This window comes from Mustela erminea, chromosome 15 (genome assembly GCF_009829155.1).
Source record: "Mustela erminea isolate mMusErm1 chromosome 15, mMusErm1.Pri, whole genome shotgun sequence".
NCBI lineage: Eukaryota > Metazoa > Chordata > Mammalia > Carnivora > Mustelidae > Mustela > Mustela erminea.
Genome location: NC_045628.1, coordinates 78,576,862 through 79,672,118, shown reverse-complemented (window position 1 = coordinate 79,672,118; position 1,095,257 = coordinate 78,576,862). Strand labels below are relative to the sequence as shown.

At 40.1% G+C, this 1,095,257-nt stretch overlaps 4 protein-coding genes, 1 long non-coding RNA gene, 1 other non-coding gene and 2 pseudogenes across 34 annotated transcripts; 3 read left to right on the top strand and 5 right to left on the bottom strand.

The window, feature by feature from the left end:
• The first annotated feature begins 7,173 nt into the window (after positions 1 to 7,173).
• On the top strand, positions 7,174 to 289,792 carry RNF6 (ring finger protein 6). 18 transcript variants are annotated; one of them, XM_032314708.1, is made up of 42 exons: positions 7,309 to 7,502; positions 7,957 to 8,036; positions 10,035 to 10,245; positions 11,339 to 11,434; positions 14,407 to 14,525; positions 22,527 to 22,599; positions 72,803 to 72,947; positions 81,137 to 81,236; positions 85,362 to 85,460; positions 86,829 to 86,874; positions 87,507 to 87,547; positions 90,355 to 90,428; positions 94,946 to 95,015; positions 109,990 to 110,117; positions 110,980 to 111,091; positions 114,663 to 114,828; positions 123,216 to 123,343; positions 124,540 to 124,617; positions 130,673 to 130,761; positions 131,029 to 131,070; positions 131,841 to 131,916; positions 132,927 to 133,032; positions 133,520 to 133,602; positions 134,789 to 134,838; positions 137,482 to 137,551; positions 149,861 to 149,945; positions 151,408 to 151,547; positions 162,472 to 162,610; positions 170,587 to 170,651; positions 175,728 to 175,900; positions 200,938 to 201,121; positions 223,435 to 223,545; positions 226,508 to 226,582; positions 233,629 to 233,751; positions 238,562 to 238,640; positions 253,888 to 253,949; positions 256,913 to 256,969; positions 259,850 to 259,957; positions 268,360 to 268,448; positions 275,461 to 275,556; positions 283,540 to 283,628; positions 289,402 to 289,792. In XM_032314708.1, the coding sequence occupies exons 3-42, from the start codon at positions 10,053 to 10,055 to the stop codon at positions 289,527 to 289,529; spliced, it is 3,987 nt and encodes a 1,328-aa protein (XP_032170599.1). In that variant the 5' UTR covers positions 7,309 to 7,502; positions 7,957 to 8,036; positions 10,035 to 10,052; the 3' UTR covers positions 289,530 to 289,792. The 18 variants fall into 18 exon arrangements, 11 of the variants coding, with proteins under 11 accessions (XP_032170606.1, XP_032170607.1, XP_032170610.1 ...); XM_032314711.1 differs by lacking the exons at positions 7,309 to 7,502; positions 7,957 to 8,036; positions 10,035 to 10,245; ... (1 more) ...; positions 14,407 to 14,525; positions 22,527 to 22,599 and adding an exon at positions 49,057 to 50,011; XM_032314710.1 differs by lacking the exons at positions 7,309 to 7,502; positions 7,957 to 8,036; positions 10,035 to 10,245; ... (1 more) ...; positions 14,407 to 14,525; positions 22,527 to 22,599 and adding an exon at positions 56,708 to 56,954.
• LOC116574163 lies at positions 163,184 to 165,290 on the bottom strand. The gene is made up of 3 exons (XR_004279138.1): positions 165,229 to 165,290; positions 165,070 to 165,072; positions 163,184 to 163,194 (listed from the first exon to the last, which is right to left on the bottom strand). It is a non-coding gene; the product is annotated as an uncharacterized LOC116574163 (long non-coding RNA).
• Positions 167,536 to 168,065, bottom strand: LOC116574162 (annotated as a pseudogene).
• LOC116574683 lies at positions 225,247 to 225,381 on the top strand. Its single transcript, XR_004279439.1, has one exon. It is a non-coding gene; the product is annotated as a U4 spliceosomal RNA (small nuclear RNA).
• A 74,818-nt stretch (positions 289,793 to 364,610) lies between the features above and the next one.
• SHISA2 (shisa family member 2) lies at positions 364,611 to 371,660 on the top strand. The gene is made up of 2 exons (XM_032314966.1): positions 364,611 to 365,935; positions 369,430 to 371,660. The coding sequence occupies exons 1-2, from the start codon at positions 365,602 to 365,604 to the stop codon at positions 369,981 to 369,983; spliced, it is 888 nt and encodes a 295-aa protein (XP_032170857.1). The 5' UTR covers positions 364,611 to 365,601; the 3' UTR covers positions 369,984 to 371,660.
• An 11,158-nt stretch (positions 371,661 to 382,818) lies between these two features.
• Positions 382,819 to 978,028, bottom strand: LOC116574179 (phospholipid-transporting ATPase IB). 5 transcript variants are annotated; one of them, XM_032314763.1, is made up of 37 exons: positions 977,868 to 978,028; positions 882,394 to 882,538; positions 832,004 to 832,103; positions 831,437 to 831,535; positions 830,402 to 830,447; positions 829,721 to 829,761; positions 825,034 to 825,107; positions 822,920 to 822,989; positions 821,359 to 821,486; positions 819,932 to 820,043; positions 813,529 to 813,694; positions 808,049 to 808,176; positions 807,127 to 807,204; positions 804,442 to 804,530; positions 800,146 to 800,190; positions 798,175 to 798,250; positions 791,100 to 791,205; positions 790,278 to 790,360; positions 787,419 to 787,468; positions 785,147 to 785,216; positions 784,164 to 784,248; positions 783,046 to 783,185; positions 781,306 to 781,444; positions 772,736 to 772,800; positions 682,597 to 682,769; positions 615,396 to 615,579; positions 611,068 to 611,178; positions 553,213 to 553,287; positions 546,097 to 546,219; positions 543,905 to 543,983; positions 530,280 to 530,341; positions 529,813 to 529,869; positions 528,325 to 528,432; positions 438,689 to 438,777; positions 431,989 to 432,093; positions 394,712 to 394,803; positions 382,819 to 388,638 (listed from the first exon to the last, which is right to left on the bottom strand). In XM_032314763.1, exons 2-37 carry the CDS (start codon positions 882,492 to 882,494, stop codon positions 388,541 to 388,543), a joined length of 3,447 nt encoding a protein of 1,148 aa, XP_032170654.1. In that variant the 5' UTR covers positions 882,495 to 882,538; positions 977,868 to 978,028; the 3' UTR covers positions 382,819 to 388,540. The 5 variants fall into 5 exon arrangements, with proteins under 5 accessions (XP_032170654.1, XP_032170652.1, XP_032170651.1 ...); XM_032314761.1 differs by lacking the exon at positions 977,868 to 978,028 and adding an exon at positions 977,312 to 977,617; XM_032314760.1 differs by lacking the exon at positions 977,868 to 978,028 and adding an exon at positions 936,983 to 937,150.
• LOC116574623 lies at positions 627,983 to 628,100 on the bottom strand (annotated as a pseudogene).
• Positions 978,029 to 1,054,337: 76,309 nt separating the features above from the next.
• On the bottom strand, positions 1,054,338 to 1,095,039 carry NUP58 (nucleoporin 58). Of its 8 annotated transcripts, XM_032315274.1 has the most exons (17): positions 1,094,684 to 1,094,793; positions 1,091,943 to 1,092,040; positions 1,089,831 to 1,089,973; positions 1,088,312 to 1,088,347; positions 1,085,716 to 1,085,865; positions 1,084,931 to 1,085,068; positions 1,082,198 to 1,082,308; positions 1,077,796 to 1,077,820; positions 1,076,619 to 1,076,684; positions 1,076,123 to 1,076,297; positions 1,071,406 to 1,071,485; positions 1,069,032 to 1,069,150; positions 1,068,526 to 1,068,608; positions 1,064,999 to 1,065,200; positions 1,059,460 to 1,059,558; positions 1,057,760 to 1,057,855; positions 1,054,338 to 1,056,486 (listed from the first exon to the last, which is right to left on the bottom strand). In XM_032315274.1, the coding sequence occupies exons 2-17, from the start codon at positions 1,091,981 to 1,091,983 to the stop codon at positions 1,056,317 to 1,056,319; spliced, it is 1,734 nt and encodes a 577-aa protein (XP_032171165.1). In that variant the 5' UTR covers positions 1,091,984 to 1,092,040; positions 1,094,684 to 1,094,793; the 3' UTR covers positions 1,054,338 to 1,056,316. The 8 variants fall into 8 exon arrangements, with proteins under 8 accessions (XP_032171165.1, XP_032171163.1, XP_032171166.1 ...); XM_032315272.1 differs by lacking the exon at positions 1,091,943 to 1,092,040 and having other exon boundaries at positions 1,094,684 to 1,095,036; XM_032315275.1 differs by lacking the exons at positions 1,076,619 to 1,076,684; positions 1,091,943 to 1,092,040 and having other exon boundaries at positions 1,094,684 to 1,095,037.
• Positions 1,095,040 to 1,095,257: the final 218 nt, after the last annotated feature.

The window sequence follows — 1,095,257 nt, the reverse complement described above, 5'->3', positions numbered from 1 at the left end:
GCTCTTCCACCAAGATAGTAAGTAAAAAACTGTACTGCAGACCAGGGGCGATGACAGAGATGAGTACCATCCAGGAAGCTTTGAAAAATGAGGATATGTTGCTCCTTGTCATAGCGCTATTTAATTTGTGAATCTGACCTTGGCAAAAAGTTGATGGGTCATGACATAGGACAGTGGAGTACCACAAACTTAAACAAGTGTTGGCCCCACTGTTGCTGCTTTTTAAAAATATATAACTTGGGGCACATGGGTGGCTCAGTGGATTAAAGCCTCTGCCTTCTGCTCAGGTCATGATCCTGGGGTCCTGGGATCGAGCCCACCCATCAGGCTCCTTGCTTAGCAGGGAGCCTTCTTCCCCCTCTCTCTCTGCCTGCTTCTCTGCCTACTTGTGATTTCTGACTGTCAAATAAATAAATAAAATCTTAAAATAAAATAAAATATATAACTTCACTAGAGTCTATTAATACAGCCTTGGTACTGCATTCCACTGTTAATCTGTAGATATGTTCTTTTCTGAACTCACCAGGGAGAAGGATCCGAAGCAGTTGGCATCCACGCATAAACACAGTAGACCCTTGCCCCAGGGCAATGTTAATTATTCTGCTTTCTGGCATAATAGAATTCAAAGGGACCCGGACAACCTGGACATCCAGAAGAACATTATGTTGATCTGTTACAGTGATGAAACATTGATATGTTAATTACAATTTAGAAGCAAGAAATGGCAAGTACTCTGCATGCCTCGGTAATCCATACTTGCCACAGAAGATGGGAGATAAAGCCTACTAAGGGTCAGGGGCCTGCCATGTCAGTTAAGGTTTTAGGGATCCAGTGGTCTGGGCATGTTAGAACATTTCTAAAGTATAAGGAAAGTTATTGGACTGTGCGTTCTTGCTGCTGGGAGGACAGCATAGTGCTCAGAGGTCTCTTTGGGTTTGGGAGGCAGCATATTCATTGCACTTGGGAATATATTTATTATATTATATTATATTATATGAGTGACTTAAAAGGTGGCTATCCTTTAGTAAGGTCCAGGGCAATAAAGGGTTCTACAGTAGGTACATCCCATGGCCCAAGCAGCCATTCCACTGGGGCCATTTGAGTCAGCAGACCCTGAAGTGTCTGTTGCAGAGGAAAATGCCATTTGGTGCTCCTGGCAAGCCCCAAGAAGCGAATCACAGCATAAGCCCCGGGGTTCTGGAGCAAGGCCATGGCATCTGCAGCACGGAACTATTCAGCATTTGAAAAGCAGCCCCTGTCATGCTGCTGGGCTCTAGCAGAAACTAAGCATCTAACATGGGACACCAAGTGCCCATGAGATGCCAAGTGATCCTAAGTTGGGTTCTGCCAGACTTACTGGGTCAGAGGGTGGTCAGATGGTTGTAGCAGCAATGTGCTGTAAAGCCATTTCATACATCTGGGGTTAGGCTCAAGCAAGTCCAGAGAGCACAAGTGAGCTGCATAACAGGTGGCTGGGACACCCCCCCCCCCCCCCCCCCCCCCGTCACCAACCACAGTTGTACCAAGGCTTCTCCCTCAAGCCATAGCCGTGGCCTCAGGGCGGGTGGTGGGGAGCCACGTGGGGGCTGGTGTCTGTGACCAGCTGGCACAGAAGGAAAAACCTAAGCTTGGTTCATGGATGGGTCACCTTTGCATGGTGACAAGCTGAAAATATCTGCTCCTGTGATTTAGCCCTGCTCGGAGGTGGTTCTGAAAGAGAGTGGTGAAGGGGAATCTTCTCAGTTGACGGAGTATTTAGTCATCAATTTCATTTGGAGACAGAAGGGGTCAGGGGAAGGGTGTACTCTATAGTGACAAATGTTAGCTCAGCTTACTGGTCAGGAGTTGGAAGAAGAAGAATGGGGGAAGGTTGGAGAAGAGACAGGTGGCTGGATCTATGGGAGGGACAGGATGTGAAGACATTTTATGGCAACTAATGCCCACTAGAGAGTGTCCACTGCTGAAGAGGCCACTAACCAACCAAGCAGGTAGGATGACTAGGCTGGCAGGTGTCAGTCATCCTGTGTCACTGACCACCTAAGTTCTCCCACAGCAGGCTAATGGAGGGAACAGCCATAGTGGCAGAGATGGAGGGATGCACGGACCCAACAACTTGTACTCTCTCTCTAATTCAGCATAGCTACTGCTACTACTAAATATTTGACTATCAGCAGTGGAGACCAATGTTGTGCTTTTTTTTTTTTTTTTTAAAGATTTCATCCATTAACCTGACAGAAATCAGAAGTAAATGGAGAGGCAGGCAGAGAGAGAGAGATAGGGAAGCAGGCTCCCTGCTGAGCAGAGAGCCCGACGCGGGACTCGATCCCAGGACCCCGAGACCATGACCCGAGCCGAAGGCAGCGGCCTAACCCACTGAGCCACCCAGGCGCCCCCAATGTTGTGCTTTTAAGGAGGTCAAACAGTGGCTGGGTGGCAAGTTGACACATCAGGTCCTCCTGATGCAGAGTACTATGTCATTATGACTGGATTTGACCTGTATTCCAAGAATGGGTCTGCTTTTTCTGCTCACAGCACCTCAGCCAGCACCACTATTCGAGGACTCTGACACAGGCTCTCCCATGATACAGCCTCAGATCGAAGTCTGATATTCTGATATGGGATCTCACATAATGTTGCCTCCACCCTAGGGGCTCACTTTACAGCAACTGGGTGTAGTGGCAGGTGCTTGACCCAAGGCTCTACTGGTCATAACACACACCATACACACTGAGGGAGCTGTTGGATGGATGGAGCACACCTACGGCTGGTGAAGACACAGCTGAGGCTCCAGGTTCAAAATGAGCCCATGAGGCTGGTACCTTACCCTTTACTTCCTAAAGCAAAGGCCATAATATGTGTTGGTGTCCCTAGTAGGTAGAATTTATGGGGCCAGAGATCCAGGTATAGAAGTAGGAGTGGCCTGCTTGCCATCACTCCCAGGGATCCACTTGGAGACTTTGTGTTTCCCTTCTACAACCTCGGGCCTGGAGATCAGACGTGGGAGGCTTCCTCCTGCAAGAATCCCTCTAAACTTAAAGCCATGGTTGCTCCTGGATCACTTGGGGCTCCTAATGCCGGAAGACTGACAAATCATCAGGAGTTGGGGCCACTGCTACATAATGGAGATGGAGAAGAATATGCTTGGCACTCAGGAAGTCCACTGGGGGCATTTCTTGGTATTCCCAAGCCTGGTTTTAATTATAAACAGATAAGTACAGCAACTGCAGCCTGATAAGAACATGATAACCAGGGTATGGAACCCCATAGGGAGCAGTGCCTGGGTTAATCCATCAGTCAAACCACCTATGCTAACAGAAGTGATAGCCCAAGTGGAGGGGAATCTGGAAGGAGTGGTGGAGGAGGGAGATAATGGTTAACAGTTGTGGCTGTGAGATCAACTGCAGCAGTAGGGACCATGGTTTGTCCCATTACTCTCCTCTTGTAAAATTTCCCAGAAATTGTGACTAATAAGAATTCTGAAAAAATTGTGCTTGGTTGGAGTAACTTAATGTGAAAAGTAAGTGATCTATGCATTACAAAGAGCAGACTAGAGTGAATTCTGTGTGTGCTCTGTCCAATTCCACTTTATAAGCTATTTCATGTATATTTCAGCTGCTCTGAATGTTGGAATACAATTCAGGATGCCACCATCCCTAGAGAATTGTCCTTCTGTCCCTGCAAACCTCATCCAATGGCATGGGGACACAAAAAAATTGGTCTTCTTGCTGATGAATTTTGTAGGATCAGCTGAAGTTCCTTCTTATTTATTTGTCTTCCTGGTCAATCCTGTTTTCTTCACTTGCCTTCTCTGTAGAACACTTCACTTATAAATCACCTGAACAAGAATCCTTGTCTCAGGCTCTGTTTCTACAGAACATGACCCAAGACACAATCTCTGGCCTAACTAGGTAGGTGAAGTTGACGAGACTAGTCTTGGATACTTTGGATTTCCTCACTCAACCTCCATTCTTTCCTTCTTCTAGTGTGTCATCTCGTACAAAGGCTGGCATATTAAAAGTGACCTTACCTAGACTTTTCTGCAACTATAGTTCTAATGCAAATTAGATTCTGCCAGTTAAAATGTTTTCACTAAGATGTGGGAAATGGAGCCAAAGCAGAGGCCCTATTTCTATCCACTTGGGGCTGTTTCTTTGATGGTAAGCAAGGTTATAGAGAAGGGAGGATTTTCTGCAGTAGGATTCAGCACCCAATCCCCAGCTTTGATGGTTTTAAGAGACAACTAATGGATGTGGTGGCAGATGTTTTGGATATTGGCTTCTAGATTACTGTACAGCAGCAGCTGATGCAGTAGCTTCTTGACTCAGGACTTCCACAGGCAACCTAAGAGGGGGTAGCTCTCCTCTTTGGTCTGTTCTGTAAGAGATGTTCCTTCCATAAGTACTTCAAGTGTTGGATTTGATGCCTTCAGTGAATCCTTAAATAATAATATTAAAATTAATTGTAAAAATTCATACAATGAACCTGAACTTCTCTTAGTTGTTCCCATACTGTCTACAAACTCAGTAAGATTTCAACTGCTATGGATGTCTAAAGCAACTATTCATTTTGCATTTTACATTTTAATTAAGGTTGCCATTGTAAGACGCCAAATCATTTAAAGAACATCAAATATACAGAGGATCATTTTAATGTCATGGTTTAAATTCTCTTAACACCTTTTTATTATTTTTTTAAAAGATTTTATTTATTTATTTGTGTGAGACAGAAAGAGATGGAGCAAGAGAGCATAAGCAGGGGGAGCAGCAAGCAGGAGAAGCAGACTCCCTGCTGAGAAAGGAACCCGATTGGACTCAATCCCAGGACTCTGGGATCATGATCTGAGCCAAAGGCAGAAGCTTAACTGACTGAGCCACCCGGGCATCCCTACAACTTTTACTCTTAATTGTTAAAAGTCCCGGAGTCAAAAGATGTCTACACACTAAAAAGGCCAAATGTCATTCCAGTTAACTCAGACTCATTTTTGAGTCAGTTAACTCAGACTCAGAGATTTGGGCAGGTTATGAAACCTGGAATACAGATGTCCAGAATGATTTGTCTCTCACAATTACCGTATCTCACCCTCCTTTATAGTCACTTTGTCTTGGGCTATAAAAACTGAAGCAGGGACGCCTGGGTGGCTCAGTTGGTTAAGCGGCTGCCTTCGGCTCAGGTCATGATCCCAGCGTCCTGGGATCGAGTCCCGCATGGGGCTCCTTCCTCAGCGGGGAGCCTGCTTCTCCCTCTGCCTCTGCCTGCCATTCTGTCTGCCTGCGCTCGCTCTCTCTCTGATAAATAAATAAATAAATCTTTAAAAAAACAAAACAAAAACAAACAAACAAACAAAAAAAAACTGAAGCAGAGTGTTGGATTCAAGTTACATACATTATTCATTCACTCAAAAAAATCTGCAGCTTCCCACCAGCTAAAATCACTTGACTGGATTTTACATTTTTTGACTCTTAGGATATATACATGTCTTTCAGTTTAATATTTAAAGGTATTTGCACTTGATGGACTATTATGCTCTTTAAAAAACTCGTGTAGATATTTCAAATGATTTCTGCTTGAAATTTAGATAGCTCACCTATGGCTTTCTCTGATTTGTACTCACAATTTCTGAGGTCATTGTACTAACATGCATTAATCCTGTTCGCAGAAAGTTTGCATTTTTCTCTGCTCCTCCATGTGGTAAGCTGAGGACAAAGTGTCAGGAGCTGCGCTAAATTCTGGGACTATAAAAATGAATAAAACTATTTGTTCAAATTTATGGATTTCAGAGTCTTAGATGGAGGAGATATATAAATTAACAGAAAATCATTGTGAGCACTTGCTCAGTGGCTGTCTTTTTTCCATAGAAAAGGAGGGCAAGGACCTTGTTTGTTTTATCCTCTGCTGTTATGACCAGCACTTAGTACATATGGCACCCCATATTTGTCAAGTAAATGAATATATGCTAGAGTTATACAGAGGATGCTCTGGGACCCCAAAGGGACGTCTGCATAGTTTTATGTGTGAATGTTGGGCTGGAGGGTGGAGTGAGGAGGTCACTTCAGAGATATCAGAAAAAGTTCCTTGAAGATGAGGAATGAGCTGGGTCTTGGGAGATAAAGGAAACTAGGTAGAAGTGGGGTTGGGGATTGCTTAGAAGTTCCCATATGATTGTTGAGGGACTTAAAGTCGTTCAAGAAAAGATCAGTCTATTGAGGTATGCACGAGAGATATCCCAAAGGGCCATTTTAGCAGCTATAACGATATGATTTTTTTTTTTTAACTTGTTTATCTACCTCTACTTAAGTCCATGCTTAAGACTACCTCTTCTACCCAGGCGGTCTCTTAATGGTGGCGATAGACTATCTCTTCAAAAATTAAGGCAGGAATGAATGAATGAGTTAATGAACGAACGAATGGAGAATAAGTGTGAGCACTGTGCAATGATGATGTCTTCTGGATGGTGGGCCTGTAAGCAAAGGAGCCTACACCAGATTGGGCTGAGACCCACTCAAGGGCTTAATTCATGTGGTTAAGTGTCACATCTCAGCAATAAAACTAAAGACACGAAAGCGGGGAGTTTCCAAGTGCATTCCTAGAGGAAAAGTGAAGAAACACAAACGAAAGCACTTTAGAATGATTGGGATTTGTCGTTTCCAGGTGCCCGTGAGCAATAAAGGGAAGAGCCTGGTTAATTCGTTAACGTGGTACCACGCAGCAAAGAGACAGGGACAGACTGCTGTTCGGTGGCACTCCATAGCCAGGCTCGGCAAACAGGCCACAACAAAGAGCAGAGCAGGTGCTACTGCTTCCCAAGGGTGGGGAGTAGGCTGTGTCCCCGGAACTATGCAGCTGCAGGAGCGCTGAGGGGCCCGGTACCTGGCGCTCCTCGAGGAGGCCCTGGGACTACCACCCTGGCCGCGAGCACTGACGGGGCGGAACGCGGAACGCTAGCACCCTAGGATCCCTCCGGACTCAATTTTCAAACGCACCCGCGAGCGTCCAGCCGGCGGTGCGGCGTCTCCACTCGTCCGAGGGGGCACCTGGCAGTGAGGAAAGGAGGGCCGGGGCCTTCATCCCTCCTCCGGAGCCGCCCCGCCAGGTGGACGACTCCCTCACGGAGTGCCGCGGCACGAACTTCCGGCTTCTCCTTTCAGTCAACGGTTAGAGGGCGCAGCGGCCTCTGGAGGCTAGCCCCTCTCGCCCGTGGGTCACAGCCTTCCAGGACCCCAGTGGCGCGCCACCCGCCACAGACTTTCCTTTGGGGAATAAGAGGACGGCCCACCTCCGGACGAGGTAAGCTGGGGGGAAAGCTCCGGGCTCGGCCACTACTTCCGGGAGACGCTGAGGAAAGCCAGTCCTCCTTGGCCCCCATCTCTTTTCCGATTGGTTAACTGCTCTCTTAATGCGCCCCCCTAACTGGTGATTGGCTCAGATGCGCCGTCTGTCACCTCCCTCCCTGTGGGAATCCAGGTCGCTAAGGGAAGCGTTACTTGAGGCTCGGTTGGGAAGAGGTTGGTTGGGCCCTTGAGCCTAGTTTGTTTATTGTGGTGCGAACCGTACCCCGGCGCGAGCTTCGGTCGCAACGGCCAGGGAAGGAGCCAGTAGCGGGACGGAGGGCGGGGGTGGCAAGAAAGTGAAGGTTCAGAAGTAAACTGGAGAGACCTAACCCTGGTAACATCTGAATGGGAGCAGGGTAGGAAGGAAGGCCTCTGAGAGGGGGAGTTGTAATCCCAGGAGCTGTGACAGTGTAGGAGGGAAGGCCTAGTTTCTGTTGTGTGAGAAAAGGGCCTTGCGGGAGGTTTTAATGACCTAATTGTGTGGGGATATAATTTTCTAGGAGAGTGTCTAACCAATTCCACTGAAGATTTTGCTTTGACTTTGCAGCAGAGCTTTGACTTTGCTAGCCATTCCTGTCCTTCAAAGAGACAATTTATTGAATAATTCCATTCTCTCTTATTGCTTCAGATGGGCAGCTCTCAAAAAAAGCACAAACAATTGGATGGATGCCATTGCCTATATTAAAAGCATGTTGAAAGGAAAATAAGGTACTCACTTTGTTTAATTGTGGTTAATTGTATTAAAAAAATTACCTTTGAGAAGAAGCTCTTAAAGTTTTGAATAATAGTAGGGTAGCTTGATTTTATAATAGCTTTCAATTTTTTTGATTGTTCAGTACAAAAAAATTGTATTACTGCTGTACCTGCCAAATGTGCTCCTGGCTAATGATGGCCTAGTCCTGTTTATTCTGAAAATGGAAAGAAATCTTGAGTTTTTAATAATGTTAATTGGTGTTTGATTGGGTAGTGCTACTAGATCTTTCCTTTAAAAAACTATGTAATAATCACTGTAATAAAATCCTTGAATGTGTAACCTAATGTTAGGATGTAAGTGAAATTGGATGATAGTTGCTTACTCATACGTAGTTTAGACTTGCAGACTAATTTATTTTGTATTTAAAGTAGTTTGCTTAAACACTGAGTCAGAGTTGCAACAATTGCTTTGCTGGTCACCTAGCTGTTTGATTCCCCAACCACCATTAAGTCATGTGCTGTATTACAGATACCCTTTATTAACATCCAGAAGTTGTCAAGGAATAGTTTATTTCATCCACGGATCACCCAAATTAGCTCTTAAAGATAGACCTGGGCCCTACCTTGGAAAACTCTGATTTAGGATTAGAGATGAGATCTGGGCATCTGTACTTTTAAAATTCTCCTCAAGTGGAACTAGAGGGTATTATGTGCTAAGCAAAATAAGTCAGTCAGCGAGAGACAATTATATGATCTCACTCATATGTGGAATCTAAGAAACAAAACAGGATCATAGGGGAATAGAGGAAAAGATAAAACAAGACAAAATCAGAGAGGGAGACAAACCATTAAGAGACCCTTAATTGAGGGAAACAAACTGAGGGTTGCTGAACGGGGGTGGGTGGGGGAGTGGGGTAACTGGGTGATGGACATTAAGGAGGACATGAGATATAATGAGCACTGGGTGTTATATAAAACTGATGAATCACTGAACTCTACCTCTGAAAATAATAGTGCATTATATGTTAATTAATTGAATTTAAATTAAAAAAAATTTTCTCAAGTAAGTTGGTGCCTTTCTAAGTGAGAACTGTTGACTTCCTAAATACATGTGTTTAAGAAATATTTATGAAACAAATAATTTTCTCCATTGATTTCTGTACAATTTAAAAATAAGCTTCTAAGAAATGATGTTGAAGTATAATCCAAAAATAAGGTTTGCCTAGGCAAGGCCAGGAAGTTTCACTGGTACTCCGAAACCTCAAGGACTAACTGTTCCAGGCCTAGGGATGAGGTTTGCTATGGGGAGACACAGAGTACTCTGCTGTACATTCATAGTCCTCAAAGCCATGCATTGAGTACTATTTTCCTGTTAGGTTTAAGAAGAGGTTATCCCCAAGTCTGTTCAGTAGATACAGTAGGCTAAATTATTTTTACCTCAACAAGCTACAATGGAGGATAATATTACAAATATGGGTTTTATTTTCGGAAGAATACCTTTGCTGGAAGTAAATGTAAACCATAGCCTCCCAATAGCTCTTTGTTTATTAAGTAAAGAACATAATTTAAAATTATGCTTAAAGTGCATAATTCAGCTTAAATTTTAAAGTGCATAATTCAGCTTAAAATTTATATGCTAACATGAAGTACCCAGATATTTGAAACATCAGGGAGGGCTTTTAGATCAACTTCACCAGAGAGTCAAGAGGTTAAAAAAAAAAAAAAAGTGATATAATCACTTTGGTATTCAGGAATTAGAAATGAGTGATGAAGCCAGATCTAGCCTGACGTAAACAGTGGTTTTGAGCAAAGAAGTAGATCCAGTTGTAGTCTGTCTCCTAAGAAGCTCTTTTTCATTTTATATGTGAGTTATTCAGTGCAAAATTTGGCATATGAAATATATGACTGGAGAATGAAATTTAAAAATGAAAATAAAGAGATACAAGTTAAAAACATGAAGCCATGTGTAGTCCATGACTAACAGCTTGAATCTAATATATATTGTTTGAACAGAAAGCCAGGAATCTCAGTATGAATACCTCTAGATCTAGATCGCATGATGGTAGTGAAGAAACCTCATCTCAGGACCATAATCATCGCGAAAATGAGAGAAGATGGCAGCAAGAGCGTCTCCACAGAGAAGAAGCCTATTACCAGTTTATTAATGAACTCAGTGATGAAGATTATAGGCTAATGAGAGACCACAATCTTTTAGGCACCCCTGGTAAGAGTTGGGTGAAAGAAGAGACACCTTTTCTATCATTATAAGAGGAGTTTCAAAATAAGGAGGGTTTTTTCCCCCTGCTTCCCTCTCCCAAAATATAATGCATGATTTTTAAATTTAAGAACCTTTTAATATAACAAAATTAAAAATCACTGTCTTACTTCTGTATTTGATAATTAAGTATGAATCTTGGACATGGAGCACTGTTATACAAATGCCAAGCTAACAAATAGCTTAATGTGCATAATAGTGTCAAATATTTACATATATGGTTCTATCTCTCTTTTAAGTAATATTTGTACAAATAAAATATTATTTAGAACCCAATTCTGACTCTTTTGAGGTATTATAATTTACTTATTTAGCTGAATTAATAATATTCCAAAAGTCCAGTGTGCTTTGTGAATTTTATACAAATTCTTTTCACTAATTAAAATGAACTAATTAAAACTTGAATGTTTGTATGGTATATGTTTGTATATTGCATATTTGCACATCATATATTGATAACCCATATAGTGAGCTACTGAGGTAAAATTCAAATACAGTTTCAAAGTTTTCTAGAAATCCAGCCTTTTAAATTTCTTTTTATCTCAGACATAAATCTGTTAATCAGAGGGCGCCTGGGTGGCTCAGTGGGTTAAGCCGCTGCCTTCGGCTCAGGTCATGATCTCGGGGTCCTGGGATCAAGTCCCGCATCGGGCTCTCTGCTCAGCGGGGGGCCTGCTTCCTCCTCTCTCTCTGCCTGCCTCTCTGCCTACTTGTGATCTCTGTCAAATAAATAAATAAAATCTTTTAAAAAAAAATCTGTTAATCAGAGCTTATAGATTTCTTAGTATATCAACTGAGAGGACCTTTTAAGTTATTCAAATTAACTCTTATATTTTTATTTTAATAAAACATAAAAGAGACACAACCACAATGATATATACCTGTGTCAATTAAATATTTTTAACTGTCTTTAGTTTAACAGAACATGAAAATAATAGAATGTCTTCTACAGATTGCTGTAGATTAGTGTTACCCTTCATGAGTTCTTATAAAACAGTAGTTAAAATAATTACTTTCAGTGAGCAATTTTTTATTCTTTTAGGAGAAATAACGTCAGAAGAACTACAACAGAGGTTAGATGAAGTAAAGGAACAACTGGCATCTCAGCCTGACTTAAGAAATGGGACAAATACCAGAGGTATTGTGGACTCCTTTCCATTGGGAGCAGGTTTGATTGGAGCAAATGCAAATTTGTACTTACTGGATCTTGTATGATATGTTTGTTTTTAATGTTTTCCAGTTTTAATGTGATATTCAGATAGCATTTACCCATTATATTCAAAGCAGCGTAGTTAGGCGGTATAGGACAGGGGTTGAATGCAAAAACCTTTTTATATACAGATTGCCTTTAGGGAGCTCATAGTATACAATTAAGTTAATTACCAGAATAGTTCTTTTTAATCTTAGAATATACACACTACTTTTTTCAAAGTAATGGAACTAAACTTCTAAAAATTTGTACCAAGCAATACAGAAAGACTGAGTGAGGAGACCTGCTTTATTGTTTTTACTGTTTTTTGAGTTTGTCTTCTTATTAAAAAACACTAAGTCATAGTATAATAAGTTTTTAAAAAAATTCAAACTAAAGAGAAGTATACAGAATTAAAAGTAAAGCCAACATAATATAGCTCTTACCAGTTCTATTTCCTTCCCCAGAGGTATTTATTATTGGTATAGTTTCACCTTTTATTTATTTATTTTTTTTTGGTAGTTTTACATACTATATTAAGATTATCGTATTAGGGGGACGCCTGGGTGGCTCGGTTGGTTAAGCAGCTGCCTTCAGCTCAGGTCATGATCCCAGCGTCCTGGGATCGAGTCCCACATCAGGCTCCTTGCTCAGCAGGGAGCCTGCTTCTCCCTCTGCCTCTGCCTACCATTCTGTCTGCCTATGCTCGCTCTCTCCCCCTCTCTCTCTCTGATAAATAAATAAAATCTTTAAAAAAAAAAAAAAAAAAAGATTATCGTATTAGGGCAAAGACTATTAAAAACTCAAAAATGTAATGATTCAATAAGATAGAAATTTATCTTTCATGTTAACCGTTCAGGGAAGATAGGGAAACTTTACTCCGTAATCCTCCTGGAAGCCAGCCAGCCAGCAGAGTAGTTCTACAATGGTGCCATAGAGTGCAGGAGCTATTGGCCACATGTGACCATTTAAATGTAAATTAAGTAAAAATTAAATAATTTTAAATAATTTTAAAATTCACTTCTTCATTCCTATTAGCCTTATTCAGGTGCTCAATAGTCACTGCACATGGTTAGAGACTTCTGTACTAGACAGCACAGATGGAGAATATCTCCACTACTGCAGAAAGTTTCATGGGACATTGCTGCTCCAGAGTATTGTTTGCATGATCAAGCTAAGTCAGAGCCGCATCTAGGTTCTACTCATCTAGGTTCCAGAAGGAGGTTCGGACACCAGCCTGAAAGTGAGCTTATCACTTCCACTCTGATTCCATTGATGACAGTTTACATGGCCACACCCATCTGCCAGGCTGCTCACAATGCATTTACAATGGGAGAAAGGCAGGACAGGTTTTGTTAGGTAATTAGTGAACTCTTTATGTATATACATCATCACTATATTCTAGTAATTAAAGAAGGAGGTATTCTTTAGAATGCTTTTACCTGCCTTTTACTTCTATTTCTTTCCAAATTAAAATGGAAATTGGATATTAACCTTTTTTCTTCTGTATATGTAGATAGGAGAGTAGTACTATATTGTTGTAGCTGGTAACACTTAACTCTTTTATTATGTTTTAGTTTGTATCTTTAGGTATGGCTAAAGTTGCTGTTTATTTTTATTGACACCAGAAGCCTATTAATAGCTTTAACATATAAAAAACATTTTTTTTTTAAAGATTTTATTTATTTATTTGACAGGCAGAGATTACAAGTAGGCAGAGAGGCAGGCAGAGAGGAGGAAGCAGACTCCCTGCTGAGCAGAGAGCCCGATGCGGGGCTCGATCCCAGGACCCTGGGATCATGACCTGAGCCGAAGGCAGAGGCTTTAACCCACTGAGCCACCCAGGCGCCCCTATAAAAAACATTTTTATAAGAGATTGTAGTAATGAAATGAAATCAATCTCATGTAACAGCCATTTTTGTGTAGAATAAATGTTAAAGTTAAGGTCTGTATAGTTCCTGTGCATTAGAGTGCTTTTTGTTGAGTTTTGCCCTTTACATGATCCACTGGTTAAAAATGGAAAACAACTTTCCCATAGTAGCAGAATTGTAGTCAAAAAAGCTTATCAGGGACACATTTACTTCTAAATTGATTCATTGAACAATATTGGAAGTCTGATTTGTACCAGATACTGTTGTAGAGGTTGGGGATTTAACGGTAAATAAAATAAGACAAAACGGAGCTTACATTCTAAATGAACAGAAAATATGTTATAGGTAGTGGCCAAGAGTTACTGTGCCAGTTATTATACTAATCATTTTATATGCAGTATGTTATTTTATTCTCATGATAACCCTATGACATTTATACTTTTATTATCTCCAATTTACAGGTAAGGATACAGTCTTTAACATGTCTAAAGTTTTCCAGCTTCACATAAAGACATAATGTAGTTCTAATATTGTATTCAGAAAGCCATATTTCTTGAGATACACATTTTTGGCAGTTCCTGAGAAACAGGATAAAATTCCTAAGGTTACAAAAATATGTAATTGCAAAAATGCTGAGTTCCCTTCACCAGAAAGATTCCACAAATTCAAGGTGAATTACATATAAGTTTTGCCACTACATTTTATTGATTTTACCATATGAATAAAGCATTTTAAATGTATGATTTTGGTATGGGATCTGTTTCTCATTTTCCTTAATATTTGCCAGTAACAGACACAAAGAAAGTAAGAGTGAGGATTTTTTCAGGGCTTTGCCTAAACAGTATTTATATTTTTATAATACATAAGAATATATTATGCTTACAGTATACAACTTTCTTTGAGAAAGTTTAGTTTTTTGCCATTTTTAATACATTAAAATATACACAGATGCTCTTAAATACAACTTGATTTAACTTTATCTTGCAAGCTTTCAATAAAAGAGCATAGATTTTAGGAATTGATCTTAAGTTGATTTGGTTTGCTTTCCAGAGTCAGAAGTCCCTAGAGAAAATTCAAATGAAGATTCTCTGCTAGAATGGTTGAACACCTTTCGACGCACAGGAAATGCAACTCGAAGTGGACAAAATGGGAACCAAACTTGGAGAGCTGTGAGTCGAACAAACCCAAACAGTGGAGAGTTTCGGTTTAGTCTGGAAATACACATAAATCATGAGAATAGAGGAATTGAAATTCATGGTGAAGATCATACAGGCATTCCATTTTCAGACATTAGCAGAGATCATACTACAAGTAGGCAACAAAGATCAGCTAGTCCTGTGGCTAGGCGAACAAGAAGCCAAACCTCGATGAATTTTAATGGTAGTAGTTCCAACATCCCAAGGACTAGGCTTGGTTCAAGGGGTCAGAATTCAGTGGAAGGATCTTCCTCAACATTGGAAAGATTAAGAAATGGAATTGGGGGAGCAGTTGGTGTTCCTAGAACTAGTGCTCCACGCACTAATTTCAGTGGTCACACAAACCAGTCGGGTGGTAGTGAACTCAGGCAAAGGGAGGGGCAGCGGTTTGGAGCGGCACATGTTTGGGAAAATGGGGCTAGAACTAACGTTACAGTGAGGAATACAAACCAAAGATTAGAGCCAATAAGATTACGGTCTACTTTCAGTAGTCGAAGCCGTTCACCAATTCAGAGACAAAGTGGCACTGTTTATCGTAATTCACAGAGGGAAAGTAGACCTTTACAGCAAAACTCAAGAAGGTCTGTTAGGAGGAGAGGTATAACACGTGTCTTTTTAGAGCAAGATAGGGAACGTCGTGGTACAGCTTATGCTCCATTTTCTAACTCAAGACTTGTGTCAAGAATAACAGTAGAAGAAGGAGAAGAATCCAGCAGATCCTCAACTGCCGCACGACGACATCCAACAATCACACTGGACCTCCAAGTGAGAAGGATTCGTCCAGGAGAAAACCGCGATCGGGATAGTATTGCAAGTAGGACTCGATCTAGGGTAGGGCTGGCAGAAAATACAGTCACTATCGAAAGCAACAGTGGGGGCTTTCGCCGAACTATCTCCCGTTTAGAGAGGTCAGGTATTCAGACCTATGTTAGTACTATCACTGTTCCTCTTCGTAGGATTTCTGAGAATGAGCTTGTTGAACCGTCGTCAGTGGCTCTTCGGTCAATTTTAAGGCAGATCATGACTGGATTTGGAGAATTGAGTTCTTTAATGGAGGCCGAATCTGAGTCAGAGATTCAGAGACATGGTCAGCACTTACCAGAGAGGCACTCAGATCTGAGTAACGTAGGTGCAGCTAATGACATCAGCCAGCGCAGTGAAGGTGCCTCCCCAAACAGGCGGGCCCGAGAAGACAGCACTGCAGTGCATGGTGCAAATCAGACCACCCAGCCTCCTGCCCCAAGCAGTGATAATCGAGGTGGCAGGCAGTCACGAAATTCAAATAACTTAGTTGAAACTGGAACACTTCCTATCCTTCGCCTTGCTCACTTCTTTTTACTGAATGAAGGTGATGATGATGATCACATACGTGGTTTAACCAAAGAGCAGATCGACAATCTTTCCACTCGGAACTATGAGCATAACAGTATCGATAGTGAACTAGGTAAAATCTGTAGTGTGTGTATCAGTGACTACGTAACTGGAAACAAGCTCAGGCAATTACCTTGCATGCACGAATTTCACATTCATTGTATTGACCGATGGCTCTCAGAGAATTGCACTTGCCCCATCTGTCGGCAGCCTGTTTTAGGGTCCAGCATAGCAAACGATGGGTGAAGTGTTGGGTCTATTCAAATAGTACATTTTAGTAGAGCTGAGTAAGTGCTCTTTTGTTGAATCATTTGTGATGAGCTAACCAGGATGAAAAAGAACAGATTATTATAGTTGGAACTATTTTTTGTGTGCTTTTTTAACTTGTTAAAAAGAAAATTTATATAAAACTTAAAGTGGCAAATGTTAAATTATTCATAAGTAAAGAATAGTTAAGATTGCTAGAACCAAATAATCTTTAAAATGTTTTTATTTTGGTAATTTTGTCATGCTAAGCACTTTTGTATCTGCACAATTCAGTAGGTTAAAAGTCAATCTTCCTTTTCTTGATAGCACAGCAGACGTTACTTGGACTTTCATGTTCCATAGGCTTAGTACCATGTGCAGACACTGGTGTCTAAATAAGCCTTTCATTCATTTTTTGTTCTAAGGACAGTATCTTTTCATGAAAGAGTGTTTGGCTGAATGTTTGCTAAATATATTTAAGTTATTTGAAATGTTAAATTTGATATGCAGCATATCATATATGTATATATAGATATATAATTTTAAGGTTAAACTATTCAGTCTAAAAACTACAGTTTGGTTCTTATTTAAGCATTTGGGCTATTACTGCATATGGCACAATGTTTAACATTTACAGGATCATCTCTGGGAGGAAGTAGATTAAGATATTTAAAAATAGAGATAATTTACTGAAGCGTCTCTGACAATCTTACTTACTAGACAGCAAGCAATATGTAATACTGAAAAAGTATTTCTTTACTCAGAAATGGAACATGGACATTTTAGTACATATAGATTATTTAACTTGAGTTCAGCCTTTTTGTGACTTTTTTGAACGTGCAGACAATTCTTTGGATATTAAGTAAGGTATACAATATGCATGGTTTCTTAAATTTACTTTTAAAATCTAAAAAAAAAATGTCTTTGAAGAATCAAATGCGTAGATAATATGTTAAGTTCACTTGGAGGCCAGAAAACTCCAAATAATACAAAACAAAAGAGAGAATGTAGAATTTATATAAACACATAAAGTATGCACTGAAGATCTATTTCTACCAATAAATATTAAAACTAAAGCTGTATGTGAACTATTCTTTTCTGTTGGTCCCCTGTGGTTTATTTATTCAAAAAAAATTTTTTTCCACCTACAAGGTGCAGGCACTGTTACAGGTGTTGAGGATTTAGCTGAAGACAAAGTCCCTGTCTTCATAGGCAAGAGGATATTTGCTCTTAGAAACTGAAAATCAGTTGATAAAATGAGTTACTGAATAATATGACTTCTGTGTTTGTTTATGAATATATGACACAGTTTTCCTGTGTCATACTGTTTGGGCAAGATCACAAGAACAAATACCTTAGGACCAGATTCTGTGAGACTTACATGTATCTTAAGATTTAGTTTTACTTTCTGATTAGTAACTGTATTCGATTCATCATGTGAGATGCATACACAGGAATTTTTTTTTTCTTTTTTAAAGATTTTTTTTATTTATTTGACAGAGAGAGATCACAAGTAGGCAGAGAGGCAGGCAGAGAGAGAGAGAGGAGGAAGCAGGCTCCCTGCTGAGCAGAGAGCCCGATGTGGGACTCGATCCCAGGACCCCGAGATCATGACCTGAGCCGAAGGCAGCGGCTTAACCCACTGAGCCACCCAGGCGCCCTACACAGGAATTTTTAAGGACTGCATTTAACACCTGGAGTGAAAGGTTTTAGTAAGAGTCATGACTTTGTCTGGAGTAAATGGTTTCTATAGTTCAGTTATAGGACATGGGACTGGGACGTTTGAAGGCTTTAAATACCAGAAGAAGGAATTTAATTTTACCTCACAGACTTCAGATGTCTCTTAATGAATTTTAGTGGTGAATGCTAAGATCCTCTTTCAAGTTTCAGGAAAATTGATGTGGTGTAGTGTTCAGAACACAGTGGAATGGGGAAGGGAGAGGAAAAAAAAAAACACAATCAATAAAGGAACCATTGTGATCAATTTATTATCAGTTATCATCCTCAGTTTTCTCTAATGCAGGGCAATGGCAATGAAACTGGAAAGAGAAGGAAGTAAAAATTTTGGGGGAAAAGGACATTATTTGGTTTCTTGTTCAGTATGAAGTGTGAGAGTGATACATTCACAGATGGAAAATCACCCGAATAGAAGGGGGAGAGATGTTACAAGCTATGCCAATTTAAACATTTATCTTGAATACAGCCTTATTCATGTATCTCATTTGAGTGTTACCATTTGTTCCCAGTATGACAAGAGACTAAATCCATATATTTAACCAACTGAGCCACCCAGGCGTCCCTAAATCCATATATTTATATATGGAATATTCTTCAGGAAGTTTTACCTCCCCAGGTTTGATCAGTTAGGAATATCAAGAGGAGAACAAAAGAGGGGGAAATGGAAAAAAAAAATAGAGATAAAGAAGAAAAAGTAGAAACACAATTCTTTGTTTGACTTAGTCCTTTGCAAGACATGGTAGGACCAGCACGAAAAGAGCTCTCAAATAGGCATTTGAAATAAAACTGGATCCTCTAATATATGGAAAATTCCCTGAAGATGGCAGGAAAGCTTAATATATTTTGTAAATTGGTATTCTAGTTGGTATTCTAGTTGGGAACAAAAGTGTATTTAATATTTTCATTCATTTCCCAGTAAACGGGCTGATGACAAATACAAAGGCTTTTTATTTATAGCTTCTATTTAGCAATGATTGTACCCCTTATGGTTCCAATATAGAAAGGAACAAATAGTTTGAAACTCTTCATTTGAATATTGCATTCCATGCCACGTCCTTAGAGCTTGTTTTTCATAGTGCGGTTGTCTTGCAAACTTCTATTTCAAAACTGTCAGCTTCCCAGCTGCTTTCCCTCTTTTATCCTCGATTTATATTATTTCAACTAGCATTGACCTGTACTTGACTGTCTCTTACTCATTCTGTGGTTATTTTCCTTTCAGTATTTAAAATGAATTTATAATTTAAGCCTCCTAAGATCCCCTTGAAGTTTTACTGCCACTTAACATAGTAAGTGGCAGAGTTTACAGTCAATCACAGGACCATTTGCCTCCAAAGCTTGTGTTTTTCCCACTCAGTATCATTCTGGTAAAGCAGAAATGATTTGAGAAGATTTCAGTCAAATTTACTCCTTCGTAAAGATATTTTTCTAATATAGCATGTCTTTGTGATTAATGTCCATATGCAAATACATCCTTCCTGTCTCACAAATGATGAGAGGGGCTGCTCCTGAAAGTTACAAAGCAGAATCTGTGTTGGAAGGATGGATCCAGAAAAGAAATGAACAAGCCATCTGAAGACCCTGTGTTAAGGATCATAGTTAATAAGCTGCGTTTCAGGCTTTTTCACGAGTGTTACTCATAGACAAGAATTTCTGGTGAATTTCTATCTTCTGCGCCTCTCCATTTGAATAACGTCTGGCCAGAGGAGCAAGAGATTGTGTAGAAATAGTGCTCCACATGAAGGGGGTAATTACTCCCTTTGCAGTGGTAGTAAGCTCATTTGGGGTCCTTTCCTTAACCCTGTGTAACATTGGAAGTCATAGCTGGTTTATCTGTTAATACATAAGATGATTTCCCAGCAAGCCAGAGCCATCCATCACTGAAAAGGCCAAATGTTTGATGTTCCAGAAGACATGACTGCAAGTGTTAGTGGTGACTGTTTCTTTCCTCAATCTCCATAGACGGGTCATAAGTTCTTTTCGGTTACTATGGAAGTAATAGGCCCTGAACATATCTGCCCTTGAGATAATTAGGGATCAATTACAATAATTACTCTCAGCAAGGTTTGTATTTTATTTTGAGCATTAAATCTCTGAAGATTCTTTGAGTTGGCCCCTATACTTTTCCTTTCCTCTTTTTTTTTTCTTTTAAAATAATCACGTCTTCTGCAAAATAAAAAACACTTTCAGATGTATTTTTCCTCTGTTGTATAACTGTCTCATTTGAAGACTGAGGAAGCTCTTGGTTGCAGAGTATATATGTGCCCTTCCTTCTTACACATTTGACTGAAAAAATGGCCCTACTTAACCGTATTCAAACCGTATTCAAACTGTCTTCTGTGCAATTGCAAAAAATTGTTATATTTTCCCCAGTGGGAAATAATCCAACTTCATATATAGTCTGTATTGTGAAGTGACACAGTTTAGCCACTCTTACATGTTCTGCTTCCCTGGATGGTGTTCATTCTTCCATTAGGTTGGATTGATCAGGTTTAATTGTGATCCCTTACCATCCAGGTTATGGGATAAATGATAAATGTAACTTTTATCTACCTGATAGAGTGAACCAGAATAAAGATCAAACTAAAAAGGTGGGAAGAAGTGCCATTGATTACTGATAGAGAATGTACACACATCTTGCTAACAAGCTTAGTGGGATGAATGATAGGAATATCCAGTCTTAAAAGCATCTCTTTGTTGACTTCCTTATCTGAATGTAGAGTAAGTTGTTTCATCAGCCAATCTGGCTGGCCCTGATCCTGAATTAGGACCACTTTCAGAAAGACATCCAGAGAGAATTTCCCTATTTGTGCAGTGGGTGGGTATTCGTAGTGGGGGCTCAAAGTTTGAGGAGATGCTAGTGACCAGCTTTGATCTTAGCACTTTGATGTATTTGGTTCATGAACTGCTGTAGTGTTGAACAGTACTAAGTCTCTGTGTAACAGGTTAGGGACTTTTTAGATAACTTCCTTAAAACTTTTTAATCAGCTCCTTAACAATTTCAGTTGGGGTCTTGTTTCATATCCCAGAAATCTTGTATTCTTGATTTGCTAGAGGGACTAGCTGTGGCCCTTGCACCAATTTTTGGGAATCTTACCACTCTAATTCTTAGCAAAGTAGGTTTTGCTACTGGCGTAGTTGGGAGCTTTTCCTTAGTCTTCCTTGAGTGTTACCCTTGTCCCTTTGCTGCATTTCAGACAGTGCACTTTATAATGTTCATTTCTGTCTGTAGGATGAGGCAGAGTGACCATACTACTCTGACTCAGGTCACATGGCCAGCCCACTGCAATCATGTTGCTTGGGAGAGGTTTAATTCTATTTTGAGCCAGCACTGAAGTTACCCAATCTTCCTGATAACTCTCTGTGTTGGAACATCCCAAGACCACCCCCAGGTTAGTGGTTGGCTAGGACTCATGGGACACCACATACATAGTTGTGCTCATAGCTAAGATTTATTATAAGGGAAGGAGACAAATCAGAGGGAAAAGGCACATGGGATGAAGTGTGGAGGAAACCAGGCAAGCTTCCAAGAGTCCTATCCTAGTGGAATCACACAAGACACACTTACATTCTTTCAGCATCCAATGGGACACGGGAGAAGTGTTGTCTGCGAGGGAAGCTCATTACAGACTCAGTGCCCAAGGTTTTTATTGGGGATTGGTCATGTAGGCACCTCTGCCTGTCATGTACGGAAATTCTAGACTCCCAGAAAGAAAGGAGATACTAAGCATAAACATATTGTTTACACAGTTTAGGTACATTGAGGCACTTTTATCAGTAAGGGAAAACCTTACTGATTTGGGGAGGGCGGAAACCCTCCCCAAATCAAGTTCCTAGATACTGGCCAAGGGTCAATCTTGCATGCAGGCCTAAGGCTATCTTTTCTGCACACACCCACATCTCCATCTATAGCTCAGAATGTTCTCCTGAATTCTAGGATCACATTTTTATGTTTCAATTTTTTTTTAAGTCAGAAAAAAATATAATTCAAACTGTATTATATTTATCTTTAATAATAGTAGTAGAATATAATTTTAATATTTTTTATGGGGGAAGGGGCCCAGGAAGGCAAAAGTGCTTGAGAGCCCATGAAAGTCCTGCTCCCCTCCTCATTATGCACTTCAGCTACACTGTCTTCTGCAAAGAACTGTGAGTTCCTTGAAATTATCCTCAGCATCTGGCATGATGCCTGGTACATATAGTAAGTCACTCAGAATATATTTAATAAGTAAATGAATAAAAGTGCCATAAATAGGTAGGCCCTGGCTTATAAATGGCTCTTACATTAAAAGTTTGTTTTTAAGTTGGGTTTTTTTTTTTTTTTTTTTAACTCAGAACACATTTACCATAGATACAATATCATATGTTTGTGGTTTGAGGCAAGAGGGGAAAGGCTCCCAGGCCAGCCCACAAAAATCTACATTACCCAGAGTGTTTCTGAAGTACGATTTAAGTGCAGCCGAAAGCAGAAAAAACTAATAGTCCTGCAAGTTAACAAAGAGAACAAGAATGAAATTGAAAAAAGTATTTTTAAAAAATTTATCTTGAATGTTGAATGGTGATGCTTGAGACTCCATAAAGGAAGCCTTTCTTTACTTTTTTTTTTTTTTTTTTAAATGAAAGCTCTACATCCGAGTAGGGCTTGAACTCACCACCCCAAGACTGAGTCACAAGCTCTACGGACTGGACCAGCCAGGTACCTCAAAGATGTCTTTCTCAAATTTCAAGTTACCCTTTCCTCATTGGCCACTCTGTTTGCTTACCACAGTGGCTAAACCAGGCCCCTACTTCTGCCTCAGGCCACCTTGCTCTGTAAATGGTGGTTTTGGTTGTGTGTGCTCTGCTTTTCTTGTCCTCACTGCCTCCATCTCTCTCTCCTGACTCCTATCCCCAACCACTGGGAGGGCATGAAGGGCCCTCCAGCCAAAGAGCTGGCAGACAGGGTGGTCATTTTGACCGTGAGGAGAACCACATAGGCAAGTGGGAAAGGGGCTTGGTGGTTGCCAGTGCCTTGGCAGAACAGGTTGGCCCTTTTACAGCTTAATTCTAAATGTGTCTCACCATTAACTGGACTCAGATTTTTTTTTTCCTTGCAAAGAAGGTTTTAGGTTTAATCTTAAAGAGTGTTTGTTCTGTGTGATTGTTTGATAGTAAAGTTGTTTGTATCTTAGAGCTGATGATAGTAAACACCTTATTCAATATAACATTGTCATGAAGCTCTTTAACCAGTTCAGGTGAGAACAGAGGTTTAACCTTCTCAACTCAGTATACAGAGAGGGATAATTACCACATCCTCCTAAGGGAAGTATACTATATATCTATAAAAAAGGCATTTTCTGAAATGGCCAGTCCTCACGAGAAACAAAAAATAACCTTAACCCCTTAATAGGGGGTGAGGATTACAACTTCAATGATTTTATAATGTTGACCCCCAAAGTGCAGAGTGTGTGTCTGTGTATGTATGTGTGTGAGAGAGAGATAGAAGGGGTGGGCGGAGAGAGAGAGAGAGAGAGAGAGAGAAAGAGAGATCTGAACACCCTGAATAATTTATCCAAGGTCACACAGGTTGTTATAAGCAAGACATAATATCCTTTGTAATTTTTTTAATGTCCTACTTTATTAATTACAAAGAATTATTCAAAGCTCTAACCCCTTCTTTTAACTTTCAAAATATGTCTAACTATGGGTCTTACAAGGCTAATGACTCACTCTAGGGAAAGGCCTCTTCTAACCTAGTCAGGACAAATGCTGAACCATGGGTTATCTTACTCTAGGATTTTGGGGAAGTTTGAGCTGAGTCATGCTGTTCCAAGGATTCAGTAGAGTTCCAAAGCTGGTTGGTGAGGGCTTAAACCTCAGATCTACAGCTGTCTGTTACTAATAAGTATTGGTCGCTGCTCACTTTTGATTAATTTGATTAATCTGATTAATTTTAATAGCATCTGTTAGAGCAGTGCAGGTTTCAGATCACAGGTGGGAACAGGTGCAATGAAGATGTCATTTCAGGCATTTCTCATTGTCATTCAGATAATAAGGTCCTAATTCTTTTATAATGAAGTGAATTTTTCTTAAAAAAATAAAGCTGAGAACATTCAATCTGTTATATTCATGTCCCAAATATAAACTCCTAGAATTTCAGGACTAGGAGAAGATGGGCCGTTTTCTAAGCACATTTTCTTTGGGCCCTGAAAGCCTGTACTTAATATTTCTCAATCACTAGTTGCCACACTTGCTTTTAAAGACAAATGTATCGTTTCCCTTTCACTACACACTCAATATTGTATGAGTTTGGGTCTCTGAGTAGTGAACACCCACACAGGATTACATGCAAGGGATTTACTGGGGGAACACCTGTTAAGGAGAAAGGTGAGGGAGCAGGCATAGGTGAGAACTTCCAGGCTGGGATATAGGTATGTTACCTAAGAAAGGAAGGGGGTAGGAGGAGGCTTAGGTAGGAAAAGCTTCAGACTGCAGTGGAGTTCTGAGACTCTCAGGTGGGAAGTCAAGGCTGATGGGAAAGGAATGGTCCAGCTCCAGCTCTTGTACTCAGGCTCAGTCATTGGCTAGGGCCAGCCTGGGGATCAGCATGGCAAGGGCCAGAGTACCAGGGCAGACCCAATAGTGTGACACCTGGAGGTTGACAGTCACTTATGCTCCCCCATCAAGGTTCTCTTGAGTGGTGCAGCTTCATGACCACCACAAATATTTAACGCTCTTCACTTCTAGAAACTTCTAGGTCATGGTTTGATCCTGGTTTACTCTGACTCCTTCTTTGCTCTCCAAAACCACCCATACTGGTTTTCCATTCCTTGATTCCAATTGCCATCAAATAAGTTAACATGACTCTGGATCGTATCTTAGCTTGCTTTTCTCCATATTAAATAATCTTATTCCTTTCACTGCTGTCCTTTGAATCTGCATAAGGTTTGCCAAGGCCCTTTGCCAAAACCCAGAACTGCAACCCGTGTTCTATGTGAGCAGGGTGATCTTTGGGAGTTGATTGACAATACTGAGATTAGGAACACAGATTCTGGAGACAGATATCAGCTCAAATCTCAGATTTGCCACCTAAGTGCTAGGAGAACTTGTGGAAATACTTCAACTTTCTGGTTGTTTTCCTCACTCAGGAAAATGAGTTGAATAACACTCACACCTACCCGGTGGGATTGAATGCATGAATACACTAGGAATCCATCGCCCATAGTAAGTGCTTCATAAACATCAGCATAAAATATAAGCATTATATTCAGTTTTGAGCTTTACTAATAAAAGGACTTGGGTTGCTGACTCATACCCAGTTTGTGATCCATTTGGCTAAGCCTTGAGGTACTTTTGTTCATTATTTATTCTCAGAATCTGCCAGTGTGATAATGAGGTCCCTATTTTTCCTTCCCAAATGTACCATACTATTTTTATTCTTGCTCGCTGACCCTCTGTCTCCTCCAGCTTTTCTGCAAAGTCTGTGCTTCTGGGAATCAGTTAAAGGTTTTTATTTCTGTTTTTGTTTTTGTTTTAGTGATGCTGTGAGGCAAGAGATAAGAAGCTGTCTTTTATTATTGTTAAAATAGTCCATCTCTGAGTTTTAACAGCTAATGCCTTTTCTGGATTCATAGCATTTCCTGGGTTTTCAGGAAGCTGGCATAGCCACAGAACTCTTTGATCCTTATTTCATGAATAGTAATATATTGAAAGGTTATTTGCCAAATCCAAACACGGTCCTTATTTTATCCTCTCCCATAATCAAGGGGAGGGTACAGCCCCACTCTCTAGGGCTACTAATAATAAGTAGCACATCATCTTAATTTTCTATGAAATTTCATTTTCCGAAAGAGATTTCATGCTTATTATCTCATGTGTGAACCAACTTGAGACTAGGTTGGGTAAGAATAATTTATGCTTATTTGGGAAGAAACCGAAGTATAGAAAAGTGATTAATTGGCCCAAGTCAACCAAAAGGCCAGTGGCAGTGCCAAAAACAGACCTTGGTTCTCCAAATTTGCATTGGAGGCTCTTCAGTTTGGGCCAGACTGCTTCAAGGCAGGCTAGAGCTACACTCCCAGAATAATGGCAGAAGGGCTCTCCTCCTTCTATCATGCAGGGGTCTAGAACAACATCCCTCCATAGACAGCTTGTCTTTGTCCTCCCAGTAGGGAATAAGTAGTCAGTCCCTGAAGCTTCTAGACAGGTCTCATATCTGGGTCACTGGGGTATCAGTCAACTGGCTTTTGAGGTATGAAACCAAACTTTTTGGGCAGCAACATAAAATCTCAGACACTTAATAGGCCTCATGAATTCTGAATTACTATTTTAGGAATCTGAGCCCAAGCCTGCCTGTTAGTTACACTGCTTTTAAGTAAAATCATTAATAACTCTATACTCCTAGGGACTAGTGGCCCATATGTGTTTGAATATGTTTGATCCATGTTTGGTTGCCTCAGGTGCAATTTACAAGCAATTATTTGCTGAAAGCAGTCATTTTTCTAAATGTCTTTTTTTAAAAGATTTTATTTATTTATTTGACAGACAGAGATCACAAGCAGGCAGAGAGGCAGGCAGAGAGAGAAGAGTAAGCAGGCTCCCTGCTGAGCAGAGAGCCCCATGTGGGGCTTGATCCCAGGATCCTGAGATTACGACCTGAGCCGAAGGCAGAGGCTTTAACCCACTGAGCCACCCAGGTGCCCCTCTAGATAATGTCTTAATGTAGGCTTGAATTAAAAAAGGGATTGAATCAAAGTAGGAACCTGAATTTGAGTGCTGCCATTTGTAATAGAACATTCTCGCTTATCTCTTTATTCATTTTCTGCCTTATTATTGCTGCTTGTTTAGCATCCCTTTCTCCATTCTTTTAGGGGAAATACTCTTCCTTCATTCTCTGTGTTACTGGTAGGGCTGCCGATCACAAGATCTCTTTCACTTTCTTCAGAAGGCTGCAAATGTGGCCAACTTAGCTTAGCCAGCTTCTCTTTCCAGGTCATGTGGTAAATGCATGGCTGACTTTGCAAGAAGTCACTAAATTGTTTTCCAAAATGGTCATACCATTGACATTCCTACCAGAGATGTATAAGCCAGAGCCAGCTGTGTAATTTGCTAGATCTGTTGCAAATTCAAATGTGTGGTTCACTGTTCAAAAGGCAGGAAATATAAGGCTCTTTTCTTCTGCAGTCTCTTTCTCGACTTGTCATGGTGGTTTTTATTTGTTCATGTTATTAATTATTAGCGTGAAGTTTACTGCTTCATCTTTATGTTATGCAATGTCAAAGAAATATATATATTTTATATACACATATGTGTGTGTGTGTATATATATATATATATATATATATATATATATATATATATGGAAAACTTTCTTTGTGTTATGATGTTTGGACACCTCAAATGTCTTTCTGGCTGGAGAGAGACTGCTCCCTCCTAGGCTAGTTGATTTATATTCTCCCACTCTCCCAGGACCCATTAATCATAGACTGTCGCCCGGGCCAGGCACCTGCCATCTGACATGGGACCCATTTGAACCTGAACTTCCACAAAAACAAAAACAAAATACAAAACTCTGTTAAGTCTGATCTTATTATTCCTGATCTGGGTGCTTTCATTCATTTACACTCCAGTAAACATTTGTTTCAACCAAATGTGGCAAATGCTGAGACCTGCATCAACTCCAGTAAGTACCCACATGGAAAGTATACCCCAGGGGCACCTGGGTGGCTCAGTGGGTTAAAGCCTCTGCCTTCAGCTCAGGTCATGATCCCAGGGTCCTGGGATCGAGCCCCACGTTGGGCTCTCTGCTCAATGAGGAGCCTGCTTCCTCCTCTCTCTCTCTGCCTGCCTCTCTGCCTACTTGTGATCTCTCTCAAATAAATAAAAAAAAATCTTAAAAAAAAAAAAGTATACCCCAGTCCCACATCCCTAGCCGGGGAGCTCACTGCTGGAGATGACATCACCTCAGATGATGTGGTCTCTACCCAAGACTCACCATCGGAGATGACTTTGGCCACTGCGTGAGAGATATTTCGCCCTGGATACTAAGATCACAAATGATGACCCCAGACTGCCAAATTGGACACGAGGCATGTTTGCCTGCCTTCCTTTAATAGTAGGGATTCTGTTATGTTTCTGAGTTCACTGCCCGCTTAGCCCAGGATCCTGGTATATTCCTTGCTCTCTTCTCAGATATGCATCCTGCACTCCCATGCCTAACAAGAAATCTGGTAGAAGTTACTACTATCTGTGCCATTCTAAAAATTAATGGAGATTATCATTTTCCCCAGGAGGAACTTGCTTCATATTAGTCAACACTTTGACCCTCCTACTACCCACCTGCAGCTTCCCACCGCGATCTCCCACCTTGCATCTCAGACCACCACCAAACAACTGTTTCCTCTTGGTTACACACAGAACCAGTAGTCTTAATATATACTCTATGAACTTATCATTTCATACCCTTCCACCACATAACTGCCAGACCTACCACCTTGACCTGAACATATTTCTAACAAACTTTGAACTCCTTTAAAATATTATTTAAAACCTTCAAAATTTGGGATCTATTTTTCTTGGCTAATGTCGTGTTGATGGGAAATGTAGTTATGGACCTGCCTGTGGAGACTTGTTGTACTTCTACTTCTGTTCCTCCTCTCTACTCTCATAATAGAATATTTTCTATGCTGTTTAGGGCAACTTAAGCCCTTAGTCCAAAAACCTCCATTACTATCACCCCAAACTTTCCTTAATATGATGTTAAAAATCAGAGGGCCAATTGCATTGTGTGTGTATATGTGTGTGTGTGTATTTTCCCCCTGTACATTATCACATTCTGACATCTTAAAAATATTTTCCAACTAGGGAGTACATACCCTCCTGGGCTAGCCAATTCTTTTTTATTTTAATTTATATAATTTTTTTATTTTTTTAATAAACATGTATTTTTTATCCCCAGGGGTACAGGTCTGTGAATCGCCAGGTTTACACACTTCACAGCACTCACCATAGCACATACCCTCCCCAATGTCCATAACCCCACCCCCATCTCTCCACCCCCCTCCCCCCAGCAACTCTCAGTTTGTTTTGTGAGATTAAGAGTCAGTTATGGTTTGTCTCCCTCCCAATCCCATCTTGTTTCATTTATTCTTCTCCTACCCCCTTAAGCCCCCATGTTGCATCTCCACTTCCGCATACCAGGGCGATCATATGATAGTTGTCTTTCTCCACTTGACTTATTTCGCTAAGCATGATACCCTCTAATTCCATCCACGTCATCGCAAATGGCAAGATTTCATTTCTTTTGATGGCTGCATAGTATTCCATTGTGTATATATACCACATCTTCTTTATACATTCATCTGTTGATGGACATCTAGGTTCTTTCCATAGTTGGCTATTGTAGACATTGCTGCTAAAAACATTTGGGTGCACGTGCCCCTTCGGATCACTACGTTTATATCTTTAGGGTAAATACCCAGTAGTGCTATTGCTGGGTCATAGGGTAGTTCTATTTTCAACATTTTGAGGAACCTACATGTTGTTTTCCAGAGTGGTTGCACCAGCTTGCATTCCCACCGACAGTGGAGGAGGGTTCCCCTTTCTCCGCATCCTCGCCAGCATCTGTCATCTCCTGACTTGTTAATTTTAGCCATTCTGACTGGTGTGAGGGATATCTCACTGTGGTTTTAATTTGTATTTCCCTGATGCCGAGTGGTATGGAGCACTTTTTCATGTGTCTGTTAGCCATCTGGATGTCTTCTTTGCAGAAATGTCTGTTCATGTCTTCTGCCCATTTCTTGATTGGATTATTTGTTCTTTGGGTGTTGAGTTTGCTAAGTTCTTTATAGATTTTGGACACTAGCCCTTTATCTGATATGTCGTTTGCGAATATCTTCTCCCATTCTGTCAGTTGTCTTTTGGTTTTGTTAACTGTTTCCTTTGCTGTGCAAAAGCTTTTGATCTTGATAAAATCCCAATAGTTCATTTTTGCCCTTGCTTCCCTTGCCTTTGGCGATATTCCTAGGAAGATGTTGCTGTGGCTGAGGTCGAAGAGGTTGCTGCCTGTGTTCTCCTCAAGGATTTTGATGGATTCCTTTCTCACATTGAGGTCCTTCATCCATTTTGAGTCTATTTTCATGTGTGGTGTAAGGAAATGGTTCAATTTCATTTTTCTGCATGTGGCTGTCCAATTTTCCCAACACCATTTATTGAAGAGGCGGTCTTTTTTCCATTGGACATTCTTTCCTGCTTTGTCAAAGATTAGTTGACCATAGAACTGAGGGTCTATTTCTGGGCTCTCTTTTCTGTTCCATTGATCTATGTGTCTGTTTTGTGCCAGTACCATGCTGTCTTGAGGATGACGGCTTTGTAATAGAGCTTGAAGTCCAGAATTGTGATGCCACCAACTTTGGCTTTCTTTTTCAATATTCCTTTGGCTATTCGAGGTCTTTTCTGGTCCCATATAAATTTTAGGATTATTTGTTCCATTTCTTTGAAAAAGATGGGTGGTACTTTGATAGGAATTGCATTAAATGTGTAGATTGCTTTAGGTAGCATAGACATTTTCACAATATTTATTCTTCCAATCCAGGAGCATGGAACATTTTCCCATTTCTTTGTGTCTTCCTCAATTTCTTTCATGAGTGCTTTATAGTTTTCTGTGTATAGATTCTTTGCCTCTTTGGCTAGGTTTATTCCTAGGTATGTTATGGTTTGGGGTGCAATTGAAAATGGGATTGACTCCTAAATTTCTCTTTCTTCTGTCTTGTTGGTGTAGAGAAATGCAACTGATTTCTGGGCATTGATTTTATATCCTGACACTTTACTGAATTCCTGTACCAGTTTTAGCAGTTTTGAAGTGGAGTCTTTTGGGATTTCCACATATAGTATCATATCATCTACAAAGAGTGATAGTTTGACTTCTTCTTTGCCGATTTGGATGCCTTTAATTTCCTTTTGTTGTCTGATTGCTGAGGCTAGGACTTCTAGCACTATGTTGAATAGCAGTGGTGATAATGGACATCCCTACCGTGTTCCTGACCTTAGTGGAAAAGCTCTCAGTTTTTCTCCATTGAGAATGCTATTTGCGGTGGGTTTTTCATAGATGGCTTTGATGATATTGAGGTATGTGCCCTCTATCCCTACACTTTGAAGAGTTTGATCAGGAAGGGATGCTTCACTTTGTCAAATGCTTTTTCAGCATCTATTGAGAGTATCATATGGTTCTTGTTCTTTCTTTTATTGATGTGTTGTATCACATTGATTGATTTGTGGATGTTGAACCAACCTTGCGGCCCTGGAATAAATCCCACTTGGTTGTGGTGAATGATCCTTTTAATGTACTGTTGAATCCTATTGGCTAGTATTTTGGTGAGAATTTTTTGCATCTGTGTTCATCAAGGATATTGTTCTGTAGTTCTTTTTTTTGATGGGATCCTTGTCTGGTTTTGGGATCAAGGTGATGTTGGCCTCGTAAAATGAGTTTGGAAGTTTTCCTTCCATTTCTATTTTTTTGGAATAGTTTCAGGAGAACAGGCATTAGTTCTTCTTTAAATGTTTGGTAGAATTCTCCCGGGAAGCCGTCTGGCCCTGGGCTTTTGTTTGTTTGGAGATTTTTGATGACTGTTTCAATCTCCTTACTGGTTATGGGTCTGTTCAGGCTTTCTATTTCTTCCTGGTTCAGTTGTGGTAGTTTATGTCTCTAGGAATGCATCCATTTCTTCCAGATTGTCAAATTTGTTGGCGTAGAGTTGCTCATAGTATGTTCTTATAATTGTTTGTATTTCTTTGGTGTTAGTTGTGATCTCCCTTCTTTCATTCATGATTTTATTTATTTGGGTCCTTTCTCTTTTCTTTTGGATAAGTCTGGCCAGGGGTTTATCAATCTTATTAATTCTTTCAAAGAACCAGCTCCTAGTTTCATTGATTTGTTCTATTGGTTTTTTTGTTTGTTTGTTTGTTTGTTTCTATTTCATTGATTTCTGCTCTGATCTTTATGACTTCTCTTTTCCTGCTGGGTTTAGGATTTCTTTCTTGTTCTTTCTCCAGCTCCTTTAGGTGTAGGGTTAGGTTGTGTACCTGAGACCTTTTCTTGTTTCTTGAGAAAGGCTGGTACCGCTATATATTTTCCTCTCAGGACTGCCTTTGCTGTGTCCCACAGATTTTGGACTATTGTGTTTTCATTATCATTTGTTTCCATGAATTTTTCAATTCTTCTTTAATTTCCTGGTTGACCCATTCATTTTTTAGAAGGATGCTGTTTAGTCTCCATGTATTTGGGTTCTTTCCAAATTTCCTCTTGTGATTGAGATCTAGCTTCAGAACATTGTGGTCTGAAAATAGGCAGGGAATGATCCCAATCTTTTGATACCGGTTGAGACCTGATTTAGGACCGAGGATGTGATCTATTCTGGAGAATGTTCCATGTGCACTAGAGAAGAATATGTATTCTGTTGCTTTGGGATGAAATGTTCTGAATATATCTGTGATATCAATCTGGTCCAGTGTGTCATTTAAGGCCTTTATTTCCTTGTTGATCTTTTGCTTGGATGATCTGTCCATTTCAGTGAGGGGCATGTTAAAGTCCCCTACTATTATTGTATTATTGTTGATGTGTTTCTTTGATTTTGTTATTAATTGGTTTATATAGTTGGCTGCTCCCATGTTGGGGGCATAGATATTTAAAATTGTTAGATCTTCTTGTTGGACAAATCCTTTGAGTATGATATAGTGTCCTTCCCCATCTCTTATTATAGTCTTTGGCTTAAAATCTAATTGATCTGATAGAAGGATTGCTACTCCTGCTTTCTTCTGATGTCCATTAGCATGGTAACTTCTTTTCCACCCCCTCACTTTAAATCTGGAGGTGTCTTCGGGTTTAAAATGAGTTTTTGGTAGGCAACATATAGATGGGTTTTGTTTTTTTGTCCGTTCTGATACCCTGTGTCTTTTGATTGGGGCATTTAGCCCATTAACATTCAGGGTAACTATTGAGAGATATGAATTTAGTGCCATTGTATTGCCTGTAGGGTGACTGTTACTGTATATTGTCCTGTTCCTTTCTGATCTACTACATTTAGGCTCTCTCTTTGCTTAGAGGACCCCTTTCAAGATTTCCTGTAGAGCTGGTTTGGTGTTTGCAAATTCTTTCCGTTTTTGTTTGTCCTGGAAGCTTTTTATCTCTCCTTCTATTTTCAATGATAGCCTAACTGGATATAGTATTCTTGGCTGCATGTTTTTCTCGTTTAGTGCTCTGAATATATCATGCCAGCTCTTTCTGGCCTGCCTGGTCTCTGTGGATAAGTCTGCTGCCAATCTAATATTTTTACCATTGAATGTTACAGACTTCTTTTCCCGGGCTGCTTTCAGGATTTTCTCTTTGTCACTAAGACTTGTAAATTTTACTATTAGGTGATGGGGTGTGGACCTATTCTTGTTGATTTTCATGGGGGTTCTCTGTGCCTCCTGGATTTTGATGCTTGTTCCCTTTGCCATATTGGGGATATTCTCTCCAATAATTCTCTCCAGTATACCTTCTGCTCCCCTCTCTCTTTCTTCTTCTGGGATCCCCATTATTCTAATGTTCTTTCGTCTTATGGTGTCACTTATCTCTCGAATTCTCCCTTAGTGGTCCAGTAGCTGTTTGTCCCTCTTTTGCTCAGCTTCTTTATTCTCTGTCATTTTGTCTTCTGTATGGCTAATTCTTTCTTCTGCCTCATTTATCCTAGCAGTGAGAGCCTCCATTTTTGATTGCACCTCATTAATAGCTTTTTTGATTTCAACTTGGTTAGATTTTAGTTCTTTATTTCTCCAGAAAGGGCTTTTATATCTCCCAAGAGGGTTTCTCTAATATCTTCCATGCCTTTTTTGAGCCCAGCTAGAACATTGAGTATCGTCATTCTGAACTCTGGATCTGATATATTACCAATGTCTGTATTGATTAGGTCCCTAGCTTTCAGTACTGCCTCTTGTTCTTTTTTTTGTGGTGAATTTTTCCGCCTTGTCATTTTGTCCAGATAAGAGTATATGAAGGAGCAAGTAAAATACCAAAAGGGTGGCAACAACCCCAGGAAAATATGCTTTAACCAAATCAGAAGAGACCCCAAATCGTGGGGGGTAGGGGGGAGAAAAGGGATAAAAAGAGGTTCAGAAAAAAAAAATAAAAGAAAAGAAGCAATTAAAAAAAAAGAAAATGAATAAAGAAAAATTATAAAAAAGGAAAATATATATATTAGATAAACTAGTTAAAAAACGTTAAAAAAGAAAAGGGTAAAAGTTAAAAAAAATTTAGCAGAAGAAGAGAAAAAAATTGAAAAAGAAAAAGAAATTAAATTAACTACAAGACTAAAGAATCACAGGGAGAAAGCCATGAGTTCCGTGCTTTGCTTTCTCCTCCTCTGGAATTCTGCTGCTCTCTTTGGTATTTAAACTGCACTCCTTGGTAGGTGAACTTGGTCCTGGCTGGATTTCTTATTGATCTTCTGGGGAAGGGGCCTGTTATAGTGATTCTCAAATGTCTTTGCCCCAGGCGGAATTGCAGCGCCCTTACCAGGGGCCGGGCTGAGTAAGCTGCTCGGCTTTGCTTTCTGGAGCTTTTATTCCCTGAGCGCTTTCCATAGAGTTCCGGAGGATGGCAATGAAAATGGCGGCCTCCCGGTCTCCGGCCCGGAGAAGCCGAGAACCCGGGGCCCCACTCCTCAGTGTGCCCTCAGAGAACAGCGCTCAATTACTCCTGTCTCCGTGGCCCCCGGCCGCGCTCCGAGTTCACCGAGCCTGCGACCGGTTCAAGGTAACTCTGAGCTGGGAGCTCCCTCTCAGCTCTGTCTCTGTAGCCGGCTTCCCCGTTCTAATACCTGTAAGCGACACTCAGACACCCCCGATCCTTCTGTGACCCTGTGGGACCTGAGGCCACGCTGACCCTGCGTGGGCTTCACCCTGGTTTAGCCTCTGGAGCAGTGTCCCTCAGCGGAACAGACTTTTAAAAGTCCCGATTTTGTGCTTCGTTGCTCCGCCGCTTGCCGGGAGCCGGCCCCTCCCCCCAGGGTCTATCTTCCCGTCGCCTTGGATTCACTTCTTCGCCGGTCCTACCTTTCAGAAAGTGGTTGATTTTCTGTTTCTAGAATTGCTGTTCTTCTTCTCTTCGATCTGCTGTTGGATTTGTAGGTGTTTGCAATCTTTAGATAAGTTATCTAGCTGATCTCCAGCTAGCTGAAGTAGTCTCAGCCTGCTACTTCTCCGCCATCTTGACTCCTCCCTCTGGGCTAGCCAATTCTTAAAGATAGCAATGAATTCAGCCTGAGCATGCTGTTGATACACGAGCTGTCCAATCCAGAGCTATACCTCCTCTCCCTGGCCCATCGCACCCCAGTAGGCTATATTCCTTTAACTTTATCTTGACACGTTTTCAGGTAACTAGGGACCACCCCGGTAGTTCAAAGCCTCCAGAAATGATTCAGATTAGTCTATCCTACGTTGTTCTCTTGCCCTGTCTTGACTGCTCCAAGGAAACACCAATAAAGACCCTGGTCTAAGTGCACCCCTTCTGGCCCCACACCCCGCTGGCACATGTAACCACCCCCACTCTTGTTTTCTGCCTCTTGACCACTCTGGTATCTCAGATTTCACCTTGTGCACCTCCTGTCTCTAGGACCCGTAAGAGTAATTACCTTTGTTTTGTCTTGAGCTACTCCTTGTCTCCGCTTGTGTCTGTACCTGACTGATGGTCTCATGAAAGAATCCCAAACAGCCAGTTTTAGGTACAAATCCAATAGCTTTTAGCTTGTATGTGGAATCACTGAAATTACACAGTTTGGAGTTTACAGAACATATATTTAATCAGCTCTTAGGAAAGCAGTAGAAACACTGCACAAAACTAAGTCAACTCTATTTCTCTTCTTGACACATGCACTTTGTAGCAAGGCTACCTTAGGCTTAGTGATGACTGAGAAAGAGCTGAAAGGAGCAGGAACTCTAGCTGTCTGATCTTTTTTGTTCCTTTTAGGTCCTAGGTCTTCATTCCCAGTGTAAGTAGTTGGCTAACACAGGGGGTAACACAAGTGACAAAGCATTCTTTGGTGTTTCATGTTTCTTAGAATGCTACTGCCCCTTTCTTCATTCAAAGGAAGTTCTGGTTCAAATGGCAAATATGGCTTCTTGAGTAGGATTGCCCGTGTTAGCAAGTAAAAACCCGAGATAAACGATTAAATTTAGGTCTCAGAGAAACCACAAATCATTTCTATGGTACAAGTACATCCCAAATCCTGCATGGGACACACTGTATTTTACCTGGCAACTCTGTGTCTTAGGGCTATCAGTGTCCCAGATTTCTCAGTCAGACATGCAACATAATTAGTTTTTTAAAACTGTGTAAAATACATGGAACCATTAAGCATTTTAAAGTGTCCATTCAGTGGCAATGAGTACACTTAAACTGTTGCGCAATTGTTACCCACAGAACTCTTTTCATCTTGCAAAATGGAAACTCTATAGCATTAAACACAAACTCTTCATTTCCCCCTTGCCCCAGCCCCTTGGCAACCACCATTCTACTCTCTGTCTTTATGAATTTAGCTGCATTAAGTACTTCAGATGAGTAGGATCATGTAGTATTTTTTTTTTACAGCATTTTAAAGCCCTTTTGCAACTCATTATGTCACTTAGCATAATGTCTTCGAGGTTCATCCATGTTGTACCATGTGTCAGAATTTCCTTTTTTAAGGCTGACTAATATTCCATTGTACACGCATGCCACATTTTGTTTACCCAGTCATCCACTGATTGATACTTGCATTTCTTCTACATTTTAGGTATTGTAAATAATGCCTCCACGGATATGGGTGTACAAATTCTCTGCTTTCATTTCTTTTGGGATACATACCCATAGATGGGATTGTTAGATCATATGATAATCCTATTTTAATTTTCTGAGGAACAACATGATTAGTTTTTATTTGCTTCGATTCTTGTTGAATGCTCATGCATTGCATTCACCAGAATTCTGTGCTCATGGGACACTGCAAACACCATGTCTAAACGAGGCAGGAAGGAACACACAGGCATTTCCTCTGCTCACATGCATTTTCCATTGTTTCATTGGACTTCACTTAGAAAACACTAACTCAAAGGTAAAGTTGTCTGGCTCTTGGATTTTAGCCATTGTATGGTTGTGAAATGGTATCTCATTGTAGTTTTAATTTGAATTTTCATGATGATTAATGAGGTTGACAATCTTTTTTTTCTGTACTTGTCAGCTCTTTATACCTCTTCTATTTAGTCCTGTCTTTATATAGTTATATATGTTTCCCATCCCCCCCATTGGTTTATCTTGTTAGTGTTGAGTTGTAAGAGTTCCTTATGTATTATGAGTATCAGTCACTTGTGATCCATATCTATGTGTGTGATACTAGATTCTAGATGCATAGATGCTATGTGTGTATCTATGTAGTTATCTATAATATATATATATATATATATATCAATATACATACATACCATACATAAATATATACACATTATGGATGTTTTTTCCTCCCAGGGTCTGACTTGCTTTTTCATTTTCTTACTCGCATCTTTGAAGGAGAATGTTTTTAATTTTGGTGAAGTCCAAATTATCAGTGTTTGTCTTTTATCATTTATGCTGTTTGTGTCTTACCTAAGAATCTTTGCCTAATCCCAAATCACAGAGATTTCTTCCCTCCTCCTTCTCTTGTAATGTCTTCCTCCCCTACCACCTTCTCTTAGTCTTCTTTAGCTGTTATATTTTAAATCTATGATCCATTTTGAGCTTATTTTTTTGGGTCGTGGGACATAAGAATCAAGATTAATTTTTTTGTTTGTTTTTGAATATGGATACTCTCTTGTTTCAACTCCGTATGCTGAAAAGACTATCCTTCCCACTGAACTCTTTGGTGAGAATTAGTAAATGTGTATGTGTGAGTCTATTGCTAGGTTCTCTGTTCTGTTGTGTTGTTTTATATATCTTTTCTTACACCATACTCTATTCTTTTGGCTATGTTAGATCCTTTGTGCTGTCAGATAGATTTTATAATCAGCTTGTTAATATCTATGTAAAAGAAGGTTGTGGCTGTGGGGAGGGACACCTGGCTGTCTCAGTCAGAAGAGAATCTGATTCTTGATCTCGGGGTCATGAGTTCAAGACCCAAGTTGGGTGTAAATAAAAAACTTTTAAGTCCCTCTCCACCAAGGATGTTGGCATTTTGATTGGGAATGCATTGAGTCTATAGATTGGGACTATACAATTGGGAGAGAAATGACATCTTAAAAAACATTGAATCTTTCAATCTATCAATATTGTATATATCTCCATTTATTTAGGTTTTCTTTAATTTCATCAATGATTTGTATTTTTTTTTAGTGTATTTTGTATATTTTGTTAAATTTATGCCCAAGTATTTTGGGTTGTCTGAAGTCATTGTAAATGCTATTTTTGTACAATTTTAATTTCTAGCTCTTCATTACTAGCATATAGAAATGCAATTGGTTTTTGTATTTTGAGCTTATATTCTCTGATTTTGCTAAACTCCCTTATTCTAGTAGCTTTTTAAAGATTCTTATATTCTTTTGATGGCTGCATAGTATTCCATTGTGTATATATACCACCTCTTCTTTATCCATTCATCTGTTGATGGACATCTAGGTTCTTTCCATAGTTTGGCTATTGTGAACATTGCTGCTATAAACATTCTGGTGCACGTGCCCCTTTGGATCACTATGTTTGTATCTTTAGGGTAAATACCCAGTAGTGCAATTGCTGGGTCATAGGGCAGTTCTATTTTCAACATTTTGAGGAACCTCCATACTGTTTTCCAGAGTGGTTGCACCAGCTTGCATTCCCACCAACAGTGTAGGAGGGTTCCCCTTTCTCCGCATCCTCGCCAGCATCTGTCATTTCCTGACTTGTTAACTTTAGCCATTCTGACTGGTGTGAGGTGATATCTCATTGTGGTTTTGATTTGTATTTCCCTGATGCTGAGTGATATGGAGCACTTTTTCATGTGTCTGTTGGCCATCTGGATGTCTTCTTTGCAGAAATGTCTGTTCATGTCCTCTGCCCATTTCTTGATTGGATTATTTGTTCTTTGCGATAACATGGATGGAACTAGAGCGTATCATGCTTAGTGAAATAAGTCAAGTGGAGAAAGACAACTATCATATGATCTCCCTGATATGAGGAAGTGGTGATGCAACATGGGGGCTTAAGTGGGTAGGAGAAGAATAAATGAAACAAGATGGGATTGGGAGGGAGACAAACCATAAGTGACTCTTAATCTCACAAAACAAACTGAGGGTTGCTGGGGGGAGGGGGGTTGGGAGAAGGGGGGTGGGGTTATGGACATTGGGGAGGGTGTGTGCTTTGGTGAGTGCTGTGAAGTGTGTAAACCTGGTGATTCACAGACCTGTACCCCTGGGGATAAAAATATATGTTTATAAAAAATAAAAAATAAAAAAAAGATTCTTATATTCTGTGTACCAATCATTTCATATGCAAATACATTTTTTCCCCTTTTTGATATGTATGCCTTTTTTTTTTTCCTTCTTGTCCTGTAACACTGGGACTCCCATTACTTTTAGTTAATTGAAAATATTTTATTTCTCCCCTATCTCTGAAGGTTTCCTTCTCTGGACATAACATTCTGGATTGATAAAGTTTCACTTTCAACACTTTGTTGATTTTGTATCTTTGACTTCTGGCCCTATATTATTTCTCATCAGAAACAATGTGCGTTTGTGATATCTTCTTTCTCTTGCTGCTTTCAAGACATTTTCTTTATCTTTGGTTCTCAGCAGTGTGACTACAATGTATCTGGGTAGTTTTATTTAAATTTATTTTATTTGATGTTCAGTGAACTTTTTGGATCTGTGAGCTTTAATCAAATTTTGGAAAACTTTGGTCATTATATCTTTAAATATTTTTATGACTCTTTCTAATTCTCTTTTACTTTTGGGTCTTCTATTATATATATATCTTAATCTGCTTGGCATGTCCCCCCACAGGATGCTTGGTTTATCTTGTCAGGATTTGACTGATAAGAATAACTCATATAACATGTCCAAGGAAAATTAGGTTCAAATAAATCAGGTCATCTTTAGAGAAATTACAAAAGATGGTCCTGTACGTGACTGTGTGTATGTGTGGGTGTGTGTGTATATAAGAGGGGAGATAATGGGGTTTACATATCATCCCATGATGGTACAATGGTTAGGACTATTAGCTCTGCAGACAGACACACTGGTTTCAAATTCTGGTTTTGCAACTGAATTACTGTGTGACCTTGAGCAAGTTACTTAGCTTCTTGAAGCCTCAGTTTCTTATCAATGAAATGGGAACAATATTAGCATAGGTGTAACTCAGAGGGAGATATTGTGGGTTCGTTTCCAGATCACTGCAATAGAGCTAATATTGCAATAAGTATAATATTGCAATGAGTCAAGTAAATTCCTTGGTTTTGCAGTGCATATAAAAATTATGTTTACACTATGCTGTAGACTATTAAGTGTGTAATAGCATTATGTCTAAAAAAAACAATGTGCATACTTTAATGAAAAATACTTTATTGCTAAAAAATGCTAACCATTATCTTTCAGTGAGTCATAATCAATGATTATAGATTACCATAACATATATAATAATGAAGAAGTTTGAAATATTGCAAGAATTACAAAAAAGTGACACAGACACAAAATGAGCAAATGCTGTTGGAAAAATGATACTCACATACTTACTTGATGCAGGATTGCCACAAATCTTCAGTTTATAAAAATTGCAGTATATATAAAGTGTGGTGTTCATGCACCTAATTTATGGAGCTATAGAAAGGAAGAATGGTATTTTGTTGTTTGAATTAGCATTTTTTTAAATTCATGAGGCTGAGCATCTTTGAATGTAATTATAAGTCGTATTTTTCCCCATGAATTGCCTGCTGACATTGTTGTGCATTTACATATATTCATTGAATTAATATTCATTAGGTTATGAGTTTTTTATTACCTTAGTATGAAATTAAAATACAAAGATGTAGTATTGCAACTATATCTTACTCATTTACTATTTTGTTGATTATATGTGTTAAAAATTCTTATTCTTAGTTCAATTTTTACAAACTTTATTAATTTTTTGTTAAGAAATGTTTAATTATTATAAAATAAAATCTGACAATATTTCTCTTTATAGCTGTTGGACTGAGGGACTCCATTACCAGCTGGTAATTGGCCAGAGGCCACACTCAGTCCCTTGCCACATGGGCCTCTCCAACATGGCAGCTTAGTTCATCAAAACATGCGAGCTAAGAAGGTAACAGAGTCTGCTAATAAGACAGAAGTCACAGTATTATGCAATCTACTCAGCAAATTAGCATCCTGTCATCTTTGTCATTTTCTGTTGGTTAGAAGCAGGCCGTTGGGTCCAGCCCACCCTCAAGAGGAGGGGATTCCAAAAGGGAATGATTACCAGGAGACGGGGTACTCCTCTTTTTCCTTTGCCTGCACATCCAACCCATCAGCAAATCCTACTGGCTCTGCCTTCCACATATTCAGAAACAACCACTTTCTCACTACCTTCACAGCAATCACTCTGGTCTGAGCCATTACTCTCTTTCAGCTGGAGTAATGCAATAGCCTTCTAATAGGTCTCCCTGCTCCTGATTTTGCCTTCATGGACTCTATTTCCAAAACGAAAACTAGAGAGATTCCATTTAAAATTTGATCATGCCACTTCCCATCTGACTTGAAAAAACCAAGGTTCTTATAATGGCCATCAGCCTTCTATCCCTGGCTACCTCTCTGGCCTTATTTCCTATTATTCTCCCCTGCACTCACTGCACATCAGCCGCTCCTTGCTATTTCTGAAACAAGTATGCTCCCATTTTAGGGCTTTGTATTAAATACTACTTCTGCCTGAAATTTTCCTCCTCCATAACTGCATAGTACCTTCCTACCTTATTTATTTATTTTTTTATTTCACAGAGAGAGAGAGAGAGAGAGATCACAAGCAGGCAGAGAGGCAGGCAGAGAGAAGGGGAAGCAGGCTCACTGCTGAGCAGAGAGCCCGATGTGGGGCTCGATCCCAGGACCCTGAGATCATGACCTGAGCCGAAGGCAGAGGCTTAACCCACTGAGCCACCCAGGCGCCCCCCTTCCTACCTTATTTAAGTCTTTACCCAAATATTATCTTTGTAGCGTTGCCTTTCCTAAACATCCTATTTGAAATTGCAAACTCCTATTCCCTATTCCCATTGCTTGCATTGTTTTTCTGCATAACACATATTCCTACTAATATGCTTTCTGTCTTAATCTGCACTAGAATGTAGCCTCCATGAAAACCAGGATTCTTCTACTTTTTTTAAAAAGATTTTTTTATTTTAGGAAGAGAGAGCACATATGAGAGAGGGAGGGGCAGAGGGAAAGAGAAAAGGAAAGGGAAAGAATGTCAAGCAGACTCCATGCCCAGTGCAGAGCCCATGCAGGGCTCAATCCCATGACCCTGAGACCATGACCTGAGCCAAAACCAAGAGTTGGGTGCTCAACTGACTGAGCCACCCAGGCACCCTGAGAACCGAGATTCTTGTCTGGTTTACTGCTATATCTACAGCAACTTGAACATGGTAATGGATTAATACATATTTGTTTAGTAAGTGAACATATTTACATATTTAATCCATCTGAAATTAATTTTTATGAATGTTGGAGAGAAGAATGTACCTTAATCACCCCCCCCAAACAGGGCCAATTATTCCAACATCTTGTATTTAATAATCTATCCCACACACCACCACTTCCCCCTGAACTGAATTAGTCTAAATAGAGCGTAATGTTCCATAGAACATTATCTATTTCTCTACCAGTTTTTTAATATTCTAGCTTTATGGCATCCTTTAATGAGGCTTGGCCACATGAACACTGGAGCTGGATAATGAGTCTGTATTCTCAAAAAGAATTTGTAGATTTTCACTCTAGTTCTCTGATATTTCCTATGACTCAGTCCCCCTTTGGATTTCTGGATTTTTCTCTTTCATGCTAAATGAATAATGAACCAAAACACTGGTGATGATGGTGATGGTGATGATAAAGAAGAACCCACAAATCCACCAGCCATGACAGCTTTTGGATTAGAGAAGTGATTGATGAACAATGACAAATCAGATAAAACTGACAGTAGTAGGCCATTTTGTACAGCCCAAACTTTCACCAGCTAGGGCATGATCTCCAGCTCCTCTCAAAGTCTTCCTCTGAGACTCCTCAGAGTGTCTCACATGTGCCTACGAACAAAACCTCTCAGCTCCCATCTACTGTCTAAAGCTACAATTGTCAGTAAAGATCCGATACTGTAGAGGTCACATTTTAGATCTGTCAACCCTGGAACTTCCCCTGAGAAACAATTTCCTGTTTAAGAGTAGACTTGAAGGTTTGGAATATTTTCCATGGTAATTATAGAAATTAAGTGAGCTTAGCTTGGTTCACTCAAATTGTCTCAATCACATTATATCTTTTAACAGCTAAACCTCTGTACAAATAAGGGAAGAAACTGAGTCATGGTTGACTGCCCCAGCAAAATTACACTTTGCCTCACAGGAAAGGGAACCATTGATCTTTGCTACTAGATGTGCCCAAGTTCCCTGGGGTGATACAGGTAGTAACAGCAGGGAGTGACCAGAGTTTTCCAGAACCTTGTAGAGAACCAAAAAAGAATAAGATGCTAGTGTCATACCACTATCTACTCAGACACTTCGTAAGGGAGCCAACACTGTACCACCATTTTGTTCTTATTTTAGACCCTGCCCACTTATAGCAGAATTTGTAGTTTCAAGTGAGCATACCCCCTTAGGGACCCAACACATTTTAAAACTAAGAAACTCTAAGAATGAGGTTATCATCACTGGATACAAATTTGGTCCCAACAAAAACAAAGCCAGAAACATTTCCAGCAGTCATTAAGGTCTTCAGAACCATGACTGACATCAATCTGTAGCCAAAAATGTCAGAATTCTTCTGAGTCTAACAGGAAGACATGCCAAAATAAATACACGAATTTAATCATTTGGCAAAAAAGCCTTCTAATAAGAAAGTGAAATCAAAGGAGAGACCTCAAATGTTGATTACAGAATGCATCACTTCCCCAACAATGACAAAGCTGTATCATCAGATAACTCAGTCCAGTGAACTTTTAATATTATTGTGTCAACAGCAGAGCCTCTGGGAAAGCTGAATTGAAAATAAACAGATTTTTTTTTTTTTCATTTTCTATGTCAGGACATTTGAATGAAAACTGCTTAGGTTTATTTACATTATTTCAGTGACATCTAGAAACAGCAGCGGAGACTATGAGTGGGAATGACACATCCCTCTTACCAGCTCTGAGAACGCATGTGGAGAGGCTGCATTTAGATGAAGAGAAAAGGGTAAAATTTAAGGTAAATGAATAAGAAAAATGCCTCGACGACTTCACCCATTGGAGCATCCTCTAGCTTTTGCTTTACAGATTGTCACAGCCTGGTGTTTTGAGTGACTCGGGTAAACTCAACCACAGCAAGCCAAGGTGCTTTAGGCCTGGATTTTGTAAGCTTGCAGAGAGGGACACTGTAAGAAGTGGCTCTTGTGCTGCAAACGCCCTCACGTTATTTCTGAAGAGGGCATTGGTGGGCTCATGTTACCTTCCCTTTGAGCACTACAGGGTCAGACCTCCCTATTCTGATGTGCTGCCGATCATGTGAAAAAATATGCTCGAACTGGGGAGTCCAACTTCTAAGTGCCTTGCTCATCCTCCACATCTGACTTTTGGTTATTTCTTGCTTTACAGGTTCTTTACAGATAGTACGGGGAGATGCCAGAACTGTGCTATCCCATTGCCACTGAATTCCTAGCCTTCTCTGTGCCTTTGCGAAGACTTCTAAAACAACTAGAGGAAATGCCCTGTCTTCAGCCATATGCCCAAACTAGGAGGCTTATCTGCCCTGATCCCCCCTCTCATCTGGCTGCTTTGGTGTCAGTTCAAGTCTATGGAATGTCTCCCCGCTAGTCCTGGCTTACTGAAATCTTGGATGGTCATCGTGGAAGGCTCTACTTTTTCCAGGAAGCCATCTTTGCTTAATCTAATAGAAACCGATCTGCCTCATTAATAATTGTTTCTCCCTCAAGGCTAGAGTAAGATCTTCAGAGAACCATGGCTCTGAAAAGGTTTTGGTATTCTTCCATTATTCAAAATGCAAACAATACTAAAACATAAAATATGTGTACAAAGGTCTAACCAGTTCTACCCACCCCCTCCATAATTGCCAGACAGGAATTTTTTTGTGTGTGGGGGGAGGGAAGGGACAGAGGGAGAGAGAGAGAGAGAGAGAAAATCTTAAGAAGACTCCATGCCCAGCACAGAGCCTGATGTGGGGCTCAGTCTCATGACCTTAGAGATCACAACCTGAGCTGAAATCAAGAGTCAGACACTTAACCCACTGAGCCACCCAGGTGGCCCAACAGGAGATTTTTAAAACATATATAAAATTCTTTCAAAAATTATTTTGGTCCCTCTGATTTGGTAGTATTCAAGATGATGCTAAGGCTTTCTGTCTATTGGATTATTCACCTGCTTCCTTCACTAGAAGAAGAGATTGGGGACTTTGGCTGATTAATCACTGTATCTCTGAAGCCTAGAATATAGCATCCACATACAATAGGTGTTCAATTTGTTCAACTAATGAATAAAAGGGAAATTTTCTGGCTGTCTTCAAATGTGTCAAGACCTTCATGTGGGGGATATGTAGGAGGGGATACCAGTTTAGGTTTTCTCCTGTGCTTCTTAAGACAAGGACTTATGTGGGGCGCCTGCGTGGCTCAGAGGGTTAAGCCTCTGCCTTCGGCTCAGGTCATGATCTCAGTGTTCTGGGATCAAGCCCCGCATCGGGCTCCCTGCTCAGTGGAGAGCCTGCTTCCCCCATTCTCTCTCTGCCTGCCTCTCTGCCTACTTGTGATCTCTGCCTGTCAAATAAATAAATAAAATCTTAAAAAAAAAAAGACAAGGACCTATGCATGGGAGCTACTGGGCTGAATGTAATAATTCTGTGACATTTAGAGTTGGTCAGCATTACCGTTTTATGGCCTTGTGAAGTAATAAACTCCCCATCTGTAGAAGTACTCAGATTCGAGGAGCATCTGAAAGGGAATTCCTTTTTCTAGAGAGGAGTTGGAAGAGATGCCTGTGATACACAGAATGATGATGCTCCCAATGATGTCTACATCCTAATCTCTAGAACCTTTGAGTGTTATTTTACATGGTAGAAGGCATTTTATACATGTGATGGACCTTAACATGGGGAGATTATTCTGGACTATTGGGATGAGGGGAAGAATCTAATTATGTGTCCTTAAAATCAGACATTTCCTGGCTGATGTTGCAGTCAAAGGATAATGTGAAGAACAGAGAGGTGCAATATTGCTGGCTATGAAGAAAGAGGAAGGGGGCCACAACCCAAGGAATATGGGTAGCCTTTAAAAGGTAGAAAAGGCAAGAAAAGAGTCCCCTGCCCCACACACAGCCTCCAGAAAGGAACACAGCCCTGTTAGCACTATTTTTATGACTTGTGTTGAGTTTTTGACTTCTGTTGGAACTCTAATGTACAGAACTGTAAAATAATAAATTTGTGTTTTAATCCATCAAGTTTGTTGGAAAACGAATACAACCACCTGTAAGGTTGTTTTCCAGATCTAGGGTTCTATAATGCTGAATTGTTGGGAGGAAGGCCTGGATTAGAGCCAGGAAAACAACTCCAAAGTTGAGGGTTTTTAAGCATGGAGGTTGTTTATTGAGTAGATTGTGAAATCCCTATCTCTCACAAGTTTAAAGATCAGAATGGGTGAATGTGATTGGTCTAGAGCTCAGTCTAAAGTTCCATTACCCAAGACTTCTGTGGGTAAGCTAGATGAAGTCTCACTTCCTGGAGTCTATAAAGGGTCTCAGAAGTGAAAAGGTAGGGTTTCTGTAAGAATGGAGCAAACTGCGTTCATTCATTCATTCATTCATTCATTCATTCAAATAGCCTTTAAGTGCAATTTCCCTTTGGAATGCTTTGGGTTTTAGGTGAAAATGTTCAAAATGAAGCAATTTAAAAATTTCTATTTCCTATTTGGAATGGATATAAAATTTCACATATAATACAGCCATTGATCTTATGATCAAATGAGCCTGCCATTTGATTTTGAGTGTTTGAGCAAGGCAGCCTATTTCCATAAAAAAGTCTGTTATAATAGGAACCATTTTGATTATTTCTTAAATATAAGAAAACTCCCTTTTGCCTCAGGGGAGCACAAGCCTTTGAGCCTGCAAATCAGTTTTCACACAAGGAGAACCCTCTCCAGGAACCTGTTCTGACTAGCCAACTAAGGTTCCCTAGAGAGAGGGAGAGAATAGCTGCAGATTTCACCTGAAACTCCCTCTGATCTGTGCTTTCATGTGTCACTGGCCTCTGGCTTCAAGGAAGTCAGCACGTGTGCCTTAAGAAGTACCTAGATGTTGCTGCTCTTTTTTGGGGGGGGCATTACACTTGTTTTGGAAAGTAAAATGTAAATTGATATGGACTGTGGATAATTCCACGAGCTATTCAGCCATATGTGATGTGAGGGATTTCTCTGAAACTGGTAAGTGGCATTTTGACCAAAGAGTCACTGTCTCAAGTCTGCTTCCCTTCCCCATGTGGAATTCAGTTAAATTCTTGTGTCTGTTTGAAGGGAGGTGGAGAGGGAGTGGGTATAGGGGGCAGCTAGTGTTATAATTGCCTCCTTTGCACCCTCAGAATGTCTCATCTGTCCTCGTGCACCAACCAGTTTAGTGGTAAAAAATCTAATTTTGCGTCAGCGATGATGAGGCTACTTCACCTAGGAGCTAGCTGCTGCAGCTGGGCTTAAAAATCTGTTAGCCGGGAGATATCATTATGATGGTCTGGATGTGGCCTTCAAATGACCAGTTACACTACCTAGAATTCCTACACCTCGGACATTAACCCCATTTCATCCAGAGGACACTGAAGAGGAGAGAACTGTAGAGTCTTATTATAGGTCATCTTCTGACTGCTAGTCCTATTTTTTGACTCTTAGTCCAGTGCGCTTCATGGTTCGGAGCACTATGACCCAAACTGGTTTCTAATACAGCTGAGGCTAAACATTTCATAAAGAGACTTAGCATCTTGGTTAAGAGAACAGCCTCTGGAGTCTAGGCTAACTGGGTGTGAATCCTGTCACTTACTGGCAATGTGACCCTGGGTAAATTGCTAACCATGAATTTACCAGCAAGTCAGAATTTGGCCTAATCCCTGCTAAGGAGATTCCAACAAGGGCTTGGGTAATTTTTATTCAACAAGCACATCCGATGGGAGCAGGGAAGGGTGGGTGGACGTGGTTCAGAGGAGTCAGAAATTGACTGAGACCCAAAAAATCAAGACGCATGACATTTCTTGGTCACCAGAGTTCGCCGGCCACCATTCTTACCGACTACACCAGAAAACCTTAAGAATTCTCATACTCTGCCATCCCCAAGGCTACTGGCCCCGTCTGAGTCTGACCATCAAACATTCCCCCTTCTTGAGCCGGCTTAAGTTTTCAGCGCTTGCGCCGTCCTATTTTCTCCTCCCAGCTTTCCAGTCCGAAGGCTGGGATCTCCCACGTTGCTAGGGCCACAGGAGCCTACGGTGGCCGGACTACTGTGGCTCCGCTAGCTGCACGCAGAGCGGGCGACGGCGGCCGAGGAGGCCCAAGTCCCAGGCTTTGCCAGGTCGGGGTCCGCACTGACGGCTGTGCGCGTGCGCGCCTCCGTGTACTCAAGGATCAAAATCTGCGGAGCTGCGGGTGCGTCGGCGGCGCGCGTGGGCGCGGTCCTGAGCACGGCTGGGGCGGGGGATGGGGGAAAGGGGGTGCGCCCTGGGCGCGGTCCCGGAGTCTGCGGGCCGTGTGAAGCCAAGCTGCAGGGTCGGGGTAGCCCGCGACGGCCCGCGGCTAGCGGCTCTCCAGCTCTATCCGAGCTAGCTCACCGGGGCCAACTGCGAGCGCTCCGCAGACAAACGCGGACGCGCGAGGTAGTGGCTGGGCGCTCTGCGGACAGAGCCGAGTTGGCCGGACCACTTCAAGCCCTGTGACTGGCTAGAGACTTGACCATCGGGACGCGCTTCAGCTGTAAGCGGGACCTGGTGACAGCACTCCCTTCAAGGCGGGCGTGGCGAGGGCTGGATGAAGAGCGAGAAGCCAAGGGGATGTCTTTCTACATCACCTGCAACTGGGAAAAGCAACCCCTGCATTCTTGTGGCAGCTCGAGTTGTTGGCGCTTTATCTCCCTTTTTGGAGGGTCGGCTTCTGGGAGGCTGTGTTGGGGACAGCTTTCCCAGATTTGGGAAATTTACCAGTCACTTACTGGATTTGCTCTGTTCTTTTAACCTACACATTTCAAAAACGTTTCTTCTTAAGGCTGTATATTCCTTATAATGTATTATTTTCACGAATTACTGTGCTAGTGGAAAGGAAGGTAATCAAAGGTGTATATATATGAGAAGACTCTTCAGGGAAGTGTTAAATTGTCGGGCAGAAGGCAACTCACCAGACAGCCAGCATTGTTGCGTGAAGAACCATGGGAGCAGACATTAGACTCTTTTAGGGATCATGGTTGGATTTTCAGGCATTTCCTGTTAAATCATGGTAAAGAATATATATTTGTGAATAGAGGGGCCCATTTTATATCTTAGAAACAAGCCTGATGGAGTACCTGGATATTATGTTTTAGGAAGTATGAGCCCATTGTGGTAGGCTGAAAATGCACCCACCCCCTAAGATTTCCACATCCTAATGCCTGCAACCTGTGAATGATACCTCATTTGGAAAAGAGTTTGCAGCTGTAATTGAATAAGGATCTCCAGATGGAGAGGTTATCTTGGATTAGCTGAATCAGCCGTAAATGCTATTACAGGTGTCCTTAAATAGAGAGAAGGAAAGGGAGATTACACAGGAAAAAGAGAAGATGGTCATGGGAAGATGAAGGGGGAGAATTGGAGTTTTACGGCCACAAGCCAATGAATGTTGGCAGCCATCAGAAGCTGGATGAGATGAAGACTGGATTCTTCCTTTGAGCCTCCAGAGAGAGCGAGGTGTTTTGTCGGTACCTTGATTTTTTTTCTCTTTTAAAGATTTATGCATTTATTTTAGAGTGAGGGCGTACTAGTGGGGCAGGGAGAGGGGGAAGAAGGAGGGAGAGAATCGTAAGCATACTCCGCACTGAACGCAAAGCTCCCTCTGAATGCAGCGCGCATGGTGAGGTGGGGCTGGATTCCAGGACCCTGAGATCATGACCTGAGTCAAAATCAAGATTCAGCTGCTTAACTGACTGAGCAACCCAGTTGCCCCATGAATCAACACCTTGATTTTTGGTTCACTAGGACTAATTTTGGATTTCTGGCCTAGAGAGCTGTGGTAGAATACATTTCTGGTGTTTTAAGTCAGCAGGTTCATGATAATTTGTTACTGTAGCCACAGGAAACTAATGCTCATTATTAATTCAGAGAACTACTAGATCTCCAAGTCCACAGAACATGGAATTCATTGATACTAGCTTTGTCCTATTTTCCTTCCACAGAATATCTTGACTGTGGTTGATGATATTGAGAATGACTTGGTGACCTTGAGTAGCATGGCTTCAGCCCACTTCTCCAGGTGTTTTTTGCTTGGTGTTGGTTGGCAGGGATAGCAATATAAACCATAATGTCCCTGTCAAGGCTACAAGGTCAACATTAGCCTGTCAATGTCCATGTTGGCTTCAGAATGTTAAAGTTAATTGCTCACCTGCCTCTCCACGCACTGTGAGAACTGGATAAGTCTCACAGTCGGTGTGTGGTAATAAGGTGAGCCAAGTGAAAAGAAACAAAAAGAAAAAAAAAAAAGAAAACCCCTTGGCTGTTTATATTAGCATTGTGAGCAAATTTCTGTTGTACTGGGTTTATAAATCATAACCTATAAACAAACTCATGAAGTCAAGATTGATTCAGGAGCCCAGGCACTAGTTCTAGCTCTTCTTTAGGCCATTTACTTAACCTTTCCTAAGAGATGAAAGGGCACGAGACACAATTACAATACATATTATTTAAAAACACATGTATCAGAAACTGGACTAAGTGCTCTCTCTCTCTATATATATATGTATAATCTTATTTCATCTTTGTGACAACCCATAGCAATAGCTTATCTTCATTATACAGATGAAGAAATTGAGTTTCAGATAAAATTAAGAAAACTTTCCCAAAGTTGCAAAATCAGTGGCTGAGCTGGGATTCGGACACAAAGATGTGTTTTTTTCCCAAGTATATACTGTTAATCACCATTGAGTAGTTCATACATGTAGAGACAGTGGAAAGGTACATCATTATGCATTATAAATTAGTCTTTATTGATGTCATTATGACTTTAATTTCATAGCATCAAATACTCACACAAACTCTAGAATCTGTTCTTCCTAGACTCAGTGTTGGATGTCCTTACTCTGAGTAGCCCCAGTAAACCAATGAGGATTTCTGGGGGTCAAGATTTTGATAATGTATTTATTTTGGGAAACCAAGCTCAAATCCCACTCTATCAGTGAAGACTTCTCTCCTTACTACTTATCGTGGTGAACTCTCATGACCTGAAGATTGCTATAACTGCAGCCCACAGGTCTGGAAACCAAAGAAGCCTCATTCCCTGTGATTATCCTAAATATGCTATAATTTCTTACTTAATTTGTCATTTAATGCAAGTTACACATAATGCATTTTGAATTTTCTGAGCATTTGAATTTATTTTAAGCCACAAATCTTAACAGAGCTCTGAATGTGGATTATTTTCCCCCCAAAGTATTACAGATCCCACTTCTAAAACCATTGGGTAATACTTCCAAAAGCCTGAGTGAGGGGCAGGGATATTGTGACCATGAGGGAGTGAGGAAGAGCCAATATAACAATGTGGTCTGAAAATCACTCCTGTGGCCAGTGGGAGCTCAGTTCCTCTGGGAATGTTCTAGATGTTTTCTAGAACTACTTGTTTTGAAGGGTGGGAACCTGCTTTCTGCCACTGGTAAAGGTTTTCCCTTAGCAGGGCTGTGGAGAAGAGGCATGTGAATTAGACTTGGTTCTTGTCCTTGTGGGAATTACAGTCTAGTGAGGTATCACATGCCAGAGTTTATAGGCAAGGAAGTGACTTGAGTATAGGGACCCAAAAGTTGTTCAATGTTCAATCTAATTGGAAAAAAGAGGGTGAGGGGCAAGAAAGACTAAGTAACCAGGGGTCAGGTTATAGAACACTCTTGTTAAGGAGCTTGGGCTCCATTTTGAGGGCAGTCATGTTCTTAAGCGGAGAGTGACATCATCATACTTGTATTTTGGAAAGAAATAGGCACATGGGGTAGGACATAACTAAGGAGGAGGATCATGTGACAGTGCAGGTGAGAAACTAGTGGGTCATGGTAGACTTTTGGCAATGGTGGTGGATGGAGAAGGTATTTAAGAGGAAATTGACAGTTGAATGTGGAGTAGCTACTCTGGAGAGTGAATAAGCTGAAGGGTTTTAGTTTGTTTTCTGGCAGCACGATAGATTGTTAAACTATTTCTCAACTTACAGGAAATGTAAGGTGGAATAGGTTTGGGGTGATTTGAATTTGGGCCTCTCTCATGGTTATGATTATCACCTGGATGTTAGAATGGATGGACTCTCACACTGAGAGGGGTTCAAACAAGAAAAGAAGGGAACCAGGACAGAGTCCTGCTGCCCACTAATGTTTTGGAGGTGGACAGAGAAAGAAGATGCTCCCAGGAAGTGACATAGGGATCTAAGAAGAGTCTGTTGGAGCAGTTGACAAGCAGGATATTGACAAGCAGTGATGTTTGTGAGCAGTTTCTGGGGAGTGGTCGTACCCAGATTTCATCAAGCTGAATGGTTAATGAGAGTTGATAAAGCAGAGTCCGCTGGTATAGATAGTGCTTCCAGGAGGTTTGTCTTTGTATCAGTTCCTTAGAGCTGCTGTATCCAGAAGTTTGTGTCAGCTTCTTAGAGCCCAACAAACCAGGTGGCTTAAAACAAGAGAAGTGTATTTTCACAATTCTGGAGGATACAAGTCTGAGATCAAGGTATCCGTAGAGCCATGCTCCCTCTGAGGTTTTGAGGAGAATCCTCTCGCCTTTTCCTAGTTTTTGGTGGTGGCTATCAATTCTTAGTGTTCTCTTGATGATAGACCCATCACTCCATTCTCTTTGTCCATCATCATGTGGCACTCCTCTTGGTGGGTTTCTGTCTATACACGGCACTGTCTTCTTATAAGGACCCTGATCCTATTAGATTAGGATCCACCTAATGACATCTTCTCAACTCGGCTACATTTACGAAGACCCTATTTCCAAGTAAGGGCACATTCTCAGATACCAGGGATTAGGACATCACCATATCTTTTTTGGGGGCACAGTCTAGTCCATAGTAGTCTTTCAAGGGGAGGCTGGGAAGAGCATCCTTAAAGTAAAAGTATAGACTAGAGAATACCAGGAAATGAACTGAAGACAAATTTCTCTGCAGAACAATGGTCAGTCTTTTTAAAATTTATTTATTTATTTATTTAAATTTTGAGAGAGGATGAGAGAGAGGAGTGGGGGACAGAGGGAGAGGGAGAGAGAGTATCCCAAGCAGGCTCCACACCCAGTGCATAGCCCAATGTGGGGGTTGATCTCACAACCCTGAGATCATGACCTGAGTCTAAATCAAGAGTCAGATGCTTTACCAACTGAGCCACCCAGGTGCCCCAACAATGGCCAGTCTTGACAAGAAAGGTGTAATTTCATTTCATAATTTGCCATCTAACCCTTCTTTCTGTCTCACCTCAGGCCTTCCAACCCAGACAACCACCACTGTCTTCAGTGGTTTCCCCTCCTCTTGGTCAGATCTTTAAGGTTCACTTCTAAAGATCTGATGGGTAATTTTGTGTCCTAAGACTGACAGGTTTGTTCGGAACAAGTCCATTGCTGGTTTTCCCTGGAATATGAGAATACTGTGTTCCTACCTTTTCCTGGTCAAACACATAAACACTATGCCTTGAGAATTATAAGTTTTAAATAAGTATGAGAGAACTATAAGAAATCTATCATTTTTTCTATTTCCCATGCATATTTTCAAATTGGAAATTGCCTGGCATCTTGCTATAACTTGGAAGTGCATACTTCCATACAAGGAGGTCACTGCAAAAGTGAAGGGGTAGCACATTAGTTTCTGGCCCACCCTGTCTGACTCCCTCATGGCATCTTCTTCTGGTTCTCCCATCCTCCCCAGTGTTCTTCACTTTCAGCCTGTGCTCATGGCCTGCACACAAGGTACATCTGTACATAATTTATTAGAATGCCAGCAGCTGTGATGGTAATCAGGATGTCAAAGATGAATAAGCCAAGTTTTATCTTAAGGAAGGCAATGTGATAAGCCCTAAGGATATCCCAGTTACTCACTAGGTTATGTTGGAGAAGAGGAGATGATGAGTATGCCTGGAGTCTGGGGCTGGAGAAGGAAGCTCATTCTTTGGGTCTGGTATCCTCTTAAAATACACCTGATTCAGAAAATGAGCACTGTGGTTGGTACTAAACTCCTTGGCTGCTAAAGCTTCAAGAGGAAACTGATCATGAGCAAGACCCTTTGGAAATTGTTATGGATTGAAATACGTCTCCTCAAAAAATTCATATATCGAAGTCCTAATCTCTAGTGCCTCTGAATATGAAAAAGTCATATTTTTTTCCTTTAAAGAGGAAATTAAGTTAAAATGAGCCCTTTAGAGTGAGCCTTAATCTGATATGACTGGTATCTTTTTAAGAAGAGATTAGAATCTACAGAGAGCCTCCAGGAATGTGTGTCTACAGAGGAAAGATCACATGAGAACACAGCAAGAAGATGGTCATCTGCAAGGCAAGGAGAGGGGTCTTGGAAGAAGCCTAACCTGCCAGCACCTTGATCTTCTAGTCTCCAGAACTGTGAGAAAATAGATTTATATCTATATCATGTAGCCATGTAGTCTGTGGCATTTTGTTAGGGCATTCTCTCAAACTAATAGGAGAATGGGCACAATTAAGTCTCCTGGTGGACAGTCTAGAAGTGGGCCCTGCTCCATAGTTTCCCTAAACTGTGACCTATCACATGGTCATAGCGCCCTATCGAGCGCTGATAAGGGGCTCCAAGCTGGGTGTGGTAGGGAGAAGCAAATCAGGTTGAGCAGATGTACCTCTTCTTCCCCAGTGTGTTCAAGGAGCTGCTTTCTGCCAGTTGGGCTTATGTTACATTTCATCCAGTTAACATCTTTGCTAGAAGCGATGTTCCGTTTTAAAAATACAGGGTTAGGGGAGGGCGGCTAACTCTGTTCCAAGTGTTGATTTCCAAGTACTATCAACTTGTGAGATGTTCCCTTTTCAGATTCATCCAGGGAAGCGAACCTTCTACATTTGAGATGATAATAGTGAATCAGAAGCTGTTTCATGACACATGAAGCACAGACATCACTTCCCCAGCTCATATATTCTTATTTATTTACTTGACCAAAAGAGAGAGAACAAAAGCAGGCAGAACAGCAGGCAGAGGGAGAGGGAGAAGCAGAGTCCTTGCTGAGCAGGGAGCCCAATATGGGGCTCGATCCCAGGATTCTGAAATCATGACCTGAGCTGAAGCCAAATGCTTAATTGACTGAGCCACCCAGGCACCCCGCCAACTGATATTCTAATAATTTAAATATGGTGGTAAGAAGAAATTAAAAGTGTATATGCACATGTGTGGAATTTACCTGGGAATGGTGAGAAACAGGAAGAGAAGGACGAAAAATAAATCACTTTTTTCTTTTTTTTTTTTAGAAGGACCACAAAAATTCTCTTGTCTACCTGTGACAGCCTTACAGAGTAATCCATCTTTGGATGTCTCTCTCTCATGAGCAGTTTTTTTTTCATCTCCTGTCTGCATTTCCACATTCCTCACTCGCTCATATAGTTAATGTTTGTCCCCTCCCCCACCAGCCATCTTCTCTATTTTGAATATATTTCCTTGGAAAACTCTACAATAATATTTACTTTGTATAAGTTTTAAAATTTTACATAAAGTATATTGTACTATAAATCTCATTCTGCCAACTCTCATAAAATGCTAGGTCTTCAGGATCTAGTCATGTTATTTTATATGACATCCTTCTTTTTTTATTTTTATTTTTATTTTTTTATATGACATCCTTCTGACTGGTGCAGTCACATACCATAGCTCATCTTTTCCTCTACTCATACTTACCTAGGTTATTCCCAACTCTTCTTGCTTTTATGAACTTGTACACAGCTTCTATGAACCTGCCCTGTAGTGGTGTTTTTTTGGTTTTGTTTTGTTTTGTTTTGTTTTTTTGTATATATGTCCTAGAGTAAATGCCAGAGGTTTCGGGCTTACGTATTTCATTTCACTATGTCATGCTGGATTGTTCTCAGGAATGGTTGTACCAGTGTAATTTCTAATATGGTAAATACTAGCAATAGATATAAGCTACATAAACAAAAGTTCCTTAGGTTCTTTGGTCTTTTTTAAGAATCTGAAGAATCCTGAGACCCTATAATTTGAGAGCCAGTGACTTAGTCTTCAACAGTATTGGTGAAAATCATCAATTATCAAATCTACGTTAAATTCATGTATCCGGTGAGGTACTGTCTTATCTTTAAGTGTTCACCTATTAGGAAGGCATGTTCCTTCCTTTTTTTTTTTCACCATTTGGAGGAAAAGCGAATTAACTCTTTTATCCTTCAGGCTGAATTGAAAGGAGGGAGGTACTTCAGAGAGCAAGGAAAGCAGGCTGGGAGAGTGTGGAAGGACAGCCCTGTCCCAGGAGCACAGAGTGAGGGTGGCGTTGAGCCCTCCACTCTCAGAACTTCCAGAGGCAAGCTGGGAAGGTTTCTGCTGATTCCGAGCCAGGACCAGGGGCCACCGTCCGGATTAGGACTGTTGGTGCTGGGTGAAGACATTCACGATATTAACCGGAACGGGTCAGTTTTCCAGTCAAAATTGTTGTCCCCAGCCCAACTGGTGAGTAACTAGGAAACCCTCTGTTTCAGTGTGTGGTCCCTTTAAGAGCAGCTGCAACTGTTCCAGTAACTGAACTTGGTCCATTCTGGGAGTCCCAGGCTCACCCAGGGAGCCAGTCCTTCCCTTTCATTCCAGGGCCTGGCCCTTGAAATTTTGCGGAACAGGTGTCAAGAGGCTGGAATCAGTGCCCTGTACCTTGGCCAGAAAAATAATAAACCAAACGACAGATTCATATTCACTTACCCACTGCTTAAAAACATTCTAGTAGTTTGGACTGTCACTGTTTGGCGGTTGCCAGTGTACTCACTCTGTGTGATGTGTATCTGTGCCCATGTATATAAAATTCAACAAACATGCATATGTTCACCATACAGAATAAACCTACACACACACACACACACACACACACACACACACACACACATACTTATAAACTATATATGTATATAGTTATTTTTTGGTTTTATGTTTTTAAATGTTTGTTTTTAAATTTTTATTTAATTTAAATTGAATTGATTAATTAATTTTTAAAGAAATCATTGGAGATAAGGCAAAGCAAAAATTGCCTTTAATGTTACCTCCACGCTCAATCCCTCTGTCTCCCTACCTTGGCTCCTGCTCCAGGCACTTACTATTCTGAGTGTGTTGTGAATGATTTCAGTCATTTAAAAATACATTTACATACCTACATTTACAAATACAGATCCATAAGCAAGACAGAATATTGTACTTACGTTTCTGAAAAGTTTACATAAATGATTTAGTAGAGTACATGTCTATCATTTTCACATCACTCTTAGATTTCTCAGCTCTATCTACCATATCATCTATCATCTGTTGATAGTCACTCTTTTTTTTTTTAAGATTTTATTTATTTATTTGACAGAGAGACAGAGATCACAAGTAGGCAGAGGCAGGCAGAGAGAGGGGGGAAGCAGACTCCCTGTTGAGCAGAGAGCCCAATGCGGGGCTTGATCCCAGGACCCTGGGATCATGACCTGAGCAGAAGGCAGAGGCTTAACGCACTGAGCCACCTAAGTGCCCCGATAGTCACTCTTTTAAACATCTCCACAATATTTCATCACATGATTAAGACTTTTTTTTTTAAAGAATTTTTTTATTTATTTGACAGAGAGCAAGCGAGAGAAGAGACAGAAGCACATACAGGGGGAATGGCCAGCCACAGAAGCAGGCTCCCTGCTGAGCAAGGAGCCTGTCGTGGGGCTCGATACCAGGACCCTGGAATCATGACCTGAGCCAAAGGCAGCTACTTAACTGTCTGGGCCACCCAAGCGCCCAAGATGGGTTTTATTTACCTGTTCCTCTATTGACAAGTTTTTTCCTTTTTTTTTTTTTTTCACTGTTGCAAACAGTGCTGAGATGCACATGCTTGTTCACACCTTCTTGGACACACGTATGAGATTTTTTAAGGCCATAATTAGAATCGGAAATGCAGTAGTCCCTTCTTAACCAGTTTTGCTCTCCAAGGTTTCAGTATATTCCGGGGGTCACCTGCAGCCCAGGAGCAGATAATCCTCCTTCTGGTGTATGGTCAGCAGGTCAATAGTAGCCTAACACCAGGTGACAGTGCCCATGTCATTGACCTTGCTTTGTCTCCTTGCACAAACATTTTATCACCTCCCATCATCCCAAGAAGAAGGTGAGCTACAATACTACCAGATATTTTGAGAGAGAGAGGCCATATTCACATAACCTTTGTTATGGTATATTGTTGTAACTGGTCTATTTTATTATTATTGCTGTTAATCTCTCACCATGCCTAATTTGTAACTCGAACTTCATCATAATTGTGTATGAATAGGAAATAACATAGCGTTTATAAGTTTAAGTACTCTCTGTGGTTTCAGGCATCTGCTGGGGGTCTTGGAATGTACCACCCATGGATAAGGAGTGACTACTGTACTGGACTGTGGGACACCTGCTGCCTAAACTTACTCTTTAAAATGCTTAATTTATGCTTCTGCCTGTCCTCTGCTGGCTTCGCATTCCCCATGTCCTCACCAACACTCGGCATTGTCACACTCTTGAGTTTTTAGCTTTAGCCTGACTGAACTTGAGCATATCTTAGTATGTTTATGGGCCAAATTAATCAACAATCATATATTTTGCTCATGTTTTTATATTTTTTTACGGATTTGTAGGACTTCTTAAAATCATCTGGGTAGAACACCCATGTCAGTTACATATAGTAAAATATACTCTAGAGGTAAGGGGTTTGTTTGTAAATTTTATTTCATTTTGCAATGTATCAAAGATTCTTTGGTGTCATGAAGTGAGTCGGATTAATTAGAGTTTTCCTTTATGGTTTATGCTTTTGACCATTTTTGCAGTGATCTTTCCCATACCATGATATCATATAGATTCAATTAATATTTTCTTTCAAATGGTTGAAATTCTGCTTTTCATGCTTAGACATTTAGCCTGTCTAAAATGTATTTTTGTGAGTAGAGTAAGTTAGAGATATAATTTCCTCCCCCAAATCACTAACCAGTTAGTCCAGTGTCATTTTCGGGATGGTCTATTCTTTTCCCGAAGACTTTTAATGCCACTCATTACTCTCTAGGCCTCTGAATGTGTATATGCTCAAATTTCTTTTGCTTATTTTGTTCCTAGTCACTGTTTAATTATAATGGTTTTATAATATCTGTTGCCTATTATCTTATTGAGGTCAGAGACACAGAAAATCTACCATTCAAACCATTTTTAGGTTAATAATTTAGTAGCATAATGTACATTTACAAAATTGTGTAAATATCCCCACGCTATATTTTAGGAACTTTCTCATCATCCTAGATAAAAAACCCATACCCATTAAATTCTCCTTTTTTCCTTTCTGCCAGCCCCTGATAACCTCCATTCTGTTTTTACCGTTTAAGTGAATTTGACTACTCTAGTTACGTCATATAAGTGGAATCATAATATTCGTCCTTTTGTGTCTGCCTTATTTCACTTACCATAACGTTTTCAAGTTTCATTCATGTAAGATGTATCAGAATTTTATTCTTTTTTAAGGCTGAGTAATATTTCCTTATATGTATATATCACATTAAAAAAAATCAGGTTATTTGTTGATGGGCATTTGGGTTATTTGTGCATTTTGGCCACTGTGAATAATACTTCCGTGAACACTGGTGTGCAAGTTTCTTTTTGAGTCCCTGCTTTTAATTTTTGGGGAGAAAATCGAGAAAAGTCGAGAAGGAGAATTCCCAGATTATAAGGTAATTCTATGTTGTTGTTTTTTTTTCTTTAAGTAAGTCTCGGCCCAGCATGGAGCCCAACACAGGGTTTGAACTCACAACCCTGAGATCAACACCTGAGCTGAGATCAAGAGTTGGACACTGGGTGTGGTGAAAAAATAATGAATACTGTTTTTCTGAAAATAAATAAATTGAAAAAATTAAAAAAAAAAAAGAGTTGGACTTACACAACTGAGCCACCCAGTCGCCCCTCTATGTTTAACTTTTTTTTTTTTTGAGATATAATTGACATACAACATTAGTTTCAGGTGTACAACATAATGATTCAATATTTGTATATATTGTGAAATGATCACCACAAGTCTAGTAAGTATCTGTCATCACACGTAGTTGCAAAATTTTTTTCTTGTGATAGGAACTTTTAAGATTTAGTCTTAGCAACTTTCAAATATGCAATACAGTATGATTAACTACAGTCACCATGCTGTATGTTATATCCCCAGGATTTATTTATTTTGTAACCAAAAGTTTGTACCTTTTGACCTTCTTTAAAATTTTGCCCACTCCCCATCCCTACCTCTGGCAATCACCAATCTGTTCCCTGGAACTATGAGCTTGTTTTTTTGTTTGTTTTGATTCCCACATGCAAGTGAGATCATAAGGTATTTGTCTTTCTCTGCTCTAATTCAGTTAGCATACTGTCCTTGTGGTCCATTCGTGTTGTTGCTGACAGCAAGATTTCCTCTTTTTTATGACTAAACAATTAATTGTGTGTATGTATATATATATACATACACACACACATATATATAGAGAGAATGAATAATAAAGAAAATATGGTGTATATATATATATATATACCCATATATATAAAGAAAACATGGTATATATATATATATATATATATCACATACACCACATATATATACCATGTTTTCTTTATTATTTATATATATATGAGTAATATCTATGCCTCTATCTATCTATCTATCTATACCATGTTTTCTTTATTAGTCATTCACCAGCGGACACTTTGGTTGCCAACATCCATCCCTAGAGAATATGTCAACAGTCCTTAGTGTGCCAAACCAGTAGCCCACCCCTCAGGCTGAAGCTCCAGGACTAGCTAAAAGGCCTCTTCCACAGAAAGACTGGGGCTGTGGGGGGAGGCACTGGTTTCAGTCCTCTGTCTGTGACCTGCCTTGGGGGTCGTGCTAGCCAAAAACCAGCTCTGTGACTGGTGCAGTCCCATCGCATGAGACCCAGGAAGGTAAACCCTGCTGGGAACCAGAGCCAGGGAAGCAAGCAGCATCCCCTGAGTGGCAGCCATGAAAACTGGGGCACCACTGAGTCTAGAAGCTCCCCTCTGGGAGACACTGGTGCTCTGGAGGATGGCAGAGTACAGACAGTCCTAACCTCCCAGGTCTCTAGAGAGGATGACTGTGGCGTTTATATGTGTGTTTGGTTAGAAGCCTGTCCCTCGGGTGACACCTGTGGGGAGAAATTAATTGGCTTGGTTCACAGAGAGTCTGGGCTCCTCAGTCTGTTGCCTCTATGCTCTGCCCTGTAGATGGGGTGGAGGCTGGGTAAAAACTCTTCCTCTGTTGCTTATAGTCCAGTGAGACTCAGGAGTCTAAGTCCTGTCAGCTGCAAAATCAGGTCACCAGATGGGGGTACAAGCTCCACTCCAGGAGATACCAGAGGGTTGGAGGGAGGCAAAGCGGTGTGCAAAGATGGTGCCCCAGGCCTCCGTGTTAGAAGAGAATTTCCACAGACCCCTCGATGTGCATTAATGCAGATGCCAGCCCCTCAGCCTAGTGTTTTAACATGACTTTTTAACAAAAATCTAGGTAGGCACTTTTCAGTTGGCTGCCTCTGTGCTTGGTCCTGGGGTAGGTGTATTTGCATATGTGAACCCTTTAAGAACAACTCAGTTCACCATAGTCTTGTGAGTCTTCCATGTTTTGGGGACTCATTTCTAAGATGAAGGAAAAAGTCAGGATGCCACAAGGGGGGTTCAAACCATTCACTCCTCAGGGAGAAGCTTAGGGTTCTGATTTCCTCCTGATTGTGTGTTGCCACACCTCTGGTAGTGTTCACAGTGAGATAGTGTCAGCCTCTCCTACCACTCTGATGTGGGTTGTTGTCATTCACTTTATGTGTAGAAGTTGCTCAGCTAATTCTTAGCCTCCCCTTTCCCACCCCTGGATGTTGTTCTATATGCAGCTGCAGATTCAGTGTGTATTTTGGTTTCCCTAGAGACTCCTTCTTATTTTTTTCTCTTTATATAGCCATAGTTTATTAAAATTCAGTGTTTTACCTACGTAAAAATACCTGTTTATTAAATAGAAAGGTAAGTATGGATTAAACATATATACATTTCCATTACAAGACAACATGATGTTGAAGCAAGATGTGAGGGGGGCACCTGAATACCACGCTTATTCAAGCATCTGACTTTGGCTTAGGTCATGTCCCAAGGTCCTGGGATTAAGTCTCCCATCAGGCTCCAGGCTCAGAGGGGAGTCTACTTCTCTCCCTCTCCCTTTGCCCCTCCCCCTGCTCATGCTCACCCGTTTTCTCCCCCCCCTCAACTAAATAAATAAAATATTTTAAAAAATAACATAAACCAAGATGTGAAATTAAGATGATGTAAGACTAGTTTTAATTTACCCACTATGGTTGAAATTTGTTTTTTCTTATTGGTTTATGAAGATAGATTTACTTTCAAGTATGCCTTGGCTGTGCATGGCCCCAGGCAAGTCTTGTCTCTCTTTCTTATGCAGTAGTTCTGCTCTTAGCTATGTGCCAGAACCCATTAATGGAGAGCACAGCAGTACTGGTTTACCTCTGAATCACAGAACTGGAGACCAAGTCCTCACTGAATCAGCAGGGACTGAGTTATCTCCTTCTTCTCCTGTAGTCTGCCTCAGAAGCTGCCCATCAGGGTGACAGCTAAACCTGCTGAGGTTGGCATGTCACACCAAGTCCACCATCTTCTTGCTGTCTCTTTCTCAAGCATTCTCCTTTTGCCTTATCCCAGGGCTCAGCTGTCTTTTCCATGAATGCTCACATGAAATCTAAACCCTCCCAAACCCCACATCTTCCACTGTTACATTTCTAAGTAGCAAAGTTTCAAAACACAGCTGTTTTTCAAGAGAAGTTTTTTTTTTTTTAAATTAACATATAATGTATTATTTGCCCTAGGGGTACAGGTCTGTGAATCACCAGGCTTACATATTTCATAGCACTCACCATAGCACATATCTCCCCCAATGTCCATAACCTAGCCACCTTCTCCCTACCCCCAACCCCCAGAAACCCTCAATTTGTTTTGTGAGATTAAGAATGTCTTATGGTTTGTCTCCCTCCTAATCCCAACTTGTTTCATTTCTTCCCTCCCTACCTCCCATGACCTCCCACCCTGTCTCTCAGATCCCTCATATCAGAGAGATCATATGCTAATTGTCTTTCTCTGTTTGATTTTGCTCAGCATAATACCCTCTAGTTCGATCCATGTCATTGCAAATGGCAAGATTTCATTTCTTTTGATGGCTGCATAGTATTCCATTGTGTGTGTGTGTATATATATATATATATATATATATATACATATATATGTATATATATATATATATATATCTCACTTCTTCCTTAGCCATTCATCTGTTGATGGACATCTATGTTCTTTCCATAGTTTGGTTATTGTGGACATTGCTGCTATAAACATTCAGGTGCACATGCCCCTTCAGATCACTGCATTTGTACCTTTGGGGTAAATACCCAGTAGTGCAATTGCTGGGTCATAGGGTAGCTCTATTTTCAACTTTTTGAGGAACCGCCATGCTGTTTTCCAGAATGGCTTCACCAATTGCATTCCTAACAACAATGTAGGAGGATTCCCCTTTCTCTGCATCCTTGTCAACATTTGTCATTCCCTGACTTGTTAGTTTTAGCCATTCTGACTGGTGTGAGGTGGTATCTCACTGTGGTTTTGATTTGTATTTCCTTGATGCTGAGTGGTGTGGAGCCCCTTTTCACGTGTTTGTTGGCCACCTGGATGTCTTTGCAGAAATGTTTGTTCATGTCTTCTGCCCATTTCGTGACTGGATTATTTGTTTTTTGGGTGTTGAGTTTGATAAATTCTTTACAGATTTTGGATACTAGCCCTTTATCTGATATGTTGTTTGCGCATATCTTCTCCATTCTGTCAGTTGTCTTTTGGTTTTCTTGACTGTTTCCTTTGCTGTGCAAAAGTTTTGATCTTGATGAAGTCCCAATAGTTCATTTTTGCCCTTGCTTTTCTTGCCTTTGGTGATGTTTCTGGGGAGAAGTTGTTGTGGCTGAGGTTGAAGAGGTTGCTGACTGTGTTCTCCTCAAGGATTTTGATAGCTTCTGTTCTCACATTGAGGTCCTTCATCCATTTGGAGTGTATTTTTGCGTGTGGTGTAAAGAAATGGTCCAATTTCATTCTTCTGTATGTGGCTGTCCAATTTTCCCAACACCATTTGTTGAAGAGACTGAGACTCCTTCCTAAATAGGTTTTAAGCCAGTTTTTTCCAGCAGTAATTCCCTCTTACTGTACAGGAACTGTATTTGTGTTGTGGTAAGTGCAGGAGAGAGCAAATGTTCTATAATCCTATGACTTGTTTCTGTTCTTTACAAGGACTTTTTAGGTGGTTTTTTTCCCCCTGTTAAATGAGACAGGAAGACTAAGACTAGAATGAGCTAAAGTTAGGTATTTCCCTTCTTCCGTGTTGATGAATCTCTGGTAAAATACTTCTCCTTGAGGGCAGGCCTTTGTTGAGGGGAACAGAATGTGCTGGGCATATTTTATAATGGTCCCCTTTCCCCTTCCCTTGCTGGAAGCATGAGGGCCTTTTCTCTGATCTTCATCCTGAGAACATGGCGGTGCTCCTTAAGGTCCCCGTCTTGGGCTGTGTCCTCAGGAGATTTTATCTCAAAGCTAATGCATGGTTCAGCCTTCTGCAATTAGTCCATTACCCTCTCATGTTTCTACCAATTGCTGTCTCCAGAGATAAACTGTGATTCTTCATATTTACCCAACTCTTCCATTTTTGGGGTGACAATTTGCCCTGTGACCTGAATTATCTGATGGATCTAAGAAGAGTTGTTGATTTTCAGTTTAATCAGTTATTTTTTTTCTCTTTAGGAGGAGGGGAGTCTTTTTTTTTTTAAATTTTTAATAAACATATAATGTATTTTTATCCCCAGGGGTATAGGTCTGTGAATCGCCAGGTTTACATACTTCATAGCACTCACCATAGCACATACCTTCCCCAGTGTCCATAACCCCACCCCCTTTCCCAACCCTCCTCCCCCCAGCAACCCTCAGTTTGTTTTGTGAGATTAAGAGCCACTTATGGTTTGTCTCCCTCCCAATCCCATCTTGTTTCATTTATTCTTCTCCTACCCCCTTAACCCCCCATGTTGCATCTCCACTTCCTCATATCAGGGAGATCCTATGATAGTTGTCTTTCTCTGATTGACTTATTTTGCTAAGTGTGATACCCTCTAGTTCCATCCACGTCGTCGTTGCAAATGGCAAGATTTCATTTCTTTTGATGGCTGCATAGTATTCCATTGTGTATATATACCACCTCTTCATTATCCATTCATCTGTTGATGGACATCCAGGTTCTTTCCATAGTTTGGCTATTGTAGACATTGCTGCTATAAACATTTAGGTGCACGTGCCCCTTCAGATCACTACATTTGTAACTTTAGGGTAAATACCCAGTAGTGCAATTGCTGGGTCATAGGGTAGTTCTATTTTCAACATTTTGAGGAACCTCCATGCTGTTTTCCAGAGTGGTTGCACCAGTTTGCATTCCCACCAACAGTGTAGGAGTGTTCCGCTTTCTCTGCATCCTCACCAGCATCTGTCGTTTCCTGACTTGTTAATTTTAGCCATTCTGACTGGTATGAGGTGATATCTCATTGTGGTTTTGATTTGTATTTCCCTGATGCCGAGTGGTATGGAGCACTTTTTCATGTGTCTGTTGGCCATCTGGATGTCTTCTTTGCAGAAATATCTATTCATATCTTCTGCCCATTTCTTTTTTTTTTTTTTTAATTTTTTATTTTTTATAAACATATATTTTTTTCTGCCCATTTCTTGATTGGATTATTTATTCTTTGGGTGTTGAGTTTGCTAAGTTCTTTATAGATTTTGGACAATAGCCCTTTATCTGATAAGTTGTTTGCAAATATCTTCTCCCATTCTGTCAGTTGTCTTTTGGTTTTGTTAACTGTTTCCTTTGCTCTGCAAAAGCTTTTGATCTTGATGAAATCCCAGTAGTTCATTTTTGCACTTGCTTCTCTTGCCTTTGGCGATGTTCCTAGGAAGATGTTGCTGCGGCTGAGGTCGAAGAGGTTGCTGCCTGTGTTCGAGGAGGGGAGTCTTAATCTCCAATTATTTTCACATGGTACACCAGAAAAGTTTTTATGATAGATTCTTTGAGAGTATTTTATATAAGCCATCATGTGGTTTGTGAATGGAGTTCTATTTCTTTCTTTTCCCTTTGCTTTTTGTTTATTTGTCTCACCTTATTGCATTGATAAATGCAATATTTCCCTTTCAATATTGTATACACGTGGTGAATAAGGACAGCCTGCATTTTTGCCAGTCTTAGGAAGAAAACATTTGGTCTTTCACAATTAAGTCTGATATTTGCTGCAAGTCTTTCATAAATATCCTTCATCAGGTAGAAGAATTTACCCTATTTCCTTGGCTTGTTGAATTTTTATCAATTGATGTTAAAATTGTCAAATGCCTCTTCGGTATCTGTTGTGATTATCCTAGGGCTTTTTTCCCTTTAGTCTTTTGAGATGATAAATTACATCATTTTATTTTCAAATGATGAATCAAACTTCCTTTTTTGGAATAAACCCCACCAGATCACTATCCGTTTCCTAGGGTTATCATAGGAAAGTACCTCAAACTGAGTGACTTAGAACAATAGAAATCTATTGTCTCAGAACTTGCAGGGGTAGAAGTCTGAAGTCAGGATGTCGGAGTAGGACCATGCTTGATTTGAAACCTGTGGGTGAGGGTCATTCTTTGCCTCTTGTGGCTTCTGGGAGCTCCAGGTGTTCCTTGTTTCTAGCAGCATGATTTCATTTCGTACCTCACATGGTATTTTTCTTGTCTCCTCACATAGTCTTCCCTTTCTATGTGTATCTGTGTCTGTGACCAAAGCTCCCCTTATCATAAGGACAGCAGTCATTTTGGATTAGAGCCCACCCTTTGACATTATCTTAATTTGGCTAAGTCTGCAAGGAGCTTAAGCTTGCTTAATGCAAGCTCACACCTTGCATTAAGGTGTGAATGTTTGTGTCCCTCTCCCCTCAAACCATGTGTTGAAATCCTAACCACCAATGGTGAGGGTATTAGTAGGTGGAGCCTTTGGGAGGTGCTTAAGGACGCAGGTGGAGCCCTCACAAATGGGATCAGTGGTGTGTAAATGAGGGCCCAGAGAGCTCCTTAGCCCCTTCCCCTATGTGAGGGCATGATGGGAATGCACCAAATGTGACCTGGGAAGATGGTCCTCACCGAAATCACCATGCTGGTGCCTTGATCTTGGACTTCCCAGCCTTCAAAACTGTGAGAACTAAATTTGTTGTTTGTGAGCTGTGGTAGTCTGTTGTTTGTGAGCTGTGGTAGTCTGTTGTTTGTGAGTTTGTGTAGTCTGTGGTATTTTATTAGGGCAGCCTGAATAGACTAAGACAGCTTATTGCAAAATAAGGTCACATTCTGAGGTACTGGGGATTAGGACGTCACTGTATCTTCGTTCGGTGTGAAGGTGCAATTCAACTCATAAAAGTCACGATGTATAATCATTTTAAATACTGGTAGATTTGAGTTTTGGTGTTTTGTTAAGGAGTTTTGTATTCATGTTTATAAAGGATTTTAATTTGTACTATTTTTTTTTCTTGCTTTGTCTGGTTTTGGTGTCCTAGTGATTTCATAAAATATTTTGGGAAGAGTTCCTTCCTCGTATCTTTTTTTTTTTTTCTGGCTGCTTTTAAGATTTCCTCTTTGTCTTTTGTTTTATGTGTATTCATTATAAATCTAAGTGTGATTTTATTTTTTATTTACCTTGTTTGAGATTTGTTGGTTTTCTTGCCTTTGTGAAAAATTCACAGCCATCGTCTGTTTGCATGTTGCTTTTGTCCCGTTTCTCCCTCTCTTTCCCTCTCCCTCCCTCCTTCCCTCTTCCCCCTCTCTCTTTCTCTCCTTCTCTCTCCCCCTTCATCTCTCTCCCCCCTTCCTCGCTCTTTCTCTGTCTCTCTCCCTCTCACTCTCTCAACCTTCCTCTCCCTCTCCCCCCCATCAGGATTCAACTGAAATTTTGTTAGATCTTCTCACTTTGTTAACTTCACCTCCTAAGTTCTTTTCTGTACATTCTGTCTTCCTGCCTACTCATGCTGTATTTTGGGGAATGTCTCTGATCCACATATCACTTTATTATTTTCCCTCTCAGCAGCATCCTATCTGCTGCCAAATTTGTCCATTAGATTGTAAAAAAGATTTTATTTATTTATTTTTCAGAGAGAGAAAGAGAGAGAGAGCGAGCTCAAGCAGGGGGGAGTGGCAGGCAGAACGAGAAGCTGACTCCGGGCCAAGCAAGGAGCCCAATACGGAACTTGATCCCAGGACCCTGGGATCATGACTGGAGCCGAAGGCAGACACTTAACCGACTGAACGGCCCAGGCTTCCCTGTCCATTGAATTTTTAAGTTTCATTAGGACTTCCCCCATTTTAGAGACTTTATTTGGTTCCATTTCAAATTACTGTGTCACTTTCCATAGTGTCTCTCCATACAGTTATTTTAAAGCATGTTTTCTTCATACATAATAAGCATGTTTATTTTCTTTTAAAGAAATCTGTATCTTCTAATTCAAGCATCTGAAATCTATACTGGGTATTTTCTGTAGTCTTTTGTTTGTAATCGTTCTTATAATTCTTGCTTCTTTTGTATAGTACTTCTTTCCTTTTTATAAATAATTTTTGGTGGTTCTTTGAGGCCTAGGATGAAGGGGTTTTTTTTTGGAGAAGAGTCATATTTGCTTTTATCTTGTAGCACTACCAATTCTGAACCATTTTAAACTGACAATGCTTGAAATTTCTTGGACAACTCTGGTGATTCCAATTTGGGTTATTCTGCTAGAAACCTCCCTCCTTCCCATCATTCTCTCTCTCTGTCTCTGTGTGTGTGTGTGTCTCTCTCTCTCTGCATGTCTCTCTCTCTCTCTCTGTGTCTGTGTGTCTCTGTGTGTTTGTGTCTCTCTCTCTCTCTCTGTGTCTCTGTGTGTGTGTGTGTGTGTCTCTCTCTCTGTGTGTCTCTCTCTCTGTGTGTCTCTCTGTGTCTCTGTGTGTGTGTGTGTGTGTCTCTCTGTGTGTGTCTCACTTTGTCTGTGAGTCTCTCTCTGTGTGTCTCTCTGTCTGTGTGTCTCTGTCTCTGTCTTTTTCTTTCTCTCCTTCCTCAGAATGATACCAAGGCAACTTTCCCGAAAGCCCTGTGGGAGTGGTTGAATGGATAATGGCGCAGCATTCTTTCTACTTCACTCTGACGCTGAGGCGAATCTGTGTGACTATGGGATTTTCCCAGAGTCTCCATCTTGGGCACAATCTGAGCCTTGATTTATATACCCCCTGTTCCCCCACAGCTAACTTTAGTATTAATTGGCAAATTTCTTCAGGAAAATAATGCTTTTTGAATTTTTTGCCTACTCTCTTGATTTTTGTTTTTGATTAAAATTTGACTTGATAATAGCTATTATCTTGCCTAATGAATTTAAAAAGCTTTTTTTCCCTTGCAAGTCAGCATTTGAAGCTGTTTCAGAACTTTGGTTACAATAAGATGGGCTACCATTATCTAAAGCCTTATTTTTATATCCAGATAAGTCACTGCTTTCTACATCTCGTTTTTCAGCTTTTCATTCATTTCTTGATAGGATACCTTGGTCTCCTGCTTCTAGTTTGAATATTTCAGTGGCAACCACTGAGTGTGGCCCCAGTATTCATTCCCTCTTTCTCCAACCCTCGAAAGTGATTTGATTTGTCTAATAGTGATTTTTTCATTATTGTTAAAGTCCAATAAACTTTGTCAAGAAATGTCTTGGCATTTTTTTTCTGTCTGATCTTTCATAATCATGCTCTCATTAAAGAAACTGGTAGTTTACCAGTTTTTTTTTTTTTTTAAGATTTTATTTATTTATTTGACAGAGAGAGACACACGGAGAGAGGGCAAAAGCTTGGGAGCTGGGAGCGGGAGCCTTCTGCTGAGCAAGACCCCAAAGCGGGGCTCTATCCCAGGACCCTGGGATCATGACCTGAGCTGAAGTCAGACACTTACGGACTGAGCCACCCAGGGATCCATCTCTTTCCTTTCTTTTCTGAGTTCTTTCAGGTCACATTAAAAATTCCTCCGCAGTTGGGGCACCTGGGTGGCTCAGTGGGTTGAGCCTTTGCCTTCGGCTTGGGTTGTGGTTTCGGGGTCCTGGGACGAGCCCTGCATTGGGGTCTCTGCTTGGCCAGGGAGTCTGCTTCCCTTCCTCTCTCTGCCTGCCTCTCTGCCTCCTTGTGATCTCTGTCTGTCAAATAAATAATATCTTTAAAAATAAATTCCTCCACAGTTTCAATATCATGTTAACAAATAGTTTTGTGTTTCTTCTTTTGAACTCTTTTTCATAATGGCCATATTTAATTTCTTTTATAGGAAATGTATTTTCTCTGTTTTGTAGCAGTTCTTTTGAGGTGCAAACAGGTATTTCCTTTGTCTCTCTTTCCTTATACTTTGCCATTTTTTGGCAAATGGCTACATTGCTTTTTCATAGATTCTATGTTGGCTCATTTTTTACCATTACTCAACTTAAGGGAGCCACTCTAACAGACAAGCTCATGGCTGGAGAGACCCGTTGGTGTAGTGGGAGGCACCTCGTGGGTGAGCTGGGACATCAGCTTAGGCCTTAAATCTAGGATACATGCTCACCAGCCCTCTTATCTCAGGTAGCAGGTGAGCAGGTAGCCTTGAAGCTCCCAGGTCTCTAGTTAGGTGATCGCCTGCAGCTCTTAGTTAACTATTACTCACCTTCCGTTTCTTCACCCTTACACATGAATGGGTTGTCCAGGAAATGCTTGAAGAGAAAGAGCTAAACTAAACCTAAATGATGGTGGGAAATCTCCTTTACTCCAGGACCTGCATATCTGCATCAATCCTGCACAACAGGACTTTTTGCAAGTCTGAGAAAACTTGAGTGTGTTTACTCTGGTATAAAGATGCTTGTTACCGTTGAGGCCCGGTGAGCCTCTATTTCTCGTCAGAAACAAATGGGACTTTCCGTGGCCCGTTGGTCAAAAATCTCATTCATTTTTGGGTTAGGAGATATCAAAGCACACCTTGTCTGGTCAAGGTTAACCAGGCAAGGAAGACTTTATTTAAGACTATGGCAATTGGGGAGAGAAGTTGAACTCCCCTCAGGTGAAACAAAAGACAGAGTTTATAAGAGATCTGTGGGGAAGGTAGGGATTGTCACTGGCAACTTGTGTCTGCTAAATGGCTTTGTCCAAAGAATAAGTACATTTTCTCTTGTCTTCATGACAGGAGGGGCTTTTATACTTGGCACAAGGCACCCTCTGAAGGTAGACCCCTACCTTACCATGGAGATCTTCTCTGATGTTACATTTCAGAGACATCCCAGGTCCTTGAGAAAGACATTCCCTGGATCTTAAAGCTGGCAAGGGGCTTTGAAGGATATTTATATACATTTCAAAGGGAGTAGAGCAAGAATTTACGATTAGGTATTCTAAGGTAAATGTTTTATGTTAGCAAAAAGGAAAGGGAGTTCAGGGGTCTATGGATAAGACATCCGTTTAAAATTAGCCAAACTCAGGACACCTGGGTGGCTTCGTTGGTTGAGCGCTGCCTTCGGCTCAGGTCATGATCCTGGAGTTCCAGGATCAAGTCCCAGGATTGAGTCCCAGGATCGATCCCACATTGGGCTCCCAGCTCCATGGGGAGTCTCTGACTTTCTCCCTCTGAACTTCTTCCCTCTCATGCTGTCTCTCACACTCTCTCTCTTAATCTTAATTTAAAACTTAATCTTAAATCTTAAAAAAAACCTTAAAAAAAACTTTAGTCAAACTGAGGGGAATGTTAAGGCCAGGGGCTGCCCTCTGGTCAGGGAACTACTGCTCTTCAGCCAAGCCACTCTCCTTGCCTCCTCCTGCAGCCCTCTTTGCCCTCTCCTCTTTCTGAGCTCAGCTGCTGGGTCTTCTCTATCACTGCTTGGTTCCCAGTCTCCTCCCTGGGCAGAATGTCAGTGCCCACCCAGAGCCTCTGGGGCTGGGGAGGGGATGCAGCTGGAGCTGAGGGAACTAGCATTGCCCCTTCAGTGCAGGGTGGCAGGGGAGGTCTAGGGGATCCGATCCCTGGAGAAGTGGATTGGGCAGATGAGGAACTGGAGGCTAAGAAAGCAGTTGGCCTCCAGGGGACTCACCGAGGCTGAAATGCCTGTCCAGAACACACAGCGCGCTTCCTCCTTTCCCTAGAGCCTGACTCCATTTGCATTTCCGAGTAACATCCCTGTGCCTTCTTGCTGCAGGAGCTGTCCATTTCCCTCTGGGCTGTCAGAAGGTGGAGGAAGAGATGGGCTGGCAACAATCTCTGCAAGAATCCGATGCATCCAAAGTCCGCACCATTTACCTCAATGAACCCCTTAGGAACAGTTTCTGCAAAAACTTTATCAGGTGAGAAGGGTGTGTGGCTGGGAGGTGAGGAAGGAGGAAGAAGGTGGGGTCCTCACCTGCAAAATATACTTGGTGTGGATGCTTCAGGCTTTAACACTTGTCTCAGACCTTGAGAAATTTGACTCTCAGGTTCACCACCAACAGGCTGTGTTGTCATCTCACCCTCAAGGGTTCTTTCTCTGAGGTGGCCTCTCCTCTCACTGTTCATGGCAACACCATCCATGCAGCACACTGCCATCTGGGAGCTCTCTCTAGTAATACCTACCGGGAAGATAAAGTGCTTACAGTGGAACCTCACAGATCTGCTGAGTTCCCCACCAATATCCTATATTGGGGAATCGAGGATCAGCTTTCTTTCTTTTCTTTTTTTTTAAGATTGTATTTATTTATTTGACAGACAGAGATCACACGTAGGCAGAAAGGCAGGCAGAGAGAGAGAGAGAGAGAGAGAGGGGGAAGCAGGCTCCTTACTGAGCAGAGAGTCCGGTTCGTGACTGAATCCCAGGACCCTGAGATCATGACCTGAGCCAAAGGCAGAGGCTTAACCACTGAGCCACCCAGGTGTCCTTTTTGTTTTTTTAAATTGAAGTTTAATTAATATGCGGTGGTATATTAATTTTAGGATTACAATATAGTGATTCAGCAGTTTTATACATTACTCAGTGCTCATCAAGAGAACTGTACTCTTAATCCCCTTTACCTATTTCACACAACACCCCCCCAACTCCCGTCCCTCTGACAACCACCAGTTCATTCGCTGCATTTGAGTCTCTGAGTAATATTCTGTTGTATATATGCATTACATCTTTACCTGTTGAACTATGGATGGACACTTTGGGTTGCTTCCATATCTTGGCTGTAGTAAATAATGCTGCAGTAAATGTAGGTGTAAATATAGGTGTGCATATATTTTGTGAATTTGGGTTTTTGTTTTCTTTGGGTAGATATCCAAAGTGAATTAGGAGATCATATGGTAATTATATTTTTAATTTTTCAAGGACCCTCCATACAGTTTTCCACAGATTGGCTGCCCCAATCTGCATTCCTAGGAACAATGTTCAAGTGTTCCTTTTCCTCCACATCCTTGTTATTTGTGTTTTGTTTTATTTTAGCCATTCTGACACGTGTAAGGTGATATTTCATTGTGGTTTTAATTTGCATTTCCCTGATGATGAGTGATGTTGAGCATCTTTCTGGCCTTCTTTGGAAAATTGTCTATTTAGGTCCTTTGGCCTTTTTAATCAGTTTGATTGTGGGGAAGTGTTAAGTTGAATAAGTTCTAAATATATTTTGGATGTTAATCTCTAATTGGATATATCATTTGCAAATACTTCTCTCAGTAGAGTGCCTATTTGTTTTGTTTATGGTTTCTTTCACTGTTCAGAAGCTTTTTATTTTAGTGTAGTCCTGATAGTTTAATTTTGCTTTTGTTTCTCTTGCCAGAGAAGATGTATCTAGAAAAATGTTTCCTATACCAAAGAAACAACTGCTTATGTGGTCTCTGAGGAGTTTTATTATTTCAGATCTCACATTTAGATCTTTAAACTATTTTGAGGGTTTTTTTGTGTGTATAGTGTAAGAAAGGGGTCCAGTTTCATTCTTTTGCCTTCAGCTGTCAGTTTTCTGAGTACCATTTCTTAAAGAAACTGTCTTCCCCATTGTATATTCTTATCTCCTATGTCATAGATTAAGTGATCATATTTGTGGTTTTATTTCTGGGCTCTGATTCTGTTCTATTAATCTATGTGTCTATTTTTGTGCCAGTACCATACCGCTTTGATTACTGCAGCTTTATTGGAAATCTTGAAATCTGGGACTCAGATATGTCTAGCTTTGTTCTTCTTTCTCAAGATTGCTTTGGCTATTTGGGGTCTTCTGTGGCTTCATACAATTTGAAGACAATTTGTTCTAGTTCTGTGAAAAATATTGGTGTTTTGATAACTATTGCATTAAATCTATAGATTGCTTTGGTTAGTATGGACATTTAAAAAATGTTAATTTTTCCAATCCTTGAGCATGAAATATCTTGCTATTTGTTTGTGTCATGTTCAGTGTCTTTCATCAGTGTTTCATAGTTTTCAGAGTAGAGGTCTTTCACCTCCTTGGTTAAGCTTATTCCTAGGTATTTTATTATTTTTTGGTTCAATTGTGAATGGGATTTTTTTTTCTTGATCTTTCTTTTTGCAACTTTATTATTAGGATATAGAAACACAACAGATTTCTGTATATGAATTTTGTATTCTGCAACATTACTAAATTCATTTCTCAGTTCTAATAGTGTTTTGGTGGAGCTTTAAGGGTTTTTCATATATGGTATGTCATCTGCAAATAGTGACAGTTTTTCTTCTTCCTTATCAATTTGGATACCTTTTCTTTCCTTTTTTTTTCCCCCCGATAGCTGTGTCTAGTACTTGCAGTAGTATTTTGAATAAAACTGGTGAGAATGGACAACCTTTTCTTGTTTTTGATCTTAGAGGAAAAGCTGTCAGTTTTTCACTGTTGAGTATAGTGTTGGTTGTGGGTTTTTCATATAAAACCTTTAGTGTGTTGTGGTATGTTTCCTCTGAACCTATTTTGTTGAGAGTTTATATCAAGAATGGATGTTTTTTAAATTTTGTCAACTGCTTTTTCTGCATCTATTAGGATGATCATATGTTTTTATCCTTTTTCTTATTGATGTGATATATCACACTAATTGATTTGCACATATGGAACCATGTCTGGAATAAATCTTACTTGATCCTGGTGAACGATTTTTTTAATGTGTTGTTGGATTCCGTTTGGTGATATTTTGTTGAGGATTTTTTAATCTATTCTCATCCAGGATATTGGCCTGTCATTTTCTTTTTTGCAGTGTCTTTATCTGGTTTTGGTATTAGGGTAATGCTGGCCTTGTAGAATGAATTTGAAAGTTTTCCTTCTTCTTTCTTTCTTTTCCTTTTTTTTTTTGAATAGTTTGAGAAGACTATGTACAAAAGTTTGGTAAAATTCACCTGTTGAGCTATATGCTCCTGGACTTTCGTTTATTTGGAGTTTTTTGGTTACCAATTCAATTTCAATATTAGCAATCTCTGTGTTCAAATTTTCTATTTCTTCCTGCTTCAGTTTTAGAATATTGTATGTTTCTAGGAATTTATCCATTTCTTTTAGGTTGTCCAATTTTTGGCATATAATCTTTTCATATTATTCTTTTACAATTCTTTGTATTTCTGTGGTGTTGGTTATTTCTCCTCCTTCCTTTCTGATTTTATTTATTTAAGTCATTTTTTCCTTGATGACTCTGGTTAGAATTTATCAATTTTTATCTTTTTTAAAGAACCAGTTCTTGGGGCGCCTGGGTGGCTCAGTGGGTTAAGCCGCTGCCTTCGGCTCAGGTCATGATCTCAGGGTCCTGGGATCGAGTCCCGCATCGGGCTCTCTGCTCAGCAGGGAGCCTGCTTCCTTCTCTCTCTCTCTGCCTGCCTCTCTGCCTACTTGTGATCTCTCTCTGTCAAATAAATAAATAAAATCTTTAAAAAAAAAAAAAAGAACCAGTTCTTGGTTTTATTTATCTTCTTTTAATATTTTAGTCTCATTTTATTTATTTACACTCTAATATTTATTGTCTCCTTCCTTCTATGAGCTTTGGACTTCACTCTTTCTTCTTTTTCTAGCTCCTTTAGGTATAAGGTTTGTTGTTTGAGATTTTTTTTTTTTAACTTCTTGAAGTAAGCTTGTATCACTATAAACTTCCTTATTAGAAACTTCCTTCCTTACTGTGTTCCAAAATTTGGGACCATTGTGTTTTCAATTTCATCTGCCTCCATGTATTTTTCGATTTCTTCATTGATTAGGTACATGTTATTTAGCCTCCATGTGCTTGTGGGGTTTTTTGTTTGCTTGCTTGTTTTTTTGTTTTTTAAAGATTTTATTTATTTATTTGACAGAAAGAGCATGGGTGGGAAGGAGAAGGAGAGGGAGAAGCAGGCTCCCTGCTGAGGACTCTATCCCAGGACCCTGGGATTATGACCTGAGCTGAAGGCAGATGAGTAACTGACTAAGCCACCCAGACACCCCATTCTTGTGTTTTTCAGTTTGCTTTTTGTAATTGATTTCCAGTTTCATATCATTTTGGTCAGAAAAGATGCTTGATATTACTTTAATCTTCTAAATTTACTGAGACTTGTTTTGTGGCCCAACATATGGTCTACTCTAGAGACTGTTCCATGTGCACGTGAAAAGAAAATGTGTATTCTGCTGTTTTGGATGGAATATCCTGTTTATATCTATTAGGTCCATGTGGTCTAATCTGGTTCACAGCTACTGTTTCCTTGTTGATTTTTCTGTCTGGATCACTCATCTATTGATGTAAGTGGAGAGTGGAAGTCCTGTGCTATTAATTGTATTATTATCAGATTTTTCCTTTATTACTGTTAATGTTTGCTTTTTGTGTCTAGGTGCTCCAATGTTGAGCGCGTAGATATTTAAAATTGTTACATCCTCTTGTTGGATTAATCTCTTTATCATTATATGGTGTATTGTGTTTTGTTTCTTGCTATAGTCTTTGTTTTAAGGTCTATTTAGTCTGATATAAATATTGCTAACCTAGGTTTGTTTTTGTTTTTTAAGCTTCCATTTTCTTGGTATGTTTTTTCATCTCTTCACATTCAGTCTGTATGTGTCTTTAGGTCTGAAGTGAGTGTCTTATAAGCAACTTACAGATGAGTCTGTTCTTATTTATTCAGGACCCTATATATTTTGATTTGAACATTTAGTCCATTTACATTTAATTATTGATAGGTATTTACTTATGGCCATTTTGTCAATTGTTTCTGGTTGTTTTTGTAGTTCTTCTCTGTTCCTTTCTTCTTTTCTTGCTCTCTTTCCCTATGGTTTGATGGCTTTCTTTAGTGTTATACTTGGATTTCTTTCTCTTTATTTTTTGTGTAACTATTATAGGTTTTTGATCTATGGTTACCATCAGTATCATATATATGACATCTTATGTATGTAGCAGCCTATGTTAAGTTGATAGTCACTTGAGCTCAAACACATTCTAAAGGCACTAAATTTTTACTCCCCCTGCACATGTTTTATGTATATGATGTCATATTTTGTCTTTTTATTTTAACCAGTTTGTAGATAATTTTGCTACTTTTGTCTCTCTCTCTCTTTTTAAAGATTTTATTTATTTATTTGACAGACAAGTAGGCTGAGAGACAGGTAGAGAGAGAGAGAGGAGGAAGCAGGCTCCCTGTCAAGCAGAGAGCCAGATGCAGGGCTCGATCCCAGGACCCTGGGATCATGACCTGAGCCAAAGGCAGAGGCTTTAACCCACTGAGCCACCCAGGTTCCCCTTTTGTCTCTTTTTAATAAATACTTTATTTATTTGAGAAAGGGAGAGAGCAGAGAGATGGAGGGGCAGAGAGAGAGAGAGAGAGATTGAGAGAGAGAAGCAGACTCCCTGCTGCTTGGGGAGCCTGACGTGGGGCTCAATACCAGGACCCTGAAGTCATGACTTGAGTCACAGTCCAACACTTAACCAACTGAGCTACCCAGGTCCCCCACTACTTTTTTCTTTTAACTTTCATAGTCACTTTATAAGTGATTAATCTACCTTTACTATGTTTGCTTTTACATGTGGAATTTTTTCCTTTCATAATTTTCTTCCAATTTTGGCCTTTTCTTTCCACTTAAATAATTTCCTTACACATTTCTTGTAAGTCTACTTTAGTGGTGATGAACTCCTTTGAATTTTGTTTGTCTGGGAAACTCCTTACCTCTTTTTCTCTTCTGAATAGTAAACTTGCTACATAGAATATTCTTAGTTGTAGGTTTTTTGTTTTTTGTTTTTTGTTTTTTTCCCTTTTAGTGTCCTGTGTATATGATGTTACCTCCTTTTGGCCTGCGGTTTCTGCTGAAAAGTCATCTTATAGCTTTCTGGGGGTTTCCCTTGTATATAACTCTACTTTCTCTTGCTTTAAAAAAAATTCTCTCTTTATCATTACTCTTTGGCATTTTAATTATTGTATGTCGTGGTGTGGATATCCTTGGGTTCATGTTGTTAGGGAGTTTTTCTGCTTTCTATATCTTGATGTCCTCAGATTAGAGTTATTTTCAGCTATTATTTCTTCAAATAAACTTTTTGCCCCCTTCTCTTTCTCTTTTCTAGGATCCCTATAATGTAAATGTTGTTATACTTGATGATACCACAGAATTCCCTTATCCTAGTCTCATTTTTTATTATAGATTTTTCTTTTTGCTGTTCAGCTTGGTTGTTTTCCATTATCCTGTCTTTGAGACTGCCAATCTGTTCTGCATCCTCTAACCTGCTTGTGGCTCCCTCTAATGTATTTTTTATTTCTGTTATTGAATTCTTCAGCTCTCACTGGTTTTTTGTATTTTCTGTCTCTTTGTTGAAGTACTCACTGAGTTCATCCACTCTTTTCTCAAATCCTATGAGTATCTTTATCATTACTCTGAAATTTTTTTTTAACCAGGCATATTATTTTTGTTTTATTTTGGTCTTTTCCTGTGATTTTTGTCTCATTCTTTCATTTGTGACATATTCTTCTGTCTCCTCATTTTGTCTAACTCTCTGTGTCACCTTCTGTGTATTAAGGAAGTTGATTACATCTCCTGGACGTGGATGTAGTGGCCTTCTATAGAGGAGTGCTGCCTTATAGTGCAATCTCCCTTAGTCACCAGAGCCATATCCTCCAGGGGTGTGCAAAGGCCCTGTATGGGCTGCTTGCACCCTCTGTTCATGGTTGGGTCTCAATTACCCTTAGTTCAGCCAGCTGCAATAACCTATTTTTCCTTCTGTTTGTGCACTGGACAGGGTTTGCCCCCTGCACTGTGGCGAGACCTGTTACTATTATGACCTAGCTGTTTGCAAATAGCCTCACTGCCAGAGCTGCAGGTGCACAGTAGGGCAGGGCTTTCCTTCTGCATAGCCGGCTAAGAGGCCTGGCTGCAGAAATTGTGTGCATGTTGGAAAGTGGGCTTATCTCTTTTATCTCCAGAGCAGGAGTCACTTAGAAGTGGTGCTAGTCCCTGTGGGAGCTGTTTGCTGGGTGTAGTGGGACAGGAGATGTTTTGGTAGGATGCCTGCTGAGGAATCAAGAAGGTTGGATAGGGAGGGTACTAGGGGAATGTGAGGGTGGGCACCCTAATGATAGCAAGGTAAATGAAGAATATTTCTGGCTCCCACAAACATCTGGCTATCTAGGCTGTGGAAGGGAAAGAGGAAATGGCCTCCACTAGCATGCTTGTTCCTAGAAAAAAATCTCATGCAGGTTCCTGCTCTTCCAGCACATGTTCTAACATTAGTAAATAAATCTCCTTCCTGTATACTCCATGTGCTTCTCATACTGTTGCTTCTGTGTTGGGTCTTAGGCTGTGTTTAGTATACTGGCTCTTTAAGGGCAAGGACTCAGCTTTCCCTCACTCTCTGGCTCTCCCACAGTTATGCATGCTGAATTGTACAGCTCTTGGATTGAAGCCCTGATCCAAGCCAGATTTTGGGGGACTCATCTGGATGGGTCCCCCAAGTCTGGGGGTCCCTGTATGGGATCAATGTTCTGCCCCCTGTTTCTGGTTAGTTGTGCAGAGAACTTGGTTCCCAACTGCAACTCTGCCCCTCCTGCCCTTTTTGGTGTGGCTTCTGTGATGGAGCTGTTATCTTGGTGTGTTTGTGGGACAAGTTGAACTCCAGATCTTCCTATTCTGCTGTCTTCCCCAAACTCCTGGTCTTTATGATTTTAAAATGTAGTAGATTCATTAGAAAACAAGAAACACCCCTGAGATGATTTTCTTTGTCCATAATATGGCTTAGGCATTTGGGAAGATTGATGGATTTAAGATAACTTTTAGTGATAAAGAACCTCTGAGGGAGAGAAGGGAGAAAAATTGGTGGCTTTTATTATCCTTGAACTATAAGGATGAATGTTTAGAAGTTCTGTTACAAGAATTACAGGCCATTAGAAAATGTGGAATACATCTTGCTTATGTCCTGTATTCATAGTACTTAGTTCCTGAAATGGGAAAAATTCTTTCTTTATCCCAACATTGTTTTCAGAAAATAATAAATGTTTTTAAAAATGGCAAAAAAATCTTTAGAAAAGAGTGTTCTATAACAATATTTTATCCACTTCTGGGTTTTCCTTTCCAGTGTTAACTGCTAATGGTATTTTTCTTCTTACCTACAGCACAGCCAAGTACAGCATTTGGTCATTTCTTCCTCGATATCTGTACCTGCAGTTTAGCAAAGCTGCTAATGCTTTCTTCCTATTCATTACTATATTGCAGGTAATATTTCTGAACACATTATGAGATTAAGCTTTTTAATAAAGAAAATACTAGAATCTTATTTAGCTGAATTAAGAATTTGATGTAGAGAATAAACTCAAACACTGTAAGAAGAGAACTTTCTCCTTACAATACTCATTAAGACACTGAAACTCCCATTTGGGGGCTGAAAAAATGTTGATGCCTAATGTATGAATTGGTCCACAGTTCTTCCTGATTTAGATCACTAATGTGATATTATTGGACTGCATTTTATAATTCATGCCACCTCCATGATAGGATAATTTTAATATATTTAAAGGAATAGTTTAAAGAAAGTCCAGATGCTAGTTTAAAATAGCTAATTTTTTCTTCTTTTTTTTGTATTTCAGTAAAAACTGTTAATGTGAGATCTACCCGCTTAACGATTTTAAGTGTACGATACAGCAGTGTTCCCCATAGACATCTGTTGTACAGCAGATCTCTAGAACTTATTAATTTTGCATAACTGAAACTTTATGCTCATTGAATAACAACTCCTCATCTCTCCCTCTCTCCAGCCCCTGACACCACCATTTTACTATCCGAGTCCATGAATCTATGTTAGATGTCTCATAAGTGGTCTTACGCTGGATTTGCCATCTGTGCCTGGCTCATTTCGCTTGGCATAATGTTCTCAAGTTTCCTCCCTGTTATTACATGTGGCGGGCTTTCCATCTTTTTAAAGCCTGAATAATATTCCATTGTATATATGCCACACTTATTTTATCCAGTCATCCACCGACAGATAATGAAGTTGTTCCCATACTTGGCTATGGTTCTGCTATGAATGTGGGAGTGCTGTTGTGTCTCCAAGATCCTGATTTCAACTCTTGGATAAATACCTAGAAGTGAGATTGCTGAACCATATGGTAGTTCTATTTTTAATTTTTTGAAAAATCTTCATATTATTTTTCTGTAATAGCAGCACCATTTTCTATTCCCACTGGAAGTGTACAAGGGTTCCAATCCTTTCACATCCTCACGAACACTTGTTATTTCTTGTTATTTTTTTGTGTTTTCTAACAGCCATCTTAACTTGTGTGAGGTGATGTCTCACTCTCGCTGTAGTCTGGAGTTTCATTTGATGATTAGTGTGATGTTGAGCACCTTTCTTGTACCTCTTAGCCATTTGCAGGTTGTTTTCAGAGAAATGTCTCTTCAGGTCCTTTGCCCATTTTGACTGGATTATTATTATTACTACTATTTTTCTCATTGAGTTGAAGTTCCTTATATCAGGTGGGGGGGGGCTTCAAATAATTTCTCCTATTCTGTAGGTTGCCTTTTCATTTTGTTGATGGTTCTCCTTGCTGTGCAGAAGCTTTTCAGTTTGATGTGGTCCCCCTTGTCTATTTTTGCTTTTGTTACCTGTGTTTATGGCATCCTAGCTGAGAAATCATTGCCAAGACCAATGTCTAAAGCTTTCCCTCTTTTAGGAATAACATCTTTTCAAAAACAGTTAAATTCAAGGCTTTCCATAATTTGGTTTGCACCTGTTTATTCAGCCTTGTTTGCATTATGAACCCTACAGTGTAACACAATCCAAGAGGCAAATCTCCTCACAATTCCCAAATTTTCTTCCTAGCTCTAGACCTTGGTTCATTCTGTTACCTAACCCAGAAGGCATTCATCTGGTTATACTCTATCCATTCTCTTAAAGGCACATTTCAAAATCTCCTTCCTTCAAACATCACGAAATGCCACACTCCATGCTGAGTTTCCCCATCTTTATCTTCTGTAGCAATGATCGGTGCTATACATTATAATTGATTTTATTTTTCCTGGAAAACTGTAAATTCCTTGCGAATAGAAACAGTGCCTTAAAAATAGCCAAGCTTTGGGATAAGAATTTAATGAACTGGTTGAATTGAACTTAAACAGAAGATTGGTATTAGTGAGCATTTGCAGTCAAATGCTCTACACTGGCATTAGTGAACATTTATAGAGGTCATATAAGTGTGTAGCAAAATCTGTGCATGGAATTAACTCAAGGATGAATATAGTTCCTACCTTTGGAGAACTGGTAGTCTTTTTTTTTTTTTTTTAAATATTTATTTGTCAGAGAGAGAGAGAGAGAAAGCAAGAACACAAGCAGGGGGAGCAGCAGAGGGAGAAAGAGAAGCAGTGTTCCTGCTGAGCGAGGAGCCCGACGTGGGACTTAATCACAGGACCCTGAGATCATGACCTGAGCCAAAGGCAGATGCTTAAGTAACTGAGCCACCCAGGCAGCCCCATGGAGAGCTGGTAGTCTTAACATACAAATATTTTAAGAAATATTTATGAAGTATTAAGGGAACACAGGCCCCTTTGGGCTGGCATCTGAGTGGTTCAGGAAAAGCTAGTGAAAAAGAAGATGACATTTGAGCTAAAGATTAGAGGAGGAGGAGTCTAACAGTAAGCAGAGGGACAGTGGAAGAAAAGGCCTTTCAGCCACAGGAGACTGTGAGAAAAGGCATGAAAACAGGAGGCACTGGTTGCCTTTTATAAGAACCAGGGACCGAAGAGGGGAAGGGAAGAGGTAAAATTTTCTTTGAGAACATTTTATATATTTTGAATTGTGAAAATTTAGCAAGTATGAAATTTTTTTCTAGTGTATGACGTGTCCTGGAAACAGGAAACATTTTGTTTGGAGTGTAGAGTAGTAAAGAATCTGAAAATGTCAGGTGAGATCAGGATATAAGAAGCTTAGTGCTGCATTCAGAAGCTTGCACTGTGTTCGAGGGATAGGAAAAAGGCAGTGACAGTCAGGAGCTGGAGTGAAGTGACCAGCTCTTGTTAGGCTTAACCAAGGAAGAGACAGAGAGAGGCCTGTGAGCGACAAGACTGGCTTGGAGGTGCACTGCAGAGAGATGGAGAAGAGGGACAGATAGGAATTATCTGAAAGGCAGATTTAACTGATAGCCTAAGCAATCCTAAAATTTCTCCCCTTTTTCCTCTGGTTCTCAAATTGTTTTTATTTTATTTGATTTATTTTGATTTAATTTTATTATTATTTTTTAAAGATTTCCTTTATTTACTTGAGAGAGAGAGAGAGAGAGAACATGAGCAGGGAAGTGGGGGCAGAAGGAGAGCGAGAAGCAGGCTCCTCACTGAGCAGGGAGCCCTACTGGGACTCGATCCCAGGACCTGAGATCATGATCTGAGCCAAAGGCAGATGCTTAACCCACTGGGCCATTGAACTGCCACCCCCTTAGAATGCTTTTAAAGTAATTATAGGAATTATTGAGAGTTTCAAAATAGACACTGTTTTGCTATAGGAATAGGAATAAGCAAGCAGGAAATAAGGCAGCATAGAGAGTACACACAGGCCCAGGTTTGGAAACATAAGCCTAAAAACTGGTCTAAATCTGGAAAACTATAAACAGGACAATCTAGGACCTTACCTACCCTTTCCTCCATCAAGAAGCTGTCACAGCCTCTTTATCACTTTATTTCTCATATCCTGTTTCTTTGTTTATTTACTTATTTAGAGATTGTGAGCAGGGGTGAGTGGGGGAGTGGGGAGGGGCAGAGCGGGAGAAAGAATCTAAGGCAGGCTCCATGCTCAGTGCGGAGCCCCACAGGGCTCAATCTCACAACACTGAGATCATGGCCTGAGCCGAAATCAAGAGTCAGACACCTGACTGAGCCACCCAGGGTCCCTACTTTATTTCTCCTATTTTAAACAGTAGGGGGTAGACCTAGAGTTGTCTCCGTAGGAAATTAAGAGAAATATTATTCTCCAGCTTCTCCCAAAAATTTCTCTTGTGCCTCAAAAAGAAGGTTCAGTTAACTGACCTTTTGGATTTAACTATTTTGAAGGGATGCTATTTTAGACATTTAAGTTTTGAACTATTCTCTTCGAAATGTGGTAAATGCATTGTACTGGAAAGATGACATAATAACCCAAGTGTTAAGCAGTCGCTCTGGTGGATTTTCCATAATGTAATGTTTAGTCTCATGCTTCAGGGAGGGTTTTGATATGCTAAAACTCTCCTTCCTGTTTTTATTTAACAGCGTGTGTTGTTCTTATGTCCCACATATGCTACTAGTAGTCTGACTTTTAGTATCAAGCAAAATATAAGATTCATCATAAGATTCACGGTGTAACTCTGATTGTTTCTGCAGCAAATTCCAGATGTGTCTCCGACGGGAAAATATACAACTCTCTTGCCATTGGTGATTATTCTTATGGTTTCAGGCATTAAAGAGATTGTAGAAGATTATGTAAGTTCACTATTAGTGAAATGTTCTCAAAACTGTTGCCTTGAATAGAAGAGACATAGTTGTTGTTTTCAAGCTTCTTGTTGGAACTGGTGTGATTTTTTAAATCTGTAGTTGATGTGAAAAACCAAAGTTTTAAGGTTTCAAATCTTAAATTGTGTGTGTGTGTGTGTGTGTGTGTGTGTGTGTGTGTGTTTGAGAAACCAGTAGGATTTAATTGTGGTCATAAGATGTATCTTTGAGGATTTACTGCAACAGAAAATCCTAACTGGCTAAAAAGGTCAGGAATTGTGCAGTGACTTCATTTCTCCTTTAACCTTATCACAGATACATTTTTTTCCAAGAGTTTATCTATTTGTTAGAGAAAGAGCATAAGCAGGGGGAGGGCCGAGAGGGCAGAGAGGGCAGAGTGGGCAGTGCGGGCAGCAGGCTCCCAGCTGAGCAAAGGAACCCGGTGCAGGACTCCATCCCAGGACCCTGAGTTCATGAACTGACCCAAAGGCAGATGCTTAATTGACTGAGCCACCTGGGTATCCTCACAGATACAATTTCACATGAGCCTACAGATTTTAGCAGTAAAGGAAAAGAGAGAGAGATTTAGTATTGTTTTCTATTGGTTCGACCGTACCTGCTACACCTGGGCTCTCTCTAGTAGGATCCCCTTTTTCCTCACTCACAATCCTAATGCTCATTTTCCAAAATTGGTAGCTATTGTTATTCCTATGTTTCTGCCTCATTCCTCCATATCTTGTAAAGATAGGTCATCAGTAAAATCTATTTGGTTGCTGGTCTTTTGATTGCTTTATACTATGAAAGAATTTTTCATACTTAATCAGAAGGCTTGAGCTAAACTGGGGCATAATTCAAGATTGCTAATTATGTGTTTAACTAGAAGGATTGTCATTGAAAGCCATATATAATATGCTGACATTTTAAGTAGCACTTCACTATGTAGGAGGCACTGTATTGTATATATTTACATGGGCATGTACGTGAATTCATTTAAATTGAGGCACATTCTGATTAGTGACCTGTGACCTGACATTGCTGCATTCATAGGAGGTAGAGTTGGAATGTCAACCAAGACAGGCCATCTCTAGCGGTCACATACTTAACCACTATGCTGTGCTTCCTCCATTAGATCACATCTCAATTTAGAGAGCTGATAGGGGTAAAACAAAATTGAAATCAGTTATGGCCAAAAAACATACAAAAAAAACAAACCCCCTAAAACAAAACAAAACAAAAAGCCCCAAACCCATTACAATTAGGTTCGCTGCCTCTATTCTTTCCTAGGCCTACTATGACTTGTGTTATGATGTGAATTACTCACTTTGAACTTTTGACATAATGAATTTTTTTTTATAACAGAAACGACACATGGCAGACAAATTAGTTAACACAAAGACTGTGATAGGTAAGATATCAGATGAAGCTTTTATTCCCTTTCACTATAAAAAAAAATCTAAATTGACCAGATACATAAGCTGTGTTTCATAACATTTTGTTATTTAAAGAAATATAGGAAGCAAAGAACAACAACCATCAGGAAACTGTTTCCTATATGTGAGAATCATCAATTACGTTAATTAGAATAAAATAAATGAAAAAAGATGGGAAATTGGAATATTTGGGATATGAGCAATTCTTATGTCAATAAAAAAGATCTGGGTGTTACATAGTCTCTCTCAGTCCTAATTTCAATATGTGCTAACTTTGTAATTGATTAGAAATATATAACTTTGCTTTTCAGGCCATCAGCCAGTATCTTAGCAAACTGTTTTCTCTCTAGGATCAGGAGTAACTTAACATAACTTTACATAATAGTCATCTATTCTTATGTTAAGTTACATTATATCATATTGTTCTATTTTGATTCAGTGCATGTGAACACAGTTTACATCTCTTTCCAGTTTATTTCAAGGTTTAATTAGTGAAGACAGTAATTTATAAAGAAACATATTTAGTTTTTTTGAAAAATATCTCTTATTAATTTGGACTTTACCTAATTCAATTGTTACAGTTAATACACAACTCTATGTTTTCCAGTGTTAAGAGAGAATACATGGAAGACGATTATGTGGAAAGAGGTAAGAATGTATTTTAAGTGAGTAATAAGCACCTCCCATATTGAGAGTTACAGATTTTTATCTCTAAAACATGTCTTCAAGAACTATCATATTATCCTATTTTGTAGATGAAGAAGGAAGTAGAGGACCAAAGAGAATAACTAATTTGCTCAAGGTCATACAGCCCTGAAGTGGTGAAAAAAGGCTTTAAATCTCATTGGTTGGAAGTCTACATGCTTTCTAATGTGTCTCTGTGTTACTTTTGTGTCATTGACTGGAATATTTAGAGATAATGCTTCTTCACAAGCTGTTGCTCAGGGTACAAGGTAACCTTACACAGAGACTACCTCAGGGAATGTCTTCATGAATATTTGCCCTTGGGGTAGAAGTTAAAGGCATAGGGGGCTAGATACTTTGTCCTCATTAGTAATTCCTTGCTGACCAGTGTAAAAGCCTTTGAAGACCGATAGTAAGAGTGCTTTGGTTTCGCAGTATCATCAGTATATCTTTCCCTGAGAGAGATCAAGCAGGAGAGTTAATCATGATTGCATTTTGCTCCTCTCATTGGGACTAAGAGAAAAAAGTCCCTGAGACACCTCTTCCTGGTTGGCAGAGTCTCAGGGGAGAGGGTTGGTGAGAGACAGAGGACAGGAGTGTGGCTGCAGTGGGGGCAGAGGCGGGGGGACTTTTTTCTGCAGAGGGTTGATTACATGATTGAGGTTTTTTCTTTTTTTTTTTTAATACATGATTGAGTTTTAATTTACCACCATTGCCTTCCACTGGAAGAGTGAGTTACACAGCTAGAGCCAAGGACCAGGAATTCTTGTCTCTCTGATTCCTTTTACCACCTGTACAACCAAATGGAGCACTTTATAGATTGGGTGTTTACAAAAGGAAAAGGGAGTTGATTTGGGGGTCCTGTGGGCAAAAGAGAAAAACTTTGTAAGAGATGACCACTCTTAGGGAAACCTGTAATCCTATGTTATCTGATAACTCCCTGTTATCAGATCCCTGGGGGCATAATCTTCTGTGTCAATATCGTTTCTGGGGGGAAATCTAGTTTTAATTATAAAGTGTCAACTTGTCTCATTCTAGCCATTGTAGATCTTGCTGTTAGTTGTTTATATAAGCTACAAATGCTTTATTGCTCACTGCACTGTGAACTTGAAGTAAGCTGTGAATGTTTAATTGTCAATCCTTTTTCTCAGCATTTATGGACACTTACAGCTTTTAAGTTTCTCTCCTCACTTTGATCCAGAAGTATTTAATTAATCTCTGCTGTATTAATGAAGATAGAAATGATCTGTATAATCAGATTATGAAAAGAAAAATAGTCTCCTTGTTCTTTTCCTCCTCAGAAAGAAATTATTATTTTTTTCAGTATAGTCCAGAAATTGGTTTAGGAGTGAACTTTACCCTCTTCCTCTGCCCACCCTACCTCCCTCTGCCCCACTTTTCTAGCTGCCCAGGAAGGGCCTGCTAGTTTTAAGAGCTGTGTCCTCAATACCTAGCACAGTGCAAATGCTCAAGGGGTTAAAGAAAAAGTACACAGGAAGAAAGCATTAAAAACTCATACTACTTTCTTCACATATTGTTCCTGGTATTTACATCTTTCTCTTTTAGTTACAAGTTAGAATTCCTTCATACATTCAGTCAACAAATATTGATTGATTGATTGACTAATGTGTCAGGTGGAGGGAGATGGGCATTTTTTCTGCTCTGCATGGAGCTCACAGACCAGCAGAGAAAAGCCCACCATTAGACAAGCAATTATGGTGTGATAAGGTACGAACAATGCATAATTGCAAAAACAATATATCAATTAGTCTGTTTATCAACCTTGCTGTAAGGACCTATTTAGCCAGAATGCTTCCATCCAGTTAGGCAATAATTTTGTTGTTTAAAACTTAAACTGTCCCTGCCCCCCTTTCCCCAGGGGACTTACTTAAAAACAAGTCCCGGGAACCAGTCTCAGGTAACAAAGCCCAAATACAAGGGTGGGTCAGGCCAGATGGAGACATCCGATCAGTGGGGGTATGCATACTGTCTTCCTAGTTACCAAGGAGTATGGGCACCACCCTCTGGGCGCCTTTTGTGTGCCAATTCTGACCAAGGTGAAGGCTAGTTCAAATGTCTACTAGGGTAAATTGTAATTTGGTTGGTCACCTAGCATGATTGTTGCAGCTTTCTCTGTGTGTTACAATTTCATTGGTCACCTGTGCGTGGCCAGGCCCAACCACATGGCCTTTGTCCCTTAAAGCTAGTCTGTGAAGGAAAGAGGGGTCGCCCTCTCTGTAAGAGGCGTGGTCCCGAACGTTCGGTTTGGTTATTGATGCTTGGCGCGAAATAAAGCTTTGCTTGACCTTTGTTTTGTATCAGTCTTGCTCCTTTAATCACGGACCCATTATTGGGGGACCCAACACTGGGGATCCAACACTTGGCACTATTTACATTTTGGGGCCAGAAAATTCTTTGTTGTGGGTGGTTGTCCTGTCCATTGTGAACTTTTAGCAGCATCCCCTGCTTCCACCCACTAGTTCCCAGTAGCATTGTCTCCTAAAACCTGTGAAGTTGTGGCACCCAGAAATGTTTCCAGACATGGCCAGATGTCCCTGGGGGGAAGGGAGGGGACACCTGCCCCCAGTTAAGAACAACTCTTTTAGAGGAAAGACCCTCAAAAAACAAAATTGTTCTAATGTAGCTGAAGTTTCTTAGCATGGCTCCAGGATTTAAACATCCTAATTTTTCTTAAGAATATTTTATGCATTTTGACTCTATTTTTGCTTTTTAAAATTCATGCTTCTGTGATTTCTTTCCTGGTTTAAAAGGTAAATGTGGGTGACATTGTGAAGGCCTCCAATGGACAGTTCCTTCCTGCCGACATGGTTCTGATCTCTTCCAGGTTCGTTGTGATAGTGGGCATTCAATAAGCTTTTTTTTTTTTTAGGTTTATTTATTCATTTTAGAGTGTGCGGGGGAGGGTGGCAGACAGGCAGTGAGAGTCTCAAGCAGCCTCTGTGCTGAGCTCAGAGCCCCATGCAGGGCTTGATCTCACGACCCTGAAATTGCAAGCTGAGCTGAAACCAAGAGTCTGGAACTGAACAGGTTGAGCCAGCCAGGCTCTGCCATTTAAGGAATTTTATTCTGAATTAGAAATTTCAAGAAAATCATAGGCCTTCCCTTCTCACCCCTTTCTCTATCCCATTCTCTATATTATAGACCAGCAAAGTTACTGCAGAGTTGAGGAATTAGCAAAATTTTACCGTGAAAGGTCTGATAGTAAATATTTTCAGCTTTGAGGGCCATGCAGTCTCTGTTGTAGCATCAGAAGCAGCCATAGGCAATATAGAAACAAATAGGTGTGGACATGTTCCAATAAAACTTTATTTATAAAAAGAGGCAGAGCCCAGAGTTAGCCTGTGGGCCATAGTTTGCTGACTGCTATTCAGTACTTTTATTATCTTTTCTTTAATTTTGCTGGACATATTTTCTTCTTTCCTAATTGTTAGATTAATTCCATCACTTCTATAATTTCTACAGACATTCAGCAAAATTTAAAATATTTATTTGTAGAACTATATTGCTTTATTCATTGGCTGTTTTGGAGGAAAGTTACAGAGACTCCCCGCAATGGGTATTTCCTTTCCATGAGGTCATGTCTGACCACCTCTCCATATGCTTCTATGTTGGGCCCCCTGGGGAGCTTGGCTGTCCCCTCCTTCATGTTCTCTGTAAGGAGAACACAGTCTGGGGCATCTGTGGGTAAGAGTGGCTACAGTCATGAACACCGCTGCGTTTGACATGTTGGGTAAACTCTTTACCTAGATCAAGTCATAATCACTCAAAGTGATTAAAAAACAAAAGTTCCTAGCCTTCTAGACACACATCCTCTTGGAGCATGAAGAGATTTATTGGGAAGAGAGATTTGTTCTAGAGCCATTGTCTAAGCTTCTGGAAAAGCAATAATACCAATGCTAGTTCTTATTCATACCAGATACACTTTGTTCTTTTGCCATCAATGCATTAATCCATTGGACAAAGGAACTTAGTGTTGCCAACGTGTCTCTCTCTTGGGTTCGGTTAGGAGTATGGGGTTCACCCAGAAGCCAGGGAGGTACCATAAAGGTTTTGTTTCTATCGCCTCTACATCATTTGTATGTGTGACTTTCTTTGCCTTTCTTTCTTTGTTTCTTTCTTTCTAAAAGGTACTGCTTATATGAAAACCAATCTCTTTTGGGGGTAGGAGAGAAGCAAGGGAGAGACAAAAATCATTATTCTTGGACTTTTTTTTTCTTGCAAGTCTTACAGATGATATTTTCTAAGTTTTCACCCTGCCCCTATTAAACAGTTTAGACACCACACACACACACACACACACACACACCCCAATGTTTATTTGATTGGGCATAAAAGTAAGAAAACCAAATTGAGTCCCAGAATGAACTGAGATCCCAAGAACCCTGAAATGTAATCCCGTGTCAGTATAAGCTTTTTCCCTGAGTGTTTCTGCCAAACCCCAAGACCATAAGTTTCCATTTCATTGAGCATAAGAAGTAGGCGATTCTTACAGGTGAGAACTATACACTTAGTTAAGGGAGAATGAAGAGTAAAAACCACCATGCTGTAGGGGGCAATAAAGAAATGTGCTTGTTTTGACTGGCATAGAGTGGAGGGAAAACGTTCCCTGGGAGAATTCAAGCCGGCTCATGCAGATGTGAGCTCTGAATGCACCTTGCCTGTGTGGTGAAAAAATTTTAAGCAGAGGATTTAATGTGATCATGGAAAATAAAGAAGAAACCTCTAATTAGCTAGAAGGAGATAAAACAGAATGGAAAAGGTAATAGCCCAAAAGATAATGGCTGACAGTTTTCCAGAATTGTTGAAAATTTGTCCCTTGGCTTCCTTGGGTTTCCTGGATCTGAAGCTAGACCTAAATAATAGGAACCATCAGACTAATTTTGAGTGTGATAATCAGAACTATACGAAAGGTGTTCATATTGTTCAGAATGAGGGTAAAGATATCGATTGGCTAGAAACCTTAAACTCTGGATATTTGTCTAAAAATTTACTTTAATATCTAAAAGATTAGACATAGAGTATAGAGAGCTTCCAGCCATATCAAAGGGGAAAATTATTTGAGAAAAAGGAAAAGCCCTCAAAAGTAACTAAAAGAATAGAAAAAGGCAAAAAGAAGGAAAAATAAAATGCCCTTAATCAGGTAGTAGAATAAATAAAAATCGTCAATTACAAATAAAGCAAATAGATTTCAGAAGTGAAAGAATATTATAAAATTGTCCAGCTATATGTTATTTACAAGAATTTCACAAAACACAAGTGCTCAGGAAGATTGAAATGAAAGGATAAAAAAATACATACAGAAAATAGAAAACAAGTCCAGAAGAGATGGTATCACCATTAGATACAATAGACTTTGAGACAAAAAGCATTATCTGAGATAAGATATCATGGAAGAAAAAGAAAAAAAGGCCACTTCATAATAACAGTTTCAAGTCACAGAGAAATGTCATAGGTTAAAGATACAGAAAAAACTTAAACATCTACAAGAAATTTACAAACTCAGCATCCTGAGGTTTCAGTATTTGCTTTCAGGAATTGATCAAATGGAGAAAAAAGTCAGTATGGTGGTAGAAGATTTGAAAAACACAGCGACAGCCTTGAAATAATGGCATGTATAGAGATTTTTGGTATATCATGTATCAAAAAGTGATGTATACATATTCTTCACAATTCTTCACAAATAGGAACACTTGTCAAAATTGTTAGGACATAAGAAAGAATCAACAGATTCTGAGAGACTGGTATTCCACAGGCCACTTGTTCTGACCATAATGCTATTATGTCTGAAATCAGTAATAAAAAGATAATTAGGAACCTTATATGTTAGAAATAAAACATGCCCCTAAACAACTCATTGGCCAAGGAGGCAATCCTAATGGAAATTGGAAAATACTTAGATTTTAGTAGTTATGAGAATGCATCAAATCTCCTATGATACAGCTAAGTTGACAGACATTTTTAATTTTAAATGCTTTCATTAAAAAAAGAAGAAATGCCAAAAAAATGAACTAAGAATCTAGCCTAAAAAGTTAGCTACAATAGAAAAGAATAAACTCAAAGAAATCAGGCGTAATAGAAAAAGATTTTGGAAGTTCTTACTTTGTTTTGTCACTGGCATCTTTAGTAAAGATATATTTTTATTTTGTGGGTATATGGTCTTGGCTGGCAAAATCGATACAGATTGCTTTACTTTAAACTTGATATTCAGTAAATGAGATACAGTCCAAAGATTAAGACTGAATTTAAGACTAAGTAAACTTTAATGACAATTTTTGTTATTCTTTGTGGCATTTTCCTCCCCAGATAATTAATTTTCATGAGTAAATTGCATTTTACATGGAATAAAATCTGACAAAGCAAATGTTCTTTAATTCAGTGTCTTGATTACTTAACTGGTGAGGTTAGATAGAAATAGAGAAGCCCAGGGCACCTGGGTGGCTCACGTCATGATCTCAGGTCCTGGAATCGAGCCCTGCATCAGGTTCCCTGCTTGGTGGGGAGTCTGCTTCTCCCTCTGCCTCTTCCTCTCTCTCTCTCTCTCTCTCGCTCTCGCTCTCGCTCTCTCTCTGTCTCTCATGAATAAATAATAAAACCTTAAAAAAAAATAAAGAAGCCAAAGTGTAGTGTTTGTCTGGGAGCCCCTGCTCTGCCCAGAGTTATCCTAAAGATTTTATTCTCATTATGAAGGCCATTGAGGGGTGCCTGGGTGGCCCAGTCATTTAAGTGTCTGTCTTCGGCTCAGGTCACGAGTCCTGGGAGAGTCCCTGGGATCAACAGTCCTGGGATCGCAGAGTCCTGGGATCAAGCTCCACACTGGGCTCCTTGTTCACTGGAGAGTCTGCTTCTCCCTCTCCTGCTGTCCCTCCCCATATAGCTGGTTCTCTTTCTCTTTCTCTCTCTCACTCACTCATTCTTTCTCAAATAAATAAATGCATAAATAAAATCTTTAAAAAAAGAAGAAAGAAGGTGGCCATAGAGCTTGAGCCATAGGGAACTCCAATGGACCCATCTTAGAAAATAACAGAATTTTAGGTTTGACTTTAGTTGTGACACTGGTTTGTTCTGAGCTATATAACCTTTTCTGTTCACCTTCAGCCATTTCTCTTTTTGGGATTAAAGAGTAATCACGCAGCTTTGTGAGGGTAGAAAGTTTTCTACTACATAGTGAATTTTAGGCTGGTAGTATCGGACTGCTAATTTTTCCTGAGAGAGTAATTGGTTCTTTCCGTTTTGAACAGCCCTTTCAGCTCTTGATGCGGGTCCCGTTTCACTGTTACCATTATTGGGAATTTGATTTTTGGAGAGACGGTGACTCAGTGTTATTTGCTTTATTTTCCTTAGTGAACCTCAAGTAACATGTTATGTAGCAACATCTAATCTGGATGGGGAGACAAATCTAAAAATACGACAGGTAAGGATACCTTTGAAATCCTAATTTGTGCTTAAACTCACAATGTCAAGTTTTGGCAGGTGCCAGTTTTGTTTGTTTGTTTGTTTGTTTGTTTTTTGTTCATGAAGAAAAGTATCTCACTGCTGTTGTGTGGATATGATTCATCCTCATTAGTTATTTACAGGGTACTTTAAAAAGAATACGTAGGAACTAGGTGGTATGGTACTAGTGCAAGAAAGAATGTCCTATAAAACACAGATCATATAAAGGATAACATGCCTTGATGCATATTGTTTTGAGGATATTTTTGCTCTTCAATGGTAAAACTACTGTCATAATAAATATCATAACTAGATTAAAGGGGTATAAATGAGCTCTGAGTGCATATACCACTGCTTTTTAAATTATCATTTGAATTTCAGAGTAACTTGGGATAATGAATGGAAGGAGATCGTTTTCTAATTAACTTCTTATTCATGGAAAAAAGATGATCTTTAAGATAATTGAGTCTGCTTTGTCACTTTGCTTCAATAAGAAGTCTTTAAATTTACATTTGATTATTTACATGTTTGTTACTTTAATTTGATTGAACATGCAAAAAAATTTTAGAATTTATTAAAGTAATATATCATTTTTGTAAAAATAATATAAATAATACAGGAGCTTTGTCTATTAAACCTTATCTCCACCTTCCAAATCCCACTTTTATCCCCAGTACTAACTGTTGTAATAGTTTGGTAGTACCCTCTTGATTTTTAAAAAAATGCAATTGTAGACTTCTGTTTCAGGGGAAATGAAGTAGACATACTTTCTTTTATTTTCCGTGCTAACTACCACTAAAGACTTTGGGCATTATATAGAAAACAAATATGAGAAGATATTGAAAGAGTGATAGAAGAAGGTAGATTGTGGGGCCTTGGAACCCAGGGAACAACAAGGTGGTGAGTCATATATTCCTTTTGTCATATATACAAGGCTTGGAACTGAAGAAACCCCAAACCCAGAAAAACCAATTGATACAGACAAAAAAAAAAAAGAAAAAAATGCCCCAACAAAAGCCTCCTTTCTGTAGTCAAAGCACCAGCAAAGAGGCAGTCAGCAAGATAGAAAGTTTGAGACAATAACCACTCTTCCCCAGTCAAACACCAGAGTAAAAATTTGGCCCCACTCTCACCTGTGCCAGCAAAGATTGAGTGTGGAGCCTAGAATTTCATCTTTACCCAGCTTGCTATTTATTTATTTATTTATTTATTTATTTATTTATTTATTTGTCAGGGATAGAGGGAGAGAGAGCGAGTGAGCACAGGCAGATAGAGAGGCAGGCAGAGGCAGAGGGAGAAACAGGCTCCCTGCCGAGCAAGGAGCCCGATGTGGGACTCGATCCCAGGACACTGGGATCATGACCTGAGCCGAAGGCAGCTGCTTAACCAACTGAGCACCCAGGTGTCCCTCATCTTTACCCAGCTTTAATAAGGCTTCCAACTCCCCAAAAAATATGGTGTCAGAGAAACCAAGTAGGAAGCAAGGCTTTCATTTTGTAAAAAGGATGGTGATAAGGCCCTCCTTTCTTTTCACTGAGTCAGTGAAGACTATATGGACAGCAGTAATAAGGTGCTGCAACCGCTTCAGTCCAGGGAGGTAATGATGGAGGTCTACAGGGGAGCCAGAACTCCCACTCCTACCCAGCTCTAATAAGGAGCCCCTCCATTTGGCTGTCAACAGAGGCCAGGTGTGCCTTTCTGTCCCCCATCTTGCTATAATGAGGCAATACTCCTGTTCCCTGTCAGAGTAGTGTCAAAGGAAGCCACCTAACAGAAAGTGTAATGATATCCAGATCTTATAATACCCCAGATGTCCAGATTTCAATAAAGTGTCATTCATTATGCTAAAAACCAGGAGGATCTCAAACTCAATGAGAAAAGAAAATCGGGGTGCCTGGGTGGCTCAGTGGGTTAAGCTTCTGCCTTCGGCTCAGGTCATGATCTCAGGGTCCTGGGATCAAGCCCCACGTCGGGCTCTCTGCTCAGTGGGGAGCCTGCTTCCCCACCCCCGCCTGCCTCTCTGCCTACTTGTGAGCTCTCTCTCTTTCTCTGTCAAATAAATAAATAAAGTCTTTAAAAAAAAAGACAATCAACTAATGCTAACACAAATATAATAAGATGCTAGAATTATCTGAGAGAGATTTTAAAGGATCCATAAGGAAAAAAGTTTCAGTGTGCAACTACAAACATGCTTGAAACAAATGAAAGTATAAAAAGTCTCAACAAAGAAATAAAATCTGAGCAAAGCAATAGAAGACTTAAAGATGACCCAAATGGAAACTTCAGAACTTAAAAGTACAATAAGTACTTAAGGCATCAAAAACTCTTAAGGGATGAGCTCAACAGCAGAATAGAAGGGACAGAGGAAAGAATCCATGAACTGAAAGATAAAACAGTAGCAACTTCCAACTTGAACAGCAGAGATAATAGGCTGAAAAAGAAATGAGTAGAGCTTCAGATACCTGTGGGAATATAACCAAAGAGCTAACATTCATGACATGAGATGCTGGAAGGAGAAGAAAGGGTGCACCTGAGAAACTACTGGAAGAAACAGTGACTAAAACTTCACAAATTTGCCAAAAGACATAAACTACAAATTTCAGAAGCTGGGCAAGCCAAAAAGGATAGACCCAAAAAGCCCATACCAAGACACATAATAGTAAAACTTCTGAAAACAAAGAAGAAAATGTTTTAAAGCAGTAAGAGAAAAAGGACCCTATCTAGAGGGGAAAGATCCTTTCTATAACACCAGATTTCTCGTTAAAATCCAGGGAGGACAGAAAAAAATGGCATAACATTTAAAAAATTCTGATAAGGAAGAACTGTCAGTCCAGAATCATAGACCCAGAAAAATATTTTTAAAGAATAAAGAGAGAATTAAAACATTCCCAATTGAAGGAAAAAAAAAATAGAATTATTGTCACAGGACTCATTGTACAAGAATGGCTAAAGGAAGGTCTTGAAACAGAAAGGAAACCATAAAAAAGGAACATAAGGAGAAAGGAAGAAGGACCATGATAAGGTCCTAAGGCTAAATACAATATATTTTCTTTTTTTCTCTTGAGTTTCCTAAATTATGTTTGGTGGCTGAAGCAAAAATCTTAAAATTATCTAATATAGTTCTTAATGTGTGCAAGAAAATATTTAAAATGTATAACAGGGGAGAGTAAAAAAACATAAAAGGAAACCAGGCTTTTACATTTAAATTTGTAAAATGGTGATACAAATGAACTGTGCGAAGTTGCTTATAAATAATGTAATGCCTGGGGCAACCACTACAATTGTTATACGAAGGGCGATACTAAAACACACTATTAACAAACCAAAATGGAATCCTAAAAAATGTTCAAGTAACCCAAAGGAAAGCAAGAAAAAGCAAAAAGCAAAACCAAGAGGACAAACAAAAATCAATAATTCTATTAAATGTAAATGATATTAATATGCCATTAACTATTAGATTAAAGTAATATCTAGTAGATTAAAAACATGATCCAACTATATGCTGTCTATTCAAAACTTGTTTTAATTATAATGGTATAGGCAGGTTAAAAGTAGAAAAATGGGGGTGCTTGGGTGGCTCAGTTGGTTAAGCATCAGACTTTCGCTCAAGTCCTGATCCCAGGATCTATGATCCAGCCCCATGTGGGGCTTCCTGCTCAACTGGGAGTGTGCTTCTCCCTCTCCCTCTGCCACCCCAACCCCACTTATGCTTGCTCTCTCTCAAATAAAAATTTTTTTAAAAAAGTAAAAAGATGGAAAAAGATATATCATGTAAAGATTAAGTAAAAGAAATCAGGAGTGCCTATGTTAATATTAGATCAAGTAAATACTAGAGCAAATGATGTTGCTAGAGACAAAAAGGAACATTTTTTATAATTATATAAAGATAAGAGAGTCAATCCAACAATATGATATAAGAATGCTAATGTATGTATACATCAAAAAACAGAACAGCAAATATGTGAAGCTGAAAGTGATAGAACTTAAAAGATAAATATATAAATCCACATTTATGGTTGGAGACTTCAGCAACCCACTTTCATTAATTGACAGAACAACTAGATCAAAAATTCTCAAAGATACAGAACTACAGGCTGTTAATCAACAGATCTGTTTGATATTTATTTATGCAACATTCAACAATACCCAACAAAAGAAAGACCCACATTCTTTTCAGTGCTCAAAGAACCTACACCAAGATAGATAGCTGTGTCATGAAATAAGCCTCACAAAATTAAAAGAGTTGAAACCATGAAGAGTGTGTTCTCCAACCATGGTGGAATAAAGCTGGAAATCCATGACAAAGATAACAGAAAAACTTAAAAACCCTTAAAAGGTAAATTGAATAGTCCAATAACTACTAAGAAAATTGAATTTACAATTTAAAAACTCCCCCAGAAGAAATCTCAAGGCCCAGGGGGTTTCACTGGAGATTTCTAACAAACATACAAAGAAAAATTAACATCAATTATACACAGTGTCCTCCAGAAAAAAGAAGAGGAGGGAACATTTCCGACTCATTTTATGAAGCTGTTATTATTACTCTGATCACCCAAGCTAGACAGAAACAATGAAAAAACAAAAAACAAAAAAGAGTCTAATATCCCTCATGAGTACAGACATCCAACTTCTTTAAAAGTATTTGTAAGAAGAATTCAGCAATATATGAAAAGAATTACAAAAGTTTATTCCATGTATTCAAGGCTTGTTTAATAATTGAAAATCAATCCATGTAATCCACCATTTTAGGCTAAAGAAGAAAAATGATAATATCAATAAATATAGGAAAAGCATTTGACAAAGTTCAGTGTCGATTCATGAAAAAAGCTTAGAGAAATGTAGAAATAGAGGGGAACATTCTCAACTTGGTAAAGAACATCTACAAAACAACTTAGAACTAATATTAAAATATATGTGGTGAAATATAAGTGGTAAAGACTAAATGCATTCCCCCGAGATAGGAAACAGGCAATCTCAGCTCTCCCTATTCTTGTTCACATAGCACTGGAAGAGGCAGAAAGTACAATAAGAGGAAAACAAAGTACACAGATTGGAAGGGAAGTGATAAATCTGTCTCTGTTTGGTTTTGACGTAGTCATCTAGATAGAAAAAGTTGTCTACCTAGATTCCCAAGGAATCTAAAATAAAATGAAATAATGTGTTTTGGGCAAGGATGTAGGATGCCAGATAAACATACAAAACCACTTTTATTTCTGTATAGTAGAAATAAATGTTAAAAATACAGTATCGGGGCACCTGGGAGGTTCAGTCGCTTAAGCATCTGCTTTCAGCTCAGGTGGTGATCCCAGGATCTTAGGACTGAGCACCATGCCTGACTCCTTACTCAGCAGAAAGTCTGCTTCTCCTTCTCCCTCTGTGCCTTCCCCTACTCCTGCTCACTGTGTGCATAAAATCTAAAAAAAAAAAAAAAAATACAGTGTCATTTATAAATGCTCTAAATATGAATTAGGGGGCACCTGGGTGGTACAGTTGGTTAAGCATCTGACTCTTGGTTTTGACTCAGGTCATGGTCTCAGGGCTGTGAGATGGAGCCCTGCATTGGGCTTTGCACTTGGTGACTCTCTCTCCCTCTGCCCCTGCCCTTTCTCTCTTTCTAAAATAAATAAATCTTTTAAAAAATATGAATTAATTGTAAATCTAACAAGACAGGATCTGTATGCTGAAAATTTCATTACAATGTTGATTAAGGAAATTAAAGAAGATTTAGATAAATGGAGAGATAAACAGAGTTCATGGATTGGAAGACTCAACATAGTAAGAATGTTAAGTCTTCCTGAATTGAAATTCAGGTTTAATGTGACTCCTATGAAAATACCAGCAAGATCTTTTGTAGGGATAGATGAGCTTATCCTAAAATATGTATAGAAATGCAAAGAAACTATAATAGCTAGAACAACTTTGAAAAAGCAGCATAAAATGGAAGGAATAAGTCTACCTGATTTCAAGTCATTCTATGACTGTTACCAAGAATGTGTAGTTTTGGTAAAAGGAAAGACACACAGCTCAATGCAGCAGACTAGAAAACCCTGAAATAGATCTACACCAATATCCCCAAATGATTTTGTCAAAGGAGCAAAAGCAATTCATTGGAGGAAAAGATGACCTTTTCAACAAACAGTGCTGGAACAATTGTATGTTCATAGGAAAAAACAAATTAAAGAACTCTTGACCTAACTCTCATACTTTATACAAAAGTTAACTAATGATTTATCATAACTTAAATGTAAAATGTAAAACTATAACACTTGTAGGGAAAAAATATGGAAAAAAAATCTTCAGAATTTAGATTAGGCCAAGATTTTTTAGAATCAATCCTAAAAATATGACCCAGGAAAGGAAAAACTGATCAATTGGACCTCATTAAAATGAAAAGTTTTTGAAGAGGATGAAAAGACAAGCTCAAAACAGGGAGAAAATATTTGCAAACCACATACCTGACAAAGGCCTCATATATAGAATATATAAAGAACTCTCAAAACTACAGAAAACAAAACAAAACAAAACAGCTAAACCAAACAAGTCAATTAGAACATGGGCAAAAAGAGACATTTCATAGGACAGGATAATAAAATGGTAAATAAGCACAAGAAGATAGTTTCGACATCGTTAGCCATTAGGGAAGTGCAAATTAAAATCAAAGGGAAATGTTAATACACACCTATCAGAATGGCCAAAATTAAAAATAGTTCCAACACCAAATGTAGGTAAGGATGTGGAGAAACTGGATCACTTGAACACAATGGGTAAAATATAAAATGATATAGCCTTTCAAGAAAACATTTTGGTGGTTTTGTATAAAATTAAACATGCAAATATTAGACAACCCAGTAATTGTACTATCCCAGAGAGATGAAAACCTATGTTCACATTGACAAACAACCTTTATGCAAATGTTTATAGCAGCTTTTTTAGCAATAGCCAGCTGTCCAGTATTGGGTGAATGTTTAACTAAGATACATCTATATTTATTTTTGTTTATTAATCTTAAATCCAGCCACCTTACATCTCTCTTATACATTTTTATGATTTTTAAGTCAAGCAGATAGGACTTTTTGGGTAATAAATTTTTTCTTTAAAAGTTGGTTTATTTTTGGTGTTTACTTTTCAGTAATCATGTAATTTCTTTTTATCCCAGTCTTATGGCATTACCTAGAAACTCCTGAGCAGTTGCAAATAAATTTGGTGATAGAACTTAGTCTCTTCTTGATTTGAACATGGAAATGCTTTAACATTTTATAGTTAAGTGTGGATAGTTGCTTTTTGTTTGCTTTACCAAATTTCTGAAGTTTTGCTAAGAATTCTATTTTCCTAGAATTTTATTTTAAAGATTTTTACTAATTTTTTTATTATCTCTATATGATAATGCTTTTTCTTTTTTAATTCATTAATCTATCACCCTTGAGCATCTGTTTTTAAGTGTGCTGGTAATACATATTTTCTTTTTCTGGGAAATAATTTGTTCATGTTGTTTGTTCATTTTTCTTTTTTTTTTCTTTGTTTCTTTCTTTTTGTTTGTTTGTTTGTTTGTTTATTTTGCAATTTTCTCCTAATCTGTAGGGTTTGGGCAACTGGGACAGGCCGAGTTTCCTTCGGGAGGCAGGCACCATTTTGTAGTGTGGCTTCAGTGGCCCCATCTTTTTTTTTTTTTTTAAATAAACGTATAATGTATTTTTATCCCCAGGAGTACAGGTCTATGAATCGCCAGGTTTACATACTTCACAGCACTCACCATAGCACATACCTTCCCCAATGTCCATAACCCCATCCCCCTCTCCCAACCCCCCTCCCCACAGTAACCCTCAGTTTGTTTTGTGAGATTAAGAGCCACTTATGGTTTGCCTCCCTCCCAATCCCATCTTGTTTCATTTATTCTTCTCCTACCCCTTTAACCCCCCATGCTGCATCTCCACTTCCTCATATCAGGGAGATCACATGATAGTTGTCTTTCTCCGATTGACTTATTTTGCTAAGCATGATACCCTCTAGTTCCATCCACGTCGTTGCAAATGGCAAGATTTCATTTCTTTTGATGGCTGCATAGTATTCCATTGTGTATATATACCACATCTTCTTTATACATTCATCTGTTGATGGACATCTAGGTTCTTTCCATAGTTTGGCTACTGTGGACATTGCTGCTATAAACATTCGGGTGCAAGTGCCCCTTCGGATGACTACGTTTGTATCTTTAGGGTAAATACCCAGTAGTGCTATTGCTGGGTCATAGGGTAGTTCTATTTTCAACACTTTGAGGAACCTCCATGCTGTTTTCCAGAGTGGTTGCACCAGCTTGCATTCCCACCAACAGTGTAGGAGGGTTCCCCTTTCTCTGCATCCTCACCAGCATCTGTCATTTCCTGACTTGTTAATTTTAGCCATTCTGACTGGTGTGAGGTGACATCTCATTGTGGTTTTGATTTGTATTTCCCTGATGCCGAGTGATATGGAGCACTTTTTCATGTGTCTGTTGGCCATCTGGATGTCTTCTTTTCAGAAATGTCTGTTCATGTCTTCTGCCCATTTCTTGATTGGATTATTTGTTCTTTGGGTGTTGAGTTTGCTAAGTTCTTTATAGATTTTGGACACTAGCCCTTTATCTGATATGTCGTTTGCACATATCTTCTCCCATTCTGTCAGTTGTCTTTTGATTTTGTTAACTGTTTCCTTTGCTGTACAAAAGTTTTTGATCTTGATAAAATCCCAATAGTTCATTTTTGCCCTTGCTTCCCTTGCCTTTGGCGATGTTCCTAGGAAGATGTTGCTGCGGTTGAGGTCGAAGAGGTTGCGCCTCAAGGATTTTGATGGATTTCTTTCTCACATTGAGGTCCTTCATCCATTTTGAGTCTAATTTTGTGTGTGGTGTAAGGAAATGGTCCAATTTCATTTTTCTGCATGTGGCTGTCCAATTTTCCCAACACCATTTATTGAAGAGGCGGTCTTTTTTCCATTGGAATTCCTTCCTGCTTTGTCGAAGAATAGTTGACCATAGAGTTGAGGGTCTATTTCTGGGCTTGCTATTCTGTTCCATTGATCTATTTTTCTGTTTTTATGCCAGTCCCATGCTGTCTTGATGATGACAGCTTTGTAATAGAGCTTGAAGTCCGGAATTGTGATGCCACCAACTTTGGCTTTCTTTTTCAATATTCCTTTGGCTATTCAAAGTCTTTCCTGGTTCCATATAAATTTTAGGGTTATTTGTCTCATTTCTTTGAAAAAGATGGATGGTACTTTGATAGGAATTGCATTAAATATGTAGATTGCTTTAGGTAGCATAGACAATTTCACAATATTTGTTCTTCCAATCAAGGAGCATGGAACATTTTTCCATTTCTTTGTGTCTTCCTCAATTTCTTTCATGAGTACTTTATAGCTTTCTGAGTATAGATTCTTAGCCTCTTTGGTTAGGTTTATTCCTAGGTATCTTATAATTTTGGGTGCAATTGTAAATGGGATTGACTCCTTGATTTCTCTTTCTTCTCTCTTGTTGTTGGTGTAGAGAAATGCAACTGATTTCTGGGCATTGATTTTATATCCTGACACTTTACTGAATTCCTGTATAAGTTCTAGCAGTTTTGAAGTGGAGTCTTTTGGGGTTCGACATATAGTATCATATCATTTGCGACGAGTGATAGTTTGACTTCTTCTTTGTCAATTTGAATGCCTTTAATTTCCTTTTGTTGTCTGATTGCTGAGGCTAGGACTTCTAATAGTATGTTGAATAGCAGTGGAGATAATGGACATCCCTGCCAGGTTCCTGACCTTAGCGGAAAAGCTTTCAGTTTTTCTCCATTGAGAATGATATTTGTGGTGGGTTTTTCATAGATGGCTTTGATAATATTGAGGTATGTGCCCTCTATCCCTATACTTTGAAGAGTTTTGATCAGAAAGGGATGCTGTACTTTGTCAAATGCTTTTTCAGCATCTATTGAGAGTATCATATGGTTCTTGTTCTTTCATTTATTAATGTGTTGTATCACATTGATTGATTTGCGGATGTTGAACCAAGCTTGCAGCCCTGGAATAAATCCCACTTGGTCATGGTGAATAATCCTTTTAATGTACTGTTGACTCCTATTGGCTAGTATTTTGGTGAGAATTTTCGCATCTGTGTTCATCAAGGATATTGGTCTGTAGTTCTCTTTTTTGATGGGATCCTTTTCTGGTTTTGGGATCAAGGTGATGCTGGCCTCATAAAATGAGTTTGGAAGTTTTCCTTCCATTTCTATTTGTTGGAACAGTTTCTTCAGGAGAATAGGAATTAGTTCTTCTTTAAATGTTTGGTAGAATTCCCCTGGGAAGCCATCTGGCTCTGGGCTTTTGTTTGTTGGGAGATTTTTGATGACTGCTTCAATCTCCTTACTGGTTATGGGTCTCTTCAGGTTTTCTGTTTCTTCCTGGTTCAGTTGTGGTAGTTTATGTTTCTAGGAATGCATCCATTTCTTCCAGATTGTCAAATTTGTTGGCGTAGAGTTGCTCAAAGTATGTTCTTATAATTTTTTATATTTCTTTGGTGTTAGTTGTGATCTTTCCTCTGTCATTCATGATTTTATTTTTTGGGGTCCTTTCTCTTCTCTTTTGGATAAGTCTGGCCCGGGGTTTATCAATCTTATTAATTCTTTCAAAGAACCAGCTCCTAGTTTCATTGATTTGTTCTATTGTTTTTTTGGTTTCTATTTCATTGATTTCTGCTCTGATCTTTATGATTTCTCTTCTCATGCTGGGTTTAGGGTTTCTTTCATGTTCTTTCTCCAGCTCCTTTAGGTGTAGGGTTAGGTTGTGTAACTGAGACCTTTCTTGTTTCTTGAGAAAGGCTTGTACCGCTATATATTTTCCTCTCAGGACTGCCTTTGCTGTGTCCCACTGATTTTGAACCATTGTGTTTTCATTATCATTTGTTTCCATGAATTTTTTCAATTCTTCTTTAATTTCCTGGTTGACCCATTCATTCTTCAGAAGGATGTTGTTTAGTCTCCATGTATTTGGGTTCTTTCCAACTCTCCTCCTGTGATTGAGTTCTAGCTTCAGAGCATTGGGTCTGAAAATATGCAGGGAATGATCCCAATCTTTTGATACCAGTTGAGACCTGATTTAGGTTCCAGGATGTGATCTCTTCTGGAGAATGTTCCATGTGAACCAGAGAAGAATGTGTATTCTTTTGCTTTGGGATGAAGAGTTCTGAATATATCTGTGATGTCCATCTGGTCCTGTGTGTCACTTAAGGCCTTTATTTCTTTGTTGATCTTTTGCTTGGATGATCTGTCCATTTCAGTGAGGGGTTAGTGTTAAAGTCCCCTACTATTATTGTATTATTGTTGATGTGTTTCCTTTATTTTTGTTATTAATTGGTTTATATAGTTGGCTGCTCCCATGTTAGGGGCATAGATATTTAAAATTGTTAGATCTTCTTGTTGGACAGATCCTTTGAGTGTGATATAATGTCCTTCTTCACCTCTTATTATAGTCTTTGGCTTAAAATCTAATTGCCCTAAGGATTGCCACCCCTGCTTTCTTCTGTTGTCCATTAGGATGGTAAATTGTTTTCCACCCCCTCACTTTAAATCTGGAGGTGTCTTCAGGGCTGAAATGAGTTTCTTGTAGGCAATATATAGATGGGTTTTGTTTTTTTATCCATTCTGATATCCGGTGTCTTTTTATTGGGGCATTTAGCTCATGAACATTCACGGTAACTATTGAGAAATATGAATTTGGTTCCATTGTATTGCCTGTAAAGGGACTGTTACTATATATTGCCTCTGTTCCTTTCTGATCTACTACTTTTAGGCTCTCTCTTTGCTTTGAGGACCCCTTTCAATATTTCCTGTAGAGCTGGTTTGGTGTTTGCAAATTCTTTCCGTTTTTGTTTGTCCTGGAAGCTTTTTATCTCTCCTTCTATTTTCAATGATAGCCTAGCTGGCTATAGGATTCTTGGCTGCATGTTTTTCTCGTTTAGTGCTCTGAATATATCATGCCAGTTCTTTCTGGCCTGCCAGGTCTCTATGGATAAGTCTGCTGCCAATCTAATATTTTTACCATTGTATGTTACAGACTTCTTTTCCCGGGCTTCTTTCAGGATTTTCTCTTTGTCACTAAGACTTGTAGATTTTACTATTAGGTGACGGGGTGTGGACCTATTCTTGTTGATTTTCATGGGGGTTCTCTGTGCCTCCTGGACTTTGATGCTTGTTCCTTTTGCCATATTAGGGAAATTCTCTCCAATAGTTCTCTCCAATACACCTTCTGCTCCCCTCTTTCTTTCTTTTTTTTCTGGAATTCCAATTATTCTAATGTTGTTTTGTCTTATGGTGTCACTTATCTCTCAAATTCTCCCCTCGTGGTCCAGTAGCTGTTTGTCCCTCTTTTGCTCAGCTTCTTTATTCTCTGTCATTTGGTCTTCTATATCACTAATTCTTTCTTCTGCCTCATTTATCCTAGCAGTGAGAGCCTCCATTTTTGATTGCACCTCATTAATAGCTTTTTGGATTTCAACTTGGCTAGATTTTATTTCTTTTATTTCTCCACAAAAGGCTTTTATGTCTCCCGAGAGGGTTTCTCTAATATCTTCCATGCCTTTTTCGAGCCTGGCTAAAACCTTGAGAATCGTCATTCTGAACTCTAGATCTGACATATTACCAATGTCTGTATTGATTAGGTCCCTAGCCGTCGGTACTGCCTCTGTTCATTTTGTCCAGATAAGAGTATATGAAGGAGCAAGTAAAATACTAAAAGGGTGGCAACAACCCCAGGAAAATATGCTTTAACCAAATCAGAAGAGACCCCAAATTGTGGGGGGGGGGGGGGAGAAAGGGGATAAAAAGAAGTTCAGGGAAAAAAAAAAAGAAACAATTATAAAAAGAAAATGAATAAAAAAAAATAAAAAAGAAAAAAATATATATATTAGGTAATCTAGTTTAAAAACTTTAAAAAATAAAAGGGTAAAAGTTAAAAAAAATTAGCAGAAGAAGAAAAAAAATTGAAAAAAAATTAAAAAAATTAACTGCAAGACTAACGAATCATGGGGAGAAAGCCATGAGTTCACTGCTTTGCTTTCTCCTTCTCTGGAATTCTGCCTCTCTCCTTGGTATTGAAACTGCACTCCTTGGTAGGTGAACTTGGTCCTGGCTGGATTTCTTATTGATCTTCTGGGGGAGGGGCCTGTTGTAGTGATTCTCAAGTGTCTTTGCTGGAGGTGGAATTGCACCGCCCTTACCAGGGGCCAGGCTGAGTTATCCGCTCAGGTTCGCTTTCGGAACTTTTGTTCCCTGAACGCTTTCTGTAGAGTTCTGGAGGACGGGAATGAAAATGTTGGCCTCCCAGTCTCTGACCCAGAGGAGCCGAGAGCTCGGGCTCCCACTCCTCAGTGTGCCCCCAGAGGACAGCACCCAATAACTCCCGTCTCCCTGGCCTCTAGCCACGCTCCGAGCTCACCCAGGCTGTGACTGGTTCAAGGTAACCCCGAGCTGAGAGCTCACTCCTTAGCTCTGTCTCTGTAGCCGGCTTCCCCATTCTAATACCTGCAAGCTCTGTGACACTCAGACACCCCTGATCCTTCTGTGACCCTGCGGGTCCTGGGGCCAAGCTGACCCCATGTGGGCTTCACCCCGGTTTAGCCTCTGGAGCGATGTCCCTCAGCGGAATAGACTTTTAAAAGTTCTGATTTTGTGCTCCTTGCTCTGCCACTTGCTGGGAGCCAGCCCCTTCCTTCCACGGTCTATCTTCCTGTCGCTTTGGATTCACTTCTACGCCAGTCCTACCATTCAGAAAGTGGTTGATTTTCTGTTTCTAGAATTGCTGTTCTTTTTCTCTTCGATCTCCCATTGGATTTGTAGGTGTTTCCAGTGTTTAGATAAGCTATCTAGCTGATCTCCTGCTACCTGATGTAGCCTCAGACTGCCACTTCTCTGCCATCTTGATTCCTCCGTTTGTTCATTTTTCTATTGGGATATTTATGTTTTTGTTGGTTTATAGGATTTCTTTACATATTTTTCATACTAATTATTTATGAGTTATATGTATTATAAATGTCTAGAAGACATTGACCCTGTTGGTAACTTGCTCTTGTACTTCTGTAAGGCATCTTTTGATTAACAGAAGTGCATCTCAAACTGTTTCAGTGTAGGTTTTTGAGTGTCAAAATTTCCAAGACACTGCATGCTTGAAAATATTTGCATTAAACTTTCATATTTATATTTGGGAAGATATAACTTTCTAAGTTTACAGGTCTTTTATTTAGATAATTAAAAATAAATATTCACTGTCTTCATATATCTTGTATTGCTGTTTAAAAGACCCATGACAATTTGGTTCTTGTTCTCCTGAAGATGATCCACTTTTTCTCTCTGGAAAGTTGAGATAATCTTATTGTAATGAGACGCTCTCTAGATCAGTGTTTCTCCAAGCTTGATCCCTGGACCAGCACTGTCAGCATTCTTTTGGAAATGCAAATTCTAGTGACCCACCCAGACCTACTGAATAAAAAAATCTTGGGGGCAACTCTCAGCAATCTGTATTTTAAAGACTTCCAGATGAATCTGATGCAAGCATATCAGGTGATACATGGAATCAGTATTGTAGATCCTTGCTAATCTAAGCATGGTCCAGAGTTCAACATCATTAGTCATAGATGTATCAAACATGATATGATGTTTGGTTAAATTGACTAAGCTTTCAAAAATGTTGTTTTTCTATGGAGATGATGAGAATGTAACTTTCCTACTTCTTTCAACCTTATTAAAATTATTTGAAAAATGCTGGGGTGGAAAATTTTCAAAGAAAGTTTATGTTTAAGTTTTATGTACATTGTTTATTACCTGATATATGCAGTACAGTTTTAGACTCTGATTTTCTTAATTTGCTCTTAAGAACCACTAGAGACATTGAACTTTGCTATTAAGATTAAATTTTCATTATGTTTTAACTTTGACTTTATCTTACAGGCTCTTTCTGAAACAGCTGAAATGCAAACAGAAAAACAATTGTCAAGCCTATCTGGAAAAATAGAATGTGAAGGACCTAATCGTCATTTCAACACCTTTGTTGGAACGTTGTATCTAAATGATAAAAGGTATCCTCTTTCACATCTCAAACATTTTTTTAAAATGGAAAATAAAATGCGGCAGTTTTTGTTCTCTTGGTTGATAACATTTTAAACCTTTATACTTTTTCATTTTTTACTTGATGTTGAAATACCTGAGGTGTCAATATACTGTTTAAAAAAAAAAGGAATTTTTAAGTAAGGGAGGAAAGTGTATGGCATTTTCTTAATTGGTATATTTACAAATGGAAAGACTAGAGAAGTTGTTGGTCCAAGTTCCCTTCGCAGACAAGCACTTAGCACATCCCTTGGGGTAAATTGGTGGAAAGAAAAAGGTTTTGAAATTCATCCAAGAAGAGAAGCCACTAAGGTTTCTGTTTGATAATGAAGGATTTTTTCCCAATTTCTACCCCACTTAGCTTACATTTAAGACTTTTACAGAAACATCTTTTATATAGTAAGTTGGCTGTGCTGGAGGGGAAGAGGACAGGTAAATATGGCCGACTGAGCTTCCTTTGTGTGCTCTGAATGCCCACGTGTAATCTTTTCTGCAGATTACCAAGTCAGCACCCAGGTACTTATTCCTCAACCTAATCTTCCTGACAATAAGTTTTATAGTCACCCTACACACAAGAGATATTTTCTCTCTAAAAGTTTAGTCGACATACTTCTGAGTTACTGAGAAATGGATGCTAAAACATTGGTTTTTCATGCTCTTTTAGAAAGAGGTATTTCCTATGAAGACACAAATGTTTTTATTGCTCTTTACCCCCAAAGTTGAACTTGACAGAAAGAAAGATAAGTAAGGTGAAAACTTATACTTGCTTTATATTGTGAAAAGAAAAGGAAAATCTTTTTTGGCTTACTTATAACTGCTCTTCTTTATTTTTAGCCCTGTTCCAATTGGACCAGATCAGGTCTTGCTAAGAGGTACACAACTTAAAAATACTCAGTGGATCCTTGGCATAGTTGTTTACACTGGATTTGAAACCAAATTCATGCAGGTAAAATAACTTGTGAAGTAGTATTGCCTCTAGATTAGTATTTATCTCTTGAATTTAGGAAGATTATTTCTGGGAGCACCTCAGTGGCTCAGTTGGTTAAGTGTCTGCCTTTGGCTCAGGTCATGGTCCCAGGGTCCTGGGATCAAGTCCCACAACAGGCTCCCTGCTCAACAGGGAGTCAGCTTCTCCTCTGTTCCTCCTCCTGCTCAAGCTCTCTCTTAAGTAAATACATAAAATCTTTTTTTTTTAAGGAAGATTATTTCTGTTTATTAACCTGAACATCGAAGGGAGGTCCATATTTCTTTTTCTTTCTTTTTTTTAAAAAATTTCTTTTCAGCGCAACAGTATTCATTGTTTTTGCACCACACCCAGTGCTCCATGCAATCCGTGCCCTCTCTAATACCCACCACCTGGTTCCCCCAACCTCCCCCTCACCGTCCCTTCAAAATCCTCAGATCGTTTTTCAGAATCCATAGTCTTTCATGGTTCACCTCTCCTTCCAATTTCCCTCAGCTCCCTTCTCCTCTCCATCTCCCCTTGTGGGAGGTCCATATTTCATTTTAGTCTATATGGCTCCAATTTATGGTAAGATTATTTTGGCCAAAATGACATTAGAAGTTCTGTGTGAATTCCTTCTCTTATGTACCATTCCTCTCAATCATTTTTTTTCTTTTTTTAATTCTATAATGAGCAAATATTTAATAATATGTATACAGACACATAAATGTACAGAAAACATTTAATGTTGGCAAAAATGGTACCAATCTGTACAGACTATTATGTGAATTGCTATTTAAAACTTAAAATTACATTCTATATTAACATAGGGAGAGGCACCAGGGTGGCTCAGTCGGTTGAGGCTTGGACTCTTGATTTCAGCTCAGGTTCTAATCTCAGTGTCGAGGAGGGATTGAGCCCTGCATGGTGCTCCATGCTTAGAGCAGAGTTTGCTTAAACTTCTCTCTCCCTCTCCCTCTGCCCCTCCTCCCACCTGTGTGCTCTCTCTCTCTGTCTCAGATAAAAAAATAAATCTTTAACATGTGGAAATGATATAGTTACCTTAGAGAGTCTAGGGGAGAGAAACTATTATAAATATTGCTGCAGTGAACATGGATAGTTGCTTATTTATTTTATTTTATTTTATTTTTATTTTTACAGAAGATAAATCTCTAACATTGAAATTGTTGAAACAAAAGGCAGCATGTTTTTTGGAAGTTTTTATTTAAATTCCAGCTGGAGGGAGATGGGTGGGGAATGGGTTGACTAGGTGATGGAGATTAAGGAGGGTACTTGTTGTGATGAGCACCAGGTGTTGTGAGGAAGTGTTGAATCACAAAATCATATGCCTGAAAGTCAATTGCCATCTTTGTTTGGGAGAAGGAACTTCTTGCATGTTTATTATTCATGAGAACTTGACAGTAGGTCTACCCATTATACTATCTGCTAAAATACAACATTTGGCTTTGACTATTCCTTCTATAAATATCTCTTTAGAGATATTTATATCTCTAAATGTAATGCCAGATGCTATGCTAAGACCTTGGGATCTAGTATACCTATTGCTTGTCCTTGAGTTTCTTGCAGTGTGTGAGGGAAGACAGTCGAGGTAACATAAGAGCAAGAGGTCCCTCAGGAGTGGTGAGTGTAGGACGTTCCATGTCTACATAAGAGCTCCATCCAGCATGATGTTGAGGCTGCTATGGGGAAGTAGCATGTAAAGCAAGTTCGGAAAGAAGGGAGGCAGGTAGGACAGAACCAGACCAAGAATTGGCATGTGTCCAAGGGCCATGTGGGCACTGCAGCTCAGGATGACTGTTGTATAAATGGCAGAGAGAGAAGGCATGGAATGGTGACAGATGAGTCTGAGGAAAGTTGGAAACTATATCACTGAGACCTGGGTACATTTTCTTGCAAAGCTATGACTGGTGACACTCCACTCTGTTTGTTTCCCAATTTCTTGCCTCATTTTTCTTCTTCTTCACTTTCCTCCTGCCCTGGGATTGTACCCTGCAACAATGCATTAATGGGTAAGATTTCCTTATACTCTGTATACTAGGAGCCCCAGACTAAGACAGTGATGCGAACATACTCTATCCCCAACTAGAAGTTTGTGTTTAGGCAGGGAACCAAGGGCAACATAGAACACACAGAATCATGACCCACAGTTCAGTTGTAAAATGGCGACCCTCAAACAGTATCAAATGATCATGCTGTCTTAATTGTACACCTGGTAATACAACACTGCATCTCAGATTTAAGTGTCTACTGTTCATGTAAGAAGCCCGCTCCATTATTTTCACAGTGTGGCTTGTCTGTGGTGCAGCTCATGAGAAAGTATGTCCTTCTCTATGTTCTGTGAATGTAAATCATTGCAGAAGTTTATTATACATGTTGATTTTGTTGTTTTGGAATAACAGAAATCTCAAAGAGGGCTTTTCCATGACTTTAGGAAAGAAAAAACTAGTAAATGTCAATATGTCCTTACTGAAAGATTTTAAGTACAATACCCTTAGTTGTAAACTGTTCTATATTGTACAACATTTGAAGAAATAACTTACATAGGTCAGCAAAAGAGAAGGAATGACATGATTGTTTTGGAGATATTATAAGTGTATATGAGCATAGATGTATGTATATATATATACATATATATATAAATTATGTGCACACACACATGGATGTTCTCTAATAATAAGCTTAATGCAGTTAAACCTAGGATTTAAAGAAAATCTTGTTCCTGTGCTTTGTAAAAAAGTTGACTAATTGATAGTAATAATATTTTCATAACTTGTAGACTTTGAGGATGTTTCTACATTAAGAAAATGTAGAAATGGTAAACTTAACCTGGCAAAGTGTGATTGAAAAGTTAAATATCTATATCTATCTATCTATATACACACAGATATAGATGTCAATTATGTATGTTATATATTAAAAAATTAAATATACACATATTTGCTAATATTTCAGTAGACCTCCACAGACAATTTTAAGAAACTTACGGGCAAATCTGAAATGCTAATAGAAAATTATTTGAAACTGTCACTGTATCCCTAACCCAGAGCTTTGGTTTCCAATATGCATGTCAGAGCAGTTATTATACTGGTAAAATCTTGAATATTTTCCCAATAGACTCAGATGAAAGGTACTTTCAATTGTTTTTAAATAAACCAGAAATAATTCAAGAACTATAAATAGTAAAGCCAATAAATTACTATGGTCTTTTGATCTTTTCTGTTGTGAGGGGAGATCTGTACAGATCACCTAGACTGATTTACCATATTTGATTTCTTTTAAAACCCTAGAACTCTGGTGTGATTGTCTGTGTGAATATGTTCTTTGTTAATTAGTAAAAAAGCTTTAAGGACCAAAGTGGAAAGCCATGTCATTCAACAATATGGCACACTTTTAGTCTTCTTAGTTGTTTGACAAAAAAGTGTTCTACTTTTCAACTGTTGGGTTTTTTTTTTTTTTTTTTTTTACCTCTTTTTGCCATCAAAGTATTCATGCATTATAATTCCTTTGATTGTTTTTCATTCTTTTTGATGTGTGTGCATGTGCCATTATGCAGAATTCTATCAAATTGCCTCTCAAGAGATCAAATGTTGAGAAGGTGACCAATGTGCAAATCCTGGTGTTGTTCCTGCTGCTCCTGGCCATGTCCTTGGTGAGCTGTGTAGGGGCCATACTCTGGAATGAATGGTACGGAGAAGGCATTTGGTACATCAGGATGAAGGGTAAGTGTCCAAGGGTAGTAAGAAGATACCATTTTGGGGGTTGTAATGCTGTACCCCTAAGGATTAATGAGTTTAGAAACAATATTTCCTTCTTGAGATTGTTCCGCCAGTTCCACATAATTTTGGCAGTCCAGAATAAAGAAGAGGGAGGAGTCAAGGCAGAAGAATGAGACTGTGAGCCAGACAGACAAGGCCTGCATTTTTGCCTCTGCCACTTAGTCACCAGGAGAAGGTGGAAAAGGTCTTTTACTTCTCTAAACATGTCCTTCCTCATTTGAAAATGGCCATAATATCCACCTCACTGGGTTAGTACAGTACTCTATGGACAATGAATGATGCCAAGAAAATGAGGACGAGGGACCCTGAAGGGAAGTCAGTGGTTACATTGACTAGAAGATCAGTAAGATTTAAAAGTAAACTGATCCTCGGCATTAAAAGTTCAGTCTTTTTTTGACTTATATCTTTCCATGTTTTTATAATTAACCATCATACATTTTTCTGCCTTTTCTCTATCAGCTGAGGATTTTAAATTTTTTTAACTTCCGTTGAGAGGATCTGACTGTGAACATCTTAAAAATAAAGAAGCATGTGTGGTGCAAAAATAATGAATACTGTTATGCTGAAAATAAATAAAAAATAAATTTAAAAAAAGAAGCTAAGAGAAATACTTTGTACATTTGATTAAATAAATCAAAGATCCATTCTTATGCAATCTAGATTTCTAGATGGTGCCTATCTAGTTTTTATCTCAATGATTTTTTTTCAATGATTTTGAAATAGTAATCTCAAATTAAATGCATTTATTTAATTTGTCCTAGCCCAGGGCTGTGAATATTATCCTATTTTGAAACAGACATAAATTCTTAAAGACACTGATATTTTGATGTTGATAAAATGTGTCAATGTCTGCATACCCTACAAATGACCTATTTCTTTCCTTCTTGATCAGACTTCTTAAAAGAAGAAACAACCCTCACTGTTTCTATTTTCTTATATCCTGGTCACTCTTGGGTCCACTTCCATCTGCTATCCACTTCAACCAGTCTACGAGAATTTTAACTCAAGGGTAGGAATCAATTCCAGTTGCCAAACCCAGTGGTTATTTTTTTTAAAATTTTTAAAATTATAAAAATTTCTTTTCAGTGTACCAGAATTCATTGTTTATGCACCACACCCAGAGCTCCATGCAATACGTGCCCTCTCCAATAACCACCATCAGGCTCACCCAACTTCCCACCCCCCACCCCTTCAAAACCCTCATATTGTTTTTCAGAGTCCATAGTCTCTCATGGTTCATCTCCCCCTCCAATTTCCCTCAACTCCCTTCTCCTCTCCACCTCTCCATGTCTTCCATGTTATTTCTTATGCTCCACAAATAAATGAAACCATATGATAATTGATTCTCTCTGCTTGACTTATTTCACTCAGCATAATCTCTTCCAGTTCCGTCCACGTTGATACAAAAGTTGGGTATTCATCCTTTCTGATGGAGGCATAATACTCTATAGTGTATATGGACCACATCTTCCTTATCCATTCATCTGTTGAAGTGCATCTTGGTTCTTTCCACAGTTTGGTGACTGTGGTCATTGCTGCTATGAACATTGGGGTACAGATGGCCCTTCTCTTTGCTACATCTGTATCTTCGCAGTAAATACCCAGTAGTACAATTGCAGGGTTATAGGAATTTCCACACTCTTCTCCAAAGTGGCTGCACCAACTTGCATTCCCACCAATAGTGTAAGAGGGTTCCCCTTTCTCCACAACCTCTCCAACACACGTTGTTTCCAGTGGTCATTTTTAAGTGGGATCTAATTGGACCTCTGCCACCCTCTTCTGCTTAAAAAAAATATTTTCCCTATTTGATTCATAGAAACTTTGATCCACCTTTTAAATGCTGGCATTTTTCATGATCCTAGGTTCACCAGGAATGCCTCAACTTGGGTTCATAAATCTTGAAAATTTCATGAAAATTTCATTTTATATATGTATGTGTGCATGTTTTATCTCCACAGAAGGGCCTTCACTGGTACAGCCATGTCTATTCATTTATGTATTATCTGTGATTGCTTTCAGTGCTACAATAGCATAGCTGAGTAACTGAAACAGAGACTGTATGTCCTGTAAAACCTAAAATCTTTACCCTCTGGCTGAAGACTTGTGACCTACGGGGTCAAGATAAATCTCCTTTAGCTTGCCATATCAGGACTTTAATGACCTAGTCCTGTCTCCATCACCTGATTCCCCACCACTTCTTCCTGAGCACTTGGTCTCTATCCAGAGAAGACTGACTTCTGTTCTCTTTCATGATCCTTCCATCCACCAGTTGCTTCAGCATCTCTAGGCCTTTCATCTTGAGCTCTTCCTTCTGCCTCAAATGCATCCTTTCTTGACTGGACACCTGTCACTTCTCATTTCAGTCCAAGATGAGGCCTTACCTTCTCCAGAAGCATTTCCTATATCTTGTCTCCCTCTTTTAGTTTAATTAGGATCCCTATTGGCTTCTATAGTGATATTCTTAATAGATATCATTCCATTTTCATGTTTTATAATTATTGTTTGTGCTTCCTCCTCCCCCCAGCTAGATTGTGAGATTTTTGAAAATTATAAATTTTGGAGAATCATTGTTTCTTTAACTCCAAGAATAGTACCTTTTCATAATAGGAATTCAGTAATTTTTTGGCTAGAAGAAATAATTTTATGTTTAGAAGCAGAACTGTATAGTTTTCTAGTCCAGTCCCTTGTTTCATGAAAGTGAAACAGATTATGTATATTTGCCAAAAAGCACAGAGGAACTTATTGGCTTATTTGGAATGAGAATACATAATTGGCTCTGCACTATACCACTCTACCCAGGATATTCTAGGCCAAAAGAAGAAAAAGGTATTGAGCAATTAAAGTGTAACTGTATTTTCAGTAATTAATAAATGTTGCAAAGCACTAAATCTCTTGTTTCTACTTCTCTGTCCATCAAATGGTCATAATAATATCTGCCACCAGTATTCCTGAAAGATTGATTTATGACCATGAAGTCATGCAGTAAGTATAAAAGTATAATCGTGGCAAATAAGGGGAAAGTTAGTAAACTCAATGGTGGTTAAGAGTTTGAGTAGATATGATAGCAAATTAAACTTGACTTTTAAAGTGACAATTTAGAAATCTAGATTTAACTACTATTCTAAATTAGAAGTGTGCTCCCTTTTTTGGGAAAAGTGAACATAAAATTTTAACTTAAAATTATCTAATTTTGTCTCTCTATATATGTATTTGTGTTTAACTCATTAAACTTTACAAATCAATTTGTGTTCTTTCAGTTATAACCCCACCTCCCATAACTCAACATATAAATGTAATGTTTAAGGTTGAAATATAAGTTTTCAAAAAGACCTGTATAAAGCAATATGTATTTATCCCCTTGAATTCCTTCTAGATATTTTTCAGTAAATTTCTGTGACATTAGATTGATTTTTTTTAATCACTTCCCCTTCACCCCCACAGCTCTTTCTTTCACTTAAAAAATTTTTTAAAAAATTGTTTTATTTTTTATCAACATATAATGTATTATTAGCCCCAGGGGTATAGGTCTGTGAATTGCCAGGTTTATACACTTCACAGCACTCACCATAGCACATACCTTCCCCAATGTCCATAACCCAACCACCCTCTCCCTACTCCCCTCCCCCTGGCAACCCTCAGTTTGTTTTGTGAGATAAAGAGTCTCTTATGGTTTGTCTCCCTTCTGATCCCATCTTATTTTATTTATTCCTTTCCTACCCCCCAAACCCTTCGCATTGCCTCTCAACTTCCTCATATCAGGGAGATCATATGATAATTGTTTTTCTCTGATTGACTTATTTCACTCAGCATAATATCCTCTAGTTCCATCCACATCATTGCAAATGGCAAGATTTCATTTCTTTTGATGGCTGCATAGTATTCCATTGTGTATATATACCACTCTTCTTTATCCATTCATCTGTTGATGGACATCTAGGTTCTTTCCATAATTTGGCTGTTGTAGACATTGCTGCTATAAACATTCGGGTGCACGTGCCCCTTCGGATCACTACGTTTGTATCTTTAGGGTAAATACCCAGTAGTGCTATTGCTGGGTCATAGGGTAGTTCTATTTTCAACATTTTGAGGAACCTCCATGCTGTTTTCCAGAGTGGTTGCACCAGCATGCATTCCCACCAACAGTGTAGGAGGGTTCCCCTTTCTCCCCATCTTCGGCCAGCATCTGTCATTTCCTGACTTGTTGATTTTAGCCATTCTGACTGGTGTGAGGTGGTATCTGATTGTGGTTTTGATTTGTATTTCCCTGATGCCGAGTGATGTGGAGCACTTTTTCATGTGTCTGTTGGCCATCTGGATGTCTTCTTTGCAGAAATGTCTGTTCATGTCTTCTGCCCATTTCTGGATTGGATTATTTGTTCTTTGGGTGTTGAGTTTGATAAATTCTTTACAGATTTTGGATAATAGCCTTTTATCTGATATGTTGTTTGCACATATCTTCTCCCATTCTGTCAGTTGTCTTTTGGTTTTGTTAACTGTTTCCTTTGCTGTGCAAAAGCTTTTGATCTTGATGAAGTCCTAATAATTCATTTTTGCCCTTGCTTCCCTTGCCTTTGGTAATGTTTCTAGGAAGAATTTGCTGTAGCTGAGGTCAAAGAGGTTGCTGCCTGTGTTCTCCTCAAGGATTTTGATGGATTCCTTTCCCACATTGAGGTCCTTCAACCATTTCGAGTGTATTTTTGTGTGTGGTGTAAGGAAATGGTCCAATTTCATTTTTCTGCATGTGGCTGTCCAATTTTCCCAACACAATTTGTTGAAGAGACCATCTTTTTTCCATTGAACATTCTTTCCTGCTTTGTTGAAGAATAGTTGACCGTAGAATTGAGAGTCCATATCTGGGCTCTCTATTTTGTTCCATTGATCTATGTGTCTTTTTTTGTGCCAGTACCACACTGACAGCTTTGTTATAGAGCTTGAAGTCTGGAATTGTGATGCCACCAACTTTGGCTTTCTTTTTCAACATTCCTCTGGCTATTCAAGGTCTTTTCTGCTTCCATGTAAATTTTAGCATTATTTGTTCCATTTCTTTGAAAAAAAAAAGATAGAATTTTGGTAGGGATTGCATTAAATGTGTAGATTGCTTTAGGTAGCATAGACATTTTCACAATATTTGTTCTTCCAATCCATGAGCATGGAACATTTTTCCATTTCTTGGTGTCTTCCTCAATTTCATTCATGAGTACTTTATAGTTTTCTGAGTACAGATTCTTTGCCTCTTTTGTTAGGTTTATTCCTAAGTATCTTATGGTTTTGGGTGCAATTGTAAATGGGATTGACTCCTTAATTTCTCTTTCTTCTGTCTTGTAGTTGGTGTAGAGAAATGTGATTGATTTCTGTGCATTAATTTTATATCCTGACACTTTACTGAATTCCTGTATAAGTTCTAGCAGTTTTGGAGTGGGGTCTTTTGGGTTTTCCACATAATGTATCCCATCATCTGCAAAGAGTGTTAGTTTGACTTCTTTGCTGATTTGGATGCCTTTAATTTCCTTTTGTTGTCTAATTGCTGATGCTAGAACTTCTAGTACTATGTTGAATAGCAGTGGTGATAGTGGACATCCCTGCTGTGTTCCTGACCTTAGCAGCAAAGTTTTCAGTTTTTCTCCTTTGAGAATGATATTCACTGTGGGTTTTTCATAGATGGCATTGATGATATTGAGGTATGCACTCTCTGTCCCTACACTCTGAAGTGTTTTGATCAAGAAAGGATGCTGTACTTTGTCAAATGCTTTTTCAGCATCTATTGAGAGTATCATATGGTTCTTGTTCTTTCATTTATTAATGTATTGTATCACATTGATTGATTTGCAGATGTTGAACCAAGCTTGCAGCCCTGGAATAAATCCCACTTGGTTGTGGTGAATAATCCTTTTAATGTACTGTTGGATCCTATTGGCTAGTATTCTGGTGAGAATTTCGCATCTGTGTTCATCAAGGATATTGGTCTATAGTTCTCTTTTTTGATGGGATCCTTTTCTGGTTTTGGGATCAAAGTGATGCTGGCCTCATAAAATGAGTTTCCTTCCATTTCTATTTGTTGGAACAGTTTCAGGAGAAAAGATATTGCTTCTTATTTAAGTGTTTGGTAAAATTCCCCTGGTAGTCTAATATAAATATTAGACTGGTGAATAGAACAGAGCCACACACTTAATTTTGGGAGTATTTTGGTGTCTTAGAAGAAACTACCTCCCAAATTTTTAAAGAAAGAAAAACTTTGTATATATACAAAAATACAAAAATAAGTGTAAACATGATGAAGGGATGGAATAGGACTGTAAAGTTGAAAAATTTTAAAATATTCTAAAAAAGGAGTTGATAAGATAAGTTGTTTGGGAAAAGAAGGAAAAAGAAAGTGGAGAGAATTTGCTCAGGCTAGAGCCTAGAACAAAGCCCTGTGCTAGATTTAGGGTATATTTTGATCCATTAGAAGAGGTTGTATCCCAAAACTTTTTAGAAGGAAAAATACCTATGTGTGTACAAAAAATAAAGTTAGATACAATGAAGGATAAGATATGACTATAATAATGAAGGTTCAGAAGATTTTTTTAAATGAAAGGTATTGTTAAGATAATCTAGTTAAAAAACCTTAAAAGAGGAAAGAGTAAAAGTTAAAAAAATTAGAATAAGATAAAAATTAAATTAAAAAAATTAATTAATTTTGCATGACTAAAGAATCATGAGGAGAAAACCATGAATTCCATGCTTTGCTTTCTTTTCTGGAATTTCGCTGTTCTCCTTGATAAGTGAGCATGGTCTTCGCTGGATTTCTTGCTGATCTTCTGGGGGAGGGGCCTGTTGTAGTGATTCTCAAATGTCTTTGCCCGAGGTGGAATTGCACTGCCCTTACCAGGGGTGGGGCTAGGTAATCTGCTGGGGTTCATTTTGGGAGATTTTGTTCCCTGAATGCTTTCCATAGAGTTCTGGAGGACAGGAATGAAAATGGCGGCCTCCCAATCTGGCCAGGAGAGCTGAGAGCTTGGGGCCTTGCTCCTCAGTGTGCCATAGGAGAAAAGCACTCAATCACTCCTGTCTCCCTGGCCTCCGGCCGTGTGCTGAGCTCATCCAGCCTGTGACCGAGCATCTCTGTCTCTGGAACACAGCCCTGCCTGGAGTCTCTATACCCAGCAGATACCTGCTGCTCTTCCAGGGAGGTCTCCTCGGATCTGCCACTTGTGGGGTCCCTGCTCAAAGGACAGTGGCCCAACTGCGCCACAGATCACAGTGTAAGATAACCCTGAGTTGAGAGCTCACTCCTTAGCTCCATCTCTGTCTCCAGCTTCCCTGCTCTAATACCTGTGAGATCTGTGACACTCCGACACCCCCAATCCTCTGTGACCTTGCGGGACCTGAGACCATGCTGTCCCCGCAAGGGCTCCACCCCCGCTTAGATTCTGGAGCGATGTCCCTCAATGGAGTAGACTTTTAAAAGTCCCTATTTTGTGCTACATTGCTCCGCCACTTGCTGGAAGCTGGCCCCTTCCCCCACAGTCTATCTTCTTGTCGTTTTGGATTCACTTCTCCGTAGGTCCTACCTTTCAGAAAGTGGTCAATTTTCTGTTTCTAGAATTGCTGCTCTTCTTCTCTTTGATCTCCTGTTGGATTTGTAGGTGTTTGGAATGATTTGACAAGCTATCTAGCTTATCCCTTGCTACCTGATGTCATCTCAGCCTGCTACTCCTCCGCCATCTTTACTCTTTCTCTGTTAGATTGAATTTTTATTGGAAAATTACTCTCTCAAATGTGTATACCTCTTTAAAAATGAGTATATCACGACATGTTTCAATTTTTTTCCCCTTTTCCTTTTGGCTTCACTTTTCTTCTTTCCCTGAGTTTTAAAAATCACTATTTCTTTGTCTTCAAGCCATGTAGTTCCAGGTAAATAAGATGTCATTCTCATTCTCTTCCCCTCATCTTCGCCATTTAACAAACCCCCTTCTCCAAAACTTTGCTGTGCCTTTATTCTGGGCCTTCCACTTTGTGCTTTTGTTGCTAGTCTCCGTGTTCAGTGCTATCACAGAATTCATCATGCCATAATTCCTGACTCATCTTACTTTCTCAAACTGCATCCAAAGCTCCCTGATGGCGGGGTCTATCTCTTGCTAGATCTTGTACCTTGATACTTGCCATCTACCCTATTATATGGTTGGTGCTTTGGGGATTCCTTAAAAGCCATTTTGATGTGTCCATTTAATTATACTTTAAAGAATTTTCATGCAGAAATATTCACAGTTATAACAAGTAATAACACAAACAAACGTGAAGAAAGATACTGCCTAAAGCTGTGACATAGTTCTTCTGATCTTCTTCCACAGAATACATCTCCCACAGCTTAGGGTTTGACTTACTGGTGTTCATCATCTTGTACCACAATCTCATCCCCATTAGCCTGCTTGTCACTCTGGAAATTGTGAAATACATTCAGGCCATGTTTATAAACTGGGTGAGTATTAAAATCAGATAATTTTAAAAAAAGCAAAAATAGTTCTCTCTTGATCTGTGGCTTTGGATTTGAAAATCAGCATAACTAGTTTATCACTGTGGGGCTAGCTCATGGGCCAGTTGTGCTTTTGACAGTAAAGCCAAACACTGTCAACCTGACCTAGCTGTGCCTGGGTATCTCTGAGTCACTCTTGAGGGCACCATTGTTGTAGATATTTTTCCTAACTGAAAGGAAAGATTTAAGAGCTAGTGGCTTAGCAGCAACTGTAAAGAGATAGCCCATTAAAATTGAAGATACTCTAGAGAAGGGGAGTCCAGTAGACTTATAATAGATTTACATATCTTGGCAAGAGTGAAACAGCTATTCCAGAATCCCCTCAAAATAAGGAAAAGATTTCTTAGCTGAAAACCATGCATTCATTTAAACCAATACTTAATGACATGTGACTGAATGAATTTACCAATTTGAATGTATGTTTGCAATTTTCAGTTCTATTTAAACTTTTTTTTAAAGATTCTATTTATTTATTTGTCAGAGAGAGCGAGCACAGGCAGACAGAGTGGGAGGCAGAGGGAGAAGCAAGCTCCCTGCTGAGCCTGATGTTGGACTCAATCCCAAGATGCTGGGATCATGACCCAAGCTGAAGGCAGCCGCTTAACCAACTGAACCACCCAAGTGTCCCTTCAGTTCTATTTAAAAAGATATTTCCTGGAAATAAAATTTTTGCTAGGTATCTCATTAAAATGTGTCAAGGAATTACCATCACTGGAAGTGTATTGTCTTTTACAACCACAAAATGAGATAGAGTGCTTTTAAATGTATTCTCATTTACTTTTCACAGTAGCACTGTGAGATCTATGTTATTGCCCCCACATTATGGATGGAGTAGCTGCAAAACACCCTTAGAATTCCACAGAGTGTCTGAGGCAGAGCCAGGATTTGGAAACCAAGTCTTCTGACACCCAAACCAACGATACACTGACATTTATTTTTGTGTAGCATTGCCTATCCTGAATCAGCTCTGGCAATGTACATATAAAACTAGAACCAAGACTCTCTAAGTATTCTAGACTTGCCATTTTGAATTCTTTCTCATGTCAGCCATGTCAGAAGACCAGTGGCAGTAGAGTTGATCTGAAGAAATTTTGAGCCTTGTTCTGATTGTGTGGGTTGGATATTTTGTTCATTTCTTGCAGGATGAAGATATGCATTACAGAGGAAATGATGTCTATGCCATGGCCAGAACATCCAATCTTAACGAAGAGCTTGGGCAGGTGAGGACTATTTCAGGGACTGGGTATGTGACAGGAACTTTGAAGAAGGTGGATCTAGGGAGAGTGTGAGCAAAGTCGAAGTGCTGAATTCAGCCATAGGCAGTAGTGAATGTGATACCCATATGAAGCTTCAAAAGTAGGATTTGTTAAAAATATTGATAACACATCATGGGTTGCAAGTAGAATGGGCCTGATACAGGTTATTAATGTGCTTATGAGAGAGAAGAGCTGGAGAAGCAGGTAGGGAAATCTTCAGTTAGCTCTCAAGTTTTCAGTTAACTTTCAGGGGGTCACAGGAGCGTGGGGACCTGTCACTGGGGGCTATGCTTCTGCTTCTCTATGGCAGATGACCTATAAGAAAGCATTTGAAACCTGCTGCAAAATTTCACACCTGCCTCACCCTCAGGTGTACCCTCAGGCCTTTAGTCCCTATAGTACACTAGAAAGGGGCAGAAATGATGCCATGTAACCAACAGAAAGTTGGTTACCTTCTAAATGGCAGTGGCACTGTTACAAGTATAAATTGTTTTTAAAAGTTCCTGGTTATTTGTCAATTATACTAGAGAATAGCTGGAAAAACCCAACTAACTCCCACAGTTGGGTGGGACCTGAAAGGAGGAAGACTAATGATTGTTAAATTTTGTAATTATTTTTTGCTCTTAATATTTTTTTACAAGATTATAATTTATAATATACATAGTATATATATTATAATTATAATTTCCCTTTGCTCAATTAATTAGAGGCAATATGTAAATTATGGTGGAAGCAGAATTTTGGAGTTAAGCTTCTGGAGAGTAAACCCTGACAAGCAATGTTACCATGATCTGTAAATCAGGTGTGATCATAACATCTACTTCAGAAAGTTGTTATGAGGATTGAATAATATAATGTATTTGTGATATACTCAGCACAGTACCTAGTATGAAGAAGGGATTTGACTAACACTAATAATTCTAACCAGTAATTTGCATGTATGCTTTCTAATTTAGGGTCACATTGTATGGTATCATTTGAATAGTGACTTCTCAGTAAATATTTATTTTAGAAGATTTCTGGTGCCTGGAAATGTATGATCTGACAACATGAATATATTTTTACTTTGGACAACTAAAGGTGAAGGATGATGGAATCATTAGCATTCTAGATTCTGCTCATGAATATCTGATTACTTGCTAATCCTCTAAACATATGTTTTCTGTTGACAGTTGGGAAAAGAGCACTTTATCTACCTCATGTAGTCCATTGACTCTAGCCTCTTTAGGGTAGTAATTAAATATAATAAAAGTGGGTGTGGAACTCAAACTTTAAAAATTAATTATATTGTTTATGTAGGTAAGACATAAAGATAAGGGCAGAAATCAATGAAATTGAAAAGAGAAGACCACAGAGGGTTTACTATTCAGAATATGTTAAAAAACTAAAATTTGACAGCAAAACCACAAATAACCTAATTCAAGAATTGGCAAGGGATTTTAATAGGCATTTCTCCAAAGGATATATATGTATAAATGGACAATAAGCAGATGAAAAGGTGGTCAACATGACTAATCTTTAGGGAAATGCAGATCAAAGCCACATTGAGACACCACTTCACGCCCACTAGGACAGCTACTATAAAACAATAATAACAACATAGAACAACAAGTGTTCTTGAGGTCATGGAGAAATGGAACCCTGGTGCACTACTGGTGAAAATCAAGTGATGCAGTCACTGTGGAAAACAGTATGGTGAAAATTCAAAAAATTAAACCAAGGATCACCATATGTTCCAGCAATTCCACTTTTGGATATTTTCATGAAAGAATTGAAAGAAGGGACTCAACAAGTTATTGTACACAGATGTTCTTAGCAGAATTATTCACAATAGCCAAATGGTGGAAACAATGGAGATGTCCATCAATAGCTAAGTGGTTAAACAAAATGCGGTAGATACATAAAATGGAGTATTATTCAGCCCTGAAAATGACTGAAATTCAGAAACATGCTACAACATGCCATTAAATGGAACATGCCAGACAGAAAAGGACAAATAGTAGATTCCACTTATCTGAGGTACCTGGAATAGTCAGACTCATAGAGACAGAAAGCAGCATAGTGGTTACCTGGGGCTGTGGGATAGGAGAGAATGAAGAGTTACTGTATTGTTGAGCTGGTAGGAATTTCAGTTTGGGATGATAAAAAAGTTCTGGAGATGGATGGTGGTGATGGTTGCACAATTACGTGAATGTGTTGAATAACAATTAAAAATGGCTAAAATGGTAAATTTTATCTATGTACATTTTACCACAACAATAAATGCTTTAACACTGCCTCTTTTCCTTTTTTATTGAGGTATAATTGACACATGTGATTATATTAGCTTCGGGTGTATACAACATAGTGGTTTGATGTTTGTAAATATTGCAAAATGACCACGATACATCTAGTTAACATCTGTCACCATAGCTATTTACAGAGTTCTGGTGATGAGAACTTGAATTTGCAATATAGCATTTTTTTTGAACATGCTCTAATTACCAATCCCCCCCCCCCATGCTATCCATTATATCCTCAGGATTTATTTTATAACTGGAAGTTTGTACCTTTCAGCCCCCTTCACCCATTTTGCTCACCCAGCACTCCTGTCTCTGGCAACCACTGATTTGTTCTCTGTAGCTATGAGTTATTTTTCTTTTTCAGATCGCACATGTGAGATCATGTGGTATTTGTCTTTCTTTGTCTGACTTATTTCAGAGAACATAAAGCTCTCAAAGTCTTTTCATGTTATACAAACAGCAAGATTTTCTTCTTTCTTTTTTTTTTTTTTTTTTTTTTTAAGATTTTATTTTATTTATTTGTCATAGAGAGAGAAGTGAGAGCAAGCACAGGCAGACAGAGTGGAAGGCAGAGGCAGAGGGAGAAGCAGGCTCCCTGCCAAGCAAGGAGCCCGATGTGGGACTCGATCCCAGGACGCTGGGATCATGACCTGAGCCGAAAGCAGCCGCTTAACCAACTGAGCCACCCAGGCGTCCCAGATTTCCTTCTTTCTTGTGCCTGAATTTTGTGTGTGTGTGTGTGTGTATTATTATGTATCATTATATTACATATACACCACATTTTCTTTAGTCATCTGTTGACAGACACTTAGGTTGTTTCATCTTGGCTTTTGTAGATAATGCTGCCATGAACATGGGGATGCTTCTATTTTTTCAAATTCGTTTTTTCATTTTCTTCAGATAAATAACCAGAAGTGGAATCGCTGGTAGTTCTATTTTTAATTTTTTGAGGAGATTCCATGTTATTTTCTGTTATTTTCTGTAGTGGTTGTCTCAATTTATATTCCTACCAGCAGTGCATCAAGGGTTCCTTTTCTCCACATCTCACCAACACTTGTTACCTTTTGTCTTTTGGTAATCACCATTCTAACAGGTGTGAAAGTGATATCTCATTATGGTTCTATTTTGCATTTCTCTGGGGATTAGTGATGCTGAGCATCTTTTCATGTGTCTGTTGGCCATTTTTCTTCTTTGGAAAAATGTCTATTGAGATGCTCTCCTCATTTTTTAAATTGGATTATTTTGCTGTTGTATGAGTTCTTTATATATTTTGGATATCAACCCCCCTCCCCAAATACATGAATTGCAAATATTTTTCCCATTCATTGTGTTATCTTTTTATTTTGTTGGTGGTTTGCTTTGCTTTGCAGAAGCTTTTTAATTTGATGTAGTCCCACTTGTTTATTTTTGCTTTTGTTGTCTTAGTTTTTAGTGTCAAATCAAAAAAGTCATCACTGAGACTGATGTCAAAGATCTTACTACCTATATTTTCTTGTAGAAGTGTTACGGTTTCAGGTTTTTCTGTTCAAGTCTAGTCCATTTTGGGATAATTTTGTATATGGTGTAAGAAAATGGCCCAGTTTCATTTTTTTTGCATGTGGTTGTCCAGTTTATTGAAGAGACTGTCATTTATTTATTGAACACCATTTTTTAAAGAGACTGTCCTTTCCCTAATGTATATTTTTGCCTCCTTTGTTGTAAATTAATTGACTAGAGATTCATTGGTTATTTATGAGCTATCTATTCTGTTCCACTCATCTATGTTTCTGTTCTTATGCCAATACCATACATTTGGATTGCCTATAGCTTTGTAATGTAGTTTGAAATCAGGAAGCATGATGCCTCCAGCTTTGTTCTTTCTCAAGATTGCTTTGGTTATTTGGGGTCTTTTGTGGTTCCATACACATTTTAGGATTGTTTGTTCTAAATCTGTGAAAAATGCCACTGGAATCTTGATAGAGGTTACACTGAATCTGTAGTTTGCTTCGTGTGGAATGTACATGCATGAAAGTGGAATATCTTTTCATGTATTTGTGTATTTTTCACTTTCTTTCATGAGTATATTGGTCTTTCCCTTGATTAAATTTATTCCTAGGTATTTTGTTATTTTTGATACAGTTGTAAATGAAATTGTTAATTTCTCTTTTTCTGATAGTTCATTATTAATGTATAGATAGGCAATATTATACTATACGTTAACTAGCTAGGATTTAGATAAAAATTTGAAAAAAATTAAAATAAAAAGAGTGAACTGTAATGTAAACTGTGGACTTTGGTAAGAGTGGTAAGGCGGTGTTGTTTTATTGACTGTAACAGATGTACCAGTCTGGGGCAGGATGTCACTTAGTGGGGGAGGCTGTGCATGTGTTGGAGCAGAAGATAGATGAAAACGCTCTCCTTTCCACTCAGTTTTGCTGTGAATCTAAAACTGCTCTAAAAAATAAAGTTTATTTTTAAAAAGTTCAAAAATTAAAAAATAAAATAAAAAGAAACAAAATCAACCGATTTCTGTATGTTGACTTTATATTCTTCAACTTTACTGAATCCTTAATTCTAACAGGTTGTTGGTACAGTCTTTAAAATTTTTGGTATGTAAAATGTCATCTGAAAATAGTGACAGTTTTACTTCTTCCCTTTTAATTTGGATGTTTTTTATTTTTCTTGCCTAATTGTTCTGGCGAGGATTTCCAATGCTATGTTGAATAAAGTGGTGAGAGGAGGCACCCTTTCTTGCTTCTGATCTTAGAGGAAAAGCTTTCAGCTTTTCCCCATTGACCTTGATGTTAGCTGCAGGCTTGTCATATTGGCCTTTATGTTGAAGTTTGTTCCTTTAATCCCACTTACTTGAGGTTTTTTCTTAATCATAAATGGATATTGAATCTTGTGAAATGCTTTTTTCTGTTTCTATTGAAACGGTCTTATGATATTCATCCTTTATTTTGTTAACGTGGTAAATCACATTGATTTTATTTTTATATCCCTGGAATAAATTCCACTTGATTATGTTGTGTGATCCTTTCAATGTACTGTTGAATTCGATCTGCTAGTATTTTGTTTGTTTGATTGTTTTAGAGATTTTATTTATTTGACAGAGAGAGAGAGCGAGAACAAGCAAAGGGAGAGGCAGGTAGAGGGAGAAGCAGGCTTTCTGCTGAGCAGAGTACTCAATGCGGGACTCGAACCCAGGACCCGGGGATCATGATCTGTACTGAAGGTAGCCGCTTAACTGACTGAGCCACACAGCGCCCCCCCCCCCCAATTTGCTAATATATGTTGAGTATTGTTGAGTATTTTTGCATCTGTGTTTGTCAGGGATATTGGCCTGTGTTTTGTTTTTTTTTTCCTTGTGGTATCTTTGTTTGGTTTTGGGGGTATGTGTGTGTCTATGTATCCATCTATATGGATATCCATCTATATGGAAACTTAATGTTTTCTAGAGATTTTTGATGAGATTTCTTGTGGCAAAAAAAAAATGAATTGGACTTCTGATTTTCTTAGGTTTGATGACTTGAAATTTATTTTGCATATTAACAGAATTTTATCTGTAACATAAAACAAAAGAGAATCTCTGAAAGAAGTATAAATATTAAAGGTAGAATTCTTATAGAGTGAACTTCTGGTTTTCTAAAAGTTCAAAGATTTTGAGGATTTGAAGAGAAAGAACTTAACTTTGTCTTTGTTCTCTAAATATATTTTATATTTATGTTGTTTATCATGTTGGTTTTTTCTTTGTTTAGGTAAAATACTTATTTTCTGATAAAACAGGAACCCTCACTTGCAATATTATGACATTTAAGAAGTGTACCATTGCAGGTATAATTTATGGGTAAGTGTTCTTATTGCCATGCTCTGTTGAAAATTCTCATTTCTGTCTTAACTAGTAAGCATTTATTTACTTCAAAACTTATATGCATTTCTAATAACATAGCTGTATCTAAATGAGAATAAAAGTTAATATGACCTAAATGAAAATTTGCAGTTCTTAAACAAATATGGTTTATATCTGCTTTTATGCATGGTTGGAATTCCTAAAGCATTTTATATCTATAATCTTTCTTAAACCAGTATATTTTCCTCCCTCATTTTCCATCAGAAATCAGTCAGAGAAAAGTGATACCGATATCCGAAAATTAAGGTAAGTAGACAATATTCTCTTCTACTCTGCCCATGTTCCTTTCTCCCTGCAGTGGAACTTTTCTCAGTACCGGAGTTCTGATATACAACACAGCTGTCCCTTGTCCAGACCTCCAAAGGCAGTTCCCAGAGATCTCTCCTGAATAGATCTTTCCCACGTGATACTCAAAGAACCCAGAATCCAGGCTTTGATTTGTTTCTTTTATAGTTACTGTCTTAAATTCTGTATAACTATATGGGATTCAACACAAATTTAGGCATTTTCTAGTGCCGTTTTGCAAGTTGAGCCCTGAGAGAATTATAATTTGACAGAACTTTAAATACTTACTATACAGTTTTTACCCTTGAACAACAGGGAACTAGGGGTGCTGACACTCTCCTTGTGGCTTACAATCCATGTATAGTTTTTACCTCCTAATTAACTACTAAAAGCCTACTACTGTCGGACCAGAAGCCTTACCGATAATAGAAACAGTTGATTAACACACATTTTGTATATGTGTTATATACTGTGCTCTTACAATAAAGCTAGAGAAAAGAAAATGGTCTTAAGAAAATTACAAGGAAGACAAAATACATTGTATGAGAAAAATCTGTCTGTAAGTGGATGTGCACAGTTGATACCCATGTTGTTTAAGGGTCAGTGGTTGCTCTGTAGACTTTATAGTGTAACTTACTGAACACAGAACAAGGGGCTGTGAGTCCCTTTGATTGCTCACTGGCCCCCATCAGGAATTTTTGTTACAGTGAATTTTCTCTGTTCTTCCTCAGTCTGTCACCCTCTGTCATCACAGAGTCCTGTGAATTTAATGACCCAAGATTATTGTACAACTTTGAAAATGGCCACGTAAGTCTGCTATTTCACTCAAAGTCAACAATAACTTTCAAACATACATGGTTTATTAAAAGGTATAATTTTCTGAGGTAGGGAAGAGTCTTGAATTTTTTTTTAATGTTAATAGCAGATTTCATACTGATGTGAGGAGGGGTATGCTAAACTTGTTAGTGTGAATGAATCCAAACATTAAAAAAGAACATTTTATTGTGTGGCAATCTGTGTAAGAAAATCTCTAAGTGTTTCTAAGCTTTTTGAGTCTATTGTATGTTACCAATACCTTCACTTACCAGTTATAAGATACTGATCTACTTGATCTGAAATCTTGGTCTTCTCCACTCTGGACTCTGAAATCTTGGTCTTCTCAAAAATAAAAGCAATCTTTTAAAACATAAAGCTGTACATGCCCTTCCTTTGCTTAAAAACCTTCAGGGGACTGGCACCCCTCCTCCCCCAAGATAAAATCCTAATTCATTACTGTGACTTTCTTTCCAACCTCATTCTGCGTCCTTGTTCACCTTGCTCAAGATGCTGGAGTGACACTTGTCTTGAAGTTCACAAACGATGTTTTCTGACTCGAGGGCCTTTGAAAGTGCTCTTCCTTTTGCCTAGTATGTACCACAGTCACATGTCGGTGACCACAGCTAACTAACACTTCCATTCAGGTCTTAAATTAAATATTATCTCCTTGATGTATTCTCTTTCCTCTTGATCACCTCCGTAAAATAGGCCCCTCTTCTCTCTGTGACAACCCCCATTTGCTTCCTCCAGCTTTGAGAAAACCCATTTCCCCAGAGAGAATAGAAGCTCCAAGAGAGCCAGGTCCTCTTCTTCACCGAGGTCTCTCTCTGCTTTGGGATCTGCTCTCCAAAGACGTTTGAGTGCGTGATCTGGTTTGTAGTCAGTGTCTGACTCTGTGTATCTAAGGTGAAACCACAGTTGATAGGAATCACAGACTGTATGTAACTCTTATGTCACTGGTGCTGGAAGAGACTCACTAGCTCTGTGCCTTTTTTTTATAGCCCACGAAAGATTATATAAAGGAATTTCTTACCCTGTTGTGTGTGTGCCACACTGTTGTTCCTGAGAGAGACGGGAATAACATAATCTACCAGGCTTCCTCCCCAGGTAGGTGCGTGCCCTCCGAGAGCTCTGTGCAGGGGATGAGCCCTGAGAAGATGCCATGCTGCTGCCGTGCTGCCGCTGATTCCCAGGTGGCTCCTGTGTTGCTCCTTCCTGTTGAAGACTGCCATAAGGAGGCTGGTGGGGAGGGCTCTCTGAGCTGGGGTTCAATAGAACATTTACTTATACCCAGGAATGTGGAAGGGGGCAGATTAAGACGCTGCAACATGTCGTGGAGATTCCATGAATGGCTTGTAGAAGAAAAACCAAATGAGTACTAAGAAAGAAATGTATCTTAGCCACACTGAAAGACGCCTGTTTAACCAAATTTCCTCTTTTATGAATGCTTTCTGGTACCATTTGGATAAAAAAAAAAAAAGCCAAGTTAAAAAAAAAAGTGGTATTTTAGTGCTGGAGAACAGAAATCTTTTAAATTAAATTTGGTATTAATGTATTTGCTCAATCTCCGTTAATACAGACTTCTTATTGACAGATGAAGCAGCTTTAGTGAAAGGAATGAAGAACCTTGGCTTTGTTTTTACTGCAAGAACGCCAACCTCTGTCACCATAGAAGTCGTGAGTAGCGTCTTATGTACTTGGTCATGCCTTCCACGCCCCTTCCAGAGAGACACAAGTAGAGTAGTTGAGTGTAGGAGCTCTGGAATCACAGTGCCTGGGATTCCCATGTGGTCCCACACTTTCCCAGCCAGGTTCTCAGGCATGTTCCTCAACTCCTGTGTTTGCCCCAGTCTTCTCATCATGCATGTCATAGGGTTTTTTGCAAGGATTAAATGAATTAATATGTGTAAAGTATTCGGAATTAGTGCTTGGAGCAGAGAGGGTACTCAATAAAAATGAGCTATTTAAAGAAGTTAGCATCAGCAGATCTTCAAGAAATATACTATTCTTTAATGGAAAATTGGAATTTTTCAAACTATTTTTTGGTGAGTTCGTTATGTTGATTTATTCCTTACATGTAATATATATTCCGCATGTATTTTTCTTGTTTTGTCTTGGTGACCATTCACCGCAAGCCTTTGATATGAAGGGGAAGAATTGAAGCAATGTGAACTTGGTGCCCAACACACTAATTTTTTTTCTAGTGATAATGCAGTGGTTAGGGATGTCTACTGAACATTCAGTCCTAGCAGAATGGACTGACTGATTCATCTTTATATCTGTAGTACATGTCACATGGACAACTCTCAAATTATTTGAAGTTCTGAATTGTTTTATTGGTGAATTGATCATGGCTACAGGAAGTCAAGAGGCTATAACTGGAAAAATTTGGAAAATAATGCAGGTTTTATTGATACAGAATTTTATAGCATGCCTTCTCTTTCCCTGTTGACCTCTTCAAATTATCTAAGGATTAAGGATTTTTTTGATCTGTGCAATTTTATGAAAAGACTTGTCTTTCCATTTCTGTTGATTGCCTTGCTTACCCCATATAGCCTTGCAACATGAGAGTCTTCATAAAATGTTTCTAGTAGTGCTGACTTTTTATTGAGAAGGGATGGTTTAGTCTTAAATCTGCGCTGTAAGAAGCATTTTTGCGGAGTTCTCCGTTTGCAAACAATATTCTTGCCAGAAGAGGGCACCATCATTTCATCAGGTTTGCAAGGAAATTTGTATTCTGTAAAAGGTGTTAGTTTTAGGGGAGGTAAAACTTGTTTCTGATTGGAAGAAGGAGCTCTTTTGCAGGATGAGTACTATTTATTCCCCACCTTGGGTAAGAAGTTGTTGTCTTATCTTCCTATAGATGGGAGAAAACTTCACCTTTGAAATTCTTAATATCCTGGAGTTTTCTAGGTAAGATACCTTTTCATTCTGTTCATGTATCCCTCAGAGCTCCTTCTGTGACTCCTCAGTTGAGATCTGGTAATGCAAATCAAAACTTTACTATAGAATCACAAAATTCTAGTTACTTCCATCCACTCTTTAATCTGAGCCTGGTGCTCACTTCTTCGGCCATCATTAGGCCAAATCCCTTTTTGTAGCTGAGAGGAGGTCCTATACCTCTCCTCCCCAGCCCTTGTCAGAGTCAGACTTGAGGTTTATGTCTGGGTTACTACTTAGTGACTGTATTGCCAACTGGACTCTCAGTTCCAGGAGGGTAGGAGTCAACTTCTGTGGAAGTAAGTGCTCAATACATATTTGATGAATCAATGAATATTGGACATTATTTTCCAAATAAACCCAAAACTATTTCTTTAAAAAGAGATAGTGAATTAATTCCTCCCCCCCACCTCCCCTGCAAAGGAAACAGTGTGTCCAAATCCTTCTCTCCCTGTAGACTTCAGAGGGCCTTCTGGTCCAGCCTCTGTGCCTGGTCCTCAAAAGCTAGCGTGGGGATATTGTTGATGATTTTATTTTCATTGCCCTGTTTTGAAGGCTTGCAAAGTCTCATCTCTTACACCACCTGAGCATTTCTAATGTAGAATCTGAAAAATGAGAAAAGGAAATGCTAGAAAATTAGAAAAGGAATAATTCATTCTTTTCAAAGCCAGATGATTTTTTAAAGATTTATTTATTTATTTATTTGACAGAAATAGAGAGAGAGAAATCACAAGCAGGCAGAGAGGCAGGCAGAGAGAGATGGGGAAGCAGGCTCCCTGCTGAGCAGAGAGCCTGATGCGGGCCTCCATCCCAGGATCCTGAGATCATGACCTGAGCCGAAGGCGGAGGCTTAACCCACTGAGCCACCCAGGGGCCCCAAAGCCAGATGATTTTTTAAATCATATTTTTTTAAAGCCTTGTTGGCCAATGACATCTTAAAAAAATAAACAAATAAAAGAAGCTTTGACCCTCAGTAAAGTTGTTGTCAACTTCTCCTCTCTCTAGGAAAGCTTTTTCTAAAAAAAATTTTTTAATTATTTTAATTAACATATAATGTATTATTTGCCCCAGGGGTACAGGTCTGTAAATCATCAGGCTTACACTCTTCACAGCACTCACCACAGCACACACCTTCCCAAATGTCCGTCACCCAGCCACCCTATCCCTAGCCTCCAACCCTCAGCTGCCTTCAGTTTGTTTTGTGAGATTAAGAATGTCTTATGGTTTGTCTCCCTCCCAATCCCATCTTGTTAAAAAAAAATTTTTTTTTTTAATGAGAAAATGTATTTTCATGTTCATTTTAGCTTTCCCCACTACTGGAGCACTCATTTCCTGTTCTTAGAATATGAGCTCCAGCTACATGACACTTAAATGACTCAGTTGGCTTAGTAGTGTTCTAACAGTGAAGTAGTTAAAGCAATTGCTAGTCCCCATCCCTTTTGACAAGTACTTTCTAGCTCAAGTGCTCAGGTGCAGGACTACTCACTGAGATCCTCTTTGGATTGTACACAATAGAGGGTTGTGGGATATGATGACTATCTGAAAAGGTGACAGTTGGTTTGGGTCTCTTAAAAAGTGGGTATAGGCCATGGAGAGCCATCCAAGGGTTATGATAGGGGAAGAACAAGATGAGGAAGAAGGAAAAAAAACCCAAAACCTATTTTGGCCAGTTTACTTTGGCAATGTGTGGGATAAGGTGGAGGGGGAGATCTTGAAGGCTATTTGGGTTGCTAACTCAGGAATAAAAGCAACGAGTTTAAGTTCTGTCTACCATAATAAAAAAACAAGAGCAAAACAACAAAAAAAAATCTAGAAGACGCTGAGACAGAACTATGCATAAAAATAACTATACATAAAAATAACAAACCAGCAGTTTAACATCTCTGTGCAGCAGAATGCGGACAGGAAGGTCTAATTCACAGAGATGTGGTGAGGACTGAAAAATACATGACCAGGGCTGCTTTCCTCTTTCTTCATCAGTTCTTAGGAGATTACGTTATATATGTGCTACATGTATATATAATTTATGTCTTCTGTGTGTAATACATGATAAGTGTATGATATATATGTATTATGTAACATAAATACAGAAATATTAATCTAAAACATTATACCAGTATATAATATATACTGTATATAATATGTAAGTAACGTATATTATATATCTATGCCAATAAATTTCAATGGAAGAAAAGGAAAAGTGAGAAATAGTAGTAGTAGAGGGGGAACACTTGTATTAGAATCTCCGTTAAAAGTGTGCCGAGTGCCTCAGTTGGTTAAGAGGTTAAGTGTCTGCCTTCAGCTCAGATCTTGTTCCTGGGATGGAGCCCTGCATTGGGCTCCCTGCTCTGTGGGGAGCCTGCTACTCCCCCTGCTTGTGCTCACTCTCTCTCTCTGTCAAAAAATAAATAAATAAAATCTTCTTTTTAAAAAGAATCTCAGTTTTAGAAGGTAAGTAAAGAAAATGGAAAAGGAGACTGACCAGAAACACATTGGCCTTTTCACTGATGGTCAGCTGAGGACTTTGAGAATTCTTGTAACTTGATTCTGTGTGTGTGTGTTGGCACCATGTACTGAGAAACACAGAAGCTAATAATACATTTCATACTGTTTTAGTAATAGAAAAAGGATGTCTGTCATTGTCCGAACTCCTACAGGAAATCTCCGTCTCTACTGCAAAGGGGCTGTAAGTACCGGGATTCACTACTCATATTAACTCCTCCCCTCCGTTTCAACAACTTGTAGAAGCCTTTTGCAACTTCACAATATTTCAAAATGTTGTCACTCTGTGTCTGCTCTTGCCCCTGGTGGTTGACAGAATTATCCAAGACTTAAACAGAGTCACCCCAAAGCTTCCCCAACAGTCAAGCCCATTGAAACTTATGGTGGTTCACACCAGAGTGTTTATTAAACTTTAATGTCAGTGAAAAATTTGTTGTCTCTCAGTCATTCCATGGAGAACTCATGATTAGACTGTTGCGGCCAAGTGTTCATAGCAGGAATTCTGGTCCCAGGTACCAGACCAAAGTGCTTGGGTTTGGTGAATCTTGGGAAATTGTTTTACTTCTGTAAAAGCTTTTCTTAAGCACTTGCATATTTATTCACAGCCATAGGCACTTAAAAGAAAAATGGCTTTATTTGGGTAAAAGCGACATAAAATAAATTTCACATTTATTTTATGTAAAATGTAAAGGTACATTTTGGTAAGTTTTGATACCAATCTGCTTTTTGTCACTATAGACTCATTTGCATTTTCTAAATTTTATATAAAGTCAATAGGATATATGGTTTTTTCTCTGGCTTCTTTTCCTCATAATTATTTTAAAATTCATTCACACTGTAGCTCACATTAATAGTTCATTTCTTCATTTTGTTGAGTGATACCATGTTGAAAGGATGTATCGATTTGCTCATTGATCACGTGGACATCTGGTTTACAGTTTCATCTACTACAAACAGTGCTCCTATAAACATTTGTATACATGTTCTTTTTTTTTCTTTTTTTGATATTTTATTTATTTTTTTATTAATTAATTTATTTTCAGAAAAACAGTATTCATTATTTTTTCACCACACCCAGTCTCCATGCAATCCGTGCCCTCTATAATACCCACCACCTGGTACCCCAACCTCCCACCTCCCGCCACTTGAAACCCCTCAGATTGTTTTTCAGAGTCCATAGTCTCTCATGATTCACCTCCCCTTCCAATTTACCTCAACTCCCTACTCCTCTCTAACTCCCCATGTCCTTCATACTATTTGTTATGCTCCAGAAATAAGTGAAACCATATGATAATTGACTCTCTCTGCTTGACTTATTTCACTCAGCATAATCTCTTCGAGTCCCATCCATGTTGCTACAAAAGTTGGGTATTCGTCCTTTCTGATGGAGGCATAATACTCCATAGTGTATATGGACCACATCTTCCTTATCTATTCGTCCATTGAAGGGCATCTTGGTTCTTTCCATAGTTTGGCGACCATGGTCATTGCTGCTATAAACATTGGGATACAGATGGCCCTTCTTTTTGCTACATCTGTATCTTTGGGGTAAATACCCAGGAGTGCAATGGCAGGGTCATAGGGAAGTTCTATTTTTAATTTCTTGAGGGATCTCCACACTGTTCCCAAAGAGGCTGCACCAACTTGCATTTCCACCAACAGTGTAAAAGGGTTCCCCTTTCTCCACATCCCCTCCAACACATGTTGTTTCCTGTTTTGTTAATTTTGGCCATTCTAACTGGTGTAAGGTATTATCTCAATGTGGTTTTAATTTGAATCTCCCTGAGGGCTAGTTGTCGCTCTCGACCCGCAAGAACGACCCGTAGGCGAGGTGAGTGGCAAACTTCTTTATTCACAATCTTCTGCCGGGGACGCCCCCCAGTCTAAGACCCCCAAGTATATCTCCACCAAGTGCGAACTATATCCAATCAGAGTATACCACGACTAACAAAACTACCAATCAGAAGGACTATCTATGTGCACGCATAGTGCTCGTGAGCACGTACGTGACTCCATAGGTTTTCTTTGTTCTACAGATCATGCGCCTTTCCCTTGACTCCTGGTATCTATCAAACGTCACCCGCGAATGCACTCACAGTCCTTGGGTTAATCTCTCACTCCTCCCACTCTTCTGGCCTTGCTTAGTGCGTGACTCCCTGCATCTGCTCGCATTCCTTAGGCAAACTATCTACAGCCTTGGCCTCTCATGCCTTGCTTAGTACATGACTCCTTGCTCCTGCTGCATGGCTCTCCACAGCTAGTGATGAACATTTTTTCATGTGTCTGATAGCCATTTGTATGTCTTCATTGGAGAAGTGTCTGTTCGTATCTCCTGCCCATTTTTTTGATATGGTTATCTGTTTTGTGTGTGTTGAGTTTGAGGAGTTCTTTATAGATCCTGGATATCAACCTTTTGTCTGTACTGTCATTTGCAAATATCTTCTCCCATTCCATCGGTTGCCTCTTTGTTTTTTTGACTGTTTCCTTTGCTGTGCAGAAGCTTTTGATTTTGATGAAGTCCCAAAAGTTTATTTTCACTTTTGTTTCCTTTCCCTTTGGAGACATATCTTGAAAGAAGTTGCTGTGGCTGATATTGAAGAGATTACTGTTCTCCTCTAGGAGTCTGATGGATTCCTGTCTCACGTTGAGGTCTTTTATCCATTTTGAGTTTATCTTTGTGTATGGTGTAAGAGAATGGTCGAGTTTCATTCTTCTTATAGCTGCCCAGTTTTCCCAGCACCATTTATTGAAGAGACTGTCTTTTTTCCACTGTATATTTTTTCCTGTTTTGTCGAAGATTAATTGACCATAGAGTTGAGGGTCCATATCTGGGCTCTCTACTCTGTTCCACTGGTCTATGTGTCTGTTTTTATGCCAATACCATGGTGTCTTGGTGATCACAGCTTTGTAATAAAACTTGAAATCAGGTAACGTGATGCCCCCAGTTTTATTTTTGTTTTTCAACATTTCCTTAGCGATTCAGGGTCTCTTCTGATTCCATACAAATTTTTGGATTATTTGCTCCAGCTCTTTAAAGAATACTGGTGGAATTTTGATTGGAATAGCATTAAAAGTATAGATTGCTCTAGGCAGTATAGACATTTTAACAATGTTTATTCTTCCAATCCAAGAGCATGGAATGATCTTCCATCTTTTTGTGTCTTCTTCAATTTCTTTCATGAGTGTTCTGTAGTTCCTTGAATACAGATCCTTTACCTCTTTTGTTAGGTTTATTCCCAGGTATCTTATGGTTCTTGGTGCTATAGTAAGTGGAATTGATTCTCTAATGTCCCTTTCTGTATTTTCATTGTTAGTGTATAAGAAAGCCACTGATTTCTGTACATTGACTTTGTATCCTGCCACGTTGCTGAATTGCTGTATGAGTTCTAGTAGTTTGGAGGTAGAGTCTTTTGGGTTTTCCATATAAAGAATCATGTCATCTGCGAAGAGAGAGAGTTTGACTTCTTCCTTGCCAGTTTGCATACCTTTTATTTCTCTTTGTTGTCTGATTGCTGTTGCTAGGACTTCTAATACTATGTTGAACAAGAGTGGTGAGAGTGGGCATCCTTGTCGTGTTCCTGATCTCAACAGGAAGGCTGAAAGCTTTTCCCCATTGAGGATGATATTTGCTGTGGGTCTTTCATAGATAAATTTGATGAGGTTCAGGAATGTTCCCTCTATCCCTATACTTTGAAGCGTTTTAATCAGGAACGGATGCTGGATTTTGTCAAATGCTTTTTCTGCATCGATTGAGAGGACCATGTGGTTCTTCTCTCTTCTCATATTAATTTGTTGTATCACATTGATTGATTTGTGAATGTTGAACCATCCTTGTATCCCAGGGAAGAATCCCACCTGATCATGGTGGATAATCTTTTTAATATGCTGTTGGATCCTGTTTGCTAGGATCTTGTTGAGAATCTTAGCATCCGTATTCATCAGTGATATTGGTCTGAAATTCTCCTTTTTGGTAGGGTCTTTGCCTGGTTTGGGGATCAGGGTAATGCTGGCTTCATAGAAAGAGTCTAGAAGTTTTCCTTCTACTTCAAATTTTGAAACAGCTTCAGGAGAATAGGTGTTATTTCTTCTTTGAAAGTTTGGTAGAATTCCCCATGGAATCCGTCAGGTCCTGGGCTCTTGTTTTTTGGGAGGTTTTTGATCACTGCTTCAATCTCGTTATTACATATCGGTCTATTCAGGTTGTCGATTTCTTCCTGGTTCAATTTTGGCAGTTTATAGTTTTCCAGAAATGCATCCATTTCATCTAGGTTGCTTAGCTTATTGGCATATAACTGTTGATAATAACTTCTGATGATTGTTTCTACTTCCTTGGTGTTAGTTGTGATCTCTCCCTTTTCATTCATAATTTTATGAATTTGGGCTTTCTCTCTTTTCTTTTGGATTAGTGTGGCCAATGGTTTATCGATCTTATTGATTCTTTCAAAAAACCAGCTTCTAGTTTCACTGATACGTTCTACTGTATCTCTGGTTTCTACCTCATTGATCTCAGCTCTAATCTTGATGATTTCCCTTCTTATGTGTGGAGTTGGTTTGATTTGTTGTTGATTCTCCAGTTCTTTAAGGTGTAGGGACAGCTGGTGTATTCTGGATTTTTCAATTTTTTTGAGGGAGGCTTGGATGGCTATGTATTTCCCCCTTAGGACCGCCTTTGCTGTATCCCATAGGTTTTGGGCCAAGGTGTCTTCATTCTCATTGGTTTCCATGAATCGTTTCAGTTCTTCTTTGATCTCCTGGTTGATCCAAGCATTCTTAAGCAAGGTCGTCTTTAGCTTCCAGGTGTTTGAGTTCCTTCTGAACTTTTCCTTGTGATTGAGCTCCAGCTTCAAAGCATTGTGATCTGAGAATATGCAGGGAATAATCTCAGTCTTTTGGTATCGGTTGAGTCCTGATTTGTGACCCAGTATGTGGTCTATTCTTGAGAAGGTTCCATGTGCACTTGAGAAGAATGAGTATTCTGGTGTGTTAGGGTGGAATGTTCTGTATATATCTATGAGGTCCATCTGGTCCAGTGTGTCATTCAATGCTCTTGTTTCTTTATTGATTTTCTGCTTTGATGATCTATTTCTGAGAGAGGTGTGTTAAGATCTCCTACAATTAGTGTATTCATATCAATATGACTCTTTATCTTGATTAACAGTTTTCTCAAGTAATTGGCTGTTCCCATATTGGGAGCATAGATATTTACAATTGTTAGATAATCTTGGTGGATAGTCCCTTTAAGGATTATGTAGTGTCCTTCTGTATCTCTGACTACAGTCTTTAGTTTAAAGTCTAATTTATCTTATATGAGAATCGCTACCCCAGCCTTCCTTTGAGGCCCATTGGCATGAAAGATGCTTCTCTATCTCTTCACTTTCAGTCTGGGTGTATCTTTAGGTTCAAAATGGGTCTTTTGTAGACAACATATGGATGAGTCCTGTCGTTTTATCCAATCTGCAACCCTGTGCCGTTTTATGGGCGCATTTAGGCCATTCACATTGAGAGTGATTATTGATAGATACGTTCTTATTGACATCAAGTTATCTTTCAAGTCTTTCTTTCTGTAGACTGTCTCTATATTTCTGTTCAATACTATTCTTAGGATTTTTCCTCTTTTATAGAACCTCCCTTAATATTTCCTGCAGTGTCGGCTTGGTGGTTGCATAGTCTTTTAAGCCTTGCTGGTCTTGGAAACTCTTTATCTCTCCATCCATTTTGAATGTCAGTCTTGCTGGATAAAATATTCTTGGCTGCCTGTTCTTCTCATTTAGTGCCCTGAATATATCTTGCCAGCCTTTTCTGGCTTGCTAGGTCTCAGGGACAGGTCTGACGTTATTCTGATGGGCTTCCCTCTGTAAGTAAGGAGGCTCTTTGTCTTAGCGGCTTTCAAGAGATTATAACTACAATTATGATTCCTCAATTTGACTATCAGGTGCCTTGATGTTTTTTTGGAATCTATAATCTTGGGTGGAGACCGTTTAGCCTCTAGTACATGAATGCTGGTTCCATTTGCGAGATTGGGAAATTTTATATGAAGAACTTGTTCCACTATACCTTCTAGACTTCTTTCTTTCTCCTCCCCTTCAGGGATTCCAATAATTCTGACGTTGGAATGCTTCATGGCATCATTTATTTCCCTGATTCTATTTTCTTGGTTTCTAAGCTGTTTGTTCCAGGCTTCCTCCTGATCCTTTCTTTCTATCTTTTTGTCTTCCAGATCACTAATTCTATCTTCTGTCTCAGTTACCCTAGCTTTGAAGAGTTTAGATTAGATTGGAACTTATTGAGAGCATTGTGAACCTCCTCCCTGGTAGCTTTAAGCTCCGCCCTAACATTGTGAACATCCTGTCTGGTCGCTTTCAGTTCAGCCCTAATCAATTCTGATTGGTCATCCATGGCTTTCTCCAACCTAGATATTGCCTGGATAATTGTTAGCCTGAATTCTCTTTCCGACATATTGTCTATGTTGATAGTCATTAGCTCTGTTGAAGAAGGTCCATCCTCTGTATTTTTCTTCTGTTGGGCATTCCTCCTCCTAGTCATTTTGGTGGGAGATAACTGAACAGATGTAGCTGGATGTATCAACTGTGGTGCAGTCAAGGTGCACCCTGGAACACTTCTGAGCAATCAGGATTCCCCACCCAAAGAGAGACAAAAGAAAAGAAAAAGAAAAAGAAAAAAAAAGAAAAGAAAAAAAAAAAGAGAGAGAGACAGAGACAGCAAAGAAAGGGAAGATGAAAGATAAGGTTCAGCCCAGATGGGCCCCAAGGTAAGATTTATGAAGTAGACAAACAAAAAGAGACAAAAAGACTGATACAAGTATATGACAAGAGAAAAAAATATATATATGCAAATAAAGGAAGAGCCTCATCAAAAAGAACCCCAAGTGTAAGATTTATATGCTATCAGGACAAACACAAAACCACAGAAACACTGGTGGAAGAAGATGATGGGAGAGTTCTTATAAATTCTCAGTGTGTGCGAGGAAGGTTGTTTTGATTCTTCCTGGATGTATCTTGATATCTTTGTTAAAGGACTCAACTTTCCCAAGATAAAGGGGATTAAAAATTGGTTTACCTATAGGGGTAGTATTGATTGGGGAAACGGGATTACTTTGAAGTTTAACTCTATATGAATATTAGAGGATAAAAATAAAAAGGAATAAACTAGACTAAACCAAACTAAAATTTAAAAAAAAGAATTCAAAAAATAAAAATGCAAAAGAAAAACATAGGTGTATGTATCAAAAAGTTCAGGTTAGAAGGGTATTATGGAATTTGATGTACTGTACAGTTCGCTGTGATGGTAAATAGGTTAAAAAAAATTACCTATGTGTAAAAAAAAAAAAAAAAGAACCAGAATAGTGGGGACGAGTGAACAAGTTTTCCTATGAAGTAGTGGTTGTTCTCTTGTCCTTTTTTTTCTCTCTCTCTCTTTTTTTTCTTTCTTGGTTTGTTTTCTGGGGGAGGGGCCTGCCACATGGGTTGTCAGCCAATGATGTTTCCTGAGTTAAGTCCTCCCACTCCCCTCAAGGGGGTGGGCCCTGAGGAAACTGGTTTTTTTCAGGCTTTTGTTCTCTGGCGGTTTTTATGTTTGTTCACTTTTTTTTCTCTCACCTTGACCGCCTTTGATGGTTATTGTAGTTTTAGAGGAAAACAAACTGCACCCTGATCTCCCTCTCAGAGAGAAGCCTCAGTCTGGGTGCAGAGTCTAAATAAGTTCCCCCTTGGCCGCTGGCAGAGCAGGTTCCAAGTTGCAGACCCTGGGGGCGCAGGATCTTTTGCTTGTACCCAAAGCCAAAGCAGTGGTGGCTGTCTGGGAGCTCCCGACCACCAGAGAGATTCCAAGCAGCAATCGCACACTGAGATTTTCCCGCTGGCCTGGGCTGGGAGTGCCTGGTCTTGCTGGGTCTAAGAGTGCCCGGCTTGTGTGCACCTCTTTCAGGGGCGGCTATGGGTCATACGTGCATCTCAGGCACTGAGAAGGGGGGGGGGGCACTGAGAAGGTCCGAAAGCACCAGGCTGGGCTTTTGTGCACCTCTGTCAGGGGAGAGTTTTGGGCGCACGGCTTAGGCTTTGAAACAATGGCGCGGGTCAAAGAGCGCCAGCCGGGCCTTTGTAACTGTCTCAGGGGAGCATGAGGGATGTGTGGGCGTATCTCAGGCTTTGTAGCTGGGCTCCCAAGTTCTGCCTCACAGGAGCTAGAACCCACGCAATCTCGGGCGTGCTGGTGGCTTAGGGACAAAGACCTGGTTTCTCCGCCGCGCACTCTCTGCCTCAGAGCTGGGGAGGCTGTCCTGGGACCGAGGACTTAAGCCCCTGTCACTAGCCGCCCTGATTCCCACTATTTCCCCCTGAGATCCTTTGCTCTTTTGGAGTGCTTTCAACCAGTCTCCAAGTTAATGCTGGTCCCCAGATGCAGGGCACTCTCACTCGTATTGGGGTATTACTTTCCAACCGGTCGCCTCTGGTGGCTCCGTCCCCCTTTTGTTTATCTTCTGATAGCAGTCCACCTTCCCACTCTGCTTTACCTGCCCACTGGCATCTTCTGCCCCTGTAGAGATCCAGACGTGTATAATTCTGATCTCAGGCTGATTTCATGGGTGAATGGAGTTCTTTGGTAGGTAATCAGCTCACTCTGGGGTACCGGCTGAAAAGGCGCCTCCTCCTACTCCCCCGCCATCTTGTCCCCCCCGTATACATGTTCTTGTATGGACATACAGTTTCATTTCCTTTCAATAACTATTGAGCAATAAAATGACTGGGTCAATGTAAGGTGTATTTTTACTTTTTAAAAAACTACTAAACTATGGTCACATTCCTCCCAGCAATTGTCACCAACACTTGGCATGGTTAGTCTCTTTAATTTTAGCCATTTTGTAGGTGTGTATCTCATTGCAATTTTAATTTACATTTCCATACCATGACTGATGACAGCAAGCATCTTTTCCTGTGCTTATTTGCCGTGTGTTGGGGGTTCCCAAGACTACCCATAGGTTTTTAACAGATCTCTGAAAGGATTCATGATTATATGCATGGCTAAGGTGTATTATAGTAATGTAGCAAGGATATACAACCACATTATAAGGGAAAAAGACACAGGCAGAGTCTGGAGGAGCTCATGTGTAGGCTTCCCATGGGTGTCACACAGGGAAAGTTTAAATTAGTTCAAAGAACTGAAACCCAGCCAAGTCCATTAGACCAGCCAAGAGCCAACCTTGTAAGTGGGTCTTTCTAAGAATAGCATTCTCTGACCTGTTAATGGCAACTATGTTCTGCACACCATTCACTTATTTACTTTGGTGAAATATCTGTTTAAATATTTGGCCCTGTTTTTATAACTGTTTCTTTGTATTGAGTTTTGACATTTCTTCGTTAACTTTTGGATATAAGTCCCTTATCAGATACATGATCTACAAATATCTGTGGCTGTTTCTCATTCTTCCAACAGTGTCTCTGAAGAACAGAAATTTATAATTTTGATGAAGTCTAATTTAACAGTTTGTTCCTTTATGGGTCATGCTTTTAATGTCCTAGCTAATAAATCTTTGTCTAATTCAAGGTCACAAAGATTTTCTCGTGTTTTCTCCTCCTTTTATAGTTTTAGGCTTTACATTTATTTCTGGGATCCATCTTGAGTGATTTTGGGAGATGGTGTGAGACATGAGTAGGAGTTCTTTTTTTCCAGCACCATTTATTAAACTGTTTATTTGTTCTGCACTGAATTGCACTTTTGTCAAAAATGAACTGTTCATATGTATGTGAGCCTATTTCTGGACTTTCTGTTTTCTCTCATTCTGTTGGTTATCTTTACATCAATACCATGGTGTCTTGATTATATCACTTTATAATGTCTTAAAATTGGATATCATTAATTCTCCAACTGTGTTCTTTTTCAAAATTGTTTTGAATATTCTGGCATTTTTGCATTTCCATGTGAATTTTATACTTTTTTTTGTAGATTTTTTTTTATCCTATTAAGGAAATTTCCTCCCAATCCTAATTTGCTGAGATTTTAAAAAATCAGTAATAGATGTTAAATTTTGTCAGATAGTTTTCTCCCCTTGATTGAGACACTATTATGATTTTTTTCTTTTGTGCCTGTTAGTATGGTAAATTATATTGAATTGATTTTTTAATGTTTAAACTTTCTTGTGTTCCTGAGATAAGTCTTATTTGGTCATGATACATCATCCTTTTTTTGTATAGTTGAATTCACTTTCCTAAAGTTTTATTTAGAATTTTTGGATCTATTTTCAAAACCGATAGTAATCTTTAATTTCTTTTCTTAAAATGTCTTTGTTTGATTTTTAATGTTGACCTTATAAAATTAATGGGAAAGGCTCTTTCCTTTTCAGTTTTCTGAAAAAGAGCATATGGAATTGATATTATTTGTTCTTTTAATGTTTGCTAGAATTTACCAGAAATCCATCTAGACTGAGGGTAGGCTAGCTAGACAGTTATTGGTTTTATTTATTTATTTTTTCAGTTATTGGTTTTATTGATCTTCCTTAAGAAATTGCTTTCAGATTTGATTTTTATTGACTGTTTCTCTGTTTTCTGTTTTATTAATTTCTATGCTTTATTATTCCTATTCTTTGCCTACTTCCAGTTTGATTTGCTTCTCTTTTTCTAGCTTCTTAAGGCAGAACTTGATTTGAGATCTTTCTTTTTAATACAAATGTTTAGTGCTATACATATCTTCCCAGTCATTGCTTTAGCAGCATGTCACAAATTTCGATGTGCTGCATTTTCATCTTCATATTCATTTCAAAATATTCTAATATTTCAAGCTTCTTTTTGATTTCTTCTTTAACTCATGGGTTATTTTGAAGTGGGTTAGTTTTCAAATATTTAGAAATTTGGGGGCAAAATATTCTTTTAATTGATTTATAACATAATTCTAATTTATTAGAGAACATACTTTATATTACTTGAATATTTTAATTTCATTGGGACTTGTCTTATGGCTCACATTGTGACTTAACTAATGTTAAATGTTTGCATGCATCTAAAAAGCCCGAGTATTCTGCTATTTTGGGATGAGATGGTTTCTAACTATTTGTTAAGTCAAGTTGATTGAGAGTGTTGTTCAAACCTTCTATATCCTTAATGATTCTTTGTTTACTTGTTCTATCAATTATAGAAACGTGAATATTGAAATCCCCAACTGTCATTGTGGATTTGTGATTTTCATCTTGAAGTTCTGTTAGTTTTTACATCATTTCATTTCCTTTTATTAGTTTTAGCTTCATTTTGAAACTATGTTATTAGACTCATAAGTGTTCAGAACTATTAATGCCTCTTGATGAATCTACCCTTCTGTCATTCCAAAATCATTTTCCTTATCTCTGGCAATTTCCCTTACTCTGAAATCTCTGTTGTATGGTTATAATTTTGCCATTCCAGGCTACTTGTGGTTAGTGTTGGGTAGGGCGTGTCTTCTTCTTCCTCTTTAACCCATTTGAGTCTTTATATGTAAAGTGTGATTCTTCTAGGGAGCATTTAATTGGTTCGTGTGTTTTGTTCCATCCTGGAAATCTCTGCCTTTTAACTGGCTGTTTAGACCATTTACACATGTGCTTACTGAAACAGGTACATTTAAATACATCATCCTGCAATTTATTTTCTATTTGTCCCACTTCTTTTTTCCTTTATTCCAAGAATTACTTAAGTATTTTTTAATTCTAATTTCTTTCCTTTAAAAAAATTTGGTGGTGTTTTAGGTCTTATAGTAGGAATCTTCAATTTATTACATTTTATTCTCAAGTGATATTATACTATTTCACATGTAGTATAAGAACAATAATTCTGAACTTCCATCTCTCTCCTCCCAATCTTTGTGCTCTTGTCAGACATTTTAATTTTACAAATGTTATAAACTTCACACTACATTGTCATTAAGTTTTCTTAAGCAATTATCCTTTTTTACTACAATGTAAAACAAGAAAAATGTATATATGCATATCTGTATGCAGATATATGTGTATCTATACACACGCCCACACACAGACTCGGGTCATTATCATTTTCAGTGCTCTTCAGACTCATATTTCCATTTCCTATAATCTTCTGTCTGATTCCCTTTACCATATTTTATAGCATGGATCTCTCGGCGATGAGTTTTTTCAGACTGTTTATGTCCGAAAATATTTTTATTTCATCTTTATATTCTCTCATGTTCATTTTGAAATAAATTTTTGCTGAATATAGGATTCTAGGTTGACAATGTTTTTCTTTGAGTTTTTAAAGCTTATGCTTCACTGGCTTATCACGTGCATTGTCTCAGTGAGAAATCTTAACTCTGTTCCTCTGTATGTAATGTATCCTTTTTGGAATTGTGCCTTCCCTGAGGCTGCTTAAGTTCTTTCACATCTCTTAGATATAGCAATAAAATTATAATGCAGTATTTAGAATTTGGATTGATAGGCTTATGTAAGATGCTGGTCACAAGAGCTTTTTTTTTTTTTTTTTTTTTTTTTTTTTCTGGATAGGATACAGTGATTTATGAGAGACTTTCAGAAGATTCTCGCTTTATGAAGGAGACATTAACCCATCTGGAATATTTTGCCAAAGAAGGTAAGTGAAAATTATTTAGAATCTTGTTTCCTTTTGGAATGCTATTCTTAAATATTAAAATTGTAACCCAAATGCATGTCACTGATACTCGGCCCATAAGTAGGCAGGGGGAGCTCATTCCTCTATGGGACTTTGTAATGCATTCTGTTTGCTTAAAAGTTCTTCAAACACACCCTGTTGAGATATTATTTTTCCTTTTTTCCTCTGTCCACCAGCAAACATTGAAAAGTATGTTTACTGTGCAGTTCTCCCATTAACCAAAAGCCTTGTCTTCAAAGCCATCTATTATCTATTTCTATTTGTGGTAGCAAGAACTTGGCCCATGATGGAAAAAGAGAGGTTTTTCCAGTTTCAAAGTTAATTATTTCGTGCATATAATTCAGAAACCCGACATAGTTGATGTTTTCCTACCTGCCATTCTCTTATCCTTGTGGTTTTGACTTGTCACCCATCTCAATAAATAAAATTCCACAAGTGAGTTTTGAGTAAGAACAACATTCACTAAAAGGTTTATAGAAGTTTTGAAAAAGTGAAATGTAATGTCATTTAAAAGTTAGGCTAATAATACCTGGAAGCAGTATCCCACTTTGTCCCTCTAGCTGATAAGATCCTGCTTCCTACAGATATGTGCATCTTGTCCGGAAGTGTGGATATTTTGCAAGGTTGCACTTGGGGTCCTTTGCTGCTGTCTTAAAATACATGTGAGCTGTAGGCAGTTTACAACAGGTAGAAACATACAGGAACTGTATTGTAATGGAGCTCAAAACAGAATAACAATTTCTATAGTTTATCTGTAGGGCATTAATTTCTAGGGGACCCTCAACTATTTGAAGGTTTTGCAGCAGTTAGCCTAAAATATTAGGGTACAATATAATTTCTAAAATATTTTCTTTGCAAAATGGAACTTAAATTAATTTTCTGCTCTTTTAATGGTTATTTGGCTTACTTTGAAATTGGAAGAATTAAAACCTCATTCCTTCTTTCTTTCCTTCAACAAATGGCTATTGAGTATTTATTGAGTGCCATGCACTGCTCTAAGCTTCCAGAACAGAAGTGAACAAAACATAGACCGCTCACACCCTGCAGGAACTAGCCAATGATAGATAATGTCAGGAGGTGATAAGCGCTATGGAGAAAAATTACACAGGAGAAGGGAACAGAGCATGATGGGGTTAGGCAGAAACTGAAGGAAGAGAAGGAGAAGACCAGGGAAAAGTATTCCAGGTCAAGAGCAGAACAAGCTCAAGTGTCCGGAAGTAAGAGGGTCAGCAGGGACAGGCCCGTAAGCAAGGAGGAAGGTGGGGAATAAGATCAGCAAGTAGCCGGGGACAGATCAGATAAGGCCGTGGGAAGGACTTTCTGTTCCCATGACCTCTACAACACTTGGATTTTGTTTTCGAATTCTGTACTCCTCCCTGATCGCTGGTGTCTTGATTGGTTTACATTCTCTTCTTTGTTACAGGGCTGAGAACTCTCTGTGTTGCTTATGCAGATTTATCTGAGGAAGAGTATCAGCAGTGGTTGACACAGTATAGAAAAGCGAGTACAGTTATTAAGGACAGAATGCAGAGTTTGGAAGAATGTTATGAAAATATCGAAAAGGTAACATACCTGATACGTACCTGATATATACTCTACAGGCCAACTTAAATATGTGAAAACACAGACTTATCAGTGTTTTCATAGCCTGATGCAATTTTAAAGACTTAGTTAAAATGGGGCACGTGGGTGGCTTGGTCAGTTAAGCATCTGCCCTCGGCTCAGGTCATGATCCCAGAGACATGGGATCAAGCTCCATGTCGGGCTCCCTGCTCAGTGGGGAGTCTGCTTCTCCCTCTCCCCCTGCTGGTTCTTGCTCTTTCTCGCTTTTTCACTTGCTTGGTCTCTCTCTAATAAATAAAATCTTAACAAATAATCTCTTTTAAAAAAGATTTTATTTATTTATTTGACAGAGAGATCACAAGTAGGCAGAGAGGCAGGCAGAGAGAGAGGGGGAAGCAGGCTCCCCACTGAGCAGAGAACCTGAGGTGGGGCTCGATTTCAGGACCCTGAGATCATGACCCGAACTGAAGGCAGAGGCTTAACCCACTGAGCCACCCAGGCACCCCAACAAATAATCTTAAATTGTTTTTTTGTTTCCCTAGTAAGTATAAACCTTATACTGAACATTCATAAACTATAGCTTTTAAAGTATTCAAAATATTTCTTTCATTTCTGAATCCTGATTACTTCAATTTTGTTACCCCTTTTTATAACTTTTCCCATCCAAAAGAAATACATGTTTATCATAGAAAATAAGCCAGAATAGTTAATAATAATAATCATCTGTAATGTTGGGCTAATGACTAAATTCTGGTATATGTGTGTTGTATATGTAGTATTCCGTGGTAGGTTTTAAATATACATGCATAAACTTTTCCCATAAAAATTTAAAGTAAAAATATCCCCCCAGTCAAAATCTCTGTCAAATTTTCTCCATGAAAATACTGCTCAAATGATGAAATTTTTCACTCTACAGTAAACTGGGAATATTTTCCTTATCACTGAATATTTTTCTGTTATTTTCTTAAATTACTCATGGTATTTTATGGTAGTTACTGTCCTGAGAGATCTCGTGCACCCTGGACTGTTGAGTGTCACTGGAGGATCATTGTGAATTTGCTAGTTGTGGCTTCAGGGATTCTGTGGCTCCTGGGCCAATTCTTATCTTCCTTTCTTGGCTCGGGTTCTTTTGTCATTTGCCTCCATGAACTCTGCATTTCAGTTTTGTAGGAGCACGGCCAGAACAAATTTAGACTGGGGGATTTTCTTTTCTTTTCCTTTCCTTTCCCTTCCTTTTTCTTTTCTTTCTTTCTTTCTTTCTTTTTTTTTTTTTTTTTCTAAGTTTTTATTTATTTGCGCAAGAGAGAGAGTATGACGTGTGGACAAAGGGAGAGCAGAAGGCAGACGCTTACTGACTGAGCCACCCAGGCACTCAAATAGACTAGGGGATTTTCTTGACATCATTGGGTCCATCTTTTTTTTTTTTTCCCCAAAGTCATTTGTTGAGAAATTAGGACTCGAACCCAGCTTCATGCCAAGTGCAGGAACATGCTGCAGTAGCCCTCCTGGTGATCAGTTGGCATCTGTTGACGCAGCGCCGCGAAGGGACTAACTCTTTTATGTAACCCTCTTCTTCCTCATGTTCCCCACAGGCTGTTTGCTGCTCCCACACTGGGAAGATGTCTGGGAAATTAAAATTGGCCTCCGGGGAAGCCTGGGTGGCCCCGTGGGTTTGGCTTCTGACTCTTGGTTTTGGCTCAGGTCATGATCTCAGGACCCTGAGATGGAGCCCCTCATCGGGCTCCATGCTCGGCATTGAGCCTGCTTGTGCCCTCTCCCTCTCCAACCTCCCCCACCACCACCCCACTGCATGCCCTCTGTCTCTGAAAAATAAAATCTTAAAAAACAAAAAGAAAGGAAAAAGGGGGGAAGGAAAATTGGCCCCTGGAGCTTAAAAGATTGTACCGTTCTTTTTCAATCAAATGCATATGTTTTATATTTTAGTGTTTGGAAGTCATAGGTGGTAAGGAAGTCAAAAAATAAGTAAGTTTGCCTTTGCCAGGTTATGTGAGGTGGGTGACAAGGTCAGGGAGTGGCATGGTCTCAAGCTGACTGGTTCATTCATGGGCTGAATGTGAGTCTCCAGCATGTACACAGGGCCTGGCACACAGTCAGTGTTCAGCAAGAATTAGTTGGATAGATAAATGAAATAATTGGGTTTGAATATTTTGAATATTTTGAGCTCCTCTGCTTTCCAAGGAAGGTAGGTAACTGTGTATAATTGTCAGGGCTTGATGTTGATTGCTTGGTAGTCTTTTCCTTAAACTTCAAAGGGCAGTAATAAATGGTAGAAGAGCGATCATGGGCCAATGTTTTCTATCTGGTCTTTGACCTAGAGGAGTGTCATATTACATTTTAAAGATTGTATCCTCAGAGCAAATAATGAGCAGCGCACTGTGCTTGGAAGGTCTGAATGGATATCTAATCAGTTTTAGACACTTTATGAAATTACTGTTGTACTATTTAACAAAACACTGAATCTTCTTTCCATGACTGTGAGGCTTAAAATTACAGACATCAAAATACTCAGTGTTTGTGTTTAGTGTGACTAGGATATCTCTTTAGCCTGAGTCACTTAGGCAAATGACAGGCTCTGTGACGCTAGAATCACAATGAAAATTGTCAAATATATCATTCATGTTTTATGACCGTGCCTTCCCTTTCTCCCACAGGATGTTTTCCAGTTCACCCAGGAGTAGTGAGATCCTGGGCATTGAATCATGTGGGTCAAACTTGTGGGGGGCTGGGGACTAGACTTTGCTATTCATTACATCTCTGTCGGGACGGGTTCTGGGAACTAGATACCCCACGCAAGGATATTTTATGAGAAGTGGACACATTATGGGGCAAATGATACATGAGAAGATTGTTAAGTATACATAAGTTTTGATTAGAGGGAATTGGATTTTATTTTTTATTTTACTCTTGAATATTTTTCCTTTGGACACTCATAAGATTTAAATTTCTCTCCTTTTGGGTAAGAGTAAGAAAGAGGACATCTACATTTGTTCTAATAGTCATGAAGTACATCGTAGCTTAGAGAATAACTGCAAAAGTAATTAACTTTCAGATTGCCAGGGCAACTCTATTGGTAAAATATAAATTTGATATATTGGCTGAATGAATTAGACTTTGAAGCATTCCTTTTTCTTTTTCTTCCTAATATGACAGCTTTATTGAGATATCATTCATATATCACAGAATTCCCCTATTTAAAGTATATAATCTACAGGTTTTAGTATATTCAGAGTTGTGAGACTGTCACCACAATGAACACAGAATATTTTCAACCTACCCCTCCCTCAAATCCCATATCCATTAATATTCACTCTTTGTTACCCTCCTATTCTCTCCTCCAGCCCTATGCAGCCACTAATTTACTTTTCGTCTCCATAGATTCACATCCTCTGGGTATTTCATGTAAATAGAATCATAAAATATGTGGTCTTCAGTGACTTGCTTCTTTCACTTAGCTTAACGTTTTTGGGATTCATCCATATTGTAACATGTACCAGTATTTCATTACCTTTCAAGACCAGCTCGTATTCCATTGTGTAGATACCTGATTGTCCATCCATTCTTCTTTTGAAGGACATTTGGGTTGTTTCCATTTGGCTAGTGTGAATAATGCCTTCATAAATACTCATACAAGTTTTCATGTGAACACATTCTTTAATTAGTTAATTAAATTAATTTAGTAATCAATTAAATTATTTATCAAATCTTTATTATTAATGATTTTATTTTATTTATTAATTTAAATAAATTTTTATTGATTTAATTTTATTTTATGAATGTACCTGGGAGTGAAATTGCTGGGTCATATGGCAGCTGTATGTAACCATTTGAGAAGCTGTCAGACTAGTTTTCCTAAGTAACTGCACCATTCCACATTCCTACCATCAGTGTATGAGAGTGCCAATTTTTTCACATCCTGGCCAACACTTGTTACCATCTATACCTTATTATGACCATCCTACTAGGTATGAAGCATTGAGTTACAATCACATTGTGATTTTAATCTGCATTTCTTTAATGATTAATGATGTTGAACATCTTTTCATTTTTTTAATTATTATTTGTGTATCTTCTTTTGGAGAAGTGTCTATTCAAATCCTTTGGCTATTTTTCAATTAATATATATTTTTTAGAGTTTTAGAGTAGTTTTAGGTTTTCAGAAAGAAAATGAGCCTAAAAAGTGTGGGTAGTTCACAGATACTCTCTCTTTCCCTTGCACAGTTTCTTCTGTGAGTAACATTTTGCATTAGTGTGGTATGTCTGCTACAATTAATGAACCAATGCTGATACATGATTATTAACCAAACCCCATGGCTTGCATTAAGGTTCACTCTTGTTGTATAGTTCATGGGTCTTGACAAATGCTTATCACCATCCACTGCTGCAGTATCATATAGAATATTTTCACTGTCCCAAAAATCTCCTGTACTCACCTATTCTTCCCTCTTTCCTTCTGAACCACTGGAAACCACTGATCTTTTTTTTTACTCTCTCTATAGTTTTGCCTTTTCTAGGATGTCATATAGCTGTAGTCATGTTTGTAGCCTTTTCATATTGCCTGCTTTCACTTAGGGATATGCATTTAAATTCTTTCATGTCTTTTAATAAACTGATGTCTCATTTCTTTTTAAGTTTCTATTTATTTATTTATTTATTTATTTATTTGAGAGACTGAGTGAGAGAGATCACAAGTGGGGAGAGAGGGGCAGAGGGAGAGGAAGAAGTGGACTCCCTGATGAGCAGGAAGGCCAACATGGTGCTCAATCCCAGGACCCCGGGATCATGACCTGAACCAAAGGCAGATACTTAACCAACGGAGCCATCCAGGCACCCTGATGGCCCATTTCTTTTTAAATATTTTAAAAAGACTATTCTATTGTCTGAATATACCACAGTTTATCCACTCACCTATTGAAAAACATCTTGGTTGCTTCTAAGTTCTGGTAATTATGAATAAAGCTACTATAAATATTCAAGTCTATATTTTTTTGTGAATATGTCTTCAGCTCATTAGGGTAAATACCAAGAAGCATGACTGCCTAATCATGTGGTAAGACAATGTTTAGCTTTATAATAAACTGCCACACTCTCTTCCAAAATGGCTGTACAGTCCTCCAAGCAATGAATAAGAGTTCTTGTTCCGCCATATCCTTGCCAGCATTTGGTGCTGTCAGTGTTTTGGATTTTGGACATTCTAATAAGCATGTAGTGGTATCTCGTGGTTGTTTTCATGTGCATTTTTCTGATGATGTATGATGTTCTCATATGACTAGTGACACCCGTATATTTTCTTTGGTGAGGTGTCTGCTTAGACCTTTTGTCCATTTTTTAATCAGCTTATTTATTTTTTAACTGTTAGGTTTTAAGTGTTCCTTGCATATTTGTTTACAAGTCCTTTATCAGATAGGTGTTTTGAAAATATTTTCTCCTTGTTTGTAGCTTGTCTTCTTAATAGCTTAACAGTATTTTTCACAGAACATGTTTTTAATTAAGTCTAAATATCATTTTTTCCCCATGGATCGTGCTTTTGGTAGCTCAAAAATAATCAACAACCTGAAGGTTACCTAGATTTTCTCCTTTTATCTTCTGGTCGTTTTATAGTTTTGCATCTCACATTTAGGTCTATGATCCATTTTGACTTAATTTTTATGAAAAGTGTAAAGTCAGTGTCTGCATTCATTTTATTTTTTAAACATGCATGTCCAGTTGTTCCAACACTATTTGTTGAAAAAGACTAATTTTTCTCTGTTGAATTGCCTTTAGTCCTTTGTCAAAGATTGTTTGACTGTATTTGTGTGAGTCTTATTTCTGAGTTTTCTATCTTTTTTTTAAAAAAAAATTTTTTATTTATTTATTTGTCAGAGAGAGTGAGCACAGGCAGACAGAGTGACAGGCAGAGGCAGAGGGAGAAGCAGGGAGCAGGGAGCCTGACGTGGGACTCGATTCCAGGACGCTGGGATCATGACCTGAGCCGAAGGCAGCCGCTTAACCAACTGAGCCACCCAGGTGTCCCCTGAGTTTTCTATTTTGTTCCAATGACCTATTTGTCTATACTTTCATCAATACTATACTATCTTGATTACTGTAGCTTTATAGTAACTCTTGAAGTTGGGTAATATCAGTCCACTGCTTTTGTTCTTCTTCAGTTTTGTCTTAGTTAATCTGAGCCTTTTGCTTTTCAATAAAAACTTTAGAGTCAGTTTGTTGATATCCACAAAATAACTTTCTGTGATTGTTAAGACTGACAGCCAAGCAATATTGAGTCTTCCTATCCATGAACATGATATATCGGCCCATTCATTTAGGTCTTCTCTGATTTCTTTCATCAGAGTTTCATAGTTTTCTGCATATATGTCTTATAAATATTTTGTTAGATTTATACATATATATATCTTTTTGATGTTAAAGTAAATGGCATTGTTTTTAATTTTAAGTTCCAATTGTTCATTGACTTCTGTATATTACCCTCATATCCTATAACATTATTATAATCTTGGAACTTGTTCTTTTTGTTGATTTGTTAGAATTTTCTGCATAAATAGTCATGACATCTGCAAACAAAGGCATTTTTCTTTTTTCTATGTCCTTTTACCTTTTATTTCCATATTTTATCATACTAACCAGAACTTCCATTACGATGTTGAATAGGAGTGGGAAGAGGGACACCCTTACCTTGTTCCCTGTCTTAAGGAGGGAAAGTATCTACTTTCTCACCATTAAGTATGTTAGCTATAGGTTTTTCAGTAGATGTTCTTTATCAAGTTAGAGAAGTCCCTGTTCTAGGTTTGCTCAGGTTTCTTTTTTAAAAATTTTGAAACTTTATGAGTATTAGATTCTCATAAATTTTGGTAAATTGCATTATCATTTTATTTTAGTTCATATTTTAGAATTTCTCTTGAGACTTCATCTTCGACTCGTTTTTTAGAAGTGTTTTTGCTTAATCTCCAGATATTTGGGGACTTTTCAGGTATCTTTCTATTATTGATTTCTAGCTTAATTCCACTGTGGTCTGATAGCATACTTTGATAACTTCTATCTTTCAAAAACCTTACTAAGGTGTGCTTTATGACTTGAACATAGCCTATCTTGATGTTTCATTGAGCTTGAGAAGAAAATGTTTTCTGCTGTTAAGTGAACATCAATGTCAGTTAGATGCAAGGAGTTGGTGACTCTCTTCTGTTCAATTATATCCTTACTGATTTTCAGTCTGTTGGATCTGTTGATTACTGACAGACAGGTATTGGAGTTGCACCTATGATGGTACATTCATCTATTTCTCTTTGCTATCCCATGAGTTCTTGTCTTATTTTGATACTTGTTAGGTACACTGAGGATTATTATGTCTTATTAGAGAAATGACTTCTCTGATATTATGCAGTGCCTCTTTTTATTCCTAATACTTTTCCTTATTCTGAAGTCGGTTTTGTCTCAAATTAATATAGCTCCTCCACAGATTCCTGTATTAGTTAGTATGTGTATCTTTCTCCATCCCTTTATTTTTTTAAATTTGTATTTATTTAAATTCAATTAGCCAATTCCATCCCTTTATTTTATTTCTGTTTTCATATTTAATGTGTGTTTCTTACATATTTTTTCAAATCCACTCATACAGTCTCTGCCTTTTAATTGGTATATTTAGACCATATACTTTTACAGTCATTACTAGTTTAATATCTTTCATATTTGTAACTATTTTCTGTTTGTTACCCTTTCTTATGCTTTTTCTTTTTCTTTCTTTTTTTTCTGCCTTGTCTAGTTTTAACTGATCTATTTTCTCTCCTTTCTTAGCATTTCAATTATACCTCTTTTAAAAATGTTTTTATTGGTTGTTTTAGAGTATGCAATTTACATTTACAACTAACTTGTCCTCTTTCACGTAATACTATACCATGTCATGTGTAGGGCAGGTAACTTACAACAGTATTTTCAGTTCCTCTCTCCAATCTCTTATATTGCTGTCATGCATTGCATTTGTCCATAACCCATAATCACCTAATACATCTGTTAAGCCAATAAGAAAAATAAAATGTATCATTTAATCTATATTATTCTTTCTTTAATGTTACTCCTTTCTTTATGAATATCTGAGTTTTTGACCTACATTATTTTACTTCTTTCTGAAGAACTTGTGACATTCCTTACAAGGCAGGTGGTGAGCAACAAATTTTCTCAATTTTTGTTGGAGAAAACATGTATTTCTCCTTTACACTTGGAGAATAATTTCACTGGACACAAAATTCTAACTTGGTGTTTTTTCCTTTTAACACTTTCAGTATTTCACCCCACTCTGTTCTTGCTTTCATAGTTTTGAAAGAGAAGTTCTGTGTACTTACTATCCTTGTTCCTGTATAGGTCAGGTGGTGGTGGTTGTTGTTTTATCCTCTCTGGCTTCTTTCAAGATTTTCTTTTGAAAACAGTTTGCACAGCAAATACCTAGGTGTAGATTTTTGGTATTTATCAAGATTGGTGTTTTCTGAGGGCTGGGTCTAAGGTTTGGTGTCTGTGATTAATATTGGAAAATTCTTACCAATTATTATTTCAAGGATTTTTTTTCTGTTCCTTTCTCTCTTCTAATTCTGGTATTCCCATTACATGTATGTTATACCTTTTATAATTTCCCCACAGTTCTTAGTATTTTGTTCTATTTTTTTCATTCTTTTATCACTTTTTCAGTTTGGAAAGTTTTTATTGACATATCTTCATGTTTGCTAATTATTTCCTTGGGGATATTTAGATAACTGGTGAGCCTACTGAAGGCATTCCTTATTTATGTTTCAGTGTTTTTTATTGTTAGCATTTCCTTTTGATTCTTTATAGAGTTTCTATCTCTCTGCTTACATTATCCATCTGTAAAAAAATAACATGTTGTTTACTTTTACCATTAGAATCTTTAGCATACTAATCATAGTTATTTCAAATTTCTAGTATGTAAATTTCCAAATTTCTCTTATATCTGAGTCTGATTCTGATGCTTTCTCTGTCTGTTCAGACTGTAATTTTTGTCCTGCGCTGCCCTATAACTTTTTGTTGAAAGCCACACATGATGTATTGGATAAAGGGAATGAGGAAAACAGGCCTTTTGGGTGAGGTTTCATGTATCTCTGACTAAAAGGCTGTGTTTACTGTTTGCTGTAGCTGTAGTATTAGAGTCTAAAATTGTATCTAGTGGCCTTGTTTTCATCCTCCTGGCATCTTCAGATTTCCCTAGAGACTCTTTCTTAAACAGGGCCCGAGCCTTACACTTCTTTCATTGGCACTCCCTCTTTTCATGTAAGAGACAGACTGATGTGGTAAGGTAAGGGAGAGGGGAACTAGGTTATAGCCCTTGATTAGATCTCAATCTTTTGTGAGTCAGAGTTCTGTATTTGTCTTCCCCCATGTCAACAACTAGAAGGTGCTGGAGATAAGGATTTCCCCACTCTCAGATTAATGGGCTCTGATAAGCCCAACGTGATAAGATAAAATCTGTTTCCTTTGAGTATAGGTCTTTGTGAGGAGAGCAGAATAAATGTGAAATAACATTTAAAAATGTTTACTGTCCCCCTCTTCTTGCCATAATCAGGAAGGGATCCCTTTGATTCCTGGTTAACTGTGTGTTTTTATCATGAAAATGTTTAAGGCATTATTTTAAAATCCATATTTCATACCAGGAAAATAAATCATTACTGAAAATACTTTTTGCTAGTTGTGAGAAATTTTACATTAAAATCCAGTTTTAATACAGAAATATCTTAAAAGTATTACAGTAGAAATGGCCCAAAAATAGAATAATGAAAATAAAGAATGTCTAATAAGATTGATATACTTGAATATTTAGCACTGAAAAATTTAGCTGGTCATTGAAAAGACTGAAAGTTTTATGGTTATTTTAAAATTTAATTCATAGTTTATATATGGTAGTATCTCAAATAAATTATTTCAATCCTAATTATCAGCACAGAAGTAACTTGCTTTATATCTTAATTTCATTTTAACAATGAATAGCAATGAATAACAATGAAAACCCTTGAACATTTAGGATGTGCTGGCTTCTGGGAGACAACTTATGCTTTACATAAACCTCTTTATCTACCATAGAGCTTCAGCTTGAATCTCCACAGTGATAGGGAAATAATTCTCAGTAGGAACAAAAATGATAAACTATCTAGTGCTAATAAATTTATGGAAAAATATGAAAAATTTTTGTAAGGACTTACATAAGTGGATAGGTGTATACAATATATAGAAAATCCCAGTATAATCAATGTGGCTATTCTCCTCAAAGTCATGTATACATTCAGTGTAATACAGGAAATAATAAAGGAAGTACATATGATTCCCAACAGGATTTTTATAAAATTTGAGCAGTTTGTTCTAAAATTCATACAGAAGTAGGAGGAGGCTGAGAATTATCATGATACTTTTTGAAGAATATTAAAGGCAGGGGGCTTACCTCTCTAGATCTAGTTGCCTTATTATAATCTGCTAGATATTCTTTTCTTTAAAAAAGTTTTATTTATTTATTTGAGATAGAGAAAGCATGAGCAGCAGGGGAGGGGATGAGGGAAGAGAGATGGAAAAGCAAACTCCCTGCTGAGCAGGGAGCCCAGTGCAGTGTTGGATCCCCAGGACCCTGAGATCATGACTTGAGCAGAAGTCAGGCGCTTAGCCAACTGAACCACCCAGTTGCCCCCATGAGCCTATACTCTTTAACTATCATGCTACACTGCCTCATGCTGTAGCAAAATAGGGACAAATAGACCAGTGGAAGAGACTAGAAAAAAAGTCTGTGGTGTGTGTGTGTGTGTGTGTGTGTGATGTATGGGACTTCACATAATAAGTAGACTGCATATCTTTTGTCAAAATTAAAATTTTTAAAAAAATCTTAACTAGTAATAAAAAATATCTCTTTCAAAAAAACATCTAGAAATTTCTGCTTCTTGGAGCCACAGCCATTGAAGATCGCCTTCAAGCACGTGTTCCTGAAACGATAACAACTTTACTGAAAGCAAACATAAGAATATGGGTCTTGACAGGAGATAAACAAGAAACTGCAATTAACATAGGTAATAGATATAATAAAGTTTTAGAAAATTTGGATGGACAGGTATTCTAAATATATCCTGGTATCAAGAATGAATGATTGAACTTCCTTCAAGTAATTGTTTTATATGCTTTTGGGTAATGGAATGCAATGGAATCTTGCCATCACATGGCAGAAAATTTGAACAAACTAAGCAAAGAGTTTGTCTCTTTCACATTGTTGAAATATAGACTTCAGAATGCTTACATGAGTAATGGGTAGTTTCTTGTTCCTTTCCTTTGAAACTTGAAGTTATGGTATATTTCTCCTATAATGTATATACCTATCTTTGTATTATGTATGTTTATTCATAAACATTTTGATTATTAGTAAGAATATTAAATTTCTTTCTTTTTTAATTTAAATTCAATTAGCCAACTTATAGTATATCATTAGTTTCAGGTGTAGTGTTCAGTAATCTATCAGTTGCATCTAACACCCAGTTCTCATCACATCATGTGCCCTCCTTAATGCCCATCACCCAATCACCCCTTTCTCCCCACACCACTCCCCTCCAGCAACCCTCAGTTTGTTCCCTACAGTTAAGAGTCTCTCAATGGGGGGAAGCTGAGTGGGAAATCATCAGAGAGGGAGAAAAATGTTTTTTTCCCCAAGTTTCAATGTCGCTTTTTTCCCCCCCTTTTTCTTCCTTTACTGTATGATTGTATCTAAGGGTTGAGATTTGCAGAATAGGAGTTGAAAAATCAATTGTTAGCTGTAAATATTCACATTTTGATGTGGCATATGCAGACTCATTGTATCATACATGGTAATCTAACTGGAGCTGGCTACTGTGATGATTATGAAAAACATAATTGTTTCAATTCCTTCTCACCATCAAAATGTGATGTCTCCACTCATTTTTTAATTCTATATTCATTCACTTAGTGAATATCGAACACTTGCTAGGGACCAGGAAAAATCTAGAGCTGGGAAAGAAAACCTGAGTAATAGTCTCTCTCCTCATGAAACTTATATCCAAGTAGAAAAGATAAAATTAATAAGCAAATTACTGTGCTTTGTAATATTGCAATCAGTGCTAAGAATAAAAACACAGCAAGGCATAGCAAGAGACAGACAAGGTAATCAAATAGAATGCCTGTAAAGAAGGTGACTTTCAAAGCAGTGATCCAAATGGAAAGAGGGAGCAAACATTGAGAGGATCTCTGGGACGAGTTTTCCACAAAAAGCGTATTGCACACATTGGCCCTGGTGTGGGCATGTACATATTTGAGGAACAAATGAAAGGTCAGAGTAGTTGGAATATGGGGAGCAAAACAGAGAAGATAGGAAGCTTCTCAGGCCACAATAAGAGATGTGTATGGTTTTAAGCAGGAGAATAATATCTAATTTATGTTTTAAAAATATCTGTTGGCTCTTGTATGGAGACAGGACTGAACAGAAGTCAGAAGATCAGGTAGAAAGCCTTGATAAACATCTAGACAAGAGATGATGGTGCCTTATACTAGGATGTGATGGGGAGTGTGAGAGATGGACTAAATTTGGGGTCCATTTGGTAGGTTGATCTGCCAGCCCTCATTGATGAGGGAGCAGTGAGGGCAAGATGAGTCAGAGTTTTGCTGTCAAGAGGAGCAGAGAAATAAGGTGTAGTTGGAAGAGAACACAGAGTCCATGAAGGTTTGGCTATTTTTGAAGGATCTGCTTTACCTCTATAAACATCAGTTCTTGGTCTGTGAAATGGGGATGATAATAATAATTTTAACCTCACAACCTTGTTGTGAGGACACCTTGAGGCAATCCCTGTGAAGAGCTTAGCTTGGTGAGAGGCACTTACAAGTCCTTCATGAATGCTAGCTATTAACATAATTATTAAGGACTCACCAAAGGAGTCCAGCCATGATGTAGCCACTCTTTTATCCACATGGCAAATTCTTGAGAACATAACCACACATACGCTCTCCTTTTGCCAGCTTTCCCATAGTTTAGCTTTAGTGTGACTTGCTGTGTTTCTCGATAATCATGAACTCATCGACCACAGTAACTTGATGTATATCCTCAGCGTATACCATGTGAAGGGGCTCAGCAGAGGAGCATGAGTGCTCTCTCATTCCTAAATCTTTCCCAGTCACTTTTTCCAGACCCACACCCTGAGGTTTGTTTGTTTTTCCTGAGCCTTCGACTGTCTCCTCAACTCAGGACTGAAACCCAACCTAGATGAGACACAGCGGGTGTTGTTGGTAGGGGAATTTTTATCCTCATTGAATGAGACTTATTTTTGTTAGCAGAAGTCTATGATTCACTTTGCTGAGAATAAATGGATTCTTAGATAACTGCTCTCTGTGGTGGACCCGAAGGAAGAAAATAAAGAATCTCTCCTGTTTATTAGAGCAGGGCTTGCCAACATCTGGAAGAACCCAGCAGGGCAAGAGTGAGGGGCAATGTCCACAAAGGGAGTGCTGGCCCTGAAGGGGCATCCAGTACATCCTTGCCTTTTGGAAATGTCTGCTATTGGCACAGGGTTTTTTGTTTTTTGTTTAATTTTTAAAAAAATTTTAGGGGTTAGAAAGGCGGAGAGAGAGGGAGAGAGAGAATCCTAAACAGGCTCCACACTGGGCATGGAGCCTGAGGTGGGGCTCAAACTCACAACCCTGAGATCATGACCTGAACAGAAATTGAGACTTGGACACTTAAGTGATTGAGTCCCAGGCAGCCTCGGTTTTTAGTTTTAAGAGATAGTTGGGAATTTCATCTCTGATATGAAATATCCTGATGCACAGATGCTGCCTTAAATGTGTAAAACTTGGTAAGGGCACAGCAAAACACGTCTGTTGGCTGAAAGCAGCCACAGTCTCCTGACCTCTTTTGAATACCAGGTCCCAGCTTAAATGTTATTATCATCCCTTAGAGGCTAGGACTGCAGAGACCAGCAAAAAGATGGAGTCCGTGAACTTCGCATAAGCCGAAGACCGTGTTGATGTAATTTGTTTTCTTAGAGGTTTTCTGAGCTCTAGCTTTTTCTAAGAAAAGTAATAGTTTTTGGTTAGGGACCTCTCATGTTACTTTCATGGTTTGAATGGTTGGAGAATGGATTCAAAAATAAAAAGATTGAGCTGTGCCTGAGAGCTGACATCTTTACATCTTTGGAAGAGAATGTAGAGCATAATGTTAAAAATCAGAGTTTAGAGTTACCAAGGACACAGTTTTGAGCCTGAATCTTCTGCCTCTATATTTATGAGCTTTTCTGACCCTCAGATTTTTCTCATTAATAAAATGGAGATAATCATGATAACCCTGGCAGTTGTGATGATTACGTGAGCTGTGAATGTAAAGTTCTTCCTAAAGTATTGGGCACAGTGAAGGCTTTGAAAATGTTGGCTTCTGCCTTTATGAATATTGTGATGGTTTTAATTACCACTGGCTTTCATGGAGCTCAATTTGGCTAATGTTTTTGTGGTTAAAAGCCTAAACATTGTCTTAATTCTGATTACAAACAAAATTTGACTAAAGATTTGGCAGGAGGGTAACTTTTGGGAATCAGTATGTCAAGACTGGTTTTTGACAATGGCCACAATGGACTATATAAAGACTATTGTCACATTTTTGCCTATTTTTCTAAGACTACTAGTTCTATTAACTTCTGAAAACTTTCTGATAACATGGTTCAACATGATCTGCTGCTTCTTGACCCCAGCAGCATTCATACTATTCTATTTCACTTACCAATATGTTGTTTTTTTTTCTCTTCTGCTTTAGCTTTGATTCCTTAATTTTTTTTCATTTGCCTTGATGAAGATGACACATTTATTTTAATTATCACTTGTAAATTTTTAAGTTTCTTCAACATTACGATTGCTAATACAAATTTTTTTAATTAAATTTATTTATTTTCAGCATAACAGTATTCAATATTTTTTTCACCACACCCAGTGCTCCATGCAATCCGTGCCCTCTATAATACCCACCGCCTGGCTAATACAAATTTTTTTAAGTAGCCTTATAAATGGGATGATGGAGCTGTTCAGTATCCTGATTGGGGCGCAGGCACAAATATTGTATGCTAAATTTCTTTCAAATGTATACATGTTAACTTTACTGTTATTTCAAAGGTTTTTTTTTCAAGAGAAAAAAGTAGCCCTATTAAAGTGTTACAACTTAAATGTAAGATGAGGTGACATTCCTAATACAAACACTAGTTTTTTCAGGGTTCTTACAGAATATCCTACAAGAAGAGTTGAAGTAATGAAATAATGAAGTTGAAATAGTAAGTTTAAAAAATGAAAAAAAAATCACTTTTTCATTAAGAAATTACTTCTACTTTTTAAAGGTAACCTCGCGTTACAACTAGAAAATGGAGCTACTAACCCCTACTTCATTGGTTGAGAATTAAATGAGAGAAAATTAAGTGCAGTAATATGTTAAAGGCACTTAGTATATACTTACAGTATAGACAGTATTAAGAGAAACTCTTTCTCACCGACTAAGCATATTCCATCCCTTATAATTATAATGGGTATAATTAATTATACCCATTACTCACACCACTGTAGCTCTGAGGGCTGCTGGAGACAAGTTTTAAAATATGAGAACTTTATACCATCTTTTTTATATTATATGGCTATTTAAAATCTTTAATCAAATTTATCAAAGATTACCAGCCATATTACATGCCGTGATTAGCTTTCTATAAACAACTTTGCTTTCTGTGTACAAATCAGTGTTAATGAAATGAAAAATAAAACCATTTCCTAGGCAAAGAACTTTATTAATCTTGTTTCAAACTTTATTCCCAGGCTTCTTCAGCTTAATTAGCTGTGAAGAATGAATTGTGTATAAGCAAAAACTGAAAAGAGCTGCAGTGTCCAAGGGGCTCGGGCTTAAAAATATTAGAGGTTTAGATTTTAGCAGGTCCATGAACAAAATTTTAAAAAGCAGTCAAAATATAAAATAGCAGCTCCCCAAAACTTCTTCAAGTTTTATCTTCTTCAGAAGTTGACTCAATTCAATTTGATTCATTTTTGGAAGCTTCATCAAAATTCTCCACAAGATCTGGAACTTCATCATCATCATCCTCTCCGATAGCAAGTGGTGCTTTTCCATCCACAGATTGTGTGGGCAGAGCTTCAGCCAGTCTTCTTCAACTAGTCAGACTACACCAAGTTTGCTTAAGATACTGGGTAGCATTTCTGTCAGCTGATTTGTCTCAGCATGGCCTGTAATGGTGGAAGTGGTCGCTGCCTGCGAAGCCTGAACTTTGGGGTTGTTAAAGTGGATCACTGTTCCTTGGTTTGTGAACATATTCACTTCTTCAATACCAGAGATACTGTTTACCCCTAACTTCTTTAAGGAGAACTGAAGTGTTTTATCATCTGCTGTAGCTGTTCTATGAACCACTTTCTTTCCGCGAGCAGTTCCTTACCAATGTGCACTTGTGCTTGTAGTTTGGCTAGTTTCTCCTGGTTCATGATAGTTTCTTTCATCTTGTTGGAGCGGAAATGGGACCGCGTGGGGGACTAGGGTAGGCGCTCCGGGGATCTCGAGCGGACCAGCTGAGATTAGGTGCACACACATGGAGACGCTTGATTCCTTAGGTTTTAAGAGGCCTATCATATACCTGTTGTAAATCTTCCCTTGCACCCGACATAATGCCGCGTATGAGTAAACGTACTGAGAACGTACTGAATAAAACTCAGTGCCTGCATACTGAATGGATTTTCATCATAATATATAGAGACTTTTAGCCTTTGTCTATACAGAGCCCCAGCGGCAGCAGCAACAGCTTCAGGAGAAAGGAAGGTTCCTGGTGAGGGCAGTACCAGCACCCACAGTAGGCTGGCTTGTTTAGCAGAAGTATTAACTCTCCAACCTGGGTGCTGGTACAGAAACCGCCAGCATTAGGCAGTGAACTTTGTCAGTAATTTATTACAAAATGAAAGTGGACACAGGAACATTGCAATAAAGCCTATCAGGAAATCTTTAGAATTCTTTGAGAAGTTTAGAATCTCTGGTTTTGAAAAACTGCTGCAATAAGGCAAAACAAATATCCACAGGCTTCAAAATTTCTAGAAATTAAACTTAAAGATCATTACTATTGTGTGGGGGGAAAACACTATTTACATAGGAAGCATCGGATGAACCAATAATTGGTGAAGAAGGCCATTTAAAAATGACTGTCTCCTGTAATTGGATAGGCTGCAGTAGAATACATAAATAGGCATTTTGCATTCTATAAAAATCATGAAGCTACTTTTGCTTTTCTGTATGATGTCTACAAGTTTCAGGAAATCTCCAAGGAAATATTAAATGATATTTTATAAATTTATATTTAAATTAAATTCCAACTTACATGAAAATGATTTACATGAACAGTTCATTTTAGAAAATTTGTTCCATAGGAATCATCAGTTACAAATGTATAAGAATTTAATTTTCAGAATAATATATCAGAAATTCATTATAATGTCCTTACAGCCTATTAAAAAAACCTTAATAGTTCTAATAATAGTTGCATCAGAAATGTCATGCTCAAAATTAAAAATGATCAAAAATTATTGACAATCTTACATTTTCCAAGAATGACCAACATTGCTTTCAACTACATATATTGTTTGAAAATAAAGTTGCTAAAAATATAAATTTTGATGATTGAATAAATGAATTAGATGTGTAAGATAGAAAAATCTTATGATCAAATAAAATATCATATCAACGAAGTTTTATTTTTTATCACATATAAGATTATGGCTCCAAGACTATATATTTTTTTTGCAATTTGTAAGTTTATGTTGTTTTTTGTCTATCACCACTATCCTTGTTATATTTTATAAGTATAAAATATTTTTAGAGAAAAACTTCCTATTATAGAATCTATAATGACATTCCCTCCTCCCCCTAACCCTCCTTGGTTTTTGACCAAGGGATCCCCTATTTCCATTTTGCTGTGAGGATGGCTGGGGTGGGAGAGGAGAAGATGAACTAGTAGTACTTTGGAGAGTGGTAAGGCCCCCGGACTTGTGGACAGATGCTGAGTTAAACACCCACATACCATTTCCTTAGGACAGCCATTCATTCTCAGTGGCAAAATTGAACCTACGAGAAGGAAGACAAATACTGCCCAAACTTGCTCAACATTTGCTGGGCTCTCTTCTTACACTCAACACTACTTCCTATCTATTTCATAGCAGGGTTAATTCCTTTCATTCATCCAGCTGCTTTCAGACTTGTGCACCTTTGAGCCTATAGGAGGAAAAGCAAGTGACTATTTTTGGACTGGTTGTTAGCGGATGTTTCCTCAGCTTCATAGAACTTTAAAATGGCTGCTTTTACAACTCCTTAAACTTTTTTGATAAGGGTTCATCTATCTCAGAGACCGTTTCATTCTTGTAGATACAGATGTGATTTTGTATTTGACCCTCATAGGCTAATCCCATATTTACAAAAAATATTCTCAGTCTAATTTCTAAGGTGAGAATGACTTTAAGTTTTCAAATTGGAAAATGCTCCCTGAGGTGTCTAACTTAAGCATCACATTGAACATTATTATGAGGATTGGGTGAGTTTATTTCCTTTAATCACACCTAGGATTTTATTAGTAATAGTAGACAGAATACTATTGATAATAGCAGCTTGATTCAACAGAACTTGGCTTCCTCAAGACTTGGAATTGTTACAAAGCATGACCTGAATTTCTAATCATATAAAGATAATAAAAATAAAAATCCACAGACATTTCAAAGTACAGATTTAGCCATTAGTTATATGCACCTTCCCAACCATTTCTATTTAGGTGGCCAATTAAGATGAAAATGAAGCAATGTTTCAATTTCTTTTGTCTACAACCTGTTGCTCAGTATTTGTGATGGGCTTCTAAGCTTTGACCTAGTTGTAAAGCAGAGAGTATGATGAAGAAAGAACATAAATAGATTTCTTATTGTAGAAACATGAATGCATGGAAGGCACTGAGTCTTCAAATATGTGACATCTTTATTTTTCTTTTGGTAGCATATTCCTGTAAACTGATATCAGCTCACATGTTTCGTATTCAATTGAATTTAAACTCATTGGAGGTAAGTGATTTTTAAAAATTAGATCAAATATAAGTGTAACCAATTTATTGCTTGAGTGTTCCCCCACACCTTAAAATCTATATAAGTTGCCTTCAACTCTCACTCAAGTCCATTAGAACATTACCTCTGGTCCCCAGTTCTTGCCTCATTCTTAGGCTAGTCCTTTATCACCCCTGCTTCTGACTTTATCACCCCTGCTTCTGACATCATACCAAATCCAGCACTCAGATCCTTGATTTTAAAAAATGAAAAAAAAAAAAGGGGAGAGAGAGAAAATATGTACAAATCCGTCTTTATCAAAAGTTTGAGTACATACATAGCACTTACATGGAAGGAATGAAAGGATTTTGTAATCCTATAGCCATTTATTTTCTTTAAATATTTTTTACTGTGTAATTTTCTTATCATTTTTTAAGAAACTTAAATAGATTTAATCTATTCCTTTTCGGTCTTCTTTTTAAAAATGTAGATCTAAGTGCCTGATACATACCCTAAAACTTTAAAAATATTTCTTATGAGGCAGATCAGCTGGCATTAAATTTCCTGTTTTTGTCTCAGAAAAATCTTTCTCTTTCACCTTTGAGGGATATTTACACTGGATATAAAATTCTAAGTTGGTGTTTCTCATTCCTTCAACACATTCTTCTCAACTGTATTGTTTCTGATGAGAAGTTTGCATTTCTTACTTTATTCTTCTCTTTGGCTTCTTTCAACATTTCTTTTTTACCTCTGATTTATGTATTTATTTATGGTTTGAATATGCTAAATTTTTTCGTATTGATCCTTCTTGGTGTTTTCTAAGTTTCCTGGGTCTGTAGTTATATGTTTGCTAGAGTTTGGGAACATTCTTAGTCATTCATACTTAAATCCTTCTGATATTCCAATTAGCTGTATGTTAGACCTTTTAAATTGTCCACAGTTCTTGAATATTCTATTCTGGTTTTTTATCTAATTTTTTTCCTTTATATTTCAGTTTGGGAAATTTCTATTGATATATCTTTAAGCTCATTAATTTTTAGACTTTGTGCAGTCTATTGTTGGGCCCAATAAGGGCATTCTTCATTTCTGTTACAGTGTTTTTTTAGTTTCTAGTGTTTCATTTTTATTCTTTCTTAAGTGTTTCCATCTGTCTGCTTATCTTCCCCATTTGTTCTTTCATGTTGTCTATTTTTCCATTAAAGTCCTTAACATGTTAATCAGAGTTTTTTTTAATTAACATATAATATATTCTTAGCCCCAAGGGTATGGGTTTGTGAATCGCCAGTTTTACACACTTCACAGCACTCACCATAGCGCATAATCAGAGCTTATTTCAAATTCACTGTCTGATACTTCCAAAATCTGTATTATCTTTGAATCTGGGTTCTGATGCTTGCTTTAGCTCTTCAGGCAGTGCTTTTTCTTGCCTTTTAGCATGTCTTGTAATTTTTGTTGGGAGCTGGACATAATGAATATGGTAAGAGGAATTGTGGTAAAGACCTTTATGTGAAGTTTTATGTTAATCTGGATGTATTTCATGTTTGTTGCAGCTATACACATGAGAAGCTCCAGATTCTTCTAGCGTCTTTGTTTATTCCCCCTTACTGTCTTGGGGTTTCTCTGAGAACTCCTCCTTAAATAGATCTGTGCCTCATAGCTCTTTTGTGTGTAATGCGCTTTACTATACTGGGGCCCTGTTGGTGTGTTGTAAGGTGTGTGGTAAGAGAAGTGTTCTTACGATTAACTCTCAGTCTTTTAGTGAGTCTGTGCCCCTATGTCTTTGTGTTTCTTAGCACTTTTCTCCCCTTGGTTTAGATAGGGAGGTTAGAGGGGGTTAGAATTGGGTAAACATTCTTTCCTATAGGTGGGATAAGACTCTGGTAAAGTCTTTAGCTTTGGAGACTAGGCTTTCATTATGGAGAATGCTCTGGGCATCTATCAAAATGTTCAGTTTCCCCCTCCTTCTGCCTGAAACATGAGGGGAGTTTTTCTTGGCTTTTCACCATAAGAACCTGGTGAGGTTTCTAGAAGTGAATCCACAAAAATGTCTTCGTCGATCAAGATTGTAACCCAAGGAGTTTCTCACTTTTGAGGTAACTCATACTCAGGCTACATCAATTCCTCAAATTTACCAGTTAAGTATTCCTACCAGTTTGTGACTATAGTAGTACCTTCTGCTCTAGTTACACACAGGTCATTTGTCTATTCAGATTTCTGGTGACAGTTTATCATGTGATCTCATCTATCTCTGATAGGTCCAAAGAAGGTTGGTTTTCACTTTGTTCAGCACTTTTTCTATAAGGATGGCAGTGGTGAATCCAAGCTCTTTATGTGTCATTGTTGAAATTTCAGCACCTTAGACCAACTTTTGACCTTTAAGTTTGTACAATGGACAGTATTCTTCAAGTTTGAGAGGAATAAAGTTGCATAAGTAATTAGATGAATGAGTTAGAATTTCCCATAAGCTAATCTTGTTAGTGAGCTTACTGCTTACTATGGAAGACTGTATGTCACTTAGATATTGTGATTTACATAATAATCCTGGTACATTGTTTCTCTAAGATTTTCTGTTATGTTTTCAGTTCCTGTAAACTTTAGAGTTATGTCATTTTCAAAACTCATTATTCTTAAATAATCATTACTTACTTACTGATAGACTTGTTTTCCATATGAAGCATATAATGCAATTTACCTATATAATGTGCTTCAGGTTGCGTTGCAGGATTTTACATAATTAATGTTGGCAAATGACTCAGGTAGTCATGTTCTAGAATGAACCATGTTGGAGGAATTACCTTTAACTTCTGTTAACATTGGCAACAGGACTGATAAATAAACAATTTAGCAGTGGAAGAAAAAAAAAAGGACATTAAATTAATAGCTTTAGCTCCAAGCATTTAGTTGTTCTAAGAAGCTGTAAAATTGAGAATAATATATTAACTAGAAAAGCACCAAGTTTTGTGTTCACTGACCAAATGAAATATGAGAATTATTAAAGTGAGGAAAACTTTCATTTTGCCAGATTATCTTCGGGGCAACAAAACGATTATAGTTATGTGAGATCATTGATGAAATATGCAGTCCACTGTGTAGTAAAAACAGAAGTAGAAATGTTTGCTATAATATATATAAATTATAATATATATAGTACATCATAGTTCCTACACAGTGTGAAATCAAATTTCAAGTGTTTGAATTCCATCTGTTATTAGACCTTGAGGTTTATAAAAAGCCCTCAGTAATTCCAGGATTATTAAAGTCCCTTTTCTTTTGGGAAACACAGTTATTTCATTTGAGTAATGAGTAACGAAGGCCTCCTGGGAATAATAGGGAGGAGGTTTTTTTCATTAAAGCTTTTGGTGCTTGATACCTGTTATGTTTAAAATTTTTCCTCAGGTGGCACACTTTCTTAAAATTTTATTTATTAATATGTTTAGGGGACATCATAAAAATCTCTGATTTCTATAGACCATTGACTATAACTGAAAGTTATAGTTAAATAATATAATTAAATAATCTTTTAAATATGATTTAATAACTTATGACATTTGTTTCACATAGTCATAGAAGTAAAACAGAGTTGGCAAGAACCAACAAATAATCTGGCACACATACTAGTTCACTAATGTTTCAATAGAAAGTGGTAATTGATTTTTTAAAAATTTCACTTGTATTTGATGGAGGAATTTTCTTTAGTATTAAGTCTATAACTTAACATTTTATTACACATTTTCCTTAAAATATTCTACTACCTGAATTTCCCACTCTGCTACTGGCATGGGGAGTACTTTCTATAAAATTTTGAACTAAAAAAAAAGATTTTATTTATTTATTTAACACAGAGAGTAAGAGAGCACAAGCAGAGGAAGTAGTAGAGGGAGAGGGAGAAGCAGGCTCCCTGCTCTTTTGAGATTTCAACAGTTGTTTTTTATGAGGGAAGGAAAAGCTGGGGTGAGGAAAATAAGCTAAGGGAGATGATGCCCACACATCTTAAATTGAGTGATGAGTCTCTACAACTTCTTCATTTCTTCCTTAGAAGCCTGAGACTCAGTTTTGTAGAGTTATTTTGTTCCCACTTTTGATATTTTTCTAAAAAATTCTCTGAATTTTCTAATAGGCTATTAGCATCCATCTGTATTTTCCAACTGATAAGAATTCACTCTTACTTCTATAACTTTAAAAAAACAGCTTTATTGAGATATAATCCACATTACATAAAATTTACATTTAATTTTTACAATTCAATCTGTTTTAATATTTTCACCTATACATGCAACTGCCACCATAGTCAACTTTTAGAACACTTTCAACACCTCTAAATGAATCTCCCTACTCTTTAGATATCATCTCTCTCATCCTGCTTCCCCAACACTAAACAACCACTAATCTACATTCTGTCTCTATGGGTTTGTTTTTGTTGACTTTCATGTGAATTGAATCATAATAGCATACAGTCTTTTTGACTGGCTTCTTTTAGTTACCATATTTTCAAGGTTCATTCATGTTGTAGCATTCATTGATACCTCATAACCTTTATATAGCTAAAGAATATTCCATAATTTGGATATACCATATTTTGTTTATCCATTCATTAGGTTGTTATAACTTAGGCAACTGTGAATAATGCTGCTCTAAACATTCACATACAAGTTTTGTGTAGACACTTGTTTTCATTTGTCTTGGGTATATATATGTATGAGTGGAATTGCTGGGTCATGGGTGAACTCCATGTTTACCCATCTGTGGAACTGTCAGACTATTTTCCAAAGTGGGTACACCATTTTACATTCCCAACAGCAGTGTATGGGAGTTTTGTATTTCTCTATATCCTGATCAACACTTATTATCTGACTTTTTGATCCTGGTCATGCTAATGAATGTGAAGTAGTATCTCATTGTGGTTTTCGTTGGCATTTCATCAATGACCAATGATGTCAATATTCTTTTCATGTTATTTACCTTTTAATTTCAGTGAGCTATTTCAAGGGTAGAATGAGGTAAAAATATCCCTCAGTCTACCATCTTGATTCAGAAAATCTTTCATTTATATTTAAAATGAGAAAAATAAAGTGATTCCCTCCCCCACCTTTGTTATAGGCAACACAACAAGCTATTACTCGGCACTGTGAAGCTCTCGGAACCCAGTTAAGTAAAGAAAATGACTTGGCCCTCATCATTGATGGTGAAACCTTGAAGTATGTCCTCCATTCTGAAATTAAAAGGAGCTTCCTCAATTTGGCCCTCTCATGTAGAGCAGTATTATGTTGTAGGTAAGGATACATTCACTGTTCTTCCCTCCCAGCTTTCTTTAACACTGTTCACATAAAGAAAATGTGGACATGGAAATACAAGTTTTTGTAGAAGCAAAGTTCCTTATTGATAAAATATATGCTCAAATTGAAGAAAGATGTCTGAATTTAATTTTACTTGTCAGGCTTAAGATATTACTAGAAAGCAGATTATAATTTTTTAGTGGTAAATTATTTAGTGATGCGTTGATATATGTCTTCAGTAAGAACAAAAGCCCTCTATTTAAAATGAGGGGCAAATCTGAAAACAATCCACTGATCTCTAGAGGAAAATGAAATTATAAGTATTAGTGCAAGTCAAACATCAACTTAAAAAGGTGAATCTTGGAGCACTGCATCAAAAACTAATGATGTGGGGTGCCTGGGTGGCTCATTGGGTTAAAGCCTCTGTCTTCGGCTCAGGTCATGATCTCAGGGTCCTGGGATCAAGCCCCGCATCAGGCTCTCTGCTCAGCAGGGAGCCTGCTTCCTCCTCTCTCTCTGCCTGCCTCTCTGCCTACTTGTGATCTCTATCTGTCAAATAAATAAAATCTTTTAAAAAAAACCTAATGATGTATTTTATGGTAACTAACATAATACAATTAAAAAAAAAAAGAAAAGCAAAAAAAAAAAAAAAGGACAAATCATGTACAACAAAAATGGCTGGAACTAAGGAAATAATGAAACTAGGTATAGTTGTTCCCTGCTCCTGAATGAAAATAGTAACATAACCAATTATTAAAACATCTTGATGCTTTGAACTTCTAAGTATTAATATAGATTTGCTACTAAATCAGTTGGGTTCCCTATAAGCTTTGAATGTTTCCCTTAGATGTCCTCCTGTGTTCAGATTCATTCAGCATCTGCTATAAAAATTCATCACTTTCATTGTACAAACAAACTGAGAGTTGCTGGAGGGAGGGGGGTTGGGAGAAGGGGGGTGGGGTTATGGACATTGGGGAGGGTATGTGCTATGGTGAGTGCTGTGAAGTGTGTAAACCTGGTGATTCACATACCTGTACCCCGGGAGATAAAAATGCATTATATGTTTATAAAAAATAAAAAATTAAAAAAGAAAAAAAAATTCATCACTTTCTGTTCTTCACTCCACTCTCACTTGTCATGATTATAGTTTAGCCTTTAGGATTCTTTGTGATTTAGTCTTCCATTAGTTAGAACTGATAAAAATAATGGAAAGCTGAATTCAAATCCAGCTTGAGCAAAAAGGGAATTAGCTTGCATGACTGAAAATTCTGTAGGTAAAGCTGACTTCAAGGGAAGCAAGAAAATTCATCAATAGTCAATTCACCAAAATTTTTGTTTCTTTTAACTATTTAGATTTAATTGACCAGTTTTCATTTTGCATCAGAAAAATATTTTAAGGAATGCTCACTTTTTCTCCGCTCAAACTTCCCACTCATGCTGGAGGAAACAATGAAAGGACATACTGAAGAAGCAGGGAGAAGGAGAGAACATGGACTAATTTTGCCACAAAGGATGGATATTCCAGTAGCTGGTTTGCAGTGAACTATTAGTGGTTTGTCCTAAATCTGGCTTTACTTGTGGTTTGATGTAGAGTTCAAATGGTGTCTCCCTTTTGATTCACCTGGTGCAGGCTTTATCCCCAGGCCAGATCCCCTTTTGGCAGCAGGTCGGGGTTGAGAGACTCAAGCTTCACAAACTTGTAAGATTCCATCCAGAAGAAGATGCACATATGCTTTCTCCCAGAAATCTCAGCAAATGGGACATTATGTTTGGATCTTAAAGTTAACTTGCTGTCAAAATCCCAAGATTAAAACAAAGAGATCATATACATGCTGGTAACAGTGGAAAGAGCTGATATACCCCTAGGTCCAAAAGGATCAGAGGAGTAGAGTAGTCCCTATACTTGCAAAGAGGGAGCCCTGCAGAGTGGACTGCCTCTAGAGGAGCCTTGAGCTGAGCCTTGAGGCAGACACAGCCACCTGGAGAAGACATGGCAGGGAGGAGCAGGGAAATGTCCAACTTGACCTCACTCTCTTCCCTGTCCAGCTTCTGCAGGGATCACTCTTCGACCAACCATGACAGCAACTCTCAGCTATCCAGGTTTAAATGGTTCATTGCCTTAGTTTCTCCCTTTAGTCACTTCATCTCTTTAAGTGTCCCATTAGATGAACAGTAAACATAAATGAAAACAAAACTGAAGTCTGTTGACTGAGCTATATCCTGGACTGATGAAAGCAATTTGGTATGAAACTGGCTGAAACTGTAACTTACAAAGGAAGTGGTGGTAGGGAAGGAGAGTAGGGTCTGTCTCTAACATTCTTCATGGCTTCAAAATTTTATGACTGTATTTTATCATTTTTCTTTTTAAAAAGATTTTATTTATTTTTTTGAGAGTGAGAGGGAGAAAGAGAGAGACAAAGGGCAAGCACAAGCAGGGGGGAGGGGCAGAGAGAGAGGGAGAAGTGACTCTCCACTGAGCAGGGAACCTGACACCAGGCTCTATCCCAGGATCCTGAGAATGTGACCTGAGCCAAAGGGCAGATGCTTAACCTACTGAGACACCCAGGCACCCACTGTTTTTCTATATACTTTACGAAAATTTCATTAAGAATTTTTAGTCCATACTCATGAAGGGTATTTGTGGTTTTATTTCAAGTTTTTGGTTTCAGGATAATTCTGGCCTGATAAATTAATTTGGGAGGTATTTCCTTGTCCTCTGTCTACACTTTCTGTGGTATTGGTATTATTTCTTCCCAAAATGTTTGATAGACTTCATTGTTGATGCCATCTGGGTCTGACTTTGTGGGAAGATCTTAATAAATAATTCAATTTATTTAGCAAATATTTTCTACTAGTTCTTCAGTTAGGTTTGTGATTTGTGTCTTTCAAGGAATTTATTCATTTGATCTAGTTGTCAAATGTATTGTCATTAAGTTTTTCACAACATTCCTTTATTTGTTACTTTTGTGTGATTTATGGTGGTGGTCCTTCTTTCCTTCCTCATATGAATAATTTACTTTTTTAGTTGATCAGTCTAGTTAGGGCTTTACCAATTTTGCTGATATTTTCAAAAGGCCAACTTCATGGTTTGTCCAGTTTTTATGTTCTGATATCATTTATAATGTATATGTACTATTATGCATAACAAATTAACATTATAAAATATATGCATGTTATAACGTAGTGATATAATATTCTCACATATACTACATACTTATATTATTTTCCATTTTTTAAAATTTTTTATTTTTTTCAGTGTAACAGTATTCATTGTTTTTGTACCACACCCAGTGTTCCATGCAATCTGTGTCCTCTCCAATACTCACCACCTGGTTCCCCCAACCTCCTACCTCCTGCCCCTTCAAAACCCTCAGATTGTTTTTCAGAGTCCATAGTCTCTCTTGGTTCACCTCCCCTTCCAATTTCCCCCAACTCTCTTCTCCTCTCTTACTCCCCATGTCCTCCATGCTATTTGATATGCTCCACAAATAAGTGAAACCATATGATAATTGACTTTCTCTGCTTGACTTATTTCACTCAGCATAATCTCTTCCAGTCCCGTCCATGTTGCTACAAAAGTTGGATATTCATCCTTTCTGATGGAGGCATAATACTCCATAGTGTATATGGACCACATCTTCCTTATCCATTTGTCCGTTGAAGGGCATCTTGGTTCTTTCCACTGCTTGGCAACTGCAGCCATTGCTGCTATAAACATTGGGGTACAGATGGCCCTTCTTTTTGCTACATCTGTATCTTTGGGGTAAATACCCAGTAATGCAATTGCAGGGTCATAGGGAAGTTCTATTTTTAATTTCTTGAGGAATCTCCACACTGTTCTCCAAAGTGGCTGCACCAACTTGCATTCCCACCAACAGTGTAAGAGGGTTCCCCTTTCTCCACATCCTCTCCAACACATGTTGTTTCCTGTCTTGCTAATTTTGGCCATTCTAACTGGTGTAAGGTGGTATCTCAGTGTGGTTTTAATTTGAATCTCCCTGATAGCTAGTGATGATGAAGGCCAGGGTAGCGATTCTCATATCAGATAAATTAGATTTTAAACTAAAGACTGTAGTCAGAGATACAGAAGGACACTACATCATTCTTAAAGGGACTATCCACCAAGATGATCTAAAATTGTAAATATCTATGACTCCAATATGGGAGCAGCCAATTACATAAGAAAACTGTTAATCAAGATAAAGAGTCATATTGATATGAATACATTAATAGTAGGAGATCTTAACACACCTCTCTCAGAAATAGAAAAATCATCAAAGCAGAAAATCAATAAAGAAACAAGAGCATTGAATGACACACTGGACCAGATGGACCTCATAGATATATACAGAACATTCCACCCTAACACACCAGAATACTCATTCTTCTCAAGTGCACATGGAACCTTCTCAAGAATAGACCACGTACTGGGTCACAAATCAGGACTCAACCGATACCAAAAGACTGAGATTATTCCCTGCATATTCTCAGATCACAGTGCTTTGAAACTGGAGCTCAATCACAAGGAAAAGTTTGGAAGGAACTCAAACACCTGGAAGCTAAAGACCACCTTGCTTAAGAATGCTTGGATCAGCCAGGAGATCAAAGAAGAACTGAAACAATTCATGGAAACCAATGAGAATGAAGACACTTCTGGCCAAAACCTATGGGATACAGCAAAGGCGGTCCTAAGGGGGAAATACATAGCCATCCAAGCCTCCTTCAAAAAAAAAATTGAAAAATCCAGAATACACCAGCTGTCTCTACACCTTAAAGAACTAGAGAATCAACAACAAATCAAACCAACTCCACACATAAGAAGGGAAATAATCAAGATTAGAGCTGAGAACAATGAAGTAGAAACCAGAGATACAGTAGAACATATCAATGAAACTAGAAGCTGGCTTTTTGAAAGAATAAGATCAATAAACCATTGGCCGCACTAATCCAAAAGAAAAGAGAGAAAGCCCAAATTAATAAAATTATGAATGAAAAGGGAGAGATCACAACTAACACCAAGGAAGTAGAAACAATCATCAGAAGTTATTATCAACAGTTATATGCCAATAAGCTAAGCAGCCTAGATGAAATGGATGCATTATTTTCTATTTTTGCATTACTTTGGACTGAATTTTTAAAAATTTTTCTCATAACTTAAGATAGACACTTTTATCATTGATTTAAATTTTTTTTTTCTACTATAAGCATTTTAAGCCATAAATTTTCAGGCACTGATTTAACTATATACCACAAATTTTGATATGTTGTGTTTTCATCATCATCCAGTTCAAGTACAGTATTTTCTCATTTCTCTTGATTTCTTTTTTTTTTTTTTTTAAATCTCATGGGCTATTTAAAAGTTATTTAATTCTCACACATTTGGGTCTTTCCTACATCCCTTTCTCTTACTGATTTCTAATTTAAAGCTATTTTCAAAGAACATACTAGATTTATTCTCCCCCCCACCCTTGGTATTTTGTCATTCTGTTGTCTTCTGGCTCCCTTGTTTCTGATGAGAAGTTTGTACTGTTGTTGCCCTGTATGTGATGAATCCTTTTCCTTTTCCTAATTTCCAGATTTTCTCTTTGTTATTTGGTTTCAGTTGTTTGGCTACTTTGGCTTGATATGTGGTTCTTATTGTATTTGTTCTACTTTGGATTCAGGGGATTCCTAAATTAAAGTTTTGTTTGGTTTCTACCCAGATTGGAAAGTTTCAATCATTACTTTTTCAAGGATTTTTTTCTTTCTTTCTTTCTACTTTTGGTTTCTGTTTCTTTTGGGACTCTAATCACATACATGAGTAAATGCTTGATGTTGACTATAGACGGGTGGCACTGCCACTGGATTTTTCTTTAATTTCCCCTCCTTTTTGTATTGCATGTTTTTTCTATTGATGTGATTTCAAATTTACTGATTCCTTCCACTACCTCAGATCTGATGTTTAATTTTAGGTTAATGAAGTATATTTTTCATTTCATCCCTAGAATTTCTATTTTTTAATAGTTTCCATTCCTCTGTTGGGATATGCTGTTTGTTGACTCATAATTGTTACAATTTTCTTTGATTCTTTGAACATATTTTATTTCAATTCTATGAACATGTATTTTTTAAATTAAAATTTTTTTCAGTGTTCCAAAATTCATTGTTTATGCACCATACCCAGTGCTCCATGCAATATGTGCCCTCCATAATACTCACAACCAGGCTCACCTAACCCCCCACCTTCCTCCCCTCCAAAACCCTGTTTGTTTCTCAGAGTCCACAGTCTCTCATGGTTTGTCTCCCCCTCTGATTTACCCCAACTCACTTCTCCTCTCCATCTCCCCATGTCCTCCATGTTATTCCTTATGCCCCACAAATAAGCAAAACCATATGATAATTGACTCTCTCTGCTTGACTTATTTCACTCAGCATAATCTTTTCCAGTCCCATCCACATTGATACAAAAGTTGGGTACTCATCCTTTCTGATGTGTCGTGGCCGGCGCAACAAACCGACCAGGGTTGAGAGGGTAAGAGGATGGTGAAAAGAAATTAAGAGACAAAGAGATGGGGGCAGGAGGAGTACCAAGGAGGATGTCCAATAGTGCCAATTTTATTCAAGGCTGTGAGGCATTATACAGCTAACAGAAACAATCATGAGAAAGTATCTATTTTTAGCTGATTACTTAAGAGTTTGCAACATGCACAGAAAATTCTTCAAGCTTTCCCATTATCTATTTCCCAAGCACCAATAACAGGCCTTCTAGCGCCAGATGTACTGACTTCAAGGCCACTCAAGACATAGTTTGTGTAAGCACAGCACAGTCTTATTACAGTGGTGTAGTCTATAGCCCGTGCAAGGACAGCAAGGTCAGCAAGGTCAGCAAGAATTTCTGACCCTGGCCAAATCGTCTCTATCTGACTAGCAAACGTGTGGGAAATGACATAGGTGAGTGCACAACACATAGCATAGGCCCTTTCTCAGTGCTACTTGACTTTATTGACCTTAGCCTTTTGTTTGGCTATTTAGCCTTTAAAGGAGGCACAAGTCAGGGCCTGGTTTGGTCCTCATCTCAAGCCTTACCATAGCCTCCCACCCTGATGGAGGCACAATACTCCATAGTATATATGGACCATATCTTCTTTATCCATTCGTCCATTGAAGGACATCTTGGTTCTTTGGAGAAGTGTCTGTTCATGTCTTCTGCCCATTTTTTGACATGATTATCTGTTTTGTGTGTGTTGAGTTTGAGGAGTTCTTTATAGATCTTGGATATCAGCCCTTTGTCTCTACTGTCATTTGTGAACATCTTCTTCCATTCCGTGCATTGTCTCTTTGTTTTGTTGACTGTTTCCTTTGCTGTGCAAAAGCTTTTGATCTTGATGAAGTCCCAAAAGTTCATTTTTGCTTTTATTTCCTTTGCCTTTAGAGACACCTCTTGAAAGAATTTGCTGTGGCCAATGTCAAAGAGGTTACTGCCTATGTTCTCCTCTAGGATTTTGATAGGTACCTGCCTCATGTTGAGGTCTTTTATCCACTTCGCGTTTATCTTTGTGTATGGTGAAAAAGAATGGTTGAGTTTCATTCTTCTACACATAGCTTTCCAATTTTCCCAGCACCATTTATTGAAGAGATTGTCTTTTCTCCACTGTATATTTTTTCCTACTTTGTCAAAGACTATATGGCCCTAGAGTTGAGGGTCCATATCTGGGCTCTACTCTGTTCCACTGGTCTATCTGTCTGTTTTTGTGTCAGTACCATGCTGTCTTGGTGATCACAGCTTTGTAGTAAAGCTTGAAACCAGGCAACGTGATGCCTCCACGTTGGTCCTTGCTGTCCCTGAACGTGATGTTTTTCTTTTTCAACATTCCCTTAGCAATTCGGGGTCTCTTCTGGTTCCATACAAATTTTAGGATTGTTTGTTCCAGCTCTTTGAATAATGCTGGTAGAATTTTGATTGGGATGGCATTGAAATTATAGATGGCTCTAGGCAGTATAGACATTTTGATAATGTTTATTCTTCTGATCCATGAGCATAGAATGGTCTTCCATCTTTTTGTGTCTTCTTCAGTTTCTTTCATGCATGTTCTGTAGTTCTTTGAGTATAGATCCTTTACCTCTTTTGTTAGGTTTATTCCCAGGTATCTTATGGTTCTTGGTGTGGTAGTAAACAGAATCGATTCTTTAATTTCCCTTTCTGTATTTTCATTGTTAGTGTATAAGAAAGCAACTGATTTCTGTACATTGATTTTGTATCCTGCCACATTACCAAATTGCTGTATGAGTTCTAGTAGTTTGGGTGTGGAGTCTTTTGGGTTTTCCATATAAAGTATCATGTTATCTGCAAAGAGAGACAGTTCGACTTCTTCAATGCCAATTTAAATACATTTTATTTCTTTTTGTTGTCTGATTGCTGTTGCTAGGACTTCTAGTACTATGTTGAATAACAGTGGCAAGAGTGGACATCCTTGTCGTGTTCCTGATCTCAGAGGGAAGGCTGTCAGCTTTTCCCCATTGAGGATGATATTCGCTATGAGTTTTTCATAGATAGATTTTATGAACTTGAAGAATATTCCCTCTATCCCGATACTTTGAATTGTTTTAATAGGAATGGATGCTGTGTCTTGTCAAATGCTTTTTCTGCATCCATTGAGAGGACCATGTGGTTCTTCTCTCTTCTCTTAATGATTTGTTCTATCACATTGATTTGCAAATGTTGAACCACCTTTGCCTCCCATGGATAAATCTCACCTGGTCATGGTGGATAATCTTTTTAATGTACTGTTGGATCCTATTAGCTAGAATGTTTGTTGTTGAGAATCTTGGCATCCATATTCATCAGTGATATTGGTCTGAAATTCTCCTTTTTAAAAGGTGGGGTCTTTGCCTGGTTTGGGGATCAGAGTAATGCCGACTTCATAAAAAGAATCTGGAAGTTTTCCTTCTGTTTGTATTTTTTGAAACAGCTTTAGGAGAATAGGTATTATTTCTTCTTTGAATGTTTGGTAGAATTCTCCAGGGAATCCATGAGGTCCTGGGCTCTTGTTTTGTGGGAGGTTTTTGATCCTTGCTTCAATCTCATTACTAGATATTAATCTATTCAGTTTGTCAATTTCTTCCTGATTCAGTTTTAGAAGTTATAGGTTTCCAGGAATGCATCCATTTCGTCTAGGTTGCTTAGCTTATTGGCATATAACTGTTAATAATAATTTCTGATGAATGTTTCTATTTCCTTGGTGTTAGTCGTGATCTCTCCCTTTTCATTCATAATTTTTTTAATTTGGGTCCTCTCTCTTTGCTTTTGAATTAATTTGGCCAATAGTTTATCGATCTTATTGATTCTTTGAAAGAACCAGCTTCTAGTTTCATTTATGTGTTCTACTGTATCTCTCATTTCTAACTCATTGATCTCTGCTCTAATCTTATTTCTCTTCTTGTGTGTGGGATTGGCTTCACTTATTGTTGGTTCTCCAGTTCTTTAAAGAGAGCTGGTTTATTCTGGATTTTTCATTTTTTTTTTGAGGGAGGCTTGGATGGCTATGTGTTTCCCTCTTAGGACTGCCTTTGCCATAGCCCATGGGTTTTGGACCAAAGTGTCTTCATTATCATTGGTTTCCATGGATTGTTTAAGTTCTTCTTTGATTTCCTGGTTGATACAAACATTCTTAAGCAGGGTAGTCTTTAGTTTCCAAGTGTTTGAATTCCTTCCCAATTTTTTCTTGTGGTTGAGTTTCATTTTCAAAACCCTGTGGTCTGAGAATATGCAGGGAATAATCTCAGTCTTTTGGTATTGGTTGAGTCCTGATTTGTGACCCAGTCTATTCTGGAGAAAGTTCCATGTGCACTTGAGAAGAATGAGTGTTCTGTTGTTTTAGGGTGGAATGTTCTGTATATATCTGTGAGTTCTGTATATATCTATATTCTGTATATATCTGGTCCAATGTTTCATTTAATGCTCTTGTTTCTTTATTGATTTTCTACTTGGATGATCTATTACTGAGAGTGGCATTGAAGATCCACAACTATTAATGGACTCTTTATCTTGATTAACAGTTGTCTTATGTAGTTGGCTGCTCCCATTTTGGGGGCATACATATTTACAATTGCTAGATCTTCTTGGTGAATAGACACTTTAAGAATGATGTAGTGTCCTTCTTTATCTCTGACTACAGTCTTTAGTTTAAAATCTAATTTATCTGATGTGAGAATTGCTACCTCAGCTTTTTTTTGAAGCCCATTGGCAGGAAAGATGCCTCTCCATTCTTTCACTTTCAGTCTGGATGTATCCTTAGGTTCTAAATGGGTCTCTTGTAAACAACGTATGGGCGGGCCCTGTCATTTTATTCAGTCTGCAACCCTTTGCCATTTTATGGGAGCATTTAGGCCATTCACATTGAGAGTGATTATTGAAAGATACGTTTTTATTGACATCATGTTGCCTGTGAAGTCCTTGTTTCTAAAGATTGTCTCTGTAATTTACTGTTCTATGATACTCTTGGGTTCTTTCTTCTTCTATAGAACCCCCCCCCTTAATATTTCTTATAGTGCCAGGCGCCTGGGTGGCTCAATGGGTTAAGACTCTGCCTTCGGCTCAGGTCATGATCTAAGGGTCCTGGGATCAAGTCCCGCATCGGGCTCTCTGCTCAGCATGGAGCCTGCTTCCCCCCACCCCCATGCCTGCCTCTCTGCCTACTTGTGATCTCTCTCTCTGTCAAATAAATGCATAAATAAATAAATTAAAAAATATTTCTTGTAGTGCTGGCTTGGTGTTCACTTTCTCTTTTAAATCTTGTCGGTCTTGGAAGCTCTTTATCTCTCCATTCATTTTGAATGTCAACCTTGCTGGATAAATTATTCTTGGCTGCATATTCTTCCCATCTAGTGCCCTGAATATGTCTTTCTGGCTTTCCAGGTTTCTGTGGACACGTCTGACTTTATTCTGATGGGCCTTCCTCTGTACTTGAGGAATCTCTTCCCCCAGCTGCCCTCAAAAGCTCTTGTCTAAAATTATGATTCATCAGTGTTACAATCAAGTGCCTCGGGGTCTTTCTAAATTTGTTGATCTTGGAGGGTGTTCCTTCTACCTCTAGGACAGGAACACTGGTTCCATTCCCAACATGGGGAAAATTTTCATGGAGAATTTATTCAACTATATCTTCTAGTCTTCTTTCTTTCTTTTCCCCCTCAGGAATCCCAATAGTCCTGATGCTGGCACATTTCATGGCATGGCTTATTTTCCTAATTCTGTTTTCATGGCTTCTAAGCTGTTTGTTCCAGGCCTCTTCCTGATCCTATCAGTTTGTCCTCTAGATCACTAATTCTATCTTCTGCCTCAAGGTTACCCTAGCTGTTAGAGAACTTAGATTAGATTGGATCTCATTGATAGCATCTTTAACTTCTTCCTGGGTGGCTTTCACTTCTGCTCTTATCGATTCTATGTTGACACTATGGTTTTCTCCAACCTAACCATTGCCTGGATAATTGTAAACCTGAATTCCCTTTCCAACATACTGTTTATGTCTATATCCAATAGCTCTGATGGAGAGGGCATGGTCTCTGAATTTTTCCTCTGTTGGTTGTCGCTCCTCCTAATCATTTTGGTGAGAGGTGGTTGAGGGGATGTGTAGCTGAATATATCAACCGTGATCCAGGCAAGGTGCACCCTGGAATGCTTCTGAGCAATCAGAAGTCACCACTAAAAAGAAAGAGAAAAGAAAAAAAGAGAGAGAGAGAAAGAGAGACACAGAAAAAAAGAGAAGACCCAGCCAGAATGGGCCCCAAAGTTAAGATTTATAAGGTATACAAACAAAAATGGCCAAACAAAAAGACCAACAAAAATAAATGACAAGAAAAAAAAAAAAAAGAACCCAGCTAAAATTAACCCCAAGTATAAGATTTATATAATACCAGAACAAAAACAAATATGCAGAAACATTGACAGAAGAAAAAGATGGGAGGGTGGTTATAAATCCTCAGTGTGGGTGAGGAAGGTTATTTTGATTCTTCCTGGGTATATCTTGATATCTTTGTTAAAGGACTCAACTTTCCATAGATAAAGGGAGATTAATACTGGTTTATATATATAGGGTTGGTATTGATTAGGGAAAAAAGATTACCTTGAAGCTTATATCTATATGTATATTAAAAAAATAGAAAAAAAAAGCAAAAAAACAGGTATGTGTATGAAAACAATTTAAAAGGCTGTATTAAGCCTCTAGTTGTAATAGTAAGTAGGTTAAAAGAATTAAAAAGAGGACTGCCTGGGTGACTCAGTGGATTAAAGCCTCTGCCTTCGGCTCAGGTCATGATCCCAGGGTCCTGGGATTGAGCCCTGTGTTGAGCTCTCTGCTCAGCTGGGAACCTGCCCCCCCCCCCCCAAAAAAAAACCTGGTTGCCGCTCTGCCTACTTGTGATCTCTGTCCAAAAAAAAAAAAAAAAAAATCTTTAAAAAAATTAAAAAGAACAAGAATAGTGAGAATGAATTAAAAATAAAAGTTGTATCTATGAAATGTACACGTTTTAGGGCAATATCAGGAGCTTAATATCTTGTTTTCCCCTAATACTGGGGTTTTACAGTTTTACAGGGACCCTGTAGTGGTTGTCCTTTCATTCTTTCAGCTGGCTTCTGGGGGAGGAACCTGCTTTGTGTTTTTCAGTCAGTCTTGCTTGGGTTGAGTCCTCCTGCTCCCTATCAAGGGGCTGGGCTCTGTGGAAACTGGTTTTTCAGGTTTTTGTTCTCTGGAGGTTTTTGTCCTTTGGCAGCTTTTTCCCCCTTTTCCCCTCATTTTATTATGTTTTATTTATTTTCAGTGTTCCAGAATTCATTGTTTATGCACCATACCCAGTGCTCTGTGCAATACATGCCCTCCTTAATATCCACCACCAGGCTCACCCAACCCCTCACCCTCTCCCCTCCAAAACCCTCAGTTTGTTTCTCAGAGTCCACAGTCTCTCATGGTTCTCTAGGTTTATTCCTAGGTATCTTACAGTTTTGGGTGCAACTGTAAATGGGATTGACTCTTTAATTTCTCTTTCTTCTGTCTTGTTGTTGGTGTAGAGAAATGCAACTGATTTCTGTGCATTGATTTTATATCCTGACACTTTACTGAATTCCTGTATAAGTTCTAGCAGTTTTGGAGTGGAGTCTTTTAGGTTCTCCACATATAGTATCATATCATCTGTGAAGAGTGATAATTTGACTACTTCTTTGCCGATTTGGATGCCTTTAATTTCCTTTTGTTGTCTGATGTTCTAGTACTATGTTGAATAGCAGTAGTGATAATGGACATCCCTGCCGTGTTCCTGACCTTAGCGGAAAAGCTTTCAGCTTTTCTCCATTGAGAACACTATTTGCGGTGGGTTTTTCATAGATGGCTTTGATAGTATTGAGGTATGTGTCCTCTATCCCTTCACTTTGAAGAGTTTGATCAGGAAGGGATGCTGTACTTTGTCAAATGCTTTTTATGAACATATTTTTAATGCTGCTCTGAAGTCTTTGTCTGCAGAGTTGTGTCATCACCCAATTACTTGGACAAGTTTGTGCCTCAACAATTCAAACCCTAAGACTTCTGCCTCTGCTGCTGGGGCTATATGTGGTTGGAGCAATGCTTCCAAAGGTATAGCAAGTTGCAAGCCACTCTGGGCTTTTCCCTGGATAGCCTTAATTTAGTGCTCTGTTAGAAATATGTGGAAAGTTTATTATCTCAATCCCATGATGCTTTTGTTGTAAAATCTTCCTGTTAAGTTTCTAGCTGATTTTCTGCCCTCCCGGAACTAAGAGACCCACCTCAGTTGGTAAAGATGTGGGTGTTCATTATCTGCTCCCAACCATAACTGCCATGTCCAGATAGTAAATCTGCAGATTCTCACCCCACTCCAAGGTCAGGGGAATATGAACGCCTCCAGGAAAGAAGGCCACAGACTTGCTGCACTTACCTGATACAGTAACATCTTTTCATGAATAAACATATCTGAAGTTCTTTTCCTCCTTTTGCAATTTTCTGGTTAGCTGAAATACTTGCTTTTAATCATTTTTTTCCAGTTCTAAACTTGCTTTCTTATTGGAAGAAATTGCCCAATATCCATATATGCCATTAACAGGTATAGAAAGTTTTCTTAAAAATTTAACCAACAACTTGCTTACTAATGTCATTTTGAAATAAAGTTTAGATAGTTGGAGGGTGTCATACAGTATGTGTTGTAATTGCTTAATCAGTGGAACTCAAGTGACCATAATTAAGAGTAAAATTAAGTAATTTTTAAAAGTGAATTTAGGAAGCTGTAGACCTATTTTCCCTACAGTTCGTATCACTATATGCCATATTTTTTGTTTCACTTAGTTGGTTTATTGTCTGTCTCCTCTCCACTGCAGTGTAAACTTCATGAAGGCAGGGTTGTTTATGTATTTTATTTTCTGCTCTAACTGCTCTGTCAAGGATTGTGCCTTGCTCATAGTAGGAACATAAATATTGTTGAATAAATGGATAGGGGAGGAGTCAAGATGGCGGAGAAGTAGCAGGCTGAGACTACTTTAGCTAGCTGGAGATCAACCAGACAGCTTATCTAAAGATTGCAAACACCTGCAAATCCATTGGCAGATCAAAGAGAAGAAGAAAAGCAATTCTATAAACAGAAAACAACCACTTTCTGAAAGGTAGGACTGGAGGAGAAGTGAATCCAAAGCGACGGAAAGATAGACCCCAGGGGGAGGGGCTGGCTCCCGGCAAGCGGCGGAGCAACGAAGCACAAAATTGGGACTTTTAAAAGTCTGTTCCGCTGAGGGACATCGCTCCAGAGGCTAAACCAGGGTGAAGCCCATACGGGGTCAGCGTGGCCTCAGGTCCTGCAGGGTCGCAGAAGGAACAGGAGTGTCTGAGTGTCGCAGAGCTTGCAGTTATTGGAATGGGGACGCCGGCTACAGAGACAGAGCCGACAGTAAGCTCACAGCTCAGGGTTACCTTGAACCGGTTGCAGGCTCAGTGAGCTCTGAGCGTGGCCGGAGGTCAGGCAGACGGGAGTTACTGGGCACTGTTCTCTGAGGGCACACTGAGGAGTGGGGCCCTGGCTCTCGGCTCCTCCGGGCTGGAGACCAGGAGGCCGCCATTGGTATTCCCGTCCTCCGGAACTCTACGGAAAGCGCTCAGGGAACAAAAGCTCCTGAAAGCAAACCTGAGCGGATTACTCAGCCGGGCCCCTGGTAAGGGCGGTGCAATTCTACCTGGGGCAAAGACACTTGAGAGTCACTACACCAGGCCCCTCCCCCAGAAGATCAACAAGAAATCCAGCCAAGACCAAGTTCACTACCAAGGAGTGCAGTTTCAAGTTACCAAGGAGAGCAGCAGAATTTCAGAGGAGGAGAAAACAAAGCACGGAACTCATGGCTTTCTCCCTGTGATTCTTTATTCTTGCAGTTAATTAAATTTTTTTTTTCTCTCCTTCTGCTAAAATTTTTTTTAACTTTACCCTTTTCATTTTTAACATTTTTTAACTAGTTTATCTAATATATATATATTTTTTTTTCTTTTTTATTCTTTTCTTTATTCGTTTTCTTTTTTTAATTTTTTTCTTTTCTTTTTTTTTTTTTAATTCTTTCTGAACCTCTTTTTATCCCCTTTCTCCTCCCTCACGATTTGGGATCTCTTCTGATTTGGTTAAAGCATATTTTCCTGGGGTTGTTGTCACCCTGTTAGTATTTTACTTGCTCCTTCATATACTCTTATCTGGACAAAATGACAGGGCGGAAAAATTCACCACAAAAAAAAAAAAAAAAACAAGGGGCAGTACCAAAGGCTAGAGACCTAATCAATACAGACATTGGTAATATGTCAGATCTAGAGTTCAGAATGACAATTCTCAAGGTTCTAGTCAGGGTCGAAAAAGGCATGGAATATATTAGAGAAAACCTCTCGGGAGATATAAAAGCCCTTTCTGGAGAAATAAAATCTAAAATCTATCCAAGTTGAAATCAAAAAAGCTATTAATGAGGTGCAATAAAAAATGGAGGCTATCACTGCTAGGATAAATGAGGCAGAAGAAAGAATTAGTGATATAGAAAACCAAATGATGGAGAATAAAGAAGCTGAGCAAAAGAGGGACAAACAGCTACTGGACCACGAGGGGGAGAATTCGAGAGATAAGTGACACCATAAGACAAAACAACATTAGAATAATTGGGATTCCAGAAGAAGAAGAAAGAGAGAGGGGAGCAGAGGGTATACTGGAATTATTGGGGAGAATTTCCCAATATGGCAAAGGGAACAAGCATCAAAATTCAGGAGGCTCAGAGAATGCCCCTCAAAATCAATAAGAATAGGCCCACACCCCGTCACCTAATAGTAAAATTTACAAGTCTTAGTGACAAAGAGAAAATCCTGAAAGCAGCCCGGGAAAAGAAGTCTGTAACATACAATGGTAAAAATATTAGATTGGCAGCAGACTTATCCATAGAGACCTGGCAGGACAGAAAGAGCTGGCATGATATATTCAGACCACTAAACGAGAAAAACATGCAGCCAAGAATACTATATCCAGCTAGGCTATCATTGAAAATAGAAGGAGAGATTAAAAGCTTCCAGGACAAACAAAAACTGAAAGAATTTGCAAACACCAAACTAGCTCTACAGGAAATATTGAAAGGGGTCCTCTAAGCAAAGAGAGAGCCTACAAGTGATAGATCAGAAAGGAACAGAGACAATATACAGTAACAGTCACCTTACAGGCAATACAATGGCACTAACTTCATATCTCTCAATAGTTACCCTGAATGTTAATGGGCTAAATGCCCCAATCAAAAGACACAGGGTATCAGAACAGATAAAAAGAAAAAACCCATCTATATGTTGTCTACAAGAAACTCATTTTAAGCCCGAAGACACCTCCAGATTTAAAGTGAGGGAGTGGATAAGAATTTACCATGCCAATGGACATCAGAAGAAAGCAGGAGTAGCAATCCTTCTATCAGATCAATTAGATTTTAAGCCAAAGACCATAATAAGAGATGAGGAAGGACACTATATCATACTCAAAGGGTCTGTCCAACAAGAAGATCTAACAATTTTAAATATCTATGCCCCCAACGTGGGAGCAGCCAACTATATAAACCAATCAATAACAAAATCAAAAGAAACACATCAACAATAATACAATAATAGTAGGGGACATTAACACTCCCCTCACTGAAATGGACAGATCATCCAAGCAAAAGATCAACAAGGAAATAAAGGCCTTAAATGACACACTGGACCAGATGGACATCACAGATATATTCAGAACATTTCATCCCAAAGCAACAGAATACACATTCTTCTCTAGTGCACATGGAACATTCTCCAGAATAGATCACATCCTCGGTCCTAAATCAGGACTCAACTGGTATCAAAAGATTGGGATCATTCCCTGCATATTTTCAGACCACAATGCTCTGAAGCTAGAACTCAACCACAAGAGGAAGTTTGGAAAGAACCCAAATACATGGAGATTAAACAGCATTCTTCTAAAGAATGAATGGGTCAACCGGGAAATTAAAGAAGAATTGAAAAAAATCATGGAAACAAATGATAATGAAAATACAATGGTTCAAAATCTGTGGGACACAACAAAGGCAGTCCTGAGAGGAAAATATATAGCGGTACCAGCCTTTCTCAAGAAATAAGAAAAGGTCTCAGGTACACAACCTAACCCTACACCTAAAGGAGCTGGAGAAAGAACAAGAAAGAAACCCTAAGCCCAGCAGGAGAAGAGAAATCATAAAGATCAGAGCAGAAATCAATGAAATAGAAACAAAAAAAAAAAAACAATAGAACAAATCAATGAAACTAGGAGCTGGTTCTTTGAAAGAATTAATAAGATTGATAAACCCCTGGCCAGACTTATCAAAAAGAAAAGAGAAAGGACCCAAATAAATAAAATCATGAGTGAAAGAGGAGAGATCACAACTAACACCAAAGAAATACAAACAATTATAAGAACATACTATGAGCAACTCTACGCCAACAAATTTGACAATCTGGAAGAAATGGATGCATTCCTGGAAACATATAAACTACCAAAACTGAACCAGGAAGAAATAGAAAGCCTGAACATACCCATAACCAGTAAGGAGATTGAAACAGTCACTAAAAATCTCCAAACAAACAAAAGCCGAACGCCAGATGGCTTCCCCGGGGGAATTCTACCAAACATTTAAAGAAGAACTAATTCCCATTCTCCTGAAACTGTTCCAAAAAATAGAAGTGGAAGGAAAACTTCCAAACTCATTTTATGAGACCAGCATCACCTTGATTCCCAAACCAGACAAGGATCCCATCAAAAAAGAGAGCTATAGACCAATATCCTTGATGAACACAGATGCGAAAATTCTCACCAAAATACTAGCCAATAGGATTCAACAGTACATTAAAAGGATTATTCACCACGACCAAGTGAGATTTATTCTAGGGCTGCAAGCTTGGTTCAACATCCGCAAATCAATCAATGTGATACAACACATCAATAAAAGAAAGAACAAGAACCATATGATACTCTCAATAGATGCTGAAAAAGCATTTGACAAAGTACAGCATCCCTTCCTGATCAAAACTCTTCAAAGTGTAGGGATAGAGGGCACATACCTCAATATTATTAAAGCCATTTATGAAAAACCCACCTCAAATTTTTTCTCAATGGTGAAAAACTGAAAGCTTTTCCGCTAAGGTCAGGAACATGGCAGGGATGTCCATTATCACCACTGCTATTCAACATAGTATTAGAAGTCCTAGCCTCAGCAATCAGACAACAAAAGTAAATTAAAGGCATCCAAATTGGCAAAGAAGAAGTCAAACTATCAGTCTTCATAGATGATATGATACTATATGTGGAAAACCCAAAAGACTCCACTCCAAAACTGCTAGAACTTGTACAGGAATTCAGTAAAGTGTCAGGATATAAAATCAATGCACAGAAATCAGTTGCATTTCTCTACACCAACAACAAGACAGAAGAAAGAGAAATTAAGGAGTCAATCCCATTTACAATTGCACCCGAAACTATAAGATACCTAGGAATAAACCTAACCAAAGAGGCTAAGAATCTATACTCAGAAAACTATAAAGTACTCATGAAAGAAATTGAGGAAGACACAAAGAAATGGAGAAATGTTCCATGGTCCTGGATTGGAAGAATAAATATTGTGAAAATGTCTATGCTACCTAAAGCAATCTACACATTTAATGCAATTCCTATCAAAGTACCATCCATCTTTTTCAAAGAAATGGAACAAATAATTCTAAAATTTATATGGAACCAGAAAAGACCTCGAATACCCAAAGGGATATTGAAAAAGAAAGCTAAAGTTGGTGGCATCACAATTCCGGACTTCAAGCTCTATTACAAAGCTGTCATCATCAAGACAGCATGGTACTGGCACAAAAACAGACACATAGATCAATGGTACAGAATAGAGAACCCAGAAATAGACCTTCAACTCTATGGTCAGCTCGTCTTCAACAAAGCAGGAAAGAATGTCCAATGGAAAAAGGACAGCCTCTTCAATAAATGGTGTTGGGAGAATTGGACAGCCACGTGCAGAAAAATGAAATTGGACCATTTCCTTACACCACACACACAAATAGAATCAAAATGGATGAAGGACCTCAATGTGAGAAAGGAATCCATCAAAATCCTTGAGGAGAACACAGGCAGCAACCTCTTCGACCTCAGCCGCAGCAACATCTTCCTAGGAACATCGCCAAAGGCAAGGGAAGCAAGGGCAAAAATGAACTATTGGGATTTTATCAAGATCAAAAGCTTTTGCACAGCAAAGGAAACAGTTAACAAAACCAAAAGACAATTTACAGAATGGGAGAAGATATTTGCAAACGACATATCAGATAAAGGGCTAGTGTCCAAAATCTATAAAGAACTTAGCAAACTCAACACCCAAAGAACAAATAATCCAATCCAGAAATGGGCAGAGGACATGAACAGACATTTCTGCAAAGAAGACATCCAGATGGCCAACAGAGACATGAAAAAGTGCTCCACATCACTCGGCATCAAGGAAATACAAATCAAAACCACAATGAGATATCACCTCACACCAGTCAGAATGGCTCAAATCAACAAGTCAGGAAAGAACAGATGCAGGCAAGTATGCGGAGAAAGGGGAACCCTCCTACACTGTTGGTGGGAATGCAAGCTGGTGCAGCCACTCTGGAAAACAGCATGGAGGTTCCTCAAAATGTTGAAAATAGAACTGCCCTATGACCCAGCAATTGCACTACTGGGTATTTACCCTAAAGATACAAACGTAGTGATTCGAAGGGGCACGTTCACCCGAATGTTTATAGCAGCAATGTCCACAATAACCAAACTATGGAAAGAACCTAGATGTCCATCAACAGATGAATGTATAAAGAAGATGTGGTATATATACACAATGGAATACTATGCAGCCATCAAAAGAAATGAAATCTTCCCATTTGCGATAACGTGGATGGAACTAGAGTGTATCATGCTTGCAAAATAAGTCAAGCGGAGAAAGACAACTATCATATGATCTCCCTGATATGAGGAAGTGGTGATGCAACATGGGGGCTTAAGTGGGTAGGAGAAGAATAAATGAAACAAGATGGGATTGGGAGGGAGACAAACCATAAGTGACTCTTAATCTCACAAAACAAACTGAGGGTTGCTGGGGGGAGGGGGGTTGGGAGAACGGGGATGGGGTTATGGACACTGGTGAGGGTATGTGCTTTGGTGAGTGCTGTGAAATGTGTAAACCTGGAGATTCACAGACCTGTACCCCTGGGGTTAAAAATATATTATATGTTTATAAAAAATAAAAAATTTGTTGAATAAATAGTAATAATGAACATGAGATTACCTTTAAGTAGCTTTCTCAACAAATTGCAAATAAAAATACAGCAAAAAAAGTACTTATTTATATAGCCAAGAAAATATCTGTGCCATACCATATGTTGAACCTATTTTATAATTTTTAAAAAACTTTTATTTAAATTCTTGTTAGTTAACATACAATATAATTCAGTTTCAGATGTAAAATATAGTGATTCTACCCTCTCATCTACCACCCGGTACTCATCACAAGGGCACACCTTAATCTTCATCACCTACTTAACCCACATTTTTTTTTTTAAAGATTTTATTTATTTATTTGTCAGAGAGAGAGCGAGCGAGAGCGAGCACAGGCAGACAGAGTGGCAGGCAGAGTCAGAGGGAGAAGCAGGCTCCCTGCAGAGCAAGGAGCCCGATGCGGGACTCGATCCCATGACGCTGGGATGACGACCTGAGCTGAAGGCAGCTGCTTAACCAACTGAGCCACCCAGGTGTCCCCTTAACCCACATTTTTGAGTGGAAACCATTTTATATTTTATTCCTCACACTGATTATACTGATAAGGAAGTCAATAGTATGTGCTGTGGAAAAACTATGACATTATTCCAGCCAATTGGTTTACTTAACTTTGTTTATTTTTTAATCCATGAAAATAGATGATAAAGAAAATAGACACAGTTTTTGAATTAAGGCAAATGTGACTTGAGTATTAGTTTTATGGGTTGGAATCTATTATGTGCCCTTTCTAAATTATTGTTGAATTTGTTATTTGGGTCCATGTTATAGATTAAAAATCAAATGAGAGTTGGCATGTGAAATTTTTGGTAAGTAAAAATGTCCATTTGGATGAAAAAGTAAAAATGAACTGTTTAATGTCTGTTTTCAATTCCCAAAACTGTTTTGGGGGGCTCTTTTCTAATCACTTTTGTGCTCTGAAATAACATATTGATTTATGGGACTTCTATGTTGTCTCAGCCAAAAGAATGACAAGATGAACTTGGCCAGACATTAATGTAAATAATGTTTTTTAAAAGTTTTTTAAAGTTTTTAAAAAATTATCAATTTGGGGCGCCTGGGTGGCTCAGTGGGTTAAGCCGCTGCCTTCGGCTCAGGTCATGATCTCAGGGTCCTGGGAGGGACCTCGAGATCGAGGTCATGATCTCGAGTCCCGCATCGGGCTCTCTGCTCAGCAGGGAGCCTGCTTCCTCCTCTCTCTCTCTCTGCCTGCCTCTCTGCCTACTTGTGATCTCTCTCTGTCAAATAAATAAATAAAATCTTTAAAAAAAAAATTATCAATTGGATATAACCCTAAAATTTCAGGATTAGGGAAATTTGGCTTAATGCCCATACATGGACATATAACCTTAAGTATATTATTAATTGGAGCTCAATTAACAGATGGTTATTAAGAGACTAATATTATTTAAAGATTTATTTTCATATATGGTTGAGGAGGACCCAAAATCAAAACAGTGATGATTCAGTTCTATTCTTAACTGTTCAAAACTGACTTAGAGCTTGGGTGAAAGGTACAGAATGACATTACCAAAGGACTGAAGGACTCAGTGATGTTTAGCAAGGGGAGGAGAAGGTTCCCTGATAGTTCTCTTCTCATATTTTGGTGAGCTTGGTTGGCCCAGAGGATAGAATTAATATTTGAAAGGATGAAGAGTCAAATTTGAGATTAATATGAGGTAGTTTTTCTTTTTTCCACAAATATCATAGTCTGAATATAAAAGTAGTTATCAGACTAAATGGTGAAGCTATCATTTCAGCATTCCAGCAAAACAACCTGCATCTCTTGAGGGAAACAAAACTTTCAGATGGTTTCTGGAACATCCTCTACTTCAGTAACTTGTCTTACTACAGTGACAAAGTAGTAATGTTAACTCATATTTTCTTCATTATGAAGCAAAAGTTTTTCCATCTGTGCTTCTGTCTTAATTTTGGAGTGTGTTCTAGTCAAGGAAACCGATCTCCTCAGTTTTTAAAAATTATCTCACCTTGGGGCGCCTGGGTGGCTCAGTTGGTTGAGTGACTGCCTTCGGTTGAGGTCATGATCCTGGAGTCCCAGGATTGAGTCCCAGGATCGAATCCCACACCGGGTTCCCTGCTCGGCAGGGAGTCTGCTCTCCCTCTGAGCTCTCCACTCTCACACCCTGTCTCTCAAATAAATAAATAAAAATTAAAAAAAAATAACCTCACCTAAAATTTGAAAGGTTTAAATTTAACTTCGTTTTTAGGAGTTGTTTTGTGGAAAGGGGATGATCATTTTTTTACTAGAAAATAAAGCCTTTGTGTGTCTCTTATTGTTTTGGATAGAGGTGTGTATCCAATTCATTTAGTGAACGAATACATGAGTATTCATTACGGAATTCATTTAGTGAATGAACACATGAGGAATAAGAGATAAAAAATTTTGCTTCTCTTTTCTTGATTTATCTGTAGGTATTTTGTGTAGACAGGGTCTGCTAGCCGGAAATATTTTAGGAATACTAAATTTGCTTTTGTAGCTTATCTGAGGGGGAAAAAAAGGATCAGCAGTATCCTCTTCTATGTTGGATACCTACCACGGAAAGAAAGAAACATTTGTCATGTTACATCACTTCACTATTGTTTTTTGTTTTTACCACATTCTGTCCTGACTGACACCTTCATATTTTTGTATCTCCTTGTATTTTTCAAGTTCACCTGAGATAGTTTGATTTTCATAGGCTAGTCTACAAGCTATCCTTTGGGTAAATGCCTTCATATAGTTTCAAAAATCTTATTCACCTCTCGCTCTCATTTAGGTGGATGATATAAATTAATATAGCAGACCAGTGTTAGGCAACAGGGAGTGACAGGGAGAAAGGCACACTGAAGAGTTTATCTCCATTTAAACTGGGCAACTGATGTTGTGTATTTCTTTTGGGACATTAAAGATGTTATTGTGTGGTTTCTTTGCTTTTCTTTTTATTTTGGGTGAGAGTGGGAGGGAACTTTTTTAAAAAATTGAGTACAGTTGACACACAATGTTATATCAGTTTCAGGAGTACAACATAGTGATTCTCTATATGTTAAGCTATGCTCACCACAAGTGTAGCTCCCATCTGTCACCATACAACACTATTACAGTGCCACTGACTATATTCCCTATGTTGTACCTTTTTATCCCTGTGACCTATTCACTGCATAACTGGAAGCCTGTATCTCTAAGTCCTCTTCTCCCATTTTGCACATCCCTCCATCCCCTTCCCCTTCAGCAGCCATCAGTTTGTTCTTTTACTTATAGTTCTGATTCTGCTTTTTATTTATTCATTTGTTTTCTTAGGTTGTGGGTGAAACATTTTTATATTTGTAAAAAGCTTAATTAATGAATTGGGAGATTTACCAGTTACTGCCATTCAAAGTTGATTATGGCCAAAATTAGCAAGACAGGAAACAACTAGTGTTGGAGAGGATGTGGAGAAAGGGGAACCCTCTTACACTGTTGGTGGGAATGCAAGTTGGTGCAGCCACTTTGGAGAACAGTGCGGAGATTCCTCAAGAAATTAAAAATAGAGCTTCCCTATGACCCTGCAATTGCACTACTCAGTATTTATCCCAAAGATACAGATGTAGTGAAAAGAAGGGCCATCTGGACCCCAATGTTTATAGCAGCAATGGCTATAGTTGCCAAACAGTGGAAAGAACCAAGATGCCCTTCAATGAATGAATGGATAAGGAAGATGTGGTCCATATACACTATGAAGTATTATGCCTCCATCAGAAAGGATGAATACCCAACTTTTGTAGCAACAAGGACAGGACTAGAAGAGATTATGCTGAGTGAAATAAGTCAAGCAGAGAGAGTCAATTATCATATGGTTTCACTTATTTGTGGAGCATAACAAATAGCATGGAGGACAAGGGGAGATGGAGAGGAGAAGGGAGTTGAGGGAAATTAGAAGGGGAGGTGAACCATGATAGACTATGGGGTCTGAAAAACAATCTGAGGGTTTTGAAGGGGGGGGGATGGGAGGTTGGGGGAACCAGATGGTGGGTATTAGAGAGGGCATGGATTACATGGAGCACTGGGTGTGGTGCAAAAACAATGAATACTGTTATGCTGAAAATAAATTAAAAAAAAATAAAGTTGATTATGTATAGATCATTGTTGACTACTTGTTAAAGGGTTTTAGAACAAGGTGAACAAAAACAAAACACTAAAAAATGGTGGTTTCTGTCTTCTTTTTCAGGCTATCTCCCCTCCAGAAGGCAGAAATAGTGGACCTGGTTAAGAAACATGTAGGGGCCATAACTCTTGCTATTGGGGACGGTGCCAATGATGTTGGAATGATCCAGATGGCCCACGTGGGTGTGGGAATCAGTGGGAATGAGGGCATGCTGGCCACCAACAATTCAGATTATGCCATTGCACAGGTCAGTAGTGTGGGCATGAGAATGCTGAATGTCTGAAGTCTACCCCTGAGGCCTACCCTACCCTTTAAGCTGCTTTTCATATGAAACTACCAGCATAGGGTTTTCTTTAGTTTTGTTCTTATGTACTTTGCAACAAAAAGAGTTTTCCTTGAGCAGTCATGGAGTTGGTCATACTGATGCCACCAAGAATCTATAGCTCTGCTAACATAATCTCTAATCCCTCAGTCTCTTCAATATGTAATGTGTGCTTTGCTTTGTGATGTCTCTCAATGAAGATTTCTTAAAGTTTTATAATATCCCCATTTCTACTTTTTAAAAGGAGACATTGCCTCTTGGAGGCACTTAAAAAAATTAGACTGTATATTTTAGAACAATTATAGCTTCACAAAAAAAAAAAAAACTGAGCAGAAAATATAGAGTTCCCATATATTCCCTGCCTTCCCCCACAGACTCCTCCATCATCAACATCCCCTACCTGAGTGGCATATTTATTATAACTGATGAACCTACATTGACACATCGTTATCATTGCCCCAAATCCACAGTTTACAGTAGGACTCGCTCTTGGTGTTATACATTCTATGGGCTTGGAGAAATGTGTAATGATGGTGAATCCACCATCACAGTATCACACAGAGTAGTTTTACTGCCTTAAAAATCCTCTGCACTCTGCCTATTTTTCATTCCCTCCACACACGAACCCTTGGCAACCACTGATTTTTGTACTATATCCATGATTTTGCCTTTTCCAGAATGTCATATTCATATAGCATGTAGCCTTTTCAAACAGGCTTCTTTCACTTAGTAATAAGGCTTGATAGCTCATTTCTATTTCGCTCATTTCTATTTAGTGATGAATAATATTCCACTTTCTGAATGTACAATACTTTATCCATTCACTTACTGAAAAATATCTTAGTTATTCCCAAGTTTGGGCAATTATTAATAAAGTTGCTCTAAATATCCATGTGCAGATTTTTTTTTTAAGTTTTCAACTCCACTGGATTTGTACCAAGGAGTGTAATTGCTACATCATATAGTAAAGGTATAAAAGTATGTTTAGTTTTATAAGAAACTGTCAAACTGCCTTCCACAGTAAGTGTACCATTTATTGGAAGGCACATAAGTAGTTGTGTGTGGTCTGTGATTTACAGCCCCTCTATATTTATGTACTATCCTAGGCTGTTCAACAAGAACACCTCCTCCTCCTACATATTAATATTCTGATAGTTGAAGAATATTTTAATCAATATTTTAAGATTAGCTTTAATGGATCTAATATTTGAGCAACTAACAATAACACTCTTCAGTCTTGCTGAATTCAGGAGCCACCTGTAACTCTTGAACATTCCTTAGGAATAATCCCATACTCTGAGTAGGTCATCCCTGCTAGGGCTATTTTTATGGTGGCTGTCTCAGAGGGGCTAGATGATTTAGAACCCTGGCCACAGGTAAACAGATGCCTGGAATGGGAGAGGTAACAAAATGGATTCCTAGGATTCCACAGCATAGATGAAGAACATATATTACCCCAGTGTTTGAATCAAATCCATTCTGAGTCCCTTCTTACTCATAGATTAAGTGTTCTGGTTTTATAGCAGGGAAAACTAAGGTTCCTATATGCTAGAGTATCTGTGTTGGGGAAAGTGTCAGTAAACTATGATCAAAGCACCCGTGTCTATAAATAAGCAAACAAACACACCAAATTCACCTAATCCTGTCCCCAACTGCTACATGCCATTGGGATCCATACTTCCAGGGATCTCAGCAATTATATGTGACATAAGCCTTGAGCTATTAAACAGTGTAGACACATCAGGCTGCCAGTATCAAGTGTCCTGGGGATCCAGGGAAATATTTGTTTTTTTTGTTGTTTTTGTTTTTTGTTTGTCTGTTTGTTTTAGGATTCCGCAATAAAAGTGAAATCAAATGGTATTTATCTTTTTCCGTTGGACTTATTTTACGGAGCACATTGCCTACTATGTCCATTCATATTGTCACAAATGGCAAGGTTTCATTCCTTTTTATGGTTAATACTCCATTACACACACACACACACACACACACACACACAACATGTTCTTCATCCATTCCCCTAATGATGGACACTGAAGTTGCTTCCATATTTTGGCTATTGTCAGTAATGCTTTAGTGAACATAAATGTGCATATATGTCTTTTTAAGTTAGTGTTTTTGTTTTCTTTGGGTAAATACACAGTAGTGCCATTACAAGATTATTTGGTATTTTTAATATTTCGAGGAACCGCTATACTGTTTTCCACAGTAGCTGCATCAGTTTGTAATGAGGGCTCCTTTTCTTCCACAGCCTCACCAACACCTGGTATTTCTTGTCCTTTTGAATACTAGCCATTCTGGTACGTGTGAGGTGATACCTCATTGTTCTGATTTGCATTTCCCTGCAAATTATGTGATGTTTGGCACAAAATAGGTGATTGGTGATGTTGAAAATCTTTTCATGTGTTTGTTTGCCATCTGTGTATCTTCTTTGGAAAAATATTTTCTTTGGAAAATTGTGTGCTCCCATTTTTAAAAGTTTTAATTTAAATTCTGGTTCGTTAACATACAGTGTAATGCTAATCTCAAGTATACAATGTAGTGATTCAACACTTTAATACACTACCCAGTTTTCATCACAAGTGCACTCCCTAATCCCCATCACCTATTAAACCCATCTCCCCCCACACCACTGCCTTTTTAAATTGGATTATTTACAGTTTTGGGGTGCTCAGATGAATAGATTTGTTATATATTTTGAATATTGACCCCATATCAAATATATCATTTCCTAATGTCTTCTCCCACACAGTAGGTTACCTTTTCCTTTTGTCAATGATTTCCTTTGCTGTGTAAAAGATTTTTGTTTTGATGTAGTCCCCATAGTTTATTTTTGCTTTTGTTTTCCTTGCCTGAAGAGATATATCTAGAAAAGTGTTGCTAAGGTCAATGTCCAGGAGATTTCTGCCTTTGTTTTTTTTCTTTTATTAAGTTTTTATTTAAATTCCAGTCAGTTAACATATAGTGTAATATTAGTTTCAGGTGTAGAGTTTAGTGATTCATCACCTACAATGCCTGGTCTCATCACAAGTGCCCTGGGTTTCAAGTCAGACATTTAGGTCATTAATTCATTTTGAGTTTATTTTTCTGTATTATGTAAGAAGGCAGTCTAATTTCATTGTTTTGCATGTAGCTTTCCAATTTCCCCAACATCTTTTTGAAGAGACTGTCTTTTCCCCTATTGTATATTCTTGTCTCCTTTGCTATAGATTAATTGACCATATAAGTGTGGGGTATTTTTCAGCTCTCTGTTCTTTTTTTTTTTCATTTATTTATTTTCAGCATAACAGTATCATTATTTTTTCACCACACCTAGTGCTCCATGCAATCCATGCCCTCTATAATACCCACCACCTGGTGCAACAACCTCCCACCCCCCCGCCACTTCAAACCCCTCAGATTGTTTTTCAGAGTCCATAGAATCTCATGATTCACCTCCCCTTCCAATTTTCCCCAACCCCCTTCTCTCTAACTCCCCATGTCCTCCATGCTTTTTGTTATGCTCCACAAATAAGTGAAACCATATGATAATTGACTCTCTCTGCTTGACTTATTTCACTCAGCAGAATCTCTTCCAGTCCCGTCCATGTTGCTACAAAAGTTGGGTATTCGTCCTTTCTGATGGAGGAATAATACCCCATAGTGTATATGGACCACATCTTCCTTATCCATTCATCTGTTGAAGGGCATCTTGGTTCTTTCCACAGTTTGGTGACCATGGCCATTGCTGCTATAAACATTGGGATACAGATGGCCCTTCTTTTCGCTACATCTGTATCTTTGGGGTAAATACCCAGGAGTGCAATGGCAGGGTCATAGGGAAGTTCTATTTTTAATTTCTTGAGAAATCTCCACACTGTTCTCCAAAGAGGCTGCACCAACTTGCATTCCCACCACCAGTGTAAGAGGGTTCCCCTTTCTCCACATCCCCTCCAACACATGTTGTTTCCTGTCTTGCTAATTTTGGCCATTCTAACTGGTGTAAGGTGATATCTCAATATAGTTTTAATTTGAATCTCCCTGATGGCTAGTGATGATGAACATTTTTTCATGTGTCTGATAGCCATTTGTATGTCTTTATTGGAGAAGTGTCTGTCCATATCTTCTGCCCCTTTTTTGATATGATTGTCTGTTTTGTGTGTGTTGAGTTTGAGGAGTTCATTATAGATCCTGGATATCAACCTTTTGTCTGTACTGTCATTTGCAAATACCTTCTTCCATTCCGTGGGTTGCCTCTTTGTTTTCTTGACTGTTCCCTTTGCTGTGGAGAAGCTTTTGATTTTGATGAAGTCCCAAAAGTTCATCTTCGCTTTTGTTTCCTTTGCCTTTGGAGACATATCTTGAAAGAAGTTGCTGTGGCTGGTATTGAAGAGATTACTGCCTATGTTCTCCTCTAGGATTCTGATGGATTCCTGTCTCACATTGAGGTCTTTTATCCATTTTGAGTTGATCTTTGTGTACGGTGTAAGAGAATGGTCGAGTTTCCTTCTTCTACATATAGCTGCTGTTTTCCCAGCACCATTTATTGAAGAGACTGTCTTTTTTCCACTGTATATTTTTTCCTGTTTTGTCTAAGATTATTTGACCATAGAGTTGAAGGCCATATCTGGGCTCTCTACTCTGTTCCACTGGTCTATGTGTCTGTTTTTATGCCAGTACCATTCTGTCTTGGTGATCACAGCTTTGTAGTAAAACTTGAAATCAGGTAACGTGATGCCCCCAGCTTTATTTTTGTTTTTCAACATTTCCTTAGTGATTCGGGGTCTCTTCTGATTCCATACAAATTTTAGGATTATTTGCTCCAGCTCTTTAAAGAATACTGGTGGAATTTTGATTGGAATAGCATTAAAAGTATAGATTGCTCTAGGCAGTATAGACATTTTAACAATGTTTATTCTTCCAATCCAAGAGCATGGACTGGTCTTCCATCTTTTTGTGTCTTCTTCAATTTCTTTCATGAGTGTTCTGTAGTCCCCTTGAGATCAGGAACACGGCAAGGATGCCCACTCTCACCACTCTTGTTCAACATAGTATTAGAAGTCCTAGCATAGCAATCAGACAACAAAGGGAAATAAAAGGTATCCAAATTGGCAAGGAAGAAGTCAAACTCTCTCTCTTTGCAGATGACATGATTCTTTATATGGAAAACCCAAAAGACTCCACCCCCAAACTACTAGAATTCATATAGCAATTCAGCAACGTGGCAGGATACAAAGTCAATGTACAGAAATCAGTGGCTTTCTTATACACTAACAATGAAAATACAGAAAGGGACATTAGAGAATCAATTCCATTTACTATAGCACCAAGAACCATAAGATACCTGGGAATAAACCTAACCAAAGAGGCAAAGGATCTGTTCTTTTTTTTTGAATTATTAACATACTTTGTGTTATTTGTTTCAGGGGTACATGTCTGTGATTCATCAGTCTTATACAACACACAGCACTCAGCACAACACATACCTTCCCTAATGTCCATCACCGAACTACCCCATCCCTACCCCTGCCATCAAGCAACCCTCAGTTTGTTTTCTGAGATTAAGAGTCTCTTATGCTTTGTCTCCCTCTCTGGTTTCTTCCTGTTTCATTTTCTCCTCTCTATTCCCCTATGATCCTCTGATTTCTTTCTTAAATTCTGCATATCAGTGAGATCATATGAAAATTATCTTTCTCTGACTTATTTCGCATAGCATAATATCCTCTATTTCCACCACGTTGCTGCAAATGGCAAGAGTTCATTTTTTGATGGTTGTATAATATTCCATTGTATATATATACCACATCTTCTTTATCCATTTATCTGTTGATAGGTATTTAGGCTCTTTCCATAGTTTGGCTATTGTGGACAATGCTGCCTTGATCACTGGGGGTTGCATGCCTCTTTGGCTCACCACATTTGTATCTTTGAGGTAAATACCTAGTAGTACAATTGCTGGGTTTTAGGGTAGCTTTTTTCAACTTTTTGAGGAACGTCCATACTGTTTTCCAGAGTGGCTACACCAGCTTGCGTTCCCACCAACAGTGTAGGAGAGTTCCCCTTTTTCCACATCCTTGCCAACATCTGTCATTTTCTGACTTATTAATTTTAGCTGTTCTGACTGGGGTGAGCCGTGGTTTTGACTTGTATTTCCCTGATGCTGAGTGATGTTGAGCACTTTTTCATGTGTCTGTTGGCCATTTGGGTGTCTTTTTTTAAAAATATTTTATTTATTTGACAGACAGAGATTACAAGTAGGCAGAGCAGCAGGCAGAGAGAGAGGAGGAAGCAGGTTCCCTGCTGAGCAGAGAGCCCGATGTGGGGCTGGATCCCTGGACCCTGGGGTCATGACCTGAGCTGAAGGCAGAGGCCTTAACCCACTGAGTCACCCAGGTGCCCCCATTTTTCCATTTCTTTATGTCTTCCTCAATTTCTTTCATGAGTTTTCTGAGTACAGATCCTTTGACTCTTTGGTTAGGCTTATTTCTAGGTATCTTATGGGTTTTGGTGCAATTGTAAATGGGATTGACTCCTTAATTTCTCTTTCTTCTGTTTCATTGTTAAGAGTATAGAAATGCACTGATTTCTGTGCATTGATTTTATCTCCTCTCACTTTGCTGAATTCCTATATGAGCTCTAGCAATTTTGGGGTGGAATCTTTTGGGTTTTCCACATAGAGTACCATGTCATCTGTGAAGAGTCAGAGTTTGACTTCTTCTTTGCCAGTTTAGATGCCTCTTATTTCTTTTCACTGTCTGATTGCTGAGGCTAAGACTTCTAATACTATGTTAAACAACAGTTGTGTTCCTGACCTTAGGGAAACATTCTGTTTTCCCCCATTGGGAATGATATTACTGCAACCAGTTGTGTTTTCACTTTTGTTTGTTTCCGTGAATTTTAAAAATTCTTCCTTAATTTCCTGGTTAACCCATTCATTCCTTAGTAGGATGTTCTTTAGACTTCATGGATTTGAGTTCTTTCCAAATTTTCTCCTGTGATTGAATTTGTTTCAAAGCACTGTGGTTTTGAAAGTATGCAGGGAATGATCCCAATCTTTTTGAACTGGCAGAGACCTGATTTGTGACCCGGTATGTGATCTTTTCTGGAGAATACGTATTCTGTTGCTTTAGGATGGAATGCTCTGAATATATCTGCAATGTCCATCTGGTCCAGTGTGTCATTCAAAGCCCTTGCTTCCTTGTTGATCTTCTACTTAGATGATCTGTCCATTACAGTGAGTGTGATGTTGAAGTCCCTTACTATTATTATTATGAATGTGATTCTTTCATTTTGTTATTGATTCATTTATATAATTGGCTGCTCCCACGTTGGTGGCATAAATATTTACAATTGTTATATCTTCTAGTTAGATAGGCCCTTTAATTATGATATAGTGTCTTTCCTCATCTTTTATTATAGTCTTTGGTTTAAAATATAATCTGATGTAAAGATTGCTACTGCAATTTTCTTTTGATATCCATTAGCATGATAAGTGGTTTTACACCCCCTTACTTTCAATCTGGAGGTGTCTTTGGGTCTAAAATGAGTCTCCTGTAGACAACATATGTATGGGTCTTTTTCTTTCTTAAAATCCAATCTGATACCCTCTTTTGACTGGAGAATTAGTTCATTTATATTCAGAGTAATTTATTGAAGATATGAATTTAGCACCATTGTATTACTTGTAAAATCACTATTTCTGTATATTGTCTCTGTTCCCTTTTGGTCTATGCTACTTTTGGGCTCTCTCCTTGCTTTAAGGGTCCCCTTTAATATTTCTTGGTGGGCTGGTTTAGTGATCACACATTCTTTTAGTTTCTGTTTGTCCTGGAAGGTTTTTTCTCCTATTTTGAATGACATCCTTGCTGGATGAAGTATTCTTGACTGCATATACTTCTGTTTTACCACCCTGAATATATCATGCCAGTACTTTCTGGCCTGCAAGATCTCTGTGGATAAGTCTTCTGCCAGTCTGGTGTTTCTATCCTTGTATGTTATGGTCCTCTTGTCCCAAGCTGCTTTCAGGATTTTGTCTTTGTCTCTGAGATTTCCAAATTTCTATTATTGACTATTATAGTCAAGGTGTTGACTTATTTTTATTGATTTTGAAGGGGGTTCTCTGTGCCTCCCAGACTTCAATGTCTGTTTCCTTCCCCAAGATAGGTAAGTTTCCTACTATAATTTGCTCCAATACCTTCTGTCCATACCCCCCCGCCAACTTTCCTCTTCTTCTCCAATCCCAATTATTGTAATATTGTTTCTCTTTATGGTATCATTTATCTCTCATATTCTCCCCACATGATCCAGTAGATTTTCTTTTTCTCAGTTTCTTTATTCTCCATAATTTTTCTTATATATTGCTAATTCTTTCTTTTGCCTTATTTATCCTAGCAGTTAGAGCCTCTATTTTTTATTGCGCCTCATTAATAGCCTTTTTGATTTTTACTTCATTAGATTTTAGTTCTATTTTTCCAGAAAGGGATCCTCTAGTGTCGTCTATGCTTTTTTTCAAGCCCAGCTAGTATCTTTGTAATCATTATCCCTAACTCTACTTCTGACATCTTATTTATATCAATACTGATTAAGTCCCTGGCAGTCAGTACTGCCTTTTGTTCTTTTTTTCTCTTTTTTGAGGTGAATTTTTCTATCTTGTAATTCTTGCAGAAAGGGGCAGCTTTTCTATTTGTAGAATTTCAGCTAATCTTTTTTTTTAGATCTCTGGTTAAATTTGCAGGTGTTCAGAATGATTTGATAGCTATCTTGCTGAATTCCTGGGACCAGACAAACTAAGATCTCCTACTTGTCTGCCATTTTGGACCATCTCCCCCAGGTATTTTTTAATTTCCTATTTGATTTCTTCTTTGACTCAGGAGCTGTTTAGTAACATATTGTTTAGTCCCCACATGTTTGTGCTTTTTCTGTTTTTTTTTTTCCTTATAATTTATGTGTAGCTTCATTCATATCAGTTGTAGTAAAAAAAAAAAAAAAAGAACATGCTTGGTATGGTTGTAATCTTCTTAAATTTATTTAGGTTTCTTTTGTGGCCTAACACATTATGTATCCTGGAGAATGGTCCATGTGCACTTGAAAAGAAGGCATATTCTGTTGTTTTGGAATGGCATTTTCTGTATATGTCAAGTTCATCTGGTCTAATGTGTTTTTCAAAGACACCATTTCCTTATTCATTTTCTGCCTGGATGATCTATTCACTGAGTGGGGTGTTACAGTCCCCTACTAATCATGTAGCTGTCAGTTTTCCCTTTGTGTCTGTTAATATTTGCTTTATTTAGGTGCTCCTATAGATAACTCTAATTATTATATTCTCTTGATTATTGATCCCTTTATCATTATGTAGTGCCCTCTTAGTCACTTGTTACAATCTTTGATTTCAAATCTATTTTGTCTGATATAGGTATTGTCCCTGGATTTTTTTTTTTCACTTCCATTTGCATGGCATATCTTTTTCCATCACTTTACTTTCAGCCTATGGGTCTGAAGTGAGTCTCTTGCAGGCAGCATATAAATGAGTCCTGTTTGTTTAATCCATTTTGTCAACTTATATCTTTTTTCAAGCATTTAGACTATTTACCCAAAGTAATTATTGATAGGTATTCACTTATTGCCATTTTGTTAATTGTTTTCTGGTTGTTCTTATAGTTTTTCTCTATTCCCTTCATCTTCTCTTACTGTTTGCCTTGTGATTTGTGATTTTCTTTAGTGTTTTGCTTGTCTTTATTTCTCTTTATTTTTTGTGTATCTGTTATAAGTTTTTTGGTTTATGGCTATTATAAGTTTTATATAACATCCAAAGTATATTACAGACTATATTAAGTTGATGGTCTCTTAAGTCTGAACTTATTTTAAAAGTACTTCATTTTTTCTTCTACCTCCACAATTTATGTATACTTTACTATATTTTACATCTTTATATTTTATAAATCCCCTTAACTAATTTTTTTGAACTGATTTTACTACTTTTGTCTTTTAACCTTCATACTAGTTTATAAGTGATTCTCCAATGATCATTTTTAAATATTTTTTATTTTCAGCATAACAGTATTCATTATTTTTGCACCACACCCATTGCTCCATGCAACCCGTGCCCTCTATAATACCCACCACCTGGTACCCCGACCTTCCACCTCCCACCCCTTCAAACCCCTCAAATTGTTTTTCAGAGTCCATAGTCTCTCATGGTTCACCTCCCCTTCTAATTTCCCTCAACTCCCTTCTCCTCTTCATCTCCCCTTGTCCTCCATGGTATCTGTTATGCTCCACAAATAAGTGAAACCATATGATAATTGACTCTCTCTGCTTGACTTTTTTCACTCAGCATAATCTCTTCCAGTCCCGTCCATGTTGCTACAAAAGTTGGGTATTCGTCCTTTCTGATGGAGGCATAATACTCCATAGTGTATATGGACCACATCTTCCTTATCCATTTGTTCACTGAAGGGCATCTTGGTTCTTTCCACAGTTTGGCGACCGTGGCCATTGCTGCTATAAACATTGGGATACAGATGGCCCTTCTTTTCACTACATCTGTATCTTTGGGGTAAATACCCAGGAGTGCAATGGCAGGGTCATAGGGAAGTTCTGTTTTTAATTTCTTGAGGAATCTCCACACTGTTCTCCAAAGTGGCTGCACCAACTTGCATTCCCACCACCAGTGTAAGAGGGTTCCCCTTTCTCCACATCCCTTGCAACACATGTTGTTTCCTGTCTTGCTAATTTTGGCCATTCTAACTGGTGTAAGGTGATATCTCAATGTGGTTTTAATTTGAATCTCCCCGATGGCTAGTGATGATGAACATTTCTTCATGTGTCTGATAGCCATTTGTATGTCTTCATTGGAGAAGTGTCTGTTCATATCTTCTGCCCATTTTTTGATATGGTTGTCTGTTTTGTGTGTGTTGGGAATGTGGAGTTCTTTATAGATCCTGGATATCAACCTTTTGTCTGTACTGTCATTTGCAAATACCTTCTCCCATTCCGTGGGTTGCCTCTTTGTTTTCTTGACTGTTTCCTTTGCTGTGCAGAAGCTTTTGATTTTGATGAAGTCCCAAAAGTTTATTTTCGCTTTTGTTTCCTTTGCCTTTGGCGACATATCTTGTAAGAAGTTGCTGTGACTGATATCAAAGAGATTACTGCCTATGTTCTCCTCTAAGATTCTGATGGATTCCTGTCTCACATTGAGGTCTTTTATCCATCTTGAGTTGATCTTTGTGTACGGTGTACGAGAATTTCCTTCTTGTACATATAGCTGTCCATTTCCCAGCACCATTTATTGAAGAGACTGTCTTTTTTCCTCTGTATATTTTTTCTTGTATTGTCGAAGATTATTTGACCATAGAGTTGAGGGTCCATATCTGGGCTCTCTACTCTGTTCCACTGGTCTATGTGTCTCTTTTTATGCCAGTACCATTCTGTCTTGGTGATCACAGCTTTGTAGTAAAGCTTGAAATCAGATAGTGTGATGCCCCCAGTTTTATTTTTGTTTTTCAACATTTCCTTAGTGATTCGGGGTCTCTTCTGATTCCATACAAATTTTTGGATTATTTGCTTCAGCTCTTTGAAGAATACCGGTGGAATTTTGATTGGAATGGCATTAAAAGTATAGATTGCTCTAGGCAGTATAGACATTTTAACAATGTTTATTCTTCCAATCCAAGAGCATGGAATGGTCTTCCATCTTTTTGTGTCTTCTTCAATTTCTTTCATGAGTGTTCTGTAGTTCCTTGAGTACAGATCCTTTACCTCTTTGGTTAGGTTTATTCCCAGGTATCTTATGGTTCTTGGTGCTATAGTAAATGGAATCAATTCTCTAATGTCCCTTTCTGTATTTTCATTGTTAGTGTATAAGAAAGCCACTGATTTCTGTACATTGACTTTGTATCCTGCCACGTTGCTGAATTGCTGTATGAGTTCTAGTAGTTTGGGGGTGGAGTCTTTTGGGTTTTCCATATAAAGAATCATGTCATCTGCAAAGAGAGAGTTTGACTTCTTCCTTGCCAATTTGGATACCTTTTATTTCTCTTTGTTGTCTGATTGCTATGCTAGGACTTCTAATACTATGTTGAACAAGAGTGGTGAGAGTGGGCATCCTTGTCATGTTCCTGATCTCAACGGGAAGGCTGAAAGCTTTTTCCCATTGAGGGTGATATTTGTTGTGCGTCTTTCATAGATAGATTTTATGAAGTTCAAGAATGTTCCCTCTATCCCTATACTTTGAAGAGTTTTAATCAAGAACGGAAGCTGGATTTTGTCAAATGCTTTTTCTGCATCGATTGAGAGGACCATGTGGTTTTTCTCTCTTCTCATATTAATTTGTTCTATCACATTGATTGATTTGCGAATGTTGAACCATCCTTGTAGCCCAGGGATGAATCCCACCTGATCATGGTGGATAATCTTTTTAATGTGCTGTTGGATCCTGTTTGCTAGGATCTTGTTGAGAATTTTAGCATCCATATTCATCAGTGATATTTGTCTGAAATTCTCCTTTTGGTAGGTTCTTTGCCTGGTTTGGGGATCAGGGTAATGCTGGCTTCATAGAAAGAGTCTGGAAGTTTTCCTTCTGCTTCAATTTTCTGAAACAGCTTCAGGAGAATAGGGGTTATTTCTTCTTTGAACGTTTGGTAGAATTCCCCAGGGAATCCATGAGGTCCTGGGCTCTTGTTTTTTGGGAGGTTTTTGATCACCACTTCAATCTCGTTACTAGATATCAGTCTATTCAGGTTGTCAATTTCTTCCTGTTTCAATTTTGGGAGTTTATAGTTTTCCAGGAATGCATCCATTTCATCTAGGTTGCTTAGCTTATTGGCATATAACTGTTGATAATAACTTCTGATGTTTGTTTCTACTTCCTTGGTATTAGTTGTGATCTCTCCCTTTTCATTCATAATTTTATTAATTTGGGCTTTCTCTCTTTTCTTTTGGATTAGTGTGGCCAATGGTTTATTGATCTTATTCTTTTAAAAAACCAGCTTCTAGTTTCATCTATACATTCTACTGTATCTCTGGTTTCTACCTCATTGATCTCAGCTCTAATCTTGATTATTTCCTTTCTTATGTGTGGGGTTGGTTTGATTTATTGTTGATTCTCTAGTTCTTTAAGTGTAGAGGCAGCTGGTGTATTCTGGATTTTTCCATTTTTTTTGAAGGAGGCTTGGATGGCTATGTATTTCCCCCTTAGGACCGCCTTTGCTGTTTCCCATAGGTTTTGGGCGGAAGTGTCTTCATTCTCATTGATTTCCATGAATTGTTTCAGTTCTTCTTTGATCTCCTGGTTGATCCAAGCATTCTTAAGCAAGGTGGTCTTTAGCTTCCAGGTGTTTGAGTTCCTTCCAAACTTTTCCTTGTGATTGAGCTCCCGCTTCAAAGCATTGTGATCTGAGAATATGTAGGGAATAATCTCAGTCTTTTGGTATCGGTTGAGCCCTGATTTGTGACCCAGTACGTGGTCTATTCTTGAGAAGGTTCCATGTGCACTTGAAAAGAATGAGTATTCTGGTGTGTTAGGGTGGAATGTTCAGTATATATCTATGAGGTCCATCTGGTCCAGTGTGTCATTCAATGCTCTTGTTTCTTTTTTTTTTTTTTTTTTTAAGATTTTATTTATTTATTTGTCAGAGAGAGAGCGAGAGCGAGCACAGGCAGAGTGGAAGGCAGAGTCAAAGGGAGAAGCAGGATCCCTGCGGAGCAAGGAGCCCGATGTGGGACTCGATCCTAGGATGCTGGGATCATGATCTGAGCCGAAGGCAGCTGCTTAACCAACTGAGCCACCCAGGCGTCCCCAATGCTCTTGTTTCTTTATTGATTTTCTGCTTTGATGATCTTTCTATTTCTGAGAGAGGTGTGTTAAGATCTCCTACTATTAATGTATTCATATCAATATGACTCTTTATCTTGATTAACAGTTTTCTTATGTAATTGACTGCTCCCATATTGGAGTCATAGATATTTACAATTTTAGATCATCTTGGTGGATAGTCCCTTTAAGAATGATGTAGTGTCCTTCTGTATCTCTGACTACAGTCTTTAGTTTAAAATCTAATTTATCTGATATGAGAATCACTACCCCAGCCTTCCTTTGAGGCCCATTGGCATGAAAGATGCTTCTCCATCCCTTCACTTTCAGTCTGGGCGTATTTTTAGGTTCAAAATGGGTCTCTTGTAGACAACATATGGATGAGTCCTGTCATTTTATCCAATCTGAAACCCTATGCCGTTTTATGGGCTCATTTAGGCCATTCACATTGGGAATGATTATTGATAGATACGTTCTTATTGACATTGTGTTACCTTTGAAGTCTTTCTTTCTGTAGCTTGTCTCTATATTTCTGTTCAATGCTATTCTTGGGATTTTTACTCTTTTATAGAACCCCCCTTAATATTTCCTGTGGTGTTGGCTTGGTGGTTGCATAGTCTTTTAAGCCTTGCTGGTCTTGGAAACTCTTTATCTCTACATCAATTTTGAATGTCAGTCTTGCTGGATAAAGTATTCTTGGCTGCATATTCTTCTCATTTAATGCCCTGAATATGTCTTGCCAGCCCTTACTGGCTTGCCAGGTCTCTGTGAACAGGTCTGACGTTATTCTGATGGGCTTTCCTCTGTAAGTAAGGAGCCTTTTTGTCTTAGCGGCTTTCAAGAGATTATACCTACAATTATGATTCCTTAATTTGACTATCAGGTGCCTTTTTTTTTTTTTGGAATCTATAATCTTGGATGGAGACCGTTCAGCTTCTAGTACATGAATGCTGGTTCCATTTGCGTGATTGGGAAAATTTACATGAAGAACTTGTTCCACTATATCTTCTAGACTTCTGTCTTTCTCCTCCCTCTCAGGGATTCCAATAATTCTGACATTGGAACATTTCATGGCATCATTTATTTCCCTGATTCTGTTTTCATGGTTTCTATGCTGTTTGTTCCAGGCTTCCTCCTGATCCTTTCTCTCTATCTGTTTGTACTCCCGATCACTAATTCTATCTTCTGTCTCAGTTACCCTAGCTTTGAGAGAATTTAGATTAGTTTGGAACTCATTGAGGGCATTGTGAACCTCAGCCCTGGTGGCTTTTAGCTCTTCCCTAACATTGTGAACATCCTGTCTGGTCGCTTTCAGCTCGGCCCTACTCAATTCCATTTGGTCATCCATGGCTTTCTCCAACCTAGCTACTGCCTGGATAATTGTTAGCCTGAATTCTCTTTCTGACATATTGTCTATGTTATAGCCATTAGCTCTGTTGCAGAAGGTCCATCCTCTGTATTTTTCTTCTGTTGGGCATTCCTCCTCCTAGTCACTTTGGTGAGAAATGAGTGAACAGCTGGATGTATCAACTGTGGTGCAATCAAGGTTCACCCTGGAACACTTCTGAGCAATCAGGATTCCCCACCCAAATGAGAGACAAAAGAAAAGAAAAAGAAAAAGAGAGAGAGAGAGAGAAAGAGAGAGAGGAAAGAAAGGGAAGATGAAAGAGAAGGTTCAGCCCAAATGAGCCCCAAGGTAAGATTTATGAAGTATACAAAGAGAAACAGACAAACAAAAAGACTGATAAAAGTATGACAAGAGATCACTACGCTTGTATCTTTAGGGTAAATACCCAATAGTGCAATTGCTGGGTCATAGGGCAGTTCTATTTTCAACATTTTGAGGAACCTCCATGCTGTTTTCCAGAGAAGAATCAATGAAACAAGATGGGATTGGGAGGGAGACAAACCATAAGTGACTCTTAATCTCACAAAACAAACTGAGGGTTGCTGGGGGGAGGGGGTTTGGGAGAAGGGAGTGGGATTATGGACATTGGGGAGGGTATGTGCTTTGGTGAGTGCTGTGAAGTGTGTAAACCTGGTGATTCACAGACCTGTACCCCTGGGGATAAAAATATATGTTTATAAAAAATTAAAAATTTAAAAAAAAACAAAAAACAGAAAACAAAACAAAAAAAAGTATGACAAGAGAAAAAAAAATATATGCAAATAAAGGAAGAACTTCATCAAAAAGGACCCAAAGTGTAAGATTTATATACTATCAGGACAAACACAAAAACACAGAAACAGTGGTGGAAGAAAAAGATGGGAGAGTGGTTATAAATTCTCAGTGTGGGTGCGGAAGTTTGTTTTGATTCTTCCTGGATGTATCTTGATATCTTTGTTAAAGGTCTCAACTTTCCTAAGATAAAGGGGGATTAAAAATTGGTTTACCTATAGGGATAATATTGATTGGGGAAAGGGGATTACTTTGAAGTTTAACTCTATATGAATATTAGAAAATAAAAATAAAACGTAATAAACTAGACTAAACTAAACTAAAATTTAAAAAAAAAGAAATTCAAAAAATAGAAATGCAAAAGAACAACACAGGTGTATGTATCAAAAAGTTCAGATCAGAAGGTTATTATGGAATTTGATGTACTGGACAGCTCACTGTAATGGTAAATAGGTTAAAAAATTATCTATTTATAAAAAAAAATAAACCAGAATAGTGGGAACAAGTTAAAAATAAAAGTTGTCCATGAAGTAGTGGTGGTTGTTCTCTTGCTGTCCTTTTTTCTTCTTTTCTTTTTTTCTTGGTTTGTTTTCTGGGGGAGTGGCCTGCCACATGGGTTTTCAGTCAATGATGTTTCCTGAGTTAAGTCCTCCCACCCCCCCCCAAGGGGGTGGGCTCTGAGGAAACTGTTTTTTTTTCAGGCTTTTGTTCTCTGGTGGTTTTTATGTTTGTTCACTTTTTTTTCTCTCACCTTGACCACTTTTGATGGTTTTTGTAGTTTTAGAGGAAAACAAACTGCACCCTGCCCTCCCTCTCAGAGAGAAGCCTCAGTCTGGCTGCAGAGCCCAAATAAGTTCCCCCTTGGCAGCTGGGATGGCAGGTTCTGAATCCCGGTCCCTGGGGACGCAGGATCTTCTGCTTGTACCCCAAACCATGGCAGTGGTGGCTGTCTGGGAGCTCCAGACCACCAGAGAGGCTCCAAGCAGCGATCACACACTGAGCTTTTCCTGCTGGCCCGGGCTGGGAGTGCCTGGTCTTTCTGGGTCTATGAGTGCCTGGCTTGTGCGCACCTCTTTCAGGGGAGGCTGTGGGTCACGCACGCATCTCAGGCTCTGAGAATGGGGCACAAGCCCAAAAGCACCAATCTGGGCCTTCCCGCACCTTTCTCAGGGGAGAGTTTGGGGCGTGCATCTTAGGCTCTGAAACAATGGCGTGGGTCAAAAAGCGCCAGCTGGGCCTTTGTACCTCTCTCAGGGGAGGATGAAGGGCACATGTATCTCAGGCTCTGTAGCAGGGCTCGTGCATTCTGCCATCCGGCGTGGCTCCCATCCCCTCACAGGAGCCGGACCTCTCATGTTCTCGGGTGCTCTGGCGGCTTAGGGACCAAGACCTGGTTTCTCCACTGAACTCTCTCTGGCTCAGTGCCAGCGGAGGCTGTCCTGGGTGCGGGGACTTAAGCCCCTGTCCCTAGCTGCCCCGATTCCCACAATTTCCCCCCTACAATCCTTTGCTCTTTTTGAGTGCTTTCAACCAGACTCCAAGTTAATGCTCGTCCCCAGATGCAGGGCACTCTCAGATTGGGGTATTACTTTCCAACTGGTTGCCTCTGATGGCTCCCTCCCCCTTTTGTTTATCTTTGGATTTCAGTCCACCGTTCCCACTCTGCTTTACCTGCCCACTGGAGTCTTCTGCCCCTGTAGAGATCCAGACGTGTATAATTCTGATCTCAGGCTGATTTCATGGCTGATAGAAGTTCTTTGGTAGGTAATCAGCTCACTTTAGGGTACAGGTTGAAAAGGCTCCTCCTCCTACTTCCCTGCCATCTTGTCCCCCCCACCCCGCTCCCACCATCTTTATGTTTGGTTTAACCTAGAACAGTTTTCCTTTCATATATATATGTATATATATATATACATATATATATATATATATAATTTTTTTTACTTCTAATTATGGCCTTTTCTTTTCCACTTTAAAAAGGCTCTTTACTATTTCTAATAGGGCCAGTTTATTGTTGATGATTTCTTTTAATTTTTGTTTAGGAAATTCTTTATCTCATCCTGAATTCTGAATAACTTTGTTGGATGGAGTATTCTTGGTTGTGTGTTTTTTCCTTTCAGCATTTTGAATATATCATGGTATTACCTTCTGAGCTGCAATATTCTTGCTGAAAAATTATTGTCATTATTATGTGTTGTTGTTTGGATGTCTTATTGGAACTCCCTATTCTTCCTGAATCTGAATGTCAGTTTCCTTTCCTAGGTTAGGGAAGTTTTCAGTTATTATTTATTCAGATAAACTTATCTGCCTCTTACTTGATCCTCCCTCTGGAACCTCTGTAATGTGAATGTTTCTTCCCTTGATGTTGTCCAAGAGATCCTTTAACCCATCCTTATTTCTTTTTTTCTTTTTATAGTTCAGCTTAGGTGCTTTCCATCACTTTTTCCTCCAGATTGTTGATCCATTCTTTTGTATCCTCTAATCTACCTTCATTTCCCTGTAGTGTATCTTTTATTTCAATTATTGTATTTTTTTCTAGTTTTCTAGTTTTTCTCCCCCCACTTTTTTTTTGTATTCTTCAACCCTGATTGGTTCTTCTTTTATATTTTTTATTTCTTTGTTGACGTTCTCATTGAGTTTATCCACTCTTCTCTCTAGTCTGGTAAGCATCTTTATAATCATTACTTTAAAATCTTTATCAGGTAGGTTGGATATCTCTGTTTTTAGTTCTCTCTCTCTGTCTCTCTCTCTCTTTGAGGTTTTTGTCTTGTTCTTTCATTTGGAGCATATTCCTCTGTCTTCTCATTTTACTTGGATTTCTGTGTTTTTATGAATTAGGCACATTACTCTCCTAAGCTTAAAGGAATGTGTATGGTTGTCCCTCATGTAGACTGCATGTGCCTGGTCACTTTGGTTGCCTGGCTGGAGCTGTGCCTGGCATAGGATGAGATTCCCAAGGCATTCTTTGCTAGAGCCACCCTGGTGCGATGGCCTGAACTGAACTAAGCATATAACAGGATGTTCTTAGGTCTCTCCTGGCATCCTGGGAGGACAGCTGAGGCTGAAGTGCATATAAGTCAGATGTCCTTGGGTACTCTACACAGGGGGCACTCTGGCAGGTGGCTGGTTCCAAGGGAGGCTCAAGATATAGGTTCCTAGACTCTCTATGTAGGGTGATTGGAGTTGAGGTGTGTATAGCCCAAGGGGTTCCCAGGGCACTCTCTCAGGACATAACCTGGTGAATGGTGCAGTGCCAAAGTAGTGTGGGCCAGGAGTGTTCTGGGGTGCTTTGTTCCTGTGTCACCTTAGTGAGATGGCTGGGGCTGTAGTGAGTGCTGACCTGGATTGTCCCAGTGGTGCCATGCTGGGCCCACCTTGGGCTGAAGTGGGCTAGGGGTCTAGACTCACTGAGGTTGTAGACTGGCTAGGGCAAAGTAAACTCCCATCTACACCATCAAGATGGAAAAGGAACAAACTGTTGCACCTAGCTGCCCCTCCAACCTAGAGTTTTCTAGAAGCCCCCCACACTATTTGTCAGAGTTTTAGGGCTGGCTCTTTATATTCTAGTTGCTCTTTTAAAGTGAGGGTATTTGTTTTGTTTTGTTTTGTTTTTCTGGATGTCTGGAGCTAGTACGGGCTAAGGGCCTGGGGCTTGCTGAGGCAAAAGGCTGGCTATGGCACGCAGACTATGTTCCTATTGGTAACTATGAAAGTAGAGGGAGAACACAAACCATGGTACTCATTAGCCCCTCTCACCTGGAGAGAGTTCAAGGGGCTCATCTGCTGCTTGGGAGGGTTCTGGGGATGGCTCCTTTATATTCTAGTTGCCTTTTTTAGACTGTGGCTTTTTTTTGTTTGTTTGTTTGTTTGTACCCCAGGACATATGAATCTTCTTGTGGTCATTAAGTATTACTGTTGCTCCCCACTGCATTTTGCAGTGTCAGGGCTGGGTATTCCTTTTCTTACTGTGTCTCCATCTATCTTTTATGGTGCAGAAGCTATTCAGTCTGCCCTCAAGAGGAATAAATAGGTGTAAATTTGATGTGTCTGTGAAGGAGGTGATTTGAGGGTCTTCCTGTGTCGCCATCTTGGAGCAGACCTTCCAAGTTTTCTTTTCTTCCTTCCACCCACCACTAAAGTGACACACCAAGACAGTCACTAAAGCAGGAGATTGATTTGATTTGTGCTCAGGCCCCTATTAAAAGGCTATCTCATGTCAATGATAATACTTTAAGCCACACTGTGGTTTTTTCCCCTCCATCTTACTTTGACCCAAGAGCAGCTTTGACTGCAAAGAAGTAGAAGGCATTCTGCCAATGATGTGTGTAATTTTATACTTTTGCAGAATGAATCTTTTCTCCAGAACTGTGAGTTGAAATTTTCCCATTTCTGTCCCATCTGCCTCTAGCCTTTCATGTGTATTCTGCAGCAATGGTAAAAAAAAAAATGTCTTTTACTCTGCTCTTTCTAGGTAATATGCAACTTTCCCTTCTCAGAGTACAGCAGTATAACATTCAACTCATAACCTGGATCATTTTATTCTCTGAAAAGTATAAATTATTCACTTCCTTCTCCCCAAATTTCTCAATATGTTAAAATTATCCCAAGAAATGGAACTCTGACTTCAAACAACTGCAAAGCTAAACACTGAAGCAATAGGAACATTTTATATTGTGACTCAAGTTTAATATCAAGTTCTGGGTAATAACAAGCAAAAACCTTTCTTTAATTCACTTATTTCTCATTTAGCACTACCTTTTATGATTGAGCATCTTCTTCCCCATCGTGCTCTCTCATGATCCAAAATCTTAAATGCTCTTTTTTAAAAAAAGTTTAAAGTTTTTTATACATACCAACTTGTGCCACTTTGAAGTAAGTATTTAATTCCAGGAGTCATTAAATGACAGAATTACTTCATTTTGTGGAATAACTCTCCTGAATAGTCATTTATTTAAAAAAAAATCCACTAAGCAAATACCATATTCTAGGCATGTTTCCAGGTGTTTAGGACTCATCAGTAAATTAAACAATGAGACCTACTCTCACAGAGTTTGCATTGTAGAAAATAAAAATATACAGTAATGCCTGTTGTTTGTTAGAAGGTAATCACTGCTATTAAAATGTATATGAATATGAGGGTAAGGAGGCTCACCAACACTGCAGAGCCTCCATATAATCTTCATTTTTAATTTTAACTTTTTATTTATTATATGCCGTGGGGAACTGATTCCTGTAAGACTTTGTTACTTACACCTGATCACACACATTAAAAAAAAAAAGAGTGATTTAACCCAAGTTCTTGTTTCTAATAAGATGTTCCTTTCATTAAATAATTCTGTTCCATTACTATGATTAAAGCTCTGATGTATATCAGATTAAAAGCCTTGCACACTCCAAGTGAAAATCCAAGTAACATTCACTGGGCAAAAAATATGGTGTTCGTTTCCTGTTTTGTTAATTTTTGCCTCCATCAGAAAGGATGAATACCCAACTTTTGTAGCAACATGGACGGGACTGGAAGAGATTATGCTGAGTGAAATAAGTCAAGCAGAGAGAGTCAATTATCATATGGTTTCACTTATTTGTGGAGCATAACAAATACCATGGAGGACAAGGGGTGTTAGAGAGGAGAAGGGAGTTGGGGTAAATTGGAAGGGGAGGTGAATCATGAGAGACTATGGACTCTGAAAAACAATCTGAGGGGTTTGAAGTGGCGAGGGAGTGGGAGGTTGGGGTACCAGGTGGTGGATATTATAGAGGGCACAGATTGCATTTGAGCACTGGGTGTGGTGAAAAAATAATGAATACTGTTTTTCTGAAAATAAATAAATTGAAAAAATTAAAAAAAATATGGTGTTCTTCCTTTCTGAAAAACAATCTGAGGGTTTTGAAGGGGCGGGGGGTGGGAGGTCGGGGTACCAGGTGGTGGGTATTATAGAGGGCACGGGTTGCATGGAGCAATGGGTGTGGTACAAAAATAATGAATACTGTTATGCTGAAAATAAAAAATATATTAAAAAAATATGGTGTTAAAAATTTTTTTTAGTGATAAAGTAGGTTAAGTTTATAAAGCTTTAAAAAAAATTTCTTTACAGAGAACTGCCATGTCAGGTTGTCTGCGAAATTGGTTTCATTCTGCTTCCTTCTGTGTTGTATTTTTAGAGCAGGAGCTCTGAGGTGTGAAATATTGAGAAAATGACATTTTGTGGGTTTTGTCACTAAATGATAGATTCATTTGAACTTGCACCGACTGTTGTTTCCTTCTTTTAGTTTAGCTACTTGGAGAAGCTTCTGCTGGTTCATGGAGCTTGGAATCATTTTCGAGTGACAAAGTGTATATTGTATTGTTTCTACAAAAATGTAGTGTTATACATTATTGAGGTAAGAAAAGAGATACACTTTCTTTCACGGAAAAGTTATGTCTTTCTTTCACACCAAGCTTGGTACTTTAGGGTTTTAGGTTTTTTTCCCCCATATTTGTATCACTTAAATTACCATTGCATAATTCTGTGTTAGGTTTTCACTTAGAGTTATTCAGTAAATTTGAATCTCCTAACTATCATCCTGACTTTTAAAATACCCATATAAATGTTTATTTTAGCTATGGAAACATATTTGTAATATTTTGTTGTGAAATAATTATAGAGTCATAGGATATAAAAATATATTTAGGAGGTCCTGCGAAACATTCACCCAATTTTCCCCAAAGAACACCTTGAATAACTCCTGGACAGTATCAAATATCAAATATTGGGATATAATCAACAGAGCTTATTCATATTTCACCAGCTTTACACATACTTGTATATGTAATTCTGTATACTTTTATCCACTTGTAGATTGATGCGAACACCAAAGAAATCAAGGCAGAGGACTATTTCCCTCCCCCACCCTCCCCCAATGATATAAACCAGTTCCCACACCACAAGGGTCCCCTTCATGCTACCCCTTTATATTCACATCCATCCCTAACCCCTGACAGTGACTAATCTGTTTTGTATCCTTATAATTTTGTTCTCTCAAGAATGTTATAAAGATGTAGTCATGTAGTATATAACCTTTTGAGACTGGGTTTTTTCAGTCAGTATAATTCCCTTTAGACTGATACAAGTTGTTCCCTGTATCATTTGTTCTCTTACCATAACATTTATCATCTGCCTATTGAAGAGCATTTGTGTGCGGGTTTTGTACAAACACAAGTTTCCACTTATTCAGGACAAATGTCCAGAGTACAATTTCTGGATCATATGGTAAATGCAGGTTTAGTTTTAAAAGAAACTATGGTTTCACTTATTTGTGGAGCATAACAAATAGCATGGAGGACATGGGGACTTAGAGTGGAGAAGGGAGTTGGAGGAAATTGGAAGGGGAGGTGAACCATGAGAGACTATGGACTCTGAAAAACAATCTGAGGGTTTTGAAGGGACGGGGGGTGGGAGGTTGGGGTACCAGGTGGTGGGTATTATAGAGGGCACGGATTGCATGGAGCACGGGGTGTGGTGCAAAAATAATGAATACTGTTATGCTGGAAAAAAAAAAATATATATATATAATGGTCCCAAGTTAAAAAAAAAAGAAACTATCAACTATTTTCCAAACTGACTTTACCATTTTTAGTTCCCGCCAGCAAAGCATCTCTTAACTTATTTCTCTGGATCTTTACCAGCACTTGATTTTATAACTATTTTTTTTTTTTTTTAGCCATACTGATAGATGGGTAGTGATATGTCACTGTGGTTTAAATTGCATATCCATAGGGGCTAATGATGTTGAACATCTTCTCATGTACTTACTTGCTATTTTCATATCTTCTTCAGTGAAACATGTCTTCATATTTTTTGTCCAGTTTCTAATTGAACTGCTTTTTTTGCTCTTAAGTTTTGAGAGTTCACATATTTTAGATATTAGTCCTCTGGCAGATAAGTAGTTTGCAAATATTTTCTTTTAGGCTGTATCATGTTGTTTTGTCATCTTAAAAGAGTCTTTCAGAGTACAAAAGTTTTTAATTTTGATATGGTCCAATTTATATATTTTCCTTTTATAGATTATGCTTTGGGTTCTATGTCAAAAAACTTTTTGCCTAGCTTTGGGCAGTGGCAGTATCATAGCCAATGAGGTTTATCCGAGGCGCGATTATTGCTAATTGAAAAAACTTTTTGCCTAGCTCTAGATTCCAAAGATTTTCTTCTCTATAGTTTTCTAAAAGTGTTTTACACTTGGGCGCCTGGGTGGCTCAGTGGGTTAAGCCGCTGCCTTCAGCTCAGGTCATGATCTCAGGGTCCTGGGATCGAGTCCCGCATTGGGCTCTGTGCTCAGCAGGGAGCCTGCTTCCTCCTCTCTCTCTCTGCCTGCCTCTGCCTACTTGTGATCTCTCTCTGTAGAATAAATAAATAAAATCTTAAAAAAAATAAAAATAAAAGTGTTTTACACTTAATGTCATGTTTCATTTTCAGTTGATTTTTATGTCTAGTGGAGGGTTTAGATTGTCTAGTTGTTTTGCCCATAGAGATCCAATTATTTCAGTACTATTTGATGAAAAGACTATCCTTCCATTAAATTGATTTTCCACCTTTGTAAAAAATCAGCTGGGCAAATAATGAAGAAATAGAAAATATGAACACACTATAGTAAGGAGATGAGGTCAGTAATCGAACACCTCCTTGGAAAATTATACCAGTCATTCAAAGAAGAATTAACACCAGTCTTCCTCAAACTCTTCCAAAAGGTTACAGAGAAAGTAACACTTACAAACTCGTGTGAAAGAGGGATATCCTCTAAATCCATCCATGTTGTTGCAAATGATGGGATCTCATACTTTTTTATGGTTGAGCAACATCTCACTGGATATGTATATCTATCACATTCATCTAATGATGAACACTTGGGTTGCTTCCACCTTTTTTCTGTTGTGAATAATCCTGCAATAAATATAGAGGGGCATAGATCTTTTTGAATTAGGAGTTCTTTCTTTGGCTGGGCCAGTTACAATTGTTAGTAGCTGCAGATGCTACAATTTGCTGAAGCAATAGACAAAATCATTCTGAACCTTTATAACTCAATATCATGCTTTACTGAAGCAATGCATTATTGGACAATGAGATCTAAATATTTCATTAAAATTATTTCTTGATACAGAAAGAACAGTAACAAAGAATAAAACAAAAATTCTAAAATAAATGGACTGGCTTTCTGTTAGGCTCACTCAAGCTTGATTTTACTTATATTTTGGTAAAATCCCATTTAATGACAAAAAAAGAATGATAAAGTATCTTAAGTACTACAATGAATGGAAACATTTAGGTCAATATTGATATAAAACTTCTTGAACATTTTTCTCTTTCAGCTTTGGTTTGCCTTTGTTAATGGATTTTCTGGGCAGATTATATTTGAACATTGGTGCATAAGCTTGTACAATGTGGTAAGCATTCCCCATCTCTATCTGAGAGCATGCTGTTTATGTCTGGGAAGTGTATCTAAGTCAATCATCTGCACATAGCAGGCAGCACAAACTCATCTTTAGAGCTTTGTTGCTGCAACACATCTTGCAGAATCCCATACTTGGCACACATGGTTTCAATCATAAGAGATCATTCTGTAGCAACTATATTAAATTTCTGTGCAATGCATTTTGATAATACAGCCAAAACCTCCTTACTATATGCCTGTACAATGTGTTTAGGCTTTTAAGCCAAGTAGTTATTATTGAACTCTACCTCTACCTATATATATATATATATATATATATATATATATATATATATATATGAGTTATTATTGAACTCTACCTATTATTATTGAACTCTACCTCTACCTATATATATATATATGTATATATATATATATATGTATATATTACATTTAATTAATATTTATTTGTATCTTTATATGTGGGTGTGTGTTTATAGTATAATTCCCTGGCCTTTTAAACCTCCTGGTAGAAAATTTGTCCTTTGGTAAATATTTCACCTTGTGTTTGTAGGAAATGATGAATTTTGATATGAAGTCCTATAATAATAAACAATTTTCTGAAACTAACAATCCTATACCATTACTTAACTCATTTAAAATTTAAAAACTAGAAATAAACAGTATGGTTAAATGGTCTTTTTATTCACCTTTGAATTTTTGTTTTATTTTTCTTGTTTATTATTCCACTTTAGAGGTGAGGGATACCTAGCATAAAAATTAGATTCCCAAGGAGTATATCAGGACCTTTCTTTGCTGCTGTATGTATGCATTATCATAGCATATTACGATCTGACACTCTGTGCCTTAATCCCTAAAATTCTGTCTTCTAGGGGCTTAAATTCTGAAACAGCATAGACAAAAGTCATTGAGTGTCCAATAATACAGAAATGTCTAGTGCTATGAATAGTTGTGTACATGTCAATTTTAGACATATTTGGCTAGAGCACTACATCAGTGGACTTAACTCATACACGTATTTGTCTCTACCAGGCTTTTGGTCGCAGATGACAATATTCATTTTTTTAAAAGTTTCAATACAGACTGGGATGGCAGAGCCTTTGTGAGAGAAAATTCACTATGAAGGCATAGGCCACAGAGATTGGTCAATGGAAATTTTTTTTTTTAAATAAGCAGTAAATGAGGGCTATAGTGGGAAACAAAATTATGGACATTTTAGGATAATATATGACTTATTAATATCCATTGACTTATTAAATATCTCATTACATATATATTTTATGGATGGGAAAAAGATGAAGTCTAGGACATTTCAAATAGTTACAGGCAATAAGAGAGCCAGATTGCTTATATAATAACTAAATTTAAATAGGTTGTCTTACTGTTTCTGGAGGTCATATATCATTTCTGCCTCTGGCCATACATGACTAAACTGCTATAAGGAATTACCTTCCTACAAGAAATAACCTAAGTGTCAACAAAATATATAAAACAATTATTTTCAAGCATTAAACAACAGGCTTCTCATGGCTGTTATCCTTGAGAGAAGGACTATTTCCAAGCCATGGTGCAGGAAGATGGACCCCCCCCCAAAAAAAACCCCAGGTGTCATAATGATTGAAGACACAAAGGTTGGAGCTCAGTGAGCCCAGGTAGCTAGAATGTCAAAAAGGGAACTATACTGAGAGAGACAGAAAGAATGACTCTGAAGATCTGTAGAGAGCCCTCTTGAGTCTTTGGTTGTGGTTTGTGTATCAACGAGAAAAATCTACCCAAAGCTAGGGAAAGAACTACCAGAAAGCAGTAGGATGAATTCTTAGAGCTAAATCAGGGTTAGGAATAACTTGTTACACATGATATTGGGAAAATTTAAGTTACATTTTAAAAAATAAAGATAAATTAGACCTATAATAAACACTATTCTAGGCCCATAATAATACAACTTAAAAGCAACCTTAAAAAAAAATCAAACTAATTGCAAGTTACTTACCTACAAATTGGAACACAGGCAAACAACATTTAAAGAGACGAGACGTCCTTCAACCGATGAATGGATAAAGAAGATGTGGTTTGTATATACAATGGAATATTATTCAGCCATCAGAAAGGATGAATACCCACTATTTTCATGGACATGGATAGAGCTGGAGGCGATTATGCTAAGTGAAATAAGTCAAGCAGAGAAAGATAATTATCATATGGCTTCACTCATAGGTGGAATATAAGAAACAGTATAGAGGATCATAGGGGAAGAGAGGGCAAACCGAATGGGAAGAAATCAGAGGGGAGACAAACCACGAAAGACGCTGGAGTCCAAGAAACAGACTGAGGGTTACAGAGGGGAAAGGGATGGGGGAACGGGGTAACTTAGTGACGGATATTAAGGAGGGCATGTGTGGTGATGAGCACTGTGTGTTATATACAACTAATGAATCATTGAACCCCACATCAAAAACTAATGATGTACTATATGTTGGCTAACTGAACATAAAAAAATTCCAAAAAATTAAAAATAAATAAATCTTAAAAAAGAAAAAAAAAAGAGAGACTTAGGGGGCTCCAAAGCCATGGAAAACAATATATACAAATAAACTAAAAATAAGGAATTGAAAAAAAATTTAAGTACTCAACACAAAATTTGAAGTAGTGCATCCAATAAAAGATAATGGTCATGCAAAGAAATAGGAGAATAAGATCCATAATGTGAAAAATAAGGCAATGAGAACAGATACAAAAATTATAAAGTTGTTAGAATTAATAGATAAAAACTTAAAACAGGTATTTTAAAGCATGTGCCAGAATATAAAGGAAGAAATGAACATAATGAGGAGAAAAACAGAAGATAATAGAAATGAACCAAATAGAACCTTATGATAAAAAATACAAATAGAAAATGGACATTTTGCTGGATAGGATTAAGAGCAAATTAGAAACTTCAGAAATAGGATCAATAAATTTGAAGACATAGCAATTACAGAAGCACAGAGAGAAAAATCAGAAAAACACAAATGTTCTCCATAACCAAATTGTTGAAAATCAGTGACGAAGAGAATAATCTTTAAATCAGATAAATATTACATATAGAAAATAAATGCATATAGAAAACCATGCATGGCAGAAAACAATGGAATATCTTTAAAGATCTGAAAGAAAAAAGAAATCCACTAACCTAAAATTCTATATGCAACAAAAATGTCTTCTGAAAATAAACCAAATAAATAGAAGATTTATCACCAGAAGACCTATAATAATGTTGAGGGAAGCTCTTCAAACAAAAGAAAAAGTATACTAGGATGAAATTTGGGTCTATCCAAGGAAAGAAAGAAAAACAAAAATGTTAATTATGTGGGCATTAATAAAAGACTTACCCTTTTCCCCTCATTTTCAGTTATGATGACAGATAACTGTTTAAAGCAAAATTAATAATGTATTCATTAATTTAGAATAAAAATATATGATAACTATAGCACAAAGAATAGGAGGAATTTGGGAGTGTACTGTTATTTGAATTTTGTGATACATTGTGTATGTATACTGTAAACCTTAACAACTGAAACCACCAAAAATTATGGCTAATGAACCAATAATGATGATAAAATCTTATTGTTCAATTACTTCAAAAGAAGTCAGTAAATAAGGTAAAGAGGAAGACTAAATTCAACAACAACAACAACAAAAGGTGATTTAAATCCAACCATATTTATAATTACACTGAAATGCAAGTGGTCTAAATATTCTAATTAAAAGGCAGATATTCGCAGCAACATCTTCCTAGGAACAACGCAAAAGGCAAGGGAAGCAAGGGCAAAAATGAACTATTGGGATTTCATCAAGATCAAAAGCTTTTGCACAGCAAAGGAAACAGTTAACAAAATCAAAAGACAACTGACAGAATGGGAGAAGATATTTGCAAACGACATATCAGATAAAGGACTAGTGTCCAGAATCTATAAAGAACTTAGCAAACTCAACACCCAAAGAACAAATAATCCAATCAAGAAATGGGCAGAGGACATGAACAGACATTTCTGCAAAGAAGACATCCAGATGGCCAACAGACACACGAAAAAGTGCTCCATATCACTCGGCATCAGGGAAATACAAATCAAAACCACAATGAGATATCACCTCACACCAGTCAGAATGGCTAAAATCAACAAGTCAGGAAATGACAGATGCTGGCGAGGATGCGGAGAAAGGGGAACCCTCCTACACTGTTGGTGGGAATGCAAGCTGGTGCAGCTACTCTGGAAAACAGCATGGAGGTTCCTCAAAATGTTGAAAATAGAACTGCCCTATGACCCAGCAATTGCACTATTGGGTATTTACCCTAAGGATACAAACGTAGTGATCCAAAGGGGCACATGCGCCCGAATGTTTATAGCAGCAATGCCCACAATAGCCAAACTATGGAAAGAACCTAGATGTCCATCAACAGATGAATGGATCAAGAAGATGTGGTATATATACACAATGGAATACTATGCAGCCATCAAAAGAAATGAAATCTTGCCATTTGCGACAACATGGATGGAACTAGAGCGTATCATGCTTAGCGAAATAAGTCAAGCAGAGAAAGACAACTATCATATGATCTCCCTGATATGAGGAAGTGGTGATGCAACATGGGGGCTTAAGTGGGTAGGAGAAGAATAAATGAAACAAGATGGGATTGGGAGGGAGACAAACCATAAGTGACTTTTAATCTCACAAAAGAAACTGAGGGTTGCTGGGGGGAGGGGGTTTGGGAGAAGGGGGTGGGATTATGGACATTGGGGAGGGTATGTGCTTTGGTGAGTGCTGTGAAGTGTGTAAACCTGGTGATTCACAGACCTGTACCCCTGGGGATAGAGTATTATGCCTCCATCAGAAAGGATGAATACCCAACTTCTGTAGCAACATGGACGGGACTGGAAGAGATTATGCTGAGTGAAATAAGTCAAGCAGAGAGAGTCAATTATCATATGGTTTCACTTATTTGTGGAGCATAACAAATAGCATGGAGGACATGGGGACTTAGAGTGGAGAAGGGAGTTGGGGGAAATTGGAAGGGGAGGTGAACCATGAGAGACTATGGACTCTGAAAAACAATCTGAGGGTTTTGAAGGGACGGGGGGTGGGAGGTTGGGGTACTAGGTGGTGGGTATTATAGAGGGCACGGATTGCATGGAGCACGGGGTGTGGTGCAAAAATAATGAATACTGTTATGCTGGAAATAAAAAAAAATAAAAAAAATAAAAGGCAGATATTGTCAGATTGGATTAACAAAATCAAAACCTATTTTGGGGACACCTGGGTGACTCAGTTGTTAAGCGTCTGCGTTCCCTTTCTCACTGTGAGTCTCTTTGTCAAATAAATAAGTAAAATTTTTAAAAAGCCTACTTTGAATATAAAGACACAGGTAAAAAGAAAAAGGATGAGAAAATGTTTACGATGTAAACAATAATTTTTTAAAAAGCCAAAGGGGCTATATTAACAACAGAATAAAAGCCTTCAGAAATGGCTAGTGATGAATATGAATATCTCTTAACGATAGTGTTAACTTATTAATAACACATTAGAATCCTAATATGTAAGAATAACATAGCTCATTAGAAAGTAATTAAAAATGACGCAGATACTGATATAATTAAATGACAAGTTAAGTAAATTAACTCTAACATTCAGAGACTTAATCTCTCCTTAATGGATAGGGTCTGGGTACCCTAGCCAACCTATCACCTCCACGAGCCCTGGGACCCCAGTCTATACCAGCACCAGCCGTTGGCTTCTGATGAACACTAAGAAAGTGCTTCCGTGAAAAACCTACAGCTAACATCATACTTAATGGCAAAGTGCGTTCCCCTAAGATGAAGAACAAGAGAAGAATGTATGTTCTTACCACTTCTATTCAACACCATCCATACGTAGGTCCTAGCCAGTGTAACAAGACCAAAAAAAAAAAAAAAAAAAAAAAAAGGATTGACAATAATGCTTGCTTTAGTTGCTGCTAACATTCTGTATAAAATTCTAGAAAAAATTCTAGAAAATCTACGTAAGGTCATATGTTGTGTTAGATTGTTATAATAAAGGTCCCCCAATTTGTTCATGCCCTTCTGTATCCAAACCTTTTGGTGTACCCACTCACACTGACTCTGGGTTTGGCCCGGTGACTGGTTTAGCCAATAAGACAACAGCAGACACAAGAAGCTCAGAGACGTGAAAAATGCTTGCTCACTGAAGCTTGTACCATCTTGTTGCTTTTTGTGAAGAATCCCTGGTTAAACAGAAACAAAATGGAGCAGAAATATGTCACTTCTATCTTCCTGCTCTTTTCCTCTCTTCTCCTTTTTTAACTTCTTACCTCACCATTTTTTTCTCTTATTATTATACCTACTACTATAAGGTTCCCTCCTTGACAAGGTCCAGAACTTTTTAAAGGATCATGTATTTTTAATTTAATATGGTTGCTAGCATAATGATTGTTAATAAAGTATTTGAAGAGTAGATGAATAGGAAACATCCCTTTGGTTCTGATAATAATTATCAAGATAAAGAATTTTCGTGTATTTTTTAAATCTAACATTCACAATATTATGTGCCAAGATCTGGAAAGTGAACTAGCTTATAAAGCAACTGGTTCTTATGAGGGATACAGATGTCATTAGTGGTAGATATATTTGTCAATATTATGCCTTTATTTAAATATCTAGATATTCAATTTATTTTTATACTCATTAAACAAGAATAAATTAATTCATTTTAATGCTCATAAAGCAACATTTACAGTTTCAAATCAATCAGAAAAAGTCATGATTTGTTAAATGTGTTGGAATCCATATACTTCATTAATATCTTCTTCGCAAATAATTTTTAGTTTTAAATAGCTTAAGACTTACCAGAAGATACAAAAGCAGTTGTGTATCTCCTTCAAACAGTTTCCCCCATAATGATAGCTTAATAGTTGTAATACATTATGAAAGTCAGGAAATTGACATTGCTACAGTATTAACTCAGTTACTAAAAGTTCTTTTTAACAAATCCTTGTTTTCTATGTAGCTTTTCACTTCATTACCACCTTTTTCTCTGGGGATCTTTGAACAGTGTTGCAGTCAGAAGAGCCTGCTTGCATATCCACAGCTCTACAAGATTTCTCAGGCAGGGAATACTTTCAACACAAAGGTAAACAGAAGATTTATTGCAGGCCTTTCAATCTCAACTTAACACCAACATTACCTTTGGTCTTTTCCTTTTCTGATGCTTAAAAAAAAAATTTACAAAGCAAGGGATGCAGCCCTGTGCAATCATTTACCTTGTAGTTTAGTTTAACCAGGGAATTGAGGTTTAAATAACAGTATGTGGGAAGACAAACCTTAAGAAAAAGAAACAAGGCGCCTCATATGGTCCCACAAATTGTGTGCTGAGCAGCTTCAGGAGGCATGCTGTGTGCAGTGGGTCAGTCCTGGCAAATACTTTTGTCTTTTTAGATAATACAAATGATTCCTTTGGTATGATTTCTTCCTGGGCTCATGAGTTGAGATTTAACAGGGGAATTAAAGAGATTTTACAGGCCATAAGAGTAAACCTAATTGTATCTCAATCATTATTAGTGAAGATTTAAAAAATACAGACATCTGCAAGTATCTTCTCAAATTAGTGATTTTGTTTTCTTTGGGTAAGTACCCAGTAGTGCCATACTAGAGCATATGATAATTATATTTTTAACTTTTTGAGGAACTTCCATACTGTTTTCAACAGTGGGTACAGCAATTTACATTTCTACCAATAGTACACAAGGGTTCCTTTTCCTCTACATTCTCCCCAAATTTGCTATTTTTCATATTTTTTTATTTTAACCATTTTGACAGGTATAAATTGATATCTCATTGTGGTTTTCATTTGTATTTCCATGATAATAGTGATGTTGAGCATCTTTTGATGTGTCAGTTAATCATCTGTTATATCTTCTTTGAAAAAATGTCTATTCAGGCCATCTGCCCATTTTAAGTCACATTATTTTTTTGTGGGTTTTTTTTTTTTTTGGTGTTGATTTGTGTAAGTTCTTTATATATTTTGCATATTAATACCTATGCACTTGTATTTATTGCAGCATTGTCTGCAATAGCCAAAATATGGAAGCACCCCAAGTGTTCATCAATAGATGAATGGATAAAGATGTGATAGATCTATATATCTACACACACACACACACACACACACACACACACACACACACACAGGAATATTACTCAGCCAGAAAAAGAATGAAATCTTGTCATTTGCAAAAACATGGATGGACCTAGAGGATATATTGCTAAGTGAAATAAGTTAGAAAAAGACAAATACCATATGATTTCACTCATATGTGGAATTTAAGAAACCAAAAGTGAACAACAATGCAAAAAGAGCAAAGAAGTAGACTCTTATATACAGAGTATATAAGAGAAGTAGACTCTTATATACAGAGAACAAACCGGTGGTTACCAGATGAGAGTTAGGTAGGAGGATGGGTGAAATAAAGAGAATTAGGAGTACACTGATCATGATGAGCACTGAGTAATGTTTAGAATTATTGCATCATTATATTGTACACCTGAAACTAATATAACACCGTATGTTAATTGTACTTCAGTAAAAAAATATAGACACCTGGAAAAAACATGGGTTTTTAAATGTATTGCTTCATGGCTCAAAATATAGTCTATCTTATAAATATTTCAACTTGAACAGAATGATTAAATTAGGTCAAGTTCATATTCAAACTTCTACATTCTTATTTTCTGTTCATTATTCTATCAATTATGGAGAGGAACTAAAATCTCCAACTGAAAGTATAAATTCATCTCTATCCCTTTGAAATTCTGTCAGTTTTGCATCATGTATTTTGAGGTACTCTTAAGAGGTATATCAATGTTTAGGATTATTATATTGTCTTGATTGATCCCATTTTCATTAAGAAATTGTCTGTTTTCTTCTTTGATCTGAAATCTACAGTCTAGCATGTCTAGCATGACCACTTCAGCTTTTTTTAATGTTTCTATTTTTCCATCCTTATACTTATATAACCTTATAACCTTATAACAGCCTTATAACTCGTGTCTTCATATTTAAAGTATGTTTCTTATAGGCGGTTTGTAGTCTTGCTTTGTTATCCAATCTAATAATATCTGCCTTTATATTGAGTGTTTAAAGCATTTATATTTAATGTGTTTATTGATATGTTTTGGTGTAAACTTACCATCTTTCTAAATATTTTCCATTTTTCCCAATTATAATTTCTTCCCTTGTTTCCTGTTGTTCTGAGTTCTTTTGTATTAATTTTTGTGAGTTCCATTTCATCTCCTTGTTGGCTTTTTAGCTTTAATTCTTTCTTTCTTCTTTCTTTCTTTTTTTAAGAATTTGCTTTAGGCTTTATACCATACATCCTTAGGCTAATATAGTCTTCAAGTGATATACTAATTCACACACAGTATTAAAAACTTAATACTATACTCTCATTTCTTTCCTTCTGACCTTTGGTCTATTGTCATACATGTTACTTTTACATATATTAAAAACCCCGTACCATATTCATATTTGTGTTTGAACAATTATTTTTAAAAGTTATTTAAATAGCAAAAGAAACAACTTGGGGTTTTTTTCCCCCCCAAAAGATTTTTATTATTTATTTGTCAGGGAGACTGAGCAAGCAAGGGGAACAGCAGGCAGAGAAAGAATCAGGCTCCCCGATGAGGGACTTGGTCCGAAACCTGGGATCATGACCTGAGCCAAAGGCAGATGCTTAACCAATTGAGCTACCCAGGCATCCCAGCAAGAGAAACACTTAAATCTTTACCCATATATTTATTATTTCCAGTGATCTTCTGTCCTTCATGTAGATTCACATTATTATTTATTATAATTTTCTTTCTGCCTGAAGGACTTCTTTTAAAATTTCTTGTAGTGTAAATCTGCTGATGATGAACTCTTTCAGCTTTTATATATATCTCAAAAAAATCTTCATTTTACCTTTACTTTTAAAACTTATTTTTGCTTGGCATAAAATTTTAGGTTGATAGTTTATTTCTTTCGGTAATTTCTATTGTCTTCTTGCATTGTTTTTTTTTAAATTTTTTTAAAAATTTATTTGTTTGACATACAGAGATCACAAGTAGGTGGAAAGGCAGGCCAAGAGAAAGGAGGCTCCCTGCCAAGCAGAGAGCCTGATGTGGGGCTTGATCCCAGGCCCTGGGATCATGACCTTAGCCGAAGGCAGAGGCTTTAACCCACTGAGCCACCCAGGGGTCCCTTCTTGCATTGTTTTAATGTGGAATTACTGTTATCTTCATCTTTATGACTTTACTGTGTCTTTTTTTCATCTGGCTCCTTTGAAGAGCATTTTCTTAATTACCAGTAAACATAGGAGTGCATATATATGTTTCAATTAGTGTTTTTGTTTTGTAAATACCCAGTAGTAGAATTACTAAATTATATGGTATTTCTATGTTTAATTTTTTGAGAAACCTCCATACTGTTTTCTACAGTGGCTGAATCACTTTGCATTGCAACCAACAGTGCACAAGCGTTCCTTTTTCTTCACATCCTCTTAAACACTTGTTTTTTGTGTTTTTGATTTTAGCCATTCTGATAGATATAAAGTTATATTGCTATCTTGATTTGCATTAACATGATGATGAGTGATATTGAGCATCTTTTAATGTGTAAGTTGGCCATCTGTCTTTAGAAAAATGTCTTCTTATTTTTAATCAGATTATTTGGTTTTTTGGTGTTGAATTGTAGAAGTTTTTGCATGTATTTTGGATATTTGCCCCTTAATGGATGTATCATTTGCAAATATTTTCTCCTTTTTTGTTTTTTTGTTTAGTTGTTAGCTTCCTTTGCTGTGTACAGAAACCTTTTATTTGATATTACCATGACTATTCTTGAGTTTTGTTCTGGAAAAAATTTAATCCTTGTGGATCTGCATCTTAATATTTATTAGGAAGGACAGTTGTGCTAAGTACAAGGATAATTTTTCTCCAGTACTGAGACAAAAACTTCAATGTATTTTACCCAATGTTCCATGAGTCTTGAGGTTTTCCGATTTGGCATTAACTGTGCTTTTAAACCAGTTTCTTACATTCTTTCCTAAAAACAGCTTTGCTCCAGGAAATTTAGGTCACAGGACAAAATATGTTTTTCCACATTTTTTTCTTCTTTAGCCCTTTATTGGTGAGTCTTCCTGGCAAGCATGAAAATAACTGATATATTTTTAACCAAAAGAAGTTCAACCATCTAACCCCAAGATGTACTCTTGTCTGACTCTAGAGATCTTATATTATTAAGATTTCTTCTAATAAAATTGTATGTGGTACCTTAAAATTTATTTTGACCAGAGTCTAGGTGGAGATGTAAAGGTTCAGAGTGTATCACATGAAATAAGGTATGAAATTATTTAAAATGCTATAGCCTAAGTATTAAAAATATTTTTATTTCTTTTAAAAATTACTTCTGGTTCTTTTTCATTAGATAATTTAGGACTTTATAATTTTTTATTTTTTTAATTTTTTTTAAAAGATTTTATTGATTTATTTGACAGACTGAGATCACAAGTAGGCAGAGAGGCAAGCAGAGAGAGAGGAGGAAGCAGGCTTCCTTCTGAGCAGAGAGCCCGACGTGGGGCTCCATACCAGGACCCTGGGATCATGACCTGAGCTGAAGGCAGAGGCTTTAACCCACTGAGCCACCCAGGCACCGCAGGACTTTATAGTTTTTTAAAACAAATATCCTATATTTGAGTTCCATACATTTACATTTAACTTTTCTTTTCAAATAATATCTCATACATTCCCAGTCATTTCTTTTAGAAGTAAAAGAAATGGAATTTTTCCATCTTTAGGAAAATATTTTGGCTTTATAACTGTTTTAAACTATAAGCATATTTTATAATATCACATGTTTTTAGGTTTAGACCAGTGTACTAGCATAACTTTCTTGCCTTGCTTTCTTTTAGGTGTTTTGGTTTCAATGCTTAAATGCTTTGATCCATTCCTTCATTCTCTTCTGGATGCCCATGAAAATGCTGGAGCATGGTAATGGCTTCATTGTTTCATATATTCAACAAAGAGTATGTTTTTCTCACTGGGGCCAATATTCTGTGTTGTGTGTATGTGTGTTTATATGTATGTCTCCACAGAAAGAACTTAAGGCAAAAAAAAATGGGATTTAAAAATATTTACTGATATGTAATATTATAATTACATTGACATTTAACAATAATGAATAATAATATATTACATATTATTACATATAATAAGTTATAATTTATTATATAAATAATAATAAATAATAATAAATAATAAATTGACATTTAACAATTGATCTTTAGAACACATTTTCCTGGTCTTTGACATAAATAAATTGAATATTAGTGCTTGTATTGTTATATATAAATATATAATATATAAATATATTATTAATAAATAAATATTATATAATAAATTATGAATTATATAAATAATAAATAATAATAATAATAAATAGACATTTAACAATTGATCTTTAGAACACATTTTCCTGGTCTTTGACATATATAAATTGAAAATTGGTGCTTTTATTGTTAATTTGTAGTAAGTATTTGAGTCAGCAGGTCTGATAGAAAGCTCAACACCTTCTGTAAGTTTGAATTTATGTCTGTTTCTTGTTTCACTTCCCAAACTTCACGTTTCAATTTAGACTATAACACAAGTTCAGTATACTTTATTATTGGACCAAGTCTCTTTTCTATCCACCAAGAAGATCTAACAATTGTAAATATTTATGCCCCCAATATGGGAACAGTCAATTACATAAGAAAACTGTTAATCAAGATAGAGTCATATTGATATGAATACATTAATAGTAGGAGATCTTAACATGCCTCTCTCAGCAATAGACGGATCATCCAAGCAGAAAATCAATAAAGAAACAAGAGCATTGAATGACACATTGGACCAGATGGACCCCATAGATATATACAGAACATTCCACCCTAACACAACAGAATACTCATTCTTCTCAAGTTCACATGGAACCTTCTCCAGAATAGACCACGTACTGGGTCACAAATCAGGGCTCAACCGATACCAAAAGACTGAGATTATTCCCTGCATATTTTCAGACCACAATGCTTTGAAACTGGAGCTCAATCACAAGGAAAAGTTTGGAAGGAACTCAAATACCTGGAAGTTAAAGACCACCTTGCTTAAGAATGCTTGGATCAACCAGGAAATCAAAGAAGAACTGAAACAATTCATGGAAACCAATGAGAATGAAAACACTTTGATCCAAAATCTATGGGGTACGGCAAAGGCAGTCCTAAGAGGGAAATACATAGCCATCCAAGCCTCCCTCAAAAAAATTGAAAAATCCAGAATACACCAGCTGTCCCTACACCTTAAAGAACTGGAGAATCAACAACAAATTAAGCCAACTCCACACACAAGAAAGGAAATAATCAAGATTAGAGCAGAGATCAATGAGTTAGAAACTAGAGATAAAGTAGAACATATCAATGAAACTAGAAGCTGGTTTTTTGAAAGAATCAATAAGATCGATAAACCATTGGCCATGCTAATCCAAAAGAAAAGAGAGAAAGCTCAAATTAGTAAAATTATGAATGAAAAGGGAGAGATCACAACTAACACCAAGGAAATAGAAACAATCATCAGAAGATATTATCAACAGTTATATGCCAATAAGCTAAGCAACCTAGATGAAATGGACGAATTCCTGGAAACTATAAACTCCCAAAATTGAACCAGGAAGAAATTGACAACCTGAATAGACTGATATCTAGTAATAAGATTGAAGCAGTGATCCTGATGTAAAATTAAAAAAAAAAAATTATTTGGGAAGTTTTTCTACAGACTGACTTGGGTCTAATACAATTAAACGTAGGAGATGCACTTACAAAGTATATGCTATGGGTGTACAATGGCTTCACAGCCACAAATTAAAGTATAAAATGTAATTATTTTTCTTTAATCAGATTTAATTTCCATTGGGTATTACTAGGCATATTGCCAGTGGACATATTGCATATTACTGTGGACATATTTCTTTTAAACATTGAGTTTGAGTTGCATGTGTTTGTGTTTATTGGTATTTAAAAGAACTGATCTTCCACTAATATAGCTAAAGTCCTTTCTTGTAATGAAAATGGGTAAAACTTTCAAATGATAAATAGCAAAATCACCAGTTTACAAGAAGTTCCTTTTGGGGGCGCCTGGGTGGCTCAGTGGGTTAAAGCCTCTGCCTTCAGCTCAGGTAATGATCCCAGGATCCTGGGATCCAGCCCCGCTTCGGGCTCTCTGCTCAGCAGGGAGCCTGCTTCCCCCCGCTCTCTCTGCCGGTCTCTCTGCCTACTTATGATCTTTCAAATAAATAAAATGTAAAAAAAAAAAATTATTGAAAAAAAAAAAAAAAAGAAGTTCCTTTTGGGATGGAAGTGTGAGGGGCTCTTTGGATTTGCTCTCCACCCAAATAAGCCAAACTGGTCAAAACTATAAAAGCACAACTCTGCAAATTTTCTGGATATTGTCTTAAAACACAAATGAAGAAACATTTACTTAAGCAAATCTATTGCAACTCAATAAGAATGCTAAAAGTCTGTGGCATTGTAGCCATGACCTACTCCTTCACTCTCTTATTCACAGCCTAGCTTGATGGAAGCCCCACTGTAGGCAGATGTGGTTAAGACTGTAGGACTAATAGTCTTCTCAATTTTCAATCAGGCTTACCATATCTCACAGGAGGGGCAGCCTACTAGCATTTCTCATCCCCCCTCCAACTCTAAGTTAAAGAGGCAAAATTGATGAGTGTGGCTAAGAGATTAGAGTTCCTCTTTTCCAATCAACTTATATCCATAGGACAGTCTCTGCCACAAGCATGACACGCTAAGAATACTGAGTTCCTGATCACTCTCACAACAGCTTGCTTGTAAGGCAGAGAATCTCTAAGAGATTATTGGGAAGGCAAGCCAAGAAGACCAGTGACTACAACCTCATTGTCACCGAGTGTAGTGGCAATAAGTTTTGCCTATTGTGACAGGTAGTACATACAAAGAGAGATCTCTAAAACTCTTCCCAAAGGACGCGGCTACTTGAAACAGATTAGAGGTAGAGAGAGTTCAAGTCTAGGGATGTTCTCAAAAATAATAACTCTTCCTAATTGAGACCAATAAGATAATCATAGGCCTACTAGTTTACCAGAATGAACCAAGCACAAAAACAAAAATAGCTCTTCAAGGTAAGAACAAACCTCAAAGACTTGTCTCAAAATTATCCAATTCTGAATTTAATTGGATCAGACTGCTGTACAATTTATGCCCCAGAACACTGTCAAAACTAATAGACTAGCCTGTGAGTAATTAGTGGAGCCTAACAACTGGTGTAATGCCAAATGAGTCAGATATCTTAATGGAGAAATCAGGGAAATACACAGTCAGGACAGACCAGATAAAACCAAGGTGGCTTCGCTTGCCCAGGGCTTCACCTTCCAAGGTAAAAAACCAAGGTTTAATGGACTTCACTAAAATAGCCAGCCAAATCACAAAACAAACAAACATCAAAACAAATATAAGCTTTGGAAGGAAGGAGGATTAGTATTCAGAGTAGCTACAATGTGTTATGTAAAATTTCCAGTTTTCAACAACCAAAAAGTATAAGACACACAAAGAGACAGGACTGCATGACCTGTACACCAAGAAGTAAGTAGGTAACAGAAATTGCCTATGAGAAGGCCTACATGTCAGATTTAACAGAGTTCAAATTAGCTGATATAAACATGTTCAAAGAACCAAAAGAAATGCTTAAAGGTATGAAGGTATGAAGGCACATCAAACAGATTGTTGATTTAGAGATAGAAATTATAATAACAAAATGAAAACTTCTAATTAAAAAAAAAAAGAACAATTCATTAGAGTGGCTCAATGGTAGGTTTAAACTGGAAGAAGAAAGAATTATGAAACCTGATCTTACATTAATAGAAAGTATGCAATTTGAAGACCAGAGAGAAAGTAGAATGATGAAAATAATAATGAAGAGACTCAGAGATGATAGTCTTTAAACACACCAATATAGGCATATGGGAGTATAAGAATAACAGCAGGAAAAAAAATAAAATAGGCAAAATAGTCAAGGAAATTATAGCTAAAGAGCTTCAAATTAGCTTAATAACATTAATGTGTACATTCAAGGGGGCTCAGTGAATTTTAAGTGAGATAACTTCAAAGAGATCTATATTGAGACACATTGTAGCAAAAATTTTGAAAGCCAAAAATGATGGGATAAGATTGAAAGCAGCAAAAGAACAATGACTCAGGTACAAGGGAGCTCCAATAAGATTTTCAGATGACTTCTCATTGCACCCAAAAAAATGGAGGCCAGAAGGCAGTGGGATGACAAATTCAAAGTTTTGAAAGAATAAAATACCTGTCAACCAAGAATCTTATGCCCAGCAAAATAGTCTTTCAAAAATGGAGGCAAAATAAAGATATTCCCATATTAACAGAGAAATGAGAAGACTTGTTACTATAATATACACTTTCCAAGAAATACTAAAAGAAGTTCTTCAGATTAAAAATAAGTAAATCCTGGGGCGCCTGGGTGGCTCAGTGGGTTAAGCCGCTGCCTTCGGCTCAGGTCATGATCTCAGGGTCCTGGGATCGAGTCCCGCATCGGGCTCTCTGCTCAGCAGGGAGCCTGCTTCCTTCTCTCTCTCTCTCTGCCTGCCTCTCAGTGTACTTGTAATTTCTCTCTGTCAAATAAATAAATAAAATCTTTAAAAAAAAAAATAAGTAAATCCAGTCTGCAAGAACCTTGGCAAGGAAATTACATAATCATGTAAGATGGTATAAATGATATTTCTTCTCTCTTTTCATAACTGATTTTAAAAGAAATTTCATAGAAGAGTATAAATGCAAAATTTTCAACAAAGTATCAAACATGACAAAACTAGAATTATATATAGGGCTATACATAAACACCAAATGGGATTTATCGCAAGAATGCAAAATTGGCTTAACATCCAAAAATAATGTAAGACATCATAACAATGAAGGATAAAAACTACATGATCATCTCAATAAATTCAGAAAATGGATTTGACAAAAGCCAATACCTCTTCAGGATAAAAGCAGTCAACAATGTAGGAATAGAATGGATCTTCCTCAATTGATTAAAAAAAAAAATCTACAAAAACCACAGTTAACATTTTGCTTAATGGTGAAAGACTGAATGCTTTCCCCTAAAATCAAGAACAGGACAAAGATATCATTTCTAACATTCCTACTCACTATTGTACTGTAAATTTTAGGCAGTGTAGCTGGACACAAAAATGCAATGAAGATCACCCAGATTAGAAAAGTAAAATTAAAATGATCTCTATTTTCATATGACATGATTTTATATATATATAGAATGCTAAAATTATATGTTATATATATAAAATGCTAAAATTAAAATACTTTTAGAAGTAACAAGGTTAAGGTTAAGGTTTCAGGGTATAAGATTAATATACAAAAATTCAAGGGGGTTTGGGAGAAGGGGGTGGGATTATGTACATTGGGGAGGGTATGTGCTTTGGTGAGTGCTGTGAAGTGTGTAAACCTGGTGATTCACAGACCTGTACCCCTGGGGATAAAAATACATGTTTATAAAAAATAAAAATTAAAAAAATATATACAAAAATTCATTTTATTTCTATACAACAGAAATAAGAAACCAAAAAATTATATTAAGAAAACAATTATATTAACTATGGAATAAAAGGAAGAAAATACTTAGAAATAAATTTAACAAAAGTGCAAAATTTATACTTTGAAAATTGTAAAACATTGTTGAAAGACATTAATGAAGACTTAAATGAATGTAAAGATAGCCCATGTTTGTGGATTGGAAGATATAATAATGATATGCTTGCAATAATTCCCAAGTCAATCTAAAGGCCAAAATAAATCATTTTCAAAGTACCAGCTGACTTTGCAGAACTGGACAAGTTGATTCTAAAATTTGTATGAAAATATAAGTGACTCAGAATAGCTAAAACAATCTTTAAAAAGAAAAACAAAGTTGGAGAACTCACACTTCTTGATTTCAAAACTTACTCCAAAGCTACAGTAATCAAGATGATGCAATATTGGAATAAGTATAGATATAGATAATCCAATGAATAAAATTAAGAAATCCTCATATTTATTATTGATATTTAACGAGTATACCAATGTAATTCAGTGGAGGGTGGGAAAGAATAGTTAGTCTTTTTGAAAAATAGTTCTGAAGTAAGTGGATATTCATATACAAGAGTAAATCTGAACATGTACCACACACAAAATACACAAGTAAACCCAAATAGATTATAGAACTAAATGTAAGAGCTAAAAGTATCAATATATCTTAGAAGGATGGATAGGGATAAATATTTTTGGCTTTGGATAGGTGAAGATTCTTAGTTATATGAAACCACAACACAACACAACACAACACAAGTGGACCTGAAAAAAACTTGTGCATCAGAAGACACAATTAAGAAAGCAAAAATATAAAACAAAAAAATATAATAAACAAGATCAATGAAATCAAGAGCTGGTTCTTTGAAAAGATAAACAAAATGGATAAACCTTTAGCCACTCTTTAATAAAAAGAGAGGACTCAAAGTCCAAGATGAAGGAGGAGAAATACCACCATCACCATACAAATACAAAAATATGAGAATATCATGAAATATTATATGCCAACAAATTGGACAACCTAGAATAAGTGAATAAATTCCTCGAAATATACAATCTTCCAAACTGAAATAGATAAAGGGGATTAAGAGGTACAAACTTCCATTTATAAAATAAGTCATGAAGATGAAATACACAGCATAGAGAATATAGTCAATAATATTGTAATAACCTTGTATTGTAGTAGGTGGTGACTAACACTTATGGTGAGCAGTGACTAATGGATAGAATTATCTAATGTTTTACACCTGAAAGTAGTAAAACATTGTATGTTAATTATACTTCAATAAGTGAAAATACAACCCATAGAATGGAACAAAACATCTGTCCATTATATTTATAACAAAGATTTCTATCTGGACTACATAAAGAATGCTCACAGCTCAACAGTCCAAGACAAAAAGACCCAATTTTTAAAACATACAAAAGATTTGAATAGATGTTTTCCCCCAAAGGATATATAAATAACTAATAAATACATGAAAAGATGCTCAACATTGTTAATCATTAAATGCAAGTTAAAACCACAATGAGGTACTACTTCATGTCTATTAGGATGGCTATAATCAAATGATATATAGCAATAAATATTGACAAGGATGTGGAAATTGGAACCCTCTTACACAGCTAACAGGAAAGGTAACATGGCGTAGCTGCTTCGGGAAACAGTCTGGCATTTCCTGTAACGGTTAAGCATTGAGTTATCTATTATCTAGCAATTACACTGCTAGGTATATGCCCAAGAGAAATTAAAATCTACACCCACAGAAAAATTTGTGCACATAGCAGCACTATTCATATCAGCCAAATGTTCATTACTCAGTGAATGGATATACAGTGGATATGTGCCACATCCATACAATGGAATAGTGTTAATAAAAAGGAATGAAGTATTGTTCCTGCTACAACAGTGATGAATCTTGAAAACATTATACTAAATGAAAGAAGCCAGTCACAAGGACCACATACTGTGTGAGTCTATTTATAGGAAATGTCCAGACAGGCAAATATATAGAGACAGAAAGTAGATTAGTGTTCACCTAAGGCTAGGGGGATGGAGGGATGGGCAGTGACAGATAAGGGGTTTGGGGGTTCTTTTGGGAGGAATAAAAGTGTTCCAAATTGATTATGCTGATAGTTGCAAGACTCTGTTAATATAGTAAAAGCCATTGAGCTGTACATTTTAAGTGTGTGGATGAATGGTATGTAAATTATATCTCAATAAATCTGGTTTGAAAAAAGTTAATGAAGACTTAATTTCATAATATAGCAAGTAGTCTGGAGAAAAGAATGCTCACTACATAGTAAATAGAATGTATTTGGGGGATCATAGATCATCCTCAAAATACAGAATGGGATCTGAACCACTGTAGTAATAATGATGCAAATCCAGAACCAGAAATACCATGGTTGTACTAAATTAGTATTTCATAGAAATTATGTTGTTAATGTCATATATTAAACTAATTTTCTAAGGCTTTCATTTTTTAACATTTTTCTCTGAGATTCACAAAAATTTTCAATCTCATGACATTTAACATGTCCCCCAGCATGCACATGCGTGCGCGCGCGCACGCACACACACACACACACACACCACCCTCACATTCTCTATAAGGAATAAGCAATTACAGGTTATTCATGCTTTCTGGGTAGGACAGAGGACTAACTTAAATAAAATAATCTTTGCCAATTTCCTTAAAAGTTAATGGGACTGAATTATTTAACTGCTCACACCTGGTGGAGATCTGGGCACTAATAGGTTTAACACCTTAAACCTATTAAACCTAAACCTAAAAATTTAGACTTAAACCTAAACCTAAAAAATTAATGTTCAAATTTAAAGGTATTTTCTACATAACAAGCAAACAAACTACATCATCATAAACTTTCACTCACCATTATGAAGTCAAGTGAGGTGACAACCAGTGTTTCCAGGTTCCTACTTTGTAAATTCAGCCAAAATGTGTCATACTAAATGTAACTGACCAGGTTTATGTTACCTACATAGTGTTCTTTATGTTTTAACTTGTATCATATGGAATCAGTTAATGCAAGACACTAAAAATAAGTAGAGAGAGAGGATCATCATCCCTACCATTTTCTACTAACTACAGCATTTCCCAAACTTGTCTGTATGTTAGAATTGGTGGAAGAATTTTTTTTTTTTTTAATTCCAAATCCAGACCATCCCCTTACCAACTGAATCACAATCTCTTTGGTTAGGCCACAGGCATCACTAACTCACGAAGCTCACCAGAATGTTCCAAAGTAGAGACAAGTTTGGTAATTACTGCTCTAGTACAAGTGCAAACAGGCAAGGAATGATGATTTTCCATATTTCAAAAATGTTCTCATTGTTTTTATGTTTTACTATGCTTTGTATTCTATAGTATCAATTCCATTTCTAGTGATTTACAGCTAATGAAAATTTTATTCTAAAAGGTTATTAAATTATTTAGAACTTGGGATATATTTTTCCTTCTTAATTTATTTACAGTGGTGTCACTGACTGCTCAATATCACAATTTTTTACCCACTTTGAGTTCTCCGAGATTGAGGGGGTGTTGTGCAAGTTGCAGCTGGGAATGTCCAGCATCTGTGGTGGTATAGGCTCTTCGGGCAGGAAAGCAGGAGTGGTGATGTGGGCAGGGATCAAGACCTGGGCATGAGATCCTCACAAAAAGGTCTTGAAATGTTCTGTTGCCATAGAAGCCCATTGTATGGGGAGGCCATTTGCAACTTGAATATATATAAACCAGGGACTGTAATTTTTCTTGTATGATGGCTTCTTATCAGATAATCTTAAATTAGAAATTCAATGTGACTAAGTGGACCCCATTTTATCATGTATCACTAATCATTTACAACATCACTAAAATATTTATACACTAGTTCTTCATGATTTTATTTTGCATTTTTCTGATGACTAATCATTTAGACCCTCTTAAGTGTGATTGTTTGCTTGGAAGTTTTTTCCAAAGTCCTTTGCCCATTTTTTAATTGAATTATTGTCTTAGGGAGTTGCAAGAGTACTTTCTAGATAAGAGTCCTTTTTCATGTATATGTTGTAAGTTTTCCCCTTAATCTATTCCTTGACTAATTTTCTTTTATTATTAAAATCAGAAGTATTAAATTTTAAGTACAATTTATTGTACTTAAGTAAAATTTAAGTAAATTTAAGTAAAATTTATTGAAACATTTTTATGGTCTATGCTTTTCTTTTTGTCCTAAGAAATCTTTTCCCCACCCCAAGTTTACAAAGACTTAATGCTGTTTTCTCTTAGAAGTTTTCTCTTTTTAAGTTTTATGTTTAGTTTTCTGATCTGTTTTAATTTTTGTTTATGGTTTGAGGTAAGAGTTGAGATTTATTTTTTGCATATTGATATCCAATTGTTATAGTACCTTTTATTGAAAAGATTATGCTTTTCCCATGAAATTATGTTGACATCTTTGAGACTGTTTGTATAGATCTATATCTGAAAACTGTTTCAGTGATCTACATGTCTATTTCATTGGTCTGCATGTCTATTCTGGGACCATATTGTCTTGACAACTGTACTTCATATTTAAATCCTGAACCAGGTAGTAAAACTTCTCTGAAAAAACTTGGCTGTTCTAGGTTGTTTGAATTTCAATATGAATTATTAAAAATCAGCTTTTCAAATTCTAACTAAAAATACTGGGATTTAGATTGCAATTGCATTTAATCTATAGATTAACTTCAGGAAAATTGGAAAATTGATATTTTAATATTACAGAGTCTTCCACTTCATAAACATAGTATATCTTTCCAATGATTTAAGTTGTCCTTCATTTCTCTCAGAAATGTTTCAGAGGTGTTTTTTTTTTAAGAGTTTATTTATTTATTTGACAGAGAGAGATCACAGGTAAGCAGAGAGGCAGGCAGAGAGAGAGAGGAAAGGACACAGGCTCCCTGCTGAGCAGAGAGCCTGATGCAGAGCTCGATCCCAGGACCCTGAGATCATGACCTGAGCTGAAGGCAGAGGCTTAACCCATTGAGCCAGCCAGGCGCCCCTGTTTCAGAGTTTTTAATGTATGGTCTTGGCACATCTTTTGTTAAACATACCCACCAGTGTTCAAGTTTTGAATGCTACTATAAATGATTTTTAGATCTTATTTTCTAATTTTTCATTATTAGTATTTAGAAATATTTTATTTCTTACAATAACTTGCATCCCATGTCCTTGCTAAATTCACTATTTGTTCTAGTAGCTATTTTTTGCTTCATTAGGATTTTCTATATATATATAACAATGTTGCTTATGAATAAAAATAGGTTTAGTTCCTTTCCTTTCATTTATTTTTTTCTTACACTGATGCAGAGTCTATGACCTCCAGAACAATGTTAAATAAAAGTAATGAGTGTGGACATTTTTGCTTTTTTCCTCCTAGGAGGAAAAAATTCTTTTTACCATTAATTATGATGTTAGTTTTTTCATAGAGGTCTTTTTCCTTTTCTTCTGGGACTCCAGCTACACATCTGTTGGAACTCTTGATATTTTCCCACCTCTCTGTTCATTTATACCATCTTTGTTTTCTCTTTTGGTTCATTTTTAGTTTCTTTTGCCGTGTCTTTAAGTTCACTGATCTTTTATTTAGCAGTCTCTTGCAGTTAATATCAAATCAATGACATTTTCCTTCCATGTGTTAATACTCTTACATCTCTAGATATTCTAATTAGTTCTTCTTTCCGTCTTTCCTTTCTCTCATTTTTTTCAAATGCCTGAGTATAACTGTGATACTTATAATAGCTATCTTATAGATTTTTCTGCTAATTCCAACATGTCTGTTATTTCTGTGTTGGTTCTATTACCAATTTTCCTCCTGCTTATGCTTATAGTGTTTCTTCATATATCATACTTTTATAATGGATACTGGACATTGTGAATTTTATGCTGCTGGATGTTTTCTGTTGTATACTTTAAATATTTGGACTTTGTTTTGGCAGGTAGTTACATTCCCTATGAATAGTTTGAGTCTTCTAAGATCTGTTTTACTTCTTTGAGTCTAGAGTATTTTACTATAGAAGTCATTTAGTTCCTATACAAACGTTAGCTCTTCTTGGATGTCTACTGAATGCTTCATATATTAAATGATGTCTCTCTATTTTGGCCCATGGAAATTTGAGTAAATCTCAGCTTTGTATTAGATCTGGCAATTTTCAACTTGCAGTTCTGTGGTAATTTGGTATTCCAAATTGCTTTTTGGTGACCTTATGAAATTTCTCAGTATATGTATGCAGACTGGCATTCAGCCAAAGACTTATGAGGACCCCATATGACTTTCTGGAACTCATTCTTAGCATTGTTCCCTCATTTCCAGTGTTCACTTCTGCAAGTTTCAGCCATCTTGGCCTCTCTAAAATTCAATGTCTGTCTCATCAACTCACTCAAAATGTTGACCCACCTTTGGGTTCTTCCTCTCTGCCACAACCAGAAATTGCCTCCAACTATGAAGTCAGGGCATTGGTAGGTCTCACCTAATTCTTTCCCCCTCTCTCAGGGATCAGTCTTGTGCTGTTTTTTGGCCAGTGTCTGAAAAATTTATTTCGTATGTTTTGTTCAACTTTCTAATTGATTATAGCAAGAGGGAAATGACTGTTTCTTCTTAACAGGTGGAGGGAAAAGTCCTGGTCTTGCTAATTTTTTTTCTTTTGTCACTAGTCTGTCATGTACTGAGAAAGGTAAGTTAAAGTCTACTACTTCTACTAACATATTTGTTCCCCTTTTGATTTCTCATAATTTATAGTTTAGAAATGTTTGTTATTTGTTGCACCAATATTTCTAGTTGTTTCATATGCATTGCAACTGTACCATTTGGCATTACAAATTTCTCTTCTTTGTCTTGTTTAGTTCTTTTCAGCCTCAGTATCTTCTTAATATTACTATCATTTTTATGCTTTTAATTTGTTTTTTCATTGCCTGTAATTTACTTTTCAAACTTTATGAATTACTTTTTTTTTTAGGTCTGTTGTTTTTATACTGCATAGAATTGGGTTTTGTTTTTGAGACACAGAGAGTCATTTTTTAAAAAACAGGTTTTGTTTGAAATCTCATTTGACTTTGCACTTCCTGTTTTAATGTATTTTTCTAATCTTTATGTGCTTGGCTTTCTTTGTGGGTCTTTTCTGTGTTGTCTTCTCATATTCAGGAAGGTTTGAATTTTTTTCTTAAGCTTATTTTTATTATAAGTTTATATAGACAGTGCTCTGTTTCTTTGAAGAAATTCACTGGTTTCCAAGTATGATGAAATTATGTTTCCGATCTTTCCATCTCCCTTCTCTTTCCTCTAGCAACCTATTATCTTGAACATGGCATACCTTTACATAAACTTGTAATTTCTTGATTGTTAGCTTTGAATATTCTTTATTGACTCCCAATTATAGATGAGAAAATCTGCAAACTTACTTGACTTCCCATCTAATTAACTTGTACCCCTGGATATTACATAAATTACATCATTCCCCCATTGTCTGGGTGTTGAACAATTATAATTAGATTGATCATTCTAGCACTGTATTATTTTTCATTTTTGCTTTAATTCTACAGCTAAATATATCAAATGCTTAAAAAAAGTCTTTTTGCTCTGGCTTCACCAATCATTTCTTTTTTGGCTGGTTGTATGGTTTTTTTTTTTTTTAATTCATTGGTGAGTATACTTCATCTAATAAATTTTGGTGCTTTTCTAGTAATTTGCTTTCAAACAATTTTCTTTTTCTTTGGTTTAAAGGTTTTATTTTAATTAATTAATTAATTTATGGTATGAATGGGGGGGCAGAGGGCGAGAGAGAATCTTAAGCAGACTCTGTGCTGAGCACATAGCTCAGCATGGGGCTCCATCTCACGACTCTGAGATCATAACCTGGGCTGAAATCAAGAGTGGGATGCTAAACTGACTGAGCCACCCAAGAGCCCTGGTTTCAAACTAATTTCCAACACATACATTAGACAAATTTATAGTAACCACACATCACATAGAATTTTTTCCTATAGTCTCTTTTAATGGATGTTGTGCCTGCTTCATTTATATAATTTCCTCAAGAAATTAGATTTTTCTTTCCCAGCTACTGGAAGAAGGTTCTTTTAAGGAGAGCAGTTTTGCTGATATTTCGAGGTCTGCTGCCCTTGGCCAGCCTGATACTTACTTTGCGCCAGTGCTTTTATCATCACCCAGCATAGTTTCTGCTCACCTTCGCTGCTTGGAAGCCCTCATTAACTTTCTGAGACTGTGGGAGTTTTGTCTCATAGTTTCCCTGACATAGATTCTGTGGAGGTTTTCTCTTTTTGCATCATTGATTTAGTATAATATCTGGAAGGAAAAGAATTTGTTTCACATCACCATGTGCAAACCAGAAGTTTCCCTTTTCCCAACAAAGCTTATAATTTCTCTCTTCCCTTTGTGAATATGTGTCTGGACAACGTGACTCAGTACGGCCTTTCCATGCAGTTTTGTCCCTGTTTCTAGTCAATTACAAGATTATTCTCATCCATACTATCACCCCATTCCCATTAAAACTCACCAAGTTAGGTCTCTCCACAATCCAAACTCAAGATTGTTACTTCCCTAGCTAGTTTAACCTGGTCCACATACTTACCTATAGTTTCTCTCAATGAGATGCCTTAATATTCCACTACAGATAATTTTAAGAAAGGGTATGAGACTTGTGTTTGTTTTTGTTTTTGTTTTTTAAGATTTTATTTCTTTATTTGACAGAGAGAAAGATCACAAGTAGGCAGAGAGGCAGACAGAGAGAAAAGGGAGCACGCTCCCAGCTGAGCAGAGAACCCAATGTGGGGCTCGATCCCAGGACCCTGGATCATGACCTGAGCCGAAGGCAGAGGCTTAACGCTCTGAGCCACCCAGGAGCCCCGAGATTTGTGTTTTTTAGTGGGTTCTAATCAAGAGAAAATGGAGTAAGTGAGCTTCTGAATTAGTATTAGGATCCAGAATTTACACCCTCAAATTTCCATATCAACCAGGACCAGAAACACAATTATATATTTGGGAATTTTTAAAAGTGAAAATAAGTGAAAAAATCATCCTAATCATGAGATAGTTTTAAGCCTTTATACAGAATTAAATTCATAAGTTATAGCAGACAGCAATAAGAGAATATGAGATTCCATTGTAAATTTAAATTATCTGTTAGGTTGATTATTTTAGTAATCCTGGAAAAGAAAAAGAGTGAAAAGTGTGTTTTTAAAATGCTTAAAATCATCGCCTTGTTTCCTAACAGCACTCATGAGATTGTTCAGACTTTCAGTTTGCCAGACGGTTTATATGCATGTGAAACTAGGTCTCATAATCATATTCATGTACTCTTTGCAATTTATTTACTCCCTTTTTGCTTAATATATCTTTGGAGAGAGTAAGAAATGGAAAAATGTCACAACCGTGACAGGCAAAGCAAGCATTGTTGTCACTTTAGAAATATGACCAATAATTGAGAAACATTTTTGGTGGCCAGTATGGGTCTTTTTAGCAAAAATAAATTCCAATCTATTGTTTCAGACTCAATAAAGATAAAAAATGACTTTTTCATTTTTCAGATATGGTCTTACAAGGGGGTTACACTACAGACTACTTGTTTCTTGGAAATTTTATTTACACGGTAAGATCACCCATATGATTCAATTGCTTTTTCTAGTTTTTAATTGGAAAATTCAGGTATTATAAGGATGTCATAAATTTTAAATCTCCCTCATGCTCCAATACCTTTTCCAAGAAGGAATTATTACAATGGTTGCATATGCATGTGTGTATATGTGTGGGAGTATCTATACACACATATATGTATAACTTCTAGAAATATGAAATACATTTAACAAATGTCTATGTCCTCCCTTTTTTTTGTACAGTTAGGGAGGTACGTTCCATATCTTGTTTTTTCACTCTACAATATACTTTACTGATGGCTTCAAGCCAGCCCATAAATATCTACTTCATTCTTTCAGAGCTGCTTTTGTGACTAACTCACCACTATTTATTTAGCCAGTCTCCTAGTAGTGGACATTAAAATCGGAGTCCTTTGCCATTACCAACAATCCTGCAAAGGTTATTCTTTTATGCCCACAAGTAAGTATATCTGTAGGATAAATTTCCAGGGGTGTAATTGCTGGATCAGAGGGTATTGTAAATTTTGAAAATCATTACTAAATTATCTCCCAAAGAGGTTATTCTTATAACATCTAATTATGAGAATATCAGTTTCCCTAAGCCCCTATGGGTGGTAGGTAGTCTTATCACACTTTCTGATCGAGTGGTAAAATTGTATTCTATCATAGTTTTTGCCTTGAAGAAAAACATATTTGCATGAAGTGAGAAAACACTTTCATTTCTTCTTTTGTGAAGGCTTATTGAATTACTTTAGCAGTCTTATTAGTTTGCTGGTCTTTTTATTACTAATTATTCATAGATATTTATATGTTAAGGAGGTTAATTTTTTTCTCATATTTGTTACAAAAATATATTCCCAGTTTTACATTTTCACTTTTTGTGACATTTTTGTCATGCATATATTCTTCCTATTAGTTTTATATGGTTACATTTATTGATATTTTATTTTATGGCTTCTGAGTTTTGTGTCTGCCACTAGTTTCTTATTCATAATTCTAAAAATTATAGATGTATATTTAATTTAGGTTATCTCTTTGGCATGGAAGTAGAAACATATTCCTCTGCATGTTATTCCTTTTCGTTTAACAACATATTTTGGAACAAGAAAACTAAAAACCATTTTCCCCATGTTGCTTCTACGTAAGAAGCAATGTATTGGCATATTGCCTCTTTTCACTTGAGCTGGTTGTCTTTATTATTTCCTGTTACTGGGTATAGCTTTAACTCGATATTATAGGCCTAAACATCAAGTGTGATTAGATAGAAGTTTCTTATTTATTTGGACATATGCATACAGCAACTTTCCTTCTTTTCAGACCTCCTCACATACAGATATGTATGCATATATACAAATGGATATACAGTCCTTGTTAAGATGCCAGAGTAACTTGATCTCATGGAATCTCTCTCTCCAAAGGAGGGGGAGGATATAGATAATAAAGCCACCACTAACAAATTATAGCAAAATAAATTTAGCACAGCAATTAAAGAAGGAAAGGGGACTACACCAATGCTAAATACCTCAAAATGAGATGCCAAAGGAGAAATGGTAGAGTTGGCAGGGTCAGCACAGTGAGATCATTAACTCAGCTGTTTCCATGCCAGTGGGTCGGAGGAACTAGGCCCAAAGATAGTGCCTGGAGGGATACAGTAAACCTGCAGGGAGATAAAGGCCACCCTAATGTTTTCAGGGAATTAAAGAAGGCCAATGGAACTAGAGCACAGTGTGAACTACGTGTTGGGAAAGGGAGGTTCAGGATAATGGCAAAGATGAACTTGGAGCAGTAGGTAGAGGTCAGGGCCTTGGCAACTTTAAGGTTTTGGAATAGTTTAGATGAGGTGATAGAGGCTAGCTAGAATGCTGACTCTAGAGCTAGGGAATGAACATAAAGTCTGCTTCAAAAGCAGGACCTTAAACACTCAGTGTATATCACACATTTGTTGTTGCACAGGAACCCACACTGTGACAAAATCAGACTTAATGAAATACCGAGAGTTTTTTTTTTTTTTTTTGAGACTAAGAATAAGATGAAAAATAAGACAGTTGCTCAGTATTAACACCTCTTTCCAACACTGTGGAGAAGTTACTAATCAACACAGTAAGAAGATGAAAAAAGGAGCACAAGCCTTGAAAAGGGGAAAAATTGGTTTTCAATCAGAGATGATATACGTGTATACACCGAAAAAGCAAAAAATTCTACAAATAAAATATTACAACCAATAAAAGAGGTTGGCAGTTTGCTGGCTATTGGCCAATGTTTTAAAAACCAATTATATTTCAACATACCACCAGTAAATATTTAGAAAATTAAGAAAAATTATATACTATGTTACCATAGTATCCAACAAAGGAAAAACACGAACAAATTTAACAAATGATGTCCAAAACCTCTGAAGAAAATTATAAGACTTTATTGGAGACATTAAGAACATCTAAATGGAGAAATATATCATGCTCATTAATTGGAATACTCAAGACTATGAGGAAATCAGCTCTCTTCAAGTTGATTTATAGATTCATTATAGTTCCAATCAAAAGCCCCAGATGCCTGATGGGCTATTTCTAAAATATGTATATATGAAATGCAAAAGGCCAAGAATAGCCAAAATGCTCTTTATAATGATTTCAATCTACCCTGTTCAGCTGTGCCTTTTATCACTTGGGTTTCTAATCAGAAAGAAATCTTCCATGCTATTTATAAAGAACGTAAATATATATATGATATAAGCATGATTTTTGTCATATGTTAAAGGGCTTCTACAAATGAAACATTAATTGAAAAGTACTACATTCTCTCCTCAATTAAAACCTAGCAAAACCTATGAAACCAGAATTCACTGGACATGGAGAACAGGGATTGAGTGAGGGCAATCAGGGAAGAGGGAGGTGACATGAATTCTAATGGAAATTTTAATACATTTTTCCAATCTGTTTCCCCTTCTCATCTCCTTGCACAGTACGTAGTTGTTACTGTCTGTCTGAAAGCTGGTTTGGAGACACAATCTTGGAATAAAGTGAGTATTTTTGAGGGTACTTCCTCAATCCAGTATAGTTGTTTGCATGTTGATTTACTTCTGAGGTTTGGAAAAGTGATAAGCATTTCTCATCTTTCTATTTTACCTACCCTCTGTTTTGCATATTCAAGTGATGATTTAAACTAGATGGCGGCATATTAGCAATCTAATGTCTTAAAATATCCATTTCCCTGCCTTACATCTTAGAAATAGATTCAATTTATCATGACATTAGAGATTCTTACATTAGCATTACATGAGATCCTTAATTCATTATTATTATCAAGGAACAGAATTATAACAGAAAATTTAGCAAATACAGAAAAAGAAAGAAATTCAAATTGCCCATACCTTTCAGTATCAATGACACGGACATTTTGATTTTTGTTCTATTCTTTCAGTCTTTGTTTTATGTGTGCTTGGTTTGGTTTTGTTTTCATAAAAATAGAATTCTAAGGTAGCTAATATTTTGTAATCTGCTTTTTTCACTTAATACTAGATCTTCAACATTTTTCTATATCTTTAATATTTTTATCTTATTTAATGACTATATAATATTTTATCACCTGGATGCTTATTATTTTTAGAATAATTGTTCTAGCTTCTGTTACTATAAATAATATATAATCAGTACTGTTATGAACACAGATGTACGTATCCTTAATAGTCATGAGTAATAATTTCCCTAAGATATTCTTAAAAGTAGAACATCTGATAAGTAGAATGTTTTTATGAACTGGTCAATAACTTAAGTGAATCTATATGTACATGTACACATATATACCCATAAATAAATTGCTTTCCAAGTTGTATTCAAAAGTTTATGAGAGAAAATAAATTTTTATTAGCCTGTCACCTCTGGAGAGCTTTGATTATGTAGTATATCATGTATTTCTTCTCCAATGCAATCAACATAGAGTTCTCACTGCTCCTGTCCCCAATGGAACATCAACACAATGTTGGGACTGAAGTGTTCTGAACAAAAATATTTTATTAGCATTACATAAGGCACACCAATTGTATGTATTATACTACCTTAGGTTACATAAATAAATGATGATTTCCTATTCCTCCTTTTTAATTATTGTTAAATTCTCTTCAGTAAGAGTGCTCCTTTGATCCATAACCATCTATACTATCTACATATGGTGAATATCATTTATGAATAAGGTAGTATTTCAAGGCCAAAGCAGACTTAACAAAACTTTTCTGGCCTATGAGCTATGAGGCTCCTGCCCTCCAGCTCACATGTTAGATAGGAAGGAGCCTGGGGACTGGGGCAGGAAAGAAAATGGACTGGTTCTCACTTTCGGTCATAGGCTACTTTGCCCCATGGGGAGAGTCTAGTACGGGCCATGCTTCTTCACTGGGGAAGAGAATGCTGGCAGCCACTGTTTAGGTACAGAGAATGAGTCAGGGCAGAGGGAGATAACAAAATATATCTCAGAGCAGCAATGGTGGCTTGTTCTTGCCCCCAAGGGGATGGTCCCGATGCAAACCTACCTGAAAATACTCTTTAAGCCACAAAAAATGCCTTGTATTGCAACTCATGTGTTAATGCCAACAATAAAGGAATGGTTGCATGAAAATACACTGAAGTGTTTGGAAAGTTTAAAGTTCACAGTCTTGATCTGATTCTCTTTTCCATCATCTCCTGCATGGTCATAAGAGAGAGTCCTCAGGAGACCAGTTTTATTTAATCAGAGAAATCCTCTGAGTAAGAGATTATTTCTAAAGACCGTAAAAACTACCTCTGAAAATGACTCAAAGAAGAAACAATAAATACTCTTGAGAAGTAGCAGATGGGGTTTTTTCCCTCCATATTTTTGTTGCTCAGGTAGGATTAAGTAGCAAGCAGTACCTAATAGAATGAGAGCACTTGAGTCCTTTATAAATCATCTCTTGATTCACTGATTTATACACAGAGGGTAACTCTGAGATGCACTGCTTAGCCAGATTTAGAATGCAGGTCTCCTATTAATTTTCCTTATGATTCTTCTGCTAACACAAATCATACATGGCAACTGATCAGATCAACAGAAGGACCGACTTCCTTAGCATTAACTATTAAGAATGTGTCACAGTTCCAGCTCCAGGCACAGACTGTGATCCCTCAACCAACATCCTCAATCTGAATGACATACATCTTTGATATGCACAGAAGACCTTCCAGTTTCAGTCAATCTAAGAGTCACAACTTCTGCCATTGATCCAGAATTATTCATGCAGAATAGATATGATAGGGTCAAACTTTTTCTGTTCAAACTTTTTTTTTCTTAAGAGATCTTTGTTTTAATAAGTAGACAGAAGCAGAAGTCTCATTGAATAACCTATCAATTGTATGAACCAATTCTGATTAAGAGTTGACAGTTTCCCTGAAGACACTGAATATCACTTGGCTTAGGTGACAAGATAGTTGGTTTAGATGCTTTAAACAACGGCTCCTTGAATCCACAGCAAAATATTCTGAGAAGGCTCTTAGAAAGGAAGTCTCAAACATTAAGAAATCAAAAGATTAAGAGTCACTTATGGTTTGTCTTAATCTCACAAAACAAACTGAGGGTTGCTGGGGGGAGGGGCTTTGGGAGAAGGGGGTGGGATTATGGACATTGGGGAGGGTATGTGCTTTGGTGAGTGCTGTGAAGTGTGTAAACCTGGTGATTCACAGACCTGTACCCCTGGGGATAAAAATATATGTTTATAAAAAATATATATATATGTTTATAAAAAATAAAAAATTAAAAAAAAAGAAATCAAAAGATTTTTCTTCATATGAATACATATGACGTAGACAAATGATTTTGTCAGTTGATAGAGTCTTTTTTTTTTCTTTTAAATGGAAAAAGTTGAAGTGTTTCTGTAATATTTTTCTTTCTGCAGTTTAGTCATATCGCCATTTGGGGAAGCATAATTATATGGCTGGTGTTTTTTGCAATTTACTCTTTCGTATGGCCTACCATTCCTATTGCTCCTGAAATGGCAGGACAGGTTAGTTTTATTAATTGTCAGTGGTGAGTATACTTTACAACCCTCTTGAAAACCTATGTTTGTTAATAATAAAAGCTTATGTTATCTACTCTCAAAGTAATTTGGAAAGAAAATATAAAATCAAAGCAATTAGAAATAGTTGGTGATCCAACTAAATTCTGGTTGATGTTTTAAATATTATTTTAACTAAAATCTCATTACTTCAAACTATATAAGTTAACTATGGTTTCCAAAATTTTTATCTTTTGTGCATAACTGATGAAAGCTATGATCACTTCAGAATCATCTAAAATTGCTAATATTGTAATTGTGTTTTTTCATGTAATGTACTATGTGCTATTTGTTACTTGGAAAGGATGCATGGCAACTAAGAAAACATCATTTGAAATGTTTAAGCAGAATAGACATTCCTCGGAGCTCCAGGAGCTCCAGCTTCTAAATATTTTAAAGTCTCATGAAACTGTTATTTTGCTTATGTTAAACCTCAGAGGTGATATACTTTTTAGATTTTTATAATTATTTACATATTTCTAAATTCTACTTTGCCTATACTTATAATGTGGGATTAAGCCTATGGAACTTACAAAATGGATCACAGAATTACATGATTGTAGAACTAGAAATAGCCTTGGTCCAAAGTCAGTCACTTACCAAATAGAGAAACACAGGTCCAAAATTGCCTGTCTACCTGTCTGTCATACTCACTGTCTCTGTGGAAACAAGAGATGACCTTTGTACCCCTGGCTTGAATCAGCCCAATTCTTAGGAAATAAGAATTTTAAGAGACTTCCTGTTTCAGCCATGACTAAGTGGCCAGTTTTGGAAAAGTCTGACAAAAACAACTCTAAAAACTGAACAAGATATAAGAATTATTTGAAGACATTGGCTAGAAACCAACAGAGTAATACTTAAGGATATGATTCTTGAAAGAAGGGAAGCCTTTTTCTTCCTTATCCTAGCATCTTCCTATGAACATTTCTCAGTTTGCAGTACAAGAAGAGGAGCCCAAAGTTTATGCAGTGATCTTATTGGGAGGAGGAGGTAGAATTCAGAGTTTCAGGATGCTGAAAAGCCTGTACTAGAGACAAAACCCTCAAGAAAGACGTAGTCATAGAGAAATGAGAGGCATAGGCATAGTACTTTGATAGCGCCAAGTGTAGTTTATTTTGCCATTAACTATCATGGCCTTATTCCCAGAGCATAGTACTCTCTTCTGATTTGAGGCATTTACTGCTAGGGCACAGCTTCTCTGGGATCTCAAGAAGACCCTGGGGGCACCTGGGTGGCTCAGTGGGTTAAGCCACTGCCTTCGGCTCAGGTCATGATCTCAGGGTCCTGGGATCGAGTCCTGCATCGGGCTCTCTGCTCAGCAGGGAGCCTGCTTCCCTCTCTCTCTGCCTGCCTCTCTGTCTACTGTGATCTCTCTCTGTCAAATAAATAGATAAAATCTTTAAAAAAAAAAAAAAAAAGACGACGACCCTGGGTGTTCACCAAGGGCATTACCATTTGGCAAGTCTTAAACTACAACCTCTGTCTCCCCAATATTGGGTGGGCACCAAGTCTGGCTTGATTTTTCAGCTTGTTCTATGTTTTCTGCTGAGTCTCTTAAAGTCTCAACCTATACACACACTGTTTCAAAGTCAATCCAGGGGCACCTGGGTGGCTCAGTCAGTTAAGGACCTGCCTTTGGTTCAAGTCACATTCCCAGGGTCCTGGGATTGAGCCCCCCATCGGACTCCCTGCTCAGCTGGGAGTCTGCTTTCCCCTCTCCCACTCCCTCTGCCTACTGTTCCCCCTGCTTGTGCCCTCTCTCTCCATCAAAGAAATTAATAAAATCTTTAAAAAAATTTTAAAGTCAGTCCAGGAGTTAAGGGCAATTGACATACTTTATATGTCAAAGAGGAAGTTGGACATTATGAACTAAATGAAAATGAAAACATGACATGTTAAAATTTGTAAAATGCAACTGATGTAGTACTTAGAGGGAAATTTTTAGCACTATATCTGTGAAAAAGAATGTTTTCAAATAAACAGCTCTAGCTTCCACATTAAGAAACTAGAAAAAGGACAAATGAAACCCAAACTGAGAAGAAGAAGGCAAATAAAAAAGATAAAATGACCAAATTATACAATGGGCAAAATACTCAAATAGATACTTTACCAAAGAATATACATGATTAACAAAGCAAATGAAAAGATGCTCAACAGCATTCGTTGTGAGGTAAATACAAATTAAAACCAAAACGAGACAGCAACACACAACTATTAGCATGGATAAAATTATAAAAATGTCAGCACCAAGAGTGGATGAGGCTGTGGAGCTACTGCAGTTCTCATATGCTGCTCATAAGAATGTGAAATTGGAAAGCTGTTTGACAGTTTCATAAAAGTGTCATGTACATACACCATAAGACCCCGTCATTCTACTCCCTGTGAAAGCGTATGTCCACACAAAGACTTGAATATGAATATTCATAGGAATTTGGTTTGCAATGGCCAAAACTAGAAACAGTCCTCAAAAGTGCAATGACAGGTGAATGAAAAGACAAATCACCATATTATTATGAATATTAATCAGTGATAAAAAGGAAATAACATATTACTCACACATATGACAACATGGATGGCTCTCAAAATAATTACGTTAAGAGAAATAAATCAGGCCAAAAAGTTTACAAAGCATATGGATCTGTTTGTAAAAATTTCCAACAAATTTATAGTGGCAGAAAGCAGATCAGTGGTTAACTGGAGAGAGGGTAGTGGGTGGCACATGGCCGGGAAGGGCAGGAGGGGACGCTTACATTGCAGGATAAGGAGAATCCTGGTGTGCTAGTTAGAGTCTTGATTGTGATAATGATCTTATGAGCATAGTGGATGTCAAACATAGCAAACTGTTCACTTTGAATACGTTCAGTTTATTGTAAGCCAATTATGCCCTGATAAAGTGTCTTTAAATAATAAAATATTAAAATGAGCCCTAATTCATAAATGTGGTGGAATAAGTACTATAGTAAGGGAATGGTGATAAGCTCATCTTGTTCCCATTTAAGAGAATATTTAAATTGTCATAAAATTTGTATTATAATTGAGAATGTCAGTGAAAAACAGAGCTTTTCCCCTAAGATCAGGAACAGGCCAAGTATGTCCACTGTCACCACTTCTATTAAACATAATACTGGAAGTCCTAGCTACAGCAATCAGACGAGAAAAAGAAATAAAAAGCATACAAATTGGTAAGGAAGAAGTAAAACTGTCACTATTTGCAAATGACATGATACTATATATAGAAAATCCTGAGGATTCCACCAAAAAAACTTACTGGAACTTATAAATGAATATAGTAAGGTCACAGGATACAAAATCAATATACAGAAATTGGTTACATTTCTATACGCTAATAATGAATTAACAGAATGAGAAATTAAGAAAACAATCCATTTACAATTGCACCCAAAATAAAAAAAAATACCTAAGAATAAACTTAACCAAAGAGGTGACAATGTCATCACTCTGAAATCTATAAAACATTGATGAAAGAAATGGAAGAGGATAAACAAATGGGAAGATATTCCATGCTCATGGATTGAGAAAACAAATATTGTTAAAATGTTTGTATTACCCAAAGCAATAAACACATTTAATGCAATTCCTGTCAAAATACCAACAGGATTTTTCACAGAACTAGAACAAGTAATCTTAAAATTTGTGTGGAACCACAAAAGACTCTGAATAGCCAAAGCAATACTGAAAAAGAACAGGGGCACCTGCATGGCTCAGTTGATTAAGCATCTGACTCTTGGTTTCAGCTCAGGTCACGACCTCGTGGTTGTGAAATCAAGCCTAATGTCAGGCTCCAAGCTTGATTGTGGAACTTGCTTAAGATTCTCTCCCTCTCTCTCCCTCTCCTACCCTCCCCCCGCCCCTGCCCAGCTCTCTCTTTTTCTCTCTCTAAAGAAAAACAAAAAAGAATAAAAAACACAGACATACCACAATTGCAGATCTCAAGATACTATAAATCTATAGTAATCAAAGCAGTATGGTACTGGCACAAAAACAGACGCAGCAATCAATGGAACAGAATAGAGAACCCAGAAATAAACTCATGATTATATGGTCAATTAATCTTCAACAAAGGAGGCAAGAATATGCAATGGAAAAAAGACATCCTCTTCAACAAATGTTGTTGGGAAAATTGGATGGCTACATAAAAAAGAATGAAACTGGACTTCTTACACCATACATAAAAATAAACTAAAACTGACTACATATTTTTAAAGATTTTTAAAGATTTTCCTTTGAATGGGACATACTTCCCTATTTTTTGTGTGTTTTATGAATTTTTAGTCAAACACTGGAAATTAAAATCTAATAATGTGGTAACTCTGGAAATAGCATTTTCCCTTTTCCCCAGGGTTTGCTTGTTTTGTTATTTTTGTTTGTTTGTTTATTGTAAGGCTGCCTCTGTGCTGAGGATTAATTTGAGGTATATACTTAATGTTCTCTTAGGTCCTTCCTGACTTCTCCCTGGGCACAAGTGGTCATTTTCTAATTTTACTTGTATATAGAGATGGTTTTGAATGTCCTAGTTTTTAATTTGTCTGGCTCCTAAAAAGGGGAAAAAGTGGAAAAAAATTGGAGTGGACAAAGAGTTCCTGTGTTAAAGGCCTTCTGAAGTCACTTCAGTCAGAGGGGAGGGGCTTGGAACAATGCAGGGATGTACAACAACATTTGCGGTTCCCCACTTTGAACCTCTGTGATCAGAAGCAGCAGTGATCAGAGCAAAGACTTCCAATATTTAGATAACAGGTTTCTTTCCCCTAGTCAGTTTCCCCTATCCTGTAAGCAAGATGCTCCAGAAATATGTGCCACTTGACTGGGAATACATGATGGGTAGTGCTACTGCACTAAGAGCTGAAATTGACCAAAGCTAAATACAATTTACCATTCAAGTCACCCCCTGTAATATGCAAGCCTTCAATAGATCTCAGAGTTCAAAACCAGACACATTCTATGAGTGCAGTGTTGTTGTTTAGGGCAGAGACAGATCCCCATGGCTTCTTATTCTGCCATCATCCTAGAATCCTGTTACTTTATTCCTGCTCTAATCTTTATTATTTCCTTCCTTTTGGCTGTGGGTTTAGTTCTTGTTCTTCTAGTTCTTTAAGTTTTTAAGTTACATTGTTTGAGATCCTTTCTTCCTTGATATAAACATTTATTGCTATAAACTTTGTTCTTAAAATTGCTTTTGCCATACCCTGGTTTTGGTATGTTGTGTTTTTATTTTTGTTTGTCTAAAGATACTTTCCAATTTCCTTTTTTGTTTCTGAACTATTTTTGTTGAGTTTTGTTTTTTAATTAAAATATAATTAACCTACAGCATTTTATGAATTTCAAGTGTATAACATAGTGATGCAACAACTCTACATATGTTATCTTGTGCTCACTTCCAAGTGTAACTACCATCTATCAGCATACAATGCTCTTACGATAACCTTGGCTATATTCACTGTGCTATACCTAAAGCTATTAAAGGTATTAAAATACCATGACTTACTCATTCCACAATTGGAAGCCTATCCCTTCCACTCCTTTTTACCCTTTTCACCAATCCTCTCACCCCCAACTGTCTGGCAACCACCAATTCTCTGTATTTAGATTTATTCATTTGTTTTGTTTATAGATTCCATAGGTAAGTCAAATCATATGGTATTTGTCTTTTTCTGTCTGATGTGTTGCACTTAGTATAATACCTTCTAGGTCCACCTGTGATATCATAAATGGTAAGATATCATTCTCTCTTTTTTTTAAAGATTTTATTTATTTATTTGAGAGAGAGACAGTGAGAGAGAGCATGAGCAAGGAGAAGGTCAGAGGGAGAAGCAGACTCCCCGTGGAGCTGGGAGCCCCATGCGGGACTCGATCCTGGAATTCCGGGATCATGACCTGAGCCGAAGGCAGTCGGCCAACCAACTGAGCCACCCAGGTGTCCCAAGATATCATTCTTTTTATGGCCAAATAATAGTCCATTGTGTATATGTATATATGTGTATGTATACACATACATACACGTGTGTGTGTGTACACACACACCACTTCTTTATCCATTCATCTATTGATGAACACTTAAATTGCATCCATATCTTGGGTATTGTAAATAATATTGCAATAAATATAGGGATGTATGTATCTTTTGAATTAGTGTTTTCCTTTTCTTTGGGTAAATACCTAGTAGCAGAATTACTGGACCATATAGTATTTAATTTTTGAGGGACCTCCATAATGTTTTCCACAGTGGCTGCACAAATTTACATTCCTGACAGCATGAGGATTCCTTTTTCTCTACATTCTCACCAACAGTTGTTATTTATTATTTTAATTCTAGCCATTCTGACAGGTATAAGATGTGGTTTTGACTTACATTTCTCTGATGATTAGGGATGTTGAGCATCCTTTCATTTGTCTATTGTCTATCTGCAAATCTTCCTTAGAAAAGTGCCCATTTGTGTCTTCAGCCCATTTTAGTTGAAATATTTATTTCTTTTCTCTTTCTCGCTCTCTTTCTCTCTCTCTGTTTTTGGCATTGACTTCTATAAGCTCTTTATATATTTTGGACATTAACTTCTGATTGAATATATGATTTACAAATACCTCCCATTCAGTAGGTTGTCTTTTTGTTTTGTGGCCCAAGGTATGATCTATCCCATAGAGTGTTCCATGTGCACTGGAGAGGAATGTGTATTCTTGTGCTATTGGATCGAATGTTCTGTATGTGTTTACAAGGTCCATTTTGCCTATTGTGGTATTAATGTAAGCTGTTTCCTTATTGATTTTTCTGTCTAAATGATCTAATCATTGTTGAAAGTGGAGTATTGAATTTCTACTATTACATTGTTCTAACTTTCCTCCTTCAGTTTTGTTAGTATCTGGTTTAAATACTTAGGTGCAACACTGCTGGGTGCAAATAATTTACAATTCTTATATCCTCTTAATGAATTGAACCCCATACTATACAGTGATCTTCTCTGTCTCTTGTGACCAATTTGGCCTGAATATCACTTTATCTAATACAAGTACAGCCACTCTTGCTCCCTTTTGGTTACCATTTATTTGTAATATCTTTTTCAATACCTTTACTTTGTGCCTATGTGTCCTTAAAGCTGAAGTGAGTCTCTTAGCAGCATACTGTTAAATCTTATTTTTGTTTTTAGATTTTCTTAGAGAGAAAGCATGCACAAGTGGGGGGGGGGGGCAGAGGGAAAGGGAGAAACAGACTCCCCACTGAGCATGGAACCCAATGCAGGGCTTGGTCCCAGAACCCCAGATCATGACCTGAGTGAAAGGCAGATGCTTAAGTGACTGAGCCACCCAGGTATACCTGGATCTTATTTTCTTCTTTCCATTCAGTCACTCTGTGTCTTTTGATTGGACAATTTAATCCATTTACATTTAAAGTAGTTACTAATAGGTAAGAACTTACTATTGCCATTTTAACAAAATTTATCATCCTCACAGTTCCTAAAGATAAATCACAGAATGCCACATAGGCCCAAAAGGGAAAGATACCAGGGTTTTCAGGAGACAGACCACAGGAGCTCGGGAGCTGGTAGGCCTTGCCTTTATTGGGTTTTTCAAGGGGAAAGCAAGGCAGAGTGGGTAAACAGCCCAGAAATGGCTTGTTTGAGTGATTTTGCAGGTTTTGGCCTATAGGTGGTTTCTAGTTCCTGGTTCTTGGTTCTGGGGTACAGCAGAGGAATATTGCCTCCTGGGGTGTATGGGCCAGATAGAGGAGAGAGGGCTGTGGATTTAGCCCTTGAATTTGCAGAGCAAAGGCATCCTCCCAATTGAGATCTTACTATCTCTAAGAATAGACTAGCTCTGGGAGGGGCAGTCTTCAGATAGAAAGTTTTTTTAAGATGTTGAACTATTAGAATATACAGAAAATTAGAAATATATATACAATGCAGAGCCTTACCCAGTCTCAAGTCAGTACAGTCCTTATTGAATTAAAGTGATCTGTTCCCAGTTAATCTGTCTGGCAGAGAGAAGAGTGAGTTTTCCCAGGGGACTATAATGACATAATTACCTTACACACAATGTCTGGAAGTGAAAGGTAAGGTAATATAAGGTTGAACCACTCTTGCATTCCTGAAATACAACTTACTTGATCAAAATATTTATTTAGTTGGCTGTTTATTAAATATATTATTAAATTAAGCTAGCTAATACTACTGTTTGGTGTTAAGTGTGTACATTGATTTAGTAGTTCTAGACTCCATGACTGTATCCAAACCTGCATCTCCAGGTTTTTGTGGAGAAGAGAAACTGAGAGTTGCACTTGGTACCCAATCCTGACAAACCAAAAGATTCCTATTTAAGTACTCTTCATTTCTGTTTATTTGCAGGTCAAGATGGTCCTGGTTTGTCCATACTTCTGGCTTGGTTTTTTCATAGTCCCCATTGTGTGCCTGACTCTAAATTTAATATGGAAATCGTAAGTTGAAAAATGAAGTAGTAACCAAAAGATAAGCTGTTATAGTTAATTGTTCTTTTCCAATTATGTGGTTTTCACAGCAAATTAAATTTAAAAATTGGCCATTTTATGAATATTAAAAGTCATGGAACATTTAGAGGAAGTGAATGCTCTCTGCTTTTGCCACTGATTTACCAGCACTCAATTTAGAAACAAACAAACAAACAAATACAAACAACAGAAGAGCATCAAACTCACGAGAGGTAAAAATTTATAGTGATATTACCTAATTTGTGATTTTCCGGAAAGGTCATCCATTTACTCTTTAGAAGTGGGATTTATAGAGCTTCTTTGCACTTTAGAGGAACTAAAACCTGATACCAGAGGATCACAAATTAAAAGCCAATAATAAAATAAGAACTAGGAGGGAGATATTCAAATTAGACAGATATTCTTCTTTTTAAAAATATTTGGAATAAGAATCTATCAAATATAGTTCTCCCAGAATATGTATTAGATTACAGAATCCTCCCACTTTTTTTTTTAACCGAATCACACAGGAAAAAAAAAACACCAAAACCAAACACCTTTAAACTGAGGTGCTAGAAATCCCTGAAATCCCTGAGGTAGTACAAAGAATCCATGAAAATACAAGCTTTCAAAATCAGAAATAACTTACATAAGATCATTGTACATAATCTACAACATAAAGCTCTGAAACATTATAAATTTCAAACTAAGATGCAGAGAAAGAAATATTCTAGAAGGGATAATATTAATTTTGATCCATGGTATTGACTATAGGTGTTAACTTGGATCTTTTAAAACCTATGGTCTCACTCATATGTGGAACATAAGGAATAGCATGGAAGACCACAGAGGAAGGGAGGGAAAACTGGAGGGTGGGAAAGGAGAGAGGGAGACAAACCATGAGAGACTCTGCACTCTGGGAAAATAAACTGAGGATTTCAGAGGGGGAGGAGGGCGATGGCGTTGGGGTAGCTGGGTGATGGGTATTAAGGAGGTCATGTGTGAGCACTGGGTATTATAGGCAACTAATGAATCATTGAACACAACATTAAAAACTAATGATGTACTAAATGGGGTAGCTAACTGAAGATAACAAAAAACTAAATAAATAAAAGTAAAACCTGTGGCTTCTGTGAATTGATTCCCCAGTGATATCTTCATCTAGGTGTAGATTCCAGATTTCCAGGAACAGATAAAGGTACACTGGGAACTGAGGGGCTTATGTTAGAATCATCCTATCAGTTTGTTAGCATCTTCTCTACCATTGAGTATAGCCAAGGTTGTCTGCAAGTTCCCAACTGCATTTTCAAGGCAAGTAATGATAATCTTGAATTTGTTGTTGTCTTTTTGTTTGTTTATTTATTTTTTAAGATTTTATTTATTTATTTGGCAGAGAGAGAGATCACAAGTAGGCAGAGAGGCAGGTGGAGACAGAGGGGGAAGCAGGCTCCCCGCTGAGCAGAGAGCCTAATATGGAGTTCGATCCCAGGACCCTGAGATCATATCCTAAGCCAAAGGCAGAGGCTTAACCCACTGAGCCACCAAGGTGCCCCTGTTGTTGTCTTTTTAATTACTTGAGACCTCTTTTTCTTCTGTGAGTAAAGATAATTTAGCATACCATTTTTCTTTGTTTTTGTTTTGTTTTGTAATATGGTAAATACAGGTGTGAAAATATGTAAGTCAAAGGGGACTGTGAAATCTTTGAAGTTTATACTTTTGTGTAAGTGCTATGTAGCTCAAAAAAAGTATTTTAGTAGTATGTACAGTCTTTTAAAGTCCAAGTAACATGTATGTTTGAATTATTTCAGTTTTTAATAAAGATTGATTAGCCAACATCTAATACACCTTTACTTTTTGATGTAGTGTTCAATGATTCATTAGTTGCCTGTAATACCCAGGGCTCATTATATCATGTGCCCTCCTTAAGGCCCATCACTCTGTTACCCCATCCCTCTCACCCACCACCTCTCCAGCAACCCTCAGCTTGTTTCTTATAGTTAAGTTTCTTATAGTTAAGAGTCTCATGGCTTTTCTCTCTGATGACTTCCCATTCAGTTTTCCCTCCCTTCTTCTATGATCCTCTGCTCTATTCCTTATATTACATATTTCATATTCACTCATATTTCACATATGAGTGAAACCATTTGATGATTGTCTTTCTCTGCTTGACTTATTTCACTGAATCATTTCACAATTTTTGCTTAATTTTCACTTAAGTGTCTTCCTGGGATTACACCAAGATTTTTAAATCATTCTGAATCATAGAATATCTTATAAACATTTGAAATGTAAATAGATTAGTAAAGGAAACAGATATATTGAGGTAAAAAACAAAACAGAGCCAAAAGAACTGCCCCTAAAAGCCCAGTGGCTTTAGTGACAGTATTTTACAGCAAGCTTAACAAATGAATTTGGTCGTGCTGTGGGTAATATGGGACTTCATTTAAAAATGCCATCTCAGATAAACAATTCAACATTAACTTTGGTTATGTGGAGTCTTTCCTAATTCTACAAATTCTGGCATTGTTTGTTTGTTCTAGCTCTGTGAAAAATGGTGGTATTTTGATAGGGATTGCATTAAATTTGCAAATTGTTTATAGTATAGACATTTTAACAATATTTGTTTTCCAATCCGTGATCATGGAATGTTTTTTCCATTTCTTTGTGTCATTTTCAATTTCTTTCATCAGTGTTCTATGGTTTTCAGAGTACAGATCTTTTTACCTCTTTGGTTAGCTTTACTCCTGGGTATCTTGTGGGTTTTGGTACAATTGTAAACGGGATCTATTCCTTGATTTCTCTTTCTGCTGTTTTATTATTGATGTATAGAAATGCAGATTTCTGTGACTTTGCTGAATTCTTGTATCAGTTGTAGCAATTTTTTGGTAGAGTCTTTCAGGTTGCCCACATAGAGTATCATGTCATTTGCAAGTTGTCAATGTCGACCTCTTCCTTGCCATCTGGATGCCTTTTATTTATTTCTATTGTATGATTGCTGAGGCTAGGACTTCCAGTACTAGGTTAAATAATAATGGTGAGAGTGGACATTCCTGTATTTTTCCTGATTTTAGAAGAAAAGCTCTCAGTTTTTCCCCATTGAGGATGATATTAGCTGTGGTTCTTTCATATATGGCCTTTATAATGTTGACATGTGTTCCATCTATTTGTACTTTATTGAGGGTTTTTATCAAGAATTGCTGCTTTATTTTGTCAAATGCTTTTTCTGAATCTATTGAGAGGATCATATGGTTCTTATTCTTCTTTTTATTAATGTGGTGCATCATATTGATTGATTCGTGAATATTGAACCATCCCTGCAGCCCAGGAATAAATCCCACTTGATTGTGGTAAATAATTCCTTTAATATACTGTTGGATTCAATTTGCTAGTATCTTATTGCGAGTTATTGCATCCATGTTCACTAGGGATGTTGGCCTATAATTCTCCTCTTTAGTGGGGTCTTCATCTGGTTTTAGAATCAAGTTAATGCTGGTCTTGTAAAATGAGTTTGGAAATTTTCTTTTCATTTCTATTTTTTTGGAATAGTTTAAGAATAGTATTAACTCATCTTTAGCTGCCTGGTAGAATTCCCCTGGAACCTCTTTATTATGATTTATTATGATACAGTGCCTTTCTTCATCTCTTGTTACAGTCTTTGGTTTAAAATCTAGTTTGTCTCATAAGTATGGCTCCCTGGCTTTCTTTTGACATCCATTAACATGATAGATGGTTCCCCCATCCCCTCACTTCTATCTGGAGGTGTCTTTAGGTATAAAGTGATTTTCTTGGGCCACCTGGATGGCTCAGTTGGTTAAATGTCTGCCTTTGGTTTGGGTCATGATCCCAGAGTCCTGGGATCAAGCCCCGTGTTGGGCTCCCTGCTCATGGGAGCCTGCCTCTCCCTCTGCTCCTCCCCTCTACCTCATGCTCTCTCTTACTTGTTCTGTACTCTCAAATGAATAAAATCTTTTAAAAAATAAAACAAAACAGTTCTCTTGCAGGCTGCATATAGATGGGTCTTGGTTTTTTTCATTTCTTTTGACATGATGACCCTATGTCTTTTGATTAGAGCATTTACATTTAGAGTAATTTACATTTAGAGTAATTATGGATAGATATGAATTTATCCCCTATTACCTATAAAGTTATTGTTTCTGGAGGTTTTCTCTGTTCCTTTCCAGTCTTTGTTGCTTTTGGTCTTTCTCACTCAAAGAGTCCCCTTTAATATTTCTTGCAGGGCTGGTTTAGGGTTATAAACTCTTAGTTTTTGTTTGTTTGGGAAACTTTCTCTCCTTTTATTGTGAATGACAGCCTTGCTGGATAAAGTATTCTTGGCTGAATATATTTTCCTATTGAGCACATTGAATAAATTATGCCATTCTCTTCCGGCCTGCCAGGTTTCTATGGAGAGATCTGCTGCTAACCTGATTTGTCTTCCCTTGTAGGTTAGTAATTTCTTTTCCCTTGCTGCTTTCAGGATTCTTTCCTTACCTCTGTGTTTTGCAAATTTTACTATGTCATGTCTTGGTGTTGGCTGGCTCTTGTTGATTTTGGTAAGAATTTTCTGTCTCTTCTGGATTTAGATGCCTGTTTCTTTCCCCAGATTAGGGAAGTTTTTAGCTGCAATTTACATAAATAAACCTCCTGCCCCTTTTCTCTCCCTTCCTGTGGGAATCCCATGATACGAAAGTTATTACACACTATGAAGCCGCAGACTTCCTTAAGTCTACATTCATGATCGAATATTTTTCTTCCCCTCTTCTTTTCAGCTTCATTGGCTTCCATAATTTTATCTTCTGTATCACTTATTCTATCCTCTGCTTCTTAGTCATTATATCTAGGTGGTTTTGCATCTTAGTTATTGCATTTTTTTATTTTGGCCTGACTAGTTTTTAGGTGTTTATCTGTGCAATAAGCATCTCTCTGGTTTCTTCTACATTTTTCTCAAGCCCAGCTTGTATCCTTATGATTGTTGTCTTAAATTCTGGTTCAGGAATATTACTTATACCTATTTTGATTAGCTCTCTGGTCATGGCCCCTTCTTATTCTTTCTTTTGGGATTAATTCCTCCAACTTGACATTTTGTCTAGGTCTCTGTTTTTTTTTGTTTTTTTTTTTGTGCTGGGAAAACCTTTGCTTGGTCCTATTTCCTCTAGAGTTGAAGCTTTGTAGCACTCTATGATTAGTAGACCTTGTGCTTGTGTGGTGGAAGGGGGTTGCTAGCCTTCTGGGGAAGGGCTCTGCTGCTGCTCTGGCTTTCAGTCACACTTGTCCTATTAAAAAAGGCACCTGCAGAGCAATCAGGGCTTGTTGTAAGTAGCTCCAGAATCCACTATGTGCACTGTTCTGCTCCTTGAAGTCTGTCTATGTTGATGGGAGAGGTAAAAAATGGCGTCAGTCTGCTCTCTTCCCTGGAGAGAGGAGTTCACGTCTGCAGCTGTTCATGAAGCCCTCACAGAAAAGTGAACAATCTCCCTTCTTGTGTTCCAGGTTTCTGTCAAAGCCCTATGTTCACCTTGTCTGTGTCCAAGCCATCTGCCTGTCTGGTGGAGCAGTACTCCTGTGTTTTATCTCAGGCATGCAAATAGTTTTCAAAACTCCAAATTTGGGGGAGCAGTCACAGTGCAGACACAGTGCAGACTGCACTGATCCTCTGTGGGTGGCTCTTGCTGGGCTGTGGCTGGGACAGGTTTGTCACAGAAAAGCAGTCCCACTACTAAGTAGGGGTTTGGGTTTTATGGTAGAGCATAGCAAAACGCCAGCATCCAGTTAGCTGCCCTCAGCAGGTGTCTTTACTCGTATGTTAATGAACAGGGCAGCTCAAGGTTGCCTGCTGGCTCTTTTGTCCCCTAAGAGGCAATGCCACCTCTCCCAAATACACTCCAGAATGGGGAACAGTTTCTCCCAGGGTGATGCAGGGGATCCTCAGAGCATGATGTCCACTCCTGGGTCTCTGCCCTCCTTCTCCATAGTAATACTGCTATGTCCATCAGGCTCAATTCTAGCAATGGCACAAACTTCTAAAACTTCAGATTTTCAGCTCCACCACTTATAAAAACTTGTGATAATCAGTCCCTCTCATTTTCCCAGTCAGTGGTTTTGGGGAAGTGTTTTCTTGTGTAATCCCCTGTGCACACATCTCTCTCTCTCTCTCTCTCTCATTCTCTGTGATAGGGCTTCCTCCCCTCTATGGCACCAGTGATTCTTTTCTACCCCAGGTCACATCACCACATCTCCTACCTTCTACAATGTGGCTTCTTTTCTCCCTAGATCACTTTTCTGGGTGTTCAGAATGATTTAATAATTATCTGGCTGTGTTCAAGAGATAAGACAAACATAAGGTTCTCCTACATGTGTTGATAAATGATGAATGCTTGAATATAGACAGAGATAGATGCCCCAGGGAAAATAAGTTGCTACAGAAAATGGAGAGTATCTGTCTAGGTTGCTTTGCACATTTCAAATATGCACACCTGATATATGAATCTCTGACACAACCACTCTACCATTACTTCTGCTACTAAATGGCACACTTAGTCTTAGGTCTCTCTGCCTAAGTGAGGGTTGGAGGTAGCACACAGCTGAAAATTTAAGAATCAAGATTATGGAATAGTGAGCGTGGTAGAAAAAGTCATACAGAATCATATCAATCCTATGAATCTTCAACCGTCTGGCTGAATTCATACAGATGGACTCCTCCACAATCAGGGCCCTCTGTGACTTAGACACACACTCAGATCTATAGATTTGTATGGAAGTCTGTATTTGAGGTGGTTGGCTACTAATGGGCACTACCCGGCTCTTTCCAGTATCCCTTCTGGTAATGCTTCATAGCTACTAAGAAAATAGAGTCTGGTTTCACAGGAAGACTGGGCCTGCTGCATTGCACCCTATCATATGGCCTCTAAGTAAGGGATGCCCAGAATTATTCAAGAGGGGAGAAATTGTTGCTTAGAGTTTGTAAAGCTCATGTATTATGCTGTATCTTTTCCACATAATACAGGATTAGAAATACCTGCAAGAGAACATTACTAGAGGAAGTTCGGGAGATGGAAAGTAGCAGAGCTCAAAGATTTCATCCTACAATATTTAGAAAGAGGTGAGGCTGTTCTCTTTATCCTGACTTTTGTTGAAAAGCTGTTCTCATTCTTTTTTTAAATATTTGTTTATTCCAGAGAAAGAAAAAGAGAGAGCAAGTGGAGGAGGAGCAGAGGGAGAGACTCCCCAGACAGACCCCACTGCCACTGAATGTGGAGCCTAATGCTGGGCTCAATCCCATGACTCATGAGATCATGGACCTGAGCTGAAACCAAGAGTCAGATGCTTAATGTACTGAACCTCCCAGGTGGCCCCTGTTCCCCTCATTCTTCCCACATTTCCCTCCCAGGTACTTTCACACTTTCCATGATTTCCCCAAGCTTATTAAGCACATGTCAAACAGGTATCTTGAACTTCACATCCCCAGCAGCACAGACCTCTAGGCTGCCACACTAGCTTCCCCGAATGTCCTCCTTTCAGTGGATGGCAACGTCATTCTTCCAATTTCTCAGGCCAAAAATCCTGAAGTCACGCTCGCATCCTCTTTTCTGCTATGCTACACCCATCATGTCAGAAAATCCTACCTCAAAAGTAAACTGAGAATTAGATCACTTAATTGTTCCTACCTCAAAGTAAACTGAGAATTAGATCACTTAAACTATCTGTATGATCTTGCCCTGGTCCAGCCCCTATCATCTTTCTTCTGATTAGTTCAGTAGCCTCTTAACAGGTATCTCTGCTTCTGGCCCTTCCTGTAGTAATCAGAGGGAAGAGGCTTTGGCAGTATAAATCAGACATATCACTCCCTGTTCTCTGCCTTTCCACAACCTCCCCTATCACTCAGAAAAAGACAAGACCCTTTCAGTGGCTTATAGTGCCTTACACACTGTCCCTTCATAAACACACACACACATGCACAACTAGTTTGAGATAACTCCTTATGGTTTTCTTACCAAAAAAAGATTTTTTTAAATGATTCATTTTGGAAAATCATATTTCCATTTCACCTCACATGTTTTCAAAGAAAGTTTTGTCCTTTCACAACCTTCCTCGCTATTATTTTAACAGATGGTGCATCAAGTTTGTATATCCTAACTTTAACTTCTGGTGGTTAGTGGACAGACACCCAGATCTCTGTGTTGAGCCAGAGAATCTGCTAATTTCTGCCACTTTCCCCTGCGTATTGTTGCAAAAAGGTTTAGATATCCAGGGTCTGTGTTCTCCCCTATAGATGAAGCTGTGGCTACTGGAAGTCAGGGAAGTGCACTGTAGGCGAAAGGACCAGGGCTTCTTCCAGAATTGCTCTCTTTCTCCCACTCCCTTGGAAGAAGACAACAAATTACATTGTTTGCTTTCACAGTTTTTGCCTTTTTCCCACTGGTCTTGATCTGATGGCCTTGAAGAACAACAGGCCAAATGCTAGAAATTAATGTGTATTAACATTTTTAATCTCTATACCCAAACTATCTCCAGGGAGAGGTCAGTTCCAATGGTCTGCCATAAACTATGTGTTCTTCTGAGTTGAAAACACCATGCTCCTTCTCAGTAATAATAGACTTCTATTTCAGACATATGAAGCCTGGCACATCCTAGGTTTTAGGTGGGCTTTCAGGAACTATAAGGCGAAGAATAAGTCTTTAACTATACTGAATGCCTGCTATATTTGGAGTACTGTGTTAAGCATGGAGATGGTGTGACCTGGATAAAGAGGACAAAATGCACTTTTAAAAAAATTTTTATTTTGAGTTTGAGGAGTTCTAACTCAACACACAAAAAACAGATAATCATATTAAAAAATGGGCAGAAGTTATGAACAGACACTTCTCCAATGAAGACATACAAATGGCTATCAGACACATGAAAAAATGTTCATCATCACTAGCCGTCAGGGAGATTCAAATGAAAACCACATTGAGATATCACCTTACACCAGTTAGAATGGCCAGAATTAGCAAGACAGGAAAACATGTGTTGGAGAGGATGTGGAGAAAGGGGAACCCTCTTACAATGGTGGTGGGAATGCAAGTTGGTGCAGCCTCTTTGGAGAACAGTGTGGAGATTCCTCAAGAAATTAAAAATAGAGCTTCCCTATGACCCTACCATTGCACTACTGGGTATTTACCCCAAAGATACAGATGTAGTGAAAATAAGGGCCCATCTGGACCCCAATGTTTATAGCAGCAATGGCCACGGTCGCCAAACTGTGGAAAGAACCAAGATGCCCTTCAACGGACGAATGGATAAGGAAAATGTGGCCCATATACATTATGGAGTATTGTGCCTCTATCAGAAAGGATGAATACCCAACTTTTGTAGCAACATGGATGGGACTGGAAGAGATTATGCTGAGTGAAATAAGTCGAGAGAGTCAGTGATCATATGGTTTCACTTATTTGTGGAGCATAAGAAATAACATGGAGGACATTGGGGAGATGGAGAGAAGGAGGGAGTTGAGGGAAATTGGAAGGGGAGGTGAACCATGAGAGACTATGGACTCTGAAAAACAACCTGAGGGTCTTGAAGGGGCGGGGGTGGGAGGTTGGAGGATCAAGGTAGTGGATATTAGGAAGGGTACATATTGCATGGAGCACTGTGTGTGGTACAAAAACAATGAATACTGTTACGCTGAAAAGAAATTTAAAAAAATAAAAAATCAAGTGTAAGAAAAAAAAATTTATTTTGAAGGAAGCAGGGGCACCTGGGTGGCTCAGTGGGTTAAGCCTCTGCCTGCTCAGGTCATGATTTCAGGGTCCTGGAATCAAGCCCTGCATTGGGCTCTCTGCTCAGCAGGGAGGGGGTCTGCTTCCCCCATCCCCTGTCTACTTGTGATCTCCCTCTCTGTCAAATAAATAAATAAAATTTAAAAAAATAAAAGCAAAATTGGAAGTATGGGCAAATCTAAAGTAAATGAGTGAACTGATTAATTAACACTCACCTATTTGGCACCTATTGAGTACTCAGCACTGACAGTACCACCTGTTGGCAAGGATGAGGAACAACTGTAACTCTTGAACAATCAGTCTGGGCAACTGGCCATTTCTATTCAATTTAAAGAAATGCTTATCCCCATGACCCAACAATTCCATTTCTAGGTATTTACCCAAGAGACTTCTAAATATGGGTCCACATATCCAGCTACACAATGCAGAAAGATTCCCAACCAGATACAACCCAAAAATATTTCACTAAGATACATTATAATGAAACTGTCAAAAATCAAACACAAAGAATCTTGAAAGCAACAAAAGACAAGAAGCTAATCACACACAAGGGAACTCTATGAACAGATTTCTCAGAACAAACCTTGGAAGCCAAGAGTGGGTAGGATGCTATATTAAAAATTCTGAAGGAAAAACAACTACCAACCAAGAATACTGTATCCAGCAAAGCTGGAATTGAAAGTTTTCCAGGCAAACAAAAGCTAAAGAGGTTCTTCCCCACCGACCTGTCCTTACAAGAAATGTCAAAGGGACTTCTTTAAACTGAAATGAAAGGGCACTAGTCAGTAACAGAAAAGCATGAAATTATAAATCTCATAGGTAAAGGTTAATGTATAGTAAAGGTTAATGTATAGTAAAGTTCATAATAATCTGATGTCGTAAAGGTGATGGATAAATCATTTCTAAAGCTAATATGAAGGTTAAAAGACAAAAGTAGTAAAAATAACTATAGTTGTAATCATTTGTTAGTAGGTACATGAGAAAAATGTAAATGATGACATCAAAAACATAAAAAGTGATGAAGAGGGTAAAAATGCAGACCTTTAGAATGCATTTGAACTTCAGTTGTTACCAACTTAAAATAGACTTAAAATATAAATAATTTTATGTAAGTTTCATGGTAACCACAGAACAGAAAAACCTACAGTAAATACACACACACACACACACACACACACACACACACACACACAAAAGAGAAAGGAATCTAGGCATACCACTACAGAAAATCATCAAATCATAAAGAAAGAGAAGAAATGAAGGAACAAAGGAATTACTAAATAACAGGAAACAAAGAACAAAATGGCCATAAATATACACAGGCATATCTTGTTTTACTGTTTTACTGTGCTTTTCCTTATGGTACTTCACAGCTGCTGCTTTCTCCCCCCGCCCCCCACCTTTTTTTTTTTTTTTAACAAATTGAAAGTTTGTGGCATACCCTGTTCACAGATCTATTGATGCCATTTTTCCAACAGCACTTTCTCACTTCATGTCTCTGTCACATTGTGGTAATTTGCACAATATTGCATACTTTTTCATTATTTTATGGTGATCTGTGAACAGTGACTGTGACTTGCTGAAAGTTCAAGTGATGGTAGGCATACATTAACATTAAATTATTTTTAATTAAGGTATGTATATTGTTCTTTTCAGGCATAATGCAATGATACACTTAAGAGACTCCAGTATAGTGCAAACATAACTTTTATATGTACAGGGAAAGCAAAAAATCCACTTGACTCAATTTATTGCAATATTAGCTATATTGTGGTAGTCTGAAACCAAGCCTGCAGTATCACTGAGGTGTGCCTATGGTTGTGAGTAATTTCTTTAAACATAACTAGACTAAATTATCCAATCAAAAGACATAGGATGGCTGAATGGATTGAAAAACAAAAGCCACCTATATGTTGCCTATAAGAGACTCACTTCAGATGTAAGGACACACAGAGAATGAAGGTGAAGGGATGGAAAATGATATTCCACACAAATGGAAACCAAAAGAAATCTACGATAGCTATACGTATATCAGACAAAGCAGAATTTAAAATAAAAACAAGAGACAAAGGCATTACATAATGATAAAGGGGTCAGTCAAATATGAGGATATGACATTTGTAAATACTTATGCACCCAACATAGGAGCACTACATGTATAAAGCAAATATTGACAGACCCAAAAGGAGAAATAAACAGCAATATAATAATAGTAAGGGATTTAATACCCTACTTTCATCAATGAATAGATCTTTTAGACAGAAAATCAGTAAGGAAATACTGTCCTTAAATGCCCCATTAGACAATTGGCTTAACAGATACACACAGAACATTCGATCCCAAAGCAAGAGAGCGTATATTCTTCTCAAGTGAACATGCAACAACCTCCAAGATAGGCCATATGTTAAGCCACAAAACAAATCTTAGCAAATTTAAGAAGATTCAAGCATCTTTTCCAACCACAATGGTGTGAAACTGGAAATCAACTGCAAGAAGAAAACTGGAAAATTCACAATGTGTGGAGATTAAACAACAAACAACTGAACAACCAGTGGATCAAAAAAGAAACTGAAAAAGAAATAAAAATACATCTATAGACAAATGAAAATGGGAAGGCAACATGGGGTGCAGTAAAAGCAGCTCTATGGAGTTTCATTACAATAAATACCAACATTAAGATACAAAGACATCTCACATAAAAAAACTTCATGCTACACTTTAAGGAACTAGAAAAAGAAGATCAAACTATGCCTCAAGTTAGCAGAAGGAAGGAAATAATTAACTAAGATCAGAGCAGAAGTGAAAGAGAGACGAAACAATACAGAAAAGATCAATTAACGGCTGTGTGTGTGTGTGTGTGTGTGTGTGTGTGTGTGTGTTTTAAATAGACAAAATAGATAAACTTTTGGTTAGACTTGTGAAGAAAAAAAGAGCAAGGACTCAAATCAGAAATGAAAGAGGAGACATTACAACCGATACCACAGGCATACAGAGGATCACAAAGCACTACTACAGAACCAAAGCAACCTTGAAGAAGAACAAAGCCGGAAGCATCACACTTTCAGGTTTCAAACTATATTACAAAGCAATTATGTTACATTTTACTATAAAGCTAATATATATCACTGTAGCAATCAAAACAGTATGGTACTGGTATAAAAAACAGATCTGGAAGATTGATACACAGGCAAATAGTTTTGTTAAACTGTACTTTAAAGATTTATGCATTTTATCACATACAAAATAAACCTCAAAAATAAGAAATCAAACTGAAAATATAAACACAATATACATTGTATGAAAATAAAGTTCACATAACAAAGGGCTAGCCTCCCAAATAGATAAATTGTTTCCAGAAATCAGTGAAACCAAACACCTAAGCAGTAGAAAAATAGACAAAGTATAAACACACAATTCACAGGAAAGGAAATATTAAAGTTTCTTAAACATATGAAAATATCCTCAACTTTACTCATAGTAAGAAATGAAAATGCTAAGTATACAGGCAGGATATTTTTAATCTATCATTGTCAGCCACCCTTGGTTGGTGAAAACATGGGAAAGGAAAGAATTAAAGTAATTTGGCAATATCTATCAGAAATACAATTGCATATGGCCTTTGACTCAGTAATTCCACTTCTGGGGATGTACCACCCCTTCTCATCCTCCCAATACTCACATAAGTCCTAGTGTCAGGGACTGCAGTAGTATTTGGAACAACCACCATTTAGGAACAACCATACCCATGTATACATTCACAAACTACAGTACTCTCTAGTTGTGAAAAGGAGTCAGGAAGCTTTCTGTGTTCTGAGGTGCAAATGATTCCAGGATGTATTAACAGAAAAAAAAAAAAAAGTTGAACCCTTTGTATAATATGCAACCTTTAGTGCAAAAGGGCAGGGATAATGACATATGCGCACTTTTCCTTCTAAAGCAACTCTGCAAAACTAGCTAAGAGACCACTAGGAGTGATTACTGGTAAGCAACAGAGGTGAGGAACCAGGAAGATGGGAAAAGGAAGTGGAATGTTTATTCTCTACATTTACATATTTTTCTCTTTAAATTTTTTTTTCTCTTTAAATTTTTAATGATGTAAATGCTTTATATGTGACCAATTTAACAGAGACAGACAGAGTGAGAGGAAGTGGAAGAGAGGGAGAGGAAGAAAGGGAGAAAACGGGAGGGAATGCAAATGAGTAAGTGGATTCTGGAGAGCCCAGAGCCCGGTGCTCGTCAACTCCTGGATATAGAAACAAAAGTAAAATCCTAATCTGAGTCTTTCAACAACTTTGGAAAATTCCAACCTTTTTTATGATTAACTTTTTTTTTTTTTTTAAATTCTGGTTCAGAACATTATCACCTTCATTTTAGAGAGGACTTCAAAGGGGGAAGTCAGTAGTCAGTCCATCCCAAGGCCATGCCCCTTGGTAATGACTTTTGACCCGCACCTCCCCAGGAGCTGCTCCTTCAGACAGTCCTTAGAAACCTTCCTCTGAGTCACAAAAGGGAAGCTGGCTGTAGAGGAGGCCCTCTTCCCACAGGAGGGCATGGGATAGGGGTACAGTTGTGGTTGTTGATAACAGCTGCAATTTGTCACATCAGCTGTGAGTCCCTCAGATCTCTGGAAATACCAGGATACATGGCAAATACTCAAACAGCAAAAGGCCCCTATGGCCTGATGACATCTTAGAAGTGAGAAAACAGAGCAGCTTAGGTTGTATGGGGTTTGTTGTTGTTGTTTACCCTATTTTTCAGGCTTATAGAGAAAAAAAGAAGAAACCATGGACTTCCCTAATTATGCTGCTTCTGCTTACCCACAATGATTCCACAACTCTTTGAAATTTAGACAGTAGTGAACTTGGGGCTTCCAGTGCAGTTCCATAGTAAGCCTTGGAGGGTTTAGTGAAGGGGTCTCTTGTGCCTAGAGCTGAATGACACTTCTTGATACACATTGCTCAGAGTCTTGAACCAGGAAATTGAGACAGATTTTTAAAATACACACCATAAAATCTCTAAGATGCTCTGGAAGGCCAGAGGACTGACAGGACTTGCATTGTTCCATTCAATTCCTGGGGTTGGGTGGGGGCAGTTAGGAGAGCTATATATAAGAAATGTTCACAAGCAGAACCCCTATTTTAGAAGAAGCACCTTGCTGAGTGTCTGGATAATATAAATTTTATTTTAAATACATGAACACTCTCTAAAAAAGAAGAAGACTTTTTTTTCTTTTACCTTGTACCTCCCCCTCCAATGAAGTTGGAATTTTCTTCGAAATCTGTTCCAAAGAACTAAAGCGAGGCTATGATTGGTTTTTTTCACAGGGTGGAAGCAAAAAAAGTCCAAATGTTCCTTGCCACCCCGCCACACGAGATAGTCCTCCAGAGTGAATCTTTTGATCAAAGCATCCCACGTAAGTAATGTACTGTACATCAGGCCATAAGCTGAGACTCCACCTACCGACATGACGGATGGGTAATGCAATGTTAGGTGCTTCTTGAGGAGATGAGTCCAAGTAAAACGAGCCATAAAAAGACAAGTATTGTATGATTCCACTGATATGAGGTACTTAGAGTAGTCAAATTCATAGAGACAGAAAGGAGAATGGGGGTTTCCAGGGGATGGGGATGGGGGCAGTGGAGTGGGGACTCAGTGTTTAATGGGCACAGAGTTTCAGTTTGGGAAGATGGAAAGAGGTTTGCAGATGGATGATGACGTTTCCACAGCACTATGAATGGACTTAATGCCCCTGAACTGTACACTTAAACACCATTAAGATGGTAAATTTTATGTAACATTTTACCACAATTTTTTTAAAGGAAACTACGTGTGGTATTAAATGTGTTTTTAAAAAGTAAGGTAGTTGTCATAGGGCAGGAAGGCTCAACTGGATTCATCAAATTCATGTTCTTGGCCTAAAGCCAGTGCAGTCGGAAAAGAAGCAGTTCCTGGTCAACCATTCCTGAATGATGACATCCTTAAATGTAACATCCTCACATTCTCAAGATCCTCTTACAGACTCCCAACATACCACTTAAAATGGAAAAGTGGTATCTGGCTCCAAATAACTTTTATCCTTAGAAATCTTATATACCCTTTTTGGGGGGTTTGATGTTAACATAGCCCACGTTGGACATGAAAACCATTGGAAGTTATTTCATTTTCCTGTCATTTAATAAGAAATGCATCGGAGAATTACCTACATGAAAGATTTAGGTCCTCTGTGACTCCTATCTGGTAACATGAGTGCTGAATGCTTTCCTGTGAAAGAAAACAAGGCAAACATGAAGGTACTACAAACAAAGAAACGTGGGATATTTGCAGAGAATGAGAGCTAACTGTGCCTCTTTTCTGATCAAGGTATTCACTGAAAGTTGTAGGCTTTTGTAATACTAGATTCTTTAATTGACTTTTTTTTTTCATATCTCTGAGATTTATGTGTCTCTGGATTGATTGCTCTTTCTCCTTTGCACGTACACACACTTCTTCCTGTCCTGTGTCCAGCATTTTGCTTTTCCCCCTCTCCCTATATATATATATATTTTTTTAGATTTTATTTATTTATTTGTCAGAGAGAGAGCGAGCACAGGCAGAGTGGCAGGCAGAGTCAGAGGGAGAAGCAGGCTCCCCGCGGGGCAAGGAGCCCGATGCGGGACTCGATCCCAGGATGCTGGGATCATGACCTGAGCCGAAGGCAGCTGCTCAACCAACTGAGCCACCCAGGCGTCCCTCCCTATATATTTTTAAGGAACAGAACCTGAAAGGGAACTGAAAATAAAAAATGAACCAGGACAAGAAAACAAATTACAGCAGATGTCTTAAGGATTAGGGTTAACATTTCTCCAATTTTTCAAAAATGATGACTTTGATTTCTACATCCCAGAGAAAAATGGGCCAATAATGAAATTCCTCAGCTGCCAGTTGCTCTCACGCACACACTCTGCCTTCCTGCTTGTTTCCACAGACTGCCTCTCAGGCCAGCGCGTGGCCACTGACTCCATTTGCTCTTGTGCACCCAAGAACCTCATTCCCGTCATTCTTTCCTTTATCTCCTATGTCACCACTTTTTCACTCTCCTCTACTAGATCATTCTTACCAGCATAAAAAAAGGTTGTCTCAAAGAATAGAACTTTCTCTGGACCACACCTCACCCATTAGAACATGCTTCATATTTCTTGAACTCCTTTTCAACAACAAATGGTCTGTGTCCATTTTCTACAAATCCCCTTCTTCCATTCTCCCTGAAACTCACACCATCAAACCTTCCCTCCTACTACTTAACTGACATTTTTCCAGTCAAGGCCACCAATGATGTCCAAAACTGAGCCCTTGGTCTCCTCTCCACCAAGACTGTTCCATCTGCAGTCTTCACCTGAAGACAACTGCACGCTTCCAATTGCTCAAGCCAAAATCCTTGTAGTCCTTTTAATTCTTCTAATGTATTAGATGTCTCTGCCATCACATTGTATTCAGAGACAGACCATGTCTCACTCACACCCCTATGGCATCTTGATCTGGACCACCATGACCTGCCTGTGTTACTACAACAATCTCTTAACAAGTCTCCTGCTTCTACCCTTGACTCTTGTACAGCAGCCAAAGTGATGCATTTAAAATCATGTCAGCACAGGCGCATCAACTTTCCACACATCAAAATCCTGCAATGGCTAGCATCACATTCAATATAAAAGCCTTACAATGGCCAAAAAAAGACTTAATTGATCTGGACCCTGTTACTTTCCTGGTGTCATCTAATCTTCTTCCTCCTTCATTGTACTCCAACCTCTGTGCTCTTCTTATATTAGGAATTCTCCCACCCCAGGGCATTTGCACTGCCTGACACTTCAGCCCAGAAAACAAACCTCTTGTTATCTGTGTTGCTCACTCTCTCGCTTACTTCAAGTCTTTGCCCAAATATTACCTTCTTAATGAAACCTACCTTGACCTCTCTATTGCAACACAATCCCAACCAATTTCAGCTTTTTCTTTTGTTCATAGCTCTTTAGTATACTCTTGGGTACTACATGATTAACTATTTGTTATATGCTTATTATCTTCATGGGCTAACATATTTGTATTGCTAGAATGTAAGCTCTGTAAGAACAAGGATTTTTGCCTCACTAATTTATTCTAAGAATGAATATATGTAGTAGACACTCATATTAGTTCATTTCTAAATGAACTAATTGACTGACGAAGAGTCCAGGCAGGATTACATATACTAACAAATAGCCATTTCTTCTTCCATTAGTCCAATAGCAACTATAAATACATACAAAATGGAGCCAGTATTTGTTGGGCACATACTGTGATCTTGCCCACTGTTGAATACTGGGCCTTATTGCACTGAATATTTGGAGCCACCATATGGAGACAGTTATTAACTACTTGTTGAATGACAAGCTAACTGATTGAATCTTCATTTTGCAAGGAAGGAAATGATGGTTCAGCACATTTAGTCACTTGCCTTAATTTAGTCACTTGCCTTAGATTATATAACTAGAAATGACTGGAAGACAGACTGGAACTTCGGTCTGTCTCATTCCAAAGTGGCACATTGTTCAGTTCCATGGGAATTCAGCTGACAAATCAGATGGGCAACTGCATCCCAGCTCTGCCTCTTAACTTGCTATGCAACACAAGGCATGTTACTTACTCTCTCTGAGCTGCCCTAGTTCTACCTTTTTTGGTATTTCATGCTACTGGGGTCACTGTAGGTAATATGGGATGTTAAAGGACATATGTATCCAGACTTGAATAGAGGGATAAGTGCTTTATGCAGGAATCACATGGTCCTAAAACCACTACCAAAAGTTTTGTAATAAATGAAGATATGAAGGACTTTAAAATGTCATGGAATATATATGAGAAATATAAAAGTATATTTCAGTTACCTTAAAAAATACTTTAAAAATATTATATAGGAAGAAATTATTTTCATGACTCACTTTTTAAAAATGGCAAAATAGAGAATACTATTGGACAGCTAGAAATTGTATAGGATTATAAGAGATTCTAAGGTGTGTTCTATGACATTTTTCATTCCTGGAGGTGAAGTTCCTCAGCCAGTTTGTAGGTTTTTGGGTCCTGTATGTTTTTCTGTGCTTCACCACAATATTAAGTTGAATTTGTAAAGTGCTCTGAGCTCCTCAAATAAGTTGAGGTTCTCTGTTAACTGCAATTAGTAATTCTTTCTTGAGCCAGAAAATTTTGACTTTATTTACAATGAAGTGAACTAAATAAGATGATTATGCCAAAATAATAAGAAATGACATGGTTGATTCTGAAATCTGCTAAACGTTTTACCAGGATGAAGAAGGGGGAAATGACTTGAAAATGCCTCATACTTCAATTCTATCTCCCTCTCCTTACCTCCCTTGCCTCTGTCCCCCATCCTCCCAGATTCTGGCTGCAGCTGAGCATTTAGAAAGCTGATGCACTGGGAAACCAGCCCAGGAAAGTTCAGGAATTGGGTCCATGGGTGACTTTCCCCAGACCCCATCATTACTTTGTGGCTGTCAGAACTTCCCAAAAGATGAAGAAAGTGGGAAAGGCTAAGAGTTGGAAGCTTCCTCTGAGCTCCCCATTTGGATGTAAATGGAAGCTAAAGGTTCATCAGGCAGAAACTGGTGACCTGATGGTGCACCTTTGTCAGGCTGAGGGGTAAAGGCTGGACAGGTGGAGGATCCTGGTCCCCGTTGTCCCTCTTCAGCTCTCTCTCCTCCCAGAGAACACAGCAGATTGGAAAACCAGCCCAGATTTCCAAAAGATACCATTTCTTTCTGAGTTAGTAGCAGATACTAGTTTTCTGTGGCCCGATCTTTATACAATTTAGGGAAACTTTTTAGGAAAATTAGGTTTAAATGCAAATATTTAGAATGAGTAAAAAAAAAAATCAAAACAAATGCTAGTATACAAAAGAAAATTCTAAGACATTACCTACCCTTGAGTGGAGGTAATGTGGCTGAAACTTAATCAGCTCACAAAAGACCCTCTCTGTGTACACATCTTGTAAAAACTAAGAAATAATTTTTCAGGCCATATCCGAAATATTCTTTCAGAGCCTCCTGCTCCCTGGGGTTAAGACAAGAATTAAAAATTGGAAAAAAGGTTTTGTCTCTGTCTGGGAAAGAGACAATTTAAAATGCTATCACATCTTCCATTTAAAAAGGTGACGGGGAAGTAAATGAAGAGGGCAGGGATATGTTTTAATTTGTTCATTTTTATGTCCCTCCTTGTTTTTGTGATTAGTACATTTAACATAAAAATAGACAGCTGTTTTTTCACCTTTGGCTAATTGGCATGGCTGACGTAAAATGGGCCCACTCTCCAAAAGAGGAGGCCTCTGAATGCTCTGAAATGCTGCCTCTGGGTTTTCCTGCCACACCTGCAGGCCCTGTCCTGCAGTATTATGTTCTTCAGAGCCCCTCAGAGCATCCGTGGATCCACTGGGGAAACACTTGGGTGGTTCTAAAAAATGCCAAAGTTTCACCTTGAGATTGTGACCAAGTTCCTCTCAGTGGGCAGGAAAGAGAAGGAAGCCCATCCCCAGCCATTGGGAGCTATTGCTACCAGCACCCACCCACAACCTTAACAGTGGTTCTCTGTGCCTTTTACTGAGGCCAGAAGCAGGTGCATCAGCTGGAAAGTTGTTAGAAATGTCGGTTCTTGAGCCCCTACAGCAGACTTACTAAACCAGAAATTCTGGAGGTGGGACCAGTGGTCACCAAGTGAATTCTGGTGCACAATGAAGTGTGAGAACCACTGGTCCAAGTGTTGGTACCAGACCCTGGGATTTTACCAGCTTTCAGGTGATGCCACTGAGGGGAGAAGTCTGGGACACTCGTCTTTCCTTCCACATAGAAACACTGCAGTTAATCCAATAATCCAATAATGGATAGATGTTACTTTTCTTCTTTCAATTGTGGCCCCCAAAATGGGTATGTTTAAAGGGCTCCCCTAAGTGGTTCTTTAATATAGCCAAACCTGCAAGGTGCTGCATTACCATTCGCTCATCATACCTCAACACTTTACCTGCGTCTGTTACTGGCCTGGCTGATGTGGCTAGTTGTTATCCGATGCGTCCAATGGCTAATGCGTCTCCATTGGGTAGGAGTCTTACTTTCTGCTAGCAGAACGCTCCCTGTACATTAGTGCTCCTAACACTAAGTGTTTTACACTTCCAGGTGGGTATGCATTTTCTCAAGTGGAACAAGCTGTGATCACTCAAGAAGAACTAATCCGTTCTTACAACACTACTAAAAGCAAACAGGATGAGGTAACTATGGACTCTTCCCACTCCAGACAGAAGTAAGGTTCAGACCACGACATCCTGTGTTCTCATGTCCATCCCCAAGATTGCAGAACATGCCAACACCCAAACACTCATTTCTTGTGGCTCTGGGCACAGTTTGTTATTTAAGTATCAACTGAGTCGTAATCCTTGGATATAAATAATGGGGGTGCCTATTTTTCTTAATTTTTCTTCAGTGTTTTATCTAACCTGTTTACTTTTCTGTTGTTTTGAGATAATTTGTCAGTTCAGTCTGAAGTACAAAATTAAAAGCATTTTGTTTCACCAAAATTTAAGCTTCGGTGCAAGTTATTTCAGGAGAAAAGGATAAAAGGCCATGATGCGGGGGGAGGAGTCAAGATGGCGGAGAAGTAGCAGGCTGAGACTACTTCAGCTAGCCGGAGATCAGCTAGATAGCTTATCTAAAGATTGTAAACACCTGCAAATCCATCGGCAGATCGACGAGAAGAACAGCAATTCTGGAAACAGAAAAACAACCACTTTCTGAAAGGTAGGACCGGCGGAGAAGTGAATCCAGACGGGAAGATAGACCCCGGGGGGAGGGGCCGGCTCCCGGCAAGCGGCGGAGCAACGGTGCACAAAATCAGGACTTTTAAGTCTGTTCAGCTGAGGGACATCACTCCAGAGGCTAAACCGGGGCGAAGCCCACGCGGGGTCAGCGTGGCCTCGGGTCCCGCAGGGTCACAGAAGGATCGGGGGTGTCTGAGTGTCGCAGAGCTTGCGGGTATTGGAACGGGAAAACTGGCTACAGAGACAGAGCCGACAGTAAGCTCACAGCTCGGTGTTACCTTGAACCGGTCACAGGCTCGGTGAGCTCGGAGCGCGGCCGGAGGTCAGGCAGACGGGAGTAACTGGCGCTGTTCTCTGAGGGCTCACTGAGGAGTGGGGCCCTGGGCTCTGGGCTCCTCCGGGCCGGAGACCAGGAGGCCGCCATTTGTATTCCCTGTCCTCCGGAACTCTACGGAAAGCGCTCAGAGAACAAAAGCTCCTGAAAGCAAACCCGAGCGGATTACTCAGCCAGGCCCCTGATAAGGGCGGTACAATTCTGCCTGGGGCAAAGACACTTCTCCCCTCCCCGAGAAGATCAACAAGAAATCCAGCCGAGACCAAGTTCACCTACCAAGGACTGCGGTTTCAATACCAAGGAGAGCAGCAGAATTCCAGAGGAGGAGAAAGCAAAGCATGGAACTCATGGCTTTTTCCCTGTGATTTTTTTTAGTCTTGCAGTTAATTTAATTTATTTCTTTTTCATTTTTTGTTTTTTTTCTCGCCTTCTGGTTAAATTTTTCTTTTAACTTTTACTTTTTCTTTTTTTAACTTTTTTTAACTAGTTTATCTAATATATATATTTTTTCTTTTTTATATTTTTCTTATTTGTTTTCTTTTATTTTTAATTCTTTTCTTTTCTTTTTTTTTTTCTTTTTTCTTTTTTTCTCTCTCTTCCTTTTTGAACCTCTTTTTATCCCCTTTCTCTCCCCTCACGATTTAGGATCTCTTCTAATTTGGTTAAAGCATATTTTCCTGGGGTTGTTGCCACCCTTTTAGTATTTTACTTGCTCCTTCATATACTCTTATCTGGACAAAATGACAAGACGGAAAAATTCACCACAAAAAAAAGAACATGAGGCAGTACCGAAGGCTAGGGACCTAATCAATACAGACATTTGTAATATATTAGATCTAGAGTTCAGAATGACAATTCTCAAGGTTCTAACCGGGCTCGGAAAAGGCATGGAAGATATTAGAGAAACCCTCTCGAGAGATATAAAAGCCCTTTCTGGAGAAATAAAAGAACTAAAATCTAACCAAGTTGAAATCAAAAAAGCTATTAATGAGGTTCAATCAAAAATGGAGGCTCTCACTGCTAGGATAAATGAGGCAGAAGAAAGAATTAGTGATATAGAAGACCAAATGACAGAGAATAAAGAAGCTGAGCAAAAGAGGGACAAACAGCTACTGGACCACGAGGGGAGAATTCGAAGGATAAGTGACACCATAAGATGAAACAACATTAGAATAATTGGGATTCCAGAAGAAGAAGAAAGAGAGAGGGGAGCAGAGGGTATACTGGAGAGAATTATTGGGGAGAATTTCCCCAATATGGCAAAGGGAATGAGCATCAAATTCAGGAGGTTCAGAGAATGCCCCTCAAAATCAATAAGAATAGGCCCACACCCCGTCACCTAATAGTAAAATTTACAAGTCTCAGTGACAAAGAGAAAATCCTGAAAGCAGCCCGGGAAAAGAAGTCTGTAACATACAATGGTAAAAATATTAGATTGGCAGCTGACTTGTCCACAGAGACCTGGCAGGCCAGAAAGAGCTGGCATGATATTTTCAGAGCACTAAACGAGAAAAACATGCAGCCCAGAATACTATATACAGCTAGGCTATCATTGAAAATAGAAGGAGAGATTAAAAGCTTCCAGGACAAACAAAAACTGAAAGAATTTGCAAACACCTAACCAGCTCTACAGGAAATATTGAAAGGGGTCCTCTAAGCAAAGAGAGAGCCTACAAGTGGTAGATCAGAAAGGAACAGAGACCATATACAGTAACAGTCACCTTACAGGCAATACAATGGCACTAAATTCATATCTCTCAATAGTTATCCTGAATGTTAATGGGCTAAATGCCCCTGTGAAAAGACGCAGGGTATCAGAATGGATAAAAAAACAAAACCCATCTATATGTTGCCTCCAAGAAACTCATTTTAAGCCCGAAGACACCTCCAGATTTAAAGTGAGGGGGTGGAAAAGAATTTACCATGCTAATGGACATCAGAAGAAAGCAGGAGTGGCAATCCTTATATCAGATCAATTAGATTTTAAGCCAAAGACTATAATAAGAGATGAGGAAGGACACTATATCATACTCAAAGGGTCTGTCCAACAAGAAGATTTAACAATTTTAAATATCTATGCCCCCAACATGGGAGCAGCCAACTATATAAACCAATTAATAACAAAATCAAAGAAACACATCAACAATAATACAATAATAGTAGGGGACTTTAACACTCCCCTCACCGAAATGGACAGATCATCCAAGCAGAAGATCAGCAAGGAAATAAAGGCCTGGACCAGATGGACATCACAGATATATTCAGAACATTTCATCCCAAAGCAACAGAATACACATTCTTCTCTAGTGCACATGGAACATTCTCCAGAATAGATCACATCCTCGGTCCTAAATCAGGACTCAACCGGTATCAAAAGATTGGGATCATTCCCTGCATATTTTCAGACCACAATGCTCTAAAGCTAGAACTCAACCACAAAAGGAAGTTGGAAAGAACCCAAATACATGGAGACTAAACAGCATCCTTCTAAAGAATGAATGGGTCAACCGGGAAATTAAAGAAGAATTGAAAAAAATCATGGAAACAAATGATAATGAAAATACAACGGTTCAAAATCTGTGGGACACAACAAAGGCAGTCCTGAGAGGAAAATATATAGCGGTACAAGCCTTTCTCAAGAAACAAGAAAGGTCTCAGGTACACAACCTAACCCTACACCTAAAGGAGCTAGAGAAAGAACAAGAAAGAAACCCTAAGCCCAGCAGGAGAAGAGAAATCATAAAGATCAGAGCAGAAATCAATGAAATAGAAACCAAAAAAACAATAGAACAAATCAACAAAACTAGGAGCTGGTTCTTTGAAAGAATTAATAAAATTGATAAACCCCTGGCCCAACTTCTCAAAAAGAAAAGAGAAAGGACCCAAATAAATAAAATCATGAATGAAAGAGGAGAGATCACAACTAACACCAAAGAAATACAAACTATTATAAGAACATACTATGAGCAACTCTACGCCAATAAATTTGACAATCTGGAAGAAATGGATGCATTCCTAGAAACATATAAACTACCACAACTGAACCAGGAAGAAATAGAAAGCCTGAACAGACCCATAACCAGTAAGGAGATTGAAACAGTCATTAAAAATCTCCAAACAAACAAAAGCCCAGGGCCAGACGGCTTCCCGGGGGAATTCTACCAAACATTTAAAGAAGAACTAATTCCTATTCTCCTGAAACTGTTCCAAAAAATAGAAATGGAAGGAAAACTTCCAAACTCATTTTATGAGGCCAGCATCACCTTGATCCCCAAACCAGACAAGGATCCCATCAAAAAAGAGAGCTATAGACCAATATCCTTGATGAACACAGATGCGAAAATACTCAACAAAATACTAGCCAATAGGATTCAACAGTACATTAAAAGGATTATTCACCACGACCAAGTGGGATTTATTCCAGGGCTGCAAGGTTGGTTCAACATCCGCAAATCAGTCAATGTGATACAACACATCAATAAAAGAAAGAACAAGAACCATATGATACTCTCAATAGATGCTGAAAAAGCATTTGACAAAGTACAGCATCCCTTCCTGATCAAAACTCTTCAAAGTGTAGGGATAGAGGGCACATACCTCAATATCATCAAAGCCATCTATGAAAAACCCACCGCAAATATCATTCGCAATGGAGAAAAACTGAAAGCTTTTCCGCTAAGGTCAGGAACACAGCAGGGATGTCCATTATCACCACTGCTATTCAACATAGTACTAGAGGTCCTAGCCTCAGCAATCAGACAACAAAAGGAAATTAAAGGCATCCAAATCGGCAAAGAAGAAGTCAAATTATCACTCTTCGCAGATGATATGATACTATATGTGGAAAACCCAAAAGACTCCACTTCAAAACTGCCTGAACTTATACAGGAATTCAGTAAAGTGTCAGAATATAAAATCAATGCACAGAAATCAGTTGCATTTCTCTACACCAACAGCAAGACAGAAGAAAGAGAAATTAAAAAGTCAATCCCACTTACAATTGCACCCAAAACCATAAGATACCTAGGAATAAACCTAACCAAAGAGGCACAGAATCTATACTCAGAAAACTATAAAGTACTCATGAAAGAAATTGAGGAAGACACAAAGAAGTGGAAAAATGTTCCATGCTCCTGGATTGGAAGAATAAATATTGTGAAAATGTCTATGCTACCTAAAGCAATCTACACATTTAATGCAATTCCTATCAAAGTACCATCCATCTTTTTCCAAGAAATGGAACAAATAATTCTAAAATTTATATGGAACCAGAAAAGACCTCGAATAGCCAAAGGAATATTGAAAAAGAAAGCCAACGTTGGTGGCATCACAATTCCGGACTTCAAGCTCTATTACAAAGCTGTCATCATCAAGACAGCATGGTACTGGCACAAAAACAGACACATAGATCAATGGAACAGAATAGAGAGCCCAGAAATAGACCCTCAACTCTACAGTCAACTCATCTTCGTCAAAGCAGGAAAGAATGTCCAATGGAAAAAAGCCTCTTCAATAAATGGTGCTCGGAAAATTGGACAGCCACATGCAGAAAAATGAAATTGGACCATTTCCTTACACCACACACAAAAATAGACTCAAAATGGATGAAGGACTTCAATGTAAGAAAGGAATCCATCAAAATCCTTGAGGAGAAAACAGGCAGCAACCTCTTCGACCTCAGCTGCAGCAACATCTTCCTAGGAACAACGCCAAAAGCAAGGGAAGCAAGGGCAAAAATGAACTGTTGGGATTTCATCAAGATCAAAAGCTTTTGCAAAGCAAAGGAAACAGTTAACAAAATCAAAAGACAACTGACAGAATGGGAGAAGATATTTGCAAACGGCATATCAGATAAAGGACTAGCGTCCAGAATCTATAAAGAACTTAGCAAACTCAACACCCAAAGAACAAATAATCCAATCAAGAAATGGGCAGAGGACATGAACAGACATTTCTGTAAAGAAGACATCCAGATGGCCAACAGACACATGAAAAAGTTTCCATATCACTCGGCATCAGGGAAATACAAATCAAAACCACAATGAGATATCACCTCACACCAGTCAGAATGGCTAAAATAAACAAGTCAGGAAATGACAGATGCTGGCGAGGATGTGGAGAAAGGGGAACCCTCCTACACTGTTGGTGGGAATGCAAGCTGGTGCAGCCACTCTGGAAAAAAGCATGGAGGTTCCTCAAAATGTTGAAAATAGAACTGCCCTATGACCCAGCAATTGCACTATTGGGTATTTACCCTAAAGATACAAACATAGTGATCCAAAGGGGCACATGCACCCGAATGTTTATAGCAGCAATGTCCACAATAGCCAAACTATGGAAAGAACCTAGATGTCCATCAACAGATGAATGTATAAAGAAGATGTGGTATATATACACAATGGAATACTATGCAGCCATCAAAAGAAATGAAATCTTGCCATTTGCGACAACATAGATGGAACTAGAGCGTATCATGCTTAGCGAAATAAGTCAAGCAGAGAAAGACAACTATCATATGATCTCCTTGATATGAGGAAGTGGTGATGCAACATGGGGGCTTAAGTGGGTAGGAGAAGAATAAATGAAACAAGATGGGATTGGGAGGGAGACAAACCATAAGTGACTCTTAATCTCACAAAACAAACTGAGGGTTGCTGGGGGGAGGGGGTTTGGGAGAAGGGTGTGGGATTATGGACATTGGGGAGGGTATGTGCTTTGGTGAGTGCTGTGAAGTGTGTAAACCTGGTGATTCACAGACCTGTACCCCTGGGAATAAAAATATATGTTTATAAAAAATAAAAAATTATTAAAAAAAAGGCCATGATGCATAACAAGCCTATCTCAGTTGAAAAGGAGCCACACAGAAAACTCACAGATTAAGGTGGCATATAAAGGAAGCACATAAAAGCATATAAAATATAAAAAATATAAAATATTTTTCTAAATAGTATGTCCTGTCACTCTGAATCATATCTTTTTTGTAGGAAATTTGCACAGTATTCTTGGTTTTTAAAAAGATTTAATTTATTTATTTGACAAAGAGAAAGGGAACACAAGCAGTGGGGAGAGGGAGAAGCAGGTTCCTCGCTGAGCAGGGAGCCCAATGCGGGACTCAATCCAAGGACCCTGGTATCATGACCTGAGCCAAAAGCAGATGCTTAATGACTGAGCCACCCAGGTACTCGTTTTGATTTTTTAATGAATTCACATAATAGGTATAATATACTGTAATCTCAGGTTTCAAAATCAGTGTGCAAAAATTAACCTATCTCATTATTTTCTGTACATCAATTTAATCTCCATTCTGATTTCCCGCATGCATTAGGACTTAGTGGGAAATTCAGCCACAGTCATTGTTGGGACCGTGCTTCAGGCTTGTACTAACTTCCTAGAGTTTCACACAATGCACAGCATCAGGGAACCCTCTGTTCTTCTGTCATCTTCCCACACAAGTCACCACTAAAACAAATGGTTTATTTTGGTCACTTTCTGAGGCTTCTGTACCAAGTGTGGGAAACCAGAACCTTTGCGGAGCTTGGAAATCCCCATGCCTGTTAATGATTCTAGGTCATTAATTCTGATGTGTGGGAAGGTATATTCCCCATATAGCCAAAGAATTCTCAGACACCAGCTGGGTGCCCTGTGATTCAACTCAATTCTGACACTATCTACCTGAAGATAGCATCAGACCCCCCAGGTTAAGAACTCAGTCCCACAAGACTCCTCCCCCCCACCATCTCCACATACACACTTCAGATGTCAATGTCACCTGTGCTTCTGACCAGCTGGTTATAAGTCAAAAGTTCCTAATGACACCCTCCTTGGATCCAGTTAATTAGCTTGAGCAGCTCACAGAACTCTGGAAACCCATTTACTCATCAAATTACCAATTTACTACAAAGGATATTAAATAATATGAAAGAATATGATTCAACAGTCAGATGAAGAGATACATAGGGCAAGGCCCCAAACAAAGCAGCTTCTCTCCCAGTGGAGTTTGAGCCCAGCATGGTAATACATGGAAACATTTTGGTTCACCAACCCAGAAGCATTCCAAAACCGTTCCTTTTGGTTGTTTATGGGGCTTCATTACATAGGCATGATTGATGAGATCATTAGCCATTGGTGAATGAGTCAGCTCCACTCCTTCACCCTCCCCAGAAAGGGGTGGGTGGGACTCAAATTTCCAACCCTCTATTTATTGGTGGTTCCCCTGGTAACCAGGTCCCATCCTAAATTTTTTTCCAAAAATTACCTCATTAACATAAACCCAGTTGTAGTAGGAAGGAAGTTAATAGCAACAAAAATACAGCATTTCACCTTTATGTGTCAGAGCATTTTCAGGAACTGAAGACAAGAAACCAAATATTATAACAAAAAATGTTCTCATTGCTCTTACCACCCAGGGAATTCCAAGGATTTTTGTTGCTGTGAGCCAGGAAACACTGACAAAAACCAAATATATATGAGAAATATTTTGGTCATTCAGGTGACCATTTTGACCAAATATGTATTTCTTATAAATCATAATATTGCACCTGTGGTCCAACATTGCCAGCAAAGCCATTCTTCTCCTGAAACACATCATCATCCCAGTGCACACTGAAGGAATGAGGAGAGAGTTTTCAAATTCCCCCTGTAGTCTAAAGTCCCCTTTCTCACACCCATTCTAGTTAGTGAGTTTTTAAAAGTGAAACCCAAGAATTCTTGAAGGTGGAATCCTCTATTTTCTGTCCTTCTATCCAAATGACTCCTCTGAAGAAATAACCCTAAAGGCCTGATAACTGTTTGAAAGGAGAGAAGGCAATGAGAGAAACATGGTGGAAGAAAAACCTAATTAAGAGAACATGGCAGGGCTGTCTACTATCACCACTGCTATTCAACATAGTACTAGAAGTCCTAGCCTTAGCAATCAGACAACAACAAAAAAATAAATAAAAGGCATCTGAACTGGCAAAGAAATCGGGAAATTCTCACTCTTTGCAAATGATAGGATACTTTATGTGGAAAACCCAAAAGACTCCAATCCAAAACTGCTAGAAGTCACACAGGAATCAGATAAGTGTCAGGATATAAAATCAATGCACAGAAATAATTTGCATTTATATACACCAACAGCAAGACAGAAGAAAGAGAAATTAAGGAGTTGATCCCATTTACAATTGCATCCAAAACCACAAGATACCTAGGAATAAACCTAACCAAAGAGGCAAAGAATTTGTACCCAGAAAACTATAAAGTACTCATGAAAGAAATTGAGGAAGTCACAAAGAAATGGAAAAATGTTCCATGCTCCTGGATTGGAAGAATAAATATTGTGAAAATGTCTATGCTACCTAAAGCAATCTACACATTTAATGCAATCCCTATAAAAATGCCACACATTTTTTTTTCAAAGAAATGAAACAAATAATCCTAAAATTATGTATGGAATCAGAAAAGACCCTGAATAGCCAGAGGAATGTTGAAAAAGAAAACCAAAGTTGGCAGCATCAAAATTCCAGACTTCAAGTGCTATTACAAAGCTGTAATCATCAAGACAGTATGATACTGGCACAAAAACAGACACATAGATCAATGGAACAGAATAGAGAGCCCAGAAATGAAACCTCAACCATGGTCAATTAATCTTTGACAAAGCAAGAAAGAATGTCCAATGGAAAAAAGACAGCCTCTTCAACAAATGGTGTTGGGAAAATTGGACAGCCACATGGAGAAGAATGAAACTAGACCATCTTACATCATACACAAAAATAGACTCAAAATGGATGAAAGACCTCAATGTAAGACAGGAAGCCATCAAAATCCTTGAGGAGAACACAGGCAGCAACTCTTGGACCTCAGCTGCAGCAACAAAATTGTATCCATGAATGAAAAAACAAATTGTGATATGTCCACACAATGGAATATTATCTCACCATAGCAAGTAATTAAATACTGATATACACACAACATGGACAAACCTTAAAAACTATGCTAAGTAAAATGTCGGAGGCAGGCCCCTGGCCAGGGCGGCCTCCGCCATTAAAAGATGGCGCCTGGCTAGTTGCCAGGTTAGGATTGCCTCGTGAGACTAAGCAGAATGCCCAAAGAGGAAGTAAACAGCATTGGTTGCTAGCGAAGTTGTTCGTTTAGATGCACAGCCTGATTCGCTCCCTCCTGTACCCTGCTCGCTGATTGGTCATGTAAACATATATAAGTGCGTAGACTTGCGGAAATAGAGAAGATACATCTGAACTGGGGCTTCTTGTCATCCTTGCAGGTCGAGGGCGATAGTAAAAAAAAAAAAAAAAAAATCCAGTCATTAATGGCTACATATAATATGATTCCATTAGGGAAGTTCATAAGCAAAACTATAGATATATAAAAGAGATTAGTAGTTGCTTAGGGTTGGTGGGAAGATGAAGGGGACAGGTTAATATCTAAAGGGTACAGTGTTTCTTTTTGAGGTGGAGAACATGTTCTAAAATTGACTGCAGTAATAGTTGCACATATTTGTGAATATATTAAAAAACATTGAGTCATGTACTTTAAATGGATGCATTGTGATTTAAATCTCAATAAAGCTATTTTCAAAAGTTACTCAGGTGAATTCTACTTCTAATCACAATATACTAAACTTGCTCTCCTGCTTAAAAATAAACTGGAAAAGCATATGAAAAAAAATTTCAGATATTAGAAAGGGCAGCATAGTAATATAATTTCCAAGATAAAAGACTTAAAGTAAGCCATACTACTTCCCAGGCTTTCTTCCTAGAGGCACTTTTCAGGCCATGGTGCAGAAAAGTAGGACCCAAGCAAAGCACAGTATTCTCAGTGAATAGGGGAAACTAAGCCAAAAGTCTGGGGAGGCTGAGTCAGCTGATATTTGCTGGGTATAGTACTATTGAAAAAGGAGCTGTACATAAAGTTCTAAACATTTATTTATGGATATTCTAGAGTAACTAGCTAGATGCTAATCCTACATATATGAGGAATGAAACTCAATGAAATTGGGCAAAGACAACTATCAGAGACATGTGAGCTGGACAATTCACAGAGCTTCCTCAGGATGCAATATTTAACCAAATAGGGTGGAAATGGTTTGATGAATACTTGATATATTCCATAGAGACCCCAAAAGACCCATATCTTAATAGTAAGGCTAAGTAACACTACAGCGAGAACTACTCTAGACTCAATCTTATTTTGACAAAGCTTATTTTAGCAAATCTTGAAAGGAAGCCTCCAAAGCATCAAGGGGATCCATAGTTAATTTAGCTGCCTATAAGAAAAAAGCCTTCTAACAGAAGAAAACAAAACCAGAGACTTCAGTGTAACAGTAACAATGTCCAACATCTAGTAAAAATTGTCAAATAGATATTCAAAGGAGGAACACTTAATCTATAAACAAAATAAAAATCATCTGAACGACCTAGATCTGAGAGATGATAGAATTAACAGACAAGAACTTTATAACAACTGTTACAAATATGTTTAATGACTAAGGACAACATGAACACAATGAGGAAAAAAACAAAAACCATAAACAAAAAACAAACTTCTTGAGCAGAAGAAAAATATACTAAGTGAAAATTTCATTGAAAAAGTTTAGCATATTAAACACTGCAGAATAAAAAGAATAAAAACTTGAACATAGTATTAGAAACAATCCAAACTAAAGCACAAAGAAAAAGGCTAAAAACTGAAAAAGGCACCAGTTATCTATGAGACAATATCAAGCAGAATATGCATTCTTTTGAGTTGCAGATAAATAGAAAAAAAAATCACTGAAGACACAAAGGCAGAATATTTTCAAAGCATGATCTGAGAAGCATAGCCAACCCATGGTACGCTAACCACACACACACACACACACACACACACACACACACACACACACAAACAAAGCATAATCAGTTTGCTGAAAATCAAGGATCAGGAGAAAAATCTTAAAGTTAACCAGAAGGTAAAACACACACACACACACACACACACACACACACAATTATAACGTTAAGAGAAAGCAAATTGAAAAACTGAAAATGACTATTGACTTCTCAGAAAAGCCAAAAGGAAATTTGCTGAAAGAAGAAAAAATATTGTCAACCTGAATTCTACAGCTAGTGAAAATATCCTTCAAGATGAAAGGGGAAGATAAGGTATTTTTCTGACAAAAATTATGAGTTTACCACAGACAATCCTGAGCTAAAAGAAGATATTTAAAGGAAGTTGTTTAGGCAGAACATGATAAGAGATGGAAAATCTGAAATACAAAAACTTCAAAAATGGTAATTTTTGGAGAAATAGAAACAAACTTATTTTCTAATTTAAAAATGTTTTTATTTAATCCAAAATTAGTAAGAATGTATTGCAGGGTTTATAATATACGTAGAACAAAATGTTGTCCACAATAGTACAAAGGAAAGGAGGGAGGAAAGTATTATACAGTTTTTACATTATATGTTACATGATTTAATATTATTGAAAAGTAGTCTATGGTAAACTAAAGAGGTATACTAAAAATTGAGAGATATAAAATTAAAATTTATACCTATAATAAAAAATTATTAAAAATAAAGAGGTATACTAAAAATTATAGACAACTGCTAAAAACAAATAAAATGGTATGTCTAATAAAAAAGTTTATGGGATCAAAAAATGGAATACCAAAAATAATTAACAGAGAGGGAGGTAAACCATAAGAGACTCTTAAATACAGAGAATAAAATGAGGGTTGCTGGAAGCATGGTGGGTGGCAGATGAGCTAAATGGGCAATAGGTATTAAGGAGGGCACTTGTTGGGATGAGCACTGAGTGTTATACATAAGTGATGAATCACTAAATTCTACTTCTGAAACCAATACTTCACTATATGTTAATTAATTTGAATTTTTTGAAAAGGCAGAAGAAAAGTAGGGAAAAAATAGAAAATAAAGAGAATAAAAAATAATTAGAAAGCTGGTAGATTTAAACCCAACTAGACTGATAATTATGTTGAATATAAATGATTTAAATACTCCAAATAAAAGTCAGAGATTGTCAGACTCAAAAAAGCAAGATCCAACAATATGGTATTGGCAAGAAATGTACTTTAAATATAAATACATAAGATGAAAAATTTCTAGAGATTTGTTGCACAATGTGAATATACTTAACACTACTGAACTGTATACTTAAAAATGGTAAATTTGGGGTGGCTGGGCAGTTCAACTGGCTGAGTGTCTACTCTTGATTTTTGCCTCAAGTCATGATCTTGGGGTCATGAGACTGAGGTCCGCATTAGGCTCCATGCTGAGGATGAAGCCTTCTTGGGATTCCCTCTCTCCCTCTCTCTCTGCACCCTCTCTCCGCCCCCCTGCCCCACTTGCATTCTCTCTCTCTCTCTCTCAAGAAAAAAAAGTATTATTTAATGTTACATAGGTTTTTTGTTTTTTTTTTTTACCACAAGAAATACATATATTAGTAGTTTAAAAGGATAGAAACACCACAGGTAAACCATGGAAACACTAATAGAAAAGTTAGGTTGCCTACATTAATATCAGAAAATTTAAAGTTGATTAACTTTAACTCAGAAGATAACAGAGATAAGGTACATGTCATAATAATAAAAGGGTCAATTTATCAAGATAGTTAGTAATCCTAAGTTCATATGCACATAATTACAAGCCTCCAAGTACATAAGCAAAATTTGATAAAACCATAAGGGGAAATAGACAAATCCACAGTTATAGCTGGAGACTTCAGCACTCCTCTTTTAGTTATTCTAAAATAAGTAAATAGAAAGAAAGGATATAGAGGAGTTAAGTTAAGGTTAAAGGTTAAAGTTAGGGTTAAGATCTAATTGAAATTTATGGAACACTAGTCACACCAACAACAGGACACATATTCTTTTCAAGTACACATGGAATATTCACCAAATAAAATATATGCCAAGTTGTAAAATAATCCTCAACAAATTTAAAAGCTTTAAATTCTATAAAATATATTCTCTGGTATTAAATTACCAAACTCAGTTGAAAGATAAGCTAGATGCAATACCCCTAGATATTTGGAGATGAAATACACATTCATATTCCTAACTCGTGAGGTAAATAAGAAAAAAATACTTTTACTAGGATGATTCTGAAAAGACAGCATATCAAAATTTTGTGGGATTCAGCTAAGTGGTGCTTAGAAAGAAATTTATAGCTATAAATGTTATAATAGATAAGAAATCTAAAATCATGAATAAAGCTTCCTAGGGGAAAAAAGAGCAAATTAAACTTAAGTAGATTAAAAGGTAGTTAAAATAAAAATGGAAAATGTAATGTAAGTACCTAACATTAAGCTTTTGATTGATAAGGCATCCATTTCAAAAGACGTTCATCTTGAGTAAACTTATTACCAGCTACTAGTAAAACAACCAGATAAAGAATTAGGTTGCCCCCACATATGAAAGTCCCTCTTTCAGAAAGCCCAGATAACCTACACAACTACTTGAGTGACTCCACTTCTCACTTCCTGTGCTCTAATTCCCACCTTTATGCTTTAAATTAGCCAATAGATTGAACCCTCAAACATTAGACATGCCACCTTCAACCTTCATAAAGGCAGAACCTCAGATCCTTTCTCTCTATGTGATCTCAGTGTATGGCCCTCAGTCATGCTGTGTACCCTCCAGGAGCTGCGAGTAATAAATCTTGTTCCTCAAACTTCCCTGATGGTTTTTGCTGTTGTGCATCTCACAATCACAATAAGAACCACAAGGGCTGATCCAACCACAACATTGTCCTGGGTTGGGGAAAATGTCTATGGGTACTCACTGTGGGTAATGCAGGCAAGTACCTCCAGCATTCCTACCTGATAGGATTACTATCAACAGGCTGACCTGGCAAAACACAGCAATAAGTGTGTTGGATATAAGTGAAACCAAAAGCCTAGATCATTGAAATCATCAATGAAATTAATGTGTTTAGGTTGATTAAGAAAAAAATAGTGAAGACACTAATTATCAATATCAGAAATGAAAGAGGTGACATAAGTAGAGATCCTACAAACTTTATAATGATAATAAAGAAATGTTATTAACAATGTTAAGCTGGCAAATCCAAAAACCTAGATAAAATTGATAAATTCCTTGAATAAAACATTTCCAAAGCTTTCACAAAAAGAAATAAAAATCCTAAGTCTTATCTACTAAAGAACTTGAAATTGAATTTATAGTTTGAAACCTTCCCCTAGAGAAAATTCCAGGTCCAAGTAGTTTTATTGATGAAATATATAAAATATTTAAGGAAAAAAAATGTCAATTCTGTACAAGCCCTTTCTAAAAATAAAAGAGAGGGGGCATCTGGATGGCTCAGTTGGTTAAGGATCTGTCATTGGCTCAGGTCATGATCTCAGGGTCCTGGGATGGATCCCCGACAGGCTCCTTGCTTAAGGAGGAGTCTGCTTGTCTCTCTCCTTCTCTCTCTCTGCCCCATCCCACAGCTTGTGCTCTTTCTCTCCAATAAATAAATAGAATCTTTTTTTTTAAGTAAAAATAAAAGAAAAAGGAACACTTCCTAACTTATTTTATGAGAACAGTATTTTCCTGATGTTCAAACAAAAGAAAGACAAAAGAAAACTATAGGCTAATATCCTTCAAGATTATAATACAAAAGTCCTTGACAAAATATTTATAGATCGGTATTTGGGAGGGGGGGGCAAGATGGCAGGGAAGTAGGAGGAGGCGCCTTTTCAACCAGTACCCTAAAGTGAGCTGATTACCTACCAAAGAACTCCAATCACCCATGAAATAAGCCTGAGATCAGAATTATACACATCTGGATCTCTACAGGGGCAGAAGATGCCAGTGGGCAGGTAAAGCAGAGTGGGAATTTTGGACTGATATCGGAAGATAAACAAAAGGGGGAGGGAGCCACCAGAGGTGACTGATTGGAAAGTAATACCCCAATACGAGAGTGCCCTGCATTTGGGGACCAGCATTAACTTGGAGACTGGTTGAAAGCACTCGGTGGTGGGGGGGGAATTGTGGGAATAAGGGCGGCTTGGGACAGGGGCTTAAGTCCCTGGACCCAGAACAGCCTCCCCTGGCGCTGAGCCAGAGAGAGTGCGACAGAGAAAACAGGTCTCGGTCCCTGAGCTGCCAGCACGCCCAAGATTGCATGGGGTCTGGCTCCTGTGAGGGGCTGGGAGCCACACCAGATGGCAGAACGCATGAGCCCTGCTACAGAGCCTGAGAGAGGTGCACAAAGGCCCACCCGGCGCTCTTAGACCCATGCCATTGTTTCAGAGCCTGAGACACACGCCCCAAACTCTCCCCTGAGAGAGGTGCACTAAGGCCCAGCCTGGTGCTTTCGGACTTGCGCCCTGCTCTCAGAGCCTGAGACGTGCCCATGACCCACAGCCTCCCCTGAGGGAGGTGCACGCAAGTTGGGGTGCTCTTAGATCCTGAAAGACCAGGCACTCCCAGCCAGGGCCAGCGGGAAAATCTTAGTGTGCGATTGCTGCTTGGAACCTCTCTGGCGGTCTGGAGCTGCCCAAACAGCCACTGCTGCCGTGGTTTTGGGTACAAGCAGAAGATCCTGCATCCCCAGGGACCTGCTCTGCCAGAAGCCAAGGGGGAATTTATATGGGCTCTGCAAGAGCAGAGTGAGAAGAGCAGAAGAGCAGGCTGAAGCTTCTCTCTGAGAGGGAGGTCAGGGTGCAGTTTGCTTTCCTCTAAACCTACAAAAACCATCAAAAGTGGTCAAGCGAGAGGAAAAAAAAATGAACAAACATAAAAACCTCCAGAGAACAAAAGCCTGAAAAAACCGGTTTCATCAGAGCCCACCCCCTTGAGGGGATGTTCACTTAACTCAGGGAACATCATTGACTGAAAACCCACGTGGCAGGCCCCTCCCCCAGAAAACCAACCAGGAAAGAAAAAAAAAAAGACTACAAGAGAACCACCACCACTACTTCATAGGACAACTTTTATTTTTAATTTGTTCCCACTATTCTGGTTCATTTTTTTATATATAGATGATTTTTTAACCTATTTACCATCACAGTGAGCTGTCCAGTACATCAAATTCCATAGTAACCTTCTAACCTGAACTTTTTGATACATACACCTGTGTTTTTCTTTTGCCTTTCTATTTTTTAAATTTCTTTTTTTTATTTTAGTTCAGTTTAGTCTAGTTTATTTCTTTATTATTTTTATTTTCTAATATTCATATAGAGTTAAACTTCAAAGTAATCCCATTTCCCCAAACAATACTACCCCTATAGGTAAACCAATTTTTAATCCCCCTTTATCTTAGGAAAGTTGCGTCCTTTAACAAAGATATCAAGATACACGCAGAAGAATCAAAACAACCTTCCTCGCCCACACTGAGAATTTATAACCACTTTCCCATCTTTTTTTTCCACCAGTGTTTCTGTGTTTTTGTGTTTGTCCTGATAGTATATAAATCTTACACTTGGGGTTCTTTTGGATGAGGTTCTTCCTTTATTTGCATATATATATATATATATATATATATATATATATATATATATAAAATTTTTTTCTCTGGGCATACACTTTTATCAGTCTTTTTGTTTGTCTGTTTTTGTTTGTATACTTCATAAATCTTACCTTGGGGCCCATTTGGGCTGAACCTTCTCTTTTATCTTCCCTTTCTTTCCTCTCTCTCTCTCTCTTTTTTCTCTTTTTCTTTTTTCTCTTTTGGGTGGGGAATCCTGATTGCTCAGAAGTGTTCCAGGGTGCACCTTGACTGCACCACGGTTAATACATCCAGCTACATCTCTCACCAAAATGACTAGGAGGAGGAATGCCTAACAGAAGAAAAATAAAGAGGATGGACCTTCTGCAACAGACCTAACAGCTATCAACATAGACAATATGTCGGAAAGAGAATTCAGGCTAACAATTATCCAGGCAATAGCTAGGTTGGAGAAAGCCATGGATGACCAAACGGAATTGATTAGGGCTGAACTGAAAGTGACCAGAGATGATGTTCACAATGTTAGGGCAGAGCTAAAAGCTATCAGGGATGAGGTTCACAATGTGTTCAATGAATTCCAATCTAATCTAAACTCTCTCAAAGCAAGGGTAACTGAGACAGAAGATAGAATTAGTGATCTGGAGGACAAAGAGATAGAGAGAAAGGATCAGGAGGAAGCCTGGAACAAACAGCTTAGAAACCATGAAAACAGAATCAGAGAAATAAATGATGCCATGAAACGTTCCAATGTCAGAATTATTGGAATCCCTGAAGGGGAGGAGAAAGAAAGTCTAGAAGATATAGTGGAACAAGTTCTTCATGAAAATTTTCCCAATATCACGAATGGAACCAGCATTCATGTACTAGAGGCCAAATGATCTCCACCTAAGATTATAGATTCCAAAAAAAAATCAAGGCACCTGATAGTCAAATTGAGGAATCATAATTGTAGATACAATCTCTTGAAAGCCGCTAGGACAAAGAGGCTCCTTGCTTACAGAGGAAAGCCCATCAAAATAACGTCAGACCTGTCCACAGAGACCTGGCAAGCCAGAAAGGGCTGGCAAGATATATTCAGGGCACTAAATGAGAAAAACATGCAGCCAAGAATACTTTATCCAGCAAGACTGACATTCAAAATGGATGTAGAGATAAAGAGTTTCCAAGACCGGCAAGGCTTAAAAGACTATGGAACCACTAAGCCGACACTGCAGGAAATATTAAGGGAGGTTCTATAAAAGAGGAAAAATCCTAAGAATAGTATTGAACAGAAATATAGAGAAATCTACAGAAAGAAAGACTTCAAAGGTAACACGATGTCAATAACAATGTATCTATCAATAATCACTCTCAATGTGAATGGCCTAAATGCGCCCATAAAATGGCACAGGGTTGCAGATTGGATAAAACGACAGGACCCATCCATATGTTGTCTACAAGAGACCCATTTTGAACTTAAAGATACACCCAGACTGAAAGTGAAGGGATGGAGAAGCATCTTTCATGCCAATGGGCCTCAAAAGAAGGCTGGGGTAGCGATTCTCATATCAGACAAATTAGATTTTAAACTAAAGACTATAGTCAGAGATACAGAAGGACACTACATAATTCTTAAAGGGACTATCCCACCAAGATGATCTAACAATTGTAAATATCTATGCCCCCAATATTGGAGCAGCCGATTACATAAGGAAACTGTTAATCAAGATAAAGAGTCATATTGATATGAATACATTAATAGTAGGAGATCTTAACACACCTCTCTCAGAAATAGACAGATCATCAAAGCAGAAAATCAATCAAGAAACAAGAGCATTGAATGACACATCGGACCAGATGGACCTCATAGATATATACAGAACATTCCATCCTAAAACAACAGAATACTCATTCTTCTCAAGTGCACATGGAACCTTCTCAAGAATAGACCACATACTGGGTCACAAATCAGGACTCAACTGATATCAAAAGACTGAGATTATTCCCTGCATATTCTCAGATCACAATGTTTTGAAACTGGAGCTCAATTGCAAGGAAAAGTTCAGAAGGAACTCAAACCTGAAGCTAGAGACCACGTTGCTTAAGAATCCTTGGATCAACAAGGAGATCAAAGAAGAACTGAAACAATTCATGGAAACCAATGAGAATGAAGACACTTTGGTCCCAAACCTATGGGATACAGCAAAGGTGGTCCTAAGGGGGAAATACATAGCCATCCAAGCCTCCCTAAAAAAAAACTGAAAAATCTAGAACACACCAGCTGTCTCTACACTTAAAGAACAAGAGAATCAAAAATAAATCAAACCAACTCCACACATAAGAAGGGAAATAATCAAGATTAGAGCTGAGAACAATGAGGTAAAAACCAGAGATACAGTAGAATGTATCAATGAAACTAGAAGCTGGTTTTTTGAAAGAATAAGATCGAAAAACCATTGGTCACACTAATCCAAAAGAAAAAGAGAAAGCCCAAATTAACAAAATTATGAATGAAAGGGAGAGATCACAACTAACACCAAGGAAGTAGAAACAAGCATCAGAAGTTATTATCAACAGTTATATGTCAATAAGCTAAGCAACGTAAATGAAATGGATGCATTCCTGGAAAACTATAAACTCACAAAATTGAACCAGGAAAAATTGACAACCTGAATAGACTGATATCTAGTAACGAGATTGAAGCACTAATCAAAAACCTTCCAAAAAACAAGACCCTGGGACCTGATGGATTCCCTGGGGAATTCTACCAAACGTTCAAAGAAGAAGTAACACCTATTCTCCTGAAGTTGTCTCAAAAAATTGAAGCAGAAGAAAAACTTCCAGACTCTTTCTATGAAGCCAGCATTACCCTGATCCCAAACCAGGCAAAGACCCTACCAAAAAAGAGAATTTCAGACCAATACCACTGATGAATACAGACGCCAAAATTCTCAACAAGATCCTAGCAAACAGGATCCAACAGCACATTAAAAAGATTATCCACCATGACCAGGTGGGATTCATCCCTGGGCTACAAGGATGGTTCAACATTCACAAATCAATCAATGTGAAAGAACAAATTAATATGAGAAGAGAGAAGAACCGCCTGGTCCTCTCAATTGATGCAGAAAAAGCGTTTGACAAAATCCAGCATCCGTTCCTGATTAAAACACTTCAAAGTATAGGCATAGAGGAAACATTCCTGAACTTCATAAAATCTATCTATGAAAGACCCATGGCAAATATCACCCTCAATGGGAAAAAGCTTGCATCCTTCCCGCTGAGATCAGGAACACGACAAGGATGCCCACTCTCACTACTCTCGTTCAGCATAGTATTAGAAGTCCTAGCATAGCAATCAGACAACAAAGAGAAATAAAAGGTATCCAAATTGGCAAGGAAGAAGTCAAACTCTCTCTCTTCGCAGATGACATGATTCTTTAAATGGAAAACCCAAAAGACTCCACCCTCATACTACTAGAACTCATACAGCAATTCAACAACATGGCAGGATACAAAGTCAATGTACAGAAATCAGTGGCTTTCTTATACACTAACAATGAAAATACAGAAAGGGACATTAGAGAATCGATTTCATTTACTATAGCAATAAGAACCATAAGATACCTGGGAATAAACCTAACCAAAGAGGTAAAGGATCTGTACTCGAGGAACTACAGAACACTCATGAAAGAAATTGAAGAAGACACAAAAAGATGGAAGACCATTCCATGCTCTTGGATTGGAAGAATAAACATTGTTAAAATGTCTATACTGCCTAGAGCAATCTATACTTTTCATGCCATTCCGATAAAAATTCCACTGGTATTCTTCAAAGAGCTGGAGCAAATAATCCAAAAATTTGTATGGAATCAGAAGAGACCCTGAATCGCTAAGGAAATGTTGAAAAACAAAAATAAAACTGGGGGCATCATGTTACCTGATTTCAATCTTTACTACAAAGCTGTGATCACCAAGACAGCATGGTACTGGCATAAAAACAGGCACATAGACCAGTGGAACAGAGTAGAGAGCCCAGATATGGACCCTCAACTCTATGGTCAATTAATCTTCAACAAAACAGGAAAAAATATACGGTGGAAAAAAGACAGTCACTTCAATAAACGGTGCTGGGAAAACTGGACAGCTATATGTAGAAGAATAAAACTCGACCATTCTCTTACACCATACACAAAGATAAACTCAAAATGGATAAAAGACCTCAATGTGAGACAGGAATCCATCAGAATCTTAGAGGAGAACATAGGCAGTAATCTCTTCGATATCAGCCACAGCAACTTCTTTCAAGATATGTCTCCAAAGGCAAAGGAAACAAAAGCGAAAATAAACTTTTGGGACTTCATCAAAATCAAAAGCTTCTGCACAGCAAAGTAAACAGTTAAGAAAACAAAGAGGCAACCCACGGAATGGGAGAAGATATTTGCAAATGACAGTACAGACAAAAGGTTGATATCCAGGATCTATAAAGAACTCCTCATTCTCAACACACACAAAACAGATAATCATATAAAAAATGGGCAGAAGATATGAACAGACACTTCTCCAATGAAGACATACAAATGGCTATCAGACACATGAAAAAATGTTCATCATCACTAGCTCTCAGGGAGATTCAAATTAAAACCACATTGAGATATCACCTTACACCAGATAGAATGGCAAAAATTAGCAAGGTAGGAAACAACATGTGTTGGAGGGGATGTGGAGAAAGGGGAACCCTCTTACACTGTTGGTGGGAATGCAAGTTGGTGCAGCCACTTTGGAGAACGTGTGGAGATTCCTCAAGAAATTAAAACTAGAACCTCCCCATGACCCTGCAATTGCACTACTGGATATTTACCCAAAGATATAGATGTAGTGAAAGAAGGGCCATCTGGACCCCAATGTTTATAGCAGCAATGGCCACGGTTGCCAAACTGTGGAAAGAACCAAGATGCCCTTCAACAGACGAATGGATAAGGAAGATGTGGTCCATATACTCTATGGAGTATTATGCCTCCATCAGAAAGGATGAATACCCAACTTTTGTAGCAACATGGACAGAACTGGAAGAGATTATGCTGAGTGAAATAAGTCAAGCAGAGAGAGTTAATTATCATATGGTTTCACTTATTTGTGGAGCATAACAAATAGCATGGAGAACAAGGGGAGAAGAGGAGAAGGGAGTTGAGGGAAATTGGAAGGGGAGGTGAACCATGAGGGACTATGGACTCTGAAAAACAATCTGAGGGGTTTGAAGCGGCAGGGATGGGAGGTTGGGGGAACCAGGTATTGGAGAGGGCACGGATTGCATGGAGCACTCGGTGTGGGGAAAAATAATGAATACTGTCATGCTGAAAATAAATAAATAAATAATATTTACAGATTAAATTCAGCAAAATATAAAAATTAATATACATCATGAGCAACTGAAATTTAATCCAGAAAGGCAAAGTTGAAAATCATCACTCTAGTTCATCTTTTTCTACTCAAATAGAAAAAGTAGAAAAAGAATATGAGCATCTCTAAAAATGCAGAAAGAGGCTTTTCACAAAATTCAACAACATTCATGACCTCGCAAAACTCTAAAGAAACAAAGAAAAGAAAAAACTTCTCAAACTGATTCAAAAAATCTATAAAAATCCCACAGCTTACAGCAAATAGAAAAAGGCAGAACTCTTTTCCCTGAAGATCAGCTACAAAACAGCAATGTCTGATCTCACAACTTCTAGGCAATATTTTTCTGGATATTCTAGCCAGTGCAATAGGAGGCGGAAGAAAAATAGACTGAAAAGAAAAAAGTGCAATTGACTTTATTTTCAGATAATGGTGTATTTACAGATCCTAAGAAGTATGGCAAAAAGCTACTAGACCCATAAAAGAAATGAAATACTTGTAGATATTACAAAATGGATTAACTTTTAAAACGTCAAGGTAAGTGACAGTAGCCAAACAGAAAAGGCCACATATTTTATGACCCCACTTATATAAAATAACCAGAATAGGTAAATCTGTAGACAAAGTAAATCAGTTGTTGCCTAAGGCTGGGAGAGGGGAGGTTGTGGTGTGGTGTGGTGAAGAATAATTGTAAATGAATAAAGGGTTGCTTTTGAGAATGATAAAAATGTTTTAAATTTAGATAGTAGTAATAATTGAACAATTATGTGATTATAGTAAAAGCCATTCATTTATAAACATTAGAAGGGTGAATTATGGTATGTGAATTATATCTCAATAAACCTGCTAAGTTTTTAAAAATCACTTATTAAAGTATTAATAAGTGAATTCAGAGAATTTGAAGCTACACAGTCCATATACAAAAATCAAATGTATTTTTATATGCTGGCAATAAACAATTAGAAAATGAAATTTTTTAAGATAACATTTATTTACAATAACACCAAATGTCAGAAAATAAGTAGAAATCTAAAAAATTGTATGATCTGTATGCTGAAAATTAAACACTTATGGGAAAAAAATAGGCAAACCATAAATGAAGAGATATGTCATGTTCATGGACTGGAAAACTCACTATTGTTAAGATGCCAGTCCCCCTCCCCCAAGTGATCAACAGGTTCAGCACAATCCTAATCAAAATCATAAATAACAATACCATTTACAATAGGGATTTACCTTTAGGAATAAATTAACAAAGTGCTACTGAATACTGGACATTGCAAAATATTGCTGAGAGAAAATAGAGATGATCTAAATAAATAGCGATCATGAACTGGGTAATTCTTACTAAAAATTATTAAGTTGTCAATTCTTTCCACATTTATCTATAGGTCCTCTGTAGTTTTAAATAACACTCCAGCTAGTTTTTTGGTTTTTTGTTTTTGTTTTGTTTTTGTTTTAGGAAAAGTTGATTGCTAATCTAAAATTTTTATGGAATATCAAAGACCCTAGAACAAAGTAAACAATTTGGGGTTAATAAAGAATAAATCTAAAGAACATACATTACCTAATTTCAAGACTTAATCTACAGCCAGATACAATAATCAAATATAGTGTATATACTTAGACATACAGAGCAACAGAACAGAAGAGTCCAAATATAGACCCACATAATATATATAATGTCAATTGATATTTGACAAACATTTTGAGGTAACTCTATACAAAAAATGAGTAACCCATTAAGGATGACCTTTATGTGCTTTCAGTAAATCTTACTGAAACAACTGAATAACTATATGTAAAAAATCTGAACTTCAACCTCTACTTCATAACAAATGTGAAATTAATTTGAAAAGCAGACAGATATAAAGGCAAACCTAATCTACAAAATTTCTAGGAAAAGTTTTAAGAAGGAAGGAAGGACCCATGATTTATAAATAATATTTGCAATTAACAAGGAAAATAAACCTTAAACTCATCAGGAAAATTAGATTTGAAGAGACACTAGAGGAAAGCAGGGAAATGAAATGAATGAGTAAGGCTGAAGAAACTCCCTCCTTTTCACCCTGTCCTAGAAAAAGCAAGTTTGGTCTGCTGTTTGATTTTAATGTTCAATAATTAATAGCAGTTGAGTCAAGCAATTTGCTGATCATTTAGGAACATCTGTTAACACTTTTATAGAGAAATTATAATATATTCACAGTCAACCATAAATCAACATGTATATTTGTATGCATATTCTAGAGCTGTATATGAGCATATTTATGTTAGAAAACAAAATTGTAACAAAGATCTTGAAAGTCTACTTTTGGAGTTATTTTTAACACTGTAAATATTTTCACTTGTGATCAAAACCACTTGAAAAGCGAGCCAAAATTCAGTTTTTTTCAAGCACTCAACTATTTTCAGAACTTGATTCTGACCAAGATAAATCCATAAATCAAACTTTTTATACTACTTAATGCAGCTCGTTTTTTATTTCTATTTTTCCGGGGTCGTACCCACCTTTTAGAGTGAGTCCCAGCTGTGGAACTGTGATTGCTCTGATGAAATTCCACAGTCACTGGGCCAATGAAAAGCTAAAGTCTGCTTTTGTGTTGATTTTTCCTCCAAAACATTCAACTGATGTAGTTTTCTTTTCTGACAAAGTCCTGTTTCCTATTAATGCAAAATGAAAACAAATTTGTGGGAGGCCATAAATTAAATAGGGAAATTAAAGTTGGGTAAAAGATAAGTTATGATAAATAGAAAGGCAATACCTCACTAAATAACCCATAAGTTGTATGACATTATGATTTACAGATGCAGGAAAACACAAATGACCCTTAAAAGTGAAAAATTTTAAAGTTTACTTCTAGTCAATGGGAAAACAAGTGGGAAACACAGTGAACCACCACTTTTCACACAACCAGAAAGGGCTGCATTTTCAGTGTTTATGGAAAGCCAGTGTTTGTGAGTTTGTATTTACAGCTATATAAAATTTTACATTAAAATATGCATCTACAGGGGCACCTGGGTGGCTCAGTGGGTTGAGCCTCTGCCTTCAGCTTGGGTCATTATCTCAGGGTCCTGGGATCAAACCCCACATTGGGCTCTCTGCTCAGCGGGGGAACCTGCTTCCCCCCACCCCCGCCTGCCTCTCTGCCTACTTGTGATCTCTTTCTGTCAAATAAATAAATAAATAATCTAAAAAAATTAATAAAATTGAATATTCACTAACCAGAATTTTTAAAAAGAAACAAAAAAAGAACTGCTAAGAAAGAGTATAATGTGCCCAGATGGGTTATTTTTCTTTTTAAGATTTTATTTATTTATCAGAGAGAGAGGGGGGGAGAGAGCGAGCACAGGCAGACAGAATGGCAGGCAGAGGCAGAGGGAGAAGCAGGCTCCCTGCCGAGCAAGGAGCCCGATGTGGGACTCGATCCCAGGACGCTGGGATCATGACCTGAGCCGAAGGCAGCTGCTTAACCAACTGAGCCACCCAGGCGGCCCCCCAGATGGGTTATTTTTAACTGAAAAAGAAATCATGTTTTCAGAGTAGAGAAAATGTTGCCACCCATAAGTTGTATGACATTATGTCAAATGATACTTTAATTAATGGTCATTCCTAGAAATGCAAAACTACTTGTTTTCCATCTTGAATGGCATTTTTTAATAAATGGCTGCCTTATCAGTTCCTTTTACATTTCTACAACTCACTTTTAGAAAATAACAGATTTTAGTAAAAACTTACTGAATTTTCTAGGTGATTAAAAAAGGCCAATCACATTATATAAATAAGTCCTGGGTATATAATATATAACACAATATAGTTAATATTGTATATTTGAAAGTTGCTAAGCGAGTAGAACTTAGGAGTTCTTATCAGGGGCACCTGGGTGGTTCAGTCAGTTAAGCGTCCACCTTCAGCTCGGGTCATGATCTCAGGGTCCTGGGATAGACCTGTTTTAAAGGCATAAACTAGTTGGAGTAAGATTGCCCTTACTTTCAATCTGGAAGTCCAATAAATGTTCCTGTAATGGGAAAATAAAATTATAGGTGTTTAAATAACTGGAGGCATCTTAATCCTGTTCCTTTTTCCAAGTTGCGATATACTTGACCTAACATTGTATTAGTTTCGAGTGTACAACATAATTACTCAATATGTATACATATTGCAGAATGGTCACCATTATTGTGACTTATTAGTCTAGTTAATATCCATCATCACACATGGCTACACTTTTTTGATAAGAAATTTTTTAAATATTTTATTTATTTGAGAGAGAAGGAGTGAGAGACAATTGGGGGTGGGGGCTTGGGGGAAGGGCAGACGACAGAAAGAAGCAGACTCCCTGCTAAGCAGGGAGCTCGACACAGGGGCTCCAGGGTGCTCTCACCTCCTCCAGCTGCTCAAATCTTTCCTTCTGATATTCATATAAAAGTGGCAGACCACAACCAACTATGGAAAATCCAGCATCCTTCTTTAGTTCACTCAAGGATTCTCAGATCTTATGTTCCTCCTATTTATCTCAGCTTCAATTCCCCACCTCAAGTAGATCCTTGATTTCTTTTTCCTTCTACCTTTCCTCAACTTAAACTTGAACACAGCCTTTTTTTTTTTTTTTTTGCTTAAACACCCCAAATACAAAATAATTATGAGTTTGTTGTTTTATTTTTCTTTACAGAGTATTTGAAATGAGGCATGAAGATGGGTAAAGAAGGGGAATTAGGTTTGCACAAATGGTAGGATGACCAACTATCCCAGTTTACCTGGGACTGAAGGTTTTTCCTGGGTTGTGGGACTTCAGGAGACTTCTGGATAAAGTTGGATGATATGGTCATCCTAACCAAGTTTTATTGCTAAAGAGACAGGACTCAACATGGCAGTGCTTTCGGATTTACAGTTTATTCCAGGAAAAAGGTATACTCTAAGAACAGCTCTAAAGCAAGGTGATACATCACGGTCAAAGGTTGTCCTACAGCCACAGGGACACAGAGCCCAGACACCAGCTCCCAGAGTCCTCTCTCTGTGAGGGCCAGTGCAGACACCCTTTGTCTCAGCTCAGGAACCACTGACTTGTGCATGGAATACCTCAGAACTAGAGTCCAAAATGTAATCTCAGCTGTTTCTTATATCCCTAAGGATTTTCTTGTCACATAACGAATCTAAATGGCAAGGCACCCTAGGGACAAGAGAGTCTCACTGAGACAAGTACAGATCATCGTTCTTACTGTTATCAATAAACAATGCTGACAAGCCTGTACAAACTTAGCAGACCTATGGTTCCAAAGAAACACTATCACTCAGTACATTCCATACATTGACCAGGGGTAGTGCCCTGCATGGATTTAGTAAAACAGTTCAGGTCAATTCCGGGTCTCCTGGAGTAAACCCTCACAGCTCAGATCAGCAAAATAAGAAACTTAAAACAGAATGTTAGGTGCTTTTATCATTGTATTTCTTTGGCTTTTCCTGCCAAAGGACACTTCCAGTTGGCCTCTTCTTGGGCTCATGCTTCTTTACTGCAAACTGAGCCCAGTCTATGTCTTCACTTCTCATTTCCAACCCAGTGTTCCTGTTCTCCTAGCCTTTTCACTCTACTTCTCAGGGTGCTGACTGAAAACTAAAAATTCTTCATATTTTACTTTGCAAAGAAATATGCTTCACTTTGCTGTACTCCAAGTTCTCACAAGCAGTGTCCCACCTCTTCATCCTCTTCCTCATCATCGTGATTATAATCACTACAACATCAACGGGAGTGGCAGGAGCAATGCGTAATACAGGTCTTACTCTGTCCCATGCCCTTACATGTACTATCATATTTAATCATCGCAACAGTGTTACTAAGAATGGAATATTAATACCCCCATTTTACAAATGAAGAAGGTGAAAAAGAAGTTCAGTTATTTTCCCAAGGTCTCTCAAATTGTAAATGATGAAGTCAGAATTGGAAGCCAGGCTCTGGCTGCCACATGTTCTTTCCTTCACTTTACTCTCCAAAATGTCCCATCAGGCTATTTCACAGGTACTTCTCTCCAGCAGGATCCTGCCACTTTTAATTATTATTTTGGAAAATCAACAGCATAAAATACAAAGACTAAGATTTTAATAAAATCACTTCTAAAAATACACCAATAACTTGCAAAAGAAAACATTTTTACAAAAAACTGGTAATTATATATTCAGATATTTTTGAGAATATATCCATAAAGCAAGGAAAGAGTGGTATGAAAAGGACAAATCAAAGAACATGAAAGAGTTCTTAACAATTAAAAATATTGCTAACATAAAATATAACACGCCCTCTAAAAGGGTTTTGGAAAATAAAGTTTTGACAATGTCCTAGAATGCAGAGAAAAAGGAAGAATCAGATTATGAAAGAAGAGACAGAAGATACAGAGACTCATCTAGAATGTTCAACATCAACTAAGTAGAGTACAAGAAGGAAGAGAGGACAATGAAGATGCGAAATTCAGGAAAAGCATTTGGAAGAGTGTCAAAGCTGAAGAAAAGCACAGTCTTCACTGAAAACAACTTATGGATAGAGACCAAGATGAAAAAGAAAAGATAGTTGTATACACTACTTCACACATCAAAGAATAAAGATGCTGAAAGCAGTTAGAGAGGAAAAGGATGTCATCAAGAAATAACTGTTTTCATGGAGTGCACCACCATGTCACCTAAATAATTTACTTAATCTCTCTGTGCCTCAGTCTCCTAATCTGTAAAAGGAGCATAATATATTTTCCTCAAAAACGTGTTGTGATTATTAGCAAGAATTTTGGGATGATGACAAAGTAGAAGGATCCTTATCCCGTGCCACAAACATACCAAAATAACAGCTACATGAAGGTGACTACTCTGAAGACAACCTGAAGACTATCAAAACAGACCTTCCATAGCTAATCATGGAGAGGGGGCCACATCCCAAAGGGATGGAGGGGCAGAAACATGGTTGAGAACTAAAGCCCCAGTTGGACTATCCACAAATGGTAGGTACATTACAAGCATGAAGAGGTAAGAGTGCAAGTCTCAGCATTGGAGACCTGCACTAAGAAGACAAGTCTCCATCATGTCTGGCTTTGAAAACCAGAAAGACTTAACTTAGGGAGCTTTTAAAATCGGCAGGGTTTAACTCTGGGTATTTTAATATCAGTGGGCTTAACTCCGAGAAAGCCAGAGGGTAACAGGAAATGGAGTCCCAACCCTGAGAGATCCAAGATACAAAATAACTCAGCCTGAGACAGAGCACAAAAGCACTGGTTTAAAAATGCCTGGAGTATACATGAAAGAGATTTATTGAGTAATCTTAGAATGTGTACTAGAGGGGCAAGTAATCTTAGAACATCTATGGGAAATTTCTCTAGAAAAAAAAAATTATTAGTGAATGCCATTTCTTTTCCCCTCCTCCCAGCCTAGGTAGCTGGACACTTGTGGGAGACAACACCATTCTCCCCATCTACCCTGCTAGAACTGCATACCTGCTAGACATTCCCCTGTGGACCCGCCCCATCAACACTACCTGACTCTGGAGTCAAGTCCAAAACAACTCCTGCCTTACCATACCCAGCAGGAGCCATAGCCAGAACCAGTACCAATACAAAGTGACTCCTGCCTTAGGATGGGGGAGGGATACAACCCCACACACCAGCATGCCCGCAGGGCCTGCAGCTAGGCCTCTTGCTTGGCTAAGCAGAGAGTCTTTCTTTTCCTTTCCTTTCACAGCACCTATAGCTGTGGCAGAGAGGCTAATTTTAGACAGTTAGGCTTATTGCCCACTGGCCCATCAAAGAGGTGACAGTGGCTGAAGGAAGTCTTCTCAACAGCATAGGATGCAAACCCAGCCTAGTACACCCACAGCAGAACAATGGGACATTGCAGTCAGCTGTGCTGAAGGCAATCACATCCAGTTACAACAGGAGGGTGCATGCAGCCCCTAGAGGGGGCGCCCTGGAACACCTGGCTCTGGTGACAGAATTGCGTTATAGAGTACAACATGATCTCTTCTATGCAAGGCCACTACTTTCAATACCAAGAGCCATAGCTGACCAACTTAATACATAGAAACACAGAGTTAGACAAATTAACACAGAAGACTATGTCCCAAATGGAAAAAAAAAAAGAAAAGAAAAGAAAAGAAAAAGAAAATCACAATAAAAGAGCTAAGTAAAATGAAGATAAGCAATATGCCTGATAAAGAATTCAAAGTAGCAGCCATAAAGATATTCAAGGGACTTAAGAAGAGTGGATACATTCAGTGAAAATTTCAACAGAGGAAAAATATTAAAAAGAACTAGGCAGAGCTGAACAATCATTGAAAAAAACCAAACACACTGGAGGTAATCAACAACAGATTAGAGGATGCAGAAGAACATATTAGTGACCTGGAAGACAGGGTAATGGAAAGCAACCCAGCTGAACATCAAAAAGAAAAATCAATAATAAAAAATGAGAATAGGTTAAAGGAATGCTATGACATCATCAAGCATACTAATATTCACAGTTTAGGGATCTAGGAAGGAGAAAAGGGAGAAGCAGGCAGAAAACTTATGTGAAGAAATAATAGCTGAAAACTTCTCTAATCTGGGAAAGGAAATAGACATTCAGGTCCAGGAAGCAAAGAAGGGCCTTAACAAAATAAAACCAAGGAGATCCACACTAAGACATATAATAATAAAAATGGCAAAAAGTAATGATAAAGAGAATTTTATTTTTTAAAATATTTATTTATTTATTTATTTGAGAGAAAGAGAGCATATGTGCATACAAGCAGGGTGAGAGGTACTGGGGAAGGAGAGGGAAAGGTAGAAGTAAAGAATATCAAGCAGACTCCCTGCTGAATGTGGAGCTGATGCAGCGCTTGATCCCAGGACCCTGAGATCATGACCTTAGTTGAAATCAAGAGTCAGGCACTCAACTGACTAAGCCACCCAGGTGTCCCAATAAAGGGAGAATTTTAAAAGCATCAAGAGAAAACAGTTACATACAAGGGAAACCCCATAAGGCTATCAGCTAATTTTTCAGCAAAAATGTTGTAGGCCAAAGGAAAGAGGCATGATATATTCAAGATGCAGAAAGGAGAAAAGAAAAAAAAAAGTACACCAAGAGTATTCCACCTCGTATGGTTATCATTTGGAATAGAAGGAGAGACAAAGAGTTTCCCAGACAAACAAAAGTTAAAAGAATTCATCAATATTAAACCAGCCTTACAAGAAATGTTAAAGGAAATTCTTTAAGTGGAAATAAAAGGCTGTATTAGAAGTAAAGTTATAAAAAAAAATTTCACCAGTAACAACAAACATATAGTAAATGTACTATAAATGTACTATTAATCACTTATAAAACCAGTATGGAAGTTAAAACACAAAAGTAGTAAAATCAGTTATATCTACAAAAATCAAGCAATGGATACACAAAACATAAAGATGTAAAATATGACATCATATATATAAAATGTGGAGGGGGCAGTAAAAATTGAGTGCTTTTAGAATGTATTCAAATTTCAATGACCATCAACTTGATATAGACTGTTATGCACATAAGATGTTATATATGAACCTCATGGTAACCATAAATAAAAAGCCAATAATAGTGGGGCACCTGGGTGGGTTAAGCCTCTGCCTTCAGCTCAGGTCATGATCTCAAGGTCCTGAGATCAAGCCCTGCATCAGCCTCTCTGCTCAGTGGGGAGCCTGCTTCCCTCTCTCTCTTGGCCTGCCTGTCTGCCTACTTGTGATCTCTGTCTGTCAGATAAATAAATAAAATCTTTAAAAAAACTTAAAAAAAAAACAATAATAGATATATACACAAAAAGAGAATAGAATCCAAGCATAACACTACAGAGAGCCATCAAACCACAAGGAATGAGAGCAAGAGAAGATAGGAACAGAGAAGACCTATAAAAACAATCATAAAACAAACAAATGGTAATACATATAAATCATATAAATTATTCATATACCTTTGAATAATTACTATAAGTGTAAACTATCTAAACGCTCCAATCAAAAGACATAGTATGGCAGAAGAATAAATGAAACAAGATGGGATTGGGAGGGAGACAAACCATAAGTGACTTTTAATCTCACAAAACAAACTGAGGGTTGCTGGGGGGAGGGGGTTTGGGAGAAGGGGGTGGGATTATGGACATTGGGGAGGGTATGTGCTTTGGTGAGTGCTGTGAAGTGTGTAAACCTGGTGATTCACAGACCTGTACCCCTGGGGATAGAGTATTATGCCTCCATCAGAAAGGATGAATACCCAACTTCTGTAGCAACATGGACGGGACTGGAAGAGATTATGCTGAGTGAAATAAGTCAAGCAGAGAGAGTCAATTATCATATGGTTTCACTTATTTGTGGAGCATAACAAATAGCATGGAGGACATGGGGACTTAGAGTGGAGAAGGGAGTTGGGGTAAATTGGAAGGGGAGGTGAACCATGAGAGACTATGGACTCTGAAAAACAATCTGAGGGTTTTGAAGGGACGGGGGGTGGGAGGTTGGGGTACCAGGTGGTGGGTATTATAGAGGGCACAGATTGCATGGAGCACGGGGTGTGGTGCAAAAATAATGAATACTGTTATGCTGGAAATAAAAAAAAAAAAACAAGAGTAATCTATATGCTGCCAACAGAGACTCACTTCAGACTTAAAGACACATGCAGACTGAAAAGTAAAAGGATGGAAAAACATATGCTATGCAAATGGAAGCAAAAAAAAAAGGGTGGGGTAGCAATACATAAATAGAATAGACTTTAAAACAAAGACTGTAGTGAGAGACAAAGAAGGTCACTACATAATAATAAAGTGATTAATCCAACAAGAGAATAGAATAATTTAGATATCTATGCACCAAACAAAGGAGCACCTAAACACATAAGAAAATATTAATAGACATAATGGTAGAAGTTGACAGTAATACACTAATAGTAGGGGACTTCAACATTCCAGTTACATCAATTGATAGATCATCCAGACAGAAGGTCAGCAACTGTGCAGTGACTGAATGACACATTAGACCAGAGGGATTTAACCAATATACATTCCATCCAAAAGCAGAATACACATTCTTTTCAAGTGCACATGAAACATTTTCTAGAATATATCAGATTTTGGACCATGAAACAAGACTCAATAAATTTAAGAGGACTGAGATCATATAAAGCACTTTTCCCATCCATGATCATATGAAACTAGAAATCAAACACAAGAACAAAACTGAAAGATCACGAATAGATAAAGAAGATGTGGTATATATATAATAGAATACTATGCAGCCATCAAAGAAATGAAATCTTGCCATTTGCGATGACGTGGATGGAACTAGAGGGTATTATGCTTAGCAAAATAAGTCAATCAGAGAAAGACAACTATCATATGATCTCCCTGATATGAGGAATCTGAGAGACAGGATGGGGCGGGATGGGGGTAGGGAGGGAAGAAATGAAACAAGTTGGGATTGGGAGGGAGAAAAATCATAAGACATTCTTAATCTCACTGAGGGTTACTGGGGGTTGGAGGGTTGGGGAGTAGGGAGAGGGTTGCTGGGTTATGGACATTGGGGAGGGTATGTGCTATGGTGAGTGCTGTGTAATATGTAAGCCTGGTGATTCACAGACCTGTACCCCTGGGGCTAATAATATATCATCTGTTAATTTAAAAAAATTAAAAATTAAAAAAAAAAAAGAACAAAACTGGAAGAAACACAAACACATCCAGGCTAAACAACATGCCTACTGAACTACCAATGACTCCATAAAGAAATCAAGGAGGAAATCAGACTCTTAACTATAGAGAACAAATTGATGGTTACCAGAGAGGACATGCATGTGGGGGATGAGTAAAGTAGGTGATGGGGATTAAGAACTGTGCTTGCTGTGATGAGCACTGGGTGTTGTATGGAAGTGCTGAATCACTATGTTGTGCACCTGGAATTAATATTATACTGTATGTTAACTAGAATTTAAATAAAAACTTAAAAAAATTTTTTAGAAGATGAAATAAAAAAATACATGGAGATATATAAAAATGAAAATGCAATGGTTCAAAATTTGGGGGAGTCACCAAAAGCAGTTCTAAGAGGAAATTTTATGGCACTATGGGTCTACCTCAAAAGAAAAGAAAAATCTCAAATAAACAACCTTATATCTGAAGGAAATAAAAAAGAAGAAATAAAGCCCAAAGCTTGGAGAAGAAAAGAAAAGTTTTCAGGGTGGAAATGAAGGAAATGGAGACCAAAAAATGAAAGAAAAAAAATTAATAAAACCAGGAGCTGGTTCTTTAAAAAGGTAAACAAAATTGATAAACCTTTAGCTAGATTCATCAAGAAAAACATGATTCAAATAAAGTCAGAAGTGAAGACACAAAAATACCAACACCATTGTCAACATCATAGAAATACAAAGGGTATGCTTTTTTTGTTATTTCAATACTATTTATTTGAATCCTTAATTGAGAAATTTTATACCAGCAAAGTGGACAACCTAGATGAAATTGATGATTTTCTGGAAACATACGGTTTTTCAAAACTGAATCAGGAAGAAATAGAAAATTTGACCATATTGATGACTGAATTTACTAATTTAATTTACTGAGTTAAATCAGTAATAAAATACCTCCCAACAAACAAAAGTCTGGGACCAGATAGCTTCACTGATGAATTCTACCAAGCATTTAAAGAAGAGTCTTCTAGTCTTCTAGTCTTCTCAAACTATTCCAAACAATAGAAGAGGAAGAAAAATTCCAAATTCATTCTACAAAGCCAGCATTACTGATACCAAAATGAGATAAAGACACTATAAAAAAATAAAAAAGAAAGATATAGGCCAATATCTCTGATGAACATGGATGCAAAAATCCTCAACATAATATTAGGCTACTGAATTCAATAATTCATTAAAAAATCACCATGATCAAGTGGGATTTATTCCAGGGATGTAAAGATGGTTTAATATTTGTAAATCAATATTATACCTTATTGTACAATAAGAAGAAGGATAAAAACTGATCAACTCAATAGATGCAGATAATACACTGAAAAATTCAACACCCATTCATGATAAAAGCTCTCAACAAAGTGAGGTTAAAGAGATTATTTCTCAACATTAAAAAGACCATAATACAAAAACCCATAATGAACATCACACTCGGTGGTGAAAAACTGGAAACCATTCCTCTAAGATCCGGAACAAGACAAGGATGTCCACACCCTCCACTTTAATTCAACATAGTACTGGAAGTCCTAGCCACAGCAATCAGACAAGAAAAAGAAAGAAGAGTCATCCAAAGCAATAAGGAAAAAGTAGAACTTTCACTACAGGCAGATGACATGATACTGCTTAGAGAAAATTCCAAATACTGCACCAAAACATGACTAAAACTAATAAATGAATTCAGTAAAGTTGCAGGATACAAAATTAATATAGAGAAAATTGTTACATTTCTAGACATTAATAATGAAGTAGCAGAAAGACAAAAGAAAACAGTCACATTTATAATCAACCAAAAAGAATACCTAGGAATCAATTTATTTATTTATTTATTTTTTTATTTCCAGCATAACAGTATTCATTATTTTTGCACCACACCCCGTGCTCCATGCAATCTGTGCCCTCTATAATACCCACCACCTGGTACCCCAACCTCCCACCCCCCGTCCCTTCAAAACCCTCAGATTGTTTTTCAGAGTCCATAGTCTCTCATGGTTCACCTCCCCTTCCAATTTCCCCCAACTCCCTTCTCCACTCTAAGTCCCCATGTCCTCCATGCTATTTGTTATGCTCCACAAATAAGTGAAACCATATGATAATTGACTCTCTCTGCTTGACTTATTTCACTCAGCATAATCTCTTCCAGTCCCGTCCATGTTGCTACAGAAGTTGGGTATTCATCCTTTCTGATGGAGGCATAATACTCTATCCCCAGGGGTACAGGTCTGTGAATCACCAGGTTTACACACTTCACAGCACTCACCAAAGCACATACCCTCCCCAATGTCCATAATCCCACCCCCTTCTCCCAAACCCCCTCCCCCCAGCAACCCTCAGTTTGTTTTGTGAGATTAAAAGTCACTTATGGTTTGTCTCCCTCCCAATCCCATCTTGTTTCATTTATTCTTCTCCTACCCACTTAAGCCCCCATGTTGCATCACCACTTCCTCATATCAGGGAGATCATATGATAGTTGTCTTTCTCTGCTTGACTTATTTCGCTAAGCATGATACGCTCTAGTTCCATCCATGTTGTCGCAAATGGCAAGATTTCATTTCTTTTGATGGCTGCATAGTATTCCATTGTGTATATATACCACATCTTCTTGATCCATTCATCTGTTGATGGACATCTAGGTTCTTTCCATAGTTTGGCTATTGTGGACATTGCTGCTATAAACATTCGGGTGCATGTGCCCCTTTGGATCACTACGTTTGTATCCTTAGGGTAAATACCCAGTAGTGCAATTGCTGGGTCATAGGGCAGTTCTATTTTCAACATTTTGAGGAACCTCCATGCTCTTTTCCAGAGTGGTCGCACCAGCTTGCATTCCCACCAACAGTGTAGGAGCATTCCCCTTTCTCCGCATCCTCGCCAGCATCTGTCATTTCCTGACTTGTTTATTTTAGCCATTCTGACTGGTGTGAGGTGATATCTCATTGTGGTTTTGATTTCTATTTCCCTGATGCCGAGTGATATGGAGCACTTTTTCATGTGTCTGTTGGCCATCTGGATGTCTTCTTTGCAGAAATGTCTGTTCATGTCCTCTGCCCATTTCTTGATTGGATTATTTGTTCTTTGGGTGTTGAGTTTGTTAAGTTCTTTATAGATTCTGGACACTAGTCCTTTATCTGATATGTCATTTGCAAATATCTTCTCCCATTCTGTCAGTTGTCTTTTGATTTTGTTAACTGTTTCCTTTGCTGTGCAAAAGCTTTTGATCTTGATGAAATCCCAATAATTCATTTTTGCCCTTGCTTCCCTTGTCTTTTGCGTTGTTCCTAGGAAGATGTTGCTGTGGTTGAGGTCAAAGAGGTTGCTGCCTGTGTTCTCCTCAAGGATTTTGATGGATTCCTTTCGCACATTGAGGTCCTTCATCCATTTTGAGTCTATTTTTGTGTGTGGTGTAAGGAAATGGTCCAATTTCATTTTTCTGCCTATGGCTGTCCAATTTTCCCAGCACCATTTATTGAAGAGGCTGTCTTTTTTGCCATTGGACATTCTTTCCTGCTTTGTCAAAGATTAGTTGACCATAGAGTTGAGGGTCTATTTCTGGGCTCTCTATTCTGTTCCATTGATCTATGTGTCTGTTTTTGTGCCAGTACCATGCTGTCTTGATGACGACAGCTTTGTAATAGAGCTTGAAGTCCGGAATTGTGATGCCACCAACGTTGGCTTTCTTTTTCAATATCCCTTTGGCTATTCGAGGTCTTTTGTGGTTCCATATAAATTTTAGCATTATTTGTTCCATTTCTTTGAAAAAGATGGATGGTACTTTGATAGGAATTGCATTAAATGTGTAGATTGCTTTAGGTAGCATAGACATTTTCACAATATTTATTCTTCCAATCCAGGAGCATGGAACATTTTTCCATTTCTTTGTGTCTTCCTCAATTTCTTTCATGAGTACTTTATAGTTTTCTGAGTATAGATTCTGTGCCTCTTTGGTTAGGTTTATTCCTAGGTATCTTATGGTTTTGGGTGCAATTGTAAATGGGATTGACTCCTTAATTTCTCTTTCTTCTGTCTTGCTGTTGGTGTAGAGAAATGCAACTGATTTCTGTGCATTGATTTTATATCCTGACACTTTACTGAATTCCTGTATAAGTTCTAGCAGTTTTGGAGTGGAGTCTTTTGGGTTTTCCACATATAGTATCATATCATCTGCGAAGAGTGATAATTTGACTTCTTCTTTGCCGATTTGGATGCCTTTAATTTCCTTTTGTTGTCTGATTGCTGAGGCTAGGACCTCTAGTACTATGTTGAATAGCAGTGGTGATAATGGACATCCCTGCCGTGTTCCTGACCTTAGCGGAAAAGCTTTCAGTTTTTCTCCATTGCGAATGATATTTGCGGTGGGTTTTTCATAGATGGCTTTGATGATATTGAGGTATGTGCCCTCTATCCCTACACTTTGAAGAGTTTTGATCAGGAAGGGATGCTGTACTTTGTCAAATGCTTTTTCAGCATCTATTGAGAGTATCATATGGTTCTTGTTCTTTCTTTTATTGATGTGTTGTATCACATTGACTGATTTGCGGATGTTGAACCAACCTTGCAGCCCTGGAATAAATCCCACTTGGTCGTGGTGAATAATCCTTTTAATGTACTGTTGAATCCTATTGGCTAGTATTTTGTTGAGTATTTTCGCATCTGTGTTCATCAAGGATATCGGTCTATAGCTCTCTTTTTTGGTGGGATCCTTGTCTGGTTTTAGGATCAAGGTGATGCTGGCCTCATAAAATGAGTTTGGAAGTTTTCCTTCCATTTCTATTTTTTGGAACAGTTTCAGGAGAATAGGAATTAGTTCTTCTTTAAATGTTTGGTAGAATTCCCCCGGGAAGCCGTCTGGCCCTGGGCTTTTGTTTGTTTGGAGATTTTTAATGACTGTTTCAATCTCCTTCCTGGTTATGGGTCTGTTCAGGCTTTCTATTTCTTCCTGGTTCAGTTGTGGTAGTTTATATGTTTCTAGGAATGCATCCATTTCTTCCAGATTGTCAAATTTATTGGCGTAGAGTTGCTCATAGTATGTTCTTATAATAGTTTGTATTTCTTTGGTGTTAGTTGTGATCTCTCCTCTTTCATTCATGATTTTATTTATTTGGGTCCTTTCTCTTTTCTTTTTGAGAAGTTGGGCCAGGGGTTTATCAATTTTATTAATTCTTTCAAAGAACCAGCTCCTAGTTTTGTTGATTTGTTCTATTGTTTTTTTGGTTTCTATTTCATTGATTTCTGCTCTGATCTTTATGATTTCTCTTCTCCTGCTGGGCTTAGGGTTTCTTTCTTGTTCTTTCTCTAGCTCCTTTAGGTGTAGGGTTAGGTTGTGTACCTGAGACCTTTCTTGTTTCTTGAGAAAGGCTTGTACCGCTATATATTTTCCTCTCAGGACTGCCTTTGTTGTGTCCCACAGATTTTGAACCGTTGTATTTTCATTATCATTTGTTTCCATGATTTTTTTCAATTCTTCTTTAATTTCCCAGTTGACCCATTCATTCTTTAGAAGGATGCTGTTTAGTCTCCATGTATTTGGGTTCTTTCCAACTTCCTTTTGTGGTTGAGTTCTAGCTTTAGAGCATTGTGGTCTGAAAATATGCAGGGAATGATCCCAATCTTTTGATACCGGTTGAGTCCTGATTTAGGACCGAGGATGTGATCTATTCTGGAGAATGTTCCATGTGCACTAGAGAAGAATGTGTATTCTGTTGCTTTGGGATGAAATGTTCTGAATATATCTGTGATGTCCATCTGGTCCAGGCCTTTATTTCCTTGCTGATCTTTTGCTTGGATGATCTGTCCATTTCAGTGAGGGGAGTGTTAAAGTCCCCTACTATTATTGTATTATTGTTGATGTGTTTCTTTGATTTTGTTATTAATTGGTTTATATAGTTGGCTGCTCCCATGTTGGGGGCATAGATATTTAAAATTGTTAAATCTTCTTGTTGGACAGACCCTTTGAGTATGATATAGTGTCCTTCCTCATCTCTTATTATAGTCTTTGGCTTAAAATCTAATTGATCTGATATAAGGATTGCCACTCCTGCTTTCTTCTGATGTCCATTAGCATGGTAAATTCTTTTCCACCCCCTCACTTTAAATCTGGAGGTGTCTTCGGGCTTAAAATGAGTTTCTTGGAGGCAACATATAGATGGGTTTTGTTTTTTTATCCATTCTGATACCCTGTGTCTTTTCACAGGGGCATTTAGCCCATTAACATTCAGGGTAACTATTGAGAGATATGAATTTAGTGCCATTGTATTGCCTGTAAGTTGACTGTTACTGTATATGGTCTCTGTTCCTTTCTGATCTACCACTTGTAGGCTCTCTCTTTGCTTAGAGGACCCCTTTCAATATTTCCTGTAGAGCTGGTTTGGTGTTTGCAAATTCTTTCAGTTTTTGTTTGTCCTGGAAGCTTTTAATCTCTCCTTCTATTTTCAATGATAGCCTAGCTGGATATAGTATTCTTGGCTGCATGTTTTTCTTGTTTAGTGCTCTGAAAATATCATGCCAGCTCTTTCTGGCCTGCCAGGTCTCTGTGGATAAGTCAGCTGCCAATCTAATATTTTTACCATTGTATGTTACAGACTTCTTTTCCCGGGCTGCTTTCAGGATTTTCTCTTTGTCACTGAGACTTGTAAATTTTACTATTAGGTGACGGGGTGTGGGCCTATTCCTATTGATTTTGAGGGGCGTTCTCTGAACCTCCTGAATTTTGATGCTCGTTCCCTTTGCCATATTGGGGAAATTCTCCCCAATAATTTTCTCCAGTATACCTTCTGCTCCCCTCTCTCTTTCTTCTTCTTCTGGAATCCCAATTATTCTAATGTTGTTTCGTCTTATGGTGTCACTTATCTCTCGAATTCTCCCCTTGTGGTCCAGTAGCTGTTTGTCCCTCTTTTGCTCAGCTTCTTTATTCTCTGTCATTTGGTCTTCTATATCACTAATTCTTTCTTCGGCCTCATTTATCCTAGCAGTGAGAGCCTCCATTTTTGATTGCACTTCATTAACAGCTTTTTTTATTTCAACTTGGTTAGATTTTAGTTCTTTTATTTCTCCAGAAAGGGCTTTTATATCTCTCGAGAGGGTTTCTCTAATATCTTCCATGCCTTTTTCGAGCCCGGCTAGAACCTTGAGAATTGTCATTCTGAACTCTAGATCTGACATATTACCAATGTCTGTATTGATTAGGTCCCTAGCCTTCGGTACTGCCTCTTGTTCTTTTTTTTTGTGTTGAATTTTTCCGTCTTGTCATTTTGTCCAGATAAGAGTATATGAAGGGGCAAGTAAAATACTAAAAGGGTGGCAACAACCCCAGGAAAAAATGCTTTAACCAAATTAGAAGTGATCCAAAATCGTGAGGGGGGAGAAAGGGGATAAAAAGAGGTTCAAAAAGGAAGAAAGAAAAAAAAAGAAAAAAGAAAAAAAAAAAGAAAAAAGAAAAGAAAAGAATTAAAAAAAAAAGGAAAACACCTAAGAAAAATGTAAAAAAGAAAAAATATATATATTAGATAAACTAGTAAAAAATCGTTAAAAAAGAAAAAGGTAACAGTTAAAAAAAAAAAATTTTACCCGAAGGCGAGGAAAAAAAAAAAAAATGAAAAAGAAAAAAATTAAATTAACTGCAAGACTAAAAAAAAATCACAGGGAAAAAGCCATGAGTTCCGTGCTTGGCTTTCTCCTCCTCTGGAATTCTGCTGCTCTCCTTGGTATTGAAACCGCAGTCCTTGGTAGGTGAACTTGGTCTCGGCTGGATTTCTTGTTGATCATCTGGGGGAGGGGCCTGTTGTAGTGATTGTCAAGTGTCTTTGCCCCAGGCGGAATTACACTGCCCTTACCCGGGGCGGGGGTGAGTAATCCGCTCGGGTTTGCTTTCAGGAGCTTTTGTTCCCTGAGCGCTTTCCGTAGAGTTCCGGAGGACGGGAATACAAATGGCGGCCTCCTGGTCTCCGGCCCGGAGGAGCCCAGAGCCCAGGGCCCCACTCCTCAGTGCGCCCTCAGAGAACAGCGCCCAGTTACTCCCGTCTGCCTGACCTCCGGCCGCGCTCCGAGCTCTCCGGGCCTGCGACCAGTTCAAGGTAACACTGAGCTGTGAGCTTACTGTCGGCTCTGTCTCTGTAGCCGGCTTTCCCGTTCCAATACCTGCAAGGTCTGCGACACTCAGACACCCCTGATCCTTCTGTGACCCTGCGGGACCTGAGGCCACGCTAAACCCGCGTGGGCTTCGCCCGGTTTAGCCTCTGGAGCGATGTCCCTCAGCGGAACAGACTTTTAAAAGTCCTGATTTTGTGCACCGTTGCTCCGCCGCTTGCCGGGAGCCGGCCCCTCCCCCCGGGGTCTATCTTCCCGTCGCTTTGGATTCACTTCTCCGCCGGTCCTACCTTTCAGAAAGTGGTTGTTTTTCTGTTTCCAGAATTGCTGTTCTTCTTCTCTTCGATCTGCCGATGGATTTTCAGGTGTTTGCAATCTTTAGATAAGCTATCTAGCTGATCTCCGGCTAGCTGAAGCAGTCTCAGCCTGCTACTTCTCCGCCATCTTGACTCCTCCCCCCCAGGAATCAATTTAACCAAGGTGAAAGACCTGTACTCTGAAAACTATACGACACTGATGAAAGTAATTGAATACAACACAAAGAAATGAAAAGCTATTTCATGTTCATGGACTGGAAGAACAAATATTGTTAAATGTCCATAATACACAAATCAATGTACAGATTTAGTGTAATCCCTATCAAAATCCTAACACTGTTTTTTACAGAACTAGAACAAATATTCCTAAAATCTGTGTGGAACTACAAAAAAACCCTGAATAGCCAAAAAATCATGAGAAATAAGAACAATGCTAGAGGTAATGTAATCCCAGATTTCAAGACATACTACAGAGCTATAGTAATCAAAACGGTATGGTACTAGCACATAGATAGATACATAGACCAATAGAACAGAATAGACCCCCAGGAATAAATCCAAGCTGATGTGGTCAATTAATAAATCCAATAATCCTATAAAATAAATAAATCCAACAAATAAAATAAATCCAGGATATCAAATAAAATAAATTCAAGCTTATATGGTCAAAAGAGGCAAGAATATACAACAGTGAAAGTACAGTCTGTTTAACAAATGGTGCTGGGACAACTAAACAGATACGTGCAAAAGAATGAAATTGGACCACTTTCTTACACCATGCACAGACTAAATTCAAAGTGGATTAAAGACCTAGGTATTAGATCTAAAACCACAAAACTCTTAGAAAACATAAGCAGTAATTTCTTTGATATCAATCATAACAACATTTTTCTAGATATGTCCCCTAAGGCAAGGGAAACATGCAAAAATAAACTATTGGGACTACACTAAAATAAAAAACTTTTGTACAGCAAAGGAGCCCATTAACAAAACAAAAAGACAACCTAGTGAATGAGAGATGATATTTGCAAATAATATACATAGTAAGGGTTTAGTATCCAAAACATATAAAGAACTTATACAGCTACACCAAATAATAATAATCCTTTTAAAAATGGCAAAGGCCCTGAATATACATTTTTCCAAAGACAATATATAGATGGTCAGCAGACACATTAAGAGATGTTCAACATCCCTACCCACCAGAAAAAATGCAAACCAATACCATGGTGAGTTATCTCCTTACACCTGTCCGAAAGAGTAAAATCTAAAATAAGAAATAACAAGTGTTAAAGAGGATGTGGAGAAAAAGGAACACTTGTGCACTGTTAGTGGGACTGTAAACTAGTGTAGCCACTATGGAAAGCTGTATAGAGATTCCTCGAAAAATTAAAAATAGAATTACCATATAATCCAGTAATTCTACTAGGATGTATTTACCCAAAGAAAATAAAACATTAATTTATTTACAAAAGCCGAGATATGGAAACAACCTAACTCTCCACTGATAGATGAACTGATAAACAAGATGTGGTGTGTATGTACAGTGGGCTATTACCCAGCCATAAAAAAGAATGAGATTTTGCCATTTGCAGTGACATAAATGCATGTAGAGGGTAAAATGCTAAGTGAAATAGAGACAGACAAATACATATGATTTCATTCATATATGAAATTTAACAAAACAAAAAAACAAACAAAGAAAAAAATAGACTTTTAAATATAAAGAAATTGCTGTTTGCCAGAGAGAAGGTGGGTGGGGAATAGGTGAAATAGATAAAGAGGATTAAGAGTACACCTATGTGAATCAAACCAACTCCACACATAAGAAGGGAAATAATCAAGATTAGAGCTGAGATCAATGAAGTAGAAACCAGAGATACAGTAGAACGTATCAATGAAACTAGAAGCTGGTTTTTTGAAAGAATCAATAAGATCGATAAACCATTGGCCACACTAATACAAAAGAAAAGAGAGAAAGCCCAAATTAATAAAATTATTAATGATAAAGGGAGAGATCATAACTAACACCAAGGAAGTAGAAACAAGCATCAGAAGTTATTATCAACAGTTATATGCCAATAAGCTAAGCATATGAAATGGATGCATTCCTGGAAAACTATAAAATCCCAAAATTTGGGAAAACCCAAAACCAGAAAGAAACTGACAACCTGAATAGAGTGATATCTAGTAACAAGATTGAAGCACTGATCAAAAACCTACCAAAAAATAAGAGCCCAGGATCTGACGGATTCCCTGGGGAATTCTACCACACGTTCAAAGAAGAAGTAACACCTATTCTCCTGAAGCTGTTTCAAAAAATTGAAGCAGAAGGAAAACTTCCAGACTCTTTCTATGAAGCCAGCATTACCCTGATCCCAAACCAGGCAAAGATCCTACCAAAAAAGAGAATTTCAGACCAATATCACTAATGAATATGGATGCTAAGATTCTCAACAAGATCCTAGCAAACAGGATCCAACAGCACATTAAAAAGATTATCCACCATGACCAGGTGGGATTCATCCCTGGGCTACTAGGATGGTTCAACATTCGCAAATCGATCAATGTGATAGGACAAATTAATATGAGAAGAGAGAAAAACCACCTGGTCCTCTCAATTGATGCAGAAAAAGCGTTTGACAAAATCCAGCATCCGTTCCTGATTAAAACGCTTCAAAGTATAGGCATAGAGGGAACATTCCTGAACTTCATAAAATCTATCTATGAAAGACCCACGGCAAATATCACCCTCAACGGGAAAAAGCTTGCAGCCTTCCCGCTGAGATCAGGAACACAACAAGGATGCCCACTCTCACCACTCTTGTTCAACATAGTATTAGAAGTCCTAGCAATAACAATCAGACAACAAAAGGAAATTAAAGGCATCCAATTCGGCAAAGAAGAAGCCAAACTGTCACTCTTCGCAGATGATATGATACTATATGTGGAAAGCCCAAAAGACTCCACTCCAAAACTGCTAGAACTTGTACAGGAATTCATTAAAGTGTCAGGATATAAAATCAATGAACAGAAATCAGTTGCATTTCTCTACACCAACAACAAGACAGAAGAAAGAGAAATTAAGGAGTCAATCCCATTTACAATTGCACCCAAAGCCATAAGATACCTAGGAATAAACCTAGCCAAAGAGACAAAGAATCTATACTCAGAAAACTATAAAGTACTCATGAAAGAAATTGAGAAAGACACAAAGAAATGGAAAAATGTTCCATGCTCCTGGATTGGAAGAATAAATATTGTGAAAATGTCTATGCTACCTAAAGCAATCTACACATTTAATGCAATTCCTATCAAAGTACCATCCATCTTTTTCAAAGAAATGGAACAAATAATCCTAAAATTTATATGGAACCTGAAAAGACATCGAATAGCCAAAGGAATATTGAAAAAGAAAGCCAAAGTTGGTAGCATCACAATTCCAGACTTCAAGCTCTATTACAAAGCTGTCGTCATCAAGACAGCATGGTACTGGCATAAAAACAGACACATAGATCAATGGAACAGAATAGAGAGCCCAGAAATAGACCCTCAACTCTACAGTCAACTCATCTTCGACAAAGCAGGAAAGAATGTCCTATGGAAAAAAGACAGCCTCTTCAATAAATGGTGCTGGGAAAATTGGACAGCCACATGCAGAAAAATGAAATTGGACCATTTCCTTACACCACACACAAAAATAGACTCAAAATGGATGAAGGACTTCAATGTAAGAAAGGAATCCATCAAAATCCTTGAGGAGAACACAGGCAGCAACCTCTTCGACCTCAGCCTCAGCAACATCTTCCTAGGAACATTGCCAAAGGCAAGGGAAGCAAGGGCAAAAATGAACTATTGGGATTTTATCAAGATCAAAAGCTTTTGCACAGCAAAGGAAACAATTAACAAAACCAAAAGACAACTGACAGAATGGGAGAAGATATTTGCAAATGATATATCAGATAAAGGGCTAGTGTCCAAAATCTATAAAGAACTTAGCAAACTCAACACCCAAAGAACAAATAATCTAATCCAGAAATGGGCAGAAGACATAAACAGATATTTCTGCAAAGAAGACATCCAGATGGCCAACAGACACATGAAAAAGTGCTCCATATCATTCGGCATCAGGGAAATACAAATCAAAACCACAGTGAGATATCACCTCACACCAGTCAGAACGGCTAAAGTTAACAAGTCAGGAAATGACAGATGCTGGCGAGGATGCGGAGAAAGGGGAACCCTCCTACACTGTTGATGGGAATGCAAGCTGGTGCAACCACTCTGGAAAACAGCATGGAGGTTCCTCAAAATGTTGAAAATAGAACTACCCTATGACCCAGCAATTGCACTACTGGGTATTTACCCTAAAGATACAGTGATCCGAAGGGGCACGTGCGCCCAAATGTTTATAGCAGCAATGTCTACAATAGCCAAACTACAGAAATAACCTAGATGTCCATCAACAGATGAATGTATAAAGAAGATGTGGTATATATACACAATGGAATACTATGCAGCTATCAAAAGAAATGAAATCTTGCCATTTGTGATGACGTTGATGGAACTAGAGGGTATCACGTTTAGCAAAATAAGTCAATCAGAGAAAGACAACTATCATATGATCTCCCTGATATGAGGAAGTGGAGATGCAACATGGGAGTTTAAGGGGGTAGGAGAAGAATAAATGAAACAAGATGGGATTGGGAGGGAGACAAACCATAAGTGACTCTTAATCTCACAAAACAAACTGAGGGTTGCTGGGGGGAGGGAGGTTGGGAGAAGGGGGGTGGGGTTATGGACACTGGGGAGGGTATGTGCTATGGTGAGTGCTGTGAAGTGTGTAAACCTGGCGATTCACAGACCTGTACCCCTGGGGATAAAAATATATTATATGTTTATAAAAAATAAAAAAAGAAAAGAAAAGAAAAGAAGCACTGCTGTGTATCAGTTTATCACATCTGCCACCATTCACTTTTGGCCAGACTGGTTATTTGGCACTACCAATAGGTTCTTGAAATATAGTCTATGCCTATGGATAGGAGGAAAACAAAACAGCTTTGTGAACACATAATACTGAACCATTTTGTTCTTTTTCCTACACGGAAAATACACTTGCTTCTCCTCAGAGGAGATTAACCAATGTGATTTCCAATCAATGCATCCACTGATACTAGTTTTCTCCAAGTGTTTGACTTACTACAATAAGTAGCGTAGGCAATGTTCAGTTTTCTCCACCAGTTCCAGACATGGCCCATCCTCCTATGGTCACCTATGATCTAAGAGACCAGTTATCTACCCTCCCCAGCACACACAGAATGCAATGGTGCAGCATGGACAGGAAAAGTGCAATAAAATCTCCCATTCCAAAAAAGAAAAAAAGGAAAACTGTAAGACATAACAGCTGTCACCGGTCCACATGAAGAAATCCCACAAAGTAGGTATGGTGAAACTTCCCTTGTCTAGAATTGGGGGACATCCCTAATAAGGCTGCAGATTAGCTTTTTCAAAGGAACACTTGTCCATTTCCTCTGCTGCCTCTACCTAATTTCTGGGAGGTTCTTTACATTTTATTCTCTTCCATGATGTCTACAGAAGAATTGGGGAATATGCCCTTCTTAGGGGCTACACAACTTTACAGCCTGCTTCCTGTGGAACAAACTTGTTTTAGATCTCAGCCAATAATCTGTGTGCAAGTCTGCTCCAAAGCTTCTTTGACAATATAATTTCATCAAAATTTTAGGAGGCTCCTGATATACTTGCCTTTAATCAGTGTCATGTGTCATTAACAACACCCAAATTCTTTCCTAGATATAGTCCTCAAATCTTTTTTTCATTCCTGTCCACATGTCTCTCTTAACTTAATACTCAGGAACTTGAAGTTATTAGTTTAAGTGGGAAACCATACTGTTAATTGGATCTTTGCCATGAGGCTCAGTCAATCTGAACAGCTGAAAAATCTAAGTTCATGCCAATTGAAGTCTTTTAAATCCCATGTCTCATGACTTAAAATTAGCTTTCCAGTCCTTGAAGACTCTAAATCTTTGCATTCTCCCTTCTCTTTCCTATCTGCTTGCAAAATGGCCAATTTACTTTGAACTCCCCTCTTTCTTGCAACACCTTGCCAAATGCAATGACATCCAATGACAATATTATTCTTTCCAGTCACATCCTCTAGAGCCATTGGCTCACCAAGCACATGACCTGCTTCAACATTATTAGAGGTGACACCACGGTCAAACATGCACAACATGAGCCTCCATTTTCTCAGAGCCTGGTATCAGTTTTCTCATAGCCCACAACTTGACCACTGAGCCGGTGCTACATATGTTAGACTGCAGTACTATTTGCAGCACCAATTTCTGAGCTAGTCAGGATTGGAAACTGCTATATCCAACAACCTCCCAAAACCATAACATTCATTTCTCAGTCACGCAAAGGTCATGATCCCAGGGTCATGAACCCAGGTGGCTTTTGTACAACTTGCTTCTCAAAGATCAAAGATCTAGACCTCTTACATCTTGTGAACCTCCTTCAACACAGGGCTTCCAAGGCTGTCATGGAAGGAGATGACCATGTGTAGGAATTCCATTTGGGCTACAGGAGGAAATGGTGTCTATCACATCTGCCCACATTTACCAAAACTAGTCACACTGAAACTAGATGCAAAGAAGCTAGGTGTAAAAACACCTTTAAGAAACCCAGGAAATTAAAAAAGGAGCAGCAGCTTTAAAAATATCATCTTCCTATGTAACAAGGATTAAGCTTACATGGTTGACATGCAGCTTTAGCTTTCCCAGAGCAGATACAGATTGGAGCAGGAGGTCATAACATTCAGAAAATAAAGACTTAAAGAATCTTTAAAGAGGATTTCATACAGTAGATACTATGATTGAGAAGGGGGATTACATTGGAGACACGAAAAAGGCATGTACTTCTTCTATTAAGAAAAGAAGAAAGGCAATTAGAAACCTCCAGAAAACCCAAAAGCTATAGAAGAAAATTATGCTCTGAATATGAAGGAAAATAAAAAGTTGTGTAACCTTGAACAATTGATGGCATATAAAAAGAAAGAGATAGAAAGAAGACTAGAGAGAACATGTTTGTCCTCAAAGCCTGTCAGTTTTGTTAAGGAAGACTCAAGGCCAGTGAAATTGAACACAGAGGACTGTAGAGAAGGAAAGATAAACCTAGAATACAACTTGGTTTGGCAGGGAACAGGGAACATATAGAATAAAAGGAATATAAATATTGTTTATTGGTTTTCTTTTTTTTAAAGATTTTATTTCTTTGAAAGAGAGAGTGTAGGCAGAGAGGCAGGCAGAGAGAGAGGAGGAAGCAGGCTCCCGCCTGAGCAGACAGCCTGATGTGGGGCTCAATGTGGGGCTTGACCCCAGGACCCTGAGATCATGACCTGAGCTGAAGGCAGAGGCTTAACCCACTGAGATCATGACCTGAGCTGAAGGCAGAGGCTTAACCCACTGAGCCACCCAGGTGCCCCCATTTATTGGTTTTCAATACATAGACTCAACTTGCAATGAAGCAAACAATGCTTAGAACACAAATATTAATAGCTATGAAAATGTAAAGGACAGGTGTAGTTAATAGAAGAGGAGATTGGAATAGTGAGGTATATAGGTAAAGATATAGTTAACAGAAAGGGGAAAATACAGAAACATTCATTGATATAGTAGAGGTGCTATGGACTGAATTGCCTCTTAAAATTCGTATGTTGAAACCTTAACCCCTCGTGTGACTGTATCTGGATAGGGTTTTTAGGGAGATAATTAACTTTAAAGGAGTTCAGAAGGGTGGAGCCTTAATCTGATAGGGCTGGTATCCTCCTAAGAGGAAAAGAGCCCACAGATCTCTGTGCGCAGAGTCATGGGAAGACACAGTGAGGAGGTAGCCATCTGTAAGCCAGAAGGAAAAGCTTCATCAGAAACCAAACCTGACAGAACCTTGATTATGGACTTCCAGCCTCCGCAATTCTGAGGAAGTTTATTTCTGTTAGTTTGAGCCACCAGGTCTGTGGTATTTGGTTATGCCAGCTTGGGCAGCCTAACATAGGAATCAAGAGAATAAAGCTGATGGAAAAAACGTAGAGGTTTCAAAATATAAAGTTATGATGAATCCACTATATTCTACTTCTGAAACAAATATTATGCATTAACTAACTAGAATTTAAATAAAAATGTGGGGGAAAATATAAAGTTATGAAGATAGGTAACCAAGAGAAAATTTTTAAATAATTATCAAAAATGAGACCAAAAAAAGAGGGATATGTATCAAACTGAATGCTTATTTCAAGTAGGCAGAAGAAAATGCACAGGAGGGGGGAGAATAAATAGTCCTGCTCTTGGGTCACTTCCTCAGAGCTCTCCAAGGAAATGGGGTCCATACATCCTCGCCCAAGACACATACGGTGATTGGTGGCTCCTAAGGTGTTAGGCAGTGGTCCCTGCTTCCCGGTATTCACACACTTGTGTAAATTTACCCCCTGCAGTACAGGCTGCTCCTATCACCTTGCTTCTAATAAGTAGAATATGATCAAATGTATGTGGGATGTCATGAGCTTAAGTGACCAAGACTCCAGATTTCATCTGGCCTCTTTCTGGTTCTCTCTTACTTGCTCTGATGAAAGCCAGCTGCCATGTTGTGAGCTATCCTGTGGGACCAGTCAGTCAGAGGGTTGTTAAGGGAGACCTCTAGCCAACTGCCAGCAAGGACTTACACAGCTTTAAATCTGATGGTATGTGAGGAATAGAACCCAGACAACAAGCACATGAGTGACCCATCCTCTTCTGACTGAGCCTTTGGATAGGGTGCAGCCCTAAACAACGCTCATCTCAAGGGAGACCTTAATTCAGCTAAAGCACACCTGAATTCTTGCCCCACAGATTCTTGGAGATAATGTTTGTAGGTTTTTAAGTCACTAATATTTGGAGTAAGTTGTTGTATGGCAATAGGTAACTAATAAAAAAATTTCTTTGTCATTTGTAAACTTAAATTTTGATTTATTTTTCTCATCTAGAGTTGTGGCCAAAGTCACTGCACCATCCTTCCTGCATCTGTGCTGTGGCAGAGATTGCCACTTGTCTACAAATCATCACTCTCCTCATGTGCCCTATTAACACAGTCTGATTATATTTACCACATTTCCTAGCTTCCTTTGAAGAAGTCCATGTGATATACCTTGGGTTAAACAATCTAAAAGCAGTTTTGGGGAGGGGGCAATCCAGGAAATGCCCTCAAGGGAGGACCATACCCAGTTGACACATGTGTTTTACTGCTCACCCTTTCTTGCTTCACTCCCACATGGGCCTGATTTGGAGTCACAGCAGCCGATGTACCCTGAGGCAAAAACCACATCCTATAAATGAATGAGCAGAAAGGCAGGAGTCCAATCTGCAACAGCACCCTGGAAATATACACCAGCCCTGATCTGACTACCATAAAGCCACTAACTTGGTTAAGCCACTGTTTGCCTGCTTTGAGTTACTTGCAGCCAAACTTAGTTCCTAACTCATACACAGGTTCTTGTCATGACTGCTGCTGAGATACACACAGGGCAGCCGGATCTCACTATTTAAAAGCATTCCCTGTGCCCTACATAACAAATCCACTCCTATCTACTGGTATCCCTTATGAAAGGGGATTTGTCTCAGAAGAAACTTATTTTCTATTCTTCTCAAGTTCCTGTTTATAATAAAAACTATGATTATTCTAGAACATTTAGTATAGGGGAAAATAATAGACTCATGGACCATCAGCATACTGTAGCACAATATAACACCCATTATAGTCCTTAACCAATAATTAATAAAGGATTAAATTATTCCAATACACATCTTGTGCTTTAGATATATGTATATAACCTTCGGCACAACAACTCCACTTGCAAAGGAAATAATTTGGTAAGTGGAAAATACAGGTGCTATCAGGGAAGTTTTCAGATAAGCCATGGGAACCCCAAAAGACTTTTTAAATTTCTATTTGACTGAGAATAGCCAGCCCTATTCTGCTTCAAGTCTTTGACTTCCTATTGCATTTAGGATTAAATACAAATCTCCACACTGGTTTCCAATCACAGCCACAGGGTCCAGCCCCTACATCCTTTCCTCCCCACTTCCTTCAGCCTCTTTTCTATTCTTCCCCATTCCTATTCACTTTTTTTTTAATAATTTATTTTTAGTATTTATTTGACAGAGAGAAGAACACAAGTGGGGGAGTGCAGTCAGAAGGAGAGGGAGAAGTAGGCTCCTTACTGAGCAAGAATCCCAACACAGGACTCGATCCCAGGACCCTGGGATCATGACCTGAGCCGAAGGCAGTCGCTTAACCAACTGAGCCACCCAGGTGTCCCCCTACTCGCCTTTTATACAGAGCAGAAACATCTCCTTGCTTATGGTCTCTTCCCACCTAAACCACCAACCCTTCACTTTCCACTGCCAAGTTGTTAAGATCTCATTTTCCTCTCTTTTTGTGGGTGCCGCCTATTCACTTTTTATCCTGTTGCTTCCTAAGATACCTCTGTTGGTCGATGGATCATGCCATTCCTTCTTACTCAGCAATACTAAGTCTAAGCTCTTCAGAATGGTATTCAAGTTCTTTCACCAACTTACCCAACTCATCTGTCTCGGTAGGCTCATGGCTGTTGTTAAACTGACCTTAATGTAAGCAGTTTGAAGTGCTGATCCCTATATGCTTTTTCTGATCATAAAGATGGAAACCAAGAATATGTGAGTATGCTGGGAAATGTGATCGCCCACTGACCCATGAGCTGGACTGGGGCACTCAGAGGCTCTTCACTCCTTCCTGTGTCCTTGATATGTAGGTTCTACTGGGCTTTCCCAATGCCAGAGGCTACTCCAAGGGCAAAGCCTTGAGATGGGGATGGGATGTTGAAAACACCTGCATGGTGGACGTGACTGAGCCCAGTTAGGGCCTGTTTACAAGCTTTTAAACTTTGGAGGGCGGGTGCAGGAAGCCATTCATCTTGCTGCCGCCAAAGACAAGCTTCCAATGTCTGTTCCCTGTGTTATTATTAAAACTGCCCCTGATCAAGCTGGAGTGGCTGCCTCTTTGGTGTGTCCTGCCCTCTGTGTATGGGGGCAAGTTTCAGATTATACCGGGAAAGCTCCCAGGAGGGCTGTGAAGCTACAGACACAGAACCCTCATGGGCTCACCATGCTGATGTGCCGGAGCACACAAATCATCCTCAAGTTAGGAAGAAGGTCTGTCTCAACAGTGGCCTTGATCGTTCTTGCTAACTCTTTGGAGTTGTATCCACTATTAATATAGAAAACAACAAATCTAACCAATATTGATTTTATATATATAATGTATATATAATATACATACTTTTTTACAGCATTTTCAGGAACAATATATATATTATATTATTATATAATTTATATAAAATATATAATTTACATATATAAATTTACATATATAAATTTACATATATAAATTATATATTTTATATAAATTATATTTCTATATTATATATAAATTATATATTATATATTATTATATATTATATACAATATTATATAATATTATATAATAATATATATATTATTCCTGAAAAATGCTGTAAAAAAGTATGTATGAAGTGACCCAAGCAGAAGCCAAGAAATGACAGGACCTACTGGAAAGAGAGTTACCTTTTGTCACAACTTACTGAACCCACTCAATTGTTGCCATGGTTGCAACATCTCACGACAACCAGAGCCTGCGAGGGTCTGGGCACATTCTAGCAATAGCTCTACTATTTTGGGTTTAGCCAAAGACACACTGAGTATGAGGTGCCTTTTACAACAGTCAGATGGAGTTATAAGGGAAGCAGCTGGGAGAAGGGGCTTCAGGTGGAGATCCAATCTGGTCCACGGTCTCAAGGTAGGTAGATGATCTTGCTTAGGGGACAGCTGAATGAAAAGAGAAGGAAGTGGAGCCCTGCATCTCCAGGAAGGTCTTAACTTACTTTCTCTCTTAACCCCCAAAATCTTGAGTTAATGTCTAAAACACACGACTGCCTTACTAGTGTTTGGGGAGTCAAGTGAAAAAGCCTGGGTTCTGTCTTGGGGTCCGCACACACACCGTGACTTTAAGTAGAAAGGGAACTTATTCATGATCAGCAAAAACAGCTCACTGAAATCTCTGAAAAGGGGCCGTGCTCCCAGCAGGAGGTGGGGGGCGGGAGGGTGGGAGAGGATTGAGTCAATGAAAACTAAATGCCAACAAGCAAGGAAGGTGCCCCCAGCACCTTCCAGGAATGCGGGACTCAACAATCTTTTACAGGTTTTCGTAGTAAATAATTTATTATGCAGCCACAATGAGACACATTTTGCTAGGCCCTAGGGTGACAGCAGGAAATATGAAAAGCCAGTTACCTTACATCATACAGGTCACTATCTGGTTAGGGAAAAATTATTAAATACATGATTTACTTTGACAGAGTCTTGCTTATTCCCTAAAAACTATCCCTTCCCAGTGGCTGAGCCCCCTTGAGAAAAGATTTCCTGATGCAAGAACTAGCCCAGCTGTGGACCACCCTATGTAAATCAGTTGGGAAGATTTCGTGTCCCAAACTCTTGGTTATCAGGAAATCTTTCTTGGAGGCTTCCTCATGGAGAGGAACTTAGGAAAGACATCTGCTATCTCTTGCCAGACTTCAACTCTCAAGGCTGATTGCTCAGACTGTCTGTTGTTGATGGGCTTCTTAAGAAATAGGACAGTATGTGGAACCTTTCTGTCCATGTCCTCACAAAACAGGCCAGCCCTGGCTACACGTGCCCTCCTGTGTTCCATCCCCTTAGCTGACACCTGCACTCTGTCCATTACCCGCCCCTACCCTTAAGAAAATGAAGTGCAATATTCACCAAGAAATAGACGGTAGCACACAAATAAGGTTTTTCCTGCATTCATTTTATCCCTTCAGTCAAGGCTTTGTCCCCTATCCTAAAGATTCTATTAATGGCACCTTGTCCAGCCACACCTAATGCACTGAAAACTAAAAACAGGGGCACCTGGCTGGCTCAGTGGGAAGGGTGTGCCACTCCTGTGCCACGTCGGGCGTAGAGATTACTCGAATAAATAAAACCTAAAACAGTACTAAAAGCAAACAAAAACTGATGAAGATAATTACACAAGGCTCTTTTCAAGAATTTTTGTCTCGCCTGAGTGGCTCAGGTCTTGATCCCGGGGTCCGGGAACTGAGTCCCGCTCAGCAGGGTGTCTGCCTCTCCCTCTGCCCCTACCCCTGCTCGCTCTCTCTAGCTTGCTCTCTCAAGTAAATAAAATCTTAAAAATAAAATAAAATAAAATAAAAATAAAAAAAGAATTGTGTCCTGCAAGACACAAGGAGGCCGTCCCTAGGATCTCGGAGTTTTACCATCTAGGAATCTGCATTTCAGTGCAAAAGGGGGGTGGGGAAATCACTGAACCTGGGGACCAAAGCCGCAAGCAGGAGCCCGCGCAACACCTACCAGGGTGTGTGCGGGAGCTGGGCGGAGGGAGAAGGGACGTTGACCTGAGGAGATGGTCCTCTGTGTACACAGAATCTAGGACCATTTCCTTCGTGCTGAAGCGTCCTTCAAGCTCACGCGACTTCCTCCACTCGGGCTACCAGTTGTCAAACAGCCGGGGAAGCCGAATACCACACCCAGGAGAAGGAGCAAGCCTCCTGAAGCGCCCCGAAAGCTCGGGGCAGGTTGCGCCCTCGCAAGCACACTCTACCGCAGCTGCTGCCAGGCCACCAGAGGTCATGGCTCCCACGCCTTTTTTTTTCCCCCGCTCTCATTAAACTTTTGTTTTAATGGGTCTCAAAATTCTGTGACAGATTTTTGGTCAAGTTGTTTCCATTAAAAAGTACTGATTTTAAAAACTAATAACTTAAAACTGCCACACACACACACACAAATGGTCCATAAAACATTTTCCTTTCCGTCTGAAGGTTTTACGATGCACGGTTTGCCTCCTTTTAAAGATGTCAGTTCCTCTCCACGCGAGGTGTCAGGGAGGGCGGAGCCGGACCGGGGCGGGGCCCGGGGCGGGGCCCGGGGGAGGGGCGGGGCACTGGGGGGAGGGGCAGGGCAGCGCCGAGGCGGAGCTCCGGTGGGGTCCGCGGCGCGCAGGTTGGGAGGGGAGGATGGAGCGGGGCTTGGGCGGGGCACAATTGTGGGGCCGAGGAGGGCCGGGGCGAGGCTGGGCGGGGCGGGGATCCACAGTGCAGGGGAACCGAGGGGCTTGGGCGGGACGCAGGTGGAGAGGGGCAGGGCAGGGTTGCGGTGCGCCGAGAGGGGTCTTCGCTCCATGCTCTCTAAAAAGGTGGGAAGGTCCACAGTGGGGCGCCAGGGGTGAGCGGAGGACTTTGGCGCCTGCGTGTGTTTGGTGTATGAGCCGCGCCTGCCCGTCAATCTACTAAAGAGGAAAGTGCCCAAGAACCCTGTTGCACTCTGTTTGTTCCTGGCAGCTCTGTGCAGAGCGTTGCCTCAGAGCTCAAAGGGAGAGGAAGCGTCACAGGGAATGTTCTGGACATATCCAACGTTCTCTTTCCTCACTCATCCAAACAGCTCCTCAAAAACTGCCCAACGCAGCGGTTCTCAGGGCGGGCTCCAGCTTGGCCAGGGAACTTGTCAGAAACGCCAAGTTCTTAACCCCACCCCAGAGGTACGGAATCCGACTCTGGCGGTTGACTCTCCTCCCTGATCTGTGTTTATTCAAGGTCTCCAGGTGATTCTTAACGCACGCTGGGAGTGCAAACCGGCGCCCATAGAGACCCACCTTTAGCTTGTATCGCTATATGCAGAGAGCACGTGCAGGGACTTCAAACACAGACCCACAAATTAGTCACACCTCCATGTGTTTCGCTTTTCACCAGTTTAACCAGCTACTTAGATAGAAATCCAGGCAGATCTTCCTGAAATGTGAGTGTAGATAGCCATGCCCTAGAAACCCTTTCCCCAGAAACTTGGATAATGAAAAACTCAAAAAGACCATTCTTGTGTCTGGAATCACTGTGCAGCAGATCTGGCTTACAAGGCAACAGGTAAACCAATAGAGTCACCGAGCCATGTGTTCTATTTCCTCCTCCCGCCAAAAATCACATGCGTGAAAAATACTTTTCCAAAGTCTGTTGTCTGGTCTGTAATTTGTTCATGTTCTTTAGATATTTAAAAGTGTTAAACAAATGTCTGAAACTTCTAGTACAACTGGTAGGAGCAAATGTATATCAACTACTTTCTTCTCTTGTTTGATCACATTATTTTGATTATTTCTCTGAAATAAGATTTCTTTCCCCACCCCCCCCATAGCCTTTTGTTTTGTTCTGTTTTGTTTTGATAGATGCTTACTTGATTGTCTATCATCTAAGATAGATTGGAATCCAAGGTAGATTGGAACAATCTAATTGGAATTCAAAATTCCAATCCATTCATATTTTCCTTCCTCCCAGGATCTAGTCTATGTACATTCCACAAAATTCCTAACTTGGGTTCTCCTCCTGTAGTTTTGATTTTCCTCCTTGGCTGTGGTCCCTTTGTTTACGAAACTCTGCTGCTTTTTATAGGCATTCAATCTTTGTCTCTGTCCTTTGCTAGTAATTACTTCAGACATGTGTTCAGTGAGGACCTCATGCTCTTAGCATTCTTGATTAGCCCAATTTTACAGCAGGGGTAAATTCAGTAACAGTCATCAGCGAACACCGGACGCCTTCCTGTCTCTCGCATTTAGATAGATATTTGAATTACTTTTGTAACTAATAAAGTCTCACATAAATAGAAACAGGGAATCAGAATTCATCTACTGTGATGTGAATTGTTCTGAGTTAGGAAAAAATCTACAGGAATCTTTTCCTGAGCGATTCAATCAGAACTCTGGAACACTGCAAGTCCCAGCAGAAGACACCAGGGGGCATGAGAGACTTTTTGTTTCCCTCTGGGCAGCTCAGTCACCTAGTTTATGAGGAAAACGCATACTTCCTCCAATGCTGTTTGTAGCTTTTCCCCCTGGGAGACCTGTAATTATGTTTTTTCATAGTTTATATATTTTCCTATTATGAATCTTGCTTTTCCCCCAACCTTCCTGCCCTGTGTAAAAATCTATGTGGCTACATATTAACTGAAAATAAAATATCTGGGCCAATAGATTAGTATTTGTTTCATGTGACTTACTTCCAAAGCAGTAGCTGAGGTCCAGGCATATATTCTCTCCTATATCAAGCAGCATCCTTCTACTTCAGAATATTAGAATGTTCAAAAGTTGCTTTAGGGGGAAAAATGTGGTAGTCTTACACATGGAATAGGAGATATTTCTTGGAAAATACTTACTAGAAAAATAATCCCATGAGTACCTGAAACAAAATGCAAATGACAGGCATTATGCAGCTTTCTATATTAGTTACGTGGATGCATTCATAAGAGGTGTTTTAGGATCAGTAGTATTTGACATTTTGAATCACATATACCCTAGGATTAAAAATAATTTTTCTGTCCTTTCTTGAATGATACTGGAAATTTTCAAAAATGATGTATTTGTTTCATTTTCCAAAATTGTCAGTGTTCTTATAACAATGAGTTTTATACCCGCCCCCTCCAGAGATTCGGAAGTTCTGCCTTCTTTGGTCGGGGAAGTGTCAGCTCAGGTGGTGAAGGCAGCTAGGACATATCATGCAATGAATAGGAGACAAATGACAGACGTTCAGTTTGCTTCTGTTTTCACCCCAGATCAAACTCCCTGCCCTCTTTATCCACCTGCCCGGCCATCTTCGGCTTCCGGTACCGTCGTCTCTCATCTAACTAACCTTGGCAAACTAGGGGGGCGACAGTTGAATTCCCTTGCCCCACCTGCAGAATCCATCCCGTCTTACCCCTCCTCCTTGTCCCAGTCCCCAGCACCCCTGTCCACGCTCTACCAGTCTCAAGGCCTTCTCACAGGCTGTTTTCAGACAGGTTTGCTTTCTCAGAGTCTTCTCTTCCCACCTGAAATACCCACTGCCTCTTCTTCATTCAACCTAGAAGCCTCCTCTCCAGTCTCCTCCTTGCGCTCTCTTTTGAGCTCCTTCGAACCAGATTTGTCTTAGCATTAATCACATCTTACCTGCATCCTATAGGCTGCTTTTTAATGTCCTCTTCCTCTTCCACATAGTAGATACTCAATAAATGCTTGGTAGGTAAACGAAATTATGGACACATTAATGGAATCGTCCATGGCTGAACTTTCCTGCAGGTTTGGAATCCTTACATCCCGTGAGTGATTCGCAGCATTTAACTGGACCTTTACAACTCACTCTTACGGAGATTAATGAATTTAAAGGGAAGAATTCCACATCTGGGTAATCAATTGACCCTGTCAGGTCTATTATATAAGGTGCTTTTGATTTCTGCCCCGTATTTTAGACAGTGTTCCTGAACACTTGTGCACTCTTCTCTCCAGGCAAGCATTCAGCAAGGAGCGCCCCTTTCTAGGATCTCCACTGGGCTGGTTTTCATCTTTTAATTCCACAATCTCTCAGGTACGTGCAAGCTGCATTTCTTGAGACTGATTTCAGAAGTAGCTTTGTAACAATTAACTGAAAATTATTCCAACAAAAAACTCCAATACAAAAGTAAACTTATGTTGCATTTCTTTTATTGGATGAGTCATTCCTTAACTTCAAGAAAAAAAAGGGTATTTTTAAGACTTTTTCCTGTATGTAATACATAATCTCGTCCTCTCTCACAAATTCTTTTCTTCTGCAGTCTCAAACTAGCAAGAACAGCTGCCAATGGAGACTCTTCCCCCAGGGATTTCGAGGCCACTAATCAATTTCATAGCGGGAGGCAAAGCCCTTGGCTGGGAGATATTTTTTGCATGACATACAAGGTGCTCTGACTTTCTGGGGCAGCCAGAGGGTTAAGCTTAAGGAGTAAGAGAGGCTGGAGCAGAGTGAGGAGGCCACAGGTGGGCTAGGTTCCTCTGCTGGTTACCTTTCCCCTGCCTCCTTTCATTGTTCACAAACCTAGCTAGGGACCAGGAGACTCCTATGCCTCCACCAGCCTCAGGGAGTGGAGAGCTGGGAGGGTCCAAGCTGCCTGGTTCCCCCTCTTGGAACTATGCGCAAGACCCAAGCTTAAAGCGTACAAGGAAGAAAAATCCTCCTTTTGAATGACACCTTCCTCTTTCCTGGTGGTTCTTCACCTTCGGGCGCATCAGAACCACCTCAATGGTTTGTTGAAACCAAAGACCCAAAGATGGGCCTTCAATGTTCTCCAATGATGCTGAGGCTGCTGAGCCCAGAACCACCTTGAGAGCCACTGCTCTTCTCTGTCCAGTCCGTGGAATGTCTTTCCCCCAAATATTTACTCACCAAGAGAGTTTGTTGCTCTGTGTCTCTCTTACAAACACACACTGCTTCACTCCCAACACCCTTCTTCAAATGTCAGTTTCATCTAATCAGAAGATGGTAAACTAACCAAGCATATGGTCAAATAATTACTCTTGACTAATTTTGGAGTAAATGTGTCAGGAGAATAACAGAAAGGACTGTAATAAAAAATCATAATTTTAATAGATTTCCTTTCTTTAGGCTGCAAAGCACATGTCATTGATAAGGAAGTTTCACGAGCTCAGTATACTCTTACTGAGCATTTGTGTCAGTCTGTGGTGGGATTATGACATTTCCTTCCATCCAGACTGTCTTTTACCAGAAAATCAAGTTCATTTTCATGCACAGATATCAGTTTCCAAACAGAAGGGGACTTCTTCATTTGATACCCAGGATAAATCCTCCCTCAACATCTCCATTCTTGCTGAGCTCATTCCAGACCCTGTGTAACGCAGTGGTAAAGAATACCGTTCTGGGGGCGCCTGGGTGGCTCAGTGGGTTAAAGCCTCTGCCTTCAGCTCGGGACATGATCTCAGGGTCCTGGGATCGAGCTCTGCATCAGGTTCTCTGCTCAGCAGGGTAGCCTGCTTCCTTCTCTCTCTCTCTCTCTCTGTCTCTCTGCCTACTTGTGATCTCTGTCTGTCAAATAAATAAATAAAATCTTTAAAAAAAAAATAATAATGCCATTCTGGAGGCAGATAGATCTGACTTGGACCTGAGAAACTTTCCAAACCCTCGTCTGTGTATTTGTGGATTTTTAAGTTACAAATTGGAGATGATAATTCTTAACTCAGGGAGAAGCACCAAATCCATGTTTTGGTTGAATTCTTTTTTTTTTTTTTTAAGATTTTATTTATTTATCTGACAGACATATCACAAGTAGGCAGAGAGGTAGGCAGAGAGAGAGAGTGGAGGAAACAGGCTCCCCGCTGAACAGAGAGCCCGATGTGGGGCTCAATCCCAGGACCCTAGGACCCTGACCTGAGCCAAAGGCAGAGGCCCCAACCCACTGAGCCACCCAGGCGCCCCATGATTGAATTCTTTATGGTCAAGTCACTGAAGTCAAAGCCAAATTTCACTGTCATCACATGGACTTCTAGAATAAAAGAATAAGCCTGGACTGTTCTAAAAAAAGTAACATTAACTGTATCATTTATGTATTGTCATAATATTGCTGCAAACCACAAACTTCAGTGGCAGACAGTAATATTCATCTTCTGTCCATTTGGTTCTCGGGATGGTGGTGCTGCTCTGGGTCTGACCCAGGGGATCTCGGCTAGGTTCAAATCTGCTCACTCACACAGCTGCAGTCACTTGGCAGGTCCACTAGGGGCTGAAGGGTCTAGGCTACCATCCCCTCTGATAATCAGTCTCTGCTCTGAGTGGTCTGTCCTACTCCAGTAGATAACTGAGCTTGTTCTCAGGGCCCAGAGGGTTTCAAAGAGTGAGAGCAGAACCATGCAAACCAGCAAGGTCTCTAGAGATTAGGCTTAGAACTGGCATTATCAGTCACTTCTGCTGCGTTCTGTTGGCTTCAGTAAATCACAAAGCTGCTCTGATTCAGAAAGAGAGAGTCTTCAAAGTTACACTGCAAAGTTACATTTATTTTATGAATAAATGTTGGGGTAGAGAATTAGTTATTTCTTTTTCACTCTCCATACTACATTAAGAAGTTTTATTAATAAGATTTTATCAGTGAAATGTTACAATTTTTTAAAAGGTTTTATTTATTTATCTAGAAAAAGAAAGGACACTGGAGCAGGGGGTGGGCCAGAAGAAGAGAATCTCAAGCCCAATGCGGAGCTTGATCTCATGACCCTAAGATAGGGATCTGAGCTGAAACCAAGAGTCAGAAGCTTAAGTGTCTGAGCCACACCCAGGTGCCCAAACATTTAACATTATGGGAAAAGAATAATAATTTCTTCATTGTCAGCTACTAGGTTTCTGGTAGTTACCTACCTTTTTAAAAAAAGATTTTATCTATCTAAGAAAGAGAGCAAGCACGCAAACAAGCAGGGCGTAGGTACAGAGGGAGAGGGAGAAGCAGGCTCTCCATTGAGCAGGGACCCCAATGTGGGGCTTGATCCCAGGACCCTGAAGGCAGACTTTTAACTGACTGAGTCACCTAGATGCCCTTAGCTATCTACATTTTCAATACTAGATAGAAGCCATTTTTACCGTTGATTGGTAGAGAAGCAAAGTATTTGAGCAGTTCATTTTCAAGTAAATATTCTGTCCTTCTTCCTTTAGTTTTTATTATGTCTAGGTCAGAGATGATTTATCCAGGATGGTGCTGTAGAATGATTTGGGAGTCTTTCCTGTGAAATTTTTATTGGCAAAGTTAACATGCTGACCTTAGGGCATCCATAATAAAGTTGAAGGATTTCTAAGTAGTATTTTTCCTTAAAAGGATCCTGGCTTACATAGAATTTTAAAAAAAGAATAAAGAAATATAGTTCTTACTTGTCATTTTATTTAATATTAAGAATGCTAGTACACAAAAACAATTCTACCAAGTCTACAATTATGATATAATTGATAATCATTATTCTGTTCGTATTATCATTTCAATTTTCATGAACATTTGTTGACTCAAAAAGGAATGTATCTTGAGGGATGCCTGGGTGGCTCAGTTGGTTAAGTGGCTGCCTTCAGCTCAGATCATGATCCCAGCGTCCTGGGATCGAGTCCCACATCGGGCTCCTTGCTCAGCAAGGAAGCCTGCCTCTCTCTCTGTCTTTTCCTGTCACTCTGTCTGCATGTGCTCGCTCTCTCTGTCTCTGACAAATAAATAAATAAAATATTTTTTTAAAAAAAGAATGTATCTTGAAGTTGACATACTTTCTTTTACATAATCTTAATGATTTCCATACTCAACACAGTCTTACTATAGTAAATATAGCTTTATACTTCAACTGACTGATAGAATTCCAGACTCGAAACAGACAAAAGTGATTTTCAGTCAAGTTACATGTAGAAACACTTACCTATAGTTGAGAGTAAACGCTGTATTTCAATATTAACAGCTCATTCAAATGTCACACCATGTTTGCTTTTCTACAAACATGTTATAATAATTAGATATGATGATGGCCTATCCAAGAAGATAACAACCAATCCTACATGTTCAGGGATACTGGAGAGACTATTGAAGCAGGCTTCCGGAGCTGACACTAGAGGCAAATGGTAGATTTCAGCTGGACATGGAGGCCAAAGCTGAGCTCTTAGTCTAATTATGTTCCTAAATGGGGTTTTGGGAGATTAAATGAGACAACATATACAAACAATCTATGGCACACAGTAGGTCTTCAATAAATGACAGATATTATTTTCCATTATTTGTGCCTTTTATTAGAACTATACTATTGCATTGTATTTTGGCCCCAAGGAAAACTTATCAGCAAGCCTTTTTGAACAAAAGCAGACATGAAGTTAAGAATGGGGGATGTTTGTGCAAAAAAGATCTGGTACCTTGGAGATTTTAATTTAATGTTGCATAAAAGGCTGTCTCCAAGTTGCCTCAGTTAGCCAATACCTCCATGTTTCATGCTACTATGACAGTCCTCTGGCATTACGACAATTATTTTGCCTGTTTTAAGGCTGTGTTGCAAATATGATTAAATCCAGAACAGGCTTTCAAAGGGTATGGGATCTGTGGATGGGATCTGTAGAATTATCTATGATAGTGTTTCAAAACCAAACAGATAGATTATTGATTTTGAAGTTAACAGCCCATTCCAAGTCAAGAATATTAAGATTCTAAGGAGATAATCAGTTTCTGCAAATAAGTTGGATTGAAATTGAAAAAAGAAAAAGACTAAATAAGTTATACAAGTTTGTCTACAGAAAAGCTATTAGTTCCTAGAGATTTTGCTACTGTATACTATAATAATCTATTACTTTAATATTTGTGTTTCAGATTAAAACTCCAACAGCATGCCTGCATGTGTTAAACAAAAGCAAAGAAATCGCTTTCTCATTCTCCACTCATCCCACAAGAAAGTCTACAGTCTATAGGTGATGCAGAAGTAAATTGGACTCGGTCCTTGCCTTCAAAAGGCTTAGATTTCAGAGCAATGGCTTGGACAAAAGTTACCTAAAATTTAAAGTAAAGTCATAATGATCAGCTGATTGCTCCCCATGCCTCGCCTCCCAAACTTTATCCATTCTCCCCTACCTTCATCACCCAGTGGGTCATGAAGCCCCGGAGTGGGTTTCTGGGATTGGCATCCCAGGTAAGCAGGGTACCATTTCAGCCTGTAGTCAGCTTCTTTCTTATGTATTGCTCTTTTTTCCCTGAGGATTCAGTCCATTTTCACTGGCACAATGTTTTGTTTTAATCCTGTGCCACAGAGGCTCTGTGATAGGCAATTGATTGTAATAACCCTTGGTGTGTTCAACTCAGCTGTCGCACAGCCAACTTTTAGCCAGAAGATGGAGTGCAAGAGCCAAAGACAGGAAACCCTGGGAAGTTTATGACTGTCATAGATTTTCCTCTGTATTGAAAGGCTTGAAATAATATTCTTCACTGTGACTCTTACAGCCCAAAGTTTAGCATTGTAATACGTGTAAAGTTAGGCAAACAGTTAGGGGCGGGCTACCCAAATAAGCGCGTTTTAACAAGCATGTGATTTAGATTTAATAATTTGTTGACATGGGGGAAAATGTATAAATCAAAGACCAACATCAGAGATTTGTTTTGGTTTTGTTCTAACAAGCAAGGTACAATTAGTACTTGGTGCTTTTGTCTACATGTCTGTAGGACAGATAGTCCCAAATCAAAAGGAGCGGGGTTAAGCCATTTTTAGGAGTCATTGTTCGGAAATAAAGCAGATTTTCCAAATGTTAACAATTGACGAATATGGTGAAAGGGTACCTGGGAGTTCTCGAAATGAGTTGTCTCCTGGCGACCCTCGTTCCAAGTCTGAAATTACTTGCAAGTCAAAAGTAGAAACAGGCCAAGGCAGTGAGAAAAGCAGGCTCCCTGCCGAGCAAGCAGCCCAATAGGGGACTCGATGCCAGGATCTTGGGATCATGACCGGAGCAGAAGGCAGCGGCTTAACCCACTGAGCCACCCAGCTGTCACGGCTCAGTGGGTTAAGCCGCTGCCTTCAGCTCGGGTCATGATCCCAAGATCCTGGCATCGAGTCCCCCATTGGGCTGCTTGCTCGGCAGGGAGCCTGCTTCTCTCGCTGCCTCTGCCTGCCACTCTGCTTGTTTGTGTGTACTCTCTCTCTCTCTCTGACAAATAAATAAATAAAATCTTGAAAAAAAAAAAAAAGGTAGAAACAAACTACCCCGTCCCAGATTTCATAGTTTATTCAGTCGAGTGGACATGGCATGATTTTATCATCTGGTTAAAATCAACAACTCTTACGTTGCCTGATCCTACCTCTTAGGGGGAAAAACAGTCAAGTACCAGAGTTCGCCAACATCTACAGCCAATTGTGAAATTAAACACAATGAACATTAGTTAAGAAGTTGAAAGATTTGATGGGTCAGTTATCAGAATACAAAGTTTTCATTATCCTAGGAATCTTGGAATCCCCAGTGAGCAGGAGACATGGCAAATAGTGTCAAAATACGTCCATAGGGAGGCAGTGTTCACTTCCTGTGACACATGGAAAGGGTGAGGAGACTGCTATCCGGCTTCTCTGCCTGGGCTTTAGAAGGATTCTTCAGTTTGGTGAGCTTGCTGTGTATTCATGACTCAGCCCCTACAATGTTAGCGTGTGTCAGGGTACCCTGCGTCTTGCACCGGAATGCAACAAGTGGGGGGGGGGGTTGCTGTGCTCCTTATATTTGGGAGGCTCAATCTATTCCAACACTTAGACTTCAAAGTAAACCAAGCCCTGATCTTCAGCGTCTCCTCCAACATTATCAAAACAGGACCCACCATAATGAAGAAAACAGCAGTGAGCGTTTTTTCTTGGAACCAGTTACCCATTTTCTTTTCTTTCTTTCTTTCTTTCTTTTTTTTTTTTATTATTACTTGGAGGCTGGCTTCATTCTTCTCTTCCTATCAAGCAACATGTGGATTATATTTTCCCCCAAACTGGGCAGAGTTTGGCAGCCTCCTATAGATTCTGGAAACGTATGAATGAGTTTAAAAGGAAGAGTTTTTGTTTTGTTTTGTTTTGTTTTGTTTGGCTTCTTTTTTGCTTGTTTGTTCGGTTGTATTTTTAAATTTTTTTTTCTTTTCTTTTTGCCTTGTGTCTTAGCACTTATTTTTCATTCTCTACCCAGAGGATATTGAACATTCAAGTGCATCTGAAATAGTACTACAGAAGTTGAAAGTTCAATTTAAAGAGCTGAGTTCACCTCTCCTGTGGTTTTAGCACTCAATATCATGACCACGCATTCAATCCAGTTGGCAGGATTTCTCCAAGTGGAGTGAGAGATACGGGTTTTACTGCACTCTATAAATATGACCATTTATTGGCCCCAACATATTTATGTTCCTATTCATTCAGTGCTCACTTAAACTGTCGAATTTGCTTGACCCACTCTATAAATGTAAATTGCCTACATCTGAAACTCACCCCGGATGGCTTTTGAGTGTGCAGGAGTTGGAACTGTGTGACTTCCAGAGACCAGACCAGGTGTCAGGGTACCCTGAAGGTAGCAAGTCACCTCCCTCTCCCTTCCCTCCTGCTCTGAAGCACTAAAATACATATTATTCCAGAATGTTAAAATATTATTGGAAGGGCATACAAGATCCATGAATAGAGGCAATAATCTTGTCTCATTTTAAAAGATTTTATTCGCTTGAGGAAGTCAGGAAGTTTGATCAATGTCAAAAGAACAAACATGAAGCTTGTTTGCTGTCTCCTTTATCACAAGTTTTATGAAAGTTTTATGTGGCATGGGACGATTCAAGGAATACTAGTAAGGAATCTCAAGAATTTAACTAGTCCTGGCTGTGTCCATTGGCACAGTTATCCTGAGACACCCCTCCGTGCAAGGCTCCAGTTTAGTGAGCAGGTCCCTAGAGAACTAGGGTTGGGAGTTTCCATTACTTCCTTCTTCATGCATACTGGTGAGAGAGTGCGTTTTTGCTTTTTTTTTTTTTTTTAAGAGCGTGCTCTTTAAAAATCACTTTCTGTAATGTGACTCCACTTCCCCTTCATTGGTATTCTCTGTCCTGGGGGGCTAAGAGTGCTCCTGAAATAATCCTGCCCCCTGACGTGTTTTTGAAACAACCTCCTCCACCTTATTTTCCTTAGGCATGATATCCTCATCATCTCAGACCTTCCTGTACTTTTCTACCTTCTATTTTTCTAATATTTTCTTCCCGGCCTCGTATCTCCAAAGTAAACTGACCTACTTCCAGAAATAAAATAACTAAAAATATGTGCACCTTATAAAATCAAACCACCATGCGCCAGAAAGGAAATTGGTAGCAAATTAAGAATGTCAGTGATTTGTGTATTTTTTCTGAGACATTTCATCTCATTTGTGTAACATTAGAAGCGGGTTCATTGAAAATAAAAGCTGGGAAAGGAATACTAGCAGAGCTTATATTAAAATTAATTGGATGACATTCTGCGTAGGCTTTCTTTTTTTAAGTCATTAGGAAATTTAGAAAAGTGGATGAATTTAAACCTTTTTTAGCTTATTAATAGCATATTCATTAAAGGAGACAATATCAAAGAATTTAGCACAATACCTGTGGCACGTACCAGACGCTCAATAAACAGTAGTTATTAACTGATTGGGCTTCAGTCTTGGAGCTGTTCAAGCATATTTCCTAACATGAAAACATTTGAGAAAAATAAAAAAACAAACAAACAAAAAAACCCTTTCCTTTTAATTAAGTAATGAAGGCTAGTAACCTGGAGACCCTCCAGATAACTGTTACAATGTATAAGAACTTTGTAGAAGAACGTTGTATAAGAACCTACCATATCAAGCAAGAAGTATCTGAACGTGATAAAACTGTGAAGTGGCCTGAAATACTTAACAAGTCTTAAGGTGTTACCAGGACGCTAGCATTTTTAGGAGATGGAACTCATTACACATTTTTCTGCTCATTTGAATACTGCACAGTGCAGACGTTCTTTCTTTATTCTTTCAGTGGAGACACTTTGAGGAAATGCAGATGTGAGGCACTACCCAAGGACTTTTAAACAAATACGAAGTTTAATTCAATTGTTTCCTGAGAGATTGACTTCTTGCAAAAGCCAAAGAAAATCTCTTACTAATCCAAAAGGTACAAAAAGAAGGTTGAAACCATAAAATGGGGGAGGGCTTGGTTTAGAAAAGTTAAAGTCTTTGGACAGGGGTAATTACTGGGAGGCTGTGCTGTGAATTCCATCATTCCGCTTCTGCTAAAATAAGCAGCACAATGGTCCTTTTATCTTTTTATGTTTTTACCAGGAGACTGGTGAGGGAGCTTTGATGAAGAAGATTCCTATTTACATCAAATCTAAACACCCAGGATAAATGGACATTTTTTTCCCTATGACCAGGTCATAAAAATGATGATCTTAATAATATAAAATCCCAAGGAACCTGTCTTCTGAGTTATTTTCATAAATAATAAGATTATTTATTATTTATATATATACATAAATATATATGTATATATATTATTTATTCCTTGAATCTAGTTTCTTAGCCTGGATGTGAAACAATATAATCCCTTACTACATACCAAAATTAGACGTTTCCCTACCCTCTCTTGTTCTGCAGGGAGGAGCCCCTCCCTACCCAGAAATTCCTCTTAGTTGTGAGAATCCTTCCAGATCGTCCCCTTCCAAACTCATTCATCTGGTGCCCACGAGGCTGGTGCAGTTTCCTTGAGGCACCTCTAGCTCTCAGTGGTGCCAGCTCCTATGCTGAGGACAGAAATGATACCCCTAGTGCCCACAGAAGGTGCTGGCAATGACATTGCCTGGACCAAACCAGGCACTGATGGCAAAGCCAAAACCACCGATGGGGGCACAATGGAGCTTCTCTGGCCATGGGCGAAAGCTGCTGGCACAACTGGGTGCATGGCTTACATGTTGATTTTCACATGGTGACATCCAGAAAGAACCTGTTCCTTTCCTGTATCCTCTCTCATTGCAAAACATCTCTCACCTTCAGTCTCCAAGGAAGGTCTGTGCAGGTGGGGTAGGGGGAGGCTCTAGCTAGGAATGCCCTCCCTCTGAACTTACCATTCAAGGATTTCTCCCAAGCACCAGTTTTTTTTAGTCTAATCTCACCAGGTATTTTATACCCACGCTTTGATACTCAGAATGGCTTTAAAATTTAGATACGTTTCATTGTTTGTTTTTTTGTTTTAAGATTTTATTTATGTATTTATTTGTTAGAGTGAGAGAGAGCGTGCTCAGGCAGGCAGAGTGGCAGGCAGAGGCAGAGGGAAAAGCAGACTCCCCACGGAGCAAGGAGCCCGCCCGATGCATGGGCCTCAATCCCAGAGATCATGACCTGAGCCAAAGGCAGTTGCTCGACCAACTGAGCCACCCTGGCACCCCATGCCAAGCTGTTTTGTACAGTGGTTGCACCATTTTATATTTCCACTAGCAATGAGCAAGGGTTCCCATATCTCCATATGCTCTTCAATTCTTATTATTTTCTGATTATTATTATTTTTATTATTGCCATCCTAGCAGGTGTGACATGGTATCTCATTGTGATTTTAATGTGCATTTCCCTAATGACTAACCATGTTGAGTATTCCTTTATGTTTGTTGGTTGTTGGAGAAATGTCTATTCAAACCCTTTGCCTGTTTTTTAATTGAATGGTTTGTCTTTTTGTTGTTGATTTGTATATGTACTCTGGATACTATGTGAACCAGTTATGTTATGTGACTTGCAGATATTTGCTGTGCGCTTTTAATGCCAGGTTGATTTTGTTTATGCCACCCTTCCAGATATTCCAGCTTTCCTGCAAGAAGTCCTGGCTGGCTTGGAACTCTGTATTACCAAAAAGAAAATAGAACAATAGTAAACATCAAGATCGACATTAAAAAATGGCTCATTAAAACTGTGGAGTTAGGGGTGAGGATGGGGGAGAGAGAGAAGTGTGTCAAATGTTTAAGGTCAATGTGAGATGAGAAAAAAGTTTTTTAAGATTTATTTATTTATTTGAGAGAGAGAGAGAGAGTGCATGCACGAGCAGGGGTGGGGGCAGAGAGAGAAAGAGAGGGAGAGAAGGAAAGAAGCTGACTCTTCACTAAGCCTAGAGGCCCAGTGCAGGACGGGAGGCAGGGCTCAATCTCACAATCCTGAGATCATGACCTGAGCCAAAATTAAGAGTCTGTCACTTAACTGACTGAGCCACCCAGGCGCCCCAAGAAAAAAAAGAATTTAAAAGACGGAAATTACTTTGCTAAAAGTCAGTATATTAATTACAAAGAAAAAAATAGGAGGATGAAAGATGAGAAATTTAAAAGCAACAAGAAAGGTATTTTTTTTTCAAAATTTTACGACCATTTTTATTTTCAGATGAGGTAGGTAACCACGAGGCAAAATTAAAAGAAATGTAAATTAGCATATTTGTTTGGGTTTGAGGTCTCATTTGTTAACACAAACACTTTAAAGAACTTCTGGCCAACCAAATGTGAATTTTCAATACTACTCCTATTTATAAAAGAGGAAGGAAAAAAAAAAATGAATGAACCTAGTGAAAGCCATTCTTCCTAAACAGACTGCTGACTGGTGTACAGATGGTAAGAACCTTCTGCTCTTACTGGAGCTTGCAGAACAACACTGGAGATCTTGCCTCGTTTAGAACTGCCAGCCAAATGAAATATGATTACCTCCATATGATTTGTGTCAACTCCAGTTAGTAAAGGTATAAGTAATCATTGCTTTAGTTATAGGACTTTCTACTTGTACTTTTGAAGCTATGTCAGCAGTTTGCATTTAAATCAATTGCATTTTATTCATAGTCACAGGCAGATTGAAAGACAAAATTACCTGAAAATGTATTTTTGCAGTGAATGTCTATAGAATTAAGCTTTTTGAAAGGGAAGAGGGCACTCTTTCATATGTGTTTAAATATGTTTTGGCAGACTGCCTGACATTTCATTTGGATTATAATAAACTATTATTACTACTACCTGTATGTTATGATTTCTAGTTACAGTTTCTCAGAAGAGACTAGTAAAATTAGTTTAGGCTGTCTGTTAAGGACAGTGAGGAAATTTCTTTTTATTTCTTATGGAAGGAACAAGATCAACTTAATATATCCCCGTAGTACCTCCTATAGAGAAGCTCAATAAGTATTTGGCATCTTATTTTATAAAATTTTAATATGACATACTAGAGACAGAAATTAAAAGTAAAAACAAGCCAGAGGAGCAGAGTGATTTAAAGGATCTGAGCCTTGAGGACAATCAACCACCATAGGAAAGTAACTATGAAACAGGCCCATCCTTAATTTTTTTTTTTAAAGATTTCCCTTATTTATTTGAGAGATAGAGAGCAATAGAGCACGAATGGGTGGGGGAGGAGATGAGCGGGAGGGGGAGGGAGTGGGAGAAATTATCACAAGCAGACTCCTAGCTGAGCACGGAGCCCAACACAGGGCTCCATCTCGTGACCGTGAGGTCAGGACCCTGAGATCACCACCTGAGCTAAAACCAAGAGCTGGTTTCACTCAACCAACGGAGCCACCCAGGGGCCCAGGCCATTCCTTAGTTTTCAAGCAACAAAGGAACACAACAATAAAAAAGACCATGAATTCATTCATAATTCTGCACTTCCAAGTTTACTAACAGTGACTAAACTGTGAGCTGTTTGGGAAAAACATATTGTGTTGGAACTGTGGCATTACTGGGTCCACCCAATTAATTCCAATATGAAAATGCTCAATGTTGCTTTCTTCATAAAGAAAGAGTAGTCAGTGTTTTAGAGAAGAGGATAATTGGATAGTGGAAGAAGAGTATGGTATAGGTACTGTCTGGAGAAATGTATAATTATTTTTCATTCACTTTTTTTTCCAAAGGGGAAAAAAAGAAAGTCAGGTATTAACCCTGTAGACAGCGCCCTAATGAATGTATGGTGCTGTAGGAAAATAATGATACCTAAGCATCTGGTGATTGGCGTGGTGTTCACAGTTTACCCCGGGCTGATGGCAGTGGAGATTGTGGGGGCCGGCAGTGCGGTGGAGTTGGCCAGAATTTGGTGTAGTCCAGGCAACCAGACAATTTCTATCTGCATGGATTGGGCAAATTATTTTCACTAGTAAACTGAGGATAGTGGCTCTGTCTTCTTCATAGGGTTGTTGTGAGGATTCCATGAAGCTATGCATGTAAACCTGAGCATAGGGCTGGGTACAGAATAAGCCCTCAGTCAACGTAGCTAATAAGATCTTTTAAGAAAATGACTTAACCTGAAATAAATGGGTCTTCCCTCACTTTCTTCTGGTCTAATTTAATCAATTCTTCTGATGATTTTTCTGGCCTCCCTACCCTCCTCACCCCCAGGTTATGTGCTTAAACTGACTCAGTACAGCACCAGTCACAGTTTTTATCAGACTTATATCATCTTTGTTTATTCAACTCTCTCTCTGTCCAATTTGCTTTGCCCCAGAGACCTTGAGCTCCCTTTGAAGGGGATGTCCGTGATTCTCCATGAATCTGGATTCTCCATGAATCCCTAGTACCCAACAGAGAACAGTATACTTATGTGATACCGCTGTAAGACTGTAATGTGTTTGTTGAATGAATAATTTGACATTGAAATCTTGTTAACATTTTGGGTTAAGAAAATTCGGTGGCCGGTGCATTTAAAATTCATGATTTTATGAAGCTGAAAATAACCTCCCAAGATCCATGAAATTAAACGCAATTCTTGGAGAGAGCCTTATTGAAAATAATGAGGTGTTCTTAAAAAGAGAGAGAGAGAGAGAGAGAATGAGGTGTTCTTTGGGGGTAGAGAAAAGGGTAGGGTTTTTTCCTTTGATTTCATTTTGTTGGGCCGAGTGGAAGAGTATCAACCACGTCTGAGTCTGTGCATTTCCCAGGCATACACAAGTGCCTAGTGGTTGTTTGAACAGCAGTGTCTTTGCCATGAATGCAATAGCCTTATGTTCAACAGTCGAGGACTTGGAAGGGACTTCAGCGGTTATCACATCCCAGGTTCCACCTCGAAGAGGAGGAAACCGAGGCCAACAAAATACAGTACTTCTTTACTGGTAGGGCTGGGCCGAGATATCAGGTCCGCTGACTTCCAGACCGTGTCGGAAGGGTCACTAGTTCTTTTAAAAATAATCACTGCTGCTTTAATAGCATCAGCACCTGTTGTTTTAGCTTCCGCAAGGGAGAAGCTATTAATTTCTCCTTCATCAAAGCCGCGTTTCGGGTCTGTCTGAACCTTGTTTTCTTCCTCACTGCAGCTGTCTGCACCCGTAAGGCCAAATGTTGAACGGAGGCACCTTTCTGCTTAAACCCAGTAAACCGCCACGGCCAAATATGGAAGGAGAAAATTCGACACAGATCATCTAGGCAGTGGCCAAATTTATAATGTTTTTCCTGAAGTCTCTCTGTTCCACCTGGCGGAAGCCCGGACACAGCCCACCAGACGCAGGCCCAGGCGTGCGAACCCTTCCACAGGCATTCACGTTTGTGGTCTGTGACCAGCCGTGGCCAGGGCACGAGCTGGTGGAAGTGGAGAGAGACAGTTAATCCGAGTGGCAATTTCACCGGCTGTAAAACGGGAAGGAATTCTAATCCTTCCTTGGGGAAGTTTTGACAATCAGATCGAACGCCGAGGATCTCCTATAAGCCAGCTTAGTTTGCTTTTATAACCATGATCGCCGTTCTTGCGTTAGGAAGGCCCAGATCGTCTGAGTTCTGTTTTCTCCCGCGCCCATGCGAGCCCGTGGCCCGTGGCCCCACCGGCGTCGGAAGGTGAAGGGCTCCCGGCGTCTCCGGGCGTCCCTGGGAGGAGGGAAGCCCGCGCAGCGCGCATGCGCGTCCCGGGAGCCGCCGGCCCTAATAAGAGTGCCGCGCGGCGCCACGGCGAGCCCAGTCGGAGCTGGCTCGTTGCCGGGCGTCGGGACTGCTCGCGCTCGGCTTCCTCCGCAGCCCTGAGGACTGAAACTTCCGTGGGAGGTTCCCATCGGTGCGCCCCTCCCGAGGGAAGCGGCGGCCAAGGCGAGAGGGAGAGCGGGTCGGAGGCTGCCCGGCGCCCGTGAGAGCGAGCTGCTGCCGGAGAGGCGGAGCAGGGGAACCGGGGACGAGCCGCCCGCCTGGACCCGCGCCCAGCATCAGCCGCGGCCGCCGCCAGCCAGCCAGGCTCCCGGGGCGGCGGCGGAGGGGGCGCGCCGGGCCGTCGCTCGCGTCCCGGACGGCGGCGTGCGCTGGGAGGATTGGCCGTCAGCCCCGCGCAGGGCAGCGCTGCCCGGGCGGCGCGGCCGGAGCCATGCGGACCGAGTTCGGAGCTGGGGAGGCTGAGCACGGTCGGCCGCTGCACTTGCTGCCGGGAGCCCTGAGCGCGCTGCCCGCCTTCTCGGCCCCTTCTCGCCGCCCGAAAGGGGAATAAAGGAGGGGAGACTCTCCCCGACTCGTGCGCGGGACGCCGAGGCTTAAAGTCTGCGGCCGCGACCCGGCTTCAGGTCGGCAACGGGAGTGAGCGTCCCCTCGGGGATGCGCGGGGAGGATCCCGTCGGGGCTGAAGCCTCCGGGGGCTGCGGGACGGCAGCTCCGCGGCCCCTCTGACTAAGCCCAGAGAGTTCTATCAGCGAGTGCCCACTCTCCAGACAGCCCCACGAGGGACCGGGCCGCCCAGCCGAGGGAGGGATGGCTTAGGACTGGACATCGCGGCAGAGGGCGGCTTGCAGAGCGCCGCGGAAGGGACCCTCGGGCGTCCAAGTCCCGGCCTCCGCCCCACCCTGGGAGCCGGGTCGCCGGGACCGCGACTTCCCGGAGACTTCTCTGCGCCCCCTGGAACCGCGCCGCCCGCGCCCAGGGTGGTGCCATGTGGGGCGGACGCCGCTCGCCCGCCGCCTCCCCTCGGAACGCCGCTTCGCTCCTGCAGCTGCTGCTGGCCGCGCTGCTGGCGGCGGGGGCGCGGGCCAGCGGCGAGTACTGCCACGGCTGGTTGGACGCGCAGGGCGTCTGGCGCATCGGCTTCCAGTGCCCCGAGCGCTTCGACGGCGGCGACGCCACCATCTGCTGCGGCAGCTGCGCGCTGCGCTACTGCTGCTCCAGCGCCGAGGCGCGCCTGGACCAGGGCGGCTGCGACAACGACCGCCAGCAGGGCGCCGGCGAGCCCGGCCGGGCGGACAAAGACGGCCCAGACGGCTCGGCAGGTAGGGCAGGCGGGTCCGGGCGGGAGAGGGGAGGAAGGTTAGCTTTGCCGGGGCGTGACGGGAAAGGAATCAGGAGCACGGGAATTTCAGAGAAGGTCCTGGACCAGGAGGTGGTGTCTGCATCCTGGCCCAGCAGTTAACTCCGTGCGAAGTGGAGCACCATTTCACGCCCCGAGCCTCAGTCTCCCCATCTGTCACCTGCAGAGTGGGTTGGCTTGGATTTTACGAAGAAAATCACATACGTAAGGCAGTGTGGGGTGCAGACAGCGCCGCGTTCCTCTTGGCCAGGGACCTTTGTTTCCCCTCCCATACCTCCTGTCTCCGCGGGTCCAACTTCTAATAAGGGCAAATGTCTTGATGGTACCCCGGAAAGCCGTGAGGGCGCGACCCTAGCCAGAGGGTGTTCTGGGGGGCGCTTCCGTCCATAAAGGCTCCCCAGAAGGCAGGCAGCTCCTCAGGGCCTTCCTGTGGGTAATGCATTCTGCCAAACCCCGGGCATTCTCATCCTCTGAACACTGGGCTGCAAGCCTCTCCGGTTTCTGGACAATTCTCCTGACCACGTCAGACTTAGTAGGTGTGACATTAGAGCCGTGTCCAAGCTTGCTCTTTGCGGCTTTGATTTTTTAAAATTCTATATTTTTTCAAGTTGCCAAAGCCAGAGCTGGCAACATAAACAAATTCAGGAATGAATTTGATAGGGTCCACTTCCACCATTCTTCAGAAACCTCACAGACGGCCTCCCTTGAGGGTCTACCCCAATATGTGGATGGGAGGGAGGATTTAGCACCTGGCTAAATGGCAAACAGGTCACAGAATGGACGTCTCCTCCTTCTGCAGCTGGTTATGTGAAGGAGAGGATTTTTACCAGCACCCCAAGCCGGGGTTTAAGCTACCTGAGCTTTGGCACTGAGTTTCCAGAACTGTCCCCGGGGCCTGATAAGCGGCAATTCTCTTCAGTGCTGTTACCTTTGCAGGCTGGCATTTGAAGGGCAAGCTACTCCTACTGTTCCGCTGCCTTGAATCTGAAGAGTGGAGAACTGAGGGTAATAATTCCAGAAAAGCTGCTGCCTTCATCCTCCAGCTCATGGTTGCAGCGGTATACAGTGGTTGACAAGAGCCTTGAGAAATGAGCCAAAGACAGAACCCTACCTTGATGTATCTAAGTTGGTCTCATTAGTGGTCTCTCAAAAGTTGGGTTGATTTTGGACACATCAGGAGGCAGCCAACTTCTCATGAGTCTGTGTGTTGTGTGTGGGTGCCTTCTTCACTCTACTTTGAAGCCTTTTCTCCTAAAAATTCCGTTCCTCTCACTTCTCCAGTCAAGAAGGACCACATGCCTAACCAGCCAGTGAAGAGAATTTATGGAGCGCAGAAGGTCATTAACCCTCCCAATTAAAAATCCTGGAAGGGGAACAGTTCTTTCTCCCCAAAACTCATTCTGTGGACTTACCCTGCTTCCAGCTAGTTTAGTTTCTGCTATGATATTTGGAGTGTTCTTTCTTTCTTTCTTTTTTTAACCTTTATTTGTTTACATCCTAATAACCTATTTAGGGCTGGTATCTTAATTTCGAGAATGAAATATTTATCACCTGCACCCACTGCTCCAGTGCATTATTGCTAGCCTGTGATTAGAACAGCCCCATCATCTGAAGATCCACTAGGCTCTGTGGGCTTTGGAGCAAGTGTTCCCATATGAGAAAAGGGCATCACATAAATATAGTATTTCTTCTTCGGCACTGAAGGTTTAGGAAATCATCAGATGTCAGTCTTTGATGAAATGCCCTGTAAAGTATGTCTCACTTCACAAGGCATGATCTTCCAGGTCTCCATGTGGCACTGTATTCTAGAAACTGCCGTCGGGAATATCAGAGCTGTGGAAAGGAGCATAATTAGAAAGGCTGCTGCTCTAGCAGACAGTCCAAGGGTTTTTCACGAATTTGACCCCAGTGGTGCAGGAGAACTTGGCTTTTTTCCCCAAGTGCCACCCTATCACTGCACTGGCCCTGGGCTTGGCCAGAACTGGGGAGCCCTAGTTCCCGTCCTTCTGTATTTTCCAATCAAACAGTCAAGGCAATGGGCAGGAGCATATCAAAGAACTGGTTCTTGGTGACACAGGGTGGAAGTCCACAGAACTGGCTCTGAGGCATTCTGAAGCCTCCTCTCTCCCCATTCTCTGCCCCCATCAGCCAGTGTGTCTAGCTTCCAAAAGCCTTAGTGTGCCAGCCCCATGAAGCTTGTTTTCAGTAATGTGTAAAAATGGAACTCACTATCAACTAGAGGAAAGTTGTTATTTTCATGTTTCAGGTTGTAACTTTCATGTTATTTTTCAGAACACACCTCACTTGTTAAAGATGATGCCCACCGTTTTCTGGTCTGCAGGCTTTATAGTTCTGCCCACAGAGCCCAGTGTTGTTAATTCAGGTGTTAATTGCTGCACCCCAGCCGCCCTGGCTCTGCCTGGGGGCCTTCTTGAGCACAGGGGCTGCTCTTCTTCCTGGGTCTTGTTGCACCCAACATTTGTTCTTCTTGGTACCTTGCCTCATGGTCATCTGCGGCCTGGAATAGCTTCTCTCTCCATAAGTCACTTCGCCTTTCCACCATATGGCGCACGCTGTGAGCCCAAGGTCCAGTGCTCAGCTAGGCAAGTGAGTGTACAGGTGTTTTGGGGTTTTTGTTGTTGTTGTTTTGGTTTAGTTTGGTTTTTACCCTTCTTTGACCTTTGTGTCTTACATGACAGATTTGAAAATGGTCACGGCTGGATTTAAATTTTTTACTTATTTATTTTTAAAAATTTTAGTTATTTGAGAGTGAGAAAGAGAGCACAAGCAGGGGGCAGGAAGGGCAGAGGGAGAAGCAGACTCTCTGCAGAGCAGGGAGCCCCACCTAGGGCTCAGTTCCAGGACCTTGAGATCATGACCTGAGCTGAAAGCAGATGCTTAACGGACTGAGCCACCCAGGTGCCTCTCAGTTTTTTATTTATTTGCTTGTGGAAAAAAAAAAAAAGAACAGCTCTGAAGTGACAAAAGGAGGTTTGCAAAGAATATCATTCTGGCAGGGGAGGTTCTTAAATAATATAATTCACTTCTATGCAGACCCTACAACTATCTGTTAGGGCAGTTCAGGCGGTTGAGTTATAATAGGAACCTTAGAAGTCTCAAAACCTTAAATTCGTATTTGTGCTAAATTGGACATTGTTCTCAGCCAGTGTTGCAGTTGGCAAGCCTAGCTGTGAATGTTAACCGTTTCGCTTTGGGGGCGTTGATCTGCTCTCCCTGTAGGGCCTTAGCTGCTTTCCAAAGTACCTGATGAAGGACGGTGCGTGTGGCGGGCTGCTAATGAGCACGCAGACCTGCCCAGCCGCGCCGCGGGAGCCCCGGAACCAGTTGCGTAGTTGTGGGTGTGGCCGCCGCTCATTTACGGATCCCCGCTGCCAGACACCGATTTTCGCTGCATTCTGAGAGTAAATCCTCACAATGTGTTTTCTTATCCTTTAGTCCCCATCTACGTGCCATTCCTCATCGTTGGGTCTGTTTTTGTCGCCTTCATCATCTTGGGGTCACTCGTGGCTGCTTGCTGCTGCAGATGTCTCCGGCCCAAGCAGGAGCCCCAGCAGAGCCGCGCCCCTGGAGGGAACCGCTTGATGGAGACCATCCCCATGATCCCCAGCGGCAGCACTTCGCGAGGGTCCTCCTCCCGCCAGTCCAGCACGGCGGCCAGCTCCAGCTCCAGCGCCAACTCAGGGGCCCGGGCGCCGCCAACAAGGTCCCAGACCAACTGTTGCTTGCCCGAGGGGACCATGAACAATGTGTATGTCAACATGCCCACAAATTTCTCTGTGCTGAACTGTCAGCAGGCCACCCAGATTGTGCCCCATCAAGGGCAGTACCTGCACCCCCCATATGTGGGGTACACGGTGCAGCATGACTCCGTGCCTATGACCCCCGTGCCCCCTTTCCTGGACAGCCTGCAGACGGGCTACCGGCAGATCCAGGCCCCCTTCCCGCACACTAACAGTGAACAGAAGATGTACCCAGCTGTGACTGTGTAACTCGGGGTGCCGGCCGGGTCCCTTTACGAGACTGAGGAGCCCAGGGAGGCTGTGGACTTGGAAATGATTCTCTACGAGGAAGTCCTCCCACCTTGCTGGTGCAGACAGCCCCGTTCTGTTGGATGACTTCATTTGGCCCCCAAGTGTATGAAAACGTCTCTTCCCGAATTAGCCTTTCTGCCTGCGTTTCATCCCAGCGCATGATCAATTTATGATGGAAAAAAGCATCAACTGGAGATGACTGTGTTGTTGCCCTTGGTTGTGTGACAGATCAAGGCCTTAAGTGCCCTGGAATTTTGGCTGTCAGAGGAGTTTTGTAACTGGGTAGGCTAAGGGGTTTTATTATATCCTCATTAGTGTTTCTTTCTTGTTTTTTGACAAAGGTCAGACACAGGTCAGAACACCTGTTCCCTCCCCTTGACCTGTGGAAGATTCTTACAAGCATCCAAGTTTCAGGGGAAGACCTAAAGAACAGAACTCTGATGAAAGGACAGCCAGTTGGAACTCCCTGAGATTAGTCCTTGATCTCAGTGTTTCCCAGGCACATCTTAATTTCACTGTAAAAAGATATATATATTTTGTCTATTTTTGTGCTTTTTGGGGGGGTCTATTTTGTGCTTTTTTTACCTTGTGTAGAGATCTTATTACAAAGTGATTTTCTACATTAAAAAGAGACCGAAAGAAATTGTATAGTTACTTAACTAATGGCATTTCAGAACTCTGGGATTATTTTAAGCTTGGAAGGAGCGGCTGGTGTAGTAATACACCCGTTCATCTCACTCTCGATAGTACCCTCTAATTTGCTGACTTCACAGTGACATCTGAGAAGAAGCAATTAGATGTTTTTATATTGAAATCATAAACTGTCACCTGCTGCTTCTCCGGGTTACTTTGAATTTTACCGTGGTATGGCTTGGCATTCATTCTTTTTGGCTTTCGAATCTCTGTGTCTCCGTAGTACCGTGCGCAAGTAATTACTGTTAGAAATGAAGACCAGCATTTCTGCCTAGATCTGATAAAACATTTTCTTGTTTCCCTATAAAAATGCAAAGAAATGCTTTACAAAGATGCTTCATCTGGCTTCTCAGCCATAACCTGAGACTTGGGATGAAATTTAAACCACGAATAGAATTTACTTTGCAAATCATAAGGCTTTTTATACTCTTGTTATCAAAATGGCTTATTTTTCAGGCAGTGGGGACTGTGAGTCAAGAGAAAAGCTTTTCAAAGAGATATTGCCTTTCTTCCCCCACAAAGTTAGTTTTTGTTTTCCTCTCTCTTTTAGTCCTCAGCAAGCACTGTATTCATTACTAATGTTCTGAATTATGAAATTCAAGCGAGTCTGTGTATCGTTTACTTAAAAGAAATAAGTCTAAGTGTGTGCAAGAAATTTCCAACTGCTGGCAAAACCGAAGTTTGCAATTAAAACATTGTAAAGTGTGGTCTTTCACATGTTTATACCTGCAGTTTATCCATCCATCCGTCCGTCCGTCCGTCCGTCCATCCATCCTCTGGCTAGCCTATTCTCTCCCTATCTGTCCTTCCTCTCCCTCTCTCTCATGACTGAACGATGTGAAAGCATTGTTGGTAAGCGGTATCAACAGACCTGCGCAGCCAAATCTTTTAAAATAACAGGCAGGGACGTCATTTTACTTAATAAATATTTTATGGTATGAATTCCAAGGGAGTTGGGTTTTTTTCATTTTTTATTTTACTTGGTAACTCTGCAGATGGCTTGTTAAGACTGTTAGCATCATAAAATTGCAAAAAAGTGATAAATATTCTCTAGAACGAAGAGCTTACCTTTTAAAAGTAATCAATATCTGGGAAGTTTATATGTATATTCTAGGCATGAATATTATTTTATGTATTCCGTGGGAAGTGTTGACAACACAAAAGAGACGGTCTTTTGGGATTATTGTATTATGTGCCTAATGCATGTTCCATCCCTTCTCTTTGAGGGAGGATCCTCGCTTATCTAAAGAAGTAAAATTCCTAGAAATGTGGAAGTGAAAAGGACCTCAGAGATCAATCAGCCTAGAGACTGGCAAACTGCAACTACTCCCCACCCCTCCCACCCCCACACCACCACCACCACCACCCCATGCCCTGAAGGAGCTAGAGAGGAAATATTTTAGGTTTTGCAGGCCACATGGTCTCCACCAACCATGCAACTCTACCAGTCACACAAAAGCTGCCATAGGGGACACATAAAAAAAATGAGTATTGCCATGTTCCAATGACACCTTGCTGATGGACACCAATGTTTGAATTACATAAAATTTTCACATGTCAGAAAATACTTGGCTTCCCCTCCCCCCAACAATTTCAAAGTGTCAAAACCTTTCTGAACTCTTGGGCCATGAAAACCAGGCAGTGGGCAGATTTGGCTGTTGGGCTTAGCTCAACCATCCCTGATCTAGCCCACCCTTACCTGATGCAGGAGTCCCTCTGTGACATTTTCCACAGCCTTTTCTTAAACATGGAAGGACCAGGGAGTGCTTGCTTCTCTTTTCTGCTATTAAATTCAATTAAAGCATAAGTACACTTTAATAAATGAGTTCTTAGTGCTACCTGGTCTTTCTAAAAGTATAAACATCACTGGAAGGACCCTCAGACCGTTTCAATTTTGGTAAAAACTCAAGAAATTTAGCTGTCAGTGTAAAAGGTCAAACAGCTGGTTTAAGGATACCTTCCTTACTATGATAAACTCAGAATCTGTAAGGTGTGGTTTGTGCCCTGTAGGAATATTTTAAAGTCAGCTGGGGGTAAAAACTAAATAAAATTTTAAAAGGAGCAGTTACAGATTGGAAAATAGTTTGTTGCTGTACATCTTCTTCTTTATCTAAACTTTTGGTTCATTTTGATTCTGGGGATTTCTCTACCTCTCAGTGTGGGACAGAAAGTCAGACCCTCTGATTGTAAGGAAGAAGAAACTAACCAGCTCTTTTCTGTCCATTTAAGGGTCCCAGGGAAACTAAGCATCTCCTGTCATTCCTGCTGCGGCTAGAAAAGGTACAATTCCACAATAATACCAACATCCAAAGTGGCAAGAAGACCCTTAAGACAAATGGGTCTGACCTACCTACTCTGCAGTCTTCCCAGTTTCAGGCTAGCACTCCACTTCTATGTTCCTAGATGCTTGACTTATATTTCCTATATTAAACTTACCTTGAGCTCATTTTTCTCCAGACTGCACAGTTTTTGTTTTGTTTTTTTTAAAGATTTTATTTATTTATTTGTCAGAGAGAGAGCGAGCAAAAGTGAGCACAGGCAGACAGAATGGCAGGCAGAGGCAGAGGGAGAAGCAGCCTCCCTGCCGAGCAAGGAGCCTGATGCGGGACTCGATCCCAGGACGCTGGGATCATGACCTGAGCTGAAGGCAGCTGCTTAACCAACTGAGCCACCCAGGCATCCCCAGACTGCACAGTTTTATTTCACGAATTCCATGGCTGATCCTTTCTCCTTGTTTGGGTACATATTCAGGTTTCAGTTGCCTTCAGAAGTATTAACTGAAGAAACCATGACCTTTGGAACTAAGCTAGTGAGGAAAGGTAGTGTGGAGGTCCGCAAATGGACACAGGGGAGAAAAGTGTCAGTGGTGCTCACATTTGGAGCAGGGAAGGGTTTGGCCCCCTCCCGGTAACAGCACTCACAGGACTCCCTGTCTGCGTCAGAGGCTGTGTTTACTGCAAATCACATTTGTCTTCTACCATGCGGACCCAGACCCGCAGTGATTCATTTAAAAGCCATTTAAATGAATGCGCAGCATGCTGGCTTTCCATTGCTTCAGCTTTTCAAATGCTTAAAAGGAATGTTTGTTTCTGTTTAAGGGACCTGGGCATCCAGGCTTCTCACTAACTCAGCCTGGGCTCCCTCGGTCAGAGCTACCCCATAAAAATGTGTAATGTGTATTTTCCTACACTGTCCACGGCAGACTTCTGCTCCAGCTACGTGCTTGGAGAAGGTTGTCGGAATTTGGGGAGAGGGGTTATTATGACGGGCAGACAGAGACATCTGACTAACCCTGTCAGTCATTAGGATGGACAAGGAGCGGCCCAGGAACCTGCCTGCTCTCCGGGACTGCTAAGTAAATAATGGATCAGCGGTAATGGGTAATGACTAAAGGAACTTTCTAGGATCTTAAAACCTATGATCCCTTCCCCATTCTGCTTCTTTCCCTTGCCTCTTGAGCAGGAGACAAATCAAAGCACCTGAAGAAGCTGTATAATCTTGAGTGGAGGAAGCTCAAGGCGGGGAGGAGGACAGTGGCTCAACAACGGGGTAGGGGACGGTGCGGGGTGCGGGCTCCCAGAGGCCTGCCCAGTTGTGTTCACCTTTTAGAGCCCCTTTCATTTTTAAAAGGAGCAGCCTAAATATTGCAAGGAGGAATAAATCATGCATACAAATGAGAACACCATTCCTCACCACTCAGCCTTAATCCTCCTTTTGTTTTCCTTCTCAGATGCTAGAGCCTTGAGGACATTTCCACCCTGCTACCCCTCGCCCTGTCTGTGTGTGTGTGTGTGTGTGTGTGTGTGAAGAGCCGGAGATCAGCTATTTTCACTCAGCCTATTCATTCCAAAATACTTATATAGAAAATTTCTTTGCCTTCTGAAATTTTTCTCTTAATTGAAAACATGAATGTCACTGGACTTCAAGTGCTTTGAAGGGGTTGTCGGGGAGAGATGACAAAGAGTTAGAAATTATTAACTCTTCCTGAAAATTAAAGATACGCTAGGTAAACATTTTTTAACTCATGATTTGCATTTGCTTTTTCTTTGCCCTCTGTTCTTCAGGAGAGAATCCTTTATCAGCGAGAAATGGGAGAATAAAACCCTAGGGAAACAGTGATTCCTACCCAAGAAGTTCAGTATTTTTGACTGTTATAACCCCAGGGCTCCATGACAACATGACTTTGAGATAACTTTACAGTCTTAAGGAGGGAGTGGGCAGTGAGGGTCATTGTGTATTTCAGAGTTAAGTCTTCAGAATGCCTTCCACATTTATGCCTCAAACTGAAGGAACTAGACTCCAATCAAGAACAAGAAATTTAAAATTAATGTTTTCAAGAAAGCACTCTTAAATGAGGGATGATAAAAGGGAGGAAAGTGCATGGTGGCAGCCTTAAGATGGATTTTAAACAGAAATGTTGCATCTCAGTTTCAACCATCCTGAAGCGTAGGTCGTTTCATGTAGGAAAAATCATAGGCTACACAAGACATTATTTACTCAGTAGACATAATAGCTGTAGAAGACTGATTGCCATCTGTAACATGTATATAAATTACCACATGTGTGTGTATGCATATGTGTGCAGAATGATCACAGGAACATTTGAAACAGCAATAACTTATTACATGAGGCTATCTCATCCAAGACTCTGTTCTCAACTCTTGACTGATTTTTTAAATCTGGGGCCGGTTTGCAGCCATCACCTCTCCTCACCTCAGCTGTAACTGGTTCTAGAGCACTTCCTCTGGAGCTGGATGGGCCCAAGTTAGAACCCATTTCTACCACTGATGGTGTGGCCTTCAACGTGAACTTTCCCGTCTGAACCTCAGCATGCCCTCTGGGAAAGGGCATCAGCAACCCTTACCCTCTCCGGTTGGTGTGGAGATAAGGGACATATACCATAGCACTAGCAGCATCTGATCAGTATTTATAATGTACGTATAATTAAATTTCTTTTCAGATACTTTTAACCTGCCCAATACAAAGGATACATAATTTGTATTGACAAAGTATGTCAAATACAGACAGATCCTTAGAACTACATTAGGAGGTTTTCCTTATTTTTGTTTCAATAACTGGTTTCACCTGGGTTAGTCTGTATTTTTAGTGTTTTTAGTTTCCCTAAGACACCTGCACAGGATTGGCTTTCTCTGACCCTTAAATCAGTACCACTCTTCGTGACGCCCTACGGGGCCTGTCTGTTTCTCTGCACTGTTACTTTGAAGAGTCACAGGATTTCTCTCCTCCTTCTATTGCCACTAGGTTTGGGTGTACCTACGGAGCCTTTCTAGTTGGCTAGTTGGCCTCTCTCTGAACCAACTGGGGTTCAGTCAGGAACACACACTGAATCACTTTCTACACACAGGAAAGCACACGAATCTTAAATGTAGAGCTCAATAAACCATCATCAAGGTCAAGAGACGGAAAGAATCCTGTTGATAGTTCTTGTCAAAGAGAAGCGCTCAGGTGATCTCTCTCACCATAGATTAGTTTTGCCTGGTTTTGAACTTCACACAAATGGGATTACACAACATGTGCTCTACTGTGTCCGGCTTCTCTCACTCTGTGCTGTGACTGCTGTTGAAGGGAGCTGCCGTTCCTCTTTAGTGCAGAGCTAGTGATGACCTGAGGCAGTTACTACCCCCTAAGGCCAAAGGAACTAAGGGAAGAAGTTGGGGGTGTTGGAATCCAGATGCTTGAAGGAAAGGCCCTGTCATGCTCAGAGAGAGGTACCTGCTGTCCCGGACCCCACGGAGGGGACACAATATGGTCGGTTCTGGGAATGCCAATTTTTTTTTTTTTTCCTGAAGCTGGAAACTGGTGCCAGCTGCCGCCAGGTGAAGGCTGTGTCCGTGGACACGGACAGGTCTGGGGACAGGCAGGACCTTGCCCTTCTACTGTCCCGGCCTCTCAGGCTCCCTCTAGCGGGCGCCCTCTAGCGCCCCCTGTTGGCAGATCCTAGCACTGCCAGCAGACAAGGGTAAGGGTCTTGGCTGCTCCACCACAACACCAGGGGCCAGGGTTGGAAGGGTGGGGATAGGAAGTCAATAACTGGCATCTTTCAAGCTGACACTGTGCTGTGTGACCCAAATGGCTCTTAGGATTTTCCTCATCTTTCTGACGTGTGTGTTGCAAAGGTATCAATCTACTTACAACACCTGTGTATCAAGTTGGTGACTGAAGTGGGAGTACTTCAAATGTCTCATTTCAAGGCAAAAATAAAAATTATATGTCCCATCGCAGCTGGGTTTAAGAGAAGTCCTTGGGCAGCTGCATTGGTGGGGACTTCGCAGGCATCTTTTTGGAGACCCCCTTTATTAGCACAGTTCTTTGAGGTAAATAAAGCATGGGCTTGGGAGGAAGTGGGAGTTGGATTCGGGTTCCTCTTCCACCCGTAACAAGCGTGTGACAAGCCAAGACCCCTTTCGAAGGTTCGGTTGGTCAAAATGGGATTCACCATCACATCCGCTCGAGGGGCAGTTGTGTGGACTAAGTGATGTAATAGGACAGTGATGGCTACCTCAGCTTTCTCCCAACATGGTACTGGTTCTGTAGGCTGCTTTCTAGCGGCTCTGGTTTTATGTAAGTGAGGGGTTTTTTGGCTAAATTTTAAACTATCTTTAAGACCTCACCTAGCCACACTCTTTGTTGATCCTTTGTTGTTCCTCTGTTTGCATGTTTTCCAATAATCCTGAGACTGGGATATGATACGGGAACCAAGAACGGTAGGTACTGGGGAGGGGACAGAGCGGCTCTCTGCTCCTTTCACACTCTCTGGGTGTGATTCCTCTTTGCTCTCTTACAGCACTTGCTGACCCTTGCGTCATGCCGCTTGGTACCATGTTGAATCGTGTACATGTCCCCTTAGATGACGAGTTTTTCAAGGATAGAAACCAAGGCTTCAGTTCTAAATGACCCCTTGGAGCCTAGCACACTGTCTGTGTACAGTGCGCATGCGTATGCGGGTAACATTGGCAGAGATACAAAATGTATTTGGACATAAAGATTTTAAGTATTTCAAAAGGAATTTATTAAGAGATGTCCTTAGACCAAGGCAATGCCACATTTCGTGAAAAGTAGCATCCGATAAACTTGACATTATGAGGATTAGCATGCCGATTTTTCTTTGCTTACAAAAATTTTCAAATTGACATTCAGTTAACGATGGCTGAGACAGAATAGAACTTTAGGCCTGCTTGCTCTGTTCTTAGATCCTTCTCATGATGACCTCTGTAAAAATGATATTTGCTGCATCTGTCTAGATTTTTGTCAAAGGTTGACTCTAGGTATTTGGTCCAACAGAACTATGGGAGGTTGGCAAAATTTTGAAATCACTAGAGCCATCTTAAAACAATTTCTCTTGATAACAAATTGGAAGGCTAAGAGTGATGTGTAGTGATGGCTGTTATTATTTTTTCATTTTCTTCCTTTTTTAACCAGTCCAGTATTTTTTAAATAATTTTTCATTATCTGTTGCTTTTTTTTTTTTTTAAGATTTTATTTATTTATTTGACAGAGAGAGATCACAAGGAGGCAGAGAGGCAGGTAGAGAGAGAGAGAGAGAGGAGGAAGCAGGCTCCACAATGAGCAGAGAGCCGGATGCAGGGCTCGATCCCAGGACCCGGGATCATGACCTGAGCCAAAGGCAGAGGCTTTAACCCACTGAGCCACCCAGGCGCCGCCCAGTCAAGTATTCTTGTATTAGTTTTAATTTTAAGAAAATTTATACCTAATAAAAGATGTCTTGGAATAGAAAGACTCAGTTGTTGAAAATCCAAGGTTCGATATTCATTCAGCAATCCTTTACTGAGAAGTATCAGGACTTCTCTTTAATGACTTCTCTTCTTCACCATGTGGTTACAAGAAAACAATGTGCCTAATGAGCAATATTTAAGCCCACGTCCATCTCTACGATTAGTAGAAAGTGAGCTACAACTGTGTTAGAACCTCATGGCTAAATTCACCTTGGAACATATGGCTGGTGCTGGTGTTCAGTGTATGTTCGTGGTCTTGATTTACCATAGAGTGGAATGCAGAGAGAGGGGTCCCACTTGGACCTCATCCACAGGGCGTTTGGTTCCTGAAAGGCATGTGTATCTCTCCACACATTAGGCCTGCAGCAATCATTCCCAGGTTAGTAGCCAAGAACAGGCTCTCCCCAGACCGAACTGGCAGGCAGCTGACCTCGGTCTTCCAGCCTCCTTGTTGCTTGAAAGCAAAATAAATGTTTAAAGCCACCCAGTCCATGGTATTTTTGCTGTAGTAGGCCTAAACTAAGACACCATCTGTGCTGTAGAACATGGTATCAGATTATATATTCTTCTGTTTATTGTCTGTCTCTCCTACTAGAACATAAGCTCCCAAAGGCCGGGAATTTGGTTCACCGCTTCATCTCAACACATCCTCCCTTTGTGTTGGAAGACCGCTTGTATTACAAAGGGCAGTGAGAAAGGGTGTCTGATACCCTCCCTGCTGAAGCTCCCTGGGATGGGCAGAGTTCAAGTTCACTAGAAGGTCTCGCTTGACATCAGTCAGGGCAGGACCACACCTGAACTGCACCACCCCGCACTCTCGCACCAGTGCTGGCTTTGGGGGCAGGGGCCTCGGCCTTTTAGCAGTGAAGGCCCCAGATTCTCAGACAAACATCTGGTTGTCTGGACAGGCGGGCTGAACGAGCCCTGCCACATTTTCCCTTGAGCATACACAGTCACCAGGAGTGGGTTTTCTCTTTCTCTTTTTCTTTTCTTCTAATATAAGAACTGCTTCTAATAGAAGAACTTCTAATATAAGACCCTTATACCCTTTCTGTGGCATTGTCTGACCCACTCTGTGACGTTCTCAAGGTTAAGAAGGAGTTTTCTTCTTTTGTATTCATGTACTTTTCTGTCTCCATCTTCTCCCACAGAGCTGGAGTGTGTGTGCGTGATTGTGCACACGTGCTCTTACGCGTACACGGTTTCAAGGGCTTCCTGCATGTGTGACTGAATCTCCCTCACACACAAGGGCAGGTGGTTTGGGGGCACCCTCCGCTCCCAGCTCCTTTGCCTCCCATCAGCAGAAACCCCACCGGAGCTCCTCACCGCATCGACAGGAGAGTGGAATTCCTGAAACATTCTCCAGCTGAAGTATGCAAGAAATTCACTTGGAGGTGGTTGCTTTTATAGCTGAGTGAGGGTCTCCCCAAGCCCCACTCTTCCCACCAAATCTAACTTTAAATGTAATCATGAGATGAATCTATGGGCTTTTCCTCTTTGTAAGTAATTTGCAGGCAGCTTCTCTTAAGGACGCCCAGAAGGGGGGGGGGGGGGAATGACATGGACAGCTTTGTTCATGGCTGAAGGGCTGTTCTACCCACACCCTCCATTCAAGGCCATTTGGAAACCAACAGCGACAACCCTGGGTCCCCCCTGCCCCCAGGCCATGGGCAATGTATTAGGTCAGCAGAAGAGCTTTAAATAAAATAAAACTTACCAAAGCCACAATTGCTATTTTGAAAGTTAGGAGAAAATCAGGAAATTTCTTGGCAATTTGAGTATTTCAAATCATAACACGTTTTCTTTAGAGGAGAAAGAGTAGGGGAGAGTGTACAGGTAGCATAAAATGTCAACAACTCTAAGAGCAACAGCTAGGACAGACCCTGCCAGTTCAGGCTCAGGCCAAGGCTGTGGCTTTTAGGGTCTCTGTTCAGCTTTCGTTAAACTTCCAACACTCTGCAGTCAAAAGTTAAGGACGGTGCAGTTACCAGAAGAGGCAAATCACTGGAGGTGGGACGTTGGGGGCCCCCCTCATGAAACGTTGTCATTTATGTGTGCAGCCTAGTTCAAGTAAATGCAGTCAAATGCTCTCCCCCTAGTTCAAGTAAATGAAAACAACGTTCGTGAGCTGAACTATGTGTGTTTGGTTCTTCCAACGTTGGTGGGTGAAGGGATTTTATTTTGTCCTCTTTGGGGGGAAAATGAAAGTCCAGAACTCATCCAGAGTCCCAGTTACAGCAATGGCCGGCCTTTTCAACAGTTGCTGGAAGGTTCCCTTGAAAGATGCATCCGTGGAACAGAATGTAGGCAGAAGATCAGAGGCTGGCGTGTGCTTCTGCCATGGGCCCTGCTGCTTTAATACACGTGTCAGTCCCTCACATTCTAGATGTCTCTTACACAAACACACTGAACATAAATAGTGGAATCGGAATGATTTTTCAAAGGAGCCGGAGTCTTTTTCACAGGGAAAACTATACTAAAGAGTATTGCTGCAGGCAGAAATGTAGGGTCTGCAAACTGTCTTCGGGGGCTAATGGCCTCCCAAGGATTCAGGTTTATTCTGGTGAGCACACATGAAGGATGTCATTAAAAAAAAAAAAATCACGGTAGCAGCAAAGGCAGATTTCGTAGACACAACCAAGAAATGGCAAGGTTTGGAAGAGAACACCTTGCTTTTGATTGTGTGAAGTCATTTTCAGTTTTGCATGATTTAAGAAGAATAAGAGTGGGCCTATGGAGAGCAGAAGAAAGTCCTTCCCCGTTCTGCCCTAAGCTGCAGAGCTCTGCCTGGAATGAGGCCCGGCCGGCCTCCTGTCCCTGCCTGTGCCTGGGGATGTGGCCACCAAGGTCGTGACCGCCCTAAACTGGCCAAATTTCAGCTGTGATAAGGTTATCTGGGAGCAATCAGAGTCTGCTCTGGGAATCTGTAGTGTATCTGAAGTGGGCCATTAAGAGGTTTTGGGGTTCTAGACGGGGGCCTCTGCAGGGAAGGATCTTTCGTTAGTTCTCTTTCCTTTCTGTCCTCCACCCCGAGTCTGTCCTCACTGCACATGGCTAAAGTGTAGAGCTGCCCACACAAAGCCAGGCAAGCAGCTGATGCACCCAGTCCGAGGCTGGTTTCCAGTGAGAAAGGTCCCTATCTTTCTGGAAAGCCATGCTTCCCAGGCTAATATCCTGGCCTTCTAGCTCCTCCTTTACCCCAGGTTCAATGTGGCCTCTGCTGTGCGCCTTGCGTGTCCCAGGGAACTTCGAGGCAGTGGATGTTTATTTAAATGTGATTTGCAGTATCTATAGGGAATGGGCAGGTGTCCCCTTACTCCCTTTAAAACAACGTAAGGGAAAAGAAACATACCTCCTTCTTTCCTCTTAAGTTCTGTGGCTGGCCTAAGAATTTAACTAACATAAGACAGACTAACAGGTGAAAAGCACACAAGTTTATTTAATATTTTTACATGTATGTGGGAATCTTTAGAAGGAAGATAAAGACCCCAAGAAGCCATTAGGTCCTTTAGGGCCTTTTTACACAAAGAAAGATAAATTGGGAATGCGACCGGACAGCTTGGGCTGGGTCAGTATACTGGGACAGGCCTTGGGAAAGATACGGGGGAAACCCATGGAAGGTCAGGGTTATTTCAGTTGGTCTGTTTGTCCAGGTCCATTCCAGCGTCCACCCCCAGTCTCCAGGGATAAGAACATTCTCTTCCCAGTGCTGGGAGTGTACCTTTCTCCGTGGCAATGCTGACCTGTGTTCAGGTAGAAGGGGGAGGTCAGAGAGCCCTCCCTTCAGATCTGCTGTTTGTCAGTGGCCCTCAGTTCAAAATAATCAATATGTCAGAGTAGCATACTTTGGGTGGTGTGTTCGGCACCCGTCTAATGATGGTCTTGTCATTTCATGCTCGACAATAGAATATGAACTTTCCAAATCTCGGTTTGCAGGGAAACGGAGATAAACCAAGGGGGAGTACAGTTGATGGGAGAAGCCCTTCTCTGTACAGTTCCTTCCACTGCATGATCAGTCCAACCTCAGATCAGAGCCTCTGGACTCTGCTCTCATGAAGAGGACTGGGACTTGCGGAGCACATGTTAATCTACGATTCAGGAAATTAAAAAAAAAAAAATAAATAAAAATAAAAAAAAGAAAAAAAGAAAAAAAAAAAAATCTACGATTCAGATTTTCCCGCTCTCCTGCCATCAAACGGCATTTCCTTGGCCATCAGCTCTCGGGGCAGAGTGTATGCATAGCCTCTATCTACTCTGTATTGCTGTCCCAAGTCCCTGTGGCATCAGATGCTTACTACTGCAAGAGCAAATTACAAAATAAAACACGGTCCAATCATTTACTTTAACAAAAGATTTATTTGAAACAGGTTTGTGCAGACATACCAGTCAACAGGATTGATCAAAGCCACAAATCACTACATTTTCCAAAACCTCTAAAAACACAAATAAGTGCCCTTCATTTGTATTCACTCCAGGAGGGAACCCCAGCTCCGCTATAACGTGCGGCTGTAATTTAACAACCAGAGGACATTAATAGGACGTGAAAATGGTAACACTTCTAGAGGGAGGGAACAAAAAAACCCCCCACACTCCATAGACACACTCACTACTCTGCTGGGAGCCAATTAAACGTGCCCCACAGCCCTGCTTCCCTCTGCATAACCAGATTAAAACCTCCCTGTCGCAAACAATATTTAAGCAATCTGAGCACAGATGCGACAAGCAGACAGGAGGGCACACGGCTTCGCTGGCTTGAGAAAGACGCCACAAAGATGTTGCGTTCAAACAGCAATTCACTGACCTGCAGGAAAGAGGGTGCACGAGGTCTGCAGACCCAGCTGCTCCTGGAGGAGCCCCCAGGGCCCCACCCCTGCAGCTGGTGGGGTGGTAGCAGGGCCCTTCAGAGGGAGGATTCCTAGGGAAGCAGCGGACACGCTTCTGAACTCAGCAATCACTGGCAACATGGGAGAAGGAAGGCAGAGGAATGCACGTGTCGGCACACACACTGATTTTATTAACGAGAAACCTGCAAAGTACCCACTTGCGTGGGGATCTTGCGGGAAGGAGAGAAGCCCTAGGACAGGGCAGATTCTCTTTTCCCGATTTTTAACTGGTATTTACTGGTCCACCCGTGGTTGCGTGGTGGTCTTCGGGGATGACTGAATCCGACGCCATCGGAAGTGGGTTCACATCCTCTCAGGCTGTCCCCCTCCTTCTGGCCCCTTCTGGCCCCTTCTCTGCTACTTGGAAGAGCTGGCCTATAAAAGGCCATTGATAAGCTCTCTTGACCCCTCAGTTTCCTGGGCAGGGTTATTTGGATAGCGCTATTACCTCAACTTTCTTCTTCCTATTTCTGTCATAAATCAAAGCCACCTGACACTTTGTTCCTGACTTTTAAAAGGAACAGGTCTCCTTTCTTTCTTTAGCCAGGTCAGAAGAAATGCCGATGGGCTAATCTTGGGAGCATGTTTTTCTTGGTCTGGAGCCTGAGAGAAAGAGCAGAGTGGATGTCTCTAAGGCAACTAGGGCAAGAGATTGTCATTGAAAATGAGCCAGCCAGTGTTCAAAGAATCACTGTTTTGTCTCTCATCAGTCAGGGGGGCAGAGGTGCTTGTCAGAGTGAACAGCTACGGATTATGCTTGGGGTGGGGCAACGGGGTGAGCTCGCCCCTCTTTTCTGCCCCCTTGTGTGTCACAGCTTCTGAACATGTTGGCTCAGTAGCCTTTTCTTCCCGGGGAAGCCTACATGCCGGGTGGCCACACTCAGACCTAACAAGCTAAGAGAGAGCCTTTCACAGAGCGCTAGTGGAGGCTTGGCATTCAGGGAAGCTCTTTAACGTCCAAGGAAAAGTGTACTGAGGGACGATATGGGATGCTGAGAAAAAATACATGAGGACAATGCATCAGGTTCGAGTATTTCAGATCTTTCTTTCGGGGATACTTATGGACTCTCACCTCTATGTCCCACTGGAAATCCTCAGTGCCATCCTCACTGCCTTGGAGGATGGGCAAGTGGCCAGGACGAGGCTACAAAAACTCCCCCAAGGCTGTGTTGAGACCAACAACTGTCTTGAGCCGATGGAGAACCAGCAGCATAGATAGCAGATGTACGTTTTCCCTCTGAGAGGGGATAGCTGCCTTTTCACTGTCTCCAGCATTACTAAATTAGCTAAGAAAAGCCTTGGAATGAAGAAAGTATTTAGCAAATCTGATGGGGGATGCCATCTTTTACCTTGATCTGCTAAACTCATTTCTTCGCCAGGTTATTATTTTGGGCTCTGCTTAACCACAGTTTCCCTGTTCCCATTTTTTATGGATCCCTGGAGATGAAGTCTACATTTCAAATGCTGAGGCCGGACTGCTCCTTGAATTACCTTGGGACAACGACCCTTGGTAGTAAGCCAAATGCCAGCTGAAATGTGTGCACTTCCTTCCCATGTTCAAGCCGAAAGACTACCTTATCCCCTTGCAGAGCTTTGCGAACATTCTATTCAGCTTATGATCTGAGACATAAACCCCTAGGAACAGAAGTAGGATAAAAAATTCTCTTCAAGAAATGAGATAAAGGGTCATTGTTATAACAAATGGAGATTACAGACTTTCTTTAAAAAAAAAGCAACCGTAACGCCTGTAATATATACATCTATATGCATTTTCAGACATCAGTTACTCATACTCACTTTTTTCCCCCCATTATTCACTGCTTCTTGACAAGTTATCACCGATTTTCACTGCCAGCTCCCTACAGCAAGACCCGAAGCCTTGTCAAGGAAAAGAAAATGTCAACAGAGTTCCCAGCCATGCTCTGCCAAAACTCGGGTTCGTGTTTGAGGATATTACTCTACAAATGTTAAAGCAACAGCATCTCCTTTCTCCAAAGCACAGGTTTTGTATACTCTACAAATCCCCACCCCCAAATGACCACACGTGTGCTGGGAGATGGGCGAACGTAACACTGGTCAAGAAGTCCTGAATATTCCACAGAGAGGCAGGATGGACGCATCAGCCACACCCCAAAATTCTTACAAAGCCCATTCTGATCAGCCCTGAAATTGCTTCTGACAACCAGGCAGAAATGGTTGGTTTAGTCTGTTCTCCCATCATGCCTTTTTAATGGGCACTTTCCCCGGCCCCGCTTGCTGGTCCCTGCTGGTGTGCGGTGGAACTCAGAGCTAATGCACGGAAGGGCTGCTCTTTTCCTCCTGCAAGCTCAGCCAGAATGGAACACACACTCTTAAATGAGAGTCGGTAGTCTGTGTATGACAGCAGACCAAGGCCAGGCCTCGGTGGATTCTGCTACTTTAGCCCAATGCAGAGGCCGGCCCTATAGCGCTGACCAAGTGTAACCTGCCAGCCTGTATGTCACTTACCATGTGGCAGAGTGACAAGTCCCATGTGGCATTTCCACTGAGCTGACAGCCAGAGAATGCAACTTACTCCAGTCCACCCCGCTCCCTGGGGAGGGGCCTGTGTGACACTCTGACCTCAGTTTGAAGATAGGACAAATGACAGCCCCTGAGTTGGCCACAGCTAAATATCATACATCACACGTAGTGACAGCTGCTCCTCCTCAGCCCAATTTAGTCATTTGGCCACCAGATAGCTTGATCGCCTATGAGAATTAATAGACTAGAAAGGCATCCCATCTAATATTTTCCTCTCTGTGCGTGTTTCATTATCGCAAACACTGTTTAGTCCAGTTGTCAAAAGAATCAGAAAACATACTCAAACCTCAGAAAATGTGAACTGCCTTTTAGCCTAAAAAAAATAAATAAATAAAAAACAACCCCAAACAAAATATACACATACTGTAATTCACAAATCTAATTTGGAAGGCTTCAAGTTTAAGAAAGAGCTAAGTGTCTGACAAAGAATGAGTTTGAGTTCCCCTTTCCAGAGGCTTAGTTCCAAATGAAACCAGAGTGAGGAGGCCCACTGAACATTTGATTCAAATTTTTGTCTTTCCTCTATTTTTAGGATATCACTTCTCTGGGTGTCCAATAAAGACCCATACCTCAGTCTGCTGTGTTAATTCCAGGCACATTTTGTGGGGGAGGGTCCTAATTCCTGCACGACAGCCCTTCAGGGATTCATTTCGCTGGGTGCTCTAGTAAAAACGGTTTACCAACTCAGGGAGGAAGGAATGGCAATTTTCTAAGCCTCACCTGTTCACTGCATGTTCTGGTTCCCTGTAAGCCCTCCCTGGATCCTGGTCATGTCATAAGCAAAGGGTTAGTTTTCTTTGTCTGTGCAAATCATACTTTAAGTTATTACAATGCCCAATAAGACGTGGATTCTCCAAAAATAACGGGTGAGGAAGCAAAGTGCACTGTTGTTTTATTTCCCAGTTTAGCGCAGCCATTCCCCAGAAGAACGGTGCCATTCTAAGCAGTAACAGCTGCCCAGAGGTATTTATGTTAAGCCATCCAAAAACCTGGTTTGGCAACCAAGGCCCAGAGGAGGGAGCGTGCCTCCAGGCTGGTCATTCATTAAGGGCTCCAGGTGCTCTAGTTCGTGCCCGAGGGCAGGCAAGTTCTGCCCAAATTTAGAAGGCGGGGCCCAGAAGTTTGGAAAGTCAGTGATGCAGCACTTCTCCTCACCTTAGAGTCAGGACACTTTCTTTTCGGAGGTGCCTGCGTCTACCACTGACTAGATAAGGATGGGAACCTCATCCATACAGAAAAGGGCATTTCCTTGAAGTGTCTGGAAGTGTTGCTGCTTAAAACTGCGTGCCAGCGTCTTGTTTAGCCTCCCGCATGCATCATCACAGCTGCCTAGGATTCAGGGCTTGATTTCAGTGTCCACTGAGGAGTCTTGGCTAACATGTCCTCTCTGTCCTCCTCCTCGGGTCTCTGTGTTCCTTGCCTCTCACTGTCCCCTTTGATGGTGGTCTTCCCCCACCAGCCTCAGGGGCCCCAACTCTCCCACTGGGTTCACTCATCCTGCCTGATTTTAGAGTTACAGAGCGACAGGTGCATCCCTTCTCTGGGGAGACATGCTGCACATCCATTGGTTTCCCAGCAGGGAAAGTCCAAAATGGGGTCTGAACTCCCAAGAAAACATGTATGGGTCTCACTGAAGTGAATGCCCAAGGTTCAGTGGCCTGGAGGTTGGGGAATGAGTATGGAGAGCCTGACCAGAGCGGGAGCGCCGAAGCATTCTACCACACACTGACCTGCAGGCTTCCCTGTCCTGGGAGAGCCAGATAAACATTTAGAATATGCGCAAATAGCTAGGCTTCTTTTCTTTAGTTCTAGGACAAGGGCGGTGGCAGGTGAGATTTCCTGCATCCATATCTGAGTCTGTGCTAGGACAGGAAATCGTGCACGGTTGGGCTGGTTGCGCGCCAGCTGCCATGCGCTGAGCACAGCGGTCAGCCATGCAGGAGGTCCGGGACGCGGGAAGCCCGGACAGCCCAGAAGGCACCTGGGAAAGGCGCGGGAGGATGCTCGAACCGCGGCCCGCCTGCCCTGCCGGGAGTGTGGCGAAGAGGTTCAGAGACGCCTTCTCAGGGTTACCAGCCTGATAACAGACATTTTGGGGATTTCACTGCCATCACACTTCATACAAACGAGAGAGGAAATCGGAACCAAGCAAGACATCAACCTGCCTACAGTGGCGTTTACATGCTGCCTGGCGGACATCCTCTGTGAGTGAACAAAACAGGAAGGACGCGTGCCCCCGCTCCAATTCCGCAAGGCGGGTTTCTCACGCAACATAAAACTCTCACCTTTCTCCCAGAACAACTAGTACTGATGTTTAAATATTGGTGGAACATAACGTTTTTAATTTCACACCTCACAGAGCACAGCTGAGTGCTTCAGAACAACGTAAACAGAAGTCAGGCCAAGCACTGCGGACGGACTGGAAGGGAACAAAATGGCTTCCCCTGTGGGATCTACTCCAGGTTTGCGAGGGAACGTGGAACTAACAAACTGGTTGGCTAAGGCCACAGAAATGGGTTTTATAGTGTTTTGGCTGCTGCCACCAGTCTCTTCTGACAGAGATGTGTTAACACTGGGTGCAAGAAACCGCATCTCTTTCCTGGGATCAATCAGGATTCACGTCTTATTTCTTCCTCAGTTTCTTTTTGGTGGTGTCATAAGCACGGACGATTTCTTCCTGAGTAACAGCTCCATGCTCTTCTTGAGAGAAGGCATACCCGTCTGCAAGAGGAGCGCACACAGGGATTGGTGAGGAGGAGAATGGGGGGAGCAGGCTGGGTTTAGAAGTAAAAGCCTTAGTGGGAGATGGCTGCTGACCTTTGCCACCCTGGGCTCACCAGCCTGAGGTAGGTGGGGACCCGGGACAGAGAGACCTGAGGCTCGGAAGGGACATGTGGGCAGAGTGTGGAGTGGTGTGGGGTGGGGCTGGCCAAGGCCTGACCGGTTCTGACCCCTGATGCCGAGGCTGGCATGGGAGGGTTCGGGGTGGGGGATGGGGGGCGGCTTCTCTGCAGCTGAGCTGGGAAGCATAAACAATGGGTCACTGGTCCGGGTGTGTACTTCCCCAAGCGCCAGTCAAGAGGAAAGGTGACACGCTCTGCTCCGGAAGTGTCCCAAGCTGCCCAAAGCTGCAGGCTGGCTGGGTACTTTACGAAGCTGTGAGCAGGCTGGGGAACACACACACCATGCTAGTCTGCAGAACCGGCCCTGTGCTCGCGACGCTTGTGGCACTCCTGCTCTTACACGGGACAGATGAGGATTGGTAATCAGAAATTGCAGCTGGTTCATTTTTGTGGACATAAGGGAAAAGATCACAAGCTAAAGCCAAGGGGCCCCAGGAAGACTGGTTCTCATAATCAGTTGCAGTAATAAGAAAAATACTTGCAGCAGCCGCCAACAAAGACCAAAGGCTATGTGTACGGGGCCTGTTCGATGTACTATGGAGAAGCAGCTCATTCACTCCTCCCAGCAGCCCCTGAGGCAGGGGAGAGTATTCTTCCCATTTCACAGATGGGGAAACTGAGGCATGGGGTGATTCCCCCCCACCCCATGAGTCACCCAAGGTCATAGACCTAGTGAGTGGTAGTGCTGGGAGCCAAACCCGGGCAGTGCTTCTGCAGGACCCATGCTCTTCCTGCATCTCCAGTTCCAGAGAGAGGTTCAGCATTCAGAAGCCCAAAGTAGGGCCCTCCTTCCTAACAGGTCCTTCCCACTGAAGAAGCATTCATAAGATGCTCTCTCTGCTGGCGAACCTTTCTGGATCAGGACTCTGGAAAAGTCCCACAGCTGATTAGACTTTCTGACCCAAAGATAACAACAGTGAAATGTCTGGCAAGGATGACTCCCATCCATATGTATATATGACTTGTCAACTGACGTGTTCGTTCACGGTCACGTTCTTTGAAGGGGAAAGATAAATCAGACACTGTGCCCATGTACCACCTCCTGGATTGCTAATCATTTTACTCAGATCCTTGGCTTACAAAGGGAAGTTTCTGAACTATTACGACATAGAGCAGCAGCATATCTGGTGGGGACAGGGAAGAAGGAGTTCTGACAGAGGATGCTCAGGGTGACTTTGGACTCTGCATGTGCTCGTAAACCAGAGTCTCTGGCCATGGGCTGGCATCCCGGCTCTCCTGGCCACCGCCTGAGGAAACCCGAGGGCTCAGGAGGGCCCCCTGGGAAGTGAGGGCTTGTCTGCACAGGTGGCCCCGGGAGGCAACTAAGGACAGGGCTAGAGAGCAGGGGGACTGGGAGCAAAGGCAGAACCTGTGAAGGATGAGGACAGACAGGAGTCTTCCTGTAGAGATCTCCACCTACTGGCTCACCTCCATCTCTAACCAAACCAAATCCACCAACCAAAAAGCTTCACTGTGTGGCAGCTGGCAGACATGGTGAGCCCCATCTGGCTGCCTCTGGGAGGGGGCGGTGTCCCTGGGCTGCAGTGCAGGAATAGGCCTGGAGAGGACAGCCCTGGGGGTGCTGGGTGCAGGGCACTTGAACTTCCTCCTCAGGGCTTTCCACACAAGGAGCCCTCAGAGGCTTCAGGGGATCTGAGGAGGAGGTGCCTTTTCTCTCTTCCGTTCTCTGAGAACTTTTAGATTTCCCCTGATGAGTTGCTTGATCAGTGAGGCCAGGGAGCCGTCCTTTGTCCGGCTGCTATGGGCCAGCTCCCTCCCTCGCCTGTGCTATGGTGGATCCTCTAGGACAAGGTGGTCCTAGTGCAGCTTTCTGACTGCAGTCCAAGACCAGATGCCTTTCCTTGGGATGTGTCAAACCAGAATCTAGCAAACAACACTGTCTCCTCCAGTCACAAGGCTGTGTTCTGTGGTCAGTATGGATCATTTTTATTCTCTGGTCTTTAAAAGGAGCATTTTTAGTAAGTATCTTATGTTTTCCTGTGAGGGCCACGGAGTGGTTGTCTGTGGCCTGCCATGCCTCCCCAACCTGGCAGTGGTGGCTCTGATCCTAAGCAGTGGGAGCCCCTTCTAAGTGCTCTCCTTGAGCTGTTCTGGTGGCAGGCAGAAGGCCGAAGGTGGTCTTCTCCACCTGCTCTGCTTTCATCTTGGATCCGGGGCCCATGCCCTAAGGCAAGAAGGATGGTTCTAATCCTTGCCCGGCAGCAATTGGTGGTAGGACCGTGGGTTCTTTAAGTTTTCTGGGTCTTCTTAGTTTACTATTCTGTGAATAGTAAAGGCCCCTTTAGGGCCTGCACCAGGTCAGGTCCAAGTTCCCTCAGAGCTCCCACCCTCCCAGTGGGTGCCAGGCTTTTCCACGGCTAACAACTTCCAGGCACAGAACCCTCTCCTTTGTTCAGGGCCAATTCACACTCAGCACCAACGGAGGAAGCCTCCACCTCCTTACCAGAGAAGAAGGGAACCTGTCACAACAACGCATCCAAACACAACAGCTGCTACCTGTCTTTTTTTGGTGGGCTTCTTGGAGAGGGTTCCTGGCAGAGAGGAAGAAATGAAGGGAACTCCCTGAGACAAAAAAGCAAATATTGTTTGGGAGCGTCCTTTTGGGAAAGGTAGCTGAGCATCTGGAATTGTCTACTCCTTGGTCAGGTGGAAGGAACAAAAGGCTTGTCTCACTTATTCCGTTTTTCATTCACATTCTGCCTATGCCTACTGGGGCAGAGACAAAGCTGAGAGCTGTAAGGCATCTGTGGCTTGTATTTGTCTCACTGGCACAGGTCCTTCTGCTGGGATTACTCAGCCACTCCAGACTAGGAAGGGCTTCTGGGTGTCCACTTGAGAGGACCTTCCCAACCAAATCTCTTCTCTTGGGTTAAGCTGAGACCCAGAGGTCATGACCAAATGGCTTGTCCAGCAGTCCCCTTTGGTTGTGTCTACCATCATGTTTCCAGAATTTGTGCACTAAGACTTTCCTTACTAGACTTTCTTAGCCTCCGCAGAAACTTAAAGTGAACTCCGCAACTCAAGAAGGAAAAGAAGATGGCTTGGTAGGGTTATCCTGGGACAGGGGTGTCTCCTGGTTCAGATACAACATTTTCCTCTCAGAAACCAGGCCTGGTGGGAGTTAGGGTTGTAATCGAAAACATTTTAGTGGGGCAAGAGAGACTATAACCACCCAACTAGCCTCCGCCTGTCTAGTCTACACCCCTCAGCCTGACAAAGATGCACCATCAGGTCACCAGCTTCTGCCTGATGGACACTGAGCTTCCATTTGCATACAAATGGGGAGCTCAGAGGAAGCTTCCAGCTCTTTGCCATTCCCACTTTCATTCATCTTTCAGGAAGTCCTGACAGTCACAAAGTAATGATAGGGGGTCTGGGGAAAGACATTCATGGACCCAACTCCTGAACTTCCCTGGGCTGGCTTCTTAAATGCTTAGCTGCAGCCAGAAACTGGGAGCAGAATGCGGTAAGGTAAAGGAGATGGAAAAGGATGGGAGTGTCTTCACTGTTCTGTGTTCTCCCAAGAGAACATTTGGTGAAGTCCATAAAACCACGTCATTTTTTTTTTCATTATTTTGGAATAAAACTCCCCTTAAGTAGCTCTGATAACATCTTCATGAGAATAGAAGTTTCCTGTCTGGAAAAAGATCCCTAAAAGCAACAGAAGTGGGGATGACCATGGGGGCCATGAGGACGACAAGGATATGACAGTAGGAAACGCTGATCTCAGTTATAAATACTGTGTGTTGGTATCCTGTAAAGAATTATAAATGCTGCCAAGACGAGCTTCCCTTCCAGTTTCCTGGGAAGACAGGCCCAAGACAGTGGAGGGACAGACACAGGAGAGATAGCTAGGCAGAGGCTGAGAGAAGAACGCAGAACTTCTCACAGGCTGGGAGTACTTCTGGCCTTTCTAGTTCTTGACAGAACGTTTGTTATCAAATCAGTTTCTTACTATTGCTGGGTGTTTTTAAAATGTGGTGTGATCTTAAAGGCTTTTTAAATTTCTTAGTCTTGTTCATTCTGATTTTCTTTTGTTCTTCAAAATCCTAAGTTAAGAAAATTTTTTTAGTAGTTGTTTTAAGACATTTTATGACGCTTCCCTAAAAGTTCTTACATGGTCTTTGATCTCAATATATGTATCTTACATATTCTTCCTAGAGTTATTCTGAAATAGTTATTAAGGAAGCAGCAGGACTCCTTGGCATGAACTCCCCTGTTTACAGAACCAGTCCTCATTTTCTCTGTGTCTGTTAGAGAGAAGGTGCTTTATATACATTGTCTTGAAGCCTCACAAAGACTGTGTCAGATGTGCATTGTTATTTTTTTCCCTTTTAGTGTATATTATTAGATTTCTTTTGGTCCCCCCAGTGGAGGAAACAGAAGTTTAGAGAAGTATGTAAGTCACCCAAAGTCAGTCAACTAGTGGCAGAAAAGACCCAGTCATATCTCACAGTTACTGGACTCCATATTGGCAGGTACTATTCTAGGCTCTTCATATAAATGATTGAATTTAATCCTCTCCCAAAACCAAGCTCTTACATCATCTCCATTTTACAGATATAGAAATAAGGGGTTAACTTACCTAAGTGCACAAAACCATGACAGAGCTGGAACAGGACCATGGAGCAGCCCAGCTCCAGAAACAGGGCCCCCCAGACCTTGCTCCCTGGACTAGACCACCAAGCCTCCTGACAGGACCGTGCTCTCCTGGCTCAGAGAGACCTTGGCTGGGACCCAGCTCACCGGGCCTCGCTGGGTCAATTACTACATTGACCTAAGCCTCTGCCAGGTGCTCTTGGGGCTGATTCCATCCTTGGGATGGGACATGAAGCATGTGGGGCACCACATGGAGTTGGTCTCTGCCATGTTGGTATTCCATGTTGGAAAGTAAGGAGAAGGAGACCATCCCTTTCCTTCTCTCTGTTAGAAAATCTGTGAAGATCTGCTGATGGGTGGAGCTCAACCAAGCATGACACAGACGCCTCCTACCTATACTATGGGTACAAGGATTCTGCACTTCTAAACCATTCTCGTTTCCTTCTGAACACCTCAGGGAGAGAAAGGGAAGCAGGAAACAGTGTTGCTGAAGAGATGCGATGTGCAGGTGCAAGAGAGGGGGCTCTGGAAAAAGAGGTGGGATTCGGAGGGGTAGAAGCAGGGGACAGACAGCATGCCAAGAGACCTCACCTTGGGGAAGACAGAGGTAAGCCCCTCCAGAAGGAAACCTGTGCTAACAATGCCCCCCAGCAGGGAGTCAAGTGGCTGAATAGCTGAAAAAGCACCCCCCCCAGCCCTGTGAGCTCTGCCAGCCATCTCTTTTTGATGGCCTCCTGCCCCCTCCCCTGGGGTCTGGCACATCCCTTCTGCTCCCCCACTTCATCTAGGTCTGGTCCCTTCAGCAGAAACCAGGCCTGGCCTCTGGTGTTAAGTGGGGTACCCAGGCTAGACCCGGGCAGCCTTCCTGGGAAAAGTACACATAGATTTTTTTTTTCCCCTCAGTGATTATCATTGTTTCAATTAATAAGCTAATTTTAACTAAAACAGTGTCTATTGCTATCTTTGGGGGCAATAATCTAACAGTAACATAATTTCAGTCTCAGAACAAAATCTTATTGGGAGGCTAACAGAAGGACCTCGACCACATCAGGATTTTAAGTTTCAGGATTTTGTCATTCAGATATTTGATTGGGTCCCAGGGAATTTTCTACACTCAAGCCAAGCTCACCTCCAGCCACACTCACAAATTCCACTTCCAAATGTGGGGCTCAGGCTGGGCATCGGTTTCCAGCCCTATCAGCACCAGGAGGCTTTACTGAAGCCACCGCCCTGGGGTCAGGCTGAGTGGAATGTGGCCAGGGGCTACTTACGGGGGACACACTGATGGATGGAGCCTCCCCGGAAGAGAGTGGGGGGTGTCTTCCGGCTGAGCCTCTTCAGTAGGCGGTCACGTTCATTCATCCTGCAGGTAGATCAAACGCAGTCAGTCCCAGTTCATGGGAATACCTCTCAAAGGGCCTCACCCAGGGACTCGAGGTTGCAAAAATAAAACAGACAAGGGAAAAGGCTTCCTCGCATCAGGAAAAACGTCCAGGTTGGCAAGCAGCTCTATTATTTACAGTAGATGCTATCTCGACACCTTGAGTGTACCGCTCCTTCTTCTAAAAGGCGCTCTGTTTCCAGTCTATCCTGTACATAACGCCTCTCAATGCTGCCTTCCTCTTAATTGAAGTGCACTACAAGTACCCTTTCATACCAGGCACACCCTTGGCTTTCCAGAACGCTTCTGCAAGCAGTCATCTGTTTCTAGGGTAAATGTCTTAGAGCCTCCGTTCCACCTGCGGCCGCCTCTCCCAGAGCCAAAAAACTCTACCAAGGGCGAAAGCCTCCCCCAGGGTCCTTGGGTCCCCAGCAAGAGACTGATTTCTTTCTGCCCAACTTGATTGTTATTTTGAAATAGTGAATATAAAGGTGAACTTCCTTGGAAGACACAAGGATTAGAAGCTCTCTCCTTGCCTCTCCCGAAATGACTCCCTCCAAGTTTGCCACCACTCTAAGGAAATATGGAGCACAACTGTTGTTTATTCTTCCAAAGCAAAAGAGGGGTGCCTTAAAATTGCCCAGGTAGGCCAGAGGGCTTTGCTTTCTTATCATTACAATGTCACTTTGCTTGCCCAGGAGATTCCTGGGGCGTGGGAGTTTGCCACTGCCCTCTGACAGGGGCTGAACTGTGTTCCCCCCAAGTGCATATATTGAAGTCATATCCCCAATTACTTGGGAATGCGTCTGTATTTGGAGACAGGGTCTTTAAAGTGGTGATTAAGTGAAATGGGGTCATTAGGGTGGGGCTTAATCCAAGGTGACTGGTGTCCTCTTGAGGAGACGAGATTAGGATTCAGACAGCCCACAGAAGGAAGTGCACATGAAGACGCAGAAGACAGCCATCAACCAGCCTCCGAAGGACCAAACACTGCCAGCACCTTGATCTGGGATGGCCAGCCTCAGGAAGTGGGAGAAAATAAATCCTTGCTAAGTCACTCCGTCTGTGGTACATTGCAACAGCGGCCAGAGCAGACAAATCCATCCCGATCTGCTGTTTGTGGGAACGTGAGGGCACAAAAGCTGCGGCTGCCTGCTGTCCCAGGCACCTCCCCACTCCCAGTGTCTGTGGGCCTTGAGCCTGAGGGAGATGGTCTCCTGACCGGAGTCCACTTCACAGTGACCTCAAGGGCCTCAAAAGAAGAACGGGGCCCAAGGTATTCTCAATAGATCTCAGAGCTGAAGTTCATTTTGCCCCTGAGTTTCCAGAAGAGAACATTTCTGATTATGTTTGTTGAAAGGACAATGTTTAATTCATCACCAATTAAAGGTGAGCCTCAGCTAACTAAGCTTGGCAAAATGGCTGATGAGGAAAAACACTATCCCTTCACACTGGCTTTTCCCTTCTCTCTCATGTCTTTTTCTTCCATGGGCCAAATTAATCTTACTGAGATTAATTTGCAGTAGCTGCTGAGCAACTGCCCTGGCCAGTAGGCAGACAGGAGCCAATGAAGGAGGAGGAGTCCGTGAGTGTGCCATCCCTCTGGGAGCTCGCTGGCCCCGACAGGCTGGGGCTCCCTGTGCTGGCTACTTTTAGGACAGGGGGAGGGTAATAAAAGGCTGTCCTCTCTGTGTGACCAGAGAGGTCATATGCCTCCATGGAGGGCACTGCCAGGCTCTGCCCAGGGCATATGTGAAGAGGGGGCTCCGAAAGGCTGGGCTCCCAAGGGCAAGCTTTCCAGCCAGGTTGTGGCAAGGGAAAGGCACTTGTTCCCCAGGAACCCGGTGGACGGACTCAGCCTATGCTCTGCTAGCACACCCCTCCTCTGTCCCAGCCATCCCTGTCTTCCATGCTCAGGTCCAAAAGCTCTGTGTGGCGATGGGGTGAATGAGGATGTCATAGGACCACAGAAGTGGGAAATCACACACGTTGATCTATCACTGGGCAGGTGAGGAGACTCAGCTGTACCAAATACAAAGGTCACAGGATGTGTTACTGGCACTGTTCCTGCCCCTGCCTCTGCACTGGGAAGATGTCCCTAATTTCCTTATGAAATGGTATATGCTTCTCTCGTTTTTTATAACAAAACACTCCAAACTCATCGAAACCAGTACAGTGAATGTCCAACAACCTATTCAGCTTTAGCAAAGGATAGGTTTGCCACTTGACCCCTTGTTTTAGAGGGACCCACTCCGTCCTGCAGCCTTTCCTGCCAGGTGGCAAAGGCTCCACAGAACCAAGAAGACATGTCTACCCAGAGCCCATGCCTGTCCTCTGGCTCAGGAATCTGGGACGCCAGAAGTCCCTGTTGAGCAACATCTCTCCAACCTGGCATCCAAGGCCAGCCTGACTTCCTCACTAGCTCTGTCTTCCTAAAAGCATACCCTATAGGTGTTGTGCACTCTCCTAGGTCCATGGGTGGCCAATGGGTGGTACTTCACGTGGGACATGTATGGACAAGAGTGTCCAAACACATGTGTGCAACTCCCTCCCAGTGCAGGACAGAGCTGGGGTCTGCTAACTCTTCTCCATGCCACCACTTTCTGGCTCCAACCCCCATAGAATCTGGGAATCACAAAGTACCACAGTCTTTTTGAAGGTATATTAATCGAGGTATATGGCTATTTGTCAGCTTGAATTACAACTTTCACATACTCAGATGGGGTATTTGGTCTCCATTTGCACTCTCACACCAAGTCCTGTCCTGGTGAGAACCACTTCAAAAAAATTTTTAAGGGTGTGTGTACGTGTGTGTATATATATAAAATAAAAAAATTTTAAGGGTGTGTGTATGTGTGTGTGTGTGTGTGTGTGTGTATATATATATATATATATATATATATATATATATACTTATTTATTTTGTAATCTCCACACCCAGTGTATGGCTTGAACTCACGACCTTGAGGACAAGAGTCCCATGCTCCTCTGACTGAGCCAGATGGCACCCCTACTTCATATTTTAACAAAACAGTAAAATCTCAAATATAAAGTCCCTTACATTCCTCCCATTCTTTTCCCTTCTAGTGTAACAAGGTTAGAAATAATCTCCCATCAGATATTCGTAAATGACACTAAAGACAAAGGGCTGATATTCAAGATCTATACAGAACTCCTCAAACTCAACACTCAAAAAACAGATAATCACATCAAAAAATGGGCAGAAGACATGAACAGACACTTCTCCAGTGAAGGCTACAAATGGCTAACAGACACATGAAAAAATGTTCATCACCATTAGTCCTCAGGGAGATTCAAATCAAAACCACATTGAGATACCACTTGACACCAGTTAGAATGGCCAAAATTAACAAGACAGTAAATAAACAAGTAAACAAGTGCTGGAGAGGATGTGAAGAAAGGGGAACCCTCTTATACAGTTGTTGGGAAGGCAAGTTGGTGCAGACACTTTGGAAAACAGTGTGGAGATTCCTCAAGAAATTGAAAATAGAGCTTCCCTGTGACCTGCAATTGCACTACGGGGTGTTTATCCCAAAGATACGGATGTAGTGAAAAGAAGGACCACCTGTACCCCAATGTTCATAGCAGCAATGGCCATGGTCGCCAAACTGTGGAAAGAGCCAAGATGTCCTTCAACAGATGTATAGATAAAGAAGATATGGTCCGTATATACAATGGAATATTATGCCTCCATCAGAAAGGATGAATATCCAACTTTTGTATCAACATGGACAGGACTGGAGGAGATTATGTTGAGTGAAATAAGTCAAGCAGAGAGAGTCAATTATCATATGGTTTCACTTATTTGTGGAGCATAAGGAATAACCTAGAGGACATTAGGAGAAAGAAAGGAAAAGTGAATTGGGGGAAATCAGAGGGGGAGAAGAACCGTGAGAGACTGTGGACTCTGAGAAACAAACAGGGTTTTGAAGGGGAGGGAGGTGGGGGGATGGGTGAGCCTGGTGGTGGGTATTAAGGAGGGCATGTATTGCATGGAGCACTGGGTGTGGTGCATAAACAATGAATCTTGGAACACTGAAAAAATAAAATAAAATAACAAAAAGGAAATAATCTCCCATCTCTATGTCATACTTTCGTTTTACATATATATGCAACACAACTAATACTTAATCATGTTCTAACATATGTCTAAGTAGTGTCTTTTATTTTATACTTCTCATGTATCACATTTTTCTTTGCTCCTTCTTTGTTTCTTCTTTCTTATATTCTGTTTAATTATCTACTCATTTAGAGGACTAGTTCTTCATGGGTAATCTGTCTTTTTCCTTCTAGACGCTTTTAGAATTACTCTGTCTTTAGTGTTCTGCAGTTTTGTTGCAACACTTAGGTGTAGGTTTGATTTTATATCCTGCTTAGCTGCTCAGACCTGGAAAGCCAGTATAACTCAAAAGTTTATCTTCCTGTGTGGAAAACACTTTGAATACTGCCTGTCCCCAATTCTCTGGTTTTCTTATTTGGGGCTTCTGTTATATATAATTCTATCTCCCACATCCCAACATCTCTAGATTTTCTATTTCCTTTTTTCCTTTGTCTTTATCTAAACTATTATTTAGCTGACTGGCATGCTTTAAGTTAGTATCCTTTTCATGTTTATCTTCCAGACCCACCTGTTCTTACATATTGTCTAACTCTTGCTTTTTGATTTCAGTGTCTTCTTTCTTCAGTATTTTACAGATTCTTTCAGACATTCCTTGCATCTTACATTCTTAGGGAGATGGAAGGGACTACTAATTGTCTTCCATATTCCATGACGCTCCTTCACTATGGTTTATTTACTGTGTGTGCTCTAGTTATTCTTCAGAATAATTTTCTTTTGCCTCCGCCAAGATCCTATGGAATACATCAATTTTTGTATTATCTTAGCTTAGTTCCTATAGCATTGGGAATAGTCTAAAATTGGAACTCATACATAAGCATGGGCTTCCAGTTTCTAGTCAGTAATTCTTTCCTCTGCATTGCTGCTTTGTCAAACTCGTGAGTAAAATGTTTCTAGTTTCTGTTTCACTAAAATAGCAGCCGAACCAAATTTACAGCTTTGTGTATAGGGTTCTCTTCTATCTCACATGGGACTGAGGTTTTATCTCTCCTCTCTCTGCATTAATCTCTGAACCATCAGTCCCTGAGTCTCTTATGTGGTCTGATGTCCCTTCTTCAGCTTCATCTCCCTCTTAGCCTCCTGACTTTTGTTTCTCTTCATTTTTAGCACCTAGGTTTCTGTGTGCTTCTTTTGAACTTGATTACATATTAAAGGCTTTCATTTGTTCTTATTTCACTGAGCATTTATATGAATTTGGAAAAGTTCTGAGTCAGCTTAGTCTACCATATTGACTTTATCTGTTTTTGATGAATAATTTATATTTCCCTGACCCAACTACTGGAAAACATTATGGCTACAAAACAAAGTCATAGAACTGTTCCTTCTCAAGTCTTGCCATCCTTAGAAACAATCTTTTCTGGAGACCCTTAAAAATAGCAACATGTCTGACAAAGCTTTGGGTAATGAAAAGGATCCTAGAGCTTATAAAACACTCTAGTGGTGATGTTTGTGCCACTGGCTTCTCTATGTGCTCCAATGTTGAAAATGTAAAGGAATATTATTTCCCAATTTCTTCTCTGTGGAAGAAAAAAGAGCATTATGAATGAATATAATTAACATTTCTCATGAACAGATAATCTTGAAAAAGCTCAAGATAGAAAGGGGTGGTAATGATATTTGTCCTTCATATATTGTGGCATCTACATATATTTTAGAGGTATCTACTCACAAAGACACAGGAAAAAAGGTGAAGGAAACACAACCAAGTATTTGGTTAATTTTGAATAATAAGAAGAGAAAAAAGGAGTACAAATTAGCACAGGGGAGGACAATTTAAATCTGTGAGATTTTGGTTTAAAAAAAGGAGAGAGAATCCTCAAGAAAGTACTGGCAAACTGAATTCAGCCACATAATAAAAGGATTAAGCACCATGACCGAATAGGATTTATCCCAGGAATGCAAGGATGGTTCAACATATAGAAATCAATCAATGTAATATACCACACATTAACAGAATGAAGGAAAACCACCACATGATCATCTCAATTGATGCAGAAAAAGCATTTGACAAAATCCAGCACTCTTCCATGATAAAAATACTCAGCAAACAAAGGATAGAAGGGAAATTCCTCAACACAGTACAGGTCACTTATGAAAGACCCAGGGTTAACATCATACTCAGTGGTGAAAGACTGACAGCTATGTCTCTACAATCAGAAGGAAAACAAAGGATGTCTGCTTTCACCACTTCTATTTGACAAACTTGTTGGAAGTTTTAATCAAAGCATAACTGCTTTTGTCTAACAACAAAACTCTAATAGTCTTTTTTGCAAAAATGGAAAAATTTGTCTTAAGATTCATAGGGAACTACAAGGGAAGCCCTAATTGCCAAAATAATTTTGGAAAAAAAAATAAAGTTATAGAACTCATATTTCCTGATTTTGAAACTTAATATAAAGCTAATAATAATATAAAGTAAGAAGAACAGTGTGACATTGGCATAAATCAATGTAATGTAATTAAGAGCCTAGAAATAAACTCAAATATATCTATGGTCAATTGATTTTTGGTTAGTTTACCAAAATCATTTTATGAGGAAAGAATAGTCTGTTCAGCAAATGATGCTCGGAACAACTGGATTTCCAAATCAAAAGACTGAAGTTGGGACCTTACCTCAATCACATATAAAAATTAACTAAATATGGACAAAAGATTTAAGCATAATAGTTGAAACTATATAAATCTTAGAAGAAAACAAAGGAGTTATTTAATCTTTATAAATTTGGATTTGGCAATGGTTTCAGAAATATGACACCCAAAGCACAGGCAACAAAAGAAAAAATAAACTGGATCTCAGCAAAATGAAAAACTTCTGCTTAACAAAGGACATCCTCAAGAAAGTAGAAAGGTAACAACCATGAAATGAGAGAAAGTATTTGCAAATCACTTAACTGATAAGGACTTACTATCCAGAGTATATCAATAATCCTCAATACTTAACAACAAAATAAACAACCCAGTTCAAAAATGGGCAAATGACTTAAATAGACATTTATCCAAAGAATAAATATAATGGCCAACAAGCACATGAAAAGACATTCCACACCATTAGTCATTAGGGAAATACAAATCAAAACCACAAAGAGACAACCCTTAACATCTACTAGAATGGCTATAATTCAAAAACAAACAAACAAACAAAAACAGAAAATAACAAATGTGGGAGAGGATGTGGGGAACTTGGAAGCCCAGCACATTCCTGGAGGTAGAGATGTGACTTCTGACTTCTGGGTTGTTGAGTTCAAGCCCCACGATGGGTGTAGAGATTATATAAAATAGTAAGTTTCACCCTATGTGAATTTTACCACAATTTAAACAAAAGAAAACTCAATTAAACAGAAAGGAGAGGGAATGGGTCCTGAATGGAAGTCAGTTCCCTCCCATAGCCTGAACTGTTACTAATGATGTCATCATCACATTTTACTTCCCTAATGGTGGGTGATGCTGGAGTTAATGTGCTTTCTTTGACTGCATCCTAACCTAGCTGAAACACACACGCTGACTGTGACTTACAGATAGGAAAGGTATATGTAACATACATTCACCAATTGTATATGCACTCTTGGTGCCTCCCCAGTAATGATGGTGAAGATCAATGTCATACAACTCCATATAAGCAGGCTCTACTTAGAAGCTGACACATCCTAGAGGTGGGGGTGTGCTCCTGTCTCAAAAATAATGAGCAGTTTAGGAAGGAGCAGGGAGCTAAGAAGCATTACGTTGGTGAACAATAAACTCACGTCCACATTTCTATCAGGAGGCTATTCCTGCAAAAACCACACATACCTAACTGCCAAAGAGCAGGGACGTAGAGGATACAGCAAATAATTGCAAATCTGTTTTTAGATCTTGTCAGTAGTTACAGCTGCTAGGAATCACAGCTGAAATACAAAGCCAAAAACAAATTGATATTTTTAGAAACTTATTTTTCAATTACTGCTGGACCATATTCAAAGCATAAATCTGACAGGTTCTTCAAGAAAAAAAGCTAGTCCAAAGTTCCTTTTTTTTTTTTGGTAAGGCTAAACATCTACCAAACTATTAGACTACTGAAATTCTAACCTACTTTTAAGGCTCCCTAGAAAATGAGATTTCAGAGCCTCAATTGGTAACTTATTTTACGCCTTATAATCTGAACATCAGAAACTGAGAAGCTTGTATGCTCAAGTGCATTCCAGACCTACCTAGGCCTTTGTAGGATCAAAAGCCTTGCCTTAGTTAAACAGACTAATGTAATGAGGGAAAATAACAAGAATAAAAACAAAATAGGTTTTCTAGCCTAAGATTCCAATAAGATAGGAGTTATGACCCTAGAGCTAGGAGTCCTTCATGAATTCTGTTCCATTAGATGGTAGTAAATTATTTTCCTTTTCCCTTTCTGCCAATCCACACACATCCTGCTCTTAAAACCTGACTTCCTTTCATTCAGCAATTAGGCTGCACCTATGATGTGTGAGACCCAGTGCTGTTCCTGCCCTTATGAAGCTCACAGTCTCTGAGGTGATCTCACGGTGTAGACACATATCATGGCAAAGCTGATAAGTGCCACAGTGGAGATTACGTGGGCCATCAAAGTGGTAAAACTGAGGGGTGAAAACTCGGGAGAAAGCTCAGGAAGGCTTCAGGAAGAATCCACACTAAAACTGCATCCTGAACCATGGATGACTCCTTATTGGTCATCCAGATGGAAACACAGAACAACAGGTTTAGTGAGAAAGACAATGAGTCCAGTTTTGGATGTGAGGCTTCAAGTTGCCTCTGAGACATTCAGAAAGGCCACAGGATATTGGAGTCTAGAGAGGTCCAAGCCAGAGATGTCATTTTGGATTCTTCAGCTTGTGGAGATCCACAGAGACCAGGGAGGGTGGGGAGACACTGTGAGGCATGATTACTCGAAACACCAACATGTCCTCTGAGGCTTCAACCAGAGGGTCTGTTCTTTCAGGGACCAAGTCATACTGTCTTTGCATTCTTCACAGCCTCATCCTGGGCTGAGAACCTAGGACGTGCTTACATGCATAAAATTGCATTTGTGCTCTATATTTGAAGATTTAATTGTCTTATTCTATTTTATTCTCATGTGTCTCCACAACCTGAATCTGCCATCATTTGTCTCTGCATCTGTCCCAGCAATGCCCAACACTGGGCTAGGATAGAGTGGGCTTTCTAATAGCAGCCAAGATGAATTCCTCTGTATTATTCTTTACAGATGACAGAATAGGGACATCATCCCAATTGTCTGCTAGAGGAGGAAAGTCCCCCTCCAAATTCTAGAAGAGACTGTGAGAAACTAAACCTAACAAAACAACTCCATGGCCTCTACAGGGATACGATACTATATTTTGTTAAGAATTCAGATGACATGGAACAGTTGAAAGACAGTCTGGTTGAGGACTCAAGTTAACTAACTTAATACAAATTCCATTAAAAAATAAAAGGATAGATCCCTCCTGTCCTCCCTGGTCTAAAGTCTCCTCTGACCACCACAAATGAGAACTGGAGGGAAGAAAGGCTTATACTAGCAAGGTGCTTATGTTCTTCCGTCCAAAGTCTTAGAAAGGGGGTAAGGGGTAAGCGGACTGTTCTGGGTGTTGGAAGAAATGTCATTCTCTTACAATGTGGATTAGGTAATTTCCTATCAAAAAGACAAGTTTGTCCTCCAAGGAGTTGTAGTGCCAAATTAAGCAGTGAATTTGCAAGAGGGAACAGCAGATCTGCAGCCTCAAGATAAATGGAATCTGTCTGTCGACAACCACCCTGGGTCAGAACACAGGTGATGCACAAAGCCAACCCTGTTGATGGACAGAACTGCCCAGAAAGGGCAGAAAGGCCCAGGAAGCCTTTAACAAAAAAAGAGGGGCAGCTGACATTGAAAAGATTTAAAGGCAAAAACAGATAACATGTGATCCTTTTCCAATGTGTCTGCTAGTAGGAGTGATAACTTAAATAAACCAATGCAGAGGGAGGAAAGTTCAAGAAGAAACAGAAACTAGCAGCTGGCAACCACATTGTCCTTTCACTTGAATGTTTCACTTGAAACAGCATCTTGGATGAAATTGGTAAAAATGGCTTCTCCTGAAAATTAGTACTGCATTACCATATCCCACTGACTTTTAAAAAGTTAAAAAAAAAACCAAAAACCCATATTTAAAAGACATTTCTGTCCAGAGAGACTTCTGCTTTTAGGAAGATGGAATAGATGTATTTCCTCTGTTCCTTTTGCTAAGTACAGCTGACAACCCTGGACATTATATATAAAACCAACAGAGAAAGACACTAAAAAATAGAGAGGAGAAGGAACCTCAGAGCATGAGAAATCTCGGTTTTCTTTTGGCCTCACAGATCCCAGACTTGGAGCTGAAAAGCTTGACAACCCAGAAATGCCATTGGGTGCAACCAAAAAAGCCCAGAGAGAAGTCTGTTTTCTCTAGCCAAAGGAACAGGAAAGGGCAGCCTAGAAAGACAGAAAACTTTTAGACCATAATCACCCAATACCACCCTAACACCTCGGCGGGAGCGGGGGGGGGGGGAACGCGACAACCGTGGCTCCACTTCCACTCATGCCAGCAAAGACCAAGTGGTGAGCCTAGACTTCCACCCTTATGAGGGTGCTACAAGGCGGTGGTGGGTAAAGAATGGGATGGTGACAGAGGAGGCCAAGTGGGGACCTGGGATTTGTATCCTTGCCAGATGATCATGAGGTCTGCAGGGATAACATGGGAAGAGTGATCTTCTGCCCCCGCACCCAGCCAAAGAAGGCATTCCTTTTCCTCCTCCTTTGTGTGGTATCAGAAGAGACCTAATAGGGAATGAGGACTTTTGTTACTGCCCAGTAGTAACGAGGGCATACCCTGGCCCCTCCCCTGTGCCTCACCTACCTATTTCTAGAGTGTCTGTGGAGATAGTGTGTACAGCAGGAACTCCCATCCCCACCTAGCAGACTTCAGTGGAGGTTGATTAGGGTGTCTGGATGACTTCTACTTAGCAAGATCCAGAGTAGCTCTTGCATGGACAACACATAAGATGCCCACGTTTCATTTGAAAGTGACTTGTCATAAAAAGAACCAGGAAGATGTCCAAATGAATGAAAAAAACCCAACTGATGTCAACACCAAGATGACAGAGAAGGTGGTATCATCTGACAAAGTTATTAAAGCAGTCATGATTAAAAATGCTTCAATGTGCAGTTAGGAATATGCTTAAAACAAATGAAAACAAAAGAAGCAAGCCTCAAAAAAGAAACAAGATATAAAGAAGATCCAGTTGTAAATTTTAGAACTCAAAAATACAATTACAAATGAAAAGCTTGGTTGATGGGCTCAATAGCAGGATGGAGAGGAAAGAAGAAACGATTAGTAAAAGCAGGGATAGAGAACAGTAGCAATAACTGAGTCTGAACAACAGATAAAATAGACTAAGGAAAAAACTAACAGAGTCTGAGAGACCTGTGAGAATAAAAGAAGATATAACATTCATGTCTTCAAAGTCCCAGAAGGAGAGGAGAAAGAAAAACCACTCAAAGAAATAAAGGCTGATAACTTCCCAAATTGGTGAGAGACATAAACCTAGAGATTCAAGAAGCTGCATAAATTCTAAATGTGATAAACCCAAAGAAATCCAGCCCGAGGTAGATTATAATTAAATTTCTGGAAACTAAAGACAAAGAAAAGATCTCCAAAGCAGTCAAAGATAAATGATACTTTACCTATTGGGAAAACCAATTGGAATGACAGTGGATTTCTCATCAGAAACTTGAGGCCAGAAGTGGCATAATATTTTTTCAAATCCTGAAAGAAAAGAACTGTCCACTCAGTGGAAATATCTTTCTGGAATGAAGAAATCAAGAGATTTTCAAATAGAAGGAACTAACAGAATTTGTGACCATCAGAACTACCTTACAAGAATAGCTAACAGAAGATATAGAAACAAAAAGGAAATGATAAAAGAAAGAATTGTGGAAGGGACATCAGGAAGAAACAAAGGACATGATAAGCAAAAATATGAGTACATACAATAGGCTTTTCCTTTCCTCTTGAAGTTTCCAAATTATAGTTGACTAAGTTAAAACAAAAATTATACACTGTCTGATGTGGTTCTAAATGTATATAGAGAAAATAGTTAAGAAAATTTCAGAAAATAATATTATATCTGGGGGTGGGTAAAGAAATGTAAAAGGAGGTAAGGTTTCTGTACTTCACTCAGACTGGTAAAATCATAATACCAGTAGACTATCAAACACATGAAAAAATGTTCATCATCACTAGCCATCAGGGAGATTCAAATTAAAACCACATTGAGATACCACTACACAAGTTAGAATGGCCAAAATTAACAAGACAGGAAACAACAAGTGTTGGAGGGGATGTGGAGAAAGGGGAACCCTCTTACACTGTTGGTGGGAATGCAAGTTGGTGCAGCCACTTTGGAGAAAAGCGTGGAGATTCCTCAAGAAATTAAAAATAGAGCTTCCCTATGACCCTGCAATTGCACTACTGGGTATTTACCCCAAAGATACAGATGTAGTGAAAAGAAGGGCCATCTGTACCCCAATGTTTATAGCAGCAATGGCCACAGACCCCAATGTTTATAGCAGCAATGGCCACGGTCGCCAAACTGTGGAAAGAACCAAGATGCCCTTCAACGGACGAATGGATAAGGAAGATGTGGTCCATATACCCTATGGAGTATTATGCCTCCATCAGAAAGGATGAATACCCAACTTTTGTAGCAACATGGATGGGACTGGAAGAGATTCTGCTGAGTGAAATAAGTCAAGCAGAGAGAGTCAATTATCATATGGTTTCACTTATTTGTGGAGCATAACAAATAGCATGGAGGACATGGGGAGATAGAGAAGAGAAGGGAGTTGGGGGAAATTGGAAGGGGAGGTGAACCATGAGGGACTATGGACTCTGAAAAACAATCTGAGGGTTTTGAAGGGGCGGGGGGTGGGAGGTTGGGGGAACCAGGTGGTGGGTATTGGAGATGGTACAGATTGCATGGAGCACTGCGTGTGGTGCAAAAACAATGAATACTGTTACGCTGAAAATAAATTTAAAAAATTAAAGAAAATAATAATATCAGTAGACTATGATTAGTTATGTATATATAGTACATAGAACAACAGTTAAAAAAAAATCTATACTGTGAGGCACATTCAAAAATACAATAGGTAAATCAAAATGGAATTCTAAAAAATGTTCAAATAACCCACAAGAAGAAAGGAAAAACAAAACAAAAATGAAAAGCAGAACAAACAGAAAACAAAAGATAAAATGGAGAATTCTACTGGATCCTATTTGCACTGGAAAATTCTACCAGATATATTTAAAGAAAACACCAGTTTTACACAATCTTTTCCAAAAAATCAAAGAAGGACATTTTCCAATTCATTTATGAAACTGGTATTATCCAGACAGCAAAATGATTTAAAGACATCAACAAAAGAAAAAAAGAAAACCATAGCCAAAACTCCTCATGAATATAGATGCAAAATTTCTGAACAAAATATTAGTAAATGCAATTCAGCAATAGATAGCAATAGCAACACCACATGAACAAGTAGGTTTTATTCTATGGATGCAGCACTGGTTTAATATACAAAAATCAATCAATGTAATCCATTGTATTAACAGGCTAAAGAGGGGGAAAAAGTACATGATCGTATCAGTTGCTACAGTAAAACACTTTCTAAGATTCATGATTTAAAAAACAAAGTAAAAACTCCTAGAAAATTAGGAATAAAGGGGAACTTCCTCAATCTGACAAAGAACATCTATTAAAACCCCACAGCTAACACCATACTTTGTGATGAAAGACTTATCCCCTAAGATAGGGAGTAAGGCAAGATTGTCCATTCCCACAACTCTTTTTCAGCACAGTGCTGAAAGTTATAGCCAGTGCAATATGGAAAGAAAAGGAAATAAAAGCAATATGGATCAGAAAGGAAGTAATAAAAATGTTTCCATTTGCAGATGATGTGATGGTCTAGAAAAATCCCAAGAAATAGAAATATAAATAAGAAAATACCAACACATATATACACAAGCATATAAAACTCCCAGCACTAATAAGTGAGCTTGGCAAGCTTCCATGATATAAGACCAACATTCAAAAGTCAGTTGTATCTCTAGGTACTAGCAATGTAACACATGAATCCTGAAATGAAACACATGATGCAATCTATGATTGCTCAGAAATACAAAATACTTAGTGTAAATCTAACAAAATATACACAGGACTTACACACTGAAAACTACATAATGTCAACAAAAGAAAAATCTAAATAAATAGAGAGACATCATTTTCATGGATTGGGAGACTCAACATAATAAAAATACTAATTCTTTCCAAAGAAAATATGTTTAATGCAATTCCTATCAAAATCCCAACAAGATATTTTGTAGGTATAGACAAAATATATAGACAAGATTACTCTAAAAAATAGACAGAAAAGCAAAGGAGCTAGAGTAGGTAAAACAATTTTGAAAAAGAAGAATAAAATGGAACGGATCAAGACCTAGATATGGTAATCAAGACAGGATGGCATTGGTTGAGGGAAAGACACATAGATTAATAGACTGGACTAGAATAGAGAACCCAGGAAAAATACCACAAAAACCTACTTAGTTTTGGACAAAGGTGTAAAATCAATTCAATGAAAGATACTCATTTCCAAAAATCCTGCAGAGCAACTGTGTATACACAGGGAAAAAGCAACTCTCTCTATAGGTTTCCATCTTATACAAAAATTAACTCAATATGAGTCACAGACTTAAAGCAAAATATACAACTACATAACTTAGAGAAAAAACAATCAGACAACATATTTGGGATCTAGGACTATGCAAATAGTTCTTGGGACTTGACACCAAAAGGAAAATCAATAAAGAAAAATTAAATCGGGCTCAAAACCACCTCCCTTATTTTTTTCTGAGAAAGATTCTCTTCCAGAGGCTGAAAGGACAAGCTACAGAGTGGGAGAAAATATTTGTCAACCACCTATCTGACAAAGGACTAACAGTCTAGAGTATATAAAGAACTCTCAAAACTTAACAGAAAACAAAACAAAACAAGACAACAGCAACAACAACAACAACAAAAACCAGGGAATCCAATTAGAAAATGGGCAAAAGACAGGAAGAGACATTTCATCAGGAAGGACACAGAGATGGCAAACAAGCATATGAAAAGAGGTCAAGCACCAGTAGCAATTAGGGAAATGCAAATTACAACCACAGTGAGCTACTACTACACATTTACCACAATGGTTGATGTAAAAAAAAAAAAAAATAGTGACAACAAATGCTGGCAAGGATGTGGAAAAATTAGATCACTCAAAAATTACTGGTGGACATATAAAATGGTATGGCCACTCTAAAAAACAGTTTGGCATTTCCTTAAAAAAAACCCCAAACACATGAAAACCCAAACCTTGTGAATATACTAAAAACCACTGAACTAGATATTTAAAAAGTTAAAGTTTATGTATTTGAATTATATGTTAAAAGAAAAAAAAAATCAGATAAACCTGAGCTATGTGTAGCCCAAACTACCACCCCACAGAACGGAAAAACAAAACAAAACAAAATAAAACAAAAATCTACCTAAATAAGCAACTACCACAAACCCAGCAGTTGCTCTCCTGCACATTTATCCCAGAGAAATAAGGACTTATGTTCACAGAGGAACCTGTAAACAAATGTTTACAGGCGTTTTACTCATAATAGCCCCAAGCCGAAACCCAGATAGCCTGTAACAGGTGAACTGTCTAACAAAGTGTGGTGCAGCCATACCATGAAATATTACTCAGCGAGAAACAAGAAGAAATCATGCACAATTCGCAGGAACTTGGATGAGTCCCCAGAGAGTTATGCTAAGTGAAGAAAGGTCACTACATGTTGTACGACTCATGGATTAACATTCTTGAAATGATAAAATTACGGAAATAGAGAACAGATTAACAGCTGCCCAGAGCTAAGGCGAGGGCAGAAGGTAGACGTGGCTATAAAAAGATATGAAGATCCCTGTGGTGATGAAATGTTTCCTGTTTTGACTGCATCAATGTCGATTCCCTGGCCATGATACCGTTCCTATAGTTTTGCAAGAAGTCCCCATGGGGGGAAACGGACTAAAGGCTACATGGGCTCTCTCTGTATTATTTCTTACAGCCACATTTGAAGCTGCAATGATCTCAAAATAAAAAGTTTAAACAAACCTAAAAACGTATCCGTTTCCTTCTATTTTGTGTTCTTTTCCAGTGCGAAGAAATGCTACCTCGCTGGGCTCCTTGAAAGGGGGTGGGAGACTCTCTCATCCATCTCCGGCAGCCGCCTACCCCAGGGAGAGGCCGTCCACCCCAGGCAGAGCCGTCTGACCTCATTAGCAGAGCAGGCGAAGTCCAATTTGAATGACAGCCCCCGCACATATGGAAACCATTACCTCATTTCACGACTTGTAACGAGGTAGTGAGGCTCCCCTTCTACAAGGGTGAGTTCCGTGGTCCAGTCAGAAAGCCTATGAAAAGGTCAGGTCGGAGTCACGGGGCTGTTAGGAACAAATAAATTAGCAGGGCACCTGGCTGACCCAGCGAGGCCTGGGTGAAATGCCTTGTGGTGGGCTGAAAAGCCCCGCGTGTGCCCCAGTGAGGGAGGAGTAGCTCAGGCTCTGTGTGTTTCCTGATGGGGCATTTGGGAAAAAGGACAAAGCAAAAGAACTCAGGGCGGAAGCACCGTTGCTGGTCGGGAAGAGGCAGCTTTCCAGGCTTCAAGTTCTGTGAAAGTTCTATTTCTACCCTTTGGCCCGTGCCATCTCCCTGCTCAAAATCATACGCTGTATGCAGGACCCTGGTTCCTCTCAAACCCAGTCCCCTACGATGCTTCCCCTCCCTCCTTCCCTCTGCCCCAGCCACACAGCCTTTCTTGTTTCTTGCCATTCCCAGAACATTAAATTGTTTCCCACATCAGGGTCTTTGTGCTTGGTTGTCTCTCTGGGATGTTCTTCCCATGGTAGCTCCCTGCTTCAGGGCAGTCTTCCTCAGAGCATCCACTGTAAACCTCCCTGCCTCCTTATGCCCACCCCTAAACTTTGCTTTAATTTTCTTCATCTCCCTTTTCACTCCAGAGTTTGTGTTTACTTTCAGTGCCCCACTGGAAGGTATGTTCTTGGAGGGTCAGTTCTCTCTCTTTCGTTCACCAAAACCAGTGCCCAGCACAAGGAAGGTGCTGAAGGCTTGTTTGTGGTGGGATTGGAGACCTGAAGAATAAATGCAGGTGAGCCAAAGTACAGAAGCAAAGACAAAGATGAAAAGGGCCAGGCCGCAGGGCCCTTGGTCTTTCTCCTTCCAAAGGCCATGCAGGCCCATCATCATCCTGGGGCAGGGAAGGAGCTGGAGTGACCTGCCAGGATCCCGTCACAAGAAGCTTCTCTATAAAGAAGAGCGTTTCCTGGGCCACAGAACAACCAAGTCGACATTCTCATTCTGCCAAAGAAGGGTCAACACTCCTCAGACAGACACAGACTGGCTCCGAGTTACTTTCTTGTACAATGGAAATGGTGCATTTCAGCACAGGTCCAAAGTTCACCCTCACATGAAGTCTGAAAACAATGGCCTCATTTAAGGGTGTTATATTAATGAAACAAGGAGGTCCTTAGACGGATGTGGTTTTAATGCCATGGTGGCCTACGTAGGCAAACCAAAGTCTGAGCTTGTAAATACCTCACGGTTATGAAATTGAAACCCAAGGACAACCAATCACAAACACAACTGGGCTTTTGGCGATAGCCAATCCATAATTTCCTTCCTTTGCAGCCGCCTTTTCTCTATGAAGCTCTCTCCCGGAGTTCCTTCCTGTCGGAAGGAACTGCGCTCTTCAAACCACATCTGGTCTGTTGCTTCTGATTCAAACTGATTTTTGCTCAAATAGACTCTTTCAATTTTTAACATGCTTCAGTTTATCTTTTAACAAGGGCAAGTATGTACATGTGGTGAAGGAGAGGAAGACACGCTCTTGAGAGGGTGGAAAGAATATAAAAAGGCAATGATGATTTTTAAAGGACTTGATGCTTATAGATAATAGCTGGAGAGAGCACAGGGGGCTGGGAAAGAACAGAGGGAAATTTAAGCCAGGTATTAAGGACAGTTTTTGAACAATGAAGCCTATTGGGTGAGAGTATAATTAGGAGCTTTATCACGTAAAAGACTGAAAATGATCTGTGACTTGACAGAGCATCTAATGAAGGGAAAGACATAGCAGTAAGGACTTAATAACAGTATTGTAATCAATTAAATTCCTTGAATGTGAACTTGTCTTTATATGTAAAATGATACAAATTTGCCATTTCGAGCTGAAGACCTGGGTGAAGTCTGAAATCATTGAGATTGTTCATGAATGTGAGTTTCTTTTAAAAAAGCAAACTTTTGGGGTGCCTGGGTGGCTCAGTGGGTTAAAGCCTCTGCTCTTGGCTCAGGTCATAATCCCAGGGTCCTGGGATCAAGCCCCACATTTGGGTTCTCTGCTCGCTCAGCAGGGAGCCTGCTTCCCACCCGTCCCCCCCCACCACCACCCGCCTCTCTCTGCCTACTTATGATCTCTGTCAAATAAATAAATAAAATCTTTAAAAAAAAAAAAAAAGCAATCTTTCTTGTAGGCCTATGAAGCTGCAAATTAATTACAGTGAAAGTAACCGTCCCATACTTTGCTCCTCCTCTCCTAGGACCCCTCCAATACACATAGCATCTGGGGCTCCACAATTGACACTGGGCTTTACAAATTCAAGTAAGAATCCAAACAAACAATTCAGAGTTGGCCCCAGGGTCCCCCTGACTCAATTGTCAAAGTAAGGAAAGGTAAGCTTCAGTACCGATTAACCTCCTAAACACTAATTAAAGATAATGAGGGATCAAGGTACCTGGCACAGCCTGACCTCTGTGTTCTCCCAGTATTCACAAGAGTCAGATGGCTTGAGTGAGTCTCACAGAGAGGAAAAGCATAAAGTAGAAGCAGGTGGCTGCATCATACGGTCTCCCTGGGAAAAAGGCACGGCTCAACTGGTGGGGAATACAATAAATTCTCTTTATGAGAATTACAGGGCGGAAAATGTGCAGATCTCGGCAGAGGGTCTTTGCTGATAGGACTTCAGACCGTGAGTGAGTCACACCAAGTTTGGCCCAGCCCTTGGAGAGAGCGAGAAACCTTCAACAAATTATCTTTTAAACTAGAACACTTGATTCATGTTTTTGAGGGGCTTAAAGTCCATTCTGGAACAAGATGGAGCTGTGCGTCAGTAAGATGTTAAAAAGGGGTGAATGAACTCACGATCGCGCGTACTCGGGAGTCCGGCTACTCCACTACCAACACTGGGAAGTATTCTCTCCTGCCCTTCTACCTCATCCCACGTGGAACAGTGTGATATTATCACTTAGGTCCTAGGTAGAGCCAGACAAAGCCACTGGAAAAAGTCATCTGTGTGCCTCTGAGCTTCCTTCCCTTTGCCAGTGCACGTGCTGTAATGAGATGTAGCACGGGGCCTAGCCTTCCTACCTGTGTGTGGCTGCCATTCCCTTTACTGGGGGGGGTCAACGTTTTTTCCCAGCTTCCCATGCAGGCGCTGGAGTCCGGGGTCTTCATTCTCACAGCAGAAATGACATCTGAGGCATGGGACACCAAGGGACAGTTGGCCTACACAGCCCCTTACTCAGCCCCCAACACTGAGTCGGCCAGGGCTGGACATGCAAGGGCTTCAGCTGGGCCCTCCTCAGGCACTAATCTGAGTCAGGGCCCCATTAACTAGCTGAGCTGCTTTGGAGTTGGAGCTGAAATCTCATTTTCCATAATCCTATATGGAGACTCACAATTCTGTTTCCTGTGGCCAAGTAGCTGGGCTAAGTACCTGAAAGTGTCTCTTGAAAAATGTCTTCTTCATCCAAAAGTTAAAAAAAAATTTAAAAATTAATCCACATTCTTCAGCAGAAAGTGACTATAAACAGTGGGTTTTTAAATCAGCAGTTTCAAGAGAACAAGTGTGCAATAATTGTTCAAGGGAGGCCACACCTGCTGGAAAATTCTATGTGCAACAAGCAGGAACCATACCACAGCTGCCTTTTAAAATTTGTGTGTTGACTGCTAAGGTAAACAGAAAAGGAAAATTAACATTCAGTTATCTGGTGTCCTTTGAAGGCTGTCCAGATTGAGAACCAGACCTGGGCTGCAGAAAGCTGGGAAATGTGGCCACCCCCCACCCAACTCTATTTGGCTGGTGGCCACGGATGGTCTTGGCAACCCATCGAATCCTCCTGAGTTTCTTCTACAAAGAAGCCTCTTCAGGGTGAACGTGGGGAGGGAGGCAACACCACACAGACTTTGCCAGGGTCTTCTTTCATTACTTTCAAAGCAGGATTTACTGAAAACTGATAGGCACATGGATAGACAAGGTTGAAAGGGCTCTCCAGGGGTCAGGTCCTTGCCTTCTTCCAGGTAGAACAGCTGCTAAAATTGCCTGGCATTTCTGGCAAACCATTTCTTTCCCAAGTACAAAATGAGATGATTGCCCACATCCTCGCTTGCTCATGTTTTCCAGGTTAGAGAAGAGTTTCTCATTGATCCCACAGTATGTGGCTGCTCTGACAGGTCTGGCCAGATTACCTTACTCTTGGTTCCTAGCAGTCTGTGGAAAGATTCATGGCAACGATGTAGGGATAGCGTTAGGAAAGATGTGGTAGAAAATAAAACTACATGGGGCACAGGACAGGGAAAACATGTTTTCCTTCTCTTTCCCAGTAGAAAAAAACTTTTGGATTAGGATTTTTTTTTTTTTAAAGAATGAATTGGATGTTTGCAGTTAATTTATCGTATGTTTTACTTAGCATCTCTCCGGGTCATCCATGAAAATGGTGAAATAGTGAATTAAAACCACAGTTTATCTCCAGTGTTAGATGGTGTGCTTCCAGAATGGAGAAAGCATACAGGACAACACTACAGTCTAAGAGAAAGATGCATCTCTGCTCTAGAAATGACGCAATTTTTTTGAGACGAACAACAGTCTTCAAGAGGTTAGTGAATCCCCTAAAAATCGAATGCAAAACGGACACGTAGAGGGACAGGGCATCGCTTTCATCAGATGATCAGAGGTCTGAAGTGGACATGTTACTATTTCCACCAACATCCACATCTTTCCTCCCCTGCTGAGGAGCACGCCTCGCCAGAGTGACACCCCACTACCCCAACAATCCCATGTGCATGGACTCTGGTAATCCAAACCTAAACTAAGCCCCACAGCACTTCCCCGATTGTAAGGGTTTGCACAACATGGCCCCTTCCCCTGAACTGCTTGCTTGGCAGGGGCAAACTCTCCTTCCAACGGTTGTGAACAAGGTTGATGTGGGGTGTCCTCCCTGGGAATCAGGACAGGGGCTAGATCAGACTTTGTATCAAGTGTTAAAGCAAAGTGAAAATGCAGAAAGAGTCTGGGTCCTGGTGTCATTCCTGGCCAGGGACCCAACCACCATGACTGGACTCTAGCATGAGGTTCAAATTGGACAAGCTGGGATGTCTCATGACCTGAAGGGTGGTTTGAATTAGGGCCTGTCTTATTTGCAATGGGAAGCAGCCTCTATAGATAGAAGATTTCTTGTTCTAAAACAATTACAAGCCATTGGTCCAAGGACAGACTTGGAGGAACCCAGAGTGTATGCCCAGGAAAGCATCAAGGAGAGTAACGTTAACCTGAAAGAGTATGGAGAGGATAAGATGGGACTTGGCTATTCATTCTTGGCCTTGTGGCCTTGAGATACATCTTGTGGTTATTAGCTGAAGTACAGTTTTTGGATATAATTCATAATAGTAATCTAGGTTTTACCATCTTTTTCATTTTTGTAACCAGCATATGTTATTTATAGCTGGTATGTTATAGGACAAATAACACCTATGTTATATAAACAGCTACCCATTAGATGTTGTCTGAGAAATTGCATTTCCCATGTCAGCAGGGCTAGGAAGTCCCTGGGGCTGGATGTCAGCCTGGGGGTGGGGGTGGGGGGACATTACCCTAAATTGCATATTTGCTTGTTTGGTGCTTATCTGCCAGGCAGTTAGCAACCTAGAAGTTTCCTCTTCTCCTCAAAAAGAGTGTGAAACCACTATAAGAGAGCATTCTTGTAACCCAAGTTCTTCTAGAGCAGGGGAGTGAACATGCACATCCTGACACAGCCCCATATGACAGAGGAATTCTGGGCACAGCTTTACCTCATTTTTGTACAAACTGTAGAGACATTGATGAAGAAAGGCCAAGTGGCTCTTTTTAATATTCTCTACTCATGAGATCTCATTCAATAGCTACTTCTAATTAGTGAGGCTTTTAATGGCTCCCTGTGGCTCAGAGAATAAAACGGCAACCTCATCGTGGGTCACATGATTTGGTTCTTACCTACTTGTCCAACGTAACCTTTCACCACCACGCTGGACTCCCGGCCCCTCATACTGAAACTTTTCATTGTGTTAGGAGAACTCTGCAGAGTTATTCTCTGCAGCCAGAATCCCCTTCCCCTGCTTTACTCCCTGTGAACAAATTCTAATTTGCACTGGGCTCTCCCCTCCTGACAGTCTCTCCATCATTCTCTTAAAGCACTTTGCACACTGTATTCCCATTCTCTATCTGCTCATCTGACATCATCACTTTACTCTTCTATTTCTTCATCACCTAGCACGATCTCTGGCAAAATGCAAAGGCTCAGTACATGCTCTTGTCTGAATTAGCATCAGCACAAAGGATGACAACTTTGGCATCTCTGAGTGAGTGAATAAGTATGAGCAACCATGTGTGGAAACTTCTCAGAAACTCCACTTTTATCCAGGCTGATCCCTGAAGCTTAGGAAGAGAATGCACCAAGGTTCTGTCAGAGAGATATACTTTTATAATGTGACCTTCAACAACAGGATATGCCTACTCACAGACATTTTAAAAAAGTCATGAAACTACTTGTCAGCAGCGGTTTAGTACAAAATGTTTGTAGAGTTTGGATGTAAATGGGTGATGGTCTATAGAAACAAAAAGAGGGCACTTGGGTGGCTCAGTCAGTTAAGTGTATGACTCTTGGTTTCAGCTCAGATCATGATCTAATGGGTCCTGGGATCAAGCCCCGAGTCAGGCTCTGTGCCCAGCGGGAGTCTGCTTGAAGATTCTCTCTCTCTCCCTCTGTGCTCCTCCCGCCACTTGCAAGCACGCATGTGTGCACTCTCTCAAAACCAAAATAAGTCTCTCTCACTAAAATAAATCTTTAAAAATCAAAACATAAAGAAGAAGACTCAAAAAAAGAAAGGAGCATGGTGTCCTGTCCTGTTCACAGATGGGTGGACACAGGTTTGGGAGAACAAATGATAAACTTCACTATAAATTCAATGATCAGGTTTTTCTTTTGTTATGATTTCATTTTCTTTTGTTGTTCTTGTAAATGGCAGATATTCTTTTGTTCTTGTAAGTGGTAGAAGCTGATGAGAAATGTGTACACACACACACACACATTATATACACACATCTCAGTTGTTAGAAAGGTGAAAATATTTGTTATGGACACTAACATGAACAGCAGCACAGAAAATCAAGATGGGTAAACAGAAGGTGCATCTCAGAGCCTGTGCAACATTTCTAATGATGTCATAAGTTGGACATGTTCCAACAGAGCTATAAAAGAACAAAAGTCAGAAAACATGAAATCTATGCATGGTTTAAGTATAAGCTTCTGTGCTCAAGAAAGAAATTAATGCAAGGAATCCAGCAGTGACAGAACAATGAAGTAAACTTCATGGAATGATGTGGTTATGTCCTTTGAGAATACTACATAAAAAGGAAGAAGAAAAAGTCACCTAAAGGAACAATAAGAACCGAGCATCTAAAGTACATAAATGAGAACGTCTGCTGGGCCTAATGGAAGAAATCCCCAAAGATCCTCATGGAAACTCTTTATCTGGAATCAGACAGTGCACTTTTCCCAGAGACAGTCCCCACAAAACAGCACAAATGCAACTCCCTTGTTTTTGAGGCCGCAAGTGTATTTCTATTTCTCCATACTGAAGAAACTAAAGGGAGAAACTCTGAGGAACAGCAGCGAAGCGGTCTTCAGCCAGTCCACCTAGGATGGCACGGTTTGCACATATAAAGCAGCAGAGGTCAGAATGCTGAGGAGACACGTGGCTGCAGCCTTTCTCTGGGTTATCCAACAAGAAGCTCCCTGGGCTCCTACTCTGAAAGTCACAGCGTCTCCAGCGCTCCAGCACACAGAGTATCTGTAGACGCCTGGTCAAAGAATACAACCGGCAACATGGCGGCTACCAGCCCATGCCTCCTTGCTCTCCCTGAATGCCTCAGTGTCTTCTGCAGCCAGTGCAAGACTCTGCCTGAATGGAGGGCGTGGAAATGGTTTTGTCTCTAGCCTGTGGCAACTTGGATATTTCTTCAATTTTCAATAGATATGCGAGCATGGCAGAAAGATGACAGCATGGACAATGATCCCCAAGTTGCAAGTGACAAAAGCACTATCAGCAAGTTCCTGTCCTTAGCTTTTTTTTAGAAAAGCAAATGCTTTCTGAACAGGTTGGATATAGCCAGGATGATAAAAGGTCTTGGTGACATACCAGTGCTTTAATAAACAAAACAACTATCATTCTAGAAATACATGGAATAGCTAAAAATTTTTCCATCTGAAATCTTGACTATTTGTGATGAACCGGAAAAAAAAAAAACAAACTCTAGGGCAGAATTGGAAATTCTTTATTCCACCAGTGATGGAAAATGATATTTATCCATAAATTCAGAGAGGGCATATAAAAGTTACACTGTTATACTTTTTTAATTTAAATGCCAAAAATTAAGTTAATACCTAAATTTATATTCCCTAAACTATATGTGTAAGTGACATTAAAATAACTACACGTGTTTTACTTTCTCTAAAGTGTATATTCTTACCAAAGTCTTCAAATTTTTTGATGAATGTATGCTTCTGGATATTGTGATTAAATTGAAATACAGGGGTAATATATGCTTTCAAAGTTACAGCACTGTTTACTATTTTTCAATCACTAGTTTTTATAGATTTTACTTATTTATGTATTTGAGAGAGAGTGAGTGTGTGAGGGGAGCAGCAGAGGGAGAGGGACAAGCAGACTCCCCGCTGACCACAGAGCCCAACACGTGGTTAGAACTCAGGACCCTGAGTTCATGACCTAAGCCGAAATCAAGAGTAAGACACTTAAATGACTGAGACACCCAGGTACTCCTCAACCACTAGTTTTTAAGTTGCATTCTCTATACATGATATCTTTTTAAAAACATTTAAGACAAAAACCTTTAAATATTTCATGTAATGCACAGCAAACCTTAATATATTAAAAGCCACTAATGTTTTCAAGTTAACCTCCTTCTATAAAAATTTCAAATTAAATTTTTTTTATATTCAACTATATAAATAGGTCACTTACTAGAAAGGTTGTAATTATATATTGTTACTCTTAAAAAAGCATTTTATGTCCATTATATACAAAATAATACTGGCAATTAGTCTATTCTAATGTTTCAAGTACATTGCTTGGCCGTATTCATGTCTGCATAAGTCAGTTATGTAACAAGAGAACAATTAATATCTATGAGGCCATTTTAGAGAATTTTAGTGCTTATGTAAACTGTTGGCTGCTTCTTCATATGACTTGAGTCATTTAAAAGAAATGTAGGCAAATTTATATTATTGATATAAATTATTTCTGTATTATTTCTATTTCTATTTAATAATGATTACTCAATTATTGAGTAATACATACTTATATATTATTATTTATATTGTTTTACATAGTAAGCAAATATATTATTAAACATAAGAACCAAAGAAAATAGACTAAGATTATAAGGTGAACCATGTAACATTATTTTTTTAAATTTTATTTTTATTTATTTGAGAGAGAAAGAGAGAAAGTGAGAGAGCACAAGTAGAGGAGATGGGCAGAGGGAGGAGGAGGGAGAAGCAGAATTCCTGCTGAGCAGGGAGCCCGATGCACGGCTCCATCCCAGAATCCCGGGATCATAACCAGAACTGAAGGCAGAACCTTAACCCACTGAGCCACTCAGGTGCCCCAACGAAACACTATTAATATGGCAACTGATCTTTGTACATCAGGGCTTTTCTCAATGCGGCCAAAAGAAAATAGAAAAAATTTGGATAAGACATCTGTCCTCCATAAGACTTACTTCAAATTTCTATCATTCTGAAAAATCATCTCACTGTTAAACTAATTGACTTTAAAACAAATGTGTTAATTTTAACTGCTATAATGAATTGATACTAAAAAAGTTCTTTTTTACTTTTTTGTATTTTCATATATATATGAAAAAGTATGTATATATATATGTATGTATATACATACATATATATATACACATATGTATATATTTTAACCTAACGTTTGAAGAATGGGAGTCTATGGCTTTCGAATAGCATGGCAATCACGTATTTTACAGCATTGGGTCATGCATCTCTCTTGCTTAAGCACTTTCCATGGCTCCTGGTGGCTGAAATCCTGACCCTGTATCCTTACCTGGCCCCTCAGGTGACTTAGCCCCGTACTTTGTAAGCACCAGCCTGATCACCAACTCTTCCTGCCGTCTGTGATGCATCCTCCCCAGATCTTTGTTGGGTTGGCTGTGTGTTTTACTTAGGTCTCTAAGTGTCGTCCTGAGAGACTTTCCTGACACACAAACCCATTCATTCCTCCACGACAAACCTCTGTTCCATGTTCCTCATAGTGGTCATCACTGATTCTCTTGTTTACTTGCTGGTTTGTTCGCTGTTGCCCTCGTATTGTGAGCTCGAACACGGCGGGGACCCATCTTTTTCATCCCATGCCACACCCTGGCCTGGCACCTCCTCGGTTTTCAGTAAATGTCTGTTGCATGATGAGTAAATGACTTGTCCCGTATTAAGCCAAACACTGATTCTATTTGCTATGAAGCCAACATGTTTACTCATTAGCAAGTGTGAATTCCCAATTACCACCTCCTGAGGTGCCTTGAGCCAATCCTAATTGCTAGGGCAAGAGAATAAACACTGAATAACCACATTATCACTGCCTTGTTAGAAAGGGAAGACGTAATTGCGACTCACTGAATGGCTAAACCACCAACACTGTAAGATAAGTAGTCATTCCTAGGTCCTGGCCTGTGGATGAATTTCCTCTTTTGTGCACTTGAGAGACACATTCATTTTCTTCTTCTGCTCTTATTAATAGAGAGATTTCTCCCAAAGTTCAACAAATCCATGCCAAATGCAGCAATTCCTGCCACAATGATCATCTCTGAGCGATAGTTTTTACAAATTCTCTGAGTTCTCGACTACAAGGTCAATGATGTCCTATTCACCTACAGCCAAATGGCCCCTAACTGGCTTTCCAAGTGCCAGGCACAGAGATGGCCCTTGCCACAAACCTACCCCTGGCACCTGGGTGTGTGTGCTCTTATCAGCACTATGTACAAAAACACACCCAAAATAAACAAAAAAGGTCCAGCACTGCCTCTCAAGTTCTTTTCACCTCAGAGTCTAATACATCCAAGGGATTCCATAATTCTCTTAAAGGCACTACAGAAGCAAATTTGCACCTGTACTTTTGGGGTGCTAGGGGGTCTACCCTTCTTTCCTCAGCCTCCCTAAGGATTTAGGAACGGCCCATTGAGAAATGAGCAGAGGAATCTGGGTTCCTGGATTATGTTTAAATTGTAACTGGATTTCAGAATGGATGTTCCTGGCCATCCCTTTTCTGCTGGCTGGAATGCTTCACCATCACAGCTGGAGGCAGGGAGGAAAAGGGAGTCACACTAAAAAGCAGACACTCACTGATAATGAAGTAGAAAGGCGATTAGCTAAGATCTTCTCAAAACCTCCCGAAGAACTAATCTCTGCTTGGAATGTGAAATATCGCTATTCAAATGATAAGACCTACACGGTGAAAAAATATTATTGAAAAACTTACCTCTGCATGTTTTTATTGTTGTTCAAATGGGTTAAATAAAACTGACTTCCCCCAAAAAAGGGGAGGGCATTAGAATATTTCATACTGCTTTACAAGGCACGAGATGAGCTATCAGCACTCGTGACTGGCATTAGCCTCTCAAGTAAAAATGATTTTCGAAAAGGGGCCTGTCAGCCAATAGAGAGAGCTGACATTCAACTAACCTAAGCCCTGATGGGCAAAATAAATGGGCCTAGGTCATCCTGGATACAGAGTCTAAGGACATGTTAGGAGCACGCCAAGACCTGACACTGACCTGCCTCCACGCCCATCAGCTCACTTCCCCGAAGCGAGTCAGACCACGGTTTCTTCATCCTCTCCCAGAGACTGAATAAACATTCGGCAATCCTTTCATTACAGCAACGGCCAGTGGCTCGGCTCCTGGGATGTGGAGCACAGCTAATGAGCCACTCAAAGGGGAAACAAGAAGTCCTTTACTTGCTTCGTAACATAGGACAAAAGGTATTTATAAAAGTTTTCTTAAATTATTAAACAACAACAACAATCCCAAAGGCACTCAGGATTTACCATCCGTAAAATAACAGAGACCCAATTATTCTCCGTTGACACAGGAGGCTTAGGCATTAGGTAAATGCTAATTAGGTGTTTTACTTCCCTAGGAGTTGATTTTCCTCATCCTCTCTCTTTCCTGTGCCCAGGATGCAAACAGTCACCAGAAATCCCCATTTGGGTAATCCAGTGAGCCTTTCTGTAATTTCCTGCGCCGTTTACTCCCTTTGTTCTACTAATGCATTTCCTCACCTGTTCAGAGTATTTGTCAGCAAGGCACAAGTTTCCCTGGGCTTGCATGAGGGTGCAGTGGACTCTCCCACTGTTCTAAGAACCTCGCCCTGTAGTCTCTACCACCATCCCTGCGTTCCTAGGCTTTGCGCTGTGTTCTTCTCTACGTGGGATTAAATCCACTTAATTAGTTTCTTTCATAGACCATCCTAGTCTCCATTAAGGTGCTTCTGGCTGGAAATCATCTTCCCCAATAAGGCTTTTCTTTTCTGAGTCCTATCAAAGCAGCTGAGTGCCTTCGTGGACTCCTTTGTATTTGCCCCAAAGTTGACAGACTGTTTGATTTCCGTATTCCTGGGGAGTGGGGGTAGTCTCCAGGTTCTCTCTACATTTAGGGGTGGATAAAGTACCAATGTTCAACTATTATTTTCTAGTTTCCTTGGAGTTCTGCAATCAACGTTATCAAAGTGGCAGGTTTTGACCTTTTCCTGAAGTTTCCAATCAGATTCCTGCTTTTAGGAAACTACCCCTCCTGGTCTTTCTGGAGGCTCCACTGCTTTCCACACAGGCTAACTGAGATGCAATTGGAAATGCAAGCACTTGGGGAACTTTCAATGCCCTGGCTTTGTTGAAGGAAGCCTGGAGTCAGGGATGAGGGTCTGGCCTCTGATTTTGCTTGTGTGATGCTAGGGGGAGAGGTGAGCCCACCTCCTTGAGGCTGAGCCCCCTTTTCTGCCTAGGAGCAAACTCATTCACAACATGTGGTGATAATCATTGTGAGAAAAAGAAAATGGGCATAACTCCTGTTAAGCCCATGGCATTAAAAACAAGGAAGAGAGCTCAAAACAAGGAAGAGGGGGGTCCACCTTGGGATTAAAAGAAATTTAAAAACACAGCAACCAAAGGTTACATGTGGCCCTTGCCTCGATCCTCACACAGACCTAATAAATCCCTAACAAGAGAGGCTTGGGAGAACCCAGAAAATCTGTTTATGGACTGGGTGTCAACGGATACCAAGGAATTGTTGTTAATTTTTTAGATGTGATAATAGGCACTGCAGTTACAGTGTTTATATGTAGTAGCATAGTATGTATTAACAGATAATCCATGTTAAAATGTAGGATGTGAGATTTAGAGCAATATCCTGAAGTATGTGAGGGTGAGATGTGAGGCTGAGGATTTGCTTTGTAAGCGTCAGCGAAACCCAAACAGGGCCGAACGAGAGCTAGATGAAGCGGTTGTGGCAAAATCTGCGCCCCGAGGATACAGTTCTTTGTATTAGATGCCCTACTGTTGTGTATGTTGAATATCTGAATAACTGAAAAAACTTTCAAAATGAATAAAGACAGGCCAGGGAGACATTATCCTAGTGGTGAGAAGTCAGACAACTCAGTCACGTCGGAGAGGGGTCTGGAGGTGGAAGCGTATGTCCTCAGGACTGCACGTCCCCCCAGCACAAGGGTCTGCCTCATTTGTTCCTGAGCACCCAGAGCGCGACCCAGTACTGACACTGTTGTCTAAAACCAGCCAACAGAGAAGGGCCAAGAGGGAGCACCAGAAAAGCATGACCAGGCTTGGGGAGGGGCAGCTTGGGAGGGCAAGGGGAGGCGGGAGGCCAGTAGAGGGAGAGGAGGAGGACATGTCTGTGTGGTCCCAGTCTGCACTCAGTTGGACCGCTAATAGGAAAGGTTCTAGACCAGGAAGTGGCAGGAGTAGGGTTGCGCTTTGGAAACAGGCTCGGCCGTGTGGAGGGTGGAACGAGGCAGGAAGGCACCACAGCAGGGAGACCAGTCAGGGGGACAGTAGGGCAAAGAAGCCACTGACCCCAGGAACGGTGCCGGTCCGGGGGCTGCAAAGATGGCCTGTTTCAGCGTCCTGGCCCCCTGCTGTACATGGCAGCAGAAAGGGGACAGGATGATGCAGAAAAGGTGTCTGAGGTACTGTGGCAACTTGTCACTGATTGGGGGGAAGGCCTGGGCCTCAAGAGAAGAAGGCCAGCTCGGCCCGAGATGTGCTGTGTACAGACAGTCTGGGTGTGGGACACAGCTGGCTAGGAACATGCTCTTCTTTGCAAGGTGGACATCGTGAATGCTGGAATCCAAGGCTGACTTGGGGAACTGTCAGGATTGCGAACTCTCCCCCATGCTCCTGACCCCACATTCACTGTGGCTTCTTCAAGCTGCTCTCTGGTTTGCCTGGGACTGGGCTGGATCCATGCTCTTTGCCCCAGCCAAGGGGGGCATACCCTGATGAGGTGACCCAGTGTGTGTGCTGTACGTATGCTCTAAGAGCACTGGGGAAAACCCACATGTGTTAGAAGCTGAAACTTGGTATTCAGCTTCCATGTTGTGAGACAACATGGGGGTTACTACTGCCCAGACGTCTCCATCTGCTACAGATTTAATATGTACACTTTCCCTTAAAACTCCAAGTCACTTGATGATGAGAAAGCTGAAGTTCAGAGAAGTTAATAACCCAACGAAGGTCACACAGCTGAGTGAGTGGCGGGGCTCAGAGCCCTGCTCAGGTCTGTCTGTCTCAACGCCCTGTGCTCTTTCCTCCGCTTCATGACACAGTGATGGAAAACATGCAGCTGGAAGTGAAATAAATCTTAACCAGGTGTTGGAAGCAGACATTTGCCACCTGGCCTGGAGAAGTTTGCTAAAATGATGCCATAATTTCCTATCATTTTAGCTAATAAAAAACGAATAGATACTTTAGGGAGAAGAAGGGTGGAAAGGGGAAACAAAGGGAAGACAGAGAGACATGAGCTGACAACAGTCCACACTAGAAGGAAAAACTATTCCTTCTGAACTGATACAAAGTCTACATTGGGGAAATAAGATATCATCAAGCTGGTGTATCTCCTACTTTGAGGGTTGCTTGCATTTATCTTTGACTCAGCAATTAAACAGTTTTGACCCAGGAGGTGTGACAACACCAAAAAGTTTTTAAACGTTATATTTTATTTATTTTTAACATTTTTATCTACTTATTTGTCAGAGAGAGAGGGAGAACGTGAGCAAGAGAGCTTACAAGGAGGGCAACAGTGAGCAGAGGGAGAAGCAGACTCCTTGCTGAGTGGGGAGCCTGATTCGGGGCTCCATCCCAGGACCTTGGGATCATGACCTAAGCCGAAGGCAAATGCTTAACCAACTGAGCCACCCAGGCATCCCTAAACATTATTTTAAAGATCAAAGGATCTCTGTTTAAAGCTCAAAGCATAGTGGCTACTCACCTCAAAATGTACTGGGGAATTTTTTTAAAAAATTTAATTGGTTTTTAAAAGAGCACCAGGTGAGTGTCGCCTGGAATGGAGGAATGATCTTTGGTGTGTTTGAAAATGGTGCTGATTATGTTTCAGGCTCTGGCTTCTATTTTTCCCCTGATAACACTCCATTAGGATTCCCAGATGGCGGGCTTGGACCCGTGCCCCGCCTATCTGCACAGCGGTAGCCTTGATGACACAGGCGCTGCGTGAGCCCAGGCTGTGGCACCCAGACACGGGAGTGAATCAAGTTTCCCTCCTGAATCCCCAAGAGGCAGACAGGCTGTCTAGATTACCCTGTGTGTGCCGGCTGGGCCCTGGGGTCACAGAGCCCATGTATCAACATTCATGAGGACATAAAACCAAGTAAGAGATTCAGTGATCACTCACTATAAGGCAAAGACCAGTCACCCGGCTACCTTTACTGAGGGCACAGAGTAAACCATACTCCGGGGAGGCACTTAAGTGAAAGAGAATCCCACTGCCTTGCTGGTGAAAGCCAAGGGTAGCAACCAGAACTCCTTGACCTTGAAACTGGAGAAAAATCAGCCGGGACCTACCCTCCCCCGTCCACTCCAACAACTGTGGTGAACAGAAAGAAGTTCTAAAACAAAACAAGGGTCTTCTTGTGGTTTATTTGGATGAAGTATAACTAGAAAACGCAATGTTTTCATCAAATATATTCACCTTGCCTCCTGACTGCTGTCATACCCAGAATACCCAAATATCCTCTACTTTGCTCTGAGGAAGAAAAACAATTTAAAGGGGGAAAATTTAGTTTGTCAACCTTACATGACATCCTGGACATTTAAAAAAATTATATTTGTAAAGGTAAGTGGCCACCGGTAGATTTTCTTCCACCAGAGGAACAATACAGGCACATGAGTTACACTTTAGGAATAAAGAAGGAGAGGGAGAAAATACTACCAAAACATTGAAAGAAAGAATTCTTTCCTTAGCTCAGTTTTTGAGACATGTGCAAGGTACTGACATGCATGATAGATTCTATTCTGCATACAGGACAGGAGGGATATCTCTTGGTCAAGTTTTTTGGGGAAGATGGCTTGGGGAAAGGTATTCTGAACAATACAAATATTAACAAGTGTCTAGTGTTTGTGAGGTACACAGACAATACACCAAGAAAAAGGTTTCATCAGGAAAAAAAAAAAAATAAATAAAAGACAAAATGAAAACATTTCTATTTTCCACCTGAAGCATTTTCTTTTTTCCCTGTACTTTCTCGATATCTCAGTCATAGATCTCATCTTTTCTCCTTATCAGCTTTTATTCTCTAAGTCATGAGTACAGGCTTAATTGTGCATAAATGACACATGTTCATTTTGGAAGACAAAATTTACTAATGCAAAAGTGCAGGAGTGTGCTAATGAAATTTTCATGTTTATCAAAATAATAGAAGAGTTTGGGGCTTTGACAAGATCAATAAAATGGTAAGTTGAAGTATTTTATTGCATGGATAAAGGGCATAGGGGAACACTTAGAATTCCTAGCTACCGTCAAAATTGTAATTGCAAATTTGGCATAAAAGGGCTTTTTTTTTTTTTTTTAAGATTAATGCATAAAAATTTTTGTTCTATTTCTTTTGAGTACATTCCTGAGAAAAACTGCTCGAATATTTGCCGGTGACTTGGACCTAGGTTTTATGACTTGGCAGAGTGTACTGAAGGGGCCTTAAGGAAAGCTTTCAGCATTGAGCTGCATAGGTGTCCGGTGGTTAGGGATGTCGAGGACACCTGGCGAGCAGAGGCCCTGGAAGGCAGGGTCGGTGGGAGGACCAGCTCCCAGCCTTACTCATCTTTGTATGGGGAGGCGATGCTAATGTCCCACGCATCTGTCCATCTGTGATCCTGTTAGCTCTGTTCCAAAGCTGTGAAGTAAGTGGTCCCCTCATGACAGGCTGAGTGGCCGCTGGCCTCTCAGCAGCGCTCCATGGCTACTCTTAACGTGGGCCTCCACAACGGGCTCCCGCTGCCCTGCACAGAGAATGCGGGCTCACCTTCCTCTCCTCCTCACCAGCTCACTGGGCTTTTGCAGTGCCAGTCAGCCAACAAATATTTACAGAGTGTTTACTATGCACCCGCCTAAAAGCAACAGAGAGATGCACGAGCCTACTGAAATATTAGATGGCGGTGGGATTAAGGAATGGGACGGGTGAGGAGAGAGAGAAGTACTCAGGCTCGCTCCAGGAGGGTGTCTCTAAATCATTAAAAGGAGGAAGGCAGCTGAACGAACCTCCCCACCCACCCCAGGCCCTGGGCTTACCGTAACTCTTCCACCCCTCCCCCGCCCCTCCCGGTACCAGAGCCGCCCAGGAATCCAGGCAGGTGTGAAAGAAGCAAACAAAGGTGATAAACGAACAGTTGTGAGGCCAAGCAAGACAAAATCAGAGGAGCCGGTCCCACTATCTAGTTTGCAAAGGACCACCCAGAAAATCTGGGAGCAATTAGGAGGGAGAAAAAAACAAACAGTGGTGGTGGTGGTGGTGGTGGCTGGGCCCTCCGAAGCTGATGGGAGGCAGCGATCACACAAGTGAGGCAGGACACTGGGACTAGAGGAGCCCCAGTCAGGAGGTGGGGCGGGGCACACTCACGTTTCATGTGCCCTGGGTACAACTACAAGGTTGCAAAATTGACAAAGCGATCAGGAAACAGATTTTAAAATGCAGACGGTAAGAGACCACACTTAAGCTGTAATTATCTTCCGAAATTCACTGGAACACTGAAAAGTGAGTTGTGAACAGGATATGTGAGTTTTAAAAATTCCATTCTTTTTATCAACAGTGAGGAGGGCTCATACACCCCCCCACCCCCCTCACCCCCCCACCCCCCGCCAAAGTGAAGGCTAGCAGCTGACACTCTGCATTCCAGCCACGGGTCAGGCAATATGCTGCGCTCCGCGCATTGTTTCATGAGCCCCGGCCTCACTTCCTCCACATACTACTCTTCTGCTGCGGATGAAGAGACCATCCCACTGTAGGAAATAGCTTGTCCAAGGTCACATGGCTAAGCAGCAGCTGAGCCAGAACTGAAACACGGGCTCCAGATCCCTTGGGGTGAATTGCACCAGGGCACACAATCCCACTGGGCACCCCCCCGACACAGGCTGCTCCCTCTGACGGAAATACGCACTCATCACTTGCGTCTGCTCACCTCCTCCAAGCCCTGTTTTCCATCCCGTCCCCCATGTGAAGCCCTTCACCTCTCAAGCCAGATGGCCTCCCAGCTTGCTGCCTCCTCTCAATACCTCCCTGCTCCCCACCCCATGTCCAGCCCTATCAGCTGGCGGGTCAGAACCAGACCCTGACCCACATTAGATCAAACATGGCAAAGCGCCTTCCTATGCCACATGAGGCGCAAGGTTTTCCTGTCCAACGTCGCATAAAAGTTTTAGAATTTGGCTTTGAAATTCTCCTTTGACTTAGAAATTACCCAAGATCTCTCAGCAGCTACTGTGTGTGAGTGAGCATTCTTGAGATCTAAGAGGCCCTGGGAGTGGTTTTCAAAGAAGTCAAAATTGTGTACTTAATAAACCTAAGTGGTTACTAAAATTGATCTGCATTTTGTAGAGTTTTAAGCCTTTATGAATTTCAATTTGCAGAGGTTTCTCCCTATTTTTAGAGCTTATGAACATTTGGGGGGGGTCAAGAATTTTTTAAGTCCTTGAAAATCTAGTAGGTGCTAAGCACTATGCCTAAAGTATCTAACGGAGAGCGCTGGCCTTGGCCGTGGGCTGCCTGGTGTAATGGTTCTGTACAGACCTGCTTAAGGCCTTGCCGCTGTCCTCATACACTCATGGCTTTCGGTTATTAAAGACAGTGGTTTTTGTCCTGTTGACAGATTATTTTTTAGAGTGACGAGCACAGCTGCCATGTAACAGATGCTAATGGACTCGCTTGTTTAAAAATGCCATAAACAAATACAAAAACCACAACTTCAGCTACGGACTCGATTACCCCTCTCCTAAAACATCTGCAGTAATTTAAAGCGATATTTCTAATACTTCTCAAAATTCAGATTCTCTTATAAAGAAATGCTTTGTCTTCATGGCTTTGAAAGATGGTATGAATGAACAGAATAAAACAAGACACACAGGAGGGGTCTCTAGAAGTGTTCAACTTGTAGGTTTCTGTTTCCCTGGCAGGTACATACAGATTTCCTCCGAAGCATTTACAGGACAGCTGTACTCATAATCTTCCAGACATGCCATGTGTTTAAGACAGCGATGCTCAACTGTTCTTGGGTGCCGGTAGACTTTGTTTGGTAGTATATGGGCTTTAACTAAATGCAATCTAATAGCATCATAACAAAAATGATTAATCAAAAGCTTTTCTCATACCCAACTTAGAGACGGGGAGGAGGCGGCCGAGGTTCTACCACAAATAAGGGAAGGGAACGATAACATTTGTCTCTCTGAACTAGCCTGGATGTACACATGATAGTTTTCTCAACCCAAGCAGAAAATCATGATTCATGAAAAGGAAAACAAAAAGGCCCATGTATACTTGCCATGAATTATATATAACAAGATTGACATGAATAACAGGTGTCATTTGGCACACAAACCTTCATGGTAGATACTCATTCTCTAGTCTAATAACTGGTCCTGGTTTCAAAAGGTCTAGTTTTTTAATACTCTTTGGTAATATAACTAAAACAGAACTTGTCCACGTCAGGGTAGTATTGCTACTATTTCTGTTTTCTACATGTGCATTGTTTTACCCGGACCCAATAAAAACCCCCCGCTTTACCTGGGGACAGACTAGATTTCATGTGACCACAGAGAAAATGTAATTTAAATCTCCCTATGATGGTATTCTTAGAGAAAAACCAAAACACTTAAAACAGCAGTTCATGCTCACATGGAAAACCGAGAAGAGAAACAGAAAGCCGGGAAGGAAAGGTAGGGAGAAGGGCCGGGAGGACTGGTGCTCCCCACACACTCGGTCAGAGCTGGCCCACCTCTTTCCATTACTGTCCCGAAGCATCGCCTTCCCCATCACTCTGGACTTCGTCTCCAGCTCCTGTACCTCCTCCAGCAATGTTTTTTTGCAGGTGTGCTTGGCCCTGTGTCACAAGGGAAAGACAAAAAGCACATGACACATGAAACTTACACAGCTGTAGAGATGGTCGCTCCTTTGGGGTCATCTCTGGAAGCCCTTTGAGGTTGAGGCTGCGGCTTCGGACATCATGGAATACTCTTACTGTCCCTGCGTATGGCCAGGATTCTACTTTCATAACCTGGGAAGCATCCCAAGTTTTGAGGAACACACTTGGACCATGAACCTCCTGTTACCCCACATCCCCCAAAGAACACAGCTTGTTGCTGAAAGCCTGAGGATCTGGTTGAGGACCCCCGCCATTCAGACCAAAGATCCAGGCTCACGGATGTTCACGGGTCTATTTCTAAAGCTTTTCACTGCAGGATCTGGGAACCCAGGGGATGCTTTAAATCCTTCCCCATGTGGATATATGCAGGTCCCTTGGCCCAGGCCCCTGTGATCACAGAGCCCCAGGTGAGCAGTTTGTTCTCTTTTTAGCATGGAAAGATACACGGTTACAGCAGGAATGGGATTTACAATGCTGGAGTTCACGCTCTTCAAGTCAAACCGTGCATCTGAAATTTAGGGTCAATACAAATATCCGGGCACAGCTTTTCCACCCTTCTCTTGCAGAGACTTACCATTAGGGCCCATATTCGTGGGCCCCCACAGGGTAAAACAACTGAGGGAGTAAGAAAACAAGCTGGCCTCTTGACCACAGCTGAAACCTCAGCCTGGTTCCATTACACCCCTTGAACTGTAGGAATAGCTGCCTGCGCCCTTTTTCTGGTTAAATGAAGAATACCTGACAAATGTTCAAATAAGCGACTGATCTAGGTTCTCCCTGAAGTTGAGACTGCACGCAGAGCTCCTGGTTGGAAAGGATACAGTTGAAGAAAGGCGGTTAGCTGGACACGAGTGTGAGACGGGAAAAGAAAAACTCAAGAAGCAAAAAGGCTCCGAGCTTAGCAATACAGGGCAGTTTTCCTTGTTCCGAAAAGCTTATCAATCGTTTCAGCGTGAACAGATGTGAAGACCCTGTTAAGGACCAGGACTCAAAAACAGAAGGTGAACGAACGCGGAGCATCTCTGCGAGGAAGGGAGAACTGTGGAACGGGAGCAGTCGGGAGATGGGAGCTGTTTCAGGGGAATCACATACGCCCGCCCACCCTCTACCTTCAAGGGAAGAAAGTCTGTTAAGATAATGCCCAGTCATCCCCTAACACTCCAAATTAATCTATAATGGAGTATTAGTCCGAAGACACTGTATATGCGCCTGCCATTCCTTTCCTCCAAAGTAAACACGAGCACTTGGCCGCACAGGTTTTAACACATAATACCTTAATTACACCAAGCTGAGTTCGGGGACTCAGTAGTGATAACATTCCGCAGTTCAAAGCAGAGGCGGTGGAATTTTAATTTAAACAAGAAATGAGAAAACATTTAACGTTTTGCAGGAGACAGGCAAAAATTTTACACTGTTCCGTATTACTGAATATGCTGCGCCCCCAACTTTCATCTCATGGGCTCATGGGGCTAGAATGGTACCAAGACAACCCGAGTTGCAAGCCACACTCCAGCAGGATTCACCCTGCTGGGCTGATTTCCCAGGCCCCAGAAGGACATGCGTGCCGGTCCTGAGGCTGAGTGTGTGCTTGGTTTCAGGGCCCTCCTCGCTTCACCACTGTCTTCCCTTCATTCCTCTTTCTCCCCACACAGAGCAAGCAGGGCTCCCCAACCTCTGGAACAGCCCTCAGAGTTCTCTTCTGGGCTGGGTGACAAGGGCATCATCAAGAAATAGGCTAAACACGGATTGCATGGAGCACTGGGTGTGGTGCAAAAACAAGGAATACTGTATGCCGGAAAAAAAAGAAAAAGAAAAAGGAAAGAAAAGAAATAGGCTAGGGACAGGAAGGCTGGGCCCGTGGGTGCAGGGCCCCGGAAATCTATACCTTAGGCCAAGGGAGAGAGAATCTGGCCCACTGCATCGAAGCTGCTGGTGTGGGCTCATTCATAAAATCACCCCAGAAGGAACTGATCACCAGGCACTGCGCATGTTCTCAGTGGATGAAACTCATCTGTGTCCAAGAGTTACTCAACAATTTCATAGTATTTCCACGAGGCGAGCTCCCACAGGCTAGCCTGGGAACTTGATCACTATTTGAGAACACTGGGTGGCGATGCTGGGGACGATTCTGTGAGTCCTTCTCTATGCGCACTGGGGTAGAAGCAATGTTAGCAGTGCAAAACCACTTTCTCAGCAGCCTTTATCTAATAAAGCCTTAATTAGATAAATGATCCCCCCATCAAAGTCCACCTGTGAAAAGCCAGTCTTTGAGCATTAGCCACTGGCATGCAATTTAGGTCTCACCAGGAGCTGGGGTTTGGCTTGCTCAGCCACAGCTGTGACCGAGTGGGCCCCATTATCCAGGAGCGGCTTATCCCTAGTGGCCCAGAGCTGCTCCATCTAACCCGCATCAAGAAACCCAATGACTACAGAAGGGGCAAGGTGGGGCTGCTTGGCCACTGTCAGAGTGCGAGAGCGTCGGGGAGCCTCCAGGATAACTCCACGTTAGAAGGGACTTTTAAAATAAGCGGATTGGTTTAGATTTTCATCTCCCCCCGCCCCCCGCCCCGCCCCCGGAAGCTTTTTCTCCTTGACTCTTTCTTTTGCATGGAAAAGTAGCAAGTCAGAAGGAGACATTAAATTCTAAATGTGGATGAAAATGTAAATACGGTGTGCTTCACATGAACTTATTGTAGGTAGAAAGTTTTTTTTTTTACAAAAATATCAAGACTCATTTGTATACAGAAATTTTGTATTACCTTTTATTTCCATTTAACTGCCTATCTGGGATTATAATAAGGAAATGAAGTCATTCTGGAATTGCTGAACATATTGTGAGTTGATGGGTAAAGCATAAGAGATACAGTTAGATAAAAGAAGACTGGTTCCTGTGTTCAGTGGCCTTGAGATTTATATTATTTTTGTAAAGCAACTAACGAATTTCTCCTAAATGAGAATAAGTACACAGCAGCTTACCTAAGAATGCTGTCATGGGTAAACATTTTGGAAGTATGTAAGCTAAAGGATATTAAAGTAGTTCTGGGCAATTTAAACTTCATGCTCCTCATAAAAATACTCATTAGCCAGGTATCACATATAATCAATCAATTATTCCAGTAAAAGATGTGTTAGTTTGGTCCCTCATGAAAATTATGGTTGACAGGATAAAAGAGTAGCTACTTTATGGTGTCCAAATCTGACTTAAGATAGTCTATTAATGGATCTTCAAGCAGAAAGCTGACAGACTTCATGGAAAAAATGACTAAATTACCTCATGCTGAGTTTCTTTCTATTTTTTTTTTTTTCCTGACTCTAAAGAGTCTAGGTCCTAAAATGGGAGAAAGGGACTGGACAAAGTAAGGGGGAAAATGCAGAAAGAGAGCAGCTCACTTTGTTAAGCGCTTCTAGAAAGACACATGAAAACGTGGGCCTGAGGGTCTGCTAGGATTTAAAAGCTCTTTCAATGTAGTTAACCACTAAAATTCAAAACAAGACAAGAGGTCTATAAGACTGGTGCAAGGCTGAGAAACAAACTGAGGATTTTGGAGGGGAGAGGGTGGAGGGTTGGGTGAGCCTGGCGGTGGGTATTAAGGAGGGCACGTATTGCATGGAGCACTGGGTGGGGTGCATAAACAATGAAACTTGGAACACTGAAAAAAATAAAAAAATTTAAAAAAAAATTGGTCCAAGGCAAGATGAGAAAACGTAACCGTCCCGTGAACTCGGCCCCATGTCGCTGTCATGGCACAGGCCCTTCGTGGCCCCGGGATTCTGGTTCACTTCATTCAAACTCTCCGTGGACGTCCAAGGAGAGCCAGAGCACATCGTGTTTCAATAAAGAGTTGACAGTTGGAACCAAATGAAGGGTGGCTGTGGACAATCAGGTTCATGTTTTTGCTCAGTGTGCAGGAAGGGAAAACAGAACATGTTATAGGAAGTGGAAGCTCAGAAAGAGAAATCACGGGTCACCTGTGTGGCTCAGTGGGTTAAAGCCTCTGCCTTTGGCTCGGGTCATGATCCCAGAGTCCTGGGATGGAGCCTCACATCGGGCTCTCTGCTTGGCAGGGAGCCTGCTTCCTCCTCTCTCTCTCTCTCTCTCTCCGCCTGCCTCTCTACCTACTTGTGATCTCTGTCTGTCAAATAAATAAATAAAATCTTTTTTTTAAAAAAAAAAAAAAGAAAGAGAAATCACAGTCCTGGATGGTGGTCTTGGCAGAGGTGAGCAACTCTGAGTCTGCTTCCACCTCCCGGAGAAGCCTCTGAAATTTACTGGACCCAACAACATCTATTTCAGGCTGGGAGTATAATATAAGATAAAACCCAGGCCCCCTGATCTCAGGGAAAATTCCCAGATAAGCTGGCCAGATGCTTGTCTTTGAGGACAGTGGTGACTCTAATTTAGATATTACTTGTGTATTAAAAATTAAGCATGTACTTTGGGCAAATACTGCCGGGGAGAGCCAATGTAGTCCATCCTCCCTGGCTTCCCTAAATAAAACCAGACAAAAGTACATTTCTGTAAGTGCCTCCGGAATTGAGTAGGAGTCTTCCCAGCTCAGCCCAAAGCTGCTAGAAAAGCCCACTGCTCTTGGGAAGGGCTCTTCTCTGCGCTTGTCCTGGGCAGGAGGCAGCAGGTAGGACAATGCCCAGGGTCTGCCACTGCTGGCCCCTGACCAGCACCTCCTTCATAGTGCCTGGTCCCTTCTCCTACCTGGCTGGCAAGCTTCTGGCAAAAAGTGACTTCCACTCTTTCCATATGGTGGAGCTGGAGGCAGTGTCCTTGGATTTATCCTTGCTAAAATGTAAATGGTGCTAGTTTTATAGTACTAGGGGAAACTAAAAACAAGTCCTGTTTAAAGGAATAATTTGCTTCACTGGTGACTGGTAAGTTTTACTTGGAATGGACTGGAAAAGATCCAGGAGACTGACAGGAGGTAGAGACATTATAATCTGCAACCACTTTTTGAAAGAGTAGAAAGATACTGCTGCTAAAGTCTCACTTGGCAAATACAGAGACTCAGTAAACATTTTTTTTTTTCAGGATGTTAATCAAGATAGTTGAATTAAAATAGGCTGAGAGTAATTCATAGTCACATTTCTATTCTCAATCGCTATAAATTGTAACGTGATCTGATGTAGCCAGTACCATGTTGGATTTACCTAAAACTAACTTGTCATGTAAAATTGAAGAAATTTAGCAAGGTAATATAGCATGCCACAACTGGGCTATGTGCTACAAGAACAAATAATAGAACTAGCATTTTGTTTCAGTGCATTTATAAGATTAAGAAAACATCTTTCCTGGCTACAATAATTTCATTTTGAAAGATTCCAATTCAGCAGTTTATAGAATATGGTTCTAGCAGATAAAAGAGAACTATTGGTAAATCAAGGCATTTAATAAATTAGAATTATTTAATTTTTGCTAATAGTTGCAAAACTTAGTGAAGAGAAAAAAAAAAGCACCCCAAATATGTGCTATACAATTCTCTCTCTTCCTCACTCTCTCTGCAGTAGGCATCACTGGTTGTCAAGATAATGCCAAAGTGAAGACTTTTTCAAAAAACATCCTTAACTGTCAGGCAAGAACAATTCTCATTGAGTGTGGGAGGAAGGGGGTAGATAAAAATGAAATCTGATGTCTTTTCCTGGAAGGTTTGGATTAAAGTCCCAATTCTCTACCTCAAGGCCCCAAAATAATTACGCTTTGCCCAAAGTAAAACCAATCAAGGAGTCTCAATTTTCAAGGAAAGTTGGCAACTGTTTGTAGGAGGAATCAGCCTACCCCAAACAAAAATCAATATTATCTCTTTTGGAGTCTTCCATCTCTTTCTCGTGGATGAAATTAAAATTAACATTATCTTGCAACTTAGTTGCTTAGCTTACCTTGTGCACAAGATATTTTGGAAATAATGTATTCTGGAACATATAAGCAAAAACTGAGCATGAATTATTTCCTACTTAACCTACATTATAATTTCATCTTTGTGATTAATTCTCATAGACCTGTACACTGACACTCAAAATAAATTATATTTGAAGGAGTTCTACTGTGAATTATTGGAGAAATGAAGAATACTTCATTCCAAGTTATTTTCTAATTTGAAATGACTTACATATACACAATTTTCGTTTAAGTCTAGGATTTAAAGCCAGTTTATATTTGTAACTGCTTAGGCATTGATTTTTTTATATAAGGAGAAATGAATTTTGAGTTATGCTTCCTAAACCTGATGGAATGAATCTGTACTTAGAAACCCTACTTTAAAATCATGTACAAGCTTCACACCTATTGACCTTCACACAGCCGGTCTTAGGACTCCTCTTTGTCTATATTCTCCTATCGAGGTGAAGCACAGGGGTTAAAAGAAAAAAAGAAAACCACAAGAAACCCAAACCCCCAACATCCTTTACATCTGTTGCTGGCAGATAGCAGAAGACCTGTTCCTTTAGAATATCCCACAGCATGAAATATCCTATGGTCAGGTTCATGACAGGTGACTGCAAGGACAGATAAGCAAGACTTAGGGTGACTATGTCACCCTTCACTTACGCTCTCCAGGCTACATCTTCCATTAAACACGCTGTGGGCACCAGAAATAATCCCAGCCAGAAGTGTGCGGAGCTCAGGACCATTGTCGCCTGCAAGAAACAGGAGTGACACGTGTGTTAATACTTGTTCTTTCAAAAGCAGATGTAATTTAACCAATGTGAAACATTCCATGACACAAAAATGACAGAAAGCACTAAATTCAACCACAGTGAAAACATACACCTAAGACGGATGTCAAAGGGACCCTACGTAGTGAGCACCCGTTGATCTCCATCAGCTCTTCGCACCTTTTATTTTTAAAAGTGTCACTGTCTCCCTCTGTCTATAAAGTGCTTTTATATAGAGGGTCTAGTCAGAATGTTGACATCAAAACCCTCCTTTAGAGAAAGCTAGAGCCAGACTCCTCTATCCGATGAACTTTACTGGACTCCTCACATCTACTTGGCCTATCTATGAATTCATGTTCCTTCACTGCTCAGTCACTCATGGAAGCAGAACCTTCGTGCAAGACAAGGTGATTCTCAACACCCAGAAGAGGAAAAGGGATGCTTATCGTCTTTGCCCTCAAGGAAACTAAAGTTGTAAGTACACACACACTCTATTGTGTGGTATTATCTACAGATTATCCTTGACTTATGATGGGGTCACATCCTAATAAACCCAACATAAACTGAAAATATCCCAAGTCAAAAATGCATTTAATACACCTAAACTACTGGACATCATATAATTGGGCAAAGCCATCTATTACAAGATAGGCTTTTTGCCAGGGCCCTTGGACAGCTCAGTCAGTCAAGCATCTGCCTTTGGCTCAGGTCATGAACTCAGTGTCCTGACCCATGTCGGGCTCAGCAGGGTGTCTGCTTCTCCCTCTCCCTCTGCTATTCTCCCTGCTCATTCTCTCTCAGATAAATAAATAAAATCTTTTTTTAAAAATAGTCTTTTGCCCATTTTATAATATAGTACTGATGTGGAAGACTGCACAGAGGTTCCTCAAAAAATTAAAAATAGAAATACCATCCTGATCCAGTAATTTCACTACTGGGTATTTACCCCAAGAAAACAAAACACCAATTTGAAAGGTGTATGCACCCTTCTATTTATTTTAGCCTTATTTACAATAGTCAAGAAATGGAAGCAACCTAAGTGTTCATCCATAGATGAGTGGAGAAAGAGGATATTGTGTGTATGTACACACTTACACAATCAGTCACACACAAGAAATATTACGTAGCCATAAAAAGGGATGATATTTTTGCCATTTCTGGCCTAGAAGTTGTGCTAAGTGAAATAAGATAGAGCAAAACCAAAGGCCGTAAGTGAAAGCTTACATGTGGAATCTAAAAAAAGCAAATGAACAAACAAAAATAGAAAAAAAAAAGATCCATAAATACAGAGAGCAAATTGGTGGTTGCCAGAGGGGAGAGTGGGTGGGGGATGGGCAAAACAGTCTAAGGGGAGTGAAAGGTACGGACTTGCAGTGATGGAATGACTAAGTCATGGGGATGAAGTGGACAGCAGAGGGAACAGAGTCAATGCTATAGTAACAGTGCAGTACAGTGACACAGGCTTTTGCAGTACTATGAACAGGCTTGTCAAATCACCACGTTATACACCTAAAAATAACGTAACGTGTATCACCCATACTTCAATAAAAAAAGAAACAGAAAACAAGACTGAAAATATAATAAAGTGTTGCCTATCTCATGTAATGTATCGGATACTGCACTGAAAGTGACTAACACGTGTGTTAGTCACTAACTAACTAACTGCACTGTCTGGGTGCAGAATGGCTGTCAGTGTGTCAGTGATCTACCTTCGTGGTGATGTGGTTGGCGGGGAGTGGCCAGCCTCCGGCATCACGAGCGAGGATTGTGCCACGTACTGCTAGCCCAGGAAGAGATCCAAATTCAAAATTCCAAGTATGGTTTCTAGTGAATGCGTATCACTCTCACGCCATCATAAAGTAGAACGATTGTGAAGTTGAAAGTCCATCTGATGTCAGGGGCCATCTGGACACTAGACACCATGGAATATGATATGGATCACGATCACATTTTACGGGCTTTCAGAACGCTAGAAAGCTGGTAAGACTTCTTAAAGAAGATAGAATGTGAGATGTGTCCAGAAAGATAAACAGGATTTCCAGAGCTGCAGAGGGGCAGCGTGGAGAGCAGTTCTAAGAGGAAGGCTGAAGGACAGGCACTGCCTTTGATGGGATTTGCTTGTTCCTGGAATGCTGAGTCACACTCAGTTTTGGGTGGAGGGTTTTAAGAAAGAGAGTTGCAAGGCCAAGTTAAATCAGGCAAGGAGTTGAAAAGAGAATTTAGGGCAGTAACAGAGGGAGGGATAACTTTGCACTGAAAGAAACAGGGACCAGGGCTTCTAGAATCCTTGGGAGTTTGGTTTCCAGGGAGCATGGCCAGGAGCATGGAGCTGGCAAGCTGGTCTGGAAGAGTGGGCTACTTAGAAAGGGGACCAAAGTGACAGAACAGAACACTTTACATTCCTTGGTTTGCTTTTCTGGACACCTCACCATGTGTTTCTGCTGGAATAGACAGGTTTTGCCAGAACTCATTACAAAGTGGTACAAAGCTTTCCAAGGGTAGGCAGGCAGTGGGGCTGAGGCACATGTAGGGTTGGGGACACTTGAAGGGAGTTGGTAGGGCTGAAAATCAAAGGGGGCTCAGGGCAGCCCTCTTCAAGTGCAAAAGGTGGGGTTCACCCTGATCCCAGTGTGGCATACAAGCTTCAACTCTTTCTCTGGTTTCTGTCTTCCATTCTGGGGGTCCGTCCACACCACTGAGGCCCTTGTTGGGCCATCTGACTGCGCCTGAGCAGGGCTTCTGTCTCTGTGCTTGTCCCCACAGCTTCTTCGCCTGTACCCCAAAACCCATGCCTGACCATGCCCATCTTGTCTCTGAACTCTGGCATATGGCTCAGCGTGGTACTCGAAACTTGACCACGATGACTCTGAGAAGCAATGAGGTCTGGGGCAGAGCCAAACTCTACCCTGGCATTGGACTTGCTTTCATTTTCTAAAACAAGAGTGCTGGTTTTCTGAAAGAGTCATTCTAAACCTCAAAACTGTGTGAGTATATTATGCCCCGTGGATTGTATCTCACCAAGTTCATCCTAAGGAAATAAGAAAAGATCAGAAGTAGCAAGTGTAAGTAAGAATATCCACGTAGTGCTGCTACCAAAGAAAGAAAGAAAGAAACATCCAAGAGCACGGCTTAAGCTATGGTGGTCCCTACACACAGTGGGCCTCTGTAAAGCAACGAGAGTGAGACTCGTATTTGTCGACATGGAGAAAGGCCATGTCATACCGCTAAGGAAACCTCCAGGGCCTGGCACCTCGTACAACAGACCTATCACGGCAATGGGGGGAGCAGCGAAACGGCATAATTAGGCCAAATCTGGAAACTGAACTTGAGATGCTATGTCCTGATGAAATCCCCTGCAAGTTATTGTGTCTTTAACTCTTAAGCATTATACACATATCTCTATATTAATATAGATCCTAATTTTTGTGAATCCCGCTCTAGCATTTCTTTACCTTTCACAGACATGTTCTGGGACTTCAAAAACAATGAGTGGTCCTGGCTTTGGGGGACCTGAGACTACCACCCCCTTTCATATGGGCATGCTTGCATGGGCAGGAATGATGCAAGAAATGGCATGGCAGGAAACATGTCTTCCTCACACGAAAGAAACATTTACTTCAAGCCCACCTTCCATCCCCCAACTCCCTCTGTAAGTCCAGCCTTCCACCGACAGCCCTCTCGCTTCTGGGCCAGGCGGTGTGGCCAGTCCAGCCGCAGCACTGAGAGGGGACCTTGAGTTTTGCTCATGGCTCCACATGCCTAGGGTGGTGCACGGTCCCCAGAAGGTGGAATCCTCCGAGCTACACTCATGAGGCTACGTCCTCGATCGTCTACTAGGTATACTGACCAAAGAGCAGGGTCATTTAAAAATAACACTTTATAAGAAGGTACTACTTAAAACAGATATGAAACTGGGAATTTTAGCCGCTGAGGGAAGTCAGGACAATGAATTTTGAATTGCTTTGTTGGAAATAGGAAGCCCTCTGTCAAGTGAACAGAAGTCAGAGATTTTAAATATTGTTTTGTTATTGGTTTTTACAACTTGGAGCTGAGAAGATTTCCTATATATAACGGTTTCTACAATTTTTTACAGAATGACCAAGGTCCCAAGTCCTGAAAACTTTAAGGCCATAGCTTTAATTACTTAAATTTAATTACATTTTTCTTATTCTCTTAGCATAGGAAAAAAAAAAAAAGGTTTATTGAGCTGGTCTGGGTGACTTAAATTACCCTCTGTCCTCACCCCTTCTAAACACTATTGAGGTTTTAAAAGCATCCTCTTGCTGTGCTACTGGGAAGAATGCACCCATCAGTTAACACATCTTTACTAACACTGACCTGAACCAGTCAGGTGCCAAATGCATAGGAACCCACTGTGGGTAAACTGAGGCTGAGGTGGATGAAATGAGTTGACACATTAGGGCACGAACAGGGGGAGCCCTGATAGGACTGGAGGCTTCTCTGATGGTAATGAGCTCCCCAGGACAATAGTCAGGTTAGACCAGGGATATTAATCAAGGACACCCACAATGGGATTGACCAGGGATTATTGCTTTCGCTGCTGCTACTAATCACACACACACACACACACACGTACACACACACACACACGAGCCCAGGTCTAGCCACCCAAGAAAGTGGTGATAGATGAGAAGTTTTGCTTTGTTTTATTTTTTAAAGATTTTATTTCTTTTTGAGAGCGGATGCACAAGCCGGAATGGGGAAGAGGCAGAGGGTGAGCAAGGAGCCTGATGCAGGATTCGATCCCAGGACCCAAGGACCATGACCTGAGCTGAATGCAGACGCTTAACTGACTGAGGCACCCAGGCATCTGAGAAGTTTTAAAAAGGAAGCAGAAGGAACCAGAGCCAGGTAAGGGCAGTCTGCACTCCCAGCGTGGGGCACAGGGGAAACAATACTGACCGTGGAGAAGGGAGACAGCTCAGCTGCCGGGAGAAGGGACTAGGATTTCTTCGCACATCACTAAATGCCAGGCCTTCCCATTTAATCCCTCACAGTTCCCATGTCGCAGAAGAAAATTTAACTCTGCAACCCCCACCCCCACCCCAAATTTGCTGCCACATTCAAACACATGTTGCTTGGCTCCAAACCCTACTCCTTCTCCCCAGCATGAGGAATGAGGAGCTTCCTTCTTCCCCAATCTGCCTATGCCAGGGCAGGAGACAATATCTCCAAGTGCAGACATGGTACCTTGCTCCAAGTGTGAGCCTGACTTCGATTTAACACCAGAAACCCAGGGCACCAAGTTCAAAATGGAAGTAAAAGAAAACCTGGACCAGTGTGTGTTTGAACACTATTTGCTCTGGATGATGGGGCAACAGCGGACATGTTTGGGAGTGGCATACCTGACCCCAGCCTGAGCTGGGAGGCAGGTGTGCCACACAAATCCATCCCCCACAAGGAATTCTTGGAGCGTGAGGAAACCTCACAGGTGTAGACTCCACAGTGCAGTGGGAAAAAATTTCCCGTGACCCCATAACCAAAGGAGTGCGGCTGCACTCACTTGCCACAGGAGAGAGGATGCAAATTCAGGCTGAAATTGGGTTTCTTTCCTGCAGTTGTGCATGTCCACTCATCCTCTGTACAAGATGCCAATGACCTGGTGCCAATTTTAAGCTTAGTTGTACCGAAATGGGGAAGACATCTCTTGGCAGTCTTCAAAGGAACATCCTCTGAAGATTACCCTACCAAGCACTCTGTAAAGGCAAATGCATTTTTAGAAAAACCACCAAGTGATTCCAGAAGCACCTCCATACCGGGGCTAACTCAGAAACTGCCCCACATGCCTGATCCTGATATTTAAATGCCAATTCAGTGGTATTTACTGGTCTACCTGCACAAAAGGGGATTTGAAGCTAAAACCTCCAGCCCAAAAATCTGCTGCCTCAGACTCCCCCTGAAATGCCCCATGGTGGGAGAGGATAAGTAACCACCTAAAAATATCATTCCTACAAATGTGGGGTCATTCAAAACAGAACATATAACAAACAGTCTATTTTTGACAGTGGGCTTCATCATCATTATTATATTATTATTATTATTATTTTATTACCGAAGCACAAGATTGCCTTATCGATGGATACTACTATTTTGAAACACTGAAAAGTTAGTGGTGGGTGATTGACATGGTCACATGATATAGGTTTTTTCAAAAAGCATCCCCTTCTGCTCTTGAAAAAGTATATTCAACCTCCAGGAGGATAAAGGAATGCTTGCAGGGGGGTTATAACTTAAACACACTCAAATGCACAAATCTTAAGGATTTAGTTCAGAGTTGTGACGACTGTCTACATCTTTGTAAGTACACCTGTGTGCGCCAAAAGAATATTCAGTCCCTGCCCAGATTCAGCACTATAGTTATTTTGCCTATTTTCGAATTTGATCTAAATGGGAAAGTACTCATATTTTCGAATCTGGCTTCATTCATCTAACATGGTGCCTTTGAGATTCATCTATGTTCTTGTGTGTGTCTATAATTCACTTAAAAAAATTTTTTTTTTGACTAGTATTCTCTCACGTGAATATGTCACAATTTGTTTAGCCAATCTCCTATGAATGGACATTTGGGTTCCTTCTAGTTTGGGGCTATTATTAAGAGTAAGGCTGCTCTCCACATGTTTGTACAAGTCATTTTGTGTGTGTATGTTTCTGCTTCTGTGGGGTACACACCTGGAAATGGGGTGGCTCTGTCACATGGAAAGTGTAAGCAGACCTCAGAGATATTGTGGGTTCGGTTCCAGACCACTGCCATTAAGTGAATATTGCAATAAAGCAAGTCGAATGGATTTTTGGTTTCCCGGTGTATATAAAAGTTAGGTGTATAACTATATTGTAGTCTGTTAAGTGTACAATAGCATTATGTCTTAAAAAACAATGCACATGCCTTAATTTAAAAGTACTTTATTGCTAAGAAATAACTGATCTGAGCTTTCAGAGAGTTGGGATCTTTTTGCTGGTGGAGGGTCCCGCCTCCGTGTCAGTGGCTGCTGAATGACCAGGGTGGGAGACGTTGAAGGCTGGCGCAGGGGGAGGAGTTTCTTAGAAGACAACAATGAAGTTTGCTGCATTGAGTCACTCTTCCTCTCATGAGCGATTCCTCTGTAGCATGTGATGCTATTTGGTAGCATTTTACTCACAGTAGAACTTCTTTCAGAATTAGAGTCAATCCTGTCAAACCCTGCTGCTGCTTTCTCAGCAAAGTTGATGTAAGATACTAAATCCTTTGTGGTCACTGCAACAGTCTTCACAGCATCTCTCCCAGGAGCAGATTCCAGCTCAAGAATCCACTTTCCTGGCTCATCCACGAGAAGCAGCTCCTCGTCCGTCGAAGTCTGATCATGAGATGGCAGCCGTGCGGGCCCATCTTCCCGCCCCACTTGTAACTCCAGTTCTCTTGCTGTTCCCACCACCTCTGCGGTGACTGCCTCCGTGGACGCCCTGAACCCCTCTAAGTCCTCCAGGAGGGTGGGAACCAACCTCTCCCAAACTCCAGTGAATGTGGATATTTTGACCTCTTCCCATCAATCATGAATGTTCTTAAAGGCATCTAGAATGGTGAATCCTTTCCAGAAGATTTTCAGTGGACTTTGCCGAGATCTATCAGACGAATCAGTTTCTATGACAGCGAGAGCTTTTCAAAACGTATTTCTTCAATAAATAGACTCGAGAGTTGAAGTTATTCCCCGATCTGTGACCCAGAGGCAAAGTAAGCAAAGGCTGTTGGGAAAATGGCACCCATAGGCTTGCTCAAGGCAGGGTGGCCACAGACCTTCAGTTTGTAGAAGGCGCAGGATCTGTGAAGCACGAGACGAGGGATGCTTGTACTGAGTACCCTTTAAGAAATGGCCCACGTGTCCACTGAGGCAGCTGTATGAGGGAGACGGGTGGAAGCGCTCCTCTTGTTCCACGTCTTCACCGCACTTGGTATCGTCAGTGATTTCTACTTGAGTGGTTCACTGTGGTAATGACATTGTCCTGTGGGGTCTGCTCTGACACTATCATCATCACGTGGACTACTTAGACAGAAGCCACGGGACTGGGGGCCTTTCCCCAGTGCCTGGCAGGGCAGCTGTGACAAAGTTAAAACCTCCAGAAGGAAAACTCCGAAGCCAACACAAACTCCACTCACCACACTCCATCCCCACCCAAGGGAGGGAACTCTTATTTCAGGGCATGTAGAATGGGGTGATTTTTTTAAAAATCTATGGAAAACATTTAAACTCTTGTTTACTCCCTACCGGGTAAGGAGACAGCTCCCAATTTTCCCAAACAGGCTGTTTGGGAAAGAGAGAAAGGTGAGGCTTGACATCCTCTGGATTATTAACTTATCCTTTCCCAGCTAGTGGTCATTTTGATTTCCTATTTTGCTCCTTAGCACCCCATTTTAGAGACCACTGATTTCCTGAGGTGTTTTTTTTTTTTTTTAAAGATTTTATTTGTTTATTTGACAGAGATCACAAGCAGGCAGAGAGGCCGGCAGAGAGAGAGGAGGAAGCAGGCCCCCCACTGAGCAGAGAGCCCGGGTGTGGGGCTTGATCCCAGGACCCTGAGATCATGACCTGAGCCGAAGGCAGCGGCCTAACCCACTGAGCCACCCAGGCAACCCTGAGGTGGTTTTTTTTTTTTTTTTTTTTTAAAGATTTTGTTTATTTATTTGACAGAGAGAAATCACAAGTAGATGGAGAGGCAGGCAGAGAGAGAGAGAGAGGGAAGCAGGCTCCCTGCTGAGCAGAGAGCCTGATGTGGGACTTGATCCGAGGACCCTGAGATCATGACCTGAGCTGAAGGCAGCGGCTTAACCCACTGAGCCACCCAGGCGCCCCCCTGAGGTGGTTTTTTGAATGAGAAGATAATTCTTACCACATAGCACGGGGCCTGGTACACAAAATTAAGGCAAGGAAATAAGCTATCACTGTTCGGAAATGTGGGACTCATGTCCAAAGTGAGGTCAGGTTTAAAACTGGTTGTGTATAATTTTAAAAATATGCGGTCTGTACTCTCTTCTACCTTCGAGAACAAAAGACATTCACTGAAGACAAGCATGTAGCCTCTGCCTTCTGTGTTTTGGGGCATTTGTCCTGCAGGGGGGCTGGGGAGGGCTGCAGGGACACCATGGTACCAGCTCTGACTCTCCTTCTGTAGACGTGGGCCTGCTGGTTTCCAGAAATTATGCTGTGGGTCTGAGTGTCTGTGGCACAGTGCTTATTTCATGTGTTTATAGACAACTTCAACAATTACTATTTCTAGATTGTGATTCTCATGCGGTTGCACAGAAAGGCAAAAGAGTCACTGTGTTGTCACAGAAAGTCATCCATTTTTCTGAGAGAAAAATTTGATGCTTCACAGTTACAACTACTGTGGTAATTTGGAATATTAGGTTCAACGTTAAGGCACAGTATTTAGGACAGATACCAATAAAGATGGCCCATCTCACCTATTCACCATCTGAGTGACAGGCCCCTAGAAGAGAGAGAGTGTCCCTCATCATGATTACGAGTAGCTTGCTCCTGACTCTAGAAGGTTCAGAGACCCAGGGGCTGGCTCCTGGTGTACTGAAAGCTGCCCTCTTGTCCTTGCAGAGGGCAGGGCTCTGGAACCGAGAGGGGCTGCTTCACTTCACTCGTTCCTTGGCTGCCTGGTGTCAGAATACACACCCTTGTGACACAGCCTATGGGTCACCTGCTCTTCCTACGGTAGAATACGAAGGTGTTTCACTCATTCCTCTTCCCACAGAAGTGGATGAAATCAACGTCTCGAATCAAGAGCTTGGCAGAGGGACTACTGAGGAAGGGCATCTGAAAGACCAAAGAGAGTGAGCAGCAGGTGTTTCTCGAAAAGCTGAGGGGCTGGGACGGCTTCTGTGCAGGGCTGGATTGCACAGTCTTCAAGACCACTGTCTGGCAGCTTTGGCTGCCCTAACAGCGACTGTGGGCATAGACCGCAGACATGTATCCTCAGAGTTCTGGAGGATGGACGTCTCAGGATCAGGGTGCCAGAGTGGCTGGCCTCTTGTGAAAGTTCTCTTCCTGGTCCATAGAAGGCTGCCTTCTCACTGTGCTCATGTGACATGTGTGTGTGCGTGTGTGTGTATGTCTGCATGCACCCATGCAAGGAGGGAGGACGAGGGAGAGGGAGCAAGCTCTCTGATGCCTCCACTTATGAGGGCACTGCTCCCATCATGAGGGCCCCCACCCCTGCCACATGACCTCATCTAAACCTAATCACCTCTCAAAGTTCCCATCTCCAAATATCATAATATGAAGGGTGGGGGCTTCACTATATGAATTCTAGGGGGCCACAAACAAACTCAGTCCATAAGAAGCACAGATAGTCCGCCTGGATGCCAATCCCAGATCTGCCGCATACTCTTACTTAACTACCATGCCTGTGTTTCTTCCTTTGTAAAATGGTAAAAATACTTTCTCATTAGGGATTCCCTGAGGCCTAAATGAATTAGTAAACGTAAAGCACGATAAAAAGTGCGTGGCACATGGTAAGTATTAGACACATTCCTATAACTACCTACTTCCTTGTATGCTATTGAGATAAGCCCAGATCTTACTTGGATATCCCAGAAGTGGACAGTAGTGATGCAAGTGATTCTTCAGTGAACTTTGAGGGCGAACTGGGTGACGAGATTCTGCTCCAACTGTCGGGAGGTTTACCCACCACTGCTCTCAGGGGGGTGGATAGGTTGAACAGTATGATGCAGAATTCCCAAATGCTATTGCAAATAGGTTCTTCGTTGGTGAAGAGCGGCAAGTGTTCACAGTGAAAATAGCTAAGTAGTGAAATAGCCAAATTCTATTCTTTCTGCTCAGCTATAAGCACTGCTCATTTGTGCTCACTGCCAACAGGGTGCTTCTACTTTTAACCCATCAAGGTGAACTTCCTATCATGACACCAGGCCGGGCACTGCTCTTATCACTACTCAGAGCATGGACTCAGCTGTCACTCCACAATGATAAAAGATGTCCATTGATAACTTTGTGCCCGAGTAGAAAAAAGAACAGCTGCTAACTGTTCGTGAAAAATGTTCTCCATGTGGGTACATGTCAGAAGGCTAACTATGGTCCATGCCTGAGTCCTGTGTCCCAGGAAGCTGGGGAAAATTCTCAATCCAGACTTTGTTAAAGAGCCTAACATGCTTCCATGGGGCTGAGGAGTGAGTAAGCTCTCTGCAGTCATAGAGAACTAAACAGCTATAGAATAAGCAGCCCACAACCATCCTTATCCTTAGCACGGATGGGAAGGAATTCAGAGCTGAAGATCCTGGAGATCGTGTCAGCTTTTAGGTTTTTCTGTGGGCTCTTTGGTGGCAGGAACCACAAACTAAAAACATAAAATCATTGTTTGGGAGGATGATAAAAAAATTCTGCCCCAGCAGATGGCCTTAAAGGTACATAAGGCTGGCAGCCACTCATGCGGAGTGACAGGAGTGACCCTAGGAAGGAGTGTCTCCTCAGCTTGTGCACTTGAAATCAGCGAAGAGGCAGACAATTGGAACTGCATAATTAATAGACTGTATACACTCTCACACACATATCCTAAATATGAGATATTTTATCTCACTGAAAAGTCCTCATTAATCACTCCTTTGAGCATTTAGAATACCTTTAAAAATGCTAATATGACCTGGAAGATTTGCGTAGTCTAAATTAGAGTAAAAACCACAGGATAAATAAGACATATCATCCTAGATCTCCAGTCTCACCTGAAGATTTGAAAAATAGATCATTTCATGTTAAAACCAAGAAAAGAGGGTAAGAGGAAGATGGCATCAGAGCAGGAAGACCCTAGGTTTGTCTCTTCCCACAGACACAACTAGACAACTATGAAATCATCCTATATACTCCAGAAATCGATGTGAAGACTGGAAGGACCAACTCCACAACTAAAGGTAGAGAAGAGGCCACATCAACGAAGCTAGAAAGTACAGAGATATGACTTGGGAAACAGATTGTGGCCACTGTAATGGGGAGGGATCCATGGTTGCAGAGGACAAGAGACAGACTAGCCCATAGGGGAACAAGCACATGGAGAAAAAGAATCCCCAGAGTAATTGGCTTGGGAAGCTAGAGGGCTGAATTTTATGAATTCTTGTAATCAACAGGGATTAAAGTTTTGGGTTTTAAAGATCAGCAGGGTTGCTCTAAAAGGCTCCGAGGGCACTGTGCTGCTCTTGGAGAAAAGGCAGGGCAATAGCCCACAGACATACAGTGTGGAAACAGGGATCTGAAGAGCCCCTGGAGCACACAGTGGGATTACTCGCTCATCTTGGAGCACATCCCAGAGAGACAAGCCTTCAAGGAGAGACTGCTCAGAGAACAAAGGAACAGGCCAGTGCCATTTCCTTCCCTGCCCTCAGCACAAGCCCAGGGCCACCTGCAGGAATCAGCAGAAGGCTGACTCTCACTGTACTCCAGTGGAACACCCCCACTCAGTCATGTTCCCTCACTCCCACCACGGTGGGGGGCCCCTCCTCCGGAAGACTGGCCCAGACCCCTGCCAACACCACATCTTCTGACTAGGGAGTTTTGCAAGGCCTCAGTACCAGAGAGAGTGAGGACAGGCCTCATTTCCCAAGCGGACCAGAACACACCAAGTTAAAACTTACCACATTTAGGCCAGAGACCAAGTACTGCCCACAATAAGCAACAAGAGCCTCTGGAGATGACTAGCTTGAAGGAAAAAGTGGTCAGGTCACAATAGCAGAGTGCATGCAGCCCACACTGGACACACTTCCAGAAGCACCAGGCCTTGGGGAACAGGGGACACTACACAGCAGGGCACCACAGGATCCTTCTTCATAAAGCCACTACCCTCAAAAACAGGAGACATAGCTGACTTTCCTCACACAGAAGAAAAGGCACAGGGACTTAGACAAAATGAGAAGAGAGAGGGATTTTTCTCAAACAAAAGAACAAGACAAGGACACAGGTGGAAACCCAAGTGCAACAGAAAAAAATAACGAGGCTGATGGAGAATTTAAAGCACTGGGCATGAGAAAAGAATGGAGGACATCAATGAGAAAGTTAACACAGACATAAGGAATAACACAGCCGAGAGGAAAGAGGGCTCAATAATGAAATGAGAAATACACTTGATGGAATGAACAGCAGGTGGGAAGAAGCAGAATAATTAATGGCCTAGAAGACAGAGTAGTAGAAAGTAAGCAAGCTGAACAAAAGAGAAAAAAAGAATTATGCAAATGAGAATAGACTTACAGAAGTCAGTGACTCCACCAGATGTATTAACATTCATATTATAGGAGTCTCGGAAGAAGAAGAGAGAGAAACCAGCCTAGAGAATTAATTTGAAAAAATGGTAACTGAAAACTTCTCTAATCTGTGGAAGAAAACAGATAATCCAGATCTAGGAGGCACAGAGAACCACTAACAGAATCAATAAAAGCAGATCCACACTTTCAGATGGATTACAAATGTAATTAATTTGGATTAATTATAATATGTCTCACATATTGTAATGAAAGACATATTATAATTAAAATGGCAAAATATTAAATCCTCCAAGAAGACAGTTACATTCCAAGGAAACCCCAAAAGCCTATCAGCAGATTTTTCAACAGAAACTTTGCAAGCTAAAAGTGGCATGATATATATTCAGAGTAGTGAATGGGAAAAACTTGCAGCCAAGAATAATCAATCCAGCCAGGCTATCATTCAGAATAGAAGGAGAGATAAAGGGTTTGCCAGACAAATAGAAACTAAAGGAGTTCATGACCATTAAACCAGCCTTGCATGAAATACTAAAAAGGGTCTCTTTGAGTGGAAATGAAAGGCCAAAAACCACAGTGTGAAGGTAGGAATCACAAAAGCAGTACAAATGAGTATTTCTGTAAAAAAAACAGTCAAGGAACTCACCAAATAAAAGGATATAAAATATGACACCATATACATAAGATGTGGGGAGGATAGGGGTAAAGAATGGGTTCAAACTCAAATGACCATCAAGTTAATAGAGAGTGCTATATGCAGAAGATGCTATATACGAACCCAATGGTAACCACAAATCAAAATCCACTAATAAATATGTAAAGAATAAAGAGAAAGAAATCCAAAAATATCACTAAAGAATTTCAGCAAACTATGAAAGAGAGAAAGGACGGACCAGAGAAAAATCTTCAGAAACACAAAACCAGCAATAACATGGCAATAAATACATATCAATAATTACTCTGAATGCAAACAGACAAACACTCCAATCGAAAGACACAGGATGTCAGAATGGATTTAAAAAAAAAAAAAAGAGCCATCTATACGCTGCCTACAAGAGATTCACTTCAGACCTACAGACCCCTGCAGACTGAAAGCGGAAAAATGGAGAAACATCTATCATGCCAATGAATTATCAAAAGAAATCAGAGTAGCAAAAATAACATGGGACAAACTAGACTTTAAAACAAAGACTATAACAGGAGACAAAGAAGGACATTACATAATAATAAAGGGAAAAATCCAACAAGAAGATCTAACAATTATAAATATTTATGCATTCAACATAGGAGCACCCAAATGTATAAAGCTATTAAAAACAAACACGAAGGAACTAATTGATAATGCTACAATATTAGTAGGGGACTTTAACCTCCACTTACATCAATGGACAGATCATTTAAACAGAAAATCAACAAGGAAACCATGGCTTCGAATGACAGACTAGAACAGATGGATTTAACAGATATATTCAGAACATTCAACCCCAAACAGCAGATTACACATTCTTTTCAAATACACATGGAACATTCTCTAGAACAGATCACATGTTAGCCCACAAAACAATTCTCAACAAATTCAGGAAGATCAAAGTCATACCATGCACCTTTATTGACCACAACACTATGAGCCTAAAAGTCAACAATGAAAGCTCTGGAAAGACCACAAGTACACAGAGGTTAAATAACATGCTACTAAACAGTGAATGGGTCAACCAGGAAATAAAAGAAAAAATTAAAATGTACACAGAAGCAAATGAAAATGGAAACAAAAACATAATGATCCCAAACCTTTGGGATGCAGCAAAAGCAGTTCTAAGAGGGAAGTTTATAGCAATACAGGCCTACCTGAAGAAGCAAGAAAAATCTCAAATAACCTAAATTTATGCTTAAAGGAGCTAGAAAAAGAATTAATGAAACCTTAAACTGGAAGAAAGGAAATAATAAAGATTAGAGTGAAAATAAATGATATAGAAAATAAAACCAAGAATATTTTTGCAATAAATGTGAATGATTCTTTCCCCTAAAACCAGACTCTTCAGTCAGTACCATTTTTGAGATGCAATGCCACAGGATACATCCCCAGGCTTCCCTGGGGGCATGCTTGCCTTCTCTTTCCTCCACTGTCAGGGGTGTTTCATGAACAAGTTTCAGGAAAGTGTAATGAACAGTCATAAAAGCATGTCTGGGTTTGAAAATACTTTGTACATTAGATGGCCAATCAGCAGACATAGGACATTCCCCGGAGCCGTAAGTAGGAGCTTACTAGGGGTGGGAACAGGGGTGGGGGCAGATATGGAAAGCCCTTGAATCACCAAGCTTTAACTGTATCACACTTTTGCTCAGATCCAGGCTTCAGGTAGCTCTTGATCACTGCAGTGGATCAAGGTTTCTCTGTTTCCTACCCTGCTGGGGTAGTCCTTGGGGTGTTTCTCAATCTATATTCCAGAAGAGAGGTCCATGACCAAAAAGAGTCTCAGGAGAAGAGCAATAACTCCTTGGTATACAGGCACTGTGCTCCATTGCCTTACAAAGTCACAATGAACATTTACCAAGACACTGGAGTTCTAGAACCCAGGGTCGCAGCCTTGGGCTAACGCCTTACTGCTCCTGCAGGGATCTTCTCTGCCACTGAATATGGTTGTGAAGAATGAGGGCTTTGGATTCAGAGGGACCTAGGATATGCCTCTAAGCTTCAGACCATGACACTTACGTGGGGTTGATTAATGTCTCTGTGCCTCAGTTTCCTCCACTGTAGAACCCTTGAGAGGGCAGCAGGACCTTCCTCCCAGGGCTGTCGTGGCCGGTATTCTGTGTTCATCTACATTTCATTTCACCTAAATCCCTGGGAAGTCCTGGACTCACCCTTTAAAATTAAGTATGGACTTCTTCCTTCGTTCAGCTCCCACCACCAAACATGTGCACAGTGTCTTGTGCTGATCCTGAAGCAGCTCTGACTGTAAAAATGACCCGAAGCGGAGCAAATGAGCTCAGTGGCTGGTGCATGGCACCCTGTCGTCGGAGCCCCTGCCAGCTGGCCGCTGGCCTCCTCACAGCACAACAATCCGGGGACCCCTCGATGAGACATTTTCTCCAATGTTTTCTTTAACTCTGACAACTGCAACTGAAATTTAGCAGCAGCGTGTAGCCCCCCGGGGACGCCTTCTGCATATTTCTCTTCTCTCTTTCTCCTTCACTCTTGTTGTTACTTCTTACCGCTCCTCCACACTGAAGCTCAGATTTCCTTTTTTTTTTTTTAAATAAAAAAAAAAAGTTCTGGCAGAAGCAGGGGAGAGGAAAACTTGATTTAATCAAGTTTTATTGGTAAGCAAATGAGTATTCCAAAATACTCATCCCAGAATCAAATTAAGAAATTAAAATAATTCAGGGCACCTGGATGGCTCAGATGGTTGGGCATCTGCCTTCGGCTCAGGTCATGGTCTCGGGATCCTAGGATCGAGCCCTACATGGGGCTCCCAGGTTGGCAAGAAGCCTGCTTCCCGCCCCCCACTGCCTGCCTCTGCCTACTTGGGATCTCTGTCTGTCAAATAAATAAATAAAATCTTTACCAAAAAAAAAAAAAAAAAAGAAAGAAATTAAAATAATGCTTTCTACCTGTCTGGTAGATTTCTTTCATGAAACTACAAGCCTCACAGCAACACCTGTCCTGCCTGCCTTCCTCAGCAGTTTCTATGTCAACCTCTCTGTTACTCACAAGAGACCCAAAGAGGAAGGGAGCAGACTCCTCTAAGTCTACAGCCACGGGCTTCTACACACATGGATACAGTGCAGAGCATTTGGTTAGACTCCGTGTTCACCTCTGACACATCATGACAGTGCTGGCTGCCCTTCCATGCTCCCAGATACAATCTGCAATACTTATAAACTTCCAGCAAGGGCATTCCACACACTATAAAGGTATATTAATACTGTAAAACCAGCCCTCATGTCTTCCCAATCCTTCCCTAGCATTTTCTATCTTCCTTAAAGACACCACTGGCCTTGAGCCCAAGTGGGAGATGGGCCTTTATTTGAGCTTCTACTCTTCCATGGAACATCTCTTTCTGGGTACTCCCATGTATGTTATTTCTAAGCCCCACAAAAACACCTGCAAGAGAGAAACTAATTGTTTCCATTTTATAGATGATGCAACTAAGACTCAGTGGTGAAGCGACCAGTTCTGGGTCACATGTAAAGGATCTGAGTTGGAATTTGAACCCAGGTCTCTCTGACTCTAGAGCCAGGGGACCTACCTGTCCCAAGGAATGAGAAACATATTCTTAACAGACAATGGCTGTGCTGTCTACTCGTAATTGACTTGTATTTTATTATGATCTGTTTGTATTTCAGTAACTTTCCTTTTAATTACTTACAAGCCTTTATGTTTGTATAATCCAGCTTCCATTTTTAGCTCAGAAATTCTAGTCTGACTTTACATAAATCCATTCTTTCATTACATTTCTGACCCTTACCTTTTTCTATTCTGCTTAAAATGTAATGTTTTTAAAATGATACATTTATCTCCTCGAGATTAAGAGTCTTTTATGGTTTGTCTCCCTCCCTGGTCATTTTTCATCTCATTTTCTTCCCTCCCTACCTAAGAGACTCTTAATCTCAGGGAATAAACTGAGGGCTACTGGGGGTGTGGGAGGGTAGGGATGGGGTGGCTAAGTGATGGACACTGGGGAGGGTATGTACTATGGTGAGTGCTGTGAAATGTGTAAGCCTGATGGTTCATAGACCTGTACCCCTAAGGCAAATAATACATTAAATGTTAATTTAAAAAAGATAAATAAAAATAAAAAAATAAGATGATACATTAAAATAATGTAATTATAATTGAAGTATTTCACGGGTATGTTGTCATTTCCCCAGCACAGGGCAGTAGTGCTGAGCAAGGCTTTATGTGTCTTCACTCAATAAAGCAAAGGCTACCACGTCTTGGTGCTAATAAACAACATGGTGCTGTCTGCTAACGGACGGCCCACAATCTATTACATAGGCCACAGGAACCTGGCTGACTCCGTCAGGGGAGCACAGGACTCTTGATCTCAGGGTTGTGAGTTCGAGGCCCACACCGGGTGTAGAGATTACTTAAAACAAACACACAATAAATAGGCTGAAAGATCTGTTGGGATTTCATGGTTTCTCATGATTTCTCAGTAGGACAAGTCTTATGAATTGATACCGATGAAGCAAAAATAATACCTTGGCCTTCAAAGCATCCCAGAGGGCATCGAAAGATTAGAAATTAATCACTTTCATAAAACAGAAGTAATATGAGTGAGGAGAGGAGGCCTCCAGTTGATGGCCCAGCAGAGGTTTAGAGGTTTCTGGCTTAACTATACCGGCGGTCTTATGGCTCTGAGGCGTTCCACAGAGACAGTCTCTAGTACAGGGATCGCAGAGCATCCCAGATGCACTCTGTGTTCAAACCTATTTGCTTGGACACACATGCTCATGTTCCTGTAAGTCTGGGTAGCAGGGTCTCCCCAGCCCCACTCTGCTCAGACCCTGCCCGAGAGGCAACACGACAGAGGCTGGACATGAAGAATCCCACAGGACAGTACTGGAGAACTAGAGACCAAATGGTTGAGCATCCTGTGCATCAGCGGGGCAGTGTAGGGGGGGAGGAGAGATGGGGATGAAGGGTGGAGAGATGGGGGCGTGGGAATGGCTGACCAGGGTGGGGCCATCCTTATTGTGTTGCCAGTAGTCCCTGTTTTCCACCACATGCACACATAGCTCCCAGGGTGACGAGCAAAACTTTTAAAACCTTGTAGAAGAAAATGTGGAAGAATACCCTTACGACCTTGACTAGCTTTGAGAAAATTTGATACAAAACAGCAGAAACCATGAAGGAAAGAGATAAGTTTGACTGCATTACCATGAAAGCTTCACATTAAAAGACACTAGTTTCAAGAAAAGCCACGGATTGAGAGATTCCTAGTACACATTCCATTCTTGGCTATATACTCCAGGGAAACTCACACGGGCCCACAGATATGGACAGGAAAAGTTTGCTGTAGTACTTTTGGTAAAGGAAAAAAAAAAAAGCACTTAAATGTGTATCAATAGGAGAATAAATAAATTTTGGCATATTTATGTAACTGTAAAGAGCATTAAAATAAGTGAACTACAATTATTTCACTATGAGTAAACATCAAAAGCAGTTTTGAAAGAAACCCCAAAACAACCCAGTGTTGAAGAGAAGGCTCTATATGACACAATCTGTATAAGGTTTCAAAACCCTGCACAATTCAACACTGTGTATTGTTTATATTTCCTACAGGTTTATATGTGCATGAAAATAGTAAGAAGTCATGAGAGTATTTCTAGCTCAAGGTGAACGAGATTGGGAGGGCCACCAGGGGTCCTCAACAATATGGTTAACATTTTATCTTTCAAAAAGAGATGAAGCAAGTGGCATGTTAATATTTAAGTAGGCTGGGTATTGGATTCCGTGATTTGTCCCTGCACAGGCAAGTCGTCACAATGTTGAGAAAGTCCATTTTTAGGCCACACGGGCAGCAGCATACGATGCAGCTGAGTGTGGCCTGGGTGCAAGTGTTAGGTTCAAAGGCGGGTGAGGGGGGTTGTCCAGGTATGAATTCACAAACTTCATTTCCACATGTGGTGCTGCGAGGATGTTCCCCACATGGGGAGCAAGAGGGACGGGCTTGTCCTCTAGCAGATTCTGGTCGGCAGAGGAGAAGATAGATCTGTTGAAAGTAAAGTGGTCTATAAGAGGTATGCTCGTGTGGGGTTCAGTGGGATTCTATCTAGTTGCAAGGAATGAGAAGCCCTCCCACCAGAAGAGTTGGAACACAGACCCAAGTTGGGAGTGATGGGAGCATACTCTGCAAGAGAAAAATGTGCTTGGGTTTTGGCCATGTGTAGGGAGGCAGGCCTGAATGTCGGCCTGGGGGGTTTAGATTTAATTCTGGAGACAAGAAAAAGCCACAAAAGGCATTTGGAACAGGGATCATGAATCAAGACACTAGTTTATGGGAGCCATCAAAGTGAGGGCAGAACCTAGAAGGCCAAAACAGGGCCTCTGAAGTAGACAGGGAGACAAAGGAGAACCTCCAAATGTAGGAGGCGTGACGGAGGAGGCAGAAGCTTCTGGAGCGAGGGGAAGCAGCAAGAGACAGCAAGGAAGGGGAAGGTGGACAAAAGGGGAGGCTGACTGGCTCTAACTAGTTTTGGAGGGAGGCTGAAGAAATGAGGCTGTGCAGCTAATAGTAAGATTAACACATGGACACTGACAAGGATGGCCATGACAGTGACAGAAGACCTACAATGACTCTGTGCTTGCTTTGTGCCCAGCAGGGGCTTCAGCCCTCTCTACAAAGTGGTGCATTCCATCCTGCAGCAACCCTGCCAGGGAGGCACTATTATCATTCCTGTCTTATGGGTGAGGTAATCAGCTGAGAAAAGTCACATGCCCCAGCCAGGGTCATGCAGCATGAGAGAGCCACAGTTCAAACCCCGCCATCTGACCCCAGAGCCCAGACTCTGTCTCAAGAGAGGTGGGCAAGTCTTAGGTATTGAGGTGTCCCTTGCACCCCGTGATGGGCAAACCCTACCACTTCTGGGTAGTAAGAAGACTGCAGAAACTGATAGGAAATGACCTCAGTCTCTGTGAGCAGAAGGTGGAGTCATATGTACAGAACAGAGCAGTTCGGGGCTAAGAGGAATAAGAAAGCATAGAAGATACTGCTTGGAGAATGGGAATTCAGATAAACAGGTCTTAGAATACCAATGAGGGTCAACTATTAGCATAAACAGATGAATTTGGTGAGGATACAAATCATCTGACTTTCTCTAAAACCACTGAAAACCCTAAGAGCACAGAGCTACTAAGCAAGCAGATGAGGGGAGGGACAAGCAGAACTATCAGAACAAAAGAGGGCACAGGAATTAAGGACAGGAAAGTAAAATCACTTCCATAATTGATTTTGGAGTTCAGTTGGGAAAGAAAGATGAAGGCTGGGAGATGGGTAAGAGAACATTCATAGAGTATTTACTGGACATCAACTACAAGATTGAGAGATTGATCATGACAGTGAAGGTGGACAGCAGGGTCAGGGGAATGCGGGCCCAGCGTTAGTAGAAGAACAAAGACTTGCTGTGAGCCCAGGGGAATCAGATGCTAAGATCTTATAGAAGACAGATTTCAGTGATGGGGTCACAGAGGTGTAGCGGGCCAAGGAAAGGGAAGGTGGCCACGGAGAACCTCCCAGGCATCAAGGAGGTCAAAGGATCATGAAGACCTGATAAACAGAAGAATAATCTACGTATGTAGAATACTTCCCAATAATGGAGCCGAAGTCAGGTGTGAAAAATCAGGGTGTAGCTATGATGAAGGTAGAAGATGCTAGAAGGAGATGCATGAAGTAGAAGAGAAATGGCCGGTACAATGCTTCAGGAAGTAGTGTGTGGACTCCTCTATCCTGGTCCTATGTCTGAAGGCAGATATGTACTGGGATATACAGCATATGAGTTGACTGGAACTCTTTAAAAAAAGCAAACAAAGGGGGAAAATAAAAAGCAAAAGCAAACAACAACTAGATCGGTAGGTTGGAAGCTTTAAAAGGAAAGCATTGTATTTTAGCTCCTGTAATGATCCCAGTAAGAGATGAGGTTTATGAAGAAGAAAAATGGATGGTAATTGGGCCAAAAAATATGGGTAAAAGGAGTATATTGGATTTGGAGCAGTGTACATGAGGCAAGCAAAAGGAAAGGAGAAATTAGAGTGGAGACATGTTAAATCCAATGTGTTATCTTGGGAATGTACTATAGACTTCCTTCCACGTGCCCAGGACACTCATGACTTCTTTACAAATGTTAAGAAATGCGTGTATCTTCCCATTGCCTTTGGTGAACAACTGGACTTTGGATCGAAGCCTTACTCTTCCTCCCTTCTGCTCTAAGGCGCAAGACCGGACCAGGCTTCAGTGCTCCTGGGTGACTTGTGAAAGGAGCAGGCAATCCATTATGTGTCCTGTTTGCACCTTTGTTCCCATTACAACCGTAATTCAGACGAAACACACACACACGCCTGCATATTTAGGCGTGAAAGTTAACACCATATACAGTAATATGAAATACTACATATGTGCACTGGGGTTAATTTACAGTTACTGCGGGATCCATAACTTTGTAATTTCCTGGCTTTGGTCTGTATAGTTTTTCAGACTCGACATTTTATTAACTTTTTCTTTAAACCAGCTATCTGTCTTTTGGCTGGTATTCCCCAGCGTATTAGCTTGCATATTTCCAAGCTGAATATCATGTTGTAAAAGTCTGTCTATTTCCCCTCATCTCTCTCAGTCCATCTGTATTTTTTTACATCTAACCTCCTGGGTCTTTGCCTTTTTTGGCTCTGTGAATTTAATTAATGTACTTTTGACTTTCTTTACCAGGTCACTGTTGAAAATTTACATAAAACAGATCCAACTTTTTTTTTCACCATACCCTAATAGAAGCACTCCAGCTACATTTTCCTTTCCCATATATTTCAATTTATCTTTTCAATACAGCTTCCCTCACTTAAGAATTCTTAGACGCAATCAAACTTGAACACTTTGATTGTTCTTTCTACAGAGAGCCTGGTATATTTGTGGCATTGTCCCGTGTTAAAATCGGGTTGATATGTAAATAACATTTGACATCATAATGCTCTTCATAAAATCACCCGGCCCTTCTTTTTGTCTTTGTCCTTCTTAATATTAAAGTGTCTGAGGGATTTCTTTCCTTTCATAGAATTGTTTCTTGTATTTCTCTTGATTTGGGAGAAATGATGGTATTTTCAGAGGAGAGACAAAATATAGGTATTAGCCTTCTTCCCCATTTTCTCAAAAATAAAACCAATGAGGTTACTTTGAGCTGCTATTTAAAACAAACAAAGAGCGAGCCCTCCTAGCTGACTGAATGAACAAATTCTAATACATTTGGATTTTGATTCTTAGAATGTTAAACTGTAAGGACCCATTATGTTTTTCCTCATATGTCTGTTTGCTTATTCACTATGGCAATCAATGCCAATGATATACAAATTTATGTCTTTTATCTCTTTTTTCTTTAAACACATTCACTAGTAAGCCATTGCCAGTTTCTTTGTTCTCCATATTAACAATGAGCTTTCTTGCTAGCAGAAACATTTTTATGTTTACTCCCAGAGAAAGCAACATATATGCTATATTCTTGGAAAAGACAAAAAACTCAAATCAACTCTAAGGTAGTAACAGCAAACTTCCATTTTGCCTGTAATTCTTACTGCTGGTATTCTTAACAGGTTGTAAATAAGCTGGCAACGAAATCAATAAAAGAAAATGCAGAATTCTATTCTTCTTAGAAACCCTATTTAAATACTTTACCTGATTTCTAATTTTTTCTTTGATGACCCTTACTGGTCGAAACAATTCTAATTGCATCATCACTTTAGTTTTGGTTCTTTAAATTGATTTTTTAACCAATAAGCACACAAACTGAAATGTACCAACAATTCCAATTGGATTGCCAGGAGAAGGATCAAACTGAATTAATCTATGGAACGCTCTCCGGAAACACTTGAGAAAAAAGGGAGTTACCTTTGGTTAGTTTTCTATAGAGCGCTGCTACAGTAAGCTCTGAGGATAACAGCGCTCTGCAGAGCAGACACAAAAAATGTCATAACCAGGGCACCTGAGTGGCTCAGTGACTTAAAGCCTCTACCTTCAGCTCAGGTCATGGTCTCAGGGTCCTGGGATAGAGCCCCGCTTCAGGCTTCTGCTCAGCGGGGAGCCTGCTTTCCCCTCTCTCTCTGCCTGCCTCTCTCCCTACTTGTGATCTCTGCCAAATAAATCAATAAAAAATCTTTAAAAAAAAAGTGCCATAACCTACAACCTTCCTTGGTTTGGGCCTCTGACTCAGAGGGTGTTGGACAGTGAGCTGAGCGTCAGACATTGGTGGGGTCTGCTAGACAAAGAAACTCCAGGGCAGCTAGAAATGGCCAGGAAGAAACAGCTTCGTGTTATCTGGGTATAATGGAGCCCAGCCTTGAAGGAATTCTCCTGGAAGGTGGGGTGGGATGGGGGTGATGGGGGCAGCCGACCTCCCAGCACTCTGCAGACCATCTTCTGATGCTTTACCGTGGGATCCAGGAGAGGATTCTACTCTGACACTTCAGTGTCATGATCCCACTAAGTAATTCATAGATGAGAACGTAAATGAAAATTTGTGGGGTTAGGTTCTCTCCCTTCTCTGTTTAAAGATGATTTATTATTTTTCTTTTAATTAAAGGACCCCAGGAAAACATTTGTTTTGAGCCCTGATACTCAGGCCCACAGAGGCTTATTTCGTAGAACTTCTCACTGAAGGTTCAGCAGGTCCTGTCTGCATCTCCACAATGAATTACTTCCATGGACACTCAGGCTCACAGCCTCCCCGAATCCTTCCTCATAATCCCCAACATCTGTTCTATGTCCAGCACTGACCAACGTGGGAATCGGCAAGTATTGGCTGTCAGCATCGACACAGATGAGCAAACATGCTCACAGGGCGTCAGCTGGCCCTGTGATTTCAGCTGAACACGCCGGACATAAGCTAGGCTCGAGTTTAAACCATTTGTGACACAGAGGAAACACCTGTTTAGAAGTCATCCAGAATAAATGGTGTTGAGTAATTTGAGGGGTTGAGGTTGACAGCAGCGGTTCAGACTGCCGAGCTTTGGGCACTTGGTGCATTATATACCCCAGATCCCTGGGGTTGAGGCTAACATGAGCTTCTCCAGTGTTCAGAGTAAGGATGGTCCATCTAGAGTTGGGCTGAATCTAACTTCTTTTTGGGTAACACACAGAATTTTATGAAATCCATAGCTTTAACCTCAACCAAATGTCCCCTATTACCTTAGTTTGGATTCAAGCCTAATACCTATCATTAAAAAAAATAAATAAATAAAACATAGTGTGCTGTTTTTAATAGAATGCTTCATTTATTTGGGGAGAACAATAGACCCAAAGGAAAACTGGATCTTTGTGTATTAGTGAATTATGCCATATGGTGAGCCATGCCTTCCTTTCTACTGAATCAACTGCTCAGCTGGGGAAACTGACCAAACTCAATCAAGTATGATTATCAGTAGAGACACTCTATTTATTTGTGGTGTTGCTTTGTTCCACAGGTCTGCGGGGTGGAGTAACAAAGAACATGAAACAAAAAGAAAAATAAGGCAACACAATTTAACATGAAATACCAAATGAGACAACATGTCCTTCAGATACTCAACCTGCCAAACTCACTGCCTAACTCACTAATATAGTGAGTTTCATGATTAAGTAACAATCTCCTTGAGTCCAAGTTTACCCGTCTACAAAATGGGGCGATCTTATCCTTGCAGGGCGGCTGTTGAGCATCCCAAAACATATGTACATAGCCTAGGAGAGTAGCAGTCTTTGGACTGGAATTTTCAGTACACTGCAAACTTTGGCAAAATCTAACTCTCTGGCACGGAATGTGAGGATGTCACTGCCTGGCCCTTGTCTATCATCAAGATCTTGCTCTTGACCTTCCATCACCAGAACCCTGCACTCTAGCCACGCTGAACTGTCTGCATGTCTCCCAAACCTCAATATTTTTTTTTCTTTTTCTTGACCTTGCCAATCTTGTTCTTTGCCTAGCTCACAATGCCCCATTCTGCCATTACTCTCTGACTTTGAGAATTTTCCTTCCCCCACTCAAGATTCAGTTCAAACATCATTTCCTCACCTTCTCCAGGCAGGACTATACACTTTCTCCCCATTGTCCCTCCCTAATGATAATAATTCTACTACCATCAATTTTTTACATGGCTACCATCTGTCAGACACTGGCCTACTAGTAACTTGCCCTCCTCTCATTCAATACACTTGGATGGCCCTATTCAAAATCACATTATCAGGGCACCTGGGTGGCTCAGTGGGTTAAAGCCTCTGCCTTCAGCTCGGGTCATGTTCCCAGGGTCCTGGGCTCTCTGCTCAGCAGGGGGCCTGCTTCCCTTCCCCTCTCTCTGCCTGCCTCTCTGCCTACTTGTGATCTCTATCTGTCAAATAAATAAATAAAACCTTCAAAAAAAAAAATCACATTATCCTCCATCTTAGATGTGGGAGTTTGGTTCAGAGAGGTCACATGCTCTTCCCAAGGTCACGTTCCTGGCCAGAGGTCAGACCACTGTTTGCTCCAGGTCCGTCGACCCACTATGCCCTGTGATACTGCATTAGGTGCAATGTTCTGCTTCTTTGTTTACCCATCTTCATTAGACTGAAAGCCTCCTGATGTAGGGACGTGTTCTATCCTTCTGAGCTGCTGGTTTGTCCCAGGGAGCCTCTTATTAACAGATCCGCTAGAGACGGTGAAGGGGAGCCTACTTTCTGCACAGGCTATCCATACATACTATACATCTGATACTGCCTGCTCTATTGGGGTAGAAACATTTAGAAAGGAAGTTAAAGCCTCTCACATGAGAACCACCCAGGAAACACCTGTTTGTAAATCTTTAGCAGGGGACACCAAATTTTTTTGTCTGGATTCTTAAGCGTTCTTCGGTCAACATCAGATAAACCTTCCCTCTTGGCGGCTTTCCAGCAGTGAGATATTAGGGTCGGCTCTCAGCACGTGGGTCTGTTTCAGCTGTTAACTCGAAGTTTAAACTCAATGAAGTGCAGCATGCCCACAGTCAGGCCAGCTTGCCCCAGCCTCAGGAGATTTGGCTGCCGGCCTTTATGGCCAAGGCCATGGTCCTGGCAATAAATGCCCCTGGAGACCTAACTCTGAATGATGTCTTCAGAGTGAGAGTCCCATAGTGTAAGGACGAAGTGGCTCTGGTTTGACTTACTGTAGTAGGGACTGCTGGGAGAGCTGGTCACATGAGGACGCTCCACTGACCGCAGCCGGTATGCCATCTGTCATGTGACCTCTGAGGCTTCTCAGACCAGGCTTGTTGATAGCACAAAGCGGGGTGGTGGTGGGGGGGGGTCTAGCTACTCCATGCCTCTGGGAGGGGCCTACGTGCACAACACTTCCCAGCTTCCCTCGAGCACTGGCTGTAGCTAATGGAGATGTCTATGGGATCTACGTCCCAGGATAGTTGTGATAATTGTTGCCATTTACTGAACCCTCATCCTGAGCCAGGCATGGTGCTAAGTGCATTACCATGAACTACCTTATCGAATTAACACAGTCAACAGTAAATACCGTACAGGTTCCACTACTCAGGTCTCCCTTTTGTAGATGATATAAAAGCACAGGAAGAGATCAGGTGACTTGTCCAAGGCCACACAGACAGGAAGTGGTCTAGTGGGGAGAGCCTGCGCTCTGAACTGCCAGCTGCACTGCCTCTCAGGCAATCCTGGGTCTCATTAGAGCAAAGACCGCCCATGCAAAGCAGGAAAGGGATCCGAGAACACGACTGCCAAACCAGGCAGGAAAACTGGGCTGGCCCTGCCGTGTAATCTGGTATCAGGGGAAGAAGCTGAGTAAACAGAAGTCAGGGCAGGAGCTCATGTATGGCTCACAATAACGCACTGGTAATGGGAAACTAAATAAGAAGATAAAAAGTGAAATTGTGGGGGCATTAAATATGGTTCTTTTCAGGTCTAAACCCCATGACTGACTTCCCCAGCAGGCTTTGAGCAATCAAAACACCCAGGACAAATCCCATAAGCATACCTAATTGAATAATCTAGATTCTGTTTGCTTGGGTTTTTGAAGCATCAAAACAGTTCCTTTATATGCTGACTTTGGCTCCCCTGCAGTTTTAATTAAGCCTCCCAAGGCTCCCAAGCATATTAAAATGAGGCGGAAAGAAAACCTGCGGCCTTTGATGCCAATGACCACAAGGTGCAAGAATTCTGGTTTGATCTGTGCTAGGGCGGCTAGGGCTGATGCTCAGAGCGGACCCAAAGGGAGAATTCTCGGTTTATTTTCCTTTGTGGGGAGGGGGCGGTGATTACTCAAGTGATGAAAAGGTTTCTTTCTTGTGGGGAGCTGCAACAAAACAGGCACCAGGGAATCCCCAGGCAGACGGGCGGTTCTGCTCTTACCAATCCCAAGGCATCAGGGATGGGCACTCTTCTGGAGAGGACCACACTGGGGCTTCTCCCTTGTCGGGCCTCTCTGAGATCCGTGTTCAGCATAACATCTGCTCAGCCAGCTGTGCCCATAGACTTTAGTGCTTATTCCTGCTTTAGGGGAATGAAGTCACACCATGCTCACCCCTTCTGGGTAAGTTTATGACAAAACCCTAAGCTCTCTGGCTCTCCCTATATTGAAGGCCACTCAGGATTTCTTCTCAAGTATCTTCTCCTTTGGGATTGGCTGAGACTTTCAAGATGATTCCCCAATTTTACCTGAGTTAGGTTTGCCTATTTCAAACAGATTGCTCAGCTTGCTCTCCCTATCTCGATGGTACGCGTAGCACTACCACCCCAGCCTCCCGTTTATCCAGCAGGCCGACCAGGCTCCGTGCTCAGCAGTGTGCTGGGCTAGCATCGTACATGCTGGTTCAAGAGAGAGAAAAAACACAGACCATTTCTGCCTAGCACAGGGTATGTTCAGAAATGATGCTACAGCAATGTACTCTGGGAAAGCAAGGGTGGCAGAGACCACTTCTGGCTGGGGACAAATCCAAAATGTATCATTTTTTTTTTTTTTAAAGATTTTATTTATTTATTTGACAGGCAGAGATCACAAGTGGGCAGAGAGGCAGGCAGAGAGAGAGGAGGAAGTAGGCTCCCTGCTGAGCAGAGAGTCTGATGCGGGGCTCTATCCCAGGACCCTGGGATCATGACCTGAGCTGAAGGCAGAGGCTTTAACCCACTGAGCCACCCAGGCGCCCCCCAAAATGTATCATTAACGGACATGTACTGAACTAGTAGGGAATGGGTATGGTTACGGTATAAAAAATGGCAATGGGAAGGACGTTCATGCAGAGGACCAGGAGCAACAAAGGGACACAGGAGGCAGTGAAGAGTTCCATTTGCTCAAACACACATCACATACGCAGGCGTGGGTATTGTGAGGGAAAGGGCAGGAAAGGTTGGCAGAAGTCAGACTCTAGAGGCCCTGGAGCAAGAGGCTGAGGAACTGAGATTTTATTTGACAGACAGGGAGACAATTTTCATTTGTTATTCACACAAAGAGCACTTTGAGCCCATGTTGTGAGAAAGACACTAAGCTGGTTGCTGGGCACACAATGAAGAAAAAAAAGGAGTTTCCTCAACTCACGGTGCTGATATTCTAAGGGCAGAAGGGATAGGCCATTAAACAAATACCAAAACTGACGTTCTTGTCATTCACAGCAGTGAAAAAAATATGTCAATGTGATTAAAAAGAATAATGAGGGGTCCTAGGGCTTTTTAAAAGAAGTACCATTGAGCTGAACCCAAAAGAAGGGTTAGAAATTTCCAGGAGAGTCTGGGCAAGGGGTTTGGAGTGCTAAACATGGAAAGAACAGCACATGCAAGAGCTCTGAGTGGGAAAGGCCTTAGTCAACGTGAAGAACAGAAAGATGAGCCATACCACCCAACTGATGACATTTCACGATGAAGCCGGCAAGACACGTGGAACTAAATCAGGCTGGGCTTTGTCTGCCACATAAAAGATTTTGGTTCTACATGAAATTCTAAGTCATTAAAGGATTTGAAAAAGGGGAGGAGCATAATTTTACATTATTAAGAGAACATTCCAGATGTGGTGCAGAAAATAGGGACAGGTTCTACAGCTTCTATAAGACTAGAAGCAAAGAGCTAAGCCGAAGGTGGTGACCTGTGCCAGGGTAATGTCATGGAAGTGAGGGGAAAAGGACAGACTGGGAAGATATTTGGGAGGAAGAATGGACAAAACTCAGTGACAGATTAAGTGTGAGTTAGGGTGAGGTAGGTCCCAAGGTGGGGGTCAGACAAGTAGGCAAACTCAGACAGAAAAACCAATTAGGATATTCCTACACTTACAGGCCACCACCAGGAGGGCAACACTAGAAATATAAACTGTAGGAAAGGTGTGAGAAATTTTGGCTGAGGGAAAAATGGGTAAGATTTTCAATGTTTGAATAGAGTTTGCAGGAAGAGGATGAGGAAGATTCTAGAATGACTTGAAGTAAAGATCTATAGTCCAGCAGCTGGAAACAGAGACTACTTCAAACACTGGGCCAAAGTGGGACAGATTGGAGACACAGTTACAGAAATAATATTGGAAGCTGGGTTCAGAGTAGATGAGACTGGCAGGGGAGAAAGGGGAGGGAGAAGAGAAATGTGACAGAAGGTTGAGGGACCTCTACACTTCGGGGAACAAAGAGAGACAAGAAACAGGAAGACCAGAGGGTCAGAGGAGAGCTTCAGTATGGTGGGAGAAGACAAGAGTGTCAAACGCTGCAGAAAGGCTGAGGAACAGCAAGACTAAGACCCATATTCCAGGGACTAGAAAGACATTTATGACCTGTGAGAGAAAAGGTTAAGTGAGTGCCAGGAGTAAAGGAATGTGAAGGACACAGGAGGACACGTTTGGTTATTCTTTCACCAAATAGAGTACTTTAAGGAGGGGAAAACCAAGGATGAGGAGGGTGTTTGTGGGGCTCATGTTAGGGAAATAGCCAGTGAACAAAGAGAAATTAAAAATGTACAAGAAGTCCCCGGATTAGGCAGGGTTTTTATATGTGCTTTGTCCGGGGTGGGGCGGAGGGGAGTACCTGCTAGGGTGTACTTGTCCAAGCATAATTAAAAACTCAACAAACAGTGCTCAAACAACAGACAGTTGCTGACAGTTCTCCCCAAATAATTCTGGACTTAGGTCCTTGGTCCTCTGTGCTCTCAAGTCCCCAGGCTTTTCCTGCCCTGCCGCAGAACCACCCTCAGTGTGAGCTTTCTGTCCCCTTGCTTCCGGCTTCACAGTCCCCAAATGGCTGCAGAGACAAGACATTCTGTCTGCCTTCTGGGAAGGAAGAGAAGGAAGCTTCCCACCCCAGCTCCACTATCATGAAGGAAGTCCGTGGCCAGGTTTCCCTAGTGCTTGCCAGTCATTTCCGGCTCACGTGGCCACTTGTCACTACAAGGCAGGCTGGGGACCCAAGTGTTCATCTTTTCAGCACCCTTTGTGGGCAGTGGTAGGAAGGAAAGATCTGCCAATGGCATCTGAGTTAGCCATGGAGATGCAGACTCTGATCCAGGGAAGAGGCAGTTAGCCTTACATACATAAAGTACAGTTCCTGAGAAGGGAAGAGAAGACAGCAGATACAGAGGTGTCTTGAGAAAGCAAACATGAAACTGGAGGTGGGTGAGACATCCGTGTGGGACCGTCCTCTCAGCGAGCATGAGAGAGGGAGGAAGAGTAGGGTTACACACTCCGGAGAGAATTTCAGGAATTGGGAATCTCATCTGAGGCAACATGATAGCCAGTCAGCAGAATGGGGACCACACAGGGGCCAGCTGTAGCAAGTGAGGTCTAGAACAACATTCTGTCACCGAAACACCACTGCTGGATATCAGTTTTCAGTGCATTATTAAGAACAGCCATTTTGTTTTTCTCAAAAGGTTGGCTCTTAAGATTGGCTCTAAAAGGCTGGCTCTATTCCTGAAAATATTTAAGAGACTGGTTGAGCCACTTCTAGAGAAGCAAATATCAATCACTACAGGCCTAACGGAAAGGAGGAAGAGAAAATGGAGGAAAATGGGTCATCAGTTTTCATTTGAACACGGAGAAGTGTATGGAATAAACAATTCTTCACATTCTTCAGTGACAGAAATGATGTAATTTTGAATCAACTGAAAGGATTCTACTCTCTCTTCTTCCAAAGAGAATCTTTAAACATGCACGTCTGCTGACTCTTTGCCTCTCCCTCAAAGCGGCCCCCAGCCACCTGCTCTGGGAAGCCAGAAATGTTGGGCAGGATTTACTTCTGCCCAGCTGGGGTTGCTTTCTAACTGACAGAGAGAAAATGTGGGCTTGTAGAACTTACCAATTGTTTTCTCTGGGGTTTGAAACCATAACATTTCCATTCAGAGGAAATAGTCTAGGACGTTTATTTTTTCAGACTTCATGAATATTAAAAGCCCCATAATTGAAGCCAAAACATCAGGAAAATGAACGCAGTGATACCGAATGTGGGTGTTCTGCCTTCAAAGCAGTCTTCCTCCATGTAACGTGTTTGAAGCAAAAGAAGATAAATGGTATACATGTACAGCTAAATTAAATATAGTTCTGGAGACGAAGGGATCACAATTGTATCTGGGCTCTTGCCATACCCCATGATGGAAGGCAGCCTGAGTAAGAAAGGTGCTGTTACTGTGAGTGTGCCACCGAGAAGACCGACCACACCTCTCCTGGAAATTCCATGGGCTGTTTCTTTCTCGAAGGTTCAGATTTATTCAGCCCAAACAGACCATGAACCTCTGAGGATTTACATATCTTTAATTTAATGTGAAGAGCTAATAACCAGTGAGGGGCTTAGATAAGAGACCTTATGAATATTTAAACTTTTTGAATCTCCCAGTGCCAAGACACACATTTCCCAACATGAACCCGTGTACTACAGCAGGCACCGTATTATTTCTTGCACGATGCTGCTGGCGCACAAGAGCAGTCCCACAGTGGGAGAAACACTCGTTGGCACTGTGACAGAAACAGCTCGGAATGCTGACTTAGACAGCTACCAGCCTATTTGGGGACTGAGAATGATTCAGGTTCTGTAAAAAAAAATCAAGTTTTTTCTTCTCCCCCTTTTTTTTTAAAGAGAAAAACCACACACTAAATCACTTCTGAAGTGAAGGAGCCATTAAAAGTCACTCAATAAAGGAGATAAAATGCAGAATTCTTTTTTTTTTTTTCCTTAATTACATACTTTCCCCAGTGTGTTGGCGGGGGTGTAGGATTCCCCACACAAAGACCAGCCATGCGGTTGGAGTGGGGGAAACAACACTGATCTAGGGTTTATGTCCTTTCGTGTGAACCAACTGTGTAGTTGACACCCAGGAAAGGGAAGAGGGAGTGGGCAGGAGGAAAAGAAATACCAAACAAGCACACAGAGGAGAGACCAGGAGAAGGAAGCCCAAGGGAATCTAGGGGGCGCAGGTCTCCCGCTGTTCCCGTGGTCCTTGGTGGCTTTCTGGCTCCAAGGGAGGTTTTGACCACCTCGTTTTCTCATTCAGTGGTTCATTCTTTTGAACATCTCTGAGGGTTAACTAAATAGAAACCGTATTAGTTTTGCAAGAATTTAAAGTTTAACTTTTTGTGTGTGACTGGTAATGAATACTTGATTTTTATTTTCTAACTTTACACTTATTTTTGAGACATGATCCATCAATTATGTGTTTCTCATTCATTCATTTGGCGAAACATCCACGGAACACCTGCTGTATGCCAGAAATAGCGCTATATGCCGGAGATATGGTGGACCACACGGGAGACAGAGTTTATGCCCTCCAGAGTCTCCTGTCTACTGGAGAAGAAAGATGTTCAGGGAATAAGTGCCATGGAAGTAACAGCGGGGACAACAGCATGTTCTGGGACGTGACGGCAGCGGAGGCAGGAGTGGGGAGCCACAGGAACTCTCCCTACCCTCCACGAGCCACTTTTCAGCAGCAGCTTGGAGGAGGAGGAGGAGTGGATCGGGTCACGGGGGGAGGCATACCCCTGGAAGGAACAGAGGGCCCTGTTCCAGTCCTGGGCAGAGCCCCAGATGCTGGAGAGAGCTGCAACATTCCAGGAGCTAATATGGCGGAGCAGAGAGAGCGAGGGAGAGCTGATGCAGAGAAATTAGATTGTGGAAGGTCTTTATATCTTGTTAAGTATCCTGGACTACATCAAAATGTCAAGATGTAGCTATTATGGGGTTTTAAGCAGCAAAATGACACACTCCAATTTACATTTAAGAAAGATGATTTAACCATGGAAATTTCCTGTAACAATTGAGCACTTTAGCTTGAAATCTTTGACTCCAAATCTTTTTTATACTATTAAGTGTACTTACATCACACCCATATTAACTATTTTCAGTTTAATCTTAGACACAAGGTATTTCTCTTCTTGTCCAAAGCCACTGTTTTGTCCCAGACTCTTGGTTCCACTTTTTCCCCTGAGTCCATTCATTACTCTTGCCATGAGTCCCTCCCTCCCCTCCCTTATCTTCCATTCCTTGGTCCCAGAACAGTTCCTTCCCAAGGAAATGTCTTCCCACCTCTTAAATGCCGGGGGTATGAGGTGGAGGGAGGGGTAGGGAGGAGAATCTCTATTTTCCTTCAGGATCTTGCTGAGGGGAGTCTGCTTATCCTTAAAGAGACCCCACTGTTTTTGGACCCCACCTCAATGCTGACCTTGTCCTTTTGTAGCTTGAGCTCATTAGTTCCATGTATATACCCCATGCATCACACAGAACATATCGTACTCTTTGTTTTCTTCACTCACTCTTTGAGGACAATAACCACAATATATTCTCAGCACCAAGCTCAAAGCTGGACAGAAAGAAGATCTGCTATTTCTTCACCTGAATTTAGCAAAAACAGCAAGCATTCGAAAGTCCTTGTGATTCCCCAGATGCGAGATGATTCTTTTGTGAAATAGAAGGGCTACACAATTTATAAAACAATAATGCTTAGGGAGAATTATATATGCAGGAGGAACCCAAAATACTTCAATGAAAAATCAATTCATTATAGGGATATAGGTTGAATTATCTCCCTCCCAAATTTTTAAGTTAAAGTCCTAAAACCTAGTACCTTAGAATGTGACTTAATTTGGAAATAGGGTCATTGCATATATAATTTGTTAAGATGAGATCATTAGGGTGGTCCCTTAATCCAGTGACTGGTGTTATAAAAAGGAGAAATTTGGCCAAAGACATGAACACAGGGAGGAAAGCAGAGATCTGGGTGATGCTTGGCCAAGCCAAGGAACATCAAAGATGGCCAGATACTGCTAGGAGAGAGAAACGTGGAAAGATTTTCCTTCTCAGCTCTCGGAAGGAACCCACCCAGCTGACACCTTGACCTCAGACTTCCAGCCTCCAGCTTTGAGAGACAAATTCTGTTAAACTACCTAGTTTGCGGTACTTTCTTAGAGCAGCCCTAGGAAATGGGTGCAGATATTAGTAGGTGGTCAACTGCTCATGGTTGAATGGCTCTTGCCAAGCCTTCAGTCACTGTGCTCTGAATGGGAGGGCACAGCAGACAACAGCAAAAGAAGGGTAGAAACTGTTTTATGGGATGGACCCCCGGGACATTACAAATCCATCTTCAATGTTATCAAAGTCTTGCAAAGACAAGGGAAAGCAAGTTGAAGGGCACCTTACTGGCTAGAATTTACTTCCCCTGTCTACATCAGCTATTTGGAAAAGAATTACCCCTTGACAATGACACAAATACATCAGTTAAAAAGCCAGACACTGAAACTATACTGACAATTTCTGTAGTGTTTTATGCAACCCAAGAACAACTTCAAGGTAAATGCTAAAGTTATATAATCATATCTAGATGATATTTTTAGAAAAATGAAGCCAGAGGGGATTTTATTGTTCAACCCTCTGTGTACAGGAAGGAAAGATTCTATCGTGGATGTAGAGGCACGATTAATGAGAATGCAGGCAGGACCGCTGTTTCCATTAGTGTGGTGACTTCCAGGGATGAGCGGGCTTAAGGAAATATGAAAACTGCCCAATCTTTTCTGATGTGAGAAGGAGCACTGCTTTTTACCCCATGGTCTTACCTGACATGTGTTCCTAGGTTGCTCCCTTGCTTTCTAAAGTAAACAGGGTAGCAGAGTCTGGATCCATTTAACCCCACCTGTCCTTTTCCTTCAAGTTGATAATAGAAAGAAGAGATTTCAGTTCAGATCCAGCCCAACACGGCACAGAGCCCAAGACTGGTTCCCTATAAAAGGAGGTGTTCCTTGGGCTTTCTAACAGGCAAGGCTCTGTATACAATAAGGGGAATGAAGTTACAAGGATTAGAATTAGCGCACGTCCCAGTCGGAAAGTGTGGCTGGCTGGCAGTTGCCTGGGATGTGGACAGATGAGCAGCAAATGTGAGTAGCAGACCGAACCTCCCCACTTTTGGGAAACCACACCCCAGCGAGGGTTAGCTGGACCCACGCGGGCATATTAGATGTGGCGTACTAATTCTAATAGCCGACCCAAGAAAGACTATGAGGAGTTGCTGACCCTTCTGCTTCGTGCTTTCTGAAATGGCTCCAATAGTGCTTATTTATAACCTCAGAGTACTTGGTGGCCTTCCCTGGATATAGCAAACTGCTGCCTACAGGAAGCCAACTGCCCTGCTCACTGACTGGAAACACATGCTCCCTTCTGTCATCTTGGGCAATAGTTGCAATTCTATAACGTGATGGTTGTCGAGCTATTTCCTTCTGTTGGTGGTTCACTGAAACTTCAGGATCTAAGGGTCTCATCATCCTGTCACCAGCTGCTAGGAATGCCTGAAACAATGTTGCAATAATAAGACCAATCAGACTTACTGTTGTAAAAATCATCCCTTTATTGGAAGCTCCTACAAATTCAGCATGGGGCCCCTGCTTGGGCTAACTCAAGACACTCAGACTCAGTGCTAGAATAAAATTCTGAACACTTAGAATAGAAGCTCTTAGTGAGCACAATGAACTGACAACAGCGTTTTGGTTCTTTTTTTTTTTTTTTTTTTTTTTTAATTGCATTTACTGACTAGGATGATGGACCCATTTAGAACTTCAAAGTTGAAGAACTCTCATTGATCATGTGGCACACTTCTACTTTCTTATTTTATATATCTGATATAGGCAGGATTCTCCTTTCTAGTCCAAAACTCTGAAAGCGCAGCTAATTCTTACTCTTCACACTTCGGAGAGCACGTTAATTCTTACTCTCCAAACTTGACAGGAGTGTCATTCTTCTTAGATTCCAGAAGTCTTAAGAAAGTAAATTGTAAAAGGAAAGATATTCTCTACTTCAATAAATTTTTTAACTTATTGGGGTGCCTAGGTAGTCATTGGTTGGGTGTCTGACCTTTGCTCTCGACTCAAGTCATGATCTCAGGGTCACGGGACCAAGCCCTGCATTGGGCTGTGTGCTCAGCGAGAAGTCTGCTTGGGGATTCTCTCCCTCCGCCCCTCCCTCCACTCCCTTGCAGCACTCTCGAATAAATACATTCTTAAAAAATTATTTAACTTATTAACATTTCTAGCTTAGAAATATTGTGATATATTTTTCACTTTTACACACATTTGATCAAATAAACACCAAAAACTATACTTCAAACTATAAATACTGTATTGTTGTATAATACGTAATCAATCAAAATAGCATACCTTGGCTTTTAGGTTCAAATCTTTCATGCCAGCACAATATTTTATAGGTAAATTATATGGGACATATAAATATGCATTAGCCTTCAGTTTTTCAAATATCTGATAATCTTTCATACATTTTAAAGGGGAAAATTCTCAAAGCATGTTTTCCTTGATACTCACACTAGCTTATTCTGTGGGAGGTGAAGTCTTTTAGCCTTGCTGTTGATGTTTTTTAAATCTTATTCATTAGACATTGCTTCTATAGGTATGTGGAGAGGGAAAACAGGATAGAGTTACTTCTTGGGATACAAGGGAGGGGGACAGAGTTTCCGTCCTCCGGATCCTAACAGTTTTGTTTTGAGCACAAATAAGTAAAACTAAAATAAGAAAATGGAGGGCATGTTCAGGAAAAGGAGTCTGTTAAAAGACAGAGGAAGGGCATGGGAGCTTGAGAAGGCTGGGGCCACTGGCTAAGCTGTGGGATGGGGACTCCTGGGGCCACGACATTGGCTAGAGATGGTGAGATGTCAATGAGGCCCTAGAGAGTAGAATTCAGGGAAACGTGGCAAAGTTTCAGAGCTGGAATTACCAGACTTGGTGATTGACGGGCCTGGCAAAAGGAAGGATTCTGGCTCCCGGCTAGGTGAGCTGGTGGATGGTAGTGCCATTTATAGAGACAGAAACATAGCTAACTGGGTGTGCAGGGAACGTGAAGCTGTCTCCTACATGCTCAGCTCAGGATGTGTGTGTATGTGTGCCATCCAAGCTGGGAAGTCTGGAAGGCTCTGGGTACCTGAGTCTGGCGCTTAGACCAGTGATTTAGTTTTGGAGCTTCTAAGTACATAAGTATTAGTGGAAGTCAGATGAGTAGATGAGACTATGGAAGAAGAATGAGCCAGTGGCTGAGGACGGAATTTTAGGGAACTTCAGCATGTAAGTTACCAAGGAGGAAAGGGGGTCTAGAATGGAGAAGCAAATGGTGGCTGGAGTATAGACAGAGTCCTGGACAAGATGGCTTTAAAGAAAAAAATAAAAATAGAAGTGAGTTTTATTTTTATTTTTTTGAGAGAGAGTGTGTGTGCACACATATGTAAGCATGGGGGCAGGAGGAGCGGGGAGGGGGAGAAAGGATCTTAAGCAGGCTCCATGCTCATGCTCAGTGCAAGCCCGACATTGGGGAGCTTGATCTCACAACCCTGGGATCATGCCCTCAGATGACATCAAGAGTCAGACACTTAACCGACTGAGCCACCCAGGCACCCCAAAAGAAGTGAGTTTTAAAAAGAAAACCCAGGGGCACCTGGGTGGCTCAGTCGGTTAAGTGTCTGCTTTGGGCTTAGGTCATGATCCCAGGGTCCTGGTCCTGGGATCAAGCCCCTGCACTGGTCTCCTTGCTCAGCGGGGAGTCTGCTTCTCCCCCTACCACTGTTGCTCCACCTGCTTGTACTCTTTCTTTCACTCTGTCAAATAAATAAATAAAAGCCTTAAAAAAAATAACAAGAAAACTCAACAAACTGCAGAGAGGTATATAAGAAAGAGACAGAAAATTTTCTTTGGAATTGTAATTAAGAACTGGTTACAAACTGGTGGGAATAGTTTCGCAGGAATGATGAGGGGAGCAACCCATTCTGACCAGTTAAGGGCTGAATTGAAAGTGAGAAAGAGGGTTCAGTAAGGATGAATTTCCTCTAACAGCATGGAGTCTCTTAGGACTATTGGGCAGGGAGGTTAGGTGATGTAGAGAATCCAGAGGGCTACCCCACCTCACTGCACTTCCTAACTTAGAGCTTAGAGAATGCACATACCTAATGGACCATTTCCTCAGCACAAAAATATATTAATTTTTTTTAATATCCTAAAACAAACATAAAACCCAAATACCTCAAATCTCCTGGGTATAGTGATTGGAATGTAGTTTAAAAGGAGGTGGCACACATCAGCTAAGAATCACGCCAACCCTAAATGTTACAAGTTGTTATTCCTGGACAATGGATTTAGCATAATTTGTATAATATGTACTATACATATTATAACAAGTGCAGTTCAGTATTTGAAGGAAAATATTTTAAAACTAAAATTCAAAATACAGTAAAAAGTTTGCAATCAAGATAATAGTCGTAATAATAACAAGATAAAGTTTCATATTTTAAAATTAACCCTTGGTCAATTCAACTGTAAGCACAGAGTTTTGCAAATAGTAGATATGCAATAAATGTTTATTGGAGTGAATTCTAGGACCCTATTATAACTACGGGCAAAGCTCTGAGTCCTCAAGCTATTTCTTGTATCATACCAACAGTCTAGGGAGCCAGACTTCCTGGGGCACATGGGAATGACCACCTTTTATGAATACCTAAAAAAGCATTAATACTTCTAGGCAACAGACTAGCTCTAGCTTTCCTGTACCTTACCAAAGGGTGTGTGTGCGTATCTGATAATATGTATGTGTATCTATACATGTGTACAGCATTCATCAGATATGTATTTTAAAATATCTAGCAAGAGTTCAATGTCATGAAGTGCCTATAGTCTCAGATCCTATAGTTCACTCTTGAAAAGTATTCGCAAGCTTTTTTTCCACCTCTTAGATGAAGGATCAAATACAAGGAATCAAAAAAGAAGGGTGGGGCCTTGGCTATAAAGCTATAAAGTCTTGGTCTACCAAGACCTTTTTGTGTTTTTTGCCTCCATCGAAGTCCTAACTATGAGCTTACCTGAACATGTCCAGTAAAAAGGACAATGTATAATTCTGGAAGAGAATACTTTAAAACACGAATGGCTTCATATCTGGAAAAATATCCATTTCTTTAAACGTGAATTTCATTTACACTCCATGTAGCATTTAGTCCAGTTTCTAAAAGCAAAGTCATTATTTCTGATTGTAGCCAGCTCTGTCCTCTAATTCAGTCACTGTATAAGGTCTCAGGCAACACAAGTGCCCATTCTGACTTTCAGGACTCACATGTATTAATATCCCTGCCTAAGAGGAACAGTACTTTTATTTTTTTTATTTTTTTTATTTTTTGAGGAACAGTACTTTTAAACCTCTTCTTCCTGCTGCTTAACCTCCATTCCAGTGCCAAACCCTAGATGGCAATTTTCTCTCTTAAATAATTCTTTTAAGAAGAAAGAAGAAAACAAGGGAAAGAAGAAGAAAACAAGGGAAGTTAACGTAAAATAAACATAGTAACAAATGTAGTATTCCCTAACATCAGGTTCCAAGTGGGGTCCAAAGTGAAACGAAACGTCCCGCCACAGGTAGCTGGGATGGATGGGAGACAAGGGCCGGTCACGATACTGGGATTCATGCTATCCTTGCTTTCACTGTGCCCAAATCTTCTGTGTACTGATTCATTAATTTTAGGTGGGGGACTCAAACTTTCACAAATTAGAACAAATCTTTAAAATAAGCCATTGTAGGGGCGCCTGGGTGGCCTTGTCAATTATGTGTCTGCCTTTGGCTGGGGACATGATCCCAGGGTCCTGGGATCAAGCCTGCTTTTCCCTCTCTCTCTGTGGCTCCCACTGCTTGTGCATACTCTCTAGACTCTCTCTGTCAAATAAATAAATAAAATCTTTAAAAAAAAAAATAAGCCATTGTAATATTTTATCATGTAAAGTTGTGCTCATCCCATTCTGATTTGAGAGTGGGCTCTCCTTTCTAGGTTTCCCTTTGATGCCACAGGCAACAGACATAGTTTTCACACTGTTGAATGCTCTCGGCCACATCGGTCTTTTCCTCCTGGGGATCTGGCTCCTTGTGCAACAACACAGTCACCAGCAAAAAGTAACTGTATAATTGGAACATCACATAGTTGGAAGGATACAGAGTCGAATCAACAAGTATAACATTTTGGCTTCCTCATTTCCTGCTACAAATTTCCCTCCCTCTTATTTTAGTGATTGATGTTCTTCCCAAGAAAACCTCCTATCTATCATTCGTGTACCTCTAGCATCTTGAAGTATTTTGTTTTTATCAGAATGTATTGGGAAACCTATCCTTTAGGCTCTACCAGCGCCTTTTCATTTCTAGAATGCTCCTTATCTGGCAGTCAGTTCAAGTCCATTTATGTGGTTTGGCCAGGATTTCCACTTCATGAAAGATGAATTCACTGAATCTAAAAACATATGTCCTTCTACAGATAATTATTCTCTTTAAACATCCGCCTTCTCCTTTTTTCTCTCATCTTCTTTCTTCATGGTAAACAATTTCTTGAGGGGCCCTTAATATGCAAAGATTAAAAATATATTCTGCGATACTTAAGAAATTTTAGAATAAAATAAGTTATCTTGTTCTATTATAGCCCGTTGCTATGAAATATCAACTAATATTTTATAATAATATAGCCCATTGTGAAGAATTTTTTTTTTTTTACTTACTGGGGACAAAAGGATACATGTTTCCTTAGATATTTACCAGCACAGTAGAAGCCATGCTATTTTTAAGCTTTGCCAAGACAGAATTTTCCAGCAAATGATTTATGTCAACATTAATTAGTGATTGTTCCTGAAATTATAGTGATTTATATGAATTCTGATTGGTTTAGCCACCAGTTAATCATATGTATCATAACACTGTACAGTGATAGCGTAGCGTAGTCAGGAGCAGGTCTGAAATCAGTCAGACCTGGGACTGAACCACAGCTGCGCATCTAATATCTCTGTAATACTGGGTAAATTACTTAATCTCTCTCAATTTCTTCACGAAGTACAGAAACTAAAACTGGTGCTGCAGGGTTATCTGCAGGAACAGATAGAATCCATGTAAAACACCTCGTACATAATTTGGCTTGAATTCGACATCTGCTAATCTAACCTGCAGCATTAGAATTAAAATCAGTTCTCGGCAGGTAGAGAAAGTCTTTCAAGGGGGAGAAAGAAAAGGAAGGGAAGAAACAGGGAGGAAATAAATGGGGCTAGCATACTGTCGTCATCCTAAACATCTGGGGTCAGCTTTGACAAACCACACGCATCCCGCTGTCCCGGACAGAGGAGACCTCTGCTCTGGCCAAGAGGTGAATTGGCGACGATCTCAAAGACACGGAGATCTACCTACATGAAGAGGTCGCTACCAGCTGTGGGAGGCTAGAAACAACCCTTCCGAGCTGAGTACAATCTGTTCCTGACGTAAGGAGTCCGAGTGAGTGTGGGATTTAAGGAGCTGGGGTGAGAGCAACGGGACTGAGGGAAGGACATGGGTGCTAGAAAAAACAGGAAACGCCACCCAGGGATATTGTCTGGAGCCCAGCAAGTGTTCCATATATGGTCTCAGAGTCCAAAACTAAAATACATTAATAAAAAGTATATACAGAAAAAAATGTATACAACTAAATTAGAAATAAGGGGAGACAGAGAAACAGGAAAAGCAAATTAATTCACTAACATGGACAATGACAACACTGCAGCATTCTGTTCAAGGCAGGGTTTTAAACAACTTCTGGAGCTTACATGGCAAAAGAAAAACAACCACAGGCAAGGGGCAGCACGAGGTCCCTTCTAGACCTCGTATGCTGCCATCAAGTTACGGGTTGCGAGCAACTATTAACCTTTTTCTCTTTCTTTCTTTCTTTCTTTCTTTCTTTCTTTCTTTCTTTTTTTAGAAGATTTTATTTATTTATTTGACAGACAGAGATCACAAGTAGGCAGAGAGGCAGGCAGAGAGAGAGGAGGAAGCAGGCTCCCCGCTGAGCAGAGAGCCCGATGTGGGGCTCGATCCCAGGACCCTGGGATCATGACCTGAGCTGAAAGCAGAGGCTTTAACCCACTGAGCCACCCAGGCACCCCAACTTTCAAACTTTTTCTGAGCTGAAAGGGCTTGGGATGTTCTCTAAGATTTCCTCTGACCCTGTGTAGCCACATGCCTTGAATACTAGATCGCACAACACGTTCGAAGTCGCTACCCTGTGTCTTGCCCATCTGATCTCTAGGATTTTGAAGCAGGCAGGTGTCACCAGAAGAGTAAGGCTAGAAGCTGCTTCATGAGTGAGAGTGTGACCTTTGAAAGGGCATGCCTTTGACGCCACAACCACGGGTGCTGCTGTGGGGGTGGCCTTTCTTCTTTGTAATAGCTCCTCTGAGGGAAAGCAAGACAACTTAGGAAGGGAGGCTAGGACTGGCTCCTCAGCCATCTACCCTAGACCTGCTGTGCTCTGCCTCTGCACCCCCCCCTCCCCTCTACCCCGCAGTGCTCTCCACTCCTGAAGCTTTGTTCTGAGGGGAGCAGGGGAGCCTGGCCCCAGACCAGGGTAGGAGACTGTTCAAAGGCATATTTAGGATGAGTTATGTGAAAATTGCCCAAAACAACATTTTTTTTCTTTTTCTCTCACATTGTTAGCATTTATTAAATCAATGTCTCCATTCCCTTTCCTGTATTTTACTCTGACTCACAGTTGGTGGAAAAGGTTTCAAAACCAACCTAGAGCTGATAAATAGCACTGGCTTCATGTTAAGAAAGGAACAGGGTTGAGACTGAACTAAAGCATGGGTTTAAGTAAATAATTACACAAAATCTATGATTTTATACAGAAGAATTTCATGGAAATGTTTCATGTTTTTGTTTCAATGTTATGATAAATGGAGGTAATGCACTGGTTATGAACGTATAATTTTAGTCTTGGAAGGAAACTTTAGAGTTCATTTCCATCACTAAATATTTATCAAACCTTTCTTGGTGCTAGCCACTATGGTTACAAAAGCAAGTCGGATGAAGTGTCTGTTTTAAAGCAGCTCTATATATGTTAAGGAGACAAGATATAACCTGTGCCCACACTTGGTCTCTCCTGCACTCAAATCCCTTCTGTGTGGCCCTGCTGTGTTCTGTGTCACAGGCCTGACCCCTGCAGCCTGCAAGTTCTGGTAGCTCCAACCAGGTTCTGCCATGGAAGCTTCTGGCAAGAGATCAGAGGGTGGGAAGAAGGGCTAAGCCAGGACTTCTCCCCTCTGCCTACAGTTCTCCAGAAGTGACCATGTTTCCCTTGGGGATTTTGCTCCAGCTGGACAGGCCCATTAGGATTCCCACTCTGCAGAGTCCCCTGGCTCCAAGGCTGATACTATTGCCTCTTCCCTTTGTTCTTCCAGCCCAGGGTGGTGGGGACTTCCTACAGTGGGGTCACCTCCGCATTCTCTCTCAGATCCTACATTACCTCTACTACCAATTCTTTGAATTAAAATATACTATTTTATTTTTAAAAAAATTTTTAAAGATTTTTATTTATTTGGGAGAGAGAGAGGGAGAGAGAGAGAACACACAAGCAGGGGGAGTGGCAGCCAGAGGGAGAAGTAGGCTCCCTGCTGAGCACAGAGCTCAATCCCAGAACCCTGGGATCCTGACCTGAGCTGAAGGCAGATGCTTAACCGACCGAGCCACTCAGGCGCCCCAAAATATGCTACTTTAAATAATTAGTCTGGCTTCTATATTCCTGGTTATTTTTTTTTAAGTGTTTTTTTTTTAAGATTTTATTTATTTATCTGACAGAGAGAGATCACTAGTAGGCAGAGAGGCAGGCAGAGAGAGAGGAAGAAGCAGGGTCCCTGCTGAGCAGAGAGCCCGATGCGGGGCTCGATCCCAGGACCCTGGGATCATGACCCGAGCTGAAGGCAGAGGCCCAACCTGCTGAGCTACCCAGGCACCCCTATATTCCTGGTTAGACGCTGATACACAACCCTTTAAGGACAATAAAGAATAATAAATGTCCTTCCAGCAGAAACACTTAAGAGCTATGGGTAGGTATGGAGAAAAAGACGAATTTTGCTGGGAAGTCTGGAAAGCTCCACCCAGGTAGAAAGTTCTGTCACGGTAAAACACTGACTAATGGTAAAGGTTTGATCCTTGATAGGTAAGCCAAATCTTAACAGTTGAGGGAGGAGGAAGAAGGGCATTCCATAGGGAGAAGAACATAACCTGAAACTTGGAAACGCAGAGCATGTTTCTAAATAGGGTAGAGTGAAAAAAGAGGTTGTGAACAGTGTGAGGCTCCTGAAAGCCCTTTCAAGGAGTTTAAGGTCAACCCGTAGGTAACTGTGACCCTTAACAAGTTTCTAAGTAGTGACGAGTTGGCATTCCAGGGTAAAGCATGTAAAAAAGGAGGCTTCGACATGGGGATTATCCAGAGTACTGGCTAGAGTTGAACAGAAGGTGAGGAGGGCCACCGTCCTCACAATAGCAGCAGAGAATGTGAAGAAAAATGGATTTGCAAGACATGTTGGTGAAGAGAAGGACGGGACTGGGAAAAGATGGACATGTAGGTCAGGGAGGTGCAAGAGCATAAGAAAAATTCCATGTTCCCTATTGAAGCACAGAGATGAATAGTGATATGCTAGGCATATATGTTGTAGGCAATGAGTTTGATTTTTGAATATGTTGAACCTGAGGTGACCATGTGACCCTCTCACAGAGAGGGCAAGTGTGAGAGGTCCTTAGAAATGCAAGGCTGGTACTCATGAAGAGGGGAGGATTAGCGATTTAGATTTGCAATGTAAATATTTATATTTGGCTGGAGCACAGCAGTGGAGGAGATGGCCACAGGAAGCGAGAAGAAGTCCATGAAGGATACAGCTGAACTCTAAGGAACACCCCACAAAATGGCCAGACAGGAAGAGAAGAACCAGCAAATGAGGTGGAAAGACATGGAGGAAATTAGGCAAGAGAGATAATTTGGGTGTCAAGAGAGAAAAGATTTAAGAAGTAGAAGATGGCCATGAGTATGTAATAGCATGAATATCAAGTGAGAGGATGACTGGACGGTCTTTTGGTCTGGTGCTGTGATAGTTACTTTATGGGTCAACTTGAATTTTAGGAGATTATCTTATCTCGTTCTATCCTTTCATTTTACAGTTGAGGGAACAGATCCTGGGGTGACTGCTTAAATTCCCCAAGGACTCAGAACAGTAGAACAGTAAAGCTGGACCAGAACTTTGGCTTTTGCTGACCAGTCAGAATGTTTCCTACCCCAGAGTCCACTCTCCATGAGAAAAACCAAGGTTTCTCATGCAGAATCTCAGAAAGACTTAGTAGTCTACATCATCTCCCTGACTCAAGTCATTTCAAGAAATTCAGGAGCTTTTGTTGTTGTTTTATTTGTTGGTGAATTTTCATATTTATCCACAGAACCTACGAGAACTTAATTCTTGAAGACTGAACCTATCCACTGAACCTATGAGATCAAACATCCAAAAGAAAAAAATCTACCTCAAATTGAGGCATTTGAAACGAAAAGATCCTTTCTATCACGTTCAGGCGTTAGCATGTACCTATGCAGTTTGTTTAGAAATTGTACCTTTTCTTCATGGGAAACATAATCTTGAGAACCAGCAAAGTAATACTGTTTAAATGCTTACCATTCCCCAATGGAAACTTGCTAGTAATAATGAATTTCTAGTTCTATGAAAGGAAAATAATTTCCTGACCAAGATGGAAAGGTACTTACAAATTTTTAGTTATATTTGGCTTTTTTTCCCCCTCCTGTTTTTAATGATGACAGCAAGCATTGCAATCTTATCTTTCACCATTTTTGAAGTATAGTCACATTTTCTCTAAAACTCTAGGGATGGATTAGCAATGGGGCATCCTGGAAAAGCACAGGCCTTGAGAGTCAAATAGCAGTCAGTATGGTCTGTACCTCCATCATTCCCTGGCTTCACAGTCTGGGGGCAATAATGATAACAGATGGTGCCTGGGGCCCCTCCTTCCCTGGCACCATGTTGAATAAAGTAATAGATGCGCTCATTTAATCTACCTCTGCAATTACTTTACAAGGGTATGTGTTTCCTTCCCTTTTTAAAGCTGAAACTTAAGTTTGGGCATTTTAGGAACTTGTTTAAAGGTCGCACTGGTTGACTGTAGCTCAGTTAAGATTAGGCCCCAGTTCTGACTGACCTCAAAGGTGACAGGACCACGCTCTGGCCCTTCCGTGGTCTCACAAACACTCCTGCTTAGACTGAGCCGTTGCAATCACTACAAAAGCACCATGTGGAGTGCCAAGCACGAGGTAGTGTTGGAGGGTGTTATCATGGAGAGAAAGGGGTGCTAGTTTAGAATCTAACCTTGATTAGAATTAGGATACAGTCTGCAAAGTAAGATTTTCTTAGGTAGTGTATACCATGTCCTTCTATCCCATCCTGACAGTTAATTTCTTAAAAAACAAATTCTCAGGGCATCTGGGTGGCTCAGTTAAGCGTCTGCCTTCGGCTCAGGTCATGATCCCAGAGTCCTGGAATCAAGTCCTGCATAGGGCTCCTTGCTCAGCAGGGAGTCTGCTTCTTCCTCTGCCTGCACTTCCCTCTGCTTGTACTTTCAACTCTTTCTCTGACAAATAAATAAATAAAATCTTTTTAAAAAGAAAATAAAAACAAATTCCCAACAACCTCAGTACAAAATTACTTGTAAGTTAGCTAAGGAGTTATGATAATAGAGAATGAGGGGACAACAAATGTTGAGACTCATTTGACCTAACATTTGAAATAAAAATGTCCTTTTTTAATAAAGGGGGGGGGCTGAAGTATATACTGGAAATGAACCTTCATGGGTAGAAGCATTGGAATGTTTTCACCCGTGCTGGGGTCCTTTTCCCCGCATCTTCTTCTCCCTGACCACATGAGTCCTCAACTGCCAAGCTACTAACTAATTTCTTTCAAACTCCTAACTCATTCCTTTATGCACTCCTTTATGATTCTGAGGATAAATTCTAATGGCGCTCAGCACATTTCCTCCGGGGTAAGGCCAAATTAGTCCCCTCTCTCAGACTCCCACTGGGCTCTCTTGGTCCTTCACAGGACGGCTGGCTGAGAAAATCTCTTTTCAGTCCCTACAAATCACCCTAGTACCTGCTACTCTGACTAGCCTGTGCCATTATTTATTACAGAATAAGCGTTGGCTGTTGAGGGTCAATTATTCCATTGACCAGGCATTACAATAATTCCTGGTAATTAAAAGAGGTACTTAATGTGAATCTGGGTGCATATTGAAAGAAACATTAGTCCTTTTGTCATCTTGGCAAGTCTATTGTTCTGAGCCAGGCCCAACCAATTAACATCTTTTGCCAATCCCTGTCAGCTGGAGCTTAAAAAAGGAGAGGAGGGGGGTCAGTCAGATGCTAATTTAGATACAATTGTGTCAGGGCTGTTTGGAGGGGACTGGCTCTAAAGAAGCCACCAGGGTTTAATGAAGCAAACAGCTTGGGTCCCAGTGACCCTGCAGGGGTAATTTTAAAAAGACCCCTCTGTGTTCCTGTGCCAAATAGCGGAGGGGCATCACAAGAAGCCCTTCCTTTAAAAAAAAAAAAAAAAAAAAATGAAGAGAGGGATAATCATCCGTTTAATCTGCTCATTAAACAAATCTCTCAGGCGGACTTAACATGAATTAGCACTTCTCTAAAAAGGTAAAATGTGACATACAGCAGACAGTTCAGATAATTTGAAAGGTCACAATTCTTTATTATAAGCTCAGTTGTTGTTAATGTATTAATATTCGATGATACTGAGCGGAGACTGCCACCTTCATTCAACCTTGGGAACAAAATAGTTATGTTTTCCTGACAGGGAAGACAACAACAAAAAACCACATTCATCAGGCCCCAGTACAGATGTAAGCACAAGCTAAGTACAGAGAACACGTTTTGTTCCTTGTTTTTCAAACACAGGAATTAAGAGGAAAAGAAATCGGAGTCCGTTGATTCCTTCCACTAGCTTTCCACCTCACTTGGGCTAGGCTCACACACATGTGCTAGGAAGGTGACAGTCGGGGCTTCAACGAGACACAGAACCTCAGAAGCCCACGGCACGTTTCGGGGACCACCTGGTCTAGAGTACCCCAGCCTGGACACAGCGATTCAGGGGGCCGAGGCCCCAGGAAGATTCATGACTGACAGTGCCTGGGAGGCAAACTTCTTGGAGAACATGGGAATCTTTTGTCCACAAACAAGACACCACACTGACATAAACACCTCTCTCACAAACCTCACAGCGTTATCTGAGGGGGATAATTAGTCTTCTCCTCATATTTACTTAATCATGCCTGGGTGCTGTGAGTTGCTTCGTGATCACGTTAAGACGGTGTTTACAATGAGGCGTGACTCACACAGTTCTCTCACTTGTCAAACTAAACCTTCACACAGGAAGCTTAGACCAACTGAATCGTTATTCCATTCAAAAAGAATCAAAAGGCCAATTCTGGACCTCGTTTGGAAGAAATATTTAGTATGTCCTCTCATAAGGAAAAGAGTAAGGCACATTTCAAAATAAACTGACCCTAAAACAGAAACTTGCATATCAGGGTTCACAGCAGTGTTACTCACAATGGCCCAAAAGTAGAAACAACCCAAATGTTCATCAGTGGATGAATTAATAAAATGTGGTATACAATTGTGGGGTTCAAGACATGCTGCCCAGAAAATATGGCACCCATGCATATTAAATATTTGAAGCTGAAGGAGTTTGAGAAAATGGCAGAAGGCAGGTTCTTTCTGACCTCCTCCCGCCCTTCTAGCCTGAAGCAGTCATAAGGCTCTCAGGTAAGAGGGCTGCTCCCTGTACCTAGAGTAAAGAATCATGGACACATTGGGAAGAACCCAAACATTCAGGCCTTGCTAAGTGTCCCCCAGTTTATGTACTTCGCTCAGACTCTGCCCCATCCTAGCCTTCCAATCTTCCACTCTTCACCAAACCCAGCATAGAAACATGCAGGTTGAACCATTTCTTTCGGTCTTTATGTCCTTATGATTGCTCCCTTGTGACATCAAACTTACATAAATAAATCTGTATGCTTCTCTCCCGTTAATCTGTCTATTTAATTTTCAGACCTCGCCAGGGACCCTATGAAGATCAAGGAAAACTTGTTTCCTCTTCTACGAAACATTCAGAAGAGTAAAGTTATTCAGTCTTCAAAAAGAAAAGGATTCGGACACGTGCTACGGCGCAGAGGAGCCTCGGAAATACCATGCCAAGTGAAATCAGTGAGACACTAAGGACCGCTACTGGAGAATTCCACTTTATATAAGAAGTACCGCATCTCAGCAAATTCTGAGTGGCACAAGGTATAATAGGATCTAGGGACAAGGGGAATAAGGAATTATTGTTTCATACGTATAGATTTCCTGATTGGGATGATGAAAAAATTCTGGAGATGGACAGTGGTGATGGTTGTATGTTAAAATATACTTAATGAATTGTATACTTGGAAATGGTTAAAATGATTAGAATATAAATAAAATATCATATGGATAGTCAGGCGCAATTGTATTTTTTTACTAGCTACGTTATTCTGGGAACTCACATCATTCAGTTTGTGAAGGTACTACCTGGAATAATTATTACTTTCATAACATCAACATGTATTCAGGGTTTTCTTTTAAATAAACTAAGTAAACTATAAAATAAGTCAACAACTCCAATGTATATTTGCAAGACCTTTTTTTTTTTTTAAGATTTTATTGATTTGACAGAGAAAGAAGGACAGCAGGAGAGGGAATATGAGCAGGGAAGTGGAAGAAGCAGGCTTCCCACTGAGGAGGGAGCCCGATGCGGGTCTGGATCCCAGGACCCTGGGATCACATCTGAGCCAAAGGCAGACACCCAAAAACTGAGCCACCCAGGTGCCCCTATTTGCGAAGCTTTCATACTCAGCTAAAAGGTATCCGATATGAATAAAGTTTTAATATACAGATATTACTGGTAAAGAAATATCCTCAATGCTCAAAGCAAGTCATGAATAAGATATTTTTAAAACACTCCTCAACACTGTTTGTTCTTCTTATCATCCAAATAGTATTTTCTACTTTACTGGCTTGTTATTTAAAAGCTAACCATCACACACACGAAATCAAAATCATTAAGTCAAATTTCCCCACTAGGAAAGGGCCAAGAACCAAAAATGCTATCCAAGTAAATGGGACTGGGATCACGATTGCCTGGAAGAGCTGTTCCTCCAAAGTCAATTTCTTTGGAAGAAAGCAGCAGTCAGTTGGCATTTGAAATGTTTTCTCTCTTTGGAAATTGTTGCCTGAACAGTAAGTCATGTCAGCTTTGACTCAGTCCCCTTGAGGCCTGGACCAAGTGAAGCCTGAAGTCACCATTAAGCAACTGCAGCAGCCATGGGGCGTCTGGAATTTGTTGAGTGCACTGAGCCTTAAAACAGAACAGCTGTTGTGGAATGCTGTTACGAGACACCTACGGGGGACTCGAGGCCTTGGGGACACCCTTGTCTGTTCTGAATAGGGAGGCCAACCACTGCTTCATTACTTCCTTGTGAGACGAGAAGTTGCAGAGATGAAAGTGCCCAAGTACAGGCCTGGACAAGACAACCTGATGAGTGAAACTAAGTCACTGGTTCCACAACCCAAGGTGCTCGCACACTGCCAGCACACAGATATCATCGACACTAGGACATGAAAAGATCTGCGGTAATAAACAGAGGAGAAAACAGACATCAGAGCATCTCAATAGGAAGCCATCAGGCACGGAAGGGTTCTCTCTACACGAGATTTCTAAGGTTGATCTCAAATCATGGTATTTATGTAAATTATTTTGACTATGAGGGTCTGACAAGACATACTAGACTGTAGAGCTGATCTGTTATCGCAGAACCTTCATCTGAAAAAAAAAAATCTGCCAAGGATGTAGAAATAAGTCAAAGTCTTAGAATAAAAGAGCAATGCAATAAGACAGAGAAACTCCTGGAAAACAGGTAAGAGCCTACTTCTACATTAAGAGCTGGCTCTATCATTTCATGCTCTGGTCTATCACAGAGCTCAGACAGAATTTCTGCTGGCTCTGTATTCTCCTGTGCTTAGGAGTATAATATGATGTATGATGGCTGAAAGCCCAGGGGCCTAGCCTTGGGTTCGACATAAAGTTAGGATTTAAAGAAGTACAGGTGGAGGGTGAGGGCATAAAGAAAGACTGTAATGGTGAAAAGAGAATTGGAAAAAAAATCTCTGAGGGGTCTGCTAATCAAATGAGTCTTTGTGTTCAGAAAATGTCATTGCTATTGTACATCTTAAAGGGTTAGAAAGCAGCACATCCGCACCATAGGGATTCATGAAATGACTGCTGATTGGCTGAGTCAATAAGCTCTTGTACTATACAAATTAAAAAACAAGAAATAGAAACAAACAAAAACAAGAAATAGAAATCTAAGACCTCTGTCATGGAGAAACCCACTGAGGTGGCTAAGATTCCAAATGATTGTTAGTAAATAGTCATCAAACTGGCAGTCCGATTGTAATTTACCTCTTTTTTAAAGCTATCATTTGTTGGAATGCAACAATACACCAGTTCCTTGAACGTTTTCTATGTGTTTAGACTGCTCATCAACAAGACATATTTATTATGGGCCTGTGGGAGAAACAGAGAGAGATCCGAAGCTGGGCCAGGGAGGTGCAGGGGATGGTTAGGTCACAGAAGAGAGCCTATCCTAAGGCTCTCGTTTTGACATCCCGATAATGAAGTAGAAACAGCACCAGGCAAGCAAAGACCTGTGGAGGAAGTACTCACAAAGCAACAAGAACGAGGAGAAGAAAGGGCAACTAAGGGGAGGTACGGAGAAGGAGGGAAAGCATTTTATACAGAAAGAACAAAAGCATTCATAAGGAGGCAACAAATAACGGAGAGGAAGGAGACCCCACAGCTAGGGCAGCAGGGTATTAGGGAATCTCTAATGTGGGACAGGCTGTGGAGAGCCTAAAACTGGGTAGAGTTACTAGAAGAAAAATAAGGGAATCCCTGCGACCAAGTGACAACGGGATCTTAGAAAAGGCGTGGTGGTCCTTGTGAGCACCACCAAATGAGAGGCTGAAGACAGGAAGACGGAAGCAATAAAGGATATGAAGGTTACAGTGCGGGGGAGGGCGGGCAAGTCAGCCAGGTGAGGAGACTGATCAACTGTGAACAGCAAATAGGGGCGGGATGGTCAAGATGATCAGAGGCTTGGGACACCAGTCAGAAGAGGAAGGACCAGAGCAGAGATATTAGGAAAGATCTATTTGAAAGAGAGTGAGGGAGAGAGAAGATAAGATTTGGACATGTGAAGTTGAAGGTCAGAACACATCAGGCACATGGATAGAAAGTAGACAGTGAGCAGGGATAATGGTCACCTTTTGAGAGAGAGGTTTTCCTGAGGCGTGGCTACAGAGAAGAAAGAGGAAAGGACCGAGACAGGAACAAGACACAGGAGTGTGCTGAATGCTGAGGTGGCCGCAGGCTATATTTTATATTACATTTTGTATATTAAAATACAAAGACAGAGACATACAAAAGAGCACGTGAATGTGGATTAAAACGGAATCAAGGTCCACCAAGAAGTGATGGAGGACAAAATCAGAGAACAGGAAGAAAAGTTAAGTCTGGAGAGGAAGAGATCTTATCTATTTAGAAATGAGTACAGAAGAGATAACATTTAGAAATTCTTCCTTTAAAAAACTTTTTTTTTTTTTTTTTTTTGCCCAGTTGGTTAAGTGTTGGACTCTTGATTTCAGCTCAGGCTTCAATCTCAGTATCATGAGTTCAAGCCCCACATTGGGCTCCATTCTGGGCATGGAGCCTACCTTAAAAAAACAGAATGAGGGAATGAATGAATGAATAAATAAATGAGTGAATGAATGAATTTATCTTAAGTGACTAGGAGGTCATCTGATGAAAGAGAACAGTTAGATATTAAATTGGGGGCAAGAGAAGGTAGTAAATTAAGAGTCCTAATGGACAAAGGGAGTAGGACTGGATACACACACATCTGCCCAGATGTGTCTGTGTGTATCCATGCAGGTATCTACCTACTGAATACTCAAGAAAACCCAAAAAAGATGATCTCTACATTATTAAGATAATTTTTGTTTGGGTATATAAAGGAACCATGTCTAATAATTTGATAGATGTTGAGGATAAAGCAAAGGATGTCCCTGTAATCTTTTATGAGTTTAGAGTCTACTGAGGAGCAATCTAGCTTTTTTTTTTTTGAAGTTTTATTAATTTAAGTAATCTCTACACCTAACATGGGGCTCAAACTCATGACCCTGAGATTAAGAGGCGTGCGTGTGTTCCTCTGGCTGAGCCCAGTCAAGTGCCTCAAGGAGCAGTCCAGTTCTAACAGAGTATGATACAGATAGGACAGACAATGTGCTATAAAAATGACCTGTAATTATTAGGACAGTTGTGGAGAAGTGACAGTATAAGGGAAAATTATATTTAACCACTGACATTTGAATCAAAATATAAACATGAGCAATTCACTCATCAGAGAATGTGAAAAAAATCACATCAGCAGAGAAAAGATACATGAAGCATGTGAAGCAAGGTGACATGCTAGGGAAGACACAAAGGACTCCATTTGAAAAGTCCAAGGGTGTGATTTTCACAGGTCTTGATTGGCACCTCAAGGAGTTTGGGCATGCCTCCATAGGAAAATGGAAAGCTGTGGGGGACTTGAAGCTGGGGCCATCTGTGGTTTAAGAAATCTCTATGGCAGCAATGGCTCCCAGCCTGGGTTGGGCACTGGATCACCAGAGGACAATGCACAAATGTTAACTTCTGGACTGCACACCCTGAGATTCTGATTCAATAGGTCTGAGGTAGAATTGGCAGAACAGTGTTTTTAAATGTTTCCCAGATGATTCTCATTCATTTATTTTTGAAACTGTCTATTTAATTTCTATTATTTTAAGCTGAGAATGCAACAGGGAGTAAGAGATGAAAACTGCAGAGTCATAGAGCTTATACATGTGGGAAGTCAAATCAAAGACATATGTATGTTGCAAGGTATACCAGAAGGTGAGTGGGGCTATGAATAAGAAGCATGGTGAAAAGGACAAGTGGGTGTGTTGTGCAACATGGATACTGTGCTGTTGAGAAGGGCATTGGTGAGAATTTGAGTAATGACCTAGAAGAGGTGACAGTGCCAGGACACTCATTCCTAAGAAAGAGCGCTGCTGGCAAAGGGACCAGCAAGTTCTCAAGTGTGAGGCTGGAAGATTCCTCAGAGAGTTGAACATGAGACCAGTGAGGTAGAGAAGAACGTGTGAGGGGGCCAGTAGCAAAGGATGGTCATGAATGCCTTATAGACCATGACGAGGACTTACTCTGAATCAGGTGAGAAGCCACCAGAGGCTTCTGAAGAGAGGAATGGCATGAGTGATTCAGGTTCTTAAAGGACCAATGGGGTTGCTGTGTTGGGAACAGATTTAGAGGGGCCAGGATGGAAGTAGGGAGCCCAAATGGGTAGCGATGGAGCTGGTGGGAAGTGATGGAAACTGGATACATATTATAGGGAGGGCTGAGATGGAGGGAAGGAAGAGAGAAGTGACCAGACCAGTCAAGAGGTCATGCTATGGTTGAGGAGGACATAGACATGGGTGGTAGGAGGGGAAGTCTCATCAGAAAGCACTGTCTGGGTCAACACTGCCATTCTTTTTTTTTTTTTTTTTTTTAAAGATTTTTATTTATTTGTTAGAGAGAGAGAGATACAGAGTGCAAGCACAGGCGGACAGAGTGGCAGGCTAGAGGCAGAGGGAGAAGAAGGCTCCCTGCCGAGCAAGGAGCCCCACGTGGGACTCGATCCCAGAATGCTGGGATCATGACCTGAGCCGAAGGCAGCCGCTTAACCAACTGAGCCACCCAGGCGTCCCAACACTGCCATTCTTGAGGACCATCTGCACAGAGGGTGACAGGTCGAGAATGAGCATTGGGTTCCTGGTTTGAGTTATTTGAAACCAAGACAGGATTTACAGCACAAGTTATAGTTCTGTTGTGACCCCCACCCCAACCCTGGGGCATACCTGCATGTGTGAACATGTGTGTGTGTATTTGGGACGTTCATAAAGTTAGTTAATAATCTGATATATTGATTTTTGAGAGACCTAGAGATAGGAGGAAATGGTCAGTTGAAAAAGCTGGAAATTCACTTTCTAAGTGTAGACTTGAGGCTCGAGGGGTCTGACCTGGACAGGGACTGGGGTCACTATCTAAGAGCACTGGTTGATGCATGGGAATAAGAAGATAGAAGAAATTGAAGACCAGCATCTGGGAGATCAACATTCAAGGGAAAATTGAGGAAGAGGATCTTTTATTAGCATGATGTAAAATGCTTACAGACACACACACACACACACACACACTTTGGAAAATCTTTTTTTTTTTTTTTTTAATGGATACCCTATAGCTATAATGTGACAAAGCCTTCCAAACAAATGGTAATGAATGATTATTTCAAATACTCATGATCCAAAATAGAAGTATCTAGTGGCGGGGGGGTGGGAGGTTGGGGTACCACGTGGTGGGTATTATAGAGGGCACGGATTGCATGGAGCACTGGGTGTGGTGAAAAAATAATGAATACTGTTTTTCTGAAAATAAATAAATTGAAAAAATTAAAAAAAAAAAAAAGAAGTATCTAGACGGATAGTGTTTATTCTTTGCCTACCAGATACAGGGATTCCTATGTCAAAGATGTATTTCCTATTTCAAAAATGCTGGTGATTCGAACATATAACTCAATCTGTTTGTACAGAGTTATGTCCGATGTCCCCCAAAGCTTTGGGAAAGGCAGTAGTGATATTACTGAAGCTTTACTGCAAGTAAAAAAAAAAGGCTAGATAGACCATTAGGATCTCACTCCACAGTCAGATGATGTCTTCTGGCTGGAATAGTGCTTGCCTTTTGAAATGCAGAGATGATGGTGGGGAGAATGGTTTCCTGCGGATCTGTTGAGCAATCTTTCCTTCCTGCTCAGTGAAATTTTCATCTTTCTTTTTTTAAACCCCATGCTCTTGTTTCATTTGGTTGCCAAGAAGTTTTTATTTTGTTATCCTTTTCCATAAATACTAGTCAAATTAACTAAATTACTGTGAATTATCTTTACTTAGGAATCTTCCAATTTGGTAGATCAGCTAGTATTTATAAGCTCATACATATGATATTTTCATCCAAATTGTCTTTATATGCATGTTTTAAAAGGAGCTGTTCCCCTGAGCACCCAGGGATGAGCTATTGTCAGCAGAGCAATGATCATTACAAATAATCACCATATCCTGTTTGGAGATAGTTTCCCAGCTAATAGGCTAGGCAGTGATTGTAGCTTAGCTAATAAGCTCAGGAGTGAAGTAGAATCTAATTTTGAAACCTCAGCCCTCTGTGGCAATTTCTTTGGCATCAGTGCCAATTTAAAGCTCGCCTAGTTACACCTCCAAGAAACTGACTTCTGAAACTACTCTGTTTCTGCTTCTAAGATTTGTATATGCAAGTAACGGAAAATAATTAAAATTTTAAATTTGTCCTCTCTAGCTGATTCAGTTTCTTCTAAAAATCACATTTTAAATTAGGTGTATATAATACACCTATGAGTTTGTATTTACAGGTATGATACATTTTTACATTAAAATATGCATCTACTGAGTATAAAATTTAACTCCTTTAAAGGCATATATATGCACATAACACTTCTCAATCCCAAGTACTATGGGTTTTTTTTTTTTTTAAACATACACAGATGCCGCTGGAGCTCCTTACTTAAGAAAAGTTCTCCAATCCCACAAAACTCCCAAGGCCCTTTTAGTTTGGGCCATTTTCCTTTTTCTTCCTCTTCAAAGTAACTCTCAGCTTCCCTTACCCCAGTTCTACTTATGAAATTTCTTGGCCCAGTGCCATGCATCAGCACCATCCAAGCTGGCAGAATCATGCCTACAAGTTTCTTCTCCCAGGTGTGGTGTTTTTGGTAAAACTTGGCCTCAGTGAGTTGCCAACTTCAGAGAGTTCTGTGCAATCCCAGCACTGTCTCCTCTACCCTATTCCCTTTTGCTCCTCTGCTTCTCCTTTGCCCTACCTGGGACCACCTCTGAACACAACACTAACTGTACTACTCATGTGATTCTATGATGAGTTATGCCTTAGGCACTGTCCTATATCAAACCGGGAGTTAGCACTTTCTCCCACCCAGATTCAAACTCCATGAAGATTCATGGATTCCCTTTCTTCTTCTGTTTACCTCCTACATTAGCAGCTAACATGGCCAGAATAGAGGAGTTGATTTTCCCCTCCAAAACCCCTCTTCTCACAGTGTTTCCTGTTTGGTACCACACTGTGTCCCCATTGCTCAGATGAAATCTCCAGAGGGTATCTTGGATCTCCCCTTTCTCTAAGCCTCTCATCCAGTTTCCGTGTAAGCTCTCCCTGTCCTGAATACATTTCTCTCACCTCCACCCCCACCCCACTCCAAGTTCTCACTATCAAAACGGAACTGTCACGGAGGCCTCCCTGCCTCTGCTCCTTCCACCGAACCACCTACTTCCTACATAGCAGCAGGCTGACCTTTTAAAATGTGTGTCAGAGCAGGCAATTTTCCTGCTTAAGAAGACTTTCCATCCATTTAGAGTAAGATCCTAGTTTTTTATTTTGTCCTGTACAAAGGCCCTCATGGTCTGGCCACTGCTCACCCCATGCTCTCCTTTCCTGTCGCCCTCCCCTATTCCTTGTCCAAACAAACCCACCAGTGCTCTCTACTTAGAGCATACCACTCTCTGCACCTTCTAAATGGTGCCTGTCTCCTGCCTTGGGCACCATGGGCCCCTACTTCCTAGTCTGACCCCAGCCAAGATGGCGGCTCTTCTGAGATGCCTCCATTACCCCCAATCTGATGGAGGTACATTGTCACTTGTTGTAATTCTCTGTATAACTATGATACAGTTTTTTATCCCGTTTATGTATTATCCATTAGTTTCTGCCTGACATCACCAGAATGGAAGCTCCATGAACAGGGGGCCCTTAGTCTTCTTCCTGGTTGTATCTCCAGGAACTACAATAGTATCTGGTATATCATAGACATAAATGAATTTGTGGTGAATGGCTACATAGAGAGTTTTTACAACAGAAAAAAAATGTTCCAAAACCATTTCTCACAGGTTAATACTATGAAGTGAGAAGAATTCCATGGTAAAGTGCTATTTATTGAGCAACTATCACAGGGACTATACCAGATACCTTTGTGTGTTATCTCACAAAATCCTTAATAAATTGGGTCCTGAATCCTCCCTTTGTCAGACATGCTCAGGAGGTGGCATGATTTGAGGCATGTGCCCCAGCAAGGGGCAGCTTCCCGAGTGGGGCTGAAATGGCGGCCCTTCCTTACATAAGCTCCCAATAGCACATTGGAGAGCCATCCCAGTGGTGCCTTAGCTCTGTGGAACATCAATATTCAGATGAGGAACTGAGGAAAGTGAGCATCACCCCCTGCTTACCAGGAGTAAGCTTGCCCAGACCTATACAAAGGCAGTATCTGATTAAGATGTCCCATACATTTGGTGGAAATAGTCCCAAACCTGGACAAACCTAATATTAACTGCCACTTAATACTTCGTGCTTAATATTCAATGCTCTAAGCCCTGGGCAGCGTTTGAAGCATACTTTCAATTAGGAGTCACTTAATGATCTAGCCCTCATTTTTATGCCAAAAACAACCAGTACACAAAACAACTAGCCTGTGACCCTATACACATCACCCGTGGCATTGAGCACGCCAATGCAGAGGAGAGGGAGGCTTCCAGCCCTCAAGGAGAGGGATCTCTGCACCAGGCATGCACAGAACTTGCCTGAGCATCTCAGTAATGCAGGTAGAAGAAAGAAAAAAAGTCACTGAGGGGTGCACGTGTGAAAACAAAGTTTTCAGTCATTGTTTCCATTGCCTTTAACTTATTTTCCACAGGCATTAAGAAAATCCCACTCTTAAGCCCCAAACGAATATCACATAGCCAAGGAGATGCTACATGATGCCACACGATGCCAAGATAGGCTCTGCATGGCAAGCCACCCAAAGCAACACACCCTACTAGTAAAAATAACAGAAAGACTTTGAAAAGGCCACACACCCCCATTTTTCAAAAGGATGTGAAGCCTCAAAACCAAGCAAACAACAAAATGTCAGATCAAAATCAATGGTACACAGGTTACCTTGGGATGTGTGTGTGTGTGTGTGTGTGTGTGTGCGTTTCTGCTTTTTAGTTCTTTTCCCGGCAGAGTACACATTGGCTCTACCTGGAGAAATGCTCAAACACTTATGGACGGAGACAGGGACTGCAGTGTGTCCCCTCTACAGTTAGAACCCACCACAGAGAGCCCTGGAAGCAAATTATAAATATATGTTTTTTTAACTCCTAGAGAAAATGATGGGCGGTGGTGGGGATCAAATGGTTCAGACCTAAGAAGCAACCCGATTTCACTCTGCTCTGAATTCTGTAGGCTTTAACATGACCGTTTTTGAGTGATGTGACTTGGCCCTAATGAAACTTCAAATACACTCTGTGGAGCTCCAATATTCAGACGAGTGAGGAAAGACCAAAAATTTTCTCGAGTGAGAGCAACATACGGGCACACTTTTCATGAAATAAAAGTGAATCTCGAAGACAACACAGCTCACACTTTCAGCTTCACTCTCGGCTTTCCTCGTCGACTCAGGAGGAGAAGCAGGCTACTTCTCAAGCAACGGGAGTCCATTTCCCCTTCCCCAGCCAGTCGCACAACGTGAACACTCTTGATCGCCGCAGACCCTCAACCAAGGAGCTCTGCTGAGTTGTCGAAATGTGTTCCAGGTTGTAACTTGGCAAACATGACTTAACCTGAGAGCAATGCTTTAAAACAAATTTTCATAACATCTGCCATGTCATTTTTAAGCAATACCTTCTGTTTCCACGGAACTTAAACACAGCTTTGTTTTTAAAAGCTAAATTTCATAGGACTTTCTTCAGCTCTATGGGATATTCACTTCTGGCAATAAAAGGCTCCCACCAGGAGGAAAAAAAAAAATGGTTCTCAAATGTTTTAGCATTTCTACTCCATGGACTTATGTTCAAAATCAGTCTGTCCTACAAGTATCAGGGAAAAAGAAATTCTGCAAAGGGTCATCTCAATCCCCAAAATGCACTTTCACAAGAAGTCTGAGGTCTGATATGCATCTTCAGCTAAAAATGTACCAGTTGTGAGGGGGACCTGCTGACCATCAGGACAGAAGCATCAGGGAGAGGAAATAACTATATTCATTCTTCTGGTACATCCTTTTTGAGGTTTATTTCATTAGAATGAAATCACAAAACCAAACACAGAAGTTTAGAAACCTTAGGGTTGTGAGCACGCTCTCATCCGTCTAACATATACTGTGTACCAGGTAGACTATTGGGTATTTAAAGAGATAAAGAACATGAAAAGATCTGTCTCCATTTTCCAAGTAAATGGAGTTGTAGGCAACTATGAATTGTTGGCCTAAAGAGATATACTTGGAAGTTTCTTATTTTTAGCTGGAAATGAAGCTTTTGGTGTATATGATATAATACAGGGAGAAAGTTCAAAAAAAAAAAAAGAAAAAAGGGGGAGCAAAGGATCCTTCAGACCGATTGCATTTAAGGGAGAGGACATGGAGTAAGACAGACCAATGAAACAGAGTAAAGTCACAGTCAGGAGAGATAGGAAAGGATTGTGTTTCAGAGGCCAAAAGGCAGAATTTCTAGAGGCCATGAGTGTTGAGTGTTGCCAGAAGATCAGCCACTATGAAGGTGAAGAAGAGGTTACTGCATTAGGGAGGAAGGATGTGAAAGTGGTATTGATAATATCCAACAGGAAAAGAGCTAAGGTTTGCATAAGAACCTAGGCTGAGCCTAAAACAATAGTTCTTCTTAAAGAATATTTTATTAATTTGCTGCTGCGCTTTGAGCAAGTGTGAAGAGAGTTATGCTCGGACCACATCTCAAAGACTTTTTGTAAGAGAAGTGAAGTCATTTCTGAAAGAGTCCTGTAGCCAAGACAGAGGGGGGAGGGGAAATGTGATTTAAACAAAACTTATTCACACAGTGTTTTCCCCAGGGAATTTTCAACTTTCTGAAATCTTGAGACCTTTTATTACTTTTTAAAAAATCACTTAAATCATACATATGACAAATGATGAGAGCACAAATTTAACAGCAATGAACAGACACGGGTCTTGGCTGGGAAATGGGGAAGAAGATGAGAATGGAAGCAACAATAAAGCAACAACAACAAAACAATAAAACCAATTATTGTCTGAAGATGGTATACAAACAGCATTTAATTATTTATAAAAAGGAAGTCTCTCTTACGTGGTAGAACTCGAACTATTTGCTTCCTGGCAACAGTCCTTGAGATCATAGAAAAAATGCCATGTTGAAGTGGAAGAAAAGAAAGCTTCAGAGGTAGTATTTTCACATAAATTTCAATATGTAGAAAGAAATGCACCTATGACAATAAAATTTCCATCTATAAGAAAGACCCCATGAGGGCGCCTGGGTGGCTCAGTGGGTTAAGCCTCTGCCTTTGGCTCAGGTCTTGATCTCAGGGTCCTGGGACCCGCATCGGGCTCTCTGCTCAGCAGGGAGCCTGCTTCCTCCTCTCTCTCTGCCTGCCTCTCTGCCTCCTTGCGATCTCTCTCTGTCAAATAAATAAATAAATAAAATCTTTAAAAAAAAGAAAGAAAGAAAGACCCTATGAGCCTGCATGCCTTATACAACCCCTGGTTTACCAGCCCAGCACCAACACCTGAATGCACTGTGTGCCCCAAGAAGTGACCCTTTCGACGCCATTCTGCACACCGTCCCCATATATGGTTGCTTTCCCTTTAGTTTTTAGCTTTTTTTCTTGGTAAAGAAAAAAAAAAAAAGACATTTTCCTTGTCATTTTCCTTGTCAGTTTCAGAAAGTTTATACAAAATATCTACGGGCACACTGTAAAAATTCTTTAGTGAGGAAAACTGCAGTGGTGCTAACTTGTTAGTCTAGGTACTGTTTTGGTTCTTACCCCAAATTTCAGGACAAGGAATTTTACAGCTGCCCAAAGCTATTTCACTTCTTTTTTGGAAGATTTTATTTATTTATTTGAGAGAGAGAGTGTGCATGAGCTGGTGGGGGTGGGGGGGGATGGGGAGCAGGGGAAAAAGGAGAAGCAGACTCCCAGGCTGAGCAGGGAGCCTGAGATCCCAGGACCCTGAGATCATGACCTGGGTCAAAGTCAGATGCTTCGCTGACTGAGCCACCCAGATGCTCCAAAGCTATTTCGCTTTTTAAAGAGAAAACAAGATTGGATTCTGTATAGAGGGATCACTGTACTCTGTGTAGTTCACTTGTGTTACCTTTGATGAGCAGAAGGTTGTTTACCTGCCTTGTGGATGCCAACATTCCCCAGGGCCCTGGGGCTCGCTTCTTCTTTTTTTAAATCTCTTTGCCCACCTACCTTGGGCAGTACCATCTACTCCCATGACTCTAACTACCATCCAAATAGTGGTAATTTCCAAGTCAGTATGATAAAATAAATGTTTTACATATTTTACATTTTGCCTGTATTACATTATACATTACTCAATGCATGAGAAGCAATGGAAATATTAATTCAAAAGCATTCTACGGAGATCCAAAAACATATTGATATAGTTATCATTATTCTGTTAAAAAAAATCAAACTAAAAAGCAAACTGGGAACCCCCAATAGACAAAGCAAAACTTAAGAAGAGTTATTAAAAGCCAAGCCCTGCTTGGCTGACTCAGTTGGTTGAGTGTGTGACTCTTGATCTTGGGGTTGTGAATTTGAACCCCACATTGGGTGCGGAGATTACTTGAAAATAAAATACATATATATTTTTTTAAAAAAGTGAAGTCTTCATAGACCAGATGGGAAGCAAGTTCCTATCCGAGGGGGCTGCCCCTGGAAACATCCACTTTGATTTGTGGCTGACATCGCGTTCCTTTTGACTGAATTTATTATTAATGAAAGCTGGATTGAGGAGTTTTTCCTTATGTGCTTATCATATTTTTAAATGTAAATTTTTATCAAAGTAAAGTCTATATATAATAGTAAGGTGCATACATCGTAGGCGTACATCTCAAATGACTTTTAATTTTTATACAACAAATACCTGGACAGAGTATTCAGATGAAAACCCAAACCCAAACCCAAACCCAACCACCCAGAAGCTTAGCAGAAACCTCCTCAGGCCTTTTCCACTTCGGACTCATCCTCTCTACAGTCAAGTGGAACTACTATCCTGACCTCTAAATACCGTAAGTTATTTTGCAAGTCTTTGAACTTCCTACAGATGCAATCACATAGTGTGGATGTTTCTAGCCATCTCTTAGACATTATGGAGAGTTGGCAAGCATATGGAAAAGTGTTCTGTGTCTGCTAGTTGACTAGATGTTCTCAATGTGTGTGTAAGTTGATTCCCCTTTTCTTTATAAATGATTCTAGAATGAACCACCAGCAACACCTTACACACAAAATCTAGGGAACACTAAGGGGTTAGAAACTGGAAGGCTCATCATATTTTTCTCATAATTTTCTGCTCCCATGGCAGTAACTCAGACCATCCCTCTGGAGAAGGTCCTGAGTCTCAGAATGTTTGTCCTACAAGCCACTCAAGAGCGACCAGATGGCACACAGGCTGTGGGCTGTCGCTTGGCATAGCGTTCCCTGGAGTGGTCCAAGGAGGCACTCTGCCCCCTGAGGGTGAGTCCTCAGGGCCCTCCCTCTCTGCTGCTGGCGTTCGGTGCATGTGGAGCGCATAAGGCCATGAGCGGCATCAGCTGTATTTCACGCCACTAGTCTGGAATTAGTGACCTGTTTACAAAAGGCAGACTGCACTTGCAGATGTGACAAAAAATAGGGAGGCCAAAAGGATGGGCAACATATGACAGGCACTGTATATAAAGCAGAGGCACAGAATCCCCTTCTAATTATAAAAACACACAAAACATGTGCAGCCAAATCCAGCTCGAGCCAAATGCCACCATTTCCACACTAAGAATCTTCCAGAAAAAGAGCTGATTTAGATTTATGACCTAATCCCAGTGACAAATGTTTTATTCCACCACCACTATCACCCACATTCCAACTTCTGTCATGGGGGAGCGGGTCTCACATTAGGTAGTTTGGAAATCTCAACGTTATTATTGATTAGTCACAAGTACATAAAAACATACCCTTTACCTAAGAGATGCTATAACAACACCAGCTAATTTCAGAACTAGCTACTGTGATATTCTCAGAAGAAAGAACTTCTTTTGGACCAAGTGGAGCTTTCAAACAATGGTGACTGAGGAGAGATAGCTAGAGATGGGCTGCCTTGGAAGACAGGGTTTTAATTCAGAGTTTCTGTCAGGAATTTTTTTTTTTTAAAGATTTTATTTATTTATTTATTTGACAGGCAGAGATCACAAGGAGGCAGAGAGGCAGGCAGAGAGAGGGGAAGGGAAGCAGGCCCTCTGCTGAGCAGAGAACCCGATGCGGGACTCGATCCCAGGACCCCGAGATCATGACCTGAGCCACCCAGGCGCCCATCTGTCAGGAATTTTGAACTTGCAATTTCCTTTGAAACATCCCTTCCTTCGACAGGCATCCTGGTTATTACAAGTTCATATTGGATTATTGTAGGACAAGACAGAATTGTGTGGGTCCAGTAAATAAACATAGCATTAAGGAGTAATGCATGGAAACAATCCCTGTGACTCAGTAAAAGGCCAATTTTAAAAAAGAAAGGAAAAATTCCTTGACTCGACAAGTACCCTGCTCTGACTGAATTCCCCTCCTATTAGGCTGTGACTGCTTCACGGAGAAGGAGCCAGACTAACAGAACAGACAGGAAGAGAACGGCATCATGAGAAACAGCAGGCCACCGGGACTGTTCTGGGTGAGGACTGATCTGTTCAGGCTGTGGGTGACTCTACCACCGCCTGTTCTGCTAATGAGCTGGAAAGGGCAAGTGAAGTTCCTCAGGCAATTACCTCAGACCCAGTATTAGTCTTTACGGTCCCATCCCAGAGGAGCATGGCTCTCACGCGGGGTGGAAGGATGGAAGGATGAAAAGATAGAAGGAGAGAGGGCAGGCTCTGGGAAAGAAACACAGGAGAAGAGACGCAAATAAAAGGAGGCCGGGCCGGGCCGTAGGTTAGCATGCGGAAGTGAGTCCTGGGCACAGCAGGGAGTGGAAGCAGCGGGAGAACATGGCCTGCTCCAATGTCCTTGTTGCAAAGCCCAGGGCCTACAAGAGACAGAAAGGCAAAGGCCACAGTGCCAAGTCCCTTTCCTCCCCTCAGAAAGTTCTCCTTGTCTCAAGGGGTAAACAGTCAGCAGGGCGGGGAGAGGGGCAGGAACAGACGTAAGAGGAGATGAAGAAGGGGCCCTGGGATTTGAGAAGGCTCAAGGGCGGAGGTCAACAGGGAACAGAGAAGCAAGGGCATTAGGGCAACTGAGTTCTGTTCACCCAGCTGCTCTGACTTGGGCCCCATTCCTCAAACATCAGGCTTCTCAAAGCATACTCAGGACTTCCTCAGGCCCAGGTGAGGAGCAAGAACTTGGAAGTGAAAGTAGCCTTCTCACCTAAGGAAACAGCAACAGAGAGAAGGGGCTCACCACCCCACCAGCTCAGGTGAGCAGGGCACAAGGTCCCGCTACCTTCCCAAGGAAGCCGACTTGAGGCTTGAGCCAAAGCAGGCACTAATTTTAGAATCATCTTCTTGCTTCTTTCCATAGCTTGCTTTCTGAGAGCCTGCTAATGAGCAGAAAAGGCTGGAAGAGACAGGCAGGCAATGAGAGTGGGAGCAGGAACAACGGAATGGCACTTCTCCACAAATAAACCAGTCCCCAAATATTGGAAAGCTGGGTGTGTGGGTGATGAGTGACAGAGAGTGAAATCCTGAGATGATATTTTTTTCCCCCAACGCTGTTCAGTTGCCTTCCTCAACCCCCAAGGATGGATGTGATCTGTGGAGTCCCTTTGCAACACTGCTGTGACGGCCAAGGGAGCAGAGGCCTGGCTTCAACTTGTGCTGTCTGCTGAAGGCCGCCCACCCTCCCAGAAAAGTGGCGACTCACAGCAGGCAGGGGCAAGACACCCAGTGTCCTTTTCTTAATCAGTCTCCCACGATGTTGTGCAAGTTAGAATGCTGAGGTTGGGATAGACGGACAGGCCTGAAAAACTTGATTTCTCATATTTTTGCTCCACCCCCTCCCCTTCCCAAGGGAAAGGCCCATGTGTACAAAAGTGAGGAAATAACCAGAAACGAAAACTCCTTTGCTCTCCGTCACTCTCAGCCAAAATTTAAATTCATCCCAAGCTAAAAGCAGTATGCCTGCCATGGCTGTCAATCAAGGCCTCAAGGACTTGCGAGATTTTTCTGTGTGTCCCCTTGCCTTACACATACAGGCTGTGTCCGCATTAATGGGACTTCCACGTGGGTACGGCAGTCCACAAGGTAGTCTCCAGTTTTAGTCATAGTGGCCTATAAGGGTGGACTTTTCTTACAGCCTTTTAAAGAAGGAGGGATAAAGCCAAGAGACAAGGGCTCTCCACTCTTCCCTAGAATGTCGTTCAGTGTTGGTAAAGCCCAGTGACCTAAGTTCCCTTACGGGACCAGAGCAAGGTGTGGGATTGAAGACACTTGCCCGTCAGCATTCAGGAGGAATTCATTTCTGTCACTGAGGGTCTCATCTATGCCAGTCTCTTCTCTAAAATTCCCAACAACCCAGCGGGTGAGAGATTTGTGTGCACATTAATTTGTAATAATAATAAAAAATGTTTTTTCATAACAAAATTAGGCAGACAATTATGTGCTCTAAGAGCACAGAGAAGACACGTAGCACTCAGGGGACGGTGTGCAGGGGGCAATTCAAAGAGAGGGTACTGTGGCCTGAGGGGTGAATGGCTGCTGTGAGGAGCCCCCAAGGCAGCCTGAGGTCAATCCCAGGTGCCCTCCTGGACCCGTGACCATGGGTAGGTTTCTGAACTTTGCCAGGACTTGGTTTCCCATTGGAACTGTGGTGAATATATAAAGCATTAAAGAAAGAGCCCTGCCATTGGTTAACGATTCTTATCATCAGCATCAGCCTAAGCACAGAGGCATTAAGGAAAACATTTCTAGATAAAATGAAAGAATATGACTCTTCTGAGTATAGTCATTCCTGCAGTGAATAGGGGAACAGCTGATTTTTAAGCTGTAAAGCAGATGTTTCTTTGGCATAAATAACATTCAATGAGCTCCTAAAAATGACTGTATGCAAACCATCTTTTAATGGTTAGGCAAGCATCTTTGCCCAGCACACCACATGGGGTTTAGTAAATATTAACCAGAAATGACTGCTCAGCCCCCCCCCAAAAAAAAACAGCTAACGAATACGAACTGCCAAAAACCAAACCTATGAACCTTTTACATATTTGGGGTACACAGGATTGCTCTTCCCCTAGAGAACTCGATTTTCCCTTCCCTGTTTCTGGGGACTCGGCAGACGTGAACAGGTTATTTATTTGGAAATGCAGCCAGGCTGCGTAGGACTGTGGCGCGGTCCTTCTCATTTAACCCCCTTGGAAATCTGATCCGGATGGATTTAGAGAAAGGGGGAGGGAACCGTCCGGCATGCTTAATCTCTTCAAGTAATTAAGATTTTATCGATGTCTCGCACAGCCTCTACTGTTCCACTGAGTTTGGCAGTTAACTCCGCATTTAAGACCTCCCTAACACGATAACGACAACGCCGTCCTGTCCGTCATTATCTCGCGGTTGCAGGGCTGTCTGCCCGATTCCCAGTCGGGTTTCCCCGGCCACTGGCTCCTGCATTCCTGCCTGAGCCCCGCAGGAAACAGAGCCTCTGCAGCTGCCAGCCTTTATTTACACACATTCCTGCCTCAAATTGAATTAATGAGCATAATTTAACTCAGGCGATGTCCTCCCCCCGGCTCTCTTTCCTCTTTGCCTCACAGGCCCGCCTGCTTGCTCCCTCACACCCTCCCATGGAGATCTTCCTGGAAAGGACCCAGGCACTGGGCTAGCGTGGACAGAACTCCGAACAGACTCCACCTTCAGTGTCCTCTGAGCCACGTGGGGCTCTGGTTAAAAATGCAGATTCGGACCCAGCAGCTCCACGTTGGGGCCTGAGACGCAGAATGCGAACAAGCCCTCTCTCCGGGGATACTGAGCTCTGCCAGTCTGGGGCCCACACTGGGAGGAGCTGCTTTACCCAACGACTCACCTGTGCTGAACAGAACAAGCCAGGTCCTTAATGAGTAATCGGAAGGCAAATGCTAACTTCTGATTAGCAAATGTTAACTTCTGGAGAGATCTGATCTCTCCAACTGGGCTGATGTCACAGAAGGTTTACCAAAAGCATCCCCGTAGGGGATCTGTTTACCTTGTCTCCCCTTCCCGTGTGTGTGTGCACAAAGAAAACAGAGTAAAGTCAAACCACAAGTCCCTACCTCCTAAATGCAGCCCTACACAAATTCCAAACCTAGGAGCTAAAAGAAAGTGTAGAATTGGAATCCTGGGACCCTTAACTTTTACACAAAAAGCAGAAGTAACCCCACCTAAGAAACTTCAGTGTGGATGTGGTTAGAAGCAGGAGGTCTGTTTATTGCATTGGGCAGACCAACGAGGAATTTCCTGCACTCTATGCCAAAGTCCGAGTGCAAGGAACTTTCTCTGAAGTCCATGCAATGAAACCAGCAGATCTGTATATTCACACATTGTATACCTTCGCTAGTTATCCCTGGCAAAAATCCCCCAAATTCTACCAAGTGTAGAAACAAATTAAAAAGGGAAGGAGGAAAACACTCCCCCTAAAACAAAAGAAAGTAAATGAATATATTTGAAAACCACTGTGTTGATGGCTTGGATTTTGTTCTTCCTGGATAGGTGTACATGTAATACCTCCAGCAATAAATATCCTTAAGCTTGGGCCCAAAACTGTTTGCCCAGGTCCACACAACTCCATATTTGGCTGCTTCAATAGAGAAAGGCTTTCATGTCAAATTTTGCACAGAAAAGTAGATTTGGGGATTTTTTTTTTTTTGAGGAAAGATTGAATTTATCATGAAACATTTTTCACAGAGAAACCAGTAAAATGAACCACCTTTTTACCCAAACCACAAAGACTGCAAATTCCTTTGCTAGAAAAGTTGGCTGCTTCTGTTGAAAAAATTAACTTATGCAGAATAGCTTCTGGGGGCATGCAGGGATAGACGAGATTGTGTTCTCTGTTTAGGAGAACATAACTTGTAATGGCAAATAGTAGCTCCTGTGAGAGGAAAAATGGTAGCTTATCAATACCATTTCCTTACTGTAAAGGTTCTCCCAGGTATTAATCTGGATGTATTCCAGAAAGATCTTCACAATGCCTAAATTCTGCAAAAACAAAGCTCATCTGAAACTTTTCATTACCACTTACAGCTTTACTGTTGGGATTATAAATGGAATAGTAACTTCCCTTGGTTTCAGTAACTGTGTCGCTCAAGTCCAAACTGCCACAATGTTTTAATTAATGTGACAAAATAATGCTAATGACAGTTTTTCCTCTTCTCTCTCTCTCTTTTTCTTTCTTTCTTTCTCTTTCTCTCTCTCTCTCTTTTTTTTTTTTGGTTGCTCCTGACTTGACAGCAACCTGAGAAAACAAAGAAATCACACTTTTTAATGTGATGAAATGATTAGCTATTTCACACGCAGCCAGTGTGCCAAACCTCTACGGATCAGCTACTGGATTTTCTTGACGCACGAGGAAAATGAAAATTGTTATCTGAATTGCTCTGGACGATGGCAAATTCCAAGTAATTATCTATCTGCATATCATTAATTTCTGATTTTAGGATTATCTGAGATCTGAGTATCCATCACAGCCTCTCTGCCCTAAATAGGCCATACCACAGACAGTCCCTCACCCCTGCAGTCTCTGTCCTGCATGCCACCTCCTCTTTACCATCTACATTTTTTTCTCAAAGATTTTTTTTATTTACTTAAGAGGGAGCATACACAGGAGAGCACAGACGAAGAGGGAGAAGCAGACTCCCCACTGAGCAGGGAGCCTGCTGTGGGGCTCCATCCCAGGACCAGAATCAAGGCAGAACCTACCGAGCCTCCCAAGCACTCCCACCATCTACATTTTTAAGCATACAAAGCTCAGATCTGCCTTTCCTCAAACTCTAGTTTTCTTAGAGGGAAGACTTTTGCTTTGTCTCCGTTCATTACTCAGTATGATATAGTATGACTACTTCTCAAATGTATTCCAATCTGTGAAGTTAGGCAAATTTGTTTTCTCACTGAGACAAGGTCTTCCAGAAAAGGTCTAGGATTCTCCTCACTCCTTCCCCATATGGAAGCCTAATGGAAATGATGTTTCTCTCTCCTGTAATCTGCAGGAGAATGTGGGCAGTGCCAGGATCATTATAAAGCACATCTGGGTCATTTGATAATAAATCTGCTAGAGAAATCATCCACAGAAAGGAAACAGCTAGTGCAAGGCAGGAGACCAGGGCAGGTCTGTCACATGCGCCTGCCTGCATTTTAGGGACCCCAGGGATTATGTGCAGAAGTGGAGTCCAAAGTCCATCACTAGCAGAGGCCCATAGCTAATGGTCACCGTGCCAGGTTGTGTCCTGATCACAGGGTCCCAGGGTAGCTTCCATGGGTTCTACCAGCTTTCTGAGTCTGGTTCTTAAGCTTCTCCACACATCGTGTGGGCTGCATCACTTCCTTCCACATTTTCCTTTTCTGTTTATCAAGTCAAAGCCAGTTTTCTTTTCCTTTGTTCACTGCAATCAAGGACCCTGACTGGTATAATTAATAAAAAAAATAAAAGTTAAGCATGTTTGGGTCATAGCCCCAAACAGTCAAGGTCAAGACTAATGGCTGATAGAACAGCCTACTCTCCATCAGAAGACTTCACGCAGTGCCACCACCACGGATATTTTCCTGGGGGCTCAGTGAAGAATTTCTAAGATAGAGACGCTGGCAGGGAATAAGAGTCTAAGATTTTTTTTCCCCCCATGGAAATAAGCCACAGCAAAAAGTGATATCCAGAGTCCTGATTCTTTGAGTTTACTTAAAATCTTGTTTTCTTTTTTTTAAAGGTTTTATTTATTTATTTGACAGAGAGAGATCACAAGTAGGCAGAGAGGCAGGCAGAGAGAGGAGGAAGCAGGCTCCCTGCTGAGCAGAGAGCCCGATGTGGGACTCGATCCCAGGACCCTGAGATCATGACCTGAGCCGAAGGCAGCGGCTTAACCCACTGAGCCACCCAGGCGCCCCTTAAATCTTGTTTTCAATGCCAAATACTCTCACTTCTCCTGCCATTTCAACACGTCCTATGGAGCAAGTACGTGTACAGACCATTTGTGCTCTACTGGAGCAAATCGCATAAAATGTCTGCTATGAGACAGGCGGGGCAAGGCTGTGCACCCTGTAACACAAGGGGACTGGCACAAGCAAAAATTAGGGATGCTGGGTGGAGCTCCAGTGATGAGGGGGACTGTTGGGAAAGGAGCTTAAGTTTGCAGCCTGTGTGACCATGGAGAGTGGTGACAGCCCCAGAGAGGGGGAACACGAGGGAAAGCATGAGAGCCAGAGGAAGTGAATGAGGATTTCAGAGGCCAAGTGTGTGGATGACACAGAGCTAGGCAAAATTATTTAGACTCACCATATGGTTGGTACCAGCCTGTAACATTATTTGTTAGTTTCGATACAAATAGTACAACAAATAACGAGTAACCCAGCACATCTGAGGGAGCCTTACTGGCAAGGACCAGGGAGGGGGCAGCTCATCCAGTTTATATTCTAGTCCTTCCCTCGCGCCTCAGTCATCTGTCCCCTCCACACTTACTGAGGTGTCTTCTACATGCCAATGAGGGTGCTGTTCCTCAAGAAGTTCTCCATTCCCAGGGAAGAACTGAAAACCCAGTTTTCCCCAATGCTGAGCGGAAGCGAGTGGTTCAACTATCAACCTTTTTCTTACAATCTATTTACCAAATTATTTTCTTAGGTGATCTTCTAAGATTGACACATATTTCCGGTCTCAAGGTCTGTCTTTCTGTGTATAGTACGGGCTCTGTTAGGAAGCCATCAGAAAAGGTGCATTTACCCCTCAGATAGCCATTACAAGTAATGAATAGTGTCCTCATGAGCTCTTTTTTTTTTTTTTTTTTTAAGATTTTATTTATTTTTTTGACAGAGAGAGATCACAAGCAGGCAGAGAGGCAGGCGGGGTAAGGGAAGCAGGCTCCCTGTTGAGCAGAGAGCCCAATGCGGGGCTCCATCCCAGGCCCCTGGGATCATGATCTGAGCGGAAGGCAGAGGCTTAACCCACTGAGCCACCCAGGCGGGCCCCCCTACCATGAGCTCTTAATGAACAAAACTAATTTTTAAGCCACATCTGAAGGTTTGAGGGGCTTGTAAATAGGCTTCAGAATTCACTGACATAATCTGAGTAGTAAACAGCCTGAGAAGGGCTTTCTTGGCAAAACTGTGATCAATAAATGACAATGTAGACTTAGCAATTATAGCAGTGGACAAAAGCTTAGAAAAACCTTTGCCCTAAGGAACGGGTGAAAAAGATACCCTGGAGGAAACTCCTACCGAGAGGGAACTTGAATTAAGAGACAGGAAAGAGCAAGGGGTAGAAATGACAGAGAACATCGGAAGGAAAAACAGTCAAGAGCTAGCTTTAAAGAAGGAAATATTTCTATAAAACTAATGAAGATAAGCGACTCTACGAAATTGAAAGCAAAATGGTATGGAGAATTCCAAAATAATTCAGCTTCAAACACACACTTTATTAGTCAGATGTTTAGCATTTAGAGTTCTAAGTATTGGAATCCATTTCACCCAGAGGATGAAGAGGTAGGCTCTGAGACCACCGGACCCAAACTGCAACTTTCTAGAATGACAACCACCCCATACTGGCAGGGACATAGCCAACAACGAGGAATAAAGGAGTAATTCCATTTCTTTAAAGGAAAAAAAGGTGATTTTTGGGAGAAAGTGTCCCTAAAACGGCATCTATCATTAGTAGGTAGAGATCAATCCCTAAGACCTATGTCAGAAGGACCTCAAAAAGGCTTGAATGGAGTTCATGTTCCTGCCATATATGGGAATACTATCTTCATCAGGTTATTCCGCTATGTTTGAACCATCGAAAACACTGGAGAAGAAAAGGATTATTTTTCTTTTAACAAAATGAACAAATCCCCAAGTAGACAATTTCACCAGTTATCTAAAATTGCTTCTTGATTTTGTATTTCCTGTTCAAAACAAACAATTTTGACATAATAAGCTGTTTTCTAATATCATGGCCATCTCAGAATTTAAAAATCTCATTTAGAATCAACCAGTTTGGGCGCCTGGGTGGCTCAGTGGCTTAAGCCGCTGCCTTCGGCTCAGGTCATGATCTCAGGGTCCTGGGATCGAGTCCCGCATCGGGCTCTCTGCTCAGCAGGGAGCCTGCTTCCTCCTCTCTCTCTCTGCCTGCCTCTCTGCCTACTTGTGATCTCTGTCAAATAAATAAATAAATCTTTAAAAAAAAAAAAAAGAATCAACCAGTTTATTTATTTATTTATTTATTTATTTATTAAAGATTTTTTTATTTATTCATTTGACACAGAGAGATCACAAGTAGGCAGAGAGGCAGGCAGAGAGAGAGAGAGGAGGAAGCAGGCTCCCCGCGGAGCAGAGAACCCGATGCGGGACTCGATTCCAGGACCCTGAGATCATGACCCGAGCCGAAGGCAGCGGCTTAACCCACTGAGCCACCCAGGCGCCCTCAACCAGTTTATATGACAGAAAACTACTATAATGCCCTAATGCAATTTCCTTTGAGTCATGGAAAAATTCAGTGTGTGTGTGTATATGTGCACATATGTGTGTTACTACCCAGACAAGGGCATTTGTTATTTATTATTATTATTATTATTTTGGTTCATGTTAAATGATTTAGTAGTCGGATAGGTTAACACAAAATAATACTCAAATGTCCTCTATTTCCTTTTGTTTCTACGTATTACTTTTCCCACATTAATCATAAACAGGTAAGATTCTGACTTACTGTCTTACAGGACCTTCCTTCGTGGTCAATTTTTCTCTTTCTTGATGTCATATCTAAGAAACTTTCTCAACGACCTTGCAGTTTCCTTCAGTGAACTGTGAAAAAAACCCCCTCTCCCTCCAGCCCCCTAGCCCCACCTGGCCTTCTCTGTCACATGAGGACTTCTGGTACTGCCTGTTATCAATCACGTTTTCCTCCCTCATTCTCTTCCTCCCCTCTGCTGCTTCTGGTTTTACTGGGTGTAGAATCACTTCATTTACTGCTTTTCTTTCCTTTAATTATGATGCTGTGTTGGAGACAGAGAAGTTTCAAATCCTACACTTTTTCTTTTCGTGTAATATCACTTTACTTGGCACTAAAACTCTATACCCCAACTTGGCTCCTGGTGCCAGATCCACTCATGCTTTAAATCTCTCTTCTAAGGTAATCCTGGAGTCTGGATTGTTCCACCACCTGGGTGAGGACCAGTACCCCCAGAGAAAGTCTATTTCTTCCATGAACTCAGTCCAGATTTATCAGAGTCCAGCTGCCACCTAAACTCTCCCTAACCTTGACTTTTTTTTTTTTGGCCCAAAACTTCTTTTCAACTATGCACTTATATTTATATTACTCCAAACATACCAGTCTCTTCAATATAATAATGAAAATGCCATCCGATGATGCAGTGGGTTAGAGGACTTACATTTTTGCCAGATGCACTGTCTTCATCAGTTTTATTTCCCATAATAAGACCACTGGATAATGACTAGCTTAGCATGTCCTTAGATTATGTACTCAAGAATCTTTCTTTTTTTCTTTTCTTAAAGATTTTATTTATTTATTTGACAGAGAGAGATCACAAGTAGGCAGAGAGGCAGGCAGAGAGAGAGAGAGAGAGGAGGAAGCAGGCTCCCTGCTGAGCAGAGAGCCCGATGTGGGACTCGATCCCAGGACCCTGAGATCATGACCTGAGCCGAAGGCAGCGGCTTAACCCACTGAGCCACCCAGGCGCCCCAAGAATCTTTCTTTATTCCATTTTTACCTTCCCTTTACTAGCAGTTCCAAAACAAACACTTGTCTTGAAGCAATTTGACCTTATTATTAACCCTTTACAAATACCAGTATCAACAAATACTATGAAGCAATTATCACCCAGGTAGCTAAAATAGCTTGGCTACAGTTTTAACTGGAAATGTTCTAAAATCTTTCAAGTGGAAATCATTCTTTGGGTGGGAAAAATGTATGGTTTGCACTGGTTTTTAGCACACTTATGAAAGGATGCTAAATTCATTAATCTACCCAACACTTACTATGTGCAGATCCTTTCCAGGTGATTTCCAAATGTTTGAGTATGTGGCACCTGCTCTTGTTATCAATTGAGCAGAGACTAAGAACCTACTGCACAAAGCCAAATCCCTTCCCCATGTCTACGTGAGAGGCATTTCATTTAACTTTACTAATTCACATTCTTTTATGGAATTTATGGAATGCTAGGAAAGAGGATATATTGAAGAGCATTCACTTTCCTCTTACAGCTCCCAGTTTAGAGGAAGAAACTGATATAAATTATGAAATCACATACATGTATTTAAAATGCATTTTTTAAAACTGTGATTAAAAAAACAGCTAACAAAATGTATCATCTTCACCATTTTTTGGTACGTAGTTGAGCAGCATTCACTGTGTTCTCATTGTTGGGCAATACATCTCAAACTTTGTCATCCTGCAAAACTGAAGCTCTGTTATACACATCAAACACTCCTTCCTCATTTCCCCCGCGCCGTCCAACCCCTGGAAACCACTGTTCCACCTTCTGTGTCTAGAAACTTGACTTCTCTAGGTATCTCACGTAAGTGGCATCATACTATATTAGCCCTTTTGTGTCTGGCTTAGTTCACTTAGCCTGATGTCAAGTCTCACCTGTACTACAGCACGGGACAGGACTTCTTTCTTTTTAAAGACTGCATGATATGCCTTCGACCTACAGATCACCTTTTGGTTATCTGTTCACCTACCAGCGGACGTTTGGGTTGTCCCTCTTTCTTGGCTGTTTGAATATTGCTGTTATGAACAAGGGTGCGCAAATATCTCTCCAAGGGTCTGCTTCACATTTTTGTGGGCATATGCCCAGAAGTGGAATTGCTGGGTCATACGGCAATTCTGTGTTTACTTTTTTTTTTTTTTTTAAGTTTATTTATGTAAGTAATCTCTACACCCTATGTGGGGCTCAAACTCATAACCCTGAAATTAAGAGTTGCATGCTCCACTGACAAAGCTGGCCAGGTGCCTCTCTGTGTTTAATTTTTTGAGAAGCCTCCATACCATTTTCCACAGTGATATGCCATTTTACATTCTCACCAACAAGGATTTCAGTTTTCTACATTTTTATAACACCTGTCATTTTTGTTTTTTATGAGACTGACACGCTACCTACTGCGCTAACGAGGCACCTTATTTTTGTTTTTTAAACAGAGGTCACCTTAATGGGTGTAAGGTGTTACCTTGTGTTCACATGTAAATTTTTAATTGTGGTAAATGTAACAAAGGAGAGGCAAGTCAAATTAAGGGCACATGTACTAGAAGAATTTAGCCTGGTCAGGAATGCAAGGAAAGGCACCCTCAGGAAGGGATGACTCATGAGAAGTCTGCACTTGATCTTAGCCAAAAGGCTGAGAAGCGACGGACTCACACGAAGTCTGAAAACTATATGAGGGTTAGCTAGGTGGAAGGTGGAGACCAGGCCATTCGGGAGTTGAGGGAGCCCGTGAAAATGCACTGTGAGAGTATAAATGCGGCAGGCCGGGAAGCAAAAGAAGACCAGTGTGGGTAGGGTGAGGAGTGAGGAACAGCACTATAGGAGAAGAAGAGGTCAGGGCTTCACAGGGCCTCAGGGACCAGGAACATAACCTGGAACTTTCTCCTGAGGGCAAAAGGAAGCCTGGGGAAAACTACATCAGATTTGTGTTGTGAGACTGTTTTGACTGCAAAAGAGCAATGGTTGCAGACAGACTAGATGCTAAGTAGCTAGTCAGGAAGCTACTGCAATAATCCAGGCAAAAAACTGCTATGGTACCAGCTAACTGGACAGGATCAGAACTGGAGGGGAGAAGATACATGTAAGAGACATTTAGGAGGTAAAAATGACAGAGGACTTGTATTAAGCAACATGATGGAAAGAAGGGGCCTAGAACTCTAGCAGGAAAAAAGGACAAAGGGTTCACATGACCTTAGATGACTAATAATCCTACTTAGAAATTACCACTCATTGAACACATTAACCATTTGTTAGGAAGAAATCTAATTTATTTTCGGTGCCATAGGTTATTATTGCTTAGCTGGTTGCTTCGTGACATAAATGTCACCAAAGTCCTGGATCCTGACCTCTTCCCTCCCACATTCAGGAGGAAATGTCTGGTGTATTAGCCAACACTTTGGAAAAACTACTTAAAATCAGGCCCACACTTTATAAATCACGGTTTATAAACTCTGCTTAAAGCAATTAATAAGCACAGATTAACAGCTCAGTTGTCCAAGATTTTATTTTTTAGGGAAGGCCTTGTGTAAGAGCCAAGACCCTTTGAAGTGCAAGTGACTGAAATGAAAGTCAGGGAGGCTCCCCCTGCGTGCAGGGAAGGGACTTGGAGGACCAAGTTGCTCCCGGGATTCAATTCGAACTAAGGCAGGGTTTCCTTACCTCCTAATCTTGCTTGCACTAAATTTAGCTTTGGAGAATGAGTCTGGGTTTCCAAGTCCCTTTTGGTCAAGTGCGTGCTGGCCAGGAGAGGGGCTGCCGGCCAGGGGTGATTACTGAGCCCTTGCATTGGGTCTGGTCTGACTTGAGATATACTGTCAACCTAACGCATGCACTGGATTCCAAAGATTTAGTACAAAAAGGTCATAAATTATTCCACTAATGATTTCTTTTAATGTTGATCTCAAGTTGGGCTAAATAGATTAATAAAACTAACTTCATTTTTTAAAACTTTTTTTTAATGGAGCCACTAGAAAATTGAACTGTATCCATGTGTGGCTCATGATATTTCATGACAATGAACAGCATGGACAGCACTGCTCAGGGTCATTCGAAGCTGACATTTTGAATTGTTGGCTGCCAAAGGAAAGAGGTCTCTCTCAGAAAAGCTTCCACTTTTTAACATCCCTGCTTTAAACAATTTGTTCTACCCAAACCTGTCTTCTTGTTCTTGGGTAGGGAAGGAGGAGGGGGAGGCTACAAAAAGTAGGCAACGTCCCATGGCACTCAAGTTGGAGACAGTAGGAAAAGTTCACAAGCTGCTTTTTTTTTTACAACATAACAATGACTGCCAACTTTCCAGAAGGCTAGGAGAGTTCTATCTTCACTTGACCCAGTTTTACCTCTTGTGTCTGTCACTTAGCAATTTCTTCATTTTCAGAAGTAACAGAAATCCAACTTGAATGGTCTTAAGTAAAAATGGGAATATATCAGTATGTGCATCTAAACATTCAGAGAAAGTCCTAGCTTCAGGCAGAGCTGGATCCAGCCCTGCACTCAATGCTGTCTTCTCTCTCTCTTTCTCTCTCAGTCCAGCTTTTCCTCTGTGCTGTGCTCAGAGCCCCAGCCAGGCTCTCTCTCTGTGGCAGCCACTGGCAACTTCAGGCTGACATCATCTCTATAAAATAAGCCTGGCAGCAAAAGTGTTTTCCCCTTCCCTTATTAGTTTCCATTAAAAAAAAAAAAAAAATCCGGGGTGCCTGACCTTCAGCTCAGGTCATGATCCCAGGGTCCTGGGATTGAGTCCCACATTGGGCTCCCTGCTCAGCGGGGAGCCTGCTTCCCCCTCTCTCTCTCTGCCTGCCTCTCTTACTTGTGATCTCTAACTGTCAAAAAAAAAATCCTTGAGGGGCACCTGGGTGGCTCAGTCAGTTAAGCAGTGGCCTTCAGCTCCAGTCATGATTCTAGGTTCCTGGGATCGTGTCCCCCATTGGGTTCTCTGCTCAGCGGGGAGTCTGCTTCTCCTTCTACCTTCCACTCCCCCTGCTTGGGCTCTCTGACAAAAAAATAAATAAAATCTTAAAAAAAAAAAAAAAAAGTCCTTGAACTGTCCTTAAGTGGCCTGGTGTGGGTCACCATGCGCATTTCTGAATCAGTCACCATGACCACGATATGAACACCCTGGTTGACTAGCCCTGGGGGGTGGGGGGGCAGGTCCAGATCCAGAGGTGGAGTAGAGGCAGAAACGGCACTGTCTCAATGCATGTTCTGGAAGGGGGAAAGGCTTTAGGGGCTGTGACCGGGAAAACAGGAAAGGGATGTGGGGCAGATGTTAAAGAGGTGTCCATGGCTGCTGAGCTAGTGGGTGGGCCTTGCCCTCACGGTGTGCCCAGAAGTCTACACAAACATGTCCATCTTCCAGTTACTAGCTTTTGTTACAATCAGGTTGCAGAAATTAAAAAACTAAAATAACACTCATGAATGAATGTGCACTACAGGCACAGACACAGGTAACGTACATTCCTCTTTTCCTGTCTTTAGCTGAAGGAATGTCAAACTCTTACAATAGCTGGTTAATCGCCGTTCAGAAAGCATACGATCTCCTCGGCGGATTCTGATATTTTATGATGCCAATGGCCACAAGAGTCACTGAAGAGAGGACTAACCTACTTCAAATCCTTTCACTATTTTGATCTTCTTGGATTCTGGTGACAGCAGCTTTGCATCACTGTTTTTATACAAAATAGGAAAGGCCTGGCATGGGCTTAACAGCAGGCTGTGATTCTCTTTGGTTTAACCTACCCTTTTCTTGCTAGGTTATCTTTTCTTGCACAAATCCTTTATCTGCTGGCCTTTCTCAGGCACCTCTGCACCTCTTAAATCAAACAAACCTAAAGAAAGAGGTCTCTGGGTGGGAGGACTACGGTCCCCCACTGTGGTCACCAGACAAAGCCATTTTCTTCTGCAGATGTCCGGGAAGTAAACCCCTGCATAGAAACTCTCAACCCCAGGGCCGCGCATACACATTTCCACATGTTTGGAGAAAGGAAAAGTTCAAAACCACATCAAACATACTCTGTGACCGCTGAGTATAAATATTACAAACAAACAAAATCAGCATGTAATGTGTACTTTAATTTGCTGACAGATATTTAAAAAAATTAACATCCGAGTGAATGGCAAATGCCAACACCACAACAAAACCTTTCACTGAAGAGAAAAATAACTCACAATCAAAGCCGCCTGGCCTCTAATTAGCACACAGCATCCTTGAAACGAGAGGCCAAAATAAAATAAACTGCCAAAAGAAAGAGAACGGTGGTGGTGGTGGTGGGTGGGTGTGTGTCTGCGGGGAGGGAGGGCAGGAACTTGAAAATTAAGGCTTTCCATGATGTACTTAAACACACACACACAACAGACATTGTCTGAAACCTACTTTCCTGGAGTTCAATACCGGAAGATTGCAGCTCAAACACAAAGTATGCGTATGCTTCTGACTCTACAATTATGTCTTAAAAATTCTTTTTTTTTTTTTTAAAAAAAAAAAAGGTCTTGTTTATTTATCTGGCAGAGAGAGAGAGAGCACAAGCAGGGGGAATAACAGGCAGAGGGAGAAGCAGATTCCCTGCTGAGCAGGGAACCCGATGGGGGACACGATCCCAGGACCTTGAGATCATGACCTGAGCCTAAGGCAGATGTTTAACTGACTGAGCTACCCAGGTGCCCTGTATTAAAAACTCCACTACACTGCAGGGTAGGTGTCTTACTACGCAACTTAATAAAAGCAAAATTTTAAGGAGACTCACCTGACACTTATTCGACACATGGCTTGTACCAAGCATACCCTGGGGGCTCTTCATAGTGACCAAGGCTGGGCATCCACACCCTGGAGTCTAGCCACCTTGGCAAGCCCCAGCTACTCCACTCTGGAGCCTGTCCAACGTGCCGCTGCTCTCTTCCCAAGCCTCTGTACCTTCCTATGGCTGCCAGATTACCATGTGAGCTAATGCTTGATTCACTGTGGAATTGCAAATGTACAGCATATTTATACGAAGTACCTCTGAGACATAGTAAGTTCTCAAAAAATAGTACCTAACGTTATTTACATGCCTTCTTTTCTTCAATCTCTCTATTAACTCCAAAGGTAGGTACTATCGTCTCCACATTCCTGATGAAACTGAGGCTCAGGATAACACAGTCACAGAGATTATGAACAACGGACTGTAGCACAGAAGCAACCAGGAGAAAGAGGCTGGCCCCATTCCTGCCCATACAAAGAATCATAAATAGCTTTAAGGAGCTCATTCATTTTTAAAAATATACTTCCCCCTTGTTCGGAAATCAGGGAAAGGCAAAAAACCCCAACTTGGCATGATATGTAACAACTACAAAGGCCACGTTCTGAGGAAGCTGTCATCCGATGCCTGAATTTTCTGATTTTAGAGCCCAAATATTTATAGAGCCAAATATTTATAGGGAGAACTCATCTTGATATCCCTGATCAAGCGAAGGTTTGTTTTTCTTTTCATTATCAATAAATAATTTTTGGTGATAGTTTTAAAGTTTCTCAGTTCCCGTGATTGCCTCTGACAGGGGTTCGAGTGGGGTGCCTTTAAGGACAGCAAACACACACAAATGGGGGGACCCCTGGATGTGGGTGACAAGAGCTACAGGAGAAACCAGGGAGTCCTTAATTTTGCTCATATGTTATTTAGCCAGATGATAATGCCGTCCAGAAACAGAGCAAGTCAATCTTATTATTACACAGAGTGTACAAGTTTAAAGGCCAGAATGAAAATCGGACTTTAGCAAATAACTGGGCCAAATTCAATAAATAAGAAAACTGTACAAAGAAGATGCCAGAAAGTTATTTCAAGCCAAGAGGCAAGTCTCTACTGATGGGGCTTTCTACCTTATCAGGTTGTCCACTTTTCACATATATGAGGCCACAGACTTGTGAAGTACATTATTTGAGGAAAATAGGACCTACTCTATCAATATTGCTATATTAAAGATAATTCTAATAAGCTTGCAGTATTCGTGTTAGGTTTTTCTGGGCTGTTATTACCTAAAACACGAATAATTGTGACATTAAAGTGATTCTTTATTTTTATCATTCATTTATTTTTTATATTTATATATTTATTTGTTATATATATTTACTGTATATTATGTATAATATATATTATTATTAAATTTATTACTATCTATTTATTTACTTTTAATTTAAATTTTACTTAGTTAACATTCAGTGCAATACTGTTTCTGGAGAATTCACTGATTCATCATTTATATACAACATCCAGTGCCCTCCTTAAGACCCATTACCCATCTAGCCCATCCCCCCACCCACCTTCCTCCATCAACCCTGAGTTTATATCATTAAGAGTCTCTTATGGTTTATTGCCCTCTCTCCCTTCACCTCTTCCCATTTATTCACCTGTTTTCTTTTTTGAATTCTGCATATGAGTGAGATCATGTAGTACTTGTCTTTCTCTGACTGACTTATTTCACTTATTATAATACACACTAGCTCCATCCATGTGGCTGCAAATGGCAAGATTTCATTCTTTTTGATGGCTGAGTAATAATCCTGCATGTGTATGACTACACACACCACCTCTTCTTTAACCATCAGTGGAGGGACATTCAGGCTCCCAACACCATTTGTTGAAGAGACTGTCTTTTTCCATTGGATACTTTTTCCTACCTTGTCGAAGATGAGCTGACCAAAGAGGTGTGGGTCCATTTCTGGGTTCCCTATTCCCTCCCACTGATCTGTGTGTCTGTTTTTGTGTCTCTACCATACTGTCTAGACGATTATAGCTTTGTAATAGAGCTTGAGGTCTCGAATCTCCCAGAGCACATGCCACTTGGAAACAAAACCCCCTCTTTTTACATTTGGTGTGGAAAAGACCTGAGCCTGAGACCCTACCAGTCTGTGAAGTCTCAGAGGAAGCAGTCACTTAGGGAAGATGGGTGGTGGGTCGCTTTGACCAAGTGGCAACCACTCCTCCTTCAGTATACTGTTCACCCACTGGGATCTGCACCATGTATACACAAGTGTGGTATAAAACCTAAATGTAAACCCATTCCTGTGTTTGAAATTTAAAAAAAAAAGAGAGAGAGAAAAGAAAGCCTGGCTGGAGCTGGGAGTTTGGCACGGCAGACAGAGTTAGCAGTTTGTAGGCTTTGAAGTGAAAGGTTTTTTTTCCCCGCTTTTACTAGCAATGAAAAGGACGTTAAAGGAAAAGCACCAAAGGTGATGAGGAATATTTTTCCATGGCGAACGATGTAATGTCTTTTGGTATAATTCTCTATTTAGAAAGCGAGGTGCCTTAAAGCTGTCATTGGCGATACCTGCCACGTCTTACGTAACCACTGCCCAGGGGACATAAATCATCTGTGGATATTTTAAATAACACCATCTTCTCCTAGAACACCCTGCATGACTCAAACACTGAGACGGAGGAATATTTCAGGTGTTTTGGAGCAGTTCTCAGACATTCAGGGAGGAACAATTTGGAGGTTTATTAAAATTCACAGGCTGGGGCTATGCACCCAGGGACTGTGGTTGTGTGTGCCTGTGTGTGTAAATGTGGGTGCGTGCATATTGCAAGAACATATTTTCTGGGTGGGGAGGAGGTTGTTTTTTAACAAGCAACCTAGACAACACCTGGGTGGCTCAGTTGGTTAAGTGACTGCCTTCAACCCAGTTCATGATCCCGGGGTCCCGGGATCAAGTCCCACATTGGGTTCCTAGCTCCATGGGGAGGCTGCTTCTCCCTCTGACCATCTCCCCTCTCATGTTCTCTCTCTCTCTCAAATAAATATATAAAATCTTTAAAAACAGAAACAAACCAAAACAAAAACCCAAACAAGTAACCTAGATAATTCAGATGCAGGTGGTCTCTGGACCTTACTGAGAAATATCACATCTAGAACCTATAGAATGTTAAAATTCTTTGACCAAAAGAATTAGGAGTTGAAGTCACAATACTTCTATTTACAGAAGTTCAAAACTAATTAGTTACTTCTGAAAAAAGAGCAGGCATGTTTTCCATTTCCCTTGGGTTTTCTTATTATACCTGTGCGACATTCCTCAGAGATAACAAGGATGGATAATATTATTCTGACTTTGCCGATAAGGAAATTAACACAGGCTAAGTGATTTACCAAAGGTGACAGAGCTAGTTGGGGCAGGTCTCTTTAGCCTTTTACACAGACATCAAATGAGATGGCATCCCCTCAGATACTCCCCAAGTCAAAAGCCTTCAGAAACATGTGAAGAAAATAGCAGTACATTTCCTGATCCGGTTTTAGATAAAGTTTTCCTCATCTCTAATCAAATGCTCTTCCTCAGCAGGCAGCTCTGAGCTAAATGAAGTTAAAATTTTCTACCTTGAGCACTGGCTTTGGGGACCCATTACGGAGATGCTTGTAATCCACGATCATGCTACTGGGAGAAAGTAAAGCAGATGGTCCCCTATGGAAAAACATCAGCACATGTTTTCCCTGGTAGGGGACTTTGGCATTAACTTGAGTTTATAATAGATAGATATTAACTTGAGTTTTTAATTCGCTTTAGATCTAGTTTGGACCTAGAAAAATGGAAAAACAAGGTGTCCCTTAAAATCCCACAAATGTTGTGTATTTTTAGGAGACAGAGTCCGCAGATGACTTCTTTGATTTCAGAAACTTTCACTGGGACTTTCTGGGGCTCACTGTCTGGTTGGGTTTTGTGTATCATATCATGAGGTGCTGGAGGGAAGATAAAGACCCTTTGACAGTAGAAAATCACTCTCATCTAGAGCCTTCTCCTCCCTTGCCCTCGAGGGAAAACCTGCCTTCTCCCTCATGAGAAAAACTCTTGATATAATGGACAAGACAAAGAAAGAAATATTTAACCAAATCCATTAGGAAATCCCAGCAGGAACAATGTACCTTTTCAACAGTTTAGGATGTTATGAACAGACAGAATGTTTTGTGTGGGGCATCTGTCTCAGGCTCCCGAGTGAGAAATGCTGTTTGCCATTAAACCCTAGTTTCATTCCAAAGCTCAAAAGAACCGTGTTCATTTGCTCTGTGAACTACAAAAAAATGGTTTATACAAGTCACTAGAAACATCTAATAATAATAATAATAATAATAATAATAATAAAAGTCTTTTCCCAGAGTACCCCTCACTCCCAAGCATTCACCAATTGTCTTAGCTCAGGCTTAGCTCTTACACAACACACTGGGTGGCTGATCAGCCAGACATTTATTTCTCACGGTACCGGAGTCTGGACATCTGAGATCAGGGTGCCGGCATGATGGTGAGGACCCTCTTTCAGCGTCTAACTAACTTCTCATTGTATCTTCAACGAGACAGAAAACAAGTGAACTAGATCTCTGGCTCCTTCTTATAAGGAGCTCTAATCCTCTTGATGATCTAATTACTTCTCAGAGGCCCTACCTCCAAATACCTTCGCACTGGGGGGGTAGGGCCTCAACACGAGACTTTGAGGTGAGGACACAAACACTGAGTCCCTAATGACCACCCGGGACCAAAGAGATGACCATGGCTTGGGCTGATTTTCAATAGTAGCCCCGAAGAGCCCGGCTTCTAGCTTTCTTCATGACAGCCTGTCATTCCCTCAGAGGCAGCAGAAGTCTTTGGGAGACCTCTGACTAGTTTTGGTCACTCTCCACATAAGGGCTTCTTCAAAAGGGTTCAAAGAACAAACAAACCGCTGGGCAGCAATAGCAGGTGAAAGAGTGTTAGGATGGCTCTGACACTGTATTTCTGACACCCTGTCCCCACTAAGAGGTCTTCCCTGGAGGAAGACTAGTGATCATAAACTGGCCTTCACACACACACAGCAGAATACCCACCCGGAAGTCCCATGACATGAAAACTACCTTAATCGTCTTACTCGGTGTCTAATGAGAACCTCACCTTAGCCAGCTGTGTTCGATTTCCAAGTAACATCATTTACCTCATACAAACCCGCCAAACAGTGAGAATGACGTAAAAAATTAAAAAATGAAAAATTTATACCAAAATGATACGTGATTTGATATTACGATTTCTTTGCTTTGGGATGGCAGGAATACCTTGTTAAATGCGTTTGAAAGGTCCGCAATGACAGAAATTTCACCATTAGGCCAAGCCCTCACACCATACAGACCAGCACCCAACTTGGAGAGTGACCATGTGGCACGGTTAGTAGTGTCTGCCCAGCAGATGCGGCCTCTCTGCCCTTGGAAAGTAGCTTGTGGCTTGGAGTGAGAGTCAGAGGCCAATCTAGCTTGGGCACCTCTAACCTAGGGTTGCTGCTGCAGATGCATGCAGAGGGGGTTCACCTGGGTATCTCTCTGGTGAGGGCACTGGGAGGGGCTTCCAAGAAAATTGATTTTGTTGGCCAGTCACACGTGGACTGATCCCATTCTGCCAGCTGTCACTCTCCTCTCACCTAAGAAACTATGTGCAGCAATCAGCTGCTGTCCGGCACCATAAAATTCCCCAAAAGAAACAGTCACGAGGCCATACCTGCCCTTTCCCAGAAGGAAGAAAACCCAAAAGCAGATATTTTAGGCACCACCACCTTGCCAAGTGACAATCGTTGTTGTGAATACTTGTCTTGGTTTGTTTTTGGGGGGGATGAATCACATTGCTTTAAAATAGAACTGATTTCTTGAAATGCTCTACAATCTTCCTGATTCATTCAACGTGCTGTAATTTCCATCACCACTTGCGTGTGGGAAAGAACTGCCAAGTGTGTTACGGGTTTGTCCTCATTCCTCACTGTGTAGATGTGTTAGGGGACTATGTGCCCCCTTCTGTATCACTGGTCTGTCCTGGCCAACACCTGCACTTGAGGAGGTCCTGGACACCCTGGGGTCTGATGGCTACTGATTAGCCAAGGGAACAAGGCAAGCAATGCCACCCCTGGGTTATCTCACATGACATAGCTGCTGCACATATATTTAGGGTTGGGCAGACCAAGGAGTTTGGGCTTATTTTGCAGAGGAAGTGAGGCTAGGATAATAGCCAGATGTGCCATGCACAGGCCTGGCCCTCTAATATGCATTCCTGGGGCAGGAACACCAGTGGAAGTCCATGACCCAGAGGTCTTCTCTTCTCATCCTCGGATCTGTCCCCCAGCATAAACGTCCTCATGCAAGTCAGGGTGGCTATAGAGAGGCAAACATCCAATTGGCCCTAGTGTCTTGCAACTAGCTGCCCCTTGGGCTAAGGGTATTCACAAAGGCTTGGATATGGGGAAAGGACCATGCAGGCCTGGGAAGTGGGCTTTTGTTGCTATTGAGGAAGGAAACTCAAGATCTTAGAAACCCAGGGAATGGACTAGAAGTAGGATTCTGGCTCTGGGTACCATGGGCTTCTCACCCTGTGAAGAGGAACAGACCTAGCCAAGGCTGGCCAGCTCAGAGGCTTCCAAAGCATAGAGCCTGGGCAACCACCTGCTGGGATCTTAGGACAGTGCTGGAAATGGGCAGATCAGAAAATGGGGGTCAATGGGTGAGGCTGGAGTGTCTGGGCCTGTCCAGCTTCATCTGTAAACTGAGGTGGTTTGGAACCTGGAATTGTCAAATTCCTCTCCAGACCCAATACTAATACTACTGGTTCTAAATCCAGCTTGTCACTATTGAAGGCTCAGTCTCAAACACTGGATAAAGATAATATAAAAGAAAATTCTAAAAAAAATTCAAATGAGCCTCTCTAGTTCAAGAGATGAACAATGAGATATCCTGGTTAATCAATGATCTGGCTAATGGAGTTGTTAGATTTATCTTTCATAGGTGACTAATAATCAGAGCATAACAATACACTTAACCTCACAACGACCATCTGCATCAGCACTGGATGGTAAATGACTCAAACATCTTCAGTTTAGGGCCATGAACTACCTGGACACATCAGAACTGTATGTAATTAACACATGATTCATTATGGAAACATGAACATGCTGGGTAGGCCAGCAGATGTAAGTTGACAATCTCCAATATTAAAATTTCCAATGCCATTTCTGTGGACAAGGCAACCTCTTTCTGATTCTCTAATTTGGTCTGTTTCTTTCCTGATGAATGTTGATGGAAGCAGGCTGCACCAACCTCTCCCGAAGTTCACTGGTGTCGTGAGACACAGAGAGCCCATGCCCAGAAAGCATCAGTGTCCTGAGACAGGGAAAGCCCACTCACAGTTAGGAGCACTGACCTGTCCTTTCATATCCGGAGCAATGGGAATGGTGGGCCAGATGGTTGAGTAGACGCCAAAAAACACCAGCCAGATCAGCATGCTTCCCCAGACAGCCAGATGACTGAACTGCAAAAGGAAACAGAGGCTCAGGCAGGGCTTCTCTGCTGGCACAGGTGAGCCACCCGCACCCCACCTGCAACAGAAACCCTGTGTCCAGGCCAGCTTTCTTCATGGATACATTTTTCACTAGTCACTGGAAAGTGCCATCTTGTAATTATCTTGTCTCAGAATGTCACACAATGAATTCAAGGATCAGGAGGCCCCAAACTACCCTGAAGATCAAGGTGCTTTTGCTGTCTCAGCAGACCTTCTCCTAGACCCCTTGCACAGTTTTAGCCAGCCCCTCACTGGTCCTCACCAATGCTTGCTCCAACTTGGAGCTACATTGGCCAGTTCACCTTAGTCCAGTAAGAGAGCACCATATGGACAAAAAGAACATGATGTTCTTACTTATTGTTTTGAGACTTTGATTCTTCTTTTCATTTTCCAAAGAACTTTTTACAAATCTGGGCTGGATATTACATCTTAACAATCTTTTAAGCATCTGCTGAGTTGTTAGCTTTTTCTCCTTTGCCTCTGAATATGATGATCCTTGACTTCTTTTCTTCCACACTCCATGACATAATCCACCATCAAGGTCTGTTAGCCTTTCAAAAATACTTCCAGAATCTGACCATTTCTCACTACACCGCTTTGTAAGAGTCCAGGCCAAGCCACTATCACCTCTCGTCTAGATTAATTACTATTGTCACTTGATGGATTCTCTACTTCCACAAGCACCTCCAATCTCCTCCCTCATTTTCCCAGCACAGAATTAGGAGTCTATTTATAAAGCAGTGATGGACAAACATGAAACATGGGTTATGATCCTGAAATGTGACATGTCACCAAAATGTCTAAAATTGGGGAATGATTAAATGATGGGATATTGATCAAACTTAATACTCTTTAATTATGAACAAAGATTTTGTGGAAGTATACTTTAAGTTGTGGAAAATGTCCACGATCTATTTTAAACTGAAAAAAGGATTACAAAGCTATATGCTCCATAAAGCATTGTCTTATTAAAAATATACAGGTGAAACATCTGTAATGTTATCCAGAAAAGTCATAACAGTAATTGCCCCTTGTTCATAAACTTATGGAAATTAAAAATTCTCTTTCATGTCCTTCTGTATTTTCTGTATTTTTTTTTACAACATGCATATACACTTGAAATGAAAGGACTGTTAATAGCTTAGAGCTGTTAGTAAGTGCCAAGCAAATGAATCATCGGAAAACTCTGGATGGCAAATTTGCCCTGATAAAGATCAAATGAAAATTTTTACATACAAAATTTAAATGAGATAGCTCAATCCTGCTGATTGGTTTCCCAAGGCTTAAAAAAAGATCCATGACATCAAATTATCTGTAGTGGATAGAGAAACAGTTCCAGAGAAAACTTACTTTAGTCCATGCCGTGGTCTCCAAACCAGCTTTCAGACACACAGTGACAACAACATACTGTGAAAACAAACAGGAATTGGGGAAAATGTATTATCCTTGGTGATTTATTATTACTTTCCAGGAGAAACCCCAAGTCTCCATCCCAGAGGCAGTGGGAGTCACTTTTGTGCTTTTCTTAGCTTGGAAAGATTTGGGGAAAATCACTTTCTACGGTGCTGCTTTTTTTTCCACAGCTAGATGTGAAACTGTCTTGAGGTGACCTGTCTAGAAATCTTGACTCTGCAAAATCTCTGCTAGAAAATGAGGTAAGCATTTCACAACCATTTTGAACTTTAAGAAATGTATACTATTGAGTTGAAAGATTTAAAACAAATAATATGAAGGAAGACCTTATATAAAGGGTTTCCAGAGGCAGTGTGCCGACATATGCCACTTAAGAACAGTTCTGTAAACAGAGAGAAACTTACCGTGTAAACAATATTTCCAACAAATAAATAGTCTGTGGCCTGGCCACTGGCCAACGCAGTATCTGAAAAACAAAGAAGTTATTACTAACTTCTGGGGAAGAGCACTGCAATCTGTTTTGTTCAGAATATAAAAACAGAACTTTAGAAACATTTTCAAAAGGTAAGGGATTTTCAAAAACTGCATCATCTGTGATTCTAATGCCTCCTCTAACTGTGAATTGTTTTCATCTTGTATTTTCTCCAAATGAAGCAAACAAACAAAATCAGGTTTCTAACAAAATGAACCAAATATCTGATCTGTATTGAAATTTATATTTTTATAAGGATTAAAATCTCTCCTTGTGGGGTTAAGCAAAGGGAAGAGTTAGACTATAATAACCTGTCTTTATTTATAGCAGCATTTGACTTTTTCTGAGTGTTCCTTTAGGATTTATTTTTAGTTTTTGCTAATTGGAACTATGAGCCAATAAAGGAAGATAACCACATGAATACAAATTATTTCATGATTATTGAACTCAGAGTTTGGGAGGGATATTCACTACTCATGTTCTCATATGCAATTGCATGAACTTCTGAAGTCTATAAATTGGGGGAATGCAAACAATCCAGTGAGAGACATCTAGAAAATACAATTAGGAATTTGAAGCTTTAATTTCTTAACTTTTCCACTTTTTTGTTCATAATGACTATTACAATGTATAAAACAATTACTGAGGCTGAACTCTAACGGAATTGTCTAACTTCCATCAACTAGCTTGCTGTGAAAAGTCTGGTTATTATCCTGAGGGGTCAAAGCCTTTTTCAACATCAGGAATGGTTTCTTTGGACGCCACTGCTAATCTTCTTTTATTCCCTTTTATACTCAAATTCAGGTCTGTGACTGAGAGGCCAAGGATTACAGGGATTTTTGTGTTCAAATTTCCAACCCAGTAGCTGCCGTACACATACATTTGGGCAGGCTCACTGACCCATGTGCTTGTTGAGGAATCTCCTATTAAAGTGTCAAGATCTGTTTAGTTTTCTAAGACACCAAAATGACCAGGTAGCATCATAAGCAGAATCTGGTCATTGTGGGGCCATAGATCGAGCTCCAGGGCATGGTCTTTCTCCTGATTCAAGATAGGAATATTTGCATATATAAGGAAAGATCAACTGCAAAGTGATATTATGGGCTGCATTAGCTATACACCTAAACTAAGGGACTGCTACTGGGGAAAGTAAAGTGTTATCCAATGAGAATAGAGAGAGATGGCCACCAACTTACAAAGGAATGGTCTGGAAATTTAGGGGAGATACTTGAAAGTTAGGCAGAATTTCATTAAAAGGAAAGGAAGGAAAAAGTTCAAAACACCTATCCTTCTATTCTTGAGCAATAAAGAGGAATGAAACACTGAAACAAGCTATAACATGGGTGAACCTTGAAAATCTTGTGCTAAGTGAAAAAAGCCATCACAAAAGGCCATCTGTTGTAGGATTCTACTTCTTGAACTGTTCAGAAGAGGCAAATCTACAGAGACAGAAAGTAGGCTAGTGATTGTCAGGAGGTGGGAGTTTTTGGGGGGAGGGGGGAAGAATGGGAAATAACTGCTCATAGTTATGGGGTTTCTTTTGGGGGCAAAGAAAATGCTCAAATATTAAGGTGTCAGCTGCACAATCACATGATATATTAAAAACCATAGAATTGTACCCTTTCAATGAGTAGAATGTAGGATATGTACTGATAAAGCTGATATAAAAAAAATTCAGTTCCTCAGTCACACTTAATCATATTTCAAACCCTCAATGGCCACAGGTAGCTAGTGACTACTAAATGGGACAGCATGGATACAGAACACCTCCATCGTCACAGAAAGTTCTATTGGACATTCAAGCCAGAGCCACTATGCTGGAAGAGGAAAGAAGTGATAAGAATTGGCACATATATTTTGAAGGTAGAGAGGACAGGCCTTCAGATTTAAATGGGGGGTGGAAAAGAATGTGAGGAATCAAGGGTGATTTAAGGTTTTTGCCTGAGTACCTAGGTGAACATTGATATCATTTACCTGATTCTGGTCATATTCACACAGGAATACTGATTAAAAGAGTGACACATTAAAACTTGGTATTGAGTGGTCAATATTTCAGATTCACAATATGAAGAACAGGTGACAGAGAACACGATGCTATTAAGAAAGAAACAAAAGCACATGGAGGCAAATGAGGCGGTGAGAAGGAGACAGTTAGTGGGGGAGAAAGGCCCAGCAATGAGTGTTAGAAGCCCACATTCCAGCCTGGCTTTCTTGTCCCAGCTCTACTGTTATTCAGTTCCTTAAAATGTTCGGTTCTGTTTCCACACCTCTAAAATGGGGATTTTATACTAGATACAGATGATGATGACTGAATTATCACCAAGGTTCCTCTAAGATAGAAAATTTTATTGATAAGGTCTGCGATTTTCGCTGCTACATCAGCCTCAAGCGGGTAATGGTAGAAACTGGAGAGTTTCAGATCTTCTTCCTGTTCAGTTTAGCTCAGGGGGGTTTTCCTAGTCTCAGTCCATCTGCCTGAATGAAGAACAATGACCTCAGTGCCCTGAAGTTCTACCTTCACGAAGCCCCGATGGAGTCCAGAGTCAGCGCTGACCCCGTGTAAGAGTTAGAGGGGGTATGAGACTAAACTGAAAATCGAAGTTCACAATCGTGGTTTGACAACTTTCTGAATTTCCTTTTAGGATGACTATTTCAAATGATGGCTGTTGCATGGACTAAAAGAACTATACAAAACATTTGTCTAATGTGAAAGGCTTAGAATGTGTTTCAGATTTTATGGACATAAACAGAAAACTGTTACACGTAAGAAATACTACATTGAAAAGAGGGAGCATATGATTCTATGACTCACTCTGTGAGCACTTAACCTATATTTGTATACCTCCTAATATAACAATACTAATGTATTATCATTATTAATGTTAGTACATGATAACAATATATGTAAAATCCCTTTGCTAGTCTAACAACTATATGACCTAGTATTATCTGCGTATTTCAGATGAGAGAACCAGGGCGGCAAAGAGAAGTCAAATGACATGAAAAAGGTCATCCACTTCACAACAAACTGTAAATAATGGTTTGTTTTCATTACTGAGCTAGAAAAAATGCATCCCAAAGAACAAAAGAAAACTCCAAAAGGAAAAAATATATATATTAAAAAGTACTCCTTTGAAATACCAACACCTAACGGGAAAGGACTTGCAGGAGAGAATTAAGGCTGACAGGTCTTTAGCTTCCTATGACAGAGACTCTGGGTCACACCGGAAGTAAACGCAGGGCACAGCAGCAACCCCATGAAACCCGAGTTAGGTGGGCACAGCAGCCCCGAGTTTCTCCACCTTGGCACTGCTGACATTTTTCCAGATTAGTCTTTGTTACGCAGGCTGGTCCGTGCATTGTTGGATATTTGGCAGGACTCCCCGCCCCCCCCCCCCACCACGTAGCCCTGGGGGATGCCAGGAGTCCCCATGCCCTAGCTGTGACAATGAAAACTTTCCTCCAGGTGTTGCCACATGTCTCCTGGGGGTCAAATCGCCTGGCCTGAGAACAGCAGTATCAGGGGTAAGACAAAAGACAGTATCTAGAAATGTGCAGAATATACTGAGGTGAGAGCAGCTAATGTACAAAGGGAGCCCTCTTCTCTCTAGTCAGACTAGGAGAGAATGAAGCGACCTCCCGCACCTCCCAGGTGTCCCACAATCCACAGGAAGAAACAGCGGGAGCCTTTAGTACAAAGTGATGCAAGTCACAATGCCAGATGGCCTTTAGAAGGGGGCAAACTCTGGGATTACCTGTGGGACTGAGAGCTTGCTTATGAGGACAGGACCTCCATGAAGACCTTTAGCACTACTGAATGTTCTGTGGGCAACTTGGCATAAAGAAAAAATAGGGAAAACTAAAAGACATTTTCCAAATGTAGCTTCTAGAGTTTTATAATGCACTAATTTCTACCTTGTCAAGAGACTATAATGCTCACTGGCATTAAATACAATGTTTACACTTGAGGTAACCTGTACATGCTTAAAATAAGTTTTCCAGAAGCCAGGATAAACTTTTTATTTCTGTTCATCATTTTGGAAAGGTAACTCAGCACTGTATTTTAGTTTTCCACTGAGGAAAGAGTATCTCCTGCCCCACTCCAAACTTCTACCATCTGGAAAAAATTTATTCCTTGAAGGAGAAACTCCTAAACCAAGCTGAGATTCTGGGACCCGCCAAAAGTCTCGAAAAGGCAGCGTCCTTTAGACAAGTCACCAGCTATCACTCTGCACACCCTGCTGGGGAAATTCCCATGGAATGGATTGATTGTTCTCTTACGGCTTATATTTCAACTGTTTTAAAAGCCAATACCTGTGGGCATCCTCTTTGTTAGATCCTGCCAATAACATACTACTGAAGGAAAGATCAGAAGTCCTTAGAAATCATTTGTAACTGAATGTAGCAATATGCTACAGCTTGTTGATAATTCAAGCGCGGAAAAGCCCATTTAGACTGTCCAGCGTATTCCTGAAGCACGCTGTGGACACAATCTTTCTTCCCACTTCACTTCAATTTAATAGCACTGTTATGATTCCCACTCTGCTCCCTCGGGAAAACATCTTCTTTTAGTTTAGTAGTTTAGCTGTTATTATTTTAGTCAGATATTTAAAATTGCAAGTGATTTTTATTTTGAAAGGGAAAAAGCAACCCCCAAACTCAGGTGAGTAGTTGAGTTCCCCAAGCCAGCCTTCAGAACATTATTCAACCACCATCTGTGTAAATGAGAGTGAGAACATGACTTCACACAAAGCAGCAAGGGAAGGCAGAGACAGCTACTTGGGAGGAAGGAGGTGTTGAGAAGGGAAAGGGCAATACAGGCAAAAAGGCAATCAGCCTGCACAGAGGCATGGAGGTGAAACACCCCGCCCCGCCCCGCCCCGCCCACAGCTGGGTTGGGGGGTGAGCGCTGTGCAAGGTAGGGTGGAACACTGGTGGTGTGAGGGCAGGGGCCGAACCTTGCAAGGCTCTCAAGAGGTCCCTCAGAAGAGAAATCCATCAAAAGTGCATGTGGAGAGGCGTGATCTCACCAAATCTTTGTTTTCCTATCGTAACCAGCAGGACGCTGAGCACTTCCTAACAGAAACCCATCATTAGCACACAAAGGTTTAACTGAGCAAGGAGGACAGAGGTAAGAAGGATTAAGCTGCCTATTGCACCAGAACAGCTGGCATTTAACCCAACAGGGACCAGTCAGACTTTTGCAAATCGAGGATCAAATTCACCCAGATGAAAGATGTAATGAGAGAGGAGGGCATTGCCTCTTCCAAAAGTCCATAAAAAGATTTCCATTAAGTGAAGAACCTACTAGAGCAGGAAAAATTCCCCATCTACCCTGATATAACAGTCACATTTAGAATGATTTTACTATAGCTCCATGTGATGTAAAACCCAATATAATGATGATGTTTACTATATATATCAAAAGCGTTAAACAAAGTGACAGAGTTGGGGACACTGTCCCTGGTAGTCAGCTCATTCTCTTGGAGGCTTCAGGATCCACTGACCCGGAGCCAGTGGGTGCCACTGTTCTTCCAGATTTTTATTATTTGGAAAATCTACTTGAATCCAGGGGTCAACATAAAGAAGGATTAGCCAAATGTGCTTTAGAAATAGTCACTGAAAAAGACTATTGTGAACAACTGGGACAAAACCACACAGACCCCCCCCACATTAGTAGTGATGGCCCCAAATGGTTGCATGCAAAAACCTCTCCAAAAATATTTGTGGGAAAACCCATGACTTGTAAGGAAAGTACGCCTTATTTTCTAAGCAGACGGAATGATCAGAGGACTTACTTCAGAATATTCCAAAGGGCTAGGTTGGTGACATTTTATAAAGATGCCATTTCAATTAAATGCTCATTAAAAGCATTACATCATTACCCAGCTAAACCACAAGAATGCACCCAGAAATGGCTTGGACAAAAAAGCAAAATCTGAAGACAAAGTTATAGCACAGTCCTGTATGGTCAGGGAAGACAGGATTTAATAATCAAGAAAACAGATGGGGTGAATTTATATGTGCATTTTTAATGAAGTAAGAATCCATGGAACACCTGAATTACAAATCACAGGCACCTCACTCACATAGGACTCAGGAGGGAGAACTGAGGTGGAGGGCACCATTCCCTGGACACCCAGGCACCTGCCAAGAATTCTGGCTGGAGAGCGGATGCCAAGTTTCTCCTGCTTTCCCATTCCCGCCCTTTGGCTTCAGAACTCTCAGCAGCTCTGGCTGAGAGCAGCCCTTATTCCAAAATACGCCCAGGGTGTCCCCTCCCCACCTTGCTTGCTGGGCCTCTCAAGCCTGCAGATGCTCAAAGGAGGCACTCCACCAACCAGGTACCATTGGACTAATACCCAGAGTGAAGAGGTGCTCCAAGTTCCAAGTAACTCATTTACAGACAAACTTTTATAGCTCACCCTGCTCAAACCTGGACTGCCCAGGCTATAACTGAAACTATTCTTCCTGCTTCCAATGTTATGTATTCACAAAGAGAAAATTTATTTTTTCCTTTCTCTATAAAGAGTGGTATAAAATATTGGAGAGAGTTTATAGGAGGTTGAGTTTATACAAGTGTTAGTGATTATAATTACATTCATAACCAGTGCTGGGTTAAGTTCCTGGTTATATAAACCTTTTTGCTGGATTTTCTCCTCTCTCTTGCCATTACTGATGGATAAAGTGAAGGATATGAAACTCAAATTTCAATCTGGGTTTTTTTTTTTCACTTTTATGAAAATGGATTTTAAAAAGGTAGTTTAAAAAAATGGGTGGTAACAATGATGATACGTGAACTTGATGGCCGATGTCAAATAGCCACCTGTGTGGCCACAGACTTGTCTCCTGTTCTTGGGTGCATAGCTAAGTAAAGGTCCTTAGCTCCTTGTACCCAGGTGGGGCCCTGTGACCAGTCCTTGCCAATCAGACATGCGCAGAAGGGATGGCTCCCTTCCCAGAGATGGTCAAGAGCAACGATTCCTTCTCCTGGCTCTGTCCCCTACTAATATCAAGGCTGACAGTGCACTCAGTGGTCACACATGAATGGAACCTGACTGTACTGAAATGGACCCTGAATTTGTTTTAATGAGGTGTGTTAAGATACGTAGACAGAGAAATGATTGTCATGGAGGAAGAAGTTTATACTTACAGATCCCTAGAAATATGAGGCAGGGATGCCAAGCAGGGCCACAAGGGAAAGCGTCGGGGTCAGTAAGGAGGCAGAAGAGGAAAAGAGAGAACACGGTCCAGAGCCTTTACTGGGGTTTTCAGGGGACGGAATGGACAAAGCTGGGTAGGAATGAGGTATAATCTTAGGACTGGATGGTATAAATAATTTCAGCAGGGCTCTGTGATATAGGGGTGATCCCTAATTGTCTGGCATCTGACCCCAGGGTGATTTAGGGCAGGGGTAATACTTTATTGGTGCATGACAGTTCAGAGAAGAGATGGCTGGGGGTGTGGCCTTTAAGAGATGGCTGGGGGTGTGGCCTCTGGACTGGTTGACATGAGTATCAGAGACACTCTTGCAGTGGCGAGGGGGGCTCCATTTCAATTCGGGGGGGCTCCATTTCATGCATGACCCCTGCGTGCACTCTCAGCCTTCCCATCAGTGGAAGACAGAGCCAGGAGAAGGAGCCTGGGAGGGGCAGTCTCTCCAGGATCAAGGTCCCAGTGAACATCAAAAATGTGGGAAAAAAATATTGGAACATAAGAAAATATGCTCAGTGCAGTCGTCTCCCAATTGACCGTGACATGAATAAGAAATTAGCTTTTATTGGGATATGCCCCCAAGATGTGGGGGTTGTTCATTACAGTTTATTCCCACCCCAGCTAATGCACCTCAATTCAACTTCTCAATTCGACTTTCTGATAAAGTTATAAGGGTTAGAGAAATTGGGCAACTCCGGCTCACGCTTCTTACAGCATGATACCAAACCCCGACTGTGTCAAATACATGTAACATGGAGATTATTAAAAGAGACCCTGAAACCTAAGAGATACTTAACAGTGGGCCTCCAGCCCAATTCTGGGTTTCCAAACACTGGTGCTGCAGATTTGTGAAGCAGAACACAAGGTCCAAGCTTTCCTTCAACAGGTCATTGTGTTTAAAACAAGCCCAAATAAAACAACAACAAAAAAAAAGTTCTGAATTTGGAAACTAGGTTTTATTTAAGTACATCACAATGGGGTTAGTAATGAGGTATTTTCGGTTTATAAGCTGTAGTTTCATTTGTATGAGAATCAAAAAAACTTCCCAAGTATTCCATCTTTCTCGTTTTTAGCGGGCAAGCCCCTTTCACTTCACCTTTGTGCTTGGGGGTCTTGGGAAGGTCCTCCAGGACTCTGTCCTCTCAGGAGGGGTTCCAGAGGGTGGAGGCCATGTGGAGTGAATTACTACCCTTTCTGTCCCATTTAGCATTTAATGTTCCTCCCCAGATGTTTCCATTGATTTCAGACATTTTCGAATCTGACACAGGAGGGGTGGTGGCTTGTAAAGGGGAACAAAGTGTTGGCTTCCTGTCTCCCTATATTCCTTGGAAACACAGCATTTGGTTGGGAAACTCTGTGGCTACCACAGCACCTTGTCCCAATAGGCCCAGGAGCTATGGCCATCAAGGACAGTATTCACTAATACCATACTGGCTCCCCATGGGATGCCCGGGAGCCAGGGTAGGCCTGGCACAGAGAACAGACTCATTTAGCTTTTCCTTTCTAATAAATAACTGAGTTTAAGAAGTGGCAGTCTCAGAGAATGGCAGTCTTGCCCTAACATCGCTGAATGTGAGGAAGGCTAGTCATTGGGATTTACGTGATATAAAATGGCGTGATTTGCAGTACCAGGTATAGATCAGAAATAGTTCAAGCTCAAACAACCCAATAATGCCATAAGCAGAGACAAGCAGACTACGTTTCATCTCATCCACATGCACAGTTTATAAAACTGGTTGTCTAGCAGCACAGTCATTAAAAAGTACAAAATTGCCTTTTCTCGAAATTCTCAAAAGACCTTGCTGCTTAATTAGTGCCAATAAAATACGTGTCCATATACATGTCCTTCTGAAAAGGGGTGGGAATGATTTCCAGGGTGTAGGCTGTGAGGAATTGAGAAACAAAGGTTTTGAGGAATTTTTCTCTGCTGCTAAGTATATTCTCTTGCTCCTCACCCCTCGTAAATTTCATCAAGAAAAATCTGAAAATTTCCTTTTTTTAAGTCCAAACTGATATTACTTTCTTTTGCCAATAATCACATTCCACTTCAAGGAGGAATACTCAAATATGCAGACTGGACTCCACCAATGGAAAACCTGAGTGTGGGCTGACACCAAGGGTCTTGATGAATTTTCGGGCCCTACATAGGTGACATCTCCGGTTTTAACCTAGACTCGCTTTCAGATCAAAGTATGGGAGCTGCAGACAGGCCACGGGACTGAGCGTAAGATTGTGATGGTTGGAAGAAATCTGATTTGCTGAATTGCTTGAGTGGAAAAATTTATTTTGAAACTTGAAATGAATCATCACAAATTCCATCAGCAAAGGAGTGCTTTGAAAGGTCTATCCAAAACCACGCAAAAATAAGCAAAGCAAAATTCTTGGAACCTCTCTAAGGAATGAACGATGGGCTCACACCTTCTCGAAAATATTTCTTCCCAACAATTATGTGCCCAAAGTGAACAACACTGGTATGTAAGACTCTAAGCCGCTCTTTATAGTGGAAAGAGAAGCTCCTGGTAAAATCCACCACCTTTGTGATGTAATCCACAAAGTGTGGAACAATGAAATGAAGGGCTCTGGGGACCTTAGCCCATCAAGCGAAACTCCTTTAGGGTCCTGGCTGTGGACAGAGTCTGGGGGACAGCTTCAGGTGGGACTTGGGGGTGGAGAGAGGCACTCCTGTTAGATCAGGGTCCCCCAAGCCTTGAACATGTCTCAGTTCCTCTCAAATCAGTGCCATGTTCCTGTATTTCCTTGGGGGTGGGGTGCTACATCATTCTAAAAGGTGATTCAAAGTGTAACAAGAACTCAGAGTTAAGACAGTAAATCAGCACATATAAACAAGTAATCCCATCAGCTGCCATATCCCTATCTTCTCCAACTTGCAATCTTTCTTGATTTCCACCACTGACTTTCTTTTTCCCCCAACCCCCAAAATTCATGCTCTTGCCAAACATCATGTGTGTTTCTATGCAGCGAGTCTTCCTAACTCCCGCCTCTCAACGAGAAAAGTCTGCACCCAGGTTTTCCTGATCTGACCCTCACCTAACCCTAACCACCCGCCCTCCTTCCCAGCCACTCCCCCCAACCTCTCTGATGTAGCTGTCTTGACTAGAGGGTGCCACTGCTGACCCCAGAGGGGACCCTGGGAATATGTCAAGACATGTTCTGCTCTATTATAGTTGCACAAGGATAGGGAAAGAAAGAGGGAAGGTTACTGACATTTGCTGCCAGCATCCTGAAATGCTCATAAGGTCGCCCAACAAAGTCTAGAATCTGGGTTTCCCAGGCCCTGCATTGGGAAATACTGCCCATGGCCTCTTCAGGTTCTTGCATGCCTGCCTGGTTGGTACAGAGTGCTCTCTCTCCTCACCTTTCCCCACACCTGCCCTGCCCCACTTGATCAGCCACTCCTCACCTTTCAAGAATATAAAATGTCTCTTCCTCAGAAGAGCCTCTGGACTAGCTTGTGACCCCATAGACCACAGCACACAGGCCAGGAAGCAGCGATGTACACATTTCCTGGTCATCAGCTCTGGCCTTCTGGAAGTGGCTGGAGGCAGGAAAGGCAGAATTTCTATGTGTTGCACTCTCAGGGTCACTGATTTGCCATGATTCTGCTGAATCAACAGATTCTCAAAACACACTCCCTGGAAGTGTGTAAGCACATTCCCATTTCCTGGGTGTTAATCTCCTTACACACTCCCTGCAACACCTGCACACACAAGTGTTCTTGCCTCTAGTTCTCCTTCTACCTTTCGCTCTTATGGACTTGATACATTCATTCCCCCAAAGGGCTCTGATCATGATACTCTCTTTGATCTAAAATCTAGGCTGAATCTTCACATAACATCTTAAGTCCTGACTTCTCAACCTCACATTCAAAACCCTGTGCTGTCCAGTTTTCACCCACCTTCTCACATCTTTTTCTGACCTTCACCGGTGAAAGGACAGACTCCTCACAGCTTCCCACACCTGCCCTGAAATTCTCTACATTGTTCGGCTCTTCCATCCATTCCTACACCTCTCGATCCTACCTGGACTTCTAGGCTAAGCCTGGATGTTACCTCTTCTCCTAAGTAATTAATAATCCCAAAAGAAAGGCATTTTCTCTTAGCCCTCTGAAAACTCATAGCATATCATCTGTATTTGACTTGTGGGAATTATTTTCTACTTTGTACTAGAAGTTTCCATGCGTGGATCTAGTTTCCCTACCAGACTACAAACCCTTTGACAGTAAGGCTACGTTGATCCATTCACCTAGCACCCTTAGAATTCACCGCAAAGCCTTAGATGTAAATATTACACAATAAGGTTAATGAGCAATGATGCAATCAGCTTTGCTATGCATTAATAGTGAGAATTTAGAAATTAATTCTAAAATATTCATTTGTTAGAAAAGTCAACTCATGAACAGAACACCGATGGCCTTCTATAATTCCTGCCAAATATAATTAATATTTGCAATTTATTTCATCTCACACAGTTGCACTCAATAGGTTAACATTTATAACAAAATTAACAGAAAGCTTCTACGCTAAAGGCTAAATACATACAATAAAATAATGACATTGATGATGATAGTGATGATAATACAAACTGGAAAAACATCCTATGGGCTGGCTACTAGGTAAATCACCAGATTTGAGGGAAGCCGATAAGGGTGGCAGAAATGGACTTGAAATTCACTTGGTGCTATCTCTCAGGTAAATAAGTAACTTTTGGGAGTCTATCTTTTTTGAAACACAGGCTATTTCAGGGGAATGAACAGATTTATATAGTGGCATCTAGCTAGACTATCCCGATTCCACCGTAAATAGCAAGCTGAAATCTCAACACACATAATCCTATCTCCGGGATTGGAAAACCATCACTTCTACTGCAGAATGGGCCATATTAGGGCTTTCTGAAGCAGACAACTGAGTGACCATCTTATAAATCTTCTGAGGGTCCAAAGGCAAGCACTCTGGAGTTGTGACCAGAGTGCAATATCTAGATGAGAAGGGCAAGGGGCCTGGAGATGGTACTCATGGTCCAGTCCATACTAGTCCCTGTGTCTTCCTAAGTATGGGCTCAGGGATAACAGGACAGCTGTCCAGATTGTTCTTACGCTCATCAGACAAATTGCTTCCCAGCCCCAGTCCATCCTGCTACAGAGATGGCAGTTTCTATCACCAAACTGGCAGAGCTTCTAAAGCAAGCCACATTCAACACTCTTCTATTTGTAGCCCCTGCTCACTCGAAATACACAGAAATCCACACTGAGCAAAGCTGAACCACAGGAGAGCTTTAGAGTTCAAAGAACATGATTTTGCTAGAATGCCCATGTGTTGGGGGCGGGTGGGAGGGCTAGAAGTAGAACGTTTTTATTTCCTGATCTAGATACTTAGGGACCCTTGAGGGAAAAGGAGGTCAGATGAAACTCAAAGAACAGGCCATAGGCTGTAATAAATTGGCAGGGCATGCATTTTTTCTAACTGTCGGTATTTAATAGGTTAAAGAATATCAGTGAGGATGAATCATTTTTGTTTGAAGCACAAAACAGATTGACATAGAAACAAAGAGGCTTGGAAGCTTTATATTCTTTGGTTCTCTGAACAATAAAAGGCCTTGTCTAGTCAACATTTGGAGTAATTTTTCCCAGGGGGATTATTACTATTTGAGAGGAATGAAAGAGTAGCATTTTCATGATCCATTTTCCTTTTCCGAGACTAAAAGATGTGTCTCCTTAGGAGAGAATCTTTTGGATGTATAAGGAGTGTGAACAAATACAGGCAGCCACGTTTCTCACACGTCCTCTTCCAGCTGGAGGAAAGACTAAAACCAGCCGAGAGAATCGGGCCTCAAACTTTAAAAGTCTGCTTGAAAAGTGTATGTCAAGGAGAGGGGATTCTTTCAAGAAACGAGGTGTAAGTTTAGACCCTCACAAGATCTGAGTGACTCTGCATACAGGTATGTGAGGTTGGAAAACGAAAGCCCAAGCAATTAACAGAATATGTCAAACTTGGGGCCGAGAGGCATCGATGTTTCACTCCAGCACAGTGTTTTGCTTCAAGATCCTCCACTCAGTTATTAAAAATAAAGTTTAGAATTCCTAGCATTTAAACTCTCCAGGCAACTGGAAAGAAAATGGGCTCTCGGAGCCAGAATGGATGAAACCTACAAGCTATAAACCTGAGCCCGAGCTCTCATTAGATTTTAGGTATGTTTTTCTTCTGAAATGTGTTCTTGTGATCTCTCGGTCTGCAGAACTGGGAAAAAAAAAAAATTTTTGTGAACAACTGGCACCAGAGGGACCGCAGAGCTACTTGCTGACAGTTGAAATCATGAAGCCGTTACCATGCTCCAGCGCTTTCATGGGAAACCAGAAGAGGATGAGGGAGTGGACCAAGGCGTTGATGCAGTGACCCCAGAAAACCTAAGGGAAAACAAACCAAGGGAGTCAGGAGCTGCCCACAACTCTTGACCTCTGTGCAACTCAACAAACGCCTCATTGTGAAGGATACTGGCAGTGGGCTGCGTCGCTCCAGAAGTAGCCTGGTATTCTTGAAGTTAAAAAAATACCGGTTTCCTCATTTTTACATACAAATGACTGGACTATCACCGGATAATATTACCTTGCTGCGAAGACCTAAATATATATGCCATATATGTGGACCAATATACAATCTGTCCATATCCAAAAATGATTTATAAGCTTTTTTCTTTTTTTTAAAGAATCCTAAATAAAGACAACAGACATTTACAATCACCTAGAAAGAGAAAGGTGTTAGGTCAAAACTGTTAACAAGAGACAGAAACGTGGACTTCCTGAAAGCATTAAAAACACTTTAAATGTAGATTTCTACATGGTGCTCCCATTCTTTTGTTTTGTTTTTTAAAATCCCTCCCAAGCAACTTGTTAATTTCTGGGGGTTTGGTTAATATAATGCACATTTAAAAATTCTCTTTAACACTTGAAAGGTCAAACAGAAGAACACAACGTTTAGTTTCTTCTAAATTAAGGTTTCATAAATGCACTTTAATCATCTTTTTACTACTGAGATGACAGAACTACTATACTAAAGCCAGCTTGAATTTATTTAAAAAATCCAGATTTTTCCGGGGATTGTCATATAGTTTGATCCTAAGTAGCAGTGAGGAAGCAGAAAAATGAAAAAGATCATAGACAATGGGATTTTCCATTTTTAAATGTTCATTTTTTTCCCCTTCTCCCTGACCTCCTTACCTACCCCCTCAAAAAAAAAAAAAAAAAAAAAAAAAAAGAAAAGAAAAAAAGTCTCCAAGGCGTCTGCAAATAAGTCTCAGAGAATTCTCAGCTCTGCTACCTTTTAAGTGGGTTCTTTCCTACTTACTTCCCATCATACAGAGCTATTGAATTCAAGCGCTTTAAAAAACAGAGTTACATAAAGAATGCAGAACCAACAGGCCATGCTTCCCATTGACAAACTCAGAGTAAACAGGGACTGAAAACAAGTATTCATCCAAGTCTTCCCGTGTATGGAAGGCAGTAAAACCAATAGGATCCATTTTGGTTTTTTCCAGGCTTGAAAGTGCCTATTATGCTTTCTTCAAAAGAAGACAGCTCTGAAGGGAGACTCTCAATAACACCGGCTCAAAACGAAGGCTCCAGAAGTGGTTCTCTCCTGGAGGACTCCCCTTGGCATCCTTACCAAGGCCCCGGCGGCTACCCAAGCAAATCACGCACACCACCGGTGCCCAGTAATTTCACTGACCTCTGTTAAAAGGTCTCCCTGAACCTCTCATTAAACATCCTAATCCCCTCCTGCACAAAACCCGAAGACAGAAGCATGGCAACACAGGCGTCCTGCACCCAGCCTGGCACGTGTCTTCCCTTCTGGCCGGGGCCCTCAACCTCTCTACCTCTTGGCTGTGACTGGCAGGCCCCATGAGGTCCCCTCTGCCCATCCTGACTGTGGAATCCTGGCAATACCCAACCCAGCTTCTACTTGGCCCTTTGCAGGGTTGCTGACACCTTTTAGGTCTAGAGGATTTCTCATTTGATTTTTCAGTCTGATTAAAAAAAAAAAAAGAAAGAAAGAAAGAAAGAAAGATACTCACGACTGACTGGATTCCTGTGTTGACATCCGGCCAATTTTTCTCGCTAGCTAAAGAAACATTTTCTTTTAAAGGGAAAACCAAGCCAGGGTGGTAAGAAGGCTCTGTTAAGGCAAGTTCCCAGCCCTCCTCAATGCAGGGCTTTATGAAGGGTAAGGGGAGTCTCTGACAGCTGATCCAAAAGGCCCTAGGGCCATGGGTGCTGCTGGCCACATGGGGACAAGAGGAAAGGAGTCAACAAACAGGAACTAAACGTGCAACACCGAACTTCCTTTCCAGCTGGCATCTTGAATTTACCAGCTTGCTATACTGGGAGAGGGCGGGCATCTCACCTCTTCTTGAATGTTCTCCCTAATGCATTAGCTCTCTCACATGCAGATAACTAGAGCTGGAAGACATACAGCAGTGCTTATGCCCCTTTGAAGTGACAATTCTGCAATAACATTGTGTACCTTTGTGTTGAAGCCTTCTGCATTCTGGGTGATTTTGTAGAGCTGTGGGAACCTGAGCATGCTCTCCTGGGTGCAAGACCTCTCGAAGATTCCCAGCGTGAAGGGTGGTAGTGCAGTGAAAATCTGTATGGAGAACAATGAGCTGTTAAAAGAGGATGTTCTGATTTGCCTGGCTTAGGTGTTTCCGTTCTATGGAATGATGACTTAATTTTAAGTCAAGTCCGAACCTGAGTTTCAATGATTCACAACTTACCAGATACCCTCCAAACAAAGAAAGTGCATGAACGACCGTTTTTGTTACTTAGTCAGCATAAATGAATCCATTGGACATTGAAAACAACACCATAAATATATGATTAGCTAAGAAATCATGTCATATTAACAACTACCTTCCTTTGAAAAATGAGCGGTGATTTAGGTGGCTTTGTGAAGTGTTGTGCTTTTCGTGATCATCGGCTCAGGCACAATTTTACAACTTCCCATCCTGATCTTATACTCAGATTTCAGGAAGTATGATGTACTTCATCCATTTATTCATCTGACAGACATTTATTGGGAATGAATTATGGGCCAGACACTGTGATAAGCACCAGGAATAGGTACGGACGTTTAAAGACAGAAGAAGGAAAAGAAGCAGGTCCCTGACCTCCAGGAATTCCGTCTACTGCAGAGCGGGAGACGGGCAGCCGGCAGCAGGCGTATAAATAAACACATAAAACACAGCACTCTGCAAAATTACTCATGGGGGAGAGCGCAGAAAAGGAGAAGGGAGAGTCAGGATTCTGGGACCAAAGAGTGCCTGACCTGTAAGGTATTGGACCTAGGGGATTTGGCCGGAGGAAAAGGAATGTCATGGAGTGGGGCAAGAAGGAAGGACTCCCCTGAAACAGGAACCACTCACAAAGCTTTGGGTCCGAACACATGTGGTATGTTTGAGGGTTGGGGTTGGACTTCTACGACATCCAGGATGGTGACTGGCTGAGGACAGGCCACAAGACAAGGCTGGGAAGGAGAGAGCAAGCTCCCATGACAATGAGTTTCTTGGGCCAATGGTGCCTTCTGAGACTTTCGCTTTTACCTGTAATCTACAGGTGGAGGAAGGCCAATAAAACTTGAAGGCTCCTCTTAAACCTTGGAGCAGAAAGGTAAACATCCCTGGGATGTCAATTTTCTCCATATTTCAAGGATAAAAGGATCAAGAGTGGTTGTACTCATCTCTCTTACAGGAATACAAGTCGTCTGTTTAAGGGAGATGCTCCTAGCAAACATCTCAGAAGCTTTGCACACTTAGTACATCAACTCTCCCTTGTGGTTTTGTTTAAATGTGCTATCATGCACAGTTGATACTGCCATCCTTGTTTTTTTTTTTTTTCTTCCCCTTTTTACTTGACCTTCTACCCACTTCAATGGACAACAGCCCAGTAGGACCTACCATATTTCCATATTTTCACCCTGCTTACAACATACCACATACACATATGTATACTGTTTAGGGATCATTCTTAGTTATTACAGAAACAAGACACAATTACACATTTTTCATCATCACTTTTTTTTTCACAAAACAATGCATGATGGGATGCCCTTCAAGTCCCCTCAGCCTGACACTGATGCAATTTTCTCATGCCCACATACTAATCCATAGTATGCCTGCACCATATTTTTTAAGCTATTCACCTACAGGTAGGCCTTAATTTCTTTCCAACTCTTTGTTCCACAAACTTTGTATCAAAAAAAAAATCTATGCTATACTACAACATATACACTTTATCTTTTATTCCTATGGGGGAAGGTTTCCCAGAAACAGTGTGGGGGGTAAATAGATAAAATTATTTCAAATTTTATAAGATGCTGCTTGGTTGCTTTCAAAAAACATTTACCTTTCCTTGTACAAAGGACAACAGTAATCTTGTCCCTGCTCCTCTATCAGCAATGGGGTTATATTTAATATTCTCCAGACTGAAAAATTGGAGATATTAACTCTTACTTTAAAAAATTTACATTTTGGGGGCACCTGGGTGGCACAGTTGGTGGAGCGTCCAACTCTTGGTTTCAGCTCAGGATATGATCTTAGGGTCCTGGGATGTCCAGCTCTATGCTCTATTTCTCTATTTCTGTGTGCCTCCGGCTCTCCACTCCCTGCACTTACGCATGCTCTCTCCCTCTCTCTCTAAAATAAATAAATAAATATTTTTAAAAAATTCACATTTCCCTGATTACTGATGTGCTTGAGAGTGTTTTTATTTTTTTGTTGGACACGTGGATTTGCAGTTTTGTGAATGGTCTAGTTAGGTCCTTTGTCTGTTTTCTATTTGTGGTTTATCCATTTTTCTAAGAGTTCTTGGATTATAACAGATATCCATTCTGTCTTTGTATTATAAAGTTCCATCCAAATGAATTCTGTCTCCTGGCTTTCTTGATGGTTTCTCTCCCCATATAAAAGTACTTAATTTTTATATGGTCAAGAATAGCTTTGAGTGTCCAATTACAGTTATTAAGGTTTTCAGGAGTTTCTTGCAGGAAGCTTACAGTTTTAATTTTTCACATGTAAACCTTAACATATCTGGAATTTATTTATCTATGTGGTATAGAATAGGAGTCCAATTTTATTTTTTTCCAAATAAAGAGCCAAGTTTTTAGAACACAATTAATCCAAACACTTCCCATTTAGCTAGAATAGCACCTTTGACGTTTATTAAATTCTCACATATTACAGATCTGGAGTCCCAAACTAGAATTTAGTTCTGGATTCCCTAATTGCCTAGTCCAGTTTCACATCAGCATCACATTGACTTGGTTACGACAGGCTTGTACTACAGTCCGATGTTTAGTAAAAAGAAGTTGACCCTTACAATTGTTCTTTTTTGTACATCTTTATTCTCAGGTACATGTTAATTCTATTTATACTTTGATATCATTTTATGTAACTGCCCTCTCCCCCCACCATTCAATCACTGGGATTCTATTGGAATACATAAATTTATATAACAATTTAGAGGAGCTTTTTTAATGATATCACCTTCTCATATGAAAGAATAATATGCCTTTCTATTTGTTCAACTCTAATTTGTATACTTCAAAAAGGTTTTGGATTTTTTTTTTCCTACTTGGTACTATAAAAATTATTCCTATGCAATGTGTATGAAAGCAATTATTATACCCTTGAATTTCTAAGTGCTCATTGTTAGAGTTTAAAAAAAACTATTGATTGTTAGGATAGAAAATAGCTATTGGGTCTTACATGTTTATTATGGATCTAGTCACCTTTTAAATTCTCTTATAATTCTAGTATTTCTTTACTGGTATTTTCTGGGTTTTCTAGATAGACAGCCACTTATGAACACATTTAAAAGGCCATATTTTGTGTGCATATTTGTATAAGCACAGAAATCAGTTTTTTCTAGTATTTGTAATAGTTATTTAATTTTCTTGGCAGTTGCTGAAAATTCCAAAAACAATGCTGAATTATATAGTGATTTCAGGCATTCCTGACTAATTTCCTACTTAAAATGAAATCATTTAAGGATTTTACCATTTATGGCAATATGCTACTTTTTTTTTTAATATGAATAGTCTGGATTATAGTTAATTGGTTTCTTTCTTTCCTATTTTACTTTATTTTGGGAATGGCAGCTGATTTGCCTCAAATACATTCTCAGCATCCACTGATGAGATCAGGTTTTTCTTTTTTCTTTTGTTGACATAATGATATTTAGAAATATTTAAAAAGTTTGAACCTCCTATATTTCTGAAATAAACCCTACTTGGTCAAATATTTTACTCTTTTGATACACTGTTGAACTCTATTTGCTATTTATTTAGAATTTTTATAATTCTGTTTAAAAGCAAGGATGGCTCACAGTTTTTTCTTCAAATTATGCTGGCTTGATAAGATTAAATGGATACATTTTTGAAACAGCTTAAAACACATTGAGTTATCTCTTCATAAAACAAGAGATGAAATCTAACTGAAACCCATCTGATCATGGTGGTTCTTATAACCATAAAACAAAATGATGGAGAAATTTGATTATGGATTTAATGAGAATCCATTGGGATGGCATTCCTTCATTCATTATTCTGAGAGATTTAAGAGTTTCAAGTCAGTTTTAATGCTATTTAAATCTGCTATGAGAAATGATGACTCGCTACTTTAGCTGACCCGGGGAATCAAACATAAATATAAAGAGTAACTACAGAAAAGAAAAAGTAAGACAAGCAAGACAGAAATACTGTTTGGAGAAAATGGCAGGAGGAAATCCAGCCCAGAAGAGGGGTCACTAGTGAATGTCTCAGAAGTCCCAAACTGTCTCTTGTACCAGACTGTACTCTGTGCAGTGAGTCTGGAGTGGCAAAAATCTACTAAACAGGCCTTGTTAGAACAACAGTGGCAAAAACTGGAATATGGACTAATATGGATCAGATAATAGTATTGTATCCATGCTAAATTTTAGATTTCAATCATTATACTGTGGTTAGATAAGAGAATGGTCTTAGCATCTATGCACCAAGTATTAAGCAGTAAGGGGGCCTGATGTGTTAAGTTATTTTCAACTGATTCAGAAATAAGAGTGTTGGTGGGTGTGCACCATGAGTGCCCGTGGGTGTGTGTGTATGCACACTCATGTCTATGGGTGTGCACATGTGTGCCCGCCGGGGCTGTGCACACATAATGCACATGTGCAGAGAGATAATGCAAATGAGGACAAAATGCTAATAACTAGGAAGCTAATACCTCCTGTATTAGCCAGAAGAAAGAACTCCTTTCTTCATACTCTGGCATTATTTCTCTAAGTTTCAATTTCTCTCAGTTTCAGTTTATTTCAAACAAAAGTTACCAAAACAATAACTTTTTAAAGATTTTATCTATTTATTATTTGAGAGAGAGAGAGAGAATATGAGAAAGCACAAGCAGGAGAAGGGGTAGAGGAAAAAGCAGGCTCCTTGTTGAGCAGGGAGCCTGATGTGAGGCTCGATCCCAGGACCCTGGGGTTATGACCTGAGCAGAAGGGAGATACATAATCTACTGAGCCACCTATGTGCTCCCCCCACCCCACAAAACAATTCCAATGGGGACAAACGTCCATGTTCTCAAAAGGTTTGGCCCTTTCAGCATGATTGTCTTCTGGAGGCCAACACTCTTTGACACCACTTCGTGGACCCTTGACCTTCCCAACTCTGCCGCCACTGGTTGGTGGCTCACTCCAACACCTGTTCTGTGGACCTGTAGCGACATGACATAGGGCCATTTCACCTTGAAATTCACTTCTTTACAGCAATATTCTCTTTTCTGAGGGACACCAAGAACATACCACACATTCCCAACTCTAGGGATCAAAAGTTCACCATGGGTCCTAAATTTTCATATGCACAACCATTACAAAAAAAAAAAAAAAAAAAAGGTTTAAAATTTTGGTTTTTTTTTTCAGTATCTCTGAGAAACTCTGATGGGGCTTAGAAATCTGCATCTTCAAACAAACCTTGGTTTGTTTGAATGTAAGTGGTATATGAACCCTATTTTGACCAATGCTGTCTTAAAGCCTATCAGCATTTCATGCATAGCAGGTCCTCAATACAAGTTTGTTGGATTTATTTCAATTGTCCAAGGCTGCCCAGAGCTAAGAAAAGAATCCAGCTCTTGTGCCTGAGTATACAAGTAGGGCTAGCCTCCATGCCTTTGGCCAGGTGACTTGTATTCTACTCCTTTGCTATAAAGCACCATCACATAGCTTCCTATTTATAAATATGTATATGAGCATGGATTTGGCCCTTTCTGGCACTAAATCTATGGAACAGTCAACATAATTTTAATCTGCTCAAAACAGTCACATGTTCTGCAAAATTACCAGTCCATCCAAGGGGAGGTCCCTGAGCCTCTCTCCATGTGGTAGGTGAGTTAGAGTAGATCTAACTTCTGGCACAGTTGATAAATGGGCATTGATTCAGCCTTGCTCTCGATAACGGTCACCTTTGCCTTTTGAGCCTAAGTATTAGCAACAAATGTGCTAGTGCACTTGGTCGTGGGATAGTCTATAACTGACCAGTGCTCTTTAAACTCCAGATCTGAACTCAGGTCCCAGTAGCAGGTTATTCTATCCATTTGGCTCTCTTTACTTGTCAAGCTACACAGGGCTGGGGCAACCTGTCATACGCAGCATTTTATACCCAGCAACGAGCATTAGTAGCTTTTTAGCTGCTAAAAAAAGAAAAAAAGACCGAGGAGTGGACAGATGACTTGAACATGCAGCCACAAATGTATATACAAGCTTTAAATATTTATAGCACCACAATGTATACTGTATGTCTGGTAACTGCCATCTAAATCTACCTATGATGGCTACTTCTGACTATAAACTCCCACCGGGCAGGCAAAGTCAGAGTTAGTGTCCAAAAGACACAGGGACGTGCAACTCAAATGTTGCATGCTGGGGTCTCTAAAGCACCAGGCTGTGAGCCCCTGAGTTCTCGCTGCCAAACAAAAAGCTAAGTAGTTACACTTCGTCATTTTTGGCTTGTAGTTCATATTTATTTTTAGCTTTTGAATCCATGATAGGGAAGTAATGAAAAAAAGAACTCAAAAATTATGAAAAATACTGAACAGGCTGATTACCATTCACCACGGGAGCTGGAAGTCAGCATTCATTATTCTAGCACCAGCAGTGGAAGAAAACATTCTTCTGCAAGGACAGATGCTCTTTTAAGAAGGACAAGAAGGACATTAGATTATGTACTATATATGCATGTCTGTGTTGAGGAATTCAGAAATAAAATTATGAAGTGGAAGGGGCTGCGATGTAGTTCAGAATTTTTTACTCGAGCTAAAAACATGGAAATGTTGTGCAGACATTTAGTAAGGAGGTAACAAGGGTCTATTATCAAGATATATGGGTTAATAATTTCATGGGGTTATTCAAGAATGATCTGCTATGATTGAAACCATGTGTGGAGGGCTTGGGCCCCTGCAGGATGTGTCGCCGCAACAAAGGCTCTAAAGACGTATTTGTGCTGCCTGCTATGTGCACAGATGATTGACTTAGATACACTTCCCAGACATAAACAGTAAAGGAATGTCACTGAAGTTCTGCATGCTATCTGATAGAGATGGAGAATGCTTACCACATTGTACAAGCCGATGCACCAACGTTCAAATAAAATCTGCCCAGAAAATCCATTAACAAAGGCGAACCAAAGCTGGAAGAGAAGAAAGTTCGAGAAGTTTTATATCAATATTGACCTAAATGTTTCCATTCACTGAAGAAGTAGTGGGGGGGGGGGGGGGATGTGGACCACCAGCTGGACACAGCTGCTGAGGGATAAAGAGCCACAGGATGTGGCGGTCTGTTCTTTCATAAAATATAAAGTCCCAATATCACATGTACCAATATTTTAAGGAGAATTTGTCCTGAAGGCATACATCAATTTGGTAAAGTGCACATATTTACAGAAAAACAACTTATGTTTAATTTATATTGAATGTGTTTCATGGCAACGCTTTCTCATTGACTGGAAGAGTCTCAAATTCACGCTCTTTCCCCCTATAAAGTTGATTTGTTAAACATGATTGATCTTTGCAGGACTTTCAAACAGATAAAAACCATAAATAAAGAACAACAAAAACTCCTCTGTTGGTCATTTGTGAGCTTAGCTCATAAAATACCGATCCCCCCTTAATCAGATGTCCACCACCTCAGCAAAGGTCAAATGTGGTAGTACGGAAGGAACATGCTCAAATCATCTTCAGGAATATCATGGGATGTAGAAATAAATAGAATGTAGATGATTATTTATGTCTTCAAGTGGACTGTAATTCTAATTGATTAAGCAAGACTGACATAAAAACAACTGCGGAGCAAAATACCAGGGAATAAAAATATTTTAGAAAAGGAGGCATCAGACAGGCATAATTAGTAGAAGATGTGGAGCAGTAAGACTGTACTAGGAGAGGGTCGAACATCACGAGGATGGATGAAAACCTGATTTAGAAGGGAACGAATATGGAAAAATGAAATGCAAAAGGCCTCTGTCATCTGAATTCTAGGAATACACTAGGATTCCACTGATTTGAAGGTAGACTTTAAAATATCCCGTGTGAATTACAGACTCCACCTAAGTGGTAAAAATCATGACAGACTGAATCTGTTACTAGAGTTAAACTACAATGGCAACACAGAACAGCCACCCCACAATAATAAGAGTTGAGATCAAGTCTACTACTGAAATTTTTCCGAGTCAGATTTTTCCAAACCAGTTTCTTGAAGCCAGGTTCCTTACATGCACAACTGTACTGAGTGTGATACCCAGGACAAAGGACTCACCAAGCCCCAGTGGGATCAAATGAAATACACCACAATTCAATTGACAGATGAAGTTTTCTTAAGAACAGCTCTCATTATCTCATCCTCTGTTTCAAAAAGCTACTATGAAGTCTCTTAAACCTAAGATAAGCTTGCCGACCTTGCTGATCTTCAAAAATCCTTCCACACACCAATTCACTCATAAATCCAACTGTCACCCAAGAGGTCCCCAAGAGGTGTGGCTGTTCCCAGTCAAAAAATATTGATGGGGGACTAAAAATCAGAAGTTTGTGCTGTGTTTTGCACATCAAATATTTTTTTACAACACCTGTTCAAATATTAGCTGTCCCTAAAACAACATTTCCAATCGCCCTGCTTTCTAACTACTGGCGGCCTTGACAATCAATACTTCAGCCAAAGTGCAATGAGAGCCTGGATCCACATCTGACTCAAGCATATTTGTCAATTGTTTTAAGAATTATAACCTTATTTCCTCAAGACTGTGTTATACTTTCATATTCTCCCATTCGAACAAATGAGCAAACACTGATAAATATCTAGTAAACACTTAACTCTTTTATTGTTTAATTCAGTTAATTTGTCATCTTTTGTTGAAGGTAGTGATATTTCTACAGCTCTCCCCCCTTCCCTACATCAACTGAAAACAGCAAAAATAATTGAAAACAGCAAAAATAATGGAAAATAGAAAATAGCTATTTTCAATGAAACTATGGAATAGCCCTTATTAAAATACAGATGGCACAGAATGAAAATAATAAAAGCAACAAGACTAGGTCAAACAAGGGGGACTGCCAATAGCAGACCAATCCTACAGAGTAAAAAGTTTTGCAGGAAATATGGGAAACTATCCAAGAAACAGCTGAATCAACTCTTATTTAAAGGGTGAAATCTAGAAGCAGGGACAAGTCATGGCTGAAGTCCCTTGCCCCATTCAGCACGGCAAGCAAACTGAGGTTCTAGGGGCAATGTACACACAAACGCGGTTTCTCCCCAGGGAGCAACGAGGAGGATGGCAGGATAACATAGGGAGAATGAATGGCCGTCAACTGGGCAGACTCTGATCAAGGGAACCTGAAAAGAAAGAAATGCAAACTCATCTGGTAGAAAACCCGTAACATACAGACATTCAGTGTGAGACACATGGAGCTTCAACCCACCGACGGAGAAGAAATGGCAGTGAGGGAGGTGCTTACTGCTGCCCAGTTACAGGGGACTAGTGTGGAAGAGGCAGAACATTTGATGACAAATTGTTCTGAGACAACTTTGCAGCCCCTCTTCCTTACACATCATCAGAAAATAATAAGGAAAACACTATACACACACACACACACACACACACGTGTATGAAATAATATAATAGTAAAATAAATGAAAATAATATGAAATAATCTTTACAGAAAGAACCAGGTCACAAGGTAGGAGAATATCTTGAATACTCTTGACAGCGCAAGAGGAGCTCAAGAAAGTGTGGCTTTTCAATGAAATAAGAGCTAGAATAAGATGCCTAAGATATCAAAGAAGGAAACAAACAAGAAAAAGTCAATGTTGCAGATGAAAGGCACATAAAGGGGGATAGCTCCCAGAACTGGTACTGCCGACACAGCACTTAGGGATAGGAAGGGAGGGCTTGGGAAAAAATATGTCAAACAAAGCACAAAAGGTTAATATTCATTTTAAGAGAAACTGAGCCTCTCAAAGATAACCAAAATATTCCCCCCAAAAGGTGTACATTAAAAAAAAAAAAAAGAATAAGTAGAATAGAAAAAAAGTGTTCAAAGATATAATAAAAGAAAAATTCTGAAATATTCTAATACCTTTCTCAGACAATAGGGAGAGAACCATTTGTCCCCAGAAGACAAAGCCATATTATGGTGTGCCTGGGTGGCTCAGTGGGTTAAGCCTCTGCCTTCGGCTCAGGTCATGATCTCAGGGTCCTGGAATCGAGTCCCGCATCTGGCTCTCTGCTAGGCAGGGAGCCTGCTTCCTCCTCTCTCTCTCTCTGCCTACCTCTCTGCCTACTTGTTATCTCTGTCAAAAAAATAAAATCTTTAAAAAAAATACAGATAAAGATTAACACCTTCCAGTATCCTGATATGTGAATTAATGAGTTAAAATTTTATAAGACTGCTACTTTAATACATTCTGGCAGAAAAAGCAGCTAACCTACAAGGGGAAAGATCAACTGGCTTCACATTTCTCCCCAGCAGTATACAATATCAGAGGCCAGAGAGAATATTACAAGGCCTTAGGGAAGTAATGCAGGACAAGAATTTCAACAAAAGACAGAAACCAAGGAAACATTAAGAGCTAAAAACATGACAGAAAATGTGATGATGGAAGTAATAGTGTGTCTGTTATATAATACAGAAAATTGTAAATGTTCAGTGGCTTAAAAAAAGCAAAATATATGTTATATATAGAGAAATCATGTGAAGCCACCATGAAAAAGAAACACTATTTGAATAAGATCAAATTCATAATCCTGACTTACAAAGGCCTACAGACCAGGTCCTTGCCTATTGTCCAGACAGCACCACTTCTCCTTCACTGTGTTACAACAGCCCTCTCTTGGTTCTTTGCAAGCACCAAGTATGGATCTTGCTTTATTATTTTGCACCCAAATATGACGCAATTTTGTCAACAGCATGATATTTAGAAAAAATTGTGTGGTATTTTGGTCTCACTCCATATACTCAAATGAATTATAGATGGCTTGAATAGTTAAACATAAAAAACCAAGCTCATAGCAATAGAAGAAAATGCGGGGGAAAAGCACTTTTGTATGTAAAACTCTGTAGACTTTAAAAACAGAAATTGTACCAAAAGAGGGCTAAATTTGAAACAACTCATTTCTATAGAGAAAAACATTAAAAATGTTGAAAGAAAATAAATAGTACACACATACTTGTGACAACTAAGATGACAAGGACTAATTTCCTTAATATATAAAGAGTTCCTACAAATGAGAAAGAAAATGTCTAATAAGCTATTAGGGAAATAGGCAAAGAATATATGCAGTGTAATCACAGGGGTTAAAAAAACCAACTTATAAATATAGGAAGTCTCACTTTTTATGAAATACACGCGCACAGGGGTATCATGAGCAAAGACTTAATGTTTCATAACCTGGGGAAATGGCTGCCTCCTACCCAGATATTAGTGTAGCACTGTCCACAAATACCTTTAATGTACTTTTCCTTTGGCCTAGTGATTCCATTTTTAGGGAATACTCTAAATGATATAGTTACAATCACACAGTATTCAACATGAAAAAACAAGAACGTTTAACATGGTGTTCAAAAGGATAAAAAAATTAGGACCCATATGTACACAGATAGCTAGTTAAATGAATTATGGTTCATCCGTAACAAAGCAATACTGTGCAGACATTAAAAAGAATAATATAAAACTGTGTTGTAATACAAACGTCTCACAGATATATTAAAATGAAAAATATCAAGGTATATTCTTGAATGGTCATGACTGTGCAGAATAGATCCATATACTTTTGCATGGTAACTTTCTGCAAAACATGTAAGAAACTTAACATTCATTATCTTTACGCAGAAGCGTTAAGAGGTGGTAGGGAGTCTCATACCTCTTGCACCATTTTGAAATTTTCAAAACGTGTTCATGTTTTATTTACATAAATATTTCAAGCAGTATGTCTCCACTAGAATTGATTTTTCCTCTGAGGACACTAACAATGTCTGGAGACCTTTGTGAGGGCACTACTGGCATCTTGCTCATAAAGGCCAAAGATTTGGCTACATATCCTACAATGCCCAGGGCAGCTTCCTACAACAGAGAATTATCTGGTCCAAAATGTCAATCAATATGGCCACTACTGGGTGAAAAATAAATTTATTAGGTCAACCTGATAAAACTTAGAAATCTTGGCATAACAGATGCTTATTTTAAGTGAAAGAATGATATGTGACAGATTGCACAAAGGCAGGCTCCCATTTGTGTTTACAGGCTGGGGGTTAGGAAAGCTTCACTTCTTTTTGAGTAACTCCTCCTTGGCCTGACCTCATACACAGAACCACAGGCTCTAGTCTTTAGAGGTCATGGTAGCATTGGATGTAAACCCAGAATTTCAGAAATTTAGATCCTTCTACCAGAAACATAGTCTTATAAATCGTTAGTGAGAAATTATTCTAAAGACTGAGTGAATTTCACATAACTAAGACACTCCCATTATGGAAAATATATAATAGGGGGAAAAAAATCCCAAGAAATCAACCATTTCTTTCCCAGCATTAACCTTTGCTCCAAGCAATCCTGAACCATGTAAAATATTTTAATCTTTACTTCAGATTAACATCCTTGATTAGCTGCATGTTGGGATACTTCCTCTCAGCAGCCAGTGCTCTGATCCTGTCCCAGTTGGCGCTGGCTTGGCCACATGTCTCTTTAAAGGTTTCTGATATGTTTGTACTAATTTTTATCAGTTGCAGGTGGTGCTGTGGCATTTTGAAAAGTATAAACAAGCTCGTTCTCAACATTTTCCAGTTCAATTTCAATCTTCATTCACGTGATCCATCATTAGACGATCAGACCTGTTTATTTCATTGGAAATATTTGTGGAGAAAAACAAAATTCAAACCCAAATAAATGAAACAAACAAACGAAAAAAATCCACCTCCTAATTTCAAAATCCACAAGCTGGTTTTCTCTTACATTGTAAACACTCACACTTGATTTCATCTTGGCAAGAGTTACATAGGTGAAATGGAAAAAGTATGAGGACACACTGTATTTTTAAATAATTTATACAAACATACTTAGTTGCTGCTTCATTTATTCATGAGACAGATACACAATGGTTCCCTGACACACTACAAAATCAGACCCTCTCACTAGGTAGTCATATACAAATGTTAATTCATATACAAAAGAGAAAGCACTGCCCAATTCCTAAACACAAATGTCCTTTTTGGTGGCCCACATGCCCCAAGCATTACACCCACCACACAAGCCCTCAATACAGACAGACGCCCTGTTCCTCCACTGATGGAGTTACTCGGACCATCGCTTACTTAGAGCCACTGCATTTTACTCTTCTGTATTAATATGGAGAAAGACTCCTCTGCCTTTACTTTCTTGTTAACTAGGAATGCTATTAAATGAATACAGTCAAAGCGGAGGGAGCCAAGTTCTGCCTGGCCGGCCTCAGACTTGGTGAGTTGGTGGGAAGACCTGCCAAGCACTGATGGCTTGCCAAGCTCCTGGGGTTTTTGGTCCTCAAATGCAGTCCTGTTATGAGCAAACTGACTCAAACTTATTAAATGGCTTTTCCTTCTTGGAAAAAGATCCTTCTTTGCTTTAACTGCTGCCTCACTGCCAAAAACGCAGTAACCGTCTTGGCTAATTGCACAGACTCCTGTCTAGAGGTCCTGGCCACATTGCACAATCTCAGCGGGCTGTACCTGCTGCCACTCCGCTTCTCAACTAACAGCCGGCATACTTAGATGATTGACTCATTTGGGAGAGGGAGGACCTGTTCCTCGATTGACTCTGTTCTTCCAAGATCCAGGCTAGAGGACTGAGGTGGGAAAGTACCCTACGGGGAATAATTAAATAAATTAGCCATATGGTTTCTTGCTAAAGTGGCAATAACATCATGATCTACTGATTTGCACGTCAGGGCTGAGCTGATTAACTGGCATTACAGATACCTGTTTAAAAGTCAAAGTGCTACAGTCTTTCTGGAATTTGATCTGGCCATGTGTATTAGGAAAAAATAAGAACATACTTCATCTAAAAGGCCCATTTTAAGAAATCCATTCTCATAAATAAAAGCACCTGTATGTAAAAATCTACCTTGTTTTTCAGTATGGGTAATCGTGTAAAACTAAAATAAAGGCAAGCAGAAAGCATAGGGGGGAAAAAACCCTAAAGTTCTTTATTGGGGGGGTCAACATAGCAAGTCTGTAAAAGTGTAAGCACTTATCTTTTGAAACGTTAAATCTACAGGAATGTAAAGAAAGAAATGGATGCTAAAAAAATAGTACTAGATTGATAAAAGAAAAAACAAAATAAATAGGTAAGTTGGTAGACCAGGTCTACAGGTAGACCTGGTAGACAGGTAGGTAGGTAGACAGGAAATCAAGGGGAAAAAAAATCAGGGATGCTATTCTAGAGCAAAGGGTTGTCAGAAATAATAGTGATAGTAATAATAATAGTAGTAGTAGTAACAGCAAGATACTCTAAAAAGTCAAGTGTCTTCAGTCCAATAAATTATGGGATCGAGTGGTCAGCATAAAATAGTGACTACTATAATAAATGGGCAGGGCTTTGGTTCTAAAATCTCTGGAGAGTTTCCTCTGAGCTGGTCCCTGACAGGTATGACATTGGCAGCAAACACCACATACTTACAAAACCAGTAAGGACTTCTTAAGGCAAGCAGACAAAAAGTTATGGAGCAATGTGTAAAGGAGCCACTTTTTTAAAAATTAATTTTTTTTAAAGTAAATTCCACACCCAGCATGGGGCTTGAACTCACAACCATGAGATCAAGAGTCGCAGGCTCTACCGACTGAGCGGATATATAGAACCCATTTTATTTTCCCTGTAAAACCACAAGAAAAACATCATACATTTACATGTATTTGTATGAGTGCACAGAAAAGTAGCCTAGCTAACCTGTTCCTATGATTACCTGGACAGGAATGGAGGCAGATAAGGAGAAATTATTTTTCTTTATATATCCCTATCATTATTATAACACATCAGTGTTACGTTAAAGAATCACATAGAAGAAAAGGCCTTGTTATTCTCTATCACTGCATCAGGCTCATTGCTCTGTTAGCTTGTCACACTGATAATTTTTCTTGCACTGCTTGCTGCCTGTCTACCCCACAGTGTGTAAGATCAATGCGGCTGGGGATGATAAAGATTCTGCTCACTCTTACACACTCAGAATCTAGTGCAGTCCAGGTGCTCGATAAATGAATACATGCAGAATATTAGCATTTAACATTAAAGAGGGAAGGTCACTCAAATGGAGCACAAGACAGATGATGGATTTGGCCAAACACATTTCATCCTAGTTTGAGCACTTAATTGCTACATGAGTACAGGCAACTTTCTTAATACCCTAGTTTCATTTTTTTTTTTTTTAATGAAGAAATGGAAAGAAAGCCACACACTGCAGAATGGTCATCTTGGTATTTCTGATGCTGATAAAAGCTAACTTATGCCCCATGCCAAGAATCTTGGCAACATTCCAAATGAATATCTCATTTAAATCTCATAGGAATTTAATAAGGAGGCATTGTCCCCATTTCACAAAATGAGGAAATCGGGGCACAGGGAAGATCAAAGACGTTGTGGCTGATGCCAAATAGGTCGCTGTTAACATCAGACCCTATGTAACAAGTGATTTTTTAAAACAACATTGAAGTTAAGGTGATTCAGAATCGAATCATTTATGGCTATTAATTTACAACACTGATGTTTTAAGATTGTAATGTGAACAAAATACTTCACAAATATAAGCACATAAGCAGATCAAAAAATTAAAGAAAGTGACCCAAACCTTAAGCCTCTCATGCCATGTAAGAAAACTAAAGGATCTCTTTTACATTAGAGTATAAAGTGTTTTTGAAAAACAGGCGGCCCAAATGTCCCCCATTTTGCATAATAAAATGCAGTCACTCTGGTTCGACATATTTTCCTGCAATTCTGCAATTCTGCAATTCTGTGATCTAAAATATTACAATCTTTTGCTAGTATAGTAGCAGAAAAATAATTTCTCCTTATCTGCCTCCAAGCTAGCAGACAATCAAAAAGCAAACCTCTAGCCTTTCCTTATCTAAATTCTTTGAATAAAAAGACAACACAAATACTAATGTGACAATCTAAGTCTTATTAATGGGAAGTAGAGTTTCAAAAATAAAAGAAATTTTTCATAAAAATAAATGTAGCATAAGATATGAACCTACACATTTCTTACTTTCTTTTCCACTAAAATCCTGAATGATACAAAGTATTAAATCTTACAGTTCAAAAACCACAAGAGTTTAAATACAAGAAAGTCTAGTAAACACTTCTAAGTTTCTTTAATTACTAATTTTTCAGTGCTACAAAATTCCCCCCCTTTCTATGAAATGACATGCTTATCTAGTAGAAGAGCATCAGGTAAATACAAAATCACAGTTCCTTCCCATAAAAGACCATAATACCGACCAGATGGTATATGCACAATTAAACTGATTTTTAATAAGGAATTCTTGGCACAATAGAATGTAATCACTCCAAATTATGTCAAGGACTACTTAAATTTTTTTATAGTTCAAGGCTTAAACTCTTCAGTCTAAATTCGGTGCTACAGTGCTAGGGAACAAAACAGCTCTGGAGACCAGTAATGGAATAATGAGCCTTTCATCTGGAGGTCATTGGTTAGGATCTGGGATCGTTCATTAATGACACAGTTGTTTCCAAACTGTGGTGTTAGAACAACGGTGGGGGGTTTATTATAGAAGGAGTAGCAGAAATATGTATAAGAGCATTTCATTTCTGGACAAAACCTATGGCAAGTGTTCAAAAACATGTGTTTTATAACCAACAGAGTAATGGACCTAACATACTGACGATAAGATTTAGTGCCTGCCTCCACAGGCCTGGGTCATAAGAAGGCAGATTTTTGATGCTGTTTCTCCATCCCCATCAGCCACCTGATGCCTGTAGACTGAGTAAGGTGTGACATTTTCTTATTTACTTGTTCTGGAAAGTGGGGAAAAGGTCTGCCTTCTGTCTCAGAGGAGAATTAGGAGGAAATAATCATATGTATTTTTAAAAATTCAGTTACTGAACTATTTATTAGATCCTGCTTCAAATTATGCTCTGTGGTATGCATCTGAGTTACAAAGATGAAGCATATACCGTCCTTGTCCTTAAAGAATTCAGTCTGGTTGAAGACAGGTTTGGAATGAATCAGAGGTATGAAAAAGTTCTTTAGGAACACAGTAGAGGGAGAAATGGGTTCTCTCTATAGGATTCACCACAGCTTTTTCAAAGGGGGTGGGTCCTTGGAATAGTAGATTCCACTAATCAATTTGGTGGTGGTGTGTGGGGTGGGGGGAGAATGGGCATTACAGGTAGGGGAACAACGTGTACATAATTGCAGCAGATGTGGATTTCCAGGTGGCTAGAACAAAGAAAATGAAGTGAGAGGAGAGGGTTGGGTCCAGACTGTGAAGGACACTGGACAGGTGCTCTTCAAACATGTGAACACCTATGTGTGTATTGCCTAAATGTAGCTCCAAATCTGAACAACTCTCTCAATAGATTTTTATTTATTTAACTTATTGTGGCAAAATATGCGTAACTTAAAATTTACCATTTTAATCATTTTTAAGTGTAAACTTCAGTGGTATTAAGCATATTCACACTCTTGTAAAACCATCACCACTATCTCTAGAATTTTTTCATCATCCCAAATTAAAACTGTTCCTATAAAGAGCTCCCCATTTTCCCTCCCTCTTTCCTCTGGTAATCATTCTTCTACTTTCCTGTTTCTATGAACGTAACTATTCTAGTCATTTTGTGTAAGTGAAATTTTGCAGTATTTGTCCTTTTGTGTCTGCTTTGTATCTCTCAACATAATGTTTTCAAGACTCATTCACATTGTAGCAATCATTAGAGTTTCATTCCTTTTTAAGGTCACATAATATTTCATTGAACATGTAGACCACATTTGCTTAGCTATTCATCCCATTGATAGCTACTTGGATTGCTTCCATCTTCAGGCTACTGTAAATAATGTACTTATGAACCCTGGTGTTCAAGTATTTGTTTGAGTTCTTGTTTTCAATTTTTTGGGGTACATATCCAGAGGTAGAACTGCTGTACTACAAGGCAGTTCTATGGTTAAGTTTTTGAGGACCTTCCACTGTGGCTGTACCCTTTTAGTTTCCCACCTGCAAGGCACAAATATTCAATTTCTCTACATCCTCACCAACATCTGTTATTTTCTTTTTCTTTCTTTCTTCCTCCCTCCCTCCCTCCCTCTTTCTTTCCCTTTCTTTCTTTCTTCCTTCCTTCCTTCCTTCCTTCCTTCCTCCCTTCCTTCCTTCCAAATAGTAGACATCCTACTGGGTATGGACTGGCATGTCATTGTGGTTCTGATTTGCATTTCCTTAATAGATAGGAGTGTTGAGCATCCTTTCATTTGCTTCTTGGCCATTTGTATACCTTCTTTGGAAAAGTGCCTATTCAAGTCCTTTACTGATTTTTGAACTGGGTATTCTTATTGTTGAGTTGTTGGAGTTCTTTATATATACTAGATATTAATCCCTTATCAGATACATGATTTACAAATATTTTCTCCCATGCTGTGAGCTGTCTTTTCACTCTATTGGTAGTATTTTTTGATGCACAAAAATTTTAATTTTGAAGAAGTCTAATTCATCGGTATTTTCTTTCTTTTTTTTTTTTTTAAGATTTTATTTATTTATTTATTTATTTGACAGATCACAAGTAGGCAGAGAGGCAGGCAGAGAGAGAGAGAGAGAGAGAGAGAGGAGGAAGCAGGCTCCCTGCTGAGCAGAGAGCCCGACACAGGGCTCGATCTGGGACCATGACCTGAGCCAAAGGCAGAGGCTTTAACCCACTGAGCCACCCAGGTGTCCCTCATCAGTATTTTCTTTTGTTCCTGTGCTTTTGGTGCTGCATTCAAGAAATCATTGCCAAATCCAATGTCATGCTTCCCCTCTCTGTTTTCTTCTAAGAGTTTTACAGTTTTAACTCTCATATTTAAGTCTTTGATCCACTTTGAGTTAATGTTCCTATATGGTATAAGGTAAGGGTCTGATTTTCTTTTGCGTGTGGAATAGCCAGTTTTCCCAGCACCATTTGTTGAACAGACAATCCTTTCCTCATTAAAAGGTTTTGGCATCCGAGTCAAATATCATTTGGCCATATGTGTAAAGGTTTATTTCTGGGCTCTTTATCCCATTGCTCTATGTGTCTATCTTTATGCCATTACCACACTATTCTGATTACTGTAGCTTTGTAGCAAGGTATGAAATCAGGAAGTGTGATTCCTCCAACTTTGTCCTTCCTTTTCAAGATTGTTTTGGCTATCTGAAGTCCCTTTAGATTCTATAAGAATTTTAGGATAGTTTTTTTACTTCTGCAAAAACTGTCATTAGGATTTGACAGAGATTGCACTGACTCTGCACAGTGCTTTGGTCCCAATACATTTTTAAGGTAATGTAATTTTTAAAAATTATGATAAAGGCTAGTAGCTGCAAAGGATATAATTTCTGGCATAATGTAAATATTGACATTTTAAAATAAATTTCAACATTCTTTTAATGTATCCAATGGATTCTAAGTACAAGTGGATGCCCATTATTACCCATTTAAGAAAGCCACGAACAAATACCTAACAGTCAGAAAGTTTACATCACTCTTTTTGTTTTGAACTTGTTTTCCATTACATTTGACTCAGATATGATTTAACTTTAATTTAATGTATTTCTGTTGGAAAGTCTTATACTGATTACCCTATCATATTGGACAAGAATAGAGATTAAAATTAATTTTCTTTTAATTTCTTCTGGCTGTATAACTCTAGGTGCTTAGAAGTTCTTTTGGATTCAGTTCTCATTACAATTACTTGTAGTACACAATTGATCAAAAATATACATTTTAATAATCACTAACATATAAAATTTTGTCAAAAATATATATTTTAATGAGACAGATGGAGCCAAGTACTCTCTCTGCCTATGAGTTCATGTAACTGTGGAAGAATATCACCTATTGCTGGACTGAGAAAGGGTTCAGCATCATTTCTATTCTATAGATTTAAGTCTTGAGAAATCTAATTCACATAATAAATGAGAGTATAAGGTTTTATTAGAGCAATATCTATCAATATGTTGCATCTCTGAGCCATCTGCCAAAAAAATAAACAAACAAAACAAACAAACAAAAAACAACAACCAAACACAATACAGTGTTCTAATACTGAAGTTATTGGAAATAATCTACCTGCTGACATTTTTATTAGGTCCTTTTTAAAGTTTTCTGAGAGCAGAGAAACAAAACACATTGACTTGCAAAAGATTTGTTAACTACTTACCAGAATAATTTACTTTCTTAACTTCTAGGAAGTATACCTAAAGGCTACGTCAAGAATTTTCAAGTAACTTAATATTCCTGTTGTGTTTTCATTTAGATATACATTTTTTGACCTAATACAAACAAAAAATTTGGGGGAAAATAAACATATTTTTCATTTTTAATACACTATTGCTATTGCATTATTGTTTGATAACAGTTTCCTCTTATCACACAGGGCTACTTTACATAGCATTCTCTTTGATGAGGTCCTCTGAGTGTATGACATTGTCATCCTTTATCACATGCCCGAAGTAGTCTTCCAAACCTTAAAGCTGGAGATTTAGCTGATTCAAGCTTTGGAAGATTTCGGCCAAAGGAATCCCAACTGGCAATCCTAATCTAACTGGCAATCTCTGACTTTATTCTTTTAACTGATTGATAGGTGAAATCAGAAAAAATTCTGGCTTTAATTTTCAATTAAAATATACATGCTAATATTCATATCTCCACGATGACTGTGTCACTCTTGAGCTTCCATGCACAGATACAGATCAATGGGATGAACAGAGCCTTGCCATGAATATGGTATCTACATGAAATATGGAACAGTTGCCTTCTGTGTTTCTCACTGAGAGTCTCTCTGGACAGTTCCTCAGGAGCCATGTGTCACTGACCACTGTGTGGGACAGAAGAGGTAGGGTTTTATTTTTTCAATAAATGCTGTCTCCTTGGTTTGTATCTGACATCTTTTTGTACCATGGAGCATGCCCCATAGTGAGATTCAGAAGAGGTGAAATGTATGCTTTTCTTCCATAAGGTAGGAAATGTTGACTTATGGAGAGGGAGGTGGGGAGGGAGAGTGCCCTGGAAGTGATCTCTGAGAATGGACTCCCATGGAAGTCTTCATATGCTCTCAGGAGTACCTTCTGCTCTAGGACATGCTTTCTCAGGGCAACTAGGAGGCTGGGCAATTGCATTAAGGCAGGAATGTGGCACAAGCCATTCACCTTTCTGGACGTTTACCTAGTAGAAAAGTATAGGAGGCAGACTGGAAAGTTAATAAGGGAAGTAATCACCATTGGGAAACAGTCTTAGAGAGAGATTCTGAGAGGTCCTGTTTGATGGAATTGTAATGGAATGGCAGCTACAGAGGATTCTGAGGGACCCCTGATGGGAGACTGGAGTCACAACTGTAATCATGAGTAGAGGTGAAGCTTGGTGATGGGAGGGCATTAGATGAACCCATTTGGAGGGCACATGAAATGTGCAGTACCTGTGGGCTCTCCAGGAAGAAATTCAAAGTATAAGGCAAGTTTTAGATAAGACAAATGTATGCAACATTAGTAAACAGACAATAATCACATCAACAGAAACAGAAGTCATTCATTGAGGGAACCCATGCCAAAAATGACAGAAGAAAGCAACATTTTTAGGTCAGAGGCAAAGAAAAGGGACTTTGCATTAAATTTTATAAATTTAAATTTTGCATTAAATTTTATAAATTTACTTAAAGATTATCGTTCATTTACTTTAACTCTAAGTAAATATTTATTCATGGGCCAGGCATGTTGGGAAGTCCTACCCAGAGACTTCTACTTACACAGCCACCTCTGGAACAATCACCGAGAGAGGCTACAGGAAAGGAGGTTACAGACAAGATCGAGCTAGTCTGACAACCCTGTCTGTCCCTTCAGAGCAAAACTATATGACATAATAAAAGCTAAAACCATGCCATACTTTGTAAAAGCACTCACTCACTTGGTCCTTTTTCCTAGATGTTACATGGAATGTTTCTGGCCATGAACTCCAGCTCTTAGAAATGGCAGCATCGCCAAAGGCCCCAGATTGAGAGCTGCTTCAGTAAATTTAGCTGTATAATCCCTGAATGAATTAAAATGGGAGACAATGCCAGAAGCAACACTCCTCTCCATTAGCACTACCATTCTGTCCCAGGCCTTACAAAGTTGCCAATATAATGCAGAATGATGTTGGTCAATTAAACTTAGAGGTTAATATGGAAAACCATCCTTGAACACTTATTCCTTTTCTCCCCCCTTTTCTGTGCTCTCAGCTTTTATTTTCAGAATGAACATGTAATATTTCCTTAATAAATCATAGCATGTAAGCTACTAGAGTGGCTATTTTATTGCCTTACACCCAATTATGGCATTATTAATATTTAGAACAGAACATTATTTATTTAATATAATTTTAAGATATTAATATAGCTAACTTGTCCATTTTAAGTGTGTATATTTATGATTTCAGAATAACAGTTTAACAACTAGCAGAAATATATTTTCTGTCTTGCCAAAAGGCCTAGAATACTAATATAGACAGAGCACCAGTAGTTGCTGAAGGCACTAATTACTTCATGGTACATATTTTACGAGGAGTTAAATTCTCAAAATATCGTTGCCTGCTGCAGATACTTGTCAATCTTAGACTTCCACTAAATAAGCTAATACATAATTTAACCTGAATGTTATATACAACACAATTAATTATTAACCTCTGGGGAAAATTCCAGAATTCATTCCAGAGAAGGTCCTCTTAGTTATCCTAGTCTGTATGAACGTATATAGTATTAATGATGTGTTCTTTATACTTGGATGGTATAAAACTATTTCTCACAACAGAATCTGAAGAAGCAGGCACAGTGCCTGCCATTGTCTAGGTGTGCTAAAAAGTTTGCTATTATTTTAATGAATTTTTTGGAAATTCTTCCATAAGAAGAAAAGTAAATTTGATAAACAATGGGAAAGTTGTCACTGGCCAAATTACTATAAGTACACATCAATTTTATTAAAACTGAAGAGTATTAACTATTCAGTATTTCAATGTTTGCATTATTAGTTGAATGTTAAAAACATGTAAATAAGAAAAGAGCTAATTACAGAAAGACTAAAAGCATTTGTTGGAGTATCTAAGAACTTTCTAAAATGAAACCCAGATAAAATGGAGATAAATATAGGGGAAAAAGAGAACTTCAAATCAATTTTTTAATATCCTCAGGGGAGTCTAAGAAGATATTACACCCACAGGCAAAGATTAGAATCCATAAAAGTAGGGAGAAAAAAAATAAAATAAAGGACTTGTAAATTAGAAAGAAAAAAGAAAAATTAAAAAAATCCCCAAAGCCTCAATAATGAGTGGCTAGAGGTAAGTCAAGGAATCTCCAAGAGGGCAAAAGAGTTAAATCACAGAAAATATAAGGAGACTGGGAGATAAATCCAGAAGTTTCAATACATGATTTAGCTGTAGAAAGACAAAAATGCAGAAAATAAAAAAGGAGGATATTACAAAACTATATATATATATAAGAAAATTTTCCAGTGTCTAGGTTATAAAGGCACATAAAAGAAAGGACACACACACACACACAGCTTTGTAAATTTTGGAACACTAAACAAAGACAAAAATATTCTGGAGTATAAATACAAAGGATTAAGAATCAGAATTGCATTGAGCTTCTCTTCAGCCAGCCAGAGGAGGCTAAAGGATAGAGAGCATTCAGAGAGGAAAAAAAAGAATTTCAGCCTAGAATTTTATACCCAGCCAATCTACCTATCATATATAATCATAGAATAAAGTATATAATATATAAGTATATATTATATATGTAAAAATATATAAAAACATATAAATATATAATAAATATATAATCCTAGAATAAAGATATCCAATGTCTCAAATATACTGAAGGACCCACTGTAACACTTCAAGGACCCACTGATGTATGTGCTTCAGGAGTATGAGTGAAGAAGTCAAGAATAATGACAACAAGGAACCCAGGAGGCAAATTTCAGCAGCAGGAAGAAAACCTAGAGAATAAGCAGTCCAGGGACAGAGGCTTAATAGGGGAGGGGGAGGTGGACAGGAAGTTTAAGAAAATACATAACATAATGGAACTTCTGAAGAGTATTAAAAGTATGTGAAATTCAGTTAGGGCAAGAGACAAAAAGAAAGGCTTTTTGAAACTACAGGAAAAATGGATACCTGAGTAAAAAAGGAAAAATAATCATAACATACTTTTGGCTCTTCAGTGAACATTATTTGCATATTGTTAAAAAGGTTAACATAGATGCCTGAATTAAAATAATAGCTGTACCTATATTGGAAAGGAGTAGGAATGAGGTCAGACAGTAATGTATGGGAGAGAAATCCTTACCCACCAAAATAGGAAGTTGAAAGATAGTTTGAAATAGAGAAATCAACACATAGCATAAGGTACATTACTTACAGATAAGCAGATAGCTTCCAGAAGAAACATTTTCTTTTGGGATTATGACTAGAGGTACAAGTAGGGGTAAGGAATATATTTTTAATGGTATGAAATTATACCCATACACATGAGGTATGTGTATTACCTTGTGTTTTTGTATATGTATCACACATACGCACACATGCACGTGCAAACACACACACACACACACACACACACACACACACACACACAATGCTTCCTGGTCCTAGGACTTTTAAATAAACTACATATTTTGTTTTGATTAAAAAATTTAATGTAATTGACTGTGTTTCCCAAACATTTTATCAAATTATTGACTATCTGGTCCTGGTTTTATTTCTGCACTGACATTTGGATTATATTTCTGTTTTTCTGTTGCCAAAGTTATGCCACTGTTACTGGTCTGTATTTCACTGCCAAATGCCTTCCACACACTAATTATCAATTTAAAATCATGTTATTACATCCCACTCAGCATAGCTTATATAATTAAGAGGGAAAAAAAACAGGAAAAGAGCTGCCTCTTAATTAAGATGACAGAGTCTTTTAATATAGTATGGATATTTTTTTCTTCTAGGGGAGGCAAATGGCAAAAATTTTGTATAATTCCTTAGTAAATTCATCCCTTAAGATCCTTAATTATAATATTGTGCACAAAATTTATAGGACAAGCCGAAAACAAAATGATGGAATAAAATACAAACATGATCATAATTCTATCCTTTAATATTTGCTTTCCAAAGACTTGGCAAAATTCATCAACAATTTAATGGTATTAATATACCATAATCACTTCAATAATTGTTTTAAAAAAATCAGATGTTCAACCCATGAAGCAAATGACCTGTTTGCAATTCTGTAATTGAAGGTTCAACCTGGCTTCTCCTGTCACATATGCATTACCCTGTACCTCTCATTGAACCTCTCATTCATGCCCCTGTATTTGAGGTTTCTGGAAATTTACTTAGTATTATGAAGTCACATATTATGGCTGCCCAGAAAACGGATTCGTGAATCAGAGATATCAGCATTTTAAAGCTGGTTAATTGATTCAACTTATTTTATTGAATGCTTCCTAGAGATACAGGTGTTTAAAAAAAGACCAACAGTGTTTTCTGGCTTCCAGTAAATTTTTAGACTGGGACTGCGCCCAACAGAATGTACCACTAATTTTGTTATCTGGAATGTGATAAATGCTATTAAGGACAGTTAAGGCTGCTAAGGACCTGAAACAAAACTTCCTTGAGGAAAGACCATGTGAGCTGAGGTTTGAGAGATAGTTGGTAGTCAGCTGCAAGGATCAATAGGGAGGGTCAGGGCTCTCCATTCATATGGCAGTTTTTAACTTGCTATCTAAAGAAATAGAATCTCCTGTAAGTTAATTAGCAATAAGATAAAAAATAGGCATAAATTCAGAAACAACAGGAAGCCTCATTCAGAGAAAGTGCTTTTCTTTTTCTTTTTTTTTTTAGTAAATTTTTTCTTTAAAGGTTTTATTTATTTATTTGACAGAGAGAGAGAGAGACAGAGATCACAAGCAGGCAGAGAGGCAGACAGAGGCAGAGAGAGAAAAAGGGTCCCCGCTGAGCAAGGAGCCTGATGCGGGGCTCAATCCCAGGACCCTGATCATGACCTGAGCTGAAGGCAGCGGCTTAACCCACTGAGCCACCCAGGCGCCCTGAGAAAGTGCTTTTCTTATACTAGTCATGGCTGAATGAAGGTCACAGCCTATAGGCATGGAACAAAAGCAGTTACAATTACTTTTCTGGGATTCAAAGCCCAGTGAAAAAAAACAACCAAAGAAAATGAAAACAACTTTTTCCTTTACTGCATTCAAATGGTTGAAGATGCCATTAAGTGGACTCCACCTTGAAAGTGAGTTTAAACAGCCCACTCTTGGCAATCTACTAATTATGCCTCTACACATATGCACATACTCTCAGATTCTCCAGGGTTTTGATTCTGGTTACAACTCACTACTGAGTGATCATTTACTGGACACATATTTATGGGGCACCACTGTGTACTAAGCTCTACTCCAGATACTGGAGATTTAGGGAGAAAGATAGAAATATCCTTGCCTCTAAGACAATTATGGACCCCTGGGGGACACAGGTAATGCAGAAGTAAACCTACAAATTAGAACATCAGAGCTATAAAAAAAATAAGCAGGTGATATGAGCTGGAGGTGAGAACGACCAGCCTTTCACAGGGGGAGGGAAGGGCTCAGACAGAAAGAAGAGTGTGGTCTATTCACATAACAGTAAAGAGGGCACTTGGGCTAAAGATGAGTAAGTAACCAGAAGAATGGTACAAACAGGTCAGATCACATGGGAAGGGGAGAGCGGGGGACAAGAACAGGTTCTGAGAAGAAAGAATCAATAGCTGTCTTCTGGTCATGTCAGGTTTAAGAAGGCAAAGTGATGTAAATTTTAAATAGGTGATGGGGATTAAGGTGGGCACTTGTGATGAGCACTGAGTGTCCATACGGAAGAGCTGTATCACTATATTTTATACCTGAAACTAGTATTTTACTGTATGTTAACTAGAATTTAAATTAAAAAAAGAAAAGTATTTTAAAATAAGAAACTTCATTTTAAAAAGCAGTATTCTGCTGCCTAATAACTTTAAAAGTTAAGTGCAGTATAGTTAATATACAGTATTATATTACTTTCAGGTGTACAATACAGTGATTCAACAATTCTATACATTGCTCAGTACTCATCATGGTAAGTTGTACACTTAATCCCCTTTATCTATTTCATCCACCCCCTCCCCCCTGTAATCATCACTTTGTTCTCTATAGTTAAGAGTCTGGTTTTTTGTCTCTTTCACTATCTAATACTTTCAAAGCTATTATTATTTCATATACAAGCAAAATCATTGTTAAAATCTGATAATTTACAATGTAGCATATGAATATTCACTGGAACCATAAATTTTTAAAATATTACATGTTTTTCATGCCTCATTCTTACCTAGGACACAATCCTTTCTTCTGAGATTTCAATTCCTTAGATCTCTTTCAACTTTTTGGAAAATTTCTGGGCTCTCTGAAAATATGGATTCCCAGGTTGGGTCTCAAGATATCTCTTTGTTTATAAGGACACAGAGGTTTCTAAAAGTTAAATCATGGGAATTAAAGTATAGATATCTGAAGGATTTTTTTAAAAAAAAATTGAAGTAGAAATATACTTTAAATAGATATTTCAGGTATTAAAGAAAGCCTTTTGGGAGCAAAGAAACCAGTTTGAACTTGGGTTCAAAAAAGGTTTATGTTTTGTTCAGAATGTTCTTTTCTTGCTCTTAAATTAGGTAACTTGTGATTCAAAGTCTTCATGGAAGTATTTATAAAAGTGCACTCATGTGCACAGCTGGTGTGGAGCCTCAGGACTGCACTCCGTAAATCAGTGGCTTACAGTAGAAACAGGGACAACAAAATACAAAATATTAAAGGGAAGTTTAACCTTTATCCCTTCCCCTACGCCATGTATGCAAAGTGACTTTAGGGGTCCTGCTGCTTTACCCATTCCCTCTGTCTTCTGTCTTCTGCAGTATATAGGAAAAGAAATGAGCAGTGTGAGTCTTTTTTTTTTTTTTTTTCTTAAAGGAAAGAATAACAACTGTAAAGGAATTAAATGGTCTAAGTCTTGCTCAAGGGAAATATGGCAAAACATTTACAGTGAGAGGTAATAGATACTTTTCCATTCTCTGTTTTCCACAAGGAATTATTAATGTGATTAAGTTAATTGTCTATTTGTTTTCAAAGAAATTTCAGTTTAAACATATAGATCAATAGAATAGAACTGAGAGTCCAGAAATAAATCATCTTATGTTCAATTGGTTTTCAACAAGAGTACCAAGACACTCAACGACGGAAAGAACAGTCTTTTCAGTAAATAATGCTAATGCAACTGAATGTCTACAAAAAAAATAAAAAATAAAAATAAAAAAAGCCGTTGGACACTTACCTTACACCATATACAAAAACTAACCCCAAATCGACAATAGTTCTAAATTTAAGAGCTAAACCTACAGAACATCTAGGAGAAAACATAGGAATACATTTTTGTGATCTCAGGTTAGATAACAGTTTTTAGATAGGACACCAAAAACATAAAAGACAAAAGAAAAAATTGGATGACATGAAAATTAGAAACTAAGCTTCAAAGGATACCATCAAGAAGGTAAAAAGACACCTCACAAATAGGAAGAAATATTTAAAAATCACATAGCTGGTAAGGGATTTGTATTCCGAATACATAAAGAACCCTTACAACTCAAGAATAAAAAAAAAACAAAAAACAAAAAAAACAAATAATCCAATTGGCAAAGGAAAAAAAGGGCAAAGGATCTAAATAGCATACAGAAGGGCAACAAGCACATGCTCAACATTAGTCCTTAGAAAAATGAAAACCCAAACCACTGTGAGGTACCACTTCACACCCACCAGGCTGGCTATAACCCAAAAGAAGGATAGTAAGTGTTGGTGATGGTGTAGAGAACTTGGAACCTCTGTCCATTGCTGGTAGAATGTAAAATAGTACAGCTAATTTGGAAAACAATTTGGCAGTTCCTCAAAAAGTTAAGCAAAGAGTTACTTCATATATGATTCAGCAATTCCATTCCTAGGTATATACTAAGAGAACTAAACACATAGCTCCATATAAAAACTTGTATATGAGTGTTCATAGCAGTATTACTCATAATGTACAAAAAGTGGAAACATCCCAAATATCTATCAATGGACAGATGGATCAAAAAAATGTGGTAGATCCATACAACAGGGTAATTACTAATACATGCTACAACATGAATGAACTCTTGAAAACTTATGCTAAGTGAAAGAAGCCAGACACAAATGCAAGATACTACACGATTCCATGTATATGAAATGTCTGGAATAGACAAGTTCATAGAGACAGAAAGTAGATTAGAGATTGTGAGACATTTGGTGGCAGTGCTGGTGGGGTTTAGGGGTGATTAGTGACTGTTAATAGGTATGGGGTGTCCTTTTGCAATGATAAAAGAGTTCTGGAATTATATAGTGGTCGTAGTTGCACAAGTCTGTGAATGTATGAAAACGCCTCAGTTGTATACTTTTAAAGGGCAAATTTTAAAATATGATTATATTTCAAACTACAACTGTCTACCAGACATCTCATTGGAGCAGCCCAAATTTTGCATAGCTGCAGTGATATAGAAGGAGAAATACAAGCTTTTCCCGAGAGAAGACTCCTGTAATAGTCCTGATTCTGCCCCTAAATAGCTACGTGACTTCAGGCAATCTACAGAACCATTCTCTGTGCCACTCTCCTCTGAGACAGGAATGGCTTGGGCCTGATAGTTTCAATAGGATCTTTTCAATTAAAAATGATGTCTCTCTGCAGCATATTGAGATCACTTTCCTGTGGGAGACTTCAAATGTAAATGCTTCAAAACTTCATCTTAAACATGCTCTTGTTGGCTCAACATCTCAAACACCAAGTCATTGTCAGATGGGTTGAACTCCTACCTTATTAAAGACATAGAGATGATACAACTTTAATCTCCCCATCTAGTTTCTTTGTAACAGCAAGTCTCTGATGGCAGGCACAGTAAGCCACCTTATATACTTTTCTATCTCATCCATTTTCCAATTCCTTCCAGTTTCTGGGCTACTTCTTAATAATCAAGTTCTTGGGTCCATTTCTATCTTTTTCTACCATTTTGAATGTCCAGCCTCTACCAAAATTTTGGCTTTTTAGCATCTTCCTGAAATAAAATTACTTCCAGAGATTTTTAATTAATTAGTTAGGTTTTTAATGACATTTATCAAATTACACTTAAAAAATTTTTTTTGTTTTTTTATTGTTTTTATTTTTAAAAGGATTTATTAATTTGTCAGAGAGAGGGGAAGAGAGTGAGAGCATGAACAGGGGAAGCAGGAGGCAGAGGGAGAAGCAGGTTCCCTGCTGAGCAAGGACTCTGGGATCATGACCTAAGCTGAAGGCAGATTGATCATTTACCGGCTGAGCCACCCAGACGTCCCAACTTAAACTTTAAAAAAATATATTTAGATAGGTTTTCCTTCTTTCTCAATACAACCAATGATTTAACATATATTCTTTATGCATATTTCATTGTGTTTTGGGCTTAGTATTATTATTGCAGGACTTTGTAACTTTATTAGCTTTTTTTAAAACTTAATTTCATTTTAATTCCAGTATAGTTAACATACAATGTTATATTAGTTTCAGCTGTATAATATAGTAACTCGATAATCCCATACATTGCTCAGAGATCGTGGGAAATGTATCCTTAAATTCCTTCACCTATTCACCCATACTTTTTTCCACAGTGGCTGCACCAGTTTGAATACCCACTATAGATCTTAAAAAATAAGAATTGTTCCTCAACTCTCTAAAAGGAAAGCTGTTTTCTTCCTAAAAGGAACCTATACTTGCAGCTTTCATTTCCAGATCAACCGAGTCCTAACCTCCACAACCCAAATATAACTAGGATAGTATTAAAACTACCTTCTCCTATCAGTTCCTTCCTACCTAATTATCATATTTTAAAAGTCATTTTAAGTCCTCATGTCCTTTACCTCTTTAGGACATCAGTACTGACTTCTCAGGGTCATCTCCTTCTTGGTTACTGCGCTGTGCTGCGATACTTGCACACTTCTAATTTTTTTTAGTGTTATTCCTTTCTGGTCTTCACTATTACCTTCTTATAAGGCAGACCCCCACCAACATGGGAACATCACAAGGCTGGATGCTTGGCCTTCATGTCTTTTCTTTAGTCATTCCCTGCTAGAGCTCAACTACTCCCAAAGACTCCCAAATCCCTCTATATTGATGGCCTTCAAACTGTGTTTCTGACGTCGATCCTTCACCACTGTCAGGCTGCTGACTGTCTTCATGTATCACTGCAGTTTTAAAAAATAATTAATAGGCCTAATGGTGTAGAAAAACTGAGATTACAGAAAAACTACAGAAAAAATGAGCAGGAAGCACGCAAGTCCCATATAACCCACACACACCCAACACAGTTTCTCTTATTGTCCTCTGTCAGTGTAGTCCATCTGTTGGAATTGATGAGCCAATACTGATAATAGAATTATCAATTAAAGTCCATGGTTTAAACTAGGGAACATTCTTTGTATTATATAGTTCTGTGGGTTTTGACAAATCCAAGATACTACATAACATCCCAGTATCACACAGAATACCTTCATTGCCCTGAAAAGCCCATCTTCTACGTCTTCATCCCATCCCAAGTCCCACCCCAACACATTGCAATTTTAACACCTCTAAAGTTCAACTTGGCACTTTTTAACACAACCAGATTTCTCTCTACATGGCCCCATTGGAAGGTTTAAAATCTCGAGTTCAAGATGTCTCTCCTCCTTCCTCCCTCCTCATTGGTTCTCTTTGTGGCATGTATTTTGTTTCTCTACCTTCACTTTTCTTTGTTGTTCTATTTTATTGTAAATTGTGAGATTTGATTCAAGCAGGGAATTTGTTCCACCTGTTTCTAGAGCAGATATCTCTAGAGTCTGAAATAAAATCAGTCTTCAAACAAATGAAAATGACCTCCCATTGCATCGCCAGGAGCTTGACCTTGGGATCTGTTCTCCAAAGTCACAAGTACTACATTAAAGTAAGTGCATATTGCCACTGTTTTTGAGGTTAAAGTCTTTGCAATTTTTTCTACTTTCTTATAAGTATTAAGATATATGTGCAGTGGATTAAATAGTCCATAAAAATGAATCCCTATATTCCCAATCACTTAGTACCTATGAATGCCTTCAAATCAAGGTAAAGAACTTAAGGTTGTAAGAGCTGCAGCCTTCATCAAGACAGTAAACATTTCCACAGATTCATAATTAAGCACCACATACCATTTTATAAACATACTTTGTATTTAATTTCTGAAATGCCAGTGTGGTTTTCACTATGGAATACCTATGGAGACTGTATCTATAAGCAGAGCTTAAGATTTCAAATATGCGAAGAAATAAGGTTTCAAAGCATTGGAAATTTCAAAAGCAAACTTGTTTTTGAATAAATTATACACACACACACACATACACACATATATATATAACAGTTCTTTTCTGACCAAATAAAAGATATTACCTCATTATCCTTAAAGAAGAATAAATAAGAAAAAAATAAGCTATTTCTAACTATCTACCTTCAAAGCAAAGTTGGAATTTGCCAAAAAAGTGAATTCAAACAAGAAAAGATACCCTAACAAAATCCTTTGTCAAACACCTAAAACACATGGACTGAAAATTAACAATCAAGAAACCAGAAGCAGGAAACTGAGTGTTTAATGTCCATGAGTTGGATAACTGTTACATTCAGGACCTAAGACCTGAATAATTTGGAACTATTAATCAATGATAAAAATCTGATGGCAATGTCTAACTGTTTAACACCTCATTTTTCTCCTAAATAAATGTCTTAAACCTCTGCTAGCTTCTGCTTTTGCTTTATGCTAGAAGTTCCCTTGGGCAAAGGGCTATGATTTTAAGGTTGTGGAATCCATTTTTCTGCACACAGAATAAGGATGTCATTTAACAGAGCCACCAAATCCAGACTGTGTGGCAACATGGTGGTAAGACCACATTCCCATCAGAGAATTTCTCCCTAAGGAGCCCTCTTTATAGTAAAGAAAAAAGCCGGCAAATGGAATTTTCGCCTTCGAGGAAAAAGGGGAAAGTTCATTTTTAAAGATACTTTAAGATTTAGACTATGTTTATAGAAAGTTCTTGACAGTTTCGGGGACTCAATAATAATGGAGCAGCTAGCTACATATACTAGTCCCATAAATGGAGACAAAAGCATTTCCATGTCACTGTTAGATTGATACAGTTACAAGACCACAAAACTGGCCATGTGAGATTGGCTAATATCATAGAAGATTAAACTCCGAAACACATGAACTTAGAGTTCAAAGTTAAAATTGGCAACCCATCCCTTATTAGAGTAGGTAGCTTCTGAAATTTATAGCTTTCTAAGGAGGTAACACATTTCTAACTACACACTTTTAGTATAAATTGTAATAGTTACTAACACCTCTTCCCAAGCAAGAATCTTCTCCATGTTAATTTCAAGTGACCATTCCTCTGCACCAAACCCCCCATCTCCGGAAGTGAGTATAAGTTAAGACAAGAATTTTTGAATAAACTAGCAAAACCTGAAAGTCTCTCGAAATTTAAACAAAGTGTTTCACTAAAGTATATAGTCTACTCTATGTACAGGCAGTCACTTCTCCAAGAATATTAGTAATGTGGCTTTTCCCTCCTTCAAAAGATATGTTTTTATTCTCGCTGTGGATAATTATCTATCTCTTCTGATATGAAAAGGGAAGTTCTTGCTGCTCTTCACTGTAGTCCAGTCTGTGCACTCTTACGTTGGTTAGGCAAAGTACCGATGACAGTGTGCAGAACAAAAGATGTTGTAGAAACACAAATCCAGACAAACACAACAGAATGAGTATATCAACACTAACAAGATTCCAAAAATCATAGTCCTTGGACCAGCTCTAAGGAAAACAGTAGGTAGCACTGCAACGTAGTCCCAACAAACATGCATCGGGAGCCTACAACAGCATCACATGGAGAACCTAGGAAAGCCTTCACATAAAAAGTAATACTGGAGCGAGCTTCCGAACGATGGTAGAATTTCAATGCTAAGCCAAAAAAGGCAGGTGGCATTTTGGGTTCAGATGCCGATATAGACAAAAGTATGGGAGCAAAGCTGCCTATATAATCTGTGGGATAAGTATTCAGTGAAGGACTGCAGCTAAGTAAAACTCATATCTGAAACAAGTCTTCACAATATACTATTTAGTAATATACCTATACACATTTATGTAGTACAGATTTCCCATACAATGACAGCATGAACCTCCATTAAATTACTGTGACAGGGAGGAGTCAAGATGGCGGAGAAGTAGCAGGCTGAGGCTACATCAGGTAGCTGGAAATCAGCTAGATAGCTTATCTAACATTGCAAACACCTACAAATCCAACGGGAGATCGAAGAGAAGAAGAACAGCAATTCTAGAAACAGAAAATCAACCACTTTCTGACAGGTAGGACTGGTGGAGAAGTGAATCCAAAGCGACAGGAAGATAGACCGCGGCAGGGAAGGGTCAGCTTCCAGCAAGCGGCGGAGCAATGGAGCACAAAATCGGGACTTTTAAAAGTCTGTTCCGCTGAGGGACATCGCTCCAGAGGCTAAACTGGGGTGAAGCCCACGCAGGGTCAGCGTGGCCTCAGGTCCTGCAGGGTCACAGAAGGATGGGGGTGTCTGAGTGTCGCAGAGCTTGCAGGTATTAGAACAGGGAAGCCGGCTATAGAGACAGAACCGAGGAGTAAGCGCTCAGCTCAGGGTTACCTTGAACTGGTCGCAGCCTGGGTGAGCTCGGAACGTGGCCAGACGCCAGGGAGATGGGAGTTACTGGGTGCTATTCTCTGAGGGCACACTGAGTAGTGGGGCCCGGAGCTCTGGGCTCCTGGGAGGAGACCGGGAGGCCGCCATTTTCATTCCCAACCTCCGGAACTCTACGGAAAGCGTTCAGGGAACAAAACCTCCCAAAAGCAAACTGGAGCAGATTACTCAGCCCGGCCCCTGGTAAGGGCAATGCAATTCCACCTGGGGCAAAGACACTTGAGAATCACTACAACAGGCCCCTCCCCCAGAAGATCAACAAGAAATCCAGCCAGGACCAATTTCACCTACCAAGGAGTGCAGGTTCAATACCAAGAAGCAGCAGAATTCCAGAGGAGGAGAAAGCAAAGCACTAAACTCATGGCTTTCTCCCCATGATTCATTAGTCTTGCAGTTAATTTAATTTGGGTTGTTTTATTTTTTTCAAAAATTTTTTTTCTCCTTCTGCTTAATTTTTAACTTTTACCCTTTTCTCTTTTAATGTTTTTTAACTAGTTTATCTAATATATATATTTTTTCTTTTTTATATTTTTTCTTTATTTGTTTTCTTTTTTTAATAGTTTCTTTTTTTTTCTGAACCTCCTTTTATCCACTTTCTCCCCCCCACCACCATGATTTGGGGTCCCTTCTGATTTGGTTAAAGCATATTTTCCTGGGGTCTTTGCCACCCTTTTAGTATTTTACTTGCTCCTTTATATATTCTTATCTGGACAAAATGACAAGGCGGAAAAATTCACCACAAAAAAAAGAACAAGAGGCAGTACCAAAGGCTAGGGTCCTAATCAATACAGACATTGGTAATATGTCAAATCTAGAGTTCAGAATGACGATTTTCAAGGTTCTAGCTTGAAAAAGGCATGGAAGATATTAGAGAAACCATCTCGGGAGTTATAAAAGCCTTTTCTGGAGAAATAAAAGAACTAAAATCTAACCAAGTTGAAATAAAAAAAGCTATTAATGAGGAGCAATCAAAAATGGAGGCTCTCACTGCTAGGATAAATGAGGCAGAAGAAAGAATTAGTGATATAGAAGACCAAATGACAGAGAATAAAGAAGCTGAGCAAAAGAGGGACAAACAGCTACTGGACCACGAGGGGAGAATTTGAGAGATAAGTGACACCATAAGACGAAACAACATTAGAGTAATTGGGATTCCAGAAGAAGAAGAAAGAGAGAGGGGAGCAGAAGGTATATTGGAGAGAATTATTGGAGAGAATTTCCCTAATTCTCTGATCAAAATCCAGGAAGTACAGAGAACGCCCTTCTAAATCAACAAGAATAGGTCCTCACCCCAACACCTAATAGTAAAATTTACAAGTCTTAGTGACAAAGAGAAAATCCTGAAAGAAGCCCGGGAAAAGAAGTCTGTAACATACAATAGTAAAAATATTAGATTGGCAGTGGACTTATCCAAAGAGAACTGGCAGGCAAGAAAGAACTGGCATAATATATTCAGAACACCAAACGAGAAAAACATGCAGCCAAGAATACTATATCCAGCTAGGCTATCATTGAAAATAGAAGGAGAGACAAAAAGCTTCTAGGACAAACAAAAACTGAAAGAATTTGCAAACACCAAACCAGCTCTACAGGAAATATTGAAAGGGGTCCTCTAAGCAAAGAGAGAGCCTAAAAGTAGTAGATCGGAAAGGAACAGAGACAATATACAGTAACAGTCACCTTACAGGCAATACAATGGCGCTGAATTCATATCTCTCAATGGTTACCCCAAATGTTAATGGGCTAAATGCCCCAATAAAAAGACAAAGGGTATCAGAATGGATAAAAAAACAAAACCCATCTTTATGTTGCCTATAAGAAACTCATTTCAGCCCCGAAGACACCTCCAGATTTAAAGTGAGGGGGTGGAAAACAATTTATCATGCTAATGGACATCAGAAGAAAGCAGGGGTGGCAATCCTTAGATCAATTAGATTTTAAGCCAAAGACTATAATAAGAGATGAGGAAGGACATTATATCATACTCAAAGGATCTGTCCAACAAGAAGATCTAACAATTTTAAATATCTATGCCCCTAATGTGGGAGCAGCTAACTATATAAACCAATTAATAACAAAATCAAAGAAACACATCAACAATAATACAATAATTGTACGGGACTTTAACACTCCCCTCACTGAAATGGACAGATCATCCAAGCAAAAGATCAACAAGGAAATAAAAGCCTTAAATGACACACTGGACCAGATGGACATCACAGATATATTCAGTACACTTCATCCCAAAGCAACAGAATACACATTCTTCTCTGATGCATATGGAACATTCTCCAGAATAGATCACATCCTCGGTCCTAAATCAGATCTCAACCGGTATCAAAAGACTGGAATCATTCCCTGCCTATTTTCAGACCACAATGCTCTGAAGCTAGAACTCAATCACAAGAGGAAATTTGGAAAGAACCCAAACACCTGGAGACTAAACAGCATCCTTCTAAAGAATGAATGGGTCAACCAGGAAATTAAAGAAGAATTGAAAAAAATCATGGAAACAAATGATAATGAAAACACAACGGTTCAAAATCTGTGGGACACAGCAAAGGCAGTCCTGAGAGGAAAATATATAGCGGTACAAGCCTTTCTCAAGAAACAAGAAAGATCTCAGGTATACAACCTAACCCTACACCTAAAGGAGCTGGAGAAAGAACAAGAAAGAAACCCTAAACCCAGCAGAAGAAGAGAAATCATAAAGATCAGAGCAGAAATCAATGAAATAGAAACCAAAAAAACAATAGAACAAATCAATGAAACTAGGCGCTGGTTCTTTGAAAGAATTAATAAGATTAATAAACACCTGGCCAGAATTATCAAAAAGAAAAGAGAAAGGACCCAAATAAATAAAATCATGAATGAAAGAGGAGAGATCACAACTAACACCAAAGAAATACAAACTATTAAGAACATAATATGAGCAACTCTACGACAACAAATTTGACAATTTGGAAGAAATGGATGCATTTCTAGAGACATATAAACTACCACAACTGAACCAGGAAGAAATAGAAAACCTGAACAGGCCCATAACCAGTAAGGAGATTGAAACAGTCATCAAAAATCTCCAAACAAACAAAAGCCAAGGGCCAGACGGCTTCCCGGGGGAATTCTACCAAATGTTTAAAGAAGAACTAATTTCTATTCTCCTGAAACTGTTCCAAAAAATAGAAATGGAAGGAAAACTTCCAAACTCATTTTATGAGACCAGCATCACCTTGATCCCAAAACCAGACAAGGATCCCATCAAAAAAGAGAACTACAGACCAATATCACTGATGATCACAGATGCAAAAATTCTCACCAAAATACTAGCCAATAGGATTCAACAGTACATTAAAAGGATTATTCACCATGACCACGTGGGATTTATTCCAGGGCCGCACGCTTGGTTCAACATCCGCAAATCAATCAATGTGATACAACACATTAATAAATGAAAGAACAAGAACCATATGATACTCTCAATAGATGCTGAAAAAGCATTTGACAACGTACAGCATCCTTTCTTGATCAAAACTCTTCAAAGTGTAGGGATAGAGGGCACATACCTCAATATTATCAAAGCCATCTATGAAAAACCCACGGCAAATATCATTCTCAATGGAGAAAAACTGAAAGCTTTTCCGCTAAGGTCAGGAACACGGCAGGGACGTCCATTATCACCACTGCTATTCAACATAGGACTAGAAGTCCTAGCCTCAGCAATCAGACAACAAAAGGAAATTAAAGGCATCCAAATCAGCAAAGAAGAAGTCAAACTATCACTCTTCACAGATGATATGATACTATATGTGGAAAATCCAAAAGACTCCACTCCAAAACTGCTAGAACTTATACAGGAATTCAGTAAGGTATCAAGATATAAAATTAATGCACAGAAATCAGTTGCATTTCTCTACACCAACAACAAGACAGAAGAAAGAGAAATTAAGGAGTCAATCCCATTTACAATTGCACCCAAAACTATAAGATACCTAGGAATAAGCCTAACCAAAGAGGCACAGAATCTATACTCAGAAAACTATAAAGTACTCATGAAAGAAATTGAGGAAGACACAAAGAAATGGAAAAATGTTCCATGCTCCTGGATTGGAAGAACAAATATTGTGAAAATGTCTATGCTACCTAAAGCAATCTACATATTTAATGCAATTCCCATCAAAATACCATTCATTTTTTCAAGGAAATGGTACAAATAACCCTATTATTTTATATGGAACCAGAAAAGACCTCAAATAGCCAAAGGAATATTGAAAAAGAAAGCCAAAGTTGGTGGCATCACAATTCCGGACTTCAAGCTCTATTACAAAGCTGTCATCATCAAGACAGCATGGTACTGGCACAAAAACAGATACATAGATCAATGGAACAGAACAGAGAGCCCAGAAATAGACCCTCAACTCTATGGTCAACTCATCTTTGACAAAGCAGGAAAGAATGTCCAATGGAAAAAGGACAGCCTCTTCAATAAATGGTGTTGGGAAAATTGGACAGCCACATGCAGAAAAATGAAATTGGACCATTTCCTTACACCACACATGAAAATAGACTCAAAATGGATGAAGGACCTCAATGTGCGAAAGGAATCCATCAAAATCCTTGAGGAGAACACAGGCAGCAACCTCTTTGACCTCAGCCCAGCAACATCTTCCTAGGAACAATGCCAAAGGCAAGGGAAGCAAGGGCAAAAATGAACTACTGGGATTTCATCAAGATCAAAAGCTTTTGCAAAGCAAAGGAAACAGTTAACAAAATCAAAAGACAACTGACAGAATGGGAGAAGATATTTGCAAAGGACATATCAGATAAAGGACTAGTGTCCAGAATCTATAAAGAACTTAGCAAACTCAACACCCAAAGAACAAATAATCCAATCAAGAAATGGGCAGAGGACATGAACAGACATTTCTGCAAAGAAGACATCCAGATGGCCAACAGACACATGAAAAAGTGTTCCATATCACTCAGCATCAGGGAAATGTAAATCAAAACCACAATGAGATATCACCTCACACCAGTCAGAATGGCTAAAATTAACAAGTCAGGAAATGACAGATGCTGGCGAGGATGTGGAGAAAGGGGAACCCTCTACACTGTTGGTGGGAATGCAAGCTGGTGCAACCACTCTGGAAAACAGCATGGAGGTTCCTCAAAATGTTGATAATAGAGCTACCCTATGACCCAGCAATTGCACTACTGGGAATTTACCCTAAAGTTACAAACGTAGTGATCTGAAGGGGCACATGCACCCAAATGTTTATAGCAGCAATGTCTACAATAGCCAAACTATGGAAAGAACCTAGATGTCCATCAACAGATGAATGTATAAAGAAGATGTGGTATATATACACAATGGAATACTATGCAGCCATCAAAAGAAATGAAATCTTGCCATTTGCGACGACGTGGATGGAACTAGAGGGTATCACGCTTAGCGAAATAAGTCAATCGGAGAAAGACAACTATCGTATGATCTCCCTGATATGAGGAAGTGGAGATGCCACATGGGGGTTAAGGGGGTAGGAGAAGAATGAATGAAACAAGATGGAATTGGGTGGGAGACAAGCCATAAGTGACTCTTAATATCACAAAACAAACTGAGGGTTGCTGGGGGGAGGGGTTTGGGAGAGGGGGGTGGGGTTATGGACACTGGGGAGGTATAGCACATGTGTGTAAACATGGCGATTCACAGATCTGTACCCCTGGGGATAAAAATACATTATATGTTTATAAAAAATAAATAATTTTTTTAAAAAGGGAAAAAAATTTTTCTGTGACATATGCTTACTTGTACCCCAAATGCCAAAGTATAATTTTTTTGAAAGATCTTATTTGTTTGTTTATTTTAGAGAGAGAGTAAGCAAGAGAGAGAGTTGGGGGAGGAGTAGAGGGGGAGGGACATGTAGACTCCAGGCTGAGTGTAGAGCCCGATGTGGACCTGGATCCCATGATCCTGAAATCACGACCTGAGCTGACATCAGGAGTCAGATACCTAACCAACTGAACCATCCAGGTACCCCTGAAGTGTAATTCTGATATTCAGTTTCAATTATATTATGAAGCCCATTTCAGTAATCTATTACAATCCCATCACCTCATTTAGTGGAGGCCTATAGGAAATCAATTAATTTAAAAAGTAGTCAAGTATGATAAATAAATATTTCACTTTGAATATGTAAATGTCAATTCCTTTACCAAAATTTGATTCCATAGTCAAGAATGGCTCTCCTGGTTCGAGTTCCATTTTCTCCATCACACTTAGATATTATAAACTATCAATAATATTCAATTACAATTGCCCAATTTCAGGGTTTTTTAAGTGAAGGGAAAACTTGAGAGGCAATTTGAGAGTAAGTCATGATTTTTTAAAAATTTGTCATTTTCATTTGTCTAGTTGATTTTTTTATTTTTAATTTCTTTTATTGTGTTATGTTAGTCACCATGCAGGACATCATTAGTTTTTGATGCAGTGTTCCATGATTCATTGTTTGCATATAACACCCAGTGCTCCATATACAATCTGTGCCCTCCTTATCACCTATCACTGGGCTCACCAATTCCCTTAACCCCCTCCCCTCTAAAACCCTCAGTTTTTTTCCTGGAGTCCATAGTCTCTCATGGTTTGTCTCCCTAATTGATTTTAAAAAAAAAAAAAAATCCTCATCTGTGAGTCTTTCCAAAACATACAAATTAGTTTTCATTAAAACAACACAACTCCCCAACTTTCCACACATGTATCTCATCACTTCATGTAATAGTTTATACCATATGGTTATAACCACTTGCACTACTACTAAGGAAGGAACCACTGAAGGGAAACATGGAATGAAAGGGAAACTCAATTTCATTTTTCTTCCTTACAACTGGAGGAGACACAATTTCCATGTGCAAGATTAGAGATGTCCTTTTATGATGAAATTAAAAACAAACCAACTTTGGGGCACTTGGGTGGCTCAGCCAGTTAAGCATTTGACTTTGGCTTAGGCAATACCCTCAGGGTCTTGGAATGGAGCCTGCGTCAGGATCCACACTTAGAAGGGAGTCTGCTTGTTCCTCTGCCCCGCCCCCCACCTTGTTCTTTTTCTCTCTCTCTCTCTCTCTCAAATAAATAACATTTTAAAAATCCAAGTTTCATATTTATCTATTGCTAAGTTACTATCTAGCATCTGAGCCTTCTATTTGATGAATAAAATCCAACTGGCCCCCACTGGATAACAGAATTCCAGTGGTTACATTTTTCTATTACTTCTCAGTCTGCTGTTTTCAATCTGACTTCAGGAAAAGTTCTCCAGTACAATTACTTTGCCTGCTCTGGAGGGAGAGGATAGAGATAGGAGCTGCTGGTCTGCAAGGTCTCTGGGAAGTTGCCGCCACAGAAGCTGTGCTCATGTACTGCATGTTGATCCCTTGTTTTGTTTCACTGCAATTATTCATTGTGTATATTTGTGAAGACAAGTTTGAAAATGATGTATGCTTATTTTTAATAATGGGAAGTGGCTCTAGCACAAGGCAAAGTTTCAAAAGTTCTATTATCCAAATAATGAACCTGTAATTAATGTAGGTTACCATGTGGATTGCACAGTTAATATTTAAATAGTCAAGTAACATTTATTTGCATCCAACTACTTAATTATCTTCAAGTTTCAGAGTGTTGTTTTTTGTTTTTGTTTTTATTTTTATTTTTAAGTAGCCAAACTCTGGCAAGGGGAAGGAAGAATATCCAGAAGCAATTCCTCTCTGATTGTTCTGGAATTCTTTGCCATCTTCACAAGAGTCCCACCCACGGACAGGGATGTGGGAGGTAGATTTTAAGAGTAACACTGGATAAAGTTTACCTGTATGAGCTTCCAAAAGAGTTATGTGTTTGGCCAATAGATTAGAATGATGGAGCAATATTGAAGCCTTAAAGAATTTGGCTTGAAACTGAGAAACAAGGGGATTTTTATTCAGGTCAAAACACTAACACATTCTAGGTGAGCGTGTCTGGACAGCCCACCAGACATGGACGATGTCTTAGAGATAGATGCCCTGGGCTCCACAGCCATCCCAGAACAGAGAGCACAGATTCCATATGAACCTACAAAAGTATGCATTTTCCAGAGGTAGAATACCTAGAGAGGCAAAATCCTCTTCCAACAAACTAGTTCTCTTTCCACAAGGCAGATCCCTTTCCTGATTGTAACTCTATGTACCTAATGAAAACAACAGCCCAGTGGGGTCCTATAGACAGACATCAGAAAACCAAGCAAGATTAGGGCTCAGAATTAGGTTTCACAGATAAATGGGAGTATGATTTCATCCAGAGTCAAAGTCTCAGCAATTATTGGCCCTGAAGGATGCTTTTTTGATGGTTCTTCTTGGGATTGATACAGATTTGGGCAGCTTGGAATTTTTATGGAAACTCTTAGAATCATGAGCCCTTATGGCTACGGAAACCATGTACTAGTAACACTCTACAGTTGCTCTTGCTGTTGCTTTCTGAGAATTTTTATGGCATAGATGGAGATGGGAAGGCAGGCAAACATGGCTTGGAGATGGAAAAGCACAATGTGACTGTGACAGTTGGGGCACTACTTCTTAGCATTGACACACACATACACACACATTCTTTGTGAAATGCTCTGCTATTCAGCTCAGAGATCTCCTCCCTGATGACAAGTTTTTAGGGAAAAAAAAATCCATAGAGTGTCCCCAGGTGTTCAGAAACCTTCTACACAACATCTTTGAAGTCAAAATGAGTAGCTGTACCTTAAATCATAAGAAGATTTTTGAAAATCACTAGAAAGATAATATTAGACACCAGGGCCTGATTCAAATGACTACGTGGTAATTTCCAGTGTATCCTTTGCTTGATGTCTTAGGATTGACCAGTGATCCAATTTGAGATTTTATTATCACATACCTGTGCTTGTTAACTGTCTTTATTATCCTTCCCTTTAGTAAACAATAGACCTGAGCTTTGCTCAGACCAGATCAGTGCAGATGCCTGGTCCTCATTCCTCCTGTATCAAGAAATATCTGGTATAGATAGGAGTTAGTGCTCCAGAATCAGAATGCCCGATTTAAAATATTGGCTTGGCCACTGTATGACCATGAACAAGTTATGTAACGCGTGCATGCCTTGGTTTCCTCATGGAAAATGGGCACAACGGTAATAAATGTCTAATAAGGGTTGGTAAAGCACTTAAACAGTGGATGGTACATGAAAAGCCTCAGTAAATGTTAGCTACTCTTGTGACTGTAATTACTGTAGCATGTAGTATAGTCATCAGACAGTATTTCACCTTTTTAACTTCCTTTAGAGAATGTATTCCATTTTCCTAAAGATCTAGAGGCTCTATTAGAAATGTCCAATTTTGTTTTCATGCAGAAAGCTCACTCAAAAGGAAGAGTGGTAATTTGTCACTTAAGAACATTCTCGTGCCCTAACGTGGCTTCATCTGGCATCAGTAAGACCGGCTGAAATCCTTGAATTGGAGAGTTGAATGTATTAAAAATACATTCAGAGAAAAAGTCCCTTGTTCTTCTGAATATGGTTGTGGTTGGGAGCAACTCACATGGATTCCTGTATGCAGGCCCCCATTTGTCCACATCTACCCTCCGAGGGGGCAGACTGGTGTAAAATTATTTTCAAGTGATGAACGTCCATCATACCCAGCATAATCAGGCACTGAAATGACTGTGTAGGAGGGGTGGGTGTTAGGTCCTCAGACTCTGTTAAGAGCTCATTTGCTATTACAAATGAACAACCACAACTATGCTAAGAGGTTGGTTAAGTCCCATTTTCTAACCAGGACACCGAAGGACAGAGAGATTACACAACTGTAGTTTGAGTTGGAAGTCATGCCTCCCAGCCTTTCCCTTCTACAGACTAGCCTTCACAATAACCCCTTCCAGTGTCTTTAACACACATAAATCGAACATTATTTTCTAAGCATTTAAAACTGTGTAAAATACTTTCTCCACAGAGGACGGGATAATTCGTTTTTTTAAAAAAATGTATAAAGAGAAACCTTTACCTTCTGTGGACCAGGAAGACAAGAGTCACACTGAAGTACATGACTGCTTTGTGGCTGTGTGCACCGAAACACCAAATGTAGATCCCTCCCACCATGTTCCTCTGCCTCACCCCGGAACATCCACAGAAAGCTGAAGTTCTTAGAGAATCAGGTGACATTTTCCACAAATAATAGATGTTGCCCTGAGGGGGTTTCCGAGTTTTGTGAACTGCTGATCATTCTGCTCTATGTGTCTTCAGAGGAGAATAACTACTATAGAAAAAACATGGTTGGAGATTAGTCTGGAAGTGTGTTCCACAACACATGATGGCCAATAATAATGTTTGTCTGGAGATTATCAAGAGTGAAACCAGCCTGGGCTGAAGGTACGGAAAATAACACAGGTGCTAAAGAATTCTTGAAATGAAATTAACCATGGTACACAAAAAGGGATTTGTTACTATTGGATATAGATCCAAACTGCATAAATTAAGCATCTACGGCTCATTCATCTCTATGTGGGTCAGATTTACCAGGGTACCCTTCCCATGGATAACCATTCGCATTTCAACAGGATCGGTTTGTCAATTTTACACTGTTTTCCCCTTTTGAATGTACTCAAGTCTCAAGACCTTTAATTTTTTATGAATGCAGCACGGAATGTTGAGCAAAACCTTAACACTTCAAAAATGTGCCATTATGAATGGCACTGAGACAGCCAATAAATAGCCCTTGGAAATTGCATCTATAAATAGTCATGCCATCAAATAAAACTAACTTGGTCCCTTCAAATTTTAAAGATACAGTAGAAAATGAACTTAAATTAAATAAAACCTATGGTAATAAGGCAATCTATACATCAAAAAATTCCTTAAAAAAAAAGTGCACATGTTCTTGATAGAATAGTCTCTACAGTTGCAGATGAAATAGTTTCCATCAAGTTAGTTAATGCAAAGCCTTATTTGGATTAAAGAAACATGCCAGTTATGATGGTCAATTCCCATTCAAGTATACATTTTTCAGTACATACTTTTAAACTGAAAAGGAACAAATTCATATAGAAGAACTCAATAAAATACAACCCGTCTGACTGTAATGGGAGCTAAGCTATTTCAGGTACAGTGTCTGTATCTGAAGAGTCCTGTGCCTGAAGCTCAGAGAGTGAACTACAAAATTTGTGGCTGAAACAGAGTTTACATCAGTGCTGTTTTGTTTGTCCTGTGTCATGGTAAGTTTGTGTTATTATCTGCATGTGTTCGGATCTCAACTCATGCAGCAGTAGGAACTACCTGGTGTCTGCTAAGATTCCTGAAGAGAGAGTTCACAAAGCCCTGCTAAGCAGGGTGCCATTTTGGAAAACTACTTATTCTTTATCTTTCAGGGAGGACTATTTGTAGTAAATATTCCCACTGACAGCAAAAGGTATTATAAAAATGCAAGATTCCCTAAGTGATGCTCTTCCCATAATATGCTGACTTCTGTTGCAATGGCCTTTCGTTTCTACGAGTTTTTCAGGTGATTTGCTTTTTAATATGTATGTCAACTCTAACTTCTAGTTGTCTTTTTCCTAAGCCCTGCCATTATAGCATCTACTCACACGTGTATAAATTGACATCTTCCGCATAGAAAATCGACATACCATTTTAGAACGTTTAAAACAATCTATAAAACACATAGAAAAAATCATCTACACATTTACTGACTCAAATATAAATATGAATATATTGGGTTTGTTCTTCTTACCTGTTTTAATTGCCCATATATTTGCATTTGGGTTTATGTGGTATAGAACACTGTTACTATTTATCTCAACAAAGCTTTCTCTTGGTCATTAAACGTGTTCGGTAATCAGATTTTTATATACAGACTTACAGTGGCCCAGTAACTGCAAATCAAATTTCAAAATGCTTTCCACCCACATTACTCTTCACCCCCAAAAGGATTTGACACCAGCTGAGGCCAAGGGCACAACTTGTCCAGCTGCCACAGTTTTAGGGTCAGAAGTGAAGCTGTGAATAGGCACTCGCATCTGTAAGTATTTTTTAGTAATCTTATTTTTGTATTCTTTTTGGATTTATTACTATCATCATTATTTACATTACCATGCTGGGCCTTTCATCCCTGCGGCTTATTGTGGTAATAATGCCCTGGGGCCTCTTCCCATTAGGAGGAGGAAAAAACCTCTTGCTTTGACAGCCAGGTGAGGTTCCGGACGGTTTTGGGACAGGTACAAGGGAGACCTGAAATCTCATGGGTACAGCTCAGTCACCTAGGGCTAGCGTTCTGTGTAACCAGATTTACCTTCCCACAGGACATTTGTGGATTCAGCTGAAAAAACTCCACTAATGATCACACCAAGGAAACTGTACTGTCTGTATGCCCTTGAAGGACTCATGGTCCCATAACAACTGTTAATTATTTTTCAGAGAAAAATTAAAACTGCTTTCTTTTATAATAAGGTTTACTTTCTTCATTAATTATATATTTATATTTTATTTATATAATATATATAATTATATATTATATATTTAAATATATAGTTACATATTATAAAATATATAATATTATATATAATTATATTATATATATATATATATATATATATATATATATATATATATATATATATCTCCATCCCTCGGCTCCACATCTTTAAAGATTTATCCTTGAAAATATTCCCAGTTTAAAAGGAATCAAGTTAAGGCAGGCCAGGTTGTTGTGTGGTACAATGGCCATTCAAAGTGAGTATGAAGAAATCTATCCAATTCGCCAGTGCTGAAGATTAAGGAAGACACAGTCATCTAGGAAGACAGGCCTATTCTCTCAGCTGGAGAACAGCTCCTCCCTGCAAGGTCCTTGACTCATTTTATCCCCTGGGAGCCAGTGTGGGCATTCCACACGCTGAAAGTGATTTAAAATGGATCCCGCTCTCCTATATCAAGTCCTCGGGGCTCATACAGTAAAGAGATGGTCCCAAATGTTCAGAGGCAGAAGGCAACATACAACTTTCTTACTGAGAGATTTCTAGTGCCTCCAGGTAGTAACCAGATCATAAGCACACCATTTAGCCTCCGATACTAATAAAGTATTCATAAGAAACCAGGATCTCATTAACTGATCATTGTTCTTACATATGTGAGGGAAATACTATCTCCAGATCTGAGTTCAATTTCACAAGTAAATTGTACACAAATGCCCTTTCTATCTACCAAGTTTTGATCAGTCCCTTTTCCTAAACATTATCTAAGTAATAAAACACAATAAAGAACCAGAAACAGTTCTAAACTATTTTAAGTTATTTTTTCTCTATCTTGGGCCAAAAGGATTGACATAATTTCCTTTCTTATTTACTAAGGTGTCTATTCTAGTAGATGTTGGACTTTTTAGCAAGTTCCAATTTTTCTCTTTGTTTTATAAAATACTTGTTAATAGCTATGAATTAGGTTGACCACAATCAACAAGGAAAAAAAAATCTGTAAGTTTGACACTTGGAAAAACAGTTCTTCTCCCTATTATATCTCTGAGAAAAGCTCACCTAAAAATCATTCATTCCCACTAAAAATATTCATCTAACACAATCTGTCAATGTGCTGACAATCTGTCATCCTAAAGCAATTCCTTCAGTTGTCATTGAGCGGATATGGGAAAGAAATTGATAAATATACTAAATGTGGGCACAGAAGGCGTTTGCATTTTGAATTATGGTTTATGATTTACTCTAATATTCATACTTAAGGTTGAGGAAATGTACAGACATGGAGCATTTTAACTATATTCTTATAACTCAGAAATAATGAGGAATATGAGGCTCTGACAGCCCAGTGATACATAAATACATTCCTGCCCCCACACCTTTGAGCCATCTAACCTTGCAGGAATGAAAAAACAGAGTGGGAGAAAACTCCTTGCTGCTGTTCACATATGCATACATAACATGCGTGCATGACTTCTCCAAGCTTGAGTGTCTCGAGGGAGACTAAGTTTAGTTTTGTCAAATGTGCCCTAAGTCTCTATGGTATAGAGCCGATATTCTGATCACAGCCCTACTTGTTGAATCAAAACTTGGGCATAGATGTATGGATCACCCTTAGCAGGCCTACCCAAACACTAAATTACAAAAAAGTGTGGGATGACAAGAGAGAGGATGTGTGTGTATGGGGGCAAGGGGTAGAGAGGGAAAGAAAGGAAGTTCTATATAAACAAAAGACTCTTCTGACAGATGTGGCACTAGGCCTGATTTAATGATCTAAGAGCAATTACTAGAATAGGTCTCCACTTACTAAGATTTATATTAAGATGTAAGTTGTATACAGTAAAAATCACCCTTTTTAGTGTACAGTTAAAGGACTTTTGACAACTGCATATACTTATAGAACAACATGAAAATCTGACACTTCTCTGTCATCAGAAGACTAACAGTTTTAATGTCATGGTCAGGCTGGGGCTGGGGAAGACACCAGTGTAGGGAGAGCAGACCATGTTCATGGCATTGGGCAGTATGCCTGGGGCCTCATCATTAAACCTCATAGTGACAAGGTCTTTGAAACTAGGTTTCTCTTCAATGAGTTTATCATCCATACAAGAAACTCTTCTGCATCCCCAAAAGTGACTGGTTCAAAGGAACATGACTCAGAAGATAGAGAAACTTGAGGAGCCTGGGTGGCTCAGGGAGTTAAGCCTCTGCCTTCAGATCAGGTCATGATCTCAGGGTCCTGGGATTGAGCCCCACATGGGGCTCTCTGCTCAGCAGGGAGTCTGCTTCCCACCCCTCCTCTCTGCCTGCCTCTCTGCCTACTTGTGATCTCCATCTGTCAAATGGATGAATAAAATCTTAAAAAAAAAGAAAAAAAGAGAGAAACTTGTTGGTCTGATGGGACATTCATTCATTTGCTTGAAATAAAAATCAGCATAACTTCTTGTTCTGGGGATTATGGTGACTTAATAGGTTACTCCCACTGATTCTGCTCACAGATCTAGAACAGGGCAGGGCTCAGCAGGGATCCCGCATCTCTGCCCCTGGCTATTGGCGAGAAGACTGGGGGTGGAGTCCTCTGAAGTTTGCACACTCACACAGCTGGTAGCTGAGGCCTTGGAGAGCCAGGTGGCCACAACGTTTCATGTGGTTTCCACATGTGGCCTGGGCTTCCTACAGCAGGTCGGCTGGGTTCCAAGGGAACCTATCCTTGGAATTCACCCAGTGTCCACTGCTTGAGGCTGTTACAAAGGTCCATCTAGATGCAAGGGAAGGGAACACTGTCCCCACTGCTCATTTAGGAAAGTGTCAGAAACACTTTGTATGAAGAGCATGGGATTTAAAAGACGTATTGGTGTAGCCATCTTTGGATAATCTGCGGCTCTCTCATGAGCCACCAAGATGAACAGCAACAAGAATCATCTTTCAGAACTGCAAGTGTCATCACATCACTACTGCTGTGCTGAAAATGCCACGACTCACATATACCTAAGGCTTAACTGATGTCACCACAATTTTCTCTCCCACACTTCCCAAACCCAACCTTCAACCATTCAGAGCTACCTGCAATTCTGCAGACTCACTTGCATACCTTCTTCCTAAGGAAAACTTCCTTCTTTGCTTTTGTTTACTCTCACTCATTTCTTTAGAAACCACTTCTCCTGAGCCATGGCCTTCTATAGGATGCTCTTCTTGGAAGAAGCAGCCTGCACCTGTGCCTTGTCAAGAACAAGGACCTGTGTTCCTACCCTGGCTTTGGCCCCTTGCCAGTTGTCTGACCTAGGGTTTCATTCATTTACCTGAGCCACAACTTCTTCGTGCTGCCATTCACTCCCCTTGATAGATGCTGATATCAAGGGCACTCTTTAAAAAAAATCCCTCTGCTACACCCCAGCTGAGTCTCCTTCCCCAGGAACCCAACCTTCAGTGAACAGTTTGGAATGATCCTGGTCTTTTACTACAATGAAAAGTAAAATGCTTGCAACTCATGCCACCGACAACGAGCTAACCTCCCCCAATATATAAAGAACTCCTAGAAATTAAAAAAAAAAATAATAAAGGGGGAAATGGCAGTACTTATCAAAATTATTAATGCATTTACCCTTTGACATGGAAGTCCCACTTCTGGGAATTTATCCAACACTGCAGCAGAATTTGTTGAAGGAAAATGTTGAAGTTGGAAATAACCCAAGTGTCCATCAATAGGGGACTGGTTAAATAAACTATTTACCTAACTGAACACTCTACAGTTGCAAGAAGAATGAGGAGGCCCTCAGCATTTATGTGGAAAGACCCCTGGGATTTTTTTTTTTTTTTTAGGGCACAAAAGGAAGGGACAGAACAGGTGTCTAGAATGCAATGTTTTGAGTAAAAAAAGAAAGGCATGATGATGAATGATCACACAAAGGCATAATGATGAATGGTGTCCATACAAACAAAAGCTGAAAGATACATCAGGGACAGCTCTAGAGGGAAGGGGGCAATGATGAGCACAGACCCAGAGATAGGAGATTTGATGATGTATAATTTTCACTGGGGTTTTAAAGACTAGAACCATGTGAACGCATTACCTTTTCACAACACAGAAGGTTTACGGTTATTTTTCTTTTTCCTTTCTTTTTCTTTCTTTCTTCTTTTTTTTAAGAAAATAACAACCAAATAAAAACAAATCTCAGATCCATTTGTAATTAATTTAGTGGAAAAAGTAAAGTAAGAATTACGAATCCAATGTAGTATTTTTCCCAAATGACCCTCTGTTTCCCAAATGACCCACCATTTATGTAAATTGTCTTTTACCTTCTCACTTCAAATGTCAGTTTAATCACAAACCAAAACTCCAGCTGTATTTGGATTGGGTTTTGTATTCTCTACTTGATTCTACTGCTCTGTTTATGCACAGCCCCAGTTTGCTTTTACTGTTACACCTTTGTATTATGTGTAACATCTGGCACGACAAATCCTCTTAGTACTTTTATTTTTAAGATTTCTAGGCTATTTTTTCATGTATTTCCTTACGATTTTCAGCATTTCCTTGTTTGATTAATCACTTTGATGCTCGTATGTGTATATTTGCATGTGTAAGTCTCTGTGTGTACAGGTTTCTTCTTATCCCAGAGTGGGGCAGGTCTTTTAATTTATTCACATTGACTTTTACAGTGGGACTTTTCTTATTATAACTCCAATATTTTGAAGTTCATTGTATTATGTAGTTTTGATTAATATTTAAATTAAATCTTTTCTGACTCATGGTAGGCAGAAAAACTTGCTTTTAATTATCATTCTAATTTTGTCCTTCAGAATTCACTCTACCAACTTAATTAGCAACAATAAAGACGTGGCTGTTTTAAGGAGAATTTAGGGGTTCCCCCCCATTTATGCTTATTGTTTAGAAATGACTGATCAGCATTTCTTGATATGGGCAGATATCACATGTGAGATTAATGTTGTGACAGACACTATAGAAGCAGGAAGAAAAGGAAAAGCAGAAGGGTCCATTGTGACTCCTATTTACAAGGACTCTAGCTAGAGGCAGGTGAACCATGGCGCTGGCTGTAGTTACTAGAGCAGTGGACAAGGAGAGGGAGGCAGGCAGAGGCGTCCCGTGCGATTTCTCCTGGAAGGCATCCCAGCTACTTCTACCACTGACAGATTCCTATCGAACCACACAAACAGAAAGAGGAAAGAAAAACAAAACCCAAGAGCATGTGTACATGGTTCCTATAAGTATACGTCAGTGCTGATTCCGGGAAGCATTACTAGAAAGACGAGGGTCCCAGGAGACCAGGCTAAAAACAAAGGCCACCTGCTTGGGTGGGAAGAAATATCTATAGCTGCTATAGAACTACCCCGTACTGGGTATTCCACTGATCTTTTCAGATCCATTTAAGGTTAATCCAACAACGTATTAGGAATACATAAAGTGAGCTTTTAAAATTCGCAGCAACAATGACCAAGCCACATGCATATTTTGCATCAGCGAATGATACTACGAACAGATCAAGAACAAGAGAGATACCAAAAAGCAAAGACACTTTTCATAGCATTACCTTTTTGGGTAAGTTTCTCTGGCTAATCTCCCCCAACCAAAAAAAAAAAAAAAAAAAAAAAAAAAAGAAGGTTAAAAAAGGCAGCATATACAAAATACACCCAGGTTTTACAGATTCAAAATTGTCTCTGGAACAGAAACAGCAGGGAGTTCAGGAAAACTTATTTTCCATTTTCATATCAATACACACTAGCGGCCAGGATATATTGCATTGTTGTTTGTTCTTGTGTTGAAGTGTTCCAAAGCAGGTGAATTTCAAAGCACCTGAAGGCCTGGTGTCATTGCTAGAACTCCTGGATACTTGAAGGCTATAGTTGGCCCAGGTAAAAAAATGCCCAAGATCAACACAGCACTCTACCCACCTAAAAGTTCTGACATCTCTGTGGACAGCACAGTTCCCACCTGCTCTGTACACATGGAGAGAGAGACCTGTGTTTTCAGACAACAAGCGGGCACCTGGGGGATCTTTCTGGGCTCTGCCGCAGGCGTATGTCTTGATCCAGCGCAGCCTGGAGGACTAGTTTCAGTCAACACGAGGTGGCGTGGCTTTGAAAGAAACTAGTGAAACTCATCTTCTGGGAGCAGAAGAAACACTCACGCATGGATTCCTTCCAGCAAACCCCAAAGGAGTGCACTGTTTAGGGGCTGGAGTTTTAAGGGACAAGTGCGTCAGTTTCAGTGTTTCATGTAAATGCTCTTGACTGAACTCAGGCAAAGTGTGGGAGCACCAAGGATTCTGGGGTAATTTACGAAACCTGTAAATGCTGCTCTGGGTCAGGGGAGAACATCAGGCCACAGGTGATGTTAGAAAAACTGTTTCTCAGTTATGAACAGATGACCATGTTACTGGAATGCAATCAGTTATTAGCACCTGAATGGTTAGGGATAGACAGGAGGCACGCAGACTTCGTTAATCTAGTAGATTGAATCATGGTTATTTTGCTCTATAATGATTCTATACAGTTACAGTGTACACGAGGGGCCACATTTAAGGTAGAACTGTCTAAAAAAGTCCTAAAAGTGAGACTTGCCTCATCCTGAAAGGTTCCCAGCAGAGGCTGGACTGGATGACTGTCTGCTATTGTATGGCAGAATCCTATTCTGGAAGGAAGGGTGAACTGGAAAAGCCTTAAGCCCACATACTATAGTCGAAAGACTGGTCAAATATTAAATACCTTAAAATAATGCTAAAGGGCTAATTTGAGGACTCCATGTGGTTTGGCCCCATGCTAAAGGCTTTCCTGTGTGGTTTTACTTAATCCTCCCAAACCCTTTGATGTATGTACTTTATTATCCTCATTTTACAGGGAAGGACACTGAGGCTGGGAGTGGCCAGGAGGCATGCCCTGATTTGCTGGGCTGGAGCTGGAAGCAAAGCCCCCTAGTGGCCTAACTGCAGAGCCTCCTCCGTCCTAATAGGGCTGCTGTCTGCTCATGGCCACCATCAGACCACAGATCTAAGGGGTTGAAAGAAGACAAGTGTATGGGCTCCTGGTCCTTCTGCTCCCCAGAAAGGTTAGCAGAAAGTGTTCCCGAGGCCAACTCACTCCTCCACCACCATCATCTTGCCTTGTTATGATCAATGTTGTTCCAGTCAAATTTTATTCATATTCTTCCTTAAACTATGATGTTACCTGCAGAGCAGCAACTTCCTGGCCCCTAGTTCACAACCCCCTGGCACTGGGCTTCCAGAACTCCCCAACCATGGGAAACCCTATTTCCAGAATGGAATACTACTCAACACTAAAAAAGAATAAACCACTGGATACAACAGCATGGGTGAAATGCCAAATGTGATATGCTGAAGACCATGTTCTGGTATAATTCCACCCACAGGTCCTCTCAGAAAGGCGAAACTATACAGTCCAAAAGCAGACCGGTCATTTGTAGGTCCTGGGTATAGGGCTAGGGTGGGGACTACAAAAGGGGTTGAGGGAATTTTTTGAGGGCTGGCACTGCTCTGTAATGGAGCGCAGTGGCAGTGACATTACTGTACACATTTATTGAGACTCAGACTGCACACCAGAAAGGGCTTATTTTATTGCATGTAAATTATACCTTGCACAAAGAGAAAGTGGTATGCCAGTATACCCTACTAACAAATACCTCCAAAGGAATAAAGAAAACCAATAAGTCAAGGCTAACAAGTAGGTAAAAATTCCTAGTTAGTACCTAATGTTAACAAAGAAGCAACTTTCAGGTTGACAAGTGATTGACAAAATGATTATCAAAACCATATACAGCTTAGTTAATCGAGGGATAATAACCCTCGTCCTATGACTCTTGGATAAGAGAGGCCAATACTTTAATCAATATTCTGTTATTGGCACGCTCAAAGCACAAGCAGTCCTTAACAACACTAATCTACTTTGCCTCCCCTCCCTTTGAAAGATGAGGCCAGAAAGCATATGCATCACTTCTTGCACCATCTTTAAATAGTCCGCTTGATCTGCCAGCACACTGAAACTAAGAAAGGAAGGGCATCCTAAACTCCCAGAACACCTGTTGGAAAACCAGCACAGAGGCTCAAGAGAAAACCAATACACTGGCTCTAATGAGTTGTCAGAAGGCAATGAAAATATTTACCACTTAAAAGTACAGGCATTTGTTAGAGATGAGCCTTCTGATGTGATGCTTATTCACAGAAGCTGTTTTAACTGAAGGTCAAATCCAAGACTCCTAAGTCCAAGAAAAAGAACAATGAATTTCATTTTCATAATCACATTTGACTTGCCTGCCAAAAAATATTTTAGAACTATGGGCCCGAATCTATTTCTCTTTCTTAAGTCACGCTGACCGATTTAGAAAAAAGGAGAAGAGAAGATAGCCTGCTCCCACTCCTCTCAAAGCAAATGGAGGCTTGTCCAAAAATAGGTGCTCGTTTTCCATCACTGGAGCACTACATTATGAATTCCCTTTGCTTCTTCCCACTATCTTCTCCTTCATCAGCTAGAGAAGGTATCATTTCTGTTGCCACCTTATCTTTTCCACAGCCTATAACAGAAGTCTCTGTTTTCAGTCTTGGACTCTCAACCACCCTTAATCAAATGTCACTGAAATTTACTTACTAAGAATGGTGCTACTCGGGTGTACAAAGATGAAAATGGATAGATAGGCATGATCAGGGGATTTGTGCTTAGACACTTCCCCAAAATTAAAGAATTAAAAGGTATCTGATTTCAAGGGTCTTAGGAAAGCTGGTCTCCACTGGCAGAAAAAAGAAGAAATACAGGAGAGCAACACGAACAGAGTAAAATGGCAAGAGAAAACCTAATTGGTATGATCAACTTCACCAGAGTGAAAATCTAAGAGTTGCAGCTGAAATAAAAGGTAGTCTAAGGTAGGACTGTGTTTTAAAGGATGCAATCAAAGGGATGCCTGGGTGGCTCAGTCGGTTAAGGAAGTGTATGCCTTGGGCCTGGGACTTGATTTCCAGTCCCACTTCAGGCTTCTTGCTTATCAGGGAGCCTGCTTCTCCCTCAACAACCCCCTCCCCACTCATGTTTTCTTTCTCTGACAAAGAAATAAAAAATCTTAAAAAAAAAAAAAAAGAATGTAGTCAAAATTGTCTTTTATTCTCTCTCAAAAGATAAGTAAGGCTAAACAATTTCTAAATCTGAATTAATCTTCTACTACTTAAAGGGTGTAAGTTCTCTGTATGAAAATTCCACCAGGAAAGATGAAGTTAGAACAGAAAGGTATTTCCTAAAAAGAAGACAGAAATACAACATACTAGTTAAATTATCTTCTCTCTCTCATATGCTAAACACACATACACACACACACACAAAGTCCAATAGACTCTGACATGCCGGCCTCTACTGAAATGTGTTCAATTGATTATCTATTTATTGAGTGCTGTTCATTTAGTCCTGTCTGGGGGCAAAGTCAGAGAAAAAGGGCTCCTTCCCTTAGGGAAGTCAGAAGCAAAATGGTCAACAGAAATAACATTCACCGTGAATGACCACTCCCCTTGCTGGGTTGCTTTGTTTCTGCCACAGCACCAGGAGGGGAAGGGAGAGTGGGCACCCGAGAATAAGGCGCAGCTTTGCACACAGCAGATCCCTCAAAGTTCATATCACCCCCGGAGTCCTTTGTATTGATTTGGTTTTAGACTTGTATTTTTTCTCCCCTCCCGGGGAGGTTTTATAGAGTTAGAGACTCAATTTTTAAAACATCAGTGCCTAAATATTTTTATTTATTTATTTTTTTAGAATGCTGGATCTTTAGAATGAGCCTTTCAGGTAAAACAGCTGCAAAAACATCATTAAAAAAGCATATATTGTCACATGTAAAAGGCAGCAAGCAAGAGTCTATTTTTATGAAGTTCAAAGTGATGGTTTATCTTGCAGGGGACTCCCTCCAGACTGTGACTACTTCCCTGGCTTTGTAACAACTCCTCCCTGTCACCCCCTCCCCCTTCCCCCTACCTTTGGCTGATAAACTCCCAGCTCCATAAATGGGCAGCAACCAACTAGGCTTTGAGAGAGCATTCCTAAGCCCATGTGCAGCCGGTTCTGCAGCTATCTTCCTACTGAAACATAAACCCCCGCAAACTACACTTCTTCCCTGTTGTTTACTAAGGGCCCGGTGACTTCTGACATTTGTCATGGAGCTGGAATAAACAGAGCGCAGTAAGTGGGACAGACAGGTGCAGGCCTTTCTCTGGCCTGCCAGCCTGACCCTCTCCTCCAGCCCCCCTCACTTGCTGGGCTCCTATTCATCATTCAGGGCTTGGCTCAGTTCATCCTGGAAAGCTGAGGCTTCCACGGCTGTAAAGCTCCGCTTCCGAGAGTCCCCACTGCGCACTGCGCGCTGTCTTCCTGCAAGCCGGCCACCCCGTCCCGCAAACTGCACTCTAACTATCCAAGTCTTATCTTCATCCCCTACTTGCTTCCAAGGGTGGGGGCTCAGTCTGGTTCCTTCCTCTAGATCCCAGGACCCCAGAGTGTTTAACTTGGAGACTGCAGATGCCTGCGGCTGGGAAAGTACTCTTCAGAATGATCCTACTTCTACTTAATTCCTATTTGCAAACTGCCCACTGGGAAGCCCGTCTCAAACGGTTTTCCTGCCCACATATTAAAATTATAATTATTGCTCAACAGCTATCAGCTCCATAGTAGGAATCACCCAGGTGATCACTGACTCAACAAGCTGGGATGTTCTTGGAAAGGGTTGGGCACCAGACTTCCGCACACAACCATCAAAGCACTTCTCAGGCTCAGCACATCACCTACCCTCTCCCCCATCAAATGGGGAACTTTGCAGAGCTTATCCCAGGGCCCCTGGTCCCAGCATTCCCCCGCCACAGAGTAGGTGGGCAACTCTTGCATAAAGCTTTTACTAGAAAATGGATGGCTTCGTATCTGATGAAGTCTCACAGTCTCTACAGAGAAGTCCATATGTTGACTGTGACTTCAATTCACACTATTAACAGGCTACCGTTAAGCTCATGACTCCAATCTAGCCCCATAAAAAAGGACTTTTGGGGCGCCTGGGTGGCTCAGTGGGTTAAGCCGCTGCCTTCGGCTCAGGTCATGATCTCAGGTTCCTGGGATCGAGTCCCGCATTGGGCTCTCTGCTCAGCAGGGAGCCTGCTTCCCTCTCTCTCTCTCTGCCTGCCTCTCCATCTACTTGTGATTTCTCTCTGTCAAATAAATAAATAAATAAAATCTTTAAAAAAAAAAAAAGACTTTTTATCAGAAAATATAAAGCTGCCTCTGACAACAAAGATGCACAGGACAGAAGGGAGAAAGAAGCTTAGCTATCAGGAATTTTGTCTTCTATCATAAAGAGATCTCTTACATGTCAAGAACGAAATACATTTTTTTGAGACGTATTTAAGTTGTGCATTATAAGCAAAAAGGGGAAAAGTTATCGGATAGTACTTTTTTTTTTTTTTTCGGATAGTACTTTAAAGTTTTAAAACATCTAACATCTATTTTTCATTGATTTTAACACTTAAAGCAAAATCTACCCAAAGCTAGTGCTTTCTTTCACCATTTACAATGCAGTCTGGGTCACTCTCAGGAGATAGATGCCAGTTTAGAATATGGCTGAGCAAATCCATGGTGGTTTTATACATTAACATATTTAAATTAGGCCCCCCACATATAAGAAGCTAGTCAGACAGAAATGAAAGAAGGGGCTGCCTACAAGTAGTTCACATATAATTATTTTCAAATGATAATGATCTGAAAAATGGAGGGAAAAAAACCCCAAACCTCTCAGAGGTCCAACAACAAAAAAACTGTAACACAACTAAAAAGATTACATATAGGTTTTCAGAAGAAATGAACTCAAAGTCCTTCTCTGAGAATATTTTGGATTAGAATGGCAGTTAATGCGGGAATTCATTTTACCGTTTTATTTTTTAAGACACAGGAAACGAAATGCTGGTAAACCTTATGGAGTATTTTAGAGCACAGGCTTTTGTTTGTTTGTTTTAGGCTTGTCAGATACTGAGAAGACTTAAGTAGCTTTCAACGAGATTCTGTTGGTTGGGCTGCATTTGGTCTCAGATTGCTGTAGTTTAAATCTCTGTCTCATTCAGTGATAATATTTCCAGACCTCCATGCTAAATATGCATCCCAGTTCCTGGCCAGTATCCCATACTAGTTTAATGACCCCAAGAAAACATTAGTTATTTCTTATATGCAGTGCCAAAAATAAGTAGACACTCTAAATGGTATAAAATTCCCACTTTTTTCACACCAATACCTATGTGTTACGGTTATTTTCTGTATAAGGATCCACCAACGAATTATCATAATTTCAAAGTCTCATCTCTGTTTCAAAGATGATTTGGTGTCTTTTCTTAATGTTATACCAAAGTTGATAAGGGGTCTGTATCATCATTTTCTGAATTGCAGGTTAAATTTGGGTAACTTCCCTATTGTTTTCCTATTTGCATTTTATTATCACTAAAATTTTTCTCCATTCCAAATAACCTTTTCCTAGGGGTTCAGAAAGTCTGTAGACAAACTCACACCTAGTAAATGTTTCACGTGCTGAGGCTGTTGTGCTTTGAAACTCTTTGTTATGCTTTGTACTCTATTCAGGAAATTCTGAATAACAAATGCCTAGTTTGTTAAATAGCTTAGGAACTTTAAAGAATTTAATCGACCCTTCTCTCTTTGGGCATTATCACACAGCAGTCACAGGAGGACATAAAAAATGTGTAGGAATATTTCTCCAGTCTTTACATTTAAGGTAAATTCCTCCCATTGTCAAAATCAAAGGGCTTTTAAAAATCAGTCTTTCCTTTCTGCTTATAAATTATGCTGCGAAACGGTTACATAATGGTCACGATTCACCCCCCCAGGTTAAAACTACAAAATTACATTAAAGGTCTCTGCTACCATCTGTCCTACATAACTGACATACACATTTTCTGAAATTGCCTTTACTGTGCCTATTCCAGAATGAAAAAGGAATTCCAGCTTCCAATAGCAACATCTAGTTATTTATTTATTTATTTATTTATTTATTTATTTATTAAGATTTTATTTATTTATTTGACAGAGAGAGATCACAAGTAGGCAGAGAGGCAGGCAGAGAGAGAGAGAGGAGGAAGCAGACTCCCTGCTGAGCAGAGAGCCCGATGCGGGACTCGATCCCAGGACCCCGAGATCATGACCTGAGCCGAAGGCAGCATCTTAACCCACTGAGCCACCCAGGCACCCAAGTTATTTAGATGCCCCTCATTGACCACTTATATATCCCATCCTGTCCTATCTCCTTGCCTTCACTAACTTTATCCCTTTTCCTACCCCCCATCTCAGACCCACCAGGGATGTACCACAGCTAACTGGCTGACAGGGGACCCCACCAAGACGATGACATTCTGCATGGTCTAGCCCACGACACAATTTTACCTTCTGAGAAATGTGGTCTATGTGGTCACAGAGACAAAACTTAGCATTTAATTGCTAATACAAAACAAAACTGCATGTCAAATTCATTTTTCGACCCTTCAGTGAGCTCTCCAAACAATATGGTCTGGCTACACATTTTTGTTTCCCTCCATGTGACTAAAGCCACAAAGTGCTTGTGATACTCTTTTCAAACATTTTTAGCATTTCTTTTTTATTGTAGTAAAATACACACAATATAAAGTTTACCATCCTAATCATTTTTAAGTGTACATTCACCCTGTGGGCAACCATCTTTGTCATCCATCTCCAGAAACTCTTGGTGACACTCTTGTCATATACAGGAGGCAGGCAGAAAGCTGCCAGTTAGTTTCTAATAATAAAATCCAGTTTTAATTTATAGAACTGTATGCCTGATCAAGGGGGATCTATGTATTAACTGTACTTCAGTAGTTCTGATTCAAAACAGAATGAGGAGGGATGCAATGGGAGATGAGGTTGGTGACAGTTTGGATCCAGAACATAAGGAGCAGGGGAATGAAAGGGGGACATGGGCATTTCATCAGGAGCCACAGGAACCTTGTCAAGTCTGAGGAGGACAGTGGCACTGCCAACATTGCTAAGCACCTATGTTCCAGAAACTATGCTAGCCACTGAATCACTCACATGTGTGTTCAGGAAGCTCATCCTGGTTGCACTGTAGTCGGTTGATGGGGCAAGGCTAGCGATCTTTGCTATTGTACAGGTAAAAAATACAAGATTAAGGCAGCAATGGAGGAAATGGAGAGCCAAGGTTTATGTATTTTTCATTTTGCCCATTGATAGGGTAGAAATAAAATCACAGTTTCCATCATTTTCTTCCTATTTTTTAATCACTTGCACCAATGGTTATTTCAGCCTTAATAAATTTTATGTGACACATCAAATAGCATGAAGGTGGTCAGCAACAAGGAACCTGAGGTACAGATAATAATCCATAAACCAGATCATGTGTTACATATACTCAAGGCACTGTGATAGTAATGCTCCAATTAGATCACTATAATTTTGGTAGAACAATTATGGCTGCTTCGAGAGACAACTGTTACTCCAAAAGGCTCTTTGTGGGTAAAAAGGGAGAGGAGTCGAACACTTGTCAATATAAGAATGGTTAAATATGGTGAGAGCTGTGAAGTGTGTAAACGTTGTGATTCACAGATCTGTACCCCTGGGGCTAATAATACATTATATGTTAATAAAAAATTTTTTTTTAAATGGCTAAATAGATTGTAGGAAAATATGCTGTGAAATGCCAGGCAATGAACCCATATGTAGTCATGGGGATGATTCCCCAAATACCCTGGTAAATATCATATCAACTGCAGAACATATTACAAAGCATGAAGACGTTTATGTTAAAACGTTCATTTGTTTGTATATGTAAACGGCTCTATAAACACAGGAAAAGGTCATAGAACAATATAGCCAAGAGGATTGGGGATGAGAGTGGATGGAGCTGTCAGCTCGCCCTCCATATTGGAGTGAGACTAGAGCCACATAATCCTTCTGTAGAAAACTCAAGTTTTATAGGTCAGAGTACCAAGGGAGCAGGTCGTATATAATTACAGGCTTATAGGTCTTTCATGAAATCTTTATTGGTTATTCAAATCTTAATGATCCTCATAATAATAGCCAAGACTTGATCAGTATGTGTGTGCACATGCCCACTTGGGCTTTTTTGAGATGAGAACATACTGGTTCTTGCAAAGGGTTTCCCTTGAGTTACAAGAAAACCATAGAGGAATACAATTTATTCTCAATGAGTTACAAGGTAACCTTTAGAATGTGAAACTATTCATTGCAAAGGAGCAAATGAAATTACAACAATCTTTGATCTTTTGGTTCAAAACACACTAAAATATCATCCAAGTAGAACTTTCCTGTTTTTAGAGTTATATTTGAAGTGCATGTTAATGCCACAGAGGTTGGGCGGGCACTGAGTCAATGCTCCTTCTGGACTCCGTTGAGGATTTTGTTTTTTCTTGATTTTCAAGTTAAATCTCCTCAAAATACTAAGCAGAAGACAGAGACTGGAGTGGGAGAGAATTTATGTAATTTTAAAATTTTATCCAGAATATTTTTAAAGGTTGTTTATAAAAGATCATGTATAGCTGTGGATCAGCTACAATTGAAAAATTAATTTAGGGAACTCACATGGCATTTTCATGGCCTCATTCCAAATGGAATTTTCCAGACAGACAAAAATTATACTCTTCTCATCCTTAGCCCTCTTGAAGTTTAAAAAAAAAAAAAAAAAAAAAAAAAAGGCTAGATAGGAGGTGTAAATGACTAAGAAGGGCCCGGGAGGAAGCTCTAGGAAGCTAAAGAGTTGGGAGCTTCATGTAGAATGTCTTGATAAGAAGTCTAGACTATCTGTAATTTGCTGATTTTGAGGAAAACCAGATTATTAAGAAATCCTATGAAGTTGACTACTACAGTAGGAGCTGAAAATGCATGTGGGACTTGGGATGGCACGTGGGAGCAGGGATTCCCACACTCCTTTAGTCCACAGCACTGATTATCTATGACCCCATGTGACATTCAGGAGTGACTGTTATCATGGAGGCCAAAAAAAAAAAAAAAAAAAGCCCCAGAAACAGGAGGACAAACATAAATTACTTAAGTGCCAAAAAAAAAAAAAGACAAAAATTGTAAAAATGCAGACAAGAAGAAGATAGAAACTACAGAATCCATTACATGTAACATCAAGAAGTTCTCACTCGGAGTGGACTGAGTCGAGTATTATAGCATGAGATGAGCAGACAAGACAAGTAGGATGCCCTTTGTGCAAGTTAGAACAATGCACAAATGCGCAAAACTCAGGAAAACTACTCAATAGTAGTTTGGTTAAAGACTGAGTGATGGGAACGTTTATGGTTTACGTGAATATTTAATAGGAAAGAGTAGACAACTGGGTAAAGAAATGTTCAGTCACAGTTCCATTAGTGAACCACTTGTTAAATTCCTTGAGCTGCACATTTTAAAGGACCACATAAGATAAAGTTGATGAATGTCTTGGCTATTATTTCCACAAAGAGTTGAGAAATCTGACACAAAATAACTCCTAACAGACTGAGATATTAACGCCAAATGCAATTAACATTGCTTTGCTATTTCTTTACAGAGTGACCGCCTGCTTCCTCTTTTCTCAACATACTTGGAAATCTATTAGTCACCTCCGCCTCAAAAACCACACGGCCTGCAGGAGAGCTGGCCCTAAAAAGGAGGCAAGAGGGACTGGTCCTCCCAGAGTTTAATGAGAAAGCACCCACTCCACTTTTTCCCGGCCCTAGCCCTCTCCTGCTCTAGTCCCTCTAATAAGTAAAAGAAGTGTGCCTGCAATTGAATCAACATGCTGAAAACCAGCTTGACAATCCCAGAAGTTCACGGAGATATTTTTAATTGCCTTATTTGTTTACTCTCCACTCACTCCCACACCTTCCCGCATTTAAATAGTATGTCCAAACACTCTGGAGGCGGGGAATCAATGCTTGGGTAACTTGCAAATGCCACAAGAAACAGAGCAAGAAATCAGGCCCCTTCAGTCTAGGAAAGAAAAGAGCAAGCAGGTTGCCTGGAAACATCCCCGTGCCTACCAAGAAAGCACATCGACTGCCCAGGCTCTCAGCCACCATCTACCCACCCCCCCATCCCACCTCCCAGCCAAGGAGCACAATGTGAGTGACGACAACAATAGTCCACAAGGGCCAAGGATACCAAGGCTCCCCGCACTGGTTCCTCGGCATGAAGACCTCGATCTGTGAGGTGACCCTACTTCACAGAGGTTGTGTGTGTCCCAGCAGGACCTTTGAATTTCACATGAACAAAATACTTTCTTGCACTTACCTTAAGTATGTGAAGATGCCCTGCAAAAACCCCGCCCCCGCGCCCACTCCTCCCCCACCCACCGGCCAAGGAAGAAGGTGGCCTGGCTTACCTCGATAATGTAGAGAACGACGTTCTTATAGAAACAGTACAGGATACACTTGGTCACACGATTGTAGCTCCAGGCGCCATGGACCAGCAGCAGCTTCTCCAAGTAGGAGAACTGAGGGAGAAAAATGGCAAAGTTCAGGAGCGCCCATCCTTTATGAACAAAAGTCACAAAATGCTATTTGGGGACAGACAAGGTCATCGAGGTAGCCAGATTCTGCCAAGAACCCGAGAAAACCATTCACTTCCAGAAACTATAGGCAGAGCTTTTGGGTCCAGTGAGGACAACTAAACTCTCCTCTTAAATCTACCTTAGTATTTCCCCCCAAATGCCAGTTTGGACATCTCATTGTTATTCTTGTGAATTCTGTTTACACAAATGCTTCTTAAGGGTCTTAACGGTTAGGAGAAGGTGACCTCTTGAACTGGAAGAAAAGAAAAGCACAGTGGCAACCAGATGCTTCTAGTCAATCAGATTTGGTGGTGACTTCAGGAACAAGGGACAGGAACACTCGTACACCATGACCCTTTTTTAAAAAAGGGATGCACGTGGAGACATGACCTATATCCACTGTCAGCGTGCACGTTAAAAGCAATTGCATTGCACATGCACACAGACGCTCAGGCACAAACACACAGCCTTACCACTTTGTTCTCCTTTTTTGCTACCACCTAGTACAGAGTACCCCTTGCTAGAGTGCTATGCAGTCAAGAAAAACAAAAAACCAACAAGTGGCTGAAACTAAGGTGACAGTGATGGAATGGTTCTTGCAGTTTGAAACACTGAGCAATATTCAGTAAAATTCCTGAATCCTCCTTGGGGTAGGGGGTCTTTGGATCCCACTTGAATCCTATCCCCTCAGCATCCTCTTAGCCTGGCTTCGCTTGCTGTGTCCTACTTCACAAAGGTTCCCAAAGGCATTAACATGAGCTGGAGGGAGAGAAATGAGGGGTTTTTGTTGTTGTTGTTGTTGTTTTGTTGTGTGGACTATGGTGTGCAGTGGCATGAAGGCACCATTGGGACAAACCTGTTTAAATCCATGATTTCAGTTGGTCCGAAGGTTGTGGGTTATTGTTAAGTTGTTTAAATCCATGATTTCTATACACTGATTGGCCTTAGACCCCACTGACATTTCCCTTGATTGCCTTGAACTAAAACCTTAATTCCCCTATTCAAAGTCATAGGGCAGTCCTTGGGTTCATCCCCTTAGAAGAGATAATCGGGCTGTATTGAGAACATCTGTAAACTTCAGAAATTCTTTTGCTATTGTAAACTTCCGATTAATTTCTGATTACTTTTGAAATTAAATTTAACTATCAGTAGAAAAGAATGACTGATAGGAAATGTAGTTTTCTTTAAAGAAAACATTTTCTTTCAAAACATTTCTTTCTTTCAGGTCAGCCAATGTGAAAGCAACATAATAATTTCCATTAGCCCTGAAGAAGCTCAATCCGTCATGACATCACATTTCATGAGAAATCTACCCAGGAGATGGGGGTAAGGCAGGTCACTTGACTGCAAACTCCAAAAGCTATATGGCCACTTCAAAATGGCAGGGTAGGTGCATATGGAAAAATAAAACTCCCCATAAAAGCTCATTAAGGATTCCAAAGGGGGATGGGGAATCATAAAGTAACTGGCTAAACAAATAAAAAGGAAGTTTGCATTTGACCCAGACCCCCTGATGTTAAACTTCAGTGGGCACAGAGAACATCTGCTGGAATCATCCAGAATGACTCAATGTTAGTGCGACAACGATTTGTTTTCAGGGGGAAAAAAAAATACATATATCTTAAATCAAAATGCTATTTTCAGGAGGCCATTCCAAAAACCTTAAGAAGGTAGGGGGCGCGAACGATCGTTTCCTGAGGAGAACAGGCAGCTGGGCCAGAGGACATGCAGGTTGCCCACAGGCAAGGTAGCAGATTGGGGGCGGGGGGGGGGGTGGCTGACAGTCCCAGGGGCTGCTCTGTGGATAAAAGCACAGGTAGGCAGGAAAGAAGCAGAACCAGAATTTTGCCCATTTCATCATTTTTCCCAAGGACTGGGAGCTAAAGTGCTTTCTTCTGTGTGTAACCTTCCAGGGCACTGCCTCAAAAACCCAATAAAAAATGTCTTCATCCGGGGCACCTGGGTGGCTCAGTGGGTTAAGCCGCTGCCTTCGGCTCAGGTCATGATCTCAGGGTCCTGGGATCGAGTCCCACATTGGGCTCTCTGCTCAGCAGGGAGCCTGCTTCCCTCTCTCTCTCTCTCTCTCTCTGCCTGCCTCTCCATTTACTTGTGATTTCTCTCTGTCAAATAAATAAATAAATAAAATTAAAAAAAAAAAAATGTCTTCATCCACGTGCAGTAAAGTGACAGAGCCCAAGATGTTAACTCCAACCAGAGACGTGGATCATTTCACCAGGGTGAAGGGATGCATGAAATTGTGGGCTCTCTTGCTTCTAACTGAACAAGAGGAGGCACAGGGTCTGGCAGAGAAGGTGTAAGGTGTAAGAGCAGCATTGCTCTTTGCCTTACACAAAGGTTACAGAGGTTCGGCGGAACCTCTACCTGATCGTGAGCAGGACCACGGACAGGAGAAATGAAGACCTATGGACACGTATGGCCAACCGTCACTTCCTCTGACCGTGCTCATTGTTAAACCAGCGGGGCAAGAAAACCCCGAACTCTAACTCTCTCCTCCTTATGCTTCTTTGATGCTTTTGATTTGAAGACAGCAATTGCTCTGGATTCCACAGCCTATTACTATGCAGCTTCAATAAAGCAGGTCACGGAATCTCCCTTCCCCAGACATTTTAAAGAAAAAGACAGACAAATATTTGCCTGAAACTCCTAGGAAACCTCCAAAGATCCCTTCCAGCCACATGATGCTATAACTCAAGTATTTAATAATTCTGGGGTGTATAACATCTACAGCTGCTGACAGACTACAGGAAGCGAGAGTCCCACGGGCCTCGGAATGGTTGACTCAGGAAAGTGAATGGGCAGGTGTGCGGGGACGGTCCCCAAGGTCACGTCCAGGTCTGGTGTTCTCTGACCCTGGATGCTCGGACCCGAGGCAGGTCACCCAATGTGAAGGAGCCCCAGTGTTCCCACCTGTACAATCAAAATTCCTTCCCCTAACTTCTTTAGCAATTATCTTGAGGATTTATTTGAAATCAAGTTTGATTTCATGTACTTTCCAGAGCCATAAGGATTTTGTAATTCCTCCCTGTGTTTGCAGAACCGCGAGCTGGGAGGGAATCGGAGAGGTGATCTAATACAGAGCCCCACTCTGGGGAGGTAGACCCCAAAGCTGTACAGGACCAGCCTGTAGCACTGGGTTGCTGGAAGCTCTTTCACAGTCCATATGCAGCCCCTGATGTCAGCTTGAAGGGATAAAAAGCCATCACTACCTGTGTTCATGTAATTAAGGTTAACACATTCTTCAAATGACTAAACACTGGAAGGAGATGAGGGAACCCTAGCTAATGACCAAATGAGCAGGCCCTTTATCATGACATACTGTAATATAGAGACAGGAGGAAATGATTAGTGCCCAGTATGTGGTCTAGATTTTCTGGATGATCAAGCAGGCCAAAAGATCTAGATATGTCACCCAAGGTCAGGAGGTTGGCTATTTTCCTTCACTTTTTGGCTCTCCATCATTGAGGAGTAGACATTTCTTTCAGCCTCAAGCCACCTGTTCTGTGACTACAAAGTGCGTCAGGAACCTCTGCATGCAACATTGGATCCAGAGGGGAATGGGCTGACCTTGGCCTAACAGCAGGAGGCCGGCTGCTACTGACCATGGGTTATCGCTACAGCACCCTGGTTATGGCTACAGAGAGGGAAGCAGTTGTAAGCCACTTCTTTCCCTGACCTCAAATGCCTGAGGAGAGAGCGTTCCAGCACCTTCTAAAAAGGTGGGGATGGTAGAGAACAAATGTAAGGAGCACAGCCATTCCTTGGTATGGGGCGGCACAGGGAAAAGCCCATGAAGCAGATGTGAAAGCTGAGGACGAAAGACTATCATTAGCAGGATCCGAGACCTATCTGTTAGGAATGACGCCTGCCTGGAGGACAGAGAACTTGGCCAACCTCATAGCTAGCAAACACCACCACAAGAACCAAAACAACTACAACAACCAGCAGCACAGGGCCTTTAAACTCCACAGGATCAAGGCCACAGGGAAATTCGAATACTCTGGTGATTTTGTCTGGACAAACTTCAAAAGGGACAGCAGAGTTCTTAGGGCTGGACTGAAGGTCAAGCACCAATCAGACCTTCATGCCCAGTGGACACCTCTGTCAACAGGACAGGACAGCTGGTCAATCGCGCCTCTGACCTGTGCAATGGCATAATCCGAGTTGTTGGTTGCCTGCATGCCTTCATTCCCACTGATTCCTACACCCACGTGAGCTGTCTGGATCATCCCAACGTCGTTGGCACCATCCCCAATGGCAAGGGTGATGGCCTTTACCCGCTTCTTAACCACGTCCACTATTTCAGACTTCTGCAGAGGAGACACCCTGTAAGAGAAGAAAGAAATGATGACTATGTGCATCCTTCCAAGGGAAACAGCTGTAATCTACATTTAGCTAGCTGCATTAAAAGGGCAATTATTGGACCATTTCCAGATTCAATACATACATTTTATGCTCATGTGCAAAGAAGCTTTCAGAAAACAGTAGCTTGTGGCTTTCAAGTATTTGCCAACTTCGCAGATGAAATATACAAGTCAAAACTAACTTAAAACACAGCCTGTCTGTAATAGCTCTACCCAGGGGCAACTGTGCGCGCCAACTCCTCAGGGCCACATGTGGCCCCCCAAACGATAAAGACAGGGAAGCTAGTTGGAGGTCTAGGAAATGTCTTCCGAATAAATCAGAAAACTAGCACAGACCCCAATTTTGCTTTTTTGCTCAACACATACAACCTAGGGCTGGCAAGAGAATCTTCTGTAAAATCTGCTTTCATGGAAGGGAAAGAAAATTGGCAAGGCTTGAGAAGCACAGAAAGAGGACCAGAGGAAGAGAGAGGAAGAAAGCCTTCCCCTTCTCCACCTCAGAAATGGAGGCAGTGTCTGAAGGGCAGCTACGGTGGAAGGACTTAAGAAGGGGCGGGGGGCATCACAGGGACAGGTGTACCAAAGCTCAGCTGGGCAGAAGCACAGCCCAACAGGGGGAGATACGACTGCCTTTGCCAAAGAGGGGTTGTTTCTGCAAGGAATCAAAGAATGTGGGCTATTTTTCTTAGGTTCTCAAGTCATCTGGGAAGAACACCCAACATAAATCTGTGGGGCTAAAACACAGCAGTGTTGGGCGCCTGGGTGGCTCAGTGGGTTAAGCCGCTGCCTTTGGCTCAGGTCATGATCTCAGGGTCCTGGGATCGAGTCCCACACTGGGCTCTCTGCTCAGCAGGGAGCCTGCTTCCTCCTCTCCTCTCTCTGCCTGCCTCTCTGCCTACTTGTGATCTCTCTCTCTGTCAAATAAATAAATAAATAAAAATCTTAAAAAAAAAATTAAAGCACAGCAGTGTTAATTATGATGAAGACTTTGTTCAGAGTATGAGACCAGATAATAGAATAACTTGAGAAAACTACTAGTACCTCAGGACTGATTTATTTTAAATTCTGAACTGGTGAGCTAATGGTCACTTTGGGAAATTGACAGGTAAACTCCTGAATGACTAAAACACACACACACATGTGCACACACAATGCACGTATGTGCGTGCACGCACAAACACAGTAAAAGGCCTGTTTGGGTTTCCCAGAGATATACTGGCTGAACCCACATATGTACTGTACTTGTAAACTGGAATAGACACTTAAAGACTTTCTCAGTTGGACTATGACCTTTCATACAGCCTCTGACCTCAAAACATCAGTTTCCAACAAAAAACTTAAACTTTACCTTATATTTACTTTTACCAACCCAGAGACTTATCTGTGTTTTGAGAGACAGCAAACTGAATTTAAAGCACAGCTACTCTGAAAGCCTTTGCTCAAAGAAATGAAAATTAGCAAGTTAGCAAAAGAGAATCTATAGTTTGAAAAGACTTTAGGAGCCAATGTTATATGATCTACTACCTCTTGTATCATTTTCACAGTGATTTTCAATAATGGGAGTTTACTGCCTCCTGGGACAACTGGAACCACTAAAAATTGTTATTATTACTTTTTTTGAGGTTGATAAGCTATGTAGTTCAAAGTCTTATTCTGTCCTCCGGGTTAGGCTAGAATAAGCACAATTCTTCTTTCAAATATTAGGAAGGCTGAATTAGAAAGACACCTATCATATCCTTCCTCCGTAAGTTCAGTGTCTGCTGGCTGAACTGTCCCAGGTCCCTCACCCATGATTTAACAGGCCTGCTTCAGAACTTACAAATAACTTCCAAGTGTGATCTTCCAAACAGCTACAAGCAGAGCAAAACAGAATCACCATCTCCCTGGAGCAGATTACTAGACCTATTGTAATATATACATATCTTAGCATGAAATCACTGGAAGCTTTACTCTGTCCATCACTGACCCTCCAGGCACCTAAGTGTAAGCAATTTTCATGGATAGGGATATTAGCTGTAGCTCTTCCTTCTACATTTGTTCAAGAGCTACTTGGAGCCAAGGGCTGACCTTGGCATTCCTCTCTCATTAAACTCCTGACTGGCAGACGCAGCTCTCACAACTCCGATCTGCTACACAAATGTGGTATCCCATTTCATCTCTAAGCTCAGGAGAAGCAGAGATCAAATATAGGGAGAAAACAAAGTAGGATTCGAAGTTAAATAACTGTGCATGACCTTCCCCTGTTCCCTATACTGTTTAAATAGAGGAAATAATTCTGAGTTCTCATCTTTCCATCGGTAAAAATGGGAAAATGAGAACCACCCACCTAATTAGATAGTTGATATATTTATGTGAAATCATGTTATCCTGCCAGTGTGAAACAAATGTTATCTCCTACCCTACCTGCAAAACTCTGATTGCTGGAAAAAGAAAATTGGACACATCTGAGAACTACGTACCATCTAACCTACGGTTCCCTGTAAGTAACCTGGGGTACTGCAGTGGCAAATTATTGATTTTCAAGGAAAATACAGCAACATTTCTCAGATAGTAGTACAACATACTAGCTCAAAGTAGCTCACAGTTTCGATATCAGATAATGCTACATTCCTTTTTTTTTTTTTTTTTTTTTTAAGGACTTTATTTATTTCTTTGAGAGAGAGACCACACAAGGGGCAGGGGCAGAGGGAGAGAGAGAATCTCAGGCAGACTCCCTGCTAAGCATGGAGGCCAACACGGACCTCGACTTCATGACCCTGGGATCACGACTTGAGCTGAAATCAAGAGTCAGACGCTTAACCCACTGAGCCACCCCAGAGCCCTGCTACATTCCGTTTTATGATATCTTGGCGAAGCTGAGTTTTCACGACTGCTATGATAAAAAGCAAATATAGCTTGTGAAAAATCAACGTGGAATAGGAAATGAGGGACACAGCATTCATGCTTTCTCCAAGGTTTGAGAAGGTATACAAAGCTTAACAGGTGTGCATACCATAACACCAGCAAATAATTATGGCTATTTAAGGATGAAAGAAAGTATTATTTCTTTCTGGTTATGCGCATTAGTGTTTCAAATGTCTGCTAAGTTGTTAGGACATAAATACTTCTTAAATTGTCTGACCTTCCCTTCCTAACAGTTATGACTGTTTGGCGTTCCTTCTTGGCCTATGGACTTTGCAAAGGAATTACTGAGACACTAGGGTACAGTAAATGGAGAGAATCTGGGAACCTCCATGTTGATCACTCCTCTCTATGGTTACATTGATCACTCTTCTGAGTACAACTGTTCACTCACTGAAGTAGAACTTTACCACCGTTTAATCTCAAACTTTTCTTCTGTGTCCACAAATGTGTCACAGAAGCACACTGGACAAACACTGAATCAGCACTGGGATCCTTGAGGCTGCGACTCCTTGAGATTCCACATGCCACCCAAGTAACTGGGTAAGCTGGTCTCTTTATCAGATCACCTGAAGTGATGTAGAGCCAAAGGATGTCTACAGGGCAAAAGGGGAATCTGCAGGGCACAAAGCTTAAGGACAGCAACATGGCGCTGTGGGAGGAGGGAAGGGCTATGGTGGTGGAATGGGAAAGCTCCTCCACAAAGCCATAGTTTCCTCCGAGGTCAAAGGATTTAGTAATAAGTCAACCAACAAGCAAGTAGCAAGTCAAATATACTCACTACATTTGCCACTCTGGGATTTGAAACTCCAGCAAATCAAGTCATGATTGTGATGATTTTAAGCAAAATCTATGAAAGTCCAACAGCTGCCTTTTCCCAAAAAGCAAGCATAAAGAGAGAACCTGACTGGGGTATATAAACCGAGTCATACCCCAGCATTTTAGAAGCATGAAATTCTCATCAAGGATTTATTATACCCTCAGCTGTGATGCCTTGAGAAAATATAACTCTAGCACCCACAAGGGGTTCAAAACAGATGTCAAACAGCTAATTTCTATAGAACTGAACAGGTACCATTATGCTTCAGCCATACGAACTATTTCAGTATGCCAAGTTGCCACGAAGCACAAACCAGCTCTTTTTAAATCTTAATTTGTAACCTGGAATCACATGCCACACTTAAGTATTCCCAGCATATAGTACATTCAAACTATAAAATAAGAATTCCAGACCACATCTGAGCTAAGCTAGGCACTTGGGACAGTTCTATAAACTATATTAGTGCCTTATGAATAAAAACACAAAATCAAAGATCTTTAATCAACTGGAGAGATATTTTACCTACTTTTTTGGCTAACACAAAAGATTCTAAAATGAAAAATAATTTTTCCTTTTGAGACTTAAAAAATTCCATATTCTGGAGTATCTAATTTTATGAAATGTGTTCCTGAAATTTTTAAAGATGATTTATTTATTTATTTGAGAGAAAGAGAGAACATGGGTGGAGGGCAGAGGAAGAGGGAGAGAGAATCTTATGCAGGCTTCATGTTGAGAGCAGAGCTGAAACTAAGAGTTGGACACTTAACAACTGAACTACCCAGGTACCCCTGTGTTCCTGGAATTTTTAAAACTTACTTCCTAAAATTATTTCAAATATAACACTTACGTAGAACCTTTGGTAACCGCTTTTCTAGAATTAGTGATCATGCATGAACTTATCCAATCTATAGAAGTCCTGGTCTCAGAATGAATTTTCTAAAATTCTGAATTGCAATATCATCTGAGCAAACTTAAATCCTTCCCTTCTCAGAGCTCCGAGGTCTCATCTGTCAAAGAGGGGTAGACCTCTATTACTGATTTATAGAGTGAACTCCACTGAGCCAAGGGAGTCACAAGAAACCTCACCCAAGAACACACAAGAGAACTTCGACTAAAGCCACAACACTTATTCATTAACCAGAGTCACTAAATGCTTTTACTAACTGGACTCCCAAACTTCTTTATTCCATATAGAAAGTTCTTATGACAGAAAAGACCACTGGCCTAGATCAATAAGTCTCAAATTTTAAGTGAGTATCAGAATCACTTAGAAAGCTTGTAAAAATAGAGTTTTTTGATTCAGAAGTGTGCATTTAACAAGCTCCCAGGTGATGCTGACGCTGCTTGTCCCTGGACAACAATGATGTAGTTAGCACTGACCTGGACAAGATCACAAGAGCTCTCTGGCTCAAATGTTTTAATTAGCTAGGTAAGCTTACATTTCCCTAGCACAAGATACACGTAAAATTTTCATGAAGTGACACGTAACAATGAGCAGGAACACTGAATCTCATCCTCTTCTTTCAAGCTTTGTATAGGTAGGTTCTTCTTTGCTTTTAACCCCCAACTACTGAGTCCAAAATAGGGTTGGAATTTAAAACAGTCTTCCAATCTGAGTCTCATGTAAGAGGCCGAGAAAGAGGAAGTACTAACCAAAAATGTGGTCTACGGGACTTTGTATGTTTTATTAATGACACAGAAACCAATGACTATGATTTAGTTAATGAAAAATTAGATTTTCCTGTTAACTTAGAGATAATACCTTTATGAAAGTGATTCTCTTTCCTTAAAAGAATCAAAATATTACACCTTTTTTCTCATAGTAGTCATGTTTCGAAAATTGCAACATCTTAAAAAACAAATCTCAGTTTGCAGATAAATGGAACACCTAACAGAGAGATCTAAAATTTAAAACCAATTAAACTATCCTACGTATCCGTTTAATAAGTGCTTCTATGGTTGACCAACACCCATTCTAACCCCTGTGTTCTTTCCTTCAACGCATTTAGTGCACTGATGCAGGGCCAGTTGTCCAGGCCTCCTGGACAGTTTTAGCTTTCTGGAACATTCTATCACTGTGGTCTCATCCAAAATGTGTGACTCTTTCAAATTTGATCTCATACCTCAGTTTTTAGTGCATCTCACCATGGCTCTAAGCTCCAAAAGCAGATAATGTTGGCAGCTTGGGACAGTCCCCAGAACAGAGTGGCAGAGAGGAGGCTTCAGGTTAGATGGGGCGATGAGAAGGTATATCTGGGCAAACCCATAGGTACCTGAGGCTAGCTAATGGCGTAGGCACAAAGAAGTGAAATTTAAACTCCCTCACTCAGTGGTTCTCAAATAGACTTAAGTGCTCCTTTATTATAAAACTGTACACATAGAAAAGGAGCTACCTTCTACATGAGGAAGCCATAAGAGATGGCTCACAAGATGTAACTGAAGATGTAGTCCAGGTTTTATTTCAAAAACGCAGTGCCTGACCAAGAGGCAGCCTTGCAAGGTTGGGCTGGAGTAGAACACATTCTCAAAAGCAGAATGAGTGGCTATAGAGGGAAAAACCATTATCACCATACACCTAGTTGCTAAATGAGCGACATACACAGACGTTAAGGGATGAGCATCTCTGGCTTTGATTGGTTCAGCAGTGAAAGGTTCTATCCTACCTCAGCATTTCCTCCAAAAATTGAGATGTTATGGAAGGATTTCTCTCCATCCTTAAAAAGTTCAAACCGCATTTGATTGGCAATATAAGGGATGGGGTTTCCTACAAAATGTCGTATGACTGAAGCTTGTATTCTTTCCGTAACCTTATAAAAAATCTGCCTCATAAAAGAGCAGATAGGATGACAGATGACAAGTGGGTATATCATGGACACTAGCATTTCAAGAACTGATCCTGGAATTATTTAACAGGTACAACTCTTTCAATTAACTCAATGTATGCAGTGTAACGATTATACTCATTACGGGGTATGTGTTTGTCTCCCTTACCTGCCCTTCCTTTCCTTTTCCATCCTTCCCTCTTTCCCTCCTTCCCCATCCCACCTAAACGCTAATCCACTCATTTATATGGCAGACGTTCAATAGTGACTAACTACCAAAATCATGATTCTAAGACGAACTGTATCTCTAATCATAATTATGAAGAATAGGAGAAAATATAATTCTACTTAGAAATAGGTTAACTTTCTTTCTTTTGTTTTTAAAGATTTTATTTACTTATTTGACAAAGAGTACAAGCAGGGGGAGTGCCAGGCAGAGGAGAAGCAGAATCCCCACTGAGTAGGGAGCCCAACACGGGGCTCAATCCCAGGACCCTGGGATCATGACCTGAGCTGAAGGGAGACACTTAACTGACTGAGTCACCAAGATGTCCCCATTAACTTTCCTACAAATGGGAACAGCTATTGGTGTGTAATTCTGAAAGACTAGTTCTACTCACAGATGGAGACAGTGAAAGCAATACACAAACAATGGTGCTCCTCTGTGAGCTCTAAGTTTGGATGTCACCCATGGAAAGGAGTCGGAAAGACCTCACTATTCCTGTGGTCTAGGGATAGACACTGTTTGCAAACTTCCTGACTGAGTACGCCAGTGGCCCTGATTCTGTTATCTACTAATATCCTTAGAGACATTATAAGCTTATTATAGGCTTCTTGTGACAGCTCTTAATGACATGTAGAAGCAACAATCCTTCGCTTCACATAGGGCTCTTCTGGGAAGGGCTATCACATAAGCCTGGGCTGCTTTCCCCTGCCTCATTCGATCCTCATGCTTTGACTACAATAATCCAACAGTTAGCTCCTGAATATCGTTGTGCATAAGCGCTTCGAGGGCTTAGCACACATTGGCTTACCAAGTCTTCTCAAATGGTCTCAGGGACATAGGGGAAAGAAATCATCCAAACAAAGTCTTTATATTTAAGTGCCTCCCCACATATTTGCACCTCGTACCATGCTTTCAGTCCTATATCACCTTCTATCACAATCTTGAATACCAAGGTACCTTTGCACTAGCAGTAACTTTTCAACACAGTGCCTAGCAGAATAAGCATGTAATTTGCTGGCTGAGTGAAAGGATGGACCTAGATCTCACTATTGGTGATACAGCTCAGAACCCTGATGTGATCCAGCCACCCTTGAGAAATACAGGCAGTAAACCCCAAGAGCTACTTAGCAGCTAACTGAAGAGCCCATATGTCCTGACAGTATTGCTTATTTTGGGATGTTCTGATGACATTCCCTGCGTGAAGCTCCCTTGGGTTACGCTGCTGGCACGATGTGACATGTCTGACTGTGCCAGGTGAGGGATGGGTAACCAGTAGCTGTGCCGTCCTCCTGCTTTGTATCTTGGTGGTGGAATTCCACAGTCACTTTAGGAATTGAACACATCTGTTTGAGTATATATTAAATTCAAATTGCAGAAAGCTGAAAACTTCCATAGCATCCTAAAAGCAAAAAGATTATTTTCAACATCGCGTAAGGATTTATTTTTTTCAAAAATACTAAGCTTAAATGTTTCCCCCCTGCAAAAGAGACCTCAGCTTTCAGAAAGAGGAGATGAGCTCTCCTTCACACTCTGTCAAAAAGGGGGAGGGGAACGGAGGGGCAGCTAGGCGGGCTGGAAGCGACAGAGAGTGTGAGAGCTTTTTAAAAATACTATTTGTATAAATTGGCCACTATAACAATACACTAACAATTGCTAGTAATAATTTCCTTGTTGATTCAAAGGTTCACTGGACTCACCCAATTTAATACTACAGTCTTAAGGGGTCACTGATGATCTCAGTGTTACACACACTCACACACACACATACTGCACAAAATGTGGTCTCGATTCTCCTATGTTTTAGTATCAAACCTTGAAAAACAATCTTGCCAGTGTCTTAATCCAAGTATTCTACACTTTTATGTGGAATGCATTATCCAAGATTTAAATATGAATAATTTTAGACTAGACACTAGTCATCCCAAGTCACACATATATGGCCCCTAAATCTTGATTTCAAAATCCAAAAAACTTCTCAACAAACAAGAATTCTGGTCAGGGGTGGAGGAGGGCAGGGAATAAACCCGAACGACCAATTTGGGGATGAGGCTCTATATTTATCACTGATCTTCATTACTATTTGACTGGTGACTGCCTTCACCGTTCTGTGAGTCTTCTCTTCTGTCCAGCATAGGAGGCAGAGACCAGCCATTGCACAGTCATGAGCTGTGAGGGAACCTGATATTCTTCATTCACCGAACAAAAACCTTATAACCTGATCCTGCCCGCGCTCTGGCCGTAAATGCTACCCGCGCAGCTGAGGCTCTCAGAGTGGCTCTCTGAGAAAGGGAGGACACCCTGTCTGCCCGAGATCAGTTTACTCCACAACCAGAAAGGGCTCACTTTGAAATAAGTATCCCCTGCTTGGGGGCTCAGAATTTATGCATCTGTACTTGTGTGCATGACAATTTTATTGCATGCCCAGGAAACAGAACAATTAGAGTGGCGCTCCTACAGGAATCTAGCTTCTGGAAACCTAACATCTCCACTAAATGATATAGAATATATGAAGATCTGGGCAAACACATTTGATGTAAAAATTTAATAGGTCGTATGTTGTGAATTACATACAGGTTTATATTCACTGAAGTCAACTGGCTATAGTCTGTTTCTTCCTGTCCTAGGCTGAAAAGAAGGGCCCAGACTAGGAAGGCTGGGATTTAAATAAAAGATATTAGATCCTTCTGTTCCCAGGCTGAAACAGGGATTAGAATAACACATTTAAATACCTTAATGTTTTTAGCACAAAAAGCATTAATTCGATACTCTGCTTCCTTGAAATGCTTTATTAAAGCCCCCCAAACTCTCTTAGGAGTGTCTGCCTTCCTTGGAGTTAACATACATTTATTGTTCTCCACTGCAAATTTCACTAGTATTTCAAAACAGCGTGCCTGGCCTCTGCTGTGGGGACGGTGGGAATAGGAAATAGAACTGAGAGGAAACCTGAGAAGGCTTTGAGTTTTGACATTTCAGAGCAAGCTTATGGCTCCTTCAGGACTAGGGATCATGAGCTCATGCACGACTGAAAATAAATGACGACTAAGACGCTTAACAGAATGATTTTAATTAGACCTGCCCCTCACCTGTTGTAAAGGTCACCTGATTACCAGTCCAATAAGTAAGCCAAACTGTAACTACCTGTACTCTGGAAAAAGTGGGGCAGCCTATCTGCCTCTTGACCTTCAGCTGGGGCCTGATCCAAGCAACCCAGAGCCCTAGAGAGCCACAGGGACAGCAGTGACAGATGCCATGTGCACCCACTCTCACAAATCGGAAAAAATCCAGAGTGGAATTTGTTGGGTGGAAATGCAGAGAAGTTATACAGAGTTCTTTCTTCCAAGAATCATAAACCCCTTCTCAAACCTAAAGCCTCTGGATAATAAGCCACTAATCCTTGATCTCAATAGCAGGAAATGATAATGCTTTTCTGGAGTTACATTTTTCTGAACCCATAGAATATACACCAAGAGTGAACTCTAATGTGAACTATGGAGTCCGAGTGACATGTAGGTTCATCGATTGTAACAAATGTACAGTGTCGGGGGCGGAGAGTGGATGTTGACAGTGGAGTGGGGAAGGCTCTGCCTGTGTTGTAAAATCTCTGTACCTTCTACTCAATTTTGCTGTGACCTAAAACAGTTCTAAAAAATAAAGTCTATTGGGGTTGGGGTTGGGGAAGCAGCAGTATTCTACCATTGCCAAAGCATAACATGAGAATGACTCCTACTGGTTCTCTACATCTGCTAAAATCCTGGGCAGTGACAGAGAAAGACTGACGGACATCAGGCAGGAGGGGCAGGCGGGTCTGGTGGCGGGGCTGGTGCAAGGGTGGGCACAGTGACCGTCCACAGGAAGGTCTGTGTAAAGACAGAACACGAGCCCCAAGACACTGAGCACCCACCGAAATAATCAATCAGAACAGCTAAGTGTAAGAGTAGTCAACTTAATCTACTGCAAGCTTACTTTGTAATTTGCTCTTCTAATTCATTAAGACTATCATAATAGCACTTCTTTGGACAGAGTCTGGTCTGAAATATTGCTGGCTGTGTATTTCTGTCTCCATAATTAGGCTATTAGCTACCTGGTCTTAGGGATTTCTTTTATTCATCTTTAAAACCTGTAGCACCAAATACAATTGTTAACAAACAAATATCTGTTGAGCTGCCCATTTTTAAGCGATTGCTCTGGACTTCAAACACAGTTCTCCTTGGGTCCTCCTTCTTAATTTTAATTGTTCTCATATCACCCTCAAGAATATACTTATAATACTAAAGGAGTAATGATCATCTTTCAGTTTTGATCAAAGAAAAAGGTGGATTAAAGCATTTGTTTATTATAACGCCTGTTCAGAGAAGCCCAAATCCCAACTTTCAAGTCCACCTGGTAGCTACACTTTTCAGAGTAAATTAATATGCCAATCAGATTAATCAGGTTACCGCCTCCCATAAACAATAGATACCACACCTAGAAATCAAGCTTGCCATTTATGTGGTTTGATAGGCGGGGTCGGTGCTACCAGCACCTGCCCTGTTCACCTTGGCTGGCAGCTGCAGTGGACAAGTGAGCAAGACCACACTGCTGTCCGGGCAGAGAGCCTGATGCTGAGACAGTGAGGAGATCAGAACCAGAGCTAGCTACATACAGGCCTGCTTGCATTAGGGCTACAAAAGGGGAGTTCAGAATGAAGAAAGCTCCAACCAAGAAACTTCAGATGTGACAGTCAAGAAATACAATGCAGAAGGTGAGCCATGCCTAAATCTTGCAGTTATATCCACCTCACCGTTGAAAATAGGAGTCATCAACCAAACGGAGCCTCAACTAAGGGAATGTGTTAGGAGAGGCTACAGCAGTGTTATAGCAAGCAAAGTTAGAATGAATATCCTCTTTTTCTATTTCTCACACACAAAGGCATAGTATCTCATTAAGTTGAATTGCTATACTCTAGATAGAATCTAAAACAATGATACCTTCGGTGTTAGAATTTTTCAGACAACGTAACAAAATGACCTGTCACCCACTTAGTGACCCCGTTTCCAAGGCAAAGTGACAAGTGCACGCCAGATCTTCCTTTGGGCTCCAGGGATACCCAGGTGATAAAAGCATGCACTGTGCCCAGTGAAGCTTTTTGTTTTTGTTTTTGTTGTTGTTGTTTTGTTTTTGCTTTCTTCCCTCTGAATCCTATGGCCTACACCCAGATTCTATTACCTGAGGTCCAAGGTGACCCTAACCTACATGTGGGGAAAGCCTTTAGGATCCTGTGGGTTGCTTAGAAAATCCTACCCTTCTTACAACAGCCCCCCACCCCCTTCCTCATCCCATGGAGAGCCGGTTCTCTTTCAGGTTTTTGGTGTGCTCTGTGTTCAGGCTGCGGAGGAGGGAGGATAGAGCTCAGGTAATGACCACGTGTGATCAGAGGAACATTCAGGAGGGATGGTGGGGAATGCTTCATGTGAGAGAAATCCACAGATAGGGCAGAACTGGCATCCTTGCCTCCACTCATATAGACAACCTCCCTGGTTCTGGGTTCTTGCCTCTGTGACCAATGCCGAGGGTTTCTAATGTTTCTTAAGCTCTAGAACCTATACTGCTTTCTTTAGAAAAAATGAAATGTTTCATAAATTTGTATATCATCCTTGTGCAGGAACCATGCTGATCTTCCCTGTATTTTCCATGTATTCTTCCAATTTTAGTATATGTGCTGCCAAAGTGAGCATTCAAACTTAACCTCTTAAGTTGAAAGCAAAAGCAATATTTTGTTATTTTACAAAAATAATAATAGTCAAAAAGGAGCAGCAGCAAGTGCTAATTTAACACTACTTATTCATCAGTAACAGAGCTACGTGCCCTCCACACACTGGCTGATTTAATCCTCAGTGCAACTCTGAGAAGTCAGGAGCATCACCCTGACCAACTCAAGGGCGAGAAAACTAAGCTCAGAGTGGTTGACACAGTGTGTCCAAGGTCAGGTAACCTAACAAGTGGCCACAACAGGACCTAACCACAGCTGTCTCACCCCAGGTCTGCCTGCTCAGCCACCCAGCTCTACTGGAGGCTACTGTGCAAACACCAGCTCCACCTTGTTCTGCTGCTGGGCCAGCCCAGGCTGGGGGCCAGGGCACATGCAAGGGATCAGCTATGCCCAGCCCTATGGGAGGCCCACAAAGTTACCTGATCCTCAGTCTCTGTTCTCGCTTTTGACTTGTGACTGTCCCCACTGCCACATGCCTCATGGAGACCAAATGCACACTAAAGGTGAGCAAGCATTCTGAAAGATGGGGGAAAAATCCACGTCTTGGCTTCTACTTGACTCAGATTAAGTGACCACCACCCCTCATCACCATCCAGGCTCCATGCTAGTCCTGGCTAAGAAGGTCCTCCCCCAAGTTCCTGGCTTCAGGGCCTCCTAGGGTTTCCGGAACAAGAGACAGCAGAGAAGAAAATTTTGCCTTGTGTGTCCCACACTCCCTCAAAGTCCTGCATCAGACTGCTTTCATGTAGAACTTTACATAATTTCTTTATATACCAACCCATGAAATTGCATACTAATTCACACTAACATTCATACATACTGAATATGAATGTATGAAAACACAAGTAAGACTGTGAGTTCTTGCAGGGTAAAGATTACGTCTTCCGTTTTTAATTGGTCATGCATCCAACAAAGTGCTTGGCACATCATGGCGGCTGCTAAGTTTCCCTCCACGGATCACATTGCAAGAATAATAGAAGCAGTTCTGCTAGATGCTGTGAGGGAAATGGAGCACATGGAGGTCTGGAGCAGCAGCGAACGAGTGGGAACAAAGAACAAACAATGGTCAGCACACCTCTCTTAGAAGCTTTGTCCCTGGGCGAAATTGGGAGTTAAAGTGGGGAAAGCCTGCCTCTGCAGATGGAATTGTAATAATATCAGAGTTTTGCTTGAATGGTTAGAACTGTGTAATTAGCTTAGTCTGTCGTCATACCCTAATATCAGGTCAGCTGTTCATTAAACACATTACAAACACCAAAAAATGTGCAACTGCCATAAGCATGATCTCCCCATGATCAACAAACATGGAAGCACAATTCTTTCTCGTTTGTGTATGAGAAATAGTTTTTCCTCTTACTCTTGTCTCTCGAAGTGAAATGAAACAGTAAATAACTCAATAGGGATACAATTAATAAAATAGAAGTCCATAATCCATTTTACTCTTCCCAAAGAAAATGGACAGAATTGGTAAAAGACAAATTTCAAACAAGCCTAACTATGTAAAATAACACCAATGAATAAGTCAAACACAGAATGAACCCCAGGTCACGATCCCAGGGTCCTGGGATGGAGGCCTGCTCAGAGGGGAGTCTGCTTCTCCCTCTTCTGCTCCCCCTGTTTGTGCTCTCTCTCTCTGTGTCAAACAAATAAATAAAATCTTAAAGAAAAACCAAAACTACCCCCTCCAGCAGATGACCACTTTCAGTTAACCTAAAAATCCCAATGAACTTTGTCATTATGTATTCTTTCACATCACAGATGATGTGTTGCTATAGTAAAAAATAAAATCTAAAAAGCACTTTATCTCTAAAAGGATGATTAAATATTATTTTAAAAAAGTTAAACTAAAACCTGAACTTGTTTATATCTGTTCTGAACAAATTTTAAAGATAAGACATCGCTGCCTACTTTTGGACATCAGACAATTCTTCAGGACACTCTACTTACCTGGGACTTTATGTGAGCTCCAAAAATCTACGTAAAGTTCTTTTAAAATTTAAGATATTAATTTTTACTCAAAGAAAAATATTTTCAATATTATTGAAAAGAAGTTTTGGCTGACTTTTATGAAGCTAGCTATATATATAAGCCATTAAATCAGATTAGTAAAAGCTCAAAAAAGTCACATAGGGTTTCTTCCATTTGAAATATTTAAAACTTTCCAAAGAAGCAAACAGAAAGCCACTGCTTCCTGGAAAGATAACAGTCTGCTGGGTCTGGGCAGGGAGCACAGCACTGAACGTGTTCTGTTTGACTTGCTCTCCGATAATCCGAGCAGTAGAAAAGCAGACGCCAGGCCAGTTAGTTGAATAAACCACCAATGCTCTTTGTCAGCTTTCTTTGCACATTCTGGAACTCTTTATTGGCAGGTAATGAAGTTCAGGTCATAATAGCACAAAGGAAAATGTATTGAATAATCCAGCTACATCGACTGTAGCAAACTAGCTAACCAATGTAAATGCATCGGGCAATTAAGTTAGATTTGTAAGGATAGCCTGATGCTTTTGAGGTGCTACAGCACCTGATGGGGGGGGGCTCTCAATCTTGACGGAGTCAGATGGTGTCAGCGGTGTGCCTAACAGCTCTTGGATCAAGTCAGACACACATGAGGCTAAATGCAAGTGGAGTGATTTCTTTTTTCAAATCCTTGAGTGAATGAAGGAGAGAAGAGTATGCGTGAAGGCTGGCTTAATACACTTTAATGGTCATTAGGAAATAGCCATTCTCTATTTCTTCCAGATGCTCTGTCAACTAAGGAAGCAGACTTTTCTTTAACTCTGAGGGCCAAGTTTTGACACACGTGGTGCTTCTCTCTCTCTCCTTTTTTTTTTTTTTTTTTTTTGGTGTGTGTGTACACCCACCCACCAAGCACAGTGGCAAAGGAGACCCTTCCCACACTCAGGGAGCTGCTTCTCTCCAGAACGTTATCCCACGAGACTCAGGGCGCTGCCAGTTCTCATGACAACATGTCTCCAAGACAGAAGCTGGGAAACATCATCACAGACATGGGGAGTCCATCCTCCATCCATCCATGCTGAGGATAATTTTTTCTCTGTGCTCCGCTGACAAAGGACAGCACCGCACTCACTGTTTTGCAATATACCCCAATGTTCACCTCAATACTGGCCCATGGCTGGCACTCAGAGAATATTTGTGCACCCTTTTCCCCCACTAGGATGAGTCTCCAAATTTACAGCAACACACGGCTCTAGAAGGCAGAGCACTGTATTCATCAAAGGGAAGGGGAAGTGAATAACCACACAACCAGAGTGTCTGGCCAACACTCCTGTGAATCAGCACTGAGCTGGGCGGCTATTCAGCCGCCAGCTCAAGCTAAAGATGGTTTTCTGGATGTGCGTGTGGGTTGAGCCAAAGGCAGCCATGGGACCAGCTGTGGGACCAGCTATGGGACCTAGGCATTTTCACTCAGGCTGCAAGTCCCAGTGGGCATACTCCAGGTCTGCTTGGGATGCCCCTTCCCAGATTTACCTGCTTTTTTGCCTATACGGTGTTCTTAAACATGCTGGGGCAGTACCCGCTGTTCCAATAAGAGCACTAAGTCCTGTCTACACCACTCCAGCCAGCTGAACTTCAGGGGAAAATTGCCAGAACCCGAGCGAGCAGCTGAAGACACACTGGAGGCTGGTGAGTCCGCAAAACACAAACCTACAAACAAAAACACAACAAAACAAAAACAAAAGCGAAACAAAACAGAAAACTGTAGCTGTCTTCCTCTGTGCTAGTGCTGAGAGGAAAGGGAGCAGATGGCGGGCCAAACCGACCAAAGGACAGCCCAGGAGAAGGGAAGAGCTTGAACAGAATTTGTCAAAAACTAAATACAACAGAAATACACAAGTCGACGTGTGGGTCAATAAGCACCCTACCCTACTACCAACACGCCTAGACAGGACTGTACGTAGCTTCTGAACGGGCAATCAACTGCAAGAACGTCTGATAAGAAAGTAGATGGGTCAGTAGACGCAGTGCTGGGTCACCGACAGCCCTGAGAGCACCGTCCCTAAGTACCATACCGTCAAGAACGCCATAGACCTAAAATGTGTCCCGCGGAACAGGGACATATGTCCATGGTGTACCACCAAACGAAGACAGCAGGCGGAGAGACTGCACGCCCAGCGGCGTCAGTTTGGGACAACCAGGAAGGAGACACACATGGACATGCCGAGAGAGAAGTGCAGAAGAAAACGACTGAGAAAGTGTTTGCTTCTGACAAGCACAGATTTAGGAGAATTATTCCTTCCCTTTTGTTCTCTGTGTTTCACATGTTAAATAGGTACTACTATTATCAGGACAAAGCAAGTAAGTTCTTAAAAACAAAAGCCAATTAAATACCCTTTGAGACCTTACTCAATTGGACTCCTCCTTAAAACCTTCATGGTTACCTTTGCCCTTGAGCGTAGCCATTTGGGTTGTGTTACATGGTAGGATATCTACAGGCTCACAGAATTAGGCTCCACGTTCTAAATACCAAAACACATGGAAAAGTCCCGCAAAACAAGAGGCTGATATTTCTTGACACCCTGCCTCTATGCCTCCCATTCCAGGCACCATCTCTTCCCTATAGTCTCAGCCTCACTAAACATTGGCTGATGAGGCTGAATTCAAAATAAGCCAAGGGGGTGGGATTAACTTAGTTCCCTCCAAATAAATATGGAATCGGTTGTAAGAGACTCGGGAACCTCCCACCCACCCCCCCCTCCAGATCAATAACACATAGGCAGTAGGCTACGTTTCATCAGGAAAATGTGGAGTTTGTGCCCTGAAGACAGCAGTGCTGGTTGTGAGCTCACCAGCACCCTGTGCACATGCCCCTGAGCCTCTCTCAGTTTTCCAGGACACTGTGACACAGGCCCAAAGCTCACTTTAATTTCAGACCCTGCACAAATAGAACAGCAAATTCTCAGGCTTCAAAAACAGATACAGTGCTTCCATGTTACTTTACGGAACTACCAATGTAATCCCAAAAGGACTTCTATGCTTTTCCAGAGCATCTCTTTCAAGATAGAAATTTTCTATACAAGTAGGAACTCTTGACACACAAATAATTATTTTTAAAGTAAACTCAGATGTCACTGATCATGAGACAGTATTACAGTTATCTCAAGTAATTCATTCTTCTCAATAATGACCCAAACTTCCTGTTTTAATTTCCTTTTCATTTTTAAAGAAAAACTGCCGAAAGCCCGTGGGTTTGTTGCCCTCCACTACTGTCTACACAGCAGCCTTGCCCTACTCAGAAGGCCACTCTTCCTACGGTACTTTCTTGAATTCCTGAGGATCCCCCTCTAGGAATGAGTCTAAGTATAGTATATCACCATTCCAGAAGCTTCCCAATCACACTTTAGAAGGTGATGGGTATACGTCCATTACTTTGCAGTGAAGGTTTCATGGGTGCTTGCATTTGTCCAAATATCAAATTGCACACATTAAGCATGGGCCGTTTTTATTTCTACATTATACCTCGACGAAGCTGCTAAAGACATGTAACTGAAATGGACTCTGAGAGCGTTGTGTCTAATGAGGCTTCTTCCTCCCTGACAAAGCCCATGTCCCATCCCCTACCCACCCACCGTCCGGCCGCCCTGCTTCTCCTCCTGACCAAGCTGCTCCTTCAGTCCCCTATCTCCTCCCTCCGCTAACTTCTACTCCATTTTGCAGACCGGCGTCAGTGTCCCCTCCGCCTTGGGAGAGGTCTCCACCAACCCCACCAACCCAAGCTCGCCCGCCAGTCTCCTCTACGTCCTGGAGCCCCTGGTAAATTCCTTAATCAGCACACTCCACCTCATGCCCCTGAAACGACCGTTTATGTGTCCGTCTTTCTCAAGGAACTACTTCCTAGGAGGCGAAGACTGTTTCCTTTTGTTCAACATGTGGCACAAACAGTACCAGTGATAATAAGAAAGTCAACTGCTAACTCACGGAAACGAATCTAGTTTCCTGTCCATAAGAACTGCTCTTAGAACGTCCGTCTCTTGGGCGTTATCATTCCATTGTCCTCTAACGACAAACACCAGTTACTCCACGTAGTTGAGATTTCAGACTTCACAGAAATTTGGGCATAGGACCCGAATGGGTTTCCACATTCCGATTTCCACACTTGGAGATGGAAGTGCCTATGGGATGTATGTGTGGTGGCGATGGTAGGGGTGGCTCTTTGTAAATGCTGAGAATGTTAAAATAAAAAGAGGAAGAAGAAACATTCTGAAAATGTTACGACCCAAACCAGAATAGCTGCTAATACAAACAGGCCCCTTCCCAAATGTAAGCGGGTCACAAGTAATGGCTCAGCTCAAAGCGGCCGCAACGATACTGTTTACTCTCCATTTGGGGCTTAAAAGCATTTTCGTTGATGAACAGGCCCCGAAGCAGAAACATCTAAACCCAGGCTAATGCCCAGCAGAGCAGTAACTTCTTTTGATTAATTTACCAGGACTGAAAGCACAAGAAAGAGATCAAACCACGTTCTGTACTTAACAATTAAACAAGCAGCCGATGCCTCCAGGATGGTGTATGTCAGGATGAAAGCCGGTTGGGGTCGAATGAAAAAGCAACAAATCTCTTACATTGATTAATGCTTATAGGATTTTTTCCCCTTTCAATGTCATAACATTTCATTCAATGGTCAAACCGAAGAGTTTATATAACATTGAAAACAGAAAAAAGTTCCAAAAGCCTAAGAAAGTTCAGATGTGTAGTGAGGAGAAAAATCAGGTCAGTTCTTCAGAAACTTCAAAACCATTTGGTGGAACTCTGAGGAGTCTGCTGAAAAAATCTTCCCCGTGAAATAGCACGGGGGAGAATCTCATCACCTCCTCTTGTGGAAAAATAATTTCCCTACTATGAGATTTTCTTAATTTATATTATTTAGTCCATTCACAGTGTTCCATACTATTTATTATACACTGTTTGAAAACAGAGCCAAAATATAGTACAAATGTATCTCTACTTAACTCTTTTAATTGGAATTTAAACCAAATTAATGCTCAAATCACTATGAACAATGAATATGTTTACAGTTAACCCTCAGATTTTCTGAATTAGCTAAATCAAGTTTTTAGAATCCAATGACTCTCCTTGTCAGAAACAAAACTAACTTAGATACTTGTAGCAAAGTAACTGAGCTAGGCCAGCTAAAATTGTCATATTGCTGAAAAGCCACAATTTTCTAATTTTAGATCCCCAAGGAACATTTCTTAGCGACTTCAATATTACCTTAACGAATTTACTGGTGTGTTTGGGGGCTACCCCTTACTTCCCTTTCTTAATTTATAAAATGGGGATGACGGTGAACGCCTTACAGGATTTTATGATTAAATGGCATAGTAATACATAAATCATAAATCTTTAAACTCTATCATATTACCTCCCTTCCATATACTCCACACCAGTCTATGCTAGATTATTTGCAGAGCAGTCCCTCTCCTTAGAATGCAACCCCTTGTGGCTAAATTCCCCCTCGACGTCTGGGGCTTGCCTCCTCCGTTTTCACACAGATCTCACCGTATCATAAGGGCTCCTACGCAGGCAGCCTTCAGGGCAAAGATTGTTCGGTGAAGGTTCTCTGGTATGTGGAAGACATTATGATACCCTTTACTATGTCTGCCGAAAAATTAAAATTGAATCCCTTAGTGTTTTTAAACTCTTATGTGGAAACACCACAAAATTTGGAAATACAAACCTGAAAGCTGACTCTTTTACTGACCTTCCCACAGTTCTTTCCTTCTTACAGAGATATAGGAGCCTAAAGAGCACACACAACTAGACATGCTTTCCTACTCAGACGCTCTGGCTCTGACGGGCTCTGATCCCTTATTACTACTAATGGAGAGAATAAATGCGCTGTAGTTGAAGTGAATATAAGTTTCTACTGATCCCCATTTCTGATCTCATATATGTGCACAGAAACACAAAAACTACCATTCTAAGTCTTCTCAAAGATGGTAACATCCTCCCTTGTCAAAAACTACTTGAAAAACTCCTGGGTGAGATCAGGAAGCACAAGGAAGAAGGATCTCATTTTACAGAGGAAGTAGAGGAGCACAGCCCAGATGGAACATGGTCCTCTGTGGGCTCTGGGATTCCCCCGGCTGGAACTAAACACATCCTCTCTAAGCAGCTCTGGTCACAGGGGTATTTTGAAAACACAGGCAGAAAAGCTGGAGATGATACCACAATGCTGAAGTATAGAATTAAGAAATACATGTGAATTTTTCCACAGTGATTTTAACTCTGGATGTTAAAAAAAAAAAAAAAAAAAAAAAAAAAAAAAAAAAAAAAAGGCTTTCCCTTGAACCTGTTTATACAGCTCAGTCTTAAATGTACTTCTCTCTAAATAGTCTTCAGCTGGAATGGTCAGATTTTTAGCTATTGAAGAAACGCTTTGCTACTGTTGTGGGGCAGATCTATCATCTGTCCAGGAGAGAGAATGTGCTAGGAAAGTTCCCTCTCAGTACGTGATCATCAGAATCTCCAACAAGTGAGCAGGGAACATTATAGACTCAGCCTGGCTTAATTTTCTTCTAACTATAATGAAATTTCACAAATATTTGAGCAACTATAGTATACTAAGTGACCTCAAATACTTTTCTTTAAAAAGAGATAATTATGTGCACAAAAAGGGATTGTGAAAACGCCCTAGTTCAACTTCAAATTCTTTCAACGGTTTCATATGCCCTCTTCTTATTTTCCAGGTTAAATAACCAAGAGAGATGCCCAGACCCTGTCATCCATTCTGTGTCAAGTCTATGTCAGTATGCAAATCTCTACAGCCTGAATGCTCTGTACAAGTCTTCCTTGTTATCCCTGAAGTTGTTTGTTTTGGGGATTTTAGTCTTGAGTGGGCTTTTACCATTAGTTCATTGAGCATGCCGTTAAGCAAGCCAATTTCAGCTGAAAAAGTGAGGAATACGAATTGCACTATCTGGATTTTAAAGTCTTTTCTGAAGAAAATTTGCTCTGGAGGATCCTCTTTGGTACTGAATGGCATTTTTACAAAGGTTCACAGCAGAGGAATGAGAAGTCATTCCCCTAAGGTACCCAGAGTATGGTGAAAACAATACAGGGCACAAACATAGGATTTAGTCAGCCTTATGCTTGGCATTCTGTCAAAGCTGGGCAAGTCTATTCTTACACTATTTCTCTCTTACTAAAATATCCTTTTTAGCAAGCATGTGTGCACACACACACAACACACACACACACACACACACACACACACACACACCCTAAATAAACCTAGGAAACCGAACTAGAGGATGAAACTCAGGTGTGTATTTGTTTGCTTAAAAACAATCTTATTTTTAAAAGTTCTACTAGTGCCTAGAAATTAATCCTGGCACTTATTTAATTCACATGACAGTCACTTCATTCTTTAAATAGGACCCACTGCCCTATCTTTTATCAACTCTATCTTGGCTGAATTCATATTTACTTCTATGTGAAAGCACCCCAGCACACGCCCAGTCATAGGAAAATTCCATACTCAGTCACAGGGTGGAAGCGGAGCTCAGAGCAGAGATGGACTTAGAAGAAGCAAATGAGATATTCTAAGTCCTTGTGAGACATTCCTGAAAATGATGCTAGATCAAATTCAAGCATCTCCTGTGCATTTTTTAGAACCAAAACAGGATATAAATAAAGATAAGTTAAATGGACAATTTGCTTTAAATTCTAGGCTGGCTTCCCTGTCACTGAGCATGACACTTCCCACTGACGTCAGTCAGCTTGCAGCATAACGCACATGGCTCGTCATCAGCCTCAGGAGAATAAGGGGGGAAGTGAATTATATACTATCATCCCTCCCACCTAAGCCCTACAGTTCACAAGCCAAATCTGAGCTGGTGGGTCCCTTACCCTAGCACTGTCCTACAGATACATACTCCTCTCGATCGTATAACACAACCAGAAAAGCACTACAGCTTTCTCCAAGGGTGTTCATATAACACTGAGTAAGTGTAAGGCAGACAAATGCTGATTTGGTACAATGATACACTGCAAAATGATTACCACCACAGTGTTACCTAACAACTGCCTCATGTCACATAATTGCTGGCTTTTCTGTGGAGGGAATGGTGCAGATCTCCTCTCTGGGCAACTTTCAAGTCTCTAACACAATACCATTAGCTCTGATGACCATGCTGTACATTAGATCCCCAGAACTTATTCATCTTACAATTGCAAGTTTCTCTTCTCTGACCAAACCCTCCCCTTCCCCCTCCTCCCCAACTGCTGGTCACTGCCATTTTGGTCTCTCATTTTAGGAGTTCGGCTTTCTCAGATTCCATGTATAAGTGGTATCACACAGTATTTGTCTTTCTCTGACTTAATGATTTCCCTCTGTATTGTCTGCAAGACATGGGACCGTATTTAAAAAAAAACAAAAACAAACAAACAAAAAACTAGGTTCTTTCCTCTGAAAACGCAATCTAGCAAAGATAAGAAAACTCCAGTATACCCCTTGGGATGAACTCACTTTTGGTTTTACAGCATGCCTTGTAAGGAGCCAGTTATTACAAACACTGTCTGGGGCAGGTTACTCACAGTCACAGTGGCTTTTGAGATTTCTAATCAAGGTCACATATATAAGGACACACGTGGGTTGGGATCACTAATGCCATCTGGATTCTCAGTGTAATTATCAGCTTGCTATTAACCTCCTAATTGTTAATATCACTGACGGAACTGAAGTGATCTCATAATCTCAAACTATGGAACCCTGTGTGTAAAAGTGAAGTCCTGCCCTTCCTCCATCTTAGTCCTTTCAAAAGGGCCAAGGAAAGTGCAGTCTAAATGAAATGTCCAAAAACACATTTGTACATACAGCGTGCATTTCCTACTAGCATCTGTGACCCCACAGACCTGCATATTTGGCTGATGCATACATCTAAGGGAGGCAGGAAAGAGAAGCAGGAGGGTGAATGCAAGTCTTACCGTTTATTTTACTACGGATGAAAACGGATGAGAATGAAGAAAAATAGTCTGCCTCCAGCTTCAGGGCTAAATCACATCTATTACAGTCATAGCAGTTTATAAGCCAAGGAACCAGAAAGAATTGGGCAGCTGCCCAAGAAAATTCAGACTTGGGGTGAACGGACTGCAGTCTTTTCCCTTTCATAGGATCAGGGCACATACTGGGGGATGTTGGTTTACAAAAATTGCTAAACCAGACCCACAATAGAAGATAAGTAATGACTTTAAAAGCTTCTGGTATACTATAAAAGACAGTATATACTTCTTCTTTCATAAGTAATAGATGTAGTCACAGGATTAACTTCCATCCTACAACATTTCAAAGACTTGCCTTATAACCTGCAATATGCTTTCCAAGGACATTCCATCAACGAATAAATCAACCGTTAACTGATGGTGTACATGCTCCTCAGAGGACCTTCACCTCATTCATCAATACAGGTTTTCATAACTAATTAGCATTCTCGCTAAGGTTCAGAAAAACTCCGCAACAGGTGAAGGGGATGAAATTGATCAGCTTGCTGAAAGCTTCAGAACAAATCACTGCAGAGCTCTTTCAATGGTGCTGCTTGACACCTCAAGACACATTTGTCTGATGTTTCTTTAAGCTTTTCCAGTCCCACATCTGCCAGAACCTGATGCAACTTCCACCATTACAAATGAAAAATGTGACTGGTAAATTCTGTATGTAAGAGCAAAGTAATGTTCCCAGATTCTGTGGCCACCCACAGTGGGAGCAAGTCCCATTATCTCCTGTGTATCAAGCTTATTCTCTGAGCTTCCTTTCCTATGACCGGACCATCCGCCACTCTGCTAGAATCTTACCAGAATTTCTCCCTCGTAACACCATCTCCTTTCGTATTATTCTCCTGGGGCTGCCACCACAAAATCCCATAAACTGGCTTAAAACAGAGCAATGTATTATCTCACAGTTCTGGAGGCTAGAAGTTTTACTTAGGTCAAGGGCTGGGTTGTTTCCTTTTGAGGACTGTGAGGGACAACCTCTTCCATGCCTCTCTCTTGGCTCCTGGTGGTGTATGGTAGCAATCTGTGGCATTCCGTGGCTTGCAGAAAACTTACCCCAATTTCTCCCTTCATCTTTACATGGTGTTTTCCCTGTGTGCCTGGGTTCAAGTCTCTCCTTTATAAAAGGGGAGTCCTAGGATAAGAGAGACAATTCAACTCATAACACCCCTACATCTTACACCTCTTCAGAAATCTTCTACCTCCCAAAATGGAAACTGATTCCCCCAGAAAAGACCCCCAGCTCTTGTGTGCACTACACCTCGCCCCACCTTCCAGATCTTTGAGATTGAGAAGGACAGAAGTGGCCTCTCTTAAACCTCCAAGGGTCACTTCCAAACCACTGCTTCTTCTACCTGCTCTCAAAATCCCGGGCTATGAGGTCCCACTTCATATTCCCAGAGTGAATGTCCAAAAGATTCACCACCAATAAAAAAAGTCAGGAGGATTCAAGTAAGTCAAATTAGTCCCTACCTTGTCAGGCAACTATCTGGTGTTGAAATACCAACAATACCAAATGTCCCTCTTTGTTATCTTCTTTAGTCACATGGTCATTGTGGACATTAACAATGTATTTTACATGGGTAGCTCATCTCCTATACCTCATATGTACGTCAAGCAATGTGACTCTTAGAAATACCTCTAAGAAAGGTTGCTGGGATTTCTGTTGATAATCATCCAGACCTCCTGAATGTCTACAACAAAGAATGAGAGGAAGGCAGGCACCTGCCCTCAGGTATGGTGGACTCAGGTTCAGGCATCTCCAGAGCCTTGTCAAAGTTCTCACAGCCAAGGAGGCAGATCCAGCCTCAGAACACAATTCTCCTGAGTCCTGGGTCTAGTGCCCTTCCTGAACGTGTCATGACATTGAGCTCTCATTTCATAAAAGTTGCATTTTAGTTGAATCAATAATTAAATTTTCCTAAGTTTTTACATTTAAGAACTAAAATTTTGCTTGAGAGTATGTCTCAGCTATCTCAGGGACACTTCTATTCTGGATACTCTGCTCATTAACTGCTGATTACTACCAAGGGAGAGCATCACTCCTAATATTTTGAGACACTAACCAACAATCTGATTTCAACTTCACACATTATCAGCATTCTTAGAATGTTGAATTTACATCCAGTACTCATCCAAATTTCCATGATTTTCTTGGAATCAGTTGATGTTTAAACTATTTTTTTCAGACAAACTAAAACACGAGAACTCATTTTATTCTTAAGTTATTTTCTTATGGAAGTTCTGAAAAACTGTATGTGTTGGTAAATGTCTGCTTTTTAAAATGCATTTAAGATAGCTATATTTAAGAAAGGTGAAACACAGTCTTATGCACAGGAAGGAATACTTAAAGATTGGCTTTCTTGTTTTGGCCAAGGGGTCTGAGATTCTCACATTTCTTGGCCTTCTAGGAAAAAAATCTAAACTTCTATGTGATATAATTACCTGATATCTTATATCAATAACTGACACCCCAAGTTAGATTACAGATTAATCCAGTTGGACTATACAGGTATTTGTGTAACTAGAAACCCCTATGGCTGAACCTCTCTTTAGCTTCTGCTTAGCAACAAATAGGAGACTAACTGTCTTTCCTGCCAACCTGGACTTGCCTACTCTAAACCTTTTTGTGGGTATTACAATGACCACCCCCTCCACCAAGCCCCACAGTGAAGCGATCTACAGCTTCTCCTGCCTCCCTCTTGGATCTTCAACCTGATATTGTCTCCTATATTTCCCTGAGGTCCATCTCTATTGATGGACCCCACTATCATAGGATCAATTCAGACCTTCCTCTCTTCTGCTGTTACACCCCCATCCTTCCTGGTGCTTGTCACTTTCTACCAATGGCCGCCTTCTGGTCTCCTCAGCTCTTTAATAGTGAAATTATGGAAACCAAAACAAACACTGCTGTGTGTCTTCTCCACCAAACAAGCCATCTCTTTATTGAGGATGAGCAACATAGGTGGTCCCTAATGGTCCTTTCATTGTCATGTAACGTGGGGGTCCAGTGGATACTTCCAAAGATTGCTATTCTTTGGCATTTTACTATGCATGTCTTCTGTTCACTTGGATTCTGCATTTCACATTATTTTTCCCCAGTTGCGCTGAGTGTGCATTTCCCAAGCTGTATCTCATTTTGTTATTTCCTGCTCATATTTTTAATCTCCTAAAGGTATAATTATAATATTTCTGTCCTTCCAGGTTTTTGAAATCTCCTCTGATTTGGGATCATCTGCCAACTTCATTAACATAAGTTTATTTCTCCTAAAATAAAATGGGATACAGCTTACAAATCCCAATAACATCAAGCTACAAGTGGTAACCCTGCCATTTAGGATACATTTTATTTACTGTCTCTCTACTATTTTCCATCTGTGTGGCTCTTCTCCAAGCCAAGCTGGACTTATTTTGTAGTGGAATAGGGTCAAAAAGTACTGTAAAAAAATAAGAAAAAGAAAACCTCCTTCCACTCTATACAAAGGCTGTTTTCATCTCTCAGTTTACCTAGCTAGAGAGCAAGAAGTTAAAACAGCCGTAGGTTTCACTCTTTAAACCTTTCTGTTCCCATCTTAATATAATTTGACTGAGGGAGAAAAGAATTTCTCTTGCAAGTGAAAGCACAAAGTCAAGAAGCTCCATTCAGGATAAAGGAGGAGTCAGCAGGGATGTGGTGAGAGCCTCTGACGGGCAAGGAGCAGCTGCTCCCAGTGCGTCCCTAAAGCTAGAGACCCATGGTAGCAAGCACCTTAACACTAGAGACCCATGGTAGCAAGCACTGAGGAGGGCGGGCACTCCCGAATTCAGGCTCTGGCCAGGAAGGGATCACTCAGACATCAGAGAGAAATCCGGATGATTTCCTTCCCCTCCTTATGTGCATGATGTGCATGACCTCCAGAAGTTCGAGAGAAAAAGGGAGAGTTTTTACTCACCACGTGCCACTCTCTTTCCCTCCCGTGCTCACCAGGCAGGTAAGACAAGTCTACTTGCCATGATGAGCCCAATTACCAGTTCGCTCATTTACACCAGTTGTAGACTTTGTAAGTTTTGTGTTTTCATGTTTCTTTTTAAAAAGGAAATCAGTATTCACATATCCTGTGCTGAACAGCTGTAACAGATGCAGCCTTATCTTGCCACCTCATTAGGAGAAACAAACAACTATAAATCTTGTATTACATCCAGAAAGTTGTCAGCTTGAAATAAAAGCTGGCAGGGATCCAAGTGCCATGAGCTCCTGATTCCAGTCTTTCTGCCTGTAGTTCTTACATATGTAAATTGAGAAACTGTTAGCAGAAGCAAGCCAGCTAAAAACAGATGTGTTTAGGGTACACAGACACATTCAAGGGGCCCCCCAGGCCTGGCCCCCTCTCCACCCTTCACCACAAACCCCTTCTCCTTCCTATTTGTGTCCTCCCCCAACACCCACACCCTCTGCCTCCCCACCTTCCTCCCAACACAACACATTTTTATCATTTACTACTGGCTAAGTTCTCATGCCCAGCCATGGTGGTAGACCTCAGAATGGAAATACAGGATATAGCAAAATTCCACAGCCCTGCAACCTTCCTAAAGATTAAACCATAGCCCCTATCGGAAAAAGAGATGGGGGAGGAGGAGGCAGAGACCATCATCTCAGAAAAGGCAAAAGGGACATTACACCCGTGTCCCAGATTTGGAGCCAGTGCCCCTCTACTTGTGAGAAATCTATAGGCTATGGGAGTTTAAAGCCTAGCCTGCCACTTACTCTGGGCCGGGGCGGGGTGGGGAGGTCATCTTGGACGCTACTCGGCTTTTCTCATGGCTAAGATGGAAACAATACTTCTGAAATCAGAGGGCTGATCCACAGATTAAATGAGCTAGCACTCCTGATGCTCTTGGCCCAGAGGAGGACACATCCTTCAGACTTAGCAAGTGGTACCGTTATTTAGGGAAAGTGTTGTCTGGTCTCTGCAAATGAACATTATGGTCCCTAGGGGCAGAATCTGCAGTAGGTTACTTCTAGAAGGGAGGTTCTACCTGCATACTGGTAGGCCAACAGCTAACTCATTCTTCTTGGTCAAACCAGAAAGGATTCTCTTAACTTGGGATTTTACAAGATGACCAAGAGACCTGGCTCAAGCCTGGGTGGGCATAGTTTTTAAAAACTGCACACAAGCACAAGACGCAAATTTCTGAGTGTGAGTTTTGTCTCAGGTTTAAGTAATCTCCCTTACCTTTACGAAAGTCTGTTTTCTTTTCTTTTTTTTTTTTTTTAAAGATTTTATTTAATTATTTGACAGGCAGAGATTACAAGTAGGCTGAGAGGTAGGCAGAGAGAGAGGAGGAAGCAGGGTCCCTGCTGAGCAGAGAGCCCCATGCGGGGCTCGATCCCAGAACCCTGGGATCATGACCTGAGCCGAAGGCGGAGGCTTTAACCCACTGAGCCACCCAGGCGCCCCGAAAGTCTGTTTTCCTCATATTTCAATGTGGGGTAAAACCCATGTCCTTACTTGCTCATACTTCATTCACTCATCAAAGTGGTTTTGCCCTTATACCCACCAAAACTTCCCTCCTGCCTGCTGGACACCACATCCCTGCCCCAGCACTTAGGTTATCTCAGCAGATTTTGACCCACACCTCTAACACTGAAAATCTCTCCCCACTTTGCCTTGATGGGAATCCCATTTTTTGGTTTGTCTTCTTTTACACTTATTGGTCTGCAATCCCTGCGGATCTAGGTCTGGCATACTCCTATGACTGACTACAGTCTCCATGTTGAGAACCATCTAGACCAGGGGTCAGAAGACCCATGGGTCAAATCCAGCCCACTGCCCATTCTTGTGACGAGGTTGTACTGGAACACAGCTACCCATGTGGTCCAAGGCTGCTTCTGTGCGACAATCGAACTGAGATGTGGAGAGATCATGAAGCCTGGGATATTTATAGTCTGGCCCTTCACAGCCAGCCCTTAGTGTAGGTCGTGTCCACAGTCACAGCTGTATTTGTGACTCCAGCTCATCCTACAGGCCATGTCTCACAGGCCGCTCTCCAAGTGTCTCCAAAGTGACGACTCCACCTATCAGCATCTCACCCCCATGTTGCACTCAGAGCTCATGGAAACAGGACCCACATCTGGAAATGTGGGGTGTACCCCCAAAGGGGACTTCTTTAACTACATCCATTTGTGACAGTTAGGCCATCCTTGCTCCTGCTCTCAAAATCCCTAGCCGGACCCAAGCCCACTGTTGTCTAGCCATCGCCCAGGCTACCATCTGCTCCTCCTTGGAAGGCTGCAAATGTTTCCTGTTTGTCTTGCTCTCCTCCCTCACCTCCTCTCATTCATCCTCCCCCTTTCATCAGTTATCTTCCTAACTTAAAAATTTCCAGCTTTTATTTCTCACGCAGTGTCCTCTAAGACATGGCCCCTAACTCTTCAGGTACTTCTAAACTTGGGTCTCCCATCATGTCCAACATTCTAGCTAGCCAACCACCAGCAACCTAGGATTTCCAAGAGGGGAGATCTGAAACTCACCTTTTAGTTGGGGGATGGAACCACATAACTGCGTAAATGGAATTCTATTTTAGGTGGTATGCTAGAACTCTGGTCAACCACCTTTTCTCAAGTCTCCCTTGACCATCAGAAAAGACCAATCACTCGTTCCTTTCTGCCAATGCTGCACCTTGGTCTGACCTCTGTTAAAAAGCTTATCACAATGGCTCATGATGATTTGTTACTTCTGTCCCCTCAACTGGGCTATGAACTCTCTAAGGGTAGGAGCTTTAAACAACCCTGAGGCTCCCGTATCTCACCCACTGGTAGCATATAGTAGGTGCTCAGTAAATGTTTGTGAAGACCCCCACATGCTCTGTAAACAGCAAAGTACTACATGAGTACCAGCTGGAAAAGAGACACACCTATACTCCCTAATGGCTTATGTTCAGTTTACTCCCCACTTCCGATCCTACAGGCACAGACTAGAGATGGGGAAAAGCCCTTGGCTAAGAACTTCAGAGTCCTCACAGATAGGTTTTCCAAGTGTTATTTCAGCAACGGTCCTGGTTCCTAGTCCCAGCTAGACTCAGAGGCCTTTCCAAGTTGTACTAACCAGGAACAGAAATGGGGACCAGGATGGGAAGAAGAGAATTAGGAAGGAAGGTGATGCTTCATGTACACAGCAACTCACAACCAATACTGAAGTTTATCCAACAAACTTCATTTCTGAATGTGCACCACATGTTGGGGGCTCTGTTTGTGGTCTTCATAGCAAGCCTGTCATGGTAAAAGAGGACTAAAAGAAGAAATTTAATGTGAAAAGAAAGTTAGAGGGTAACTTGAGCTTGTTTCTTCATTGGGAAAAGGCAGTGTTACAAAAGAGGTAACCAGATGCTCCCCATCTCCAATGGAGAAAAATCAAAAGGGAAAGGGGTTAAGCTGTGCCATAAGGTATTGAAATTAGGTAGAAGGAATAATTTGCTGACATCAAAGGGTATTAAACACTATTTGTGGTTTACAATTTTACTGTCAGGAGGTCCTTAAACAGAGAGCATCTGGGCAGTGGTAGCTGAAGAAAGGAGACAGAATAGATAAATTCTCAAGCTACTTCTCTGGACCACAACTGATTTTTTTTTTTTAATGGGCCCATGGATAAAATAGATTAAGTGACTCAACACCCACAACTACTATACACCATACCCTTAGAAAAAAACTACTAAAATCCAGTAAGTATGTCAGTAAGATTGACAAAGTATGAAGAACGGAACAAAAACCTACTGAACTAGCATGAATTAAAAAGTAAAGTTTCCTCATGGAAAGAGTAAATGTTTGGAGCCCTCCTGCCCTCGGTTTTCCAGTCTCCACTTGCCATTTATGACCTATTTCATTTTGTGAAAAATGACCTAATTGACTTTGTGAAAAATGCAAGATACACACAGAGTACATAATGAGAAATAAAACACATGCATGCACATATAGGCACATGCAAACAATAAGTGTTACATGGAAATAACAGTAGTTGTTTGAGAATGGTGACAACATTAGCATCTTGTATTTCTTTTTTTTTTTTTTTTTCCAAATTCAACAATATATATTACTTTTACAGGGGTCGGGAGGAAGAAATTTCTACCCACCCCCCACCAAAATTCATCTTGGTTTTCTGGGTAATATAATCTTTCATGCCATTCTTTATTATGCTATAAACTAACTTCTCTGTTAATCAAAACACCTGCTGTTAGTCCGATTATTTCCTTATTAGGCACTGAAGCCTTCCATGACACACATCTCCCACTGTCCGTATTTCATCATAAAGGCATGTATACTAGTTTTCATAGATCCAAACCATTCAATCTTTTCACATGTGGGAAAATTACACCTCTGAGATAGAAGAAAAACCAAGCCAACTACAATAATTCTACATTTGGGATGGGAACAAAGAAGGGTGGAAATTTTGTACTACATTTTCAATAAATTTTCAATAACTTCCAAATGTTTATGCTTTCCTGGTTTCTTCACACCTGTGGGACAAATGAGCATAATACAATAATACAGGGTATATTTTTCCAGTCATAAGTTACTCCTTTTACTGGAATAAATTATGTATTTTTTCACAATTTTTATCCCTTTGAGGCCTGACTGATTGATTCATAAAACACAATATCCATTCTGTTATCACTTAGTTTGTTAGACCAACTCAGCTCAGAGACACACTGGAATCCATTGAAAGGACACAATGAAAAATAAAACATTTCAAGTAAAATATAGTCCCATAGAAAATAAAATAACACTTCTTTAAATGATTCATTTACATCAGTCAATATTCTTGGCCATGAATGACATATTAAAAAACAAATTCAGGAGACATTTCATTTATTTATCTTAGGTATTAAAATTTAAAACAAATCTAGACTTTTGAAACAACAACAAACAATACCTTGGAGCTCATGTAGACGATTCCTCTGATCCTAAAAACAGGAAATGGGGGCCTGAAGTGTGAACAGTTTGTTCAGTGTACTGTGGGTGGCTAATGACAGAATCACTGTGTGGCCACCACCACATCTTCTGAGTTGCTTTCTGAGATGCTTTCCCATCATGCAATGCTGCTTACTGCCGCCATGACATTGGAAGGAACGGCCAGCAAAGGACCATCAGTACTTCCACTTCCAAACACTATTTTGGGGTGCAGTGGCGGGGAGGGAGTTGCTTCTTTCCTCTAATCCCAGTGATTGGGAGAAGGGGTTTCTTTCCTCTTGGAAAAGCTCAGCTCTTTGGGCTTGGAAGAGAAAAACTTGGTTTTATCCTGACACGAGGGAGATAGAGCAGGATGGCTGAGTTACATGAGCAGAGAGGGAAGGGAAGGAAGCTGGGAGGAGAAAAGCCAGGAGCCCAGAGAAGCAGAACACAGCGCTGGGGATCTCTCCAGGACAGCAGAGCTGGGAGGATATGCTGCCCACCTAAGAAGAAAGTCTAATTTCCAGTTTTATGTTGTCACCCACAAACCAATCACTTTTATTTTCAGAGCCTAAGATTTTCACAGCCTCTGATATAACTGAAAACAAGTTTCAGATATAGATACTCAGAGTTCTGTGGTATACTCTGAGGAGAAAGGATGAGTTGGTAGCTGTACACATAACAATGTGTTTTCATAGTTGTCTGTGACACCTTTGTATGAGTCACCCAATTAGCCCCATTTCTTGTGTGTGTGTGTGTCATGTGTGAGATTCTGCCACACGTCCCTCTATTTTTTATGCTACTTTTTGTGAATTTGGTTACCCCCACAGGGATATTCCATTAACTACCCAGGTGATGCTATAAATATTTTATATTGGCTCTTGAGGACTTAGTACCTTTACCCAGAGAAATGAAAATACAAAACTGGACAGGGGTCCCTCCAAATAAAAAGTGCTCCATAGCCAGAAATGTCTGGGAAGAAGATATGGAAAATCCTAAGTACAAGAATCCAACTGGACAATATTTTAACAGTTATGACTTTAACCAATTAAACAATAAAAATCCAAGAACTCCTCAAATCTCACCTTACATAGTAAGCTTTTCCCAGATCGGGAAATTGAGCAGGGAGTCGACAGTTGGCCTTTTTTACAGCATTCACATTAGGTCTATTAAGCCTGAAAAACTGCAAAGTAAGAACATAGAACCAAGTAAAAGAGCTCAGCCCTTAAGGAGAAATAAGCACTGGGTACCACTTACGAGTCTGCAAGGTAGCGAGGCAGTGTACCAGCAGAGGCTATAAATTCTGAGAAGGGCAGAAGCTACTACATGAGCCCTCTTTCACAAGTTTATTACATTTTAAACAGCAGCAGTAAAAGCAGAGAAGAGCAGTATAATAGCAGGTAATCCTGACACACAGCTGACACTTGCGAACCACGATTCCCTTTTGTTCTTCAAAACTACCAGCAATCTGAGGAAGTTGAAGACAAATCTGCCTTAATCTTGATTTTCGCTTTCTAATAAATTAAGTTAGATGTAGGCAGACAAAAACAACGAAGTACCTATATACTGCATTCCCTTTTGACACTACACCCACGAGCATTTTAGACTCAGGGAAAAAAGTCACCAAATTTAACATTTTCCTTCCCATTGCCATTATTAGCATCTTGAACAATTTTCCCTTCCTCGTATTTATGAAGTGCCAAGTAGGATGAGTACCTATCTCTTGTAGATCTTTTATCACCAATTCTACCATTTTCAGTTTAACAAAGTCCTCAAAAAGCAAAGGAAAAGAAACAAATTGGACAAAACAAACCAAACAAGTGTAGGACAGGACCATTTCATCCAAGCCTTGCTAGGGCGATAACAATAATAACAGTAATAATAAAGTCAAACCAAGAAAAAGATCCAGGTGTCACAACAGACTCCAAGTAACAATACAGTAAATTGGATTCAGACCTGAATTCTGATCCTAAACTGTCTACGTGTAAAACAGCAAAGTACTTACTCCAGCTCTGTGGGAATATCATTAGCCTGGGATTGCTAATTAGGGTCAAAGGAGAACACATGAAAGCCACCTCCACAGTGCCTGGTCTGGCCACGCTGTGGGCATCTCACCCCTTCCCTTTCCAGTTCTCTGTAGGACAGAGGAACCAAGAGGCAAGAGGAGAGTGAGAGAACAGAACAGAAATCAAAGCAGTCTCCTCCTTGCCTTACAAGGTAATAAGTGAATATGCTTATCGTCTTAACACAGAAAGAAGAAATGAGGAAGAGCATGGCGGAACCAACAGAAGCAATTCAAGGGCGCTGTCCTGTAAGGGTAACTCAAAGCAACTGAAATCTTGTGTAAGGTCAGCATGGAGGGTATAGGAATACACCAGGAAGAGCCCATACGGGACAGGGTCCGAAATGAAGTGACATTTTGCATCTGGAAAGACAGTTTTTCTGGGGGTAGTACTAACAGCAGTCCCCTCACTGGGGGAATGCAGTCACAACTAATTGAACAAGTTTCAGGCACACACTTTCACACACGCACACATGTGCTAATTACAAACTTTACCAACAGTCACTGAAGGGGATGCCATGGGGTTGCCTACTTGAAAGCCCACAGGTGGTGTGCAAACAGCACAAGACAGAAGATAGGACGGCTCTGTCCACATGGAGCCGTAGGACCCGGGACACAGCAGGCCCCTTCTCAGATGCTCAGAGGCTGCACCCATGTGGTTTTCAGACGATCTTCTCAATTGTCTGCTAGCAATAGTGTCATGCAATCCTGACCTCCTAAGTATCCACTCTCCCCCTTAGGCACATTTTCTCTGTCCATCTTATGAATCAAAGAAATACCTTAAGTTATCCTGGAAAGTAAATGGATGCAAGGTCCAGCGCAGATAAAATAGTGGGCAAAGCATTAATGCTCCCTTTACTTCTATTCTTACACAGGTAGTGTTATTAGCCAAGTACTACTGCACTAAGCACCTGACATTTGCATGGATATGTCCATGATGTAGATGTCCCCACTTCATACAGGAGAAAATGCATGATTCTAGCCAACTCCTTCATGAAGGCCCACAGTGGATAAGTGGTAGAGGCCAGATTCAAAGCCAGGAGCATTTCACTTCAAAATCTCCTTCCTGGGGCACCTGGGTGGCTCAGTGGGTTAAAGCCTCTGCCTATAGCTCAGGTCATGATCCCAGGGTCCTGGGATTGAGCCCCGCATCAGGCTCTCTGCTCAGCAGGGAGCCTGCTTCTCCCTCTCTGTCTGCCTGCCCCCTCTGCCTCCTTGTGATCTCTGTCAAATAAATAAATAAATAAAATCTTTAAAAAAAAAATCTCCTTCCTTTTCCTCACTATAGTTTCAAAGTAGGGTCACACCAGGAATTGAGAAATTGTGAAATTCTAAAGCAGAAATATATTAGTAATTAGTTTATTAGTAAATAGTTTAATAAATAAGAAATAGTGTTCCAAGTTCTGACACTTCATACAGACAATAAAAACAGGTTATGGTTTTAACTAAGTCTGGCATGTGGTTCCAAGACAGCTGAGCTGTATATGAGCTAAGAGCAGGAAAGAGCCTTGTGGATGACAGAGCCCTCATCACACCCTGGGGACAGAACTGCGAGGCACAGAAAGCCACGCTTGGTGAACAGGTTATGTACTACGGGTGGGCCTCAACGCTGGGACCAGAGCACAGAGGCCTCAACTCCAGATTCAGGGTCTGGCCAGTTTAAGATTTCCGTCTGGGGCAGTTTCCCATACTGACTTTGCAGAGTTAATGTTCTATCCATAACTGGGGCAAATCGGTAGGAAATTACAAAGGGGAGCATATTCCCAGTGCTTTGTCATACTTGAGGAAATGAAAGGATTTAAGCATATCTGGCTTGAATAAATATTTTCTCTATAAAAGTTAATCTACAATTACATTTAATGTGAAATATTATATAGAAAAACATCCCACATGTTTTTGTTGCTGGAGGACACTTTAGAGTTTGTGTTTTATTAGTGGTCCCCTGTGTGAGTCTGAAAAATTCCCTCTGGGGAAGTTTACTCCAGATAATGGCTGCCTTTAGCCATGAGCATTTCCCATCAGCCAGGACGCAGGTTCTCATGTCATCCAAGGCCTGTGCTATTTGCTTTCCCGTGTTGCAAATGCAGCTCTTGCACGTGGTGGATGCTTTGGCTTTGACGAGAGAGAATACAAATAATGACAGTGACAATATCCCTTCCTTGGTTGTCCACAGCCCTGTGTAGTTCATCAGGTAAGGGCTAAGCCTGATTATTTTCCAAGTTTACGGTCTATCTTGAAAATTCAGGTGATCTTTACACTGTCCATCACACCACAGAGTTAGGCTAATTTAGGTACAAATGCTTTTCTCTGAGATCTAAGGGGAAAAAGTGCCCCAGATTTCATTGCTTTGCTGGCCCTGGCTCTGCACACATGTATGCCCACCCTGGGCCACAGCTGGGGGAGAATGGACATGACCTGCTAAAGATACCAGATCACTGCACTGCCAATCGACCACAGAGAGAAAGAAAATCAAGATACACACATGAAGCCATGCCACCCCTGCCCTCCTGTTCAGGGCCATTCTCCACGGCTTTTCCCTGGACAGCCTCCCAGCAGTCCTGCCTGGTAGCTGGGATTGCCTCCAGGCCCCTGGAGCTCTCACTTTCCCATGAAAAGGACCCCTTGCAAGTGATCAGTTGCTCCGTGCTCTCAAGCTGAAGGGTGGCCTCCTAAATACGTCCACATCCGAACCCCCAGAACCTGTAAATGTGACCTTCACGAGCAAAAAGGAATTCTGTTGATGTAACTAAGGATCTTGAGATGGAGAGATTTTCTGGGGTTATCTGGGTGGCTCAAAACATCACCACAAATGTCCGTAGAGGGTGATTTTACTTCAGAAGAGGAGGAGGCAACGTGATGACAGAAGCAGAGGGTAAAGTGATATATTGTGAAGGTGGAAGGAGGGGCCACAAGTCAAGGAAGTTATTATTTAGGGAAATCCTTTAGAATTCAGCATCTATGGGAACCTGCAAAAGGCAAGAAAACGGATTCTCCCCCTGGAGCCTGGGACTGTAAGAGAATAGATTTGTGTTGTCAGCTACTCAGTTTGTGGCGATTGGCAATGGCGACCCCCACCTCCCAGGCATCACCCTGCCCGTCCTCCAGCCCCCCAGCCCCACCACGTGTCATACACTGAGTTACAGAGACACCGTCTGCTGCTCCCGTCTATGTTCTCAAGCACCACAACACTTCTGCTCATGTGTACAAAACACAATAGCCTATTTCACACAAATCAGAAAATGATTCTCTTTGGAAAATAATTCTCATTGAAGGATTTCTTTAACTAATAAACACCACTGATGACATAGAGATAAATAAGTCTACAATATTTTACCTCAGCTTTCTAGTAAGTGTATTTCTATCTATACCCCAAGGGTAAACATATGTTCAGCAATAGTACTTGCTTGTCAAGTTATTCTTCCTGAGTTTCAGTTTTCTTACTAGAAAATTGGTGTTGCCATGTGAATGAAATAAACACCACATATAAAACTCCTAGTATAATTCCTGGTACACGGTAAGTGCCCAGTATGTGCACAGCAAGTGACATTTTGCCATGAGGTCCTCAGGCTGATCTTCTGTGCTCTTTATGGAGATAGGACTTAAGTCAGAAAGCAAATCAATCTGATTTCTTTCCAGTCTTATTGCATGTAAACTCAAGTTCTTTCCCCACCTTGGGCTAGTTACTTCTTTGAGCCATGGGAAACAAGCCATTTACAATGTAGGAACTCAAACACGAGTAAGGACCTGTGGGTATTGTGAACGTCAGGAGCAAAACCAGGAAAGAGTAAATGATAGTGAGAGGAAGATAAGTGATGCTGGGAGCACTGTCCAGAAGTTAACTGAGCAGAAGCACAACGTGCCAGTAATAAACTGAGAAAAGCATTCAGCAAGGCAAGGCCAGAATAACCAGAGGTAGGGCCGGCTAAAGCCCCAGGCCGTCTGACGGTTCTGGTCAAGCAGGAGGTCACCAGACTGCTCGACCCACATCTGTCTGGGGTTCACGCCCATGAGCCTGGCTGCCTCAGTCAGACCCTTGTGGTCTACGCACAGCACAAAGTGACAGGAGGTGTGGAGAAGATCTGGTTCACTCTTTCCTGCCTCTACTCTCACACCCCCGTGAGAGAAAGTTCAGGCTGGTGGCCTTGCCACTGGTCTTTGGTCCATCAGGTCTGGGAGTGCTCACCTCAAGTGTCCGCGTCAGCATGGATTTAACGCTGGGCCTGAAAGGGAATGGAGACCCCATCCTGGTCAACTGTCACTGCTTCTAACCCTGATCTACAAGATCGGATTGTAGCTCCTTGCTCAGAGTTTGCCACAAACGTTGGGGTCCATCTCCCCTAGCAAGGGCAGAGCCTTCCAGAATGATCTACCAAACGTGTCCATGGAGGACAGGAAATAGAGCACAAAATAGTTAAGGAAAATCATAGGAAAGGTTTTCAGTGCTAGGTTAGTTTTGTTGCTGTTTTCTCCTGTTGGAGGAGGAGGAATGTTTCTCCAGGTGAGCAATGGCCCTCAAAGAAGAGACGTAACAAGAGAAGCCAGCACATTGCATGGCTTCTAGTCGGAACTGCTATGCACGCTGCCCAGCCTGACAGATGGTGGACTGGGGATGGGGGTAGGGGAAATGCCTATATCGGGTGACATTTAATTTCCAGGTGCTAGCACAAAGGCTTTGGGGTAATTAGTACTTCAATCACTTGTTCATTCTGAGAACACCTATTTATTTAAGGTACTTGGAAACCAGGACAGTCAATAGTTTCCTGGGCTTGGTATAGTATGAAATTCATCTAAACTTGACATCGATTGTCCTTATATTAGTTACCTGACCATCCAGACCCTTTGTGCACCCACCCTCTAGCCATCTTCATCCTAGGACACCAAAAGGCACAGGTCTGGTTTTCTTCCTTTTGTCCATTCTTAATGTAAGATATTCCTACAAAAGGGAGATCAATAAGAGGCATTTGTTTCTCTTCCCTACTCCCAGGAAATGACCTGCAGACAAGGCAGCAGTCTGCATCTGCTGTAGGACCATAAGAGACCAATGTGAATTTTTTATTTATATTTATTTATTTAAAAAGATTTTATTTATTTATTCGACAGACAGAGACCACAAGTAGGCAGAAAGGCAGGCAGAGAGAGAGGAGGAAGCTGGCTCCCTGCTGAGCAGAGAGCCCGATGCGGGGCTCGATCCCAGGACCCTGGGATCATGACTTGAGCCGAAGGCAGAGGCTTTAACCCACTGAGCCACCCAGGCGCCCCAAGACCAATGTGAATTTTTTAAATGGAGAAATGACAGCAGATGAGATCCCCATGTATTTCTGAAAGTGGTTAGTACATAACATGCACTCAGCTCGTAAGGCCCTTACAACTTACCAACAAGATAAAGCTGGCACATTTATTTTTGTAGCTTACATTGCTCCAAGCTCTACCTCTTTGCCCATCAGACCCTCACTCACAATTCAACAGCAGGAAAGGGGAGTGCTGCCCAAAGTGCTCTGTTCAGCTGCGCTTCACCTTTTTGTTCTCTTTCCGACCGACCACATTTACCCTCAAGTTTCTATAGCAATAGTTGTAAATCTATCCCCAGGCTAGATCTTTCTCTCAAATACAGTTTGATTCCAATTACCCTCTGGAAATGCCCAAACACTGTCCCATAGCTCTCTCAATGCAGCATGACTATATTATTTTTCTACTGCTATACAACAAATCCTTAAAACTTAGCTGCTTCCAAAAGAACCCATTTAGTAGTTCATAGTTGTGTAGGTCAGAAATCCAGGTCCAGCACAATGGGAGTCTCTGTGCAGGGTCTCCTAAGGCTAAAATCAAGGATCAGCCAGGCTGGGTTCTCCTCTGGAGCTCCGGATCTTCTTCTAAGCTCATGTGTCTGTGGCAAACTCAGTTCTTGCAGTTGTGGGAATGGGGTCTGCATCTGGGGCCACTCCCTGCTCCTGGAGGTTACCTACATTCCTTGCTAGGTGGTTGCCCTCTATACAAGCAATGGCCCATCAGATCCCAATCAGATTTTAAATTTCTCTGCACCAACTCTGACCTTTAGAACTAGATTTTAAAAATGTTCACATGATAGGTCAGGCCCACATGATAAGTTAAAGCATAACCTAATCATGGAGCAAAAAACCATCATATTCCCAGTCTTGGGAATTATGCAGGGGGTGTCCACCAGAAGGTAGAGAATCCTGGGGCCATCTTGGAATGCTGCCTAGTAAAATGGCCACATGCAAACTCATTTCTCCCGTTATTCATGAACCCCAAACAACAATTACTATAGCCTCTGTAGAAATGGGATAAAATTCTCCAGCTACACAGACCCTTCAACTGGAGTTAGAAAATAAAAAACTAACAAAATTCAGCTAGATGACGTTTAAAAAGAATACAGAAAAACCAAAAGTAAAAAGAAAAAAAGATGTGTTAGACTGATGTTAACTGAAAGAAACTCATCATAGTCAAATTAATCCAGATATGAGACTGAGGCAAAAAAACATGACTAACAATAAAGTCCTCTCATTAGGAAGTAAGAAAATATAAAATTGAAACAAGGAGATAAGCCATTTCACACTTGGCAAGGTTGGTAAGATTAAAGTTCCTTAAAAATACAGGTCTTGGCCAAGATGTAGATCAGGGAAAACTTTAATAAACAGCTGGCAGTTCACTTAAGAATATAATTCTGCATTATTTAGTGAAGTTGAAAATGCACATTTCCCAGTACCAAGCAATTCTACTCCCAAGTATTACACCCTAGAAAAATATTTGCACATGTGCACAAGGAGACATTTACTATTTTCTCAGTCACGTTGTATGTAGTTGTAAAAATCTGGCTATAAGCCAAATACCTATTGACAAGAGAATAATAAGTTGTGGTCATATTCATACAATGGAACTTCATGCAGCAGTGAGAATGAACACACTAAGGCTACACAAATTAACACAGATTAAATTTAAACAGCCTTGAACAAACTAAATGATACTTCAGTGCAATTCATTTCCTCTATATTCAAATACACGTATAGGAAAATAATATGAATCCCAGATGGGTAGAAACTACGAAAGAAAGCAAGTGAATGACCAAACAAAACTGATGAGAGTAGTCACTTCTGTGGGCTAGAAGGGGCAATGTGATCCTAGGCAGAGAGGGGACGTCAACAGCACTGGTAAGGCCCGGCTCCTTAACCAGGGAGTGAAACATCGGCATTTATTGTCACTGTTATTTGTGATATGCATTTTTGGTATGCACAGACAAAAGCCCAAATAGTTAACCAATGCCAAGCAATAAATTAGTGCCAAGTGTGTGTTGGTAATAATAAATGCTGAAGGGACCTGGAAGAAATCCATTCCATCTGGCAGAGGGAGAGAGGGTCTCATGGAAGACAAGAATTGCAGGAACAAAGGTTCAGAAGTATGAACATGCTTAGCGCAGGAAGGTTATAATAAATACACCAGCCTCATTACTTAGACATCTCTGCTCTGCCTGAAAGAAGGGTGGAGTGCAAGGCTGAGGTCAACAACAGTGCGTCTGCAGCCCCAGAGAAACGCAGACAGCACCCCAGTCCTAAAAGCTCTTGGGACCAAACGGTACTTCAGCAAGGCTCTGGGTAGGCAAACTGGATGGAGCGCTGGGAAGCAAAAGAGACTCCATGACCACCGAGGAGGAAGAGGTAGGCGTGGAGGAGGGGATGGGAGCACTGCTGGGGGTTCGAGCCCATGGCTCCTATAGGGTGGCACCGCTCACACCCACTGGGCTGGCAGTGGAGACCAAGCGGAACCCTTGCACACTGCTGACAGGGATGTCAAATGGTGTGGCCACCATGGAAAGCATTCTGACAGGGGCTCGAAGAGGTTAGCACACAGGGACTCCACAGTCCAATCCTAGAGCTGCCACAACAGATATCCATATCAGAGCTTGTACCTAGATGTTTAGAGCGGCATTATTCACTGTAGCAAAAAGTGGGAACAGTGTTTGTGCTCTGACACAGATAAGCCTTGAAAGCATTCTAGTCACGAAGCTAGTCACAAAAGACCTCGTGTTGTACGATTTCATCTACATGAAATGTCTCGACTAGGAAAATCTGGTGGGACAGAGAGTAGACTAGTGGCTGCTTAGGCTGGGGGCTGGGTTTTCAAGTACACAGGATTTCTTTTTGAGGGTTTGCAAATGTTTGCAAATTGGCTGTGATGATGGTCATACGTATCTGTGTATAGACCCACTGAACGGTGCACCTAAAAGGCTGAATTGTTTGGTATAGAAATCAGGCTGGGCTTCTGCTCCCGGCTCCAGGACCAGGGCCAGCCCTGCGACCCCACAGGGTTAAGATGAGGATTTAGTAAGACAAGCTGTGTACACTTCTGGGGGCGCCGTGGCACAGTTTGTTTAAGTCCGAATGAATAGATAAGAAAGGTTAGATTTAAAAGGAAAAAGTCAACAAGAATCAAGAACTGCTATTGGGGAATTATTAAGAGGGACAAGAAGAAGGACAAACATGAAACACTGAGGACTCACAAGGGGGGATGAGGAAAATGGGCAACATCTTAAAATTACAACAGCTAAAATCAGTGAGGTGGTAGATGTTCCTGGAATGCTTTCCTGGGAGTTCTTTATCTGTCCGTCTTTCTAACCAACCAGGTTTTTCCCAACTGAAGAGGGAATGTCCACTCACCCTCAGAGCTGCTAGGCCAGGTCCTCTCACTGCCTGGCCACATAGACCCAGAAAAACCCACTAGAAAAACCCACTTCCCTCTTTTGAGAAAATCAATCATGCCAAGAAAACCCAGTGAATTTGATTTTCCTTCTCCTGGATGCAGGGACTAATTAAAATGTTTGTGACAACCTCTGAAGGAGAACGAGTGGCTGCTCAACCACCAAAAGGGTGTGAACTTGAGGAACTGCTTCCTTTTAGAAGAAATGAAATAGGAAGACATTCAATATTAAAGCCTAGAGCCAAATCATTTTCTGGCACTGAACTGGATTCATGAAATCTAAGTGCTTAGCTGACAAAGTCCAGGCTGAAAAGCATTCAGAAAAACTGACCTCTGAGCTTTACACACAAGTTCAAATTCAAAAAGGCAGAACAAGGCGAAAAGTCTTTTGAAACCTGCAATACATGGAAATGTCACCGGGTATTCATGTGCAGGCACATATGTTTTACAAGCATTATGGCCTATTCCCTTGGAATCCCGCTGCCATTCTGCACCAACTTTGTCCATCTGCTCATTCATTCATTCATCCATCTATCCATTCATTCACTCCGTGAGTTACCAATGCCAAAAGGGAGTTACAATAGAATAAACAATCCCAAATTTCATCTGTCACTAGATAAAATGGTACATATTTGTAAGCCTTTACTTCTAAACACCTTTCAAAAACTCAATTTAAACTGATTTGCAGGCGTGTTAATCTTTCAGTGTTATCCTTGGCTTTAAAAAGCAAAATCAAACCCAGTTTTCTTTTTCTGATACATATTCTGTCACAGGAAGCTGAGCTTATATATTGGTGTTCTTGGCAGATGTTTACTAGATGGTTGCTGGACCTTTAATACTATCTCTCTCTTTCTCTCTCTCTCTCTCTTTTCGCACATATTGATTTTTGTAGCTCATTGGGCAAAGAAAAATCCTATTCCTCCAGACATAACAGATTGGCATAAGAATAACAACAGAAAGGCTCTCAATTTTGTATACCAGCTGGCACGCATAACCACAAAAGTGATAAACAGGTAAGAACAACAAGGTTCAGAATAATAGGTCAATAAAAAGGAAACAGAAGTTTAAAAAAAATTGGAAATGAAAAACTCTTATTTATATGTTAAGTCATTTAGAATATTCTGCCACTAGTTTCAGAGATATTAAAACGTTTCTTAATACATTTTGTGATTTGAGACTTGCTCCAACTCAAGCAATTACTAAAATTGTTTTAAAAGCAATTTAAAACACATCAGTTTTAAAAAAAAAAAGGAAAAAAAAAATAAAACACATCAGTTTTAAAATAGTTGTTGTCTTTCATTACTATGACAAAAGAGTGATCTAGATCCAACTTTCCTAATATCATTATCTTGATCTAAAAAACAGCACACCACCACACAAATTAAAATCCAATGACCCAACCAGTTCCAACATCAAGGGAGTAAAGAGCTGGGATACATGTGACAGGATGTGCTGAGAATAGGCAGCACACACCGCGCCCCAGAGTCCTCCTGTTATCTATCTTACCCAGGCATTACTGAATACTATTGCCTTTTTCTCATTACCCTGGAGTTTAAAGCACTATAGTAAAAAATATACACCATGTAGTAAGAGAAAGAATTAAAATGCCAAAGATAAGCAAGGTTAAGATCAGTTCTTAAATTCAAATTGTATGTATCAGGCACTCACTACAGCATAAGGACTAATTCATCCAACACATGCTATAAGAGTAGGATCAATTATACAAAGAGTAGTGTTCAGATTAGGGTTTCTCTCTCAAAGAGGAAGCATATCCCCCACAAGATAGTCATTCATTTATAGAGTCAGACAGATTATGGGAAATTTAAGTTCTTTGATCAGTTTTCCTTTGGAATTTTCTTTGTTAAATATTTAATTAGGACTATTACATATTTTTTTCATTCACTCTTCAGATACTTTCTGAAAAGAGCTTAACTAGAACAGTAGTAAAAGACACCATTATTTATCAAGTTTCACAGTTTTGTGATCCAGAGCAAGTGACTTTATCTCCCTAAACCTTGGTTTTGTCTTATGGCGGTAATGGTAGGAACTACCTTAGGAAGAGTTTTGGAGCACTGCAGGAAACAAGGCTTGGACAGTGCTCAATAGTTAGCCCATTCTCAGCATTCATTAACTATCATCATCATGAAAATACAAATCCCTGATTCCATTCTTGAAAATTCCCTCTTCTTCACTCTTATCCTTCAGATTTGATTACAAAGTCCTCTCCATTTACATCCAGACCTTCCTCAGATCTGTTTGTTTCTCTCCACCTCCTTAATTCAAGCTACTCTGATCTAATATAGATGAATGAATGAAAGAGTGGTCATTCTTTCAGACTGTCAGTCTGGCAGTGCTGCCAGCAATTGGATACACACATTAAGTAAAACTCAGAAGGGGAAGTAGCAGGCAGGCCGCCGTGACACTAAAGACAACTTTCTTTCCATAGGAGACTATTCATCCAACTCCATTCTACCTGATTGTGTGACTTGTGTGAATCCAAGTGTGGAGACAATCTGAAACTAAGGGGAAACAACAACAACAACAACAGCAACAACAACAACAACCACCACCAAACAGGAAATTCACATTTTATGAATTCAATAGCCACATAATTTTTGTGTATAACATCACTATTTCTTCTTTCACAATTTTCATCATCTCATTTGCTTTAGTCTTTTCCCTATTAGATTTGCATCCTTGTCCTCAGTTCCAGCATGATGCTGGGCTATATCCAACCATATTGTTTATCACCACAGTCCCAGTGCCTAGAAAGAATACCTAACAACAGGACAGGAATTAAACAAGTATTTGTCCAGTTGATCTCCCTTCCTCTACTCTTACCCTTCCTTGAAACCACACTGCCGCCATTCTGAGTATACTTCTAAAAGTGTAAATCTGGCTCAGACCATTCTGAGGGGAGCAGTCTGTTGAACATGTGGTGCTGGCACAACTGGATAACCACATGCAAAAGGAAGAAACTGGACCTTATATAAAAATTAACTCAAATGGACCAAAGACTTTAATGTAACAGCTAAACTGTAACTTTTATTAGACAACAAAGCTGTGAATATTCATGACCTTGGATCTAGCCATACATTATCAGACATGACCAAAAGCATACATGACAAAAGATAAAGCTGAAAAATTTGGCTTCATCAAATTTATAAACATTTATGCTGCAAACAACGCCACCAACAAAGTGAAAAGACAACCTACAGAGTGGTAAAAAAATATTTCCAAATCCTATATCTCATAAGATACTTGTATCCAGACTATATAAAGAACACTTACAACTTAATGATAAAAAGACAACCCAATTTAAAAGTGGTCGAAGGATTGAAATAGGTATTTCTCAAAGAAGACATACAAATGGCTAGTAAACACATGAAAAGATGTTCAACATCACTAATCATCACAGAAATGCAAAGCAAAACTACAATGAGATCCCACCTCACCTACTAGGATGGCTGTGATTAACAAAACAAAACAAAACAAAACAAAAAAACAAAACAAAACAAAAAAACACTTGATAAGTTTTGGCAAACATGTGTTAAAGTTAAAGCCTCATACATTGCTGGTGGGAATATAAAATGATATAGTCACCTGAGAAAACAATCTGGAAGTTCCTTTACTTTTAGAAAACAGATTTACCATATGACCTAGCAATTCCATTCATAGGTATATACTCAGGACAATTGGAAACATACATTTGTGCAAAAACCTGTAGATCAATGTCCACAGAAGCATATTCATAACAGTTAAAAAGTGTAAATAACCCAAATGTCCACTAACTAATGAATGGATAAACAACATGTGATATATCCATCTTAAGAAGTAAAATGCCACAGCATGGACGACCCTTGAAAACATTATACTTAGTGACAGAAATCAGTCACAAAAGACCACATATTATATAATTTCATTTATACAGAATGTCCAGAATAGGCAAATACATAGAGATGGAAAGTAGACTAGCAGTGACCCCAGGCTAAGGGTGGAGGGGAACTGAGAGTGATTAACAGTGATGAAAATTTGGGGAGTGATGAAAATGCCTTAAAATGGATTCTGGTGACAGCTGCACAATTCTGAATATTCCAAAAAGGATTAAATTGTACATTTCAAATGTGTGAATTGTACCAACTGTGAATTATATATCAGTAAAGTAGTTATTTAAAAGTACCTATCAGATGAGATCGGGCGCGTTCAGGGTGGTATGGCCGTAGACAACTCTATGGTCAATTAATCTTCGACAAAACAGGAAAAAATATACAGTGGAAAAAAGATAGTCTCTTCAATAAATGGTGCTGGGAAAACTGGACAGCTATATGTAGAAGAATGAAACTCGACCATTCTTTTACACCGTACACAAAGATAAACTCAAAATGGATAAAAGACCTCAACATGAGACAGGAATCCATCAGAATCCTAGAGGAGAACATAGGCAGTAATCTCTTCGATATCAGCCACAGCAACTTCTTTCAAGATATGTCTCCAAAGGCAAAGGAAACAAAAGTGAAAATAAACTTTTGGGACTTCATCAAAATCAAAAGCTTCTGCACAGCAAAGGAAACAGTCAAAAAAACAAAGAGGCAACCCACGGAATGGGAGAAGATATTTGCAAATGACAGTACAGACAAAAGGTTGATATCCAGGATCTATAATGAACTCCTCAAACTCAACACACACAAAACAGATAATCATATCAAAAAATGGGAAGAAGATATGAACAGACACTTCTCCAATGAAGACATACAAATGGCTATCAGACACATGAAAAAATGTTCATCATCATTAGCCCTCGGGATTCAAATTAAAACCACATTGAGATATCACCTTACACCAGTTAGAATGGCCAAAATTAACAAAACAGGAAACAGCATGTGTTGGAGAGGATGTGGAGAAAGGGGAACCCTCTTCCACTGTTGGTGGGAATGCAAGTTGGTGCAGCCTCTTTGGAGAACAGTGTGGAGATTCCTCAAGAAATTAAAAATAGAACTTCCCTATGACCCTGCAATTGCACTCCTGGGTATCTACCCCAAAGATACAGATATCGTGAAAAGAAGGGCCATCTGTACCCCAATGTTTATAGCAGCAATGGCCACGGTCGCCAAACTATGGAAAGAACCAAGATGCCCTTCAACGGACGAATGGATAAGGAAGATGTGGTCCATATACACTATGGAGTATTATGCCTCCATCAGAAAGGATGAATACCCAACTTTTGTAGCAACATGGACGGGACTGGAAGAGATTATGCTGAGTGAAATAAGTCAAGCAGAGAGAGTCAATTATCATATGGTTTCACTTATTTGTGGAGCATAACAAATATCATGGAGGACAAGGAGTGTTAGAGAGGAGAAGGGAGTTGGGGTAAATTGGAAGGGGAGGTGAATCATGAGAGACTATGGACTCTGAAAAACAATCTGAGGGGTTTGAAGTGGCGGGGGTGTGGGAGGTTGGGGTACCAGGTGGTGGGTATTATAGAGGGCACGGATTGCATGGAGCACTGGGTGTGGTGAAAAAATAATGAATACTGTTTTTCTGAAAATAAATAAATTGAAAAAAAAAAAGAAACCATATGAAAAAAAAAAGTCATTCAATCATATTTAAATTTCAGAAAGAGAATCAGCCTTTTAAAGAAACCTACCAAAATCGCATAAATCTAGACTATTATGTATGTCACAATGGATGTCCTTTAGGTGATGCATGTCGGCATTTAGAATATGTCTCACAAGTAAAAAAAAAAAAACGTTCTATGAACACAATAAAAACCAGATGTTGGGGTGCCTAGGTGGCTCAGTGGATTAAGCCGCTGCCTTCGGCTCAGGTCTTGATCTTGGTGTCCTGGGATCGAGCCTCGCATCGGGCTCTCTGCTCAGCGGGGAGCCTGCTTCCCCTTCTCTCTCTGCCTAACTCTCTGTCTACTTGTGATCTCTCTCTGTCAAATAAATAAATAAAATCTTTAAAAAAAAATAAAAATAAAAAATAAATAAAAGTACCTATCAGAGCACCTGGGTGGGTCAGTTAGTTAAGCATCTTTTGGCTCAGGTCAGGATCTCAGGACAGTGAGCTTGAGCCCCATGTAGGGCTCAGTGCTGGGTATGGAGCCTGCTTAAGATTCTCTCTTTGGCTCTTCCTCTGCCCCTTCCTCACTCCTTCTCTACAAAACAAACCAAAAACAAAAACAAAACAAAACAACAACAACAACAATAACAAAAACCCCATATCTGACTATTCCGTAGTTAAAAGTCTTCCAAGTTTGCACACTGTACTAAGGATCAAGTACGAATCTCAACACGATTGACAAATATGTGTGACTGTGCCCCAATTTGCTTTTCCAGCCTCATCTTGCCTCACTCGCCTCAACACAGTGCAGCACCACGTAGCTGTTCGATAAACTTTAGCCTAATGAACTGATTTGATGGTAGCATTCAGTGCTACCACTCTCAATAAGCCAACTTCTCCTTAAGAAGGGACATGAACATGAGGAAAGGAAAAATAAGGTATATAATTTTCAAAGAAGTATTTATTTACATGTCTAGTCAATGCTTTTTTTTTTCTTTCTAGTCCCCCAGTAGAGATCCTATGAACATGCTGAACTCAGAACTAAATGTTAATTCAGATAAAAAGGCTCTTTGTTTTCTCCAAGAGCTTTTGTCTTTTATATTCTCTTATGTTGACGTCTATTTTCTACACACAAGTAGGCAGGCCGGCTATGCAGATGCCCCTGAATTGGAAAACTAATGGAAGGAGAAAAGAGTAGACTATGATACTGTAAATATTTTCTTTTCATTATTACATCATCAGTGTTCCCTGTGTACCTTCAGCAACTATCAGGAGAAGGCAGTCATCTGCCTCCCAGAAAATAAAGGTTTAGGGAAGGTATCACATTGTTCATTCACTCACAAATATTTATTGAGCACTGACTATGCACCGGGCATTGTTTTAGGTACTGTGGATGAAGCAGGGGGCAAAGACAAAAAAAAAAAAAAAATCCCCCACTTTAATGGAACTTATGTTCTGTTGAGTAGAGAGAGATTATCAATAATTAAAAGTATAGTAAGTTAGGTAGTGATAAAAGCTATCTAGCAAAATAAAGCTAAGGAAAGAGGAAAGGGCACTACTTTAGCCAGGTGTTCAAGGACACCCTCATGAAAAGCTAGTATTTGGGTGGACACCTGAGTCAAGGAGTGTGTTTGTCATGTGGCCTCTTGGGTAAGGGCTTTACAAGCAAAAGGAACAGATCCTGTAACGGTCCTGAGCCAGTGGACTGCTCAGAGTGCAGAGGGACAGAAAGGAGTCCAGTGTGGCTGGAAAGCAAGGGGGAAGTATTATCCTATTGATGCCTTTTATTCTCAGAGAGATGAGAAGTCTCTGGAAGGTTTTCGTTTTTATTTTAGCAGGAGCATATGGCTTTTCTTTTCACCAAACTTTGGGCCAATCAAAGCTGATCATTAAGGGTAGCCACAGAAACTACAATGGCCTACAGCATTAGAGAAGCTGGTGTGTTTAATTCAATCTACCTAAGATCTAAAGCTTCTATATACTGAAATACAAGAGCTGAAGTAATAAATTCAGAATTGTACAATCTGCATAGTTTTTACTGCCCAGCCCTTCCTCCTCCAGACTGTGAGTGCTGCGGAGACAGAGGTTATGCTGCTCTCGTCCCCCATGGCATAATTATATCCCCAGGACAAATCAGGACTCAATGGAAGTATCTGACAGGAAACATTTTTGTAACACATACTTTTAATTCATTCAGCATATATGGAGATTTCATTTTGATTTTCATTTCAAGAAGCGTGACGTGACCTACATTTGAAATAATCCTTGGGAGACTTTGCAGTTTGCTGGAATAGCAGCAGAGAAAATACCAAGGTCTAACAGGAAAATTTACAAATCACTAACAGCTACTAGGTTCAGGTTGGGCTTTTCTAGAATTGTGACTGAGACTCTCTGTTCAGGGCAATCAGCACCTTTAATTTTTTTCTACAGAATATCTACACGAAAGCTGCGGCACTCCCAGTAAAACTGGTTGACTTCAGGATTTTCAGAAGTAGGTTAACGTGAATGTGTTCTAAATCACTCTCCTTTCATACATAAGGATGCGCTTAAACGGCACAATGCATGAAAACTCGTAAACATTTCTAAGCCAATAGAACTTGCCTCTTCATCCTATCTGAAGCAAAAGACTTAGTGAGAATGATGAAATTTGTTACACGTAACTGTAAAAATGCCTTTCATGTTGAAAAAAGAAGCAATGTCTGCTTTTTAAAACTTACATCGAAACTGAAATATGGAATGAACACAGCTGGGAACTTACTGAAAGAGAAACAGACATCATTTTGGGAAAAGAGGGAATTCTGTACAATGGTCACCATCTATATTCTTAGGGATTAGGTTGTTGCATTTACCTTAAAACAAACTCAATCAGGCTAATCCTAGGATATTTTAAGGGAATATTGGTGCAGTAAACTAAATACAATATGACATTTTTAGCTCCACGAAGATATTCCTTACTTTTGCTTTTACCATGTAAAATGACTCATCCTTTGTTGGAAGGGCATAATTTTAAATACAGAGCATTCCCAGGCTTATTTTGTGAGGAGATAATCTTAAGTCTACCATCTCCTACTCATGCGATTCTCCCCAACTGTCACTCACTGCCCCCTTTCCAATCCTTTTAGATTCACAAACTCAAAATCCATTAAGGCAATTCCAGCTGATGAAAAAGAAGTAAGGATTTTAATAATCAGCTTTGTGCAATGTAGAAACAAACCTAAGCTTGTGTATTAGTCAGCTCGGGCTGGCATAACAAAGTAGCACAGCCATGGGGGCTTAAATAACAGAAAATTGTTTTCTCAGCTCTGGAGGCTGGAGATCAAGACCAAGATGCTGGCCAATTTGGTTTCTGGTTTTTCCTTCTTGGCTTGCAGACGGCTGCCTTCTTACTGTGTGTTCATGTGGCAGAGAGCTCTCTGGTACCTTTTATTATAAGGACATCGATCCTATAGGACCTGGACTCCATTATTAAGACCTCTTTTTACTCTAATTACCCTCCTAAAAGCTCTATTTCTAAATACAGTCACATTAGGGGTTAGGACTTCATATAAATTTGGGGAGGACAAAATTAAGTCCATAGCACTTAGTATCAGATTTGGTTTCACTATGATTTTTTGTCTTGGGCAAATCCTAAAGGAGTCACTTAGATCCTTTCTTTCAGTATCACCTAGACCCTATGAATCCTCAGGGCTTTAGCAAACAAATGGGATAGGCCTTGATATAGGTAGCATATGGATCCTACCCCAGTGGGTTTACTACTCAAGCAAGTGTGACCTCACCCAAAGCCCCGCTCTCAGTCACCTTGACCAAGGGACTGAGTTAATGCAGAAACCTCCACCTTGTTCAACCTTTTTTTCCTGTTCTGAGTGTATCCCTAGAAAGAGGGGTTTCCTACAAGGCCAGTCCTCCGGGCTCTGGAGTCCTAGAGGCCGCAGTGCTAACCAAATGAAGATCATCTCAACACCTTGAAGGTGAAGACCTACATGGTCTGTGCAAACCAAGAGGAGTTCAAGAATCTTGTTCTAATGGGGGAACCGCTCACAAAACCCTGGCTCAGAAACCTAAAGTCAAATAGCAGCCCAGTCACAACACAAAGCAAAATAACTTGACAGAGGAGAGTATTCTGAGTGGCTGCTTTTGATACTATTTCATACCTCATGAAAATTAACACAGAAAAGGAAGGGCACTTCCTCAAAATGAACTACAAAACATTAACATTTCTTTTTGCAGTTAAAAAAAAAAAAAGGGTAACAAATGTGTTCTCTGAATGAAGATGACCACTTCGTCTAGAGTCCCAAAAGGACATGTCATCCAGTCTCCTAGATTGCTGCAACTGTGACAGTTACATTCCTTCTAAAGTCTCGCCCTTCTCAAATCCAGCCTGGTTCATCTACAAGGCAAGAGTTTGCCTCTCTCTATGTTTGAAAACTTCTATCACCATCTTCAAAAGACAAAGAGAGCTTGCCTTTTGTCCCCTGATTAGGCAAATTCCAATAGTAAATACTGGAATTTACAGCTTTATAGTACCTAACTATTAATCAGTTCTTGTCTTCAGCTTGTGTGGTTTTACGCACGTTCTAAAGGCATATTACTTTCTTCCACAAGAATCATAAGCTTCTGGGAGACCAGAAGCTAAGTATCTCTGACTTGTTCTCATTTTTCTCCTGTGGCAGCGCAAACTATAGTGACTGATCCAAAATGTGTTATTCCATAAGTGCTAGCTAGAAAGCAGATAGCCAAAAGGCATTTTCCATAAGCTTGGGACATATCAACAGACTGTCACCACGGGGATCTGGGCTCGGTGGACACCCACCTGCACTAGACCTGAACCCCTGACAGCTGGAGATTGCACAGCACCTAGAAATCCTGGAAATTAATTCCTCCTCTAGTGTCCCCTCTGACGTGGCCTGTCTTAGAGCAGGTCTTAACGTCTTCCCTGTCCTTCCAGCCCCAACTACATTCACTTGCTCACTAGGAGTTACTGATTCTAACTCCTCAATGACTGTTAATTTGGATCACAGTCCCTTCCAGAAAATCTGGAAATTCAGTCCCACAGTCAGCAAATACCTATCTGTCAGAGACACAAGCTACCACCATTCTGCTTGAGGTCCCCGGTATCGCAAAGGTGCAGATCTGAAGGGGCCTCCTGCCTCACATACAGTCTCACTGACCTTCCAGCATTGGCTCTGGAGTTAGGTTGCTGGGCTTCAAACCCCAGACCTATTCGTTATAGCTATGGGACTCAGGGTAAGGTATTCAAGCCCTGTGACTGGGCTCACTCTCCAAGCTGTAAGGTAAGGAGCCTTTCTACAGGGCTGCTTTAAGGATTCTCTGAGGTCGTAGATGTGAAACACTTCCAGATAACCTGGACACAGTGACAACTTGAGTGTTAGCACCAATATTGCCAGTATTTCCCCCCAGATACCCAGCCTTTGAGCTAATGACCCCTGCGTCATCTTCCTAGATTTGCCTTTCACAGCACCTCGCACTGTGCTCTGTGATCTGTCCTTTACGGTTTGGCCCTCAGGCCACACTGAGTCCCCTCAGCAGGCAGAGGCTGTGCCACTTGGTGTTTCCTCACCACCTTCATCAGCAGACACCTCCTTGGTCGGGCCACAGCGCAGAGCCTGGGCAGGCCAGCAAGCTGATGGGGCGCGACACAGTTATCTGGGCCATCACCCTGAAACCAGCTTATCCCCCCAAAAATAACAGGATCCCATACATCAAAATAGATCTTAAAAGAGGCCTGGAAGATGGGGGGAAAATCCTCTGGTTCTCCACAATTTACCTAAACACACGCAACACTTAAAGAAATCTTTGACCTCAGGCAGTCATGAGTATAAAGAAAGATGAGAGGCCCCGCAATGGACTCACACCCGAGACTCTTTGCAGCGGTTTGCCAACAAAGGAAACACAAGCAGAACCATGGCAAACCCCTACCTATTTTTTCACTTCCCTAATTATAAGTATTTTCAGACTTGATGAGATGTTGGTATTAGCACTAAAGCATCCATCATTTATTATTCTTTAAGTAGCTGTGTTTATACTTACATGTGTTAACATACAATCACAGCCACATAGCAACGTAAATTCAGACCCAAGTGCTGTTTAAGGAAATGAACATCATTCAGCACTTTTTTGTTTTCCATTTTTAAAAAAGGACTTCACCACCTTCTATGTCAATCTTATATTTGTTCCCAGATTTAATTATTCACAATTCATAGTTTGCTGTGAGCATGGAGTTTGGAAACACACAGTGTTTGAAAACACTGTACAAATCTCTATATCCCAGATACTCAAATTATCTACAAATAAGCGTGGATACCTGTTAATTTCCATTTGAGAAAAAAAATTTAACACATATTCGTCATGATTTAACGAAGAGAAAACACGAACCCAAGGTTCGGTTATCTGAGAACTGGCAAAATACTGTGGCCACAGAGGCCTGCTAATTTCTTGAGCTCCAATATTTTCAAACAACACCTATTCACTAAAACAAATAAGGGTAAGGGAAAAATGCACAAATGATTGACAGATGGTTTTAACTTGGCACTTGTATATTTGAGAAAGGATTATCTTCAAGCTTGTGTATTTACTCTGGTCTTTAGTGACTACTATGGACAAGTGGTGAAAGGACACGGCTATGAACACTTGCTTAGCAGAGGAAAAATGCTAGCTCTGTGTTTCTCAAGCGATCCAGGTGTCAAGATTTTGATGGCACAGTGGGGGAGAGGGTAGCTGTCTGTCTGTCCATCCATCTGTCTGCTTGCCTCTTTCTATTCGCTGGCCTATCAGGACCTGAACCACTGAAGCCTGCTCGGCCCCGGAACTCGTACAGAGCTCAGTTAGCTGATTAACAAGAAATAACAGAAACCACATCTTTCAGCAGAAGCTCTTAGTCTCTGCTGACCCAGCAAAGCTGTGCAGATGACAATGGTAATAAAGCTCAGGAGTCGCCAACCATAAAACTCAAACCAAGCCCAGCTTCCAAAATTTGGCAACTTCAGTTAGCTCCATCGGTCTAACATATTTCTTGTTGTTGACAACTCACCAGTTGCCCTAAATGGGGCTAAATATGAAATTTAAGGATTCAGAGAAACAAAAGACAGAAACATTCCCCTCTTATTATTTGTTTCCTCTTTAACGTTAAACAAGTGAGAAACTGAATCAGAGACATTTTGAGCAGAGAGGCCCTCCTACCCTTAAGACAGCACAGATGAACCTGGAAGACATTAGGCTACGTGAAATAAGTCAGTCACAGGAAGACAAATCCTGCATGACTCCATTTTCATGAGGCAGCTAAAAAGGCCGAAGGTATAGAAACAGACCAATGGTGGTCACCAGGGGATGGGGGAGGGGAACTGGGGAGTTGTTGCTCAGTGGGTAGAAAGGTGCAGTGACACAAGAGTAAGTTCCTGAGATCTGCTGTACAATACAGTGCCTACAGGTGACACTAGAGTGTTATGCACTTAAAAAGTTAAGAGACTGGATCTCATGCTGAGTGCTCGTACTGCATCCAAACACAAAACAAAACAAAAACGCAAAAACACTACCCAAACCAAAGGGACACAAGGGAACTTCTGGAGGTGATGGCTATGGTCATTACCTGGACTGTGGTGATGATAACAAGAGTGGATATGTATTTCGAACTCAAATCATGCATGTTAATGATATGCAATTTTCTGTATACCAATTATATCTCAATACAGATGGGAAAACAAACAAACAAAAAAAAACAGTGAAGGCTTCAGTCTGTGTGTAGTTGCTAACGATAATCCTGGTGCTTCCTGTTCAAACTGGAGGACAGTAAATCTCCTGGGGTAGGGGATTCCTGATGGTCTTCAAAGTCATAGGAAGAATCCTGGCTGTCAAAATCAGGAAAGGGAAAGCATCGATAATTCAGCAGGTACTAAATGAGCGAAAGTGTCAGATGTATAGACAGGAAACTGGAAAACATAATTTTCTTTGGGACCAATTAATGTAAGAGCTATTTTGCATACTCTCGATCAGAAAGGTGTCAATGTTGTCAGAAGAAGTGAATTTTTTCCTAATGAAAGTTAACATGACACTTGTATTAATGAAACACATTCTGAACTACTTCACAGGAAAAAGAAAAAAAGCACCTTAAATACAAATACTATCATAAGGCAAGACTTGGGGATATAAATATTCATGGCATATTCCACATGTTTAGTTAGGCTCTATTCTTGACTTTTTTTTTTTTCCCCATGGCTTGTTTTTCTAGTAGGAAAGATGCCAAATATTATGAGCTTCTACTTCATAATTTGGACCCCAGTTTGACCTAACATCACCTTGTTTCATTTGGCAAGCACTATTGTCAAAAATGACACGCACTGATGAATTAATCATTCATGAAAAGAGGAAGAGGAAGAAACACAGGAAAAAACTTGAAAAGTGATGTGTCTATGAGCTCTTCTGGCATCTCATGTGGGCTCCAGTGTGTTGAAAGCAGCTGAGCGGACAGATGGGAGATCACACAGACCCTATTACCGTAATTCTTAGACTACTGCCTTACGAGAAGAAAGGGCCTCGTTACTTCCTCAGTCCATTTTGTATCTGGGCTTCTGTATCGACTAGTGTGAAGATCGTGAACCCAAGGGAACTTCTACCACAGAAACCACTTCTCAGCATGGTTCAGAATGATAGCTCTACTATAGAAGAAAAATGGCATGGTAACTCCAGTTTTATCACCAAAAAAACATTTCCTAAGAGATGTGTTTCAATTATACAGCATATTATTATATATCAAGCCATATGACAAAATGTCCCTGGTAGATATTTCTGTCTTGTTAACATGCCACAAGTACTAGCTTTTAATCCAGACTACTTAACAATAGGTTTTCTTAAAGAGGAGCTTTCTATTTTCTCAATCTTACACTCATATATGTGCCCATATTTCATCACATGTCACACCACGGTATTCCCCGCCAAAGTATTTTGCCCATTCAGGACATAAGCAAAAAAGGTGACAGGTTAATCTATTTTTCTATTTTTCACCTGCAGGAGTTCTCTATAAATAGTGATAATAGGTAATTTTTAAAAGGCTGGAGAAAAACAAAAAGTATCAGAAATCCTTAATAGTCAAGGGTCGATATTCTAGAGCAATTGGTATAAATTACTTCTTGTAAGAGTTATTTAACATGAAAACAGTCCTCTAGGTCTAAACATAAGTCATCATCAAAACTGGCTTTGATTCCAAAAAGTTTAATAAAATGTTTTTTTCTAAGCTAGGAAGAATTATTTAGAAAGGGATTCCTTGTCCTACTTTGTATTAATACTGCAAAGTCTCTAAAGGTGCCAGTCTATACAATGTTTAAGTAAGCTATTTCTACACAGTACAGAATCTGCATCGATCTAATTTTCATTCTGAATAAATAATGGTCAGACCTGTGGATGGAAAAACATTTTTTAAACTGTGGGCTTTTGGATATTGTTTTTATTCAACAGGATGCTAGGGAATCATTACATCTGAGCATGCTCACCCTGAGCAGAGCAACAATAAGTCCAGTTAGGACCAAATAAAATTGCTGCAATCATTCAAATAATAGCATTCATTTTAGGGCTAAATGAAAAAAAAAAAAAAAAAAACCCTGTCTAAGAATGAATTCTACCTTAATTGCATTTAATCAACAAATGGGCAAACATGCTAAGCTGTAATCCAAACAACCCAAGGATAGGTTTACAACCTCGACAAGTTAATAATGTTCTCTGGAATGAGACGTCAACGGAGGAAGCTGACTTGTAGCTAAACAAGTATGATGCTGAGAAATCGTATCATGAAAGAAAGCAAAGAAAAGTTTTATTTTTGCAAGCATATGACTGGATCCCTTACCAATGCAGAGGCCAACCAAAACACAATCGGTGGTACAATTCTAATTAGTGTGTCTGAACTCTGTTTTGATATCGTTCTTGTGTGTAGTTCACGGGCTGAAAGATACCACACACAAAACGCATAATGTTCTGAGATGTCTATTACCCATCATGCCTCATTAATGTAGAAAGCTGAGCCGGAGTGGAGAACAAATTAGAAGAGCCAGTTCTCCTCCACCCTACTCTGTCTGAAGGTAAGACTGATTACAGGTTTTTGGATGCAGGCTAAGTGAGTCACAGGCTTAAGAGAGTCCAGAAAAGAAGTGTAAGAGTGAGCCAGCTATGGAAATTATATACTGTCAGTGTATAAAAATGCTGTGCTGATTTCTTTTCATATTTTACTTCTATACGTATCCTGTCACAAAGTAATCTCTTAACTGCTCCCCGTTCTTAGTGAGGATAATAAACCCCAGACTTTGCTGACTATATGGAGGAGAACACATCTGTCCCTGCAGGAAGGGAGCTACTGACCACAGCTCTCTCACTCCAAATCAAATAACTTCACTTTCTTAGGTGAAGGGTACAAACCCTTCTGCCAGTTTCTGTGTGGCTTGCTCTTGAATCCATTATTATTTTATGGAAATCGTCAAATGCCTTTGCAAAGGTTTAGCTATAAAAATCTTATTACAGTGATATTTATAACAGTTAAAAAAAAAAACCTGTTAACCCGAGTATTCAACAACTAGGAATAGATTAATCATTGTGTTTTTATATAAGAATACAAGCAAGCTTTTTAAAAACATTTTACCTTACTCTTTGACATAGACACTAAACCTTTATAACCTTTTATTTCAAGATTTATTTATTTGAGAGAGAGAGAGAGAGAGAGCATGAGCTCGAGCTTGAGTTGGGCGGGTGGTGGTTGCAGAGGGAAAGAGAGAATTCTCAGGCAGATTCCCTGCTGAGCATGGAGACCAGTGTGGGGCTTGATCCCATGACCCTAGACCCTAAGATCATGACCTGAGCTGAAATCAAGAGTTAGATGCTTAACCAACTGAACTACCCAGGCTCCCCTATAGCCTTTTCAAAGGTTTATAACCCTTTTCATTTCATATATTGTGACTAAGCTAACCCATTTCCAATAAAAAGTGTTTTAACTGAAAAAGATCTAGATTTAAATACCAATTGCTAACAGTCGTGAACTCTAATTGGTGCAATTGTGAATTCTGTTTTCTTTCTTCTTGCTTATCTGAATTTTCCAATTTTTTCTACAAGAAATATAAATCACTCTTAAAGTTAGAAAAATAAACCCAAAATGTTTTTAGAAACATTCATTGTGCTCACTTTGCTTTCTTCTCTTGAGTGCATTTCTAGAATATCATAGTAGGCTCACACATGTTTATCTTTGAATCTGCCCTGAAAGACAGAAGTCAAAACACATCCAAGAAAATAAATGAGATCTTCTAAACCCTTCATTTGCACATCCAGTGGAAATCCCTGCTGTGATGTTTTCCTCCCACTCCACCTCCTGTCTGGAGACATACAGACATAAATCATGTCTGCTAATATGGCGGCACTGGGGACAGTGAGCATCACCTGTGTTTGCAGGGAACTGTGGTGGGGCCATCAGCCAACTTCCTCACAAGGGGAACCCTGATGATTCTTTCATGACTCTTTTCCTGATGATACACATTAACTTTTAAAATTTCTGAATGTTCTCAAGAAGTCAAAAACAGCCCCCACACCCCTGCCATCCCAAGTCTGTGCCTATAAAATTTATCTCCATTTTGACAAAACTAAAGAACTTCAGAGAAAAAAGAAAAATGGGAAAACATGAAAGATGGTGGTTCCAAGGACACATCGAAGAGAGAACAAAAACCCCTTCTTGAATATATAAAAAATGGTTTACACATTTTCTACATGACTTCTTGGAGAAAGATCCTACATGCTAAACAGATTTAACCAAATTCTACAGTTTGAAAAATAGCTTAAAAGCAAAAACTTCATATGAAACTGAAGGACTAAGAGTAATAAATCCGTGATGCTGATTTAGGTGCCGCAGCCTGCACTGCTCACATCCAGGAGAAACTGACATTGCCTCCATTACTACCAGGGGAAACAACGTAATTTTACTGAGGCCTTAATTTGTTCATTTATAAAAACAAAGACAAGATTTACCAAGGATCAACAAATTAAGAGAGTGCAATTTCTGACCCAATATAATAATTCACTCATATGATTTAGTCTCTTACAGGCTCTTTAAATACAAACTCATGCCAAAATCATGCCAAAAGGCTCTGGCAGCTGAGAGGTACATGGTATCATCATCTGAGACAGTGAACTCAGAAAACTAGTGGAGGAAACCAGAAGGGAAGAGGAAGTGCACAGATAAGGGCATTATTACTAATTCTGTTTATACATCTCGCATTTAAAGTGTCAAAAGAACATCAGGGGGAAAAAGTACTTGTCCTGGGAATCAGAGTCTTTTTGTTTCTTTCCACAAAGATTTCATCTGAATGAATGAGACTTTCATTCAACCTCTCGCTTTGTTCATTCAACAAATAATTCATTTACATGGATGAACTTTTTTATTCATTTGGTTTTTGTGGTTTTTTTTTTGTTGTTGTTGTTGTTTTGTTTTGTTTTAAGATTTTATTTATGGGGCACCTAGGTGGCTCAGTCGGTTAAGCATCTGCCTTTGGCTCAGGTCATGATCTCAGGGTCCTGGGATCAAGCTCCACATTGGGGCCCTCTGCTCAGAAGGGAGTCTGCTTCTCCCTCTGCCCCTGCCCCTAACTCATGTTTGCTATCTCTCTCACACAGAAAGAAAGAAATAAAATCTTAATTTTTTTTTCATTTATTTATCTGAGAGAAAGAGAGAGCACAAGCAGGGGGAGGGGCAGAGGGAGAGGGAGAAGCAGGCTTCCCGCTGAGCAAGGAGTCTGGTGTGGGACTCCAACCCAAGACAGAACTCTTCATTTGTTTTTGGGTTTTTTTTTCCTTTAAGATAAAGTTCACACCACATAAAACTGGCCATTTTAAACTGTATCAGCTCAGTGGCATCTAGTCTATTCACAATGTTGTGCAACCACCGCCTTTATCTACTTCCAAAACATTTCCATCATCCCAGAAGGAAACCCTGAACCCATTAAGCAGTAACTTCCCATTCCTCCTCCCTTGGGCCCTGGAAACCACTAATCGGCCTTCTGTCTGTATGGATTTACTCATTCAGATTATTTTATGAACAGAATCATGTAATATGTGATCTTTTGTGACAGCTTCTTCCACTAGGTATACGTCTGAACTTCATCCATATTGTAGCATGTGTATCTGTGCTTTTTCCTCTTTGTGTCCAATCCAAATAATATCCCAATGTATGGATATACCACACTTTGTTTATCCATTCATCCATTAATGGACACTTGGGTTGTTTCTGTCTTTGGGCTATTGCGAATAGTGCTGCTATGAACATGAACATGCAAGTTTTTTGATTACTCATTTTTAATTCTGTGGGTTACACACCTAGCAGTGGGATTGCTGGGTCATAGTATAATCCCAGTTCTCTAGATGATTCAGTGTAAACTCGTAATAAAGAAGATGAATGAAACCATGAAAATAAATGGAATGCACCCAGAAGAAGATATGAGTGGGAATGTGATAAGGCCAAAGATAAAACCTTGGAAATAAAACATTTCAAAGATTGCTGAAAAGATCCCATAAGGATCATATATACGTAGGAGGAAAAAGAAGTGCCACAGAAATAGAAGAGAATCCTGTGTGGGGGGAGCCATTGACATCAGCTGCTGAGGAGGAATCAATAAAGAAATTGATTCTGTTGTATATGGCAAGATGGAGGTCATGGAGTCTGGGGACTGTTAGCTTCACTGAGGTCCTGCTTTCAAAGAGTTGAGGCCCACACGAAACGTGAAGTAGAAGAGAGGTGAGTACTGTAATATACTCTTTTTTTTTTTTAAGATTTTATTTATTTATTTGACACAGAGAGAGAGAGAGATCACAAGTAGGCAGAGAGGCAGGCAGAGAGAGAGAGGAGGAAGCAGGCTCCCCGCTGAGCAGAGAGCCCGATGTGGGGCTCAATCCCAGGACCTGGGATCATGACCTGAGCTGAAGGCAGAGGCTTAATCCACTGAGCCACCCAGGCACCCCAACTCTTTACTCATTATTCCATGAACCCCAGGAACATACAGGACAGATATCAAGCCTACCACAAAAATGTCATTAGGCCAATCAGTTTATACCTCGACAAATAATGTGGCAATATGCCTGGCAGCTATAACAGTAAGCCACAGGAGAGTACTGACCTGTACCTGTTTTGTTGGCCTTTTTATGACCTTTCTAGGATTTTAACTACATGGAAAATATTTGGGTATAATAATATATAATTAGCTAAATTGTTTGAGTCTAATGTCAGCAGACTATTTAACAAATTCTTACATTATTTCCCCCATTTTCTGCCTAAAACAGTTTCAGCTTAGAAGTATTTATCAGTTTTTATAAAACATTCACCGATCTCTGAATCAATATTGATGGCTGACAGAGCTTCATGATTTCACTGAAGTTATTTTCTGAAAGAACTTATTTTCTTCTATTATTAGAGAAAAGGGTAACCTTTACAATGATTGTATTTTAAAGATGAAAAGTAAGAATTAAGGTCAACCTTATGTTTGAAGTCACATTAAATTTAACTTAGGTTTAAATTCTCAGTGAATAGTAAGCAACATCTGAAGTACACGAGTGTTTTTATTTTTAAAAAAAAGTATGTGTTGATTTTTTTTTTTTTTTTTAAATCTTGAGTGTGAGACCAGCCAAGAAATATCTCCCGGAGCGGTAAAGTAGTACACTATCCTAGATTCCTTTTTTCAATTAGCGCTTCTATTTTTTAGACAGTAACAGTATTTAATTTGAAATTTCCTCTTTCTGTGCCAATTCCAGTTTGAACTCCTTCCTGGGAAGTCTTTGAGTGTACAGCTTTATGTGACATACAAAGCCCAGCCAAAGAAAGAAGGGGGAAAAGATGTTTTTCTTTAGTATCAAGCACCTGGCAAGCAAAGAACGTGTTCCTGTAAAGGCTTAAAGGCATTCCTGCTCTCCCTGGAGAATCCAAATGGACTTGTTTTGATTTCCCTTTGAAAAACCATGAAGTGAGAGCATGTTTGCTTTGATTTACAGTTTACCAGACTTTTCCATGTTGTTTCTTGTTGCTTGTTTCTGCTCACCGACAAGTCAGGGTAATGGCCCCTTGACCAACTTACAGTTGGCAGGGAGAGGGACTCCCTCACCATGACTTCTGGCTCTGGGTGGGACAGTGACAATCTCCAGGGCTGAGGACCTCACAGAAATCAGGGACCTACTCAGCAACTTCATAAGACAGACACAGGAAACTACCAGAAAAGAGTGTTTCATCACAACGCCTCTCCTTCTTGCCATTTGCATGTCCCTGAGCTAAATTGCCCAAATGAGGCCCAGGAAAGAAGGCACAGTATCAGCTACTTAAAAAAGGGAGCCATTAGACGGGACACCAAAGCACAGAGTGAAAGAATAAACAGATACATTGGACTTCACCAAAATTAAAATCTTCTGTGCTGTCAACAGTACTTTCGTGAAGATGAAAAGATAGCCAATAGAATGGGAGAAAATATTTGTAAACCGTACTTCCGATAAGACACTTAAATATTCAGCATACATAAAGAACTCATACAACTCAATAATAAAAAGACAAACAATCCAATTTAAAAATGGACTTGAACAGACATTGCTTCAAAGAATATATACAAATGGGGGTGCCTGGGTGGCTCAGTTGGTTAAGCATCGGCCTTCAGCTCAAGGTTCTAGGATCAAGGTTCTAGGATCAAGCCCCAAGCAGGGCTCCTTGCTCAGTTTGGAATCTGCTTCTCCCTCTCCCTCTGTGCGCTCTCGCGTTCTCTCTCATTCTAGCTCTCACTCTTTCTCAAGTAAATAAAATCTTAAAAAAAAAAAAAAGAATATATACAAATGGCCAATAAGCACAAGAAAAGATGCTCAACATCATTAACCATGAGGAAAATGCAATCAAAACTATGGGACACCACTTTACAACCACTAGGCTAAACAATGAAAGAGACGGATAATAACCAATGGATAGATGCAGACAAGCTAGAACACTCACAAACTGCTGGTGGGAATATAAAAAGGTATAGCCACTTTGGAAACCAGTCTGACAGTTCTTCAAGATATTAAACATAGACTTAGCAGCTGACCCAGCATTTCTACTCTTCAGTATGTACCCAAGAGAAATGAAAAGAGATGTCCATACAAAAACTTGTACATGAATCGTCATAGCAGCATTATTCATAATGGTCAAAAAGCATAAACAATCCAAATGCTAATCAAGATGGGTGACAAACAGTGGTAAAGCCATACAATGGAATATTATTCAGCTGGTAAGGAATGATGTAGATATATTCTACAACATGGCTGAACCTTGAAAACATTATGCTAAGTGAAAGAAATCAGAGAAAGACCACATCTTATATAGCTGCATTCATATGAAATGTCCCAAATTGGTAAATGTGTAGAGACGAGAAAGCAGATTTGTGGCTGTTTAGTACTGAGGGAGGTTGGGGAGGGTGAAGGAGGATGGGGATTGATTAATAATAGATAAGAAGGCTTCTTTTGGGGGTGATTAAAATATTCTAAAATTGGTTGCAGTGATAAGTTACAAAACTTTCTGAATATCCTGAAAGCCATAGAACTATATACTCTAACTGGGTGAATTGTATGATATGTGAATTATATCTCAATAAAGTTGTTAAAAAAGAAGAGACCAAGACCATCATAAAACCAGGAAGCCTTTCATTTCCAGATACTTTGGTCATTCCTCACTATCCCAGGTCCCTTTCAGCTGCACCAAGTTTCCCGACTTAGAGGTAACATCAGGTTCTCATTCACTGCTTCAGACACATTTGAATTTGTTCCTTCCCCCCGAGGTCCTTGAACACCCTACAACCACAGCACAACAGCTCCATTCCTTTCTACCATGGAGACTCCACCAGCCACCACCGCAGCTCTCCTTGGCCTTTGATGACATGTTCCAAATTCTAAAAAGGGATCAAGAGAGGAGGGTAAAATGAGAGAGAACTATCATGAGAAGACCATTCAGTGTTCTGAATACAGAGATGTATTCATGGGGAAATGGCAACAAATCATTTGTTCTCAAATAAGGAAACTGGGAGTGGGGAGCAAGGTTGGGGAGACAAAGGAGAGACTTCCCTAACAGCCCTCCCCGAGACTTACTGGCCGTCCCAAACAGGCAGTGTCATGAGAGGTCTGGGTAGAGAGGCACAGCAGATGATGTCACTAGGGACTTTTAGTAAGGCAGAAACAGCAAGACCATCTTGTCAATGTGGCAGCCATTATTCTGAACAGACCATGATCAAATCCCCAACAGGACTTCCTAAAGTATTAATGCAGTGAGGAATTTAAAAGCATCCTGATAACTGACTTCTGACAAAATACCCAAGAAAACAATGTCCAAAAACTGTGTAACCATAAAATATAAGAGCAAGCACAAATGAGATTATGAACCCAATGGTATGGATTGTGCCTTTAACCATGTACCAGTTACTGCCTAACCACAGTGCTTTCCTAAATGGGCAGCTCTCCTCACACCTTTCAAGTTGTCTGCTGCGCAGTTCTGGTGGCGCTGCTCATCTTTCTAGTCGTTTTTTTTTTTTTTTTCTTTATGATTCTGACTCTCAAATCTCTATTAGAACCGGAACTCACACAGCCAGTGGTCAATGGAATGTAGCAATGCCCACCCTCAAAAACCTTCCCAGATTTCATGAAAAAACAACAAATGTTCTTCACCTGAAACTAATGTAACACTGTATATTAAGTAGCTGAAATTAAAATAAAAACTTAAAAAACAAAACCCAACAAAGTTGTCTGGTTAGATCCTAACCCCAAAATTGGTATAGCACAGATCCAGCCAAAGCTCCTTCCTGACTGACTAGAAATATCCACTGTGTATCCCACAGGTCTTGGAAGTTGAGCTCAAATATGGAGAACCAAGGACCCAAGTTCAAAGGGCTCTTCCCTTTGCTCCTGGCAGACTTATTCCAGTTAATCTTCCAGGAGAGAGGTCCTGGCTCTTCTTTTATCTTCTTGGAAGATAAGAAACGAAACTGTAAAAACCACTAACTGCTTGCTCTCAAATCTGTGAATGGACAGTTCAACTACTATTTTTATTTTGCTTGTTTTTTAAATGAAACTTTACCCCTATAATTTCCATGCATTGTCTTTTTAAATAAAAACACAGGAGACAGCCATGTGGGAATGTGAACCCCCCCAAGGCCTGCACATGCCTACCTGCAGCATATGACCGCTTTACAGGAGAGCGCCAAGTCCAGGAAGCTTCTTCTGACTTCAAAGGAGAGCGCGTACTTCAGGGTGTGGCCATCGATGATGAGGGCCACGTCATTCTCCTTGCCCAACAGATTGCCAAGGTCAGTGCAGTGCTGTGTAATGGCTGCCCTTGTTGCCTGAAACAAGAGTTGTGGGGGAGGGGTCATGTTATTATGTGTTCAGTACATCAAAAAACAGAACTTAAGAAAAAAATCCAAAGTTCCTTAAAGTGAGAACATGCCCATTCTAAGGTTAAACGCAGAGTTCAATTTCATGTGAATATCTATAAATGCACATTAACATTCCATCGAACTGCCTGGCAGGTCTGTTTTACGGGTAAAAACATCCCCATTAATGTTTTTTACATTTGATATTTACAATAACCTACTCTGGTTGCAGTCTAGGCTGAACTAGAACATCCAAATTCTTCTCCATTGGAAATTTAATTACTAAGGTTCTTATGACTTTTTCTCCCTCCTCCTTTATACTACATACATATTATTCTTGGTGCCTCCTGAGCAGGAAACTCCATATACACAGATGTGTGATGGTGTTGTTTTTTTTTCTCAAAAGATAAAGTTGCTAAAATTTAAATGGCAAACATTTCTCAGTTTGCACAGATAATCTTTAAAGCCTCCAAACAGTATTAGGGGATATACACAAAAGATTAATTTCTATCCTCTGCTGAGATCTTCAGATTCACTTCTCCCCTTGGGTCATCAGAAGAAGACACAAACTGATCAGTTTTTTCATGTTACAGAAAATATCTACTCAAATTAAACATTTTAAAACAGTATCTTTTAAGACATTACTACCAGTCAAAGCAAGTGCCTCGGTGTGATGTCTTAATTGGACACAATTAAAGCACAGAATTATTCTTTGGATTTAAAAAAAAAAAAGTATGTCTGACTTCCAAGTGGGTTTATGATTATGACTAGTATATCTGGTTCAAATTTAAGAATGAAATTTTTAGCTCATAATAAAAAATATGGTTTAAGTTAATGAGGGGAGCACAAAAGTCTGCTGAAATTATTCTGTCTGGACAACTGTCCTTTGGCTATTAAGCTAAATTTACATATAATTTATCCACCTGATAACATAAATTACCGTTTTAAAGAAATATGTCAAATGGACAGGAATCTTTCTACCTCTAGTTAAACTAGGACCTGCTACTGTCACAAAGGGAGGCATAAGTTCTATTGCCTTAATGCTCAGTTTTCATTCTCAACAAGAGACTTGAGACAACACTTAAGAGAAAGATGTATTTGAGGCATAACTATGGTCTAGAGCCCTGTTCTATACTCAGATGGCCCAGAGTCTGGTCCCAACTCTCTACTTATTACCTCTATGACCTTGGGCAAATTACTCAGCCTCTTTAAACAGCAAGTCTTAAGTGTAAAACAGAGCTAAGAATAGGTACCTCATTGCACTTTTTGTTATGAACAAATGAGCTAATCGGTGCCACCTGCTTAACACTGGGCTGGGCACATAATAAGCACTCAATGAAGCCCATTATTCCTCTGGTTACTATTTATGCATGAAGAATTCCCTACATCTAGGAAAATACACAGTGGTGCTACTTCAGGCGGTGGATAAATGTCATCACAGACAATGCCTTCTTTGTCAATGTAATAACAGAAGCATAATTGATAGAAGAGTGTCCTAAAAAGAAAAACTGACTTCTAGTAAAAATAAAGGAAACTTTATACTTTTTCACTCTTAATTAGTTGCATAATTCTGAATCTCAAACAAAACATCTATGTTTACCTTATCTGTGCAAACAGCCTGCCCTTTAGAACCTGGGTAGAAAAAAAAAAAATCCCACCTACTCAGGGAAATCCCGGTGTGGCCTCCTGGGTGTGCTCACCGGGGAGCCCAGACAAGTCCGGGCAATTCTGAGGTGTGTGCTTGCCAGGGGTCAATGCAAGAAAAACCTCCTGGGAAATATTTTCCTCAAAAGGATGAGGCAAGCTCGGCCAATCTGGTCTGTGACCAACATGCCAGTCGTGGAGGCACAGTCTAGCCCAGTGTCCTTTACTCCCATTACTACCCCCTCCCTGTGGAATTAAGGAGGGAAGTTTGAAGAATACAGATCCCTGAGATAAGGAATCCCCCACCTGTGGCGTTTTTGTAAGGGGGCACAGTACAAATGAAGATATGCAGCAGTAGTGATATTATGAAGGGTACTTTCTCCACTTGGGGGTATTTCTGGCCCTCTCAGGAAGACGGACTGGACCCTTCTTCCTCAGCCCAAGTGTTGGCAGCTGCCCATCTGTCAGGTGTGTGAGGCTCTGGGGCACAAGCAGGGAGGGTGCCCAGCACTGAGATTGTGAACGACAGAAACGTGGTTCCTGAGACATACACAATCTTCCCCTTCCCACCCAGTCAGTCATTCCATCAGTTGTGTAGGGAAGGACCTGAAAGGGAGCTGGAATTTCAACATGGGCAGGCAGGGACACAATCACCCACATGGCCCCCTCTTCCTGACAGCCTCCACTGCCACAGCCCACAGCGGCCTGGGGAACACGGATGATATTAAGTTGAATCACTTTCAGGTTGAACCCGCAAAGTGTTATGGATGAAATCTTTATATCCCCCCAAAATTCAGACACTGAAACCCTAATCCCTAGTGTGATGGTATTTGGAGGCAGGGCCTTTGGGAGGTCATTAGATCACAGCAAGGAAGTACTCACAATATGATATCTCTAGTGCCCTTAATAAGAAGCTACAAGAGAGTTTCTCTCTTCCCTTTCTCTCTCGCCGCCTCACTCTGCTCTGACCCCCCAGCCACAGAAGGATGCAGCAGAAACACAGCCAGTCCATAAACCAGGAAGAGAGAGCCCTTGTCAGACAGTGGACCTGATGGCACCTTGATCTCAGACTTCCCAGCTATCAGAACCACAAGGAATCAATTTCTGGAAGCCACCTGGTCTATGGTGTTTTTGGTAGAGCGGACCGAGCAAAGACAAAAGACAACTCCTCGAGCCCACTGGTCATACGGCATGACTACTCTTGGCATAGTGGATATGGAGATTAAAACATGAGACTTGTGACCACGTGACCACAACAACGTGAGAGCACACAGAGCGTGCAACAACCGCGCTCAAGTTTACTGTCTAATAAAATGTAGTAACTGCAGACAGTTACATGTGTAGTACTAAACATGGAAGAGAAGGTTGCTAGCATGTGGGGAGGGGGGTGGACAGCACAAGGCATCTTAGAGCGTGAGATACCCATGGAGTGAAATGATGTCCCGAAGCTGTGCTGACCCGCCAGCTGTTAGAAACACGGCAGTCATGCTATCCGGTTGCACAGAGAACACGAAACATTACTAAGTTGCTACGTGGGCCATCCCACTTCCTGGTACATTTTGCATTACATTTTCCTTTCCTTCTTTTTTTTCCCCCAATTTTTTAATTTAAATTCCAGTTAGTTAACATACAGTGTAATATTAATTTCAGGTGTAGAAGCCAACGATTCATCACTTCCATACAACAGCCAGTGCTCATCACGAGTGCCCTCCTTGACCCCATCACCTATTCCCCCACCCCCCACCACCCATCCAGCAACCCTCAGTTTGTTCTCTATAGTTAAGAGTCTGTTTTGTGGTTGATCCTTCTTCTTCCTCATATCCTATTCCTTTTGCTTGCAATGCTCTCTACTCCTCCCCTCCGTTCCTACCTGGATTGTCCTGTTCTCCTCTCGCATCATCTGCACAGAATCACACCTTTGCCTGTAAGACTGAACACCTCCCTCACCACGAAAACCTCTGCAGATCCATCCTCTTAACTGCACCCCTGACTTGTCTCCAGTCTCTACTTCAGTTTTAATTCCTGGGCTTCCAGTGCCCACTCAGCAATAATCTTTGATCCAACCCAGACTAGCTGGGTTCACTACACATGTGTGGCAGAATATAGGTCCCTTCTGTGTAGTTCTCAAGCAAGCCAATCGAAGGTATTACTATCACAAACAGTTCCTTATTCTCCAATGGACTATGATTCAAAAGTCTATTTGTAAGTTAGTTATTGGGCTCTTAGAATCTATTTTCCCAAAGGAACGATGTTACAAATTGTGGTTGGATCCCAGGGCCTGTTAATGCCTATTTAGCCTCGTCGCTAAAATTTATACTGCAGTCTCTTATTTTAATAAAAAACCAATTACTGCAAGTTACAATGGACTTAGCTGTTATGAGGGGCATAGGGAGTTGGGACCAGGGGTTTCATTCCCAGAAAGATACAGAACATTTCAAAATCCTTCATTAGAATTTCCCTATTAGGTGTTAATAAAAAAAAAAAGTTTTTCCAGGTATTCATATGTGTCCTACAATTTTATTTTCCTTCACAATTAAAAACACGATTTACAGCCAAAGTGAGCAAGGTGCAACTCTAGACTGTTCCACAGCCACCTCTCCCTTGCTTGTGCTGTACGGGAACCCTGCATCTTTTACCAGCAAGCTCAGCAACTGCCTCGGCATTCCCAGCTTTTTAAACAAAATCATGTAAACACCATAGACAGTGCCACCCTTGAGCTTGGGAAATGGTTGTTCATCTGCTCACAGACTAGAGGTTCACGAGAAGTAAAGTTCAACCTGCTCAACTTTCACACAGATGGGATCCTCAAGATGGCTCTACAGTGAGTTACTCCAGATTTAATAACTGGGAAAGATGAAGATTTCTAGAATCTGGATGCCTGTTTACCAATCGGTAGGTAGCAGGAATCTCTCCTCAAAATGAAACCACTCCAGCAACACTGAGATCTGTCAGGCAGGTGATCCTCTCCCTCTACGAGCTTGGCAGTGTCCAAAGGAATTTCTTAGGACGCTGAGCTAGCAGCAGCTGCCTCCGACCCCACTTTGATGTTCTGCAAATTCCAACGGGTTCAGAGCTGATGATGCTGAAAGCCGGACAGTTCAAGTTTCATGAGCGGCAATTCAGCCAAATCTTACTTGGCCTTCACGAGCAAAGTCCCTTCTCCTGAATTAACCTCGGGCTAATGAGTATCTCACCATCATGCTCATCCTTTAGACCATGGGTTCAAAATGGTTTTGTTGTTCTTCCGTTCCAGCCTCTCTTTTTCTTGTTCCTTGCCCACTGCCGATGTGCCTTCTCCCACCACTACGTTCTACCATCCTCCCATCACCCCCAGCGTCCAGGCTCCCAGACTAGCCGCAGCGCCGTTCTCCTTATTCCGGCCACTTGCATTTTTGCAGTATCATTTTCCTTTCCAGTACAATCACACCTCCTTCCTGACAGCATTAACACTCTCAATACTTTTGCATTTATAAATACTAGTGGACTCAAACATTTGTAAAGCTAAAGACAGAGCAAAAATCCACCAAACCTATAAGAGGCAAATAAAGGAGGTGGAGGCTGAAAACGAGAGAATTCTTCATGGCCCCTACTGACAGCTGCTGGTGCCAGTGGAGCTGGTATCTTTTTGCTCTAGATTTTGCTTTGTTCTAATCTGTGAATATCTCTAAAGTTCATTAAAAAGTAAGAGGAATCTCCGTTAAATGTGTAATGCTTCAAGGATTTCCTATGATACTTAATAATTTCAAGGAAGATGGGATGCTATCTCACAGCCATCGAGCAAACCTTTTTAAGAGATAAACTGGTGCCACCAAACACCTGTCTTGTACTCTCAGGTCACCTTCCACTGTCACCCTATCAGGCCTTCTCTACACTAGCCATTCCACCTCCCACAGAATGTTTCTATTTCTGATTTTAAAAATTATTTATCTTTGCAGATTTCCCAATTTACTGAATTCTCTCAGTAACATATAAGCTCTACAGAAGTTATGCTTTGATTAATCATCTTCACTGAGTTAAAATTAACACACAATAAAGCTGAGTCATTTTCAATACACCGTTCAATGAGTTTAGGCAAAGGTGTGCAGTCCTGTAACCTCCTGTGTAACCAAGACAGAGAACATTTCCATCACCACAAAACGCTCCCTCCTGCCATCCTGCATGCAACCCCATCCCCCTCACCCAGTCCCTGGCAATCACTGGTTCACTCGGGTCACTGTAGTTCTGCCTTTTCTAGAATGCCATATAAATAGAATCAGACTTTACAGTCTTTTGTGTCTGGCCTATTCACTTTGCCTAAGGCTTGGTATTTCTGTGCTTGTCAATTCCTTTTTGTTCCTGAGTGATAATTCACTGTATGAATATACCACAATCTGTTGAATTCACTCACCCATTATTGCACATCTGGTTATTTCTGGTTTTAGGATATTATGAATAATTCTATAAATATTTGTATACTGGTCTTTCCACGGACATATGCTCCTATCCTTTCCTGGGGAGATACCTAAGATTGGAATTACTTTGTCATGCCCCGCCCCCAGACACGCAGAGCAAGTGGAAGTCTAACTTCACAGACACAGCGAGGCTGTTTCTAACAAAGGGATGTAGCTGTGGCATTTTGGTTTCTTACTGGTCCTGGTTGGTCCTCATCCTTGTCAACACCAGCACCATCAGTCTGTGTGATTCTAGCCACTCCCATGGGTGTGCCGTGTTGGATTTGGTAGTTTGCATTTGCATTTCCCAGATGGCTAATGGTGTTGAGTATTTTCTAATGCTTACAAATTAAATGAATTTGTCTGCTGGGATTTTAAGACATACGAGTAAGCTAGGTGGAATAATGCAAGTAGTACATGGGGGCCATTCCTGTGTAGGCTGATAACCTGAAAACACTGTGTACACAAAAGAGCCCCAAGACCCTCTCTACAGGAGAGCTGCGATATCCTATTTTTCAACTTCTGATTTGTACATCTCACATCTCTAAAAGATGTACATTTCCCTGAAAAGGCATCCTAGGCAGTGTGAGAAGAGCGATTAGGAGGTGGGGAATAGGGAAAAAAACTGGCAGCAGCTATTCATGAGCAAGTGTCATTTATTGGAAAAAAGAGAGTGCGACTCTTTATTCACATAGCCTCACTGCTATTTATCAAAAGACAATTTGACTAACAGTTGTGAGTAAGCTCAAGTCACTGAGGTCAAAAAATTCCCTGAAAATATGTACTCTCCTTTTCATGAAGGATATTACATAGCAAAGCTACTAGGCTTACTTAATTTTCTTTCAAAAAACTAGTATTTTGATTTCAGCACTAGGAATCCTTTTACATGCTAAATACATATATTCCTGAATAGCTGTATACAAGATCTCAAAAATAATGTGTATGTTTAGGAAGCACTGCTATTCCAATCTTGACTATGAATCTTAATTTTTTTTTGCAATTTTTTTAAAAATGTGGAATTCTGGGGCTCCTGGGTGGTTCATTTGTTAGGCATCTGCCTTCGGCTTGAGTCATGGTCCCAGGGTCCTGTGATAGAGCCCCGCTTTGGGCTTTTTGCTCAGCAGGAAGCCTGCTTCTCCCTCTCTCACTCCCCCGGCTTGTATTCCCTTTCTCGCTGTCTCTCTCTCTCTCGCTCGTTCTGTCAAATAAATAAATAAAATATAATTTTTCAAAAAGTGGAATTTTAAAGTAGAAAACCCTTTTTCTATAAGAAAACAATTTCTCAGTGTGACCCTCTTGCAAGAAGAAAGCAAAATCAGCATTTGTAAGTGATCAGTCAGCTGCTGTATAAAATGACCCTCCATAATTCCATGGAACAGTTGCTTGTCACACATTTGTCCAGACTAGATCTCTGGGAGTCACTGTGTACTTTGGAGACACAGTGAATCACTGCCACGGCTGGTATCACACTAACTAGAAATAATTTTACTAAGAACACAACCACTTCAGCTTAATTAATTATCTGACCTTTTGGGTTTTAAATTTTTTAACTTTCATTGTATCAATGATATAGCCACTGCACTATTTTTTAAATCGTGGTTCCTGGAGTTATAATAAAGTACCCAGACCAAACACAATGATGACCAAGTTTATAAATTTAAAAATAAACTACTGCAGAAGATAATCTCTAGACAATTAAAATTTGCAGAGTTTTTAATGAACTACGTGGTTAGGGATATCAGATAAATTTTAGCAAACAAAAATAGAGTGCTATTGATCTCATACAGAAAGATAAACTACCAGCTGCAAACCCAAGATCTACATTTGGCTCACAGGGACAACTGCTGGTGTCTGTTACGTCATCACAGAAAGCATAGCAGAAGTAATGTAAAGTCTTTTCCATTCCTGAACAATTTATTTGCTGAATGATAAAACCAGTTTCTTACAAAACATATGTTTCCTTTTTGAAGAACCCCTTATAGATGCCAGGTTAAAAAAAAAAAATGAACATACTAATCCTAGTTAATTTCCTGCTGGGACTTAAAGATTTGCCTATAATATTTCAATAATACAGCCACTGCACTTACTCCTGAAATGTTCTTAACTCTTAGAGGAATGAAAATGTGCCCAGACTGTGTTTAACTTCTGCAAACAACAAATGAAACAGTTTAAAAAAAAAAAAAATCCCAAATCCATGTATGGCAGCCGTAGGCTGTGTGAGGGAGTAACAAGGCACTTGGAAGGTTGTAGCCACATAAAGAAAATGCGATCTTGGGCTCCCCACTAGTACCTACTGAAGTAAAAAGACTATACATACACGAAGCACTAAGACTGGCCGCCACCCACAGTCCCCAGGCTGCTGCTGAGCCACCACAGGCAGGTTCTGGAAAGCACCTGCCAATGGGACCTCCTCAATTTTGCTTGAATCAGGAGGAGTTGGGAATACAGAGAGAGTTATGTGAGAGTAAAGAGCAGCTGTATACAAATCCTCTGCTATTTAGGGAGAAATTTCATGTTTATGTGGAACACTGTTAGCACATTTAAAACTGGGAATATTTACTAAATGACAGTCTCCAGTCAGTAAAGCCAGTGGCATACTTTATTATACAGATACAGATTTTTAAAATAACACTAAATAAATAAACAAAAGGCGTAGAAAAAGTTCCATTTTTGCAGGAGACCGCCACACTGACGGATGAGCGAGGAGGAGCCCTCAGCACATACAACGGGCCAGAAGGCTCCCCCAAATTGTGCAGAACCCATAACCAACTAGGGGAGGGAAGGGTGGGCTCGGGGTCAGGCTAGAATATACTTCGCCGTTCTCATCTCTAATCAGGCTAGCAAAGATTAAAGGTTGCCAAGATAGATGTTTACACAGAAATACAGAGCAAAGAAAAAAATCCTTCAACTAACCCTTAGCCATTAAGAGCCTATTTTGTGCCCAGGTTTCTAGACATGGAGAGGCCTCCAGGGAAGCAAAGAGCCACAGGGAGGAGGGCACACCATAGCCTGAGACCACTGCACATCTGGCATGTAGAGCGATACTTTAGTAGCTGCTGATGCTGGCCCGGAAGGCATGAGGAAACCCAGGCACAGCTCGGAAGGTGCTGGGGGTGGGGGAGCTGGGCAGACAGCAGACAGGACAGGAAGCATTTGCACATCCTGCCAGAGCTCACAGAGAACCAGCAGAGGCTTCTACGTATACAGATACCACACTCAGATGTTCACAGGTGGAAGCTGGGCCACCAGCAGTCGAGATGATGGACTGGACTGTGAAACAGACCAGCAAGAAGCCTTCAGACGATGACAGTCTAACCTTTGACTGGGATGACAGAGACAGAACCAAGAAATGCATTTCAGAAGAAGGAGACACAGTGCCTGGTGAATGGTCAGAGGGTGAGAAAGGATATGGGGATATCTGGCCTGGTAGGAGAAGGAGGCACATTGCTGGGAAAGGGAGGGGAAGGAGCCTGTGTTTGAGGGGGTCAGAAGATGTTTTATTTTGACTTTGTGTACAGAGAGTTGACTCTTTGGTTCAAGAGCAACCTTCCATGCCCTGTGAGACGGGTGAGGAAGCCTCAAGGGACCGTGGGGGATTAGGGAACCTCCGGGACCCCAGACCACCCGGCACTGCTGTCCAGGGATACCGCTCCTCAGAAGTCCCTCCGCCTCCTGCGCCCCCGTCAGCATCTGCAGAGCGCTGAGGGAACATCCGGCAGCCATCCCTTGTCCTTTGTGGATCATATAACCTCTCAATCAATGCTGGTTGAAGAATGGAAAAAGAAACCATTTGGGTAGTTTCCTTACCACTCCCTCTGGGTGAAAAAAGCAAACAAACAACTCACTCAGCATACAGCAGGTGCTGAGAAAATGCTTGCCACCCCTTGTTTGGGGACTATTTGCTGCTTCCTGAACTCCTGACCCTGGCCAGAACAATCGCTCACTGTCTGTGGTGAATCATCTCTTCTCTGCTTCTGTTGGTCCCTTCTGCACATCACTGCACTCGCCTTGGGACAGCGGCCTTCTATTCATGTTTTTTAAAGCATGTGAGACCTCAGCCTGGAGGACCACTCACACAGGAAGCAGCCGTGGGATGCCAGCGACGAGGACGCAGCCAGTACGGAGCGGCCAAGGCCTGTCTCAAGCAGCTTCCATGTTAGTGAGGCGAAGGGATGAAGCCAAGAAGACACCTGACACACGCCGTGTAGTATGTGCCATGGAAGACAGGCAGGTAGGGTTTAGGAAGGAGGAGTCCATCAGGAACTGGACAGGATGGGTCTCAGGAAGACTAAGACAGTCTTTATGGGCAGAAGCATAACAGTTTATGCTTAAGTGGACAAAAAGTCCCAACAGCCAGGAAATAAAATCAACAGGTTGAGTTTAGGTAATTAATCCCACATTAGAAAAACAAAAACCAAAAAACAAAACCACTTCTGCAGCCAAAATTTAAAAGCCAGGTGATTTCACGTGAAAATTTTGATACCCAGCTTCTCTTGAAAAATTGCGGTACCTGGGAACCTTAGACCCATGTTCCTGAAAAGCAACACCCAGCTCTACCTAATGAATACATGCTGGCCATGACGCCTCCCAGTCCCTATCCCCTCACCAGTATTGGAATGCCCGGCATCACTGGCCACCAGGTGCACGCTGCTCTGTTGCTCTGAACCACCCCTCCATTAAAAGTGGGAATAAAAATTACTAGGGCAAGCCAGAGCTTTGTGGTGATGGGGACACAGCTCTGTTAGCATTCCCACCATGTCCCGGGCTCTGTGGGTCTATGTCATAGCCTCCCAGCTCGGTGAGCACAGCGTTTCTTAATTTCTAATGGGACACAACTCAGGGACCTACCAGGCTCTGCCCAGATTCTCATTAGGGTTGTCATAGATTGTTGCTATCATAGGCATTGCGCCAGTGGATGAAGGTTCAGTCCCTAAAATTAAACTAGTAATACTGAGAAGACATACAAATTCCCAGATTTAAAACCTGAAAGCTATCCAGAGGAATGAGGATTTCCTGAAGATTTCACCTTTAACACACACACACACACACACACACACTTTTCCAGATGGCTAGCATTTCTATTGGGAAAAATAAAGTGTCAGCTTTGGTATTGAAAACATTGAGTAAGATGGCATATTGGGTAGAGTTAATAACTTGGAATGTGCCTATGAGATCTCTTTCTTCATATACACATTTTTGGGCTCCTAAGCCTTAGTGCCAAATGCCTGAGAGAATAGATGAAAAGTTACTGGGGAAAAAATACATATATACACACATGCACATATATATAAACATATACATACACACACTATATATTTGATATAGTAGAGAACAGGCATAAAAATATAAAATATTTTTTACAAAATATATACTATATACTACACCAAATATGTATACATATGTATATACCAATAAATATATATTATACATACATATGCATGTATGTGTATAATATAAAACAGAAACCACTTTTGTGAACCTTAAGAAATTAAACTCAATCCTACAAATGCTATGCTCTTCCATGCAGGTGATAATCAAAGTACTGGGGACAGAAAGATGGAGAACCCCCTGACTTCCACCCCAGGAGCACATGAATGAAAAACCATAAGTACTATTATGGAGGACTGTGAGAAAAGAATAATAATGTACAAGATGGAGAGCAGGGAAAACTACCAAAAGGAAAATTTAATACTGGAATGCTTAGCAGAGGTTAGGGATGGACCAAACAGCAGCTTGACAACTGTCCTTACCTGTTCGTGTTTATGAAAGGAACACCTAGAGACATTCAGGACAGCTGGGCTGGGGCCATGGGGGAAATCCTGCATTAAGAAAGCTGAAATTTGGGGCACCTGGGTGGCTCAGTGGGTTCAAGCCTCTGCCTTTGGCTCGGGTCATGACACAGGGTCCTGGGATCGAGTCCTGCATCGGGCTCTCTGCTCAGCAGGGAGCCTGCTTCCCCCTCTCTCACTGTCTCTCTGCCTACTTGTGATCTCTGTCTGTCAAATAAATAAATAAAATCTTTAGAAAAAAAAAAAAAGAAAGCTGAATTTCTGAATCCTATAAGAAAAACAATTCAGTGCTCAGTCCAATGCCCTTTCCTATCTGTATCTTTGAGGAGCTCAGCTGGTCTTATGTCCTTAAATACATTAGACTCACAAATGTGTATCTCCAGGTAGAACCTCTTCCCCAGATTCCAGACCCTAATATCCACCATCTAACTTGGTATCTCCAACTGGTTGTCTTGTAAGGCGCTGCAAACACATCATCCCTGGAATCTTGGTGTAACTCAAACACACCCTCCTGCTGTCTTCCAGCCCTTAATACTGGAATGCTCAGCAGAGGCAAGAGATTTCCAGTGGCTCCTCCCCTCTTCCCAACGAGTCCTTCTCAGCAACCCTGCTTAAAATCATACTCCCCTGGGCACATGCTTTTTCCTCTCCTGCCTTATTTCCCTCAGGGCACTTATTTGTCCAAATCTTTCTTGAGTAAAAGGCCATGGGAAGCTGGGGACAAGTTCAGACCCCATACCAACACCCACACCTGTCGCAAGGCCTACACTGAAGAAGTCGAGAGGACTGAAGACTTTTCAGGGGTAGAGTGTACAGGGTCTGGTAACAATGTGAGGGCCGTGGGTGGGGGCTGGTAATATGGGCAAAGCTTGACAATCTTCATGGAGATAGACAAGGCCAGAGGGATGAGAGAAGGGGACAGAGAGGAAGGATAGACACAGTAGTTCAATTTCTGAGCATGTTAATTAAATAAGGCACATTAACATAAGCATTAATACAACCTTCTCAGAGACAACTTAAAGCCTAATACTCTTCTCCAAGACAACTGCTAAGGTCTAAGTTACTTCTAAATTTCCTAAACCTAAAGGCTCAGAAGGGCTCAAATTCACTAGGTATAAAGGCTACAGGTAACACTCCATCCCCTGGAACAACAACAAAAAAATTACAGACACCAGAAAAATGTGCGAAATGATGATCTGCAGAAGACCAGAGTGTCCCTAGTGCTTGAAACTATGTAGAGAATAAAAAAGAAGAGGCTCTGTTCTCCAGACTTACATTTAATCGGTTCTAAATCCAGCACAGATTTGACCTTTGCTTTAAATAGATTTTCTTGGAGAGGAGGGAAGAAAACATTGATTCATCCGAGACTCCTGAACAACCTACTGTTCACATTACTTGAAATAAAGTCTGCTTTAAATCAGAATTCTTGAGACACAGAAATAAATATACCAAGAGGTTTCTAATTCTATGCTTTCGCCAGCTGATTATTTTCATTCACAACAGTGGACGAACTTGATATGGTCTTTACAGAAGAAGGCCCATGGCCACAGAGAGAGCACACAGAGGAATCAATCAGATCAATGCCATCCCGGCTCAGACTTCAGCTTGTCTTGTGATCAACACTTTCAAGAGAACAAATACGAGAAGTATGTGAAATGGAGATGACTTTTCAGGGGTTTCTAAAGCCCACCTTAATTTAGCAATAGTTTGAGGAGTAAGGGAAACCTAGAAGCAACAATGTTTCCAGTGAGAATGAAAAAGGTTAAACCAGAATCATTCAATACCAGGACTGTTCCCTCAGGAAACAGGAAATATACAAGCTTTCCCACTCTGCTCAACTCAGTCACCAAGATCAATGCTACAGACTTACGGGCTAATTAGGCAGTTAATATGCAATCCTGGCCCTAAACCTTCTTAATCTATTTGTTAGCAATTTTGAGTATTTCCCTGCTCATTTTAAACCATTGTCAGAAGACAGCCAGAGAGACAAAACACAACCTACATTGAACAGAGGTATGCTTTACTATCTATTTGCTTCTGCTTGAGGAAGAATTTGAAAATGGGCTTTGGGTACCAGGTAGATAAATGACCTCAGAGCACCAGACAGATAATGAAGGTACAGTGGCAACATTAAGGAGTGGTGGGGTCTGTAGCCAAATGAGAAATGTCTGTCCCACCTATCAATATTTACAGGGCTATCCCAACACAACACTACTGTAGGCTGTGTTTGGCCTACGGCCTAGCAATTGGACACAAAAATCAAGCATGATCAGAGACTCACAATTGAAAAACGAAATGATGATTCAATATACCATTTTCCCAAATGGTGACCATTTCTTTTTTTATTTTTTCCTATACAAGCTAGTGTGTCTTATTATTTTTTAATCAAGTTTTAAATTTTAATTCTAGTAATGTTAACACAGAACTCTATCAGTTTTAGGTGTACAGTATAGTGATTCAACAATTCTACACATTACTCAGGGCTCATCATGGTAAATGTAATTGTTTTTTCTGCACAAGGAACATCACAACATGCTTTCCCAGATGCTGCCACTTGTAATTGCACATGACCCTCTTACGGATTATATGAAAGGAATACTTTCCGGGCAATTCAGTTGAGATGAGGACTCATACCTATAGTCATTTCAAAGCTCTAATGACAAGAATCAAATACAAATCTGTAGACTGAAACAAGGAGTAACCCCCCCCCCTCTCTCACACACACACGCACACACACACACACACACACACACACGTACACACTGAATCCAGCAGATATTATTCTCCTACCAAATCAAGCCTTTTGAGAATCCTCTGTGTAGAGAAGACTTAACCAGCACAAGGACCAGCTGTGGCCCATACACCCAGACCTGATGTTGAGACGGAGTAGAAATTGCTCACCTACACTCTCAACCAGAGCCTCACACTGGGCACCAAAGTACCCACAAGCTTCATGCCCAAGGGCAATGTGTTCACACAGAGCCTCCCTCCTAGTCTTTTTGTCTACTTCACCCTACGCACATTACTAAAACAACCTCAAATTGCACTATTAGCACATCATTTTTCTGTTTGTGGTCTTTTGCTCTCAATTTATGTCCCATCAAATGGAATATTTGGAGATCAGTTTAATGTTTCCTCTTCTTGCTTGTTTTATGGTTTACAGTATTAGAGCTTCCAACCTTTTACAGCAAATAACCACAGAATCTCTCTCATTGCATTAAGAACTTCCCCTTTAAGTCCAAGGAAAGACTATTGGGTTTAAAAGAAAGTCATAAATGCACATGAAGCCAGCCAGAAAGGACCCAGCAATACCACCAGCCAGCCCTGAGCTCCCAGCCCCGTGAGAGCACTACCTCATATTCCTTAAGTAACTTACCCATCTACTGGGGGGAGAAAGCTTTAATGTTGCTGTAAGCCAATATACACATGTGAATCCTCAAAGCAGGCCTCACAGTACAAGAACTTTCGGGAAAGACATCCTGCAGCTGAGAACCAGGTTCCACATTCCTTAGGGTGTAACTCAATCGGTCAGCCTGCACAAACTCACCAAAGGACGGCGTGCTGAAGCAAGCAAGCAGAGGAGCAGACCAGAGGGTGCGGGCCTAATCACCCGCAGTGTGCCCCACGGAGAGAAAGTAACCCGCAATAAAGAAGGTGGGGAAAATTACTCTCGTATGAGTTTTAAGAGTTTGCATGACAGATGAAGAGAACTGTGGCCAATTAAAGCAGCAATACAACTAAGAAAAACAACTGCTGGCCGGTGTGTCAGGCTGCTCCAGTCACTTGGTCTGGAAGGTGTTGAGGGTCCCAGACTATGGGAAAGGATTTTGTTCCTGATTACCACCTCTCGAAATCATAAGGTGTCTGGAGAAGACTAGGGAAGAAGGATCCAACTGACAATAGGAGCCCACAGGACGGCTGAGAAGAAACAGACTTTGGAAATGGAGTGTGGCTGATACCAATAATTCACTAAATCTTCTAGCATCTTCACTAAAGCTCTGCGGCACTTCTTACTAATAGAGTCTCAGTTACAAGGAGAGGCAATATATATATATATATATATTTTTTTTTTCAAATTTCACTTTCCTTCAGCTATAGTTACACACACATAGCTTCACATGGAAACTGATATGTGGTAATTTTGCTTCATTTTGATGTTTTTCTTCTACAGGCTAGCCAAAGACCAGAGTGTTCTTTTGGGTCTGGATTATATCCAAACACAGTCACTTGGTAAAGACTCATTCTTCTATCAGAAGGTGAACCAGATCACATCCCAAGCTGTCAGCCCAAAGTTTTTCTCCATTCTCATCTATTTTAAAAGGTACACAAGAATGAAACCACTGAGGTTTCCTTTTTCCAACCTCTTAGATCACTATTTTCACACATCTTCAACAAATAAATCATTTTGAGGTGTTCTCAGAGACTTGTTTGCTTTGTTTAGATAAGGGGTAGGAGGGAGGTAAAAAGCAAAAGACTAAATACTTGTATTTAAGGAGAAGGAGGAAACAAACCTGTCCATAAGTTCACATTGGCCCTATTTCTCTTTTCCTCTAGGAGCCAACTGCCATTCCTAATAACAACACTGGAAACAGCACAGAGGGCTCCCTGCAGGTTTCCTTCCCTGGCAATGGGCTGAGCGACAGGAACCACTGCCCGGAACCCCCACAGCAGTCAGGACCAGAGGAATACACACAGGTCATGCCACTACCCAAAATTATGTACCTGTCAATCTCTACAAAAATTGAGTGTGGAAATACCAAGGTAAACACTAAGGGGCACACAAATATTTCATTCGGCCTCCAATATGGAAAACCAGTCTTCTAAAACATTAGCACTAATCCCAAATTCATTTCTGATGCAGGAGCTCTAGGGTAACAGATTAAAGACACTCATTTTCCCTGCACCCAAACTGTCTGGAGTCTTAGGACAAAGGCAACTGAACCCTGCAGGGCCTGCTACCACCCCTCTGCCCTCAATATTGGTTAAGTTGGGCACAGCTTTCTCTTTCTTTTTAAATTTTTCCCTATTTCCCAATCTTTAAAGACTCCTTTCTCCGGAGAGCAGTCTAGAATTCCCAGTTTTCATGGACACCTTTGCAAAAGGAATCAGTTACTTCAATACCAACTGTTTCCCTCCTTTTAGAAATATGTACTAGGGCATACTGCTTGATTGCATCTCTGCAAGGAGAATTTAGGCAAGGAGTGGTTGACACATTGAACCCATTCAACCTGAAGACCACAGTCCTATTTAGATGCACAGAGCCCCTCTTATACTACCTGCAAAAGAAACTGAATGTCTGTACCAAGTGCAACCTAAATCCAAACCGCCAAGAACTAACAGACCTAGACTGAGATGAATAAAACCTGGAATGTAGACGGTGCTTCATGATAGTGAAAGTCCCTTGCTTTGCTTTAAAAGAAGCTGAGATATGGAGAGCTCATGGTGATGTGGCCAATTACCTGTGGAGGCTATAGAACACCCCTTATCTAGAGGCTTTTAGTGCTCAACACTGTTTTCTTCTTTCCATCTCTCTCCACTATTCTCCAAATCTTGAGCACTGCAACCATATCTCATACCACCTTGGTTTCCATGACCTTCATTTTCACTTCCCTTTAGCCACTATCAGTCTCTCAGGGCTGCCATAACTGACCACAACTGACCAACAATAACAAAACCATCTCAGTTCTCAGGGCTAGACGTCTGAATGCAAGGTGTCAACAGGGCCATATTCTCTCTGAAACCTGCCCCACCCCTTCCTACCTGCTGGTGGGGTGCAATTCGGGCTTGCAGCTGCAGTGACTTCTGTCTCTGCCACCACTCCCTCGGTTATGTCCACGCATCTCATCTCTTCTTGTAAGGACACCAATCATTGCACAGGGCCCGCTTGACTCCAGCGTGACCTCATTTTAACTAATTATATCTCCAAGGAACCTATTTACAAACAAGGTCCCATTCTAAGGCCCGGGGGATTAAGATTTCAACCTATCTGTTGGGGTGGACACAACTCAACCCATTAAAGGCACACAATTATCGCAGTCATACCCAAGAAATAATAACATGAAATCTCCCTTTTGTTCCCTCCTAATCAATTTATTCAACCTCTTTCAACATGGCCTGCCTTGTTTTCAAAATGAGTTTGTTACATAAGCCACTGAAGACTCACTCTCAAGGTCGTTCTTAGCTTGGCCTACCTCTCCAGCTCTCCTGGATTCACAGATGCTGATGCTGTCCTGATACCTTGACCTTTTGTTATTTCTACATTATTTTGTTATTTCTACAATATACAATGTATATTCTCAACTCACATTGTCAATCTACAGAGCATCAAAGGATTCTCCTTTGAGACACTAGCAATTCAACTGGTCCTGTTTAATATCACTTGACCAGGAAGGGCCCAGGACGGTAACCTTGAGCTAAGCTTCTCTTGATCTTCCTTCACAATGACCTTAGTTTCAGAGCATTCTTTCATTCAAAAGAATATTTACAAATATTTACTTGTACGTGTCTAGGCATTTAAACTTATGTTCAAGATCAATAGTACATAAGATAAATACAATCTCTCCCTCCCAGAATTAAGCGTATACCAAGAATATGAACAACAAGTAAACATGCAGTACTAATTGCCAAGACTCAGGCAGGTAAGGAAGCTATAGATGCATCAAGGAAGACGTAACACCAAAGGAAGTTAAATTGCATTATCTCCCCCAAGAGTCTGACCCTGGCTTTCTTCTGATACTTCTACCTCGGTGATGACATTCAATTCCAAAATTGCCAACAGTGCTTCTAGTGGTTGGCACCCAACCCCAGCCTCCATTTTTCCTCTGTGCTTCCAACTAGATTTCTCCTGGTTGTTTCTAGCAGGATGTTCCAGCAGTACCTGGAATTCAGTGAGCCTGACACAAAGACCTTCCCTTCCATTGCCAGTCTTTCCCTCCACTACTATCTCACTACCACTGTGTTCTCACTCATTCAAACTCGGAATCCCGGTATCCTCCTTCTCTTTCATTCTGACGCCTTGCCCCAGTGCTTAACTGACTTCCAAGTGCAAGTTTTAAATTCTTACTAGAAAACTTTACATCTGGGGACACCTGGATGGCTCACTCAGTGAGCCTGCCTTTGGCTCAGGTCATGATCCCAGGGTCCTGGGATGGAGTCCTGCCTCGGTTCCTTGTTCAGCAGGGAGTCGTCTTCTCTTTCTCCCTCTGCCACTCCCCCTGCTTAGGCTCACTCTCTTTCTCTCTAGACAAACCATAAGTTACAAATAAAATCTTAAAAAAAAAAAACAAACCAACTTAACATCCTTTCCTTTCCTTTTTCTTTACTTTCTTTCTTTTTTTTCTTCCTTTCTTCATTGTCATAGCCTAGGTTCATGTTCTCATTAACTCATTGTGATTACTGTAAAGAGATCTTCACCAGGTTTCCTTTGCTCAGATCTCTACCCAGTGGAATTCAATTTACATGTAACATTAAATTCATAGCATGTTAGACCTTATAAAATGTTTTCAGAAAACTTGTTTTTCATCCCCACATCAGCCTCCGCTGGTGGACATAGGAAGACCTGAAATCTCAGAAATGACCTGAGAGGTTAAGTGACTTGCCCGAGAGCAAGTAGCGGTGGAGCAACCACTCATTCAATGCTGATTTCAAGTGCAGAGTTCACTAGCCACAGTGCTGCCGAAGTCATTTTCCCAAAGGTATTTCTGATTCTCTCCATATAATATGGCTCAAAAGCCAGCCACACCCCAGGAGATGTCTCCAGAGATGGCTACAGAGGCCTCACCTCTCCTTGCTTCCACCAGTCCTTCCCTCCTGCCTCAGGAGAACCCCTTCCACTGGAGCTGCTCTCGGGCCAGAGCCAGGGCTGGGCGGGAAGTGCAAGTAGCTGAACCAGCAACGCTTACTTTGGCACCTTGGGTCTAGGTAATTCAGTAGACTCAGCAACTCTCCAGGAGGACTTTAATTCCAGAAATTCAGCAATACTGCCAGCCACATACTCCCCCTGCTACCAGCCCAATCATTAAGGGCCTCTACCTTTCTCCCTCACCTCCGCCATTTGTTGCTGAAATGACCACCATAGGCATGGATATCTGCTTGGCACCATACTCTGTGACTACTCAGTTTGGTGAGACCTTCCACACACAGGCAGCAAACATTTAATAGCAATCTAGTAACCATCACGTGCTTTGCAGATGCTAGGGACACAAAACTGAGAGGTAAGTTCTTGCCACCATGAGCTATCTGTGCCTCCATTTCCCTATCCACTGTACCCTGTGGAACCTGGGCTGCCGTGGGTAATCTTACTTTCACCCAAAACTTCTTAAATCCCTGCATTGATTAAAATCTGACTTTCCCTGGAGGCATCACCTGCCTCACACCCTTATCTCACTTTCTGTCTCTACTGCACTTCCTCTCTCCTTTACACCAGATCAGCGCAGTGATCCCTACAGAGTCTTTGGACTGCTAAGCTCCCATCCTTATCTGTCCTCCCTTTCAAGTACACGTTTGTCCACTAATACCTTTATCCCATCTTCTTTGCAATTACCAAATCAACTCTTTCATGTTCTCTCTTTGAAGACAGATCACATTAAAGACCATAAAAGATGGTTCAACTCAAACATTGACCAAAGACCATGTGAAGACACTTTCCAATATAAATCCCTCACAGAGGATACAGGACACCTGTCTCTCACCTGTTTCCCTATATCCACCTTATCCTTCCCTATATCCACTTTATCCTTCACTCCCCAAATGATCTTCATATTCACCTATTTTCCCAGAACCTTCTACCACCTCCTGCCTGCTGGAGCACCATTCATTCTTCAAAAAGAAATAAAATGCCTCTCCTCTTCCACCAAGCCTCCCCTGAGCATAAAGATTTTTCTGACAACCTTCCAATCAGTTAAATTCAGTCTGTACAGCTAAGCAAGATTCAGGGAAGCCTGGAAGCCAGGCTGAGGGGTTTACACTTAAGCCTCTAGAAGGAGGAAACTCAGGGGTGTTAGATCAGCACTGCCCAATAGAAATTTTGGGGATGATGCAAATGTTCTTCTGTACTGTTCACATGTGTCTCTGGAACACTTGAAATGTGGCTAAGGGCAACAAAGAAACTAAAATTGTAATTTTACTTAAATTAATTTAAATAGCCACATGTGCTAGTGGCAACCATAGTGAGCAGATTTCTAGACTAAGTTGGTGCCATGATAGAAAAGTTTTTAGAAAGACGAATCAATGCAGCAGGGATAGAAAAGAAGGTGCTGGCGGGGGGGGGGGGGGGGCACAGCAAGGGTAACTAGCTAGCTGGGAATCCCTGGCAGTGGTCTGGGAGGGAGACTTCCCTTTCTCTAGAAAGGAGAAGGAAAATACATGACTCTGTCCTATCAACAAGGCACTAGGAAAAGAAAAGCACACAAACACAAACAAAAAACAAAAACAAAAAACAGGAGTTAGAGGCTTTATAAATCCCATTAAAAAATAAAACTACAGAAGACATTTTTTGCTTGCAAATTTTAACTGATCAAACTGAGTTTCCTATTGAATATCTACTAATAAGAGATGTACAGTTTCATTAAGTCAAATACAAAACTAATTATTTTCTAGAGTAAATGGATAAAATGTAAAATAATCATTTCATGCGCTATCTACTTTTTCCCTTTCACCTTGGTGAAACTCAAACCTTTTTGTTCAGGCACACAAAAAACAATAGGTATCCAGTGAAGATGGTGAGGTTGGGGAAAGATGGTAGTCTCTTATGATATGCTCACATAAAATAAGCCTGTTGCCAGGGAAATGATTAAAATGTCCTAAGGTAGAATTCACGTGTGGTCTCTGAACCAGATTAGATCTCACACTTCTGAACAGAGCCCTGAAATGACTTGCTTATTTCCTTTCTATCCTCCACCCCACACAGAGGTCTGTACCGTTCCAACACAACTCAACTCAGAGGGAGAGCTACTGAGTAAAGCCAATTTAGAAACAGCTAAGCCAGATTGGGGGAAACAACAACAACAATCTAGCTCATCCTTCCTCTGATACCTGTGAAATTTAAGGACATTTTAAGATATGTGTTTAAGCTCTCAAGTTGGGAACATGTTCCTTAATTTGAAATTTCAATCCTCTGATCTGTACTGCCAATCAGATTATCTTATAATCATTACCTATTTGTCAGAATACTTACCCTCCAAGGCACTACTGAGTTTTTAAATAAATAGACAGGTTAATTAATCATATCAATTTGATTTATATAACATAAATCAAAGGAAAGATGCACTAATTGGGGGACTTCCACTTAAAATGCTCTTTTTGATGAAAGGTTCAGCATAGAGGATATAGTCAGCAGTGTTATAATAGTGTTGTACGATGACAGATGGGAGTGGAGCATAAGGTGCAGACTTGTCCAACTGCTCTGTTGCACACCTGAAACTAACGTAGCATTGTGTGTCAACTACACTTTAAAGAAATAAAATGAATGACAAAATAAAATAAATGTTATTTTTTGAGGCCTCTCTATCGATCCACTGGGAGCACCTGGACTGCCTGCCTCCTAAAGGTGAGTTTATCCAACTCATGAACTCTAGCAGAGCCTGGGAAACCACTTCCAATACTCTTCCAAACATACTCACTCTCTCAGATATACTCATCATAACAAAATTATTGGCCACATCTACAATTTGTGTATATGATATTCTTCTTCCATAATCCTTCCCTACTGAGAGTGGAATGGCTTCACATTCTATCAAAAACACACAAGATACTAACTAGAAAAGGTTTTGTCATCACATTTCCCAAAATATTAAAATTAGAAAGCTACTTCATAAGCACATGACTTCCACATAGTTGCCAGCATCTGAAAATAATTGGAGGTATTTCCCAAGGTACTGCTCTGCACCTGGTCTGATTTGTTTCTGTCTGTCCTGTTCTACAACTCTCCTATCGGCCAGGCTTGATTTCAACAGCATCAATGTGTAAACACAGGATGCCCTCTGGAAAGGAAGAATGTTAGACATTTTTAAGCATTTGAGATTGACAACTACTGTACAGTGGCCCCAGAGAAATTTAACTTGGCTCCTGCTCAGCCGCCTGGCATTATAGGTCACACAGTGTAAATCCTAAGGACAAAGCCAACATGACAGACATGTACATTGTTGCCATTCCCAAAATTCTGTCCTGCTAGGGCCCTCTGTCACCTCCAGAAGCTCATGTCTCCTGCACATGCTCACCTTCTCTTATACAACCTGTACACTAACAAGCTGGCAAGCACACTCAGGGGAATGATCAGAATTTAGGGACAGAGGAATGAGGAAAAGTAGGATCACACCATTTGGTTACAGAATACTCTCATGAAAACAGAGACATAAAGAGAAAAGAGAAAGAATAAAGCATCCTTTAAGAATGCCTTATATTTAGTTAGTGACTACAGTTTGCTTTTCAATTACTCAGAAGAACAATTTATGAATCTGGTATGCTCAAAAGCTCACTGGTGGGGCACCTGGGTGCCTCAGTCGGTTCACCATCCAGCTCTTGATTTTGGCTCAGGTTACGATCACAAGGTTGTAGGATCAGGCCCTGCATCAAGCTCAGCAGGGAATCTGCTTGAGAGTCTCCCTCTTCCTCTGCCCCTGCCCAACACCCACCCCCTGCCTCTCCCTGCCCCCCACTTGCACACACACACACACACACACACACTCTCTTTCTCGAATAAATAAATAAAATCTTTTTCTTTTCTTTTCTTTTTTTTTTTTTGTAAAGATAAAGCTTACAAGTAAGATCAGCCTCTGGAGGCCAGAGGGAAACAATGGAGACACGGTTTAAGCCCACAACCAACCCGTTTGCTTCCCCAGGGCTCCAGTTCAATTCTACTTGCTACTGTAGTCACACTGCAATGCTGAAAAATTAGTTTCAAGTTTCACTTTCTTAGTAGCCAAGACATGAGAAGAAATGTACCGCTCAGGACTTGAGGGCGGGGAGAACAGGTCAATCGACACTCTTCCTCATGAAGTTTCACTCTCGTTTTGCTCTCCAAGTCTGATGGGAATTTTATAATCTTTGGAGACAGAACCAATATGGAACTCAAGTCTGTTGCAGGGATTGTAAAGTGACAAATACACTACCTACTCAGAGAGAAAGACATAGGAGGGCAGCTGTGGTGGGGAGTCCATTCCAATCTTCACATGCTGCAAAATGTGGGCCAACAGGCATCAGAGATATTTCAAAACCAATTTGTTTCAAACAATTCGAGACCCAATGACTTGATTTGGTGGCCTAAAACTGACCTGAATGGAAACAACGTACTATTTGAGGTGGTATAATTTATAAAAATGCCAAATTTGCATAGTTTATCCCATGCATGACTGAAGACAGAAAAAAGTGCCATAGAACCTCATAGAACAGATAGTTTCTTGGGGGCACGCCTCTGCACCCTCAGTGGGAACCCTGGCAAGACACCATGAGCAGGATGAACTTGTTCACACTAACCCAAAAAGGGACAGAGGTCTGGTGGCTTCTCTGAGTACAGAAATTTTCCTTTAGGCAGAAAATGGATATGTTCTAATGGCTGGGTTGTAACTTAAAACATCAACATGTTGAAAACTTCTAAACCATTTGTAAAATTCATTCTTATGGGGGGATAGAGCTGCAGGGGAACCAAAGCCAAATGTGATTCCATATTGTAGTCCTGACTATTATCTGCTGAACTGCAGAAAAGCAATTTGTTTCAAAAACATAAGTGTAATGATGACAAAACAGCATATATACTATACAATTTTCAACCAAATGTTTTGTACCTCCTTTTATTTTTTTCCCCTAAAATCCTTCATGTCTTTTTCTCCCATCCCTATGTGAAGCCAAAAATAACTAGGACCATGCAAACAAATAAATACACACTTTGGATTATGGGGTTCTTTTTATAACTTAGTTCAAGAGCCATTTTTTTTCTTTTTTCTAAACTCCATTGTTATGTATCATCTTTTATCAGACTACTCCATTCTCCCTACTCACTGATGGCTGTTTGGATGAGGTAGATGGAGGGGCACAATTAAATTAGTGTCTGAGGTAAGAAGTGAACTTACTAGAGGAACAAGCAGGGTAGGGAGGGAGCAATAAAGGCTAATTTGTAAAATATCATGAAATTAGGATAAATTAGTTAGTAAGTTTGCAGGACTTTTGGTATCACATTTGTTGGAAGATTTTTTTACTTCAAGCCCTGTAATTACATAGGTATTATGTAGGATAGAATTAGAGTAATGAGACTCGATTTCCTGTGTGGATATGGAAACCAGAGTCAGTGCTTTGCAGGTACAGCAATTGATCTCATTTGCCACATCATGGTAATCTTGTAACCTATCCCGAATCTGTGTGAAGTTAAACAACAATCATCACATAGAATCCCATGCAAACGTATAGAAAGCCATCAGCAGGCGCCTGGGAATAACACCTACAGAACTCTGCTAACAGTGCAGCCTGGAAGCCATGGAGCAACCAGAAATAGAGAAGAATGCATTCTGCCCCGTGCCTCTTCCACGTCCTGGTGGGAAAGAGGCAGGATGGGAATGGAAAGGCAATGCTAATGCAGGAATTCTCAGTATTTCCAATCTAACACACTCTTCATATTTTCATTCTGAAGAAGGAACCTGCAGAAATTATTTTCAGGGGATGCTGATCATAAAAACTACCAGATGAATAAACATTTTTGCTCTGTCCTGCTCCTTTCATCTTTTCCAGCAGTGCCTTATATTATCTGCATCTCCCAGAGTCTCCCAAACCACTCAAGTCTGTCCACTCCTACTCTGTAATTGCCTCTTTCTTCCTCTGTGACCTGGGCTTTTCCGGTCTTAAATAAGCATGTTCACAGTCTTGAAATGTTTTAATAGCTATCATATGCAAGGGAAACTAGATTGAATATATTAGCTTAAAAAGGCAGAACTGAGACCTACTGGTACAGATTTTGACCCTGTCCTAGAGTCAACTTTATCTTACTCAAAGAGGCATAAAAAATAGGCAGCTCCAAAATTGCCATAAAACAAACAGAGAATGAAGACAATAAATGAGAGTCAGAATTTAAAGTTTGGAAGTGAAGAAAATGAAGGAATACATTAAAAAAATGGAATTCTTTTTACTTTTGGATGCAATGTCCCTTGCTAAATGTGTTGGAAAAAACCATCTTCCTACCCTCAATTCCATCCTCAAAGAGAAATGGAAAGACTTTGCTAGAAAAGCAACACATAAAGGTGATGCCATAAGAGATATCCAATACTTAAGAAAAAAGTCTGTAGGGGTGCCTGGGTGGCTCAGTGGGTTAAAGCCTCTGTCTTAAGCCCAGATCATGATCCCAGGGTCCTGGAATTGAGCCCTGCTTCAGGCTTTCTGCTCAGCAGGGAGTCTGCTTCCCTTCCTCTTTCTCTGCCTGCTTCTGCCTCTCTGCCTACTTGTGATCTCTGTCTGTCAAATAAATAAATCTAAAAAAAAAAAGTTTGTGATGATACAGTTTGAAAAAACAAAAGAAGTAAGATGCCTTTCTAGGGTATCTTATAAGAACAGCTGAAGTGGAATCAGTATCCCTGGAAATCTTGTATTACCCCTCCAGGAAAAAACTAGAATTCTCAAACAATACAAAAGCATGCAAAGAAGCAAAGAAAGAGATAAGAGACAGACAGACAGGCAGACACTAATTCCTATTAGATGTCTATGCAAGATGGATGCTACGGCCTACAAGGTCCCGCATTGGACAAAACTGTACCATGCTTTTTGCTACCTCCCAGAGGCTGAAGCACTGCTAAGGTATGACATATGATAAACACTGAATAAGGAACAAAGTTTTAAAAAAAAAACAAACCTTTCAGTAATGAAATGGACAAGGCAACAGCACCATGATTTCACATATGGTCCAAGCCTTAAGTGTTAGGAACCAAATGAATGCAAGTTGGAAAACCATCAGGCTGTGATTCCAGGTAAGGCCTTTAGATATATTAATATATCTAAGCACATAGCTAGACTGTGAGGAAATCTGTAAGTTTCTAATTAAAGTATCGGTAAGAATATCCCTGAAGGCACTGAGAGTTGCTACTGACCGTTTTTTTCCCTCAGGAAGTCAAAGAAACCAAACTAAGAGCTCTCCCAGTCAGGCTCAGCAAATCTATTTAAATTTATTTATTTATTTATTTATTTATTTGACAGGCAGAGAGATCATAAGTAGGCAGAGAGGCAGGCAGAGGGAGAGGGAGAAGCAGGCTCCCTGCTGAGCAGAGAGCCCCATGCGGGGCTCGATCCCAGGACCCTGAGATCATGACCTGAGCCGAAGGCAGAGGATTTAACCCACTGAGCCACCCAGGTGCCCCAGCAAATTTATTTAAATTTAAAATCATACAATTGGCTAGAATGGTTTGACAGCTGAAATATGGTAAAACAATCTTCCAAAAGTATTTTCTTTTTATGTAGCTAAACTTCAACACTCATCTATTTGTCACATAATAGTAAACCTTTAAAATAGTAGGACACTATGCCAAGGTTTTCAGAGAATGTCAAATGAACCAATATATGTTATCTTCATAGATTCTGAAGAGAGATAAAATATATACCAAAAATAACTATAATACAAGGTACTAAAGTATGAAGTGCCAAACAGTAGTAAAGTTAGGTAATAAGGATTTAAGTAGATATTAACTTAAAGAAAGTCTTCAAGTCTGGGCTACATTTTAAGAGAGAGGTAGATCATGGGCACAGGAAGAAAACAAGGTGAGGAAGGGAGAAATTGGAATAAAAGAAGCCACAAATTGGGTACCCACCATTTCTAGCCAGGAATGGCCACTCTCTTCATTTAGTGGGTATAGAAAGAAATACCATGGGAATTGGTGGGAAAATTGGACCAGGATAGATTACTGGAGCACCTTGAAGGTGAACCTCAGAAGTTAAATCTTCCTTCTGAAGATGCTTAAAAAATATTAGATTTTTAAAAATATTAGATTAGATCAGATAATGCTTAAAAAATATTAGACGGGTCAAAACACTGACCAATAGAGTGAAGAATGGAGAAGCCAGGGGCCTGAAGCTACAGTGACAACAAAGGAAGAGGGCTGAGGGAGAGTCAACTAAGGAATCAGCAGCAAGAGGGAAGGAAAAGAGCACATTTCACCTTCAACTCATTCCACACAGTTGCAGGGCCTTGACAGTGGGGCAAGAGGCTCCTGTACAGAACAGCTTAGTTAATAACTCCCAGACAGGAAAAGATTCCCAGGCTCTGAAAGGTAGCTTTAATAATAGCATGTTTAGATAAAAATATTACTACTCAAATTTGTATAAAGTAGGAATATCATCCTTCAAAAAGTAATAACATGCACTTTTTAGAGTGGCCAAAATCTGGAATGCTGACAACATCAACTGCTGTTGATGATTTAGAGCAACAGGAACTCTCATTTATTGCTGGTAGGAACACCAAATGGTGCCGCCAATTTGGAAGACAGTTTGGCAGTTTCTTACAAAACGAAACATACTTTTACATAAAAGCCAGCAATTGCATTCCTGGGTATTTACCCAATAGAGTTGAAAACTTAGGTCCACAGACACCTGCACCTGGATGTTTACAGTAGCTTCATTCAATACTGCTAGGACTTAGAAGCAGTCAAGATGTCCTTCAGGAGGCAGATGGATAAACTGATACAAACAGACAAAGGAATATTATTCAGTGATAAAAAGAAATCAGTTATTGGCTATGAAAAGACATGAAGGAAACTTAAATATGTATTATCTAAGTGAAAGAGGCCAATCTGGGAATCTTACACGTTATGTGATTCCAACTATATGACATCTGGAAACACTGAAAATTATGGAGACAGGAAAACAAACAAACAACGTTGTTTACGAGGATTTGGGGAATCAGGAAAGAATACATGGAACACAAAAGATCTTTAGGCAGTGAAACTATATGATACTGAAAAGGTGGATACTTGACATTATATGTTCATCCAAACCCATAGAATGTACACCAAGAGTGAACGCTACCATAACTATGGGCTTTGGGTGACAAGGATGAGTCAATGTGGATTCATTAACTATAACAGATCAGCACTCTGGTAGGGGATGGAGATAGTGGGGGAGCCTCTGCATGTGTAGGGCTACGGGATATAGAGGAAATCTGTACTTTCCCTCAATTCACCTGTGAACCATAAATTGCTCTAAAAAAGTTAAGTATCACTTTTAAAAAATGGCCAAAGAAGAAAATAAATCCCAAATTATGTACCAACAAATTGTGGAAGAGGGTGCTCAGAGAAACAGTTCCTCTAATGAAGCAATGATTAAGATGAAAATACTGACATAATCAACTTTTTTGGAACTCTGGGATTTAATTTAAAAATCCACAATAACTAGAGGAGTGCTTAGTGAAGATAAAGGTGGCAGAATTTCATTAATAAAGCACTGTGGCCTTTTTGCTTATTTGCCTCCCATTCCCCAGCACCACACGTGGGCCATGAGGATGCTGGCCCACATTCACAGGGCAGCTTACTGGTACCAAGGGGCTCATATGAATCTTATTTTATAAATACTGCGGTTGTGCATTTTGACTTGCCCTGTGGTTCCCGGAGGGAATGGTGCAAAGGCTGACCTTTGTTTCACACTAGCTTTGGGCTGGAGTGGCTTTCTAGGTGGTGGTGGCACCCGTTATAAGATTTAAAGAGTACTCCCCATGCCCACCTGGGACAAGGGACTACAAAAGCGGCAAGCATCAGACAGACCCAAAAGACTAGGAAGCACAAGGCTAAGCAGGAAGTCTCTTGAATAAGTAAGGGCTTGGTAGGGCCATCCAGGACTGACACACACTCAGAAAAGACCTTAGAGGGCCTAGACTTGTACTTCTAGCAAGCAGTTCTATCAGTGCTACACAAACAGGAGGCAAAAGTTAAAGCAGAGTTGTAGATGGCCTAGCTTCCACACTAGAGGACCAATGAGAAAACAGAGCAGAGACTTCAGTAACCACACACCAACAGAAAAGCAACATCAGTAATAACACTTGACAAGGAATACAGTCTCTGCAAAATGGACTGGTACACTCACTAAACACAATGGCAGTACTCAACAGTTGACAACTAACCTGAGTTATGCAGAGAATCTGATCTCCAGATTATAATATTTAAAATAACCAATTTTTGATGACAACAACAATAAGGCACACAAGGCAGCAAAACAGAATGTCCCATTCCAGGGGGGTAAAGTAAATTGAAAGAAATCATCTCCGAGGAAACCCAAACACTGAACCTATTAGACAAAGACTTTAATTCAATTGTCTTAAATATGATTGAAATGCTCAAGGAAACATGAACAAAGAAGTAGAGGAAATCAGTAAAAATATGACAAATGGAGATATTGTAAAGAGATAGGAATTAAAATAAGAAACTAAATAGAAAGTGGAGTTAAAAAGTATAGTAGCTGAAATTAAAACTTCTCTAGAAGGGCTTAACAGATTTGAACAAGCAATTAAAAGATTCCACCAATCCTGAAAATAGGACACCTGAAATTACATAGACTGAGGAACAGAAAGAAAAAAGAATGAATAAGAATCAATAGAGCCAGAAGGACATGTAGGACACCATCAAGCATAGCAGCATATGCTTTTGAGAGTCAGGGGGAGAAGAGAGGAATAAAGAAGAAAAAAAATATTTGAAGAAATGATAGCTGAAAAATCCCAATGTCCATTAAGCTCAACAAACTCCAAGCAAGATAAACTTCAAAGAGATCTACATTAATACATATTATAATCAAACAAAGGCAAAAACAACGAGAATCTCGAAAAGAGCAAAAGAGAAGCTACACATCATGTAAAAGGCATCTTTAATAAAACTGTCAATTGTTCATTGGAAACCCTGGATACCAAAAGGCAGTAGAATGACTGTATTTAAAGTGCTGAAAGAAAAAAGCCTGACAAGCCAAGAATCCTATTGTTGGCAAAAGTACCATTAAAAAATGTAGGAATAGGGGTGCCTGGAGGGCTCAGTTGGGAGAGTACGTGACTCTTGATCTTGTGGTTGTGAGTTCAAGCCCCACGTTGGGTGTAGAGATTACTGAAAACAAACAAAAAACCATAAAAATGAAGGCATGCCTAGGTAAACAAAATGTGAATTCAACACTAGACCTGTCCCTCAAGGAACACTAAAGAGCAGTGCTTCAGGCTGAAATGAAAGGATACTAGAGAGTAACTTGAAGAAAGCTCCAAGGAAGGAATAGCTCCAAGGAAGGAACTTGAAGAAAGCTCCAAGGAAGAATAGCTCCAACAAAGGTAACTACATAAAACCCAATATTAGTGTATGTTTGATTTGCAACTTTTTGTTCCCTACTAAAAGATAAATTCATAAAATAATTATCAATCTATATTAATGGGTATACAGTGTCCAGAGATGACATGTGTGATACTAACAATGTAAATGGAAGGCAGAGCTACACAGGAACAATTTTTATAAGCTATTGATTTTAAATTGCTATCTATTTAAACTGGGCTGTTATAAATTTATGATCTTGGTTGTAATCCCCACAGTAAGTCACTAAGGAAATAAAAAAGGAATGGAAAAGGAAATGAGACATGTCTTCATCTACTCAGGCTTCTGTAACAAAATACCACAGACTGAGCAACTTATAAAAAAGCAGAAATGTATTTGTCACAGCTCTGAAAACTGAAAGTCCAAGATCAGGGTGCTCACATGGTTGGCTGAGGGCCTCTGGGTCCAGTGGTGAAGGCTCCACCCTCAGCACCAAATCATCTCCCAAAGGCCCACCTCATCATACCATTACTTTGAGAATTAGGATTTCAACATATGTATGGTAGGGAGGCCTGGGATATGGGGAAGGAGGACACAAACATTCAGACCAAAGCAGGGAATGGGATCAAGAAAGGTACACTACATTAAAAAATAAACCACCAACCACACACACACACACAAAAGGAGGCAGCATTGGTTACCAAGTAAAATACAGAAAACATACTTGCTAGAGGCAGGGGATTGGTAGGAGAAGTTAATAAATCCTTAAAGAGTGTAGGGTTTTATCTTAGGGTGATAAAAATAATTTGGATCTAGACAGAGGTGACAGTGGTATAACATTGTGAATGTACTAAATACTACTCAATTATCCCTTTAAAATGGTTAACTTCATGTGAATTTCACCTTGATGTGGGGGAAAAGTCAGCAGCAAAAAGAAAAATACCTCTAATTTTGTTTTCATTCTGCCAGTGGTAAAAAGCAAGCAACCAAAACTTATCCCTTGTAAGTCTTTCTAAAGAACGAAACACCAGTAGTAATTTTAGAATCATCTCAGCTTTGCCTCTACTCAGAAAACCTTACTCTACTTGCAAATCCATTTGGAAGTTTTTCCCCTTTGCCCTCATTCCCTGAAAGCAAAATTAAAACGCATATTCATTTGTCATATTGAAGCGTGGTGTCATCAAAGGGCTTAGAGTTTCACATATACCACCACAGAAAGAGGGAAAATAACAAAAATACCCCCTCTTAAGCCCCCAGATTCAAATAATTACTATAATACACCTCAATATTCCAGATAGCAAAGTTCAACCTAAAGTCATTAATTAATTATTTTTTTTTAAGTCGTTAATTTAGAAACTATCTTTAAGATTCGACAGTTAAAATGTGCCAAGAAAAAGCTTCTCCCCATCACATTTAAAACCTGTGTCATCATACCAGGTCAATATTTGGAAACAAAAAGGTAAGGCAGCTTTGGCTGGGATAAACATTTTATAAGTTTGGCTTGTGATCCCTTGATGCCCTTCCCATTGGACAATAAAAAGAAAAGGAGAGAAACACTCATTAATAATCTTAAAACCTCTGCCATACATTTTATGAAAATATAAGGCTTAAAAACCTAGCTCTGGATTAAAGAACCTAGCCAATATTGTTATTGTGTGCAACTTTAAAATCCATGATTTCTGGAGTTCAAGACTGAATGATAGGAGGTATGAACAGATTCAGATTAAGCCCTTACCTGGGACCAGCACGACTGTGCAAACACATTAGTGTTCTTGCCCATGAGCCCTATAACACTGTCCAAATTTCACACATGCTGCTAAGCCCAGAATCAAAGTCACACACCAGTGAATGGGAGTTTGCACCTAGCATCTCTATAACTGATAAAAATAATAAATTCTCCTAATTCTAACCTATGTATCCTAAAATACTCAACAGAGTTGAATGAACTGTTACAGTTTCTAGATATACAATTTGTAGGTATAGTGACATAATCCTGAAGAACTAGATATTAACTTGAGAAATCAGGGCTTCCCTGCCCTGAAAGGGAAAAGGTTGCTTCCTCTCACTGAGCACAGAGACTTTCGCCACCCAGGACTCTGCTGGATGCAGCCTTCGTGGCTCCTAGTGCCTTGGACACCTTAGCTCTGGAAGAATGAAAGGCCATGCTGCCCCCCAGGATCTCAGATTTCAGTAATCCCTAACGCCCCCAAGAAATTATTTTCTTAATTCTCCAACATTCTAGACCAAAGTGTGGATCTTCTTCTTGAGTGCATGTAACAGATTTCATTTTAAGTGTCATTCTCCTCACAGTGAATGCTCTCTCTACCATCCAAGAACATGTGGGCACTGTCACACATTCCCTCAAGGTAAAGAGTGTATAGTCAGCAGATATGTAGGAGAAAATGAACGCCAGGCCTGAGGGAGCCAGAAATGGGGGCGCAATAGGAATGTGGACAAACCTTTTACTGCTTTTTGATGGTATTTCTGGTTATCTCTGGAGGTCCTTCTGTATCCACTTGATCAACTAGTTCTCTCCAACCCTCACCAAAAGTTTTGGCCTCATATGACCCATCATTGCCAAAGCAATCCACATTTTATTTGGCTTAGCGGCTCCGCCAGCCCCTGCACCCTGGCAACTGCACTCTCTGTTTTAAAGTTTCTTGGGGCATTCTGTTTTTTCCCCTCCCAATTTTACTGAGGAGTAAGTGACAAATATAATTGTGTACACTTAAAGTGCACAACATGATTTGAGACACTTACACATGGGAAGTGATTTCTAAGATCAAGATAGCTAATGCTATCACCTATCACCTCACACAGCTAACTTTTTTATTTCTGTGTGTACTGAATGCTTAAGATCTCAGCAACCTTTACGTATGCGACACCATCTTCACCACAGTTGCCACGTTCCACATTAGATCCTTAGGAAGTTGTTCTTAGAACTGAAAGTCTGTGTTTCGGGACATTGTGGTTGGTATAGCCCAGCCTTGAGTCAGTCCATGTCAGAGCCCATAAGGCAAGACTCCAGACACCTCCTGACAGTGAAGTCCAAGATCTTACCAGCCATGAGGACAGAGTCATGTGACACATGGCCACACTGGAGGAGGTGGGGAAGACAGCAAGAGAATCTCAAATATTACCACCATTTGAATTTCATATTCTCTTCTGCCACCTAATTAATATTTCAGGCCTTTCACTCAGCATGCAAGAAAGTAAATTACTATTTTAATCATTTATCTTACAACCTCTGTAGTTTCTAATTAAACTTCAGAAATCCTCCCCTCTCCTTCTGCTATGGTAATTCCCCAAAGTTACAGGTTTGACAAAGGTGTGCAATCATCTGTGGTTAGCAAAGATTCCTATTTCAGGAGACCTCCAAAAATGTCTTTGACCTTGAGCAAAGGGCTAGAGCAGAGGCAAAATTCATATTCGTGCTGCACATAATGGGTTGCAATAAAGTCCTATTTCCAGGTGCTAACTGGGTCAAAGATGCTTCATCTCTTTATATTGCCAAATAATGGGTCTAGAACAAGAAGGATTCTAGTCCTGGAAAAAGAAGCTTGTCTGCAATCCTTGAAATAGAGAATTTAGGACACAACTCTGGAGATTAAGGGATAAAAGCCAGTAGCCCAATTTGTCTTCAGTGAAACATAAAAGAAAGTGGATTACGAGGCTATTTGAATATTACATTTGATTTTATATTTGAATTTTACTCTAGTTACTCCATTTCAATTGCAAAGGTGACTGGAAGAATACTGCTCCCTGCCTACAAACTTATGAGACTTGCTCAGTCATGGAAAAACATGGTCAATCCAAATTCTTTGAATATAATGAAACTGAAATAATGCATAAGAAAAAACCGAATTAATACTGATGTAAAAGTCCCATCTGCACCAAATTAACTTTTGGAGACATGAGTCGACTCTTATTAAACCCACATATTCAGGAATTTCATCACCTTTGGAGTTGAATTTGAATCCCGATTCTGTCATTTACTGCTTGTTATCTTGACTAAGACACTCATCTCCTCTGAGCCTCGATTTCTTCAGTAGGCCAGATGAAGACAGCAAGTCCTACTTTGGATGCCTGCACACGTTCACTGGAGTGATCGCCTACAGGCACCCCGCACAAAACACAGAGCAGTACAAAGCAGTTAAATGTCCACCTTGCTCCCTGCCTGCTATTTAAGTTCTTGGATGATCTCTTTTCCTTTGTATTTGGTTTGTTTCCCTCTGTTCGCTGATAGGGTGCTTGGAAATAAGCTAATATGTGTCTAAGGATTTTCGTCTGAATTATAAGAGGATGATGCAGGCAAATATTATACTGCACCAGAATATAACCTTAGCACAGATACAGGTTTCTTTAAGATTTTCAAGTGCACCTAGTTAAATCCACTAGCTGATAGTTTTAAGGGACATTTGTAGCCTAAACCTTAAAATAGCTATACATAAGTACCCTGATGTGTAAGGTCTATTTGTTGTCAAGGGCTCATTTTCTTTTTCGAGTGACTATATTAATCACTAATTCACTTTATATTGTGAACTGGTGCTTCCCAGAATAATTGTTTCAGTCTGCAGTGGCTCACTGTTAATTTCCAGTCAGGTTTTTTGTCAGTTACATGGAGCATCTCAAGAACATTCTTATTTTTATACCCAGGAACCTAAAAATTAGTAAGTCATCTCTCCTGTCCAATAAAGGAAAAAAAAATTCAGGGCGCCTGGGTGGCTAAGTGGGTTAAAGCCTCTGCCTTTGGCTCAGGTCATGATCCCAGAGTCCTGGGATGGAGCCCCGCATCAGGCTCTCTGCTCAGCAGGGAGCCTGCTTCCCTTCTCCTCTCTCTGCCTGCCTCTCTGCCTACTTGTGATCTCTGTCTGTCAAATAAATAAATGAAATCTTTAAAAAAATTCAATAGATAGAGCTAGAGAACAATGAAGTTAATCAGGGAATCAGAATTCTGTATAGGGGCGCTCAGAATTGAGGCTTACATCAATCACCTGCTAGGCCTATAAATTCTTCCTTTCTAAAAAAATGAGAAACCATCTTGGGGTACTGACTAAACTTGCCAAAAATGCACTCCCAAAACAACTTCATCTCTGATGCTGTGAGCCTCCTCTCTGTCCTAGTAAACTTTTGTTCATTAATCATAGCGAGCGATGGTAACCAACATCTACGGTTTTTAAAATATGCTAGGCATTCTTTTAATGTGAGTATCTTAACTCACTTTAATCCTCATGATACTCCTATGAGGTATATATTATTATTAACACCATTTTAGAGGTAGGAAAGCAGAGGCACAGAGTTTAAATGATTTGCTCCAGGTCACAGAGAGAGGAAGCAGCAAAACCAGGATTCAAATTCAGGCAATCAGACTTCAGAATGCTTGTGTTAACCACTACCCTGTGTTGCCTCAAATGTCTTGGAAACAAAGATGCTGAAGGTACATAACCTTCCTTGTTTGCACTCCTTGTCACCACCCATCAAAGAAATGATGATGATGAATGACTCCATGAATGTAAATCACGGCTTCATACAATCACTCCAATTAGTATCTGATCCTTCCTTTTTACTTTAAAATCTGATGCCTTATTTTCTATAAATTATCTTTATACAAACAACAAAGTGACTCATCACCCCTAAATAATGTGCTTACTCAAATTCCAGTGCCCATCAGGGTGTTAGAAATAGGTACTGGAGGGAGGCCCCACTATTTGCAATTTAATATTAGGTCTCACATCTTCTAAATTTCACTTTACAACAAATGATACAGGGAAAGATGGTCTCTCCAGAGCTATGCAAATTGGTTAAATCCTGCTTAAGCTCAAAATCATTTGTCCACTCTTTTCTTAGAGCAAAGTTTACTTTATTTAGTATAACTGATACATCACAAGCTAATGAGCAAGAGAAAAAAGATAAATCTTGGGTTCCACTCAGTGATCTATATGAGGAATTATTCAAAACCATCAATTGTGTATCTACCCTAACCAGTACCAAAAGACCAATCAGTGAAAATTTTAAAAAATGGATAAAGAAGATATGGTCCATATATACAATATGTTGTATATATACAACATATATATACAAGATATGGTCCATATATACAACAATCTGATGGAGTGTTATGCCTCCATCAGAAAGGGTGAATACTCAACTTTTGTAACAACATAGACGAGACTGGAGGAGATTATGCTGAGTGAAATAAATCAAGCAGAGAGAGTCAATTATCATATGGTTTCATTTACTTGTGGAGCATAAGGAATAACACGGAGAACACTGGGAGATGGAAAGGAGAAGTGAATTGGGAAATTGGAGGGGGAGACAAACCATGAGAGACTGAGGACTCTGGGAAACAAACTGAGGGTTTTGGAGGGAAGGAGTGTGGGGGTTGGGTGAGCCTGGGTGATGGGTATTATGGAGGGCACGTATTGCATGGAGCACTGGGTGTGATGCAGAAACAATGAATTCTGGAACACTGAAAAGAAATAAAATAAAATACAAACAAACAAAAAAGAAACCAAACCAACAAAAAAATCAGAGAGAAAGGCAAACCAAGAAACAGACTCTTAACCATAGAGAACAAGCTGATAGTTACCAGAGGGGAGGTGGGTTGGGGGTTGGGTGAAATACGTGATGGGGATTAAGGAGGGCACTTGTTGTAATGGCCGCTGGGTGTTGTATGGAAGTATTGAATCACTATATTGTACACTTGAAACTAATACTACACTGTATGTTAGCTCACTGGAACTTAAATGATGAAATTTAAAAACACACACAAAAATATATTTATAATATATATAATATATATATTAATAAAACAATGAATGAATATCATCTGAATCATGAAAGGTACTAGTAGAAAAATAATTTTGACCCTTAATGCCATGCATTCTTTTCAGCCTCTATAGACACCTAGACCAGGTGGGAGTAGCCCTAGGCAGCAGAAGATTTTTTCATTAATAGTGAAACACACGGTTCCTATAGTTAATATCTATTAGGTAGACCAGGTTATATTCCTCTGTCACAGAAACTGTGTACCATAATATGTTTCACCTTCCAGGAACTCACATTCCAGCAGAGGAATGTAAATACCATACATACATATAAAGTTAACTCTCCCCATATCTCCCATGTATGCACAAAAATTAGCTATCACTATAGAATTCTTATTAACATATATTCAAAAATGCAATACGTTGCATACATTTGCTATGAGGAAAGATAATTCTTTTAAAAGTACCCAGCATGCTGTAACCACCCAACAAATCACATCACATTATTATAACAGCGTCATTACCATCACCTGAGAAATAAATAGAGTAATATACTTATTGCTGGGGTCAAAGACTTTCTATCATTTAAAATGCATGTATAATCACATATTATAAGTCTACTGTTTGCCTCAATTTGCTGAAAATATGCTAAAGGGATTTTTCTTTAAAAGGATCCATAATAAAATCATCCTAGCACATTAAAAAAAAGTGTACATTTTCTTACACATCCACACAGGCTAGTTCATACACTGCCACTTACAATTATAGCAATTATTAACCTACCTTAGCAAAGGTGTGGGCTTATACTAAGTAGGTATGTTAGGTGCCAGAAGTCAAAAGACGCTCTGACAGGCTCAGCTCTCAAAGAGGCCTTGTTACAATAAGGAAGTATTTCCGATTTGTGATTTGACTTATTGCTTCAACCTGAGTGTACTATCTTTTATTTTTTACCACATTTCCTACAGTTTGAGCATTTGTCATCTTTAGTTAATCTGGAGCACACTTTTTACTTGTTTTAGGTTTATAGTGTGGGATCTAAATGTTGGCTCCAAACTGCCCTTTATCTATGCCAACATCATTCGTGAACAATTCTTGGATGCCTTAGTCAGGAGTAGTACTGGATAATAGACCTACTTTGCTAGCTAGTGATTCTCCACTGCCCTCTGGGTTTGGGTTATTTACATCAGCCCCAGCACTATATCAGCCTTAAGGACTAATGTTTTAAGCTGAGTTCTAGTATTTGATGAGGTTAACCCTTGCCCCAGATCTGTTGTTACAGTGTATACTATTTGACTTCCTGATCCACCTTCTCTGGGCATGAATTTAGAATCACATTGTTTCAATAAAGATTGTAGGTTTCACTTGGGGGAAGGAGACTCAAGCTCGGGAGGCATCCATACATACAGGCAGAAGTAAGGTGAGGGATTTTCCTAGTCTATGTTGGGGGAGGGGGGAAGAACTGGCTACCTTGGAGAAGCCTTAAAATGCCAACATTTAGAAGAGTAAAACAGGTCTAAAATAAAGGACCTGAGAGTAAAAGATGCTGAGTTCCTTTCTTACTGCGTGCTGTGAAAAAACTGGCTCCGACTTGTTCTAGTTCATTAAAAATAAAAGGGAAAAAATGGCTAATAGCAAATTCAAGAGGGTAGCTTGGCTCTTGGTAATTTAATTCTAAATGTAATAACATGCTTATTAAAAATGGAAGGTCACTCTTCCAAAAATTTCCCTAAAGGCACAGCTGCCAAATTGACTTCTGATCTAGTCTTTACAACATTATTAATTCAATGACATAATAAAGCTGGCAAGGGAAAGCCTCGTGGCTGCCTCACAAAGGGAGAGAGCAGGGCCTGAGAGAGAACTTTGCATGTTTCCTAGAAAAGTGACCTGAAAATAATGCAAGTCACCTTACGTTGTTGTTGTTGTTGTTGTTATTGTTGTAGTTGTTGTTGTTTTAACTGTCCTGATAAAGGACTGAAAATGCTTTTCTCTTACTTTTAGGAAAAGCCTAGCAAACTGGAACCCCTACTTCTCCTGCCGTATATGCTTTGTGTTGCTTTCATGCGTTAGCAGCAAAGCATTCTGAATCCAGGGGCATAGAGATAGCTTATCCCAGGGTGAGCCCCAGGGATCTGGTCTAATAGTCAGTCAGTTGGCCTGGAGAAAAAGCAGAGCCTCCTTGCGGGTTCTCCACAGCTCAGGCTGAAGACTGTCGAAAGGCTCCTGGCTTGGAAGTCGGACTCCAAACCATGACTTGGCTGCAAACTCTCATTAAATGGTACTTGACCACAAAATGCTTGTTGATCTTAACTTGTCTAAAGTTCCAGACTCAGTAGGACAGCAGGTTGAAGCCTGCCAGCATCATAATCAGCACAAGCTATAGGTTTTGGAAAGAGCTTATTCTAAGTAGGTTTCAAAGGGTCATGTCCTCCTATCTGCAAAGTGAATCATACTATGTCTGCCCGTAGACACGGACGGGCTATCCCACATGCCTTAGCAGTATCATAAAGCCCATCTTGAAAGGGAGGAACTTTTATTTAAGTGGATCATTCAGCCTTTAACCCTCTTTTATAAACTTTCCTATGTCTTCTGCATTTAATTTTTGTAAGTACCAAAAAGTAAATAACTGTGTAATATTATCATGAAATCTTACATAGGTATCAACACCCTTCATCCACAGGTCACCAGGACAGACTGGCAGAACCATGCTGGGATTACTGGCTTGTGACACTCAGGGAACCAGGCTGTGGGGGACTGTCGGGTGGCTTGTTACCAATCTGGGTCCTTTTAGGTGATTTTAAGAAAGGTCCACAGAAGCATCATTTGCTCTGGGTTATGAACTGTCAGGAAGCAGGGTAAAACTTGTGACTGGGTATCTTGGTAATTTTATCTAGAAGATGGGAAGACCAAGAGAAAGCTAAATTGTTAATACATAAAGAAGCAGCAGTCATCATATCAGCTGGGAAAGGAGCTGGTCATTTTTGTGGTTTGGAGATAGGTAATTCTAGATATAGATCTGCCTATATGGTAAACTTGCAAATTCTTAGAACTTCTGCAAGTAACACAACTTAGAGAATCTGCTACAAACACCAAAGAGCGGTCTCTGAGGCAGCCACTCAGCGGTTGGGCTGACTCTCATATATGCAGGAGACAATAGGCACGTCTGTACCAGCGGGCTCCATGCCAGGGTCCCACAGATTCTGCTGTCTCTATTAGTTCCTAAAGCTTCCTGAACTTCAGACTCTGAGCCAGAAAACTCATGATGCCTAGATGACACTACCATTTGAACGTAAAAGAACAGAAGAACCAGAAGTAATGCTTCCTTCATGAAACTGGTAGCACCTAAAAGCCAGATGACGACCGTCCAAGTATTTTCCGGGATGGCAACCTGCAGCTTCTGGGCCGAGTTTGACCTGCACCAACTGTTCATTCTAAAGAACGTGCTTCTGAAAGCAGGCAGGGGCTCACATGGTGCTTATGCTCTGAAGAGCTGAAACCAGGACCTGTACAGCAATCTTAATGAGTCCAGCAGATAGCCTTTTACCCAGAGATGCTAGTAACATTACCTGTTATCTTTGATACTGGTGTGCTACAAGTATCATACACATTTTCTTCTCATTTCAGAGACTGCAAGCTAGTGGCCTTAAGCCTGGATCTTATCTAAACATGGGACTTATTTGAGCCACACAGAACTCTGAAAACATTGGTTTCAAACATGTCAAAATCTGATATTTTATATAAAAATCTGGATTTCTGTCTTCTCTTGTCCCAATCCGCTGCAGGCATGTACTTTGCCCATTTCACTCCGGATACCCTCTGAGCATGTAAACTCCCACTTTGCAGAAAGGGACATTGAGGCATAAAGTCAGTTTCTAGGACAGGAGGGAGAAAATTCTCGGGTGTGTTGCAGCGTGCTCATTAAATCAGGCTGCTTCTAGGACTTCCTTGTTCTCAGCACCCCACAAGTCTCCAGACCAAGCATCTGGAAGAGAAACATCTCCTCCTCCTGTGTTCACACCCTGCTTTCCTGACCTGAATGCCCAGGATCAATCCCCAACTCACTTTATATGGCTGTCTGGAGTTAAAAGCAAGTATAGGTCCTAGGTCAAAGCTTTTCCTACCTCCTTGGACACTTGATATCCTAAATTAATGAGTAAAACATACTTAAATAACAGATTATATGGATTTCAGTGAGCTGAATCTACTAGGACTTTGAAGGAAAAAAAATAATCAAAATTTAAATAGTACCATTCACTAAGAATCACTTCATTTACGTTAGCATTCTGGTCGTTAAGTGAGAGCTACATTTTAGGAGTGACTTCATAATAATGTAAGCTAACGTTTCAATGTTCATACTTTGTCAGATACAATTCTTCATGCTTTTCCATGGATGAACGTATGTAGTCCTTATAACTTTCCTACAGTAACATTCTTATTCCCATCTTACCAAAAAAAAAAAGGAAACCGAGGCACAAAACATTAATGTAATGGGCCCCAAGTTACACAGGATGGAGTCAGGATTTCAGCCCTGACACGGACTCTGCCTGTGATTTCCTGCTATTTGCTATTCCATTTGTCAAAAGACTCTTAGAAATGAGCGAGTGGTGTGGGACTTGGAAAGAAAGGTTTGTTTCTGACATTTCTTGAAATCAAGTGACCTAAACAGTGATATCTGATGCGCTGGCAAAATAGCCAGCACTCCCAATTCATCCTGCATGTGTGTACACAAGTATTTCTAGAACAAAAACATAAGTCACCCAGGGTGCATACCACACTCACCACAATAAAGTTTAACAAGGATGAATTTAAACTACAAAAAAAAAAAAAAGTCAAATATTTATGTTGCAAGATCTAATACAGTTGATTATGCCCTTTAGTGAGATATCTGGGGTCATCACATCGGGAAGTGACATGTTGATGCATTCTAAGGAATGTCAGGGCTCTCCTTCCAGTCAGAAGTATTTGGCAGCTGCTCAGCCACTCCCCAGCAGGGTCTCACCTGCCATGAGGGATAATCACAGCAGGGGAGCATTTCAACAACTACAAACAGCACTATCTCCACCATCTCTAGTCCTGCTGGTATCAACGGCAACTGTCATATTCTAATGATGCTGGGAACTCTGTTGAGGAAGCAAGAAAATTAGACGCATCACTGGTGATGGCACATTTCACCCATGGAGAATGTGAAGCTTTTCCAATTCTTCCCTCACCTCAGACATCACCTATAAAACACTTAGGTTCATGGAGAGGTTAATCCCTGCCTTCTTCCAGCCATTTTTCTTACTGTCAGTAAACCAAGCAATTTGTGTAACTCTGAATGAATTTTGGAGTCATCTCTTGAGCACTGTGGGGTGCTGAAAGGTACCCTATATAGGGCAGATATCTGTTGAAAACACCTCGGGGTCACAGGATCATCAAAACCACATCACTGAGGAGGATTTCAATCAACTACCTGCACAATGTCACTTGCAGAGAGCCTTAAAAGTGAGTCCCAGCGAGAAAGACAATGAAAAAAGAGAGAGAGACACCTTTCTATGTCTGGAACCCACAGGCACAGATGAGGTACAGAAACAAGCTGTCCCATTCAAAGGTCCGCCCATCCCAAAGGAAACCACATATTAGCTGGGGTCTGAAGATAGAATTCCCACATTTTCTATTTTGTAAGGCCAAAGGACAGCCTAGTGATTTAGTGCAGTGGCTTAACATCATAAGAACCATTTTCAAAATGCTGTCACAGCCTTTATTTTTTAAATTAATTAATTTATTTGCGAGAGAGAGACAGTGCATGCGAGCAGGGGGAAGGGCAGAAGGAGAGAATCCTCAAGCAGACTCCATGCTGAGCAGGGAGCCCAACGCAGGACTGGATCCCATGACCCTGAGATCAAGACGTGAGCCAAAATCAAGAGCCAGACACTCAACTGACTGAGCCACCCACGTGCTCAAAACACTGTCACAGACTTTAAAAGCAATTCACTAGAAAACACAAATGCACGAAACAGAACTGCTCTCTATTTGCATCTGAAAATGATCTTGTTTGATTCTGAGGCAAACAACAGTATCTAAAGTGTGCCCCTTCCTATCTTATCTTCAAGGTATATGGGGAGAAGGCAAGTATCAGCACCTTCCCCCCCACCTTTCTCCCCATGACCAGTTTCTCTGCAGGTGCCCCAGTTCACCCAGCTCTCTCTCCTACACCTGCATCTAACTGGCCCTGGAATGTCAATCACACCTCTTCACTCTGAAAACCTAATCCTGATTCTCCATTCCAAGTAAGTCTACCTAAAGTTCACACTCTCCTCTGTCCAGAAAACTGCAGCAGACATTCCTGGGCTTCCCGACATTCTCTCTCCTCTTGGACCATGGTCTCCATGTTGCCAGACAGATGCTGCTAAAACACTGATCTGTGCATTAATTTAACCAACATATCAAATGCCCACTGTATGCTATGCACTGTGTGTTGGGAGACAGCAGCAAAAAGAACAAAATCTCCCTGGCCCTCAAGATGCTACAGTTTAGCAGGGATGGAAGACACTGGATGAGCGGTCACACGAAATAAGCCATCAGGATGGAAGATGGGCTCCAACCGAAGTATACGTCAGAGGACAGAAGCTAGTGAAAGGCTCCAAGATGACATCTTATGGGACGTGACAGTCCAGCTGAAATCTAGAGCTTAGGGAATCATCAGGAGTGAGAGTGGAAGAGGCAGGGGAGAGGACTACCTATAAAAGAACAGCAGCACAATTCAAGGACAAGCAAAATAGTTCAGGATCTGAAAGAATTCTAACAGAACCAAGATGCAGCGTGTTTTAACCACTCTGCTGAAAGAGGATGGACGGCTTTCCTATGCACCAATAATAGCCAGTTAAAATCAGGAAGATATCTTCTTTTCACAAACTCAAAGAGAAAGTGAAAGTAAATTCCATGACAATGGAAATCCATAGAAAGAAGAAATAATCTTAACAAGAAAGGGATGAAAATTACACAGGAAAGGTCGTAATGTATAATAGACCTTGTTTTTAATGACATGTTTAAATGGGTATACATACTATATTATTCAGAGTAGAGAGATGAGAAATATTTTTAAAAGTAAGAGTAAGTTAGAGGGCAGAGCAGCCTCACCCACCAGGCAAATGTGTTCTAGAACCCTCCTCCTTAGTCCGTGATGTTGGCATAAGATCACACTGCAAACAGAGCCCTGTAATGGCTCCTGGACACCCCGGAGTTTGCACATGGTAAGGGAGGAATTTTGAACCAGCAATGAAGGAAAAGATTGCTCTATAATTGTTGCTGGAACAACAACATACATCTTTATCTGGAAACATAGTTAATCGGCCATCCCCATTCCAGCTTGCACATCACAAACTATCTGTGATATTTTTAGGAAACAAACATTCTGAGATCTCACCACCCCAGCCCACCCCATCCATAATTTAGGATTCAATAAATCTAGAGATGGGTAAAGTTCTTTATAGGAAGAACTTCAGGGGATTTGATCATGAAGCTGGAACTCTGAAGCACTGTTTAGGGACTTTCTTCACATCATAGGTCAGACTAAAATTCAAAATAGAGTTCTGGTAGAGATACCGTAAAATTAAGTGAGAAGAAATTTTTAAATCTTTAATTTCTCAATAAAAGATGGTTTTCTGGGCGCCTGGGTGGCTCAGTGGGTTAAGCCGCTGCCTTCGGCTCGGGTCATGATCTCAGCGTCCTGGGATCGAGTCCCGCATCGGGCTCTCTGCTCAGCGGGGAGCCTGCTTCCCTCTCTCTCTCTCTGCCTGCCTCTCCGACTACTTGTGATTTCTCTCTGTCAAATAAATAAATAAAATCTTTAAAAAAAAAAAAAAAAAAAAAGATGGTTTTCTAAGTTTAAAAACAATGAAAGAAAATACAAACAAAAAATTTGACTAAAATAAAAATGAAAGATAACCAGAGAAAATCACTTACAACCAAGTTGTCAGATGATAAATATCTTCCACACATAAGGATGCAACTTGTAAGAAGAAAAAACTTGCATCATAATTGAAAAGAAAGAAACAGACATGTACTATTTAACTCCAAAATGGCTTTTAAATCAAGCTAAAAGCTTGTTCTTTAAAAAGTATAACAAATTCTCTCAGTAATACTATTCTGTTAAATAAGATTTCAAATAAACACACAATAAATCAAATGAAACTGAGAGGTGCTACCATCATAAAGCTGAGAATCATAGCTTTGAACAACTTTAAGCCAATTTTGTGGAAAATTTAATGATATAAATAAACCTGGAGGGGGCAAGGAAACTATAGCCTAATAACCTGGACAATCTTATGATAATTAAGGAAACTGACTCAAAAGTTTAAATCTTTCCACAAATTTCCAGGTGAGTTCTAGGAAGAAATAATCCCAGCTTTATCCAAACTAACAGCAGACTAAAATAGGAACATGTTCCTAAGCCATTGAGAGTTACAGAACTCTGACATCATAACCCAATAAGGACAACACAAGAAAACAAAGATTATAGACAAATTATATTTGAAGATAGGTATACTATTCTAAATAAATATTTACACAGACAAGTCAATAATGAATTAAAAAGGTAATTCATTGTGACCAAGTTGAATATTTCTGAAAACGCCAGATTGATTTAGTATTGGAAAACAAGTAAATGTAATTCAAATCCCAAAGATTTTTAAAAACTATCTTAAAAATCTATAATATGCATCATTTCTAAAAGTGAACATGAGAAGTGTTCAGATCAGAGAGAAAGTACTACTTCTGTCTGGCAGTGTGCCACATGCCCTAATCCACAGAGTAAGTCAAGAAACGGAATTAAACCACCAGGACTGGAAAGATGTACCCAAATATCATTCAAAGGTTATATTATTATTTACTTTTAAAATTCCAAAGAAATCTATATATTAAAATTAATATTAGAGTCTAGCAAGTTTCCTAGGTTCCAAACTAAAATACTAAAATTCCACTTAGAAATACCAGCAATGTGTACATAGAAAATAAAATTCTTGAAAAGTTATTATCTATCACAGCATATAAACACAAAGCACCCAGAAAGAAATCTAAAACTATATGGGAGCCCTTTAAGGAGAAATTATAAAATTTTATTAGAAATATATCAAGGAAATACTAAATATTTAGATGTCACGAATTATATGATTTTAATATCAAAGATGTCATTTTTTCAGAAATGACAAAGATGTCATTTCTTCAGAAAATGACCTAAAGGTTAAGAGCAATGATCTGCAAAATCTCAACAGAATACTTATATAGAAGAAGAAACAAGTATCAATGAAAAGAACAGAAGTGTCAGAAACATATGCACACATATGCATACTTCACTGATAAAAGAGCTGGTTTTAATGATAATTAGGGAAAGAACAGATAACCATTCAATTAATGGTACTCATACAATTTCATAAAATTGTTGTGCCCATAGAATAAAATCAGACTGTGTCTTCACATCCTGTACAAAAATCAATTCAATATATAGATGTGAAAGGCAAAACCACCAAAGACAATGTATGAAACTACCTGGAAAAGGGTTCTTAAGACACAGAAAGAACGAGCCATAAAAGGGAAAACCATTGACAAACATGACCACATCAAATTACAAACTTCCCTCCATCAAAAGAAACTACAGAGGGGCACCTGGGTGGCTCAGTGGGTTAAGCCGCTGCCTTCAGCTCAGGTCATGATCCCAGAGTCCTGGGATCGAGTCCCGCATCGGGCTCTCTGCTCAGCAGGGAGCCTGCTTCCCTCTCTCTCTCTCTCTGCCTGCCTCTCTGTCTACTTGTAATCTCTGTCTGTCAAATAAACAAATAAAAAAAAAATTAAAAAAAAAAAAAGAAACTACAGAGAGAGTGCAAGACAAGCCACAAAATGGGAAAAAGTATTTGCCAACTGTACAAATTAATAAAATTTTAATATTCAAAATAAAAAGAATCTCAACATATTAGTAAGAAAATTATAGAAAGACAATAACCATAGAAAGACAGTAACAACCACTTCACAAAGGAGGCCACCAAACGCAGACTGGCAAAGATTAAGTCATCTTAGGAGACTGAGGGCTGGAGAGAAGCAACAGAAAATCTAATGCAGTTAAGTATATAAATTGCTGCCACCACTCTGAAAAGCAGTTGGCATCATCTCACAAAGTTGAATATGCTCAAACATAAGGACCCAGCAGTTGTACTCATGGGCTTACACGGAGAAATCTGCACACAGCAAAAGCCACATACAAAGATGCTCAGGAAAACACTGTTCATAACAGCAAAAAAACTGCAAGCATCCCAAATGTCCATCGCAGGAGAAAGGGTGAGAACATTATCCTCCAAAGCAATAATAATATTCAGCAGGGAAAAAGAACTACATCTATATTAAAATATGGCTACATTTTCCAGCATGGATTTGAGTGATAATGAGTGAAGTCCAGAAGAACACACGCAACTTATTTTGAGAAGCTCACAAACAAGCAAGACATAAAAAATGTGGGTAAAATCATTATTCTTTAGCTTTTAAAAACAAACACAAAGTTCAGGTTACGGGCTGAAGACAAGATGAGATGTGCTGGGGATCACACAGGGGGATCCATAAGGAGCCCCATCTGGGCACTGGGTTCATGGCTGCGTACACCTCACTGCTTACCATATAGACTTTGTACCCTCTGATATCATAATTTAAAAAACAGTAAGATGGCATCTTCAGAAAAACTAAGAACACTGGATAAGTTCAAGATAGCCATCTAAAAGCAAGAATTCGGGGGGGTTGAAGGAATGGGGTGGCTGGGTAATGGGCATTGGGGAGGGTATGTGCTAAGGTGAGAAAAAATAAGTAAATAAAAGTTTTAAAAAAGTAAAAGCAAGAATTCACAAACCTTACATGTGACTTGGTCGGAGTAACAAGCGTGATCACCATGGGAGTCTTAGGAGGTTTGCAACAAGCGTCTCAATGCACTAACATTACTCACATTACTCATGTGAACTGAAAGTAGTCATTGATACCAGGTAACATCAGGGCTTTGTACAGTATAAAATACAACTTAGGAGGGAGGAGCAAGATGGCAGAGGAGTAGGAAACCTAATAACAGCAGGCCCCAGGAGCTCAGCTAGATAGTTATCAAACCATTCTGACCACCTACAAACTCAACAGGAGATCAAAGAGAAGAAGAGCAGCAATTCTAGGAACAGAAAGGTGACCATTTTCTGGAAGATAGGACAGGCAGGCAAGTGACTCCGAGGTGTTGTATGGGAAGATAGGTTGTGGGGAAGGGGCCAACTCACATCAAGTGGTAGAGCAGCAGAGCACAAAATTGGAACTATTAGAAGTCTGATCACTGAGGGATGTCACTTCAGAGGCTAAGCAGAGGGTGGACCCTTCATGGGGACAGTGTGGTCTCAGGTCTCTCAGGGTCACAGAAAGACCTGGGGGTGCCTGAATGTGGCAGAACTCCCAGGTATCAGAGTGGGGAAGCCAGCTGCAAAGATAGAGTCAAGGAGGGGGCTTTCAGCTTGGGCTGACCTTAAACCGTGATCCTGGGCACAGCCAGCCATTGCTCTTTCAGGAGGGGGCCCATAAGTGGCAGACCTTGAGAGAACCCTCCTTCTTCCTTTGGGAGGAGCGGCACGGGAGCATGTGGCAGGAAACTTCTGGGTTTGGAGACTCCAAAAGGGGCCGTAAGACAGAGATAGAAGTACTTGGTCACAGGCCCGGTGAGCACAGAGTGCAGCCAGAGACCAGGGAGACAGGAGTGATTGCTTTTCCCTGAGGGTGCACTGAGGAGTGGGGCCCTGAGCTCTCAGCACCTCTGGGCCAGAGATTGGGAGGCTATCATTTTCATTCCCGACCTCCAGAGCTCTACAGAAAGTGTTCAGGGAACAAAAGCACCTGAGAATGAACCCGAGCAGATTACTTAGCCCAGCCCCTTGCAAGGGTGGTACAATTCTGCCTCACACAAAGACATTTGAGAATCACTACAACAGGTCCCTACCCCAGAAAATCAACAAGAACATCCAACCAAGACCAAGTTCTCTAATTAATGACAACTGCAGAACTCCAGAGCTAGGGGAAAGCTACACATAGCATTCATGGCTTTATTCCTATGATTCTTTAGTCTTTCAAAGTTAAATTTCTTAAATTTTATTTTTTTCTTACTCTATTCTTAAAAAATTTCCTCTTTCCCATTTTAACAATTTTTAACTATTTGATCTTATCAATAACTTTTTAAAAAGTCATTTTTAACTTTCATTGTTATAGTCATATTCTATCCCTTCATTGTATTTAACCTCAATTTTGTATATACATAGGTTTTTCCTTCACTTAAAATTTTGGGATACAGTTTCTTCTAACAGATCAAAATATACCCTAAATCTCATGCATTGCCTTATTCTAGTCTCCAGTCTGATCACATTCTTTCCCCTTTTTTTCTCTTTTTTAAATTTTTTCTCAACCAACTTCTTATCAATCCGTTTTTTAGAATCTATTTTAATATTCATCCACATACTCATATTCCATCCCTTCATTGTGTTTACCCTATTTTTGTGTGCATATATATATATATATATATATTTCTTTCTTTCCTTCTTTCTTTAAAATTTTGAGAGGCAGTTTCTTCTAAAAGAACAAAACATGCCCCAAACAAAATATGTGGCTCTATTCTAGTCACCAGGCTAATATGTTTTTTTTTTTTCCCCTCATTTTTTCTCCCCGCACCGGCCCGCCAGTTTTGGGTCTCTTTCAATTTGGTTAATGTATATTTTTCTGGGTTCATTGCTACTCTATTAGTACTTTGTTATCTCTTCCTCTATTCTTATCTGTATAAAATGACAAGGGAGAAAAACTCACCTAAAAAAATAAATAAAAAAAATAAAAGAACAAGAGGCAGTACCAATGGTTAGGGACCTAATCAGTATGGACATCATTTAGATGTCAGATCTAGAGTTCATAATGATGATTATCAAGGTGGTTTCTGGGCTTCAATAAAAACATGAAAGATACTAGAGAACCCCTTTCTGAGAAATAAAATCCCTTTCTGGAGAAAGAAAAGGACTAAAATCTAACCAAGTTGAAATAAAAAAAAGCTATTAAAGAGATACAATAAAAAATGGAAGCTTTCACAACTAGGATAAATGAGGCAGAACAGAGAATTAGTGATATAGGAGACCAAATGATGGAGAATAAAGAAGCTGAGAAAAAGAGAGATAAACAACTATTGGACCACTAGGGGAGAATATGAGAGATAAGTGATACCATAAGACAAAACAGTACTAGAATAATTGAGATCCCAGAAGAAGAAAAAAGAGAGAGGGAGCAAAAGGTATATTGAAGCAAATTATAGCGGAGAATTTCCCTAATTTGGCAAAAGGAACAAACATCAAAATCCAGGAGACACAGAGAACCCCCTCAAAATCAATAAAAATAGGTTAGCACTCTGACATCTAGTAGTAAAACTTACAAGTCTCGGTCACAAAGAGAAAATCCTGAAAGCAGCTTGGGACAAAAGGTGCATAACATACAATGGTAGAAATATTAGATTGGCAGCAGAACTATCTACAGAGACCCAGCAGGCCAGAAAAGACTGGCATGATATATTCAAAGCACTAAACAAGAAAAATATGCAGCCAAGAATACTATATCCATCTAGGCTGTCATTAAAAATAGAAGAAGAAATAAAAAGCTTCCAGGACAAACAGAAACTAAAAGTATTTGCAAACACCAAACCAGCCCTAAAGGAAATATTGAAAGGGGTCCTCTAAGCAAAGAGAGCCTAAAAATAATAGATCAGAAAGGAACACAGACAATATACAATAACAGTCACCTTACAGGTAATACAATGGCACTAAATTCCTATCTCTCAATAGTTACCCTGAATGTAAATGGGCTAAATGCTCCAATCAAAAGACGCAAGGTATCAGAATGGATAAAAAAACAAGACCCATCAATACGCTGTCTGCAAGAAACTCATTTTAGACCCAAAGATACCTCCAGATTTAAAGTGAGGGATGGAAAACAATTCACCATGCTAATGGACATCAAAAGAAAGCTGGGTGGCAATCCTTATATCAGATAAATTAGATTTTAAGTCAAAGACTATAATAAGAGATAAGGAAGGACATTATATCATACTTAAAGGGTCTTTCCAATAAGAAGATCTAACAATTTTAAATATCTCTGCTCCTAAACATGGGAGCATCCAATTATATAAACCAATTAATAACAAAATCAAAGAAACACATTGACAATAATACAATAATAGTAGAGGACTTTAACACCCCCCCACACACTGAAATGGACAGGTCATCCAAGCAAAAGATCAACAAGGAAATAAAAGCTTTAAATGACACTCTGGACCAGATGGACATCACAGATATATTCAGAACATTCCATCCCTAAGCAACAGAATACACATTCTTCTCTAGTGCACATGGAGCATTCTCCAGAAGAGATCACATCCTGGGTCACAAATCTGGTCTCAACTGGTACCAAATAATTGGGATCATTCCCTTCTTATTTTAAGACCACAATGCTTTGAAACTAGAACTCAACCACAAAAGAAAAGGCTGGAAAGAACCTAAATACATGGAGGCTAAAGAGCATCCTACTAAAGAATGAATGGGTCAACCAGGAAATTAAAGAAGAATTTTAAAAATTCATGGAAACAAATGAAAATGAAAGCACGACTGTTTAAAATCTTTGGGACACAGCAAAGGATGTCCTGAGAGGAAAGTATATAGCAATACAAGCCTTTCTGAAGAAACAAGAAGGGTCTCAAGTACACAACCTAACCCTACACCTAAAGGGGTTGGAGAAAGAACAGCAAAGAAAGCCTAAACCCAGCAGGAGAAGAGAGAGAATAAAGATCAGAGCAGAAATCAATGAGACAGAAACCAAAAGAACATTAGAACAAATCAACGAAAACAGGAGCTGGTTCTTTGAAAGAATTAATAAGACTAATAAACCCCTGGCCAGACTTATCAAAAAGAAAAGAGAAAGAACGCAAATTAATAAAATCATGAATGAAAGAGGAGAGGTCACAACCAACATCAAAGTAATACAAAGAATTATAAGAACATTTTATGAGCAACTATACATCAGCAAATTTGACAATCTGGAAGAAATGGATGCATTCCTAGAGACATATAAACTACCAAAACTGAACCAGAAAGAAATAGAAAATGTGAAGGGACCTATAACCTACAAGGACATTGAAGCAGTCATCAAAAATCTCCCAACAAACAAGAAGCCAGGGCCAGATGGCTTCCCAGGGGAATTCTACCAAACATTTAAGGAAGAATTAATACTTATTCTCCTGAAATTGTTCTAAAAAACAGAAATGGAAGGAAAACTTCCAAACCCATTTTATGAGGCCAGCATTACTTTAATCCAAAAACCAGACAAAGACCTCATCAAAAAGAATTACAGACCAATATCCTTGATAAACATGGATGCAAAAATTCTCACCAAAATACTAGCCAATAGGATCTAACAGTATATTAAAAGGATTATTCATCAAGACCAAGTGGGATTTACTCCTGGGCTGCAAGGTTGGTTCAACATCTGTAAATCAAACAATGGGATGCAATACATTAATAAAAGAAAGAACAAGAACCATATGATACTCTCAATAGATACTGGAAAAGCATTTGACAAAGTACAGCATCCTTTCTTGATCAAAACTCTTCACAGTGTTGGGATAGAGGGTACATACCTCAATATCATAAAAGCCATCTACAAAAAAACCCACAGCAAATGTCATCTTCAATGGGGAAAAACTGAGAGCTTTTCCCCTAAGGTCAGGAACATGGTAGTGCTGTCCACAATCACCACTGCCATTCAACATAGTGCTAGAAGGCCTAGACTCAGCAATCAGACAACAAAAAGAAATAAAAGGCATCTGAATCCACAAAGAATAAGTCAAATTCTCACTCTTTGCAGATGATATGATACTTTATATGGAAAACCCAAAAGACACCATTCCAAAACTGCTAGAACTCATACAGGAATTCAATAAAGTGTCAGGATATAAAATCAATGCACAGGAATCAGTTGCATTTCTATACACCAACAGCAAGACAGAAGAAAGAGAAAATAAGGAGTCAATCTCATTTACAATTGTACCCCAAACCATAAGACACCTAGGAATAAACCTAAGCAAAAAGGCAAAGAATCTTTACTCAGAAAACTATAAAGCACTCACGAAAGAAACTGAGGAAGACACAAAGAAATGGAAACATTCCATGCCCATAGTTTGGAAGAACAAATATTGTGAAAATGCCTACACTACCTAAAGCAATCTACACATTTAATGTAATCCCTACCAAAATACCATCAATTTTTTTTTCAAAAAAATGGAACAAATAATCCTAAAATTTGTATGGAACCAGAAAAGATCCCAAATAGCTAGAGGAATGTTGAAAAAGAAAACCAAAGTTGGCAACATCAGAATTCCAGACTTCAAGATCTATTATAAAGCTGTCATCATCAAAACATTATGGTACTGGCACAAAAACAGACATAAAGATCAACAGAACAGAATAGAGAGCCCAAAAATGGACCCTCAACTCTATGGTCAACTAATCTTCAACAAAGCAGGAAAGAATGTCCAATGGAAAAAGACAGTCTCTTCAACAAACAGTGGTAGGATTGCCATATGCAGAAGAATGAAACTGGACCATTCCCTTATACCACACATGAAAACAGACTCCAAATGGATGGAATACCTAACTATGAGACAGGAATCTGTCAAAATCCTTGAGGAGAACACAGGCAGCAACCTCTTTGATCTCAACCATACAACTTCTTCCTAGAAACATCACCAGAGGTAAGGGAAGCAAGGGCAAAAATGAACTATTGGGACTTCATCAAGATCAAAAGTTTTTGCACAGCAAAGGAGACAATCAACAAAACAAAGACACAAATGACAGAATGGGAGAAGATATTTGCAAATGACCTATCAGATAAAGGGCTTATATCCAAAATCTATAAAGAACTTATCAAACTCAACACCCAACAAACAAATAATCTGATCAAGAAATGGGCAGAAGACATGAACAGACATTTCTGCAAAGAAGACATCCAGATGGCAAACAGACACATGAAAAATTGCTCCTAATCACTCAGCATCAGGGAAATACAAATCAAAACCACAATGAGATACCATCTCACACCAGTCAGAATGGCTAAAATCAACAAGTCAGGAAATGACAGATGTCAGCGAGGATGCAGAGAAAGGGGAACTCTCCTACACTGTTGGTGGGAATGCAAGCTGGTGCAGCCACTCTGGAACAGTATAGAAGTTTTTCAAAAATTTGAGAATAGAGCTACCCTATTACCCAGCAATCGCACTACTGTGTATTTACCCTAAAGATACAAATGTAGTGATCCGAAGGGGCATATGCACCTGAATGTTTATAGCAGCAATGTCCACAACAGCCAAACTATGGATAGAACCTAGATGTCCATCAAAAGATGAATAGATAAAGAAGATGCGGTATATCTGCACAACAGAACACTACGTAGCCATCAAAAGACTGAAATCTTCCCACTTGCAATGATGTGCAAGGAACTAGACAGTATTATGCTAAGTGAAAGACATCAATCAGAGAAAGACAATTATCATACGATCTCTCTGATATGAGGAATTTGAGAGGCAGGGCAGGGGGTCATGTGGGGAATGGAGGGGAAAAAAATGAAGCAAGATGGGACCAAGGAGGAAGAGAAATCATAAGAGACTCTTAATCTCAGGAAAAAACTGAGGGTAGTTGAGGGGTTGAAGATAGTGATAGGGTTGCTGGGTTATGGACATTAGGGAGGGTATGTGCTATGGTGAGTGCTGTGAACTGTGTAAGACAAATGATTCATAGATCTGTACCCCTGAAGCAAATAATACATTATATGTTAATTTAAAAAATACAACTTAATCCATTATTTCTTGACATCTATTTGGTGCCAGGCAAGCACCTAGTAAAGACACAACAGGGAGGTTTAAAAAAGCCCTGCTCTGAGTGTAAATATTTGATAGTAAGTTGCTCAAGACAAAAAGCTTTCAGAACTCCAAGATAGTCCTTCTCTATTCTCCAAATCCACTCCCTAAATTCCTCTCTATCTTTCCCACCAATCCTTGAGGTCTTAGCACTGGACCTCCATCATTTGGCAATCTTGGCACCAGAGGTGCCCCTGCCTGCATCCCGCCTGCTCTGATCCAGCGTCCAGGCCTGCAAATCCCAACAGGAACCTCACAGAATCCCCACACAACATTAGGGGTAATTCTCCTTGTTTAAAAAATTGTGCAAAAGCTCCATTTACAACAAACGATCTCAGTCTCAAGATACCTTGCATTGCTGACTCTCCATTAAGCTAGGAGTCCCTAGAGGGTATCAAGAGGCCAGCCACTTCCTTTTAGGTCTCTCCAAAGCAGAGAGCCTCAGAGTAATTACAGCAATTCTGTTCCTAATGGGGGATGTGAAGACACTAACATTTTTATATAAAGGAAAAATTCAAAATTGGAGCGTGGCCTAGAAGACTTCCTATCGTCTGGCCTGGGCCAAGTTTTGCAGCCCCTCCTCCACCAGCAGCAGACAGTACTTCCTGAGCCACTGAACAGAAATAATTCTGGGGAATAGCACAAGGATTCCATGTAAAACTAAATTTAGAAAACACTGGATTAAATCAATGGAAGCTGGTTGCTTGGCAAGAGGATACCTCAGTGAATTTAATGGGTTATGTGCTCTGAGCATCTCCAACAGGGGAATCTGGGATGTTCCACCCTCAAGCTCACTCAGCCACAACTATACTTTCACATAGAATATTGTATTTACAGCCTGCAGCACAAATATCTAGTAAAACATCCCAAAACATCTCCATATCCTCTAAGGAACGGTTTCTCATTCCTCGTTTTTCCCCACATGCTTCTCTCCAATTTATTTTGTCAAGTTTAACCTTCCCCAATTTTAACACGCTCCTGACCTGAATTCCCCCTTTATTCCCATAGCATTCTAAATACCTGGTTATGAGTTTTCACTTTTAAAATGTCGTAAGTATCATCCTCCCTTCAACTCAACTCTATTAAGTGGGCTGATTCTGGTTCTGTACCACAGCACGGAGCAAAGTTCCTGGCACATGGCGTAAGATGACACTGAATGAGTGACACTGAAACAGCATACACACATTAATGCAAATTCACTTTTTTCCTAGGTTTGCACCTTTACTTCTTTTAAATTAGAAGGAACATTCCTCAGAGCAATTTTAGGAGACATTTTTCACCCTCTTTAAAAAAAAAAAAGGTGCTCACTAGTGATCTGATAATGGTTCTTATGGCTTCTAAACCGATTGTTAACCACTATGATTAAGTGTCAAGGAGATTAGCCTTCAAGGTCATAACCTTCAGGGAGGCCAATGCACGGTCAGAGACCAGGGAGTTCCACAGGCAATTCTGAATCAACTTAAACCAACTCAGAGGAGACAAATGGAAGAAATGTTTTGTACAGGTCTTCTTTCAGATGTCGTTCACTGGAAACCAACCGAACAAAACCCCCACCATCACGTGAGGCAAGGTCAAAACAAAGATGTGTAGACTTATTACAAAGATGAGTAGACTTATTTTCAATGTCACCATTTGGCACAGGAGAATTTAAAAGAAAACATCAGTTCACACTTCCTAGGGGAGGCTTAAGAGATCATTTCAGTCATAACTTAAAAGCCTAACACAAACTATGACTCATTACATTTTGCATTTTTGTATAGCTTAGTTTTAGGATGAGTGTAGAACTTGTTAGAACTTCATTTGTGAACAATGACTTTCTGGACCTGAAAAACACAAACACACTCTAACAGCACTTACCACAGTCAAAGCATAATGTCCCCATTTTAAAGGGCTAGTGATGTTGAGTTACTAGGTATTTATTTGCTTTTAAGAAATCATTAATATTCATGGGTCGAATTTATTTGACACCTACTCTATCCGGAATACAGTTCCTGATTGTAGCAAGAGTCCCTTGAGAGAACCTGACGGCTTTTCTGACAACTCATTTTGAGATGCTGTCTCCTAAAACAATCAACTTAGAGACAGCTCATGTGTGTGTCAACCTTGACTGAGTTAATCTACTTTAAATTCTTACATTTTCTGGTGAAATTTTCAGTAGATTTGTAAATAGAGCATTAAAGTTCATTTTTTCCCCTACATACTTTTAATATGCAGATGGTTTTTCCATCAACAAAAAAATATTTGCAAGACACTCTTGATTTCACTCTGACCTTGGTTTAGTTGGCTGTATTACATCCACCTTCTCTCATACCTAAGCTCCTGGGATACAAGCTTTCCCACAGACATGCCTGCATAAAGGGGTGTTACATTGTCATTGTCGTCATCATCATCACAGTTATTTTATTGTTGTGGTGGAAAAGGCATAGTGATAAATTAAGTTTGATGCCCACATCTAAGACTTCAAAAAAGACAAAGGGCTGATCTCATGCCTACCCCCTGGTGCATTCTCTTCCTTTTTGAGGAAACAAAATAAAAACAAAAAACAAGGCTGGAGCTCAAATGAGGTATTCTGAGGCTGATGATGTACATTATCCACCTTAGATTCTTAGAAATCATATCATAAGATGAATCCCCTTAAAAATATACTCATGGACAGTGGATATAGAATATATAATGAATCCTCTAGGAAGGAAGGAATTTGTTTATTTGCCATTTTGAAAGAGCAATAATTGCTTACTTGCTGTGTATAATCTTGACTCTGTAAAACAGAGCATACTTGGCCAGATCTACATCACTCTTTTGAAGGCTATGATAAAGACTATCACCAGGTTCAAGAGAAATCTAACTTCACTTTTCTCTGCTAATGAGGAAAAGTGGAGCCTTGAACAAATCATCAGGATCTTCCTCAATACTTTGGGAATCAGTGAAACATTCTTAGATTCTAACTATCTTCCCATGACTCAGTGCTTTCCTTTAAAAAGGCTGAATTAAGAAAGTCAATTATCATATGGTTTCACTCACTTGTGGAACATAAGGAATAGCATGGAGGACATGAGGAGAAGGAAAGGAAAAATGAAGAGGAGGGGAATGGGGGGGGGGAATGAAACATGAGAGACTGTGGACTCTGAGAAGCAAACAGAGAGTTTTAGAGGGGAGGGAGTGGGGGTATTAAGGAAGGTATGTATTGCATGGAGCACTGGGTGTTATATGTAAACAATGAATCTTAGAACATTACATCAAAAATAAATAAGTAAATGGCTGGATTATAAACAGTTTATCGCACAGGCACAACAGCATAACCAAGCTACTGGTAGTAAACAAACTGTGGTTCTGAGGGTGCCTTCCAGAGCCTCCTCACTGGCAAAGCAACAAAACACTTGGAGGGGTGAGCAGAGTACAACCTCTTTACTCCTGTACTTCCTCACTGAGGTGGGGAATTAATAAGGCGCCTCATCACAGAGGACACACACAGGTTCCCACTCTTCCTCCGACTCTCTGCTAAATTAAAGATACTCTCCAACCAGGTACCCCATGTAGCAGCTCAGGATTCTACCTTTCATGTAACTCCCGCCCTGCCCAATGAGCTACCCTTGTGCTATGATCTTACTCACAGCCTGCAAAAGTCAACCAGGTACAACACAGCATGGTGTGCGGGATGGGAGCTTTAGGGCAAAAACCAGGTTAGTTGAGAATACGACATAAAGCTGGAAGTGGAGGAATGACTCCTATGCTATTTTTAAGATAACTTTTAAAACACTAATAATGGGGTACCTGGGTGGCTCAGTTGGTTGAGCGTCTCTCTCTTGATTTTGGCTCAAGTCATGATCTCAGGGTCTTGGGATGGAGCCCCACGTTGGACTCTTTGCTCAATGGGGAGTCAATTTGAAGACTTCTCTCCCTCTCCTTCTGTCCCTCCTCCCACTTGTGCTCACTCTCTCTCTTGCTGTCTCTCAAATAAATAAATAAATAAATCTTAAAAATAAATCACTAATAATGCCCCATGGGTCACTCTAAGGTAAATTAGCAACAGCTGAGAAATTATAATGTCTAATGCAGACATAGCATTTGTACTCTTGATCTTGTGAATGAAGCTGGAGACCACCAAATTATTCTTCACATATAAGCAGCAAGCATTTTCTTTTAGGGTCAATGTAATCATCAACCAGCAATTGACAAAATGACGTTGCATAAATACAAAGTTTAGATGACCACAAAAAACGCAAGTCTCTACTTAAATCAACTTAAGACCACAAATACAAGCATCCTGGAGAAGAGCTAAGTACACTAAATTTATTCTGAACCATCAGGTAGAACAATCTTCAGTCTTCAAGAAATATTCTAAACTGACACTGTCCAACATGGTAGCTGCTGGTCACATGTAGCTAGTTACACTTATATTTAAATTTAATAAAAAATTCAGTTTCTCAGTTGTAGTACCCACACATGACCAGGGGCTGTCATATTAAAGAGCACAAATGAACATTTCCATCATTACAGAATGTCCTACTGGATAGCAGTGTTGTAAGTTCTGAAGACTAGTTTTCTCCACGCAGAAAACACAAGTAAGGTTTTCTCTTACCTAAGAATTATTCACTTGCTTGGTCAAAGACTGAAAAGCAAATCTCTCTCAAGGTCTCAGACAACCCACAGTCAACAATTCAAGATGCAAATTATGTAATTAAGCTATGACAACAGAGGCACCCTGGCATATCACAGGTGAAGCCTATAGCCTCTGGCACAGCCAAAGGTCTTTAAATCAGACATAATCCCCAGAAAATACTCCAAGTCAGTCCCAGAAGCAATCACTGCTCTTTTAAATTAAAATGAAGGATGAGAAATAGGACTCTAAGGACTTTTTTTCAGTAGATGATGCAGTTTCCTTTGGTATGTCCAGAGTATTAATAGAGAATAAACATCCTGTTCATTAGCCAATCACATTGCTCAAGTTATCAGTCAACACTCCATTTATCTGATTATCATGAACATGTATTATTAAGAAGCATATTTTACATGTATCAACATAAGAGCTGTCTCAAGACTTCCTGTAGAGCCATTCCCTCCAGGAAATATTTGGAAGATCTTTCTATTCATAAGCGAACATAAGCAGCTAGCTGCATTTAGCAAACCACAGCTCCATCCCTTAAAACTGTTAGCCTGCAGCCAAGCTTCATCAATGAGGGGATGAACACCGATGCATGTGAAATGAGGGTTAGGGCTGAGCGTATTGGCAGGGAAAACTGACACTGTGAAATAAGTGTCACACCAAATAAATGTTGTCACATGAACAAGGGAAAGAGCTTAGTCTCAACTGATTAGTCATCTCTGTGGAAATCTGCCACTTCTCTTGGACACATGACAGCACCTGGACTGGGCTTTTTTTGCCAGTGGGTCTGTGTGAGTTATAAATTGTTCTATGAACACATTATTTGCCACCAATTGCAAGCAAAACTAGGAACATTTCAAGGCCACAAAATTAAATCTCTGAACCACCTAGCTTTGGGTTTATATGACCATATGGTCTCAATTCACTTAGAAATAAAAGATTAGAAGCAAGCACAAAAAAATCCTACGCCTGGGTTTTCCCTCCCTGTCCCTTATTCAGGGAAGGTTTAAAAAAAAAAAAAGTATCTTTAACAGCATGAGGGTGGTGTGCGTGTCTATGATAGAATAATAAGAGTCGCCCTCTTTGAAAGAAGTTGCCAACACAAAGCTTTCAGTATTATAGATACGTCACCATTTCTACCATCATTGATTTTGCCATAAAATTAAACTGTGGCTGCCATATGAACTGCAATATTATATTACCCCATCCTCCCCACATCTTAAGTTCTCTTTCAATTATCAAAATAAAAGTATTAATATAACGTTGTCATGGAAAACAGACCAATTTATGCTGTGTGTTAAGCCAGTATTTGTTTCTTGGAGGTCGGGGGTTTTAAACCAGAAAACTGAAGCCATGCTGGCCTCAGCAGAGAGAGCAAATGGAAGGAAAGTGGGTGGATGGGAGTGGAGTCATTGAGGAAAAGCAAGAACATAGGAGGACACTTGGATGGACCCTCTTACTAGTTTATACCATCTCATTTCCACTAGAACAATCTCCAAAACCCAAAGTGGCTTTCCACATATTATATGGATCATGTAGCCTAATATAAAATATTTGGCAGCTCTTCAAATATCAGATGAAATAAGATATTTTGAAATATTATTTCAAAATGAAAGAATGTTCCTAAAGAAGATTGGAAGAAAGGTATTTCTGAAGACTATGTACAAGATTAAATGACTGATTAAAGAAAATAACTTAGCAAGAAAAAGTAAAAGGATCCAAGTCAAAAGGGAGACACTTCTCCTGTCACTATTTGCAGAGGACATAATACTATATACAGAGAACCCTAAAGACCCCATCAAAAAAACTGTTAAATTCAGAAAAGTTCCAAAAAATACAAAAACATATTATGTTTCTATGCACTAATGGAAAAGTGTCAAAAAGAGAAATTAAGAAAATAATTCACAATTATAATTTACAATTACATCAAAAAGAATAAAATACCTAAGAAAAAATTAACAAAGGAAGGGAAAGAGCTGTATACTGAAAGTTATAAGACAGTAGTAATAAAGAAATGGAAGATGACACAAATAAAAGGAAAGATATTCACGCTCATGGATTAAGAGAATATTGTTAACGTGTCCATAATCCCGCAAAGCAATGCACTGAATCAATGCAATCCTTGCCAAAATTCCAATGGCATATTTCACAGAAATAGAATAAACAATCCTAAAATCTGTATGGAACCCCAAGTGACCCCCCCAAAAGCCAAAACAGTATTGAGAAACCAGAACAAAGCTGGACAAAAAGCTCCCTGATTTCAAACTATACTACAAAGCTACAGTAATCAAAACAGTACAGTATGGCACAAAATAGACACATAGATCAATGAAACAGACTAAAGAGGCTATAAATAAACCCATGTACATATGTCAATTAATTCATGACAAAGAAGCCACGAACATACAATGGGGAAGAGAGGCTCTCCAATAAATGGTGTTAAGAAGACTGGACAGCTACACACAGAAGAACAAAACTGGACCACTTTCTCACACCAAACGTGAAAACTCAAAATAGATTAAAGGCTTGAATCTAAGACCGAAACCATAAAACTCCTAGGGGAAAAACACAGATGATAAGCTCCTCCACATTAATCTTGGTGATTATTTTTCTGGGTCTGACACCAAAAGCAAAAGTAACAAAAGCAAAAATAAGAAAGCAGGACTACATCAAGCTGAAAAGCTGCTGCACAGCAAAGGCAACCATCAACAAAATGAAAAGGCAACCTACTTAATGGGAGAAAATACTTGCAAATCACATATATGATAAGGAGTTAATATCCAAAATATATAAAGAACAAATACAATTCAATAGCAAAAATCAATCTAATTAAAAGATGCCCAACATCAAGCATCATCAGGGAAATGCAAATCAAAACCAAAATGAGAGAGCACCTATCACCTGTTAGAATGGCTACTATCAAAAAGATAAGAACAAGTCTTTGCAAGGATGCAGAGACAAAGGAACTTTTGGGCACTGTTGATGGGAGTGTGAATTGGTGCAGCCACTATGTAAAACAGTATTAACATTCCTCTAAAAGTTAAAAACAGAATTACCACAGGATCCAGCATTCCACTTTTTGGTATTTATCTAAAGGAAACAAAATCACTATCCCAAGATGATATCCATATCCTCGTGGTCACTGCAGTGTGCAGGGCACTGCTATTATTTACAACAGCCAAGACATGGAGGCAACCTAAGTGTCCATGTTAGGTTGAAGGAAATGGGTATGCACGTGTACGTGCATTCCAGAACTGTAAGACAATAGATTTCTCTTGTTTAAGCTCCCCAACCTGTGGTACTTTGTCCAGTAGCTGGAGCAGACTAGTGTAGGCAGCATGGCTCCAACTGACCTGGAGAGGAGGAAAGGGGATTCACACAGAGGGATCAGGATGAACAGAGGCAGGAAGAAAAGAAAGTAAGGCAGTGTCCTGCAAGTGGGGATTCGAGAAATAGAGCTTTAGAGTGCTGATTGGGAGGTTGGAGATTCTAGAACTTGAAAATGCAGTATGATTAATTAACATGAAGGATCAAAGCAACGTTGTGTGACATCATATTAAAGAGAATAAACAGCTAGCTCCCAGGCCACTGGGCTTCCATAATAATTTGACTGAAGAAATCAACCAGGAAGAAAAAAACCGTGGGTCAGAAAAAAAGGTTGGTCTAAAATAAAGATCATTTGAGGCCAAGAGCATGGGTGCCTCATCACAAGGCTGGGAGCCCGCGGTGTGTCCTCTCGGGCTTTGCAGGAGCTTCACAGAGCCTAGCCACACCATGAGATGCTTTTAGAAACTTAATTGTAGAACAAGTACCCTTCCATCTAGAGCGCAACTTCACCCAGCAACTTTCTCATAGAGATGGCATCTCAGATAGTTTGGTCAGCACAAGCCATATACTCAGTTGACTTGACAAACAGAATTCTTTTTTTAGGTGTTTGTTTTTTTTTTAAACTCTGGTTAATATACAGTGTTAGATTAGTTTCCAGTATACAATATAGTGATTCAACAGTTCCATGGTGCTCATCACGAGCGCCCTCCTTAGTCCCCACCATCTATTTCACTCATCCCCACCCATGTCCCCTCTGGTAGCCATCAGCCTTTTCTCTATAATTAAGAATCTGTTCCTTGATTTGTCTCTCTATTCTTTCCTTTGCTAGTTTATTTCTTAAATTTCACATAAGTGAAATCGTATGGTATTTGTCTTTCTCTGACTTATTTCGCTTAGCATTATACTCTCTAGTTCCATCCATGTCCTTGCAAATGGCAAGAGTTCATTCTTTTTTTATGGCTGAGTAATATCCAGCTGTCTGTGTGTGTGCAGGGGTTTTTACCCCATCTTCTTTGTCCATTTATCTACTGATGGGACACCCGTGCTGCTTTCAGACTGTGGCTATAGTAAATAATGCTGCCATGAACATTGGGGTGCACATATTCCTTCAAATTAGTATTTTTTTTTTATTCTTTGGGTAAATATCCAGTAGTATAATTGCTGGATCATAAGATAGTTCTATTTTTAACTCTTGAGGAAACTCCATACTCTTTTCCACAGTGGCTACACCAGTTTATATTCCTCCAACAGGGCAAGAGGGTTCCCCTTTCCCCACATCCTCACCAACATGTGTTGTTTCTTGTGTTGTTGATTTTTATTTTAGCCACTCTGACAGGTGTGAGATGGTATCTCATGGAAGTTTTTTGATTTGCATTTTCCTGAGGATTAGTGACGATGAGCACCTTTTCATGTTGGCTTTTTATAGGCTGGCTTTTTATAGGTTTTCTCTGGAGAAATGTCTGTTCATATCTTCTGCTCATTTTTTAATTGGATGATTTGGTTTTGGAGTGTTAAGTTTTTTAGTTCTTCATATATTTTTAGATATTAACCCTTCATTGGAAATGTCATTTTCAAGTATCTTCTCCCATTCTGTAGGCTAACTTTTAGTTTTTCTGTTTCCTTCACTGTACAGAGGCTTTTTATTTTGAGGTAGTCCCAATAGCTTATTTTTTATTTTGTTTTTCTTGCCTCAGGAGACATATCTAATAAGAAGGTGCTACAGCCCATATCACAGAAATATTGCCTGTGCCCTCTTCTAGGATTTTCATGGTTTCAGGTCTCACAGTTAGGTCTTTACTCCATTTTGAATTTATTTTTGTATATGATATAAGAAAGTCGTCCAGTTTCTTTCTTTTGCACCTTGTTTTCCAGTTTTCCCAACACCATTTGTTGAAGAGACTGTCTTTTTCCCATTGGATATTCTTCTCTGTCTTGACGACTACAGCTTTGTAATATGACTTGAAGTCTGGAATTGTAATGCCTTTTTTTCAAGTTGCTTTTCTATTTAAGGTCTTTTGTAGTTCTATACAAATTTTTTTCAATTCTTTTATTATTAACATATAATGTATTATTTGTTTCAGGGGTACAGATTTTAGAATTGTTTCTTTTAGCTCTGTGAAAAGTGTTGGTATTTTGATAGAGATTGCATTAAATATGTAGATTTCTTTGGGCAGTATAGACATTTTAGCAACATTTTTCTTCCAATCCATGAACATGGAATGTGCCTTCCATTTGTATCATCTTCAATTTCTTTCACCAGTGTTTAATAGTTTTCAGAGTACAGATCTTTTACCTCTGTGGATAGGTTTATTCCTAGGTACCTTATTACTTTTGGAGCACTGTAAATGGGATTGTTTTAATTTCTCTTTCAGCTGCTTCACTGTTGGTGAACAGAAATGCAACAGATTTCTTTACATTGATTTTATATCCTGTGACTACTGAATTTGCTTATCAGTTTGAGCAGGTTTTTTAGTGGAATTTTTCAGACTTTCTATATATTGTATTGTGTCATCTACACAATACAATGTGTATTTCAGTCAGATTTTCTACATATTGTATTGTGTCATCTACACAATAGAATGTGTATTTCAGTCTGTGAAAGTTTTACTTCTTCCTTATTGATCTGAACGCCTTTTATTTTCCTTTTGCTGTCAGACTGCTATGGCGGGGACTTCTAGTACTACATTAAATAGAAATGGTAAGAGTGGACATCCTTGTTTTGTTCCTGACCTTAAGGGAAGCTCTGTTTTTTCTCCATTGAGGATGTTATTAGCTATGGGTTTTTCATAGACAGCCTTTATTATATTGAGATATATTCCCTCCAAACCTACTTTGTTGAGAGTTTTTATCATGAATGGGTGTTGTACTTTGTCAGATGCTTTTTCTGTATTTATTGAAATGATCATATGGTTCTTATCCTTTCTCTTATTGATGTGATGTATCACATTCTTTGATATGCAAATATTGAACCATCCCTGCAACCCGGGAATAAGTCCCACTTGATTGTGAATTATTTTTTTCAATGTATTGCTGGATTCAGTTTACTGATATCTTGTTGAGGATTTTATATTTCTGTTCAACAGGCAAGTGGACTGTTATTCTTTTATTAGAGCTGCCTTTATGTGGTGTTGGTTTCAGGTAATTCTGGCCTTATAGAATGAATTTGGAAGTTATCCCTCTTTTTGTATTTTTTGGAATATTTTAAGAATACATACTAACTTTTCTTTAAGTGTTTTGTAGAATTCGCCTATGAAGACACCTGGTCCTGGACTTTTGTTTGTTGGGAGTTTGATTACTGATTAAATTTCCTTGTTGGTCTGTAGTCTGTTCAAATTTTCTATTTCTTCCTATTTCAGTTTTGCTGGTTTATATGTTTTTAGGAACTCATCCATTTTTTTTTAAGATTTTATTTATTTGACAGAGAGAGATGACAAGTAGGCAGAGAGGCAGGAAGAGAGAGAGGGGGAGGCAGGCTCCCTGCTGAGCAGACATCTGATGCAGGACCCTGGGATCATGACCTGAGCTGAAGGCAGAGGTTTAACCCACTGAGCCACCCAGGCAATCTGCAGGTTTAAGTCTAAAATGAGTCTTTAGGTCTAAATAACTAAAGGTCTAAAATGAGTCCTTTGTGGGCAACATACAGATGGGTCTTGATTTTTATACATTTTGTCATCTTCTGTCTTTTGATTGGAGCATTTAGTCCGTTTACATTCGAAGTAATTATTGATAGGTATGTATTTTATGTCATTTCACTATTTGTTTTGTGGTTGTTTCTGAAGATTTTCTCTGATCCTTTCTTGTCTTTCTTTCACATTTTGCTGATCTTCTTTAGTGATATTTGGTTTCCTTTCTCTTTATTTAACAAAGAGGATTTTCACTGCCAAATAATCCACTTGCATCCTGGCTCAAAGAACTTGTGAGCCATGGTCATGTCTGAACCCAAAAGGATACAGTACATATCAGTACACTGAGGTCTAAATATTTGGCCAGAGTAGCCAAAGGAAATAATGTATTACCCACCCACACCCAGCAACTTTCCCATCTCAGTAAATGGGAGTATCCATCAATTAGAGGCCACACTGCATCTAGAATCATTTAGCCTCCTTCCAAGTCCTACAGTATCCTGTATTATGAACTCTTCCCTTGCTTGCTTCTTGACTGCCTACAGCACTAGTAGGTCTTGTTCACTAGGCTCTGCCTCACCACAACCTCTGTGATCTGCCATTGCACTTCTGTAGCAGGGAGGGCTTCATAGGCCATTTCCCTGTCCTGCATGCTCCTGCTCTGGCCCCACCTCATCACCACTGGTTCTCAGGCCAAAGGTCACCTCCTTACAGAGTTCTCAATCACTGTATCAGATGGTGCTCTCCTATCCCCCAAACTACTCCTTAATACACCAGCCTGTTACTTGTCCTTCAAGGCACTTATGCTCTTCTGGTTGATTCATTTGTTTTATTCATCCACACCTCTCCAGTGAAACCGAGCTCCAATTAAGGGGCCATCTATGTCCTTCTTAACCCCTTACTCCCTGTTGCCTGTAGTTGTGCTTAGTACCCATGTATTCAATACATTGGTTGAACCAAAGAATAAAATCTCCTGTTTAATGAGTTCCCAATCTTTATTCCTGGAGCTTGGAATGGCAAATCAAAATAACTTTAGATATTATTTTGACTATAAAATATCTGAAATATCAGAAGAGCTCAGATATAGTAGAAAAGCCAAATGTTCGGAGCCAGCAGAGCTAGTCTCAGCAATTCTAGTCATTTGTGTGACCTCTGATACGTCATTTCTCAGCCCAAAAGATCTATGTGTGCAACGGAGATAGAGCCAGTCATGCCATAAGTTCTGGTGAGCATTAAATGAAAATAACTGAGCTACAGACCAACGAATGTCTTTGGTTCATAAGTACTTTTATCTAATTTCTAGTTATTCAGAGATCGACACAAAACACAATACTGTCGAGTGATGCAAGAGATCTCTGCTTTTTTAAACATCCTATGGAATAAAGTGTTAACAAAATCTCCACTCTTAGGAAGGAGCAACAACCCTTAGTAAGAGCTCTGCAGGAGGGAAGCTGTAATGACATGCCCATCACCCCTGCGTCCCTGAAGACCTTCAACTGCCCACTGCTCCAACGCATTCATGTGGGTTCCCACAAGAAGGTGTAATTTAATAATCTCTGAATTGCTGAGGCCTGTGTATTTTTAAACCTGAAGGCTCAATTAGCAGCTGCAGTTCAATCACTAGAGTAGCCCTTGTAATTTTAGACAATTACTTCACACTGTGTAGAAAACTGCAGAGGCAAAGAACATATATTTTAGGTCACCTCTGCACGACTGCATTTCTGCACTCTTTTCTGAGCCTTGATGTTTTCAAAGACTGCATTTGTCCTTCCTCAAAATGGGATATGATAGAGTAAAAAGTTTTCCCTTGTGACAGGACATTTCTCATGTCTCTTGATTCCTGGACTCCAGTTTCTGTATCCCTCCTGACGAACGGGGTCTCCAATTCTCTGCCTGCTGAAGCAAGCACCATCTTTGGATCTGTAACTGATCTTTTTCTTTCCACCACAAATGTACCTCTTCCTACTGCCCACCCTTGCCTATTTAGAGTTCTCGTCCCCCCTAAAAGTGGTATCTATAACAGACTGCACAAAATCCGTTATTGCTATCAAGTCTTCCTTACACCATTAAATAAAAACATAACATTTTCATGTTTTTAGAGACAGTTCAAATGCAAAAACCTTACAGATCTCAGCTGATCCAAGTAATGCCATAAGCAACACATTACAGCAAATGGAAGGGACTTCTTTTAAAATAATATAGTTGTAAAACCTTCAGGAGCTGAAAGAAGTGAAAAACTTAGAGGGGTGGTTATGAGGAAAATCATCCTAATCACTTTATTTGGGTAAATTGACAATTTCTGGAAAGCAGCTCCCACTGGCAAGACCACCCCTGGGCAAGTATAATTCCCACAACTTGTATTTACCCAACTAATAGCCAATCACCAACATGATAAACACATAATTAAATACATACTTCAATTGCCTTTAGTACATATAATTTGGGGAATATTGTAATTTGTGCTTGGAAAGAATGTCATTTAACCTTCATGTAATACTCCACAATACAGGTGCCATTGAAAATACGTAGGAAGACCAACATTCAATATCTTGTTAAAGTTAACTGGGTCTCCTAACAACAAAGTAAAATGCAAGTTGAGATGTAATTTAAAAAGGTAAAGCACTTGCCTACAGTTAACAAAAATCAGAGACTTAAGGTTATAACTCAATCAGCCTGAGGCATTCAATAATTAAATTTCCTCCAAATTTCTCTCCTTTTCCTCTTCCGTATTCTTAAACCATGAGCTATAAATAGGTGATAAAAGAACTCTAGCCCCTTGGCCTAACCTGTGATCTCTTTCAAAGCCTTAAATGCTATATATCAGGGACTTGCACAGACCAGCAAAGGAAAGAAACATGAAGGATATATGAGTTATTCAAGTAAAGAAAGTTTTCCTTTAGACAATATAGGGATTTCAACTCAGTGTGTGTCTTAAGCACCACTTATGTGAAACTATTTTAAAGCTCTCTAATACCAAAAAATGATGTCTTAAATGAGCTTAAGCTCAGGAAAAGGAATGAAGCAAGAACTCCACTGTATCCTTAAATAGAGGGCAGAATATACCCCCTAAGATGAGTATATGGAGATCTAAATCTAGTGCAAAAGAGGGGGAGATATAGCAAAAATAAGTCAGGAAGAAATTATATTTCCCATGAGCAGGATTAGGGCTAGTGTTTTAGGGGAATTGGGGAACAGAACTTACAAAGTGATAAATTCATGTTTTCAATCTATTGAGTATCTGATTGTCATGTTAGGCAGTATGCTAGATGCTGAGGATATAATGGCAAGGGGTTTATTTAATGAACCAATTAAGCAGAATTGTAGAGAAAAGACAAGGAAAGGTAGATTTAGACCATCTTTTGGGAAGCTTCCTACACTACGTAAAGAGTTAATGCAGTATTATTTCCATCAAGGTAAAGGCCACCAATGTCCAAAATTTGGTGAAGGTGATGAATCCAAAACAAAGAAATAAATAGAGATAATAACATAATAATAGATAATAACAGGATCAGAAAATGAGACCATTAGAGATCTAAACAGCATAATATATATTTAGTGCATTCACAGAATTTTTCTTTTACCATTCAAATCCTTCCTTAAAAAGAAAAGCAAAAGCAAATTAAGGAAAGCAAACCAACAAAACAAAATGAAAACCCTTTTGTCACTTCTGATTTGATCCTGAGAAGAACCTTCAAAAAAAAAAAAAAAAAAACCAAAAACATGGTCCTAGCTATTATGTTCAAGTTTAATTTGGTTGGGGGGAAAGGAGGGCAGTGCATCTTAGAATATATTTATAAATCAGTTGCTCATAATTTTAACAAAGTATTAAAGATATTTGCTTTAGAAAATTTCTAATAGACTTGCATCTAATTTTAAAAGAGCACATCTTATTAAGACGATTTTTGTCTTCAACTAATATCGTGCCTTAGATCTGTAAAGACCCTACAATTAACACTTGTTTGAGATCATTTCACCCTTTCTTAAAGTATGGGAGGGAGAAGAAGGCAGGGTAAGATAGGATTTGTTACTTTTCTAGGCTTCAAAATACAGCAATTTTTTTAAATGATTTTATTTATTTGACAGAGAGAGATCACAAGTAGAGAGAGAGAGGAAGGAGCAGGCTCCCTGCCTAGCAGAGATCCCGATGCAGGACCCAATCCCAGGACCCTGAGATCATGACCTGAGCTGAAGGCAGAGGCTTAACCCGCTGAGCCACCCAGGCAGCCCAAAATACAGCAACTTTATATCTCAAAAATATTCCTTCTTTCTTGTGATACCCCTTCTCCTTGCTTCTGCTCATCATCTCTCTCAGCGTCGGTGCTTATCTCATTCTGACTTTTCCCATTTCTTTCTTTTCTCTTCTCAAGAAACTAAACTTACCAGTTGCCAAAAATCTGTTTAACTTTACTTACACATCTCCCACTTGGCATACAAATTCCCTGAAGGTCTTAATTTATAAAAAATAAAGCATGGCAAAATGTGTGATTGAATTATAGCCACAGTACAAAATTCAGGGCCCACTATAGATTTTAAAGACATCCAACTTTCGGGTAAATTTGCTCAAGATTCAGTGAAATTTGTTTTCTACCATTTCTGGCTTTGACTACAACCTGTCAATACTTCAAGACAAACAAGCAAAAACCAATCTCTACATCCCTAGAGGGGAACCCATTGTCACATAAGCAAGCCTATCTTCCCTCTACCCCCACTGCCAATTTTCGTGGTTATATCAAGACTGGATTTGGTAAATATCAAGCTAGGATGAAGCCAGAATGAAGAAAAAATGGGCTCACTCTAAAGTGGTAGGGTGGTTTTGGAACACACACACACATACACATCTATGAAAATCTATAAGAACACCTCTGGCTGGGAAAAACACAGAGATAAGATATATAAGATATTTTGGATCGCTTACTCATTGCCATTACTCTAATACAAACTCAGAACTAGAAATGATGAATGACCTAGTGAGGTTCCTAAAGGAAAGCACATGAACCAAATACATTTTGTCCTGTTAACTGAACTCCCAGTTAATGAATATTTGCCACATGCATGCAATTGAAAACAAAATCTTTTTACAAGATTAGAGAAAGAAAAATTGCCTTTTTTGGAACTTTTAAAACATAAACCTAAAATTCCAAATGCACACATGTCTTATAATACAAGAATAAAAATGCATTATGGTAAGTTTACTGTCTGTAAATTATTTTTCAATTAAAAATAAGGGTGCATTTAATAAAACCCAAGAAAACCTTACTTAAGAGAAAGGAGCAGACTGTTCAGCTCTATTAGGTATGTCAAAATCCTCCAAAATCAACATTTATACATATTTTCAGCCTCAGATAATACTTTAAAATAAGTATATTTAGCTTTTACCAACCCAAGACAATAAGAAAACACTAAGTAGCAGAAAATGTTGAGGAAAATAAAAATAGAGACATGAACAAACTCCATCAAAATTGGCCAATCTCATGGCTCTTTTGTCCTCCTTTGTCTCCACCAAAATTTCGCCCAGTGAATAAGAAATCTGACATTTGTTTCACTTAACCAGATGTCATATTTATTAATGCATAAAAATTACACAAATAACGTCTTTCCTAATTATGAAGTAAACATTTCCTGACACATCTTAAGGTACCTTCTTGTGCCCTGGAGAACACGGATGGAAGAAGACCAGGAAAAGATAATGTCCCCAGATGCTGAGTCCAGTGGGGAAGACACTGGGACCAAGAATTCTAACAAGGAAGATGCTAAAGCAGATGTCAGACGGCCATGTCAATAACCCTTCCGTTCCCAGCGGCAGGCACACTGCTCAATTCTGAACTCAACCTCCCTCAAACGAATTTATTATCATGACTTGTTGAGTTTTTTGCTGTTAATTTTAGGTCTCTTTTCCCTCTGTGTTTTCATATAACTTTACTGAAAACAGTAAAAGGTCATGATTGGTTCACTGATTTTATTTTTTTCCCCTTGATTACAGGAACCAAGCAATATGCTTCACAGTGCTTATTTCTAACATTTTATTCTATTATTCTACTAAAAGTAGAAGGTTTTTACTCTTAAGATTCCTAGCAACCGTAAAACTATGTTTGAACATGTGGACTTTAAATACCTATTTCCTACTCTTCTCCACTTATAGGCTATTGTTGTATTATATTCCAAATCGATTTCACTGCCTCCTATAGATAGTGTTGAATACATTCAATTTTAATCTAGGTTTTATCACATATTTAACACTTTTTTTGCTTTTTGTTTGTTTGCCCAACTCAGGTGTTCCACCCGGGACGATTTTCTCTATAAAATGCAACCTTTACAATTTCCTTTAGTAAGGGGCAGCTGGTGGCACACGCTCAGCTTTGTTTCTGTGTTTTGATTTTAAATCATTCTTGAAAGACTGTTCTGCCTTTACAACTCTCAGTCAGCAGGCATTTCCTTCCAGCACTGAAAATACCATTCCACTATGTTCTAGCTTCACTGTTACTAGTGGGAAGTCACCTGTCTCTCCGAAAGAAGTAATCTCTAGGGGCACAGGGGTGACTCTGTTGGTTAAGCACCTGCCCTCAGCTCAGGTCATGATCCTAGGGTCCAAGGATCAAGTCCTCAGCAGGGAGCCTGCTTCTCCTTCCCCCTCTGCTGCTCCCTCTGTTTGTGTACTCTAGCCCTCTCTGTCAAATAAATAAATAACCGCCCCCCAAAAAAGAAGAAGAAGTAATCTATATTTCCCCTAACGCCCCCCTCCTAATTTCAAAATCTTGCTTTGTGCTTAGTGTCTGGAAATACCAGATGGTGTTTGGTAGTTTCACAATGATGTATCCTGGTGAGGTTTTCACTGATCTTCTTTAGGATTTATTGGGTTTTTCAAATCTGTGGAAAGATGTCTTTATCACTTCTAGAAAATTCCTAGCTATTATTTCCTCAGATACTTCCTCTGGCCGATTTTTCTCTTCTTTCCTTCTAGAATTAATTAAGCACATGGCAAACTTTCTCCTTCTGTCCTTTATGCCTCAGCCTCTTCTGTATTTTCTCTCGTTCCTCCTCTCTACACTGTATTCTAGACTGGAGCCAAGGAAGAAGGACCCTGAGCCTAATCCATCTCATGGCCCATTTCTAGTATGGTTTGTAATCTAAATTTTTTTTTTTTTTTTTTTTTACATTTTAAAGACTTAAAAAAATGAAAATAAATAATATACAACAGAGATATACATATGGTCCACAAAGCCTAAAATATTTACTATCTGGCCCTTTACAGGAAAAAACTGTTGACTTCTATTCTAGATCACTTCTTACCTATCTTTTGCTTCATTAACTATTCTAGAATTTAATTTAATACATTATTTAACCCTTAAAATTTTTTTCATTTCCAGAAATTTGATGGTTACTATATTTCTCCGGGTATATTTAATTTTCCAACTATTATATTTTTTATTTCCAAAAATTCTATTCAAACATTTCTCATATTTGCTATGGTATCTTGTATAGTTTACTGTTCTCTATGGATATCTTTAGGCTTATTGTCTTTTTTCTTATAACACAGCATGGCTGTTTCATATTCTATACCTGATTATTCTGATTATTCTGATTATTTAATATTTTAATATTTAATATTTTTTAATATTTGTAGCTTGTTTCTAGGATTTTTGTGCTAATTGTGTGAGGTGTCTTTTCACCTGTGTTTTATTATTTCTAAGAGTGAACTCAAAATTTTTTGCACTTAGAGTATCCTCCTACAAAAGACATCTGTCTTTGTAGCTGGGAGATGCATGGCCTGAGGGTCTCCAGACCATACAGGTGAGGAGAACCAAGTGCCAAATCCACAGGAAGCCAGTTTATGTGTGGTTCACTCTTATCCTGGGGCTGTGGCCCTCCAAGGCCCCAAACACAAAGCAGCTTCATCATTCCAGCACTCCTTATGCCCCTCTGGGTTCCTTCAATCCCTTCAGTTTTTCCTGAGACTCCCTTACTGTCTTCTCTTCAATGTTTTTTAAAATGTATTTTTTTTTTTAATATTTTATTCAACAGTTGTACTTGTTCTCAGTATGAGAGCTAGTTAGGGTAACCTTACCTACCCTTACTGGAAAACAAACTGAGTTCAAGTCTTTAATTACATCGCTGCCATTTTAGAGAATTGGGAGTTCTTTCCATTTCAATGCTAAGAGGCCGGTTAAGCAAGCTCCTTCTCGTCATCCAAGAACCTAATAAAAATGCATGTTGGGTTCTGTCCAGGAGAATGTTATTCCACATGTTCCTGCAAGGTCTTAAGGCACCTACTGACTACCACTAGGCATCACCTTTTTACCTAGGGAATCCTGCTGAAAAAGGAAATTTTAACTACTAACAAAACCCTAAATCCTACAACTTCTAAAGAAGGACATGATCTCCCTTTCTGAACAAATTTTATCATCATTAATGTAACTCTTCGTTGCTCGAGAGCTTAACAACAAACCAATTTCCCAATGGGATTGTTTTCAAGTATCCTAAACAAGTATACTCACAAGGTAAACATAAAGCTAGCCAACATTTGCCAATCACATGCCACCTCCCTGCCTGAGACCCATTCCAGCACACTCCCTCCCTCAAGGGATAAATCTTTCCAGATAGCATCAAGGTGGTCTTGGAGCAGTAACAACATCTTGCATGAAGAATCATCTACTACAGTGTGTTTTCCCAACGTTGCCCCCCACATTCCTCAGTTCACTATTCAGAAGACAGCTCACGTGATTTTGCTCACGCATGTAAAATTTTATGCTCCTAACCAACACTGGGCCAGTTACCAAAGTCACCCTCAACCGTGCCTGTTCTATTTTAACAGTTGAAGTTACTGAAGCCCTAGAATGTCGAGCGGTGCCACTGATGCCCAGGTACTGAGGGACAAAATCAGAAGTCTATGTGAAATTAAACATAGGGGCTTACGCCATCAGTATATTGAGTATGTTGAGAAATAGCCTTTCAAAAACTGTAAATATCTATCCACGCTCAGATGTCTTTCAGCTCCTAAAGAGGTTTTTATAGGGTCGGCCCCTAGCCACAAATTCTAACACTGCTCTCATGAACTTAACATGCTTATTTGCTAAGGACTTGCATAACTTACAAGTCAATAATCCATTTCTATATGATTTGATAATATAAACATGGCAACTCATAAACTAGCTAATATAAACAATGTGTCATGAGGAGTTGGTAGATTAAATGGACAAAGAGTGCTTGGCATATTAAATTCTAAACATACTTATCACATCCCCAATTGCTATCTTGCAAAAATGTAAGAAGCCCTCTTCTCTCCTTCCCTCTATGGGTTGCTCCTCTGTTGTGTGTATTTTAAGTGTAGATATTGAGACTGATGAGGGCAGGCCCAGAAGGAAGAATAAAAAAGGAAGGGTGTTTCTTAAAACATTCTCCTCAGGACTGCTCTGATCTTTCCACTTCTGCAGAAATGAAAGGAAACCATGGAAAAACATAAGTAATTCAGCAAATTTCATAATGGAATTCTAACAAAAATAAATTCAAGAAATTCCTAAGAAAACCACCATCAAACACAAAGTCAAGGTCATACCAAGTAAGAACTGAGTCTGCAAGGTCAGCATCTAAGTCCTCCTCTCTGTCCCTAAGTAATTTTTTTTGTCAGATAAATCAGATTTTAGTTTTATTCTGCCAAACTTTTCAAGTCATTTCCCACACACAAAGCTATCCTGTCAATTCTCAAAGGAGAGGACTGAAATAACAAAAACTATAACTCACAGATTCAGTGGTACAGAAAATCCCCCAATTTAAATAGAGATATAAAAATAATCAACCCCTAAAACTAAAATCTAGTATCTAACAAGCAGAAGACCTTCCAACTCTCCTAGACAATGATAAAGAAGCTATATACTACCATGAAATAAAAACTTGCCATACAATTATAATCCAAAAAATTAACTTTAAGGAAATGAAACTTTTTACATTCAGCTTGGCGTGACAGCTTCTGTCATTTCCACATAAGTGCAGCGGGCGGTTTAGTCTGCCTTGAATCTCTTTGTGGAGATTTATCAATTCAGTCTTGTCTTCTACTAAAACTGTAATTAAACTGAACAGTAAGCTATTTATATGTCTGCTGCGATTTCCTTCTCAAGATACACCAGACTTCAGTTTTATTCTGCAAAATCATTTTCAATTCCATATTTAATCCCTGTGTTATTGCTTCAATTACGTGTGCACCACCCTCCAGCTCAGACCCTGGCTGGATTCTCTGGCAGCAGCTGCCACGCATGTCAAAGGGCTGCTTATTATGTTCAATAGGAGCCACATGCGCCCGTTGGCCCCAGCGATTTGTACCCTGTGAGCTAATTCAATCTATCAGAGTTGGCTAACGTTTTGCTCAAGGAACAAAAGGTGATCCCTAGTATTCATGATTCAGAAACAAAATAAATATTCCAGAAGTGAGGTGTCCTGGAAGTGGCACTTTTCTCTTGGGATCCCAAAACGGGTAACTATCTAGGGACTTGGAAAATCTGACAAGATAAGCCCTACCAGATATTAGTGCTCTGAAAATCTAGATTTCATGAAGTCCTTGCTAAAGAGGAGAAAATAAGAACAAGCTGATGGTTGTCAGAGGGGAGCAGGCTGTGGCGGGGGGAAGGGGGGGCGGGTGGTGGCAAGAGGGTTGGGTGAAACAGGACAAGTGATGGGGATTCAGCAGGGCACTTGTGAGTACCAAGTGATGTATGGAAGTGCTGAATCACTAAACGGTACACCTGAAACGAATATAACACTGCATGTGAACTAACTGGAATTTAAATTTTAAGAAGAAGAATAGAAAACAGGAAAGGATTCATGTTCATGCATTTGGGACAAAAAGGGTTGCTCTAGAACAAGCTCACCCACAAAAAAAGGAGCGGTGGAAGGCCATCAAAAAGTTAGTAGTGCCAATTGGGTTCAAGACTCTTAAGAAGAAAAGAACACTTCAAACACGGATATCAAGTCTTGAAACAGGGGCGAGGAGACTTCTGGTGAGTCAGGGTGAAGCAACCTGCTGCAGACTTTTCTCCCAAGTAGCCAAAAAGCAGGAGGAGTGGGTCTCACTGAAAACTGACCCTGTCTTTGGTACAGAGAGCAGAGAAAATGCACATCTTGTTCTTCCTTTTGCATGAAGGACTGAGCAGCTGTGTTGATGGGGATATGAAGCAATAAAAATTTGTACACACTCCTGCAGGAAGTGAAACTGGTGGGACCATCCTGGTGAGAAGTGAGGTAATATCATGTAGCTCAATTTCTGTTTCTAGGTACATACCTGATAGATTCAGACACAGGTACCTAACAGACAAGCACCTACGATGTTTCCAGCAGCACGTCTGATAATGCAAAAAATGCAAAACAATCCAAAATGTCTACCACCCAGATTTAAATACTATACAACTAACTAGAACTAAGTTTATGAACATAAATGTTAAGAACATGAGTGAAAAAAGCAAACAGCACAAAGATACATATAATATTATTTCATTTACATAAATTTGAAATATCCAAAATAATTTTATATGTAGTTTATGGATACATACACAGGTATGGCGAAGGTATAAAAAATTCCAGAGGGTGGTTTTCTCTCAGGCAATGGGATAAAGAGAAGTAACAGCCCTTCAATTATCTGTAATGTTTTGTTTTCTTTTAAAATCCACTCGGCAATCTGTCTTATCTCCTAATTACGATTCACCTACTGATTTTCCTGCATCTTACATGTAGACAATCATATTATGATATCATTAATGAAAGTTATCTAGTTTAATCCTTATACCTTTTATCTTTTGTTTCTTTATCTTGTCACATTGGAGCTAACACCTTTAGTATAATGTTTAAAAGCACTGCTGGCAGGGAACAGGTCTATTTTATCTTTTTTTTAAATAATTTTTTATTATGTTAGTCACCATACAGTACATCATTTTTGATGTAGTGTTCCATGATTTATTGTTTGCACATAACACCCAGTGCTCCAAGCAATACACATGCCTTCCTTTATACCCATAACCGGGCTCACTCATTTCCCCACTCTCCTTCCCTCTAAAACCCTCAGTTTGATTCCTAGAGTCCATAGTCTCTCATGGTTCATCTCCCCCTCTGATCTCCCCCACTTCATTTTTTCCTTCCTTCTCTTAATGTCCTTCATGCTACTCCTTATATTCCACAAATAAGTGAAATCATATGATAATTGTCTTTCTCTGTTTCGCTTATTTTGCTCAGCATAATCTCCTCCAATCCCTCCATGCTGATGCAAATGTTGGGTACTCAACCTTTCTGATGTCTGTGTAATATTCTATCATATATATGGACCACACTTTCTTTATCTAGGGCATGTGGATAAAATTGAAGGGCATCTTAGCTCCTTCTACAGTTTGGCTATTGTTGACATTGCTGGATTGAACACTGGGGTACATATGGCCCTTCTTTTCACTACATCTGTATCTTTGGGGTAAATATCTTTGGGGTAGAGTGCAATTGCCAGGTCATAGAGTAGCTCTATGGTATCTCAATGTGGTTTTGATTTGGATTTCCCTGATGGCTAATGATGTTGAACATTTTTTCATGTGTCTGTTAGCCATTAGTAGGTCTTCTTTGGAGAAGTGTCTGTTCTTGTCTTCTTCCCATTTTTGAATTATTTGTTTTTTGTGTGTTGAGTTTGAGAAGCTCTCTATAGATCTTGGATACCTGCCCTTTATCTGTAGCATCATTTGCAAATATCTTCTCCCATTCTGTGGGTTGTCTCTTTGTTTTGTTGACTGTTTCCTTTGCTGTGCAGTAGCTTTTTATCTTGATGAAGTCCCAAAAGTTCATTTTCGTTTTTGTTTCCCTCGCCTTTGGAGACGTGTTTTGAACAGTATTCAAATTGGCAAAGAAGTCAAACTCTCTCTCTTTGTAGATGACATGATATTTTATGCGGAAAACCCAAAAGGCTCCACCCCAAATTACTTGAGCTCATATAGCAATTCAGTAACGTGGCAGGATTAAAAAAAAAAAAAATCAATGCACAGAAATCAGTGGTTTTCCTATACAATAACGATGTAACTGTAGAAAAAGAAATTAGGGAATTGATTCCATTTATAATAGCACCAAAAACCTTAAGATACCTTAGAATAAACCTAACCAAAGAGGTAAAGAATCTATACTCTAGAAACTACAGAATATTTGCGAAGGAAATTGAAGACCCCAAAAGATGGAAAAACATTCCATGCTCATGGATCAGAAGAATAAATATTGTTAAAATGTCTATGCTGCCCAGAGCAAGCTGTATTTTCAAAGCCATCCCAATCAAAATACCAGTGGAATTTTTCAAAGTGCTGGAACAAACAATCCTAAAATTTGTATGGAAACAAAAAAGACCCCAAATCACCAAGGAAATGTTGAAAACTAAAAACAAAGCTGGGGGCATCATGTTGCCCAATTTCAAGCTATATTACAAAGCTGTGATCACCAATACAGCACAGTACTGGCACAAAAACAGACACATAGATCAATGGAACAGAACAGAGAGCCCAGATAGGGACCCTCAACTCTATGGTCAACTAATCTTCGACAAAGCAGAATGTCCAATGGAAAAAAAGATAGTCTCTTCAATAATGGTGCTGGGAAAATTGGACAGCTATATACAAAAGAATGAAATTCGACCATTCTCTTACACAATACACAAAGATAAACTCTAAATGGATTAAAGACCTCAATGTGAGGCAGGAAACTATCAAAATCCTAGAAGAGAACATAGGCAGTAACCTCCTTGACATGGACCACAGCAACTTCTTACCTTCATTTTAAAAGGAATATTCTATCACTTCACTGGGAAGTAGGATGTCTAGCACAGGTTTTGGTAAATGCACCTTATCAAGTTAAGAAAGCCTACTCTTATTTCAGGATGAGAAGTTTGTTGCTGTTGTTGCTTATTGATAAATGTTCATTAAAAGGATTGTTTGGGCATCTAATTAGATGATTGCATGTTTTTTTTTTCTTTTATCTGTTAAGGAGATGAAGTATACTATCCGATTTTTTAAATAAAGAAAATACATGTTTACATTCCTGGAATTAAACCTAACTAGATCATAATGTATGGGGTTTTTTGCTTTGTTTTGTTTACATTCCTGCATTTGGCTTGGTATGCTTTTATTAAAGAATTTTACCCCTAATTAGAGGAGTCATTTCTCTAATTAATGTGTCAGAACTTAGGTTATTGGCTTAGGATTGATCAGGAAGACATGTCACCTGGTAACTGATTATGCTGAATTTAAAAATCAATTCATTTTAACGAACTTTTATTGAACACATACTACATGTACAATGCTATGTTGCAAGTTGGGGAGGCAAATGAAAATGAAACAGATAAAAATTCCTATCTTTAAAGAGAAAAAAAAAAAAAGATTTTTACCTCTCAGTTCACAGCTAAGACTGGCCCATAATTTTTCTTTACCATTTTGCCCCTACTGGTTTTGAGTCAAAGGTTACATTAGCATCAAACTACACTGAAAACTATCGACTTATTTTCTGGATGATTTTTGTATAAAACTGTAACTGCTTGTTCTTTTCATGCTTGATAAAACTAGACTATCAACATCACAAGAGTGTCTAATGTTCTCTTTGTAGGGAAGACTCTAAGTAGCGATACCACTTCTTTAATAGTTGTGGGGTGATTCAGGTCTTCTATTTCCTCAAGTCTGATTCTAATAGTTATGCATTTTCCCTGCTGTCATTTATAACTATGTCTATAATAATAAAAATCAAGCCTAAAATCACTCAAATATTTGTTGGTTTAATATAAATTTGGAAATTAAACATGCATTTCTCTATTTTCTGAGCATTCTCTTTCATGTAAGTTTTAATTTTATAACAATCAAGAGGAAAACCCCCTATTTTTAGAAGCAGCACTTCTAAATCTGTGTTCCTTGTCATAAGAGTTACTCACCAAAAAAGAAATTCAGTGGTCAAATAAGTTTGGTTAATGAAGAATTCTATACCTAATTCTTTAAGATTTACAGAGCAGTAAATTTATTAAAGATTGCATAAACTTATAGTAGAGAAACCTTTTATTTATAACTCTGTATCTCCCCAAAATAGTCCTAGATCCCATTTTTCCCATAATGCTTAACATTTCAAAACATGTTTTAGAAAATCAACACCAGTCAACTACAGATGGGACACATACGTTGCATTGTGAATAAAAGAACCAAAAATATAAATATCACATATAAATATATATACAAGTATATAATATTTACATAGAGATATACAAATATATAGGTACACAAATATGTAGCTATAAATAGATCTATAAATACATATAAACACATAGAGATATAGGTATATACCTATAAAGAAAAATATGTTAATATTAATGTGTGTATATATTATGTGTGTGTGCACACAGATATAAAACATACGCTTCTACTCGCCTCAGAAAAGAAGTTCTTAGATTATTAACCAAATTTTTAATTGTTAACTCTTTGAGTAGTTGATTCCAATCAATTTTATTTTTTTGTCATTTATATCTATTTTTTTTCTGCACTGAATGCATTGATTCTAGAAAGGGAGTAAGTGAGGTTTAAAATTATTAGATTGCCATAAAATCTAAATTATCCTCGGAACAAAGGGTGATGGTTACAATCCCATTAACCAAGTGAACTTCATCAAAGGTGTGTCTTAGACACATCTTGGAAGTCATTCCAAACAAAACACGCTCAGGTCTACGTAAGTCACCTCTTAACAGTGCTTAGAAACTCAATACAGAATTCTGATACAGAATCAACTTCGTTGATGAAGGGGTTTGACCGACCTAAGCCTCCAATGTAATTTTCCCCCTATGATACCGCAGCTGCATTGTCACAGCAAAGAAGGTTGTTATCTCTGGCTAAGAACTGCTGCCATTAAGCATTCGTCATGATATACCTCTATGATACAACATGCAGTTACCAATTATCTTCACATAGGCAGTTGGCAATGGTAAGAGTCACCAAGCTCCTTGACAGGTTATGCCTTCCTGTTCTCTACGCTGTCGATGCTTTCAAGGATACCCTTAGCACTAGAGGTGGACAAAGCCTCCTAATTCGACCCACCCACCCCCCTGCCAGCCAAGGCTGGATTCCACAGACATGGATGATCATAAATAAACCCATCCAATGTGAATGATTTTTTACATGGGTACAGTAGAACAAAAAAGTATTACCAGCTCTATGCTGTGAAAGAGTAGGTTTAAAGTTCTCACTGATTCTACTAAGATCATTTGTGACAAATATCCACCACTTTCACTTAAACACAAAGAATTAAAAGAATATCCTTCTTATTGACAGTTCATTTTTTAAAATCACAGTTTATGATACATTAATTGGAGAATAAATTACCCAATAACTTGCTTATCAGAATAAGGAAAGAGGTCACACACTAACCCATCAAGTCTCCTAGTTTAAAATGATACTCTGACTACTCCCCAAAATCTCTCTCCATCTAGAGCTGTTCTCTGAATCCCAGACTTGTATGTTCAATTGCCTGGCTATATCTCATCACCACTCCAACCCTAAGAGACCCCAAAAAGACCTCCGATTCCGCCAAGCATACTCGCTCCTCCTACAGTCTTCATCTCAGAAATGGCAACTCAATCTTTCTCGTTGTTCAGATCTAAAGCCTTGCAGTCCTATCCTTATATCCCATATCAATATATTAGCATGTCAGTTTTACTGTGAAAAAACCTGTCAGTTTTACCGTGAAAATACTCTACACCCAGAATCTCACCACCTCCCATCACCAACCTGGCCAACACTCAGATCCAGCATTTCCCATCGCCTACTACCCAGCTTAGCAAAACAACCTGCTAACTGGGTAATCTGCTTCTGCTCTTGCCTCCCTTTACGTGTCCATCCACACCAGCAGCCAGATACTGTCAAAGAGTAAATCACATCATATCGCTCTGCTGCTCAGACTCCATCAATGAGGCCCAATTTCACTCAGAAAAAAAGCCAAGTCATAACAACAAGCTACACAACTACAAGGTGAAGTTCTTGCTATTTCTCTGACTCCCTCGGTCACTCCACTGCAGCCGCTGGAGGCTCAGCAGAGTAGAAAGGCATCAGCCTTGGGACTTGGCACTTGGTGAACCACCTTCCTGGGACACAAGTCTCCCAGATAGAGAATGATGATGAGACGCCAGCACAACAGGTGCACACTAAGATGATCCCAGGCAAAGGGAGATGTGCAATCCCCTGTCCACACAGCACCGTGGCTAGAGAATACCATCCTATCAGAGAGAATTTCCCAAATACCATCCTATCAGAGAGAATTTCTCCAACCAACCTATACAACACAGTAACCTCTGTTCTTTCTGTTCTTTTCATGTCCCCTTCATCCTGCTTTATAATCCCTGGTAACACTTAGCAGTCTTTCTGCCCTTTAAATGTTAAGTGCCTTCAAAGGATTAAAATAATAATTAATTGAACATGCCTAAATTGAACATGGAAAAATCTTGCTCAAGCAACATTTCTAGTATACCATAAAAAGATGTCAAAGAACAAATGTATTTATAAGGTGATCTTACGAGTAGGTATTATCAGGATGGCAGGGAAAAAAGGGGGAGAGGATTTGGGGTTTTTTGTTTGTTTGTTTGTTTATTTTTACTACCTTAACACCAGCCTTAAAAGAGTTTCACTACCTCTATGAATTGGTAGGAAGTTTAAAAGCAAAAACTCACACTAAGGGTCAGCTACTCACAGAGAAGCACTCAACACACTGAACTTCTGTTACTGGAGAGGCTGTCTCATCCACGGCTTAAGAGATGCAACCCACACTTTCTGCATCACAAGCATTTCTAAACATATCTTCCTCAAGTGTTTTCTCCATACCAAAAAAACCCATCACCAAATCACACATTAAAACATCACCTTTGTCTTCTTTTTTATTTATTATTAAATATAGTTGACATACAATGTTGCGTTAGCTTCGGGTGTACAACACCGACTCCCAATTCTCTGCATTGCTCACAGCTTACTGTGCTAAGTGTAGTCACCATCTGTCACCAAACAACATTATTACAATGTTAGATATATCCCCTATGCTATTTCTCTGACTTTTCATCTCGGTGACTTATTTACAGATGGCCAACAGACACATGAAAATGTGCTCAACAGCACTCATCATCAGAGAAATGCAAATCAAAATCACAATGAGGTATCATCTCATACCTGTCAGAATAGCTAGTATCGAAAAGAGGTGTTCGTAAGGATGTAAAGAGAACCTTGTGCACCACTGGTGGGGATGAAATTGGTAGAATCACTGTAGAAGACAGCATGGAGGTTCCTCAAAAAAGTAAAACCGAAACACCACATGATCCAGTAATTCCACAACTAGGTATTTACCCAAAGAAAACAAAAATACAAACTCAGGGATACATGCGTTCCTATGTTTACTGTAGCATTATTAACAAGGGCCAAGATATGGTAGCAGCCAGGTGTCTTTCCTTCAACAGATAAATGGATGAAGAAAATGTGGTACATACACACACACACCCCTAAAATATTACTCAGCCAATTAAAAAGAATGCAATCCCCCCTTCATCTGGAAGCAACAAATGATAGTACAGTTGTGGGTATGAATATAGGTATGTGCTTCCATATTGTAAAAGGCCTTTAGGTAACTTACTAGGGAACCACCTGCCACTAGAGAAAAGACCAAATTAGAAATTGGGCTTTTGTAAAAGAAAAGTAGAAAATAGTAAATGACTTACTAGGAGAATTCACTGTGAGTCAAAGACTTTTCTAAGCCCAAGCATCAGCATCTGAATGTGTGGCCAGGCATTCCAGAAACTAATTCCTTAACCACTATGTTCTCATTCATCACCATTAAGGCTGACAACTGTTCAGTGCTTTGCCATGAAAACAACAGAAACAAACTTCTGAGTGGTACACAAAATGTTTATGGTGACTCTACATGTCATTACAAAGTAAAGAATGTATTGTATGTTAAAATCAACCACATCAGTGAGATCCTATAACATCCTGTGTACTCCTGATTCCCACTCCTTGCCTATGAATTCGGCAGTACTAGATACCGTTTGCTGATGGATTCTATCTATTTCCAACCTCTTCTACATTCTTCTCTATATATGAAAAGGCCAGCAAAGCTAAAACAGCATTTCCCAAACTCCCTTACTAACAGGATTCAGGGTGGATTCTTTCAACGAGACACATTTATGTAAGATTTGGAAGACAGAAGAGAGCGATTCCTTTTCATCAGGGGAAGTATTCCAAATTCTACAACCTCGTCCCAGCTTCATAGGTATAGGAAGCTAGAAGCTGGAAGCTGAGCAGTGACTTCCTCAAGTCTCCTGGGATAGCAACAACAATGTCCTGTCCTTGACAGTAAACATGGATGCATAAACATAAACACATATGCATAAGCATTGACATCAACACAGGATGCATGAAATGGAAACCCACCTAGGACATGCAGACGTCTGCTCCTTCAGCTTTTCCAGTAATTTTGCGAGCATCTAATTTACTCTTTTAACTTTCTTTATACTTGAACTCAGTTTCTGTGCCAGTAACTTAGTCAACAACTCTCAGCCTCAAGGCTTCCCTGCTACCTGTAGTTTGGAATCCTGGAACAGGAACTCTACAACCCATACTTTTTTGCCAAAGGGCTCCATGTAAGACTTGGCCAGCAGGTGGTGCAAGAGGAGAGGAGAGAGACTGCCAATCTGGCCAGAGCTTGCTCCTTCCTGCCTGTCTCCTGTGGGTTTCCTGTCTGCTTGCAATTCCCTTGAGAGTTGCTTCTCCACCCTGGCAAGCACAGCTTCTTCCAATAGCAGAAGGTGAAGCCAGGTTTCAGATTTCGCCAACACTTGGAAAACTATCTTCATTGTCTTCTACCCCAAAGGCAGAGACACTAGACCAGCCAGGCATCTCCCCCTCTTCAGACATCCGAGGATCAGCTCTGAGAGCCCCCTCTCTGAAGTTTGAAAGTATTAATAATTCCAATCTTTTCGCCTGTGTTCCCTCAGGCCTAGGAGGGGTCGCTGCTTCCTTCAGTTTCCACAAGGAACCTTAGGACAGGCGAGCAATTCCAGAAAGGACAAGACAGTAAAAACTCTAGGATTTAGGTGCCAAAAGTCTCTAATGTGGTCTCTAACTCATTGACTCTACCACTGCAGTATGAAAGCAGCCGTGGGCAATGTGGAAATGAAGGGGGATGGTGGTGTTCAAGAAAGCTTCATTTGCAGAAAGTGCTGACTCTGACTTTTCCTAAGGGTTGTTACTTGTCCTAGAATTCTCTTTTTATACTTTTTGTTATCTAACAACTCCACACTTAATTCACAATTTTATTAAAATCACTCTGTTCAACTGATATGTGGAATATTTATCTTCTGATAGACCTTGCTGTCACAATTTCCTGCACTGAATCCTGACTATTCCTGTATTAGGTATCAGAAGCAGTTCTAAGAAACAGTCCAAAGATGGGAATCTGGGATTAATTATTTCACTTGCTTGGGTTTCAAGGTAGTGATGATGATCTTATCACCAGTAGGGGTAGAAAATGCTAGTTGTCCATGACAAGCAGTACCAAAACATTATTTAAATTATCATCTATGATATTCTTTCTTTGATTTTCCAACCATCCTCTTGCTTCTTCCCTAGAACTGAGAGGTCATATCAACACTCTCCTCTTCTTTTTCTCCTGAACCGGTTGTTTCCCAGGAGTTTTCAAAATCAGGAACAACTGGCCAAGCTCTAGGAGCAGGAAAGACAAATCCAAGTGGTGCAGACCCATAAACCTGAAATTAGTATTTCTCAAAGATGACCTTACAGAGGCAGAATTACATCAATCAAATTCTGCTTCTAGGTATCATAAAGTAATAGACACCAGACTTGTAAACAACTAGAAAATTGAAAACAAAAATATGAAACACTGGACAATAGGCAATTCAGGACTAGGATCCTTTTAAGAAATGAAGTGAATGGGATGATCTTCCACTTACATGTGGCATGAAGTAAGGGAAGCTAGACCCAATGTTTTTAATTCTGGGGCCACATCCTTTGTTCCTCTCTTGTCTGCTTCAACCTCAGAGTTCTGCAACCTGAAAAGCTCAACTGGGGAGCTCCACAGGGATCTACTATAGTCCTGATTTATTTCCCTAGGACTCTGCTTTTATTCCACACCTACCAAATGAAATATTTTGAGAATAGGAATGCCTTCAACCCAACTAAAGAATGAGGGGGAAGAAGGTGAAAGGGGTGGGGGAGGGGAAAGACAAGAAAGGACTCTAGTCAGAAATATGGAACGTCCCTTGGAGTATGGATCAAAAAAGGTCCATAGAAATTGCACCTCCATTCAACAGATACTGAGTACATGAAAGTCACTGCACTAAAAGAGGATGTTCAACACTGGTTAGGAAGAAGAATTCTTAAAATGTTGCCAAGGGAAGCCAGGCACACTCTGTGAAACTTGTTTGGCTTCACAAATCACGCCATGGTCTAGGTCAACCAAAAGTCCCAGCTTGTACTTACGGCTTTAGACTGCTGTGCAGAGTCAAAGCCCATCTCCCGATTCTAGAGAATACCCGGCATAAAGGGAAAATATAGCCTCACTTCTGAGGTATCACCACATAAGAGGCTTAGTTTAAGGCTATGGATACTCTGGGTCTGGAAGATCATCAGCAAACCAGGGAGCCTCTGGCATAGACATTCTGGGTGTGCTCACGGGCTGGGAGTGCATCCAAGGGGGATGCTCCCAAGCCCTGGAGCAGCATCTTGCAATGGTGCCTTGGAGGCATACAGACTCACCCCTGACTCCTGCCTTGGGAGTCCTGAAGAGGTGGAGTATGTGCAGGCCTTCTCAAGAGGACTCAGGGCCTGCCTGATCTACAAGTACAAATGTCTCTGTACCATATCTCATCCCTTTTACTAACGCTGGCATCTGCTCCTACAAGGAGCTTTAAATATACTGCATGAAGGGTAGGCTTCGGTTCTGAGCAGTAACAAGTCCTTGTTACAAGTCCTGACGAATGGAATCTCATTGCTCAGCTGACAGCTTCCCATTAGACTACTTCCCAGGTCACTGGTTAACCTCACATCAGTTCCCAACCCTGGTCTCCTCAGAGGCTTTAGGCCACTGAATGCATGGGCACAGGTCTATAAAATGATCAGAGAGCCATGCTGTTCAATCCTCCATGAGCCTATTCCTGCAGAAATTCAAACAACTCCTGACACTTGAATATTATCCTTATGTTAAAGTTTGTGCTAGAAAGAAAAATCCTCCTAGTCTCCTTATTAATCTACTCTGGAGTGAACCATCACCACTTAGCAAATCAAAATGGTCCCATTAACATTTTAAATGCACAATTCTAGATAAACAAAGGAAAGTATGAAGCACTGCTCCAAATTTACTACTTTGGTGTTTAAAGATAGGAATTTATGACATCTGTTCATAAATAAGAAAATACACAGGACAGTTTTAGAATTGTTTTTTAGTTAAAAAACCCATTCATTATTGGTTATAGTAAAAATAAATAAAAAGTTTAATACCATAATAACAAATACAACTTTTGAAAAACTACTTACATCCAAAGAATCTTCCTTCAACAGGATAAGGGCCATATTCTGTGATACCAACCGGCAAGAATATCCTAGAGCAGAGGAAAATGCAACACAAGTGAGTTTACCATCCCTTCCATGAACTCATTGCTTTCCAGTAGCTATTTAAATTCAGTCTCCCTTCTTATGCCTTCCGTATTATCTTTTTAAGCCTATTGGGAAAGACAGAGGAATTGGACAAGCATGCGAGGGCAGGAAAAGTAGGTTCTAATTTAAGCAGATTTTGATTCTTGCAGACAGCCTGAATGGACTAGTTGGGAAGGTCTTCAAACCTAATGGCTAAATATTGGTCAATTATCCATGGGTTTTTCTTCATGTTTGTAGAACATCAGGAAAAGCCTTGGATTAGCTTTTAAAAATAGCTAACACTTTAGGACAACACATGGAATCTGATGGTGTTTCAAAATCGGCGTAAATGAGCCTACTCTACTAGCAAAATCCTTCATTTCTTTGTTTAAAAAGTGGGCAATTCGGGGCGCCTGGGTGGCTCAGTGGGTTAAACCTCTGCCTTCAGCTCGAGTCATGGTCTCAGGGTTCTGGGATTGAGCCCCGCGTGGGGCTCTCTGTTCGGCGGGGAGCCTGCTTCCCCCACTCTGCCTGCCTCTCTGCCTACTTGTGATCTCTCTCGCTCTGTCAAATAAATAAATAAATCTTTTTTTTAAAAAAGTGGGTAATTCTCACAACAGATTTCAAAGGAGTACTGTCATGTCGAGGGAATCACTTTTCCTATCCAAGTTCAAAGCAATCCCCATTTCAAGAATTAAACCTGAGTTTAAAAAAAAAGTTTGTTTAGAACAAAAGTATGTCTTCCAAAATCGACTCTTATCAATAATCTCCATCTCCTTTTAAAATAGTTATCGCTACAGGCTAAGCAAGATACTCCTCTACCCTTCTTCCCAGAAAATGAACATGTTTTCTCTGAACCACTTTCCTACTCAGGCTTTGGAGTCCACACCAAAACATCTGGAGACACTAAGTGACACCACAGACCAGGAGGAGAGCCCACACTCCGCTCCCCTCAAATCCACACACTCTGAGGAAGATCAGTTCCAGCAAATCCTAAGACCCTGAAGGTCCATCAGGACTCTACTCTTTCCTTTCAAGGAAAGGAAAGGTTCCTTTCAAGCTACCCTCCACCATCTCAGTGCCCACTGAGAGAGTTGGCACTTTTCACCAATCTCCAATCTCAATTTATCTTATTGAAAAAAGGTAAGAAAATAATCCTTCCACCTAGAAAATTGTTTCTTTTTCCTCAGCATCTGAAGATAAAGGATTAATGATCACAGAAACATGAAACAAATCATCAGCTGGGGAATTACAACCTTCAAGCAAGTACCTGCATAAGTCTCAAGGAAGGGGCTTAACCAAAGCTGTTCATAAAGCAAGAAGGAGGCTGGACTCTCCTCCACAGAAGAGCTAAAATATCCCTTAGAGATGCTATATTTAAGTAGACAAGGAGACAGGCATTTAACTAATGGGCAAGTCTCAGAACTACTGCATTTATGTGACAGTTCTACTCAGCAGGGCTTCCCAACCCCACCCAACTCGTCCTCCTCTAACCCCATGCTAAGGAAACCCTGTTAAAAGGCACCAAATAGACTTCAAAACACACAAAAGTTAAGACTAAGAAAAACCTTGTTTTCTTGTTGTTGTCTAGGAAGGAGACAATAAATATTTGAATGTACAAATTATATCCTTCACTAACAATTGTCATTTCAGAACATTTTGTAGATCACTTCAGAACACAAGTCTTGAAGCATAAACTTACGGCTTTCAATCCAAATATTTTTTTTTTAAATATTTTATTTATTTATTTGACAGAGAGAAATCACAAGTAGATGGAGAGGCAGGCAGAGAGAGAGAGGGAAGCAGGCTCCCTGCTGAGCAGAGAGCCCGATGCGGGCCTTGATCCCAGGACCCTGAGATCATGACCTGAGCCGAAGGCAGCGGCTTAACCCACTGAGCCACCCAGGCGCCCCAATCCAAATATTTTTAAAAGCAATACCATAAAGATACAGTCCAGTCCGTTAATAATAGTTACCTCAAAGGAATGAGATTTTTTGCTTGCTAAAACAACTATGTATTATTTTAGAAACTAGAACAAACTGAATAATTTAAAATCATAATACCACATGGGCAAATACCTGTTTAACCTTTAAGACCAAAAAACAAAACAAAACAAAAAAAAAAAAAGGGAAGAAACACGAAACAATTTTCTATGTTTTCAAACTTGTTCAAGTTCATATTTTAACAATAATGATGAGTAAAACTAGGACTTTCCCAGAATGCCATTCAAAGTTCTGCCTGATTAGATTGACAAAATTAAAGTCTTTGTTTCCCATTAAAATTTTACAAGTGTATTCTTCTTTCCTTTAAATTCTTAGATCAGGTCCAGAAGAGAGGTCTATACTTTATTTTCATTTACAAAAGGGGATGTTGCAACTGTAATTATTTCCCACTATGGGAGGCTTGCTCTTTCTTTATATCCCCAGAGACCTCCAGCAACTTCATGCAACATAGACTGTTACAAATTTAGTATAACTAATGCAAAAGGATTTGCTGGTAGTTTTTGATTTGAACAACAGCTGCAGAAGCTAGCTATAATTTTTAAGCCCTAGCTTGCTGCTTTATTTTATATTATTCAGTTTAAGCAAAATGCTTCTTGACAACTGAAGCTACACAAAGATAGTACGGAAAAACTCTTAGTATTTTTTTAGCCATTGCAGGGAGAGGGCAAGAAATAAAACCACTGACACTTCCATGAATTTCAAAATACAAAACTAAAGGTTTCTGGAAATGGTTTTGTTGTTTGTTTGTTGTTTTTTAATTAGGAAAATGAAGTGAGATTCTGCTTAGAGAATTATCACACAGAACACCTGCACTGTACAGAGCATAGAAGTTTAACACAGTTAATTGTGACTTAGCGAATGTGGCAAATTAAATTATGTCACCTCCAGTTTGGCATGCTTCATTTCTAATGTTTGTGGATAAAATGAGATCAACTCTTGGAGAAGAGCCAGGTATGAAATGTCAATCCACGCTTGTAAATTAAGGTCTAGTTCTTTAATCTTGCAATCTAACAAAACGACCATAAAATCACTGAGGAGAGAACCTCTGGGATTTCACTTTTTATTACACCTGAAATTAACAGCACACTACAAAAACATTCAGTCTTTCTACTACCTGAGTATAATCAACATTCAAAGAAATCAAAATATTACAGAGTCTACGGTACTTAGAGCATGATTTTAAGAAAATAATTATCCATGCCAGAAATTATCACCAAACCAAGTCTCTCAGACCTTGCCATCATTCTACCTCTCTTTTGAGATAAGCTCAAATTGTCAAGGGTACCCAAATCCAGATTTCTCGGGAGACATCTCTGGAAGGGTTAGGGACAGTATATCCTTACTAACCATGTATCTTAGGACCAGATTAATAAAGCTACCCATCACTAGGATTCGGCATGGTTCCAAACCCTCAGTAAGTGTGTTGGTCCTAAATATTTTGAGAGAGAGTCTGATCAATATTTGCGTATGAATATATGAAACATACTGCCAAACATCAAGAATGGATAATGAAAAACAGTATTCTTAATCTATTCCAGATGGGGTCAAAGAGGCTCAGTACAAAGTCTTTCATCATCCAGAGAACCAGGAAGCTAAGGACATGTCCAAAGAACCACACACCTGTGCACCTTTCCCTCCAGATCCTTATCAGGAAGGCTCTGTCACATGTAAGAGCACATGGCTTCAGCCTTGCCTCACGAAACCATTCCCCCCATCAAACTGGGCTGCTCAGACTTTTTTTTTTTTAATTCAATTAGCCAACATACAGTACATTATCAGTTTCAGAGGTAGAGTTCAGTAATTTATCAGTAATTCATTATCACATCACGTGCCCTCCTTATGCCTTTCTCTTTTATTTTTAAACAAATTCTCAAAGGCCCCACTTCTAAACCTATGTCATCCAAGAAGCTTCCCTGGTCTTTTTTGGCTCAGATATTTTTCCTTCAGGGAAATGAATATCAACTGTCACATGTACATGCCCAGATTTTTGGCACCTTCATAGTCTCTGTGACTTACACTGAATTGCATGGGAGTCTGTGCCTCGATTCTATCTTTTAAAAAGGGAGGGTAGCTATCTCCAAGGAATCAGTTATTAAAAAAACTGACAGAGAGGACTCAATTCTAGCTAACATTAATTCAGTATCTATTATGAACACCAGTCATACTTACTATCTATCCTGCACAATTAATACTTTTTCATCTATGTCACCCTCTGCTTTGTCTCAGAATTAACTAATGCCCCAGTCAGGGAAGGAATGTTGAGTTCCCTGTGCCTCGAGTAGCCAGCTGCAGGTAATCAAGAAATACTGTGTCTGACTTTTTTTGTTTAAAACAACACTCAAGGGCGCCTGGGTGGCTCAGTGGGTTAAGCCTCTGCCTTCGGCTCAGGTCATGATCTCAGGGTCCTGGGATCGAGTCCCGTGTCGGGCTCTCTGCTCAGCAGGGAGCCTGCTTCCCTCTCTCTCTCTCTCTCTGCCTGCCTCTCCATCTACTTGTGATTTCTCTCTGTCAAATAAATAAATAAAATCTTTAAAAAAAAAATAAAAATAAAATAAAACAACAGTCAAGTTGAGACAACCACCAAACAATGTCCCAGCTTCAATGAATATAGAATTTGGTCTTCCTTTCAACACGCAAGACAAACTATAGGCACTAATCGGAGCAGGCACCATATTTACTCATTTTTTAAAAATTAAACTTCTAAAATTCAAGAAGTGGTTTATAAGTATTAAATGATGAGTCACAACAATTTAGAAATGGTTCAAGGAAAGCTCTTTCCCACTTAATGACTTTAAAATGGCTTTTGTTCTCACTCATCCTACATACATTAGAAAAAAAAATTATAGATTCTGTAGACTTCATATCTGCTGTCTACCTATTTAATAGATGTCTTACCCAGTGGTAATAAGGAAATGACATGACTCACAAAGACTACATCTGAAATTTCACTTTAGACTAAGGGATGCCAAATCTTTAAGTTAAGAAAATTGCCAACTCCTTGAAATTTATAAACTAAATTTATTTAGTTAGCATAAATTCAAGCCCAGCACACTAGGATTCTGGCAGCATGCCAGTTCCCAACCACCTAAAACCCACAGGCAAGAAGACGGTCTATATGGTACTCATTGGCTCCTAAGAGACACAAATACTCTAGAACTTAATTTGACTAAATGTTTGCAAGTTATGAACTAAAAGTTACATTTTACAAATGCTTCCTTTTCTAAGATTTTATTTATTTATTTGTCAGAGAGAGAGAGAGAGAGAGCACAAGAGAGACAACACAATCAATTGAAGCAGCAGGCAGAGGGAAAAGCAGGCTCTCTGCTCAGCAGGGAGCCCCATGAGGGACTCGATCCCAAGACCCTAAAATCGTGACCTGAGCTGAAGGCAGACACTTAACTGACTGAGCCACCCAAGTATCCCTTACAAGCACTTCTATGATAAATAAACCCAATGCCGAGGAGAGCCAACAACCCCACATACCAACTGTTGGCTCCAAAGGTGAACTCTTACCATAAGTCCACTAAGACCATATGATTAGTGGTAAGAGTCAATAGTTGTAAGAGTCAATAGTTATGAGACATCTCAGTTTCAGGGACATTGACACAGGACAACAATGTGCATCCTGGAATGACTGGAACACAGGACCACTGTCCCCTACTCTTCAAATTTCAGACAACAGTTTTATGAAAACTTTGTGAATCTGTTTAAAGAGAGCTCTGCACCAGGAGTGAAGAGCCCTAGGACCTCAAGCCAGCCTGGTCACGAAAAAGAACCTAACCTTCATAAACACTGAATTTCCCCCTTCAGCGGTAAGACCATTCATATGTAGAGACTGAAGACAGAATTCAGAAGGCACTCCTAGCAGACTGCTGCACTCAGCAGACATTCCGTTCGTCTGCTCTCTTGTCCTGCCTCCACAGAGACATAGAACTGCTGGACCCCTGATCTTCTTCCCACATATCTTCCGGTTGCCCCAAAAATGCACACAGAATGCACTACCATGGACAGACTATGTCGCATTATGGAAGATGGATCAGTAATGGCTCAGACTTCTGGGGGGATGTGGAACCCAGCACAAGTAAACAGGCGTACAATCCATACTGAATTGGGACACGACTTCATGCTGCTTATAGCTGTCACCTGTGGTCTGGCATGGACAAGTCTGATACAATGTCCCGACATCGACCCTTTGCTGAGCCTTGTGAATCATTTACAGGCCCAAGAGATAGCCTAAATTGGAAAATGGCATTTAGCCCATGACACTGCTCAGGATTACCAATAAATTCTGAAGGCAAAGTGAAAAAGTAATTCAGACAGAGCTCTTTCAAAGAATATCAGTTCCCTGGCTGCTGGTTGCATACTTAATAACACCAAAGATATGTTTGAATTCTGATATACTAGGAAAAGAAATGGGAGTAGAAAAAAGCCTTCAGAAGACAAGACATCAGCAAAGTCATCAGCTTATATATAAGCAGGAAGCAATATCTCACTGTGGTCTTGCAGAGTCTTGCTAAGAAAGATCAATTTAAAAATATCTAATGGCAACAAATGCTTCTGGTACCAAAACTACACATGTTTCTATACTCTCTTTGAAAAAAAAAAGCACAAAATAATATAACCATCACTTTTACAAACTCTTCGGCCGGCATCAGTTTTTCTGTAAGGCTCGGAGATGCCTCACGACATTCAGGTCAAGCTTTCCTTCCTTTATGAATTATAACCCATTTGTGTTTTCTGGGTTGATTTTCAAGGCCTCATTTGTGTTTATTCCAAACTCCTCCAGACCCTGACATGCTCAGGTATGACAAAGGAACAAGCACGAAGAGGGTTGCGTGTGCTGCCCAAGGGCAGGGTGATTTGGTGGAGATGTCATCAGAAGGACAGCGGCCCTTTTCCAGCTAGCGCAATGCCAGCAAAGACACATTCGCTTCGTACAGCAAACACCAGAAAGCACTTAAGGAAGTTGTCCGGGGCTAGTAGCATAAAAAGGTCAATAGTCCAGCAGGAACCCTCAAGCTCTATTTTCCAGATCTTATCATTATCGTGCAATCTTAACTTGAGGGGTTACTCACTTCTTTGACATTCCTCTAAGTGAGCAGAAAGCATTCCCTAACCTATCAGCATTTCAGGACAAGAGTCAACTTTCTGTGCTCTAGTTGAATCACAGGAGTCACATTATCAGTAGCAGGTGTTTTAGCCCAAATTTACATGAGAAATCATACCTGAAGGAACAACATACATAGAAAGAGACCTCGAGAGACAGTGTACCAAAAGCAGGTGTTTACCCTCATTTTACAAAATATTGCTGACATCACTAAAAGGCTGTACACTCTGGGTTTTTATTTCCCAGCAGTAGTGAGGGATCCACACAGAAACACTGTTCACTTTTGTCCAGAAACATGCATTTGGAAGACAACACAAATCCATAGACAAAGTCTGTACCTGAGCTTCCAAGACTGCTCATGAGTCACATGTCATTCACCTATGACTTTGACTGCACTCGTGTGGGAGCCCAGATTGCAAGTGACTAGCTACAACCTTGCCAAAAAAATGATTAAATGACTCTTACCTATTAAACCAAAAACAACATTCACTGCAGAGAGGAGGTATCAGTCTACTATGGAGGTTATCTGAGAGCCCGGGCCACTTCAAAAGAGAAGGCTTAAGGAAAGGGGTAGTTCTGGATTCAACTAATAATATTCCAAGGAGACTGCTCCCAGTAGGGCACGAGTCACTTAAATTTGGAGGTTCCAGTGTGTTCTTTCTGCAGGGAGTTGTGACACGGTCTACTTCTGTAAATACGTTATAAGTCATGCGGTCCTTACACACTCATTTGGTCACATATGCACCGGGGCTTCTTACGCTGTAATGGGGCTAGAAGCACCAGGTAACTTGAAAGCAACTGCAATGACCAAAATCAGATCTTCTAAAATTGGTCATTTCAACTCCTTTCAAACTCAAAATGTGCCTCTTTAACATTCATGTAAGTTATCTGGACTTAAAATTCCCTTTCCCCAATTTTCATTTCCATGATGTTTAGCAAGCAAAGAGTTTACAAACCCAGACAGGGAAGGGAAAGGAAGAGACACACTCTTAGAAGATCCAGTAGTTGGTAAAAATCATTCAAGTAGCTATAATTATTTAAAATTATAATGCATATTAAACTTAGTGAAAAGATGATCGTAGTCTCAGACTACAATTTTGTGAGGAAAACAGTAAGAAAAATTTGTCAAGTCTTGAATTCTGTATCTTATATAAGTGTGTTTAATACAATTCAGGGAGATAGAGTTTTAATGTTCATCCCAGACAGATAACTCTCACAAAAGCATCCTCATTTGATTTAGGTAAACTTTTCTTGGCCTTAAAACATCATCTGTCAATGGATTTGAGGAAGCCTCAGGCACTTCTACCAGACACTTTAAAAACAATACAAAACCAACATCAGGAAATTTTAAAATTAATTACCTATATTAATTGCAGTTTCTTGTTTATCTCCTGTCAACACCCAGATTTTAATTTCTGCCTTCAGTAGAGTTGCTATGGTTTCTGGAACGCCTGCCTGAAGGCGGTCTTCTATGGCTGTGGCTCCAAGTAACAGTAAATTCTAGATTGAAAAAGAATTTCGATTACAGACTGGTACATACTTAAGAGCAACATCAAGGACAAAACTGACCCCAAAAGGCAGCCAAAATGGTCCAACCGTTCTCTTATTTCCTCTACACTAAACCTTTGCTTGCAGGTAATTAGTGATCTCTTGATGTGCAGCATTCTAAAACTATCTGCAATATTAGAACTACCCGAAACACATAGGCAACCCAGCATTCATCATTGATTTCTTGGACCATGGGCATGTTAGAGTAGAAGTCACCTAGCAGTAAAGCATATGGGCAAGATAACCTGCAGATATTCACAGGAGGTGAGACTTCCCCTCTCACCCCACTGATAGGTAACAAACATATTATGTTACAGTTAACACAGGAGAAAAACTGATTCTAGATGATAACACTCATCTGAGACACAAGACTAAGGGACAGCTGATGCTAACATTTCAACAGCCAGAGATGAGAATATCGAAGTATCTTAAGATTGAGGAACTATTAAAAAAAAAAAAAAAAAAGACTGAGGAACTATCAAATGTTGCCCCTATTAAACTTCTTCCAGGCCCACGGAGACCAGCTCACAGTGAGGATGGATGTGGATGCATGGGGAGGTGGAGGGTCCTCGGCAGCCCGTACCTTGCCTGCTGGCCCGGAAGATTCCAGAGCCCCTGCACACAGCACCTACCTCCCCTGAGGCCCCCTGAGGCCCCACCCAGGATAGGGCGCCATAGCTTGATTACCCAACTGTGGGAAAACAGAACTACCACTGCTTGGTGCCACACAGGCCCATCATCTATGCAATCGTTTTCTGATTCTAAAAGTAATTTTGCTTATTTCTAGTAAAGCAGAGCAAATAAACACTTGAATTCCGTTCTACTCCAATCAAATTCCATTAAAATGACAAGTAAATATAAAACCCAAACAACAATGGACTATTAATAAAAGCAAAGAGTTATTAAACACACACACACACACACACACACACACACACACACACAGAATGAGAAAAGCTAATGATTTCAGATTTCGAGGAACCAAAAAAAGAATGGGCCAATGGTTGCAGACATGAACCAGAAAAAAGGTGAAATCCAGCTGCCAGATTTGAGGGAATTCAATACCTAGAAAGCTACATAAGGCTTTGGGATAAACTGCAAAGGCCCGGCACAGCAACAAAAGGCAGAGTGGGCAATACGGAGTAGCAACGGCAAAGGTAGCTACTATTAGAGTAAGTGTGAAAATGCTTAGAATGAACAAAGTCCAAGCAGCCGACACATACTGAATGATGCTCCTGTAACTCAGTAAGGTGAGCGATCTCATGAAGGCTAATCTTAGGTAAACCCTGAGAGTCATTGACACTGTCTTTGACCTGATACTTCGTAAGATACCATTAATGCTTTAACTAAAGGTGGTTCCAGCTTCCAGGTAGCGCATAAAAACTAAGTATTTCTTAAAGCAAAAAAAGACCTCGTTAAAAGCTAATAATGGTTGAGATTCGTACAGGAATAGGGTACATGGCTATAGAGTGAAACTGTTCCTGTCCAAAGACTGTTCTCTGCTCGGTGGAGCCCCCCATTGGGCATGCAACAGCTGCCTCGCAGGTAGTTACCTTCTCTATGATCTCATAGCACTCTTCCAACCGCTGAGCTCGGTCTTTCAGTATCGTGCTGGCTTCTTGATAGACTTTCAGCCACTCCTCATACTCATGCTCAGAGAGGTCGGCGTAAGCCACACACAGAGTCCTCAAGCCTGCAAAACAGCCCTAGTGTATCCAGAGACCCAAGCAAGCAGGATACCCTCCCTCCCAGGTGAAATCATGTGGTGCATTTTCAAACAGCATGCTCAAAAAAATTAAAGAAACTGTCTGCTTTTTGGGTCACTCTAATTCAACTTTCATGCATCTAAAAAGGGCACTTGGAGAACAACTCCAGCACATTTTGCTGTAAACCACTGTGTGTATAAATCTGAGAGTACGTGGAAGCCACAGAGTGAACTCCCCATAGAGAGAAGCACAGGAGCTGGGCATGGCCCCCATGCGCATGTACAAGGAACAGGCACCAGCAAGTAGAGGGGGCACTGGGTACATTTCAAGATGGCAATAAAAGCCCAGTGGGCCATCATGTGGACGACCTGAGCTTTCCAGCAGGTACACATGTGCGCGCGCGCGCACACACACACACACACACGCACGCATGGCCCTAGGGATGCAGGAAGGTGAAAAGTGGCAGTCGGCACTCTGGCCAGGCTCCAGCTTTCATCACGTCCCCTTTCTGGAAACCCTGACATCAGTGTTATTTGAGGCCTTTCAGAGAACTCCTTTCTTAGTCTCTGTGGACTCCACAAATTATTGTTCATGGTAAGGCAGTGTCATAGGGATAACAAAAGAAGGACAGGGATAATAACCTCATGAGTTTCCTGAGAAGGGGAACAATAACTGCAAAATGATGGTACGGGTCATGAGCTGGCCGGCCTGTTCCGTCCGTACTCCTGGTGAGGAGTCAGCTGAGTGTGGACTCTGGCACACATCCTGTCACTGTCATAGGCACAGAACACGGTGGTAGGGGCGTTGGGGGGGGCACTAGGAAAGTATATCCTATGAGGAAGCCAAGGGCTGCACGAAACACACACTGTTCATTCAGAAAACAACTGCTTCCCTGAAGCATCAGCCACAAACACATGAAAATACAACTTCGACGGTTAAAAACAACATTTCCAAATTTCACTTACCTTCCGTGGCAAAATATTCCAGATGGCACAGCGTTTCCTCCATGTATTTTGAATCTTTTGAGAGTCTCTCAAAAATGACATTATCCTTTAAAATAGAGAAACACTGTGACTGGCTATCCTTATATAAACCTTCCAGTCTGCATTCTAAAACTAACTTTGTTTTAATGATGCTTATCCAGTGTGTATGAGAATACTTGAGTGGCAAGCAGAAATAGTGTTGGCCAGAGTAAGTCATGAGCTTTGGAAAATGAATCGGGTATGAATGTGTCCCAACAAACACTTTCTGGGGAGAACCAAAAGTGTCAAGAGAATTATCAGGGACAATGGTGCCTACATTTATACAAATTTGCAAAATACATGCCCACATTTATAACACCTTTATGCAGAAGTGGAAAGGGTAACAGGCACATCCTAAATTGCTCAAATACACTCTTGCCTCCTGACCCTGCAGGAGCCCCTGGCCAGGAGGTGCACAGCCCATGAGGCACTGAACCCAGTTTAGTTAAGACACACTGAAGAACACAGCTCAGACCAACTGCTTCCAACCGCTGAAGTGATGACAAACCACAACAACTAAGAAAAGCTGCTAGTGAACACGTGCACACACACATGCGCACATGCACCATCTCAGGGTACTGAGAAGATTATCACAGGTCCATGTGAATCATTCTATCTTCCCAAAGTCAGAACCCACTAGCGGTAAACGAGACTCAGAAGTCATGCAGCAAGGATTCCGCATGACACAGCAAACTGCTGTTTCTGAAACCAACTGCTGGCTAAAAGCAAGCTTTTCGTAGGCCGCCACTGTCACGCTGGCCTGAACCACCACGATCTTCAGAGGACTTCTACTACCAGGTCAATTTTAAGGTCAATCCGAAAGAGCCCTTCGACCTTGAGTAAACTCTCAGGGCAGGATGGGGACAACAGCCCGCAGAACATCGGAGCTGCCGAGGGCGCCCCACAAGTACTTAGCCAGTACTTACAGCCCCCTTACAGTAGAGCCGCAGTTGGCCGGAAGGAGTCCGAACAATCACAGACATTCTTTTTCTGTCACTTTGGGGGTAAGAAAAGAGAGAGATAGTCAGTCAACATTGGTCTGTAATGATAGGACACATGCCCCATGATTAAGCACCCAACAAATCAAAAGATGATCTGAGAGCCCTAAAAATGGCAAAGCTCCATTTTCCTTACCTTTTTTCTTCAGAGTTGGGCTTTAACCGGATATTGCCTACTCTTTTTATTTATATATAATGGACATAAGCCTATTTTTCCCTCCCATGGAAACTCCCTGGCATAGCTATTTATAGCAGGAGAACAGAAATGGACTATTTGACCCTCTATTATGCACATTTAACTCACTCCTTATAATACTCTGTAAAAGTGTTATTTTACAGCTCAAAATTTTAGTAATCCACCCAGTAAGGAGCAGAGGGGAAGCTTCACTATAAATCCACTTAGTCCAAAATCCCCTTGTGTCTTCTGTTAACTGGAGTAGAAAAAAATTAAAAATTCATAGAACACTCACTCCTGACTCAGCACTGAGGTGTGCCTTATTACTGCCGTCCGCTCTCCACCATGGACACTTCTGCACTCTTCTTTCATAACAACCCACGCTCACTCATAGAACCTTCAATGACTCCCCACTGCCTACAGATTCCAGTTCTTACTGACCTCCACACATCTCTGCAGCCAGGCCTCATCCCCTACGAGTCCTCCCATGCACTTACAGGCCTCCCACACACCAGAAGACACAGCATGCTCTTTCTCTACACCTTCTGTCTCATGTCTTTTGCAGACATTTCATCCTCCTGAAACACATCCCAACCACAGTGGGCCCCAGACTGCCCACCCCATAAGAGGATTCCCAATGGACTCTTAGCTCCTAGGACTGAAGGATATTCTCTCCCAGCTTTGTGTAAATCCCCACATCCTAACCGACAGCACTCTGTCTGACCTAGATCTGAATTCTCTCTCAGCAAAGTTGTTAACCCAGCATCTCAGTTTCTAAATGTATAAAGCAAGGCCACCACCAAGTACTGAGTATTGTTAGGATTCAGTGGCATCTGGAAAGAGAGGAGTCAACTAAAATGAAATAGAACCACAGCTGTAACTACAAACAACCTTTTAACTCCCTAGTATTCCCCCAGAAAGTTTTTACTGTATCATGTCTCTATCCATAGTCACCTGTTTTAACCCAATTCCCTTTCCTCCTCCTTATCCCTGTAATAACTGCTGGTCCCAGTTACCACAGTCACATAAGAACATAGTCTCCAGGACATCCAGAAGAGATGGGACACAAAAGTCTGAAGCAACGTTTAGTGTGTTCCTTACCTCTACAAACAGGGACACTGTCCCTACTCCCCTATATGAACCACTACTGTTATCAACCATCCTTCTTTCCCTCTAAAAGCCCATCCTCAAGGGCTCTTGAACCACCAAAGCTCAAGTTTGCAGTCCTAAAACCAAAGACTAGGGCTAGAAAGCATTTCCCTCAAGAGGGTTAAAAATTGATCTTTTTCAAACAGCTTTAAAGCCGACAGAGGAAATGTGGGAATTGTCTAACAAAGGTTATTGAAAAACCCCACTTTCACTAATGGGAAAACATAATTTTGAGGTAGCAACAGAACCTTGCCGTAGTACTGACACTGAGTTCAATGTTAAGAAAAGATACAAATCATTAAGAATTTTTTTTAATAACAAGGGAAGCCAATTATTCAACAAATATTCCTGGGTCTTAAATTAAATAAACCACACTGGGGAAGAATGAGCTGGAATATATACAGGAGAACTGCCCGATTCGGACAAAGTCTCTGACGCGATGGACCGCTGATGAGCCGCTGCTCCTCAGTTTCCCAGGCTGGGCATGAGAGCGCTCAGAGGGAGCCCGAGGCAGGACCTCACGGGACATAAGAAAGACCAACAGAAATAGGGCCCCTATCACATACTCCAAACTATGCAGACATGTCTGCAGCTGCCGATGCCAGAACAGCAGGTCTGGAAATCTAAAGAGGAGGATATGGAAGCATAAGGTTTCATTTGGAAAAAAAAAAAAAAGAAAGAAAGAAAAATGATCTACTTCACTTTCTTTAATGAAAGTCACAAGTTCCAGAGAGGAGAGGGCTTGCGGAGATATATTTAATAAACTTAATACTTAGGTACTGTATTTAATCATGTTATACAATCTTGCAAACACCATGATGACGTTGTTAAATATATATGGAAGTTTTATTTCAACTGCATGAAAGAGAAACATACCTAGAAAATTCCAGCACGTTAAGGATTCCAAATGTCTGTTCCTGCCCCATCTAAAAGAAGAAAAGCAGGCTCTTACCTGAGGTGCAAAGTATTAAAATCTCAAAACGACATGTCTCCAATCACAAACCTCTCTGTACATACATCTCCCAGTCCCTCCAGGACTTTCTCTCTCTCTCTCTCTCCCTCTCTCTATAATACAAACATGTACATACACATATTCCCTCTCCCGCCCTCTCTCCTCTCCAACTCATTCTCTCTTCCCATCCTCCTGCAAAAGGCCTTTCCAACAGCTACGATTTCCCCAGTCCTATGGGGTAATAGCTCCCCCTTCTGGTAGAAGCTTCTCACTCTTCTCTAGAATGTCAAACAGCAGGCTGACACAGTCCCTTCTAACAGGCGAAAACATAGGACACAAGCTACACAGGTCAGCCTAAAACCCTGGGGCAGGTCATGCTTCTGAATTCAAAATTTTACAATTTTATATAAAAATGTATGCATACACCATGTGCCATAATTTCCCCCATGGAGTTCTGGGGCAACACCCTGTAATCCAACTCATCAATTTTCTACAGCAAAATGTAAGGCTATTCACATTGAGATTCTTAAGACCACAAATGACCTCATGTCAGTTCTGGTTACATTTTGTTGCCGAATGCCTAAGTCCCCAAATATGGGGGGAAAACTTTTAGAATTCAAAGTTTCTTGGATTTTGGATTTTAGATTTAGAAATAAGGATTATGGATGTGCCTAAGACTCTAGGGCAATTAATTGAATGTTATTTTTCTTCAGGTTCTTCAGAGTTGGAACCTCAATATTCTCAATTTTTTCCAGAAGATTCTAGACTATGTGTGTACCACTTTCAAACTCCTTGATCAAACCTGCTCTCTATTTCCCTACTACATCACAATGGAAGGATGTGGGCTTTGGAGTTCCTTACGAATTTGAATCCTTTGTCTGCCACTAAGTATGTGGCTTCCTTAGGAATGGTGGTAGCATCTGTCCCCTAGGTTTGAGAGAAGCAATGAATGAAGCAACACGCAAATTACCAAGTGCACGACTGACACACAGCAGCACCGATCCATCATTACTGCCCTGACCACAACTCCCTACCCCTTCTCCACACACCCTGAAATACAACCAGCAACCCACCTCATCCAGCCTTCACTGGCCTTTATTCCCCTCCTCCTGCAACCGCCAGTTCATTCTGCTCAGCCTGTCCCAACTTGGTGAGACGCCTATTCAGAAATGTGCCCAATGGCACAAGTGCTGTGACTGCCAGGAGCCAACCCCTCTTCGCTATCACATCAACCACCGTGCAACCATGTGTAGCCCAGACTCACTGTTAAGATGACCAGTAGGGCCACCTCATGTAAAAAGCTGGTAACCGCCTAAAGAATGCAGGTTTGAGGATACTCTGGTATTTACAGTTAAACAGGATTTTGTAGTTATTATTGTGACCCTTATGCACCAGGTAGTCTTATTTACTCCCAGAAACATGGCCTTAAGAGGTTAATAAAAAGACGAAGAGGTGTTGATCCACTTTTGGTCAGCATCTACTGCCATGATGACAATGCCAGGGGGCTCTCTCTAGATCTCCATATTTATCCAGTACTGTGAGCAAAGCAAAAGCAGCCATGCTCTTCTCATCTCTCCCACTTGTGTCCCATCAGTCCACACCTACGCTCAGTCCCCGTCACCGCAATGCAGAGAAAAGAGCAGCACCCATATGACAGAAAATCCTATAGCATATGTCAAGTCTCCTTAAACCGAAGAGGGTAAAGACTTCATTTATGAGAAGCTTCTATGAAGTAAATTCAATACCCTGTCAGTTACTCTGTTCTACTTTAAAATAAAAATAATTATGATTTGATCTCTGCACTCCAGAAGAACCTGAAAGCTCCAAGAAATGGGCACACTGTAGGTGATATTTTCTAGGTATTGCATATAAGTACGAGAAAAATGTAGTACGGCTAAGTTAGGAATAACTATGTATTATGTAAATTAGAAGTGAATTTCAAATGCATTAACAAGGCCTAGGGATAGAAGGATGCACGAAGGCAAAAACTGTTCTAATACATGAATCTGTTCCAAATGGAGGGGTGGGAAGGATGGCAGTAACTGCCTCCAGGCTCTCATCAACCCATCCTGTAGCAAAACGCAGCCCCTCTAACTGGTCAGCATTAAACATGCCAGCACCTTGCCCATCCTAACCAGCAATTTCCCCCATTGCCCACCTCAAGGGTCCTTATTGGATGTTATTCTTGATTTACATTTTTTTTTCCTATCACCAAATTTCTCCCTCAGGCTTCCTGAACAGGAAAATTCAAAAATCAATCATAAAACAAATAAACCCTTGGCCCTAGGGAAAAGAAAAAACTCCTACAGATGCCAAAGATCTTCAGTGCCAACTCACTTCTCCCCCAGCTGGGGAGATGGAAGCCAGTGCACTGAGGGCTCTACTGTGCAAATACTCTGGGTGCCAAGGCCGCAAAGACAGAGCCGCAGATCCCGCCCTCTGGACCTGTGGCCCATGTGGCTAGTCCCCTGACCGCTGCAGAACAAAGAGCAGGCTTCCTTGCTTCTGTACTACAAACCACACCAGTGTATGAAAGACTTTTGGAGAAGCATCTCCAAGAGAGAAAAACGCCTGCAACACAAACACAACAAGAATAAGCTTAGAGAATCACGTAATACCAGCAGCTTCACCACGGATCTGGTTTCTCACAGAAAAAAAAAAAGAAAAAAAAAAAAAAAGGAATGTAGCTATCCTGTTTCCATCAGACATGTTATTTCAAACACAGAGTCTTCAAAAAAGTCGGTGATGCACAAGGGGAAGAAATGCCCAGGCTTGTCACTCACTGCTTCTATGATGACCGAGTATGGCGTTCTGGCCGTGAAGACAAAACCCAGCTTCCTAGCTCCCTTCACCAACGCAGCTTCATCTGTCAAGAGAGTTGATGAGGCATTAACTCATCACACGTAATGGTAGACTTCTGCCGAGCCTGTGTTATTTTTCAAGTTAACCAAACCCACAGCAGTTGGAGAGGCCTGGCCTCCATGTTCGGTTAAGGATATAGGAGGCACTCACTCACTCCCAGCACCAGGGTTCTGAGGGGCAGCACTTCTGTTAGGTGGGAAGACAGGAGCCAAAACGAAGTCATGGAGACAGGAGTGATGGCATATCTACTAGTCTCGGTGGGGGTCAAGTTCTCCCTAAGGAACTTAAGCAACATTCCCATGACTTTCTGACTAAATTTCTTCTCTGAGTGAGGGAGGCAGTGTTTCAGTTCTAGTCTGGGAGGATTCAGTGCGCCAGGAAGTGGGTCAAGAGTTAACACCCAGCTTAGTTCCACCAGCAGCTGAAAGATCTACGCTGGGTGGACAGTGAAGAGAGAAGCAGTGCTCCCTCCCCTGTGAGTTTTGTCTTGTGCAGGGTCGTCAGCTATGACATGCAAGAAGGCCGGGGTCTCATCTTGCTGTCACAGTGTTACAGAGTCAGGAGGGCTCAGCACGACCTTTCTGTGGCTTTATCACTTGTCACCATAACCTGTAAACCACACGAGGCCAGAGGCAAACCGCAGGGTCTTTGCAGGGCATGCCGCCCGACTACCACCCCCTACCACCCGACAAGTACCTGCCAGAGAAGGGGACAGTAGGGCACACCCAGCCCGGGGCCCTCACCTGGGGAGGAGGCCTGGTAGATGATGTTATCTCCATCCTTCTCGGGGACCACGGTGTGGCACACGGCCAAGAGCGTGAGAAACTCCTGTATGCACGGAGCTGTGGGCTACAGACATAAGGGCAAGATCATGCGTTAAACCGTCGCAGTCAGATTAGCCATCCTCGGCTTAGAACCCTTTGCCGGCTTCCCACCCCCTCTAGAACAAAGGTTGAGACCCCAGCCTGGATTCTGTGCTCCCCAGGATCTGGCGGCTACTCCCCAGCCGGTTCCAGCTCCTCCTCCCACTTCCATCCCGCAAGCTCCACCCACTGCTCTGGCTGGCAGCTCCTTAAGCACGGCTATCCCTTCCCCCGCCCTGCAGCCGGTTCTTACTCATCCTCCAGGCTGCAATTCAACACTTGCTCCATCTGAGAAGTCCACTATCACTCTGCTTTTGGAACATCATTTTTTTTTTTAATTAAAAAAAATTTTTATTGTGTTATGTTAGTTACCATAAAGTACATCATCAGTTTTTGATGTAGTGTCCTATGATTCATTGTGTATAACACCCAGTGCTCCATGCAATCCGTGCCCTCCTTGACACCATCACCAGGCTCCCAACCCCACCCCCCTCCCTTCTAAAACCCTCAGTTTGTTTCCTGGAGTCCATAGTCTCTCAGGGTTTGTCTCCCACTCTGATTTCTCCCCCCTTCATTTTTCCCTTCCTTCTCCTAATGTCCTCCATGCTATTCCTTATGTTCTACAAATAAGTGAAACCGTATGATAATTGCCTTTCTCTGTTTGACTTATTTCACTTAGCATAACTTCCTCCAGTCCCATCCATGTTGATGAAAACATTGGGGGTATTCATCCTTTCTGATGGAGACGTAATGTTCCATTGTGTATATGGACCACATCTTCTTTATTCATTCATCTGTTGAAGGGCATCTTGGCTCGTTCCACATTTTGGCTATTGTAGACATTGCTGCTATGAATGTTAGGGTGCATATGGCCCTTCTTTTCACTATATCTGTGTCTTTGGGGCAAATACCCAGTAGTGCAATTGCAGGGACATAGGGTGGCTCTATTTTTAACTTTTTGAGGAATCTCCATACTGTTTTCCAAAGTGACAGTACCAATCTGCATTCCCACCAACAGTGGGACTTCATTCTTGACCTGCTAAGCCTGGGGTCAGGCGAGAACAAGGTGTGCGCCCTTCCCCCAGGGTTCTTCCAGCACAGGCGTGCTGCAACATTTCAAGCACTCCTGCACTCACAGGCTTCCTCCCACATCTGTGAGACCCAAGAGCACTAGCAGGTCATCTGTCTTCCTCACCACTGTAACCCCGGGCCCCGCAGACAGAAGGCACTCGACTCTATGTCGGATCGACCAAACAGGTGAGTCCTTGCTCTTTCTCTTCCATTGTCCTAGCACTCACTACTCTACACCATGTCTGCTCTTTACCTTAGTCATTGCTTAAACCCTGTAAGGCAGTGCAACCCATGCCTAGTCCTTAAAAAATAAAAATAAAAAATAAAAATAGCCATCCTGGATATGTATTTAATATATTTCTCCCACCCCACACACACTCTCTTTATAATTTTCATTGGGATTAGACTAGGATGTCCTAATGCTGTTTGCCCATCTAAGAATACAGAATGCTTATTTATTAAAGACTTTTAACACATCTAATATGTATATAGGTGCTGGCACACTCTTCTTATCTTTTATTCATTCAAAAATTATCTCCATGCCCACCATACATGAGGCACTGCACTAGGCATTTTATCTATTGCTTTTTATATCATGAATAGAATCTTAATTCTATCATGTTTCACAAGTGTCCATTCAGATGTAAGTAAAAACACTGAATTTGATAAATGAATTTCATGTCCAAGTCTAATTACCCTCTTGCTGGCCCTCTGAGTTTCAGGGGACTCTCCTGGGTTTTAAGGCAGACAATTATTTTATCACCCACAAATGATGATGTTTTCTTTCCTTTTCTAACACATACACTTGAGGTCTCACTTGCCCACTCAGGCTAGCACTTCAGGAGGGTGTTCAAAGCCAGGGGTGACACTAGGCCTCCTTGTCCTTGGGTTATTTTAACACCAGAGTCTTTAATTTTTCACTGTTTGATAGGCAGCTGGCTATGCATTCTAGAGAGATTTGTATTTGCACATTCAGAAAGCAATTCTGTGTTTTCTAATTTTTGCAGAGTTTTTGCCTGGGTTTTTTAGTCACAAATGGACAGTGATGAGTATTTTAAAAACATTCATAGTTTATTCTCTGACCTGTTAATGTGATTTAAGAGCAGCTGTATGGAAGCAAATCACAACTGTTCACATGCCTACTTCTTATCAGCCTTTGGGAAAAGGACATGCACAATTATAGTTCAGTAAAGTCAAAAAGTTAGAGGATTTTCAAGTTCCCCAAGGTCTACACTACAAAAATGCTAAGAAATTTTCCCCAAAAGCACTGTGACAACTAGACTTCGATCCCAGATGGCCTTCCCTACCTGCAAACAACCTCTCCTCATATCTCACTAGCCAAAACTGTGTCAGGCTCCACACCCCTGACCAGCACCATAGCTGGAACCAAGCTCCCAAGCCATCTAACCACACCTCGTCCAACAGGCTGGAAATCAACCACGGTGATGTCAGATAATGGAATCTTTTGCTGAAGTGAAAAGTGACTGTCTCTAGGAAAATCAGTTATTAGTGTTTGGGGGATATACTTAGAACATAATGTTAATTTCTTGAGAAGGCAGGATTTAAAAAAATTACATACAGTGTGATCTCAATATCTGCGGTGTCCCCATGTATGGAAAGGAATAGGTTGAAATGTTAACAGTAATTTGCAGCAAAGGACAAAAAGGGATTTAGGGGATTAAAAAAAATATTTCTCTTTATACTCTGTTTTCTGCAGTGAAAATAAATTTCTTTTTATGTAGAGGCCCCCACTCCTTCCAAGTTTCTGAGAGTCATCACAGCAGCTTAGAAAACCAGCTCTCCAAGACAGGACATTCTGTCGACTGCCAGCAACAGAAGAGTCCCACACTCTAACATCCTCTCCCTGTGCCGCTTTCCGTCACGTCCCACTCTCAGGCAGTCTCTCCCAGTCCTCGCTGATGTGGATCACCAGGCCCTGCAGCCCTTTCGGTGAATAATCCCTCTTCCAAACTGGTAGGGCCATCCTGCCCCTGTCTGCCATGCTGAAATGTGCCCCCAGGCTTGATCTAGTGGCTAAGGTGGGAGATGGGCACAGACCCTGAGGAGGGTAAGCAGTTTCTGGCAAGACATCTGCTTTAGCTGAGACCTGGTCATAGGACACGAGGAAGCCACCATCTTCTATGAAGGGCAGTGGACCACTTCTGCAGGCCCACACGTTCCAGAGGAACCTAGGAGTCTCAGGTTCTCAGGTACATCTACCCAGGAGACCCCAACCCTAGTCCCAGTGTCTCCTTCCTACTAGACTTTGGTGCAGATGATTTTGTGAGGCTGCCAATACAGACCTTCTAAGAAGCTTGGCCAGTTTTACGATTAAGTCTTGGGCCTGGTCTTTGGCAGTAGAGGCCTCAGCGGTAGGAGTTGAAGGAAATATTGAAAGGCTCCCAAATACAACTTTGACTTCCATAATGGGACTTACATTGGTAATTCATTGACCTGGGATTATTATTTTCTCTCTCTGATGGGAAACGGTGATCAGCAACAACCAGTTCCACAGACAATTCAATGAAATAGAAACACATATATAAAAATGTAGTATATGGAAAGAAAAAAAAAGATTACTTTCTCCTCCTGCATCTGTGAACTATGAAGTCCTGCACATCACCTCATCCCATAGTGAAACATGAAAGCAGGTCTTTGATTACAAAGAGAAAATACTTCTGAGAGCTATAAAGAGAGTTGCACACACTCGCAAATTAAGTTTCCACTTTGAGTGGTAGGCCAGACAACATTCCTAGAGATTAAAAAAAAAAAAAAAAATCCCTAAGACAAAACCTTTCTAACTTTGTTCTCTCGTTAACCTGACATTCTGTAATAAGCCAGAAAAAGGAGACAAGCTCCATTTGCAGCTTATGGATAAGAAGTTTGTGATCTATTTTATGAGACTGAAACACTGCCTACTGCGCTAAGAAGGCACTTGTAATCCATTTTAAACAACTGCTCCATGTTTAAAATTGAATTTTCCATGGGTTGATTCTTTAATAAGCAAATTCTGTCTTGGCTATCAGTGACACAAAGCTAGAAACATAGTCTTAAGAGAACTATGGGTCCCTTAAGGGACCCAGGAAATAAAAATGATGACCCAGGGAAAACAAAAATTCTGTAGCAGATGGAAGTACTCTCTTGGGAGGAAAGTAAAGGTTTTCTTGATCCAAATGCTTTAATTTTAGTCAATGGTCCCAAGACAATTTAGATAAGAATGTGGGATATCCATAGGCTAAAATCCTGAAATGCTTCTTCCCTTTCCTCAACCATATTTTGGTAAAATAACCAAGTTACCTAACAAGCTCTGTATTTAAGGTGCATTAGGTACATTTAATCCAATCTCACATTTTCTGAAAGAAAAATATTGGAACCTGTGGTCTTCATTGTTTATAATTGAGCTAGAAGTTAAATGTCAATGGGATAATTCGCGCAGTAGCCAAGATGAAGAACATTTCAGAAGGCTTTTAACATAGCTTTAAAAAATATTAAACTTAGGCAAGTAGGCTTTTACTAAAAAATTAGAAAATAAATTCTCTAATCCATGGGCCCATTATGCATTTAATGACCTATGAGTGTCCAGATTATTAAAATAGCCTTTAAAGTCTTTATGTTTTCATTGATGCTTACGATAACCTAAGTCAGGGCTTCCTTTTCATAAGGGCTGCATCTTCCCCTACTCTCACTGGCCTTCCCCCTGGAAGGTCAAGAAGCCAAGCTCCTTGGCTCAGGAGGGTAGAAAGTGAGGAGGAAAAGGAAGAAAAAAGGAGCTCTCTAACTTCTGTAAGAGCAGGGTTCCTTCCAAAAATGCCTTCCATTGGCCATGGGGCAGGAAATGTTCATTAGAGGAATCCTAATCTAAACTCAGATCTCCACTCAAAGATCAAGAGAGGACAGGCTCCAGAAGAGCATGTAGTCAGCAGTCAAAAACCCAGGGCACACGTCTTGTATGTGTATATAAAATCATCTGAACTCAGTATTTCAAGATTCCAAAAATGGGATCTCAGCAGCAAATAGAGTATGTCTCCCACTGATCTCTTCTCCAAATGAGATTTGCCCTCTGTCCACTGGTTTTCTGTACTACCCCATACTTTAGGTGAAGGCAAATACCATTTAGTATGGGTACCCACAGTGCTCACATTGCAACAATTACATTAGCCCTAACACCCACCAAAGAGATCAAACTCCTTTACAGAAAAGTCATTTTCTCAGGGAGTGGTACCACACCTATCGCCAGGTTCAGAGGTATACAATGGCTCCTAGTGATTTTACATCGGTTCCCCCCATTAAAACCTTTGAGTGTTTTTTATTTATCTCTCTTCCCCTAGTTCCTATCAAGGTGACTGATATAAACTACCAAGATGAATGAATAGACAAATGAGTCTCTTATTTAAACACTCACGTGCTGCTGTTCCTGAGCCTACCCTGGGATGCCGAGGTACTCCCTGCACTAGACTCACCTCACTTCCTCTGCTCCTTTCTCACCAGTGATCTGGGCCAGGAAAACAAACATGAAAGGAGACTAACAGCAATCTCCCAGGCCTCGAGGACAGCCTTCTACCTCCTTTCCCACTCACTCCCTCCCAAACTGAATGGATACATTTAGGCTACTTAAGCACTCTCTGAGTACTATTTGAGAGTACCTGAATCCTTTTTCAGAAAGCAAGTCCTCACAAGGCAAGGCCCATGTGTCCTCTGAAATCCTTGATTAAAGCTACCCTCCTCCACAGAAGTTTCCTCTGAGATGCCACTCTTCTGCTTGGAGAACCTCTGGTCTAGTAGCTGGACCTACTTCTAACATTAAAATTCAAAGAAAGAGACCACATCCATGCCTGTGAGTGTGACACAGAGAATGGACTTCAGCAGCACCCACTGTGTGGACTAGGACCACTGCAGCAGCATCACGGGAGGCTGAAGCAGCTGCCCCCCAGCATGTGGACGTGGGTGCCTTACACACTCACATTTGAGAACCATGGCTGGGAAGGTTCTAGCATCAACAAATGGGCAAGTGCAGTGGAGAAAAGGAAATTTCCTCACTGAGAATTAAGAGAAATATTAAATATATTTGTACCTTAACGAAACTTTGAAATGATGAAGTTTTAATTTTGCTCATGTGTATTTCACTTTAAAACTTTTTTCAGAAAAAAAAATATCAGATCTAATCTCTACTGATTGAACTGGTTGCAAAATGTTTTGATCATTACTTTTCTAAGTTGGAATTTTCAAAGTAGCTTTTGAAACAAATTTAGGCGATCCTATAGTTAATCCTGTTGTTGGAATAGTCAAGATAATGTGATGTCATAGTTAAGAATCCAACAGACTAAGGTTCTGAGTCTCATTACTAGATTTATTTGCTGGCAACTCTTGGCCAACTCAATATTGCCATGCAGCTTCCTATCACTTCTCTGGGGTGACTCAATTGCTAGAGGAAATACACAGCAAATGTTCAGCACACAGTAGGATGTTACATGTTGTTCTGCCTTACTTTTCTTCCCTAAATTATCCTGGTCCAAACATACTGAGATTGCTTTTCAAAATGCATGACCACTTAGATTCACAACTGTGAAGATATAGTACTGCAGAAATCTTAAAAAGCAAAAAGAAATCCACAATGTTAGAGAATTCCATGGTAAGACTCATCGTAATCTTGCTGTGCGACTTTCTATCTTCACCACATATTTAATCCAGGCTTCATTAACTTATGCAGAGTGATAACCTCATAGCATTTATTTAAGATCACTTCTTTGAATACTAACACCAGAAAAGTAAAACTGCATCACTTCCCCAAGGTCCAAAATAGCAAATTTCAAGACACTATACATACACATGAATAGAAGGGCACCATAAACTATGTAATATCCAAAAAGCAAAACGGTGGCCTTACGTGATGATCTTCAATGTTCTTCAAGAGCCTGGGGTCATCAAAGTCGCATGAGTCACTAGGGGGAGGAGGTATCCGGCTGTGAGAGACACCAGAAAATACTTAATCAGTTCAGAAGTTCCTTTAAAATAAGCACAAATCTAGTAAGAATCTGTCTTCAAGAAAATCTACACCTAAAAAACCTATTGATTTATATTCAACTTCTAAAGATTTGGAATACTGTATATTATTTCAAGCCTTGAGACAGAAAAATTTAGCCCTACTATAAGCAAAATATTTTATAAGTTGTGATAAACAATGACATAGTTACAAAGAAGAAACAGGCAGGGGTCAAACTTTGTCACTTTGGTTGGTCTGTTTAACTTCTACCAGGAAAAACTTGGGAGTATCTGCTCAAAGCAAGTAAAATAAGAGGAATGACTGCATTGCATCTGTGCAATCATTTACGGCCAGAGCTCATATGCAGGAGAGAGAAGGAGGCAAATAATTATGAGGAAGGAAGCTTGCTATGATGGCTGTGTGCTAGCACACTGAAGAAAATGTGAATGGTTAAGTATATTCGTGTATCCCCACTTCCTCCTGAATCTCCTTCTTCAGGACAAAGACAGTGGCCAAAGAAGAAGTGGCCATAGTCAAGGTGATGTCAGTCTGAACTCTGGATATCAGAGTTTCAGTACAGCAGAAACCACCAGCTTATAAGAGGAAGCACCTAGAACTCAAGCTGATGCCCCCAGCAGAACCTTGGGAATGCTGAGGAAATGGCAGCTGTCCAATTAAGGGTACGTGGGAAGCAGGAGGGGCTCCAGGTCCACTGGAGGAAGAGTCAGCCTGCAGGAACCCTCCTTCATCCCTTGCCGCCAGCTAACTAAACCTTTTGCACCCAGCAAGCCATGGAAGGTTTATCATTTAGAGACGATAAACCGGAGTAACCATGGACCCAGCCACACTGGGCAGACAAGTAGGTATAGGGTAGGGAATTCTCCCAAGACAGGAGTTTTAAGTGAAATCCTTTATACTCAGATAAGTATGATTACTGGCCCTCTGCCTCCACTCAGCTCCCATAATGGATGCAGCCAAATTTACAGCCTGGAGAGTTCTTCTCATGAGAAGAAAACTGAGCAGTTCACAAGAAAGACAGATGATGACATCCAGAGACCCTCTAATAAAACAGTCGGTCCTAACTAATCATTGCATAGGGAAGCCAGTCCATCATCAATTAAACCATCTCCCCTACACACACAGCCCTATCAATCAGCTTTGTTAGTACATAAATCTAAAAACATGAGCACATATCACCACTAATCCTAAGAGAAATGCAAATCAAAACCAAAATGAGATATCACTTCACACCCACTGGGATGGCTATTATATATAGTAAAGAAACAGAAATTAACGAGTGTCATGAGGCTATGGGAAAACTGTGTGCTACTGACAGAAATGTAAATGGTACAACTGCTATGGAAAACAGTTTGGTGGTTCCTCAAAATTTAAACATAAAATTACCACACAACCCACCAATCCCACTTCTAGGTATATACGCATACAAACTGAAAGCAGAGAACCAGATACTTATGTTCATAACAGCATTAATCACACTAGAAAGGTAGAAAAAGTCCAAATTTCCATCACCAGATGAATGGATATGCAAAATGTGGTATTCACAATGAAATATTATTCAGCCTTTAATGAGAATAAAATCCTGATATATGCTGCAATATGTATGTTACAACTTTGAAGACATAATGCTAAGAAGTGGGAAGTGAGTGGGAAGTACTAACCTAAGGACTTGCTATTTTTTGTTAAATTCTTGTAGTTCTACTACACTTTTAAGATCATATTCATGTTTAAAATTTTAATTTGGTTTTCTCTTGGGACAACAAATATGAAATTTTATTTACAAAATATTCAGATAAAAATGTAATACAGAATAGTTCCTTCCCACTAAAGCATCAAAAAGTGCTAGTATCCACTTACCAAAAATCATCTGACGATGGTTCTCTTGTCAATTCTGGAAAATGACTGCCAGAAAGAGGGAAACAGAGGGGTAACAAAACTGTAATCAAAAGAGGCACTCACATAAAAACATTCTCCAAGATAGACCATAGAGAGACCATGAAATAGTCTTCATAAATTTAAGAAAACTGAAGTCCTACCAAGCATCATTTCCAACTGTAATGGTATGACCAGAAAGCAATTACCAGGATGAAGCTGAAAATTCACAAATATGTGGGGACTAAACAATATGCTACTGAGCAACCAATGGGTCAAAGAGAAATCAGAAAATATGTTGAGACAAAGGAAAAATGGAAATCCCATATGGTAAAACTTAAGGGATGTAGCAAAATCAGTTCTGAGAAGGAAGTTAATAGTGACAAATGCCTATATCAAAAATCAAGAAAAATCTCAACCTAATTTTACACCTCAAAAAAACTAGAAAAGAAGAAATGAAACCCAAAGTTAGTATAAGTTAGAAAGTAGCAAAGATTAGTGCAGAAATAAATGAAATAGAGGGGAAAAAAGACAATAGAAAACATCAATGAAACTAACAGCTGGTACTTGGAAAAGATAAACAAAATTGACAAACTTTTAGCTAGAGTCATCAAGAAAAAAAAAAAGAGGACTCAAAATCAGAAATAAAAGAAGAGAAATTATAACTAGTAACACAGAAATATAACAGATCATAAGACACTACTATGAACAATTATATACCCTGGAAAACCTGTAAGAAATGGATAAATTCCAGGGCTCCTGGGTAGCTCAATGACTTAAGCCTCTGTCTTTGACTCACAGTCCTGGGATCAAGCCCTACATCTGGCTCTCTGCTCAGCAGGGAGCCTACTTCCCCCCCTCTCTCTGCCTGCCTCCCTGCCTACTTGTGATCTCTCTGTCAAATAAATAAATAAGTATCTTAAAAAAAAAAAAAAGAAATGGATAAATTCCTAGAAACATACAACAGATGAAGACTGAATCATGATAAAACAGGAAATCTTAGACTGATTACTAATAAGGAGATTAAGTCAGCAATCAATAACCTCCCAACAATCAAAAGTCAGGTTCAGACAGCTTCATTGGTGAATTCTCCCAAACATTCAATGAGAATACTAATCCTTATCAAAGTCTTCCCAACAACAGAGAGAAACCCAAATTCATTTTACAAGGTCAGCATTACCCTGATACAAATATCAGACAAGGGCACAGCAAGAAAAAAAAAATTAGAGGCCAATACCCCTGATAAACACAAGTGCAAAAATCCTTAGCAAAGTAATAGAAAAGTGAATTCAGCAATACATTTAAAAAATCATACACCATGCTCCACTGAGACTTACTCCAGGGATAAGGGATGGTCCAATATCTGCACTCAATCAATATGACACACCACATTAACACAATGGAAGATAAAAATCACATGACCATTACACTACCTGCAAAAAGAGCATTAAACAAAAATTCAACATCCATTTATGATAAAAACTCTCAACAAAGTGGGTATAGAGGGAGTATATATCAACGTAATAAAGACCATATATGACAAGCCCACAACTAACATCATAGTCATTAGTGAAAAGCTAAAAGCTTTTCCTCTAAGATTGGGAAGAAAAAGGTGCCCACTTTTGCCACTTTTTTTCAACACAGCACTGGATGTCCTAGTCACAGCAATCAGGCAAGAAAAATGAAAGCCTCCCACACCAGATATAAGTAAAACTGTCACTATTTAGAGATAACATGATACTATATATAGAAAACCCTAAAGAATAAACAAATAGGGATGCCTGGGTGGCTCAGTTGGTTGGACGACTGCCTTCGGCTCAGGTCATGATCCTGGAGTCCCGGGATCGAGTCCCGCATCGGACTCCCAGCTCCATGGGGAGTCTGCTTCTCTCTCTGACCTTCTCCTCGTTCATTCTCTCTCTCACTGTCTCTCTCTCAAAGTAAATAAAATAAAAAATCTTTAAAAAAAAAGAATAAACAAATAACTCTTAGAATAAATGAATTTAGTATAGCTGTAGGATAAAAATCAATGCAGAAAGGTCTGTTGTATTTCTATACATTAATAATGAACTATCAGAAAAGAAATTTTAAAAATCCCATTTATAGTTGCATCCAAAAAAATACCTTGGAATCAATTTAAGCAAGGAGATAAAAAAACTGTACACTGAAAACTGTAAGACATGAAAGAAACTGAAGATAAAATAAATGGAAAGATACTCATGCTTGTAGACTAGAATTTATATTGTCAAAATGTCTATACTACCCAAAGCAATCTACAGAGTCAATCCAATCCCTGCCAAAATTCCAACAGCATTTTTCACAGAAATAGAACAAACAATTCTAATTTATATGGAACTACAAAGATCCAAATTGCCAAAGGAAGCTTGAGAAACAAAAACAAAGCTAGGGGCATCACACAGTCTGATTTCAGACTATACTAATCAAAGTAGAACCAAATTGGCATAAAAAGGGAGCCCAAAATAAAATCCACACATTAAAGGTCAGTTAATTTCTGATTAAAGTGCCAAGAATACTTAATGGGGAAGAGACAATCTCTTCAATAAATGAGAACACTTGCCAGCTACATGCAAAATAATCAAACTGCACCACTATCTTATACTATATACAAAAATTAACTCAAAATGAACTAAAGACTTGAATGTTAGACCTGAAACCATAAAAACCCTAGAAGAAAATATAGGTAGTAAACTCCTTGACACTGGTCTTGATAATGATTTTTTTGATCTGACACCAAAAGCAAAGGCAGCAAAAGCAAAAATAAACAAGTGTGGGACTACATCAAACTAAAAAGTTTCTGTATAGCAAAGGAAATCAACAAAATGAAAAGGCAACCTACCTATGGGAGAAAATAATTATGGATCTTATATCTGGTAAGGGGTTAATTTAATATCTTATACATAGATACATATAAATAGCAAAAAAAAAAAAAAAAGCCAATCTGATTAAAAGTGGGCAGATCTGAGTAAACATTTTCCCAAAGAAGACATACAGATGATCAACAGATACATAGAGAGGTGTTCAACATCACTAATCATCAGGGAAATGAAAATCAAAACCCTAACGAAATATCACCTCCTACCTGATAAAATGGTTAGAAGAAATAACAAATGTTGTCAAAGGTGTGGAACTCTTGTATGCTGTTGGTGGGAATGTAAATTTGTACAGCTGCTATGGAAAATGGTATGGAGGTCCTCAAAAAATTAAAAATAGAACTACCATATGACCCAGCTATTCCAATTCTGGGTATTTATCCAAAGAAAATGAAAATATTAACTCAATGATATATGCACTCCATGTTCACTGCAGCATTACTGACAATAGTCAAGATATAGAAAAAAACCTCAGTCTATCAGTAGATGAATGGATAAAGAAAATGTGGTACATACATACAATAGAATATCATCCAGCCATAAAAAGGAAATCTTGCCATTTGTGACAATATGGATAGACCTTGAGGGTATTATGCTAAGTGAAACAGGTCAGACACAGAAAGACAAATACCATATAATCTTACTTAAATGTGCACTCAAAAAAAAAAAAAAAAAGGCAACAGCAGCTCATAGATACAGAGCATAGATACAAAGTTAGTGGTTGCCAGAGGCAGGGGGTAGAGAGGGACTAAACAGGTGAAAGGGGCAAAAGGTACAAAACTCCCTTAAAATAAGTAACATGGGAATTGACATACAACACTGAGACCGTAGTTTATAATAAATATTATATTGCATATTTGAAAGTTGCTAAAAGAATAGACCTTAAATTTGCATCACAAGAAAAAATAAATTGTTTAACCATATGTGATGACAGTCGTAAGTAGACCTCTAGTGGTGAACATTTTGTAGTATATACCAACACTGAATCATTATGTTGTACATCTGAAACTAATAATGTTACATATCAACTAAAGATTGATTAAAAAAAAAGACAAGCATTCAAGTCAAAATATGAGTAAGACATTTATAATTATTAAATTATAACTATAAATTCTAGAATTTACATTTATAGAATTAAAGTTTTAAAATTGAATGTATAGTATTAAATCCAGGGATTTCTAACTAGGTAAATATTTGCAGAATAAACTGGTTAACTGTTCAAAGTTGGGATCCGTTAAATTTTAAATACATTCAGTAGCAATTACATATCTAAATCCCTTATAAATATCCTTCGAAAATATCAAGAAGGCATTTGGCTAAGCGGCTAAAACTAAACTTCTTTGTTGTAAGAATACGAATCAAATGTTTAGTAAGTGATAAACATGCTTACCCATAGGTTACTCCAGCAATGCTACACTTCTTGAAGTTCATGATATTGCATGTGAGAGTTCCAGTTTTATCAGAAAATAGGTATTTTACCTAAATCAAAGGATGGAAGAAACACACATCAAGACTGTAGTTAGATGCAGAGATAGAGAATGTCTTTCCTTCTATATTTTTCAAAATTTCTATTAATTTTAAACGGCAAATTTCCTTACAGTAAAATATATTTCATAATTACATATGTTACAATTATAAATTACTATAAAAATTAATATATTTTAATGCTTTGGCCACTTGAAAACCTTTTCCACTAACCAAGCCTAGAATCAAATTGCACGGAAATGTGCAAAGGAGGCTAGAGTAACAGCCCTAGAGCCATGTTGATGTATACACTAAGCACTATGTTCTGCCACAAGACACCTCAAAGATACAGATCACTCTCTAAGCTATTCCCATGATCTCATACAGCACTCCAGTCTAGTGTTCAATGTATCAAGACAACAAGCTCAAACTTTGGCCACCCTCGAATGTTCTTTTACCACTCATTCCTAGTTGGATTAGGAAGGCTCCTCCATCACAGTAACAATTAAGTGAAGGTGGCATAGGCGTGCTACAGATTATACGTAACGTTTTGAGATACAAAGTTTTACAGATTTAATACACCAAGCTCTCAACATACAAACGTGAAAAGAGAAAATTCCTAGAGGTCAAGCCAACCATTTTGACATAATTAACTGAATGCAAAAGAGATGAGTTCCAAATGCATATACGCTGTGTGAATTACATTCTCTCCAGTGGATCATGTAATGGGCAAGAAGGAAAGGAGTTCAAGATCACAAGAGGACAGTAGCCCAGTGCCGGCTCTGGATACTAACTAGTCATGTGAACTCTAGAAAAGTTGCCTCATCCTTCATGGCCCCAATGTCCACATCTATGAAAAAAAGAGTTTGGCCAGAAGATATGGAACATCAATTTTATATGCAACATCCTGGAAAATAGTATCATAGATTGGTGAAGGGAGAGTAACCAAAGAACTGTCTCCAGTAAAAAATTCCAGCTTCTCTGGCCATGATTGCTGCTGGATGCTGGACGTTACTCTGGGGATTGCAAGGGGAAGCAATGCTTTACTGTTTTATGGAAGAGGGATTAATACTGTGAATTACTTATTCTGTACTTTTTCTTAATGATACAAAGTAGGCAAATACACTATGAATTATCTTGAAAGTAATCAAAGGGCCATCAAGTAGAAGAAAATTATCAACATTCCTAAAGAAGTCAAATATTATATAGAAATTTTTTAAAATAGTAAGATATGGGTAGTTAATGCTCCAACTATAAATAAGTTTTTATAAAAAACTTTTATAAAATCTTTTGCAGTAAGTCTAGGGGTATAAAAAATTCAGTAGAATCAGCCTTCCAATAATGTGTTTCCTTCTGCCCCTTTTTTAAACAATAAAAAGATTATATGAAAATGTTTAAAAAAATGAAAATCTTCTAATAAGGAATTATCCAGATTTGCTCTCATTCTCCTATTGAATTTTAACTTCTCCTTAAGTTGCAACTCAAAGCGTTTGAGCAAGCAAACTCTTCCCATATTCCCAACTAGGATTATTATCCTGGGTACAACTTGAGCACTTTTCATCCTTTGAATACTGGGATCCAGTTTAATGGGTCCTGAGAACAATGGGATACTGAGCACTATGCTAGACTGACCAAGACAACAAAACACCTCACCCCAGGCACATCCACACCCTCAAATAGGCTCAAAAGGCTCAAGATGGAACAGACACCACATCACTATTATGTCTCTCACTTTACTCTATTCATAATTGGAGAGACTGTTATGGAGACATAGAAGAAAGATAAATTAACTTTACTTGAAAAACTGTAAAAGGGTTCAAAGAGGAGGCAAATTTAGTCTGACATATATAGCACCCACCCCCTAGGGCTATTGGGAGGTTTAAATAAGTTGTATAAAATGAAATTATAATCTTTTTTTTTTTTTTAAAGATTTTATTTATTTATTTGACAGAGAGAAATCACAAGTAGATGGAGAGGCAGGCAGAGAGAGAGAGAGGGAAGCAGGCTCCCTGCTGAGCAGAGAGCCCGATGCGGGCCTTGATCCCAGGACCCTGAGATCATGACCTGAGCCGAAGGCAGCGGCTTAACCCACTGAGCCACCCAGGCGCCCAAAATGAAATTATAATCTTTAATTGCAGTGCATTCCAAGAAGGTATTACTTACCATAATTTCAACATAAGATAAAGATATAATGCAAAACACAACTCATTAAATGTAACAGGAGTTTCAAGGATGATGGCAAAAAAAGAAACTCATTCCCTGGAATGTTCCAGAACCAAATCTTAAACATGTGAGAAACTTCCACTGGTTTCCCCATCATTTATTCTGATAAAAAAATTTTAATGTCCAAAGTAATGTTACACTTTATTTTTTGTAATTTTTTTTTTTGCAGGTACCTTCGAGATAATAAAATACACTGATGTCTCAGAAAGCAGGTCAAAGCCGACAAACATTTCTATTCCACAATACTTTCAAATGCTATATGTATAGCACTTCAGACATCATAACCACATTCATGAAGAACTATTTTTCCAAAATCTCTCATGGTTCCAGCAACTGTCTCCCCTGATACGGCAGTCACCACTAACAAAGTTTCCAAAGAGGGTCTCACCTGCCCAAGCTCTTCATTAAGGTTTGAGGTTCTGGCCATTGCAGGAGTGTCATTTCCTAGATAATACATGTCTGTGTCCTGAGAGAGAGAAGGGGTGGAGGATGCTTCAGAAAATATATACCATTATTCCTTCATTTAGACTAGTGCAGAAAAGCTACAATAGATAATATTAGCGCTCAACATTAATTTGGGGGTAAAAGTACAGTAGCTAATAGTATAGAGAAACATTGTCCTAGAAGAAGAAAACATGCAATTATAGACAAAAGACTTAGTTTCGAGATGAGCATTGCATGACCTAGACTAACCCAGACTTCTGAGCTCAGCCAATACCTCCTTCATGGGATTGTTGCAAAGATCAAATAAAAATGCACATGAAAGAGCCCTGTCTACAAATATGGGTTCCTGAAGTCCAGTGCTTCATGGTATGGCAGTTTCTTTTTAAAATTCCACCTCCACTCTTGCGACAGAATCCAAGGTTAGGGCCCCCATGACCTTTGACATGTAATGCACACTGAACTAGACACACCTGTGAGACCTTTCATGCAGCACTAATGAGACTGTAAAGGCAGGAGTGGCATTTGCAGCCATTTTGTGCCCACTCACCAGAAGGCATGCACCTGCTAAGCACTCTGCCTCGATGATCTCACTTAATCCTCATAAGAACCCTTTGAATAAACAAGCACCAATGTCCTCCTGTTTCATAGACAAGAAGCTGAGGTGTCAGGTAACCATTCTTTGCCATCAGCAGCTCAGGGACAGCCTTGCCAGTTCTCTGGCCAGTTTAAGCCCCAGACCCAATCCTAAATGAACTATTTTCGTCCTTTTCTGGGGGCTCAGGTGAAGGACTGATGCTCTGAGAGAGAGAAAATAGTGGCTGACATTGCTCCAGCAGCTCAGTTTTGGGCTCTGCTGTGATACTCACCCAGTTTATAAAAAGGGCTTGAGTGTATTTCACAACCTCAAGGGTCACCAACAGACTGATGGGAATAAGATTATTGTACAAGATGATGAATGTCAACAAGTTATATCCGAAATTATCCGAGGTTGTGTCTGTGGACGAAAACCAGAGTACCTTTATCACTTTAGTTTGTCTCAGTCAGTTTCCTTTTACTCTATTATTGTGGACTTTTTCTAAAAGGAGTTCACCAAAAAAATCTACAGACATATGCATGAATTTAGAGATTTGAGTTAAAACAGTTCTTGAGCACTTACTATGTGGCATGAACAGTGAAAACAAAGACTATTAAACCAATCTCTTCTAATAAGGGGCTGGCTTCTAGCAGGAGGCTGTAGGGGAGGGCAGCGAGCAGGAGTGACAGGAGCAAGCATGCCCCTTCCTGAGCATGCAGCAGCTTACATCTACAGAGAAGGAGGTCATAGGGCATTGCTGAAACCAGGAAGAAAGGTTTATTTTAATGGGAAGGCATGGTCACCAAAAGTCGTCAGAAGAAGAGAGGCTTTACTCAAGTTTTGCCAGAAAGAGAGAAGACAGCTAACTAAAAAGGATGCAGAAGAGAAGATAGGCATGTCAAACGACTGTAAGGGATATGCACAACCTTACTAAGGTAAGAGCCCATCTGGGATATGCCAAAGAGTTTGTAAGATGCATGAAGGTGTCAATGGTAGCAGGCAAAGAGAGGGAAGCTGGAAGGCTGGAGCTATTTATTGAAGATAACAGAAGAAAATCTTAACAGAAGGGGACCCCTAATGATGGATCAAGACCCCTAGGGGACAGACTCCAAAGCAGAAGTAGGGTCAGCTTAGACAGGAAGAGGAACCAGGAGAGAGAAGAGGTACAAGGTCTGTATCAAAAGACAAAAGTTCTTCTCCTGATGACCATGACACCCTGGTTGAAGGAAAGAGTAGTAAGAGCTTAACTTGGCAAGAGGTGAGGGAGGATTGTTGCAGCAGGCTAAAGGTTTGACTGTATTAAAGATGCCTCTTGGGCGCCTGGGTGGCTCAGTGGGTTAAGCCGCTGCCTTCGGCTCAGGTCATGATCTCAGGGTCCTGGGATCGAGTCCCGCATCGGGCTCCCTGCTCAGCAGAGAGCCTGCTTCCCTCTCTCTCTCTCTCTGCCTGCCTCTCTGCCTACTTGTGATCTCTCTCTGTCAAATAAATAAATAAAATCTTTAAAAATAAATAAATAAATAAATAAATAAATAAATAAATAAAAAAAAAAGATGCCTCTTGAGGGGAACTGGTATTTTAAGACAACAAAAGGCTGGGATTGGAGATTAGTAACTTGTAAGGACTTCAAACCACAGTTGAGTTTTTCCCCCAGGAAATTAGTCACATGGTTGTGGTTTGCCTCAGCATGCGAGTTCTCGTGGAGAGCTGTGATGGCAGGATAAGGGGGTGGTAAAGGGAGTGGCCAGAGCTGGTCAGTAGTTTCACCCTCCTACCATCCCTTCATTTTCTTCTCACCTACCAAGACTTCTGTTTTTCCTGCTGATTGCTTTTCTTTCTGACATGTTACTTTGCAACCTTCTTCTTTTTTTTTTTTTTCCCAGTTCCTTTCTTTTGAATTAAATAGTTGCTAAATAGCATCTCCAAGTACCAATAGTTAACAAATGTTCCTGAGGTATAATCTGCTTAAGAATAAATATCTGTCGGGGCACCTGGGTGGCTCAGTGGTTTAAGCCGCTGCCTTCGGCTCAGGTCATGATCTCGGGGTCCTGGGATCGGGTCCCGCATCGGGCTCTCTGCTCAGCAGAGAGCCTGCTTCCCTCTCTCTCTCTCTGCCTGCCTCTCCAACTACTTGTGATTTCTCTCTGTCAAATAAATAAATAAAATCTTTAAAAAAAAAAAAAAAGAATAAATATCTGTCAATTAGAATTATGTATTAAGAAATTTAAGATGTCAGGTTTGAATCCAGGCCAAAAACAGCTTTGAATGGTCATATCTATTATCAATAAGCAGAGCATATTCAGGGAAGAACCTATGTATAGAAGTTCATTCAGACAAACAAAAACAATCAAGTGGAGATGAGCAAGAACAGAATTTGATAGAAACTGAAGTAAGTCAAAGCGCCAACAGTGATGATGTCAATGTGAAGTCTGACGGCTTTAAGAGAGCTACTCCAACTTTTCCATAAGAAAACAAAGCAGACAGTATTATGGGTGGGACACAAAGACTGTTCTTCCACCGTAAATCATGCAGCTAGTACTGGAGTTTGATATTAGGCAATTTAAATGCCAGCTTCCACAAAGTCTGTATACCAAGATTGTGTCAATGCTGTTTATTTACCCAGATCGTGACATTTTGAAAATATATATGTACACAAAGTATCAGTCTTTATATTGGAAGCTAAACATATAACGTGGTCCAAATCCAAATTTTAAGAACCAAAATCAAGAGTTTTGACCCAACCTACAACTTGAGTTCCAGTCATATTTGTAAAGTGGCAACAATAGTTCTCCTGGGCATTTAAAAGTGTTTGATATTTTTCTGCACAAGATAATTAGAAAAGGAAAAAAATGTTTTGATCAGTTCAACCAAAATATATTTAAAGAAAAGAATAACAAAAACTTCAAGCAAAGATTCCAAAGTTTTAAAATTCAAATTTTTTTGAAGTGTTTTGTCATTAAATTTTATTTTCTGGAATTGCTGTGTAAGGAGATTGACAGATCTCTCCAAAAAAGGGAGCAATAAAATTGAACAGAATTATCAAAAGCAAGCATTTAAAGTGCTTAGAAATTGATCACAGCACATGCAAAAAATTCAAAAGCATGTATTCAAAAAAAATCTATTTAATCTGAGTGGAAACCTTTGGCATTTAAGTCAGAAGCTATTTCCCTCTCCTTTCCCCTTGAGCCATGATGCTTAAATTCTGTTCTGGGTGGGTGGTTGAGCTCACACCCCACCCCCTGTATCCCCAGCTCCATATTGCAGAAATTCTATCCCAGGATGAGACAGGCTGGTACTCAAGAGTAAGGCAGGTTGTCAGGACAGGAACAGCCTGAGGAAGATGACATTATTTGGAACACAGCATGAAAAAAGCCATGCCGAGGGCACTGTCAAAAACAATAGAGATCCCAGTGGCTAATAATTAAGGAAGACAAATATCTCACAGTGCTCATAGGGGAAAAAAAACCCAGAAGACTAGCCAGAAATTAAACAGAGATACCTATGGGAGGAATGGCCTAAGAAACCTTGGTAAGATCACACTGAATCCTGGTGGCCCAGAAGGTCATGTCCAAACATAAGGCTGCATCTGCTCAGGAGGGACCAGAGAGGGTACTTGCAAGCTACTAGACCCTGACTGAATGTTGCGGACTTTAAATTCCCAACACTGAAGGCATTCCACATGCCAGAGGTCAAAGAACCTCTGACTTATCACTGGCTAACCCTCTAAACTATACTGACCCCTAGGAATCCAGGCTTAAAAATAAAAACAAGGAGACGAGTGATTGCTAAATAAGATTGGGTTTCTTTCTGTGGTGATGAAAAATGTTCTAAAGTTAGGTAAGGGGTAAATGTCCACCATCTGTGAACATACAAAAACCACTATATACATTAAACTATATATTTTTAAATCATTAAAAACTCTAAACATGGGACTAAAGCTGAGCAGTAACAGCAGAGGCTGTATACTGCAGGAGAAAACAGACTTCACAGAATTTTTCCAGGCAAATCAGTAAACAGATTAAAAAAAACAAAAATCAAAAAAAGAAAAAAGAAAAAAAACAGCAACAAGCCCCAGGATGAAGAGGAAACAGAATCCAGAATTGCCACAGCATATTACCTAAAGCGCCCATTTTCAACAAAAAAAAAAAAAAAATATGAAACATACAAAGAAAAAGGAATAAAGCAATAGAAACTGCCTTTGAGGGGGACCCAAATGATGGACTAAAAACTTCAAAGAGCTGTTAGAAGTATATTTAAAGAACTAAAAGAAACTGTTAAAAGAATTCAAAGAAAGTATGACAATAACTGTTTGATCAGAGAACATTGAGATAAAATAGAGAACCCAAGTGGAAATCCTTAAACTGAAAAGTATGATAACTGAAATGAAAAAAATTGCCAGTGGAGTTGAAGAGTAGATGTGAGCTAGGAGAAGAGAGAAACAGACTAATCTCAATACAGATCAATAGAGATTGCCCAATCTCAAGAACAGAAAGAAAACAGAACAAGGAAAAATTAACAGAGCCTAAAGTCACATCATGTGGACCAACATGCACATAATGGAATTATCAGAAAGAGAAAGGAGTGAAGATGTGGCAGAAACAGTATCTGAATAAATGATAGCTGAAAACTTCCCAAAATTGATGAAATATATTACTGTATACATCCACAAAGCTCAACAACTCCCAAACAAAGTAAACTCAAAGTTATCGAAAACCAAGGACAATTCTGAAAGCAACAACAGAAAATGGTTCACACATAAGAGAAAAGGTAAGATTAACAGCTGACTCCCCATAAGTACAATGGAGGCCAGAGGGGAGTAGGATAGCATAGGCAAAGTACTGAAAGGAAAAGAACATTAAGTAAGAACTCTACAAGAATCTTGTATCTTCAAAACTGTGCTTCAGAAACAAAGGAGAAATTAATATATTTCAAGATAAAAACAGAGAATTTGTTGCTATCCAATCTACCTTACATTCAGAAATACTAACAAATTCTCCAGGATGAAAGGAAATATCAAATAGGAATTAAACATAAAGGGTATCAGTAAATGTAATAACACAGGTACTTACAAAAGACAATTACATATTTTTATCCTTTCTTTTGGACTTAAAGAAGCACAGCAAAAATGATTATAAAAGGGTATCATTGGACTTATACACAGATATAATATATATGCCAGCACAAAGGAATGAGAAGATAAAGCTACAAGAAGCAAAGAAATAACACAAGCTGGTAATTAAATCTACAGGAAGAAATGAAGAGCACTAGAAATAGTGAATAAGTAGATTCATGTAAAATAACTCTATAAGTACATTTATTTTCTTTTTTCTTAATCAACATTGGATAATATAAAGTAACAATTATAACTGGATTGTTGGGTCGATAACACAGATTTAATATATATGATAATAGCACAAGGCAGGGCAAGAAATGAATCCACACTGGAGTAAAATTTCTGTATTTTACTGGAATTAAGTCAGTATTAATCTGAACCAAATGCTGATTCTCTAAGAGATTTATTATAATTCCTAGAGCAACTATTAAGAAAATAACTCAAAAAAGAGTTACAAATACAATCATTTGAATATAAAACAATCCCCACTTGTGTCCATCTTCATTTCATCACATGACTCCTAATCTTTCAAGAAGGTTGACCTTTTATAGAGTAGCCAAAAGAATGAAGGATGGCATGGACACCACACATAAACCACACTTGGAAGGGTTTTCCAAAGTAGTTTCATTCTACTTCAACAAGCACTCCCTACTGACACTTACCCATCTTCTTGATGTACCAGTTCTTTCCACCTTGGGACCCATTCCAGTACAGGGCCCCCACCGAGCTCACCAAGGCCATGACCAAGAGGATGCCAAACAACACCAGGATCTGCACATTAGTCACTTTCTCAACATTCGATCTTTTGAGAGGTGCTTTTGTGGAATTCTGTACAACAGCATTGAAAAATGAATAAGAGTCACAGAACAGGCACGGGGTTAAGGAGTGGGGAAAAAAGGAGGTAAGTTAACCAAATTTAACAAATAAAAAGTCTATATTTTTGCCAAATAACCAATTAAAGTAATAAGTGTGCCATTCTCCTGAATCAACAGCTAGTTTCAAATAAAGAACACATTTTGACTCCTCATGATTCAATCTGTACTTATGATTACATTTTAATATAAAATTAGCTACTTTTGCAATCTTAGAAAAAAGTTCTAAATCACTTAAAATCAGTTTAAAAGAAATCAGGAGGTCATTAATTTAAGAGAAACTTAAAGATTCTGTATCATAAAAATCTAGACTGAATCTTCAAATAATAGAGCTCTATAATTAATACACAAAGAACTATTTTTGAAGTATTTATTTTCCCCTGAAAATTGAGGAAAAAAAGACATACACAGACACATACACATCCAAAATGCAAAATAGGTGTTGACATCAATAGGTGTCAAAATAAACGAATGGACAGAGTTCATTTGGAAAACTGAACAAGAAACAAGCAGGAAAGTCAGGAAAGCTCTAGTGGCTGTGAGAAATCTGAATGCAGTCTTGAGTCATAAACAGAATGTAGACAGGAAAGTAAAACAAAAGTGGAAAACAGCCTAGCCATCTATAAACATGCATGATCTGACTTCTCACTGCAGGTCGGGAAACCATCCCAGCTCAAACAGAAGCCAGTGTTGGCAAGTGAGTTCAGAAAGATTCGTTAAAGTCAGATTCAAGGACTCTTACACATAGGTGAAAATTTTGGAACTTTCAGTACTAGAAAAGTCAATAGAACTATTTATACTAGACAATTATGCACTTGAAGCTAATTTACTAAAAATGTTCTGACTGTAATTGTGGCTGGAAAAATAATGGCTTCGCCAATGACATCCATGCTCTGATACCTGGACCCTGCCTGTAAATACATTATTTTATATGATAAATGGGGTTTTGCCTATGTGATTAAATTAAGAATATGACTGGGGCACCTGGATAGCTCAGTCAGTTGAGGGTCTGACTCTTGGTTTTTGGCTCCGGTCATGATCTCAGCATCCCAGGATCAAACCCTATGCCAGGCTCCATGCTCATCATGGGGTTTGCTTGTCCCTCTCCCTCTGCTTCCTGCCCCCCAACCAAACTTTCTCTCACTTATTTAAAAAAAAAAACAACTTAAATTTTAAAAAATTAAGGATTTGACTTGAGGAAATTTTCTTGGATTATGCGAGTAGGTCCAATTTAACCACATGGGCCCTTAAAAACAGAAAATGAAGAGATCCTTTCCTGGCTACAGTCAGAGAGAAATGTGACCACGCAAGAATAGCCCAAGAAATACAACACTGCCAGCTTTGACAATGGAAAAGGGGGTCACAAGTCAAGAAATTTGGGCAGTGCTAGAAGCTGGAAAAGGCAAGGAACAGATTCTCCTCTAGAACCTCCTTGAAGTTTCCAGAAAGGAATGCTGCCCTGCAGGCATCATGACATAGATAGGACCGTATCAGACTTCTGACCTACAGAACTTTAACATGACAACTTTGTGTTATTTTAAGCTACTAAATTTGTGCAATTTGTTATGGCAGCAATAGGAAACTAATACAGTAACCCAGAAGATGGTAATAATCCATTCCTGGAGGTGAGCAGAGCCTGGATTAGATCAGAAGCCAGAAAGTAGATAGGGGCAGATGGACACAGGAGCGTTAATCTACAGGTCTCTCTCCAGGAGTCACAAGCTTGGTCTCTCTACTAGCAACATCTGTTTACAAAAATCAGGTGATCTGAAAGTTGAGAGGCATTAAATGGCCATAAAAATGGTGCCTTGTGCAAAACTTCAGTCAGCATTCTTCACTATTCTCATCTCATCTGATCATTAAAGGAGCTAGGATGAAAAGGTCTCCAAAAATAAGAATATGAATAAAGCCACAACATAGAAATAAAATCAAATGAAAACAGAGAGCAATTCATCCCTAAATTCCCTAGAGAAGCTCATACAACAACATCACACAAATACTACGATCATGGCCTGGTTTTCTGCAGGGGTGGAGAGGTGGGAACTCAGTTTATTGGCAGTTTTGAAATGTTTCAGTATTTAAGAACTACAGCAACATCTTTCTTTATATTCTCTTTTCCTCCTTTCACTTCAGGTCTCTGAATTATTTGTCCTTTACAGATTAAAAAAAAAAGTCCTTTAAATTTCTAAATGGAAATCTATCAGTGACGGCTGACCCAGAGATCAAATCCCATCCTCAGGTTGCTAGGGAAAACGTACCACCTCAGGTCTTACAGAAGAAGCCAACGGACTAGTTCCAAGACTGTCTACCTCAATCTTTTTAAAACTCCTGAATCTTATTATTTTTAACAAACATTCACTGGAGTACAGGGAGAAAAAAAATTTACAACAAGCATCATTTCTAGGACTCTGATAGTTCCCTAGCTTCTGATCTTTTCCAGTGGTTCAGTCATGGCAGTCAACAGGGTTAGGAAAAATTATCTTTCATCCAATATAAGTGCCCAAAACATCACACACATTTTGTTGAAAGTCAAGTTCTGCCTACTCACTCCCATTCCCTGAACATTTCAACTTTCTTTTTTTTTTTTTTAATTTTTTTAATTTATTTTCAGCGTAACAGTATTCATTGTTTTTGCACCACATCCAGTGCTCCATGCAATCCGTGCCCTCTCTAATACCCACCACCTGGTTCCCCCAACCTCCCACCCACCCCCCGCCACTTCAAACCCCTCAGATTCTTTTTCAGAGTCCATAGTCTCTCATGGTTCACCTCCCCTTCCAATTTCCCTCAACTCCCTTCTCCTCTCTAACATTTCAACTTTCAATGAGGAGCTTTTAATGTTAAATTCTGACTAGCATTTTAAATTCTTCCATAAAATTCTTAGAAAATACTGCTGCTTTTGAGTAATGGAATTCTTGATAGAAATAAGCATCTTTCAATTAACATCTTTCATGAAGATGTTAAAGATTATGTGAATCTATACACATGTTAAAACAGAATTGTATAGCAAAAAAGTTATGTTTATTGTTTGTTAATTCAACAAAATTTAAATAGTGATAAAAATAATTAAAACTTGAATTAAGTGGCTATATATAATTCCAGAACCATCTCTATTAGTCACTTAGTTTTCTTAGAATGTTTTGCTATTACAAAAAAAAAGAAAAAAAACTACGAAACTAGTGCTAATAAATGTATTTAATAAAAATTTTACTTATAGTAGTTACAAATAAAAACCAAAATGTCAGAGTTTGAAAACATTTATAATTGACCTGAATTTAAACACTTTCTGCCCTCCTAAGAAAGTAGTCCATAGAGTAACTAGTGAGAACATGGACTCAGGAGCCAAACTGCCTAGGTTTGAATCCTAAATCTCTCTCTTTCTGAGTGGGTGTGTAACTTCGGTAACTACTTAGACACTGGGTCTCCTCATCTAGAAAATGGACACAATAATAGTATCTTCCTCATAGGGCCATTATGAGGAATAAATGAGTTAATACACGCAAATCGCTTAGAATTAATGCATGTTGGCACTAAGTATTTGCTGTAATTAAAGTGATGATACCTCTTTCCCCTTCAACTGATAGAAACAATAATATTGAAAATATTTCTGCATGTAACTATACTGAACTTGAAACAAGGTAACTCTGAAGGGAAGACACTGAGGTATGAGTTTATAGAATAAACAAAAAAGTAGAAGAACCCTAAGGCAATCGTGCTTCCCCTCTGTGGTCAAGCAGCACAAGCCCAGACAAAAAATGTTATTTCACAAACAAGATGACTTCCAGCTATAAGTGTTCTATTACATTCCTCTTGAAAGCTCATTATTTTTACTTGTTGTTTCAGTCCTAAAGGCACAGCAAGTCTAGTGCAGATGTTTCTGGGTCTTTCCATCATTCTGTACTAGAATAGTCAACACATAATAAGCCTTGCACAGGCCTATCACACGTAGGTGCAAGAAGTGCCTATCTCACTCACAAGAGCAAACGTCATGAGGCAGCTTTGTGCACACCCTGCTAACTGAAAAGATGATGGGATCATTTTGGGATATAACTTGATTACCTCTTACACCTTAGCTACAAAGCTGCACTACCAATGTCACCCTGAAAAAAACAACTGGTATACCAGGAATCTTGGGGAGTGGTTAAATTTGTAATATGCACAATCTAAAAACAGGTGTTGGCACCCCACCTAAATTTGAGCTTCCTGAAGTCTTTGTCATCTCTGTCTCTTCATCATAAAAGCAGACGTGATCTGCAGTTAGTAGAGCTCCAAGTGTTGGGTGCGGCTGCTGGGACTGGGCTAGGAAGTCAGAGGATACTTAATAGGTGGTAGAGCACTAAACCATTCATCAAGGTAAAGTCTTCACATACAGGCTGCTTAGAACCAACAAACTTTGAACTTTCTAGTCAGTTCTGAACCAGTGACTAGACACACTGAATAATCTTGATCCATCCAAGAGGTCCTCAGCATTCACCAAAATTTGTTCTCTCAGCCACCATGGATCTCCCATCCTCAGCACACACCCCCTGCAGCCATTCCAACACACCCTATCGTCCCAGGACCAAAACTTCTCCATGTCCTCATCCTCTTTTGGGAGCTTTTCTTACCCAGCTGAGGTTATCCTTCCCTGAATCCCCTCAAGCAGAGTGCTCCAGTGAAGACTCACGTGCCTTGGGATCTGAAGCCAACAGTACTTCTGACGCTTTCTGCTTCTAATGCCATGTTAAAACACTCACTCGGGAAACTCATGCCATTTGGCTACATTGCCTTCTGCCTCTTGCTCAACAAACCCACTAACCTCTCAGCCATGTCCCTCACTCTCTAAAAAGGTGAGTGGTTGGCTTATGATATCCATCTTGGCCCCAGCCCTGCCATTATCATGTCTTTAAAAATCAGAGCATGGAACACCAGAAGTATTATCTCTCAGTCCTCAAATGGCCTCCCACAGCTTTACCATTAGCTTCCTACTCCTATGGCTCACTCCCTGGTCTCTCCACCCCAGAAACTCCAAGACAAGTGCCCTACACACTGATCAGCCGGTTGAGCCTCTGAAGCCTTCTTATGTTCATCATCTCCCCCACTCCCTGCCACCCCATCTCCATTGTATCTCCCAGCTGGGGTAGACATGGGAGTCTATCACCTCATCTGTTCTAATCAACATTTAACACTCTCCTCCTCCAACACCTGACCTCAAACAGTAGACCAACACAAGAGCCCCGCCCCCCAACTCTCCCCAACAAAAATGGGTGTCTTGTATCTAGTCAACCAATGGCTCCAATCCTGGGTTGCCTGGCCTTTCTGTAGACACCCAAGGCCCTTTGTAATGACACATACTGCAGCTATTCACATTCTATCCAGTAACTCCATCTTACTCCTTAGTCTGTGCGGCTTCCAGAGGGTGAGCTTGGCATTTCACTATTGTGTCCACATGGCCTACTTCAAGACTTGGTGCATGGTGGTCACTAAATAGTTTTGAACTAAGAAATACAGTCAAACACATGCTTTGGGAGTGATACAAAAGAGCAGACAAGCTGAAAAACTGATTGTCATGAACAGCAACCATTAGCAAAATAAGATCCAAAAGATATCAAAGAAATAGAAGAAATGACACATTGGGACACTGATTTATACAGAATTTCAAAAGCTTTCTGGCCAAATACATCATAATACAAATGTGGGCAGCTGTAAATTCACATATATTTTGAAAATCATTAACAGGGAGGAAGAGCAAAATCACTTTAACTTAATTTTTTGGTGTATGAAGAATAAATATTAGTACAAAAATAACTGAATTTAAATTGCCAAGGATTCAATTAAAAGGACAATTTACTATTAAATCCTAATTTGTGGGGTGAGGAAGAGAAGTAGAGATAAAAGGAAGTGAGAATGAATCTCTGCTTAAGTCCAGAAGATAAAATGAAGTTAGAACTGACTGTCCCCCTAAATCCAGTAAAAACAAAGACCATTGGTATTTCAAATAAGAGGTAACAAATATCTGATAGAATAATGGAAATCCCAGAAAAAGTACCCAAGGAACAAGAAATAAGATGTACTTCCTTTCTAAATTTAGGTTCACAGACAAATTTGAGCCCCGTAAATGCAACATCTGCATTTGCACTCTCTACTTCATAAAAATGGACAGAAAAAGCAAAGACTGAAATCAGCATTGTTTTTCAGCATAGAAATGTTTTACCTGCATGAGTTTGGTGTCGTGTCCAGTATAAACAACTATGCCAAAGACCCACTGAGTATTTCTAAGCTGTGTACCTCTTAATAAGATCTGGTCAGGCCCAAGGGGAACAGGGCTAAAAATAAGAAACAACATTTATATTTAATGATAGTTTGACAAATGAGCATGAGCTTTCCCCCTTAAACATAAACCCACAATCAATTAATTAATTCAGTAGTTTCTTTTAGTCAAATTTGAACTATTTCACTGAGACAGAGGGGCAATAAAGGTTACCACTCCTTTCATCTACAAAAAAAAAAAAAAAAAAAGAAAGAAAAGAAAAAGACCCACAAAAATGTTTCATCCTATCCATTCATCACTACAAGAGAAAAATAAAATATATATATATATACATACCTGCATATGTATGTATATATGTGTGTATATGTATATAATGTGTGTGTGTATATATTTATATATAATTTTTCTTATAAAATTTTAGAGGGAATTGTGTTCTCTTAAAACCCAGGTATAAAACTCCACACCCAAAAGAAAATTGCTAAAATAACCAGAAGCTTATTCATGAGGAAACCCAGTTTATTTTATAGACTCTAAATCTAGAATATCAAAATTTGTCAAGGATGACTTAATGGTTAAATAAAAGGCTGAGTGATAATGTAGAAATTCAAAATGGTGAGCCTACTGAATGGCTCTGCATGCTAAAGGAAAACCAAGAAAGCAGTTGCAGCTGTCATCGTTATTTTGGGTTGATTCCCACGGTTAGGTCCTGCCCTTTGTGTCTGTTCAAAATACAAAGACGGGAAGCATCCGTAAGGAGCATGCAGATTAAAGATGGGTAGAAGGGAGAACTGCACCCCAACAGAATGACAAAAATGACTCTCCAACACTCAAACAAATGCCAAGAGGACAAAGACAATGGAATATAGACAACAGGGCAGTGAATATTCCAAAGGAAGAGTAATTACTGTTTCTTCCATTCAACTTTATAAAAACAAATGCTACTTAGAAGAATGCTAGTCAAAAAAAAAAGATGTTTCTCTAATAAATAGATTAGATCTCCTACACCTGAAAATGCTTCTCTTATGCTTTTCTGGACAATTTTATGCAGCCCAAACCACCTCTACTTCCTGGTAGGTAAGACACACAGAAAAACAGCCAGTGCCTTTAATCTCATTTCAGACCCTGGGGCTGTTTTCTTGACAAAAATAAGTTCCTTCCTTAAATTTAAGGGAAGGAAGGTTTATATTGACTGAAATTGTGCTTCAGGAAAGGCTCAGTCTCTCATATCTAAACTAAACATAAGAAATCTTAAGGTTTTAAAGTATTTTGAAGCCAAAAAAACAAGCTAATATTTTACCAATTCCAGTAATTCTTAGTCCCACTTAAGAACAAAAAAATAAAATAAAAACTAAGAAAAGCAAAAGTGATACCTTTTCCCATCTATGTGCAAGTTTCCAGTGAAGTCATAGAGATGACGGTTGGGTCCCTCACATTCTATAGTTCCAGATAACTTCATCAATACTTCCCTTGTTTGCATGTCGGCAGTGTGACTCAGACCCTAAAATGTTAAACCAAAAGAGGAAACTGAATACAATCTTCCGGGTTTGGGGACAACATTCAGCATCCCCATTGTTAATCTGAAGGAAATAATGGATCTTCTAAAACAGGGTCGATGGGGAGGCTAACAAATCAAGCTACCAGCCCCTCAAGATAGACTTCCAGGCAGACTGTGTCATAGCAACCTAATGCAAAAGTTTCCAAAGAATTCAGCAAAGTGCAAAGTTAAGATTCTCCCATTGTGGGGAGCCTGGGTGGCTCAGTGGGTTAAAGCCTCTGCCTTCAGCTCAGGTCATGGTCTCAGGGTCCTGGGATAGAGCCCCACACAGGGCTCTCTGCTCAGCGGGTAGCCTGCTTCCTCCTCTCTCTCTCTCTGCCTGCCTTTCTGACTACTTGTGATCTGTCAAATAAATAAATAAATAAATGAAAATGACATTTCTCTCATCATGCTGGGAAAATCCATGTTCAAGGAACCACGTATTCAAGCCCCTTGCAGACAACACTTCATTAACTCTCCTTTAATACAAGTCATAAAAACAGAATAAAGCATTCTTTTACTATGTTATAGTAGTATTACATCTAGTACTCAGCAACTCTTCTTTAAAAACAAAAGACAAAAACAAAAACCTCACCAAAATCAAACATCTATGGTAGAAAAGAAAGACAGGTGGACAGAATTAATCAAATTCAACTTCATGCAACAGAAAATTTGAGCATCAAATGCTTAAAATTTCTGTTACAGTAAAGACCATTTTTCATTCTAGAATTAAAATATATGGTAAGGGGGCACCTGGGTAGCTCAGTGGGTTAAGCCTCTGCCTTCAGCTCAGGTCATGATTTCAGGGTCCTGGGAGCAAGTCCCATATTGGGCTCTCTGCTCAGTGGGGAGCCTGCTTCCCCCGCCCCCCGCCTGCCTCTCTGTCTACTTGTGATCTCTCTCCGTCAAATAAATAAATAAAATCTTAAAATAAAATATATGGTAAGAACAGCTTTAAGGCATAGAAGTTTTGTATCTAATATATTACTTTCTAGAATTAAATTCTCAGTTAAAACTACCATGTAAAGTAAGGTACCCAGAGCTTGTCTACTGTATCTCTCTATATAGATGACGCCCTTTCCACCACACACCTCAACCTCAGTTGACAGGATCTCTTTCCACCTACATTAACAGACATAAAGCTCAGACATAAATTAAGGCAAGATACCCTTCATGACCCATACTTGAATGAAGCTCACTTTTTCTAACCCTGCTGTCTCTTTCAAGGGCCTCCCTTCATTATAAAAGCCATGTTCTTTCCATGGGTTCCATTAGGGTTAAGGCAGAACCCTTTCGAGCAAGGCATTTTTCTCTAGAAAATACACTGACTAGTACAGTGGACCAAATTTGCAATTTGGGTCTCCTTAACAACACAGGTTCATAAAAGATTACTTTACCTGACGTATTTTAAGGTTCGTCTCCCCATCTAGATTAGCTGTTTCGACGTAACACATTGCCTGAGGTTCACTACGGAGAGAGAAATTTAAAAAGCCAAAGTTTAGTGAGATCCCCTCCACAAATTCACAGCTCATAAAGTCTGTACTGTGGAAACTGTGTCTGCTGACTGGCCCTTCAACCACTCTAGTAGTAATTGACCAGAAAGACACTCCTCCTTGAGGCTCAACACCAACACAAAGTTTTTTGCCCAATGATCCACCCTTATGGGCCCCACATAATGGATGGTTTACCCTAAGTAGCAGAGATAACTGAAGAGGAATGAGAAGAGGACTGGTGGGTTAAGGGAAACACAACATGTTCCAGCTGAGACCCCCACCACTGTGCTTGGATGACTCAAGTCTGAGACTCGGCCTGCTCCTGACCAAAAGACCCACCCTAGCCACAGCCAGTACAAACACATCTGCGGAAAAGCATCACAACCAGAATTCAGCAATCAAGACACAGGCTTGGCAAGCCCTTCCTTCCCTGTACCTCTTGCTATGTCAACAGGTAACTTTTTAATCAAAACACCCAGTTTTAAGGACAGAACACTCGAAGAATAACAATAAGCATGGCAGGGGCGCCTGGGAGGCCCAGTGGGTTAAGTGTCTGCCTTCAGGTCTGGTCATGATTCCAGAGCCCTGGGATGGAATCTTATGTCAGGATCCCTGGTCAGCAGGGATCCTGCTTCTCCCTCTCCCTCTGCCCCTCCTCCTGCTTATGTTCTCTCTTTCTCCCTCAAATAAATAAATAAAATCTTAAAAAGAAAAAACAATAAGCCTGGCAGATACTGTGTTCCTATTTCTATTCACAATTAGTGGGTCAGAAGAATGGAGTCTGCAACCCACTGGCTAAGTTAAAATCTCCTACTGCACCCCTTGTGGGCTGTGTGGACTTAGAAGTTGTTTCATCTGTTTCTGTTTTCTCATGCATAAAGAAGCAGGGATACCAAGGGTTTGGGGAAAGATTAAATGGGATAATGTACTCAGTTATAAATGAGCAGAATGTACAGACTCAAACCGTAATGTGCACCCTAGAAACATGTCAGCTCAGACAAACCATCTCATATTAAAAGCATGTTTTCCAAAGGTTACGGCAAAAACGCATACCCCAAACCATCAAGTGATCCACATTTCACTATTTCTCTTGTTACCAATCAATAGGAACAAACACAAGCCCTACCCTATGTATATGGCGCTCTTCTCTATGGGCCTGGGATCCCATTTTTAAACCTTTTATCTTGAGCAGAAAATTCAATGCTAATGCTTAGAATCCAATGTATGATCAAATCCAATAAAACTAACACTGTCTGCATTCAAAGAAAATGCCAACAATGCGAGCATCTAGGATTCCCTGCAGCACATAAACATAGGAAGTTCGAGTCTTATCATAGAATTAAACTTGAAATGCAAGAAAAGAAGTTTATTCATATCCTAATTGTAGCACTCCATCTTTGATGTATACTTTCATGTATCAAGCCAAGGAAAAGTCAAGGACTGCATCGTCCATTATTCATGTCAGTTAGTGATTAGTGATACACTGCCAGCACGGAACTGCCTGGAGAGCATGGCCATGCACTTGGGCAGAAAGGGGACACAGCGTGGATGGATAAGGGGCAACAACAACCACAGGTCATGTCTCTGCTGTGAACATGGCCTGGATCTCTGAGCAGCTTGAAAAGGAGGCCCTGGCCCCAGGGGAAGACTCCTGGCTTCCCACCAGGAGACTGGATCTCAAGCCTTACAGTCTGCGTGTCACTGACAAAATCACTCCACTGCTCTGGAGCACCTCCTATGAATGCGGAATAGCCCAGAATGGCTACGAAAGTAAAATGAATCGATATATCTAAAAGAGTTCTACAGAAATACAAGGGGATGAATGGGAGAAAGGAAATTTAGGATTAAGGTAGGAACAAAAGAAGGAAAATAACAAGTAACTGAAGAAGAGGCCAAAGAGAAAAGGCTAGTGCCTCTGGGGGTGGAAGGGAAAGGCTGGCTTGCGATTCCTATAGTCACCACTTAATGCTTTATTGTTCACGTTTATTTGAAACAATGTGTCCGCTCGCACACCTGACCTGGAGGACAGCAGGGCCATGTCTGCTGGGAGGTACTGCCCATTGACGACCTTCACAATGTCTCCCACTGCCACCTAGAAAACCAGGGACAAGGACAGAGAAGCATGAAAGACAGGAAAGCACAAACAGTCTTTAAGTTGGTTAAATATTTGAAGGAAAAATTACTATATAATTATGCCATAAAGCTTAAGACAGAACCCAAAGTATTTTCCTTGACAAGAACAGAACAAAAATTTTTCAATACAAATGGTAATATTGCCTTTCTGCAGTGACAATGAATGAAAAAGAAAAAAACAAAAACAGAAAAGGACAGTGAGAGAAGAGAAGAGTCAGAACAACTATCAAGGTCTCATTTTCTTACAATTATTCCATCCACTTGTCAGTCGCACTCTTGAACTTTGGGACAATCCTCCAGCTGTACACAGTAGGGGAGCATGGTTAAGTGCACAGCTCCAGAGCCAGCCTGATTGCAGGGCTCAGATCCCCGGGCTGGACTCCTTACTAGCCCTGAGTAACCCAGAGCAAGTTATGGAAACTCTGTGTGCATCAGTCTTCTCATTCATATATATAAAATGAGGTTGAGAGCACATATTTCATGGGGTTATTGCAAGAATCAATGAGTTAACACACATAAATTTTCTCCATTTTACAAATGGGGAAACTGAGGCTCAAAGAGACATAACTGGATCAAGTCACACAGTCAGTGATTGTTAGACCCAAGATTCAAAACCTAGTAAACTGGCCAGTGATCTGATTACAAGGTAATAACTGAATTCACTGCAAACAGTGCATCTAAAGGTCCCCTGGAAACATACCACTTAAAACAAAGATTTGTATAGCCTCAAGAACTTCAACAAGAAAAAGAGTCACAGCCAAAGTCAGAGACGACGTAGGAAAACAGACTCGCCAGACACAAGACCCCAAGCTAAGGTAAAAGGCCTTAATCTGCTGAACACAGGCACCATGCCCACGGGCTTATAAATCCTTTACATGACGTCACAGAAGCACCCAGCTAGGAGAATATGGGCTTTCAAGCCAGGCAGGCTGAGGTTCAGATCTGAACTTCCCAGACACGCTAACCTGGGATCTGGGGAAGTTCTTCACCTCTGTGAGCTCTAGGGTCCTCACTTATAAAATGGAGAAAGAGTAACACTCACCTTGTAGGGCTGATGCAATGATTAAGGAAGTATATGCAAGCACCTGGCCTGAAACAGGCATTATGCTAAGTGCTAGTTTCTATCAGCAGGAGTACAATCGATGGACACTATGTGTGTGAAAGTCAGACAGGTCACGATGCTCAGACAGCATAAGAACAAAGGCTGTTCTCAGCACACATAAGTTCAAAACTCAAAATGGGCACTATGCCTTACTTCTTATTCTAATGCATGTTACTATTCTCCTAGAAATCAAGAATTTCAAACTGAATACTTCTGAAATACTTATGAAACTAATATTCATGAAAGACTCCTGGATCTTGCAAGCTAAGAGAATGGCACTGGCAGGTGCCTATATTTAACTCTTTATTAGGAAAAAGGGGAGTTTACTAAAAACATGTCTTAGTATTAGTTTTGAATTTGAACTATTAGTTTTGAATAGAACCACTACGAAGCATGTGGGGAAGTAAGGAACCAGGCTCAATGTACAGAGGGGGGTTAAAAGTTAAATTCCAGAACCACTGTAAATTTGAAGCTAGTATCATGTTAAAGGCAAAAAAGTCATAGGCCTTTAAGTATATTCCACATTTCACAATAAAGGCAATATTAAAAAATAGGTGCCACAGAACTATTTTAACAACCAGCAGTACAACAGCAAGGAATGCTTATGAAAATTGAAAATGTTTCTAAATGTAAAAAGTATTTTATGTGAATAGTTTAATTACATAGAAAAAAATCAGAAGAAGCTATTAGTTAAAACCTAGAAAGGAAAATCGGTCGTGTTTTCAAAAAAAACAAAAGGCAGTGGATTTTTCTCTTTGAATTCAGTGGGAGGACAAGGGAAATTATGGCTTTCTCCCATCTTAGTTAATTAACTAAAGAAAGATTCATATCCCAGTAACAAAGTACTAAGAAATTCTATGCACATGAAAAACTACTTGGTTGGAAATGTGTTTGAAAATGGTATTCTATTTTGTGGTTCTTATGCATGGTTGTCCCTTGACTGTGTGAAGTTTCCCAAATGAGAATTTCTAAGGTGAGAAAGAGCCCCTCTAGGTGCCTGAATCCACCCTAGCCTCAAAGGATTTCTTAAGCTTCTTAATTTTGAAGAACAAGCTCAAAGGCCTTCTCAAAGTCAACCAAAGCTATCAAGTTGCCCTGAAAAGCTGTCTCCCAGCCTTCTATTCTGCTACAGCTCAGGGGATGGCCAGCGCAAGCTCGGCATTTCAGATGAGCGCTGTATTGCTTTGGAAAACTTATAGTCACGCACCTTGGCTGACAGCTCTGGGGCTTGGTACCTCTTACTGCCTGTCTTCTCCCATATTCTCATCCCTGTTCTGAGCCACTCTGCAGCATTGCCTGGCTTTCCTCAGACTTTCACCCAGTTCCCTCTGTCTTGAACAGAATTTCCCTCCTAAAATAGTTATCTCTCATCCATTCTTCAGAAGAACATCAGAACATCACAGGAGAGAAGCATTTGCTCATCTGAACTGATGGGTCTAGACTTGCCCACCCTCCCAGATGTTTCAGAAGCACCTGAAGCATGCCCCACACAGAGCTCAGCACCCACACTGCATTCCTCCAGCTACCTGGCACTCCCACAACACCAGTGGTTTGGGGGACAGCAGTGTCAGCCTCACCTGGGAACTTGTTACAAATGCAAATTCCAAGGCCAGTGGAACACCCCAATCAGAAATTCTGAGTATGGCCAGCACAGCAATCAGTGTTAGACCTGCCAGTCAAGCGACTTGGACACCCACTGAAGGCTGAGAACCACGGTGGACTGCTCCCTAAGGGCAGGGGTCATGCTTTACTCTTACTTGCATCACCAGTGCCTAAAACCACCTTGGGGACATACTAAGAGCTCTACCGAGACAAACAAAAGCATTTTAATTGAAATAGAAATATTTGTGGCAAAGCATATAACAGGTATTTGGTTTGGGATTTTTTTAACTTTGAATGTGTGTAGGAAATGGTAACAAGCTTTAGGGGTCTGTGAGGCCATCAGCTCCTGGATCCAGAATTCAGAGATCATTCCATTCTCTACTGTTTCAAGTAGTGCAAACATCTCGAATCCAAATGATTCTTCATTCCCATTACTGTTCGCACCTTTCTGGGGGTGGGGAGGGCGGGTAGTGTCAGGAAGCACTTGGAGAAACAGAGGTCATTCCTAAGTGCAGTGGGAATCCCTGAACCCGCATAACACTGGGAGCATTTCTAACCTCTATGAGGTCAAGAATTTCCAACCACTTGGCCAAGAACCACAGACTTCCAATGAGAGAAAGAGGTTGATTAGTACTGACATTACAGGACTCCTAGATTACTACGAAGGTTGAGGTGTTATCACGAAACAATATAGAGAGATTTCATTGCTCTCTTATAATAAAGTAAACAAAACACAAACTAAACTGAGGGCTGTGTTACTGTATCACAGGGATTTCGGGGAGAAAAAAGATCAGAGAAGCATTTTTAAACCCTGCTTATTAAATGGTTAGCAGGAGAAACTGTGGTTAAGTGGATCTTCTAAAAAGCAGTTTTCTCTTGAAATCATAATAATGAGCTTCATGTCCTGAGGTCATGAGAGTCACGCCCCCTGCAAAAATCACCTCATGACCATTAAGAAGTTCCAGGTAAAACAGAGGCCCACTTAAAAAGCTAACTTTATCAGATGCAAGACACCCAGATGGCACAGCATATTTCTTCTACATTTTCTATTCATCACTATAAACAACCAAAGACCCTCACCACCCCCAAACCCTCCCAATCTCATGTTTCCAGGAATGTGGAGACAAACCCTTCTCACTGCCGCCGAGGTAAGAGCAGTCACTACTCATCATGATAACCAAGTTCAGAATAGAAACAGACTGGCCTCCAACCCCCATTCCACCTCTGTTTACATTTCACTGTAAAATCTTAAATCCAAAACTCTTCCCACCAGAAACATTAGAAATGAGATTCTCCAAAGTTAGAAAAATCTTTAAAAATAAATAAATAAATAAATAAATAAAACTGGATTTAGTTGAGAAGAGAAGAACAGGGAAAAGGATTGGAGTTGGAAACTAGAGTATGCTTTGATATTTCAGAAGTATCCATCAGGAGCAACAAATTTCACAACTATGAACTGACACAGTGAGCACTTTCCAGAAAAAGCAGGGAACCGCCAAGTCAACGGGCAGCAGTTTTAAGTAAACCTCATGGGAAACTCCACGATATAAAACTTACATGAGAGATGAGTGATGTCTTAAGCCAAATTTTATCTACTGCAAGCAATACTAGCAATTAATTATAAGTCCCCAAACCAGTACTTTCTGGCAGATCTTTAAAATTAGGATTTTTTAAATGTTTTATTTAAATTCAATTAGCCAAAATATAGTACATCATTAGTTTCAGATGTAGTGTTCAATAATTTATCAGTTGTATATCACACCCAGTGCTCATCACAACACGTGTCCTCCTTAACGCCCATCACCCAATTACCCATCCCCCTCCCCCTCCCCTCCAGCAACCCTCAATTTGTTTCCTATAGTTTTTACCTCTTTCCACATAATGGTATGCCACATACCATTTCTTAACACTGAAAAGGAAAAAAACAATGTGCCAGTTAATCTTGGTGATAATCGAAATAAAATCAGCTTTATAAAATCTAAGAGGTTCCTTTCAAAATTCCACTTAATTCCAACATACCATATCTTTAGACATAAAGGCATACCACATCACTCCTCAAAATGGAGCCCAACCCACATACCATACATATATTAATAAACACACATATAGAGATACATGCATATAAGTTAAAACTAGCCATATTTATCCAAGGAGAAAAAGATCACCCTGTTATGAGATTTAAACGCACACATACACACATACACAATACAGACCTAATATCCTAGAAATCAATACAACAAAAAATAGAGCAGTAGGGAGCAATTATAAACCAAGGATGGGAATGCTTGGACTTTTTACAGACCTAAAGTATGTCTAGCTCCTGAAAATTACCACCTTTTCTAAATTTCTAAAACAGACAAATTCCTTTCAAATCTTAGAGCTGGGACTCATATTTTGTTGGACCGGTTTGTAATTTTGCTATTTCTTTACAATATTTCATAGATCATTTCCCTCCACTTATCTCAATACCATTAGCTACTTATTTTAAATGCCTTCAATGTGGGTCTGAAGCTTTCTAGCAGGAAAAGGGACTCAGCCTGGTGTCTTACCTATTGTTTTCTTTTTGTTCACTGCATTGTCTGCCTTATGCCGCTTCTGTTACCAGAAAGAAAAGGAAGTTCTTAGATTCAAAAGTTCCAAATGCATCAGTGAAACAGCAACAATAGATCAGGAGAGAAACAGGGTTCCAGGAAACAGACCAGCAGCAATGCGAACACTGTGAAACTCAGTTCAGAAGTTTGTGACCCGGCCTCACTCCCTAAACTCAGTAGACAAATGTCCCAAACGTGGATGCAGCCAAAATGTCAGCTACGACATTTTGGCTCCAACAAGGAATAAGCACTCTGGGGTATGGGACTTCTCACACCTCGTTTCTTTTAGATCAGACTAAAAGAAGTATTCCGTATGATAAATTCAACAACAACCGAATTCATTCTACTGGTAAAGAACTTTGTGAGCAAAGTACCTCTGATTCGTATTCCATTTATTTGTTTACCTATTCCCAGAAAAATGTACACAATGTGTATGAGTGTATGTGCGCGAGTGTGAAAAGGAGACACAGAGGTAGGGAAGGAGGGAGGGAGGGAGAGAGAGGGAGGGCTGGAGGGAGGGAGGGGTAAAGAGGAAGAGAAAGACCCTGGAGGCAAGACCACAGATGGAGAAAGGGGGAGAAAGCATGAATGTGGCTGTAGCCATTGAACCTGGAGATACACCGAGAGAAGTCTGAGGAGAGAGAAGATTCATAAAATTACCTCAGGCACAGCCAGCCCAATGCTGCTATACTAGGCAGCAATACCATCCTTTTGATACCCGAATTAGCAAGCTCTAAAGATGGATAGGAACATCAGTGATAAAATCAAAGAGGGTTTACAGAGCTAACATTAGAAAACACAGTTTAAACTACTTCTGTGTCCCTATATAGATATTTAAGACACTGTGTGTATGCGTTCCTTCCCCAAAAATACCATCATGAGCCTTGAGAAACCGGTTAAGATATTGATTAATTTCCTATCTTTGACAAAGAAAAACAGAGCAACAAATAAATTACAATAGGAAGTTTTTATTCTATGAAAGCAAAGACTTACAAAATCTTCCACAATCTCTTTGATGCCTGCAATTGTTAAAATAATGATCAATGGCACCAGGGTGGTATATCTTCCTGTTGGAGATACGTCTGGAATTTGCTGTAAGACAAGAGACCAAAAGAGGAAGTCGACAAATTAAAATTTTGAAGTCAAAACCCTCTACACAAAAAAGAAAATATGACACTCACCACTCGCTCTTTTGAAGTTCTGTTCCATTTCTGTTATACGAAAGGGATTACCTTCTTTTAAAAACTAGCTATGTGTTTTACATATTTTAAAAATCTTACCTAACATTGCTATGTTGTTTAGGACTGAAAGGGGTTAAAAGTATGGCTTTTAGGCCACTTTTCAGTGCCTCTTTTAGTAACTGCCATTATCCTTAGGGCAATATCTAAAGAAGTCTACCTTCATGCAGGGATCATGTCTGTGCCTGAAAACGATGACTGGATGAGAGGGTAAATTACGTTCAAGTATGACGACACTTTCAGCTAAGTGACCTTTTAGCAAAATCCCATTTTGCATGTAACTAACGTTATGACTTTTAAATCACTTTTAAAAAAGCATTACCTGTAGTAAGGCAATGAAGAGGAAGAAGGCATTAGCAGCTCTTCTAATCTGCTCATACAAGAATCGAGGTAGAAACGTCAACACGCTGTACTTGGCCGTACTAGAAGCACAAAGAAAAATGCTACTGTCAGCCACAGATCCAAAATCTACAGAGAAAACGGAAAGTGGTGAGAACTTTACAAGTGGTTTTAAAAATAAAATACTTCAGAATTTAGGAAAAGAAAATTGTTGTGCTTGCCCTGTCCCATAAAGATTTTGTAAAAGGATGCACCTGACAAGAAAATCTTCTAATGTGATCTTTCTTCTCTGACTTAGATGTATTTACTATTCACACAGTGTAAGCAGAGAGATTTACCTGCCTTCTAGGAGCTATAGTAAACAAATCAAGAGTATTCCCCAGGACACCTGGGTGGCTCGGTTGGTTGAACGTCCAACTCCTGGTTTTGGCTCAGGTCATGATCTCATGGGTAGTGAGATCCAGCTCTGCATGGGGCTCTATGATCAGCAGGGAGTGTGCTTGAGATCCTCTCTCTCTCTTCCTGTTCCCGCCCTTTCTCTCTCTAAATAAATAATTTTTAAAAAAAGAATATTTGCTAAAGTAAGATATATTTCAAAGATCCCAAATACCACAAAAAAACAAGAACACTGAAATAAAGAGTGAGATACAAACACCAATTGAGTGATTCACACAAGCTAGTAGAATTATTCCAGGGTTTGTGACATGAGACGATTCTTAATATAAAGCCACTGATTTGAGGTAGCAAGTCAAGTCCATAAAGGAAGTTCTGGGTCTCAGGCATGTGCATAACAGGTCAATGAGTCCCTCTAGATACCTACCATGGGTGTTTTTTTTGTTCAACTACAGTGGAATAAACTCCATTCTCATCATACCCTTCATTTGGCCACCTTTGCTCATACCTATTTGGAATTTTTTCCCAGTTTTATTGAGAAATAATTGACATACATCACTGCATCACTTCAGGCATACAGCAGGATGTTCTCATTTACATATATAGTGAAATGGTTACCATAGCAGGTTCCATGAACATCCATCTTCTCATATGGGTACAAGAAAAAAGGGGAAAAAATGAACTTTCATAAATACCATACAGCAGTGCATCTTGTTGTAAATTACACTCCTTATATGCATTTATCTTACAACTGGAGGTTGTACCTTTGTACCACCTTCTCTAATTCCTGCCCCCCCCAAATTCTGGTAATCACAAGTCTTATCTTTTTCTAGGAGTTTAGATTTGTTTTGTTTCTTTAGATTCCATGTGTGTGAGATCATATAACAGGTCTTTCTTTTCTGATTTACTTAGCATGCCTTCAAGGTCTATCCATGTAGCAAACGGTAGGATTCCTTCATTTTCTATGGCTGAGTAATATTCCACTTTATGTATATACCACAACCTCTTCATCCATCAGTGGATACTTGAGCTACTTCCATGTCTTGGTGGTTGTAAACACTGCTGCTATGAACATGGTGGTGGAGATATCCTTTTAAGTTAGTGTTTTTATTTCCTTTGGATATAGTCCCAAAAGTTGAACTGCTGAATCATAGGGTAGTTCTATTTTTTTTTTTTTTTGAGGAAACTCCATACCTGTTCCCATAGTGCCTGCACCAGTTTAGAGTCCCACCTTTTCTATCAATGCCAGCTTTTGTTACCTCTTACCTTTTTGATGATGACTATCCAAACCAGGTGTGACATGATAGGACCTTATGGTTTTAATTTGCATTTCCTTAATGACCAGTGATGTTGGTGTACCTGTTGATTTTTTATGTATCTTCTTTGGATAAATGTCTATTCATGTATTTTGCCCATTTTTTAATTGGGTTATTGTTTTTTTGCCATTGAGCTGTATGAGTTCTTTATATATATTACATATTAGCCCACTATCAGATATATGGCTTGCAAATATTTTTCCCATTCCAAAGGTTCTCTTTGCACTTTATTTGGTGGTTTCTTTTGCTGTGCAGAAGCTTTTTAGTTGGATGTAGTCTCCCTTTTTATTTTGTTGCTCTTGCTTTAGATGTCACATCCAAAAAATCATCATCCAAACTCATGTCAAGGAGCTTTGTCCCTATGTTTTCTTCCAGGAGTTCCATGGCTTTGGGTCTTATGTTTTAGTCTTTAATCTATTTCAAATTAATTTTTGTAAGTGGTGTAAAAAGAGTGGGCCAGTTTCATTTTTTTACATATGGAAATCCAATTACCCCAGCACCACTTATTGAAGAGACTGCCTTTTCTCCCTTGAGGATTTAATTTGTGTTGAATCTACAGATGCTCACATTGTTGCTTCCACCTGGGAATCCTCTCTCATCCACATGGTCTCTCTATAACTAAATGGCCCTTCCCATCTTATTTTCCCATTCAAACTTATATCTTCCATTAAGTTTGATCAAATCACAAAGATTCTTCTTCCTCCAAGCCCACAGGCTAGGGTTTACAACCACCTTATACAGTCTCTGCTTTGTTTTGTATTTTATTTATCTATTCCCAGAATAGATTCTGGGAACATAAAGAATGCTTACTTAAACTTTGTATGTTCCCACCACATAGCAGATAATCAATGTACAATGAAATAATCCAAAGGCATAAATTGAGAAGCTGAAGGGGCAAAATGAACCATCTGTCTTTTGGCTGCTTGAAGATTTATCCATAAGAGTAAACCTGCTTGACTTCTTACTTGCCTTCTGAAAGCAACTCTTAAATGAAATATATTGTAGCAAAGTTATCTATCTAGCAGGTTTCAAATACACAAATTAGAAGCACCAAAATAGAAGAGCCAAGGGTCTTCTTTTGCCTACGGTATTAAATATACATATTTAAAAAGTATATGAAAGCCATTTTTAAGACAGTCCAAACTTAAAGATTCTGACCTTTTAAAGGATATCTGCTAGAGCCTGCTAGAAAATGTGCTTGCATCGAGCCCCTACTCACTTATGTAGCACTTTGAGGTATAGGATATCACTGTGAAATTTTGCCAGACAGAAGAAACTAGCTCAAAACAAGCTTATTAAAGTGTAGGGTATGACTGACAAATTGAGACCAATTAAATGTAATAAAGAAGTGAACACTACAATGTTTATATGCAAACTGTTAAATTTGAGTACAGGCAGAACATGTGAGTAAATTGAGAGTGAGTAAAGGTCACTACTAAAAATTATGTTAGATTTATTTTAAATTAACATAGGAAAACTATCACTTTATGGCCCATAAAAAGAAATTTTGCCTATATTTGATGTATATCTGTAATTTTATTAATTTCATAGTTAAAATTTCAAAAACAGAAAAAAAAGTGTAGGGTATAAAAAATATACCATACTCATGCACATGATAAGCTCATGGTACAAAGTTCTTTTCATTGCAATTTAGAGAACAAATTCAAACAGAACACCATGCATTCCTTTATGGTGCACTGACCATTGAAATAAAGCAAACAACATTATCATAAAGGAAACATGAAAATCATATACTCTAAGACTAGAAAGCATCTTATAATGTAGTCTGACTACAACATTTGAACCCCAGATTCTATCTGTATGAAACAGACACACATACACTGTTGGCAGATGTCTTTGTATGAACATTTCCCACTTGAGTCCAGTACTAAGTATACTTAAGGGGAGCCACATGTCTCTGAAATACCATAAAAGTAGATGGTTGGAGCAGAAAGAGATCCCATTTATATGAGAAAACCAAAGATAAGATGGGGAAGGAAAGTATACTAACTTTTATTCTAGTCGAAATAGAAAAGTGAGTCTAAAATATTTTCAGACTCAAATAGAATGAGCATAGTCAATAAAAGTCAATAATTAAGAGAAACTGACATTCACCTAAGAGATGGCTACTGTGTAGTAGTAAAATAATTATCTTGATATACAACCTGATGTGTCCTGGGATGTTAACACATAAAAGTAAAATCAGCTAAAATCAGCACCCATCAAAATCATCCTACCAGAAGAGTTTAGGGTAGAACTTCTCCAACTTAAGAATGCATACAGATCACCTGGGGAGTCTTGTTAAAATATATTAGTTAGGGTCTCCAGAGAAACAGAACCAACAGGAATGTATATACGGAGAGAGAGTATCATTTTAAGGAATTGATTTACACAATTGTGGAGTCTTGCCAAGTCTAAAATCTGCAGAGTGGGCTGGCAGACTGGAGACCCAGGAGAAGATCTCGTGTTGTCCTTCGAGTCTGAAGGCTATCAGATGGCAGAATTCCTTCTTGTCTAGGAAGGTCAGACTTTGATCTATTCAGGCTTTTAACTGACTGAATGAGGCCCACCCACAGTAGAGGGTCATCTGCTGCATCCAAACTCTACCAATTTAAACATTCATCTCATTCAAAAATACCTTCACAGAAACACCTACAATAATGTTTGACCAAACATCTGAGCCCCATTGCCCAGTGCCCCCATGCCCCATGGCAGTCAGGTTGCACATGAAATTAACCAGCGTGTGCCTATTCTGATTCAGTGGGTCTAGAGGGGGCCTGAGAATTTGATTCAGTTTCTAAAGATTTCCAAGTGAGACCAATACTGCTGATCCAAGGACCACAGTCTGACCAGCAACCACCTTTGAACAGGTAGATTTGTTCAAATCTCCTACATGAAGTCAATCCAGCTGAACACAGTAAGACATAAAAAGGATAGAACATTTACCATCCACTGTAGCAGGGGAAAGAACAATCCACAGGGTGAAATGGGTCAGTGAAGGGGCTTCCCAACAGAACAGTTTGTTCACCCAGGTGAAGGAGCCACCCCCAAAAAGATTCCCACTCAGACCACATGTGTCAGCACTCTTGCCAGGAAGGCTGTTCACAGCAAGGACAGGACCTGGCTGCAAGTGGTTCTAGGTATTTAGTGCATCTTAGAACCTAGCAGATAGGGACAAATGACCAGGAGAAAAACAAGGGTTTCCTGTGGTTTACTCAGATTCTATCTAAACATGTTAGACTGATGTTTCTTGAAACAGGGTGGCATGAATAAGGAGTTTGTAAAAAATCCAACAAGCCTTCCTTCAACAGATACTTGCTGAGCCCCAAGCAAGTACTGGGCACTGTGCCAGGCACCACAGGGAACCAACTGGTCGAGGATGCAGACCCTCAAGGGAATTACATTCTAGAGGAAAAATCAGCCTGAAAAAAATATACAACAGGATACATGTGATAAGTTCTGTGGAGGCAAATCAATCAGGGAAGGAGGATGCAGAGGGGGACATGGGTGGGAGGCAGGGGAAGGGGCACAATTCTCAGTGGCATGATCAGGGAATGTTTCACTGAGAAGGTGATGGGTGTGCTGAGCCCTGGAGGAGATGAATTGGCAAGAACGTCTGCTCGGGGACACAGCAAAAGAGAGTGAGAGAATAGCAACCACAAATTGCTGCATGGGAGAGCTTGTGTTGTTCCTTGGGAGGGGCAGGAAGGGGCCAATGTGGACGGAGCCACATGGAGAAGCATGAAGAGACCAGCATGACCACATGCTGGCCTTTTCTTCTCAGGAACAGGAAACCTCTGGATTCTAAGACAACAAGATCTGACAACAGCAGCAACCTGTGAACCCCGTCTCCTGGGGAAATGTGGCTCAGCGGGTAGAACTCAGTTATGTGTATGGTGGGTGCGGTCCTCTTAGACACTCTTAGGATATGGCAAATATGGGAAACAACTAATACAGAAAATAGGGCTTGGCAGAATTGTGGGTCTGGGGCTACACCTGCCACAAATCACAAAGCACTGTACAAGTCTGATCTCCAGAATGCAGCACAAACCAAGAACACAGACATGAAGCTCTAGTACGATTTTCTAGCTGCAAGGAAAACCCGAGCTGACAACTGTTCTCCAAAGGCACACCTAAAATGCAGTAAGGGTTCAAAGTGCAACTTCCCCCTATAACAAGCCTCCAGTGCACCCGGGTGGCTCAGTTGGTTAGGCAACTGCCTTCAGCTCAGGTCTTGATCCCAGAGTCCTGGGATCGAGTCCCACATCGGGCTCCCAGCTCCATGGGGAGTCTGCTTCTCCCTCTAACCTTCTCCTCTCTCATGCTCTCTCTCTCTCTCTCTCTCTCTCTCTTTCTCAAATAAATAAATAAAATCTTTCAAAAAAAAAAATAAAATAAGTCTCCAGAAACCCAGAAATTAAACTAGCTTAACCCTCATCTTTGAAATAAAAACCGGCAAATCCACCTGAGGTACACATACAGCCAAAAGCAAGCATTGTTTCTAGTCTCCTGCATTACACAGACATTACATTCTCTTGCATGTGCCCCATGCACAGTAAATGTTCAATACTGACTGAAAGAGAAGAGGGTTATTTTATATAAGTCCACAGGAGGCTGACTGAGCTAAACCAGTGCTCCATGATCATGATCTGGAAACCTTCCATTCCAACCAGGTCTTGTAAGATGCCATTCACCTTTCTCCTCCCAAAATACTCCCTCACCAAGGAGCTCTAGATTACTGGAGGTAGATGACAAGAAAACACTGAGTCCTAGGAAAGTTGTTCGTATCTACATAAACAGATTAATTCCTTTATCATTTAGTGTATTAAACTAACTCCCAGGAAAGATCAAGAGTGAGTGAGACAATAAATGCAAAGGCCAGCAGACCCCCTGCCATTTCTATTGACGATGGACAACAGGGCACAGCTGGGAGTTACCTCAGAGGACATGCCAATAGACAGCAAAGCCTACTGCCCTCTATGGGGAGCACGGACTCCTGGTGCTTTGCCAACCAACTCTCCCAAATTATATTTTGGGAATCCTCTCCAATATAGAAACTCCTGCAGATAAACAGGGACAGGATCCCTTCACTAGAAATTTTCACTTCGTTTGCCTGAACGACTGCAATTTAGACAGTTACCATGAAAGATTAAGAAGCTCACTTGAGGAGGAGTCAAGATGGCGGAGAAGTAGCAGGCTGAGACTGCTTCAGCTAGCCGGAGATCAGCTAGATAGCTTATCTAAAGATTGCAAACACCTGAAAATCCATCGGCAGATCGAAGAGAAGAAGAATAGCAATTCTGGAAACAGAAAAACAACCACTTTCTGAAAGGTAGGACCGGCGGAGAAGTGAATCCAAAGCGACGGGAAGATAGACCCCGGGGGGAGGGGCCGGCTCCCGGCAAGCGGCGGAGCAACGGTGCACAAAATCAGGACTTTTAAAAGTCTGTTCCGCTGAGGGACATCGCTCCAGAGGCTAAACCGGGGCGAAGCCCACGCGGGTTCAGCGTGGCCTCAGGTCCCGCAGGGTCACAGAAGGATCAGGGGTGTCTGAGTGTCGCAGACCTTGCGGGTATTGGAACGGGAAAGCCGGCTACAGAGACAGAGCCGACAGTAAGCTCACAGCTCGGTGTTACCTTGAACTGGTCGCAGGCTCGGTGAGCTCGGAGCGCGGCCGGAGGTCAGGCAGACGGGAGTAACTGGGCGCTGTTCTCTGAGGGCGCACTGAGGAGTGCGGCCCTGGGCTCTCGGCTCCTCCGGGCCGGAGACCAGGAGGCCGCCATTTGTATTCCCGTCCTCCGGAACTCTACGGAAAGCGCTCAGGGAACAAAAGCTCCTGAAAGCAAACCCGAGCGGATTACTCACCCCGGCCCCGGGTAAGGGCGGTATAATTCCGCCTGGGGCAAAGACACTTGAGAATCACTACAACAGGCCCCTCCCCCAGAAGATCAACAAGAAATCCAGCCGAGACCAAGTTCACCTACCAAGGAGTGCGGTTTCAATACCAAGGAGAGCAGCAGAATTCCAGAGGAGGAGAAAGCCAAGCACGGAACTCATGGCTTTTTCCCTGTGATTTTTTTTTAGTCTTGCAGTTAATTTAATTTTTTTCTTTTTCATTTTTTTTTTTTTTTTCTCGCCTTCGGGTAAAATTTTTTTTTTTAACTGTTACCTTTTTCTTTTTTAACGATTTTTTACTAGTTTATCTAATATTTTTTTTTTTTCTTTTTTAAATTTTTCTTAGGTTTTTTCCTTTTTTTTTTTTTAATTCTTTTCTTTTCTTTTTTATTTTTTTTTTTCTTTTTTCTTTTTTTTTTTTTCTTTCTTCCTTTTTGAACCTCTTTTTATCCCCTTTCTCCCCCCTCACGATTTTGGATCTCTTCTAATTTGGTTAAAGCATTTTTTCCTGGGGTTGTTGCCACCCTTTTAGTATTTTACTTGCCCCTTCATATACTCTTATCTGGACAAAATGACAAGACGGAAAAATTCAACACAAAAAAAAGAACAAGAGGCAGTACCGAAGGCTAGGGACCTAATCAATACAGACATTGGTAATATGTCAGATCTAGAGTTCAGAATGACAATTCTCAAGGTTCTAGCCGGGCTCGAAAAAGGCATGGAAGATATTAGAGAAACCCTCTCGAGAGATATAAAAGCCCTTTCTGGAGAAATAAAAGAACTAAAATCTAACCAAGTTGAAATAAAAAAAGCTATTAATGAAGTTCAATCAAAAATGGAGGCTCTCACTGCTAGGATAAATGAGGCAGAAGAAAGAATTAGTGATATAGAAGACCAAATGACAGAGAATAAAGAAGCTGAGCAAAAGAGGGACAAACAGCTACTGGACCACGAGGGGAGAATTCGAGAGATAAGTGACACCATAAGACGAAACAACATTAGAATAATTGGGATTCCAGAAGAAGAAGAAAGAGAGAGGGGAGCAGAAGGTATACTGGAGAGAATTATTGGGGAGAATTTCCCCAATATGGCAAAGGGAACGAGCATCAAAATTCAGGAGGTTCAGAGAACGCCCCTCAAAATCAATAGGAATAGGCCCACACCCCGTCACCTAATAGTAAAATTTACAAGTCTCAGTGACAAAGAGAAAATCCTGAAAGCAGCCCGGGAAAAGAAGTCTGTAACATACAATGGTAAAAATATTAGATTGGCAGCTGACTTATCCACAGAGACCTGGCAGGCCAGAAAGAGCTGGCATGATATTTTCAGAGCACTAAACGAGAAAAACATGCAGCCAAGAATACTATATCCAGCTAGGCTATCATTGAAAATAGAAGGAGAGATTAAAAGCTTCCAGGACAAACAAAAACTGAAAGAATTTGCAAATACCAAACCAGCTCTACAGGAAATCTTGAAAGGGGTCCTCTAAGCAAAGAGAGAGCCTACAAGTGGTAGATCAGAAAGGAACAGAGACCATATACAGTAACAGTCAACTTACAGGCAACACAATGGCACTAAATTCATATCTCTCAATAGTTACCCTGAATGTTAATGGGCTAAATGCCCCTGTCAAAAGACACAGGGTATCAGAATGGATAAAAAAACAAAACCCATCTATATGTTGCCTCCAAGAAACTCATTTTAAGCCCGAAGACACCTCCAGATTTAAAGTGAGGGGGTGGAAAAGAATTTACCATGCTAATGGACATCAGAAGAAAGCAGGAGTGGCAATCCTTATATCAGATCAATTAGATTTTAAGCCAAAGACTATAATAAGAGATGAGGAAGGACACTATATCATACTCAAAGGGTCTGTCCAACAAGAAGATTTAACAATTTTAAATATCTATGCCCCCAACGTGGGAGCAGCCAACTATATAAACCAATTAATAACAAAATCAAAGAAACACATCAACAATAATACAATAATAGTAGGGGACTTTAACACTCCCCTCACTGAAATGGACAGATCATCCAAGCAAAAGATCAGCAAGGAAATAAAGGCCTTAAACGACACACTGGACCAGATGGACATCACAGATATATTCAGAATATTTCATCCCAAAGCAACAGAATACACATTCTTCTCTAGTGCACATGGAACATTCTCCAGAATAGATCACATCCTCGGTCCTAAATCAGGACTCAACCGGTATCAAAAGATTGGGATCATTCCCTGCATATTTTCAGACCACAATGCTCTAAAGCTAGAACTCAACCACAAAAGGAAGTTTGGAAAGAACCCAAATACATGGAGACTAAACAGCATCCTTCTAAAGAATGAATGGGTCAACCGGGAAATTAAAGAAGAATTGAAAAAAATCATGGAAACAAATGATAATGAAAATACAACGGTTCAAAATCTGTGGGACACAACAAAGGCAGTCCTGAGAGGAAAATATATAGCGGTACAAGCCTTTCTCAAGAAACAAGAAAGGTCTCAGGTACACAACCTAACCCTACACCTAAAGGAGCTGGAGAAAGAACAAGAAAGAAACCCTAAGCCCAGCAGGAGAAGAGAAATCATAAAGATCAGAGCAGAAATCAATGAAATAGAAACCAAAAAAAACAATAGAACAAATCAACGAAACTAGGAGCTGGTTCTTTGAAAGAATTAATAAAATTGATAAACCCCTGGCCCGACTTATCAAAAAGAAAAGAGAAAGGACCCAAATAAATAAAATCATGAATGAAAGAGGAGAGATCACAACTAACACCAAAGAAATACAAACTATTATAAGAACATACTATGAGCAACTCTACGCCAATAAATTTGACAATCTGGAAGAAATGGATGCATTCCTAGAAACATATAAACTACCACAACTGAACCAGGAAGAAATAGAAAGCCTGAACAGACCCATAACCAGTAAGGAGATTGAAACAGTCATTAAAAATCTCCAAACAAACAAAAGCCCAGGGCCAGACGGCTTCCCGGGGGAATTCTACCAAACATTTAAAGAAGAACTAATTCCTATTCTCCTGAAACTGTTCCAAAAAATAGAAATGGAAGGAAAACTTCCAAACTCATTTTATGAGGCCAGCATCACCTTGATCCTAAAACCAGACAAGGATCCCACCAAAAAAGAGAGCTATAGACCGATATCCTTGATGAACACAGATGCGAAAATACTCAACAAAATACTAGCCAATAGGATTCAACAGTACATTAAAAAGATTATTCACCACGACCAAGTGGGATTTATTCCAGGGCTGCAAGGTTGGTTCAACATCCGCAAATCAGTCAATGTGATACAACACATCAATAAAAGAAAGAACAAGAACCATATGATACTCTCAATAGATGCTGAAAAAGCATTTGACAAAGTACAGCATCCCTTCCTGATCAAAACTCTTCAAAGTGTAGGGATAGAGGGCACATACCTCAATATCATCAAAGCCATCTATGAAAAACCCACCGCAAATATCATTCTCAATGGAGAAAAACTGAAAGCTTTTCCGCTAAGGTCAGGAACACGGCAGGGATGTCCATTATCACCACTGCTATTCAACATAGTACTAGAGGTCCTAGCCTCAGCAATCAGACAACAAAAGGAAATTAAAGGCATCCAAATCGGCAAAGAAGAAGTCAAATTATCACTCTTCGCAGATGATATGATACTATATGTGGAAAACCCAAAAGACTCCACTCCAAAACTGCTATAACTTGTACAGGAATTCAGTAAAGTGTCAGGATATAAAATCAATGCACAGAAATCAGTTGCATTTCTCTACACCAACAGCAAGACAGAAGAAAGAGAAATTAAGGAGTCAATCCCATTTACAATTGCACCCAAAACCATAAGATACCTAGGAATAAACCTAACCAAAGAGACACAGAATCTATACTCAGAAAACTATAAAGTACTCATGAAAGAAATTGAGGAAGACACAAAGAAATGGAAAAATGTTCCATGCTCCTGGATTGGAAGAATAAATATTGTGAAAATGTCTATGCTACCTAAAGCAATCTACACATTTAATGCAATTCCTATCAAAGTACCATCCATCTTTTTCAAAGAAATGGAACAAATAATGCTAAAATTTATATGGAACCAGAAAAGACCTCGAATAGCCAAAGGGATATTGAAAAAGAAAGCCAACGTTGGTGGCATCACAATTCCGGACTTCAAGCTCTATTACAAAGCTGTCGTCATCAAGACAGCATGGTACTGGCACAAAAACAGACACATAGATCAATGGAACAGAATAGAGAGCCCAGAAATAGACCCTCAACTCTATGGTCAACTAATCTTCGATAAAGCAGGAAAGAATGTCCAATGGCAAAAAGACAGCCTCTTCTATAAATGGTGCTGGGAAAATTGGACAGCCACATGCAGAAAAATGAAATTGGACCATTTCCTTACACCACACACAAAAATAGACTCAAAATGGATGAAGGACCTCAATGTGCGAAAGGAATCCATCAAAATCCTTGAGGAGAACACAGGCAGCAACCTCTTTGACCTCAACCGCAGCAACATCTTCCTAGGAACAACGCAAAAGGCAAGGGAAGCAAGGGCAAAAATGAACTATTGGGATTTCATCAAGATCAAAAGCTTTTGCACAGCAAAGGAAACAGTTAACAAAATCAAAAGACAACTGACAGAATGGGAGAAGATATTTGCAAATGACATATCAGATAAAGGACTAGTGTCCAGAATCTATAAAGAACTTAGCAAACTCAACACCCAAAGAACAAATAATCCAATCAAGAAATGGGCAGAGGACATGAACAGACATTTCTGCAAAGAAGACATCCAGATGGCCAACAGACACATGAAAAAGTGCTCCATATCACTCGGCATCAGGGAAATACAAATCAAAACCACAATGAGATATCACCTCACACCAGTCAGAATGGCTAAAATCAACAAGTCAGGAAATGACAGATGCTGGCGAGGATGCGGAGAAAGGGGAACCCTCCTACACTGTTGGTGGGAATGCAAGCTGGTGCAGCCACTCTGGAAAACAGCATGGAGGTTCCTCAAAATGTTGAAAATAGAACTGCCCTATGACCCAGCAATTGCACTATTGGGTATTTACCCTAAGGATACAAACGTAGTGATCCAAAGGGGCACATGCACCCGAATGTTTATAGCAGCAATGTCCACAATAGCCAAACTATGGAAAGAACCTAGATGTCCATCAACAGATGAATGGATCAAGAAGATGTGGTATATATACACAATGGAATACTATGCAGCCATCAAAAGAAATGAAATCTTGCCATTTGCGACAACATGGATGGAACTAGAGCGTATCATGCTTAGTGAAATAAGTCAAGCAGAGAAAGACAACTATCATATGATCTCCCTGATATGAGGAAGTGGTGATGCAACATGGGGGCTTAAGTGCGTAGGAGAAGAATAAATGAAACAAGATGGGATTGGGAGGGAGACAAACCATAAGTGACTTTTAATCTCACAAAACAAACTGAGGGTTGCTGGGGGGAGGGGGTTTGGGAGAAGGGGGTGGGATTATGGACATTGGGGAGGGTATGTGCTTTGGTGAGTGCTGTGAAGTGTGTAAACCTGGTGATTCACAGACCTGTACCCCTGGGGATAGAGTATTATGCCTCCATCAGAAAGGATGAATACCCAACTTTTGTAGCAACATGGACGGGACTGGAAGAGATTATGCTGAGTGAAGTAAGTCAAGCAGAGAGAGTCAATTATCATATGGTTTCACTTATTTGTGGAGCATAACAAATAGCATGGAGGACATGGGGACTTAGAGTGGAGAAGGGAGTTGGGGGAAATTGGAAGGGGAGGTGAACCATGAGAGACTATGGACTCTGAAAAACAATATGAGGGTTTTGAAGGGATGGGGGATGGGAGGTTGGGGTACCAGGTGGTGGGTATTATAGAGGGCACGGATTGCATGGAGCACGGGGTGTGGTGCAAAAATAATGAATACTGTTATGCTGGAAATAAAAAAAAAAAAAATTAAAAAGGTTAAATAAAAAAAAAAAAAAGAAGCTCACTTGAAAACAATGATATTTTTATTTTCAACACTTTTCCTGTTTCTCAGTCTACAGCTGGGGAAAAATACTGCCCCCCTTATAGCTTATTCCCAGAACGCAGTAATTGGACCTAAACCGGTGCTATTAGTAATCTACTTCTTCATAGTACTTTATTATTGCTTACATAGAGCACTTTAGCATATTCTTTATAATATACATTTAATGAGAAAAGTGAGCTGAGCTCTAATCAATTTATAAATATACATGTGAACATAACAGCACCAATGAGAGATCCCCTTTAATTCCTACTAAATCATGTAAGTGTCCTATTCCTATCATATTTTCAAATCTGTTCTAGTATACATAATGCATTATTCAATAAATAGCTCTGGACACAAAGCATTTATTTCAATACTTCTATGGACATGTGGACAGGGAAGAAGAGAACAGAGAGACAATAACATTTTGAGCACAAAGCATACCACCAGGGAAACCTTCCACCTCTTAGACAAGCAGTTCTAAAATTCAAGACACACTGGGTATTTATGGCTACTATCTTTAAATGTGGAACCTCTGAAAAGCAGGTTTTGTTCAAATGCTTTACAAGAAAACCTGTGAACCTCAGGATATAAAAATCAACTGAAAAGGTATTGTGAGACTCTCATTCAAAGCAAAGCAAAAAAGGAGCATTTCCAATGAAATCCTGTCTTCAATAAAAAGAAACAACCAATATTATAAGGAAGCCTGACCTAAAGGCCAGCAGGTACCAGAGTCACAAGTGCAGCCCAATCCTACCACTGCCCTGGAAACAGAAGAAGCAAAACAGGTCAAAGTCTATTGCATTTAATTATACCTTTGGACCTTCACTCAGAATTCAATATATTCTGTCTAAACACAGGGAAATAAACCCAGTCAAAAGGTTTAAGGCTGACCTGGGGGCTGACACACTACAAGTCAAACAAGGTGTGACGGGACTTGGAAACAGAGTCATCAAAATCTCATGCTCCAGGGTGGCTGCCCTCAGACAAGGAGGCAGGGGTACTGCTGGCTGCAAAGGCAGATTGAAATTCATCAAAAAACCTCACTTCCCAAGCAGACAGAGCCAGGAATTCCATTAATGAGCCAGATCTACATGGGGTGCTAGCTGAAGCAGACAATATGGGAAACTAGTAGGAGGTGCAATGTTGAACTTAACAAAGAGCTAAAGCAGTACTTCAGATTTCTATACCTAGCCAAACTATCAGGTCATCAAATTTACTTTTCATGTAGGATTTCTTAGGAAACTGCTTACTCCAAGAAGGCTTCAACAATACTAGACATTAATCAATAAATAAAACACACACAGTATCCCCCCCAAAAAAAAAACCCCAAAAATGAAAAACAGGGACTTCAACTCTACAAAAGAGCAAGACAGTTCTAGCATGATCACTTTATAACACATCCACACAACAGCCACTTTACCTTGGAAGAATGTCTCTAGGACAAAAAAAAAAAAAAATAGGACTGAGACACTATTTTGAGAGATTTCTTTTAAATAGAGAGAGGTTGATAACAGGTGTCATCTGAGGGGAAAAACAAGGATATGTGAAAAAATGTAAAAATGTTCTGGTAGAAAAATGAAGCAGAAAAAGCAAGCTACACTAGGAAAGAAACAAACATGATATACCATGTCAGTACCTGGCACTAAAGTCAAGAAATTGAATCTTCATCTATAAGAGAATTCAGAAAGATCATTTCTAAACCTCATTTAGAAATATGATAGAAACCACAAAAGAATTAAACACAGAATGAGTTCAAAGTGGTAGAACAGAATGAAAATGGGAAAGAAGTGGTGGGAGGCTACTGATTTTCATGGCAAACTTTCATACTATTTAAACTTTAAACAACTCACATGAATTACTTCAATAATAACTTAATATTTTAAATTAAAATTAGTAAGATCTAGATGTAACTGTCAAGTGACCACAGTTCTTTTAATTTTAGCTAATTTCAGGAATGACATACATAAGGAGCTGTTTATTAGAACATGAAATTAGACTAAAGACCTAATTTATTCTTACACTGCTTCCCACCACAAATGTTGTAGTAACCACTCATATCTGTTATTAATCCCTACAGTCACTTCCTTCTGCCAGCAACAACTGGGCATAATGTTAAAACAAGGAAATTCTAATCGATCCAACTTGAATTTAACCAGAAACAAACATCGGTATGACACTCAAAGTATAATACTTTTACAAAGTTGTTTCTTTGGGAAGAGCAATCTGGCTTTCAGCACAAGAGTCTTTACCCTGTAACTTGGCCCACAGGAAAAATGAGAGTAAAGTTCCTTCCCCTTAAATAGAAATCACTTTATGGTGAAGAGTATTAGCTTTTTAAGTTCTCTTGCTTCCTTTAATCCCCTGCCAAATTCCTAGAACATCTTTCTTTCCCCTTTTCATCAAACCACATCCTTTTCCACTTCTGAGCCAACAGCCCAAGGGGTCATCTTCTCTAGCAAGCTTTTCCCTAATATGTCTACCCAATGCACAATCTGTAATATAGCATTTCAACACTCAGTCTCTCTCCTGCAGGAGAGAGAGAAAGCAGGAGCAGGGGCAGGGGGCGAGCAGAAAGAGAAAGCCATTTCTTCTCCTCTTACACACATAGGCACAGAGCTCTGGAGGGCCACATCAAATATTTATTCTCTTAACCACCTCTATGAGGCTTGTAGACAGAGCTTACCATGCACCTATACTGACAGCATGGCATCCCCTGCTGGCCAGGCATCATAGCAATGTTTTCTGCAATGAAAATTTGCAGCGTGACACCTCGGGGCCAGAAGAAAAGTTCTTCAGTAATTTTCTAAGGTAAATCATTAGAGAAGCAATGTTTAAGAAGAATTTTAAAGCTGTAAGATTTTAACAATTCATTCTGGTATATTCACTTGTGGACATTTAATGTAAAAACACAATGCCCATAGTGGTGCCTGGTGGCTCAGGTTGAGTAGCTAGCTCTTGATTTCAGACCATGATCTCATGGGTCATGGGATTGAGCCCTGAGCCAGCTCTGCGCTCAGAGGGGAGTCAGCTTGAAGATTCTTTTCCTCCAACCTCAAATAAATAAATACATCTTTAACACACACACACACACACACACACACACACACACACACACCCCATGGCACCCCCTGCTAGCCAGGCTTTACTACACTATAGTTCATTCCTAAGTAATCATAAAATGTTTTCTTGTCATTTCATTTGGTTTACTCATTATATACCCACAATTAGATCCAGGCTTCGCGGGGCCTGGATATGATTTGTATATAACATGCATACAATTTGAGGATCACATCTTAAGAAAAATACTAAATGACAAAAACAAAATAGAATACTTATTTAGAATGAGGGGAGAAATCACAACATAATTCATAAAACCTGAAATGCACTACATTGCAACTTCCAGAAAACACAGTATTTTTATTATCTACCTGATATTCTACAATACTCTCTCCCTTGTATTTCTTTATTTCATTTTCTTAGACCATTATGCTTACAGGACAATTTTGTAATAGTTTTTTTTTTAAAGATTTTATTTATTTATTTGACAGACAGAGATCACAAGTAGGTAGAGAGGCAGGCAGAGAGAGAGGAGGAAGCAGGCTCCCTGCTGAGCAGAGAGCCCAACGTGGGACTCGATCCCAGGACCCTGAGATCATGACCCGAGCCGAAGGCAGCGGCCTAACCCACTGAGCCACCCAGGCGCCCCTGTAATAGTTTTTATAGAAAGATAATTCATTCCTTCCTCTATGGTTGAGATAGTGTTTCTTTCCATTTCACTATTTGTGAACAGCAATAATGTCACAAAATGTTTATGATTGTTGTCAAATTCAGAGAAAACTTACCAAATTTCATTTATGAATGAAACTTAAAATCTAGAAAATTTTTCTACAGACTAGGTTCTGGCCCCAAACATTTCAAAACATTGTTCCTGCAAGATGACCCACACACTTTGGTGTAATTCTGATCCTTCTAATTCTACACTGTCCTCCCACAACCCCAGGTGAGGTGGTAGCAGTAAGAGCATTTCTGATACTTACTCCTATGTGGGGGCATTAAATAATTCATTCACAAAAGTGACTGCACGCCACATAAATCTATCTCCAAACCAACCAAAACATTATTTCCTACTTTTCTTTCCCCAGATCCCTACAATTCCACTCCAATGTCATCTAGTGAAAGAGGAAATGTCATAAAGGGTGAAGTCTGACTGAAAAGAGACAGTGGTCTTACCTTATCAGAGTTGAAATCTATTTCTTATACAAAAATCACTGGCCATGTAAACATATGGTTGGCTCCCTCTCTGGGCCTGGGAATGTCCTGAAGCTTAAGCTCCATTAGCTTCAAATAAATCTGACTCTCTGGATATATACATAACCCAATACAAACATGTAAGCAATCTACACATGGTTATTTAAATAACAACCTATATACCCTTCCATAATTTTCTCCAAGTTTATAAACTCCTACACAGACATGCATTATATCCACACATATACAGTTGCCCATGTTCCACAAAAATGGGACAAGATGCTGTTTTCTGAATTTTGTTTTTCTCAACACTAGAAAAGCCCTGCAAGTCAAGGATACGGCTCTAATTTTTTTTTTTTTTTAGTTTATTTATTTATTTGAGAGAGTGAGAGATCATGGGGCAGTGGAGGGGCAGAGGGAGAGAGAGAGAGAGAATCCCAGGCTGACTCTGTGCGGAGTCTGGAGCTAGACACAGAGCTTGAGCCCACAACCTGAGACCACGACTGGAGCCAAAACCAAGAGTCAGGTACTTAACCAACTGAACCACCCAGGCATCCCGGCTCTGATTCATTTGTAATGACTATATAATATTCTTCAATTTACTTAATCATTCTATGATGAGCATTTACTTTATTTCCCAGCTTTCATGCCCTAAAATATGTCATGGCAAATAGACATGTTCACATACCCATGATTGTTGCTAAGTTTACTACTATAAGATTACCTTAAGTGAGATTAAGAATCTAAGGATCACATAGCTTTAAAAATTATTAACCAAAGCCCACACTTGAGACTTCCTAAGTTGCTACACAATCTGCTTCTGTTCCAAGAGGATCATAAATTTTCAATTTTAATAGATAACAAATTCTTTCCCAAAAGCATTTTAAAAGTTCACATTTCTATCAGCAATATACAGGAATATTCTTTATCTTCATACCCCTGCCAATAACGGTATCAACAGTCAATTTTACAGCATTCAGACTTCAGTCAAGTAACCTATCACTGTTAGATTTATGTGCATTTCCTCTGTTATAACAAAGTTGAATATATTTTCATACATTTGTGGGCCACATGGCTTTGCTCCATTATCACTTCCTTAAATATTTGGTCGATTTTCCTATTCGTTTGGTGATATTTTCAGTGCACACTTGTAATAATCCTTGGTATAAATTAACTCTCATTTACATAAAATAGATTTCTAGACCACTCATTTTTATAGTGAGTTATTTAAATGGTATTTCTGACTCACAAAGAAGTACTAGACAATGCAAATGTTTGTAAAAATTTATAGCACCTTGGTTTAGTATTAAATTCTTCCAGGAAAAAAGAAAAAGAAAGAAATCCTTCCTCATCCTCCCACTGCATACATGTAGTCCCCAAGATTCTCTTTATAGATATTTTTAATATCAGCCTTTAATTTTTGCAATCAGAATTTATTTTTCCATATGATGCAGGAAGGAGCTCACTATTGTCTTTATCCTGACAGACAGGCATATTATTCAATAAATGATACCAGCACAATTATTCATGCCATCTAATGGAAATACCACTTTGTGCTACACTGGCATGTATTTAGTTCCAGGGGTATCTTTACCAGTTCCCATGTCAGTACCATTTTGATTTACAGTAGTCTTGTATATGTTCTGACATTTCAAAGGTAATTCCTCCCCTGATATTCTTCTCCAAAATTGTCTTTTTCTCCATGGGAAACTAACACCACAAACAGAAATGCATCAGGAAAGATGCAAAAGGAAGAGCATTAGTTTTCCTATCTGTTTTTAAAAATGGTTATTGCAGATTTGAACACGATCACTTGATGAAATAATACAGAGAAAGTGGCTCCATCTTAAATGCCTCTAATGATTTTTTTCAAGTCATACTCATACGTGCTTTATGCTAGAGCACAAATTCCCAGATGCGGATTTGGTTTCCTGATCTGTTTAAGTCATCATTTTAGGAATTTATACCTGCATTTTTCCGGAATTTTCTTGCATGATTAACAATTCCAATTAGTAGTAATATTTTGGAAGATGAACATTATTATGAGCGAGTGGCAAAAGAGTCACATGATTGTTGTAATAAAACAAAAAGTCAGTATAAAACTGAGCCACAATATTTATACAATATTATGGCCAATTTGTGAGTCTTGCCAATTTTCAAGTGTAAAGCACATTATATGCCATTACTAAGAGAATCCTTTTTATTGAAAGCCAAGGAGATTGTAAGGACAACTGCCAAAAGGTTTGAAAGGCAAACATGAATGCATGTGAATTCTCAGAAAAGGAGCAGATAATTTAGTTGGAATAAAAAAAATTCTTAGTTAGAAACTGAATTCTGCTCCTTGTAGCAAAATTCATCTAAAGCCACCTAAGGTACCTGAGGGAGAGGGGGTGTTTTCCTCTTGGAGCAGAAATTCCAGAGGTAGGCAATCCAGTGTTGATGCAGAGCTCCACAAACGTCAACATCCTGGGTGTGCTCTCACATTGTGCCACACAATCGTCACAAAACAGCTGCTCACCATTCAGGTTCACAGTTGTCTTCCACACAGGAGAAAGGCTCTGCCCCTTTGTTGAGAAGTGCTGGAATGTCTCCAGATCCCCTCAGCCCATGGCTCATTGGCCAGAGATGCGTCTCACAACCATTTCCACTTCCAAGTATTTATTCACACCTGGAATAAAACTGGTGGGTGGTATCCATCTTAATACCATTTTCTGAGGTAAGCAAATGTCTGAGACATTTCGTGGCCTCTTGGGTTTATGAACGGTAGGTTGGCCACGTGGCACAGGCCCCCAGTCCATGCTCAATAAGGAAGTCAGCAGGGACTGAGATTTGGAATTGAACTGACACTATTCAATATATTGATCAGATTAGGAAAGAGTAGACATGTTAGTGGTTTGTGTTTGGGGCATGCCAAAAATCATATGCCCATTAAATTATCCATACAATGAACTCAGGGGTGAAAAAACATGTCAGATCCCCTCAAATGAGCACGGAACTAGAAAAATAACCAGTTTTCAGTGATGAAAGCAAGAAAAGCTCCAGACATCATAATTAGGTATTATCTACAATAAACACAAAATCAGGGTTTAAAAAAAGCTAAATGCCATTGTCCTTCATATTGAAAAGTCAGCAGACATTTTTTGGATCTTGTTTCCTCTGAATACTAAAGGAGAAAAAGGCCCAGACAGGGAGGATGAAAAGTTGATTTCCAATCCCAGCTCCAGCTAGTAGAAGGCACCTGACTTTTCTACACCTGTGAGACTACTTCTTCTCCTTTCTACGTGCCAGGTCTTAGAATTATAAACTAGCCATACCTTTCTAAGAAAAGAAAGAACACCTCTGGAGGAGAAGAGAAAGAAAAATAAGAGTATGTCTAATATTAATAACAATACCTTACTATTATATAATATGGTGTTGTATATAGTATATAGAATAATAATATCAAGATCTGATGGAAGCCAGCTGGCACCAGCTCTGTTTAAAAGGACATAAATGGAAAGGCTCTCATCAAGAATAAGCCTTATCAGACCTAAGGAGCTAAGAGCCAGAAAATCACATACTGCACACAAAGTATTGCTAGATTAGATATACTGAAAGCAAGAAATTTAAAGAACTGAGAATTAACTGAAAGGGTAAAATATTCACAGTAGGTTGTATTTTAAGAACTCTGAGGTACAATCACATGTGTGAGAGTGTCTTTGACACATGTCACCAGCTGTACTATGCAAAATGGTTTTACTATTCAGACTTTATAACTCACCCCAGACATTAAGGTTATGTACTGGAAACCAAGGAGGGAAACAAGGATCTTATGAGGGAAAATAAATCAAGGCAGTGTATGTGGCTTTGACAAAAGAAACTGAAAGAAAGAAGAAAAGGTGTATGACAATAAGTCTCTTAAAACAGATAAGATACAGACAGCAATTTCCAGTGATGAGAAAATAATGGTGATCCAGAAAAAGGAGAAAAATACTGGCTAATACACCTATAGAAAATGAGTCTTATCATCTACAAGTTTGAGACCAGGGGCCAAAGCAGACAGTCTCAGACACATTCAATCCAATCATCCTAAAACTGACACACACTGTTCTTGGCAAAGGGACTGCCACCAGGATACTACCCCACATAGAAGAGAGAGAAGCGTCTATAATAACTAACCAGCAATCCTCATTCACAGTGCCTTTCTGAGAAGACCCGCCAAGGTTAATAGCTTTGGATGTCCTCACGGCTGCCAACCCACACAAAGATCTTACAAATCATGATAATAGCTGAATTTCTGAGCATGTACTTTCCCATCACATTACAAAGTGACAGTCTGAATACCACATATTTATTTTTTTTTAAGATTTTATTTATTTATTTGACAGACAGAGATCACAAGTAGGCAGAGAGGTAGGCAGAGACAGAGAGAGAGGAGGAGGAAGCAGGCTCCCCGCAGAGCAGAGAGCCCGATGTGGGGCTCGATCCCAGGACCCTGGGATCATGACCTGAGCTGAAGGCAGAGGCTTTAACCCACTGAGCCACCCAGGCACCCCACCACATATGTTTTTAAAAAGGAAAACAAAATTTGCTCTTAATGAATAATACCCCATAATTACAACTTCAAAAAAAAAAAAGAAAAGAAAAGAAAAAAAGAAAATCCATATGGAATAGATACCTGTTGAAGAATTTTTTTTTTAAAGATTTTATTTATTTGACGGAAAGAGAGAGCACGCACGCACAAGCAGGGGGAGTGGCAGAGGCAGAGGGAGAGGGAGAAGCAGGCTCCCTACAAGCAAGATGTGGAGTTCGATCCCAGGACCCTGGGATCATGACCTAAGCTGAAGGCAGATGCTTAATCAACTGAGCCACCCACGTGTCCCAAAGAAGAATTTTAAAAGAATAGGTCACCAATTCAGTCTTGCCCTTTCAAAATCCTACACCAATCTTTGAAAAATTCTATACCAAGAATGAATCCTCATACCTTTCATATACATGATACTGAATAATGACAATATTCAGTCCAAAACTGACTGGGGGAGGTGGTTAGACACACAAAAAGTACCACTGAACAACATTCCATTGGCATGAAGCAGAGGAAAGTGACCACAGATCCCCAAGAGATGCTTCTAGCATGCTTTCCAGTATAGAGGATACCTGTGTGCACTATGGCGTCATCTGCTCTTAAAGCGTAACAAATCAGGATCTCAATATCTTATCTGAGAAAATTTTCTTAAAAGATCTACACACCTTGTTTGGCCTTGAGCTGTCCTACTGTGCCCAGCATGCACACACCTGCTCATCTTCATGCCGATATTTGCTGAACGCTTGCAACAGACTCATGGTTACATGGCACCCTAAACTATTTAAGTATTCAGACTCCATTCTTGTGGGCTTGTTTTTTTAACCTGAGGTCTTTAACTTCCTTCAAAATGTACTGAATGGCTACCCACTTCAGCATTATAAGGTGTGTGGCAAACATTCAGATGCAGAAAGATCCATAAAAGAAGGAATCAAGAGTGTTTCTTGGGGCGCCTGGGTGGCTCAGTGGGTTAAGCCTCTGCCTTTGGCTTAGGTCATAATCCCAGGGTTCTGGGATCAAGCCCAGAACTGCTCAGCGGGGAGCCTGCTTTCCCCTCTATCTCTGCCTGCCTCTCTGCCTACTTGTGATCTCTCTTTCTGTATCAGATAAATAAATAAAATTTTTTTAAAAGACTGTTTCTTTATTTTTCTGACATCTTACTACTTCTAAGAGGAAGTTCCTTCTTCCCACTGAGCAAACGAGGCCTTGTCTGGCCCTGCGTGGAAACAGATACTTAGTTCTTATGGCTTGTGGTCCGACTGTCTAAAGACAGAATCAATGCTGAATATTTTATCCAAAAAGCCAACGTCCACTTCAGCACGACTCTTAGAGCTGGAAAGCTCTTTCTGAATTCTCTGTCATAGTTCATTTGTTATCACCATGCTGACCTCCTTCTCCAACCCTACAGCTGGTAAGATTATTTCCCTTTTTCTTCAGTTTCTTAGCAGGCCACCCCATTGGGATATATCCACCAATTTGACCTCAACCAGTACTGAGTCCAGGAGACCCTTCACGGAGCAACCAGGCGAGGTCTGATTGAACTGTCACTCAGCCATCGACACCAGTTTGGGGAAGTATCTTAATCACACAATCTCTGTTTCAACTGTACAAAGCAAGGTGGGGGTGGAGCTAGACGGCATCTTACCTCTCTCTAGCTCTGATACCAGAAAGCGGCTTCTACCCAGACAGAACACAAACCTACATGTGTCGTCCTCGACATGGGAGCCCTGCCTGGACACCTCTGGGATGGTACGTCCACTTGCCAGAGCAGCCCAGGTCTCACCTCCAAATGCTGAGTCAAATGTTCCTTGAGTGGTCTCTTCCCCAAACTAGTAAACTTAAACCTCACCACTCAGGTTCCTCAACAATGCCTCTTTATGTGGAATGGCCAAAGAGTATCCATGAAACCCTAGGTCTACACCATCAGACTTAACAGAGAACTGGTCTAGAGAGTGGCAGATAGATGGTCACACAGGCAATGATAATACCATGGCCATGATAACCGTCTAACACAACACAGTCACAGAGAGAGGGACACCTGAGCCCAGAGGACACACTGGAGTGAGTTAGTGTTTCAGGCAGAGGAAGGAGATATCACCACCTCTTGGGTCTGACTGCCTTCTGAATATTTTAAGAGTTACTATTGGCAGCTTAAGGTTAATTTGTCCTTTATCACCACCACCAAAATGGCAGAGGTAGGAGTCAAACACAGATCTGCCCAACCCCAGACTCTGAATTATTTTTGTTGGATTGTAACCCCTTCCAGAATTGGATGACAATAACAGAACTCCCTCAGCAGAAAATGAGCATATGCCCATTTGCAGCATTTAAGACTTCAGTGTTTGACAGTAAGTTCATTTTGCCAATTACATTATGAGGATATTACGATGAAGCTCAAAGCCTAAGGTCTTTTCTGGATAAATTAATATAGCCAAATGTCTCCCATCATTTTCTTTTTACACTCCCAAGCCATGATAGCCTACTGGAAGCCCTCATCATCTCACACCTGCTAACCAATGCCCCAGAATGTATCCCATACAAGGATACCTGACTGCTTTCTGGCATACCACATGTCATATCCCAAAACACCCCATGGTCCAAATAACCACCAGTATTTGAAAGCTATTAAAGGGCTTTGCTTTTGAGCAGTAGGGTCTGGAAGCCATGTCAGGGGCATGAGGTCTGGGCTTGCACTGCTGACAAACTCATAATGCTCCCCAGCTGAGAACTAAAAGGAGCCAACATCCTGCATCCAGGCAGGTCGTTCTACATTTCTACATCTCTCTCCATTGCGAGACCCTGCTTCAGACATGCTTCTCATCCCTTTCTCCTGAACTCACCAGGCTCGTTTCTCTTCTCTTCTCCTTCCATCATGCTTCCCTCTGAAACCCTTGGCTCTTCTACCCATCCTTCAGGATGACTCCTCAGAGCCGAGGGGGAAAATGACTCCTTCCCTAAAGTCTGAGAAGTCCAGCTCACCCTTTCAGCCCTAGACCTTATGCTTTGCTCCATTACAAGTTATTCACCTCTGTGGGCCTGTCTCAGTTTGATTATAGATAACTAAAGGCTTCCGATCATGTATCAACTATATTTTCTTATTTATGTGTCCTTGATGCTCTAGCATGTGAGGCATCAGTGGCCATAGAAGACTTCCCCTCTCAGAGTTAGCTAATTCCTAGAGTTAGCAACAGATTTCCCAGGACCATGTCCTGAATAAGCAAACCAACCCACTGAAAGCCCCTCTCCGGCAACTACTTGCTTTACTGAACTGCCACACACGGAGATGGGCCTGGTATCCTCCCAGAGTCAGCTACCAGGCAACCAGGGTCCACCAGCCATGTCCCAGGGCCTACTGAGATCATTCCAGCTACCCATCCTACAGCTGCTTACTGTGCCTTGTCTTGCCTTACCACAGTAAAAGCTTTGACCACACTTTCCCCTCACCTCCTCTAACACACAAAAAATACTAGTGTCTCCCTATGTGGCCCTGCCTGGAACATCTGGTCTCCTGCTTCCTGGAAACTAAGTACAAACTTCTTCCTTCCGACACCATTTCTGTGTTTCCTTGTCTCACTGTATCTGACTAAAACACATAAATATTGTCACTTTTAGGACTCTCCCCTCCTCCCCAAACACACAACTGAAAGTATCAGAGTGGGAATAAATAATGTCAAAGGAACACAAACATGGATCGAAGGCAAAAAGACTTGAAGGTTTAAGTTTTCAGATGTGAAAAATACCTAAAGCAAACAAATCAAAGACAGCATGTGGAATCTATGCCTCAGAAGAATCAAAATATCAAGATTCCAAGCCAATATTTTATATTGGGCCTCACATATCATGTGTTACTCTCATGTCTTTTTCCACTTGATTTGCACTTTAGTTTGTTTCTTTAGAGCTTCATGAAGCCTCCACAGAAACAATCTCACAGAGCTGATCTGCACACTGTGCGACACCAAGGACTTTTTTGAGTTTGACTAAGCCATTTAAATCTCTTTGGCAAGTTTAAAGGTGTTTGTTAAATGAGATAGAGATTCTAGGCAAATCCTCTCATATTACACCTAAGTATTTCAATTACCCCTTCAGAAAAACTCTATCAAAATATAATTGAGTTCACTTGGCTTCTCTACAGGAACAAGGGGCTCAGAAGCTCTAGTAAATTTGTAATGACTCACGATGCATCTCATTCATTCTACGGTGCCTTCAAGTTCAAGGAAAAGGGAATCTTATTTTCACCATACTGCAAAGTAATACATCATTAAGCATTTTGGAGGGCACCTTGATATCTTTAAAAGGGAGGGTCTGTAAGGAAATAATTTACTCTTCCCCTCTAGGATGCATACACCTTGGTGAATTGAGGGAGTGTCACCCTACGGAGTCCTGGCTATCCTGCCCTAGGACCGTGGGCATGAGAACACATTGTTGTGAACAGCTGGGGTAACCCTGAAGGTGAAGGTGGCTCCCCAACTCCCTGCCCTTCGCCTGCTCTCACCAAGCACAGCTGCTCCATTTTCTGCTCCTACTCTCTATTCAGTATCCTCCCCACTGCTCTTCTCTACATGGTTGGTCCTCTCTCTTCCCCATATCTTGACACACGTATCACACATATCCTGACTGATCTTCCCCCACCCCACCTTGACTGTTCCTTATGTCCCCTCATTTTTCTGATAGCCTTTGTTACAATCTGAAGTTTACCATTTACTGTATCTTTCCTAACTAAATCAGACACTTAAGTAGTCAACAAATATTAAAGAATACAATGGAGAGGAGAATGGGTACCTTTTCTGGCAGAGTGAGAAAATAGCTATATAATTCCTGAATGATAGCAGATAGGGCCCACATGAGGAATTGTTGCCTTCCAATTTAGTAGTTAACATATGCCAAGCAATTAACCTTTGGAAACTAATTTATAAAGATGGAAACACTCTCAAAGAAGGCATTGGACTTGCCTAGAATCACATAGCTAGTCGACAGCTAAGCCAAGAGTCAAACCAGTACATCTAGTTCCAAATCTCATAACCTGAAACAATACACAGACATGGTTAAGAACTAGGAACTGCAGGAGCCCGTGGGTGGCTCAGGCAGTTGAGCATCCAACTCTTTCAGCTTAGGTCATGATCTCGTGGGTCATGGGACTGAGCCCTGCAATGGGCTCCGCACTCAGCAGGGAGTCTGCTTGAAATCTTCTCTCCCTCCCCATCACTCATGCTCTCCCACACCCCCCCCACCGAGAAAATAAATAAATCTTTAAAATTAAAAAAAAAAAAACTAAGAACTACATCTGTAGTGGGGTCAAAAACCTACACTTTCATAAGCCACAGCCAAGGTCCATATTCCTTTGTTGTCGTTGTTGTTGTTTCTTCCCCTTATTGGAATACACCAGCCTTTGCACCAAGACTTCCTTAAACATTATGGAAGCAATTTAGGGATGTAGTACTGTCTTATTCCATCCAGGCTGCTGTAACAAAAATACCACAGACCAGGTGACTTATAAACAGCAGATATTTCTCAGTTTTGGAAGCTCACCTGATGAGAGCCAGGTTCCTAGTTCATAAATAGCTATCTTCTAGCTGTATTCACACAGGGCACAAGGGGTGAGAGAGCTCTCTGGGGTCACTTTCATAAGGGCACTAATCCCTGAAGTCCTCATGACCTCCCAAAGTCCCCTACCCCCAAGTACCATCACATTGGGGATTAGGTTTCAACACAGAAATTTTGAAGGAAATGAGCATTTAATCTATGGCAGTTATTATATAACAGGCTCTGGCTTCCCTAGCTGGCCTGATTACTCAGGCCACCTACTTAGGCCAAACAGAAGGGCAACAGTTAGCATGGGCATGGGCAACAGGGATGGATCCTGGGGGACATTTATCCTCTTCCATGTGATGCTATTATTTTATTGTCAGAAGGGATCTTGGTCCAATTTTCCTTAGGCAAAATGTCCATGTTCTCATGTTCTAATTTGAACAAATGTCAGCATTACCTGCATATAAATTATCTCTGGAGATAGGACTCAATATCATTCCAGTAATGGACGTGGCATGTGGCTAAAGCATGAGCTCTGGAGCCAGACAGCTGGGTTTACTATGAAGGAAAGCAGAATACATATCCCCCAAATATGCCATTTGGGCATATAGATTATTTTGGGTTGAAGACAATTAAGAAAAATCTTTCTCTCTTCCTTAACTACCTAAAAGAATTTAGATAGGGCCCAGACTCAGAGAAAGAACTATGACTAGAGATAAATTTTATCTGAATGACGTATTTATATGGCAGGGCAAACATCAAATTACCAAAGATCTGCCCTTATTCTCCTATGGATTACCCTCCTCTCCTTTGAAGTCCCAAGCCCCTATCCCATCCCTCAGCTCAGGATGGTATATAAGCCTCAACGGCCTGATTCACCTTGAGCACTATATTTTTATGGGTATCCCATAAATACAAAATTAAATGCTTTCTTTCCTGTTAATCTAATTAGGTCATTTTAATTAGACCAGCCAAAGAACCTAGAAGAGTAGAAGGAAAACTTTTCCTTCCCAACACTAAAAGAACCCTGAACTGATTATTTTATCACTTTGTGCTTCAGTTTCATCATCTACAAAGTAGCAGAGTTAAATATCGAGTCAATAGAAATCGATGTTGTTAGTAAGCTAACAACAAATGTTAGCTTACTACTACTACTGTTCTCCAAAACCTCTACCTTCAAATTTTTACTCCAACACACCTGCAGGGAAAGAAAAAACCTTCTGAATCTAGCTTCATCCACCTAATATTATCTTCCGAACTTAGCGAAGGTATTTTATTAACAAAGCCAGCATTATCCACATCAGCCAATCCTATAACCAAAAAGGAAAGTTTTATTCAGAAGCTTAATTGTCAAGCACATCATCAGTACAAGAAAAAAGTGAAGCTCATGTCTGAGAGAGTGAATCTGTAGTATCATTTGAGAATTTGTGATTACCAGAAACACTCACATACAGAAAAAGAACACTTTGTAAGAAGGATGATTAGTGAAGAAATAGAGTCATTTTACAAATTACAAAGCTTACTGATTTCTATGATGAGAAATTTTAAAGATAAAATTTCAAATTCTTTTAATGGACATCTGCCATCTAAAATTCCAGTCAGGCACACAAATACCACTGCTATATTTGCTGACCGCCTACTGATACTCTTCTCATAAATATCCATCACACCATAGCTGAAGCATCTGCTTCTCTCTCCTGCCATGCCAGTCCCAACCTATTGAACTTTGGCTCTCCAAAACAGAGCATGATGCCTGGCCACAGTGGGCACCCAATATTCAGTGTGCATATCCATATGTGTGGGTATACAGCTTATGAGTAGGTAAAATAGGCAAAAATTATGATGAACAAGTACCAGAGAGTGAAAGTCTTATTTTTATGTAACTATCTTCAAGACAGAAAGTAGATGAGGAAAAAATAATGTTCTAAATTATAGTTATTAGCTTTCTTGGCTTAACATACCCATAAATTCTCCCATTAAAGGAAAAATATCATAAAATCAAAAATACTCCTAGGAATTTATCTGAAAATAAAATTTTATTTTCCCCTTAAATCTGAATAAACTTTTGTCTAAGAAAGGGTGTTACATTGAAATGTGAAGCTTGTAATTTTCACAAAAAATAAAAACTCATTCAGTCTCTTTAATCACACACAATATTCCCTCCATCTTTTTCTGATATTAACGACCTGCCTTGGGCTTCAAAGAATTTCTCAAAGCAGGTAATTAATCTGTGTTGACTTATCTCCAAAATCTAATAAAAGCTGATCCTTCCTTTTTCTCTTCAGACTTGCCTATGTTTTCATCCATCGTTTGCTTGTCCTGAACTACAATTTCTCTGTTATTCCTAAATAAGCTAATTTTGCTAATAAAATAACTATTTCATTTTTAAGGTTGACAAAAATATTTCTCAAAGATGGAATTCTGTTCAAAGGGCTGCTAGTGGCCCTAACATATGACAATCACTAACTCCCATCACCTCCCATTTTACCAATAACAACAAAGACAGCATTGAAAATCCCAAGTGTCCCAGGCACTATCCCCAGGCACATATTTGTGGGGGGTTGGGGGAAGTTGCATCATGCACTTAGTCTTTAAGAATCCCTTCACAGGTAAGATCAACTTCATTTTCTCTAGTGAGGAAGTTGAGGTCAATTTACATTAAGTTGCTTTTATTTTTTTTTCAAATTTCTTTAACTAAAAACTGTTCTGTCTAAAAACACAGAATATTTCTCCCTTTTAATGCAGATTTCATGCAGGGTTTTTAAATAAGTCAGAATCAATAGAGAAACTATCCATACATCTAATAATCAAGAGGGAGATGGCAAAGAGTTGGCAGGTCCAGAGAAACAAAAGTCAACTAAACTGCACATCTTATTCAACTGGCCCCATTTTCGAAAATGTTCTTTTTCCCCACACAAAGTCTCCTCTTCAACAGCTATCTATTTGGAGGACACCATGCAATTGCATTAAGTCTTTAATTGTATAATTAGCCTTTTACAATAAAGCTTAAAATAGTCTAGTAAAAAAAAAAAAAAAGCTGACACTCTTTTACTGCAGCATTATTTACAATAGCCAAGATATGGAGAAGGCCAAGTGTTTATTGATAAATTAATGGATAAAGATGTGGTGTATACACACACACACACAGGAGTATTATTCAGTCATAAAAAAGGAAACCCTGCCATTTGCAACAACATAGATGAACCTAGAGGGTATTATGCTAAGTGAAATAAGTCAGAGAAAGACAAATACCATATGGTTTCACTTCTGTATGGAATCTAAAAGCAAAACAAAACAAAATAAGCCTCAGATACAAGGAATAAATTGGTGGTTGCCAGAGATGGGGGTTAAGAGATTGGCAAAATAGATGAAAGGAATCAAGAAGTACAAACTTCTATTTATAAAACAATTAAATCATGTACATGGGGATGCCATGTACAGCATGGAGACTATAGACAATAATATTCCATTAACCTAGAAGTCCATATAGGTGTTAGGTGTGGGAGAGAGTTAGCTCAAGAGAAATCTGAGGAAACACCTAACTCACTCTGTGCATGGGAACAGCAAACAGACAGGAGAGGTGAAGCTCTGAGAAGAATGAAGACTGACTACAGGGATGCTAGTTAACAAAGACCACTAGGGGACTGGAAGAACATGGTGGCACTTCTATGCTAAACCCATAGGTCTGCGTGTTTGCTGACATTACTGCTAAAAATCATCAGAGTCACCCTTATCACTGCTGGAAGGATTCAGACAGAAGGTATCCAAGAAAAGAAGCAGGAAGATAAAGTTAACTGTGCTTAAGAACAATTATAAAAATATCAGAAACTTCACATCAATTGAAGCCTTATGTTTTCAGTTTTTTAAACATAGATGAAGGTCCAGTGAGTCCTAGAACAACTATTTTAAAAACCAGAAGATACCAAACTCCCTGCCTCTTCAAACAAAACAGAAAAATATAAAAACAAAACAAAAAAAATCAGTTATGTTCCCTACATTCTCTCCCTCTTATCATAAATCCCTCCTGCATTTATCTCTGCCAAACAAGCTTTTATATCCTTTGCAGCATGATTTTGCTCCTAGGAAACCTAGTAAAATATTTATAAATGATTCAATATTGGCAGCAAGAATCCTCTGCAATGGCAGAAAGGTCAAAGCTTTCACACACATCCCAATATATGCAAAGCCCCCACTTGGAAATTATACCTACAATACACAAAAAAGCAACAGACTCAAACTGATACCATGTGGTATTTTCCCCCAAACAAAAAATTTAAAAACTAAATTGTTGAATAATATACATTCAACAAAGCAAAATTAAGTGGGTCCCTTTCTTTTTTTTTTTTTTTCTTAAAGATTTTATTTATTTATTTGACAGAGAGAAATTACAAGTACACTGAGAGGCAGACAGAGAGAGAGAGAGAAGGAAGCGGGCTCCCCGCTGAGCAGAGAGCCCGATGCGGGACTCGATCCCAGGACCCTGAGATCACGACCTGAGCCGAAGGCAGCGGCTTAACCCACTGAGCCACCCAGGAGCCCCAAGTGGGTCCCTTTCACATAAAGTAACTTATATGTGTTTTCCAATGTCACCTAAGTTCTCTGTGCCACTGAGACTGGAAGCTCCCTCTCCCAAGCACTACCAGCTGATCCAACAATTCCATCTCCTCGAACTCTCTACCCTACCCCAAACCCTCACTTTAAGGTCATGCCCCGCCCCCATGTCTGGGGTACACTGAAGCTGCCAATTGGATTGGCACCTTGCTCCCCAGAGCATGCAACCTGCCTGCACATACACCCTTAGCCATTTTGATCCTATCTTTGTTTTTTTTTTATTTAAAGATTTTGTTTATTTTAGAGAGAGAACACAAGTGGGGAGAGGGGCAGAGGGAAAGAATCTCAAGCAGACTCCGCGCCAAGGATAGAGCTTGACATGGGGCTTGAATCTCATGACCTATGAGCTCATGACCTGAACCGAAACCCGGAGTCAGACACTCAACCAGCTAAGCTCCCCAGGAACACCACACGCCCCCCCCCATCCTATCTTTGAAAGGGAACAAGTCCACCTCTGCACCTGAGCTCAGGATCTGATATTGCAGGCCCAACATTCATAGTCTATCCTGCCTCCCTTTTCCATGACTTTTCACAAGATCGTTCTTAAAATCCCTCCCCTTTCCCTCTTCTTTCCACCTTTCCTCATTTCTCTTCACTGCCAACTTCATTCAAGAAGACAATTCTAGGGCACCTGGGTGGCTCAGTGGGTTAAAGCCTCTGCCTTCGGCTCAGGTCAGGATCCCAGGGTTCTGGGATCGAGCCCCGTATCGGGCTCTCTGCTCTGCGGGGAGCCTGCTTCCTCCTCTCTCTCTGCCTGCCTCTCTGCCTACTTGTGATCTCTGTCTGTCAAATAAATAAATAAAATCTTCAAAAAAAAAAAAAAAGACAATTCCACCCTGCCATCCTCCCCACCTCCCATTTAGCCTTTAACCTACTGCTACCTGGCCTCTGACACTCTCTTTAACAGAAATTGCTCAGTGACCTGTCATAGTGGAGGGATTCTTGTCCAGATATGACATCATTTCTTCCCGCCTTGTGGAGCCTTCCTAGGCTTCGGCAGCCCTCCTTTTCCAGTTACCACCTCCATCCCGGATGGCTCCTTTTCTTTCACTGCTGGATCCTTAAACAGAGATCTTCCCCAAGGTTCTGCCCTGGGCCTTATTCAACATCGCATCTTTTCCACTTTTACAGTTCAAATTACCATCACTGTGCCCATGGTCACCAAATCCACCTCCAGCCCCAACCTCTACCCCAGCACTCTCTGGACACACCTGCCTGACGATCCCACAGAATCTGCAAAGTAGATGTGGCCAAAATGGATAGCTCTGCCCCATATTTTTCCATTTGTTTAGTAAATAAAACCACCAGTGTTACATTTCAATGCCCTCATTGAGTCTTTGATTTTAAAACCATGAAGAGGGGTACCTGGGTGGCTCAGTCAGTTAAGTGTCCGACTCTTGATTTCAGCTCAGGTCATGATCCTAGGGTAATAAGCCTGAGCCCCACATCAAGGTCCACACTGAGCATGGAGCCTGCTTGAGAGTCTCTCTTTCTCTCTCTCTGTCTCTCAGGCCCCTCTATCTCCTCTAAAATAAATAAATAAATAAATAAAACGATGAATAATGACTAAAAACAGTCAATTTTAAGATTTTTTTAAAAAGATTTTATTTATTTGAGAGACAGAACATAATGCGGAAGGGCACAGGGAGAAGCAGACTCCCGGCTGAGCAGGGAGCCCAATGAGGGACTTAATCACATGACCCTGGGATCATGACTTGAGCTAAAAGCAGATGCCTAAGCAAGTGACTGAGCCCACCCAGATGCCCCAATTTTAAGATTATTATTAAATCCAGCCTATGTACACGAGGGAAAAGAGGGTTAGCTGGATATGCTAAATGTCTTCTAGCTTCTTATTTTATTTAAAATAAAAATATGCTTATTTGAAGCATACATATGTATACAGTATATACACACATATAAAATTTTTCAGATTAAATAGTAATCCAGCAATTGTTTAGAACTTAGTTCAACTGGAGACTTTTTGAGGGGGAGTACCTTTATTGCCAACATCACTTGCAGTTGCTAGTGCATAAGGATAATAAGAGCCAGGCTGACTTCCAGGAAGTATCATTGCTTGCATGTCAGACAGGTCACTCCTGGGTCCTGGGCAGCCTGTGGGATCTTGGGCAAGTCATGCAAGCTTTTCTTGTTAGTTTCTTCATCTGGGAGGTAAGAACACCAATGGGCAGCAGTAGCTCTGCCTGGCCCACACCTCACTTCTGACCTCTCCTTAGGGATGCAGATACAGATGTGGGAGCCCTGGCTCTCTAGCCTGGAAGCTATTTGTACCCCAAAGTGAGCCTAAAAGGAAGTACCATGGAAATGAAAGTATAAATAGGGCAACCCCTTGAGGGATGGCACACCCCCCACACACACAGCTGGGAAGAGCATAGCTGAACATTGCTCTCTCTCCTGTAGCTCCAGCCACCTTTTTTTTTTTTTTTTTTTTTTTTTAGAATTTATGTATTTATTTGAGGGAGAGAGAGAGAAAGCGTTCACACAACGCAAGAGAGAACAGGAGGAGGTATGAGTGGCAGAGGTAGAGGGAGAAGCAGGCTCCGCACTAAGCAGAGAGCCTGATGCAGGACTTGATCCCAGGACTCTGGGGTCATGACCTGGGCCAAAGGCAGATGCCCAACCAATGGAGCCACCCAGGTCCCCCGTAGCTCCCCTTTTAAGAGACAGACAGACTACACCTCTGTTTTCTAAGTTTTTTTTCTCAAACCTACCCAAAAAGCTAAAGAAAACTATGGGGAAACAGAAGAAAAAAATAGTAACAAAGGAATTAGAATCACAAATGCAGCCACCTTGCTTTCCCACTACCGCATCCCCAACACCAAGTACAATGACTGGTGTGTACTAGGTACTAAAAATAAATTTGATGAATGAACAAATTTTAAACTTCAACTGATATAAATGACTAAGGATGCCAGCAATCACATTAAGTCCCAAAGGCACCCATATTTGAGGGCAGACATCAATCTGTTCAATCTAAAGAATTGACATTAAAAGCATTTAACTCAGCAGCCCCTTTGCAAGGGTACTTTGTATATAAAAGCACATCAAAACCACACAATACATCAATTTTTGAGGCTTAAGTAACTGCTTTGGGGGTTCTGTTTTGTTCAATAAGCAATTAAGTGTGAAGGCAAATCTTAGAACAACACATTAAGCCAAGTCCTATTTTCTGTGCAATTCTGACCTTCACCTGTAGGGCAAAGTCATTCAGCCAAGATTTTCCATTTCCTATTGGCCAAAACTGTGCTCAGTGCTGGGAGAACACAGCATAAAACAGACAGACTTTGCCATCAAGGATGATACAGCAGAGCTGGAGAGTCAGAGACAGAAAAATAGACACGATGCACCATGCTAAGTTCTACAACAGAAGGGTCTGTGCAAAGCTGGGGCACAGGCAGGGGCAGCTCAACTGGTAAAGGGTGGGGATACAGGACAGAGGAGAACATGCTGAAGAGGTGGGAGACCTGAGCCTTAAGAGACAGAGCTGACTAGGTGGGAAATCTGCAGAAAAAGAGCACTCTAAGGATAGTACTGAGACTCAAGGCCCGGGAGTACTCCCTGCCACCAGAATGCAGGATGAGCAGGGACAAGGGGAGCCGGGACAGTCAACCTGGGACAGAAGGAGGACAGACTTGTGTGTCTTACCAAAGACAAAACAGAAGAAGCAATGGTCACTGAACAGTGACTAGCATAGCAAGTTGACTGTTGGTGGACCCATAACCTCCAACAATCTGGATGGGAGGGAAATGGGTGTGGAGGCCAGTGGTCATGGTAGGAGTGAAGAAGGCAGAGCCCAAAGCAGTGTCATAGAAAACAACTACTTGACAAAGCAGATCTGGCTTGAAAACCCCAGGCCAATCCCCCTACATTCCCTCCTCAGCCCTCTGGTTCTCCATCCTGGTCCCAGAATCCCACCTTTCCCAGGATCATCAGAGAAGGAAGGGCATGATAAAGTCAACCACACTGCAGAAATGGAGAAGAAAAAGAATCATGTGAATTTCCTTCTGAACTTTAGATCTCTTTTTTAATGGGGTTCACTGTGATATACTGCAAGCCAGGAGATAAATCAAACAAGAATTAAAGGATACAAACTGATCGCTTGACAGAGAACCAGAACTCCCCATAGTGGAGGCGAATTGCAGTCTCAAGGAGCAATTGGACTATTGCATGAGGTAGGTCATACGCAGAGTAACCAGGTTCACTGAGACCCAAAGGAGAATAATAGTTGCCATTGGGCCGGCAAAGTAGAGGAATGGGGATTTGTTTCATGGACATTAAGTCTCACTCTGGAAAGATGAAGAAGGTTCTGGAGATTGGTAGCACAACAACGTGAATGTATTTAACACTCCTGAGCTCTACACTCAAAAATGGTTAAGATGGTAACTTTTATAAAAGTTATGGGTATTTACAACCATTAAAAAGTGACAGGTTATGGAAGATGTTATATACGATATCCATGGTGCATCACATTCTAGACATTTTCACATTTACAACCTCATTTAGCTATGTGACAAGCAGTCAAGGAAAGTATGCTTCCCATCCAACAAGTGAGGAAACACAGGCTCAGAGAAGAAGTTACGGGTGAAAATTTATTCCAGTAGTCACTGGTGAAGGCAAGACTTCTAGGCTAATTTTTCTTAGCCCTTTTACTTGACCTAACTATCTTCCCTCTCTGACAAGTCAAAAAACAAACAAACAAACAAAAACCCCATAGTTTATACTGCTAGTTTTTCCCTTACCATTTTTCTGGTAAATACTTAGTAATTTAAAATTACCCATGATAACCTCAGGCAAATACTAAAGTTAATCTTACTCAGGTTGCTGCAAAAAGAGAATATTTGGTTTTGCTTGTTCCTTAAATACACTCGTCCTACTCAGTTTGCACATTATTTTTTAATCCCCCTGAATATAATTCAAAACCTGGTTGTTTCTAACTGAAGTGGTATGTAACAAGTTTGGTGGGAGAGTTATTGCCAAACATATAATCTAAAATGCAAATGACAGTAACATCAAAATCCATAAAGCATCCAGTGAGGCACTGTTTAAAGTGCTTTATACATATTAACTCACTTAACTAATGAATCTTCACAATAATTCCTATGATATATGCAGGATATGTAGGATAGGGATGACCATAAATGAGGACCACCTTCAAGAAAATCCTGTCAAGTGTTAGTTTCAAACAGAAATCATCCTTGCCTCAGACCAAATAAACCTAGATTCTTCTTATGTAATGTAAGATTTAGAAAAAGTGGGCTATAGATGGGTTCTCACCAACAAAGTGACCTTTTTTTTTTTTTTAAAAGATTTTATTTATCTATTTGAGATAGAATGAGAGAGAAAGAGAGAGAGCACAAGCAGGGGGAGCAGTAGGCAGAGGGAGAAGCAGGCTCTCCACTGAGCAGGGAGCCCAACGTGAGGCTTGATCAAAGGACTTGGGGATCATGACCCGGGTGGAAGCCAGACTCTTAACTGACTGAGCCACCCAGGCGTCCGTCCCCCAAATGAGCTTTATGCATGCAACTGGAAGGGAGAACCTCAGCACAGCCTGTGACATGCAAACATGAGAAGAATGATAAACTGAGGGCAAAAGTAAATATCAGCACGGATAGTATTTCATTCCAATTCCACAAAAAATGCACTGGATAGTTTTTAGGCACATAAACCTTGGCAGAAAGATTTTAAGACAATTCACTTTTTAGTCAGAGACTATCTTTAGTCTCACTGAGCAGAGTAGAAGTTACTACATAGTTACTGTACCCCTGTAGGACTCAACCACAGCTCTCTTCTCTTATAAACATTATTCCATGGATGTGTGCTGTTTTTTTTTTTAAATACTGAATTATTTTCAGAAAATAAATAGTGTAAGAGTTCCTTTTAAAGGTTAGATATTATATTTTTTTAAAGATTTTATTTTTTAAGTAATCTCTACATCCAACATGGGGCTCAAACTTACAACCCCGAGATCAAGAGTCACATGCTGCACTGACTGAGCCAGCCAGGCACCCGAGTTATTATATATTTTCTAATGGTAATATCTCAAAATATTAAAATTCATGAAAATTCATAAAATTTTGAACTATGAACAATAGTTTAAAAAACAATTTATCTTCACTGCTATGTGAGAAAAACATCTGACTGTGAAGAATGTTAAATCAATATTTTCCACTATTTACATAAATATTAGGATTTAAAATCAAAATCTGCTCTCTGATAAAGTAGTCTACTATTCCAAAATCCTTAAATATAGTGGACAGATTTCTGTAAGACACTTTACTCTCTAGGAAATGCCCACACTGTATTAAAAACAGCTTATGTAATTAAGTGTATGACTTATGATAAAGTATTTCTTTTCAAAACATGGTGGTGTGCCCATATGCCATCCAAAGAAAATACTAGCAAATGGACCATGAAACTAGAAATATATGATCCCAAGACATTTGAAGAGAAATGCACAAAAATATTGTTGGTTGCTGACTGACCGCCTTCAGCCATCTCAGTATTTCCTCAAAATTTATACGATACAAAAAACCTTATCTCTACAGATGAGTCTGTGACTATTATAGTAAACATTAAGGGCACTATTAAATGCATGACAGTTCATCAATACTAATTCAAATGTGATAACAGTATTCTGTTATAGTGACTAAAACTACTTAACGCTGCCTAAGGGCCAGTTGCTGCTTTCTGTGTGGGAATGACAAGAAGCCTCAGTATAAAAGGAAGAACTTCCCCATCAAGTAAGCATGCCCTGGCCTGGCTTACCATGGGAATTAATGAGTTCCCAACATAGACACATGTTCATGTGTAGGACAAATGAATTATAAGCATTATGTAAGCATTATGTGTGAATATATTTACACAAAGTGGTGGAGGAAAACTGGTCAAGGCATCAATAGGAATCTCCCATTAGGCTATTTTTTGCTTTGGAGCTCCATGACTTTATAATCTCTACCATGCGTGGCTTACAAATATGGTTAACCCACATCAAGACTTCCACATAAAGAATACCAGTGGTATGGTACACACACACTCACTTCCTCCTGCATTTAAAATTATTTCTCTTGTAATGTCTAAGCTTACATAGTGAACAAAACTTTATAAAAATACAAGTGACAATGAAACAAATGACTGGCAGCAGGCGAAACAGTAATACTGAAAAAAGTGAATGTCTCTGTCTGCCCTTGGCATAGTCATTACATGAAATAATTAAATCCACTGATACATCAACATTAGAATGATTAAGGAACTCTAATTTATAAAAGTAACATTAAAAATTAATATGAGGCAGTTTTAACAAAGATGGAGTACTAGGGAAGTAATTACGATACGATTCAGCAAATAACTATCTCAAAATAAAGAGCTCTATTTTTAAACTGTCAGGGCTTTGTAACACATTTCATATACTAGATAGTAATACTCTCAAGATCTCCACCCTTTACTGGAATACAAACAAAGAAGTAATATTTTTGATTAAGAATACTCCTTTATATGACTGAATCTACAATGAAACATCCAAATTAAATACTCAGAATCCAAAAGGCTGAAAAGCTGACCATCCAGAATAAAGAAAGAACGAGGGAAGGGGGAGGGAGGGAGAGAAGATGCAGACTCGACATTCACAACTTGGTTAACATTCTAGTTCTCCATCTGGACCAAGGATAAGGTTTTCGCCATTCTGTGGTCAAGAATCCTCACTGGTATTTGGCTGCACGGGGAGGTCTCAGTGAGTTTGGTGTGAACTTACTCTTGACTCTGTTCTCTCCACACAGCCAAAAGCAGCCATCTATTTCTTGATCTAGTGATGACATAGATGCACATCCTTGAACACATCTTAGCCCTATCCAATGCTCAGGACAGCATGCTTGCCTACACAAGTTGCAGACTAGAAAAAATATACAAAACCCCTAACACCTCAAATCTACCTTGTTATTCTCTAACCTGCATGTTCACTCCTCAGTTACTCTCAGTTCCTTGCACCGAGTAGTACTCACGTACACTTTCTTTACCCTCCTCCCTGCCCCCCAACTCCCATTATAGCTTATCAACTGAATGTTGTAGCTCCCGAATAATTGGACAGTGAGCAACATGAGTTGCATTAAAGAACATTAGTGATAACTGGGGCAGATTTTCAGCTACATTATATATAATACCACACCTTGGGTATATAACCCAAGGTGTGGTATTATATACTGGTAGGAATTTGTTCTCACCAAATTCCTACCAGTCTATGAGATACAGTACTATACGTTCTGCTTACTGAGTCAAGTATCTTGGAATCCAAAATTATCTCAAGGTAGAGAAAGATCTGTTAGAAGCTGGGGTGACTCTCTGGCAGAGCTCATGCTGCTCCCACCTTGCTGGAAGAGGGAGACAAAAAGCTCCACACCTTCACTACTCAGCCAACAGAAGTCACTTCATACACTTCTGATCCCCTGGGGAAGGGCAGTACTGATGTAGGGGGAAGTTTGTGGTATTTTGAGGTCAATGACCTTGCCTAACTCACTGTTGAGTAGAATTAAAAAAAAAAAAAAATCCTCAGGAACATGAACATGTCCCCCCACCTCTCTGCCCCCAAAACTGGCCCCTAAGGACCATGCTTTTCTACTCCTCCACCCACCCACCACTTCCCACCTAACCACCCCTAGTGACTCGTGCTTCTGTAATGCAACAACAACTAAACTGCACAGGGTGCTGGAAGGTTCTCAGACACAAATACGATACTATTACTTCTGCTTTACAAAGCTTCTCCTGGCTATACCAAACCATCCCTAGTCACCTGACTTATCACAGTATATCATCCATCATCCCTGCCTTCCTTCCAGGAAAGAGACACACCAAGCTTTTCTACTCCTCTGCACCTCCCCGCATGCCTTTCCCTCTGCCAAGGATACCCTCCCCACATGAACCACATGAAGCACACTTGTCATTCAGGCTGACCTCTACCTCTTCCAACCCAGCTCACTGATCACTCACTTGTAAGCTTCCCCCCCAGCCCCTTCTGGCTGCCTCACCCCAAGCAGAGCCAAGCATCCAGCCCCAATTCAGCAGGCTTGATAAAAGGGGAGAGAAGAGCAGTTCTAGTCTATATCAAACACAGGGTTAAAGGTGGTGCTAAGTCCCATTGCTGTGATCAGTCTCAGTGCTGCTGAGGTCTGAAGTCAAAACCGGAATGGGTCAGACCAGATAAACTCTCTTTTCTGGAGAAAACCTAAAGCTCGTGTCTCCAAAGTAGAAGGCAGGAAGAGGTCATCCGCTTCTATGCACATGCACCTCCAAGCAGGTAAGAAGATTTAACAACCTTTATTGAATGGATTGGCCCTGGTGCTCCCACATGGTCCTATGTAATATGGCTTGAGGAAAAGCTTCCTAAGGAGGAGAGAGGGAGTTGGGGGTGCAATGAACTAAATGGTATCCCCTGAAAATTGATATGGAAGCTCTGCTCTGCAGTGTGACGGTACTTGGAGACGGGGTCTCTGTGAGGTGATGAAGTGCAGATGAGGTCATGAGCGTGAGGCCCCATGATGGGCTTCGTGCCCGAATCAGGAGGGACACCAGAGAGCTAGGTCTCTCACTTCTCCATGTTGAGTACAGAGCAAGGCAGCGGCTGTTGCAAACCAGAGAGAGAGCACACACCAGAACTGACCATGATATTGCTAATGGTCTTGGGCTTCCAGTGTTTAGAACTACAGGAAAAATTGTGTTTATTATAGTGACAGAATGTTGTTTAAGTCGCCTATGTGGCTTATATTCATGGTGGTTTGAGAGAACAAACGAGGGAGTGACAGCGGTACCCTCTCCTGCCTGTTCGCTCTGATTACTACAGAGTTCCATTTCTGAGTCCAATTAGGGGCACTGATGGAGTAACTTAGCTAATTTCAGCTCAACTAACCCTCCCAAAAACAAGTGGCTTGAGAATCATGCGATGAATCCAACCACAGATTTAAAATAAGCAAATGAAAAAAAATAAATAAATAAAAAATAAATTTAAAAAATTAGCAAATGACAAGCAAAAACACTGAACTGATTCTTCTCTTCCTAATAAAAGCTCTTCAAATCCACTTTACTAGGTTAAACATTAGGGTAATTAAATCAGATTAAGTCACCCAAAAGTAGTCAAAACAATCAAAATTATTAACATGAGTTGACATCCAATTGTTAACTGAGAACCTTCGTAAATACACGTTGAGTGCTGACATACTAACTAATGATATTAATATATATACAGATACTTAAATATACATATTAAATTTTCATGATAGAGTGTTTTACTAATGGGACATGCAATCATGTCTGGTGATATAAATGGACATAAATCTAGAACTTCTTTGAGAGCCCTAAACCCACTCTCAAGTGCATGTCTTCTCTCAGGCAGTCCTGAAACTGAAACCAGCCAATGTTCTTTGGAGCGACAGTTATGTGTCAAATACCAAAGATATATAGAATAATTCTCAGAATGACCAACAAATAAGGGAGCCTAGAAACCTGTAATTCAAGTTTTGAAGAGCTGGCGTTAAGGGAAAAGGGTAGATCAGCATTTAAATGATCAAACCCAACCTCATGGATTTCAGGAAATTTCTTTGTAAAACATCCCTGCGTGTCTGACACCAACAACCGGTCAGACCTTTCCTTTTGTTCTCTGTAAGCATTGTCTCTCTTGAAAGGGATGCTGATTGGCATTTCTGAGTAAGCTCTTACTGTCTGCTGAGTGATTGGACCATGAGTGGACTAAACACTTAGATGCTACTTTCTAGAGAAATACACAAAAGCTCACATGACTAAACTCTGACCACAGAATTTTCTGCATTCTCTTTCCAACTTTTCAACTTCTGTACAAGCAGGTCAGGTGCTATGCAAAACAGACTCTCAGTGTAGCCATCTAAGGGAATGTTGCCTGACACCCAAGGAGTAAGCACTCTCCCATCTAATTGGCACCTGAGTGGCTCAGTGGGTTAAAGCCTCTGCCTTCGGCTCGGGTCATGATCCCAGGGTCCTGGGCTCGAGTCCCACATTGGGCTCTCTGCTCAGCAGGGAGCCTGCTTCCTCCTCTATCTCTGCCTGCCTCTCTACCTACTTGTGCTGTCAAATAAAAAAAATAAAATAAAATAAAAAATAAAATAAAAAAATAATTAGCACCACAACATGTTAAGAGACGGACTCAGTCTCCTCCCACCATTATCCCTTCCCTGTCTGTCTCCAAAAAAGGACCCGAACATTTCCCAAAGCACCAACACAAAAATGGGAGTGTAGTATTCGGTTCCTGTTCTCACAGACAATTCCAGTTAGTTTTTCAAATATTTTGAGGTAAGTTTGTCCTTACAAAAGAGTCGCAAAAAATAGTACAAAGAGTCGCCATGTGCCCTTCACCCAGTTTCCCCACAGTGTTAATATGACCGTAGCATAAGGATCAAAACCGATAACACTGGATGTTACTTACCTCAAGAAAATCACTAAAGCAAACACGAAAATAACACTGACACGATACTAATCTAGCTACATCATTTATTCAAAGTTCAGTCTTTACACTTTGTACTTTTTCTGTTCCAAGATCTGATTCAGAACTCACACTACATTCAGTTGTCCTGGGTCCTTAGCCTTCTCTAATTCTCGTTCAATTTTGTTTTTCACAAATCCTCATACTCAATTCTTTTTATTCAGTAAGAATCAGAAATGCTCACAAGCTCACAGAAGGCAGTAAAACTTAATAAAATTTGGGAGTAGAAGACAAGGGAAATAAGTTACTAAAACTCTCAAACCAAATGCCTTTGCCTATTTTCATCAATGAGAAGGGCACAGACGTGTCTTTGATCAAGTACAAGGTACGTTCCATATCCACCTGTATAAGGGTCAACTTGTTAAAGAAATTACCATGTGAATCTGTTCTCCTAGATATTTGCTGTTTCCGTAGAAACATCGAATACAAAACTGGCCCAAGGCTGACACGATTTTTTCTGTCTCTAAAAATACACTTCAGGAAAGCTCATGCTTTCAATGGTTACCAGAAATATAGTGCTAAAGGTCCCCCAATTTGAGTATTTTTATCTGTACCATGCCTCAAAAGCCTCATCCAAGAGTGTAAACCTGACAGTGTTCTAATTAAAAGAATCTTCTATGGCATTAGTTGCTGCTGGTATGTGCCAATTAAGAACTCCCAACATGCAGTGTCATTCACGTGCAGAAAATACAGAGCCTGGTTTGATTAACCTAGTGTATCGACCTCTAAACTAAAACATGAAGAAATGAATGAGGGAATGGTCCCTAAGTGAGGAGAGGAGATTAGCTTAACTAATCATTTCACTGTGTATATACACATCAAATCAAGTTGTACATCTTCAATATACACAAATTAAAATATATAAATAGATCAATAAAAGCAGTGTAAATAAAACATCCTGAAGCAGTTTTGAGGTAGGTAACAGGAATGCATTCAACAGAAATTACTCTCTTTTCTAAATGATTTTCTTTATTTATTTGAGAGAGAGATAGTAAAAGAGAGCACAGGAGTATAAGTGGGGGGCAAAGAGGGAGAGGAAGAGGGAGAAGCAGACTGACCACCAAGCAGGGAGCCCAATGAGGGGCTCAATCCCAGGATCCTGAGATCATGACCTGAGCCAAAGGCAGACACTTAACTGACTGAGCCACCCAGGTGCCCCAGAAATTACTCTTGATGAGGATTTTTATGTATTTTACCTTTGCCAACCTTGACAGAAATAGCTGTCTCAGATATGTATACTTTGGCTGTTCAAACAGTCATCTTTACATGAATCAAAGGGATGTTATGATTCTTACCAGGACCTTGGTATTTTTTATTAAGTTTTAAGCAGCCTATGTACTACAACCAGATGCTACCTAAATTCCTCAGACTTTGGAAAAGAATCATGCATCTTTTCAGCATTCAGTAATATTAGGCCTAGAACAATATATGTCATCTACCACCACTATTCATGCACAAGCTGGCATCTGAAGATTTTGTGCCCTTCATTCCTTAAGACAAACGTGCCCCCTCAGTCATTACGATCCCAGCACAATACTGCAAAACTTTGAAACTGTCAAACCTACCATACAGTGCTCAATTTATTTTTCTAGAAAGGCAAAAATTCTATTTAAAACTTATCTTAGCAAAAACAATATTAAACAATTTTCCTTTAAAACAAACCCAGAAGAAATGCAATAGCTTGACAAAGCCCAAGTTATTGGTTTAATGAAGATTTTTGTTAGCTAGAACTCCCACCTGAAATGACTCATTCAAAACAGTATCTGTAAACATTCCCAACTTGCTTTGAAGACCTCATTTCAAACTGCCTCATAGCCTTGAAACTCACTATTCCAAATGGCATGCTGATAATCACATTAAAAGATTGCATACACCTGATCTTGATTGAATCCATTTGCTCATGCTTTGATCAAGATATTTTTGATTTTGATCAAGATATACTTGATTCAAGATATTTTCTGGAAAAAAAAAACTTTTGACTTTAAACATTTTTTTAAATTTAGATGTAAAAACTAAAGATTCACCACCAGGTTGCTCTAAATAGCAAGCTTTCCATGAGCATTTAATATTTAAGTTAAAACACTAAAGAGGAAACAATATCATTCATATGAAATGTCTGGAACAGGAAAATCTACAGAGATAGAAAGGAAATGAGTGGTTGCTCAGGGCTGGAGGAAGAAGAGGTAGGAAGAGGGCAGCTAAAGGGCATGGGATTTCTTCTGGAAGTGATTAGAATGTTCTAAAATTGACTGTGGTGATGGTTGTACAATTCTGAATATTCTAAAAGATGTTAAATTGTATACTTCAGGTAGATGGATTATCCAGTATATAAAGTATATCTCCAAAAGCTATTAAAAATATTTAAGAGGAGATTGTACACCACAAAAAAGATCCCCACCAGTTAGGTGGACATATTCATAATACACAATACTACATATTTATATGTAGTTTTAATACTACATATTTATATATATATATGTACATATATATGTACATTATAATATTCCATTAATAACTTCTTATTTCTAAAGGATGAAGAAGGGGGTGATTGTCTTCATAATTAAGGCTATAGAAAAACTAGTGCTTAAGAGAAAAAGACCATGTCTATTTCTTCATGATTACAATAACCCAAATTCACTGGCTTCAATAATGTTCTAAAATTGACTTACACCTACCACAGCTTCAAATCAATCACTGGTGTTATTTTCAGTGTCAAGAACAAGAGCAAGGTTTAGAGAGACAGCTACTGACATGGGGCAGACCCTCCTAGAATTTCAAGGAATTGCTTGAGATTTGGAATTACGATGGCTGGCATTCCCCCAAGGGTGCCAAGGCGACAGTCAACTCCAGCAGCAACTTACTCCTACTCACCAGGTCCAGCCTCTTTATTGGATACATTAGTTGAAACATTAACCCTAGCCGTTCAGTGCCTGTCTTGAATTGTACCATTCAACCCTTCACCAACCTTCCATAGTACCTGACAACCACGTCCCTCCTTAGCAAACATTAATCCCTTTTCTGAAGTTAAAATGCCAGGTACCCGTAAAGGCAGTCACAGTGCAATGACCATGATCCAAGGCTCCGAGCCAGAGAGGGCTTAGGGTGGGGAAGGCAGTAAGAACACCAGCTTCCTGAGGTGTACAGTAGCAACAAAATCAGTACCCTTGACCCCTGGATCTGTCCCAGTCAGTCTCTTCTTTTCAAAAATTGATTTAGAAGCAAACGCTCTGGGATAAATACTCCATACCCCTGCTTCAAAAAAAGAAAGAAAGAAAGAAAGAAACCCTTTTTCAAGAAAAATGCAGAAAAAAAATAATTTTATCAACTCCCTTTTATGAAAATATTCCCTTGAATAGTTTTATCAACTTTTAGCAAATTTTCATGGCCAAGAAAAAAAGTGTTACTAAAATAATTAATATTTTTATAAGACTTGACTTCAGCAATATTAAAGTACAAAAATAATGTGACTCAACATTTTGTAAAATCCTTAAGCTTTAATACCAAGTTTTATAATCAGTTCCTTAATGAACTAGAAGTCACATTACCACTGGTAATTCTCCCAAATATAGAATGGAGATGAAACAAATACTCAGAAGTCATTTTATAAAATAGCAAGGGCCACATTTTAATTTCTTAGACCCTATTCAGTGTATTCTGAAACTCATGTTCATAGTATATGCCATGAACTCAGAAACTATATGAATATTTAATAGGATATATTGCAACTAATGCAATTATATTCTTATACAAGACTTTAAATACAATAGTTGGTAGCTACGTACTCTATTCCTAGCCAACTCCACTGTATATTCCCATACTTATTCCTCCCCCACTCCAAAAATGTACAAATGGAAATATACAACAGGTAGCCACTTGAAAAATCAGATAACAAAATCAGCCTCAAAAGCCAGCTTTGCACTGGATTACAGAACAAGCGGTAAAGCCACATTATCAAGGCTCTTAAAAATCTTCACCTTCCGTATAATGGAAAATGTAAACAAAACAAAGACCCTTATTTTCCCAACTTTAAGCACGCTTAAATGGATACTAAAGTCAAAGAAAATAAGAGGAATTAAGTAAAAATACTACTTGAAAACATCTTAAAATTTAAAAAGAAAATTCTTCAAAAGAAAAAAATTCAATTCTACATCCTTATATTGTGCGTGTGTATTAGCCTAACACATTTACTATTCAAAGACTATCATATAGTGAAATATATAGCATAGTACTGTATTTATAAATTTCCTGAACCCCAAAATCAAGCAAAGAAAAAAGAGACAGGATATAATCTTTTATAAAGTAACCTTTCCATATTTTTAAAAGCAATTGAATAGAAATAGATATAAGGAATGAAGAAATGAAACTGTATTGGCAATAAAGGATTCCAGACCGTTTTAAGTACGTTCACAGAGTTGAGCAATCACCACCTCAGAATGAAACGCCACGTACATTAGCCGTCACTCCCATTTCTCAATCTTTTCCCGCTTCCCTAGCCCTAACAGTCACTCATCTAGGTCTCAATGGATTTGCCTCTTGTAGACATTTCCTGCCTGGCTTCTTTCATTTAGCGCAATGTTTATGTCTCACCCCTATTGTAGCATGTATCTCTATTCTGGCCCTTGTTACGGCCGGTAGTATTCCATCGTATGGACAGACCACATGGTATTAGGTTGTTCCACATCGTGAATAATGCTGCTCCGATCATTTGTGTAACTGTGTTTGTGTGCACACAGGTTTTCTTTGATCTTGGGTAGACATAGCTAGAAGGATTGGTGGGTCTTATGGCAATTACACATTTACCCTTTGGGGAACTGCCAAACTGTGTTCCAAAGCAGCTGCACCGTTATTCATTCCCATCATCAACGTATACAGAGGGCTTCCATTTCTCCCCATGCTCGCCAACACCTAATGCCTGTTATCTATTTGATTAGAGCCATGTGAGTGTGTGAAGTAATAATTCATTGTGACACATGCTCCGTATTTTAAACCAAGCCCACTCTTTCTTCAATGGGCCCTCAGCTACTCTTGTAGGCTACACTTTGAGGTAAAGAACATGTCCCAATGGTCATTCTTAAAACCGAAAATAAAGCCAGGATAACCTAACACTCCCTTAATAAGTGAGGGTATCACCTCCATTTAAATGCACCACTCTTCTACCACAAACTCTATCAAGCTATAATCATGCCCAACAGCCAAACCTTTTCAATTCAGATGTCAGGCTAAGCATCCCACATAAGCATCAATGCTGTAATGGAATACTTAAACATGCAACGAAGATTTAACCAGAGCTTTCCAGAAATACCGGATTGAATTCAAGTTCGTCAATAATCCATGTGTAATTAGATCATTTAACTTGTCCACATCTGAGCATGGAGTTCTGAGCCATTCACAGAACTACATCCTCTGAAGTCACTCAGGTAAATTTGTCTAAGTCTGAAAGTTTAATGAAATTTGAAAAAGTACCAACGCCCATGCCTAAAGATCTAGCCTTGCGCAGCAGAAAGAATCTAAGCTATAGTAAGAGAAGGTGGGTGCTCCTTGCAGCTCTATTATTCAGTAGCTATATCACCACAGGTACATTATTCAGTATCTTTCTATCTCCGTTTCCTGATGTGAAGGTAATGCCTTCAAGAGGTTACGAGGATTCCCTGATCTAGTACAGCTAAAGCATCTAACACAGTAGCCAGCCATAAAGTAGATACTTAAATATTAGCGGAGAGATGGATGAAAGCTAACTCTAGGCAAAGTTTCCCGGCAAATAAAGACCTCATAACCAATGTTGGGGACCAGGTAGGGCTGAATGCGAGTCCTTGTGACCTGTGGGATTCCTTTATAAAACACTTCCCCACATTATGGTCTGCAAATTGATAAGGTGAGCTGTCATTTGGCTTAGAACAGGGCTAGGAGGAATTCTTGGAAGGGAGCCCAGGGACGAAAAGATAAGAGACCGCATTTTTGTCAGGGACACAAGAATAAAAACTTCCTTAGGTCTCACGGAAAGCCTGAGCCCAGAACAGATCCCACGGAGAGAAAGATAAAGGCTGTATTCACAGGACCCCATTGGAAGCGCAGGTAGAGACCGCCAGGCTGGAAGGGGACGGGGAGGGGGTGGGGAAAGGAAGGGGCTGGCGGAAGAGAGAGGGGTGGGGGCTGACTAGGTGTGTGGAAAAGCTACGAAGAGGAAGACGAACCCCATCCCAGCTGTGAATTAAATGTCCTTGCGTCTCTCCGCCGCCTTCCCCTACCTGATCTGGTTGTCACGGAATTTGTTGAGATGCGGTTGGTTGAGGTAAATGGTGCGGGCTGGTGCCTCCAGCTGGTCTCCAACAGACGTGGCCCGGGACATCTCATCCTCTGCCTTCTTGTAGCCCGAAGAAGGACGAACAGGTCCTGCAGAGATGGGGCGCGGGCAGAAAACAAAACACAAAGAAGTCACGCCAGGCGAGAGGCAGCGAACGCGGGCTGCTGGCGGGCGGGGACCAGCTGGGAAGGATGCTCTGGGCGCTGCCGGGCCCGCCTATGTACCTTGGCTCCCCCTGGAGACCTGCCGCCGCGGCTGCTCCCGGCTCCGCCCCGCCCCCTCCCGCGCCCCACCCCCGCCCTGGTCCCCTGGGCGCCGAGGAGGGAGCCTCTGCCTCCGCCAACTCCACCCCGCCCCCTCCCGCGCGGCTGCAGCGTGAGGCCCGGCTGGCAGGGGCACCGCGGCGGGCTGCAGGGGCGGGGAGGGGCCGCGGGGACCGCGGAGCTGGGGCCTCCCGCCTCGTCCCCCGGTGAGCTCCCCCTGCGGGCCCAGGGACTGCGCTCCGGAACTCGGTTTCCTGGGCTGCTTTGATTGTGCTTGGGACAAAGACACTGGCAAAGGGGATGTGCCCTGCATTCAGTCACCGCATAAAAGGATGGTGAAAGCACATCTCCATGCCCTATAAACGATATTCCCAACCCTCCGGGTGATGGGCTTGGCTCCACAGAGATCCTGAATGCACCAGCTGCTTTTCTCCCCAGAAACGCCCGGCAACCTGAGGGATGCAGGATCTTTCATTTCATTGCTCGGGTTAGGTGTCTGTGGTTAAGACACAAGCAGGTCTGTCTCCTTAAGAGTTGATTTCGGTCCTACAGTCAAGCTTCTCTGAGAGCTCAACCTCCCCATAACCTTTAGGCAGGGAGGTGTTGGCTTGGAAGATAATGATGTGCCCATTACTCACATGGCTACACCTGAGTGCACACACAGCTGATCAACCCCATCTCCAACAAGAGGTATTCAGCATCACAAGGGGCAACCCACCTCAAGAAGGGACCTTCAGGGAGGGGTGCCTGAAGCAAAGGATCACAGAGAAAAAAATGCCTATACAGCCTCCTCTCCTTTTCCTCACGTTGTTTCCACTCTAGTATCTGCCACGCTTTCCACCTATCAAAGAGATGAATGATGTCTCCTGTTTGGGAAACGGACATCTCATTTCAGTCCCCGTCTACTTCACAGCTACAACAAATATTCACTGACAGGGAAAAATCTTGAAATAGAAAATTTTGGCTATTGAAGTGTGTCATCTTTTTTCAGTGATTATAATCCTATTATAATTTTTATCACAAGAGGGGACAACCAAAACGTGAAACCGGTTGAGAGCTGACATACTACCCCGGAGAGTATTCGTAGCTGGGTCCCTGGCCACACCAACCTGGCTATTCCCCATTAAGGGACTGTATCCTCAGATCCTCACCCTCCTCCAGGCTCCAACCTCCAGGGTTCCTCTGGCTTCTGGGGTTGGGGAGTGAGGGGAACTACTCTACCCTCAACTTACAGACAAGGGACAGCAGAGAGCAAAACTCCCTACTTCGAGCCTATCTGGCCTGAGAGTTCAGGCTCTCAAACCTCGGTCAGAGAAGGCTGGGTTTTTGTTTTTGTTTTTTTAATTTTTATTGTGTTATGTTAGTCACCATAGAATACATCATTAGTTTTTGATGCAGTGTTCCAAGATCCACTGTTTATGTACAACACAGAGTGTTCCATGCAATCCGTGCCCTCCTTAATATCCACCACCAGGCTCACCCATCCCCCCACTCCACCTCTCCTCTAAAACCCTCAGTTTGTTTCTTGGTCTGGGTTTTAAAGCATTTGCTGATTTGGAGCACCTAGGTGGCTCAGCAGTTAAACGTCTGCCTTCGGTCCAGGTCATAATCCCAGAGTCCTGTTGGGCTCCTTGCTCGGTGGGGAATCTGTTTCTCTCTCTGCCCCTGGCCCTGCTTGTGCTCTCTCATTCTTGTTCTGCACACTCAATCTCTCAAATAAATAAATAAATAAAGCATTTGCTGATTTAAGGCACATAAGCTAGTTTCAAAAATATTCCCTATATAAAAATACTGCTTTTCTCTTGGCCCACTTATTATGCTTTGTCTCCAGCATTTATTATCATTACCTGACATTATTCATCTAGTCTAGCTTCCCAAGGCCAAGGGCAGATGCTCCAGGACAACAGAACATGTTTTGTGCACTACAGTGATCTCGACACCTACAATAGTGTCTGGCACATAATGGGCATTCATATTTGCTAATAGAATAAATAATTTTCTTACAAAGCCTTGCTTTGAATTCTCCAGGCAGAGATGCAGTGATATGCACAGAGGGCTCAAAGGCCATATACTCATATGGGTCAGAATAGTTCATTGCGGGGTGCCTGGGTGGCTCAGTCATTAAGTATCTGCCTTCAGCTCAGGTCATGATCCCAGGATGTGGGATCAAGCCCCACATCGGGCTCCCTGCTCAGCGAGAAGCCTGCTTCTCCCTCTCCCACTCCCCCTGCTTGTGTTCCCTCTCTCACTGTCTCTCTGTCAAATAAATAAATAAAATCTTAAAAAAATTAATAGTTCATTGCTTACACTGTGTTCACTCAGTGGCTCTCCACCCTTACTGCATGGTGCCACCACCAATGGAGCTCCCATAATTAACTAAATCCTGGGCCCAACCTCCCAGATTCTGCCTTGTTTTACTATGCTTTAAAGTAACAAAAAAAAGGGGGGGGGTTGCTGCATGGCTCAATCAGTAGGGCCCTGACTGTCAATCTCAACTCAGGTCTTGATCTCAGGGTTGTGAGTTCAAGCCCCATGTTGGACTCCATGCTGGGTGTAGAGCCTACTTAAATAATAATAATAATAATAATAATAATAATAATAATAATAATGTAACTTAAGAGATAGGAGAGGTGGGGCGCCTGGGCCGAAGCCGCTGCCTTTGGCTCAGGTTATGATCTCAGGGTCCTGGGATCGAGTCCCGCATCAGGTTCTCTGTTCAGCAGGGAGCCTGCTTCCTCCTCTCTCTCTCTGCCTGCCTCTTTGCCTACTTGTGATCTCTCTCTGTCAAATAAATAAATAAAATTAAAAAAAAAAAAAAGAGATAGGAGAGGGCAGCCACAGTTGAGAATCACTTATTTATATGCTGCTGGGAACACAAAAAACAAGAGATCTGGCTCCTGCTATCAAAAACTTTAACCAGTTTAAGGCTAAGGTATAACCATGGTTACCAATAAGCCACAGTTCATGACAAGTGACTAAGAGTGGGCTTGAAGGTGCCAAGGAAGGTCAGGAGTCAGCAGCCTGTTCATGCTTGAGGAAAGCTGGTCAGAACAGAGTTTGAGGACAGAGATGAAAGCCTTAAAGTATGGGTAAGGTTTCTCTTAGGAAAGAGAAGGACAAGGATAGTTGAGGGAAGAAGAAAGAGCTTAGGCAAAGGCCCAAGTAGACAAGATGTATATGAAACCAATTGAACCAAACAAACAAAAACAAGCAGTGAGGGTCTTGGGGGGGTGGGGGAGGGCAGTGGGGTGGGGGGACGAAAAAACTGAGGTGGATTTAAATGCCGGGCAAAGAAGCTTCAACTACATCCTGAAGGTTAAATGAAGTCCCAGATGGTTTCTAAGCAGAGGAAAAATACAATTGGCAGTGATAGACAAGTAGGAGCAAAAAGAGGGGAGACTTTGTAGATAAGGAGATCAGGTAGGAAATTAATTCCACATCTAGAAGCAAGATGTTAAAAAGCAAAAATTAAATGGAGAATGGGCAAAAAACATGGACAGAAGAACCACCTCAGAAGAGAGCCCTGTAAGACTTTTTTTGGACTGAGTGTGTGGGCCAGGAAAAAAAAAAAAAAGAACATTGGGTAATTGGGATTTGAAGAAGAGATGATTGGGACAAAAAAAGCACTACTTATAGAAATAAGAACGGAAAAAGTTTTCCCAAACAAGAATATAAGTGTAGGATAACAAATATTGGGGTACAAAACAGTTATACCATTAGTAATAGAATTGCATGAAATAGTGTCTCCCAAGCATCTACCATACATGAAGCCGGCTCACCCTTCTATATTACAATAGGGCCAGTCCTAGAATGTTATTCTAGGTAGCAATCATGATAGTTCCCTCCTACCTAAGACTCTGGTAACTTTCTTCTACCTCAGTGGCCTCATCTTGACCCAATCCTGCTTTGGAGAAAAACATTAATCTTTTCAAAATATCACACATCTGTTGAAAATGTATTGCCTAAAGAAAACACTATACCATATATAGTGAAGCACATTATGACTAAGGTTTCAAATTCAGACTCATGAGATGAATCCTGAGCTAATGCATTTTGAAAATACCACCAGGCAAAATTAGAGTAGATGCTTACCACTCCCCCATACAAACAAGCACAGTGTCAGCAGACAGTGGGAGTTCAATAAATATCTGTTGAGAAAGAAACCAAAGTAAAAAGGATAAAGAGAAACAAGAGTAAGCAAATGGACAAGCACTAAGCTTCCCTACTACAAAATGAAAATGCAGACAAGAAAGAGGACAGCCAAGGGCATGAGGGCGGGGACTTCGTCTTGCTCATGGCTTTAGCACCATCATCCCAAATAATGCCAAAGCAGTAGGCAGTCTGTAAATACAGACAAATAAAGGGCTAATGTAGCAGGTCCTTTTTGAGGATGCTTACCCAGCTGCAGAAGCCCAGCCTCCCTTATCTGGTAACTGTACCCTTCCCCTCCCACATATAGGCCGGGGAGCCCCCAGACAGGTCTATAAAATGCAATCCCCTTCATCCATCACAGCTCTCTGTCCTGAGGACAGTTACTTGGTCTAAGTTGAACAATTAGGAGTCTTCTGGAAAGGACAGGGGACCTAAAGAAGATGGTTTCTGTATATGGCTGCTCTATGAACATACACTCTCTGGGTCTCGTAGCATCTTCTACCCCTGGGGTAGGCCGGGGAGTAAGAGTTTCTTTCAGAATGAAGATGAAGCTGTTTCATGGAGAGCAACAGAAACGGTCACAACAACTTTGTGGATTCTGGGTAAAGTCCCCTCCTAGATGCTAGCTATATTAGGGTCTTTGGGTCCATGACCCACCCTGAATAACCAGAAATGTTAACCAATACTGTAAGGGAGCACACAGAGAACCTACTTTTCCCTTTAAGACAGATGAGCAAGTAAGGCTAACAAGGAGGGAGAAATATCTATTCACATATAGATCACCCTGGTGAGGGGGCAAGGGGTGGTCGCTGGAGGTAAGGTTTTAGTTGCGTCTGACACAGGAGCCCTGAAATGCCACAACCCACACCCAGGGAAGCCAGATCTGACAGAGGAACCTCTGCATGGCAACATTTAGGTTTAGATAAACCCAGAAAGAGCTGGAAGGTGATCAGCTAAATAAAGAAGCCCCTCCTCCTTTGAGACTTTCTGCCAGGATAGGAGAAAGAATTCTAAGAAACAGAGATGGTTGATAAGCACAGTCTCCTGGTGGAGGGCATTCTCTACAAGAATAGATGAAGACTCGGGAAGGGGCAGAGGAAAGCAGGCCAGTTCTCATGCACATGCCACTGACACCCACTACTCTTCCACGGGCCCCAAGCCACACTGCGGCTCTAGCTTGCCTGTGAATCTCCTCTGACTCACTTTGTTCATGTCCTGGCTCAAATTTCTCATTCCACTCACACAGCCTGTCTGTGGCAACAGGGAGGTGAAGTCACTAGCTAGGAAGCAGGGACAGTGCTAGACTTCCCACTGGCAGGTGAGCAGATAGAAGTAAGGACAATGCCTCGTGTCTCCTCATTACATAAATTAATTCCATGGAGATTGTTCTGGGAAGAGAATGAGAAATCTTAACAGGTTTCAGAAATTTGTCCCTATCTAATTAAGTATATATTATTTTGTGACTATTTATATAACATACATATTAGCATGAATAAAATTGGTCCAGGGAGTTAAGAACCTCAAAGAGTTAAACACAAAAGGGGAGTTATTGTCAGGCCAATTTTTACTAAGTATTTCATTGCCTTAAGCAACACAGAAATAAACCCTTCACTCTGAACTGCAGCATTTTTCTCTAACTCAGAACTCCAGAAGATGCTGGTAAATTATCTAGTCCACATCCCTTGCAAAGAAGTTTTACTGTCTCACAGTAGAAATTCTTGGGAAAGAAATACTCTAGTCTTGCTAAGTCAGAAACCTATTAAAGTGGTGAACCTTTTCCCAGAACCTCTGCAACTAGCTCTGTGGGTAGTCAGAATTTGGTTAGACACTGTTGTAAGACAGAGAATTTGGCTGGTCTCTGTCCTGGCTTTCTGGGTAAGCTTTTACCGCCTTGGAACCATCCCAGTAACTGGAGTGTCTTTGTTATTCATGGTGGGCCCCGGGGACCACACCCACTTTTATGCTTATGAGGTGACCCTGGTGGGCCCCTAGGCCATTTTAGAATGGGGGTTGACCTTGCCAGAAAAACCAACCATGTGTTTAGAGGGTTGGGGTCTGACCTCCCAACTCTGGAGAGGAAGGGGGACCAGAGACTGGAATTCAAACATGTGACCAATGATCTGATTAATAATGCGTATGTAATGAAACCCCAATAAAAACTATGGACACCAAAGTTCAGTGACAGGCCCTAAGGACATGGAAACTTCATATGTGGAATCCTCCCAGACCTCTCCCTGTGGTCTTTCTCCATTTGGCTGGTCCTGATTTGTATCCTTTAGGATAAAACCTGTAATTCTGAGTATAATGACTTTCTGAGTTCTCAGTATTTCTAGTTTATTATTGAAACCAAAGAGGTAACGGGAATCCTTGAATTTATAACTATTTGGTCAGAAGTACAGGTGGCCAAGGTATCCCAGAGATTGCAGCTGCTGTCTGAAGTAAAGAAGGTCTCCTAGAAAATTGTGCCCTTAACCTAAAAGGTCTGAGCTAACTCTGGCCTCACAATTGCAGACATTACTCTGTGAACTCTAGAATGACAGAACCAAAAGGGAGACTTTACAATCACAGAAGTATACTAGGTCAGACCCAAGGTAGGATGAGAAGCCAGATCTGCAGAAACTTGAATCCAAGGCTCCGTCCATTAGGACAGGCTGCCTCTATGAGCTTCGGCAAGTCAGAACAGCATTTGAGCCCTGGTTTCTTCATCCGCAAAACAGGAATCAATGGTCTAAATCTAGGATTGGCAAACTTTCTGTAAAGGGTCAGACAGTAAATATTTTAGGCTTTGATCTACATATGACCTCTATTTTTTAAACATAAAAATCTTAAAAAGGTAACAATTCTTCTCTCATGGGCCAGATTTGGCCCACAGGCCATAGTTTGCTGACTCTTCATAAAAACTAAGTTCTTTCACAGCTAACAAAATGATTACATGCCAAATTCCACTTCAAGGAAATAATAACTACCTTCCATATCAACAAAACAGAATATCCAAGTCTTTGGGCTTTTGTTACTGGAGTTAAGTTAACTTTGTATTTTCTCCTAATTTTTTAGGTACTTTAAAAGTATGTGAAAAATGGTTCTCTCTACCTCTAGAAAAATTTCCAGGAAAATAGGACAATCATCGTAGAGCTTCATAACAAGAGGCATGTGTGTGTGTGTATCCCCTCTGCTTCCCAAAAGGTGTTCAAGTTCAACTCTGGCCTCTACTCTACATTTACGAAGATGTTTCATAATCCTTCAGAACACAACAGAAAGCAGTCCGGCAGCTGGGGAAGCACTTGAGCTGGTTATTCCTCCTAATCAAACACACACAATGAAAATGCAGTGCAAATGCGTGATGTGATTATTCCAGCCCTGGCGGACACATTTTGGAGGTCTTTTCTAGACCCCACTTGGCACAAACCACATTTCTCCAAATACAGCAACTGTAATCCATTTCTACCCAAGGATTAAAAAGAAACACAAAGAGAGAGGGACACTCTTTGCTGCCAATACTTACTGGCTTCTCTTGTCTCTTTTTCAGGGATAGAGAAAGTGAGAGGGGAAGTAACTGGCCCTGGACTATTTAGGATTTTAAATACTGTTGGGTGCTGAATTTATTGAAGCACAGATTAGGCCCTTCCTAGATCTAAGGCATTTTGCCAGGTAGAGGGAGGGAAAGGTATGCAGTTTAAGCCACGAACTTAAGCTCTAGGAGAAACAACAGAAATCAATGAGACCAAGATAAAGGAGAACCCAGAGGACAGAGAAGACTGCCAGTCTCATCTACGGCCAAAGAGCGGGGCAACTTCATGGGGGAAGCATTTGAACCAGACTTACAAAAACAAGTATGGCAGTCTAATTGGGTTGTGTGGAAAAGAGCGTCCCAGGAACCACGGCGTGTGAGCCAAGACACGTGCCAGTGATAATTTATTTACAATCTCGTTGGCTCTGGCACCATGGGTGAAAGTGGAGACACGGTAATCTGAGGCGTTCTTTCCAGTAAGTGCAGCAATGCCAATCAGCCTTCTTTTTCTCGAAACCTGTTTTTACACCTTAGATCATTTAACTAATTCAAATACAAGAAAAGGCAAATGTGTTTTCAAGGAAATATCTTTAATATGTAAAAGCTCACCAACCAAAAAGAAATGCTAGATTTTACAATACTCAGTTCAGAGGATCATTCTATACGGACTGGATTGGCTGAGGCTTGAAACACAAGTCCCGTGGCTTCTCTGTAGCAACACCCTGTGTTGCTAGGAGAGATACTCATTACTCCTGGGGCCAGGAAACTGGGCGCAAGTTAAGGACATCAACATTAAAAATCGCGATTCAGTACACATGAATGCAGTCTCTGAACAGTGACTCTCCTAGGAGAGGTGCAGTTTTCTCCCAAGGTGTTTTGCCTGTCCTCAGCATTTGGAAGACACACAGTGTCTGCGGCCAGTGGTTGGAGGGAAGGGGTAGATTCACTACATGTTGTCTCACAGCTAACCCACCTGTCCAGTGTCATTAGTGACCAATACCTCTCTTGCTCATGGTCATCAGCCCCCTATCAGCAGCCATGCCAGGATCAGCCCCTGGAAGGCCCACTAGCTTTTAAATCTGTTCCCAGACCACATGAAAAGTATAGGTGGGCAAGTCAGGAAAATGAGACCTCGCCTTACCCAGTTTTATCCTCGGGTATATCACATGTCTCCCCTTTGATTGGGGAAACTGCCCCCAGAGAGGAAAAAAATTAAGATGTTTCTTTTCAGATTGATGTCTTTTCTTGCCACCTCTCTCCCTTCCACCTCCTGAAGAGCAAAAGGACAGGTAAGCTCCTTCATGTACGTCCCTGACATCATTCTCTTTCTGGATCCCAAACAACCCTTTAAAAACCCACTGAGATAGCTCTTCTTCGATGCAGAACATGCTTACAGTCAAGCCCTCTAAGTCTGTTGTAATCTACAAAATCTCCTCATAAACAAAAGGCTAGCTTGCCTGTCACTGCTATTTTTGAGAGGGATAAGGTGAAGAAGACACCTTGATAGTTCTCTGTGCAGATCTTCTAAACTTTCCCAGGGAGGTGGAGGCATGGAAATCAAAGGTCAGATACAAGAGAAAGGCACATTCATTTGCCCCAACTACCGTCCCATAGCACATGTAAATCTGCCTGTCGGGTTTGCGTTTTACCACTAGTCATGTGACCCTAACACCCTTTATTTCTATCAACAATCTTAATGTCACCTCCAAAATTACACACTATCAGACCTGAAAGAGTCAACCAGGAGGCCAATTTTATTCCCGATTGCACTGATACAACACATTCTTTTCCAGTGTGATGGCTTTTCCTGACTTTCTTGTTGATGTGACATTTTGTGTATCACGTTTCTTCTCAGACACAGAAGTGAGAAAGTTCCAAATGTGGAAAAATCTTTGAGAAGGAGGAGCGAAGCCAAAGAGATGCAGATGGAGTCCGTTAACTCCCCAGCATCCTCCACCCACGGGCATCGCCAAACCAATTAGCTGCCTTCACTATGTCACTGAGAGGTCATAAATAGTTACAGAAAGAAGCACAACAATCTTTTGTTTAGCCTGGTGTAATATACACTCCATGTATATTAACCCATTTCATTCTCAAAACAATCACAAGGACCATGCCCACTTTGGAAGTAATGAGAATGGAGTAATTTACCAACTAGCTCAGTAACTACAAGTTGAATTTTGTTCCTTACTATACAAGTCATTTACAGGACCTACATCATAAATAAGTGGGGGGAGGGTCTTCCAGGAGTTTCCTAAAATAGGCAAATATTTGTTGACTATCTTTTACCCTTATTAGGTTTCAGTTTATTTTTTTCTTTAACTAAAAGCATATCACCAGGGCGCCTGGGTGGCTCAGTGGCTTAAGCTGCTGCCTTCGGCTCGGGTCATGATCTCGGGGTCCTGGGATCGAGTCCCGCATCAGGCTCTCTGCTCAGCGGGGAGCCTGCTTCCTCCTCTCTCTCTCTCTGCCTGCCTCTCTGCCTGCTTGTGATCTCTCTCTGTCAAATAAATAAATAAATCTTTAAAAAAATAAATAAAATAAAAGCATATCACCAAAGTCAATACATAAAAGTAAAAAAAAAAAAAAAAAAACCTCCCCCAAATACCAGGATCACCGGCAGCATGGCGGTGGCAGTAATGATTATGGGATTGGATACTTAATCTAGGAAAGCCAAGCCTCTAGAGATTAAAGTGCCCTGAAGGCAGGAACATGTAGAAGAAACCAGTAGGTCAAGCAGGCAAGCAAAAAGATTGAGGCAGACAGGAAGTCATTCACATATCCAAGGTTCAGAATATTCTATGTACACAATGCCAAAGTCAAAACTTTCTCCTGCATTCAGAGAGCTTGTAATCTGGTGAGGAAACAAATCAGTGCAGAATAATATAGCACAGAATGTCCATGGTTTCCTTTCACCTGGCTTTTCTTCCTTTTAGGGTGTTCTCCACCGACCAACAACTCATCCTTAAGCAATAGCCCAGGTTATCTCTCCCCTGAGAAGTCTTCACTCATCATACTCCCCCAGGTAGAGTTAGAGGTCCGTCTCCTAATCACAGGACCCTTAGATATAACCAGGCAGGAAATTCCTCCAGAAGGCACTTTTCTTAGTCTTACACAACCTATATCATCATATACAACCATCTAGTGTGTGCATTTTCTGTGTCATAATTACTGTTTATTTGTCTTTCTGATTGAAAAGGTCTCTAGTTGGGAAAGTATGAACTGTGCCTTGTTGATCTTACTATCCTCAGCATCTGTGGGAGGGGATGAAGGGACAGTGAACGCTGTGGGTATGTGGGGTCTACGAGAAAGATTAATGCTTCTAGCTGAGTAGCAAAGGGGGCGGTACTGGTTGGAGAGATTGAGGAGATCTCTCACTATAAAGCCAGTAACTGAACTCTACGTGAAGGGCTCTAAAGGGCAAAGATGAGGAGGGACATCCACAGAGTAAGACAAAGCCATACGATGTGATCCGCTTCATGCAGCCTTCTAGGATGTCCTCTGAGGACTGCGCTCTACCCACCTCCACACCCAGACAGGTACACAAGAATGACAAAATCTCCTAGCTTTGCGTCCCTACACAACACTGCCTCTGAAGGCCAGAGCAAAGAGCAGGGAATGGAAAGACCGTTTTGATCGATAAGGTACAAAAAGCTAGATGACTGAGGGGTGAAAACATGTATAAAATTACACAGGTGTAGAGTAAGAAATTCTATGATAGAGCTACATATCAGGGAAAATGCTCAGGCAAAGGAAGGGTCTCTAGCTGTAGGTTGGAGAGTTGTGGGCACCAGAAGGACAGCAGCTGATTTTAGAAGCATATCAAAGGAATTAATGAACAAAGCCTAGGAGTTGACTGGCTGAAAGGGAGGGGAAAGACCAGAGACTTTCCATTTTCTGATGCTCTTCCTTTACCCATGGATTTCTGATCATTTAAGCAATTAGTTCCCCTTTGAATGAAAGGATTTTCACAATGGACTATGAAATTGTAAAGTTAATTCAATCAAATATACTATCTGTGTAGTAGATATCCTTATGCCCAAAAATTCTATAAAGAGGAGAGAATTTGAGGCCCAAATAATAAAAACATTACATATTCCTCTGGGACAAGAATTCAATCTACCAAAGACACCACTTAAATGGACTGAGTATTACGAAGACCTGCCAGAATTATCCCAAGCTCTCAGTAATGTCTGACATACAATCCTGGCTCATAACTAAGTTTCTGTGTCATACTCCACACTGCAAATCCTTTGCTGATGCACTAGCAGCAAGCGTGGTCACAACCAGAGTCCTAAATTGTTTCCAGAGCTTCCTTTTAATACCTTTTACTCTGCTGACAATCCAGCTCAGTTCTCCGTATCAGTGGTTGAAAACGCTGGGGTAGAAGGAGAGAGCACTCATCAAGGAACTACACCACTATAGAATTTAGGGACCCTCTCCGAAATGGACCTCCTTGCAAGGAGATAAATGGACTTATAAAATGGAAAGAAAACACACACACAAAAAAGCAGCTACTCCAGAAGGTCAGTAAATGTGATGTTACTATGACCAAAGTAGTACTAAAAGTTCTGTAATTAGTCCAAGCCATTAAGATGGTGATGGGCCCACAGGCTGGAACTTGCCAAGCCTGGTTCTAGAGGTTCCCACTGGGCCATGATCTCAGCCCAAAGCTCTGCCAGCCCAGCTCTGCTGCCTTCCCTCTCTTCCATGGCAGGCAACAGATCCGCACAGCTATAAGAATGCTCTCTTGGCTCAGTCCCACAACACGCCACCAACCCCCCTGCATCTTTCAAAGCCATCTCCCCAAGAAAGCTCTCCTACTCCTCACCCCATCTCAGTATCCGTGCTCCCCAGATCTAGTGTATCCTGGTTGCAACGTCTATTTTCCCATCCATAGAAAGAACAGTTTCTACTTTCATTTGAATAATCACAGTAATGGCTGAACTGCTATACTGTGGGTTGACTGATGTACCAACAAAAAAACGAGGCATACAACAATTGCAAAGAGACAGCCAACCAACAAAGAATCAGGCACCAGAAATAAAAAGGCCACCCATTTACCCCAGAAAGACACAGTCCACAAGATCCAGAAATGGAAGGATAAACCAGCAGTGATGCTCTCCCAAGTGCTTAATGAGACCAATAACAGAAGTACATATTTCATGAGGACATAATTCTATTTCCATCTTCAGCCCTTACACATGTAGAAGGCTGTCATATTCATTTCAAACACCAGTGCTGGTTGGCGGAGTGAGAGAGTAGGTTATCTGAACTTATTTTCTTAAGATACATTTCTTTTTTTTTTTTTAAATTTAAATTCAACTAGCCAACATGTAGTATATCATTAGTTCCAGATATAGTGTTCAGTAATTCATCAGTTGCATCTAATACCCAGTGCTCATCTCATCACGTGCCTTCCTTAGTGCATATCACCCAGTTACCCCATCCCGCCACTTACCTCCCCTCCCCGATGATCCTCTGCGCTATTTCTTATATTCCACATATGAGTGAAACCATATGGTAATTGTCTTTCTTTGACTGACTTATTTTCCCCACATAATACCCTCCAGTTCCATCCATGTCGATGTAAATGGTAGGTATTCGTCCTTTCTGATGGCTGAATAATATTCCACTGTATATATGAACCACATCTTCTTTATCCATTCTTCTCTCAGAGGACATCTCAGCTCCTTTCATGGTTTGGCTATTGTGGACATTGCTGCTATGAACATTGGGGTGCAGGTACCCCTTCCTTTCACTACATCTGTATCTTTGGAGTAAATACCCAGTAATGCAATTGCTGGATCATAGGGTAGCTCTATTTTTAACCTCATGAGGAACCTCCAAACTGTTTGCCAGAGTGGCTATACTAGCTTACATTCCCGCCAATAGTGTAGGAAGGTTTCCCAGTCTCCTCATCCTCGCCAACATCTGTTGTTTCCTGCCTTGTTAATTTTAGCCGTTCTGACTGGCGTGAGGTGGTTTCTTATTGTTGTTTTTATTTATATTTCCCTGATGCCAAGTAATGCGGAGCATTTTTCCATGTATCTGTTGGCCATTTTTATATCTTCTTTGGAGAAATGTCTGTTCATGTCATCTGACTAGATTATTTGTTTTGGGGGTGTTGAGTTTGATATGTTCTTTATAGATCATGAATACTAACCCTTTATCTCATATGTCATTTGCAAATATCTTCTCCCATTCTGTCTGTTGCTTTTTAGTTTTGTTGACTGTTCCCTTTGCTACGCAGAAGCTATTCATCTTGATGAAGTCCTTATTTCTTAAGAAAAATGCAAATAAACTACAAATGTTTTTCAAGAGCATGGTTTGAAATGTGTTACCTAGAGATGATTTATTTAAAACCCATTTACCCAGAATATATCCAGTGTTGCTAAGATTCAAACATCTCTTCGTTCACCCTCATCTCTTACCGTCTGGTCATAGCTCAAACTTGAGACATCTTGGACCACTTGCAGCACCTGAAAGAGCTCAGTTCTCTTTCTCACAGTGAGACACCTGTGGCTCCTACTACTTTCTTCACTTGGGAAGTGAAAGATAGGAGAGAGCACACACAGAACATGCCAGGACACAGCCTCTCCACATTTCCCCAGCTCCTGTACTCATGAGCATGCTTTTCCATGCATGCTTTCCTTTTCCACTTTTGCTTCTCTTCCTCATGGGTCACATTAACCTCTCAACAGATTTCTAGGTCCACCTGGATCTGTACTTTCAGAAGACAGACAAATCTAGACCCCGGCTCTTCAGGCATTGAGGCAGAGCACACAGAGGAGGTCAGGGAGCCTAGCCGGTGACTGGAAGCATTACCCTGACCACAGCATATATACTGAAATTCTATGATGGCTGGTAATGCCTTTCTCCCTGTGAAAACCCATTTTAGGGCAATCATGGCCTACACAGTTCAGGGCTAAGCTGGAAACAAGGCAGGAGCCTCAGCACAGGAGCAGCCGGATACCAAAATTGTCTACTCAGGTACTGAATAAAAAACAAACTTGATCTTTTTATTCCTGACTAGATTTTATCACTTTCTGCTGAAACAATATAGTTTGAAATCTAAGGGGGAAAGGCTGATTTACTTTAAATAGTGTAAACTTTAATGATGTGAAAAATATTTTTCAACTTTAATTTTCTGAAACATTATTTATGTAAATGCCTTCTTTTTGCATATTTCATAGGACATGCATCTCTAGGCTTTATCATTGCCAAGGTGTACAGAGAATAAAAATATAAGTTTATGAGTGTAAAAAAGAAGCCACATAATTCAAATAGAATGACTAAGATGACAAAAAGTAAGTTTATTCTTCACTCCATAAGGGAACTCGCTCATAAAAGCCAACAGCACTCACCATGCTTCCTATTTGTACCTCCCCCTGGATACTTTCTCTGTCAGAACTTTCTCTTCTGTCGACTTTAATTTTCTCCTCCTCTCAGAGAATAACTTGAGCTTTCCGAAAGTCCTGTTTTTGGGTCCTTGAAATCAAGGTCTATCTCATTTCCCTAGAATCTCTGGCATTTAACAGGTACTCAAAGTGAATAAGTGGATTGTCTTTATATTGTGGAAGGCACGGAATCCCTCCAGGAAGGACTGACCTGAAATAGAAATAGTGCAGCATCCTCCCTTGCAATTACTTCCCAAATATTTTTGATTTATCTTTCCATCCCACATCCAGTCTGTCAGGAAATACCATCAGCTCTACCCTGCTCCTAATAGGAACAGATCCCGAATCAAACTGCCTCTCTCCCCATCGGCTGCTACAACCCCAGATCATCCCATCACCAGTCCTCACTTGGATATCACAGGAACTTCCTAATCCATCTTTCTCCCACCTTCCCCACAGGATGCAGTCATATTTTTTTGTGTGTGCAATTGTACTCAAAATGCCTTAATTAAAATCTTCGGCTAATGGAAGTGGTGGTGGTTGGTGGGGGGTGCCGGGGGCAAAGCCCTAAACTACAGGTGGGTGACGCAACTTAAGATGTCAGGACTGTTTAAATGAAGGCTTTATTGTAACTATTCAAACATAGAAGGGTGGTGTGAGATGAGAACAAAGTCAGCATATAACAAAGGGCCATGTAAAAAAATCCAGAAGAGAATTCTTGATTTCCTTAACCTCCCTTTTTGAGTCTCCCTCACCATCCAAAACATTGCTCAGGCCAAAGACTTAGGGATATTTCATTACTCACTTTTTTTTTTTTATCTTGTATATCCTATCTACCGACATGTCTTACCATTTCCTCTGGCTCCCCATTGCTACAACCCTAGTTAAGACCAGCATCTCTCTCTTGGGCTACTGCAATAAAACTCATTCTTATTGATTGTTTTTCTTATTTCCATACTTGTCCACTTACAATCCACTCTCTATACAATACTCAAAGCGACCTTTTAAAATTATAATATCATGATGGCTTTCTATGGAACCTAAAATAAAATCAATCACCCTTTTTAGGACTTCTGGGCTTAAAATGGGTTGAATTGTATCACCCAAAAAAACATGTCCACTTGGAACCTCATAACATGACCTATTTGGAATAAAGATCTTTGCCAGTGTAGTTAAGGGAAAGTTCAAGATGAAATCATCCTGGATTGGGGTGAACCCTAAGCCAGTGACCAATATCTTCGTAAGAAAAGGGGAAGATAGGGACACCTGGGTGGCTCAGTTGGTTGAGCATCTGACTCTAGGTTTCAGCTCAGGGCATGATCTCAGGGTCATGTGATCAAGCCCTAAGTTGGGCAGAGTCATATTTTTAAACACAATGCCAGATCTAGTGGATCAGTTTTCCACTACGCTTTGAATAGAGAGCAAACTCCCCACCAGGGTCTAACAAAGCTCTATTCCAGACACACTGGCCTTTTCTTCTGTCCCTCATACATGTCCAGCTCATCCCCACCTCAACTCCTTAGCTCTTACTATACTCGGAGTCATCCAGAGCTGGAACTCCCTTCACTTCTCTGGTTTCTTATTTCTTGGGTCTCTGCTCAAATGCCCCATCTTCAAAGAGTTCTCCTTTAACTGTGCTATCCATAGTTGTTCTTCCCTTTGGTCATTTGTTATCCAGGCTTTCTTTTCTTTAGAGCAGTGATAACTCTTTTTTTTTTTTTTTTAAGATTTTTATTTATTTATTTCACAGAGATCACAAGCAGGCAGAGAGACAGGCAGAGATAGAGGAAGAGAAGCAGTCTTCCCACTGAGCAGAAAGCCCGATGTGGGGCTCAATCCCAGGACCGTGGAATCATGACCCGAGCTGAAGGCAGAGGCCTTAAACCACTGAGCCACCCAGGCGCCCCTAGAGCAGTGATAACTCTTATAAATATCATTTATCCACAGGTCATCTGTATACCCTTCTAGAATGTAAGCTGTGTTGAGCTGAGCTTTTCTTGTTCTCTGCTCTCCCTCTGGTGCCTGGTATCTGTGTTTGGTACTTGCCTTTTGAATGATTCCATGAATTCAATCTACTTTAATAAGTTTTAGCAAATAATCTATCCAACTCTGTTGCTAAGGTTCATTAATCACCGGGCATATATCAACATTACCCATGTCATCACTTCTTTTCACTATCACCGTAAATACACATTTTGTCCTTTGGTAGGCCAGGCTGTGAGCCTCAATTTACTCATTTCTCAAACCCACAATGTATTATTACCTATAATTTAAAGCTTATCTATGAGATTTGACCTCTTTGTCTGAGCGATGAAGATAATACCTACTTTGCCTAATAATTTTACAATGCTAAAACCGAGACCTTGGGCTTGAAAAAGTAAGCAAACTACAATGTTCTATATTAAAATAATGAGGTTATTGTAAAATCACAGAATACAGTCATTAGCGACTGTATGCTAATAATTAAACTTCCATTTCCTAAGACCTGCCTACCACTACCAGAAGCTGTCCATACAAACTCACATTTAATTCAGAATCACCCTGTGAGAGTTATCAACACCCTTTAACAGATGAGAAAATTAAGGACTTGTGAGGTTAAAGCAAAGTCACTTAACTCATAGGTGATAATATGTAAAGTTTAGATTTAGGTCTGTCTGGCTTCATTGATCAGGCTTTGAAATTAGACAATATTGTTTTGGGGGGGGTATGTTAGTCACCATAAAATATTTTTTTATAAAGATGTTCCATGGGATGCCTGGGTAATTCAGTTGGTTAAGCACATGCCTTCAGCTCAGGTCATGATCCCAGGGTCCTGGGATGGAGCCCCACATCAGGGTCCTTGCTCAGAAGGGAGCCTGCTTCTCCCTCTGCCTGCTGCTCTTTCTTTCTCTCTCTCTTTGACAAATAAATAAAATCTTAAGGAAAAAAAAAAAAGATGTTCTGTAATAGTAAGAATTCATCCAAGAATCTATATAATATTATTGGCATGAGCACATGGAAGAATTTTTTATGTAAAAACAATGACACAGTGAGAGAGTGTTCAAATCACAGAAGGCAGCCAGGGGAGGAGTTCTGGTGTTCTGTGTGGTACCATGGTACCCCCTGCATTTCTGGACAGGCAGAAGCCCATTCATTACCGGTCAAAGCCATGAAGGCCATAAAAGGAATACCCGTGTCCAAATGTAATCCAAATCTAAAAATACAGGGCAACCAAAAGTTCTGGCAACACAAAGAAGTATGCTGAATAAGAAGACAAGCTTTGAAAAAACAGCCACATTGAGGCAAGGCTGCACATGTTTCAACCTACTTGGCCAGCTAGGTAGAACAAACAACTTACCCTCAGAGATTTTAAAAATATCTGAAAATAAATGTGCTAGAACAATGCTTATTAGCATCTTAGTTGGCCTAAGAACCTTTCAAAACGAGGCCTATTTACTTCCCAGTTTGAATTTTATGACCACCTTAAGAACAACTTGAAATCAGAGATTTGCAAAGGCATTAAGCAAATATTCACAGGTGAAAAGCTAATGATCTAATAAGCAACCGAGCCTGCTTTATAGGAAGATAAAAATTACTAAAACCAATCCCCCAAAAAAGAATTCATTGAAGGTGATATAAAACGTAACTACCTGAAACATACGACAACCCATCGTCACAAGGGCCTCGCTCCACGTCAGGTGCTTGCCCGACTGGGCCCTCTCACCATCCCCACTACCATGCGAAGCACAAATCTGCCAAGTGGCTGCTCTCCTAGGCTAGTAACTCAGTCTTAAAGCTACTCAGCTCTATGGAAGGCCCACACACCTGACATTGACATTGTTAATACAATGATCTCATTACAACAGCCGCTCCGGGTGTTACTCAAGTCTAATCCAAAGTCCTAAATCCACCTCCAACTTGACAAAACCAAGGAACAGATCTCTCCATCTTCCTAACCCCAAACACTGGTATGCTCTCCTAAGAGGTGCTGGATACAAGTACCAAAGAGAATTTTATAAGGACAAGGTTTTTAATTAAAGAGTCTATTAACTGATATGGCTATAGTCATCAAACAGAAATGTCACATGAGAGCACTTGCTAAATACCTGAATATCAGCCCCCATCATGCCTCAAAGCCCATGTAACTCCCTTTCTGTCAAGAGTCACTATTACCGGGGCACCTGGGTGGCTCAGTGGGTTAAAGCCTCTGCTTTCGGCTCGGGTCATGATCCCAGGGTCCTGGGATCGAGCCCCACATCGGGCTCTCTGCTCAGCAGGGAGCCTGCTTCCTCCTCTCTCTCTGCCTGCCTCTCTGCCTACTTGTGATCTCTCTCTGTCGAATAAATAAAATCTTTAAAAAAAAAAAAAAAAGAGTCATTATTACCAAGAACTTCTCTATATTTATTTAGTTTATATCTCAACCAGGAATTCTTCTAAGGTGGCCCACTTAGAGTCTCCACTTTGTGTTTCAGATCCCAAGGACAATCCTCATGCCCACCCTTCCCTTCTAACAATATTACTCCTATACCTTAGAGTTCTAGTTAAATCCCATATTTTCCTTGTCCCAAAAAATCACTTGCACATTAACCCAATAAAGTCTTCTTTTCCTGCTGTGCTTTTCACAGCTCATGTTGAAATCTTTACTATGTTTAAGGTTGCCCTGAAGTTTTTTTTTATCATTGAGGCACTGCATTGTAGAGATCCTCTGTTAATTACTCCAGCAGGTATAAACACCCCGATGAGAGTACTGAGAAACATAATTATGAGTAACCAAAAGACCAAAGATTATTTCATTATGGCTATCCGAAGTGTATTAAATATGGCTATTTCTGAACACTTTGCTTATACTGCAATCTGTGTGTACATGTATAAATTTTGAACAATAAGAACAATGTTGATCAGATAACAATCAGAGACTAACACTTCTGACCAGTAAGTTAGCCACTAGCCTGTAAGGACCTATTTAGCCAGAGCAACTCCATCTTGGGTAAACAGCCATTTTGTTGTTTGTGCAGTAAACTTAAATTGACTCTCCCCGCCAGAGAAACTTACTTAGAAACAAGTCCAGGAAACCAGTAAAATGTAGTCGGCTAGTTCCTGATAACAGAGCCCAGAATACAAAGATGAGTCGGGCCAGATAGAGACATCTAATCAGTACGAAGTACTGTTTGTAACAGTGAGAAGGTCTTGCCCAAACCTAAATGACTCCATCTTGGGAAGGACGACAATCTTATTATTCACACTGAATATGTTAACTGACTAAGCCTTCCCAGAAAGTACTGTTTGTAACGGTTCCTAGCGTGGGATAATCTTGAATAACACGTCACCAGACCAGATGGAACTAGCCAATCAACAAGAGACACACCCCGGTGGGTTGAGATACCAAGATATGGGTTGCAGTTTCACCCAATAAAAGGTAGCCTGTAAGATTGAGAGGGGTCGCTCTCTTCAGAGATGGCCCTGACCAGTCAGTCAGTTGATTCTTGAGCCTATAAACTGGGGGTGGTCGCTCTCTTCAGAGATGGCCCTGCTGGGTCAGTCTGACTTCTAATGCTTAGCATAGAATACAGATTTGCATAACTTTAACTTTGTTTCAGTCTCGTTCCCCTGGCCAATCAGTCTTATTTCTAATACTTGGCATAAAATAAAGCTTTAAATAACTTTCACTTTGTCTCATCTCGTTCCGTTTAATAACGAACCTAACATAGCCCATGTGACTACTGAGTACTTGAAATATTGCTAGTCAGAGCTGAGATATGCTGGAGTGCCTGGGTGGTTCAGAGGGTTAAGCTTCTGCCTTCAGCTCAGGTCATGATTCTAGGACCCTGGGATGGAGCCCTGCATCAGGCTCTTTGCTCAGCAGGAAGCCTGCTTCCCGCTGTCTCTCTTCCTGCCTCTCTGGCTACTTGTCATCTCTCTCTGTCAAATAAATAAATAAAATCTTTTTTAAAAAGAAGAGTTGAGACATCCAGATGGCCAACAGACACATGAAAAAGTGCTCCATATCACTCGGCATCAGGGAAATACAAATCAAAACCACAATGAGATATCACCTCACACCAGTCAGAATGGCTAAAATAAACAAGTCAGGAAATAACAGATGCTGGCGAGGATGTGGAGAAAGGGGAACCCTCCTACACTGTTGGTGGGAATGCAAGCTGGTGCAGCCACTCTGGAAAACAGCATGGAGGTTCCTCAAAATGTTGAAAATAGAACTGCCCTATGACCCAGCAATTGCACTATTGGGTATTTACCCTAAAGATACAAACGTAGTGATCCAAAGGGGCACGTGTACCCGAATGTTTATAGCAGCAATGTCCACAATAGCCAAACTATGGAAAGAACCTAGATGTCCATCAACAGATGAATGGATAAAGAAGATGTGGTATATATACACAATGGAATACTATGCAGCCATCAAAAGAAATGAAATCTTGCCATTTGCGACAACATGAATGGAACTAGAGAGTATCATGCTTAGCGAAATAAGTCAAGCAGAGAAAGACAACTATCATATGATCTCCCTGATATGAGGAAGTGGTGATGCAACATGGGGGCTTAAGTGGGTAGCAGAAGAATAAATGAAACAAGATGGGATTGGGAGGGAGACAAACCATAAGTGACTCTTAATCTCACAAAACAAACTGAGGGTTGCTGGGGGGAGGGGGTTTGGGAGAAGGGAGTGGGATTATGGACATTGGGGAGGGTATGTGCTTTGGTGAGTGCTGTGAAGTCTGTAAACCTGGTGATTCACAGACCTGTACCCCTGGGGATAAAAATATATGTTTATAAAAAATAAAAAATTTAAAAAAACAAAAAAACAAAAACAAAAAAAAAAGAAGAGTTGAGATATGCTATAAGTGGAAAATACACAGCAGATTTCAATTTTTTTATTTTATATTAAAAACGGACATAAAATGTCTCCATTTTTTATATTGATTATGTGCTAAAATAACATTTGGGATATATGGAGTTAAATGAAATACACTAGTAAAGTGCAAATATGCTCCTATTAGATTTCTACTGTACAGCACCAGCTTAGCAGTTATAACGCCATTATTATCTTAACTATCAACATATCCCACAGCCCTCCCCACCTCTCAAACTCGTAACTTGTATCTAAAGGAGGAAAAGTATTTTTAATGTCAACTTAGGGAAAACTTAAAAGGGAAGATAGATCTATACCCAAAATCACTGCCTAAAGCTGGGTACAAGCACTTTGCCTAGCTATAACTTAGCCTACTAGCAAAAACCCCCCCAGCTGTGATTTAGAGACCAAAATTTTGCCTGTCTGTAGAGAAACCCAGGTTGATGTAAGAGTTTTTGACTAAAATCAAAATAGTTTTCCTATACAAAAACTTTAGTTCCGCCTTAGAGGTAAACACATATTTTGTTTATCCTTGTTTCTAGTAAGATCAACAAACTAGACATCCCTTTACCTCAGATTAGAGACATTTAGAGGAAAAAAGATTGTTACGGTCAGCCGCACATCTGTCATAAGTGACTGTGCACAGCAAGGAAGGGAAGAACTGCACAGGTCCCACAAGTGTAAGAAGCACAGCAACCCGGAGTCCATTTTGAATCATTAAGAAAAGTCTGTATGACAGTTCCTAGGGGTCCTGATGCTTTGCCCAAAGTTATTTTTACCTCAAAACTTTCCTATTACATTTTTTAAAAGATTTTATTTATTTATTTGACAGGCAGAGATCAGAAGTAGGCAGAGGGGCAGGCAGAGAGAGAGGAAGGGAAGCAGGCTTCCCGCTGAGCAGAGAGGTCAGCACGGGGCTCGATCCCAGGATTCTGGGATCATGACCCGAGCCGAAGGCAGAGGCCTCAACCCACTGAGCCACCCAGGTGCCCCTTCCTATTACATTTTGATGAATACTCTTCACAAGGTTAATTTATCAAAACTGCATTTTTAAACAACTTTAAATATTTAATTTAGTGTCTCTGATAAAGCTAAAGAAGATACTTGCTGTTTGAAATATTTAAGATCTTCCTAAAAATACAAAATGTTTAAAACAATATACAGTAGTAGGGCGTTTGGGTGGCTCAGTGGGTTAAAGCCTCTGCCTTGGGCTCGGGTCATGATCGCGGGGTCCTGGGATCAAGCCCTGCATCAGGCTCTCTGTTTTGCAGGGAGTCTGCCTCCTCCTCTCTCTCTCTCTGCCTGCCTCTCTGCCTGCTTGTGATCTCTGTCTGTCAAATAAATTTTTAAAAATCTTAAAAAAAAAAATTATACAGTAGTGTACCTTAAAGACATCTGTGTCTGTAAATACATTTATAGTCAGTGAATTACTATATACTTAATACAAACTTAAGTAGCATATCAATCTTTAACACCCCTTATCTTTAATAATTAGTAATTATTTTTTAATTATTTAATGATTAACACCTTTAATGCCTCAAGTATACTATATTGATATTTGATTTATACAAAAATGTCATAGCCAAGCTGACATTAAAAACCAGTCATAAGATTATAAGGGAAGAAAAGCACCTAAATAGAATTTAGTAGAAGAAAATCAAGATGATATTCTGTGGTACACAGAGAATAGAATATACCATTCTCTTTCTGCCCTCAACAGGGAAGTCTCCAGAGGTAAGTGTACAGCTGTCCCATACTTTCCACATCTCATATCACAACAGTCACTTGTGTGACTATCACTTGAGCAAGGCTGTGAGCTTCCACTACATTCTCCAACTAAAAATTATAGATATCTTAAACTCATGAAGATGTATTTCCTTACAGAAGAGGATAGTACTTCCCTTTTTAAACTCTACATTGAGATTTTTAAAATTGAACCCAGCATGATGTCTGTGTGTTTTGTTGGGTGTAACTTCCTACCACTGTAAGAACAACCCAAGTGAGAGGATTTCCAAGCAACTGGCTCCCACCAACTATACCACGGTAAGCCCAGGAAGTCTAAGTTAATTTAGAAGACAAAATGCACACATCAACAACCAAATATAAATTAAATGAGATCTTATCTCACAAATTGATAGTTTAAAATACCCAAATGGAATTTCTGTTTCTGACCATGAGGGGTATAAGGAGATCCAGACTAGGACCTTTCCACTAAATGATTAGAAAACTAGAGAAAATATAGGAAACAACTATTTTCTGATATTGAGCAACAGATGGTATAAGTAATCCTTGAGAGAAGAGAAACATGATCATACCTTTCTATCTGAAAATAACTTCTGGACGAAAAATGAAGAGAACCCAAACAAAAACCTCACAAAAGCCTCCTCGCCAAATTGAGGTGACAAAGATCTCAGTGTGAGGAGGCCAAAATGCTGAGAATTTACAGGACAGAGAATGGAGAAGGGGAGAGCGATGCAGAACAGAAGCTCCAGAAATTTGCATGAAGTTCACCTTGAACCTTTGGCTAAATTCCAATCTGTACATGCATATGGCAAAACTCCTCAAGGCCAGGGAAGAATAATTACCAAGGAACTGTCAGAGGAACAATTTCCAGAGTTCACACAAAGCCATGAAATTGTTAGAGGTGCCATGAACCACAGTAGAGAGGCTTCATCGACTACACTGGGAATCATGTCTGAGCTGTGAGACTAGCATAGAACCTTTAAGAAAAGCCACTCTAGACCTACTGTAATAGCTTGAAAACCAGCCTAAATACAATCAGATTAATCTACAAATAACTGAGCAAAACAAAGTTCAAAATTCCTAATGGGAATTAAAATCTAGCACTCAGTTCATAATGTATGATATTCAATAAAAAACTACTAGTCATGCAAAAAAAAACAAAAACAAAAACAAAACAAAACAAAAAACAACAGAAAACCTGTATGAAACAAATGCTCCAGAAGCAGCAGATAATTCCATAATGGAAACAGGCCCATAAGTGAGAACAATGTGAAATTACCATACAAAGATGATGAAATAACTCGTATGAGTAGATGCAATTTGTTCAAGGATTTAGAGGGGGGAAAAAAGAATATAATAAGAGATGATATAACAAATGGAACTTCTAGAGATGAGAACTATAATATCTGAGATGAAAATGATGCTGGGTGGAGTTAAAATCCAAGCAGGCACTACCAAGGAAAGAATTCATGAATTCGAGGAGAGAGCCGCAGACCTATCCAAGCTGAAGCACTGAGAAAAACGTATCAACAGAGCCCTGGTGACCTGTGAGGCAGTGTCAGGGGTCTACGGTATATAGAGTTAGAGTCCCAGGCACAAAAAGGGGCGAGGTGGGGGTGGCAAGGAGAGAAAAGACAAAAATAGTTGAAGACATAATTTGGAAAAATATTTCAGATTTACTGAAAACTATGAACCCAAAAGGTCCAGAAGCTCTATGAACTCCAAGCAGGATAAATAAAAACACATCAAGGCATATCACATCCAAATGACAAAACTAGGAAAAAAGAAAAATATCTTTAGCTGGGAAAGACATAGTACATATTGAAGAACAAACATAAGAACTTTCCCAGACTTCTCACTGGAAACTATAAAAGTCTAAAGAAAACAGAACGTCTTTGAGATTTTTTTAAATGTTAATTTTGAATTCCTTATAAATCAATAATATCTTTCAATAATGAAGGTGAAGTGAAGATTCTTTTTATACAAGCAAAAGCTGACAGAACTTAGATACTACAAGTTAAAGGAAGTGTTGTAGGCTAAAGAAGACTATCAGAGAGAAACTGATCCCATACAAAAGAAGGAAGGCCTAATGTTGGAACTATATAGGTAAGTGAAATATTTCCTTTATAAATTCCTAAAAATCATTTGATGGTATAATAGTGTATTATGGGAATTATATTTAGAACTCAAATGGATAGTGCAACAGATAAAAAGGGAGTGAATAGGAGTGCCTGGGTGGCTCAGTCGATTAAGCCTCTGCCTTCAGCTCAGGTCAAGATCTAAGGGTCCTGGGATCAAGCCCCAAATCGAGGCTCTCTGCTCAGCAGGGAGCCTGCTTCTCCTTCTCTGACTGCCTGCCTCTCTGTCCACTTGTGCTCTCTCTCTGTCAAATAAATGAATAAATAAAATCTTTTATAAAAAAGGGGGGGAGTGAGTAAGAATGTACTATAATAAGGCTCTCCTATTAGATGTAAAACACTTTTGATAGAAAGCAACAAGTGAAAAGATTCACATAGGAAATCCTGGAGCAACCACTAAAAATATAAAACAAAGAGCTAGTTAATAAGCCTAGAGTGGAGATAGAATAGAATACCTAAAATGCACACTTAATACTTTTTTAAAAAGCAATAGAATAGGAAAGTAAAGGGCAATGAAGAGACTGGACAAGTAGAAAGCAAGCAGCAAGATGAGAGACTTAAATCTAATCACAATGACACCTACATTAATTATAAATTGTCCACATACTCCAATTTATTCAGTTGTCAGATTGAATAAAAAAGATCCAACTATAGGCAATCTGCAAGAAATCCACCTTAAATATAAAACACAGATAGGTTAAATGGGAAATGGAAAAAGTTACCATGCAGACCATCGAAGGAAAGCTACAGCATCACGGCATCAGACAAAACAGATTTTTTAGAACAAGAGTATTACCGGGGTAGAAAAGCACAATTGATAATGATAAAAATGGCAACTCACCAAGAGGACTTAATCCTAAACATTCATGCATCTAATAACAGATCTATGAAGCAAAACCAGTAGATCTGCAAGGAAAAATAGATGAAGCCACAACTACTTTGGAGACTACAATACTTCTCAGTAATTGATACAAGAAAGAAAGAAAATAAACAATGAAATACAAGGTGCGAACAACACTATCCATCAACTGACAACACTATGAGAACACTCCACCTGACAAATGAGAAACACGGGCCACTCAGCAAGATGGACTATGGCCTATACAAGTCTCAACACTTGAAAAAGAGCATTTGAAATTATATAAAATCCATTCTGAGCACAATTAGAAATAACGGAGAGGTCTTTGAAAACTACCTAAATGGGGCGCCTGGGTGGCTCAGTGGGTTAGGCCGCTGCCTTCGGCTCAGGTCATGATCTCAGGGTCCTGGGATCGAGTCCCGCATCGGGCTCTCTGCTCGGCAGGGAGCCTGCTTCCTTCTCTCTCTCTCTCTCTCTCTGCCTGCCTCTCCATCTACTTGTAATTTCTCTCTGTCAAATAAATAAATAAAATCTTTAAAAAAAAAAAAAAGAAAGAAAACTACCTAAATGTCTGAAAACGAAACACCCTCCTGAACTGTAAGTAAAAGAAGAAATTAAAAGAAAAATCAGGAAATATTTTGAACTAAATAAAAGTAAGGCTCTGCTTAGGGGCCAGGAGGCAGGGCAGCAGCCTGAGCAGTGGACACATGAAAATATTTACAATGACTACCTCCCTCACTTTTCTTGGGATTATTTAGGAGAAAGATAAGTGAGACATATAAAATACATTCCGTGCTGCATTGCAAGCACGAAGAATGCCTTCAATCATACAGCTTGGCCCTCTGTGCATGCTCAGGAGAAGATAAGGCCGCCACGGACGTGTGGAGAAGGGAGGAAACAGGCAGACGAGGCAGTCCAGCAAGAACAGGAGTGAAACCAAAGCGTCGTAACACCAGCCCGGGCATCTGGAGCCCATACTGTGTTTTATATTCATGTCCTCTCACCTGTAGCGACTCCAGGAGGCAGGCATTAACTTCATTTTCTATACAGGAATCTTGTAAGCTGGTTCACTTGTTGAAGTTCACAATAGCTGTTAGAGCTGAGGAAGAAGTCATGATCCAAGTGCCTCATCGCTGCCTACTTGAGAACCCACAGGTGGTTTCTCAGTGAGTGGACATCTCCAGGCATCCCACAGTCTTGTCCCATCAAGTTCATTTGGCCGTCCACTGATCCACAAGCCACATGCATGCTTTTGCTGCTGCTCTGCCCAAATGCTTCCCCACCACACTCCGCCTCCAGCCAATCGCTGCATGAGATATCCTCACTGGGACCAAAGAGTCTTCCTCTACAAACTTTTCATGGCCTATTGAGAATTTAAGTTGTCTTTCTCTTATACAGTCTCTATTTAAGGAGCACAGTGAGAGTTTATACCAATATGTGAAGATGTATATTTTAGGTAAAAGAAACTTTGTAAATATTTGACTAAAGTCAAATACCTCAATTCCATCAATATAACTCGTGACCACTTGTGCTCAGAACAATGTGGTGCACTCAGGACGAAGAGGAAGGAGACAGACCCTGCCCTTCATGGGTCCCCCAGGTCAGGGGTAAAGGAACGCTGTATACAAGTAATTTCCAAAGAGAATATCAAGTGCTACAAGGAGCTCAGATACCAGGGTCAGCGGAAGTATGTCAGGTGACCTCCTAACCAAGTCAAAGGAGGGTAATACAAGGGTTCTCAAAGGGGGTAAATGCTAGGCCCATATTTAAAGACAAATAATGAACAGAGAGGATGCAACAAGGCATTCTGGATAAAAGTCATATATATAATTCCTCCAAGGGAATAACAAATATGCAACATTATGTTCTGGAGGCTGCAAGATGACCCATGTGGCTAAAACACAAGGCATGCATCATGAATTGAAGGAAGAGAGAGCAATAAGAAGAAACCCAAATCTGGGGGGCCTTGAAAGCTATGTGAGGTCATTGAGATGTTGTAAGCCGACTGAGAGGTAATCATTGAAGAGGGGGAGAAAAGGTGTGATCAGGCATGTCAGCACTGAGCAATGTCACCCTGCTTGGGTCAGAGGGGGAGAAGAGGGAAGCCGGAGAAGGACCCGAGAGGCAGGTTAAATCACCGTGTTGACCAACCGTGTAAGGGACAGTGGCCCCAAAGAAGGCTGTGGTAGATCTGAAAGAAGCAGAGAATTTTGGAAAATCACTAAGTCACTGGACTCACTAGAGTGACCACCTGAGAGAGGAAGGCCATGAAGGACACTGGTTTGGGTAATAAGCAATCAACAGGAAGACCATCAACCACAGGGGAGAGAATGATGTCAAGGTATCTGAAGGGGTGAAAGGGATACAAAGGGAAGAAAGCACAAAGGAGACAGACGAGGGAGTTTGTTGCTGGGATTTTTTTGTTGTTAGACGTGTTAAGTTTGGGACTGCTGTGAAACCTCCAAGGGAGGTACTTGGTATACATTTAGGCATTTGTGTGTAGAGGATGAAGTCAGTCTGGAGTAGAGATGAAGGTATCACGAGCATGGACAAAGGGTCTGAGGACTGGAGGCAGCTGTGGCTACACTAGAAGGAGAAATTGCTAAATGAGAAAAACAAGACCAGTGTTGGTTGCATAGTGTGTTGCGGTTTGGAGGGAATGTAAGCTTCAAACGCTGATATTAAAAAAGAAGAAAAGTCCAAAAAAAATGAGCTAAGCTTTTATTCTCAGAAGCTAAGAGAAAATTAAACACAAAGTAGAGAAATAGAGAAGAGGGGGAAAATAAATGAAATAGAAAGTAAACCATAACAAAGACCAACAAAAGATTTGTAACATATATCCAAGAATGTGGATGTATGACAGAAAAAATGCCTACAAAGCAATGGCAAGAAGAAAATGTTTACAACTGGGCACTTGTTTCTGAGAACAAAAATCTTTGCTTATACCTGAACACAAGAAAGATGAGAGCAAATATAATCTAGCAAAATAGAAAACTTTCCCCAGTCACCCCGTCAAAAAGACATTATACCAGGAAATTCACTTGAAAACACACCCCAAGCAGAAATACAGCCTCTAGAACGAGCAATGCTGTGGCTGCAAGGTGGCTTCCCTGCCTGACCGCATTTTAAGAAAAGCCCGACACTAGGAAAGCTTGGGAACAATGTCAATGGAACTCTGGCCTACAGCAACCTCACATTTTACAGGTCATTAACTGGGCACAGCAGGTGCCTTACACCCTGATGGGCTCGGGCATGAAGACCACAGCCCCTGCCTCCTTCAGCTGCTGGGTTAGCACATTAGAAAGACAAAATGATAAAAGCTTATAAGAAAGTTCATGAAGGAAAGGGAAGAGCAAACAGGAGATTTATGCCAAAATTTGTGAAGGAGAGAGAAGACAAAGGTTCCCAGGTTCAACATCTACTCACTCCCGATCACTGTCCCACTTACTGTAGCCAATAGATCATATTCTCTTAACATTAGGCAAAACAAATTTAAAATTTAATTTAAATTTAAAATCTTTTACATTTTAAAAAAATTTTGATTTTAATTTTTAAAAATTTAAATTTAAATTTAATTTAAACCTCAAAATTGTTTAAAAATTATTTAAATTTATTTATTAAACATTTATTTATTTATTATTGAACATTTATTATTATTAAAAATTTACTAAAACAAATTTTTTAAAAAGTCTGTGTGTGAGAAATATGTATAAAATGAGGCCTTGTGTCTTGGTCTTATCCTTAAGAAAGATGTTTGGATTCTGTACTTGTGTTAAATTAATTCTTTGCCCCTTTCAAATGAGAATCTAATTTGAGCTCATTTTATTGTGCTAACTGCATTAATGGCTTTAAAATCATTCCAGATAGGCAATATTTTTTTAAACAGAACACAAACAATAATCTTTGAAATAACCCTGAACAATTTGATTTCTTCAAAATTAAGAACTTTGATTCCTTAAAAGATATTAGGAAATGGAAGAGGGAAGGCAGAGACTGGAAAAGGCTATTTGCAATATGTGTATCTGACAAGAGACTTATGCCCCAGATAAGGAATGCACACAAAACAGCAAGATGTAAAGACAAGATGAGGCAAAGACTTGAACAGGTATTTCACAGAGAATCCTCAAATGGCCAATAAGCACATGAGCCCATGCTCAACCTCACTCATTAGAAGAACTCAAATTAAAACCACAGAGGAGGGGCGCCTGGGTGGCTCAGTGGGTTAAAGCCTCTGCCTTAAAACTTGGGTCATGATCCCAGAATCCTGGGATTGAGCCCCGCATCGGGCTCTCTGCTCAGCAGGGAGCCTGCTTCCCTCTCTCTCTCTGCCTGCCTCTCTGCCTCCTTGTGATTTCTGTCTATCAAATAAATAAAAAAAGTCTTTAAAAAAAATAAAATAAAACCACAGAAGAGACACTAGACACCCTCAAGAGCAGCAGGGGCACCTGGGAGTTCAGTCGATTAAGCATCTGACTGTTGACTTCAGCTCAGGTCGTGGTCTCATGGGTTGTGAGATCCAGCCCAATGTCAGGCTTGGTGTGGAGACTGCTGGAGATCCTCTCTCCCTCTCCTTCTGCCCCTCATGATCGCTTATGCTCTCTCTCGCTCTCAAATAAATAAATAAATAAATAAATAAATAAAATCTTTAAAAAGAGAGAGGCACTCGTCATGTTCATTGGAATGGGGATCAATTGCTGTGAGAATATAAATCACTTCCACCACTCTAGAAAACCGTTTGACAGTTTCTAAAGTATACATCTATCCTATGAGTTGTGTATTTTAGCCAAAATACAAGCTATGTCCACAGAAAATACATACAAGAATTCTATTCACAGAAGCAAAAACAAAAAACAAAAAAACAAAAGCAAAAAGCCCTCAGATGTCCATCAGCAAGGGAGTGGATAAGAAAATATTGATCTACCATATGGTACATCACTCACAAGGCTAAATATCACTGACATGCTGGCTGAAGGAAGCCAGACAAAAGAGTATATCCTATAAAATTCAATTTAACTGAAGTTCAAAGGCAAATAAATCTGTGGGTGATAGAAATTAAAACAGTGATTGCATCTGGCAGGGAGGGGACTCCCTGGAAGGGGGCACAAGGGATCTTCTAAGGTGGAAACTGTCTACATTTTTATTTGAGTATTGGCCACAGGCATATAGATATGTAAATATTCACAGAGTCATATACTCCAGATTTGTAAGCTTTATGTTAAATCTCCAGAAAACATTAAGATAAAATATCTCAAATACATTTGTCCTTCAAGTGACTTATTTTACTTAAAACATTTTATCACTTCACAGACTCACTGATCACCTAGTATGTGCCAGGCACCCTTCCTGGCTAAGAGCTACAGCAAAGAATAAAACAAACACAAGTCTGTGCCTCCGTGGAGCTTATACTCTAGAGGGAAAATGGACAATGAAGAAAACAAGTTGTTACAGTATTCATAAAAAGGTAAGATCGCCAAAAAATATATAAAAGGGGATGAGGATAGGGAACGGGGGAGCAGATTACAATCTAGGCACTGACTTCATTAAACTACTGTTTAAATCAAATCATAGGGGCACCTGGGTGGCTCAGGTCATGATCCCAGCCAGAGTCCTGGGACGGAGCCTGGCTTCGGGCTCCCTGCTCAGCAGGGAGTCTGCTTCTTCCTCTCCCTCTGCCAGCTTCTCAGCCTCATTAAATGACTTAAATCAAATCATGATGAACAGGCATATACAATAAATTACATGTACGGTTTTCTAGTTGCAGGAAAACATGTATCTTAACCATTTGAAGTGTACAGTTAGTAACATAAAGGACATTCACATTGTTGAACAGCCATCTTGCAAAATTGGAACTTTGTCCCCATTAAACACTAAGTTCCAGTGGCCCCCAGCCCCTGGCCACCACCTTCTGTCTCTATGACTTTGAGGACTCCAAGCACCTCCTAGAAACAGAATCCTACAGTCCTTGCCTTTTTTGACCGCCTCTTTCACTTACTACAACGTCCCAAGACTCATCCAGGATGCAGCCTGTTAGAATCCCCTTCCTTTTTGAGGCTGAATAACATCCCCTGCATGAAAATAACACATTCGTTTATTCACGGATGGACACGTTGGTGCTTCCACATTTTGGCTATTATGAATGTGTGTGCAAGTGTCTCTTCAAGATGCGCTTAATTCTTTGGGGTCTACACCTGGAAGCAGAATTGCTGGATCATGTGGTAATTTCACATTTAAAACTGCGCCAAGGAAGTTCAGCCTGCTTTCCACACAGCAGCACCCTTTTACGATCCCACCGACAGCGCATGTGGGCTCCAATTTCTCCACCTCCTTGCCAAAACTTGTGATTTTCTGGAGTTTTTTATTTTAGTATGTTATAGTAATCATCTTAAAGGATGAGAGGGCTTTGTTTTTTTTAACTGCATTTCCACATCGTTGGTGTCACTCGGGTTCCTGGAAATGGCAGTGGTCTGTCGTCCCAAGTTAGCTTACCTGAAATTTACTAACCCTCTTGCTTTTGTGAGCTTTAGTGGTCTGCAAAGGCCTCAAGGGGAGGAAAAAATCCAATAAATTCCATTTGCCCTTCAACAGATCTCAAGGAAATGACAGCATTTCAGCCTATGAGACTTTAAATATTAAAATAAATTTTCATCTGTATTTAAGATTAATCATGGTCTTTATAGCTTGAAGTTCTTAATTTTTATTCAGTAGGCTTCATTTGTTACACATAATGGTGCAAGAAAAATAGCTACCTCAGAGTTATAAGGGTAAAATAAAACTGAAAAAATAAAACTAGTCTAATCATTGAAAAAATTACACATAAGGACGTTTTTTAGTGTGAGTATTTGTTGACTTTGGTAATTCCCCATCATTCAACACTACTCATACAAAGTAAGGAGGAGGGGCGCCTGGGTGGCTCAGATGGATGAGCCTCTGCCTTCGGCTCAGGTCATGATGCCAGGGTCCAGGAACAGAGCCCCACATTGGGCTCCCTGCTCAGCGGGGAGCCTGCTTCTCCCTCTGTCTCTGCCCCTGCCCCCCTGCTCATGCATGCGCACACTCCCGCTCTCAAATAAACAAAATCTTTAACTAATTAATTAATTAAAATAAACTGAAGTAAGTAGGAGAGGATCGTGATTTGTGCCGAAGCTGCAAAAACCTGAGTCCCATACTGTAGCCAGGATGAAAACATGAACGAGGAGACGGGCCATGAGAAGACCAGACAAGTGACGCAGGACAGCTCCCAGAATACTTCACAGCACAGCCCGCACAGACTTCCTCATCACACACACTTGGCATCAAGATGTCATTCTGTACCCCAGGCCCTACCGCTACTGTTCCAATTGTCAGGTGGGGACAAAACCAGTCAACCACCAAAAGCAACACATCTTGACAAACGATGCTTTAGATTCTTCTCCCTACTACAGTTTTCAGCTGCTGCAAGTTTCACCAGTTACAAGAAGTGGTCTAGAAAGTCAGAATCAAATTCGTGTTCTTTGAATTTGTATATTTTAGTAGCCATTACATCATTGTTCTAAAGTTGCAAAAGCAATGTTAAATACCTGACAATTCGAGATGATATTTAAACTCCTGGTCTAAAACCAAATTAAGAAAAAGTAATTTTCAAATAAAGTGAACATCATGACTCTCAGTCAGGAGCTTATGGTTTTGAGCTCACGGCTTTCCTTTTTGGTGCCCACGGAGGTAAACAACCTATTCTAAGTCAGAATATTATTAGACCATTTTCAGGTGTCACTTCTGGGTTTCTGGCTTCCTATATACCATCTAATTCATCTTAAGTTTCCACCTAAATATTTTTATTGCAAATAACTATTTTAAGACTCTGAACATCTTTAAAATATATTTTGCTAACATTTACAAAAAGAAAAAAGCATTCCTTGAATCACTGAGGCTGTTTTTGCTTCTTTGTAAGCTATAGGACGAATAATCCTTATCTCCAAGGCAGAGGATTGAAGGAATGCTAGCTACAGGCTAAGTATCTGCTCATAGCACAGCTGCTCTTCTCGCTGTCCTCTGTCAGCCTTGCGGTAGGTAGCCTGCACCTGCACGAGGATGGCATTGTAGATAGAGTGTGTTACCTGTGGCGTAGCATCTCCTCCAGCCGCAAGTCAGGGACATGGTGCTCCGTCCCTCACACGGGGTGCATGAAGACAAAAGCAGCCGTAACCGTTTGGAGATGTCTAGGTATTAAGACCTCAAAGCTGATCCCCAAGATAATCTGAGAGAATTATATTGTGCCCTGAAACTGTCCTGTCCTGGCATGAAACATTGCTCTTGAGTACAAGAAATTTGGGGATGGATAGCAGAAAGTTAGAGAAGTGAGAGTAATTTTTAATGAAAAAAAATTTTAACTTTTTACCTAACAAATTAGCAAGGGAACACACTGAAGAATACTCATTGGTCTATCTTGCCAGATGGCAGTAAAATTTCTTGATGAATAGAAGCTTCTTGGCTTGCTTTAATTGCAAGTCACATCTGAGGATTCATCTTTGAGCCCGTGTGCAAGGCATGAGAAGAACCACAACCGAGACTTCGGTTGCTGGGCAGGCTGGCCACTCCGTCCCATTCACATCTCTCCACACAGAACTCAGCTACACCAAGGCAAGCACCACCACCACATCACCCAAGAAGGGGTCAAATGGGTGACACAAACAGCCCACAGAACTTCTTCCTGCTTAACCTCTGCTCATAAAATGGCTCTTGGATTTTAATCCTGAAACTCCAGACAACAAATATTTCTCAACATGATGGCTTTTGTTGGATATTTATGTGGAAGAAAATGTATGTAAGACCCAAAACTCAGGATAGTTAAAAGCCAAGAGCAGGTGGGGAGAAAAAATGTGACTTTATGTATGTAGGTATGTATTTTAGAATTACAAGACATTTTAAAAGTCCACCAAGTAGCAAAGGATGTACAGAGGCAATGGCAAGGTCATCCGTAAATGGATAGCAAAGAAGACTTTCTTCTGCAGAATGGCCTGACGGATTCTGCAGCCCCACATGAAAAACATTTACAGAAGTCATTAAGATGGTGAGTGAAGTTCCATTGTGTAATTTTTTCCATCCTGAAGCACCTCCCATCTCCTTGGAAGATTTAATGCTGTTTTCGCATTAGGGAGACCCTGCAGCAGCCCCCAACCTGCTAACAGTGCCCAGAATCGCCCCTGCCCCATCCTGGCACAAAGCTTGTGCTGGGAGAGCTCGCAACTGACGGGTACAATTTCCACTTGTGACATGCCATACCACGTTGATATGTGGGATAAATAATTCTTCCATAAAAGGGCTAATGAAATATAATCATCAACAATGAAATAAAAGCCCAGCATAAATGAGGCTGAGTTTGCTAACAAACTTGGGTCAAAATGGGGAGATTATATTTTCTAATTCCTCTCTTACGGTCTTTGGCTATTTATAAAAGATAAAAATCCCTCTATAGGAAAAAATCCAAAAAAGTTGGAAATACCTTTAAAAGCTCTTTTAAAAAATATGATTTTTTAGAGATGGACATCCTTCCTAAAGATGTACTTAAGTTCGCTAGATTGCAAGTCTCCTACCCAGAACCTTCTTTATTTCTCATCTGTCCTCAGAGTTTAACTGTCCCACAGGTAAAAATCCACTAAGTATCACAGAGTCCCTTAGAGATACTGACGAATCTAAGATTTTAAAATTGTGACTCTGAAAAATAATAAATATAACAAACGGGGAAGAGAATTAAGACTCTTCATATTTCCGGGCGCCTGGGTGGCTCAGTGGGTTAAGCCGCTGCCTTCGGCTCAGGTCATGATCTCAGGGTCCTGGGATCGAGTCCTGCATCGGGCTCTCTGCTCAGCAGGGAGCCTGCTTCCTCCTCTCTCTCTCTGCCTGCCTCTCTGCCTACTTGTAATCTCTCTCTGTCAAATAAATAAATAAATCTTTAAAAAAAAAAAAAAAAAGACTCTTCATATTTCCTAAAAGGATACACACCAAAACGTTACTAGTTCTCTTCTTTGGACTTTAAGAATATAAAGGACTTGTTTTTTCTTTATTCCTCGTTTGCCTTTTTTTTTTTTTTTTTTTTGAGTAGGCTCCAAGCTCAGTGTGGAGCCCAACATGGGGCTTGAACCACAACCCTGAGATCAAGACCTGAGCTGAGATCAGGAGTCAGATGCTTCACTGACTGAGCCACCCAGGCTCAGTTTATTCCTGTTTTTATCCTCATTTTCTAAAATGAGAACAAGTAATAATCATAAAAAGATTAAAATAAGAATCCATTTTATTTCTATTTGTTTTCCTTACCATTTTATTTTTTTTTAAGCTGTCTTCTTAACATTGGATTAATAAATCAAGACTGCCTTATCTTATCGACATATAGTATTTCATATCTAAACTTGAGGTTGCCCAAAGGCAAAGAATCCTTTTGGGAATTATGAAGATCCCTGAGTACCCACCTGTTTAAAATTGCCTCAGTTTCCCTCTAAAGCAAAGTATATGCTCCTTCAACCTCCTCTCCCCTACCTATTCTTTTAGACTTCAAATAAAGTAGAAGCTTCCTTCATGTATTGTCTTCAAAATCCATTTGTAATCCTAACTAAAAAATACATAGCTCTCTAATCCTGTTTAATGGTGAGGTTTTTACAATCAAGAAACTGTTATAAATGTTAAATACAAATCCCTAGCAATACCAGGAAAAGCTTTATTTTAAAAAGAGTGATATTGATTTTATTTACACTATTTCCCAAAATACCACAGCTTGAAATGCTTTGAGGACTAATTTTATAGGGCTTTGATCTGTTGAAAAGCCATCAGATTTCTTAGCATAAACATATCCCTGGGAGGAAAAAAAGTAAAATATGTAAACATCTGAGTTTTTATATTAAAGTCAAAGCAGTTATTAGCAACGAGATCTAGATGGTCAAAATATTGTTCTGAATCCAAATAACTAATTCTGATCCTAATTGGAAGGCAAAAATTTTCACGAAATCAGTTTAGCCTGCAACTTTAAATAAAATTAGGAGAAGAATAAAGATTCTGGCCAAATGGTACTTCCAAAAATTAATAGTTTACATTTTATTTTCCATTTCTAATGCATGAGCGTTCTGTGTGCAACTGAGCACTGCAGCCAGACCTCAAGAATCAAACATGTGCACTTGACTGGTCAAGGAACACTTTAAGAATAGGCTAGAAACAATGTGAACCATATGATACACCTGAGATTGTCAGGGGAAGACCACACCACTCCTTCCTTCTCTCCCTACCCATATACACCCAAGTCGAGGAATAAACATATTACAAGATGTTTTTCCCATGAAATCCCAGAAAGGTGTTGGGGCCAAAGTTTAGGAACTCAGACCTTGCAACAACTCACAGATTAAAAACCAAAGGATAAAACACTTAGAAGTCATTCTCCAGACTGGTTTAGCTTTCTCCTGAACTGAAGGCGTACACATGGAGCCTCACTAAGGCTGACACTCCCCACCCCACGGACAGTCAAGACAATCCAATGTTTGCGTGTACCTCTTTACCTAACATGACCGCTAGAGGACTTGGATCATAAACTGTCTGGGTCATTTACTGAGAAGGAAAATGTGTATATTTAGGGAAAAAAATTTAACGTCAAGAGTGTTAGGCTTCATGAAAGAAGATTTACCCACCTGAGAACACAAAATACCACACAAAAATACCTAGAAGCCCACTTAGTTATGAATCTTAAAGGGATTTTTCTGGGAGTGCTCCCTTTTGATAAATGTAAACACGGTCACGTCATCCACAGAAAAAGCATACAGGAAGCAAATGAGCAGGCCAGACTGCTTGTGCGAACTGCAGGGACATGACCTTTGTTGGCAGGAGCCCGGCTCCTAGCTAGGGTGTCCCTGGCCAGGAGGCTTCATCATGCCTCCGAGATCAGCTCATATACATGTGACCGAATGCAGACCCAAGATTTTGCTAGGAACCATCAAAGCTCCCAAACTAGTGACTCTTCATGCCAGTGGCAGGAGAGGGAGGGGAGCTCACTGCATGCTTATGGAAATCTAAAGATCCCCAATGATGAAAGTCAACCGACATTTTGCATGGGGTTTCTGCTCCATCCCAGGGGCCCCAGAAACACCTTAGCCCGGGATCCACTGCAGAAAACACCAAGCTGTCCTGAGGCTGGGAGCAGCTAAGCATGCAGATGCACAAGGGCCTCCGGGGTCAATCAGCAAAGGAATGTCAAGTGCCAAGTGCTGTGGGCCAAGTGATAGCACAGCTTCTGTGCAGGCTCCTATGTGGTCCTTCATGCACAGAGCAAGCCCAAAGCTTTAAAACTTAAGACTTTAAAAATCAGTCACAGGCATGGGTAAATAGAATGTGGTATATCCATATGATGGAATATTATTTGACCATAAGTAAATAACAGTCCAATTCATGCTACAACATGGATGATCTTTGAAGACCTCATGCCAAGAAAAAGAAGTCAGACACAAAACACCACATATTGGAAGATTCCATTTATAGGAAATTTCCACAATAGGCAAAACCATAGAGACAGAAAATCGGTTCGTGATTGCTAGGGGCTCCGGAAAAGACAGAAATGGGGAGTGACTGCTGATGGGTATGGAGGTACTTCAGGGGCAGGGGATAAAAATGTCCCGTTACTAGATAGTGGGGGTAGCTGCTTTGGGAAGGTATTAAAAATCCACTGAAGTGTAAATTTTAAAGGAGTGAATTTGATATATGATTGATAGCCCAGTAAAAAACAATCACGCACTTTTCAGTATGCAGGTTATAAAGAGTGAAGAATTAAACTTTTAAAAAATGCTACAAGTTCACATTTCACTAAGAAGTCCCTCATATTAAAGCAAGGTAATTACTTAATTAGAAGAAATCAAGTTAATATGAAAAACTGGATCTGAGATAACCGCAGGTGGTTCTCTAGAGCTGTGGGAATTGCCGAGGGGAGGGTAGAATCAATTCCCATTTCACATAACTACATGGGATTTCTCTGCACTGAAGCAAAAAATAAATAAATAAATAAATAAAAGCACATAAAATTAAGTTTGAGGCTTTCCAGTCCATTCACAGTATTTTTTTTAAATCAAAATAGTCAGGAGACAGATTATAGATATATGTATACATCACATGTGTAATTTATACGTTATAGATGTATATATATGTATTGTATATGTGTTACACATACAATGAATGCCTACTTTATAAAATATATTTTAGGAAGGAGTATACACTTATACAAGGAGACACAATACCAACTATTCCATTCCTGTAAAACATGCTCAATTTTGTACCATAACTTTCTACCTTATTCATCTCTCGGACATCTCAAACAATCCTCATTTCTAACCACCATTCCTCAACCCACTTCATGGCCTCCTGCTACCATCTTCTGGAATCACTCTTCTAAGATCAAGAGCAACCCCTTACCTACCAAATCCAGCTGCCCACATGCTCTATCCCACAAACCCCTCTGTAGCGTTCAGCCTTAGAAAGCACTCCCCACCCCCCCGCCCGCCATGTTGCAATAATCCCCATTTGGGTTCTAGGAATCTGTGTGCCCAGTTTTCCTTACAGTTGTTGTTTACTTCTCTTTCCACACAGGTGACTCCCTGCCGACCCTCCACCTGTGAGGTTCCCCCCAGTACTGCATGCAGCTCCCTCCCCTGTTGCACACTTACCGGAGGTTATGGCCTCTTCTTCCAAGCCGGCCTGGGTGCTAGACCGTTCCCACAGACATGAGCCCATATTTCCAGCTGCTTACCAGACATCTCCACCCAGAGGTCCCACATACTTCTCCAGCTCTTTAAAACCAAACTGAATAAGCTTTCCTCATTCAATGTGCTGTTTATCTAAGCTCTCCAACCACAAATGTCAGAGCCATCACTGACTTCCTGCCTCAGAGGCCACTCACTGTTTTCATCTCTACAAGCCCAGGCCCTCCCCCACAGTCTCCACAGCCATCCTCTCCAGGGTCTCATCCTCTCATTCAGACCATCGCACACCTGCTGACACCTGCCCAGACCACCTCCTTCGGTCCCAACACCCAACATATCAATCCAGGCCTGTGATAGCACCTCCCGCCTCCCCAGGCCCTCCTGGCCTACACAGGGGACCTGAACATCTGTCACGAAACACACATGGCAAGGTGACTTCTCCTGCCTCAGCTGCCATCCCACCGAAGCACATGAGCAGTAAGTAAACCCCCTAATGCACCAAGTTCCTACATGACCCCAGCTTTTCACACATTTCATTGGAAATCTGTTACCTTTACCAATTTCTTGAATAATTAATACACTTAAAATGGAAACACCCACAGAGTACAAATGGCTATAGCATAAAGAAGAGCTCATCCATTCAGCTGCCTGGTTTCCTTCCTTGCCGGCGACAACCAGAACTGGAGGAATCCTTCCAAAGAATGAATGCACTTGATGTTTTCTTTAGATTCTAACTGCCTACTTCTACTGGAATATAAAGAAATTATAGAAATACTAGATGACCCAGTAATTCCACTTCTGGACATTTACCCAAAGAAAATGAAAGCACCAATTTGAAAAGACATATGCCCCCACCCCCGTGTTTACTGCAGCATTATTTACAAGAGCTATGACATGGAAGTGACCAAGTATCCACTGATAGATGCATGGATAGTGAAGAGATCACACACACACACACACACACACACACACACACACACACACACACTGGATTATGTAGCCATGAGAAAGAAGGAAATGTTGCCATTCACGACAACATGGACAGACCTAGAAGGTTATTATACTAAGTAAATAAGTCACAGAAAAAGAAATCCCATATGATTTTGCTTATATGCACAATGTAATTTAAAAACAAAACAAAAAAAACCTGGACTCCAATACAGAGAACTGGTGGTTGCCAGTACCAACTCAAATGCCCCATATTTTATCGAACACTTGCTTTCCAAGAAAATCTGAAGAGTTAAATTCTCGCTAACATGTCCAATAAGAAGGACCCTTGAGGGTCTAGAAAGCAACAATGTAAAAGGAATTATACCTATACACCTAATTCTTTAGAGAGTCAAATTACATCCTCCGCACACACCCCAAATTTAAGACACATAGGAGATTTAATAGAAAAGGATTAAAAAGAACAAGAGATCCATTTTATTTTATATTCAGTTTCAATAGTAAAGCTCAGATAGGGTGGGGGTACAATAACAAAATACTACCAACTCTGATTTCAGTCCCAGGAGTCTGCCCAGCTTCTCCCCCTCTATTAAACTACATCTCAATTGATCACAGCGAGAAAGCACTCTGTGTCCTCCACAGACTTTTTTTTTTTCTCTTATTTTTTGGTGGGGGGGGGGCAGTTTCTAGATTTAAAACAGAAAGATTGATCTTGGGCAATAGTGGGAGGAAAGGCAAATGGGAAAAATGTATATTCAAAACACAGCAATAATGGAACACAGACACAAACGCGCTAACAGTAGCAAAGGAAAGAGAAGCCCATTTGCAGACTTTCCCAGAGCTGTGTGCTTTAGTCAGGCCCTCAGTTTAAGAGATGTGTTGTGTTTCGAACTATAAAAAACACCCATAGCTAGAAAACAAGATGAGGGGCAATGATCATCCCTGGAATGAACAAAGTCTATGAGGAAAGAACTCAGGATGCATTTTTAAACACAAAAGCCACTCAATGAAATGACTTGGTTTAAGTGAACTTGTTTCCAAAAAAGAGCATTCACTGAGTATTTTAGAATGAAGTTTCAAATAAATCCTGTGAGCACTTTAATCTGTTTTGCCATATACTTCATATTAAGAGCGACAGAAACCTAAATGTGTGCATATGACTGGAACATTCTGGCCAGAAGTTCCTGCAGGAAGCCAGCAGCAGGCACTGGGGACAGAAGAAAATAATGACCAATCAAGTCCCTCCTAAACTGGAAAGTCGCTAAAATCCAAAACCACCTTGTATGATGACGTGGTTCTAGAGACTGCTTTTAGAACCATTAACTCCAGAAGAAATGCCACATGGGTAGGAAGAATGAATGTCAGGTGAGGCTGAAATTTCTTAAGCTCTAAATCCCAAGAACCTACTAGTCCTTAGGACACAGACTTTCAGTTATCTTGTTGAAAGCAAAGCTTGATGCCAAACAACTAATCTCCCACCAATGAGCTGACCAATGAGTAGAGAGATGGTCAACAATCAGAATATGCAACTGTTAATGAGAATGTGTCTGATAGCCTTTAGGGTGCCATGACCTAAAAAACTGGTGGATAGTCCACATTCCCAGGGCTAAGTGGAAAAAGCATTGTCTCCTAGCTGGTCAGAAATATGGACTGGGATGGCCTTTAGACAAACAGCATGGAAGTATACAACAAAATCCAAAACTCAAGCCCACCTTTACGACTCCGTAATACAAAAATATTGTAAGATGTACACAAATATACGTAGCACCAAGGATTGCTCGCCATGCTTTGTAAAAGCTAGATAGCCTAAAAGTTTATCAGTGTGGGGGTAATCATTGAGTTACGGTGGCCCACACGTACCACAGCCTATAACACACCATTAAAAAATAGACTAGACGTACAAATAAGGGAAGATATCAAGGATAAATTAAGCTGCAAATATGTAGAGCCTGACCTGACTGATTTAAAAAAAAAAAAAAAATCTGGGTATTTGTGGAAAGGCATAGAAAAGCCCTGAAAGCAAAACAGCAAACCCAAGGTGCCCACCCCTACCCCAGAATCAAACTGTGGAAGTCCTCAGACATCAGCCCTCATGGTGGGAACAAAGGTGAAGAAAGAAGTGTGAGGGTCAGTTTCACAATTTTATTAATAATAGGACTATTAATGGGACTTGCTATGATATATATTTAAAGATCTTTTGTTAATTTTTTTTTAAGTGGCAAAAGAGGAAAGGCAGAGGTGTTTACTGACAGAAGTCTGCAGTGACAAGGAGGATTCTGAGTCCTGGGTATTAAGGGACAAATGTCTAGGTAGAGGGGACAGACAACCTCACCTGTGAGCTCCCAAACCTCAGCTCTGCCCTCAAGTGAGGCACGAAAGACAAGTCAGTGCTTTCCAGATGAGCATCTCAGTCTGCAGACCAAATGCTTTTGTCACGATATGCAGATAGAGTACACGCCTTCAAAGGGCCTTTGTAGGTATTTTCTAAGTCCTTAAAGAAGTCTTCTTATTGCTCTTGATTCAGAAGGGTTTTGTCTATTTAATACTACGCTTAAGGAAAAAGCTAGAAAAGGACAGTTACATGGCTTCGTCCTTCCTAAGGTCCAGAAAGCAAAGTCTGAGCCCTTTGGGCCCGAGCAGTTGTGGGCCTGTTTCAATCACTTTCCAATAATTGCTTGTTATCCCCATTTTATAACTGGTGCAAGTGTGCAGAGGGACGCAACAAGAGGACTGCCACTCAACCCAGCCGGGGCTCTGCTGTGCTAACCCTCCTCCCGCCTAGTAATTCTCCAGTGGTTCTTTACAAACCGTTCTAAAAACAAAGCAAAAATAAATAAATTACACAAAGAAAGGGATGGCTCTGAAAGGAAAAAAATGAGTCCCACCCAGCCCTCTCCCCCCCTGAAAATGATGTGAAATTCTGAGATGTTCCCAAAGCTTTGGTTTAAAGGCTGTTCCTGTGACCAGGTTTTCCAGAGACCCTTTCAATAAAAAAGCTGAGAACTTGGAGATGATGTAATTTACTCAACCGACGCATCTGTACACACGCACGCACATGCACACACTCACGCATGCACTTGTCCATGAGTAATCTAGCATTGTCCTTTCTAGTCCCCTCTAGAACTTTCTGGAACTAGTCACACGCCTGCCTCAGTTCTTTGCGCCCATCAATCGGCAGCAGAGTCATAACCAAGGTGGCCCATTATCTGGATTGTTAAGAAGTCTGCACAGGGAGCCAGAACCCTTTCCTGACCACCTACAGCATTCATCCTTTATCGACCCTTCTTCACAGCACTGGATCTTGCTTTACTCTTGCAGTATTTCCTGCTTTATAAGTTAAGCTTATATTTCCAATTAAATATAATTAATATAAGTTCCCTAAAACAAGGGGTCATGTTTTAACAGTTCTTTAGAGGCCTGCACGAGATCGAGGCTTATTCTAAATACACTGTACCTGGTGGGGAAAAAACAAACTTACTGACGGTTCCCATTACTATTCTTTATTTGAATCCCAGCACTTCCTCTATTACTAAAAACTCAGAGAGCATACTGAAAGAGCACCTGGGTGTTGGTTAAACCTTCTGGTAGTTGTTGATTTGGACAAAGTCGGGTCCTTCTTTTAGCCCCTACTCCTTGACTATTGAGGATAGTCACTGGACCCAGGACAAGGGCAGCAGAATGCCAGCAAACTCACCTTTGGAGAGTACCTGCTAAGTGCCAGGTACTTTACGTGTCATTCCATTTAAACTCTACAAGTTCCTAAGAGGTAAGAACTGTCATTTCTATTTGAAGGAGGAGACTTCTAGGGCTCAGAAGTGCAGCAATCTGTCCAGTTCCACACCACTAGGAAGCAGATCTAGAAGGATCTGCCTCTAGACCTTTGCGCTGTCTGCTCTCAGTGGTGAAGGACCAAAACCAACAGCAAGGACTGGAGAATAACCCACAAAATAAAGAGTAGAAGAACTGACAATGCTGCATATTGTCACATGTAAAATGCTTCAATATGCGTTACCTGAGCTGATCCTCAAACAAACATCTAACAGGCACATCATTAGTTCCCCACATCTTAGATGAAGGTATCTAAATGATGGGTCCAGAGTGATTGGTCCAAAGCCCCCAAGGGGTTGCAAGTAGTTCACTGGGACTAGAATTTGGGTCTCTAGGGACAGGCCACAAGTCATTGCTTTGATGGCAAAGAATGAATGGGGACCTAAAGTGTTAGAGCAGTCCTATACGTCAACAAGGCAGCACTCTCCCATAACACACACACACACACAGCTCTATAGGTGACTCTGATACAGCCCTCCCCTACCTGCATTTCCCCTTCCCCTCCCCACTACCAAGTCAACTACCTGAAGGACCCCTCCTTTCATTAGCTGCCTTGCTCCTGTTTTAATACAAGGGCTTATGTGAAGAGAAATCTCAGAGCAGCCCAATTTAGCATGAATTCACTGTTCAACATAAGTGCATAAAGCCAAAGTAGGCACAATTAGTGCTTCAATAGAAAACTATGAATTGTTGAGCTCATGTCCTTCCAGGTTATTTGATTTTTCCCTTTTCACTGTCTTTCAGTTCTGTGAATTGTAGATCACTGAAGGCAATTCTAAGCAAATCTTGTTTGCGGACACAGAAATGGTGCCAGGTGGCAGGCAGTTCAATCTACCCACCCCCATTTCTGTAGAAAATTCTAATTTTGCCTCTATATGCACATACACTTCAATATCCCTGATCTATAAATGTGTCTTCTTTGAAGTATGCTTTGAATGGACTGTAATGTAACATCTTCCTGGTTCTCTAACACTATTGTATGAGAGTCATGGTTTAACTTAAGGACGAACAAAACTCCTTTAACAGGGTGAAAGTGACAGAGGAGGAGGCAGGCAGAGCAGCCTGGTCCCAAGGAGATCAGAGCTCCTGCGTGGGGGTCTGTGGCTGTGAGGCTGAAATCCTGTTCATTAACTCCTGTAGAGTTGCCCTTTCTGCAGAGGCTTTTAAAGGACGGCGAGAAAGCCTGTGCTGACCCCTCCATGACACAGAGCTTCCCTTGGTTCTATGCAAACATTAGATAGATTATTCCAGAAGGATTGGGATCCCTTTATACAGTTCCCATTCCTCCACATTTGAGGGTCTGTATTCATATGCTGCAGGCAGGGAGATACCGGTGGCTTCCCACACCAGGCCATGGAAGGAAAAAGAGGTTAGAAGAGGCTCTTAGTTAACAGGGGAAAGGTAATCTATTAGCAGTGTGAGTGGTATGAGAGGTGTGCAGGGTAAAATCTGAAAGCTTCGGGCACTGGAAGGGAGACCCAAGAGGACAGCACACAGATCACCAGTTAATATTACTTTCAGACACTTGAAGGGCCCATAATTGGCTCCACAGTAGAGCTGAGTTTCCCATTTCATCAGTGGCTAGGCTGTCGCCTGTTTATCTACCCTTGAAAGTTGTCATTCTGTTGTGGCTGGTTATTTCTGACCGTTGTGTTGGCCGTAGATTGAGCCAATAAACATTTGATGAACCTCTACTCCGTACTTCTCAAAGTGCAGTCCGCAGACCCCTGATCAGAACTGCTATCATCCCTTGTTGGAAAGGAAGATTCTTGGGGTTCCCCCCACAACAACAGTCAGAAGTCTCCACTTTGAACAAACTTATTTATACACACTGAAGTTTGGGAATCACTGACACAGAATAATTACACGAACTAGTTGAAGCTGAACAGTTGTAACCACAGGATCATTGTTGATTCGAACCTCAGGAACTTCCTAGATGGAATCTAAAACTGGCCACCATCCCCAGAAGGCAAAGAGAGACAGAAGAAAGACGCAGACCCTCCAGTTTGGTAGGCAGCAGGTTTCATAGGCAAAAGAGCTTGTCTTGGGCAGCCACAAGACAAGTGCTCCCTACACCTACCCATCAAATCTTCAGTTTCTATCAAAGCCTTGATAGGGTTCAGCCAGTATACAGTACAGCTGTTCTCTATCTCAAGGCTAGATCCTTCGGGCACCTTCTGGGAGCAGAGAAGGCATGTGGAAGCCAAGGACAAGGGAGGAGCAAGGAGCCTCTGAGTGCCCAGGCCCATCTCACAGGTCAACCAGTGGTCAGGTCCTCCTGATGACCCTTCCACAACAACCGAGGGCTTTTTATCCAATCTGTACCACAGAGCTCTATAACCTGCCTCATAGGACTATGATGATAATCAAATGGGTAATAAATGTGAAGGTGCTTTGTATGCTGTGAAAGCAAATATATTACTCAGCCTCCTTCAATTCTTTCTGAAACAAGTGAGAATGTCAATAAATAAATGAATCCATCAATAAAAAGTTACCCAGTATTTGAGAAGGAGATAAATATTTGTTGATAAATGAATTCACCTTCAGATGGCCTAATATTGTCGCATAGATGAAGAAACTGAGTACCAAAATGTCAAAGTAACTTGGCCAAGATCGCAGAGTTAGATCATGATAAAATCCTGCATAGACTGAAGAGACAGGTTACAGGGGCCATACATCTGGAGACATGGAAGAAAACACAATAAAATAAAAGTTATTGTGTAGTTACGGCACAGCTTCACAGAAGGTGGAGACCCCGTTACACCAACAGGCTGAAGATGGAAGGAAATGTCTGTGCAGCCTAAACTGGAAAAAACGAAATCACACCTGCCTTTAGAAAGAGCCGCAAATTTATGGAACACTGGGGACAAAAGAAGTTCCCAGGGGACAAAAACATGCTTTCAGACAAGTGGAAATAAACTAAATATCCTAACGCTTCATAATTAAAGTACCAATAAATGGTATCACTTAATCTGGAATCTAGTTCCCTACGCTGCCCCCCACGGTGGCCCAAGTTCTAAGTCACATGGCAATCCCAAACAGCCAAGATGCTCAAGGCCTAGCATCACACTTCCAGGACCTGGTGTGGATACACTATGGGTGTGGCTATTTCTTTCATTCAAATGCCTTTAATTCGTGTACGCCTCAATCTTGACAAGCTGAAAATAAAGAAAGAAAAGCTAAAAGAAGCCATTCAGAGATTCAGTACTAAGTAATAATAAAATTAGTCATTCTGCAAGAATTACTGACAATTTGTGCTTCTCCTTGGCAGTTGATTAAGGCTTGTGATACAACAAACTAACCAAATAATGACAGTAATGGTCTACAGTTAACGCTCCTTGAGAGGTTTCAAATCTGTTCAACTTGAGAGGAGCTGGGGAGACTGATATGGACTCTACAGTGTCTGTGAAGGCGGTAGCCACATGGACATCAAAGCTGCCCAGAATCCACGCGCCCTATCTAGGATGTATCCAATGGGTGCTAGAACACAACAAGGAAACACCCCCTGGGTTCTTACCTTCTGACTTGTGCAGGGTCTTCCAAGAGACTTTCATATAAAATCCAGAGAGAAACTCTCATAAAATAAATGGGGGTGGGAGTGGGGTATGACAGCAGCACCAACAAACCCAATGACAATGAGAAAAAACAACAACAGCAACACAAAATCCCTAGTATTTTACCATTTTCGTGTTGCCAGTGCCCTTTCAGCTCCAATAAGCAGCAAGGCTTTTGGCTTTAGTAGGAATTTTAATATTTGCAATATAGTTCTCAGAGAATCTCAATTGTTGTTTAACAAATATTTGTATTCTGAAAAAACAAAAAAAAAAAACAGTGAATAAAACCCAAAGCCTATCTCACAAAGCCTGCAGTTTATTCGGGGGGTGGGGGCAGATAAACAAATGGATATATAATACGTGCCATAAAGCAAAATAAAAGGTAAGGGCAGAGACCGTGAACAAGGAGTTCAATTTCAGCCATACGAAATGAGAAGCCTGGTGAGAGCAACGCGCCCACGATGGAGAGAGGAGCAAGTGCAAAGGCCTGAGACAAGGACATGTTTCCTGCATTCGAAAAACAGCAGGGAAGGCAGGACACCTGGAGTGCAGGACAAGAGGGGGAGGATCCAGGAGGAGGCCTAGGGCTTGGCCATGAGGACCTCTCCCATCGTACGTTTCTCACTGTAATCCAGTGAAACTCCACTTTACTATTTGAGTGGGAGCATGACATTTATGATTCAATCATAAAAGGATCAGTCTGGCTGTGAGCCAGAGAATACATGGTTGGGGAAGGGAGGAAGTTAGGAGACCACTGCAGACTCCACTCGAATGATGCCGCCTCAGATGGGAGCCTTAGCTGCGGAGGTGGCGAGAAGTGGCTCTATTTGGGACAATTATTTCTTAGGTAGAATCCACAGGACTTGGGAATGGGTTCAAAGTGGAGTGGGAGAGAGAGCAGTCAAGGATCCCTCCAAGATTCTGTGCTCCATAACTAAATGAATGGCGGTGGCATTTGTCAAGGAGAGCACATGGGGAGGTGGGGCGTGTTCCATTTAATACACACAGGAGACTTCCGATGAATTCAGGTTCGCAGGCAAACATGACTGCGAATAACACTCTGTGCTACAGGATCTATGACGGTGGAAGTGTGAATCTAATGAAAAAGCTTATAAGCTATTAAAGCTGTCATATTCTGTTTGTTTAGAGTGTCAGTTCTCCCAGAAACCATCCATCTCTAGCATCTCCCTGATCTGCAGAAGCACCATGCTCTTTGGCTCTTCCCTAGCAAATTTACAAGTATGTTCGCTCTCCTGGTTAATTATTCACACAGTACCTGCTTGACAGGACCCTATGCCACCAGAAACCGACAAAAGAACAAAGGAAGAGATAGAAGAACAGATGGGTAGTGGCCAGGGCACAAAAGAAGGGACTAGACAAAAAGGAACCAGGGGCAACGCTCAGAACAAAATGTACATTAGGTAATTAACCACAAATCAGGCAATGAAATTCAACACCATGTGTGGTTCTGAGGCACGGAATTATTATTACAACTGGGGTTATTAATATGTAGGAAGCCTCAATGAGATAGACAGAAGCACTCAATTTATGGAAAAGAGGCACGCAGAAGATGATGCAGGGACTGATAAGGACATTTCACATTATGTCCTTGGCCAAAGACCAGACAGCTTGATCTCCTAAAACGTATTCTATCTCCTCTAGAGTTTAATACAATTGAGACTTCCATTTAGAAACACAGTCCTTGTGATAAAAGACCCACAGAGTCAAGTGTCTCAGGCGCCAGAGACAGCTCTGATTTTTGACAAGCTATTTGGTCTTTATGGGTCTCTGCTTCCCACCATGAAAGTAAAAGTAAGTGGGGTACAGTGATCACCAAGGCTTCTCTGCCTCTAACTGTGGGCGTTTCCGCCATCGTCATGATCATCCCACATGGCCAACGCTGTCCATCACTGTACTAACGAACAAGAAAGAGCCACTGACTTTCAAAAAGAAATGATAATGATAAACCTCATCAGTAATCAAAGAGATACCCATTAAAACAGGGAGTTATTGAGGAGTAAAAACAGAGCAGCCTTCTGGGAAATGAAGAGGCTTTCTTCTGCAATGGTGAGCCGTTCTTTGATTAGTGAAGGAGGGGGAAGATGGCACCGGGTGAGTTCTTCGCTTCAGTCCTGTCAGCCTCCACACCACGGCTGACTTTGGGCCATCCACAGAACACTCTGGCCTCCATTGTTTTAATTTAAAAAGAGTGTGTTGAACTCCACGACACATTTTAGGTTAAATCAGAATCAGAAATCATAACCAGACTTACTTAAGTTTTAACTTAGATTATCAGATTACCAAATCAGGTGGTAAATCTTTTGGAAAAGAAGTCTGACTGCAGGTATAAAATATGCTCACAATAGCTACATGATTGATTTACTAGAGCACTTCACATAAAAGCAAGCACAAAGTTAAAGTTTATGTTTGCTTACGGGAATTAACAAATAGATCTGCTGGGCATTATGAGGGTACACCCATGTGGGTCCTGCCCAAACACTGTGGGCTCCAAGAGAGGAGGCCGGTGGGGGTCCCCTGGAGGAGGACCTCCAGGCCTCTGGCTCCTTCTTGCTGGTATAACAAGACCCATGACAACTGAAGTGGACCATCTCCATCTCTTGCTCAAGAAGCCATGCGTGCTGCTCTCATGTGCCTCCAGCTGCCACCTGGCCAGCAGTGGCTTTCGATGGTAAGAAGCTGGGAATTCCGCTTCCCTTAAGTGGATCACTTTGGCACCTAATACATTTTGAGCCCAGCCGGTGGCTGTGGAAGGCAGATCATCTCTAAACAATCAAATCATGTCTCCATGTGAAATAAAGACATTGTTTGACAGGTAGATCCTTTTAGCTACCAGTCCCCAAATATTGCGGCTTAAGCTGTAGTTTTTGTAGCATAAACAATTCCTTCATTTTCAGCATAGCTTTATGCATACTGACTGTCCTGCAGGAGCCCTTAGACTACTGCCCGTCATGAAACAGCCCGGGAACTAGGGCCCTAAAGCACTCAGGAAAGAGCTGTCCTTCCTTCTGTTTCAAGCAGCTCCACCTGACCCACTCCTGTCCTTGTCCCTTGGGGCCAGCCACCTGCCTGTGGGAGGTGCACCCCTCCCACCCACCCCCAACCCCAGCCTGCTAATACCCACTTGCAGTTTCCAAAGTAGCCTCTATTTTAAGCGGCCCAACAATCCCTGCAAACTTTGCTAAAAAGAAACCTGTACGGTGTGTTGGCCTAATGCAAGAAGAGAAAGAACTGCAGAGTAAAAGCAGTTTATTCATATACGCATGAGGAGGACAAGCGTTTGGGTGGGCAGATCTCTAGTCCTTTTTTTAACTTGTTTTAAATGCTGCAAAAGAGAAGGAAGAGGTCACCGAGAATCCCAGCATTTTGCAGAAATGTTGGTATATGAAATGATACCAACCTCCATTCTCACACCACATTCTCAGCTCTCCATACCCCCTTGCAGGGCCGGCCCCACTTTCTGTATGTGTGTATACATGCATGTATACAAATACACACAGACTTCTTTTACATACACTAGAAGTACAGGGTAACTCTTTGACAGCACACCTTGAGCATCTTTGCAGAGCTACAACTTGGTACCCTACTACACAGATACACAGCATTTGTTAAACTCATTTCTTCCCCATCTCCTAACAAAGACAGAAGATGTTTTTTTGACAGATACGTGGCGCTTTCTGAGGGAGACAAGGACGATCAGCCAGGCTTTATGTGTAAGAAAACTAAGGCTGAGGAAGCTTAGTGACTTGTCAGAAGTCACATAGCTGCTAAGTGGGAGCAGGACACAGACAGGAGAGTCTCCCTGTGAACCCAAACCTCCTCCTGACCCCTCTCTACTAGCCACTCACTGCGTGGAAACATGCATCTGACATTCTCCTTCGACCGACCTGGACTCAGCACGACCTGCCCCTGGAAAAACCTCAGTCTTTGCCAAAGTAGTCTCCCTCCTTAGAATTGAGGTGTAGTATGAGACTAGTAAGAGGTTTTTGTTTGTTTTTTATAACATTGACAACATTATAAAGAAGACCCTGGTTTTGGCTGATCTTGTCCTAATGGGCAGCGTTGAAGACAAAGGATAAGGGAAGAATCTGGGCCAGGAGATTGGGGGCCCAGTGACTCGGAACACAGTCAGTAGATGAATCAGGAATGTTAAGAACAGAGCAGACCCAGATGAAGCTGGCAGGACTGGATCAATGAGAGTTGTTAATAGCAAGAATGAAGGAAAATGACCAAAGGAGTGGTCATGAAAACTTGGAAGCGAGCTGCAGGTCCAGAAGGAAGCTGAAGCCAGTTCAGGGAAATTTCCCAAAGTGGAATTGCTGGGCTGACATTAGCTCAGGGGATTGCCACAGGCAAGGGCCTACAGTACTGCCCATCAGTACAGCCCAATCTTTCCTGCAAGGCTGAGCGGAGCATGTAACCCTCACACAGTGCCTTACTCACAGGGGGTATTAAAAATCCGCGTGTTATTTAAGAAATACACAGGGAAGGATTTAGGAGTAAAGGAACATGATGCATGCAACCTCCTCTCAAATTGTTTAGAAAAATGTGTGTGTGTATATATATATATATATACACACATATGCATATATCTATGCCTATAATATTTACATATACAGACACAGAGAATGAGAAAATGAACACACAAACTGTTAAAAGTTGGTGAACATGAATGAAGTATTCTGAGTTTCCTGCACCATTCTTGCAAAAAATGTGTGTGTGTGTGTGTGTGTGTGTGTGTGTGTGTGTGTGTGTATTGATTTAATGTGATCTGCTAAACCTGGGTAATAATCCTTTACTTTGTTTAAAACTAACTTATATCTCCAGTAAATACTGTCTGAGGGCCCACCAGGTGTCACACAACTGTGTGGAGTGTTGAGGATTCAAGTAAGAATTAGACATAATCTTTGAGTTCAAATAAGCCAAAATCCAAAGGGAAAAACAGGTGTATAAGTGAAAATATATGACAGTGAATTTGACTTCTATGTAGAAACAGACAACAGGGCAGCAGAACTTTTAGGAAGAATTAAATCCTTTCTGACAAGACAAAGAGGAAAAGCTTCCCAGAGGAAACAACATTTGACCAAAGTCTTGAACATAAACATGACTTCAAAAAATCAGAAGCAGGAAAGAAGCGGGAAAACCCACCATAAGCACCGTCTGGATAAATTCACTCACCCTTGTAAGTGCCATGGCTGACACAAGAAGCTAGGGGCATTTGTGTTGTGAACCAAACCACTGCAGCAGGAACCACCGAGAAGACCGACTGCACCAGGTGTTTCCTTAATTTTGGAAAAACATGCTGCTGATGGGGTCGGCCTTTTTGGCCATTTGGAGTCAGAAAATGCCCTAACCTCTGCGACTTGCTGTAAAAAATAACCAGGTGTCGGGTGCCTGGGTGGCTCAGTCAGTTAAGCGTCTGCCTTTGGCCCAGGTCCTAATCCCAGAGTCCTGGGATCAAGCCCAATGGAGCCTGCTTCTCCCTCTGCCTCTGTCTCTTTCTCTCTCTCATGAAGTAATAAAATTTTAAAAATAATAATAACCAGGTGTCGGAGCAATATGAGAATTCTGTTACCTATACTGGCAAAACTGAGAGGACTAAATGTTTTCCTGATGGTCAGGATGGTCAGTTCATCCTGTTTCATGGCTGTACGTTTGCGTGTTTCTTTTGCTTTTCCATCTTTTTCTCTAGTCAAAGGTGGTACCATGTTTGACCCGAGCTTCATGGTTCCTGGCTTAGAGTTTCCTGTCTCTTTGAAGGTCGTGATGCATCCTTACAAGAATCTGAAATAAAACACGATCATTCTCTTGAATCACTTTTTCCATGCTTCCAGGTTATCGATTTTACCATCTCTTTCCTATTTCAGCTTAGCTATTTGCTATGGTATTTGGGTTTTTTAATCTTAGATTTTGAGCCCCAGATGTCCAAGATCTTATCTTTTTGTTTTACATTCGTCATGCTTCATAAAGATCATGCTGCGAGTGATATACAAATGTCCATAACCACCTCCTTCCTTCCCAAAAGGAAATGAAGCCCGACAAATTCCTTTTCTGTAAATAGACACAATAGACACTATTACTAAGCCTGCAGACTTTAAGTCAATACTTCAGTAGACAGAGAGTGTCATGACAGAGAGGGGATGAAAGCCAGTCTGCTGGTCTAGCCGGTAGTGATGTTTCCAGAAACTATTTTCAGAAACAGAGAGCTTTACAGGAAAATCAAAATAGAAAAAGGCATATAGGCAGGGAACCAGTACAGGCAGGGAACAGAAAAGTAAAGAAGAAAGAGTTCTGATTAACAATTCCATGAGACGGTATATGAATTTACAAACTATAACTAATGGTATTAAAATCAAGCATCACAATGATGCTTTATTTCTCTGAGTGGTATTATAATTCTTTGCATGTTTGCAGAAAGCACATTATTTCTATATTTGAACTGCTCCTTCTGCAACAGTCCAAGAGAATCATAGTATCATTCTGCATCTATAATCAGAAATTAAAATTATTAGATGTAAAATTAGTTTCTTTGAACTAGCCAATCAAGGAACCATGAGGGCTGTCCCAAAACATAAGAGATAGGAGGATTCCCTAATTAAACAGTCTTTTAAAATAAGGCCAGAATTATTTTGGGAGAGATAGGAGTTCGAGGTAGTGGCTTAGTCTAGTAACCCATAAATAGAACTCATTAATAAGACACTCATAATACACTTTAAATTTTTTATTTAAATTCAATTTAATTAACATATATTGTATTATTAGGTTCAAAGGCAGAATTTAGTGATTCATCAGTTGCATATAATCCCCAGTGTTCATTTCATCACATGCCCTCCGTAATGCCCACCACCCAGTTGTCCCATCCCCCCACCCACCTCCCCTCCAGCAACTCTCAGTTTGTTTCCTGTAGTTAAGAATCTCTTATGCTTTGCCTCCCTCTCTGTTTTCATCTTATTTTATTTTTCCTTCTCTTCCTCTATGTTCCTCTGTCTTGTTTCTTAAATTCCTGCATAAGAAAGGAAACAGTCAACGAAACTGAAAGTCAACCTACGGAGTGGGAGAAGATATTTGCAAATATCTTATCAGATAAAGGGCCAGTATCCAAAATCTATAAAGAACTTCTCAAATTCAACACCTAAACCCCAAAAAATCCAGTCAAGAAATGGGCAAAAGACATGAACAACCACTTCTCCAAACAAGACATACAAATGGCCAACAGACACATGAAAAAATGCTCCACATCACTTAGCGTCAGGAAAATACAGATCAAACCACAGTGAGATACCACCTCACACTGGGAAGAATGGTTAATATAAACAACTCAAAACACTAATAGTATACTTTGAGAATTTTTACTTTGCTGTTCTACAAACCTAGTCACCGAGTAAATATCCACTGACTATAGACTGAGAAAAAATGTCCTGTAACAAGATTAGTACACCAACGCCAGTGTGGTGATCCCACCACGAGGAACACGAGCTCCATGACGGGAGTCTCTACAGTCCACTATCCTGTCCCACCAGCACTCCAGAGGGCAGGGCCAACTTATTCTGGGAACCTGATCAAATGTTTTAACACCAAGGGAAAGAGGGCTCTCTTTGACTCCAGTGGGAGTGTTATCTTTGTCCACAAGAGACACCAGATCCACATCAGTCAAAGTAGATCACACAATAGCGGGACAGCAAAACCAGCATCCAGACCAGCTCATCTCCTGGAATGGAGGCTACGAGGTATGGTATCCAAAAGCCACAGCCACAACAGGAGGACCTTAGCAGACAACACAGAAAGCAAGGCTAGGGAGGGAGGAGTCTGCAGGGAGAAGTAAGAGTAGGAATGAGTTCCAGTCATTCTGCTCATGGGCATTCAGAGCCTGAAACCAGAGAGAACTGTGCCAGTGCTACAAAGGCAGGACAATAGGGTCCTACAATTAACAAGGAATTCATCTATCCATTTAAAGAGGATTCGAAAAATTCAAAAATGTCATAATGGGTAGAGCTTAAAAGGGATGAAGCTTCTCTCCAGGAGTGGCTATCAAGTTCCAGGTCTAGAAGACACTGATCCTCTAGATATCCCTATCTCCTTTACTTCTGCCTCTGTACCTCAAGACATTTTGAGGCTGCTCAGAAGGGTCTAAAAGAGACTGGGATATTATTTAGCACTAAAAAGAAATGGGATATCGGGCCATGAAGAGACATGGAGGAAACTTCCACGCATATCACTAAATGAAAAAAGCCAATCTGGGGGCTCCAAGATGGCGGAGGAGCAGGAGACCTAAATTTTGTTGGGTCCCAGGAATTCAGCTAGATAGTTATCAAACCATTCTGAATACCTGCAAACTCAACAGGAGGTAGAATAAAAGAATAGCAGCAATTCTATGAACAGAAAAGCAACCACTTTCTGGAAGGTAGGACATATGGAGAAGTGAATTTGAGGCAATATACAGGAGATAGACCAAAGGGGGAGGAAGCCTCCATCAGCTGAGTACGGGTAAGTGAGAAAGCAGGGGAGCTCGAAATCAGAACTATTAGACGTCTGCTCTGCTGAGGGACATCACTCCAGAGGCTAAGTGGGTGTGGAATCCTTGCTGAATTAGTGTGGTCTCCAGATCCTCGGGGTCACAGAAAGACCAGGGATGCCTGAGTGCAGCAGAACTCCCAGGTATCAGAGTGGGGAAGCCGGCTGAAAAGATGGAGTCTAGCAGTGGGCTCTCAGCTCAGTGTTGTCACAAACCATAATCTGAAGCACGGTTAGGCCACTACTCTTTGAGCAGGGACCCCCATAAGTGGCAGATCCAGGGAGATCCCCCCCTTCCTCCATGAGGAGGAGTGGCATAGGAGTGCAATTCAGGAATCTGCTGGGATTGGAGACTCCAAATGGGGTCATGTCCCAGAGGCAGAAATGCTCAGTCACAGGCCGGGTGAGCACGGAGTGTGGCTGGACACCAGGGAGACAGGAGTGGTCGACTGCTCTTCTCTGAGGGTGCACTGAGGAGTGGGGCCCTGAGTTCTTGGCTCCTATGGGGCCAGAGGTTGGGAGGCTGCTATTTTCATTCTCATGGAAAGCCTTCAGGGAACAAAAGCTACTGAGAGCAAATCTGAGCAGATTCCTTGACCTGGCCCCTGGCAAGGGTGGTGCAGTTCCTCCGAGGGCAACGACATTTGACAATCACTGCAACAGGCCCCTCCTCCAGAAGATCAGCAAGAACATCCATCCAAGACCCAAATTTATTGACCATGAGAACTATAAAACACCACACTGGGGGAATGCAGCACATAGAACTCATGAAATTTTCCCCATGATCCCTTGGCCTTTCAGAGTTAATTTTTTTTAATTTTCTCTATTTTTTCTCATTTCTTTTTTTTTAAAATTTTCTTCGTTCCTTTTTCAACCACTTGTTATTAATTAATTTTTTAATTTTCATTTTTACAGTCATATTCCATTCCTTCATTGTATTTACACTTATTTTTGTATATATACAAGTTTTTCTTTCTTTAAAATTTTAGGAGGCAGTTTCTTCTAACAGACTAAGATACACCCAAAATCTAGGGTGTGGCTCTGTTCGATTCACCGGCCTGATCATATTCTTTTTTTTTTTCTTTTTCCCCCCAGACTGCCCATTTCAGTTCTCTTCTGATTTGTTTATTATATATTTTTCTGGGGTCATTGCTATCCTTTTAGCATTTTGTACTTTTATTCATCTATTCTTCTCCAGACAAAATGACAAAACAGAAAAACTCACCTCATAAAAAAGAACAAGATGCAGTACTGACTGCCAGGGAGCTAATCAACATGGACAATAGTAAGATGTCAGAACTAGAGTTCAGAATGATGGTTATAAAGACACTAGCTGGGCTAGAAAAAAGCATAGTAGATGCTAGAGAATCTCTTTCTGGTGAAATAAAATCTAACCAAGGCGAAATAAAAAGAGCTATTAATTAGGTGCAATAAAATGGAGGCTCCAACTGCTAGGATAAATGAGGTAGAAGAGAGAATTAGTGATACAGAAGTCCAAATGATGGAGAATAAAGAAGCAGAGAAAAAGAGAGACAAACAACTACTGGACCACGATGGGAGAATTTGAGAGCTAAGTGATACTATAAAGTGAAACAATATTAGAATAACTAGGATCACAGAAGAAGAAAGCAGGGGTGGGTCAGGGAGAAGATATATTGGACCAAATTATAGTGAATAACTTCCCTAATTTGGGGAAGGAAACAGGCCTCAAAATCCAGGAAGCACAGAGAACCCCCTTCAAAATCAATACAAATAGGTCAACACTCTGACATCTAATAGTAAAACTTACAAATCTCAGAGAAAGTCCTGAAAGCAGCTCAGGAAAAGAGGTTTGTAACATACAATGACAGAAATATCAGATTGGCAGCAGACCTATCCACAGAGATCCGGCAGGCCAGAAAGGACTGGCATGATATATTCAGAGCACTAAATAAGAAAAATATGCAGCCAAGAATACTATATCCAGCTAGGCTGTCATTAAAAATAGAAGAAGAAATAAAAAGCTTCCAGGACAACTGGAAACTAAAAGAATTTGCAAACTCCAAACAAACCAGCCATACAAGAATTATTGAAGGGGTCCTCTACGCAAAAACAGAGTCTAAAAGTAACATAGACCAGGAAGGAACAGAGACACAATATGGTAACAGTCACCTTACAAGCAATACAATGGCACTAAATTTATATCTTTCAATAGTTACCCTGAATGTAAATGGACTAAATGCCCCAACCAAAAGACACAGGGTATCAGATTGGATAAAAAAAAACCATGATCCATTGATATGCTGTCTGCAAGTGACTCATTTCAGACCCAAAGACACCTCCAGATTTAAAGTGAAAATCAAGAGAAAGCTGGGTGGCAATCCTTATGTCAGACAAATTAGACTTTTTTAAAAGATTTTATTTATTTATTTGACAGACAGAAACCACAAGTAGGCAGAGAGGCAGGCTCCCCGCCAAGCAGAAAGCCCAATGTGGGGCTCGATCCCAGGAGCCTGGGATCATGATCTGAGCCAAAGGCAGAGGCATTAACCCACTGAGCCACCCAGGCGCCCAAAAAATTAGATTTTAAATCAAAGACTATAATAAGACTATAATAAAAATTAGATTTTAAATCAAAGACTACAATTGTTAGATCTTTTTGCAGGACAGACCATTGGTATGGTATATGGTATATACCATATTTAAATGGTCTATCCTGCAAAAAGATCTAACAATTGTAAAAATTTATGCCCCTAACATGGAAGCAATCAATTATATAAACCAATTAATAACAAAATCAAAGAAACACATCAACAACAATACAATAATACAACCCCCCTCAGTGAAAAGGACAGATCATCTAAGCAAAAGATCAATAAGGAAATAAGGGCTTTAAATGACACACTGGACCAGATGGACTTCACAGATACATTCAGAACATTCCATCCCAGAGCAACAGAAGACACATTCTTCTCTAGTGCACATGAAACATTCTCTAGAAAAGATCATATCCGGGGCCACAAATCAGGTCTCATCTGTTACCAAAAGACTGGGAGGATTCCCTGCATATTTTCAGACCACAGTGCTTTGTAACTCGAACTCAACCAAAAGAGGAAAGGCAGAAAACACTCAAATACATGGAGTCTAAAGAGCATCCTACTAAAGACTGAATGGGTCAACCAGGAAATTAAAGAAGAATTTTGAAGATTCATGGAAACAAATGAAAAGAAGAACACAACTGTTCAAAATCTTTGGGATGCAGCAAAGGCAGTCTTAAGAGGAAAGTATATAGCAATACAAGCCTTCCTCAAGAAACAAGAAAGGTCTCAAATACACAACCTAACCCTCTACATAAAGAATCTGGAAAAAGAACAGCAAATAAAGCCTAAACCCAGCAGGAGAAGAGAACTAATAAAAATCAGAGCAGAAATCAATAAAATAGAAACCAAAAGAACAGCATAACTGATCAATGAAAGTAGGAGCTGATTCTTTGAAAGAATTAATAAGACCAATAAACCTCTGGCCAGACTTATCAGAAAGAAAAGAGGACCCAAATTAATAAAATCATGAATGAAAGAGGAGAGATCACAACCAACACCAAAGAAATACAAACAATTATAAAAACATATTATGAGCAACTATATGCCAACAAATTAGACAATCTGGAAGAAATGGATGCATTCTTAGATTATTATGCAGCCATCAAAAAAATGAAATCTTGCCATTTACAACAACAGGGATAGAACTAGAGGGTATTATGCTAAGTGAAATAAATCAATCAGAGAAAGACAATTGTCATATGATCTCACTGATATGTGGAATTTGAGAAACAAGGCAGAGGATCATGAGGGAATAAAGTAAAAAATGAAACAAGATGAAACCAGAGAGAGAGAGAAGTCATAAGAGACTCAATCTCAGGAAACAAACTGAGGGTTGCTAAAGTTGAGGGGGGTGGGAGGGATGGGGTGGGTGATGGACATTGTGGAGGGTATGTACTTACTGTGAGCACTGTGAATTGTGTAAGACTGATGAATCACAGAGCAGTATTCCTGAAACAAATAATATGTTATATGATAATGAAAGAAAGAAAGACAGAGAGAGAGAGAAAGAATAAGGAAGGAAGGAAGGAAGGGAGAAGGGAAGAGAAGAGAAGACAAGAGAAGAGAAGGTTGCACACCATATGATTCCAACTATATGACATTCTGGAAAAGGTAAAACTGAAGAAAATAAAAAGACTGGTAGGTTCCAGGGTTGGGGGTGGGTGGGAGGAATGAATAGACAGCATACAGAGGAATTTTAGGGCAGGGACAGTATTTATATGTAACATCATAATGGTAGATACATGTCACTACACATTTGTCAAAACCCACAGAATGAACAACACCAAGGCAGAGCCCTACTGTAACCTAGGGACTTTGCCCCATACTGAGGGGTCAGCGCTGGTTCATTGACTGTCAAAGGTGTACCACTCCGGTGTAGGAGGTTCATGGTGGGAGTGGCTGGACAGGGGGCAGGGGTAAGGAACTCAAGACTTTCTACCCATTTTGTTGTGAACTTGGAAAATAAAATCTATTGAGAGAGAGAGAGAGAGAAGTGGGATCGGGGCCAGATCCAGAGCCCAGAGTATGCAGGAAAAGGTTAAGGAGATAGTTGGAGAAAAGAAGACTGGTGCAGTCAATGTCAGCTGGGCCAATTACAAACTGTGGAGTCAAAGTGTTCCTTGCCACATTGATTTTTGAAAACTGTTTTATATGAGAGTAATCTCTTCCCTCCACTGAATTGCTTTGAGAGATGATAGCAGTCAATGTCCCTCAACTCAAGTCGTTGGTTCCTGGCTAGAGTCACAGGTCAGAGACCCTGGCTAGAGTCACCCCACAGCACTGGCGTGATGCCTGCCACCAAACACATATTCCCATTAGTCATAGAAGGAGGACTGCCATCTTTGTGGGAAACCCACCTGGAGCCTCCCAGTGTAACACAGGCAGGAAGCCTTCCCTAATGGCAAACATCCTCTCTGATTTCAATCCACTTTCTTCTAGGCTTTTTGGTTGTTTCCCTACTGTGAAATTTCTTCAGATCAGCTTACCACTTTCCACATAATGCCCTTGTCTAATCCTCTTCTAAGTCAAATAATCCCCACTTTCCAATCCCACACCCATCTCCCTAGACCTCAATATGCACTGGAGGTGAAGGTGAAGATGACTTTTCTCTCACTCCTCACTAACCTCACTGGATGTTTGGGAGAACAGGTTTCTGACTTAGATAACATTTTGGCATTACCATTGCTAATTCTAACTGCATCTTCCCAAACACACAAAGTTGAAAGAGTTTGGCTTCTTAAATTTGCTTCCCCATTAGGTGGATTTTAACACTTAATAATGAGTAAGTGTCTTCATAGGGAGCACCAAAGTCAACTAGCCTTCTCCCTCAAGCATCCAGGCACAGGGTGGGAAAGAAGCAAAGCCATGAGGCTCACTTGTCTCTCTGGCCTGCCCCAGACAGCACAGTTTCCCTCCTTCCCTGCAGCCCACATGCTCTCAGCTCCTCATTCCCCACCTTCCTCTCCACTGATCTCTGCAAAATGGGGACTGATGCTTTCCAGTTGTTTACATTTCACAGGGGACTTTAGATCTAAAAGAATGATGAGATGAACCATAGTCTCTCCTCTACCCACACCTATCACCTGATCCTGACATCAGCCTTGTCTGGACATCAGGGATCCCCAAAGCTCGTGGGAAGGAGAATGGTACCTCCTTACACAGGGACCAGTTCCTAAACCACAAGGGTGCAACCAGGCAAATAAGGCCTGCCAGAAAGAGCTAGAATTGCATCTGGAAGTGGAGAGAAAGATATCGTGGATTTCTCACCACAGGGTGTCCTGCAATTACCTGAGGATGTATGATTTCCAGAGTTCCAGGTAGTGAAGTTAATGAAGTCCCCCATAAAGACAGAGTTGACCAAGTCTAAGATGAGAAGAGTTAGAAACCACCAGCAGCTACTCTGTTTATTGACTGTACTTCTGTAGGTACTAACTGGAGAAGGGGTCCCCAGCCTTAATTCAAAGGCAGAAAATTGCTACGATTAGAGTAACCTTCATTTTTCAGGACAGTCTGACCACCAAAATCAGAGGGAAACTCCTTTCATGCATTCTCTCATTATTTAACAAAGGTTTACCGAGAGCCTGCTATATCCAAGAATGTGTAGGCTTACACATTATCCTTTGCAAAATTTGGTTTCCCGTGAGACTAATTTGTCTGAAATACAGTCTAGAAACAAAACCTTACATCAAAATTCAGACAATCTTCCTTTTATCTGAAGAAGACCTCTCAGAAAGAATGCCTACATTTTGCTTTCCCTATCAATTACTCTTAAATTATCTCACCAAGGGGTGTCTGGGTGGCTCAGTTGGTTAAGCGTCTGACTCATGGCTTCAGCTCAGCTCAAGATCTTGGGGTTGTGAGATAGAGCTCCGTGTCAGGCTCCATGTTAGGTGTGGAGCCTGCTAAAGATTCTCTCTCTCTCTCTCTTTGCCTCTGCCCCTCCACCCCACTTGCATACACTCTCTCTTTCCCTCTCTAAAAAAATAAAATAAAAATGAATATTCTCACCAAAAAGCACTCTATCTCTCTAAGAAAATATAAATTAAAATAAATAATCACACCAAAAAAAATCATACAGTTAGGATTATGGGTCCTCAATTATCTTCTAAGGTAATCAATTTCCCAGTTGAATTAGATTTAAACAGATTTTATTTATTTATTTGACAGACAGAGATCACAAGTAGGCAGAGAGAGAGATAGAGAGGAGGAAGCAGGCTCCCTGCTGAGCAGAGAGCCTGATTCAGGACTCAATCCCAGGACCCTGAGATCATGACCTGAGCCGAAGGCAGAGGCTTAACCCACTGAACCACCCAGGAGCCCTTGAATTAGATTTAATGGTAGAAGCTTCTCTATAGTGAAACTTTATATTGACACTGGGAATATTAGCGTAACACCTGAGACACGTCGTGGTTCTGAATTCAACCCAGTCACAGTGTTCACCTTCATCTTTGAATTCTTAGTGCCAATCACAGCCAGGGACATAGATCCTCAGAATACTTTTGTTGAAGCAGAGAATGAATGAATGAGACATGACCCAACAGGCCTGGAGCCAGTTGAGAAAAGCCAGAGGGAGGGGTAGGGTGGCTAAAGGGAAGGAAGGAAGACCTGTGGTAACTCACTTTTTCCAGTTTCCCCAGAACCTTCTCCACCCAGAATGTGCATTTGGAAGTACAAGTTAAGAAACCTAAGAAACACAACAAAATAGTGCAGTAACTCTATCCTGAGTTTGTTTCAATATATGGTGTTTAGGATTCCATCTGTTTATTCAAAACTCATGTTCCAGAAGGCGAGGTCCTGCACCAGCCTTGTGTGTTTGTCTGCTAGGCTCTCCGGGAGAAAGCACCATGGTGTCATGCCTGGGCAGGGCCTCAGTGTATAGGGTCTCACTCAGATCCAAAGGGCCCAGGGCACCAGCCGGGAAGCACAGCATGCAAGGATGGGAAACAGAGGCTATAGGCTGCTGGAGGTCTGAGCTTAGGGCTCCATCTGGAAGAAACCTCAGAACTGAGCTGAAGGAGAGTGAATGAGACAGATGTATTTTACTGCTAAGGTATGTATATTCTAACTTTAACTTGGCCTACAAGGGCATGACCAGTCCTTATGTGGACAGCATAGATAGATAGATAGATAGCATTCCTTTTTCAGCCTCTATTTTCCGTACTTTCACTCATTTTTCAATAGCTTCTTCCCAACCCTCCCTTGCAGATGAGTTTTCCTTGCCCATTGGCTTCTCCTCTCTGTCCCATTCATGCTGCTCCGCATCTTCTGTCCCCGGCCTCCACACAGCTGTTCCCTTCAGGGTCTCCCTAGCCTTGTGTTACACAATAAACCTTCAGAGCCCTTGCCTTACTTGGGCCCTGGCAGCATTCAGCCCTGCTGACTGCTCTCCATCTGGGGCACTCCTATCCCGGTGCCTCTGGGCAACCACACTCCCAGCTTTCCTCCAGCTTCCCTGCTCCCTTCTCCACAGCATTCACAGCTTTCTCCTCCCCTGCCTGCTCCTTCCATGCCAATGTTCAGGAAAGTTCTCTTCAGGACAAATTTCTGTCATCTCCCCTCAGCTCCTCATCATTCACTGAAGCATCAGGTCCCCAGAGCACCAGTCAAAGACTTGCTTCTCTCCCATCCCAGGGCCACGCCCTTAGGTCCAACTACCACTAGACACCTGCTCTTGATGGTCTCAAAGCCACTTCAAACCAGCATGGCCACAAATAAAAGCACTTACATCTCTCTCTCCTCCCACATTCCTCATCCACCCAGTTTCCCCAGCAAGGAGGCTGAGCAGCACGCTGGCCTTTCTCCCTCAGCCCCGCCTTCCACAAGTCTCACCTGAGAGATCTGCCTCCCTCCTCCCTGACGGCCACCCTCCCTGGCTTCGCCCCATTCCTCTCCCTTGATGCTTCCTTGCTTCCTCGGCATGGTCACTCTCATCTCCACGCCACTCTCCTCAGTGAAGACAGAGTCAAAGTGCTCTAGGGCCGATCGCTGCGGGACTTCACAATCCTTCAGAGGACTCTCCCCCACCTCGACCTGAAGTTCAAATTGCTTAGCAAGGCCGGGCTTTCCAGTGGATTCTGTCTCCCCTCTCCAGTGCCAGCCAGACTGGTATACCCCCAGCCCTCCCCGTGGCTTCAGCACTCTCAGGGCTTCTGCCCACACTGTCCCGCTTGCCCCGAACACTCCTGACACACCCACCCCCCACCCTTCAGTGCCTGACTCAGTCTTCATTCAGTCTCAGACAGGTTCCTCCAGGAAGCCTTCTCTGACCACCAGGACTGGGGATGGGGGAGGGCAGGGGGGGCAGGGAGCACATTTTGCATGTGTCTCCTCTACCTTCCCTGCTGTTGTCCTTCCCCACCGCTCCGGAAAAGCCTGTCCACCTGTCTACCTGTCTATGTCTTCCCCTGGGCCAGAAGTTCACATCGTGCTCATCAGCATGTCCCCGGCACCTAACTCAAATCCGCACCCTGAAGACAGCCGACCAACACTCAAACAGATGGGCGAATAAACAGATTCCTTTCAGCAGCCCCTCCACCCGCCATCCCTAGTACTTCTAGGTTTGTTTTCCCTGTGACGAATAAAGCACACTGATACATTTCATGCAGATGAGAGTAATGACACCACGGCGTTTTCTCGGACCTCTCAACTTTGAGGTCTCCACTCTTCTCAAGCCCCAAACATCAAAGTGTCATGGCTGCAACTAGCAACCAAATGAACCAAATCAGTAGAGCATGTTCGATCAAAAAGAAATAGAGGTCAGGAAAATACGATTTCCAGACCACGTGCTCCTATTGGGTTCTGGGAACATGCGGTGCCACACACACATACAGAGGTAGCTCCCCAACCTCCCTGAGCAGGAAAGGCTGGCTCGGAGTGAAAACCTGGATGTGGATATGTTGAAAACTTACTCAAGATCACCCAGTGAGTTCCTGGCAAAGGTAGAGATAGAACTGACAAGTCAGACTGAATTCTGTTTAGAGGTTTTCCCCCATATATTCTCGGGCACAGCTGGATTCAACCAGTGTCTTCTAAACTCAGTATCACCAGCCAAGATGGACCTGTCCACAGAACAAGACCATTTCACCAGGGAAGCCCCTCTCCAGGCCTTTTAACTGGTTTCCAGCCTGACTTAGCTATACCCTTCTGAAAGGCAGAGGAAAAAAATGAGATTAGACCATAAATCACGTGCTTGCTGGGACACAGACCCAGGACCCAGCCCTACGGCAAACCGGCACAGAAGAAAAGCTATTTTGAAAGGACACCTTTAAGTCAATCCTTTCCTGGGGCACCTGGCTGGCTCAGTTGGAAGAGCGTGCAACTCTTGGACTCAGGGTCATGAGTTCAAGACCTACATTTGGTGTAGAGATTACTTAAATAAATATATATATATATTTTATTTATTTAAGTGTATATGTATGTGTGTGTGTGTGTGTATATATATATATATGGCTCCATCAGTTAAGCATCTGACTCTCCATTTCCACTCCAGTCATGATCTCAGAGTCAGAGATCAAGCCCCAAGTGAGGCCCCAGCAGGGAGTCTGCTTGAGATCCTCTCTCCCTCTCCCGCTGCCCCTCCCCATGCTCTCACACTCTCTCTCTAAATAAATCAACCTTTAAAAGAAAAGAGAGAGCGTTTTTGTATACTTTTCCATTTTATCCTCACTACTCTGCAATATCAGAAGGTCAAGAATGCCCTCAAATTTTCCCAAGAAAATACTGAGCCTCAGAAAAGTGAAGAACCCGGAGTAATTTCTAGGCTGAGCAGCAGCTCACTGAATGCCTGATTCATCTTTGTCTGAACCCCAAGTGCTTGGCAGTTGTTCAACGAGTGAATCCAAGTCAACAATAAATGATGGCTAAGGACTTGCTAATAAGAAGAAAACACTAAATGATAAAACCTGCCCAGTATTGAACTGGGCAGTCACAGAACTCGTATGTGTTCAGGGCTGATATGTGTAGTGCAACCCTACTGTAGTTCAAATACAGAAACGTTCCCATCCCAAGCTCCCAAGCAGCCCTCTGCAGCTGGCCTCCTCTGACCCTCTCTTGGATACCCCGGGACCCCCTGCTCCATGAGTCAGGGACTGCTAGGTAAGGACGTGCCAAAATGAAGGCTTCCAGACCCCCTCTCCATTGGAGGACAGAACCCTGGGCTGACCAGACTGGCCACTGCTGCTTGGTGTTGGCCAGTTCAAATATCAGCCGCTTGCATGACCCCACAGAGCCATGATGGATGTTCCTTATGACAATCCTGAGTCATCAAGATAGGGTCCAAGGGTATTCAGAAACTTCTCATTAAGAAAGTAAAGAAATGCAGGATTCATTTTAGCAAGTGTTCTCTTAACATGATTTAAAGAAACCAAGGTCTGGCATTGGGAGAGAGAGGTTTTCCTCACCTGGGCCAGTGATCCACATGGGACACCCTGTTTCTCAAGAGAGCCAAGAAATCAGGGGTGATCTATCTTACCCACCAGTGATTCTCAAAGTTTGGTCACAGACCAGCAGCAGCAGGAGCACAGGATCACCTGGGACGTGCTAGAAACACAACTTCTCGGCCCTACCGCACACCTGCTGGGTCAGAACTGATGAGGGTGGGCGGCCCAGCCGTGCGCATTTCAACCAACCTCCAGTGACTCTGGCGCATGCGTTCACTTTGAGCATCACTACGCTAGGTCAGTGGCCCCCATGCTGGGTGGTATCAATCCCCCAGCAGGTTAGAAGTGCAGATCAGGTGCCCAGCTTCCCTCTCCCAGGACCCAGCCAGTGCACAAACTGGCATTGCTGTACACCGCAGCAAACTGTTCAAGCAGAGGTGAAGCCTCCTCATGGTAATGACATCTTATTATACATATTTATACAAATGCACAAAGCCCAGTGTTTATAACGTCTATCCCCTAATTTTTTTTGGCATTCATTACTTCAGTTATATAAGGACTTGATAATAGCATGGCTTTCTCTTGTGAAGTTTTCTTGATCTCTCCCACCCCAGGCAGAATGCACACGCTTCCCTGTCGGCCTCTCAAAATCACGCAAGTCTGTTAGTAAAATTTATCACATCAGATGGAAAATATTCTATAAGGATCTTCCTCTTCTCCTGAGTTCCTCGAGAACAAGAACCAGTTCACATTCCAATCTGTTTTTCCAGGACTTGCAGCATGGGGCATTCGGTCAACAACATTTAGTGAGCATTGGCTAATACCAGGCACGAGGGACACAACAGTGAGGCCGAGGAGATGGGGACTGTCCTCGTGCATAAGTGGCCTACTGTGGTATGGGGGCCAAGGTAAAATCCCACCCAGGGAAGTATAATGGCTAATTATAAAGAAAATTCCAGGAGGTTAGAAAAAAGATTCCTGATTGTTATGAACTGAAATGTTTGTGTCTCCCCATCTCCCCAATATTCAGATCCTGTAGCCCCACCCTCCATTACAATGGTATTTAGAAGTGGGACCTTTGGGGGTGGTAAGTTTTAGGGAAGTGGTAAGCATGGTGCCTTTGTGATGGAATTAGTATCATTTTAAGAAGAGGAAGAGGGGGAGTGGGGTGGGGCTGGGAATTTAAAACAACAACAACAACAACAAAAAGGAGGAGGAAGAGAGACCAGATCACTCGCTCTCCATCATGTATGGACACAGCAAGAAGACAACTGTCTGCAAGTCAGGAGGCAGGCCCTCTACTGGGGAACCTAATCAGTTAGTATCTTAATCTTGGACTTCTCAGACCCCAGGACTGAGAGAAATACAGGTCTGTTGTTCAATCCACCCAATCTACGGTATTTTGTTACAGTAGTCCAAGCTGACGAATGAACACCAATGTAGACAGAAACAGATTCTTAGAAGTGGGGTATTATAAGTTGCAAGTCCTAGGGGCGCCTGGGTGGTGCAATCGGTTGGTTTCTTTCAGCTCAGGTTGTGATCGTGGGGTCATGAGATGGAGCAGTGTGTTGGCCCCACACCCGGCAGGGCGTCTGCCGGAGACGCACGCTCTCCCTCTGCTCCAGTCCCTGCGCATGTGCAATCTCTGTCCATCTCTCTCTCTCTCTCTAATAAATAAATCTTTAAAAAAAAAAAAAGTTGCCAGTCCTCAAGTGTGAAACCTGAGCTGAGCCAAGGTGGACAAGGAGCAGCGAGGACCCCCAACCCACGTCCAGTTAGGAAACCGCAATCATCTTCAATGGCAGCAAAGCAAGCAGGATGAATGAAAGGTTTCTGGCCATCTCTGGGTTTCTTCCACCTGTCCATAGGAGCTGGCGCTTTAGGACTTGAAAAGAAATATCAGGATGTCGGTGGTATTGGGGTCCTCTAGTGGACTTAAGTAAGGTCCTAGAAGAAACAGACAAGCTTTTTTCTCCGTTGCCTGGTCTGAACGTAGAAAGGAAAGGAAAGGCAGCCTTGCTAGAGAAGCAGGCTTTCCAACTACAGCTTAAGATCAGTGTTAAAAACACCAAGATAAGGCTAGTGCTGTTAGGTGGACAGTTAGGTAGTCAGGGCCAGGGTCCCCAACAAGAAAATATGGAGTTGGGACAGCTAAGAGGAACCAGCACTAATGACCTGTTTTGCAACTTAGACTAGGACCATGCTAGCATTCTGTTTTGCAGACTTTGCAGAAATGAGTTCTGCAAAACATCCTAAAATAAAACAATTAATGCAAAGCATTTGTCACTCCTGCGAGCCAGGGGCAATTAAAGACAGAAGCCCCCAGATGTCAGCCCAAAAAGACTATCAGCACGTAGACATTAACATAATAGGTAGACACATGCACGATCAAAGCCCTGATTGGCACGACTCAGCACATCCTGGTTGCTTAAGATTTTTCTGTAAAAGAGGTCATAAAAACCCCTAAACTTAGAGACTCTAACGGCAACCCTCTCGGGCTCCCTCCCTCTTTGGGAGCTTCATACTCCTGCTCAGTAAACTTTGCTTTGCTGCTCACTACTCCTCCTCTGCTCTACCTCTTCATTCTCTGAAGCAACATGACCAAGAACGACAGGCACTAAAGGAGGAGAAATCTGCAACAGTAGGAACGTGAAGATATTAATGCATCCAAGAGCACCCTCATGGTCACAGGCCATCTGAGGTCAACAACACATGAGCTCACCTTACTCGATGCCCAGGCCCAGACAGAAGCCACAGAGCCAAGGGCAAGGATGACAAGTGGAGCCCCGTGGCCTAAAAGAGAGACTCCCTCAGGCTAGAGACCAGACCTCTGGCTTTGGTAACTAGCTTCTAGAGTGGACAGACTGTGGAGGGACCAGGGGTCTACGGAGAGGTGGCCCAAAGAACTGTGGAGCCTGCGAAGTCTGGATCTTACTTGTGTCATCAACTGGCCAGCAATGGGTCTCTGCGACCTCCCGTTTTCTTCTTCCCTGCCTGTTCTGACTCGGTCTCCCCTTCAGAGTGGTGGGGGAAGGGGATGGGGGGGAGCACAAGGTAAGCCTGCTGCGTGCTCTTTGGGATTGCAGTCTTCTTTTGTCTTGATTTTTGGTTTTCTTCTTCTTCTTTTTTTTTTTTTCTTTTTTTTTTTGGCTTTTGTTTTCTATTGTAACATAAAACACAGATACAGAAAGACTACACAAAGCAAATAGCAAATGGATGGCTTAATGGCTTATCTGAAAGCAACACCCTTGTTGATGTCTGCCTGAGGCTAACTTCCCTGTGTCATCACTAATTTCTAATGAGCATAGAGCAAGGAGCTCCCCTCCCCCTGGACTTAGCCTCCACGTTCTCATCACACTGCAAAGGACGTGGAGAAGACCTAGAAAATCAAAACCATCCACTGGAATCTTGCCAGCCTGTTAGAGATGTACTTACAGGTAATTGCTCGCTCAACTATTTGATAACAACCACAACAATAAAAGCGGCTATTTATGGAGTAACTGTCAAAAGCCAGGCACTGTCTGTGTGGTCTAGTTGCTCTCAACGATCAGGAGATAGTAGTAACATGTTTTAAGCTTGTGGCCCGAGTCTGAAAAGTTTCATAGCTTTCCCAAATCTTAGGACCAGACTCTGGGGTTTTGACCTCAGTCTGCCAGACGTGGAAGCCGAGACTCTTCCCAGTTCACTCCACTGCCTCGTTAGTGAAGGGCAGCAGAAGACACCACCGCAAAATATGCCTCTTTGGCATGAAGATTATTTTGAGTTGATTATTTTGAGAAACTGCAGACAGGGAAAAAGCTCTGAAAACAAGAGCAGTAACCCTTTTGGAAGGGAAACTTACATTAGAAGTGGGGCCATGCCAGGAAGAGAGCTATTGCCAGAAATAACTTCATCACCTGAGGGGTAACCTTTGTTTGCCAGATATTTCCTCTCCTTGCCTTCCTGTGAGTCACCTCCCCTCTTTGAAGCCCCAAACCTTTCTTAGTTCAGGAACTAGTCATGGGGCTGCCTCCTGAGCCTCCTATCTTTGTGGGGTTCCTGTGTGTATGTACACATGTAATTAAAATTCATTGTTTACTTCTGTTAATTGATCTTTTATTTCAAGGAGAGGGGACTCAGTCAAGAGTCTAAAAGGGTAAAGGGAAAATTATTTTCTTTAAGATGAGATTTTTTTTTTTTTTAAGATTTATTTATCTGAGAGACAGAGAGTGAGTGTAAGCAAGGGAAGCAGCAGAGAGAGAGGGAGAGAAGCAGACTCCACGCTGAGCAGGGAGCCCGATGCAGGGCTTAGTCTCACAACCCTGAGAACATGATGTGAGCCAAAATTGAGAGTCAGACACTCAACCGACAGAGCCACCCAGGTGCTCCTTAATGAGATTTTCAAAAATTATGTACTAAGCATCTATTGAAATCAAGGCCCATACAGAATGTAACGAATCCCAGATGAACCCCATCAAGATGATGAAGTCAAGCAGCAGGCTCTAAAGATATTCGAGAGAGAAACAAATACCGTATGATTTCACTTATATGTGGAATCTAAAACACAAACAAACAAAACAAAAACAGAAACAGACTTATAAATGCAGAGAATAAACTCGTGGTTGCCAGAAGGTAGGGGATGGGTGAAATAGATGAAGGGGATTAGGAAGTACAAACTTCCAGTTACAAAATAAGTCAGTCACAGAGAGGGAAAGTACGGCTTGGGGAATAGGGACCACAGTATTGCAATAACGTTGTATGCTGACAGATGGTGACGACACTTACCGTGGCGTGCACTGAGTAACATACAGAATTGTCGAATCAATATGTTGTACACATGAAACTAATAGATGTCATCTATACTCCAATTTAAGAAAAAAATGACCCCACTTAAAAATGGGCAGAAGATCCGAAAAGACATCCCAGTAAATTATATGGACGACAAATAAGAATATGAAAAGATGGTCAACATCATCTGTCATCAGAAAAATGCAAATTAAAGTCACAAGGAGGTACCACTGCTCACCCACTGGAATGGCCAAAATCCACAACAAAACCAAACGCAACAGGGACTGTCACCGCTGGAGGAAATGCACACTGCTGATATCAGTCCCTTCGAAAGACAGCTTACAATTTCTAATTGTGGTAAAATATCAGACAAACCCAGACTGAAGGACATTGTATAGAATAACTGATTAGTAGTACTCTTCAAACCTGCTAAGTTCATAAAAAATAAATAAGGAAAGACAGAAATTGTCACAGATGAAAGAAAGTGAAAGAGCCTTGACGACTAAACACAATGTGGGATCCTGTGTGTGATCCTGGGGCAGAAATACGGCATTTGGCGGGGGGAAAATGGTGAAATCTGAAGAAAATGTGTAGTTTCGTTAATTAGTATTTTGATTAATGCACCCCAGTTACGTCAGATATTAAAATAAGGGAAGCTGGGTGAAGAATACAGCTGTGTGCTCAAACCACAGTAAGTGCCTGAGGTCAGCCTCCTGAGACCCTCTCGAGTGACCGCAAACAGAAACGAACAACAGCAAGACCCAGAAAACCAGTTGAGGGCAGCCACGCAGGCAGTATTTCTGATCAATCAGATACAAAAGAAACGGAATGTGTTAAGAAGACCTACAGGTCTTTCCCGTGTCTATGCAGAAATCAGCAAGCCTTAATTTTTACAAGCAAGCAAACCCTGGGACGTCAACTATGCTTTGAGAACTTCAGGCGAGCCCACACACCCCTTCTGCTTCTTGCATGCAGTCCTCTGTGAGCTGACCAGCTCTGGAGCACTTCTTTCAGAGCAATCTAGATACCTACCTGTGCAATCCTCCTCGGTTAAGATAGCGGATAAAGCATTTGTTAACCTACTTTGAGGTTGGCGCTTTTTTTTTTTTCCAGCGAACATACCAAAACCCTGTATTATCTTTGCAACTTTTCTTCAATTCTAAAATTATTCCAAAGTAAGTAATTTATTAAGAAAAGAAACCCCGGGGACTCCTGGAGGTCTCAGTCAGTAGAGCATATGACTCGATCTCGGGGTTGAAAATTCGAGCCCCACATGGGGTACAGAGATTACTTAAAAATTTTTAAAAAGGGGCAGGGGGCGCCTGGGTGGCTCAGTGGGTTAAGCCTCTGACTTCGGCTCCGGTCGTGATCTCAGGGTCCTGGGATCAAGTCCCACATCAGGCTCTGCTCAGCAGGGAGCCTGCTTCCCCCTCTCTTTCTGCCTGCCTCTCTGCCTGCTTGTGATCTCTCTCTGTGTGTCAAATAAATAAATAAAATACTATTTTTTTTAAACTTTAAAATAAGTAACCCCATAGTAAGAAACACACCTGTAAAAGTAATATGAAAAAAAAAAATTGTAGTATGTAAATAACTTTGAGAAGGTTAAAAAAAAAAGTATATAAGAATTCAAAAGTGGTGAGCATGAAATGCCAGAGTGGCTCAAGGAAAGAAAAGCTCATTCATCTTAATCAACCATGAAGGGCTCCATGGAAGAGGGGACATTTGGGTCTGGACCTGCACAGATGTACAAAAAAAAGTCACAGTATGTGGAAAAGCAACAGAATTTTTTTCTGACTGGAGTGTTAGACACTTGCCGGTGTGGGGCTCACCATCAGTCACTGGTGTCACACCAACTTCCACCAACTTACTCCTGGCTACACCTCACACCGCCTGGGCTTAGTGCAACGCAAGTGAACCCGAGGACATCCTGGTTGCCTTTGTCCCTCCACATCCATGCAGTGGAATTTGATGGCTTTTTTTTTTTTTAATTCATGGACTTAACTATTGTATATTACAACAGACTGGCTCATTGGCCTTTTTCAAACTATTTTCTTGACCATAAATAGGTACCAAGTAAAATGTTAACTGCTGTCAGCCGTGACTTTTCCCCTGAGCCCCACACCTGCTAAAACAGCCTACTCAGGGTCTCCATCTTGGCCAGTTTCTTTTGTATGGCCTCCTACAAAGGCAAAAACATGAGCATCAATACAAATAGGTTTCATCTCTTCCCAAACACCATAACTAATCTAAAAGGCTTCAACTATCTTTTTATACTTGTTGATCTCAGGATATTCGAGGCACAGAAATGGAGGATAAGGTGATCTTCCTGCCCTAAAGGACGCACATCGAAAGTTAAATAACAATTCAAATCATTATATAAGTGTTTCTGCTAATTGTTGATGTTTCTGTTATGTTCTCCACTAACCTAGGAACTTCTAGGAGGCAGGGATTATGATGTTTAATTTGTTTAACCTGATTATATAATGTGTTTAAATTATATAATTTCTTTAACCTGATTATAACTCAGTGCCTGATGCTTCGAAGGCTGAGTAATGAATGAACAAAATAAATAAATAGAAGATGGAAAAATGAATGGATAAATGATGGATGGGTAAATGAATGGATACACGGACAGATAGTTAGATGGGCAAAGAACGGACAGAATAATGGAAGTCCAGGATAAGGAGAAATTACTGCTGGTTGGTTACGAAGTGAGAGGAAAAGCTTAAGCTGGACTTACCGATAATAAAAATGCAGATAAGGCCTCCTCTTCAGGAGGCTGCCTCTCTGATTTACTGGTTCTACCCGGATGCAGGATGTATCTCAGAAACTCATTCTATTCTAACTCATGCCACTCTACTTCTGAGCCACCCTGTTTCCTCCCCACCATCACCCCCATCTAGATCTTTCCATCCTTTGAAACCTAACTCAAGGAAATGAGTGAAAGTACACACAAACTGTGGGACATCCATACAATAAAATGCTGGTCAGCCATACAAAGGACATGGGTGAAGCTCAAAAGCAGAACCCAGAAGAAGTCAAACAAAAGAATGCAACACATATGATTCCGTTTGTCTGACATTCTGGAAGAGGCAAAACTACGGGAACAGAAAACGGGCCAGTGGTCCTCAGGTGCTGGGAGAGGGGAGGGAACTGGCCACAAAAGGACAGGGAAGAACCTCGGGGGTGACGAAAATGGTCTGTGTCGAGATGGCATGCAGCTGTATGCTTTTGTCAAAATCGTCAAGCCAGTCTGCACACTGATAAAGGGTGAATTTCACTGTATAGAAATTATACCTTAATTACCGTGACTTTTAAAAAAGCCAAAAAATGAAAAATCTCACTCAAGTCCTGCTCTGAAAAGCACACCATGACTGGGCTCTGCTTCAAGTGTCCATTTATCATCCTCGTAACTCAGCGATTAATCCTGCCTTGTGGGCACCTTTTCTATTATTGTCTTGAAATATTATTTATTTTTATTACCTCCTTTTTACATGTCCAGGTCTTATCTCCCCAACCAGATGGTAAATTCCTTGGAAACAGGAACTATGTAGTATCATGGCTCCTTTAGCCACAAAGTATCCAGATCACTGCTGGACACACTATATACAAGAAAGGTTCAGTAATTGTTTGTTGACTTCCAGTGAAAAGCAGCTAGGTGAAGTTATTTTGGGGACTTCTTCAATCCAACCTGAGTACGGTAAACAGGCTCACCAGTGCCCCTTTCTATTCATCACCAAACACTTTTCTCACAGCCTCTCAGATTTTGTACCTCATTTGTACATTTTACCCCCAGGAACTCTCCAGTTGATCTATCATGGACATAAGATATGAGACCAAAGATTTCCAAGTGAACCTACATCAGGTTGAGGATGCTTCCCAGAAAGTGCTTGGACGAGATGCTCCTTCCTCCTTTCCCACAATTACTGACCTCAGTTAAGCCCAGAGCTTATCAGACACAACAAAATCACATTCCTATATTTGTAACATTACAAAATCCAACAATTTCTATTTCATTCTCCTTATATCTAAAATACTGAAATTCCCAATCTCCACGCTTGCCTATTTTCAGTAATGGAAAATAAAACAATGGCCACTTCTCTCCTGGTATTCCCTCAAATTTCAGAAAGAGCTGCTATCTTAATTAAATTGTTGTTTGTCTTATCACACCCTTGTAAAGGGAATTAGTCTGGGACCTGAAGCAAGTAGTTTGTCCTGCACTCATCTAACCCCATGTTAGCAGCAGAAGGCTGTTCCTTCACATTGCTAGACTTTGCCCTCACGCTTTTTTTTTTTCTTTTTTAGATTTTATTTATTATTTGAGAGAGAGCATAAGCAGGTGGGAGAGGGAGAAGCAGGCTCCTGCTGAGCAAGGAGCCAGACACTGGGCTGGTTCCTTGGACTCCAGAATCATGACCTGAGCAGAAGGCAGAGGTTTAACCAACTGAGCCACCCAGGCGCCCCTGCCCTCACTCTTTTTTTTCTTTTTTTTTTTTTTTTTAAAGATTTTTATTTATTTGTTAGAGAGAGAGATACAGAGCGCAAGCACAGGCAGACAGAGTGGCAGGCTAGAGGCAGAGGGAGAAGCAGGCTCCCTGCCGAGCAAGGAGCCCGATGCGGGACTCGATCCCAGAACGCTGGGATCATGACCTGAGCCGAAGGCAGCTGCCCAACCAACTGAGCCACCCAGGCGTCCCCCTGCCCTCACTCTTAATTGGTTTCCTCTCAGATTTCTCTTGGCCACCTGGGTGAATCTATTTTCCATCAAACGGGTAGAGCGACATTTTCTGTTAAGCACACTTGCCACACACACCTGTCCTCCTGCATTTTCCCTTCCACCCATCCCTGCCATGTATTTGCTCCCACCCCCACTTCCCCCACCCCACACACCACCAAGAGTCCTCGACCTACCCTCTGCCAAGCTTTCTACCTTTTCACTGAGGCAGGAAGGATCCTTTCTGCCCACCTGTCTTCCTCCTTTCCTTCCTTCCTTTCTTCATTCTCACACTGAGAAAGATACCACAACGATGTCTCTACCAGAACAACTGTGACCACAAAAATCTTTAATAATATTAATAAAGAGTAAAAAATTTTAATATGGAGAAACATTTACATTCATTTGATACACAAAAATGCTTTCAGGTTAAAGAAAAGAAACACTATTATATATTTTTCTCATTTACAAAAACTTTTTCTTTTTTTTAAAGATTCTATTTATTTATTTGACAGAAAGAGAGCCCAAGGAGGGGGGGCAGTAGGCAGAGGGAGAGGGAGAAGCAGACACTCTGCACACCCCCACCGACTGAACAGGGAACCCAAAGCAGGACTTGATTCCAGGACCCGGGGATCATGACCTAAGGCAAAGGCAGATGCTCAACTGACTGAGCCACCCAGGCGCTCCACAAAAACTCTTATAACTACAAAATTACCATTAGAGTTTTAGGAAGTTATAGCTCTAAGTGAAGTTTCAGGTACTTCAATAGTAACTTGGTGAAAAGGTTTTTATTTATACCCATTTTAGAGAAGAGTAGCAGGCCAAGGCCATGAAGTTGTGCATAAACACCCAATGCCCACCTGAAGCATGGACTCCAGGAGGTGAACAGCTCCAGGACTCGGCCCAACGTCTCTCTCTCCACCTGCTCAGGGCTTCACCTCCCAGAGCAGAAAAGTGCTAAAGGCAAAGTACAACGTGCATATGACCCACAGCCCACCTCAGGGTGACCTACAAAACCAGAGGCAAGTGTTCAGAAATGAATACACAGAAACAGAAAAGGGAAAAGAAAAGTTTCAGATGTGGAAACGACACATTCATTGAGACCCTGCAACACAGAACCATCTGCACAATTTTAATTCCTGCTAAAACACACAGCTGAGGGTTCATGGCTGCTCATGCTGCCCTGAGAAATTCTCAGTGGCTCTCGTGGCTCTGACCGCCTCAGCAGTGTTTTCTTGAGATACTCAGTGCCTTAGTTCCAAGCACAGAATGAGCCTGCTTTCTTTATTTCCGATGTTAAAGGAGTGGGAACATTTTCCCGCTTTCCCCTGAGGGTCCAAAGAAACAGTGATTTGATCCTGTATTTACAAGATCAGCTGAGAAGCCAGAAGGTCCCTGAAAGGTGTGCTCTGTGGTGGAAATCAAAATGGAAAAAAAAAAAAGAGATGTTATTAAATTGTTTCCAAATCTGGAGTGTGTGAAGTGGTCACACCCCCATGTTGAGTGATGAGAGGAAATGACAATTTGGATTCCAAGAGGAAAAACATCATCCTTATTAGCACTCAAACTACTCACCTTAGCATAAGAAGTACAACTGTGCAATGGTACCAACTCGGCGTGCCCCATCCCTTCCAGGGGCCAATGTGGGCACAAGGAGGCTGGGTAGCAGGGCTCTGCATGCTCACTACTCCTCTGGTTACCAAAGTGTCCTCATCAGGCAGAAGACTGGCTGTTTCACAAGAAGAGACAAATTCTCCAATGCACTTGCCAATATGAGAATTTTGTAACGCTCTTTAAAAATTAAGCCCACTAGAGGGGCCCCTGGGTAGCTCAGCTGGTTAGGCATCCGCCTCTTGATTTCACTCAGGTCATGCTCTCCAGTCAGGAGACTGAGCCCTGCATCAGGCTCCCCACTCAGCAGAGTCTGCTTGAGACACTCTTCCTCTCCCTCTGACCCTCCTCCTGATCATGCTTTCTCATCATCTCTCTCTTTCTAAAATAAATGAATCTTAAAAAGAAAAAAATTAAGCCCACTGCAACTGTCATCTGACTTTCCAGACAAAGACTCTGGCATCCATACAGAGTTCATATTAACTGGGAAAAAGTTAACAATCTATATATGGACAAAATAAAATGGGAGAGGGTCAGAGTCCTATATCCCTAGCATATTACTCTCGAAATAATTACAGTAGCATTTATGTCATTGTTTTTTAATTATTAATTTTATAATAATGACTGAGTCACATTAAGTTTTGGTTCATGGCAGGTGCTCCCTATGTTAGCCTGTTCAAGGTCTCGGTAATCAGCGTGGTGGGTATTATGATAGCCTGCATTTTATGAATGAGGAAAGAGGGCTGAGGGAGTCAGGTGACTAACTTCCCCGAGGACCCCCAGTTAGGATGTGTCAGGGTCCAAACTCAGAAGCAGGTCGGAATGGAGTCATCTGGGCTGGATCCCTGCCTGAAGTCAGGACTGTGTTCAGCCTTAGCTGAACGGATCAAATGAAGAGAGAGCACTGTGGTGGCTTCCCCTCTGCAGCCAGCAGACCCACCGGCCAGCAAAAGAAAGAGCAGGACAAACAATTTGCATGGCTTCTGTGGTCCTGTCGGATGGCTGGCAAGAGTTAAACCACAGACACACGGGCCCTTTAGAAACTGACCAACGCTTTTCCTTCCCCCTGTTCATAGGACACAGCACTGTTCATGTGGAAGGAATGAGGAGCAAAGAGGCTCAGCAGACCATCTGTGGAGGCAGCCCCACCTGTAGCACTTGCACACATGCATGTGTGCGTGTGTGTGTGTGTGTGTCCCTGCACTCACTGAAGACAGTGTAGACACCCCCTGCAGCTCTGCTTCACCCCCTTCAGGGACCCTCAACTGGAAAAAAAGAAAAATGGGCTCTGGAATCACGAGGTACTTAAGGTGCATGAACAACATGGAAAGGAGAATACAAACAGAACTCATGCTCATGAGATAAAGCCATCAGAAAAAGACATGCGTGATTCACATTCTCCAAGAGAGTGTTCAATACCGTACGGGATACTAGACTCTTCTGAACAAAGAATCAGTTAGCGACCATGAAAGAAATTACATAGCAGTTGAAGTAAAAAGTCAACAGACATCTAAAACTAAGGACAAAAAAAAGGAAAAGAAAGCCAAAGTCGAAGTGTGCATTAATGAACTGAAAGGTAACACCAAGCAATGATCAAAATGGGGCATTAGGGGATAACGAGTATAAAACCAACAGAGGAACCTGCAGAGAAGAGACAGACATATGGAAGAAGTTGCAGATAGGAAGGGGGAGGGCGGGGGGGCAGGGACACAGCTGGTGACTGACAGTGCCAGATGGAAATTTCCCCCCAAAAGAAAGCCAGCCTTCTCAGATTGAAAGGGCCTTCCAGCGCTGAGCATTTGATGGGGAAAAGAAAATACTTAGACCATCACCTTGAAACTTGAGAACATCAAGGACACATACATCATTAAAAGCCAATCAAAAAGGAAAACAGCTTTGCGGCAAAGGAATGAGAATCAGATGGATGTAGATTCTCATCAGCAAATCTGGGTACAGGAAGATAACGGAACGATCTCCTTAAAGTCCTGAAGGAACAGAGTTTGGAGTCTAGAACCCTGTGTTCAGCAAAACGATCACTTAATGGGGAGGATGACATAAAAGCATTTTCGGGGGCAGGAAGAATCAGTTTACACGCACAGATGGTCACTGGGAGCTCCTAAGAGATCTACTCCAACATGAGGAATGGCCCACAAGGAAGACTGCTGAACAAACAAAACAGTGCCTACCACCGGTTAACCGCACTCTGATGCCAACTCAGGGGATTTTGGCAGAGAAGGGAGTGGGGGAAGGAGTCAACCTGCCCAGGTTTTTGTCTTCTTTTTGTCTGCGGGGCTCAGTGTGGAAAGGAATAGGACACATGTACTGATTAAGTCTCGCCTTAAGGGAAAAAAATAGTATGTGTAATTCACAATTTAAAAGTGCCCTCCAGAAAAATAAGTTTACACATAATAAGTTTCAAACACCTAAGGAAAAATATGGAGAGAAAACTTGAAACAGCAAGAGCATAATCTATGAAAGTAAATATTGATACGTTGGATTTTTTTTTTTTTTAATGAAAAACGTGCTCTGGGAAAGAAACTTAGAGAATGAAAAGGCAAGCCACGGACTGGGAGAAAATCTTCACAAAACACATCTGATAAAGGGCTTGTATCTAAAATATATATAAAGATCTCTTCAAACTCAACAATAAGAAGACACATAACCTAAAAAAAAAGAAAGAAAGAAAGAAAGAAAACACATAACCTGAGTTACAATGGGGAAAAGATGGTGCTTCACTGAAGAAGATACACAGATAAGCCTATGGAAAGATGCTCTGCATCTTTTCCACATCTAAGTTTCACATCTAAGAAACTGCAAATTAAAACAACAATGAGAATGGATGAAATCCGAAATACTGAGGACAACAAATGTTGGTGAGGATGTGGAGCAACAGGAATTCTTCCTCACTGCTGGTGAGAATGTAAAATGTGACCGCCACTCTGGAAAACAGTTGGGCAGTTTCTTACAAAATCAAATATACTCTCAATATAGGATCCAGTTTACCCAAAGAGGTTGAAAACATATGCCCACATGCAAACCTGCACACAGATGTTTACAACAGGCTTATTCATACTTGCCAAAACTTGGAAGCAACCAAGATGTCCTTCAGTAGCTGAATGCATAAATGAACTATGGTACATCCAGACAACAGAACATTCCTCAGGGATTAAAAAATATAGCAATCAAGCCATGAAAAGGCATGGACAAATCTTACATGTGTATCACTAAGTGAAAGAAACCAATCTGAGAAGGCTACATCCTCTAGAATGCCAAAAAAACTGATGTTCTGAAAAAGGCAGAACTATGCAGACAGTAAAAAGATCAGCAGTACCAGGGTTGGAGTCAGAGGAAGAGGAGATTGAAAGGCATGACAATACTGTATGATACTGTGATGGTGGCCGCATGTCATTATGCGTTTGTCACAGTGCCAACCTCATGGTGTGACGCCACAGCACCGAGTTCAGAGTTGGCAGAGACGTCACCACATCCAAGATGTCTCTTCCCTGCCTCAGCACGATATGGCTGGCATTGTCCTGGAATATCCTGCCAATGTTATCATTCTGCATAAAAGAGCCTGGACGGCAGACATGCAACTACAGACTCCCTTGCCTGCCCTGAGTATCTTCAGTCATACTCTCCAGCCATGCTCATGAAGCCAAGACTTCTACTGAAATACATCAGAGACAACAGACAACAGAGCTCTCCATTATACAGACACGAAGACTGAGTCAAATCATACCCCTAGGGGTGCCAGGGTGGCTCAGTCAGTTAAGCATCTGCCTTCAGCTCAGGTCATGATCCCAGGGTTCTGGGATCGGGCCCCGCATCGGGCTCCCTGTTCAGGAAGGAGCCTGCTTCCTCCTCTCTCTCTCTGCCTCTTGTTCACTCTACTTGTGCGCTCGCGCTCTCTCTCTCTCTCTCTTTCTCTCTGTCAAATAAATAAATAAAAATCTTTTTAAAAAAATCATACCCCTAAAGCAAAACAACCACATGCCACTTGTACAAGATATCGGACTGCTAACAACAACGAAAGTATCATCTCAGTTACCCAGGCTGTATTTACTATCACAGTCCATAATTTCGTCAATATTAAACGAAATTCCTAAAAACTCGGAGTACAGGAACAATCGAAAAAGCCCAGCTTCATCCCTTGGTAATAAAACCAACTTTGTCTTCTCAACAAGACCCAGCACCACTAACAGCCTAATGGTGTTTGAACACAGCCCTTGGATTATTTTTTCTTCTGTGTTTACTTTCTCCATTTCTGGGGGACACACTAAGAGGGAAACATTTAAAATTGTGTTTCTTTAAACAACTCAACTCCATTCCAGTTACTGATCAGCCTCTGGGAAGAGGAGATCTACCCCGAGATGCCCACTGGTTATAAAGGAGGCTGTCATCTGGGCAGATGAGATCTGCCGGCTGCTCCCGGCTGTGACTGAAGTTCATTTAATCATAAACTGAAGATGCATCATAGTTGAAGTTCCTCTCTGCAAATACCACCTAATGATTTCAGACAACAAACACTCAAGCAAGTTCATTTTATTAGATGTTAGGTTCAAAGTAATACAATAGAATTTTGCAGTACAGTAACCCACAAAGACACGTTCCAACACCCCCAGTGGATGCCTGAAGCTGTGGATAATACTGAGCCCTATGTATATTATGTTTTTCCTATATACACATACATATTTGTGATAAAGTTAAATGTACAAATTAGGCACAATAAGAAATGAATTACTAATAAACAGACCCAGGTAACAACGGTATACTATAGTAAAAATAATGTGAATGTGGCCTTTCCCTCAAAATCTCCCCCTTCTTCTTGTGATGATGTGGGATGATAAAATGCCCACGTGGTTAGACCAAGTGAGGTCAGTGACGCAGGCATGGTGACATAGGGCTGGGCTACTACCCACCCTCCGCCGATTGCCAGAAGGAGGATCATCTGTTTCCAGATGGTATTTCGACAGCTGGTGAATGAAACTACCAAAAGAAAAACTGAAGACATGGAGGTGGTGATGGGGGGGAGCCCTACTGTACCATGAGCTGGTTAATTTTCAGAATAAACTTAAGGTGGATCACCTAGATTAGGCCCAAGAGAGATTTTCACCCAGTGTAAAAGAAAGACAAAATAACCCTGAAAAGAATACTGGAAGGGTGGAAAGACATAGGCTCTGGGCTGTCACTGCCCGTGGAACACTGGGCAAGTTCCAGAATGTAACCCTCCACAGCCTTAGCTTCCTCCCCTAGGAAGGAGGGTGTTGGGCTCCTAGACAATTTTATTTTGGGAAAGTCTGCAACTCCATGAACTGTCAATCACAAATGTTTGGACAAGATCATCTATGCAGAGCTGTCCAAGATATATGCACCATCTTAAATTTTCTAGTAGCCACACTAAGAAAAAAAGTAAAAAGAATCAGAAAATAACTAGAATAACATATTTTATTTAACTTGACCTATCCAAAATATTATTTCAATCTATAATAAGCATAAAACATTACTAATGAGATGGCTCAGATTCTTTTTCCATGGTAAGTCTTCAAACTCTGATGTGCTTCCTACACTTCGAGCACGGTCTGGTGCCTGGTCTGACTCCTTCCTCAAGCGCTCAGGAGCCATTTGTGGCTAGTGGCCACCATCTGGGACCACACTGATCTAGAAAGTCACCTTTGACTTCAAGAATGTCTGACTCTCTGCATATCGCTGACACTCAGCCCAGTATCTGGGCTCTCAGAGGACAAATAATGGGCAGGCAAAGATGGACAGACTTCTTTAGTGCCTGGTTCCATCTCTACACCTTGTCAGTTCCAACTCAGCTATGCTTCCCACAGTCATTCCTTCTTCGCATCTCTGGTGTTGCCCTGGCGCAGGCCCTCATTACTTCTCACCCAGATCACTGTAATAGCCCCTGACCGTGTACTGCATTTGTGATCTTCCCTGATCCCTGGGGTTTACACCCAGCTCAATTTATTGTTAAATTGAGGCCCCCTCAATTGCTGGCCCACACAGGTGCCTTCCCTTCCAGAACACTGGCCCACACCTGAACATCTGAAAACCAGACCGCAGCAGAGTTAAACGGAGTTGAATAGATGCATTTCCAAGTATCAGGAATGGTCAACACAGACCTGAATGAGGAGAGGATCGAGAGAGCATCTTTCTAACATTCTCACCAGCACCAAGGCAGAGCATGAGTAACATGGGGAAGGGACTGGGGGGAAGGGGACACAACAGAAACACCCACACTACTTCACACCCTTAGCAATTTGGTCAGTGAAACTCAACTGCCAAGATGTCAGAGGACAAGGGGTCATTTCGTTTGTCTGCTATAAAAACAGTAGCTACCTCTTTGCAGGTCCAAAGATAAAAAATTCTGTAGTGGTAAAACCAAAATTCTGTTTCCCCAGTGGCTTAGAATAAAGAAAACACAAAGAAAATAGGAGAGTCTTAAATAAGGATAATCATTATGCAGCTAAAAATAGTTCATAAGAGGCTGATCCCATGGAGCACGAAGCGGAACAGCTCAGCGGCAGTCCCCAGATTTCTCCCTCCGAATGCGAATGAGCTCCTCCATGATATGCAGGCATCACTGAAGGCCAGTGAAGAAAGCCATGCTCCCTGAACTTAGGATCTGGAAGCAGATTCCGAATGTCCGAGTACAGAGGTCCTTCCTCCATGTAGCATTTGCTTACCCTTGCTTCCCGTATGACCCGTCTTAGTAATGTACTTAAAATATTTACAGTAATCCTGGAGCCTCAGTGCAGACGGCAGCTAACACAGTATCTCCAGAGATAGAAGAGGGAGAAGCAGCCCCCAGACACTTCACCGAAATGTGTGAGATGTGACATCTGCTTATCATCTGGCATAAGAGTGCCAAAGCCTGGAAAACTTGCTTGCAAATGTAAACCCTCTAAATGCAAGTTAATCACGATTAGATCACTTTTTAGGGTAAAATGTGATGTTGTATCAGATTCTGATTCTTACAGATGGTGAGCAAAGAAAGAGATGAGCTGTCAGAGCAAGAGACACATAAACAGTATGGGCACGTACACATACACACCGTCTGCAACCGTGTGTGACACAGTGAGCCCTCCCCAGTCACTGCTGATGAACAATATTACTCGCACACCCTTATGGGCATGCCTGTGCAGGCAGACGCAGGTGTCCATATGTGACTGAGTCCCCATGGGCTGTCTGCGTATTTTGCGTGAGCCACTAACAATCCCCACTTCCTCGGGGCTCTATCCTGGCAAGGGCTCTCTCTCAGGTCTTGTTCCTGCATTTGCCCTTAATGATGGGAAAAAACTCGCAGGGCATGGATATGAGATCATTTCTATGTTTAGACTTTCTTAATGGGTGTTAACATTTGCCCTGAGCACTTTTACTGGCCTAAATGGATGTAAATAATATCTTGTATCCAGTGTTGTATTGACCAAGGGTTATATTTAGTAAATGTAAAGATCCAAGGAAGAAAGGCAGAAACTCATCTTTAAAGGTGTTCTAAACGCATCCTCCCATAACTGTTTGGAAAACGTTTTTCAAGAATAATTTCAATTTAACCCTTTGTTCTAGCCAGCATCTCTGTCAGAGAAGGGTTTAAGATAAAACATCTACTGTAAAAGGAAAATCAATTATTAAGCAACCGAAGCCATCAACTGAGGTTCTTATTGGCCACCTGTAGGGTAAAAAATGGCCTTGAGGGGCACCTGGGTGGCTCAGTGGGTTAAGCCTCTGCCTTCAGCTCAGGTCGTGGTCTCAGGGTCCTGGGATCAAGCCCAGCAGGAAGCCTGCTTCCTCCTCTCCCTCTGCTTGCTTCTATGCTTACTTGTGATCTCAATCTGTCAAATAAATAAATAAAATCTTTTTAAAAAAATGGCCTTGAAGGCAGGGCAAATGAATAGAAGGTGGGAGCCTCCAGAGACACAGGGGGATGAATGCTCTATCATCCGAGTGCTTGGTGTGTGATCATATACGCCTGGATAATGACACGAGAAGAATGCTCTCATGCTCCGATAATGACTCCCAGGTAAGCCTCCATCATGAGATTTAGAGGGGGCAATAATGACAGGTGACATTCTTGCCCATATGGCTGGCCTGCCGGTAAGAATCTGGGTGCAGGAGTTTACCTTGAATGATGATGGGCAGCGTGAGAAAGATCTGACATATTGTCAATATGAGCTTGATTACATCACATGGTTCTCTTAATGTATCAAATAATTAATGCATGCATTTCTGTATTATACACATTACTCACTAATCATAACCACCCCATGAGATACAAGATGTATTTTCATCTGCCTCTGTAATAGAAATAAAGGAAGTTTTCCAATGTCATACAGAATTGGATCCAGTTCTCTCAATCCCAAAGCTAGGGGTTTCAACCCTGATGTATGCTACCATAAAGAAACTTCCAATAGTCTAGGCCGTTAGACCAAGTTCAAAGGTTAATTCATGACAGAGCTCAGTGAGAGCTTTATTTATTGAGTACCCACAGGATAGAAGGTACAGAAAACAGAAGCAGGGGAAATTAGGCCCAGCTCTTTATGTATTTGCATTTGAGGAACAGAAGACAAAAACAGAACCTGTTCTGTTCAACTTGGATATGATATTGAACCAGGTGCTTTGGAGGGGGTGAAAGCACCGTGGGCTTGGGGATTAGCTGGTCCTGCTGGAAATAAACCAGCAAGCAAGGAACGTCTCTGACTTGTTTTTCTCCTCTATGAAAGTAGAGGATAAAGCCATTTCTGAGATGTGGTCCAGCCCTTTGTGATGACAAACAACGTTTATGTTTCTCAGCAGCTGCCTAGGTATTTTACAATGTGACAACCCGACTCATACCTGGGGTCCGGGCGTGTAGAGATGGACTTGAGTTTAGGAGTGCACCATCTGTCCCCACTTTGCTTGTCCCAAGGCGCCTTTTGAAACAACCACTTAGAGTTAAGGTCGGGAAAAGCTAATGCCCTCCACCCTGACCACCTCTGACGTAATAGGGGTGTTTGCTACCCTGCTCTCTGTCTCCTGTTCACTTGTGACCTGGGAGAGAGGGCTGCCCTTCCCCCAGCTCACTGCACCCCAATCCCACTTCTGGGATTTAAAAGTGGTAGATCTTGTGACTACTTCCTTAAGTGAACCGAAACCGCATCTTCGATCGAAATGACCCTGAGGGTTTTCTCTTTCCCAAAGCGGGCGCTGAGGTGCTGAAGGAGCTGCCTGCCAACCTCGGGTAAGCGGCTTCTGCCTCCTCACTCAGCAGATCAGGAGCTGCACATTCTGAGTTCAACACACCAGCTCTGGCTTCCAACACACCCTCACATTCTAATATTAGAGCTCTTTCTACTTTAACGCCCCTCAGTTTCCTACTTCTGCCCTTGAAACCTCGGGCAGGTCGTTTTGGGAAAACTGAGTCCGTGTAGGGATGCTTTTTAAACAAAACACAATGAAAAAACACCTTTGCAGACCAGGACAGAGGACAGAGGAGATGGACAGGCCCAATGTGGAATTGGAGGAGGACACTAGGGACCATTTCTGGAAGATGTGTACTCCTCCAGGTTCTGCATTTGGTCTGCATGCTTACTGCCCACCAGCTCTTCATTGCTAATCTTGTTTCCTTTAAGCAAAATCCCTAAATTTAATAAGACAGGGAGTAAGATCCTTCCCAAGATCCTGCTGACAACATAGTCTATAAAAAACAACTTCCCTTCCTTTCGGTCCTCACTGCTCACCTCCACCCCCCGCACACCCATACACACACGCACACACACACACACACACACACACACACTTCACTATTCATCTGTGCACACTGTCCATGAGTGTCACTGTCCATGAGTGTCAAAGCAAGTCAGGATAAGAGAGTTGAGAGCACTGACCCCATGGGTTGTAACCAACCACGAGACTACAAGCTCCCTGAGAGCACCCCTGCTCTGCTCTCCGCTCCAGCTCCAGCCCCTAGAGCAGTGCCTGGCACACTGAAGGCACTCCACATAGATTTGTTACAATCAACAACTCCAGTTTCCACTCTGCCTCCCTTACTGGACTGAAAGGCTCGATCTTGAGCCAACCGTAAACTCTGTACAGGCAGGGAACTCACATCTTTGCATTTCTACCACCTGGTAAAATGTCTGGGACACTAACACAAGATATATATTTGGAGAAAGGTAGCATTTGCAAAAGTACCACTGAACATCCAGATTAAGGAAGGAGTCAAAGATATCTCATAAGCAACAAATAATAATCCCAGAATTATTTTCCTAAATAGTACACAGCTGAGCAAGTAATCTTGAAACAGATGGTGGTCTTTGATCCTTTCCCTATGAGTTTATAAAAAAATGAGAATAATCTTAGGAGAGTGCACCAAGGTCTGAGTTCACCTCTGCCCCAGGCCCTACCAAGATATGTCAAGCAGCTAATGGGCCAAGCACAAAGCTTCTCAAACCCAGAGCTTCTGCTGTGTCACAGAAACAGGTGGTAAACAATTTAATTGCCCTGAAGGAACAGCCTAGCAATGAAATTCTAATACTATCACTCAAATGTGTTGAACTGAGAGTACATTACCAGACCTGAAATATGATGACTATTTTCTTTTAATAAAAATTACTATGTTTTACCTTTTCTTTTTTCCACTAAACTTTTTATTTTGAGATCATTTTAGATCCACATGCAGTTGTAAGAAAACTAAAGAGATTCTGTGTCCCCTTTACCCAGCTTCCCCCCATGGAAACACCTTACATAACTATAGCACAATATCACAACCTGGATACTGAAATTGGGTAAGTCGGGATACAGAACATTTCTATCACCACAAGGATCCCCCGTGTCGCTCTTTTATTCTTCCCATCCCCAAACCTTCCTTCACTCCTGGCAACCACTAATCTGCTCTCCATTTCTATAGTTCTGCTATCATGAATGTTGCATAAATAGGATAAAATGACGTGTAGATTTTGGGATTAGACTTGGACTTTCTTTCTACTCAGCACAACTCCCTGGAGACCCACCCAAGTTGTCGTGTGGGCCAGTATTTGGTTCGTATTTATTTCTGATTAGTATTCCACGGTGTGGATGTAGCACAGCTTGCTTATCCTTCCAACATCCTGCTGAGGACTCATTTCTTATCAGAACACCCCCTCTCTTTTTCTGAGGGCCCGGAAGAAACAGGCAGGGAATCTTACTTGAAGTTAAAGTTTCAATTGTTTCCACAGGGCAGCCCCTGTGGAAAAAAAGTACAGACGGCCCTCAAAAAATTAAAAATAGAAATACTATATGACCCAGTAATAACACTACTGGGTATTTACCCAAAGAAAACAAAAACACGAATTCAAAAAGGTATAAGCGCCCCTGGGGTCACTGCAGCATTATTCACAGTGGTCAAGACATGGATACAACCTAATTGTCCATTGATAATTGTGCACTGATCACTGAAATGGATAAAGATGTGGTCTATATACACAGTGGAATATACAGCCATAAAACGAATGGAACCTTGCTATGTGCTATGACATCAATCGACCTAGAGGGGATTATGCTCAGTGAAAGCAGTCAAAGACAAATACCATATTATTTTACTTATATGTGGAATCTACAAAACAAAAAAGCAGAAACAGATCCATAAATCCAGAGAACAAACTGGTGGTTGCCAGAGGAGAGGGGAGTGAGAGATGGACAAAGCAGGTAAGGCAGAGGCTTCCAGTTATGGAATGAGGAAGTCACAGAGACGAAAGGTACAGCATAGGGAATAGAGTGCATAGCACTGAATGTTGACAGCTGGTAGCCACACTTGCGGTGAGCATAGCATGACAGATACATATGGCCAAACACTATGTTGCACACCTGAAACTAACGTAACACCGTGTGTCAACATTAATTAATTAATTAAGAAAAAAAGAAAGAGTGACTGTCAAACATTCTTCCTGAGCGGTTGTGCCATTTTACATTCCCAGCAGCCACACAGGAGTGGTCGTTTTCTGCATCCTTGCAAGCATTTGCTGACGTCACTAGTTTTTATTAGGGCCAGTCTGACGCGTTTGCTGCAATTCACTTTTAATGTAGATGAAGATCCAGACAGGAGAGGGAAAGACCTGACAGCCACCCAGGTATCTTTAAGTATTTTGCTGGTTCCTTATGATTATCTTAATGTGCGTGATAAACCCGGCTCTGCCCTAAATGAAGCACTGGGTAGGAAAAGCAGAGCGCTTCCACAGAGTAATAAAGAGCAGCTACCAACTCCAAGAGCAAATATTAGCCTGCGCATGAAATTCTGGAAGCATTCCCTTTAATGTTCTAAGAATAGCACTTCTGGTCAAACTTTTCATTGGGAGTAATAGCAAATATCATCAAATAAGAAAAATATTATGAGGCATAACAATTAAAAGGAAGAAACGAAATTATTATTTGCAGATAATGTGGATGTTTACAAAAAATATTTAAAAGAATCCTAAACTTTGAAAAGTTATGACAGTGCACTAGGTTGTTGACACACAACATAAAAATTCATAGCTTCCCTAGACATCAGCAGCAACCCAACTAAAAATGTAAGTTTCTAAGAACCCCATTTATTCTAGTAACAGAAGTATCTAGGAATAAGCCTTTTAAAATCTATGGAGAAAATTATACCACTTTAATAAAAGACCTAAAAGAAGACACATAAAAATGATGAGAAATATCCACATTCCTGGTTAAAAAGACATTTTTTAAAATTTCTACTCTTTCCAGACTAATCTATAAATTTAATGCAAATGTAACCAAAAATTCTAAAAGGATGTTGTTTTGTCTCATTTTAAAACAGGTTCTTTTAAAAATATGCATGGAGAAGTAAAGGACCAAAAGGAGTGAAGATATTTTGCAGAATGTTTGACTATGGTACCCAAAGCTTTGAGTGCGGGTTGTGTTGATGGAAACGTCTCACTCATGCGGGCACTGGAAAGAAGTGGTTTCAGAGCTCAGGACACTCCTAGGACATCTCTCCAGCACTGACCAACCCTCCCCTTGCCACTCCCCCAGCCCCAGCACTTCTAAACTCAGCCTATCAGGCCCTCTACCCTCATTCACAGGAGCATCCCCCTTCTTCCTCACACCATATGCAAATTCTTCACAGAAACTCCACCTCTTAGAACCTTCTTGTCTTCTGGAACTTGCAGCCTTTCATCAGCAAATGCCTTATCTCTCCCACCTCTGGACTTCTTGCCTTCACTGCTCCACTTTGATGACCCTGTTCCTCACTGTTGATCTCAGATCACTGTCCCTCCTTTCTCCCTAAAAACCCCTTACTTTGACACTCACACCATCAACTGTATGACTGTAATAGTTGCCTTGAAATAAAACCACCTCTCTGGAACTCACATCTTCCCCTCCGGCTGCCACTCAACTTGCTCTCTCCCCCTTTCTACAAAATTCACCCAAAAGAGTTTTCTGGACTTGCTGTTTCCAATATCCTCTCATCCATCGCTCTCTTTCTCTCTCTCTCAAGCTGTTCTATAGACATTCTTGCCCGCGCTTACACAGAAACAGACTGCAAGGTCACCCGTGCCCTCCATGATGGACTCTTCTCAGGTCTCGCCTTTCCTGAGCTCCCAGCAGCACTGGGCACAGCTGAGCATCCCCTGCCTTCAGGACGGTGGGCTCACTGAGCTTCAGAGAACCGCTCTGGTCTTTTCTTCGGACCTCGTTGGCCATCCTCTGAGCCCCATGGCTGTTGCCTTAACCTCCCTGACCTTGAAATGTCCATGTACCCAGGCCTCTGTCCAAGGACCTTTCTCTTCTGGGCCACATCTCTACAGACTGGTTACATACATCACTGGCAGGTCCCACTGCAAAATGACAATGCAGGACCCTCATTCGAAAATCATTAAGGCCTCTAAGACAGCAACAGCACAGCATTAGAGCAAACGCAAGACTTGACCAAGAGTGGGGCTCTGTCACACAGCTACAGAGGAACGGGTCCTGCTGAGGATACCTGAATTGATGTCTCTGCTCTAGACCACTCTCCAGAACTTAGGGCTGGTAAATGTAAACATCTCCAATCCATGCTCTTCCAGGCACTTCAAAATCAAATTCCTAACCCCCGCCCCTCCCACACACAAATAAGAGCCCCGTTCTTCCTGCAGTTTTCCCCATCTCCGCGAGTGGCACGTTTTTCAACTTTCTTTTTCCTCCTAGCGACTCTCTGATTCTTTTACTGAAACCTACATCCAAATCACAACCAAATCTGTTGGCTCACCTTCAGACATATGGAGGACATGCCTACTCTCCCCGCCTCCACCCTAGCAATGCCTCAGGTACCATCTGGCACCTCGATTACCGCTGTCCCCTCCCAGCTGGTCTCCCGGCTTCTGCCCACAGGCCCCACAGTCTAGCCTTAGCCCTCAGCCCGCGATCCTTTCACACTGGGACTGTCCTTACGTGGATCTGAAGGTGCCCTGACGTTACTCAGAAACACTGGTCCAAAGTACTGATAGCGCTTTCCATGTCACGTGATTCAACTACAGAAACAGGAAAGTTGTTTATTTTCATATGCCTACTTTCTCAAAACAAAAACCTCACAAAGATGACAAGTGCCCCATCCCCAAATTGCAAACCCTGTCCCTTCCTCCCACCGAGGATCGACCTACAAACTTGCTGGCAGTCCTGAAATGGTAAGAAAGAGGATAGTTCCTGAAGTTCCCTTTCCATTTTTCATTAGCTAAGGGTCTAGGTAACCCGACGCGGATCAGAACCACCAAACATCCCGCCTGACACGATCTGGGTTTCCACGTATATTCTCCACGAAACAAAATGCAAGTGTCTAGACGTGAGGGGCCGCGGTGTTGTGCCTGAAGCACCGGGGGGGGGGGGTGACTTTAGAGGTCTGGCGTCCCCGCGTGCGGGCGCTTGAATGCGGGGGGTGGGGGAGGGGGAGTTGTGCAGGTGGTCGGGAGCGAGTGCGACGTCGCCGTGTGCGCGCGAGGACCGCGGACCCAGGTAGCGACAAACGTTCTTGTGACCCTTTGGCTCCCTAGGGCTCTGCTACAAACACCACTCCAGGACAACGCACACGGCAGCCTGCCTCCGCGCCCACCGAGCGGGGCACCGGCTATCCCCGCGTGGGGGCGGCCGGGCATGCGCATCGCGGCCTGCACGCACGCGCACACGCACCGCGGCCCCGCGGGCGCGCCGGGGTCTCGGACGCCCCGGCCCCCTCCTGCGGCGCAGGTGTTGGGCCGCCCCGCCCCCCAGGGCTACCGACAGTCCCCGCGGAGGGAGGCGGGCGGAGGGCGGGGCGGTGGCTCCCCTCGGCGGGGCGGTGGCTCCCCTCCGCGCGCCGGCGCCCCCGCCCCGCCGACCCTCCCCGCCGCGCTCCCCTCCCCTCTCACCAACGGACGAGCGGATCCTCGACCTTCGGGGCAGGGACATCTTAAGAGCTCTGTCCAGGCCGGAGGCGTTCGGCATCGCGCCCGAGTCGGGGGCTACGCGGGCCCTGGGCGAGCGGCGGTGGCGGCGGCTGCGCTCGGGGCTGCGCGCAGGGGTGGCGGCCCGAGGGCCATGGGTGGGCGCGCTCCTGGGCCGGACTGCGGGGCCGCCGGGAGCGCCGGCGCCTATGCCGCGGCCGCCGCCGGAGGAGGCTGCGTCGTCCGTGCCGCAGCCGCCGGCCAATGCGGCAGCGCCCGCGAACGCCACCGCTGCGGGCCCCGCTGGCCCGGCGGCGGCGGCGGCAGCGGCGGGGGAGGGGTCCGGCCCTTCCGCGGGGAGCCGGGCGGGAGGAGGAGCGGGCCGGAAGAGTCTGGACCGTTAAGCGGGACAGGGGGCTTTTAGGTGGCGGAGACGGCGGTGGGCGGGGGGCATGGATCGGTGTCCTAGGGGGCTCTAATAGGAGGCGGTCACATCTTGAGGTACTCTTCTCTGCCTGTGCCAATCTGCTACCTGTTTTACCTGTCGCTTGTCACGCGGCGCAAGTGTCCCGTGCGAACCGTTCAGAAACTCCCCTTTTCTCGGTTTCTGTTCTATTTTGTTGAGATCTGTACAGGTTCTTCAAGGAACAAGTATTTCTAAGGTGTAGGGCCCGGAACGAAGAGAAATCCTGGGTCTCCAGACTCCTAACCCCCAGCCCTCCTAGAATTCCTATTAGCGGCATGTTAGAATTGTAAGAAGCCCCTGGGAATATTTAGCTCGCGACACACACACACACACACACACCCCTTCTTCCGTAGGAAACAAAAATCAGTGAGAGGTGAGGTGATTTGTCCAAGGTCACTTGATCCATTTTTTTATTGTTTTTACTCATCAGTGTTTAAACCGGGCTTGGTCCTTCTGGGCACAGTTCCACAAAAAGAAAGGGGGAAAAAAGCTGAATCTGTTTAATATTTGATAAAATTCTGACCTCAGAATGAAGAGAAAAATGATTCAAGAAGAGTCTGACCTTACACTTATTGATGTGATCATTATGCTAAATTTAATATAAATATCAGGGGCTGAGGAGAACAGAGTTCAGCAGAAAGAATTGGTGCCCCAGGAGAAATTACCATGCAGCCTCTCAGCTCCTACTGGCTAGCCTCTGCTCCAGAATTTCTTAGGAAAAATGCAGTAGGGATGGACAGTAGACTGGCAATTTTAACTTCAAGTAGGATTCCCTGTTTGTTTTTTCTGGGCCCTCAAAAAAGGGGAGGGAGGGGGCGCCTGGGTGGCTCAGTGGGTTAAGCCTCTGCCTTCGGCTCGGGTCATGATCCCAGGGTCCTGGGATCAAGCCCTGCATCGGGCTCTCCGCTCAGCAGGGAGCCTGCCTCCCCCCTCTCTCTGCCTTCCTCTCTGCCTACTTGTGATCTCTCTGTCACATAAATTTAAAAAAAAAAAAAAAATCTTTAAAAAAAAAAAAAAGGGGAGGGAGGATTCTGATAAGAAATTGAGTCCTCAGCAGGATGTTGAGGAAGAAGAAAATTTTCCAAATTGTTGAGCGGAGCTTCAGGGTGGGAGATGTTTTCTCAGTGGGTCTTCACAGCTGCTGAGGGTGAATTCAGCAGCTAAAGCCACTTCATCCTAGCAGTGAATTTATCAAAAACTTTGTCACTAATGATTCAATTTTTAAATCAATGACAACCCCTTGAAGGCTCAGCAGAGCTGAAAAGGACTTGAGTGAAAACAACTTTTTTAACTCCAAATTTTAAGATAAAAAATGTTTCCACCATAACCAGATGGAGAAAGGGTAGATAGACATTATTTTTAATTTTTAAGAAGTTGAGTATGGTAAATATAGAGCATTGCCTTGCCTGCCCTAAACTGACCCTGTGCCTTATTTGATTTTGTGCATCCTTGTCATGAAATGGGGGGGGCACTTATGTTTCTGTATTTATCTTCTGATAACCAAAACTGTCCTAGCAACTTGGTACAGTGTTGAGATTCAGGTGACCCACTTTGAAGATGTGCAGGGAGCAATAGATGGGTGACCCATTTGAACTTGTGTTCTCTCATTGAGGGCCATGGCTAATTTCCTTGATCTGACTGGCTGTTATCTCTCTTGGGAAGTTAAGGATGGCCTTTGAGCACAGAATCCAGACCTAAATACTATCTTTGAGGTCTTCTAAAGATATACATGCACAAAGAATAAAAACTAGCTGATGAGCATTATTTACTGTTCGTCTTAGAATCCAAATGCCAGTATGGATCCTTCAATAACCTGTACTTGACCTCGCAAATGCTTTCACCCTTGCCAGAAGCAACATAGGCTAGAACCAGAGGAGACCCAAGAAGCCTGTAGAAAGAAAAGCCAATGTAAAATGAGAGCAACAGGAATAGTCAGGTGCCCCAAACCTCTGGCCCTTGATTACTCATTAGCACTCATGTCTAGCATGTGATGCTGGCTGCAGTCAGAATCTTAGCGGGGGCTATCATCTGTATACTTCCTCTTGTCTTCTCTAGAGGCTGGGCTTCCTTACAGCACGGTGGCTGGCTTCTAAGAGTCCCAGGAGTCAGAGCCAGGCAGAGGCTATGCACCTTTTCTAACCTAGCTTCTGGAATCGTGCAGTATCACTCCGATCACAATCTGCTAGGGCAGTCACAAAGACCCAGTCAGTTCCAGAGTACAGGAAATAGATTCCAGCTCTTGCTAGACTCTGCCAGAATGTAAGGATTGGAAACACTGTTGCAGCCATTTTTGAAAATATATCAAAACTGGCAATAAATTTTAATTTTAATAAAACATAATTGTACCCAAATCATAAAATATTTATGGAAAAATTAATGAAAGACATGCAAGATGTTCACATTAAAAATAAGGGACCCAAAGAACAAAATGGAAGGACGTGCATTACCTGATGTCAAATCTTACTGTAGTATGAATGCTCTTCAAGACAGTGTATTGTAAACACATGAATACACAGATCAATTAAACAGTGAAGAAATAGGTCCATGTATATAAAATAATTTTGACAAAGGCTATTTAACCATATATATGCATGGTTACATACACATCAAGACAACTCAATAGGGAAAATACAATCTTTTCAATAAATATCACTATAACAGGGGTGCCTGGGTGCTCAGCCTCCAGTCATGATCCCAGGGTCCTGGGATAGAGCTCCCTGGACCACATTGGGCTCCCTGCTGAGCAGGGAGTCTGCTTCTCCCTCTCCCTCTGCCCCTGCCCTTGCTAGCGCTCTCTCTCTGTCTCTCTCTCTCTCAAATGAATAAAATCTTTTTAAAAAAAAATTCATCAACAACTTGATGTTCATATGGAAAAAAAATTAAATAAGCCTTGACCCCTTAACCAAACATAATTAACTCAAAATGGATCATAGACTTAAAGGATAAAAAAAGTAACCATATAAGGCATCTAGAAGAAAATATTTCTTACACAAGACATAGAAAACACTAACCATAAAAGAAAAAATGTACAAATTGGACATCATCAAAAAGAAAACTTCTGTTCATCAAAAAACACCACCAAGAGAAGAAATAGATAAGCCACAGACCAGGAGAAAATATTCCAATGTATACATTTCACAAAGAACCTGTTTCTAGAATATATAAGTAACTCCTACAACCCAATACTAAAAGGACAAGTCTAATTTGTTAATGATTAGAAAAATGCACATTAAAACACAATGACATTCCAGTACCCACCAGGATCTGAAATCAAGATTAACAACTCCAAATACTATAGAAAATGGTGAACAACCTGAACTCATACTTGCTGGTGGGAGTGTGAAATGTTAGAACCACTTTGAAAAACTTGTAATTTCCTGTATAGTTAAATGTACACCTTCCCTATGACCCAGAAATTCTACTTCTAGGTATTCACCCAAGAGAAATGTACACATATTTACAAACAGACTTTAAAAAATAATATTAATAGCGGCTTTATTCATAATAGCCTCAAACTGGAACCAACCCAAATATTCATTGACAGGTAAATGGGTCAACAAATTGTATGTATTCATATAATGGACTATGACTCAGGAATAAAAAGGAATATATTACCCATGTATGCAGCAACATAGATGAATCTTAAATACTGTGCTGAGTAAAAGCAAGACATAAAAGAGTATAAGCCCATTAAAGTAACCAGATTAGGTCCAACTTGAAGTTCCTAGAGCAAAGCCCCACGAAAGCAAACCAAAACGTAAGTTTGTATGCTCTGTGTGTGGCTCCCCCAGAAAAGAAAGGCCTAGGCCAGCCAATCAACGCTCATCTGTCCTGCACAAATTACCTAACATGGTTCCAAAATGTCCCTTTGCTTCATATAAGGAAAGCAAACCTGCTTTAACCAGTCAGCAAATGCCCAATACAACTTCCTTGTTCCTGCTCACTTTGCTCCATAAAAATGTCTTCCCAGGTGTTCAACATCACTAATGATCAGGGAAATGCAAATCAAAACCACAGTGAGATAACATCTCCCACCTCTTAGAATGGCTATTATCAAAAAGACAAGGAACAACAGGTGTTGGTGAGGATGTGGAGAAAAGGGAACCCTCGTACCCTATTGCTGGGCATGTGTGGGAGGCTATGGTTAAGACTTGAGACGAGGACCAAACCAGGCCCTGACTTGTGCCTCCTTTAAAGGCTAAATAGCAGAACAAAAGGCTAAGGTTAATAAAGTCAAGTAGCACTGAGAAAGGGTCTGTGCTATGTGCTGTGCACTCGCCTACATGACTTCCCACACGTTTGCTAGTCAGATAGAGACGATTTGGCCGGGGTCAGAAATTCTTGGCTGGTCCTTGCTGTCCTTGCACGGGCTATAGACGACACCACTGTAAGACCGTGCTGTGCTTACACAAACTGTCTTGAGTGGCCTTGAAATCAGTACATCTGGCACTAGAAGGTCTGCTATTGGTGCTTGGGAAATAGATAATGGGAAAGCTTGAAGGATTTTCTGTGCATGTTACAAACTCTTTAGTAATCAGCTAAAAATAGATACTTTCTTATGATTGTTTCTGTTAGCTGTATAATGCCTCACAGCCTTGAATAAAATTGGCACTATTGGACATCCTCCTTGGTACTCCTCCTGCCCCCATCTCTTTGTCTCTTAATTTCTTTTCACCATCCTCTTACCCTCACGTTCCTGGTCGGTTTGTCATGTCGGCCGCGACAGGCATGTAAATTGGTTCAGCTACTATAGAAAATAGTATGGAGGTTCCTCAAAAAATTAAAAATATACAGGGGCACATGGTTAAGTGTCCAACTCTACATTTCAGTTCAGGTCATGGTCACAAGGTTGTGAGATGAGCCCCGCGCGGTGGCCCGTGCTCAGTGGGGAGTTCACTTGTCCCTTTCCTGTGCTCCTCCCCCACTCGTGCTCACATGCACTCTCTCTCTGTGTCAAATAAATAATTTTTTTTTAAATAGAAATATCATATGATCCAGCAATTCCACTTCTGGGTATTCATCTGGAAAAAACAAAAATGCTTACTCAAAAAGATCTGTACCAAGTTTATAGCAGCATTATTTACAATAGACAAGATAATTCCAACCATTATAACCATTATAATGGTTATAACATTACATTTGGTTATACATTATTATATTATATACAATATAATAATGTATATTATTATACATTATATATTATTATATATGTAATTATAACATTACATTACAATTATAACATTACTTTACATTATACATACATATATACATACAGTAGCCATTACAAGTCCAACCATTATATATGTAATGGAGTATTACCAAGCCATAAAATGGAAGGAAATCGACATGGATGGACCTTGATGGCATTATGCTAAGTGAAATAAGTCAGACCAAGAAAGACTGTATGAGCTCAGTCATACAGGCATACATCAGAGATATTGCAGATTTGGTTCCAGACTGCCTCAACAAAGCAAATATCACAATAAAGTGAGTCAAATGAAATTTTAGGTTCCCCAACACATATAAAAGTTACATTTACACTATACTGTAGTCTGTTAAGTGTGCAACAGCATTATGTCTACAAAAATATGCTACTTTAATTAGAAAACTTTATTGCTAAAAAATGCAAACCATCATCTGAGATTTAAGCAAATAGTAATCGTTGATCACAGATCACTGTAACAAATGTAAATGAAAAAAATTTAAAAATTTAAAAAACTTAACAAAAAAGTTCTGAAATATTGCAAGAATTAGCAAATGTGACCCAGAGACTGAAGAGAGCAAAAGTTGCTGGGAAAATGGGGTCAGTGGACTTGTTCCACATGTAAGAAATATGATTATCTGTGAAGGACACAGTAAAGGACAACAGAACAAGGTATACATGTATATCGGGGCATGGAGTGGGGAGCAGAAAGGGTGAAGGTGGTCAAAGGCACAAACTTCTAGTTATAAAATAAGTAAGACATTGGGATGTCATGTGCAACCTGGTGACTACAGTTAACAATACTGTATTGTATATTTGTAAGTTGCTAAAAGAGTAGCTCTTAAAAGATCTTATCAAAGAAAAACATTTGTTAACTGTGTGGTAACAGATGGTAATTAGATTTCTCATGATCATTTCACAATGTATACAAATATTGATTCATCATGTTGTACACCTGAAACTAATATAATGTTATCTACCAATCATACCTCAATGAAAAACAATCTCTTGCCTTTACAGCTCTTTAAAGCTGCTTTCCAACTTGCTAGACTGAACGGTCCTTGACTCATGAATTGCTGGACAAAAGCCTACTTGATCTATTAAATGGATCTACAGATCATCTGTGGGAAACTTTCTTTTAACAATTCCATTTAAATTAAGTTTAAGAAAAGGCAAAAAAAAATTCTAGGGATCAGGTTGTGGAGATTCACTGAAAAGGGACTCGAGGGAAATTCCTGGGGTGATAGAAGTTTCTCCCCCCCCCACACACAAATCAGTAGATATTGGGTGTGTGCATTTTTCAAAACTCATCAAACCTGAACAGTTAAGATCTACATGTTTCACTATAAACTATACCTCAAATTTTACAATACCTATTAAGGAAGTGAGTTCTTTTTATTATGTTCGCTTAGCCCATATAGTACATCATTAGTTTTTAAAGGAAGTGAGTTTTTAAATGCTTGCACTAAGATACTCAAAATGGTGTCTTTTATAAAGGCAAAAACTTGGAGAACAGGCCCAATAACAAAAGAATGAGGAGGTAAGTTAAAATTCCTAAAAAAGAAAACCAAAAAACAAAAAAACTAATTCTCCTTAAAAATAAAATTTTCAGGGGTGCCTGAGTGGCTCAGTGGGTTGGAGCCTCTGCCTTTGGCTCAGGTCATGATCTCAGGGTCCTGGGATCGAGCCCCGCATCAGGCTCTCTGCTCAGCAGGGAGCCTGCTTCCCTTCCTCTCTCTCTGCCTGCCTCTCCACCTATTTGTGATCGCTCCCTGTCAAATAAATAAATAAAATCTTAAAAAATAAATAAATAAATAAATAAAATTTTCAAAAAAATTTAATAGCTTGAGAAATTATAATGTTAAGTGAACAAAGGGAAATGAAAAGTACAAAACTGTATGTATGTAGTGATCTTTTTTTTTTTTTAAGATTATTTATTTATTTATTTATTTGACAGAGACACAGCGAGAGAGGGAACACAAGCAGGGGGAGTGGGAGAGGGAGAAGCAGTCTTCCCATCAACCAGGGAGACTGACGAGGAGCTTGAACCCAGGACCTGGGATCATGACCTGAGCCAAAGGCAGATGCTTAATGACTGAGCCACCTAGGTGCTCCATGATCTATTTTTAATATGTAATATTATATTAAAATATTAAATATTATATTAAAATTATATATTAAATATATAATGCTATGTATTATATTAAAATTGTATATATATATGTATGTGTGTATATATATGTATATATATATGTGTGTGTGTGTGTGTGTGTGTATATATATATATATATATATCCCTATCTAGAGAGAGAGGTGTTAAAATGTTAACTGTAATTGTCTCTGGATGATGATTTTTATTTCCATCTTCTGCTCTTGCAAATGTTTTGCAATCATTCTCCTTAAATGAAGTATAGAAATATAGTGAGTTTATCAGCCTACAGTTGTTGCTTTGCTACAATTCCAGTTGGCCGAACATGTGCAAAGTATGGATGTCATACTAAGCAAGTATTGGTTGCCAAGCTGAACTGAGGGACCAGAAGGGATGTCAGTATAACATTCTTCGGGAAATGCAACACAGCTGCAGAGTATTGGAGAATTCAACAGCCAACACAGAGACTTGATGACAAATGAACAAGTCTAAAAGCAGATGAACTAGTTTTATAATAATGATAAAAATAGCTAGCATTGGGGCCACAGCCACCAAACTGTGGAAGGAGCCAAGAAGCCCTTCAACAGACAAATGGATAAAGAAGATGCGGTCCATATATACAATGGAATATTATGCCTCCATCAGAAAGGATGAATACCCAACTTTTGTATCAGCATGGATGGGACTGGAGGAAGTTATGCTGAGTGAAATAAGTCAAGCAGAGAGAGTCAATTATCATATGGTTTCACTTACTTGTGGGTCATAAGGAATAACCATGAGAGACTGTGGAATCTGAAAAACAAACTGAGGGTTTTGGAGAGGGAGAGGGTTGGGGGGTTGGGAGGTTGGGTGAGCCTGGTGGTGGGTATTAAGGAGGGCACTATTGCATGGAGCACTGGGTATGGTGCATAAACAATGAATCTTGGAACACTGAAAAAATAAGATTGAATTAAAAAGAAATAGCTAGCATTAGGACACCTGGCTGGCTCAGTCTGTTAAGCCTGTGCCTTCAGTTCAGGTCATGATCTTGTCCTTGGATCAAGCTCTGCATCATGTTCCTTGCTCAGTGGGGAACCTGCTTCTCCCTCTCCCTCTGCCTGTTGCCCCCTTCCCTGTTTGTGCTCTCTCTGTCTCTCCCTCTCTCTCTCTGTCAAATAAATAAATAAAATCTTTTTTTTTTTAATCTAACATTTTTCAGTGCTTACTCTGCACTAGGCAATAAGCTAAATTCTTGACTTGCATTTTTTCACATAATTTTCAAAACAATACAAAGAGATAAGTACATGATTCTTCCCGACTTCGTGGATGAGAAAACTCGGGGTTAGAAAAGTGCAATAATTCCCCCAAGATCACACAGGTCAGTAATAAGTGAAGCCAGAAGGTGAGCTGTCTAATGGCCTCATTCATAATTATGCTACCCTCCAAAAAGGTCTTTCAACAGAGGAGTATAAGTTAAAAAAAAAAAAGAAAGAAAGAAAGAAAACAAAGTTTTTCTAGACAGTCATAATAACACAAACTCAAAGCATATTTTTCTATAAACAGAATGAAAGGCTTTAATCGAGTTATCTATTTTTTTCCCACCAAAGGTAATTATAGCTTTGAACAGATGCCCTCTCATATACAATATGAGTAAAAACTCATGTTTTACTTAATTCTGGAGTTCAACAGATGTTCATCTGTCATCTGCTTTGTTATCCTGTATGACCTGCTGTCTCTCCACAGCAAGTGATTCGGAAGGAGAGGGCTAATAGTATCACAACCCACCCCTGCTACCACTGGCCAGAGGAATCATTGCTGACCAATCAGACTAAGTCTACCTGGGAACCATGCTTTATCTCTAGGTGAAAAGGTGATTCCAAGTAGGAAAAACCAGAAGTCTATCCCCTTTAGCAGCTCCTTTAAAAGGTAAACATAAATTTACCCAATAATCCTCACAGTTTCACCCCTAGGAATCCACCAAGAAAACTGAAAACAGCCATTCACACAAAAACTTATATACAAATGATTATAGTAGCATTTTATTCATTATGGTCTCATATCAGAAATAACTGACATGTCCATTGACCACTGAAAAGATAAATGTGATGAGTCCATACCTGGAATATCATTCAGCAATGAAAAGGAAATAAACATATTTTTTAAAGATTTTATTTATTTATTTGAGAGAGAGCATGTCCAAGTGGGGGGAGGGGTTGTATAGGGAGAGGGAGAAGCAGACTCACCGTTGAGCCCCATGAGGGGCTCCATGGAGGGCTGGATCCCAGAACCCTGAGATCAGGACATGGAAGGCACTTAACCCACTGAGCCACACAGGTGCCAGAAAAGGAAATAAGTATTAATACGTGCTACCATATGGATGAGACTCACTGACATCATCAGAGTCCCAAAACACCCTCTTGGCAAACTGGCTCCAGAACATTGGAGAATTACTTGCCTGGGTGTAACTTGAAGACAATGCTTTGAGCAGTTACTATTTAATATTTGATTTGCTACCTGCCTTATCACCTCTATGGGCTGCAGATACTTTGGAAACATTAATGCTCACATCATGTTAAACACTTTTCCCTCACTATTTGCTACTTTGTTGCTCTGCATTTCACAGGAGCTGCAAAGACAGATGAATGCTTTCTGAATTATTTAATAACCAGGATGCATTAGGTTGCATTTTGGCAGAGTAACAAAAGCACACTCAGGTCACTCCGTGCTGCCGAACTATCAAGGAGAGGAGCCTGCTCTCTGCAGGTGTGCTCCAGGTAGGAGGCAGGTGGAAAAGCTGGGATGGAGAGACCGACCCCTTGGCAGTCTGGAAGGTCGGGAGTGGCAGGTGGCCTCCTCTGGAGGTGTCGGAGATCTCCCCACTGCGCTGCAGCCCAGCTGCGCCCCACTCCTGTGATGATCGAGGAGAACTGTTTACACCGCAGATGGGGTATTCGCCAGTGTGCATCCTAGGACAACAGCAAGATAGACCAGTACCTTTATGACTGACCTTGGAAAAACAAATCTATAAAATATGCCAAGCAAATCCCCACCCCCACCCCGCCGCCCAGGTTATGGAGAATGAGGTGCATGTTTTATGAGCAGAATGTAGAATCCACCCCTAGTGCTCACTTCAGCAGCACATATACTAGAATCCACCCCTAAACGTTGTGACCACCGGGGCGCCAATGCCCCTCATGCACAGGGGATGGTTGCCTCCCCAGGCAGTTTGGCCAGAAACAGTGTTCACGGAGGCGACCTGGCCTAGAGTCCCACGCATGTCCTGAGCCAGGAGAGGAAATGAGCACAGACAGGGTGTATGTGGGGTGGGGGTGGAGGAAAGAGAAACATGACAGGAGTTAGGGCAAAGGGAGCAGGTCCTTTCCCTTCCTCCCACCCTCCCTTCCTCTCAGCTCTAGATGTTGCCTCCAGCCCAGAGCCCCTGTCTCTCCCGGGATCCTCCACCACAGGTGGGACTCTCTACTCCCACATGGGAACACTCTGGTCACATCCTCACCCTTCTCCTTGCGCACAGACACATGCACATGGATAGGGGTACGCCCTCATCCCCAGGGGTCATCTCTTCCGCTTGCCAGGCCCCTGTCTGCGCCTACTGCCTGCATTGTCCTGAGGCTCTCTTTTCCCTTCCTGGGACCCTTCCTTCTTGTCTGCTCCTAACCACCACTGCCTCCAGTCCCAGACAGATCTTACCCCCTCCTTACCCAGGGCACCCCAGCCCTGCTGGCAACTGTTACAGAGGCGGACCCTGGTAAATCACCAAGGAGCTGTGTGAAGGGCATCAGGTGGAGGATGCAGTTCTAGAAGGTGGACTGGCGTGTATACGGGCAGGCTGAGATGGAATGAACCCAGTGGAAGGGTCTGGTGGTGGGTCCACTGGTGGGTCCTGGCTGACTGAGTGCCCAGAGCAGATGTGCAGAGATCCTCTGCTTAGCTTGGCTCCACAACGTTCCCCACCTGAGGCCAGAGAGGGTCTTGCAGACCTCCTCCTTATAGTGCATCACAGCTTAGAGACCAGTGGAAAGCACGCAGCCAGTCAATGGACAAGGCGTTGGAAAACAGAACCAAACACCCAGAAAGGGAAGGAAATAGAGATTTGAACTTCAGAAAAGATTTCCTTGAAAGGTATCAGCTGTGCCTTGGAAAATACAGCCTGTGGTTTACTCAGCCAATCCAATTATATTGGAAAATCTAATAGATGTTAAATAGTTGATTTTTTTTAAGTTTGCATAGCTTTGCTTATTAGAAAGAGTAAACATCTTCTCGTGTATTTATTGGTAGTATTTTCTTTTTGTGAAATGGCCATTGATGCTCATTGTTTATTTATCTATCATGGCACATTTATTCCTACTGTAATTATTTTCCCATTTTATTACTTACTTCAACTGGCTTAGCATGTCTTATGGGAGGGGGAGAGCAGAGTGAGGCAGGGGATGTTTTCCCCCAATCCAGATCTGCATTTATAAGAGTACAAGCCATAAACACTGACTCGGGCTAACTTACACAGAAATGGAATTCATAAAAGGACAGGAGCCCTCATAGAACCACAGGCAAATGGGAATACCAGAGCTTTGGGAAGGGCACACACCTGGTGATCTGAGGTGCAAGTGCTAGACGGCCTCCTCAGGGAACTGCTGCCACTTTCAGACCCTGTGGACTGTGGCTCCAGATTCACAATTCTCAGACAGAGTCTGAGTGGCCCAGACACGGTCAGCAGCCCAGACTGGGCGGACAAGCAGTAAAGGGAGTGTGGGTAGAAGGGGCCCACACAGGACAGCCGCAGAACCTCTAGCATCCAAGGAGGGAAGGGATTGTGAGAAGCAAGGCCGAGCAACCCCAAGAAACAATGTTCAGGTAATCAACTTCCTTATAATTTTTGCCCTTCGGCTTTCTGGATTTCAGGACATTTTTAAAAAGCATTCTTCACCTCCAGATTAAACTTAAAAATAAAAAATCCATTCATTTTTTTTCTTTCTTTTTTTAAGATTTCATTTATTTACTAGGACGAGAGAACAAGGGGGGTGAGGGGCAGAGGCACAACACAGATACAAACCCCAACACAGACGCTGACACACATACAGACACATCTGCCTACTTGACACACAGAACACCACCAGGTGTTTAGAGCAATAAGACAGAAAGGATAGAGAATTAGAAATTAATGATTACTAATAGAGGTTCCAGAAAAAGAATTCTGAGAAAATTAATAGAATGAAAAATAGTTTCTTATATATTTTTAAAGAAATATTTTTAGAGCTGTGTTCCTCTCTTTTCTAATTTAGAAGACCAATAAAGGACTTCCAAGAAAGATGGCAGAGTAGGAGGACCTACTCTGCTCACCTCATCCCATGAATACAACTAGATAATACCCACAATAGTGTAAATAACCCAGACAATAACCAAAGACTGACAAAACAGACTATCTACAGCCAAATGTAGAGAAGAGGCCACATGAAAGAGAGTAGGAAGGGAGGAGATGTGGTCCGGAGTGAAACGGACCCAGGTGACTGTCCCTGGGATGGAGGAATGCCAGGCGCCCTGAAAGAGGAAAGAAACAGACCCTCACATTGGGCACCACAGACACATAGAACCTGCACAAGGAAGACAGATCCCCATAACATTTGGCTCTGAAAACCAGAGCAACATAATTTCATAAGTTCTTCCTGTCAATAGGGCTTAATACCTGGAATTTTGAAGATCAGCCTGTTTGGCTCTAGGGGAGCTGGGAGGGTGAGGGAAGACTGAGTCCCTAGCCTTAAAGAGACAACAAACAACCACATGGAGATTCAGCATAGAAGTGGCATTTTGAAAAATGCTTGGAGTACCTGGGAGGGACATTTGTTCACTAAGCTCAGAGTGTATGCTGGAGAGGCAGGGATCACTGGAAGACTTCTTCAAGAACAAAAGAGCTGGCAGGTGCCATGTCCCTCTGCCACCCCTCAACCTAGACCCAGGGACACATGCAGGAACCACTGCAGTGCCAACACCACCTAATTTTGCTAACAGCATATCCCTCCCCCATGTTCTGCCAACGTGCCCCCTCCACCCAGGCCTTGGGTCCAGGTCCTCTTCCACAACAGACATACACAAACATTGCTAACATGGCACCCTTCCTCCACATTCTGCAAACCTGTCCCTTCTGCAAGGCTCTTGACAGGAGTCCACCCAAAGCAGTGCCATAAGCCTGCCAGTGTGCAGGCAGTCCAACAGGGATCAACACAACCCCAACGTGACTCTTACCCTAGGGAGAGAGAAAGATAACCACAAACACCAGTCTGACTGCAGCCCCAGAAGTGGGCTGGGAGCAGACATCTGGTCTGACTACAGGCCCTGCCCATAATCAAAGGCATCTTAGAGGACAACACAGGGAAAGTGCCCTGTGGCTCAGGTCTACCCCATCTCTAGCAAATGCCTGGTCTGACTCAACTCCAGCCCCAGACAGTCCCAGACTGACTAACTTAACAACACAGGGACCAAACTCTGTCCACAGGCAAACTCTGCCACAGGCAAAGAAAGCCACTACAGATGACTGGACTGAAGGCAAATGCAACTCAGCCACAATGGTAGGGTGAATGCAACAAACATAAGAGACACCCCTGAAACACCAGGGCACTACACAGCCTCTTCTTCATAAGTCCACTACTTTCAAGAGCAAGAGAAGTAGCTGACTTTCCTAACACAGAATGAGACACAGAGAGTTAGACAAAATGAGGAGATAGAAGAATATGTCCAAAATGAAAAAGCAGGACAAAATCACAGCAAGAAAGCTAAATAACAGAGTTAAGTCATATGTCTGATAAAGAATTAAACTAATGCCCATAAAGATACTCATGGGACTTGAGAAAAGAGTGTAAGATCTCAGTGAGGTCCTTAAAGAAGAAGATAGAAAACATAAAAAAAAAAACTGATCAGAGATGAAGAACTCAATAAATGAAATTGAAATACACTAGATGGAATGAATAGTAGATTAGAGGAAGCAGAAGAATGGATCAGCAGTCTGGAGAACAGAGTAATGGAAATTCATCATGCTGAACAAGAGATTTAAAAAAATAATAATAAATGAAAATAGACCCAGGGAACTCAGCAACACTATCGAGTGTAGATACATTTGCTTTATAGAAACCCTAGAAGGAGAAGAAAAAGAAAGGGGGAGGGGACAGAAAATTTATTTGAAGAAATAATAGCTGAAAATATCCTGAACTGGGAGAAGGAAACAGAAATCCAGATCCAGGAGTCACAGAGAGCTCCCAATAAAATCAACCCAAGGAGCTCCACACCTAGACACATAGCAATTAAAATGGCAAAAAGTGGGTATAGTATGTGTTGGAGGGATGTGGAGAAAGGGGAACCCTCTTACACTGTTGGTGGGAATGCAGATTGGTGCAGCCTCTTTGGAGAACAGTGTGGAGATTCCTCAAGAAATTAAAAATAGAGCTTCCCTATGACCCTGCAATTGCACTACTGGGTATTTACCCCAAAGATACAGATGTAGTGAAAAGAAGGGCCATCTGTACTTCAATGTTTATAGCAGCAATGGCCACGGTCGCCAAACTATGGAAAGAACCAAGATGCCCTTCAACAGACGAATGGATAAGGAAGATGTGGTCCATATATACTATGGAGTATTATGACTCCATCAGAAAGGATGAATACCCAACTTTTGTAGCAACATGGACGGGACTGGAAGAGATTATGCTGAGTGAAATAAGTCAAGCAGAGAGAGTCAAATATCATATGGTTTCACTTATTTGTGGAGCATAACAAATAGCATGGAGGACAAGGGGAGATGGAGAAGAGAAGGGAGTTGGGGGAAATTGGAAGGGGAGGTGAACCATGAGAGACTATGGACGGTGAAAAACAATCTGAGGGTTTTGAAGGGGCGGGGGGTGGGAGGTTGTGGGAACCAGGTGGTGGGTATTGGAGAAGGCACAGATTGCATGGAGCACTGGGTGTGGTGCAAAAACAATGAATACTGTTATGATGAAAATAAATTTAAAAATTTTAAAAAATGTTTGCATGTGGAAAAAAAAAGTGGTTATAGAGAGAGAATTTTAAAAGCAGCAAGAGAAAAGAAAACAGCTATATACAAGGGAAACCTCATGAGCCTATCAGTGGACTTTACAGCAGAAACACTGCAAGACAGAAGGAAGGGCCATGATATATTCAGCCAAGAACACTCTATCCATCAAAGCTACCATTTAGAATAGAAGGGAAAAATAAAGAGTTTCCCAAACAAACAAAAGTTAAAGGAATTCATGACCACTAAACCAGTCCTATAAGAAATGTTAATGGGATTTTTGTGTGGAAAGGAAAGACCATAGGAGGAGTAAGAAAATTAGGAAGCACAAAAGCAGTAATATTAGGTAAATCTATAAGAATCAGTCAAGGGACTCACAAAATAAAGCTATAAAGTATGACACCAGATACTTAAAATATGGTGGAGAGAGGAGTAAAGAATGAGTTCAAACTTAAGCAACCATCAACTTAATATAGACTGCTAAATACATAACATATTATACATAAGCTTAATAGCAACTACATATCAAAAAAACTGGTAACAGATATGCAAAAAATAGTGAGGAATCCAAGTATATCACTGAAGAAAGCCAGCAAACCATGAGAAGAGAGCAAGAAAAGAAACAGAGAACAACAAAAACAACCATAAACAAGTAACAAAATGGCAAGAAGTACATATCTATCAGTAATTACATTGAATATAAACACACCAATACTCCAATCAAAAAACACCAGGTGATGGAATTGTTAAAAAAAAAATGTATATGCGCCTTACAAGAGACTCATTTCAAACCTTAAGACACCTACACATTGAAAGTGAGGGGTAGAGAAACATCTACCATGTAAATGGAAGTAAAAGGAAAGCCAGAGTAGCAATACTTGTATCAGACAAAATAGACCTTAAAGCAAAGACTGTAATAAGAGACAAAGGATACTATATAATTATATAAGGAACAATCCAACAAGAAGATATAACAATTGTAAATATTTATGCACCCAACATGGGAACACTCAAATATGTAAAAGAGTTAATAACAAATATAAAAGAAGTAATTGATATTAAAACAATAAAAGTAGGGGACTTTAACAGCCCACTTACATCAATGGATAGATTATCTAAACAGAAAATCAACAAGGAAATAATGGTTTGAATGACACATTGGACCCAATGGATCTAGCAGATATATTCAGAGCACTCTATCCTAAAACAACAGAATACACATTCAAGTGCACACAAAATATTCTCCAGAATAGATCACATATTAGGCCACAAAACAAATCTCAACAAACATGGTATGATTGAAGTCATACCATGCATCTTTTCTGACTACAATGCCATGAAACTCAAAATCAACCACAAGAAAAAATCTGGAAAGAACACAAATATGTGGAGGTCAAATAACATGCTACTAAACAATGAATGTCAACTAAGAAATCAAAGAGAAAATTAAAAAATACATGGAGACAAGTGAAAATGAAAACATGACAGTCCAAAATATTTGGGGATGCAACAAAAGCTATCCTAAGATGGAAGTTAATAGCAATACACTCCTACATCAAGAAGTGGGAAAAAATAAACTCAAATAAATAACCTAACTTTGCACCTAAAGGAGCTAGAAAAAGAAAAACTAAGAAAACCCAAATCCAGTAGAAGGAAGAAAATAATAAAGATTACAGCAGAAGTAGAAACTAAAAAAAAAAGAAGAAGAAGAAGAAGAAGAACAGATCAATGAAGCCAGGAGCTGAATCTTTGAAAAGATCAACAAAATGGCTAAAATTTCGCCAGAGTCATCAAGAGAGAGAGACAGAGAGAGAACTCAAATAAATAAAATAAAAAATGAAAGAAGAGAAATAACAACTAACACCACAGAAATGCAAAAGATAATAAGAGAATATTATGAAAAGTTATACACCAACAAATTGGATAAACTAGAAGAAATAAATGAATTCCTAGAAACATGTAACTTCCCAAAACTGAATCAGGAAGAAATAGAAAATTTGAACAGACTGATACTAGCAATGAAATTGAATCAGTAATCAAAAAAACTCTCAACAAAGAAAACTCCAGGACCAGATATTTTCAAAGATGAATCCTACCAAACATTTAAAGCATTAATATCTATTCTTCTCAAACTATTCCAAAAAACAGAAGAAGAAGATAAACCTCCAAACTCATTCTATGAAGCCATCATTACCCAGATACCAAAACCACATAAAAACACTACAAAGAAAAAGTGGACTGTAGGACAATCTGATGATATCGCTGATGAACATAGATGCAAAAATCATGAACAAAATATAAGCAAATCAAATCCAACAATACATTAAAAAGATTGTTCAACGTGATCAAGTGGGAATTATTACTGGGTTGCAAGTGTAGTTCAATATTTGCAAATCAATCAATGTGTTATGCTATATAAACAAGAGAAAGGATTAAAAACATGATCATTTCAGTAGATGCAGAAAAAGCATCTAACAAAGCTCGACATCCATACATGATAAAAACTCTCAGCAAAGTAAACTTAGAGAGAACATACCTCAATATAAAAGCCATATATGAAAAAACCACAGCTAACATCATACTCAATGTTGAAACACTGAGAGCTTTTCCTCTAATGTCAGGAATAGGACTAGAATGTCCAGTCTTACCACCTTTATTTAATATAGTACTAGAAGTCCTAGTCACATAAATCAGACAAGAGAAAGAAATAAAAGTCATCCAAATTGGTAAGTAAGAAGTAAAACTTTCACTATTTGCAGAAGACATGATACTATATATAGAAGACTACACCAAAAACTACTAGAACTGACAAATTCCATAAGGTCACAGTTACAAAATCAATATGTAGAAATCTGTTGCATTTCTATACACTAATAATGAAGTAACAGAAAGGGAAACTAAGAAAAAATATCATTTATAATAGCACCAAAAAGAATAAAATACCTAGGAATAAACCAAGGAGGTAAAAATACTGACTCCCCCCAAAACTATAAGACATTAATGAGAAAAATTGAAGATGACACAAACAGAAAGATATTACAAGTTCATGGATTGAAAGAACAAATATCGTTAAAATGTCTATGCTATGGAGCACTGTGTGTGGTACAAAAACAATGAATACTGTTATGCTGAAAATAAATTAAAAAAACAATTAAAGAAAAGTCTATGCTACTCAAAGCAGTCTACTCATTTAATGCATTCCCTTCAAGATACCAAGACATTTTTCAGAGAACTAGAACAAATAATCCTAAAATTTGTATGGAACCACCAAAAAAATAAATAAATAAATAAAACAAAAAAACAACAAAAAAAACCAGCCAAAGCAATCTTAAGAAGAAAACTAGAAGTATCCTCAGATTTCAAAATATACTACAAAACTATAGTAATCAAAATGCTATGGTACTGGCACAAAAATAGACATAGAGATCCTGGAACAGAATAGAAAGCCCAGAAATAAACCCAAGATTATATGGTCAATGAATCTTTTACAAAGCAGGAAAACATATCCAATGGGAAAAAGACAGTCTCTTCAACAAATGGTGCTGGGAAAACTGGACAGCAGCATGCAAAAGAATGAAACTGGACCTCTTTCTTACACCATATACAAAAATAAACTCAAAATAGATTAAGGACCTAAATATGAGACCTGAAACCATAAAAATCCTAAAAGAGAGTACAGGCAGTAATTTCTCTGAGGTTAGTCATAGCAACATTTTTCTAGATATGTCTCCTGAGGCAAGGAAAACAAAAGCAAAAATAAACTGTTGGAACTACATCAAAATAAAAAGCTTCCGCACAGCAAAAGAAACACTAAACAAAACTAAAAGAAAACCTACTGAATAGAAGAAGATATTTGCAAATGACATATCTGATAATAGATTAGTATCCAAAATATATAAGGAACTTACACAACTCAACACCAGAAAAACCACTAATCCAATTAAAAAATGGATAAAAGACAAGAACAGATATTTTTCCAAAGAAGACATACATATGGCAGCAAACACATTAACATCAGTAATGATCAGAGAAATGCAAATTAAAACCACAATGAGATAGCACCTTACCCCTGTCATAATGGCTAAAATCCCAAAACACAAGAAACCACAAGCATTGGTGAGGATGTGGAGAAAAAAGACTTGTGCACCATTGGTGGGAATGTAAACTGGTGCAGCTACAGTGAAAAACAGTATAGAGGTTCCTCAAGAAATTAAAAATAGAATTACTGGATGATCCAATAATTCCACTACTGGGTATTTACCCAAAGAATATGAAAACTCTACTTCCAGAAGATATGTGCACCCCTATGTTTATTGCAGAATTATTTGCAATAGCCAAATTATGGAAGCAACCCAAATATACATCAGTAGATGGTTGGATTAAAAAATGTGGTGTATATATACAATGGAATATTACTCAACCATAAAAAAGAATGACATCTTGCCTATTACAGCATGAATGGATGCGAGGGTATGACACTAAGTGAAATAAGTCATCAGAGAAAGACAAATACCATATGATTTCACTCATATGTGTAATTTAAGAAACAGAATAAATGAACGAAGGAAAAAGAAAGACAAAACAGACTCAAGCTCAGAGAAGAATCTGATGGTTATCAGAGGGGAGGTAGGTGGGGGGATGGGTGAAATAGGTGAAGGGGATTAAGGATGTGCTTATCAAGATGAACACTAAGTAATGTATAGAATTGTTGGATCACTATATTGTATACCTGAAACTAATGTAACAATGTTAATTATCCTAGAATTTAAAGTTTTTTAAATAATTATTTTTTTAGAAAGACCAGTCAGGTGCCCAATATGGGGATAAAAACCAAAACTCTACATCTGGACAAAATACTGTAATATTTCCGGATACCAAGGGAAAAAGAGAAGATGTTACAGGCTCCTAAGGAGAAATAAACCAATTACTCTGAAAGAAATGAGACTCAAGCAGAGATAACTTTCCTCTTCACTAATGCAATGCCGGAAAGTAAACCAATGAGACCTTCAAATTCCTTTTTTTTTTTTAAATTTTTAATTTTTTATTTTTTATAAACATACAATATATTTTTATCCCCAGGGGTACAGGTCTGTGAATCGCCAGGTTTACACACTTCACAGCACTCACCAAACCACATACCCTCCCCAATGTCCATAACCCCAACCCCCCTCCCCCCAGCAACCCTCAGATTGTTTTGTGAGATTAAGAGTCACTTATGGTTTGTCTCCCTCCCAATCCCATCTTGTTTCATTTATTCTTCTCCTACTCACTTAAGCCCCCATGTTGCATCACCACTTCCTCATATCAGGGAGATCATATGATAGTTGTCTTTCTCCACTTGACTTATTTCGCTAAGCATGATACTCTCTAGTTCCATCCACGTTGTCCCAAATGGCAAGATTTCATTTCTTTTGATGGCTGCATAGTATTCCATTGTGTATATATACCACATCTTCTTAATCCATTCATCTGTTGATGGACATCTAGGTTCTTTCCATAGTTTGGCTATTGTGGATATTGCTGCTATAAACATTCAGGTGCATGTGCCCCTTCGGATCACTACGTTTGTATCTTTAGGGTAAATACCCAGTAGTGCAATTGCTGGGTCATAGGGCAGTTCTATTTTCAACATTTTGAGGAACCTCCATGCTCTTTTCCAGAGTGGTCGCACCAGCTTGCATTCCCACCAACAGTGTAGGAGCATTCCCCTTTCTCCGCATCCTCGCCAGCATCTGTCATTTCCTGACTTGTTGATTTTAGCCATTCTGACTGGTGTGAGGTGATATCTCATTGTGGTTTTGATTTGTATTTCCCTGATGCTGAGTGATATGGAGCACTTTTTCATGTGTCTGTTGGCCATCTGGATGTCTTCTTTGCAGAAATGTCTGTTCATGTCTTCTGCCCATTTCTTGATTGGATTATTTGTTCTTTGTGTGTTGAGTTTGCTAAGTTCTTTATAGATTTTGGACACTAGCCCTTTATCTGATATGTCGTTTGCAAATATCTTCTCCCATTCTGTCAGTTGTCTTTTGGTTTTGTTAACTGTTTCCTTTGCTGTGCAAAAGCTTTTGATCTTGATGAAATCCCAATAGTTCATTTTTGCCCTTGCTTCCCTTGCCTTTGGCGATGTTCCTAGGAAGATGTTGCTGCGGCTGAGGTCGAAGAGGTTGCTGCCTGTGTTCTCCTCAAGGATTTTGATGGATTCCTTTCTCACATTGAGATCCTTCATCCATTTTGAGTCTATTTTCATGTGTAGTATAAGGAAATGGTCCAGTTTCATTTTTCTGCATGTGGCTGTCCAATATTCCCAACACCATTTATTGAAGAGGCTGTCTTTTCTCCATTGGACATTCTTTCCTGCTTTGTCGAAGATTAGTTGACCATAGAGTTGAGGGTCTATTTCTGGCCTCTCTATTCTGTTCCATTGATCTATGTGTCTGTTTTTGTGCCATACCATGCTGTCTTGAAGATGACAGCTTTGTAATAGAGCTTGAAGTCCGGAATTGTGATGCCACCAACTTTGACTTTCTTTTTCAATATCTTTTTGGCTATTCAAGGTCTTTTCTGGTTCTATATAAATTTTAGAATTATTTGTTCCATTTCTTTGAAAAAGATGGATGGTACTTTGATAGGAATTGCATTAAATGTGTAGATTGCTTTAGGTAGCATAGACATTTTCACAATATTTATTCTTCCAATCCAGGACCATGGAACATTTTTCCATTTCTTTTTGTCTTCCTCAATTTCTTTCATGAGTACTTTATAGTTTTCTGAGTATAGATTCTGTGCCTCTTTGGTTAGGTTTATTCCTAGGTATCTTATGGTTTGGGGTGCAATTGTAAATGGGATTGACTCCTTAATTTCTCTTTCTTCTGTCTTGTTGTTGGTGTAGAGAAATGCAACTGATTTCTGTGCATTGATTTTATATCCTGGCACTTTACTGAATTCCTGTACAAGTTCTAGCAGTTTTGGAGTGGAGTCTTTTGGGTTTTCCACATATAGTATCATATCATCTGCAAAGACTGATAGTTTGACTTCTTCTTTGCCGATTTGGATGCCTTTAATTTCCTTTTGTTTTCTGATTGCTGAGGCTAGGACTTATAGTACTATGTTGAATAGCAGTGGTGATAATGGACATCCCTGCCATGTTCCTGACCTTAGCGGGAAAGCTTTCAGTTTTTCTCCATTGAGAATGAAATTTGCAGTGGGTTCTTCATAGATGGCTTTGATGATATTGAGGTATGTGCCCTCTATCCCTACACTTTGAAGAGTTTTGATCAGGAAGGGATGCTGTACTTTGTCAAATGCTTTTTCAGCATCTATTGACAGTATCATATGGTTCTTGTTCTTTCTTTTATTGATGTGTTGTATCACATTGACTGATTTGCGGATGTTGAACCAACCTTGCAGCCCTGGAATAAATCCCAGTTGGCTGTGGTGAATAATCCTTTTAATGTACTGTTGAATCCTATTGGCTAGTATTTTGGTGAGAATTTTCGCATCTGTGTTCATCAAGGATATTGGTCTATAGCTCTCTTTTTTGATGGGATCCTTGTCTGGTTTTGGGATCAAGGTGATGCTGGCCTCATAAAATGAGTTTGGATGTTGTCGTTCCATTTCTATTTTTTGGAACAGTTTCAGGAGAATAGGAATTAGTTCTTCTTTAAATGTTGGGTAGAATTCCCCCAGGAAGCCATCTGGCCCTCGGCTTTTGTTCGTTTGGAGATTTTTAATGACTGTTTCAATCTCCTTACTGGTTATGGGTCTGTTCAGGCTTTCTATTTCTTCCTGGTTCAGTTGTGGTAGTTTATATGTTTCTAGGAATGCATCCATTTCTTCCAGATTGTCAAATTTATTGGCGTAGAGTTGCTCATAGTATGTTCTTATAATAGTTTGTATTTCTTTGGTGTTAATTGTGATCTCTCCTCTTTCATTCATGATTTTATTTATTTGGGTCCTTTCTCTTTTCTTTTTGATAAGTCTGGCCAGGGGTTTATCAATTTTATTAATTCTTTCAAAGAACCAGCACCTAGTTTCGTTGATTTGCTCTATTTTTTTTTTTTTTTTTTTTTTGGTTTCTATTTCATTGATTTCTGCTCTGATCTTTATGATTTCTCTTCTCCTGCTGGGCTTAGGGTTTCTTTCTTGTTCTTTCTCCAGCTCCTTTAGGTGTAGGGTTAGGTTGTGTACCTGAGACCTTTCTTGTTTCTTGAGAAAGGCTTGTACCACTATATATTTTCCTCTCAGGACTGCCTTTGTTGTGTCCCACAGATTTTGAACCATTGTATTTTCATTATCATTTGCTTCCATGATTTTTTTCAATTTTTCTTTAATTTCCCAGTTGACCCATTCATTCTTTAGAAGGATGCTGTTTAGTCTCCATGTATTTAGGTTCTTTCCAAACTTCCTCTTGTGGTTGAGTTTTAGCTTCAGAGCATTGTGGTCTGAAAATATGCAGGGAATGATCCCAATCTTTTGATACCGGTTGAGTCCTGATTTAGGACCGAGGATGTGATCTATTCTGGAGAATGTTCCATGTGCACTAGAGAAGAATGTGTATTCTGTTGCTTTGGGATGAAATGTTCTGAATATATCTGTGATGTCCATCTGGTCTAGTGTGTCTTTTAAGGCCTTTATTTCCTTGTTGATCTTTTGCTTGGATGATCTGTCCATTTCAGTGAGGGGAGTGTTAAAGTCCCCTACTATTATTGTATTATTGTTGATGTGTTTCTTTGATTTTGTTATTAATTGGTTTATATAGTTGGCTGTTTCCACGTTGGGGGCATAGATATTTAAAATTGTTAGATCTTCTTGTTGGACAGACCCTTTGAGTATGATATAGTGTCCTTCCTCATCTCTTATTATAGTCTTTGGCTTAAAATCTAATTGGTCTAAGGATTGCCACTCCTGCTTTCTTCTGATGTCCATTAGCATGGTAAATTCTTTTCCACCCCCTCACTTTAAATCTGGAGGTGCCATCGGGCTTAAAATGAGTTTCTTGGAGGCAACATATAGATGGGTTTTGTTTTTTTATCTATCTGATACCCTGTGTCTTTTGACAGGGGCATTTAGCCCATTAACATTCAGGGTAACTATTGAGAGATATGAATTTAGTGCCATTGTATTGCCTGTAAGATGACTGTTACTGTATATTGTCTCTGTTCCTTTCTGATCTACCACTTGTAGGCTCTCTCTTTGCTTAGAGGATCCCTTTCAATATTTCCTGTAGAGCTGGTTTGGTGTTTGTAAATTCTCTCGGTTTTTGTTTGTCCTGGAAGCTTTTAATCTCTCCTTCTATTTTCAATGATAGCCTCGCTGGATATAGTATTCTTGGCTGCATGTTTTTCTCGTTTAGTGCTCTGAATATATCATGCCAGCTCTTTCTGGCCTGCCAGGTCTCTGTGGATAAGTCTGCTTCCAATCTAATATTTTTACCATTGTATGTTACAGACTTCTTTTCCCAGGCTGCTTTCAGGATTTTCTCTTTGTCACTAAGACTTGTAAATTTTACTATTAGGTGGCGGGGTGTGGGCCTATTCCCATTGATTTTGAGGAGTGTTCTCTGAACCTCCTGAATTTTGATGCTTGTTCCCTTTGCCATATTGGGGAAATTCTCCCCAATAATTCTCTCCAGTATACCTTCTTCTCCCCTCTCTCTTTCTTCTTCTTCTGGAATCCCAATTATTCTAATGTTGTTTCATCTTATGGTGTCACTTATCTCTCAAATTCTCCCCTCGTGGTCCAGTAGCTGTTTGTCCCTCTTTTGCTCAGCTTCTTTATTCTCTGTCTTCTATATTGCTAATTCTTTCTTCTGCCTCATTTATCCTAGCAGTGAGAGCCTCCATTTTTTATTGCACCTCATTAATAGTTTTTTTTTTTTTCAACTTGGTTAGATTTTAGTTCTTTTATTTCTCCAGAAAGGGCTTTTATATCTCCCGAGAGGGTTTATCTAATATCTTCCATGCCTTTTTCGAGCCCGGCTAGAACCTTAAGAATTGTCATTCTGAACTCTAGATCTGACATATTACCAATGTCTGTATTGATTAGGTCCCTAGCCTTCGGTACTGCCTCTTGTTCTTTTTTTTGTGGTGAATTTTTCCGCCTTGTCATTTTGTCCAGATAAGAGTATATGAAGGAGCAAGTAAAATACTAAAAGGCTGGCAACAACCCCAGGAAAATATGCTTTAACCAAATCAGAAGAGATCCCAAATCGTGGGGGGGGAGAAAGAGGCAAAAAAGAGGTTCAGAAAGAGAGAAAGAAAAAGAAAAAAAAAAGATAAGAATTAAAAAAGAGAAAATGAAGAAAGAAAAGTATAAAAAAGAAAAAATATATATATTAGATAAACTATTTAAAAAAGTTAAAAAAGAAAAGGATAAAAATTAAAAAAAATTTTAGCAGAAGAAGAGAAAAAAATGAAAAAAAAATTAAATTAACTGCAAGACTAAAAAATCACAGGGAGAAAGCCATGAGTTCATGTTTTGCTTTCTCCTCCTCTGGAATTCTGCTGCTCTCCTTGGTATTGAAACTGCACTCCTTGGTAGGTGAACTTGGTCTTGGCTGGATTTCTTGTTGATCTTCTGGGGGAGGGCCCTGGTGTAGTGATTCTCAAGTGTCTTTGCCACAGGCGGAATTGCACCGCCCTTACCAGGGACCGGGCTGAGTAATCCGCTGGGGTTTGCTTTCAGGAGTTTTTGTTCCCTGAGCGCTTTCCGTAGAGTTCCAGAGGATGGGAATACAAATGGCGGCCTCCTGGTCTCTGGCCTGGAGGAGCAGAGAGCCCGGGGCCCCACTCCTCAGTGCGCCTTCAGAGAACAGCGCCCAGTTACTCCCATCTGCCTGACCTCCGGCCGCGCTCCGAGCTCACCAAGACTGCGACCGGTTCAAGGTAACTCTGAGATGGGAGTTCTCTCTCAGCTCTGTCTCTGTAGCTGGCTTCCCCCATTCCAATACCCGCAAGCTCTGCGACACTCAGACACCCCCGATCCTTCTGTGACCCTGCGGAACCTGAGGCCATGCTGACCCTGCGTGGGCTTCACCCTGGTTTAGCCTCTGGAGCGATGTCCCTCAGCGGAACAGACTTTTAAAAGTCCTGATTTTGTGCTCCATTGCTCCGCCGCTTGCCCGGAGCCGGCCCCTCCCCCCGGGGTCTATCTTCCTGTCGCTTTGGATTCACTTCTCTGCCAGTCCTACCTTTCAGAAAGTGGTTGTTTTTCTGTTTGTAGAATTGCTGTTCTTCTCTTCAATCTGCCGATGGATTTGCAGGTGTTTGCAATCTTTAGATAAGCTATCTAGCTGATCTCCTGCTAGCTGAAGTAGTCTCAGCCTGCTACTTCTCCGCCATCTTGACTCCTCCCCCAAGACCTTCAAATTTCTAAGGCAAACTATTTTTATCCTAAAATGTATACCCAACCAAATCTCTAAGTACATATAAATGAAGATATAATAATTAAGAGTGTTTTAAATTTGTGTCTCGCTTATTCTTTCCCTTTGCTTGTCTGTTTTGTTTCTTAATTCAACATCTGAGTGAAATCACATGGTATTTGTCTTTCAAACTGATGGTTATGGCAGGAATGGGGGGAGACAGGTGAAATAGGTGATAGGGATTAAGGAGGGCAGTTGTGATGAGCACAAAGTGATGTATAGAAGTGTTGAACGGTTATATTGTACCCTTGAAACTAATAGAACAGCGTGTGTCAACTAACTGAAATTAAAATAAAAACAAATAAAAAGATGTGAAATATATATACAATAAAATATTACTCAGCCATTAAAAAAATGAAATCTTGCCATTTGTACAACATGAATAGAGTTAGAACATATAATGTTAAGCAAAATAAATCAGAGAAAGACCTATAGAGTATCTTGGGAAAAAATCCTAAAGATGAAATCTACCAACCAATAGAGGGATCAAAATGGAATTCACAGCACCAGATTGGTGAAATTCTAATGATTATAGAATTACAGATCAGTAATTATGGAAACATTGTTCTTGGAAAGTAAGTGATATAAGCCATATCAACAAAAAAAAAAAAATAACAGTAAGACTACTGGAATATAAAAACTGGGACTAGAAATAAAGTGAGAGAAATGATATGAAGTTACTTACCTGTTTTCTACCACTGCTCAAATCAGGAAGTTAATACTTATTCTTTAAAATTATAGCATGAAGCTAAATATGTATTTAAAAACTGTAGCCTCTCATATTTTCCTACATATTATTTCTTCGTCTTTAAGAACTTGTTTAGAAAGCAATGGTTCCTCTGTGAAGAAATATTTGAGTTTCAGTATTTCTACTAGTTCCAATTTGGTTAGGTTTTTATCCCTATAAAACTTGAGGGAAAAATTAAATGGTTTTCTTTTTTAAAAGCATGCATTGTATGGCCTTATTTGTATAAAAACTATTCTACCCAACAATTTTTTCTACCTATCTATTTATATGTTAAAGAGATCTGTTTGGAATTGTGTATGACCAACATTAATGATGGTTATTTATAGTAGGAGTGCAAGTAGGTTTCAACTTGTATCTTTGTAATTCCCCATATATTTTTTTAATATTTTATTTATTTATTTGACAGAGAGAGAGAGATCACAAGTAGGCAGAGAGGCAGGCAGAGAGAGAGGGAAGCAGGCTCCCCGCTAAGCAGAGAGCCCAATGCAGGGCTCAATCCCAGGACCCTGAGATCATGACCTGAGCCGAAGGCAGAGGCTTAACCCACTGAGCCACCCAGGTGCCCCTGTAATTCCCCATATTTAAAAAAAAAAAATAGTAACTATGTGTTGTTCTTATAAAACAATAGCCATTAAAACAAAGTGAGAATGCCAACAAAAGGGAATCAGTTTCATGTGAAATTGAATTCTAAGACACACTATATTAAGTTGGACAAACAACTACTTTCTACTGCTGAAAGTTTACAATCCTCTGAAAAGAGAGAACAGTAAACATTATGTAGATAATAGCATATGTTTTGTTTATTTTTCAGCTAATGTAAGGAAGTAGGATGACTTGTATTTTAATAACACATTAAAAATTTTAATATGTGATATTTTATGTGATATTCACCAAAGGGGTTACCTCTAGAAAGGGGAAGGAATTAGGAATGAGAAGAGGCAGAGAAACACAAGTTTTTGTGTTTTTTTAAAGATTTTATTTATTTATTTAACAGAGAGAGAGAGAGCACAAGTAAGCAGAGCAGCAAGCAAAGGGGGCAAGAGAAGCAGGCTCTCTACTAAGCAGGGAGCCCAAGACAGGGCTCGATCCCAAGACCCTGGAATCATGACCTGAGCCGAAGGCAGCCACTTAACCAACTGAGCCACCCATGCACACCACAAGTTTTCATTTTTATTCCACATATTATATTTTCATATTAAATTTTGCCCTCTGGAATGTTTTCCTATATTATTTGAATAACTTTTAAATAAGCAATGTCATTTATATTTTTGCCTCTTTGACTTATGAATGTGGTAAGGTTTTTAAATAGGTTTCCTAATAATGAATAATCCTCATCTTCTTGGACAAGTTCCATCTGCTTAGGTTGTACCATTTATTAATGTTCTACTAAATTCTATTTGCTAATATTTTACTAGAATTTTTGCATTAATATCATGGTCAAGATTGTCCCATGGTTTTCTTTCTGTGTACTGCTTTTACTAAACATTTAGATATTTTACTAGATATTGATGTCTTTAAATAGTAATCAGAACAAGTTTCATCTTTTACTGTGATCTGGAATAGTTTAGGTAGCAGGGCGATGCGGTGAGATAGCATAGTGCTAAGTGCAGACTTTAGAGGCAGGCTGCCTGGATTTCCATCCCAGATCTTCATTCCCTAGTGGTGCAACACCGGGCAAAGTAATCATTTCGTGCCACGGTGTCCTCGTCCATAAAATAGGGGTGAGGATGATATGATTTCATAGTGTTATTTTGAAGATTCATGAAAGCACATAGAAAATTTTCATAAGTTACTTAAGTGTTTGTAAAAATTCATTCATGAACTTGTCTGAGCCAAGTCCTTTTGGGGTGTCTATCTCTTTGTAACATTTCTATTTAGACACAGTGATAATATAGATTGCACTGCTATCAAATATTACATGAATATAGCACTACTATATCCATTTCTAATGATAGCCATTTAGACTGTTTCTAGATCTCACTACTACAGACAATGCTACATATACATATACACACATCCCTACACATATAATGAGCATTTTTCTAGGGTCTATACCCAGGAGCTAAATTGTTGTGGCTTAGCATATATGGATCATCAACTTTAGCAAGTATTTCCAAATTCTTCTCAAAGTGTTACTTCTGTTCTCTTCTATTGTTTAATTCTCTGCATATGCTTTTGCCTGTACTAAAACTTTCCTCCTGTTTTCACTCTGTCATTTGTATTTTTGACTTCTAGAATTTAATGTTTACAATTACATTCCAAAACACATGCCTGTTCAATGTGATGATTATCCATACTTTATATCTCAGCTGATTGGATTATGTCTACCAGTAGAGAGCCTGGGCAATATACTTCTCTCAACTCCCAAGACCTGTAGGCCACATTCCTGAGTTGAAGCAACAGCTGACTGTATCCCCTTCAGAGTTCTGAGCACCAACTTGGTGGGTCTCCCTTTCAAATTTCTATGTTTTCTATCCCTTCTTTTGTCTTCCTCAACCCGGGCATGATAGCTTCTTCCTGGAGATTTTACTGTCTTTGGATTTTGCTCTTTTAGCCTCCAGCACCCATGTAACCCTTTCCTCATATTAAATCCCTTCTGCTGATACACCTGTGTTGTTATGTGTTTTCTGACTTTACTGTGGTCATGAGCTGAAGAAACATTGGTTGGATCCATGCCTTCTTCCAATATAACCAAATTACATTTTGTCTGATTTACATTCTTTGGAATTGATAGCATGAATTTGAAGACTTTAAGTTTTCACATAAATATACATTTTCCTTTCTATTTCTGTTTCTTTCTGAAATATATTTTAGCAAGTGAAGTTCCTTCTACAGAAAAAAGAATGGAAGAAAATATGTTGAAATTTTAAACAATATTATCTCTCAGGGATGGGCTTTTTTGTGTGTTTTAAAATTGCTCACAATAGGCATGTATTACTTCTATAAGCAGGAGCTAAGATATGTTAATTTTTTTGCATAATTTTTGGTAAAAGCTATCCCCAAAATAATGATGGAAGTACCTATGTGGCTCAGTCAGTTAAAAAGCCAATTTTTTTTCTTAAAGATTGTATTTATTTATTTGATATAGAGAGAGAGATCACAAGCAGACAGAGAGGCAGGCAGAGAGAGAGAGAGAGGAGGAAACAGGCTCCCTGCTGAGCAGAGAGCCCTATGCAGGGCTCAATCCCAGGACCCTGAGATCATGACCGGAGCCGAAGGCAGAGGCTTTAACCCACTGAGCCACCCAGGTGCCCCAAAATGTGATAGTATATTTTAAAGATTTTATTTATTTGAGAGAAAGAAAGAGAATGAGCGAGAAGGGACAAAGAGAGAATGAGAGAAAAAAATCTCAAGCAGATTGTGCTAAGCATGAAGCCTGACTCCAGGCTTGATTTCACAACCCTGAGATCATGATCTGAGCCAAAATCAAGAGTTGGGTGCTCAACTGACTGAGCCACCCGGATGCTCCGGTGTTGGTTTTATAAAGTAGAAACATAAGGGCCATTCTTGGTATTTTAAAGATTTGGTCCTTAAATAACATCTTATTTGCAAAGTAATTATGGAGCCACAAAATTAACACAAGAGCAGGTTTCTTCAGAATGTAAAATACTCAGCCACTAAAAAGAGCTCATTGAAAAGTCAAATCTTTGTCTAAAGCTTGGGAACACAACCACCACTGTCAGCCATTATCTTGTCTTCTGGGAACTGGGCTGTTTGTTTGGCATTTTCAGTGACCAATGTGTCTGGCCTTTTTGGAAAACAGTCTAGCATAGACGGCCCTGCTCTTCGTTTTTCAGGTTAAAACAAGATTGAAGAGGCATCCTCAACAAGGCAGCTGCCACCGCCAAGTGAATTATAGCAACTTCCTCCACATGGAGTGCTATTTCTACAAGATAGCACTCCTCTGGCAGGCCATCTCCCAAGCGGAGAAGGCAGGCAGCATTGATCAAATGTTGTCCTGGGGGCCACATGCATGAAAATGCACAAAAGGCAGCTTAAAGCTTCCAATTCTGCATTTTCAGTCACCCTGTTCGCTTCTTTTCTGGGACCATCCCTATGGTACATAATCTGTTTTGTATTTTTCAAGATTCTCTCCCTTCTTCCCCCACAGAAAGGATATTTTGCAAATCTTCAGCATCATTCTAAAGACATAGATCATCCAACTTCCCTTCAGTGAAAAGATCTTTCGGGAAAAGCAGATTTATGTAAAAATGGTTCTTCCCCAACCCATCCAAAGCATTTCTCTAATTTTTCCAGAGTAGCCATGCAATGAGCAAAACTAATAAGAAGTATCGTCAGAGATTTGAATGGCAGTGCTATATCCCAGCTTATGAACTGGGACTAGTAACAAATTTCTCTTTCTCTCAGCACAGGACATTAGTCATCCTGTCTTGAAGGGAAATGGAAGTTTCAAACTATGAATATAATATCAAGTATAAAAGTTGATATAAATTATAGCAACAAATGTGTAAAATTGGAAAACAAGCATTAGGTCAACCCTACATAAGACAATAACTCTCACAGTGATTTGGAAATGGAGAGTCATAGATAGGTAAGATAGGTAGATAAGGTAAGATAAGTTAAATAGGTAGATAGGTAAGACTGAAAGCTTATAAATTTAACTTAGCAAAATGCCTACAATCCAAAGAACAGGCTTTTAGGTAACCTCTTGTGAGGCTCAAAGAAAGAATTTAAAACATCCTCCCTTGTGGGTCAAAACCATAAAAGACACAAACATTGCTAGGTAGAAAATTATAAATAGATCATGAGCCTGTATATTTGTCATCAACATTATTTATTGGGAAAAAAAATGAACATATTAAGGAAAATTCTTCCTTATTCCCAAATGGGATCCTGGTGTAAAAATTAATTAAGTTTTGTTGCCACTTTCTCAGAGACATCCCATGCAGGGCATATTATAGATTAATTTCCAACCCTTAGTCTAGTCTCCCTCATGTAATGGGTAAGACTCACATAAACACTCATATAGCTAAAGTCTATTACAGTTGACTGTGCCTTTTTTCTACTTCAAGTGCTTCTACATTTTCTAGTCAATTCATTTTGCTCTATCTTTTTGATCTATCCATCTAGCAAAATCTATCATTTTGCTCTTAGTATCTTTTTGTAGCCAGGTTAGAGAAGGTGGAATTTCTTGGTGATAAAAGAAGTAATGAAAGATAAATAATGAGAACTTTAGGACCTTTGGCTAGAAACATGTGGACACTACCATCATCAGACCTTTTAAAGCATTACTGAGTTCACAAGGAAGCATCAAAGGCTATCAAAAAAGGTGGAATTAGGGGAAGGCTAGGGGTGAAAAAAAGGTTAGAGAGCTGAAATGAGAATAGTAGGCAACAAGATAGGATTTGTAGTAGGATTTTAAGGTAGGATTTGACCTGGAAGCAGCCTAGTCTCCTGAAGCCCACCACACACTGGAAGAATTCAACCTTGAACTCCCCCTGTTAGCGGAGGCCTTCAGAGGGAAAATTAAACTTGGACCTGAAATGTCAACTTAAGCTGAGAAAAAGAATTAATGGATGAATTTTATTTTTTTTATTTTTAAAAGATTTTATTTATTTATTTGACAGAGATTACAAGTAGACAGAGAGAGAGAGGAGGGGAAGCAGGCTCCCTGCTGAGCAGAGAGCCCAATGTGGGGCTCGATCCTGGGACCCTGGGATCATGACCTGAGCAGAAGGCAGAGGCTTTAACCCACTGAGCCACCCAGGCACCCCATGGACAAATTTTAAAAAATTGTCCAGAGTTGCAGCATGAAGAGCAAGGAGATGGAACAAACTAGTCGTTAAGAAACACAGCAAGAGCAGACTTCCGGGGCACTGGGGTCATGGGTGTCATCTACACTGAATGTCCCCACACATCCTCCAGTGACATATACAGCACAAGGACAAAGTAGGCCGAATCCCGTGCTATCAGCATAACTAGAAGACAGAGATAACAAACTTTAGATTATTTGTGTGTGGAAAATAAACTATGGTTTCCAGAAAGATATACCTCAAATTCCTAGCACAAGATTTTGTGGAGAGCTTTGGAGGTCCCCACAAAAGAGAAAATAAAGGAACAAAGGACTTAGTATTTACCTAAAAGCTCCCAAAGACACAGAAACTCCACCTCAAGAATGAAAATATTGAAAAAGTATCCTAGCACATCAGAACATTGACTTAAATAAAGTACTGACAGGACTTAAAAGTAGATTGAACTCTAGGCGGCAGTACATAAAAACATCACTTCTGAGGGAAAAAGTGCTCAAAAAGATAAGCAAGGCCCCTTTGGAGACCTAATGGTGAAGGAAAAAAATAAACTAGAGGGGAAATTTAAGTTAAAGATAAAAGTGAAACAACAGTTGAGGGACACACATACCCAGGCTCCTTTTTTCTTAAAAAAAAAAAAAAATCCATTAAAAAACAGTAATATCTTACATATCCAGTTTGCTACATAGAGAGAAGAGAGTTCTCTTGGAATTAGTGATTTTCTGTAGAAATTATTCACAAGAGTGATACAACAATTCTTCTTATTCACCTGCACGTGCTCTTTGCAATGGGATTTAGCACTCTATTTCCCCTGTGCCTTGTATCTGGGCTAAGTTCATGATTTGCTTTGACTAGTAGGATGCAATGGAAATGACACTGGGTGGTGGCTAAGCCTAGACCTAGAGAATCCTTGCAGCTCCCATGCTTACCCTCTTAGAACACTGCCTTCATGATGAAAGACTCAGGACCAGAGTCCCATCAGTCCACTAGAGCTGAGCCCACGCCAGCCAGCCCATCAGCTAAATGTGATTGCCTGAATGAGCCCAGGTGAGACAACTGAAGTCTCACCAGTAGCCAATACACACTTCAAACTACTAAAAGTACTGTTTCGGGCCCATAAGTTTTATAGTGCTTTGTTGTACAGTGAAAGACAACTGATAACACATCATGAACAAACAACTTTGCACCTAAAATGCATAGATTAAAGCATTCTTCCTTTACACATAACTACCGTAAAAGGAAAAAATATTCAAAAGTAAGAATCAAAACATTTAACTGATGAACCCAATGAAATGTTTTTCCTTGACAAAAGCAAACAACAGAGGGAAAGTGTAACACAATACTACAGACAATTAAATCATCTCAAACAAACATTTGGGAAAATGAAAAAAATACCTTTAATGAGGAATTTTTATTTAACAAAGAAAGAAATGGATCCAAAAACCAAAAGAAATAAAATGAAATTTGATTAAAATGAGGGAAGAAATGAAAGCAAAAAACAAGATTGTATCAGAAATGAAGAATAAATTGCAAAGTTTCTGAGAGAGAATAGACTCAAATGAAAGTTTACTAAGGTGCATTGAAGAGATGTAAAAAATGAAAAAAAATAAGGTGAGATTTTTAAAGGAGAAAATGGTTGACACACAATATGGGAAAAGAAGATCTAACTTGGATGTACGTAGACCCCCCCAAAGAGGAAAATAGGAAGAATAAACACTGGATAACAAGGAGGAACAGAAAGGGAACATGTGGGAGTAGAGGGGACAAAGAAGAATGGAAAGGGGTTGGTGGAGGAGGGACAAGGAAGAAGAGAAGTAGAAGAGCATTCTAACAGAACTTATCCATAAGCTGTACTCCAGGAGAATGGTCATGAAGTAAAAGAAAAGCTAAAGACACTTATTGAGAGGATCAATCAGCTATCTGGGAAAATTAAGATAGCCTGGTAAAACTGTTAGAACTTTAAAGATAAAGAGAAAATAAATCTTCAGGGCCTCTGTGCAAAAACTCAAATAACTTATTAAGGGCAAGCGAATTCGACTACTAGCTAAAAGCAGCATACATAGGGAAACTGCAGGGGCACAGGCAAAGAATGAAAGTGGACCACTTTCTTACAACATATGTAAAATTTAACTCAAAATGGATGAAAGAACTAAATACAAGACCTGAAACCATAAAACTCCTAAAAACAAAATAAAACAAGACCATAGGCAGCAATCTCTTGGACCCTGGCCTCAGCAACATTTTTTCTTGATATGTCTCCACGGGAAACAAACACAAAAAGAAACTATTAGGACTACAACAAAATGCAAAGCTTCTGCACAGCAAAGGAAAGCATCAACAAAACAAAAAGGCAATCTACTGAATGGAAGAAGATATTTGCAAATGACATATTTGATAAGGGTTAATATCCAAAATATATAAAGAACTAAGACAACTATGATACCAAAAAAATAAATAATATAATTTAGGGTAGAGGACCTCAATAGAGATTTTTCTAAACAAGATATAGAGATGGCCAAAGGATACATGAAAAGGTTCAATATCATGAAAAAAACATATGAAAAGATGTTCAAATCATCATCAGGGAAATGCAAATCAAAACCACAAGGAGATCTCACCTCACATCCGTCAGAGTGGCTGGTGAGGATGTGGACAAAAGGAAACCCTCAAGGGAAATCATATGGTATTTGTCTTTCTCTGATTGACTTACTTTGCTTAGCATTACACCTTCTAGATCCATCCATCTTATTGCAAAGGATAAGATCTCATCCTTTTATATGGTTGAGTAATATTCCATTGTATGTATATTTCACATCTTCTTTATCCATTCATCTGTCGATGGACACTTGGGCTGCTTCCATATCTTGGCTATTGTAAATAATGTTGCAACAAATAGAGGGGTGCACTCTGAATTAGTGTTTTCATTTTCTTTGGGTCTATGTCCAGTAATGGCATTACTAGATCATATGGTAATTCTATTTTTAATTTTTTGAGGAACCTCCATACTCTTTTCCACATGGCTTTACCAATTTGCATTCCTACCAATGGTACAAGAGGGTCCCTTTTTCTCCACATTCTCACCAACACTTATTGTTTTTTGTGTTTCTGATTTTAGCCATCCTGATAGGTGTAAGGTGGTATCTCATGGAAGCAACATTTTAAAGAAATACAAGGGAAAACACCATGAATCAAAGTATATAAAGAAAATGTGAGCCAATAATGATCTACTCAAACTCTTTCAAGTAAAGGCTTACAGAAAAGTAATTTTAAACATGCAAAATACAGGAGATACAAGAAACAATAGATATAAACACATTAATAATAAAAGAGTTTAAGACACCACTCTTACTACAAGTTAGATTAAGTGGATAAAAAATAAAAATAATTAAGACCTAAACAATATAACCAATAAAGTAGGACTTCTGGGATTTATATAGAACTTCACATACTAATACTATAGAGTATATCTTTATCTCAATTGCACATGGAACATTCACAAAAATTTACTTATGTTAGGTAATAAAAAAAATCAAAAACTTCCATAAAATACAAATAACATGATCAATGTTCTCATCATAGTGTAATAAAACTGTTAATTAGTAACAAGCTTTTTTTTTAGAAATATCACCATTTAATTGTGATACAAAATATGGATATGAAAGCTAAAATATACAAACAGAATTTTTTGTTATTATTCAATATACTAAATGCACAGAGGTGAAGAGCATAGGCTCTGTCATTTATCAGCTCAGTGAGCTTAAGCAATTGTCCAACTATGATTACCTTCCTTTTCTTCATCTGTAACAGAATTAAAGAGAATGAAATTAAGTGTATCTCTGAGTTCACTGCCTGCATACTGTGAGCACTCAGCAATTAACTGTAAGCGCTAGCTACTATTAAGGGTTGATAGTGGTCTGTACATCTCAATAATTGAAAATTATAGATTTGAGGGGTGCCTGGGTGGCTCAGTTGTTAAGTGTCTGCCTTTGGCTCAGGTCATGGTCCCAGGGTCCTGGAATCAAGCCCCACATCGGACACCCTGCTCAGTGGGAAGCCTGCTTCTCCCTCTCCTGCTGCCACTCTTCCCCTGCTCTTGCTCTTTCTCTCTCTCAGGTAAATAAAGAAAATCTTTTAAAAAAAAAAAGAAGAAGAAGAAGAAGAAGAAGAAGAAGAAGAAGAAGAAGAAGAAGAAGAAGAAGAAGAAGAAGAAGGAGGAGGAGGAGGAGGAGGAGGGGGAGGGGGAGGAGGAGGAGGGGGAGGGGGAGGGGGAGGGGGAGGGGGAGGAGGAGGAGGAGGAGGAAAAGTATAGATTTGCTAGAATTAGGACTTAGAAACATCTTTATAAGTGTAGGGAAATTGTACTCTGAAAAACAGAACTCAGTCTAAAGTCCAAGAAGTTTAGGATTTACATTGTGGCTAGCAGAGTTCTACTTCATAGTGAAAAATGGTTTTGTCCCCAGGGAAACTCAAAACTACCATGAGATGTCACCTTACACCTGTCAGAAGGCTAAAGTCAAAAACACAAGCAACAGAGTGAAATAACTCAATTAGAGAAAGACAATTATCATATAATCTCTCTGATGTGAGGAATTTGAGAGGCGGGGGTGGGGGCTGTGGTGGGTAGGGAAGGAAAAAAATGAAACAAGATGGGATTGGGAGGGAGACAAACCATAAGAGACTCTTAATCTCATGAAACAAACTGTGGGTTGCTGGGGAGTTGGGGGCGTAGGGATACGGTGGCTGAGTTATGGACATTGGGGAGGGTATGTGCTATGGTGAGTGCTGTGAAATGTGTAAGCCTGATGATTCACAGACATGTACCCCTGGGGCAAATAATACATCATATGTTAATAAAAAAAATTTTTTTAAACCCACAAGCAACAATACATATTGGCGAGAATGTGGAGAAAAAGGAATCCTCATGCACTGTGGGTGGGAATGCAAATTGGTGCAGCCACTCTGGAAAAGAGTATGGAGTTTCCTCAAAAAGTAAATACAGAATTACTTTATGATCTAGTAATTCCATTAGTGGATATTTACCCAAAGAATATAAAAACACCAATTTGAAGAGATACATGCACCCTTATGTTTACTGCAGCATTATTTACAATAGCCAAATTATGGAAACTGCCCAAGTGTCCATTGACTGATGAATGGATAAGATACACACACACATACATACATACACGAATATTATACAACCATAAAAAAGAGTGAAATCTTGTGATTTGCAATGACATGGATGGAACTAGAGAGTATAATAATGCTAAGCAAAATAAGCCAGTCAGAAAAAGTGAAATACCATATGATCTCATTCATATGAAGAATTTAAGAAACGAAACAAATGAGCAAAGGAAAAAAAAAGTGGGGGAAGAGAGGCAGGCAAACCAAGAAACAGAATCTTAACTATAGAGAACAAACAGTTATCAGAGGAGCACCTAGGCAGTGGGGCAGAGAAGGATAAAAGATGGGGATTCAAGAGTACACTTATCATGATGAAAAAATTAAGTAAAATAAAAATTTTTAAAAAGAAAATAAAATAGATGCGTCCCTAAAAGGATATTTGTGTTGTTTTTGGCTAGGCTACAAGTGAAGCTGAAGTTAATTATGATTTTCCAGTGAAACTGATGAGGTGATACTTTAGAGGGATCAACATATAAATTCTTTTCCCTTCTGAAAGTTTTATTGGGAGATTTGATGAAGCTTAACAAATTGTAGCATACCCAATAAATTAAAGTCAGATAGTTGTCTTGAATATGTGTCTGCATGTTTCTTCCCCTTTAAAAAGTCCTGACAGAACAAACATTTGAAAAGTTCCTTCCAGTGGAAATTTAAAACCTTACATTTAACAACTCTCAGGTGAAAGGGCAATTTTTAAAATTACAAGATCCCTGTAGAATAAGGATATTGAAAAACAATATCAGAATCTATGAGATACTTTTAAAGATAATGATAAAGTTTATAGTATTAAACACATGTACCAATAAAAGTGAAAATTAAAATAAGTTATTAAGCTAAATGCTATTTATGAGAGACACGCCAAAAATATAGGGACACTGAAAGTTTGAAAGCAAAGAATGGAATTGTTACATTATCCAGATACTAACAAAAAGAAAGCAAGAGTGACTGTTAATAAGAGACAGTAGTATAATATAATAGTACAATAAGGACACATAAGAGTAATGTTACTAGAGGTAAAAGGGTTCTGCCTAATGACAAAAAATTCAGTTCACCTAATAGCGTTAATGTGCATAAGGAAAACTTGACAAAACATCAGTGTGAAATTAACAGAATCATCAGGACTGTGGGAGTTCTTGACACATAGTGTAATTTAGTGAAGAGCATACATTCTGCAACCAGACTGTCATATGTGTTGCTTGCTTTAGGATCTTGGACAAACTACTTAATTCCTTTCAATTTCCTCATTGGTAAAATGAAGGTACTGAGAGTACTCACCTTAAAGGGTAGTTAAAATAATTACCTAATAACTAATGCCAAGAGCCTGGAACATCATCTGGTACATAGTAAGTACTATGTAATTGCCCATTATTTCATTGTCGAGATCAAAAACAAATAAACTAATGTACAAAATGTAGAAGATGTAAATGATACAAAGTTTGATTTTTTAATAGGTATTGAAATCTTGCACTTAACAGAATATTCTCTTCAAGCACACATAAAAATGGAGCAAGTGCTATATCAAAGCCTTCAAAAAGAGTACGGACCACATTCTATGACCACAATTCAACTAAGTTAGAAACCCATAACAGAAGTAAATATAGGTATTTTAAGGAAGATGGTTGGAAATGTAGAACTCAAGAGGCAAAGCAGAATGCACACTGAACTGGAAATACTTAGAACTGAACATTAATTAAAATGATCAAAATTTGTAGGATAGGGGCGCCTGGGTGGCTCAGTGGGTTAAGCCGCTGCCTTCGGCTCAGGTCATGATCCAGGGTCCTGAAATCAAGTCCCGCATCGGGCTCTTTGCTCGGCCGGGAGCCTGCTTCCCTCTCTCTCTCTCTCTCTCTCTCTCTCTGCCAGCCTCTCTACCTACCTGTGATCTCTCTCTGTCAAATAAATAAAATAAAATCTTTTAAAAAAATTTGTACGATAATGGTAAATCGACAAGGAGATAAATTTAGAGACCTCATGTTCATGTCAGAAAAAATAGAAATGAAAAATAGTCCCAAAATTAATTAGCCTAATGTCCATTTTTAGAAATTAGGAAAAAAGCAACAGAGAAGATACAAGAGTCCAAGGATAGGAAGAGAAATTAATGAAATAGGTAATAAAGATATGATACAGAGTATCAGCTAAGTCAACATTTTATGCCTTCAAAAAACTAATAAAATAGTTTTATTAGTTTTATTACACACACACACACATACACACACAGAGGAGGTAATTTATAAAAAATAAGATAATACATTAATGACCAAGTTTGATTTATCCTATAAATGCAAGGGTAGTTTAACAAAATAAATGAATACAATTTAGTACATTAACAGATTAAAGGAGAAAACCTTTATCATCTCAATGGATGCAGGAAAAGGAAGAAATTCAATACTTATTGATTTTTTAAAAGATTTTATTTATTTATTTATTTGACAGACAGAGATCACAAGTAGGCGGAGAGGCAGTCAGAGAGAGAGGAGGAAGCAGGCTCTCCCTTGAGCAGAGAGCCCGATGTGGGACTCAATCCCAGGACCCCCCCCCCACCTTTTTTTAATGTACACACAGGAATTTGCTTACCTAGGTAAAGAGAAACTTAAAAAAAAAAAATCTGTAAAGGTGAAATACTGACCAGGAGAAAGACAAGATATCTATTATACCTGCCCCTATTTAGAATTGTAACCCAGCCAAGGGAGTTGGGGTGGGGGGGTGGAAACCAGGTGAAAGATCAAAGGATTGCAAAGAAAGAAGCAAAATGGATTATTTGCAGAAGATATGACTGTCAAAGATAGAAATGTCTAAATTATATAAAGATAAATGATTAGAAATTATTAGAATAAGGATTACAAATTCATTATATGAATTCAAAATTACATTTTATACAATAATAAATGTTAATTGTTTTCTTTAAAAAGTGAATACCATTTAGAATAGCAATAAGAGCTTGTGAATAAATCTAACAAACAGTGTACAGGTCCTATTATGGAAAAAGGTCATAAAACTTTATTAAAAGACATCAAAAAGACCTAAATAAATGGAACATTATACCATGCCCCTGATAGGAAAACTCAGTATTATATGATGTAATTATCCACAAATTAATCCATAGATTCAATGGAACTTAAGACAAATTTCCAACAGATTTTTTCATGAAACTTGTAAAGCAGATTTTCATCTTCCTAGAAGAGAGACAAGAACAAGCAAAATAGTCCAAAATGAAGAACAAAGTAGGATAACTGGACAATTATGAAGTTATAGAACCTAAGTTTGTAATTTTAGTTTTTGTAACAGTTAAGTCAGTGCAGAATTGATGCTGGAGGAGTGTCAGTAGAACCAGTGGAACAGAATAGCAAGAAAAATGTGTGCACCTATACGAACGGTGGTCTCTGCCAGGGGCTATGCTCTGAGCGGTGGGAAAATAATAGATTGATCAATAAATGGTGCTGAGATTACATGTGAAAAAAGTAAAATCATGTCTCTCACACCACTCCTGAGTCAGTTCAAGGTGGAAAGAGCAAAAACTGTTACGACTTCTAAGTAGGGAGAGATTTTTAAAATACCCCCCCAAAACCCTGTAAAACCATAAAGGAAAAATGTGAATAATTTTAACTACATTAAAACTAAGAACTTCCACTCATCAAAAAACACTCCAGATGAAAAAGACAAGCACAATCTGTGATTAAACATTTGCAACACATGTAACCAACAAACGATGGACAGCTGGAATTTATGAGTTAATAAAAAAAAGACAACCCAATAGAAAAAGAAATGAGCAAAAGATATCACTGATATTTAATTGGAAAGAAAAATATGAATGACCCATAAACATATGAGAATATTCTCAACATTATTAGTCATTCAGTAACTAACTATTAAACCACCAGGAGATACCATTTAATACTAATTAGACTGACAAAAATTAAGGAATTCCTCATTGTTATTTTTAGTGAGGATGCAGAAAGAAAGATTCACAAACACTGCTGGTAGGAATGTAAATTTATACAACTCCTGTGAAAAACAATTTAAACATCTGCATACTCAAATACTCCATGTATTTAAAGAGTGGCTTTAAATCTTGTGACTATCAACCGCAATAATACATTTTATATCCCAAACCAGTACAACAACATGCTTATAAGTGGAAATAGTGTTCTATATGATATACTGACATTTTCTGTTTTTTCATATGAAAGTCTTTTTCTTTTATGCCAGTCCTGGCATAAATTTTTTTTTAAAGATTTTATTTATTCATTTGTCAGAGATCACAAGCAGGCAGAGAAGCAGGCAGAGAGAGAGGCGGAAGCAGGCTCCCTGCTGAGCAGAGCGCGATTCCGGGCTCAATCCCAGGACCCAAGACCTGAGCCGAAAGCAGAGGCTTTAACCCACTGAGCCACCCAGGCGCCCTCCATCCCCCGCCATGAATTTATATAGAGTCAGTCCCAGCAGTTTAAACCTCTTCATAAAGGCAGTGTTTTTACACAGAGCAGGCTGCTATCCCAGTAGAACCCCAGGCCTTTCTCTGTTGACTTCCGTTTTTTTTCACATTTTAGTAAATTCCCTCAGTTCATTAGAGATCTTATAACATGCACAAGTCACACACAACTTCTGGTAAATATCTTCTTTGATCCAACAATTTCAGTAGTGTGGTATTTGACACCCATTCTAGATTCTTTCCAGGTTTGTCACAGTAACATTTGCAGGCCTTCCTTTTAGAATAGGCTATATCCTCTTGATGCCTGCAATATCAACTTTCTGTTGGATTCCACGTATGTAACCAAAGGAACAACTCCATATTTTCAGTGAGGCTCAGGGAATGTGTCCTTCCTTTTTTTCCCTGTTCACCATCTTGGTAACCACTAAAAGATAGCACTTTGGGTTGAAATCTGTTGATGCTGGTGGCATACTAAAAATTTGTTTTCATGACTTACTAATGAATTGTGAACCACTGTTTGAAAACATTGCCCTAGAAAACTTCTTACATGGTATGTCATGAACTACAGGCAGAAATATGCATCAAACCATTTGTTCATAGTAGAAAACAATGTAGAAACTACAAAGTGCCCACTCCCAGGAGAAGGGATAGTTAATCTCACACAATGAATGTGCAGCAGGAACATTCATGAACCCAGATACACCTAGATAAAAGGTGGATAAATCTTAGAAATGTGTTAAGTGCAAATAAGCAATTTCCACACTACGTATAAATACCATTTTAGTAATACTCAAAACAAGCAAAATATGATGTTTGGGGAAATGTACATATGTAATATAAAAAACTATTTTTAAACCACCAAAGGAAAATTTAGAAATGTTTTATTGTTTTGGAGAAAAAAAATTTCTTTTATTTTTTAAATAAAAAATTTTATTTTTAAATTTTTTAAATAAAAATTTTATTTATTTATTTTTTTTGTCGGAGAGAGAGCACACAAGCAGGGGGAACTGCAGGCAGAGGGAGAAGCAGGCTTCCCACTGAGCAGAAGTCTGATGAGGGACTCAATCCCAGGACCCTGAGATCCTGACCTGAGCCAAAGGCAGCACTCAACCAACTGAGCCACCCAGGCATTCCCAAATTTAGAAATTCTAGAAAATTTACAATAGGGGAGCCTGGATGACTCAAGTCATTAAATGTCTGCCTTCCACTCGTGTCATGATCCCAGAGTCCTGGAATCAAGATTCACATTGGATTCCCTGCTCGGTGGGAAGCCTGTTTTTCCTCTTCCACTCCCCTTGCTTGTGTTCCCTCTCTTGCTGTTTCTCTCTCTCTCTCTGTCAAATAAAAATCTTTGAAAAAAAATTTTTTTAAAGGAAAGAAATTTAGAATAGTAGTTAGTTCTATGGGGAGTTAAGAAGATGGGATTGGGTAAGAACTGTCAGGTAACTTCACCAATATTGATCATGTTCTGATTCTAAATTACATGATGATTTCATGAGTGTTTTATCAGTACTACTCATAATTCATATCTGTGTTATTATACTTATTTGTTATATTTATTATATGGTTACTATATAGTATGTGCTTATTATTATGCTTATATATTTATGCCTACACTTATCCCACATAAACCATACTTCTTTTTTTTATATGTATCAGATAGCATATAATGTACTTTTAAAATTAAAACAAAACAAAACAAAACCTGTAAGTTTGGTCCAAGTTGCCATGTACAAGGGTCAAGAGTGCATCCCATATGCTCAGAGTGAGAACAGTTTTTCCCAAACCCCAGCAGGAGAAGAGAGAGAATAAAGATCAGAGCAAAAATCAATGAAATAGAAACCAAAAGAACATTAGAACAGATCAATGAAACTAAGAGCTGATTCTTTGAAAGAATTAATAAGATTGATAACCCCCTGGCTTATCAAAAAGAAAAGCGAAAGAACCCAAATTAATAAAATCATGAATGAAAGAGGGGAGGTCACAACCAACATCAAAGAAATAAGAACAATTATAAGAACATATTATGAGCAAATATACACCAGCAACTATACACTAAATTTGGCAATTTGGAAGAAATGGATGCATTCCTAGAGATATATAAACTACTACAACTGAACCAGGAAGAAATAGAAAACCTGAACAGACCCATAACCAGTAAGGGGATTGAAACAGTCATCAAAAATCTCCCAAAAACAAGAGCGAGGGCCAGACAGCTTCCCAGGGGAATTCTACCAAACATTTAAAGAATTAATACCCATTCTCCTGAAACTGTTCCAAAAATTAGAAATGGAAGGAAAATTTCCAAACTCATTTTATTGGGCCAGCATTACCTTGATCCCAAAACCAAAGTCCCCATCAAAAAGGAAAGTTACAGACCAATATCCTTGATGAACACAGATGCAAAAAAACTCACTAAAATGCTCGCCAATAAGATCCAACAGTATATTAAAAGTATTATTCACCATGACCAAGTGGGATTTATTCCTGGGCTGCAATGTTAGTTCAACAACTGAAAATCAATCAATGGGATACAATACATTAATAAAAGGAAGAAAAAAAATAAAAATTAAAAAAATAAAGAAAGAACAAGAACCATATGTTAATCTCTGTAGTTGCTAAAAAAGCATTTGACAAAGTACAGCATCTTTCCTTGATCAAAATTCTCCACAATGTTGGCATAGAAGATACATACCTCAATGTCGTAAAAGCCATCTATGAAAAACCCACAGTGGGGCGCCTGGGTGGCTCAGTGGGTTAAAACCTCTGCCTTCGGCTCAGGTCATGATCCCAGGATCCTGGGAACGAGTCCTGCATCGGACTCTCTGCTCAGCAGGGAGCCTGCTTCTCCTTCTCTCTCTGCCTGCCTCTCTGCCTACTTGTGATCTCTGTCTGTCAAATAAATAAATAAAATCTTCAAAAAGAAAAAAAAAACCCACAGTGAATATCATCTTTAATGGGGAAAAATTGAGAGCTTTTCCTCTAAGGTCAGGAACACAGCAGGGATGTCCACTATCACCACTGCTATTCAACATAGTACTAGAAGTCCTAGCCTCAGGAATCAGACAACAAAAAGAAATAAAATACATCTGAACCAGCAAAGAAGTCAAACTCTCACTCTTTGCAGATTATATGATATTTTATGTGGAAAACCCAGAAGACTCCACTCCAAAACTGCTAGAACTCATACAGGAATTCAGTAAAGTGTCAGGATATAAAATCAATGCACAGAAATCAGTTGCATTTCTAAACACCAACAACAAGAGAGAAGAGAGAGAAATTAAGGCATTGATCCCATTTACAATAGCACCCAAAACCATAAGATACCGAGGAATAAATCTAACCAATGAGACAAAGAATCTGTACTCAGAAAACTATAAAGTACTCATGAAAGAAATTAAGGAAGACACAAATGGAAAGATGTTCCATGCTTATGGTATGGAAGAACAAATATTGTGAAAATGTCTATGCTACCTAAAGCAATCTATACATTTAATGCAATCTCTATCAAAATACCATCAACTTTTTTCAAAGAAATGGAACAAATAATCATGAAATTTACATGGAACTACAAAAGACCTTGAATATTCAGAGGAATGTTGAAAAAGAAAACCAGGATTGACAGCACCACAATTCCAGACTTCAAGCTCCATTGCAAAGTTGTAATTATCACAACAGTATGGTACTGGCACAAAAACAGACACATAGATCAGTGGAACAGAATAGAGATCCCAGGAATGGACCCTCAACTCTATGGTCAACTAATCTTCAACAAAGCAGGAATGGAAAAAAGACAGTCTTCAACAAAGGTGTTGGGAAAATTGGGCAGCCACATGCAGAAGAATGAAACTGAACCATTTCCTTATACCACACACAAAAATAGACTCAAAATAGATGAAATACCTAACTGTGAGACAGGAACCCATCAAAATCCTTGAGGAGAACACAGGAAGTAGCCTCTTTGAACTCACTGCAGCAACTTCCTCTTAGAAACATCGCCAAAGGCAAGGGAAGCAAGGGCAAAAATGAACTATTGGGACTTCATCAAGATCAAAAGCTTTTGCACAGCAAAGGAAACAGTCAACAAAACCAAAAGACAACCAAACAGAATGGGAGAAGATATTTGCAAATGACATATCAGATAAAGGGCTAGTATCCAAAATCTATAAAGAACTTATCTAACTCAACACCCAAAGAACAAATAATCCAATCAGGAAATGGGCAGATGACATGAACAGACATTTCACCAAAGAAGACATCCAAATGACCAACAAACACATGAAAAAGTGATCAACATTGCTCGGCATCGGGGAAATACAAATCAAAACCACAATGAGATACCACTTCACACCAGTCAGAATGGCTAAAATTAACCAGCCAGGAATTGACAGATGCTGGTGAGGAAGCAGAGAGAGGGGAACCCTCCTACACTGTTGGTGGGAATGCAAGCTAGTGTAGCCACTCTGGAAAATAGTATGGAGGTTCCTCAAAAAGTTGAAAATAGAGGTACCCTATGACCCAGCAATCACATCACTGGGTATTTACCCTAAAGATACAAATGTAGTGATCCAAAGGGGCACATGAACCCAAAGTTTATAGCAGCAATGTCCACAATAGCGCAAATATGGAAAGAGCCTAGATGTCTACCAACAGATGAATGGAGGAAGAAGATGTGGTGTATATATATGTGTGTGTGTATATATACATATATATATATATATATATATATTCCATTGTGTATATATACACACACATATATATATGCATTATGCATATATATAGTGTATATATGTATATATACACAATGGAATACTATGCAGCCATCAAAACCCCCAAATCTTGCCATTTGCAACAATGTGGATAGAAGTAGAAGGTATTATGCTAAGTGATATAAGTCTATCAGAGAAAGACAATTATCATATGATCTCATTGATACGAGGAATTTGAGAAACAAGACAGAGAGGATCATAGGTGAAGGGAGGAAAAAATAAAACAAGATGAAACAGAGAGGGAGACATAGCATAAGAATCTTTAATCTCAGGAAACAAACCAAGGGTTGCTGGAGGGGAGGTGAGTGCAGGGATGGGGTAGCTGGGTGATGGACACTGGGGAGGGCATGTGCTATGGTGAGAGCTGTGAATTGCATAAGACTGAAGAATCACAGAGCTGTGCTCCTGAAACAAATAATACATTATATGTTAAGACAGAAAGGGAGGAAGAAAGAAAGAGAGAGAGAGAGAGAGAGAGAGAGAGAGAGAGAGAGAAAGGAAAGGAAAGAAAAGAAAAAAGAGAAAAGAGGGAGGGAGGGAAGGAAGGAGGGAAGGAACCTTTCTCCTAAGGACACTCCTGCCCTCACAGCCTTCTCATAGGATTGCTGCCTTCTCTCACATCTCTCATACAGCAGGTAAAGAGTTGGTGAAATGTCCCTTGCTTCTACATTGCTGCTTCCAGGCCATTCCCCCTCTTTCTCTAAAAAAATCCCTGAGCTCTGATACTCAGGCCATCCAACTATACCACTGGCTACCCCAGGCCATTCCTCCTTATCTTTTTCCTTGAAGACTTTAGCTCCTGATTGATTCCCACTCTTTCCAGTGCTACCTGTCCTGCGATTCTTAGTGATTTCAGTGTCTGTGTAGATGATTCACCCAGTACCCTGGCCTCAGGGTTCCTTAACTTCCTTTTCTCCAATAGTTTTTATCTTCACCAACATTAACATTCATCCCCATGGTCACATGCCTAGCACTGTCCAGAACATACTTCTGTGATGATGGAAATATCCTATATCTGTACAGTTCAATATGGTGGTCATCTGTCACATGTGGCTTTTCATATGGGGCTAGTGTGACTGAAGAACTGAATTTTTTATTTTGTTTACTTTTAGTTTAAATTTAAATAGCTACCCAAGCCCTGTGGCTATTGTATTGGAAAACACAGCTGAAGATTCTATCAACACAAGTAACTGGAAAACTCCTCTCCAATTTGAATTTCAATCATCACATTTTCTATGACCCTTTTTTCTACCACATTCTTTGAACATCATCTATAATAATCTTTTCATCAATATAGGAGTGAAAACCCATTGGTTCCACAATTATTTAATTGTCCCTCAATTAATTTCCCTCTTTATGTAATTTGAATTCTATAATCCCAAACCCCTTTTATTTCCCAGCTTCATTTTACCTACTTGGCAAAACCTAAAACCTGATTCAATCCAAGTCTCTGCCTTCTACACACTAAAATCTGACTTTCTGAACGGGAAGAAGAAAAATGCCCAACCTTGTGGACTGGACTTGTTGAGTGACTGCCAACCTCAAAAGGATACTCAGTAAGTATTGCCTCGCAATCTAATCTACTCGTTTTCTGACTGCCTTAGGGTGACTATTTTACATCTTCTTTCTTCTCAAACCTCTATACCTTCACCCACATCAGCACACTCAGTTTTCACAAGCTCTACCATGCCACATGCCACATCTACACCCACAAGTTTTGCATTCCCTTGAGTTATGATGGGTCATCTATCTCTTTTATCTGAGATGGGCCCCATCTCCCCTCACTTAACCAAGGACCTCATTCCAGCAATTCTCTCCTCTCTCTCTCAATTGCATCACCATTTTTTCCCTCCCCATTGGGTCTTTTCTGTCAGCATACCAACACACCACTATTTTTAGCATCTTAAAGAATGCTTAATTCTAATTTTCCCTCAAATTCTTACCCTGCTTTTCAACAATCTCCTCTAAATTTCTGCCTTTTCTTGCTAAAAATTGTGAATTTCTGAATTTCTCTCTTCCCAGTCTCTCTTTCACTTTTTTTGAAGTAAAATTGGTGTACAATAAACCACATGTATTTAAAGTGTACAATTTGATAAACCTTGGCATATGTGTCCACTTGTACACAAACTAATGAACATTTTCTTCAATCCCATAAGCTTTGCTCTGTTCCCCTTGTGTAGCTTCTTTTAAATATTTGAACATATTTAGCATTCCATTTTAATTCATCTATTGGTGTTTGGATTATATCTCTTTGTACTTTTGTTGTTGGTTGGGATGGTTTCTCTAGGGATTACAATATACATAAACTTTCAATTCCATTAATTTTAGAGATCCTGCAACTATTGAGATCAGGTCATTCTTCCCCCAAGGCTTTGCAACTTTGTAACTTTGTGTTACAGTTATCACAAGTATTACATCTACATACCTTTCCTTTCAACACTTTAAGGATGTTCTTCCACAGAACGTTGGCGTCTTTGGTTTCTGACAAGAAATCCATGTTTATTCAAACTGTCATTTTTCTATGGTTACTTTAAATTTGTCTGTATCTTTGATCTTATACAGTCTGGTTATGACATACCCAGAATAGTATATTATAACTTGTTCTGCTTGGAGTTTGCTGAGCCTTTTAAAGTCAGAAAGTTTCTATTATTTCTCTCAATGCTGTCCCTACTCCACCATCTATCGCCTCTCCTTGCGGGACTCTTGTTAGATGTATGTTAAATTCCTTTAGATTGTACCACATGTTCCTAAAGCTCTGTTCATCTTTTTAAATCTTTTTTCTATTCTTCACATTTTATCATATTTATTGATCTCCCAAGTTCATTATCTTTCCTATATCATTTTCATTTTGCTATTCGTTTCAAAAGTGAATTTTGTATTTCAGATGTGGTTTACAGCTATAAATTTTCATGTGTTTTTTCATTATAGTTTTTATTTATCTATTGAGGTTTCTTATCTTTTAGTCATCTCAAATGAGTCTTCTTTCACTCTATTGAGCATCTTAGCATTGTCTCTTCCCTTGGGAATGGATCACAATTTTCTTGGTTCTTTGTATGTCATGTACTTTTGTATTGTGTCCTAGACATTGTCAATATTAAGTCATGTGGCTCTGAGTTCTGTTTTAATGCTCTAGAGAATGTTGATGTTTTTACTTTTTACTTTATTTCTGTCCTGGCTAACCTCAGGCCATAACTCCATTTTCCCTTTAGTGTTTCAGGTCTCGGTTCAGTTACCTAAGAGTTTGCAACCTTGGTTTGTGTCTGCCTTCCACACGTGTGGTTCAGGGTTAATCTGAGACTCATACACAGAGTTAAGGAATCCCCTTCTCTGTCTTCTTTTTTCCTTCTCAGATCTGTCTATCCCTTCACCACCCCATCCCTCATCAGACTACACACACTCTCTTTCCAGTTCATGGGGCTCATTTACCTGAATCATCTGGCCAGAAAGACTAGGGAGTTTCTACTGGAATTTCAGCCATCTGAAGTGCACTGATAAGCTACTATGGCCTGCCCCTGGGGGAAAAGAATTGAGGGGGAAAAAAAAAGGAAACTGACCCCTGTTCAACAATCTGTCTTCTTTGCATATGTTTCAACATCTTTGTGTAGCATTTTTATGTTCTATACAGAGTTTATATGTGTAATCAGCACGAAGGATGTGCTATCAGGGGAAAGAACGGAATAACCAGACTAGGAATCTCCTTCCCTTTAACTGACTCAAGACAGGTCTTCCTCACCACTGCACCCAATTGTGCTGCTAAACATGACCAGAGATTTCCTCTTACTTGACAGTTAACTTCCTTCTCCTTCTATCTCACTGGAAATTCTTTTTCAGTCTCCCTGGCAGGTCCCTGCTCACCACTTTGACTTTTTTATGTTGGAAAGCCCAAGTTTGTCCCTTTTTTAACTCACTCTTTTGTTGATAACCTGGCCTGATAAAATTCCAAAATTTAGGGGCACCTGGGTGGTTCAGTTGATTAAGTGTCTGAATCTTGGTTTTGGCTCAGGTCATGATCTCAGGGTCCTGGTATTGAGCCCCACATTGGGTTCTCCACTCAGCAGGAGTCTGCTTGTCTCCCTCTCTCTCTCTCTGCCTCAGCCCCACTTGCTCTCTCTCTCTCTCTCTCTAAAATAAATAAAGTTTAAAAGAAAAAAAAAACTCCAAAATTTATATTACCCCACAAGACTCTTTTTAACAGCAGACTTATGTTTCCAACTGCCTACTAACCATGTCCACTTGTATGTCTGAAGGCATGACAAAATTAAAATATCTGACTATAGCCATGATTCTACCATCCCTTCTCCACCTACTCCTCCGTCAGTCTTATCCTTCCAATGAATGCCAACTCCTTTTCCCCCAAAATCCTTGAAGTCACTTTTGATTCTTCTCTTAGTCTTACCTCATATTCCATCTATCAATAAGTCCTGTCAATTCCAACTTAAAAATATATTTGGAATCATCAAGCTTCCCTATCACCCACACTGCCCCAGCTTGATTCAAATCACCCTCATTGCTTAGTTAGATTCCAGGAATAGTCTCTCAACTCATCTCCTGTTTCTTTGCACCAATGTTTTCTAGCACACCTTCTACTGACATTTTGTACATTGCAAAATGTTTAGCGCCCCTGGTCCCCAGTCATTGTGACAGCTAATATCCCTTAACCCATATGTTTGTACACAAATGCATCTCTGAACATCCTGTTAAGATGGAGTTCATAGAAAGATGTTTCATACTCATGGATTAGAAGAATTAATGTTCATGTGTCCACATTTCCCAAAGCAATCTGTAGTTTCAATGTAACCTCTGTCAGAATTCTAAAGGCATTTTTCACAGGAATAGAAAAAAAATTCTAAAATATGTAGGGAACCACACAAGATCCTGAATAGCCAAAGCCACCTTGAAAAACAAGAACAAAGCTGAAGGCATCATGATTACTGATTTCAAACTGTATTACAAAGCTGTAGTAATCAAAACAGTATAGTATTGGCATAGAACAGACACAAAGCTCAATGGAACAGAGAAGAGAATCCAGAAATAAATGTATGCATATATGGTCAATTAATTTATCATCAAAAAAGCCCAAAATATACATTAGGTAAAGGACAGTTTCTTCAATAAATGTTGTTGGGAAAACTGAATAAGCCACATGCAAAAAATGAAACTGTATCACTCATATCATGCAGAAAAATTAAATCAAAGTGGATTAAAGATTGAAATGTAAGATCTGAAACCATAAAACTCCTAGAAGAAAATGTAGGCAGTAAGCTCCTTGACATCAGTCTTGGTGATAATTTTTTTTGAATTTGACATCAAATGCAAAGGCAACAAAAGGCAGACAAGTGAGACTACCTCAAACCAAAAAGTTTCTGCACAGCAAAGAAAACCATCAACAAAATGAAAAGGCAACCTATTGAACGAGAGAAAATATTTGCAAATCATATATATGATAAGGTATTAATATCCAAAATATATTTTTAAAAACTCAGACTACTCAATACTAAACACAATTTCTAAATGGGCAGAGAATCTGAACAGATATTTTTCAAAGAAGACATGCAAATGATCAACTGGCACATGAAAATGTGCTCAACATCACTCATCATCAGGAAAATGAAAATCAAACCACAAGGAGATAGCACCTGGTATCTGTTGGAATGGCTATGATCAAAAAGATAAGAAATAACAAGTGTTGGTGGAGATACAGAGAGAAAGGAACTCTTGTGCACTGTTGGTGGGAATGTAAATTGATGCAGCCGCTTGGAAAACAGTATGGACACTCCTCAAAAAATTAAAAATTGATCTACCAGGTAACTTAGCAATTTCACTTTTGGGTATGTATCCAAAGGAAAAAATACACTGATTTGAAAGGATATGTGGCAACCCTATGTTCATTGCAGTACTTTTTTACAATAGCCAAGAGATGAAATCAACTTAAAGTGTCATCAATAGATTAAGAAAATGTGGTGTGTGTGTGTGTGTGTGTGTGTGTATTATACACACACACACACACACAATAAAATGTTATCCAGCTACAGAAAAAGAAGGAAATTTTGCCATTTTTGACAATATGGATGTATCTTGAGGGCATTATGCTAAGTGAAATAAGTTAGAGAAAGGCAAATTCTATTTTCTATGCGAAATCTTAAAAAACAAACAAACAAAACCTGAGAATACAGAGAACAGATTAGTTGTTCCCAAACGTGGGTGTGGGAAGGTAGACAAAATTAGTGAAGTTGATAAAAAGGTACAAACTTCCAGTTATAAAATAAATAAGTCATGAAGATGTAATGTACAGCATTAATGTGAAAGTTGCTAAGAGTAGATCTTAGAAGTTCTCATTATAAGAAACAAAAAATTCTAACTATGTGTAGTGATGGATGTTAACTAGCCTTACTATGTTGATCGGTTCATAACATATACCAATACTGAATCTATACATTTTACACCTGAAACTAATATATCTCAATTAAAAAACTATTGCTCCTTGAACTTACTAAAATTTTCTCATAAGTAAGGTAATATTTCTCAAATATATCTTCTTTCTGGAATTTGCTAAATGTGTTACATATTTCATTCTTTATGATATGCAGCTATATCTCATGGCCAAATTTTATGCACTGCAAGCTTTATGCTCTTCATAAAAATTTAAATCAAATCAAATAAATTTCAGGGGGTTATTTTGCCTCAAGACCAAAAGTGACCAATAAGCATATGAAAAGACGGCCAACATTCACCATTAGGGAAATTGAAATCAAACCCACAATGAGATACTATTTCACACCCATACGATGGCTATATTTTTTTAAAAAGAAAATAACAAGATATGAAGAAACTGGAACCCTCATACATTGCTGGTGAGAATGTAAAATGGCACAGCTACTTTGGAAAAGTTCAACAATTCATCAAAATGTTAAATAGTCACAATGTGACCCAGTAATTCCTTCCCTATGTACATGCCCATGAGAATTGAAAACATACATCCACACAAAAACTTGTGCATAAATATTCACAGCAGCATTATTCATAATAGCCAAAAAGTAGAAACAACCCAAATGTCCATTAATTAATGAATGAATAAGCAAAATGCATTACATCTATGAAAATAATTCTATTCAGCAGTAAAAAGGAATGAAGTAAAAGGGAATGAATGAGATATCATACAACATGGATGATCTTTGAACACATTATGCTAAGTGAAAGATGCCAGTCACACTTATATGAAATGTCCAGAATAGGCAAATAGGCAAGTAAATATATATATATATATATATATATATATATATATATATATATATATGAAGAAAAAGGAGATGAAAGTTTGCCTAGGACTTGGGGTGGGAGTGGTGGTGGGAGAGAAGGGAAAGTAATAATAATGTATGGGGTTTCCTTTTGGGGAGGGTCAAAAATATTCCAAAACTAGATTGTGGCATTGCATAACTTTGTGAAGACACTAAAAACCACTGAATGTATACTTCAGATGGGTGAACTATATGGTATATAAATTATTCTCAGTAAAGCTGTTTTTTTTTTTTTAAAGGATGAGTTGCATTAGAGTTGACAAATATTTAATCTACTATACTTGGTCAGTTGCATTTTGTATCCACTTTTCCTAATCCATCTGTAAGTTTTCCAGTTCCTTCTATTACACTGAATTAGTGGCCTACTTCCCAGTTTTGTAAAACAGTCTCAGCAACTGGTTTATGATCCGTTCAATCATCCTTAAACACCAAAGGGCAAGTTTTCTTCGCTGAATTCAAAACATCTTGACCAAACTCACTGTAAGCCTTATAGTTCTATTCTTAAATAGCGAGGTTCATAAAATGATAATCAGAAGTTTCTTGCAAAGTAGATATTTGTTGATTCAGTGACTGCTCAGAACTGGATTTTTCTTCCTACTTCATTGGTTTCTATAACACTGGGTTTTCGAAATCCAGTTAAAACCTGTGATTTGTTGCCTGAGAGGAAAAAGAAAAATAGTTTAGACTGTCTCGTGATCATTATGATTGTTGACATTCATTGCATGCGTTGCTGGACCCAGGTTCACATTGAAGCAAGTCATGTATCTTACTCATTTTAATCCTCAGAGTCAACCTGTAAGATAGGTATTATTGTCTCTATTTCACTAAGGCGTTACTTAAAAGACAGAAGTAACTTGGCCAAGGTCATATACCTACTAGTGGTGGAGCAGAGATTCTAAACCTAGCAACATGGTTCCAACACTTATGCAGAGAAAAGTCCGCAGGGGGTCACCGAATGAACCCTTTCCCACTGCAGTTTTCATTCAATTAATAGACATTTGTGGAGTCCAATCACATGAAGACACAGACACAAAACAAAATAACAACGAGACAGGCCTCTTGTTCTGGGATTACACAATCTAATGTGGGAGACAAATACATTCTTGAGCAACAACAATATAATACTGTAAGCCTATAGCACAAGGTCCAAAGTCTAACCAGAGCAAAAGGTGCATGTTAACTTTGTTGGAGATGGGAAAGTGTGAGGAAAGATGCTGTTTATTCCAGACAAAAGAAGCAGAGGTTGCAAACACAAAGTGGTATGAAAGAACATAGGGTCCAGGAATGGCCTGGGTGTATGAGCGTGGCAGAAGAGGGCTGGTGAAGGGGACACCTGGATGTGAGGGAACATGTATATTCTGCTAACGCATTTGGAATAAAGAGCACCAAAGAGTATGGGCTTTACATAATCCTAATTGCATTTTGAGGTGGTAACTAAGAATTCCGATCACTGACCAGGGTAGAGGCGGCAGATGGTAGGGTGTTATAATAATTAACCTTCTTGCACTGTTAGTAGGAAGGCAAACTGATGCAGCCACTGTGGAAAATGGGCTGGAGGTTCCTCAAAAAGTTAAAAACAGAGCTACCCTATGACACAGCAATTGCACTACTAGGGATTTACTCCAAAGATACAGATGTAGTGAAAACAAAGGGGAACCTGCACCTCAATGCTCATAACAGCAATGTCCACAATAGCCAAACCAAGTAGAAAACCAAGATGTCCATCAACAGGTGGAAAAAGAAAACATGGCACACACACACACACACACACACACACACAATGGAATATTACTCAGCCATCAGAAAGGGTGAATACTTACCATTTACATCAATGTGGATGGAACTAGAGGGCATTATCCTGAGTGAAATACGTTAATCAGAGAAAGACAATTATCATATGGTTTCATTCACATATGGAACATAAGAAACAGGGCAGAGGATCATGGGGGAAGGGAATGAAAACAGAATGGGAAGTCATCAGAGAGGAAGAAAAACCATGAGAGACTTTTAACTACAGGAAACAAACTGAAGGTTGCTGGAGAAGAAGTGAGTGTGAGGATGGGGTCACTGGGTGATGGGCATGAAGAAAGGCTCATGATATAATGAGTACTGGGTGTTGACACTGATATATTATTGAACGCTATATCTGAATTGAATGATGTACTCTAAGTGGGCTAATTGAAATTAAATTTGAAAAATGAAAAAAGGAACACAATTGCCACAGTTTTGTTTTGGTTTCGTTTTTGTTTTTTTTTTTAAGAAACAAATTAAAAGTTTGTGATTTCGGGTGCCTGGGTGGCCCAGATGATTGGGCATCTGCCTTTGGCTCAGGTCATGATCCCAGAGTCCCAGCATCGAGCCCCACATCAGGTTCCCTGCTCAGTAGGGAATCTACTTCTCCCTCTGCCTCTTCCTGCTTCTCTGCCTACTTGTGCTCTCTCTGTGTGTCAAATAAATAAGTAAAATCTTTTAAAAAAATAAATAAATAAAATGTTACAAAGAAAAGTTTGCAATTTATTTCTCTTTTTTAGGTTTATAAGCCGTTTGTGGTCCCAGGACCATGGTTAGTACTATAAAAGCAGTATTCTCTATGGTATCTAACATAACATAATAAAAAATAAACAAATAAAGCAGTATTGTCCAACAAATATAATGAAAGTCACATAGGTCATTTCAAATTTAAATTAAATCAAAGTAAAATTTAGGCCCCCCATTAAAACAAGACAAACACATGGAACTAATATTTTATTTAAACCAAAATATTATCATCTCAATGTGAAATCAATATGAAAATATTAATGACATATTTTATTCCTTTTTTCATGCCAAGACTTCAAAATCCAGTGTGGTTTTATACCTAAAAGCTTCTTGGATGCTAAACTTGATCTGCATGTAGATTTCATAAAATTTACCATCTAAAAGTAGACTCATATATCTAGGTTGTTTCAAACACATTTAAATGTCGCCCAATATTTCAATTGAATGTCCATTTTCAAACTTAAATTGATTCAAATGAAAAATTTTTCAAAGATTTACTTATTTATTTTTTAGAGAGAGAGAGAGAGAACACAAGAGGGAGATGGCAAGAGAGAGAGAAAGAATCCCAAGAAGGCTCGACACCCAGCACAGAGCCCTATCTGGAGTTCCATCTCATGACCCTGAAATCACAGCCTGAGGTCAAACTGAGAGTCCAAGGCTTAACCCATGGCTCAAACCCAGACATCCCTCAAATGGAATTTTTAAATTCAGTTTCTCAGTCACACTAGCCATATTTCAAGTACTCAGTACCCACACATGGCAAGTGGCTACCATTTTAGATGGTGCAGATTGAAGTACTAATTCTGAACCAAGGCAGAATGACACACTCCTGCTTGGCTTGTCATAGGTGTTCTTTCTAAATATGTTTGTTACTATCAGAAAGCATAGGATTTTAAAAATAGAGAATCTGGGCCACCTTTGTGGCTCAGTTGGTTAAGCATCTGCCTTCAACTCAGGTCATGATCTCAGGGTCCTGGGATCAAGCCCCAGTCAGGCTCCCCACTTGGGAAGTCAGCTTGTCCCTCTGCTTCCAACGTTTCCCATGCTCATGTCCTCTCTCCCTCTTTCTCAAATAAATAAAATAAAAGATCTTTTAAAAAATAAAATAAAAAATAGAGAATTACTGGGCGCCTGGGTGGCTCAGTGGGTTAAGCCGCTGCCTTCGGCTCAGGTCATGATCTCAGGGTCCTGGGATCGAGTCCCGCATCGGGCTCTCTGCTCAGCAGGGAGCCTGCTTCCCTTCCTCTCTCCCTGCCTGCCTCTCTGCCTACTTGTGATCTCTCTCTGTCAAATAAATAAATAAAATTAAAAAAAAAAAGAAAAAGAATAGGTCTTTAAAAAAAAAAATAGAGAATTACTAATTCCAAAGTAACTGCAAATAAAGCCGTGTATAAGATGGTAGGAATTCTTCCAGAAACCATGAGGCATAAATGCTCGGCACAGTATTTATTTTGGCTGTTATTTGAAAGAACACTTTTCTTTAGACCAACCCTCTGTTCAGCTACATAGAAAATGTAAACTATGATTAGAAAGAATTATTCTTTGTTATTAACATACCTACAAAGTAGTAAAACACAAAACACCAGTCCCAACAGGTCAGGGAATTTACACCTCATCTCCCCTGCCCCCTGCTGTCAGCTGCCTGTCACTGCAGAGCTCCAATACTGAATTCACTGCATTCAAAGTGATGACGGATGGCCAAGGGCTTTCCACAGCACCGAGAAATCTGCCAGATGGTGAATACATTTCCTTCCCATTGATTATTTGAGCAGACTAACCATCGTCACTCTCACATCTCTGTGAGTAGGGAAGACTGGGAGCCTGGCTCCCTGCCAGTTGGTTTCCCCACCAGTCATGGCACCAGTAAAGGAGACTATAGAGAGGACACCTATGATAGTTAAAGGAGAGAAAAGTAATGGACAAGGCCAGTGTGCAACAGAGCAAATGATTTTACTGGCACAGCAGGTCATTCAACAAGTGGTGTGAACATAAGAGATGGCAGGGGGCCGTGGGGACTAGAGTAAACTGGAGGGGCAGTGACGGCTCTGGACAGACAGCTCCCTGAGGAGGTGGGGAGGCCAGTCACTGCTGCCAAATCTGTCCACTGTCTGTTCACAAGAGAGAGATTTGGGATTTCATGTAAAATCAAAAAATATCCTGTGGGCCAAACAGGTCAAGTTGCAGATCTCTAGTTTACAGCCTCTGAACATACAGTTACAGAAGGTCAAGATTAGGGGTGCCTGGGTGGCTTAGTCGGTTGGGCATCCAACTCTTGACTTTGGCTCAGGTATTGATTTCATGGAATCTGTTCTGTGTTGGGCTCCACAGTCAGTAGGAAGGCTGCTTCTCTCCCTCTCCTGCTGTCCCTTCCCCTGCTCATGCTCGCTCTCAAAAAACAAAAGAACAAAACAAAACCAAAAAACCTTAAAAAAAAAAAAAGGTCACATGAAAGAGCAACATCAGAAACAGAGTTAAAGTAAAAGCTATGTGAAGGATAGTTATTTTGAAGAAAGAATAATGCAAACTAGATCATAGACAAAAGAGATTAAAATCACTGCTGGGATAGATGCAATCTAGGTCAATTTATATCCATATCAGGAATAAGATAGAATCAGTAGAATATGTACCCATAACAATTAAGTAAAGGCCCTCCCTTTAGAACTATATTTGGAGGTGCTTGAGTAGCACAGTCAGTTAAGCATCTGACTCTTGATTTTGGCTCAGATAATGATCTCAGGGCCATGAGATTGAGCCCAGCATGGGGCTCTGTGCTCAGCAAGGGGTCTGTTTGAGATTGTCTCTCCCTCTTCCTCTGCCCCTCCTGCTCATTCTCTTTCTCTCTTTCTCTCCAATAAATGAAATCTTTTTAAAAATATATATATATTAAATATATATATTTAATATATATCAAATATATATATTTAATATATATATATATCCAAATATATATATATATATTTGGATTAGATCTCCTAAAATACACTCCCACTACAAAACACCTAAAAATGATGTGTAGAATTTTTTTAAACACTTTTGTTTAAATGGGCTCTATCCCAATGTGGAGCTTGAACTCACAACCCCAAGATCAAGAGTTCCATGCTCTTAACTGACTGAACCTGCCAGGAACCCCTAAAAATATCTTCTAAACTCATAGCTGAGCTAGTAAGAAAAGGCATATTCTTAGAAGTTAAAAAAAAAATTGAAGTGAAACCTTGAGGAAGGGGGGGGCACAGATGTTGGTAGCTGTCAATGATCTAGAGGGTTTAGCAGCTGCTTAGGGGACAGACCAAGGCCCAGGAGCCATACAGTCTACCAGTTGTCCCCAAAACACACTGTCCCCTTCTTCTTTACCAATAGGACCTTTAGCTCAGTGCCTGACCACCTACCAAAAGACATATCCCAACCTCACTTGAAGCCAGGTTCTGGCCACTGTGATGTGGGCAGAAGTGACATTTGTAACTTCCAGATCACACTCTTAAAAGAAAAAGGTGTTCTCTCTATGCTTTCCTTCTTCCCATGAGCTGATATGCAAATATATTCCATTGTGCAGACAAGAACATTACTCTCCAAAGAGCAGAACAACACTATTAGGAGTCTGGGCATCTGAGTCTGCTGAGTAGTCACATAAACCCTGGACTGCTGCTTGGACCATCATATGAAGGAGAAATAAACTATCTTATTCAAGCCTACTGTGTTTTGAGGTCTCTTAGTAAAGTAGCTTTGACTACATCCAAAGGAATAAGAGCCATAAAAGTAAGGAGATGAAAGAACCACCGCCCCGCACCTTGTAGAACAGGAACACCAAATGTCTACAATGAGAACTACCTTTTTCATTTATTGGACCAGAAGACAGTGATTATTTTAGGCTTTGTAGGCTGTATGGCCTCTCTCCCCACTGGTTAACTCTGCCATTGCAGACCAGAAGTGGCCACAGACAAAAAGTAAACAAATGGGTATGGCTGTGTTCCAATAAAATTACTCACAAAAACAGTAAGTGGGCTTGATTTGGACCACAGGTATAGTTTGTCAACCTGTTATCAATATGTTGCTAAATAAATAAGTATCTAATAAAGAAAAGTTGCCTGTTGTAGCTCTGGCTCTCTCAAGTAAAAGAAAATTCTACTGAGAATTCATTACTCACAACTGACTCTCAGAAGCAGCTATGGTTTCAATTCCCACTATATATGTGGCTTAATAAAGTCCTCAGAGTGAGATGTTATTTTGAAGTGGAGCTGGGACAAGTGCCTAACAAAAGCAAATACAAATCCTCTGGAGGACTACATCTTCAACCTCAAGGAATTCCCAATGATAAATTCCTATCAAGTATGAGCTCACAAATAAAAATTATGAAATGTACAAGGAGAAAGACATTCACATAGAACAAGTCAGAAGAAAAAACAATCAGACTTTATTGACTTTAAATACTCAACTTATCAATGACAAACATAAAATGAATGAATTGAATAATGCATAAAGAAAAGAAAGTGTAGGAACACCTGGGGTGGTTCAGTCATTAAGCATCTGCCTTTGGTTCAGGTCATGAACCCAGGGTTCTGGGATTGAGCCCCACATCAGGCTCCCTGCTCAGTGGGAGGCCTGACTCTCCTTCTCTGACTGCCCCGCATAACCTGCTTGTGTTCCCATTCTTGCTGTGTCTCTCTCTGTCGAATAAGTAAATAAAATCTTAAAAAAAAAAAAGTAAAAAGAAAAGAGAGTGTAATTAAGGATAAGAGAATATCAAAAAATAACCAGGCATAGTTTTTAAAGGACTAATGAGAACTTCTGCAAAGGGGAAAAAATCAAAATGTAAAATTAAATGAATATGCAATAAAATTACCAAAATGATACAAATTTTAAAAGATGGTCTAAATACATGAAAAAAAATCATCAACATCACTCAGCATCAAGGAAATACAAATCAAAATTATAATGAGATACCACCTCACACCAGTCAAAATGGCTAAAATGAACAAGTCAGGAAATGACAGACGCTGGCGAGGATGTGGAGAAAGGCGAACCCTCCTACACTGTTGGTGGGAATGCAAGCTGGTGCAGCCACTCTGGAAAACAGCATGGAGGTTCCTCAAAAAGTTGAAAATAGAACTGCCCTATGACCCAGCAATTGCACTATTGGGTATTTACCCTAAAGATACAAACGTAGTGATTCGAAGGGGCACTTGCACCCCAATATTCATAGCAGTGATGTCTACAGTAGCCAAACTATGGAAAGAGCCCAGATGTCCATCAACAGATGAATGGATAAAGAAGACGTGGTATATATACAATAGAATATTACTTAGCCATCAAAAAATTTGAAATCTTGCCATTTGCAATGACATTGATGGAACTAGAGGGTATTAGGCTGAATGAAATAAGTCAATCAGAGAAAGACAATTATTATATGATCTCACTAATATGTGGAATTTAAGAAACAAAACAGAAGATCATAGGGGAAGGTAGGGAAAAATAAAACAAGAAGTCAGGGAGGGAGACAAACCATAAGACATTCTTAATCATAAGAAACAAACAGGGTTGCTGGAGGAGAGCTGAGTGGAGGGATGGGGTTCCTGGGTGATGGACATTAAGGAGGGCACATGATATAATGAGCACTGGATATTAAATAACACTGATGAATCATTGAACTCTACGTCTGAAACTAATAATACACTATACATTAATTAATTGAATTTAAATTTTTTAAATAATGAATAAATAAAATAAAAATTAAAAAATAAAAGATTGTCTAAAACCACAAAAACAATGAGAATAGGAAAAAAGTTAATAGCAAAGGAATTTTAGGAACTTGAATGGAAAAGTAACTGACTTAGCAGATCAAGAGGGAAGGGAGGGGCAGAGAGAGAGGGAGAATCTTAAGCAAGTTCCAAGCCCAGCATGGAGCCCTGTTCTATCTCACAACCCTGAGATCATGACCTGAGCTGAAAGCAAGGGTTGGATGTCTAACTGAGCCACGCAAGCACCCTAAGAAAGCTACTGATACTTTGGCAAGTAGGGGTGAAGATAGGACTGAAAACGGAATTGACTAAAAGCTTCAGGAGGTAAAAAAACAATCACTTCCAAATGGAGAAAAGGGATACTGCTGCTTTTGTAACAAGGTTTATTGAAACAGTTGATTCTTTAAACTGTGTCATGTGATTTTGATAAAAAATAAGAATTAGGGGCACCTCGGTGGCTCAGTGGGTTAAAGCCTCTGCCTTCGGCTCAGGTCATGGTCCCAGGGTCCTGGGATGGAGACCCGCATCGGGCTCCTGCTCAACGGGGAGTCTGCTTCCTTCTCTCTCTCCCTTTGCGGGCCTCTCTGCCTACTTGTGATCTCTGTCAAATAAATAAATAAAATCTTTAAAAATAAAATAAATAATATTTTTTTAACTAAAAAATGAAAATAAATTCTATTTTCAAGAGTAAGAAATTCACTAAACATAATTAAGTCAGTTAGAAGGACATAATACTGATATACAAAAATATATTAAGATACATCTTTATATATCATCAAAAATAAGGATGACTTTCAAGGATACATTTTCAATCTTATTTATATACAAATGATTTTGATTATTACTGTATATACACAGACACACACAGATACACACACCCCACATATAATTACAGTTTTAGGGGAAAAAATGCAGGTAAGACCACATCTACATATAGGCTCAACACTACCTACATAAGGATTCTAAAAGTGATAGTTTCTAGAAACTTAACAGATTATTTCAAAAATAAGATAAAATAAAACAAAACAAGGGCTATCAAACAAGGGCTCAGTCTAGAATGTCCAATTAAAAGATAGTTTATCCCAGTTTCCGTAATGACACCTACACAGTTCACCATGTAAGGTAAACTCAGGTTGTTTATCTAAGAGTTGGTGTCCTTGAATCAAGTTATTATGCCTGTCTAGGAGAAACATTTTTAAAAAGGAAAAAAAATACACTTAACTTTTAAATTTTCTTTTGTCTTTTCAATATAACAATATAGAGGGCATTAAATTTGGAAATGACACTGAGCTGAAAGTGCCATCATTTAATAATGGGGTTCTGAAAGACTAGAACACCTGGGATATTGGAGTTTGAATCTTTAGCATCATCAATTAGGACTTGCATCACTTTGTGCAAATTATTTAGTTTCTTCTCTCATCTCTAAAAGAGAAATGATATCACCTACCTTAATGTTACTGGAATGCTCGAAAATTTCACGATGGCCAACGCACTCTAGAAAGTGGTATGCATGAAGTTTTCTTTTAGTCCTGCCATTCTCTAATTAGAACCTGGCACCAGCCACCTTGCTGAGTCTCTAAAGGCAACTTCATACAATTATGAAGTTGCAGTGGTCAATAAATACAAGACTATAAATTGTATAACTTAAAATGTCTTAATTCCCTTTTTCTCTTCTCATTGGCTTCTCACTTGTTCCCAGAAGTCATTAAAAAAAAAGACTAATAAATTTTGGCAACATAAAAAATTAAAATTCTTCCACAGCAAAAACAAAAACAACCATAAACAGGTGAGAAGGTTAACTGTGAAACATTGCAATACATAAGAAATGATATAAAATATTAAGAAAGTTTGAAAGCAGAGAATATTCAGCAAGATGGCAGTGGGGGGGACTCCATTTCAACTGGTCCCCTGAATTTAGCTAGAAGTCTACCAAGCCACACTGAACACCCATGAAATCATCCTGAGATGTAAGATTTTATGTCTGGATCCCTCGGGGGCAGAAGATCATCAGTCCAGAGGTACGGAAGATGTTGTGATTGCACAGGTATTCAAGGACAAATAGAAAGGGGAGGGAGCCACCAGAAGCTAGCCACTGGAAAATAATACCCCAGTGCGAAAGTGCCCCGTGCCTGGGGACCAGCAATAGCTTGGAGAGGGGTGGCAGTGAGATGGGAAAGGACCGATAACAGTGCTCAGATAGAACATAGGAGCTTAAGGGGCCAATGCTGGGACCCGGTGGCCATTGACCTGAACCTGCAGTCCCAAAGTGGCTGCCGCTGCCTCTGGCACCCGAAGAAGACCTGGCTTGGACTGGAGCCCATGGTCCCAAGAACGGCAGCTGCCAGGGCCCAGGATCACCAGGACCTGGCTCGTCCACAGTTTTGGTGGCATGGAGATACAAAGACAAGTGAGGGGCCAGGATCCCCTGCTGAGAGGATCGCCAGTGGTGTGCACCACCTGTGGGAGGCTGTGGTTTTCAGCAGCACCTACAGAGGTGGAGACTGTGTTCTGGAGGATTCAGAGAGGAGCAGACTATGGCTTCTCTGCTCTGAGGTGGAGGTCTGGGTGCAGACAGTTTACTTTGCTCTGACCCTCCCCAAAAGGCTTGAAAAGCCCCCAGAGAACAAAAGGCCAAAAAACTGGTTTCCACAGAGCCCAGACCCTTCCCAGGGGAGAGGGCAACTCCGCCCAAGCAGCACTTACTGAAAAATAACACAACAGGCCCCTCCTCCAGAAGACAGTCTGAAAGAATTAGAGGACTCCAACCACTGGGTCCCCATAAAACTATAAAACCCCAACATCAGGGGAAAACAGTATATTAAGCTCCTGGTGTTGCCTCACAGCCTATGTATTTCTTAGATACAACTTCTACCTCTCTTCTTTTTTTTAATTCTTTCTCATGTTTCTTTTTTTTTAACCTAGGTTTCATTTGAACTAGATGTTTAATACAACATATTCCATGGTTACTTTTTAACTTGAACTTTTTCACACATATATTTTTTCATATCTATATATATATATCTATATATATATATATATGATAAGAGCTTCAATGTAGTCCTTTCTTCTTTATTCAGTACTACCATTATATATATACACCAGTTTTAATTCCCTGTATCTCTGGGATGTAGAGTTCTCTAACAAAGAGAACAAAATACACCCAGTAAGAACTGAAATACACTTCCTTGCCCACATTGAGGGATTATAACCACCTTCCCATCACCTCCCCTTTTATTTTGAGTTCCCTTTTTTGTTTGTGTGTGTGTGTGTGTCTGTGTCTGTGTGTATGTTGGTCTTTTCATTTGTTTTTGTTTTTTGTACTTAATAAATTGTACTCTTGGGTTTCATTTTGACTGGGTTTTTTTTTGTTGTTTTTCGTTTTTGTTTTTGCTTGTTTTTTGTTTGTTTGTTTGTTTGTTTTGTGTTTTTTTTTTTTTTGTGGTGTGTGTGTGTGTGTGTGTGTGTGTGTGTGATGACTTCCATTGTTCCAAACCTTCCCAGGTTGCACCTTGCCTGGATTGTGGTTGATATTTTCAGCTGTACATCCTCTCAACCACAACACAACAAAATGACTAGGAGGAGGAATTCCCAACAAATAAAAGGCCCAGAGACAATGGCCTCTCCCACAGACCTAATGGATATGGATATAAGCAAGATGTAAGAAATAGACTTCAGGATAGCAATTATGAAGACAGGCTGGAAAAAACTGTTAAAGGCAACATAGATTCCCTAAGGGCAGAAATGAGAGCTGATCTGGCAGAACTTAAAAATACTATCAATGAGACCAAATCTAATCTAGATACTCTAAAAACTAGGGTAAATGAAGCAGAAGAACAAATTAGTGATCTAGAAGGCAAACTGATATAAAAGAAGGAGCAGGAGAAGGCCTGGAAAAACAGCTTAAAAATACATGAAAACAGAATTAGAGAAATAAATGACACCATGAAATGATGAAATGTCAGAATTATTGGGATCCCTGAGGGGGATAGACAGAGAGAGAAGACAAGAAGATATATTTGAGCAAAATATAGCTGAGAACTTCCCTAACCTGAGGAATAAAACAAGCATTCATGTTCTAGAGGCAGAGAGGACCCTTCCCGAGATCAAGGAGGCCGGACCAATGCCCCAGCATGTAATAGTAAAACTCGCAAATCTTAGAACCAAGGAAACCATTTTAAGGGCAGTTAGGGGAAGAGATTCCTTGTACGCAAGGAGGAACATCAGAATAATGTCAGATCTGTCCACAGAGACCTAGCAAGCCAGAAAGGGCTGGCAAGACATATTCAGGGCACTAAATGAGAGGAATATGCAGCCAAGAATTCCTTATCCAGCAAGGCTGTCATTCAGAATGGATGGAGAGATAAGGAGCTTCCAGGACTGGCAAAAACTAAAAGAACATGTGGCCACTAAGCCAGCCCTGCAAGAAATATTGGGGGGGATGGGGGTTCTATCAAAGAAGAAAGACCCCTAGAGTGATATAGAACAGAAATATACAGAGACAATTTACAGAAACAAGGACTTCACAGGCAACATGATGACAATAAAATCTTATCTTTCAATAATCAGTCTCAACGTGAACAGCCTAAATGCTCCCATAAAACAGCACAGGGTTGAAGATTGGATAAAAAGACAGGACCCATCCATATGCTGTCTACAAGAGACTCATTTTGAACCCAAAGATACATCCAGACTGAAAGTGAAGGAATGGAGAAACATCTTTCATGTCAATGGACCTCAAAAGAAAGCTGGGTTAGCAATTCTCATGTCAGACAAATTAGATTTTAAGATAAAAACTGTAGTGAGAGACACAGAATGACACTATATCACTCTTAAAGTGTCTATCCAACAAGAAAATCTAACAATTGTAAATATCTGTGCCCCCAACATGGTAGCAGCCAACTACATAAGCCAACTGTTAACCAAAATAGACATATTGATATAATACATTAATAATAGGAGACTTCAACAATCCACTCTCGGCAATAGATAGATCATCCAAGCAGAAAATCAACAAAGAAACAAGAGTTTTGAATGACACACTGGACCAGTTGGACCTCATTGATATATACAGAACATTCTACCCTAAAACAACACAATACTCATTCTTCTCAAATGCACATGGAATGTTCTCCAGAATAGACTACATGCAGGGTCACAAATCAGGTCTCAACAAGTACAAAAAGACTGAGATTATTCCCTGTATATTCTCAGACCAAAATGCTTTGAAACTGGAACTCAATCACAAGAAAAAGTTTGGAAGAAATTCAAACAACTTGGGATCTAAAGACCATCCTGCTCAAGAGTGTTTGGGCCAACCAGGAAATCAAAGAACTTAAACAATTCATGGAAACCAATGAGAACAAAGAAAAATCAGTCCAAAACCTATGGAATACGGCAAAGGCTGTCCTAAGGGGGAAATAGATAGTCATCCTATAGCCAATACGTAAGAAATAGAAAAATCCCCAATATACAAACTATCTTTACACCTTAAAGATCTGAAGAATCAACAACAAATTAAACCTAACCCATGCACGAGAAGGGAAATAAAACTAGAATAGAGATCAGTGAATTAGAAACCAGAAATACAGTAGAACACAACAATGAAACTAGAATCTGGTTCTTGAAAGAATTAATAAGATCAATAAACCACTGGCCAGACTTATCTAATAGAAAAGAGAAAGGGCCAAAATTAATAAAATTATGAATGAAAGGGGAGAGATCACTACTAACACCAAGGAAATAAAAACAAATATCAGAAATTACTATCAAGAGCTATATGCCAATAAATGGAAGAAATGGATGTATTCCTGGAAACCTATAAACTTCCAAGACTGAAACAGAAAGAAATTGACAAACTGAATAGACCAAAAACCAGTAATGAGATTGAAGCAGTGATCAAAAACCTCCCAAAAAACAAGACTACAGGGCCTGATGGATTCCCTGGGGAATTCTGCCAAACATTCAAAGAAGAAATAATACATATTCTTCTGAAGCTGTTTCAAAAAATAGAAACAGAAGGAAAACTTTCAGACTCTTTTTACAAGGCCAGCATACTTTGATCCAAAACCAGACAAAGACCCCAGCAAAAAGGAGAATTTCAGACCAATATCCCTGGTGAATAATGGATGCCAAAATTCTCAACAAGATCCTAGCTAATAGGATCCAACAGTAAATTAAAAGGATTATCCACCTCGACCAGGTGGGATTTATCCCTGAGATGCAAGGCTGGTTTAACATTCCCAAATCAATCAATGTGACAGAACACAACAATAAGAGAAGAGACAAGAACCACATGGTCCTCTCAATTGATGCAGAAAAAGCATTTGACAAAATACAGAATCATTTCCTGAATAAAATTCTTCAGAGTATAGGGATAAAGGGAATATTCCTCAATTTCATAAAATCCATCTATGAAAAACCCACAGCGAATATCATTCTTTTTTTCTTTATAATTTTTTAAAAAGATTTTATTTATTTGACAGAGATGGCAAGTAGGCAGAGAGGCAGGCAGAGAGAGAAAGTGGGAGAAGCAGGCTCCCTGCTGAGCAGAGAGCCCAATGCGGGGCTCGATCCCACAACCCTGGGATCATGACCTGAGCCGAAGGCAGAGGCTTTAACCCACTGACCCACCCAGGCGCCCTAGCGAATATCATTCTTTTTTTTTTTTTTTAAGATTTTATTTATTTATTTGACAGAGAGAAATCACAAGTAGTTGGAGAGGCAGGCAGAGCGAGAGAGAGGAGGAAGCAGGCTCCCTGCTGAGCAGAGAGCCCCATGCGGGACTCGATCCCATGACCCTGAGATCATGACCTGAGCCGAAGGCAGCGGCTTAACCCACTGAGCCACCCAGGCGTCCGCAAATATCATTCTTAATAGGGAAAGGTTGAGAGAGTTTCCCTTAAGATCAGGAACACAACAAAAATACCCATTCTTGCCACTTTTGCTCAACATAGTACTAGAAGTCCTAGCAATAGCAATCAGACAACAAAAAGAAATAAAATGTATTCAAACTGGCAAAGAAGTCAAACTCTCTCTCTTTGCAGATGACATGACACTTTATGTGGAAAACCCAAAAGACTCTACCCCCAAATTGCTAGAACTCATGTTAATTCAGTAATGTGGCAGGATACAAAATCAATGTACAGAAATCAGTTGTTTTCTTATACACTAACAATGTAACTACAGAAAGAGAAATTAGAGAATTGATTTCATTTATAACAACACCAAAAACCATAAGATACCTTGGAATAATCCTAACCAAAGAAGCAAAGATCTATACTCCAGGAACTACAGAACACTCTTGAAAGAAATTTAAAAAGACACAAAAGATGCAAAAACATTCAGTGTTCATGGATTGGAAGAATAAACATTGTTAAAATGTCTATGCTGCCCAGAGCAATCTGTACTTTCAACACCATCCTGATCGAAACACCAAGGGCATTTTTCAAAGTGCTGGAACAAACAATCCTAAAAATTTGTGTGGAATCCAAAAAGACCCCAAATCCTCAAGGAAGTGTTGAAAAAGAAAAAACAAGCTGGGGGCATCACGTTACCTGACTTCAAGCTATATTACAAAGTTGTGATCACCCAGACAGCATGGTACTGGCACAAAAACAGACACATAGACCAATGGAACAGAATAGAGAACCCAGATATGGACCCTCAACTCTATGGTCAAATAATCTTTGACAAAGCAGGAAAAAGTATCTAATGGAAAAAAGAGAGTCTCTTCAATAAATGGTGCTGGGAAAATTGGACAGTTAGATGCAGAAGAATGAAACTCAATGATTCCCTTGCACCACACACAGAGATAAACTCAAAATGAATGAAAGACCTCAATATGAGACAAGAATCCATCAAAAACCTAGAGGAGAAAATAGGCAATAACCTCTTCTACATCCACCACAGCAACTTCTTTCAAGACACAGTTCCAAAAACAAAAGCGAAAACGAACTTTCAGAACCTCATCAAGATAAAAAGTTTCTGCATAGCAAAGGAAAGTCAACAAAACAAGGAAGGGGAGAAGATATTTGCAAATGACACTACAGATAAAGGGCTGGTATCCAAGATCTATGAAGAACTTCTCAAGCTCAACAGCCAAAAAACAAATAATCAAGTCAAAAAATAGGCAGAAGACATGAACAGACACTTCTCCAAAGAAGACATACAAATGGCTATCAGACACATGAAAAGATGCTCATCATCATTAGGCATGAGGGAAATTCAAATCAATACCACATTGAGATACCACCTTACACCAGTTAGAACGGCAGAAACTGACAAGGCATGAAACAACAAGGGCTGGAGAGGTTGTGGAGAAAGAGGAATCCTCTTTACACTATTGGTGGGAATACAAGTTGGTGCAGCTACTTTGGGAAACAGTACAGATTCCGTAAGAAATTAAAAATAGAGCTACCTTATGATCCTGCAATTGCATTACTGGGTATTTAGACCAAAGATACAGATGTAGTGAAAAGAAAGGCCACATGTACCCCAATGTTCATAGCAGCAATGCCCACAATCGCCAAACTGTGCAGAGTCATGATGCCCTTCAACAGACAAATGGATAAAGAAGATAGTATATGTGGTCCATATACACAATGGAATATTAATCAGCCATCAGAAAGGATGAACACCCAACTTTTGTATCAAAATGGATGGGACTGGAGGAGATTGTGCTGAGTGAAATAGGTCAAACAGGGAAAGTAAATTATCCTATGGTTTCACTTATTTCTGGAACATAAGGAATAGCATGGAAGACATTAGGAGAAGGGGAAAATGAAGGGGGTGGGGATTGGAGTCGGAGACAAACCATGAAAGACTACAGACTCCGGGAAACATACTAAGGGTTTTATAGGGTAGGGAGGTGGAGGGATGGGTATTAAGGAGGGCATGTATTGCATGGAGCTCTGGGTGTTATATGCAAACAATGAATCATGGAACACTGCATCAAATACTAATGATGTAATGTATGGTGACTACATAATAAAAAAAAGTTTGAAAACAACATGAACACACATAATTTTCATTTTAAAAAGTCACATGGATCCAAGACTAAAGGTTTAAAATTGTTAGTTTTTCCAACCATCTTTACAAATAGAAAGTGATTACATCCAAAGAGCTCTTACAATTTTTTCAAAGATGGCTAATACCACGCAAAAATGTTCAAACTTTCTCATAATTAAAGAAGTTAATAAAACTGGATGCCATTTTCACCTATCCTACTAGAATTATTTTTAATAGCAAAAAAAAAAAAATCTAAATATTCACCAAAATGATCTGGTTATTAAACACAATGTAGACATAAATGTTATGCAGCTATGAAGAAGAACAGTAGGAACCAGAATAAAAAAAAAAAAAAATGTAACTGAAACTTCCCCTGGAACTTTCCCCTGGAAAGTGTGATATTATTTGCCTTTTATTTTATCTCTTTGTTGTTCAAATGCAAAATTATCTTAAATTAAATAAACATTCGGTTCTTTAAATTCAAATTGTTAATACTTCGTTAAAAACAAATCATGTTCTGCAGCACCTGGGTAGCTTGTTGGTTAAGTGTCTGATTCTTGGTTTCTGCACAGGTCATGATCTCAGGGTTGTGAGATTGAATCCTACATTGGACTCCACACTCAGCACAGAGTCTGTTTAAGATTCTTTCTCCCTCTGCCCCTCCCTCTGCTCTCATGTACCCTTTCTCTCTCTCAAATAAATAAAATCTAAAAAAAAAAAAATCACAATTAGTCATTGCTCAAAGCTGCCTATTAAAAATTTTTTTGAAGTTTCCCCAAGCCAAATTAGTATATCCTTTGTGCTCTCAATAATTTTCTTTGTAGAGCACCCCGGTGGCTCAGTTGTTGGGCATCTGCCTTTGGCTCAGGTTAGGAACCCAGCATCCTAGGATCAAACCCCGCATTGGGCTCCCTGATGAGTTCCTTCTCTTGCTGTGTCTCTGTCAAATAAATAAATAAAATCTTTAAAAAATTTTTTTCTTTGTGTATTTATCCTAGCACTTAATAATCTCATGTTGTATTATACTTGTTTACACATAGAAAGAGTTAAAATCCTAGACTCTAGAAAAAGAGCCGGGGTTTACCAGCCCATCTACTTACTAGTGACCTATTAAGTTGCTGAACTTCTCTGTGCCTCTTTCCTCATTTGTGAAAAAGAAATAATAGTATCCACCCATACGACTGAGAAATAAATGAGTTCATATATGGAAAGCTCTTCCAAGTAGGCCCTTGTCTGCACTTAACACTGGATGTTAGCTGATATTATTGAGCACAGAAAATATCCTACTCATATTTATATTCCCCTAAACTCCCAGCAGTGACTTGAACACAGCAAATAATAACAAATGTTTACTGAATTGAACTGACTTGCTACAAGGGGATTCAAGTGGGGTTGAGGATGACAAAAACAAGGTCTCCAAAAGTTACATTTACAGACCACTCTTGAGCACTGCAACCTCTGTGAACCTGGTAGGTTTCCTGTTGTGCTTCATTGGCAGGTTAAGTAGAAGAGTATTAATCTAAACGCATTAGATTGAGTAGGAAAAGGCAAAAAACAATTTGGACCATGACCAATTTTTCCCGGAATCCCTACTCCATCTGCTGCTGTCTCTGAGCACCTCAGCTTCTTGCCCATTTCCATGGTCTCATTGGGCCAGTTGAGGTTCATCTGCCTATAAGGAGATCTGGTCTCACGTAGTCTGAGCATGTAGTGCTCTCTTGGGCTCCAGGAGTCAAGCAAGCCTTGCTGGAAAAGACTTTCTTGTTAAGCTTCTTACTGTCCTGAGATTCAAATATCCCAAATTACTCCCCCTTACCATTTTCAAGGTGAGCAGAGCACCCCTCATACTGGAATGACTGGCTTTTCTCTGAGCCTCTTCATAGGGAAGCAATGGCAAAAGATGGCTACAGGAGTGCGGCCCCTGCTTCTTCCTAACACTCTTTACATCCTCAATAGGATTATTTACCCTCAAGTCCCATAGTCCTTTGTACTTACCTTGCCTTGATCTATAGTTTATTGTGTACTTGGAATTTCTCCATGTAAACCATGTAATGTCGTTATAACCTCAGCGCCTCTGAGGGCTTAGGCATAGAAATCAGTGTGCTATTCCTGTTACCACAGAAAACCGCAGCTCCATGACTTCATAGCCATGTAACCTCCAGTAAACTGCTTAAATTAAGACTCAGTTTCTTCATCTAGAAATTGGGAGTTTCCTGCTTTATAGGATAATATTGAGATTAAACAGGGAAAAGTATATAAAATTTGTGAGGGTGGCACCCAGAACATACTACACACTCAATAGACGGGAGATACCATAGGCAAAGGTGCCTTTGTGAATGAGATTTAAACTAGGCCCTCCAGCTCAGACTTTTCAGGACACTGACCCTGCATTACCAAGTCCCAAGGTTGCGTCCCCTCAGTAATAACTCTGTGGTGTGAGTTCCAAAAAAAATTACAGTACAGCCAGGTTTATACATGGTGAGACTGGAACAAGGCACGGAGGAAGGGGATGCCAAAGCAAATATGATAAATCATTCAAACTCAAATATTTCACACATAAAAATCCCATTACAATATTGCCAAAAGCACCATTCAAATTCCCTTATTGCCAAAAAACACTATTTGAGATGAGGAAGACATTAACTTGGGTTTACTGTACCATCACAGAAGAACAGTTAATCTGCTTCTGTAATAATGCGAATGACCTTGTACCAAGTGAAGTAAAAAATCCACACTCAGAACTAAAATCAAGATGCTGTTAGGAAAAACAATGAACCAAGTATCTAACAAACACTATGAAATTTTGCTGAAAAAATAAGAGACCTAATAAACGCACATATCATGCTATCCATATTAAGATGTCAACTCTCCCCGGTTTATAATCTATTTTATTTGTAAAAACCCAATCAAAATCCCAATAAGATCTTTTAAAGGAAAATATAGGTACTCAAGTTTATTTGAAAGAATAAGTGCCCTAAAATAGCGCTACCCCCAACAAAAACAAATACTAAAAAAAAAAAAAAAAAAAAGGAGTAAGATAGGGCAGTTGCCCAATCAGATACCAATACAAAGCACCCAGCTCTAGTAATTCACCAGCAGTGAGGTACTGGTAAGGAGTAAGAGCAGTGATGCCTGCAAAGTAGCAGGGGCTGATGCCATCCAAGTGCTTTACAACAGATTCTATTATTAATACAACTACCCATCTTTATTATTGTCACTTTTCAGATGGTAAGGCTTAAGGTCTAGAAAAGTGAACAACTGGACCATGATCACACAGGTTCAAGGCAAGGGTCTGAACTCAGCTGACTCCAGGAATCCAAACTACCTCACAAGAAAAATATTAACGCCCACTATCTACAGAGATTAAGAAAAAAAAAACCCTACTAAATAACCTGGTATAAAAATGGACAATGGATATCAACAGGCAATTACATTCACATGCAAATAGATATTTTAAAATGGACATATTAAAAAGCTCAACCTCACAAATACTTATTAGGGTTGATAATATCTAGGGTTACAGAGAATACTTGGAAATGGGTACTCGTGCTGCAGAAATTTATTACTTACACAGCAAATTTGGAAGGCAATCTGGTATTAAAAAATAGAATCTGTATGCCTTTTCAGGAATTCCTCTTCAAGCATCAATCCCAAAAAAACATTAAGCATAAGTACAAAGAGCCACATACAGGATATTCACTACAGGTTTTTCTGTAAAACTGAAATACTGGAAAGAACCAAACTGCTCAACTACAGAGAATGTGTAACGGGATGGTACATAAAAAGCAAATTACATGGACTGACATGGAAAAGCACTGCTCTATCATTAAAGGACAAAATAGCTAATCACAGGGCATACAGATTTTTAACCCATTTATTAGAAAAAGGATCTAAGAGAGAATAATAAAATGGGAGAAAACAAGAGAGAAAAAAAAAAGAAAGAAAGAATGAACATTTGTACATGTTATGTGGAAAACGGCATTTTTTAAAAGGGTCTGCAAGGAAAGACACCAAACTATGAAGAGTAGATAAGAGAAGAAAGTGGGATTAAGGCCGGGGAGTTGAAGGGGACTTTCACATTCTACCCACTATTCTTCTAAATAACTAAGTGTGTTTTTGTAATCTTGAGAGAACAAAAGCAAGTGACAAAGAACTTACTATCTTGTGTTCACTCTACAATTTTTTAAAGAAGCAATATATTTAACCTGGTAAAAAGAAAACACTAAAAACTGACCAAAGAGAATAAAAGAGCAATAAAAAGAAAATTACATATTAAGAGTAACTACTGACACCTATAAAGATTCAAAGCAACTGACACAATAAATTTTATTGTTTACATAATGATAGGCTCTGGACAGAGTGAAGACAACGGTGACAATGACAACACGTTTAAACTCCTATCACAAAATGATCTGTTACAAATTTCCAGTGGTTCAACATATTAAAATGTAAAATATATAAAGAAAAAATAAGAAATATAAATATTCAGATTTTTTGCAACACAATGCAACATCCTTTTTAAAAAAAAGTTTGCTGTAATTGGGTATTTAATTCCAACAGTAATTCAAAACACAAAATCCTACATTTTCCTACCCTTCCCCAAACTCTGGATCTGGGGATTGCAGTATTAGAGAAGTATGCAAAAATAAAAACAACTTCAGTGCTCAGAAACAAAGCATTTTCCTTATTTTAATGCATCAAGGCGCAAAAGTTTCAATTCCAAAAAGCCAATCATTGCTATAAGCGGATAAATAAAACAGATTTAACAACACTTTAATAATCAAACCCAACTAACATTATACTAAAAATATATATGTGTGTGTATATATATATATGCAATACCTATTTTAGAAAAAAAGGTGCCTTGGTGAAAATGATTCTGAAAATATTCACTTGATGCACGTTATGTACAAAACCTTCTATATAAAAAATTAAACTATTTTCAATGAAATTCCATGTTCACATCCCATTTGAAAACTGTACTTGAAAGATAAGTAGGTCTACCTAACGGTTTCTGTCTGAAATCATGGCTAAGGCAGTTCTTCCAAGGGCCCTCTTTTCCACCCACTCTATGTCACTAATACGAATATAGACAAATATTACACGGATGCAATCTGACATGCCTATGTGTTATTACCTGGAGTTCTGGTTCACTGTTAAAATGGGATAGTTAATAGCTGCTACAAAGAATACTTTTTTCTTAAAATATATTGTTTCTCTATTCCAAATTAAGCACTTACTTAAGACATTAAGAGGCTGATAAACCACTCCATTTGGTGTCAATATCAATAGCCCTATAAGAAAGAACTCTGTATTGGAATAGCTAGAAAAGTTTCCACTAAAGTAATAGTGCATCCTTCACCTGCATAGAATCAATTTGGCTTAATAGCTCTTTGCCCCCAGACTCCAGTCTGGAGTTCAAATATGCTCTTGAAGGTACATCTCAGATATGAGAAAACATCTCATATACGCAATGTGAGGGTATATGGGATAATAAAAGTTGTTAAAGTCTGTTCAGTGATTCTTACAGCACTCCTCATTCAGAGTAGCTGCTAAAGGTTAAGGTGAAAACAAAAATGGAAAGACCGGGGGCAATGAAGTGGAGGTGGTCAAATATTTACACCAGTAATCATTTTACTAAGTCTTTAAGCAAATAACTGCAATGACCTGGTACCTCTAGCTCATCATTCTACAAGCACTGAGGATTTGAAGCTTAAAAGGTGAAAAATAGAATACCCTTAGAAAAGGGGAACAAGTCTGAGGCAAAAGTTGTAGGTCGTAAATATATATTTTATATGAACACACACCTGTGTGTATTATTCTGTATGTATTTACACATGTATTCACAAGATGCCCTGCAGTGTAGTTCAAAAGGCCTTTATCAAGGAACAAACTGATTCTAATATAGGACTTAGAGTTCATACCATCTGTATAAGAAACAAATGTGCATATATTCACATTGTGTAAACCTTATTAACAAAAACATTGCTATGACACTAGGTTAAATAGGTTTTACCTAATCAGTGATGTCATCAGAACATTTCTTACACTGACAATCAAAATAATGAAAATACACAACTGGGTTTAAAATTCACAAGAAAAAAAATGTTTAGCATGGCAAACAAGAACAAAGTTCAGATTCCGGAGTAGGGAAAAATATCAAAACTTTATAAATCTCCTGGGATGCAATTTAATTACTGCATCGATTTTAGAAAAATAGACTCATAGAATGAACGATGCTGCTATGAATTCTCTCAACCACATCAACCCATATGTTTATCTTTTTCCTCTTTTGTTTCCAGCTGGAGGTTTCTTCAACTGAAGGAGTTGTCCTCCTGTTCCAAAACCTGCAGAGGCAGGATTGGACACCCCAAATGTCAAACCAGCTGATGCCGTGATGCCAGGATTGCTGAAGTTAAACCCAGATGTACTTGAGCTGCCAAAGCCTTATGTTTAGGGAAGAAAATATTCATATCAGAAGTTAAATCACAAACACAAATACAAAAAATGGGGATGAGAGATAAATTTCTAGCTAAAAGAATATATAATCTATAAAAACAGCAAATATCTTAGAACCCTAAATTTGTAACATGGAATTTTACAGGAAAATAATCTAGCTAACAACTAAGAGGCACCTTTAAAGAAGTTTAAAGAAGTTTAGTGATCCAGGCCGAAAGAGAAACCTTACCACAAATAATTGAACTAGACACAAAACTTCAAGTTGTCAGATACTTTGCTGTTAGTCAAATATGCCATGGTGCCTTCCTCCTCAGCCCCTCTAGAAACACATTACCAACATGTAGAAGAGAGACTTCATGACCTTTGGGCCCACTCCTATAATCCTAAGTCCTCCAAGAAGGCGTTAGTCCACGATTTTCAGGGCAGTGAACATACCAAAGAGTAGTAGCAATTGTTCAGATTTTGTAAGAACTCTTGCAAAACTAAGATCAAGAACTATCACTGCCTCCTTAAAAGTACCATATTTAGATTATAATCCTCAAACCACTGAATTCTACTGTTATTTTACTCTTCTGGAACTGCTGATTTTAAATGCCACTTAATATTAAACAGAATTTCCTTAAAATTCCCTCAAGTTAAACATAATTTAATACATATTATGTCATTATTTTAGACATGCTATTTATCCCTAAGCACTGCATGTTAAAATTAAAACAAGCCATTATTTACAAATACAGAGAAAATGGACAAGAAATTTGGAATTTTCTCCTCAAAGACTCAAAAAATTATATACCCAAATGAACAAAGAAAACAATCAATCATCTCTAAGCCCTGTGTTCTTAAAACCAAAGGGACAGATAACAAAAGAACATTTCTTTGGGAGAAAAATTATTCTCCTAAATAAATAATGATAAAAAATGGGTTAAAACTTTTATAACGATGGGTTCATTTTTATAATAATGAAGAGACTTGTTTAACCATGAAACTAGTCTTTGGGTTTAGAAGACTCTCCACTTAGTTAAAAGAGGACACAATTTATACCAAACTAGTAAGTCTTGTTAGAAATATTTCACAAACCTGACTTTTAGTTTATAAGAGAGATAAAACTATGTGATTTGTTAGGCTTGCATGCTTCAATCAGGGGGTAGAAACTGAATCAGGGATTGTTTTTGGATACTGGAAATAACAATACTTATACTTTTAAATTAAATAATTTGTATCTTTAAATTTGCCTGAAATTCAGGCCAAAAACACACAAACCTGCACTAAGACTTCCTGAGGGTTTATTTGTTGTTCCAAATCCAAATGTGGAGGCCCCTGTGGTGCTGCATCCAAAACCAGAGCTAGTTCCAAATCCTAGTGGAAGGGTAATAGAGAAATATACAACGGTATGTAAAACACAGGTTAAAGGATACTGACAAGTAAAACCTAATATTATCAAAGATCTAACAAATACAGTGCTATTACAGAAATCTGCGATTTACTCTCTCATAAGACTTGTGGAAGAATCAGGTTAATTCTGAAATAAACGTTTTTTATGTATCTAGACTAAATTTATGACCCATAATTTTTAAAAGAACAAAGCTATAAAGAATAAGATCATATTAGTATTTTCTCTCCCAAATGAACTAGTAATGTTAGTAGCTATCCAAATATGATGTCAAACAGATATAAACCTATCTACTTAGGGACAGTTCATTAAAAAATAAAAACAAAAAAAGACGGACTAAATTCATAAATAAACCTGCATGCATAACAATTTAAACACCAAGTACCAAAAGGTAACTTTACTCTGCTTTTTACCAAAACATTTTCACTTACAAACCTTTACCACTGAAAAACTGTGTAATTACAACATAGTCAACCACGTTAAATCTACTCAGTAACAGTAGGCTCCTGTCACATACCAGCCGACGTTAGCAATTGATTAATTCAGAGCGGAAGCATCATGGTTTTTCTCTTAGTAATACTATGTACAATTTAAATAAAGAAATGTTTTTTGTTATATAAAGATGAAGAGGTGATTCTAAGTAAAGACTTTGTTTCCATTCTCTTAAAATTGCCCTAAAAATAAAATTCAAATTATTCTTAGGCTACTTTGCAATAGTGTATCTAAAATACTGAGTTTGACAGTGTTATGGCCTATAATGCTAAGAAATATAATAGCAAATTGGATTACAGATCATAGGAAATCTGTTGTCTGCCATAATTCTACTAATTCCAATAGAGTCTACTACACTGTTACCTTGATTGCTCACTGGCTTCCCTCTTAAGATGATGTATTTCAGTGGAAATAAGGGAACCTTATTCATTACATGATAATATGCTTGTTACAATACACTCTACCTTCAAATACCCATACCAGAGAATTGCAAATACGTTTGTATTTAGCATAATGACTTGCAGAAGACTTACCTTACTAGTTAGAATTAACTTATAAAACTATTAATTGCTATATATACAAGTATGCATAAGGCAAATATGCCAAAAATGCTGAGGAAAAGACAGAAGTCATGCTGTTCTATTATAATAAAATTATTTCCCCATTTAAAGTGTTCATTTACAAAAAAAGAAGATAACGATTAGTAGGATGTATGTACAGAAGTAGTTTGGACTCCAAACCAATGTTATTAAGACTACTGATTTTTTTTAAGTTAAGTAAATTTATTAAAACTAAGTAATTTTCAAGTTCACATTTTAGCACATTGCTTTGAAAATATGAATGTCTCTACCAATTAATTTTACTACTCTTTTATATTCACTATTCACCAAAGATGAAATGATTTTTTTAAGTTCTAAATCTAATACTAGAATGCACTAATTATGTTTGGAGAGAACTGTTTTTGTCAGATGGAACTTTCTCTTCCAAAATAGCAGACCTTCTTAGAATTTTTTTTACAGGCTAGTATAAATTCAAATGTATTATAGTCCAATGCAATATTAGAAAAGTGAAAGTGTACCTCCAAGGTTTGAAGAACCTAAGCCACTTGATTGCAAGCCAGTGCCAATACCTGAGCCGAATGGCGTTCCAAAACTAACTCCCAGAGATGGCTGTGGCCCTGGTATAACAAAAAACAAAACAAAACAAAAACAAAACAAAACAAAAAAAATGGGGGGGAAAAAAAACAAATTTGCCTTACTCTTTCAAGATTAAAGTTTCTTTATGAAGTTATTTTTTAAATAAACAGTGATTAATTTTGACAAATTCTATTTGCTAAAACTCAATTATCAGGATGTCTCCCCAGCCTGATTTATCTATACTAACTGATTTACCTCTCAAAAAAAAAAAAAAAAAAAAAATTTGTTTTTAAGTGACTTGTTTGTGCCACACAATTAAGAGGCTTACCACACTGATAGATGAATGTTAATTTAATCTACTAAATAACTTGAAATCTTTAATGTATTGTAAATTATAATTCTTTTAGTTTTACTTCTAGAATGGTTTTTGATCTCCCCACTTGTTTTCTGATAAAATTACTTGGTGTAATAAGTAAAGGTTTTTTTTTTTTTTCCTTTTTAAAACGTTAGAGTCAAGTCTCAACTGATCAAAGAGACTGACACTAACATGGCAAAACTATCATGTTACTTCATAAGAGTAAGTACCAAAAAACTAGGCATCACTTTTTAATAAGAAATATAAATGATATATGCAATAAGTAGATAAAAAACAAGACAATGTTTTATTTTATTAAATTTATTGTTCATTTTAAAGCAAATCAATTACACAGTAACATGACAATTCCAACTTGTTCACAAAAAGTGATAACTGAGTTCTATTTTAAGCTCTGCTACATTACACCACTTATCACCTGATTAAATAAGATAGATAATGAACATTTACAAAGGCACCTCTGTGTACCTTGACAGATTCAATACATTCAAGATTTCAATTCAGAAGTTTCTTTCCAACATTTTGGAAAATGTACTCAGATGCAGAACAATTAGTCATCCTTTTCCCGTTTGTTACTTTAAAGATTTTGGCTGAGTTTGTTTGGCAAGAATAGCATCAAACTTACTAGCCTCTCTTTTTAACTACTTTTTTTTCTTTAACTAAGCAGAATACAAAAATCTAAAAATCTCTCATTTGATAAATAATTTATGAAAATTATTCAATAGATTTCATAGTACAATCTTCAGTCTTGTCTTTTTCAAGCACAGTGATCAGTGCATCTCAAAGTTGAGGGAACTGCCAAAGTAATACACAGACTGAAATTTAAACTTTTCAAAAAAATCAAAGCCTTCAAGTTGTTCAATGAAGAATGAGGTTTGTATATTCAAAAGGTAGTGTAAAATTATAAAGCATTAAAAAAAAGAAAAAGAAAACTGAGGAAACTGCATTTTGCTACACTGGGACAGAAACTGGACTTTTCAAATAGCTTCTACCCAGAAAATAAAGAATAAGAATAGCAGCTGGAGTTCTTATACTATTATTAAAAAATAAATTAAAAAAGGATTTAAATTTTTACATCCAGTTTGAGATCAATTTGAGAATAAAATACCTGCCTAGCAGCTCTTTTGTAAAATGTTACTATAGGAAAAAGAAACTAAGCATATTACCCTCTTACTTCTAACAAAAATAATACGTAGAAAACACACGTCCAGTTTCTTGAACACTGAGAGACTTAAGTGTCACATGTTGATAGGAGGCACTGCTGGTGGAAGACCCTAAAGAATAATGCACACCACAGCCCTCAACCCTACAAGTGGCAAGAGTTACTCAAATAACATGCTTTTTGTTGTGTGTGGGTCTGTTTTTAAGAGTAACCCTAATCATCAATATTCAGGATATTGGTAATCAAGAACTCTGACAATGACAAGACTTTCCATTGCACAACAGGTACATGATACTTTGAGTTTTGTACCTTCACACAAATTCTGAAGGCAACATCATTTATAAAACTAGTAGGCAAATGTATAACATTTTTTAATATTAAAAACTCATGATAAATATCTCCCATGCCAAAGTATTAGCATATATTACACTCTGGCCACCATATAAATTAGTTTCACTATTAGAAAGCAGAATCTAAATCCTTCAGGCAAAAGTCACGTAAACAATTCAAGAATTCTGTTTCAAAATCTGAATAGTCATTCAATGAGAGGCTTAGTTCCATAAATAAAATCAAGTTAGTAGTAATATATCCCAATAATTGCCCAAAGTGAAATCTTCATGTAGAGTAACATTTTACAAAAGTTACCGTATAATATATTCACACACAACAAAATCAAGTTTAGCACTGTAATTCATATTTTCCAGAATAAATTCTACTTTCTTAAAAGTAAAACTGCATTCACAGGAAAAGGACTAAAGTGCTAAATTTTTTTAGTAATTTTCAGTAATTACTCAAAATACCTAATGTTATTAGTGTGATTATTCCTAAGTCATATTTTAAAAATAATTTTTCTTAGAAACAAAAAAATGCCTTTTCCCCAATTTGAAAAATTTTACTTACTGATTTAAAGGGGAATGTTCCTTTGGTTGTTAAATACAACAAAACCACAAAACTACAAGAAACTAAAATGAAATACTTAAAGTTTCCTATTTAACACTACATCTTAAATGTCCAAACCTACACTAAAAGCTAGAAATTAGGAACTCCTAACAAAATGTCTCAGCTCTCCTTAAAAATAGCAGCTAAGTCACATGAGAATAGTCTTATTGTGTAAACATCAAGAACTTTTAAAAGTGTCAAAACACAACAGCAAAACTTAATCCCAACACATTAGTTCAAAACAATCTATCCTAAGTTAAAATTCTACTGATAATCCTAATGTAAATGTCTTAAGCTTTTTAAGAGGCTTCAAAAGCACTGGTGGACAAGTGTACTCAAGATCTACTAATATGTCATTTATCCATGTACTGATGCTTATTTCATACATAATTAGCCTGCTGGTTTTTCATCAATTCTCTTCAACCTTCAGAAGCAATAACCATAAATCATGCAGGCCTAATCTCTATTATATTTTTTTCATTAAAAAACACCAAAGAAATGTTAAAGAAGTAACTTAAATCCATACCTCCACCTCCAAGAAAGACTATGCAGAAACCACCTTCAGAAGGTAGCAGCCTAAGAGGCTATCTGCACTTTTTACATTAATAAAGTCAAGAACCCATATGCAATTGAAAGCAAAATCCCTGTCAACTCAAACCTTGCACAGATCAACAATGATGTATAAAAACAGCACACCAGCTTTACCTAACTGAATCTAGATGGTGTTTAAATTTTATTATTGTCACTTAAAAAAAAAAAAAAAGACATCCTCAAAGTCTTGAAACATAAAGAATAAGTCACTGAGTACAAAGCACAATGTAAAAATTCCTCAACGGGCTGTAATTCATGAAATCAGTAGGTATCTAAGAAACCTCATCCATCTCCCTGTAGTGGTGACACGACTGGAATAACTAACATTCTAACTAGAAGATGCATAAAGGAATGCACTACAGAGCTGAGGGGGCCTTTGAAGAAACAAAAAGAGAAGACATAATGCAAAATTGTTATTACTACTGTTCAGCTTCTCAGTTCTAAAAATCCACACAACTCAAAATGAAAACAATCGGAGACTGTTTAGGTTGATAAATTACAATTCCTGCCAGCCGATGAGGAAGCCCTTATGTGAGTTTGAAAACTGCAGGGAACATAGAATGCAGTCAAGTCTCCCTGAAGCCTGGCAAAAGTCACAAATAAAATTAAATGAGCAAAGGCTCCTCAAGATGATTACTCTAAATCAAGCTAACATTCTCCACCACGACAGAGAGCAAACAACATACTCAACTCACATTGTTTACCTTTGTATCCTGGGAGCCTAGTACATAGCAGGCACTCATATTTATAGAACAAATATATTATCTTCATATGTCCATGAGCCCAAAAAGCATGACCTCTCAAGACTGTCTACATGAGAAAATTAAAAACAACAACCCTGACAAGTGGTTTTGCTTCAAATTTAGTTGTGTATCACAGAATATAATTAATTCATTTATGCCATGACACTTTAAGTAACTGAGCTTTCTCAAGTTGTATTTATTAAAATGGAAATCCCTTATGTTTTTAAGAATACTTAACCCAAACCCACGCTTATCTGATCTATTGTAGGATTAATATTGGCTCTAAAAAGTAAATTGGTACTATGTTGGTTTGATTAGCTGGTTACATAATCAGGAGAACTGATAATCATTAATTATGGAACTGATTCCTATACTGACTTGATGGGAATCAGCCACATACTGATTTTTTTCCCTCCGTAACTTGAGAATGGAATCCTACACTCCAGCCAGCTAGAGAAGTACTAGAGAGTGCCACTGTGAGCCACTATTCACATAGGTCCAGCCATGGAATGTGGACAATTTGGCATAAACCAATCATCAGCCATGCACTGATGGTAAGTCAATTCTGTCATCTCCAAATGTGAAGAATAATTTTTAAACTGCCAGTACTGAAAACCAGAGAATGCTTCCCTAGTAGAGGCAGCCTGAATGCAGTTTAGATACACCTGTTTTTTTACTCTTTTTGTACCGTAATTTACTATTGGACTATATGGAACTCTCAGAAAGACACATGCTATAGAATAATTAAGCATTACTCAAAAATTTATGAATGAGGAAAGTAAAAATCAATATCCATTAACACTATATTTTCTATGTCACACTTCAAGCCTGACCAAAAAAACAGACTGTAGTAAAGACAATAATCTCCAAAAGACACAGGACCAAACTGCATACGCTGAACTAGACCACAAAAATGTTTCTCTCGTTAGAAGTGGAATTAAACCAAAGGACTAAATTATCTGCTTCCCAGTATCTCACCAATTATTTTCATCATCTGCCCAGCTTCCCCATTCAAACTTCTTAATATGCAATGCAGAACATCGCAAAACATCTTTTTCCTGCTCTTGCTACTGTTCTGCTCATTCTGAAAAGGTACATATAATTCTAGCATGTACTTTCTTCCAAATTTGGTTAAGAGGGGACCTGTACTCTGTTTCCAGTCATTATGCATAAAAACAACCAAATGATCTTTAACACACCTTCAGTCATATCAATGTACTTCATCCTAAATGTGGGTACTCTGCAATCACTATGAATGAGGAAATGAGAATGCACCATCTATCAGTATCATATATGAAAAATGCAAAGTATGGCTGGATTATCTCTGACTTTAAAACAATAAATGATACAATCACGATTTTAGAATCTAATATTCTTAAATGTAATTCGGTAGTGAAACACCATGTTCTAAAGGGCATTTATAGCAATACAGCAAGTAACATTAAGTAATTCACAATACTCATTATCTAATTGATGTATTAATTATTGCTAAGACTACCCTGCATTTTTTATCAGGTATGTTTATAATTGTGTCCATCACAATTTTTAGATTGTATTGGAACAGCTACTCATAGAAATTTCTTCAGTGCTAACACAAAAGGAAGACTTATAAAAATGCACATCAATGTTCTGCATTTGAACAGTAAGAAGCTATAACTTGAATGCATTCAGACCTGTAGCAGGCTGTTGCTGCTGTGTAAGTGTTGCAGCCATGGCAACGGCTGCCGCATTTGGCATGTTGCTGAAAGGGGTGGGTCCAGTAGTAACTCTGGGTGCATTCTGCCACTTCTTGGCTTCTGCTCGCCTGGCTTCAAACACATCTACAGCATCTCCTAAGAACATTTTCCTGTAGCCAAGGTACTGTTCTTTTAGCACCTAAATGAAAGAAAAAAGAGACAGTTAGTAAGTCAAGTTCTTTGTTGACTTTGGTATTATATGAATAATCTAACTAGGACGTAAGTCTGCAGACAGATGAGACACCACCAATACTATACATTCACCCTAAAGAGCAAATCAAAGTGGGGCATGGTGTGGGAAGTGATGCATGCAAGCTCTATTAATCTTTTATTTTTTTTCCCTACTTTTGTCATGTCTTTCCTATAAACAGTCTAAAATATTCTGGCTCCATGATGCTCTCTTTAAAAATGAGTTAGCAAAGCTTTTAAACAAGTAAAGTAATATCGAAAATTCCATTTTCAATACTCCAGTTTTTCATATTTCTCCAACACCCAACCTTTTGATAACTTTAGATTCAAAAGGCTAAAAACATGTACTAAATATGTATCTGTTAAATTCTTCTTTAAAAGGCCCAGGTGACACAGGTTAAAATAAAAGGTCCTTACCAAAGAGAGCTTGGGGGCTTTAAGGAGAGCTTTCACTTATCAGTATTATCTGACTATTTTACATAAGAATGATTCATGTTGAGCTTGTGTCTCCAAACTGGGGCAGAGGGGCAGGGGCGGGGGCAGGGAAAGTGAACTTATAATTTCAGAGTAAGGAAGAGAAATTACCAAGTTCATAAAGTAGACTGGTTCACACGGTGCAAAATCTGCCTTGATTAAAGCCATTAATAGGAGTGATTCTACTGCACATCAGAATTACTAAATACTTTTTCATTAAAGGTTTAATCTAATTTAGATCAGTTTTAAACAATGTGAAGAAATGCAGAATTTTCAGATTTCCTACATTCTCAGCAGAAATTAGTAACTATTAGTCTTTTTGGTCTTAACATGTAGAGTATTTAGAAATCTTACTGTTATTTGCAGTATTTAAACATTACCATCCCCTATTTTGTGTAGTCATCAGTATTTGATGTTCCAGTTCCAAACTTTCCTACCTCTATAATGTATTGAAGCAGGCCTACCAAGAACTGAAAACTAGGAAATCCAGTCAGATGTAGGGTATGTGATACCAGAAGAATGAATTTTATTAAAATTGATCTCTCTGAGTCCATCCTCCCTTTTCTCTGTGCACATATATATGCATAAACCCATGCAATGTTTGGCACCAACAGCCCATAAATTTTAGTTCTACTTATACTAGAAAATAATGACCTGCCTTCGAGACTTGAAAGACAACTGGTTTCTGGAAAAGGGGAAAAAAAAAGAAGAACTGACCTCAGCCATATAATTACTGTATAATTACTGATACAAGGTCCAATTTTGTTAATGTCCCTGAAGACTGGCTGGCTCAGGTAGTTTAAGCCTGTTTCAGCAGATTATCTCATGAAAAAACAACACGCAAGAAACAAAAATAAAAAACCAACTCACTGGAAACTTCTGTAAGTAAGTAAGTCTAGAAATCACAGTTTGCTCACTAAAAGCAGCTGAAAATAAACCGCAACATAGCAAATCTGCTCACAGAACATCCTTTGGTTCTTAGGGATGTGCATTACAAAAAAAAAAAAAAAAAGAGTAGATCAAGTTGTCAGGTCTAGTTTATACAACATGATCAAAAGAGATTTTGTGTGAATCCATATGTTTTATGGTCATGTTACTGAAAAGGGTAGTTTTCAAACCAGAGAGCAGAAACTGCCATTGAAAAAGCATGTATACTTACAATTGATATGTCTAGAATTTGCTTTAAAATATTTCAGAGAGAAAAGCAACTCTGTGTGGAAAATTGATAAAACAAAACCAGCAGGATCTTGTAATGGTTGAAACTGAGTGGTGAGTAGCTGGGCATTCATTACAGTAGTGCCCTGTTTTTTGTATATGCGTGTATTTGAAAAACTTTCACAACAAAAATTAAGAAAAAAAAATCTGCACAACACAGACTTCAAAGCACCAATAAGGAATCATCTTTAGCCCTTTAAAAAGCTAAAGTAATATTTATTACAGACCCATAAATTTCAAGAATATTTGATAAAAATTCGGACTTTTTTGTTTTAAGATTTTACGTATCAGGGCGCCTAAGTGGCTCAGTGGGTTAAGCCTCTGCCTTCGGCTCAGGTCATGATCTCAGGGTTCTGGGATCGGGCCCCACATCGGGCTCTCTGCTAAGCAGGGAGCCTGCTTCCTCCTCTCTCTCTGCCTGCCTCTCTGCCTACTTGTGATCTCTGTCAAATAAATAAATAAAATCTTTAAAAAAAATAAAAAAAAAAAAGATTTTATGTATCAACTTGAGAAAGGGCTAGGGTGAGAGAGCACAAGAGGAGGGGGCACCAGGAGCAGTGGGAGGAGAAGCAGACTCCCTGCTGAGCAGGGAGCCTGATATGGGACTCAGTCCCACCACCCTGGGATCGTGACCTGAGCTGAAGGCAGACGCTTAGCCGACTGAGCCACCCAGGCATCCCTAAAACTAAACAATTTAAAATATTTGGTTTAGAATTTTAAAGATATTAAAGAAAAAGGTCCAAATTATGTTCATTTCAAACATGGTATAATTTAAATGGTTGACTTTTTAAAACATTTATTATCATGAACAGATTAAAATAAAAATGAAAACAATGGTAATCTCAAACTTTATTTTATGCAATTACTAATTTATTTAGACTCTGGTTTGGACACTTAGAATTTTAAAGATTTTTCTAACTATATAACTCCAAGAAAGGATTTAATTATATTTGCCCAACTAGTTGGAAAAAGTATACTTATATTTAACATTCACTTAAATTTTAAAAACTAACATCACACAAGGTACAAAATATCCCATGACAAATTATTTTATTTTTATTATTTAATAAACACAAATAGTTCCTTGTATTTAAAAGGGAAAAATGTTTAAGTACTTGATGACCAATAAGTATTTAAATTATATGCAAAATTAAAGCAGTGCAAAATGATTTTGCTAACTAAGAATGTTTATTTTCTGTAGTGCTGCTTATAGAGGTGTAGATGGAAACAACCTAAATGTCCAACAAAAGAGGATTGGGTAAGGAAACTATACACGTATATACAATGAAATCCTACGTAACTACTAAAAATGATGTTGAAGAAATATATGTATTAACACAGGAAGTTGTTTACAATGTATTACTGAAAAAAGTTAAAATAGCTGATTGCATAGAATACTTGGATCTTTTTGGGGAAAAAAATAGATCTGTGATTGGGTCTGAGTATGATTACGGATTATTTTAGTTTTAGTTTTTTTCACTTACATGTAATTTTAGCTAGTCCTATAATAGGCACGAATGCTCTGCAAATAAATACTTCACTTGGGTCTAGATATACAGATATGTGAACCGGTAATGAAAACTTACCTTTACATTTTCATGAATAGACTGAAGTTGTGCAGCTAAAGCTACAAATGTTTGATAAATTTTCTGCATAGCCATTGACAAATCTATAAAAGAAAATTATATTATCACACAAATATCTATGTAACACAATCAGTATTATTTTTCTGTAACTTGAGTCCAATTTTTGGTACAAAGTCTAAGAGGAGAAAACGACATGAATATTCGCATGAACACGACAAGACAGCACAATGAGTAGACTGAGAGTGGGGTGTCTGCATCAGTCATCGGCAGAAGGGAGGAGGCCCTGAGACTTCTGCCCTGGTTAGCAGAGTAACAATTCACCATAGTGCACTTTCTATTAAGAGAGAATAAAGATCTAATCAAGGCTTTAAGGAAATTTTCTTATGGCAGCTTAAGACAACTACTAGTATTTATTTAAAATATCTACTATGTATTAACACCTTAACTTCTCTTACGAAAAAATAGTGCTATCAAAAAAAAAAAAATCACCACAGAAAGTATGTTACCTTGAGGAGTTATATGTGAGTTATTCGCTTGAGTGGCAAGATGGTTTTCTAGTTCTTCAATCTGCTGTCTGTACTGCTGAAGCTGTACCTCAAACTGCTGAACCAAGATTCTGAAGTAGCTACACGAAAACATTTACAGAGTCAGACAGAAGTTTTAAAAATATTCCTTTCCTTACATTCAAAATACCAAATAAATATATGCCCCCATTTAAGTAGGCCTTTGACTTAGTCCGACAACCTAATGACAGAGCACAAATATTATTGAAAGAAAAACTAACAGGTTATCACAAATAGATGCACACCCTTACTCTAATCATGAAAAATTCCAATTAAGGGATAATCTACAAAGTAGCTTTATATTCTTTAAAAGAATCAGGGTCATGAAAGACAAATAAAGATTGAATAACTGAGGCGCCTGGGTTGCTCAACTGTTAAGCGTCTGCCTTCTGCTCAGGTCACGATCCCAGGTTCCTGGGATCAAGCCCCAAACTGGGCTCCCTGCTTGGCGGTAGGGCAGCTTCTCCCTCTCCCACTGCCCCTGTTTGTGCCCTTTCTCACTGTGTCCGTCTTTGTCAAATAAATAAATAAAATCTTAAAAAAACAAAACAAAACTGAAAAACTGTTACAGACTGGGAGAGATCAAGGAGAAATAACAACTAATGGCAAAGTGAATAGGATCCTGGAATAGGAAAAGTACACTGGTAGAAAACAGATCAGATCCTGGAAAAGAAAAAGCACTTTAGTGGCAAAGTCAATAAAATTCAAGTAATTTCTGTAGCTTGGTTAACAATATCATGCCTATATTAATTTTCTATTCTTGGTTAATCTCCTAATCCTGGTGGTTACACGGTATGTATGTAAAGGTTGGCAAGGTAAGGGAAATAAGGAAATTCTTTGTACTACCATTTTTGCAGGGTTTTTTTAAGGTTTAAAATAAGTTCAAAATAAAAAGTTTTTTTTAAAAGAGTGCAACTGTCAACCAGATTTTACAAGGAAGCACTTAAGGTTCTTGTATTTATAATCTGAAAACACTATAGTGTTTACAGAAAGAATGTGTAGTACTATTAGTATTCTGATAAATTCAACCAGAGAATGCTGCTACTAAGATAAAAAGGGACCTTAAATAGCATGCAAAGCAAGCTGAATGTTGTTCTGTAAGAAATGGAGAACTATAGAAGCTTTTTGCAGTGGAAAATGATACAATTCACCCATTTTAAAACTAGTTCTGATGGCAGCATGGAGAACAAGACAGAGGGATAAAATATTAGAGGCAGTCCAGTGAGAAAGCACAGACCATGCCAATCTGAATAAGAGGAGCATCACTATCCTTGTTAATTTCCTAATTTTGATCACTGAACTATGGTTATGTAACAGAATATTACATTTAAGAAATACAAACTAAAATACTTTAACATAAAGGACATCATGTCTGCAAATAAAACTGATCAGGGGTAAAAATATGTATATACACATAAAGAGCAAAGGAACAAAACATATATAGTAAAAATATTAACATGTAAGGAAACCGGATAAAAGATATATGGGAATTCTTTGTTTTAGCCTTGAAACTTCTCTATAAGCCTGAAATTATATCTAATAAAAAGTTAAAAGAGAAAGCGAGGGATCAGAAGTCAGACAGACCTATACCACTCACAAGCTCAGGGCTTCACCTCTTCATGCCTCAGGCTCCTCATCTCTAAGAATGGAATAACAACTGTAGAGGTTTTGTGGAAAATGAGATAAAGCAGGTAAAGTGCTAAGCATACCGCTTGGCATATGGTAAGCATCTGATAAATATTAGCTATTATTATCTCTAGCAACACAAAAGGATATAAAGAAGAGACAAGATAGAGATCACATGGCAACTTCACAAATATACAACCTAGGTAATGAGATTACAGATGAATTTTTTTCAATTTTAACTTATCTACATTTTCTAATTGCTCTTCCTGAAGACTTATTGCCTATATGAACAAAACATTTTAAGCAAATAAGTAAAAGGGCGCAACTATTTCTAGAATGCCCTCTTTTAAGAAGGGACTATCATAAAATTATTTTTAAATTAAAAAGTCCTTATTGGTAAAATAGAAGATTCTACTACCTGCAAAATTTAATATAGTGGAATAGGCCCTGTAAATAACAGGTAAATAAAGTATAACTGCATAATAGTGGTTAAAAGCTTATATCTTAGCTGTAGTTACCTTCCAATAAAATGAAGGTAAGAACTGCCTTCTTAGGGTTATTATGAGAATTCAATGGAGAAATCCATGTTAAGTGCTTATTAACCCAGGTCTGCTACAGACGAAACTAAAAATTCTTAGCCCACGTATTGGATTGTTTTGCTTTCTTAAAGTGAGAAAATCCAGTAACTTACTCAGCAGGAGCTGTGTTTTCATGTTGGAGTCCAGGTGGTGTTTTCTGGGTTCTTAAAGCTATTTCAGCATTCTTTAACTCCTAATAGATCAGAGGTTTTTAAAAAACAAAAACCAAACAAACAAAAAAAAGTTAAAAAAAATAAAGATGCTCCCTGGACTGAAATTTCCAACAACGCCACACACGTTATGAGAACATGCTCTATTTAACCTGCTTTATAAGTTCCTAAAACCTCTTCCCAAACAAGACAAAGTACATATTTAAAAAAACTTTATGATAAATTTATAATGACTTGCTGATCTATTTTAACAACTAAGGACTTCAGGGTGCCTCGGTGGCTAGGTCAGTTAAGCGACTGCCTTCGGATCATGTCATGATCCCAGGGTTCTGAGATCGAGTCCCACACTGGGCTCCTTGCTCAGCCTGCTTGTCTCTCTGCCTGCCACTACCCCTGCTTATGTTCTCTCTCTCTCCCTTTCTGACAAATAAATAAATAAAATCTTTAAAAAAAAAAAAAAAGAACTATGGACTTCTGTAAAACTCATGAAGTTAATTCATCTACAGCAAAAGACTGCTATTATTTAAAAATCTTTAATATACAAATATAGAAAATGCTGTTTTAAAAAGGCAAGATAGCAGCAGTAATAATGTCAAGGCTGATGTAGCAGCAGTTAAAATTCTGGTAACTTACTACGTACCAAGCACTATGCTAAAAGGCTTTATGTGTACTATATCATGGTCTATCCTCAATAACAACCTTCTAATCTACATGACATCCCCCTTGTGACATCTCCCTAATACCAATGAAGAGGAGAACTTACAAGGACATGAGGTACCTTGTCCAGACCCATGTAGCTGGAATACCTGAGAACTGTATCAAAGCAGCCCCGTTTTAAAGTTTATACCCTTAACCATTCTTATACTGCCTTCTATTGTTCTTTAGTGCAATTCTAATCTTTTAACCAGTGGTTTTTCAAGACTGATATTCTGGTTTTACCAGATTACATCCCACTGTGCTAACACCTCATTGATTTTTAATCTCTCTAAGTTTTCTTACTTAAAAAAAAAAAAAAGTACCTTAACTTTATATTCCCTACAGCAAGCTCTTGCCCTCATTTTACTGTCAAACTAAGTCTTTAACAGTCTCTACCTGTTCTTTCCATTTCCTTCTCACTTTTTTTTTCTTTTTTTAGATTTTATTTATTTACAGACAGAGATCACAAGTAGGCAGAGAGGCAGGCAGAGAACAAGAGGAGGAAGCAGACTCCCTGCTGAGCAGAGAGCCCACGCAGGGCTCAATCCCAGGACCCTGGGATCAGGACCTGAGCTGAAGGCAGAGGCTTTAACCCACTGAGCCACCCAGGCGCCCTCCTTTTCACTCTTCATCTCAGACGTCCATCCTATCTGACTTCAGGACAAATGCCCTGGAGGGCTCTGGACTATTAACTCTGAACCCTGCCTACCTCTGGCCAGGCCAAGACTCATTATCAGTGCTTCTATGATACCAAACTACTTAAAGATCCTCAAACATACCTATTTCATGATTCCATTCCTCTGCCTGGTAGTCTACCAGCCCAGTAACACTCATGTTCAAGATTCAGCACAAAGGTATCCTAACTCTGGACAGATGATAAAAATGCTCACTTAAGCCCTTTGTGCCTCTATCATACTGTGTCCCTGGAACATGTTACCCAACTGATTTAGCTCACTCTCCCTAGCATATTTTAAGTCTTTTGATCCTGAACACTTCTGCTGAAGTGCTTTGTAACAGATCCTTAAAAATGTTAACTGACTACGTGTAACCTCAACAAACCACTGACACCTGCCCTACCCCAAAAGAAGAAATTTTAAATACTTAAACTCTTAATTAAACCCTTGAGTTATGTTACAAAAAATTAAGAATTTAAGAGACTTTGCTTCCATAAGGTTCTGGTCTTTGCGATCACAACACTGTTCCTCAGAATTGCCTGTTATTTCCCAAAAAGGTTTTCTTTGAAGAAAAACTTTTAGGGTTAAGGAATACTGATAACTACCTCACTAAGAGAGTAAGAATATTTTCTCAATTGATAATTCACTAGACTGAGGGTAGAGCAGTAATTCCTGAATTAGAAGTAAGAATCTTAGATCAAATTTCTTTGACATCACCTGTAAAAATTTTCTAAAATTGATTTAGATGACTTTTTTCTTATGAAAACATTCTTTGACTCATCCTCTTCTTTTTTTTTGCCACCATTATACTCCACCCAATCTTTTATTATTTCATTTACACAACTAGTCTTTTAGTATCTTTGGGGTTGGGTTTTTATCTCTGAAAGTCTATTAACAAGTCTGGTACATAAAATGTATTCAATTCTGGGGCGCCTGGGTGGCTCAGTGGGTTAAAGCCTCTGCCTTCGGCTCAGGTTATGATCTTAGGGTCCTGGGATTGAGCCCCGCATCGGGCTCTCTGCTCGGCAGGGAACCCGCTTCCTCCTCTCTCTCTGGCTGCCTCTCTGCCTACTTGTGATCTCTCTATCAAATACATAAGTAAAATATTTAAAAAATAATAATATAAATAAATAAATAAATAAATAAATAAAAGGTATTCAACAAATATTTATGAATGAACTCATCTAGTGCTAGAGTTACAGTGGATCCCATTATAGCATTCATTTCTCTTTTTCTTGAGTTTACCTCCTCTATTACTGTGCTAATGTCCCTTCCCATATAATTTAATACATTTCACATGAAATTTATAATTTTATGTAATGTTTAACCAGAATCTAAACATTCTCCACTGTCTAAAAGCATAACTGACATTTCCTTCCTCCTAGAAAGATGATGCAAACATATCTGATGATGTATACAGAAGGAATAAGTAGAAAAGAAACATGGGAGAAATACATTAATCATATTTAACTGAAGTTTGTAGGCAATCAGGAAATCTAAAAGCAGAAAATAAAGGCTTTGAATTCCTCTTAAATTTCATAGTTTAGAGTAGTTACTTAATAACACATTTTTATTAAAAATATCACAAAGTATTCTCTAATAGTTGACTTGAAGACACATAAGCACATACAAACTTCTAATTTTAAATCAAGTAAGTAAGTACTAGGTATTTAATGTACAGCATGATGACTATAGTTAATAATACTGTATTGTATATTCACAAGTTGCTAGGAAAGTAGATCCTGAAAGTTCTCATATCAACAGGAAAAGTTTTTTTGCCTAAGTATAGTAGTAGATATTAACCAGATTTGTTGGGTCATTTTGCAATATACACAAATATTGAATCATTACATTGCACACCTGAAACTAATATAGTTTTATATGTCAATGATATTTCAATAAAAAAGGACATATAAGCATCTTTCGAATTTTTACTTAACGTAGTATTACTTTATTTATGAAGCGCATAGCACTCTTGATAAGCCCATGTTTTTTGTTTGTTTTTTTTTTTAAAGATTTTATTTATTTATTCGACAGACAGACATCACAAGTAGGCAGAGAGGCAGGCAGAGAGAGAGGAAGGGAAGCAGGCTCCCTGCTGGGCAGAGAGCCCAAGGCAGGGCTTGATCCCAGGACCCTGGGATCACGACCTCAGCTGAAGGCAGAGGCTTTAACCCACTTAGCCACACAGGCGTATTTTAAAAAGGCGTATCACAGGGGCATCCGGATGGTGCAGTTGTCATGAGATCGAACCCCGCATTGGGTTCCCTGCTGAGTATGGAGTCTACTGGAGATTCTCTGCTCCTCTCCCTCTGCCCCTCCCACTGGCGAGGGAATGTCCTCTAAAAAATAAATAAATCTTTAAAAAGGTGTTTCACATTAAGTTCTTTAACAGATGAGAGAAAACTTTAGGGAAAGATTTCTAGACTGCCATGATCCAAAGAAATATATTTTATAATTGTGAAATATAAACCAAATCATCTACCATCACTCTTCCCCAACAATGTAGAGAAGAACAATGTATTACATATTTTACATATATTATGCCATAGAAAGAAAAAACAAGTACATATGAATGGCAAAAAACACGAGCCTCATTAACATTTTTAACTAAGACATAAGACTGGCAAGTCATCAGAATTTTTAATACTTAAAAAGCATAATATAGTTTTTATTTAATGGATGACAGATTTTTAAAAACATATTTTTCTGCCTTGCTTGTACGATATAGCAATTTAGCCAGCAAGCACTCTTAGGAAACAAACTAGTTAAGAGTATCAGCTCTTCCACTTATTGACAACCTCTTCCATTTATTAACACCTCTCTGCCCATATTCTTATTTATATAACAAAGATAAGACGGCCTAACTCATAGAGCTGTCATGAAAACTAAACTGGACTAATATAAATTGCTTAAAATACTGCCTCATAAATAATAAGAACTCAATACAAACTAGTGACTACTATTATCATAGCAACTTAAAAGTACTCAAGCTAGGGCTCCTGGGTGTCAGTTGGTCAAGCGACTGCCTTCGGCTCAGGTCATGATCCTGAAACCCAAGACTGAGTCCTGCAACTGACTCCCTGCTCAGCAAGGGGTCAGCTTCTCCCTTTGACCCTCCCCCCTCTCATGCTCTCTTTCTCTCTCTCTCAAATAAATAAAATCTTTTTTTAAAAAGCACACATGCTATACAGTTTTCTTACAGTACATCTGTATCTAGTCTTATAACCTATAAGACTTAAATGAAACGAAACAAAACCCTACAATAAAATTACTTTAAGTTAGTTTACCTGAGCAGTTTCTATTTTCAACTTGTCAATACTGAGGGTGTTCCTCTGTAATCCACTGGCAGCCAGTGACAGAAGCTGTTTCAGAGTTTTAATATCCTCTTGTACTTTAAGCATGGCTTTTGAAGACATTCTACTAATTTCTTCTTGTACCTGTTTCTGTTCCTTCACAAATTTCCTAAAAAGATACATAAAACTGAATTCCATAAAAAATACACCTTTGGTTTCCTATAGGAAAAAAGTATATTTACTATAGGCTGGTCAGAGTCTTAGTGTTTTTTAAAAAGGAAATATTAAAAATTCATCCACAGTTCACATGCTTTTTTCAGATTGACAATAAAAGAATTTTAATTCCCATTATTCTGCTTTGCTTATAAAAATATTAAAATTTTTACCAACACCCAAGTTAAAATGTTTAAGAGGAAGAAGAGATGTTCCCCTTAAAATAGATTCTAACATTCTTCAACATGATATATCTAATTACATTTGACACACTTACTGGAGGTTTTCAACATCCTGGCAGATGACAGGAGGGAGATTTTCATCCTTCAGTGCTTTACTATCCCTGAGAAAAATGCCACAGATAGATTAAAGCCATTGAGGTTCTAAAAAGCTGACAGCTGAGTTCCACTACATAAGTGTTAAAGGGGAGGAGGTAAAACAAATATTCCCCATTTATAGCTCTTATGGTTGATTTCAAATCTCTTTATTAAAAAATGTTGTTTCCTGACCTTTAAAATAGCTTTAACAATTCATCTGACAGGGAGATTTCTCTTCTAAAAGGACTGGCACCTATCATAAGTACACATAAATGCATCTGACCAAATGTTTAAGAAAAAAAATTAGAAAATACAAGAGATTAAATATTGAACTAAGTTCCCCTGGCATAAAAACTCTATGACTGACCTTTTATTTCGTTCAAAAATATTAAAGCATTCATTAAAGAAAGTCTACAAACTTCTCATAATGAGATTCTCATTATATTTTACTTGATTTTTAGAATTTCAATTTATTCTTCAACAAAATAAAACCTAGGGATAGACTAAGGGAATCATAAATATTTAATGAGAATAGGAAGAGGTGAAATGTGGCATGCTGTAATGCAATTATGAGTTAAAATTCAGTCACAGATCTGCTACTACTTCCTTGATAGAACCTGAAGCAAACCTCAGTCTCCTACAGCTTTCTCATTTATGAAATAGGGCTAAAGTATACAGAAGATATTTTGGAGGCATGAACTTGATCATTTATTTACAAATGTTTTATCTAATGTAATACAAATTAGGTGAGAAAATGTAAGTGCTAGTAAAAATAGTGATCTTCAAACCTATCTGATGTATATAGATAGAGGCTTTTCTACCTCTTCATCATCAGAAAATAAATGGGACTGGTATAGTAGTTTATATAGAAAAGGTATATATACCTAAAACTGAGCATAAAGTATTCCAGAAAGAATTGGTTATAAACTTTCCTAATGATTAAAAATTAAAGATCTGACCTTCCAAAATCTTTCCAGAGCATATGTTCATTATTTTACTTTAGACAAAAACTGATTCAAAGAATTTTTCTTCTAAATGTCTATATAGTTTCTTTTACTTCCAAGAGACCACCTGCCTATAAATTAACAAATAAAATTCTTCAAATAAAATACTTTAAAAGTTAAATTGTAAACTTACTCTGGTCTTGTTCCTGTTTTATCACCTAGAAAATTCAAGAAGCTTTATGTAAAAACAGGTCATTTAACAATGTATTCCAAATTCAAGTTTTAATTTAACACAAACTTAGGTATAAATAGAAACTTCTAAGCATTTTACCGACAGACTCGTAGACATCATATGAGGTCTCTTGTCACAAACTCCAAACAACATACTATGGGGACATGTTTGTATACACATAAACAGATAGTTACGTAGCTGATTTGTATCTATTTCTTTCAAGGGCGAGATTCTTCCTCTTTCAACTATCTTCTATGAAAAATATTCTTGCTTAGCACAGTTGACCTCCTGTAAGTCCTACTGGATGCTTTCTTAGGTTCTATCAGTTTAGAATACTAAAATATGTCAGACTACCCGGATGTCTCTAAATATTTTACAAAAGCAGCAATTTTTTAAGATGATGTTTTTAATGTGTGCAGACTAGATCAACAGCTTTCTCATGAACACTTATTTAGTGGTTATCATTATTAGTGTATGTCTAAAAGTAGAAAAGTAAAAATGCTCCGTCAGCAAATGCAGTGACTCACTTTCTGCTTTTCCAGAATTTACTTCACACTGCAAAATAAGACCTGCTTAATGAAGAAAATACAGGAACACACAAAACTTCATCCCATCACAGAACCTTAATGGTTCCTCTTTCAACCTGTTTTGGCACTTACACACACATTTTTAAAAGTGATCGGGATGACATAAGTTATGTGCACATATTTTCTCAGGATGTTGAAATTAAGTCTTTTTCATGTCACTTAACTATGATTTTAAATGACCACAGAATACTGATGACATAGCTGTATCAGAACCTTTATGCCCAACCCTCTTCTTAACATGTACAAATTTACTATATAAACAATGCTGCTACAGTCAATGCCTTTATCTCCAAATACTTGTGCATGACTTTATTTGTATTCCACAAAAAGAGGAATTTATAGGTCAAAGATTACATCAAGGAAAACCTACGTATTATCAAACTGATCCTTTAAAACAACTGTTCCAATTTATCTTCCACCTACTACAAATAAGTAATTTTTCCGTCACACCCTCAACAACAATGTACATTTTTCTGAAACAATCACTGCCAGTACATAGGTGAGAAATGCCATTTCATTATCATCTAAATTCATATTTCTGACAGTACTAAGTAAAACATTTCAAATATTAATTAGACAAGTCTATTTCTCCTTGAGTGAATGGTCTATTCAGGCTATTTGAGGTATATCTGAGGTATGTTTCTCACTGACTTCTAAGAGCTATTTCAACATTAAGCATATTAATTATCTCATACATATACTTTATGTGTCTATTTCTAAAATGAGACCTTAATTTCAAGATACATCTCAATTTCGGATGTTAAAATGTGAAGAAAAAAAAGCATCTAAACATCAAGTATTTTACTTCCAACCTGTCCTTTACCTTTTGCCTTTGTCCATAGGGTTTCTTTTGTTTACCTTTTTAATCTAACAACAATTTATTTTTCCTTACTTTGTATTTTGATATTTCTCTTTCATAGTTTAACATTTCTGAAATTGATATCCATGTTCTACAGATGCAAGCCTTTGACTGGATGAGACACAGTAAGATAAAGGAGGGATTTAATTTTTTTCCCACAGACTTCAACTTTTTTATTCATTAGTGTCCTATTTTGCTCTCTCTTTGATATTCCATTTTTATTATATTTACAGAAGAAGTCTCTATACACACAAACCTGTGTATATAAAACTTAGGCCTGTTTTTGGCCTACCGTGGGCCCTGACTAGTCCATCTAGCTTGGCATCTGTAATACCTGTGGACTGCTGTCAAAGCTCACTGTCAGCACTCCACCTCTGTTCCTGCCCTCCTGCACATTATCTTCCACATGGCTGCCAGAATGCTCTTCTTCAAACATGTATCTCATGTCATATTATTCACATCAAAACCCTAGTGGGTCTCAACTGTCCTCTGTGTAATTACAAAACTCTTTAAGATGACATACACGGCCCTTCCCTTTATGACATCTGGAATCTGATCTTCCCATGCTGCAGCTCGCTGGTTTTCCAGCAGTTCTTCAAAAGAGTAAAGATCATCCTTGTCTCTAGGTCTTACTCCATGCTGCCCCTGGTTAGAGACCACTGCTTCCTACCCCTCTTCATCTATCAAACCCAATACAGCAGGTCCAGGCTAACTGATACAGCTGCTAGGGAAACAGAGAAATCCTTTAGATTAATAAAGAACCCCTGGACACGTATAGCAGGTTAAAAGGAACTGGATGTGGTATATCAGGTCATGTGCACTTATTCTACATACTCCTTTGGTTCAACTCTGAGGCACAACACAAGAGGAAGACAATGGGGGAAGGTGGAGTGGCGCGGGGGGGGGGGGTGGCAGGGGGCGGGGGCCGCGAAGGGAGATTAACTCCTTATATTTCTCTTACGCCTTTGCCTCAATCAAGTCTTTCATGTGGAGCCTAAAAGCAATTACAATAAAGAGAGAACCAGTTTCATAATTAAAATCAAAGTAGTTCAAGGGTACCAGACTGCTTCAGCTGATTAAAAAAATAAGCTGCTAAAACATCTAAGATAATTTCTTCTAATTTTGATGCGGTTACAAAGAAAACTAAGTAAAAACAAGAGACAGACCCCTATGTTTAAAAATCAATTTTCGGGGCGCCTGAGTGGCTCAGTTGTTAAGCATCAGCCTTCAGCTCAGGTCATGATCCAGGGTCCTGGAATCAAGCCCCGCATCAGTCTCCTGGCTCAGCAGGAAGCCTGCTTCTCCCTCTCCCACTCCCCACTTGTATTCCCTCTCTAGCTGTCTCTTCTTCTCTATCAAATAAAATTTAAAAAAAAAAGTAAAATAAAATAAAAATCAATTTTCATTCAAAGTTATCCTAACTTTTCTAAGTTTAAAAGGATTTTAGGATAGCCAGCTTTTAAAACAGTACTTCACCCTAGAATCGTCTACATCCAAATAAAAAATTCTTACACAGATATATGGACACCTTCAACTGTTAATCATTCTAAGTTTTTCAGAGGATTCAATGCAATACGTGAAACATGCTTTCATCAGAGGCAGAAGACACAATGCAAGACAAAACAAAAAATCATGCACAGGGAATCAACAAAACTAAAACATATTTCAAAATGAATCTGGATTGGTAATTTTTTATAAAGAATATTCAGCATTGCAAGAGCACAGTGAGAACGGCATTTTCATACTGGCTGGTGGGTAATAAATTGGTAAACTCTTTCTAGAAAGTAATTTTACAATATTTACCAAGAGTCTCCAAAACTCTCCCTCTCTTTAAGCCAGTGATTCAGTTTCTAGGTATTTGTCTTAAAAAATAATCAAAAATATGAATGGAAAATTTATAAGAAAAACAAACACATAGAGAGCATTTATTATGTGCCTGGCTCTACTGAAGTCTTATAAACTGTAATCCTTGGGCCAACAATGTCAAGTAGTTACTGTTCTTTTCCCCCACTTTACAGATAAAGAAACTAAAGCACAGAGGGATAAATAACTTGAACAAGGTCACAGAGCTTATCAACAGTGGAGGGGATTTGAAGCCAGATTTCAGCTCAAGTCTATCCCCTTAAGCTACAATACCACATTGCCTCTCCCCATAAAGATGCTCAATATGTTGATACTTCCTAGAATATACGAACTGAATACAAACACTAATAATGGAAGGACAGCTGATTAATGATGTATCGATTCATAAAGCTGATTTAAGCAGCAATAAAACACTCCTAAAGAACTACTGAACTGACAAATATTGGTGATATAACATATGAGAAAGAACAGGTTACAAAGCAATACAGTTGACCTTTGAACAATGCAGGGATTAAGGGTCCTAATCACCCAGGCAGTTGAAAATCTACACATAATTTGACTCCCCAAAATCTTTACTAATAGCTTCCTGCTGACCAGAATGTTTACTGACAATATAAAGTCTATTCACACACACTTTGTATGTGATATGTACTACATACTGCATTCTTACAATAAAATAAGATAGAGAAAAGAAAATATTAAGAAAATCATAAGGAAAACACATTTACAGTACTCCACTTTTACTGGAAAAAATTCACATATAAGTGGACCTAACCAGTTCAAAGCATGTTGTTCAAGTATCAACTTATATACCATACATGTGTTCATGATCCCAACTTAAGAACATATATTAATACACACACTGATAGCTACATAACCGTATGCATAAACAAAACTCAGTTTTCTATGAAAATAAAATCTTAAACACATAATACACAAAAAATTTGTGAGATATAAAGTAAATTTAAAAGTAAAAACTTTACTACTGAACATGTAACTAAAAATCTTACTGACATAGAAATTTAAGTTACTGTTAGAACAGAACATTACTTACTCTTTTTATCTGATGAGGTACGAAAATCTATACCACCAAGACCTTCATTGCCTGCAGCTGAAGTAGCTGCTGTGGTTCCCAAAGTCAAGCCTAAAGCATTCTGTCCAAATCCTACAAATAAACCAAATATAATTTACAAAGTCTTTACAATGAATTTCCCTCAATGGACAAAATTCTCAAATGCTTTCAAGCTGGATCCCATTTTTCTTCATAATTGGTTTAAGCAAATAACATGGAATAAGTCTAAAGCTGGGATTTAATGGTGTATGTAGTCTGGATAATATAATTTTAACTTCTTTACGTTTTAGGTAATTTTTTAAAGTGTAGACACACAATGTCACATTAGTGTACAACAGTGACTTGAAAACTCTATACATGCTATGTTCACCACAAGTGTCACTACCCTATCTGTCACCATACAACCTTATTACAATACCACTGATTATATCCATCCCTGTGACTTATTCCATAACTGGAAGGTTGTCCCAACTCCCCATCAGCCATTTTGCCTGTCCTCCCTACCCTTTCGGGCAACCATCAGTTCTCTGTATTTATGGGTCTATTAATTTTTCTTTACTAAAAAGGTCAGAGTTTATCTGTTAATTCAATAAATGTGAACATACTACTTGTTTTTTTTAAATCCTCCTGAAAAAGCAGTTTTAGTTTGTATATTTCCAGGTGAATACTTCTTGTCCTCTAGTCATGCTTTGTAATTGGATACTTTTTAAATTATCAAGTATTGGATGTGTTAATTAACTTGATGGGCATTTACAATGTGCATGTATATATGAAATCACTATGCTCTACACTTTAAATATCTTACAATTTTACTTCTCAATTATACCTCAGGAAAGCTGGTAACAGATAAATAAATTACATAATAAAATAATCCAGTAATGATTTATAAGATTTCAGCAAATCTTATAAATCTTATAAAGCAAATAGTTTCATTATTCATGAAATCTAAAGAACTGAGAGTTAGAAGCCTTACAGTTCAAACATCAAATTTCATACTCCCAAGCTTTTTCAAAAAAAATTTAATGAAAGAAATAGACTTCATTTATTTAAATCCTACCTCACTGACAAAAGGAATTGAAGGGGCTAAACTACAGTTAATCTTAAGTCATGAATGTATGCTTGTAAATCAAGTAGCAAAATTTTAAAGACCACGCATTGGTAAATCATCTAAGTCCATGCATTACCAAGCTCACATAACTGTGGTTCTTTTTGGACAGATGCTATTTACTTTAAACAGAGGAAACAGTAGATGTATTGAATAAAAGCAGAGGATATATGAAGAGTGGATTTAAATACTGACAATGTGTAAAAAAAAAAAATACAGCTAAATGAATGTCCATTAAAAAAAAAAATACAGGGGTATGTTTAGTTAGCACAACCATAAATCAAGCACTGACGTGTGTCTAGAGCCCAAGAAAAATTGTAGCAGGCCTACAAACTCATTAGCAAGACACAAAAACAATCCTCCACCTCCCCTTTCTGTTATTTTTGTGTTTTGCTCTCATAGGACTCTTTAGGAGAGATGTTTAAACACTTATCCTACAAAGAAATGTATGTTACAGTCATCCAGTGATTCAGTTATTAGGAGATATTTTGAATACCTACAAGGTGAGACTACAGTGACAAAGACAAGTATCTGAAAGATAATGCAAACCTGAATGCTACAAATTTTTACAGATTATCTTCACCAACTCCTTTTTTCCCCTTCCACTGACCCAGAGTTTCTTCACTAAATTTAGTACCTGAACGGAGGACATGAAAGAGCTGTTTAACAGAAAACACTAGGTCATACTCCTTCATCTCTCCCACACGACCAAGTATTAGACACCTAGGAGGTGTTGAGTAAAACTTCTGATATTAAATAGCCATTATACATGAACATATGTATTACTGGGAATGCTATGATTTTAACATGTTTCAATGCCAAAAAATATGTTTTTCCTAACACATAAATTGTTAAAGAGAAATTCTTGATATTATATTGCTATGTGAGATAATTATACAATGTTTTCAAATCAGAGGAAAGCTCTTCTCACTCCTACATGGTATTATATTACATTATATATAGTGTCATGTTTCCTCTATTATTCATTCACTTATATTTATATATAAATATATTTATAGTATATTTTAATACTCAAAACATCGACAGAATCCTTAACATGAAGCTAATTTCAAAATAAGAAAGAAATGAAAAATCAATCCAAGATGGAAAATATGAAGTATTCTCTGCCAAATGAATTGATACTTTAGTATTTTGCTTGACTAGAATAAATTTAATACTTGTGTTCTAAAACCTTTTCTTCGAAGCACGCTAATACCCTTTCCTGATGCCTGTAATGGAAAGCCATTCTTAAAACCAGGGCTTGAAAGGTCAAGTTGTTTTGCAACGAACTTAGATACCAAATGATCCAAGACTCTACAACTACCATTTATTGATATTTTCTCTAGAATAGTTTATAGGCTCCTTAAACAGGCCCTTCTTTGTTTCTTTATATAGTCAGTCAATACTGAGAAGCAGAAAACTTTTTTTCTACAATATGGCTAAGATGTCCAATTATGCATGAAAACCATTATTTTATAATTCAGTTTTCATACTAAACAACAACATTCAGGTTAAAGAGACAAAGTGGTCTGTTCCAAAGGTCAAAATACAGATAAAGTAAATTTAAATATAAATATTTACTATTTCGGAAAATGAATACCATTAATTACCTGATGTGGCTGTATTTGAACTCTGGAAAAGTGAACTTCCCAAACCAGGTAAGGCTCCCCCTAAGGAAAGGCTTGTTGATGGGGTAGTAGTTGTAGCTGTTGTTCCGCCCAAATTATTTAGGGTAAATCCTGTAGATGCTATAGAAAGTAAAACGGTAAGGCTTCAAAAGGAAACATCATTTCTAAGAACACTGGAGAAAATACAAAACATTCCCCACCACCACCAAAACACACAGCCCTCACGTCCATGACAAAATTCACTCTAGTTTTTCCTAAAAAACGACTTGCTAAAGATAAAATTACATATACTTAAGAATAAAGAGAAATAAGACCGTAAGGCAAACGCTAGTGACACAAATAATAGTTCTAGGTAACACTAGAATGGTATAAGGTAATGGATTCCAGAGAATAATAAAGAGTTTTCAATCCAGGATGCCAAATTCGCCTTCAAAATGGAATGAATCCTAAGGCAGGCAAGGCTGATGCAAATTCTTTATCCTTTCTTGTCACCAATATGCTCCTTGAAAACTAAGTGAATATTAATAGTTTTACATTTTACCTCTCACCCTGTCCCTGCTTTGCTCTGTAAACAGAAATCAACTTCCAGGATGGCCCCTGCTGCTTTAAAGCCAATGATGATCTTTGTAGGATCCTAATTGCTGAGTGATTAAAATAAAAACTTTCCAAAACTGAAGTTATCTTGAATAAGGTGGATACCTATATTCGCTAGCCAAAAACAAAACAAAATTCAACCACAAAACGTGACTTTTTCCATTCTGCCTCACCTGCTGGAGTTGACGTCAGAGCAGACGAAAGAGTAAGACCACTAGCTGAGGTAGAAGTAATAGGGAGAGCAAATGGTGTGGCAGATGCGGCAGGTTTACTGAATCCTAAACTGAAACCTGCTGGAGACGCAGATGTAGTAGCTGGCGTTCCTGTGTCAAACAAACAAACAAATCCTATTTTACCATGACTGTATATGTATTACACCGGTTTCAATCAGGATCCCTAAAAGTTCGTGACCCTACTTTTGTAGCTAGAAGGATACGTGGGTAGGTATGAAAAAGGAAAATATAGAAGTTGGAGCCAAATCATGGTGAATAATTAAAAGAGGATGCTATGATCTTAGGACAAGCAAGAAAAAGTCCCATCAATGTGGTAATATTGAAATCCAATTTCAGTTCTACCCCTGGATTTACCTAAAACAGCACTTACCCTTCCTTTGCTCTATACTCAACAGAAAAATATTCCTCCCCTCCAACGCTATTTAAACCACCATTCTCTACTGTTTCCTCTTCCTTTACTTCTGTCAACTCTGGCTACTCCTTCCAGTCTGCTTTTGTCCATCTCCTTCCTCTGTTCAGTTCTTAAATGATACTGCCTACGGCTCCAGGCCTGCTCCCATACTTCCCAACTACAGAATCTCAGCTAGGGCAACACGGGTCTAAATCTACACCTACCAGAGTCTCCACTGATTAGCTCTACCGGGATGTCCCTTAACTTTCCACCTCTACGCCTCCCTACACAAAGCGTTTCCTAAACCCCCTGCCATGGTCCACTCAGTTGCTCAAGCCAGAAACCATAATCACCCCTGACATCCCTTCTCTCTCCTGCATTCTACTAGCCACGAATCCTGCTGATTCTACTGCAGAAATAGCTCTGGATTACAAGCATCCTCAAAACCCTTAGCTCAGGTCATCTTCCTCTCAAGAACAATTATAACCTCTTAATTTGTTTCTGTGCTATCAGTCCCTCTAAACTTTAATCTATTCTTGGAATTATTTCAGTTACTTTAAAAAGAAGAAGTGAGAACACCAACAAAAAATAATACCCTGGTGATTCTCTCTGACTGAAGGCTCTTATTAGCTCTATACTATCTCTACACTAGAGTCAAAAGGCGTGGCACACAACCACCTTTCCTATCTACTTCCAATCTGCTCTTCACACCCCCTCTCTCCCTACCATTCCCACTTCTGAATCCTAAATTCTAACCAACTACTTTTCCTACTTCCCTGAGTCCCCTTATGACTGGGCTGTAGCACGTCTCCATCAGGAATGATGTTTCCTGCCCCCAAAATAAACTTCTACTCTTATCTTCCTCTACTTCCCTTGGTGCCTTTCATACATGTTAGAGCACTTATCAGGTCATACAAGAACATGTTACTATACCTGCCAGTCAGCTTCACCTCATCACCCACTGAATGCCTTACTCATACTCATGCTGATGCTCTTGACATCATTAGTACCACCTGCACCACCAGTATCATCACCACACCAACAGCTAATACTAAATGTTCAAAGCATTATGTATACTCAAGGCCACAGAGTTAGGAAGTAGTAGCTGCTTCCAAACTATTAAATGAGGAAATACATAATGACCTGCATTTTGGCTTTCCCTAAAGGCACTGAGAGAAGCAGCTGCCAGAAATTAAACTTCTGGATTGCCCTTACCACAACCAGAAATTCCTGCCAGGGTACAGTGCTCTAAAATCCTGTATGGGTTCTAAAATCTCAGAAAACAAGAGAATCCAACTGCTTGCCCCGAAGCCAATCCTGTCCAAAACTCTGGTAGTGAACAGATGGGTTACACTTTCTGCTGATCACAGGTGAGTAGCATCCAAATGAACAAAGTCCACCAATCTTTGGTTTACTTCAAATGTTAATTAAATTAATAAATTTAACTTTGACTGAGTTTCATCACTGTCCTTTCATTCATTCATTTCCTTTGACATTATTATTTTTTTTTATAAACATATATTTTTATCCCCAGGGGTACAGGTCTGTGAATCGCCAGGTTTACACACTTCACAGCACTCACCAAAGCACATACCCTCCCCAATGTCCATAACCCCACACCCCTTCTCCCTCCTTTGACATTATTAACTGTCATCCTACTTACTCACATTCCCTTCGGCGTATCGCTACAGAGAACCATGGCATTTTTGAGCTGGAAAGAAATACAAAAACCTTTCAGTCCTACCCTTGTTTTACAGATAACCAAAAGCTGCCAGATACTACATGACTACCTAAGACCTCACAATGATTTGGAATTACAACCAGGGCTTAATTCTAAGACTTCTGGTCTAGAGTTTGTTGCCTTTTTTTTTTTTTTTCACTAAAAAGAGTTCAAATGACTATAAAAATACAATGTAAAATAAACCTCCAGAAAAAAAACCATTTCTGTATTTAAAGGTTTTTTCCTGAATTAAAAAGTCATTGACTTTTTTAAAAACTCCAGTACTGAAAGGCTGTATAATGAGTCAGTGTCTGTGATCTATTAGGTTCCTTACATGCTTCCTTCTATACCCCAGCTCTGTGAGATAATAAGAAAGAGAAGAGAAGAAAACCACAGATCTGGGATCTTTCCTCAAAAATTCTTACCCAGAGTTAATCCTGTAGTTATAGTTGTTGCTATTCCTGGGGACAAAAAGAGAAATAAAGTTTAATCATCAATGGCAGATGACATTTTGGGGGGGTTATTACAAGGGCAAGACTTAGAGTCATCCTCAGGATATGATACTACAACAACCAGTATCTTCTACCATGACCGCTAATAGAAACGTTCTTCCTATAGCACTGGTTTTCATATTACCGGCTATATATAATTATATAGGGAATAAGATTTATAAATGCAAACAACTACTGCTTATAACAACATTAGGCAAGGAGAAAAAAAGCTACTCTAAGCCAACACTGGCACACAAAGTCGTTTCAAGGAGCTCACTGGAGGCTCCCGCATTCCTGCAGTTCTTACATTTTCTATGTGTGGCTGTGAAAAGTTGCAATCAAAGCTGGAATGTCAATGCATAAAGTGGTAACAGAGACCAAGAGGCCCTGCGGGTACAGAATAAAGAGTAAATAAAGAAATAAGCTTTTGAAATGGCAGCATTACTGACACATATTTTTAATAACCAAATATCTTTAAGTATTAAAAAACAGATTTTTATTATCGAAATGTCTACCAGAAACCTTGACCTCTTGCCCTTTTCCCATCGAAACAACTCTTTTAATAATATAAAAACTTAAAACGTCTCTTAGGAAGGTAAATTATAATGTTATAGCAAGAAAGGATGCTGACTGCCCCATATATGCTAAATTAAATGAACGTCCAAATTGGTAAACTTGATTTATCTTCACTAAGGTGAAACACTGCATTATATACTCTCATGTAAAAATTAAATTAATTCTTTATATTTAAAGAGGTATATCTTCTTTGTGTCAAGTATACCAAAAAAGAAGTTATTTTGAAAAGAGATCTTGGGATGCCTGCGTGGCTCAGTTGGTTAAGCGGCTGCCTTCAGCTCAGATCATGATCCCAGGGTCCTGGGATCAAGTTCTGCAATGGGCTCCTTGCTCGCTGAGGAGCCTGCCTCTCCCTCTGCCTCCTGCTCCCCCTGCTTATTCTCGCTCTCTCTGATGAATAAATAAAATCTTTCTTTAAAAAATCGCATTTCTTTAAATTTGTTTCTCTTCTTTTTTGAAGATTTATTTATTTTTGAGAAAGAGCTTGGGGGAGGAGGGTGCAGTATGCAACAGGAGGATAGGGAAATAGAGAGAGAATCTCAAGCAGACTCCCCAAGGAGCTTAAAGCCCAAAGAAGGTCTCATTCTGCAAGCATGAGATCATGACCCGAGTGGAAATCAAGAGTTAGACCCTTAACCAACTGAGCCATCCAAGAACCCCTAAATGGGTGTTTTCGTTTACACTAGAATAGATCATAACCAATGTTAGGCCTACCACTGGCCCTTAAGTCCACATCCCTATATATTTTTTCATCTTAATATTTACCATTTTTTAGGTCTGACACCAATGACAATCCCTATAAAGGGAAGAGATATAAACCAGAACCTTAAAAAGAATATCCCATACCTACTCCCTGAAATGTGACAATCCTCCTTACCTGTATTTGTTCCTCCCAGAGTGAACCCAGTGGTAGGTTTCGATCCAAAGAGCCCGGTTCCAAAACCACCTGAAGGAGCAGATGTCGTGGCAGGAGTTGCAGTGCTTCCAAGAGTTCCAAAATTGAGCCCCACTGAAGGGTTGCTTATTTATAAAGAACACAAAATAAAGTCTACTAGAGCCAGTATTTCCTAAAGAAAAATAAAAATTAACTCTTCAAGGTTAAACACCTTCTTTCTTTTCACATATTCAATATATTGCCATAGAATACAAAAAGAACTATCAATTTATTTTTAACCAACCCAATTCAAATATTCTCCTGTTCTCTTTAAAAATAAGTCACATACAAAAGATTTCAGATCCCAAGGAAATCATAAACAGTATCACATATTCTCCTTCTCTAAGTTTTATTGACAGTTAGCATATTTTAAAATGGCCACAGAGCAATCCTATGAATGTGGATCATTTTCCTCTTGAATGACTCACGTATAGTTCACATTTCTAAATACATTTGTTCTTTCCCAACTACTAAATAAAGAAAAATAAAACATACTCAGAAAAGTTCTTTTAAGTGATCTTTGCCACCTCTCTGTTGCTTTATCACCATATTCATGGATTTAGGCAGGGACAGGGGGATACAGTTACTTTTCTTGTCACCAAAACAGCATCAAGAACTGGGGTAGGGGTGAGAAGAGGAAAAGGACTAAAGATAACCTGGCAAGAGTAAAATACAAAGTAAAAATTACCCTCTATCCAGATTATGTGTTCATAAGCAGAAATTCTCTTCAGAGTTTCTGAAAGCTTAAAAAGAACAGCTGGTGATAGCAAGTGATGTGAACAAAGTTCACGACTTTCAACTGTTCTTATCAAAACTCAGGGGCTCATATTTGCTATCTATAGTGGGAGAACAAATTATTAAAATAAACAAAATGTCTTGACAACCTGACACTCCAAAAATTGTACAGGAGAGTTAAAAGAGATTATAACACATAACATAATGGGAGCTCCCATTCATCCTATATAGGTATCTTTATTCTGTCTTGCCTGCCCTTCCAAACAGACATAATCCCAAGAGAAGTCAAGGTCAGTTTTAAAAAGCTTATGTCTGGGACACTGCAATTTAAGGAGGTAGCGGTGTTATGGCTGGGTTCCAGTGCCAGCTCTCCAATGTCCTGGGACTTGTGTGACATAACTTAGCCTTCTTGATCCTCTGTTTCCTCATATGCAAAATGTTAATAACTGTGCCCACTTAACAGATTTTTTGCAAAAGATTGAGAGATTATGCATGGTGAATTAACTTCACTTAATAAATGTTATTACTGTCATCATTAGGAACTTAATAAATTCAACTAAACACATTTTATACAATGTATTACACCAGCCAATCACTGTGAGGGGAACAGAACTTGAAACCAGTCATCAACACTGAGTAGGGGGGCAAAAAAAAAAAAAAAAGGGGAGCGGACCCTGTGTCTTAGTTTATCATAGATTTTAAAATGATCTCTAGGAACATAGGTATGTGAAGTACAGAAGGTTGACAAAACAGGGTTGTAAGGTCTCACCAACAAAGCACAAAACTTTGAACACTTAATCAACTGAGCTAAAAAGGTATTTTAATAAATGTTGTTGGCAAATTTTGAAGACCTCAAATTAAGGAAATGGTAATTATGCTGTCCTCCCTCCCAAATAATTCAGTGATCCCATTTGGTTTTACTGCTATTCCATAAATATAGAAAGATGCACAATGAAATTATGTATTTTTATTTTTTCTGAAATTATGTATTTTTAGACAAAATATTTAAAATTTCCTGACAACTTAAGATAACTGAAGACACAAGGCACTGTTTCATAATTAAATGTGAAAACATTACCGAAGAAATACATCAAAGTGGTATCTTCTTACTCAAGAAAGCAAAAGAGAAATTTCTCTGCAGGAGAGAAATTTATTTAAAAGCTACCCCAAACAGGACCAAGTTTTGCCTCAACCCACTATTATCTGCCAATGGCTCATCAGAATGTGTTACAGTTGACTCTAACAGGTCAGGAATATTGTTTTAACTTCTCCAGCATGCCCTAATGTGGACTTAGAAAGTAACATTTAGGGAGCACTTACCAAGTGCCAGATATGATGTTAAGTACTTTATTCATCAGCATCTCTGTTCCAGATGTGGGAACTGAGGCTTGGAGAGTAACTTCCCTAAAATGATTTACCTAAAGAGACCAAATCAGGATGCCTGGGTGGCTCAGTGGGTTAAAGCCTCTGCCTTCAGCTCAGGTCATGATCCCAGGGTCCTGGGATCGAGTCTCGCATCGGGCTCTCTGCTCAGGAGGGAGCCTGCTTCCTCCTCTCTCTCTGCCTGCCTCTCTGCCTACTTGTGATCTCTGTCTGTCAAATAAATAAATAAAAATCTTTAAAAAAAAAATAGAGACCAAATCATCAGATGGCACTAGGGGAAGTCAGGTCTCCAAACCAGTACTCCACCAGACAAATGTTAAGACAGTGTCTCCCTTTCATTCATTTATCCAAGCCCTTCTAAAGTTTCTTTCTTTCTTTCCTTCTTTTTTTAAGTAATCTCTCCACCCAGTGTCGGGCTTTCACCATCCCAAGATCAAGAGTCATGCTGTTCTGACTGAACCAACCAAGGGCCCTTTATCTAGGACCTTCTAAAGACTGTGTCCATGTTTCTAGCTGATCAGTGTAATTCTTTTACTCAGTAATTCAACAAATACTAAAGCCCTTTTTATGTGCCAGGACGGTCACAGGGACAGAGGATGGAGTGGTAAATTTAAGACTCAGATCCTGTCTTCAGGAAGTTTCTAATCAGTGAAAGAAAGGGATTAATCAAACATTCATTCATTCAAAAAATGTGTAGAGCTCCACTGTCTCCTGGGGATAAAAAAAAGTATGAAAAGGTCTTTGCTTCATGGAGCTTCCATTCTACTGCTGGGATCAGAAAATAAGTCAACAAAAAATGCAATGAACTGATTACAACTGTGATAAGTGCTATGTTACAGTGTACGATAAAGATGGAATCCTCCTCTACACTGGCAGATCTAAAAAGTCCTCTCTGGAGATGCCAACATTTGAGTCCCAAAAGTAGACACTAGCTTGGCATAGGAGGAAGGAGGTGGGAGGGTAATTCTAATGAGAGGGAAATGCCCTCAAGCAGGAAAGGGTTTGGCCAAGCCTACCTGAGGAACTGAGGAGATGCCAAAGTTGATACAGCAGTATTTTTCAAAATAAGATTAAGAGTCATCAGGAGTATAAAATCAACTTAGCAGATCATAACTGGCATCTTAAAAAATGAACTGGAACAGAACAGAAAATATCAAAGTGCATCACCTAAATTAAGGGGAAGTATCTTTCGGATATTTTTGACACAGCAATTGCGATTCCATTGAACTAATCTAAGTAGGAGATGATAGGAATAGTTTTCGCCAAATCGGAGAAGGGTTACTGGTGGAAAACCTGGAAGAAAGAGCCAGTACCCTTATTTATTTCACCATCTAAAACAGAGTCCATTATATGGGACTGTGTTCAATAAATATCTGTTCCATGAATGACAAGAGCTTGCAACAGGGCGGTGGCACTGGAAGTGAGCAAATGGAAACTAGGTAATTAAAATTAGCAGGCCTTGCTGATTAAGGGTGCAGAGAGAAAAGGAGGTATTAAGGGAAATTCCCAGACTTTTTCCTTGACATGTGTAGTCTGTACCTCCCCCCTCTTCTTGGTAAATTATATATATATTTTTTTAAGATTTTATTTATTATTTGACAGAGAGAGAGAGAGCTCTCAAGTAGGCAGAGAAGCAGGGGGTATGCCCCTTGCTAAGCAGAGAGCCCCATGCGGAGCTCAACCCCAGGATCCTGGGATCATGACCTGAGCAGAAGGCAGAGGCTTAACCCACTGAGCCACCCAGGCGCCCCTGTACCTCCCCTTTTTAATATAAGGAAGATACTTTTGGCTTTTTACTCTACAATGACATCCCTCAAGCTTCAGGAGATACCTTGTAACATTTTCTATGCACACTTCTTGATGTAATGAACTCCTCCCCTTTTACCTTAAAAAGACTGAGTTCTAAAAATTAAATCTCTCACCATGAAAATGACCTTTGACTATTATTAATGTCTCTTTCTAAACCTCTGCTGCCTGTATTTCGTCATCGCCTGAAGCGGTGCTTTAGCAGGTTGCACAAAAACGATAAATATGCTACCTACATTTTTCAGTGTAACTAGAAGACAATGTGAGTCATTCCACCATAACACTCACGTATACTAATACACACACTGTTCAAAATGACCACCAAGAAATGCTGCAACACGTATTTAAAACAAAAATCTACAGTAACAAAAGACAGGGTTCAATGAGGTACCAAGAGGTGAGCTCGTTTAGAATACCACGAAATCATTAAAGCAGTGGAATGTCCGAAACCGTATATCCTGCAATGAATTCTGAATTATCAGCGATAAAACTCTAATTGTCCCCCTTAAAATTTTTCTATTGTCTTTTTCTGAAACCCCAGAATGACCCACAATGTCGTTCATTCCTTCTGTGCCTCAGACTGCCGCACTGCTAGGGCTCAGCGTGAAATCCCAGGCCCTTTCACCCAGCCAGACCCCACTCGTCAGGGACACTGGGGGAACCATTGTGGATTCTGGGGACCTCACAACCCTATGACCACCCTCCCGACCAGACCCCCAAACGGCAGGACTATGAGGCTGGCGCTGCGCAAGTCTGTCTTTCTTTTTCCCAGACCCACTAGAAAGGAACTCAGCGCGAAGGGAGAGGGACGGGCCCACCCACGGGAGTCTCACGGAGAGGACCAGGGCGGGAAGGCGCAGAAGCGCAGTTACCTAGATGTCCCCGTCCCGAAGGAGAAACCGCCGCCTGCGCCGGTCCCGCCGGGGGCTACGGTGGTGGAGCCCAGCGTGCCGGTCCCGAAGGAGAACCCCGTGGACATGGCTGCCGGGTCTCAGCGCCGAAAGGAAGCTGCAGGGGTTCTGGACGTTCCTCTCTCCTCAAAGTTAAGGCGGGCCAGGCAGCATCGCTCTCGCCTAGCCGCGACCTGGCGGGAACTTCAAGCCCTAGAGGCTGAAAGACAAGGCCGAGGTGGGTGGGGCAACCACCCGAGAGCACGTTCCGGCTCCCGCCGCGCGCACGTAAACGGGAGCGAGCCCGCCGCGCAAGGCACCCTGGGATGGGGGGCTGGATCACTCCCGCGCAGGGCACCCTGGGAGGACTCGGGCTGGGCGGGGTGGGACTCCGGTCCTCTTAAAGGGTAGGCGCTTGGCGTTAAACTGCAAAACCGTTCCCTTAGTTCTGTATTTGCATACGTGTTGCTGTAATCTGTACATCATGGTTGTTAAATATTATTGCTTACGTCTTTCCTTAGTGGTAAAAGGATGCGTGGAATCCCAAGGTGGGGAG

What these genes read in the sequence shown, in the direction of transcription:
- RNF6 (XM_032314708.1), top strand. Translation starts at nt 10,053, where the DNA reads ATGAATACCTCTAGATCTAGATCGCATGATGGTAGTGAAGAAACCTCA. An exon ending in TTGAAACCAAATTCATGCAG is followed by an intron (nt 111,092 to 114,662) that starts GTAAAATAACTT and finishes GCCATTATGCAG; the next exon opens with AATTCTATCAAATTGCCTCT. An exon ending in TAGTGTTATACATTATTGAG is followed by an intron (nt 223,546 to 226,507) that starts GTAAGAAAAGAG and finishes TTTCTCTTTCAG; the next exon opens with CTTTGGTTTGCCTTTGTTAA.
- LOC116574179 (XM_032314760.1), bottom strand. Translation starts at nt 937,133, where the DNA reads ATGAAGCTCGGGTCAAACATGGTACCACCTTTGACTAGAGAAAAAGAT. An exon ending in ACGACACCAAACTCATGCAG is followed by an intron (nt 813,695 to 819,931) that starts GTAAAACATTTC and finishes GCTGTTGTACAG; the next exon opens with AATTCCACAAAAGCACCTCT. An exon ending in GAAGATGTAGCCTGGAGAGC is followed by an intron (nt 432,094 to 438,688) that starts GTAAGTGAAGGG and finishes CTTGTGACACAG; the next exon opens with GGCCAAGCACACCTGCAAAA.
- NUP58 (XM_032315272.1), bottom strand. Translation starts at nt 1,094,790, where the DNA reads ATGTCCACGGGGTTCTCCTTCGGGACCGGCACGCTGGGCTCCACCACC. An exon ending in AACTACAGGATTAACTCTGG is followed by an intron (nt 1,085,866 to 1,088,311) that starts GTAAGAATTTTT and finishes TGTTTGACACAG; the next exon opens with GAACGCCAGCTACTACATCT. An exon ending in TCTGACGTCAACTCCAGCAG is followed by an intron (nt 1,085,069 to 1,085,715) that starts GTGAGGCAGAAT and finishes TACTTTCTATAG; the next exon opens with CATCTACAGGATTTACCCTA.
- SHISA2 (XM_032314966.1), top strand. Translation starts at nt 365,602, where the DNA reads ATGTGGGGCGGACGCCGCTCGCCCGCCGCCTCCCCTCGGAACGCCGCT. An exon ending in CGGCCCAGACGGCTCGGCAG is followed by an intron (nt 365,936 to 369,429) that starts GTAGGGCAGGCG and finishes CTTATCCTTTAG; the next exon opens with TCCCCATCTACGTGCCATTC.